General features: G+C 37.5%; 31 protein-coding genes and 5 long non-coding RNA genes across 77 annotated transcripts; 17 read left to right on the top strand and 19 right to left on the bottom strand.

The window, feature by feature from the left end:
- Positions 1–2,663: 2,663 nt before the first annotated feature.
- Hand (heart- and neural crest derivatives-expressed protein) lies at positions 2,664–7,900 on the bottom strand. The gene is made up of 3 exons (XM_072007355.1): positions 7,234–7,900; positions 5,761–6,398; positions 2,664–3,454 (listed from the first exon to the last, which is right to left on the bottom strand). Exons 1-3 carry the CDS (start codon positions 7,316–7,318, stop codon positions 3,320–3,322), a joined length of 858 nt encoding a protein of 285 aa, XP_071863456.1. The 5' UTR covers positions 7,319–7,900; the 3' UTR covers positions 2,664–3,319.
- Positions 7,901–11,189: 3,289 nt separating this feature from the next.
- LOC139989208 (uncharacterized) lies at positions 11,190–14,865 on the bottom strand. 2 transcript variants are annotated; one of them, XR_011800286.1, is made up of 3 exons: positions 13,966–14,865; positions 13,409–13,648; positions 11,190–13,034 (listed from the first exon to the last, which is right to left on the bottom strand). It is a non-coding gene; the product is annotated as an uncharacterized lncRNA (long non-coding RNA). The 2 variants fall into 2 exon arrangements; XR_011800285.1 differs by having other exon boundaries at positions 11,190–13,648.
- A 5,067-nt stretch (positions 14,866–19,932) lies between these two features.
- Positions 19,933–38,342, bottom strand: LOC139989204 (O-acyltransferase like protein). The gene is made up of 11 exons (XM_072007329.1): positions 37,813–38,342; positions 27,989–28,200; positions 26,277–26,488; positions 24,681–24,772; positions 24,107–24,300; positions 23,629–23,964; positions 22,842–23,041; positions 22,175–22,307; positions 21,573–21,762; positions 21,180–21,322; positions 19,933–20,926 (listed from the first exon to the last, which is right to left on the bottom strand). The coding sequence occupies exons 1-11, from the start codon at positions 38,081–38,083 to the stop codon at positions 20,405–20,407; spliced, it is 2,505 nt and encodes an 834-aa protein (XP_071863430.1). The 5' UTR covers positions 38,084–38,342; the 3' UTR covers positions 19,933–20,404.
- LOC139989199 (uncharacterized) lies at positions 33,615–35,200 on the top strand. The gene is made up of 2 exons (XR_011800284.1): positions 33,615–33,755; positions 33,837–35,200. It is a non-coding gene; the product is annotated as an uncharacterized lncRNA (long non-coding RNA).
- Positions 38,343–43,393: 5,051 nt separating the features above from the next.
- Dak1 (cytidine/uridine monophosphate kinase Dak1) lies at positions 43,394–45,835 on the bottom strand. Of its 2 annotated transcripts, none has more exons than XM_072007306.1 (3): positions 45,723–45,835; positions 43,850–44,200; positions 43,394–43,742 (listed from the first exon to the last, which is right to left on the bottom strand). In XM_072007306.1, exons 2-3 carry the CDS (start codon positions 44,168–44,170, stop codon positions 43,461–43,463), a joined length of 603 nt encoding a protein of 200 aa, XP_071863407.1. In that variant the 5' UTR covers positions 44,171–44,200; positions 45,723–45,835; the 3' UTR covers positions 43,394–43,460. The 2 variants fall into 2 exon arrangements, with proteins under 2 accessions (XP_071863407.1, XP_071863397.1); XM_072007296.1 differs by lacking the exon at positions 45,723–45,835 and adding an exon at positions 44,549–44,628.
- Positions 45,836–46,173: 338 nt separating this feature from the next.
- On the top strand, positions 46,174–49,125 carry Coq2 (ubiquinone biosynthesis protein COQ2, mitochondrial). The gene is made up of 6 exons (XM_072007252.1): positions 46,174–46,522; positions 46,616–46,782; positions 46,842–46,989; positions 47,271–47,464; positions 47,568–47,756; positions 47,837–49,125. The coding sequence occupies exons 1-6, from the start codon at positions 46,174–46,176 to the stop codon at positions 48,026–48,028; spliced, it is 1,239 nt and encodes a 412-aa protein (XP_071863353.1). The 3' UTR covers positions 48,029–49,125.
- On the bottom strand, positions 47,616–49,909 carry LOC139989195 (protein Abitram). The gene is made up of 2 exons (XM_072007280.1): positions 49,563–49,909; positions 47,616–49,483 (listed from the first exon to the last, which is right to left on the bottom strand). Exon 2 carries the CDS (start codon positions 49,306–49,308, stop codon positions 48,490–48,492), a length of 819 nt encoding a protein of 272 aa, XP_071863381.1. The 5' UTR covers positions 49,309–49,483; positions 49,563–49,909; the 3' UTR covers positions 47,616–48,489.
- A 690-nt stretch (positions 49,910–50,599) lies between these two features.
- On the top strand, positions 50,600–56,189 carry LOC139989149 (uncharacterized). The gene is made up of 7 exons (XM_072007180.1): positions 50,600–51,064; positions 51,450–51,538; positions 51,614–51,759; positions 51,850–53,722; positions 53,801–54,007; positions 54,096–54,157; positions 54,245–56,189. Exons 1-7 carry the CDS (start codon positions 50,943–50,945, stop codon positions 54,434–54,436), a joined length of 2,691 nt encoding a protein of 896 aa, XP_071863281.1. The 5' UTR covers positions 50,600–50,942; the 3' UTR covers positions 54,437–56,189.
- A 1,552-nt stretch (positions 56,190–57,741) lies between these two features.
- Positions 57,742–63,062, bottom strand: Ktub (Tub domain-containing protein ktub). Of its 2 annotated transcripts, none has more exons than XM_072007231.1 (8): positions 61,901–63,062; positions 61,284–61,419; positions 61,129–61,221; positions 60,879–61,054; positions 60,643–60,810; positions 60,224–60,569; positions 59,997–60,149; positions 57,742–59,875 (listed from the first exon to the last, which is right to left on the bottom strand). In XM_072007231.1, exons 1-8 carry the CDS (start codon positions 61,940–61,942, stop codon positions 59,742–59,744), a joined length of 1,248 nt encoding a protein of 415 aa, XP_071863332.1. In that variant the 5' UTR covers positions 61,943–63,062; the 3' UTR covers positions 57,742–59,741. The 2 variants fall into 2 exon arrangements, with proteins under 2 accessions (XP_071863332.1, XP_071863341.1); XM_072007240.1 differs by having other exon boundaries at positions 60,879–61,051.
- Positions 63,063–63,221: 159 nt separating this feature from the next.
- On the bottom strand, positions 63,222–68,148 carry LOC139989162 (transmembrane protein 62). 2 transcript variants are annotated; one of them, XR_011800275.1, is made up of 14 exons: positions 67,634–68,148; positions 67,410–67,521; positions 67,191–67,328; positions 66,757–67,083; positions 66,417–66,549; positions 66,158–66,313; positions 65,915–66,062; positions 65,676–65,798; positions 65,512–65,593; positions 65,302–65,430; positions 65,042–65,216; positions 64,711–64,935; positions 64,318–64,570; positions 63,222–63,805 (listed from the first exon to the last, which is right to left on the bottom strand). XR_011800275.1 is itself a non-coding variant. In XM_072007217.1 (13 exons), the coding sequence occupies exons 1-13, from the start codon at positions 67,835–67,837 to the stop codon at positions 64,537–64,539; spliced, it is 1,986 nt and encodes a 661-aa protein (XP_071863318.1). In that variant the 5' UTR covers positions 67,838–68,148; the 3' UTR covers positions 64,057–64,536. The 2 variants fall into 2 exon arrangements, 1 of the variants encoding a protein (XP_071863318.1); XM_072007217.1 differs by lacking the exon at positions 63,222–63,805 and having other exon boundaries at positions 64,057–64,570.
- Positions 68,149–68,500: 352 nt separating this feature from the next.
- Positions 68,501–74,218, top strand: LOC139989153 (uncharacterized). Of its 2 annotated transcripts, none has more exons than XM_072007201.1 (8): positions 68,501–68,693; positions 69,590–69,668; positions 69,832–70,028; positions 70,133–70,297; positions 70,370–70,519; positions 70,584–70,686; positions 70,753–71,004; positions 71,089–74,218. In XM_072007201.1, the coding sequence occupies exons 2-8, from the start codon at positions 69,590–69,592 to the stop codon at positions 72,477–72,479; spliced, it is 2,337 nt and encodes a 778-aa protein (XP_071863302.1). In that variant the 5' UTR covers positions 68,501–68,693; the 3' UTR covers positions 72,480–74,218. The 2 variants fall into 2 exon arrangements, with proteins under 2 accessions (XP_071863302.1, XP_071863294.1); XM_072007193.1 differs by lacking the exon at positions 68,501–68,693 and adding an exon at positions 69,098–69,121.
- On the bottom strand, positions 74,043–79,653 carry LOC139985992 (cilia- and flagella-associated protein 70). Its single transcript, XM_072000954.1, has 20 exons — positions 79,588–79,653; positions 79,264–79,456; positions 79,005–79,172; positions 78,579–78,826; positions 78,257–78,433; positions 78,088–78,188; positions 77,846–77,976; positions 77,624–77,769; positions 77,393–77,544; positions 77,167–77,290; positions 76,777–76,920; positions 76,506–76,688; positions 76,264–76,397; positions 76,028–76,176; positions 75,745–75,905; positions 75,451–75,597; positions 75,198–75,328; positions 74,968–75,088; positions 74,705–74,854; positions 74,043–74,177 (listed from the first exon to the last, which is right to left on the bottom strand). Exons 1-20 carry the CDS (start codon positions 79,651–79,653, stop codon positions 74,043–74,045), a joined length of 2,961 nt encoding a protein of 986 aa, XP_071857055.1.
- Positions 79,654–80,000: 347 nt separating this feature from the next.
- On the bottom strand, positions 80,001–105,806 carry LOC139989140 (uncharacterized). 2 transcript variants are annotated; one of them, XM_072007156.1, is made up of 26 exons: positions 105,576–105,806; positions 104,818–105,105; positions 102,624–104,354; positions 95,198–95,362; positions 93,518–93,703; positions 93,224–93,400; positions 92,807–92,972; positions 92,476–92,584; positions 92,174–92,300; positions 91,132–91,198; positions 90,958–91,067; positions 90,690–90,877; positions 90,437–90,554; positions 90,162–90,352; positions 89,936–90,065; positions 89,636–89,856; positions 85,298–85,407; positions 83,968–84,161; positions 83,400–83,852; positions 82,850–83,092; positions 82,672–82,770; positions 82,425–82,579; positions 82,026–82,221; positions 81,805–81,953; positions 81,577–81,735; positions 80,001–81,493 (listed from the first exon to the last, which is right to left on the bottom strand). In XM_072007156.1, the coding sequence occupies exons 1-26, from the start codon at positions 105,804–105,806 to the stop codon at positions 81,373–81,375; spliced, it is 6,084 nt and encodes a 2,027-aa protein (XP_071863257.1). In that variant the 3' UTR covers positions 80,001–81,372. The 2 variants fall into 2 exon arrangements, with proteins under 2 accessions (XP_071863257.1, XP_071863266.1); XM_072007165.1 differs by lacking the exon at positions 95,198–95,362.
- Positions 98,651–101,290, top strand: LOC139989190 (carbohydrate sulfotransferase 11). The gene is made up of 6 exons (XM_072007263.1): positions 98,651–99,158; positions 99,275–99,423; positions 99,773–99,944; positions 100,499–100,658; positions 100,750–100,949; positions 101,032–101,290. Exons 1-6 carry the CDS (start codon positions 99,015–99,017, stop codon positions 101,257–101,259), a joined length of 1,053 nt encoding a protein of 350 aa, XP_071863364.1. The 5' UTR covers positions 98,651–99,014; the 3' UTR covers positions 101,260–101,290.
- A 3,969-nt stretch (positions 105,807–109,775) lies between the features above and the next one.
- Positions 109,776–112,148, bottom strand: Senju (UDP-galactose transporter senju). Of its 2 annotated transcripts, none has more exons than XM_072007111.1 (6): positions 111,942–112,148; positions 111,412–111,526; positions 111,294–111,340; positions 110,800–110,939; positions 110,570–110,725; positions 109,776–110,492 (listed from the first exon to the last, which is right to left on the bottom strand). In XM_072007111.1, exons 1-6 carry the CDS (start codon positions 112,030–112,032, stop codon positions 110,019–110,021), a joined length of 1,023 nt encoding a protein of 340 aa, XP_071863212.1. In that variant the 5' UTR covers positions 112,033–112,148; the 3' UTR covers positions 109,776–110,018. The 2 variants fall into 2 exon arrangements, with proteins under 2 accessions (XP_071863212.1, XP_071863222.1); XM_072007121.1 differs by having other exon boundaries at positions 111,667–112,085.
- A 355-nt stretch (positions 112,149–112,503) lies between these two features.
- On the bottom strand, positions 112,504–117,766 carry Tbc1d23 (TBC1 domain family member 23). The gene is made up of 9 exons (XM_072007003.1): positions 117,498–117,766; positions 116,767–116,987; positions 116,487–116,691; positions 116,160–116,396; positions 115,714–116,089; positions 115,435–115,648; positions 115,051–115,362; positions 114,563–114,695; positions 112,504–114,494 (listed from the first exon to the last, which is right to left on the bottom strand). Exons 1-9 carry the CDS (start codon positions 117,524–117,526, stop codon positions 114,221–114,223), a joined length of 2,001 nt encoding a protein of 666 aa, XP_071863104.1. The 5' UTR covers positions 117,527–117,766; the 3' UTR covers positions 112,504–114,220.
- Positions 117,767–118,688: 922 nt separating this feature from the next.
- On the top strand, positions 118,689–121,774 carry Tom70 (translocase of outer membrane 70). The gene is made up of 8 exons (XM_072007017.1): positions 118,689–119,125; positions 119,491–119,664; positions 119,743–119,950; positions 120,038–120,179; positions 120,284–120,635; positions 120,788–121,012; positions 121,099–121,319; positions 121,439–121,774. The coding sequence occupies exons 1-8, from the start codon at positions 118,883–118,885 to the stop codon at positions 121,602–121,604; spliced, it is 1,731 nt and encodes a 576-aa protein (XP_071863118.1). The 5' UTR covers positions 118,689–118,882; the 3' UTR covers positions 121,605–121,774.
- Positions 121,775–122,503: 729 nt separating this feature from the next.
- Positions 122,504–127,393, bottom strand: Alg7 (Alg7 dolichyl-phosphate N-acetylglucosaminephosphotransferase). Of its 2 annotated transcripts, XM_072007089.1 has the most exons (7): positions 127,215–127,393; positions 126,995–127,109; positions 126,448–126,893; positions 123,320–123,508; positions 123,177–123,247; positions 122,935–123,098; positions 122,504–122,741 (listed from the first exon to the last, which is right to left on the bottom strand). In XM_072007089.1, exons 1-7 carry the CDS (start codon positions 127,391–127,393, stop codon positions 122,676–122,678), a joined length of 1,230 nt encoding a protein of 409 aa, XP_071863190.1. In that variant the 3' UTR covers positions 122,504–122,675. The 2 variants fall into 2 exon arrangements, with proteins under 2 accessions (XP_071863190.1, XP_071863199.1); XM_072007098.1 differs by lacking the exon at positions 122,504–122,741 and having other exon boundaries at positions 122,941–123,098; positions 123,181–123,247.
- Positions 124,073–126,350, top strand: Mgat3 (beta-1,4-mannosyl-glycoprotein 4-beta-N-acetylglucosaminyltransferase). Its single transcript, XM_072007077.1, has 3 exons — positions 124,073–124,430; positions 124,714–125,003; positions 125,074–126,350. The coding sequence occupies exons 2-3, from the start codon at positions 124,845–124,847 to the stop codon at positions 126,199–126,201; spliced, it is 1,287 nt and encodes a 428-aa protein (XP_071863178.1). The 5' UTR covers positions 124,073–124,430; positions 124,714–124,844; the 3' UTR covers positions 126,202–126,350.
- A 91-nt stretch (positions 127,394–127,484) lies between the features above and the next one.
- LOC139989087 (E3 ubiquitin-protein ligase RNF14) lies at positions 127,485–130,269 on the top strand. Of its 3 annotated transcripts, none has more exons than XM_072007039.1 (5): positions 127,485–127,623; positions 128,344–129,228; positions 129,290–129,518; positions 129,627–129,799; positions 129,957–130,269. In XM_072007039.1, the coding sequence occupies exons 2-5, from the start codon at positions 128,344–128,346 to the stop codon at positions 130,236–130,238; spliced, it is 1,569 nt and encodes a 522-aa protein (XP_071863140.1). In that variant the 5' UTR covers positions 127,485–127,623; the 3' UTR covers positions 130,239–130,269. The 3 variants fall into 3 exon arrangements, with proteins under 3 accessions (XP_071863140.1, XP_071863132.1, XP_071863151.1); XM_072007031.1 differs by lacking the exon at positions 127,485–127,623 and adding an exon at positions 127,673–127,946; XM_072007050.1 differs by lacking the exon at positions 127,485–127,623 and adding an exon at positions 128,211–128,234.
- A 383-nt stretch (positions 130,270–130,652) lies between these two features.
- LOC139989099 (tubulin alpha-1 chain) lies at positions 130,653–132,814 on the bottom strand. The gene is made up of 3 exons (XM_072007066.1): positions 132,659–132,814; positions 131,934–132,156; positions 130,653–131,852 (listed from the first exon to the last, which is right to left on the bottom strand). The coding sequence occupies exons 1-3, from the start codon at positions 132,659–132,661 to the stop codon at positions 130,726–130,728; spliced, it is 1,353 nt and encodes a 450-aa protein (XP_071863167.1). The 5' UTR covers positions 132,662–132,814; the 3' UTR covers positions 130,653–130,725.
- Positions 132,815–134,837: 2,023 nt separating this feature from the next.
- LOC139989071 (coiled-coil and C2 domain-containing protein 2A) lies at positions 134,838–137,868 on the top strand. Its single transcript, XM_072006992.1, has 3 exons — positions 134,838–136,732; positions 136,817–136,971; positions 137,054–137,868. The coding sequence occupies exons 1-3, from the start codon at positions 135,094–135,096 to the stop codon at positions 137,591–137,593; spliced, it is 2,334 nt and encodes a 777-aa protein (XP_071863093.1). The 5' UTR covers positions 134,838–135,093; the 3' UTR covers positions 137,594–137,868.
- A 1,093-nt stretch (positions 137,869–138,961) lies between these two features.
- Positions 138,962–156,691, bottom strand: LOC139989130 (very long chain fatty acid elongase 4). 2 transcript variants are annotated; one of them, XM_072007144.1, is made up of 7 exons: positions 156,383–156,691; positions 142,108–142,189; positions 141,780–141,967; positions 141,619–141,699; positions 141,366–141,537; positions 140,108–140,385; positions 138,962–140,036 (listed from the first exon to the last, which is right to left on the bottom strand). In XM_072007144.1, exons 2-7 carry the CDS (start codon positions 142,184–142,186, stop codon positions 139,884–139,886), a joined length of 951 nt encoding a protein of 316 aa, XP_071863245.1. In that variant the 5' UTR covers positions 142,187–142,189; positions 156,383–156,691; the 3' UTR covers positions 138,962–139,883. The 2 variants fall into 2 exon arrangements, with proteins under 2 accessions (XP_071863245.1, XP_071863236.1); XM_072007135.1 differs by lacking the exon at positions 156,383–156,691 and adding an exon at positions 145,091–145,542.
- A 2,038-nt stretch (positions 156,692–158,729) lies between these two features.
- Positions 158,730–163,692, top strand: LOC139989058 (uncharacterized). Of its 2 annotated transcripts, XR_011800257.1 has the most exons (4): positions 158,730–158,918; positions 158,991–160,565; positions 160,672–161,291; positions 162,345–163,692. It is a non-coding gene; the product is annotated as an uncharacterized lncRNA (long non-coding RNA). The 2 variants fall into 2 exon arrangements; XR_011800256.1 differs by having other exon boundaries at positions 158,730–160,565.
- Positions 163,693–165,327: 1,635 nt separating this feature from the next.
- Positions 165,328–170,991, top strand: Alka (glycine receptor subunit alpha alkaliphile). Of its 13 annotated transcripts, none has more exons than XM_072006888.1 (10): positions 165,585–165,655; positions 165,926–165,996; positions 166,328–166,362; positions 166,553–166,652; positions 167,018–167,205; positions 167,780–167,935; positions 168,685–168,825; positions 168,904–169,133; positions 169,876–170,013; positions 170,515–170,991. In XM_072006888.1, exons 3-10 carry the CDS (start codon positions 166,359–166,361, stop codon positions 170,767–170,769), a joined length of 1,212 nt encoding a protein of 403 aa, XP_071862989.1. In that variant the 5' UTR covers positions 165,585–165,655; positions 165,926–165,996; positions 166,328–166,358; the 3' UTR covers positions 170,770–170,991. The 13 variants fall into 13 exon arrangements, with proteins under 13 accessions (XP_071862978.1, XP_071862921.1, XP_071863026.1 ...); XM_072006862.1 differs by having other exon boundaries at positions 166,524–166,652; XM_072006898.1 differs by having other exon boundaries at positions 166,446–166,652; positions 167,051–167,205.
- LOC139988959 (periodic tryptophan protein 2 homolog) lies at positions 170,988–175,364 on the bottom strand. Its single transcript, XM_072006781.1, has 15 exons — positions 175,205–175,364; positions 174,950–175,062; positions 174,763–174,857; positions 174,556–174,684; positions 174,179–174,449; positions 173,925–174,109; positions 173,601–173,838; positions 173,007–173,511; positions 172,502–172,839; positions 172,260–172,407; positions 172,000–172,165; positions 171,774–171,917; positions 171,630–171,704; positions 171,342–171,561; positions 170,988–171,277 (listed from the first exon to the last, which is right to left on the bottom strand). The coding sequence occupies exons 1-15, from the start codon at positions 175,220–175,222 to the stop codon at positions 171,136–171,138; spliced, it is 2,787 nt and encodes a 928-aa protein (XP_071862882.1). The 5' UTR covers positions 175,223–175,364; the 3' UTR covers positions 170,988–171,135.
- An 816-nt stretch (positions 175,365–176,180) lies between these two features.
- On the top strand, positions 176,181–182,154 carry Vha16 (vacuolar H+ ATP synthase 16 kDa proteolipid subunit). The gene is made up of 3 exons (XM_072006958.1): positions 176,181–176,491; positions 178,575–178,764; positions 179,302–182,154. The coding sequence occupies exons 1-3, from the start codon at positions 176,407–176,409 to the stop codon at positions 179,504–179,506; spliced, it is 480 nt and encodes a 159-aa protein (XP_071863059.1). The 5' UTR covers positions 176,181–176,406; the 3' UTR covers positions 179,507–182,154.
- Positions 182,155–186,619: 4,465 nt separating this feature from the next.
- On the bottom strand, positions 186,620–197,350 carry Nat1 (N-acetyltransferase 1). Of its 3 annotated transcripts, none has more exons than XM_072006805.1 (8): positions 197,224–197,350; positions 191,261–191,372; positions 190,915–191,131; positions 189,896–190,832; positions 189,678–189,815; positions 188,534–189,423; positions 188,026–188,328; positions 186,620–187,713 (listed from the first exon to the last, which is right to left on the bottom strand). In XM_072006805.1, exons 4-8 carry the CDS (start codon positions 190,791–190,793, stop codon positions 187,606–187,608), a joined length of 2,337 nt encoding a protein of 778 aa, XP_071862906.1. In that variant the 5' UTR covers positions 190,794–190,832; positions 190,915–191,131; positions 191,261–191,372; positions 197,224–197,350; the 3' UTR covers positions 186,620–187,605. The 3 variants fall into 3 exon arrangements, with proteins under 3 accessions (XP_071862906.1, XP_071862913.1, XP_071862896.1); XM_072006812.1 differs by lacking the exon at positions 197,224–197,350 and adding an exon at positions 191,435–191,503; XM_072006795.1 differs by lacking the exons at positions 191,261–191,372; positions 197,224–197,350 and having other exon boundaries at positions 190,915–191,253.
- A 438-nt stretch (positions 197,351–197,788) lies between these two features.
- Positions 197,789–202,423, top strand: Syx13 (syntaxin 13). 2 transcript variants are annotated; one of them, XM_072006939.1, is made up of 6 exons: positions 197,789–198,067; positions 198,794–199,053; positions 199,187–199,352; positions 199,435–199,562; positions 200,002–200,135; positions 200,208–202,423. In XM_072006939.1, exons 2-6 carry the CDS (start codon positions 198,827–198,829, stop codon positions 200,381–200,383), a joined length of 831 nt encoding a protein of 276 aa, XP_071863040.1. In that variant the 5' UTR covers positions 197,789–198,067; positions 198,794–198,826; the 3' UTR covers positions 200,384–202,423. The 2 variants fall into 2 exon arrangements, with proteins under 2 accessions (XP_071863040.1, XP_071863048.1); XM_072006947.1 differs by having other exon boundaries at positions 197,797–198,067; positions 198,850–199,053.
- LOC139988927 (ankyrin repeat and BTB/POZ domain-containing protein 2) lies at positions 201,549–235,878 on the bottom strand. 5 transcript variants are annotated; one of them, XM_072006755.1, is made up of 14 exons: positions 235,404–235,878; positions 226,699–226,933; positions 208,977–209,181; positions 208,472–208,717; positions 207,909–208,388; positions 206,848–207,178; positions 206,207–206,442; positions 205,927–206,129; positions 205,076–205,810; positions 204,702–204,970; positions 204,417–204,622; positions 204,043–204,336; positions 203,787–203,969; positions 201,549–203,686 (listed from the first exon to the last, which is right to left on the bottom strand). In XM_072006755.1, exons 2-14 carry the CDS (start codon positions 226,899–226,901, stop codon positions 203,480–203,482), a joined length of 3,798 nt encoding a protein of 1,265 aa, XP_071862856.1. In that variant the 5' UTR covers positions 226,902–226,933; positions 235,404–235,878; the 3' UTR covers positions 201,549–203,479. The 5 variants fall into 5 exon arrangements, with proteins under 5 accessions (XP_071862856.1, XP_071862870.1, XP_071862864.1 ...); XM_072006769.1 differs by having other exon boundaries at positions 235,742–235,869; XM_072006763.1 differs by lacking the exon at positions 235,404–235,878 and adding an exon at positions 227,577–227,669.
- A 1,387-nt stretch (positions 235,879–237,265) lies between these two features.
- Arl1 (ADP ribosylation factor-like 1) lies at positions 237,266–239,053 on the top strand. Its single transcript, XM_072006727.1, has 5 exons — positions 237,266–237,443; positions 237,591–237,690; positions 237,964–238,080; positions 238,240–238,351; positions 238,582–239,053. The coding sequence occupies exons 1-5, from the start codon at positions 237,440–237,442 to the stop codon at positions 238,789–238,791; spliced, it is 543 nt and encodes a 180-aa protein (XP_071862828.1). The 5' UTR covers positions 237,266–237,439; the 3' UTR covers positions 238,792–239,053.
- Positions 238,190–245,235, bottom strand: Pold1 (DNA polymerase delta 1, catalytic subunit). 2 transcript variants are annotated; one of them, XM_072006567.1, is made up of 15 exons: positions 244,994–245,235; positions 244,609–244,711; positions 244,385–244,420; positions 243,894–244,005; positions 243,651–243,823; positions 243,300–243,559; positions 242,999–243,225; positions 242,766–242,932; positions 242,419–242,664; positions 242,042–242,344; positions 241,516–241,986; positions 241,035–241,441; positions 240,306–240,959; positions 240,107–240,230; positions 238,190–238,773 (listed from the first exon to the last, which is right to left on the bottom strand). In XM_072006567.1, exons 1-14 carry the CDS (start codon positions 245,044–245,046, stop codon positions 240,134–240,136), a joined length of 3,309 nt encoding a protein of 1,102 aa, XP_071862668.1. In that variant the 5' UTR covers positions 245,047–245,235; the 3' UTR covers positions 238,190–238,773; positions 240,107–240,133. The 2 variants fall into 2 exon arrangements, with proteins under 2 accessions (XP_071862668.1, XP_071862675.1); XM_072006574.1 differs by lacking the exon at positions 244,385–244,420.
- Positions 245,236–245,245: 10 nt separating this feature from the next.
- LOC139988896 (tetraspanin-11) lies at positions 245,246–249,905 on the top strand. 3 transcript variants are annotated; one of them, XM_072006695.1, is made up of 6 exons: positions 245,247–245,555; positions 245,634–245,816; positions 245,896–246,066; positions 246,167–246,256; positions 246,458–246,577; positions 246,771–249,905. In XM_072006695.1, exons 1-6 carry the CDS (start codon positions 245,331–245,333, stop codon positions 246,831–246,833), a joined length of 852 nt encoding a protein of 283 aa, XP_071862796.1. In that variant the 5' UTR covers positions 245,247–245,330; the 3' UTR covers positions 246,834–249,905. The 3 variants fall into 3 exon arrangements, with proteins under 3 accessions (XP_071862787.1, XP_071862796.1, XP_071862806.1); XM_072006705.1 differs by lacking the exon at positions 246,771–249,905 and adding an exon at positions 246,642–246,662 and having other exon boundaries at positions 245,248–245,555; XM_072006686.1 differs by lacking the exon at positions 246,771–249,905 and having other exon boundaries at positions 245,246–245,555; positions 246,458–246,726.
- On the bottom strand, positions 248,097–945,752 carry Ten-a (Teneurin-a transmembrane protein). 8 transcript variants are annotated; one of them, XM_074111675.1, is made up of 26 exons: positions 944,385–945,752; positions 740,187–740,222; positions 690,665–690,723; positions 676,271–676,516; positions 648,308–648,511; positions 647,387–647,554; positions 636,322–636,348; positions 633,722–633,892; positions 487,462–487,537; positions 295,125–295,405; positions 281,867–281,986; positions 280,634–281,277; positions 279,422–279,635; positions 275,314–275,578; positions 273,796–273,926; positions 272,881–273,027; positions 272,164–272,371; positions 266,033–266,059; positions 260,892–261,011; positions 258,957–259,141; positions 258,374–258,516; positions 257,411–258,069; positions 257,017–257,252; positions 253,596–256,918; positions 253,247–253,430; positions 248,097–252,931 (listed from the first exon to the last, which is right to left on the bottom strand). In XM_074111675.1, the coding sequence occupies exons 4-26, from the start codon at positions 676,503–676,505 to the stop codon at positions 251,970–251,972; spliced, it is 8,730 nt and encodes a 2,909-aa protein (XP_073967776.1). In that variant the 5' UTR covers positions 676,506–676,516; positions 690,665–690,723; positions 740,187–740,222; positions 944,385–945,752; the 3' UTR covers positions 248,097–251,969. The 8 variants fall into 8 exon arrangements, with proteins under 8 accessions (XP_073967776.1, XP_073967775.1, XP_071862626.1 ...); XM_074111674.1 differs by having other exon boundaries at positions 258,374–258,525; positions 281,867–281,983; XM_072006525.1 differs by having other exon boundaries at positions 258,374–258,525; positions 944,385–945,751.
- Positions 436,753–441,016, top strand: LOC139988780 (uncharacterized). Its single transcript, XR_011800212.1, has 3 exons — positions 436,753–437,077; positions 440,468–440,565; positions 440,751–441,016. It is a non-coding gene; the product is annotated as an uncharacterized lncRNA (long non-coding RNA).
- On the top strand, positions 442,472–451,146 carry LOC139988776 (uncharacterized). The gene is made up of 3 exons (XR_011800210.1): positions 442,472–442,760; positions 449,525–449,721; positions 450,130–451,146. It is a non-coding gene; the product is annotated as an uncharacterized lncRNA (long non-coding RNA).
- Positions 945,753–964,252: the final 18,500 nt, after the last annotated feature.

The raw sequence follows: 964,252 nt of genomic DNA, 5'->3' as shown, positions 1-964,252 counted from the left end.
GATGCTGTTTCGAAAATATTCCCACGTAAGAAAGGCTTTTTCTTTTCTTCTTAGTTCTTTTCGTTACATCTTCATTTGTCAAATCACCAAACAGTGGTAGTAAGAAGTAGAAGGGGAAATGCAAGTAGAGGGGCGAAGATAATGGAAGTGGGGAGAAGGTTAGGTTTTCGTATTCGGTCGACTATCAATGAAATTAGTTTGAGAGGAATCGATAACGGAAGTGTTATACATATATAAAATTATTAAAATTCCAATCTTTCATATAATAAATTTCGGTTGCATCTAGTTAATTCTTTTAATGATTACCTCGTTATTTCATTTATAGATAAAATCTTTTTATGAGAAACCTATTGTAGATATCCAAATGAATGGATAATATATACATCAATCTTTATCCGACAAAATAGCAAAAATAGTATTGAAAGAACAATGTAATGTTCTTGGTTGATCTTAATCTTTCTCCTATAATTTCTCCATCTCGTGTACTTTTTCCCTGAGTTATTCATTTCCTCACCATACATATACATATGTGCATATGTATGTATTAAATTTTTGTATAATATGCAAAAATATACAAAATAACCAAAATTATAGTACCAGTTATAACACTTAGTAGATGAATTAAATTCTTACATAGGTAACACTCTTTCAGTTCTAAATATCCACAATCTAATAATAATATATACGGATCCGTGCATATGTATACTAGGTCCCTTTCGTACTATAGGAATCGTACATGGTCTCAGTAGCACAGCAGGGGCTTCATGGTAAGGTTTTGACAAGGAAGCAACGATCTCTTTGCTGCTACCGAGAATAACCGAGTTCCTTAGGTACTGCGGAGTGTTTATATCGTCGATTCGGGCCACGGAGGTGTTCTGCGCTTCATCAACCGAAGAGTTTACAAAGCGGTACCGATTCACCTCCTCGTGTTTAACACCTTCTACCGGGAAAGCATGTGCCTCTTTGTTCTCCAAAAAAGTATCTACTTCTGCCTTCACTTTTTTCATTTTGTTGTTTTTTTATTTACACATTGAGTTTCTAGAATATTTTCGTTTCATTGCGCTCTGCGATGACCTAGTACGTAGATGTTACAGAACGACAATCAACTCGAAGCTCAATACTGACAGACTGACCGATGATTATTTATTGGAATGAACGTCGAGTGGTGCTATATTATCATAAAGATATGAAGATAGAAGCACACAAGTCGTATGATACCGTGTAAATGAATACAATATGGGGATAGAAAGAAAATGCTGCATAGAGGCCCCTTCTACCCTTGTCTAATTAGGCATGCACACTGCTGCCGCTTGTTGATCAGTGTTACACTTACATATTTATGATATGAATGTGCATGTGTTACTAGACAAGGATACAAAAGATCTCTAACAGCGTAACAGAATAACATAATCCATTGCATGCTATGATTGGTATACGGATGATATCACTCACATTTTCGTATCATTGCTCATAGAATGAGGATAATTAGTCATAAAAAAATAAGTCCAGTACCTAGAATAAATTTCATTATTCAACCTAACCTTCACAGTTCTACAAATTGGTTTGGATTTTTAAAACTATTTGATACTGATTATTTAATTTCTTAATATCATCCAACTTATGAAACATATCCGATATTTTTAATATAATTTAGTGTTTTCATTTAGATATCATGGAATTCATCAATTAATTGGCTTCCTCTTATGCGTGGTTCGATTGATCGAGGACAACAGATTTACAATATACAAAGTCGACAATGTTGTCACTATGCAGTTATCGATGAAGCTAAATACCGTATCGTTGTCAGATAAAAGTGCTGCAAATATTTAGTCTTGATTAATCGCTGCGCATCTACTTGTTTATTTGATACTCAGAAAAATAATCTGCTATGGAATGGTACAGAATGACAAACATGTCAAGGATGATTAAAGATCATTTATTATAAACCAATGAAAATTAATATACTGTACGTAACTCTCTCAAACTATACTTGCATGATTTTCTCCTAGAAAGGAAGGACAGATGTTGTATGGATGTAGGGGAATCTTCTTTCCTTTCAATAGATGTATCAGCAACACGCTCAGATTAAGAAGCTGAACGTGGATCAAGTACCGGCGCCAGAAAATCCAAGAAATTTGAAACCGTCGCCGAGGAACAATGCTTTCTCAGCATGTAACTAAGGAAAACATATCTTTCAGACAAGTCAAGACCTCAACACAAGAGCCAGGAGAAGGATCTATTTGACTGAGATTGAGAGCTCTTCCTCTGTTTACAAGCTAGACTTAGGATTGTTTCCGTTTAATTCTTACTACTTAATATTTGCAGATTTACTATTATATATTTTTAAAACATATAAAATGTAAAAGGGGAGAGAGAGAGAGAGAGAGAAAGAATACCCGAGAGCTTAAGTTACTAGATACCCTATTTATTACTAGTGACTTTTTACTTTTTATACATTGTTAAAGATAATCTATACAAAAGTTTACAAGCATCTTAAATCAATCGACTTGCTTAGATCTAACGAAAAAATGATATCACTTAAATTCTTTAACTGATAAAAACTGTATGAAATTTTGATTTTCGATGAAATATCTGATATCCAAACTTGATATTATGTATATTATCGATTGGTTTCGTGAATTGATTTTTCCTTCAACAAAGAATAAAATGTCAAAGGTTAACGTAGAATAAAATGTGAAAGGATAACGAGGTGACGTAAATTATTATCGACTAAGAAATAAGATACTCCTATTTACAGGCAGATCTATACTCGCAGACACGTATTTACAAACGATCGCTTGTATTTTACAACAGACTTATCGATGCTTTCTGCGTTCAAATAAAAATAATGCCCTATTTTTTATTGAGATTTAGCAAGTTCTACTCGTAACAGAAATTTCAGAAATCATCAAAAGTGCGAATCTGTTAAAAAAGTCTTTTAGAAAGAAAGAAGGAAAAGTAAAGAGACTAAGAGAATGATTTCAATTTTTCACCCACTTATATACACACATACACATACACAATACTTAGCGTAATTTTTACACTAACCTTATCTCGCAGCTATGTGAATAAATTAATCTTATTTTATACCGCAATATTTCGTCGATGATGTAAAATGAAAGAGTAACAAATATTTTTCTTCTTACTATTTATGTTCCACGAAATACTTGATAGCTGTCTAAGAAAAGTTGAGAATAATCGAAGGTTCCTGGCTAGCCACCAACATTAATCTAACTTTCAATTTGTTCGGTTTCTCGATAATGACGGGAGAACAGAAGCCATAAAGTGTCAGAAATAGATAGATCGGAAATCGATGATTTTATTGCATCTGGTTGGTAGGCGATTCCTGCTTCAATTCGAGGGCCCACATATGCTGCGGCCAACCAGTTCGGCCTTTGCTTTTCGATGATTCCTCAGACCCGAGGCCTGATGCTTGGTGTAAATACGACTCGTTCTGCAATGAAAAATTGAATACATACAAAATACGTCTATTATAAAATATTTATATTCTCTAGATTTAAATATTATTTATATTTTTTATCGTCGCATATACATATTTATGTTTTTTTTATCTCTTATTTTTTATTTAAACTTTAATATATACAGAATATAAATATTTTATAACTATGTTTTATATCGTTGTCTATTATTACATTTAGTATTTATTACTTTACAATTGTAATCTTTGCTTACATTTATATTTTTATGTAAATTCTAGTTACCTAAAGTTTGAAATTTATATGGTAGATATGACAGATCAATTGAAGGTTGATGACCTTGGAAACAAAGAAAGTTCTCTTTGGGTGGCGAGGAATCACGGAAAACAGGAGAAACCACGAAACTACAGGGTGGTCCAATAGTCATCTTCGAAATTTAAGTTACGGAAACAATCTAAACTATAATATGTAGTCGAAGAACCTTTGATACCTGGTGATCTAACCGCAATCCAGTTTATTCATCACTTCACAAAAATTCTTTTCTTCTCGTTCGTTAAATTTTTAGTCGATTCTGTTGAATTTTAAACGTACCAAACACTTGTTTGTCTAACTGAACATTTTACGTATGACATATTACAATTCTATATTACCAATTCCACTTATCATTAATTAATTAAAAGAATCGATATTAGAATGATATTTGAAATACACAGGAATATAAAATTCGTATGGAATCATACTGGAAGCATTCTGAGCGGAATAAATTTTAATCTCCAACATCTCTGATTAGGCTGTTTGACATCTCTAACAGGAATCGTTACTAAACACCCATTTAATCAAAGGACTACTCAGTTCTGTTTGCAGTAAAAATTTGTCAAGATTATACTAAATTTCTCATTTTCAAATAAACAGAACAAGTTACATGCATGAAAATTTATTTGTTGCCTGGCATCGATAAACTTATTTTGTCACAATGCGGAAGACAAGTATGTTATATGCTCAATTGAGAACATTCGTTTCGATGGCACGTGAACACGATGAGATTTTTCTCCTCTGTCTTTCTTCATCTAAGAGTTTTAGTATGACAAGTTTAAGGTCGAGTTCTCAGGCGTCGACGAACGACGTCCAATTAAAGAGAACGATGTTTATTCGAAGGCAACGCTTACGAAAGTGTTCCAGGAGATTTAAAGGAAAGTAGACGAAGGGCATAAATTCGTAGTTGAAGTGCACACCGCCGATTTTCGCTGTGGAAGTAGGCTCGAGGACCCTTTCAAAGTATTTTCAAGTTTAGACATAAGAATATGATTATCTTTTCGATTTTGAAGTTTTCCAAAAGAGATTTAAATTATTGACGATGTGTATTTATTTATCGCTTTCTACAATCTGAGATGTTTAGGTCATAGAACGAGACCTATTTATTATTACAGGAAAAAAAAATATTTATATTTCCATACTTCAAATGTAGAAACGGATATTAAAAATATCTATGAGCATTTACAGAGCAAGACCTTCAACAAAATGGTAACGCTGTCTTATTAATAAATATGTAAATAAGTATGTCGCAGAGATAAACAAATGGATAATATACGAAATAGTCTATTGATTATAACATAATAAACCAATATTTTCTCACGTTATTATATCTCACATCGAATATGAAACACGCGAATATAAGCTGAGACCTGTCTCGACTTGTCTGAATCTGCCTATATGGGATATCAAATTCGCTGCTACTTGATAGTACAATAACTTGCTAAAAAAATAGTCTATCATGCAATATGATACATTCTACGTATGATAATATTTATATTGGAAATTTGTCTTCCGCTATATTGCGTTAAGACAAGTTTCAGCATGTCTAGAGCACATTACTATGTCTAAATAATACTCCTTTACAACAATCAATCAAAATACAAAAACTTCGCAATAAAATAAAACTGACCTTCATTTTCATGATCGAAGCTTCCAAGTGTGAGCTTTCTAGAAACTCTAACGTTTCGCTAGTAATACAGTTAATTTTATGAGAATTCGGTTGACACGATTGAACGTATTTTCACCCGGAAGTTTCGATTATATTAAAGAGGCAGCTACGATATTTATATAAATTATATTTGTTGGAAGAGAAAAGAAGATATAATCTTCACATTCAAAAGTGCAGAAGTTCATTATTACAAATAATAGCTGACAGTGAATTTATAGCATGAATGTATATAATTTGATTTCTGTTGGTTTACTCAAACTGCTAGAAAGTAGAGCTGCTTCCTTATTGTAGCCTTTTAAATTCTAATTGCACCGTGAAAGCTCGAAATTTCTAAAAACTAACCTGATTTGCCTGAGCCGTCTTGTTCCTTCTGCCATTAGACAAAATTTCAGCGCGAAAGGTCTGCGGCTCTTCTCCTTCGTCGCTTTCCAATACCGCCATCAGGTATCCAATATACGAAGCTGCCAACCTCAATGTTTTAATCTTCGACAGTTTCGTATCCGCCGGAACATTGGGTATACAATCACGAAGATCGGCAAACGCATTGTTAATACTTTGTGTACGTCTTCTTTCCTTCTTATTCGCTGTATTTCTTCTTTTAGGCCTAACGACAACTCCGCCGTCTCTAGTTCCTTGTCTGAGATGTTGTTGAAGCGATCCATCGACTTGATTTATCGAAGAAACTGTCGAATAATCGCCGTCTCTTCTGTGATTTTGTTGTTGATGATGATGGTGATGATGTAGGTGATGATGAGAAATATCTTGTTGAGGTGGGTAAGGCAAATTGGGATAGTGTTGGCTGATAGAAGGGTGTGGATATTGTTGCAGGGATGAGTAGCTTGGTTCTTGGACGCCGATCTCTTCGATCAGGGGAGGCGTCGAGGCGGTGGGACTTCCGGCGCCAGAACTACCCCCAGAGATCCCGGAATCCGCGCCCCAGTACGTCGATTGGCTATCCGCGTCGGGCATGTTCAGCGGTCCTACAAAAGAGAAATGGAGAATTTTATATATCTAATGGCGAAAAGTACAACAGTTTTTACGTGCTTAAAAATTACTTTGTTTTTACTATATTTTATTTTAGATTTTAATTATTATCTCGTTTAAGGAATATCGTTTTATTATTATGCTATAATTTCGAATGCGTTTAGTGGATTTGTACCATTTTTTGTGGCGCTTTTTGTTTCAGCGATTTCTTTTTCTTATTCATTTATTTATCGTGTTATTTTACTATTATATCAATTATCTTTTACAACGTCTGTGTTATTCATTAATTTATTCTTTGACAGTTTATAAGATAATAAGATAAGATTTTTAAGATAATATAATATAAATGTGAATAATGGAATTGTTGAATGTTAATATGAAGATACTTTCTCAGACTTTAAAGATCTTCCTTATTATACTATTTTCTTTCTAATAATTAAAATAATTCTGAATTATCAATCCTCTCATAATCTGAAGATTACTTAATATTCTACAAGCAAAATTCTCCATGTTTCACGAAAAAAAAATGGAACGATCCAAAATTTTGGAAATTTTGTCTATATTTAGAAGTCACCTTTATTTTCGAAGCAAACACATGTATGCAAGCGCTATTCGAAACTATTTCATTTTGCGTAATAGAATTTGTTTTCTACATTCTTCCAGTTTTAAAAGTACTCTAGTCTTTTTGTGGGCAAATCGCATAGCGATACTATAAAATTTTGATAAGATTCTCTTTATGATTCCCAGACAATAAACCATATTAACTAACATATTAATAAAAGCTATAAGTAGCTAAAAAAAAAAAATAAATATCTATAGAATAGAACTTACCATATGGTAATTGCGTGACGTAATTGTAGGGTTGATGCCATTGCGGATAATATTCCGGCTGCGCCTCGTAACCCCCGAGCATCATTGTAACTTCTTTTCCTTCACTTCCTTTCCTCGCACTGTCACAATAACTTCACCAATAAAAATCTCACTAGCGATCAGCGAATCAATCGCGTACAAAGTGGAGTCCGATTTTTTTAAATATTTTTAACCCTAATTTAATTGAGAGTTCTTCCATCAATCGCAATTCTTCTACAACAGATCGTTCTTGAAATCGATTCCTAAGAATTTTCTGAAAACCTCGAAATCTTCGTTCGTTGAGAACTTCAATTACACAAAATTTCCAACCCCAATTATCTAAACCAAAATGTCCAAAAGCCGAAAAAGATTATCTCTTATAATTCCTTTTCCTTAACAATCCGAAACGATTGAGAAATCAGTTGGAATATTTCTTATCCGAAGGAAGGCATGAGGGATGCGACGAATGATGCCGCGTTTCACTGGTCACGAGGTCACTGCGTTTCCGGATGCGGTCCAAGTGCCACTGAGAAAAGAACGCCGAATTCGGAGGTCGCCTCGAGTGGCTGGGTTATTCCGTTTGGTACTCGAGCACGTCGCTGGTGGGTGTACACGCAGACTCCAGAGGGAGAGAGTTGAAGCTTGTGGAGAGGAATCAAAGGGCGGAGCTCGAGCTGGTTTACGCCCATACAGCGCATATCGTTCGATTCAATTAAGAAATTGAACTGAACGGGGAATCAGCCAACACCGGAGTGCATGATTTATATAAATAGCGAACGCAGAGGATCCGATATATACCATGGATCTAAGATATATTGGACACGCTATGGTAATTTTTCTTTTCTTTGTTTTCCTTGTTTTTCCCTTAGTGGATGGTGGTGGTGATGGAATTTAAAATACAATAAAATATAATAATAAAATATTTTTGAATTGGTGATCTTTGTTAGAACTTGCTAGAAGACACTTAATTAATTGTCAATGATTTTTTCTTCAAATGAATTTAACGTTCAGTTCTATTTGTTCATCCCCCTTTCTCTGGCCATGCCATTTCATTTTCTCCTTCCCCGTGCAATAAGTAAGTTTCATCTATTCACAACGCATTGTGGTTTTATATTATACGTATTATACACGTTTTATAATATTTATATAAATATAGATACTGCTTATGTGGTAACTTAACTTTCAGTTAAGATTAGAGTTTCGACCAATTATGACTGCTTCTGTGTCACATCGCTAAATTGAAGAACAAGAGGATTATGGAGCTATTCGTGAACATGCCTTAAATCTATAATTAAACGTCAAAGAAAATTGGGTGCATCCGTCTTCAATAAATACACTTCCACGAATTTCATCCAAGAGCGTCCTATTTTAAAATTCGTTGGCGCACTTTTAATCCGCAGTGTCGGAGCAATACCAGAGAGGGGGATGCTCAAGTGGCTTTCGATAAAGGGTTGTCGTAATTAGCGGCAAAAAGGATTGAAAATAGTAGTGGTCAGCGCACGATCCTCCTCCACAGCTTGGAGCTACTTTAAGTGGCTTTATCTGTCTTTTTCCCAGGGCCGACGCTTCTCCGGATGGCAAAAAGCCCCCTCTGTCAGTGTACGTTACCGTCAACGCGTCGTCGCTCCACTTTTTTACCGATTCTTGCTCGCGCGACTCAATGTCGAATAAATTAACATACTTATCTATAGTTTGAAGCTACGCCCAATGTTATCTGAGGGATTAAAAGTGGATTTAACTTTATTTCCAGGGCAATGTCTCGATTGATTCGATGGAAGAAGATACGGGAAGGGTCTTTGACATTTATCTATCTTGTTTGTTATTGAGATTCTGATTTATCTTTTTATTCACAATATCATCCTTGGTACTTACTTTCTGTGTAATGAACTAATCTCATTCTTCTATATTCTACATCATCAAACTTCCTTTTTTTCCTTTTTGATTTCTGGCAAAGGCTATCTATATTACATGTTCTCATGATAGATTTCACACGTCTGACAGTTGACTAGTTCAAAGTGAAGTTTACGACGATAAAGATGATTTAAAGGCAATTTTCTGAGAACCAGGTCTTTTTCGGTCACCCTTCATTCCCTGGTCAAAAGGAGAATCTTCGGTCGGTGTTTCTTGAAATGCGACACCGTTCGAATTTTTATTAACCCAGATCAGGGATTGCGTCCCCTTGACAACGAGCTACTGTGAATGTCGGCCTGGAACGAACAAAAAGGGTTTGTTTATTATTCCAACAGCCAAGAGTAACCTTCCCTTCGGCTACCACTCGTTCATTACCAATCAAAGTCTCCGTTGTCTTCATTCTTTCCATTTGTTGTATAGGATACGTATATTAACATTTAATCTCCCATTAATTAAATCGAAACAATTTGTAATTAATGAAATAAAAATGTCTATTTCTTCTACGCCTTGTAGAACCATTACTTTCTTCTAAATCTGTCCCAAAATTCATGTTTCCCTAAAAATACAACTCATTAGTATCTTTTATAACACATTACTATCTTAGATATTTATAATTTGAGATATTTTCATTTGCCTTTCAAGTTTTAAAAATTTGGATAAAAATTGTATGTTTCATAAATTTATTTTTGTTCATTACGATATACAGCATATTTTGATTTTAATATGAACATGATATGAATGAACTGTGTATTAGAAGGGTCGCCTGTAATATTCGGTACTTTCCTTAAAAAAAAAGACCATAAAGAAAAAGGAAGGGATATCTTTGGTATGCTTACCGATGGCCCGTTCACGGTTTAAAGGGCTACCGGATTTTCATGAATGAACCCAGCGAGCGGACGTAGCAAGAGGAAAAGGCAACCGGTTTTAAGGATCGTCTACCAGTTTATGATATACAGAGGACACGTGTACGCGATCCCAGTGTTTATGTTTTCAATTTGTGACACCGGAACGGATCCGAAATCTGGCATGATTGTGGATCGCTTTAAACAAGTCATCCTGGCCTAACGATCGTAACTAATTTGTATTCTTTCTTGACCCTCCACCCTTCAGTAGAAGATTTCTCATTTTCTTGGAATTTCTTTCTGTAAAGTTGGTGAAAGTATGATAAAGATATAATTTCGTTATAATTGTGCAAGATAATTTTGTATATTATTTTTTCTTGTAATATTGCAGCCTTGCAGATTTTGTGACAATTATTTTGTGAAATTTTTAAAGAAAAATTTGCAAGATGTAAACTGAACTATCTAATGTTTGCAAGTATGCAAATTCAAAAGCGGAAAATCGAAAATTTAAAAATATGAAAGCAGTAATTGTGAAGTTTAAAGTTTTGATAGCGGAAATTTAGAAGTTTAATTTTGGAAATTTAGAAATATAACAATTCGAAAACTGGATAAATCTATTTTAAAACTACAGCCACTCCATAAGCTGAAATCCAGACTATACAGGAAGTTGAAATGCTGATTGATTTCAATATTCCAACCTTCAGCCTCTTTCTTTATTTCTGTATTTATCGTATATTTTGCGAGTTTTTCTTAGAATACTAATTTAAAACATGTATATAGATTAATGGAATACATTCGGCAGTACACAATAGGAGATACAGCAGATACATTAAAAAGTCTGCATAAATCAGGCTGAATTAATAAACACGTTCCAGTCTACAAGAATTAACCAAAACGAATTTACTGAATAATTTTTTCCTATACATTTCACAGAACAATAAAATTCCTCTGCTCTTTTAAAAATGATTTTACCTATACAACTTCTCGATTGAATACTATAATTTCGTGATATAATGATAAGGTAATTAGAATAAGACGCTACATTGTCTGCCATTTCTCATATTAACGATTATCAATTAATCAACGCTTCAATTATCCTGCAATATTCATAAAAAACCGAAATTTTCACACATATCCGCATAATTACTTAATTACTCAATTACTCAATCAATCAGGATCTATTACCAAGTTTTATTTTCGGTTTTCCGTGGCTGATCCGTAACGCTCGATAGTTTGTCTGTCTTCGTCCTTCCTATAGGAGCTCCATTAATACTCGGTAACGCAATAAACTATATTTAGGGGGCGGCATGGCGTACACGTAGTATGATTTGATATCTCCTGAAACGCCACATGGCCCCTCTGAATTTCTCTCTTCCTCTCCGCAACTGCTGTCTTAACCTTATTCTTTCTCGCTTCCTTTTTTCATCTTCCCTTTCATTCTTCCTCTTTCTGTTCGATCTTTCATTTCTTTCCTTTTCTTTCCGTTGGTAGAAGCTCACCATTTATATAGCCGTGTAAGTCGTGCTCCTCTCTGAAAGATTAACTTTTAATGACCATCGATCTCTTTATAAATCTCTCTAAAATTTCTTGCCACTTTTTTGCGGATTGGTCCAAGTTCCTTCTGAGGCGATAGATTAGGTTAGGTTAATAAAGATTGGCAAGAGTGACATAAGTATATAAATTAAGTGGATGGAACTAGTTTCATTTGTTTACAATTGAGGTTAGGACACTCTCTCTTTTTTTACTTTTTTTAAATAAAAGCTTGTCATATTGAATATGTTCTAGTGAATTTTGTGAATTAATCAAAGATTATTCTTAAGAAGCAATGACGAATCGAGAATTGATGACTGTTTTGGAAAGTTGCACGGGAAGTGCGATCGTCAGGGGAAAAATGAAGAAAGATGGGAAGAGGAACCACGTGTCATCGCGAGAAAAATAAATAAATTTCTGTTGCTGCGTTACCGACAGAGCGCAGAACACCGTGGTTCAACTCTTTGTTTACGTCTGCTGGCGTTTTTCGAAAAAATAGCCTACTTAACGACGGAAATAATAATTAGTAGACCGGGCTGTTCCAGAAACTCGAAGCCACGAGACTGGCACGCGTTTCGCGCGGAAAAAATTGTCCCCTAAATGGGTCACTTCATTATGTTAACATCAGAGTGACGAAATTTTAATGAAATTAGGAAATTATCGTTATTGTTATTGAACAATTACAAGATTAAGCATGTATACTTTGGTTGTTATTGTATTATACATATCTTTCAGACTCTGTTTAAAAATGAATCGATTAGATATTCGTTCATCGTTGTCCTGAAATAGTAACGTTCACAGAATGCAATAAAATGCAACAAAACTATACATGGTTTTTCTCATATGTTTACCTCACTCTCAATTTCAAAGATCCAAAACCAGCCACCGTTATCCTAAGCTAACTAACCATGATACTTCTAATCAACATTCTACCTCTCAATTCTCGTTATCGCCGGAAGTCACTTAAACCTTGATACATATATCTATTTAAGTAATAATCGCGACAGCTCCACTCGTGAAGGGCAAAAGAAAAAAAAATTGAAGGAGCGTGCGTCGCATGGTTGAGAAGAAGAAGTGGGGACCAGCAGCTTCCAACCACGGAGTGGAAGGGTCTCGTATCAGTCCCGTGGGTGCGTGGTCGTCCAATTCGGTGTCTGCTACTCGACACAGGGGTGTAAAAGTGGCGAGGGGACACACGCACCGCACCGAAACGACGCGCCGTCGGCTTTTGCGTTGCTGGAACGCAATCCAGAACACCTTCTTCTAATCACCCTCTAATCGCTCCTACCTATATTTGTGGGAAACCGCACCACACACCATCTACATAGGCGCCACCTTGTGATTTGTGAATATACTTGAGTTGTCCCTTCCGATAAGTCATTCCTTTTTTTATTGTATTTTTTCATAGCTTTCGATTCTATGGTCTTGAAAGGAGATTGGATGGTTTTATTTGAAGATTATAGGGAAAGATATTGTCTTGAGTGTTGTTCCCTTTCAAATCTGGGGAGAACATACATTAGGATGATTAACACTCTTTATATGTAAATTTTACAATTAGACTGCGAATGTTTATGTAAATTTATATGCCAGAATATGCCAGAGGAAATTAAACTTGAATGAAAGTGGGGTTTCACCCCACAAATTTTATAATGGGAGTTTTTAGCGTGATTGTTTTACGTATTTTTGTACATTATGTGCATCCTTTGTGTTTGCTCAGTTTTAAATATTTCATAAATGCATGAATATTCGCAATTTATGGTTGATCCGCAGATCTGATTGATTAGTGATTTGGTACGTATGTATCTAGTATAGATTTTCATATCTTCTATTGCTTGATTAAATTAATATATACTTGTATTTTGCGGTTTCATTACTTGTATTACTTCCAAGAATGGAAAAGAGTTGGTTTGAAGAAGTTGTCCCGGAAAAGTGTGGGTCTCAAGAAAGGCGTGGTAATCGACCGCCTGGCATCAAAGAGAAGAAATTAGTCGTGTTCAGAAGTGGTCGGTCGATCGCGCGGCATTTCCCTTTGACAACATCTCGGGGTCTGTCAAGAAGTTTCTGCGACCAGACTGGCAGCCAGCCACTCGACCAATCACTTTCTCCCTTATCCCCTAGAAGAAGAACCAAAAATAAAAAATAATACAAGGAAAAAACGAACATAGTAAGCGTTTGGGAAGAATTCCGGAAAAGAACAGAGCTGCAAATAGATATATTTTGATAGTCAATTTGAAAATTAAAAAGTTTAAAGCTTTATAAAATTAAAAAATTTGGACATTTGGATGGAGCTTAGAGATATTTTTTAAGAATTCAAAAATTGATTTGGAAATTTACAAATTTAGAATTTAGATTTATTTTTAGCTATGTATCACATGGAATTGGTAATTAATGATGGTATTTCAGGCAATAATACTCATAACAATATATGTACCTAATTAGAAGTTATGTGCTGTTGATGACTGTAACTAATTATTTAAGCATGGATACCATGTCTGGCAACAATCGAGTATAAAACCAGATGCCTTCCGTTATCACTAATAATTTATTTCAGTTTTTCTCTCCAACTTTTCCGAACTTTGTCATACATGTATGTATAGGTTTACGAGTCTGACTCATTCGATTAACATTCTTCGATAATGTAGCTTTTGATCCGTGCAGCCACTTAATGACTCATACTTGTGTAATACATCGTTTCATTTAAAAGCATTATACATACTTTTGAAGTTTTTCGAAAAAAACAATCACGGAATTGTTGGACGATTGATATATTAAAGATTGATAATTGTTTCTAAAAATATTTTTAGTTATGATTAAATGGGGCCATTAAAACGATAAAGCAATACATCATCTATAATTTCTTTTTTTCTATCTTTACTTTTATCGTTACTTTATTACGTATTATTTTACTTATCTAATAGTCCTTAAGGTGCTTCGGTTTTACCATTTGACGTTTTATTTTGTTTTGTTAATTTGTTTTAATTAGACATTAATTAAAGCCACATATTGGAACAGCACGTGTGACTGTAGAGCAAGGAAACAGGTGCTAGCTTACGTATTTATGCCACAGGTTATCCCTAGGGATAGCTACCGTTTAGGGTGAATCTCTTTGACGTTAGAGGATATTCTAACCCCTATGGTCTAAACACCGAAAATACTGCAATTAATTCTGTCATGCCGGAAATCGTGGGCATTAAAATTGAAAAATCTTGGTTTTCACATGTTCCCCGGGTTATTGATTATGTATACTCTTCCGTAAGAAATTAAAAGTTAAATAATATTTCACATATTTCTGGATTTCTTACTGAAAGTAAAATATTATTAATGACAATTGACTTTGATTATTATTAGGGATAAATATTATTGATAGTTACAAAATATATAATGAAATATTATAAATATTAAATAAATAAATATAAATAATAAAATATGTAATGTAATAATGAAATATTTGGACCTTCCTTCATCTATTCTTCATTTGTATTAAACTGGATAATTCCATTAACAGAAATTCATTTGATTACATTACTCGATTATTATTACTGAATTTTGTTGATTACAAATTTCCCATTAATATTTCACTATTTGCTATCTACAAAACATAAAAAATAAAGATTAGTAAATGACAAGTCTAAACAACAATATTTCAATTATCTTGTACTCAATAATAAAAAACGGTATTGATCAATGTCGAGCACGCCATTTTGGTACTAATGGGTGAAGAAGAGTCGAAAAGAGCCGCTGAAGAAGACGAAGAAGAAGCTTGTCAAGAAGGGAAAGAAGTCGCTGGTTACGCCCTCGTTTCAAATTACTTGACGATGAAATCGGCAGCGGCAGTGGGCGTCGATCGGTAGGATCTCTTACATGAAACTCGATACAGATATTTTTCCAACGACTAAATGCTTGGCGAACTTTTTATCCAAAACCTTTTACCATTTATTCATTTTTCTATTGTTGAGTTCTCGAATTTGAAATATAGCAAAGACATGTATATTAGACCCAGCTATCTCTTTCACCTATGATTTGTCTAATTTGTCAGTTTACTTATATATTACATTTGATAAAAATTGAGATTATGCAAGAGAATTCAGATCTTGCTTTTATTAATTACTTCCCAAGGAAATTATGGAGCGGAAGAAGAATGGAAATGTTTAGAAAGCTATTGAGGAAATTCGAGCGAAGGATAAGTTTCTCACGTGATCCTCAAAGTGGTATCTACATATATTGATACATAATAGCTGTAGTTGACCTTGGAATTTCTCTGGCGCCAGTCTGTTGGCGTATGGATTTCGTAGAAAATTTACGAGTTTTCCTCGAGTTTCGTACACCGTAAGGAAAGAAGAGAGAATAATCGTTGACGTAGGTAAAAGTCTCGTCCCTCATGTGCAACCACTTGAGCTTTTTTACGTGCCTCTTCATATTTCACACTCGAACCTCCGATTCGTCTTCCTTCTTACTTTGTCTTCTTTCTCCTTCCGCGAACTTTTCACGACCTGAAGATCCCTTTGCGAAACTTATTTTTGTTTCATTGAAGTGTCTCCTCTTCTTTTTTAAGTAGAATATAATAATAATAATTTTTAAAAAATCATTACATAGCTATAAATAAAATGATAATGAAAGAGGTATATAGTTCGGATAATCGGATATAGTTTTTAAGAAGAGTTGTAATTTATTTTTAGTCTGATAAAGAAAGACCATAATTTGGATGATTGCTTTTTAAATGAAACTGGGATATAAAATTTGTGACTGTTAGAAACATTCAATAGTTTTCCTAATTTCTCTAATTTTTAAGAAAATTATTTTTTTCTTTTTTAAGTCTACCTTCAAATTTATTTCATCAATTAATTTATCTACAGATTTTTACAATAATACAGATGAATTGTTGCATTCTTACCACGCATCGGCATTACTCTTTCTATCCTTCATTTCTTTATTTGTTTTATCATGCATTCATTACTCATTGTTCGCAGATTTTTCCAAAAGAAGGATGTACATGGATGCCAGATATATAAACCAAGTTGTGTTTCCTTTTTACCCAGGAAACTCGATGGTCGATTACGAAGACAGAACAGATTTATTGTATTCTAACCTAACCTTTACGGTCACAGATGCGGCATCAGTAAGCTCAGCACTATGCGCCCTCGAGCTTCGGGTTACCATTTGTTGCGCAGGTTGTCTTTCCTTGGTGGCGCGTGACACAGGTTAAGTTGTCTGGAAGAAAACAGTTCTCTTTCATTTCTTTGGTTTCTTTAACTCGACGAAGGAGGTCGGCGCCAGTCTCATCACGGGATCCCGCCGATATCGCAGAAAGGGACACAGTTTTTTAAAATATAGGGATCGGTGTCCAGGAAATTGGACACTGTCTAACTCACAATGTGAAAAACGTTGGTCTGGGATTCGACTTTATGTCTTTGAAACTTGAAACACCAAACGGAAGTTAGGTATACAAAATTTACTTTACACTACGACTTCTTAAACTGAGAAATTGAGAAAAAAATTTGCATCTTCTTTTTTCTTTTATTTAGGAAACTCGGAAAGAATTTAGGAGATATGTTTTCTTCTTTTCGTTCAATCACTTAATTCTATCCCCTATACCATATATATAGGGCTGGTAACATAATCTATCATTACGCATTATTAAGGTAATATATAGTTTGTCTTCTTGTACATCTTATTCTAATTACCTGAGTATTGTATCATTAATCATCGTATTACTGTAATTCTAGGGACTCTAGACTTTTATTAGCATCTAATCAAAATTCTAATCTGAATTTAATATAAAAAAGAAGATAAAAAGATATTTGTAATAATTTTGTTATAAAATCTTGTTAATTTAAAAACTGAAAAACGAATTACATCAAATATTATACATGCAGACAATAAGAATAAAGAAATAGAATACTATATACATAATAATTCCTAAAACTGTTTCTATATCATCCAAAAACCACAAGTCACTTTCCGTTCCCCACAAATTCTCGATACTCGTAAATACCGTGTTTCAAAGCTTCTTTCTTATTTTACCAGTTCATTGTGTATGCTAACAAAGCATGGAAAGGACGGTTGAATGCTGTGTATGGAAACTAGTATGGAAACCAAACTATATTGGCAGGGACATAAATGACGTTTACGAGAAGAATAGAGGGGACAAATGTTTCACTGTTGCGTTAGTTCATTGCGGAAAAACGATGGGCTCTCGCAGATGTCGACCACACGTGGATGTCGGTCCAGCACTGAAATCCGCTCCCTGTATTCCTCACAACGGGGCGTCTACCGTTTCCACCGACTACGAGAACCTAACCCCAATTTACGCAATCACGAATCACGCCTGCCATCCACTCCTCCGCACTCCGTAATAACTAAATGCATTCCATCCTACATAGGGGTTGTGCTGGCGGTTGGATATGATACTATCAATGTAGATGGCTCTATTGTTGGTGGACTGCATTAATTAGATTATTGGCGAAGGACTTTAACACATTAACAGCTGGCATGACGAAATTATAATTTCTATAGATTAATGGATTCTTTTATCTCATCTTAAGATAATTGAACTAATATTAATGTATATTTAATAACCTAAATTTAACCTAGCCTAGTAAATGCATGCGTAAATACTTATGTATAACCTAAAAAGAAAGAAGAACATTTCTTAAGAGCTTTCTTCTCTTCCTTATAGAAGTTGTGAGGCTTCTTCAATTGCCTACCCAAGTTGTTAATCATCTGCAAAGCACGCAGATGCCTTTTTAAATACTTAACCAAAAATATGGGGTTGATTTTCCCACGGAAGGACGAACGTCCCAAGGGCGCTTTAAGCACGTGTTGCAACTGCACTTGCAACCCTTGAAACGTTTTCTGTTAATGATGTCATCAAATTCCCACATATTCATTGTCGCTTAACCAATATATACATATATTTCATAACAATTCCAATAACCTTCTTTTGACTCAATTTTCATTGTATTACTCGATGATGAAAATCGCCTTATCTTTTATTATACATATCTCTGAAATATACATTATAAATGTACATTCTATAATAAATTTTATTTTTCTTCTTGAACATTTAGTGTATTTAAGTACAAAGAAGAATAAAAAGAAAATTGATTTCTCAAATGGACGGATTTTCTACATTGCAAGTCGTAAGGTATCAATTTCTTCCACGGATAAAACAAACAGTTCATTCTCTTCTCGGCTTACTTGTTACTTCTCGTGGATCGCGTTAGAAGAATGAAAAGAATGTATTCGTATAGAAAACGTTAAGCGAGATAAAAGCATCAGTTGAAGACTTAGACCTAAATAAACAGTGACACGAACTGAGGCTAATGTTGCAGTAACTAGAAATTATCCTGACCTATTTTCCAGTTATTTTATCGTTCTAATATCATAGATTATATTTATGTATTTGTATATCAGAAAATAATTCAAACAATTTAGGAAATATTGAAAAGGAAAAATGAAGAATAATTATATTGTATTATGCATTAAATAATTCATCTTTTTTTCTTCATAAACAATATATACCAAGGTATTCAAGATAAGAAGAGTACCTTTGCGATTAGCCTAAATATATATATTATAAATTATCAATATAACAAACATCATTAAAAAATATCGACGTTGGTATTAAAGAATATCGATAATTAGTTCCTAGTTATTGTATACTTCATGTATAGGAAAGTTGAGCATGGCAGAAGAAATATTTCGACAAAACGAAAGCGATGTAATAAGTTTATTTCTTTCCTTAATTCCTGGTCATAATATAATCTATAATTAGAGTATTTAATATTAGTTGTAATACTGTACTTTGTACTGTATTGTCTAATTTTACTGACTAAAAGTTAAGACTAAAAGATTAAAAGTAAAATATTGAATAACAGGTTAACTGAATTTGTTAAAATTGATCTTAACATCCTGAATTAACAACAACCATATAAAAGATTGTTCATTATTAAACAGTATTATTAGTATACTTAACAAAATATTGAGTTAGATAACATTAGCGACATTGGAATACATAATTACGGTATTCACTGATTTTGTTAGATTTCCGAATTTTAAATGTAATACGTACACTTTCGATTTAAACTATAAAGCATAATGAAAAATAACCTTACTGACTTTTTATTTTTGTAAAAGTTCTATTTCTTTTTCTAAACTGGCCATCGAGAAAACATCTCTTAACTACACTTAATGATAGTCGATGATTTCTCACAGCTAATTTGTACCTTTATTTCTTAACTAACCTTTACCCGTTCATATTAAATTATTATTTTCATGCCGATGGATCAACATCGGATTGTGAGAAGCACTTCGAACTGAATCTATAAGTACACAATATATGATTATAAAAAACATGATCCTCCGTACGATAACAAATTATTTTCTATAATGATATATATATAAACTATGTTAAATATGGTCCCAAGTTGTCCATCTAATCCCAACATTCCAGAACAACGTAATATTAAAATGTAATATTATAATGTAATATTAAAATGTGGTGTTAAAATAATGCACCAAATAGTTCACAAAGATTCACTTAATAGAAACCACTAAACTTATCATTAAACCATACGTGTTCTTAATTTATCATCGTACAAAGAATCTTTATTTCTTAAATCATACCACATACCTGACGATATTCCTTAATAACGACTATGAAATACACAAAATACTTCGCAACAGACGAATATTCAAAGAAAAACTACGATATGGCTATCACTCACTACCTACAAGAGTGCCTGAATCAACAAATAGATATCACTACATCAATTATATAATTCCTTAAAGGCGTTTCCCAATCTCGCTTCTATTCGCTTATAAACGCTTGACCAGCAAGCTGATTCGATATTACACTGGTATATTGTCGATCAACTACTGGCGGCCTGATCCCCTAATTCCCTAGATCCTCCTTTCCTTATGAACTCCTCGTTTACGATCGATTCGTAACAACAATCCATTCTTTCCTTTGTTCTAGATTTCGACGGTTGATCCGAGTCTTCGTCAAAACCATTATTTTGATGAACATTTCTCAACTGTTCCCATGAATCGTTGCCTTCAGCTTTAATTACAAAGATGAATGGACACTTGTCATCTTTGTCGTCAGATTTTAAATCCTGATCATACATGCTGTTTTTATTGGACTTTTGGTTAAAAGTGCCTTCACAATCCTGCGTAATTGTAGCAGAAGACTCTTCCGTGGAACGATAGATCTCTTTACCAGAATCAATAGAACCGAATATTTTTCCTTGGTTTAGGTTCAAGGATTTTGATTGACTTTGATGGTGAGAAAGAAAGGTATAATCTAAAGTCATAAAAGGCATCTCGAAGCACAGTGTCCAAAGCGCAGAAAGCAGTACCGTGAGGCAGAGGTTGCTGAAGAAACTGCGAAGCTGCAAGTTTCGACAAATAATTAATTGCTTGCGTATAAAGTGAGCTTAGGAAGATAGTTGCAATAATTTAAAATTTGATTTGGGCTTGAGTTTAATATTTTTACGAAAATCTTTGAAAATCTTTTATAGTATTTAAAGGTTGGATTTTAAAATAATCTAAGTTGAAACTTAAATTCCACCAAAGTTAAGAACTTGGTAAATAAAAAATTAAGAACAGATCTATTTTAATGCATTTAAAGTTCAGATTACTTACAATTGCCATAGTTGAAATTATGCCCGGAGTCCGAACTGATCCAGCTTCTACTAAGAGAAATATATAATGGCACAAGTAAGCGCTGTAAGTTATCTTACTGAAGGGAACCCAACCCTTCCATGACAAAAATTGACCCACGAAACCTTGCACAAAAGAAAAGTACAATTGATATCTCTATAATCACATGAGTATATTTATCCCATATTTTGTATTTATAATTACTAATAATTAACAATTAATATTTCAAAATATGTGTAGGAAGTTGGAGCAAATGAAGTTTCATGCACACGTTTCTTCGCATAAATTTTCGCTATCGCACTTGCCATGCACTTATATTATTACTAAATGAATCATGTTTTGTTTAAATAAAAAATTAATACTAATAAATCTTACCACCATAGCCATGAACGCAGCAAAAGATGAGCCAAGCAATAGAAAGAGCAAAAATTTGTCTGTGAAAACCTGCATAAAAACTCGCTTCTAATTCGTTATAAGAGTAGTCGTCAAAGTACATCCACCGAGGAGATATGAATATGAATGAACCGCAAACTGCCGCTGCCAGCCAACCGAAAATCACGTATATCTGCAGAAAATCATTTAGATTTAATTAGAAAATGTCGATTACGAAGAAAAAACGTTCAAATATATTTTGCTACTATCTTTGATGAACACACATTTCATATGTCACGATCACTTTCTCTTCATTTCAGCGTAATATTCTTCTTCTTTCATTTCTAAATGAAGAAAACGAAATTTAGGTTGGGCTAAGTAAATTTATGAAAAGTTTCAACAAAATACCAAGAATACAAAATACACTAAGGATAATACTTAAAAAATTTATTAAAAAATAATAAATTAAATAGATATTTAAATAAATAGAAACACAAGATATTATTTAACTGTAGATTCCAAACAACACCCATTCAAGTTTGATAAAGTTTCATGATAGAATTATGCAATTATACTTATGAAGTAGAGGAACTTGATATACTTACATAACGAATCTTTACAACTCTTGATCGATTCTGATACAACAAGTAACCAAGAGCCAGACCAATAATATAAGATCCGTATCTGTTGTAAACTTTTGTGTAAATTTGTATGAAAACATTGGCCACGTCCGTGTTACTAACAAAAACAAAAAAATATGAAGATTAAATTAATGGTCTACTCGTTTAATTTTAATTTTGGTTTCAGTAAGATGATCTTGAATGGCGTATTATAAATACTTAATATTCCCTGAATCGTTTTATCGATGTTTACAGATCTACCAAAATATATTTTATATATCAAATAATATTTTGTAAATTTAAAAGTATCAATAATATTAAAGTACTGAGAATGAATATCAAACATTCGAAATATAAATATGACAAAGAAAGGACGGAGTGGAATATCTATTTCAAAGTAAAAAGTAGTCGTGTGTGGAATAAATCAGACGGTACAATACGGCGCGGCGTAGTAGCAAGATGAAAAGAAAAGAGAGATACAGGACGTTCCGAAAAGATTCTGTCAAATTTTAAAAACATGTAACATTCGTTAAAATAAAAGTAATTGATTTTTATACACAAATATTTACTGATTTAAAAATTCGATGTAACTTTTCGTGGACGCCATGTAGAAAACAGGAAGACAGTGAAAAAGGCAAATATCCACACTCACTCCTTGTAATAGAGCATAGTTCCACTAAGCTTGAGACTGAATGTTATTAGGAATGGTATTAGAATGGAGATAATTAGGCCTAATGCGAAAACGAGCCAGAAGAAGACTTTTCGCGTGAACTTGAGCATAGGATACAAGAAGATCGGTGACAGCCAGACGAGTTGCATATCGGTCGCCAGATACCAAGACTGAGACATGCACTAAAAACAGAAGTAAGAAATAAGCAATTATTGGACAAGCTATTTCTAAATTCCTCTCGTGTAACATTTTTTTTTTTTTTGTTATAAACAACTCGAAATAAGAATATTTATTAAATGGTAGTACAATAATTGATTAAATAAAATGTAATAATACATTTTGTAACAAAAAGCACGAATACTTAGCTCAAAGTAATTATCTGTCATGCAACATACTTAGGAAGCTATGCCAGATAATAAGCAAATACATTTCTTCGTAACTGAGGTTAAGAACATTGGAGGTTCAAGAAACGAATAAAAGGATTAAAAATTGAATTCAGTAAAAAACGTGAACCGCGTAGCTAAATGCGATAAAATTTTCTTTGTAATTTGTAGTTCAACGGCAACATGCAATGTTCCATTATTATTCAATTCCATTATTAAACAACATACTTCGATAAAAAGATTGATCAGTTAAATAATTCAAATCAATCTAAAGTACATGGTATGCGCTTCATGCAGAATACAAAAAATTGTTCTATAAATAACTATTCATTATTCCATTAGAAAGTGTACACACAATAATTGCATCATTACTAAACTTTACTTACAATTCTAGATAGATTGATATAATTATTCAAGTAGAGCAGGTTGATCCACCAGTTTTCTTGACAATAATCTCTATTAGCTCCGACCCATAGATCCCAATAAGGACCTGAGCCAATTTTGTAAAACAAGGTAGCATAAAATCCGATCATCATAGCGTATGCCGGGGTTAATCTTAAATAACGGTGAAGATAGAGGCCAATTACGTCGAAATAGCCTTGTGAATTTTTCTCGTTTTTTTTTAGGACCGTGTATGCCATTAGAACCCCACTTATAAGGAAAAACGTGTCGGTGATGATATTTGCATTGAGTACTAACATGTTGGCCCAATTTGTGTGCATCTTGAAACATAAGACATTAATTTGTTAAAAATTATAAAATTAGTTTGTGTATTTAAAATTTATTATATACTTGTACATGATTACGTCATATAATTTTTGTTTTTCAATTTAGACATCGATAGAACATTTATAATTTTTTTACCTGTGGAATTTCGCTCAAGTTCATTTTAACACCAACCACCTCTATATAATAAGTGTGACCATAAATGATCCAACACATACTGATATAGCGCAGTCCATCAAGGCATTTGATCGAATCACGATGTCTGTCCGTTTTCAATAAATTTTTTCCATTCGTGTAGATGGAGAACGAAGTTAGAAGAATGTGTCTTTTATCTAAACATACATAGTGTGTAACATTATTTGTATATAATAAATAAATAAATACATAAATTTAAAGCTTAATTCAATTATTTCACTGCATCTATTTTTTTCCTTTTTCTACAAAGTATGAAGAGATTAAAAGAATATCGGAAATCGACACTTATCAATCAACAAGAGCATCGATAAAGCTCTTATGCAAGACAAACAAAGTGTCCTTAACACTGATCTTTATCGCGCGATCAAGAATCTTTATCGGTCATATGCGATGCAATCTCGCGACCGATCTTTTCCTTAGTTCCTTCTTCTGGAATCGTAATAGCAACGAGATAAAGCGATCAAACGATGAATTTGCAGTGAATTTTCATTTACGTAACAGAACGAACACAACTCACCTTTTCGGTTCAATGTACTCAGATGGCCTTGTTTAGCGATGTCGTAACTCGTGCTGGCAATTATGATTACCACGAATATCGTCAGGATCGATCTGAAATTTGATACGATCTATATTAACATGCAAGTCACGGAACAGATGGGTAAGTATATTTATATATAAAAACATTATTTGTACAATTTTTAATTTTAATTATGTTAATTTAATAAAATAATAATAATAAAAGAAATTGAAGTTGTTTTTGCAAAATTATGCAAGAAAAATAGAATTATGAATTTGTACAATTTGTAAACTATTACGAAGCTAAATTTATATTTTAGCAAAGATTATTGAATTTTAATTTAGCACATAATTTTATTTTCTAATTATCTTTTTAAATAATTTTATATTAATCACTAAATTTAGATCTTTTATCGTCATTTAGTTATTAATAATTCAAATTTCCAAATATATTATCTTTTTTTTTTAAGAAACCATGTCCTGGAACAAACAACTTTTTTCTTTGCATGTTACCGCTGGACGCTTTTGGTTTTTCAGATATTCAGAAAGTGAGTCGATACCACTACAGTGAATTCTGCCCACATGTGTGTATCTTTGACACAGCTACATAGTTACAAGTATAGCCGACATGTTCGCCTCTTCGTTCGCCGCTTGTCGATTCGTTCATATTACTTTACATTCATCAGCCATTGATCTCTTTATCTTTGTACCATATTTTACGAATCTTAATAATCATTCACAACTGCACATACAAGACTGGAAGAAATGTTTTCAAAAATTTGATCCGACGAGAACACGATTTTGAGAATCGAATAATTAAATCCTTTGATATCATGGCTAAGATGGTTTCCTATTTCAGATAATAACAATAAAATATAAAGCTTAATATGTATTGTAATTATGTTATTATTTATCACCTAACCTAGACCGTTAAAGGTAATTATTTTTAGTAAGCAATTGTGCATGAAGCTGTAATCCGAAGAATCCGTGGGATAGCCAAGCACATTCAGGCTTCGTTTATATATACTACAAATAAATAAAGAATAAGAATTAGGTTTGGTTTCTTAACTCGGCCGCTACGAGGCAGCCGACGACCAATACTAATGCGTACGTTATTACCGATGCACAATTGTAAGTAGAATTCATCGAGTGTAGTAGTACCAACAATTTTTTGCGAATATCTCGGAAACTAAGACCGAACGGTGGTTACATGTATAGGAAAAAATTATTTAGAATCATGCCCGGGACAACACAGTAAAAAATTATCGAAATCCACGATAGCTGCAGTTTCCTAAATATATTGTAAAAATATTTATGGCTTATAAAAATCATACATTATTTCTCGATTATCCTAATTCAATATTATTCTGAGAAAGATCCGATAAGCATACCTTGAGTCAATACCGTAAACAATAAAAGTTACGGTACTTTTACGTAACAGAGATAAAATTCTAATTGAGAAGTTTGCCGTGCAATGCACGCGTTCAGCCTTGCCCTCGAAGCAGCGAGCAAACAACGATGCCACCACGGTCTTACGTTACTGCGAAAACTGCCGCGCCGCGTGTTGGAACACGATAATATGCGCAGATCTACCTACATGTAAACCCAGTCAGTTACGTCGAAGATCGGCCGATCCATTTCTGCGGTGCGACACGATACCTTTATCACCATATCCACGCGTTCCTCCACCTTCAGAGGGTCGAGGCCAAGCTCGAGCGCCTCCTGGATTTCTGTGTGGTTGCAACTTGATGGAACGCACCACATCCACATGTAGTTCACTGAACGCCCCGATTTCCATTTCGTATATCCCTGAATTAAACAGAACGAATATTTTATTGCAATCGAATAGGTGAAAGAGAATAAAAATAACTTCTCATTTATGTTTGACTGTCATTCTTAACTCTTTGAGATATGAGACATGAAACAAGAGTGGTTAGGAGATCTCATGATTAAACGAAAATTTGGATCTGTTTGATAAACCTGAGAAAACCATTAAATATTACTGATAGCAGTACTTCCAACTTGAAGATCGGTAATCTCGATGTGATAGACGCTGAATGGTACGATAACGATAATGATTAATAAGATCGAATAGTGATAATGCTTTTGAGCAATGACCGATAAACTGTTAAATGAATCAGAGTTGTGTGTTATCGTTGTCTAGAGAATAGAGTCTGATATTATTGTCTTGGTATTATATTTTAAAATTCAGTCTAGACGTTGCAAAATTTTCTTTGCGACCTGTTAGTCATTTAGATTCTAGATCATAGATTCCCAAAATGTGTATAAGTGTGTAGCCTTAAATATTAAAATATGAGAGTAGTTTACGCATTTATTTCTTAAGGAATTCTTCAGTTTTGCTCATTGAAAATTATCAGATAAGCAATTCAACTATCTTGTCTAACTAACTAAGTCTGGTTTCTCTCAACTCGCAGATTTATATCAAATTAGTTTTGAATTGCTTGTCAATCAACTCTTTTTTGACAGCAATTACACTTCGTTTAATCTTTGAGAAAAATTACCGTTTTCCCAAATGGATCTCGACCCATAAAAATTTGGGAAGCTTCCGTTTAAATAATTATAACATATTCATATATATATGTGACTTTAAAATCATTAATTTCATTTTAGTTTCAAATTAATCACTCATTATCGCTTCATGTCGTATTAATGCAAACTACGCTAATTATTAATTATACATTAATAACTCAACTATGAAAAAACTTTTAGACAATTTATAATATCATAATAATTGTACTTGCATGAATAATGTAAATTAATATATTTTGCTAAAAAAGTTTACTAAAGAGGTATTCTATTGTCAAAGATGCTTTTTTGATCAATAAATAAATAAATAACCATTTATTTTTCGCCAATAAATAAGTACATATATCTTTTTCCACGGGCGAATTTCTTCAAAAGCAACTTCAATGTGGTATGTTTCGTGCTACCGAGAATTGCATAACATTTTTTGGAGCAATTTCAGAAACGCGACGTAATTGCGAAATCTTGGTCATAACTCGATTGAGCAATTGCAATATATCCAGTAATAAATTCCGATTGCTTTAGTTAATTTTTGACAGAAAAAAGATTCCCACTCTTATAACTTCTGTTTAATAATATTTAATTATTATGAAAAAGTCCGTGGTTTAATTTTTATTAATTATATATATTTTTTCATGCTAAAATTTTCCTAACTTCAACTTAAAAAGGAAACTGGAATTAATTATTTTACATGTATTTTCTAGACGATCAAAAATTAATTTTTCTCTACAAGAACTAATAGACTACAACTAGTATTTTACTCACCGAGGCGATGGCTATATTCAGAAGCAGATCACCCATATCAGGCTGGTGTGGTTTACCGTTGTCCTTGGCGATTTCGAAATTCACCGTGGCACTACACGCCTTCCCGGTGAATCCGTATTTGCTTTTCACTTGTAGACACTCGTCGTAATTGCCTAACTGCTGGTAATTGCCCGTGATTACACCCAGTGGAATTTTCACGGAGGAGTCGTACACTAGAATCCACAGAAAGCTCCTTGTACTTTTCTCTGTAATCTTTTCTTTTTTCAGATTTTCTTTTTCTACATTTTCTTGTGTTTTTCATATGCTATCAGTGAAATAGTTATACCCATTCATATTTCTATAAATAAGTTTAAAAAAATGGAACTTAGGGAGAAGATTGTTTTATCTGCTAAATATAGCACAAAATAAATTTTTGTATTTTACGTTATTTGATTACCATTAATGTTATAATTGTGTATTTCTATATACGTATGAACACTAATGATGTATATTTACATCGTCCTCTTCATAACATCTTTCGTTTCGTTTAATCCTTTAGATAATATCTTCATCACTTATATTTTCATGTTATTTCATAATTTTTAGGAATTTCTACAACCTGATACATTGTTTAAAGTTATTAGAATTTTTCGTTTTGAAAGGTTTCGTTGACGTGAGGAATTGGTTAAATGTTTTTCTTTACTGCATAACATTATACGGATAAACAAATCTTAAGTTTTAAGTGAATAACCATAAATTATCAACTATCTTATTAATACATGTCGTGAAACATGATTCTGTTAGAGGATATGCCTGCAACAGGTTTCTTTCTCTAGTAACACTCATCACTTATTAATGGTTTGTTTCTCTTTCGCATGTACTATTTTAATTATGCATTTTTTTCATCTGACAATGGCGCTTTATCCAATATCTATCCGTTTCCAAGCGCGTTTCGTAATCAAGGTGTACATCTCACGTTTTGCATCGCGATCAATTTTCATGCGTTCATCTATTTAAATGGTTAGTAAATACGTCGTGATTCTCTCGATAAATTATTGCCATACGAGTGCATGCTCATCTTCGCTGCCAATATTCATTTTAAAGTTGGTAAACAGAATGGAATCTCGTATTCACTACAGATCTTTGAAAAGTAAACATAATTTAACTACCAGAAATTAAATGTTCTAATTTGCATCCATTTTATTTTTATCTACATTCACTGATGTATAGATTGAGAATCGGTTGATTAATATGTCGAATTATAAATTTTAATTGTCGTACCACATAGTAGACTGTGGAAGAAATAAATGTATATGTAAATTCGGAAGAAAAAAACATACACATGTGTTGGAAATTATGAAACAAAGTACATAAAGTGAATAACCTCAATTATGAAGAAGCACATCGTATTACCGCGGAGATACACCTGGAAGTCCGGAGGTATTTACTATAACCTATCACATGTGTATGTATGATAAAATCGAGACACGTGTGAGATCAAATGCAGTCATGCTTCTTTTGAACTACTGTTGCCCACATGCGATGGTTCGTGCACGATTTTCTCCTCTATGCACAATTGCTTGAAACAAGAGCGTTAACGTCTGTTAATTTGTTTTTATTATTAGACAGAATATTCTGTTACAACTTTTATGCGCTTTACCGTTTAATTGCACGTTTTGAAATTAGTAATTTATCAGTTGAAAATCAATTTTTTAAATTAAAAATACATTTTAACATAAAGGTTTTTTATATAATTTATATCTACAACAATCATGCTAATCTTAACCTCCAAATTACAATTATTAAAAAGAATCGTGAAAATGGCAATTGCTACACTATTTTCCAAAACGCATCTTTTTATTCTTAATTTTATCTTTCAATTCTATTTAAGAAATTTTTCTTCATTAGCACATGTGTGTATATGTGATAGAATTAAAACTATTATAATAAACTCAATGCCGACACCTCTCTTACACGGAAGTGAGATAGCCAAGAAACACACGGGAACTGTAATCAGTGTGGGTAACGCGTGAATTGCGAAACAGGTCGACCGATAGGGATAAAAGGAAGAAAAAGTGACCGTGCGATAGAGCGGATTTTTCATTGATGCTCGATAGCGAGGACATGCCGGCTACTCGCAAACAACCGTTATGCGAGTTATACGATTATACAGTGTCATTTATCTAAACGAAGTGCATCGATATACACAACACACGTTCGTAGCGTGTAAACATATGTCATGTTACATAAAGTAATCAGCTCAGAGACGTTGTGCAAAGCTGAAGTCGCAAAATTCTCATTGTTTTTTCTCACGAGAAAAACACACTATTCACAGAAGACATTTACCTCTACTCATATTCGCCATTGTAATATATCAATGTAAAAGGATCTATTGTTATATGAGTTGTTCAACTCCAATTTAATTACAGTTAAAGGGCTGACAAAAGCGACCCTTGTAAATGACGAATATTTCGTTACAAAAAATTGAAATGTACGGAACAGAAATTAAAGATACTAAAGTATTCTTTCGTTTTTCCGAAAAATGCCACATATAAACAAGGGTCGTTTTTATTATGAATGCCTCAATTGTAATATTCTAAGACTCAACCACCTCCGCTTATTATCTAATTATATTTTTTTAATCTAGATTATGATGCAAATTATCAGTGACTACATGCATATTTTAAAGGATCTTTTCATGAAAATTTTCCGTATCGGCACTACAGTGCCGTCAGAAAACACGTCAGCTTCAAAGAAATCCACACAGCTGTGTCTTTTACCTTTCGCAGAACCTTGAGGATAGTTCATTCAACGGATTCTATCAGTAACCTTCAACCGCAAACTTCTATGAATCGTTTCAATTTTATTGTTCGTGAGTGAACTTTTGTTTCTCTTATTATGAAGGATGTTTTTTGACAAAAAATTCGTGATGTAAGAGCGCAAGGTTATGAAAAACAAAAAGATCGAGCAAAGTATAAAGGACAAAAAAAGAATGATTATGTTATAGAAATAAAAAACTTTGATTTCAAGTTAAAGAATTTTAAGATATTTCAAAAAAATTAGGACATTTAAAATTAATATAAAATATTTGAAATATTTAAAATTATTAAACATATAAAAATTTTGAAATATATTTACATGTGACTATGAAAAGATTTTAACCCAGATTTAAAAAATAGAATATTTTTAAAAATTACACTGCAATAAGTACTGAACAATTAAAAAAAATGTTTTTAGTTTTTTAAAAAATTTCTAGTTCATTGAACTATGCAATAATAAGAAGAACGTTCTCATTTGCAGCTCTAGCAAGAAACTGCAGAAAGAAATTAGAAAAACAATCACATTTTTCTTAGAAGCGGCAAGGGTTAATAGCATCTCGGGAATAGGCTGATTGTTTAAGCGCGCATTTGCAATGAATTAGCATTCTAAGGTCATGAGTTCATTTGCTTCCCCATCGATACTTCATCGATGACAGCTGAGCCACGTTCTCAGTATCGCTGCGAGAAGTATTCTTTTTCGAGCGATTCTCGAGGAAAATTTCCCAGATAATCGTGAATGCGAGCTACAACTGACATTTGACATGACAGATCCTTGCAATTTTACGTCTTCAATGCGCCACTGTATGCCATATGTATACGTCTTTATGCGTGCCGAATCTATTGCATTTCAAACGTACCCACATTTTCCTCTTCTTCGTTGGAAAATAGAAGTTCCATCGGTCAATGGCGTTGTAAAAGCTTAAGAAAAGCTCTAAGAGATATTTTATGATCTCAAACGATAATAACTTTAAAAAGTATGTATACCTAAGTAGTATTAAAGCTATGATTTGAAATTACAAATTACAAAGAATTCACTTTGTTCCTTTTATATCTTTTAGTTAATATACATATCACTAAATTGAAACTTTAGATAAAAAACTCTTTTCGAAGAATCACTACTTACCTTTGTATCAAGATAATTTTACACCTCTGCCATTTAGTCGTATTTAATAGTTCTTTATTTTAGCTAGTGACCATGATGGAGCTCTCGCATGATGAAAGATTTTTAATATTGATTTTGATGAAAGATTTTTTTTTCATTTCCTCATTTTTAACAGGACAGCCTTCCTTTCTTTGATTCTACGAAATGGATATTACCAGATGCCGATTCAGGAGCCAATCGAAAATGTTTTTGCGAAAGAATTAAGAAATCGAGAATCAAGTTGCATACGTCATCGCGGAGTTCACAGCTGACCAAATGCAGTATATATATTTTTTATTCCGAAACTCTGAACATTGAGCGATGAATATTTATCAAGGTAACAAAATGATAAATGTCGATGCTGTCAATCTCGAGGTTACAATTCAGAAATCTTCATACTCAATTAATAGATGAAATTATTGAAAAAATTCTCTTTTGAATATTAGGCAAATATTTTCCGTGAAGAAAACACAAGAAATGGTTCATCGACTATGGCGCCGTAATAATAACATTAGAACGTGCCAGTAGTCGTATCAGAGCTATCGAATCAGTGCTTCGAACCGTTAACTGTTTGGTGGTAGCGCCACAAACGAATAAGAGTAAAGAAGGTACGCAAGAGATTTATTAAAATTTCACAGACTCTGCAATTGGATAACAGTAATCAGTGAAACATGTGTCAAAATGATATGGTATTTTAAACAGATAACCTTAAACTCAATGGAATATGCGCCTAAATTATGTCTTTTTGTTTATGATTATATACGAAATTAGAATGAAAATTTTGTACAACAAATTTTTTCCAAAAAAAGAACTATTACATTAAATCTTGAACAATACTGCGTGTTATTAATGAACATCATAATCAAGAAACAATGTGTCAAAATAAAGATTCTTTTTTACAATATCATTAATGGATAATGATATCGGAATCTTTAAATGGTGCGGCAAAATGACGTTTTCTAGTTGTGATACCACAGATAATGGTATCAGAGTTGGCAAACAATGCAGCTATAATATCACTAATGAACATTAGGTTGAAAAAAAACATGATCAATTATGCTTAGAACGAAGCTTCACATCAAAACAATTTTCAGTTTGTTAAGATAAAAATCAGTTTTAGGAAATCGTTCGGTAAAAATAAAATAATAATAACAATAATAAATAAAGCTCAATACTCTCAACAATTCCTATTTATAAGTACATGTGTACTAAGCACTATCGTGTAAGAAAAGTCTAAGAATGGATCGGAAAGAGAAAAGATTGATCGATCATCGGTCAGTGAGCAAAAAGACCAGCTTTGATACACAAGGACGGTCATCGCCACAGACGTTATTCCTTCGTGACCCAGTTTGTGTTCGCCTCATGACGCACATTCCAATTCACCGACGCTCAGAAACACTTCTTTTTCCTCATTCAATTCCCTTTCTTCATCCTCTACATTTCCTTCTATGAGTCCTCGATAGTTCACTAACATTTCGCTAGATGACGTCACTAGTAACTACCATTTCTGCACAAACTTAATCATAGATTAATACCATTTAACGTCTTAACAGATTCGCCGATAATTATGTGAAATCTTGAAATACAAAATCATAGAATTCTGTGATTAAGACAAAGGTAACAATTTATCAAGAAGTTAATACCTTTTATTACCATTATTAATCGAAATAAACATGAGAATTTATTTTAGTCGTGGAAAATGTAGCAATATAGCAACAGTCGTTGTAGTATGTTGATGAGGAAACGGAATTCTCTTTTAATTTGATTTTTATCAAGACATATGTTTTGAAAAGCATTCAAAGTAGTTTGTTGCAGAGATAAATACAAGGTAGTAAGATAGAAAAATGCATAACGATACCATATGACGTGACTTAAGCCTATAAACATCACGTATATTTTCTTTGTTTAGGTCGAAGTCCTGGCTGGGAAAACAGAAATGTATTGTCATCTGTTACGTGAACTAATAATAAATATTAGTGTTGGTATTGCGTAATCGGATCTGATTATTCTCTGTTGCGGTCGTTACTGATAGTTCAATTACATCAGTAATTTGAGGGATGATTAATTTGGAGGAAGTAAACGATTTAGACTGTGCTGGTTTATAGAAATCTTTTATTTCGAGATTACTAATAAGAGATTATGAAAATAGAGGGGGATTAGTGAAGGATTAATTTATCAAAGAATTGTTTCAGGTAAATTGATCAAAATATAGCTATCTTTCTCACACGCCTAACAAATCCTCCATTAAAACATGTGTTACGGATATACGAGGTTATCTTACAGTTCTTCCAGTTGACTTCGACATCACGAAAATAAAGTGACTTACGAAGATCTGCAAATAAACGTGCAATGTTATGACGTAATTGTAATCGCGATGGATTCATCATCTTTTCTTTGCTCCCGCTTCATGTCAATATCAACATTGTATCATCGAATTCAAATTCCGAGTATCCATCATCAATGTTCACATATTGCTCAAGGACGATTTTGTTAATCTCCAAGACGTTACAGCAACACGATTTTCATGGTCATTTATTTTTACACCCCATTAGATCTTAATTTTCTTGCACAATTTAACTAATATTACTAATGAAATTTTACAAGCCTTAGGTTAAAAGTTACCAATATCAATAAGTTAGTTTGCGTCATAGCAATTTATTTACAAATTATTTACAAAACCTACAACCTACAATTCGTAACTCGTCAATTCACTAATATTATTAATTGGTAAATTATCATACAAGAGTCATATACAAAATGTTGACATAACGGAATAAAATGGAGAAATCCAGAAATCTAAGAAAGTAGGAATATACTAAGTAGGTTGAAACTTTTATCGTCATTTAAAAATATTTTACTAAATTTAATTCTATGAATGGAATTTTGTAAACATGGAAATAGAAAGAGAACCTAACAAAAAAACGACTTATATAAAGAAATAGTTATATGGAAATACATTTGTATATGTTATACAACATGAAATGTTATACAACATGAGATGTTATACAACATGTAACAAATATCAACACAACGCATTATGTCTGATTATGTAATTAATGCGATCTTTTGAGGATATTATCATCTGCGAAAATTTTTAGCTTATCTTTGTATTAATGGATTTACGGGTCAGCGAAGCGCAGCATAATTAAGTCGACATGAAAATAAGACTAACAAACATTGTTTTTCATTATACAATGTATTGTTTTAATTTCTCGGCATAATTTCCTTATGTTATATCGATTTCATTAATTGAATTACAATCAAGGATGTAAACACTGCTACATTAATTTTTCATTTTTCATTAGCTAAATTAATAATTGATATATTCTGTACACAGATAATTTATAGAGACAAATTTTGTGACATATTCATGAAAGGTACGCAAAATAGAAGTGCGGAAAATGTGGCAACTATCGACGTTGACCGTGACGAACCGGGAGAAATGATTAATTGCTATCTAAAATTAATTGAGTTTCTTTCTTTATGGGAATTACGTGATTCAACAATGATCACTTTACGTAACGCCATTTGTTATAATGATGTTGTAGCGATTACGTGCCTATCCCATGTCTACTCGCAGCAACTTAAGGTCAAGTTCAAATATTGACTAACAATTACCATGACACCTATCGTCAAATTATTTAGTATTTTAGTGATTCTTTTGGTTTATGGCATACCTGGACTCTTGCACAATAAGTTATTAATTAACAATATTAATAATTTTACAAGTTATAAGTTATAGGTTATAGACTCCTTCTTCACAATTTCACAATTTTAAGTCAAATATAAATATTATCATAGTTCAATTGTACAAAAAAACTTGATTAAATTTTGTTTTAAATAGACTACCGAATGCACGCCAAATTTGAAAAATTTATTCTTTATCACAAACAAACGTAATTAGCAATATACCCAATTTGAATAAAAGACACATTTGAAATCGTTTCGCTGAATGATTAATGTCTGGGTTTCGAAATAACATTTCTAATTCGAGAGAGTTCCTTTAATTTTTCTATCGAAATAACATTGGTCATCGGCCCAGGCTCCTTTCACTTGGTCTAGACACTCGGTTCCTTTCTTTTCGAATTATCAGAAAGAATCATTCACCTTTTGTAAATTGGAGAAAAAGTGACATATGGACAAAATGTCTGTCTAATTCTTAAATTGAAACATATTCGCTGCAGGTGAACGACCTGTTGTACCTCGATTGAAAGGAGAAAGAAAGAGAGTCGTCTCGATCCAGTTTCTCGATCTCCTTTCGAATTCATTCGATACTTAAAGGAGATAAAAAATGAATCATGATGCTTGTAAGTATATAAATACATACTATGTACCAATCAAAACTTCGTCCCTATAAGGTCATGTAATTTAAAAATAACACTACACTTTTTAAATTTTGTTTTATTCGCTTTGTATATTGTATATTGTATATTGAATTGCTGTATCAAACTATATTTAATCCATTTTAACTTATTTCTCGTTCCATGTTGTGCAAAATTTACGTGTTTTAATCTTCCACATTACATTTGAACTACTACGAAATGTATATGATTTTCTTGTCTGATTATGTAAATTAATGTTCACTCACTCAAATTCATAAACTTGCTACTAACTTCCGTTATTCTTTACTTCATTTCAGTAATTTAGCTTCTTCCAGAATTAGAAATGGCTTACGTAACCTTAAATTACATGTAATCAGTGATATTTATTTATGTTTATCGATCAGTGTTATTTACCATCAATTTTCACGGAGTAAATAAATGAGAATATACTAGTTATAATCAATGAAGATTAATTATATTTAATAATTAGTAAAGTTACCTTTATATTACGTTATAATTAATTCTTCTACAGAATTTTATGTTACTTAGCAGTGTCATCTACTACAAGCTATTATCGTTATTGTAATTCAATTAAAAGTAAAATAATTGTCATCCCTTTACCTAAATAAATAATTATTAAATTAATTAAATAAATACTAATGATGAATGGCGATTTCTATCAATTCTTGTCTATTTCGGAGATCTTTATTCGTCGAAGAGAAAACTATAATACGCGATCCTAAAAACGTTCCCAACATAGCCGCCATCATACGCGCTTCAGTACCGATTCAGAAGTGATGACAGTCAATATTTAAAATAAAAAAATGTTAAATTCTATAGGGTTACTGCAAGACGGTGCATCGCTCATCTATGGCAGGCCTTGTGAAATGTGCGGACATTGTACATATTTAGTAGAAAGCATGGAATGCATGCGCGCGCAGCACATCCTGCGCATGCATTTTACCCTTACAAAAATCCCGCCTTAACTTCTTACGTAGTCCCTCCCCGAATTTATGGGAACTTTGGAACTTTGAAATTTACATTAATCGCCAATGGTGAACGAAACCGATAATACGCAGTGAATGTAACGATAATGATGTGTACATTTAGCATACGCTTATCAATCTATTATTGATAAATGTCGATAGATACATGAATCGATTCTATTTCCAGTATTATTTTAGGCAATCATTAACTCGTTGATGTCCTGAAGTATTGATAGAACAGTTAGTAAAACTTCTCCTTACGGCAAAGATCTCTGAATGATGCATTTGAACGTTCTCTTAAAAGATTGGGATCCTATCTAATACCCTTCCCTATATGAGTCACTATTGTTTTTCTATTACTTTTAACCTATTTTTAACTCATAAAAACTAAGCGTACAAAATACATTTTTTTTTTAGAGTTATGTTGGAATCAAGCCTGTTATACATATACAAAACTGAAACATTAGAATTAATCTTAACAATGTCAATTAAATCATTAGATTGTTAGATAAAATCATTAGACAAGATGAAACACAAGAAATTGAGAAAAATAAAAAAACTAACAAACTGGACTTACTCTGAAGAGCCCATGGCGTATACTGACTGAGCTCCTTCAAGTAAACGGCGCTGTCCCGGAGACATTCTTCTGATGCACCATCGGAGGGTGCGAAAGGTTTTGAGAGAAAATCCAGCAACACCGTTTCTGGTTTATCAACCGCTCCCGTTAACTCACCAAACCCGACCGACAATAACAATAGAAGCCAAACACCAACGAACGAGGTAGAGGAACTCAGTTTATAACTGAGAATATCGAATTTACAAAGTAGAAAATTACCGATGAACTCCATAGTGACGGGTGGTTAGGCGTAAGTTAGCACACGTGTCTTTTCGACCGAAGCACGTGGCGTACGCGGTCACGTGTCCACTAGTGGCCTAGGTGTACACGCGTAAAAGGAGCGTAAGAGACGCTGAAACGTGAACTGTACGTTCTGTCAATCGCTGGTGCATTTATATATTGCTCGAGGCGCTGGCACGATGATGGGGGTAAAAGCATTCGACTCGACGATGGGCACCTCTTATCGATGCGACCGGAGGATTACGCGCACAGTAATCTGTCTCTCTTCCAAGGAACACAACAAGGAAGGAAGAAAGATCGAACGAAGAGTCGTGAAAAGACATGACTTTGGCTGTTTACTCTCGACGGACCAGATTTTTCTTTCCTTTTCTTCCTTTCCCGAACAAGATTTTTTGTTTACTTGTTTATTTACTGAATGACATAAATACAGTAAGAGTTAAATATACAATTTCATCGATATAGCTTGCTAATCAAATTTAAAAAATTTCATAACAATTATATAGGAACTTAATATGATTTAAAAAAACTTCCTGAGAAACTATCAGCCAAATCATAATATTTGTATAATATGTATTTTCTTTAAGATATAACATCCCAGAAGTATGTTTAATTTTATAACGTATCTGTACGTTAATCATTGTAACTGGATATCTCTAAATTTTATGTAGATCATTGCGATTCCCTGTTCCATTTTCATCTGTGATACAGAAGATAATGTACTTGAAAATAACGTTTATTTTTATTATTTCCAATTCAGAGTATGCAGTGCTAATATCGGGATAATAACATCAACTTAGAAACTTGTACACACACGCATATTCTTCCTAACCTAATATGATCTTGAACATACTCGTGAATGTTACACAGATTATTAAGTCTTACATCTTTCTCTTTATAGTTTAAGAATTAATTGCATACAGTTCAGTAAGCTCAGTTATTCAGGCTCAGTTACTCAAGGAGGACCAACGGAACCACAAAGTAGCTATAACCCAATGACAAGGATAAGTAGGTCGTACGTTTATGTGAACCTTTTTTATTGTCTCTTTTTAGTATCGAATGCTTTCTTAGAGTGGATCCGAAGTAATAAAAGAATATCCCGTTTATTATATTTTACATACACAAACACGTAAAATTTGATGGTGACGTTTGGTCAACTTTACTGCTACTTTCTGACCATTAGCGAACTAACCTGTATCGAATCTTTCGAATTCCTTTCGACAACTATACTATAGATATCTTATAACTAAATTTCCAATTTTTTCGTATTTATGGGAAATCCAAAAACTTATGAAGAATTTTTGCAGAATAATTTAACTAATATTATTAATGAATTTCCAAGTTACAGATTATAGATAGGATAATAATATTAATTCAATTGACTCTGGTATACTTAATAAAAAAAAAAAAAAAAAAACGACATACCAAACATAAAATCAAAAGATATACACTATTATAGAAAATTTCGATTGTGGAGAAAAATATCACGACTCGACAAACTCTATCAGCCCAGTCTATTTATACAGGAAAACTCATCGTTCGAAGATAATTGTGGAAAGAAAAATATAAGAAAATTGTAGCATTACATAAACCTGTGGAATTGGCACATGTTTAAAGTGTAATTGCCGTATACAACTAGAGGAAAATATCGGAAAAGTTCGCGACAAGTTCACTGACCGAAATCACGTGTACCAGGGAATGTTTCTGGTGGGAAAAAAAGGAAGTCAACGTGCTGACGTTCTAATTGGAAAATGGCGAGTGACGTAGGTATAGCGCCGAAGCGGAAACGTGGTGGAATGGACGCGCGCATATCTAGGGAACTAGAATAGAGAGGGGTGAAATGAATCCCCTTCTTTTCTCAAGTGAATCACTGGGGACAGTATGCTGAAACTTAACTTGACCATAAAGAAAATATGGTTGAATGGGAATCTAGCGTGATCGATGTGGTTTTTTGGTACTGTGACAGGTATAATCTTATTCGAATGACGAATAAGTTTTCATTCGAACAAGAATTTACTACGGAACCTGTGGTACATCTGATATAGAATTTAGGACGACTTTGACGACTTACGTATGGAAATTATCTTTTCATAGAGAGTTGGTTATTTTTAGAAATTTAAGAAAGTTAGACGAAGAAACTTCTATTTGTTACTTCAGAAAAATCATAGTAAATGCGAGAAGAAGACAAATATTAGCAATAAATTTGAGGGAACTGGACGGACTTTGTTCATAAATCCGTCAATAGCCCACTCGATTTGTCATAATGTCAACGTATAGTTACCAAATCTCCATCGAATATTTTGAGATATTTGATTATAGATCCAATCAGATATTTATGTAGGAGTCACGTTGTTGATTACGATATGTATAATTATGATAAAACAACCAAGGCACTTTTGTTACAATTCATAATAGATAACCATATTTATCACGCAGTTTAAAATTTCACAAAAGTTGTCGTTTTAGGCGCGTATGGTATCGCGCAGCAGTAGAAAAGAATGAATTGTGGAAATGAGTTTTGAAACTTAAAGACAACTATTAAATCTAAAAAAATTCAACGGCGAAAACTATGTAATTCTTTATAGAATAAAGAATAAAAAATATTTCATATTTCTCTTCAAACAAAAAAAAAAAACATTTTTTAAACAATCAACTTTTTGATTTCATCTATTTTTTATTATGCTTTTTCGTGATTTCAGAAATTATTCAATACGTAATGAAAAAAGGTATATTACAGAGATCATAGAGAGCATGACCGATAAAGATTACCGTGTGGAATAGAAGTGCGGTTTATTCCAAGATAATCGATACAGGGAAATTGAGTCGCGGTTATTAAACGCAAAACTCTGATAACCGAGTGATTTGATACTAAATAAAGATATGAATTGTGGAAAATTTCATGAAATTACTGCCAACGTACAGGCATTGGCAGCTTTGTTAAGGATTATTTCCACGCATCAGGGATTCTGGTTCCTGGTGGCTCATTTACGATATATATTTCGGCTACTTCGATGAGAAAGTTGAAAATGGGTCAATCTTTCGTTGGTGAAGGCACGTTAAAACAGGAGCGGGGATCAGTTTATAATCGAACAAGGAAAGAAATCAATGCTCTACCAATGCAAAATTTCAACTTCTACTTTGCCTTTTGTCTTTCATTTTATAAACAATCATTTCCACGTAGAAAACTTCTTTTCTTTCCTTTTTCTTTTTCATCCTAATATTAATACAATCTTATTGGAATAAAAATAAAACGTGAATGTCTATATAAATAAACGTATAAATAAATTTTGTGCACGTTTATATTGTATAGATAATAATAGTTTAAATTAAATAATATATATATATTATAAATATATATATATTATAGATATATATATATATTAAAGTATGTATTTATCTATTGAAAATCTTAACAATATACCTAAAACTTAATTAGTCATTAGGTTAACAGCATAAGAGATTACGTAATGCGAACTTCATAGCTTTAACGGGAGATTATTCTTCATTCAGAAAAAAAACTTGAAGACGTCGAATGAAGTTCTTTTGTATGGAAAGTGTTTCGAAATCGAACACACGTGCAACCGATTCAGGTTCCTGTCCTTAGATTTTAAACTTCATCTGCTCCGTTTCTCTTTTCTTATTCAGAATTCATGATCGAAGATTAACGTAACAAAAATCATTTGTCATAAAGAAAAAATCACATAGATAGAAATTCTACTTATTTAAGTAAAACATATGTTATACATACAGTAAAATTATATAACTTCGATAAGAATTTTTATTGAATTATTATTGAATAACATTTTCATCCTGCTCTATGAAAACTATAGTCAAAGTGATAATGAAAGGTATTCGGTAGAAAGTTATTTATGAAAGTTTTATGTTTAAGAATAACTTTTTTTAGAAATATTCCAATAAAGATATTTTTATTCGAATAGGTTTTCAATCTATTTTAGGACAAGAAATCATCCTCTTTTCAACAATAACTGAATTACGAGATGATCTGTGTACACTGTGCTACACAATATCCAATATCTTGAGAGTTCAATGATTCATAGGCTAATACGTGACCTCGGAACGGATACGTCATTGTCAATTAATATTGTTTACATTTTCATTAGTAATATGCTTCATTCTATGAATATTTATTGTATATTATGTATGTTTATTATATATTCTAAAAATATTTCGAAAATGGTTGTCGATAAATGCAGGGTTTACAAATAAATTTTCTCTTCCTACAAAATCTTTTATATCTATATTACAATAATTCAAATAATTGCAGTGTGAATTTATTCTTTCTTACTCTTTTTCGATAAAATGCATTTTTTTTAGAGAATTCTAATAATCACTTAAGTTTTTGTACCTAAATTTTCTAAATATTTGATATTTTATCTAAATAATTATATTTGTTTCAATAAATAATAGTTGTTTTAGATATTTAAAAAATAAAAATACGAAACCATTATCGCCTGTAGTATGGCAAAATTATACTCAAACGTACATTTGGTTGCCTCTCTAAAGGAGCTCAATATTTAAGCTAAATTGTTAAAATTTTAAAAGAATCTTTCGATATGTACGATCACGTATCTATCTTATTTTAAAAATGGAATATATAACCATGAAAAGACTGATCATTGATCTTAATGATAACCATCTATGTAATGATATATATATACATATATAAATATCCTCCAAGAGATAATAAATTATAACAAGAATGATTATTGAAAAGTGATGAAAAAGATATCGTACTCTCAAAAAACAATCAATTCAATATCAATCAATTAAACTCTTGATAATATTTTTTTATGAATGCTATATAATATAAAATCAATATTTTCGATTATGATGTTCAATTATGAAAGTGTAATTGAAGCATTAGATTTATAAACAAAGATCTAGTAAAAAGCAAGTTACTATTGCAGCGAAAATATATTTTATATATTATAATACATTTCATTTAAATGAGAACAGTACAAGCATTTTAAACAAATGTCAAATGTATTTCTGCAGCAATGAATTACAAATGCTCTTCCACATAGATAATAACAATAATCGCAATAAAATATTTATAGATTCTTGTAGAAAATTGTTGTAATGTTAAAAAAGTGTGCATATGGATCATTATGCTACCTGTACTAAGAAACTAAAAAATACTAAAGGTATATATTGAAACCAAAGCAAATTAATATTCCTGACATGTAATTAAATACAGTATAAATATAATATATTGCACTAGTATGAATTAAATTTTCTTACAATACATATATATATATATATGTACATTTTTTTTTCTTTCATGAAATAACATTAAATGCAAATACATTATAACTTGATCTCACTGAGATCAATTAACATTCGCTACTAATTCATAACCATCCTATTTTAGATAGAACCTCTTTAGCATCTTCGAATACTTTATCTGGTGATTGCATACTATTAACTTTGTATACAAAGTTTTGCTTCTCAAAATACTCAATTATAGGTAATGTATTTGTAATGTAAGTTTCATGTCTTTTGACTAAAACTTCCTCATTGTCATCAGACCTTCCACTTCCTGCTGCACCACGTTTTAAACATCTCTGGGTACATACTTCTTTACTACATTCACAGAACAATACTCCTTTTATTACACATTTTTCTGACATTGCCTAAATTAAATAAAAGGTATTATAAAAAGAAGGTAATCATTATACAATTTCGTCCTCTTATAGAATCTTTCATTATTTAAACAAGATATTTGTTGTTATCTTTGTACCTCATTCCAACCATCAACATTGTCCTGGTTTCTTGGAAAACCATCAATCAGGAACCTTTTATGCGGACTATTGCTGGTTTGCATGGCATTATCTAGAAGACTGCAAGTAATTGCAACTGGCACAATTTTTCCATCTTTGATATAATTGTCGATAAGTTCTCCGTACTTTGAATTCGGCTTCATACGTTCCTCTCTTAACAGATCCCCAGCTGACAAATGGACATAACCATATTTTTTAGTGATGTACCTGCACAATGTTCCCTTACCCGCGCCAGGACCACCCAAAATAAATAAAACTTCGAATTTCTGTTTTACAGACATTTTGAAAAGCCGCAGTCCTCCTGAAAGTACCTTGAACATAAAACAACACCAATAATCGTAATCAGTTACACGTTACACGTAGTAAGTACCTATACTCATCTATCGTCGTATGAATATTAACATGGAGATATTATGGGGGTTTTTCAAGAACAAGGTTTTTGGTACACAGTTTAACTTCTCCCAATTTTGACTATTTCACTACAGTTCTTTTTTTTTTTTTTTTTTAGAAAGCTTTACTCTACTATTACAAGAAGAAATCAATCGGGGAAGGTCGAAAAAATAGTACAGTTATTGTCATTTTTTTTTAAATGCATGAGATTAAAAATCTTTTTTATTTCGTTGAAATAAATAAAAATATAATATTTCTTCAGTTTATACCATGGTCATGTAAGCAGGTCTCAACACCTGCTAGGGAAAACCATGCGAAAATTGAGTCGAGAAAAATTATTGATATGTATACTATATACTAGAATATATGTTATCAATTTAATGATCCTACTTTAATTTAATCATCCTACTACATAGGATGTAGATGATACAAGATAAATAGGTTTGAATCACGATTATATAAATAGGTCTTGACACCCATATACTGGAGCCTAGGGGAAATTGCCTCGCAAAAACATAGACTTTGTTGACTTTTCATGTTGATTTTTCATGTTTCAAAATGACTCAATTTTCTAGGTTTTCCTTGGTGAGTGTCGAGACCTGTTTATACAATTGTTATTTTGATGAATTAATTATGACATAGAAATACAGGGACTTAGTGCAAATTTCATTGGCTGGTGTGGGGTGTAAAGTCACTTCCGGAGAGCGGGATATTGTAAGTACTTGGGTATATGAGCCATAGTGGCTCTATCTGGTAGTACCGCTGAGGTACTGATGTTGTCCTGACCAATTTTCTGATTCGCTTCTACTCATGAACATATCCATACTTGCGCGATCACACCAATCCACCAATACGGTTACAAATGTTACGCCTCACTCCCGCTGATGTCGCTTCACCCCTCTCAGTTATTAATCGATCACTATATTTCTATGTCCATGAGATTAACGTGTTTATGAAATTAACGTTTACATTGTTAGGATTTGAAGATAGTTCGATTAGGCTAGGTTATATTTTACGAAAGAAAGAGAAATGTAGGGGGAGAGGCAGGATCTCTCCTCCACCCACATATTCGCTAAAGATTTATCTATCTATCATAATCCTAACATTTACAACTAACATCAGAAGCATTTGTGAAATATTAATTGATTAATGTATATATAATTGATAATATTATTATCGCATATATTAATATATAGTATAGTGTTATATATGTATAAAAAAATACTATTTTTTTAAATTTATTCATGATCATATGTTATGACATACGTGTATGGTGACGTATGCATATATAAATCTCAATATTTTTATGAAATACGTTTTAATGAAATAGAATTATAGACATCTTTATTTCTTTGTTATTTGTATATGACACAATATTTAAGTATATTTTTATTTAGTGTATTTCTATATTATCTAATTATTATTTATTTAATTTATACTTACTTAAATTAAGAAAATATTGTGTACAATTAAACGGGATCTTCTTGAATATGTCAGCAGATTCGAATCAGAATAATTGAAATGTTACTTTGTATTTATCATATTCGCAGTACAATATCATCTTAAGTATCGGCGTATCGAAATATACTAAGCGATTGCGTATTGTGCGCATGCGAAGTATGTGTTACGCAAGATTACATCCATGTAGTTCAGCAGTAAAGTATGACGATTCAGTTTTATATCACGTTTTGTTGTATTTCTTATGTAATGTAAAAAATACCACAAGGTTTGTTATCAAGATGACTTAAAAGATATACTTAGTAACATTACTAAGCAAAATGTACGATTAGTATTTGCAGTAATTTATATTTAACCACAACATGACGTGAATTAAGGGAAATTGAGGTTATGTCAGATTCCTAAATATTATTTACAACTAAAAAAACACGGAACTATGATAATGATGCGATTGTATCAACAATTATTTGGACGTGGGAAATGTTTAAAATTTTACCTGCAATTTAATCAAAGGAAATGTGTTGTAAACTACTTGTACTCTTGCAATACGGTTCATACCATGTCTTGCATGTATGATAAACATAATTATGAAAATGATAAAACACCAACGCAAGAAAAATTAAAGTCAATTAAGATCTTATCGAATATGGGCGATGAAACAATAGAATTTGCTAAAGCAACAAATGTTAAGTCAAAACAAAAACTCACATTTGCAAAATTAGTAAATAATTCTCCACCTAAAATAAAACCATACCTGAAACTCATAAGATTGGATAGACCAATAGGTAAGAAAGAAGTTAGTTAAAAATTATTATTACAATCATAATATAAAATGAATATAACTTATACAAATAATTACCAGTAACTTATAAATGTAGGATCTTGGTTATTATTTTGGCCATGTGGTTGGAGTATAGCCATGGCAGCAGCACCAGGTACCTTACCAGACCTTCAACTTTTATCTCTTTTTGGAATGGGTGCTTTTGTCATGCGTGGAGCAGGGTGCATCATAAATGATATGTGGGATCAAGATATTGATGGGATGGTAATATTGTGTTGACAAATATTTTAAGATAAGATATTATGAGGACATTTTAATGCTAGGTAGCCAGAACAAAAGATAGACCATTGGTTACTAGGGAAATTTCACCCCTACAATCATTGATTTTCCTTGGAAGCCAATTAACTTTGGGATTGCTTATATTGTTGCAACTAAATCTTTATAGTATTATATTGGGTGCAAGCTCACTAGGTACTACTTTTAAACAGTTTATATAAAACAGTATTTCTTAATTTTATAAATTAATTAATGCCAAATCATTCTCAATTTTCAAAGCATTATCTTTATTATAACTTATTACATATATATAAAAATAAAGAAGCAACTAGATATAATCTTATTAGTAATAGAGGATATAAAAAAAATTGTGTTTCATGATTACAGTTTACTAGTCTTTCTCAGAAAATTATTAATTAAAATTTAGAAATGCTGTTAAAGTAAATATCTTTAAATCACTAAACTTTTTGTTACAGTCTTAGTAATAGTATATCCAGTTATGAAAAGAGTAACATATTGGCCACAATTGATTCTTGGTATGACTTTTAACTGGGGTGCTCTTTTGGGTTGGTCTGCAGTGCATGGTTCTTGTAATTGGTCTGTATGCTTGCCACTTTATACTGCTGGAATTTGTTGGACACTTTTGTATGATACTATATATGCACATCAGGTAAATTTCAACTTTCTAATATGTTTAATTTAATATGTTACATAATTTACTGGCATAATTTACTTTAATGTGCTTTCATATATTCTCTACTTTTTAATTATAGGATAAAGTGGATGATGTTATAGTAGGCATAAAATCAACAGCTTTAAAGTTCGGAAATAAGACTAAATTTTATTTATCTGGATTCAGCACAATCATGATAACAGGGTTACTTGCATCAGGTATATTAACTGCACAGACTTGGCCATATTACACAGCAGTAGGATTAGTTGGTACACATCTTGTTAATCAGGTATGCATTATATAATTTGGAACAAGTGTATCAAGAAAAGTTATAATCTAAAAAAATATTCAATGTACATATCTTTCTAGATTTATAGTTTAAATATCAACAATCCTGCAGACTGTGCCAAAAAATTCATCTCTAATCACAGGATAGGAATGATTCTCTTTGCAGGAATTATTTTAGGGAATCTCATAAAAGATACTGAATGTAAAAAAGATGACAATGTTGTACAAAAATTAGAAAACGAATTTACTTTTATCGAAGAAAAGCAACAGTAGTTGCATTGCTATTATAAATGATGTGATATGATAAATGTAATAGTCAGAAGATACGACGTAAATAACTGGCTGGATCCAGTAAATTAAGGAATTACATAGTTTTAATTATATGTTAGGTGCCATAAAACAATATTGATTACAATCTTTACCAAGGTGGTTTTAGTATCATTGACAATTCAACTCAGAGTAATTTAAATAAAAATAATTTTTATTTAATACTGTTCCAAATTTATGAACTGAAAGGTACACCAAAGATTACAGCAGTTTAGATAGAAAACAGTTACAGGAACTATGTTCTGAAATATTGATTATAATAGACAAAAATATAAGTAAATGTTCTTGTATATACATATTGAAGGTTTAAATGAAATGATATAATATCATTTAACTAAATGAAATCAATTAGAAATAAGATTACATAATGTAATTTGGTTTTCACTATAGTAAGTAATTAAATTTTCTTATTTATCATTTTTTAATAAAGTATTTGATGTGCATATTTCTGATATTTCCAAGTGATTTGTAGTGCCTCGTCGCTCTAGCATCTTCAAGTCATATTGTTCTTGAGTTAATAAGGATTCTTTCATTTTGTCTAAAAGTTTTATATTTGGCAGTATTATAGCTAAGTAGCCTGCTCTATGTGGAGGTTCTAACAAGAGCTTAGGATTTTGTATTAGTGCTTCATTTACTTCTACCAATTTGCCAATTATACAACATTTTATAACATACGTTTTTTTGTTTGAACAAGTAATTATGCAAATATTAGAGTTCATTTGTAAAGGTTGAGCACCATGTTTACTTTTACCAGAAACTTTATTCTGAACTCTATCTAATTTATTGCTAACTTTGAAATCTACTTTTATTATATGTTTATCATCTTGAAAAATTGCATGACTCGGAGCAAGAGTAAGCATGCAAATTCGGTTACTATGCATTAAAATACAAATGTCATCTGCGGGACTTTGTACATCTAATTTATAATAAGCAGTAAAATATCGATCTGTAATTGTAGGAAATGATCCATGATACTTTACTCCTTCCAACATGTCTGTAACATCATTGTCAGGAGGAAATGGAAATAAACTATCATCATCATCATCATCTTTATTTGATAACAAAATACTTTCATCTTCATTATCTATTAAATCCACTATATTTTGACATTCAGAATGTTTATCTGTGTTACTTTCATCTTCTAAAACACTGAATGAATCATTTTCTATATCATTAGATTTAATTCTTTTTTCTACTGGTTCATTGTTATCTGAGTTAATATTCATTATTAAAATAATAAATTTTGTTATGGATAAATTTTTAATAGTGTGAAGATTTATTTAAAGCTCGTTTAACAAAGTTAAGGTAGATATTGTACATTAAATGTACATTTTAGATTATATAGTTAATCTAATTTTTTTTTTTTTAAATATTGCTGCTTAACTTCTTCCAATTTTTTCACTAGAAACAAAATATTATATTACAAGATTAACAAAACTTAAAGAATTTTGATTATTCAGAAGTAACATTTAAAACTTACGTGTTTATCTTATGCACAAAATCAGTTGTTTCTTAATATAATTACACTTATTATCACAGATAAACACCACAATAAACAATCATGGAGAAAGTTAGGTTACGTCCACATTAAACTAATACATATGTAATGCATGTTAATCATTTCTCATTTTGCTAGTTTTATTTGAAACTATTTATCACAAACGATAATTATTAAATGAATTTGCAGTACTGTCTAATATAATGTGTATGATATCTAAGTTCAATTATTAATTAACATACGAAGTTGCAAAATAATTAAATAACTTATTGTATTAACTAAATTTTATTAGTTATGTAAATTATATTCAATCATTTAATACGAATTAAGAAAATGAAATGCATAAAATATGTAGAAACATTTACGATATTATATAAACATATCTAATATTTTTTTCTGTATTTATATTTATAAGATATCCTAATAAATTTTGACCCTAACAAACTCTAAAGTCGAATTGACTTCGATCGGAGAAATTTGAACACCTTATACTCTATATTTTATATAACCAGGAAGGAAATACATATATAACGAACTTGGTTTAAAATGATGTTAGTTTAAAAGATAAGATAGTGCACATGAGAGAAAGAAATTGAACGTTAAAAAATATTTTCTACAAGATTATTAACATTTTTATTGTTTTTCTGTTATTATCTAATCTTCTTTTTGCTAATATCACAAACGAACGAATGCTAATATATAATTAAAGCTCTTAAAGCGCCATCTTCTACATAGGCTAGGATAAAATTTTTAAAACCATGTATCAAAGAATTCTGAAAAAGAATTCGGAAAAATAAAAAACTATTGCACTATATATATAATTAGTGCAAGAAAATTGTTACCTTCTATCAGTAATTAAATTTACAATCTGTTTTTTAAAGGCATGTTCTAAAGTAAACACTAAAGGCTATTACTCATTATTCCCTAGATTTGCCAAGACTCTATTGGACAAATGAAACTTGGAAAAAACAGATTGTGAAAGAGATATTAAACCACAGTAAAGTGATATCTATAAAAGGAAAGTCAAAGGAAGTTGAAAGAAAACGCAATAAAACGAACCTTCTATGAATATTCTTTTGTACCGTGGTCTACGTTGATTCTTCTTGAAAACAAATTGAAAATCCCGAATAAAAGTTCCTATTGTCCTATCTGTGGTTATGTTTGTCAAGGGTTCAATTTATTTTAATATATATACTTTTGAACTGTAAACGGTGCCGAATACTGAGGAATTTTGTAAATGACTTGGCAAAACTTGACACTATTTTTATATATCTACCACGTCATCGAGCTGAACGGGAAAAGGCACTTTAACGGTAAAATATGTGTTCATCGGAACTTTTAATATCGTAATCTGAGCAAAACATGTCAGAAAGGAAAGTGGATATAGAAATTGTGCGGCAGCAGTATACAAACGATACGAGCCTCATTGATGAAGCTGAAATTATTGATGTGTCTGTTTTTGATTTTGATGATCGTGATGGCTGGTAAGTAGATTTAAAATAATTTGTAATTATGTCGAATGTTTACAATAGTTGAATTGTTTTAACTATTGTTTAAGTTTCAAAAGAATAATCATTTTCTTATAAGATTACCATACTTCGTTATTATCATACATTAAAAATCTTAATTTTTTGAAAATTAATTGAAAAATTCGCTGATGTTTTAGAGATATGCTCTTTAAGATTATATTTTGTTTTATTTTTATTACTAAAAATATGACAGCTTATAAGAATTTAAAAAGCATATATTTCATAATGTATGCAAGAATAGGTATTTTAGTTTAATGAATCATTTGGTAGATTCTATATTTATCTATGTAAGCTTCTGTTGAAGCAATAGCTAATGCTTATGAATTATGTCTCTTGTTAGGTTGTACATACCATCAGAATATAAAATGGAATCCACTGTCCATGATTTGTACACCTGGTTAAAAACTGAACCAGAGTTAACTTTTTCAGGTATTGAAAATGTCAGTCATTATATTTTTACAATATATTTATTTTATATGTTTAACTTATATATATTTGATTCAGCTAATAAAAAATCTATTGATACAAGAACATTTACGAGATCGAAAAAGCGGTCTAGTAGAACTACTTTTGAATCTATTTTGGAATCTTTATCTTCACCTGTGTCAAATACATGGAAAACTTCGAATTTTTCAAATATAGAGGAAGATGTAAGTTTATTTATATTTATATAATATATGTATAGTATATATATTCAAAGTATAGGTTTAAATTTAAGTATATTTCTTTTTTGTATGTAGTTAAGCAAATATTCAGACATATCTACTATGAACAAAGAAGAAGCTGTGCCTCCTATGTTAAAAATGGCACCTAATACAAGTATTAATTTTCTTCCTGATGAACCTGTAACATCAGGCCAAGAAAGCATGGAAGTGTTCTTAAATATGTCTCAATCAAAGGGAATTGACTCATTTATTAATTTAATGGAACCTGGCCTTAGTGATCCATTGATGAACATTTCACAACCTTCTATTTTTTATTCATCTATCACTTCATTACCTAGAGATGATTCATTACATAATACAGAATGTAACAGAGATGAGGAATCTTTAAATATAACTCAGTTGTGCAGTCAAGAAATTTACAAGTGTGAAGATATTAAAGATTCAAATGTCAATGAAACTTTCTTAAAAAGTAATGAAGCAGACAATAACAAAAGCTACTGCCTGAGCACAACGAATAAGACATTTACAAATAAATCTGATGACATTGGAAGAGAATTAAATGAAACTTATAATGCTGATGAAGCTTCTGCAATGGTTGTGTTATCAAGTTCAGATAAAGATAGATTTAGTATAACTAAGTTGTCTTCCACATATGTAAATAAAGATGATACTAATACACAAATATTACAATCAGAAAATAGCGAGAGAAAAGAATTATGCAATTTAAACACTACATATCCTTCGGTTTTCCAAAAAGCAGAAAATTCGCATATTTTAGATACTACATATTGTACAGCAGATAATGAAAAAGCAATCAATGGTATAATTTCAACTGATAAAAATGATATACAATGTGATAAAGATCAAGTATACGATTTGCAAAAAAGTATAGTTCATGATGTATTGAAAGATAATGAACCTCCCATACCTTCGACAGATTCTTCTTTTACACTTCATGATGATGCTTTTAACCCTATATTCAAGTTGCCTATTCCTCTTTGCAACCAGTCAACTCCTAAAAGTATAGACATGTTAAATTTCACGTATAGAACGATTACCAAGCCTAAGCCTTTAGAATCATCTCGAGTATACAACACAGCTTTAAATTCAAGCAATAAAGCGCAGACATTATTAAGGAAAGAATTGCTATCGGAAATATACAAAAGTGGAGATCATAGACTGGATTGTACCTTCAATCATGTAATTAAAGAAGACCAAATTGGGAAGACTAAGAAGGAAATCAATGAGGCTCTGAGCCAGAATGTCAAGAATGATATTCCTATAGAAAATAGATATAATACATATAAAAAGGAATCACCAATTAACAAAATTAAACCTCATGCCGAAATAGCAGACGAGGCAGGAGCTTGTATTAAAAATTCGCCAGAAAAGAAATATTATACATTCACAAAAAAGAGTAGTAATCATGGTGGCAAAACTGACATGGAAAATGCAGAATCATTTGATAATGCGGACGCTACATTCGTAAAACCATTTTCAAAATTACAGAAGCGGAAGCAACATATGTCGCGGACATTTTCAAAATTGCCACAATTTCTTCAAAAGTCTAATCCGAATCTTGTATCCAATTCATTGAAAACTGTTAACATAACAGGTACAAATGTGTCTAACTATGGATACATGAAAGGTTCGCAACCAAACATTGTAAGAGATGTTGAAAAAACTCTAGTAAATAAATTGTATTCTCTCGGAAAAATGAGAAGTGGTTCTGAACAACGCCTTTTAGAATTGAACTCAGGCGTTGGGGAACTCCAAGTATTAGGTGCTGCAGGATCTACAGAAAGTATTGAAAGTACACATAGTGCTCATAGTGCACCTGATTTAGATGATAGACTCAGTACATGTTCGGATAGTAGCCACAATTCATATACAACACGGCCAATGAATATTGAACAACTGCATCAGATAGTACGGATGCAAGAAGAAAGTTAGTAATATTTTGTATTATGATATTAAAAATATATTATGTTATATAAAAAATATGTTTATATTCCTTATATTTTAGGTTTGAAACAAGATGCAACATCTGGATTAAATAGGCGAGTTTTAGAAAATGCTTGGGTTGGTGTAAAAAAAGATTTGTCTTCTCCTATACTAAAAAATGGTATTGATAATTGTGACAGTGATTCACCATTAAGTATTGACTCCAATGTTAAAACAAGCTCTCCAATATTAAGTCCTACAAGATCTAGTCAGTCAATAAATACTGATGGTAAGTTACAATAGTGTATTTAACAATCTTCATATAATTCTGATTGTTTTGACTATATAAGAAGTACTTACTAATGTGTCTTTTTAAGATCTAACTACAGAAACTGTATTGAAACAACAGAATGAAGTAGATATGGTAAAAAAAGTTGAAGTGAGTTTTTTTGTTTGTTTTATGTCTATAAACTTTGTTTACGAGTAGTTTTTAAGATTACTTGTTAAATGTTACACTATCATACAGGCTTTTAATAAACCAACTGTGAAAGTTGAAAATAAAACAAGACTGCGACAACCAACAAATTGGAACACAGGCAATAGACCTTCAAATCTTATGAGTGCTATTCCTAGACCACCATCACGCATACCAGCACCTAGATTTGTCAGGCCAACCGCAAAGAATATCCAAGGAGATATAAAACGAGGATATATGTAAAATTATAAGGGGTATCCATAATCAAAGTATGGGTTTTTAAATAATATTCGTAATTTAATCTGTATTCATACTGCAACTTGTATAAAAGATGTTTTAAGTTATGACCTTGGAGGGAAGATGATAAAATTCAGTATTATTAGATTTTCAAGAATAATAAAAAATAGAAGAAATTGAATTTATATCATACTCCTAACCTTTTTGAGATTATTTATGTTTATAAAGAAAACAACAAATTTAAAAATGAAATATCTTTATGACAATTTGATGTACAAATTTTTTTATCAAATGATCTGTTGAAAGACTATTTAGAATATAATGTTTCATGTAATGTTTTTTTATCTAAATTGCTTTTTTTAAAATATTCAGATATTTAAAACCAAAAATTACCCCTCCAAATTTTTAGCTTTTCAGTAATTATTTATAGAGTCCTTATATTTTAATTTGAATGATTTTCATATATTGCGAAAATGCAAAAATATAATGAATATGAATTGCTATATTTGCAGCATGAGATAATCCCTGTTACATGTGTAGATACATAAAAATCATTTTTTATAAAAATGTTGTTAAATATAAAATGGAATTGTATGTCAACAAGAGAATATATGCACGATGTGTGTATTCCACTTACAGGGTTAATAATATACCAGTAACATGCTGTGTGTAGCTATAAGAGAAATTTTTGGATCTGACATTTTTATAAACTTTATTGTCAGGAAAATCACGTGAAACAGTGAGAATGGACTGATATGAAAAGTATTTAAACCTAAGAAAGTATTTAGAAATAAGTTTATTTTATACTATTACAAAAAAAAAAAATCACATTCCACATAAAAAAAAAAACGAGAATAAAAATTTACAACAAAAATATTCAAGTAATAAAAATAATAATTTCCATAAAGGGGTATATACAAAATATGAATTTTGTATTACATGTAGTTATAGATAGGCCTGAAAAAACATCAAATCGAAATTTTTTAATGGAATTTTTTTCTACAGACAGTATTAAAAGTTTAGGGTTTAATCATTATTACATAAATTTTTATAACGACATGTAAAGTGTATAAAATCATCTAAAAAGAACTAATGTAGTATCACTTTCAATATATATGGCCTATGATGTGTACTAAATTAAATAATTAGATTGAATACACAGCAATTTATGGTATATTATCGATTCTATGCGATATATTTGTATATTTTTAATACCCTTGAGCATAATTTCTTGCTGATCTGCAATACTTATATTTTTAACTCTGAGTTTTATAATAACTTCTATATTCTGGAAATGAATGCTTTTAAATACATGAGAATTAGTGGAATGCTCTTCTGATTTTATGAACTTTTACATCTTAAATTATAGTTACCAAAAATTAATTAAAAAATTGTTCGTATATCATAGAAGAGGTCAATGTCAATTTAATTACTAGAAATTGCAAATCTTTAATAATTCTATTTATATATTAAAGTGAAACCAAAAAATATGCTTAGTACGCTGACAATTGAAAATTTTAATCATTTGTATTAAAAATGTATATAAAATATTAAAAACTCTTGAAATGTTTTATAGTACATTCTACAATAGCTTTCTATAAAGTTATAAAAAATATAATTCATTTGAAATTAGAAAATGTAATTAAAAATGGAAAACTAAAATATCTATGAAATACCGCATTTATCTTTTAGGACAAATAGAGTAAGCTCCTCCTAGAATAAATTAATTACTGTTCCTTATTAAAAAGTATTAGTTTTTGTTAAAAAACAATCTGTGTTACTTTAATAAATATCTCTGAATGACATCATTTCCTTCCTATGCTATGGAGCTTACTAAACAATGTGTACAATAAATCATCATTTATTGTATACCTTGTGCATTTCATTTCCGTCCTGAAACATCATTTTTTATATTAAACCAAGAAATTAAAGATTATAACATATCACAGCGTACAGATGCTTAAGAAAAATGCATTGTCAGTTAATATACAATTATACTATATATTATATTATATATATATTAAATTCAAGTTCCATTACTATTTTAATTGCTGACAAAATAATGTGCTATGGTAAATACATCAAATATCAAAACTCTACATAAATAAATCAGTAAACAAGTAATAATTATAATTAGGATATCTGTGAAAAGTTTTTAATGATATAAATTTTAAAGCTTTCACAATGGACTTTATAGAACAGTCTTTGGTATTTTCAAAAGACTCATTTGTAAAGAAGGCTTTGCAATGTTATAGATTCTTCAAATATGTTTTATGTACATGAAAAAACATTTATATGAAATGATATATTTTGCTTTTTTAAATCAAGTTTGCAAACGATTTGTCTTAGTTAGTATTCTGATACTTGACACTCTGTTCAACATTCCTCTTCTGTAATTCTTTGCTTGAAGCAATAACAGCAAGAGGAGCAATAAAGTGCTCATTTATTAATGTGGTTTTTAAGGTTATTATCAGTTTTATACGCATGATTAAAACTTTGATATTGAATTCATTTGACATTGAATTTTAATGCTACATATTTTATGATAAATCGTTGCGCTTGTTGCGTTATGTTTGAATTTGTAATGATATAAGCATGGATTTATGGTTATTTTATAACATATACAATACAGAGTATATTTGATCATATTTTAAGATGTTCTTCGAATACCAATAATTCTATACAATTAATTTGGCACCTCTCTATAGTGGTAAATTAAAGTATAAGAAGTAAAAAGTAAAATTGGAAGGTCTAGCTTTACAAGATTCTAGTTTGGATATATTTTTAAATAGAAAAGAAAAAAATATTGATGAGAATAAAACAATATTGAAAACAGTAATATATTTAATATGAGAGTGGAAAACATAAGAATAAGATTCTTGAATAGTATTTCTGTATATCATTTATTCAATAAAAATTTGAGAACTTGTATTCATGTTGTAAATAATAAACGTAAAAGTGATAGTCACATTATACCCTTTATTTATATTTCTGAATATTAGACCTTAAGTGCCTTCATTGTATTTCGATACAAAAAAATTTTTTTATACATTTAAACTAAGGGAATTAATTATCTGCTCACTAATCTTATTGTTCAGTATTGGTGTAAAACTTTCATGTGATCTTTTTCTATTAAAGTCTCTACTAATAAATGTTATGGTCATAAATATTCAACCTTTCGACCATTTTCTACTCCTTTCGTGCCAATAATTATAATTCCTTAATAATTTTTAAAGAATGATTTTTTTTATATACAAAATTAAAGTTCATATAAATCTATTTAAGTTATGGATCTGAAAACAAACCATAAAAAGTTGCAATTTGTATTTATTTTCAGATTGATGAAAATATAATACCCATTGAACATTTTAATTCACAACATTAAACATGATAAGCTAATTACAGATTTTACTTTTTAATGTGTACACGCACACTCACACGCAATTAAAGTATTATCAATACATCTTAAATGCTATTCGGTATTAACATTACCGAAGTAAAAAATAAGTCCAATATGAAATATTACACTTATAAAATGTCTAATTGACATTCTAAATAATATTAATACTGTTTACTTATATAGTATTTAAATTGGTTTTGCTTTATCTTGATAAAAATGATTTTGCTTTAAGTAGCACCTTCCTTTGATAAAATATACATTCATTTTTTATAAATAGCAGTACCTTATCACAAACAAAACTTAAGATGTATAAAATTTATAAAGTTACAAATTTTCTCCAATACTTCTACAATGCCGTTTTTCGCGTTGTCACTTTACTTTTTGTTATTTTATCTTATTTTATTATATATATATAAACATTTAATATCATATATATATAATTCCCAGCTGCATAAAACACACTAATAAATGATCTTACAAAACTTTAAAATAATAATGAACTTTACCTTTTATAAATTTGATGAAAATAGTACATGATCATTAAAATGCTCATAAATGTCGAATTCAATGGATGAAGATTTACATAATGAAATAAAAATTGTCAAGTTTTTCTTTGCAATTCCCTAATGTGCAATTAATGTTATGTAAAGGCACAGCATAAAAATATTTTTATCAATACTTTAATGAATTCATTCTACATTATACATAAGTATCAACATATCTTTGGTATTTTTATAAATATAAAGGATTTTATGTCAATGATAACATGTTTTTTGAACAATAAGTTGTATATAAAATAAAAATACTTGATATGTATTTTGAATGACACGTTTAGACAATGATTAACAGATCCATTATAATATGTACATTGAAATCGTGGTTACACTGCTATAGTAATATCTTTGACCAGTGCATTTAGATATTAAAAAATTCTTCACACAGTGAGATACAATATTATGCACTGGGAGCTATACATAACATATTTTCATGTAAATAAAAACATATTTGTCATTTGTAAGATTATTCCCAACTCTAATAAAAAGTATTAAATTACATACAAATCCGTTTGCAAATAACTAATCATTTATCTCTTTAATGTCAGTTCCAAAAAACATTGCAGATAAATATTACCTTTAATCTTACTTCTCATATAATTTTTTGTGTTATTTTATTATCATGAGTGTAAAATGTGCTTGATATCTTCAAGCAAAGATATATAGCATAAAAACAACTCGACATATATGTATTTCATATACTTTTGATACAAAGATTCATTATCATCTGTTTAGGCAGTAAATTGTGCAGTGTATCAATATCAATATCATTGCTATAAAATATCAACCTGTAAAAAACCTGATCATGATAATACCAAAATGTGAACCTTGTAAACACCAGACATTTGATTGCACAAACATAGTTTAAAATATTCCAAATATTGAATCAGAGAGCAAACAATTAATAAAATATAAATTAAAAATTGTACAGTTTGTTTTTAAATTATAATTCTTTACCATGTATATTATTCATCACTGAACATTTATAGGCAATATTATTATTACAAGTATTAACAATAAAACATTGCATGTGCAATACGAGTCGAAATGCACATTATAGCACAATATATTAGGATCAACAACGATGCAATTATAACTGTTATCTCAATCCTTGGGCGCAATGCATCAAATGTGAAATGTATGTTTAGTATTTAAAAACAGTATCCATATATAAGAAAAGTGAACACACGATTTATACCGATTATCCTTACATCAGATATCAATAGAATAGTTATTGTTACGGATATGCTTGTAGAAAAACATCATTGCAATCTGTTGATTGTCCATTGCGGATTCTTCTAACTAATGTAGTTTATCGCCCATAGATGTATCATTTTACGTTCAATTATGAATTATATTATTCACAAGCTAACTTACTATCGAAGCTACTTAAAGCGATGGCAAATGCTTGAAGCGTGCACAATGGAAACCTGTAGTCCATTGTGAAAACGTCTTCTGCCACACGACCAAATTGCATAACAACGTAATCAACTAAAACACAAAATCATAAAGTGATTTTCTTTAATCTACAGAAGACTACAGACTATTACAAACTTTCCAAGTATCTTTTCATCTAAAATATTTCCTTATGTCAAAGGCATAAAATACAAACCATCACTATCGTGTACCACTTGAAAATTTTTCACAGACGCTTGAGTTACGCGTCCGTGGAAATTAAGTACATATGACTGTGTGTCATCGTTCCATACAGGAGTCTTATTATGTAATTCTATTAAGTTGTCCATATTTTTCGTTTTCCATCGTTCTGAGGAAATAAAAAATAAAGAGTAAAAATACTGATTCAATAATATCTGTATTAAAACGATAGTTTATATATACCAAGAAGTGTTTCGGACTCATCCCGTGGACAAATCTCAACTCTTTTTTGATCCGATGTCATTCCCGGGATAATGACAGTCATTTTACGTGGCCCTTTAAATCCTAAAACGTTAGTATCGTATATTACCGCCGCTAATTCTTGCCTGGGATTAAAACGATCGTCTCTTTTATCATCTTTCATTAATGAATATCCATTATCGTATACGGTAAATTGTGTTCCCAGAAGATTTGATCTTAATTTTCCAATATAAGATTCGCCTGCTCTTGAAAGGTCTGTAGGATCGGTAGAAATTAAATAGTTACTTGTTGTACTTTTTTTTCTTTTACGTCCAGCTAGTAAGAAAATCTATAAATGAAAAATATATTGTTTGCGTTTTGTAGATGTATTTGTTCTATAGATTTTCTAAAGAATCACATACCTTCTTCCCATAATCACGTTCTAAGTGTAAAAAATAAGTTGGGTAAAGGCCACGGTCCATACCCTTTCTATCACGTGTTATCCTACATTTGTAATGCATTTTTTTATTTGCTGGTTGTAATACAAAATGCTCTATATTCCCTTCCACGTTTCCCTCTAATTCTGGACTCTGAATGATAAATCAATGATACATGTTTTAGATGATATATAATTTTTTTTAGTTAAAAGCAAACTTACTGAAGAATTATTCTCCCTACTAATAAGTGTGCTAGCACCATCTGATGGAGCTACTCTAAGAGGTGAAGGACATGGTAAAGATTCTGAAGGAGAGTGTATATCTATAGGTGACGATTCTTCATCTGCACAATCTGCAGCTTCCATAGTTTGGTAAAAACCTCCTTCTGTGTTTACTTCTATGACAAAAATGTGATATTCATGTATCTGTTATAGTTACAATTAAATTAAATTAAATATCTAAATAATATACCATGAATTCTTGATTCCACATCCTTATTTTCTGCAAAGGTATTTAAATCTGGGTTTGTTTGTGATATATTAAACTGTAATGGCCCATCATATCCTAAAAAAAAACCAAAATTATATATTTCATTATAATTAACTTTCTTAGCTCATTAAACTTACCTCGAAGCTCTTTGTTTGGATTCATCCATTTTGTAGAGTGACTTGTAAGCTGAGTGCTTGATATGTTAGATGCCTGTACCATTCCACCAGCACCACTTTGTCGTTTTTGTTTCATTTTTTGTGCAATTAATTGCCTCTGTAATTAATAAAATCATTATAACACCAGATGTTTTAGAAAACTGAAATAATAATTTTTAACTGGAATTTATCGATAAGAAATGTATATCAAAAACGTGAAAAACATAAAATAAATATAATATTTTTTCACAAATTCAATGCAAGATAGAATATCTTTTGTCTTGTCAAACCGAATTTCAATAAAAGGACCATTATATTGTAATTGCTCTATATACAAATTTATAAATATTTAAATGACCTACTTTCTGTGCATGTATACGTATGAGTGTACATATATATATAATAGCATAACATAATTTAAGATTCCAGCTAAAGAAATAATTTTATTATTTTCATTTTCCTACAACATGATATGTACTCTAATAACATTCTTTCATCTTTTAAAGTATTACAAATACAAAATACATGATTGTGATTTAAATGAAAATTCAACATTTCAAAATTATCATCAGAAGTATTTAAATCTATTACTCGCGTACCTGCTGTTCGAGTTTCTGTTGTCTTAAATCTAGAGATGTCATATTGCCGATATGTACTAACGAGAACTGTCATATGCGATTGATTTCCACAAAATAATTCAGCTTCTCACGAGAACCAATTTGTTTACGCCAAACATATTTCGTCGTCCGTGGCTACCTAGGCAACCGTACGATGGAAAACCCTAACATATTTTTAGGGAGAAATCTTAGCTCTGTTGGTACTTATGCCGGGGAAAAGTTACAAAAAACTACATGGAAAGGCATCTACAACTATTATAAATAGTAATAAATCGCGCATTTCTATTCAGCAGAATTAGTTCCCGCGCATTTCTTTTTAAAAGCAGTTTAAGAACATTTAAGAAATAAATCTTAAGGAACCATTTTCGAATTATTTCCTTTATTAACTTTCGAGAATTATTAGATATATTCTTCATTACGCATTCAAATATTAATATTATGTAGAATGGTGAAACTTAAATTATGCGATACAGTTAGGATAGTTGGGTTAATCTAAAGTCGTAACGTAATCAAAATGAATAAAGTCGAGATGATTAATAAGTAGACCGCGGATTTTTATGCATTTATGAGAAATTTAAAAAGGCAAAAATATATAAAATATCTAAATTAGATTGCTCGCACTATTTAGTAGGTGAAATTTCTACTTAGCTTTTTCTTTTGCGTTTATAAAAATATGAATTTGCATAAATATCTGTAGTCTATCCAATAACTATACAATTCTCAAGTTAGTCAAGCTATGTATAACATTTATTAACACTTACATGCGTTATTGTGTCGTAAACTTCATAGTATATATTTTACATATTTTTTATATTACTACTCAGTCGAGTGATTAAAGATATATTTTATGTTATGCATGAATTATTTGAAAATAATATTTCTTACTTTTCTTGTAGCAGTTTATAAAATACATTAAATACTCATACTTCATAAAATAAAGAATTAATTATGATTTCCAATAATTATTAATTTCATAAACCTTTAAAAATTATTTTGTACAAAACCAAAAAGTACATGAAAACAGGCACTATAGTTATTAACAAATTATAGCTATATTGTGAATTAATATTGTGTACACATTTATGAATAATGACTAAAAATGAACTTCCAATCACATTCTTAATGTTTTCTGAAAATGTATTGGCATATTTATGGAAGAAATTCATAATTATTAATGATTGGGAATCATTGGTCTACTGAGATCACATTTTTACAGTTTTGAGATCATATTTGAGAACAATAACAGTTAGATAGTTTGTAGAAAAATATAGGATAGCAATAAAATCTATTCTTTAAGGAAATATTGATTTGTATTTTAAAAAAGATGTCAATTATCCACATATTAATTATTTCATTCTCTTCTTGCCTGAACCATCCAAAACAAAATATAATTACACGAGTAAAATATAAAAAGGTATTAAAGAAATTCATAACTAAAGAATTAAGGCTATTTATCTCAGGAAAAATAATACCATTAATAAATTGAAAATAGTAAAGTTATCAATTTTACTTATATTATCTTCAGTTTTTTAAATTAAATTCACTTCTTATTACATGGATAAAATTTGGTTGGGCAATATTAACACATAAAAATATATGATGAATTAAATTTTAAAACAAAAATACTTATAAGTTATTGTTTAAGTTATTATTAAAAATTTATCTTTAAAATAAAGCCAGACAATTTCTTCTATTATATTATATATAAAATATCATGTTATTACGTTTTAATATCATATGTTATTGCAATTTCTTTTTCTTATTTCTATAGATAAACTTTTAATTTAATTTTTAGTTAAAATATAATATGTAGCGTAAAATAAATAATTAAATTTTCTTCTTGTTTTGGATTAAATCCCTTATATAACATATTTTATGTAAATACTTCTGTAAAACAACATGGAAGCACGTTAATAATTGTTATAAACGGAAATTATTTTAAAATTAATTGAAAGGCTTCAAAAAAAGAGATAGTTATGGAGTATTTAAATTAGTCATTCAGAACACATGTTCTTAAATTACTGTTTTGAAAACATTCGAGCACATGCAAATTATTGAAATCAATTTACAAATATTAAATGTGTAAAAAATGTTAACAGTCTTTGCTATAAGTCCACCAGTTGATAAATTCTTTGGCATTCTTTAAAGGAACTTATTGATTGTAATGTACGATTATAAATAACAATTACAGTTATTTCAATTTTTTTTTGATAACATAAGCAATAAAATTTTTATTTTTTTGCACTAATCTAGATTTGTGAAATGTATCATAGCTAATCTTGATATACACTATATGATAATGACTTTAAGTTTACATTTACTGGACAAGAAATAAATTTATAATGGCCTATTTCAATTCGATATATAAGAAGTAAGTAAATAAAAATAGACATACATACACATATACGTAGGCGTTGGAAAAAATGAGGAGGGCTTCCTACTATGTGCAACTCTATACATTTCGTCAAGGCGCCTCCTTAATATACATATATATGTAAATGTATATTTTTATAAATTGACTACATAATATGTACGTGAGGACGTGAAAATATTCCAGCTATGTAAAATTAATACTGGTAATTTGCTACACTTTCATGGTAAGTTATATTTTCTATAAACTAACCAAGGGGAGACCATACTTTTGCAGCAGACCTTTATCATAAAAAATCATAATTAATATAAGTAGAAAAAATAATAAAAGAAATTTAGCAATAAACTATTACTAAATCCAATAATTCATGGGTTAGTAATTTAAATTTCTTAGGATATCTAAATTTTGATATAATACGTACCTTAAACATGAATATGGCATTGTATCTACTTGATGCCACAACATGATTGCTAAAAAAATACTCCAAGTGCGTAAAGGACACAATATGGTAGCCAGTGTCCCATATGCTAGCCAGAAGAAATAAGCCATACACGTTTGCATCATAATTAATAATATTATTGGCAAATATTGTAGGACAAAACAAATCTTAGATAATGGTTTCTCATTTGGTTTAATATTCTGTAACCTGTAAAATCATTAAATTAAATTTTGTTTCATTATGTGTATATTTATTTAGCGATATGTATAAATATGACACAAGCTGTGACAAAAAGTGATATATTTTGTCTTACCGTTTATCCACTCTATTAGCTAAGATTAGCATCAATGGTAGATGAAAAGAAAATAATTGGAAAAATCCGTAAGCATAAGTAAAAGCACCAGGTAAGAAAGATTTTCCAATAAATGTTCCCCACGCAAAAATTACACCTGTCTGATTTTCTATTACTTCACCAACAGCCCATGGACCTTAAAAGTAAATATTTCGTTTTTGTAAAATTGCATGTTCAACAAATATGACAAATTAATAAATGTTAGTTAATTAAATGCTTACCAACTGTTAAATATAATGTATACAATACTAATGGAAAAAACAGACGATCAACTGTAGATAATATCCATAATTTTCTAACCCATGAGTAAAAAAATTGTATTCTGAATCTTGGTCGATGCATCTGTTTCCCTAATTAAGGGAAAGTTCCAATTTTAATTTTTTACTTAACATTAAAGACTTTCTAGCAATATTTAATGAAAGTTTACTCACTCTCACACAATATATGAAGGAAACGAAGTACACACAATGGGATTACTAATAAAACTAACACTGTTCCAAAGAGAAATTGGAACTAGATAAGAAAAAGATTAGATCAATACCTAGATTTGCATAAACAGGAAATTATTTTGTAATATACCTATTAAGCTACTTACGATATTACTGACGTTAGACATAAGTATAAGTCTAGGTAAAACGCGAAATGATAAACGTGATCCATCAAGAGCAAATGGTTGAACTATTGTTGCTTCCCTCTCATCCATGTCGGAAACCCTTACCTGTGATTATTTTTTTGTTATTAATTTTCAATACACAAAGTGTTATGTAATATCACTAATATTTAACGTTATAAAGTAAAAAATAACAAAAAGTAAATGAACATATTTTACTAAACTCGAATAGTATGTATTCCCTCTCTATAATCTGTGGTGTTCCATCTCAAAACATAGAGTGGCCCTTTAACATGTTCACATTCAAACCAAGGTTCATCATCTAACTGAACCTCGACAGTCTTTATTAACGCTATCGAGAATGCTAATATCCTACAAAAACAAGAACGTATAACGATAAAAATCAAGAATAATATACAATATTTAAATATAAGAAAAAACACACTTCATTGTAGAAAAATATTTACCTAATATGTGTAGATTTAATAATAGATATTATATTCTCTTTCCTGGGCATTGTATACAAAGCATGTTTAGGATTAGTTATTAGTATTACAGGCCATTCTTTGTGTTTTACATCAATGAACGAAAATTGACCATGGTCAATTGCTCCTAAACGATACCTGAAAATAAAAATAAACAAATATTACAATTATTTATAACATAATATAACAAATAAGTGAATGTGCTTCTTATTATAATGAATATAAAGTACAAATAGTTTACATTCTGTTATCTTTCCAATCTGCTAACTCTAATTCAAGGAATCCTCCTCGTTGTAGAGTGTACATATTAGGCACTGCTCCGCCAAGTGTATGATAATGTCCACAAAGATATACCATACTTTCTTTATGTTTGCCTGAAAGTATATTTTAGAATCTCTCTAAAAATTATACTTTTAAAATAATATGTATTATCATTGAAAATTTTGGGATCATACATCATTCTGCACAAACAAATTAAAGTAAAATTAGAATTTCAAGATTTTACTTATTGAAACAATAATAAAATAAGTTAATAATCCAATATGTTTAGATATAAGAGTATATATTTTGTTAATTATTACCTATGATATTTCTAATGCTGGTATTAGTTTGTGATAGTATGCAGGATGTGGGATAATGACCAAACCATATTATAAAATCTGCATTATTATCCTTGGACTTATCTACTAAATTGTATATACTTTTAATTTCATGCTCATCTAACATGCCAACAAAATTGAATGGTCTTCTTGGGCCAGGTTTTAAGCAAGCATCTATTGCAATAAATGTATAATATTTTGAACCAACATTTATGGTATACATATAAGATCTTGGGTGCTTCTGTCCTTGAATGGAATAGTTTGAATAATAATTATTTTTTGATTCAAGACTTAATACATTGAAATTATCTGAAATAAATTTAAATAACATAATGTAAATAATATTACATATTTTAGCATACAATTTTTTTAACATAAATTGATCTTAAAAATGTATACTATGTTATTATCCCTACCATGATTGCCTCTCACATCTAACCACAAAGTCTTTCTGGTAACTTCAGTATCATCTAAAACACGCTTATAATATTTCCATTCTTCCAATATTTGCTTTGATCCCATTTTATCCTTGGCTTTCGCATCTGTGAGATCACCTGTTGGATCATTCATTATTTTATTAATAGTATAAAATTTATTTTTATAAAAGAATATCACTAATATCAAATGAAATTTACCTGAAGCAAGAACAACAGTAGGTTTAATACTGCTCACAGTAATGTTACAAAATTCCTTCAGTTCTGTTATTCTAAATGGATCTTGAAATATGCTTATATGTATATCTGATATCTAAAAAGATTTAAGGTGTAAATAACATTGATTCAGAAATCAACTAAAGACAGACACAACTTACTTATGTATAATTCCCAAGTACACAAATATTTTTATGAAAAATACAAACCTGTAAAAACCACATTAGCTGATCAAAGGATTCTCCAATATCATAAAATTTTGGCTCTGACCATTCTTTTTTCACATCCTTGTTATGCAAAGTATCATCTAGTATATGATTATCAACATTGATCAGATCAGCAACATTTGCTACAAATATCGATAACATTAGTACAAAGACTAAGAGGATTACGGTGGATTTCGTTATTTTCATTTCTAAAGGGACTCCTTAAATGCTTTACACGACAATTTTCTTATCAGAGCCGACCACGTTCTATGTACTTTCAATGTTTACAAATTCTATATGTTAGGTTATAGTTTGAGATACATATGACATCTGAAATGACACGGTTTATCGAGACCGGAAAATAATTTGGAATTTGAATTTTTCATAGTTTCACAATTTTCCGTGATTGATTGACAATTATATATCACAATACAATCACAATCAAGTATCTGATCATTGTAGAGCATCGAAGAAAAGAATTGACATGTTCTGCGCATGATAGATTTTAGCAGTGATGCTCATGTAACATTTATCATGGCTAGCTTTGTGTTTCTTTTATTCCGTATCTACCTTGATATATCACGATTATGATTGCGAATGTTCTAACATTTTAGCGCGAATTTTAAATCTTATAAGATTCTGATGGCTTATGTTATTATAATTTATATTTAATAATACATGTTACATTGCATTACATACAAATTGCATTAATATATATGTATATAACTTTTATAGCTACATATATATTGAGGTCTTTTGAAGATTTAACATGTTGATGAAGCATCTAATAAAAACATGCTTTATGGATAAAATGTAAAATTAAAGGTGGCAATGAAAACCACTGCAACCATCACCGCTAATAATTTTCTTATTCGAGCGAGAACAAATCCGTGAGCGCGGTTCGTGAGTGTATTGTGCGGTGTCAATGTGTCCCTGTAGGAAAAATAAGGGTAGTGCTCAACAGTGACATATGTGGCTGATTTTTAATTGAAGCAACGCAACGCTCTCCTTCGTGATGTTCTAATTTTTATTCTCTTGACACTATTTGCAGCTACTTGCAACCGTACGTCTTGTTTTCATTCTTTTTAACATATATTATTATTACATATTATATGTTCGACTCATTCCATTTTTACGTTTCAGAGAAACGAATTGTACATTTGTATAACCTAATTTTACATAAATGATAGCTTTATTAATATGCCGACTTTATGCAGAAATCTTTGTGGTCGCGCTGATTTCCTTAATTTATATAAATTGACAAGGATATATGTGAATGTCTATATATAGATAGGCTCACCTTTAAAAAGATTAGATTTTTTTAATGGCTTGAAATCGATTTTAAATTTAAGCCGTCGAGTAGGAAATAGTTTGGTTAATACGATGTATGATAGTTGTTAATTAACTTATGGTTAATCTTTTATTGATAATAAAATTTGTATTTTCTTATAAATTGGTTCCACGCATATTGAGCGGAAGAATATGATAAATGTAAAATATAAATCTTTTTCATATAATAAATTGCGTATGATCAATCGTAATATTTAATTGGAGGATGAGAAATTCGGAAGTGAAGTTCCTTTTGAAGTAGAGCAACGAAACGTGACATGAATATTTACTTTAGTACTTAAAATGCTTGACTTATTACGGTTAATCTATCGAACTTATAGCGTTTGTTGTTCGCTTAATTTCTACTCTATATGACCTTAAATTAGTTATATTAATTCCTATGTAAATTTATATGAATGCATATAAATAATTTCTATTTAAAATAAAATATTTAATATTACTTTTCTTATTTTTACTAATTTTATTTGTAAAAAAGGAGAAGTGAGAAATAGTATAGATATTTTGAAATATGAAACATGTCAATGTAAATAATTATATCACTTTTAAAAAGCAGATAATTATCAAATGAAAAATGTTTCTATTTTGATTTTTTGAAAAATAATATTTCAGATGGCATCTAGTGCACTTGAAGAAAAGATCAATAAAATTCGGCAACAAAATGAAGAAATTAGAAGGAGATACGAGGCATGTATTATGATATAATAAAAGTTTATATTAAGCTTTATACATATACACTTTATGCTTCACTACTGCATTATATATGTAAAGCAAGTTTATTCCTTGACTGTGAGGTCAAAATTAAATAAATATATACTTTATGCTTCACAAATCATTCTTATTGCATTAGGAAGTTGAAGAAGATAAAAAAAATGCAGCCAAACTGAATGCTTTGGTGCAAATGGTACCATCAACAGATTGGCCAGAGAGGAAAGAACCACCAGAATTTTCAAATCCTCCTAAAACTAAACCGAAATCAACCAAAGAAAAGCACGAATATACATTGCAATCTCATGGTGGGGAAGGGAAAAAAATTCACTCTTTTGCTCAGGTATTAATAGAATTTATTTTCTACTGTGTTAAATTTAACACATGTGTGTATGAATATATTGTTATATATATGTTTATTAATGATGAGAATGAAATATCATTCAGGGAGAAGGACCACCACCGGATCCTAAATACAATTTTTTAGCAGATTCTGAAAGGGAAGAACCTACTATAGAATACACAAAAGAAAATAATGGAAATAGGTCTCATCATAAACCAACAAGAGGGAGTTTCAGAAAAAAAATTGGTGCAAGAGAGGGTAATCAGAAAGTATGTAATAATATTTTATTTATAAATTTAATTGATTATATAAAATGTAAGAGACTTCATTTTTATACATAGGATATTAAACCAAACAAAGGAAATTACAGAGATGAATCTCAACCAGGATATGATGCCTGGAGAGCAGAAAGGAATCGTATCGATGAGGATCGTATTAGTAGACAAAGAACTGCAGAGGGAAATTGGCGTCGAGAATGGGATAATGATAAAGTAATAAGTAATTATTTTCTTATGGATGAAGCAATATCAGATTGATAAATTGTTAAAATTATAGGTTCATATCATAGATGATGGAATAAAGAAATCATCAAGGCCTACATTAGGAGACTTTACGAAAAAGGATCATAAAGATTCCGACCGGAAATATCATGCTAATAGTATGTTCAAAGGTTATTATTAAAGTTTCATACTTTATGAAGATATTGTTAAAATATTGTTTTTAGATAATGAATATGTCAATTACACTCGCGGTGGTGGTCATCGTACTCATCGTGGTTCAACAAAGAATTTTTATAGTAACTATGAAAATCGGTCTCATAATACCTATGATCAACATAGGAATAATACAGCAGCATCAGCAAAAACTTCTGTTTCTCCAACTTCTGAAGAAAGAACTGTTATTGCAACTGATAAGAGTATCAAGGTTACAGTAAATCAAAGCAATTTGATAAAAGGACCAGTGATGAGCGTAAAAGGTATCGTAAAAAAGGTTACGTAAATCTAGTTTTTGGACAAGTGTGATAAATATAAATTTCCTAAGATATAAATGTAAATTTTAGTGAATTCACCAAGCATAGCTGGAACGGGAAGAGTCGGGCCACGACAAAGAACTCGTGTAACGTACAGTCATTCAGATGTTGACGTTCCTCCGTCCGAAGGTGAACCTTTCTTTCGCCAAAAGTCATTTGAAGATAAGTCGAAAGGAACTTATTTTAATAATCAAAAGTTCTCTAATTTGAAGAGATCTCATTCGCAAAAGAAGAAAGAGAACGAGACAAAATATCAGTACCATCAAAGGAAAGATATCAAGAAGGAAGATAGCGATGGAAATTCATACAAGCATTATGATAATGAATTTAAATCTTACACACAGAAGGATCAACAAAGATCTTATTCTAGTAAATCACCAAAGCCTTCGAGAGGAAATATGAAGATAACAAAACATGATTCTTCAAGTGTAAATGCTTCACAGAAACGCGATGCTGAAGAGTGTTCAACTTCTGATCAAGTAAAACTTGAACAGAATTTTGAACCGAATATTGAACATAATAGAGAACAAAATTCAAAACAGAATACTGAACATGATATAACAGAGGATAGTAACACATTACAGGAAACTAAATCTGAAACAAATAAAAATTCCAATATGGAAAATGTGCAATCGAATATTGAGAATGAGATTACGAAAAAAGTGTCGTCAACGAAAGATGGAGAAACTGAAAAAATTTTTTTTACTTCAATATCAGATACAGATAATCCTGAATACATTGCTGAAGATGCTATGAATAAAAGTAATGTTGATGATAAAGAAGCGTGCTCAGATTCTCTTGCAAATAACGTAACAGAAGATTTGATAAAAAATAATAATACGTCTTCCGAGGTATCGGTTCCAGATAATGTTCAGTCTAATGAGGAACTTATGCCAAACGCAAGTAATGAGGTATTAAACAATGTTGTTGCGAAAAATACTACACTTTTACATGAAGATGATCAGCAATCATCGAAACAAATTACAAAGCAGCTTGTAAACGACGACTGTGATAATATTGAAAGCGAAGTTACGGTGCAACGAAGTATAGAGGAAGTAACAGATAATTCTGTTTCTTTGTTTGAAGATAAAACATGTTCTGTGATAGAAAGTAATAATCAGTCGGTATGCAATAATGAGTTAGTACAGGAAGAACAGTTAGTGCAGAAAGAAACATTGAATATAGAAAAGCAAACGGATCTTGTTTTAGAAAACAAGATTGAATCACTTAATCAAAATTTAGAGGATGCTCTAAATTTTTCCGAAATAAAATCTGAGAACTCTCTTAGTCCTGCAAATGCAGAAGAAGATATAATAGAAGATACTAAAGAGAAAACTGAGAAAATGAAGGACGAGAAAGAGGAAAAAGTGAATGAAGAAAATGAAAAAACATATTGCAATAAAAACAGTACCAGTTCTTAATAACACGTGTACAATAACGTAGTTATACTGGTACTTCTCGATGTTAGAAACATTTCTAATGCTCATTACGACTAAAAATATTATGTTAATATATGATTAGGAACAAATTTTATGAAAATGCTAACTACTGAAAATTTCTTTTAGTCATTAGAAATTAGATTATTAATTTTCAGTTTATGATTTTAAAGTATTTTACAGCAATAAAAGTAAGTGCATTTTAACTGGTCGGTTCATCAGCGTTAAAAAATTTTAAACATTTATTTTTAAATTTTTTAATTTTTTTGGCAAAGTATCCGAAAGACATTTTTTAAAATAACGCATTTTCGAATCATTATAACTAAGTGATAATATAAATTGCGCACAATCGTTAATGTTATTTAATTAATCCTTTGCGGATTTACATTTAAATACTTTTTGCGGTAACATTACTTCTTTTAACGATCCTTCTGTAATTGTCACAAGGCCTGCCGGATGGGTTATTAATTGGTGAGTTCATTAGTAGGCTCCAGATAAAAAAACACTCTCTTTTGCCTTTTCCTTTATTTCTCTTTTTTTCTTCGTAATATTACAGCATCACAAGTCACAAAAATAATGTTAGTTTTGTTAAAGATCCAATTTTAATCTTTGTTTTTTTATTTTTTTTAGAAAAGTAAAAAACCGCAAAGGATTAGCGCACTAAAAGTTAATCACTACAGTTCTTTTACAATACATAGAAATTGACAAGGCCGTGACTCGTATTTCTTGATATTTTATATCAAATTTTACGACAATAGAATACTGACATCGGTTCAGATATTCCGCTCGAATGATATTTTTATAATTGGCTATAGCAATTAATTATATATTGGAGATTGATATATATGTATACAGAGGAAAAGTCGTATACTTCAATATTTCGAGAGCTGTTGATTTAGAAAGGAAGAAAAAAAAAAAAAAAAAGAAAAAGCAATCGTTTATAACATTCTAAATATTATAACATTAAAAGATAGGTTATATTTATTTATCTTTAGTCAAGAGCAATGTTATGTTACTTTATAGTTTATATAATTTATTTGCATCTTTTTACTAAAAGATTATTTATTGCACGTTTCCTTTTTTTTTATTATTATATAATATTTTGTTACATGCTTGCTTTATGTTTTATTTTTCATTTATGAGATGAGATATTAACAAATTGGCTGAAAGATGCACCGCTAAATGTTAAATAAGAAGAAAGAAAAACAATAGAATTGGATTTCTAGTAGTTCAAAGAGGGAAATAATTCATAAAACTCACGATTGTTTATTTTTTATATCGTTGATTAAACAAGAAATATGGTTATATGTTTATTTGTAATTCTTCATTCGATGAAAAGTTAACGAAGTAAGATTTATGAAGTATATGTGATAAACTATAATGACCAAAATTATAAACGTTATAAACGTTGATTTTAGTTACTTTTTATTAATTGTATTCGTTTTCTTTTTTTTGTTATTTTAATTATTTCCACCGATTAAAAATAAGTGCCATTGTAATCCTTCATTTTACGAGTTCGTGTCTTTTTTTAATTTTGTTTAGGTGCCATTAGTTTTCAAATTGTTCCTCAAACCCCTCTGTGCTATGATTGGCTTGTTTCAAATTTGGTGGTGCGTAATCCAAAGCTTTCATCAGGTTCGTTATTCTCAGCCACAGTTTTCTATCTTTAAGATTATTCTGATACTTAAAAAAAAAGAAAAAAACAATAAAAATTGTTAGTAAAATTTTGTTGTCTCTTTTCCCTTAGTCATATAAAAAGTTACCTGTTGACAAATTTATAAAAATAAAAATGCGTTTGAATTAAGAGATTTTTTAATAAAAAGTAGAAAATTTAAATTTAGTACTGATTTAGATTATTTAGAGTTTCATTTTTTAATTTCGTTATAAAGAAATTAATTCGACTTTATCGCTGCTAGGCTATAATGTTTTATGGTCCATGGATTGCATAATTTTAAAACTTGTTTATAACTAAAAAACTAGTGAGAACATCTAGACAAAACTAACTAATTAATTCTGTGGATTCTAAACATTCATTTGAGCTATCAGAAGTTAAATAATTGTCTAGTATTGGCTGTGCTATGACAATTCTTAAGGTTCAATGGAATTATCATTTTAAGTATTTGCAAATAATTAAGAGATTTCCACTTTATATAATAATATATTATAACATTTTAGTAAATTTAAAAAAATATATCAAAATATAAATTTACTTTGATCATTTCCGTATAGCATTGCGCAAACTCGTCGTATCTCTCAAGCGTCATATTTAAAAGGCATAAATAGCCCCACACATCGACATTGTGATTATTAATCCTATTTGCTTCAGACAGACACATTTCTGCCTCGTGAAACTGGTTTAACTGAAACAAAATATGTCTGTTGCAAAAAAGATTTATAAATTTTGGCATATAACGACACTATTCACAATTGATTGATTATAATATAAGATAATATTAAAGCAATTATTTCTTACTTCATAACAACTGATACCAACTCCTAGCCAAGTTAGACAAGTTGGTGAGGATTTGCATGCGCTCAAAAAAATCTTTTTTGCGCGATCGAAATTTCCAGTATCGTAATAATAATATCCCAATCTGATATTATTTGAAAAAGATTATATGTATTACTTAAAATGTATTACATTAAAAATACATTGACTTATTTATTATTACTTGAAATTTATAGGATGATTGCTATTATTACCTAACTTCCACTAAATGTAGATCATCAGGTCTATCAAATAGCATACGTGCAAATTCGTAGCATTCTATTGCTTTTTCCATGTTTCCTATTTTGAAGTAACAATGGCCCGTTAAACTACTGACCGAATAATCCTGGATAGATAAATTGAGAGGTATTGAAAAATCTGTCATAAACATTATTGGAATTATATTCCGTTTATAAAATATATCGTTGTGATTTTTATATTATCATCTGATAATTGAAAGATATAGACCATTCCATAATCGCATCGAATTTCTTCTAGATGCGATAATGCATTCTCGTATTTGCCAGCTATATAATGTTCTACTGCCATGTAATATAGAACGTGCATTGATCGACCGGAATTTTCCATTTCCTGTGCTAATGCGAGTGCTGCTAGCTGGAACCGTTTAATTTATGACTTCAAAGATACATTAGTACGTATAGTACTTTCTATTGCACTTTTTTATTTATTTTATTCAATTATTTTTATCATAGTAAAACAATACGTAGTAAGATTACGAATTTTATATTAAAAATCGTTTACCTCACAAAAGTTCAGTTTTAGTAAAAATGTTGTAACTATTATATACACATTATCATTGGGACAGTGAATCGTGGTCCAAGAAAGTGGCTCTTGATCTAGCATTATTGTACGAGATTTGTCTTGCATACATTTCTTTGCAATACGAAGCGTAAGATCTATTCCTAAATAATATTAGATGTACTTGCAGTTACTTGTATTGTTTTGTTTTTTTCATTTCAGTTTCTTCTTTATATTTTTCTTTATCAACAAGAAATAGTCGCAAGAAAATAAAGAATTTTCGTACCTGGCCAGTATTCTGTTCGTATAAAAAAAAGATGTAAAATGGTCCAGCCTTCAAAAAATCGTGGATATAAGTAAGTGATAGCTCTGAGGAAAATCTCAGTTTCTTTGTATTCTCTATTTTCAAAAAGAATCATCGCATACACTAATAATCTGAAACCGTTATAATTTACGATCACGTATCTTTATTTTATGTTTATATTAATAACGAATTGTAATGGATAATGGTGTTTTACATACGCCATTGCATGTTGATGATTTAAAGTGATTGCTTCTAAGCAACATTCTTTCGCACGTTCGATGTCACCTATTTTCTTAAGAAATATGGCATATTGTGTCCAAGGATGCGGGTCAGTTTTATTCGATGCTATTACCTGATGACAAAAATTATATATTTTGAATATTAAAAGCATTTAGAAAGATTTGTCTGTTTCATTGAAATTACTTAGTTTTCTATATTACAATGGAAAAAGATGGTTTACTTTTGTATAATAGTCTCTAGCCCCTTCGAAATTTCCAAGCTCACAAGCTTCTTCAGCATAGAAATATACCAGCTTCAGGTTTAGGTCGTTTTCCAAATCTTGCGTAAATCGGCATTCGAGCATTTGATTTATGGCAAGATGCATTTGTTCCACTAAATATGTGTATACAGAGCAGATAAAATTCTGTGAAAGTTTTAGATAACGTAATTAATTAAATTCAACAACCCAAAAATTTTTTATATTAGAAGACAGAAAAATATAGGAGCTGTACATGAGATTCCTTAGAATCGATTAAATTGTTAGGCATTTTGAATTTTTGATCTATCAGGAGGGGAATTTTCATTCTCAATGTATTGCGTATAGATAAGTATACTCCAGTTTTATAAAGGTACTGAGTGAAACACGTTAACTCGTCCTGAAATGTATCAAATTCCTTTTGATTACTGAAGTATATTTAAAAAATATTTTTATAATACATTACCGATTCTGGATCGAAGCAATATTTTTCTTGTGGTTTCTCTCCTTCACTATCCAATTTTTTATTCTCGTCACAAAAATCCTAGCTTAAAAAACATAAAGAATTCATTAATTATAGAATATATTATATTTTAACAATAAAAATTCATAAATTATATATAGATTATATTGATCATTTTCATACTCGATAACATTCTGTGAGGACTTGCGCCAATTTTTGAATACAATGTATGTACTGTGCTTCCGCTACGTCAGCAGAATATACATAATGTTGTTTCTTTTCCGATTTAGGTATCATTTCATTTATTCTAAAGTAATTTTAAACAAGGATAGCTTATTAAATTTTTCTTTTGAAGTGATCGAACTTGTAATCTAATAGGATGAAAATAAGATAAAATTACAAATCTTACAAGTTTGTGAAGTCCTTTTCGATTCTACAAGCGACCAGAGGTTCGTAAAGTTCTATTTCAATTACTATGATTGTCGGATCTCCATTCTCTATAACAATTGGTTCACTTGCTTTTTGTACTGTTTCAATTTCCGATTGAATCGATTGCGTGTTCTAAAATTAAATATTTCTCTATTAATATTGTTTTTACTAATATCGAAATATTGAAATATTGAAATATTGTATGTTTTACCTTTGATGTTTTACTTCTTTTATCTTTCTCTTTCACTTCTTTGCGTTGTGTTCCTGTACCAAAAATATTTTGCTCGAGCCCTACTTTTTCAGATATGTCTGACGGATTGAACTTATACAATTGTCCTATGATTCGACAATTTTTTCCTGTGTAAGCATCATTTTTAACATATCAAGAATTTAACAATAAAGTGTTTGCATATTGTAGAATGATAGAATTTACTGCCTGGGAAAAGAAGTTCGGAGACATCGACGTAGCATTGATACAACTGTGTTGTAAATGATGAAGCGTTTTTCGATTTCGTCGGAGAAGTTTTCCCCGTTATTTCAAATTGAAAGGGCCAATATTTGTACCTTCAGAGAAATCATTCGTAATTAATATTTTTCAATGATACAATAATTATATAATATGAATATTAAACTATTATTATGTATTTTCATAAAAGATATTTAAATATTTATTACTTTGTAATATGATTCCGCATCGCTTCGATTCCACTCCCCCATAAAATACACCGATTCAAAGAATTCCATTCTATTCGTGGCATATCCTCGCATACCTTCTTCTACAAAATGAATAATGATAGTAATTAATAAACAACACAACTAACATCATGCAAAAGTAAGCCGGTACCGCTAAGTCAATCTGCTTATTAAATTTATTTTTCACTCCCATAAAGTCGCAGTCCAGTTTGTATTTAGATAACTGAGCTCGATTTTCTATATGACGTAAACTGTTCCATCGTTTTGTTCTCTCGATGTCTCGATACTTCATCCAAAGACCATGATCGAAAATAATGTTTTCTGGAACCTGAAACGAAACACAAATGTCACAAAATATTTATCTACAATCTTCTTTATTGATTAATTTCTTTAGCGCTCACTGGATATTACAAAATAAGCGAGTATGATAAAGGAATGTCTACAGGTTCTACCATCTTGCTCATTATAAATACCTCATTATTAATATACGCTATCGTGCCAGCTTTGTATTGAAAACTTTCTGTGAAAATTTCTGGTATATTATACATGCTCTCGATGGTAACGTGAAGAAAGTTCATTGCTTCGTTTGGTTGAAAAATCGGTACATGATCTTGCAAAGCTGTTACCGTAAGACGCGGAAGATTCTGCCACGAAACTAATTCACCATCAAAGGAAAAGGTAGGTGTTTCTAAAATTAGCTTCTCGGTAAAATTGTTACCCCCTAAAATTAAAAAATTTTTAAATTTAGCTCTAATTTTGCAGGGGAAATAACTTTTAATTTATTGAATCAGTCGATGCTTGAATTTTTTAATTTGAGAAATTTTTAATTTAAGAGTATCGGAGAAAATTTGAACTTTATAAATTTTTAATTGCTATAATTTTGAAATTATGTTGCTCACCTAATATTATTGGCATCAAATCGAAATTACATATCCCTAATAACTGTGACGTGGGAAATGTTGCAGATTTTGTACTGAATATTGATTTTTTCTTAACTTCATTTTTTTTAACTTCATCTGGTGGAGTTTGTGCTTCCATCGCGTCTTTTATGATGTGGACAGTTTTTACTATGTATAAACGTGCAGTTATTAATATTAAAATGAAGACAGGATTATTATATAATAAATAATTAACTGAGCGATATAAATTAATATTTACTTAGTACAGGAATTGATACAACTGAATTAACCGCTTGTTTATCTTTTAAAGTAACTGGCAAATTAACAGAGAAATCGATAGCATGAATTGTGTCGTCTTTACAATCCGATTTGATTAATGTTGGATTACTCTCGCCCAAGATAACATCATTATGTTCTACTATGATTGATATGTTCGTGTCTTCCTTTCTTATCTAATTTTTCAAATAATAAATCATTAAATTATTAATAATATTTACTTATGATCAATAATATAGATACTTAAAAACTATAAAAATATCTTTTATATTATAAAAAAATCTTCTCCTTTTGCTACGAAACTTACGATATTTTCGATGGCATGTATAGTTAATTTGATATTCTTTTCGTCCATTGAAATCCACTCCTCCATTCTAGAGGAAAATATTTTTATAAATCTTTAATATTAATAATCAACGTGAAGATATCACTTTAATTCAGTGTTTCAGTTGTTTTATAAAAAAAGGAACGAAGACTTATGAAAAATTGTAATTAAAAAAATGGATCGTAGTATAACGTTTTCAAAATGGTTAATATAAATTTTTATTGATATTTTGAAATTTTTATTATAATCTTTAATATAATATAATATTTTATATTACAATACAAAGTAATATATTCCAATTATTTGATGTAAATAATATTTGTAATATCGTTATCTAAATAAACAATAGTGAATTTTGGTCTGTTTGAAATGGAATCATTGCCATCAGCAATGTATTCCTTTCTTCTCTTAATAAAATTTACTTATAATTTTCTTCCTGCAACTTCTTGTAGAAGAGTTGGTGAAGTTAAAAAAAAGCGAAACATTATTAGATTTCCATTCAATCTTTCCTTCTGTAGATTTATGTGGTTTTAAAAAACTTAGTTTTTGGTAGAACTCGATACATAATACTATTTCTCGTATATCACATTTTATTGTATTAACAGTTGTGTATAGAGACGTGTGTTTGTTCGAATGAAAATACATACGTAAATATCCGAGAAATTTAAATAAATTGTTTCCTTCACTTTTTATAATCTTAATTAGTTTTACGTTATTAAAATTTGCAATACCTACTGAACAATTAAATTTTAAGTTTCGAAACTTCTGATAAATATTTTTACTAAACAATAATGATTATTATAAATCATAATTCGACTAATTAATATATTGAGCATTATGATTTTAATAAATCATTATTACATTACATTAGTGTAAATGTAATTCTCATTAACATAACTTTGAATAAATCTTTTACAATTATAATAAAAGTTTTTGGTTTCTTAAGGCACAATGTTTTAAGTACAAGCGTTACCGAAAATAATTTTCACCTAATTGAAACGAATCGTTGACTACAAAGTGAAATATTATTTGATAAATAACATGTTATATAACATTAAATTTCTTCATCTTTTGGATTTAAAAGTAAAAATTATTTTACATATCCTAGTTTTAATATGTTTTCTTTCTTCAGAATGATGCTTATATTTTATAATTGAGCACAGATTATTTACATAATGTGAATTCTATATATTTGAAATTTATCCAGCTATCTATTCACTTAACAAAAGATGCAAAAAAATATTTTATTAAAAACTGAAGTCTTGAAGATTCTGTTAAGTTTTATCAAAAAGAAAGAGACACACACAAACGTATCATAAAATGACAATGGCTCAGGAAAACAAAATCCTAAAAATCCACATTACGTAAATAAGTTTCTCTCTTGTTTCTAAGTACACTGCTTATACAATGGTATAAAAAAGAAATGTACGGATGTACATCAGAGTATCAAAATGTTTGGAAAGTTAAAGTCAGTCGACTAGAGCAATCATGCTTCCACTTCTCGTCCATAGCTGAACTCGTGCGATTAAATGCCAGGGAAGAAATACGTATTCGTGCATGGAGGAAAAAATACCAACAAGGTGAAAATTTCTTCCATAATCTACGTGAGATTCTATCATTTTTCCCCGTGCACGAAGATCGTATTGAATATATTACTGAAACTCGAATTAATAGTTTCAGTTTCACTTTTCGCAAAAAGCAGTTTCGTTGGATGAATTAGATCTAGATGGCAAAGCGACGTGCGAGATTACACGACCAATTGGTTGACTAAAGGGTTTTCAGGGTCTTGTCGATGTGTCTTAAAGTTGTTTCCGGTACGGCGTCTGTTAGAGCTTTTCGAAATCCTTCGCAGTGCGAAAGACGTCGGAACATCTTTTTTGCGTGGTTCCTATAAAATCGTTTATAAAAATATTAGTAATATGATAAGTATAAAGTTATGAAAATTATGAGTAAACTTATACATGTTATTACCTAGTATCGAGATTTCCATCGATTAATAACTTTGCACCCGTAGAAAGTAGCTTATCCTTCACGTCCCTCGGTAAAATTAGAGTATGTTCTGGTCCTATTCGATCTACTATAGAAGCCAACAATCTAGCCGTGGCTGCTCTTACTATAGCATTTTGATGACTAAGTAAATAATACATAAATGAGAATAAATTATGAATTCTATATATTACTAATTGATAAATAGTTTACCTTGCACCACGTAATACGATGACAGTAATCGTTTTATGAGGTGGAAGATGTTCTATCATTCGGTCCAAGGCTGCGTTACTGTCTGCCCGAAGAAATCGATTGGTATCTGCTGTCCTGTGGAGCAATGACCCGGCTATGTCATCGAAATCCTATCAAAAATAAAAATTATCATTAGAAGAATGAAGAGATTAATGTATGCAAAAAATGCTATGATAATTTACTTGATCTATGCCACGAATCTGCGAGCTAAAAATATCGCCAGCGGTCAAGCATGCGGTTCTCGCCACTTGCGATCGGAGACTTTTTATTTGGCGACCTAAAAGCCGGCTTATCGTCGGGGCAGCACATACGTCCAGGTATTCTGGTTGTTGTTTTGCGATCTGGGACAAAGTTTTTAACCCTTTCATAGTAATTTCCCTGAAAGTAGAATAAAAATCTAATTATAGCAGTTGATCCCATCTATTCAGATTTTTGTAGCTGTTCCATTAAAGCTGTTAAATATTGTAGAAGGATATTAACAATACCAATCATTAATCAATTAAATTAAGATTATAGTAATTTTAAATAATGTAAAATTTTTTTCTAATTTAACTTCATTTAATTATTTTGGTGATATTTACCAGTCTTTATTTTCAAGTTGAGCAAAACACTGTTGTACTGTCGGCTTTATCTTTTCCGCTTTCTCCGAGTTTCCTTTGCTTCGACCTCTTATTGCAACCCGAGGAACTCTGGAGGGCTTTCGTTTCGTCGTAACAATTGTTTCTACAGATTGACTCTAAATACAAAAATTATTTAACATGTATAGATCAATTTTTCGTAATAAAAGTCCTCAAGATTTAAAGAAATATTTTTGGAAAATTATATTACTTCAATCTTTAAAATTCCTGGTTCCGTATTCGTTTCACTGGAACTATCTCTACTTTGTCCATCTTCCAAATTATTATTCTCAGTAGATTCATCAACAAACTGAAAGGAAGTATTTTTGTTATCAATGAAAATACAAAAACCTTAAATCGAAATATTTATTTGTATTCTAATGGCTTACCCTGAGGGCATTATCATTTTCTTCTATTTGGATAGCACTTTTTAAATGACTTTCAACATAATTAGAAACCTCAGTGGATGAATGAGGTCTGGAGGCAATGATGATGGCTGGGGAGTCTTCTGATTTCGATCCCCTGCGTGACTGGGTTGGTTCTTCCGACTGGATAGAATCGCACTGCACCGTAGAAGAAACTGTTTTGTCTTCACCCGAGTCCGCCGAATCTTTATCTTCCAATTCAAAACTCTGCGAAAGAAATATAACACTCTTAGAATTTTTAAGATCCTAATTGCTTAGTGGGTTTAATCAAAATATATTGTTCAGTTCAAAAAAGACAATTTTCTCATGTATAGATTACAATTGATGCTATGAAATTTCAACAAATTTTTCTGTATGATCTCTAAATGAAAACCACGACAAGTATCATTATATAATATATATTTCTATAACATTTTATATAATGCATGTATTCTGTATATTTTTGTACGTTTAAGTTTCTCGTAGTTGCAGAAACGTCTGCAATCTAATTATGATTTTATATTTATTAACCAACCAATTTAGACGGACTGCCTCGAGAATTACGCCTTGGTGACTTCGATGTCTCAAAATCGACGGAATTTCTACTTGGTGATCGACTGGATTTTTTAGGACTGGTGGACATTCTCGAAAGCGATGGCTCTTCGTTTTGGAAGTCCGAATGCAGAATATCACTGGACGTTTGCAAGCTTTCATTTGTTAACGCTCGTTCAGCAGACAAAATGGATACAATAGATCTTTCTTGGACGCTCGACACTTCATCTGTTCTTGCATTTTCATCTGATGTGCTGAATTCGCTCTCGTTTTGATTATCTTCAAAATATTTAACGCGGTCTGAGTTTCTAGATACCACACGGCTTTGACTTCCAAATTTTAGCTCTTCTTCGCTGCTCCAGTCTTTGGATCCATCGTCGTCGATCGACGTAATCGTTGCTTCGGTTCTAGTTCCAATTTTTTGGTCCAATGTAATCTAAAATAGGATTTTTATAATTATGTTATAATTCATTCACAATACATTTAAATAAATAAATATCTTTTAAAAAAGATAATGGTTATTATGAAATATTGTTAGGGTTAATATTTACAATAAAATCGACAGTGTCTCGACCAGAAGGACTCGATTGATCGGTGATAATATCAAATGCAGCGTCCACATTTTGTCTATCGGGAGTAGACGATCTGGAATCACTGTCATCTTGAGTATCTTGTACGTCCTGTTCGGTATCTTGGTGGTAGTTATTTTCTAAGGCGTCTGATGATGAAAGTTCTTGGTCATCCACTGAAAAATAGACCAAGCTATTCAATAATAGATAGTAATAACATATTTCGGAATTTAAGTGTTAATATAATTCAATATTTTGAATAAAATAAAAAAAAAGAATTTATAAATTCATTAAGTTTATAATATAGAATTATAATAATGAGTTAACGTGCAAATGTCTAGACCGCAGGCTCATTTATCTGACTTCCGATCTAAATACCAAAATCGATATGCTGAATATTCATATTTATACGAATTAAACCACGATATAGACTGAAAGAAAAAAAAAGCAACATATAAATATTGTGCCACGCAATGAAATGAAAAATGCTGAAATTTATTATCCACGCAAGAATCAGTCTGGATATTTCCATACACGATAGCGTATCTTATGCTAATCTCGATCTAAATTACGTCTCAAACCATTTTGTATATATGTTTATCCTCGATTCATTTATATCTCGAAACGTAGTAGTTCATTACTTAAAAATAAAAATGAGAAAGAAAGAGACCAGATATTACTCCATAGTTAATAATGGTATTTTAAGTGGCATTGAAAGTTTAAAACTGTAGAGGAACTTAGTCTCCCTTTTTTTCTTTTTTTTATTTTAGCCTATTTACGATTATTTCAAACTTTACGCCAGAAAAATATTGATTGTCCTTTGTAGAGAGAAGATTTTCCTTCTTTTTTTTTTTTTTTAGTAAAAAATTGCTCGTTTAGGCAATTTAAACGTTACGAGCAAAATATTGATTACATCCTAGCTAAGCTTTACACATTCGTCCGAGGTTAAGAACCTCGCGTTCCAGTTCGTGGACTTTCGATCGTTCCAGCAGGTCCCACAGGTTATTATGTATCGCTTTTAATGCTTAAAAGTTTACTTGAACGCTCCAATGATTTTTATAATCCATTCTTCGAGCTCTAATCTATTTGTTTGGCTATGATATGATGATAATGATAAATTCAACTTCTTCACGAATAAGAAATTTCTTGATAAATAATTTTATAATATAATTTAAACTTCAGAATTTATTTATATAATTTATTTCATAATTTTGATTGAAAAATTGTTATTTAATTATCTAATCAAAATTTATTATAAACTATTTAATTATCTAATTATTTAGTATCTAATATTATTATACTTTATAAATACCTTCATATTGTGTTTCAACTGCATTTACTGTTTTCACACCAAAATGGTCGTCTAGTAGAAAATGATGTTTATTTTTTTCATTATATTCTTCTTCGTTCACCGCTTTATCTCTGAAACAAAATTTTCGACAACGAAAGTCGATTATTTTTTCTTTATTCATAAAAAGAACAATATACAAAAACTTATATCGATTCATTGTATACTATTATAATCTACGTTATACACTATAGATTTTTCTATACGTATCAACACGCTATCTTTTCTGCATAAAATATTATTTTGATGAATATCGAAGAGTCACAAACTATACAGCTATAATATACTACATAGTTATAGTATTTTATTTATTTATTTTGAAAACATACACCGTGTCATTACTCGAATTTAACCTCAAAGGAATTACAGGAGTGGTATTAACAGTGGTAATAATTGTCGAAATAGAATCTTCCTCTTCCTTTCCGATATCCACTGGTTGCCTACACCTAAAGGCGCAGGGGCAATAACGAAGAATAGTGTTCGCGATTTTATATTCCTTTCTCCTTGGATTACCAGGTTCTTCATTGAAATTCTGATCTTTCTCGATCGAATTCGATTCTCTGCATTTCAACACTGTCGCCTTGTCGGCTTCTTCAGGCCAAGCACAGTACTTAAAGATCATTTTGATAGATAATAGTTCATCGATTACGATCGAAAGTCCTTGCCATGACACTAGCGCTGTTTACGTAGTTTATCGAAGTTATTTTTGCACTATTAACTTGTCTCATTCTTTACCTTTCACGATTCACTCGTATTTCTTCTACATTTGACGCAATTAATCAAATATATCTAATGTCTTTAATTTATTTGTGTTTAATAGTTGTAATAATTCAAGTTATCTTTATAATTTTAGGAAATTGCGTATTATTTAATGTATAGAAAATTTTTTATAGGATATTTAGTATTATATTAATTTTTTACTATTTGATGATGGTAAAAGGGGTTGTATTACATTAACTAATTACTATGCTATCACATTGTCATGTAATGTAATAATTATAGTATTTTATATATTCCTTCATTTATTAATTAAAGAATACATCAAATCCTGAAAAGATACCATTTTTAAGCAATCGAACGTAATTTATTTACCAACGCAGAAATATTTACAAACTGATTATTGATCTACCATGAAAATAGTATTACAAGTGAATTATAAATTATATCGAATCTATACAGTACAATCGATAAATAATCTTTGTTCGGCTATAATCTGATGAGAGACTTTAGGAATAATAGTTAGTAGTCTTTTGAAAATTATAATAATATAATACAGTATTTTTTCAATATAAATTAAGTATATTCTGTTTATAGTAATATCTTTTGTAATTGCGGAAGTTAGAAGATATTTTGAAGCAGTAGATTTCACGTGTCTAGACAATATGCAATTCAAATTTCATTTGCTATTCTGGACCTTCTGCTACATTTCATGTTTATCTTCCTAAGGTTAACGAATGATCGATTAACAACCTGTTATGGAACGCTCTTTATTTGACGGCATACACAAATATGTATAATTATATAGCGGAAAGTTTTGAGGTCGTTAACAATTTAACAAAATATACTAAATTGAAAAAATTAAATAATATTAAACAATATATTAAATAAAATAACGAATTAAATAGAAGTAAAGAATATTATTAAACTATAGTATCCTATTTCTCTAGTAATAGAAACTTTATTTCCAAATAGAAACTTAAGTTCCAAATTACACGTACATTCTAAGGGGCCGAAAATTATCAAAAAAATATACAGAAGAATTGAAAAAATTAAAAAATCAACAGAATCCATAACAAAACTCTACTTTTCTAATACAAATTGATACCAGATAAGATAAATATCAAATTTAACTTTCTTTAACTTTTACCATCACCAAATTCCTTATGAAATTTAAAAAGCAAAGCTACGAAGAAAACTATCTGGATCTATGGCGCACGCACCGATCGATCGTTGTAGTTTCGCGGCAATTAAACTGAACTGTTAAACTGAAATTGCACCACACTCGAGCACATAATCGCGAACTATTAATCTTCGGATCATTTTGAAATCACTTTAACAAATTTCACCAAAGTGAAAATCTTCCAATGGATTTTTCTTTTTTGGTTTTTAAAAATGAAAACGAACAAAATAGAGAGAGGACAAAAAGGGAATTCTAACGACGCGACAAATAACGCCACACGCACGACTGTGCTCACGTTAAACGTCGGCTGTCTCGACGCTGACCGCTGCCACTTCCCTTCACTCCTACCTCCCCTTCTGGTTCTCGTTTCACTTGTAACCCCGCGATACCATATTGAATGGCTATACACTGACCGCAAGAACCCCCCTTAGACATAGGGGTGAAAAAGTATACGAGGGTATAGGCGTCAAAAGTGAAAATGAACAAGTGTTACATTATGACATTTCAGACTGTTCTTTTTGTGTTATAAGTTTTCCTTATTTTTTATTTCTTTCAATGCATTTCCAATTTTTATTTCTTTTTTTTTTTTTTGCTATTTTACTATTGAGACTGTACCGATGGTTGCATATGTTATGAAAGAAGTAGGGAAATGTTACATGAATTTATGACCTATTAATTATGTAATTTAATCTTTTCCAGTTGTGAACCTTTCCTGTATGAATATGTTATCAGCACCTATTGTAGAATATTTTTGGTTTAAGTGCTTTTCATATGTAATTTTCTCCATTCAAATATTTTATTAAGAATACAATTGTATTGATTATATTTAATCCCTGGAAGCCGTAAAAATTGATCTGTTTACAGACATTTTAAGATAGCATAACTAAGTCCAAGATCATTCCAAGGTTATCACATCATGAATTATTGAATTTGTTGTTTGCTTTAATTATTAGCCTTTCCGGTAAACCAATTATTACTTTTTCATTTTATTTTTAATTTTTCCAATTAAATTTCCACTTCCTCCAATTTTTTAAATTAACATATTGGTATTATTGTTTTGCTATTAAATACATTATATACATATAACATTATATACAGGGCTTTTATTTTAATAAATAAATCCTTGATAATTATGTTGAAGTTAGTAAGTTAATAATGGTATCAAAAGGTTATCTGCGATAATACATATTTGCATAATGTTGAAACATGAAATTCTTTCGTAATTTAAATCATGAATGTTTTTGAATTCCAACACGACACATTAATCTACCAATGTGATCTACCTTATGATCTAGCAATATATGTAACATTTTATGTGTACATATATTTTCAACTTCTCAGGTATCCATGTCCTAAATTGCAACACAATATTCGCAGAGATTTCTTCTTAACGAGTTAAAATTGTTATGTAGATAGGACTTAGTAGCGTGGTTATTCAAACCGAAATACAATCGCAATTTTCCTCTCACGCGACGTTCGTAAATCAGGGAAACAGAAACGAGAACGAGGATGTATTCCCCAATGCATTATTGCTCATTTTCTATAACATAAAATTGCTTTCCTTAAAGTCAACTACTGCAACTGCTAAAATTTACCAAAATTATTTCAAAATAAGTATTATCATTTTATAAAATAATATCTTTTTAACTACATTTATAAAAATATAAATTTGCATAAATATCCGTAGTCTAATAATAAATAATCTGAACTTATTACACTTTGAAATACTATAATCATTTATTTTCAGTGAAATTTAACTGACCTAAAAATCTGGAAAGGCTAGATATACAACGTCACAAGAATGGAAACATCGCGATTTAAGGACGATTCAAAGGATAAAACTGTGAGTCACCTTCAATTCAATACCCAGCCATGAAATCGATCGCGTAAATAGAATAGATTTGTGCCGATATCACCGATTCAATGATCCTTGTAAAGTCTGCTCTTAAAAAGTGAATTGTCGTGTTCTTAGAAATGCCATTAAGAAATTTTCCCACAGCTACTATATATATATATATACAATGTGGTTATGATAGTAAAACTACGGAAACTCTGCATTTGTCGCCTTCCCAGAAGCATAGTTAAGGAGTTATAAAAGTTTGCACGATATGCCTAGCATTATTATAGCCAGTAATTTGTCATGCATGTGAGTATGAAATAATCATTTGCTAAGGTCTAAGGGGCCGAAGGCAATAGATAATAACTAGAAAAAGCGACAGCAATACGGGGCTATCGATAGCACCACCATAAAATTGCACCGTTAATTGTAAACTAAAGATATTGTACCACCCGCGATGACATTTTAGTCATAATTATCGAATCGTAATCATATTCCAGAAGTTTTCTACGTTATTGATCGTATTAATTTGAAAAGAAAAAAAATTAATAAAAATATTACTTACATATCAAACATGGACAATGCATGGACTTCATGAGAAGATGTTCTAACAAAGTGTTGATGGTGGTACAATTGGGATGGAGACAGAGAACGTAATCTTCTTCTGTAAGGGGTTTCGGTACATATTGCAGGAAGATATTCACTAGTCTGGGCATCTAGTGATATTACTTCGACATCCGTATTTTTTTGAGCAGCTACATCTTTCGTTTTAGGATAAAATCTCATCTGTAATGTAAACATATCATTTAATAGTACCTTATCGCCATTTCATATGTTAAATATATTGATAAAAATGAATAAGTACCCGTGATATATTTTTATCATTATTTTCTTCAATTTTATTATACCCATATGTTAATGCAGGAGCTGTTTGCAATGGTCGAAAGGAATTTTCATCCACAAACCGCCCCTCTCGGTGTGAAGATGTGTTGTAGCTGAAAAATAAAATAAAAGAGTTTAAATTTTCACTAAAATAAATTACATACATATTTATTATTGTTTATTATTCTCGAAAAATAAATTATACTTACATATTATGCATAACAAATGTTTGTTGATGAATATTTCTCGACAGTGAAGGCTGATTGCTTTCAATAGAACTCGACCGAGGATATTTAGACTTGATATCGGATTTCCTTGAATATCGATCTCTTCCCATAAACTTTTGATACATTCTAGAGTTACCGTTCGAAAATGTTTGATTCGTACGTTCATCCATATTCTGAAATATTCATCACATTCCTAATTGTTGTACATATAATTTTAAATGGTATCAGCAATACTAGTATTTGATAAAAATACTTACATTACTATCTATATTCGCATTATTTAAATTTTTCACTAATCGATAATTGTCATGATGCATACTTGTACTTTTTTCTTGCTGATTTCTTCTTCTTTGATGATACATAGTCCCACAGTTCCTATTTATATTTCGTTAATTATGTTCAATCTTTTTCTTTATTCAAAGTTTAACTCATTCAAGAGATGTTAAATTTTTATGCATTTTTCTATTTCTTTGAGTAAATTAAAAAAACACAATAATTAAAATACACTACCTAACATTTTCTTCTTGAGAAATTGCGCAGTCGCTAGAGTTTTCTGTGCTGTCCTTTAGTCTCCTCTTTAAATTAACATTCATTAATTCTGAATTAGACGATTTATCCATTAGGAGGCCACTAGACTTTGATACACATTCCCGAGCATAAAGTACAGGAATTCTAGATTCCGTTTTATTGTTGTTTTCCTGAAACATATATGTCAAATTGATATAAATCATTATAATTACTATTACTACAGTGCGTCGATATATTTTATGAAATTTACCTTTCTCTCAAAATTATTTTCGATGATATTACGATAATTCGCAGATTCTTTAGTAGCTCCTGAAATTTTCGTTTGATTTCGAGATTTTACATCTGCATTGAAAGCTTCACCTAAAAATATCAAAACCATTAGCATGTATAATTAATATTAAAAGATTGGAATTATAATACATACCATTTCGAATACTTGCGCTTATATTTCGATTTGCTTGCAAATTCAGTTCATCTTCACACTGTATGTTCTGGAAAAAAGATACATACACTTATATGAAATTATAGCATTTAATAAATTATTACAATTTTTATAAGCTTACATATGTCATAACTGTTATTACAATAGTCCACATATTTTTTATTAACAGCAACCTAAATTACTAACCTGAAATATCTCTAATAAATTAGTAAGATTCAAATAGGACATAATGCCAATTGATCATCACTGGAATTATTTTTCATCGATCTTCTACACGGAATTAAAAATAACCCAACACTACGAATAAATTTTCTCATATCTACTTACTCGATAAACGAATAAAAAACAGAAAAATGTGTATTTTCAATACAATGTCTTGAATTCATTCACAAGTAACGTGAAACGATTAATCGTTAATATAGATATTGCGAATCACGATCTACACACATATCGTATAACATATGATAATTCAATTTCTTTATTTGTTAATAGGGTATTTAACATACTGGTAAAAAGTATAAAATGGTAAAACGATACGTTTAGCTATACACCACAATTTAAATTCTTGCAAGTACAGTTCCAGAATAAAGTCATGATTTACAATTTTACGCCTCTCCCATTTAACATAATTACGTTCCACAAACGGAGTTGACTTCGTGGCACGCGAGTGAACGTCAACAACAAGCTTAAAGTCTCATTTTTTAGTTTATGTTTTACTAATAAACCCATTTAAATTGTTAATAATCGCAATTTTTCCCATATATGTGATTAATGAATTATAATACTCGATTTCCTTTCCTCTCTTGATCTAATTGCATATGATATATAAATGGATACATTTAGATGAATTTAGGTATGAAAGAGCAACAAAAGATTGAGAGAACTGGAATTCAGTTTCTCATTCCTTCTTATTCTATTCTTATGAATTAAATGAATTAAATCTATATAATCCAGGAATTCTAATAATTACTTGTTAAATATGGTATTTTATTTGCTATTGTTGAAATTTATATTGAAATTTTACCTGATTTTGTGTTGGAACTATTTGCCATACAACAGGTTGTTCTAGCTTAGAACGCATACCGACTCCAAGTGCAACGAAATTTTGTCTGTCGCTCCATAGGTTTTCACGGTAATTTGCACTTTCGTTCCTAAAGAAAATACAGTTACAATCTTCTGTTATTTACTAAATTTTGTATTATTTACTATTTTTTATTAGTTACTAATTTGATTATTATATATATGATGACATTAAAGAGAATGATAAAAAACATAAATGGAAAATAATGGATACTAGCTTTATATTCGTATCATTTAGGAAATTACCTTGCAAGTTTTTCCTTTTCTGACCTCGTTGCTATAACCTGGCTTTTAGTACGTCCGATACTGGGTGAGATTGAGCCACTTCCGGCCACGATCCAATCGACATCAGGACCTACACGAATGTAATCAAGTTTTGCATATAACTTTCAATATTAATGTATTAAATGTTATACCCATATCGAAAGAATATTCAAAGGAATTTTACATTCTATTTTTTTAAAATATCAAAATGTCTATATAAATTTTATTTCTACAATAACTTTTAATAAAAAGTTATGTCGTAAAAGTTTGAAAATTTTTCATTTGAAGGTAATGTTAAATAATTATAATTTACCTGTAGCTATTTGAACGTTGGGTGAAATTTGCAAACCATACATGACAAGACCGTCAGCAGAGACTAGAGGCAAAGATTTTCGTGCCAGACGAGCTCTAATGGCAGATATCATCGCCTCCCCATCATGATGACCCTCTGATGCACGTTTCCCCGCTGCTAATACCTCCTGAATATAGTTTATATATATAAAAGATATTTTTATTTTACACCACTTAAGATTACGTAAAAAAGGAACTAAATCAAATAACAATAGTTTTTGAATAATTCGTGCGTCCCATCAAATACAAACTATTGCGTTATTTAATGAGAATATTGAGAAATATCTCGAAAAAATTTAATTTGAAAATTCTTCAAATATTGTGTATTGTACATGCAGTATAAATAAAGTTTCTCTTATGAACAGGATAAAATACGTACCTCGGACTCATAGATTTGAGCCAATACAGCCAAAGTATCGAGCGCTGCCTGTCGTACCCTGCGTCGTCGATCTCTCACCATCTTAGCCACCTTATTAGCCACTGCATCCACTTTGAATTCTGTACTTGGAAACGTTACCAGCGAGAAAATTAACAACTGTAAGGTATTTTCCCTAGTCTGTAATGAATAAAGAAAAAAAGTTTAATTTCTAATTAAATTTGATAGAAATTAATGAAATTTGTAAAACTGTATATAATGTTGTTTAATTATATAATCAATACAAAAAATTCTCACCTTGGCGTTTCTTGCATTCAAACACTGTGGCTGCAGAAGCTGTTCTAGAAGAAGAGCAGGTCTGAGCCTAAGCATCGTGATCCTGGCCAACTGAGCCGCGCTTGGACCACCGTGTCTCGCTAAACCCCATGCCAATTGTGGCAAACGTTTTCTCAAAGCCTCATCACTTACCCCAGCTATGACTACCTAATAACAATAAATTAAAAATAAATAATTTTTCCCATAAAAAAATCTTAAATGGAAGCATAAGAAATTGGAAAAAAATAAATCTCGATTCAACGGTTTTATTTCGTGACACATGTCCATAAAGAGTAGAATATGGTGGCATATTATTAAAATGTTTAAGCACTGACGTGAAGAAAGCTTGGAGATCTAGTTACTAGTATAGGTACAAGTTTGTAGTTTAATTTAAAGAAAACTTTATATTTCTGTGGAGTAGTTTCAAATTGATTAACGATATTTGTTCTCTGTTAGGTCATACTATCCTATAGTAGAATAAATGTGAATTTTATAGTTAGCACAAGTATTGCGTTGTGCTTAACCAATATTAGATTTACAAATGAGATATTAAATAATATAGAGTAACAGGTCTTGTAATGTAACCTGGAAATTTTTTCTTTTTTTTTCTTTTCTTATTTTGTATGAATGTCATTTTGCACTCATAAAAAAAAACAGATTTCACGAAGCAAAAATGATGTATTTTTATCAAATGGCAATGTGCCATTCAATGTTTACGTGACCAGAAGTAGCAAGCAATCTGTGGAATATTTTCTCGTGACCTAGGTGATATTTTAAGTCCTGTAGACTGTGGACTTTAAAGAATGCTTAACAATGCAGAATTACACTAAAGTTCATGAGAAAAGTTTCAAACTGTAACTTCATTATTATTTACTTTTTAGAAACATTGCTATTTTTAAGATATTCTAAATAAGAATAACAATAATTATAATAAAAAGTAGTATAATGAAAATAAAATAAGAATGTGTTTTCAAATTTTTCAATAGAAGCATAGCGATGTTAAATGAATCTACTGTCATCGAATCGCCCGTATTAGAACACATAAGTAGTAGATGACGTTCTATATCAGACACAAGCAACTCGTGGCAGTACATTGTTACGATAAATCTACTTAGCCCGTGTATCATCCACACAATTATACGAACCAACATTTTTCTTGAAAATTATAGTATAAATTAACAATTATTTTTGTACGATATTAATAAGAAATTACGATATATGTATGTATGTATATAAGAATGCATGCTGGTAAATATGGCTTTTGTGCATTGCAAAGCATTTTATAATATAATATCTTCATCGCCATGAATTTGTAAATCGTAACGTGCAGAATGACACTTATTGTTTATGTATATAACAGAAAAAAACATAATACAAAAAGAACTTAGCCAGACATGAATATTATATACGCAGAAGTAAAAGTTGTAATTAATGTTCTCTGAATTAGAAATTTAGTTGGTAATAGTATTTTAAACACACGAGGGAAAATATTACTTCCAAAACTAAAACGTGGAATAAATATGTCAGTCACTTGTCTCACAGGAACGTACAAGTAACAGGACGAGGATGTATTGGTGAGCCACAGTATGTTAAATTAGAAAGTAATACATAGGAATGAGTAAAGCAGTTAGATTGATTTAAGGGAGCAAATTTGCGAGTTACCTTCGCCACGGCCAAGCCTGCAGCAGCTACACGACAGCTCCTTTCACAGCCCAGCACTGCATGCAAAAGAGATCCTAATCGCGGTTCTATCGCGATCAGAGCAGAAGACGTTCGCAAGGCGGACGCTACTCGTTCTAAACCTCTGACACGAGCACGCCAATCGTCCTGTAATCGTTTTCTCATTTTATATAATTCCATTTAACCTTCTCTATTTCTTTAATTATTTCTTTATATTTACTATGAATTCTTACAGAATTACCCTAATACGAAGAACATCACTTTAGCAATGAATACAAGAAGGTAATACAAGAACAAAGAATAGGATTTTATATAAATATTCTACTTCAGAAATAATCTAAAAGGCACTACTTTTTCTTCAATATTTATATATTAAACATTTCATATTTTTACATCTATGTTTCTATTTATGATGCTATGTTTTATATATAGTGCACATTTATATTTGACATTTACTAATTGGAAATATTTCACCTATTGATCTGATTCACATATTTCTTAATTTATGACACTATGATAATCTTTAATAATCATACATTATTTCATCGTATTGTTTAACTTGATCTTCTAATAAGATAAAAAATTTGGTATGTTTGATTGTATGTGAAGAATGAATATACTATATATGGTCTATAGTCTGTTATTGACGATATAATTGACTTATTTTTTCCTGAAGAACTGCTCTCTTCTTTGTTATACTATCAATGACAAACTAACTTTTGTGTTGTCAGAACGCTCGTATAGAAAATATCATCTATACGCAAATCCGCTGGTCAAGAATCAGCAGTCGTCGAGTGAACATTATCGATCGTTGCAGCAAGTCTGAATGCAATGCACTTGGAACATCTGCATTCACTTTTCGATTCGGCTCTATTTACACGGAAATGATCAATATTATCGACTTTACATAATTCCATTGAACCTGTGGAAGATTGCGGAACTACGTAAAGTTTGACTACTACAGAAATCTGCCCATTTGATTTTTATATCCTAATCCCTCTTTCTAAATTATTAAATTAATTGAAATTCCTGAAGTTATCAATTTTTAATTTCATACTCTGTCTGAATTTTACTTTATATAATTATGTACTTTAAATATATTCTTCTTTCTCACACTTTTAAACACATCTTGATTACGCGTACTTAGGTGTATCGAAACAAAGCATAACATCAATTGCATTTCGCCGCAACGGATTTCAAGATTCCCCGTAAAATCCGATCCATCGCAGAACTCTGAAATTGCCACCTAGATTTGCATATACACAGAAATGAAACTTTCGACGCGAGGCGACGTGTTGCACGCAACAACGTTCCTGATTATTTTCTTGTTACTCACGAGTCTTGTTTCCCTTGGCGGCGCATAATGTTGCGCGCAAGGAAATCTCTCTCGTTTTTCATCCGTAGAATATTCATATTAGCGCCGTCCAGACGCCTAAGGACTATTTCAATGGCGTCCAACCGGTAGAAAACGAAACAGCATGCATAATTCAGCCAGTGTTTCACTGCCACGAGGATGGGAACGTCGTCGAGAGGGGAATACTTGGTGGAAGTGCGATTAATCCAGCTAATCGTGTAGTATGCTACGATTCTTTATGGATGTTAGGAGCGCTGGAGAAATTTTACGAGGAAAAAGGCGATAACGAGCAATAAAAACAACGTATTAGTTGACGTATTTACATACTACTTGTAGATCAGAATCGTGATTTCAAACGTAAAAAATACAACGTTTTGTTTTAGGTATTCACAGTTATTCAAAGTTACTTGTTTTCACAGAATCAGAATATGAATCATTCGTTGTTTCATGTTTGCGTGTACTTTTCCTGACCTCTTTATTCTCCCAATTTTTCCTTTTTCAGGGTATAACAAAAAAAACTATAAAATAAACATATTTAAATAATATACGATTAACGGAATATGTAATTATTGAATTAGCATTCACTTACATCTGGTTCAAATGAAATCTGCTGGAATTTATAGTTGATAAAATTTTCCGACCTTCTACAGTATATCATAAAAGCAGCTTTTTAAAGCGCCTTTAGACGCTAACAGTAATCAAAGGGTTAAAGTCATACACGTGTGATACGCAACTGAAAGTCTAAGTCAAAATTATTCTTCAATCTCAGGACTTAAGTTATCAGAACGTCGGCTCTTATTATATCGGAACTAATAAGAGCAGCTGGTTGTGATAGCTGGTGAACTTCATTATCGAAACTCGGCGGTTATCCGAACTGCCTTGTCCCCGACATGTTCGAATAAATAAAATTCCACTGTATCATTTTCCATTGTATATTTCACTTTATATTTACTATGCATTGTCCCGTTTCTTGACAGAGCGATTATTAAAGATGACGATTGAAAACCGAATTAAAAAAGTCAGAAGTTAGATAAATAATTAATTCGTGTGTGAAAAGGAACCTCGCTACTTTGCACTGAGTATTAGATATGTGACGTATGAAATCGATATTAAACGATTCTATCTGCTTTTCTACTTCTTATTACAAGGTATGTAAGTGCGCGACATTCATGGAAAGGCATAGAGCGACCTTGAACTTCCACTGAATGAAAGAAAGACACTTTCACGGTCACAAGGAGCGCAACATTTTTTCACGATATCGATAATCGCGTAAACCTATATTACTTTCTCTTTTAAAAATGTATCAGTTTTAAATCACTGACATTAACAGATTATTACACAAAACATACATGTATTACTTAACATATAAGTAATTAATAATATCGTATTATCGTACAATTACAAAATTAAATATTCTTAGCTTTCGTATAACATTTTTGAATAAAACTTAAAAGACATCGACCCATAGTAAAGAATAAATCAAAGATTACTTATACATATGTTACCTTTAGTTTGCAAATTATGTCTATTTTCAACGTGGAATGTTACTCAGCCATTAAACTATTTTTTTTCTTATCATCAAAAATACAAAAATCTTCAAATAGTGAAAATATAAGAATGTAAAAGACGATTTGAAGAGAAAATTCACAACTTTCGGTTCCTTTTAATCAAGTAATTTTCATAATTAACTCTGTTCAAGTAAAATTCCGTAAAAAATTTAAACGTTACACGATCTAATTTCGGTACGAGAATATATTTTTTTATCTACTCATCGATCTGACCATCGAAATACCTGAACCAAATTAGTATGCAACGGAGTCTCTTTCGTGCTGAAATGCCTTCAACTTAACTCCAGGAACGGCTTTACTTGATAGCACCGGTTATCTTTAATCTAGATTATAGTGCAAATAAATGTTTATCAACGTAACCATACATTTTTCTTTATTTACAAACGCTTAAGCAACCTGTGTTGTGATAATAACAATTTTTTTATGACTCTAGATCTTCAATATAATCATGTTACTGTTAAGACAATATTTTGCTGTACGTTTAAATAAAACATGTAGGAAAATATTTAATTAGCTTGGAAAATTCGAGTGTAAAATTTTGAATTTCAACGTAAAGATACTTGACACGGGTTTAGAGAGTTGCTAGATCCATCAGTGTCAGAACACAACACGAAACCGGTCAGTCAGCGTCTTGCCAGAAGGAAGAACGAATATTTACTTCATTCTTCTCTTAAATATTCTTTCCGTCTGTGAAATGACACGCAATTTTTACATAATATTTTTAGAAATCTTAATCAATCTTTAAAAATAATCTTTGATCATCTTTGTAACAGTGTACAAAAAGCGTTTAGTGTTTAATAATTTTTGTTATCATATAACAATGGGTGAAATAATCTTTAAAGTTTAATAATAATTCTTAAAATGAATAAACTTCACTATGTTTAGAAATCATAAAAGAATCACTATCCAAATTTTGAAATATGTCATTGGCTGTGGCTTGATTTTTTGCATCATAAAATCGTTACTCGTGGGAAATGAAAATAGAGAAATACCAAAGTTCAATGATCTGGAGAAATTACTGGTACGTAAATAAATTTAATAATTATAAACAAATTTGCCAAAATGAAATAAAAATGGAAAGAAAAAAGTTCACTACGTTTTTATAATAAGTATCAACTTGAAAATTGGTCATTTTAGATTACAACAGATGTGGAGAATTCAAAACGGTTGTTGACCGTAAGAAACACGTGTCAAAAATATAATCTAGGTACATACAAGAATCCTGATAAGCCTTCTGCATTTAAACATCCACCAGCACCGCAATATAGTGTTTTTTACATTCTCAGGTTTGTAAATACAGTGAATTACTTCAAAAATATTAATTTTAATTTAACATATTACTTACTAAAATATTAAACAATACTTAGAAATACTATTTTCTAACTGCTACTTATTTACCTAAGATATTATATTGAATAATGCTTAAAAGTCTTAATCTTTCAATTACTTCATTTAATAGCAGTAATACATATTCCACGAAATTAAAAAATAAACATCACGATCAATTCACATGAGTAATGAAAGAGAACGTTTCACGCATTGAAGAGAGTAGTATTTAAATAGAATCGATCGTTGTGATTATTCTAACAATAACCGATTCAATTAGCAGCGTTATCTACATTATTTGCCACGCAGATCACGCGATCTTTCATACTGTCCAATTTACAAAGCCGGCAGTACAACGTGGATTTACAATTTATGTCTCCTAATGAACGTGAGGGAGGAGGAGTTAAGCAGTGGAAAGGAGCAGATATCGACCATCGCCAGAAAGGCGATACCGGAACTCGAGTTTCCAGAAGCGGATGAGGTATACTTCCATCTGTCATCGAACCTCTATTCACGCAATTTTACTAATTACGCGTTTAATATGTGTACGGTATATCTATAATTCCCAATTATAAAACTAACGAAATTAAACAGATATAAGATGTAACTGTTAAGGCATAAATAGATACAAGACGTAACTATTTATTTATTATAATCGCGTCTCTAATCGCTAACTAATCTTATAATCGCTAACTGACTAAACTTTGTCTTGCAAATTATCAAGAGAGGTACACCTTAGTAAATCCTTATTATCTTGCTCTTTTATTAAGTTCCAGTGAAATATACCAATGAGATGTACCTCTTCATACTTTGCTCAAACTTCGTACAATGAATAGCTTTCTTAACGTTAAAAAATACAATTCATATCTATTAACGATTGAACGAACGAGGAACGAAGCAGAATTAAAAATTCTAACTCCGCTACAGTATTAATTCCAGAAACTTAGTCTTAACCCCGCTCACTCTCTCAGAGCCCAGTGATTTAAATTGTGATCAACAGTGTAAAAAGAGACTAAACCCATGAAACTTACGCAGGCGCTAAGAGCAACGAAGAAACTACTGGTAGTAAGGCACCCATTTGAAAGATTGCTGAGCGCGTATCGCGATAAGCTGGAAAACTCCGTGGCTGGAAGGGAACACGGGACACTTCACTTTTATCGGAAGTACGGCAGCAAGATTGTTGAAAAGTACCGTGGTGAGTCACGACAAGTTATCGACCGTGATGTACGTTATTCGTTGCTCGAGCACTGGGTTAATGGCGAGGCTTGTCACTCTCGTTTTTTAAGAGGCGAATTTCATGCCACCTGGAGAAAATCTGGTAATCAGACGAAACGGTGAACCTCCACCAGCGGGAATCGAGCCAACTTTCCGCGAATTTGTGCAATACTTAATTCACACTGATTTGGCAAATTATGGAGATGATCATTGGATGCCGTATTATTTGTACTGCACGCCATGTGCAATTGATTACGACATTCTTGCGAAGGTAGATCAATTGCATGATGTTATTATTAGATTACAGAAATGTTCAAATATGTCAAAATGTCGTAAAATGTAACGTTTTATAGGTAGAAACATTATGGCAGGATCAGATTTATACGATCCATAAGTTGCATCTTGAAGATGTGATTAAACCAAGATGGCGACATAGTGGTGGTCATCAGAATGCATCGAAAATATATTTTGGCCAGTTGAACAGAGAACTGGTACAAAAGTTTTATGAAAAATTTAAGCTGGATTTCGAGCTTTTCGATTATTCGCCAGATGACTATTACCAATACGCAACAGCTTCTTAAAATTCTATAATAAATTTTTCTATAGAAACAAGATCTTTCGATTGATGATTTCTACCCTTGATCCATCCATTTTCCATCCTGTTATCATTAATTTAAACTTAGTTATTATTTCTCATAACCAACTGATTCCGAGAAATATTTCTTCGAGAAACTTGATTAACATTGTAAAGTGTATTATTTATACAACTGCCTTTTCATACTTTTCGAACTTAAACAGTAAATAATAGTAGTAATGAATTTTAATGAAGGGAATAAATTTTTTGATGAAAAAGATTCGAAATAACTTTGACTCAACGCTACTTCCAGTTAATAAATAATCTGATCAGTAGGCTATACCTAAAGTAAGCGTCATACCACAGGATTTTCCTGTTATAACAACGAGTCGTTACAGAGCGTGTCAGTTTTTCGTTCCTTGGCCGTTAATTCGTCGAAAAGGGGAACCACCGACTTTAGGACAGATCTTTCTGATACATTACACCGAACTAGGTCAATCGATTTCCACGGCAAAAGTTCGTCGCGTGGTGTAACGTGATTTAAACGCCATCAATTAGAATCGCTTATGCGTGTATCGACTCTTTGTTTCTTTATCCAATTTTTTCCTCGCCTCTTTTTTCCCGAATTTCCAAATAGCTTTTGCGTGCAACTGTGCATATACTCGATGCATCGATCGATAAAAAATTCAGAACGGGCCCGATTAACGTAGGCCATTGATTAACTTAAAAGCTACGTAAATGAGCAACTAACGTCGAGTGCTTATGTTACGAGTGCCGTTCCTGTTGAGCATCGATTCTTCTAAGTTCTTGCAAGATATCCATTCTTATTATTCTTCTTACACGATAGATCGTGGAATAATTTTCATTATAAAAATTTTATTATTTTAATCATGAGCGAAATTGTATTCCTATAAACTATATTTTAGAAATCAGTGTCTTTCTTTACTGAAACAGAGGAAATTCGCACATTCATTGTTTTGATATGTACTTACGTACAAGAGAATTGACTAGATTCGAAGGAATTCAGCTATAATTTCGCACGTACATACGTATCTAGTATACAGAAAACTAGAAACCTGATTCGTGATGGAAATAATTAGTTCCATTACAGTTAAGTATCTAGGTAAGTGGAGGAAAGAGAATTCGTGATGTAAATAATTAAAATTATTAGGTTTAAGTAGTATATCCGCAAATGCTTGATAAAAGTTAATAATATAAATAAAAGTGAAATTATTTCTACTTCTAAATTTCTACTAAATCTAATGCTCTAAATTAATTATAAAATTATATTTAATCACTACACCATACAGAATAAATAATTCAAGATATGTATACACATGCACGAATAAAATCCTTTATTGTAAAACTTACTTTATTATGCAGATCCTCTAACACTTCCTGGTCAACCAGTCCAAGTTCCTCCCAGCTTGGCTCTCCTGCTATAGATTCCATCTCGTCAACCCCATAAATAGTATTGCCACTTTTCTCAATCACACTCGCACCCCCTTTATCGCGATCACTCCTCGACGTTCGTTCACAATCAACATTTCTCAACGACTCACGATCACCATTATCGTTCCTGGAACTACTCGTTGTGCAACCTCTTAACTTCGCAAAATCTTTCTGCATAGTTTCATTCTCGTTCACCTTAATTTGATCTTGATTTATTCTTGAATAATTCTGCTCCATTTCGTTATTCTTCACCACAGAACCAAAGAAAGAATCAACTTCCTGGTAATTTTTTAAAGATTCACTTTCCTCTTCTGTATTCTTCTTCTGAACATTTTCGGATATTTTATTTTCTAAATTACTTTTCCTATTAACATCTAATTTTTTATTTTGAACTCCAAAATCATCAGATTCTAATTTTGAGGTTTTAGAAATTACGGGCTCCATTGTCAACGAAACACCTTGCTTTTCATTCTTCCATAAAATCTCATCTTCAGAACTTTCAGAATTCTTTACATTTGAATCCAAAGTGACATTTTGAGCATTCTGTACCAACCTAATTTCTTCCTTCTTAACTTCTTCCACCTTCCCACCCATTTCAATAATCTTCATACTCTTAACGTCCCCATTCTGGTCCATATTATGTTTACCATCTTTATCCTCCGATCTACTCACGGTTTTCTTCTTCTTCAACTGCTCAAGAGCCTTAGCTCCGCTAAGCAATGGACTGTTAGTCCTAGTAAGAATACTCTTCTTAGGACTCAGATCCGCATTATACGTATACATTTCTCTTTTGGGGCTACTAGAAACGGATCTAGACGCCCTTCTAGGCTTGCCAGACTCTCTATGAGGACTACAGGGCTGAGAAGAAGGTCTAGGTCGAGTGATGGGCATTTTGGTAACAGGAGAAACCGGAAGTGGAATCTTAGTTTTAGGAGTAGATTCCAGAGACTCTGTATCATCACTATCTGGAGTTCTAAGTTTAACAATTTCTCCCCCAAAATGAACTCTTCTGGGCGTTTTTCTTTTATTAGGATCTTCCTTCCCTTCAACTTCGTTTTTCACATCAATTCCACCTTCTTCTTCATCCTGCTCCTGTTCACTGTCATCTTTTTCTTCAAGAATAGTCATAGTGATGGCTGTTTCCTCGTTAAACTTAATCTCCGTTTCTAATACGATCCTAGCAGCAGGCATAGTCGTATTATTGACTTCGTCCTCCTCTTCAGCAATACCGGAAGTGTCACTATCGCTCTCCCATTTACCTTCCAAGTCTTTATTCTCCACTTTCTCCACGTTCTTAACACCTGTATCTTTCTTAGGACTTTTCTTAGCAGATTTTACATTGTAAATTTTGGACAAGATTTCAATATTTCTTTTCAGCTTGTTGTCGTAGTCCTCCAAATAACTCTCGAATTCTGCTATGCCAACTGCGTCCCGGATCTTCATTAACGATTTTAATACAGCTTCCTGATGCGGTACCTGAGCTAAACGCGAGGCTAGAGCTATCGTCGCGTCCTTCACGAGTCGAGGATCGGGCAATGGGCTGTTGGTCGATGGAAATAGCAACGAAGGCACGCTTAAGATCACACCGGTCGTCACGTTAGTCTGGAAGGAGTCCCGTACCTCCGAACGGTTCAGCCCATCCTGAAGAATCTGCAAGAGAATGGTCGATGCAACTGCATTTAGACATCGATCCACGATAATACAAAGATAGTGGGGAGATTACAAGGTCAAAGATTGCTTGCGCATCACGGACTTGTCTGGCATGTTTATCGAAAATTTTGAAAGCTGGGATCGGTAAAGATGATTGATATAGAGAGGGTAAAGAGGATGGAATTAAATTTAATATTGGTGTATGACATCCACATACTGATTATGAACTAAATAAAGATCGTATCCGCATTCGAGCTTGTGAATAGCTTGCAAACAAAATACAACAAATTTTTGGCGAATATATTTTCTTTACTTCAACGTAATATATTAATGTGCTGCCTCTTGAGCAGCTTAATGTTTTTGAGTTGTTTACGATAATCTAATAAAGAAAATGTAAAAAATCGTAAAATTTCAAGATAGACAGAAATGAGTATTAGAATTGGAAATTGGAAAATATTCGTACGTTTTTAATAGTATTATCTCTGTCGTGACTATGAATGAGAAAAACTCGGAAGGCGTCCAAGACGCCTTTACGAACGGCGGGTGCAGAGTGACCCAAATTATTGACCAGCTCGGGTACCACTGGTTGCATGACCTTGTCCACGATGTCAGCATTCAAAGTCGGTAACACGTCTATAAGCACACGAAGAGCGTGCTGGCGCACCTCCCATTCTGGATCACGTAGTCTCTCGGATATCTCCAGGAACGTCGAATGGGTATCCACTTCGCTTGGAAATTTTCGGGTGCGTACCTGTACAAGAATACATATAAGAGACGTTCAATTCAAAACATATTAATTCTATAATTCTTACTATATAATTAGTAATATAACTTCTAATTTTTTCTAGAACAATGTAAGAAATTCTAGACCTTCTTATATTCATAGAAACAAAACATTTTTTCCATTTGAGAACTACATGGAAAAAAGATAAGTACAATTTTGTTGAGTTTTTAAATCTTTTTAAATCGAAAGATGATCCTTCTATATATAAATGAATCTATGAAATTTATAATGTAGAATATATAATAAAATTAAATTTTAAATTGCTTATCATGCTTTCCCCTATGGTCTTCATTTGTAAATTAATTCTTCTCCAATTTTCTCTGCAGAAAATATCTTTATTCATTCGTTAATTTTATTTCATCATTACCAATCTCTATTACTCATCAGTAATCCATCAAATACAGAAGCCATTAATCAGATATCACGACTATACAAACCACGTGTTCCCAGAGAGGAGTCAATTGTATTGGTTGGCCGTTCGGTGAGGTCAATGTCATCTTTCGAGAGTATCGTTGACGGTGAGCTCGACGAGTTGGGCTCTCAGGTGTCGAATAAAGATCGAAGGGAGAGGATCGTGCCGGAAGTGGCGAGGAATCCTTCTGGGGCTGCAGAGGCCCCGAATTCGTCGATCCTGTCATAGATGAAGTAAACTCCAGGCACTTGGACATACCACCGTTACGTCTCGTCTGAAGGAAACCATGGGTCCTTCATCGTCTTCCACGAGGATTGTTTTTCTGATTCTGGATCGTTCATCGAGTCACGCAAGCGACAGGCCTGATTGACAGATTCGTTAGATATTTACTGTGGGCCAAGTAACACTGTAACGCTAATACACCTGTGATGTTCGATATATTCAATGACCTATATGCATGGTGAAATGTTACGACATAATATTCTAAAATTCATTTATCAATTTTTAAATTATTTTTAAATAGCATTTTTAAATCAAGTGGAAATCGTAATGATAGATGTGAATTAATATTTATCCAGTAATATTACTAATTTATATTAGTGATCCGTTCCGGTCCGAAATATATAATTCTTGTTTGTAATATAATTTTGTTGAATATTACAATTTCCTACTATACTACGACAATAGAAACAGTGGAATTGTACATACATATGTAAGTAAATTATACAATTATAGCAGATATGTACCACTGAAAACTATCGTTTCCCTTCTCGAGATACGTATACAGTATATCCACTTACATCGTTGACAATAACTAACAAAAATGTTTTTATTGATTATACTTGGACCTACAAGAACTTTGAATTAGTTAAAATTGTATACTAATTGTATACTAATATATATATGTAAGTACACGTGCGCACGTAGTGGCTAAGCACAAATTATCCACATCTAACATAGACTATGTTAACTCGTCCTTACTTTTAATCTCTAGTATAGTGTATACATGTTCTTATAAATTATATTCTTCAAATTATAAAAAGTTTGAGAAAATAAATTGTAATTTGATATTTTTTATCTATCATTTTATCTATCATTTTTTCATTATTTTATTATTTATCATTGTCTCATTTTTTTATAGTTTTCAAATAATTCATCCAGGCTTATTACGAATATTCATTTAATACAAATTAATATTTTAACGATTTTAACGGTAGATATTGATTTCCATAATAGAAACTAAAGGATATTTCCTTCACTTCCGGCAGCAATTCTTACATACGAATGTATAAAATGATTGACATTGGTAAAGCTTTAAGCGGTAAACCGCTAATACATCTCATTTCCGATTTCAGTTGCAGAATCAATCACCGTAGTCACGAAATCAGTTTTATTATTAATCGATACTCCTTTAATGTGCATTAAAACGCTTGTTTTCTCTCTAATAAGAAAATCAATAATTCATTACGAGATATATCAAACTTTTCTTATTAAAAATTGATTAATTTAACAATGATAATAAAATACAATTAATTTTAAGTATTATTTTAATGTTACATGGAATAAATCTAAAGGAATCACTTTCAAATTTAATTTTTTGTCAAATTTACAATAATGATCTTCTTTAAACAATAAAGATATTATACAGAATTACAATAAAATTATAACCTTACAATATAAATCTATAATAATTTTATAATTCCACGAATAATTCCGCTTTCTATATTTCGAATATTTCCGCAGTATTTATGAACCATAGAAACGTGACGTTCCTAGTTGTTAAAAATCAGCCGTATGATTTTCGTTTCGTAACAGTATGCCAACGAGCCACGTTATCCCAGCCCCTGTGGCAAATATTTTTTAAAAAAGAAATAAAGGGACGAAGTCGCAAAGTTTATCATCGGATCTCGCGACACGAACACCGCATAAAACTAGTACACACGAAAGCGATTGCATAATCCAAAGAAAACGTGCGTGCGTCTCGAGGAGTCGCGAAAGAAGAAAGGGGCCGTCCACTTGCAGCAATAAAGGATACATACATACATACTTCTCCAGCGCACTTAACCTCGCGTCAACCGTGATTTTTTACTTATATATTTATTTTTCTTCTTTCTCATATGCACGTTTGGTGAAATAATCTGCGTCATCAAATTACAGTTGAGATTTTTGACTCAAAAATTTTGACAAATGCACTGTTATGGTGGATTAAGTCATGTTTAATATATTATATTAGTATATTTGTTAGTTGTTTATATTAGTTGCAATGAATAAATATACAAGCAACATGAATAGGTATTGCTTATTATTGCATCATTTAATGAAAGAAATGACATACTGGCAAATATTAATTGTTAAATAATCATTCAATAAATTAATTTAAAAATACACAACTTTTTGATGAAAGGACGAAAAGTTTGAAATCATAGATTAAATACGTTACTTAATCCATTTGCAAAACAATACGTCGTTGATAAAGTAGATTTTATATAGAAGTAATAATTTTTGGCACTGTTGTAAAAAAATATGAACGAACTTATTACACAACCTAATACATATATAAAAATCTTTGTGTAATGTCATTAACCTCTTGGATATTAGAATGGTGATTTTTAGTACCAGATCAATTTATGTCAAGTATGCACTTCTTCCTGAATAGTTTAATTAATATAAGATAATTTATGTTGTTGAAGTATTTGTTTATAGAAAGAAAATAAAATATTTTATTGTTGACTTGGCGCGATTTTTCAATCACACCAATCACGTATCACTAAATTGTCACGTGCCCGAGATCGTAATATGTACGTTGATTTATATAAACAGTATCACGCATGAAAATACAGTCTTTAACCCCTCATTTACTCATATTTTATTTAACAAAACATCATTCATAACGCCTTTAGAATATCATTTTAACAATTTTCTTCAATCCATAAATAATATCGGACTTTTTCTATATGAACCACCATAATTAAATAATTCAAAAATCCTTGAAAAACAATTATAGAAACTATTTTTTCTACACACAATCTCTATTTTAGACGCAGATAGATAATATATTTTAAAAACAGATACATACAATTTATAATCATTAAATTACAAATAACGATATTACAAAAATTATATTAATATGATCTTACCTTTTACTTCTCTCTTCGTGTATAAGTGAGACAAAAATTTTGTTAACTATAGTAACATATTTCACACTTTTTTAACTGTAACACTATAATTTATTATATTATGTTTGAAGTTTTTCGTACTGTTTCGAATGCACATTTTATTACAAACGGCGCGACAATCGAAAAAATCCAATACGAAGTTCACGTGACGGCAGCCAACATGTGACTACCGCTACTCTATTCCGAAAGTAAGGTGATTTGCAGGTAATATCGACCATCCACTCCCCACTTCTCGAAAAATGGTCTTCTGTGGATGTATACAATAGGTGAAATTGCAAGAATAGCCAAACTTAGAAAAAGTAATTTACATTAGTCGATATTGACTCTGTTGTATTCTTTCGATTATTTTATTAATCTAATCTTGTTTTTATCTTTTTAATGGTTAATGAATTTCTCAAATTCGAGGCGCTTCTAAAAAAATCGTTATTAATATGTATAATTTATCATCTTCATTGCATGATAAAGATTTTCTTAAAAGCTAAAAAATCTTCTGTTTCTTAAAACAAAATTAAGTTTGGGGTACAAAACTTCGAGTATCACAGCAGAGTTAATAATGTACAATAAAATTTGTCGATGTTCGATTCCATTCAAATTTCCCGCCAAATAGAATTTCGATAAATCGAAGAATTCTTGGTTTGAAATTGTACATAATGCATACATAAAAATATGTATTGCTTAATAAATTTTATTACTCAAGTACTTTCTATTATAAATAACTTTAAATAAATTACTTTATTACTATTATTATATACATATGTATGAAATATGTAATGGTCTCAAAAAAAGAAACTATTACTGTATTCTTTTAAATACGGTATAAAATTCCAAATATAATTTGATCATTGTTCTTTTTTACAAATAATATGTGATAATAATACTTTTATAATAATCTATATATTATTTTCTAATAATACAGTTACTCACTATATATATAATACAATTTTTTAAGTTCCACAATTAAGATTCAATCACTTAATTAAACCACGCAATTAGACATGGAATATTAAGAATTGTAATATTTTATAAAATTAGAATTAACTATTCATAAATACATGTATAAGATATAAATATTTAATACAAAAGAAAGAAATATAATTCATATCTCTGCAACAAATTGTTTTCCTTTAATACCTATTAACATAAAAGTTCTTCAAATTAGTTACGTTTATAAATCTATGCATACATAAAACTATACAATGAAGCATAATGGGACAGACACGTAAGTAACAGGTTTGCATCAGGAAAAATTCATGTACAGAATATAATTAAGGAAGGTTTTTAATTAACTTCTACTAAACTATGTTATCAGCCTTTGTTCGTTCTTTGGTCCAGGTATTTTGTACTGGATTTTGCGAATACAATATAACTGCATAACTTACCATAGCGATCGAAAGTACGGTATTTAAATGGATTGGAATACTAAATATCAGCCAGCACAAAACCGCTGTGAATATCAATTCTAACGCACTAGCGAAAGTTTTTAAGATAGAGTTCAAGTTTTTCAAGAAAAAACTTGTGATAATTCCTATTGCTGTATTATTCAGCATTATTATTATTATTTTTGGTTGCATAAGTATACCAAGATCAGCATTGTTCAACATATTAGAGGCGTTATTTGCTGACATAAAAAATAGTATAAAAACTATAAGGTTACAAAAGATACTATCAATATACATAAACACATTTTGTACAAAAATATTGATGTTTGCCCCTTGCTCTTTAAGTAAATATTCATTGTAAACTCCAGCTAGGCAGGAACAAATTGTCTGAAAAAGTTTAAAGATTACGACTTATTAAAATTTTCTAGATTAGAGAATATTTTTCTTAATGATTCTATACATACCTGTACAAACACTAAAATGATGTTACTACTCAAATTAATTTTAGCATTAAATATATTGATGCTAAAGTCCAGTTCCATATGTTTCACCATACATCCAATAGTCAATAATACTAGCGAAAACCATTGTTTCAATGATAATTTCTTGTTAAAAACGACCTAAAAAAGCTATATTTTAGAAAATGCTTTTTTCCACTCCAATGTAAGTTATAACAAAAGTTTCTGATATGTACCTGGAAAATAATTCCAGTCATGACAACACGAAATTGTAACAACACATAGTAAGTTGTTGGGTCAAATATGGCCAAATTAATAAATGCCAGATTATTGTATAAACAATACAAAAATGATGGTATCATGTACAGCAATAGCACTAGAATAAGAGTATTTAAATTTACTTTATTTTCTATTATATTAATTTCACAAATTAAATGAATACTTAAAGAATATTTAGATGTTAGTCTACTTATTTAAATCAATAATTATATCATGAAATATTTAATTTTAAAAAAGTGTATGAAACTGGAATCAATAATTTATCTTATCTTGTGTTCTATTTATATAATACCTCAACATAATAATTTTTAGTCCTTAATTACATCTACCAAAGTAAGTCAAAAATTTGCTATAAATAGTTCATCAATTTTAAGAAATAAATATAAATTTTATCTGCATAACTAAATTATTTTAATGTATTGAATTTTCTAAAATAATAAACAATATTTACCTTTCTTATTTTCTGTTACTTCTTGGCACAAACTTCCAAAGCTATTGCTGAAGATAAAATAATAAGTTTTGTACTTATATAGAAATTTCAAAGAATAGTATTTAATTTATTTACTTACTCTTTGCAGTAAAATATTATAGAAGTAAATAACTTTAATATTTCTGTCATCAATACTACCATAATAATATTGTATTCATAGTGACCATCTCTTTGAGACCAAGTTACAATAATACCTGAAATAATAATAACTTTACAAATATTTTATACATTAAAAAAAATACAATGTATATTTTTACAAAACAGCAATGGAAAAAATTTACAAAATGTTACATAGAAATTGTTTCGAAATTTCAATAATCTGGAAAAAATTTACAAAATGTTGCATAGAAATTGTTACGAAATTTCAATAATCTGTACCATATGCTACTAAACATTATATGCTACAAAACATTTAAATCATATTTAAAACTGGTAAAATAATGCACGTTATTCATAGATAACTATATAGATTAATGCTAATTTCTTTTTTTATTGTTATCACTGAGTAGTTTCTGTTTGACAAATATTAACAAGTAAAATCATGTAACAAGTAAAATCATGTGGCAAGAATAAAAACAAACATAGAGAAACATAACCATACTCATGTACCTTGGTTCACAAACAGGGCCATGTATGAAATAAAAATGACAGGACTCCATCTTCCTGGGAATAATTCACCCCAATTGATGGTTCCCATCATAAACTCTATTATAAGATATTACTACGTTAAAAACATTTGTAAAATATATATATATTGTTAACTGCTTCGTTGCCGGGGCGTCTGTTAACAACTGATAAGAATCACGATTTACAATATAGTTTATCGCGTTAAACATACATTAAAGTACACAATTTTTTATTTGAAGTTATGTAAAGAAATAATATCTGTTATCTGATAAAAATGTTTTTTTCCCGAAATATGCTTCAGTATTGTTTCATTATTCTCCAACTTTTGCCTTATTTATTAATTGAATATTAACGTGTACTCCTACGCAAAAGATTATCGTAGGAAGTAAGGAGAAAGTTATCATATTTTTTAACTTTATTAATTCTTATTTAATTAAATCTTATTTTTATAATAAAATTTATGACAGTAATATATTTTATATTGTATATTATTCGGAAAATTTTGCAAGGTTAAATGAACGATTAATGATGATAACAAAACAAATTGAGATACTTGAAATATAATGAAAATCATTTTTTATAATACATAAAGATAATCATAACTACATATTTTATTTTTACAATCTTTTGAAAACATCTATTGTTTAAACTCATTCTTGATGCGTTACATAAAATTTATTTACATACATAGAATGGAAAATTTGCATTTAAGAAGTGCTTTACAATATACTATAATTTATTAAACTTCTATATTTTTTTATGTAACAACTATCCCACCATTCATGCTTTTCATTCGTCGTGGAAGCACATAAATAGAAAAAGTTTCTATTATACATAGAATTCATTATTATGTATCAAGAAATATGTTACAGATACTATTGTTACAAATATTAACAATGCTGATATATTATCTACAAGATCAAAAGTTTCAATAGTTTTATTAAGTATACATTAAATTATGTTTTTATAATCTTTAAACATAGAATAGACGCTAATGTACATCATAAATAATCTCTGTAATCTACAATGGTGGAATTAGAACCATACTGAAACGTGTGTTCGTAATTTACACAAAAATGAACGTATGTTGCGAACGATATTGTCCCGGATTACAGAAAGACAGCGCAACAGTGTGCACGAAAACTCATTATGAGGATGATTTCTATTGATATATTATTACCAGTATAGTCTTAACAATAAATTCGGGAAAAATCGTATTAGATATTTAATATTTTAAATATAAATTCCGGAGAAAAAGACAGAAAAATCTCGCTATGAAAGATTTTTGTATGATATATGTTCGAAAGATCGTAAATCGTAAACTTTAAAAATTCTTCGAAATATAATCAGGCAGTGTAATAAGTATGCCTGTAAAAGTGATACAACTGTTTACTTTTCAATATATTTTGTACCTTCTGTAAATATTTTATAAAGACATTTAGTGCAAGACTATATGCTATAAAATGCAAATATTATAACCATTCTGTTAATGTTTCTTGAATCGTATTACATTAGGACCAATTATCAGTTCATTATAACATACAGATACTATGTAGTAATATATGTATGCATGAAATGCCATATTAGCTTGTGATTCAAAGTTTTTAGTGTCCTGTAAGGGAAAGAAATAAATTATTTCGCGTTTCCATAAACATTGGTATCACATTACGAATCATATTTATGTAAAAGAATCAATGACATTTTAATTCATGGCACGTTACACTCCATTGTAGATAATTACATCAATGATTTGCAGAGTCCATTACCTCTCCTATTCATTTTTATAGTAAGGCCACTGTTTAGCCATATGTAAAGTAAATACTAAATCAAATATTATTAATATTGATATGATATTATTACAAAAAGCAATAGGAAAAATGCAGTTTTATAAAAATAAAATATTTTTGAGAACATTAAGAAAATGCGTGAGGAAAAATGGTAAGCGTAAATATAACTGATAAAAGTAATGACTTAGTAGAAACCACCAAAATCTTAGAATCCAAGTACAAATCGTGTTAGCCATTTTATCGATGGTACATTATATTAGTTTCATATACGAAGCATTCGATTTATCGTTAAAATCTTTCACATACTATTTTCTTTAATTATACTAATATTACACGTTGTATTTGTAGTACCATTTAATTAAGAAAATTCTAGCCGATCGAACAAATAAAAAATTTCATTTCGGATATTCATTCGATAAAATTTCTTTAAAACGAATAAAATTTCATTACTCGCGTACCAGCGCGTACTCAATATCAATCTGATGTTTTCAATTGTTTTAAAATCTGTTGCGTGATCAATTTAGTAGCCTCACTCGCATTAGGAATAAGAAATTTATCCATATCTGAAATAACCGTATCATTATATTGCGTTGTACCGTATTTAAATGTAATCAAATCCGAGTGTCTCTTTCTAGATGTTATTTTTACGACACTCGTCAACGGACGTTTTACAATTACATGTGCTGCACCTTTCCTTTCTTGTATTTCTCGAAGTACTATAAGGTGAGTATCAGTAACCAAAAGTATACTGAAAAAAAAATGTTTTTTTTAATGTTAAGTAACAAAATAAATTAATACTTTGATTTAAATATTCACCTATCACAAAGATCTCCATTGACTTTCACTTCTTGACATTTAAAGGAATGTAACAATTTTGGATCCTTCAGCCACTGTTGGATAGATACAACTTCAATAGGTTCTTCACTTTCGTTATTTGTCATTGTCATATCTGCGGTATATAATAATTATAGAATATTAATAAAATAAATAAATAAAGATGTATTTGCAATTTATTATAAAACTGCATTATCCCATCAATGCTACAACACTGATATAAAGCATAACTCTCTTATGATTCTCGATTAACACTGACTGCTTCTCAATAATCTCGATTATATCACAACTCTTATAAATCTCACATTGCATCTCTCCACGTGCATTTTACAAATCGCTCATTCATTCACAATTGATACTTTAACATAAATATTCGCTCAAACCATGAGTTTCAAATTATAACATAATTTAAAATAGTAGTCAATCAAACGTGCAATTTAAGGAATATCTGAATTCAAATAAGAACGTACCCAATTCTTGATCATCGTCTATACTAAACACAGGGCCTGTCTTTTTTTGTCGCTTAACAAAATCCAAGTCTTTGCCATTCCTATTTTCTATGTTATTATGAACACTTGCTGACGGATTGACGATATAATCGAATAATTTCCCCTTTACTTTTTTAATTTTTCCAAAGAAATCGGAATTATTATTTTTAACTTTGACAGGGCTTGTTTCATTTGAATTTGTCTCCGAAATATTAGCACTGCATACTAAACAGTGCTGTGAATTATGATCAACAAGACTAGAAACGACTTCATCACCAAAGTATTCGTGTATGGCTGCAATGAAATGTTCTTGCAAAATAATTATTTTGAATCAAATATTTTAAATAAATATAATATAATAACTACCTTGATATCCTGATGTAACCATACTAACATATTGGGTATGTTTCTGTAAAAAAGATGCAACTACCATATGCGTGTAACGATCTTCTTCTTGTCTACCACTCCCTAAAAAGCAAAGATGTTCACCACCAGCTTGCGATCCAACCGCTAATGCTTGGCGTTGCGCTTGCAACAATCCTTGTACTGCTGTGGCAAAAGCAGCAGGTTCTTGAAGCATCTAAAATGAAATTTATAAATTTAAAAAGAACTTCCATATATAAAAAAGATAAAAAAAGAACATACCAAATTACAATCTAGATGAAATGCAGTTGGTAAATGTCCTGCATTGTATTGTTCAGCAGGTCTACAGTCTACTAAAAAGAACTTGACCGATTCAACCGAGGTATTAGGTATGGACGGACTCTCGATCGAATTTTCAACTAATTCTTGGGCTGATACGGGTAAACAAAGCGCATGAGATATACATTTTTCATCGAAACCATCGCCAAATATAATAGGATATAAATCTTGTTTAAAAGATGATGGCGTCTTCATTGCATAATACTGTGCCAAAGAGCAAAAGTCTGTCACATCTTCCGCTTCCAATGCACAGGGCATAGCAGCAATCGCGTCTATTATACTTTGTTTATCATTATCTTTCATACTTAAGATTTGCTCCCTATAAAAAGTAATATAGTAAATTTCATAGTAATTTCATTTTGGGAGGAAGTGTTTTGTAATTCTCCTACCTAGCATTTATTACCATGATAAGTGAAAGGAATAACATAAAAAATGGATCAGCTTGCATGAAATATAGATCCCACATTGTACAAACAGCTGGCAATGAACATACACCAGCAAATAGTGTAGTTACCCATCCTTTTGTATATTGATCAGGAGATACTCTTTTTGTATCCAAGAAAGAACATAATTCTGGTTCATGATAGAGTAGTAATAGTCTTAATACAGAACTGTATGTTTCACCTCTGTAAACATAAAATAGTATCATTACTCATAAGAAAGATAAGGAAAGAGTAATGGTGGAAGAAAGGAGAATTAATTATGAAATATTATACCTAGGTATATAAAAGTCTATTATTGCTTCAAATAAATTATATGTTGCACTTCGTGGAAGTTTTAAAGCTATTAAGGGGCCCAACAGCTCTATCCAGCCATTTCCTCTCTTATACTGTTTCCCTTTACTCTTACAATAAAATGTTAAAATAGACTCTAAATCAGAAACAACAGAAACTTTGTCTTCATCATCGTTTCCTAGTTTTGCTACAACAAAAATATATTCTATAATAAGAAAGATATATATAAATAAATCATATAATGTGTATGCAAATAACTTACCAACCAATTGCTGGCAATCATCACGTATAATATTTTGTTCTGGTAAATCAAAAACTTCATTAAATTGACTTAATTGATTACCCCGATCGATAACATCTAAACATGCTTGCCATACATCATGTCTTAAATTTGCAGGAACAGCTTGTCCCTTACAAATTGCGTATATGTCGGATGCTGATGGTGCTTCTGTATCAAGTAAAGCTGCTTCTAGCTCCAATACCCTAAATGTTTATCTCATATTTAAATCCATTTATTATAATAAACAAAATTTGTTCAACTTTGTGTTATTATTCTTTAGAATCGATAAAGTATAAGGTACATAATACAAATATTACACTATATGACAAATGTTTATATACTTTCTCATAAGGTAGTTAATAAACATTTGCAAACACATGAACAAGCTTAAAGAAAGACATAAATACTTAAGTATCCACCATACTTTTTCTTTAACTAGGAAGGATTAAGAAAAAATTTATTAAACAGAATGATACGTAAAATTTACATATAATCATACGTAGACTTATTTATTTTTGGTATGCTAGTATTGCTTTCCAATATACGAAGAAAGTAAGAAGATAAAAGTACCGCAAGACGTCAATCGATATTAAGTCGCAAAAAAATAAGTTGGACAATTTCATTGATGGAACGAACGACTAAAATTCATGTTTATTGAAACAAAGAATTCCTCCTCGTTTGAAAAATATAAAGAAATTTGAAAATTAGCTCACCAGGTGTTTTCATCTTCTTGTAGTGCCATTTTGGTAAACGTCACACTAGTATTGTAGTGTGCAAAATCGTGAATTCGATATAAATTACAATTTTTTATAGGAGAATAAACTTTTTCTATCAGTTAGCATTCTTCGTCGAGTTTTACAATTTTCATCACATTTCTTGTGGTTTACGTTCTGTTTAAAATTCAACGATCTATAGATAGCACAGACGAAAGTTCGCTCTTGTTGACAAATCGTTGCCATCTTTTAGATAAAATTTTTATATGTGTAACAAAACGCGCGAATATTTAATCATCCTGTTTTACACATATTAGAAAGAATTTATTTTCATAATAATACATTTATTTATATATAACAATGAGTTTAATGATATAATAAATTATACAATATGGATATATTTTTTTATAACATAAGCTTATTTGTAACAAGTAAAATTCCATTTTTAATCAATAATCAATATTGTATAAAATAAACATTATTCCTTTTAATTTTTAATAAAAAAAATAAAGAAAACATTGCTTTAGAAGCTTATATCATTGATTTAATCTAATCTATTGCGGTCGTATTACGAAATTTTTGTATAGTAATAGTATACCAAGGGAAATGATAATCCATTCTGATACGATATATACATTGACTCGAGAAGTATTTAAACATTTACCGTAGAAATCATATATATATATATATATATATATATATATATATATATATATATATATATATATATATATATAATGGATGCGTTATATAAAACATTTTGAAATTTCATTATCGCTGTAATGAGATCCAACTATCATAATTATACTGTATATTCTATATATACATTTTAAAATCAGTTTCAAATTTTATTATATTTCAAATATTCATAATAATAGTCAGGTTTCATTATTACTGTTTATAATGTTAATGAAATTTTTAAATGTTTCGTATAACGTATATGTATATTATATATTATATATTATATATAATTTATAAAAGGTTTCTACAAGTGTTTGAAAACCTTCATGAGCCACTGAAAACAGAAGAATAATCATTTTCAATTATAATTCAATGGTAAAATGAGAAATTGTTAAAATTCAACGTTCTATGAGTATGTATATCAGCCTTAATACATACAATATTGCTACGGTCGTATACACGGGTACCTTGTGACTGCGACCGTGATAACATTTAGCGCTAAATTCACACAGCGGCGAAAATGTGTACTAAACGATTCATTTCTTCGAGGATTCGTCTGCAAATGCCTATAGTGATCTTTCCGCATGGTCGCTCGACTTTATATTAGTTCTCACTGTTCGTTTTTATATCGGTGAGATTAGAAGAGCAAGGTGAAATCGGGAGAAATCCTTGACACTTGAGGACAGCGAGAAATTCGCGACAAAATGACGGGAGCAAGTGGCGCGAGCGTGACCGGTAGTCCGCTACCAAAATGGCAACTCGCTTTGGTTGTTGCAGCGCCGGTAGCGTTGGGTCTTGGTTACATGTATTTTAAAAACTCTAAGCCGTCATCGAAGCCTAGTCGCGGTAAATCGAAAAACAACTTGAAGAAAAATGGCACGGCATGCGCCGATAAACAAATATCAATCGACACAGAGAATCCACCAAAAAGCACCAATGATGCAGAGGTTAGGAACATTTTGATTATTACATTTTCATTTTTGTTTTATCAATAGATAGTGAATATTTATGCTTTTATAGGGAATCTAAATGTTCAGAAATGTACATAATACAATAAAACATAAAATATGTAAAGTGCTTGATATTTAATAGATAATAGGAAACAAATCTCTTTTAACTTCTATTTCTTTAATTATGAAAATATTTAGTTTTATAAAAATATAATTTTGCATAAATAGATTATTTACTATAGATTATTCATATTAATTTATGATTTATTAAATTGCCAATATTGAGTTAAAATGTTGAATGACTTATAAAGATAAACTATTATTATATGTCTTGTATATTAAGCAAAAGTATATCATTGTAGACTCCATTGGAAAAAGCTCAGAAATTAAAAAATCTAGGGAATGAGCAATTCAAAATAGGAAAATACGATGAGGCAATAAGTTACTACAATAGTGCAATTGAAACTTGTCCACAAGAGAATTCAGAAGCTGTAGCTACTTTTTATCAGAATAGAGCAGCTGCCTATGAACAACTGGTAATTTATTATTCACAGATGTTACAATATTGACATCAATGTTAGTTTAAATTACATGTTACTAATGACATGTTATAGAAAAAATATAGTAGCGTGAAAGCAGATTGTACAAAAGCCTTAGAATTAAATCCAAGGTATGCAAAGGCATTACTACGTCGAGCAAGAGCAATGGAATATTCCAATGAATTAGAATCAGCTCTAGAGGATGTCACTGCTGCTTGTATTTTGGAAAACTTTTCAAATCAAACTGCAATGATGATGGCTGATAGAGTTTTAAAACAATTAGGTAAATTGTACATGTAATATGAGGTTATGCCATTTAACAGACTTAAGTAAAGTATAAATAGAAATATGAATCTGAAATTTCTTTTAGGTAGACAACATGCAACAGAATATTTGGCAAACAAGAAATTAATTATGCCTAGTAAATATTTCATCAAAACATATATTATTACTTTCCACAAGGATCCTGTTTTTTCAATGCTTCAAGATACCGATTATAGTGATATATCGCCGTAAATATTCATATTATTCTCAATTTTATCTTGCTAAATTATTACTAATTTATATAATTAAAATTTTATATGTTTGTATTTGGCGATTGTGTGTTGTGCTTTAGGGGTTTTGCTAAAGCTTTACAATGTGTAAAAGAACAAAAGTATGAAGATATAATACCAATCTGTACTGAAGAAATCAACAGTTCCGATCCAAATACATTGCCACATAAAATGAAAGTACTACTCTTACGAGCTACATTTTACATGTTAATAGGACAACATGATGCTTCAATTGAAGATTTTGGAACAATTATAAACAATGAGAGTGTTTCAAAAGACATAAAAGTGAATGCCTTAGTAAAGAGAGCTACCTTATTTATGCAATTAGAAAATCCAGACAAGAGTTTTTGTGATTTTGAAACTGCTGCTGGACTTGATCCTGAATGTGGCGATGTTTATCATCATAGAGGACATGTATCAATTTTTATAATTTTCTATGAAATACTTTAAAAATCTATTAAATATACATAATTAACTGAAACAAATAAACAAAAGTGCAAATATGATAGTACTACTGTAATGCATTGTAATATGATAATTAAAAAAGATATATTATTCGATTGTAGGTAAATTTAATTATGGAAAGGATGGATGAAGCCAGAGAAGATTTCAGAAAGGCTGTTGAATTTAATCCTGACTTTGGAGTAGGATATGTACAAAAATGTTACGCGGATTATCGTTATGGGATAGTAGAAAGAAGTAAAGAAATAATAGAAGAAGCCATGAAAAATTTTGAAGCTGCCTTTGACAAATTCCCAAACTGCTCAGAATGTTACACTCTCTATGCGCAGGTATAAATAAGTATTCTAAATATTCCAAAATCACTATTAAATAATATAGAAAGTCACTATATTTTGCCGGATGTCTCATGGTATAGATGTTAACGGAATTACAAGAATATCAGAAGGCAGACACTTACTTTGCTAAAGCAATTGAAAAAGATCCAATTAATGCTGCAATATATGTACATAGAGGTTTATTACAACTACAATGGCATGGTAATGTTGAGAAAGCTATAGAATATATTAATAAAGCATTGGAGATGGATGATAAGTGTGAATATGGATATGAAACTTTGGGAACGATTGAAGTTCAAAGGTAAATTGAGATTTAGAAATATATATCTCTTCTTTTGGTAGATAAGTGTAAATAGATAAGTAGTATGTAATAGCAACTGTTATATATTAATCTAAAACATAATTTCAATTTCTTAATAGAGGAAACGTAGAGGAAGCGATAAAACTATTTGACAAGGCCTTAACATTAGGTCGCACGGCAATGGAACTTACACATATATTCAGTTTGAGAAACGCCGCAAAAACACGGCTCACGATAAAAGAAAGATTAGGTTCCGATGTAATGTTGAATTTCCCGAATATTTAATAAGTTTTTATAAAACTATTCTGATTAAATTCGAAATTTCAAATTAGAAATATATGTGGTTACCAGAATTAAAAAATGAAGTTTCATATACGCAATATGAACATAATTTTGTACAGGGTTTTAATAGAAGTTCTGCAATAATAGAATCATTGATTGATTTTGCAACTATACACATGTGTATTCGTTCATTATTCGATTCATAAACGTACCTATTCTATGAAAATTTCAAGTATATAATAAGAATCGATCATGGTTATTTTGTAATTACTTTATTATAATATTTTTTGCCAATAGTTTCTATAAATAAGACTTTTGAAAGTTGCATTTATGAAATATTTAATTTGTTTTCATTATATCTAAGATACTACAAAAGATAAGATGCCTATTATTACTATAATCATTGATTTAAAATTTTTGTAACAAAAATTTATATACCATTTGCGTTATTCGTCTGTTTCACGAATTTGTTGTAATTAATCGTGTTTAGATTACTTAAGTGTCTTAAAAATCCTTTGGTATATTTAGAAAAGTATATTTTATATATGTAAATGTTACTGCAAGTGCGCGCGCGAGAGAGAGAGAAAGATGAAAAGCAATTGAAAACTTGCATAATTTAATAATAATTTATAATAGTTTAGCAAATCTCATAATCATGATAAAAAAACTGTATTTTGTATTATTTTGTGTATAAAGCTTATAAAACATTTTTAATCAAGTCATGTATAATTTATATACAAAAATATTAATGTGTTATATTATTTTCCAAATGTTATAAAGGTTATTTTATTCTAACCCAATTCCCAGTACATTGTGATGTTTATAATTAAAAATCATTAAATGTTACAAGAAATGAAGGAACATGTTTTATTTCCTGATAATAGTATAACAAAATAATATTCGCATAATCCAAAGCTGTTAATAAATGTACATCAAGTAATAATAATTACAAAGTATGAAAGTACATTTATATTGGAAAATTCTTCTATAAAAGAAGTTTAATATAACAGATACACTATTTCAATATGAAAAAACAAAATAACTTTGTACTTTCTAAATATTTCTAATATTTTTTCAAACCTCATAGAAAATTGAAGCAAGAGGATATCTTATGAGAAATGCTAATGAACTGCTAACAACCTGAAATATTAATAAATTTTTAACATATTAGAACTCACTGTGTAAGTGGTAAATATACAAAACAGTTGCACTTCTGTGCAAATGAATAGATTAAATATGATATTTTTATATTTCCTGTAGGAAACTAAGAATATTTAAGAAACTATCAGAAACTATTTTGTTAAGCTTCAGGCATAAAATATGAATGTCTTACCTGAATTAGCAACAAAATCAATGTAAGTGTAGGTTCATTCATTGGGCCAGTATTAATAAGCACGAAATTAATTAGTGTCAAATTATTACAAGTAACAATACCTTGATCATCTTCTTGCCATTTTATTATATTTAATTTCCTAAATATCCATGCTATGAATTTACCTATGAAAAAAATTCGTTTAAATTTGTTAAATTAAACTCATATTAATATATATGTATATAAAACATATATCTTCATACCCACAGAACCAATATCCTTTTTATTGAATACTGTAGTACTAATATCTAACTTATCAGTTTTTTTATTGTATCTGCAAATGAATTGCATATGTAATACTTCATAAAAAATAATACAAAAGAATAGTTGATTTTTTGAGACCTACTTTGGCAATCTATGTCTAGGACATGGTATCAAATGAAATAATTGTGGTACACTATAAAGAAAGTTAATTATTTGTGGAATAAAAAATAATAAAGTTGTTTTACTGAAATGTCCAATTATACCAACAACAGCAAATGTCATTCCAGATAAATAACAAAAAGTATCGCCCACAAATACCTGTGCTGGGTACCTTGAACAAAAAGATGAAATCTTTAAAAAATCAACTTTATTGTGTATTGTCACATCATGTACTACTATTTATTATTAAATTGAAATAAAAAATAAAAGATAATAATCTCTTCTAACAGACTAAAAGAAAAGAATAAGAATAGGATTTTAAATAACATATCTCTTTAAAGAAAACAAAAAAATTAAAAAATTAAATAAAAAATAAATTCCATAAATAAATTATAGAAATTCTAAAATTAGATATTTCCAAAGTACACTGAAATTCTTAAATATAAATTGAATTCAATACAATATATTATTATTATATCAGTACAATATTATCATTTATTGTACATAAAATATTTATTTTCAAAAGACACAAAGAAATTAAATAACTAATATTAAGTATCTGAAAATTATATAAAATATTTTGCTTAAATATATTCGATCCAAAATTAATTTCTATAGCTGATTTTCATTCGTTATTCGTATTTCCGCGAATAATAAATCTTTCTAATTAATTAATTGATACTTGGAGACGCGTGCGCCTTGAGTGGGGTTACGACCGCGCTTGATACGGAAGTAAGGTAAAAGAGGTTGAGTAGAAGGAAGCATTCGGGCGTGGTTTTCCAACTGGTTACGCTCCTTTCGGCAGGCAGTCCAGGAATACTTCTTGTGGATGTTAATGGAACGGCGGGATATCTTTCAATAACAAATTCGACCAGTCGGGGGAGGTGAAAATATGTGGCATTATGATGCGAACGATTGTACGATTAGTAAAATACAAAAAGTTGGCTAGGAAACGTTGTTCTATTTGTTGAAGAAGTTGTCAATGAATGATTGAGGCCATTTAAAATTAAATGGCACGCCGGGGAGCGGTGACATCTCGATTTAAACGTCACGACGCGAAGGCATTCACATCATCATTTGCGTCAGACTATATTGTGAGTTTCGTATACGAATTATGTATACCTTGTATCAAAAACCTCATTGAACATTATTTAACGTTATAATTAATAGCCGAAATTTACCAACATATGACAAAAATTATGCTTTATATATAAAAGAAATTTTTAAATAAAATCTGGCATATAAATAAATTTTTTACTCTTTTTATATTTTAAACATGATTTCTAAGTTCTAAATACCGCTTATTAAATATAAAAATAAAAATGTGAACTATCATTGGTATACAATGTATCATCAAGTTAAAACTTCGTTTCATAGACTTATACATACATTGACTGTATACATGCTTATGGATGGGCCTCTTTAGCAACGAAAATGTTATGATTAAAGTAAAATTCCTAGAAGGTGTAAAATGAAAAATTAACAAAATTAAAGCAAAGAATAGTGCCATGCAGCCCCGCCTAGATGGGAAACTGGCCTTACTATATACATTATTAGTTCTCCAAGTTCTGATTGTTATGATTTATGTGGCTACAACTCCACCTTCTGAATTAACTATGTCTACAACTCATACCTCTGTTACATTTGTAAAATTCGAAGAACAACAGGTAAGATACAAGTTACTTTATATGTTATTTTTAAGTCTAACAAAAATTTTAAGCATATATTAAATTTCAGGAACCAAAAATTCGACGAACTATTCACAAAAAGTTTCCCATCTACCAGACAATCAATGAAGAAGTAGTACTAAATGAGATCAAGACTTTCACTCTGTTTGAAGTATACAATCATACAATATGTTGGAAACATGGAGTGGATGATCAAAAAATGAGAAATAGCGAAGATCTTCAGAAATGTATTTGTATTCATGGGTGGCATGGCTCTGACTGTGGTCAACCAGAAGTTGTTTGGAGAGCAATCATGGCATCAAAACAAAATGTGAATTTAAAGCATCGTAAAATAGCTAGACGTATTATTCATACATTTTTTCTACATGAACATAACTCAGCAATTGCAGAAGTGATAGTAGAAGAACTATACAATGTAGTGGATCTTTTTGTAATCTGTGATTTCAGTAATGCAGAGGATAATTTTCATCATAAGCTGTTTAAAGGTTTATTACAACAGAAACAAAAGAAAATTTTATATATTAATATAGCAACAAAGATGCACAAACCATCGCGAATAGTATCTAAATACATTTGGGACAAGCTGAAGACTGTAGTACGAAATTTAAGGGATGATGATATTTATATAACGACTGAACCAGAACAAATATTAAACTCCAGGGCATTAATGTTCCTCAAAGTATATAATGGATGGCCACAACCTATTGGTTTTAGATTAAGATGGTCTGTTTATGGATTCTTCTGGCAACATCCACTTAAGACAACGATAACAGTTGGTGCATGTACAATTGGATTAATGCGTGAAGCTTATCAATCAAATTCTATTATGTTAGAACAACTGGAAGGAGATTTGAGTGAAAGAGATAGCCTAGGCCTAGTAATAGGAGATTTAAATCATTATGGAGGATGGTACTGTTACCTATGTCAGGCACCTGCAAATATTATAACTAATTTGCATAATAAAGTTAAATCCAAAGAAATTCAAATAGAAAAAACTATCGACGTACCGTTCATTGAGGACCTAATAGGAAGTGGATTATGGTTAGATGGAAAAACTAATCTCTTAAGAGTCTCTAAATCTCAGGACCTCTATTTTGCGCCTGAAACAATACTTAATAATACATGGAAATACGACTGGCTAGTAGAAAATTTCTATGCTAAATTAGACTATTATTGACATATTGGTCACACCTGACTGTGATATTAACTCATACTCAATACTCAATGTAAACTATATAATATTGTACTGAATTTATATACCAAAATAATATGTTGAATGAATTGTGAATGTTAAATGATTTATATACATATAACTTATAAAGAAAACAGTTGTAATTACTTTTTCTTATTTGAATATCATTTTATATATTACCGAAGAATTGAATTTACACATTATTATTTACCTATTTTATATACAACTTACCAATTAAATTTTAGTAAGCCCAGTGATGTTGCTATATATGGAAGCATGAAATACAATGAAAATTGATGTGCTTTCCATAGATCTCCTGATAGCTCTATTATGTTAAACAAAAGAATGCTTATTGAAATTACTAAGCTCTGTCCAACTTCTAAACCATTTATACCAGCTAATATGTTTATAGCATTTGTGCAAAACACTGCTAACATCCCCATATATAAATAATAAAATACCCAAAGATCCACTGAAAGACCAAACCATGGTCTTAAGGGTTTTGGCACAATAATTAATGTAGAATTAAAATTAATGTAATACACCATTAAAAGTGGTAAGGAAGCAATAGTAGGTAATAATAATTTGTGCCTCCAACGTAGGTCTAAAACATCATCAGCAAACCCCAAAAGTAACATACAACAAATTGAGAGTAAAGCTGCCAAAAACTCCATAAACTGTAATTGAAATTTGATACATTATCATTTATTTAATTGAAATTAGTCCTAAATTTTCCATATAAGACATGGACATCCAATGAAAATTGTTTGTTGCATACCTCATTATAAGGGAAGTTTATGTCATTAAATATATAGTTTGTAAATGGTACAGGAATAAAAAGAAAGAGCGTTATAAGAAAAAGACATCCAGTGACAACACCTAAAGCTTCGGGCCTGTAAAAAAATTGACATGTGCAAATTACCTGTAGCGAAATTAGTACCAATTAGAAGAAATGAAGAGGCTACTAAAAATTATACAATTAAGATAAATTCACTCACACTTTTTCACCACTCTTCTTATTCATATCAATACCGTATAGGTTAGCTTTGACAAACATATCTTTTATCTTTGGTATTAAACGTATAGTTAAAAAGTACACAGTGATGGACATCGCGAAATTTATTAAAATTGGGAAAATAAATTTCCAACTGTTGTCGTCGTATATCACATTCAACATTTTGAAGATCGTACGAAAACAATATAAAACGAATCATATGTCTAAACGAATGATTGACGTGGCCTATTACTGATATTACCAATTATGTATTGTTCTTTCGTGTAGATAGTGTAAATACAGTAATACTTCTTTTAAAATAATACACTAAAACTCGATGTGTTAATGTATACATTTTTTCTTTTCAAATGTGAGCATATCGAACGCTTAATATTCTCAGGAAAACTACATAGGTAGGGGAAAGAATTCGTTACAAAATTTAACTTCGAATCGAGAAACTTTCAATAACAATATACTAACAAGATATTTTTATTTGTTTTACCTATAATTCTGTTATATAATATTATTATATTTTTTCGATATTTTACAGTAAAAACAATACTTTCATTTTTGTATGTGACCGAAAATTCTTACGTATTAAATCAAATTTTATTAATGGTTAAGATTTAGCTTAAAAATTACACTTCATTCTTATTGTTTGTTTTTGGTGAAAATTTCCTTTGAATAAATATATATTCGTCGTTAGTGCATGTATTTTTCGCGTAATACGATTGAGGTAATGTGATGTTGCAATATTAAAGTATTTGTTATACAAATATGACTAATTAATTTACATTCTTCTTTTCTGTTTTTGATTTTGATACAAACTATCAATTGTGATGTTTAATTATAATTAAAAAGTCAGAAATAACATTTTTTCTTCTTTAAATGACTTTTAATATTACTTAACCTAGAACTGTCAAATATAAAGTATATCTTTCTTTGCAATGAAAAAATAACATGAAAGTAGCACGTTACAAATCATATATATAGAAATTTATATTATTAGTTACTTATAAAATTTGTATTTATACTGTACATACACATTTTATACATCTTTTGTTAAGTTTTGTGTTATTTCATTGTAGATTTAATTTTATATTTTTCTACAATTGGTCATCTAATTTATACAGATGGATAGTGAAAAGCAAAAAGATGAGATTGTCGCGTTGGAAAGTATTTACAATTCAGAAGAGTTTTCATATCACAAGGAGAATGATCAGTACCAATGTACTTTTACGATATTCATAAATCTTCCTGTAGATTATCAAGCAACATACAAGGATTGTAGGCAAGTGGATGAACCAGAACAAAAGATTAAAATATCTCATTTACCACCACTAAAGCTTCATGTACTTCTACCAAAAAATTATCCTTCGGAGTTGCCACCTAAATTTACTTTGTGCTCATCTTGGTTGCATCTTTCATTGTTAACTAAACTATGTAAAAAATTAGACAAGTTGTGGGAAGAAAGTAAAGAGCAAGAAATATTGTTTACGTGGGTAGCCTTTCTGCATGATGAAACTTTAGAATTCTTGGATATACAAGACAATCTTAATATGAGTCCTGCTTACACACGTTATAAAGAAACTCTCGAAATAGCACATAACATTCATAAGAGTAAAATAGATAATATAGACAAAGAATGTACAATTGAAGGTGCAAAGAACACCATAAAGAAAGAAGTTAATGGCAAGCATTTAAATAAGGAGAAAATAGTAAGGAAATATCATGATAAAAGGGCTGTATTAGATTGTCCTATTGGAAGAAACCCAATACAAACACTGATCGATTACAATGAGAAACGTAACCAAATTGAATTCAAGAAAAACTTCTATACTTGTAAGATTTGTTTTGTGGACAAATTAGGAGAGCATTGTACACAATTTTTCCCTTGTGGTCATGTATTTTGTAAAGATTGCATAACTGGTTACCTAGAAATAAGAATCAAAGATGGAAATGTGCAAAATATTTATTGTCCAGAAGAAAAATGTACCTCTGAAGCAACTCCTGCACAGGTGAATTTTTCTGTTCATTCCAAGTCTGTTTCTATTTCTTTGATTATATTAATGTTTTCAGATAAAAGACTTAGTAAGTTCAGAATTATTTGCTAAGTATGATTCTATATTATTGAATGCCACATTGGATACTATGGGTGACATAGTATATTGTCCAAGACGTAATTGTCAGTATCCAGTTAGTCGTGAACCAAATGAACAAGTGGCAAATTGCCCAATCTGTCAATATGCATTTTGTGTTTATTGCAAAATGGTGTATCATGGCATAGAACCATGCAAAGTTTATTCAGGTATATTTTTGCAAAATATTACTTAATGTTTAAAATCATTAAATGATTGCTCATGATATGTAGTATTAAAAACATTAATATTTCAAATATATTTACTCTACTATATAGCTGAAATACATAAAGTGGTAGCTGAATATCAAGAAGCTCCTGATGATAAGAAACAACAAATGGAACAACGTTATGGTAAAAAACAACTCCAAACTTTGGTAGAAAATGCTATGTCTGAGAATTGGATTAAAAGTAATAGCCAAAAATGTCCTAAATGTCAAGCTGCTATTGAGGTATTATCTGATAATAAACAATAATGTTATTTAATATACACATATGTAATACAGAATGATCTGCTTGCTATAAAGATAGTATTGCCTTTAAGTTAACTCAATGGGATCACTCTGTATGAAACAAGTACATGGTATATATAATGCAATTATTTCACAGAAATCAGATGGTTGCAACAAAATGGTGTGTTGGCGATGCAATACATATTTTTGTTGGTTATGCAACACTGTTCTCAATCGTAATAAGCCATACGAACATTTTCAAGATATGGATTCTAAGTGCTATAACATGTTATATTATGGAATGCCAATTGAAGATAACGATGACGAAGGAGATGGTGACGAGGAAATAGTTGATGACGTATATATGTGGCATAATTTCGACCTGTATCCAAATTATGAATCAGAAGATGAAGATTTTTATGAGGACATTGTAATATAAAATGAAAATAAAACATGAACATACACGTTCAGATGATTAGTAACCATTATTGCTTCGTAAATTATTAATTCGCGAATGAATGTTTAAGCTATAGACAATACATAAAAAGTTGTAAAATTTTGTTTACATAAGTAGCATCTGTTTTCCGCATATTGATATATAAACGTGTTTGTACGAAAGCATATAAAATATGTATATTTTTACCGATTTATTATATAAATATTAATTAAACAGGGAATTATTTTTTCAGAATTTTATAAAAAATTTTTGTATAAAATATTAATATGTATATCTAAATTACGTGGGAAAGAAGTTACAAAGATTGTACACGATATTTACGAATGTATAAATAAAAAAAGACAATTATTCAACATAAAAAGAAGGTCTAGGATTTTTTAATATATGGACACACCGTTGCTGAAGACAATCTGTCTCTTTATTACCAAAAAAAAAAAGATATCAAAACAGTTGTAAATACTCGAGCTATTTAGTATTCTTCGGCACCTTCTCCTTCACCTTCGGCGGAATCCATGCCGACTTCCTCGTAGTCTTTTTCAAGAGCCGCAAGATCTTCACGAGCTTCGGAAAATTCACCTTCTTCCATACCTTCGCCGACATACCAATGAACGAATGCACGTTTAGCGTACATAAGGTCGAATTTATGGTCAAGACGGGCCCAGGCTTCCGCGATAGCAGTCGTGTTCGACAACATGCAAACGGCACGCTGTACCTTGGCAAGATCACCACCAGGGACCACAGTTGGAGGCTGGTAGTTGATACCAACTTTGAATCCAGTTGGACACCAATCGACAAATTGAATAGTACGTTTTGTTTTGATGGTGGCAATCGCAGCATTTACATCTTTGGGTACGACATCGCCTCTGTATAACATACAGCAGGCCATATATTTTCCGTGGCGAGGATCGCATTTCACCATCTGATTGGCTGGCTCGAAACACGCGTTCGTAATCTCTGATACAGAGAGCTGTTCGTGATATGCCTTCTCTGCGGAGATGACGGGTGCGTACGTTACCAAAGGGAAATGAATCCTGGGATAAGGTACTAAATTTGTTTGGAATTCAGTCAAATCAACGTTCAGTGCACCGTCGAATCGCAGAGAAGCTGTGATGGAGGATACAATTTGGCCGATCAATCGATTTAAATTAGTGTAAGTAGGTCTTTCAATGTCTAAGTTACGGCGACAAATATCGTAGATGGCTTCATTGTCAACCATAAATGCGCAGTCGGAATGTTCAAGAGTGGTATGCGTGGTCAGAATTGAATTGTATGGCTCGACGACTGCGGTAGAGACTTGTGGAGCGGGATAGATTGCGAATTCCAGCTTCGATTTTTTGCCGTAGTCTACGGAAAGTCGTTCCATCAAGAGAGAGGTGAATCCAGAACCAGTGCCACCTCCAAAGGAGTGGAAAATAAGAAATCCTTGAAGACCAGTACATTGATCAGCCAATTTACGAATTCTGTCTAAGACAAGGTCTACAATTTCTTTTCCAATTGTATAGTGACCACGGGCATAGTTATTGGCCGCATCTTCTTTGCCAGTGATCAGTTGTTCTGGATGAAACAGTTGACGATAGGTACCAGTACGTACTTCATCTGAAATAAGAAAATCAATTTGGTTACAAATTTATATAAACAACTGCATCTTATAATGTAACAGAACTAAGGGATATTAACCAACTACTGTGGGTTCTAAGTCAATGAAGACTGCTCTTGGTACATGTTTTCCTGCACCAGTTTCACTAAAGAAGGTGTTGAAACTGTCATCACCCCCACCAATGGTTTTGTCAGATGGCATTTGGCCATCAGGCTGGATGCCATGCTCCAGACAATACAATTCCCAGCAGGCATTACCAATCTGGACACCAGCTTGTCCAACATGAACTGAGATACATTCACGCTAAAATAAAGATATAAAATACATTTATAAATTACAGAAATAACTAAATATTCCATATTTAACAATCCCCATACTTAAATTTTTAATAATAATGTATATCAATTTTCTTCAGAATGATAAATTAACATGTCAATGCTCAAAGTTCAATGAACTCAACTGTTAAAATATTTAAAAAAAAAGAATCATTATAATTCGAATCATTATAAAACTGTTAAAATATTAAAAAAAAAAAGGATCATTATAACTCGAATCACAAAAATAAATTGTTTAAATAGATATATAAAACATTAAAAAACGAATATATAAAATATAAAGTTAAGATATTAAACAAAGAATAATCGAAATAAAAAGAGATTCCAAAAATACGTTAACTCAGCATAAAGCCGGAAGCCGGCCGGCATTTAACCGTTACAAGATGGCTACCTTCTTTCCAGTAGTGTATCATTATCTTTTCATCTTTCTTTAACATTCTTTAAAATATAAAAAGGAAATTAAAACTTACCATTTTGTAGTGTAAAGTCTTTCAAAATTCTTCAAAGAAAGAAATAGAAATAGACGTAAGACGTCGATAGTTGGCTCAAGCAAGTAATGGAGCTTTCGCTAACAACTACGGCACCTCCGCCCAAAAATCGGAATGCATCACCGGCTCCTAGCACGGGTATTTATACCTTCGGTAGGCAACTTCGTCACTGTACGCTGATTGGTCGTCGGTGGCCTCATTCCCTTTCGTGATTGGTCTTTTTTCGACCGCAGTACCCACGGCAACTGAACGCACAGTCCTTATACGGAAAATATAGTCCCTCGTATTAACGATATAATTGCTTGTTTCTCTGATATTAGACAATATGTTTATTTATTACGTTAGATTAAATGAACAATAATAAAAATTAATTTTTAGCTAAAGCGTCTGAACAAAATTTAGGAAAATGAGGGTAATTTTTATAGAAAAATGTGGTTGCGATGCGCGACAGTTTCTTCCATATTTGGATTTTGCATTTTTATTGGTGACTCATGTAACTCGTGTAACCCTTGTAACAAAATGTAATGCATTTTTATTCCGAAATGTTGCAGATCTAAAAACATTATTTCAGAGATAATAGTTTGAAGATTACTAAAAAATTATTACTTTTCATAATACATAAATAATGTTAAGTAATGTTTAAATGTAAATTATAAAATGAATAATAATTTTTTATTAAACTGTACATTTGTTTATATTTTCTTAACTTTTCCTGTATGAAGTTTATAATTGTGTATATTATAGTAAATATGCAATGTACCTTCAAAAGTACATTTAAATATTTTAATTCACAGAAACAATTTAATATTTCGATACAATATTATAATACATAATATCATAAAATATATTGAAATGTAGCATGTGCATTAAAAAGGACATAGAACTTTTCGAGTTGGCGAGATGTATGGGATCTTATAATATGTATTTGTATTATGTACACCCATATTAGGTATTGATCTTGTCTCCGTATACCGGGTGTTCTACAAATATGAACATAACTGAATTTTCCTAAAAATATATTAAAACTGCTATATTGCACATTCCAGGAAAACAGTTTTAATTCTTATAATCGGGAAATAAAAAATAACACTAAAATTAATATACTGAAATATTAATAATAATAATAATAAAATAATGAGAATAATATAATGTAAAAATATTCAAACATCTGATTTAACTTTATGAGTTTTAAGCAAAATTTGTGAAGGTATACTGTAGTTTACTAGCAACTATTTAAGTCATTAAGCAGATACGTTAATTTTTTATAAGAAAGATAACATAAGACTAAAGTAAGGAATGCATCCAAGATCGACATGTAAACTTCGGTAGATTGATTATACGATGAATTATAGTTGATCTACTTCCTGCCCACAAGCATAGACCGTATCCGCTCTCTATTCTTGATTCTGCGATCTCACCTTACTGTGGTTTCTGACCTCTTTACAGTTTTGTATCTCTTTTGATCTTGTGAAATCTTTCAATCGTAAAATCATGCAAGAAACGCAACTCGAATGATAATAAAACAATTCACTCAAATATATTTTCTTTATTTCATTTGATATAGCGAGGTTATCTCTAGAATGGATAGAATCATGTCTATCATTATAATTTTGTGCATATGTATATTATCAATTCTCAATTGAAACAAATAGAATAAATTACAGATTCCGTTTTTATTAATTAAAATCTTTATTACTAATTTTAGTTCCACTAATTCTTGGCCATATATATCGATGATTAGATTATTGAGAATGAAATCACGAATTTCCTTTCACAGCCTACGCATATTTCAGTATTAAAGAATAAGAAGTGGTACAAGTATTTTCCATCTTATGATTGAATACTATGGTAGACAGCTGCTCCTAGGATGTACATTTTAATATAGCGCTTGTTAATTTTAACTTTGTAAAGCAGTACTTGCGTTTATACCTTTATGTTTCTCTATCATACATTTCTTTATGTATTTCATACGCAAAATTTTGTAAAGAGTTGTTATTCTTAGACTAAATATAATTTCCAAGTTCATCGTTCTAATTTGTAAAGGATAGATTGTATAGATTTGTAAATTTATTGATATTTTTCTTTCTAAGATCAATATCTTAATTTACGTGATACAAAATTTTATTTGTACTATATATTGTCTATAGTATAATTTAACTTTAAATATAAAGTCATTAAATTGATAAAGGTCGAATCATTTAATAAGAGGATACTGGTAAAGTTTTGAATTTCTAGATGGCGCTTTCATCACTTTCACGTTGCTAGGCAATCTTTTTAAAATAAACATTGAATTGTGATGAAAGGAATGTAAATGAATGAAATAATAAAAATATATCAATTATATTGATATTTTTGCAACAAATTTCTATATATATATATTTACAGTAATTGATTAAGACATTATTGTTTTAAATACTATGTTGAACAAGGATATCGATTTCATTAAGGAATATGCACAACATACAGAAGATAGAAAAGAACAAGATTTAAGTCTTTGTTATGCATATCCTATTATAAATAAAGTTTCAGAAATCAATGTTCTTACTAATGATACTAAAAATCTGCGAAAATTATGTCAAGAAACTACATTAGTTGAGGATGGATTATATTCTTCTGATCATCCATTTGTTTACAGTGACATTAAACTTTCTGAACTTAGTAACATGAAAGTTTTACAATACGAATCAAAACGAAAATTCTCTGGCAAATTGTTAGAAATTGTAATTCGTGAAGTAAACATTAATACCAATCAATCAAATTCTATAGAAATCACATCTGTTTATCTGTTATTCAAAAAGAAAATTATATGTAAGGTAAATAGTCCCTTTAATAGAAAGATGCATAAATTGTTAATAAAGAGTTCAGAATGCAATAATCTTTCTATACAAGTACATACTAAAAGTGGTCAATCTAGCATCTTACCATTGCCGTTGCCAAAACGCAACATTGAGAATCATACAGCAGAAATAGATTTTGCAATAAGTGACAATTTTGGTAGAATACACGCTGGAACCGTCACTTGTACAATTACTTTAAGTAGTTATGGTGAAAATGAACAAGAGTCATATGCATCTCATCTTTATAAATTAAGTAATGATCCAAATGATCCACAAAATCATTTGTCTTTACTCAAGCCATCGAAAAGTATTCATAAAAAGCAAGTGAAATACTTTTTACTGGAAGATCCAGCATTAACTTTTGGCAGAAATTCAGAATTTATCACACCTAAGAAAAGTCAAACAGAGAAAACAAAATCTCCAGATATAGTCATAACAGAACAACCTGCATTTTCTTTGCTCAATATATCATTCAGGAACTTATTCCAATTTAAACACCCACTAGAATCATCATCTGGTACCCGTAGACATCATACAATAGGAAAGACAATTTTGTCTGTAACTATTCTGCGAGGAATAGAAATACCAATTAGAGAAGAGTCTGCATTAGTTCAACCATTTGTAGAAGTTGAATGGGGTAACACAGCACACACAACATCCATAGCAGAAGGTTCAGCACCTATATGGCACCAAACAATGTACTTTGAGTTACCAAGACAAAATGAAGAGCATTGTATAAAGATTCGCCTGTTTGATCAGCATCCTGTTTGGGGTCAACAGTGGATAGGTGAAGCCAGAATTCCTCTTGAACATCACAGAAATTATCAAGAACTTGAGCGATGGATTACATTATCTCCATTATTTAGCCCAAATTTGTTATTTGGATACATACAAGCTAGTCCTGGTCAGTCATGTACTCGTATTTACGTTCTGATGAAAATGGATCGTTCAATTACTCCTAAGTCGGTTGAAAGTACTACTATAAATACATTATTGAAAGGAATTCAACGATGTCTCGTTACATCATATAAAATTAACGGCGTTGAAAATCCGAAAGATGCTGCAAGATTAGTGATGCTTGTACCATCGTTACCTAATCATTATGGGCCGATCACCCCACGTCAAACATTGAACATACGTAAAGTGGATCACTATGGAAGAGCAACTCTACTTGCAGTATTATTACAAGGTTTCAATCTGCAGACATACGTTTTATTAGGTGTGTAGTAATCGTACTTAGACTACTATGCTTTTAATTGTAAACAAAAAAAATGTACTAATGATTTTTATATTAATATAACAGGTTCTTCTCAAATAAGTAAATGGACGTCATTTGTTTTAAGTATTAGTGAAAACGGAATATATATGCTATGGGATGCAGAAGTTGGAAAATGCTATAAATTAGATGATACCCATTGTCCTTTAATGAAGGTGTCTCGACTAATTAATCATTCTGGCGTTAGTATTATTGTTGTCACACATCAATTTATTTAAAATAATATTAATTTTTTTTAATCATTACGAATAATATATTTTTTAGATATGGGAAAACTTGCAAAAATCTATTTTGGCCCATAATCTCAAGTACGACGTGAAATTAAGCAAAGAATGGCGATTCGTTGATATTACGACGTCAACTAAAAATGACCATACTGTGCAAGTATTAGATTTAAGTATTACAGAGGAAGAACTAAGGCAAATTAAGAAGACCGGTATGGATTTAGAGCAGGCCTTAAAAGATAAGTTAGCTCATTGGCGAAGCACAATTGGTTTAACGACGATCTTCAATCGACATGCAATAACTATTTTACGAAATTTTATTTCTAAAATAGAACCTTCTTCAGAAGTACAATTAGATAAAAGGGATTTGAAACAATTATACAGAGCTTACCACGTTCATGGTTTTATTTTAAACAAACGTGAATGCAGCATCGATGATTTGAGCGAATATTTACATGCGACGAAGATTTATAATATTAATGATCCAGTTGAATTTGCTGTGGTATGTCAGATACAGCCTTACATCGGTAAAATTTCTTCGATTTGGCTGGCTGTTATAATCCTTAAAAGTCGTGATTAGTTGTCTGTACGAATTAATATTAATTTCTATATTAAGTGACATATTAATTAGAATTTAGTATTTAGTATTGATTATATTCGTTTATTGCATATTTTTATATTGCATTAAAATTAATATTACAATGTTCATGAAGTAGGATAGTTATTCTTTTTATCATATTCCGAAATTTTGTATAAGGTTTTGATAAACAAACTAATAGAATATTGAACTTTCGTAAAATAACGTAGCATTTTTTTATTATCGAATTATTTACTTCAATAATATATAATAATTGTATATGAGATTAAAAGTTTATGATACAATAATTTTATAAAAGAATTAAAAATTACAACTATATTGTCTTTTTAATTATGTTACTTTTTTGTAAAAACGCAAGCTTTTATAATTCTAATTTTTGTAAATTTAATATACATTTTTATCAAATTTGTGTGTATAATACAGTAGTCCTTGGAAAATTTTTTTAGATTTTGACAGATTATGAGAGAATCAGTGAATACCCATAATTTATTTACTTATTTTGTTTCAAACAATCATGTAAGGATAAACGGTTTTTTTCGTTAATGTTATTCATACCTGTTGCAATAGTACAAAAAAGGTGGGTAGACCAATTTTTCGAAATTTTAATCAAATGAAACCCGGCATCTTTTATTCCGGAACTACAGCATTATATCATCCAGTGAAATTTAATACAAGAAACAAATATCCTTACAATAACAGACATTTTAGCCTGATCTTAATACGTACATGTTTATGTTATAGTGACAATATACAACATAATACATTTTTATAACCTCTTTTATATCTAAGTTTATCTGTTGGTTCATGTCATTCTTTTTAATGTTATTGTAAAGTTATAGCGAACAAATATTATTGGAAATAAACATAATGCATCTTTTAGTTTTTTGCATTGCACAGCAATGCCGTTTTTATAACAGTTGCAATGTTCTTTACATATTACGCCAATAATAAAATGTATTAACAGTGTTTTGTTGACTAATAATGTTTAGAAATAGCTTAAATAAACAAACATGCCTACACAATTCTAATTAATTTTTACAAACGATCATGATCATTTATTTTGTAAAAGTTTTGCGATAATCTATGTCTTCACGGACGAGTTATTCGTTTGTGTAATAAAACATCCAAATTTTTAGAAAGTCTTTATGTATAAAAAGTCTTATTGTTTTGATATTTTTGGTTGGAACGTATAAAATTTTTTGCACGCAATTAATTTATTATGTGTATTTAATATCTGTATGTGGAATATTAATTGTAGAAAAACGTTTTGTATAAATATTTATCTAACTTATCAATATCTTACCAATTGACATAGTGAATCAGCTTTTGTTTCGAACGAAACAAATTAAATTCGAACGAAAGGATGGACATTACTACTAGTTTGTTATTAAACAAACAAATCTTCGAGTATAACTAATAAAAGAATACCTTTTGTTACTCCAAAAAAATCATATTCATTAAAAATATCATTAAATAATGTACAAAGATAATCTTAGATATATAACAACAAAATTTAAATTCAAATTCTTTACATTTTCATGAATACTAATTCATGATCGTGTTAGAATATTGTTTTCCATTTATTCAAAGAGAGACTGTAACATACTCGAATATCACGATTCAGCATTAACTAGACGTCAAATGTGCAAATATTGGTACTTACAACTTCAACGTGACCGTCATATTTGAATTCTAACCTTAGATCTACTGAGAGAAAAATCTAAAGGCAGTTTCCGACACGACGATCTGTTTCATTTCGTTTTTTTTTTTTGTTTTACAAGGCAGATTTGAACCGTCGAACATAAAAGATCGCTTAGTTTAAACTTATATAACGTTATCATAATTGATCACACTGGATCTTATGTAATTCGCCTACTGACGACTAAACTGCTAATATACTCGACTAATTTGTATTTACAATACCTTAGACCAGCGATCCGTTGAACTTTGTGCTGCTGATCCAAGAATTAAAAAATCGCAGGCCGGTAAGTTTATAGTCGCGTTTACCTTAATTCGTCAAAGAAATATCGGTTTCTTTTATTAAACTCGATCTTTCTGCAACGATATATGTATAAGTATAGTTTACTGAACGTCACTCATCACGAACAAAGTGGCAGTTGCAAGAACTAAAGATTCTGGTCAAATAACTTCCAGTTCTAAGTTATCGATCGAATTATTTTTCAAGAATTTCCGTTCACTTTTATTTTGTAACTAAATATACCGTAGTTCGAGCGATCTTAATATCTTAACGAAGGACTTAGGAGTGTATTATTCATTGAATTTTCTTAGATACACCATTCGCATATCCATTGGCGTGTCCATTCGTAATGTTTCCGTTACACATAGCTGCGCCGGTAATTTTTTTCTTCAATTGCGTATCCGCCTTCATTTTTTCTAACTGTCTTTCCGCGTATGCTTGTTTACCCTAAAAAATTATTATTAGAAATGTTAATATTGCAGTTCGTATCAATATAGGGAGACTTCCAAGAAATTTACCTTGGCAATGTAGGCTTTAGCGTAGAAATTTCCGAATAAAACGATGAAAGAGACCATGTAAATGACAAGAGCATACTGCATCCAGAGTGGGAAATCGCATCCTGACCGAATCCCATTGATGCCGAGGATCAAGGCAGTAGTAAATTGGATTAATTGAAGAATCGTCAGGTATTTCTTCCACCAGAGATATTTAGCTACAGAGGGTCCCAATGCGGCTAAACCATAGTATGAATACATGAGGACATGGATAAAACTGTTCACCATGGCTGGCAGAAAAGCTAGAAAAAAAGGATTTTCAATTAAACATTTCATTCTAACAAGTTGAGAAGAAAAAAGGAATACATATTAAATTAAAAAGTTTAATACACATGTGATTATATACTCCAAAAAATATTTTTTATTTTAGTGAAAACGAGACCCTACGATTTCCCTCCTAATTTCGTAATTCATAAATGTCTAGAAACATTATGATATGTTTTGTACATAAACCAAGAGATATTATAATTTCCTATAATTGCGTGAACTTTCTGTAAAATCTTGGATTCATCGATTAGCATGACTGGAATTAATGTGTATAATTTAAACAAATCTAGAGAAAATATATTGTTTAATACGGTTCAAGTTTAAGCTTTACTGCAATGGAATGAATTACATATTAGTCATAATACGATAACATAATATAATAACATTGCATTTAATGCTATTTAAAAAGTGGTTATGTTAGTAATTAACGTGGGATATTCTATTGCAGATGTTTATTAGCAGATTTTATACTTTTATCGTATTTTAGCAATGATATTCATTTAAACAGTCATTGAACGGTCTAGAAGTAAGAAGGAGAAAGTGGACGAATAGTTGCGTTTCAAAATTTAATGAGAAATATAAACAAGTTTTCGCTTCGAATATTAATTTTAAATAAAAAAAGTTATTGACTGGATTAGCTCATTCTATAAAGCAGTATAGATTGATATATTTAAGTATTCAAGTTTGAAATTAACAATGATTAATAAATGAATTTTTTTACTTTATATTTAATTTCGATGCTATTTTTAATTAAAATGAGTTTTCTTTTTGAATATTGCAATTAAAAAAATAAATATGTAAATAAAAGTGCCTAGAAACTACATCGATCGGTAGGATAGTTTAACTCGAAATAAATTATAATCGATGACACAAGTGGCAAGTTACGTATTTATGTAGTCAGTTATCTATATCTCTATAATTTTTTGGAGAGAATTGGACACAGATAAATACTTACTAGATCCACTTGGAACCCATTTGATACCAATCCACCACAACGAAAACATAGTGGAATGATGGTAAACATGAAGAAAGCTTAATTGATTATCCTTCTTCCGCAAGATAAAGAAAAACGTATCACAGAACTCCAAAAGTTTGCTAAAGTAGTACCACCAGACTGCATGAGCAATCTACAGAACAGAACAGAAACAATTGTTATTTTATTTTTCAATCAATTAAATTTAAATTAAAAAATTTGTATTAGTATGTACCTGTAATTCGTCTGGACGAGTCACGTGCCTAATCGGTTGACACACATAACTATAACGTAACCTGGTGGAAGCTACGAATAACTGCAAACAATAAATATGACAAATTAAGATACCAGAATCATGGAATGCATAACCAACCCTTAATAGCGAAAACAATGTACCTGTATCGCGATGTACGCGTTAAGACAGGCCATCGCAAGATTATATGGAACGAGTGCCCACGTTAACTTGAAGGCTTTTCGATTTCTCATGATCTTTGGCCCGGCCCATACAATGAGTAAATACAACATAGTGTATATCAATGTAGGTTTTGGCGAATCGACCAGAAGCCATCCTCTCGTTCGTTCATCTGTAAATGCGTAGTTACTAAATTTACTTGTTAAACTATTATTAAATTATAATAATTAGGTACATTAGAGTTTGAAATAATGCATTTTTTATTTAGTATCGAAAGAAAATTGTATTTATAATTTTAATATGGCTGTTTACCGGCAAGGGATAGCGTCCAGAGGTAGTAATTGTAGGCATCATTTATTAAAGTTGCTGTGGAATTAATTAAGCTTGCCATTGCCTGAAACAAGATTAAATCGTATTGCACTTGTGAATAATTCCAGATTCGAGATTGGAGTGTACTTTTAACAAAAAGTAAACTGAATGTAAATTATAATGCATTTCACGACAGTGGCTGTAAGCTCATATATAAGCTTATCTCCAATTACAAACGATTATCATGCCTATTTTAATTTATATTCGTATTCTAGAAAACGAATATTTAATTACTATAATAGTCAGCTATAATTCCATAACTTTTTTGTAATTACGGCAGAATTTTCATGAGACCGATAAAACGGTACACATACTAAACGAATGATTATAATAAAAATGAATCAAAGATTTCCTGTGCTGAACGTGCGCACGGTCGTGCACGTGCGATTTACCGCCATTATCCTACGCTTAATGAGCAACTTCTATGCGCGTTATCCGACCGTTCACTTAAAGTTGGAAACGTCATATGTAACTTTCACGTTATACCTGTCAAACCGAACGCTATCTCCCTAATCGTCTGCGGGAAAACACGTTTCGTTGGATCTTTCGAACAGCTCGGGTTTCGAGTTCGGTCGATGCTCCGACAGCAACTTAGGAATGTCTACTTTCATTTGCGGTTTAACTTCGCCGTGAACTTGTAGCAAGTGCAAGTGCATATTCTCCCCCCGGTATGGCAAATTTAACTTTCATTTTGCATTAATTAAACCATCTTATGGAGCGTTGATTGAATCCGCGAAATCTGACGCTGTTTTCATATTTCTTGTTAATGAAACTTGTTCGACTATTTCTTTGAAGTTTTGTTGATTTTTTGTTAAATATATATATGTATATTTTTTTCTTATATATATTCTTATATATATATATAAGAAAATATGATAGAATTATTGTCACATAGATATTGATATTAAAGTTTCTCTTTGTATAAGATTTTTTATTTTCTTTCACGTTCATTATTTTATAGAATTATTAAGGGATGGAAAATTTTGCTTATATTTAAACCGTCCAATATCGGAAAATTAATTATTTATCGACATATAATTAACCCTCCATCTGCATGTTAGGTCATTTTCGATCAATAATTTTAAACACTTTTTCATTATTTCTATATTTTTGTTTTAATTTTGCTTTGCTTAAAAAAATTAAGGTAACATGTAGCAAATAAAAGCTATTGGATGATATTCTAGAGACTTGGGAGAGTATTCAAGAATTTTGAGGGATTTTCAAAACAAAAACCTGAGAAAAACTGCGTGGATTTAAACGATCTAATATGTAAACGGCGTCAGTAAACGTAAGGTTGCAGACGGAGGACTAACAGTAATAGCGTCAGTAGAAATTTATTTATGCATAATCATATTTGGAAAATTTTCAAATTCAATTTCTTTGAAAACGAAGCTTTACATTAGAAAGCCTTATTCTATATTTCGGATTTATTTTCATATACATAATCATTTCACTTTCGAATTTATCGTTTTATTGTAAGATACCGCGTATATGGCATGCTGCAATTGGAACTACCATACAACGCTTCATCCAATTTCTACATTCACTCACCGAAAGTATCATTTTTGAGTCTCACTTAAAGAAACAAATACGGCCAATCATCGAGGTTAAATTACTCGAAAAAAGAAGTTACAACTTCTTCTAAAACAGTTACTTCCTTTATGATTAAACCATTGGAACGAACCGACGTTTTTATGTGATTTTGAAGAAAATAAATTGTGATTTTTATTAATCGTTGGCAGAACATGCAGCTACAATGTCACTGATCTTCAAATGGCTGGTACGAGCAACGAGCGAATGATTTCTCGGGAGAAAGTCTCTCTGATAAATCAATTTGTAATCTCTGGAAGCTGAGTGAAATTACCTACAAGACCAGTTTATTTGCTGTAAGCAATGGAATGTGGCGTGGATATCTCACAATCGACACATGATACAAGCTGTTCATTGTCGAACGATATGTTAATTTCTAGACATCCTCGTTTACGATGTATCGTTTCTCATTCGTTTCTCTTTCTTTCTTTAAATATATTTCTTCACATAGTAGTTAATTTCGTCCTTATTTAATTTTGGTATTTACATTTTTCTGTTAGTGAAATTTAATTCTTTTTTTAAAAAGTTTTTAAAAAGCTCGGTTTAACCGAAGTTCCGTATTATCTGAGGTGCTTTGAATTATAGCATAACTGCATCTTTTTCAAAGTTTTAAACGATTTTAACACGAAAAGTACAAAAGTATAAATAGACAAATATTGTGAAAGCATTTAATTAAACTTTCAACCGAGTAAATAATTAAATTTAAATATATGTATTTTATCAAAACATTATATAGTTGCATTATTAAAATGTTTTCTACGATTTTGTTATACGGTTTATGAATACTAATAGACTTTTCCAATATTTATAATTTGTTCTATTATCCGAGATAGACTCGTCTCACATTACCTCGGACAGTCTACTATAACATAACGTTAGCAACTACTCTTCTGTTAATCTCTTTGATCTTCTTTCAATCTTTGATGAAGGATATAAAAACAATTACAAATTCTTCAAAGGAAAAGTACACCTCATTGAGAACCTCATCTAGAGTTCTATCCAAAACTCCATTAGAAACACCTGAATCAAAACTATATTTCTCCCAAAAAATGTTTAAATTACATGCCCTATAGGAGTACAAAAAAAAAAAAGATAAGAATTTATAATTTTTCTTAATTTTTCTTTTTCTATTTCAGAAAGTTTAGAACTTCAGAAACAGGATCCAAAACTTTCATAGAGACTTACTTTTGTTCAAAAATGCCCAAAAATCACATATTTTCCAGATAAATTTCCACAGGATCTCCAGTTAAAGTCTTTCTTTCACACTTGCACATAAAGTTGAATTTTCAAAGAGTAGTTGAATAGATTTCAGCACAAGAAGGTCAGAGTTTCTTACCTCGTATACTACTGATCGTCAAGAAGCTAACGGCGATACCGTCGTGATCCTTGTCTTCCCCGCACACACCAACGACGAACGTCAAATACGATTAAATATTATACAAAAGCGGTCTAATATCGTATATATCGAGAACAAATAGTCACTAGCGCCTCTACGATTACTCTGCGATCTACTCTCCTGCACGCAATCGCGGTTTTGTCAAAGTGACATGACACGTTTTAATAAATCTACTGTCGGACAGCTGACACCAGCGGAGGTGCCGCTAGGAATCGGTGCTTGTACTCGTTCACACGAGGAGAGGATCGTCATACGACGAGGGCGATCGGCAAAGTGGCAGCGCCTTGTAGCCTCTTCTCTGGTCCACTTTATAACTTTGGTGTCGTCCGTCTGCTGATTCTCCTGCTGGTGGTAACCTCACGTTCCCGGAGGTGGTACGATTTCATCGGCACGTGAAACGTTAAACGAGGCCAAAACCCCTCCGCTACTTCGAAGATTATATCGAATCCGTGGGGATAGATCGCTTGGAATCGGTCAAAACGATGAAGGCGCGTGTCCCACCCCGCGCGATTCGTTTGCTTTCCTCTCCCCTCTAGTGTCACAGCGAATGAGGGAGCTATAATCGAGGGGAGTGTTAGTTCTTCGAATGTACAGTGCTTTGAGAAGTGGCACTTCGTCGCCAAAATTGTAAATGTCTTTATATATATATATATCTTTTTTCAAGACAAATCTGGGCTGAACTTCGTTTTGGAAAACATCGAATTTGTGATTTTTTTTTTACAACACGTATGACTGCTTTGATGATCCAAATATCCAAAGATATTAATTTTAAGATGCGGAGATCATTATTTACATTATACATAAAAAGTTTACGCATATTGTGCAGTTTATTTAGACACATACTTATGTATGTTTTATGATTTACATGCATCGGCAAGTGATTGATTAACAGAATGAATTGAATATCGGTTTGGTTTGGGTTTGATTAATATTATTAAGAAACACGTTGACACAAACAAATTCGTGCCCTATAAAAGATTGGATGCGCAAAAGAAATCGTTATTATGATGACCGACCAAAGTCCATGTTACGTTTCAAAAACTTGGATTTTGGCTATGAAATTGCCACTTTGTATACCACTGTGGAACGTTATCGACAACGCTGTGTGTGGCTGACAGATCGAATCACAACCGGATAGGTTTCGAGAGCACTGGTTACACGACTGTTTCGTTCGTGGCCTCGATTCCGAGGTGAAGGTTAGGATGTTCGGCCGGGGTTTTTTCTCTCGTTTTTGGTTGAATAATTTGACAGGTGGAGATGCTTGCTGATCGAGAGAAAGGGAAAGGAAGTGGTACAAAATGGTACCATTACAGGAGGGTGAGTGCGCGATGAGAAATTAAGTTCAGTTTAAGGGAGACTGTTGAATAGCTTCAGATAAACATTGGCTTTTCTTGTTGTTAAAAATTAAGAATGAAAACGGTATAAGCGTCGATAGAAGTATGCATAGAGTTATTTACGAGACTTTTAAGAGATGTCACGCAGGCAGATGTGAAGATGTAAATATGGGTCCAAGAGAAAGCGATACACAACATAAAACTCGTCTTCCGAGTGATGATTTAAAACAGGTCAGTGGTCCTCCTTTAACCGTAAAACACGTTTCCGAATATTTAAATACACTAATTCTTAATCATCTCTTACTTGGAAACATTTTCTAGCCATTTAAAATCAAATATAAATTCATTTATTTCTCAATATAAGACGAAAATTTACGTTTTCTAAAAAATCTATTAAATTTTCGTATCACAAACCCACGTGTTTTGTTGCATTATAAATATATTTGAATAGCAAGTTAAGTTGCCTTTCCATTTATCATATAGCAAGTAATTTAAAAAAGATTTATTCTCGCTATTTACATAAATATCCAGCTACCAACTACACAATTTGGAACATCATTTAAATAAATATTTTACATCCGCCCCAGATAAATTATAAAATGTAAAAAAGAGGGATAAAACTTAACCCAAGCCAACTAGCATTTAGATAAAAATTCTGCAGCTATTCGAAGATAACTTAAAAAATCCCAAAAAGAGAAATAATTCATGAAATTCGCAATTGTCACAATCTCTTTGATATAAAAATCGTTAAATACATAATCCTACTTTTTGTACCCTAATTTGAAGGATATAACATTAATTAATTGTCTAACGTAAATTGGATGAAATATGGATGAATTTGAACAGGAAGCATATGCTTCTTTCGAGGAATCCGTAGACGGAGGTAAGGAAAAACCAATTTCGATTTATCTCATAGACATTTAATGGGTCAACTGATTGGAATGTTTCTGTCAGTTATGCATTGCAATAATCGATGCATAGACCACATTACAACTAAAAAGTACAATATAAATTAACACTCCTCTGCTAGAAGCAAAGAAGTCTACTGGAACCAAAAGCCAATTTCTTTTTGTTATGATTAATGTCTAATTTTCTGTTTAGTATCTAACACCGTATGATAATGATGAAAGCGATTTATCTTCCTATAATGTAACGTAAGTGTTACAAGTTATGTGTGCATGTATATATGTATCTATTTCTTTTTCAAATCTTATTTTATCTCCTGATTACTACTCTCATTATAACACAATTATTGTATAATGCTTTCATAACAATTATGACCTCTTAAAGAATACAGTATCACTTGTAAATGTTTTATAGTTTGAGTTAGATTTTTAAGCTTAATTGAAAAAGTTAAAAAGAAAGAAAGACGATTAAAGAAATTTAATTATTGTTGTGCTACACACAACAATGTTATTCATTGTTGTGCTACATAACCTCTTAAGTCACTTGTAGGCATTTCAAAGCTTGACTCGTGAATGTCCATCATGTCCATAACTATCATTGACCCATCCTTTTTTCTCGTGCTCTGACAAAAGTTAGAGGCGGAGGAGGAAATGGAGACAAAAAAGAAACAGTTAAAGGAATCTGACTGCAGAAGGAGAAAGCGTGGCCGGTTACTTTCGTCGGCGTACACGCGTATAGTATACAGCAGTCCGGTCTGTGCTTTTTTCTTCGCGCTTCGGCTTCATTCTTTTTCGCTCGGCCTGGTATTTATCTCGGTCAAGAAAATGCTCGTTCACGCAGAAGTTCCGTTGCATCGTTATTTAATCAATCAATCGAATTTCGGAATACGAAAATAACCCTAGACTTGTCGATCTAAAATTAATAATTTTAAGGATTTAAGAGATCTTATGCTGTACTTGAAATATTTTTAAAAAGATTTAGATAATCTATCAAAAACATACACACGCAAGATATTTTCTTATTTTATAGAATTTCAATATTTCAAAACAGAAATTTTTATACTTATTACGTTATTTATATAATTTAAATGACTACTTTTATAAAGACTCACTTGAATAAGTACATACTTGAATTAAAACAGTTATTCATACAAAACTTTCTTCATTTGTATTCATATGAAACTTCGATCAAAACTTTCATTTATAAAATATTTATTTGAAGATTAATAAAATACAAAATACAATTTTTGATGAATTTTGTCTTTCCAAATTTCCTTAAAAATTAGATAATTTTCTTTATGTGTTATCGCAATGGTTCATAACCTTAATTATAATAATGCACGTGGTTAATGAGGATTGGTAAAAATAAAAAAGTTGTTTGCACGGACAAAATGAGATCAATGGAACCCAATTGCGCCCGGAGCAAACTTTCATCCGGATTTACTTCTTTCCCTCTTCCGTACGCATAGCCCAAGAGCAAGTGCCACTACTATTGATAATGAAATACATAGCTATTATAAAGATGTAAGATGTGATAATATAAAACTCAATTATTATACGTGTAGCAGAAACGTCATTGATATCAATTAAAAAATAGTGTGCAATCTGGATAAAAATATTTCATTAATTACAGTGTTTACTTTTCGAAATAACACTCATTATTAGCAGTGAAAGTATAAGCAAAAGCGTTTGAAATAATTATAATAAACTGAGTAATCCATATAGAGGGATTAATATTTCATAAAAATTATAGTAATAAAAAAAATGATACTTATGAAACGATTAATATAACAAATGTGATGTTGTTCCTCTTCGATTATTTTCTCTGTTTCTTTAAACTATGTGTTTGCTATATTGTAAATCTGATATCACATTAGAGAAAGTTGCAATTAACAAACTATCACGAGACTTCATTCTAAACATATTTTGCAACCGTGAAAATATAATGCTTTGCTTAATTATACATCGTATTTCCTGCATAAAGTACTCTTGTTCATTTTCTACGCCATTTTAATCTTGTACATGATAACTTTTTTGTTGATAAGTTTTGAATTTAAGTTCTTACTTTCATTGCAAACAAATGACGTTAAAGATCTCGTAATTAGAACGCTACAGTTCTTGTTTGTGAAATTAATCGATGACGATGCAATAGCGTTTGCATTTTTATAACCTATAAAATTTGCGAATTAAGCGGTATACTTGTCATCAAAGCTGCAATTCTCGAGGAAATATTTTACATGATTTCAAAATTATTACACATTTTACACATTCATCCTTATGCAATGTATCGTGATCTTTACGCAAAAACGAATGAAAAATATGAAATACATTTCTTTGATATGAAACTTCATTTTGGAGAAAATTAACTTTTGTAAAATTTACCAGTATTTATAACCAATATCTTTTTCATTACTTAACACTTTAATACAAAATTGTTGGACATCTTCTACGAGAAGTCTTAACCGTCTAGAATGTGGAGAGTTAGGATGCATAAGTTTAGGAGAGTTAGTATACTGCTCTAGGCATAATATGACGTGACCAAATTTCCTAGTAAAATATCTTACCAGAAGCAAATATATCTTAGCCTTAACCACTTTTTAATTTAACCTCCAGTTTCCCTATAAATATGTATACATATATGTGTATATCTAACCTACAATTTTCCTAATTTTCCTGTACATGTATATATGTATGTAGATACATATATGTACGAATCGAAAACTCATGTTTTGAAAAAAACATTTACATAGTATCAACGCTTATTCTGCACATCACAATCGGGTATATGCCCCAATTGAACGTCAGAACATTTAAGAATATAACGTACGTTTATTAGTGCCAGGACACATAAACTACATGCTCTCAGATTCCCGCATTTCTCATTAAATTACAAGAGAAAGTTGGACTTAGATTCCACAACACATTCTACGTCAGCTACTTTGTATAGAACTCTGATTTATCCCAATTTTTTATAATAAAAATTTCTCCAATTTATATATTTCTAAAACTCTTCAAGTCCAGGATTTTTTAGCTAGTCTCTCTTTTAAATTGAGGTTATCTTTGTCATATAGTACAACAAATGAATTCTTCCGACGTTCTGAAATTCCCTAAAATTCTTTTATTTGGAGATTTTGGAAAAAGGTTAATTGAACGCTTTATATGTTTCCATTAAAAATTCATATCTTTCTAATTAAAAATGACACGTTTAATTGCTTTAACGATACACTTTGGTTCGTTAAAATTATTGCGATTCCTAATTCATATAACCCGTAAAATTAACAGTGAACAGACAGCTGGTTAATTGTTGGGAAACGTATGACAAGATTATATTAGGGATAAGCAAGTAATATGCAAATACTATTGTCATATAAACAAGAAGCAGTAATTTTGTATTCTGTATCAGAATAATGTATGCACTTGCTTAGGGGCAGATAATGTTCCAGAAAAGACAATGAAGTAGAAGTAAATATCAACATTTAGTTACTACACCACAGCAAAAGTATATTTTATTCTGACTACAGTTTTGTATGACTTAAACATATCATTTTTAACGTCTTATTAATTTCATGTTTATTATCTTTAATATCATAAAAATTTCATGATCTCGTTGTCTTTCTTTTAATAACTATTGAAAAAATTCGATGATTAATCGGTTATCTTAACTTGAATAATGGAATTAAATCATATAAGCTGATTATTCCCACGACGGCGCGTGCATCGACAAATGGAATATCTATCTCTATAAGTTATACATATATGTAATACGTGCCGCGAGAATATGGTCTACTGGCATACTTCGAATTCGTGGATACCTGTATCACGGAAATAAATATTGCGAAATGTATGTGGATTCAAAGAGTTAATATTTAACTATGTTCGTTAAATATTTGTTGACTGTTACGAACGTCCCGAGAACCGATCGTAAATATTTCATTGTTTAAAAATCGTCACCCTCCGTCGTTATCAGAATTACGAAATGCAATCTTTACACGCAGCTTATTTAGATAAACGATAGTTTATTTAGATCTTTCTGCAATTTGTTTAAAGGAAAGAACTCGAAATTTTATATCTTAAATATTATACGAAAATTATATTATATCGTTACGAAAAATGGCAGTGGTCTGATTTACATCATTATGATTCTTAGTCTTCTATATTATACGAATGAAATAACAATTTACGATAAAATAAGTAGTAAATATAAGCATACAGCCGACAAAATATGTATACATAAAAGTGATGAAAAGAATGTTCACAATCTTGATATGTGTAGGATGTGTTATACTGTACTGTACTTGTGTTGTAGAACATACGAACTCTAACCTCACTGCTAGTAGTAAGAAACTACATAACATCAGAAGCGCAGTCGGTGCGGCGGTAGCGGAGAATCTTGATGTATACTACTTATAGAAATGTGAAATCGGTCTTAAAAAATAGTTCTAAATTTTTAAAGAATAGTTTAGTCTACATTTGAAAATCATCCCTGTTAGTACAAAATGTGGTATTCAGATTTCAAAGAACTCGCAATTATTTCCCTATAGTAATTACATAATTATAATGCAACAAAGAGTACATATTAGTTTTTTTATATTTACATATACGTTATGTTTCTTTTAGATACACATATTTTTGTTTGTAATCAAACATACGTACATGATTACTCGCCTAAAGCCGAACAAAAATATGTGTATCTAAAAGAAACGTAACGTATATCTAAATATAAAAAAATGAAATTCTAAACAATCTATCTTATTTCAAATATAAAGACACAAGATTCCTTTGTCCTTATTCCCTTATTAATTCCTTATTCCTTTCAAAATTGATATCACAAAATGATCAAAGATTACTACGAACATTAAAATTCCGTCATATTTTTCGAAGAATTGTCTACGAATCTATTTACACATTTTGATTTCGAATTGCCTGAAATGGAAAAATGAAAACTTTTACACGAATCGTTATTTATTGGGGAATAATTTGAAATTATTATATCTGGCATATGATCTAAATAGTTGATTCAGTGAAACTGCTTTCCAGAGCCTTGCGATAGTCGATTGCCGGCGAAACGACCGGTCGAAACGAAGGAAAAAGTTGTCAGGTAGAGAGTGGTTACCACACTTCCTTTCTCCCGAGGCTAACCAACTACACGTATAATCAGTCGAAATCATCAGTATTCTTCAGATCGTTATAACCGTGAAATCGTTATTATCGTTCATCATTGAATTCAGAAAATTCAGACCAATGATAAAGAAGGAATCTACACATACCAACAGATAACTAGACCTCCAATGCGATCGAATTTACAAGTTATCGAACAACTATACTTGATTAGAAGTGCGAAAAAGAAAAGAATAAAAAAAAAAACAGAAATATATTATGGAAGAAATAATGAGATAGTATACGTGTTTTACATGAATCGAAGCCGATTTGATTCCTCAGTTATGAGAGTATTTATTGAGTTTCTAAAAATTTCTTCTGTAAAATTGCGTTAAGTAGGAATTTATTTTTTCTTTTAGCTATAAATTCTAATGAACAGTTATTACTAACTTCCATAGCATTTAATCCTTTCACTGTTCTGCTATTTCTTTTTTGTCGCTTCGATTAGTATGTATTAAATGAACCATGATAAATGTCTAGTAAAGGTTTCCTTTTGCAGTTAAGAAGTAAATTAAAAAATCTTCTTTCATTTTACCTCATTCCCACAATATTCAGAAGGTTTCATCCTCTGAGAACACTATGTCTGCTTTGATACGGGTTTATCTACTAACAGAGTCTAACACCCCTCCCCTACACCGAATAGACATTCGATAGTATCAACTGTCATCTTATATCGATTCCTGCGAATGATACAATATTATAACGTACAAGCCGTTGCCATTAATAGAAGCAGATTATAATGAAGGAAATCTGAGAGAATAGACATCGTGTAAAGCAATCTCCGATAGCATCCAACTCGTGAGTATCTTAAAAGGTGAAAGGTGATTGATCTTGTATACTACGTACGTTTTACAAGTTTCATTTTGAAAGCAGTTCTTGCTTTGCAGTATCTTGTTATTTACCCTGTACTGTAACTTTTGTTTATCATTGTTCATTACAAGGTGTTATTTCTTTTTGGAGCTTATCTCGGCCTTTACATCTTATCTTTATATTTAAGGTTATTAATTAATTTATTTTTCAAGACGATTCAAAACTGATTTGATTGGAACTGTTTAGCAAAATATAGAAAATTTTACATAACGTAACAAATTGAAAATATGAATAGACAAATCAAAACTATATTTAAACAATTTTTCAAAATCTCTTTAAAGGCTTCTAAAGGTATTTGATGCTCTAACGATCGTCCATGGAAATAACAAAAAAAAAAAAAAAAACATTTACTATGTCGGAAATATAGATTTTCAATTGATGTAACATGAAGCGAATTAACAGACTCGTCTAGACAGGAAATTTATAATGAACTACGTTTTCATTGCAACTAATGCCAATGTCAGCGCATGCATATGTCGATGAAGACAATTTGTTCAACATTTTCCTGACGCATGATTTGATCGGAGGCTGGCTCGCACTTTCTTCTGTACCGGTTGCTTGAACTCGCCACGATCAACCTCACTTTCAGGTCAATGTTTAGATTCAAGAGAATAGCGAGAAATATACGATGATTAATAATAACAAGAACTTTCATATCAATATTTATTTATATATGCTATTATATATACTGCTTAAATTAATGGAAATAAATAACTAAGAGGAAGCAATAATATTTGTGTTGATTTAGTTAATATTTATTTAATTCAAATGTTATAGAAAGAACAATTACATTTCTAAGATTTAACTAAAGATTCTAGATAAAATCGTCATTAACTGTCATTAACAATACCTAAATATTTAAATTACTTTTTACAGAAAAGCGATAAGATTTAATTGTTATGTATACACATGCACTTTCAATCACATTGATTAAAAAAAAAATGTCTGACAATAGGCAACCTATTTTCTTTTTTACTGTACTTTGACTCTCTCTTGTTTTCTAATCGTACAAATTAATCACATATCACCTTATATCTCGCTGTATCGTGCTGCATTATTTTGAAAACTTTTTAGTGAAAGTTACTCTAATCACAAGAAAAGTTATAACAAATTCAAATCTATTGATAATTCTATTTAAAGATTCGAAATTATCCCGTCATCCAACGATTTGAATCTTCAAAACTGCGTCTCAAAATTTTTTTGTAGAATAAAAGATTTATGTTACAATTAAAAATAATTCAGAAATAATGATGTACTAGAATAAATATATATATATGTATATGTATGTATGTTATTTTTACTTCAATATTTGTATTTGCTGTCATTAGTATTTTCATGTCCGTAACCTTAAAGTTATTTTTTTTTTATTCTTTATATAACTCGAAAGGGTATAAATAAAATTTCTATGTATATTTCCTCAACTACAATTGATATCGTATCTAACCAAAATGATGAACGCCACCGACATAGCCTAACTTATAATCGATCAGTTATTACGCTTTATGCCTGTCTTTTCGATCGAGCACTCTTTCTCTATCTGCCGATTTCACCGTGGGCCGATTTGCATTTCCAACCGCGAATTTACCTGTTAAGATTGAAGAAGCAGCGAAAGTGAAATCTCCCCAATGCAACAAGCATGGCGAGATACCACACGCATCTAATCCTAAATGCGATTTGTTTAACTTGTAAATTACAGTGTTATCCGAGTGACCGGACAATGAAAGTTACTTAAAGAAAAAAAACAACTATTCGATAACGCAAATGTTTACGATTAATTACTTCTGTATATACTACAAACTCTTGATTTAAAAAACTGATTTTGAGGTTAGAAAAATGAAAACATTGAGTAAGAATAAATATCATTAGAATACAACATTTTATATGTTTCTGTTAGTTAAATTTTATTACGCGAGAAGATACTATTTATTCAGCAAACTTCGAAATTATTCATCAAAACTATTCACGGAATGTCATTTACATAAAGCAAAATTTTTTCTCAGGGTCACTACAAAAAAAAGGAACAAACTGTAGTTGTATAAATGTTTAACTTTTACTCTACGTTTGACCAAATACACTGTTATTCGGCGAACAATGAATATTTAATTCGATGAATATTTAAATTATAGTATTTGAATATAGTATAGTGAAGAAGATGAGAAGTTGTACAAAACATTTTCTTGTTAAACCTTGTTAATTTGCGAACAGAAAAAGAAAATTTTAAATATATCGAATAAAATACAACATATAAGAATGAAGAAGGTATTTTTCGTACAATACGGCACAAAATTTGAAATATTGTAAAGAAAGGTAAAAAAATAGCCACGTGCATTTTATCTAAGATATAATATGTACTTGGCGCAACCCTCTAAAGTCTAGACGTTCGATCGCGATTGTTCGCCAAGTCTACACCAGACTTAAAAGTGAATGGGGAATAAAAGTAAAAATAAATAGTTACACCAAAGTTAACCACAGTCAACTTGCTTCTGAGAAAAGTTTAAATTTCTACTTCATTATCTATTGGTTGTAATCTAGGGGAAGATCTAGTGAATAATAATAGGAACATAGACACTTGGACACTTTTATTCATAAAAAATCCTAACAAACACATATATATCATTGAACAAATGGGCTAAATTGGATTTATTTGTATAGTATGGTAATTTAAGCTATAATTCGGTTAATAGGTTAATAAATAAAATTATGTACCAAATGATCTAAAAGGTTATACAATCTATGTTAATGAAAAAAATAATCAAAATAAATCTCTACTTGAGGGTTAATAATCTTAGTGTAACAGTTACGTGATTCATTCTATATAATCAAATATGTACACATAACTTATAACTATTTTGATCGGCACGCTGTTCCATTCCGCACTAACGAACCTCCCAGAACATAACCAAAAACATCTTAAATCTTCTCTTTCGTATTTAACCACCATTTATCCTTTCGAAACAATTACTCACCGTCTTTTTTTTAAATTATCACGGGACTCATGTCAGGAATTTGAACACCAGCGGTGGTTTCGCGTCAAGGACTTCGCAGACATACGAACATCATCGTCGTTGTCGAATCTTCGCCGTTTCGTCGGTTGTTCCGCAGTTAATAAGTCCCAAATTTAACAAAGGAACTCACGTAATATGTATGCCATGCACATCTGATTAATCTTTAAATATACAACATAGATAAAAGACACTGTACACAATTCATTAATGTATTTCGAGGAAAACACGACAGAAGCTGTTTTAGGTTTCTCGAGTGTGGACGGTGCAGGCGCCGGTCGGCCGCCATCATAGAAATCAATACAACTGCTAACTAAGGGGAGCTCACGTCGTATTGTATGGGATATTAGGATGAATGTAGGATACAGTTTGGTTACAATGGATGCATATTCTGAAAAATCATATTTTGATGAATATGTTAGAACAATCAAATATGTACAATAGAACTTCGATTGTTATACAAAACAGGATTGGAGAAACGTCTAAATATTGAGGTTCATGCAATAAAGGAAGTGACCAATCGGATAGTTCACAGTTACAGTCCACTGTATACTTCTTATTATGTATGCTCTTCATTTGTATATTCGTAATCAATTGTAACCAATATGAATATAAGATATTAATCCTTACTATGTATTACCACATGAATGCATAGAATGAGATTTTCGTTCAAATGATTACTGCAGATTCTTATGAAAGTAGTTCAGTGTTTTGGATACATTTGATATTTACAATATGCATAGCTGTTTTATTGCTCATATGCATTTAATGCTATAGGATATTCAATGAAATATATGTGTATGTATGTATAGTTTCGTTTAAATCCGGAATCCGGCGCAGATGAGTTGCGCTCCTCGTCGTTTCTTGATTGTGTCATTGAGGTTAAAATAAATTCGTTTAGTGAATGAATTTACGAAGTGATGATGTCAACCGCTTTTGTGTATTAAACACATAGTAATAATCATTCATTGTGTATCTATTTATTCTTTGGACTTCGGACTCCGGACTGGATTTTGGACCTGTATTTACCGGTACTGTTGTCCTCCTTTGTAAAATTGAATATTGAATTGAATATGTATTTTACACACTTTCTTAGTTTCTTTATTTATTTCGTATATTATAATGGGCTTTATAATTTGTGAAACTAATGTAATCTTTAATACGTTTCGTGCCACCTGTAAGTATACACCACCGATAATATTCTTGTTTTAAATTATATAATACATATTATCATAATGTGTGCAACTAGTAGTACACGCTGAGTAGAAATTCGCGTGAAAGTATTGTACGGAACGTATTTATAATTGTTTTTAAATTAATTGAATTATAAAAAATTATACATTAGTAATTACTCTGAATCTATTCTTATATGTATATTATAAACAACTATTATATGTGTTTACTGGACTACGTACAAACAGCTAATCTAATATTAAAATGTCAGTGATAATAATTTACCAATTTTGCTATAATAAAAAGATTAAGTAATCAATTAATAGAGAAAGATGGATAACAATATTTTAGACACAGTAATTTATTTATCCATATATCTCTTATGTTTTTTATGCATTGTTACATATTATCATTCATATTTGTAAAGTTTGATGCAAGCTAATTCCTAACCTTTAACCTTATCTAAAAAAAAATTTTCTAATTTGAAAAAATTATGTAATTAATGTAAAATTATGTAATTAACGAATTCTAAGGAATTACTATTAAATTTAACCTCAATAATAATACTCTTCTTGAATTCGAATTCATATATAATTTATTTAAAGTTCGTGTCGCATAATAAAAATTGTGCTGATTCGATAAATTAGCTCACATAGAAACATAAAGTTATCTACGTTTTTCATATCACGTAAGCTTAATGGATAGAGAAAATACATATTATGACGTCAAAGAACGAAAGTAAAGAAATCACATTTGACAAATAATTGTTCGCAAATATGTATTCACTCGTAAAAATTAATTAACGCATATCCGCTTCCTGATTAGTCGTCCTTTAGACCTCGCTTTTTTCTATTTTGGCTCTGATTGGTTGTTCGAACTCGACACGATTTCTACGATAATTGGCACATTCCAGAGAACACCATGCTTTTTATTCCACGGGAAACTATGTGGCAAGAAGTTTACTGTATGGTAGTTTAAAAATCAGGAAACACAATGGCAGTCATAACATCAGAAAAAAGCTGATAGGTGCTTTTATTTCTTATAGACTTAAATAAAAATTATAGAATTAATTGTTTTTGAATGTAAAGGTTTAAACATTAAGGACAATTTAGATTTCAAGCTTTCGCGATGATAAGTTGCACTTGCACTTTGCGTCGACATTTCATAGACATAACAGTCTACTTCTTCAGGACAGACCTCTTCGGGTGCAAGTGTAAAATAGACACGATTGTTCTCACGAAACTAATAACATGACATGAGGGACATGTTGCTAATTTTCAGTTTAACCCATTAACGATCAAGCAGTGAAATAATGTATAAAAATTAGGTAAATTCAATATTACTGAAAAATGTAAATGTTTATGTATTGTTAATATGTAGAATAATGAATACTCCACAGAAGCCCACTGCATGAATAAAAGACACAAAAAGAAATTCCCATGATTTAAAAAAGAATAGTGCATCATATTGTCATAAATATTTAAATAGTATCTCGATGGAAGAAAAAATAGTTACGGAAAAGATATCAAGGAGAGAAAGGATTATAAATGAAATGAGTTAGACGATTACACAAAGTTAAATAATTCATGTATTGAAAGGTTAGAATGTTAAAAAGTGATTCAGATCGATAGAAGTCGGATTTACATGCAACAAGAGGAGCTAGCATCTTTCACAAAGAAAAATTAGGGATTACATTACGCTTTCTCGAACTACACGTATGTAAAAGCTTGCCGTATACTGATAGCTATATTGTATACAGTTATATTAGATGTCTCTAATGAGATTCTGTTCTTGTCCGATTGAATTGTATTCCGTTGAATTTCAACGTATTCCGTTCCGATTGAATTGCAACATCTTGCTAACAAAAGGAGTTCTTTTTAAAAGATAGACATATAAATTTAAAAGTTCCAAAATTTACAACATTGAAAACTCAATGAATTATTTTAGCTGATTGCGCTGGATGATGTACCTCATATGTAATTAACCATTTTTCTTAAATTATAATGAACGATACTCGCGTAAAATGAACATAATCTAACTAACTAAATTGTTGTCTTGAAAATCAACCCGTCATTAAAATAAAGTACACATATACAATATATGTATTTTGAATGTGTACAATAAAATGAAAATAAGTTTTATTAAAGATAGTTTTATTAAAGATAGAAAATTTATGTGTTATTTTAATTAGTAGATTGTGAGCAATTTATGTTTATAATTAAGGAAGAATATAAATTTTTATTAGACAGCAACGATAACATTGCATCTATGGTAGAGAAAGTGCTCGCGAATCTATAGCATGTCCCACTCCGAGATTTGTGCATATGTCAGAGAAATTACATAGCAGCGATGTTGAAAGATATTTCACATTAATATTATTCCAGTAGCACACATTTAACATTTCTTGATTATTTAAGTTGTCATAAGTTATTATTAGTTTTTTTTATAATATATCAAATAATATGTTAAATTGAACTAAGATTATTTAAAATAAAAGGTTTATAGACTTATGTGTGCAAGGTTTCGAATTTTCAAATTTAAAAATTGCTTAACTTTCAAATTTTCAAAGTTCTAAGCCTTTCTACTTCTAAATTTACATTGTTTAAGACTACAGAAAGAAAACACGCCTCTCCAATGAAAGTTCCTCAAGTACGCCACGTAGCTTTTTAACTTTTTCTAGCAATAATCGCACAAACCTTACATGGTCCTGGAACAGATGCATTTCCTTATACCTGAAACAATATATTCTGTTACATCGACATCTTACAGAATGTTACAAAACGCCGAAGCATTCAAGCATAAAAGAAATGCTGCACTCTCAATAATTAATAGCGACAGCGAGGCGCACGAAAACATTCTTAAATTATCGCTAGAACGAATAGGAAACTATAGTAGCTGTCTTTTTGCGGGCAACGAGATTTCACCACAGACGCGTTACCGATAAACCAATGCAACTTCTGGCTACGAGTACTAGGTATGTATAAAAATATCGACGCCAGCTGACGGCGTTGATATTTCCATGAGAATGAAAAATATAGAAACGTGTATAGGTGTTCAAACGTGTGACTTTTATGTTTGAGGAGAGAAGCGTAAATGGGACAAGCTCAACGGTCACACAACCGTGACTTTCTAGCCATGTTGCGTCGTTGAGACTTTTTGTCGTGTAACCAGTCGCTGTTTGTGCTTCCGCCTACACCGTTGCTTGAAATGTGTTTCCTAGGGGAAATTGAGTAAATATATTGTTTGGAGCAAATTTGTTTTACACAACTATTTAGATTAACATGATATGTTTGAGGAGACTTGTATGTATAATTTTGGAGTGGTTGTTGTCATTCAAATTGGTTAATACTTCTAAGAATTTTATATTCATAAATTTGGTTTGAACATAGAAAATTTTTACTTTTACAAATGCTATATTTATATTTGTAGGTTTGTATGGAATTAAATTTTAGATATATCATGTGACGACTATGTAAATGTTCTAAATTGTGTCTGAATTATTATGCAGATATTTTAAATTATGTAAATTTATGCAAAGGTGTTAACTCTAAATTTCTAAATTAGTAGATCTCAAAATAAAAGATTATTCTTGTAGTTAACGGAAGAATCGATTCAAGATGGTTCGCCCAGACTGTTTCGTTCCACTAACTCACAATCAATTTGATTGGATTTCTTCAACTGAAGTCACTTAACGCTTAAGGTAATAAACTCTTGATTACCTACGTCGTTTGTACGTGGTGGACATGAGAAAGCGCAGTTCCGATGCAAGGTTTATAAATCTTATAGCTAATGTTTATAACTTAAAAAAAAAACAAAAATCTCTATTCCTTTCAAATGAATTTCAATGTATTGAATGGTGAAATTGTTTACAAGTTTACTACAAACTTATTCGTTTAAATTTACCTTCAATACGGTTGACGTTATTCTCAACAGTTTGATATAAGAGAGAAAATAATCTATCGGATACTGCACGACAATGATCCGCATACATAGTAAGTAAGCATGGGATAGTTATTAAAAATTTGGATCCGAATCCATATGGATTTATATACATGCGATACAGCTTTATTATTAAATCAATGGCTATTCCAATTGGCTAAAAAACTGGAAAATAATAAAGTTTAGTTACTCAAAATCGATAGGAAGGATAATAATTGTGGAGCGAATGACTTAATATTATGCTACTTGTGAAGGTTCCACAGAAAGAGAGCTTTTAACATCAATCAATGTATAGTGTTCCCTAGATGATGTGCGGAAGTGACCGATGATTTTTGTTTGTCAACGATAGTTGTTCACGTCACGAAACACGACTTTCAAATAGTTTCTAGGAAATTATATGTATATTATGTTCCTTTTATGTAGGTTATTGACTCCCTTGCTGTTAAGTGTAATTTTCTATATAGGCGATGGTTTTTGCTCTGTAATTTTTTATGGCCACGGATTATTTTCTTGTGTGGAATTTAATATAAATCGCTTCGCTATTCTAAAAATTTGATTATTCTATTGTCTCAAATCTGCGTTGTTTCGAATATTCGAAATATGTAATGCTTCATTATCTAAATTTTTATTAATGACACTATGGGTATAATATCGGAATTATTTAAGTACATTAAATATTATTAAATAATATTATTTATCTATACACCTTTATACAAAATTATTACAATTACTTCGTGCAATTGCTACTATACTTCTCACAAATTTTCACTATGTTCTTATCTCTACGGGATACTAATATTAAGTTAAATTACAGAGATCATGTAATTGACTGGGATACATCGTTTAAGCTTAGTTACATTCAAACAGTAGATCAAGTTAAATCGAACCACGGAAAGAAATCAGGGAAAAGTGGACGAGAGGAAGACTCATCGAGGTCGCTGATCGAGGTCAAGTTTTAGACTACTATAATGTCTAATCGTAGAGCATGTGGATGCTGGTGTCGGTGCCTTCTCGCAAATGTCATATCCTGGAGAAGGGGAAATTCCATGGAAAAGTTAGAATATCGGAATCTCGGGCTCTTCTTTGACTCTTTGAATTTTTCAATCTTTCAAATTTCCAAATTTCCGAATTTTTAAGTTTTTCAATTTCTCAATTTTCAATTTTTCGAATTTTTTAATTTCTAAAATTAAAAATCTTTAACTTATCAAATAAAATATACATTACCCGATTCGTTAACATTAAGTTCCCATAGTCTCCAAAACTTCTAAAACATTCGTCTTCAACAAAAATGTCTAAAACTCAGTATTTTTAATTTGATCGAACATGTGATATCGATGTGTATGATAATGACAATTATGCCAACTTTACATGTTCCTGCATTACGAAGTCATATTTTACACCACTGTGATGTCTAGTACCGTTGTCTTCTTATAACAGTCAGTTTCTGGGGAAGTGGGAATTCCAGAGAGAAGTCGAGAGATTGGAATTTCAGGCTCTCTTCTGACGTCTGTTTAGCAGTACCACTCACTCTCTCTTCTTTTTTCTTTTCCTTCTCATGACTATGCTGGTATACATATATTTTACATCTTATCTGAGCTTAAAGGCAAGTTGTTCGATTCAGAAACCTGTCTGCAACAACATTCTAAATTACCACTGAGAACTCCCCTGGTCTAATTTCGTTTAGCCTTATGAACAACTTATTGAGACTTACGGAAATGTAGAAAGGTGCTTTAATGGGATATGGACATCTTGAATAATGGATTGAGTTTTTATATTGCCTGAACGGAATTGAAATTATGTGAAGGAGAGTTATTAGTCCATATACTAATTAAACAATTTATAAAAAATGAATAAAATTGTCACAAGGAGAACAATGACTTTTTGACAAAATTGGTATATTTTGATTTATATATCGAAGAGATTTGAATTTTATTTGATTTGACTTAATGAATTTTGTGGATTAAAAGAATTCTTCTTTATTTGTATAATGTCGAATTTTACTAGTTATTAATATAATCAATTACTTACATTCTCTGTCGTTGAAAAGAGAATTACTATAATCTAATCGCAATCAATAAACTGATACGTAAATTTTCATTGTTTGATTTATACAAACAATGAAATTACGTAATATTAGATATGGATTTTATCTTTATTTACCAATCAATTTATCGATTTAGAGATTTATAGATAATAAATAAGAAGTAACTTATATATGTACTAGCATGAATATATTTGACAATAATAAATTAATTGTGATTTGTTTTTGGCTGTATTCTTAATAAATCTTAAATAAATGAAAACATTTTTTAAATTTCACATTTTTTTGCAGATAATTTTTAATTGCGCCATCACCGCCCTCTATGATTGTGTACTCTAATCAGATACCATAGGCATAGAACCATATGCATATGCGTCGGTAAGTAGGAATAAAATTGAAAAATCCGTTAATTCAGTCTTCTTCATCTATGCATTTAATTAGAGACAAAGTATATAAAATGACACACGAAATAATTTACACATATAGATGCTTTGTATAAATATATATATTATATGTGTCATATGAAATATTATGAAATTTCATTAGCGCTGTATTTGAGATCTTACTATGTTGTTATGTTAAAGACTTATCACGTTTATGATATTATTATATATGTACCATTCATTCTATTATTCTTTTCTACTTTTAATAGAATTTGTATACAAATCTGTGGAAACACCCTGTATGTATATGAAGAATTAACGTATGACAGCGCTTCTAATACACGTCACTACAAGATTCACATCACATACATATGTAGAATTGTCACAATATCTCGCTTAAGCATGATCATACAAATCCGTCCTTTGATCTGACCTCCACTGTGTCTACATCTAGGCATGAACTTGTTCGAAAGCCATAGTGATAAGTTCACGAAGGCAGGTCTCGGATGATTACAACCTTTCATCTTTCCTCCTTTGTCTTTCTTCCTTCTTTTTTTTTCTTTTTTTTTTTTTACAGGGTTACAAAATAGTTTCGTAAAACAAATTTTCATATCAAAAAACAGTGGCGCTCAAGTCACTTGATAAATTTGGAAATCCATAAGTATCAATTGTTAAATTAAGATGAGATAAAAGGAAAATGAAGAAAAGATAAGATAAAAGAAAGTTGATACTGTGGTCGCCTATTTTCTTATGGAATGTTTTACTCTTTTGTAAAATTCTTGCTTTCATATCAGTACAATGTCTAATCTAATCGTCATTGTATCAACACCTAAAGTCACAAAGAAGCTTTATACTAGATTTTTAAGAAGTTCAACAAAATGTGTTCTGATTATCATAAAATTTCTACTTTGAAAATAATTGACCTAAACTTAACCTAATTGGCTTAATTGGCATCCTAAGCATCCATACTTTGCAACCACCCAATCGCTTATCCGGACAAATAGACGTTCCAAAAATCGAGATTTGCGGTAGCCGAAACCCTTTTTATTGGATTCCTCCACTCAAGCTTTTTACTAATATACCATAACCTTAGTGAAAATTGTCCCAAATACATACTATAGTAGTGATCAATGAATTTATTCCCTTATTCCAGAATTTTTGTATAAAATAATGATATAAAAGAATGAAGTAATAATAATCATTAATAAAAATATAATGTAATATAATTACAGTTCTATAATCACAATTCTTTTTAGAATGACTTTCCGAATGAAGAGTTTGAAGAAACTTCGTATCTTTTTTTTCATAAGAGAAAAGTTTCATTAAATAAAATAGATTATCCTGAAAAAATGGATCATGTTAATTCGATATTTTAGGAAGCAATTATTTAGGTACAATATCACTACGTTTAACAACATGTCGGTGACTGTATAACCTTTTTCGCAGGATCGTTGCGCAACTACAAAAAAAAAAAAGGTAATAACTACTACATTGTACTGAAGATATTCGACGACATTTGCAATTGAAATAGATTGCGTGTAACTGCTATTGTAATAGGTTAATTGGAACGCGTCGTAACTGGTAGGATGACTGATCAAAATGCATCGGCAGTTGTCGAAATCTTAGGATGAAGAACACGATCCTAACAGTACTTTTTTATTCATATCTGAAACTTTTCGCGGAAGTGCGTTCTAGTGCGAGGTATTATAACTAAAAAAAAGCCCATTGTCTCTCATCAAAATATTAATCAAAAAGTAATGAGTTTGCAACTTTCGAAATGTATTTTGCTTCATCGTACTTGCAATTTAAAAATATTTCAAAGAAACTTTTTGTCATATAGAATATTTCTTTCACGTTTACTAGTTTTCACATTTTATATATTATTTCGTGTATACCTTCTTTTGTATATTTTCCAAAATATTGTAAATACTTGTATAAATTCTTGTATAATGTTACCAAATGTTTTCATAGCTTCTTGACCGATGACGTGAAAAACTCCACATTAAAGTCGAGGATAGTTCTACCGGAGTATTACGTGAAAGGTTAGTCAACAATTCAATGAAATATCTTTTCCTTGAATAATTTATATACAAAAAATTCATTCCACATATATATATTTTCGAACGAACTATTAGCTTATGTCACAATTATACGTATACATAGTATTAGAATTATAAATTTTTTTGAAAGTACCATGTGTACGTATAGTGAGTAGTGAAACTATTTGTATTCTGTTGCTACTTATTTTGATATTTCCGTACTTATGTAATTGTAACATACACTGATTAAGTAGGCTTAAATATATGTTTCCTACTAACCTAAACGTACTTTTATGCAATTACAAAAATCTGGTGTCGTGGAAATGAAATGCAGACCTGAATCAAAGTACGTTTCATTGAAAGACATGGGTATGTGTGAATACTTTTTAGATATAATAGCCACTATCCAAGGTGTCCCATTTTAATTATTAAAGATCATATTTTTTGGAAAGCTATTTTGGTCACGCTAAATAGGGCACCTTGTATATGCGCGGTTTGTATGATTGTACGTGTAATTGTACGCTAATCAGCATGGGTTAAATGCGAAAAAACAACGCAGAGATCAGGCCTCCATCGAAGCAAGGTTTTCCAGTGGTAGTGGACTTCAATATCTTTGTAGCTGATATCAATTCAATAAATGTAGAGGATATGGATTTCCGGTGAGTGGAGATGGTATATTAATGAGATCATGCTACTGATTGATATGCACGTGTTTTGCACGCTAAAGTATATTAAAAAATGTGCAAATAATATTTCATTAGATAGATTCGACTTATTTTAATTTACTATCATAACACTAATAATTTAATACATATTACTTAGGTAGTAAGCTTTTTTGAGTTGCGGTCCTTTTTTTATAATAGCCAAATAAAATAATAAATAGCCATCCTTTACTCCTACATAATAAATATTTTTATGTTGAGAATATAATATTGTATAATACATATATTGAATAACTTTCAGTCAATATATTATCTATTTGTGTTTTACTATTTCAAATAATTATATGTTACGTATTCAACAGTTGCCACAGAAATAACAGAATTACATCAAATAGGGTAGACATGTTCGTTCGTCAGAGTTGGATCGAATCTCGACTTGATATGCCGGACGAGATTTTCGAGGAGGGCGACGATTACGTGACACTGCCTCCTGAATTCTTCGACAGTTTATGGCAGCCAGATCTTTACTTCTTAAACGCGAAAGTCTCTGGTAATTTTTGTCATAAATGCTATATATATGGATCATATAAGGACATGTGCAAATAATGTTAGATTAAAATTTCTAAAACGTTACTAACTGCTCGTATAGACAATAATATTACACTTCCAGTTCTATTACAAATGAAAATTCACAATATTATAAAATTGAAAGGAGTAAGACTGATATTTGATACAATGTAGCACAAGGATGATAAATGAACAACTATTTCCTATCTATATTGACTAAACTTTCTAATACTCTGTTGAAGTCTTTTATTAATCATTTATTATATCTTTCACTACTTATCTAATAATAAGTATTCATATTGTATCTGGTATTCGTCAAAAAACCGATAACGATCTACCTGATATGGATATTATACGCGTTAATGATCCGTAAAATTCTGAATAACCTTGAAGTAGCCTTGAAATGATCTTCAAGTAATCTAAATGTATTTTTATAATGACTTTAATATGTTTTTGCCTAAAACATGTTTGATCTTACAGTAGTCTTGAGATGACCATGAAACTTCGTAATAACTTTGAAATATCTAATAATGAATTAAAATCATTTTCTTTTTCAGAAATTGCGGCGTTAAATCACAAATTCTCATCTGTTACGTTGTACAGAAACAAAACGGTCAAGTATTCAGCACGGATGCATGCCATCATCGCCTGCCAAATGGAATTTCAACTCTACCCAATGGACATTCAAATATGCCCTATCTACATAGAAAGTTGTAAGTTCAATAACGGAACAAGACTCGCTAACAGGATATATCTCATTCCTGCATTTTTATTATTTTTTTCAGTTAATTATTCTTCGGTTTAATCATATTTAGTTAAACTGTTCTTTTAATTGTAACGATAAAAATAAAAATTTACATGAATATTCGCGGTTTAATCATATTGCTGAAACATGTAGAAAATTGTTACTGGCAAGTTTCTTCATATCTCTAAAAATAACACAAATGATGTGAATGTAGATAAATAAATTTATTGGTACACCTTGTATGCAACTCTAGATTCTAGAACGTCACAGAAGTCTTACAATAGTTAGCGATAGAACATTGTCGAAACAAATTATTGCAATTTATATTTAAAATTTCAATGGAGAATAGAACGGAATGGAATCATTTAAGATCCATTGAACTGTTTCATTGTACTATTGAACTGTTGATGTAGAAACACCTGCTTCTTAATTCAATCTTCTTATTAATATGCCACGCTTCTTTATATTTATATTCATTACCAATTAATCCCTTAAAACTTTGTTTACTTTTATTATTTAAACACGCATTGTTTAATTTCATTAATTTTATTTTATTATTTATTATTTGGTATTAACAAATAGTCAGTTATATAAGTTCATATTTAAATATTAAATTATTAAAATGAGAATGTTCTATCCGACAACCATCCATTTCTATAATCCCAAAACTCAACATATTCACTACTTTAACATGGAAAACTGCATTACTCGCGATAGTTTCCTATCACAAACAGAAGTTACGCTTAAGATGGGGATTGGGCGCAGTCACGGTGAACCCAGAACTGAAGCTTTTACAATATGATATCGGGAAGCCGGTGGTTGCTGAAGAAACTGTTGATTATATGCTCGAAAAAAGTGGTACGATTTTTGTTTCAATACAGGACGGTGATATCCAGACATGAAATACATATATTTAATATATATTATAATTTACAGGAAATTTTTCACGACTGGTAGTGTTCTTCCGATTCGAGAGGCAAATTGGTCATCATCTGATACAAACTTTCGCACCATCCACGTTGGTTGTGATGTTATCTTGGTTTAGCTTCTGGTTGGGCTTAGATGCGATCCCTGGTCGTGTGGCTCTTTTAGTAACCAGTATGCTGACCTTGGTTACTATGTTTACTGGTCTGAAAAGCGATATTCCGCCAGTTGCTTACGTGAAAGTAGGTTCCAATATAATTCAAAGAGTATTACTACTAATCGTTCAACCGTATAATTCTTCTTATTCCTTCTTTACACTTGTTCTCTTTTTTATGGGGGCGGGGATACTTTATATTCATAGAAGCATACAAAAATTCTCTTTGACCATCTCAGAAATAATGTTTTGTTTTACAAAGTACATTTCTATGATTGTCAGGATATGTTTAGGCGAACATGATAATAAGAACATTCTGTTCAGACAGTCTTACTTGTAACTTAGTTTCTAATGGAATTTTCATATCATTTGCGTCATCCATTAGTTCTTTGAACACTACCTAATACTTCTTCACTACATTTTTATTTGTGAATAGCACAGTGACGTTTTCTTTCCTTATCATCTTTGTTACGTAATAATGCTATACGGTAGAAATCTTTTGAAATTATCAAATGATAGCTATTGTATGAGATGGAGAAGTATGTATTGTTTTTGTATCTGACATTATCGGATATGAACTGATAACATAAATTCTATATCTTCGTCTGAACGGAACCGTTCCATTACGATATTTCTGTGTCTGAACACATAATCTAAACTGATCTTGGTACATATGATATCGAATATATATTAAACTATTTCAATGTTTATGTAAATTATTTCGATGTTAATACCTCTAGTTTTCTAGATAGCAGAATAATTTGAAGATTTATTAATATATCAAAACATTGACCGATGAACATTGTGATAACATATCTTTATGCGTTTAGGCACTAGATGTTTGGATGGCAGGCTGCATGATGTTTGTATTTGCTGCTCTCGGTGAATTCGTTGTTGTAAAAGTACTCGACTTACAGTACCAGTTGGAATATGATCTACAATCGTCAATGTCCCGACATTACTCAACAGTTCGTATAGCAATTTTGACATTATTGTCATAAGTACAAGTTAGAGTACCAAATCTTTTCAATACTAAATGGAAATTAATTTATTATCCCTGTACGTTACTATATCATTTAATTCTTGTTCTATCTGCTTATCCCTATACCATTGTATGTTATTAATACGCCATTATATTAACATTAAATAATATATCTCTAACTATTTCTCGAAACCTAAATATTTTTAATATTTACCCAATTTTATATTACATCAAGTCCAGGCCTTGCTTAGATCCATAATTATTTAACACCTTATATACATGCGTGCGTTGTGCAAGGTCAATACTATTAATCAATCAAAGAAGTCTGTGGATTAATGGTTAACAAGAGATTCAATAAATGCGTCAAGTAATACGTTAGATAAAATACAGCAAAAAAAAAACATAAAACATTAGAAAATTTGTATTGGATAACTAATAATAAAAACATACAAAATTATATATTTAATAAGTTCCGCATTATTTTTAGCGTATAGTTGCCATGGAAAAGGGTCAAAGTTTTTGGGATTATGACTCAACATATATACCAAAAGCAAGAAATAAAAGAGCTGGTAGCAAACATCTTCTACAAAATGCGTGGCTAGATACTGAATATCCAATGATACGTGTATGCAAAACACGGTCACAAAAATTTGACAATTACAGCAGAATAGGTTTTCCTGTACTATTTATGCTGTTCGTCATTTTGTATTGGCCGATACTCTTACTTAAGAAGGCAACGTAATGCTATAGATACATAATATAGTTAAATAAAAATCTATAAATTATTATTAGCGAAATTATCACGTATTGTATAGCTTTTCATAATTATAATACCCTAGGGCTAGAAACTACTATATAGATATACTGTACTAGAAATGTATGAAAGTAAATAGGTCTGATGTATTTTTTAAAATACGTTATTTGTTAAATTAAAATATACATTTAATAAAAATAACAAACAAGATACTAGATGAATTTATTTAAGATTACTATAAAGCTTATAAATAAATTGTACACGTGTATAAAATAGTTCTATGATTATATACATAAAATATTTATGTGAATAGTAATCTACTTCTTTATTATTCAATCTTATCATTAAAACGTTTTAATCAATTTCAATTTCTCCTACCAAAGATTTTTCAGATTCCTCGTCAGTTTCCATTAAACTGTTATTGGAAACAGCTTTTTTGGCTTTATAAGCACCAACTTTTTTCAAATAACTCATTGTATACTGATTGAAATCACATCTGTAATAGTAAAAAGAATATTAATATTTTTAAACAATAATACGCATAAAAATTATATACTAACAGTTTACTCAAATCATCGTATTTTTTTTGCATATTTTTCTGCAACATTAGCAATATCGGCATTTGAAGAGCTGTATCTATTCTTGGTCCGTGACTAGTCAATATCATTTCTATCCAAAGAAGATAAAAATGTATATGCCTAGTAAATTCCAATTCCGATGCTATGAATTTTAAAACTTTCTCGACATAAATATTGGATAAAACCGTTACTGTTAAATTAACTGAAATCAGAGATATAATAAGTATATTGGATGGCTAATATCACATTAATAAACTATTATTAACTTACTATCTGAGCACGGAATATTTTCTATAACGCGTTTTATTAATAATTTTTCATTCAGCTTCAGAGCCATCATTAATGCTGGAAATGTTGTTTATTAGTGCACTTTTATTTATTCTAAAGAAATTAAGTTATATATAAATCCCAAACCTTTTGCATATTCCATTTGACTCAAAGTTTTTTTCACAGCTTCTGGTGTAATTCCTAATTCCAATTCAAATGGATCAAATACCAATGCAGCATCTAACGAATATAATAATACTCCTTCCGTCGTTGCCGCAGCCCACGCTTGTCCTATATGCAACAAATATTGTTTGGTTTGTTATTAAAATTAAATCAAAATAATATTCGATATAAATTAGAAAATAAATTCAACCTGTTGGAGAAAACTGTAAACTATATACTCTAATTTCTGGTTTTATATTTCTGCTCGCCATATCTCCACTTCTAACGCCTGGTAATTGTAACTTTACATTTTTTCCTCGTTTTTCCACTAATGCCATGTTTCCAAATTCTGTTAAATTTCGTTTATTTATAAAATCCTACGAAAAATAAATTTTTATAGGAAAAATAATATTCCCTTCCAGAAAATAGTAAAAATATTATAATTCAAAGTTGACATAAAAAGTTACTTACATCAACTCCATCTAGTGATCTATTCTGTGTTACAACAAACTTTTTTATAAGTATAAATTCTTGTACATTATAAATGCATATATTTTTAGAATGCCCCCCAGCTAATATGCACGTACCATCAGCTGAATAACAAAGAACAGTAAACGCCCTAAAAATTTGATTTAATTAAGGTAATTTCAATTGTACCCAAATTACTTTTATTTCATTATGTATGGTATATTCATACTTTTAAAAATACGTACTTGCCCTTAAGACTTTGCTTAGCTGTAATAAGATCAGTATCACACCTTCCACTGCCTAGATCATTTCTTCCTTCAATACTACCAATTTGTACCGCCGTTTTACAATGAAAAAATGAGATTTGCCCATCCAAAGTGGCAACTGCTACTTCTTCACCATTTGGTTTATATGTAACATATAAACCATCAGCAGTTAACTGTATCGTTTCATGTAAAGAACCACTTTCAATTGCATTCCATATTTTCAGTGTTTTGTCCCAAGATACGGATACTAATTCCGTGCTTGTAATACTTGGATTAAATGCCAAACTGGCGATTGGACCTTCGTGTCCACTTAATATCTAGTATATAAAATACACAATAACACTTTAGCAAAAATTCTATAAATTTTCGAGACGTTAACACGTTGAAGATTGATCTTATTTAAATCCTTCTTAATTTTATTTAATTGAACTTAAATCGCTAATTCTCAATGTGTGCAATTTTAAAATATTTTCTAGAAATATACCTCCAAAAGTTTTCCCAGTTTGACGCTCCACAAATAAATTTCAAAAAAGTCTTGGCCTCCGGCTGCAAGAAACTCGTCACTTGAATCTAAAGCAACGCAGGAAAACTGTACGGGTCGCGGAGAGGTAAGAGTTCGAAAATTTCTGTACCTCGCTAAATCATATGCTCTAACAGTTCCATCAAGCGATGCAGAAACAACAAATTTTCTATTATGACTAAATATTACTCCTGTTATCGTAGATGTATGTTCTTGAAATGTAATAGAACAAAATCCATTCATAGTGTTCCATAATTTAACTTTCCCGTCATCACCTCCGGTAATAATGTATTGGCCATCAGGACTGTATGCCAAGCAGTTTATATTACTACTGTGGCTTTGTTGCTTCATGGCATAAGTTTCACTTTGCCATTCCCATACTAATAATTGACCAGCTGTAGAACATCCTAAGGCTATCCAGTCACCAGTTGAATTTATGGCAATCGATGTAATATATTGGTCCGATATACTGAAAAATGAAGATTATTAAAAATAAATTACATTAATGTTAAAAAAATATAAATACTATATTAAATAATATAACTAATTAAACAATACCTTAGAGAATGTATCATATTTACATCAGGCATTTCGTATAAATAAAATGCACCAATACTGAATCCTACTACTAGGATATTAGTCTGTTGATGATATGCAGCTGCAGTTAATATTAATTTTACTTTATCTTTGCTTTGAACTACATTAGCTAGATAATGACGACCCAATTTAGTATAATATAATTGTTTGTTTTCTGTCTTATCTTTAGAACCTTCTACAATTGATTCAGTTGAATCTCCTGTGAAATATAATCTGTATTACATATCTTATGTCTTTCTTTAATTTATTTGTACATTAAATACAAAATTATAAAAGAACAATTACCTGATCTCAATAAATTGCGTTCATGAGCTTTAACTTGTTTGTCTGTTTTCTCTATAGCTTTCTCAATATTAACATCATCTTCTTCATCACTATCTGTTATTTTGTCTCTTTTAATTGGAGGTATGTTGGATGGCATTAAATCTTCTGGATCAATTGTACACTCCCAAATACACAATTGTCCATTTCTTTAAAATATATTTATATTATCTTATGTAATGAAATGTTTCCATGAGAATTACATTCTAAATACATACCTGCTAATTGTAATTAAATCATAATTCCTTTTTTCAAAAAAGCATGCTACAATTCCATCAGTATGGCCACCAAGATTAATATATCTGAAATTTACATACTTTTCTAAGCTGTAAATTCTTGTAGTCATATCTTTAGAACCAACAGCTAATAATTTTGAATCATAAGACCAATTAATAAATGTTGTGTCATCCGTAGCTGCATGAAATACACGTTTCATAATAAATGGATTATATTCAGCTGTTTGCAAGCCAGGTGCATTAAAAATAAATACTGAAAAAATAATTGTCATTAATATAATTTTTTAATCAATTTTAATGAATAAATAAAATTAATTATATGTACATGATATATATTACATATCATATGAAAGACATACCATTATTTTCTTTACACACTGCAAAATGTTTACCGTCTGGAGAAAATTTTACACATCTCACTTTTGTATTAAATCTATATTTATGTATTACCATTTTACTAATCATGGTAATTATATGAATATCACCCACTATTAGAAAAATTTTAAAATAAAATTATACTGAAATTTTAAGACTAACTTCAATCATATAATATGATATAATTGTACCTTCATTAACTGCAATTAGTAATGATCCATTGGGTGATAAATCCATGCTTGTATAATTATATCGACTCTCCACAGGTAATGTTTGAGACTTATTACTGAAAATAATTTTCATAAAATTATTTCATTTATCATTAGATTAGGAATCATAATTATTTAAGTGAAATACTTGAATAAATATTATACTTACTTCTTTAAGTCATATATTGTTATCCGATTTCCCACTGGGCTAATAACCGAAGATCCATCTTGAGAAAATATTAAATTCCCTTTCTTATAAACTGTGCCCAGCAGATTACTGAACTATAAAAAATATTTATAATAATTATAAAACTACATAAAATATTGAAATATAGTACGTAACAAGATTAGGTTAGGAACAGAACAGATTTCAGCATCTATTACAAAGTTATTATTTCATAAATCACAAATATACTCTTTTTACCTTATATGCAAACTTCATGGTGTTTTAATGTACAAATATACAATTTTTATTACAAATATATTTTAAAATCACAGAGAACGTTTAACGTTATATTCGTTTAATGTCATATTTGAATCGTGCTTCGTCCATGTTATATTACAACTTCCGCTGTAGCACAACTTCCGCTCGGTGAACCGAATCACGTGTTAAAATTAAGGTGTTGGCTCAACATTTCAGAAATTTTCTATTAAATTTTATAACTAATTATAAATGTAATGATAAAAGCGTTCAATTATTTTTTTTTTTATGTATTTCACGATCCAACGCATGCATATCCAGAAGGATGCTGCAAAATACATCATAAGAACTTCTTACAATTCATATGAATTTTACACGAACCGATTTCACGCCTATAATACAAATTTAAACTGAAAATTTCATTTAGAAAATCAAACATGTATTTTCATGAAACGAATGAAACGAAAATAAGCGGCTACGAGAGCAAAATGCGTGCATCAAATTGCACGTGTAATATAAATCTTGCATCAAAGCTTTAACTATTTCATCGATACATTAATCAAAAGAATATTTAAATTTTATACTATAACTACCTAACTTAAAAAATCATTGTAACTTTAACTAACATTTCCAAAATGAAATTACAAGTGATACATCTTTGTTTAAACGTAGTCACGTGTCTGCGTACATTTTAGTAAAATAACCTCAAAATGCATGATAAATGTTGTAAGGGTAAGTCGGAAGGATAAATGAGATTTCGAAAGCAATATTCATTGTATCTCTAGATGAAGGTATATTATAGAAATTAGCATAAGAGATAAATAAGTAAAGGAAACGTATGTCACGCGGTCCGAAAAGCAAAAGCTTGCGCAGTGGAGGTGCACAGTGGTTCTGTACAGAGCGTATAGCATGGCTGACGTCAGATATAAAAGATGAAAGGCGCGACTGGATTCGCTTGGAACGGTGTAGTCCGCAGTCGCGAACCAATAGGAAGGGAATAGACATTACCGAGTTTCGGCAGGCTCTTCTTCTCTCACTCGTCACTCGTCACATGACCCGCACTCCTGTACGGTAGGCCATATTTGACAGTGGCACTAGTTTAGCGAAGTGAGTGCGTGAAGATCGCTCTTCATCCCACGTTCGCGTTTTCGACAACCTGTAAATACTCGTGATCGATTTGACCTACGAGTCCTAAACGCATCAAAATGAGCAGTGAATATTCTGAAGGATCTCCTGTTTATGCTCCCTTTTTCGGAGTAATGGGTGCCGCCTCAGCCATTATATTTTCTGGTGAGTTTCAGTTGTTTGAAATTGCTCTAGAGACACTTGATTTGAAGAGAGCGCGAACTTAATAATTTATGTTCTATATGACAAAGTATATGACACAATTATAGACGAGAGAGTAGCTCAATAAATGTACTCTTAACATTGGCAGTTCTTACCGTACGCACGCCATTTTCTTTGTTACAAACTGCATAAAGTATGGAAAAACAGAATATATCATGATGGATTAACAAATTTTTATTATATAGTTGTAACAACCCTCTAGGGAATATCTAATTTCGTTTATCGTTCACGATATGACTCATCTTATTCTTCGGTCATTACCAATAAAAAACTAGATTCGTAGAACAATCAATGAGGATGAATGCGTATTTCCACTATCTCGTGAATATATTTTGATACCGTGTCAAATCTGTCACCCGGTAATATATAATATTAGTCTGCGATACAGGTGCGTTCTAATCTGAATTACACGCCGAACATGTCAAGGATAGAGATTCAATTTTGAAGCGCCATTTTTCTAGGCACGTAGATCTAGGATTTCGTAATGTTCCGTAAATGCAGTCCAACGAGCTTAATTTTACATTACGAGAGAAACATTCGTGCGCCGCGTTTGGACGACCGGGAGATATTGGCTGTGTTATTTCGTAATGGTGACCTCGTTGGATACTTTTTGAATAAAAGCCTGTATGAATTGAGTTGACGGGTACGGAAAGCAACTAATACAGAGGATTTACGGAGATCGATGGAAGATTTCACCAGATGCAACTATCGATATCATTATCTATCGATTTAGGTTTTAAATTTGGATAAAACGATTTTTCGATAATCTCTTATAACGAAGAAAGGAGAGAGGAAGGCAAAACATGTTCAAGCGCGCAAACTTAAACTTTGAAGCGTCGTCGGTGGGTCCCTATCAAGGAAATCAATACGAATCCCTTTTACCGTGTGCGCCAGTCTTGAATGGACGGCAACATATGAGAAAAACTTGACCTACGAATCAGAACCACGAGGAGCTTCGAATGTATGAAAAATCCTGATTTTCGTTCAAATAGAATTATCCCACTTGTCCAGAATACTCTAACGTCTCTATGTTTTCATTCTTCTTTTATTGTATCTATATACGAGCCACTCATAGAAGCTAAACTGATCAACTTTATCGAAGTTAATTTTTTGGTTTTAAGCAAGTTAAACGACAATCATTTATGTCATCATAATAATTAATTATACTAAAGTTAAGAAATTTTCAAAGACTGAAGTTGATCGGTTTGATTTGTCAACGACTTATATAGTTGCATATGTGTGCGTATGTGTAATAAATTTTCTGTGGACGTTGCTCTCTTTTATCGCTGAAATCAAAAATTGTTTTTGCTAATCGAATCATAAAAATTGAAAGGAAGGAAAGAGATTTTCTGGTTGTGCCACGCCCCCTATTCACGAGATGGGACTTACATGATTATCATGTGACTGCCAACGTGAGAATCATGTGACGATTTCCAGTCATAGCGGAATAATTTGATGACTATTACCTGAGATTTCTCTCTTTCTTATTTTCTTTTTACCAATGTACAACCCCAAAATTTTGAGAGACATGTCGACAAAAATAGCTACGGTATCGAATAATGTCATAGAAATGGGTCCGTGACCTTCTCGTTAGAGATTAATATTAAACGAGATCGATAATTCTCGATGGCTAGGAAATATCATCGACACATCACAGAGATCTGTCAAAGTTTCTATTATGTATTTTGTTACACGATTATTAAAAGAAAGATGTTATAATGTTATAATATTAATTCCAATCATTTTATATTCATTCGTTGTTTTCCGATAATTCTTATCTCATACCGCATTCAATACATAGATATGTATAAATATCTATCAAAGTATAAAATGCTTCACTTATACTATAGATAAAACCTTCTATACTATGTCTGAGTAACCATGCTTTACTATTTTATTAAATATTATATTGAAACGTATGTATTGTATAATCATAGAATCTTGTATTTAAATGTAATATAAATCTTTAATTGATAAATGCAATTAAAAGTTACTTATTTTTATATGATACCTATTTTACTTCCAGCTCTAGGAGCAGCATATGGCACAGCAAAGTCAGGTACAGGAATTGCAGCCATGTCTGTTATGAGGCCAGAACTTATCATGAAATCTATCATTCCTGTTGTTATGGCTGGTATCATTGCCATTTATGGCCTTGTAGTAGCTGTTCTCATTGCTGGTGGTCTAGATGAACCTAGTAAATACAGTCTGTACAAGTATGTTATACAAGTTACTTAATTATTTAAACTTCCTATAAAATAGTTTAGGTCAATAGTAATGTAACAATTCTATATAATAGGAAACAGATTTATATTTATTCTTTATGTATTTTAGTACTGTAAGTATTATATTTAAAGCATAGATTCATATTATATTGAGGTTTAATTTGATATTTTAGTTCTTTTATATATTTCATAGAAGGTATTGTAGTTATCTAAATATTGTGTTGTAGCTATTAAAAGAAATAATTTTTGAACAAAATTAAATACAATTTGATTATGTTATAAGCAGTATTCTAGTTTATTTGCTATGTATTAAGAAATATCTAGGTAGATTGTTACAAACCATAATCTACATGAATTAATTGCTCTAGAAGTCTTAGCAATGCTTCTTTATACATATTCTTACTTAATCAGTTTGGGGCTTACCTAGTTTTAATTCTTTTTGCTTTACTAGATGTTAGTAGTTTCATTTGTAATCAACTACTTTTCTCTTCCATAGTTAACAAGAGATTTTTTTGGTCTTTTTACTAGGGGTTTTGTTCATCTGGGTGCTGGCTTAGCCGTAGGTTTTTCTGGTCTAGCTGCTGGATTTGCCATTGGTATTGTTGGTGATGCAGGTGTAAGAGGTACCGCACAACAACCTCGCCTGTTTGTTGGTATGATCTTGATTCTAATCTTCGCAGAAGTATTGGGTCTCTACGGTCTCATCGTTGCCATCTACTTGTACGCCAAGTAAAATGATTTTAGTAGCAGGAATGCAAGACTCGTCGCCTGCAACCAACAGCGCTCCCCGACTATTAAAATATTACTTGTTTCGACATTTTACTTAAACACATTTTTTCCATACATACTCACATCGACTCATCTAAGCATCCTTCTGTAATACTGTATTCAAGTTGATATATTAGAGTCCAAGCATTTAATAAGTACATATTCATTATATAAATAACATAATTGTTGAAAAATGCTGCAAGCAAGTAACAAGAGTGCTGAAAATCTAATTAATTGATTAAATATTTTGACTTGAAAAAACAAATAATTCAGTCTTGCAGGAAGAGGATGTATGTACAGAAGATATGAAAAGCAACAGGCGACAGGGAGTTACACTGAAGAAAGACCCCAAATATCCCATGTCGAACATTTCTCTTTCACTGTATAGTAATCATTTGTAGTGTAGTTTGACATTGAATTATCAATTAAGATAATCGGCTCTACTGAGTGTATAAAGGAAAAAACTGTTAATGATAAAAGAATATTTAGCACAATTACATATATTAAACGCGATTGAAGTGGCAGTATACAGATTGCAGATGAACGTCTTTTACGACAAACGTTTACATAAAATTATAATATTTAAATCAGAAAGTGGGAAGAAAAATGCAAGATTGCATGTAAGAAACAGCATAATATGCAATGGTTGTACAAACTATATCTTGAACAAAAAAAAAGGAAAGAACATAGATATTGTACAATCGAAATTACAAGACATAAAGTATAGTATGTGGGATGAAATTTTAGAGAGGAAAATGAAATGAATGTGAGTAGAAAATGGACAGATACATGATAGTATTAAGTCAATTCAGAGACTGCTGGACGTATTAGGAATTTGCACTTATTATGGTTTTGAATAATTCTGGGTAACTGCAAAGGCCAGCGGTAATTCCCCTCTTTTAGCTGTAAACATACTTATTTCACTTTTCATTAGAAATATATATACATATATATATATGTTAATGAAGTGAAAGGTATGTTAAGGCACCACAAAAAAAAAAAAAAGATTCCATACGTCCCAGCAGATGTATGACTACCTAAGAAAGGGGTACGAGATAATAATGATGAAAAAAATCATTTGTACATTCCATACTAAGTTCGTTTTGTGCAGGCGAGCGGGCGCTTGTAATGGCGCGACAAATGTAGGTTTTTTGGGAAAGAAAACAAGGACAAATTATGCGTTCGATACTTTACATTTTCTTTCGTGACAATGTTTTTAAATAAATATAATTATGGGGTTGAAAAACGATGCAAACGAAACTTTTTTCGGAGTTTCATTGTTATGGGAGCTGACGGTGAACTCTGATATATGTGTTATGGCCTTTTAATCGGCCACCATCTCTCCCCGTAATAAATATATCGTGTCACGGTCGAGGACAAGAATTCTTTGCGCCCGCTTGCCAAATTTTATTGACTGCGCAGTATTTTCTATCTAAAAAACAACAAAGCTCAACATGTAGGCGCATTTCCGGGAGAGAAATAAACATATAAAACACTAAACGTTTTAAAACCATTTCAGTTTACGATAATAGCACATGAAACCAAAAAGATGCGAATCCCATTTCTTCGAATTCATCTGATCGGAAAAAGAAGAAAAAAAGAAACAAAATGCACGAGTAATAGGAGAAAAAATTTTCAGCTTTGAGATATCCTTTTATTATTGATTGATCCTCGCTTGAAAATATACCTATGTTAAATTGCATTGCTAAAAACAATTTTTTGAACAAATAGGCATTAGAAATTCTATTGCTTTCTTTTTTTTCAAATTCTTAACAACGATGATAGAAAGAAACGGAATAAAAACGGCGTAAAGGAAATGGAAGAAAAATTGAACATTTCTTGTGAATAATTCGTAACTAGCAGTATAACACAAGCGAAACGCAAATGCGAGCCGGGGAGCGGTGGTGGTGGCTTTCTGCAACGAGATAGAATGAAGGAAAGATAGTGACAGAGAGCGCAAGAGCGATCTTCACTTTAAACAAAACACAACTTTATATTCGAACAAAATGCAAAAAAGCACACGAATATATTACGCCAATTACCTCTGTTCCCCCTTCTTCCTGCCATCCTAAATATGTTTCCTATCTATCTAATAATGATAATTAAAAGAAAAAGAAAGAAACATCTGCTATCTGATCATAAATTGTTCCCGTGCAATGTATATATCACCCGCCATGCTTTACACAATACGATTAAAAAGAGTTTTTTAGGCTAGATTAGGTTGGGTATTAATTGTATACCAAAAAATCTTGTGTAGTTGAGAGCGAAAGTAAAAATCGATGTGCAAATAGGCGTGTATGTGTACGTTGTGTGTGCGTGGTAAAGAAAGGAAGTTTGGTGAATGCTAGTGTGTATGAGGAAGAGTGAATGAAAAAGTCCAAAAGATTAAGAAAGGGAAATAAATGAGAAAAGAGCACTGGCAGATGGAGGAAAGACACCGCTGTCACCGCCGCCGCCGCCCCTCATGTACTATCTTCCAGTGTTATATTAAAAATAGACTCATTGTTGAGCGCAAAAAAGTGATACTGATCAATAATAATTATTTATGTTATAATTCGTCCTCGATGTTACAGAAAAGAAAACCGTGTTTAATAAAAATTTAATTTGGACAAATAGTATCAGTACTCACTTGTGTATCATCGAAAATTTACCTAGCTGTATACATACACTATATTACTAGCGATAAGAGTAATTAAACGCATGATGACGATCCATTTTTTATCACTGCCATTCAATTTAAAGAACCATGCTTTCTATATTACATCACTGGTACCTAAATCGCGTCTCACTGCAACATTGTTCGATGTTTTACGTGTTCGAAGAAAAAGAAACAAAATATAGAGAATGAGATGAAGAGAAATTTGTGTAAAAAAGTAGCTGGAAAAAAGAAAGAAAAGTCAATACGATACATAAGAAAGAAGAGTTTTATTGATTTGTCAAAACGTTTTTGTTTTAACCTTTTTTAACGATCAAACGATATTTCATCGGATACTCAATCTTAACATACTTATTTCTCGCTTGTGAATATAAATGATTGTTTACATAATGTATTCAGTAAACGTTGAAAATTGAATTAACATTGGACGAAAATTACTGTTAAAACTGCATGTGAAGGGAAATGCAAATTTGTTACGTAATCGAACTTGTTCCACAGATAGGAAATTTTATCTATGCGTTCACACACATATATATTCACATATCCCTAAAAACATGTACACATAACCATACATGCATACCATACATACGTGCGCATATATGTGTGTATGTATATATATATATATATATACACATGTAGTGCATAGCCGAAGTAAAATCAGGTCGTACTCTAAAATAAATCGATACCCGTCTTACTTTCATTTAAAATGGTACAACTATCATTGTTAAGCAGTTTATCAGATAATATAATATAATTTGTTTGAGAAACGTTAGTTGACTTGTATCGAAAGTAAATATAAAGTAGCAAGTATTGCTTTAATGATCGATTCTTGCTAATGTAAATACCTTAAAAATATATATATATCAAGATAGAGTCTGTGATTAGTTTATTTTATATTATATTTATATTTCTCCGCGACGATTGTTCAGTTTTATTAAAATCGTTAAAGTTTGATCATAGGTGAGAGAGACCGCTCGTACGCTCGCAACAACAACAAAAATAAAAAAACAAATCATTATCGCACGCGTCATTTTTAAAACATATCCTATATATGCATTGTGTTTCATTTGACAAAGTGTTTTGCATCGTGCCGTAGAACGCATACACATAATCTGGAAACGCTGGCACGCCAATTAGACTATGTATACATACATGACACACATACTTGCCGTATAACGTTTAGCGACAAGTTATGTTCTTTTACAAAATGTAAACTGGATTATCGAATGTCCTCGACACGATAACGGGATTCGCGTAAGAAGTAACATCTAGAAACGATACCTTTTTAGATAACATTGAAATCCGTTTTTGTTTCATCGATTTCGCGGCGAAAGTCTGTTGTAAAGGGATCAGTAAAAAATAAAGAATGAACAAAATTTGTTAAAGGTAAGATTGTAAAGTAACGTTGTACGAATGTACTCGAGATAACTTTTTACAATATGATAAAAGCATTATATTTCGTTTATATATACTATATACTAATGGCAGTTGATAATATATTACATCAGTTTAATGTAAATGTTATTAGCAATATAAATTTAAAAAATTGAAACGCTCGTAGAGAAAGAAAGAAAATTGCTGAAATACCGTCGCGTATTTAGAATTATAGTTAACTATAATTTGTTTATATGTATGCAGAGTTGTGTTTTCAAAAAAGGCTCTACACGTATACCAAATAAACACTGTTTATTAGAGCCAAACACGTGTAATGCTATATTGCATGCAGTAATAATATACACCGAACGCACTTTCTCTTTTATAATATCAAGTTTTTGTTATAGTTATTTATTTCAGTCGAAGTTTATCTATCATTTTTTGTCGATAAATCTCAAAATCCCAGAAAATCATCACGTATCTCCATATATTTGTATTATTTGTTTTCATTATAGAATATATATATGTATATATACCTCTAAATGTGCAGTATATAAATAGGAATATTGGTACGAGAAATGTTCCTTTTGAATCATTTTTGAGCGATTTTGCTTTACAAGTCCAACAATGCTATTTTGTATATTAAAATGTTGACAATTCGACGTTCAAAACTTTAATTTTGTTTACCCTTCTCGCCGTAAATATGTGACGAAAGGAAAGGAGGTAAGTAATAATGGAGGTAAAAACAGAGATCTTGATTCTTCCGTTGATTAATATTAAACGATCCATTATCGATACGCCTTCTTATGAGTTACGTATGTCATATAAGTTATGGACAAGTATGCGTATAAAAATCGAGTTTAGTCATGTATTTGGTCAATTAAAATTTTTCCCTGTACGATTATTGTTTCCACGCGAAATATACATAAAAAGACATCAGGTGACTCATATTCATGAAACATTATAAGTGCTGCGAAAGAGATATCGTCGAAATATTGGTAGCTCATCGTTCCTTCATCATGTTCTTTGACAAATTTCAACGTTCCCGTGTATAGTGTGAATTATATCGCGTTTACAATTAAAGAATTTTTTTTTATTATGTCCATTGTCGATGGGACATTCACTAAGTTGTAAATCGTTGGTTGATAAACTCGATTAGATGATGCTTCCTATCTACTACTTATATCGTTTCAATAACATGATACTTTTTTTCAAATGTATTACTCGAATTACATATATTCAGTTGTCAACACGAAATTTAACATAGTATCGCTATTACATATATATATATATATAAATAGTTTTGAAGAACAAAATATACAGAAAAAATCGGTATGTCAATTTTGAATTGATCTTCGAATATACATATTGTTCGCTTTTATATTATATAATATGCAATAGAGATAGAATATTCACGACGTCTCGGAAGTCCATGAGATGATGAAGATGAACGTGATTTATACAAAAGTAGCTTGTAAAGCAATACACGTCATTGTAAATAGAGATTCTTATGCTAGTAAGAGGATGTATGTATGTATATACATATACACACTGTACGCATTTATTAAAATTATCACGTGAGTATAACAATGGTAATCGAGAGAACTAAATAATGAGAAAAGGGCATGAGGTACCATTTTGATATTTTTATAAGATTATTTAGATAATAATTTAAAAGTACGACAAAACAATGTCATATACTGTGATAATGAAGTTAATGCAAGATGAGGAAAAAAGTTTTTTTGAAAATATGAAAAGCGGTTCTTTTCATGAAAAATTTTAATACTTCCGTGAATTTTTTATTAATTGTGAAAATGAACAGTGAATGGTGAGAGAGAACGACAGACACAAAGTCGTAAAGATGATAATCCTAGGAACAAATTTTATTGATAAAGATAAAAGAGATTTCTTATCAGTTTAATGTCTATGATCAATTAAAAACGATTATAATGTAGTCCATTATGTGAGAAATAATACTGACGATATTATACATGATTCGTATGTTGCATTATTTGCTTTTTTTGTTCATTTTCAATTAATTTATAATTAATATACGTGGAGAAAAATAAATTAATAAAGTTGAAGTACAATATCGCATGTTACATAGCAGCTGAAAAATTGAATAGTACTTATTGATATTAATCATTTACTAATTATTTATGTAGATAATTATTTTTTCTTATTTTTCATGTTCATAATAAGAAGGCAACAAACAAAACACATAATTATACCACAAATATTCATTAAAATATTACACTAATGTCACTATTAAATATATTCCACGTACAAAGAATATTTTCAAATTAGCACTAATTCATCGCAGCGAGGATTAAGTCATTATCTTTGAGAATTAAATAAAACAATGAATACACATCTGATACACACGATTTGAATTAAACGTATCGAGAATAATGAATTTATTTTTCTAGAGCAAGTTTTAAATTAATTTGTGAATAATGCGTACCTACGATAAATGTGTATTCAAAAAAGAAATAAATTTAACAATGATCGATTCAACATAAGTATTTGGACTGACGACACTCTGGGTGCGAACTACCTACTACATGGTGGGAAAAAGATGCAGTTTAATTCAAATTCTTCATTATGGCAGCAAGAATTAGGGGGCGACGTAGCAAGTAACAATTTTTTTTAATACGTACATTGTCCTGGAATATTATCGATAAATAATTAAAAAAGGAAAAAAGTATCCAAATTCTTATGTTTAATTAATCGGTGTATAATAATAATTACGTACAAGGAGGCTTAACAAAATTAATTCGATTCGAATGTACTATTGGGAAAGCGAAAGTCAATGGATTAATTTCTAAATTAATAATATCTGCTTTCTTCTTTCACCGATCATGAGAAGCTGCGATATTGCACTAACTTTCTTTTAGGCGAACTTATGGCATCGTGTCTGAAAGTTACGCACTAATTAAAAAAAAATATCATATGTCGATGCGTAGAATTCTAATTAGGAGAGACTATAGGCAGGAAAAGAAGGTAAGGTGGCTGTTGGTTCATCGACAGAACAACCAGGGGGCCATCTGTAATAAATTACACCAAGGTATGTTTATTTTTAAATACGATTTAGTCGTGTCACTAAATTCTTTTTATGTTATGTTACGTTAAAGTGAATTGTGATGTTGGCTGCTGGTTGCTTTGATTAGTATTTTAGAGTAGAATTAATGGAGCAGCAAATATAGGTACATGGGCAAAAATGGTGTTTGGTTGATTGGTGTGTGTATAAGTTTGACTCAGTGTTTTCCCGTTTTTTCAAGATCTACAAATTCAATTCAATTTTTTTTCTTTTTTTTTTTTTTTTGTTTTACCTTTTAAAGAGAATTAATTAGTCGCACTTTATATATTATACTACTGAGTCAGTCCTCTGTTTCTGATGGATATCTTTTTCTGTTTCTTTAGGAAAAGTAGATGTATTTCGACTGTTGTGATGAATTATATAATAGTAATAATAATATAATAGTTAATAATAGATAATAATTCCTCATAATAAATGTAAAAGCTGGTACACAGAGATAACAAGCGACTCGCTGGTGACGCGGACAAAAAGACTTACAAAAACGTGACACATGCACAATACTAGACAAAAACTTTGACAACACAAATCACCAGACTAATTTTTTTCTTGTTTCTTTCTGCACCGATGTTCATACAGCGGCGAATGTTGATACATCTGCTGGCCCAATATGATAACAAATCATATCAATATTCAATTATCTAAAACATTCTAAAACTTTTTCCTTAGAAAGTCTGCTGCAAACCACTCGATGGGTTGCAAACTGTATGTTTTCCGTATTGTTTTTTTTACTTTTTTTTTTTGTGGACATGATTGTAAAGTCCTTTTCTTCTTTGTCTTCTTCATCTTCTTTGAACGAGGGCTTGACACAGACTAACAAGATGTTTGTGGCAATAGATGGAGACAACTCAATTAGTAAACTGAAACCGCCTGGTCCAGTAATATAGATAGCAAAACCCTATTCCAAATTATAGGTAACCGGAAGAACGTATTGTTCTCACAGTTTTTGCATTCTGTAGTTTTTATTGTTGTCTTCATCGTCGTTATGATCATCACTTTCTTCTTCCGTGGATGCATTATCTAACCATGTTAACCAACTGTTGACCTACACCATTTAAACATTATTAATTAATACAAGTTTTTTTAAGTTTAGTTTGTTATCATGATATAAATTACTAATCACATGTCAAATAGAATAATTATAGTTATGAAGACAAAAAGTGTATTGGTATTAAGAAGATTGGGCAAGAGTTTCATAGAAATTGTTATGCAATTAAGTGTGCTTTTTATAGCACAGGAGCATTTCACTAATGAAGAATACTGATCATATTGTACTGTATAGTACTGTGCTAATTTGTAGACATACATAAAATTTGAAACATTAATGTAATATTATGAAATTTTAAGTCCTATTTACCTCAAATAATGCTTTACCCTTGCCCGGATAAGCATCAGTAACACATTCTTTCCATTTGAAATAGGCATCTTCTTCAATCACCTCTAATCGGTAAAGTCCATCAAACCATCGCAATAGCATCCCTTTTGGAAAATTGTGCGAGAACCAAAATGCTTGAAGTGCATGGAGAGCTGTTACTTGAGACTCTATATCGACGAAGAGTAAACGCATCAAACGTGCATATTTTTCCAGTAATGCTTTTTCCTTATCTATTACTGATTTTCCTACACTAGAAGGATCAACCCCAGGTGCCAGTATTGTTTCCTAATACAAACATGAAAAATAGAAATAATTATAAAAATATCAAAATCATGTATGGAAAAGAGAACATGAGATTTTTAACTATTTACAATACCAACAAAATGATTATAATAATGATATAATATTAATAAAGATATAAAAAGAAATTATACGTAGTTAATAAATATAGTAACATAAAGTAACGATTTTAATTAATTTTTATACTAACCTGCGTAATGTATTTCAGAAGAACATTCATCAAAGCGTTAATAAACTCTGAATCAGAATGATGCGAAGGTTCTAGCTTTTCTTTGATCCATTTGTAAAGAGTATTAGGATTTGGGTCATATTCTAATTGACGCCATATATCTCCCTGGATCTTAAGAAGCGGATAAAGGAAAGTCAATTCTCTGTCCTCCAAGATCTCCGCAAGTCTCTCTTTTGTCTTGTCTGCTTCAGGTAGCTGGCTAATAAGATTCACCTTGCTCTCATTAAAGATCTGTGTGAGTCTTGCTTTGCCTTGGCTTTTATGTAACTGCTGAAGTGTAAGTAAAAACAACGGATGATGCTGACCGTTTTCTGTCACAGCAACCAGATCGGTTAATTGAATTAAATTATCCACAATAGCCTTGGATGTTAAGAAGGCAACGTGAGAAGCTACACAAGGCACAGTACTCTCTTTTTCTGGAATATTGGACACTAGTTCTTTCCATCCCTCATGTATCTGCTGTACGGTAATCATGTCTGCTTTCTCCAATTCAACTACAAGTTTAGCTGCAAGTTCACGCTCAGAATCTCCACGGTCTAATGTATTAGAATATAACGTATAAACTGCATGACGTAAAAATCGTTCAGGTATTTTAAGATCTTGAAAAGCTGTTATTGCGTCCTGCATATTCGTATGAGAAGCAAGATCGTCCATCAAGGAATTTACTTTTTTCAGTATCTCTTCTCTAGAGGTTCCTTTGTCCTTTCTATCACGAGCTTTTTCTCGTTTATCTACAGGACCTTGTTTTATTACGATTGCTGGTGACAATTCCTTGTGCAATAATGGCGAGCTGGGTTTCAATGTGCTAGTACGTAGAAGAGGTAATTCCGATGCTCGTCCTGTGAACAGATCTATTAATTGAAATAATAATTAGAAATTGTCTGTGTGCGGCCATGCATATTAGCATTTATATGTTAAATTTAAACATCTAAATTAGATATGATTATTTAAGTAGAAGAATATAAATTTGGTTGAACCATATGTTAATGTTATTATCTTTTTCAACCAAATTATGTGTATACATTATTTGTAACAGTTACTGCTAAGCATTTGAAAAATTAATATTTGCAAAACTAAATAATATTTTACTAACTAAAATACATACCACTGTTGAGAGGTAGGTTGGGATTGATGTTGGTTTGTTTAAACATCATAGAATTAGCTGATGGTCTTAGTGATACTTCTTCTGGATGTCCAATCAACATCTTATTTTTATTGAAGCGTAATTGTTCTTTATTGCTATCTGCAATTCAATGAAAGAGGTTCATTAGCAAGATGTACGTGTTTTAATAATAAATTACCATTTAATAAAGTAATACGTACTGTTATTGAAGTTTTGTGGTGAATTATGTTGCTGTTGATTGTGTTTTCCTTGATAGTTGTTTTGGTTACGATTCTGATAGTAACCCGGCTGGTTACGTTGATTGTGACGGCCATAAGTAACCCCGGAAGATCCAGAGAATCCATTAGGGCTGAATGGGGATGGCATGCCGAACGATGGAGAAGTCAATGGTATACTTCCCATCATATCCATGTCTAATCCGCTACGTCCCATTTTTCTTAAAAATTCAGCTCCGAGGCGATCCTCACGTCTATGGAAGCCATTTCCCCTCGAAGACTCTTCATTATCACTGCGAATTTGATTAATTGGCATTGGACCTTCAGTGCTGGTAGCCTTACGCGGTACCCAGCCATCACGGCGTAGCTCAATGACATCACGCAGCATAAACTTGATGCGTAGAGGAAGATCTCTGCTCTCAGCTAAGGAGTTCATACGATTGAAATATTGATCCATAAGTCCGCGGCCTTTATCCGAGTCAAGGATACGGCCGCAGGTACGCATGATTTGACAAAGGCATTCGATATCCTCGGCAGTATCCCCCCTGGATCTCCTTCGCCTTTTCTTCTCCAATAATTGCTGGATGCAACGATGTAAAATCGTTTCCGATACGATTCCCAATTTTCCCAGTTCTCCGATGAATTTAATGTTACCAAGCATTTTGCGCTTAGCCACCTGTCGGCGTTCCTCTTCCTCTGGGCCAAGTTCATCCTGATTTTCGAATGCCTCGCTTGCCTTTGAACGATTTTCAAATTCGTCTTTGCACTTGTTAAGAAGGAGAACTGTGAATGTACTTTGGCCTTTTTGACTTTCAATGAGTGCTTTTCGTGGTTCAAAGTTTGCAGCTTCGTCAGACAGCCGTTTGCACAGCTGTGCGTACATAGAACTGTACTTGGGTTCATCAAGTGCTTTTTCGAAGATCTAGAAGTGTAATGGTAATAAATATTAAATTATACAGACTTTGATTTTATTTTACATACTATAGCACTTATGACCTACTTACCAAAAAAATGACACCTCTGAGAATCACATCAGAATTAAGCTCAACGTTGAGCAGGTCGCTGCTCAGCTTTGCGAACTTTTCCGGCGTAAGCTTATTAAGAATACCCCGCACCTTTCTAAAGATGAGATCATTTCTGCTTTCTGGGGTGAGTGCATCGCGTCTAACAGTTGAAGGAGGGATCCAGCGTTGCTCAGCGGATAGGGAGCGAATATCGTCCCTGGAAGGCATCGAATTTTTTTAATTTCAGTGTGTTACAAATAACAGTGAACACAGAAGATTGATTGGATGTAAAAAGAAGCAGCTCGTGTATGACTGTTACAGTCAAGGTAACTTTCTAGACCCTGACCTTCCTCCCGAGACACGAGAAGCACCCCCCGGTCCTGTGGGGTTGTCCGTTGTTGCGCGTGTTTCGGCCCCCTGAGTGATAAATCACAGCACACAGATCTTCCTTTAGGAAGCTGAAACAAAAAGAAGATTACAATAAGAATACCTGTCATTTCATCAATAATTTATTGCTTACACGCATGCTACTCCATCCATGTTTGACTATTAATATCGCAGCCTTTTGTACCTAATGATGCAAAAATATGATGTATTAACAAACATGCAATTGGGATGCTTAGAGTACAAGTTATCGTGTGCAGTCTGAAGAAGTATATTATAATTTTATCTCTTTGCATAAAATGCATTCCTATTATTTCTCCATTAAATCTAATCAATCTTTGAACTATGTGTACTATAATATATTTAATGAATTCTATACTATTGTCATCAAATTATTATGTGATAATTATATCATTATGTAATATCTTATAAATTAAATGTTTCTATGAAAGACTTCTTAAACTGAGGGATAAATTTATGAAAAGAACAATTGAAAAGTATTTTCCAAATAAAGAATACCCTACTTTTTAAAGAATTTACTAATATCAATATATTAAATGCATAATACTCATGTAAACTGTACAATACAAATTTATTTCCAGAAAATAAATTAAATTTTCAAACACATACAATTTTTGTAAAGAAAAAGGAACATAAATTTTTTCTTCTTTACATTTCAACATTGTAGTACTAAGTATAATTATGCAAAATGGGTGAGAAACATTCACTCTTGTCCAACAATTAATAAACCATAAAAACATAACACAAACATCTATTTATTTCTCTTCTGATAATAAACATCATTTTGGAATCAAGTAAATAGAAACCGAACATAATATAACATGTAAAATACAAAATCACAACAAAACAAATTTAAAAAAGAATAAAATTAAATTTCTTTTCTTCCATCTATTGTATATAATAACAAAATACCAATTGCTTTATAAGTAGGCTGCTAGATGTTTATGTAAATTCCTATTTTTTGGAATGCAATTAAAGAAATAGAATCTAAAGCAAAAATTTATTTCATTTATTAAATATTACAGCAAATATTATTATACTTTGAATAAACTATAGTTTTGCATACTATATGGATTTCTGGAACTTTAAGGTTCCTATAGATGCATAAACATCCGCAGTCTACTTGTAAGAATGAGACTTCTAACGGCAGGAAGCACGGATTAACAGTGTGCAGCCTTATTGCGCTCACAAGTGAAGGTCTTCAACGGGCAGGACGAGGACCTTCTCCAGGGAAACGGCTTTGATCTTGAGGTATCGGTTACGAACAAAACAACCAAAAGCTGTGGACGATAAACGTGGAGAGGATCGTATGTGGGGCGCGGCTCATGGTCAGACGGTCAATGAACCTTTCGTCGTCTCACCTCGACCGATCTCGGCTTCTATCGCCAGCATGATCGGGTGAGGTCGGACAACTTCGTCCTGACTTCGACTAAGGTCGCCTTTGACCGCCTCTACTAAGCGATCCATGTATTTAGGGTGCATGACTGGAAAACCTTCGGTCTGTTTTCAATTATATGCTACCGGATGGAGGAAAACAGAGAATAGCTTTATCTCGAGAACAGAAAAGATTCCAATATCAATTCTATGTACAGTTCTTTGTGCAATGTTCTTTTTCCTTGAATCACAGTATTATAGACTCTCTTTTTTTTACCATGACAGACATTTATCTCTGTATACGAGATGAAAAAGTAAGGTGGAATCTATAATGATTAGAAGTATGTGCAAAAATTGTCAGACAAATATACATGTATAAATTTGAGTTTTAATGTTTAATTATTGTATGCATTTATGGTAATTTATGCGATAAATGAAACTTGAGTATTCTGCGCAGTGTTTTGCTTATCTTTATAAATGTACTTCATGATGAAAAATAAATGTATTGAAATAACAAGCTTTTTTCCGATTATAATAATTCCAAGAGTAAATTGAAATTGTTAACAGCATAGTATAAATAGGAGATGTATACGATATTGCTGTAAATTATTTTTGATGATTTTTAGAAATGTAGAAAATTTGGATGAACAATGTAATTTTGGAATATCAATATACGGTTACAAAAATTCTCGCCCGGTAAAAGCAGAAACTAAATACCATTGAATATGTATGTACTTACACATACATATATTGTGACTTAAAAAGTATTGCTTTGGGTTGCACGACGAAGGTCGCTGTCTGCAACATGCTTCGACATTGAAAATTTCTTTGGTGCATTAAACCGGTATTTGGTTTCGTTTCCTTTTAAATTTATATTACTTTCGTTGTCAGACAATTACACGAAGGTTTAGGGAAGGCAATCACTTTGACTTGTTCGATTACCAAAATAACAATTGAAATTTCTTAGCAGTTCTAAATTTATCTTGTTTAAATTTAAATATACGCATTTAAATATTTACCGAACATTTCAATTTGGACATGACAAACGAAGTACTATATCCAAATAATTTTACAAATATGTAATTAAACTATAATCAAATACTTTTTGTAATTTTCTTCTTTTTTGTATAATAATTCAATAATAATTTTAAATATTGATAATTTCATTGTAAATTGTATACAAAACTTGTATAAAAATGTATCATAGAAATAATGCATTCTATGATTTAAATGTCTATGGAATTCTGGGACTATGACACGGGAAGTTCAAGATTGCAAAGAAACAGTTATACCAATTTTATAGTTTTTGAAGCTACAGCGCATGCCAAGTTGAATATGTCATAAGTATATCTACGAATGTTATTATCGTAAAACAAAGCAAAAAATAATCCAAAATTTTAAATGTTTTTAAATGTTTACCAAAATAGCTATTACCTTGTAATAATTTATACTGCGTATTTTTCCCTAAATAAAATTAAAATTACTGATGAAAATATAATTAAATAAACAAAAGTGAGGACAGTAACAGTTTTAACAATTTTGAACAGTGCATAGTGTAAAACGACGTTAAACGAGACCTTAAAAAATAATTATGTACAAGTGGAGCCACGTGCTAACAATAAACAAAGAGATAGCAACGAAATTTAGATCGAGCAGTTGCTATCCTTCTTTGAATACTTCAGACACTCCATTATTCTGTTTCCTCATGACACGTCATTGATGCGCCGTGACGGCTGCACTCCACGAGTTAGAACAAGGTTGCCAACTTTTGAAGGCCGATAACGCATAAGATCAGTGATTGTAGGAAAAAGAAAGTGAAGTATCTCTAATTCAAATGAAATTTTTCACTAAACACTTAAAGCAGTTTCTATAGAGAACATTTTCTCGTTAATAATATTCTAAAATGTTTCTAGAAAGAAAGAAATAGCATATCTATGATAACACTACCAACATTATAAACAATAATCGCTAGAGAAATAGCATTACACAAAGAAGAGACCAAAATTCCTTGCCTCTAAAATTTTTCACGTTTATCACGACAATGCACATTATCTAACATCTCATTATTTAATGAATTTCATGTAATTTAAAAATTTCTCGACATTCCAACTACAATCTAATTACCAGAGAGTTGTAATTTTGTTTTATACATTCACGATCATTTTTATGCTTCGCATAATTAGTACATGCACAGAAACACAGATGCCAAATTTACCAAAAATTTCTAGCAAGTGACATAGTTACGTGGCGAAGTGCAAATTAGCCGCACAAAGTGGACAGCTGAAAGAAAATCAGTACGTCTATTCATAGTACGATAAGCGTTTAAGTTTGGTGTAACAAAGAGGCCACATACGGTCGTCACACGTCCGACATAGGAACAGTCATATGGCCGAGCATTTAAAGGCGCACGGCAAACGCGCTCGCCACGGGTGCGCATGTTGTAACACGCTCTGCCCCAAGTATTAAATGTTTCGAGGTTGTAATCGTTAGAATTCTGGATCGTTAGTATAGCATTATAGAAACTGAGGTGGCAAGTTTTTCACATCGAAACGAAAATTGATTTTGAACGAATTACATATACTCTTATTTAAAATTGATTTCAACCGAATCATGCTTATAAATCTGTTAGAATTTTCGAATTTTATATCCCAATTTAGTTTTTGTTTTAACAAAAAAGATACTTTGAACATAGAAAAGATTCTAACTTAAATTTTCTAAAAAATTTTCTAAAGAAAGAAATCACATATAATAACAATATATTGATATATTTAAAAAAATCTTTAATGAGAAAAACAATGAACCAAAAATGAAATTGAAGATCACTTGCTCAAGTATTATGACAAAACGAAATAGATGAAAAATAGTTGCCAAAAATGCTTTTTTTTAAGTAAGCAGAAATTCAAAATTTATAAAAACGATTCTAAAAGTTGTTCTCTGTTAGAAAGATAACGCAATATATTATTAGTTCGGCATCATTTTGTAGTTTCTTTGTTCAACCATAGCATACAACAATGAACAGTAATGAATAGAAAGATAAATGAATTACAAATGTAAAATCTACCAAAGAAACGACATTATAATTTTAAATATATAAAATGGAGAACATGAAAAGTATCTATCTTAATCGAAAATTTGAGGCCATATATGTACAAAAATTCCAGCGAAACGTCAGAAACATGACAGTGTACGTCTGGTTGGTTCGTGTACGCCTATGCGTGTGCGTGCACATTGATCGATGAATACGTATGTGTGCTCCATGCATACATATGTTTACAAGAGTCCGTCTCCATATCCGTCACAAAACGAATGTATTAAAATGTATCGAACAGCAAAAATTTTGTCGAAATGAACACTTTTTTCTCAAACTTATTCTAGAATATATCACTAAAAAAATTCCTAAGTTTATTTGGCTAAAGGAAATTCTTAAGAGACGATTAACCCTGTTAATTTTTACATTCCAACTTTACTCTTTTTCAACGAGTAAAAAAGCTTTTAATGTTTTAATCCTTTTACAGGAATTATTACTTCCAATAAAATTTAAGAGCTACGTGAAAATATATTTTCGTTTTTGAAGTATGATAAAGATAAAATATGGTCAATATGGGCGTAAGAACCAGAGCACTACCCCCATTTATAAGGGGTGGTAGAATAGCAAAATAAAATTGAGTTCACTAAAATAAATTCTTGTATTTACACAAAATTATGCGTATCAAGAATGGCTTTTTTATAGTATAAGTGAAATTAAGAAATTCCTATAACAATAAAGAAACAGCCGATTGATCCGAAGATGAGCAAAAGAACAGGGCAGAGTTAAAGAAACCTTTGACGTAAGCAGTGTGCATAGGACTCTCTAAATAAACGAATCGATTTTGCAACTGAACAGAAAGTAACCAACAATCGAAGAAAGGAAGGTACTAATTTCAAAATTCATCTAAAAGGAAGCTAAGCAACAAAACGTAATGGTGGAAGGAGATTTATCATCAAACGTCGAAAATTTTGCTTTCACGTATAGCTTAAAAGAAAATATGCTTCTAATTAAAATGCGAGATGTGCATAGCTTGAAACGTGTATAAAACATGCTAGAAGATAAAGGAATGAATCTACACCAAAAGTCACACCGATTAAAATGTCAAAAGTGGGAGGGAGTTGCGTAGGTGCTTGCAAACAACACTCAATTACCACTCGTGCATTGTTTAATTTTGCTGTTATTTAAACGAGAACTAGTCGATCGAATGAAAAAATTGAAATTAGAACGAGATATAAAACTGCAAAATATGATAGGGAGTCGACGGAACGGAAGATGCGTTCGGGACCGACATGACGCACGACCTATGTACGAGCTGTATTGACTCGAAAGCAACCCTCGAGAAAATTCTATCAAATTTCCCAACTTTTAACCAGATTTTTTGTGAAGAAAATACACGCAACGTGGTAAACTAGTATTAAATTGGTTATAGTAGTAGGCAGACAAATGAAAATGTATGATTTTTGCGAGTAAAACGATGAGAAATCACAATAGCGTTTACTTACGGCCGACGGTTGTTGTTTCTGAAGGCTTTCGCAATCAGTCGGTCGTACTCGGGAACTTCCGTACCGTACGTCTTGTCAAGCCAATGTTCGCCATGCGACTAACATGTAGTCCCGCAGGAAAGTAGCTTATTAGTCGGTTTAACTGTTCAATAAAAAAATTTTATTACGGATTTTTCTTACCTTTTATTGCATTAAACGTATAGAAATATATTAAAATAAATGTACCGTTAGTTTTATTTTTGATTCTAGCGGTAGTAATATATAAGACGGTATTTCAGACATTCGTTTCTATGAATGGATAAAAAATTATTTTATCGTCGGATAATATTTTTATTTATTTTTCTTAACAGGAAATTTTCTAAAAAAATTAATTTCCTTATATGAAAGATTACAATTTATATTTGTTTATTATAATAAAATAAAACAGTGTTTACCAAGTGGTGTTTTGAATCTAGTAGTACTGACGGTGTTATAGACACAGTAGACTATATTAAATTCCTTTTATATTACAAACTAATTCGAAATTCGCAAGACGTACATTATATTATTAATAATTTATTATGAGAGAATAGATCTATTTTTATTAGTCGATAATTAAATGGATTATTTACAGATACCGAGTCTGGACTTAAAAAATATGAAACGCCGATAATGTGGAAATCTGTCTGAATCGCAGTTTCGTATACAAAGAGGCTATTGTCACATAGGCGGTGGATTAGATCATTTAGGCAACTGTCAGTTTCTAAGATTCAGTACATAAAGATAGTTCTCTTGATTTTTAAATGTGAATTAATAAAGCAATTTATATTTAGATATTAAGAACATTTGTGATAAAATAAGTCAGGTTTGTTTTATATATTTGTCACATATTCATTTATGCATTTTTGTCTTGTATTAATTTTATTCTTTCGTGTACGTATTTGCCGTATATCATTAAAGATCCGAATGCTATTCAGCTGCATAATGACGAATAGAAATAGAATAGAATTTTAATACATGCTGATTAAAATTTTGATTTACTATATAATATGTGTATCATATAATATTATACTATATTATTCTAACTAAAATATCATTTTTATGACAGCTTCAAAACATTCATCTGATACATATTTATATTGTATTTCCTAGGGTTCAATAAATTTTACGTTTACTAACAATATTACCACTGACAGAAAATTTAAAAGTTTGAACATTATGTGTTTTGTATGGGTATTGAAAGATACTTGAAATACATGTAATAAGTACATACATTTAACAGTATTATGGAAAGTAAGATTAAATATATTTAATCTAGGAGAATAGAAATTATATATAATTATAAACAAATAAAAGATAACGTTAATTTAAATACATTGGAATACATAAAAATTCTGTTATAATGTTTACATGTCCTTAAAGTTTTAATAGTGATTCATATATGTGATAATTTATCAGTGTTATTCATGGATGTGTCATATAGGTTTCATGATTTCATTGTGTGTTTATATATATAAACATAAGGTTACGCGTAAAAGAATTATTCGCCAAAATTTTAAATGTATTTATTTTTTATTTTTAAATTTTGCAGGTTTCTGAATCTTTTAGAAGTAAAGAAATTTTAATGAAACTTATATTTATTTTTAGAATGGCTCACTGTTCTCAAACATATGGGTCCACGGATCAACGGACAGATGTACCTGATGTAGGATTTAGTCCTACTGAACTCTATAGTCTCAGTGAAAATATTACTACTAACATATATACAATAAATACAAGTTGGAAAACGCTTGAACGTGCATATAAAAATGTTGGAACCAATAAAGATAATCAGGGTCTAAGAGATAAGGTGTAAGTAATTATAATAATTTTGAAATAAAGACCAAATAATTTGGAGATATATGATAATTTTTAATGTCCCATTAACATTTTACATTTCAATTAATATTTATATTTACATTCTATGTATTTATTTTGTAACAAGGCATGTCACACAGTTAAGCACAAATCAAGTAGTAACCCAAACCAGCAAAGACATTGCAAGACTGACAGTGCTAATGAGGCGAGGTGATAAACAACAGAAGTTGCAAATTGAGAAACTTACCACTGATTTCAAAGATGCATTGCAAAGATACTCAGATATGCAGAAGGTAAAATATATTTTATTAATTGTGTCCTAGTTAATTATAATGTTATCATGTACTTATAATTTCTTTGTTATGGAATTTGTAGTCAATTGCTGAAAAAATGAAGAGACATATTTTGCTTACAACTAGTATAGAAAATCCTATGGATCCCGAGGAAGAAGAACAACAACGTTTACTTCAAGCTCACGAAGATGAACACAAAGTGACACAAAGGTTTGAAATAAACTATATGCTCATTTTGATAGATATACATAACTATACCTGCACATATTCATAGTGAAAAGAGCTTAATTATTTCTCACAGTCTACATACAAGCAATTGGATGAGAAATGGCTCACATTATACTAATCTTATTAAAAAAATAAATATTCAAATAGGTCTTTTTCATGATTTTTGTAATATGTGCTTAATTCATAGATTTTATAGTATGAATATTGAAATAGCTTGAATTAAAAATTTTATCGAAAAGATTAAATAATTACAGTGTGTATTATTCATATAGAAAAGTTATAAAATGCACTTGAGTGTATGGTAAGTTTATTTTAATCGATATCCTAATACATAATACAAGTCTGTAAAATTACGTTATTGATCATACATAAAATGATAAAAAAGTAATCTACAAGTACTTCTCTTTCCTGGTGTTCTTAGGAATCTTGAGTTCCAACAGGACATACTGTTAGAGAGAGAAGACAGGATAAAACGAATTGAAGGTGATATTTTGGATGTAAACCAAATAATACGCGAACTGGTAGCATTGGTGCATCAGCAAGGAGATTCAATCAGTGAGCTATTCTGTCAAAATTTTATAAAAATATCCCGTTTTTGCATACTTTTATAAATGCTTATTATTGTAGACACGATAGAGAATCAAATAGAAGATGTCCACGCGAATGTTGAACAGGGAGCACAAGAATTAGTTAAGGGAAGTAATTACCTAAGTAAATATCGACGGAAAGTTTTTGTCCTACTATTACTCGCGATCATAGTTGTCGTTATATTAATTATTATTCTAGTCACTAAATTAAGTTAGCGCTCCTAATCATCGTAGATACTGCGAACAAATGAAAAAGGTTGTCTCAATCTATCTTATTGATCGTAGTACTAATATCGTGGAAAAATATAAATTGCCAGTTTATATATTGGATATGCAATATGGGGAGAGGATAGACTTATTTTATATTCATTTGTAAATTAATTAATATAATTCAAACGTATTATCCTTGTTTACTTTCCAGCTTGTAAAACATATTATAATGTTCTTACCGCGTAACTTGTTTTTTATTTTCCATTTTAAGGCAATTTGAATTTAATAACTCAGATTGAAGCAAAGCATAACAAAGATATTAAATATCCGCGTCATTTTTTATAAAAGGATTTTAATAGTAGCAGAAACAAACTTTTAAATATTGCAAAGTAACTAATTTTTGTTGTATCTGCAAGCTATTGTCTGACATAAACTTTGATAAGTCATTTTGTTATTAATTGTATTATATATTATTTTCTCAATAAATTATACAGCATTATAAATACAACCAGCATCGAAGCAGAATGTTAATGTTATATTATAGCTTCAAATTTTATGGCAATAGATACTGTTTGTTAAACATTCATATTAAAACTATGTACTCTACTGATTGACTATATATAACATTTTGATATATACTTATCATAATTAAACAATTACCTAATATAAGTACTAAAATTATTCATTAATTTATTTATTATGATAAATCTTTAAAAAATGTGTTATTTAACGTTTTATTATATTGATATTAGAAGGTCACAAATGAAAGCATAAAGTGATTAAAAAGAGATATGGGTTTATCCTAGAGATATGTGAAATAAACAACGTGGCACTACATTGATCAATGTTGGAAGATTTGTATAGATAGCATTTGTTAAATGAACTATATCTTGTTTTAACATTTTTTATAATTGTGCGCTATAAATATGTAATTACTATTCTGTACCCTGGTTTTTATTTAAAAATGTAACTTTCTATTGCATATATTTTACCGTTCAGATAAATGAACCATTCTGATAGATTCTGCTCAACTTTATTAATCAATTGAATGTAATGAGAAGTGATAAGCGGAAATTATGTTTTGTAAAATAGATATTCTTTTACTAGCTTGTCATTTACATGTTATCATTTTGGAACAATAAATTCGTTTCGTATCATTGAATAATTAATTATGTGCTTGTTATAAAAGTAATATCATATAACATGTTGTCTCCATTCTTTATTTTGGAAATATAAATTTGCACAAACTGAAAATGAAATTTTGATTATATGATTATGTCATGAATACTGTTACTTATCGCTTTTCATCTTTTCATCTATGTTTAAAGTTATGTATAAATTAATACGAATACATGTATTTGTGTGTATGCGCACGCAGCTTCTTTACTTTTACAGATCAATCACTTTAAACAGCTTTACAATATAAAATATGTAATGTACTGAGAAAAAAACAATAATTTATATTTTTCATGTGTTTGAAACATTTTACTATTTTATATACAAACACAGGTACTAAAAAAATATTAAAAAATACTTATCGCAGTTTACGATTTATGTCACATAATATAGGGAATGCCTACTGATGACTTTTTCAAAACTGTTTTCAAGCTTACATTTTTACAAGAGACTATGTGTATCACTATGTAGTTTTTATTAACTACATGATAATTTATGTAAGTGAGAACTTTTAAGGAGATATAAAAGTGATAAAAACATCATGTTCTTAATCTAAGCATAATTCAATTGTATAAATTGTGAATATACTATAATTTTTTATAATCATTCTTTAATAGAATTATAATATTGTTTATTATGAATTACGCGTATTTTTGCTGAAGGTTACAACATTAAAAAAGGAATACAGTACAGATTATCGTAAGATTGAGACAGCCATTTTCTATAAATCAATTTGTCTCTTATATGATTATTAGGCATTCCAGAATTTAACAGTCCAGTGATTACATTATCATTAAGATTATAACTTGAATATTGTATATACAACTAACCACTAACATTCAAAATAAATTGCATTATATATGATACTAACATTGTTATGTTGTTGACGTATGTACAGATGACAACAATTTTGTTACAATAATGAACTCTACGATGTTTCATTGTATTAATTGTAAATTGTGTTTTGTTCTTTTTCTTTGTGAAATGTACGGCGTTCTTTGTAACATTTTATTAAAAAATACTAGCTTCAGTTGAAATACAGATAGCATGAAAAGAGAGCAACATTTTTTTATGTTTTACATTTTTTTATGAGTTGCTGCAAGTGTCGTTGTGATACAAATTATAAAGTTTATGTAAACAAGATTGTGATGAAAAATATAAAAAGTTTTGTTAGGCTCCAAGAAGTGAAACAATTATCATTTAATGTTTTCATTATCACAATATTTATAATTTATTGCAACCGAGATGTACAAATTATGTTGTATTATCAATACATGAGATAACATTTGAATATTCCGCTCTATTATTTCTTTATCGCGTTTAAACTGTCCAGCCTGTTTTATATACAAAATACATATGTTCATTTGTTATATATATTAATAGCTTGCTGTCACTAAAAGCTTACAGCATATACCACCGTCTATACTCTATTATAATTATTTTTATATTTACATGATTTAAAAATTTGTGATGAACAAATTAATTTAAAAAAAATTAATACTTTAATTATAGTATGTACGCATGGGATTCATTTATAACAGTAATTTATATAGTTCGAATAGTATCTAATGTACATTTATAGCACGTAGTTTACAAAAAATACTTAAACTAGAAATACTATACAAGAATAAAACAAATGCATAACAGAAACGTAAGTTTTATGGTTCATTAGTATCTTGAACGAAATGCTAAGATATTAATATTAAATCAATAAGTATTGCTGATAATTTATATTTGAATAACCGATAGAAAAAAGTTAAAAATAAATCATGAAAAACTCAGTCTTAGTTCGCTTACGGGTCTTTTTTCATAAATGATGTCATTTAAACATACGTGGATATGTTTATCACTACAAGTGACGATAGCGAAAGCAAAATGATAATGACGATGCTAATATAAATACCGTGCATGATGTTTAACGTATTTCTAAGCTTTTATCTTATTTTGTTGCTGAGATCGTCTAGCTTTTATTCTTGCTTGTAAAGTGAGAAGAAGGCCTGCGAGAACATCGTGATTAGGCAGTTTCTTAGCGAACAATAAACGTTTAACTGAGTCATCGTAAGTTAATAAAGCGACCATATTTTGTAGTAAAAAACCTTGACAATATTCTAAAAGTTGCGTGGCGTTGTAAACCTGGAAATTGTTAAACGACAAATCATTTATTTCATATTTTCTCTTTAACAAAAAGTTTGTGGTATATAACATTATATCTAACAGAATCTAAACAAGATACCTTTGCGTGAATATACATAGAGACGATATTGTCGAGATCAACCATAGAAGAACATTGTGCCTCGCAATACCTAAGTAATCCATCCAACTGGAAAAAGTTTGCGGCTGCCATTAACTCCAGAACATCACTTTGATTAACTTCTAACGTAGCACAACCACCGTGGTATAGAAATTCCATAACCATCTGAATATTAAAATATGGTTTAAATCTTAAGTAAAAAGCTAAGGCTTTTTAGCTCTTTTGGAGTATTATATACCTGGAAAATGTGGTATCGAATATCGTTAATTTGTACAATAGGAGGATTTCCCTCGCACAGTTTTGAACTTAACATATTTCTAAATCTCGGTGACGATGTGACCAAAACGATTTTATGGCCATAGAAGACTCTGCCCTCCACTCTGAATTGTACATCGCTTAATTCTGGATTATTTACAAACTTAGGATCTATTCTGGATCCACTAGAAAGTGTTGTATCTCGAATAGGTTTTATTGGTTCCCATCCAAAGCACGTACAGAAAATATCCGCGAGGAGAAGTGTCGTTCCTTCTTTCTATAAAAAAAATACAAGCCGAAAGATATAAGAAATGTCCTTATTCGACTCAACTTTAATCAAGTTGAAATATGACTTACTTTACTATATCTAAAAATGTTAAACAACAATGGGAGACATTCTTGTACGAATTGTGTCGAATAGTCATCTGGGCAAACTTGAAGAAAATCTTGAAGTAATTGATCTATTACCGAATCTAATCTTATTTCGTGAGCTGTTGCAAGACTATGCATCCAGCAATGTAACGTCCAACCCACTTTTAATCCACGAAGTTCCATCGTGATATCTGTGAAAAAATTCATATGTTTATACAAAAAATATATAAGTATACTTTTTTAAGATGATTTCTTCCAAATATGTTTTACCTAAGTGGTTGCTTTCAGCACTATGGTACATTGCTTCTTGTAAAGCTTTAGTTTGAACTTTATTAAAGACTGGCTCTTTGCCTTCTCTTCTATTTCCTCTTCCATCTACAGTTTGTTGTTGAGGACTAGTACCGGCACTACCTTCTGCCAAAATTTCTTCTAATGACAATACTTCTTTTTCTCCTCGTTTGGCAGAGAAGTTTAATGGGTGAGACAACAGTTGATGAAGACAACTCCTTTGACCATGAGCTGTTGCTACTGATATTGCACTGTAAGATAAGAATACAAAGCAATTATAATTTATTACTTCTTTGGACAATAATGAACTATATTAGATCTGTCATCAGGAAAATTAAAATAAATATTTTACTTGCCTATAACAGCCCCGCTGAGCAGAACCAGAGTACGAAAACGAATCTTTTATCAAAGTAGATAAAAACGGCTGAGCTCCATGAGCCAAAAGAAGTGCAACCATCTCATAATTGCCAGATGCCGTAGCCGCTTGCAATGGTGTAACCGTAGATTTATCTTCGCTCAATTTAGCTCCGCCTTCAACAGCTGCACCCCTCTCCAACAATATTCTAGCAATATTACAATGTCCTAACAACGCCGTGTAGGTTAAAGCAGTCCAATGTTGCGTTTCTGCATTGAATCCAGACTGATTACAGAATGTACTATTAGAAACGTTACTAGAGGCGCTAGGTGAACTGGAAGACGAATTTGAAGACTGCACAGTCTTTCCTGGAGTCATTACAGCAGATGACGTCATTGGACTTCTAGCATTTGATACATTTAGAGCTGCTGGAGTCTTGGAAGGTGTGTTCGCTGATTGTCCAGTGGGTGGAGGTGGACTTTCAATGTTTAAATCAGCGCCAGCGTCTAACAATGCTAGAACAGCGGTTTCATCACTGTTTATACACGCTATCATTAAAGCAGTGAAGCCATTATCATTCACAGTGTTGATCTTTGTCGACGGTAAAAGAGGCATGGCTTGAGCTATTAAATCTGCACGACCGCTTGTTAGCATCTTGAAGGCCATATCCATAGTTAAAAGCCGGACGTATTCAGAATCGTCAATGCGCTTCGAGCAGACTGAAACTTCCTCGAAGCTGTGAACGAAGTTTATTACAAAACCTTATTAAAAAGCCAACATTACATTTTGGGACCTTGCCTTATAGGGTATCCAAGGTACTTTTATCACTCTGTAAATTCTAGTATGTATTACCATATCGGTCTAACAGGACAATCTACTCCGGGCAATAGCAATCTGGCAGCTTGATTAATGTCATCTTGATCCACAACTAGACCGTGCCTATGTTCTGCATGAGCGGTCGCAACTCTTAGCCATTCGACCAGTGGCGGAAGTACGACGTACGCTCGTTCGTATGCGAGTTCTTGTATCCCGGAACCTCGTTCACCGTGTTCCAACTGTATAAATATTGTTTCATTACATTACGTTCAGACAATAGAAAAGGAGAGCAAAGATTAGGATCAAATGGACAAACCTGCGAACACCTCATATAATAAAAGAGAGCATTTAATGCCTTGGTTGTTAAAGGTATAGGTGAACGTCCTGCTTGAGCTACTTTCGATATTAAATCTACCAATTCTGACATTGATCCTACGCAGGTGGTTAATAGCGACGGTTCTAACGCTGATCCCGCTGCATCTCTTCCGCTGCGAGATGATGAGGAAGAATTTAGAGAACTGATACTAGCCCAACGTGGCATGGCAAGTGCACCTGCAAACATTATGAGATTCTCTTAAGATTATGGAATATGTGAGATTCTCCTAAGATAAGAAAATGGATTAAATGATCGATTTATTTCATTTATAATACATCTTAATACGTTAAAACGCTAATAATTTATATAAAAACATTCAAAACTTACTAGGAATATTTATTGTCTGATGAATTTTTTAATACGTTCTGGAATATATCGGTTAACAGTAAAAAAGGAAAAGAATTACATTAGTAACCGTAATTAACTATAGTAATTAAGTAGTATATGGGGTCATAATATGGTTAAAGCGGGAAATAATGAATTTTAAAATAATAATAATTAGCACATTGGGAAATAAAGGAATACTTTTCGCGTAAATAATTATTGTCTACCTGGCTTAGTTCCTAAGAAAATAATTTTACCTGATGCCGTTCGACCAGCATTTAGATGCGCGTACGGTTGCAGAAGACCCCATAAATCTCCACTGTTTGCAATAGCATGTTCCAACATGGTTGCAGTCAATGTTGTATGGGGATCAGTCGGTATACATTGTAGTAGTATTTCTTCCAACAGATTTTCGATTCCAGCGGTCAAATATATGGCTGCATACTCGTGTATCATTCTTCCTAGTCGTACATCAGACATCCAACGAAGAAATCTTCCCACTGGTAGTTGTAGCCCGGATCGAGATGCTTTCGATTGCTTTAACTGATCGCCAGATACGGCGAACATCGCTGCAGCACGCAAGCACGCCTATAAAAAGAGAATAAGTAGATGAATGTCTGTACTAACGTAGTAATAATTTGCCTGAAATCTGTCTGTTATTCAAGATCGCCAAAATATAATACTCGTCTATTACTGGGGCAAAAAGTTGTCCAGTTTTATGGTCGTACTTTCTCGATTGATTATTTAAATATTATTCAAATATTGCTGTTTATATATAATACATTCAATATAAACAAACTTAGCTATTAGAATAAGTGTTTTGTGATATGAGTCTATTTTATGAGCCCATTATGTTATTATAATATTTCCTATCTTTATTGTGTTATCTGTTTTTACATTACTATATTATTACCTTATAAGTAATTCCTAGTTAAAGCAAGCGTGTATAGAACAAACATATATAAAAATTAGTGTATGGCTATTACAGAGTTTATGAACTTCGGTTATAGTTATTTCCTATGCAAACAGGGAGACACCCGTCATTTTCTAAATTCACGCGGATCAAACGCTTACGGTGTAAAGTTGAATTTATACCTTTATGAATCACGAGGGATACAATGACGAATTTATTTTAATCAGCTCAGGTTTAGCCTTTGCTAATATCAATGTAACATAATGTTTTATTACTATTAACATTGAATAATGAATAAGATAGTAAAGGGTATTTAGATAAGTAATTTATGCCTAGAATATTAAATTAGCAATTTACTCATCTTCAATTATCACATCAACGAATCACGTGTTTTATTTCACGTACCTTGGTACAAGAATCTGCCAAGGCCGGACAAAGCACGATTTTGAATGCGCTGTATACCTCGTGTTTACTGCATAGACCAACAGGTTTAGCCAGTCTCTGAGTTTCTCGACCAATTCTAACCAGCGCCCGTTGCAGCAGGTAAGAGAGACGCGGTATCGTTTCCATAGAGACTTGCTCCATGTGTTCTCTAGTGCGACCATTTTGCAACACGCGAAGGACGTCGTGGTGCGTCCATGGTAATTGCTGTAACTCTACCAGCCGATTATGAGAGTCTACCCAGACGAACTCGTCAGCACTGGTTACGTTGGTATTTATGGTTTCTAAGCTAGAGTGCCTCATCAGTCTCCTTACAGCTGGTTCTGAACTCTCGGATCCGCTCAAGGAGGAGTAGGTGGAAGACGATTTATGGGAACGCATAGTAAGCTGCTGAATTGCTAGTTTGATATCTTCTAAGCCAGAACCTGACCATGGGACCTGTAACTACAATATAGTTATTGAAAAAAGAAATTTAAGGTAATGATTTTTATCAACAATGGATTTCTATGTTATTGCAAAAAGCACACCTTAGCGGGTGTAGCTCTGTGTCTGTTACGATTCTGTCCAGATCTATTCCTGCCATTTCTCTGAGTAACCGAGGCCGATAAACGATCGTCTTCTGGCACAGAGTTCAGCTGCTGTGGACTGTGTGCCCTATGATGACGATGCGGTGGTGAACTGCTACTCGTGTGGCCACCTGTGTCCGACATGCTTGCATGTCCTGACGATCGATTTTCATCTGATGAACTATTACCGGTACATTCTGGTCGCCTCTACAAAAGATGTTCATATTTTATAGCATTTGCTCTTCAACATCATGATAATATATCGTGAGATGATGGATGAATGGTGAAGAAAGAATATAAGGAATAAGGAGTAGATTGTTGGAGTATTAGTATTTTTAGAATTGTATAACGATTGTTCTTGAGAATGAGAATGGAAAGTCGAATACTACGTTCATATCAATATCACAACACTAATTTTGTGGATAGATTAAAAGGTATTCAGATTGCAAAAAGAGCATTAAAATACCTGAAGCGCGCGAATTTCATGTAAACTAAGATGGTAGTGTTGAGAGTGATGGGGATGTTGAGGCGTTGGCGTTGGAGCAACGCTGTCCGTGTCCCTTTCCGCCACCATGTGAACCATATTATGAACACCGTTTTTCGGAGAACTTTCCGTGAAGTCCTTCGAGTATGGAGGACAATACAATTCTCGTCCACTGCCACCGGCCGGTCTATAAAAAATTTTTAGATCATTTCAAATTTTTGAAATAAGTTTAGCACATTTAAATTTTGAAAATTTTCCATAAATGCATAAACATCCGCAATTTATACGTAAATTAATTCATACTATATTTTCGAAGAAGTGGATATTCCCTCCTAAAAGAATTCATAATTAAATAATTTAACTAATTAAACAAAAAATTTTAAATTATATGATTATCTACATTGATATAATCAAATAAATTACTGTTCTATAAAGTCTACTATTACTACACATTAGCCGCGCGTGTAGAGCATATACAGGGGGGGGGGGAGGGGCCACGTTATTCGATATCCTGTTAGGCAAGTTTCTCGTTAATTGCCCGCCAAATAATTATAATCCAGCGAAGCCCGTGCCAGTTCGATCTTTCTTTTCCACTACGTTGAAAAAATACTTGGTTACCGCGTATTCCGTTAGGAAGATTTAGCTTTGAAAGAAATCACGTTCTCGAATGAACACAGAATCTATGGAGCAACAAAAGTATTCAATGTCTTCATCAGAGATTGGAGAGATAAATATAATAAAATATTATGAAAGATCTCTGCATCGAAATATATGTAATAATTTATGTATTCTGATGTGATATCGTGATGAATGATATTTATCGCTTATCGTACGCTTTTGATTATTTGAGGTTTGTTGTTTTTGTTCTATATTAGGATTAACTGAATATTTATATATATAATATGTATATACAATGATATATAATACTTTCATTCGTAAATTGCATGATACATAATTATTTACAGAGCCTAATGGTTAACCCCATCTATCTCATCAATTTATTAAAAGCGCTCTCTATTCACGGAAATTAGTTCGTGTAGCGCTCGATCGATAAAAGCGGTCGATAAAAGTCATGAGCTGTTGTTTCTTACATATTTGTTGATTTTTTTACGCTCGGTATTGCTCTAATATTATATAACCTAGGATTGCACGCGAACGAATCACGAATGAACACATGAACGCGGTTCAAACGTACAAATTAACAATATTTGTAGCCGTACGAAAGTAACAAGAGATTCACGTGCTCGATAAGTTTTGGGAAAGGTAGATCATGGTCCACATGTGTTTCGTGTATCTCTCGATTGTGACCTCTTTGTTTCTCGTGATTGTTGGTCGTGTAGGGTGTCCACGCGTTTCAAATTCTTTCTCGATGAGCAAACGACCCGACTCGGAAATAAATTCGATTTGTTCCGAATCCAGAGAAAAGTATCGTGTTCCAAAAATCTGCGGTCGTCTTCTTGGCGATCCTCCCGGGCCTGTAATTAATCGTACGAGCCGGTTTCTGCGTAAGCGACGAGCTTGCGTGTTTCCCATTAGGTCGCGTTTCCATCGTACGTACAGGTGTGTATTTTGACGTTGAGTTCGAAATCGTTGAAAAAGGGTAAATTCCAACCTTTAGTTCAAGAGCCAGATGGATAAAGATTTAATGGATTAACATTAAGTAAAAGTGGCTTGATTAATGGAAATTTTCTAGGAAATTATATACATTGCCGGTTGATTAATGTTGATGTAGCTGTGATGCAGGGGAGAGGAGACAAATCGACATCGGTTGGTTTCTACTAGTAAATCAATGTATATAAAGGGTTAATGGTGCAAGGTACGAGGATTGATTGTTAAGTTTTATTGTGAAATTTGTGCAGATTTCAAAGTAACTTAGGTATGCAGTATTCTAACCTTTTTATACCATTTGTGTATACTATATTAAATATAAAAGTAAATGTTAGCTACACAGTGTACTAATTTCACAGATACTAACTGACCTAGAAGAGTAATGCTCTGGTGAAACAAGTTTCACACTTTTATTTACCATTTCCTCTGAAATTAAAATTGTACTTAATACCATTAACGAATGATATAAACAAACCCTCTGTTTCTTTAAATCGGTAACACAATCTTCAATAGAACTCGTATACAACTAATGATAACAAAACCAAGGAAAAGCAAAACTTGTATTATATAATGACAGTAAGCTTTCACGTTTGGATATAATATCCCTTTTCTTCCCGTCTAATGCTCATCATCAAGCAAACTAGTCTACCCTCCTAACAGGAAAAAGCCGATGGAAATTATACTTATTTAATCTTCGAATTACGTCACCATCCCACCATTGAAGTTACAAAACAAACATTTCATCTTCGGAACGAATTTGCAAATAATATAGCGAACGTAGTTCAATAAATAATATTTCAGCTATTTTTAGTCTTATAAAGTGATATTACAATAAAAACGACTAATAAAAATATACTTATCGTGCCTTTTCCTGTGATTTCCGTATGTTTAAATCGCGTGACTCACTCGATATAAATTAATATTCGTGGTACGTGCAAGCCTCCGAATCATGGCACCTGCTTTTTACTTGAACTGTTTCGCATGCGTGTGTTTCGTGCGGACCAGTGGAAACGCGCCCTTAATGCAATTACAGATAGTCGCGAGGAGGAGCGCTGCAGCTGATAAACGTTTCATTCACAGGGGCTTACCCAATTATGCCCGGTAAGAATAATTTGTTCTTTTAGAGCCGGGTATTCGATCAAAATAGGTTAAAAAAACGTGATAAATGATTAATGAATAATGATTTCTATTTAAAAGATCATTGCAGTTATTACGGACATTTTTTATCTATATCTATATATATGGCACATGCGTATATCGATTAATTTATTTTATACAAATAATTTATTTGTACATAGCAATGCAATTAAAATTGTTAATACTGCTAAATTGTGTTTTTTATACCTGTTGTAAAAATGTTTTATTATACCGATCTCTACGCTCTGTTATACCTAGTTCTACCTCAGCAATCAATTTCTACATACAAAGCATCTGTTCCACCTATGAATGCCTCAATTATACGTTTTTAATTAACTACCATTTAAAAAGAAAAGATTTTAACTGATCTACCAGGTCGCAGTCTGAAATATTTTCAATTTTCTGCGTTTCTTATTGTTAGTTAATTTCGTATCACGTTAGTGAATCTCTTTAGCTGTTTATAAATTTCCAAAGGTAAAAGACCATTGCAAATGGACGAGATGAAAGGAAGTTCGAGTAATAATTGCCTTTCTAAAATCTGAAAATTCAAATACCGATGGAAACTTATGCAAACTTGGAATTTATCTAAAACTAACATAAAAATCTGCCGAAGCTTCTCATAAAAAACTCAAACTGGCCGGATAATTCAAACTTTCTCATCATAACTTCATTTCATTCAACGGACCATAAGCGAAGCACCGACCATGCGTCGTCCATCAAACCTCACAATCCATTTCCCGCAACCACTTATAAGTTTCCGCAAAAACCGTTAAATACCACGAAGACCGAACCGCCAAGCGGTTACGCGAATTCCATATGCGGGCCTCACGGGTAACATGCTCATTTTTCATCGTCATGGTAAACGCAATGCTCGCTTGATTTACCCCCTCAGGCGCCACTGTTGAACGAAGCTCCAGTCTGCCTTGAACCCGGTGTTGTCCCCCGGCAAGGACCAATAATCCTCGACCTGGCTTTCGTCCTCCTCGATCTTCAGCACGTCCTCCCTACTAGGGCTGACGTTCACCACGATTTCGTGCGTGACCTTGACGTCCTCTTCCTCTACCAGACTCACCGTGGACCGTTGCCTCTCGTTTTGCCCCTTTCCACCACACCTTTCATCCTCTAGACCATCAGCAACTTGCTCTTCCTTCTTCGACTCCATTATTTTTAACTCGCTTTTGTTCGTTAATTGAGCTGAAGATTCTTTACCGTTGAACCTGTGATTTGGTCTCTGATTCGTGTCACCGAAATAGATCACAGTCTTATGAGCTACATCCTTGTCACTCTTTTTAATGTTACAGCCGGTTACCGGTATCATCGTACCCTCCATTTCTTCCCTGTGATTAATTTCTTCTATCGTGGAACCATCTTTAGGATTACCAGAATTGGGTATATTATTATCTATATTTAACCATTCTTTAGACGGTGATTTACTAGTAAAAGGCAGGGCGCGACGCAGGATGAAGTTGACGCCCTCGCGACGAGGTGGAGCCTCTAGGTTACCAGGCATCCTGTAGTTGGTCAGTTCACGGCATATCACGCATTTGCAATCCTTTTTCTTGCATGATCTTCGTTCCGTCAATGGCATGTCATCCGATGCTTTCACGTAAATGCATTTCGTCGTCGAGTTCCTTGGTTTGGTTGTGTGATGGGGGAAAAATTAAGTCGGACAGATGTATGAAGGGAATGGTTTGTAACCGGAAACGGGATATTCTAAGTATACAGTGGTCAAGTGGTCGGTATCTGAGAGGATGTCCGCTGACTGGCTGCTTTTTGTTGGTTATTCGGCGAATGATTCTGATTATCAGGATGATGAAATGCTTTCCTCGATGCGGAGGGAGCGAGAATTTGCTGAGTAATTTGTTGGTAACAGACGCTGATTCATGGGGAAAATTGAGAATACAGCGGTGTGGATTTCTTGGGTTCTTTGAGTACAGTGAGTGGGAGGAATTAGATAATTTTTTGCAGATGTGAACTGGGAGAGACGTTTTTGTGATGTTATATCATTCAAAGAGTTCACTGATTTTTTTAGATCCACAAATTTCCATCGATTTTATATTAAATTAATGAACGATCTTGAATAAATGATTTTATATTAATGAACTTCACAGATTCTAACTTTATTATAGCGATGCACATATGTACCTTGTTTAAATAATTTGAATTGACTTACGATAATGCAATATTTCTTGATACAAGTCAAAAGAGTACTCCAATAAATTTTGCAATCAACTACAGATTATTTTATAATGCAATTTAAGTCACCTCTGCTCACAGATATCACGGGCAACTTCAAATTACAAAATCCTCCATAATCCATTCAGAAAATCACAAACAAAAATCGCAATTGCAGTTTAGAAATTAAGAACGCAATTGGGAAATTGTCACTAAATTGCGTAATTATGGGAATATGAATTTGTCTAATCATCCACAATCTATTAATGAAGTAAATCGCGTTTGAGTAACAGCGAATCACTAAGAACTATCAGCGTGGCTTTACGTGGTTTTTGACCTGTCCTCGTTCCGGCACGCGACTGAAAACACTATGGTCTGCGGCGACGGGATCAGCAGGTGAAACGCGTGCACTTCCTCCGCGGACCGCAATGTCGGCGAATAGAACACGGCTCCCGTATCACTTTCCTTTCGTTGCTTCTTTACCCCCCGGGCACCACGTAACAGTATCACGAAAGCGGGAGCTTCGACGTTTATCGCGTGAGAACGTCTTCCTTTCTTTCTTTTTCCTTCTTTTTCTTTTTGCGTGTTCTTTACTTTTTTTTCAGTGATGGGGGACAGGCATTGACAATAAATGTCACCTTTGCACGTTTCCGTGATATGATTTATGTTTCTGTATGAAGGAAACGGTAATTCAAATCATGCGGGGAATTCTTGGTTGTCTTCCTTTTTAGGTTAAGGTTAGATGTTTGATGGAACAGAACGGTAAAACGATGATTGTAAAAATTGTCTCAAATTTTAGTACTTTTTTTTTTAGGTTAGGATAGAATACAATGGTAGAAATGGGTTGTAAAGTACTCGACTGATATTTAAAAATGTTCGAACAATTCTGAAAGATATTTAGAATATTTACGATATCCATAATGAATTAAAACTCGTATAATTCTTCAAAATATCAATCGAATAATAATCAATACTTAAATAATTGCTCAAACAATATTCAAATCCTCAACAGTTTACTAAAGTCTTCCATACAGAACGCGATTCGCAAGAGAGACTGACGTTTACTTGAAGGTAAGCCCATTTCTGACCGGCAGAAATTTTGTTATCTAAGAATTCGTGAGAAATTATACGAAATGCTCGCCAGAATGCCAAACATAGAATATAAGAGACCAATTACGCGCATTCACGCTCCAGACTTTCACCGTTCTGCTCCGTGGAAAATTGATTCCAAATGAAATATCTCCAATTTCTAGCAACGTCCACCAACCTATTAGAGCTCATCCGCAGATTACTTTATAAAGATCATTTTATACTTTGTATGAATTTATTTCTCTACTTCGCTTGATTTTAAAGTTGTTGACTTATTATGCTATTTCATAAAATTGTTCAGTCATTTTGATTATGTATGTCTTGGAAGTACTGTTTGAAAAAGTTAAAGATAAATAAAATTTTATGACTTACACGCAGCTACAGATACTAACTGTAAGATGTTATGTTTTAGGAGAAAAACTCATGGTTGGTAAACTAGCTGATTCGATAAATCGATTGTTTTTAAGAAAATTCAATATTAGCAGGATTTACTTCCAATTGCAGAATTAAATTTAAATCCAGTCTAGAATCAATCACGATTTGCAACCTAGAAGAATGTTGCGTATCACTCTATTCATATTTATAGTAATTTGACAAATATATGTATGTCAAAAATAAAATATTTTACTAAAAAACATAACACGATACTTTATTTTAAATACGCAAAAATGTTATGAATAAGAAAGATCACTTTGTTTTTTAAACAGTCATATCTCGTCCTGGACCGTGCTTACTTGAAACATTTACGATATGGCAATTAATCAAAACCCAAGAAGATTATGATTCAACAGAAACGATAAGGGACAATTCCACACTAAATCACTTTACACTTCTATCGATCGCATCTTTTCACTTCACACCTTCTCTTTCATTCACAAATCACAATAACCTTCACGACTGCACAATCAAACGACGATTACAACATCGAGCAGCAATTCCATGTCGAACTCTTTTACACTTCCGAATGTTCAATCCGCCCTCTTAAGGCACAATATTATATATCACTAGAAACTATTAAAAGTGAGCAAAATGACAATTACGAAAGAATAAGAGCAACTGTAACTATACAATTGAATAGATGTTACAATTGAAACTGTAACGGTGAGAATGACAACAGCGGACACGAATGCGTAGAGTTTTCTACAAAACGTCTCGCAATAGAACAAGATTAAACGCTGAGCGTTCCACTTTAATTCGCGATCGGCTATCACGCACGCGGTGCTAGTTTCTTGTCCCGCTCCGTGGCATGGTTAAGTGCTGGCTGCCACTTGTAAACTGTTATGCTCTTTTCACCAGACAGAGAGCGTAGGAAACGGGAGAGTGCAAACGAACAGTGTCTTTAGAAACCCCACCATATAGTACGTGTTACATATGTATGTACATGCATACTACTGTATACATATGCAGACGAATCGTTTGAGTTTGCTACGTTTGTTTCGGGGGAGAATTTCCGTCGACCATCCTACTTCCTATGACCGTGTACTCGAATCGCCCTAACCACATCCCGTGACGATTCTTGTACACGTTACTTGTTTTCGATCCTTTCATCGCACTCGGCCGATCCCTTCTCTATGCAAAAACCGCGTTTATCGCGATTGAAGGGCGTAAACTGTTAACTGGTCATGTTAGGAAACATAGCAACGGAATGGTGCGTAAATGGAAGGAGATAGAAACGTTTCATGGACGGTTCTACTTTTGTAAGAGTACCGTTGTATGAAAAATTATTCTTTTTTATCGAATGTATATATAAAGTTTGAAATTGTTTTTGCTCATACGTAAATAAATTATGAAGAATTATGAAGACATAAGATTATGCTCGGAACCCCGGGATGACGGAGTTCAACGAATTCAAGTTAATTAAGACACGTTAGGGCAGAAAGCTTTGATGAAGCAGCTGCTCCAATTATAAGTTTTATGGTCCTTAAAACAATACAAGACAAACAATGCAACAACGTATAGAAGGAAACGTATAGATATAAATTACAAAAATAAATGATAGAAAAAAATATAACAATTCCAAAATGAATTTAAACGATGCACATATTGTAATTTATGCTTTGGAGGTCACGAAACGAAGAAGAAAATACATAATGAAAGAAAGCAACCAGATAATGTTAACAGTTTCCGGTACCTTTAACAATGTCAAGGAAGTTTCTCAGGTGTTTTCCAGGTATAATTAGCGTAGGCCAAAATTCTTTTAGATATACTTGTATCAGAGAATACTATAATTTTCAAATATCTTTCTTTTTTATTTATTCTAAAACCATTTTGTATTTGATTTTTATTCTCTAACTGCCTATTATTTATTCTCTAATTGCCTATAAATTGCTTAAACAAAGTTACAAGAAATTTTTAGTGTTTTATATTTAAAAAAAGAAATGATTGAGTAAGCACAGATCTATATATTTCTTAAACTAGGAAATTGCTCAAGAAATAATAAAGTGCAACTCAGTTGAAAGAAATAAGTAAAATGAAGAGTATAAAAATATTAATTTGTCGTTATTGAAGAAACAATAACGTACAGTATAGATAATAAAACGTTCTAATTGATCACGAATAGCGTTGTTCCCGTTGAAATACGCCCGTGATAAATTCGCGTGAAAGTCATAAGGTAATTTTACTCCCTAGACAAACCGGTCTTCGTTTTTTCCCCCCTTTATGAACTGCATTCTACGTGTACGCGAACACAGGCTGTGCACGCGGTATTATTATTAAACCTAAAGTTAATTCCGTGTTTGGAAAATGTACACGATATCACCTTTCAACTCGCAGTATATTAATTCAGACAATGATTTTTTTTTATCTAATAATGCATCGTGATTTATTACAAATAGATTCATTTGTTATATTGTTGGAAAATATATCTTTCTTTAAACTGCCAATTTGAACAAAATTTTCTAATGAATCAGAAATGCAAAAAGGAACTTAACATGTACTTAATTTAATAAACAACTTAAATCTTCATTAACTGATTAAATAAGAATTCCAAGGTAGGAAGAGAAGAAGCAGGGAATTGCTATTAAAAGCGATATTAGAGTTCCTTCGGAAGAAGATCTCACAAAACCATCATTTCAATTCATCTTCTCTTCTTCAACGTCACTGTTACATTCCAGAGGGAGAACTGTATGACTCTTCATTCATAAATTCACTTTCGTCGCAGTGAAACAACGCCATCTTTCTCCTCCATATCGCCTGAGCCGCTAATTAAAGTCCAATTAAATTTATCTGAATTATCGGTTCCTTGAATACCCCTTCAATGAACAAACGGCACGTTTGGGCCCATCACTTTATTCGTGGCTGATACATCCTTTCCGAGAACGCACGCAAACAACGGCGGAAGTCTTTAATCTATAACATAACGTGCCCTCCACGAGAAAGGTTTTGCAAAGGAAGAGTTCAAGGCGTATATTGTCCGTGCTCATCTGGCGAAACTCCGGTGTCAAGGGCGACAACCATTCCAACCGGAGGATATTAAATTAATTACCGAACCGTGCCTTCCTCTAGCGGCATCATACGTTGTAGTTTATAATTGTAACAAAAATTGTCATTGCATCATGCTTACGCAATGTTTGTGTTAGAAATTATCCTAGTTGCCTACTTTGTATAATAAATGGATCACTCTATAAAATTATAGTATATTATGTATTATAATGAGACAGGAATGAGTTTCGCAGTTTCGAGTTTCCAGTGAAAATAAGAAAATTTCTACTGACCGAGGATAAATTGCCTTGAGTTAAATTGGAAAGATTTTTGTTTACAAATAATTTATTTCCTTTGACTACGAATTTTTATATAAATTTACATTTTCGTGGATGCAACAAAGGAACTAAAATCTAATACAAAGTCCACATTCTTCTGAAACTTGACTCATTCATTCAGTAATTATGAATTAAGCCTGACTCATTCTTTCATTTAACCGAGGGCTAAGGTCATCTTCTTCCAATTAAACACTCTACAACGCATGGTGTTCTAAAAAAGAAGTCAGAAACTTGAAACGTACAGTGCTGTATCAAAGAAAATTTTAATAGACATACATCCTGTAATAAATGCTTTTTTTTTTAACTACAAATGATGATGAAAGTAAGATTCAGTACAGAATTAATCTACTGTTACTACATATAAATGCACTAGATAGGTATCTTATGTGACCAACTCATGCAAGTAATTCATGAAACTAGTTATTTCGCTGAAGAGATTGATTGGTGCAATTTATTACAACTTTTGATTAATAGTACCAACAACTTTTAGGAAACTAGGAAGTTCATGTATTTTATCCATGCTAGTGGTCCATCGTGTTTTTATTTTTCATTGTTAGGTAAGTTTTAGCGAAACTGTGGTGAAAATGAAAGTCAGTTCGCCGTTATTCATAATATATTGCGTCTGCTACTGTATTCGTTTTTCTTAATGACAACCAACCAAATATTATATCGATGTTATCTTATTTCATAAAAATCATCACTTATTCGATCAACTGAAAATGTTATAAAACCTTCACAAACCACTCGAAGCACCGCTAAAATGAACTCTTAACACAGATCTCAGGGGCCAATGAACAAGTGTGTAAAATTACATTTCAATCATACCGGTTCTGGACAAATAAAAACCCTCCATCAACCTCATAGTTACCTACTGAATGTTTCATTTCGCGTTTATTGAGGACAAAGTTTAATAAACGAGCAGGAGCCACAGGAAATAGATTTTGTCATTTTCCAAGTTAGTCGAAATGGTTTGACTGAAACACGATTTTATATAAAGCACGTGAACATTAAATGTTTGATATTTTTTATTGAATGCCAAAGAATGTGGAAATAATTTTTCAACGATGTAGTTATTATTGTGCATTATTTATTCCATGCTATTTGTGAATATATGTGCTTAATAGTAACACGGCATAGGCAATAAAATGGTATTCCCCGAGTTCCGGAACGTATTCTGGAATGACGGAAATTTTGTTCGAGATTAACTGAAATTGATGTAGGTATGTATATATCTATGCATTTAACTTTTTAACGTTTGTACAGAAGTACTGTTAATTTTCTTTTTTGTATTACGGTATGGTATAAAAGAAAGGAAGAAAATGCACCCTTGTAGAATGACCAGTTAAGTTATGTTCGTAATATTAAAAGGTATCATCTAAGAAAAGATTCTGCATTTAGATACAACTATAACATTTGCAAATTTTTCTCATGGTCAATTAAATAACAAAATGAACAATGAATATTATATTGTTTAGTAATAATAGTATGTTTTTAAAGATAACACTTATCAGTGAGATTATGTGAAGAAAGCGAATCAAGCAGGAAGACCAAAGAAGATACACGCTTAATCTACCGAACTGAGATAAGTAACTAAGATGTTACCGATCCCCAAAGAAAGGAAAAAGGTTCAGAAGAGAAGCAAGGTAACCTATAAATACCTTGTATTTTGTCATTTATTTTTCATATTAGCGGAACATACGATCAGAATCGGCTGGCGTAAATTTAAGTTGTTGCAAGTAGAATGCTACAAGTCGAACTTGTTTGAAGCCGGAATCCTAGCTGTTCGAAGTGAAGTGACACAGATCCGAGCGGATCAACGCTGTTCAAAACGGAAGGACACGTGTTTGAGGAGATTGAAAAAAAGTGCTATACACTCTAGTCTCATGTGGAATAGATATGCGGATACGACCGAATCAGAGCGGAAATTTCAATATATACAAACATTGAATTAGCTATAGCACCTGATGCGATAAGCAAGATATGCTTGATTTCTAGATCATCTTTGCTCGACTTCTGTTTACTCAAATCACAGAAATGTGAAGTTGCCTCCTTATTGCAGCAGTCTCTTTAGATACACATTGTACTTTACTAACAGAAATATTAACCTAAAGCTTAAACTGAAACGGTATGAGATTAATAAGCGATTAACATAAGGCGATAATAATTGACGATAGAACAAAATATAATAAATGATAATTAAATCCTGGTGAAACGACATCTCATACGCAAGAAACCTAACCTTCACGCGGCCGAGTTTAACACACTTAATCGATTCCCTGACAAGTTCTTATTCTAATAACAATACACTTTCCACTTTTATTCGATTCACCGATAAACAAGGATAGATATCTCTCTCCTCCTTCCCCCCTCTTTCTCTCATTGGCTCTCACTTTTCATCTTTCACCTTCCTTTCGTTCATCATCTAATCAAGAGATCACCTCGCTCAATCGGCAGATAGCTTTTCGCCGCTTTCGTGAAAGAACTATTCCTGTACACCTAACCTAAACTATCCTCACCCCCCCCCCATTCTTCCATTCTAACGTTGGACGACGAAATAGAAATTTTCTGAAGAATTTCGCGCGATCGTGTGAAAGGAGAGTTGCGGACTTGTTTAATTAGTTATCTGAAAGTAGAGGAAAACGTGTCGAGAGGGGAAACATTATCTGGGAACCGGGTGATCGCGATAATAACGCGCGTGAGAGGATGTGCACCGATGCTTAGTCAGATCTGGTCGAGATATTTAGGTTAACGGCCTCTCTCCTTTCCCTTCCTTCCTCTTCCCTTACAGCGTGGCTGATCGCAACCATCCATCGACAAAACTGGGTTGATTTTGTCTTATTAAATTGGAACACATAAAATTTTCTTTTTCAGAGATTTAAAATTAGTATGTGAATATCGAACCTTAAACTTTGTTTGATATTTAATTGTTAGAAATCATGATAAGGAAGAAACCTGCTATAACGCTATTAGATAACTATGTCTGTACATACATCTTTTGTCAGTCTTGCCTATGTTTCTACTACTGTTCGTCTCTGCTATTATTTATTTCTACCACTTCTATGTGCTACTTATATCTTTCATTATGGGTTTATGTTAACATTTTTCATCTATGTAACTTTGAATAGATGCTATATCCCAATTTAAACTATATTTTATACATATACATATAAAAAATAGAACATGATTCTAATAATATCTTAAAATTATAATGTTCAACCAGACAGCCTAAAAACGTAATGTAATTCTCATATATTCCAGCAACCGGTATATCCCACATTCTCAATTTCCCACATTCAAACTAATTGAACTTTCACAAGTAACAAATAAAAACTAAAAAGTACAAGAAAACGGAAAAGAAGAAAGAAATTAAGAAAAGGTTAAACAATAGCAAAAACCATTCTAATCGAACAATTCTCCTATTGTTATCCTTTTTAATGGCTGCTTCACTGTAATATTAGGGAAAACATTCGACGTATACATACAAGGTATATCACGATCGTGATACAGTTCAACGCTACGATGTAACTGTGTTATATAATACAATGTAACTTAAGAAACTCAGAAGTCAGATAAATACGTGCTTGTAAATACGTGCACTATTACTGGTTCTTACTTTTTAAGGTTAAAATCTGTTTCTTAATAATGTAATATTTTTATCAAACAAACTATTACAATATACTAATTTATTAAAACTCGAAAAGCAATTTAAATCAAAATATAATGAATAAAATATAATAAATCTCAAATTAAAATATACGAATTTACAACACTTTCCTATTACTTATCTATCTTTCACGTGGGTCTTATATATTGTATTACATCCTGTACGTGGACAGTAGTGTATTTTAATGGAACGGGACCCAGAGGAGACTCACGTCACCGTAAATCGGTCAGGCAACGAGCTACACGAACGGGCTTTCTCTTCGATAACCCTCGATAACCCTGACTCGACACGCGGGATATTTTGCGCTTGCGCATCTTCGTCGTCTGCTCGCGTGCGCGTGCACTTCATGTCTCGCGATTCATTGATACTCCACCAACGATTTGTCCCCACGACTATTTTATGGGAAATCGTTCTTAATTGCACGTCAATGCTTCCACGAGTTGATTTAAGATATTCGATGTTTAAGAATAGTTTGCGTAGTTTATGGTGCATGATAAAATACGGCAATTTAAGTAAACAGAATGTAATTTAATTGGTTAGAGTGAACAAAATGTGATGTTTTAGGTGAGTGGTTTTTTATGAAAGTGAACTTTTATAAAAGTTTAGATTTTGAAGCCAGTCGAAACGGACTCACAAAAAGATCTGCTTGATAAATATCGTTTAGCATATACAAGTTAATACATTATTCATCTGTGTGGTCACTTTCCATTCGAAGATACAAATCTAAGTAAATCCTAAATTATTCATTTATGATTATTTTCTCCCCATTGAATTTCTAATATATGTATATAAATTTTAAATAACTGCAAAAGATAATACGCCGAAGTGTATAGATTACCTCACTGCTATACGCTTATTATCTTATACTTCTTATATTTTTTCATTATTTTAAAATAATTAAAACGACTTGCTTACTCAAGACGAATTCCTTCGAAGACTTATTCGATTGAAAATGACATCATAATTCCAACTGATATAAATTTGACTATTACCCTATATATTTTAACGTTGACCGCAATAATCATCGTCTGTGACCAGCTTCAATTTTTCAGTGACGCTCTAGTAGTCATTGGTAATCACCACCATAAGTATTATTTAAAATAATTTTTAAAACACTTGAAATAAACATCTATCACCCTTTTTTTGAGGTTGCACTCGATATACATACACAGACTCCATCGAAACAGAATCATATTCCTAACCTAAAAGATGTAAGTTTAAAGAACAGTTCCTTTTGCCGCGAGTACCAGGTACAATGCAAACTCGGCTTAACTCTCGAGACAGAGGCATCGAGCCATCGATCAACCACGTCAGAAATAAATTTCGATTTTTCACGGAGTTAGAAAGGGTAAGGGTGTGGAAGGGGGGGGGGGAGAGAGGAAGAAGACGAGGGCTACTCGTTTACCGTGCGTTTCATGGGGCTTCCCGTTGATTTAATAAATAATACCGCGTGCTTTCGAAGAAGCTTAGAGGATACGCGTCACTTCGTCTCCTTATCCCCGACGATGATCATTCTCATACCATAGAGATTGCATTTGCGCATTCCACGATGCTCGTACGTATATACGATTACAGCGAAAGATGACTGGCGTATTTTTTGCGGTCGTTGACTCGTTCGAAATACAACGTGTCCGTCATTTAAGCTTCTTTTAAACTACCTTGCGCACTCACACGCGCAGACGCGTCCCTTTATACCATCTTACGCGTCTGCAAAGTACAATGTCTTTGTTGTATGCCTTATATATAGTTATGGCTATAGTAGTCTATGCTACTACGCGCTAAATTAATCTTTCATAATTGAATACATAGTATAAATTGTATAGTATGAATATTGTGTAGGGATATAAAATTGTCGCGAGATTGAGTGGTTAGAAGTTTTGTATGGTCGAGTAATTTAGGAATGCATAATGTTTGTAAATCTCATAGTAATTGAAATCTTGGCTACAGTGATTAAAAAAGTTTCGAACACTGTCAAACATAACTACATGCTTCGAATTTATAGAAAATCATCGCTAGGAACTGGGAGATCTTTTTTCAAATGTACTCTAATCTCAAAACAGGTCAGTGACCGTTTTCACATTGAAAGCTATTTTTAACCGGATATCGGGGCAAAATCGAGAGCAATACGATACGCAATCGATAATTTTAATGTTACGCATCGATGGGCAATTATTATCGATTATAATTCGGTGTCATACATATTGATAAGGCCGCAATGGGCCGTCTTTTACATACGAATCACCGAGCGTGCACACGACACGCTAACGCGCTGGAATACCAATGAACCATGCATACACAGAATCTCAAAGCAATACACCCGACCTAGAAATTTTAACCTTCATGTCACGAAACGATTCTGCCTTTTAAAAGTCACGCAAATTTTTTCATCTGTTTCGTCTTTCCCTTTCTTAATAACTGATTAAGTAACAAAGTAATTTATTAGGTAAAGATTAGATTAACATTTTTATACGAGCAAACTGATGAGATATTTGCATGTATAAAAAGTAAAAGTTTTCTAAATACAGTTTTAATTTTTATAATATTCACGGCAAATTGCAAATACTTTCTATGATATACAAGATATAATGTACAAAAGTTTTTATAATATTCACTGCAAATTGCAAATACTTTCTATGATATACAAGATATGATGTACAAGAAATAAAGAATGATTCTAATAATTGTAACCCAAATTTGAGATATGAAAAATCCACAGAATACTTTTGACAATTAGTACATAGTGAACACTATGTGAGTCTAAAAAAAAAAATCCACATGGTTTATTTACATTTGACGTTAGTTACCGCGTACGAGCTCCGTTACGTGTATACACCGGGTGAACGAACTTCGAGAATTTGTGGGCCTATTACGTGAACCCTTAAATTTCAGTGCCTATTTGTATGCCGAACAGATTTTTCAAGGGCCGAAGCCGTGGTGCGCGGCGTGGTGTCGATGGAACTAAATGATGGGGAAAGGGGAGGTGTGTCTTACGAATATATGCTCGTTCGACATCGTTAATCGAATCGGTCGTAATTACGTACATCGTAAATTTTAATGATCCTTAATCGGATCGGCAAGTGGACTGGCTTCTTTTAACGGTGATGTTTTGAGATCCCGCTAAACATCGGTCCAAAAGAAAAAAAAAACGACATTCTGCAGTTTATGTCCGAGAACAAAGGCCCTTGAACTCGGTCCTTTCGTAAATATTGCAGGAAATCATTCGGTGAATTTCTGAGAATAAACCTCTTTAAATAGTGGAACTTAAAGAATCAAAATTATTATGGTACTCACACTTGGATATTGAACATTTTGTTTTGGTAAATTTTAATACTTTTTAAGTAAATTTTGACCGATGGTACAAACAGAACACCCTATAGATATGTATATTGACATCGAGGTTAATAGAAATTTTATAATCTACATTATATCAATTTACGATATTTTCATGTTTCAAGTTGTTTTATCATCACTCCCATCTGAAGTTTCCGGTAGTAAATCTCGTCTTCTTTGACGAACGTTTTACGTTTCTCCAAGATCGTGAGGATCAGATGCCGTATCGATATTGGCTCACCACTATGTTCTTAAGAAGCCCGTGCTCATGTTACAGATCATCGATAGCCAGTTATACATTGTTAACTAAATGACCGATTAAAAGACAGTGGCAAGTGATTCTTATAACTTTCAAACGATGGCCAATATCTCTATCAACGTTATGAACGTTATCATCATCAACAAAATCACCGTCTGTGGGCAATCGTAAATTGCTCGATTTACATAAAATCTACGATCTGTGAGAACAAGATACGACATTTTATCATGCTAATAAAGTAACAAGTAAGTCCAGTAATGAAAGTTTACGACTGATTTAGTAGCTATTTTGATTCAAAAAAGAATGAAAATCACTACATTTAGATAACAATTTTATTTAATAGGTTTTATCCAATACTGCTACATAAAAAACGCATAATACATGGATAATTTACCTTGTCAATGCTCAATTTTGAATATTAATTTATATATCAGATATATTTACGAGAGACGTATTAAAAAAGGAACGATAGTTATTGTAGCATAGAACAATATCTAGTTTGGTGCCGTAGGAAGAGGAGGTCAACGTTCCAAGATTCCCGGGCGGTTTTAATCGATCCTTATCGGGGCTAGCGGATCACCGTGAACGCGACCATTAATCAGATCTTCGTTAAGATCGATATCGATTACAGAGGATCGCTGGTGGATCGGCGACTGGGTTCATGGAAAATAAAAGAAGACTCACCGGCGTGGCTTGGGTCGCAGTATCTCGTGACCGGAATCGGATATGCAGATACTCAGGCTCAATGGTCCCCCATAGTGTTCTGGAGGCGCACCGGTTTGGACGGTCTGCTGCTGGGGACTGGATATACCGCCAGAACCGGAAGTACCGGTCAAAAACAGCGGTTGCTGCCCGCAACCATCCATCGTGGCTCGTTCGACGTTCATTGTGCCTCCCGTTGCTGATTGCACTGGAAGACCTACAAATTTTAAAATAAAAATATTTTACGTTCTTGTTAAAAAACATTTTAGTATATTTCACTTTTCTTGAAAAATTCTTCTAGAAGAATTTAGGTTGATAGAAATATGGAAGTTACTGGATATTCTATTATTGTATAAGGTACTAATATTATTTAATTTTTTTAAATCACAATGCAGATAAAAAATGCAATTTTACTGTTATTGATTTAAATTTAATTATTTTTTTTCTTACGTGCCAATAGAATCATAAAATCGCAAAAATACTATAAATCTTTAATAAATTTTTTAAATTAATAGATTATTATACTATACTTTCGCTGAGTATACTTTTCAATGCAATTGCATGAGGTAATGAAACATAATAACATAATAGTAACTCTTCTCTTATCAAAAACGCGAGCAAAGCTAGCTTGTGAACGCGTATAGAAATTCGCCGCGAGAAATCTGCTCCCGATCGGGAAAATCTTCGGTAGAAAGTAATTATGCGAAACTTTCTTCTCGGGCTCGAAGGTCATTAACGAGCGCCTGGATGATTCTGAGAATAATTAGCAGCGCGATAGCATCGCTGACGGGAGGAAACAATTATTTCTCTGTTCATACGCGCGGTGTCTGTTGTCGCGCTGCGAACGTGCCGCTAATTACCGTTGGAAACACGCCGAATATATTAATAGGAAGAGCGTATCGTTCATTTCGCGCGAGATTCCAATGCCTTTCGGGAAAATTTGTTGCAACTTTCTCCATTGAAAATATGTCCGCTTATAGAGTGATCTGGAAAAGGATTAAATGAATTACAGGATGTTCAGGGTGTTTCTCAAATAAGGGGAAAACTTTTAGGAATGTAGTTATTACAGCGGTGAAAGATTATGTAGTTTGCAGATCTTTTATTTTGAAATTATTTGGATATTTTGTATTAGTGATTACTCTATCTATAATAAATTATGTTATTTATGAATAAAAATCAGATTGCACGTAATAGAAAGGAATTAATGAAAAATTAATTTTTCTTAAAAAAATGTACATATTCTTTTACCAGCATGTTATATTGCAAAACTGGCAATCCTTGTGCGGGCTAATAACCGTTCCATAAACTCCATTTGAGGTCAATCGCTTGCTAACCGTTCACTACGCAATACGCAACTCATTAACGATAACAAAAAAAAGTGAAATAATGGATTCTTTTGGTGAATTGTAGCAACAATGGTGGACAGACCGGTCTGCCGCTTTTAACATACACAAATTAATAAACACGTTCTACATGTTCAAATACTGCGGTTCTAGCAAGTGTCTACGTTGTTTTTGTTAAAACTGGCCGCAATTAAGTTATGAACTCTGGAGCATATAGATGTAGCATTTCTACTAATTTTTTAAGTAGAGATTGAAATTCACTATATGATTATATGTATAATTATATAATTATAGTTATAAATAAATAATTTAATTTTTAAAGAATTAATATTTATAGAATATAAATAGAGAATTATTTTTTAGTGTGAATTCTAGTATTATAAGTTTCATGAGGATCGAAACAACTTTGAAATCGGAGATTTAATTAATATTTAAAGAGGAAGAAGATTCTATGAGTTAGGATAGTATAAGTTACAGACAAGAGGGGAAAAGAGATTTATGATTTACGAATTAGAAAGTTGTATACCCTGAAAACTACTTCCCCTAGACTCTAGACTACAACTTCTGAATGTACCTTTATAAAGAATCGTTCATTTTATACACATAGGTACATAATATGTTTTAAGTTAACATGAATTTTATACTGTTAAATATTCTTTAATATATCGCAATACATTTAAATAATTGGGATCTCATTATACATTTTCCTTAGAGGACTATAAATATATAATACGTTCTTTCATTTATATCATTTACTTTACAATTGATTTGTGATACCAGATATCCAACGTCAATAAAAAAAAAGGACAGCGGATATCAGATATAATAAGAGAAAAGAAGAAACAAAGAACGTTCTGTAAAAATAGGGACAGATTATACAAGAAACAAAGAGAATGAATATCATACGCAAAACAGGTTAAACTGCTTACATACGAGATTTAACCTCAGTTACTGGTATCAGTACCACCAAAAACTTCATTAAAAAGAATCCCCGACCTTCAGCGTATGTTTTTCATATCAAATATTAATAACAGACATACAAACGCGGTCAAAATGATGAATGATATTTCGCATAGAGATTAGGATCTATACCTATATAAAATACATACATATGGGAAAGCGAACGTCCAAGTTTCGTACATGCGAGAGTAACATTCCTATGGACGAGCGTTAATAGTTGCGAACGATCGCAGTCACGAATGAACGATCACGAAAAAAAATGTTGTAACACGTGCGCCTTTAATTTTCCTATTTCGTGGCGAACCGTTGCCTCCCTTAACCCCGATGTTAGCGCGATCTGTTCCGGGAGGCGGTCCAGTTGATAACTGGTTTTCAATAAGTCACTCGTAAACGTGCTCGGACCCCGATATCACATAGATAACAGACTTTCTGCGGTAATTATTGAGTTGGACGTTCACGTACACATGTATCTACGTTCTATTGAAAGATGATAGTCATTATATCTAGCAACGGAATCTGAATAAGATGTGCTCACTTAGATGTTAAAGTTTATAATGTCCTAATAACGATTTACCGTAGTTTTAAATTATCTTAAGAATTTGCTTGATATTGGAAGTTTTACAGATCTTAACGAACTATGATTTATGATTATATAAGATATAATATAGAAGGTATAAAATGAATTCTGTAAATCTTCTATAATGATGCAAATTGGTTTTCTTGTACGATAGAAAAGAATTTAAAAATAACTTTGTTATTGGTTACAACAAAAAAATTTAAATCTAAAATGAATTACTTTGTGCATGCACTAATGATCTAACCTAGATTATGAAAGAAAAAGCATTCTATTGTAGATGTATAAATAGAAGTTATAACCTGCATGAAACAGGTGGTTTTTGGAAGTTATACAAACTCAATGAGAAATGACCACTGGATTAGAAACGAAAAGATTTAAAAAAATTGAAGTAACAATTTTCTAGAACACTTTCCTGAACTTTCAAAACATTTTTTAAAATTTAAGAACTTCCAAATCTTTCCTGAAAAGCGAATTTTCTAGTGAAAATATCCCTTTAAGTCAAACACTTCCGCAGAAAGATAGTGAGGTATAAGAAGCTGATGGACGTACAAAGTACACGAACGGATCGATGCACAAGAGTAAACAGCGATGGGTGCGGTTCGATGGTGTCCCGTTGCATAAGTGGATGGCTATAGGTTGGCAGTGTAGTTGGATTAACCCCTTGAAGAACTGCAATTTTCCCCGCATGACCGATCTCATAACTCAATGAATAGAGCCATATGGGGCAACTCACGGATCGATATCTTGTTTAACCAACCGCACGAATTACATTTCGTTTCATCGTGTAGGCGTAAGGTGGACTAAAGAACGCAGTTTTCAGCTCGTTAAATCGGTCAATAGTATCGATGATAAATAATGCTTCACAGCTACGTGTTATTAATAGATTTATAATTGTATAGATGGAATTGTTAGAATTCCTGAAATACTTGTAATTCATAGTCTAAAAAGCTTAGGATATTCTGAGATTAGTACGAGAAATATATATTAGTCAGGTGAAACTCAGCTGTTTAAATCGAACAATAAATAGTTTGTTTGATTGTACATTAGGTGGAATATTCACTACCTTCTCCCTCATTATTTTCTAATTACATTAAAATATCTGTAAGTGAGGACTTTCATTACTATCTATTTACATTGCTTATATATATCGCCATTTTATTTCAATTAATTCTCTTATTTTGATAGAATGAAATTCTATTAACTAATAAAGTCGAGAAACTTTAAGCGAAATACCTAAGTAACAATTTAGTCCCTATTTAAAATCTTGTACATACTTTTATAGCTGCAGCATAGCTCAAACCATATTATACTTTACTAGTTCTAATACTAATTCTAATAAAACTAAAGGGATTTGACAACTGTAAACAAACTCTCATAAATCCGCTACAATATTGTAATATTCCAATTGCTATACAATACTTCAAATTTCCCGCCAAGCCTAATATAACTTGCAAGTAACAAGAAAAAAAGAAACATAGAAGTTCTATATTATAAAATTAATAAAAAAGGAAAGAAAAAGGGGCAAAGAAGGAAAGAGATGTAAAAAGAAAAATAAAGAAAAGAAGCATCAATTCATGTTGCAAATATGAAGCACAAATGGTACAACGTAAACCTAAAACTTTTTGGAAGTTTCCGCAAACGAGACCCGACGAGAGCGTGGTCTCGTGTTGCTCGCTTTGACGGCCCCTTGTATGCAATTACTCTGGCTGGCTCCCAAAGTGCTTCCTTAAGCGTGCATATCAGGAACAGAGCGTCTCGCGTCCGCCCTCCCTCCGCCATTCCCTTCATACCCCTTTTCCACGCGAAGTGAAAGCACGCGCGCAATGTTGGCTGCCCTTTCGCGGAATTTTCATCCACGTGATGTTCGCGGAATGCCAACATTCTTTAAGATCCTTCCACCGTTTTTACCAGAGGAAGTAACTGTGTTCCGATCCTCGTTCTTCCACCAGATCTAAAAACGTCCTATCGTCGTGACGTCTGCTGGTTTTGTGTCACGCTATTTATCTTAAGTTCTTGTTGGTATAGTAATAGTAAACGCGTTCTAATCTATTATTTTACACGCGAAAAGGGAGGAAAGTGCATTTTAATAGATTCAGTACAAATTTGCTAGTGATTATGAAATTGATCTGCCAATAATCAAATGATTGAACTTGAATTGAATCCCTTGTCATTTAATCTAAACAATCTAAATAAAGAAATTGTATTCTGAAATACTTTAGCTCTGCCTAATAATACTTTTTAATACTATTGATATATTTGCAGAAAGCTGTACAGTATGTAATTTTGTATGATGCGTAATGTTGTATTATAATAATTCTAAAATGTAGATCGCTTGGAACACAGAGTTGTATAGTTCTTCGTGACCCACTTACCCGAAAGCTTTGGTCTTGTATTATTTTTGTTACTCTTTTATGATACATAACCGATGTTTTCCTTTCCTTTTTTTATTTATACAATTCGTTATGACTCGGTTTTTCCTCGTATTCGGGTTCTACTATATTTTTAGTATGTTTCTCATTATCAGTCTTCCCATAGTTGAAATTTAACCTCATTTTATTATCATGCGTAACGCACACCGAATGATGATTTGGAAGTAAAATTTCGAAATCTTTATAGTTTTTATATTATACATATAATGTAAAGAAGTAAATTCCACGTATTTATGTGATTTGATTATGTTTGAAACAATCTAAAACTAACACGTCATAAAAAGATAACGGTGTACCACATTCTTTTCATTCAACATAAATACCATCTGTCAATATTAACAGATTCTTTTGGCTTCCGTAATCGTCAACTAATTGTTGAGAATTAAAGTTCCTCTTATCTGAACGACTCAGTTATCTAAACTATAATGTTAAGAAGAACATTTCTGTATGCTGTATAAGCCAACTTTTTAATTGTTTTATCGAGTATGTCTATGAGACATACGTATACAATAGTTCACAAAAGTTCGTTCGCACATGAAGTGATTTGTTATGCTTGCGAGTGGTGACAGTGGAAATACTATGACAGTCATGGGGTGCTCGTGATTTACCTGGGGAGCAATCGAAAATTCGTGTTCCAGAGAGGCGCACGTGGGCGTAAACAAAAGTATGATTCTGCCTCGGGCACAGAATGTGCTGGACGCGGCGCTGGGTCCTGTACACCGGCTACGCCGTGCGGCATTGAGTGTATATGTATGTATGTATGTATATACGGCGTGGCATGGCGTACGGCCGTCCGCCCCGCGGCCACCGCATTCCAACGGCTGCCCAAACCAAAACCTATATCGTGTATATCCATCTCGCTCTTCTCTTCTCTTTTCACCCGTGTACTCGCTCTTTTTCCTTGCTGTCCTACTCTTTACCCACTCCACTCTGGTCACTCTGTCCACCCCCACCACCGTGCCTCTTATTCGAACCCTTACCGCGATCCTCTTCGCAGGAGAAACGCGGCTTTACATTGTCTCCCTCTCTGGCTCCCTCTCCCTTCCTTCCACCTCTCTCTATCTGTCTCCGTTCCTCCCTACAGTATCACAACGACACTTGCCACGATCTCGCAACGAATTTCTCGATCAATTCGGTCCATCGTGTGTCGTCTAGCGATGGAGAAATATCGATTGTCATAAGTAGACTGTTCATCTTTATCCATTTATGAAAAATTTTAAAATAAGAACATTTTCAGTACTTTATTTTCATTTAAAATAATAAAGAAATTTTAAGTGGGTAAAATTGGTGTGACACCCTGTACATTAAAAAATTCCCATATCACGAAATTGAAAAAAAAAAACACTTTTCGATGGCGAATTGATATACAGTTGTTCATGAAAGTATTCGGATGTTTACGGATATTATTTATTACATACATACATTTATGAATATTTGTACATATTATGTATATTGAATCATACCCGATAGCAGTTCTAACGAAATTTCAAAATGTTTTATGTAACACGTACAATATCTGTAAAAGGTTTCTATGGTTGGTATCCAAATACTTTCATGAACCTGTATTATCTCTATCTGTAGAATCATCCTTTTTATTGTATATTTGGAAATCGAATGAACCACAGTCGGAGGACATCACGAAATTTCCCACAAGACATCGTGAAACCCGAATGACCTTTCATAGAAACAAACCTTCTCCCCATTTGTCATTATTGCTTTATACCTTCCACGATTGGATTCACTGTCTTATCGATTCCGAGACAGAGACACACACCGCTCCCCAGCATGCATTCCTTCGTCGCGTATCATCGAGGACAGCGGCGTACATTACCGGCTGCTTGTAACAGTTCTTTTCGTCATTTCTTTCGCGATGTTACAGTAGGATGCACGTAAACGCCCTCCCCCCTGCGGGACCGTAGATCAACACGATTTATGAGATCGTTACGAGCTGGCGGATCCATGGATACGGCGCGGTGTAACGTAAACGATCGACGATTTAATAAGTCCTGGGTAAATGTATACCACGCCAACCAAACTTTATGATGCCAAGCACTATGTTTACGATTCTCCGTGAAGTTTCAAGCAAATAAGATTGGAAATTATGCGTAATATGTGGGCTTTGGTACATTAATTGTACTTGTCATATACGGTATGAGTTGTGTGAATTATATGCCTTTATGGGCAAACATGTCAGAAATGTGTATATACAGTAGTGCTTTATTTATTAACCAAGGATTAATCATATCGAAGAAAGTTTATTTCTAGAAAATCTCTAGCATTTCTTTTCTATGTTAATTATAAGCATGATATCTCAGACATGAAGCAAAATCTCAACAGGTTAAGGTTGTGGTTACAGAGGATGCGATTTTTTATGAATACATCAAATCAATCAAATATATAGATTGTTATGAGTACAGTGGAAAGCGTATTTCCACATACATAGTAATTAATTAGGTTCGAATATATTAAATTTAAATTACATCACTCGATAGTACAACTTACACAAATTGATATTGCGAAAATGAAATATACAACTTAATAAAGAATATTTAATCGGAAAATGAAAAATGGAAATAAAAATATATGTATATTTCAATCTTCAGATGTTTCATTCGTCAGAATAAAAGTTCGCCAGAACACCGTAACCAAAGCCTTCAACACGACACGTAACGACGTAACGATATATGATTTTGACAGGACGATCGGTCTTCGACTATGCATTAGGCATTAGATGGGAAAGTTCGATGCTGGACCTGTATGAGCGTCTTCGTGTATACATATGTATATATAAGCACGTCATTGAACAGGCGAAAGTCTGAGGAGGATCATGACGATCTATCAGAAGGTTCTCGCGAGCGTGCAACCTACGTGACAACCGGTTAGCTGTAAATCCTTTCAGAGGTCCAAATTGTTCTTTCACGAGGATTTATGTGATATATACCTTACGATTCACAAAGAAATCGGACCTGGTGGGTGCTTGAGTTTTGGGACAGAACTGAATCAGAGGACGACTTCCATAGGAATATCGCGTGCACTTGAGAAAAATTTCATTTTCGGGAAAACCGGTTTCCAGCGGCTATTAGACGTTAGAGTGTGCGAACTTTCTGAACTGACTCATTTACGAGATTTTTTCACCATCAAATGATTGTTGAATATTTTTAATACTCAATTTAATTATGGAAATATAAAAATTGATAAAATATTATATCGTTTTGTCATATTATATAGTTTATGTCACCGAATATATCTTGCACTGAGATATAATTTATAAAATTGTATGTTTTAAATACTACATTTAAAGAATTTTTACTATTATTGTTTTATAGTAGTAATGTCTAAAGATATGTATTGTAATAGGAAATGTCTTAAAAAGCTTACCAAACTTTTCTCAACGTATTGGTAGGGATGAACATATGTACGTATTCGACATGACGGACACTCGAGAAACACTCGATAAAATTATCAACAAAAAACTTCACTTTCGTTCAATGTTCACGTTGCGTGAGCATTTTTTTCTTTTCACTATTCTATCAGGGATATGATACATGTATATATCCTGAAGACGTCGCGAGGGTGTACATAACGTTTTTCACGGTTTTCGCGAAACTGTAAACACATACGAACTTTTTAAATTGTACTACGCAGACGATAATGTTGGTATAAATACATAATGTTTCGAAACGAATCCGGGGGCCACGGAGATAAGACAGATTCACCTTGTTTCCTTCAAATCTTCGCGAGTAATATCTTCCATCTCATTAACGAGACAACATATCTGCACACGCATCCGATCGAGTCGCCGCTTTTCGGCAGCTGTCAATTACTAGCAACACAGGCGCCGCGTTTGTGCAGCATCCCAGCAGAACCACTTTCGGTCCAGGCTATGAACAAAAAAATCTCTCGTACTCTTGTGCAAGAAACCAACGTAGAAGACGATATCTCTGCCATCTATCAATCGTTGTGAGAACTAGTGTCGTAACTCCCGTTATTAACAGAGCCAAAACGATATTATAAGAAACGTATATTTTAAATTTTGTATACATTTATGACTGTTTCAAGATTGAATTGAATATTGAATAAAAGTATTCATATGAAATATGGAGAAACTTAAAATTTAATCAATTTCTTCTCTAACATATTTCTTAATCTTGTTCTTATCTGTTAAAATATATTATTTAAATAAAAAGAGTAACTTAATTATGATTTCCCTTGTAAAGAAATTAGGTTTAATATCAGTTTAGAATGAGTTATGGTTACGGTTGTCATAAATAACATTCAAGGACTGCTGATTACTTTATCTCGAATAGTTTGTTCTAAATGAGCATATATTGCAACTATTCATATGTTAGATATAACTAAGAAATCAAATATAACACACATACGTATGTCATTCTTTCAAAGAAAGGATGATGACAATATACGTTATCAGTTTATTGAAACAAGTTTTTAATCACGAGAAGTTAACAAAAAACAGTATTTCTAGATAACGTAAAGCACGAGGAATGTTCATTGTAAATATCGACAAACATGAGACCGTTTATATTGGGATCTAATATTTTCAACAGCAAAAGATGTGTAAAAATATTTTGAAAAATATATTAGAAAATTTAATTGTAAACTTGAAGACTTTGAAAAAAATTTCAGTTTTCGAAAAGGTTTATTTCACAAATTCTACATGTTAATTTATTTAACAAGAAAACAAAGCATATATTATTTAATAATCAAGACACATAAAAATATAGTATGTCTTATGAATTGACCATGAGTCAGGACCAAATTTGGCCAGTTAACAAGGGACAGTATTTCAGGTCTTTCTTACACAATACACACTAATTAATAATATTAGTGAATTAACAAGTATAATGTATAGATTTTTACTACACAGATATTTCTATAAACAGATTTCTATAGTTGTACAATTTTATGGTAAAAAAGATTGATTTCTATAGTTTATAAAATTCACTTATGAATCTTTATTTAATTACCAAATTTGTTGCTATTAAGAAAAAAATTTATTAACGCTGATAATTTATAATTCGTAACTTGCAAAATTTCGTTAATAATATTAATTCAATCATATGTGTGCAAAAGAACCCAGAGAACATAGCGAAATAAAAGAAATGATGGGGACAGCGATGGTCAATTGGCAAAGCATGGTCAGTTTACAAAGCAGTACTCTACGCTGAATATAGCAATTTATGCATTATTTGATCTATCGAAGATACACAGAGAACAGAAACAACTTCAAGCAAGTTCGGTAACGACACAAGTCAGCAAGTGATCTGAAGCGGACTGCATCCGTGGACAGTCAAAGGGGTGTGCGCCCCGGTTACTTGGATACAATTGTGATTATTATATTTGACAATAAACCTTAATTTATACTATATGAATTGGAAATAATACGTGATAGAGATATGGGTGAGTTGTGTGATAATTCATGAAGGTACATGTTCCTGAAATCGAGACCGAATCTTATCGTGTGAATACAAATTTGGTCGGTGTATAATTTGTTAAGATTTTCTTCATTAATATTTCGATGTAATATTGGCACTTTTGTCTTTCCAGGTGGATTACTCAGTTATTTTCGTAATTTACTCGGCAGCCGGGAGATGCGGATTTTAATTCTAGGCTTAGATGGAGCCGGAAAAACTACGATCTTGTACAGGTGTGCTTCATATTGACAAGCTCTGCTATGTTTTATTTGACAGTTTATGTTTTAACATATACATATTCTCTGTGTGCTATCACATTGCAATTATTTCTTCACACACTACTTATTTTTAGATACGAATAGTTTATCTATTTTGTGTTTGAACATTTGTATCCAATAATGCTTATAATCAAACATTAAGTGTATGTTTATGTGAAATAAAAAATTCAAAACTTAATGTGATACACTATATATGTAATACATTGTTTTCTATCTTATATCTATCAGATTGCAGGTTGGTGAAGTGGTTACAACAATACCTACTATAGGATTTAACGTAGAACAGGTTACATATAAAAATTTAAAATTTCAAGTATGGGATCTGGGAGGTCAAACTAGTATACGGTATGTTATATAATACATGTGAATTCAAATATAGTTTTAGTTTCACTTAGTTTAATGTTTTGAAATGATGTAATATTTATGAGAATTATATGACATTGATAAATGAAGATTATATTACACATCACATTTATTAAACTTAATTATATTTCAAATTTACAGACCATATTGGAGGTGTTATTACTCAAACACGGATGCAATAATTTATGTTGTGGATTCTGCAGACAAGGATAGGATAGGCATATCAAAAGATGAATTAATTTATATGTTGAGGGTAACTATCTTTTTTGTATTAGAAACATAGAAAATCAAGTCATCATCATTCATTCAATATAAAGTACATTATACAATAAACTGATCTAATATAAAGTGTTCCTAACATACAGAATAATAACATAATAACATTTTATAATTTTGTGTTTCTAAATTCGTAAGATCTATTTGAGTTAATACCATGTTAAAACCATAAAAAACATAAATATATATATTTTTGTGTATGTTTAGGAAGAAGAATTGCAAAGTGCTATTTTAGTGGTCCTGGCAAATAAACAAGATATGGCAGGATGTTTAAGTGTTGCAGAGGTGCATCAAGCACTTGGATTAGATGCTCTTAAAAACAGAACATTCCAAATCTTTAAAACGTCTGCAACAAAAGGTGAAGGACTTGATCAAGCAATGGACTGGTTGTCAAATGCACTGCAAAGTAGAAAATGATTAATATTATTAAAAAAATTTTCTACCCAAGCCTTATTAAGGAGACTAGTCATATGACTGTCAAATTAAACGACCCACGCAGAGATGGGCACTTCATTCTGTCTATTTATTACAACTATATTTTAAATAGCCTTACGAATTCTATCGGAAGGCGATTCTATAATTTGTCACGATTTTCGTAATGTGAAGCAAGGAATAAAAGTACCAAAAATTTTATCTTTCTACACAACTTGAAATAAAGTAAACATAGAGATTTGTTTAATCTAAATATTTTTTTCCGCACCATTGTCGGACGATTTTATCATTGCTATACTACGCAGCTTTTATTACCTAATGATATAAGAATCTTTGGATAAATAATTTTTGTTACTATACAAGGCAATACATAGTTTATCGGCTTTTAATAAACATTTCGCAAAATCATAAATTTATTATTATATTGGCAATGGTAAGTGTAATGTATATTGATATAGATACATATATCTACTACTTATATTAGCCAAAAAGATCATTTATAAATATTGCAGTAAAATTGGTAATTGTTTGAAATGTCAACATTCTGACATACTGTGTGAATAGTTATGTAAATATGTGTAACTGATTTAATTTCGTTCATATACCGTTAAGATACGTATGTAAAACGTTCTCTTTTATAAAAAAACACAATACAAAAAATTATATGAAGATTTGGCGTAAATTAAAGCACAATGATGTTTATAAATTTAATACATAGAATTTGAATGATATAATACTACCGTAAAAAAACAAGATTAGTCTTTCAAAACAGTATACATTTGAAATTAATATTTGAGAAAAATAAAATACATTTTGTTAGTTTTTATTTAATAGTGAATTATTTAATTTTAATACCAAATAATATTAAATAATTAAGTACATTATTCAAATAAACTACTTGAGCAGTGTACTAAAATTTGATAATTAATTTATGTATTTAAACATCTTTATAAATACTATTTCATAATAAATATTCCATAAATATTAACTGCATTTATATTTTATAAAATATAATTTTTTAATTGTAAGTAAAATGTGTTTTATATATATATATATACAGAAAAAAGTTTTTCGATTTACATATATATATATACAATTATAGCGAATAGTATCGCTATATTAATTATTATACAAATTTATAAATTTTTGATACATAATTTGTACAAAAACTTGCAAAAAGGATTAAATATTTTATGTTAATTATATAATATTTGTGAATAACTATATCTTAATTTTGCATTGAAACTATTTATGAAATAGCGACTTTTTTTGCATGTTCAAGAAAGAATTATAAACATACCTGTCACGTTTTTTAATCTATTTAACTTTACCATGTTGGAATGCCAAACCTTTCAATTCGTATCATTTGTGTATCTAATTCCATTTGAACTTTCTTTCTCATATAGAATATTGGACAATCACGGCTAAAAGAATATAATATTAGATTTACTATCACACATACACAATAGAAATGTACACTAATCGATTATAGAACGAACCTTGTGCATAGCACTTCCTGATGAAGACTTCCCTGACATCTTTGACATTCCGTCCATAATCTACAGAATTTTTCTTCTAATTTTCTACCAAGATACAATTCGGTTTGATATAATTCTGCTTCTTTTGGTTCACAATATTTACATAATGCCATCTTTTCTCTTTCTGGTGTTAAAACTGCTTTGCAACCCAAGCATATTTCTTTTTTACGTGTAAATGCAGATAAAGCACCGACTTTCGACGTAACAACGGATTTTGTGCGCGTATGATCTCCTTTCAACAAAAGTGATTCAGCCTTTTCGCCCAGAATTGGTTCAAAAATACGTACTAATGGTTTGGCTAATTGATTTTCCAAGTAATAATTTGTATCTATAGGAACATTATTTTCTAAGACATAGATGGGATCTTCAGCCTTTTGATAAGCCGGTGTGCCTTTGGCTGCTCGTATGAAAACATATGGAACTCTGTCACCAAGCTTTGGCGCATTTCCGGCATCTCGTTTTTTCATTTTGGCTGCTAATTCAACATGCGCTTGCTTAGCCGCGTAATCAGTCTTAGTTAATTCTTTTGTAACTACTAATTGAGAGATATCTACACGATTACATAAAAGATCGCTTATAATCTGTTTCGCATAATTCAGCGCATCATTGGGATTTCTATAAAAAAAAGGAAAAAATATAGCAAATTAGATTTGTTTTAATTGTAATAATTTAAATATAATGTTTAATTACCTATCAATCAGTAATTTTTGCAAACAGGTATTCATCATGTTTGCTACTAATGGACAATTATCTCTTCGTACAGTTTCTAAACCTTTACAATCCATTTTATCGTATTTGTCTGGACGAGTAAAATATAGACCAGCGTATCGTTTCTTGTTAATTAACAGGTATGGAAAGTATACTTTTTCAAATTCTAGTTTTATCGGTTTCAAAAACTTTGAGGACACATATTCCGCTGCTTCACGGCCAAGTTCCATTGCTTCTTCAACTGTTTTCACACCAAACTTTATCATAACAGAGTCAGTATCTCCGTACACGACTACTGCGTCATTTTTATATCCTTTGGAAACGCAGTATTGTTCTTCTACTTCTTGCTTTGTTCGTTCTATCATAGTGCGTCCATATGCGGTAACACTCTGAAAATTAACCATTTTCCTATGAAAGTAAGTAAAACGCAGATTATTAAGAAATTGAAATATTAAAATCTTACAGCAGAAATGTCTAAACAGGGTAATTTCCCCATTTGCGCACCAGTGAAACCATACACAGAATTAGCAGATACTTTCAAAGCATATTGTCTACCATCCAAAACCTTTTGTTTCAATGGATCAGTTTCTTTCTTCAGTTCAGCTTTTGCTGCTTTTCTAGCTGACAAAAGACTTTCTAGGATTTCTGGAAGAATTCCTTTTCTACAAGTAGCTTTAACAAATTTTGAGTCACTTGGAGTTACAGTAATGTCATCTGAATCAATTTTAAGTTTAATTTGTGTATCGCGTTTTAACAATGTAGTGTAACATAGATTGTGGGCCATGATAATACTGGGATACAGAGAACTGAAATCCAAAGTTGCAATAGGATCGCTATAATATCCGCGTTTTGGTTCTATGACTGTTGCGCCTTCGAACTGTTCGTCGCTAGCTTGACCCCGATGGACTGGGATTAAGTAGTCTTTTTCTCGAGTCTGAAATTACATATTTGTGTCATAACTTCCTAAAGAGATAAAAAAGAAGGATTACCTTTCGTAATAATTGCGACACAACTTTTATTTGTTGTCCCCGAGTTAGTAAACTACATATGGAAACTCCAGTGACTCTTGCCATTTCCATATAGATGAAAATACACATTAATTTATCCAACAATCTAAGCGGCAAATATGCATCTTTCAAACAGTAAACGGCAAGTCTTCGACGTGTTTGCGCATTACCATTTTGCAAATCCGTGATAATACTATGATGGACATCTTCTTTTTGCTCTTGTAGAAAATGATATGAAACGGCATTTAGAGTATAAGATCTTAATTTATAATCTCTAACCAATACCTAGATGTGAATGTAAACTTAATGTACAGTTAAATGTAGTAATTTATAATAATTTTTAGTATAATTAGTTTTACCAGTAATAGATCAAATGGAACTCTTCCTTCAAAATTAATGGATTTATTTTCACGTCGACCCATCTGTTTGCTTTGAAGTACTTGAGTTTTAATTACTGACTTTATATTTTTTATTCGACCAAGAAAGTAAAAGTCTCTCACGTTGAGATGTTTCGCACGATTAATCAGATAAGGAAAGTCAAAATTATTTATGTTATATCCTGTAAAAATATCGGGATCTAACTGTCTCACGAAATCCGCCCATTTCTATGAAAAATAAAATGTCACCGACTGAAAATATACTATTTTATTTTTATTAATTGTTTTACGATCTAAATTCAAAAATTAAATTTTGGATATATTCATACCTCTAACATTTTTTGTTCTTTCTCAAAACTTAAAACTTGGCAACCAACAATCGGTGCACATGTATCGAGGGTAAAAATATTTCGCAAAAAAGGTTCTGTTTCTCCTTGTCTTATCACCATATTTGCAATTTGTATAACAGGATCATGATTTGGCTCAGGAAAAATACCTATACATAAAAATAATAAAATACCTGTACATATAAAAGAATATTCAATCAAGAGCTAAATTTTACCTTTGCGACCCGCGCATTCAATATCAAAACTAAGAATTCTAAATGGTGCAATTTTCGACCATTCTCCTTGAGGAGCATGAGCAATGAAAGCATCCCATGCAACATCTACTTCCAACTGGCACCTTGAAGTATAGGGTAAATTATGTCCATTATGCTGTCGAAGTTTCCAAGTTTTTGCTGGTAATTCAATCCATGAACATCCAACTACTGATGTGTCAACCATAAATCTTAAATAAATAATTATCTAGTTAGAAAGAGAAACAGATATTTAAAAAATAGAAAACATGATGCAATTATATACCTAATATCAAAATCAATGTTACTTTCAAAAGCACTATAGTGGTGATTAAATTCGGATAAAATGGTCTCTTCTTCTACCACTTTCTTACAACGTGCTACTAGTCTTGGAAGTGCCACTGTAATTTTTAAAAACAACGATTTTTCGTTTCCTGTGTAGCCATACATATTTTGTTTATACAATCGCTCAACAGCTAATACAGCCTCTTGAATATTCTCTGGATTTGATCTCATATCTTTTAACATAGCCTTGTTTAGAGCTTCCTAAATAATATATTGAGATTATACTACGAACTGTGATTACTACTTTAAAAAATCTTTTTAATTACTACTACTAATTTCTAGAATTATATACCTTAAATAATCTACAATGATGTTCATTAAAATTTTGTGGTGCTGTGACATATAAATAAGGATTAAATCCATGTACATGACAACAAACTGAGTTTCCTAATTCTGTAACACCAAACATCCTCATTATTGGTACAGGAGGTATGTTACTGCCAGGCATTCCAGGCAATGGTGTACCTTTAAAAAAATACAATTTAACTAATTTGGAGTAGTTGGATAGAATTTGTTTATTTGTAGTATTAATTACCGCTATAATGGTCTATTTCTATTTGCTGAAAGATTAATGCATCTTTTTGTGGATTTAACTCTGGAGGTGGAGGTCTACTCCATTTCGAATATGTATTTTCTTGTGCAGGACCCTGATAAGAATACAAATTGATTAAACGATGAATTTATGCTATATAATAAGTTTACATAACAAAATATGTAATACATAAAAATAATCAAATACATATACAAGGAAAAGCATTTAGCAAGCACAAATTAAAATAAGCCTGCAAATAAAACACAACTTTTATAACATGGAGTGAATTATAATAAATCAAATTTAATATTGTTTATGAACATAATATAAATTAAATGGTGGTAATAATTGAAAAAATGTGTTATTATATGAATGAAAAGATACATATCATAACAAAATTAGCAAATAACAGAGTTTATAGCATTTCAACAGTTAGATGCATATAACATTCACAGTATGCTTAGCAAATACTTCTTTTATATGAATTAACTTACTCCTTTCCCTGTTTTACTTAGTTGTACATCAGGTGGCTGGGATAATGGAAATATTACTTAATGATATATTGAAATTACTCTTAATATAATACTATATAATGCTCTTAATATATATACGCAATACTGTAGTAATCAATGTTGATAGAATATCATTTTGCAAAAATCTCATATTATAGTGTATTAGCAGTACAAAGGAGGTAGTATATTATTTAATGCTTATATACCTCTTCAATAACCTGAGACATATCTCCAAATTCATCTTCCATTTCATCCATAGTAGCCAGTTCGGCTTCAAACGAACCAGGATAATCATCTTCATCATCATCTCTATTAGTGAATATGAAAATTAATAAAATATGGAAAAGAAATATGGTAATAAAATAATAATGATTAAAAAATATAAAACAATAAGACAATAAAAAATTTATATCACGTTTTTATTGTATTCATGGTATAGGTAACAATAAATTAATTAAACAATATTTAGAGCAAATTTGTTTTAATACAGTTTGTTTTTGTTATTCAAGAGAAACAATGTGAGATTTGGACAAAGTAAGAATAACGTTACAATGAATTTGTGAGGTTAAAATAAATATTATGAGTATTTACCGATATTTTGCTCTTTTTACAGTGGAAGGTGTCGGAAATTGCCTTTTATTCATTTTACTTTGTTATATTTTAATTAAATGATGTACACATTAAACACAAAAATGTTTCAGAAGCAACTTTTATTGGCAACTGTTTGTATAAAACTGGCGCGAGAATGTTTCAATACCTAGTTACTTCAGTGATGTTACAATCAGTACATTATGTGCAATATTAGAAAATAAATAGCTAGCGTTATAAAAACTTCGAATCACATAGTTAACATAGAGCTGTTATCATTTTTTAGTCATTTTATTCATTTATTATCTCAGCTACATTCTAGTCATTGGAATAAATTTTTATGAATTGGAATAAATTTTTTACCGGTACGGCAGACCACGGGGACTATGGGAATGAGGAGGAAACGGAAACGGAGGATGATGAGGATGTCACTGAAAGCACCGAAACTGTATCCACCGATAAAAAATCGCATTTTCTAGGAATGCACTTTCATAAACTTTCACATAATGACTTATCGCAACAATGTATTAAGCTGGCTTTCTTAATAATCAATATTACAACTCTTGTGAGTTTTACAATATAATTAGTAACAGATTATTAATGGTTTATAAATAGAACTTTGTTCCTAAAAAAATAATTAAAGATTGCAGGCATTGTTGGCATTGTAACCTCTATATGGATTTTCACTGACAATAGAATAATGACAAGGCTGATAGATCAACGCTTTCATGTTACATCGCTATTATTTATTAGCTTCATTGGCTCACTAGTATCATCATTGGGGATTCTTGGTGTACTTCGAAGAAGAAGGAAATTTTTAAATATTGTACATTGCTTTAAATATTTTAAATACTAGAAATTACATAACCCGCGATAAAGAACCTTAAAAGATTATTTTATTACAGTATGCTTTGTGTTATTTGACATTTCTCTGCATCATATTTATCAGCGCTATAATGAGTTTCTGGATTTTCGAAGAAATCACGAAGAGGATTCAGTTTGACATGAATACCGCCATCGAAGGATATCATTCTTCGTCTTGGAGCAGAGAAGCTTGGGATAATACCCACAGATATGTAAGAGAGTATCTCGTACTTACCACAAGATGTCTCTGAAAGATCTTGTACAGATTTTTATCTTTCAAAAATCAACCGTTAAGAAAACCTGTTATTTTAGTTGAAATGTTGTGGAGTAAAGTCTGCAATGGATTGGGCTAAGTATCATGTTGAAATTCCGACAAGCTGTTGTTCCAAATCCATCAGAGAAGTACATTTTCTTGTTTTTTTGGAAAATTATACTAATATTAGTCCTTATTGTGAAATACATATACCGTTTTGTAATACGCAGTTGTATTCCAATGTGATGTTAATTATTTCATAAAAATCATCTTGTATATATCAACAAACATGATATCATTATCTTTCATCCTCTTATTCATGTTGAATTTATAAAAACAATTTTTTACAGTGTTTACAAATGACAGAAGCGGTGGCATATAAATCAGGATGTCTAAAAAACGCGATACTATTACTGAAGTCTCATATACACATCATTAGTATATCCGTGCTGTTGATTTTTCTAACCATAGTGAGTAGAATAATTCCTTGTGTGAATATACGGGACTTATCAAAATATGTAGACATGATTTCAGGTGTAAATACGTTACATAAGAATGACAAAAAAGCTTTATGACAGTATACGATAACTATACTTCCCACATATTTTGAAACAGCCTGTACTCAAAGCAGGTCAGAGTCACTCAATTGTTTTCCTGTTTCAGTTAATGAGTTTCGTTCTTGTGCTCTGTATACTTGCTAGAATGAAGAGACAAGATAGAAGTTGAGTAATCGAAATGAAAAATATCAGGACAAAACGCGAGAAACGGTAAAATTTTAGTCGGATTGAGGCGAAGGTGAACGAGGATCAATGACTATAGATGAGACAATGATAAACTCGCTGTGAAACGTTTTCTCGCTTTTATTATCATATATAGATCATATATTTTCTGAAAACACTTAATATATTGTACTTATGATAGTAATATTGTAATTGTTACTGGACATGCTGGTTTGGGTTTTTCGCGACACACGTGTATGACAGCGGAATTTGCTTCGAAAAAAATTTCTCTTCACGTTTCTCTAACAAATGGAACCATCGATCGATGGATGGCAGTTTCGTCGAGGGTGTTTCTTTTTTTTTTCACCGCGTGACACGGCTGGATAATAAGATTATAAAAATTCTGTCTGACCATCGTTCGCTTTCATCCTCGAAAATGGGCCTTTGTTGCGTAGCGAATTTACCGGGTTTTACGAAATTCGTCGTAATAGTTAATAATAATAATAGTGGGCAAAATTCCGACGCGGATAATCTTGTCGTTATATTATGCGACGCGAAATATTGACATCGTAATATGTATATAATTCGTCGAACGCGATACACAGAATCTTTCTGTCTTTATCTCTCCCATCGTCGATAGGTCACGCAAGCAGCGCCTGTGCGTTGCACCTTACTTTTTTGTCCCACGAATGTCTCGGCATCTATCTTCGTTATCATGTACAGTAATCCCCAGTTAAGTGCCCACTTCTCTTCTTAATTAGGATAAATCACAAAATTTCCTTAGTTCCTCCCGTATATTTCTCTGTAGATCATGAATAACCCATGATAACCACCGAGCTTAAAAATTTCTTTAACTTTAAATATTTCTTCGAATCGTTAGAAATAAGCAATATAGAGATTGAGAAGATAAAAGTATCAGGAATTTATATATATATATATATACCATCACTTCTTTCTAATAAAATCCAATGTGATTTTTAGATTCTTAATCTCTAATTGAAATTTCTTCTGAACTTTTTAATTTTCCTATACATATAGATAGACTCTGGTATAGACTCCATTTCTCATGGACCCTATTCATGGACGCTTAACCGGGTGTTACTGTATACATATGCATATAATATCTAGTACCTCTGTGTGAATCCGTATACGTGTGTGTGTTGCGTGAGACACGCGCCAGTCTGATGTATAGGTCTGTGTTTATGTGAATACGTGTACAGTGAATCATTGATCATAGAGGACAGGGCTGTGGGCGCAGTTTCCAGGCAAGTTCCATTCAATTACAGATATATTATATCATAGCAAACATCGTGACTATTTACAATAAATACAGTCGATTAGATTATATAAATAAAATATATCGTATCGTTAGTTTAGGTTTACAGCAACACGTGACAGTAAACAATTAGATTAGCGGCGAAGTAGCATAATCTACTTAGGGTAGTGGTCGTAGTAGCTGTAGCAGGACTGACTGCGCATTCATTCATCTCTTTTATACGTTTATTTCACGCGCGCACTCTCTCTAGTTTCTCTTTCATTTTTTCTTGCTCGCTCATTCTGAATAGATCACCCTCATGTTCTAACATGTGCTCAAACTTCTGTGTTGTTCTTGATCTCGATTTCATTTTTGGTATCATTGAAGGACGAAGTTCGCTTCGCGAGAATCGAGTACACCACGTGTGGTCCGACGGATTCAGCTAGCTCGGCCATAACTATTTAGTAACGACATCTCGCGTTCGTTTCCCGTACAATCCGTGTATCTTTGCGTCGTAGTGATAATTAATGCAATAATAGTTAGTAATAATGACGATCATATTCTCGTTCGAGCTTTCTCTACCCCGTTAATTCCAGAAGTATTTATATTTATATATTTATACGTATATTTATATATTTATATTTATACTCGTATTTATAAGTATGCTTCGCGTGTAAACCCCGCGATCGAAAACTTCGGGGGAACGCGTCCGTTTATCTTTTTCTTTATTTCTCTTATAGAAAGTTTTTAGCGAGACGAGACGAAACTTCACGGAAGTTAAGAGAGCGAATTTGTTCACTTGTTTTTTTTTTCATTTCGTTCCTTTTTTCTTTTACTATTTTTTTCTTCTTTAGTGCTAATTAGTTACTCGAATAGTACAGTTGAGACAAAATGGTTCTCGCGACCCTGCACGTTGAATCCGCCTTTTAAAACGCCGATCAACTCGCGCCGACCTGATCCGCTTTTAATAATTTGACACTCACTTTGATACTTCATTTCATTTCTTAGCCGTTTTAAAAAATAGTCGATTCTTTGAACGCCATTGCCGATTCAACGGTTATACACGTTATATATGTATGTATAGATTATACGAATAAACTGGGGCTCGAGGATGGAGGAACCGGAGGAATGGGATAGGTTGGAATCAAGGTTAAGGAATGTGGAGTGTTTAGAAATCCATGAATCGATGCGTGGTTTAACCACCAATGTTCTCGTAGTCCTTTATCGCGTATAAGCGGCTCGTCCTTCCGCCAAATGGTGTGATTATGATATTGGCAGCATAAGTTCGAGAGAAAATGGCGGAAGGACGAAAGAACACGTTAATTATCGAATATATACGATATCGAGTATGTAAACGACAAATTTTTAACGTATTTGAGTCATATAAAAAAAATGTAAAAAAAAGATAAAAAAATCCATTTTCAATTTCGTTAGGTCACGAGAGCTTGCTTGGACCACAGAGTTTGGAGGATTTTTGATGTTCAATGCAGCTCTAAACACTCGCTTGAGTCAAAAATACGTTTATGAAGCTTTCCTATATAATCTCTTTTTTCTTTCTTCCCTTTCTTTGTTTCTCTCTCTCTCTATATATATACTTTGTAATTTTTCTTCGTTTATACATTCAGCGTAAGGTAATTCCTTTTTTTTATATGTTTTTTTAATTTTTCTCATCTATCCAGACGATAATGTCGCTGTGCCGCTATCTATCTGTTTTAAAAACGGCACTGTCTAAAGCCATATTCGCAAAATATTCAATGACAAGTATGAAATTTTTTGAAGAAACGCGGAAAAATAATAGGGCAGAATTGAGATTAAAAGAAAAGAGACGATAAAGAAAAGTAGGTACGGTTTGAATTGAACGAAGAGCAGGACGGAGTAGGAGTATAAAGGGTGGGATTAAGAAAAGTTCAAGACGTATGCACGTGGAACGGGCAGTGATCTAGTAACTTGGGTTTTAGGGTGGAGGTTGGTGCTAAATAATATTCTTATGTACGTAGGTGTATATGGCGTTCAGTACACAGCAAAAACGATCGGTACTGACGAGCATTAAATTTAGATATACACACTTAGTATTCAGTGAAGAAACATAGTTAACGTTCCGTTATTCATATCCAGCAAGCACAAATATGCAATAATATCTCGTGTATACGTATTATTACCGATAATGGAGTTTATTCTTTCTTTCGTTCTCTTTTTCTTTCTCACACACGCACACATCTCCATTCATTTTCAATACTAATTTAAACATACAAACATCGGTTGGCTCTCGTCCGACATTTTTTTCTGCCTCGTCATTCTTGTCGCAGGAAGCAAAATGGTGATAGATCTTTGTTTATAGTATTTTTGTTCATCGTTCCCGCGACGATAGAATTTCTCTTTCTTCCTCTCGCTCTCTTTTGAACAACAATTCGTACGTGACGCGACATCAATTTCCGAGGAAGTGGACGCTAGCGCTAAATGAGGGGAGTTGGGTAGGACACATTCATCGTTAAAAATACGTTAGCGACGCTATGCAGTGTACGTGTGTGTGAGTGTGTGTGTACGTGTACATCGACGTCCTGTAATTAGTCACGCTCACCATTGTCGAACATTGCACCGATATTTTCTTCTTCGCACGAGAAAGCACCACTTTTATAATACACCATAAACATCGCCTCTTTCTCTCATCTTTTTCAATCACCTACTTTAACCTTTTAAATTCGGAATATCGATTCGAAACGCGCCATGTTGATTGGCCGCTTCTATCGAACGACACCAACATTCTTTCACCATCTTCTCACGTTTCATTGACACTTTGGACGCTGACCAATCGTCATTTCTAGCAAAGGACGTTGTTCTTGATCCTATTCGATACAGGGCCATTCATTGTTGAGATACACGCATGCGTATTCTTTTTACGTTCACTTGCGATAAGTATAGGTTATGTTCGTACCTATTGTGTATCTATTTTCGACAGAATCGTTTCTTTGATCGATCTTTTATCTTCTTTTTCATCTAAGTACGATTAAGGTATCGCGCGGGTAAACAATGGGCGAATGGGTTACATAAAGTTTGTTTGTTCGCGTGGTACATCGACGGTCGCGCCTCGTATCCTTATTCTATTGGAAAAAGTTTATACGTCAATGTAAAGCTATATATTGACTAGTTTCTCTCACTCGATTCGCCTCAACGACGAATGGCCTGCTTTCTGCATTCCTCTTTTCGTCGTTTTTCCTTCACGTTCAATAACGACGCGATGTCTCGTCATGATCATTCGTTAATGATGAACACACACATAATCACGTTCCATGTTTTCCTCGACAATTCCTCCTTCAGTCGTTATCGCAAGGAACTCTTTCTTGTTTCGCGAGCAGGGGAACAACAAGTTGACGAGCTCTTTGTCGTTTCCCGTAGTTGCTACAAGGACGTGAGCTTCCCGGAACGTATTCTATTCTCCTAAGATGGCCGACGACGATAATATGCTTCTGCTAATTCACGAAGAAATCGCGAGTTGTGATAGCACGGTCGCGCACGGAGACCAACTTTTCTCCGAGATGCTTACACACTACACCCTAAATCGCGGTACAATATAATCGATATAACGTTAAATGTTTTTGGCATCTTCGAAATACACAAATAGACTTTGGTATAAAACTTTTTTTTGTTTCTTTTGATAGTGTTCAGTACGTTCATACAGAGGATAGCTGGCTCGCTGCAGCTCAATCCTCTTATTCCTTTCTTCTTTGATCCGTTTCTGATCCTCTTCTTCATACTCTTCCAAATACGTCACAACACGCTCTACCTACGCCAATTCGGAAATTCCTGTTACTTCGACGGTTGGACAATTCTCCTGGCAACGGCATGTGTCAGGAGAGGAGGACTCCCTGATTTAACGGTACCTTGACCCGATTAGCAGATTTTATCTAGCCACCAGAGCTTGCACGTGGGCGCGCCTCTCCTCCTGCGGCGTTTCTTGCTCGACGGGTCAACAGCCTTCTTTACGAATCGGATGTTGTATGGATCCTCCGCGAGCTCAGGGTACAGTTGTGCGTCGTGGATGTACTCACCTTCGTAATTGGACGCGGACCCGGATTTTAGAATCTCGTCTTGTTCGGCTACCATCCACTCAATAGCCGTTGGTGTGTTTGCTTTCAGTGCTTCGCGTTCTCGATGCCAAGCCTTGCGAATGGCAGTCGCTTTGGCATGATGTAGCAGTCTTTGTTTCTCTTTTTCAGCTGTGGTACCGTAACGCAGGTTCACTATATAGCTGGCGCCATGTATCTTCACGTCTATCAACGAACTGCTACCACTTCCGTTCTCGCTTTCGTGGAAAGTCGTATTCACCTGACCACCTAACCGTTTTAACTGACCACGATCTTCACTAGCCCGCCAAGTTTCTTCCTTGACAAAATAGAAGGCGTCCTGCTGCGCACTGTGCACTACGAATGTGAACGGAAGGAAATACGACCGATTGAATACGGAGGTGAAAACATCGCCATAGATGGCGTTAGCGGTTGGTACGCTGGACACTACGGCTTGACCATCGGCAGTCCTTGAAACCAAGATTCCTTTTCCAAATGGAGGATCCGAGGCTGCACCCAGGCGACTGGGTATCAAGTCACTGGTGTCTTTCTTCAGGGCTGAACGAGGCGGCGCTGATAAACTGACAGCATCTCCTGAGTGTCTTTGTGCGATGTAGGCTAGGAAGCCTGATTGCACACCAAGATTTCTGGATCTCTTCTTTTTGCCAAATATGGAGGTACCTGGACCCAAAGATGGCGGAACGAGACTGTCTGGAAGCTCGTCAGGGAAAAGTTGAGGGGCAAGGCTTTTCAGGTCGTAGCCGAGATGCGACAGCCATGATATGTGGTCTGAGAAAGATAAATAGGTAGATAGATAAATAAATAGAAAGATAGATAACGATAAAAGAACTGTAATGATGAGTAAATAGTAAAATATTGATATATGTACTTCGTGACTTGAGTATTGTTTAATATAAAAATAGTTAGTAGTACCTCTGCATAGGTACTGTATTATATAGAGTACTAGACATGTATGTAATTAGATTCTCAGAGATGACTAAGTAGACGCGGTCCACCTTAGAACGCGTCAATATTGACCAAACTAGCTATGCAACCACTAAATCTTCAATAAGGTATCTCTCCTTGAGAGAGGAGTAAGCTTACCAGTTGGTTGGTTTGGTCGGTCTGTGTGTCTAACATCAATAGGATCGTTTCCATTGAACCTGTATAGATGTAGATGAGTCGGAGTGTCCACTCTGTCCAGAACATTCTCCCACAAAGGAGACATCCACTGACCTATCAGTGGATCATAAACTTTGCCGTTTGGCATGTGTACTAAGGACGTTACCTGCGTTGAACAAGATTTATAAAGATGCACTTAAATATAGAATATAAAAATCTTAGATCTTTATCGTTTTTATCATATTACATTAAAATATTATTATTAAAACTATTATTAATCCTATATACATTATATCGTTTAATAATTTTACACTATCCATCTCTAACTTACCTGATCTAAGAGTCCACCACAGAAGTCAACAGGCAAATACAAATAAGGATTCGAGTCATAAACGATATGTCCATAGGGTGATCTCATAATTTCCCTAATGCCTTCGCCATATTGGCTGAAAATCATGATTGGAGTTCCACACTGATCGGTGGCGATATAATATTTATGCCGATAGACTTGAGCGTAAATTAAGTGTCCCCTGTCATCATACACTAATGACATCAGTTTACCATCCCTTGGACTGTAAATCTGGCTGACTTCATGAGGACGTTTCTGATTGTTATAGAAAAATTGGGTGACGTTTCCGTAATTATCTTTCCTAGTAGCCAAACGATCTAGATGATCATAGTAATATCTGACATCGAATCGTCCACGTTTAGTGGCACGAACTAAAAGTCCTTTAGCGTTGTAGTTGAACCTCTCCTCTCTAGCATTCTGCACCACCAAACCTCTGTTATCATATTTATACAATCCTTCACCGAATTTGACAATTCTGTCCAAGCTATTATATTCCATAGGTATAGTGTTCCCTCGATATGTCAATGACAACATATTTCCGTTTGCGTCGTACTTGAATCCCCATGGTTCTTGAGCTTCTACCCCAGTCAGCTGACCATCACAATCCCAGGTGTAATTTTTCACATTGGTGTAAGTGTTAACAGCAACATTGCGCGTATAAGTCCTAGTTTGGTTGATACGATCGCGAGTATCATGTGTGAATTCCATCCTGAAGACCTCCAATTGATGAATCGTCAAAGTTACTTGGGTCTCCAAAAATCTATCATCCGTGATTCTTGAGAACAACGCAGTTCCATCGAACACAGTGGTTTCATTAGGCTGAGGTCTGGTTATCTTGAATTGTCCAATCTGCTCCAGCATACCTGTTCTAGGACTATATGCCATGGTATGAGTCGGAAGTGTCTGGCCACCGATTCTACCCTGTACGTTAATCAATCTGAAGTTTGAATCATAATCGAACGTAAACTTGGCGTTGCTGAGACCAGTCTTTGCACCAAAGTCTATACGTTCCTCAACTAATAAACCAGCGCTGTATTGATAGTCCCACTTGTACTCTACGTCTCGTTCAGAGTGGATAACTTCTGAAGGTAAACCACTTTCTGTGTATCTAATTTCACTCTTTCCATCACCATGGACAACTTCAGCAAGCTGTCCTGAAGTGTGATACCTGTAGACGATACGAGCTCCATCTCCAGGGAATACAGTTTGTAATAAGTTTCCATCGTGACTATAATGTTGAAGGTAGGCTCTGCTGCTGCCTGGTGGAGTGTAGGTCACTCTAAGAAATCCTAGAGAAGCCTGACAGGAAAACGAATGTTTAGTTCCCGATGGGAGGATGATATGACGTAGTCCACCATCATCGTCATATTGTAAGGTGAAATGCCTATCACTGGCCAGGGTAATATTGGATAATACGTTGAAATCGTTGTAGGTATATCGTTTGGTTCCATCCTGATTGCTAGTGACTTCAGCCAATTGTCCGTGCCTATCGTACCCATAAGACTCATCAGAGGGGCCCCATTTCCAGCTTTCTATCCGATTGAATCTATCATATATGATACTGAGGTTGTAACCTTGCTCATGCGGTTGCCAGGTCAGAGGAAGACCAGCAGGGTCAAAGGTAACAGTCAACAATGGATTTCTTGCTTTGTCATAGAATGTTTCTCGCCTGAAAGCTTGTTCGAATTCTACACCAATCACGCGAGTGTCATTTACCCAGATTTCTCTGTTCAAAGTCTGTTGAGTGTGGCTGACATCGCCGACAAGGTTGTAGGTGGTAGTCATTGTGTTGGTTAGTTCACCTAAAGACATCAGTTGGTAGCTCCACATTGGCAACATTTCAGCCTCCACAGGTAGTGCAGCTTCTAGGAGAGGATGTTTTGTAGTGGCTGCACTTAGCACTCTGCCACCACCAGGAAGAAGGACCTCTAGGCTGCTGTTAGTGAATGCGATCGCTTTCTTGATCTTGGTACCATCAGTAATCGTTAACACCTTTGATCTTTCGTTCTTCATCTTGAATTCCACGATTCTCTGCTTATCGCCCTTTGACAAAGCTTGAAGCGGAGCTGATACTTTAACTGATAAACCTTCGTCATCGGATAGATCTGAGAATAGCTTCAATTTTTCACCAGTGGGTAGAATGACGTCAGTAACACGACCCAAACTGTCGTAATTATAGATGTACGTTTCACCGCCTCCTGATCTACTTGTCAGTAATCCAGTTGAACCATCATACGCAAGTGCAATTTCGGCTCTTCCACGTTCAGATAGTTTTTCTAAAAATCCAACTGCAGAAATCTTCAATTCAGACTTGTGATCTTGCGTATTCTCTATAGAATTGACCACGCTACTATAATCCCTTAAGAACTGAATCTTATTTCCAGCACTGTCTCTCACCGTAGACAACTTTCCAAAGCTTGTATTTTTACTATACAAGAACGAATATCGAGTTTTACCAGACGTCAAGTCCTTAGTGGAAATGTGTTGACCATATCGATTAAACACATACACCTCGTTCGATGGTGGGAAAGGAATATGGAACTCTCCACTTTCGTCGTGATTTGGAAGATAGGGTTGTAAGGCAAGGATGTGAAGACTACCCTGATCAGCCACGTGTAGGACGCCATCTGGTGACACGGCTAGAGCAGAAATGGCGGTAAACTTGGCGTTCGACGACAATAAGGTCTCTGTACTACTGGTGTCATCGGTGCATGAACAGCTTTCCAAATCCTTAGTGCTTGGAGTAGTATTATTACATTCACATTGGCCACGCAACCGCTCTTGCTGTTGTCCAGCAAAATGAGACATTTTTCCTGAGCTGTCTACGATCTTGATAGAGTTTACTTTGTGTGAATCACTTTCTGCTATGTAAAGTTCTCCAGTTGGACTGAAACTGACAGCAAGTACAGAACCAAGAACTTCATCGGATTTCTTCAGACTGGTAGTAGTCGTCACATTCACCTTTTTCAGATCACTATCATTGTTGTTTCCATTGCTGTTAGTGTTACTAGTGCAATGCAGGGGCGTTCCAGCTACTACACGAACTTTTAGATCACTGGTGAGTTTCAAAACGAGTCTGTCATCGATGAAGTGAAGAGATCCATCCAGAGGACTTAAGGTTAATCCAGTCGGCCATTGTAGTTGAGCTTGATGAGCAGGTATAGCACCAACGCATGGAGCTGGTGACCAGTGATTATGGTGTCCATGGTGTCCCACTAACGTATGGATGATACCGTGGGGATCTACCGCGCGTATGTTCCTTCCATCAGCAATGTACATGGTCTTGTCGGCAGCGATAGCGATTCCTGTTAATGTTAATTAAAATAGAATTAATTTATCTGTTTACTAGATTAAGAAGATGATAACAGGCGAATGAAAAACTAAAACTTGATCGAAAGTTTACCTTTTGGATGAGCCAATTTGGCACGGATAGCTGGACCTTCGTCACCGCAATGACTTTCGTCGCCAGGAATGCATCTTTCTCCGCTTCCGACGACGGGCTCGATATTGAGGTTAGGATGTTGGACATTCTTCAGCGACAAAGCTTTTAATATTTGATGTTTTTCTGGGTCACTGATATATAAGTGTCCGTCCGCCGGAGAAACGCAGAGATAATATTCGTAAGCCACTTGAGTTGCACTGAAAATACATATTTCAAAGCTCGTTTAGAAATTCGTTAATCTTAGAGATTAATAACACTATTAGACCATTCAGAAAGATTTCAATAAATAATTCGATCTTTCCTCTTTTCCTAAATATCTCTCTTTTCAAATTCCTATATTGCTCCAAACACATACCTCAAAGTCAGAACAGTATATACATTTCCCTCGGGTGTAATCCTGCGGACTAAATTGAAGTCTCCTACATAAATGCTTCCATCTGGGCCACTAGTAAGCGCTACGGGTGTCAACAACCTAGCATCCTTAGCCAAACCATCGCAATCCTGGCACACCAAGCTTCTCTGCAGTCCAGTACCCATTACCACCTTCACTGTGCGAGGGTACTGCTTGAAATGCATCGTGGTACCATCTCCTTTTTGAAGTATGCCTTCGTGGAAGTTGTAGTGATGGTGAATGTCTAAACCCCAGCCTCCTATATCCGAGATATCTACGTCAAAGCCTTGCAACGTGGCTGTTTGTGTCTCCCAAATCACTGCTGGACAAGTGGAGTGTTGATAGCCGATCGAAATTCTCGCCTGTGCCACACCATACACCTTCTGTTTGTAAACGTTTCGCTTGTTCCAGGCGAATGTGTGCGTCAAATTTGGATCTGCCTCGTAGGTCTTCGTGTGCAGTGACCCTTCGATCTCTACGTGCACGTGCACATGCGTCAGCGATTTTGGGATGAATGGCCCGGTCAGCTGCATTCTCACAGTCGATAAGTAACCAGCCGCCTGGCTGCTTTGGTACATCAAGTGTAGATTCGAGCCCGGAATGGCGATGCTCTCCTGGACGATCTGCAAGAAGAAAGGACTCAATGGGATGCTAAGTTGGAGAACGGAAACATTGTGTTTGTCAGAAATTTGGTTCTGGTTTGGATATCTGAATTTTAGAACAGAAAGGGGGACCTGTGTATGAAGTGTGAATATGGGATTATATGATGCATAATAATTGTACGCTAAAGGTTAGGAATTTTGGACGTTTAGGATCAGTAGCCATATTTCGTTTTAATCGTCAAAAATTTGTGAATTACACTGTAAAAAATAAAGTTGGTTTCAAACTTATAATAATTAACGAAGAATATAAGAGAAAATAATTTACCTGACTTTCAGCGAAGACCAAACTTTTGCCTGGAAGGTCGCCCACTTTTTCTGGCATCCAAGTGCTGACGATGATGGGCCTTAACAGCTCGTGATCGTGTTCCAGGCACGGGCCATGCTCGCTAAATAGTCCCATCGATATCCCTGGGGAGCCTATTATATTGTATGCCATAAATGGTAAGGAACTTAAAAACATAAAACACTTAAGGACGGAACAAAGACGGCACACACGAGCAGCAACGGGTCCCTTATAAATTCCTCTTTTTCGCGTTGAAGAAGAATGACGATGAAGCAGTAAACAATTAAATAACATTCATATTTCTCAAATATGAAAAAGAGGAAAAAAAATATAAGAACTGATAAAAAAGAAAACAACAAATTGTAAATAAAGGAATTATTACAAACAACTATTATAAATAGTCATTATAAATACTTATTATAAATAGTCATTCAATTTTTCAAACATTAGACACTTTGGACCACCGTTCATGTTTAACACCAATTGATTCCGTGACACGACAAAACGTGAAAAAAGGTAGAAAAACAAAAAGAAAAGTAAGTAATAATTAGAGATTCATACTTACCGACAGCTGGACTCGGAGGTTGGTTAGATTTATGAGATTCGCCTTCCTCGTTAAGGGTCATCACCACAGGAGGCAGAACCACTATTTGATTCCATGGCACGAATACCGTCCTCGTGAGGGGTTTGAAGGGGCTACGCTGGAACTGAAGCGTCACCGCACCGCCTCCGTTCACCAACACGTCGAACCTAATCGAAGTACGTAAATGCATTTCAAACTATACCTTAGCTTCCGGTATTACATCGGGTTTACGGGCTATGGATGATCGATAAAGGATACGCGTCGCTAGAACCTCTTAACCGTCTCGAAATTCACGATTCTGGGGTTAATTTTAATGTTCAATAGTAACACTCTCCCAATTTATTTTATGGACCAAAAACTCTCGCGAGCGAGTTTGATGTTTTTCGATGTACGCTGAATGAATTTTTGCGAATAGAGAAATTAAATGGAATGTGGATGCTATAGTAAAATACAGAGCTTAAAATCTCCTGTGGCTAAACCTTTGGAAGCTCAAATTGAAATAAACATTTTCAACAATATTTATAACTATATATTCTTTCCCCAACAGCAAAACGCTTTAATCGTCCAAGGAGCTTGTGGATATAAAAATTTCGAACAATATGTGTCCAAACATCGTTACTGGCTTCTCAGGGAATACCCGAGCTATCAGTGCCCTCTATTCAAAATCGTTCCTGTGACTTTCATTTAATCGCGCGTTCTCGTCACGAAGCGACATCGACAGGTGGCAAGCTGAACTATGCCATTGGGTCCAGTTCGCCGCAACTTTTACCTGGACATGTTTGAAATCCGATTTGAAAGTCCTCTGTCGCATTACAAGCACAGAAATCATAGAAACGTTTCGCGTACAAGGGATTCAATCATAAGCCGTACTCGCAATCAAGCAACGACAAACGCGTATTTATCAGACAGTCTAGCTGCAATAACTGCCAATCTATCACGGTCCTGTATTCATTAACTCGCGAATACAACGAGGGAATTCTACCTCGAACTTCTCTTTGGGATTACATGAAACTGCAAGTTAAGGGAGAGAGAGAGAGATGACGCTAATGAGTAAGATAGATAGATAGGTAGAAGCGGAACCGTTATCGTTTCGACGAGTTCAGTCAATGTATAATTTCTCTCACGTTCACAGTTCCACTATATTATGGTAAAATTTTGCCAGCGATCCAACCGGAGGGGGTAGCAAGGGATAGACGCAGGTCAGACTAATCACACAGGTTTGCACGGAGTAATTAGGAAGCTTTCGACATCATTAGCTCGAGCTTTGATGTGGTTTACCAGGCCAACTCCTCCGGCTCCGTGTTTCAGGATTATCCTCGCCAGGATTACTATATACCTGTTTGATATAGGTGTTTCACCATCTACCCATACTCCATCCAGTTTCCCCATACCCTTCATTACAATGCACCCTTGATCCTATTAGGAAGGACGCCCAAGCTGCCATACACGCCCATCAGGCGCAAATACTACTATATTACCCCATATGTTTGTGTATCTATTGATATGCAATTCTGACTTTTCTGTTTCTCCCTTTTTTTTTTTTTTTTTTTTTCAACAGGGGTGAGGATATTGGGTTGGGTTGTTCGATTGGACGGTGTGAACTGATTAAGTACTGATTTGGATTTTGTATAGTGTAAGAATTTGATTTGAATGTGGGTTGGTAGACATGTGTCTGCTGTTCCTTTCATCATCTCCTAGTAATTTTGATATACGAGAATATAGAAATTTGGTACAGAAATTATGTATATAAAATTCCTATCTATGTATGTAGTAATTATATAAAAATTTATTATACGTATATAAGCTGAATTGAAATTGACAATTATCTCTGTGCAGTCAATTGAGTGAATTTCATGTATAATTTCAATCGCTATTTTTTGTGATACAATGTGATACAAAGTAAAAATTAGTACTCACCATCCATCAGCTCTGGTTAACGTGAATCCAAAGCGAGGGTCCCTGTCCACGGATACCCTGATGCCTACTATTCCGATTCCTTGTTCGGTTACAACTTGGCCTCGCATCACCGCAACTCGACTGTTATAAATCAAAGATATATCGAGATCTTTCGAGATCGGATCGTATCGTTGATCCATTGAACCGTGGCACGCTGATTCAAAACATTTCAAATCCTATCGTGTATCAATCAACAGTAATGAAATTCCAATATAAAGAGAAAGAAACTAAAAACATGATCGAAAAAGGTTAAGAGAGAGGGAATATACATATATTACAAATTCTACAATTTTTTTTTGTGTAAAAATAAAAATAGGTTCAACAGGAAAAAGAAAAAAAGAAAATTCTCTGGACTAAAATTTCGATCGTGGAACGCATGTATTCGAAAACAAAGTTGTCGAGAGCGCGAACAATCGATTTTGTCTGTCAAATCAGCTTCCGCGGTCAACGGTTCAATGCGATCCAATATTCTCACTTCGCTGCCAATACAATCCGCAACTCCATTCGAGTCGGCCTTTACCGGCCGCGATAGTTCGCGCAAGAGGAGTTAATGCCACTGGTTGAATCCAAAAGCGATACAAATTGATTTTACAAACGGAACAATGCGCGCGGCATCGCGTGTACGCAGCGAACCCAGATGTCGCCAGCGTCAGTTTCTCGATCATGCTTACAGGTTAGCTGTCGCATCGTATTGGCAACGACGCGGGAACATTTTCTTTCAGTCACATTCACTTTCTTGCAATTTGCATGGTATTTTGTTCATGGTTGCATTCTTTTAAGAGGTTTTGTTCATTTCTTCTTTTTTTGCTTGACTGTGGGTAGTTGTTCTTTTTTTTTAAAAGAGTATCGAGCAGATTGTCAATTCGGGAGCAAAAAAGAACACGATCGTCCTGAGGCAGGATAATAATAATAATAATAATAAATAAAGGGCGGGTAGTAAACTTTCGTGAGAGTAGAACTGCATGCATATATAATCATGTATAAATAGATATGTAATAAAGGCAATGAAAATATGTACGTAATAAGTTTCAGGGCTGGATTATCTGCGATATATAAAAGTTGGAGTATGTTGAAGCTGAATATTTTAAGCGATTTGTGTAATAGTGCTGAATATAATGAGATCGATATAGGTAGGTAAGATAATAATAATAATGATGATAATAATAATATATAGAGAATATGCTGTGAATCGGGTGCATACGTACGCAGCTTGTTATGGGGCGCTGTGTAATGAGCAACGACATTTATGAACGAAGATATTATACACGGTGATTCTTAATTACCCATCTCTATATGTTTGTGAGACACTGATTTAAGTAAAGAACGGAACTGAAAGAAATTATAATATTAATAATCATTTATGATTATTTTATCTATAAAAATTATGCAGATTATATTTAAAGTGCGAACTGTAAAGTTGGAAGCTGCGACTAATTAAAAAATTTACGCCATGTTTGGGGTATCATATTTGTTGGAAAATTGTACAAAAAATTGTTTGATCGGAGAATGCTGTATGAAAACTCAACAATACCTAAAAATCACAATCAGGTTGGTATCAGTGATTAGATATTTTTCATAAATGTCTCTCGCATTTGTAGACTATGGAGAAAGTATTCTATATCCGCAAATAAAAAACATCTTAGAAGACTGAGAAATTCGATAACTTTTCATTCTTGAGACTTAATAATGTATAAAGAAATCAATTATAATAGAACATATGTTTCTTTAAAAGGATAATTATATACTTATAGCTGAAACGAATCACTATAGATTTGTTTTCACATAAAAAAATTCAAATTTAAAATATTTATTGTAAGTTATCCTTGTTAGTTCATTACAGTTCATGAAACGTAAAAACACCTTTAATTTATATAGAATGAGTCTACAGGGGTGTCGAGATATTTACATCTACATTTGCCGATTTTATAATCAAGAAAATAGTTCTAATAAATAATATTAAAACAATAATTTAGTTTTACTTTTATAAACATGTTAAACATCTTATATTTAAACATTCATCATGAAATACTATTCTAATAAAAGCTAATGAAGTTCTCTTAACATTCACAGTGCCCCTTCAAACTCATCTACTGGAATATATTTTCCAAATTATTCTCGCGTAATGAAGAATCATCTTTCCTTTGTCAATTTTAGCAAAATATGAAAATATGATAGTACACGTACAACAAGCTGCATAGATGCATTCGATATATGTATAAATATATATATATATTCATTGGTCCCTAAGGGATTGCGTATGGGGGCATGATTCGTTCTTGGAGGATCCACACATTCCCCCGTGAATCGAAAGTCAGACGATATCTAATTCGTCCAAGGGACAAATGATCGCATCATCGTCCCAGAAAGTGAGCAATGCCGTGCACTTCCGGCTGCGCGCACCGTGCCACCATTCTCGTTCCATCGGCGACTTGGGGATCAAACATTACCGGGGTTCTGATCCTCCAAGTACGAGCATAGCAAGGTGGCAGGCACAGTTGTTACTACTGGTAAAAAAAAAATAAGAATAGAAAATCCAAAAACCAGAGTGAACGGTATATAAAAAGGAAACGCAAATCAGTTTCAATCAAATTGAAAAAAACGTAACGGAAAGAAGAGAGAAACGGATATATATATATATGTACATGATATATCTTGTATATATATATATGTAGATCAATTTCGAGACACACCGACATCTGGCGGCGGATACTGAACCTAGATGTGTGCAAGACTGAATAATAGAAACGTAGAAAAAGAAAGAAAAATAGTAAAGAAAGAAAAATCAAAGAATGACGGTATCTCGATAGAGAGATCGCGCGATACACCGACGCAATGCCGAATTCTATCTCTCTTTGCTTGGAAATTTTCCCTCCATCTAGGTCAGCGATACGACGGTTATCTAAGTTATCTTTCATCGCGCCATATTTCTTTTCCTCCCGCGCGCGCTCACTTTCAAACGTGTCAACGACTTTCCTCTTTTCTGCCTCCTCTTTTTTCTTCTTTCTCGTTTTGAAAACTTTTCTGTGGTTCAGATACTCGTCCGTTTCTCATTCTCGAATAAAATAACATGTTCTCGAACGATTTCAAATGATCTCTTGATTCTTGTTCTTTTCAAAACGTTCGTATAAAATTGAAACACTCGAACCGCGAGGTTATGCGATATTAATCGAAGGAAATTTTTCGCTGTCTTCTAATTTTTAAGAAATTATTTCCGGTTTTTGACGTGAACCATGGACGGATACGGACGAATCGATTTTCTCCAAAAGAGGGTTTCTGTCGTGTTCTGGTATGAGATATAACTTTCGGTGGGTAGATAGCACGGATCGGTTAAAGACAGACACAGGGCTTTTGGTGTAACGGGGTTATTGGCACATTGTAGACAGGTGATAACAGACGTAGACAAGGGACAAGAGAGGGAATGGTCGTTCGGGTCCTTCGTATCATATCCTGTATCATAAAGCTGTGTGTTGAACGGTTCCGATTTCGTAATTATTGCCGATCCGTCGATTCGGAACAATATAACGTGATGTGAACACGTTTTCTCATTCTCATTTTCATCGTTTATATATATATATTTTTTTTTTATTTGATTTTGTACCACGATTTTGTATCTCCTCTACCGCATATGTATGTATATATATATATGTTGATAATAATGATGTATAATATTTTATATCATCAATTTATCTCGACAAACGACGGAAAGGAACAATTGAACAAAAAAATGGAACGCAAGAATATATATGTCTTTGACGCAAGAGGCGCGCAATAAAGTCAGCGTTCGTGTATAAGATGCTAGGGGACAAAAAGTCACTAGAAACAAATTCGACAAGGGGTTATGAAATACACAACGTACATAAAAAAGTGCAAGCCTGGCAACACAAAAAACAACACAAGACCAGACAGGATATATATCGTTACGTAAAAAAGTACACGATTCTCAAACATACTATTACTTGGTTTGTAGCCGGTTACGGTATATATCAGGGCGATCATAGTAATAGTAGCTAAGAACTCAGCGCTAAACAGGACAAGATGACAATACATAAACAGAACAACAGAGAAGGAAAGAAACAGAATAAAGAGAGAAGTAGAGAGAAGGGCGGACAACGGCAGGATTATAGACAACGATCATCCGACGACATATCACAGATAACACAGAGACACTTCGATACGATTATACTTTCAATGTAGGTGTGAAGAGAGTGCTCGACCCTTTGGCTGTGGCGATACGTTCACGCGATTTCGATTGATTTTAAATTTTCCTCGTTTGAAGGCTATCGGTAAAGTAGATTCGTTTTGTTATCGACCCGTCAAAGTTCCTAGATTAAAGGCGAAACAAATGCGATTTAGTTTTCGAATTTTGGTATCGTTACAGGGCTACAACTCAACTGCTAAACGAATCAGCGTAAATTTTGTTCGATTATCAAATACTCGAATTCCCTGTGTCGTACAAAAGTGATATTAACGAAGCTGGACCATCGAACCTCGTCGAAATTTGTTTTTCACGCGAACAGTAAGCGGCAGCCGTCGAGTCGGAGATGACAGAAACAAATACGCAGGTAGACAGGTAAAAAGGTAGCGACGGAACTAAAAAATGACAGAGCGACAGAATGGAAAGAAGAGAGGAAAACGATAGACAGGCGATTAAAAACGGAGTATAGAGGGGTTGAAAGGGCGGAGAGACGAGTCAAATAAGCGAGGTATGATCAAACACTGGCAAACATAATTGGTAACGTAACTGAATCGATAACAGGCTGAACCAGGGTCGATAGAATAGAAGAAATATAAAGAGCTTTGAAAAAGACCAACAGGGAATATATATAGAGTAGTATAGAGACAAAAACAATAACTGAAACGGAGAAAGAGAGAAAAAGAGAGACGTGATACGCAGGCTAAGGGTATGAACATACGTATACATATATAGATAGATTACATATAATGGGACATACGAAAAAACATGTAAGATGAATGTTACGAGCGAAACGAGCAAATAGAAGGTAATTTTTTCTTGCTTTTTTCTTTCATTAAAAAAAAATTCTGTTTTTTTTTTTCTTTTGGATTAATGAACGATTAGCGAGAGAGCTTGAGCTGCAACTTACCGCGGTGTAAAGGAACTCCAGAACGTACTACGTGTGGGAAAAAACCAACGAGAAGAAAGGGCGTTACCACGGTCACAGAACCCGCGTTTGCGGGCAAAAAAACGGACGCGCGTACGCAGCATTGCGCGAGCAATCGTCTATTTCGCATAATCATACCTTATTGACTTTATTCCCTTTTTCTTGCATCGTTTTTCATTTATGCATTTCAAATTTTCGCGCCATCGCGGCATAACCGTTTCGATATACCGAACCTCGATTCCCTCTCAACGATTGTTTCGATCGGAGGTTAACTTCCGAAGGTTCATCCCCACTACACATCCTAGACATCTCCCCCACCCCCATTGCACGTTCGCGCCAAGTTTGATCGTGTACGCGCGAATCTCGCGGCGAAAATCGAATGCTCTATCGCAATGTTCCGCACGCCGTTACAGAAACAATAGACGTAGACACACACTAATCAAGCGTACCCATCACACACGCGATCTTCGCCAGTCACGCAACATGAACGCAGTCACTCACAGACTCATCCAACATAGAGTGGTAATACACGTGACAGACACAAGTTGGAAACTACGCACACACATCTGTATATATACGACGATTATACACGTGTATATAATATATATATATGTATGTATATATAATAATATCCATATATAAGTAAATATATATATGTATATGTAATATATAAAGGCAGAGTAAAGAGAGAAAGAGATGGAGAGCTCCAGCGCGTCTTCGCGTGATCGATGCATTTGGAACGGGTACTGCACACGCGTTAACGAGACATGGCCGTCGTCGTTTCGTTTGGAATCCAACATCGACGTCGATTCGAGATTCGTCCCGTATCGAGGGAGTCACGAGTAACGGGTGTCGCACGAAGGATCCTCTTATCGCGTCGCTCATCGAAGCCGAGCCTCGAACTGACAATGAGGAGAGATTCCATCGGAGCTTGGACTGCCATGTTGGCAGACGATCTTCGAATATTGATTACGCTCTGTCCGAGCAATCCCGATGCCAACCTGAATTTCTGATTCACCGGGATACTTGTATGCAGTCTGTACGCTCGAGATTCCATAGAAAGTGGTGGGGAGAATTAGCGTTCTCTGGGTCGTTTCTAATGAAACGACCCTTCTTTCTTTCTTTCGCTTCACGAATGATCCAAATTAATTTCATACTATGATACAAACTGCAAGTCCTACTCTACACCTTTTAATTTTATATTTTTACCAGAAAGGAGAAAGTAGTATGATTGGAAAACGGTGATTCTATGTAGAGATAAATCAAACTTAAGAAACGAGTATGCTTCGCCTTGGCGGGAATTTTGAATATTGATACTGATTGATTGATCATTGAATATTTGATAGAAGTTATTTAATTGATCGTGACTATCCTGAATTTTGAACTAATAAATGTCGATATTGAACGTACTTCGGAACGTTATAATTGATTGTAACTCATTTATGAAAGCTTGAAAAAATGATAGAAGATGATTCTATTAAGTTTAACGAAATTCGTGCATTTGATTTTATGTATGTAATTATATATTGTCATCATTTTTAAGTTAATTTTATTGTCAACTCCACAAATTATTATATTTGTGTAAATGTATCAAAGATAAATGTTAAAAAACAAATCATTCACAAGGGGTTTCATGTTTTACATCAGCATTCAAATGTTTGTCATAAAAAGAACAAATAAGGTCAAATAAAATTCCTTCATGTAATATGCATCAATAAATATATGAAATTTTGAAATAGAATTAATGTTTGAACTAAGCATAAGATATAAAAAGATAGAAGCTGTAGGTTGCAATGTTGTGAATTTGAAGAAAAATAAAGCTCGTGTTATTATACAAATATTTTTTTCGACCACTTTCCTATGCTTTCATTAATTGTAAGAAGAAAAGCTTACCTCAATTCCTAAAATTACCTTGTAAACCACAATTTCTTTGTTCGTTGCACAAAATATTTATATATTTAATTAGGATGTTTTTCATCTAGTTACCATATCTTTTTAAGTACGTCGTTCTGTCAAAGTTAAAATTTTCTCTCTGAAACAACTAAATAAAAATCTAAGTAAAAAATACAAAATAAAAGCCATTTTAATCAAATGCAAAAACAGACAGTCTGGTTGTAACAATTTTTTTCCTCGTGCGTTGATATGTTTTATTTACAAAGAATCATTCTCGTCTCCAACCATAATTTACATATTAATTTCATATCCTTTAGTTCTTTAAAGTACCCTCACCATAAAAAGAGATTCTAATTCTAATATCGTTTCAAATGCAGACTGTACAAAGCTTATACCATTCTTCCAACCGGTGAAACACGTACGCGTAGCCTCCCAAGCAGAGTAGTTGCGTATGTAAAGCACATACAAAAAAAAAGAAAAAAAATTTTATCCATATAGATCGAAGTGGAAGAAGCGTTTCAAGGCGGCAGCAAGGGTGCTCGGAGAAAGTCGGTGATCAATACCGCGACGAAACAATGGGCGCTACAACAGGACCAAACAAACTTCCGTTCCGCTCTCCGTACGTCTCTTTCTCGGACACACACGGAACTATCGTGTATCATACGCAGAACGTTCGATTTCGTGGTGTTGAACTGCTAGTGGACGAGCGAGAAAAGCGACCGAACCGCGACAGATTTCAAACTTGTGTCTACCATTTCTAGAAATAATTTTACTCGTGGGCGATCGACTCTCGGAATTCGTTGTTTCTTTCTATCGATGTTCCCTCGTACTAAAATAATTCAAGAAAAAGTAACAACAGATTGTAGTCTGACATTTGTATCGAAATATCTGCGGATAAAAACCGCGACTCGACCGCCCTCGTGCGCTTTATCTATGAATCTCCCATTGTCGGTGAACTGCTTAAACAAATGGCCGAAAATAGCTGGTAAGTCACAAGAGAAATTTGGAAAACGACACGGTCTGCTTGTCGCGTTACCGTTCAAAGGTTAAGTATTACTCTGTTCGTATAACGCGCTTGTTTTACGGAAAAACGTGATGCCTAGAAGCTGTATATTGAAAAAAAAAAAAAAAAAAGAAAAAACTTCGCACGGATAACTTAATCCACTAACCGACCGAGAATACCGAAAATTCAGTCTCTCGAATATTTTCTCCGTGTGCAGACTTTTTTTATTCAATTTCTTTGTCTCTTTTTCATCTTTTTTCTGTCTTTTTTTTTCTTTCGACAGAATTTTGGTCTGTACTTCACAGTCTGTACGTAGAACGGAGCCTCTTTCGGTCTTCGGCTGTAGGGTGAATGGTGATCTGGTGGTGGCAAGGGTACACACAGAGGATAAACACTAGACAAAATACACGAATCCCCCGAAATACGCTCGCTGCCGCTGCGATGCGTCGGTCAGCACGCGTCCCGAGCAAATCTTCATCAGTGTCGAACAAAGGATGCTGACCGTGAACGCGCCCGATCAAATTTCTCGCTTTTATTCGCTCAGCGAATTACCAAAGTGACGTATATTCGCGATATACTTCGATGAAACTATTACTCCTTTATCTACATCTACATGTTACAAGTAACAGATGAATATACTGTTCGTAAACAGAATGGTTTTTTTTATTTCGGAGGTTATGTGATACAAAGGATAATTCTACCAATGCTTGGAAAATGAAACATTGGTTTGTTGAGTTAATAGATGGATTCGAAGTGTATTATACGTCTTGAAATTGAGTGAAGGGTTTCAGTAAAAGGAGTTCTACAATTATTTGGTTCATTCAAAATACACGCTGGAGCATCATCTCCGAGGCTGATTGTTCGCAAAGCTATATTTATAATATTGGCAAGTTTCAAAATTAGGTTAGCTTAACAATGGGATAAAATTCGTTTGTTGCAACGGTAGACGACGATTGGATAGCATTGAAACTGTACGTAAAGTAATTTTTATTCTATATGGTTACTTATAAAGTTACTAGATAGCATTATTCTCTCGTTTCACCCTATGTTCGCTTTACGTCTATTTCAAATTCCCTAGCTATTCAGCAAAGCAAACAGTTTTGAAACTCATTTATCAAAACCCCTTCACTATTCTTAAGACACAGAGAAAACACATATTTTGTTATTTTATCAAACGATAAGTTACTAAAGCAAATATCAATGATTTAGTTTCATAAGGTGAAGAAGATTTGCAAAACGCGATTGCTTGGAGGAACCTTCGCGAATTCACCTCGCGAGACAAGATTCGTAGCGTGGCATGAAACAGGACTAAACTGCTAGCAATTAATATCAGATGCACGCGAGGAAGCTCCTTTGATCGACAATGCTTCCGAGATGATCACTGACGCGTTCGGCATTCGGGGGAGGGAGAGGGTGAAACACGAGGAATAGGATGGTTAGAGGGTTGGCAGGGTTGTCACCCACCGGGGGCTCTCTTGATAATTCAGCTGTCACGGATATACCGGATTGTTTGGCATGGCGGTGCAAGTAAATCTGATTCAATCTTTTTTTCTTCTTTTCCACTCTTTTTTTCGACACTGAAAAATTGCTCACGATGGGGAAAACGCTACTCGAGTGCAAGAAAACAGTTTAACGAAACAATTCCCTTAAATAATTCCTTTTCTATTGTAATCTTCTATGTTTCGAAATATTTGGAGAAAAAAAGGAAAAAAAAGCAAAACGACTGAAGACAAATATTTGTAAACTGAAGTGTGATAATATTTGACAACTATTGTAATATATAAATCGCTACAAAAAATATTTCCTTTTTCTTCTTTAATAATCCATGTAATATTTGAAGAATCTAAAGATATTGATAATTTAGAACTTTGATAATTTTATCGTAACAGATCGATACGAAAGGGGAGTTTGCCGAAAGTTATGCAACGAACAATTTTCCTATGGTATTTGACTATTTTGCCCCATCGTGAAGCTTCGTCGGTAAAAATGGACCACGTAAACAAAACTCTTCGGCGGAACCATCGTCCGTGTGTGATCAGACACGTTACGCTTCTCGAATGATACGATGTGCTTCTCTCACGTTTTTTTTTTTTTGCATGTATATATAACACATACTGCACATATGTGTATACATATATTCTTCGGGCTTTTTTTTACGTGAAACACATCGTTAACGTACCGTACGGGCAAACAAAAACAATGTCCCTTCTGAATGAAATCAATGATCTGCGCAGTTCTCGTGGATGATAAAAACGAGGAAAGTAACAGCCGCGTAATATGTCAAACGCATTCGAAAAATGTAAAAGGCCAGAAACTATGACACGCAGCTATGCTATACGTTTCTTTTTTTCTGTTTGTTCTTTTCTTTTCTTTTTCATTAGTTAAACGGTACGTGTAGGTATCGACGACTATCGAACGAGCCAGACGTTGTTATGATTGAAAATTAATCTTTCCTGGATTTTTCCATTTTATCTCGTTGGATACTCGAAAGGGAATAATTAAATGTTTCCTGCAGTATCTAGTTTTGAGGATCGAAGAAATTCGTTACTATTGAATAAAACATTCCGACATTTATATTTTTCAATTTCTAAAGATATGGATGTATCTTTTTTTAAGAATTGTGCGTCGATAGTGGCAATGCTAGTTTAAAAAATATATTTTCTTTTTGAATATTTAAAATACAGAGATTCTCCCATGGTATGCATATGTGTCAATGACAAATATATCAATGCAATACAAGAATGGAATATTTTTAATATTTCAAGGATAAATTAAACCCTCTATTTAACATGGAAATAGATTTCACTAGTTTCTAGTAATTACAAAGACAAACGTTCTATTCTCTGACAACTTCAAATATTCACTTCAACTTTCAAATATTTCCACTAATTAACTCTGATTACAAAATTCTTAATTATCAAAAGCTTAAAAGTCTGTGACACATTCAAACCTTCCCTTTCATGTCCCTTCTTGCTTCTCGCCGATATAATCAATACAATTTTTCTATTGAATCAGTTAATGAAAGAGATTTTTCTTAGAAACCGTAGAAAAATTCAATGCACTTGATGTCATGTCAACGACTCGCTCGTTCTTCTAAACGCAATTATATCCTGTTAGACGTCGTAAAAATAAAGTATATATAACTAAGCGTTCCTCTATAAATATTAGAATGATTGACTGAATGTAGAACCGTGTGAGAAGAAGTGGTCGATCTTACCTTTCGGTGTACTCGTTCATATGAGCGTAGCTTTGTACGCTGTTCTCCTCAACGAGGAATTTCACGCGCTGGTAAAAGGACGCGGTCACGCTGGGCGGTTGTTTGCGGAGAAGGACGTCCACGGGATTATTACTAGTAAGGCACATGATATGCTCTGCGCAAGCTGCGTGCGAGCAACACTCGCTGTCAGAACAGTCCATCATGCCATCTAAGAAACATTACTCCTTATATCAAACGTTCACTGAATATAGATATTAAGAAATTATCGTTTAATTTTAATTTTGAACTTGAAATTCTTCAGGTATTTTTAGCTATGTTAGAGCTGTTTAGGAAGTTCGTAATTTTATTGGAATTCTATAGGAATTTTGGAATCACCTTAGAAATTTTTGGAACTTTAGGAATTTGCAAGATATCAAAAGAACGTGTATTTAATTTTACTAAAGTCTTTGAATCTTCCGTCAGAATTAAAAAAATTTCTTAGTCTTCAGGACGATAGGAAAAAATTAGATATTACTGTAATAGAAGATATTTGAATAGCCTTTAAGGTTGTTCCACAATGAGACACCTATATTTTCTATAAATATTTGCCTTCGTTTTGTTTAGATTAGATCAAAATAGGTGAAATAGTAAAGCAGTAGAAAAAGTATATATTATGAAAAATTACACGATTATAATTGCTTTGGTATTTCTTTCTACTTATAATATTTATACACTCACCCTGATCGTTGTCAATAAAGTCATTACATTCCATTTCGAGTCGTATGCTGCAATCCCTTCCCGCCCAGCCGGTTGAACATCCGCAACTATATTCGCCATCTTGCAGAGTGCACAGTCCGTGGCGACTGCATCCGTTCTCGCATCCAGCTGTCAAGGGAACGGCGTGAATGTTTTAATTGAAGATATCGGGCAACGATCGGAGCTAATTGAAAATCGATACTAGCCCCGTGTTGGGAGAATAAACGATACATGCGATTCCATGAAAGAATATATCTCGCGATAGAGGAAATAACTTTTTGATAGGAACAATTCTTGTATAGTTTTAATTAACATTTGGTTGATATAACGTTACAATATAAATTACTTGAGTCAAATATAGTTTTGATCGATCAAACTCCTATCAGTATCCTACAGTATATACATACATATATAGTTGTATAACGTAGTAAATGAAATCTTAGGTAATTAAAAAAATACATAAATAATTATATAAAAATAAGTGAAATAACAGTATTGGGATAGCACCTATTTGTTATGTGAAAATCATTTCTACTTGTAAGTATAAATTATAATCGAACGACAGTTTCTTACTGTTCTGTCTGACGAAGTATCGACCTCCTCTACTTAAGTCTCTTTATAACTAGATCTATGTAGTTTTACTCTTATACAATCTATCTTTAGAATGATATCATTTCTCGAATCTACTGCCATAATTACGAGTATCATCGGAAACAATCAATAACGATAAAATAACAGCAATAACAGTAATAAAAATAACAAAGTAATGACATTGAATATCCGGAGTCCTTGATCCGCGATTATATCAACGTTTCACAATTACCATTTCATGGGGACAAATGGAAAGATCATGAATTTAAACGGCGTCACCGGCGATGCCATTAATATTTTACTTACGCAACGTGCAATGTCGCCCGTTCCATCCCTGACTGCAAACGCAAGTTCCATTTTTGCATTGGCCATGTTCCGCACAGCGTGCATCGCACGGTTTTTGATCGCACTTGGTTCCAGTCCAATCGTCGTTGCACCTAAAAATTACATATTTTTCAGGTACTCAAACTCCAAACCTCTTTTTTTTCCTGTAGTCTATGGTTACTTTAATTTACGTTACGTTAACGTTTTCCAATTTAATATTGACACCAATTTTTAGATACCATCATATCCAACTATTTATTAAATTTTTAATCTTCTTCCTCAGAGACAGGCGAAAATCGACTTTTGAAGGCGCAACATACACTTCAAGACCAATGTTCCGAAGGCGTCCTGCACAATTTCTGAAGAAAAATGCGCTCAGCTTTATCGTCCAAATGCAAAATTGATTTCCTCCGCGCGGAACCCTTCAGGAAAGCGGGAAAAAGACACGGATTCCGGCAAGTTCCGAACTCGTCCTGCCGCGGTGGGAACTTTTTGCGCTTACGGACGCTCTTTCACGGGACAAGAGAGGAGAGGGAGACGAGAAAGGCGTCAACTTTAGAATATGAGAAAGGAGATCTTCTTTCGTGTCCTTGATTCTGACAAAGGAACGTCGGGAAGGTAGGGCGGTCCTTCGAGTAGTGATAAGTTGGCGGCCACCCCTAAGATAGAGCCTTTTTCTCGCAATTTTTCACCTCCTTAGCCTCGACTTTCCTGCCTCCGATCTCGTCGGCAATTTACTCATTTTTAGCCTCTACGCTCTAACGCCACCTCCTCTCCTTGTCCCTGCTTAGGATTCCAACATTTTGCGATTTTTCTCCTCTTTTTTTTCTCTCTTAACCGTTGCTAACTTGTCGTGATAAACTCGGTCGAAGAATCTTTGAATGTCTTGCAGGTATATTTTAAGTGAGGAGTAGATGGATCTGAATTAATCAGACTGTTGTGAAAGTTGGCGTTTCGTGGAACAGGATTCCGAAGACGGGAATGTTGGAATAAAGAAAATAGCTCGATGGGAGGAAGAAAGAAATACTGGAATCTCGAGTAAGGTTGTATGTAAAAAAATAAAATAACGGAGCAATTTCCAAGTTGCTAAAATTCTGTTGTATAAATTAATGAAAGAAGGATCGGCAACGTTTATAATTTGTTTCCTATGCAAAGAAAAATATTAACTCACGTAAACTCATTTAAAATTCTATTTCCATGAATTGGAAATTACCTAGGAATGATTTCAATATGAACCTTCTAACCCTCGCAAAATTTCTCTTGCCAAATACCCGAAAAGTTACACGGTAGGTAACCGAAATCGCGATAAAATAAATCTTGCTGACTTAACCCATACAGCAAGGAACGAGGTTAAAGAGCAAAGGCCAGAAGGATACGCATCACTTTTCGTACTGAATACGGAAACGCGTCCAGGTAACCCAATTCAAATTCGCGAAGGACCCATAAAGGACGACAAGGAAACATGTGGTAGTAGTGTAGCGCTATACAACGTGTACTGACTTGCAAAGACCCTGCTCGCAGGTTCCGTGTGGTCCGCAATCGAGGCCACAGCTTGGTTGTGAACAATCTACACCGGTCCAGTGTCCCTCGCAGACGCAACTTCCGGATTCGAGGTCGTACGTGCCGTGGTCAGAGCAACGAGGCAGACATTGGTACACCTGCTGGTCGACCTGGTTACACCTTTCACCCTGCCAACCTGCTTTGCAATAACATTTGCCAGCAACGCAGGCGCCGTGACCACTGCAGTTTGGATCCGAACAATCAGCTGTAATTTATTGTTAATTACATTTATTTTACATTGTAAGTTATATTTGCTATATTAATTTATGTTTACTAATAAACTTTGCCGTTCTCATCGGGTCTATATGATCCGAAATAAATTAAAATTTCAGTAATATATTTTAATATATTACGAATATTAAAATAATTAAATTATAATTATATATATTTTAATATATATTTTAAAACTACAGGTCGTTTGTATTAGTCGTACAATATTTAACAAGTTTACTGCCATCACTTTTTGATAATTAAAGTTAAGATCACATACAACTTTCTGTTGTATATATTTAAAAAGCTCAGGTAAAATTTGCTCGACTCTATCAACTTTGAGCGTCCAATCGTGGTTGTGACTTTATCCAAACAACTATTTACACCTGAGCGGTGAAACTAAAATTCTTGAAGCTAACCCAACAATCTACCAACAAATATTACCTTTCCGAATCAAGCGTATTATTAACAAACTTCACCGTACCGAATTGGCATATATGACAACTATCTCGAATTTTCTGCAATGACCTCTTGCTGGTATGAATACACTTAACATTGTTTTCAAGAACACGAGGCACCTTCCGGTCTGTCGACGGTGATTGCGCCCTGGGCACCGACGAATGGACCAACTTTTTAAATTATGGCATCGGGACAATTGCATTATTCCCGCGGATCCCAGCTGCCCCGGGGAAATTATGAAACTTAATTCCGAAGCGTCCTGGCGACGCGATGCACGCTACCATTCGCGTCGTATGGGACCGGTTATACGCGATCTCTCAGTATTTGCCGACTGATATATTGGTATGTTTACTGCAACGATACATTGGTATTTTTATACAGAATGAAGCAATAAGGAAACTGATTATTCTTAGAAAAATCACATTAGTCTTTTTTTTTCTTTTTTTTTTTTAATAAAAAGGTGTGTAGGAATAGAGAGGCAGCTGCATTATTTAAATTGTGTAAGATGTTTTATAAATATGAAGACTGCAGGGGAAGAACAGTTTTTTTTATTTTACTTATAAAGTTTCGTTGAAATGAAGATATCAACAAGAATGCATTTTATCATGTTTTTGGTTGGTACTATAGGAAGCAAAGAGTAAAATGATGATAATAATCATACAGTAAACGTTAATTATGCCTTTTTGTGGAGCTATAAAAGCTACATGGTACTCCGTGAAATGTAATTAACAACGCTGAAGTACACGATAAAAGCGACTTCTATGTGAAGTGATAATCGACATTATTGCAGAGGACCAATGTAATTGTGTGTAAAGAGACTCGCGTTAAAATTACGCGACACGTACTCTTTCTACCTATTGAGGCTCCAGTTTGGAGGGTAAAACTAATCTACGAAGTTCGACCAGTTTTGGAAACTGTTATTAATATGAACGCTTAAAATATTCAAACTTCGTTAATGACATATACCAGAAAAAGCCACGAGCGTGTCATATAGTTGCCATTGATAACATCGTGAAATAATTAAAAGCATTAATGAGCGATTCAAAATAAAAAGCAGTTTCATTTGCGAGAACAAAGTTATCGGGCAATCTCTATGTTATAAAATTACACTAGAAATGTTACGATTTCGATGCTACAGATTCTTTGGTCTATGTAGGAGACAGAAATTCTAGTAACCTAATCACCGAACAAATGCATTCTGCATCGCGGTACCAACGCGAGATCTTAATATGAAACGAATATATCTCATCGTTTGTTGAAGAATTATAGAGAAAGAAGCGTTATGATGAAATCGTAAGAGTGTCAGAGACAAAGCGTCTCTTTTTCCGCGAATAATTTCCCCATTCGTTCCAACAACGTCATTTTTCCATTCCCGCTTCCGCGGAATGGGTCTAACAAAGAACACTTTCAAGACGTTTAACTCAAATTTTATTCCTTCCTGAAATATATCATTAAACGGAAAGATGCGAAAGACGCGTATGATTTACAAGTAGCAAACTGTAATTGTAATTGTAAACTGTAATTCTAATTCCAACTGACGGATTGAAAATCATAGTGATGTAAATGATAGTAATTATAAAAAATGAGATATTGTATACGTATCTGGCTTTGTTCACGTGCTTCGACTTTTAAAAGTATTTCATTATCGTTCATAACCTGAAAAAATATAATTAACATCTTATAACAATAAATACAGAATACTGCTGTTTTATGGAATAATACCAATGGACTGATTTGCAGTCCTTCGATTGTCTCTAAAAGTTCTATTTTAATATTAATTTCACTGTTTATTCGTTTAAAGTCTCTCTTAAAATACACAAGATGTTTTTGTTCGTTAAAACGAGAGCAAGGTTAGGATATAAAAATTTGTAGACCGCAGTAAGATTAATGGGATCGTAACGTTAAAGGTCTCTACAATGTTCCTTTTGGACACAGTTACACTAAATCAAAAACAATAGCAAGATGCTCGTCGAAAGGATTAAAACGACCATTAAATACGACGAAACTAATCGCCCGGTTGAATTGCCGCAATGGTTGACCCATATGTAAATTCAACGAGAGAACGTGCATTAATTATAGGTTATACACAGAGGCATACGGTATACGCTCGCCTGGCGGATGAGGGAATGTGCATTACTAATACCTTGAATCTGTCCGGATAGTGGTGTACGGTAGAGGGCAGGACGTACGGTTGAATTATGGGGAAATTAATGGCGGTGTGACAAATATGAAGAAACAACATCCGACGCAGAAATAGACGAGAGGTAAACGTTCGTCGGAGAGGCATTCGCGTTTCCGCTGCTCATTTTTAACGCTAAAATATGGCGCGATGTTGTGCGCATGCTCGTACACATTCTGCCCATAATGTCGCCGTTAATGAACTCAAAAGTTGGATCATCTGTCCCGTTTTAAGGCCACATTTACATTCCATGTTTCGCGGTATTTCTTTTCTTTTTTTTTTCTTTTTATTTTTGTTCCACATCTATTACACAAAGATGCTTTTAAGCGAAACACACTCAAGCTTTGCATAGATTTAAATCCTGAGATAGGTGTAATACAGTGACAGTACCATTAAATTGAAAAATGCATTGCTAACTATGCGCTAGTCAAAAAAGACCTAATTATCTAATAAACTAATTGCAATAAATCTTTTTGTTGATGAGTCTTTTGCTTCTCTTCTTTCCTTTTTTTTTTTTTTTTTTTTTTTTTTGAGAATGTCAATCTTGTCTTATCAGTGTCGTTATCAATGTCAATCTTAATCCGGATCACATAGACGTGCACCCTGCGTTCCAGGGTGCTCGCAGCTAGGTGAAAGTAAGTTCTGCACGGTTTTATCGCCAAGAACGTTGGTAATTCGAGGGTGAGCGAGAAGCCGATTAAACAATCGGTCTTAAGGGGTCGTTACTAGACGTCGAACGCAGACTTGGATCGTTCGCCTAACGGAACTCCACTGCCCTCCGTACTTCGCTTATATACTCCGTATTTCGCCTTACCCTCGTATACCTTTTCTCTTCTTTTTTTACGCGACTAAGATCATTAGCATTTTTATTAGGCCATTCCATTATGAAATTAGAGTATTTTTTATGATGCTTAAATTTGTATTTAAATTTTTGTACTTGGCTTCTCGTATCTTTTAGCGCTATCATTAAAATTATTAGAAAATTTTTAAATTATTTGATTTCGTATGAAAATCATGTTGCTAATAATCTTCTTGTCAATTGTTGCAAACATTTTCCACGTTTCAATCGATAACAGAAGCAACGCAAAGCAAAAGTACTTAAAAATTGTTTGCTGATTCCAATCTGAGCTTTAATACGCTTTAAATTGTGTTAAAGTAACTACTAAGTATCTATAATAGCCAGACACGTTTTTAACTTACGTTCATCGCAGAAGGAGCCTTTCCAGCCAGGATTACAAACACACGATCCTCTGACGCACTGTCCGTGTTGATTGCAATCAGGAACTTGGCAGTCTCCTAATGGTATATCGCATTCGGCACCTTTCCAGCCGTCTTCGCAGTGGCACATACCACCACCATATTGTCCATGAGACGAGCATAGCACTGGGCACACGCTCTTACTGCAATCGGCCCCCTGAAATTTTCATCGATTCTTCTATTATCTTCCATTCTCTCTGCTCTCCCATAAATATGATCGACGAGCGAGTTTAGCGACACCATTTCGCAATCTAATCGCTTCGATCGCTGTGTAATTCTTTTCGAATCGCTACGTGAAGGAGGTTGATGGACAAATTGAATCGTTCGAGGTGATTTCCTACGACTATGTGCAAGATTTGTGACAGTGGGTCTAGGGAATTGTGGTATTGGATGGCATAAAGACTGTTATTCTTTAGAATTATTGTCGATATTACGTTGAGACTGAAATACGATGATTATGCACGATCGTGAATTCTCATTTTTACGATTTTCGAACTAGTGCTTGTAGATTTTTTCTTTTTTTTTTTTTTTGATTTTCTAAAAACTAGTAATTAACGATAATTGCAACTAAGAAATTTACGTTGAAATGTTTTCCATGTTACCTATAAAATAATTAATCTCTAGCCGGAACCATACGTGTTCTTTTGAAATGTTCTGCTTATATGCACATGGGTAGATAAACAGCAATTTTACACGTATTAATCTTACAGTTCGCAGTTCCGTAATCAATTAACGTAACATTAATGTAAGTGTAGTTATATATTTATCCAGCTGAAGCGTATGTTCTACCTGTCCACTTGATCTCGATTAAAGTGACCCCACCTTGCCTGTTATATAACAGGTATTCACCTCATCAGTTGAGGCTAACAGGGGAGCGGCACAACGTACAGGTCAATGATTCGACACAAATTTAGCACACAGTACACATAATATATTATACAAGCATCGAACGTACTGAAACATACCATTAAAAAGATAGAATGTGAGATTAAAATTATTTAAAAAATAAAAAACTTTTGATTCTGTATCTTTTTTCCTTCCTTTCTTTCAATTGAAACTAGACTTTTTTCATGTATTTCATTAACTTCACCACCCTAAAAGTTCCTAACCTTCTTAACCTCGCGGTAGTCTTCGAAGAAACCTAAGGATACACACCTGATAGCCATCGATGCAGTCACACTTTCCAAGATAACAGGATCCTCTTCCAGAACAGTCGTTGGGGCAGGTAGTCGATACCCCCTCGGCTTCTGTCACGACCAGGGTGACCTTGTATGGCTGCAACTCGTCGTTATACACCGAAAGGAACCAACGTCCGGTATCCAGATACTGTAGCAGGCTAACGTTCACCATCATCGGCTCTACGATCGTTCTTTTGATCAGCACATGTTGGTACGACCGATTGTCGCTAGATCGCGCTTCAGTCGCAGCTGTTTTCATGAAACTGACAGCCTCCGAGCTAGTGTCTCGTTTCAGCCTATGATCCACTCTGCCACCTTTCACGAATTCTACGAAATCGTATTGCGTGACACTCGGGGCGACGTTTCGTCTTCCGTAGACGGCGAAGTTCGCGCCCCAGGGTAGAGTAAGGTTCAGTCGGATGAAGGCGGGCTGCTTGTTCCGGAACTCGGTGTTCCAGAAATGGTAAGGCGAGATCACAGCCGAGTGAGCCACGTTGTACGCCTGCAGCTCGAGCACCGCCGGCCATTGCTGTGCTGATTGCTGAATCTGAGGGTCACTCTGTTGGTCCCCGGCACTGTCCGACGCACTCGAGTGCTCTGCCGTACTCGTCGGCAGCGACTCTGCGTAGTAGCATCAATTCGATTACGTTCTGCGCTCTTATTAAGCGTAATTCTACGTATTTTAGAGTAAAAGTATCTTAAAGTTTCCTCTTTATACGAACGTGAAAATATAAAGATATTATTTGCATAGCTAAGATACGAAAAATATTCGACGAACGAGAGTACAGAATATTCTTTCGAAAATGTATAATAATCGAATAACTGTGTGATTGAGTTCAAGTAGATCTTCAAGTAGATATTTTTGTATAAAGATTAGAAAATTCATATCGAGGAAAATATGGGTATTCTGTTTTGATGGTGTCTTCAACGACTTTAACGGTCAAAGCGGAAACGTCTCTCGCGCTATTTAGTCTCCTAGTCTCGCGACAAATGTTCCAGTAGAATAACTCGACGAACGTAGCTACACATCAGAACCGATATTATTCTCAGTGTGGCCATTGTATGGTTATATACGAGACGGCCGATATCAGGCCGGGGAAGCCATTCGAACGTAGCAGACGCCTCCCAAAAGCAATTACCGCGAGACGTCGTATACCGGAGTATTTACATCATGCATAGTGGATGCAAATTGATACCGCTCGATATTTACCTTCGGTGGGTATTTGCGTTGATATCGGGTCGTGAACGTGCGCGTTCTCATGAGTGACAGCCTTCACGTCTTGGACCACTACGCATTTCGTGCTGTCTATCGGCCGCATGGAGCTCACTGCTGAAAAGAAAACAGAGTTTCCCCTTTAACATCAAACACTGCACGTCTCACATGAGATATATCGATAACACATATGGAGGATCAGTTCTGTTTTAGAGTAAACAGATTTTTTTTTCTACTTGATCATGTTTTCACAGTGTTCGAATTTTCAAAATAGCTTTGAGATATATGTATCATAGAGCAACACACGGCAAAGTGGAATGGAACGTGAAAACTTTGTTTCCACGGATCGCGTGATTTTAAAAAGCATATCGACTAATCGAACCACTTTTCGTTTTAAGCGCAGACATCAAAGTTATTTTATTTGTTTAAAAGTGGATTTGTATCTGTATTTTCACGTATTGGTAGAGCATGAATTTTCGTTTAATTTTGCTTACGCGTCATTTCTACGAAAACCTAAGAGAACCAAAGAATTCTAACCGGAAGATGTTCTACCGAATCGTTGCGTTCGAGAGGAATATAAAAATCCTATTATTCTAGAAAAGCAATTGCAGAATATACATATACATATTCCTATTCTATATATATAAATACATAGAGTAAAATAAGAAAGCAAGCATTTCATGTTTTACATTTATCCATTTAAACGCAAGCTGCTTCCGCGCCAATCGGAAGATACGACCCATAGATTCGTCATTTCGCTGGAGAACACTCGATCTTGGAAAGAATGGCGCACTCGCGAGAATTTCCACGTTGCTAGACCACCGCGATATTACATCGTAAGAAAGTTTACGGTGCCATCGTCGGCCAGCTTTCTTTATAAACATACACAGAGGCGTTCACGTACACCGTACGCTTCGTTCATACAACAAAGGCGCACGCAATCAGCTTGTTATATTCTTAATGTAGGTGGCCGCCACTTCAGACAAAATACCACCGTAACGCGACTCTTTTATTGCGCCAGGAATCAGGAACAGGGCTTTGGTGGAATGTCCCGTGGCGTCCTAATGGCTTCATAAATTCGAATAATCGCTTTCGAATTACGATGGGACACTAGATTTCCACGGCCCGACTACCCTTGGTAACTTTTCAAGGCGGCGCGGCGAGCCGAACGACAAAGGCCGCGCCTCTGTTTCTGCGTTTAATACCCGCCATTGGTAATTGGTCCGGTTCCCTGTTTGCCAATAAAAATGTACGTTCTTTCTACTTCAAGATCAAACGGATTAGAAAGTTCTACTTTAGGCTATTTTATAAAATTCTTTGTCACTTTTAACTATAACTTTTTTAATTCTTAGGAATAGAACTCTCAATCGGTACACTTTATCTTTTTTTGGTGTATCGGTTTTGATTAGGCTAAGGATCTTTTTAGTTTAATTGCGTTTATGTGAAAGTTGAAGGTGCATAGGATCTTTATAGATTTCGACCTTTTATGGCGGTAAAATCTAAACGTAACTATCAGAAACGATGAATGGAATAGTAAAACATCGATTCTGGCCGATCTACCCAATCTTTTGTTATAGAAGGAAGGTTACGTGTATACGTAATGCGAAACGTTTTTCTTTTTATATATACGTAGACGCTATTTTTATTGCAAAAATTGTATCATATGTTTGATGTGCAATTTTCTTCACGAATGCGTAAATTTTCTTGCATATGACTATGGTTTGTATGGAACGAGTAATTCTCACTGCAAACAACGGTGATTCTAGTTAGTTATAAACAGTTGTAGTTCGGTTGGTAACGCACGATCTTCATTACAACACCACTAACGTATTTCGTTCGCCATATTTGCGGTAACATTCTACAAATACAGTTTCAGAAACCGATATTGTTTATGTGAAACGCGACATTAATGGGGTTGTAAAAGAAGTAGGCCACCCGATACTCTTTCATGGCGGTTTGTATATACATACTCAACGTATTTATGAACGAAACATTAGCTCAAGATTGAATAGAGAACGTAAATTTTCACGAAAATGGATAAAGCTACTAACTAGAGTTTTGTTAGAGCTCCAATTAAAATACGTAAATCGTAAAGATTATTTAAAAAAAAAAATACAGAAACGTAATTATACGTGAGAAATATAACAGAAATTTAGTAATGTGTTTTTATGATTATCATTATTGTTATCATTGTTTCAAACATTTTTTAAGCCTACTAAAAAAACGCGAAAGAAATTATGAACACAGAGAGAAATACGTTTAAAACGAGGGATTCTTCGAAGCTCGATTACTTTAACGCCACCGTTTAATTAACAGAATCTTGTTAACCATAAAAATTTTACAGCTTGAAATGCGATTTCCCAGAAAATTCGAACGCTACTTCCTACACTTTTCGGATATTATTACACACGTATAATTCTGCACAAAATTCGAGCCAAATTGGTGACCTGAATTTCAGGTATTCTCTCTCGTAAATACCCTCGTACGTAACTATGGCATCATAAACCTAATTCCAGAGGAATCCCCCTAATTTGTCAAAGTGATATTTCTTCAACGGATCTGCAGGCGCATTAATCTTTTCGCATTTTAAATATATGGGTATAACCAGTAATAATACCAAATTATATGCTACAGCCCATAATTTTTTTACATCTTTTACTGCCATTTTTTTGTATTTTTACATTAATATTATTAATTTATTTTTACATTTTATTTTTACATTAATTACTTTCATTATTTTTCACTATCTTAAGCCAATTTCTAATATCGTACTTTGCTAATGCTTGCAAAACGATTAGACGTGGGTCACTATACTTACGTGAAATATTTATGTAATTCAACAAGATAAGCAATGACACGAGATTACGACGAATCTGTTAACTTAATTCTTCGATCTTTTCGTACGATGAACACAAATAACGCTTGTATTTCTCACAAGTTTCGCTAAACATCGCTCTCTTCATTTACCCATATTAATGTCTTCCAGACAATGAGAGGGCAGTTCGATCAAATTTAAAGCGGCACAATGAATCTCACAATAAAATCCTTATCCGCGGCTGAGAATTGTCATGGCTGAATTAATTATCTGTCCCGGTGGCCGCGTTCGCGTCCGCCAGCAGCGAATTAATTACGCGGGTTAACGAGACTTTTTAAAAGCGAACACCCCACCCCTTTGCCGTTCTTCCTCATACCACTTACAATACAACGTGTCTAACGACCTCTTGGCTTATCAACGCGTTCGTTGCCTTCGTGCTCTTGGCTAATTGAATTAACGTATTACCATCGTTCGAACAATCTAACAAATAGAAAATCACGTTCTGTTCATCAGTATTTCTCACTAACTTGTCTATTCCTCTTCTTTCTTTTTTCCTTATTTTCTTTCTCTTCTTTTTCGGTATTTTCATTTTATTATTTTAATCGATTTCAATCTCGTCAGCCTAGAAATGGATTTGGCTTACAATTCCTTTCGTTCGTGCTTCCACATAAACTATCGCTCCATAGTTGATCGATTGCTTATTTGCTTTTTTGCTGCTTTCTTTATCGGTATCTACCTATTTGCTATTTTCCTTGTACAAATATAAATTTCTGTATCCTTATTGGTTGTTTTTCTATTCGATAAAACGAATCGCTGTTCAGTTTTTAAATTAATAGGATCGAACAAGAACATTATTACAAACGTTTCTATGTTATCCAAATATCAATTAAATTTTAAATGTAAAGAAAGTGAAAAGATTCAATGATGAGGTAACTAGAATAAGACGCTACGAACTCCTTCGATTTATCGTAATAACATTCGCGCGTAAAAGTCGCGTGATCTGCGGAGACGAAAACCGATCAATCGTAGGTGAGATCCGTGTCATATCGATGGAAACGGTAATTTGTATGTCGGCTAATATTTTCTTTTCCGCGTCATCCGGCTAAATTCATGGGCCGACAAATAGAATTCTCACATGTACGACATTGTACGAGCGTGTTCCATTAGCGCGTCGACGATTGATATGTATATTTGTTGGGTCGACTTTTGATTGCGATCTGTTAACAGATCTGTCTGTATTGGGTTTTTGTTAGTTATCATCGGTTTTTGTTAGTTATGCCGATTATTTGATGTTCATGTAGTCAATCATTCAGATCGTCTGTCTGTTGCGTATACAGAATCTACTCGGTGTCAGAATGCGCATTTAACGGTAAGATCAATTTTTTCCAATCTCTCTTATCCTCCTATTAATAGAAATTATTTTTTTCGTTTGATCGCACATGCACAGTACAATAGAAGCAACAGATACCTCTTACCAAAACTTGCAATCCTCCTTTTTTGTTTAATTGTCACGACTAGCAATTAAAAAAGAATACTAAAATACATATTCGACCTTTATTCTCCATCAGAATTCTCAATCAACTTCATCGCACACTCTGCGCCGTCAATGCACTTTCTACCTCTCCGTCGAAAAAAAAAAAAAAAAAGGAAAAAGAAAATAAAAATAGAGGGGAAAAAAAAGAAGATACAACGAACGAACCCCAAGAACCAAGCGTGCAACTCCAATTACGAGCATCGTCCCTTTGATTCCACGCGTCAGCGGTGACAGACAAATTACTGTCCGCGCGTGGAAAAGCACGCATGCGACCTCTATATACCTCCCTCGGCACTATGCACGCGAGAGCATGGGAATCGACTAACTCTAGCTGCGGATACCGTGCGCTGCGAAATAACTGGAAAAGAAGGAGCGTCCCCGTGAGATCGACGCTGCTCGTTATGTAACTATCGTTAGAAATTGAGTTGCAGCGAACTGTGAACTGACCTTATTTCGCGAGCATCAGGAGCAACCGTGGCGTCGTTTTCGTCCTCGTTTCGCGTCGATCGCCAATCGCCCCTTCTACGTGCATTACGTGTGTGTCACACGACCGCCTCTCTTCCGCATGCATGCGTATATACGCGCGCACCCGTATACCGATCACGATGAAACCATGGCTAACCCTCGAATTGCGAATTCGTCTCTCTCTCTCTTTCTCTTTCGCTCTGTCTGTGTTTTCACGTTAAAACGAGTACGTGCGGAGGTACGTTTGGTGAATTTTATTGTACCGTAGCACAAGTGGATTGAAATTCACGATAGCGGAACTCGAAATAAGTTCGACTTTGAAGATGAGCTTGGTATTTCCCTGTGGGCGAGCCGCAGGTCAGGGGCGCACGAAATTTGTCAGGTAAATATGGAGAGGATCGGAGTTTAATAATTTATTAAAATTGGGTGAGTTGGTGAAATAGACGTTGGTCGGGTAGAATTTATTGTTATTATTTCTTTTAATAAATAAATTTGTTTTCCAGGTTAATGTAGAAAGTTGTAGTTTTCAGAACGATGGTTGAAAGCTGAAATATTGTACGACTACTAAACGCGAGCTTCCTTAAACTTAAAATATATCGCTTAAGATTTAATCTAACCTAATTCCTTACTCATTGCGTGAATATTTCGTGTAAATTCAAAACTGTTCACCTTAGATAAATTTTCCTTGCACCGCATTCTCAAATTGATAAACTAGAAACACCTCAGCGAGATTAATCATCGATCTATTCAACAGCGTGAAATTTCAAAAATAGAAACGATCAGAAAATTTTTAATATAATACATAATAACAGGTAATCACAAGGTAGTCGGCTTTTCAATATTTTTAAATGGCTATTACACGCTTTTAATTGTGAAGAGTATAATACCACGCTACAGGTAACAAACGTATTAAAAGGGAAACTGTATGAGATGGCGGAGACAGTGAACTTTCATCATCAAAATCGCCGGAAATTTGAAATCGGTTGAAGGATGAAACACGCCCCCCCTTCTATCCCAACAGGGTAGCCAGCCTAGCACCTGAATTCACCCTTTGATTCCAGACAGGGAAAAGGTGAAGTCGGCTGGGAACGACAGGCAACTCGACTGACGAGAGCAAAGGAACAACTTTTTCAATTATATTCCCTCGGATCGATAGAGCGATTCATTCCCGAGAATGATTCCCGGATTATCGAAGGATTATCCGTTCTTCCACGCCCACCTTATGCTTCCGCTTTCTTTCCGTGCGTTTTAATGAAATGTTTACCATCGATCCGACTGTCGTTCCTTCTAATCCACTGATAGTAGTATAATTTCCAACAAATCAAGTCGCCATAATTGTTTCTCAATATTTTCAACAACTTTGGATTTTCTACAGTTTACTTATACGAATAAAATATTGTCTTTAAATTACTTGTAAATCTCTTGGGTTTTTAATAGATCTTTGTATAAATAGATTCTACGTGTATGGTATAAACAAGAGACAATCTGTCAGGTGGGAAAACAAAAGCGTTTTAAAACTAGATAATAAATTCATACAGTCGTGTAAAATAGCCAACAGCATAATTAAGGTAGTGGCCATCGATATTTTCAAAATGTTCAGGAGAATGGGAACGTCTATTTAATAATCCCAGAATCAAATAAAGCAACAGTCTTGGCAATGTAGAATTAGTTGGCAGTGTACTGAATATAAAAATTGTCGCCTTATAAAAGATGAATAATTCTTACACATTGCGTTTTTCAGTTAAATATACACAGAATATCCTGTAAATTAATAAATGTAATATGTAAATAATTTTCACTGGTACTGAAAGAAGGTATTACGATCTACAATCTCAGTTTTCATTGCAGATATTTATTTCAATACTTTTAAATCGATGCATTTGATGTGTAAGAAATTTTTCTACGGTGGTCGCTAAAGGTGGGCAAAAAGGAATCTCGTTATTTTTCTTAAATGAAATTTCGCACGCAATGAAGTATACAGTTCCCTCGGAAGAAACATCAAGGAAGCTTTAGAAAATATCTAAACGAAAATCGAAGAACTTTTTATTTGTACAAAATGTTTCCTTCGAGATAACCAATTAATTTGATTCGAAGACACCGAAATTCCATACGAGAAATTCGTAAGGTCGTAACGTCGTCGGTGTCGAAATCACAGTTTGCCAAGTAAACTTCGCCGGTGAATTCAACTAATCGATGTCGAAAAAGCTTCCTATTCTTTCCTCCTCCTTTCGCGACCCATCGTTTCGAGTGCCAGCTACATAAATGTGATTTAATTTTCAGGCATCCTGTCGGGACAACGATAGACCGGTCCCCTTTCTAATTTATTAAATGGAAAGGTACACGTAGGTGTACGCGTACACAAAGGTATACGTTGTGACGCTTAACCGCGCGTTAATACCTCAGGGGGATAAATCTGGAGCACGAAACGGGGGAAAAAATATCGTATAAATATAAGTTGCCGGAGAGATAATACTTTTCTTTTTTCTGCTCCTTTTTTCTTTTTCCTAGTTATTTATGTATAGTAAATTAGTGGGAGTGCCTCGAGGATTTCTGTATATCACGTTGCAATGTCTAATATGTTAAAAATGCAAATATATGTTGGTACAATATTAAAATATTTCGTGAAATGAACTCGAAAAAGTTTAAATGGTCTATTTTCAAAACAGTTTCCGTTTATAAAGGTTTAAAATTATCAGAGGTACATCCATTTCATTTGCAAGACAGTCGAGTAATTTTACGCGAGGAGTCCTGGTCTTTTTGTGAATGTGCTTTGTGAGATAATTATAGTAAAAGGATTTTAATCCTGAAGAATATTTTCTACGATATAGTATTCGGTATAAGTATTTTCCTTCGAAGTTCACGTAGTTAACCGCAACGATAACTCTAGGAAGTCGTGCAGAAATCAAAATATCGGCATTCGACGGGGGAAGGAAAAATGTCGGTGGTCAAGAGGTGATTCGTTTCCCCTTAGAGCACGGTGTCTTCAATGAAACGCTTCGATTCCTTGTTCACGGTTCCGTGAAAAGAAATGAGAACAAAAATTCGTTCGCGATTATTAATAGCCAACGATTCGGTAGCGGTCGTGACAACAACAACAAATACGTCGAGCACGTTCACTGTAATGAGAGCTATATTTAAAGCCGCGGGTCGAAAAACCGAAGCTGTCCCGATCGATCTGCTTCTCTTTTTTTCTCCATTTCTGTTTTTCTATTCGTTGAATCATTCATAATTATATTTATACGAATAACCTTTTACTAGATCTAATAACCGTTTCTAGATCTAATAAATGTTAGGTTAGTCAATCTAAGACAAACAAACAAGCATAAAACAAACATACACGTGAAAAGAATACTAATGGAAAAAATTAATGGATCTACAGATACATAGAGTGTCAATAATAGTTTATATAAAATTATACAAAATTCATTTGAGAAATCACATTACGAAAATTTCAAAGAACGATGTCGGTCTAGCCAGGAAGATCCTGAACCGTCTCGAAGACCAGGGAGAAACACAGACTGAAAATGAGGGTAACGACGAAAGAGACAGAGATAAAGGGAAAAAAGAGAGGCGTGGGTGTGGAAGAGGGTAGTTTGGATGCAGTAGCAAACAGGCAGATTGGATTCCCGACTCGATTTACCGGAATGCAGAAATAACAGCTGGCGAAGTCTCCTCGAGGCCGATCCGGCTTTGCAATCTTCTCCTCTTTTCTTCCTTCCGCTTTTCAGACACGCGAGAGAAAGGGACACGGGGTGGACGGAAGAAGAGGAGAAAGAAGAATGCAGACGCCGGATTCAAGGGACAGTTCAGTAAGGGTAACTCGAGAATGTTTTATATACAGAGTATTCTACTAAAGTGTCGAAATTTTCAGGGCTTTCCATGAATTTTATAAAAGATCCTGTTTTACAAAAATTGAATTATATTCGGGAACATCCAATTCTCTTAAATTAGACTTTCTTTATCTGCATCTTTGTACAAAATGTGTCTTTCAAATGGAACTGCAGCACTTTTGTGAATGTGCTTTTTTTATCGGTTACGATATTATAGGATAAATAACGACGTAATACTTTTACAAGTACAAATTGCATTCGTTTTCCTATACATGTATGATTATTTTTACTTAACTCTCATATCCGATATATTTACAAAAAAAAAAGACACAATATCGAAAGAAACTCTTGTTTCATTTGTTTCAACAGATCTGCAAGGTACGCTGTAATACGAGTTAAGAAGAACTACAGATAAGTAGAATGTGAACGTAATGCATAGAAAACTAGCGAGTTCATTGGACAGTAGATAATCCAGGCAATGGTCAAACCCTCTTGTAAGTAGACACGGCAAGAAATAGACAGACATTTACTACCACGACTCTCTGAAGTAGAAACAACGCCCTACGGTCAGACATTTACCGCAGCTCTCTTAAGTAGAAACAACGGGCAATGGTCAGGCATACGTCGCGACTCTCTTAAGTGGAAACGGCGAGCAATAATCAGGCAATTCATTACGCTTTACTACGGAGAAACAACTAGCAATGAGCAGACGCGTCACTACAATCGTATTGAACAACCTGCAATCTTTCTGTCTAAGTTTCCACGATTAACTTCCTTAATTCTTCCCAAGTCAAAATAAATATTTATACTGATAACTAAAAAGACGCCATTTTTATATTAATAATATTAACATAACAGAGAAAATAATTTTCTGTATAATATTTTTACTTGTACACAATTCTTAATGTGTGCTGCTAACATCTAATATAACAAAACTGTACGATACACAATTTTACCATGAACTATATACATCTAAGAAACAATACGATCAATCTCTAACTCAGCTTCCCTTCTTTCCTACGAAATCCCCTTTATTCCACCTTCGAAAAGATAAACCGTAATTCTGGCACAACAAAGACCTTGACCGCGAGGGCTTCGGATTCAGGGATTTGTCGAGTCGGACCGAATGCAAAAACGCAATTTCGTCAGGCTACCGCATCACTACCGGAGGGAGCCAGTGTTTCGCGCAGATAACGAGCAGGCGTTAATTTCTCTAATCGGTTAGCCGGCTTTCGTCGTCCCTTTTTTCCACCATTTCGTCGATGCAATTTTCGTGTAACGGCGCCGGCTAAGCTACTCTTTCCCTGGATTCTTACCACTACGGACCTGTGCTACTCTTTGATCTCACGTTTCTTACGCCCCTTCACAACTACCGCGCGGAATAGTTAATCAGCGGAGGAGCCAGGAGAAACGTGGGTTGGAACTCGTGAAAGTTTTATTGCAAAGTGCTTGCGAGCTAGCTTTTAAGTGTTTTCAGTGCGTGTTATAGGTCAGTTTTAAGTATGTGGCTTTTCGCGTAAGCGTCTAGGTTGGACTCTAGCGAGGGATAGTTTATGCCGTAGATTCTCTCTTAGATATTTAAAAAAAGATAAGGTAGAAAATAGCTTCTGTTGGAAATTATTCCGTCGAGCAATTACTTTTATAGGTGATTTTTTGAATTTGTAAAATTGGTACACAGACATTCGTTATTATGATCGAGCAATCAAATACTCGACCATACTTTCAAGAAAAGTACTAAAAATATGTAATAAAAGGTGTAGATACGAAATTTAGAGAGGTCAACGTCGAAACCATCAACTAATAAGTTGGAAGATAAATCGATTTATCCTTCCAGTAACTGAGCCACAAAATCTACAATAAACACGACTATCAGGAGACAGAAAGAGGCAAAAATACGGTCTTAACTGCGCACTCTACATTTCACCATGGTAAGAAAGAACCGCCGGAGCCGCTCCCATTTGAGGTTAATGCCTATCGTGGAATGGAAGGATTTTCTTTGAATCGACCTCATAAGCTCCCGAAGATCCTAAATTTATTGCCAGTAAAACCTGTATCGTCTGTACGTCTCAAAGTCGCAACTATGGTGACGGGCATCTTATTAACGGATAAAGATAAAAGTCACTATAATTCCCTAGTCACGGCCAAATATTTTACGGCGGGCATATAATATTTCGTTCCAATTCGTATCTACTTATTTTATAAATTACGTCCACAACTTTCGACTGCACTAACAATTATTATCGCTTACTTCATCAGAAATCTGTGAAATGCTGTAACATATCAGAAATGTTATTCCTAACCTGCTTAACCTCTGCCAACTAAATTGATTAAATTTTTAAAAAGGTCAATAACAATATACCTACAACCTTTGAAGCAACTAAGAATAATATTATCACTTCTTTAAATCATGATACAATCATGTCAGCACTTAATAATACTAAAACAGAAATTCTCGTCTCTCAATTTCCCTAGGTGTCAAAATCGAGCCGATATCTCCCCCGTTTCTCGCACGATCGATTCTCGCGTGACCGTTCAAGCTCACCCTTTACACTCCCCCCAATGAACAACGAGGCAGAGAGAAAGAGAGAGATAGAGATAGAGATAGAGATAGATAGAGAGAGAGAGAGAGAGAGAGAGAGAGAACATAGTGTTTCTCGAGGCTGATCATTATTGGCCGGAAACACGGGCCACGCTGTCGAAGCGCTTCCTCGCCATCGGTCGGCAATATTTTCACCTCTCCCCCAACCGGATGAAGGCAACCGCCGCTCGCTACTAAACGAACCATTGCGCTAGTAACGTTTACTGCGCGGCTCCGCGCGCTTCCTATCGAAGATCCGGACTTCCGTCGTTAAACGGTATTTAATTCGCCGGTGTATAGACCAAGGGAGAATATCTACGTTCGCTGCTAGATCTAGCAGCTTCCCTTTCTGCTCGGTGAAAATTAAAGCAGCTTTGTACAGCTACAGACTACAGTATTTTACAACTATATGATTTTCACTGAAAATTGTCACTGGGAACAAATTCCTTCATATTGAAAGCTTTGCTGAGAAAATAATGTCGTACACGTTGCTGTTAAATATTTTTACCTTTAAAAACCCAACATCAACGGCACGGACAAAGAATAAACCAAATGAGACACATTCTCGCTTGCAAATGGGAAAAAGAACTAGATTTTCACCGATTAATGGTTTGATCAACTTTGACTAAAACATTCTGTTAAAAATAGAGAAGTTTTATCGAATGATTCACAGGCAGCAGAATTTTATTGAAATATTATGTTAAAAAAGAGAGTCCTCGTTTGGCGACAGAAGACCAGTGAACATATTTCACAGCAAGTAGGAAAATGAGATGGAATGGCACGGTTAGAAAAGCAGAAAGCACCATGAAAAATTTTCGATCCCTACATCGTTTTGCGTTAACAGTACACATGCGAGTGATATAGAGGAGCAGGTGAAATGCTAGATGAATTTTAATTTCAGCTCTATAATCTGACAATTAATAATGATAATTTTAATAATAATACACACTTGGTAACAGGTCTGTCAACCATATGTGCCAACAAATATGTATCCATAATTTTGAGACGCTCTGTATAAATCCTAACCTCTAAAAATAGGGATGAAATATACTCATTAAATATTGAAACTAAAAGATTAACTTATCATATAAAATCTTTTTTCTATTAAATTTTCCATTCTATCTGACATCCAGTAGTGCCAACAGTACACCGCAGTCTCAAGGAATCATTTTCATTAAATCGAAATTCAACGGAGAGGAGAAACTCTCGTGTTTCCGTCCGCAGCCAGATTATATATTGCAAGTTAGGCAAATCGAAGTCCAGGTGAATTTCGACCGAGCATCTCGTCTCCCTAACCAAATCTGCAACTTGATAATGAGTTATTGTAGCGTAAACTGCGGATTAACGGGCAGAAGGATTTTCCGGGCGGAGTGGCGATAAATTCACGGAGGCCGGCGTAAATAAGAGCTAGCTACCGACCGATCGTCGAACCCACTCATACATAATAGATAAATTAACTGTATTTTGATTCCGCGCAGACGACCCTTTGATCGCGGCCATTTTCGCGCTACCGCGAACCGCACTGGCGAATTTCTCAGCATGCCTGTGCATCGATTCACCACAAACCAAATTCGAGTCCTCTGAACTCCCAAAAATTCACGATATGGTTAACGGTGAATTTCAATGGAATCGAACTGGTGGAAAGTGCTAAACTTTTGATGCTTTTTGGTTTGGTGATGTCAAGGTTAGGTAACTTGATCGATTCACAATAGTTACAAAATAAAATAAAATGGATAAAATATATCTCGGCTTTTATCGAATATTGGTAAGAATTTCGATTTTACTCATCTACTCAACATTGTTGCATTCACGACACTTAACCTCGAAATCGATACCAATATCCTATACTGTAAATCATTATTAGTTTTCGTTTTAAATCCCATTCTCTGGCATTAAAACCCATTAACTTAATTTTCAAGGCAAACAGAAAATAAAATAAGAACGACGAGACATGGATGCTTTTTAAAATTCACGAGACTTCCCGTAAGCTTATTAGTTGATCGAATATTCCAGGTTATATTTTGTTTACTTACTGGCGAAGTAAGCCAGCATCGCTGTCAGCGCAACAGCGAGGAGGATCAGTGCGATCGAGAAACACTTCCAGGAGCATCTGTGCTGGCACCGTTTGTCGATGTGAAAACGTGACGGCGAATACGGTGAATAATGCGGCACCGCTGCAGCGCGAAGTGGAAATCCTGGCATTACCATGGCTTGACCTTGGGCGCCCACCGTGCCGGTACCACCATTTCCAGCGGCTGCACCCAAACCACCACCCAGAGAACCGACTGTCACCTGCTGCTGCGGCGGCGGAAGCCTGTAATAGAGACAGCGAAGAATCAGCATTATTGCTTCGCAAATTGGCATTGTATTTCGAAGGTTATTTGTGTAGGTTATAATTTTTAGTTTATAGATGATGCAAAAATCAATAGAAAATTAGCATAGAGGATAAATGTTAGAAAATTTCGATAGTACGTTGGTAATTACTAGACTGTGAATGTATGAGAAATTTAAATCATCTAAAGTATGATACTCGTATGGTAATATTTAATAGATGAATCAAATTTTTGCTTGAGTTCCATTTCTTTAATTGTATTAGCAAAGATATGAATCTGTATAAACATTGACTGTCTAGTAATTAAATACTAGATTCAGTGTACATAATATAACCAACGTTCACATAAACGGTTTAATAATAATTTTTTAATAGTCTTAACAACACATGGGAGAATATATACCGTATCAACCCTTTTCACAATACTCTTCTCCATAATCACAATCCGAATAATTCTCACCTCCTACCAACCTAACCTATTATCATAGCTATTGTTAGATCACTGTGAACACCGATATCCAACACTCATAACGTCAATTTCCAAGTTACGCAATCTATTTGGTTGGTCATCCAGATTGACAAACAACTTCCATTAATTCAACATCAAACACGCGACAGAGAAACAAACGAAGAACATATTGTATCCATCGAATTCATCATGTCATCGAAGAAAGAAGATGGACGTCCAGTAAAAGAAAAAGGGGGCGCGACCAAGCGCGCTTTAGTGGTCACGTGACAAGACAGCGCGTAAAAATCGCTCCTATTAACCTAGACGCGGTTGTATGGCACGTCGAGCACGCTTTTGGCGAAGCCACCTCTTCGGGGTGACATGTTAAAGCCGAGTCACGTCGAACCTACATCAAGGATTTTATTTTCATCACAGACGATATTTATCTTCATCCCCGTATCGAGAGCTAGCTCTCCATCGCTGGGTGAAAAGGGCAACGTCGAAACAGGGATTTAATACGGTTTCATGAACAAGTACAGGGCGATTCAAAGACTGTTTTCCGAATAAATATACATACATTCTATGATTTGAAACGATAGGTAAACTATAACGAAAGAAGAAGGTTGAGAAGAACAGGTTAATAATATACATAAATCATTTTAATTTTCAGCTGCATCATGTATATTGTCAATTTTATAGGTTAGCTATAGCTTAATTTGGAAGGACTTCTAGAAGTCTTTTATTTATTGAACTATATTGATGAGGATATTTTTTCTCAATTTCATCATTCCGAAATACTCTTTATTGAACCATACACTTTATTTAACCCTCAAAACTTGCACCATGGACGACTTACCCAATATTTAACTTTTTTAGCGCGGAAAATTTCATAGAAGAATAATGCCACTGCCGTAGTCAGATGAAATCGGTCTAAGCGGCTACACGAACTTAACAATACCACCCCGAAGCGCTAATATTGAATTTTCTGCTTAAGATTCAGCCGAGCTTCCAACGATGGGCAGGTGTTGTAGCAACGGGAGGGAATTACACAGCTTGAAAACGGCGCGAATTGGGACATAGCCTGCTGGCCGCATCTTCGACTGTGGAAAATGGCGAAGGAACATTTGAACTTAGGACAAATGGTTAATTTCCATGGAAGAAGAGATGAGATGAATCATATCGAAAATTTTGGATACTTGAGTTTAATTCCTATTCTTTCAACATCGTCAGGGGAATTAGGGGAAGATTTAAGAAACTGCTATTTTCTTTAATTCCAGACGAGGTTATTTTTTTATTCTTTCTTCCCCTTTCTTTGTTTGAATTTAAGTGCTGTACAATACAAAGAGCTTACATACTGAAATAAAAGATCTAAAGATGTTTCTACAACATTTGCTCGTTATAAAACAAGCTCGAGGAACTTCTCACAAGCGCTGCAAAAGAATACTGGCAAAAAATTTATGAAACGAAATGTCAAAGGAATTTTCTGCGACAAAATCACCGGGTCACTCTCGGCCACTACATCATCACTTTTTTTATATCGACCTCGCCGGGACCGGGAAATTCTCGTGTTTGCCTGGCGAGGGATCATTAAGATGTCTCACCTTGCTCGCGTAACGTATCAGTTATTTAACAACGCTCGACAAACGCCATAAATAATCGCGCGCTCAGCTCTTGCCGCTTCGCGATCCTATAAACGTCTGCTCATATTTCCTCCGGCCAGGAAGCAATCAGGCACGACGCAAAGAGAGGACCAGAATAGAAAAAAGAAGAACACAAGCAACGTAAATGTAAGAGAGTGAAACGTAGAAAGGAGAAAAGAGAGAGAGAGAGAGAGAGAGAAGAAAAAAAAGGAAAATATCGCTGGCAGAGGTCCCGATGTCGGTGCTTTACCGACCGGGCGACAGAAGAAACGAGGGAAGGAATAGTTGCGAGCAATAAATATTGCTTTTTCTTTTGGGGATCATTAAGTTGAGAACAGACGGCGGCAGAAAATTAATTTACTAAAAGTATCGGCGGACTCGTCGCGGCCGGCAAAAACCGGCCGGCGAAAGAACTTTAATGGCGAAATAATGGGGGTCTTAAAACTTGGACGATGGCCAGTGACATCTTATTCGATCTCTGAATCGTCGTCTCGCCCAGTAATTCACCCTACGCATCTCTAGGATCGTTGTTTATGCTCGTCCCCGCGAATCGTCCGCAAAAAGCACGTTGCTTAAAGAACTCGAATATGACATTCTATTCCCGAGATGTCTGATTCTTTTTCGATAAACGAATATTTTTATCGTACAGGTTAAAGATCTCCCTATTATTCGAATCGGACTTATAAGTATTTCATTTCGTGATAAAGATACTTTACAGGTGAGTTTAGCCGTGTTACACGGCATCGTATCTCTGGATTTAATTAAATCTATTATAATACTAATGGAAGATTCCTGTACGCAGTGTGCATATCCCCGTATAATAATGACAAGGAGAAGTTTGACGAAACAAGTGAATTTTGCTGTATAACTAAGTTTCAGTGTGGTTATAGTCTCAATAACGTCATCATTTATAGTCATATATATTCATTATATATTCATTATAGTCCCAATAAGATCATAAATCTTTCTCTTGCCTATACAGTACCTACTGTACATACTGTGTACATAGAAAAGTATATAATTATTGGAATCTTTGTAATATCCATATAACGAGACAATGGGTTACAGGTTTTATAATATTTCACAAGATCCAACGCTCTCTCTCTCTCTCTTTTTCTCTCTCTACCGTTTTAGACGAAAGCGTCGCTAGAATCGACTGAAGCAAAGGACCACGTTCGCAGCTTGAACATTTAATTGTCATCGGAAACGCAATTCCGTAACGCGCAGCACTAATCAACTCCCGTGGCGCGGATAAAGCTTTAATGAGATTGCGAACGCAGCGAGAGGAGAGTGAAGAGTGAGTAGCAGACGAGCGCGGCGAATTTTCTTCGACGGTGACAAATAAATACAGCTTAGGTTAAGAAGCTTCAGACAGCTGTACAGTCGTTTCACTACGGACAACCGGATTCCTGATTGCACGTAACGGACAAATGAAGCGAGGGGAGAGTAGCTGAAAACAAGATGAACGACTGCACCGAGGAGAAGAAGGGAATGGGAGACAGAGAGGGAAAAGCATGGCGGAAGAACGGAGTAAGCAGCAATTCGGCGTGTTAACGCTGTGGCCCCCTCTTCAAGCTGAGTTAATCCATTTGCGCGAGTAAATCAGTTAACTGAAATTGGGTTATATTTCCTAATCGATACGATGGATTAGCTTAGTCGTTGGTACGTTCGGTGGATCCTCGATCACAGTCTGTACATCGTTTTTCCATTCTATCTTCGATACTTCTATGGATACGATATGTGTTTTTGAAGGGACACAGAAAACATCGTAAAATAATTTAGCAATTAAATTCACGCGCGAGAGGGCGCAATTTCGTGTAGGGAGAGTCCCGAGTAAACGAAGCTGAGCTTAAACAAAATTCCCTAGCCATTGGAATCCCTCGTGGCATCGCTAAAGTTTCTGCTTCTGCTGCAATCCTCCCCACACCGCCCTCCTTCTTCTATCCCCATCATTTCTTCAGTATTCTAATTCCAGGCACGTTCGACGTTTCAGGTACATCGTTCCAAGCTGCCGCGTGGTACATCCCTGTTTCCTCTCTACCATCGCATGTCCCAACGTGCGCTACCAACCGTTGAGCATCCAACGGTGGCGTGCTAGCGCGCGCGGCTACGACACCTACACCGATTAAGCGAATTGACCGGCTGTCTGATATATTGGAAGTTAAAAGGGTAATTGCGGGTGGCGTTGCTGTCACATATTGAGTCGAGTGTTGTCTGAGTGGAAGATTGGAGCAGGCCCGAGGATAGGGCCGAGCGTGTGATCCAATTATGATGTAACGAACGCGTCGTTACTCGGAACACGCTCGATAACGAGACACCGAGTATAGGCTTTGAACCGTGGTCAGACATCAAACGTTCTTTTCTCTCGAGACCTGACCACTTCGTTAAGACTTGTCCATTCCTGCTGCCTTGACGATCGCGCGCGTCACGTTTTAAGAGTAAGAAGAGTGGGACAAGAGGATCGCGGAATATCAAGAGGATAAGGAAACGTTTATGGGAAAGGTAGAATGTTTAAAATCTTGAACTTTTAGAAATAGGAGAATAAGTTAACCTTGGTCCAGTGGATGTTAGATTATTGCTGTTACGAACAACGAATATTTTATTTTACACGGTTAAAGAGGAGAACCGATTGAAGAGTATTTTTGTTTCTATGCGATGATCAAATTTGCTTGAAAAATAAAATTGTGTCGTTTGATGTGATAATATTTGAAAGTGGCTAAGAAAGTAAGAAACATGATTTATTTATTTATTTATTTGCTTATCAATGCAACTCGATAGATTAAATAGACTTATAATTCTCGTAACAATCGTTATTTTGATCCCTCCTCGCTAAGCTAGTAAAGAAACTGCATGCAAAGAAACGACAAGTCGGCTTTATTCACTGCGAACACGATCCGTGGAAACGCGACCGATCGTAAGGTTGGCGCGCATGTACAGACAGAAAGGGAAGACACGTCCAAAGAATTCTAATAAAAATCTGACACCTCAGGCGCGTTCTCGAAAGAAAGGTAAAGCGACACGAAGATCCGTAACCCGACGCAGGGGTCGTCGTCGCTTGAAATTGAATCGTACTTCCAGATGAAGAAGGAAAAAATAAGAAAGGGAAGAATTATGGTTACTGCTGCAACAAGAATAACGAGGTCCGCTCGTATGACGGAAGAAAAGCGAGATATTGCCCTGCTTGAGATGAACAGCGTCTCTTACCTTATAATTTGTAATTAAATAGTTAAATGAAACTTAAACAGATCAACTTTTCTTAGAAATCTGATAATTTATATAAATAATTGTATAGTGTTTGAGAATCAGCAATCAAAAAAAGCAGATTATGTTAATTTTATGAATTAATTGTACATAATTGAGAAGGAACACGAGATACTCTTGTCAGAAATAATTGAACAACAGCACTGGAATGGTAATGGATACTCGTTATGGAGCTCGTTATACGAATTCAATCAAGAAATCTGGAAGTTTCATGCCATAGCATTCGAATAATTCACCTTTTCAGTTTAATATCCATCGTTTCTCTATTTAAGTGGCTGACTTAGCAGCACAAACTTTTACCAGCTATTCATTAGCGAGAGAGTTACTAAAAAAAACTTGCAGAATTAAAGGATTTTAATTACTCATTCTTAAAACACGTAGGTATTTTCCTAAACTCATTACCAACTTCAAAGCGATCAAAAAGTTGCAAATAGCAGTTTTCCTAAGATTCTATTGAAACTCTGATCGTCATGTGAAAAGTAGATAATTACTATTGGAGCACATTAAAGAACATGTAAATCAACATTTGATAGCTGTATCACTAACAGCGGCTCCCATCTAATTACATATTAATGTTGCTCTTGTTACATTAATTAGAAGCAACCTGTGGTACAACAGCATGACCACATTGAAATTATAATTTTAATTGGTCGATTATCGCGCTGGTAGCGCCCCACGTGACACAATTCGTAAACACAATCTCGCCTAACCTCCAAATCAACGAGCCTGATTTCTTTACTTTCCCTCTGTAATAAAGGCGGTAAACTTAAGGTTAATAGATACGACGATGCTGAATATTCAAAGCGATTCCACGGACGAAAGATCGAGACGTTACCATGACTTTAAAGGAATGTCCGGAACTCGTGCGTTCGATGACCTCGCATCGTTTACAGCCGTCATAGAGTCGGAAATCCCGCATGATGCAGTGCCCTTTGAATATTAATCTCACCGAGTAACAAGGAAACGCAACGACGGAAAGATCATTCGCTTGCATATCACGGGAACGACCATTGCCGCTTGGCAAATAATTGGCCAACGATGACTCTCGGAATAGTTCTAAAGGTAAGGCGAAACTATGATTTGGTGTTTGGCAACTGTTGAGCACTTCATGACGCGGAAACGACGTTGAGAATATTTGTGGCTCGAGTTCTTAAAGTCGATGTTCTTTACAGTTGGTACGAGTTAGGTGAACTTCCTGGATTGCTTGTGTTATTTGGCTCGCTTATTTCAAATATTTGTCACTTTTTCTGATTTCTATTTCGCGGTGGAGTATAAAGGCAAAAGCTACTGATAAAGACAATTGACCATATAATATGATATATGAATGTTAGGATAAGAAAATGAGAATCTGTTAGGGGTTTTGAATTAGTATCTGTTTTTACGAAATCACATATAAACTTCCTAATAAAACTGCCAAGTGAAAATTAAGTAACATAATCAATATGTAATAAATTTGAAGAGTCTTGAAAGTGACACTTCAACGAAGTTTTAGCTTTTACAAGAAATCTACTAGTACTCTGTTAACGATGCATAAAGACGAAAATGTCCATTCCGAAAATCACGTGTCATCGTTCCATGGTTCGAGGAACTGGCATAAAGGTTGGTTCGTAGGAGAGCTGTTCACGGTCAGTGGCTCTTATTAAGCTAGCGGATGAATCTTTAAACGGGTTCCATAGTCTCTCAGTGTCTCTCCGACAGTTGAACACGAGAAGCAACGGCGGCTAATGTCAGTCGCGACGTTATAAAATGTGACACCAGGCAGCTGCTGCGCGCTCGGTAATACAATCCCGCGTAAATCCTGTCTCTTCTTCCACGCCCTGTACCAGCTTACGTGGTTTATTGCTATCCGGCGTCGCGTTAAAAGGATACCGACTGTGAGCGACGAAGTTACTTGGAAATCGAATCCCTCGCGTTTATACACGTAGCCATTAAATCGTCTTATGCTAACCAAAAATGTGAAGCGTTTTGCGATGCGCAAAACGTTAAACGAGCGTTCTATGCATTCACCGTACAATGGCGAACAATTTAATAATAAATATAAAAGGATAACTTTTATTTTAACCTTCTAGTTAAGCAAGACGAGTTATATCGTCTTTCGAGCCGCTTATCTCTTCGCGAAATGCGTTAATCCAGTAATGATTTCTCGATCCACGAGCACAGCGCCACGTAGAGAGATAAAATCGCGTGGCACGTGAAAGGAATCTCTCCCCTTTCACAGGCCGTGTTCCAAACGAAAATCTGATCTTTGTATGTCAAGCCGGGTTTACTGCGTGGACGAGTAATCTCCCTTCATCATCTATTGATATTTCATATTGTATTTCCCTGTCCCTCGAGTGCACGCCTATTTTCTTTTCAACGATGAACAGAGCACGGATGTGAAAGAACTATGAAGTTGAGTTGATATTCTCTTTGGGGAATTTCTTCGTCTGCTTTTCTATTTATAGTGAATTCCGGTTGATGCGGAAAAGGATGATAAGATCTTCTTTAACTAAAGATATTTTCTCTTCTTTAATAATCGTATAACTGAATACTATTCATAGAATTCTTTTGCTTTGTTTTACAAATCACGATTTGAAATAGGCGCGAAAAGTAGAGCGTGTGCGCGCGCAACGCTCAAGCTGACCAACTCACGCGAGAACTTTTATCTCGTGAAGAAAAATGCTGCAACATCCGTCTGCCATTTGATAGCCTCCGTCTCTTATTCCGTTTCTTTATTGCGGCCGATCGGAATTGAATAATGCAATGGACGTTCTGCATTCAAAGGCGAACTCACCAAGAAGCGATACTATTGTGAATACGTCTGTGTCAGGTCGTCGCTGCTTTTGCGTATAGTCCGTGTGTGGTGTATCTGCTGAGGAATTTACGCACGACGGACTTCGAGATTCGCTTCGCCGATAGTTTTAACGCAGATTTATACCGTCAGACAGCGTTCGCGAGAAAAATGTAGAATGTGAGACATTAAAGGAGAAATTGAAATTTCTGCGTATCTGGTTATTTTTCGTTTTAGTGATCTTTTGGCAAAGGTTTTTAGGTTAGAACTAAGAGATAATTTGTTGAAGAAACGATAGATTTCGCCACTGTAGTTTGCTAGATCTTTTTTGCTATACCATGGATGGTACGTGAAATATTAAATTTATGGCGAATAGTATAAAATAGTCAAGAGCTATGATCTTTTTTTATCGCCACATTTTTCTTTATTGTAATCAAATTGTGACTATTCCAACGTTCGTAAAAGAAGAAAAACCTTAATCTCGCCATGCAAACTCTGAAATCAGTGGAATCGTCTTGAACATCGAAAATCGCTTATCTTTCTCCTCTTCCTCCTCTTTTTTTGAGCTGTCGAATAAAATTGGCATTTCAGGTACGGAACAGGCACGCTGACAATCACGAATTCCCGTTTCGAGGCGTCGAAACGAACGAGCCGGCACGGCGCGCTGCTTGCTCCTCGTTTTGTTGCTACGCTGCAATCTACCGACAAGCCTGCCAAATCGACTCGTCGATTCGTCCGCGAAATCTCATTCCTTCTGCCGGCTGCGTCGTGTGATCAGCAACAGCAGTTGGCTAGAGCCGGAGCGGGGATTAATAAAACGAGTTGCAACGCAACCGGTGACCATGATTCTCCATAAAATGTTTCAACCATGATATCGTTGTTATAAACGCTACACATTTCCACGAAATTGTCATCTTTTCTCGCCTTCTACAAATCTCCTTTATTCGTCTCACCACCTAAATATTACATAACAAGTACCCTATTTTCTATATTTTATGTATTCTTACATACTATTCGCATTCTACGTGTTCTAGGCTTTTAAATTCCAAGTAAACGCATAAAAATCCGAAGTCTACGCGTTACAAAAGGTCTGGTTGAGATTTTTATCGTTAACTTTGTATTCACGCACGCTGTCACGCTACATAGCGCCTTTGTCGTTCAAATGTTGCAACGAACTCGCCTATCTTACATTCTTTGGTCCGTGTCCCGTTTACTACGGGTAATATCCGTTTCAATTCGTTACGGGGCCATTGTATGTGTCGACTCGAAAATTGTCAGCGTTTCAAAGTCATCGATAGAGGAGACGAGTAATGCGAGAAAAACGTTTGGAACGAGCGCGTTGGAGGACGCGCTAACGAGAGGCTTTAGTGGACCGTTTTTCGTCCAGACGTCCCTGTGAGCGATTTTCTTTAAGCTTTTGCTATGGTTAGATTCGACTATGCGTCGCATGTTTTACGACATATAGTTGTACGTGCATGTGTGTATAGCCTTTCTGAAGTATCTATGAATGTTTCATCAGCAGAGAATTTTTATCGACTTTCCGGTGGTTGATTCGTGCAAGAGGGCTTCCGATTTATTATTCCGGTTTTTGCGGGGGCTGATCGTTAACCTCGAGCAGATGTTTCAAAGGCCAGGGTGGATATAGGCCACGAAATGTGAAGCCTGTGTTATTTGTGGCTCTCTAGAGTCTTAATCTATTAGAGTCTTAGATCTATTTCTAGAGTCTTAATGAATCAAGAAAAATGAGCCGGCTAGTTTTTTCTGTCGGTCTAAGTGCGTGGCAATTATGGCTATATTTAAACCCCATTTATGATTTGTCGCTTCTATCGCTACTTTTATATCAAGTGGAGAACAAAAGAATCTCGAATTTCGTTTAAAAGTTTCAACGCGTATTTCAGATCAGATAAGCTTAACCTTAACAATATGAAATATTCAATGCATCTGCACGTATTAGACGAAATTCTTGGTACAAATGACATTCTCTGATAGAATTTATGTAATGGATTACACGTTTGTCGTGCAACATCCTCGCTGTGGGGAGTAGTATCAAACGCAAAACCGACGCGAATATACGAAATTACTCAGGCATGACGAGTTTCGCGTGGCGCAACCGTCAGGGTTCTTTCTTAGACGCAGCGCATGCATCCTTTAAAAAGCTACGCCGCCATTGTCGAAGTGCATGTGCGCGGCCTTCCGTAGCGAAAGGGTTGCTCTTTCGCGGGGACTGACTTGAAAGCTTGGCGCTCCCGCCGAGATACACGTGAAACCTTTTGAATCATATCGAACGCGCGATGAAAGCCGTAGATCATTTCGGATATTATTTGTTCGCTACAGCGAAGCGAACTAGGTATACCAGGTTGTTGGTTCGCAATATGCAGAAACGGTGAAAAATTTGTTGAATTTCCGAGGTTACAGTGATCTAAGAATTCGACGCTTGAAGTAACTGACAGACAAATTCGTGTTACATTTGTAATTGAATATTTAGTGATCGTGAAGAACGGAATATGTATTCAGGAAGCGATCCTAACGTCAATAACCAGGGCCGGTTTCAAACTTTGATTTAAAATTGTACATTCGTTGTTATTTCTTTCGTTCATCTAACTGTATGTAAATTCTTATCTTAACAAAAATTGAGAAATTGATTAATCAGAGAATATCAGAATTTACATAAAGTTAATCAAACGAAAAAAAATAACAATGTGCAATCTTAAATTAAATTTCGAAACCGATCATTTGACCGGCACTGGTAAGATTCGTGTTGACAAAGTAGTATAGGTCAATATTTGATCAGGCATTCGATTATTTTCACAAACTACTGAAACATAAGATGGTAATTTTTTAATGTGCGATATATATATGTATACGATTCAACGCGGTCATTTAACACTTAAATTTGAATTACTTTGAACAACGAAGTACCTCTAATAAATGCGCATAAATGAATGGCTTAAAAATAAATAAATTCACCGACATGTAGGTACCCTAAACCTTCAATCCTCGAAACTTCTCAACCCTACGGTAGTCCCATCTGGCAGCTTGGTTCCTAACAAGCTCCAAAATTATGCACATCAGCGCCTAAAAGTTCAAAACACCGTTCCGCAGCATCGGATCACGGGGGCCGATACATAATGGTGGCGATATTGTCGAAGCCGGTCACGTTCGTGGCTGTTGTTCGCGACACGCGTGCCGCACCGAACAAACGAGCGCGTACAACGAGAGAGACAGACAGTACTCGCGCCGAAAAAAAAAAAAGGACGAAGAAGCGTCATCCGATGGGAGAAGAGACGTTATTACGAGACACGGACGAACGGAGCAGCTTGAACGGGGAAAGGTCGGTCGCCTACGTGTCGAGATGAGAGGCGATGAGTTAAGAAAAAGATGGCAAAGAACAAAGACGCTTGAGGTTAGGTATCGTGGCAGCCATCTTCCGTCTTTCTCGTTCGCATCGTCTCATATACGCCTTTTCTTCTTTCATTCTCCGTCTCTGCCATTCCACGGCACAACGACGCGTGGCTTCGTCGAAGGATCGACAGAGGGATGTATCATCGCCGTCGTGGTGGCTGGTTGCAAACTTTGCCACTATTCGATCATCCACCCTCCTGCTGTTCCGTGGTGGATGAGCGCCGCCTGTCGCATTCTAACAATGCGAACAACGCGACGGAGAAGAAAGAGGAGGCCGCGAGAACGAGTCCAGAGAGAAAGAAGGCGGAGAGAGTAGGGTGATGCCGAAAAGGGGGAAGGGGAGAATATTACGCCACGTGTGCCGGTAATAAGACCGCGCGCGCGTGACGATAATGCAAAAATACCTGGCCACCGAGGACGTTTTTGTCCCCCTGTCTTCTCACGACTCGCGTTCCTTCGTTTTCTCGTTATCTCCAAGCCCTCCCCTCCCACCAACGCCACCGCCCCCACGCTTTCTTCCCTCCTTTTCTTCGACTACTGAATATCGCGTTGTCCTTTTCTTCGACTACTGAATATCGCGTTGTCCTTTTCTTCGGCGACGCTCCATTCGCCAAAGCCTGTCTCATTTTTGCTCGGTCGCGACGATTACCAGCTTTGGCGCGGACTTGCCGACAACAGAAAAAGGGAAGGGGGGAAAGTTGAATTTAGTTCCGTGAGATGATTATACCCGTGAAGGGACGTCGCGATGTGTTCGGGGAATTTTGGAATGATTTGCCGAGGTCTGATTAAGTTCGGTACACCTGGGTTCTGTCCTGAGGAGCCTCGGATGTCGTTCGGCTGCATGGGGTTAGGCTCGAAAGGGTATACAGGAATTTATTAGTGTTATGTGGCGTGGAACTGAGAAAAGAATGGTAATAAAGCGGGGTTACAGTGGTAGACCTTTGGGATGTGTATAGAGGGTGGGGTTAATAAAAGGGCTAGGGATAACCTGATAGGGAATTTATTAGGGGACTCTAATTTATATGCAGGATGGGTCATTAATTATATCGTTTGATATATTTGGAGCATTCGGACAATGCAGGAAAAAAAAAATTGCGATGAAAATTGTAACATCTACATACTTATTTTTATGTAAATTAGTTTAAATCGTCTTTTCATCTTTTCATCGCTGGTTTAAAACTAGATGATAGGATTCGCCTGAACGGTGAATTATAGGAAATTTTCTTTGAACTATTTCCTTTGATATTTAAGCGCAACAAATTTTATTAAAATCCACGTCTACGAAATTATCAAAATAATTTGCATATATATCTTCTCCATTATGAAATTTACTTTGAATTAAATTAACAATCTACGAAAATTCTAAGAATTGTTTCTTTCATAATGCTATTGCTAGCAATATCGAATCACCTTCTATTTTATCTTAAAAATATTCCGACTGGTATATTCGCTATCATATCGCGTAGCTCGTATCGTCGCTAATCACGTTTTCGTTGGAAAGCAGCCATAAGGGGCCGGCCACGACATTATTCACGGTTTCCTCGAACACGAATCGTCGCTCGTGCTCCTTTCCCAAAACCTCCAAGTGTCCCATTAGCCTGGAAATCCGGGAAGTCAAGTACGGTCCACCGGAAACGGGGAAACAAAACGAGTTGGGCTTTGACGTTCCTGCTTCACCCTCTTTTCAACGTTCGCCGTTCTCGAACGATGATAGTGAAAAACGACGAACCAAAAATATTTTGAAGTCCGTTCGTACGACTAAAATTTTATATTCGTAAATTCTGACTAACAGAGAGACTCCGACTGGAAATGTTGAAATATTCCAAAATGTCTTCGTTTAATACTTCGATAATACGAAACTACGAAACATCTGTAAAACGTATTAAATTGAAATATCTTTGCCAAGAAGATGCATTACGTTTCAATTTTTTAATACACCGGAAAGCTAACTTAAATTTAACTGTACATCGCTTTTATCAAAGTACCACGATATATTTCAAGTAAAAATAACCTTCCATAGAAATTCTTTTTCGATCCGCTATAACAGCACGCTTCGGTGCTACCAATGCTGCGAAGTATCTAGGGAGCTGGCTGGAGTTCGAGCAACGTTCAAAGCGATTGCTCGCAACCAAATCGCTCGAAAACTCGCTGCGGGAAAGACAATCGAGAAGAAGAAAGTCCCCTTCCTTCTGCCGCTTCTCTATCCACAGGAAACTCGATGTACTAAGGAAGGTCGGTCAGTGACGTAACGAAGAAAAATCGTGGAGGCTTCGAAATGGTTCGTGGAAAAGATGGAACCAGGGAGAAAAGGCGGAGAAAAGGCGGAGAGAAGGGAGAGAAAGCGAGACGGTAGCCGCGACATCGAAGCGCGAGCCATCATTATTTTGAGTGCGACGCGGAGGACGAGCGGCGCCGAGCCGACGAGCCGAGAAACACTCGAAAGGCCGGTGTTTTCTCTAACGACGATGATAATGCTGTGTTTGCACGGCTCACTCGTCCGCTCGGCTCGTCCCATTTCCCAGGAATAACAAATGCGGCCGGATCGTTACGCGGCACGCGACATTAACGCGCGCGATCCGTCCGCAGCTGTCTTCAATGACCCGAGAACTCGCAGAGGAACTGGGGACCCGCCGGCAAACATGGCCAACGTGTCGAGTAATTGTTAGTCCGCCGTTTCTCGTCCTCTATTCCGTTGCTTTTTTTAGCTTACGTTTCTTACCCTATTTTCCATTCTTTTTTATGTCTTTCTCTTTTGTGTTACCGGTGCAATTGTGGATCGTACGATGGAAGTTCCAATGTTTAAAGTACACGCGCAGCTTGAATAATAATCGTGTACATATATTCAATTATTGGCTACTTTGAATTTTGTCTCCTATTTAGTTTCATTTTTGATAGATAGATATATTATTATTTTTCAGTTTCTCTTACGGTACGATTTAGAATATCGATAAAAAAACAAAATGTATTTACTTGGTATCGCATACGTATAAACAGAGCCTGTACGAGAGGCGGAAAAAAATACTGTGAATTAGGGCGGAAAACGAGCGTGGTCCGGTTCACGTGGAAGCATTCGTATCGACGCAATTACGACCAACGAGTTGTTACGAGATAAATAATATTTGCTCTTCATACGAGTGGACCCCGAGTACCGTACTCTTCAAGTAGCCACTTAGTCATGCTGCCAGTCCATTGTCTGACACAAAGTATCTCTTGTCGATCAACCGCCTACTCGCCGTATAATTTATCTTAATTCATCTTTATCAACTTTGGGTAACGGTTAAGGACTTTGCATCTTATCACGCATCTGGTTCACATTATCGTTTCGCATCTTTAAATGAATCGCTAAAAGCAAACATCTGTCCGAACCTGTCGTTTCATAATTCAAATTCGAAACGCGCCGACACTATTGAAATATGTGTAATTTTCTGTACCGCACTAGATTAGCTGCGTAGTAGTGACACACATATATGAGTATGAATGTGTGGAAGTATGTGCGTGCACAGCGTCTCGTAAAACAGAAGAATGCAACTTTTCCGTTGGTAGCGTGGTAATGAAGATGCTGAGACGCGTGCAAATAAGTATCGACGAATATCTTGTACATCACATATTAAATAAATCTGAAACTATTTTGATATCAATTCCAAATGTAATCTAAGTGTTCCTATACATTTATTTCGGCGATTCAGATCCACAATTCTCAACAAACACAAAGCAAAATTATCGCTCTATTAGCGCGCAATTTTGAGATAGCGCGTCGAGCTTCTGCGCGTCATCGGTCGTGAAAACAACGACTTTGTTGCGAGTGATTTTTGCTACGAGTAATCACCATACGTAATGATTAACGTCGTCCCGTGTCACGCTCTTTCGAAACGAGTTCGAATTTATTAGGCTCGCGAGAAATCGTTGTGAACAACATAATTAATGAACGTCACGTAGCCGGCCGACCAACGAAATTAATTGATTCAATGCGACAACCGGGTTGCTCGCTTTTTATCTCGGCTCGCAGCTATCATTAGCTTCTTTTCGACTAATTATTCAGCGGAGCCCCTGTTAATGATTGCAGTATAAACGGTGCGAAGCGAGCGTTAACGACGCTCGTGACGATATTCGCGGTTTGATTATGCTCGAGTATCTTCCATAGAGGGAACATTATTGACTCGGTTGAGTGCGCTCTCTCGGTGCAAGGTAGACGCAATGTTCGATTCGTGATTTCACTGTTTGAAGGAAATAATTGAATCAAATGTAGGAAAATTATTGATAAACTAATCTAACCACTTCTTCGATACAATATCACCAAGAAATGCGAATAGTCGTCTCTGTAAATATTTACTTGGTAATTCAATTGCTTCTCGAGTTAGTGTAAAAAGTTCTTGAGTTGGCAGCACTGTGTAAAAAGGAAGATTGATCGCGAAACTGCTGTGAGCCATGTGTGTTTTAAAATCCTCCATCGAGATATAGGATATGTATATTTCTATTTTTTAATACACTTACGACGGTAATTATAGAATATTTGTATAGATGCTATCCTGACAGAATATAAAAGGAAATATAAAATAAAAGAGAAAATAACAGGATATAAACGGAATAAAAATCTAACAGAATGTAGCAAGACAGATTCGATTTAAATGGGACACTGTGGAAGATTTGCAATAGCGAATAACCGGTTATTATCTCTTCATAACGCTTGTCATATCTCGTCTGTCTCCACTTCAAATCGTCTCAATTCGATCCGACTTAGTGGCCTCTTCCACTTCGATCCGTCCCCAGAAGAGCTGACCTCTGTTGTCCTGAGTCAACTGCGGGCCAGATAAATCTAATTTCAAGGGTCACGATTGTACGTTGCATTATATATGCTCTGTCTGCAGACCGGGTACTCGAGCTGGCCAACGTTTGGACGCCTGGTTTTAGGAACAAGTGGCACGTCCTTTCTCCGTCTAATTTTCTTAGCGTCTTTTCACTCGTGACTCATGGAAAAATTAGTAGCGGCCCTTGTCGGATCTGCAACGAGCCAATTTACCGCGCTCCGCAATTTGTGCAGCCGCCATTTACAATTAAGACTTTTTCCCTGGCTTGTGCTTAATATTGTATATCACTTACAAAGCCATTCGCTTCTTAATCTTATCAATCGAAGGAAAAGGAACGTGCAAGATTTATACGAAAGAAGAGATTCGAGAATATATCAATAATCGTGCTCGTAAAATTACATTTTTTGGCATTTTAATGCGAACGTTCCTCCGCGATATTTTTTCGAACCTCTTTTAAAACAGAGCTGTAACCTGACCTACTTGTTAGAATCGTTCCACACATCTGCTATCTGTCACATTTTATCTATTTTACTGTACATATCCTTCTACGATACAGTATAATATTGGATTGTTCGGAAGCTTCGTGATATTTCTAAAAATTTAGCAAAATATTATTTCCTATATTATATATTATAAAAATATTCCAAAAGAAATTTCTACAAATTTCTATATTTCACGATTGGCGTGTCGGAAACTTAACGTTTAGACCGTAATTAGTCAACGTACGTATAAATTAATTTTATCACAGCCGATAGGTGTCGAAGTGATCACGGTTGCCCCTTTCCACCGCCCAATGAACTCGAAAATCACTTGATCGCGCCAGCTTTCGCCCGTCCACTTCCGACCACGGGATATACATAACCTCCGTTCCTCGTTTGACGCCCTATATACACGCGTTAGTCGCGTATTTATCTATTTATAAATGGAGAGTGGGTTTCTTCTGTGTCGCGCGCCGTTCATTCAAGCCGGTGCGTTCGCGTGCGCGCGCAACAGGGGAAAAAGGAAAAGCTCGATGATAATTTAGAGGTTAGAGATTAAAAGACCGGTCGTTACTCGACTGGTGGACGACGTCGACCAACTAGTCCGCGATACCTTCTTTCAACGTGTCACGCCTACAAACGGAAGAGCTGGTCGAACAATAATCGTAGTTGCTTTTTAGCATAGTGATCGATGGTCGTTCTTTCTACCATGCGAGAAGCGTGGAACGTACACTACTTGCTCGTTTTATGGAGACGATGACGAAGGTGCGGAATTCCTTTTTAAATTTCGGTCTCGATAGAGGGAGCAGCTTCTTCCAGATGCTTGGTTTTTTAGGTTTAGTGGAAAGGCTTTGATAGAGTAGTATTTAATGGGTCGATTAGTTTGGTTAAAAATGGTCCAACACGGCGATTTACGTGCTTTTAAGCTTCTGCTGATTTTTATTGTTCTTGCATTATGTAGCGATAAATTTCTACTTCAAAGAGTGACGTGTTTAGGTTAGATCGTGTTTTTCATACTGAAAATATTTTACGATGGATAAACGCTCGTGTATAAGAGCAAATAAATTAAATATTAATATTTAGAATGTGGGAAAAATCGGCAGATCAACTTGCGATAATTACAATTTTTTCTTGATGCAGTAAAAGTCGACAGGCTGTTTTATTCATTACTTAACAATTTCATGACACGCATCTTGTGTTCTATTTACTTTATGCAAATATTAAACAAGCCCGCTTTCGAACGTACGTATCGATACGAATAAAGGGAATTCTTTAACCTCTGGCTACCGCGTGCCCGCGAATCGCTTCTATTTATTGCTCTTAAACTGTGCAGGTGGGCAAGATTTATGATAGCAGGAAACCCGGTTCGATCCGTTGCAAATCTATCCACGGGCAATATTTCATCGGGGGCATGTACTTTACAGTTTTTTTTCCGGAACTTATCCAGGATATCGAAATAAGCTTGCTACCGATCGATGCCATTTCTTCCGGACAGCGTATTACCGACGACAAACGAGGAAATAATAAATAGTCGCCGCATTTACATAATCCAGTTATACGTTTGGTTATCGTGCCTTTGTTACGCAATGTTACATTGCCTATGTATATTGCTAATTTATACAGTGAACCGCGTTCCCTCTGTTTCTTATACCACTAAAGACGTTCCATTATACGAAGCTAGAGCCATAGATCTTGCTATAGATAGCCTAACAAGCTTCAACATTCATTTAAAGTAAAGCCTTACCCTATGCCGTACTACTGGTTCCATTCATCGAACATAAATCAATTCGAACCATTGAGTAACGTATATAGCTCTTATTAGCGACACGAAGACGTGTTTCTGAATTTATAAAGATCGACGATACGTCACCGGTAAGGGTCGCATACCGGAGAACGATGGCCAGTGAACGCGAATGACACGCGGGGCAGGGGGTACCATTGGCGCGCCTCCTGGCGGAAGCACTATTTCAACGTAATTGTCGTTTCATCGTTCCCTCTCGTCCGTACCGTCTCCGTGCGGTGTACATACCGGCTGCCATCGGAGATTCCGTTTTCGTATGGGCCACGCACACGATATTGCTGCATAGTTACGTCTTCGGACTGGTAGACACCTAGCCAGACGAAATTAACCAAGGCTCGAATGCCCGCACGAGGAAACTACCAGAAAATGAGGAGCAAGGGCCTTGGGTATTTATCGACTTCCGCTGGCTAGGCGTTCGTCGTTGTTCGTTTTGCTTCGTATCGTTGCGGAGCAGGCGAATGGACGAATGAAGAGAGTCGAGCTTACGTTTACGGGGGAACTTGGCTCGCGAACGGTGTATGTATTTCGGGACACGTGCGTTTTGCGAGTTTCTTTAGGTACGGCGTTGGAAAGTCAGGTGTGCCGGCAGACAGGAAATGGGGAGTTAGTAATTCTTTTTTGGTTATATTGAGCGTGGGTCAAAGTTACGTATGGTCGAGGCGAGTACAGCTATGTTTCCTTTGAGAAGTAAGAATGAGAGTTTCTGAATATTTATACGGTGCGTACGCAGGTTTATAAGCTGCGTGGAATGTCACTTTCTTTATACAATTGTTGTGTTCAGTGTGATCGAGTATAATACCCTAAACGTGTGACTTTGAGTAAAACGTGTATTCATATCGATGTATAGCATTAGATAAATTGTGGATGCTTCCTGAAAAAAGGATTCTGACCGTGATTTTCGATAAAACACATCAATTTACCCAATTCAACATTTGGTTTTATGACCGAGATCTGAGATGATTCGAATAAAGCATAAGTCGATAAAACGATCATCAGGACAGATATCCCGGAAGGTATGGCGTGAGTGGAAGCAGCAGAGCAACAATACAAATCGATCGGTAGACGCAAACGATACAAGAACGATATCGACAAATTGGTGGGCTGGTCGCGGACGGATATATCCGACAGAGTTTGTTAGTCCCTCGCGCCCAATCTGTCACGCATCGCCGCAACGTTTCCATGTATACGCCATAACTCTTCCCCCTTATATACACCTACGTATGTACACCTTTGCTACAACTCCTCTACTTCCCCCATTTCTTTCCTTCTACTTTCTCTCCATGCTATTTCTTTTCGCCCTTCTCCGTATCTCCCTTTCAACCCTCATCCAAAGAAGTCGAATAGTGTTTATTTCAAGGCGAGCTACGAGGCTAACGGCGAGGAAGCGGCAAGAAGAAAAACACCAAGGGACGAGGGTGAGAAGACTAGGAGAAGGCAGAAAGGGTCGTTCCTTTCCGGATGAATAAGGGAGCTCTGGTACGGGGATGGGCACCGAGTCGCCGTAGGTGTTAAATCGAAGGGTGAGAATCGAGCCAGAGGCGGAGCTAGAAGAAGCAGAAAAGCCGGAGGATCGTGAAGATGGACGCGGTTTATCTCGCACCTGGGCCTCTTCTAATTAAGAGCGAGTTACTTGAGTGAGGTTCGCGACCGGCTCTTAACGGGGACGTTGCTCCAAATGGACGACGAAGCTTCGTTTGACTACTTGGATCGAAGGATTGAGAATTTTTGATCCGAAGAATCCCTTTGAAAGAAATCGTGTGAAGTACGCCGGCCTTGATCCCACTCGCAAGAGTATTTACAAGAATTTCCAGCCATTTCTTTGAAACTTTAACGACTCCTTTTAATTTTGTCATTTTTATCCTTCCTTTGTACACATACTCCATGCATATTTACGATTCGTAATTGGAAGAGGTACATTCAATACACGCAGAGACGTAAGATCTTTCACAGAATAATAAAGTTAATTGATCGTATAGAAATCTTGGAAACAAGATGAAATTTGTAAAGAGAATACCAGAAAGAGTTGTATTTACGTAATCAGCGAGCTAGAACCATATTAAAATGGAATTAAGGCTGCTGAATATATGACTAGCAACATATCAAACGTTTCGTTAAGCTGATCTCTATGTTCCGACCCATTTTTTATATCAATTAGAATGTATTTAGCCTACTAACGACTAATAATCCAAGACTCGTTGATATCCATCAGCTTCCATATTTTAACCTCGGTTTTATTCAAATAGTCTAGGTCAGAGTTATCATTGCCTACGTATCGACGTTACAGATCCATGATAACCAGTATTACTAGTTTAAAAACTAGTAAATTCAAAGCGATAAATCGCAGAATCGAATAGGTGGGAAACTAAGAAGCTTCGTCACTTGTTTCTTTCGTCGGTGACTTTCTTTTCTTCGGTGGACGCGGTAGGTCGCTTTGGTAAGCGTCGCGAAATTCTATTCTCGCGGTATTAATTATGAATAGCCGCGACACAGATTACAGGGAAGCTTAGCAAATTGCCAGACGTTCAAAAGGGGAACGCATTACCTGGTCGGTACAGGCTTTTAGATTTTTTACGTGGCAGAAATTACAATGTTGCGTAACAGCAGTCCGGCACGCCAGAAAACTTGTCGTTTCGCTCCGACATAGATTTTAAGAGCGCGCCAGGTGCGATGGAAAGCTTTATAACTGCGAGTCACGCTAATTTTCCTTACGACCGCGATCGTTGTTCTACTCCCTTTAGGGAGAAATCACCGCGTCTATACTTTCATTGTAAACAGCACTGTTCCCCCACTCCTTTTTTGGGATGGCAAATAAAATACAGGACGCTGTATTATAGTACACGGTTCGTTTGATCAATCACCATTAGAGAGAATATTACGCGGCATTGGGGCGTGTAACGTAGTCATGGTTCTCTGTTTGTAAACGCAAAATGCAAATACAATAGCATAACAACCGGGAACACATTATCGTATCGCACGGGCAATCCACTTGTCCCCTACTCTGCCTTACCGACAGTACTGGAAATATAAACTCAATTAGCGATCAGTGTAATCGAATTGAATATTCGATAAAAATGAACTTTTGACATTTTCGAAAGTATGGAACGAAGTTTTTTTCTGCAGTACATATTTTCCGCACGAATTTTGTAAATTTACATAGAACCATTCTTTGTTTTTTTTTTATTTTCTTCAGTTTTGCGAAATATCTGTATTTTTTAATATAGGTACAAACTGTTTTATCTTTTTATTTAGTAGAGATTTAATCTTTTATAATCAGAGAAATTATATATCGTAGCAACAGTTTGTGATTAAAAGAAATTGCAAGTAACCACAGTGAAATAATAACGCGTTTCTACCCTCCAACAATATTCAGTGATCTGGTGTAGCAGATTACTATGTTTCATTTAACATGGTTGAAGTTGATCCTGATACGATTATATGAAGAATAACCCGTACGTAGATTAACCTCTTTTGCGATATCAAACTATCTTTAAAAAAGACTTATAATACATTCGTGTATAACATACTTTCTAATCTGTAGATAGCTAGTAAACATTTGTTACATTGAAGATATAAATCGTACACCTGATACAACAAACATTGAAAAATAGCGTGGAAGCTTGATGTGTAGAAGGAAGTGTAATGTAATGCATGGAAAGTGTAAATCCTAACTTATCCTACGAGGAAACATATAAATACTCTAACCTTTCTGCGTTGTATTATCTGGATCGCCAGTCCAAAATCCATGCGAAATCTTACCAATGATTGCCATTCGAACACAAATTTTTATTTCCAACTGTAATCCTCGCGAAATTACAAAACCTTATCCTCTTATCATCTACCTATTGTAACATCTATACAATCGACCTTTAATACAATTCTTCGGATCGTGAAACAGAAACGAATACATAACCACGGTAAGCACCCGCGTTACCGATCTCGTTTTAACGAAGATAAAGCTGTTAAACCGATTGCCAACAGCATTCTTTTTCATATTTTTGTGAGTTTTGTATTTGCACGAAGCATATAAAAAAAAAAAAAAAATCTGTATGATCTATATGACGGATCGAAGACCTCCCACCTTGTTAATCTGATCTATACAGCGGCGCATTCATTACACGCCCTTTTAGCGTTGTTTCCTCCTGTCGAACAATCATCCTCGATCAGAGCAAACGCATAAACCGGTGGAGGGTAACGATGCATGTCGAAAGCATGCTACAAAAGCGTGGTCTCGCGCGAACGGTATTAGTCGCATTGTGCGAATGGCCGAAGCAACATCCATCGCGCGATGCGTGAATCCCTCGGGAGATTATTAGACGCGGGGAGCCGCTGGTTAGAGCTTGTCGTACAAAGACCCACCGGATCCGTCATGAATGCCAATAGACATTTAGATAACGGTCTCAATAGGAATTACGAGCTGCTCAAGGGGTGGGGCAGATTAGTCGATGCTCGTGTCATCGTTTCCACGGAGATTAGTCGTTGCGATAAAACGCTAGATGTCGCGCTTGTTCGTCGCGATTGATGACTAAATATTTCATGTCTATAGCATTTGAATAATTAGAGACTATTCGAAAAGAACGTGGTTTTTGGTCAGTTACTGAGGCAGAGAAACATGCAAGTGTTCTTCTTCTCTACTGAATGTAACCTGTTAAAATGAAGATACTGGGTGGTGTCTCAGGGTGGAGAGACGAAACGATACAGACGAAACATCAGGTTATGTCTGTGTAGGTTCGAAAAAACGCTTGAGAAACCGGCGAGAGAAAGCTAATTAAGTCCACGAGATGTCTCGTTAAGATCGCTGATGAAGACGTTTGTCCGTGCCGCTTCGGCGGAGAACTTTGGACCGTGGAAATGGCGGCGCGACGTTTTGTCGACGCGTTTCCGCGCGACTCCTCCCACCGTTTTGCGTCGTCGACGATAATTTACCAGCGCCGCACGCTCGCAAACACCGCTGGAGAAGAGTTCGGGAAGTTCGAGTGGAAATATAATATTTCGAGCGTCCCGCGAGTCACCAAGCTGAGCGGAATAATTCCGCGAGAATTACGTGACCGTTCTGCATCGTCGGACAGTTGCCGTTCCTCTCTCAACTCGCTTTCTCAAAATCGGCCAGTTTATGAACAACGAAACTGTGTTGCGTTGAACCGAGAATGGTTTCCGAGCACATCGTTTCAAGGTTTTCGACAATTTTACTTCTACAGAATGTTAATAACTGGAAAGTTAAAAATTAAGCTAGAAGGAAAATAGGTAACGTTAACATTGATCTAGTAACTTTAGTCGTTTCGTAAAGGGCTATGGGGATATATTAATAATTAACAGGTTGGAAATAGCGCTAGGGCAAAGATAAACAGTTCCAATGTTAATCTAGTAACTTTAGAACGTTAAAGTCTTCGTACTATGTAGTTGGGAATTCTTTGAGCGTTGCTTGAAATATTTAGAACTTCTACTAAGTACATTTTGCGATAAATTTATATCACGTTGTATAAAATATTTTCACAAAAGGTAACATATCCTCTATATCCTATCATCGAATCTATACTCCGTGTATCTAACTGCGAAGTGAACGATGCTACAGATATCTAAAAACAACATTTTTCATCCTCCGCTATCTTTAACTTCAAATATAATAATAACATTCATCTTTCTGGGAATTCGACGGAACCCTCCGTTCGAAGTCCTGTTGCTCATCGAAAAGGGCGTATTTATTGTCACGCGATCCGACTCGCGCCTCGCACAAGGGAGAGTCTATCGGACCAGCACGACTGTATCTCGGAAGATAACAAGGCGACACTCGGATCATTCGTAAAGCTGTCGCTCGAGCGATATATCAGTATCCTTTTTGGTCGTTACGGTGACACACCCCTCCTAGTCGAGTGCCCCTCGAACGGGACAAGTGGCGACGCGCGCGCTAAACGACACACGCGTGTATTCGCGGACGCACCAACCGAGTACAAAGCGGCAATACGGAGAGGCTTTTCGGCGCAACTGCATGGTCGTTAGTTAGTGAGCATTCATCATCGTATTGTTATCGTTAGCCACGGTCTTCACGGTTATTCGAGCCGCCCCATTGAAATCACAATGCGACCAGATGTAACCCAGGACGAGGAGCACCGCTCAGCACGGATAGCTTTTCTTCGTTCAATGCTTGTCCCGATTCTGGTGATTCGCTTGGTTTTTTGTGCCGTTTCTGTCTGTCTGTCTGTCTGTCTGTCTGTCTATCCAAGTTTCGTTGTGTGTTTGCCTCTCTGCTCGAGCAAACCAATGTTCTATGGAGGTTTGACGGATTTAACTTTGGCGTCTGGCTATGTTCATTGGGTTAAATGGGAATTGAACTTTATTGTTAGAATGGTGTCGTGGCATGGGGTTAGGGATGTTTTTGTCAAGCTCGGTTGGAGGATTTATGGAGTGGTGAAGGAATCATGAAGCAGTATGTAGAGCTGTACGACGGTAACGTGTGTCAACGAGTAACATCACGTGCGATTCTTCGATGGGAAGATTCGAGTTTTGAGAACAGAGTGGAAATGATATTTACAACAATATAGAAGCTTGAGCGTATGTAAATTTTAACGATTAACCAAATAAGATTAAAAGTATCGAAGATTAGTTTCCATATACCGTACAGCTTTATAAACTTTATGCCAGGATTTAACTTCGCAATGAAGGTCACGGAATTGGATACTTTAAAATGTTAACTCCAGAACAATTAACAAATTCCATATTTATGCATGAAGTATGATAATAAACTCCCTACTGGAGAAGTATTCTAAAACTCTTAAACGTTACACGTACAGTTAACTAGTCATGATCACAACAATTGAGCTGATTGTAATCAACAAACATTCCAGCCGTTTTATACAAGTATCTTCCTCATAAATAACGCTATTAACCGCTATATATTACATGTAGCACAATCCAGAACAAATTAGACAAAACTAAATTTACAATATTCTTCAAACTTCAAGAGTCTCGGACAACAGAACTCAGATTTAATCGAAATGGCTTCCATTAAAACAAACTAACGTATCCAAGAGACTACTACCATCCCTTAAATTACAACGCAACGGGTCGACAATTCCCTCGGTGGAAAAAACCTATTTTCTCAACTCGACACCCAACGGACAAGAATTCGAAACGAGGCCCGGGACAATGTCGAGTTACGTGTGCAACCTGTTCCTGGACTGATTCAACTTACCGAAAGTTAGCTTGCTTTTCCGCGCGGCCAGAGAGTTACGGAAAAGGTGGTAGGTGGCGGAGGAGGAAGGTTTGTAAGAAAAAGTGGGGGAAACATTCGCAGAGTCGATGGCGCGCGATGAGGTGCAGCTTTCAAAAGAAACTTCTTTATTTGCAGACAAAATAAATATTTGACCGGGCCAGGCAGTAGCCTGGTGCGGGGACCCGAATGGATTCTTTCATTCTTAACGAGCACGACTCCCCTCCCTCTCGGTTCAGTACTCTACAGACAAGGCGTTGTTACGACCTCGTCTTTTTGCCAATTAGTTTGCTTTTCCGCCTCGATCGTGTACTTTCCAATCCTTGTTACGACGGGGATTTGTTGATTGATTGTGATTGATGTTTACAGAGTTGTGTATGTTTCCCAATGGTGTGGCCTTTAGAACGTTTTAATCTCTGACAATGGCAAGATGGTGACGATCAGATTTTGAATGATTTTTAGGATATCACTGAGGATAGTCTAACGCTGTGGTTAAGAATAGCGACCGTTATTTATATAGTCACGCAAGTTGTAAGTTGATTTTTTATTACTTATAGATTACTTACTCCGTGATGAATATTTTAACTGGAGACATTAACTGCGAGAACTTTTATAGTACTCCACAGTTTCGATTCTATGCAAATGGGACAAACATTGTTCAGAGCAGAATTAAATTAGTTGTGAATATTATTTTTTATTACATTTTAGACAATCACATAAAGGATAAAAGAACATGCAAAATATTTGGGATACTGCTGTGCAACATTCCTTCTGTATCATAGAAACTCAATAAATCCATATGATAAAATTGCAATACCAACGAAATGGAATCAAAATTCATTCAGTTCCCTGTACATCCTCGAACCATCGATATACACGCATGGCAAGGTAATTTTTCGTAACGTTATCGAGGCAACGACAGGCCAGGATAAGCTCGCGAGCCACAGGAAACCGTGGCTCTCGCTGTTCTTTCTAGGTCGCTTTTAAATTCGAATTTCCCAATGTACCCGTATCCCGGTCTGGCCTACTTCGCCCGCTGATGCCGTTCTGCATGTAACTGGATGGAATACTCGACGGAAATAGCGAAACAGGGAGACAGAGAGGAGCGAGGCTGATAAAGCGGGAAAACTGAATTGCTCCAGGACTTCAAAGCGTTCCAGTTGGAGAATAATGACATGTACACAATACGAAACCGCGCTACACGATAATATTTCAGCGTTTACCCCTTCCATTTTGTCTTTGAAAATTATCAAGAAACATCGGTGTCGATCTTGATTTCGATATTTCACGAATTAGAAAGAATTTTTTAACTATGAACCGAACTGAAGAGCTGAGAACTAGAGAATCTTCACGTTTGAAGAGTATTTATTTAAGTATTCAATTTTGGGACAGTTTACATTTTATGTTAAGAAATGTTTTATAAAAAGTTTGCCAATTTATCTAGCTGGAGTATCTTTCAAAGTATTGGTTACTTTATTTCAATGAGTGGACCATTCCAATTATTTCGAATAGCTTATTATTGAAGATGAATACATTAAATCCAAATTTGCATATCATTTGAATTGAAACTATATAGCCTAGAGGGAAGATTAAACATAGGTGCCTCTATAAATTCAGAAGTATATAATCTTATTTTAGCGGTATATTAAAACATGGTACCGTAACGTGACATTTGAGAATAGCATTTATTTATACTATTAAAAAATCCTGTTCAAGATTCTCTGAAATAATCTACGATATACGATATATAATATATATGGTATTTTCTGAAAGCTTATCAAAAGAACGATGTATTTCGCATATTATTCTATCTTCCAATAGTGAAGAAGCAAGTATATCTGTGTAACCTAAATTTTTCTCTAATCTATAGCAGATTTTGAAAAACTCATTTTACATCACATTTCGACTCCATAAAATCGACGTTTACGATCGCTATATAAAAAGCAATTCCAAAACAGCATGAAAATATTATCTTAAAATGATAATATTTATCTGGCAGCGCAGAAGCAAAAGCGTCTCCGGTATCAAGGGAAAGAAAACGGCGGAGAGGATTTTTATTTCAATCGTTAGAGCTTCCTGCAATCTCTCTGTTCGGCTAGGATGCCAGCGCTATTTTTCCAACTTGTTTTGGACCGTGTTCCAGGTATACGGTCGACGGTCGATGGCCGGCCTCGACGACTGGGGAAACGTCGAACGGATTGACCCAGTTCGAGACCGCACCGGCTAATGCTCGCAGATAATGCGAGAGTTTTCTCATTTCTGCGACGTCGTCATCCCTTTTGGCTAGATAAGGCAAGAGGACCGCACCTTCGTAATTTCAGACGTCTTTAGCTCGGATACCGATGAGGGAAACTTTTTATTGCTAGTTATCATCGTTGTTGGTCTCGACATCCAATAGAAAGCACCCTTTCGGCGATCTGTTACCGAGAAAATGATAGGTCCTTGTGCACGTGGTACTTGTACCGAAGCTGCCTTTAATCTCTGGTTAAGTTTAAGTTCGGAATTTCTTCGTATGAAGTTATCCGATAAGTAATGTTGGGATGTGTATGCAATTGTATATTTTTATCAGTGCAAAATTTGTTGTATCCAGTAAATCTTACAACGAGCGCGTTACTTTCGATATTTTATATATTTCAGTATTTTGTATATATTTTGTACAGTTTTCAGATTTCCCGTAAATATATAAACGTACGAAGTATGGAATATATTTCGCATATATGAATATTCGAAAATTTGTTGACAGCTATATGTGATATGTCATAGAATTTGTATTTTCGTATTGAATGTGGTAACATGATTCCTGTTAAGTAATTGTTATTTACGTGACAACAGTTGTCGTCACTATTGCTCGCTTTTACTGCGATCGCAACTCAGACGATTCTAATTTGCGCAATCACCGCTCAGAGGATAGGAATTTGCGCAATTACAACCACGATGAAACCACTAGAGGGCTTTCCGCTGGATCCCATTCTCGCAACTTCTTGCTTCGCCATTGTTTTCCGTATATATAGGGTGAGAATGAACCAGATTTGAAGAAACTTTGCAGTTCAATGGAAATCAGTCAAACAAAGAAATTTTTATCAATTGCTGATGTTTCAAATAAAAAATTTTACATCATCTATGTTTAAACTATGTCTTTTTCATATATAATAATTTAATTACGCTCTTTTAATAATTTTCCCCTTTTGGATTTATTTTCGCAAAATCTCTCATTTTCCAGTTCTATCCAACCTAACCTAATTTAATGTCCATAATTTTAAACATCATGTAGATACGTATATGTTTTATGTTCAATCTATGAAAATTTTCAATCGTACGACAAAATACATTTCCATCATATTTCCTTCCAATCTTTCGTCACAAGAACTGTTTAAAACGAAAAAGAAGGAATAATATTTGTTCTTATTTCTTACTTTTCAAAACGAGTAGCGAAATATTCGATTTCTCATCCATGCTTCAAAGAACATAACCTACATTTCTAGTACGACCATTTACAAAAAAAGGGGGGGGGGAGAAAAATATTATCAAGATTCTCATCAAAAACCGGTTTCATTAACCTCCTGCCCTTTTCACTGCTACGATTCCTCCTTATAGTCTTCAGTATCAACCCTAACCTCAATATCAGTTCTGATTGCATCTTACGAGGTCACAATTCGCAGGACGTCAGCCATTTAGGTCGCGTGCATTCGGATAATCGCGACTATCGCGGCTATGGGTCGGATTATCGCGACTGCTCCGATCACAAGTTGCGAAAGCTCCAGCTGCTGGATCGCAATTCGCATGATTGTTACGAGCGCAGCTTGCAGGCTTGCAATTATCGTGACTGCAGTTCAGTCAGGATCGAAATTCACGCGATTGCGGCTATTCCCAAGGCAACTCGAAGAATCGCAACTATGTATGTATCGAGATCGCAAATCGCTCAAACATATTTTTAGGCATGTTCATTTCGAAATTTGGCATACTGGATGCTGCGATGCAAACAGATCGAATAGATATAATTAATAGTGTAAGCATTGAAATTTTAATTTCCGTACAGTCCTTAAGTGTAATCTATTCACATTTTATATTTTATAATCTACTTAACATTTCTAATTTTTAATATTACTGTATAATTTTTTATTACCTACCTCGAAATAATAATTAAAAGTTAGTTTATTACCGCAACAAAGAGAATGATATTGTCAATTTGCGAACGTTTAAAATAACATCTCTTTGAGAACCTTCTACCTTAATAACTTCAACAACTCAACCCTTTATGATTCAAAGTTTGACAGAGCGCAACTCGAACACAAAATACACACACGGTAGCCAATCCACTCAGACGACTGTAACCAATCAGATATGACACTCAGGAACATCGGTTGAAACCATAACACACCGGTAGGGAGTTGTTTTCAGAAACCCCTGGCCGAAGCTAACGTTAACAGCAAAACAAACACGGCAGCGAGTTTCTCTTGCAACAGTTTCAAACTCCCTCTCCAAACTTGCTAGACGCACGTTCCCCGTTTTCTCAAACGAAAAACAAAAAAATGCACTGGTCCTAGTCTATCCACCGCAGAACCATTGACGCTGTATAAACGACGCGCCAATAATGTTAATATCGACAATAGTATAATAATGGCGAAGAAAACAATTTGGGTTAAAGCAACGCCGATATACTAGTTTCAATATTGCAACAGTGACGCTATGTAATTTGACGATTTCTAATGTAATACACACGAGTATGCGATCGTATTATAAAAAATCAAATTTTGCTATATCTACAATCCAGAACTACATTATCCCAATTATCCTGCGAGGAAAAAGTTCCCGGATTTACATTCGCATAACCTCTCATCATCCTTGATGAATATAGTACAGAAACCAACATACGATCACCTATTTCGATTACACGCAAGAATGTTCAGGAATATAACCTGGTCTTCTTCCCGGTCAGATTTCCAATTTCTCTGAAGTTGCCAAGTAGGCGGCGCTGGCAATCCGTCTGGTGGATTTTGGCGTCTGACTGTCGTCGAAGAACTTCCGTATCGTACCGACGCGCGCGCGTGCACACACACACACATACCTACCTGCATGCGTCAGCTTCTATGGGATCTAATCGACGAACTTGTAATTACTTCGTCGACTCGAGTGGCCAAGAGACAGAGGCGAAACTAGAAACCGGATGGAATTGACGAAACAGGAAACGCGGTTCAAGAGAAACAAACGGGAAAGAAACGTGTAAGTAGAAATGAAAAGGACGAAGAAGTGGAAGAAGGAGATCAGAGGAAGATCGTAGTTTTATTTGATCGCGAACCGATGGAGATATCGACAGATGTAATGCCACTTCTCAGACTGTCGCAGCTCGCCAGGCATCCGCCACTTTTCTTCATCTTCCGCTTCTCCTTCCGTTCCAGTGTCAGGTTATAGAGGGAGCTGCGAAAGGGATGGGATCCTTTTCGCGAGTGTGATTACCGAACACCCTGGAAATCCATTACTTTATATCAGTTTTTCTTAAAGAGCTCGCAGTGATGGCGCCTTCTTAGAAAGTTGCTCGGTCAAGTGCCTGGTCGTCTTCGGCTTTATTCATCCGACCGCCGTTATCTCTACAATCCCCCTAACCTTTCTTTTTCTTTCTTCTTATCGTAGCTTTCCTTCATGCACTTCGTTTTGTTCTACTTTCTTCAATTTATTTATTTAATTATTTACTTCTCTTCGCGTGCGTGTTCTTTTCTCTCTAAATGAACATTTTATTCTCTTTGTGGTGTCTCTATTTTGACACGTATAAACAGTTCCGATGACAGACGCCTCCTCTACGTTTCTAACAATATGACGTGCGACGAAGACTGTAATTTTCTGCCGAGCAAATAAAATCTAGTTTAACTTTCAATAACTTCAATCCTTATCTAGTTATTCGCGATAGACTTCCCTAGTAATCATCGTATTAGATTGTAGCAGCTTAAAGTGGTGTCTAGAGTCGCTATAGTCTGGCTATAGTTTCATTTAGAAGAAGAATGAAATTGCACGTAAAGTGTATATATACAAAAAGTGTTTCTCTATTTAAGGTCTCGATACTCAAATTCCATCATAATACATCATCGAAGTCATTAAAACGTCGCTCTTCTATCTTTTCCACTAAACGTATAAAAATTTGAAATTTTTCAATCTCATATTCACAAAGAGGTATTCAAATTAATAATAAATTGAGGGTATAAGGAAGGCTAGCACCGATTCGTTCATTTTTACCACGTTCGCCGGGTGTTTGACCGGGAGTCCTCGGGACTTTTAATCGTCTAGGCGAATTGTTGGCGTCACAATGAAATTTCGAGGATCGACGCGGACCGGAACCCTGGCCTCCGCGTGTACCGGACACCGGCGTGAAATAACGTTCGCTGAAAAGCCGCCGCCATGGCTTAGTACGGCGGATTCAAGGCGGTTTCTCAAAAGCCCTTTGATAGAATGCAAATAAAGACGAACTTTTTTGCTCGCGGTTAATATGGAATCTTAAATCTTCCTGATCCAGCAGAGAGGAAGAGGGACGAGGCTTTTGTGCGGGAAACCATGGTACAATCGAGTACAGGATGGCCCTTTTGGCAAGGATCTTGAAATTACTTTCTTTCCTATTTTACCCCTTCTCGGGGGCGTCGCGGAAAGTTTTGTTTTCAAAGAAAATCGTTCTTGATCGTGGCTAAATTTAGGGCAAGGCAGGGTGGTGGTTTCACGTGGAATATGCATTAATTATGGTTTACGTAAAAATCTCGTTGGTTTCATAGAAAATTAAAATAAAAGAAACATCTGCGACTTGATCGTTTATTAATTGTAAAATTTAGAATCATTAATTTGTAAGAATAAGAATAAAAGAACATCGAAATTGGTAATGAATACAATCAATTAAAGTATATGGGTGTAATCAATTAATAATGATGATATAAATTGTATCGGTAAATTGTCCATGAAACTATCGTTAATAATCTTTATTATTAATTCATTAATATTCTTATTACTTCCATGCTAATTTATCAATCACTTTCAAACCCCCGTGACAGCAATCATATTAATTTAGCAAATTATAATTTTCAAGGTTACTCGGCGTCCCATATTTTCAACAAATATACGTACAATTTCATACCATGCGCATATCACCTACAAGTAACTCATCTGTTACATAAAATGTTTTCTCATCGCCACAAAGATAGTTCACAAAATAAAATTGCTTCGATCATCCATTTTCGCTCTAGAACTCATTCTCGAAACTTCACCAAAACTTTCCAACTAGTACATCGCAGTCCCCATTTAGTATTAAATCCCTAACGACACAGCCAGAGCTTCGAAACGCGAATGTTCCAAGATTTTCGTTTAAATTATGAATCGATCCTTCTCCTTTCTTCCACGCTGCTAGCAGCGCCTTCCTGCCGAACCTAACCTCCTCTACGCCCTACGCCATCGGCAGACTCGAGTTCAGTTTGAAGAATTCTCTGGTGGGATAAGAAGAAGGAAGTCGAAGGAACGAGGAAGAAGAGCACCCCGTGCAAGAGAAAAGAAAAATGGGGCGAAGCTTATGCGAAGCCAATTAATTATCGAGCTCTTCTTTTCTTATGCTTCTTCGCCCTACTACGCCCTCTACCTTCTCCGTTCTATAAGCGGCAGATATTATTCTCGCGAGCTGCACCAGTCACCTCTTCACCCTCTCTAGGTTGGTAAAATCGAGCGCCGAGCTGGGGATTTCACGTCTTTCCCCCTTTCAGACCTTATTTATACGAGACCAGAACGGTTCTGCCCCCGTGTCGAGTTTTGTATGCCGGAAGAATCCGACGACGCCCTCTAATGATGGTATTATGCTCGTTCCGTGAGCTCACGTGATTGCGCCGCCCTCTCTATTCTGTTTTATACTCCCTCTGTCTTCCACGTTATGATAACCGATCATTCTAATTCATCAATATCGATATTTTCGGAAATCATTCGTTCTTATCTTCCTCCGACTTTTCTCCTGGAATTTTCTCCAGATCACACTTCTCCCATTGCTTATAAATCTCCGTGAGCCAGTTATGAAATTGATGTTTTCCATCAAATTATCTAGAAGTGACCTCCTCGTGTAACTGCCGATGTTTTTGCGAGAAAATGGATTGTTCTATGAAATCTATTCGAGTGAGTATTTGGCAAGTTCCTTCCTTTCATGCGTTTTGCGAATCTCGAATATATTACGTTACTACTGTACGATCTACACCCTTCTTCCTCTTCATTAAGTTCCTGTTTTTTCCGTCTCTATAGCATCCCTCTTGCGGGAAGTACACGTTTCCCAGAACGCGTTTTCTGTAGTTGGCCGGCCGGTGGAATCTTCTAGCTGTTAGAGAATTACACGGCACGGCGGCTCGCACGCGATTAATTTATTTCCAGCCACGGGCGAGAGTCACGCGCGGTGACTCGTCGTTACCGGAGAGAAAGCACTACCGTAACTGTCCCTCGAGAAATCTGGACGAAAGGACGCGGTTCCTTCCACCTTTGTTCCCGTTTATAATTTTATTTGCTTTTTTCTCGGTTTTTGTAGGGCGCTTTAGCCCTTGGTCAAATTGAATTGGTGGCGTTGAAGCTCAAATGAGAGATTTGACGGACTGAATTTAATTGGTTACAATTATAATTATATTTAGCTGTACTTAATTTTATTACTTTTTTAGTATGTCACTTGATTGCGATTGTATAGAAAAGAATTCATTAAATAGTATATCTAGCAAGTCTATTTAATGTCAAACATCTAATGTTCCGAACACGAAGAGTAATTCTCAAGTAGAAGTTACAGCTCACTAGAGAAAAATGGGAGATTATATCCCCATCGATCGAAAATGTTAAGTACGGAAATTTCACCATAGAAAGATATACGAAGAGAAATGTACCAGTAAATTTTAGCTCAGCATTAAGTCGGATGTTTAAAGTACTAACGTTTCCTCTGAACAAGTCACATCTCCTTCAGAATTGAAGCTATTCAGTGTTATAAATGTATGTTTTATTGTTATTATTGCAATCAAAAGCAATGTATGCGAGCACTCGTTTAAGCAAGATCAAGTATCAGTATGTACTGTACCATAAAAATCAACATACATGGTTATAGCTTGTTAGAGCGCAATTCCCATTCCGCGAAACGGCGGACGAGTATCTGGTCGCCATCATAGCGACAACATTCGCGAACAACGAGCGCAGTTTTAAGTGCCATTCAGAAATTTCATCGTACGCAACATCGCGGTAGCAGTTTCTAACAAGTTCACGACTGTCCCCGTTAACATAATCGTGTTTCCACCACAACGAATCCGTACTTCTCCTTAACGATCAAATTGGTCGTCTTACAGTTTCACGATACGGATCTAAAAAATTATCATTAACGATTTTATATTCGATCAAAGTGATACCTACAATAAGAAAACCATTCGTATTTAAGTTTGCATAAATTGAAATAATAAAGACAAATTATCATAACAATGTCGCTCTTTTAGTACTTTGTACTAAACCTAACCTCACTTTATCCTGCGTAACAGTTCGCCGTTTTATGATATCATATGATCCCATATTATCTGGTATCATGGACGTTATTTCTAATTCTCCTCAATAATTTCATCAAATAATAAACTAACACCTAACCTTACCTTATCGTACATAATAGTTTGTAATTCTCTTAGGGTTTACCATGCAGCAATCGTCGCAACTCTTTCTGTCTTTCTGCTTCATTTCTTCAATTGTCTCATAGAATACACGCGTTTTCGTCGTATTTACCATCGCCGAAATTTGAAAACTAACGCGGATAAATTGCTTTTTAATTTCCTGGCACGAAGCAGCGGCACGTAGCATCGTAGTAAAATGAGAAAATGCGACGGTTCGTAACAATGGACGATGGCGCACTAGTGGCAGCTGCGATTTCGGCCAATGTGTGTTTGGTTAGAGACCACGTGACTTTTGGTGACAGCGGAGCAATATGTATCCGCGCGACTGACCAACCGTTAATATCGTCAAACGAACGTGACGATACACAAGAGGGTCGACGAAACGTGCGCTGTTCCTAACGTAAATATGACGCGAATGTCGCGCTATCGATTGCGAACACGCTTAATAATATCCAATCAACTGACCAGCTAACAAATTCGCGGACCTACGCTCTATCACTAGACTTTCCTAACGCCACGAATTTACCAATTTCTATTCACCAACGAATTTTGAACTGATCTTAAATGAACGAGTTTAAAAAAGAGCTATGCTTATTACTATCTTTCAGAGAATATTGTTTCAATAGTAGACTCAGAATCTATGGATTTTATTGAATAGAATGATCAATTTCTTTATGATTAGGGTTCTACTTTATATATATGAAAATTTATATCAAAAAGAGAATATTTAAGAGATTTTGTGGAGTTGAAATTATGGGGAACTCGGAAAGAATATTATTTAAGTGCAGAACGTTTAAAATAAGACGATTGTAGGACGTAATGATCTAGTAACTAAAATACTTTCCAAACTGTTTGCATTAATTTTTGCACTCCAGCTTCTAGCAATTTAAATCTAATACCGTTTAAAAAAAACCTGATCTCGATCGCGATCTGTTCGGTGATATATTTACCGCGTTAATGTCGTTCAATCGGTTCAGTAGTTGCAGTCGAACGCGCATTCCGGATTAGAATAGCTCCAATTCGGGTTAAGTCGAACAGTTACGTTCGCGCGCTTAACGATGTACAAGCGCAATTGCCGGAGTTCGTGCCGCGTGAAATTAACCTCTGCTCGAAAACTGCAGAGATAAATGCACGCGCGTCGCGGAAAACGCCGACTTTTTGTTGCACCACGGGATACGTGTAGCCCAGAGACGCCACCATGCCGCGTTTTAATTACGTCACCGGTAGTGGCTCTGGAGACGCGGTAGCAACAACAACCGAGCCCACTGGCGTTTGTTAATTGGCATATAATTAAAATCCTGTTGGCCGTGTTCCCAACGATGTTCCCTATCGAAGAGAAGATAATATGAAATATTTCATTGGAACAATGGCGGCTAGTATTATGGTGGAGACAGTAAAATAGGTTTATACTTCACGCAGTAGTTAGCGGCGTTATTAAGTAGGACCATCTATAAGACGCAGCATATTCAGGTTAAAGAGAATTTAAAATGTTTTTTGAACGGATTGTATGGGAGGGAAATGTATATGCGAGAGAAAGAAATAATTTATTTAAATACTGACTGTATTTAAAGAAAAATTCTAGGCTCTATAACGAACACAAAAATCGGTGGTAGCAAATGTGTAAGAAGAGAGAAGAGTGGCAATGAGGCTAAGAATGAACGGGTTTGGCAAAAAAGAAAGTGGTCGCATCTTTGAATAAATTAGAGCGGAACGCATGGTCGCTTTACATGACATGGTTAACGAAGCTACTTCGCGGAAAAACATGGGGTTGAAAGAATAATCTATCATACTTATGTGCAGGCTATACACGTCTGACCTACGACGATCGACCGTGGCGCCGCGATATATTTCTGTGCCCACCGTTACGAAAGAACAGTCGTGTCGCGAACACGTCGAGGCAACGTGCCGTAAATCGCTTTAATAAACAATGAATCCGTTGATTTGTCAACTAACAGTGATTTACGATGCAGCCGGTGTGTTTGCAGATATCGACAACCAACGATGACTATAGCCAACGGTAGAACGTGACTTCGCATAATTAAATGCATTTTTCGTAATGTAGTCAATGACGCGACAAATGATCGAATGTATAGCCGTAACGCTATCACTGGAGATGATTAAAACCGAACAGTAATTTAAATAAAATATTCTATTTCTTCGGGACCGAAGGTAAAAATTTTACTGAATTAGTAGAAAATAGTTTTTGACTCGTTTCTTCCTTAAACTATAAATATAGCATTCGTGATTTAATTAAACGTTCTAGGATAATACTTGATTTTCTATTTAAAGTTTTACCGATGACCTTGATTTTGTCGTTATATAGAACGGATTAACGAACCATGAGCCGCCATTAAACCTTTCGTTATTTCCTTTCGCATATGCCACGGAGACTGGGAAAGGGAAATTCGACGTCGTCTACCAGCGTCAGTGCAGATCCACATAAAAGATCACTCACATACCGTATATATACAACGAAAAAAGATGAGAAAAAAACTTTTCGAATGCATGCACATCGTTAAAAGTTAACAATCCAATGAGGAACGCAATTACACGGTTCTGTGACGTTTCCGCTTTGCATTTATTTTCGTCGCATATTTTCGATGTACAAATGTACAAACATCGAAACTCATCTCTACGCTTTTGAAAATGAGAGTCAAGCATCGAACCAGTCAAAGTTATGCCGCATGCGAGTTGAAAACTGGTAATTGGTTAATGTGCATACGGTAACAATACGGCGTTTTGTTCGAGTGTATAAGACGGGAGATGTTGTTACCTGCGATGTTTGTTTTCTCTATATTTGAAATTCATAAAAATCAAACTAAGAAATTTCCATTACCCTAAATAACAGAGATATGTAGACACATACGATAAAATGATTGACATCCGTAGACTACCAAACTTTGGAGAAGATATTACACGAATTGTCCAAACTCGTAACGTATTCTCCACTGAATATGAGTTTCAAATTGCTTTCAAAACTTGATCGTAGGGAGTTACGAGGAGTTAATATCACGAATATCTTTCATGATTTGTAAGATCTGTAAGATATTATTCGTGAATTCACATTGGACGATTGCAACTTTAATAAATCGATATTCTGTTCCCAAACAAGAACTACTAAAAATTGATTTTTTTTTTTTTCTTTATATTTATCGCCTCTTCACCCTTCCATATTCATACCACGTAACAAACGATGCAATAAAACCATCGACATAATAAATAACCTCTCGATCCTAACACTTCTACCGGATGGAGAAATAACCAAGTTACCAGTGACCACAATGCACAGATAAACACAATAATACATCACGGACGCGACAGTGCAGCCGCAACGCCGCTCACATTTGTTTTACCCATGCCACAAGATGGACATCGAATCTCAAAATTTCCCACGAACCTCCAAATCAGCCGATCGATCGACGATCCTGAAATTTACGATCGGTGGACATCATTAACACGTTCGCGAGGTTAGTTCTAGCCAGTTGACCGCAGCGTCCCCTTTTCATTTCGAATTCTGGTTACCAACGTTTATCCGGTGCATTATCTATTTATACCGTCGCGCGAGTCTACTCTCTACTTTTATCTCTTAGTTCATGTTTTCTATCTCTGTCTGATCACCGCGTGCTTTCGGGCGAGGGTTACATTCCGAGAAATTTTCGTGTGGTGTCTACTGTCATTGAGAAACGTCTCATCGGCGAAAGGCCTGCATTAATCATGACGGTCGAATCCGCGAGACTCGAAGCTAGCAGTCGAGCGTGGCGACGAGCGACTCCCAGTCGTTTGTCACTGCACGTGCTGGCGGACCTCCTACGATTCTCCTCTGAACGGATCCTTGATGGAAACGCGACCACGCGAAGCAGTTCGTATAGCTTTCGCTCGAGGCTGACGCGCGCGCGAGCGCGTCTACGTTACTGTCGCCTACGTCTCGATGAACGCGGTTTTATGGGAAACGTTGCTTTTGATACGGAACAATAGATCCATTTTGTTCGAGGGAAACCGTGAAATAATACTGCCTGAGAACTTTTTCTCTGAGATATACTTTCTTTGTTTATTTGCCTTTGTAATATGTGGGCTGAATTTTGCTGTGGCAATAGTATACAATAAAGGAATTGATCATTTTGACGGACATAGGCAGATTTATGTCCTAAGCTATGTGGAGAATATCTTGACATTAGCATTAGAACTACCACACCAGTGAAAATAACTGGTTCTATAATTTTATAAATGTACCAACCCTTATTTAGGGATCATGGTCCCAGGTGGATTAATAATACCAAAAGTGTACTACATAACATGTAATTCCTTTTGTAAGAAAGTAGTAAATCAATAAATATAAAAATATTCTATTATTGTGCATTTTCACTGCTTTTGATAGAAATAGCTTCGTCTTAACCGTCGGTAGTTCTAGCGTTAAGAAAATTGGTATATTGGATGGTATCGAATGTCGGTTGTGAAGGGGACAAATGATAGGCATGTCTGAAGTGACAATTAGAGCATTTCGACGGCTTCTTATCATGGCAACGTAAAACGATACATCTACAATACACAAACTTTTTTATATATACGGCGTGTCTCGGCAACGGTAGTACAATCGGCAATAGAGTGAAAAAGTAAGTCGAAAGTATAAAATAAAAATTTTCCATGCTACACTTCGTTTCTGGGAAAATCGAGTTTGAAAATTTGCGAAATAATTAGAAACAAGATTTAAGTAAACGATCAGCAAGAAGCTATTATACATGCGAAGGTAAGTAAAAAACGTAAGATAACATTTTTTCGCCTTAAGCTTTGTTTTCAAGAAAATCGTGCTTGAACGTGATTAGTTAAGAACTGTTGTAGTACACGCGCGTCATAAAATTTCAAATTTACTTTCTCGAAAACAAAGCGTCTTCTGAACAAATTGTATTGTATATCTTCTGCTCGTTTTCACATGTAGAATCAGTTCTCGTCGATTATTTATCCTTCAATTCGCATTAGTCAATTTCAAGTATATTTGATAAATGTTCAAACTCGCTTTTCTCAGAAACGAGGCATCACGCGACAAAATTTTATTCCATATTTTCAATTTGCTCTTTTACATTTTACAGTTACCAGGGCACCCTATATATGTATATTAATCGTCCACTGTCGAAATAGATATATATTTTGATTCTAGAAAATATTTATAGAACAAAGCACTTTAGCAAAAACATGATAATACATTTAAAAAAGAAGAGAGGAAACGGTGAAACAAAGGGGAATTTAAAAATTCCATTTATCGGTTATCTAAATGCCTTCGTGGATATAATTGAAAGCAAGGCAAGTGCGTTGTGTTAGAAATAAAGAGAAAAAGAGGAGAAAAAGACAAGCGCAACTGTATACGCTGGTCTTGTATCGTATTTCGCCTAGGAAAAAAGTCATATTACGAGAGAAAAGTCTTTTCACTAAAGCATTGAACCTTTTTCGCTACCAATTTTCTCTATCTTCGCTCAGGGGAGGACGATATGAGCTCGTCCTAGTTTCTAGAATTACCGTGTATAAGCCGGTGCTGGTGAAGATGTTTGATCCCCGAAAGTTCATGGAAAAGCGCGGAGAGGAAAAGGAACGGTAGAACAAAAACGAACGAGACGTGTATTTAATGGACTCGTCGGAGAGGTTAGGTAATCCGCGTGGGGACGTTCGGCGTTAGAAAGCCAATCTATTTGAACAAGTCGTTAATTAGCTATAGTATAGATGTGTGCACGTAGAGAAGATGTGATGGAACGCTGCTGCAGGATAGTAAATGGGGGAAACTCAACAACGTGAAATTTTGTTAGAAACCTATCTTTCGACGAGTATACACGTACACTTTTCTTCAGCGAAGGTTATTTTACATTGGGCGTGTACGCTTTCTATGATCCTTTCGCGAAGAAACTTCTTCGAAACGTACGCATACGTCCTTTCCAAATAGGCAATAACGCTCTTTGGATATATGCACTCTATACTTCGTAAGTAGAGATCACTTTTACAGATTATACACGGTTCCTTTGCGAATAAATGTTTCGTTATCAAATACGCTTCATCCTACGTAAATATGACTTTTTGGGTCTGGCATCCTTTGTTCGTATAAGTTATTATTTATAGTATCTCTCTTTCAGTGAAACATAAAATGCAGCAGTACAATATCGGTCCGCACACGTGGATTTTCATTGTCAGATCCTGTCATTTGCTTCATCCCACCGTGCCTGCTCCGTCATATTCACGAATACACGCGTGTTCACGCTGGTGAATATTCGAAAACGCGCGCACGTCCACGTCCTAGCGAAATCCACCCTAAAACAGCGAATTTCAATAAAACGACAGTTGCCTCGTTTTTCGCCGTTGCCTTTCCCCTTTTCTCGAAGCAGTTGGAACGCGCCAGCGAACTTCTCTACCTTTTCACCGAAGAATTCGATCTAACTCAAAGTCTCGGGCAACCGTGGTAACTTGCGAGAACGTCAGAATTGAAACGAAAATTTCGAATTCCCCAGATATTTCCGAGTACGCAGCGGCAGGCTTGCAAACTGTCGCGATGAAAGACTCCCACCACTTCCATGTTACCTATTCGTTGCTTGGAAATTTCGATCGCTGCGAACGCTTGGCGATTTTTATGCAGAACCCGAGCGTCGGTAGGGAAAAACTGGATCGCATGCAAAATTGACCATTCGCGCGCGGTCAAGAGAGTTTGCGACGCTTCACCGAAACTCGACGAAGGCCAACGGGTCAACGTCGGCTTCGTTTGCGCTTCCTTGTCCGTCGGCGTCGACTCACTTTTCGCTCCGTCGTCGTCGCCCGCGTCTCTGTTTTCTATTCCGGGGCCGATATTGATCCGACCGCGACGACGTGACGCTGCCGCCCAGTCATTACTTTGTGTGCCGTTTTCCTGCACGTGGCAGACGAAATATTATGCGCTCCTTGTTTGCATACGTCACACGACGTGAGATCCGCGCTCGAAAAACCACGCGCCCAGACTTCCAAACGCGAGAGCGCGCCTCACACGTGACTGCAACACGGACCGCGAGTGGATCAAACTCGGTCACTGGACAAACTTTTTGGGCAGTGCAGTGGAGCGAGTAGCATTGTTATCGCCAGATGAAATGAAACGTGAATTCGATATCGATTTGTCAAAGTTATACATTTTTAAGGTGTCTCTAACTTAAATAAAAATTTTCTGTTGCCCATAAGCAAAGGACTATATCATCTTGTTGAAAATTCTAAGTGTGTCTTTTATTTAACAATTCTTTATATATCGATACTAATAATTCATTAGAAATTTCGTACAGTCATCAATGACGCGGGCCAAACGTATTTCCTATATGCATTCCTAAATCCATTCCCAGGCGAGCATCCCTAATTCTAGCGGGAAACATCGTTAAGTTCGTGCCCAGACAGTCGTCCTTAATTTTGTCCCTAGCGAACGCCACTAATTTTCCCCTAGCGGCGCGCACGGTAATCTTGCATAAGAATTACATACGAAATATGTCGCGGTGGCTCGCACGAAAACGAGAAAGAGTACGTGCGTTACGTGCATGCAACGGAATACTTTATTCGCTTACTTAATGCGCCACGTATTTGCAACTCACGCTGCTTAATATGTCCGCGCTACGGATGAAGAGGGAGGGAATACTGGCTGCATAAGTGCACGCCAGCAATCGTGTTTTCAGAAGCGGATAGAAAGAAGACGTCGGTGTATGCAGAAATTCCAGAAATGTTGCTGGTCGAGGTTTAATTCCAGAAATTCTTCCCTATTAATAACGTTGCATTTTCTCATTCTCATGTTTATTTTTATGTCTCGTGTATATCGTTAAAAGAAAGATCATTTATTTTAAGTTCAAGAATTACGAAATCCATCTATTTAAAACAGAATCTGTTCCAAGGGCCATGAATTCTATTCGGAAGCAAATACGGTTTCTATCGTTGGCTAAAATAAAATTCTTCCCAATTAAATATTCAAAGAATGGTACTCTTCCGAGTGGAATGGTACGATAACCGTTCCGAACGATCGGGTTGTTGTTTCCAGCCGCGATCGATCAAAAAAGCCGAAGAGCGAGAGAACGACAGAAAAAATAACAGCTATCCTTATTAATATTCTGCGTTTCGTAATTTCCGTATTTCCATAATCAATTAATTTGCGTCAGTTTCACAATTCTCGATACCATTCGCTCCAATCGATCCCTATACCTTCAACCACATAAATACACGTACACACGTATTTTCCTAAAATGCACAATTTCTACGCTGTATATTTTGTCTTGGTAGTGTCTGGTAGAAAATATCAATGGTTCCCGGCGAATCAAGAAGACTGCCTGACCGACAGATACCTTTAACCCCATCCCTCCATCCGTCGCTCGTTTAAAGCCGAACAGAAACGATACTTGGATGCCGTCTTCCCGTTCGAGGGACACGGGACGAAGAGCGTCGATTCAATTTCACCGTTCCAGACTATGGGCAGGGAAAGAGGAGGTCAGGAAAAAAAAGAGACGGTGACAGAGCGACAGGAGATCGGACGGGGAAGTAGCGCCACGGGACGCAACGGTAGAAGAGGGATTTAGTGGAAGGGAACGAAATGTAAGAGGTTAATTAGAACAGATAACTACGTCTGCGTGTGTCGATGTGCTCTCACCACCCTTCGTGGCGGATCCACTACCTTCACTACTTTCTAGCCTACCTTTTTCTTATTCCGCGTTTCTCTATGTCTCTGTTTCGTACGTTAAGCACCGTACACACACACACACACACAATGAGACTTGCATCGCTAGTCTCGTGTGAGATGGTCTCAAGTATAATGTTGTTTATTCATCGTTAACGCTATATACATAATTTTTGATATTCTATTGTGGAAGTATTTAGCAAAAATTTCAGACTTTCCAGAATTTTCAGTTGCGACGCGGCATGTAAATATAACAGAGACTTGTCTCGACATAAGTTCTCACTGCGACCATCTCAACGATGCGTCATGCAATTTGATACATCCTTACGTACGATCTATTTGATCCTTACAATCTACATTCGACTCCGTGCGCCGATCTTTACGATCTGCTTTTATGGAGGGAGTTGGTGTTGCTCGTTACATACGTGCCACCCAAAACCAACCGCGTAAATTTTGTAGGTTTGAGGTTATGTGCTTGCTTCCTTTTCGCCAAGCGTGGAGCGGCGTAAGCATTTTCCCTGCTCGTTGCCACACGAAGTCTCGTCATTAACGGTTAACGGCCGTCGACTCGACTGGCGCACGTTTATTTACATTGGGACACGGAATATGTCGAGATGCAGCACTCTGACTGAGAGAGCAGAGAGATGCATAAAGGGATGTGTTAAAAGTTAAAACGATGTAGGAAGGAAATAGGAGTGCAAGTAGACGGAGGGTGTGAGTAGAATAGGAAAAGGGGTGAGGAATATTTTGTGTTTGAAGTAAATTGGGATTCGTATTCGCTCAAAAAGGGCAATTCTCTGCTATAGTCCGCAAAATACATAAATATCTTAGTTATGTTTATGAGGAAAAGAATTCTGAGTTACTAGGTAGCAATAATATTTTTTGTTTCTATTGTGACTATAAAAAGTATTAAAAATCGAAATGTATCAATAAAAAATTTCTACATTTTACCCTTTTATATCCTTTGAAATTCAACGTGATACATTCTATGCCAAAATCACCAAGAGGTTTATGTATTTGAAATTTACCTAACTTAAATACATTAACATAATGACTATCGTTTATTAAAACCCGACCATTCATGAAAATCACAACCTATTTTCCAAAATGTATAAACATACTCTATTCAATATGCACGAAACACAATTTGAACCACAAATAACTCTTACCAACAGCGACATTACGAAAAATTGGCACTCCATATAGCGATAAGCGTATTAACTTTCACTAACATAAATAAACTAGAAAGAGAGAGAGAAAGAGAGAGAGAGAGAGAGAGAGAGGGGAGTATGGTGTTCACAGAGACATACCGAATCAACGACGGATCTCAATGTTTCGTTGCAGCTACCAGGCGATGAATTACTTATAACCTCCTGAATTCCTCTCCCACAGCCATCCAACCTAGGATCGCGTTTCGGTGTATCCCGTACCACTGCTGCCATCAAGCTGTTTCCTTTTGCCATCGTTTGTTTTTTTGTTTTTTTACGCATAGTTGCACGTAACTGTTTCATCGTCTTCAAGTATTTATAAACTCGCCGATACGCGTACGTTATTCCAGCGTGGAGTCAATTGCGTTTATTTATTCAGCCGGTTGCACTTGACGGCAACGCAAGAGCAAGCAAATCATGCACGAATCGTACGTATGTTAATGGCGCTGCAAGTTTCACGATCACGTGAACGCCGCCATCTTGATCGATATACACTTCGTGTATTTTCAATAACACTTTTGTAACTGATTATAAATCTTTTTTTATTATTATTATAAATTTTATTTTGAATTGATTATAAAATAGAAAAAAAAATTGGCAGAACTGCCACATTTCGCCTTTAAAACATACACGCGGATAGAAACAGAAATATGCAAATGTGACTGGATTACTGGTAATTAATATCAAGTATACAGTACTGATAGTTCCGCAAGTGGCCCAAGTTCCAAGACCATCAATTTACGGTCCATCACAAACAGAGGTGTTGGCAACACAATTTGCATTTCTGTTTAGATTCAATTTATGTTACTAGAACTACAACTTACAGGTACCTTAACTTGGGTAATTCATCCCGTATATCCAGTCGCGTTACTATTTCGTTACGAAAAACGATTCCAAATTGTAATTGCAACCTTTCGAAAAGATTAAAAACACAATCCATACTTTGCAATTATTCCTTTTCTTTCGAATCTCTGATATTTGCGTCAACGAACAGTATATTATTTTCTCTCATCAACAGTCCCTTCTGCCCGACTATATCAATCTCCAGGAGTCTTTCATTCCACTAGACAACAGGCAAAACTCGCTCATAAATCCCCAAACGAGACTGCTTCCTTTCACTGCATTGTAAGAAGAACAAATCTTCGTAAAAAGAAACCAATCCACCCGTACTTCACCGAATATCTATACGATACTGATCTGGCTACGAGATCGCGCTCGAAGGAAACAGTCCAGATGGCGCCACTAGCCACCAAAAAACTGCTGGTAATCAGAGATCAGATGTCGAATCGCTAGTTCATCAAACGGTCGCAGTGTTCTTACCGATTATCGAGATGCAATTTCACAGCGGCAGAATCCAAGTAGCCGGAAAAACGAGAAAGAACAAAGGAACAGGCTGGAAATAGAAGGAAGGAAGACAAGCTAACGCCCAAAGAACTCGATCTGGGAAAGAAAGTGCAACTCGAGAGAGGGAAACGGAAGACGATGAGTTTGATCGGTACAGAAGGGTCGCGGCCAGTTTCACAGAGACGAGCTTCGAGGTATTAAGTAACTCGAAGCTTCGTGTCTCTTATCGAACGGAACTGAAGCGGAGACTTGTCCCGAAGACCAAAGAAGCGTAACGCGAAAGCCAGAGCCTACCTCCTCTTCGCTGTTTCCCCCTGTTTCTCTTTCCATCCCGTCGTTTCAGTATCCACAGGCCTCGATCGTAGAATACCGTGGCGCTCGCGAGCGTCAAGCTCGGGCGAGATAGATTTTACGCAGGAATCTCGGGGACGGAGCGGCGCATTACGGATAATAAAGGAGATTGACTCTAAATTACAAAGTCCGTTGCAGACGGCCGCGTTGAATACCTCTCAGGCACAGAAGCGTCGCCAAATCGGTTTTACGGTCGGCAGGTGGTCCAACTGCTCTTCTGCACTTACGACTCGCCCGCTTGTCTCATTCGCCCCACTTCTCGCGAAAGCTCCAGCCAACAGAGCTAGCTCGTCCGTTTCACCTACCCGGTCACTCCAGTTTCTTCTTTGTATTAATCGTTACCGTTTCAGTGGTATCGCGTCTGTTCGCATTGGCGACACTGGTGCCGCCAAGTCTTCTTCCCTCGCGCTCTAATTACGCGATTAAAAGAAAGTTAATCCACAGACGACACGCGGACGTGTAAACAAACGACGAAAGAGACAATCATCGAGATAGAAAGAACAATGGCGACGACGAGTAATTTAACGCTCGACGAGATTTATTAAAATCTTCGTTTTTACTTTTCTTTTTTTCTTTTTTTTTTTTGGAGATATAGTACGGAGTAGGGAGAACGGTATGCGGGCTCTCCGTGATATAAACGGTTTTTTGTAGCGAGCACGCCAGCGGAGCGCTTCTTTGTAGTAACGGCCACGAATTTCCCCTCCGGTGCTGCCACTAATTTTCGGAGTTATACTCTTTTGTGCGCACGTAATTATAAACACGTCCGCTCGCTCCGCGCAAGTTTTCTCCCTGATGGAAGGTCCTCTGACGACAATCCTCGAATGCTTTGCTCGGTGAAACGATGAAAAGGAAATTAGAGACAGATTCCGTCGATGATACGATTTAGTATTTTGATCAAAGAATCGTAATCAATTATTTACACATAAGCAAATAGAGAAGTTTGATTACAGAGAATTACGTAAAACGATCCTAAAATTTGATGTAAGTAAGAAGAGTCGCGAAGAAGCTATAGAATACAATCGTGTTCTTTCACAAGCTTTGCAAGCTTCCAAGCGATGGTACCCGTAATTTAACCTGTCAGTCCCCTGGCTTATAAGAGAACTGTGAAGAACAGCACGGCACTTACCCCAGAATTTCAAACACGAATGCATACCTAATCGATTCGTTCAATACCGACCATAAATTTTACGGTTTCCAACATATTCCTGCGAACAACTAAACCAATAGAGATTTACAAATATCTTTATTAAGAGAAGCTTGATAAAAATTCACATGAAATAGATAGTCAAAAAATGAAATAAAAGATCAAATTGTTCAAAAAGGTAATTTTAAAATTCCACAGTCTTCGCCGATGGCACGATTAAGAATTCAACGTTTTGGATGGTTTAGCTTTCCTTAAATTAATACTTGCCCACCGAAGCGGACCGAAAAATTTCATCCCTGTGAACCTCTGGCGAACTCGAAGGTTAAATCGAAAACGGCTCAAGGATCCGTTTACGTCGGCCGCACACAGGCGCTTCTAATGAAATAAATTTCATTCCTTGTGCCCCGAAACTGGGCCACCAGCAGCTCTCGCCTTCCAATCTTCCGTCTAGACGTTCGTACTCTGGCTACGTGCTGAGCGGACTACCAACCCTTCCAATGCTGCTACCTAAGTTATCTTACAAATTATGAGGATTACCGCGACCACCCACCAAGACGACTCACAATCGAAAAGAATTCTAAAAAAATCATTTTCTTATTATCAATTCTACGGGTGTAGTATAGTGATTTTCATAATATGATAATCTTTTCTCTGTTCTTTTTTGATCAAGTAAAATTCTTATTAGCTTTAAGTAAAAGCGGACTCCATCAAAAGTGAGGATAGGCAATGTTCTTCAGAGAGCCATGATTTACGTATTATACTATAACCTCAAATGCTCGACAACGACAACGGCTTACAGCATCTAATGCAAAAAATCGTTCTTACCAAATGGTTCACGCGAAAAAGATAAAATCGAAAGACACCTAACCTTGTACTCGCTCAGATATTACTGCCAGGCTGCTCTGCTAGTCGTCGTAAAATGCACGAGCGTCGTGCCCACTAGAAATTCTGCTGGAATAGAATCGTCAGACAGAACCGAAGAAGGAGAAAAAGTGAAAGAAAAGGCGAGCAAGATGTAAAATCTAAAATGCGTGGAAACGAGGTGGAAAGGTAGGCAAAACGCGGCATCGTGCTCTTGGTCCTGATAAAGGTAGGATACGTAGAGGTTCAACCGCGATGGTGAAAGTGCAGCGAGATATCCGCTCGGCGGAGCTTCTACGCGTCGAGATGCTGCAAGGAGGCCGAGCTTACACAAAGGATAAAGGCTGGTAGTTGAAGGTGATGAGGCAGAAAAGGGGTGTCTGGATGGCACATAAGACGAAAACGCGAAGACAACGAAAAACCAGAGTTAGGTATTATCTGGATAAATATTATTTGAATAAAATATTCGAAAAATGCTTATCTAAGTTAGTAACAAATATTTAAGTTATTAGGTGCTTGAAGTAATGCTGAAAGAATGAATGAATTGAACTCAACTGACTCAAATAAGGAAATGATTTTCTTCCGAATGATTTCGACATTTGGTTGTTAAATGAAATAATTTTTTATATATGGAGTGTTTTTCCATTTTATGTATGCGTGATTCGTTACTTCAAATTGTCATGTTTTATGTTTATTTCGTAGAACATTTTCTCGGATCTGACAAATTTGTGAGAAAAGCATGGAAAACGAAAGAGACGCGAGATCGTCACTGGGGAGGGCTGGCGACGGTGGCGCCCTCTGGAGAGGAACTAGTCCAAGTGAAGGAAGCAGGAGGGAAGAGAAAATGGGAAAGAGAGGTTAGAGGCGAAAGATACGAGGCAGAAGCTACGAGAAGGCTCGGCTTGGGAGTAGATTTTACGAAGGTGGATAGGTTCGAAGGGTTGAGAGGGGAGGGCCAGCATGCTATACGAACTGATGTCCCTTGAGGTCAGCCTAGCGTGACTACCTATCAATTGCCGAGACTGCGTCTAGTCCGCCTAAGTGACGCGATGCTGGATATACCCACTTGGATATTCTACAGACACTCCTCAACGTCGATTTTCCGTAAATACGCCGAGATAGCGTCATCCCATGTGTACGTGGATTCTTCGTGTTCCAGTAATGGGACTTACCGACTTTTTACCTCGTCGTTGCAAACCGTGACTCGCGCGTTACTTGTTTCTCAACTGTCATCGTAAAACTTGGAATAGTTAAAGGCAAGATAGCGTCAGTTACTATAGGAAAGGCGTGAATAGTTGGAAGTAAGGAGACGGAATGTAAATGTTAGGTTATGTTCCATTCGATCGGTTCTAAAATTGCCTGATCCTTTCTTTATTTTTTAAAATTCGGATTGTGGGTTCTAGATTTATTAAGTAGGTTCTAGAAATACATAATAACTGTATCATTCGCACTGCAAATTTTCTGTAATCCTGACAGTAGCTTAAGTTTGTTTGGTAAACATTTCGAATATACCGAAAATACTTGGAATAATTTAATGTTTCAAAATTTGACCGAGGAAATTGTACTGTTTGAAACATTGCTTGTGCTGCTTAAAGGTTCTTTTATAGAGGAGATTTTCTGGTCGAACTCTCGTCCCCTTTAATTGCTCCAACCGCTTTTCTCACATTCCCTGCCAAGTTTACCATAGCGCAACTGTAACACTATTAGTTGTACTTTCCGACAGTTCGAACCTTGTTCAACCACTTCAATAGCGTCTAAAGTTGTTACAACACCGATACTTCTTTATTTCGTTACGACGGACCGGCATTATCGACAGTTTATCGTTTCAATTTACTCATGGAACCCTATTGTTGCATACTATTTAGATTAACGAGTTATAAATTTGTCCGATACTGTAGCATACAGATAAGGCGTCTTCTATTACACAGGGGTGGGGGTAGAGGCGAAGCGGTAATCGTAGTACAACCGGGCAAGGATGATGGAATTTGAAGGTTAGGATATGCTTCTGTAGTTGGTTATAGATTACGTCTAGTTCACTGTTGGTGAACAACAGACATCCAATGAAAAGCAACGTAGACTCGAGGAATTGGAGAGTAATATATTAGCTCTCTCTCATCTTGGCTGTCATACGGTTGAAGAGAATTTTATTAACGATGAGTATGTAACGCGTATGTATTACAAACTTCTCGCTGGTGTTAGCGTGAGACGATGAGTTAATCCGTTATTGGAAAATACTTTGATAGAGGTTAGGGTAAATTATTGGAAAACGCTTCTGTGTTGGATAGAATGTGTTAATTCGTCTTGAATATTTGATGTACTAACACAATAAGATGATGCAGTTGAAACTGACAAAAAGAAAAAGAAAATGCGAATATTCCAAAGATTCGTGATTACAATTAATGAAAATTTTTATTCAAATTCGTAGTCGAATACACTTCGTAATATTTAAAAAATGTCCATCGTAGTCAGTTGGTTTTTAGTTAACGCGGTTTCTAGTAACCGAATATAGGCCAAAATTTAAAACAGATATGCTATCCACTGACTAATTTCAAAGTTTGGCAAATTGACATTTCATATGCAGCAACCTAATGCGCACAGGTCCGCAAATTGATCATTAGGTCGCAACATGAACGTAAAAGCATTAAAACGGAAATGTAAATGAATGCAAATAAACGTAAAGGAACATATAAATGGTTAAAACAGATGTTCAAATTGCATTCCACTTTCAGCAACACACCGAGTTTCTGCTCTCTTTAATAAATCAATTATTTTATGTCACCGGCAACCAACTGTAACTTCCAAAAAGATATAATGTTACATCAGTGGCTACGAACGTGTTAATATACTTTTGCAGATTGATATTTTTCAGTTTAAATTTTGCACGCACGGGAAAGTATTTCATAATGGAACACATACCGTGCTAATTTATTTAAATATTCATTATTTATTTTCCAGCAAATAGCTACGAACATTCGCGAATTTAAATATGTAGAACGTCACAAATCTCCGTATAAATGTTATTTGTTGTCACTAGCGTGTACATATGCGACGCGTCAATAGCGCCATCGTTGACCTGCGGCGTTAGAAATAATCAAATTATAATTGCCTGCATCTATATATTTTTGCCTGTTCCCATAAATGTCTAAAAATCAGCAGTTTAATTGTTACATTCCAAGTATTGCTGATTTGATAGGTTGTTAATATTTAAACGGATATTACGGGATGATAGTATTAAAACAATAATGACAGGATGAAGTTTCACCAATAAGTGTCAGCCATTAAGTGTCAACTTGAATCTAACGCTACCTATCCCTCCCCATCTTCGACCAAAACCAGTTTATCCTTCAATTAAATATTTCCTGATCACTTTCGACCCTCCTTATCGCGTTCACACCCTATCAGTTTATTCTTTTCCTTCCAACGTTTCCACGTCTCACGAACCTAAGAGCTTGTCGTTTTACGGTGGGCTGGCCGCGTGTAAACAAAGCGTCGAGCGGAAGTAAAACGGCTGGCGTTGTTTACACACTTCCGCCAGTCCAAAACATTCGCAAGCTGGCTGACGTTTCCTTTCCAGTTTCTCTCGCGATAACCTATCTGAAACTTTATTTTTGGCCACTGTTACGTTCCCATGCCGCCTGGCAGCACCATCGCACGCTGACAACGCGATTTCGTCGTAAAATCACCTTAATTAATCGTGATACCGCGAGCCTTAAAATTTAAACATGTCTTCTGAACGATTTTTCATGGAAACGGAAGTTCCAGCATAGAAGAGAGTATCGCGCATACTTTCTCGCGTTTTATGCTTTGATATTGATGGAGGTTAGGAAGGAACGCGATAGTATTGGTTAACGCTACCTATGCGTTCGTTGCTCACCAAGAACAAAATCACCCGAAAATATCGTACACTTTCCAGCAATGTAGAAGGACAAAGAACGATTCCAACCGCGATTTGTCGAAATATATGTACGTTTCAAGCGTGATCGTCCCCATCTAGCGGAAAAATACCGCTGGTGTACCGATATTCCATTGCAAGTGGAATATTCCTGGCGGAAAGAAAAGTCGTACCATCGTTCATCCGCGCTGTCACGTAGAGCGGCAAGCTCTTATTCTACAGACATTTCTCTTCCTCTTTCTCTATACGCGTATGTCCTCTAACTCCTTTTATCCTCCACAAGGAATACATTCTCTACCGCCATGAAACACCAACAAGCCACGTGAAGAACAAAGAGAAACGGTGTACAAACCATGGTGGTCGCGTTAGTATCGAACGACAAGGATATTCGCGCTCGAAATCACTGGGAGAACTGGCAACACTTCCGCTTGGGTTCCAACGGTGCAAACAATCCTCGGACAAGCGATATACCTTGGGGGAGCGGATCTCACCAGTAATCTCAATGTGGAGAAGAATGTTTGGGACGAAAGATATTATGGAATAACAGTTGATCGAATAGTATTATTATATTTAGTATGGTTTGCTGGCATGCAATGGGGTGGCTGCTGGATGAAGTTTCTGTTATATAGGGCGATAGGAGCTGTATGTTCCATAGGGTTCTATTCCATGGTCTTTGAAGATTTTTAAATACAATAAAAACGGAGCTATCGAAGTTTCTTTTCGCAATTCGCAGAATAATTTATTAAATTATAATAACCATAAGATCATTGTGTAATTTGAATGTCGTTGAGCTATTTTTCTCCTAAAATTTCTCTCTAAACCTGATCGTTCGCCAAAGTCAGTGACTGACTCAACCACTTTTCCAACCCCCATAACCACCCAGATCGGTAAATAAACGATCGGTAAATACACGAAAACTGTATCTGTCCAGCTTTCCCGAGCCGGAAACGTCTCCGCGCGTCGACGGAAGCGACACCGAGAAACCCCGGAACGATTCGGACCTCGTTCCATCCCGGAGAAGAGTACAGTTGGTGCAAGGAATATAGCAGAATAAAAAAAAAGAGATATGATATAATATAATAAATTAAAGCTTCGAGTACCGATACCTACTGACGATATGTCCAGATGGCGAAGTCACTAACAGTAAAAATAAGTACGTCCTATTTTGAAAATTGCATCAACGAAAGATAGTCTTTTATATTACGAACCAAGAGCAAATCTACGCTTCTTTCGCTGATCCATTATCTAATCACGAACAGTATCGTTAAAACACAGTACTGATTTTAACATCGAGATACTGGTTTTTTCTTTTAGATTTTCTTTAAAAGAACAGTGAAATATATCCACGAGTCGGTTCATAACTTATTCGAACACTAATATCATGGAAGTGATAATAATATCGGTTTCACCAACTGCGCTCACGCCACGCATCCCTATGAATTCACATGGGAGGATCAAACACGTGAATGACATGATACAAACGAAGAGATACAGAGAAGCAGGCCGGGGTCTCGTTTGGGGGATCTGCTGACAAACGTGCAAATTGCTCGAAGAAACATACCGGTCTCTTTATGACGAGGCATTGTGTAAAAGCGCGGGAAAAAACCATGTAGAACAGACTGGAGTAGGAAACGTGGATGACCGGTGGTGCGTGTTCACGGCGGGTAGGAAAGACCCAGGGAAAAAGAGGAGGGTGATGGGTAGACAGCACGGAAGGTAGAAAACACGTCGGTAGGGAAAAGGTGAAAGGGAAAAAAAAGGGGGAGGAAAAAGAGAAAGAAGACTATGGTGGCGCAATGGAACGAGTTGGAGAACGAAATGAATGGAGGGAGAAGAGAAGATAGAGGTGGCCGGAAACGGCGGAACGCAACGTGGTAAAGGAGAAGGGGTTGGAGGAAGAGGATGGAAGAGAAAAAGGGTGGATAGAGGTTCGGACGAAGTTGGAGAGATAGATTTCGCGTGGCGAAGGTACAGTGCTTCGTAAAAGTATTTGTACACTTATCACAGAACACCTGATGTACTTATTGTGCGTTTTACATTACAAATTTTGAAGTTTTATTAGCACCGTGATGATCGTATTGGTCAAATTTCGAACCAATCTTGTAATTTCTATACATTGCACATATTTATTGCACACACACGTTCAACAAAAATTTAGCACACAACACGAATATCTTACATATCTAATAAGCGAAATATCAGACTTGCTCTCAATGTTACCAATGTCGTTCCAGTGCTAATAAAATTTCAAAATGTTTTGTGCAACACGTAATAATAATAATAATAATATCTATATACGATTTAGATAAATGTTGAAATACTTTCGTGAACCACTGTATACCAGTATGGATATAGTATGGATATAGTAGGTAGTCGTCGGTGGGACAGAGTGATGCATGGCTATGGGGTCGGTCGCTTCACCGCGAAATGTCGGCGCCGAGCAGCCGCCCCGCGTTGCTTGCTTGCCTTTTACATACTCCACGCGGCTCCTCTTGGCCTTCCTGCAACCCTACCACCTATACTCTATTTCCTACTCCTTCCCGTTGCTTTCCTCTCGCGTCTCTCCTCTTGCACGCAGTTCTCCTATCACTTTGTTTGCCTTTCGTACGCCGCGTTACCTTTCAGTTCCAACCATCCCCGCGCAAGTGTATATCGATCGGACGCGGAAACGACGGATGCAATGGTACCCTGTTCTCTCTTTGCTTTCGTTCGGGGAACCAGTCCTTTCAGGATGATTTTACGTCCAGCGGGAATTTTCGAATTAAGCGAAGATCGATAGCGACGATATTGTGGAAGATTAGCGCAATTTCTATTATCCGTACGTGGTTTACTTTCACAAAATCGCTCGCTGTAATCAGAGGTTTTACAGTGTGTTGGGTTGGCAACTAAGTGATTGCGGATTTTATCACTAGGTGGTATTGACAAAATCCGCAATCACTTAGTTGCCAACCCAATAGAATTTAATCTTTGAAAATCGCATAAATGTGCTACGTTAAATATAAGAAAATATATCGATTCTTTGGTGAATAAACGAAGAATTGAAATTTGATGAATAAGTTATAATTATATTAGAGTTTGCTATTTTATCAGATGGACGAGTTGATGGCGAAAGAGAAAAAAAAGACGAGTAATTTATTTGAAGAAGAAGTGGCTGAACGACACGGTTCGTGCGTCTTCAACATTTCCTACCTTTCGTAAAGTCGTTAGATCGTGTGTACCATGCGAGTCAACCTCCCAAGATTTTTCTTCGTTACGTCAGCGACTGACCCTCCGCGCGAAATTGAGTTTCCTCGGGGCGCACGGCAGCCGGATGGGAGTGTCCCTCTCAATTGCTTCTCCACGGGAAGTTTTCGAACAATTTGGTTGCACAAAGAATAGGGAACGCTTTGAACCTTGCTCGAATTTAAGGCTTTCCTTCGTCCAAACGATTTAATCGGAAAAAACACCAACTACTTGTGACATACAAAAGTTAAGTGTCGACGAAAAATTTAAATGATCGTAAATTAAAAAAAAGAAGAAGAGAAAAGTATTTTAAATACCAGGGTCGATAACAATTTGCATGGATATCGCGTAAACTAAAATATCGATGTATTTACCAATTGCTAAAGCTTCGTTAGGTATATCGATAACATACATTATAATCGTTAATATCGTTAAAGTCGATATATAGTTAGAAACAAAAAGAATAAATAAAAAAAAACGCGTAATAAAATACTTCGTATTATATAAAATAGCAAGAATTTTGGAAATTAATCTGGCAATAAATTGCAGAGTAACACCCGTGAAAACTTACGAAGCAAAACTCGCGACAACTTTCAAAGCGGCGCGCTATACTTGTTTTAACTAAAGCGAAACGATATCGTACGATAACCAGAAACGCATTCGCGACAAGGACCGACGTGAAACGAGAACGAGACAGCGTTTAACGGAGAGACTTCCATTACGTTCGGCGAACTTGCACTCGGGGCAAACAGGTTGCACTGGGATTTCCGTGTTTGCGTCGATGCAAATGCCCCAACCTCTCTCTTCCTTTCGTACTTCGAAACAACCTTCGAGGGTTGCCGTCACCGTATCACTTTGTTTGTCTTAGCTCGAAGCTTTGATACACTCACCGGTAGGTGAACCTGTGACCGCGTACGCGCACGCGCCGTTGCCTCCACAGCTCCTTATCTCGAACGGTGCGGATAAGCGTCTTATTGTTCTCGCTAGAGCTTCATAGTTTTGAACGTGCAATAAAAAGACACGTATGTACAAAGGCAGCGTGTAACTTGTATTACAAATAGAAAGCAAATTTCACGTTCTTAATTATGTAAAAGCAAAGGTAGGAATTTTACGGACGAAATTAAATATATCTATGAATCTGTCGTTATCTTCTTGACGAATATAACAAGCTACGTCGCGATTCAAAATACATGGTCGTAGGAATACAATGGAAGCGAGAAGATTACGGAGAGGAATCTTTTATCTTGAAATACCTCTGGAAAATATTATTAATAACGTAAGTGGGTTGGCAAATATACGTGGAACAGTGGATTTCTATTTGCGAAACACTATCAGATACGATTAAGTTGGCAGATTGTAGTTGGCGCTGCATTGGAGGAAGAAAGCGGCAGATTTAAATTCTACGGCGCGGCAAACTTGAAAGTCGAAACTCTTTCCGCGCCTTCGTCGATACCGAACTCGCCAACTTCGCGTAAGTTTAGCTGGAATTTTTTCTCCTCGGCAGTTTCACTTTATAGTTACTTTTTTCCACCAACGTCTCTTTGCTTTTTACGTCGAGATAGTAACTCGTGAAAATTAAACGACGTGTTTTTCAAGATATTCGATTAAATAGTTTCAATTCGTACTTTGACTTGCTTCGAATTTCCTTTCTTTTTTTCTTTTTGCGAATTCTTGGAATTTTACGTGAAAGCTTTCACGTACGCTTTCTTAAGATTTCTTTAGAATTGTATCGACCGTACACAGACAAACCTGTTCTAATGTAGCTTTCGTTGTTTCGTGTCATGCAATTTACACAGCAACAATTTGCTTGAACGCAACGCGTATGCGAGTAATTAGCAGTAACGATGATTCCAATGGGACTTAGAAGCAACGGTACATTAGCAACTAGTCACGGCACGTTAAACCTTATGGAAATGGTTCTGGGCGGGTTCCAAAAACTACATCCACGCTTTTGCCAAAAAAGGGATAAGAACTTTTGGGAGCAAACTCGATCCAGATTAGAGAGTTTTGTGTGTCTCCGCAGAGACATCGTTCTATTCTATGGAATAGTAAATTATCGAAGGATGATTGAACGTCACTTTACAAACACTGAATCAAGTTTTACCACTACGATGGTATAAAATAAGAAAAGATACGAAACTAGGAATAAAAAAGTACAGCATGTAATTTAAAAATATATCGTTATTAATACGTTATAGCTTTCTCTCTTCGTATCGCATTATCTTTCAGGGATAAGCTTCTGAACCTATTTCAAGATAACGGTGAAATTTATGTATCTAAAGCTAGAAGGGAGACCATAAAGAATAATTAGGAAAAGACGGAAAAGTGATGTGCGTAATGCGGCAATTCAATTAATATAATTGGCCATTTCGATTACGATCGATACAGCTAATGGCCGTGGGTGCTGCCCCTAATTAATATTCGCTTTTAATTACGTCCACGTTTCTGAAACGACCGCTCACGCGTCGCCGAATACTTCCGGTATCCGTTGCGCGTTTTCCGAGATGCATCCGCCACTCGAAAGCTACGATTCGTCAGGAGATTCGACAACAATCGGTCCATGGTGTGTTAACTTAACGCCAAATGTCCCATGAACAAATTATTTATCTATAAAATCATAGCACTCGTCTTTCCACTAAATTTCTCAATTTTACAAACACTTTGACGAAACCCTCGATTTTCTCTTTTGGCATATTCAAATGGAACGAAGAAAACGAATGGAAAATGAAGAAACGGAAGATCCAAGTAGCCGCTAATCGAACGATAACACTAAATCGAGCGAATATTGCACAGGTATCGATGACCTTTTCCGTCGTTTCGGGTGGAAAAGGTATAGCGCGATAACGCCGCCTCCGAGCCCCCGTTCAAAGGGGGCATACATCCCTTTCAACCGTCAAACCCTCGCAAACCCCTGTGCAGACCGTTAGTTGCAAGTTTTCCGTTTCGAATCAGCGCATTCTCATCGAACACGAATCGATTTCGAAACGCTCTCGAGTGCCAGCTTGTCATTAACCCCGTTCTTCGGGCGTGAACCTCCGAAACGAGCCACAATTCCATCGTGTGAGCACCTACTATATTGGCCCGCAAGCAGACTCGCGAAGCCATCCCCCATTCCCCGTTTAACCCTCGCCTCGTATACCTACCAAACCCCTTCTTCAACCCTTTTCCACCCTTCTTCCGTATATCGCGTTCTTCCACTTTCTTCCTGTTGCTATAAGCTCAGATATCTGGCCGCAGAATTTTTGGAATTTCCTCGATAACGGAATAACTAACGACGCATGAAAAATAGGTTTCAGGGGAAGAACTTTTAATACAAGACGCGTATCTTATTTCTTTTATTTTTTTATTTTACAGAGAATGATCGACTACGTGTTCTTATTAAAAGAGGTTCGATCTCTTTAATATCGAGTATCAAAAGCCAGAGTATCAAGCACGAGATACAACGGACGATTCAATTTCACGGCGAAAAATCGGAACGGTTTATTATCGAGACTGAACCCAGTTGGAAACGATAAAAGTCGCCGGAGAAATCAACTTTCCAATAAATAGAGAATTCACTCGTAACTGGTGCGGGTCACCTGGGTTTTCGTTTGCACTTGCTCAACAACCACGGTCATCGACTGCAAGAAACGACCGACTATTGGACACAATTATACTTATTGCCAAGCACGAGTCATCGAATTTCAACTATCCGTTATTCCAACAAAATTACTTCTGACCAACTCTAAATACCCTTGCCAACGAATATATAGAATATTGTAATTCAGAGTAAATTCGTGTAACATCGGAAGCACTCGAAAATAAAAAATAAAACGTATCTACGGTTAGTGGGATTTGAAAAAGATGAAAACGAAAGATCACATTGGTAAATTAAAATTATAGTTGGTAATAATGTTAGTATACGATAAAGAAATCAAAATGTAAATGAAATTCTTTCTCTGTGTATCGATAATGGAATCTTAGGAGCGTGGAAAGTTAAATTTCTGCAACTAGGAGATTTTTATTTTGAATTTAATAAAGAAGCGAGAAAACACGAAAGCAATATCTGAAATTCTGTAAGTAGTAGATGTCAGTGAATAATACATCGCGTACTTCCGAGGAAACGTTCGCCTATACACAAAAGCTTATTCTCCGATAAAATATCTAATACTTTAAGAATTTCAATATTCTCTACGCTTTAAACGTTTTGGTAAAAATATTTCCCGCTCATCCTCACGGTATTCGGATCATCTGCTTGAATATTTCAGATATCTGGACCCGGTAACCGGATCGCGTGACACAATATCGAACTTGAATTTGCGCGCGGTATCATTATACGCGCGGATCCACCTACTCACTTTCGTTTTTATTAAATAAACTCGCACGTGTATCACCAAAATCTCTTTCGACGTGCATACGTTTTAAGCCTGTTTTTAATCCTCAAATAAACTACCTGTACCTCCAATAAACCATTCGATTATTCGTTAACCAGTTGGCGTAACCACGGGATTAAAGATTAATAAAGTCGTATCAACTTTGATTCTCTGCGACCTCCTCCTTTTCGCGACCATACGATTTTCCTAGATAATTTAAGATATATCGGGTTGGCAACTAAATGATTGTGGATTTTGCCAATATCACCTAATGACAAAACCTAACTTCGATCACTCAGTTGCCAACCCACTGGACAGATCGAATAAGACACGCGGTGCAATTTTATAAAATCAGTTGTGAAATAAAAAAAAAAAAAAAAAAATAACAGGCAGACATCCAAAAATTGACTAAATGTACGATCCTAAATTAAATTCTTGGTCTCTATATCGATAATTTTATTGTATAACTCGTTGCGCCGAATCTCGATAACCGCAACAATAATAGCACGCGCATTATCGTCGATCGGTCGTGGCATTTTCGCGCTATAATTGCACCATCCCGAGCAACTGAGAACGCGTAAATACACCGGCAAGCGTAAATGAAGCTCTTCGGATCGGTACGATTGTTCCCCCGTCGTAAATCGAAAACGGTGATTAAACTCGATATTTGTCGACTGGCGATTCGCGCACCGACAACAGCCGGTTAAAAGCCTGCCTTTTATTCGACTTTGCCAACGATCAACCTGTATATTTTGCAGAGACGACAGCAGCGACCTTAGAAATCTCGAAACCGATAGTTTCTTTCGTTCACGTTCGAACGTATGGTTGTTGGTACGTGTATCGCCAGGAGAACGTAAACAACGGTATTCGAGACTATAATGGTCAGTTATGTTCCGATAGAACAGATACAACGTTTTAAATCGATAGAAGCAACTTTCATTGGACTCGAACCACGAAGAAGAGTTGGACCAATTTGTTCCGACGAGCTACGGTATAGCGAATTATTGCGAGAACAGTGTATTTGTTATTATCAGCATAGCCGGAAAATTTAATCTTTATTTCGTTCGAAACACGTTCCACCGGTTTGTTGCTACGAGACTTACCGTGTAATAATCGCAGCGATACATATTGCGCGTCGATAGTATCGGAATTTGATCCGGAAGTGGCTGTAACTTTATCCGGCATAAATATCGTGTACATAGCTACGAATTTCTATGTATTTCGATCGACGAAACGTAATCTCTTTGTGAAAACATTCGAAAATACCAAAGGAATTAGAGGGTAAATAGTCGATAACTATCGTTCAAATCAACTTAACGAGAGAATAATCTTATCGGTCATGAAATTCTAATTCTACTCAACAGGTAAGCAAAGGTATAGATAAACCGAAGAAATGATTTGGATAACGGACGCGTGAATTATTCGTTGATTCTTTGTAAAATTTGTATTTTCAAGAATTATTCGAACACGGTTGAGTTATGTCACTTTATCCTGGTGTTTTATCGCGTACTCTGTTTGCCAAGTATAGGGAACGTGTATAGCGTTTCACGTTTCGTTAACCCGTACATATTTCGTTATTTTCACGAGAGGTTACCGAAAGTGATCACGGGATATTTTTATTTCATTTTCCGAATTTTTATTCGTTTAGGTACGTTGAAAATGTCGCTCGATTTCGATACCGTAAACGCATACGTTTACCTGTTCCATGCTATTTTCAAACGATCGAATGAAATTAGTTACACTGATTTCATCGGAATCGTTGCGATGGAAAACTGGCTGTAACGAGACACAACTTGGTAACATATATCTTATATTCTTCGCGATTGTTTTCCTCGACGAATTCCTCCACCAAATGCGATTAATTGTATCATTAGATTTTCACGTTCTTTTTCCTAAAAAATTAGCGATATCCCATTTGCGATATTCTACAAAAGGAGTCACACGTGTGGATCTACAAGTTTAACCAAATCCTACGTTCGCACACGAAAGATCAGACAATTCTTCCTGGGACACAAATTTTGCTACATTACATACCGAAGGATTCTGAGGACAGCAGAAGTCAGAACATGAAATGAAATGAAATGAAATGAAATGAAAACCTGGAAAGAATTATCCTATTTCAGAAAATTATCCTATAGCATCCAAATATATATCAAAATCTCCCACTAACCAACCACTGACAAGGAAACAAAAAAAAAAAAAAAAAAGGAGGAAGAAAAAGAAAATGAAAATCAGTAAGAAAAGTGCTAGCACAGATTTTCTATCAAGTGAAATAGTTATCCACCTGTAACGAAAATTCCCAGCAAACAAGCAGCGAAAACTTCATCGAATCGTCCGGTCGCACATACACGTACATATTACATCGGCAGCACGGTAAAATGATAATGACACGGATGACTCTTACCGGACGTGGCGTCGCGGCAGCGGCGGCGGCACGGGGCTGTGAAAGTTCTCCATCATCGAGTAGGAGTCGCGCTCGGCCGCGGACTTATGCTCGAGCGCCTCCAGATGGTCGAGTCGCAGCAGCTCCGGCTCGCGAGGCGAGTGCAGCTCACAATGGGCGACGTGAAGCAACGGCCTCAGCGACGAACCGCCTTCGCATCGTTGCTGCCGCGAAGGCGGCCTCGCCACCTGTCTGTCTACACCATCCGACGCGTGTTGCTCGTCACCCCAGACCTCGAACTCCCCCGCCGCGGAGTAATCGCCGAATCCACCGTTACCCTTCACCGTTGCACCCTTTTTCGAACGATCGTCGACGAGTACGGGCCACGGGGAGCCCCGTTGCTCCTCCTTGCCCTCTGCTACTCGTCTATCCTCCTGTTTCCTCTTGTATTTCACCAGGTACTGTCGTTTCCGGTTCGAGAGCGACAACGACAGGCTGCCTCGGCGACCGGAGCAGCGACGGCCCGTCAGATTTCCGGCGGACGCGCCGCGGTCCGCATACAGGTCCTTCCACGAGCGGGTCAGCGTATCTTTTTCACCTTCCGGACCTCAGCATGTCACGTTTCTAAAGCCACGATCCAGCGGTAGCTTTGTTCGGTGATGATCGACGGAGGCTGTTGCTTCGCGGGTCGTTCCGTTAAGACAGACACATTCTATGGTTGTGGTCTCGTTTTCGTGACTGGCCGCCGGCTACAGACCGAGTTAACGTGTACGCAAACTTCCTTATCGATCTGTCAACGCCAACGAGAAAGTTGAGCTCCCGCGCTAAGTTAGATGAGAGAGAGAGAGAAAGAGACTAACTGGGTGATACCGATCTCTGGCCCGCCGTCGATCGTTGCTACGTCGTAGATTGTATTTGTTCGATGTAAGGAACGATACGTCGAACGGGAGACAAGATGGACGAGGATATCGTTAGATGATGTTTGGTGGATGGTTAAAGTTTCTTGACGTGAGTTGGTCACTTTTGGGAACAACGATTGATAGATGCTTGTAAGATTCGATGACTCGACGTGTATTCCTTTCACTGCACTCCGCGAGCGAAACACTTGACGAGCTCGATGCTCTAACACTGGACACTTTTTCTTCACCAATTCCAAGATCGTAGACAGTGTCGTATTATGTTTCCTTCGAGCAATAAGTATAGCCAGCGGGATCCCCTTAGCGGCACATCACTAGACAAACGATCCCGATGACAGAAGCAGTTCCCTTCCAACGACGAACAGCGAACGTACGTAACGGATACTCTCGTCACGGAAGAACTAATTGGGTCAGGGGGGTTGAGAACTGCACGCAAATCCGTACCGGTGGAGCGTGAGCAGCGTGCCCCGAAGGTCCCAGGGGTGCGAGCGTAGAGACTGTGTCGTTGTGGACCAAATACTCGAGACGAATCCTCTGAACCAGTTCGGCAGCTCGACTTTCCGAACTGGTACGATTATTCCTGGTAGTTGGAGAAACAAGTGGGAAAAACACTTGCTAGCACTTCGCGGAGAACGAAGCTTCGATAACGAACACGTCGCGAGATATGTATTCCGATCGCGTGCGATCCAATCGTCCAAACGGTCTGAGGGATGATGCTCGTGTCACCGTTCAGCGTGTTCCCGTAGATACGACGGAGAGAGTGTACAGCGAAAGGTTACCGCACCACCGATCTACCGTGGTCGTCGACTCCCCTCTTAATCGCGTACCGTCAGTGAAAAACGATCTCGTCGTTCGAGAAAGAGAGAGCGCTCGAGGGTAACGTACACACTCGCGTCAACTGCGGATCAAAGACTGAAGGGCCACGGCGCCGCAACGCCCGGCACCGAGTGACACTGAGTGTCCCCACCACGCTGACGGTGACGCGCACGCGCGCCACGCGCTCCAGCGAACCCCTCTCCCACCAGTTGGCGGAGAAATCCCTGGAAGAGAACGCCGCCATGCGGGTGGTGCGCTCACTATTTGTTCTCGTGGTGTCGCGGCCGCCGTATCGCTACGACTGGCCGTGTCTACGCTTGTTTTGCGACGCGGATCCACCGGGGTGTCGATATCCGCGCAACTTCGTCGCTGTTGAAAACTTTCGAGAGAGATTGCTCGTGGGACGAAGGCTGGAAAGTTCTGGGTTTTCTGTTTTTGTCGGTGGCGGTTGATTGGATATTTTTGATAGAAGGAAGGGGACGAGGGCCGGGGTGATTCGGTGGAATTGAAGAGGTGCGTGGGTAGTTCGGTATGGGATTACGGTGCGGTCGGGTATCAACAAGTTATGTAGAAGCGACGACGTGAAGCGGTCAAACGTGATGACGGTGCGTGTGCTGATTTTTATCGTGAATTGCGACCGTTGTGAAGATTTCGAGAGTTCTCCGATATAAAAAGGTGAAGCGAACCTCGTTTACGTCGAACGAAACAAACTTTGTCGTGCGTACTATCAACGTGGAACTTTCTAGTTAGCGGTAAAATTATTTTCAGATAGCGAATTTTGTGAATAAAAATTTGTTACGATTTATTCTATTGCCGTTATACCAGTGGATTGTAAAGGTTGAATAAAACGAGTTGGAAATTATTAAAATCCAAATGTCCTTTTTCCTCTGTGTGTAAAAATATACAGAATGATTCTTTAAACGTTACCAACGCTATGACAAAGATATAGCCACGATTTATTCTATCGTTGTTATTTTAATGGATTATAAAGGTTGAATAAAACGAGTTGGAAATTATTAAAATCCAAACGTCTTTCTTCCCTCTGCGTGTAAAAATGTACAGAATGATTCTTTAAATGTTACCAACGCTACGACGAAGATATAAATAGGAATTTTATCATATTCGAAATTAATAACGCGCGGTGTAACGCGGAAAAGGCTGCTTTCCCCATTGTGAATTTACTTGTTCCTTTGTTCCTTATATACGCGTTGTAGCACTGTAGACCGTTTTTCTTTCTTATTAGCTTCATTTTCAGTGTCGTATAATAGGTTATGTGCAACTTCCTTAGATGTCGCGATCTTCCTTTGATCCTCGCTGGTAAATGAAAGGAATTTTCGTCCGCAATTCATAGCGCCGGTAATATTGCCTTTTCTTTCTACAAGTATGGACGTATTTTCATAGCTTTTACCTTCATCGCGTTAGAATTGTGGAATTATTACAGAGAGTAAAACAGAGTATTACAGAGTAGTGGAAAAGAAAAGATAATAACGAACATGGTGAATATCGAAAGGTTGCAGTCAACTGCAAAGTTCGGGAAACAAGTATCGTCGATCGTGCGAGTGATCCACGATAACTTGGAACGCCAACCGAAATATGGAAATTACAGCGGAACGCGGGCGAGTAGAAAATGCCAAATGACTTAGTTTCCAGCTTGGGGGACCCGTAATGACTTAGTTGCCAGCTCGAGCGGGCCCGTCATGACTTAGTTTCCAGATTAGTGGACCCGTCATGACTTAGTTGCCAGCTCGAGCGGGCCCGTCATGACTTAGTTGTTAGCGCATATTTCTTTCTGTACTTTGAATTTATTCGGCTTGTTGCGTTCGGTTGAGTCGATTGTTCGGACGAAAGTGCGGTCGTTTCTCTCGAGGCTCTGTCGATCGGTCTCTGCAAGATCGTAGGCAGCGGTGCTTCGATCTTCCAATCGTGGACTATCCTTTGATCACGGTGATGGACGAGCTTTTGACGAGGTTAAACGTAACTGTTCGGTCAATCGTGTTTTTTGTTCTTGAAATTCTAACTGGATGCAAATTTCTCCAAACATCGAATTTAGTCATTACGTTTTCGAATCACGATGCCGATTTTGCGCAGATCGGGAAGAAAACCTGTGTTTTCTAACGGCGAGATATGACATTCGGTTGACATCGGAGACATTTCGTCCTATGTTTACTTACGTGTGTTCACCCACCATAAAGGAGAGATTGTCGACCGCTAGATAGTTTTCACAGAGGGATTACGGCAAAGTGTTATACAGTCACGTAAGTAATAAACGGACCTATTGCAGAATACTTTACAGCACTGGCTGAAATTGAAACGTTTCAACTGGAATTTTTCAGCGCTCGTTTCATAATCAGAAAATCCAAATTTTTATGTTTCGACAAATCGACTTGAAAATAAAAGGGAAGAGCAAAATTTGTCTAGAGGAATTTTTCTCTTGAGATACCTAACACCAGTTAATACTCTTGCTAGACTCTCGTTTTGAACTCTCCCTCTCTAAACGCGCCCTTGGAAGATTCTACCCCTTCTGCATACACGCTCTGCTGTTTTTACGCTCGCATACTTTAGCATATTTCTAGGTTCAAAATAAAATATGCTTCTATATTATATTTTTAAATTCTTTCGCTCGTTACAAGTTATGCACGAATTGCGATGAACTTATCACGGACTAATTTGGAAGCGAATTTCGAATCTACTAATTGTAATTTCTAATTCTACAACAACTATAAATCTCTACCCTTATCCGTAGACTTGGCGTAACGCGCAGACTTTCAACTATTCGAAACATGGCAAGTGAAAACGAGGATGTGATGTAAACAAGCGAGCCGACATGTAAACAGCGCCATCAGCGATCGTCTGAGACAACAGAACGTATAGACGAGCGTGCCTATCATATCTTCGTAAGAAATGCATCGTGCTGCAACCACCTAACCTTGCGTAACGACGTCCTTCCTGAACATCAGAGGCACAGACCATTTAATTGTTTCATCGTGAAACACGATGTCTTGTTGTACGAGGTATTGTTCGAACGGAGAGATAACGCAAACGACAATAGAGGATAATAATAATCACGGTGGCAAACGTTAACGCGATATCTGAAGCATATTAATTGCAAGTGCAATGTACAATTAATAATATCTTGTTACAATTATCGGTCGATAAATGGATGAAGGGCGAATCGATATCGTTACAACATCATTTACTCGTGCCGTCGCTGGAAACAAAAGGCGAAACGTCCCGTGCTGATTGACTTCCGTCGCAACAATCCCCGCCTGAAATCGTAAAAATAATTGCTCCTTTCGCGTTAAATGTCCCGAGCAATTACGTCGTTCCGGGCAACGGTATTGCACGATAGATGTATATAGTATATATACAACGATTAGATGTCCGCGACAGTGTACGTATATATCAGGAGATCTCTATTGATTCCAAAAATACGAGAATGTTATAGAGGGCGATGTTGTGCTATTCGAACGGGTCAAAGATAGCGGAAATGGAGTTCACCTAAATATTCTTTTTCTACATTTTATCGTTACAAAGGTTAATTTGAATACAGAATCTTGGCTGGAATCCTTATTTATTTATCAAATTATATCTATTCTTTCGAATCATTCCCTTTTAATTGTATTTGCAACAATATATCTATATGTTTAAAAACGATAGAAGTATCTTGTTTATGAATATAATCTCGAATAAAAGTTTTTAAAATCTTATAAATCGTCTTCTGATTTTTACTTTTTAAAAGTAATAGAAACAATTAACTATTCACTAACGAGAATAGCCAGTTAAGTAACTGGGACCAATTTCTCCAGCTCGACGATCAACAGTCACGTATCACCAGGCCACTCTATCTACCGCTAATTAAAACCTACCGCTCGTAAAATCGGCATTTCGACGATTCCCGTTCCGTCAAAGAACCCGGCTATGTACCGCCATCGTCAACTCGTCGTCGATTTAATCGCGTCGAAAGTCTGGCCCTCTCTGCATCGATTACACCACGCTCGAACGAGACCGCGAATTCCGTCGAGGAGAACTCGAATTTATAATTAAATACTCGATCGTTATTTCTCGTACGCTCGGTAACGTGCAGCCAGCCAGCGATCCTAGATCGCTGCTTTTTCCCCCACTCCACGTACTACATTTGCCCCCACTCCTTCCGACTGTATCTAGACATCTTTGCAGATGCGACGAGGGTTATAGAGATACTATTGACTCTCGAAGCTATTCCGACGAGAGCACGGCTCTCACGAGTCGTGCTCTCGCTCGCTGGGAAGTTTAATTATCCCCTTCGGTACATCCTGCTGGTCGTTGATACTGACGAACAATCGTGCGCGCGCGCGGACGCACGCATATACACGATGAACGGAATGGAGACGCGTCGATGGGCGAGAGTTACGAAGAAGGGACGGGGGCTAGATGGATGGAGAAGTTGTTTTAGCCGAAATCTGCCACGGCAGCCTACAACGTTTACCCTTTTAGTGGTGGCGACCCCCGCTGCCACTCGGCTCGCTCGCCATTCTTCGCCCGCTGCTTCCAACCACCGTCTCTGCAACTACCCGACTCCGCCGTTCTACCATGTATATGGGGTGTTTCTTAACGCTTCGTCGACCGATGCATTTTTGGTCAGCGCCTTTTTTTGTATTAAATACATTTGGTTTGAAATTGTCAGATATTTAACAATTTTCTAAAAATAACCTATATTAAAACCAAACCTACGACGATATTCAAGCGAACTAATAAAGCACATGTGTGGTCACATTAGAGAAAAACATCTCGACTATCGATTAATGGGCTAAACCGTAAGGAAAATATTATATCTCGATATCAAATTATAATGGCTGTAATAAAGAGAAATCCTCGTACCATTATCATTCTCATCTCGTCAATCTTACATACGAGTTCCCATATATTGCGGACACCCTGTAGAGAGGCACGCAAAGTACGCTATGACCCGAAACGGAAGGTGCAGGGGGTATAGGTACGGCGAAAGGAAAATTCGCGACAGGGCCTTTGATGTCGCTTAAACAGAAAACGTCGGCCCCTGCTGTTCCACAGCTTAGATTCCTTCCTTCCTTCTTTCCTTCTTTTCTCCCTTCCTTCCTTCCTTCCTTCCTTCCTTCCTTCCTTCCTTCCTTCCTTCCTTCCTTCCTTCCTTTCTTCCTTCTTTCCTTCTTCCCTTCTTTCTTTCAGCCAGCTAGTTTCTTACGGTCGTCTGCGCTCACGGCACGTTGGATGCTTTGAATCTCCCTCTTCCTCTCTTTCCTCTCTCCTTATCGCCGCGCATCTCCTTAGTCCTTTAGTTCTGGCCGCTTTGAGAGGCCGCCGCAACTACCGGCAGCCCCGCGACGATGAAGATATCGTCCCTCTGCCATAAGCACTCATTTGTTCTTCTTATCTGCTCGGTAGGCACTTCTCCGCCTTTGGGACATCCGAACAAGCGCGCGAGCTTTCCTTGTTTACCATACTGGTGGAATTTCCATCCGTATACGCTATATGTACTTACCTCGCTTACACTTACACGATCGCGATTGTGCGCCATCTTGAGCCACGTGAGCGGCCGCGGAGGCGGAGTGGGGGAAGGGGTCCATTCGCGAATAGCCGAGTTTTATCGAGCACGAACAACGAACAGATCGAGGAACGATAGCACGCGTTTGAAGACGACAAGCGGTGGGCCGCTTTGACGGCGCGTTTCTTGCATTTCGAATCCGCCTAGGTTGTGCCCTCCTGCTGCGGGCATTATACGAAATTTCTGCTTGTTTTGCGAGAAACCAGCCGACTGCCCGTGGCGTTTGTGATTTTAACTCATACCCCACTTCCTTCGTTGAACTACCGTTAACTCGCCCTTTGTCAGAGAACGTTTGCACAGCGAAATTCGCAGAGCGTAGGCGGGCCGCGTTTCCATGCGCTTCATTTCGAATTTTCTAACCTCGTCGTCGTTGATGATTACACACTTTCTCGGCAGTCACGAAATGAAACATCGAAGGATACCGGAACGAAGAACACGACTTAGTGCGGACTAGATCGTAAAAGCGTACGTCCATCGAGAAATCGATACGTATACCTATGGTAGAGGAGAGTGTCGAGTTTGTGAGAGCGTTGATTCCCTGGATTTAGGTAAACCGATCCTCGAATGTATATGTCGCGTCGCCCCTATAATGCAGCGAAGTTGGATGAATTGTAACCGTTCAATTACTCTATGATGAATTACAACACGTAAGATCGATACCTACTATCGGTTTACCCGATCGTCGAACAAGTACAGTCACCGGTAGAACATGGTTCGTACATATTAGTTTCGTGTGTATGCGGAATTTATTTGAAGAAAATGAAAACATATGAAAAATGAAAGTTCGTATATTGGACCTTTTATTTTCACGACTCATAGTTGATGATAAATGGAGGAAAATGTAAGAGATGTCTTGGCGCAATATAGCGAAAAAAAAAAAAAAGAATTGGACACGTATGTGTATTCTTAAGCTAATGTTTTATAACAGGAATTAATTGTCGATGGCTTTTGAATTCGTTAAATTTACCTTTTTAATAATACAGCTATCTCCTTTCTATACGTTTTAGAAATTCCTTTACTTTTCTACATTTTCCTATATTTTCATTTTCCTGTAACGTCGCAGACGCTTTTAATCCTTAATACGAGAACACGATGGAATGAAAAGGCAGAAGAAGGCATCTGCATCCTTTATGACGCTTCCTGTAACCATTACAACACGAAAACGGCAGAATTAAAAGAGAAGGTAGCGCCGTTAACACGAAAAGGATTAACGTGTTTCAGCATTTAAGAGAAACGTTTTTTCCATGTGATAGAGATATAAATATAGCTTATAATAATTCATTTTCATAACGAGAATAATGATAAAGGTACGTATAAAATTCACTATTTAAATTAGAAACTTGAAGAATTCGATTATGTTTCTAGCTGAAACGAACAAGAATCTTCAGTAAAAAAAAAAAAAAAAAGAAATTTGAATGTAACGATAAGTAAAAGATTTTTCACTTAACTTGTACCATGGTCATAAACTTTGGCACGTATCTTTTTAGCAGCACGCGACGGTCACGCGAGAACAATCGAGATCCACGAGGCACGATTTCGCTCGTAAAGCTGGCTCGCGCCTTTTGAATTTCCCCCGGTGCTCTTAATTCAATTTTAAACTAATTTCCTTAAACCGTTCTATATGCATGGATATTGTCCGGCGTCCAATCTTCTTAAGTTTTTTAATTCAATTTCAAACTAATTTCCTTAAAGGCTTCGACCCTCTTTGGAGATCCAGGACCGCGCGACCAGTTACTCGCGAGTCACCGACCGAACGCTTAGTGGTGTCATTAGCGTTGCATAAAAGGAAAGCGGACAAGTGGGAAGTAAGGTTATTTTTATCGTCACTTACAGCCTTATCGCCACTACCAGCAGGCCGCGACAACGATGTGCATAGCAACTTCAAAGCGAAAGGAATACACATCACTGATTCATGTTATTTCATCGTATAATGAGAAATATTATAAAAATTGCTAATCGCAAAAGAAGAGAGATTAGTTTCATTTAAATCTGCTAACAATACTTCAGTAAATTGTTCATGAGACAAATTTCATTTTTTGAGGTTAGATTTGTTCTTTGTTTAGTTCGACAGTATTCGTTTAAATCTGATTCGACAACGTCGATATGTTTCGTAAATAAAAACTTTCCAAAGTTTCAGTCGAAGCTAAATAACTTTCAAAATAACAAACAAATAAATTTTCCTTTCTATTTGCAGAAACAGAAATGCAAAAATACATTGCAACGTAACGTATTCACAATGAATAATGAACTGATATGCGTTGGCAAATAAATAAATATTTCGCCATGAACACACCATCGCTAGATGCGCCAACGTTCCTTTCGTTCGTCACATGACACGAAACCCGCGCGTCGCTCGCCAGTTTCGCCCGCTGGAACGTATTAAATCTCTCGTGACAATGACGTTTGCATTTCTGAAGTGCTGACGCGACCCATACAGGCCGTCGGGCGTGTACTCGAAACAAGGGTACATCGTTTTCACGACGACGCGCGACGCCGTGTTTTTTTTGCCCGCGCTACTCGCTGGCGTATACGAGCTTGCGATATGGGGAACAGAGACACTTGACACCGGCTGTTTGCTCGAACACGCGACAAACATGAAAAAATATATATATGACGAAAACCACCGATCGCCAGACACGTTATCAACGGAACAAATCCAACGGTAACGCGAACTGTCCCAACGAGCATGACTTTCGACGTTCAAATTGTCCCGCCAACAGCCTCGAGATGGTCCATCTACAGATACGCTTACTGTGTTTCGTTTATGATCAAGATTCTACGATATACTTGCCAAAAGTGATAATACAGAGAAGTAGAGTATTTCGTTGAATATATGGCGCGCCCAGGAAATGGATAAATTGAATCGATATAAAGGAATGAAGGAGAATAAAAGATAAAGAAAACAACTGGAACGTTTGTAAACGATGATTGAATAAATGAACGTAATTATGTAACTATCCATTGTTTGCTATTTAGAATGCTATAAATTACGAAATGTGAAATTGTATTATGATTATGATTCTAGAGCCTGTGTAAAGGAGCTGGATAGTATCCGTGGCCAATCTTGATAACACAAGAAAACGATTACTCGAACGTATTGCGCACAGCTCGGCGATCGAGCAAGAAATGTTGTGACCGGATATGCGCCTACAGTTACACACGAGATCGTATATATACATACATATACGTTATACGATACTGTATTAAGTTATATTACATTATGCAATACTAATTAACCTTTAAATTGAAGATAACCTTTAAAATTTTCGAGCCACACAAATTTGTTCCTTGAAATTCATTCTTTGTTATATCGATCCTCTGCGCAACAGAAAAGCAGGGGGAAAATTCCAAATACTTTATGCATACAGAAAGCATAGCGTTATTTCGACAGGGAAGCAAACGCGTTAACACGATTTTACTCGCGCGAGCACACGTTGCGTGCCCAACGATAAGGTTTTCCCAACTTTATCTCTGGAACGGTGGATTCGTTCGGGGCGACAGACTGGAGCAGAATGGATGAGCCTGCAAACGCATGGCCATGGTCAACCCCTGGTCGTAATATCGCGCCACAGGGAATACGAGGGTGGAGAGACTGCACGGACTGATTTCTCCAGCCATGCCAGTGAGCACGCCAGTCGATGTTTAGGATCTCGGAATTGTTCCAGCTAGCTAGTGGACGTTCGATGCCCCCCAAGTTCTTGAACCATTCAGCGTTGCAAGCATTGGAATGCTTCTGAATGTTTTAAATTACGTAGAGGAGGATGCACGATTATTCGGTTTCAGATATTCGTATTGATAAAGATTTGTAATTAATCGTTGGATAATCAGATTCTTTTGATGGATAAATTTGTTCGAATAATCTATTAAACATCGAAAACAACAATCAAGATACAAAGTAATATTCAATAGTCTACATAAATTTCAAACAACCTTATTTTACCATAAACTTCGGGCACGATAAATACGTTTCGTGGCGTTCCGAGTCTATCGCTATTTGTAGAAGGGCGAATGCGCGTTACAACACGAATCTATCTTGCTCTTTTTTCCCCACTTTTTCTCGTTATTTCTTGCCTCGCCGATTCTCTAGCAGCCATGAAATCTGACAGCCGTAGGCCGTAAACGCGCCACGACTGCTTATTAAAGGGAACTGGCTCGCTTTATTTCGCGAAGGGAAACAAGAGACAGAGTAAATATGTCGGCTGGATGTGTGTCCACGTTGTCGCGGAAACGCGGCGGGCGTCCTTTGAGTGCCTCTTACGGACGGTGCCTGTTGACGCCTCGTTTGCTCTGTGATTGAACGGGCCCGCTTCGTTTGCTCAAACGGCGCTCGCGTGCCCGTAATTTATAGAAACGGATGTTTTTATTAATTTCCTGTTGCGTCTTGTAATTGGTAACGTTCCAACGATATATAAGTACCCTAGTATCTGACGACTAGATACTACAAATATAACTACCTCCAAATTATATTATTATTAATCTAAAATATATTTTTAATCTAAAACAACTAACAAGATTTATCAATCTTTTAAAGATCTACCTCACGGGTCGAAGCCTACCTAGCAAAAGTATGCAGATATAATTCCTTTTAAATGACCAATCAACCTAACGGAATCTATACCAGTTACATTTACCTATCTGAAAGTCTGTCATTCGATGACGGTCGAATAGCCGACCGTTCATTCTCTCCCATCGTCCTCGGCTAAAGTTCATTCACCCTGTGTTTCTCGTCATTCACACTTTCACCCCCCGAGCGAAACGCACCGTGTGGCCCGTCACAGGGACGAGGAGAATGGATACAGTGAATCTGACAATTGGCGCGGATCCAGGAACCGCGTTATCGCGACCGTCCACTGTATGAACCCGGACTCTCGCTGACTCGCCTCGAATTACTTTGGCGGCCAGGACAACGGGAGATGGCGCTGCCGGTGCAGACGTCATAATATCCGTCGGGATATGACGTTAAACGATGCACGTGAACTAGCAAAACGCTGTTAGACGAAAGGCGCACGACGATCGAGAGGTCGAACCGTTGTTCGTGGAACATTGGTTGCACGGTTAATGGGCAATCGAGGAGCGGACAATGGCAGCTCGGCAACGAGTCCTCTTCACGGAACTCTCCTTAATACCGTTCGCTTTTTTAAATCACAGCCGGCCGTCGTTCCGTTCGTGCCAACCTCGGCGAAACTGCCCCTTCTTTCCCTCGCAAAGCTTCTCTGGATGGTTCGAAGAGTATTACCTCGATCGTTGTATAGTAGCGGGTGGTGTTTCGGGATGAAAGGGTTTCGCAGTCGAGATCGTTGAATGGACGTTACTCGGATCGAAAGTAAGTTGAGTTATTTTCTTATATATGATCTTTGGCACAACGTTGTTCCCTTGGTATAATAGAGATAGTGATACTTTCCGAGACATTTTCGTTGATGAAAGCTGATATTATTATAACTAGTATTATTGAAATAATCTTAAAATAATATTGGACATTACCACAAAGATAACGTTATATTTATTTTTGGACAATTCAAACAGATCGTTGACAAATCTGCGGTCAACTTTTCTAGTTCTCATTTTGGAATTTCGTTAAACGGTTTGAACAAATATTGTACGTTCCAACCAATCGTAACCGGACCATTCGGAATTATAGTTCCATTTATGTCAATCACGGTCCTTTCTATGAACGACAAATATTTTGACTAGATCAACCAGTGGAGTGTATTATGCTTTCGAACGACGTTTCGACAGGGCATAAGTATCGACGTGTTTCTTTTTATGTTTTTTCCATTCTTCTTTTTTTTTTTTTGTTTTTCAGTCGGCTGTTCCGAAATGTTAAAACGTCACGATGCATTTAAATTCGCTGGATGTTTTGAAGCGCATTTGTCATCTGTCACATAACGAACGTCGCCGCTATTTTTCCCCGCGCCGGTGACAAGCGCAACGCGACTCGAAAAAGTATCCTTAATGTAATTACGAACGTGCCTGTTTAACGGTGATATTTTAATAAACCGTTCCGTGCGTTAACGCGACGCGTAAACGAGTAATAACGTGGCCCAATGAGAACAACAAAACGAAAACCCTTTACATGGCACCCGTTCGGATGATTAAATCTGTTCAAAACACGCGAAAATGACGCGTATCTTTGCGCGTAACGAATATTTCGGTTGTCATTTGAAAAATCACAAGGATCATAAAACGAACTCGAAATATAAGATAGAACGGTAACTGGAAATATAGAAATCTTTCCGAATAATATCATTGTCAGATGTTTCATTCAGAAACATAAAATTCTTCTCAACTTTCTAAATCGTACTTCCAGTTTGATTAAATACAACAGATACCTATCCTCTATCTCGTAATTTTTGTCCCAAATTTTCCTCTTCCAACAAAACCTCAGATGCCAAAGATCTCGACTAATCGCTATTAACTAACAAAAGACACGAACAAAGAATCCCTTCGTCCGATAAATCAGTGGATAAAATAAAAAAAAAAAAAATTCAATTTCCAAAACTCTCGATCATCATAGCCCCAAAAATCTTCGCTCTCTTTTACTATCTTCACTCTCGGACAGGTTCAATCGCAAAAGGCACAGGTTCCCTACAAATCCATTTATCCGTTACAAAATTCGTATATACGTTGCAATGCCTGTACACGTGACTCCGCCATCCCCGACTCCGCATGCACGTGTACGCGCACATTCCTAGCGCGCGCGTGCATAATGCACGAAGGCCCTGCTGAAGAATATATATCCGCGGTACGAAGGGCCGAAATGTATTCACCCAATTATCTCCGCATCGGCGTGCTGAATTCTTCCCCCACTCCAGTCGCTCGCCTTCCCCCACCCACTCGAGCCTGTGCTCGAGAGCGGTTCGGTTCAGCCGACTGTTTCATCCCCCTCCATTCCCCCAACTCAACGTTCACCATGGTCGACGGCGCATTTGCATGGAATGCATTCATATGAAATCGACCATTCTTCCAGCGACTTCTTGAGAAGGCCCGTGTATCCCTTGCTACCGGTGCGTATATACTCGTCTCAGAGGTACGCGTGCGCGCGCGAGATATATCCCGACGAGGGCACTCGAGAGATGTACGTAAGGTTGCTCGTAGAAAATTGGTTCCGGTAATGACGACCTATCTTCCGGCCGCTCGTCTTTCTCTTCTGCGCGACATGCCGCGGCTATTACCGGTTCGGGGACGATGCCGGATACGATTTTTCCCTTGTGCGGTGAAATTTTGGAATTTGCGAATCGTTGAGAGATTTGCATTGTGGGTAGCATTCCTTTGGCGATGATGCGTTTCCTGAATAAATTTCGAGCTAGCGCCCTGTGTTACGTACCTATTAACTTCGGGATAGGATACTGTATTCAGTGATAGATAAAAAAGAAACGACCGAGTTTTAATGGATCAGTGGAATGTGCTTCTGATGGCCTTAAACGGGAAATTGATTTCGAACAGCCTTAAGTGACGTATAGGGGGTTTTTGTATAAGCTGAGCAAGGTAATCTATTGCGAGTCAATATCTTGCCAACTAGAGAAGATACAGCAAAAATTCTTGATAGTAGTTTAATAGTATGAACCACGATGCATCATCTTGCGGTTACTTGTCTATTTAAAGGCCATTTTCAATTTTTTACTAAACGATATCAATTTTTCTCTCCTATAATACGGAATATTTATCTACATTCAGTGTTAAAAAATGTCATTCATCTTTTCTATTCTGTGAAAAGATTTATTACATTATATGGAATATCTGTCTTTAAAAATAACGTAGCATAGAAAGAATCGAATTCCAAAAATGCTCACAAATAAAAACCACCCTTTGTGTTCCTCACGCACGCGCGCACACGCACAAACACCCCATAAAAGTTGCACGTTGTGTTCAAACCATCCCCTTCCAATGGACCACCCAGTATATAAAACTTGATTGCATTAGCTGGGGAAAACGGTTCAGGGGTGATGTCCGTTCGCATTGCAGGCTTTCCAGTCTATTTTTTCTATTAGCTCGCAAAGTCCTCTATTAATTTATTACCCCGGATTGCTCCAGTTATTGCGTTCCATCCCTTCGTCACAATTCGATCGTGATTCATGGGACGAAGCAGGGCGAAAGATCTATGGGATGAGAGGGATGACCATTAAATAATCGCAAAAATTATTTTTCTAACCTACAGCGTAAGATAATTCCTTTGTGTATGTTGCATCGCCTTATGGAGGGTGCACGTTCTAATACACATAATCTAAAATTACTATACGTTTGCGTAATAGCGTCCACAAGATTTATTCGAATCGTTTATAGCCGTTTAAGTGGTGAAATTGAGAATTTATGTGCAATCGGAAATACGAAAAAGTAGGTATTGTTCCTTTCTCTTTTCATCATTTCTTACGTGGTAATCGAAGTTCCATATATTGGAATCATAATGTAAAAAGTTCTCAAGATCAGAGTTTCGCACAACCTATTAATTTTCCTATTGATCCGCGACGGTTCGCGAAATCGTGCACCATTTTTCTCTAAATTTTCAGTCGCCTGATTTTCGTGCAGCAAAACATTTCACTCTGCGAGAGATTAATTAACGGACAATTTCACACGAGAAATATTGCCTTGGAAATTCTCGATAAAAATATTATTACACTCGGCTGTAAGTGAGCTCCTTCTATAAATTACTCAATGAGACTTGTGTTACAAAATGTACAGCTGTATCCTGCACAGATTCCACTAAAACGAGACAAAGAGAGGGAAATGGAGATCGATAGCATCTCGTGGTGCGGCTATGAATTATAACGGAGGCGAGCAAGTAGCTGGAAGCGTAGCGCGGTAAATAACGAATAGCGTTTACGTTGTCGAAAATGACTGGTAGATTGTTTATGTCAAGATCGCTTAGCCGGTACCCGGCCTGTTTGCCGTTCGAGTCAAGTCAGCGTGTTTTCACGGTTTACTCCGCCGCTCGCCGTGGACGTGATAAACAGGTTTCGATGGCGTTTCGGTAAACTGTAACAGCGTGTGCATCGACCGTTTGCGTCATAGCGTGTACGTTGTGGAATATTGTGGACGGGAACATCGTGGCTTCTGTGGGTGATTAATTCAATCGGTTAATTCGAGGTTAATCGAAAGGGTGGACTGATAGGTTAAATTTGAAGCGTGTTACTTTTGCTTTTCGTCTTTTTCTCGTTTTCATGATTAATGGCTTGGTAATGCGTTTCCCATAACTAGAATTTTCCATGACTATGGTGATTTACTATATAATCCTACTTTTTTTTTTTTCACATTTCACAATAATTTATTGGGATTTTTTAGTCATTGATTTATTGGAAGAGAATGATTAATAGTATGTAAAACAACGCTTTAATCTCGCCTTTAGATTAAATTACCATCGGTAAATCCTGTAAATGCCATCTCTCTAATCCTTAAGATCAAAAGATGAAACGATGATTGGACAGAAAATATTAAAACGGTAAATTCTATTAATCGAAATATATAAAGGAATTATACTTAAAAAAAAAAGAAAAGAATAATATTTGACGGAATTCATATGAAGCACGTTTGATTGCAGGAAGTTTATGTTAATTTGGATACTATTGCGTGCGATTGCAATTTGCATGAGCGCATGACAGCAGTTTCTATGAACGTTAGATCGTTACTTGCAACATGGTAATTCGTTCAGTCGACACTCGCACGATTGCAATACAGTGAATAGTAAATTTTTGGTTGTAAACGCAAGTCATCTGATTATTATATAGGCGTTGGTAAGAGCCGATCGATTACTGTTCGCACGGTTACAAATTTTACCGTTGAAATTCGCTTCGGTGCAATTAATCCGATATCAACTCGGTCGACCAGAATTCCTGCGATTGCAAACCCTGGCGATTACAATTTCTACGATCGCGACTCTGTCGATTGCGATTCTTGCGATTGCGGCTCGCTCGCTTGTAATTCCTGCGATTGCAAACTTGCCTTGGTTACAGCTTCTCGCAATTACCAAGTTCTTCCATTCTAATCTTCGTCGTTGCACATTTTTTCCCACGACCTAACTCTTATCCACGAAATGTCTACGAGGCACATGACATGAAAACACGTACTTAAACTAAAACCAAATAAAGAGACGATTCGGGGATTAATTGACAGCGCAACAGAGTTTCAGATTATTTGTGAAAAATGGAAATGTGATTTGTCGTTATATCCCATTGTGGTCTTCGAATATGGTAATTATTATATTATCTATGGGTTATATAGTAGGTACAAAAAGAAAGACATGTAGGATATTAAAAACCAAGGAATATTGTCTCCAGCGTGAAAAAAACGCTACCACAAGTCCAAATGGATCCAAGCACTCGCCTTCCAAATGGCTGTGTCCCTTGAATCGTCTGCCGACCGAGTAAATATGTCTATACACATTAACGTCTGACCGATTTTACGACTTCGCTACTTCTATCAAGCATACTACTCTATAACGCATTTACTTGTAATCTCTGCAATTACAACTCACGCCATTGAACTTTTTACAATAACGCCCCTCTCCATCCCGTTTTCCCAGCTCTGAGAAACATGACCTATAAATTATTTCATCCTTCGAAAATAATTCTTTCCCTTCCGATTCTAAAATACATTCTGTCCAAAACTTTGTCGCAGCAAATTCAAGGAAAATCCTCGTAGAACTAATCAGCCATCCAGAAAAATCATCCGTAAAGTCCAGAATCAGCTCGTGGCGAGATGGAACCCACACGATTTCTTCGAGGTTCTTCTGAAAAACTACATGGAGACGGTTCTATGCCAGCGTTCGACCGCGTAGCAGCTTAACGGCCTGGAAAGCGAAAGACCATTACGAAGAATCACACGCTCGAAGACACTCTACTACTTACGAAGCCATATTAGGCTGGCTCGTCGCTTAACCTGTTAACCGAATGGGACGAGTTAACTCGTCACGCCAAGTATCGCCATATATAAATAATTTATTATATTATACATATAAATAACTTATTTTTGTGCGATACAAATATTTGTCCGAGGTTCTTTATTCGGAAATTCTTCGTTTTTAGATTCTCGATCCCAGGACCCTTCGTTTCGAGATTTTTCATTTCTGGATCGTCTCTTCAGGATCATCCCTTCGTTCGATAACAAAGTCACGCCAGAATTATTTCCGCGTTCGTTTCGAAGAAAAGTGCGTCTCCCCGTGGTTCCTATTTCCTGTTCCGCTTCGTGTCGCTCGATCGTTCCTGTCACGTTCGTTAAGAATTCCACGCGTCGTGGATGGCGCGCGTAAGGGCGTGACTTGTTTTTCGCATTCGTCGTGCGATCATATAATATACGATTTAAAATGCCGCGCCGGTGTGTTCCGCGATTATGATAATGTAATCGCCGCCATGTATAATTTATAACGTTGTCCTATACTCTACCAGTTTTTTCTCGCCTCTCTGTCTGGCTCGATAAATAATATAACGCTACACCCACACCTTTTCTCGCCCTTTTGTTGCTCGTCGCTTGTACCGGTTATCTCATTCGCCTTTATCTTCGTTCGACACGCTGACTGTCACTACTGGCCGTAGACGTAACTACTAGTGGCGCCACCATAGACTACGCTGCAATTATTCGATATGTTTACGAAATATCGTGCGTGAAAAACTGCGATATTTCTTTCTGGAATTTGACTATCGGTGACTACCAGGAATATTAATCGGAAATAAAAAAAATTATCTGTTGCGTCGAATTAAAATATTAGCTTCATGGATATTAATTTCCCCACTAGGAGTTTTAACAACTCTGACGATTAGTTTCGTACTGTTCTTTTTAACATCGTCTCGCTACCTTGTAAGACGACATAATTTTACGCCACGGCGAACGTCTTAAGTTTCCTTGTTTACAAGATACGTTTTTCGGGATCTTGGTTGGAGAAAAAAAATTAGAAAATGTTCGGTGAATCGATTTCGGAACGTCGATAGTCGGCCATGTTGTTTCGAGACCGAAGTTAACGACCGTTAATTGGCGTAATTATTCAACGGGCCGATTAGAACGCTCCATGCTGGCGAATTTTTGCGATCGAACGGATCGATTAACGAGTGCCTCTTGGTACGAGCCAGGGGAAACTGGGACGATTAAGATATATCGACGTCCGATTCATAATTAAAGCAACGACTCGGCAACTTACTTCTGCGCGAGTTCACAGAGATCTGGAATCGAGTGTCGTTGAACGACCTGACTATCCCTTCGCAGAACGTGGAATTCGTTAGCATCCACTGTTTTCTTTGAGAGACTTTGATTTCAAAAAATTAATCGCGATTTATTGAATATGTACTATTACATGTATTTTTAAATAAACACGTTCGTAACTATGATATACGAATTTATGACGGAATAACGAGCCAAATATAATACTAAAAAATTGCATAATTAATTCCTGCATGAATTTTGTCGCAAGAAATTAGTTATAGGTTATATTACGTAAAAGTTGTTACACGTAGATCTCGTATTTCGTTATCGAACATTATGAGGCAGGAGATATCGATAAAAACGGAAATAAAGATAGGTTAGGTTGTTTTCGAAACGTTTGAATAAGTTTCATCCGTGTATTATCAGATGATAACCAGTTAGGTTATGAAGTTTGGAAGAAAGAATTTGTCAACTGTCTGGATATCTTATTGGTAGAGCAATCGCAAGGATGGCGGAAGATTCAGGTTCGAATCCTGATCCAATAATCCGATCAACTGGTTCTTTCTCTGCTCGCAATTCTGTCAGACATATTGATAGAAACGTTTTTGTACAAATGTAAGTCTATAAAATACAAAGTCTGTAAAACCCTCGAACGTTGTAAGAACTCCCTCAAGCAATCTGTCTCGCATAAATGTATGACATTCGTAAAAATATAATCGTCGTATTAAAATATAAAAGTATTCTCTTGCGATGGATTTAGATGGATACGTATATGCTTCTCATCTATCTCTTTCTTCCTTATTCTTCTCATACATTTTCCAACCTTAATCCATAAACACAAAGATCAACGAAATTACATGCTGTACGATATTTAAAAATTCCAATTGTATGTGAGAGAAGAACTCCGACGATTCTTTCTCCGAAATAAACTCGCCAAACTGTTCGTATCAGAAAGGTCTTTGTGGAATGTCCTAGGAATTTAATTTTCCAAAACCTGTCGTCACCTTTGCTCTAAAATGCACCAAAGCAATATCTGGCAAAGGTTTCGGTGTAAAGCGCAACGAGAAGCCCGCAAAGCGTCTCCACGGATCACTTAATTAATTCAAAGATAGCGGGGCACGCGACCAAGGGAACAGGAGAGGGAGGGGGCAATACGGTTGAAGCCGCACGTCTAACGAGCGACAATGTTTAAACCGCGGGTCGCGCGATTCATAACACACGAGGACACGCGAACGTTGTGGCATCGAGAGATAAAACGTGACGCGGAACGTGGGGTTGCAGATAAAGTTAATGGGATCTTATCGGGCTGTATAGGACGATTTTAGTTGGCTGACCAGTGGCCGACCAGAATGAAGCTGAAGGGTAGAGCACGGTTGAAACGAACTCGCTTCGTGTTGTTGTCGTTTGTAACCTATCTCTTAGTAAAACACCTTTCTAATTCTCCTAGCGTCGCTATCTTTCTTCTTTCTTCGATACCAATTAGGTCCTGACTATGCAAGCGCTTAAAATGGCCAACGTAAAGAATTCGATTTCCACTAAAAAATTATTGAAATTATACGAATTATCCTTGTGACATTTAATCCTAATTCTATTGAAATTATCGGAGCTGAAACTATCTTACACAACATCGTCTTTCCAACGACAACACAATAAGAATTTCCACGGTACATGGAAATAGGTGTATCACCTATACTACTGTCGCACGTATATATTAGCCGAAAATCCTAGAACACCGCGCATAAACCACGACGAACATCGAGACCAGACGTTTCTCACTGCGCTATAACGTTCACGGGTGGTCAGGATCGACAACGACACCGTCTCTGCTGGATCAGCCCTGGGTCGTTCCAACGATGAGGGTAAAAGCGTAGCCGAGGCGGAGTTGGGGTAATTGATAGAAGCGCAAGGAGACGCGCAATGTTTACCCGTGGAAGGATTGACCGGCGTGGCGCTAGGCGAAGGCACTCAACTACATACTCCCTTTACTCGTCGTCTGCTCGTTTTGTTCGACCCGTGGCCATGGCCAGTCGTTCGGTATCCTGCAGATTTTACTCAGCAACGATTGGCTAGCACTGGCTTCGCAGCCCATGTCCGGCCACCTACGGAGAGGGTCGTGTAATTAATGCCTGCTAATACAGCCTCGATCTACCCGGTCGTTTTCGACACTCGTCCTCGCACAGTGGGCGAGTGATAAGTGCGTGTGCGTGTAATTTCCACCCCAACGAGGAAGGACGTTAATTGCATTGGACGGCCGTTTCCGTGATTTTGATCGTGTACGGGGTGGGAGAGTTAAGTTAGATTTCGCCTCGGTATGATTTAAGAAGGGATGGTAAGAAGGTGGAGCGACTGAGAGTATGAACTTGTTGCTTCTGGTATTTGGGGGAGGTTTGGAGGGTCGCGTGAAACAGGTTTTGTTCGTCATACTTTGATTTTGGTAATTCATTGCAGGAAGATTCTTTCGGCTCGGTTGACTTCTATGGGGGTCACCAGTGACCTGCACTGCATAGACCTGTCTGTTACACTATGAGAGTCGTTCGGTGACTGACAACGTTGAAATTAATTAACCTGTTACCCGGAAAAGGCAAAGTAAAAATTTACTTGTAAAAGTGGCAAAGGGAAGAGTTGGACAAAGGTTGATCACCTTTTTCTTGATGAACTTCTTGGAAACAGAAAAGAAGTTTCGATTACGGGGAAAATGATGGTTCAAACTCGTTTAAAAATTTGTTCACCGACGACGAAGCAGCATAAAGCGTTTCGTAGAAACCAATTTATTATTTCTTTAATCGTTTCCCAACTTTAACTAGCGGGACGACTCGTTTTATCTGGAAGATGAGACGTTTATTTTTAATAAACGATACTCGCGGTGTTTGAACATGTAGAAAAATCTAGGCTCTTAATTCTAAAGTTATTACTATAGGCACTAGTCGTTAGACCGGATATTTATGTAAATACACATTTTCGTGAGAACGACTGAAGCAGTAGAACGTAAGCAGAGATTTGTTTCACTTTCTAAATTGCAACGGATGTGGTACTTTGAATATTTTATACACTTTCACAAACTTAAATTTCCTATTTTCTTAAATACATAAAAATCTGCAGTTTACTAATAACACGTACACTCCATCATAGGTAATAAACGCTGGCAAGAAATTGAATCGAACCCTTTTTATTTTCTATGCAAGGAACCACTCAGCGTCCAATCAGAATCAACAATTCCATTTATAATGGATCTACAGGTTTCCCCGTAACGTTAACCGTGCTTTTGTAAAGTTTCCATCGCGATGCAATTACAAACACAACCTGATATCATGGAGTATCGCTTATTAACGAGTCGTCTGGCAGCGGCTACGCACACTATCGGGACCTAGCTAGCCTTCTCGATGGTTTCGTTTGCACATGTTTCGCAAAAACATAAAGCGTCGATTCGATGCGATCGATTCCTCGCTTCGACTCGGAAACCGATCGATCCGCCTCTTCTGTACACTGACCTCTGTTCGTCCAACCAACATAATTTTTCTACATATGGAAACGATGGAATCGAACTATGTAAATGGGGAATAAGATGCGCAGAAATACAATAATATTGTCGAATACTAATAGATTTTAAAGGATTTATATCGGATAATATTGGTCGAACAGTACCTTCCAATCTTAACGATAATTGGCAATGCTAATATTACTAATATATCCGAGGCATAATGTTCGGAATTTTGAGTGGCCGTCCGTTTATGGCACGGACAGGCCCATTCCTTTTTTTAGGAAATTCCGAATTGCATGTCCTCTCCGAGCTGTAAGTCTAATGACTCCGACGTTAGGTAAAAACCTCCGGGAAAGGACCAGCCGGAAGGGCACGATGGACCTACGAAACCCAACGGCTGATAGGGAGAATCAGCAACGTAGGAGGGCAGTTCATCATCAGACATCGTACCGTGCGGGTGAAATACTTCACTCTCAACAAGATCTTACCACCGACGTGTTCATAACATCAACGTTACTATTATACAACAAGTGCAAATATAGTGCTAGATTACTCCAACACTCGATCTATTAAACCTCCTCCACGTTGAGCGTTAATTCATTCGAGGTACGCGATATCGATCGATCGGTTTGACCTGACCGGTTGCTCTTTAGTCGAGAATTCGCGACACATAGTATTTTATTATTCTTCGTATAAAAGATCTAATACTTTATATCAATTGATGACTGATAATTTTTTAAGGCATCCAGTTTAAAACACAAATCATAAATCCAATAATAAATCGCAAATTTTCTAAACTTCATTTTTCTGAAGTTCGAGGCTGCCCCGTATAAACTGTGAAACCGTGTTGTTTTCATGGTTAACACCTATTACGCGGTAAAGTGAGCCGAGCCTTGAGAGTCTGGCAAATTCGACCGTATCCTAAACATGTACCGTAATAGCGGAGGGTTAAGAAGAGGGTAATTCTCCCCGCGAGAATTGCGCCAGAGGGACGAGCGGGGACAAGCCAACCGCGTTCGATGGCTCGATTGTCGTGAACCATAGCATGTACCAGCCCCGTACGCTAGTTTATTAATGTGTCGGTTGAAGTCGCGTTGACAACCGATCGCTACTTTCAACAACGCTGACAGTGCATTTTTTTTCTTCTGCCGTGAATTATAGGGAGAACGATAGGCTATAGGGTTCTAGACTGAACGGTTAATCATTCCTTATAACGCGTGGTTTGTTGGGAAATGCGTTCAACTGTCATTTCAACGCTGCCTCTTGTTAAGCTGTGGATTGTGCTTATTGGTGTAACTAATGATTTACGGTGAATCTTTTAAATCGATGATTAATTTAGGAAAGTGAAGAAGATAAACCTTTAATTTGGGAAGTAAGAATATTGAATAAAGTAATATTTGTTAAGGTTATTGGATGTATGTGAATACAAAGGAACGCGTGGATAAATTGTAAGGTAGAAAATATATATATTTATATTTTGAATATTAAAGTGTAAGTACAAAGTTTGGAATACAATATGAGCTGGTCCAGATCCGCACGCTAGCAATGTTACCGTATGACTGAAAAACACTGAAGCCAACGTTGCATGTGTACCGTTTATGGTTTGTCTTCGACGCAGTCTTTTGCCTATGCGCTGTCGATGGCTTCAGTGCTTGAGAAAACTAAAGACCATATGTAGAATTTTCTTACAAGTGGCGACCACTTCAACAATATTAATATACCGAGAATTTTGATTAAAATTAATCGAAGCTATCTACGTTTCTAACTAAATTATTTGAGCCTACGTTCCAGTAGAATAGCCTAAAATTTTTTTTTTTTTTTTATTGGTTATTTGTTTAAATTTTTACAATTTGTCCAGAAGGACATTTGGTAAAATATTATAGCTTAAAGAATAAAAATATAGCATGTGGATGGTTACCCCCAGCGGGGTTCCATCTTCTAGGTTGCCTATTGCATCTCTATTTCGAAGTCTGCGGGATGTTTCCTCTTAGCCTAAAATTTAGTTTAAGAAAAGCAAACGTTACCGGACTAACGATAAATTAAACGTATTTGACTGATATATTGTCTAACAGCAAGAAAAATCGATTCAGGCAAGAGACATGCATGTAAAAGACCAGTAAAGGATATAAGAATTGCGACGCAGGTGAAATAGGAATGTTGGAATATAAACAGAGGAAATTGGACCAGAGTGACGATGGAACGTAGTGCTGGATAGATTTATGCTCACTATACGACCAAGCTACACCGTTTCTAAGAATTCTCTTACAATAAACATATTCGTAATTTCCTACTATAGACACATCCACGTTCCAACTATTTCTAACTAAATTACACATAACGGTAAATTTATAATTCCCTCTATTTCTATCATCGTTCAACTGTAACTCGAGGGCATATGTAAATAGAGAGTTAGAAAAGCAGCAGAGTTAGAAAAGCAGAGCCAGAAAGGAAGGTACATAGAAATCGCCGCAAGATCGAGTGGAAACACGGCGCTCCGCCGCTGCTGCTTGACGTGGGGTTAAAGTTCTGCTGTGAACATCAAACGGCCACGCGGGATTACTGCGTGAGTTCCTCGTCTCCCTTTGCGTGCACATGTCACCCGCCGTGCACGAGTCATGAATGCGGGCGTACGACGCGCGTTTGCCCTCTGTTTCGCGCGTATACGCCGCTCGTTCACGTCTCGCGCAGTCGTCCCTCCGTGAATATTCTTCTGGCGGGGCCATCCCCGACGGGACCACGGAAAAGAGGGGGAAATCATGCGTTTTTTCTTGACGTTTATGGCCTGAGTTGATGGTCTTATCGCGTTATATATGTGCTATAATTGGTTTAAAAACATTGCCAGCAGAAAATATTGCTACACTATCTACTTATCTGAACATTTATATATACGTATAGGCGTAGTTAATTTAGTAGACCTTTTACGTGACTGTAAAAACATAATACTATAAAACTGAAACGTAGAAGTTGATTAAAAACACGTTTTTTTTTTTTTTTTTTTTTTGGAGGTAAGATCATGCATGAATACTTCTTGTAGCCACTGTATCGACGCCAATATATTATACGCGTCTCGTAATTTAACGATTGAAACGTTAGCCTGAGATGAAGAGATTCTTAATACGATGTTAATGATAGTGGGATCTACGATCCACATAGAATAATGCATAATTGAAATCCTAGTCAATTCGATAAATTAATAAAGTTTAAGAAATACGTACATTTTTTTGTATTATTTAACTTGTACTTTATAATTTATCCAGTTGGACATTTGGTAAATTTTTCTAACTTAAAATGTGTACATGCAAACCGTCCACAAAAATATCATCAAAGACTATCCGACCTTGAACGGAAGAGCCATGCGGCGACGGAAAGAAATTATCCCTGCTGTGGTAAATCAACTCTCCGGTTGCTCGGAACTTTGGCCCAAAGGCGATAACTCGCGGCCCCTGAGGGTTCTGGGACGAATCTGCAACCGCCGGGATTAGGCACGTCTCGTCTAACATGCTGGAACGAGTCGAGTTTGCGGAACTTCCTTTCCTCCGGTCGTATCGTGTTTCAGGAGTTACACGTGCGCGCGTGGAGGCGCGCCCTAACCTCCGACTCGATGTGTTTATGCGAAACGTTGCGCCGGAATAATGCATACAGAAATTCGGTTTCGACGTTCACTCACCTGACTGGTTCAATGGTCACTTGAATTCTGTTAAACCGGCCCTACAGAACTTTAAAGTCGCGTATATTATGCTCTGGTGCTAATATACCGTCTATAAAATTTTGTTCGGTTCGTTGATAAGATTTTTAATATCGCGACGATGAAAAAGAATTGCAAATCTTTTTCGACCATTGATTTATATCATCATAGTCTATATTTTTCGATAATATTACGTTTACTCGATTCTTGCGTGTTATCTCACTAATCCGAACTTATAAACTCATTTAGATCGCGTTATCAGGATATCCGCTGTTGTTTTTAATATCCTTCAACTGTTCGACAAACGCTTTCATAGAACGATAGCATTACACTGAAACTTTTCTATTTTCCTGCTGACGATAGACAGTGTCGCGACACTTTGTCGACGATCAGACAGTCCAACTCTCGTTGAAGCGCGCCTCGAAGACCATGAAAACGACCAAATTGTTTTTCGATCGATTACGGTGAATCGTACACGGTAGAAGGCTTCGCGGGCTGCTATTTTCGACGTATACATTACAGCGGGGTAACGCGCCTCCCAGAACAAAGAGGGTAATCGCGGCCCCTCTAGTATCGTACTTATTTCACGACAGACGAGAACTGTCAACGACACGCGACGCTGTTTGACGCGTGTCCGCGTAGAATTCTCCAGTGTGCCTTGTGTCGACGTGTGTATGAATACACGTGTGTATATAGAGTACTTTTTTTCTTTTCGAAACTGTTTTCAGAGACCTGTCATCGAGAATTGTAGGCTCGATCGAGGGAAACTGATCGAGTTCGTTGACCGTCGATAGTCGCCGGCGACGATTCTGTCATGAACTTGTCACGAAATGGAGGATACGGAGGTTATAGTAATCGCTGGGTATTTTTGGCGTTCGACGTGTGGGAATAACAGGGTATGTTGTTGAGGGATTATGGAAGGGAAAGGGCACGGATAAATTGGTTAGATTTCAATGGTCGTTCTGTAACGTTCTATAACGTTATTTGATATTTCAGGTTACGCTGTAATATTTTATCGTATCGCGATGTAGGGAATTCCGGATATGTATCAATTGTTTATATTATTGAAGTTTTATAGGAAGTAGAATTATTTGCCAATTTCTGGGATATTTATATCGCAATGATGAAAACTATTTCTAATACGCATCGGTAATCACGATACAATAATTGCGTAAACATCGTGCAATTTTAATTGCTAGTCTATTGATTAATTTAACAAACCAAAATCGCAGTTTCGCTAGTCGACACCTCTACAATAAAGCAACAGGTATATACACAATTTTAATACCCATTACGTAAACATAACCTCGTATCCCGTTCTACAAAATCATAATCAACGTCATTATCAAATACTGACGTCTACAATTTATACCCGATAGACAGCCATTACAAAGAGTAGAAGGGAACAAGTACTAGCGCACAATGCCAACAATCGAAAGAATCGAAGAAGATAAAACGAGATGAAAGAAAAATTGAAAATGAAGAATTCCAGTAAAAGACAATTTTTTTTCCATAGAATTCTCTTTTTTTCCGCGTCTTTCTGCGTATAAAGAAAGAGATGGGGCGGGGTGGGGGTGGAAGAGAACAAGTACATATAAAGCGAATAGATCGAATCATCTCAGCACCCTTAATGCATGACGTAGCACGCAGGGGTGGCTGCACCTTGTAACCTGCACCCTGCACACGTATTCGATTGGCCGTGCTGCGTCGCAACGCAATAATATCGCAACGATCCATCACACCTCCGCCGTCAATAAAACATCTGCCGGCTCTTGGCTCCCTCGCGTGACTGCTCTCTCCTTCTCACACGTGTGTACTTTCACTCTTCGATCGATAGACTTTTTTTTGTCGCCTTCGACGAACCGAGGGATTCTCTTCCTGGCACGTATCCTGTTCTTTCACTCTCCCATTTGCTTGATACGATGGGCGTGTATTCGATAGGATTGTATGTATTAGTATCACTTATACGTGTTAATTATACGATTTGTACAAATCTTTTTCGCGATAACACTTCGCTTCCATCAACGTTCAATGTATCGAAAAGACACTTAGTTCGAACGAATCGAGGTTCGAAGTAAGCTTACAACAGAGAGAACAAGTATATACGTGTAGATGTACGCGTTCATGGAAACGTCAAACGCAGTCGACAGCTTTCTCTTGGAAATTCGATCGCGTGGCTCGAGAGTGGCCGACCACGACACTATATTAGCCATCTTCGTTAATGAGAAATTATGGACTCGCGTCTTGGTTGCGAGACGGAGAACGGATTTACGGACGATAGTCTTCGAAACGTCAACGTGTCGTGATACAACTGATAAGAGAAGAATTGTATTCGTTCGTGTTTCGCTTGAACGTTTCAGAAATATCGAGGTACACAACTAAGTGGAAGTTTCTCAAATATTTCAAACACGTACGTACGAAGAACGATATTCGAGCTGACAAATTCTGAACTATCAGAATATTACAATACAGTAGTGGTGAAATTTCGAAGAATTTACGGGATGGATATCGTATGAAAATTTTCGATTACTTTAACACTAGAATTACCGATAGTTAACACGAAGCGATTTCTTCTAAAACCGGTGAAAATGACTGGTCTTTAAAAAATACGTAATAATATAATATTTTTATATTTATTAATTTATTACTTTCTTACAGAAGCAATTCCATGTTATGTAGTACATTTTTGGTATTATGAATCCATCTAGGACCATGATGCCTAAACCTGTCGTTTTGTCTGTTGTGGTATTTCTAGTGTTAGCATCTAGCGATCTTGCGATCGATCCAGAATTTTCCTGATATCTGATATCATCATATGGAATGATACGCGGTAAAAATTTTAAAAACGTGTGGGAAGTTGTACAAAACGAGGAAACTGGTTAATTGGGGTTCGATAAACAGATTGCAGGACCCTTTTACACTTCGGCAAGTACCAGCGACTTTGACTGGTGTTGGTATAAGTAGCCTTGATACAAAATTATTTTGAGTATGAATACATAAAAAGCAAAATAAAATTCATTATATTACTCTTTTAGTTATCACATCATTGTGGAAAAAAAAATATAACATAAAGTAGGAATTTTAAAATAATTTTAAAATGCGGTAGTTCTACTGTTAATTCATCCTTATCGCGCTCGTGTCCATTATAAACAAATTTTTAGTCCAGCTTTAAAGTCAACTATATAGAAATAATCTATATTTATGTAGTTGCAACAAAAAGATCGCTATTTCTAGTCACGGTATCTTCGCACGTCGTTCACGGCATCGCGACTATACCTTGCGAAATTCCGATTCGCCTCTCGCGTGCGCGGTCTCCCGTTTCGTCGAGGAATTCGTCCGTCCATCCGACGGATAGTGGCGTCGTTCAAGAGTGAAGTGGGAGGACGCGGACGAGGGGGAACAAGAAGACGCGACAGCCGGCCTCTTCCTACGAATTCGATTCCCTTTCATTGAATTGCAAAGCAGCGTTCGCTGAATTTAACGCGGGAAATCGCGACGGCGTGTCCTTCGTTCCCGGAGGTCGTCGTCGACGTTGCGAAAGAATATCGTTCCTCGCCGGTGCCGTTTGATAGGAGGCAAGGGAAATTCAATCGCGAGTGCCAATTATCGCGTAGAATTGGATACCGCTTTCTACGAAAGAGGATCCTTCCATGACCCTCTGTGCGTGTTTACCTGTGTACATGTGTACGAGAGATAGCGACAGCAGCAAAAAGAGATGGGAGGAGACGGCAAAACACGACGATTTGAATGGCGGAATATTGGATACAACGGTGGAATAATGAGTGGCGGTATCGGGTTGCGGTAGCAGCGAATTATTCGCGTCGGAACGTGGAGCCAACTCGCGATGTAAATATTACGAGAGCGGCGCTGGTTGGCGAAAAAACTCGTCGGGACTGTTTTAATGGGACGACGTGAATAGCGTGTTGGTAAAGTTAGATACGACGACGGCACTGTTTTTGCGCACGACTGCTGCATGTTGTTGCGGCCCGATGAAGACTACAGAGTAGGATTACTTGATTATCGTCGAGGGAAAATGCGACTTGACAATGGCAGATTTGCGGCTGTTAATTCTTTTTATTACGCGCGATAACACCGTTTGCTGTTCAAATTTATGTCTCCGTTACACGATTTCCGAGTATTAATCAAGAGGTTAATTGAACATAAAAGATCTTACATATCGCGTATATCGCAGAAAGTTTAAAAATAAGCACCGCTGTGCAATTCCAGTGTAATCTAAACGATTTACACACGCGTACACAGGTTACAATTGAACAGCTTCTGAAATGAACACCGATTTTCCTTCCTAAACATAACATAAGAATATGTAAAATTTCAACGAGTAGGATTTTCCCAACGGATAAACTCGCCTAATTTCTTTACCAAAGTTTTCGATTAATATCTGTAAATTTAGATTCCCAAATCGTTTTACGCAAAACCAATAGCAATTAAAAATTAATAACAAAATGCCACCTATTCTCTACAAAAAAAAAAAAAAAATCAAAACTTCGTGCTTTCCAGTTCCAGTTTACTATCCTATTCAGTTTACTATCGAAATTTGGCACTTATGCAGACACAGGCAAAGTGTCTTGCCCAGTAAACGAACCTCGAAGCAAGTAACAGCTAGTCAAATCAGAAGGGTAGCCGAGGAAGAGGACTAGTCAACGACGACCTTCGGTAACGATGCAATAACATTACCATTGAGGTTCAAAGCCAAATGAATGGATGTATTCCACGTGTGCCGGCAATTCTGCAAGGTAGCGAAAGCACGAGTAGCAGCGTGGGCGTAGAAAATAAAAGGGCGCTGCTAGAAAGAGCCGCGTAATAGCCTGTGTGTTACCTGCCCTTGCTGTCTGCGTCCTCCGTTTCTACCCGCGTTTCATGTTTTCCCTTTCACGTTGTCTCCTCTTCCTTCCATACCAACCTAACCTATCTTTCGTGACTCCATCGCTCACGTTCGTCGCTTCGATAGTCTTTGACCATTCACTCTCGCGTTTCTAACGGGTATCTGACGTTTGGTTACTCCTCGACCTTTGTTTCGTCCTTTCACCTCGTTTCTTCTAGCGTTAGGTTGATTCCTTAATGAACAGAAACTGGCATTTCTCCTATTTTGGAAGCACTTTTAGCAGCGATCAGAGTACTCTCTGATATTAATTTTTCAGACAACGTCTCTTTATTTAAGAAACGAAGAAAGTAACAGTAAGTATTGCCATGGCAACTAAGTGATTGCGGATTTTGTCATTAGGTGGTGTTGACAAAATCCGCAATCACTTAGTTGCCAACTCGATACTATGATTGCTTCGTTTTTGCTAACCGTTTTTATCGAGTTGTTCGTTGACTCTAATAAATCTTTGAATAATTTTAACAGCAATATTTTCAGTATATGTATGTTTGCATGGAAATGAAAATGACGGAATTTTAGTAACGCGTTGAATATTTTAATGAGTTTATTAAACGTATAACTTTCATTCTGGCTAACTTTGAACGTGGCCGAGGAAAGCTACAGTAATTTTTTCTATACAAATACTGTTTTTAGACGCAAACTGAAACGTCACAGGCACTTAGGAAAAAAAGTCTGGCTTTGTCGCCTCATAATTTTTAGCCAAGTCGAAGAAAGCGTTTTCTCGCCTCGACCTTTCTTTTAGGTTTCAAGTCTACAATTACAACTGTTTCCAGGCAAAAACACTTGTCACCGTCAGTTACGAAACCCGAGATTTTAGACTCGAGTGGCGTTTATCTGAAATTTCTATGTCGGATAGTGTGCCATAGAAGGTGGGTGCGTTCGTCCTTGACCCAGACACGTTCTTCGTTTGAGTTTGAAAAGACTTCCGCCTGACCTTCCTCGAACAACGAAAACCGAGATACGACTTTTTTCCCCTTGAGAAATTTCAACGTAGAAAATGCACGGACACGTGTTGTCGACGAGCATTCGCAGATCTCGTCCACTTTCTTCCAGCTCGTTAAACGGCTCGCATTATACGCTTGTGGCGCCTTTCAAATTTCAGTTTTTAACATTTCGCGCTGTCAAAATAAGTAGCACATTTTTTATTTCCGCATAATCATAAGCATTCGACATTTAGATTCTTCGCATTGAAACAACTTCTTCGATATTTTATCGATCTTTTACCTTTTCCTTGCGCCATGTTTATCGTATTCAGCCACAACGACATCTAGCGTAGTAAAACTTCATAAAAGTCACAAAAAGTCCATCGATTCCCTCGTTACGTAGCTTTCGGTGATCAGAACTTTGGTCAGACTTTCTACGCGTTTAACAGTGGAATTTCAGTAATAGTAGCGATTCAAAATTTTAGCTAATATTTCGTCGCGCGGAGGCTACGTTTAATAGGGAATTATTTAACGCGCGTACACAACGGGCCGTCTCTGTTTCGGCGAGAAGAAGCTTTGTCAGTAGTCGTAACGCGACAGCGGCAGGAAGGGCTGACGGAGTAATTTCGATTTCGAGCGGAAACAAGGATATTTCACGTGGCATGCTATATCGTATTCCGTTTCGTGGCAGCACTATCCATTTTTGATGCCACGGACAAACGGAATCGGTGAACGCTTTATGACGAGCACCGGCCTCTCTTTGATGTTTCTTGCAGAGACTTTGTTGCACGACCCCGCAATAACGCGCCGTGTCGTCATGAATCTCTCGCGAAATCCCATGCCGTAACGCGTCGTCTTGCCATGGAAAAGTAACGAACCTGCGGAAATTTCGTTCGTCTCCGTCTCGCGATTTCCCACAATCCGCGAGAAGCAAAAAGCGAACCTTAATACGCGCGGATCTCACCGCGTAACGCGAGTAGGTAGACGTGCTTTTTACAGCGGAAAAGTGAAAGTAAGCTGATGCTTTTTTTTTTGGTCCCGGCTCTGAAGTTGACGCTGCGTCTATTTGCTCTATGCTCGTCTCCCGAGGTTAGGTTACGATGGTGCTTCTAGTGCGTGCAGCTTTTCTTTTTAAATGGCAGATTAGCGTGTAAAGCGAGCGTGCAATAGTGGAAAGAAATACCTGATACTTTTTTTATTCTCAGACACAGCTTTCTAGCTTTACTACATCCTTAGATTTTTTTTTTGGGAAGTAGTTTATAATCAATTCTCATTGACAATTATAAGTAAATTATTTTGGCGTGGTACTGTAGCTTGGATTATAAGAGTTTATAGTACGTTTGATTCCAGTTGAATCTAATGTTTAAATCTAGAGGGTAATGTCTTTTTAGCCTGCGGATCTGATCCGTTGTGTCAAGTAATTGACTAGCAAGTGGGTTTTAGTAGTTGTGAATTCTTATGTTGTATTTATTACTGAATTTGGATATTTCTTCTTTAACTGTAGGTATCTTAAGGTCGCGATATCTTGTTTCGTTGGTAACATACCAAGGTGCATCTATTAAGGATCTTAGAGTTTTCGATTGGAATCGTTGAAGAATTTCTATGTTGGAATTGCTCGTTGTACCCAATCCAAACAGGTCCAAACAGGTTTTAAGATGGTTTTATATAGCATTATTTTACTCTGCACGCTTAAGTTGGTTGCTTGGATTTATCTACAATGTGTCGTTTCCATATCATTCTTCTGTCCAGAATCATGCTCAGATATCTGACTGAATCTTCCTTAGATTAGTCTTCGAAAGATTTCAACGCACGCGATCTTTTTCGTTTTCAACTTAATGTACGTTCTCCAAGATTCGTACATATTATGTATCCTGGCTACTTCATTAACTTAATTGATAACAAAATTGTAATGAGTAATTCATACAATCGTATGTTTGAATTGTAATGAATAATTGTAATGAATAATTCATACAATCGTATGTTAGAATTAATTTTAAAAGATCAAGATATTATCCGTAAAGAAAATCAAAATACACATATAAATAAATGTACATCCACTCTACTATATCAATTCGCAAATCTACATCGTCATAGCCACACTGAACATCATTCACGCACGTTAATAATTTTCATTAGCCGTGTCATTTCCCTCGAGACGATCGGCGTATTTGAAAACTTCAAGCTCCCGGGAGTTTCAACAACAATGCTAAACGTATCAAAACTCGCGTGAATAATCCGCGGTAGCTCAAGACGATGTGCCGCCTTGTTTTCGTCACACGCGTAGAGACAAATGCGTGGTGGACAATGCGGCGCCATAGTGCGCGTATTATTCCGCGCTGTCGCGTTTCGTTCGTGTTAAGGGTGATACGTGACGCGTAATGAGCGGGTACCGGCGAAATTGTCTGTTTTCGCGGAGGTAACGTACCGCCCTTCGAGACGTATCATTAAAGATTGTTTGAAATTCGTTGCGTGTCGAGGGAATTTCGTACGTTGATGGAACAGCGCGCCCGGAAGACCAGGAATAATCGCTGTCTATCGCCGTTCGATAAATCAGTTCCGCGAACCGATTTCGAATTTGCGATTGCGATCGAGTCGACTGCGGCACGTGATTCTATCGTTTCATACGCAACGCACGTCCCCATTTAGAATATTATCGTATTCGTTGTGACAATACGAAAGGGTTGAGCCAGCAATTGTATCGTCAGTATGTACATTTCTTAAATGGATTGTTTTAGTATTGAACAGATTGTAAGAATCCATGAGATACGTAGAACTATCGTCGAATTGCTTGTAACTTGTAATAACTCAGAATAAACGGCTTTCCCGTGTTTTTTAAAAACACTTTTAAACTTTTTCAGAAAACACTTTTTTAAAAGCATTTTAAAAATAATATTGTGTTTTTTAAAGGGCAGAAAAACACGGTTCAGATCTTCTACACACAGTTCACAGTTCTTCTACGGTGAAAATTTGAAGAAAACGTGCCACAGTAAAGAAATTCTAGAAACGAGAAGGAGATACACTTGTGGTTGAAAGAACGGTATCAGCCTCTGATATCAACCTAACCCCGATTCATCAAAATTTCTTCAATGCGACGGCGAGCAACTTGAAAAAACAGAAAGAGGCGACACTCGACTTGTCCAATAAATCAGCCGATCAATAACCTCGTCCATCGTCGCATCGAGTTCCTATAAATCCCCGTCTCTCCTCGTCCTCTTTTGATCGGATCTAAAATAAAAAATAAAAAAAAAAAAAAAAGGAAAAAACGCGCAGACACAAACGTGGAATATGAAAGACGGAGACAGAGAGTTTCTCATTTCGACAATGAGCCCTCGTCGAGGAGCAGAAGTTGCGGCGCTTATCGGCCCTTGAAATTTTTGCGGACGAATGCCGATACGGAATTAATTCCGTTCCTTTTAACCGGCAGATTTAATAAACACCCCTCCGTACGCTTGTATCGCGTTCCCTTTTAATATGGCCTCGCCCCTGTTTCGTTCTTTCAACGAGCTAGCGGCGTTCGACTCGCTCCCTTTCTTTTTTCGTTCTCTCTCTCTCTCTCTCTCCTCTTCTCTCTGTCTTTCTATTCGCGAGCGATCTTTATGGCGTACGACACGCCATAGGGAGATTCACCGTGCAAGATGGACCGTGAAAACGACGCGACTCGCCGGAGGCATACTCGCTTGCCGAGCAATTACGTCGTTTAAAATGATCTCCGTGGACCGGCTGATGGACGAGCGATCGTAGTCACGATTTTTCCGCCGCTCTCCGTGAAATCGATGACGCACCAGTAGGATGCTTTCGTTTCGCGTTCGCCGCTACGTTGGATCGTTTAATGTCGTGTGTGTCGATTGGATCCTCGTGCAATCGAGGGTACAAGATACGCTCGGGCAGATTTTTGAAGAAATACGAAGCTCACGAAGGAAGCATTGCACGAATTCTCCACGTTCTATCTTAATTTTGTACGATTGCAATTTCATCTTTAATGTGATTGACAATATAACGATTACAGTTTGGAGCAGCGTGACTGAAGTTATGGGTCGTGATTGGTGTATTTTCATGTAGAATGATTGACAGCAAACTAAATACGAAGAATTATTATATATTTTTTTTCTCATATCTAAAATGCGCAATAGTTTGAAGGAAACTCAATTCATCGATTCAATGATTAAAGTCCCTGGCAGTTCGATCGACCAGCGACTATTTTACGCGTATAACATGCATATACAAATATGTCATTGATGTAGGTCGACAATTGGTGTGTTAAATGTCCCATGAACCATCGAGTGTCTACAATGTAAATTTTACGCGGACGGTTTAACGCGGTTGAATGATGTATGTGTAACAGCTATACAGCAGTACATATTACAACGTCAATTAAATATTTTTATTTGACATATCGTATTTTCTCTTCTCTAGCAATATTTTATTGTAATTTCTGAAAAATGACGTTCTAAGCAATCACAGTAAATTCCAGTTTCCATTAAACGCAGCCAAATTGCAATCGCTGTTCTACAATAATACCAAACCGCGAAGTACGTTTAAGGTACAAGAACGAACAAAGCATTCCAACCATTCTAAGAATTTACATCCGTTTCCCTCCGAGACCAACTTCAGTAGAAACCATTCGTTCCTCATCCCATTTTCATAACATTCCATTCATTTCAATTATACAAAATAACGGTAACCCTGCCAACATATGCAACGTTACGGTTGCATACAGTAATAGTCACTCGAGACACGATTCCACTGATATCAACGTATTTCTTGTTCCATACCTCGGGGAACGATATCCCAAAACATATTAATTTGAATGAACACGTTTCTTCTACTCAGGCCGCGATAACATCTACGAGAACTGGCCTGTTGCGTCTTCGCTGTATTAAGATAAAAACGCGAGATGTGGCCGTACATAACCTCCACCTATCTAACCTCGATTCAAAATGGCTGAAATAAAAGGAAGAAGTCGTTAGAGGCCACAGATGCTGCTATCGATAATGTTTTAGATAAACGTCGGTAAAAGACGTACTTTGTATTGTTACTTTTTCAACCATTTGAAATATATTTTTTAAAATGTATCTATAGCTCTTCGTGCATAATTAAATTAATATTATTAACTGATCACAGTAAGAGGGCTGCGATCAGAGATACAGAAGACGCTACACATCTAAAGGGCTTCAATCATTCACATCCTTGTGCCAAATGAATGGAACAGTTGTACAGTGAAAATACACGAATAGATCCGAACGATAAAAATTCTTGCACCGTATTCCGTGTCAATTGCTCCCATTAATTTTAACGATCCATAAATATCTTCATGAAATTATCGGGAAATCTTTAAGTACCATATTATCCATACGATCTTCCTATTGGAGGTAAAGGAATCGTTTATGGTCAATCAGGTGTCAGGTGGAATGAAATATACAAAACGACTTAAATCGACAACGCGGCGCAATCGAGTGTCGAATCGTAACGGACTGTCGTTTCTCGCGTACAATTCGCAGCTAATTCGATTTCGCGGCAATTAAGCGATCGTATTTGTCGGCGTGCGGTGAAAATTTTCATTACGAGCTCGTGGACTGCGCACCGGTCGTAATAATTCGGGGGCGTGCGCGCGCACTGACCGTGGCGTGGCCGGTTCTCACGTCGAAAAGCGATAAACCGTGACATGGCTATGCTGCGAGAGCCCCGGCGCGAAATTAATGCCGTCGTTAAGTTTGATTAAAGTTTTTACGAGGTGTCAAGCAACAGCGTCGTGTCTCGCGATTAAACGGTCCGCTCGACCTCCTCGCTGCTGCCTGTCGTTCAACCTGATCCACGCGATTACGCAGCCACGTAGCCGCTGTACTATATTTTTGTTTTTTTTTTTTGGGGGAGTTTTTAAACTTCCTACACGGCACATGGTCGGTGCAGCCATCGGGTGAAATCGTTTTGAAACCTTATTTTTCGGATGGTTGTCTTGTTAAAGATGGCAAATGAATTAGAATTACTTGGGGTGATTTTAGTTAATTTGCTACAAAGTGACCAAAGAATTGTTTATATACAATTGAAGCTTAGGTTACAGGGATGTTAACAAATTAGGCAGTATGAAACATTTAAAGATATTATTCATCTTTCAAATCTATTCAAATAAAAGATCCTCTACCAACACGAGAAATTAATCAACTACGTTAAATTCCATCGATTTATCGACGTTTGAAACGTAAAACAAATTTAACAACTGCGCCTAAGGTAATCCTAGCAGCTCTATCGCTATTGCTCTATCCGATTATGCAATAACTGCGTACAGTCGGCACGATAGATCACGAACCTGAATGCGTTGTTCGCAAATTCGCTAGCCGATTTTATTGCACCGTCATTTTTGTCGAATTCGCAGTAGCGCGGTCACGCGAGTCGCAACCAGCCACCAGACGAACTTCGCGACACCAGATGGGTCGCAGCTGGTGGTTGAAATCTCCGGGGTGACAGCGGCGTCGACAGAAACAGAAACGCGACTCCGCAAGTAGCGGTCTGCACCTCCAGAGCAGTCCACCCTTTATCACCTCCCTTGCCTGCCATTCGCTTATCACGCGCTGGCTTCCCTCCGCGGCTTCTCTTACTAGTTTGCGCCGCAAAGGAAGTCGTGGCCACGAACTTACTCTGAAACCCCCTCGGAGAAGATGGCGGCGCACACTGTAAACAGGGACCCGGATGGGGATCGGAACCAGCGACACACGCGCAAACAGCGACTTGCTTGGCTCGCGCTGCCTCTTGCGTATAATGCGCTCGCTGGAGTAAGTCAAACAGCCTTGGAGTGCGTTACCCCCCACCACTTGGCTGTCCTTAGGTCACGATTTTCATAGAATTGTAGCGTTGATTGCTGTTCTCCCTTACGTGAGAACATTCTCCCCCTGAACTGATAATATTTCCATGCCAAATTTTCTCTTTCACTATAGATTAGATGAATAGGATACTTTAGTCTTCCTATTTGCGTACAAAAAATAAAAAATTGATGTCGCATAGAGTAGAAAAATTGTGAACTTATCGTTAAATATCCATTAAATTATTTAGAATGTACGTTAATATTTAAACCCGAGTCAGATACTTCAGGAAACTTTGCGATAAAGCTTATTAAAGTCGCAAACCACTTGGGTGTGCGAAGCTCAATGAAGTAGAGTAGCAGGAACCCATTGAGTCGAAGTGGGGGAAATCCATTTCGTTTGTGAGCAAAACTCGATCTGCACTATTCTATGGACATTAAAAGTGTCACACCTGTCCAATGAGCATATCGTGGCTTCCGGATACGGCTGTTATTCATTAAAAAAAAAAAGCTCGTAGTTCCTTGCATCGAGTGGATGTTAGCGATGGACGTTCGTAACAATACGAAAAGGAGAGTGGCTGAGGGTGAAGCAGTGTTGGGGGACCGTCGACGGTCGCTTTGATTTTATTTTTTATCCGTGTCACCGGGGAGGTAATTAACGAATCGATTAGCTATGCGATCGAGGGTGGAGCGAAGTGCTTGAAAACATAAGAAGGGGAGTATAATGTATAGGGCTGTTTGAAGGGACCCTTGCGGCTTTCTTGTCATAAAGTGTTTGTTCTTCGAGAGGTTAGGTTTGCTTGGAAGGTTGAAATAATTCGACTTTATGCCAGTAGGGTAGGGTAGTTTTGTTTGGTGACTGTTGTAGTATTGTTCGATTTAACATGTCGCTGATACGTTATTATTGCTGACATTTATGGCAAATACATTAACCCATTTATGATAAAAAGCGAATGTACACGAAGAAATATAAATCAAGAGACGCGAGTATATCTGAAATTTTGTCAGAGCGAAATAAGACAGCTGTCCGAATGAAACATGGAAATTTGAAGGAATCGTGCGAAACGTGTCAATATTTTTCTGGAAACCGATGCAAGGAACCGACGGACGTCCCGAGAGCAAAACTAGGTGACGAACCGAGGATCTTCGTGTCATTTATTTCCGGGGAACAGGACGGAGCTCGAAATTCCGAAAAATTATTCCTCCCAGTGGGAGTGCGTCGCGAATTTTTAAATATTCCGTGCGTCATCGCGCCATACGAGCTAACGTTTCCGAATGCGAAATGGAAATACGCGTTGCCCTGCATCGCTCGGTAAAATAATAAACGACTCATCCGTAAATGAAACATTCAGAAAGGTAACAACGAATGTGATAACTCTTTTAACTTCTTACAACGTCCTAACATTTATATATATTTTCTTTCTTTCGTTCCATTTTCTCTGTTCACTTTTTTCAAGGACACCCTATATAATTCATAGATGAAACATAGATCCGACTTTCACAAAACATCGCGTCGTATAAAATAAAAGATTACGAACAAGTTACGCGGACCGGTCGTGAATATGTAACGTACGTAGATCGCACGACTCGCATAATAACGTAGTCTCTTTTTCCTTATTCTCACCTTCCGCAGCTTTTTTTCTTCGTCCACGTTCTCCATCCTTCGCTATCTTTCACCCTACGCCTGGCTCGAGACGGTTTTTACAGTTACTGTTTCGCATCTGCATGATGGCGCAGCGTGTGCTCCAGTTGCTCGTGACAAAGCCATCCGAGTTGTCGCGGAAGTTCGATTTTTGATCGAGCACGGGTCGATGGGACGTGATTTGATGTTGCGCGGAAGACGAACGGATTTAATATTGCCGGATAGAGCCGAACTTTTCTCCTTGTATTAGACCGTTGCCTATGAAATTTTCCATATGATATCGCAAACGTGTCCGACCGTCAAAAATTTAGTAGACACGTTCCTGGCAAAGAGCATTTACTACATATCGATTTATAATATTACACAGGACTTCTTTATATGGACATCGATGAAACATCTCGTGAGGAATCGAAGGTTTAATTTTTTCTTTCTTTTATAGAAATTGTTCGCTGTAGAAGCGAACGCTACGCTAATAATTCATAACGCGATACGATAGCGTTTGTCGTTGAACTTTAGAGCAACCTAATATCACTTTCTGTACAAAGTCGAATTTCTTGGAACTTCGTTCATTTGTATATTGGTTCTTCTTCAATTTCCTCCCCTCCTTCGCCCCTCTCCAAAAAGACGATAATGTGCAAAGTGAAAGAGGAGCGTGTAAAATGCGGCACCGCACGAAATCACAGAGACTGGCCAGTGGAGAAGCAGACAGTTCTTGGAAGCGACTTTCGTGACGGAGACGGGCAAGATTGTTCGAGCAATAGACGCAAGGTTTTCCAGTGGTCGGGGTTACCTGTTAGCCGGCGTGCTCCGTGCTCGTTAGGAACGAAGCTTTGTCAAAGAGGCGAACGAAGACGCTAATTACAGAGAAGGCTACTTCCTGGCTACGTCTGCGCTTTCTTCGCGAAACACAGGACAACGCCGGCTCAGATGATCACATCGTAAGGAGGCGGCCAGCTCCGCCACTCGGACGCTGAGACAGCCGGCCGGTTTATCCCGTTGAACACAACCTCGAAGACGACGCACATCAAAGACCGCCGTATATTTCGCGCAGATTTTTCTTTCTTTTCAGTTGATTCTTTACGTAGTGGAGTTTTGCAAGGCAATTCATTCGCTGGCTAATTGGACGATAGATGTGATGAAATTTTGCAGTTTTTCATGTTGATTATTCCTGGCATTCGCTTGCTACTGACAATAAGAACTTGTTACTGTTGAAATACAACGATATTTCACGCATAGGCACAAAACCCTTACACAGACACCCACACAGGCATTTGAACGGGACACTTACACAGGTCATACTCATTTCTGTATAGAGAGTGAGGTTCAAAGTATTTAAGGGATCATGGGTTACTATCTACGTCTAGTCTGAGAGTAACTGGCCAACAATCAACAATTCTTTCATACGTTGTTAATTATATCACTCGCTTATATACATCAGGTTCTGTAGTTCTGTTTAATAAATATCACTGAATATTATTTCAACACAAACATTGTGTCTTCCGCAGATTAATAATCTTAACTTCAAGATTAAATTCTAACAGTTGCCATTCAACATTATAATTACTCGTATACTTGTATTCGGGGGTCATATATGGCCCAGATCTAAGTTTAGACAGATAAGATAGTCGTAAAAACCATCTTACTATCCGCCATGCAACCGTCTGCCACTTAAATTACCTAAACCAACATTCCACGCGAACAGGAAGCGTCAAAAATGCTATGTGTCTGACATAGTACAGAGGTGCCAATTATCGCTAAGAGATATGTAGGTGTTCCTGTCTAAAATTTCCTTCAGACAGGGGTGCAGTTATCTTTGCGTTTATATGTATAAGAACGTGGAAAGCAATGAGACACGGGAAAACGTCGAGTGTAAATGGGAACGAGCATACCGCGCCTATTTCTCGCGAACCCCGTTGCATTTTATGTGGCTCGACGTCGCGCGTGCCTCTATGTGTGTGTGTTGGCGCGCGCGCGCACGGGACAGGCCTGTTTAAAAGGATGAAGCGCGCCGTGTGACAGCAAGGTGTGTCTGGGACGTGAAATCAATGTTACTTCCGCCTTCGTCGCGGCTGCCGTCGTTCGAACGGAAAAAGAATTGTCATTGGTTTTTCCACGACAAGCCGATCACTGACGTCGCTACAAGAATCGGCGTTTCTAGCGAATTAAATGAGCCATGGTATCGGTCGTTGTAGCTTACCGATCATCGCATAATTGTATTCTTTCACGTTACGATTATCAAATTCGTGGAAACATAAATTTCAGATTTTTCGTTAGATACTATACGCGTGTAACGCTTCGATTTTAAGTATTCCAATTTCGTATCAAATATTATTGAAGCAAATATCCGTTCACTTATTAATTTCTTCGACGTATCTTCGCTCTTTGTAAAACTTTCTGCATAGAATTATCTTTCGTAGGGTCATATGACGTTCGCATTTCCATTTTAGAGACTAGGAACGTAAACAGTAAGTACGGAAGAAGTTGGAATCACCATTATCAGGCAACGGATCGCTGTGGCCACGATACTCTTCGATTCTCTCATTACGTCGTCGCGGAAGTTGGCGATAAAGTTGGCGCAGCGAAGAAAAACGAACGGAAAAATCTGGAATATCTCGGTGTAGTAAAAGAACGAGGCAGGGAGGAGGGTGGCTGGTTAGATGGGGGTGAGTGGTCGGGAAAATTTGCCCCGATAAAAGAGCATTCTTCGTTGGCGAAGTTTATAATTACAGAGTGGAATGAACGGATCGAGCGGAAACACGGGGATCCAGGATCGCGAAAACAATCTGTCTGTAATTATATACGGTTTCCGAGAGAACGGGGCTTCCCCGTCGCGATATCTGCCTCTGAACGCGGACGTCGACTGTGAGATTACTCGTAAGTGCGCCGAACAACTTCCGAGACGACTTTTATTTACAGTACAGTAGAACTCCATTTATCTGAATCCGCCGGAGAACAAACAGTTCGTGTAACGAGTTCGTACAGTGTGTCCCGCATGTGCGAAACGCGGAGATGAATTTAGGATGCGAGAATAGTAAAAGAAACAGATACGAAAATAGAAAAAAGCAGTTCGTATGGTTAAAAAAAATTTGTGTTTGTAACGATTAAATGTAAAGGTATATTGAAATTGCAGTTACGGATTAATTTCAAAATTAAGCTATTACAAATTTACCTTCTTGCTATCGCGAGAGAATAAATTTCAAATTCACGTTGGAATACTTGGCTGCTCTTTCGTGTTATAAAAACCACCGCTAGTAGTTTGTCACATTATCTCCGCTAGTCTGGCGTATTTTCTCGGTTTGTTTTAAAAAAGAGACGGCGTGTATATTGGAGAAAAGTAGCGAGATCTGTGAAAGAGGAAGTTATTCACAGGGTCGTAGAGTAGGATCGGCTTTGAGCGTCGAGCCTAACGAAGTGAGACATTCAGATGGTCACTTGATGCTTTCACCGTACTCGTACTATTACGCAGTAACAACGAGCAACCTCCATAAAGGTAATGACACTGTAACTAGCGTCTTGTTAGCGCGGCAAACGGTTGTACGGCGGCACAGTTTTACGTCGATTCCGACCAGCGTGCATGATATCCCGTGGACTACGCCTCTAGCTGTTTATAAAAAGGCTCCGTGGAAACGTTTCCGCCATACAGGTTTGCCTTTTCGTTAAATTTTCTACCGTCCATTCCCAGACTCCGTTGTGAGTCAATTTGTCGCGCTTATAGAAAAGAACACGTCATACTGTTTAGCTGGCGATTTTTTATTTTATCACTCTCGTGCTTTAGTTTAAAAATACATGAAATTTTATACTGTATGTTCACGTTAATACAAATCTGTTACGTACAGTACGTGATATGCAAGATGTTGCGTAAAATGATTTTCATAGATGTAAAGAATAAAACGAAGATTTTATGGTAATATATTAATACCTGGGAGAAGTAATGGAATAATAATTGCATCGGTAGATGAGATAAGAGTCACATAAATAAAAATTCAAGCATGTACTTTCTGATTTGTAACCTAGTGTCTTTCGATAATTAACTTCAGTGTTCGTAGAGCGTAATGTATTCTTCATAGTTGGGAATTGCTTGGAAATATTATCCTGTACCGACGCGTTTCTTCAAGAAATCGGGACACGATCGTAGAAGAACAGCGTGAACCGGCAAGATCGAGAGATGCTTGTACCATTCGCAGCAGGATGTTCCGAGAATTATGTCGCTCCATTCTTTATACATATTTTCTCCATGTTTCCTACGTATATTTCCTACGCTGTTGTGGATAACATTACGAATGTACGAGCGAGAACAAAATCTGTCGAGGATTTATATTCTTAATGGCCATTCACAAAATTTTGACTTGCACGTGACTATTAATATAGTATACTGTCTCTGCTTTTATCTTCTTACCGCTTTCGAATAACGTGACACGGGTACAGGAAATTTTATTTGCAAAATAATGTATTTATTGAAGAAACTGAAGAAAAGTCAAAATCTAAAAGGAGTAACATACACGATACAACTAAGGACAATGATTAAGAAGGAAGAACGAAAGACAAATGATTGGCTGGCCGCGTGACCTCTGGCACCACAAACTGCATAAAACTCTTTCAAAATTCTCGCAGAACCTTTCGCTCGTGCGACATTATTATTCAACGGAACTCTTTCTCAAAAATTTGAAATGATCCTAACCTACCACTAATCCATTCGCATTAGCATCGAAATACGATCCGAGGAAGAGACTGTTGCCGACAGCGGCGCAAAGAGGTTCTCTCGGCGCGGCATCGAAATTAAAAACGTTCCGCAGAGCGCGACCGTCTACGTCGGTCTGTGGATATTTCCCGAAGCGAGAAAGGGCAAAAGGAATCAACGGTTGAAGATCGCGTCTCTCTGTGAGCGTAGGCTAAGAGTGGCGCGCGCCTCTCGCTTGTATTACACATTCTCTCTGCGTGGAGCAGATTTTAAAAAGCCTCTCTGATAGAGGTCGGCACCGGGGAATCTTTATTTATGAAGTCAAGCAGCATACGACACTTTACTGAATCCAGCGTGTCCTTTTACGCTGGTGTAGAGAGGCCGACGTGTCTCTTCGCGCATGCTCGCGACAAACGTACATACGTGTACACATGTGAAGATGAACGAGAACGTCCTGAAGGAAGGACGAGTCTATCATCCCCTTTATGGCTAGATAGGTTAAGAAAAATGAATCGGTACTGGAAATAAAGAATAAATTGTCTTGGGATAAGAGAAATAGGGGACCTTCCGTATGAACCGGGAATTTTTAATGGCCAGGATGATTGCGACCTTGCAAGGCAAAATAATATATTGCATACCATTTAAGAGAGCGAAGCAACTCGACAAATGTGTTTATAGCGTAGTATCGTGGACGAAAGGCCTGACAGATATCGGACGAGTTATAAACAAGCGGTTGCGGAACATGTGCGTGATGCGGCTTAGACAAAAGACGTAGGGCTAAGACAAAAGGCAAGAGATTGCTAAAGGACAAACGTAAATATTACCGGCATAGCCCGTAGTAGATGATCGGGAATTTTTGGCACAATTCTCACTGCTCTCATCTCAAAATCTTTTTCTTGAAAACATCTTATGGGAATGGTCCTCTAGAATTTATGAAAATAAATTTCGATGTGCGAATGTGACCAAGAATAGCTTGAAACTGATCACGATACGAAGAAATAATAAGAATATATCACGAGCCTTGTCTGTGCTATTTGTGGCGAGGCAAATTAGAAACCGCGACCGTCGTACCACGAACGATGCCCGTAATATTTACGATTGGCCCGATCGTCGTACTATACAAGTCGTGCGAATGGCTCGAAGGCTGCGCGAGTTTGTTTACGTTTTCGGCCCAAAATTCTCGAACGTAAATCGTAGATTAAGGGGTTAACAGTCATTGCGAGTTGAGCCGTCAGAGAGTGCGAATTGCGTTGTCGGGAGAGTGTTGCTAGTGTCACACGTTCAAGAAGACCAGCCGTTCAAGAAACAGTAATAGAATAGGCTATATTACATCCTGCATACCACAGCTATGGAAACAATAACCAAATACTAACGGAACAGGTGCCTTTGAGATACACCAGACGGTAAGAGAGACTAAAACCTTAGTATAAAAACTCTCCAAAATAAGCGCTCGTCCCAGTCTCTTGTAACACTTTGAATCGTCATTCTGTTGGATTTGCATAATAAATTCTATTATATACAAAGTTCAATTTCTCCACCTCATTCGTGAAACGTTCGAACTGCGACTCGAGGAAATCATCGGCGATCTATCGGTTTCGTGATTTCTTGTCTCCTACGTAGCATTAGCGTTGTCGAGAGAGCGTTGGATCCGTGGTAACGGGAGTTGCAAATTAACTATCTAGTTGTCTTAATTATAATACGTTATTGTATTAATTCACCTTGTTGTTCTGTTTAATCATCTGTTTAATCCATTTATTGTAAATAAACTAATTGTAGTAAAGATCCTACAATAGTTTCTTTTTTATTATTTAATTTGTACTTTACAATTTGTCCAGCTGGACATTTGGTAAATTTTTCTAACTTAATTGCTAATTTTTCTAACTTAATTGCTAATTTTTCTAACTTAATGTTTATAGTTACGAAAATATGCTTAGGAATAGATCGTGTTGGCTATTGCCGAAAATTGTTTAATATATGTGAAATAAATTTCAATTGAAACGAAGCATTCGATTAAAAGAACAAACATAGTCGCATCGACTGGTTTGTGATAGCTCTGGCGTTCAATGGAATTACAACTATCGCAATACACTTTCCACTATACCACTTTCCATCTACTTGTAACGAAAAAAGTTAAGAACGACTGTTCTAAAGGGCAACGAACAGAGAGAAGACTATAAATTACAAAATAACTTTCTAAAACTACGCCTACGCTAAATATACCTATATCGATTATCAAATTAAACGACTTTCTTCTTTCCCTTGTTTCTACGCTCCGAAGAAAACGAGTACTTTATTAATTCACCGCATTAAGCGTTTTAGATTATGATACACGGCTTGTATGTACTGGGATTCTAAGAATTATTCGACTATTATTCGATTCGATTCGATAGATCTGTTACAGTGTTAAGGAGAGACATAAATTTTCTGCCCTTGGTATCTTCTTGGAAATCGAGTTACCTTTGAACGTTGGAAGCGCTAGCAGTTAAGTTCTGTTCCAGACGATGTTTGCTTTGTGAACGTGTAGGTGAATGCTTTCATAGAAATAATAGGACCCTATCATGCTGTCTACCTTATAAACTCCTGTTAGAAACGTATAAATGTATAATTCACTAGATCAATATGTTTTAAGATTATCCGAGTATTTTCACAGACTAATACAGTTGTTACAGTTAATATATTAATGTATCAAGCATGTACACTTGTTATTCGATCTATACATTTGCTGAAATCTTTAAAATAAATATGCTAGTATGTTAAATACTAAATGTACTCGTTGCACTAGTAATTGTATAGGTGCATTTATTAAACTCTTCTGTCTTCCTGTCGTTCCTTCTTATTTCTATCTTTTGTCTGTGTATTTCATATTCTCAGTATTCAGTACATATTTGATTTAATAATTTTAACTCGAGATAATTCGAAGTTGAAAACCGTCAAGTATATTTTAATTAATATATAAATACAGACAATGTTCGTTAAGACGCTAGTACTAACGGATTCGCTAAAGGCAGTGTGCAAATCGCTAATAAGATCGTTCGAGACTAACCGATAACTGATATTGATTCGCACCACTGACTTACTTACTTCTGGAGAACGTGGTCGTCTGATTATACTGGTCGAGGGAGTACCGGAAAATTCAAATTCGTCTTGTTTGTCGGTTGCACGTAGCGGCACATTGTTTTGCCCGGAGTTTATTTATTATTACATTTTGTATGTCCCCCCATTAGTTACCCAATTACTTGACACGACAGATCAAATCCGCAGACTAAAAAGACGATACCCTTTAGATTTAAGCATTAGATTCAACTAGAATCAAACATACTATAAACTCTTATAATCCAAGTTACAGTAGCACGACAAAATAATTTATTTAAAATTCTCAATGAGAATTGATTGTAAAAAGTCTACCAAAAAAAAAAAAAATTTGTATGTCCTAACGATGTTGATACTCTGAGGCAAAACAACAACATGATTTGAATTGTCCTCTAGCTCATATGCCGCTACATATTAATAATTTCTAACTTCAAAACTCGGACACGATAGAAATGAAATTATGATTGAAGCTATAGATACGCGAATATTGCTACATAAAGAAATAACATTACGAGATAAAGCGATCGAGTTAGAGCAGAAGCTGATCAAAATGCCGGTGAATGTCCGTTGGACGAAATTCACAACTATGTGTAGGATTCATTGGACGCGTGGAACAAAACTCGAAGAAGAGTCAAAGTTACGACTTGGGAAACGTGATTTCGTAGTTTCGATAGCACTGGCACGAACATAAGAAGTTGAATGCGCTCGGCCAACGTTTCGTCGAATGGCTCTCGCGTATCCAGAATCAATATCCATCCGAGAATCGTGTGATTTATCGTGTCACAGGGAATTTTCAGTTTCCATACTGTGGCGGAACTGGGTTATGAGCCGCGCGCTTTGTTGTCCAAATAGTTGATTCGTACGATGGTCGATATAAAAGTTTCGAGGAATAAGAAATTAATTTTTTCTGTAATTACACGTATCGGTATTACCTTAGTAACAGTTAACGTGTTATCTAGTCATCGCGTTATCGAATTCCTTACTTTCCCCTTCGTAACTAGAATTGCTCTACTACTATTAGGTTGTCCGAGAAGTTTCTTTCGTTTCATAAGGTAATAATAGATGAACAACAATTTCTGTTTTATATTATTTTATTGAATTAGGTATGATCCATTTCGTTCTATTTCTATTATTACGTTCGTGCATAATTCGATAAACTAATATAAAACAAAAGACATTGTGCGTCTATTATTTCCTTATAAAACGAAAGAAACATTTCGGACAATCTAAAAAAAGGTAAAAATCTAGAGATTGCGATGTTATAAATACAAAAACTAATTAACTTCATGCCACCAGTATATTGTACTTACTGGCAATAAAAAAAAGAAAGATGCAATTGATTACAACGGAAATAAAACTGCAGAAATATTATTGCGAGGGTGTGTAATCTCCAAGTGACGTGGCATTACAGAGAGAATAATTAAACAAATGAAAATTAATATCCGCGTTCCGAGAATATTCCACGTTACTTCTGCTCCCCTGTCCATCAATAAAACTCGGACCGATACTCCATCAACCGGAACAGAGACACAAAGGCGAGCAAACAACTCTTTCGCGCTTCTTTCTTATTAATCGAACTTACAATAAACCGTGGAGAAACGGCATAGTATTCAACGACGATGATTACTCCCGCCAGTCGCCCGGCCAAAGAATAATACGCCGGACCCGGGGGAAAGGGTTTAATAAGTTTTCCAATTATTGTCGCTCGATATCATCATTCCCGTTGAATTGGGACGCGGGGAATGGCCAGGATGGCTGGCTCGAGGGATCGAACGGGCGAGACTGTCATAGCCACGTGTTAGGCGACCTCCAACGGTTGCTCACCCCACAGTGTTTCATCTCTCTCGCGCCCGCTGGCTGAAGCTAGACGCGTCAACGGACAGCCTTGCGAGAATGAAGAGTGCACGACGCTCTTTTGACATCGACTGGAGGATCTGTTTGCCGGATAAACAATTCGCCGGGACGGACGTGGAATAACAACCTCACAGCCGATGAGCGCTAGGGAAAATGGCTTTTGAGAAAATTTTTCGTGTGTTAAATGGGAAGATAGAGCGTGTTTTAAGTAGTTTGCTCGAGGTGGAGAACTGGCTCGCGGATGAGAAGAGACACGTTTCCAGTTGATGGAGGAAATGGCGCGTGTAACGTATCACTCGCGAATCAGACAGTTTCTTTATTTTTATTCCGAATGCGAGGAAAAGGGGGATTTTTAAATGGCGAGCAGCGTGCGTCATTAACGCTTTATATATTTGGTTTTCGTGCTGCCCGGAGTCGTTGCTTTTTATTTAAGTTTCGTTCAACTCGCGTCTCTCTTCTGTTTTTTCTTTTTTTAGTTTCTCTTGATTGAACAGTGTTGGAAATTGTTATTATTGAAAATGTGAAATGGGATTGGTTCTTCGATATAGAAAGATTTAAAGATAAATATTAACCTTCCGATGTAAAAATCCCAAATTATTCTTTTCGAATGGTATATTCCTTTAAACATCGGTTCATCCAAACATCATTTTACGTGACTGGAAACTCTTGCTGCTTGCATCGGAAGGAAAGACCCTACAAAGAACCGAAATCTAAACAGTAATAAGACGCGACCAGATTTGCCTACATTTCCTAGGAAAGTAACGTTTCGTCTTGACACACAGACGGTGTATTGCAAGTACCGTAGCCTTTTGATATTCCACTGACCCGATGCCTTTTCATGATCTCGAGGTAGCATGGCCTCGTAGCTTTTCGCATCCTCGATATACAGAGTCTGCCAAAAGATTCCCACCGAATCTATTTACCATTCCAGTGTCCGTGATTCCACCTCAATTTCTATTTCAACTAAAATTCTTGCCGATTTATCAAATTTTTCTTTCTACCTATATATTAAAGTTAATACACGATACGAACGTGATTTTCTGTTCGAACGAATCAGGCGCGATCTACGCGACGAAAGAATTGCCGCGAAAACTGGCCAATAACAACGATCTAGTAATTTCCATCTCTTTCCTGGCATTTAATTTCCGCGGAATTATCCGGCGAACGAGTCGCGAACGGTTCCTCCTCTCCTCCATCCTCGTCTCTGACGCGAAAATACGAAACGCCGATTGAACGCGGTAGAACGACGAGAAAAGAGGGAGGAGGGTTTCGAACTCGACTGACAGCGAGAATTATTTCATTTTATCCCGTCCGAGGATCGGTCGCGAGTCTCGCCGGTGGTTACCTTTTTTTTTCTACTCCCATTTCCTCGCTCTCTTTCCTCACTGCGCTCGTTTTTCATCCTTCGATCTTTTCAACGACCGCTTCGTATGATTATGGGTTTTACACGTGGCCTACTTAAAGAACGTTACGTGACAAAACGTAGAGAGATGAAAGAAAGATGAAACGACGTATCCTGCTGCTAAAGAAGAGGCATAAAACAATTATGTATCAGCTTTGCTAAGCGATCGTCGTACGCGTCTATACATCTCGTTCCATTTAGAAACAGAATTCTACGTGATTACTCGGTTTTATTTTCAAGCCTCTGAGAGTAGTTCGAGTAACGAAATATCAACGTCGTAATAAATTTGTAAGGGACAACGAATATAAAAAGATCAATTTGTAGAGGATGGTTGATCGTGTGGTTCAAAAGGCGAGATGACTCGATGTTGAAACCGTCAAATATATTTAAAAATAATTAATAAATACAGAGAATGTTCGCTAAGACGCTCGGTACTAACTGATCCGCTAAAGACCGTGTATTGATCGCTAATAAAATCGCTCGAGGCTGAGACTGAGAAGCTGGTCACCTTAAGATCGCGTTTGTTTATTTATACTGGTCGGGCGAGAGCCGGAAATTTTTCTTTTTTTATTTGGCAAAATTTTTACAATCAATTCTCATCGAGAATTATAAGTAAATTATACTGGCATGGTACTGTAATTTGGATTATAAGTGTTTATGATTATGAGATTTCTTGTTGTTTTAGGAAGAGTTCTAGTTCGTATTTATGTTGAACTAGACCCTTAGCGTTCCAAAGAGCTACGCGTATTGTTTTATTTTACGTCGGAGCGTGTTAATTTGTCCACGATGATTGCAAGCAAGTTATTAATTTGCTCTGTTTGTTTCGCGATTAATTTTTCAAGCCCATTGAAGTTATCCTTGTTTTGTGAACTGGACACACTATTTTGTGATTAATCACTATAGATTTTCGATCTGCTTTGATTTCCTTGAACTACCTGTGCATAAAAGGTTGGAGGAGTAGTGAATTTTAGCCGGAAAATTTTAATTCGACTTTGTTTGACGGTTGCACGTAGCGGCGACGTTGTTTTGCCCGAAGTTAATTTATTGATTATTATATTATGTGTATCCTAACGATATTGATACTCCAAGGCAAAACAACAACATAATTCGAGTTGTCCTCCAGCTCGTGTGCCGCTACAAATTCTTCGTGATTTAACAATAACAACAACTAATCATCCGAAAAATGCTCATCCCATCGTCCGTAATCGCTTCATGGTCCGTCCGAAGAACACGTCATTTCGTACACTCCGAGAGAAAGCGCATCGTGATTGACAGTGATCCTTCCTCTTTTAGCTGCTTCACTCTCGAGAGCTTTAAGAGCTCCGTGAAAAAAGGGGAGCAGCCTCGGGGACATAGCGCAGAGGAGGACAGGGATAAATCTGTCTGGACCACCGGCTCGACCACAGAGATTATGGAAATTCCGAGAAACGGACACGAAGGACTCCTCAAAAGGATAGTGGACGAGCGAATGCGCGAGCGCACCCGCGTGCACGTTGCATTCAACTCGCTTTATCCTCATTGTGTTCGCCCACGCTGCGAAGGGTCCTGTCAACGGGGGTTGCTCTCCTGCCGTATCGTCCTACCACCTTGTCCCTGCAACCCCACTTTTCGCCGTTCATTCCCGGCCTGCGGCATTAATTTTTGACCGACTGTTATTTCCAACCGTTCTGACAAAGATGCCTTGTTTATACAGGGTGACGCGAAAATGAGTGACCAAATTTTGGTACCGTATTCTGAACGGCTATGGAGAAATATGGTGTTTGTTAACCGAGAAAGGCAGTTGGCTCGTCATTCGGATTGCCAATCTCTTGAATATTGAATTCTTTGTCTATAGATCCACATTTTTCCTTTGTGCATTTCATTTCTGTTCGAGTTAAACTATATCATATTTATATGTGGAAGGATTGATCCGTCTTTGTCAACTTTTAATTCTATTGTTACAGAAGTTTCTAGTTGGAGAATTAGCTTTTATCGCAACATTCGTCAATTCTCAATAAATGTTTTATCTTAATTCGAAAATTGTATCTCATCGTTGCACCATCATATAGCTATCAGACAATCTTCTATTTATAGTGACCATTAACAAACAGTTGCTCGATCGCTTATAAAATTCTTCCTTTGCGAGCAAAGAAAAATCCACTTATGAAGGCTTGATCCTTGAAAAAGAATCGCTTCATTGATCGACAGAGTATTTTTATCTATTTTATATCCGATCCTTTGCAACGTAGAATACATCTTCTTAACGAACAATTACGATAAACGGGATCTTCCTTAAGACCTCAATCGCTACGATTTAAACGCAGACGGTGTCCCGTCGTCAGAAGCATTCTTATTAAATAGATAATGAATTCAATTGGATTTCACTAGCTTCCTATAAATATTGCAAGCCTGTTACTTATACCCCGGCAATTTCGCTATTTAAACTTGTAGCATTCGCCGATCCTGCAACTGGCTTCCTTGGACAACGTCCAAATAGCTCAGTTCCTCTTTCTTTAATTCGGGATTATCAATTGTCAAAGGAATTGAAAACTCTGGAAAAACAGTAGGTCGATGGTCCACCGAGTGGATCAATTATATAGACAATTAATTGTTTCGTATCTGAATAAACTTGTTCCCTGGGTGATCGATAATCTTGATACGCGAGTGAAAAGTGTTAATGCGACGCGATGACGTGACTCAATCGCAGAAAGTTTTCTTTTCACGCAGACACGCACAGTTCTTTTTTATTATTCAATTTGTACTTTACAATTTGTCCAGCTGGATATTCGGTACATTTTTCTAGCTTTATTGCTAAATAACATGCGGATGGCTACCCCCAGCGGGATACCATCTTCGAGCTCGTCTATTTTATTTCTTTAGTGAGGTTAGTGCGGTGTTTTCTCTTTAGTCTTCTAGACACGCACAGTTTTTTCTTTTTTTTTATTTGGAAGTAGTTTACAATCAATTCATTGAGAATTATAAGTAAATTATTTTGGCGTGGTACTGTAGCTTGGATTATAAGAGTTTATAGTATGTTTGATTCTAGTTGAATCTAACGTTTAAATCTAAAGGGTATCGCCTTTTTAGTCTGCGGATCTGATCCAGCGTGTCAAGTAATTGAGTAAGTAATGGGTTTTGGTGGTTGTTAACTCTTATATTATATCTGTTTCTGAACTTGGATATTTCTTCTTTGACTGTGGGTATCTTAAGGTTGCGATGTATTTTTTCGTTGGTAACATACCAAGGTGCATCTATTAGGGATCTTAGAGTTTTTGATTGGAATCTATGTTGGAGTTACTCGCTGTTTCCCATAGTTGGATCCCATAGGTCCAAACAGGAGACACGCACAGTGACACGAAAATCGATACGGTATGATTCAGTGTAATTAATTTTTCCTAAAATACAGTGGAAAAATCTTGAGTTTACGAAATCATCCTACTTGGTTGCATGAACATAACAAGTAATTTCTTATATATTACGCGCCATTATACGAAGTTAATATTTCTAGGGATAATATTTATAAAAATACAACGTTAGTAGTTCTTAAAATGTTCCAGTGGAAGAGAAGATAATTTAGTACACGTGTACCACGGCACGTATCGATACAGCATTGTTGCTTTTCTACGGATGCCTCTCGATTATATCGATGATTGAAAGCCCGTTAGGTATTACGTCGAGTACCTTGAAATCTCTGGCCAGATCGAGTTGCTTATCTTTTCCATGAGAGGCTGGGGTGGCAGCCGGTAACCCGATAGTTTCACTGAGATCCCCAAGGACCTGCAGGCTGCTCTACAATTATTCGATTTGTCATGGAAGATACCTTCCCTTCTTTTCCTTGTAAATACGTGCCCCAATGTGATTCGGTTGATCGCGGATTAAATAAGCTGACCCGAAGCAAGCTGAAACCTTTTCGTTCTACTAGCTGTAGGATTGTACGATTGAATTGCACACGTGTCGAATAGGCAGATTGTCATAAGATTTCCAATTTCCTAGAACGAAGTTCTCAAACTGCACTGTCATCTCAAATATTAAGACATCTGCTGATACGTATTAGAAATTGTTTCATTGTGACCGTAATCCATTGGCGGATTCAGATGATAGGATACTTTTGCACAAGGGTTCAAGAGAAATAAAACATCGAAATATCATATTATATTTCGAGAAATCTTTTAAACGTATGATCAACGTTGATTCCATTATTTCGACTATAGCATCAGATAGACGTATTAAAATATAAATTACAAATAAACTTTAGGTCCTGTAAAAGAGGTTCCAAGAACGAATACTTATCTATCTCTACACATTTCGCCTCCCCAAGGAAGATTTCTGGATTCGCCACTCCCATCATCTACCACTCAAGGCCGACGATGTATCTTTCGTGGCACGGTATTTTATACGTGGAAGAAATCATAGAAATCTTCCTGAACCTACGACCGATTGCCTCTCGTCAAACCGTATTCACAAAATCTCACGAAATCTATCTACGCGATAGCGCTGGGTATTCGGTTGATGGGAACAGAGAATTGAAGCGTTTCCCCCGTTTAAACGGCAGAGCGAGCTGACATCGCGCTTATTACCGGGCCAGGGCCGTGTCACCGCTAGGAAAAAAAGAAGAATTAACGGAGGAAGGCATAGGGTGGGCTGGCGGTGAAGGGAATGAAAATTCGAGGGGTAGAACAGATCAAAGGACTGCCGCGACAGACAGGGAACCGGCGAATCTCACGGAGAATCTCTTTCGCGCGTTTTCAGCGAGCACGATTCGCGCTCTGCCGGATCGTATATTATCGTCCGTCTCCTGGATACACTCCGGCAATCGAATGGAGGGGAAACGGACGCGACCTCGACGCCCGAAATTTATTAGCTCTAATTCCTTTCATGTCACGGTCAAAGGTAAATCCCCGAGCCGCGCGGACGTGGTCCTTTGAAAAAATCACGAAGGGGAGTGGGTGGGAGAGGGAACGTCTGACCGGATCGACGTTGCAAATTCCAATTGCTTTCGTGATATCAGCTATTGTTTTATTATACGTACAGCAGCTCGTCCGTGGATTATACCGAGGCTGAGTTAATGAGAACTGTCATGTGAAATGACTGGACTATGGATGTTTATGTAATTATAAGAAATTCGAAGGTAAAAAATATCGAAGATAAAGAGCTTGTTACAACGTTTACCGAAACTGATCTCTATTCAAGTTATGCTCATAACGACATTGTCGAGGTTGAGGTTGACCTGTTGAAGAACGTGTGGATGAATTCGTAATAAAAAAGTATACTGAAATAATTTGTAGAAGACTTGTGTAGAGGATGGTTGATCGTGAGATTTATTAGACGAAATTGTGCCGCTATAAATTAAAAGTATATGTATAATGTATAAGTATATGCTGATTCAGATCCTTTCTCTCTTAGTTACTAGACAATGGAATGATAAGGCACGTTCATATATTTATAGCAAAAGGACTACCAAAAAAGTTAACCTTATAGCTTGGGCTAGAGGCTACAGGGAACATAAATAGAAATCTGTTTATTAGTTCCTTTGTTTCTAGACCTTGCAACCTAAAACATAATATATATTCAAGGGTACAATAATATGCACCGCTCCTTATTTAGAATATTTCTAAATAGAATAGCAGTCTCCAGGTCGCGGATATACATAAATAAAGATGTAGAGTTTTCCTTGAAGTAGTTACTTCAACAGATATGAAATTGCATAAAGATACGCAGACCAGAGATACCTCGTCTAATGATTTGGTAAAAAGCGCGACTAATATGAGATACATTGAGAAACCTACGTTTTTTTTTTTTTTTTTTATCGAAACTCTGTTCATTCTGAATACAAAATTGTTGGTTGGTTGGAAGTATAAAAATGACTACCAAAGAAAAATTATGATTTGTCCGTTTCCTTGTCTAATTTTCATCTAATCCTTCCACTTCAATATTCACGTAAGATGTCTGTCGTATCGGCAGAATCGGAGATTTAGATAACCCAGTCCCGAAAAGTATTTCCAATCTTTTTACCTCAGTCCTTTTCGTTCGTTATCCCGATTCGTGGTGCAGTCAACGTACCTGTAACACACAAAAAAGAAAAGAGAACGATGAGTCATTTAATACGGTCGTTTGGCGGGCAAAGGAAGAAAATCGAAAGGAACGGTCGTTTGGTCGAAAGGCGAAATCGTTCGACTACGCTCGCGGAGGCAAATAGATTATTTTTCCCCGGCTCGCGTACAAACACCGGCGGCTTGACTGCGGGAAAAATGTCTCGGTCCCTTTTAATGAACAACCACTGAAAAAATCCTTTGACATTTTCTTTCCGAACTGTGCTCGGGCAAATTGGCAGACGACATCGATAATCATCGGCGACGAAGAGCGTCATCTCCCTTCTCGTGCCTCGCGGCTTGTTTGGACAGAAATTAGTTCTATTCGACGAGCACGTGGCTCTCTGTGAGAAGAAACTCGCACTGGTTCTACTGGCAGCTAATCTGCCGTGTAAAATGAATGTCGCGTTGCTTGCTCGATTAAAACGCTATGATGACTATGGAATATACAGAATATGGAAAAGAGCGGACGGATATTTAGAAGGTGTGCTTCTGTACATGATGATAATGAAAAAAGTTCACAGAAAAATGAAGCTTGTTCTCGAGTTATAAATAATATAAAATAGTGGTAGCGGTTCGAGTCAATGAATCCTACTCATAATTCATGTTCCTCGCTATAAGCTAAACGACACTAACATTTTATCTTATCTTTAATTTCGTTTGTTCACAAATTTTATTAATTTTAATTTTCTTTTTATTCTTTAATTAATTGTCTTCTATTTCGTTGAAATAGAAAGGAAGTTTTCTTCGTATAAGTTGAAAGATATATTTTTAACAACATTTTTACGTATGAATATCTTTCATTGCTTTGGTGTTTAAGACCAAATCTTTTTTTTTTTTTGTCGCTCAGTGTATAAAACAATGAATTATCAATTATTAATTATTATAATAATAATGAATTACATGAAACAGAGAAGAAGCTTCGTAGAATTGGAAAAATAAATCTCGTACAACATTTCTGTACACGAACGTCCTCTATTGTCTTCAATGTTCAGGATTACACTCGTCTTTTTTGACACCCTGTGTATAAAACATTGTAATCAATTATTAACAACGCATACAGTTTATGAAACACGGTATTTAGAAAATTACGTGTTCGTGGAAACGGATCTTAACTTGTGCTAAAGTCGAGACACAATAGGGTCCGATAAAAGCGAAATTCGTTTCTGGGACGATACTCGAGGCACACACGACACTGTTGCGTGATCCTGGAATTAATGTGGACTGGTCGTTTAAAGTTCGCGTTTAACGTTCGTTGTACACGCGAAAACGTAACAGAGATTGTTCCTCGAATGACGGCGTTGATTTATTATTTGTATACGATATGAAAGAAGTGTTTCATTTATGAAATATACAAAGTAACATACAGCAATGAATAAAACACGAGTATGATGATCCGCTGTTACGCAAAGTGCACGAATCTTTAGAACAACTAGAAATATAAGAATATTACAAGATTAAATGATTTTGCAATTTTCAATTCTCTACGGCAAAAACGTTAGGGAACTGGTGTCTTAAAATTATTATTTTAAAACATGAAACACGAATATTAGTAATAGAATATTGAAAGTATAATTGTATATTTCAATATTGTAGTTTTTCCATATTGAAATATACAATTACAAAAAATATACAACACGTATGTTGTCTATTACTTTGTCTTTCAAGAGTTAATACCAGTATTTTTCTATACCTTCAAATAAATTCTCCCAACTTTGCTTTATTACTTCCGCCTCGGGTAACTTGCTAAAATTTAAAGCAATTAAATCGTTTCTCAAGTTTCACACTTTCCTTCGAACGCACACCTAACTTACGTGGGAGGGGGCCAAGCTCGAGAAGGATTACTCTTCGAGTGACGTAACACACGAGCGTGACGGTCACGCGATCTCTGGTTGAACAACCTTCGGGACAATATACGATTATTCGATATTAGCATTTACAATTTCGCTGCACGCCAAACAAGTTGTCCGCCCCAAAGTGTAATTTACCTCGCTGAACACGATGGTGTCGTAGTTGTAAAACTTACGAATAACGAATATTTTATGAAGTAATTACGTAGAGAAATTATGATAGGCCACTAAAGGTCTATCAGAAATTTGTAATAACGCTTGTTCACAGGCTCTGTACGTGTAATACGAGGAACACACATTCTTATGTACATACGAGTATCTTAACAATCACAGTCTCAAAGCTCATAATTCCAATAAATCATTTCGTTCCCAATAACTTCAATTATTTTACATATAAAATATATTAGGTTGTCCGAAAAGTTTCTTTCGCTTTATGAGGAAATAATAGACGCACAACGTTTTTTGTTTTATATTATTTTGTCGAATTACGCACGATCCATTTTGTTCTGTTGAGATAAACACCGCGACATTTCACAGACTTGGTTTCGCGTTTGTATGAAGGTGCATTGTTGTAAAAATCACGTTTGCGAAGAAAAAAGACATTTTTCGGACAATCTAATACATATATATATGCGCGTGTGTGTATGTGCGTATATATATCCTCTTGGCGATAATTAATCCAAGCCATAACTTCAAACGCCGTAGCAAAAGTAACTTTGGAAACCATAAAGCTAGAATCAATATTGCAGATGACCTCGACCACGTGTCAAGGTATTCTACTTTCCGGACAAAATTTCATCGTTAACGTCTTTCTACAGATCGCTCGGCTATGCTCCGATTACTCTGGAACCGAAAATCGATCCTGCTATGAGCAATCTCCGCGGATACGTATCCCAACGAGGTCCTTTGTATTCGGAACCGCGGTTTCGTCCTACCCGTAAGGATCCTCGTGGACCCTCTAACGCGAGAGCACGACGTAATCCGCGATCCTTTCACCACTCGTCGATCTTTGGCCAGAAATCGTCAATGTGCGGTAATTTTCGTCGGTGACTCCGCGATTCTTGAAACGTTAATCTAGCGTGGTTATAGGGGACTCAGCCACTCGAGGACCAGGTCGAAAAGGAAGGGTTGATGGATTGCGTTTACCGCGAACGCCAAGACTGAGGGTGCTGCACCCTTAATCCCCTTGATGAGCTGCCCTCCAACGAGAGCAGCGTGGCTTTGTGTTTGCCTCTCACTGTCTCTCGAATGTATTTAAACTGGGAGATTCCATCTCACGGATCGTGTCCTGCTTTTTCTTCCTGTGCCAGGATTAGGGGTACATGTTAGATTCGGTTTCGTCGGAGAAACAGGAATTTGAGATCACAGGTTTTCGGTTTGGAAGTTTCGAAGCTTCGAGGCCAAGTTGAAGGCTCTTTTGGGGGATGTTTTCGGTTTTGCGTGGTATCACGGTAAAAGGGGATCGTGGACAGGAGGAACTCCACGACGAGAGACAGGCTAGAAGGTAAGGATTGTTTATTGATAACCTTTTTACGGTCGAATTTTTCATTAGCTTGGGTTAGGTTTAAAATTAGGGGTTCTCGGTTTGCTAGTTTCGAAGCTTCGAGACGAAGTTGAAGGCCCTTTTGGGGGCTAATTCCGGTAGTATCACGGTAAAAGGGGATTGTGGGCAGAAAGAAATCCACGATGAGAGGAAGGCTGAGAGGTAAGGATTGTTTATCGATAGCTTTCTCAGGCTGAAATTTTTTATTAGTTTGGCTTAGGTTCAAAATTCGAGATTACGGATCTTTAGTTTGAAAGTTTAGCAACTTGAAGACAAGGTCGAAGACTTCTCTGCGGGATTATGGAAAGGAAGAATTCCACGAGGGAGATGATTAAAAGGTTTGATCGTTTGTTGTTAGTTTTTTTAAAGCTAAATTTGAGGTGAGAGGGAAATCGTGGCCAGTGGAAATTCTAGAAGGGAATCTGGTGAGGAATCCATCGTTATTGTAGTAACGAGACTGAGTTTCCGCGCGTTAATACGGTTCTGTCGGCGAGCTGACGAGCAACACGGAAACCGAAGACTAGGCCGCCGCTTGCAAAGCAATAGATATTACGAGGATGTTTCCCAGGAATTAATCTGCGTCCGGGGATTGCGGCCTTTAAGAACTTTCTACAATTCGATGCCCCAGACCGTTCTACGTGCACCTACTAATTACGTCCTGCTGGGAATACATGTTCTAGGTGCGAGTATTGTTGTTATGAAGTAGCGTGATTGAAGCAGGGCGGTTGGTTTATGAGTTGGTTCAGCAGGGTTGATTTTGGGTATTTTGTTAAACCAAATCGGTGAGCGAATTGGCCCCAGAGCGTGGTGTTTCTAGTGGTTTGAGACAGCACGGTAGCATGATTGCCGTAAGTCGGAGGGATTTAAGTTGGCAAGGGATTTGAGAATATGTTGTACACGAGGGGATTTGGGATTTTTTATCAGGTTTATGAAAACAGGTGAAGAGCTTGTTGCAAATTTAATTTAAAATGATATGCAGTAGTTTGTGGCCAAATAAAAAGTTCTTCATCTACCTTCTAATTCTAACATAATTCAACATTTCAAATTGCATGACTGAATTAAATGCTTAAGTTAAATTTTTCAGTGACACAGAAAGAATAATATTTCAAATACAGTAAAATGTTACGGTCGTATCACTCTCCTATCTTCCCCAATCACTACCTTCCATTTCTATCCACCAATTATTCTCCACGCCCAACGAACTAAAACAATGGACTTTTACTCTAATCACAACAGAGACTGCCACCGTGCCAGTCGCCCTTTAGCGTGGTATACGCAGAGAAATCACGCATCGCTCGCGTTACATCAGACTCATCAAATTACACCCCCGCCCTAACGCCGCAGTCGCGTCCCCCGCGGCGTCATATCAACCTTAATTACACCCAACCTCTCTTACGCATTTCTGCACAATTGTGGCTTATCTAGCCTTATAGCGAGCAACAGCTATCTCGTTGGACCGGTCCATCGCAATCTGCATTCGTCCAGCTTGAGAAAGACTCGACTGGTTTTATGGACGATGAGATCCTGCCCATGTTCCAAACGAACCTACTCGTTTAGTTGATTTAATACATCTGTCCCGAGGGAGAATGACAGGATCGTGGAGCGACCCTACAGTCGCTCACGAAAGGGCTGTACTAACGTTTTGGAGTACAGCAAATCTGTAATTTCTTTTTATTGTATTTTTCGTACAAATTTATTATATAAAGATAGTCTCAAATGTCCAAAATGTTTTGTATAACACACGCGTTCATAAAACATTTCTACAATTTCTACGAGTGTTGGGATACTTTCGTGAACCACTGACTATACTTCAGCGCGATCGGGACTCGTTCATTACGCCTGGTTTGTTTATCCTTCCATCTGTCCGATTCGGCGATCCCTTAATAATCCTTGAGCAGCCGAACGGTTCTTCCCTTGCCCCCTTTTAACGCGTGCACAGACCCTCGAACCGTGCTGGGCCCTGAATTCAACCTCGTTGAAAGCGACGCCAGCATAAACCGTGATCGCGACCGAAAATAACGGAACGGAACCGACACGACCGGCCGGTCAGGTCACGCGGGTTGCTTCGTAATGCGTTTCGAGCACATTCGTTTATGCTCGACTGTCTAGACTCAAGAGTGGGGGAAGAGAATAATAGTGGGGGAAACGTTATAGAAGGAAGAGCAAGGGGTGCACGAGGAGCAGATTGGTGCGAGACGCGACAAAGTTGGCTCTGAAATCCAATTAATTCAGCCTCTGTCGTAGACAATACGGTCGCCATCTTGATTTGAAAATCTAATTTAGCCGCTCTTTATTTATGATAACGCCCGCCACTTATTGTGCGTCGTGCCGGTACAAGGGTTCGACAAAGGATTGAAGACGATGGAGGGTGCCGTTGTCACATCCAGCTTAGACGACGGGGATTCGCTTCGCCTGGTCCTGGTACACAGGATCCACGCGCTGCCTGTGGCGATGGAGAGAGGGTTGTTTCTTGGCTCGAGTTTCTTCAATACCTTTATTTTAACGTCGGTGACAGATATGTGGAGTTTGGACGCGCTGTTTTGTCGTCAAACGATGAGACCACCAAAATCCCCTTTTCTCTGCAATTTCCTCGCCTAATTGGAGTAGACATAGGAAATTTCCAGGAGAACTCGTTTCGTTGGCCTGGCACGATTAACGCGGCAACCAGATTAATATTTACGCGATGGGGATGTGTCTCTCGTTACTCGTGACACGGAAACGCTGATCAATTTCGCGCGTACTAGTCCGCTTGTCTATTAACCAAGTACACGGTCCTGCCATTAAAGAGATTTGTCGCCGATAAAGCGTACTTAATGGTCAGCTGGTATCTTATTGCTAGCCGCCTTTCTGCTTCTGACTACCCTCTTCTGAAAGTTACGGCCAACGATCGGAGATTAGATTATATATTACGGATAACGGCACAAGCCGGTACAGATACTGAGGGAAAGAGGATTCGCCAGATTGTAGGTTTACGAAATAGAGCGGGCCTGAAATGGCTACTTCGGTGATTGGTTGACCACTTCGTCTAGGATGATCACATGACCACGAGTATCGTAGCCAGACCAGTCAGTGTCTTCTACTATCCAGTGGTTAGGGATTAATTGTTTTCTTTTATGAAAGCTAAGTGAATAGATGAATATCTTTTATATATATCGATATGCTTAATTCGAGTATCTCAAATATCTTGTTTTCAATGATGAGAGAAAATGTCACAGAAAAATATTTCAAGAGTTAGATACTTGTATCATAGGAACCACGAACTTTTGTCGATATCATAGGGCCATATCATAGGGTCAGGTTATTTAGAATGAAAAAAATGTTGATCTTGAAATTTAACAGCTTATATAGTTATGTCTTCAGACGTTGAATATCAACGCGAATTTCAACATAGATCACGCGCGACAACGTTCGGAATAGAAGGATCGAGTGGAGGCCAAATTCTCATTCGCGTCGTAGGTAACCCATACTTACGTTCGAAACTGTAACTGAGGAATCCTTCGAAGAATTTCCATAACACGTATCTGCCATTTAAACGGGACATACGAACAAAAACTCAATCGCACATAGTCGCCCATTCGACGATGTATCGAAAAGTAGAATTTGCCCCATTTCTTCGGGCGTTGAACGTCTTGGCTTTCACATGCTTGAGAAATATTCTCGAATCGATTCAAAAAGAGCTACAGCGGACGAAGGTGATGTATATCGAAGAAAATAGCGAGATATTTGGTATTTTCGTACTTAGTTTGTGGAATAACGAGATATTTGAAAGTCGTGTTAAATTTCCATTTACAAAGATAACAATTTAGTAAACGCCGGATAGCGTTCGCTGACATTCGTTGTGACAAGGCTGTAAATCTTCTTTGCGGCACTTATGTCACAACACGTCTCTGTATCCTATTTGACGTTCGCTTGATCGTTCGAATAGGCGTCCACTTCAAGTAGACCTTACAATTATATCAATTTATCTTAAGAGCAGCGGTTCGCTGCGAGAATGGGACAATCGTCATCTATTGACAACACGGTGCCTTGGTACAATTAGAGGTTACAGATAGAATCCACTTAAACTGAATGAAGAATGTAGTGTCAATAAGAGCTCTTTCCATTGTACTTTCAAAAAAATCGGTTCCATTAATGCCAAAGTGGATAAAGGGGAGCATCCTTGGGGATAGCAGTACTCTTCTAAATGGTATATCAACTATTTTCAAGTACCGTTCTATCTTCTGTAACATATTCTACGGATGCAAGTTGTAACGTAAAGCTTCTTCTGATAGTTCGTTTGAACGTAAAACGTGTTGCTGGAATTATGTAATAGAGAAATATTTTGTATCGAGTGGAAAAATTTAATGAAAAGGATATTTTAAGAATATGTAGATGAGTGGATATTTTGAAATAATTATTAATTAATTAACAAGGTATAAAGCATTGTAAAGTTTCGCACAATAACCGAACTGTGTACTTTCCACGCGAAGATATGCAAAAACGTTGATGTATACGGAGCCGCTATTCGTCCGATACTCATTTACATATCTTTAGATTCAATAACAACAACGCCGGTTTGTAGCTTTCAGAGGCAACAAACTCTGCTTCACCGAGTCTTTATGAAACTGCTTGGCTGGATATTTTACGAGCAAACGAAGCAGCCATCAGTAACAGTTTCTCACGGAACTCGGCATCTAATTTCTTCGACCACAAATTTATCTGTCACGAGGTCTAATTTAAACTAAACTTTATCTTACTAGAATATACGTTAAATCATTGCAAATTATTTTCACTATGAAATAAACAGAATAGAATAAGATTACGAAACAAACATCCATTATTCCATTTTAACAAAAATAAAAGCACAGCGATCATTTGATTATCCAATGCAACGTAACTTAACATCGTCGCGCATGAGACGTTAGGAAGAGAAATCACATTGTACAGTGTGCCAAAGAGGCGACAAGACCAAATTTTTCTTTCTCCTCGCAAGAACTAAACGGGGGAAGAGTACAAGAAGGGACGAAGAAAAAAAAGAAGGAAACGCAGACTCCCAGAGATGGTGGTGGTGGTAGCCAAGATGCTTCCGGGAGCCAAGAAGTACTTTCAACCACTTGCGTTCAATTACTAGTGGCGAGGTTATGGCGGGCTTCTCGTGTCGAGGCCGTAGGAGTGGTCTGTTCGTTCTCTCGTTCCTCTGCCGCACCAGGCCCGCTTACGAATCTCTTCCAGTTAACGTCTTTCCGCTCCCCTCACCCCATTCGCCCTAGGGAACACGGTTCGCCCCTTTTGTTCGATGGTTCTGTCGGGCCATCGTGCTCAAGGTGTATCGTGGATAAGTTCCTTCCTAGCTTACCCGAGACTGGACGCCATTCGAAGCACATCTAATTGACCGGGTCTTAATGAAAATGATCCCTGAGACCGGCCACCCTTATGGCACGTTCTCTGTTACCGACTCTCTTGGCCAATGACGTCCGTTCTCCTATTGTCCATTCGTCCACGATACCGTTCATCGCTTTGCACTTATCGTCCCGGGTACACGAGCGGTGATTGGCCACGGATCGCATGACTAATTAAGCAAATAGACCGGCGTTACTTACAAATGATCGAGTATGGTAATTACTCGACTAACGCGCAGTGTTTGCGACATGCATTTGATAAGAAATATTTAACGATCGTTGGTGTGGGTTAAGTTGGTTTTTTTTTTGCGAGACGAGTGAGTTAACGCGATGGATCGACAACGGTTAGTTTCGGACGAATAAATAAGTTTGCCTTATTGTTAACTTTGATAGTTTGATTGATCCGCGTCTTCGTTGTTCAACGGTTAATGACAAATTTTGGATAATAATCTTTCAACATTTTATTCGTTCATTGATTCGCATATTTCGCAAGTATGTCAATTAGCCGTGCAAGAAGTACGACGACGTGTACAGCGATCGATCCGAATCGCGACAACACGTGGCCTCGTTAAACGGTCCATCCAACTTATTAACCCGAATTCATCCGGGCGTTTTGTTGTTAGCTGTGGCCACTATAAACCGGCGAGTTTTACGAGGCGCGCAGTGCCCGTTGAAACATTCAGGAGATTAATTTGAATGAATGACAGACTGGACATCCACGGTCCCGTGGGAGGGACCGGTCTACGCCCCGGTGATTGCCGCTGAATGGCCTCTCGCTTTTGCACTGCTGCGCTTCTCTCTCTCTCTCTCTCTTTCTCTTTCTCCTTCCCTGCCTCTATCTTCGTCTTTCTTCTATTCACGCGGGCTACTCCGTTTTGGGAAGCCAACGCTGCTGATTCGAGCCGCGTGAAATTGCTTCTCGAACAGTCGTTTTCCATCGTCTAATTAGGGAGCGCACAGAGGATGACAGGCGGAGGACGCCTAGTTGCGAAACTCGATGACGCTCTCTTTTCACTCGGCGATTTTGAATTCGCCTGTTGGATAAAGGGGACAAGTGGAGATGGTCTGGAATTCGATAAGGGAGTTTGTGGAGTCCGCGTGATCTGTTTGGCCAGGGAAAGGTTTGTTTGGCTTGCTTGGTGCTGGTTACCATCTAGAGGTTAGGGTAGGTCTTTTTTTCCACTTTATGAATTTTAGGGGATTGTGTCTGTGCTGGACTTGGATAACACGTTCTGTGTTATTTCTAGTAGGTTTTTTGTTACTTTCATTCCAATTTACAATTTTCTATATTACTCGTATCTTTGACAAATCGAATAAAATTATTGAAAATCGCAAAACACGTCGAATCAACAGAAGGAAGGACGGTTATTTATCAAGATTGAAAGGAACGTTGGTCTCGCTCAATTAACGCTGAATTCAGGTAATCGTCGTGAACACAGCTGCGAGTAGTGGACGGTTAGAAATTACAGGACAAAAAGACAGTGACCCGAATTCGGAACGTCGCTACGAAGTTTTCTTAGGACGGGGCATCTAATTTTGAGAAATCACAGGGAAGTAGTGCCGACTTTCGTAGGTCGGGCAGGTGCTTCTGTAATTTGTGTCAACCGCTTATTAGATTCTGAACAGGGATTACAGTAATCGCGTTGGAATTTCCGGCCCCGAGGCCAGAAACTTCGCCACCTTCGGATTTTTCCTTACCCGTTTCCGACGTTGTCGTTGAGCGCGTCATCTCGAAACTGTTACACTCCAATTTCCAACGGACAGGTATATTTCCGGTTCTGCCCTACTTGCCAAGAAACGCTGGATTTTAGAGCATGGTTGCTCCATGTAACTTTAATAACTGGAATTTTCGTATTTTTTTCTACCGATAGAATGTTCAGGAATAGGGGCTCAACGTTTCAAAGATTTATGGCAGAACTTATTTCGAGAAGCAAGACACCGAACAATTAATATATAATTAAAAAATCTTTCTACTCTCCAAAGTTATTTGCTCCAATTCAATATCATGTTTGCTGCATATATGCAGTGCAAAATATTTTTTGACAAGAGGCCTTCGTAATTGTTATTCCTATACATGTAGAACGATATTAGAAATGTAATCTCTTCGAAGTTCCGTATTAACCTGAACTTTCACGAGCCATAGAATGTCCATTGTGAAAATAATCGTGTACATAATCATAAATTTCATTTACTCTAACTTCAATAATTCATACCGCTCTTCCGTCTTCTACAATTTCTCCCACGCTGTGTATAGACACCCATATAGCTTTCAAGAAGCGACTATCCCCTCGACTCCGCCGATCACAGGTCAAACAGGCAAGAAAAAAAAAAAAAAAAAAAAAGAAAGGTCCGACGACGGGAAGAAAGAACATAGGCCGAATAAGATCAGAGTCGTGTATCCGGATGTCGCGTCGGTCCAATCAAAAATTCATCGCCTCTCCGTTGGTACTCTCCACGCTACTTTTATATCCTTCGCTCTATTATGCATGTCATCGAGTATGACCGTATCGGCGCGTGCAGATGCACCGCTGGCAGAGGCGCAAATAGGACGCAGATTTCTCGAGAGCGTTCGTCCCAAGGCGAGTCTGTTTGTCATAAAGGAACCGTTTCTAGATCTGGATCGGCTTTTACGAACATAGTCACGAATTTCTTCCAGTGTTCTGCCAATTTCCATCTTCTGTGACTTTTCGTGATCATCTGGCATCGGACGTCTTGAACGTAGCGTCGCCGTCTTGCTTATAACATGTTCATTTTTCAATATCGTTGAATGCAAATGAAATGGATTGTTCCGTTTTCTTCTGCAGTATGTCTGCGATATTTGTTTCTTTTTTTTGGGGGGGTCGTTGGTTCCTCTTTTATCGCGGATTTAATACTCTGCAGCAGAACTGGGTCAATGACGACCCAAGACAATTTCTTTTTCCCGAATTTGTATCTTTTTGTGAAAATAGTTTGGCAGATTCGAAAATTGCTGAAATAATGGTAAGCGTTGTGTATCGACTGAATCGTCTATTATTCACATTCGTCGTAGATTCGTTCTTTTTTATCGGACCATTTACGTGTCGCGGACTTATGACGATTTTTAAATGACTGCTATTGGTTGAGACAATTTCACGTCTGTTCCTCGACATGGCCTCAGACGATTAATTCAAACGGAAGTGGACATTATGTAGGGTGGAATAGAGGAGTCTGACACTGATTTAGGTTGACAGTTGTCACGTCTGATTCCTACTAAGGCAATAAGTATAGATTTTGACAGTTTGTATGTGCCCATTAGAAAGAGTTCACTTTATCATCTAACGTTGAATCGATGTTATTAGATAATATGATTACAAAAGATTGTGATTGACAGTAGTTAACGATAGTAGATATTCGGATGATAAAATGTTAAATCGCTAAAGAAGACATATCGTCATAAGCAAACACTTTGACTGCCACGTTGGTCATATATGAAGGGCCATGGTTTCTCCTGTGACGCCACAGTGGTCATTGGTGACCGAAGCGCTTGAACTTCTTATAATTCTAAAAATTGCATGAAAATTGACAGTTAGGGCATTTTGAATATAATCGATAAATAGAAGATACTTTGAAATAAAAAGTGCCCCATTGAACAATTAAACATTTTTATTAGAACATCAATGAAAAAAATGAGAACAAATCTTGCATCTAACGGTGCACTGTGTTTGCATCTATATCTTTGAGGGGTAATCTACGAATATTATTATAAACACACCTTAGAAAATAATCGTAAATGCTGCTTTGTAATCATTTAATTAAAGTTAGAAGTGTGCACATACCTTACTATTATATGTAGAATGAGCAAATACCGTTTACTAATATCCTCTACAAGTTTCAACAATATATTCTGCACGTTTTGCTTACGACGAAATAACGAATGCGAATGGTTTGTTGAAATAAACGAAGCCTTGTTATAACATGTCGCTATCAACTGTTACCAAGGCGCTGCGGTGGTCACCCGTGACCACCAATAAGACAAACGGTCCATCGGGGAAGAATGTTGTCTTACATCGTCAATTTATTATTATTTTGCCATTATATGCTTTGAATAATAAAAATACTCCCGTGGCGTCCTGAGCGGAACATGTGATTTCGGCGTGGCAAAGTGTTAAGGGAAAAGAGACAGGTAAAACGGATTTTTCCACTAGAGTAAGCGGGTAATCGCCGCAGAGCTAGTACAGTATCGTATCAAGCACGACGCACGACGTGCTTATCAGCAAATTGGAGCGACTAAATTCACGCGTGTTAAAATGAAACATAGCAATACAAATTGTTTCGTGCCGCTATCGTTTCGCGCTAGAAGACACAGAGGGAGGGTTAAAGTAGTCGAGTCAGTATAGATGATTTACAACACACGCTGGCTGTTTCCTGGTGCGTTTTGCCGCAGTCAGCATGACGATGATTCCGAGTCACGTTGATCTCGAAGCGCGTGGCAGTGCAAACGCGGCAGGTCCACCGAGGGAATTAAGCGGATTAGATGGCGGATCATCCTCGTGCTTTTTCCAGATCATACGGGATTAAAATGACGGTGTATCTTGGGATTGCTCGGCATACGTTCTCGTCGATTCGCTGAGAGTCGAAATTATCGTAATTTCTTTAAATATTGTTTGACTGATACACGGAAAATTAAATAGCGAAGACTACATGTATAGAGAGAGAATTCATTATATTCTTTAATGTTGTTTACGTGATATATGAAAAATAAAATGGCAAAGAATATTTCACAATATATATATATGTATTTTTATATATATTGTTATATATTGTTACGTATATAATATCGTCCCAAACAATATCATTGTCGAATTTGCTTTTATGAGAAATTTTATGTTGGAATTTTTTACGACCTATTTGGCTTTGTAAAAAAGGGTATAAGGTATGAGTAAGTGGTCGAGAAAATAAATGCCAGCATGCCAGCAGATAGTGGCATGAAGAAGCTATTGAAGTCCTCGTTTCTTGTCATTCGTTATTTATGATACTCTGGCCGTTCATTTTAGATTAGAATCCGACTTGTTGAGTGCTTTAATTGGTTACATAGTATCTCACGCTTAGGTCACTGCTTCTTCACATAAGTTTTCTAACTATGGAACATTACCATGCCGTACCACATGTCGTACCAATGATATCATATAATAATAAATATCAAATAAATATGATAATTTAATCATCAACTTGAAATCTCGTACTTTTCCATTAGAAACTCAAAATTAAATTCCAAATCCTGTCAAGATTTCTAAATATATAGGTTGCAGCGTAAAAATTCCCTAGAATACTAACCTAACAAGACGCCATAACCTAAACATAAACCCGAAACACCCGAAACCTATCAAACAGAGTTACGCCATCAAATTTCCGTACACCTCGCTCGAAACCTCTCTGAAACACGCCGAGCGAAGGAGAAAAAAGAAACACAATCACTTGAATTCAAAGCGAAGTGAGGTTAAAAATTGCAAGTAGCACTAGGCGTTACCGGAAATAGGGGAAAGTGCTAGCCTCCGGGCACCGCACGAACCCCCTTCCTTGATTATTGTTCCCGCTTTACGAGTACTTACTTGATCCTCTCTCGTGTGCGAAAAACGAAATCGCTCGTGGAGGAGAGAGAAAGAGTGAGAGAGAGGGGGAGGAGAGAGGAGGACCGGTAGTCGGAGAGTGAATTTTCGTGAAAGATCGGGCAACAATGAGCTGGTTGAAAGGATCCGGCTCGACCTACTTTGCAGGACCGGAACCGAGCCGATTTTAGAGGCGAAGTTAAACCGCGGAGCTTTTCAATCAACTTTCCCCGGAAAGTTTCATAGCGGAAGCAAAAGAAGTGGTGGGGCAAGTTAAACCCGGAGGGGACTGTTTTTTTATAAAATTAGACAATCCTTTTGTATGGAAAATATAATCTATACATGAAAGTTCGTGGAATGGACAGGATATACGTGTAGAGTAGAGTCGTAATTTTGTTTAAGCAACGATTTATTTTTATGGTACAGCGCAATTTAGATAGTTCAGTTTTGGAAGAAAAAATGTTAACGAAATTATTATTTTACTTCAAGATCGTCGCTGTACTTTTTTTTTCTTTTTTCTGAAATGGAAATTTCGTTGTATTATTAATCATCTATGTTTTGCTTGTAATTTATTTCGATTCTTATTTCTATTAATGCAACGATACAGAATATGCGAATATAAAAGGTGTCTGTTTTGTCTGAATACGAAATCTCATGAAAAAGTGTGATGAAAAAATGAACTCGTTGAGGGTAGCAGAAGTCTAAATATGGTCTTTGTCAAAATAGAGCCTCGTTCGTAAAATATTTCGATGGAAACTCTCGAAAGTCCCAACTCTCGAGGTCCATCCGAGATCCACTTCTAAAGTTCGTAATTTTCGAGTTACCTGTTTCGAGTACCGAGTTAACGTCATTGAAAGGAAACTCTTCACCTTTGAAAGAAAGGAAGCTGAAAGATGAAGGGTGTAAAAAAAAAGGGGCGATCGACGCTGGTCGAAGGTTGCTATCTTTGTTGGGAACAAGTCGCCGGGAAAAACTCGCTTGACCCAGTTTCCGGGACTGATACGATGGCGATGGCCACCGAACACCGCTTCCAAACGATTTATGTACAGACTTTTTCTACCTCTATCGTATCCTTTTCTATTTTTCTCCATCTTTTTTCCCGGTTCGGCACGTTCTATCGATGGGTACAATCTTTCACAGGTGATTCAAGAGGGAAGAGAGACGAATAGCATGAAACTTAACGCTCGTTACATCTTCAGTTTTTTTTTTTTTTTTTTTTTTTATATAAAGAATAATAAAATGCATCGATTAATATATAAAAGAAAGAAGAAAAAAATAATCCAATTTAAAAGATAAAAGCGACCATGAAATCTTTGGAAGGTTATAATTTTTCATTTTTCCACCTAAAGATTTAAATGGGTTTATCGTGGTTTCATGCAGCTGAATAAAAACAGAAGTTTAGCGTGCTTTGGTATCAAGTGGCCATTTTCTCGTATGGCTCTGTGTTTTGGCACCAAGAAAGTGGACATGTGTGTTTAGGAGAGCCCAGTGATGGTGCGCATTTAAGAAAAGGGGCAATTGAGAACGAACCCAAGTGAGAGCTGGAAAAAATTGATCTAAAAAGTATGCTGGTGAGAATTGTGAAAAACGAGAACGTAGCGTGATGCTTGCACGGTTGTTCACAGTTCCCTCTTCATTTTGTAATTTATCATTTTACTTTGGTATATGTTCCTCGTTTATTTTAATATTTGCCATAAATACGTCAACCGTGGTGATTGCTAGGAATAAAATTCACGTTTCTACTTGTTACACTTGGCCAGCGTAGAACAAGAACTGAATCTAAATTGGTCAACATCTGTGGTGTGTGAAACTGAAAAATTCATATTCGTGAAAAGCTGGGAAACTTAAATTTTCTATCGACGTTTTCAAGTCTGCACGGTATTGATAACGCTTGTCTGACTGGAACGTTTCGCTATTTGCATAAAAATTGCACGTCTGATGACCATTCTAAATTCCAGCCAACAGACGAACTATCGATCGTTTTAGCCGGCGTATCGCGATTCCGTAGACGAAGATTGACGTTTCGACGAGTGGCTGTGAAGAACCGTTACGAAATTATCGTTTCAAGGGAATCCTTGAAACACGTTTGCAATCGAACATCTTTAAAAATATCTGATCTTCGTCGACTGCAAATTTTAATAAACAAATCACCGAAAGTCTAGTCGAATAATATTTTCTTGAGGGTGTAAAATTATCAAGAAATCTTGACACAACTGATCAGCGAAATAAAACCGTTCAAAGCCAAGCAATTCCTTCGAGCACAAGAAAGACTATAAATTTTTGTGAATTCGCTTACACAGTAGCCTCGACATTCTGTCGATAAAAGGGACACGAAATATAATTTTCCAATTATCAACGTCACCATAATGCAAAGGGTCAGTGGATTACAAGGGTTAACACAACCGCATCGCTTGCGCTTAGAATGTCGACATAGCCTTGCCAAGAAATCCCAATAATTCAATCGCGATCCGAAGTGCATCTCGCTCTCTCGGACCATCACTCGAAGAACATGTGCGCCATCTGAATACATACGTCGAATTACCAGGCACCTGTTAGACCACGAACAAAACGTTGTCCGGCTCCCTTCAACTCTGTTCCTGTCTGTCGAGCGCTATCTCGCATCTGCAAGGTATTAAGCGGTTGCACAAGAATGAGAGAAGAGAGCGGTGGAGAGGGAAGGAAGAGGTAGACGAAGAGGAGGTAGGAGAAGAACGACGACAACGACGACGACGGACACGCCGGCGAAAACATTATTTCCTAAGAACAGAGCTCGCTTTGTGAGCGGGACAGTTTGAAGTGCGTCCATCAGGGAGCAGATGCTGGGGGCGCACGAGTGTCGTTGAATCATAGATTCCTAGATTACAGGCTGACTGGAAGGAAAGCGGGGAAGGACCTCGCTGTGAAATGCAAGAGACGATGAGAGGGTGTCGGTGAAACGAGAGCCACGGACAGAGGAAGAGAGGACCGGTTGATTTAACGGAGCCTGCTTCTGACGAAGCGACTCTGTAATTTTGTTATTTCCTACCTTTTCTTTTTTTTTTCTTTTTCTTTTTCGCTTTTTCCCGTGGAAACAGGGGGACGAAAAAAAAAAAAAAAAAAAAAACGAACGTCGCATCTAGGGATAGTCTGATTTGTCTCGATTCGCGACCGACGACTCGAGAACCGTGATTGAAATCAAGACTAGGATTTAGTCAACTTGTTATTGGATTAGGTTTCTTCAATGACGAACGATAACTAATGTCTATACCGTGGACTTTTGCCGAATTTATTTGCTTCATATGTACGTGTCTCGTATATTTATCGCTTGGTTTTTACATAAGCGTCCTCCCAACATTTGCAAATACAGGTATAAATACTTCTGGATGTAAGATGTAAGAAATGTATATGCAGGTATGTATGTGCAGGTATGACGCGTTTCTATTAGAAGTTCTAAGAAGAACGGCAGTGTGACATTATTGGACTTTCGTAAAATTTACAATCGTTTTATGGCTTGCAGCTTTCACGTAGAACACATGGCTGAAACATTCGAGGAACGGATTTGGAGTCACTATCGAGTGCAGGAGGACCAGCTGCTGGAAAAAACAGTAAATACGAAGGAATAGCGAGCGCACGATCTTCAGAAATGGAAATCCTGTTCGTGTTTTGTTTCTGTTTCTCTAAAATTCACGTTCGTTTCTACCTAACTGATATCCAGTACCTAGCAATTTGCCAGATGCTAATGAAGAATTGTTCACGCGTTTGCTCATCCGAGATCCTCTTTAAATTTGTTGCATTAGTTGTTTTACACCACTTCCTCTCCCTCTTCTTCTTCCTGTCTACAATTCTTTTTTCTTCTGTCTTTTTTTCTATTTTATTATTTTATATCACGCCGATAGAATTCATTCCGGAAACCACGTCGCGAAATGACGCGCGGCCAGTTTTTATTTCATTAATTATTGGAATACCTGAATACCAGTCAGTTTTATTCGCGTCCCCCCGGGGAATTTTCATTAGTAGCAGTTTCAATAGCGGCGTATGGCACTTTACTGATTGCGTGCCGGCCACAATGGCGGCTGTACGCGGCGCAGCGCGCACGCCGCGCGTATCGCCCGTTACAGCGGAGCGGACCGCGAGCCCCGTGAAATATCGATGGCAATAAAATTTCATGGACGCGGGGGTAATTCTATCGTTGCCACCGTCGTATGCGTCGAAGACACGCGGCTCTCGCGATATCATCCCGCGAATTTTTCGCCCGCCAGCCGGATTTACGACGGCTCTTCGTCATACCGACGCGAATTAAAATGTCCGCCGCGACGACTGGCTTTATCGCTGCGCGAATCTTACCTGTACATGGAACACGTTATGTAAGAATACATAGGTTTCCAACGATGTTATTACAATTAATCTTGCGATCTATCTCTTTCGCTTTCTATTCTACATTTTTGTTTTCTTTTTTTTTTATTATTTAATTTGTACTTTACAATTTGTCCAGCCGGACATTTGGCAAATTTTTCTAACTTAATTGCTAAATAACACGTGGATGGCTACCCCCAGCGGGATACAATCTTCGAGTTTGACTATTTTATTTCCTTAGTGAGTGAATGTTTTGTTTTTTTTTGCGTCATGTACGGAATGAATTTTTCAACGAATTCACGTTTCCACTATTTTCTACGATCTTAGTGAAACGTAAGATTATAGTTGATAACTTCAACTGCACCAGGAACAACACATTTTTTTTTTATTATTTAATTTGTACTTTACAATTTGTCCAGTCGGACATTTGGGAAATTTTTCTAACGTAATTGCTAAATAACACGTGGAATACCCCCAGCGGAATACCATCTTCGAGTTTGGCTAGTTTATTTTTTTAGTGAGATCAATGGGGTGTTTCCTTTTTAATCTTCTTTCTATGAGAGTTTTGCTTGCTTCAGCAGCCAGCTGGTTTGGATATGTTGCCGTTCTTTCCTTGTGTTCTATTCTACGTTGACGATATCGGAACGTTTGTGATAAACGTCATATCAACAGAAACGGAGTTGAAATTAAGGCTATGTTAGATGAAATGTATAAAAACGTCGATAGAACAATGATTAATGTTCCAGAGCGGAGATCGTTGGTTGGCGAACGCGAGCGAAGACAATCCTCGGTGTTGAGAAAGCCTCTTGGCGAGGCTACAATTCGGGAAACACTTCTTGAGACTTGGTGCAAATTTATGATACGCGCGGCGCTACAGCAAAGGGGCCCGCTGCACATGGCCCCTTGTGGAAAGAAATAAAGTAAGGTCCTGTCAGGGATGGGCCAAATTTCTCTCAACGCTATAACCTCGCATTCAGAAAAACGTATCTAATAAACCACTCTCAGCGTACTTGAATTACGATACGAGTGAAATTTTTGTCATAGAACTTTCTGCCCGAAATTCTTCTTAATGTCGACAAATCTGTGGCTTCGGTTGTCTACAGTATTACGGTAATAAACATATTTTATTTCATTTTCTTCTATTATTCCGCTTGAAGACACGTCAATGACGAACACACTTCGCACGTTTAAACCTTAAAATTCAGAGACGCTTCGACTTGTTTAACAAAAAAAAAAAAAAAAAAGGAGAGAAACATCTAATTAATCGAGAAGATATGTATGTTGACTAAATCCGAAGCAGAAACATCAGCAAACATCGCACGAAATTCCAAGCAAACCTTCTTTTAAAGACATTGCAGAGCTTATTCTTGCCCGTATCTTGTCTCGTGTGTATCCCGTGTATCCAGAAGCCACGGCTTGTTTCAATATTTTTGTTCACGTGGCGTGAAGAATTTGTCGCCAGTCCACGGTCGGGCCATTATTCCGGCTCTTCAATCTCTCCGTCGTCGGGACTCTTCGTCTTTCACCTCGAATTAGGTTTGACTAGTGGTGTGCGCGTTCGCATTCGCTAAGCGCGGACGGTTCATAAATAGTGAACAGTGTCGAGTTTCTTTGACGGTGGCCGCCGCTCTCGGGGTTTTTCGACTCGCCTCTTATTTTCAGAAGCGACGATTAATTTCCAGCTACGAACGAGCTGACGAACGACGCTACGAGCACAGCATGAAAACGAGACGGACGTGGCCAGGCGAAAAAGATGGGAAGACAGGACGAAGGAGAGAGAAAAGTGAGAGAGAGAGAGAGAACATGATGACAGCAGCACTTTGATGTCACGAAACTCGATTAAAAATCACTGCGCTCCTCGGAATGGATTGCAGTCGTACGCCGGCGTCGAATAGGGTTAGAAACCTAGTTTATTTGTTCGCGTATCCGCCAACGTCAAATTAACTAGCCTCGTTATTCAATGACGCTGATCGAATTTTCTGAAATAATTCCCATCGGTGCGACAAAATATGAAACTAAAGATTATGCAGCATTCGAGTTATTGGAAATACGTATACGTATACCCGATATATTAAACAATTGACGCGTTGTCTGCGTTTCGTATTTCATGGGTTTCCAATGGTTTTTTATTCAAGACATTACTTGTGTTTCGATAAATTACGTTATGTACGGAATGAATTTTTTAACGAATTCACACTATATTCTACGATCTTAATGAAACGTAAGATTATAATTGGTAACTTCAACCGCACCCTGGTACAACACATTTTTTTTTATTATTTAATTTGTACTTTACAATTTGTCCAGCTAGACATTTGGTAAATTTTTCTAGTTTAATTGCTAAATAACAGGTGGATGGCTACCCCCAGCGGGATACCATCTTCGAGTTTGACTATTTTATCTCTTCAGTGAGTGGGTGTTTTCTTTTTAATATTCTTTCTATGAGAGTTTTGCTCGCTTCAGCAGTCAGCTAGTTTGCATGTGTTGGCGTTCTTTCTTTGTATTTTTCTGCGTACCTGCCGATTTCTTCTTTGACCGTTGGTATTTTCAAGTCTTTGCGTATATCCTCGTTTCTGACGTACCATGGGGCGTTGACTATCGTTCTCAGTACCTTCGATTGTAGCGACTCTAGTTTATTCATGTGGCTCATTGCTGCTGTCCCCCATAGTGGTATTCCATACGTTGAAATTGGTTTTATTATCGTTTCGTAGATTTTCAGTTTATTTTCTATGCTAAGTTTAGAGCAATTAGACCAGTTAGCCAGTACATCTGTCTTCTTTTTATCCGTATTTTATTTATAATTGATTTAGTATGGTACGACACATTTGCTACGATAAAAAAGTCACTCGATAGCTAAAGATCAAACTGTGTTTAACCTCGTGATCAACCGTAAATATTCCTAACAACCACGTGTACGCACGAAATTCGTGACGTGCACATCATCACAAGATGGAAAAGCATTGAAAAACACAGGAGCCCGATTTTCACTGTTACGTTCGCTCTTTGCCAAACGATTCTTCCTCGAAACGCATTACCGCCACCGGAGTGTTTTGAAAAAGCTCACCTTTCGCTGATTCTATTTATGAGATTCTCTCTAGCGAGACACTCGTGCGTGGTCACCGGTACGTCGTAATGAAGGCGAGTTACTAGGACGCGGGATCGCCGCGGTTTGTAAGCGTCCACGCATGCGTGTATTTTTTCAAGAAACGCGACAGATACAGCGAGACCGTGCTCGACTGGTTCTCGTTTGAATAATGGAGAAGCAAAACCTCGTAACTTTGGTCAATGTTATCTCTCAAAGCTTTGTTCTCTCCGTGGCCGTGCCTCATCCAAACTCATTTTCATAATTGCGCACTATGTCATAGCTTTTTTGCGCCCCTATTTCTCCCATCTTTCGCAGTCAGCGCACCACTCTAATTCTCTTTTTCTCTCTAACCACTAGGGCCCCACCACCCCTCCCTTCCCGCCACCACTTCGTTTCCTTCTTTTCTCTCTTTCCTCTATTTTACGCGGACGACGTCGCGTTAAAAACATTTTTAATTACATTAAATTTCGTTTTTCTCAACGTTTATTGCGCGTCACGAGGAAGCCAGTGTAATCATAACGTTTGCACGTACGCATCCTTCCGCTCGCGAACGTCTTTGCCGTCGTTGCGCTGCTGCTCGGCTTTTTCCTCCCCAGGCGGAAAGCCCTCGGCAAAACAAACAATCGCGTTATTTACCGGTGCATCTTTGAATAATTAGAAAATCGTTTCATTTACTATTATTTCGTGCTTAAACGAGATCTGTGTAATAAAGGTGGAGGATTTGGGGAAATTAAATTCCTGCAGACTATCTTGGAAGAAATGTCGGCTTTCGGAATGCTTGAAGCAATTAGCAGAGCTGGGTAATTCGAGATAATGAACTAATCGTTATAAAAACCAGGTAAAAAGTAGCGAAACTTGGAAGGAGATATAGGTCAGTCGTTGAAGCAAAAACTTGATTTTATCTTCGTTTCGTCAAAGTATACTGCATCGAGCACGTATGAGGTTTTTTGCGGGGCTATCAGAGATATCAAAAAGCGGCGAAACAGCAGCGCGAAACATCGCTTTTACTTTCGCAACAAGAAGGAAACGTTTTATGGAATCCGTAAACGTGGAAGCGTGTTCGCGTAGTACGGTTCAAATTCGTTACATAATTCAGCCGTGCATTTGCATAAATTCAAATTACACAGCTGTGTGAGCTCGCCTATGAATAAAACTGGTCCGAGAAACAATATATGCAATATATTACCTCAACGAGCATCGAATAGAACGGCTGAAACGGTTTTGTCATTTAGGCTAACGAGCCAACCGAATTCCATCGAGAGATACTAACAAATTATTATTATAATTTATCGATACACGGAAAAATCGTGCGATTCTATTTAAGAAATTGAACGTTGCTTTCACTTTGCTATAAGAGAGAAAGGTATTTTTAAAAAGCTATTGACAATCTATTTACACGTTGAGAAATAAAAAATACGTTGAACGGCCTATGTATGTGTATTCATGACCAGTACATAGACAGGAACATAAAAAGTGAGAGAAGATAGAGACTCGAACGAAATTACGGAACTTTAATTTGCAGTATACTTCCTTTACATCTCACAGCGGGAGTGCGAATATTTTTCACAGACGGGAAATTCATATCGGAAAAGACATTAGAGCGGAGTGTGGGGACGTTTTAAAATTCTGGGTCAACGAAAGTACTAATTAACATGCAAATTGTACATATTAATCTTATAAGGCTCCGTTTCTGCCGGCAAAGTGAAGCTCTGTAATCAAAGCGCGGCAACGCTTACGCGTCACCAGGCAAATGCAAATTCGATCGTAAAACGGCTTGCAACGATCTACCGACACCCCCTTCCCCAATTTTCCCACCCCTTTAGATATCACTTCAGAACGTTTGGAATCGAACGGGTAATTAACGAAAGAATAATCAATGATAAACTGTCGTTTCCGTATAGTCGTTGGTATCTTTTTCGTAGTAATTTTGGACTGCGTGCTTCTGTAATTAATATCATTTGTTCGCATTCGAGTCGATTTCCCTTGAAATTAATTAAACCGAGAACAATCGTATACAAATGTTCTGTAGCTTGAATTTCCAATAAAAGTTCAGACAAATTTAAATGGAATAAACCGAGAGAAATATTGGCTATATTCTTCTCTATATAACTAGATGATTATTTCGAATCTTTTTTAAATCGACACATCCTCTTTTGTAATAGTTACAAATATAACCTGCCATCTTCCTTCGATTAAACGAATATTTTTAATGAAATACAGTTGCGTCAAATTCTACCAATCTTCGATAAAAAAAAAAAAAGAAAAATCATCTTGGCGATGCCCTAGAAAATATACTTCGTCACCCAAAGATTGAGAAGTCAGTTCCTGGATAATCTTGAAATTAAAAAGATATCAAATGGTAACATTTTTTAATTACATTCCTCTGATCGTGATACATATTTCACACGATACGAAAGGATCTCGGTAAATGGAACATCTCATTATTTACGCCTGGCCTTAATATCGCTGTCGCTAATTTGTCGGATTTTTAATACGTGTTTCTCTTGCGCCCGTTTCTTTTCGCAGGTGTTGGTCGGAAAAATTTTTACACGTTAATCGCTGGGACCGATCGAAGCGAGTAATTTGTACAAGTCGGCAGATGACACGCGAATCGTGCATTAAGGGTGAGTTTGTATGTAAAGAGGAAAGGTTGCCGATCGATGTGGTCGCCACACGAACGGAGACCAATCGAGCTCGAAGTCGTTGACTTTTCAAAGAAAGTGACTGCAGGCTATAATAAAATGTTATTTATAGAACTATTATTCCACGTTCTTGCCTATGCAAGTGAATAATAAGGGACTTTTTTTAGATTTATGTTCAAGGCTTGTATTACCACGGTTCTTCGATGATATCTGCATGTAAAGTGAGTTTCTTTGGTAACAAAAAAAGGAGTGTTCTGCTTCATTAGCAGTTCATTACTCGTTATAACCTAAAGCAGCCAGAGAACATGTTAATTGAATGGACTCGCTAATTTTCCCTGCATTATTCCTGTCGTTTCCTGGAATCGATTCTTAAATGCGAAGCTAAGGAAAAAAAGAAAGATCTCGTTGATGGAGATTCGTTAACTCGACGTCATAGCACCCGCCGCATCACGCTCAATTAGCGCGCCACTGCTCTGACGAACAAATAATTAAGCTTCGTGATAGTGACGCGTTAGTAAAATTCCAGGATCTAAATTATTTTTCTATTTCAAAAATAGATTTATCGAGTTACACAGGAAATCGCGTGAAACGATTAGGTTCAAACAACATGGTTAAATATATTTGCGTCAATTCTTAACTTGATCACTCTTGAAGCGTTTCATTGGATCGTAAGACAAGTCGATGTCTGGTCAAGCATTCGACGAAGCAACTTTTACGTGCGTCTAAATTGTTAATCAATAACGGACTGCGATTTAATAATTAGGAAACATCGAATTTTTAATATAGTTAAAGTAATTTTCAAGTAGAAAAAAAACACGTAACAAACAGAAATAAATCTAATGAGTTTTCACCCAACACCAATAAACGATCAATAATTGCAGCTAAAACTAACGCTTCCCTTCCGAACACCACTTATCAATCAACAAAAAACAAACTTTTCAAAACAAATAAACAATCCATACGTCGTAAAACAAAACAAAACAGAAAAAGAAAAAACAGCTCGACGAATCCATCGCACTATCCCGGCTCTGAAATCCAAAGATCCAAGCGAAACCCAATAAATCACGTCGTGGATGGTTTCAGAAAAAGCGGAACGCCGGCAGAGCAAACAACGGTAGCAACAAAAATAAACGTGGCGAACGCTCGCAAATCGAACGAGGGCCAACACTCTTCAAACTCCAGAAATAAAAGCTTCGCTCGACAGTCGATACACGCCCGGTGGCGAAGGTGAATGGACGTCGACTCGACTGCCGTAGAATCGCCAAGAAACCAAGACCTTCCACTAGCAATACTATTAGTTCTGTCGAAAAGTGTCCATGTTTCTCTTTTTTTTTCGATTCACACTTACTACGCTGTTCAATACAGCTTGCAATCTTTATTCGTATTTATCAGATTTCAATAGTTGGAAAATACGGTTAATTATTGACGTATTTTTAAAAAATTTGTTAAGGAATATATCGATGGATTGTGTGACAAATTATACAAAAGTTCTATGAAGCCAATTCTATCGAGATGGTATCCCGCTGGGGGTAGCCATCCGCGTGTTATTTAGCAATTAAGCTAGAAAAATTTAGCAAATGTCCAGCTGGACAAATTGTAAAATACGAAGTAAATAATAATAATAAAAAAAAAGAAATTATATCGTAGCGAGTGTTATTCGATCGTACAGCTATCACACGAATTCTCATAGTCAATTTCCTTTAAAACCAAAGCTTCAGTCGATAAAATTTCGTATCAAATTTGCTACTTATTTCTTCAGGTATAATCATCCCTCTATCAATACTCGTATTACCATAATTGTCTAGGCTTAGTTGGAAAACTATTAAAAATTTGCGCTCCGGTTTACATTTATAAAAATTCCATATCCCAAAGAAATCAGAGAGTGACTTTTGGCCCACCTTGTATCCTCCACGGTCGACTTTAGCTGGCCCGACTCGCTTCATTTTTTTTTATTCCTTCCCCTTTCACGCAGACGTTTCCCAATTGGAGCTCGGCTGCACGTGAAAATCTCTGCACGGTCAGTTTATTTTAGACGGAAGACGCGAGTTGGCCGAGGGGTCGCGTTCGAGGGTGTGTTTACGCGCGTGTGCACGCCAAGAGGACGAAGAGAGAAAGTGCAAGCAATTTCACGGGCAACACACGGCCAAGCACTCGGCGGTTGCAGCAGGTCGAAGAGGGTAAAAGGCTGCTGTTGCACCACTCCCCCCAAACCCCTCGTCCCTCATGCAACGCACTTACCCAATCCCAACGTCCGCTCAGCCATGTGCATCGCGGGTGCACTCGCGTTAAACATGTTGCTCCGCGCGAGCTGCCAGCGACGATCAAAAGTGCCGTCGCGTACCACTTATTGTAGAGACACGGTTTTTTTTTTCTTTCTGCCCCTTTGCCAGCGCGAGAAGAGAGAGCTTTTGCGTGCTGCATACACGCAAGAACAGGATCGGAGAAGAATAACTAGGGAGAGGGTTGGTTTCTTCGAGTGGGCTGCTTCGAGCGCATTCTGTTTGTGGGCCGGATCTACGACCGGGGAATTTCGATTGATGATACTTTTAATTATTCGCTCGGCTCCTTCGTCGGTGTAATTGGCAGGATATGATGCGTTTCGTTGTTTGATTTTGATGGTCGTGGGGTAGGTCGGTTTATATTACGTCGTCAGAAAAGTTTCTTCCTTTTTATAAGGAAATAATGAATGCATAACATTTCCGTTTTATATTATTTTATCGAATTATGAATAATCCATTTTGTTCTATCAAAATAAAGATTACAACGTTCGACAGATCAGGTTTCACGTTTGTATAAAGACGCGTCGTTGTTAAAGACGTGTCTGTAAAAGAAAAACACTTCTCGGACAACCTAATACATCGTATAAACGGTTGGTGTGACACTTAAGTTAATTCTGAGAATTCTTCAAATTGTAAACAGTGTCTGATAGAAAAGTTGCATTAGCTAGTCGCAGCTAAGCGTGTACGATTTCTTTCTGCGATAAGCGAACAAGATTTTGCTCGTGGAACATCGAAGCAACCTGAAATTCTATCCCAACGAGGAATAATCGAAAGGCAGTATCGAAAAATAGTTTGGAATTTAAAGAGACGCAGTAACGGAAGATCCGAGTATAGGATTTCAAGCGACTGAGAGTCTTAGCGTTGGTTCGAGATATCTCCGTTTCTCCGTTACGCCGTTGTATCGCAATCGCAAACACGCCAAACGGAGGGGAGTGCCAGCCGGTCGTATATAACAAGCAAGTCGAGAAGAGCTTCCCTCCGTTTGCCTTTTGAAAGCAAAGAGTTATTTAAATAATAACCTTGCTTTACCATCGCACAAAAGTGTAACTGAGATTTCGCCCAGCCGTCTGGAATAGAATGCAAATGAGAAGACACTGCGAGTAATTATCCCCGTCTCTCTTTTCCTTCCTCGTTTCTCTTCTACTTGCGCCCTCTCTCTGTCTCACTTTTTCAACGTTCCAACATTTCCGTCTCTCTGATGGTAGTTTTACCGTGTCGGAATTTCCGCGCTTTCATTGCGTGACTCTTTGTGTTTACCCGTGGGGGTCAGTACACGTTTCCGTTGAATTCATCAACGTTGTTGACAAAGCTGCGCGCTCCTGGCCCGCTATCGATAATTTTTAATTGCGCCTCGCAGACAACGGTTAATAATTGACGCGGAATTCCTGCCAGAGGACCACCGGTTGAATCCGCTCGTCCGGGTAAACGAAACACCAATGGAGAGGGCTTTGCCCGTGTATAATTGGACGGGTCCGGTTCGACCCGCGAATAAAATTGTTCTACGTTGAGATCCACTGATTAGGATATCTAGTTCTTTCGTTTTTCATCGCTGTTTCAACGCTTTTAGTATAGGGCGGGAATTTTGCTACAGGACGAGCTAAGATACATCCAAATCGCGAATTAAATCATCGACTGACAGAAACATTTGGTGTCTTAGGGGCGTAGAGATACCGCTTAGGGTTGTATATTTCATTTCTGGCTAGGGGGATTCTCCATGGTAAAACAAAATTATGACTCATTCGATTAGAGATAGAAATATTGGAAATGTTAATAATTGTTTAAATAAATTTGCGCTACTCTTGCCGCGCGTTTCTACCGTAGGTTATAAGAAATTTTTTTTTATTTAATTTGTACTTTACAATTTGTTCAGCTGGACATTTGGTAAATTTTTCTAACTTAATTGCTAAATAGCACGTGGATGGCTACCCCCAGCGGGATACCATCTTCGAGTTTGATTATTTTATTTCTTTAGCGAGGTCAGTGGGGTGTTTTCTTTTCAGTTTTCTCTCTATGAGAGTTTTGCTCGCTTCAGCAGCCAGCTGGTAGGTTATAAAATAACGTTGTATTTGAATACTTTTTACAAATGTGGCTTCAGCGGGTATCGTTAGTTTGGCAAATCTTATAAAAGCGTAATGGCATAAATCCACTTTGTTCACTGACCCGAAGTGGGAAAAAATCGCCGTACAAAGAACTTTTATACAAGCCATGAAACGTAGAAAATTGGAAATCGTCGTAGAAAATATGAAACCGCCAACGTTCTATCGGTCGGACGCGTTTGAAGTGAGCAAAATAGTTTTAAAACCAGTTGTCACAGCAAGAAAGAAGTAACGAGTCTCAAGTACCGTCCGAGCAGCGTTTATTATTCGGCTTAACGCGTTAAAGAGCAATCGACACGGCGCACATGTTGCCATTGCTTCTGCGTAAATAATGCTCGCCACTTACCGGTAATAGCGTCATTCATCGCAGCTGTCAGACGCACAAAACGCGCTGACGCAGCGGCCTCGCGTGCACAATGCTCGAAACGATCGAATAAGTAATTGTAACGAAAACGATTGCCGGCCATTGTCCGCCACTAAGCTCCGTTTAATTTCGGCGTTAAGCTCTATTCAATTGATCCGACATTGCTTCTGTCGTTGCTTGAAAACACGCCGCGTTCTTCTCATGTTTGCTCGAGCCGCGTTCACTCTTCAAAGATCACGCAACAATATTGTTCTTGTTCTTATAATTCGAATAATCGATCACGAGTGGTAATAATTCCATTCTGTGGTTTGTTTCTAAGGCTTTTTGTTATTGGCGTTGATTGATTTAATTTATGCTGACATTACCCTCTAGATTTAAACATTAGATTCAGCTAGAACCAAACATACGATAATCATTTATTATTCACGTTACAGTACCACGTCAGAATAATTTACTTATAATTCTCAATGAGAATTGATTGTAGAAATTATTTCCAAATAAAAAAGAAAAGTTTATGTTAAGTTATTGGTGTAGTAGCTATCGTATCATAGCAATCATATTTGGAGTTTCATTTATGATTGAGAATTTACCCGATATATTACGAATTAAATAACTTTTCGACAGGAAAAACAAATTTAAAGCAGAAAAGTTCGCGCGGATACAGGCACATAGACACACGATGAGAAGTTGGAGCAACTATTCGATTTAAAGCGTCGTCATTACCGGAAGCAGCCGTGTAATTAAACAATTATTTCAATCAATGCAACCGTACTCGATTTAAATCCGAAACTCGCGCGCTTCCACCGTTTAATCAGCCGTCCTCGTCTCGGGCGTAATTCATTTCGCGACGATAATTGGAAAACGAACGGCGGCAACGTCATCCGCAAGCGATCGTGCGAGTTTCGTTCACGACTTCCGCGCCCACCGAATCTTCATTTTCCTTCGTTGTTCGCCCCTTTGCCGCGTTATACGCGTATTTTCGTTAAACGAAAACGTTACTTTCGATAAAAACCTGTTGACGTTTCACAAAGCGGTGGATCGTTCGGAAAATTCGCAGCGAAATTGAAGAAAAATTGGAAGGAAATAAAGAAACAGAAATTGCAAAAGGGAATTGGGAAAAAGGTAGTCGAATGATGTTGATCGCGTACCTAGAGACGCCGTTTCTACGAGTTGCGTCAATTTTTTTTAGCAACGAAATAAATTCGGGAAGCGATGTAACGTTGCGATCTTCATTTTTTCTATGATTCAATATTCTATATTATAAATACGATTATAATTACGCCTTCCTTAGACAAAATGGCCCACTAGTGGATAAAATAAATCACTGGCTAGGTTCCACTACATTAATCGTATTCACAAAAATATGAATTTGCATAAGCATTCGCAATCCCAATGACAATATAAATACGACCGCTCCCTAACTCGAACATCTGTAAAAACTTCATCAATCCCTAGTCACCCCTCTCAAAAGGCACACAGGATCCACTCCACATACCGATCCACACTACGGCTCTAATGAAACAATAAACCCGCATTCAGTCTGTCTCGTCGTTCCATAGATCACAAACAGCCAAGCTCGATGGCTCGGTCAAAATCACAGAACTCGTGAAGACTGGTGCATCAAAAACTGGCTCGTTACCGAGCGCATCAAATCGATACATTCTACCACACACACACACATACACATACACATACACGTGCATACGTGCATGACCACTGAAAGACACATACATAGACACAGATTGAGCGCATCTCTGTGTCCCTAAATAAAAGGAGGCCTTAGGAAGCGCTGACAGAAGCGTAACACAATACGTGATACACACGTGAAATATCGGCATCAGGGGGACCAATTTCCAGCCTCTTTGGTACATCCGTCGAAACAGGGGGTGCGTGTGCATCTGCGAGGCATGTGCGTTCGAGGCGCCCCGTGGCGCATCCGAGAATTTGTTGCGGCCTGAATTTGTTTTGGGCCGCTGTTTTCCATGGGTCTGCTCGAGTGGCCCACCTATTAGAGCATTTGGGAATCACGGTGCCTCTTTGTAACAACCTCGTTTTCTACGAGTGCTTTCTTTCCTTTCTTGTTTTTTTCTTTTCCATTTTTTTAATGGCGTATTCGTTCCTTTCTGTTTCCCTTCCGTTTCTCTCGTGTATTTCTTTTTATTCTTTCTTCCCTTCTGTTCTTCGCCCTTCGCCCGGCTCTGACAAGGAGTCTCTCTGCCCGTTGTTATTCGGCCGTGTTCACGAGTGCCTTTCTATACAGTTGCGAATCACGTGCGTCCTTAACACGCGTGGCGGCTGGGAATATTGTTGTGGGCAAGGAGGAAAAAAAAGTGGAATGAATACTTGGCGTTGCAGCGGCAGATACGGTGGGGATAGGCTCCTTTTGTCGTGTTTCACCAACGTAATTTTTTCTTTTTTAAAGGATCGATGCGCGACAGCGGGGTGCGGCATGGATTTCTTATGCGGTCGGCTAGAACTTTCAGTTGCAAGTGAACGAATGTTAACGACAGTTACTATCAAATATTTGCAGTGTCGTTATTAACGTGCAGTCAAAGTGGCCACACGGATCGATTTACCACGTACGTAAATATATCCCACCAAATTCGTTTCAACGTGTATTTCACAGTGCGCCTCGGAAATACTATATTTCTTGACGTATAAAAATCAACCTTTACTTTAAAGAGAAGAAACGCCTCTCGTGACGCGTTCTCGTGCACTATTTTTCGTATATACGCGAAGACGCGCGACAGTCAGTCGAATCGCGTGACCATCAAAAATAACATTGCGGAGAAATCGTCGCGCGAAAATCGCTTTCTCTATATTTCGGCTGATGTTTCTTGAATTTGTGTCGAGCGTATCCACACGGTCGCATTATGGTGCGCCGAATGGAAAATTCTAGATGGAAATAAATCACGTTGATCGACGCGAGACGAGGTTATCAAGAAAATTATTACTAATTATTAATCGAAGAATCATGAACGAACAAATCGATCCGGCATATTTGTCACGAAACAAGTCTTTACAATGTGGATCGCATGTTACGTTGACGTACACGAAGCAAGAACGGGTGAAAATCTCGTTTACTCGCGCTTATTTACGTGCGTGGCTGTAATCGAACGCGAGAGAAACGTTAATTGCGCGAAATGCGTCGACGTGGCACGGTGTTCGCGATTTTTGTAATTATATTTTATTGGGCAACCGTTTCGAAGAAGATTTGATGGATGGATTTCACGGATATGTCGTTTTCAGTGACCGTTTCTCTGTGTTTTTAATTAATTACTGTTCGTACTAATTTTATTATATTTACTGGCACATATAAAATGCTATAATTCGACGGGACAATACTACTCATTAAATTTCATCGAACCACGTTAAAGGAGAACAAATTTATCTAATATTGTGTCGTTCGGAAAGTTTACTTATAATTCTCAATGAGAATTGATTGTAAACTCTTCCAAATAAAAAAAGAAAAAACGTTATAGTACCACGTCAGAATAATTTACTTTTAATTCTCAATGAATTGATTGTAAACTACTTCCAAATAGAAAAAAAAAAAAAAAAAAAACTGTGCGTGTCTAGAAGACTAAAGAGAAAACACCGCACTGATCTCACTAAAGAAATAAAATAGACAAACTCGAAGATGGTATCCCGCTGGGGGTAGCCATCCGAATGTTATTTAGCAATAAAGCTAGAAAAAAAAAAAAAAAAAAAAAAAAAAGAAGAACCTTTCTCCATCTTTCGCGCAACTTGAATATTCCATCCTTTCAGGACCTCTCACGTTTATATATCGGCAATATTTGAACGTCGATCAGAGATTCCTAATGAAAGCATCAGCTCTACTATTGACACATAATTCTAGCCTATTTGTCGATAATCGATAAATAATATATTTATCCTCAGATTCCATGATTCTTTACCATCTTTCTAGCCAGCAACCTATTCCTCTTCCAAGTATCTTATCTATCCCATAAAAGTCAGAGTCCAGAGCCACTCACCTAACCTAAAAACGTAACGATAATACAGAGATTACTTACTTGAAACCACTGTCCTTCTACAGAAGGACACTATCGTGAACTACCCCTTCCAATGGACACAGGGTTCTTTAAATTACCCAGAGATATCCCATCCATCCTTGCTTCTCACAAAATAGCACACGGATTAGATAAGCGTTGTTTTTTTTTCTTTTTTTTTTTTTTTTTCAGACCGAGCAAGAAAACATTTCAGTGGCGCGGCGGTGGATGTACAGAGGAACCAGGAGAGTCTGGTCTTTCTCTTTATCTGTCCCTTCGTCTCGTACGAGTGGGTCGCTGGACTCGTTAGCCGAAAATCGTTGTTTTTGTCCGCTGTCATAGATGACACGTAGCAAGAGGTCTCGCTATCTAGCGAGTTTGCATGAGCGGTAAGAGTTTAAAAAGTAAAAGCGAACCAGACACCGGCCTCTCGCAACCTCCTGCCACTGTGCTACGGCCACGTTCTATCGCTCTTCTGTTCGTCGTCTCGTCTCTTTTCGGCGTGCACGCTCTTAGAGCCTGTCGGTAGTTGGTGAAAATGACAGGGCCACACACAGCGGCGTGTATAATGCACTGCAAAGCGTCGGCTAATCGAATCACCAGCTAAAAGCTTCGTCAAATTTTTGCTCACGGAGTGACCGGTGCCGGTGCCGGTGCCTGTGCCCACGCTGCCTTGTCCCCGCGCCGGCAAACGACATTGTTTGGAAATTAAGTTATTTTTCGTGATGGAGTTACGCGACCTCGACGATCGCTTCGTCCACGATGTTGACGTTCTTTTGTGTGTTGTTTCGCTGCAGGCTGCGTAAATGTGTTGGGTCAGCGAGTTGATTTCTCAGAGATATTACCTGCACACTGACAAGTTGTTTCGGTGTTTTGATGGATATGGGAAAAATTAAGAGAACATTATGACGAAGATGGAATTTGGTAAATGTAATCTGCGAAGAGATTTCACAGGGCTGAAGATTTTACTTCTACTATTTTTCTTGGAACTAAGCAGCCAAATATAAGCGTCTCGAATGAAATAAGAATTTTTACATAGATTTCTCCGGATTATTATCGTTGGAATATTTGTTTAAAAATCAAGTATGACCAACCGATGAATTTTTATACCAAGAGCTCCGTGTCACGCACGGTTGTACTACGTCATATTTAATTTACTTGTGCTGTGCAAGGACCGCCATTTTAAAAAGCATTATTCAGTTTATTATCGCGAGAACTAAAAGCTGAGAGAAACAAGTAATATAATCGTAGTAGTGCGTTGCATTGACGCATAAGCTTTTGAATTTATGCTCAAACGTAATACAGAGCGATATACAGGCTCAGAGAAAGATCAAAGCGTGACACGAGTTATTATACGTGGGAAACTGTGATTTTGAAGCAGCAACGCTTCAAAAAATACGATCTGATATTTTTTACTTTGTAATATAATTCGTGCATTTTCATCGTTATAACGCAAGTTGTTGAAACAAAGCGAATTTAAGAAAGTATATCTCCTCTAACAAATCAAAAGTAAAATATTTTAGCCGACATTTGAAAAACGAGACACGTTAAAGTTATCGAAAATACGATTTCTAATTCTAACAATTACCAACCATTCAGCAATTGTTACATCAGTCGAGTCATTTCCATCTTTTATTTTAAACAATAACTTCAATTAATTCATACAAAAATTCTATCAATGGTCAGACCGGTTCCCCCTTTTACACATTACGAAAAAAATCGTTTTCAGTAAAAGCCTACCCTATCCGAAATAATTCCACTATCGATGGACATTTCACAATTAGCGCATAAATTCACCGAACGAAAAAAAAAAAAAAAAAAAAGAAAAAAAAAATCCCGCAGCGAGGGTTGCCGGGATTTGTGTATCGGTGAAAATTTCGACGGCATTGTGCGATAGTAGCGGTCGAATTTTAATTCGGCCTGCCGTTTACGAAGTCAATTTTCGCTAGAATTTTTCTTCCTAACCCCTATATCCACCGGTAATGAAGCAGGGGTTATTTCTATGAAGCTTTTGTACCATTTTTACGCGGGGATATTTTTGCGCCATCTTGCGTTAAACGACGCGACGCGACGGTGTGAATACAGGGAAATGTTATTAACTCTAGACGAGTACAGCAGTGCGACTCGATTTTTCGGCTGGGGAATTTTCAAATGTTTTATCTCTCCGTGCCCGTTGCCATGTAATAAGAGATTCATTATCGTTTAAACTTTCCTCCTTTCTGTCCTCTCTGTGCGCATATAATTCTTTTTTTCTTTGCGCTTTTCCAGCACAGGCGGACCAACGGTTTGTATTGAAAATTATAATTTGCGCAAAACGAAATTAGATGATATTTCGGTTAAATTCGTCTCGGTGGTATTCATATACGGAGAGGAAAATTAAGAGTTAACATTAGTAGTTGCGCAACGGATATAAAAATGGCCAGAGTTCGATACAAAAGCTCGTATTATTTTTTTGTAATTTCGATGTAAACGGTTGGCTGGTCGAATGACCAAGTTTTTTTTTTCGATAGAAATAACGGTAATTATATGTGTGCTATGAAAAGATTCATCGAATCGTAATTGAAACCCTGTGCGAATTTGAAGCGCTTTTATGGTTACGTTTTACCAGCGGTTACCAATCGGAGAAAGATTGATTAAAAAACTTGATCATGCAATAGATACGCACAAATGTTCGGGAATTTCGAGATCTAAAATAATACTCTCGCGACTTAATTTCTTTGTTGGTTCGTCATTTATTTGGCATGAAACATTTTTTTTTGACAAAATAATTTATCCAGAGAAAGTCTACTTGTATCTCGATTCTTGGTGAAACATATCTGTAAAATCTCGTTGTGTTTATAAAAACTATCCATCTATACAACACTTCCTTCAACAACAGGCGATGCTGCATAGTTCACCTCGCCATACTATCTATTTGAGAAATATTTCAATGCATTCGAACAACCAGCATACCATGCACGCGCGAGCCACTCGAGCTGCAGAAGACCCGCAACTGCGGCCCCACAAAAATGCATGCGCTGCGTAACGTCGGTTTTCCCGCGGACGCATGCACTTCACCAACACCATGAAAGCAAAGGAAGAAGAAAAAAAAAAGGCCAGTCTAAACAACAGAGGCTGCACGATGTAGAGGGAAAAAAAGATCGCACGAGCATCGAGCCAGCAGCGAGAGGGTTAACAACTTAACCTGAGCCGAGCAAGATCGACGATGCACGCGTGTGCATTTGCGTAAAAACGCGTGAATGAGTGGCGAAGGAAAGAAAGAGACGTGTAGCTGCGACGACAGATCCCGGAGTAGACGATGTGTGATCGGTGTGTTGAAGCGTAACGAAAACAAAGGGTCCATTGGTTCCGCGTGCACGGTCCACGCGCATAATGGTGGTCGCATAGCTGGCATATGGCAGCGAGTTACGGACAAACAAATACACTCACTCGACGCTTGGCTCGCCAGACGAAACGGAGGAGGTCGGTTTTGCACCTTATGGCGCGGGATTTCGAAAATCGCATTGAATCGGCGCGAGGTACAGTGGCAGCGAGGTAGTGGGAGGGGATGAAGCGCGCGCTGCGCTTATTGTTCAGCGATGCCTCGCGTGAATTAATTCCCCGGGCCAGGATCGCGAACAATCGACGATGCAGCGTATCTCGTCCGGTCACACCTCGCGTGCAACAACGAGATTGCAGCCGGCGAGCTCCCGTCTCGCGTACACGTTCATCTCCCTGTCGATGGCGCGCGACCAAATAATAATATCGAGAGTCAGCGATATACGAGATATTTCTCGATTCGCGACCATTCAGCTCAACTTTTCGCTGTTGATACGCGTCTCTCAAAATAGTTGCTGGTTGCTGCCTAATGTTTTCGTTGCCATGTTTGCCAACGCAGTAACAAAAGTTGTTGTTTGCTGTCTGTTTCCTATTGCATCGGCAAAGATGAAAAAGGTGTAAGAAACAGGCGGCAACACGATGCGACAGAAACAAACGTTTCCTCGGTATGTACAGCTTGTCGAGCGTTTGGGCAACTTGTTGCTAAGCGCGAAAGTTTGTATTTGTCGGATATTGTTAAAAATACGCAACAACGACAGGCAACGGAAAGCTTTTCGTCGGTGTTTCAGTGAGAACGCAGCTTTCGACGGACAGGGAATCTTCTCGGACGTGGTTCGATCATGGCGTCACGTGATGTGATGGCGGATCGTATCGTTATGGGTGATACGCGATAAGGGGTTTAGCGAAATCGCGTCCACCGGATGTTTTCGCAATTTCGTGGAAAAAAATGTGATCGTCAGGCTGGGTGGATGGGTTTGTGGTAGTGAGGTGATTCGATTTGATGGGTGGGGATGTAGTTTGGTGGATTTGAGTGGTTTCGAATGAAGGTTTGTTCGGGCAGTTGGGTTAGGGAAAGTGTGGCTTGTGGATATATACGAGGTGTAACGATTTAACACTAGAACCCTGGGAATTTGATCCTATCCCTGCTGCTGGTTATTTTGATCACGTATAAGTTTGTTGTCTGCGCAACTCTTCGAAAAACTAATTAAAACGTTACGCATGTATTTTACCATCTTACCTTCGAGAACAGTAGAAACGTACAGATTTGTTCAATTGATCTTGTATTATAGATCGTTGAGATCCTCTGACACTAAAAATATCGTTATAAAGAAGTGCATCACGCCACAGAAAAGAATAGAAGAAACGATGAAACCTTTAAGAACCCTCTATTTAAAAAAGAAAGATGACTTGAAAAAGAAGATTATAATGGCAAATAAATTTTTCTCTTATTTTCAAAGCTAACAGAGATAAATAAGGCAACCAAAAAATATTATTTCACCCTGTATATCCCCCAATATGCATATATCCCCATATATTTTCCACTATAGCGCTCTGATCCGTCTAATAAACCTACCAGGTGTCTCGACTCGCGCGCGCTATGGAAACAATCCCGGTAGGGCGCGATATTTAAAACCGGTTGATTACGTCACACACGCGCGTGCACGATGGTTGCGGGTCAGGGGTGGCTTCGTTCCAGTGTAGTGAAACGCAGTTTTCACGGTTACTGCGAGGGTTGCGAATCAGCTGGCTGCGTGCCTACCTTTTTAAAATACGTGTCTATAGGGTGCTTCTACGTCGGTTTAACAAGCCTCGTGCAAGGATCCTGGCTTGCACATAGGCCTGTGGAACAGCCTGCCCCTCGACAGATATTGAATAAACGGTTAAGGGCTTGTGTAGCATGTTAGTGGTTTGGGGCGGTACGACGGTGAAAGGGAGAAGGCTTGTGGACGGGGTGAAGGTGCGTGGCGCGTTCGGAATTCATCTTGATTTTCATGCGTGAGATTCGTAATGGATGGAGCTGAGAATATGTTTCCGGCGATGGACTATTTCAAAGATTCGTTGGAAAAAGAAGAAAGACGAGAATTCACGTTTTACCCTAAAATTAAATACGTTGTTTCGTACAAGGCACGAGACGCTAAGTGTTTTTTAGTTTAGTCTCGTGACGTTTACGATAGGTAGAAATTTAACAATATTTTCGACTCGTGAATCTCTTTTTCGTTCTTTAATGAGAAATTGAAAAATAAAAATATACAAATCGTCTGGTCGATATAGTTGCAGTCCTACAAAGACGCAAAGGGCTTGAATAAGTAAAGGAGAGAAACTGAGGGATGAGATCAGGTAGGAATAAAATGCGCGCCACTAAATGCAAAGTCTTTAACTTCACTAACACCGACGAAGGAGCCGCTCGTCGTCGGGATATTACTCAATTTAAATGCGAACCAGGGAGAGAAAAAAGGGGGATGCGAAGGGCAGAGGGGCTGGAATAGAAGGAAAACACCCTCAAAACTTGGCTGTCGCTGTCGCGACGTCTCGTTACGTGCTGGTAAACACTGGCGTGCTCGATACCGCTTTCACAGACTTTGCATCAGTTCTTCGTTCATTTTCTTGCCACTATCGTGTCGATATTCGTGGGTCTCCTCTGGTTTTGGTGCTACTGAAGCGATCCGTAATTCTCAAAAAGAAAAAGAAAAAAAGAGAGAAGATCCGTTTTTGAAAAAATTTATTCCATTAGAATAAACAATGAATTTTTATAATAAATTAAAGAGCTTGGACTGTTTTATGCAGCTATATCTAGAGCAGATGTTGATAACTATAATAGGAGAAAATATTTTAGATAATAATGATTTTTCAATATTTTATGAAGTTCAACAGTGTCATGCAACATACATATCAGACGTTTCCTAACCTCTCACGACTTACACAAAAGTTCCATCTATCCAAGTCCCCGTTTTAATAAAATGAAAAACTACCAGATAGGGGATAGGAATCGCGATATCATTGGATCGTCCCTGAAAATGGCCACATCCCCGAAAAAGAGGCTCTCCACCGTCGAGATAAAATTGCCAAGTATCCGCCACGCGAAACGACGGATGCTTTTTTGCTGATAACTCGACGAGAACACGTGCATCTATTTTGCGAGGGTATTTTCGCGGTCATCCACGCGGGTTTCGATCAATGATAGACACGTTTCGACAAAATGCCGAACGAGTTTCACATAATTTCGAAGAACGAAAGAAATGTAGAATCATACGAACGATATACGTCGATCTAGAAGCCTTCAGAACTTTTTCTGAAGCTTCGCAATTCCTCTGTTTCATTTATATCCAAGTTAGAGTTCTACAGCCGTGAATTTTCGTACGAAAAAAACGAATAGACCTTTTTCTTTACGCCATGTACTTATCCAAAAGAGACCAGTCCCTGTCAAGAATCTCATGCGTCTGCAGAGGAAAGAATTCTGCGGGTAGAGTACTTTAACCTAACGAAACTGCAGACAGTGTTTGCCAGCTTCGGTGACACATAATATCCATCCACGTTCTGTACTTTTTATTCATCCACCGAGCGGATATATATTTGTCAGAGGGATAATCTTTTTTTCGGTGTTCAATAACGTCCGCCCGGAGATTTCTCGTCGATTCGGCTGAAGGAGCATGAACCTCGTGGCAGGGCTGGAGTAACGAACAACAAAGAAGCTCTTGCGGCAACCGTACCATCTGCTACCCCGGGAAAATACAAACGTCGCTATATTGTGATCTTCGTCAAGGTACACGGATCAAGGAATCAAAGGTGCACCGTACGCGGATCGGATTAAGTCGATGCAGTCATGCACCCTGACATTTCTATTGGAGGCTAGAGTTTCTATAGGAAGCACGTATACCAGACAAGGTAATAGTATTTTGCTTTCAAGAACGAATAGCGGTGATTCGAAACGCGATTTGCAATTATTGTTTGGCTAGGTTGCATGATTTTAGTCCCGTTGGAGGATTATTCGGATGCTGAGAGCTTGAATCGAGGCTGGTCTATTCGACGTTATGAGGCTGATTCGCTACACGGATTTGGATTACTAGAGAAGAGCAGAATATAGTAATTGGCCTTTTTGTGCGATTTCAAAGAAAGACGCGGTTTAAGTGTTGCAGAACGAGTGGTTCGATTTAAGTGTACCAAGCGAGGAATTATATTTTTGTTTATTTATTTTTTATTTTATCTGCTTCCACTAATTTGAGATTGGCGAGATAAGCGAGGATCGTGTAAAATCGACGTCGTAAAACCTCGAACGAAAGAGACACGAGCTCCTTATCCAAAAGTGCTGTCGCGACTATCGTAACACGTTCCAAATTCACTTTACCGGTCCACTGACTTTATGATCACGTAATCTTTCGTTCCTCGGCTATACGTTAAAGATCAATAGACTAATAATACGCGGATTACCGACCAGATGATGTACCTAGCCAGTTGAGCCGTATGATGGGATTCTCACGGACTCGCAGTCACGGTCATCTTACTTTAAAACATTGTTATGTTTTCAAATAGTTGATTCACGCTCTCGTGACTCCACAAGAAAATGGCAAGTGTCGCTTCTTGTTACTAATACTACCTTAATTTCACTTAGGCGAAACTCATATACCGTTGCTATAAACCAACCAAAGTGGATACTTATGAGGGGTGGTATTCGTAGATCGATGCACGCAGCTACAATTCACGTCGCTTTTCGGTGCCATTGCGCATGAAAAGTGATTTGCACGGCAGCGAAAGCACCGAGCCCGGCTTGATGGAAGGTCTATGTTCGTACATAAGTACACGGTGTGTACGTACTGGCGTGGGTGCACACGTGGAGGCGCGTACATTGCGGGTTCGCCCATAGTAAATGCACTTCGCCGATAAAATGGAACAAATCGAGTTGTTGGCAGAAGAGAGCGCACCTCGCGCTACGCGTTACTCGCGCCTAGAAGTTCGAAATCAGACTGTCTACACGCGGAATCAGACATTCGATCGACGACTTTTCACGGTTATGGATTTGATTAGCAGCGGAACAGCCTGCACGCCTGTACGTGTGACGGACCAATGGAGCACCGGTACAGTGTGAGAAGGATGTATCGATGGAAAATGCAAAGCTGTTGAAGAATAAATGAAGGGAGCCCAGTCGGGATGCATTAAAGCCTTCCAATAATCCAATAATAAATACTTTCGGATGAAATGGACGGAGCAATGCGCCGACCATTGTTAGCCTGGGGTCGTTTCGTGAATTGACTCTTGATTCACGTCGAATTGGTCACCTTTACTCTTGAGTATGGCGATTTGCGTATGGATTGTTCGATTTATCGTCGATATATTGCACACGTAGATAGCGTTTGTTGAGTGAACTGAAATTTATGTACTTGCGTTAATGACGATTTTAGCGGCTATTGCGATGCTGTGGAGATGATATAACTTCAGAGAGAAAATTAAAAAAAAAAAAAAAATTGCAGAAAATTTGCACGTAATTAAACAGATAATGATAAGCTTCCTCGTCTGTATCCTTGATTTCTTATTTGTAATTAAAAACGATTCCAGATTAGTAGTAGTTACTTCGTTGATTGCTTAAACATATCGATAAAAGAGAAAAGACGTAAACATCTATTCTATTGGCTCAGAAAAATCGACTGTCACTTATTGTGATTTACTTTAAGATCGCTTTTCAAGGTATTACTGCCGTGGATAAATGAAGTGTCATGTTCCCGATCGGTCGGGCGCGATGTTTCGAAACAGAAATAATTTAATTTCTATCCTTTTCACGAGTGATCAAGGGAAAATCCAATTTGGACAGGTTTCATTTTAGGGATAAAGGGGGCCCCTTGCCGTCCTAACCCATACACGTTCGGGTGGCGCTGTAAATCTCGTTCGAACTCGACGCGTTGTAACTCTACGCTTTTTCCTTCTCCATCTTCTCCTTCCCATTATGTACTCTGCTGTGTAAAAGCCTTAAACCATCTACCGGTTACCTCTGGTCTTCGACAAGAATCTTTAGATATCTCATCCATTTTTTAGTATTTTATTTATAGTTCTCCTGGATTCGCAAATTTTGTGTAAAAAAGAATTGCGTGAAATATTAATTCTTGGATTAAATACTTGTTCGGGTACAATCAGAATTAAAATATTAGTTCCAACACCGAAAAGAAATACTAACGTTAATATTAATTCCGTTTCAGATAGAAGCGAAATAAGAACAGGTATTCATCGGTTACAACTATACCACGGATTTTTATGAATCCATAGAAACTTTGAAAGTGCAAAACTATAGAAAATCTACATAATGCGAGAAAGTATATAAAATATTCAAAATATAGTGCATGTTATAGTATTTGGTAGGTAAAACAATTTTCTGTCGAGATCTCGTTTTTTAAATTATACCCTGAAAAACATGGATCTACCTAAAAATCCGCTGTCTAACTACAATCATCGATGACAGGAACACATTCCCTTCTGATAGGCTGTTCAAAACATCTACACGGTATACGTACATACACGTTTATGTATCTATTATATACATATATGTATTATATATGATTTCTGAAAGTAGCTCGCGAGATATGCTGACGTTCTTTGAATGCGTTAGATAGAAGGGTCTCGATTCAAATTGCGTTAATATCGCCGGGGCGAAATTTTTCGTATCTCGACGATTGTAATTGACGTCGTCGCATTCAGGGCTCGTTCGCCCGAGGATCCAGCTGTCACTTTGAATGGTACGTGATTGGGAGGGCAATGAAGCGAATTACGTAGCGAATGTGCGTGGAGAGGAAAAGGGGCGAAAGTGTATCGCGAAGTATCGCGCTCTCAGGTAGTGATATATCGCTTCTCGCACAGCCCCACTTCCACAGCTAGTGATAGTAATCTCGTTTGCGTTTGCCGGTCTAATGTATACACGTTCCGTGTCCTTTCGCTTAAAGCCGACGGGCAGCGCAATTCGTACCTACGCCCGGGCTTAGCGAGAAACCTTTTGCGAAATGTACTTTCCGAATTGGCTTTCGAACGGTGAATTCGTTTATTGTATGCACTACCGATCGCATTTTCTGGTAACTTTGTGACATAACTTCAAAGTATTAAGTATTCCCAAATTTCATGCCTTTTGATGTAAAATTCCCAGCGTACTTTTAGAATTTCATGCTATTAGTACTAAGAGCTTAGTTTGGAAAGAGCAAAAGAATTATTCAGATAATTTCTTGCGCAATTAAGAAATAGAAAAGTCTTGCTGTTAAATAATCAAGAAACCAATCTATAAATATTATAATTCTTAAATAACCAGGCTAATAAAAACCTGACCTTGAGATGGAAATTTTAAATAATTAAGCAATCCGCAGCTAATTTTCTCACCTACTTTTAAACCATCCGAAAGAAAATCTGTTTCATAAATAATTCCAACACTCTGTGAATCAATTACTTACGGTCAATTAACGATACTTATCAGCTTAACGATTAATTATCAGCTTCCGATGGACGTTAAAACCACCCTTCGTGTCCCAACTTTTTCACGGATAGTTCTTCAGTTAAATAACCGAAAGTAACTTGAAAACAGATGGAAGCAACAAAAGGTACAAACAATTTAAGCGTTATCTAACCACCGGGTTTCATGTTAGTATTTACAGAGTGATCCAACTGTCTCTGCTCGGTCCGGCCACCCCATGTAATGCATATACACTTAGCACATACATATCTGCAGACCGCATGTACATAAGTACGACCTTCAAACCTTGAAAGTTACAAAAGGTACAGAAAAAAATTCGTGCAACGCGCTACCCGGATCCCTTCGAAACATCCAATTCTTGCCGATGTTAATATTTACAGAGTCATCTAAGTGACGCCGGTTGCGAAGACTCCACTCTATACGTGCTCGCGTTACATACATTATATATGTGCATGGCCCGCATGAGTACAGGCTGTTCCATTATAGCGAACCGATTTTTATCCACAGATTTGACGGAGAGTTGAGAAATACTTAAGTGGTTTACCAGATTTTTTTTTTTTTCACTTAAATAAAAATGTTATATTAGAAGTTAATAAACATCTTACAAGATACGAAGTGTTAAATCGTCAAATGTCGAATAAACTAGAACTAGGGGTAGTTTTTGGTAATGGATGGATCTGGAAAAGCGTAACCTGGAAGATATACAATAGTTAGCAAGCAGTATCACATAAATTACACATTTTTACGATACTTTGTGGCAGTGAACTTACAGTCTGCTTTGAATAAAACATTTTTGTAAGAAGTTCACGACTAACATCTACCTCGCTACTGGTACAACAGAAATTCTTTCTCATCGAACTTAAAGATGAATTTCGCGTTTAGCATACTTTATAATATAAAATAGATACAAAGTTTCTTTGTATAACTTAGAATAAATTATTATGAAATTTCGAAACTATGATATTAGGAATTCACGTAACCTAATTCGCTACTTAATGTAGTGCTGCTAACTTTTAACGAGATAATAAAGCCTTCTATAAGCTCAAATAATTCCTGCGATAAAGACCACGAAAAATTACATACTTTTATCGATTAAATCGATTCGAATGTCGTAGTTAAAAACTAAGAAGAATATTTCTATTGTAATTTACGGAGTTAGTCAGCATTGACTTTCAGTTACGATATTTGTCTCGACTCACGATATTTCATCTGATACCTATTTTGTAGTTTATGTATAATCATGGAAAATGTAGAGATCAAGCATATACAGCAAATATCTCGTATAACCTAATCCACGACTCACCAATGAATTAATACAGATTCCAGTCATAATGAAACACCCTCTATACATCCGTAACCCATGTATACATACATAGAAAGTCCCCGCACGTACGTGTACATGGCTTTGAGAGTAGTTGCGAAAGCCCCACAGTGGCAGGGTTACCCAGGTAACGCATCATTCCCCGTGTACCCATGGAAACCGTCCCAGACTCCGATCTCTCCCATCAACAAGCCTTTTCGCATTCCAGGCTGATCCGCGCGGCCTACGATCACCGTGAAACGACCATACAAAGTCGCGTGCAGGCCACGTGATCCACCATCGAAGCGGAAACTAGCGTTCTCTCCACGTGACGAAACCTTAGGGCGCTATAGTGGTTGGCGTTCGGCAGGTGCGATCGATCATGCTTAGCGTAAATCTCCGATCGTTGGTTGCGTAACCCTATTAAGGAATTAAACTGTTTCGTTTCAATGGAAATATCATATCTGTCGGAGAAACGTTATTTAGCTTTAACAGATTTATATCGTTAATTCGATGATTCTACGAGTGGTATGTTTTTTGTCGGTTACGCGTATTAGCTACACTTGAAAATTAATAAATATTTTTTGATGGTTATTAGTTTCTGGAATTATTGAATTTTTATCGGATTGTTTGTTCGATGATTGAAATATATTCCACTCATAAAAAAAAAAGATATTTTTTTGTAGCTTCATGGCTAGATTGTCTGTTTAATTGTACTTGAAAGTTAATAAATATTTACTCTATGGTTATTGGTTTCTCAAATTGTACAATTTTTATTGCATTCAAGCGAGATGAGATTTAGATTAACAGCAACATTGATAGGCCTTTTACACAATTATAATGCAATTTCAATCAGAAATAATTTACATTTCGATCACAAACTGTTAACAAGTACCGTGTCCCAATAATAAATGTTAAAAATTAAACGGAACGCCTACGCTAAAAGCCTATCAAGAGCCACGAAGCGTTATCCAATCCAAGCCACGGTAAAAGCAAGGTTCCGCGTTCTACGGTGGCTACCCGTTGCTCGCCTCTGATGTCGTTAACATCCGTCGAATCGCGAGATGCTTTAACGAAGCAAGGAGCATCTCCATAGAGGATACAATAGACGTCGGCTGGGTCCCTGGGCGGGGAGAGATTCCGAAGTAATTGCGACTAGACCTTGCGGCCCGGTGCTTGCCGAGCCGCCAAATAATTTCCTCTCATTAACGCAACCTAACGACGGTCAAACAAAGCATAAATCTTCCATCCGTCTCAGCCAAGAGAGACAACGTTAGACTACCAAACTAAATGAGAAAGACAGAAAGAGATAGAAATAGAGAGCAGTTCTTGATGGAGCAATTATTTTGATATCGGGACCACTCGGCATTGGCTCTCTTTTCTTTTTACCTAGGTTCCTTCCTCGTTCTTCCTTCCTTCCTTCCTTCCTTCCTCCGTTCCATCCACTTCCGCCGCATCTCCACTCGTTCCCATCGTCGCTGATGATAGCTGGTTCCGACTATTTCACTCTTACTCCTGTCGCCGGCGTCTATTCTTCGTTAAATCGGACTTAATTACTTAAATCCCGTCGGGAAATGCTGATGGATCGGTTATAATTAAGCGGATTCTTACAGAGAGGACCAGAGTCCTTCCTTTCCCTCCATCGTCCCCATTTGCTATTTCTCTATCGTCCTCTGTCTGTTCCCGAATCCCCCGATAACAGCCACCACCACCTCCTCTTCTTCTTCTTCTTCTTTCTCGTTCGTTCACGAGGATGGCCCTTTTTCATTCAACGCGATAAACGCGCCTTCGTCGACCATCCGGCTCGATGTATTTCCCGATGACGAGAAATTTAGACGATGAGTTTCCGGCTTTCGGTTAAGCTGCCCCGCTTCTTCTTACTCGTCTTCCTACCTCTTTTTGGTCGTTTGATCGTTCGTTTTTAGTCTTCGTTGTTCTATCAACCGCTTTCTGCCTCCCGTAATGGGTTATTGAAGTAGTTTTTCGTATGAAATCGTAAATTAAACAGAGATAAACGTTAATATTAATAGCGGACTGATCGATTTAAACGTGACAAATTGTAAGAGATTTATTCTTAGGAGAACAAGCGGCGCTTCCTATTCTTCTTCTATTTTCTTTTTTCTTTTTAGATGGACTGGCATCTTAGTTTTTCATCTTTTGGATAGTCGTTGAATTTAGTCAAATTTATATGATACGTATATTTGATAGTTTTGTTCGAGCATTAACCAGTTAGCGTTCTCCTTGAAAGCTTTGAAAAGTGTGTACCTAACATGTGTCGCAAAAAGTAAGCGACGACGAGTATACTCGTCAAACACAGAGTATGTTTATCTGTTGTAATATAGAATTAACTTAACGAAACGATTGTTTCATTTTTTAATTTTATTACTGATAGAGCTCGTTAAAAACAGCTAACTGATTAACAAACGCATATTAATAAGTACATATATATAATAAAAAATTGCAGATATCCGCTTTACGATCAGCGCAGCAATAATATTCGGTACAATTTGAACTTTCTATTTTCGTTAATGCTCGCTGGAAAATTCGTTACATGATTTATCGCGTATCGAGAGCAAGTGATTTTTCAGCGTTCACAAACTCGTTCCATCAGCGAGAAGAGCTCGGCAGAGTACGATTAATCGGCCTCTGGTAATAATTCACGGGCATAATCCCATCGGTCTGTTTTTCGAAAGAACGTGGCCGGCCAGTGTAAACGAACCACGTCCACACGTAACATAGCACGATCGAGTAATTCGTACGAATGAGAAACAATTTGCACCGAGCCCGTTTTAATTTCAATTTTGATTCTGCCACTCTGTACACCGCGTGTGTTTCACCGCAGCAAATGTAAATCGTGAGCAAACAAAGAATCGACGTAGATCTGTCGCACACGGCTGCGTGTGCTTTCTCTTGTTTATTCACGTTGAGCTTACGCGGCGTGGAATCGTCTTGGATTATCGTTGCGAATATTCTCAAACAATGAGGTTACGGAGAATGTGAGACAATATTTATAAAAAAGAAAAATTATACAAATAAATAAGTAAATTTATATTTGAAGAAAATTCTCCGATGAATTTCGTCATCTAAATCCATGATCTTTTTTATTATTTTTTTATTTATTTTTACTTAGTCCGTGACTTTCGGCTTTGGACGAGTTTTCGATTTTACATCTCGTTTACCTATCACGCTTTTTACATTTTCTCAGTCTTATGGCGTTTTATATGGCTTTTCTTATGTATCTACCTCTGATCTTTTTTAAGAATAATTATTGACTGATCACCTATATCTGTTACTATAGTTAAGCGTAAAAAGCCTCCACAGACGATCGTACAACACCGATAGAATATATTTGCCACACATTCTCGGGGATACTAACTTTCGTGAGCACAATTTTACACGTTTCGAAATTCTCAGTGAACTAAATAAGCTGCTAACGTTCCGTTTGCCTTGCGTAAGTTATCGAAACTGCGCACGACTCGTGGCGGTGAAACGTTAACACCCGGTCATTTTATTCCACGAGCACCGCGAATTTCGCTATGCCGTAATGAAATCGTAATATCTCATTTGGTGCCACAACCCTCTGTCCTCTCCCTGCCTGTTACTTTGAAATTCCATCCTGTACTTCGTTTCGCTACTGGAATATCAAAGTATCATAGGTATTGTGATTCCTGCGAAGAAATTTCCACGCACCCACTGAAATCAATTATTATCCGTTTCGTAATTATACTTTCACGAATATTTCTCGCCTGTTTGATACGTCGTTGCAAGTCTATCTAATACGTTTCGACACATAACAGTTCATTCAAATCTAATGTCGCAATTGTACGCGTACAATTTTCTGTACATCCGTGCACTTTTAAATTTCCCAAAAATCCACTAAGAAATCCACTGTAATTCTTGTCGAGGTTATTAGATGTATGTGAAGAAAGGAACGCGTGGATAAATTGTAAGGTAGAAAATATATATTAATGCAGAAGTGTAAATACAAATCGGAATATAATTGAGCTGGTTCAGATCCGCACGCTAGCAGCGTTACCTTATGACTGAAAGCTCAGAAGCCATCGTCGCCTGCGTACTGTTTATGATCTGCCTTCGTCCCAGTCTTTTGTCTATACGCTGTCGATGGCTTCAGTGCTTGAAAAAACTAAAAGACTAGATGTAGAGTCTTCTTAGAAGTGGTGACCACTTCAACGATTCTAATACCATAACATAAATCCAAACAACTCAAAGCAAAATTTAAAAAATTCTACTGGCTCATCGGCCGACGTTCCAACTCAACACGCAAAGTAAAATTACACTATACAAAGCCATATTAAACCCTGTTTGGACCTATGGAATCCAACTATGGGAACCAGCAAGTAATTTCAACATTGAAATTCTTCAACGATTCCAATCGAAAACCTTAAGATTTTCACGACCTCACGATACCCACAGTTAAAGAAGAATTATCCAAATTCAGCAATAGACATAGCTCAAGATTTAACAACCACCAAAACCCTCTAATTACTCAACTACTCGACACGTCGGAACAGATCCGCAGGCTAAAAAGACATTACACCTTAGACCTAAGCACTAGATTCAAATAGAATCAAACATACTATAAACACTTATTAACCATGATCATAGTATCATGCCAGATAAATTTACCTAAAATTCTCTAATTGTAAAATAAACGCAAATAATAATAATAATAAAAAAAAAATATCCGTGACAGTTATAATATCTCGGGAATGTATCGCTTACATAGAAAATACACGTAAATGTTGTTTTGAGAATTAGCCATAAACAGAACAGCAACATAAATCCTGGTGTGGTAATACTCGAATTAGTAAATGCGTTTGTGACCGAGGCACGATGAGTTACGAGTGGTCTGTCTCGAAGATGATATGCTGAATCGCACTACGTACAAAGTTGGCGTAAGCTGGACCGTGAGAGGGCATTGCGTTACACGTTAAGACGGACAGACGCAGAAACACATAGCCATAGCGATAGCCGTAGAGTATAGAGTATAGAGACAGCTAGACCGACCGCTCGCTGTTCGTCAGGCTTAGCGTGCAATATTGGTTACCGTGGACGTAATATATAACATCTTGTAACGTCAAATGGATCATAACATTGTCCATGTAATGCCGGCTATCTATCTGGATTCAGCTTTCGCTGGGCACTGGTTAATTTAAAGCGTGGACGTCGCCTGCGACGATTTTCCTCGAACTGCGAGTTCATTCCTCCGACATCAATTTTCTAATCTTACTATATCGCTGTCATTAAATGTACGATGTTGGCGCACGATGCTGGCGACGATACAACGTAGCCACGGACGGTCACGGACAATTCGACACGTAGCAAGGAAAATAATTGGCTTGGTTGTTTTTCGCGAAAATTCAACGCACCGCTCTCGGCTTTCGCATTTTCGAGGCTGGCTTTAGCGAAAGCCGGTTGCGCGCGTGCCCACGCGTAATTGGCCGTTACGCGATCGCCGGATCCAACGTCGCGGCGCAATCAAGAATGGGATAATACCTTTGGAACCGACGGGACAGTTTTTGGAATTAATGCGGATATTTGGAGTTATGTAAAAATCGTTGCGTTCGTTTTTCGACTTTACAATCGGTTTGCGATAGCGTTTCCGATTTATTTTTGTTGCGTGTGTATCTCTGTTGCGAATGTAAACTCTGTCGTTAACGAGGAAATATTATCTTAGTTGTATGAATGTCATATTTGTTCTTTGTTCGACAGCCTCAATAGAAAAGTGTATTTTATAAACAAAAGTGTACACGCGTATAAACGTATTTTTTCCAGGCTGCTTTTAATAAACTCCGCTCTATTATTTCATTGCGTCTCGGCAAAAGAACTCAATTCACATTAAAATTTCCAACTCGTCCCTTTCAAATCAAATTCTATTCATCCAACAGGCAAAAAAGCTATCGCTGCATTAATATCCGCCAGCATATCAAAGTACAGTGGTACACGCGTAATTATATAAGTTACGGTATACATCGACGTTCAGTTGGTCTTTTTCCCCGAGCATCGAACCGGTTCGATACTCGTGCATAAATTACACGAGGTCGGTTTTCATTTTTGTGGAAACCCACCCTCTGGGTCGGTCTGTCGCGCATCGAACTGTCTATTTACACAGCAAGGTTCGCGTGTGACGCGGGATAACGCAAACGTGCCCTTATTATAATGTATTCTCTTCGGGCTGGGCCTCTGAATCCATTGCCAGTGGTAGCCGGAGGGGTGAATCCGACGTTGTAACGTTTAGCAGAAGGAAATCCCGTGGGTTTAACCGGTCTCTACCGGCGCTATATATCGGGTCGTAAACAGAACTATACCGACAACGACGCTCGCGGAAAAAAGATCCGGATTTTCTGGGACATAGTCCTAAATATTTTTTACGACTAGCTCGTCGAGTCGAGGTGGAAGTTACGATTATACGTCTTATTACTGGCTATCCGTTGATGGTTGCATATTTTCTCCGGGCTTTCGATTTCACGTTAGATTTCATATCACAATGGCAGGCTTTTTTTTCGCCTGGATACAAATGTTCTATGTTATTCGCACTGCTATTCTACTGTAACAGATAACCTACTTTTTTCAGTTAAAAATGAGAAATAGTTGAAAGTGTGGAGAATTTTGTAATTGGTTTACTTTTATCGATGAACGTATCGATATCCAATGTTGTTAACAAACCCAATTTTGGTATCTATTTTAATAACAAAATCCAGGAAATAACAGTTTTAATCGTCTAACTGAATAAAAGACTCCGCAAGACCTGTTTGCATAGTCCTTTAAATTCTGACGGTACTTTAAAGTAGCATTTTCATTAAGACGGTATCTTGAAAGAAATATTACTAGACCTCTGATCGTCCTTAAAAATATTATTTCTATAGAGTTCGTAAAAAGATAAAGAAATGTAAAGGATAACGAGATAACTCGCTGTTGAAAACTGTCAAGTATATTTTAAAATGATAAATAAATCAATACAGACAATAATCGCTGATAAGATCGCTGATAACTTAGTAACAGATATTGATTCGCACGACTGACTACAGAAATATGTATCATATTTCTATCATACGTGTAGACATATTCAATACAAAAGATAGGAATAATAATTAAGAATCACGTAATTCAGACCAGAGAGCGTTAAAAAAAGGTACAACAGAAGCGAACGAAGAGGAGCTAGGAGATAAATAGCTAAATGTTCCGCATTTCAACCATCCACAATTTCCTTCAACGATTCAAAACAGAGCAAGCAACGCATAGAACCAAAATGTATGGTAAACTTCATTTACCCATAACTCGTCGTACGCATCGGTGGCACGCGATCTCAGGCGTACGTATACGCCAAAGATACCGGCGCTTGTTACAAGCAGCCCTCGCAATATCGTCCAAGTGTAGAAACAATATCACCCACACCAACGGCATTGAAACCTCGTACTATGCAGCGATATGCATTCAACTAGCCCGAATGCCTGCTGCTTCGATCTGCTCCTCCTCCCACGACGCAATTGCATTCCGGCGAGTCTTGCCCTAAGGCGGTTCCTGATTTTATGACGATTCTCGCGCGCTCGATCTTAGGCTATCAAATTCAACAAGTTCGAAATTTCTACCATCCGTAAACTTTCCTTCGGATATTTGTTACGCGGATAAATAGAAAATTGAATAGCAGCTTTACGCTTAATTATATCGCGATTTCCATGGAACGTCACGATGTCTCATTTCTCTGTTTTCGTTTCACTTTACCTGCCTTGCTATTCCTCCTTCCGAACGTCTTCTTTTCTACTCACGAGACTTAAGTTACGAAGAAAATTATTTCACTTCACTCTGTACAAAACTTAAAACAAATCTCTTATATAATTCGCCTGAATATTCTTACGTAATGGATCTTCGATGTTTCTCCTCATGGTTAGAAGAATCGAAAGAGGGTGGCGGCTTAATTAGCTGCGTTAATCACGATACGAAGGGGTCAAATCCAGGTTTGATTTACCATTCACCTGTTTTATCCGAATGCAATTATGCACCCCTTGATGTATATCAGGGAATACATATATATAGGAGGATTATACGAGGGCTCAGCGTACGTCGACAGAGGAACGGTTCTCTTACGGTGGTGGGGAATTCGATGCTTTTCGCGTTTTGCTACCCTTCATTCGTGTACAGCTGCATAATTCCATTGTTGTATCGATTGTTAGACAATACGAGCTTAACCCCGTCTCCTATTATCAGAGAGGATGGTGAAGGGGTGAAAAGATGCCAGCTCGGTATAACGAGCTTTTTCAAACTCAATTTTGACGACGAAAGTAAGGGAAAGACGTGGACGAATAAACGACTTGGCGCGTGGAACCCTTCTCTTGATGTTTTGCCCTTTTGTTTCTGTGTGACGAATGACTGTCGGCGTGTTTTATCTTTCTCTCGTTTTGGATTTTTAGATTGGCAAGATTTTAAGCGATTTTCAATTTCATCCTTATCGAACACTGTCAGGATCCAGACACAGATAATTTTTTTTGCAACTATCCAGATTTTCTGTTGTTTATTTCTTTTCACCTGGAGCCCGCACGATACAGGTTCTCATTTAAAATTTAAATCGTGTTTCAAGTTGTACATATTTCACGAATTTCTCTAACAACGTATAATAATCGCGTTGCACTTTGATCGTTGCCCGTGCAGAATTCATTGCCTAACTTATCTTGTAGCGCATAGATGGTCATTATAATCTCAATTAAAATGTCGACGGATGTCGAGCGTTTGCCAATCAACGGAATATTTTCTGACTGTCTCTAATTACACACCTTCGTTACAGTCGTGCTTCTACCATCGGTACAATGCACATCTTTGCATAATTTTATTTAACAAGCAATACCGTGCACAAAGCACCTATCGGACAAGATACAAAGTCTTCTCGTAATAATTATGTAATATTGTCATTGGTAGAATCCTCCCAATTACCATTTCCTACCCAATAAGGCGTTCTTTGAGAGATTCGTAACGAATATATTTCTTGAAACGTTGTCTTTCGTCCTCTCAAAGGTACAGATACGCGAATATTTTATTTCTTAATATTTCTTTATACGCGATCGTATTTTTTACACACTACCTTCTATCTATTATATCTAGGTTGTCCGAAAAGTGTCCTTCTTTTACAGACACGTCTTTTACAACAACGCATCTTTATACAAACATGAAACCTAATCTGTCGAACGTTGTGATTTTTATTTTGATAAAACAAAATGGATCATACGTAATTCGATAAAATAATATAAAACGAAAAATGTTGTGCATCCATTATTTCCTTATAAAAAAAAAGGAAAGAAACTTTTCGGACGACCTAATACATATTTTTCCATATTTTTACCCAACTTGATTACTAATCGTTGATCTTATTATACAAAAGACGAATGTTCGATCGTCACCAGCTCAATGTTACAATATCTCGCTGTGTTATTATTTATATTAAAATTACTATAATCGCTTATTTACCTGTAAAAAAGTGTCAGTCTCTAACCTGTATAACAGTGTATAACAAACGCCCGTCAAAACTGATGACACACTGTACGTTGCCGAACAAAAGGAAGCATATCAATAACTCGTCTTCGCGCATAGTGTACACGTATACACGCGTCCAATTATTTCCCTGTAGAATTACTAACTAGAAAGAGTCCGGAGAATGACTACACCAGCGGAACAACAACGGCGAACGCTGCGCGTTATATTCAGGAAACGAGATCGCGCTTAACCCGGTTTTCCACCGAGGACATGGCGAATAATTAAAATAATAATTGTATTTAAACCGAGCTGAATCAGTCGTATTTGCAAAGTTATGAGATGCACGGTCCAACCGACAGGCACAAAAGACGCGAAAATCCACGTCAACCGGTCGTTGTAATCGCGGCGAAGGAACAGCGGGGTGAGAGGACTATTGGTGGGGAGGGACAAAACGGGAGGGACAGGGGGTGGGAAACGCGAGAGAGACGCGATTAACCGAAACGAGTTTAAAATCCAGGAGTCTAATGTACGTAATCCGGGATGCAATTTATTCAGCGATCCCCGCATAAACGGACGTTTACACGCGCAACACCGAACAATCCGCAACGGGCGTCGTTTCGGATTTCAAAATATTAACGATTCCATCCCTCCGGCTATTAGTTGCAATTATTCGGCAAGCGGGCTTGTATCGCGTTTCAAACACGAAAATCGCGCTCGACGAGCACACAGTCGGCAAGAGAGTGAGTTTCATTGGAAATTCGCGTGAATCGGGTTTTCTCTCTCTTCTCTCTCCCACCATTCCTTTTTTCTCTTTCCTTTTTTTTTTTTTATTTTGTTCCGCGGCAATTTTCCCTTGGTTTTTCGATTTCGTTGAACGAAATCCTTGCAAGAGAGAGGACTGAGCGGAGCTCATCGCGAATACCGACACGCCTCGTTTGCTTTAATTCCAGCCAGACATGTCGTTCGTATTAAATATAAATCGAATTCTCTTCCGAATTGCCAGGCTGCGCTCCTCTACGAATATTCGAATGCGTGCACGCGGAACTCCGATAGGTTTAAGGCTGAAATTGCTGGTCGTTTATCGTTGTTTTCCGAGTTCCAGAATTTCCAATTATTCAGTTTGACGTTATTAGTGAATAAACGCGAAGTAAGTGTACTTGTCATCGATGGATGAAATTATTTGAAATCGACGATAAAAAGTAACATCCAGTGGAACGTTAACTGCGAACGAAATATTCTTCCCGTTAGTTTCTATGGCCTTCTGCTCGATCGAGTCTTTACTTCCGAAACAAGTTATATTCCAGATATGTTCGTCTATGAACGATAGGGTGGCTTTAAAATAATTCTCCGAATCCTTAGCCTGTTCCTAATAGCGTAGGAACAGGCTGTCTCGAGAGGCCTCTTCTACGTAAGCGAGACGTCTGCGATTTGGATCCGGGTGTTCGTACTCGACGGAGAAAAAAGAAGCCACGACCTAAGCAATAAGACTTAACGACGTGGCAAGAAGACAGCCCCCGCTGGAGGCGGCTCGTAAACCCTTCGACAGCGTCCGATTCGTGTCTCAGTCGCAGGATGGGGCTAAGACACGATTCTAACGAGGGAACGTACAAGATAATCTTGAAAAGAGTTTCTTTGAAGAAGATTAGATCGAAACGCTGGGAAATAATGACGAGTGGAAATAAAATTTAGGGTGCCAGATGGAATTAGTTACCCTTTTTTATATAACGTGATTCTAATGACACGAAAATACGTTTCTTCGTATTCTTCAGAATACCATAATCTTGCAATATTATAGAAAAATCGTTGCTTGAAGTTTGTTCGACGATTATTTAATGTTAATCGAGCTTTGTAATTATTAAAAATTAAATATTTATTTCTATGAAATTCACGTTAGAAATATCATCGTAACGTTGTCGGTCCTTTTGTCGCAACGAGACGTTAACGAGTAACACGTATAAATTGTCGAGTTATAGACATTTTCTTTATACAATTTTATATCTTTACTTCAAACAGCGTGAATATTCCGTTCTTCAAATAACGTAATAACATTAGTTCAATCGTGTGCAATGAGCACTTGATCGTAAGAAGATAGACGATGTCTCGGCAACGAGCAGCGAAGACATTATATGAACTCCTTTCGGTTTCAAGATCTTTTCTATTTGTAGGGGGTTATGTAGATTAAATGTTCAGGGATGTTTTTTCTCTTCATTTACCATGACGCATTGTGCACTCTACCACCGACGCGACTGTCTACACACAACGCACGATCTCCCTCGAAACTTTCGCGATGCCCTTAAAGGTTTCACTTTCTCTTTCTCTCTTTCTTTTTCCCATTCGAGATCTTCCGACCGATTACGAACTCAGCGACAAAGCTCGCGTTCCCAGTTCATGGTATTCGGTGGTTACGCAATGTTATGCTCGTTGTTCCGCGGGAACGGTTTAAGCGATTCCAAGGGGCGAGGGAATTCGTTGTAGCGTGCTTCATCGCGTGTAATCAATTGCGGAGGGTGTAGAAAAATGGAAGGAATATTATGTGACTGGTTGGTTTGATACGAATGCAAAGTGTGGAAATAACGTCTCGGGGGTATCTAACCACCGAACATAAGTGTTTTCTGATACGATTCAATGTTTCTAAGTATTATACGTTTTTTTGTTTCGTATAATGCGGAATTACGATAGTTTGTATATTTTGGAAGCATAAAATTTAGGTAAATACAAATAGCAATACAATTAATGTAAATAGTAAAACTAAAAATATCCATATTTTCCTAATATTAGAACCTTCTTTTCGAAAATTAAAATCACATTGATCAGCGCAAGCCCGCATAATGACCAAAATTTAAACTCTATCATCTTTATCGAAATAATCAACTGAACCGGTAAGAATCCCCTGAAATAACGAAATTATCCTATCAACGTCCTTTACGTAACAATTGTCACATAATGTCAATCGTTATATTGGGCTGGCAACTAAGTGATTGCGGATTTTGTCATTAGGCGGTATTGACAAAATCCGCAATCACTTAGTTACCAAGCCAATAGTTCAAGTCTTTTATTCCGTTGACTCGAGTCGTCCGGGTTCTTCTAAACTTTTAAACGTAACAATTATAAGATATCTGCTAAAAAATAAATGCCTAGACTTGCAAGATTACAGCTATTTCTCTTTAATATCGAAGTTAGAAGATCCTATTGAAAAAATCCGTTCTTTCATATCGCGTTTCGTCACGTAACGAAACGAGCGGTTAATGCATGGCGAAAGTTACGAGCAGAAAACACACTTGTCCGGAAGAATAATGGCCGCCGGGAAGGGAAACAACGTATACCCGAAAGCACGGAATAACGTCGCTAATGTATCTTTATAACGGGGGCGAATCGAGTTTTATTACAACTCGAGATTCGCTTGAATATTCTCGTCGCTGTTTCCGTTTGACCCTGGCCTGTTGCTACGCAACTCACGCCGCGATATCTCGAACAGCCGGTGGGGTATAAGGGGGTTGTTTTCCTCACGCGCGATGCTTCTCACTTTCATTTAAATCACGCCGAAGTAATCATGAAGCGAGGAAAATAATTCGAGTTGGAAGTTCGGCCGCGGCGGTGTGAGATTCGAGGAAGAAAAAAAGGGATAAAAAGAGGAACGTGAATTAAAGTCGAGCCCTAAGTCGAGTGGGTGTGACCGGGAAAAAGTTTCGAGGGTGGTTTCGTGGCTTATCTGATTTTGTATGGAATATTACGAACGACACCTTTTCTTATTACATTTCGCTGAATTGATAACTCTGACGGTGATTTGATCCTTTTAGTTCATTTACGATTGCCTCAGCGTACAGCCGAATGTATGGAATTTGTACGAACAACGTAAATGAACGAGCTTTTTGTTCCCTTCTTTTTCCCTCGAATTTTCGTGGTACGGAAACTTTGAAAAGTTTCTGCGTGCCTCGTATCTTTGCGGAATGCCATTTTGACATTATTACCATACGAACGCTCTATTATTTAGCGATTGTGAATGTGGAGCGTATAAAAATATCGCGTTTCTTGTATCCAATTCTGCCTTCATATCCGAAAGCTAAAACTTATTTATAATTTAATTTATCCAAATTTACATTTACGTTAATTACTCCTAACTAACCCTTCCCTTGCATTATGTTTCAAATATACTATACACGATAGCGGTAATTCTATTATAGCAATCACGACAACAAGGATTATCTGCCAAAGAAAATAAAATAAGCACCTCCTTGGTAATATAAAATAAAAGGTCAGACACCCTCGTAAAGTCGCTTAAAATGAAATCATCTGGTCAATTTTTAAATCGTCCAGCATTTACAGTTCACTCAGCAAACCATTCGGTCGATGGCTTGTAAATACAAAATTAAGAGGAACACGAACCGAGGAGCAAATTTCTTTACGACTGTCCATAACGTGGTGAGAAAAATGATTTGACCGCCGGAAATGCGTCGGTCTCCGTCGATCGTCGATGTCGGCAAGAGCCATCCAGTCGTTCGGATCGGATTAGAAAAATTTACGCGGATAGTCGGCGATATCGCGAAATAACGCTGGGAATCCGAGGTTAGCTCCGTCCCGGTATATCGATTGCTTTCTTTCGCGTTCGCCCCACGTTCGACCGAACGATAATATTGACTGCGCCGAGTCTTCCGTACACCACGCACGCCGCAGACTCCCCGCTGCTATTTCATATCGGTTCTCGCGAATCTCTCGGCCCTGTTTTTTCCTTTATATTTCGTTCCTCCGTTGTTTCTGCCGCGCCATTTTGCCATTTTCTTCTAACTTACTAGGACGCGCTGCGTCTAGTCTTGCTTATAATCTAACGACCATCAGATTGATTTTCCAAGCTTTCTGAACTCTTCTCCCGATTATTTACGTTGTTTGTATTAAATAAGTTGATGTTCGTACAAATGAAATTATTTCGTTAGATATCGTTCGAATTCAAGTGACCTAATTTAACCCAAGATCGACTTCTTTAGGAAAATAATATTAGTAAGTAGGAGATTAGAAGTAACATCGTATTATCCGAAGATTTGAAAGCTTGCAAGATTTAGAGAAGAGAAAGGAGACGGTCAAGAGATTTCAGATAAAAAAGAATTGTTATAAGATGAAAAGAAGAAATTGTTTAATTTCGATTGGCCTTCGAAGGCAAACGAGTTATTGATAATTGGCAGCGGACGCGCAATAATCTGCGTACCGTAGCTTACCGTTCAGCTTACCGTAGTTATTTAATTTTGTGGAATATATCCATATCCAAGAAGTATTATGCAACTAAACAGAGATTTACAGGTGATTATGATGGTGGAATAATTTAAATAGCGAATTAGTCGGATTACGGAGGAAGTTGTTTTACTCCTGAGCACACCGAAACAAATATGAATGCGCAAAGGACGAAATAAAAATCCATACAAACGTATCAATAAATCGTACGAATCTTAATAAATTATTAACAAATAATTCAATAAATTGTCTAACTCGAAAAGAAAAACTTCACGTATCGCGAAAGTCTATTTACAGGCCTCGATCAACTATTTTCTATTATTTAGTCAGCTGAAATTCAGAAGCATTTTTCTCCTCAGTTTGTTGTCTGAGAAACAAGAGGTTGAGGAAGAAGAACAGAGAAATCCGTGAGCTTTGATCTCGGCTCTTGCGTACCCGCGACTCTTCACGATAAATAAATATCTCGGTAATTCGATGCTGGCCCATTAGAAGAAAAACAAGAGGACTCGTGTCGGATAGAGTTTTCCTCGAGAGCGGATAATTGAAATTGGAGCCTTGCTCGCTTCGCGTGCCCTTTTCTCAGCGGACTTCTTTTTTATGGAGTGTTTTCTTCCCGTTACAAGGACGTCTTTGCAATTTTTTTAATTACGTCAATGGTTTCTGCAGAAGAGCGTCGTGCTGGGGCAAGATTCGAGCGATCATCGAATTATTTCGATAGGCAGGGAAAATGTGATAGTATAATTTCAACAAACAATAAACGTCGTTTCAGGGTGACCAACGATCGATGGGCTCGTTAAAATCGTTCTTGTCAATGCTTGTCTTTTTCTAGGAAAAACGACAGAATACTTTGTCATCTTTAGTCTCTGTTGAAAGCATTTGAATTTTCTTAGTGAAACATTCATCGTATTACGCGATAAATTACAACTTATTTTGTATTTTCTGTTTTAACAAAATCTTCTATTATACAACTGCGGAATATCAACGATATTCGATATTTGCGATGTTTCTTCCCTGGCCTTCTTCATTTTCCTTTTTAATAAAGTCTCGTTTTCATTATTTTAGAATATTCGCATCATTCATGGGAAAGGGTGAAATGTTTGGTCAAGAGAAATTTCACCAAGTGAATCACCGTCGTCTAAAAGATTAGATCTATCATCGACGTTCGAGCCACGGTCACGGAAACAACCACGTAATATATCTTCCGGCGGTGAACAGGTTTTTGCATAAATTGCAATTAACATACCATCAATTATAATTACGACAGACGCGCGCGTGTTCAAGCAGATTAATGTTTATGGTCGGAGAGAGGGAGCTTTATAAACGCGAAACTGAGTCGGCTGGCAAAGCGGGAATCGGACAGCAGTTCAAAGTATTCACGGCCTCATTGACAATGTCAGGTAATGCCTATGCTAACCGTGACGTAGTGGCTTCGAAAATTTGACGTTGTCAGAATGATTTGCTTGAAACGTTGATTGTCAGATTCGTGGCAAATACAATACAAGACTGAGATTAATTTCTATCGCTGATATATGACGTTAGTATGTTCTGTACCATGATATTTAATAGCGGTGAATCAAAAACAAAACTTTCAAATTTTGATAAAAGAGAAAGAGTGAAGATGTTCAAGAGATGTATTTAAACGAACCGCTCAAGAGATAGAAAACAGAAAAAACGACCATGCTATAAATAGTATTATTATATTTATATTGGAATTTATTATCATTTACGTCATATCGTTGAGATAAATAAATTTTTGATTCGCAAGCGAGCGATTTGTTTCTCGATAAAATAATTAGCGGAATTAAAAATTAAAATAATTCGGAAGGGTTAGGTTGGGGCTATAAAATTTTAAACAAAACGAAGTAATTAATTTGCGTTTCGTTCTTGTCAAATTTCCCACGATCATTGCCTTTAATTGAGAAAGAAAATTTATAATTTTTCAATTACGGTTCGAATGCAAATATTCGTAGTTGAAATGAAACAAATCTGCGTCTTCACCACAAACAAATGTGGTTTGGTAATTCCGCGTCGTTCGTTTTCTCGATTTCAATTTGATGAATTTGTTTACGAAAAAGTGTGCGCGCTGTTGAACGCCACGTCACTTTGGATGCAAATTTCTGCATTCGGAAATTTTTGAGCGAAACGCGTCCCAGCTACCCTGTCGAAGAAGGATTTATGTCAACGGACCACGTGACACCCGATCACGATGCATCTCACATGCAACGCCGTAATTACCGGTGCAATCGAGAAATCCTGGTGCTTCGATGGTCTGTACGCGAAAATAGAAGCTCAACGAGTATATGCATTAACTATACGATGTGTGTATATGTAGAGTGGATTTTAATGTATTTATAATGTGACTCGTATAGAACATTTTTGATCAAATTAACGAATAACGAGCTATATATGATGCCAGTGATCATTAACTCAACATGTACCATGGAATAATTAGACTGCAGATTTTTATACATTTATGGAAACACCAAAGATTAAAAAATGGATATAATGAAAAAATACATAAAATATTGAAGTGCTTGTTATAATAATGGCGAAGAGAATATCTGTCTAGGTTTTATATCGTTTCAGATATGTTCATGAAAATGTGAAATTGTATAAATATTCACAGTATAGTAGTAATAATACTACGATTGAATCATTAAAAATTCGTATACTATGAGCGATTAATTACGTACGCATTAATTGTGTATCAATAAAATATTTCCTGAATATGTGATGTTCTGAAGCACGAATAAATAAATACCTCATTTCTATGAAGGTTTTGTAGCACGAAACGAGTCAAAGCGATAAAATAATCTTTTATGTTAGGAGTTTATGAAGAGAAACATATTTGACAACGTCAAAATCGATTACCGTCGATTCGGTGCCACATTTGAATATCTTCTTAACATGGCGCATTAATTTTTCCATCAGGACGAAAAAAAGTGGAGGGTAGGAAAAGAACATTTTCACGCGACGTGCTCGTCTTGCGTTTCCGTTTCCGACGGCCACGACACCCGTCAACGCGGACGCGTTAATTTTTGTACGGTATCCTGATTAAGAAGTTTCATTGTGCCGCGCCACGTAATTAACGATTAGTTGTGGAAGTTGTTTAATTACGAATTTAAATTACCAATATGACAGAAAGTTTCGCAAAACGAAAATTAAGCCGCACGATTCCACGCTGACGGCTGTCCCGAATTTGAAGAATAGAGGTCACTAACCTTTGCACCAAGAAAAGAATCTAGATTGGCGCGTTTATAATAGCGAATGCCAATCTTTGATTTAAAAACGGGTTAATAGTGGTTTAAACAATTGAGCTGTTCAAATTTGAAACAGATATGTGCAAGAAGAATATAAAACTTTCTCATTAAAAGTGCTTACTATTAGGTTGACAACTAAGTGATTGCAATCAATTCAATCATTGTCAACCCAATATATAGTTCCAAGGCTTTTCAAAGTGTGATATTAAGGCTGTGACAACCAGTGATATTACACTTTATGATATTGCAATGTGCAAAATAATGTGACTACATATAAACAAAATTCCAATCGAAATTAACCGATCAGCATATTGTTAAGACAAAATTTAACTTATATTCAATTAATAATTCTTCTTTCTTAATTTACCACAAACTCGATAAGGGCGTATTCCGCTGTTTCGATCAGCGACCCTTACATGATCACAGTAGAGTAAACAAACATTTCCAGGTCGAATTTTAAAATGACCTAGTCAGAGCCCGGTGACTTTTAATCAACGAGCACGCGAGAACTCGGCTTTGCGATTTTACGATCTGTTCAGGACTATTTCTCGCCGCGCGATATCGATCATGGTCGTGCCCGAAATTACGTTCCGTTGTCACGGATTTACGCGTGAAATTTTACACGGGCCCTGTGCCGTGTAAACCGGCCAAGAGGCTGCCCGCTGCTGAAAAAATATTATCGTCGCGGTATCACACGATGTCACGCGAACGTGCACGCACGCGCACGCGGATTGTTATTAACACAGGTGCCAGTGTCGTGTTAGCTGTGGCCCCGGCATTCTTCTTTTTCACGGGCCCCCATTCGTTCTCAGTTTTGCTAACCTCTGGGAAACGCGCTTCGTCTGTTTTATCCTTTTAACCTGGAAATGTTACAGTCCGGATGACAATACGCGAGTGTGATAAAAATTAAATTGGTAAAAGTTTTGGTCCTGTTGAGAATTGTCCTATTACTTAGATTAGACTCGTGTTAAGCGTCGTTCTCGTTCCGCGAAAATTCCTTGTGTTAATGTTTCGCTGTTAAACGCCCTAACGTGGCTTTTTCGAAAGAATTATTTTGTAGGGATGGTTTGACAAAAATCCAGAGCAACGTATTCCTAATTTCACTTAGAATACTGCAATAATGATACGAGGGAATATTCTACGTAACGTAATCCTAATTTTAACTTAGATTAGATGCGTGGCGGGTCTAGCAAGCCGAAGGTGCCGCGTACGAAGCCGTAAAGCTGTCGAAGAATGGTGGAAATTTCAAAGTTTCAAAGAATCGCAATCAACCCGAGTCCTAGAAAAGTAACAAACCAGTCGTCTCCCAGCATCCCCTACCACAATTTCCAACTCAGTAACGAAACAACCGACGAAAAAAGAAGAAAAAAATTTCCTGGCGCGTACATTAAAAACTCCTTGCCTCCATACAAGCCACAACGCCATATTCTGCTCAATTACCCCCGACGAATTTCAAGCGAGGCTTGAATTGTGAATTACACGTTACAATCCTGCGGAATAACAATAACAACAACCACGACAACGACAATGGGGATATTGTAACGCAATTACGGTCGTGTTTCTTCGAGCGTACTAACCAAAGAGACGTCCCCTTCGCCCCTCCGCCACCTTGAAGAAGCATAGGTGGGGATAAAGAAGCGAAGAGAGAAGAAAAATAAGGGCCCGGGCGCGTTTTGCGTCTCGTGAAAAGCGTAAGATCCTTTTTGTTACTTCATTCGACGCAAGCATGAAAGCTGGAAAACTGAGTAAGAAGAAGGGAAACAGATAGGAGGAACTGAGCAGGGTTGGAGTCACGTGAATTGAGGCCGAGATTAAGACGTCTGGAGGGATTAACCCCTTGACTATAGGTGACGCGAGACTGGAACCTCAAGTAGATAGCCGAGGGACATTTTTAGGAGGTTCAGACATCTGGTAGAATTCTTATTTGATTTCTAGTAATTATTATTATTTCCATAACGTTGTTTGTATGTACGACAGAGAAATTTAGCTCTACTTGACCGATTCTACTTGAATCAATTTAAACGAAGCCTTCGAATGGATATTATTTGCGATTTAAAATCTCTACTCACGATTAAATATTTATTGCAATTATATAGGCGAATGTATAACTTTAAACGCTTGTTTTTTGTTTATAAATCTAGTTTACCAGAACAAAACGATATTTCCTTGAATATTACGTACTTCCAAAATGTCATTTATTGGGAGAATCGAAGAAATTCCTCGACAAAGCAAAAAGCTTCTGGAGGAATGTGCAGCGGATATCGATTAAAAAGGGAAGTCAGTAGAGAAAGGTAAACTGTCACGATGGTATCTAACGATAAATCTTTTGGAAGCCTTATCGTCGCGCCTCATAATTTCACGATCTCGTGTAAAACATCGATGGTCGTCGTACGCCCTTCGATACTATAGCGACCATCGGTATCGTCATGACCTTTTGTATCCACGACGAGCAGGTTCAACATTTGTTCCAAAAATATTACACCGTGGCAAGTTTTGCTACAACGAAATTCTGAATTCCGCGAGTTTCATTGCTGCCGATGCTTGTGTTTTGTTTCCAGTTATTTACGTTTCAAATTTGAACGTTACGAATATCATTGCATATGTATTCTGTTATTACTGAAAATATTTTTCGAAAATTTTCCTCTCTATCATACAAGGAGCACGAGTACTGTGTATTTACATTAAACTGTAATTTATTTTAAAACGTATACAAATCGCGTGGAAGTGAGTCTCCAATTAAATGGTTTCGCTAAATTTTATACTATAAAGATTCACCGACAACCTGAGTATTCCGGTATTTAAAAAATCACAATGAAAAGAAGAGAAAAAGTATCAGAACAATATTTTTATTCCTTTGATGTATGTTACATGATCGTAACACCTAATAAATGAAAATAACAGCGTACAATAATAATAATGAATAATTGTTGCATTCGGATTAAAACTCAACCTACAAGAAGATTAAAAGCTCTGGAACAGTTTTATATGTATGAAACGTAACGTTTAGATGGTTTATACGTACAGTAGCGAAACATTGATAAATAAGCGAAGCATTTTCCTCGATACATTCCTTCTCTTCGAACAATAACGAGTGTGTCTTTGTTTTTATTTTGCGAAAACTCCACCAGTCAGGAGTCTCGAGAGGAACGATATCGAGGAGATAAAGATGGATAAGGTGCGGCAACGATCGGGAAAAGAGAAGAATCCAAAGGCTTTACTTTCGATCGAGTGCGGACGGAGGTTCTTTTAGCGAAATTGCTTCAGTTAATATGTGATAAGTGCTAACGACGATTGCCTTCGTTCGATCGTATTGAAACAGAAGATGGTTACATCGACGTCTATATTGGAAATTATCCTCTGAATTTTGCAAATCTAAAGTGTCTCATCTTGGTATCGTGTAAATGTGAATACCAATACAAACGCGATACACAATTTAAACACTGGCAATTTTCCGGAGACGAAAGTTTTCGAAAGCTAACAGGAAACTTCGTTCTTTAACTTAACTTCGATGATGTTTGTTGTATGTGAATAACGTTAAGAGGAGGTAAATTTCAAAGGCATTTTAGTTATTGCGTGCAGCTTATGCAGAGAAGTTAGAAGAAACCATTTGTAGTATAAAACCGACAGAGGTAAAGAAATACTTCTTGAAATAATATAACGAATTACGTAAGTACGTGCAGGCGGTTTGGCGGCAACGTGTTTATTCTCACGAAGGAATGTGTTTACCTTCCTGTAAAACGTGAATATACTCGTTCGCATTCAAAGTATGGTTGCGCCATTGTTTGGAAAGGATAATAACACATTAAAACACGTTGCGTTATTTTACAAGGTTTTGCATAGTTTCTTACTTAATTAACAAATAATATTTTATTTCCAAGTTCTGTCACTCGATACATAATCCCTTTCTTAAACTATACAGAATATGTCCGAAACGATTCTGACAGCGGAACAATGAAAAGGTTTATATACAAAGACGGAACACGTCGTACGAGACAAATGTTATCTTACATCTTCGACTTTTACGTACAGGATCACGTTCTTCTCGGTTGTAACAGGATTTCGGAAGCACCCTATGTGAAATAGCTACGTAAAATCCGTTTCTCAGCCAGACTTCACCTAACCTATCCTCGCAGCGAGAGTTTGACTTGCGAATCGCATTAATATATCTTAGCAAACTCCTAGTCGTCAAGATCAAGCAAATTCTAAGAAAGAATTGTAAAGGAATTCGCAGTACGAGAAACACCATCAATGATCATTACCACTCTCTGGCTTGAACAGCGACAGTCGTTAACGATCCACGTTCTACGAAAGCGGTGGAGAGAAAAAAAGAGACACGAAGTGAGGTTAGGACCGACGGATGCGGTGGAACAGCGGGAGGAAGGATGAAACCTTTGGCGAGGGACACGCGTGTGTCCTTTCGGCTGCCGGTTGCCTCAGCAACAGAGTACCTTCCGTCTCGCTGACCCGTCGTTTCCGGTGACACGGATGGCCTTTCCTCTCTTCGACGTTTCAACCCCGGCTGGAACGCGTCTCCGAAGAAGAGAGGAAAGGAAAAAAAATGTACGAGAGTCAGGGGAGGCCGGTAAAGGCCGCCATTGTTCGACGATGGCCCAACTATTTTTCGTGGTGGAACAAGGGGGAAGAAAAAAAAAAAAAAAAAGAAAGTTTCGCGAGTTCGCTGTTGGAATTATTCGCCGCGCAGATGGAGCCACGAGACATCGAGATTCGGGACCGATGTTTTTACGGCATCACTCGATTTACGAATATCGCTGGAAGGAACGGAATTTAATTTGACCAGAGAATGCTTTTCGTAGATGGTTTTTGGTGAACCTAGTGGATCGAATAATGGAGCTGGATATTGTGGAGCAGAAATGGCCGATGTATAGGGGGGTGAAATCGTGAATGGTTCATTGGAACTCTATACGGATTATATCACGTTATTGGTAACGGTTATCTAAGTTGAATTCGTTTTTTCTTTTTTTTACTGGAACGTATATTTTCTTTTTTCATATTTATAACTTTTTGCTATTATTTCTCTTCCGAGTATTCGTTACATTCGAACGAATATTTCGAAATTTACTCTGTTCCATACAAGTAGGGTATTTTTGGATTGTGGGAGACTGTCGAAAAGTGGGAATTAATATTTAATCGACTGAAACGACGAGTTCGATTACACGAGAAGGGATCATTTTTCGCGTCGTTTCTCCGGTTGAAAAAAAGTACATAAACCGCACGATTAAACAGGTTTGCTCAGAACCATTCGGCTGTGACCTCGTTTCACGCTGCATCCGTTTAATCGTGAGTATAACTCCATTAAGTCGTACTTAAATATCACTTAAACGCCGCGCAAATTCATTCCTCTCGGACTATTACTCTTCTGTGAAATTCAGGGAAACAATAAGAATATGAAATTTGTACATCCAGTGGAAAGTCATGCACGCCGCTCTGTACGAACTTATGTTTTTCATTAAACAATTTTTTAAGAGACTATATTAAGCACGTTGTTTATCAAACAAAAAAGAAAATTAATTAATTTGTTTTCATGCTTGTCTATATATATATATATATATTGTATATAATAATTTATATGGCTGACAAAATTATGAAATTTGTAAAAAATTATCATATTTATAAAATAATTTATGAAAGAACATTTTCATACATTGTTAAATATCATGTACACTTTATTTATGAAAGTTGATAATGAGGGCTATTATAAAACTCATTAAAATTCGATATATATGTGTCAGAGTAAATTTCATATTTCTTAACTTGGATGATAACGTGTGACGATATGACAAAATTTAATGAGCGGCATTGGCCCATCAAATTCAAAGAAACGACATTTCATATACGCATCGATCTAATATTTACTCAATGATCCTCTGTTTTTAATGCATTGGAACGTTTCCATTATATGTATATAATATTATATGCTGCAACTTCGATTATTGGAATATTCCAAATGCGTATCCCGGAGTATCCCACAGGTTTCTATACAAACATTCCTACCATGTTCAGCGGCTAAAAATAACATAAAAGTAGTATATAAATGATAATTTTTAACCCCGTAGCGTTTCAGAATCTTAAACTTTAATATCAATTGATCAACGTAGTATATTCCGGATTCCAGAGCATAGAACATAGAGTTTCAAGAATTTATTTTAGTGCACAAATATTTCTTCTCATACGATAAAATGTAACTAAAAAAAAAATATATAATAATAAAAATATCAATAAAACCAAACTTCGAATTCTTCTAGAAATTTGACATTATTTTTAAAGCTACAATATTACGCACTAAAATTATTACTCGGCAGTTTTCCATCAATTTTCTTAAGGAAAAATACTCTAGAAATCTAAAAAAAAAAAAAAAAAAAAAAGAAGACCAATAAATCTACTCGAAGCGCAATAAAAGTAACGACACAAAATAAATAGCGGCCTAATTCGATATGCATCGTCAACGACGAATAAATCTACGAAAGCAAAGAAAGAAGGACAGCCTATAAAATGGAGGGGAGATCCACAGGACGACGTACTAAATATTTTAAAAGTTCGATTCATTTGAATCGAAATGTCTTCGAATCGTCGTCCCTGTCCGTTCGTCGATAATTTTATTCGCGGTTATTGCTCTTCCGATCACGTTCGAGCTCTATTCAACCGAATGATTTGAATATTCTCAACTTCTCCATTCTTTTAAAATTCCACGAGTCACGAGAGTTTGGGAGAATCGCCGTTGGCAAATTCGAAATTGTCGCGTTGGTTTCGTGCGTCGGTTTTATTGGCAGGGCGAACGCGAGGTCAGGGAACCATTAATGACTCGCTAATTGCCGAAAGTGGCCAGCCAAAGATTTGTAATCGTTAGAGAGACAGTAAACGACAGTCTCGCGGTGGATAATGGCACTTCTGCGGTTCGATACCGTTGTTTTCACGTCGCTAATATCGTAGCTCGTATTACAGACCAGCCAAGTGTTGAACGAGGTGGACGCGTCTGGCGTTAAATTAACATCAAATCCCTGAATGCTGTTATGTTGACTATTCGCTAGTTTTTCTTCTTCGTTACTGTAGTATCTTGTAGGATAGGATATACAGTGGCTCACGGAAATATCATTTGATACGTACGATATATCCAAGTGACAGAATATTCAGACTTTAGATAGAAAAGAAGAAATATAAGATAAAGTAACAAACGAATAATAGTTTATACAGCCATAGGACAAAACTTATTTTGGTTAAGTACAACTATTTGCGAGCGTTGTACCATTTGTATCTTGGAATATATTTGAGATATAGTATAAAACGTTGAGACACTTTAATAAATCAATGACAATGTTCTTCCATTCTTGCCGGTCACGGCAAGTGTTCTTTCCTCCTCTTCAGTCAATAGCGAGCCTCTCCTGCCAAGTAGCGTTTTTCTTTTCACAATACACTTCGATAACGCTACTGCCGTGACAAATTGACGACGAAAATTTAACACAAGTGAAAATTATTTACGAACAATCTGATTTTTTCATGACTGCCCTCTGTATATTCTGTATATTCTTTCGTGATTCTTTCATCTTAAAGAAGAAATAGTGTACTTTAATAGATCAAACAAAAACTGATCTCACCACGTCCTACTAAAAATTCTAACAAAAAAAAAAAAAAAAAAAGAAAAAAAAGAAGGACGAGAAGAACCAGTTTGGAAGCAACTTAATTCTATAATCGACTGTCCGAAGTACACCTGCGCCTCCTACGCCAAATCAATTTCAAATTGCCGCTCGTGTTTCGGGAAAAATCGTAAATGATTCGTATTGGATCGATCGTAACGGTGAAGCAGAGAAGAGTCGGTTGATTTCATGTTCCTGGGACGGATCGAGGGACGCGTTTCCGAAGCAGAGTCAACAGCACGGTCGATTTTTCGTGGCTTAATTCAACCATGCGAAATCCGGCAACTAGGTAAACCGATAAGTCTCGTGGATTTGTTGGCGGCCGCGCGAAAAATCCGCTTACGCGATCTGGCTTACGCGGAAATCTGTGTTATTGCCTTCTCGAATATGGATGCGCCGGGCGACGTTCTCGATCGAGATCTCGCGTGGGAAATTCGTCGCGTCTACCTCCTACTACCACTTACCTGGTTACGGTCGGAGTGGAAGCGACCCCTGGGGACCGGGCCGGGTAGCTCCGTGGATTCCCTGACATCAAGTACTCTGTAACAAACAAACGGAAACGTGCTTAATCCATTCTGTTGTAACTAATTCAGGTGAACAGTTTTGTGAATGTTGGGACGATTTTAGGCGCACGGCAAAGTTACGAGAGTTGAATTTATAGAGATAGGATCGACGAAAGAGTAGAAATTTCTAATTTTATGTTGAATCGGAAAATACATATCGTGATTTGTTGTACAGTTAACCAATCTATGACTTAACCACTATCGGTGGGCGTATAGTCCACGATAGATCTACCTGTTGTATTGTAAATTTCTGAACCTTTCCTTCCAAGTTCTAAAACACCAACTTCCCTAAATACAATCCATTGCAAATATATTTTACCATTCTAAACGTTAAATAATATAGAATTTATAAACGATAGAACTTAATTTAGAAATCCGAGCAAGTTACGAAAGCTCGTCTTTGATTTGCTGGCGAACTATATGACAATTTAACCAGTGTAGCGACGTACAATTTCTCGCGTTATGGCACGCAGAATTGGCTCGATTGAAATGTAACGAGGCCAGTAACGAGGCGAAGAAAATCAGCTGCTTAACTGAAACCCGACGCTGGCCTGCGTTTCCGCCGTTATAGATTAACAACGAGCAACTTCCGTAAAAGTAACGACCACGTAACTAGCGTCTTGTTAGCGGGGGCAAGCGTCAGAAGTTACGACACAGCGGCTGATCTCCGCTAGTAGCAGCAACTTGACCTACGTTGCCGCCACGAGATAATTGAATTTATTAGATACGAGTCGCCAGACTTTTACCCCAATGTTCACGAATTATAGTTCCGCGGTTACTTACGAGCTTACGCAGACGGTTCTAAGGGTGTACTTGATTCTTCTTATAGATTAGCTTCAACATAGGTTTCCTATATCATCAGTGTACAATAACACTTCCCAAATGTCATTCTATAGTTGAGAGTTAAGATTCTATTTATTTTATAGAAATATTTCCATTTTAGTATGATATAATAAAGAAGCACAGTGTAGAATGGAGGTTAGGATTTCATAGTTTCCTAACCTCAATCACCGTCCGTAGAAACCTATATCATCTTCTTCAACGAATAATATCAATATATTGCAATCTACGAAACATCAAACGAAAAGTACACCATACAGCACAGAGCTGTGAGAATATCCCCAGATAATTTTTATCTACAAACATCTCTTCATACTTCTTTAATATTCTTTGATGTCAACGTACATAAACGAATACATATCGCTTATTTATTATACATACTATAAACCATCGCATAGTGGTTTCTAGCATTCAATGTCATTCAAAATTCCCTTAGCCCTTACATTCGAAGCAAGAAGTACTATATCCATTTGAGCATAAAGTATCGTATTATTAAACTCGAGGTACATCGATATAACCAAGAAAAGCAACAACAGCACCACGAAATCTGCATCGAAACGCGTATTAGCGTACCGAGAGTCGGATCTGCTGGTTAATTTTTAAGCCTTCTTTCTCGGTCGATGTCAGTCTGACGTTGCAATTCAATTCTTCCCTCCTTCATGCACAGTCCCAGGAAGCCAACAGCGGCTCGAAATGTCATGCATATTCTAGTTGGTGGAACATCGCGAACCGACGTTCCCTTTATCTGTATAGTTAATGACTTCATAACTAATGTAGCTGCTACTGACGTTCTTCCATCGATCGGACCAAATCAGCCGTTGCACTTTTTGTCTTCAGAACACCATAAACGCTTTCCGTGGATTAAGTCGATCGTTTCACCTTTTGTTCCTCGGTCGGTAACACCCACTGAACTCTAAATTACCTAGAGTTCAGTAGTAACACCAGTGCTTGCGTGGAACTGATTTTTGAGGTTAGGACGCGTGGCGTGGTGAGGTTAGGTAGATTGTTTCTTTGTCTATGCGGAAAAAGCAACGAGTAATGCGCCAAGCGTTAGAAGATACATGCATAGATCATTACTGTAAAGTCCTAAATGATCTTAAGTACAGTAACGTATCAATTGTTATGAACTTTGCGAGTTAAAAAAGATTTTCATGAAATCATTCCCGTAAACACCTAAACACATTAGCCATCACCCATCACAAAAAGAATAGAATACCAGAGTTCAAGTCTGAAGTCTCTTCTTGAAATTACCAATTAAACCAAACGTTGAAACCAGGGGATAAAAAAAAAAAGAAAAGAAGAAAAAAAAGGAAACAAAGAAGTTTGGTTGGAGAAAGAAAAAAATTACTGAAGCTGAACGGCGAGTCATTAGCGAACAGAAGAAAGGAGGTTAACGTTCCTTCTTGCGCTTCGACGCAGCAAAGTTTCGTCTTCATCGGACCGGAGGCAAGGTTGTTTCAAGACGTCTTTCGCCCCTTTATCTGCCCGGCAATTCGTCACTGTCCTCGCGTTCCAGGATTTTTACGAAATTCTCTGGATCCTCAGGGCACGCTTCGGTACACAACAGCATGACGAATCGTCGTCGCGATATTGTTCTTTTCGAATCTCCAGGATTTACGAACTACCAAGAGCAGAATACTTGCGCGCGCGCGCGCGCCATCTTGCTGGACAAGGATGTTCTTAAATTTGACTAGTCTACACACGGATATATATGGAAATTATCGAACGTCTGAAAATTATTCGAATATTAAATATCAAGTTTTTCATAGACGGTGGAGCGCATAATATTATGAATAACAAAAAATATTTGATAAGGAAATAAAATATTGCTAGATAGAAGGTTATTTGGAAATAAAATGTGGAATTCTGTACAGAGGATAGAGCACATAATATTATTCGGAAAATTTTATTCGTATTCTGGAATGAGAGAAAATATTTGACAAGAGAATCGCATAAAATGTTTTACTCTCGGATTTTAATGAAACTTTGTAAATAGTAAAGTAAAAAATTATTTGATCCATATCCGTAAATACGAGATATCCAATAATAGATGTTTAACAATAAAAAATATATATCCTTTGGAAGAAAATATATTACTACTAGCAAATAATATTTTGTTGATGTTCCTTTAGACTTTTAAATCAACAAGCTACTATTCGTATTATTTGTATTTAACTTTGTTAACGATATAATCAACCAATTATATCAATTATTTTCATTACGATCAAAATAAGTCAGTGTGATCTCTACAGTGATGAATAAATGTCCCTCCTTTTAAAGACCATTGGCACCACATTGACTGAAGTATGTGAGTTAGAATCGATCATCTAGATAACACCTGTCAAATATGTATTTCCAACGAAATATCTTGTTTGTTATTTGAGTAAATATTACAATGAACATGTATATCGATTGTTTCCCCCCGTGTTGACTTTCAAGTCACACGTGTGTACCGAACATCCCCGTGATAAGAACTGCACAAGCTATCCGATGCAACTGGACCATTCGTGCAGCTGTAAAGTGCAATTATACTACTCCCTTGTGTTTGCAGCCTGTTCGTGTTTACTAACAACTCATCGCGTTCGTATGCATTGGTCGTTTTCTAATATCTTGAAGATGCAGTTGTTTCGTAGTTCGTTTTAATTCCTGTATAATTTATCTTATATCAATTTTACATATGGTAAATGTTCAAACGATCTTTAGAGTAAACTATCAGATATAATAAATTTTATTTTCAATCCTGACTAACAGTATTAACTTTCACGATACAGTATCCTCTGCAAATTTGTTTAAAAATTTAACGCTGCTAAAGCCTAGCTGGCTGGTAATGGACCAAGACAAACTTGCTTCGTATCTCTAATCAGCATACTTATGCGAGATATCTCATACTGTATATCGTTATATACAGAATGTTCGCTATATTCAATGATATATGTACATACCGCGTACGTACCACCTACTATTGCACATTCACTAATCGCGATGATCATGTGCACGTACTGTTCCTGATATTGTTCTTTCATACGACGAGAATTTACGAACTGCGAAGAGCAAACCTGGGAAGCAGGTTGTGCGTACGCGCGAGCACGCTGACTTAACAAACATGATCTTAGCAAACACCTCGAGTCCGCGGAGGCAGTATCGCTGTACTGGCTAAAAACTGTACGGCTAATTTCCACGGAGTCCGCTTAATCCAATTTACGACTCGCTGAAACATTTATGCCGCGTAAAATTTGCTTATGCAAATCACACGCAGTAGTTATCAACCTGGCATAGTTTTGCACGTTGCGCTGACTCTAACGATCGCGGTCATCTTTTTTTCCTGATCAATTATTTGAGACATTTAGTCGCGATAACTTCGACCTTGAATAAATAACGAATCGAACAACTGACCTTAGCCTTGTCACTTTGTTCAACGATTCAATTTGTTCAAAAATCATGAAACATTTGATATGAAAAGGTCCTCCAAACCTGCACCTAAGGTTATGCCTGAATTTCTACTGGACTCTACTAGATCTAGTTACAAATTAACCTTTGTTCGTTCTATTTTCTATCTGAGAAATTGAAAAACGTATAATTGATAGCGAAGCAAGCTGAAAGCTACGTATTACGAGTATTTGCACAAAAATAATATGGCCAATTATAATACATATTCCGCATGAAACTGTCATTTCTAGCCGACACTGTCAGCCACAGCTGTCTCTCGATAATGTCACAAATCATGCTGACCATTCTGCAGGGATCAAACAATCCGGTCAAACACATTTCACTCTCAAAGCAGCGCGTAAGTGGACGCAAAGACGTAACACGGCGTGAGGAGTCCACTGTCAGAATCGCGAGATGTTTGTTACGCGAACCGATACAGGGCCGATCAGAGGAATGTAGAACTACTGAACCTTACGTACCTTCGCAGCTGCGATCGAAATTACGGCGTCATTTGCAGACGGAGGGTCCAGGTCGAGATCAAAGGCTTTGATCGTTGCACGCGAGAGACACTGTGACAGATCGAGCTAGAACGCGCCGCCCTTTGTAACAACGAGCATAAATTGTTGCGCGTCAGACACGCGGTCACCGGTCATTTCACGCACGTAAACAGTCGTAACGTCGCGCAAAAACTAACGAAAACGAGTCGTTAAGTAAATGCGTGAAACTTATAATGCTATTCAGTATTACCAGTCTCAAGTTTCTTTTTTTTTTTTAATTCTCCATCTTCCTGCTCACTCGTCCCATTCTGTTTCACATAATACGACAAGAGAGTGCCCGGAGTTCTCATTCCCGGCAAATGGACACTAGAAACGTATTTAAATCGAAAATGTAAGACAGTCTCAATTACATCGAAGAATGTAAGCGCTCTAACAAATAAAAACTACATAGCCGCAAAAGACATCTTTTGATAAAGTACCAGCAACTCTTAGTCCAACGCTGGTTGCTCAATCAATTACATGCCATACTAATAAACCTTAACATTTGTGTGATTTTCAATTAATTGGTAAATGATAGTTGGAAGAAGAATCGCTCGTTAAATATATAATATATACAAATATATAAGCGTTCGAATTACACGAAGAGGAACAAAGTTAAGTGAAAGTGCTCAACGAATGAGCTTCCTTTTAGCTATCAGATTTATACGCTTACGTATAAAAGTGTATCCGCAATTTCTGCAAAGATACGATTCTGTATAGACTGAATATCAAAGTTTCTCTGTTGAAATACAATATCTCTACAATTGATTTTACGTTTCTGTTTGTTTAACATGTCTTACATGTACATTATTGTATATAGAGTTCATACAGATCGAGCAATCATGGCGATAGAACGAAGAACATAGCTAGAACCAATCAAAAAGTGCTTCGATATCTCGTATTTTCCTTTGACCAGTGGTAGAGAAGTGATTCTCGTCGTCATTGGTAGTTTGTTTCGTTGGGAAGCGTTCGGTTGCTCGCGAAGGAGGAGTGCTTTGCGTGGTTGTTTTTTTCCTGGAATGTTATTGCCGACTGAAAAACGATTCTGAAAGGGGAGAAAGGCGCGCTCGAGCGTCCTCAAATGCGTCGGTATTTTCGGCTGGTCGTTTTACCGTTATTCGCCTTCGAATCCGTGCGAAAGGAATTCTGATCGTGCACGTGTGTAAATTTTCATGCCGCGCTGTGTTTGCACTGGTTATGTCTTTGACACCCTTCATCGATCTTGCGGGTTGTCATCGTAGATGTCTTTGTTCCTGAACGTTTGCTACTTCTTTAGATGAATTGCGCTACGAGTATGATGTAGTAGATATTTTACATTCCCTCGAAGAGAGTACACATTGCAATTTCTAATATTGCAAATTTCCCTTGTTTCTTTGGTGACTATTTATAGCAGAATTATTATTAAAAATATTTCTCTTGGCTGAATATTAAGGTAGAACGATATTTACTGGTATGAAAATTTTCGAAAGCTTGAAAAACTTTAACTAATACACGTCAATCTGTGTTCCAAACTACTGTTCGTGCCTAGAATTTTGCTCGTTATTCTACAAATTAAGCAACGATCAGAAATTCCCAGACCACTCGTACAATAATCCTACCCTCGCTAAACATCGTTCAAAATTCCCTTTAGTCGTCGCGCAATGAAATCTCATGCTCTTGAAGCTCAAACTAGTCTTCTCTATTTCACTCTACAAATTCAGGAAAAATTATGAAAGAGCTACCCGTTTTCGGCCAATATCACATTGATGCACGCTTGAAACGCCGAAATTCACTGCACCCGTTCGAGCGCGCTCCTCGAATCGATCAAACTGTCCGCCGTTGGATGCAGAACATCTCGAACGATTGACACTATTTTTTCCCCCCTCTTTTTTCTTTTCCTTCTTTTTCTTTCAGGAGAACGAACGTATCGGCAGCGGGAGGGAAGATCAATCATCTCGCGTGACTGTTTAAGCTCGACTCGATGAAATTGCCAGTTCCGTCGGTGGTTTCGTGTTCCGGCCGATTTTCACCGTGAAAAATCGCGACGTCCGCTGTTAGAAACGCTGGCTCGTCATCTTAACGCTGCCTCGATCGATATTTTCTTCGTTTCCGTAAAATTGAAAATCGTTGCATGGCAAACGATTGTTAAATTGGTCGAAGAGAACATTTTTGCCTTTGAGAGTTTAGATTTTTGTATGGAAGCTTGGAGATCGAGAAATATAAATATAAATATTCAATTTCAACTCGAATAATTCGATGTATTTACGTACGGCCATTAAAAATCTGTAAAGTTCCTGAACTCTACTTAGGAAGTACATTAACTGCAAATATCCTGACTCATAGAATCTTGTGTAAAAATAAAATCGTTCAAAATAAAGGTTGGTGATCTCTGACTCGATGAAACGATCCTCAAGACACTTTATGCTTCGTTCAAATAGTAACAACGTTCGAAGACGTTCGCAACCAAACGGGCGGAACGATCGACGCCGATCTAGCTAGTCTACTTCCGCTCGAAAAAGTGTCATTATCCGCTAATGGCGCGGCAACAACTGGGTCGATGCACCAGTACGGTTAATGACACGGGTTGCTTTGTTCCATCGATCGTACCTTACCGATTATCTTACTGCGCTTATATTTGTTCATCGACGCATTTTACAGAAATTCTTTACTTCTAAAAAATAGAATTTTCACTGAAATTCACCGTACAATCTCATTGTATAAATTTTGTCGGTCGAAAAGTACGTTTCGTTAGTAAATTTATACCGTTCACCCTGGAACATCGTCTTCTACCAAACTGACATGACGCGATCGTGTCGCGCATCGTCTTAACAAGAGCGATCGAATCCTGTTAGCTAAGGAAATGCAGGAATCTACTTCAACGAGAGAATGGAAAAGTAGAGAAGCAAGTGGAAACGAAACGAAACGAGGAGAGAATCAAAAGTGAAAGAAAGGATAGAGGCGGTGGATACGAGAGTGATAACCGACGCGATAGCGAGCAGTTGGAGTGACAGTCGAAAGGACGTGCAAGAAGAAGCGGAGGGTGGAGAGAGTAGCGTTGCACGTTAGAAAATGGAATTTCGGTAGCGAGAGATGCGAGCAAAGAACTGGGAGGCCGGCAGGTGGAGAGATCGGTGGCTAGAGAGAGATAGCGAATACGGAAAGGGAAAAAGAGGAGAGCTGGATGGCTAGGTCCATGGATGGAGTGGATACAGTTGAGTCTAAGGGTTTCTTGGTTGTTGGGTGTTTGGCTGTCCGCCAGGGAATCTCTGGAGCGCGACGGTTACCTTTTTCTCCACCGGCAGATCTCCCAGCACGTTTACAGGATGTTTCAAAACACGTGAGCTTAAATTCTGGAATAAATTGGAATGTGGCAATTGCGCAGAAGTTTGTGTGAACGTTCGTACGTCACGAACGAAGTTTGTCTATCAGCGATGATGTCTATATATAAATTATGGTCCATTATATTTGTTCAATCTAACGGAGAAATTTCTTGAAGCTTGTTAAATAGTGGAAAATTTTCCTCCACAATTTTTCGTTATTTTCGCTTGAAATAAACATAGTGTAACTGAATTGCTAGAACCATCTTGTATAAGGAATAAAAAGCAACTTATTTTGAAGAATACAGAATCATCTGTAAGCCCCTTTACCTACAACTTTTCCACGCCCCGTGCCATTTCCTTCGATATTAAACGTTAAAGGTCACTTGAAGCGACCTGCAGCAACTCAATTCCGCCATCTTCCGCCATATCCCGCATCGACACGTAACCTCGTCGTTCTTCTTCATCCTATTCGCTCGTAAAACGCGCGTCTCGCTAGTGTGCGTGGCGGCAGGATGCGTTTCGCGGCGCAAACAGCGCCGCTTAAGACTCCGTAAACACCAGCTTGATTAACGATAATGGCGATCTAGGGCGATTCCCGATAGTCTGCCACTCGATTGCGGGATTTGAAAGGGTAGGGACGATGGAAGAGAACCCAACTATGGCGGCGACGACGAAGGGTAAACCATCGTGGTGCATCGTGCAACGAAAACCGGCCGGCCAATGGAAACAACGGGCCGTGGGGACGGCGAAGGTAATCCAAGAGGGTGCGTGCCCAGGCATCCTGATCGCCGCTTTACCCCTTATAGGTTTGCATGATGCGTTATGATCGTTAACAGAGAGTACTTGGTGAAGAGCCGCGGATATTGTCTGACGACCGCTGCCGCCTGTGGTTAATCGACGATCGTTGCTTCCATTGGAAGCTTCTTGTCCCACACCCTCTCTACGTTGTTCTCTCTCTTGCGTGAATAGCGTGGATGGATTAATATAGTTGGGAACGGGTCGTCCGAAGCCGCGGACTGGCGAGCTGCGGTGCAATTAGCGGCGGACGTAAATGCCGTCGGGACTGCGTTTCTCGCGCTTCGCGGGCTATTAACAGCGTTTCTTGCTACGGAAATTGTTGTTGCATTGGTTCTCGCTGCAAAGGGATTCAGATACACCGATTCCTGCATGTTTGCCATGTTACCAGGGAAACTGTGCAAAGGGCTTAAGTTATTTTCTTGGATATTTAATTCTCATTATCGAGATATGTGTAATTTTGTATGCCACACTAGATTAGCCGAGTAGTAGTGACACGCATTTATGAGTATGAGTATGTGGGAGTATGTGCGTGCTCAGCGTCTCGTAAAACGGAAGAATGCAACTGTTGCGTTGGTAGTGTGGTAAGGAAGATGGCGAGACAAAGAGAGTGCTGAGACGCGTGCAAATATGTATCGACGAATATCTTGTAAATCACATATTAAATAAATGTGAAACTATTTTGATATCAATTCTAAGTGTAATCTATATGTTCCTATACATTTATTTCGGCGATTAAGATCCACAATTCTCAACACTCATCTATTGCTCATTTCTCTAACTGAATTTCTTCTATTACGACAAGATGATAAATAGCGAATATAACAGGAAGGCAGATAGTTAAAATAAATTCTCTCGTTGAAAACGTAGGGACGAAATTGAAGTTTATATGCTTTTGAAATAACTTTTAGAGAAATCCAGCGCACTTTTCTTCTCTGATTATTGTCACAAAATCATCGATATTAAGTTTCACAAACATCGTTTCATCATTCAGCCGCTTCGCGGTGGCGCAAGCTCGGTAATAATCCACAGAGAGGCATTGCACCGATTCCTTTCCACTTCTGATCTCGTAGCCCAACAGCAACTGACAACCAGTAATCTCCGACTGTTCACAAAGGAACCGAGGCTTCCGCAAAGCCCGTTTGCAATAAGATCAACCGTATATCTCGATTTAGCCTGTCTGATCTTGTGGAGCGCTTGTGGCGCCCTTTCGCTACCGCAAATAGTTTTACTTTCTGATAAAATACCGCTCAGAATCTATCTATGCGACTAATACAATCACAGTAATCGTCTATAGAAACTCAATTACCAAAAATTTAACCTGTCAATCTTTGTAACATCTATTTGCTTGGACGTATCAAAAAATAGCTATATTTGAATTTGGAAAATCAATCTAGCCAATACAACAATTATTGCAACTGTTTTAACTCGATAAATTGTTATCAAAGAAACAAACACCAAACGGGCTTTAAAAGTATCGCATTATTCAAATTATTCGGCTTTATAGAATCGAACAGATTGGTCTCTGCCGGCAAGAGTTAATTGAAACGATCCATCTCGCATCATATATCACAGAAGACGACCATTCAGAAAGAGAGCGAACTTTCCCTTCTCTGTCAACAAACGTTTCCCCGTTTCGCACCCCTCTGTCGTGCACCAGCAACCGTACTCGTTGCCAATATCCTCAGGATCCTATCGGTTTGGCGACTAATGAATGTTTATTAGTACAGGATCTGCCGACGTATCGTTCCAGGCTCGAGACGGATCGATACGGGTCTAGACGTTTGTGCCTCGAAATAATTGATTCTAACCTGATACGAGATCCACAAGCTAAGGGATGAGACAGCTTGAAACTGTTCGTCGAGATACGCTTCCGTGATATTCCCGGAGACTACTTAAAGGAGACCGACTTCTGTGTGTTTCTTGGTCGATGAGGAAAATAGCGATGGGACCTTGTGTTCTGAAATCACGTTCAACTTGCTCAAACCTTGTCAAACTTCCAAAAGGAGGAATATAATGAAACCTTGACATCAGCTATTTAATCTCGCGACACAAATTTCTTATTTTTAATATGTATTTTAACATGTATTTCACATGGTTTCGCGAATTGTTAATAAATCGATTTGTCCGTGTTGAAGTGGTCACCACTTCTAAGAAAACTCTACATTTGGTCTTTAGTTTTCTCAAGCACTGAAGCCATCGATAGCGCATAGACAAAATACTGCGTCGATGGCAAACCATAAACGGTACACATGCAACGTTGGCCTCAGGGTTTTTCAGTCATAGGGTAACACTGCTAGCGTGCGGATCTGAATCAGCTCAATTATATTTCGGACTTTGTACTTACACTTTAATACTCAAAATATATATATTTTCTACCTTACAATTTATCCACGCGTTCCTTTGTATTCACATACATCCAACAACCTTAAAAGTCCGCAACCTTCTGAAGCCTCGTCATACCTTTGCAAACCCAAAACTTAATTATCATCGTCCAGTAGATTTACATCATCTACGGTCATTCAATTTACCAAAATTCCTTATCCAGCTCGCAGATCGAAATATCCAGCCGTGTAGCGAGGTTCACATCGTGTTCATACGTACATACGTTGATACGTACGGTAGGTGTCCGCGTGCGTACACGTTCGCGCTTAGTGCCCGCTATTAGGAGTAAAACCGGAAATAGAAGTGGCTGAACTTTAACTAGCTTCGCAGCGGAATGGTCTCGTTCTCTTCATCAACTCAAACTACGGGAATTAGCTTCTGGCCCCCGTCCAGATTACTTCTGTACGTTCTCTTCTGCCGCTCGCCCCGTCCCCATTTATCTCGTTCCTTCTTGCTTCCTCCGTCAAGAAACTTCTTCCTAATATGTTAATTATGAAAACGATAAGCGAATGATAATCAGCCGTGGTTATTTCGAACCGCTCGTCCTCTCTTCGACACTGTACCAATTTTCCCGTTATCGCCGTGCTGCAACGAGTCGCAAGTAGCTGTCGTTCCTCCTTCGTTCGTTAGGGCTAACTGCCACTTGAGGCGCGATAGTGTTCTTGTCTTTTGGCATATCTTCCTGATTGAATCCTTCCATAATATGCGCTCTCCTTGCTTCTTGTCTGATTTTCTTTTTTTTTTTTTTTGTTTTTTAAGCGTAGGGGATTTGGTCTGTAAGTATGTATCAAGTAAGTATCAAATAAGAGATAATATTGTAGTATCGTAAACTATTACGATTTATTTACAATGAATGGATTGTACACATGTTGATTAAATAGGAAAACGATGGTTGTTTAACGGAAACTAAATACAGTAACGTACTATAATTTAGACAACTCAATAGTTAATTTGCAACTCTAGTCTCCACGGATCCAACGCTCCGTCTCACGCGGACCACACTCTCTCGACAACGCAACTCGCACTCTCCGACTTCTCGATTCATACTCTCTGGCTTCTCCACTGACACTAACTTTCTCCCTTAACATCCCTTTGTCTTTTCTTAGGCCCACGCACGTGTTCCGCATCTGCCTGTGGCCAGGGTCACGTAGGCTTTTCTACGAAGCTATTCGATCGAAGGACCGGCGACACATTGATAGGCCTGACGGCGCCTCGGCTCTCTCGCAACACTGTTTATGGTTCACCCGATATCTCTTAGGTCTCCCATCCACGATACTACAATATAGTAATTACAAAATTCGGAATAAAATTTAGCTCTCTAGAGGTAAATTGTATTAATTATGTTCACGCCTAATACTGTTACTTATTGAACTCTTTCGTATATTATAGTTAATCAAATTTTAAGTTCAATAGTTAATAGATTTCTCAGGAAAAATAAATATCTATTTTGGAGAAATGTACGTGTGAAGTTTCGCCAGGAATGCGAATGATGCAGAACGGTCAGTGATGGAGTAGAACAAAGTGTACACCTTCCAATAGCTTTGAACGAGCAATTGATTAAAAATGTAATACAGCTTCATTGTCGTCAACACACTACGTGTATCGAAAGTAACGCATATGTCCACATCATTGACATATTTGTCACCTACTCAAATTAGCAACGCCGACGTAATGGCTCGTTACAATTACCAGCTGCCGCTTTTCAATTACATAATCGAGTTAATTAACCTACCGGTGTGCAATTAACGGTAAACCTGGCGCAACGTTCCTCGAAAGTAACGAAAGTTCCATGAATAGTAACGCTCATGGTGTGCTCCAAAAATCACGACGGTGGCGCTTGCATAAAGCACAAGCTATTTCAAAATTGAACAGGAACAAACGAGCCACACCGCGCCGGAATAAAATATCATTAATGTAATGAGTCGAGCGAGAAGTCGTTTAAACAACGTCCGTGTAAATGATGCGATTCGTTAATGCAGTCGCGAGCAACCGGTGAATTAGCGTTGGAGACAAACGATTATACGATTTAACGGGCCGGTTAACGCGTCGATATCGTTTTAATACGTTCACCATCCTCCGAATTATTTCCACCGATCGTCGATGTAACAGCGCAGAGCGCGATAGATGAGAAACGTAGATATACCGAGTGCCTAGTTTAATTATATCCGTCTCTAAAGTTAGTAATAATTAATTAATAATAATTCTATGCATAGAAATAAATTTTGTGTAAAAGGAAAATAATCCAAGCTATGTAATCTGTAGCCTCTAAATGGGAGGTTGATCAAAACTCACCTCACTGAATTCCCCTACTTTTGAGCTTTCGAATGATACACCCTTAGTAACCATTTTCCAAAATGCTATAATACAGTTGCCGCATTAATGGTAGTAAACTCTAAAAGCTCCATTTAAATTACGCTCTATACCTATGTACAACCCTAACTTTACAAGCTCTATCACGTATTTCGATATTTCTATGAAACATATTCTCGCGTTATTAAATATTATAAAGATATATATTATATATATATAATTGTGTTAAATTTAATATTTTAGATAAAAAGGAAAAAAAAAAGGCGGTGGAACGATACGATAGAATTACAAGGAAAATTACTAGTGCAAGGATCGATATGCTGAATTTACTTTTAGGGCCGAACATTGTGCATTACATATAGGAGGGAAATTCGCGTACGGCCGCGGATAAATTGCAACGAGCGTCCTCTGGTCGCGCCAGCTGCCGGCGAATCGCGCATTTGCGTCACGGTCGTCACGTAACTTGTTTTACATGGCCGCTTTTGTCCTGCATGAATCTTATTAGCGCCAACCCATTTTCCCAGGAATCGAGTTAAATGCAGTTTTACACATTAAACCGTTCCCGTTGCTTGTTCATCGTTTCCAACAAATAGGAAGGGCGAGTTCGTTACTTTCGCCGTCAGCTGTCGATCACTCGGATATCATCGATTAATAATTAGCTATCACTTGAAACGTTTACATACCACGCGACCCGTGTTTTGTGTCAGTCGAGCCAAAGGTGGTATATTTGTAGGTAATTTTTTAAGAAGTTGATAATATTTTTAATACGAGGAATTTGTTATTAAGCGAAGGATGGTCTGACGTGAATAGCGCGCGTAGGTAATATTACTATGGAGAATGTTAGCTCGTAGTGGCAAGTATTTTGGGATACTCAGCGATACAGGGAATTCTGAAATAACGACGTGTACAATTATCTGTAGATCAGGTATACACGCGAAGATTAAATTTCGATCTATGGTTGTTTCATGGAAACGCCAGGATAGTGGTCAGTCTCTGATTCGTCGGACTAGTTAGCAAGTCATAATCTCACGGACAATTATCGTCGCTGCTTTAGTGTGTATAGATAGATTGCAATCTCGTTTAAAGCTAAGCGAAATTAATTACTGCAGGTTGAAAACAAATTCTTAAGTTCTTTATTTAGCTAACGGTGTAACACATTACGAATCTTTAGCATGACGTGAAATTACATTCTCTCTTATGAGTATCGTAATTCCGTGCAAACGGAATTAACACATTTTAAATACTTGGTACATCGAAGGACGAAACGTGCGAACGTACGACGAAGACACGACGACGCGACGGTAAAAATACACGTCGTATTTTTTTTTTTTTTTCTCGCCCCGCGGCATTGTTTCCACGGGGAAAGTGGTTTATATTTACCCCCGGGGAAGGATGACTTTTATAGGAGAAGCGGAATCCCATCAAGCGCATAATATAGCCGCCTATCGAGTTGGTCGGGAGCGGCGCGCAATCGACGCGCGAACAATACGCTCCGTACGGAGCGATATAATCGTTAAATATTTCGTTTCGCCGTTGTATAAATCGTATCCGTCAAAGCGTTATTTTTTTCCGCGCTATATCTTTTTTCTTTCGTTTTTCATCCGTTCCTCTCTTTTTCTTTTTCGCTCTTTTCTCCTTTTTTCACCTTTTTTTTTTGTTCGATCGAGCTTGGTTGTTGTTTTAATCCGAACTGTTAATCTCATAGATCGATCTCCGGCCGCGGCGGGTAATTCAATACGGCCGGGGCGAACAATTTTCATTCATCAGCGCGAATTCCATCAGCGAAGATATTCCAACGTTTGAAACACCGTGCTGAAAACGGGGTGAAAAAAAAAAAATTGTGCGAAGCGCGCTTTAGAGAAACGGGGCTTCGATATTTTCTAGCGATTTCCGCGTCCTCTTCGCTGGTGTCGCTCGCGCGCTCTCCATACTGAATTATATAGGTTAGACGGAGAAAGTTGCCAGCGAGTTTCTATTATATTTACCACTTTATTCGATGGCTGAAGGATTCTCGATTGTCGCTTGGTAACCTATATGAACGTTCGTGACGGGGTTTCTTTGGAAACGTTAATTGGGCGTTGTCGTGGAAACGGTCTTTCTGGAATTCATTCGACTTCATGCTGTGTTATAGTGCACTATTGTCGATTATGAATAATGTATTTTAGATAGATCGTTTTTAATAGGTCAGAGTATAGATATACTTTCTTAATTGAATTTTAATTAAAAGTTCATAATATATATACACCGCATTTCATAGTTATATAAGTATTTTAATATAAGAGATTGTGTATATCTACGCAACATTGTATTCATTGAAATAAATCTGAGGTGATTTTGGTGTAGGACGTGTAGGGTGCCAAAGAAATACTCGGCGGTGTTTAACAGTATATTCATTAACACTTTGACTGCCACGTCGAAATCACACGTTCCGCTCAGGACGCCACGGGAGTATTTTTATTATTCAAAACATATAATGGCAAAATAATAATAGATTGATGATGTAAGACAACATTCTTCCCCGATGGACCGTTTGTCTTATTGGTAGTCACGGGTGACCAACGTGGCGCCTTGTAACAGTTGATAGCGACATGTTATAACAAGGCTTCGTTTATTTCAACAAACCATTCGCATTCGTTATTTCGTCGTAAGCAAAACGTGCAGAATATATTGTTGAAACTTGTAGAGGATATTAGTAAACGGTATTTGCTCATTCTATATATAATAGTAAGGTATGTGCACACTTCTAACTTTAATTAAATGGTTATAAAGCAGCATTTACGATTATTTTCTAAGGTGTGTTTATAATAATATTCGCAGATTACCCCTCAAAGATATAGATGCAAACACAGTGCACCGTTAGATGCAAGATTTGTTCTCATTTTTTTCATTGATGTTCTAATAAAAATGTTTAATTGTTCAATGGGGCACTTTTTATTTCAAAGTATCTTCTATTTATCGATTATATTCAAAATGCCCTAACTGTCAATTTTCATTCAATTTTTACAATTGTAAGAAGTTCAAGCGTTCCGGTCATCAATGACCACCGTGGCAGTCAAAGTGTTAACAATTCTCGCTTTGGACTCTTCACCTACAACTCTCGTTTCCAACTGACGATTCTCACTTCTCGGTTACAACTCGACTGTTTTCTTCATCCGATTCGTTTCTTTTTGTCGCCCCTCAATATCCCCACTACGTACGCATTCTTTTCAAAAATTCGGCGGAAGGATCGTAGGAATACCGACGGCTCATTAGGCCTGTCGGCGCTTACGCTTCCGTGATACTCGTACCGACGAAACAGTTGGAAAGTTTTGTTGTCGAGTGCCGCTACAAATCCTTTTTATACCGAGATGATAACTGCGACGTTTGTTTGTTGCTAACTGCGATAGTATTTATAATTTGTAATAGTAATATTCTTGAGTATTCCAAGTACTCTCAACAGTTGCGACCTCGTGGGTAATCAGACGGACGTCTCGCGCTTTAATGTGTGTGCGCCTTATAAAAACTTCCGAGTGGGAAAACAAGGAAAGCGTGGAAAGAAACGAACCTAGATTCTCGCAGGATCCATGTAAATTTTGCAGTAAGAGAAGAAAGATGGGGGGATGGAGCCGTCTCGCAGGATCGATAGAAACTTTGCTCGATTCATCGTGGTCCGCTTGCGCTACTATCGAAGGATAAACGGTAGTTTGTTCTACTTTTATCATGGCGGTAAGGAGAAACGCTTTCGATGGAGAATATTTCTAAAATCTTCATTACTGCTCATTGATAGTTAAAATAAGATTATTTCCATCGAAGATATTTTACTACTAAAAATAAAGATACTAGGCCGGTATACGTCATACTCAAGAATAACTGTTTAAAACCAATATATTCTCCTAATCTAAATTAAATTAAACGAAATTCTAGTCTAAGTAATCTCTGAACATAATTTTTCAAACCATTATCCACTATTATCTACCAACTTACAATTATTATCTGTAACAGAATGTCTGATTTTACGTATGTATTATTAATTATTACATCACGTATTTATTAGTACTCATTTATTAGTAATAACAGACACGGAAATTGAATAATATTCTATTATTACGTGACAATGTAGGTAATGCGAGTGAACTTAAACGCGTTCATTAGAAAATTAATTCACGCACACTTCGGTAATTCCCAGATGAGGAAAAACGACACTAGTGCCGCGACAGTCATCTCAATTCTCTCTGGTCCTCGATTAAACGCGAACGAACGAGATGGTTGCAATTTAAAGGGGACGATGATCACTTATGGAGACACTTGTTTGCGCCGAGGCGCGTTTCTGCACGACAAGAGCCCGCGGACTAAAGCCGAAACGAGGGATGACAGAGCACAATTGACGGCCACGGCGATAGCAATGCCCATTTTATCCCCAGGAGGATATAAATAAAACTCAAATTGAGCGAGGGTGCGCCACCGACGCGATGCGCTGCGTCTACAATGTATTTACGCAGCCAGCACTTCCACCCCGTAATTTCATTTTAGATAAAAATTCCGCAACCCTTCCCGACGTCGATATTTACATTTTTATCCGCCCGCTGATATTTTTGTTTACTCGCCTCGTCGTTTCCACTACAGTTCTGGTTTCCGTGGTAGATTTCACGGTTGCATCATGGCTTCATCACAGTCAAGTTTTTCATTCCCCTTTCCTTCCTTTTTTTTTTTTTTTTTCTTCCGATGAGATTCGTGTAAGATATTTACATATCGCGATTTACTGTGTTCGTGAACATGGACAGTTTATGATCAACGCATGATCCGTGATTGCTAAATTCTTCTGTCTTGTATTTGTAGATTTTCTGCTTATCCAGAATATTTGTAAAATAAAGAATTCGTTAAGAATTACCATTTAGAAAATTTCAGGCATTTTTTTTAATTCGTTGAAGCTAGATCACCAAGCGATAGTTTATCATATTGTAAATTGATTGAAAATAAAAGGAAACGAAATGTTGCGTTAACATTGTCCCTTAATGGGAGTGATCCTAAGCATTCCACTGAAACCCTACCACCACACGCAGTCAATCAGAGAAAAAAGGGAAAAATGTTTCCCTCGGTCGAGAATCGTCGCATTAAATATGTATTACCTAGGCGTTAGTAAGTGGCGCGCAATTAATACTTTCGAATTCAATTAGCCAGGCGCGCATGAAGAATCTTCGAATAAAACTCGCGACCATTGCCGCAGAGACGTGGAGAAAACGTCGGCCGTGGTGAAAACGTAGTAAAAAACGTGGGCGAGCGCCACCCTAGCCTGGGCGGATTGCATTAATTCCATGCACGACACGTAACCCTAGCAATAAAGTGGCGTAATTGCCGATGCGTCCGTGCCCTTTGGGCGAGAAGAACACGGGCAGAAAAGCCCATTGGCGTCACGGCTACGAGAGGCGGAATGGAGGAAGGTGGCCTTACAAATCCAGCTCGACGCGCCCCACACGGAGCACGCAGACACGAAGCCGACTTATGCGAGCCACGTGCGCCATTCTAATTTGCTTACGAGCAGCGTGGCCTTAAAGCAGAATGCGTTACGGGGAACCCGTACGTGCGACGACCACCATGGTGCGAACAATGCGACGCTGTCCTGCTCGTTCTCCTTTTCTTATTGTTTCGCTGCTTCTAACCTGGACATGATCCATTCGGCCGACATTCTTTACGCGACCGAATAAAGAAGTCAAGTGGCGTTCCGCGTGAATACGTCGTTTCACGGGGTCTGGTCGTTTGGTGAATGTGTACGGTGCGGTGGAGACAATTGGCAGTGGACTGTTTGTATGGGTGGGATTTTTCGGAGGTTCGATTGATGTCACGGCGGGGATCAATGGGGTACTGTGGATTTGGAGTAGGCTGATAAGGCCAGAGTTTGTAGATTACGTGAAGTGATCGAGGGGATGGTTACTTAAGTGGTTGGCTGTTTGTTGAAGTAGGGTAAGATACAGGGGTTAGGTGAGGACTCGTTAACTTGGCGAAAATATTTAATCGTTAGATATTATTGTTACTTGTTGAACGAAATCTTATTGAGACTACAATAAGATATTTTCTCGCGAATATCGTTTTGAACAAACTGGGAGGATGATTTGCATGTACTCGATCCAGTGCGGGAATCTTTTATTCTTCGATTGGAAAGCGAAATCGATGCGCTTGTCGCGGAAAAAGACGTTGCAAATTTTATTCCATTCCTTCATTTCGCCGCTATCGTATCCAGACCAATTTATATTCCGTTGGAGACTCGCGCGGAAAGCCTGAAGGACCTAATATAATCCTGGGTACAAGGGGTAGCCGGTACGCTTGGGATCTAACCTGCATACATTTCCCAAATAGGCGCGTTAATGTTAAGAATACCGCGCGCGTGTTTTTTCGCAGCGGAGGGGCGCAAGAAAAAAAATATAACCGTGACGAAAATATTAGGGGAAGTTCGCGTCTCGAGATCTGCACCCCCCCCTTTCCTGTAGTTTTGTTCTTATTCGGAAGCAATGCTGAGTACGCATTTATTTCATAAGGGATACAATTTTTTGACTCTAACTTAATAATAGCGAAATATATAGGGTGGCGTATCATCGAGCGTCGATCGGTGTCGCTTGAGGGATTAGTTCACAACATGGCAATATTCGTAGCAGAAACAGCGGCAACAACTACCGCAACGTCTATTAGCCCTATAGTTCACCGTTGCAAGCAGCTAAAACTACGACAATCGCATCGCCGAATTCCATTTACCGCGATACGTCTGGCGTGGCGTAACTCGGCAAATTAGATGACGTCGTAAGGTAATTTGAGCGGTCTCGAAGGAGCGGCTTTAATTCCGTGTAAATACGCGAACGAACAATTTACAGCTGGAACCCCGGGCCTGGATGAAATTTGCGATTTGACCGATAATTCTACGAAGTTACCCGACGTCCGGCATTTGCATTGTAAATCGGCGATGTCGTCGCGGCGTGGATCGCTTAAGGAGCCCAGCCCGACAAACTTTGTAATCGTATACAATTCTCCAGCTGGCGCTTTTTCCACCGAATAATTAGCAACGTTACCTATTTCGGTACTGGTGTTTCGATACAGCGTCCGTTGTTCTCCCGTATCACCTTTAACAGGTGCAGTTTTGGGTCAAAGTTAAAAGTGGACCCATTGACCTAACCTCGTCACGTACGATCGATCGTTCAACGACGATCATCGGACAATTATGAATTCGCTAACGATAGTAAATTATTTTTATGATTGGTTAACCATTTAGTTTGTAGAATTTTGTTATTGACTTTCATATTTTGTACATGAACGATGTGGTTTATGTTAAATACCTTGCCATTTTTCGTGAATTTTTAGGTTAAATTACAATTGGGTGGAAAACTATTATTTTGAAAAAATCTTTTCATTTAGATTAGGATGCTGTTAAATATTTTCTAAATAGAATTACGTCTATTGGATTTTCTATTTAGTATTAGGTAATTTGTAGATTAACGTAGAGATAAAATAAAGTTCTTTACAGAAAGAAAGAAATAAATATACAATGCAAACTTACAATGTAGACATTCAACTAAAATATAAAAATTGAAAAAAGAAAGGAAAATACAAATAAATTACTCTCGCCTAAAATAAACAACAAATTTTGCTAAATGCAACAATTTATCTTCTTTTTTACATTAAATTTGAAAGCATGGCTCGCAGGCAAACTGATAAACATTAACCTAACCCAACTTCCACTTACCAACACGGTCTATGTCTTCTTGCGTATAGTAGTGATGCATCGTTGCTGCTGGGTCAGCTTGCGGTAGCAATTGAATCACTCGGGCGACAGTTTATGGCCGTACGATGATCATCACAACCAATACAGCGGTCACTTTACTCAGCTATTACTCACTTCCATCTCAAACAGTCGCGAGACCGCCCATTCGCCACTTCCTGCACCGTATATAGTTTCGTCCGTGTTTTCAAATCGTAACACTTTATCTAAATCCACGGAAACCACGATTTTATCTCCCTCCCCCCAATACCAGACTCCAGGTTTGACAAACGAAGTCAAAACGAGTTGCAAGCTACGAAAGGCAAAAACGCGTAAACAAGTCACACGGCGATCGCTGAACGAAACGACGGTCGTTTACCTTTCACCCTTCGTCCCATAGTTCAACGAAACGTAAGTCGGTCGTATGTAGACCAATGTAAATAATATTCTCGATGATACTCTGGATAAATCGGCGCCAGCTTACCTCGACACACCTTGTCCGCGCACGACGCGGTTAATTTTCGACGTGGCTGTCAAACCAACTGATCTATCGACGCGCGGCTCTCGGCTGCTTTGCCGACGGCACTGTTTACATGTACGCGCGGTTACACAGTCACACACAATGTATCAGAGCAGTGTTCGTGTTGTAAATCGCCAATACACTCGTGAGGTGCACTCGAACTTTCGCGCGAGGTTTTCGAGTCGAACTTTAAGGTTATGATAGAAGTGAAAGCCTTAACGGGATGCTGTATACGTACGCAACACTCGGCGACCAGGTGGCGGTTGCTCGCGTGGCCGAGCCGGCGGGCTGTGTAATCAGGACGAAGAGAGAAGGAGATAAACTGAGAAAACGAACGAAACGTCAACCGGCGAATCGATTGACGCGATGGAAATTTTCTTGGCGACACGACGATATCAATAATAATCGAAACACGGGCCAAAACGACAGGTCCAACAACATTGTGGTGGAAAATGCTGGTCCGCGACGCGAGTCTGCGCAGTAGGCTGATCGCGCGGCAGCCACGCTACGCAGCCAGTGGCGACGGTGGCGCCATCACAGTCGTCGCGCCAGCGTCGACACGCAGTACACCCCCGCAACATCCTGCTGCTGCCTACTGCCACCTACAACCCCCCAAAATCTACGGTCCTCATCGTACGCGTTGCAAACGTTCACCAGCCTACAACCGCCGCCACCGTTGCCGCCGCTCGTTCTCTCATCCGCCCCCGACCCACCGTCGTTCGCTGCGGTATCGATTGGCCCAGTTGTCCCTCGTCAGAACGCCGCGGCCGCTCCAACATTCGTACCGTCGTGTTTTCTTCATTTTCGTCTTTCTTATTTCGCATTGCCTTTTTCCTGTTCCGATTTGTTACTTTCATTTGGATGATTTTGAAGAAGAGACGTATGATTGAGGGAAGCGTGTTTTAGATTAGACTCAGATACATGTTTTCGTGTTTCCTACGTCGTCTCTCTTACGTTGCTTATTTTTCCTATATCGATTCATTAATTTGACTTAAACGATTTTAAAGAGAGATAGGATGAACACGATTGAATCAGGTGAATTTTTAGATTAGATTCGATTAGATGTATATCAGGATGAGGCGAGTGAGAATTAGTCTGATATGTCGAAGGAATGGAATTGGAAGTTATAAAATGCGATCTCTTAAAAATTGAATAAATCTTTTTAACTTCCGCTATCGATCTCGATCTTCATACCAACGTCTTTCTGTTTGTTTTTTATTGAAAAATTACTACCTCTATCCACTTGAAACAAATGTTTGAAAGCTGACAATGAATTTAACTTTGGACCTCTAAGCTAATTGGATCAATGAAAACGAAAGGTTTCTTCAGAATTAAATCTTCAATAATAAACGAACTTCTTATAATAAACGAACGATCAATTCATAGCAACTAGTTCGTATAGTAGCGACTCTTTTAACAAAAGGCGTCGGAGCTTTGTGAGATCGGCAAAGACGAATCAATTGCACGATCTGCATGCTTCTCAGACTGCGATCCTCACTCGAGGACATCTCAAACAACTTGCTCACGGAAGGACAATTACCAAACTATAGGATCCGGACTGTAGACGGTTGTTACACAATTCGGAATACTGCAAGAACTTTCGATCATGCCCGGCAATCCACCGGGCGATATTGCATCCCACTAGAGGAAGCTACTTCGAACGTTCACGCTGATACGCAGCCTCTGAAAGCTCAACTTCCTCGGGAATACGACACTTCTTCGTCTTTATCGCCGATAAAACACTCTTCTACAATTTGGCCAAATGTATCCAAACCGGACCTTTCTTTACTAACTTTCGTAATGTACAGGCTGTTCACGAATTCATGGTATCGATACATCGAGCGTATAGTATTTATTGAGTACTTCTTCGGATGGCTGGCAAAGTAATGACAATCGCGATAAAATTATACTTTCTTTTATTATTGTAAAAAAACATGATAAACAAAGATGAATTTTTGATATCTTTTTCCACTAAGAAGAAAAAAGACATCAGAATTTGTAGTATACTATCTGTTACATTAAAGTCGTTAAAATAATTAAATCATAAAGTTGTGGACCTTGCAGCAAAGGCTATTTTTTACACAATTTATTTCAGTGTTCAATCAAGACTCGAATATATAAATTTCATTTATCGAAGTTCTATTTTGTACTGAAGGAAGCTTTCATCAAAAATACCTTTGTCGATACATTTTATTTAAGACACACACATACACACACACACACCCTCTTTCTCTCTCTCTTATCTCCTCGCAGAAAAAAGATCTTCATATATCAAGATTCTTCCAGTATCAACGATAAAATAAAGGCGAAAGCACCATAGATTTTTGGAAGAAAATTCTGGAATTCCAGGGGAAACTAGTTCTTAGGCTTCTTCTGTTGATCTGAACGAGGGTGGATCGTTCGCCGGGAAACACGGAGTATACGGGGCAATGGTAGCCAGTACGATCGTGACCGGGGAGAACCAGAAAACAGGAGGGCGCATAAACGACAAAGGAGGGCAGGCATTATTACGTGCCAGGGCTGAATGCATGACAATGCCAAGCGAGATTCTCGTTCCTCGTTCGTTTCCACCGATCCCAAGCTTCGAGTTCTCTCTCTGTTCTTCGGCTTTGTCCCCTTGGTCGGTGGGAGTCTCGCGGGTGCGGCCCAAGCACCGTCATGGGACCGCCATCGCTTCCACAATGCTACGCTAACAAGGTCAGCAATTAATGAATCGCTGGAAACGCGTTGCCATAAAAATGCGGCTATTCTATGGGGAACTCTACGCATATGTATGGCACGGGGTGACTAGAAATCGACTTCCAAGTTCACGTGGCCCTTTAAATTTCAAAAAGAGAAGAGAACGAAAGAATAAAATTGCGTATAGAACAGAGGAGTATTCTCTAATATATAATAATATAAATCTAACATAAATTGTCTATGTGTTGAATAGTCCAATCAGTAGATATTGAAAATATATATATATAAAAAAACAAAAACAATTGATGTACATTTCTATAGATGGTATCAAAAATACTTCTATACTTTATGGGAAACGAAGTCCTCTCTAGATAACAATTACTGCTGCAAAGGTTCGCTATAGCTGGTCATAAATTAAAAAAAAAAAAAAGGAAAATAAAAGGAAAAAGAGAAGAGGGAAAAAAGAAGTAAAAATAATACTACTATATCTATGCATATGGTAATATCCACGTTTTTTAGCTCGCTAACGGACTTTTCACGTGTCAATAATTCTATCGTCGCGCGAAAAGAAATCGTACACGCGTTTCAAAGTCTTTCTGTTTCGCGTAGCGTAGCCTTCTCTCTGGCGCGCGTCCTCTTTATGAAAACTCGCGGCCATTCTCGTCCGACTGCCGCGGTAACGGATGAACTATTTTCCCGTGAATATTTCGGAACTATCAAAAAATATCCTTTGAGGTAAGCATCGCTGGAGAGGCCCGCCGGTGGTTTGCATTCGCCTACTGTGAAAATGGAACTCTTCAAAAATTGAGCGCAACACGTTCCAGATTCAACCGGCTGATATTTCTATTCAGTTGCAATAAAAAATGCCTCTCTTCTTTCGCGTTTCTCGTTACAAAACAAATAAAGAAAAAGCGAAAGAGGAAAAAAGGGAAAGAAATAAGAGAAAAAGGAGGAAATCCTTGTACTTACAAGGAAACGGTAATATCGATGAGGTAGATAAGGAAACGTAGTTTCATCCAAGAATCTGTGGCTGTTATTACTCGTTGGTGTTTCAATTTCTCAAAGTTTCCCCGATTTTGCTGTATTCGTCTGTTATTAATATCAATATTAATCTAGAGACAAATATTACACGGGATTTCACACGCGTTATCGAACCAAAATGTTTTCTATTTGTACACTTGCCACTGTATAAAAATTGTCTGAATCGTGTGAGACAGCTTTGCAACCTTCCCAACTCCAATTCAAACCGCAACGAAATAGATGAAACACAAACAGCACAGCGAACAATGTTTTATACGTTACAGATCGGTTGCAGATAAAAAGACCAGGGCTGTAACAGCGTGGACGTTTGACGTCAGTATGGCGAAATGGTTGGAAAATAACGAAAGTAAAACGGCGGTCATTCATCGTCGCCTACCGCGATTTTTTAGCTCGCTGGAAATTCGCACTTTTATGATTTCGTTTAAATTACACGGAAACCGGGTCCCCGTTCGACTGGAAACATTACTTTGGAAAATTGACCGCGCACCGGCAAGGGGTGAAAGAGGAAAGAACACGAGGGGTGCACGCGTGTTATTTCCATAAATGTCCCCAATGCATAGAATTTGAACGTGAAACGGTAAAACCTCCACCTCGAGGAAATCGATTCTCCGTTTCTGAATTTTTTAACGTGCTTTTAATTTTCGAGTTCTCACCTAGAAGCTACAATTTTTATATACTTCCTCGTTTAGATCTTTTTGTTTAAATGATTAATAGAACGAGTAGTTCGTATGTGCTTTAAGCTGAATTATATATTTGAAGGAATTATTTGTGTTGGTTCTTTCGACAACTTAAATTAATAATTTTGTTAATGTTTGTCACTTTCAATTCACTTGACTGAATTATCGGAACGCGAAAGTGAAAAGTGAACAGGAAAAATTATAGAAATACGGAAGACAAGGACGTAGTCCAGTATCTTATGGTAACCCAACACCTTAATTAGCACACGATCGCAGTCATAATCTAAAGGGGTTGAAAAATCAAGCGACAGAATCGTGGAATGCCATCTACGCGGATGCAAGGTCATCAGCGCGTATAATTCGGTGTTTAACGTAAACGTTAGCGCATTCCTTCGGCGCTCTAATGCTTGCAACGATACGTAGTCCGTGAAAGTAAACCACTGCCGCGACGGATTCCTCGCCTTGCACCGGGAGCCACTAATTACAAGGGACCCGGTAAATTACGTAACTTTCACAAGGCTCTACGTTCTAATTTGCCTCGATCGTTAAAAGTGTCTTCGCCCTCCAGTTTATGCATATTCATCGGCCAATTTCCTTCCTTTCTTTTCTTCCCTTATCTCTTTTCCTCTCTCTCTCTCTCTCTCTCTCTCTCTCTTCCCCTTCTTTTCTTTCGAATCGTTTCTCTCCTTTTAACGAGTCGGCGAATCCGAATGAACACCACTTGATTTATTCCATTCGGAACCATCGGCCAGACCATCCCCTAATCATCGTTTTGTAAATTAATGGTGGGCAACGTCGCGTCGCTTCGCGGTTGATCGTGGCGTCGCGGCGCGGATATAATGCACCTATGCGGCATCTCCAATTAACGCGGATGACATCGCTGCATTCCGATAGATACGAACAAACATGAATGCATACGAGAGAAAAAGAGATAGAGATAGAGATAGATAGATAGATAAATAGATAAAGAGAAAGAGAGAGAGAGAGAGAACGACAACATTTCTCGTTATTATACAACGTATAACGAGAGGCTATAATTACCTTCGTATATACGGTGCACTTCGTTATCTACGACTCACCGCTGCTAATTATCTCCGCGACTTTTGATACTTGTTCTTTTTTTGCTGTTTTTCCTTTCCTTTTTTCAGGATATTTTTACGGGGGAGATCTAATGACGAGTATATAGGAAGGTGTGGAGGGTGCGAGAAATAGGATTTTATGGTTTTTGTGGGATGGGTGTCGCGGGTCTCTTGCACAGTTTATGGGCGGTTTATTCATCGTATAACGATCCGTACAGTAAATTCTAATCTTCGAAGTAGAGCGTATTGGATTCTGCGGGTTTATTGGGCAAGGTTGAATAAAAGAAATTAAAGAGGGAGAGGAAGAAGAATGAAAGGAAATGAGTGGAAAGTATAAGGGGAATGGAGTAAACATGGAACAGAAGAAGAAGGGAAACGGAAAGAAAGTTAAAGGAAAGTACGATGAAAGTTCCAAAATACATCGTTGCTTATGGCGTCGCATCAAGCGTGGGATTAACTGAAGTGAAAAAGCTATTACAGAAGAACGTTCCGGCGTTTTCAACTTGAAGCACCAAAAAAAAAAAAAAAAAAAAAAAAAATAAAAAAAAAAATAAAAAAAAAAAAAATAAAAAAAATTCATCCCCTATTTTTAAAATGCTCGACCAGCTTATGAAGGCTTTCTCAACGTTTTGAAGAATCTTCATGCTCGTGAAAGCATCTCGATCAATGGAATACTAGCTACGACACGGAAACTTCATTCGGAACCACAACTCCTCTGGAAGAAGAGTCCATCGAACAATCGTAATCTGGGAACGGGTTCGGTACCTAATTCGTGTTACACGGCTCGCAAAAACCGGTAACAGAATTCCACCTGGCAGTGACGCGTTGGAAATCAAATTGGCCCGGCCAGGGTCACGCGACCTCCGCCGACTGGCGAGAGCAAAAAGAAAGAGACAGAGAAAGCGAGCCATCCAGAGCGAGCTGATTAAATCAACGAATCGAAACTTCACGGCAAGTCGCGGTCATTCAATTTCCCCTGGACTCTCCAAGGCTTTCGTCGATGCAGCCGTAACCTGCCGGGAGCTACTGGCCCAGCGAAAAGTTCTCTTTGATCGTGGATTGCATCGGCCAAGATAAAACGGGACGCAGAATAGAACCTACTAAAACAGCGAAAGAGAAAGAAGCTGAAGCGGCAGAACTAGAGAACCGAACTAGAGGAACGAGGAGAACGGAACAGAGTTGGCGAACAGAGAAGGAACCAATGGAGGGTGCAGCACAGAGTGAACACGGTAGAGTAGAAGGGGAAGGGTAGACGAAAAGACAGCGGAGCTCGACGTGCCGCGAGGACTCGCAGCGTGAACGAGAACGAGAACGAGAGGAAGAGTTGGTTGGTAGGAGGAGAAGAGTTACGGGAGCGCATCCACCGAATCACAAATGAGTTGCGAGACTCGATTAAGCATCTTCCGGATGCATTATTAAGGGTACCGGCTAAAGGGGAGAGGAGTGGCGAGAGAGTGGACTCGTCCAGAGGGTTGGATACGTCGACGTCAGCTAACTTGGGGGGTGGGCGAGCAACTAATGGGTTGTAGCCAGTATGTGCAGCGGATTATACGTCCTCGGTCAAGCCGGTACAAGCCATCGTACGGAGAGAAGCTCCAGAAAGAGAGACAGAGAGAGAGAGAGAGAGAGAGAGAACTCGGTAGAACGAGAGAACGAGAGAACGTGAATGTGACGAAAGAGCAGGATATCGCTCGAACTATCTGTGCAGGCTTAACCTGCAGACTTTATGAACGGACCAGTGTCGAGTTCAAGGAAGATAAGAGCCAACCACCTTCGTGGGGTCTTCGTGTCTTCGTTCGTTGAAGTAGGAGATGCGGTCTTGCGAGTCTGTTCTCGTTTCCGTTTTAGGAAAATGCGAAATCCGGTGGATGCTTCCGTAGACACGCGGCCGTCGCTGGGGGTACATTCCATGCACAGCTTTCCAACGATTAACGGTAGATTTCGTGATGGGGATTTTGAATTTAAGTGGGTAGGATGGAGGCCTGCTAATATTCAAACGGTCATCCTCTCGAGGTGGAAGTGGAGGATGTAAAGAATTAACGGCTAGGTTATCGTAATTTTGTCGTCGTTTGGGGATGACGCGGCTGAATTAATACGAGTTGCGAAGGATTTTAATGGGTTCTGTGAAATGGGAAGCAGTTGGTTGAGATAATGGTCGATAGAATAGCGCAATGTGCTGTCAACGAGAGGTTTAATCGCGCGCAGTTTCTTCAAAACTTCCACATCTTCTTATACAGAGTCGTTCATGCTGACTGATTTTAATCAGAGCTCGATACCACACGTAAGTTGTATTGAAAGTGTTAAAAAATAAATGTTGATACAAAGGGATTCCCAAAAGTAAATTAGTACGTTCAAAACAACGGTGATTCACATGATGAATTGGTCCATCCTTCTCACGCAATAAATTAAATACGTTCCAATTTATACAACTCGATATAAAATGCTCAATTTAAACGCTTGTTTGCGTAGATCAATCGACAATTGAACACCAATTTAGGTTAGCTACCAATTTCATTTGAAAATCTCCGGGAATTAATTCGTACAATTAATCAACTTCTACAAATTTCCAATTACTATCAGCAAACTGGAAGTTAATCGAGGAATAAAGAATTCATTGCCGTTGTTAAACGTACTCCATAATCATCAGGAGAATGTATTCCTCCATAGAGAGTTGTTCGACAAACCCATAAAAATAAACTCACTAGACGGCAAAATTGAAAATGACAAGAAGTAAAATCGATCTCCGTCGTTGTCACGTCCTCTACAAACTTGAAATAGCGAAAAAATTTTATGGTTTCGCAAGAACCGTCACATATTCCCTTCTCCCCTTGTTATCGAGTCATGTATCCTGTCGGATTTATAAATATTATATTTATAAGACTAAAAAGATTAGAACTTTCCCAATTTAATTTGGGATATCGGAGTTTATAACATACCACGCCCAATTGAAAGGCGCCAGGCTATGTAATATTAAAGGAAATTTCCCTTTGGAAACCTCGTACAATTATTCTAGCATTCCTTCTACTTCCTAAAACAATTTGCAGATTTCTTTTTTAAAAGCGCCATTATCTACCTGGTCGCGTTCTCTTGTATCTCTTAATTAAACGTCGCCTTCTATTTTTCTAATTAAATTCAATCCGTTTGCAGTTTCTTTCATTGCAACGACAATTTTAGCTTTGCAAAAATTCAGAATTCGATGGGAACCAAATCTGGGTCATAGAAGAATTGGCAATCCTGTATGATGCGCTATTTTGCAAAAAAATTGCTAAAATTTAAAAGTCAAATTTCTATCGCTTGTTGATTATCAATGCAACTGTTACAGAGCGCATAAGCTGATACGTAAGCTCCATATAAATGTACATATCGTCCATACATACGCAATAAGGTTTGTTTTCAACGTTTGCTAAGTTACATCAAGATCACGTGATACGTTTACGAGATATTCAAATGGCTGGATACATTCCGCACATCGTATTGCACGTCCAACACATATAAAAACACATATACTTTATACTTAGACCGTCCGATCTACGCTATCTTCGCGTAAGTATCCATAACCGAGGTGACAGGGTCAGCCTTGACGGGCAGGAGGCAGAGAGGGCTACTTCGCGCGGGATTTCAATTTCATAGCGCGCCAGAACGTCATTCGATCCTTATTCCCGCTTATAAACGCGAAAGGCGTTGCGATAAAAGTTACCAGGCTGTCCAACCTCGAGAAAATGGCAGAGTCATGACCACTGATGAAAGTACGTAGAAAAGGCGATGAGAGAGTCGAACTCTGGCGTGTGAATGGATACTTGAAGAGTTTTTCCATTTGAGACGTTGCGCAACATTTTATATATATTTACGTAGAGTGTTATTAAATTAGAGAATTGAACAGACAATCGAATTAGATTGCTACAGACGATAAAAAATAGGATAATAGACCTAAACAGATTGCGAATGAATACTAAAATAAATGAATAAAAAAACTAAATAAATGTCATTTTACATTTTCTATCTGTTCACGTTTAAACATATCACGGACATAAACAAAAGATAATCCTGAATATAAAATAGAATTTGGTTGATAAATCAGCATGGACGAGCGACAAATAACGAAGTTGCTTAAAAAAATCAGTTAACGGGAATATTATTTAAATCCGTGATGGCAATAACGGGAATATCGCGTGAATGATTACGCCGCGCCGGCTGAGTGGGGGATCACCGCGGAGCAATGGGCAGCGTTACTATCGCAGCCGACGCTACCACCAGTGGCATCAGCAACGCCATCAACGCCACCACCACCATAGCCAGCATCCCCATCGCGACGACCGCCGCCACCACTGGCAGCGTGGCCGGCGGATAACCTCCGTTTGTAATATTATTTCAGGTATGTGTACGCACGCACGCAGACCTATGCTGATACGATGAACAGCTACATATTATGCGCGTACGCATAGACACGTGGAGCGACGCTGGTGTTCGGTCTGTCGCCGCACATGTTGGTTGCCTGAATGCACGCGAGCCACCGGTAGCGCAATCGAACAGTATAAAAGGAGATAGCGGTCCGAATATCTGCGAAACGCTCTGAAACGGCGATGCTTTTATTCGCGTGCGCTTGCCATCACCGGCAAATAGCTTTTGCATAGTTATCTCGGTTCTCTGATATCTGTCGCCGTTCAAATGTACCGCGTCATTAGTGGCGGCCCAAGCGCTGCGCGCGCACCTGCAACGCTCTGTGTCACGCTGATATGCTCTCGACGCTTGTTTACGTTTTCCCCAGCGTAGCTTGCGGCTACGTCGTTACGGTTCGCTCGATGCACAGCCCATTTCCGATGCGACCCTCGATTACTCTTCGGGAATGGACTTGACGGAGAATGCTACGAAAGTTTATTTTGTAACTCGCGTGGATTTGTTGATGGGCGCCTCGCGAGGTTTGCATGCCGATAATTGGTGTCTAATGGGCCGTGGCTTGATTCAGGGGATAGCTTGTATCTTACAGTGTTTGATTAGATTAAAAGAGAATAAGAATCTTAGAGATGCAAGATACGACTCGATCTATTTCCTACTGCGATAAGAAATAGAAGGGCTATGGTAACATTTTGTAGTATAAGAAAATTGGGTCAAAGACACAGGAGAAATTTAGACACTTAGGATATTACTTTGTATGTACCTTGGAAACCAAATTGTCAGTTATACACATTTACCGATCTCGGTAGACGTTTAACATTATTGCAACTAGTACTTCTAACTCGTAGTATCCAAAATCTACACATTAACACGTGGAAAAACATATCTGAATCTTTCCGGAAGCCAGCAATCCTCATCTTCTGACTCGGATCCAGTACGAAGGGACACGAGGAAAATGGTAACGACGTTTCAGACATCGGACTGCCCTGATGTTATCATCAGCGAGAATTGGTTTGCGCCCAGTCCTTTACACTGTTTAATATCGACGCATGTTATTCGGGTCCGATCGGCCGATAACGATATTCCATCGACGAGGGCGTACGCCTTGGGTGTTCGAAAAAACGTTGAAAGAATGGGTTCGAGGGGTAACGGGAAGCGTCACGTGCGCGAGATCTTGATCGTGTCGCCTCGTCGACGTGTCGGGACACGTGTTATTCGTGCTGACAGTTGCGCAGCGGAGATGGCCCTCGGATTACGCCGCCGTGAGGATAAATCCTCGAATGGGGCGCGCGACTTCTGGCTGCCCACGTCGATCCGAACACGGCTGAGCAGATACGCTCGTGAAACGCGAACTGACACGCAGATCGAGTCGATCTTCCTCCTCTAGTTATGTGGATGTGCGCAACACATTCGTCGGGGAAGATGAAAGTTAGCCAGGGAAGATGTGGGTGGATCATGATGTAACGTGTTTTTGGCTTTGAATGGAGTCGAGCTGTAGTCGTTACAGAGTTGGTTCTGATGCTTTTTACGATCGTCGGTGTTGATACAAATTATTATTTATCGACGGTATTAATCGCGGATATTTTCGTATTATGGTAGAACTTTAGTTATTTGAAGCCATCAGGCTACAAATAATTCGCGCAACAAGAATGTTCAAATAAATAAGATAAATTACGTTTCACTGTAACTGCATTTTTTCAAGCTAAGAAATCACGAACGAAGAATTATGAATTGCGAAGGCAATAGGTTGTAAGCAGACACTTTCAACAAATGTAGTAATATATACTCGACACATGTTCGACACTTGCCAAGGAAATCTGCCTAAACTTCCATACGTGACAGCAGGCGCGATAATCGAGCTGATCTACGAGGAAGAAGCTATCGCGTCAGCGCACCAACGTACAGAGCCATAGACCGAGATGGTGTCGGTGCAATTTGGAAGAACGTAGACGCGTTCGCCATAACCGTGCCGGATGCGTCCGGCCATATGGTATCTGCATGGTTAAGCTGGGGTAGCTAACCGGTCTTTCACCTTCGAAAATACATGTTGTCGTTTTCCAAAATACATTTTTCAATGGCAATTCCTCTGATTCTTATTCTTTCATTATCACTATCATTATGGTCCAAGTATATTTCATCTTAAAACTTGCCTATGCTCTAATTCAAGGACACCAACGTCTCTCGAGTCGATGTTCCACGAATTCTAAAATATACCTCGATTCATCCGCAGGGACACGAATAGAGGATGGTAATGTTCCATGGATGCGACGATCCATCCCCAAGGTCGTCCCTGAAACTATGCAGAGCGTCATGCAAACGTACGGAGAGGAAAGTGACATGGACCGGCTGACTCTTCGTTGACCTCATCCTTTCCGGTTTCATCTGCCCCGCTCCCTCTGTCCCTTTTGACGGCGTGTATCCCCATAGCTGGCGGACCCCGAAGATCAATACACGCACTATGCTCTCCACCTCGCATGACTTCGTACGGATTCTTCATTCAGCGTCGACTGTTTTGTATTCCACCGGCCTTCGGAACGCTGTTTTCTTGGTCATTTATCGCGCGTTATACTCGTCGCCATGAATATCTAATAGATTCGCCCATTCCGTCCCGTTACGTTCCATTACTTTTTGCATTGTTATTCATAGATTATATCGGCAGGCTGTTGCTATGCGTTCCCATCGCAGTCGTTTCGTTAACACGTATGTGCTTTTTGTCATCGACTTTGTTTTTAAACGAGGAAACGCGTCATTTCTCTGTGAAACGTTTTTGCGATAACATCGACGTTGAATGTCAGCAGAAAACGAAAGAGTTACTTAAAACGAAAGAGGGAACTTAAGATCGTTACACGATCGCGTGATCGCACGATGTTATCAAAAAACTATCATTAGGATTTCACGTTTGGCGATGAAACAGGACATTGAAATTTGATCGTATACGTAGAAAATTACTTTTACAGTTAACGTTAGTGCAAAGATCGGAAATTTAGGAAATAAATCTAACGTATCGCTAATGACGTATCGAAAATTGCACAGGGAACGACGTTTTCTCAAATTGTGTCGGAGACCCGGTTCAAACTAGAAATGAGGCAACGTTTCGTCAAGTTCGAGCAAGATCCACGAAGCGTTCTCGGTTTTCCTTTTACATTCGATCCGTTAGCAAACGTATTTTCCGTGGGACAGTCGGGGAAACGGCGCGAGAAGGAAAGACAGAATTATGGAGATAGCATTAGAAAATTTATACGACAGCCGGCCCGAGTGGCTGCACGGAAGAAATATGTTCACCGGATAATCGGATTGAAGTTACTGCACATACGTAAATGCGCATCGGAAACACGTTATTCGGCTATTTTTAGAAGCTGTTTTCCACCTCATAACACTGAATTCGACGAGTGCTGGCTGGTCTGGGTCGGTATCGCGCCATCGAGCGCGCAACCTGCGAAGCGCAGCAAAATTTTACAGCCTCCCTTATCTCATTCCGCGAGTTGCATATTCCTGTCTTTTCCCGATATCTCGCGCGAAGATTTTCGCTTATCGCCCACCTATAATTTTATTCCATGTGTAATATTCCGTTCTGTAGAACGGAATCGCTCGAGTCAGAATTGACCACTTGAGTATGGAAGGGTTCAGCGCCATTGGTGCGTTGAATATCTTCGCGGTACACGACAGCTTGGCATCGATACTACGATCGCAGTAATTAGTAGCTTTCTGAGGACGAAATAGGGCTTGATACAGCACTTCAAATGGCTGATGCTAGTTAGAATCGAATCTTATTTAAGAACTGGAATTATTAACATTAACCAATGATTGCTTTCACTGGATTTCAAGTGCTCGCAGTACTCTAAAGTTTACGTAGAGAACTGTTAGATGACTGATCCTTTCTTGCAATTAGCCATGATTCACAAAGGAAACTTGAGACTCCTCTAAAACAAGTTACATTGTTGGCTTCAAAGCAACGTTACTGCTTCGTACTATATATACAGTAATTAAATCAATGATAAGGCTTCTACAAACATAGCTTCAATTGCAACATTAACATTTCCAACATTTCCTGTGAAGGTAACCAAACGTCAAGTAATAGAATACGATCACTATATGTATTTTGTAGATGCGATCAAATAGGACTCGTCATCTCCCTTTATCATTTCGAAAGTTGAATCGATCCGAGAAGTATATTCCACGTACTCGAGCATTGCGACGAATCCATTTTTGTTGCATCTAAATTATGTGAACTATGTGGTTGAAGAGTCAGCCAGAACGTAAGCAAGCAATGAATGCATTAAAACTTTATGTGAGAAAAATATAACTCGTTATAGCAAACTACACTAATTAAAGCTCGAACGTCTAACAAATCCTCGCTCCTTTCTCATACATCGAATCAAAGATGAACAAATAGTTCGCTGGCAACTTGGCATTTAAATTACACCGGTGTAGCGAAGTGTACAACGCGATGGTTTGTCGCGAGCGCAGTAACGATCCGTCGTGGTGATCGGAGTTAAAGAGAAGAGCCGCAGAAGAGGAGGATGCGAGATAGAAAACGATGCGACGAACGTCGAACAACAACAGCGGAACCGAACGACGGGCAAGTTGACCAAAATGGAAACGAGTTTCTTCCTCGGCCCGTTTTACAATACCGTGCGAATGACACGCGCGGAAAACAGGTGGACACGAAAGTTGCACCACGTTGAACGCCCCTGGCACCACGATCATTCCCATGTTCATTAAAACGCAAACGAATTCCATGTGGAACGACGTCCACCACCGAAACGACCTGACTCGACCAGTTGTCCTGTCTTTTCGTCCTCGACCACAGGGATATCGTGTCGCCTGATATTCTCTGTTTCGCAGTAACTCGCCAGAATACGCGAGAACTCGAGAATATCGCGTTGGAGAGGAGGATGGTCAAACAGTGCAAAATTTGTACCTCTTTGGTCACTTAAAATTCTAATAAAGCGTCATTCTGTAAATCCTCAAGCATAAAAGTACAGGTACAAAGTTGTAAAGAACGTGAATGAAGCTTGACGGTGTACCAAAATACGTTTCATCCTTTCTTAGATGTAAATTCTAGTATAATTACATTTTGTGAGATATTTGCATCGTAATACATTACCTTAATTCCTAGTGTTTTATCGTCGTTAATTAACAATTTCGGCCACGTTTTTACATACTATATAAATATCGATTCTCCTTTATGCAATGTAAAGGTTCAAACCAGCGTTTGAATTTTTGCATTTCATGCACTCATTTCGAAGTTACCACTATGATCATTTGAAGTCGGAAAGTTGCAATTGGTTTTCCGGGGCAGCGACAGCTTCATCTACATTTTTCACCACTTTCCCATCACATTTGTTACAAATGATTGTGCTTTTATTATATCTTAGGACACTGGTTTCCGATTACAATTTTAGGTGCCTGAAGGAGCACAAATTTGACAATTTTCGACAATCCTCCTTTTCATTCAGATTGATTTTTGAATCTTGCAAATACGATACTCCTACACGTAAGAATATCGAGACTATGCACGTTCCCTTGATATTTTAATTCACCGATATATTCTTCGTTAATCGCAGGAATAAGAGAGAACTCGAATATCACGCTGAAAATTTTCTTCTGTAAGTACCAACGATATATTCCATTAAATACTTTACTAGATCGCAAGTACATATGCGCAATGCCAATTGATATTTTATGCATCTTCAAGGAAACCGTCGATGAAGATACAACTTACAGTGCAGTGAAGTTCGCAACTCCATTTCCAATCTCAGAATGGAATTCTTCCATGTTAAGTGGACGCTCGTTTGTACGAGACGAATAAACGAGGGTGTCGAGCGTACCAGCCCCTCTTCCTAACGGCTTTCGCCTCGATTCTTCTGCGTTCCCTGTCCAAGTTTCCCAAATTTCAACCCTAACGACCAGGCGCATACACAGGGCAATCAAATTCCGCGTTTCCGTTCGCGATATCTAAACATCACCCCTCCAGGAACTCAGAAGGAAGTCGCCGAAACGACTCTGCAGCTCGACGAGTTTCCGGCCGTCGAATCGGTTGTTGCGAATAAAGCCTTCCTGGCAGGCGAACTTCGCATTAGCATTTGAAAAAAATCTACGGACCCTACTGTGTAAGCGTGCACGTGGCAAACAGGGAAAGAAATGATGAGATAAAAGGAGAGGGGTGTGAAAGGGTAACATGCGAGGATAACAGGTTTCGAGATACAATCGTGTTAATGTGATTGGTGTATCGAAATTTTGTTGCGATAAACGATTGTTCCAGTGCAAAGTCAGAGTCTGAAAATTAATTACAGTTTTGATCACGCTTAACGAGTTCATGATGGATTGCTGGTGTCGGCAATCAATTCCTAACGATATTTAACAAAATTGTAACTTACAGGTGAATTCTATCGTTCTTTCTTTTTGCTTCTAATTTGTACAAGGAACGTAGGTAAAAATTTGTGGAAGTAATCAGATAGTAACAGCTATTTAACTGTTATTTAAACATCAAACGATCTCAACTTTCCAACATTATTTCATCGTTTATACTATTTTCTTCTCCTATTTTCCTATTTATTATCTCTCTCTCTATCACTCGGCGAGTATTTGCCCAACGAAATATTCATAGCCTTCTCGTGCTCGTACAATAACCATCACGCTAGACCGACGCGGCATAATGATCCACACCGATATTACTATCCTTGTAAGATGAAAAAAAAGGATAGTTGGGCAGGAGTCGTTCCAGCAGACTCGCCAATTCGAAGAAGCCGCGATCCATCGATCCTATCGTTTCATTTTCGCGACGTTACGACCACGAAACGGCGTTACAACCTTTATCGGTGCTCGTCGATTACTTCCAGCGATCGATGGAACGAGTTACGTCGTCGTATCGCGTTGTGGAAGAAAGTACGGCGGAATCGATTTTCAAACACGAACAGAGAATAGAGATGGAAGCGGATGAAACAAACGATGATGTTACGTGGACGACAAAATTTTTGAATTTCCAGATTTATATGGTGAACACACTAGATGCAAAGTTAAAAGTTCAGAATCATTTTCTGCGTGTGATATTTTTATATCAGTTTATCTCTTGAATAAAGTAGATTAGAAAGGAATTCATTTTATTGAGATATGTATAATTTTGTGTGTTAGACTAGTTTAGACGCGTAGTAATGACACACGTATGTGAATATGAGTGTGTGGAAATGTGTGTGCGCGGCGTCTCGAAAAACAGATGACAATCTGGTATGGAAGATGATGAGACAAAGAAAGTACCGAGACGCGTGCAAATGTATATCGACGAAGATCCTGGAAATCGTTTATGAAATAAAACTATAACTATTTTAATTTGGATTCTAAGTGTAACCTTAGTGTTCCTTTACTTTTATTTCGGCAATTAAGATCCACAATTCTCAACACATTTCAAATAAGGTTTATTATAAAATAAACTCACATACCATAGTAATGTGTACACAAACACACACATATCTTCTCTATTCATTTGAAAAGTTGCGAAGTTTCATGAAAGTTTCCAGAAGGAAAAAAAGAAGATTGCGGATGAAAGACGGCCGTCAGCGAGTTTCCGGCGAATCCGAAAAGTCGGTCGTCGCGGGCCACGTAAAATCGGTGGAACACCACCGGCAGCAACCGGGCCATCCCTCTTGCAGCCGCGTGCACACACGTACACGACTCGACGCCAGGGGATGGAAATATAGGCGGTCATCCCCTAAACCAAAGTAACGACAGCCGACGCCGCCGGCGTCCATACGTCTTCTCCCTAAACCGTCCAATAAATCGAAGAAATCGATTGCTGATTGAATGGAAGCAAGTAGATTGCCATTTACTTTCTCTCTTCGTCCCGTGACGTTCCGAATTCTTCTCTTCGTACGTCTTTCTCGACGACCTCTCAGCGCGACCTCTCAGAAGCCAGACGAGCTCGGTGCGCGCGTGTGTATTTTTTCGCGAAATTTAAAAAATGATTTCGTAGTTTGAAAGGTGCATTCCTCTCGACTATAGTCTACAGGGGGATGTGATTTCGTTTATCGAACGCGTAACGGAAGGAAGTAACGATGATAGATGGTGGCTGCTTCGCGTCGATTAAAATTTCAGTGTCCCAGATTGACTGGTTCTCGGGGTCGGGGTTGCCTTTAGTTTTCGAAGCAAGTGGAAACACGTCCTTTGGGAGGCCGGTGATTTGTAGGTACTTTAAGGGTTGCTCGTCGGTTTGCGAGTTGGAAAGGTACAAAGACGAATCGCGGCGAGCTCTGGATATACCATCGTTGGCCACCATTCAACGCGGTATTTGCTTTTCGTTCCTGCGCTTCCGTTTTGCTCGTAGACGCTCGCCTGCATGTTTCATGCCCGAGTTTTCGAACATTGTAACTCTTCTAACGTAGAAAGAAATATCGATTCTGTCAGAAGCACCAGGTTTATTGATCCACAATCTTGACACGAGCCTCGGACACTTCAACACATTGCAGATTAAATATGGTACTATCAAGTGTTATTATTCTAAAGTCACTTCCAACTATCGTCGTTTGTTATTCGGCCGATAATTATTCTTGATAGTGTACGTATACGTATGTACGCCCCGTAAAATCGGAAAACTCTTTTCTCATATTTCTCACGCAAAGGGTATTTCACATTTCTTTCGAAAATAAAATATTGGGTTGGCAACTAAGTGATTACCACCTAATGACAAGATCCGCGATCACTTAGTTGCCAACCCAATAGACAAACTCGAAGATGGTATCCCGCTGGGGGTAGCCATTCATATGTTATTTAGCAATAAAGCTAGAAAAATTTACCAAATGTCCAGCTAGACAAATTGCAAAGTACAAATTAAACAATAAAAAAAAATTTCTTCCCTACGTACATTTTACTTGTCAAAATCGTTTTCAGCCTTTCTATTAAGCAAAGTCGTCTATAAAATCTACATTTATTACATCTCGGAGACGTTTATATTGTTCGATATCGAGCAAACACATAGCAACCAAATAACCTAACCTCACCAGGAATTAACATCAACCGTCTCGTTCCGGTTGACGTTAATATGGATCGAAGAAGCCGAGTAACAAGTTGTAGAAATTTCGTCTTCGACGTTCCCTCCAGACGCCGTAGACTCGACGCGTGTGACGTCGATCTCAGCTGTATACTCAATCGCGAACAACATATTGCGCCTGATACGCTATTCCGGCTTAAATAATACAGGACAAGGCTGTAATTCGCGGGGGACCGTCAACGTCAACGTTCCCCCTCGCGAATCGAAATTACGAAGGGAGCACAAGGAATTTCAAGGGGTTACACCGATCGTTGATCGGTCTATCGCGAGCGAAACGAGGATGGAACACGAATTATGTGGACGAGATGGAGAGGTGGGACGACAAGGGGTGATTTTAAATGATCCACGGACGAACGTTCGCATTTCTGACATGGATAATGCAATGGGAATGCTCGGGATGCGCAGCTGCAGAAAATTAAAAACGCAAGTGGAAATCGATGGCGCGAATTATTCGATCTTTCCCTCTAGTAGGGGGATTTTGTATTAATTTACTTGTAAATGGGACAAGGACTGAATTATTGTTGATAAATTGCAAGTAGTTTATAATGCCTGGTGTGTGCAAACTATGGGGTTATTAACGTGGAGAAAGCAATAAATTTTAGTATTATTTTGGTTCGGTATTTCGTGAAGAAAAATTGGAAGGATAAAAATCTCCATATATTGTTTTAGTACCTTAATCTACAATTAGATCGCAACATAAATTCATAGTGTTTTTATTATATCATTGAGCGAAGAAAAGGGGACGAATATATGTTACAACCTACTGTATATCAGAAGAGATACGGAGTCGTATAGAATACAAATCCACTCATCAGCGTAATACACCAGCTCTGTTAAAATTCTCTCTCTCTATATATATATTTGTACAAATATATGTACCTATATACATGTCTGTATAAAATTCCTAGTTGCAGCATGAACGAATCTTCCACGCGAAAACGAAGCTATCCTAACGATCACGAGCAGTGAACAAAAGCCTTGCCAAATATCTAATGCCGATATCTATACCGTTTCTCCGTTTATCAGCGTTTTTATCGCGTCAGCCTGTTGGAAGTTGGCGACTCGCGATTCCACCGCCACGCTCGATCGATCACATCCGCATCCCGGATGCATCAGCGACGCGCGTATCGAACTCCGCGTTCTCCGGGTCGAAAGTTGGCCGATGGCGAATACGAACCGACAGCCAGAGAGATTGATAAAGTCCGCTGAAGCAGAGAGGGCTACAGGGGGTACGAAGTTGGTAACGAATTTGTAGACAATATTTGAGGCGGGACGAGCCACGTGCAACCTGATATCCATCTTTTATGACACCGTTCAGATTCAATTTGCTTCTCAATATCAACGAAGGCTGAGCTGCTTCGACTCGAGCCCGGACACGATCGTGTCTCTATCCTTTTCTATCGAACGCCATGTTACTAGACGCTCGTCTCTGCTCGAACTCAGGCGACTCTGGTTTATAGGATACTCGAGTCGTTGTGCCGTTGTTGCAATATATTTCTGCAACTTAGAAATATTACATGACGAACGAGGGACTTGGCCAACGTAATCTTTATCTACTATCGATGAAGAAGGAGGACGCTATCAGAAACCGATCGCGTGTTCGATGCTCCTTGCCCTACGTACTTGCTTTCTATCGATGGGACGTGTGTGTAATTGACGAGGCGATGTATTCGCTCGGACAGCAGCGTTTTAACAGATGAAGATAAAGTTGCGTGGATAGGAAGAATTAATGTCGCGTGACTAATCGTTCGATCGTATGTTCGAGGTTTGAACGTAGATTTGGTGAGAATTGCGACACGCGAGTGAAATATTTGGCAGATTCATTTTCCAATGATACACGCGCCATACATTTTCCTCACTTCGACAAAATCTAACGAAATTTTACGCGAACGTTGCATACCATTTCGTAAAAAATAGCATCGATCGGTTCTACGATTCTCAACCAGCCATGATTCACCGTTGTAATTAACTTCTCGAGAAACGTAGCGATATAATACATATGAATAAGGAGCATTAGAACGAACCACGTGAGACGATTAAATTCGCGTGAAGAAAATCTAACTTAGTTAGCTTACTGAATGTAATTGTATGCCAATTATAAAATTATTAATGATTATACTCGAATTTTGACTTTGACGTAATCGAGGCGTAAATTATCATGGAGATTCGAATTGGTAACGAGACGTCTGACAGCAATACGTGTAAGCTTAATAATGATTTCATTCTTTTGTTGTCACTAGAGTTTTTCTAATGAGGCTTGAACGACAGCTATGTTTCCCAATTGCATTTTGCTATTCATACGTCGAGCACGTGACGGTGAAAATGACAATTAGCGTTTCAGTTGAAATGTACAGTTCGGATGGAATTATATGCAGATTATTAACGTCCGCTTGTCCATTCTTTACCGTTGAATTCGCGTTCCTCGAAATACGTATCGTCGCAGCATTTTCGGATCACTTTACGAAACTTTCGCAACTTCCGCCTATACAATACAAAATACGATATAGCAATTTCTTTCTTCTTTGGAGATAAGAGAAAAATTTTACATGTAAAGGAAACAAACACTTCTACGAACTCTTTTCCTATGTATATTTTCCTTATTTTCTTCGTTATTATTAAATAATCATGGATTAAATATCCAAGTCGCCCATAATTCGTACAAGTTTCAGTATCCCTTCCAAATTAATTTCTCTCATTTTCCCAAGTCATTTCCTGATAAAATGAAATCATACTCGCAATGCAGGTCGGGAACGAAGCGCGGCAAATATGAATCTCATTTACAATGCAGATTATGTACGCATTTCGATATAATATGAAAATACTTTATTCGAATGCAATTATTTATATTTCAATATGTTTCACCTGTTGCCGTACACAAGTAATTAAGCAACTAACTTCAGCTGCACCAATTAATAAAAATGCTATAAAACAGTGACCGGTCTTAAACGGTTTTAAATTTACTAGGAAACCGTAACCTGGTAACCCGTCCTGTTAAAAATCTTCTTTCGGCAATGAACCAGTTGTTCTTGAATCTGATATTTTAGAACGCGTATCTTAGTACAATCGTGTAATATTCGTCTTCAAACAGCATACATTCTACGCGATATAATACGCGGAAAATGGATCGAACAAACGCACGATAAATTGTGGTAAGAAGAGAATTAAAGTAAACCAGATGACGCTGCCTGGTATGTTGCCTCCTTTTCTGATGCTCGACACGACGCGTTCCACGATAAATTCTATAAGTTAAATTCAACGCTAACTCGGAACCCTCTTCCTGTGTATGCCATCTTCTCAATTTTCGGTAACAATCGAATTGGCCCGGTTTCCGCTCCGAGGAACGAAACTTCGTAATTGTCCGTGTCGTTGAACGCCGGTTGTACATCGCGTGGCTGTTCCCAATCGAGCGAAGAACGCGGTGCGGCGCGGCGCGACGGCGACGGAACGACTGGCGAAATTGGAAAACGGTCGATCGCGGATAGAAGAGGCCTGTATTCACAAGTCGCGAGCGGATATCTAGCTGTATCGAGGCGCATTATCGAAGAGAGCAGCGCGGAATAATAAAACGGATCGGCGCGCTCGATAAGAAAGGATACGACGCGAATCGAACACCGGGGCTCCCGCTAATAATGCAGACATCGCGATCCTCCTCGAGCGTTTTCACCGTTAAAGCGCTTAAATAATCGTTTATTCCGAAGGGAATTCGTAGTCGCACCGATAGGAGCCGGCGATCTCGAGGATATTGCCTTGCGAACGTGTTATTGGAAACGGCACGAATAGCTACGCCGTGTGCGAGAGCGCGTTAGAGAGCGAGCTTTCGTTCCTTTCGTTCGTCTTCGATGTGTGAATCATTTTAAAATTAAATATTATAATAGTTATCGAACTCTACAACGTGGAATTACGTGAAAACGATATAAAGTTTTTCACGCAATGTATCGAAGAAGTGGAAGGATCTTCGTTCAGGAAAAGGTTATTTCACTAGTTTAATAGAAGATTTTATTGCTAGATATTATTAAATAGAATTTATTTATGACAAATTATAGAATATTCTGTATGAAATTGAGGATGAAAGATGTCATAGATATCGAATGATAAAATTCGTGAAAAAGAAGTTTAATCGATCTTACAAATATACACTTTTCCTCGTTTAATATCATAAAAAATTAATGGCGCGTAGAAATCTTTTATTTCATTCGAATCATACGTTACTCCCGTAATATTATTTCGCATAATACCTCAAAAAATCCGAAAATTCCATGAAACCAAAGAGAAAATTGGATATCATTTCCAAAGGTAACGAAAAAAGGTAGGATCAGTCTGGAGAGCGAATCAGCCGATAATTAATGACGAGGAACAATTTAGTTCTTTCGCGAAGTGAGACCGCGCGTTAGCTCGTCTTTTTTCCCAGTCGCGTACGACTCCATCTTTGCGACGGGGAAAAATGGGTCTCGTTACCGGATATACGTGTAATTAATAGCGGCCACGGATCGGACTAATCAAAAAACCGTGGACACGAGAGAGGAGCTCTTCAGCATGCGTAAAGCTGTCGAAAAAGAGGAGAAAATTAGACTGCTTTTATTAGTCCCGGCCTTCGCGTTCGACAAATACAGATGCAAATGTAAAAATGGCTCGAACTCAACCGGACCGGAAACCTGTTTCATTCATATTCATCCTGGCCGTTGGTCGCCGCTGTGATGCTGGTCGTAGAATTTCTTCCATCGCGACAGTCACATTCAATCAACATCGTACCTATTTCTACAGGCTGCTTCAGCGTATGAGTCACTAAATTATAGGGCTCCTCTTTCGTCATGGTAACCAGAATAAAATAAATTTATATAATTCTATATCGTGGATCGTGTTAACAATATCGTTGCTGAGCGTGTTAAATTATTAAACAGCTGTGTTTTTAATATCAGAAGACTGTTTCGTAACAAGAGTTACCGAATGATACGAAAGAGGTTAGAATATTCGGAAACGTTGTTCGATGAACGATACCCCAGGCAAGACTTCCTTCCTTTTGATTCCCTTGAATCTAAGATGGTTCTACAAACGTGTCTTCAATGCACAATAAATTTTGTAACGTTCGATTTAATAAACGCGATTTTATCGTATTTCGATTTCGATGCATCTTACCTTTCGGTATACCAATAAACGTATCATAAGCCATAACCTAAACAAAAATTTTCATAGAAAAGTATTCGCCGAAAACGAATGAACTATGTGCGTGCATTCGTGTCCATACGATCTTCTAACAGCAGTGTGATATTTACTGCTGGATCAAGGTTGTTTGGTCACCTGTTTCTGAAACGCTCCATACACGAGCGCGTTTACGATCTACACGCTAGAGAGGTATATACAGTCGACTGGTATGGAAATAAACTGATGGCATGGAATTTTTTGCGTTCGCGTTGCGGAGGGTGGGAAGGAGGCGGAGAACGTGAAATCGGCGTCCCTCGTCGAATGTTTGGCGAAATATTTTATGCGTTCTATGGGATCATCGCGTATTTACGCGTCGAGTCGCGAGAGCGCACCACCGTCGTGGAAAAAGCCACGGGGATTTCCGAATCGCCCGGCTGTTTGCGCTTCGATTTGTACCTACCTGGCAGCGGTTAAACGTTAGGTTACTTTTTGACGTAGTTAGGGGATTCAATGGGATTTTAACTTCAATTTTTTCCTACAGGGTTCAATGGAGTTCGATATGTTGCATTTAAATGGGACCAGGGTAAAAGCGATTAAGGAATATTCGAAAAAAAGCCAAGATAATTTGATGGATCTTTTTTCGTCGGATAATTTAGTTTCATTATTTGATAAAATTTTTTCTTCCACGAAATATGATTAACCCTTGGAACACTCTTGTCGTGTATCACTCGATATCGATTTTATTCACAAGTCCCTCTTCGTCCAGTTACATTACACATTTTTAGATTCGCCATTCACGTTTATAAATCTTTCAACTTTGACAGTTTCACAATTTTCATATAACTTGCGATTTTTGCACAAGATAGATTGAAAATTGTTGTGGAAAAGTGGTGCGAGTAATAACAAAGCAAAATTTACGTCGTAATATAATAGGTTCCATTGTAACTTGCAACCAGCGAGAAAAGCTATTTCCTCGTCACAGAATCTGGAACGGCTACCGAATTCTCGACTATTTCCTGTGAAACGAAAGGCGACGATCACATTGGCAATGTTATCGCACGAATAAGGATCGAATCAGACCGCGGAACGCAGCGATCCGTGTTTCAGTGGTGCGGCCTGCTAGCTCGGGGCCGAGCTAAAGGCGAGTTTCCGTAATTCCTGCTGATCCAATTACGCTAACGTAGGGAATATGTTGGCACGCTGGGCGCGGCTATAAGCGCACGATTTCTAAACAAAGCACGAACGCCGAAACGCTAACCACTCTCCGCCATCCATATTCTTTAACCGCATCCAGCCGACTAATTCAAACTCAAATAAAAGAGTTTCAAACAAGAGGAAAGGAAACTTCCTGCTAGCTACCTGGACGAACCTTAGGTAAATATTACGCCTCGTTCCTAACAGAATTCATTTTCATGTGTTGAGAATTATATATAAGATATATAACGAGTAAAACAATGCAAGCAGGATTTTTAATAAGTAAGTTGGATGAATGATCGTGATGTTGCCACTATGGAATAAACGTCGATATTAAGCGAGCAATAGAACAATTCTAAAGAAGAAGAAGGACGCTTCACTGACTCGTATCAGCAATAGTTGAAACCGAATGGTAAAACCCAGAGCAGAAAAAATGTTACAAAGGAATTTCCATGTAAAAGATATTAAAATACATGAACAAGAACGTATGTAGAGCAGCAGTATTGGTACCAATAACACCACTTTGTTCGTTCAATAGCAAACGCGATCAAATATTTCACCGATACATTCCGTCGTCGTTGGTCGTATAAACGGACAATATTCAGCGAGAACTGTTTACATACGTGCGGAATCGATAGCCGCTTGTTGCGTCCTCGCGAGCCGCGTTTCTTCCATCCGGCGTAAACACGAGCCAAGGCACTCGAAATCCGGTTCTCGTTGGTTTCGCACAGAGCCGTGTGCAAAGAGCACGTAGCCAGTCGCCTTTGTGCAACGGAAGAGGCCAGGGCCTCTCGTCTCGCTTTTATTAGATCCTTGTAGTGACTACGTGTGCATGAATACGAAACTTCGGCCGACATAGGCGCGCGCGTGCCTTACCAAGCTACAACGATAAATCTTTATAAATTCCGCTCTTTCTTAATCCCCGCGAATTAAAGGGCATATGTCACCGCAAAGCAAATTACAAAAAGAAATCCCCGAAGTCCCTGTTAATCCCCCGTGACTGCATCTTTCTGCTCACCCCCTATTCATATTGTTCGTTTTGTCCCTGTTCTCATCAATACGCCCGTAAACGACCTGGATATTCTCTGTCTTTATCCGTTGCACCCTTTTGAACACCACCAACGTTGAATATCTTCGACCCCGTTCGTTTTCACGCCGGTTTACGTCCGTGAACGGGAAATCGACTACATACTCTGGCTGCAATCCAGCATGCACCGACGATGAAATCGTGGATGGCGCGTCGAGTTGAATGGAGCGGGCATTGCACACGCCATGAAGATCACCCTATAGTGGCTTGCCAGGTTGTCGATTAACCTTGCTATAGTTTGATACGGAACGGTAACGAGGCTAATTTGTTCGATGACGAAATGTGCGACTGGAACAACACAGGTGGCTACATGCGAAAGGGATCGGTTTTGGGTATCGCTACACTCGCGCCATGTGTTCGGCGAACGCGTGTACTATCCAGGACTTGAGTATGTTGAATGACTCGATTGCATCGAGGTGATGATTATTTTTAAATTTCTAATTTCTACTTTAGTCCTTATAATAAATACAAGGATAAAACAAAGTAATTAGAATGCACAGTGTACTAAAACATGACATAACGAGGTTTGGCGTAAACAATGCAAGTTGTGCTCTGCTGTAATTTTATGATCAGAAATATGGAGACGAATTAAACCAGTGGCTCAACTAGATCTCAATCACCGGTGTCGGAATATCAATTAATTGTTGAATTTACCGTTCTGATTAGCCCCGATTAGTAAGTATCGCTCGGTAACTTCCCATTTACTGGACGTACATGCCCTCAGCCGAGACAGCCGAGCGATACGCCGTAATTAGAACACGAGTCCAGCCGACTACAGCCGCCATATTTTACATTGTATTACGTCGAGTTGCCGTTACAACGCCACCGACGAATATAGTGGCGCTCTGACTATGCAATCTACGTCCCTGTACGGCGGAATGCCACCTAAATTTCCAACATATGATGCACTGCCACTGAGACAAGGAATAAAAAAATTTCTGTATTTAACTATGACATTTTTCTCATATTTTTTATTCGTGCTGTAAAAATGGGGCCTTTTTTATATTGAAAAATTGAAATTGATCAAATTAATTCTTATTTCATTAATCAATAAGATCATCGTCGTAGACGCAATTATTAAAAGGTTAAGTAAATATTGCAAGCTTGAAACATCAAATCAGATCTGTATTTACATTACATTCATTCTTCTAATTGCAATTTCCATAAAATTCGACTGTCTGTATAAAAACACAAAATTCATTGTATTATTATCAAAAGGTTAAGTAAATATTCAAAGCTCGAAACATTAAATCACATCTGTATTTACACTGTTTCACTCTTATAATTATAATTTCCATAAAATTCGACTGTCTGTATAAAAACACAAAATTCATTGTATTATTATCAAAAGATTAAGTAAATATTCAAAGCTTGAAACATCAAATCACATCTGTATTTACACTACTTTCACTCCTTTAATTACAATTTCTATAAAATTCGACTGTCTGCATAAAAACATAAAATTCGTTGTATTCCTAGAAATAAATTTTTCAAAGGCGAATGCACTGCAATAACTGGAGATATGGCAATCTTAATCCATTCTCATAAACGATAAACGTACTAGCCATCCGCTAGAAATCGTTATTGTCACTCCATAGTTGGAAGAGTTATGGCTTTGTTGACGACGCCGATTGATCGACAGAACTCTTAAATTTAGGGTTAGCGATGAAGCTCAAGTAACTTCGTTTATTATGCCATTTTACCTTAATTAGAAAGTAGCTCGTTGGATTTTATGCTTGTAAACGTAGATTGCATGTTCAGAGCATTGTGTTCGATGGTCGATAAGCAAATATGGGAGTGGATAAGAAATTAAACCATAAAAAAGGCTGGCATATTTAGTGTCTTTTGATCCTTACTTTCAATTTGCATATTTTAATTGATAATTAAAAGTACACCAGGCTGCATTTTTATATCAGTACTAATTTTTAGTTTCCATAGGTCATACGTCATTTTTAATATTACATTGTAATTTATATTACTAATATGATTAATTGTAAGTCGTATATCACATAGTATTTATTTTTATACTGTAATCCAATCACAAAAACAGCAGGTGTCGAATTCTGGAAAATATTCAGAAGTTCGTAAATTATTTTTAAAAATTGCCCGTTGACAAGTTTCACGAAACATTTATCAAATAAATACGAAATGTGTATTCAGAGTGTTAACATCGAACAAACATGATATAAATAGAGATATTACTGATTCTTTACAAAATTCAATTTGTCGGCAGCCTTTTTTTTTTTTTTTGAAGTGCTATATAGCGCAATCTCCTGTTTCCAAAAGCTCCTCTTGTTTCACATTGAAAAGTGTCAGTTACTGCTGCAGGCCTACTGTTTCACATGCAATTGCGTTTTTGAATATAAAATGTAATATACGATTTTTGTCCAACAGGTAAAAGTATAAAGATATAAACAAAGGTATGAAATGTAATTGTAGGCATCGTCACGTGCGATTAGCTTTGGCAGAGTTATTTCATATCCCCTTTCACAATCGATGTGCGGACTAGCAAAAAGTGAGCAACATTGTCAACAGCAATTAAATTGCACTGCTCAAATGTGTTTCACGGAAACTGTGTCACAAAAGTAGTTAAAATACTAACTACAATAAAACAGTGAGCAATACTTGCAGTGGAATTTTTCCAGCGAGAAAAGAAAAAAAAAAAAAAGAAAGAAAAAGAAAAGAACTGAATCGTTCCAATAAGTACAAAAATGATCTGTTCGTATAGAGTTGCATAATAGCATTTGATATCGATTCATCGCAAAAACGTTACATAAGTATGCCCCCCCTACGCAACAAAATTCCAAGTTGTATGGAATTTCTTTGAAGGAAGAAATATTTTTCCGCACTGAAAGGAATATTTCTTCTATAGAAGTGTTTTTCAAATACAATAGTCGTACGTGCCAATATGCAGGACTATACATTATATAATTCTTCTTACGTATCGAATCTTTCAATCCTAACATCTCTTTGTTATCTTGCTGTTCAATGTTCTTAGCCGAACCTAATTACATATCTATTTAACGCAAATTTTATCCATTCTATACGTTTATCGATTAAACTCTTATTAAAATTCCCTTCAACCATTGTCGTTTTGATCGTGATTCAACTTACAAGACCTACATACTATTCAATCTTCTTACAATATGATTACAATATCAATATCAATACGAACTCTGGGTAGTACAAAGTTTATCTTCATATCCATACACACACATGTATTGTATATATGTATATGTTGATATATATATATATATATATATCAACCATAAGTACTTACATATATGGTATATTTCATATGCGAACCTACATACATCATTAGCTTCACTCTGCATACAACCAGAATCGCTAAACAGCATAGATACTTACGTCAAAGTCAACATAAATCATCGGTAGAACGATATTTATCCGAGCAAACCCATAACTAACACGTCTCAATCCGTCGTACGCGTGCATAAACCTAACCAACTGTCGAAATACCTAACCTAACCTAAAGCTAACCTAACCTAACATAACCTAACCTAACCTAACCTAGCCCCACCTATGCATCCCCTAAACCGCAATAAAAGAGTTCCGGAGCCAAACATCGAGACAGCGGCCCCCTATCCAATAATACTAGTCGAAGAGGCGCAAGTTTTTCAGCCGGAAGGTGCGCCGGGTAATCGGTCTCGCTCGGCCGAGTAATAAATTTCGTGTCCGCGACGCCACGTGACCCCGATATTCCGACCCTCGAACGTTGCCCCATCGTTCATCCTATATTTTATCGCGCCGCTGAAAATATATTCAGGAAAATCCAGCGTAATCGTTCGACCCTTCCCCCACCTATCTCTCCAGCCTCGTAATTCCCATCGTTTGGGACGAGACCACGGCGGAAAACCGTGCTCGAGGATTCGATCGGGTTTCACACCGTGGCCCCGCGGATCAGCTTCCGGATTCACCTAGGATTTAGATCATTATCCTCTGATACGAGCGGGGAACACGTCGCTGCGAATCGACGAGGGTCCGCGGCACGGGTCAGGGCTCTGTTCTTTGATGCCCCACAAATCCGTGCGCGCGAGACGATTAATGCCGAGCGCTGCCACTGGACGGTAGAACGTGCGTCAGAATTGGAGAGCCACAGAGAGGTGTGCGTGTATGTAGCCAGTGTTTCCTGTGGTTCGAGTGCGTCCGCGAACGGACGAGACCGAGGGGATCTTCGGATTTAGTAATTACCGTGGGACAATGATTTTTGATTAGATCGGAGATAGATGGGCGATGTTAGGGGTACGGTGAGAGACAAAGGTTTTAACCCCTTGCCTTACGATCTTTTCGAGAGTTATTTCAATGGATGTTAGCTTTTCATTGCTGTGACATGTTAATCGCGAAGTACAGGAAAACAATGTTAAACTTAAAAACTTAAAAGACAAGCATCGATGTTTTAAATGGAAGTTACTCGAAGCCCAACATTTTACGTCCTAATTGTAGATTTGCTACCAGTTCGTTTTAGATTAGTCTTCCTGTACAAACATGTACTTCACGTAGCATGTGCTTTAAAGGGAAATTGTTAACAAACGATGTATTAAATTGAAGATCAAAATTCTCGTCTCGTTGAAAGTCTCTTCAATTTAATTGTGTTTACTGTGACAAACCATATCATGAAACTCCACGAAATCGGGAACGGGAAATATATTTTCAATAGACCTTGTACTTTCTGTGTATTCAAACACAAACTAACAAAGGATTTACAAAAATAACCATCTTCAAACTAGAGAAGACCACTCATACACTTCACTGTCCACGAATACAAAGAACCGAAAGAGGAAAAAAAGCCTGGCAACTCCATCATCAAAGGCAAACTCCAGCTCAAACACCGCAATCTCTTCGCAAACACGTTTCCCGGGAAGCTTCATCGCTGCACCGCGGTGGTCGCGGAAAAGGGCAGAAATCCTCGATGAAACAGCCGTATTCTGCTCGTTTTCTCGCATCGACGAAACATGTTTGACGGACGGACGCGTACAAGTTCTACTACGTTAAAATTACATCAGTTGGTCAGCCGTGAATCGCTAGACGCACCGCTCGCTCCTTAATTGCGGCTTTTAATAAATTCACGTGACATTATCGTGAAAGTTACCGCTGTGAAATGCTAGCGGTTGGTAAAACGCTAGGAGGAACGCGTTATTGCCTCGTGATCGCACCGCGGGATCCTTCTACCACGGATTGAGTCGTAACGGGCGGAGAGAACGAAATGAAGGCGACACGTGTCGCGCATTGCGCTGATGCGCGCTGAAAAATGATTTCGCGGTCACCGCAGGGTGTCACAGTCGACGAACGTGCGATTAGACGTGCAATAAAATGGTCGGGGTCCGAAAGAAGTGAATTCTCCCTTTTAGTGCGTCGTGGCTATGATTATCGTGGGGCCTAATGATTTTCGAAGATTATCGTGTACGACGAGCTGCACGTGTTGCGAGGTTATTTATAGATGTATTTACTATGCCTTCGCTACGAGTCGTAAAATAGGGGTGCTTTTAGCTAAGGTTTCAATTAGGTTATTTTCACCGAATTTGTTGCACAGGTAAAAATAAATTCAAAGTTTTCTATTGTTATCGTTGTTCTATATATCTCTGCAAATATTCTTTTCCTTTCACTTGATTCATTTCCCCACCATATTCCACCCTCTTCCATTCCAAATTTTACACCATATACGACGATCACCCACCTAAACAAACATAAACAGCACTTTCCTTTCACAAACGTTAAAGAATCGAAACGTTGAACGTGTCCTCTAGGCCATGGTTTACATGCCAGGGAAAAAGTATGTCTCCCTTTCGACGGTTAATCGCGTTGCCATGAAAGTGCTGATCAGCACAGCGGGGCGATCAAAGAGCGGGTCGGATCAGCATGAACGATGACTCTCGCGAGCCCCCTCGCATTTGTCCTGTCTCCTCCGCCCTCTATTGTACATCGTCAAAAAATATCAAGCTCCTCTTTCACCCTGGCTCTCGCAGGATACTTCCTCAAGGGATGACATTCAGACCGTGTTGCCTTGACTCGTCCCGAGCCGTCTTTCCGACATTTTGATGAGGTGGGATTTGGCCGGGAGCCAGTGCAAATGCCATTCTGTCTCACTCACCCTTGTCTCCGACCCTCTCGCCCCTTCCCATCTCCTTTTTCTTCGTCCTCCCTTCTTTTCGTTCTCCCTTTCGTATCCACGACGAGAGCCCACCTCCCCCGCTCTGCACACCCGCCACTCAGATTCTCGTTATCGCTAAGCTGCAGTTTGTTCTGATTCGTATGCTACAAAATAGAATCTAGCGAGTAAGATGGATCGTCTTCAGAGCGATTTTACCGATAGGCTAGAGGGCCACGTAGGTGGATTAGGTGTAAATTAGATTTGGGTAGACAGGATATGGTAATTTCGTGTATAAAATACACTTCTTTGTATAAATATTGATGCATCATATCGATGGATTAGCGTGATTTCGATTTGGATTTCGATAGGTGCTAATCCGATTCCCTATGAAATAGAGTTCAGCAGGAAGATGGATTTACTAGTAGATCACGTAGATATTAGGCATAGCTTAGGTTCGGCTAAATTGGATACATAAATTGTACTTCTTTGTCTAACTACGCCATTCTGGTCCTCTTCAAACGAATATAAATGCAAAAGCTATATAAATACCATACGTATATCCACAGTAGAATTGACTATGTAAGAAACAGTATTGCTAACAATCCAACAAAACGAAAACAACTAAAAATTAATCATATATCATGCCAGAGCTTCCATCCATCTTTCTTTATCCGCTTGCACTGACTCTTGTTTGTGCCGGAAATTCGAGAGATCACGCGATACAAAACGAGAGAAGGAAGCGAAATGAAACGAAACGAAACGGGCATTATCATCGATAGAGGGAAACGTAACGTCGTTTCGTCTTTGTGTAGTTGCGAATTCGTTCAAGAAGATCCGCGTGTCTCCTCTTACGCTCCGCTTTATTCGCCAACTACGCGACCTGCTAGGATTCTTTTGAGAAACGGACGATCGTGTTTCGTACAATAAATGTTCTCCGTTTTCACAGGCTAGTCCTGCTCTGTGTGTTGAAGAAACCTCGCCGGAAGCTGTAGGCATCGTGTTATAGACGCGCGATCATCCACCACCCTCTATCTCCACCCGTTAAAAGAAGAAGAATCTTCACGGGAGATATGAATGAATGGTAGCGACGTAATAAGAGATGAATTTTTCAGTACTTTCTTCGTCCCTGGCGTCTGTCTGCAATTCCTCGGGCGCGTTTCGCCAGAAACTAGAAGGATGTTCCGGTGTTCGTGAATCGATCCTGCGAATAGAGCCTTAACCGTCTACTTAGCGAATCATTTTAGTAACTAGTGAGATAGTTTTTCTTGACAGGTGATAGAATAAGTAGAATGGGGTACAAAATACTTTAGAAACGTAAGGTAACTTACGGTGCTTAAATAGAATCTTTTTTTTTTTTAATGAAAGAGGACGATTGGTTCGTCACAGAAGAATGTATTTTTGTGAAATTATTTCATACGATATATTCAAGGTATTTCTGGGTTAAACTTTGTTTCAGGTATTCTAAATTTTCGACCCACCGTTCTTGTTTCGGTAATAAAGAACAATAAGATGCATAATTTTCCAAATAATAGGTACTTTTATTAAAAGAAAAATTCGGTTAAAATGAAGTTTGATTAAAGTGAAAAATAAAATTATGTCGTCTGCGTCACAATTTCTGCGATTATCCAATGTTACGAAACGCGAGATAAAATAATGTGATAAAAGTGGAACAGCAATGCAAGACAAAGAATTAACGTCGCTCAATGCCTTCACAAGTAGCGAGCTACATTCATTTTTGTTTATGACGACGCGCAGATTTCGATACTGTTTCACGAACTCTGTTTTCCCAGAATTTGTTTCCTTTTGCTCGTGTGCAGCTATTTTATGTCGTAATATAGTGTTACAGTTCGACAGTGGTACAAACTCCGATGAAACACCGGCGGAAACCCTGGCCCGTCCGGAAACGAAAAGCAGCTATCGAGCTACCGAGAATTTTAGCGGGAAATCGGATTCCCGCTTTTGTTCGCTATACTTTTCGCTATTTCTCCGTTACGTTTATTTAATTACGTGGTGGATAATGATCGTGAAAATGAATGAAAAATATGCAATTAACGCGAACTTGTGAATCAATTCAGACGAAGGCAAAAGAACACGGAATAAACTGAAGTGAGATATTTATTTAAATTACACTTCGAACTTTTGCAACACGTACGGTAGTTCTATTTTACTTAATTTTTGTCTTCTTTATTTCTTCTAATTTTTTAAAAATAGTTATGAGAATTATTGTCGTATTAATTACGAGTTATTAATGAGAATTTTTAAGAAGTAGGATTTCAGATAGATACATAGGTTCAAACCACGTGGCATCATAAACGGATAACATTCGATCATTGTATTAATGAAAGTTAATTAACGTTATTCTACCATATTATAAACTTTGCACAATGATAATTACGATAAATATACGTATTATATCGCATATATGCGGACAAATATCAATTGTTATTTCAACAATAATAAACGATAATAAATAATAATAAACACAACACGTTATCGTAAACAATACACGTTGCTCGTGCTGTTAATAACTTCACTTGGCAGTGAAGCAATTTATACAAACTGTTCAATGTATAATTTGTTCTTTTCTTTATAAAAAGAAATTCTAGAAATAAAAGAAACAAATCAGACGTTGGAAAATAATAGGAAAAATAAAATCATCCTAAGGTTCATTTTCAATATTAACGTGCCTTGTTACCTTAATCCTGACTAACTATAGCAAAGATCATGTTACTATTGCATAGCGACCCCTGCGGCGACTTGTCTCCTTCCCCCATCGATACTCGGTTACATTAGTTCCCCTAACTTTTTACACGCGAGAGAAGCTGCAATTCAGCCCAACAACGTACCGAATCTCCTGGAACGTATTCCACAGCACGTAGTCGTTACATTCGTCTTGGGGTTGGCCCCCGATTATACTTCGCGTTTGTCGATCAGGCTTCTCTATTCCAGCCATATGCCCACTGCCACCGTGACGAATTAGTAACATTGTCATTTCATGCATGACCATTCGTTCAGATTAGTCAAGTTACGTGAATTCAAGCGTCTTAATGTCGAGTAACTTGGTCATCGTAAACCAACTTACAAGTTCGACAGAATATTTCAAGCGAGTAACAGATACACAGTGGTAAAGCGGTCTCAAGTTGTTGGAATTCAGGTGACGTAACTAATCTAAAGCAGATATAGGACGCATAATTGCGTAGTTAATCGTATGGTAAATTTTTACGATAGAGAGAGAGAGAGAGAGAGAGAGAGAGAGAGAGAGAGAGAGAGAGAGAGAGAGAGAGAGAGAGAGAGAGAGAGGAAGCGGATGAAGAGAAACAGTATGAATGTTGAAACTAGCGGGTTTGTTCGTGTTCCAAGAATTAAAATAAATGAACAGCGAATTAGCTACGTAAATTAATTAACACTAAATTAACTACGTAACGATTACGAAAGCAGCCGAGGAAGGAAGTAACAATGGGCCGAGGAAAGTTTGGAAACTCGTAACACCAAACGTAATATCAGAAATGTGAGTGGGTTCCTTTTTCTCGTGGAAGAACAAGACCTTGTTATTTTGTTAGCTCGCTTACAATGCACGCCGCCAGCATTTTTGGGAACAATGCGAGAGAGCGTGGCCGCGTGCGTTCGTTCGAACAAAAGAGGTCAAGGGAAGAGACTTCGTTGCGAGAACGATAATTAACGGCTTTGATTCGAACTTTCTCTTTGTTCGTTCTCTCTGACGTTCTAGTTTGTTGACCGTTCGCGATGAGTTTCTTGTAATCTGCTTTTTTTCCTCCTCTGTTTTCACTTTTGCTTTGCCGGCTCACCGAGTGAAAGGTATATGTATATTTGCAGGAAAATCCATAGTTTAAATTTGTCGGTTAACAGAAACGCTGTCACTGTAACCCGAATGATGTATTTGTAAAATAAATGGTGTTGTTATTTCTCGGCACGTTGCACAAACGATAAAATTACATAAGAAAGAAGAAAAAAGAAACACGTACTTCAAGCTTTATCTGCCCCTATAAGGAACATGTAATACAGGCCATCAAAGAGTACAGACGTTAAAAGACCAAGATATATCAGAAGATTCCTCGTCGAACAGTTCGTCGCGTGTGCTTTAATTCCCGCGCGGATCCCCTAAGAACCATCATCCCTAAACGATTCAGAACGATGCACACGGGCGGCGCATTAAGCGCGAACAGACGGATTCGCAGACGATCGGGATGGAACGACACGTGCGTCGACGTAACGTGGCATTACTCGTTGAATCGTTCGTGACGCTGATAGGGGGCGACTCGAGCCGCGCACCTGGCAATATCCACGAGATTACAGGTTGTCGCGCCGCGTTACGCTTTGATGCTCATCGGTCTGGAAATGAATAAGTATGCGTCCAAGGAGACGCTCTGTCCCTTGTTGCAGGTGGTCCCGTGCCATTGTTCCCCCACCCTTTCCGATACGCTCGATTCGCGCAGCGGTGGGGAGCATAAAGGCGCTAGAGTGGGGGAACGATTCTCGCGAAGATCACGCGAGTGAATACATACAGCAGAGTATAGCATTGTTACATAGCACAGCATTAGCTGAAAAGGTGCACGTTTTCAATTTTCTTCAAACACACGGAAGAAGTGAGATGAGATTGGGAAGAAGAACGCGAAGTGGCAGATGAAATTTGGGTCATTTTAACTCTTAGAAATTTCCAGAAGTTGTTCCCATGTAGCTTGGCATATGTGTAGCAAGTTTGTTTTCGCGATGGAGCATTTAAACACTAGTTCTAGTTCTAGTACTCGTAGCTACACTCGAGGAATCTTAATAAAACGTATCCATTGTTTCAATGAACGAGGTTTTCGAGTTTCTAAGAATTTTAGCACAGAACTTTGCCATTCATTTAAGATAGTATTTTGAATAGACCAATTCTGTAACTTTATTCGTTAATAACTCGAAAATAACTTTCTCAAATTTTAGATAGTCTGTGTGGATTCCTTTTAAGCAACGTCTCAATTTCTTCCTATTACATTACACAATAGATGATGGATGTGCCGATATCTCTCCGATAATTTACTCGCTTCGATTATCGTCATATTCTCTGACAATCCACGATATAGTTGACTCACGAATTTTCGACTGACACCCTAAAACCTGTACTCATCACCCGACACACTCCATTATTTCTCACCGTTCAAACGATCACCAACATCGTTAATCATCCGCTTATCCCTTATTCATAGATCTCCCAACGATCCAGCAGGTTCTAAACAGGACACCAGACCATCATGAAATCGTCAACGAAGTGATGACCGATTAGTTCTAGCCACCACGCATATGGTGGCGCTACCATGCATACACGAAGCTGTTGAGAGTAGTGCGACCACAAAATTGCAACCCATTAAGGACCAAGCAGTAAAGTAATGCGATGCAAAGGTATATGTGTAACAAATGGCTACACAATTTGAACACATTGCGAGCTAACGTTGCGTTAATGTAACATTTCATTTACAATTTTTGTCCTTATTTACACCGTTAAAGTCTGTATTACTGTATAGCAAGCTTTCTACTCTGTTGGTATTGCGGTTGAAAAATTCGCATGACAATTTTTTCCACGATATTTTCACGAATCTCAACCTACAGGTTAAAGTTTTATAAAACTTTCGGGAGTTTTATGAGTTCCTATCTATTTACGGAAAGTCCGAAGATGCAAGAAGATGCAGAATACACGTCGTACGCAAAAATATAGGAACTATCGAAAATAGACTATCCATTGTAACATTTGTAAGTTGGATTAGATCTGAGAAAAATATGAATCTAAATAAATAGACACTATATCGGCACTTTGAAACAATACCTAGATGATTTTCACTCTACATTTCTTCGCTAATGTTACATTTACGCGACTATCACGCGTTATTTTAACGGCTGGTCCTCGGATAGGTTAAGCGGGTTTGTACGTTCTCGAGAGACGAACACATCAACGACGAAGGCGTAACGAGGAAGGAAGGAAAAGGGATTTATATCGCGTTTAAAAGAGCCACGTCGCGTATCTACCGTGTGGAATACCATAAATGGATATTCGGGCGGAGTTTTACAGCGCGAATAATTAGGGTATAGAGGACGCTTCATCGTAGCGTTCGAATGCGAACTTCCGCCTCAAAGATTTCGTTTCGCGGAGCTGATGGTGCTGGTTAAAGCGAAAAAGTGGGAAGGTGAAACGGTTGTCGCTTTTAATTTCTCCGGGATTTCGGCTGGGCTCGCGCATTTTGTCTCGAATGGACTCCTTTAACCGGCGTATAGAATGTCGAGCGCAGCCAGCTATTCTTTCCATTAAAAAATTTCGAAACCAGAACGACTTTCAATGCAATTCCCTGCCGTGAATGTCTTTGGCTTATGAAAGAGCTCTGGAACGCCGCTGCGAACGCCGACTCCGTTTAAACGACCCAGTTAAAGCGAGACGCTTGTCTCCCACGTTCGAGGATGTATCCTTCGCCCTTGTGGCGTTTATTCGAGAACTAATTGCGATTTTTCTTCCTCTTTTCTCCTTTTTTTTTTAAGGAATTCGCAGTTCAACGTGGTTTGAAGGTTGAATAGATGCGTGCAGGTTGATTTATCTTTGCTTGAAACGGATCTTTTGAGATTATGAATGCCACGGTGTTTTTCCACGCTTTCAAATCCGTTAAATGCATTTTCAACAACCCTAATTTGGCCAGTGCCGTTTGGTTATTGATTCGTAAAAGGTTCAATTTCTTTTGACCATTGATATGTTAATTAGGATGATACAAAAAGTATGTTGTGAGTTTTATTAAATTAAATTGCCAAACGTGATGCGTCTTCCTGTATGAATATGAAGGTATAATAACCAAACCGTGGATGATATACGGTTAATCAACAATAAAAGAATGTTGAATATTAAAACTGACATCGATTAGAAATTATAGAAAAGCAGGTAAAGAGGGTATTTCATAGCAAAGCTTATGAAACTATCTGAATATAGAATCATGGCTTAAACACGGGAATATTCGGTATTAGGATGAAGTGTCTATATCTGAAAATCGATGGCTATGTAGGCAAGAACTTGCGGAAGTAGAGATTGTTGGAGAGCTCTATAATAGCGAGTGTGGTAGATGTCATCGTATGTTCACGGGGACTCGTTAATGAAGGCCGAAGATGGAGAACCATATGAATGAGAAGGAATATTCTATGTTATGGTTGACGCTTGATAGGAAACTTATCTAATTATGTAAAGTTATACAGCGAATTTTATTCATTTATACATATATGCAGATTTATAGGTATAATAATGACTTTGACTGATAAAGCAATAATTTCTATAAATTTCCTATTTTTCAATATCTATTGCTACTCTGTTGTCAATAAATTACGGTTTTACATAAATTCGATATCGCTCGTTTCAGTTATTCAAAAATTCCTGAATTTTGAATTTTACATGCAACGACCTATTCCACCCAATTCCTAATGAGATTTCAAATAAGATTTTATATAATAATTCCATAATAATCAGCTGAAATGAATAAAATTCATTCTTCGTATAATTTATCAAATACAGATATTTTGCTTCTTGAAATATTTGCAATCAAAAATAAGCAAAGATAACAAATTTTTCCGCTACTGTTTAACTGTGAAATTGCCTTGCAATCGAAAGATCCATAAACACGCATTATACACTCGAAATCGCTTTAAATACTTAATTTACATATCGGATATCAAAATCGAATAGCTGAAATTCGGAAAAATCGAAGAAAAACGCAGAAATCATCCCTGTATCAAAAACCAATTTAATCATCTAATTTGAATGTCAAATATCGGCAGCAAATGCATACATTTTTGAGAGAAAAAAAAATATATATATATATATGTACGAATTTATTTTGGATTTGAAACAAATTCAAAAACTATTTTCGATTAAAGGTTAACGATTAAAGTATGAAAAATTACTTGCTTCGCCACTCCATAGTTCGACATCTGTCTCGTTAGCACGATACTTTCTATTAAATAGAAAACGTGATGTCGCCCCGGAGCAAATGATTTTCGTTATCTCAACGGGAAACCGTACAGCGTTTGAAGTTTGCGGCACGGCGCGAACGATTCGCAATACAATCACGTTCGACTGGCTTTAAACTAAGCCATCCTTGAGACCCACCGACCTTTTGGAAAATTAAAAGTGGAACCTGTTCCCGGGGCAGAAGTCACGCGTGAAGAATCGACCGAAATACCACTGGTAATGGAAACGTTTAACTTTGTATCCCCTAAGTGTTACGGATTGCTGAAAACGTTCGGTTTCTCGCGTGGTTTGCGTCAGGAACGCTCGGGGAATAGTTTCACGGATCAAATGTGAAACATCGTTCGATAATTCGAAATTGCGCTGGAAATTATACAGTGATATTATACATTTTATTAATTCGATGATTTAACAAGATAAATAGAACTGTGTAATCTATCTAAATGCAAAGGATCAATATATAATATAACCGAAATTTGATGTTAATAACGAGATTGTAAATTTTTATGCAAATTAACATTTTTATTTCGCAGTGAAATAATAATCCTGAAATATTATATCGTATGAAAAGGAAAAGAAGAATATGTATTAACTGTTGGCATGAAATTGTTCATTTTTGTGTATTAGTTTCTACGTAATGCGATTCAAATAATAATCTGCAAGCTTACCTTTTTTGTTATTGTCGCGTGTACGGGATTCAAAAAACTTTCGCGTTATAGAAAAACGTGATTTTTCATTTATAACTTTCTCTGTTTGATCGGCTCATGGGTTCGTAGCAAATCGTAAACTTTTCTCAGAGAGTTTTGTTCGGAAGGCTTGTTGGGAAAGTATCGATTCGCTACCCTTCACTTTTATTTTATCCGGTCAAAAGTCGACCAACAGAAATCCGAGATGAAATTTTCTATATGTGGCAGAGTTATCTTGTACTGATTCTGAGAATCAACTCAAGCGAGAAAAATAAGAAGATCGACAAATTTTGTCCTCCGTACAATGTGGCAATGTCTTGTCCTCAAACATTGCGAGATTTATTTTTTCAATTCTTTATATACCTTAATATCGTAATTTTTTTCCTCAATTCTCAAGAAATCAATTAACAGACTTAGATTATATTTCATTTCAGTGTTTAGTCACTAGAAACTTTCTCTTTTATTTTCTTTTAAAGAAAGAATACAGAAGGAGGTCAAAACATGTAGATACAAGTAACACGCCAACAGACAACCCTAAGCTCATCGACTGAAATCTTATGTATATTTTATAAGACATGTTATACAAGATTCAGTAGTCATGTGACGTGTGGGTTATTGTTCTCCATAGAACACTACGCTTTAATCGGAAATGTGTTCGCATTATCAAAAAATATTCACTGTAAGAAAGAGGAAGCTTAAACATTTCTAGGAGACGCGCATCTTACGGTTGTTCAAACAAAATTGAAGGAATTACATTTATATAAAAGTAGAAGAAATTAATTACGAATATCGTTATTTTTCTTTTTTTTTTTTTTAGTTACTTTCATCGTTTTAAAAATATTTTCTCCATTCCTCTTCTTTCATCCTTTTCCAACCATTAAACTACAATAACCCTAGGAGATTACATCCTTTGACTCGCAAGTATTTGTGAAACGTGTGTTATACTCGCTTCCTCGTTTGATAACGTAATTGGTTTCTCCAGTTTAACAGAGCCACTGTTTTTATACCGAAATCGAGAATCATCGTCGTAGCCGAGAGCGAAGAGAAAGAGAGAGAGAGAGAGAGAGAGAGTTCAAAGAGTTCCACATTCTATGTATATTTCCATCGTAGCCGTTTCTAGCGATTCACCCTAATTATTCTCCACAAGCTCTTCAATTCGTTTACCGACGCACGATCGTGTCTACTTCTTGGAGTACATAAGCAATTGTCTGCAATTTATCAACATAAAGCGTATAACTTTACGGGAAGCGTACAGATACGCCTTGTTTTCGTATAGTTTCAGTATTTCTCATCGAGGAGCGTTCCTTATCCGTAAGTAAATTAGGAAGCAACTTTAGACCAAGAATACTTTAGAATATTGCAGTAGTTAATCGTCAGAATCGTAACATAATCACGTCGTTACTGTAATATCGATCGACTGTTAAATACGGTAAGATCAATCTTTTTCGAATTTTCCCTCGAACAAATATCTCAGCACCGTCGATTCTTGCGTAGAGCAGCAAAACACGCTCGCAAATTCTCTTATCGACACGGGATCTTTTAGACTTCCGATCAACTTTCGAAGAATCGAGATATTTTCCTAAAAAAAATTCGCCCAACAAAGTTTGCCTGTTTAAAAATTCCTGCACCGTGTAATTGCAGGAATTTCAAAGAACGTTTCTCGCCAAAGTACCAAGATACCCTATCTCGAAATTCCGCTCGCACTCCACTATACTCAACACGAGTACACGCCCCAATAAGCGACGCGTGTCGAGGAACAGGGGGAGGGGGAAAAAAAAAAGAAGAGGAACGGGCACGAGTCGCAGGAAAGGATGCTCGGTGGCGTAACGTAAGCCATTACGCGGCGGTTACGCCGGATAATCGATCGGTGGATGAGCGACATCAGCGACGGCCAGGCGGCCAGCACGGATAAATTAGATGGGCTGCCAATAACGCTCATTAGCGTGCCAAGCACAGAAAACGCCGCAGGCCAATTATGAAACGCGAGCAGAGAATGGTAGCGGGGATCGAACCGCGAAATGGGACGCGTGAAAAACAGGCTGGGTGAAACGCGAAAAACGTCCGGCCAGGGCTGCGGAGTGGAAACGACGACGCGGAGTCGAAAATGAATTTGCGGTTCTTGGCCAATGGCTGAGGCCGATGTCGGGCTGCCTCGTTATCAGATGGACGTCAAAACGCGCGTACGATAAAGCTTGTCGTCCGCGAGGATGGCGGCGAATCCCCTCCCGAAAACCGCTGTCCCTTTCACGCCTAATTCATCCGACCGCCACGTAAATCGAATTAATTGTTATTCAGCTTTCGATCGTATGATTTCGCGTTCCGTGGACGCGACCTCCGCGCCACCTGGATGGGCGCATTAGCCGCGGCAATGTAATTGGCCGGCTGCGCGCGGTGGTCGTCGACGTTTTTGCCCGATGACAGCTCTGTGCCACGCGCTCGTTACGCTCTCTTCTGCGTGGAAATTCCTGTTTCCCTGTCGAGCCGGTGGGTGGGTAAGGTCCGCGGCATTTGGATTTTCGTCGGTTGCGAGCGCATGTCATTTCGATACTGTCAGAGGGTGTTGTTTCGCGTGTTGTTATTTTGCCAGCTGTATTCGGCTCTTGCGTTTCGGTGTTTTCAAGAGAAATCGATGTTATAAGTATTGGTATATAATCAACAGTTTATTAGATCGATGTATTAGTCTTTCAACAGCAACACTGATTAGCTCCATAAATTGAGAAGCACAGAATTTATCCCAAATTTCCTTACGAATGAATTCATGGAAATAGTCGTTTGTTTCTTAAGAATCGAATGTTAATCGCGTACTTATGATGAAATTACGAAATTAATCAAAATTTGGGTCGATTGGTTTAGCTTTAGGGAGGCTCAATTGATGCTACACATTTCGAACCCTATCGTAGCTTCTACCACAACGCTAATTCGCTTGCTCCGACATCAGCATCGTCAATTCTCTCCAGCAAACGTCCCACATTCCACCGTAATTCTTAGAATTAATCTTAAAGTTAAGATTAATAATCTGTGGAAGACACAATGTTTATGTTAAAATAATATTCAGTGATACTTATTAAACAGAAATGCAGAACCTGATGTATATAAGCGAGTGATATGGTATAATTAACAACGTATGGAGATTGTTGACAGTTGGCCAGTTACTTTCAGACTAGACGTAGGTAGTGACCCATGATCCCTTAAATATTTTGAACCCCACTCTCTATACAGTAATGAGTATGATCTGTGTAAGTGTCCTGTTCAAATGCCTGTGTGGGTGTCCGTGTGAGAATATTTGTATCTATGCGTGTAATATCGTTGTATTCCAACAGTAATCGTAAGAAACGCATCAACCTTACCGATCCTTTGAAAAACCGACATCAACCCGACACACGACATCAATCGAACCTAATCAGAGAACTAACACCTTCGCGTAGTTTTAATCATAGTCTCGATTGCGATTTCAATAACAATTTAACCGTAGCCAGTTAACGTGCGTTCTGCCGTGGCACGGACGGGCTGGCGCGCGAAATTCGTCGGAGAATCCCGCGTGAAATTCGCAACGGCCTGGCAATCAGTCGCCATTCTCCTGTTGTTGCGTCGCAGTTACGTGCCGCGCTTACGCGCGATAGTACGCGAGTATGTGGTCGCCGTCCACTCGTCAGACTTTTCCTCGCCGTTGCACGCGACACGTACGCCCAAGGGAAACCGACTTAATTAAGAGAGCACCGCCCTTGCTCGATGGCGACTTATTTCAATCCACCGTCCATTCAACCACGCTATTAAAACATACTTCTCATCGACGTGGCGCTTGTTTTTATTTTGCTGATCATTTGAAAAACAATTCAGGGATATTCGATAATGGGAAGGTTAAGTTGCCGTTGTACCAAGATTTTGATTTGATTCTCTGTTAATTGGTATGGCTAGTTAAGACGAAAATAACGCGTCTTTTGATCGTGATAGAATGCTGTTTAAATGGAGCGTCTGTATTATTTTTATTACTGTTGTAAATAAAAACGGACGGCTACGTAATAGAAGCTATGTTTTAAGAACCAGATACGTAGCTTGTGTGGTTTTAAGACATTATACATATCTGACAGAATGCTCGTAATGTCATGTAAAATAAAATGGTATAATTCTAAAGAAGAGAGTAAGCGTATCTAAACTTTCAAACAGTGGTTAGGTTTCGTAATCGAGAAAAGATATTCTTTTCATTCAAAGTTATGAAATTTTCACGAAACTAGAGATATAAAATGATCTCCGGCTGATTAAACTTGGCAGCAAAGTTGCATTAAATTCGTACCTGTTTAACCTACTTGCCCGATGTTTGCGATCCCTGCCGGTGATGTATTTTTTTGGCTACAACCTTTTCGCATTTCTATCCTTAATTACATTGCTCGCGGTGAAGTTCTCTTATTTCCGGTCTTCCGCTCTTCAAGGACCAACGAAACGTTCCATAATTACGCTGTGTTATCTTTAGAGCATGAATAAAAAATTAAAAAAGAAAAAAAAGAAATAAAAGGAAAAGAGATATAGAACAAAAAAAAAAAAAAAGAAAAAAAAATCACGTTTACCCTTGCATTATAATTGAAGCTACATTTTTGTCCGTATGTTTCCATGAATTTCCCCACGCGATTGTAATAATTAAAAAAAGAAGAACAGAGTAATAAAATAACTCGGAGATGAAAATACGTAGATACAGAACGCTCGATAAAATTTCACGAAATAAATTTTAAATGATATTTGATATATGTATTATATAGAAAGAACGACTCTACGGTCGAAATATTTTTTAAATTAATTCTTTTCAAACATCCTGCACTGCAGCTTTATAGAGAATAAAAAAAAAATTTATATATATATATATATATAGGTCAATTTAAAAACATAGGAGCGATCTTGAAATCTTTGAAATGCCACCATGTTGGAGATAAATGCATTTTATAAATACAGCTGTGGAAATCATTCGATTTTTTCTGATGAAACTTTCATCTACCTTTTTTAGTGTTAAAGTTACGTTTCGGTCCAGTTGCGAGAACAATCTGTATACGTGTATGTATACCTTTTCTATTTGTCGTAGTATAAATAAACGTGAAACTCTCCATAGAACGCGAGAAAACGCTCAATTTCATCGCGTCGATTTATAACCGTCATGGAAACGGCGAACGTTTAACGCGAACGATATAAGCTTCGTTGTTTTCTTTCAATCTACTCCATGTTTTTTTAATATTCTTTTTCTGTTTTTTTTAATTCTTTTTGCAGAGAAAGTTATTATGTTTCTATAGCCGAATACGCATACTGTGGACGATAACAAATCGTCTTTATATAGATTCGTTACTATGACTGCACGAGTGCACAGGTTTCCGTCCTTTCGACGATAACAGCCATTCGATAGCGTTATGAATTCGATGTTTACCCGTGTTCAATTTGATCGACGGAATTCCGCTCTCTGCCCCGTTGTTGTACATAGAAGAGTTACATTAGAAAGTTCTCCACGATACACCGCTATAACGTATTTGTGAATTTGTGAAAGGAAACGCGTACAACGAATCAATGTGCTTGCACAAGTAGATTGCGTTTTAAGTTTGTAAATGAATCGAGAAAACAGAGCAAAGATCGGAGAAAATATTATTTAACGTGTTTCGATATTTTTCACGTATCTATGGAATTCTCAGTGATACTCTAAATGGTATTAAAACAATCCTGACGTCACGGAAATAAAGATAACTGATATTACATTGTGATTTCATTATTCGTTTCACGATTTATTTTCGTTTCGACTTATTAATTGGATAACTGACTTTTAAGTAACAAATGCAAATTATGATCGTACAATGCACGTTGTGTATTTTATTTCACAATCCGTCAATGTTATTTAATTTTCTACGAATAACGAAAGTCAAATATAAAGCCGACTGAAACAAGCACGTAATTCAACATACCTTTGCAAAATACTAGACAATTCTGTGATAATCTAATATTATATAGTTTCTTTCGTTTTATGAGGAAATAATAGACGCACAATGTTTTTTGTCGAATTACGTTCGATCCACTTTGTTCTGTTGAGATAAACACCGCGACATTTCACAGACTTGATTTCACGTTTGCGAAGGAAAGACACTTTCCGGACAACCTAATAGAAAATCGTCTAGAAAAAGATCCTATCGTCTACTAATTACATATATCCGTAATATATGTGCAAGATTAAATTCAATCAAACAATTTCCACGTAGCGTACGCATACCTTTCTCGCAATAATCGTCCAAAAAATATATTTCCGTGGAATATTGTCATTGTATTGGAAACGAGCATCTAATTCGAGTCTGCTACAACCGCCATCAATCAATTTTCACGTTACTTTATCCTGGTTCGCAAACGTTATCTGGCGGGTCGGCCACAGCACCAGTACCCCTTCTCCTATCTGCGATATATTTCACGGCCACTGCATTACATTAATGGGATTTTTGCATTACTGACCCGTTTAGATTCTATCAAAACGACATTATACCGGCGCGTTCGTTATCGAGCTACAAATTATTCTACGGGGGAATCTGTGAACGCGTTCGTCGATCCTTCTCGAACGTTTCTCTTCTTATTTTTTAGGTCCGGTTTCCGCCTAACCGAACCGGCTCGATACTCTTCCCGCGACCACGTTTATTTATGGACTGATAAAAAGCGGATAATTTTGCGTGGTCGGGCAGCCGCCTATTACGTTATAAATTATCGTTCGGCCATCGAGGCTGGAAATTAATTACCGTTTGCCCCCGCTATCACTTTTATGCGCCGCGATAACCGCCAACTGGCGGAAACAATGACGCTGGATGCTGTATCTTTTGGAGCGTTATCAACGCGCCCGGACCTCTGCATACACGCTATTTTGCTCGGGTCTACTGCAATTTTCGGCCGAACAGGATGGTGAAGAGCTTGAACCTGCATTGGAAATCAATGTGCAAGCGATTGTGGTGTTTCGTTTGTCCAACGTATGCTGCCACCAATGGTGTAAACGAGGTATAAGGCTGTGATAGACGGTAGTTTTTTAATTCTCGAAACTTGCGCCAACAATTTGCTTTCGTTTAATGATTGAAATTTCTGGTCGAAATTGTGGTTCAAATTTTGCGTTGCAGCTGTGTCTGTCATCTAGTGTAAAAAAAGCTTCGAGTGTTATATATTACTGTTACACGATGTGATCACAAGCTTCAAACGTATCATACAGTAAGAATCGAAATTCACTTCCAGACTCAGCACGTATCTCTAATAAAATATAATAATCGTTCGGTAATCAATGAATGTAATTCATGAAAAATAAAAAAAGCAACATCCATCGTCCGAACTCGAGCCATACTCGAGAAACGCATTCCCCTAACAAACAGTTGATGCTAAACAATTCGATCATCCTCGATAGAATCTAACTGAAGGTACACGCTCTGGTTTATCCAAGCTATTCCACAGGAAAGCCGAGACGTTTCCAATAACCCAGCGCAACGTAGCGAAGTAACGACGATGGGCGAGGGGCTGCACGGTGGGTGGAGTGACTCTCGTATATACGAGCAGGTTAAAGACGCGCACGAGACTCTTCTTTCTTGGAGACGGGCCGCGTGCTTCTTCCTCTCCCATCCGTCCCTCGTCGTCGTCTTCTACGCGTCTTGGCAATCGCATTTTCCGAGTGGCGCGCTTGGAAAAGCCGCCCTCTTATTTGCAAGATCCGTGCGGCGCCGGTGGGCCCCGGTGCTACTCGACCGGCGGCTATAATTGAAGAATATTGCCCCGCAAGGCTCACAAATGGAACACGACTCTAATTTCATTATCCTGGAGCGTGGCGTGCGCCGACGACGCTGCCACAGAGGGAATACGTCGCGAAGGTGACTCGAGCCACCGGCGCGCTCTTCCTATTGCTATTAGAGTGCAGCGAGTGGGAGGGGAAACGAGTGGCTGACGGCAGGAGTGGGGGAAAGGCAACCATGAGCGTCCTTGATGCGAACGTATACGGGCTTAGTTCGAGGAGAGCTGCTCTTCCTATTGGGATCTCGCCAAATTGTAACTGTATCGTGTGTGGTTCGTTTTAGATGCGTTTTTCGTTGACTGATATTGCTTGTGTCTGTTAGGAGATGCGGGTTAGCTTGAAAGAATGGATTGGTTGGGACTTTTGAGTGATAGGTTCAAATCTTGTGTGCTTGGAAAATCTGAAATAAGTACAACGTTTTGCGAAATTAAAAATTCGTTACTTTGATCTTCTTAAACGTATCATCTGCATATCTTAATACGTTCAATGTGAGAGGCTTCTTATGATTCTCGTCCTTCGCGATGAACAAAATTGACAAAGGTTTCTTGTACTTAGTTTTATTTTAAAAATGCCAGAACATACGTTGGATTGTTGAGAAATAAATACTTAAAAAGATGTCATTGAATTCGATACGTAGATCGAAGTTGTTAAGAACAAGTACTTAAGAATTATGTGCTGTTTCATTAACTAACAACGATTAATCTCGTAAGATTTAGCGTGTAGAACATAAACAGAAGCATGCGAAAGAAACGCATCTTACTATTTTGTCTGTCTTAGTCGAGACCGTACTACTGGTGTTGACCAGTAAGTAGTATATATCAATACCACATGAGACACATACACACGTTTCCAGCTTCCTTTCGAATAGTATCAACATAATCGCGATAATCGTGTCCAATTACGTTTTCAACGAAATTTCAAAATGTCGCAGACACATTTGTCAGCCACTGTCTGACTTGCCTATCCTATACTACTGGGCGCTGGTGCAGCGAGTAGTACGTGTCAATGCCGCGTCAGCCACGATATAAGAAATATCAAATCGACAAAATCTTAAGTTTCTTTCTCGACTCGCCGTAAGATAGTCGATTGTTAATTTGATTCGTAATCACGTGGATTAATATAATTTTCTGTTTCTCGCAGAGGAAGCAATTCGTATCGTCGGTTATCGAGGCCAAGAGTGTCTACTATCGGAGCAATTGAACACAGAGTAGCCACGATTGGTGCAAAAAGGAGTTAATACCGCAGGAGTCGTTCGAAGGCGATCGCTATATAGGTTCAGTAATACGGCAAATAGTCTCTTTGTCGAGCAAAGAAAGGTATCGATTTCTTCGGGTGTACGTCGAGGGAACGTCGAGTCTCGTTTCTGAAAGGGCTTAAAAGATAACGAGTAAATCCAGCAACGATAGGTACGCGTTCCTCGAAAGAACACGAACGCGACCGTCGCTTATGGCTCGTGATTTATAAACATGGACGGAGGCTCGGATATACCTTCGACGAACTTCGCCCTCGAAATACGTGATAAAAACGATCCGCTTTGGATAAAGAAGACAGAGAAACTGATATTATTGGATTCCCTTTGTCGAGGTTTCGTAGGAACGCCGTTTGTTTCCTTCGATAGAATGAAAATACTTGGAATTGTTCAAATTTGTGTCGAGAAATTTAATGGACAGAATTGATATTAAAAAGAGGAATGGGAACAAAGCGATTTATTAAAATTTTAACTGCTCGTGTTTCTCAATTGCCGAATCTTCTATTATTCGAGAATCTAACCAGGTTTTTTATTTGTTAAATTAAGTAGATACTTTTGTTTGTTTCTGTATTTGTTGGTTCCCGATATTTCTAAAACGTAAGAAATACACAGGATTTCGTAGAAACTAAATATAGCCAAATGTTGAAGCTTGCAAGCGGCCGCCATCAAAGCGATACCTAAAGTTATGAAGATCACCATCGCCGCGGTGTTTGCCAACTATTCGCAGGAAATTTTCATCAGGAAATTCTCCACGTTCTCCAACGAACTACGTGTGTCCTATAAAAGTATTTCCTCGAATCTCCTCTCAGAAAAGAATTAACCGTTTAACGCACATGACCGACTTACAGATTTTGTACACGTTCCACAATCACGTTTATATCTCTCCGGATATCTCCTCTTTTGTAGTACATTATTCATACAAAAGACTGGAATACACAAAATAAAACGAAATATTTCAAAACCATCTATATCATCTTAATGTTAATAACATCCATTAAAATATAAGGCCCATTCCAACGAGTCCTATAAAATTCTGATAAGAAGAACACTCGTACATTAGTTGAGCATTTAATTTGGAAAAAGCAACGTTCTAACAGCATCCGATAACGAACGAATAGACCATCTTCGGCTGATCTATCCTACGAAATCAGCCGAACGCCAAAACCCATTGATCCATCCGCCACAACCAACAGTTTCATCCATTTGCTAACCGTTATCATCACGAGCCACGCGTATTCAATCTCTAACGAGTAATCATCGATAGGGGGTTGTGCGTTGATCAGAAAGCATCGAGAACGCAGAGAAGCGTCTGTTGGAAGGAGAGAAAGTGGCGTTTCTCCGTGGCACAGAGCGATGATGCGATCACACGAGCCACGAGGCCGGACATTTACACGCATTTAACCCTTTGACAGGCGGAAACACGCGCGGCGAGTCGCCCACGCATTCGACGCACATGCCTCGGCATCCAATTATCACACAGCTCGCCAACGCTAATTTCACCCATTCAGATATCATCCCGTCCGTCAATGGGTGCCTGATTACCGATTGTATACCGCTTTCTATTCTCGTCATTCTCTTTTCGCGTATTCGCGTAGTATTCCACGTAGTTTTATGTTTCTATTTTCCTTTCTCTCGCCTCTCGTCGCTTTTCTTTCATACGCCTATCTATTTGCAATTTGTCCACTACGTTCCTTTTTCAATGTTGTTCAATTCGTATAACCGGACAGCTCTGGAGTAATTGAAATAATATAGGGTATTTCTTTTTTATTTTGCGGTTTGACTCTTAAACTGTAATTATCGATGTATAATTAACAATTATTAATGTTTTATATAACGTCATGTAAATTACTTCGTATCGATGGATCGAACTTCGACTTTCTCATAGCATCTGTTTGACGATAGAAACATCGGTTTGTCAAAACGACAGGCTTCAGAATTTGTCTTTCTCTTCAAGCGATAGAAAACGTGTAGACGATTTAGGGAAAATTAATATTGACATCCTAAAATAACAATATTTTATGTGATTTTCTGGACACGAGTGTGATTGCACTAATAGTGGCTACATTGTAGTTGGTAGATGGTTGTGCAAGAATAGAATGGAATGGCAGTAGAATAGAGTAAAATAGTAGTAGTAGAATGGCGAGCGTGGAGAGAGCGTTCATGTGGTCGCTCGTCACTCCATCACCATAATATGGCTCGGCGGTCGGCTGTCAATTTTGCAGCTCGCGGTCGTAAACACGGGTGTTCCATTGCAGATAAAACTTGCTCGTTTGACGGCTAATGACGCGGCTCATATTCGACGCGTCGCTACCACCAAATGAAATCTCGCGCGAATTAGCCGCTCGCGGATCGCTGTTTTCGATCCTATCGATTTATTGTCAGTCGTAAAATTGTTCGTCAGCGTTGAATCGCGCACCTCTTTTGTCCCGTTGGTTCGTTCGTTTCGTACGCTCGCGTTTAGCTATGTGTCCGGAGTTTCAGATCCAGCTGGAATTCTCCGCGCTATAGCGCAGATAGTTCGATAATTGGTAGAATAGTAAGATACTATATGTATAGTAGCGCATTATGGTAACGTTCTGACTGAAACGAGCTTCGTTTATAAGTAATAGAATTAATTATAATGTTGACTCAGTTTGTGTACTTTTAGTTAATCAAGGTAAAAAAGTAATAAATAAATAACGCTTTACTGCAATACAAAATTAACAGACGTTTGAAGAGAAACGCATAAGTAACAGATATATAGATCGAGTTCCTACAACACAATAGACTTATCTCGATATACATAATAAATAATTAGAATTCAACTAACACAAGTTGCTAATGAAGGAAGTTTCCCAATGAACTTCGAGTAGAAATTTTAAAATGCCCATTGCAGAAAGTTTATTCGCGACTCTGCATAACTGATCCTGAAGACCAACTCCCACGACGACGATAAAACAATTGAATATCGTGTTGAACTAATCGAAAGTCTTAGGAAACGATGCTTAACGTAAAATAAAACAACGAAGGAGCGATGAAGAGTTTTCATTCTGATCATCGAACACAATATTAATTGACTATCGTTCTCAGTTTTGTCTTTATACTTCATCGATCAATAAATTTATGATATCAATGATATAGCAAGTAGGTAATATTGTAACGATAAAAATTGTACCGCTTTTTTCTGTATCTTCTGTAATATAATTTTTTTTATTTAGTATAATTTCCCTCCAATTAATTCCATTAACGCAAAATCAGTTCATTGCTAAATACATAATACACAATACCAATGATCCATACCAAGAAACATCCATACTATGGTACGTATAATACTGTAGTATCGTGGGCAGATTGCCTAAGAAATATCAGGTGAACCATAAACAATGTTGCGAGAAAGCCGACAGACCAAAAGCATCTGGAAACTTCAATGGTCCGAGCGGCCCATCAATTTGTCGTCGGTCCTTCGGTCGAAGAATTACGCGGGAAAAAGGCCTGGAGTGACCATAATCGCGAATGGTTGCGGAACACGTACATGGTGGTGCTATGAGAAAAGACAAAAGGATGCTTAAGGGAGAAAGACGAATTTAAGAGGCAGTCGTGAGTTGAGAAGTTAGTGTTGTCAGCGTTGTCGAGGAGGGTGGTCAGCGTGAAAAAATAGCGTTGGAACTGTTGTAACAGGAGGAGTGAGTGACGAATGGTGACTGGGTGCATATAGACTGACGGAGCATTACATTTGATTTTATGTCGGTATAAATGATATTGAAATAAATCATACCTACTAGCACTATACTTCCCTGCAATACACACAATACTAAAGATCAAATTATAATATAGTATAGTGTAATATCGTATAGTGTACTACGATAGGAAACGCTTTAATACAGATGGCAACGTCATGTTGAATCAGCCAGGAGAAATTTGAAATGTTTATGACCGTGGGAAATTCCAAAGTTTCGTCGATTTGAATTTTGGCCAAATTGCGGCATAATTGGTCGTTGACAAGCGATATTGAAGTAAGTTGAAACAAGAACGACAATTGTGTCCCGTTGCCCGTGTGCTACGATGTGCGAAGGTATGCGTGCACGTATGTGTATATGGTCGCAGTCACGTTCGTTAGAAGTGTCAAGCTCAAAAGCAAGACAAACTTTTGGCTCGATAGTTGCCGACTAAGTGTCCTGCCCCTTGTGTTGTATTTTCCATTTCATGACCTGGCCACTTAGTTAACCCTTATTTAGAAGCTCGGCCGACAAAATGTCAGTAAAGTTCAACTGTGTCGATGCCCCTTTTCTTCGTAAGGGACACACGCATGTAGGTTACTGGGGAAGAGTACAATGGTGATTGCAGAAAATACTTACATACATTAATGTTCTCTGGTAAAACATTTTTCATCAGATCTTGTAGTTCGTTCATTAAACATTAATTATAAGGTATTTAGTATATAAAAACATGTACACAAGATTATCAGTATGTAGCAGAATATTGATGAAAAGAACAAATGTAAATATGTAGATATCTACTTATTAGATGATAATCAGCAACAACGTCAATCTTCTTCCTTCTTTTTTAAGTTTATTTGTTTATTTAATCCTCAAACAAATACTGGTCTATAAGTATTCTAACTCTAATTTTGTTAGAATTGCTTGTAGCGACATTTGGTTATAGCGTGAGTGAATTAATAGAACAAGGAGAATAACCTCCTACATAGGCAGACACGATTCAATGTTCATGTGAACAAAACGTTATGTTAATATATTGTGTAATGTTGTATGTGCATATATATTTGTTTTCATTTTTACTTAAAACGTTAATAATTTATTAGCATGATTACTTCGCTAACACTTTCACGTCGTTCAAAAGCAATTCCCTTTGAGATTTTCTAGTTATTTAACAAAGTTGTTGCCAATATATATCGTGCATTGATTGTTATAATTGAATTTTCACTTTACTTCTTCATTGGTTTTGTGCACGCTCTCAACGAGGTAAAAATTGTATAATAACATTTTCAAAGCAATTTGATTTCGTATAAATATATGGCACAACTTGTTTCCAGTTGAATTTGATATTGCTATTTTTATAGTAATTCGCGTGGTTATTTTAAACCAATGTTTTACGCCAAGATATACTTAAAGAAGTTTCGTTACACAAAAAGAGAAAAAAAGGAACAATGCTAACGACGATTAACGCAAATTTTTCATTTTTTATTCTAATGATATTTGTTTCTGAAGGCAAGTATTAAGAATTTTAGTAACAACAATTTTCGATATTTCTAATATGAAGATCGCACATTAGATACGAAGATATTAATATGAAGATACTATTTTGGATTTTTTCCTGTATGTTATTTCTTTTAATAAATCCTACGTTTCAACTACGATTCATAAGCTACAAATTTAAGTCGAATTTAGTTTGATGCACATTTTTCATGATATCTATCATAAGCCTTGCGAGAGCCAGCGACGTTTATTACGAACGCGTGCTTTCTAAATCGAATTTTTTTGCAGGCCGTTTTCCGGTCATCGCGTAACACGCCTCGGGGCATAATTAATAAAGCAACCGGAAAATTAGGTTCTCCCTCGTAATTTTAGAATCGCCGCCGCGAGTACCCTCGGTTATTATCTCATCGGCGATCATTAAAGCGATGGTTCCGAAGCTGTGTTCAGAAGCTTTTAGTGTACAGTGCCTTTTTTTTCATCCTAATTTTATTCATTAGATGTTGGAACAAATAAAAGGATTAGAGTTATCCTAAGACCATTTTTCTAGAAAGTAGGTCAACAATTTGATCGATTAATTACCAAAAACGACTGAAAATCTTCATTGTCTTAAAGATTACCAAATGATGTTCAGGCTAAAAAAACATACTTTAAAACCTCAGTTTATCTTTAAGGAAATCATTAATAGGTGAAAAACCATTTCATATGTAATCAATTTAAAAAGAAAGAAATTATATTTCAAATTTTTACGTTTACTAAAACATAATCTAATGATTCATGATTCCCAGAACCATGAATTTTCGCAGAAATTGAACAAAGGCTAAATAAGAACCTAACCCCGTTATACACATCGAAACGATCCAATAACTCATCAAAATTCCATCAATCTCCTCAGAAATTAGCGATAAACCAATCCGTCGAAATTCCAACTCGGTGAAAAATCAAAAGTGTGAGAGACAATGCGGTAACCTCTCGGTTGGCAAGCTTGCGAAACTCGCTCCTGAGTCGACGATTATTCCTCCCACCATAGAATACCACCATGCCAGTGCGTTTGGTCCGGGCTAGCGGCCAAGGATTATTATTTGTTTTCGCGTTAATTCGTTTTTATTTTATTCGCGGTACGGGAATTCCGGTGCAGCGTCGCGACGCGGCGTGGGTAAACAGGATACGGCAACGAAGGGCAATTCTATCACGTATGCGCGTGCCTACGTGCACGCGTTGCTAGTAAGCGCTCGAGCTAGCGCGAGTGAGCGCCAGCAAATATGGTAATGTGCTCGCGGGGGAATGTGTTTTCCTGGAGTTTCCACGAAACATCGTCATCCCTTGCTTCGTAAACAATCTCGCAGTGTGTTTCAAGTCTGACCGTTCTCTCCAACTTTTCCTTATAAGAATGTTATATGTTTATTTGCTACGTGATTATCAGAATATAACGAAAACTATGAGTAAGGAATTTATTGTATTGCGATGCAATGAAGACATATAGAAGAAGAATATATTAGGTCGTCCGAAAAGTTTCTCCCGTTTTATAAGAAAATAATGTGGATGCACAACATTTTCCGTTTTATATTATTTTATCGAATTACGTATGATCCATTTTGCTCTAACAAACTGAAGATCACAATGTTCGACAGATTAGGTTTCATGTTTGTATAAAGATGCGTCGTTGTAAAAAACGTGTCTGTAAAAGAAAGACACTTTCCGGGCAACCTGATAGAAAGAAGAAACTGAATGAAGCCTGTAACGCAATTTTATCAATCTTCGTTTTTATTTTATTTCCAGCCACAAAATCATCCTAACATCGCTTGTATCGCAAATTTAGCCTCGCGTATATATTATGCTCGCTTATGTATACGTGTACCGATATTACGATAGTAATAATAATAATAATACTATTGCGTATTTTCCTCGAAACACCACTAAGTCAAACGCGTGCCACTCGACAATATAAACGCATAATTCCTCAATCACGCGTTCGTTACGGAGATTCGCCACAGAGGTAGCCCATAAAGTAATACCAATATTACTACGTCCATTACCCTAATCGATGCCCGGTAATACCAACGCTGGGGTTGAACAAACGTAATCGGGAAGACTACCGAGCCCGCTTTGGCTAGCAAAGTCGATTGCGTTTCACGACCCTCGCGATTATGGCCGATGATCCGTGGCGAAATAGGTCCCGTTTCCAATCGTTTCTGCGCGTTGCCAGATGGTCAAGCGTTCCCGCGAAATCCACCGGCTTAATCCTAAACCGCGACGCGTTTAAAGTATCTTGGAACGATCCTTCTCTCCGTGGCTGATCGGCAATTCATGGGCCATCTGTTGTTACTGTCTGCCACAGTCGCCTGTCGCGTCTTAAATTACGACTGCAATGAATTCGTGAGCGAGCGCGATCGCGCAGAACGTCTCTGGATTACGTTGCTACTCGCCTCTTGGGATCTGATCTATTTTTCTGTGCGTAAGTGCGTCTGTGTAGAATGCTGGGATATAATGTCGAAATATCAGGAATTATATTTGGTCTTTGGTCGAGATGCGAGTGTACAGAAATTGGAATGTGTGCAGATTTTAACGAAGAATTAAATTCGAGAGTATATTTGTTGTTGAAAATTGTATCGTCTATATGCGTAAAGATAAATATTGGAAACTGTGCAGATTACACGTAATGGAAAATTAACCAGTTAACTGCGTTTGACGAATATACACGTTAAATAAAAACTTTATTTCGGTGCGCTTGACGCGTATACTTGTCGTTGCTTGTATTTATCTCCGTACTCCACGATCTAGCTCCATAAGTGATTTCTAAAACTAAATCTTAATGCAGTTAACTGGTTAAAGTGGAGATTAGGCGAATTTGTTTAAAACTATGTATATCGTTTAAATGTGAGGGAATAGATATTGCAATCGATGTCGATTGCAATGGAAACAATAGAGGGATTTTTTTTTTCGTTTGCAACAGATTAAAGAGTACAGGCTAGGTTTGTAAATGTATGATCTTTGCTTTGATGACAATCATGAATAAACAAATATTGAATGTATATTGGCATGTGTTCGATATTGCACAGGGAATGGGATTCTGTTCTGTAAATACTGTTCTACGTTTGATAACTTGCGAAATAGCAGGATGCGTCATAAATCATTTTCGGTAACAGCGTGATCGATTCTTTAAATCGAGCAAATTAACTTTCCAGGATGTTTTACTTCTACGATATAAAAGATAATAGAGATATAATAGAGGTTAGCAGTTTAAATTATTTACAAAGATAGATATATCCCTCCGTTATTACACAGATTAATTAATTAATCGATGACATCGTATTGCTCCCATTACTGCCATTAAGTTCCAATTAAAACTGCATCTATAACAGTGTTTAACTATACATTCACCCTTTGGTTAACCTAAACTGTTAGTACGAACAGATTACGCGCTAAGAGCACTCCAATTTCCCGAATTAAATCAATACACCTATATATTTGATAGATCTTTTTCTAATCATTTTCAAAAGTGAAGAAATTTTATTTTACAATTTCTGCAGAACATATATTTCCGCAAGACACTGTCCTCTTCCCAATTGTAACACGATTTCTACACCACCATCACCTTGTATAATCCTCGAATCCAAGTTCATCTTGGAGATTATCAATCCAATCATTCCATCAAAAGATACTTGCCTAATCCTAATACTCACCGCCCACTCAATACGATCCTCCTTTCATCCCAACTTCTCCCACCATGACATCCATTTCTCTCTTCCTCTCTCTCTCTCTCTCTCATAACACAATGTCCAGTTAAACAATATCAATTAAACTCTCGTCCTGTCTCGAATTTACGACACAATCTCGCTATACACCGGTGGAAAATGATTTGGAATGGCGCGACGCGACAAGCGTCATGGGATGGCGTATGGTGGCCAAGCGAAAAAAGCTTTCCGTTTATCCCTTGAACTTTGATCCCCCGGTGGCATGCCACTGACAGCTTGTTCAATGTTTACTCGGTCGTTTGTCCTGCAGACCGGTATTTGGTTAATCAGCGAGTTAGTTGTCCATGCTCGAATTCCTGTCACCATCCCCTTCCGGTTGCCGCTCTATTTGCCTCTCTTCCTTCCTTCCTTCCCGTTCCATTCTCTCGTTCTCTCTCTCTCTCCCTATCTCTCTCTTTCTCTCTATATATATCCATCTCTGTTCTCAGCCACGTGTTTTTCCATTCGCACATTTATTGGCCCTTTGTCGCGTCAGAACGCGATTTGTCGAACGGAATTTATCGAACGTGTCCGCGCGTTCACGCACGCTAACGCTTTCTACGTAAGACCAGATAACATCACCGCGTGCCTCGAATCATTCAGCGCACCCTATGCTGCCGTCTGATTCAAGATTGCGGAATAATGCGGCCCAGACGACGCTTTCGTTTCCGCGAACCTTCGAAATCGCATGCTTAGACTTTTAATTGATTAAGTTTTCACGAAAGGTGCATTAGGTCCGTGTCGGTGTTGCACGAGTATCCTTGGAGGGTAAAGTGTCTTTGTGGATGGCAGAGAAGTTAAGTAGTCTAGATAAGCGAATAGGGGTACAGCGTGAGGCGAAGAAACTGTTATTGGCTACTGTGTCTGTTTTTGTCTGTGATTAATAGTACTTTTGGTTTGTAGATATTGCTTGCTAGTTGTTTACTTATTGAGACGATATCCGTGTTAAGTTCTAAGTGTATTGTTTGGCGAGCGTTGTTTCAATGTACCATTTAACTAAGGAAGAATGGGTATAAAATCATTTTTGCTTCAACAAGTACTTTTATACCTGTTCGCATATTTTTTCACTTGGTTGCTCCGCTGTATTAAACAACAAATGTGATATATGATAACAGGGTACGCATGAACTTTAAAAAGTAATTTTCCCTTATTTTTATGTTACATCGTGAGGTAATATATCTACATTAAATGCCGCTATAAAAAGAAACGGTCCTTATACGATAAAAATAAAGGAACTAAAACAATGTTGATAGAAGAGCACAAGGAAAATCAGGAAAATTTCTTGCTCTTTCTAAATCGCACGTATATTTCAACAACGCTATTCTTGAATGAAGAAACACAAAGCTGATCGAACTGGGTTACCAATAAATCGGCGAATTCGCTAATAAACATCGAACTTCTGTAACAATGCGTATATCAACACATAAAATTCGATTGTCTAACAAATGAATTGTGCGTTCTCGTTGATCGGATGTCGCTATTCATCCGGCGTTCTCGTTGCCGTTAAATTGTTTGTGCTCTAATTGTTAATTTCATTAGAAATTTTGATTGCACCCAGCGGCAAACGGTGTTCGATAATTAACGGTGGAGGAAAACGATAACCTTTGTTTCCGTACGACGAGTCGGCAATGCGACAAATCGATGCAGGCGAACTGAGTCGCGGAAACATTTTCCTCTGTTCCCATCTCCCACCCACTTTCGCCAAACCAGTTCATCGTGTATAACGGTGTCCCGCACTCGAACCGGCTGGAATTCGTCAACTTTTAACGATCATGATACCGTATCATTGTTTGCTCGTGTTACCGTCTCATTATTTTCCCGGGGAAAGGTAGCGCTTGTTAAAAGCAGGCGAGCGAGCGGAGAGACCAGATGGGACACGGCAATGTTTTAAATTGACTCGCAGTGCGCGCATAAAATCCCGACGAGATCCACCGGTAACGCTGAATCCTGCTGAATCCCTTCGACCCTCTGTAGTTCCATGTATTTTGTCTTTTTATCTTTGTCTTCTAAATTGAATATATAGCATTGTTCTTCGAATAGATACACGTATGTTTAGTTCGTTTCGAAAGAGTCGGGTTTACTTGCAAGTACGACAAGGTTTATAGGCTAAGAGAAGCAGGTTGATAGACTGCGTTGAATTAATAGCACTTTCCGTGAGATTCTTTTCGCTAGCTTTGAAGCAAAATGGCAAAGAAACGTAGCAAAGAGCAATTGCACGTATCTATAATATAGGAGAAATTTTTTACGAAGATCATGCTTCTGTCAGAATATCATTAACCGAGATTCAATTAGGCTCTTCCAACAACTATAAGCGCTTTCATCTTTCGCGAGGCATCGAAAATAAGAAATGTCGATCGAACGAAGACTAAATAATACAAGACCAAAGTATTCAAGAATTCCAGTTTACGTCGATATAACTCAGTACAGTTAATTTGCACAACAACGATTCGAAACATTCGCGTCTATACCAAAGACAAAGAGGAGTATCAGTCTGTCGCGTAACTCTGCCGCTAGGTAGCAGCAATCTCGTAGAAACTTTGGTGTTCAAATACCATGAGACCGGTTCTTGCAACGCGGCTTACGTACATCGCAAAGTTTCGGATCATGTTGGTGCCATATTTTCTCATCCAACGTTTCCCTATCGGGCGACAGTTGAAGCTCCCTAAAAGCGTATCGAATTTCCATCTGCACAGATCCTCACCGTATTCTTACCATCCGGTAAAACGAGACCTATCCAAATTCCAGGAATATTCTTTTTAATTTCAATATCCGTATAAACATACGATAAATATCTACGATATCCTAGACAACAGATAACGTAATCTGATCATTTCACGGTGTGCCGTTCGTCTTGACAACATCGTGAGTTGGAAACGCGGCCTTCTCCCAGCTTCTGCAGTCTCCCCATCGCGATGTGTGCGTCAACTTGGCGAGTTTGCGTAGTTAGCGTTACTTGTGCATTAATTGAGGATTACAACGGCGACGAGATACGAGGAGAGGCGAGCAACAGAAACGGAGATCGAGCCGAGTAAGAGCAGGAAGGTTATATAACGCGGAGAGAATACACAGAGGAGAATCGACGAAGCAGCGGAATAGAGAGAAGCAAAGATACAACCGGACGAGGAGCGACAGATCTCGAGATGGTCGACAAGTGCGAGTACAGAGACCCATAGCGTAGCCTTCGGTCTCTGAGTCTGATGCGCGCGGTAACTTTCCTAATCACCGTACGAAGCCCTGAGGTAGTCACCCGCGTAACCATCATACCGTCTAAGTGCAGTAGACACGGAAGCTCGATTAGGGACGTGGAATTCGCGTGCACAATAAGCATATATAGTTATTCAACGCGTAGATGGTGCTGCCAGCCAGCGTCATGTTAATTTTGTAGGTCAGCTTGCAGGTTAGCTTGCAGGTTGAAATCGACAGTTAGCACCTGGCCCGATGCTTCGCTTGGAACTTTTGCCGCTCTTTTCAGTCTTTCCCACCGGTGAGATCCCGACTCGGAGGACACGACGTTGATGTATGTTCTAGCTTCGACAAAGAAGCTCGTTCCAAACGGAAACTCGAAAGGAAACGTTGCCCTGGAGATTTTACGCGACCAAGACACACTTTGAATCGCTCTGATCCAACTGGTTAAATCTTTCAACCTTGTGTTTGAGTCTATTTAGATTTGTGTTCCTAAGGGAGTTTCGTCGGATAGTTTAGTTCGCGTTGTTTATACTGAAATGGAATTTTCTGTGAAAACGATTTGTACAGTTGGAAGCATTAATTACTGCGTTACAAAATGATAGGAGAAGGAGGAAGACGAGGATGGTTTTATACTGATACATCGAAGTTGAACGTCGTTGCTTCGAGCATTGATCAATCGTAACACGACGGACCGATCGAATATTAAACGGGCAAACTGGACGAGGGAAAGTTAAATACGAATGTGAAGTGCAAGGATGATGTTGACTCGAGTCTACAAACGGTTTCAAAGCGACGAATTTTGCTCGACCGCCACGACCACATAGTAAAACGCGACAACGAAGTCTCTTTAGCTGGCACGCTTTGACGTATTGTGCCACTTTTTCTTTTACTAGAAAGTTTCACTCTGAGCTCGCGTCTTTTGTCAGCCGGAAAGTGACAAATCTTTTCAGCAGAACGTGTGAAATATTACAACATTTGGAATGACTTTGTACGCTATAATATAAAATATCGTCGTTGAAGAGTTAAGGTTAGGTTAACCTAGGATCCTTAAAATCGTGCAATTAATTTCTCTGACTGTTTTTACGTACTTCCAATCTTAAAAGAAAAATTCTTTCATTCTCAATTGTTTCAAGAATTCTTTTATTTTCACCAGCTTTTCATTTCTTACCAACAGAATAACTTTTCTTTCAACGGATAAATTATAATCCAATCTCCCAGAGAACTCCAGAGGATAATACTCGATGGAGATAAGACTATATGACAATCCTAGTTGAAGCCTAGATATGTGCTTTGAAGGAACTATACGCAGTTAACAATTGCATCGCACGAAACGACATTTCGTACAGACCAGCGTAATAGAATACGCGATTCACATCGGTAGACAACAGGATGTTTACATTGGTCAGGCGGTAAAGTCCTATAGAATAACCGGAGGCAATGTACGTATATAAGTTTTCCGAATGCAGATAGAAGAGGCCTGGTAGCCATATAGTACACGGTTTCTCTTCGTGGCCCACATGAATTCCGCGGGACATGCTCCGAGTAGTTTGGCCTGATGCGGAAGGACGTCTGAGCCTACAAAGCGGCCCTTTGTGCGTCCTGGAGAACTTGTCTTCCCCTTTTCAAAGAGGACTTGGGTCCACGTGCACGCCAGACACTTTGCTGAATCTCGTCCTTCCGTTTTGGCTAACTCGATGACGCTCCCGTGTGTACGTGAACTCTCGGAAGACAGCTCTGAATGGTTGCTATGTCTGGGAATGCTTCCCGCCATTCCTGCAACGTGTTTTGAGTCCCATGTAATACGGAACTAACGTTGCTCGCGGCTATTTACGCATGGCTGATGACGATCGTGTAGATTTGATACTCTTAGGGAGTAAAAATGCTTGTAACACGTGCGACGTGTCGTAGTATAATTACAGCGTCTTCTTTCATATTGTTTAATGGTGTTTTCGAGTATGTAGATTTATCTCGAATTGAAATTGAAGATAATGTTTAAAATTCTATTGTTGAATAATTTTACTATTGGAACACACTTGCCGTTAATTTATTTTAGATTGATAGATTATTGAAAAGAGAAGCAGTTGGAAGTATTTATTTTAATATTTTATGTAATCCTTAGGTCGAAGAAGATAAATTATAATTTTGCTTGGTATTATAAACATAGATATAGAATACGTACGGTTGAGTAATCCAAGAAGGGATTTGTATAATTGAGAAATTGCATCATTACACGGAAGAAGCTTTGAGACTGTCTTGGAGGTTAACTTGTTGGAACAATTAATTTCTTGCTAATGAGTTGCACACTCTCTTGTACACTCAGCGAAATTTGTAGATTTGTCCAGCTTAATTCAATTGTGATTCGTTTAAACGAGATAAGTTGGCGAATTTCTCATATATCGTTTAAACTACTTTCGAATTTTCCTTCTCAAATCTACAGTGTTCTCTCTAACCTTGCTGCACTCGTATTTCCATATTTCAGTCTTGTTCTTATTTTAGCAAACAACAAGGATTTGTGATGTTCTAAAAAGATGCTTAGCATAAAACTGAAACGAGAAATCATGCATACTAATAAGAATTTTTTCATATTCCGTTCAAGCTCCAGGTGCTTTTTAACGTTAGAAAAATACAATTGGGTCGAAAATAGTGGAAATAACGTAGCGGGCTTGAAGTCAACGTTGTTTAAAGCAATTTAACAAAACAAATGAGACCACTAAATACAACTCCAAACACGAATAAGGAGCAAACAGAAGGTCTATCCATCCGTCTGTCCTCAGCATCCTCTTTTGTGCAGGGAATTCGGTCCCATTTCGATCGAAGACGATAAGAGCGGAAGTTGTTTGGTCTTCCAACGCGCTTTGTTTATTCGCTCGGGCCGAGTGGGTTTGCCGGGGTAGTTTCCAGAGGGTTAACGATAACAAGTCCAAGTCCAAGGCATGGGAAATTAAAGTCGTACTTCTACGAGAACGAGATGGCCGGAGCCGAGTTACTCGACTTTAAAGCCGTCAGAGAGACGCAAAGCTGAATAATTGCGTTAAGCCGTGGCGAAGTAAGAAATACCACGATATTTCATGCAATAAACCGCGGCTATATCGCGGTAAGCTCGGCTTTAAACTTCTAGACGCGTCCACGAGAACTTTCAGCGACATATTACCGGGCAAACGTGAGAACCGGAAGTATTCTTAGTTGCTTCTTCACATCGCCTCGCTCGAGTACTTTCTCATCTATAATCGATGTATTAGAAAATCCTGTACCAATACTTTTGATAGTTGACACGTGAATATCCTTCTTCGTGACTTTGACAGAAATTGTATTTTACAAATAATTAAGAATAAAATAATAAATGACAAATAATCGTAAAATATATAAGTACATATTGAAATTGATCCCACCATTACTTAAGAGTATTACTTTATTTTAGAAATACTCTGTTGAGGATGTGTAAAAAGGAGAGAAATGAGTATCGTTTAAAGTTCCTCGGGGACGGTTCCATCAAGGAAGTCGCTTTATAGGGGGAAGGTTATCTTTTCGTGTCATCAAATTTATCTCTCCAATCTGTGATTGTACAGCCGCTCTTTCGTTTGTTTCGACTGTATAAACAAAACGTGGAAAGGAAAATGTATGGCCCGAGTGGTATCAGAAATACAGATTTGATATTTTCGTGTACAAATTTATGAATTATCTACAGCGGACAAAATTGACATTAGATTATGATTAAACAATACTCGTCGTTATATTTCTGTTTGGTAAACGTTTTTTTCAAAAAATATAAATCTTCTAAACCTCTCATATCAAATTACCAATTTTCCTATGTTTATTTTATACATTTTTTGTACTTCCATCGATCTGTTTCATAGCAAAAATGATTCTTATTGTTCGAAATCCGACTAGAATAAAAATGTCGAAGGGCTATTTGTAACACTCGATATGATGAATACCATCGTAATATCGTGGCAATTTAGAAAGCAATATGTACCCGTTAACTCTGTAACAGCCAACTAGTCATTTTCCATTCAATCGAGTCTTCGTTTCTTTAAGAAATTGTCTAGGTTTTCGGAGAAATACCAATCTCTACCAATATGTGGTTTTCCTTTGAAATTGGAAAATTTGTTTTCAAGCTACGACAACTTGATCGAATAGAAACAAATCACAGAAACATGACAAATTTCATATCCCACAATATTTCTTTTAGACTTTAAAATTAGCAGATACTTTTACAAAAAGAAGAACAAACAAGCGGATAATTCACGCGTGAATCTTTATTTTAAAATTTCATTACGCTACATCATCTTTGGAAATTACTAAAAATTCTACAATGCCCTATCATTCTGTATACATTTAACACTAGAACTACCGATAGTTGACACGAAGCTATTTCTACCAAAAGCAATGAAAATGACTGGTCTTTAAAGAATACGTAATTATAGAATATATTTATATTCATTGATTTATTACTTTCTTACAGAAGAAATTCCATGTTGTATAGTACATTTTTGGTATTATTAATCCATCTGGAACCATGATCCCTAAACGAGGATTGACACATTTATAAAATTGTAGAACCAGTCATTTTCACTGGTGTGGTATTTCTAGTGTTAGCATCTAGCGATCGATCCGGAATTTTCCTGATAACTGATATCATCATATCGAATGATACAGAGTAAAAATTTTAAAAACGTGTGAGAAGTTGTACAAAACGAGAAAACTGGTTAATTGGAGTTCGATAAACAGACTGCAGGACCCTTTTACACTTAGACAAGTACCAATCATTTTAACCGGTATTGGTATAAGTGGCCTTGATACAAAATCATTTCGAGTTCGAATACATAAAAAACAAATTAAAATTCATTATTGTTAAGGTTATTGGATGTATGTGAATACAAAGGAACGCGTGGATAAATTGTAAGGTAGAAAATATATATATATATTTTGAATATTAAAGTGTAAGTGCAAAGTTGGAAATATAATTGAGCTGATCCAGATCCGCACGCTAGCAGTGTTACCCTATGACTGAAAAAGCCTGAAGCCAATGTTGCATGTGTACCATTTATGGTTTGCCTTCGACGCAGTCTTTTGTCTATGCGCTGTCGATGGTTTCAGTGCTTGAGAAAACTAAAGACCAGATGTAGAGTTTTCTTAGAAGTGGCGACCACTTCAACAATTATATTATTCCTTTAGTTATCGTTGCGAAAGTCGTTACATCATTGCGGAAAAAAATATAACATGAGGTAGGAATTTTAAAATAAAATTGTAAAACCAGTCAATTTGATTGGTGTGGTAGTTCTAATGTTAATAAAAATTCGTCAAGCTCGGTTTGATGCGTTGGAGGAAAGTCGAATACAAGAATAAGATCGCGAAGCCTCGCGGACGTCGCGAGAGTGCTGGGAAAGATTTACTGCGCGAAAAAGGAAATGTAGTTTGATCTCCGAAGATGAATACGCCGCCGCGCCGCCGCCATTCCGAATCGCTCAGCGCCGCGGCGCGTAAGGAACCGCCGGTGAATTTAGAAAAGGGGGAGCAACTCGTGAGACACCCCTGTCTCGTGAAAACGCAATTCTTCATTCTTTCATGAGATTTCCCGGCGAGAATGTGTCGGGCTTAACGAATTGAAACGAGCATACATTCTCAACCGTGTGACAGTGCGTGTCTTCCGGAATACCGATGTGTAACGCGAAATAACGCCGTTTCCAACTTATTCTGGGGACACTTTCCGAAAAATTACCCTGTCGACTTCCTTTGACGCGAACCTCTTGTATTTTCTATCCTTTGCTATTCAAATTTCAATTTTCGAACGTATTCGACCAGTAGTAGAATTTACTTGGAACATACTACTTCCAAGTAGACTTCCTTTCTCTTTCTATTTTCCTTGTTCTTCGTTCTCCTTTCTCCCTTCAAGTGCCTACTTGTACAGTTTGTTCTATCTATTTGAAGAGTCTATTTGAAAGTACTGCTCCCTTTATTCGATATATTTACAGGCAGTTCTATTGTGGATTTTTTAATTGTTGGGTAGATCAATTAAACGGACCCGCGATGTACAACTAACGATCTCTGACAAGAGTATTGTCAAGTATCAGATTGTCTGTCACAATGAAGATTTGGCGCACGATTATCTTTCAATCGTTTCATTATTCTATCCTATATTCGCAAATCAAACTTCTCTCATTTCGCTTGTCCTACAAAGTACCATTCAACGCCTGTTTGATATCCATTTTTCCAACCATTTTTAACCATAGCTATTCATTGTTTTTCTTTTTACGGACGTACGAATGAAAACGAAAAACAAAAGTACATTTACTAACAATACCACCTATGCAATCAAATACAAAAGCAACCACCAAAAATTCCTCTCAAATTCCACTCACCACTTATTATCGCTGTTATCTCTAACCACTTGCATTAGCCCCATCCCTATCCATTTCTCTGTATAACATTTACTTCTATAAACGTACGATTGCACAAACAAAAAAGAATCCCTCCGAACCTAACTCGAATCCAGTAACGATACTTTTATGCAGCTTTTATGTAACCAAAAATAGAAGCAGCAAAAATTCTTCTCGAACTGTTCTACTCCACTCACGACTTATTATCACCGAGGCACGTTATCTTTAGCCATTCGTATTATCCCCTATACTCTCGCACGCTCCTTTATTACACCTAGCCCGACGAAGCTACGATCGAGCCAGAAACGAAGGTACACCCGGTGACGTTATCGTTTGAAAATCGTTCTATATAAACACGGAACTTAGCCGGCTCACCCCTTTCTCGATACAACGCAACCCAGGCCGAGATTGACCAGGGTTCGAGAGACAGAGGAAAGGGGGTTGGCTTGAACCATCGTGCTCCGGCATATTCATGAGAGCTGAGTGCGCAGGGTTTGAACCAATATACCAGCTTCTGTTCGCCGTTAGTTTGTGTGTGTACGGCCGTGGCCACGCACGAACGTGTGCGTCCAAATACACGTACACGCGAGCGCTGCAGAACTACCGGCTACTGTATAGGAGCACGGGGAACGGTTAACTGGCCACCGTAAGTAAGGATGTTCCGTTTATTCAGCAGCTTTCGCGCGGTTATGCGACAAGCACGAAGAGAGGACAACGCGGGTCCGCGCGGACCCTGCAACTTCCGTGATCCGATCTTCGCGCGGACGTCTGCTTGCCGAAGGAAACTTGCAACCAGACGGGGATGGGAATGGCGTTTAGGTGCTGTGTGGCTGTTTTTCACATCCGCTAAAACCTGACAGACAACTAGCGGATGAATATTTAGAGATTTTTCTTGCAGGGGAGCGAGAGATTCTGACACATTTCAGCTTGCGCTGATTCAGGTTATGATCACAGCTGTGAGTTTGGAAGCTTTGCTGCGGTGAGGATCAGCGAATTGGTCAAAGTGTTTCGTACGCAATGTGTCAGTTACGATGATGTTTATCATCTTATCCTTGGTAATCAAAGAATTAAAAATTCCTAAAAATCTGCCCAGCAGATCAAACAGACTACAAATTTTCATTTGCACAAGAAACACGTGGAAGATAATTCTGACGGTCTTACAGAGCAAATACCGCGTTAGAGAATCTCGCGTTTTGATCCCTTTATTACGCATTTTCCCAATAAACCGCCCACGCTTCCATTACACTGTTGATGCCTCAAAGCGTCAGCACGCTTTCGAGGCCACGCTAACGCGAATCATCGGCCATTAGCGCAACGATCTGCCACCGATGGTTGTTGGACGGACCGTTGATCGGCCTGTGGATCGTTCCGAAACGAAAGCCCCCTTGCAACGGCACGCAAACGCCCCGTGGAACGTGACTCGCGGCCCGATTCCCTTTTTCCCCTTCCCGTACGGCCCTTCACCCCTGACCCAGCCGAAAACAGAGGCAGAGGGCCAGGGAGGGTTGACGTAGGAAAACTGCAGAACGCGGTTCTCCTACCCATCGAGCTCGTATTTCAAATCCGACGGTTTCGCATTTTGCATGCAACGACCGACTCCGAACGACCCGGACGCGTATAGCGTGTGGCATCGACCGGCTCTACGAGTATGTGGGTCATTTCCATCGCGGCCGAAATCGGTCCAATTACACCACTATCGAACGCTGCAATTACTCAGCGATGAATAAAAAAAAAAAAAAAAAAGAAGGAGGTAGAGAAAAAAGGAAAAGAGAGAGAGAGAGAGAGAGAGAGAAAAGAGAAGAGAGGAAGAGAAAGGGAAAAGAGAACAAAAAGATAACTGATCGGAAGAAAAACGAGAGAAATAGAAAGAAATAGATAGATAGACAGATAGGTGGAGAAAGAGAGAGGATATTTATAGATAGGTTCTGGCCAGGTTCGAGCAGAATTCAAATCGTATTTCAGCGGCCATTTCCACGGCCTCCAGGTAATCCACGTCTCTCTTCCTCTTTTTCTACTTCTCTCCTTTTCATTGCTGTGAACCGAGGGAACGAAAGAACGTGGCGAATTGTCGGCAATATTAAACTTCCATCGTCAAGCCACCCTCCCCCACCCCCGCCTGTTCTCCTTGATATGTATAGATTCGATACGGGAAACTCGGTTGCGGAGCTGGTTGTTTGCTGTGTCCGCTAAGAGGGAGGGGAATGGTAGATAAAAGTCGACCGGGGGCAGTCCGATGCAGGCGTGCCCATTGAAATACTTTAATTAACCCTTACGGCGCCTCCTTCCTCCCCTCCGTAGCCTGTGCTCTCGGGGTGGCGAGCAGTTTGCTTAAAATGCTTTGTTGCGCCGCTCAAAGGAACAGATACAACCGTGGACCCCGCGGAGATTGCTCGCGAGCTCAAACGATGTGTAAATCACTCGTTTGCAAGTACCGAAGATGGATGTTGAAAAAAAGGGGTGAAAAAATGCCGATGTTCGATTTCTTTCACGTTTCGGCAAAGGTCGGACGGATTCACGTTTTCTGACGTGTTTCAACGAAGTTTGTACGTTTACTAACAAGTATTTTTATTACACGATTTAACGAATATGTCGAATGCTCACAGTGGTTGAGTCAGGAGAAATAAAAGAAAGTTCCAAAAGTTCTAAGAATTCATAAAACACAATATTCTTTACTCTATTCCCGATCGACCGACGCGACGACAAAATCCATTCAAACACACGAATAAAATTCATCATCGAACAAATTACGAACACGAACACGAACACGAACACGTCGAAATTATTTAAATGATGCCGTGATATAATAGAATCAATTAATTTCCATCGCTCTGAAAGACTGCGCGGCGGCATTCTTCCAACTTTCGTTGTATACCATCACGTCGCGTTGGTATAAATTGCGCGTAGCTCGCCCACGCATCCCCGTCATCGGATTTCACCCTGGTTCCGGTCAAATTTTATCGTTTGCATATCGGAACGATATCCCCGTCAATATTAAACGTCATCGCTGCACGGCACCGGCATTAACTAATGTACAACGACGTTAATCTATTTTAGCTAACCGTAGACCCGTAGCAATCATAAACTATTTTGCATATAAACCATTCGTAGCGCGGCGCTTCCCTGTTGGAAAATCATTTTGCAATTCATTCCACATGACGCAGGCCCCGTTAACGCAATGAAAGTTAAGCTCATGCCCGACGCGTTCAATTCCCGTGAAATCGACGACATTCATGAAATGAACTGCCATGATTTTTGCTGCGCCGATATTATCCAATTTTACATCTTATAAAAAATTTTAATCTTCTCCGTTAAACAGCGCGAAATTTGCCTTTCCGATTATCCTTTTTGTCTTTGTTGCTATTTCGCTCGGAACACAGATATATAGCGTGACCCAGTTGGAAAAATCATTCTATATAGGTACATATTGTATTTTTAAAATACAATCGTTATACGCGAGTTTCGTCGGGTTCTAACAATATTTACTAAATAAAAAGGTTTACATAGCTTGACCCAGTTGTGAAAATCATCTTGCATATTGCGTTTTTAAAACACAATCGGTGTAGTCATAGCGGTGTAGTTCACTAGGTTTTATATTTTTTAAATAGAAAGCTTTTTTTTTAATGGAAGGGCTAGTTCGAGGTTTGAAATAAAATTCAAATAAAAATCTCGGTCTCTTGTTGCGGTCAAAATTCACCAATACACCATTCAATGCTTACTTCTTCTAGTACAAGCGACTCTATCAAATCTCTTTACCCATCTTCTAAGAAATCGTCACTGCTTCACTGTTGTCTTAGAAAACAACTACATGCGAGCAGTAAACAAAAAAAGGGGCAAAAGGAGGACACAAAACTGCAAACTAAAAGAAAAACAACACTAAAGCATCGTAAGGTTACAAGAAAGTAGACGAAAAGACGGAATCGAGGAAACATTTCTTTAGAAAGTTCCTACATATATAGGGTGATCTTCCTTGTAGCTAACTTAAATGCAATATCGCAGCAACTATGCTCACAATGTTCCCTTCTATACGAAACAGTACATTTTTTTCTCAATAACTTCAATCCATTGCAAGATACTCCAACGTCACTTAAATGTACCATCCCGCGTATAAAATAAAAAACAAAAGCCTGCCATACACTGGTATTGCCTTTGACTTAGCTAACGAGAAACTCACCCTGTATATAGATGTGTAAGCAACAGCTACCCAGTTGTCCAGGAGATTACATCGGTACTCACGGAGCGGCGCAAAAAGACAAATAAAGGTTGGGCAACCATAAACAGGAGGCGAACTACATATATAGTTCCACTATGTTGGGAAATACGTTACGGACGTAGAGCATCAGGAAGAGACCGGATGGGAAACATGGAAGACGGATAGTTTTCTTTCCCTTTCGTAGAACGTTCGCCATCGACTGCTAGCCTTCGTCAAAGAACCTATCGATCTAAGTCGAACAAAGGAGCTACTTTAATTATCGACTGTGTCTCCCGCGCTCGTTGGCACACCCACTCGACTATTTGGTGTCCTTTGTTGCGAACTCGAGCTGCGGGCGAAGTTGCGTGCCGAGAGAGCGCGGTGGAAGGGTGAGAAAAGGGTGAGACGAGAGGGTGGACGTAGCAGAGAGCTGCTGGTCCAGCCTGTCGACGCTTTCAGCCAGCCGGTAAAACAATATGGGCCAGTCCCGTTCACTGACGGCGTTAATAAGTAAATACGAATTAGCATGCCGAGTCCTTTGCCGGTATAAATCAAACGAATTAATTACGACGCCGACACACGCAGCTCGCGTCGCGTCGCAACCTCTTCCAGAAGAAAGAGTCTCGAGAACCGTCGTCGACTGCTTTGCATATTCCCCAGCGTAAATACTAATAAATCCCTGTCCGTGGACGCGCACGTATACCAAAAGACAATTTAAAAGCTGCGAGAGAACCAGCCGGCTCGCTTCATTTAACGCGCCATCGTGACGTTGCTTCGACACCTCGAACGCATTGTAATGGGGGTTAGAGAGTTAAGGCAAGGTTGTTGCTGATGGAAGCTGCTTATTAGAAGCCACACCGATCAACTGCGTATATTGAACGGTAGAAAAAGTGGCGACATTGCAAACATTACTCTTTCAACTCCACAGTGAAATTTACTGCTATATGCACTATCTTCTTTCGACAAATAAACTCACGAAAGTGATCGTTACGATTTTTGAGAAGTTGAATTAATCAGTTTGAGTTCTGAGAGATTCACTTAGTATCTGAATTTCCAATTCTGAATAAAACTATTTAAGATTTTATCAATAGATTGATATTAAAGGTGACTGGTCAGTAACATAAGCAATGTAAATCTACTTGAAGTTTTGCCAATATATACAACGTGTAACATGATGAATATCGGATAACAGTAATGTGATCGGACATGTAATTCGATTAGCCCTTAAGTGAACGATGACCGCTCGTCACTGGCGATGAGTTATACTGTGTTGTCCTCCATCTAAAGAGATGGAACTTAAGAAATTTCAGTCCCCTTCGCATTTGACACTGCTCGTCATCGATCATGCCATCCAACCACTTCTATCGCAATGACGGAAGTTTACAACGCGCGAGCATAACCACGATTAGGCGTCTACTCTCCAACACTATCGCCAAGAAGGGAGGAGAATGTTTGCTTATACATAACTTTAAATGTATGTACACGTAATAAATGTATGAAATTCGTAATACAAATCATTGCAAAGACAGTATTAGAGGCGGAAATGTAGGATATTATTTCGATTTTTAAGAAACAAATTACCGGTTAATGTTCCATTTACATTCTAAGTGGAGAAATGTGAAAAAGCTCGCGAAGCTATCTTTCTTCGATGCAATTCTATAATCATAATTGCAAAAACCTACTTCTTCATCCACATTCATCTATGACTCAGCTCCCGATAATAAAATTTCATACATTGGTATTTATTACAACACCACTTACTCTACTCAGCATTTTTATTAGCAATTACCACGTTTAGCATTTTTACGATACCGTGACTAGTTATCGCGTCGATCAAGGGGGTAACGTTTAATAACCAAGGCAATTCGAAAGAGACCTTTCGTTATTACATTCCAGGTCGAAGTTACAAGTTGCTGGAAACTTGGTTCACGAGACGAACGAGAAAACAGTCAGTAAAGCAGTGTACGCGGCGAAAGGATCAAAGAGATTTATTTCATCCCTTCCACGGAGGATAAAATGAACTTCCTAAGTTATATACCCGCGGAACATCCTGCGCGATTAAAAACCGGAAAATAAGTTTCGTCGCTGCTATTCGAATCGAACAGTTCGGAAACGTTCGAAGAGAGGTCGTTTACGATTTTTATCCGAAGACTCGATATTTCAACGCGGAGGTATACGAATGGCCAAAGTTCGGTTTTGTTATCGAGCTTCCGTCGCAGAGGGACCCATCTTCTGATTTCAGATTTCTCCTCGTTTTATACGAAAAATTATCGAGTTTTCGAAGAAGCAAATTCTAGGAAATGAGTCGATCAGTCTGATCGAAAACAGTATGTTCTTTGTGTACGTGGCGACAGTTTCCAGCATAAGAATTTGTCACTGTCTTCGACAGTTAGATTAAAGAAAACCAATGTCAAATACAAGAGAAGAATTGTGTCACGAATTGATATTTAGATAACATACAATTGGAAATTACAACATGTTATAATAGTTCTCAAGGCGTTCATTTCATACCTGAGTAACTAAGCTATATTTATCCTTGTTAAAAAAAAGTCAATCTTTTCAGGAGACATAACGTTTGAAATAGAATGCTAGAATCAGAATTAATAATTCACATTGATCGATTTAAAGCTAAATTAGAAATTTTCGATCGTAAAGAACCTAAAGGGAAGAGATCTATGTTCCTACAACGTTTGAAACAGAATAATATTAGAACGAAAGTTGATATTTTACATTTATCAATCCTGACCTATGTTAGAAACTTTCAAATCAATCAATTGAATCCTTTAATGAATATTCCTGTCAGTGACGTTAATCTTTTAACGTTTAAAACCGTATCGCGGTATATCTCTAGCAGCCTGAATTCCACGAAATCGTAAAGCTTTCACGTGACAAAATTTTAGCTACATATGCAGATTCCGCAAGTACGTCAGTATTGATGATTGACGGCAGGCACGTTATTATTCCACTCTATACGCCGGTAATACAATACGAATGGCACTGGTAAACATATCGATTTCCGGGAATGACGTAGTGCAGCATCCACGGTAAACAACATATGGTTCTCGCGTGACGTAGCACTACGTCACCGGTCAACAAAGTGACAATAGAACAATGAGCATTCTGCGGAAGAGTCACTACATCAAAGTTCGAGTAGGGTCCAGGAGTAGGCATAAGTAGCTGCAGCTCGATGCGGATGACATTTCATTAAATATGCAGACCGATGCTTAAAAGCGAGGCAAATAGTAATCGAGAACCCACTGCCATCGAGTTATGTGCGAATTCTGAATAGTGGATTATATAGTTTGTTTATGTTAGCGATCGTAGTTAGTGATCGCACAGAAAACATAAATTATCTGAGCTGTTTTACGCGATTGTACCGATATTATTAGTGCAATTTTATTAACCATAAGTGACAAGTTGCTAATATTAACAAATACCTTCAAGTAACATTAGCAAACTTTATAAGAAAATTTACACGTTACAACTGATCTGATTATCTTATTTAACAAAAAATTATGATAAGAAAAAAGTCAATGACATCAGCCACAGCTTACAATTAATTCATTGCTAGCATTCACTGATAACATTAAAGTATTGAATCTACCAGAAGCAAACCAATCGACGATTCGCATAACGTAGCCAATTATCACAGCTCGATGCAACAAACTATCAGAACCTGATCCATCCAAATTCGATCATCGACAATCCCTTTACACCTACTTCCATTAAACAACGTTCAATGCAAACCTTCATAAGCTTTGCAACCGAATACTCTTCCCTCTTCCCCGCGATTCATCATACGACACCATACGTTCTTCCAATTTGATAACAAACTCAGATTACCCAACCGAGCTACAATCTACAATCCCTCGACTGACGCGAAACGTTACACACGTGCACACCCACGTGAACTAACACATTCACATCGAATTCACGTTTCGATATTTAATTTGCCCCGTAGCTCTCATTCGTCCCTTATTCAGCTAGTTGTCGTCGCAACGCACAAAGACGTTTCAGGCTGGGTCGACAGGCGACGATTAAGCCTATAATCGAATAAACAACGAGCCGACGTTGCTCATTTAGGAAAGGTCGCTTTATCTGTCATACACAGCCGCCGATAATTCGGCCCAGCTAACGACAGTACGCGTGTGAGTGCATTATGCATAGGATCGGTGCAAGCATAAACAGCTCTAGGAGAAACCGAGTGGAGGATAGGCTTTTCATTACTGTTTGGTATCGTGTTTCCAGCCGCCCTAACGAGTCGAATGAAGGGTTGTCGTGGCGTTCTGCGCGAACTGGTTGCCGCCAGGGGAGGGAAAACCGTGGTAGAGGTTAGGGTGGGAAGAAACGAGGCAATGTACGAGTGTGAGGTTAAACGGGGACGGACGGGCGAGAGAACCGAGACGAGGTTGTTTGCAGTTTCCCTCTAATTTTGTTGGAAACATCGTTACACCTAGATAGTATCATCTTGTTTATGGGCTTATACGTAGATGTTCGATACTCGCTATAGATGACGATATGTGCCTGTCTCGTTGCTTGTCGCGTCGTCTGACATTTTATTAGTACGATCTTGTGGATATCGTTGCAAGACAATGGATCTGTCGAACATTTTAATTTTGTGGAAATATCCTATTAATTCTTGGATTTTATAGCACCGAAGGAGAATTTATGGAACCTCTTGGATCTCAATCCCTCCTATGGCGTAGCTCATAGTTAGTAATAAATTGTGAAGTAGGTCTCTTTCGGATGGATAAAATGGAGTAAATGAATTCCCTTTTTAGGACACGAAAAAGGTCTGAGAAAATTAATAGATCGCTCATTACGGAGCAAATAACACTAAGTGATAAGGAGCTTACTAAGCCAAACATTTCATTGCTGATCGATATTGTGGTAATGAAAGGAACATTCGACTGTTCTGTGTTTTGCAAAAATATAAAGTATTCGAACATGATGTATTTAATAAGTTTCACGAAGTTTTATTGAAGCAGATTTTAGATTAGTTTCTATTAAAGTTTCCTAAGATATAAAAATGCTAACCTGTAACTACTAACTTAGGAACAGACTTAATTTCAAATTCGACGACAGAGTAACGATCACCGTCACCAAACTTCACAGGGAAAATCATATCACCGGAAGTCCATTTACGTTCCCGACAAGACGATGTACTCTTATTGAAAAGAAAAATATGTATTGGATAAGTTGGACGAAGGAGTTCGAACGACCCGAAAGGTGAAGACTTTCCCCGGCCGTTTGGGAGTTCCGCAGACGACGTAGACAGCCGAGGATGATGTGTGGCGATATTTTGCAGCCCGACAATGCGCACCCTTTCCAGTTTCTGTTTATCATCGTATTACCAAACTTGGCCAATTCGCTGCTAGCAGCGACGAGATAACGTCAGCCACAAAAGTGCTCACTATTTTTCACATTTTTCAAAAATGGCTACGAACGAGAGACAATCGTTCAAAACTGTTCATCAGTCACCAAGCACTTCTTTTAATTTTAGGTACAAAATATGATTAAGGTAAATTTAGTGACAAAAATTTGGGAACTTAGTCTCCATATTTTATAAGAGAAATTTATTTTTATAAAAGGAAAACATTAATAACGCAAGTCACCGATAAATGTTAATTTCATTTTACATCTTTTTTTCGAAATTGGTCAAGCATATAGTGCTTTTTAAAAGATATAATTGTCATTGTATCTTTTCTGTAACTTGTGTATTTTAATACTTGCTACATACACGCACTACTATTTAAACGCATTTAAAGCAATTTAACTTTGATCACAGATGCAACAATGATTCTGGATGAGCAGTATAATAATAGTAGTATGTGTGAAAGCTAATAATAAAGAAGAACCGATGAACAGATTCAATGTAATTAATTACTTTTTCAATTACAAACGTTTACAGCGTTCGTTGTTTGGCTTGCTTGACTTACTACGCTTACTGGAAAATTGGGAGTAATGGGAGGAGGTAAACTCAAACAAAATTTCATCTAATTAAACAAGTAATCGATCGTAGGTGATACGATAAATATTTTACCATACACAAATTAATTAACTTCGATTCGAAACACAATATACGAGAGTGCGTGGAATTAGTAACGTTATTCCCAATCAATGGTAATTTAGACCACTCTTATCATTGAATTTTCATATTTGCATTCTTTGTACTTTATATGCAATATTTATTGTACCAATATTAATTCTACCGTATGTAGACACAATAGTATGTAGGTAATATTTACGTACAATGTAAGACCTCATTGTACAATATAGTTATATCCCGTCTGTAAACATTTAGGATACTATTATAATTAAAAACGTGTAAAAGCCTCAAACGAGGTACATGTTCATGATCAACAGTCTTGATTAAGTTATAGTTGATTAAATCAAATTTAAAATCGAGTTTACTATAATTAGTATATAGCGAGAATATAAGTTAGGGTACAAAAGTCTTACTTACATTTGGCGAGGTCATTCTTCTTGAAACTTTAAAATCAGTCAGAGATGAAAAGGTAGATAGTTTTGCTTCTTTTCCAAAAATACCCTTCGCAAGATTAATTTTGTACAAATTGAGGATGGAAGAATACCTGTTCGTTTCATCTTGTCTACGAAAAACATATGATCCATCGTATACACGCGATAAAAGTATTTAAAGTCATAAAGTTCAAAAAACGAAATTTTAAACGCAATTTTATCGTCAGTCTGTATCTTCGCGTATCTGCAGTACCGTGCACGTTTAAGTACGAACAATAAACACGACGATTCCAATACGTTTATCGTAACCTAAAGAACACATCCGCTAGCATCGTCGCTTGCTTGGAAACGCACGGTACACGTTCACACACGAGATAGACACCGACCACAAATAAGCGACAAGGACCACACATAGATACATCGGGGTTCGCATTGTACGTTCCACACGCGCGGAAAAATAAATCTTATTGTTTCTGAAATCGAGTTTACCCGTGCGGTCCGGCTGTCACGCTCGTCAAGCGGCACGACAAAAAGTTTAACGATGTTATCGCGCTGTCCAAACAGAGGTGGCGACACACGCGTGCTCGGCCACCGACACACCGTGCAAGCAAATGTACACAACGCGCGACGCTTTCGTCCTCGTGATTTGCGCGCGAATCGCCAAAACGTTTCGACCAAGCGTGCACGGAAAATTGCCCCAGACACATACAGCCTTCCTTCAGCATAGAGACGTTTCCCGGGAAAACATCTCTTTTCCGACCTGTGGACATTAACGTCAACTCGGATGCAAAAATAATAGCAAGTTTCTATCATACTTTTCATGTCAAGCTTTTTGGCGTGTTTACAAGTACATAAAGTATGGTTATATTCGCAATATTCCTAACCTCAAAAAACGTTACATTCTTCTCGCATCTTGATTCTAACTAATTAATTATTTGTTTATTGTTCAGAGAATCTTCGTCTAGCGACGATTTTCGAAAGAGAACGACGATTGCAGTGGAAAGTTAAGCGAATGTTGCAATTCATCGCGTGAAATGGGGGCTGGTGTTTGCTTTTGTGTGGCAAGTAGCATGCGTACACTCGTAAACTCCCATAGTACCTCGGAAAATCTCGTCGAAAAATTGTTTCCGCTATTGTAGCAATGATTCCCGGCCACGAGTAATACCTGCACCGTTTTCATATACATTTAAAAACACGCGGTCATCGATTCGAGTGGAATTTCGCGTAGCACGATTCGCTATTTTTATCGTGGTTGCCATTTTTTGCGAAAGTACGATCCAACGTATTTTTTTCTTACTTAGTCTACTATACATATATCGGTACACAGAACTATATAATTTCTACTTTTAAAAGCTGCTTCCAAAGAATTCCTTAACGATTAATTGGCAAATCTAAAAGTGACCCACGCAAAATATCACAATTTTCTTTGAGAACGAATCGACTATCCTCGTTGTCCAAGAAGCAGGGGATAAAAAGGAAAAGAAGAACGAAACACTCGATGAAGAATTTTGCTCTTCCTCGATAATTAATAACGAGAGGTCCGCTTAACGAGTGATCGAAGACTTCCTTGACTCGAAACGGTCGAGCGAAATCAGGGAAACGGGTAACGAGCGTCGCCCTTAAATTCAGTCTGCGCGTCTCTGTTCGCAACATAGTCACGCGGATCCCTGAAAGGAGCTCCCTTCTTCCTTCCACCGACTCGATCGTTCAAAAACGATACAATTAACGTCAGCCTGGGTGCTTTTCGTGGGCCGTTAAAAACGAGCGCGAGCAACCACCGCACCGCCGTGAACCCTCATCGATCTGCCAGAAGTTTCTCGAATAATCGTCGCGACCAGTTTTCCTCCTCTCTTCGCTTTCCCGCGCCTTCTGTTTCGCTCGACGATCATCGCTGTACAACACGTTATTGTTGGAAGAAACGAGAAGACGATGGACGATGTTCTCGACGTCGTCGTTCACGGGTGCCATTCAAGCGTAATGTTCGATTGAACGTGATTCGATCGAGGCAAAAGCGATAAACCAGTCTCTGAAAGTGCGCCGATATTAATAATCGCTCGCAACGAGCACATTCAATCGAGTTCGTAATATACCTTTCGGTATCGGCCTCCTTTCGTATTAGTCGAGCCGTGCTATGGCCGTTCATTGTCATATTGTAGCACAAGTGGCATTGATAGGCGCTGCTTTAGACGGGCCCTCGCGTATACACGAGCCAGGCGAACATGCACGTTGTCCTGTACGTTGTCTGTCTCGTATCAGTGTCCTTGTCTTGCTACCAAGAGAACGGTTGCTCTACGACGCTCACTCTGATTCTCCACCCGAGTTCACTTTGCACTTCTGTCGCAAGATCGCGACTGTGCACGTAGCTACAAATGGTCTATACAGGGTGGTCCGGTTAATATACGTGTGTTACATAAGGTTGGTGCATTAAAGTTTTAAAAATAAAGGTGGCGTGAAAATAGAAGCACAGAGAAGTACAGGGTGACCTAGGAACAAGCGATGCTACGTTTGAATCTGCCCAAATTATATCTTAAATTAAACCTCCATAGACAACCAACAAAGAAATAGAAAAGTCATCAACTAAATTTTCTAGCACCTAAACGTTTCCTTCGCGCTTCTAATACCAAATACGATCCTCCGTTTAAAAAAACATTGTCAAACGCTTCTAACACTATATTCAGCTACCAATTAATTACCGAATCAGCCAATATACCACTCCAAATGCAGACACCGCGGACGAAGATCAAACAGCGTGTGCACACATTGTCCCAAACGCAGACGCGTAACACACTATACACCATTACATCAAAATATAACCATAGTAACATACGACTGCGTGACAATGGACTCTATCCGATCCAAGAGCGCCGGGGATTCCGGATAATGCGCGACGACAGCGCCGTTCGTTTTGACGGCGTTACGATTAAGCCTTTTGACGCGATCGCCGCGCCGTGATCCTTGAAACAGGCCCAACGTGCGGACCCGCTCACGACTAATTCCTGGATTCCTGGGTACAATGGCCATTGTTCGATGCCGACTGTTTCGATCGCTCGCCGATCGTCCACGCGCACAAGCTCTCATCCCTTCTGGCTGCCCCTTGTCCGGATTCGAAATTGGTATGCACTGGCGGCGATTTTGTTCATTACATCTCCCTCTGTCTTTACGCGTTCTCTCGTACCGGTGTTAATGACTGTGCTTTATTATATGCGGTTAGCCCACGCAGATCCGGCGTACAATTTTTTGTCGTCTAGGTTAGTGTGTCAGAAGTATGGGTTCAGGTTAGGTGATACAAAGTTCGAAAAGATTTAGACGTTCAGAGGAATTTTAAATGGACTTTTTATCGGTTATTTTGGAATTGTATTTACGCCTTGTTTAGTGGTTTTAGTGAACTATTCTTGAGAAATTAAAGATAAGTAATGCGTTCTGATGCTGTTCGTTTTCGAGAATTTATTATTACTGAGAATTGGGCTGACGAGTTTATGCAAGTTTCTCTTATTCGAAGAGTATGACTTAATTTGAAAAATTATAAAATTTGTTTAATGTATAATTAGTTAAAAATATTATTGTATCGATTGAATAAATTAATCTCAGCAATGCCATGAAAGTAATAATATCAGCTCTATCGTACAAAAGTTACATAATTGCAAATTTTGGAAAAACACATCCACCGAATTAATGTCATAATTGTGAGCCTCGAACATATGACAAAAATAAAGTTGTCAACTCTCGTTCACATTCTTGTACGTAACTACGAGAAAGTTTCGACATGAACACGGTCAACATTTCCTCGTCGTCAATACGCTCCACTTCTGCCATTGAAGGCAAACAGGACGCGTATCGGCAGACGTTGGGGTAGCTGACAGAAAGACGCGGGCAAACTCTCTCGAGCATCTTATATCCCTGTAATATCAAACTTTCGTAATATGTTGCACGCAAGAAACAAGATTTAGGTGCTTAAAGTCGCGGCAACTTGCATATTCCGCCGCGAAGTAAAACGTCGACGCAAAAAGACGCGGAGAGAAAGGAAAAAAAAAGGAAGAAAAAGAAAACCGTATATCGCGAGTCTCTATCACAGAGATAAGAGGGAAAAAAGGAAAAGAACGATGTCGCGCTCGTAAACCGCGAACAGTTATTATCTACTATGAAAATACTAGCTGCTTAACGAACCTATACAATTTATCATCTCGCTCGGTTTCATTATGAGATCCAATTAGTAAGCTTCCGAAAGCAGAGGACACATAATTCTTGTTAACTCCCTTGCACCAAGTCGTTCGTTACAGGAACTAATTAATTACTAGAACTTTTTCGTCACCCTTCGCGGGAGCAAGCTGGATAATGGTACTAACGTTCGTTGGATTCGTATCGTTGTAACTTTCCACGTTTTTCCAACGTTGTTCGTGACATGTACTTTGGGTATGTGATCTATGACAAAATAATATTAGGCAACCGTATGAAATGTCGTGTAGAGATTGAATTTATACGGATATCAATATAGAATATTAAATGTCGATGGTAAATGCAAACAAAGCTTTTCCATATGTATCGACTTGACTGCCTAGTTCTCCACAATTTTACAATTTTCCATATTTCGCACAAAACGGAACAATACAACGAGACGCTTCGTTAAATTTATTTCCACAAATATTAACGTGTTTTAAATAAATGAATATAGTGTCTCTGTGTACTTTAAAGTGATATACGCGTAAGCGATCAAAATTATAATATTCACTAATATCTTTAACATTTAAGAAGTCGTAACTCCGTAAAAAGTCGAGAGACCTTCGGTTGAACCTTCACGCGTAAACAATCAAAACGGAAGATGCATGTAAAGTGTAGGATATATCGTGCAGCAATAGAAGGTAGAAGTTCCGGGTACTTCGTGACAGGTCGTCGTATTTCTCGAAGCTCAGCTCGAAAGAGAGAACTCTGGGAGGCCGTGTGGACGATTAAGCCTCTCGCGTCCCTTACTTCGAAGCCTCTCTCACCCTATAGTACAGAGCGTATCAATTTCCTTTAATGTCACTTTGACGATGCCATTAACAGATAGACATACAGTAGCTCTATCTACCGTGCCGTTTACCTACGTCTACCTCCGAGACAGTCAATTGAAGATGCACGTCCGTGAAGTGTTTCAGAGCCGCCGTTGTATCGTATGGGCGCGTATTAAATCGCTCTTGATAGATTTCTGGCACTGAATAGGTTTCCAATTTAAATCTCGAACGCGCTCGGTTAACGTCGTGTTTCCCTTTGTTTTAATTCGTTAATCTGGAATGACGACTTAACTTGTCATCTAACTTGTCAATATCTTGGATCGAACACAACGATTCTTTATTTTCTATGCGTCAAATTTTTAATTATTTAATACGTGCCAAAACGTCTAAATAAAGTTATTGAATTAAAAAACGTAGACTGCTAAGCCAATTGTGGAGTCATATTTTGTAAGTTCTTTTGCTCGTTGAATATTTCCAAAGACGATTCCTTTTCGTTATCGAACATTTTCAAAGAGATTGGAATACTCGCCTTTTTTAGAACTTTTTAAACGCAATGTTCGAAGGTACCTATTGATTTCCTCCAACAGAATGTTTCTTCAAGTTTTATTATTAAAAGTACTCATTTAAAAAATAGTTCGAGTATCTTTATGTGTATGGTAATAACGTTATATCTAGAACTTGAACAAATGGATGTTATTGTTAAGAAGAAAATTCACACTTAAAGCTAACAATTCTCCAACTTAAATTTCACGACATCCATTACTCACCACGAGTAAACACAAAAGAAATTCACGTTTCATCGACTGGAACTCAGCACTATGACCGCAGGATTCCATTTTCACGGAGCAACGATTCGATGAAAAAGCAGGGAGTGGAGAACGAGCAACGAAAAGAATCGGCACGCGCGAATAGTGCCTTTGACAAGTGGCGTGGGACTCGGTTCTAGGAAGGTTTTGACCCAGACGACGTCGGGCCACGGTAATTTGTGCCGCGACAATTGCACCCGCGGGAGCTGTTCGCCGTCCATCCACTCGAGATCGCGAAAGGAGACGTGCGCGCGTAAACAAACCGGATTGGAGGAAGGGGGTAGCGTGCGGAATGGAAATTGCACGCGAGTATAGATAAGAATAAAAGTGGCGAGGTAAACAAAGATACGTTGGGGGACTATATGGGATCAGAGGGGAAAATGTACGATAGAAAGAAAAAGAAATTGATTAAGCGTTGAAGCCGAAAAGGAAAAGGGGAATATCGTTTTAGAGCAGAGGTTGGCAACTTGGAAGCTTGCGAAACACTTTTTGGCTCCTTATTAATAAACCTAATCGAATTCTTTATAATAAAAAACGACTTACGATACAACAAGGTATACAAAATATTTGCTGTATAAATATCTTAGTGTCTAAGATAAATATAACTAACTTGATTTACGTACGATATAATTTTTTTCATAATTGTCTAGTTTCAAAGAAGTCGAAAGTGAAGAGACCCGAGTGTTGGTCTTTAAAAAATTATTCAAACTTGAAATCGAAAAGTTTGCGTTGATTCGCATGGAGCGAAGAAAATGTACAATCAGCACACATAGGGTAATTCATGTACTCTCTTTGCCTCGTCGTGAAGCGTTTATCAATCGGTTGCAATGAAAGGAAAATTCCGGCGGTGTCGATATTTACGATGAAACAACAACGAAGGAGATCGCTCGGCAGGCACGTTCGCCCGCTATCAATAACGCTGTTCAAACAGTGGAACTCGCATCCGTCAACAATTCGAAAAAAAATACGAACACCGTAGAAATTAATGTTTCATCGTTGACGAGCAGAGATCAAAACCCCGTCTCTCTATTGAACTCCATCGTTTCACTCGGCTATTCTCTCTCTCTCTCTCTCTCTCTCTCTCTCTTTCGCTCCCATTTTTCTCTGGCTCGAATTCGAAAATCGCCGCGTTTTTTTCGCCGTAACTCGACGCAACTTGATGCAGCTCGTGACCAACGAGTATTCGAGCTTGAAACTTGAACCCGATTCATTGCGATCGTTCAAACGCACGTATCGGCACGTGAAAAGGCTCGGCTCACGTCGTTGCGCGCATTGCGTGCGCGCCGTTAGCCTCGGCGGCCATGTTTGCCTGGCGTGCGCATTCAGAAACCGTTGCACGCGGCCCAACTGTTTTATCCTGAACGGGTTTACTACGGCGTGTTTCACCCTTCGTCGTCCACGGCCTTCGTTGAAAAAGCTACAGAGAGAAGCTGGTGTTCACGGTTTGTCGAGCACGATTTCATCGCGTCCACCTGAAAGACGAACGAACTTCCTGCTTCGACGGATACGCACATTCGTTGTTTCCCTTTCTATCTATTCGTTGATTTTCTCTTTAGTTCTTCTTTCTTCTTTCCTTTCTCTTTTAAGATTTGTATAGTACGGTGATGTTTTAGCGTGCTCGGGTTAATGCGGTAATTTTGTTGCAGATACAATGGACGTGTTTGGCCGAGTAATTTCTTAGTCAGACACTTCTTTAGTCGTAGAATGAAGAATTAAGTACGGGCAATTACGTTTGGGTTTCGACCAGTGAAAAAGGCATCCGTAATGCACTTCATACATTATTTGACCAGCCTATTCGACAACCGTAATGTTCTACTACATTGTTTGTCGTTATTTTATTCTACTGTTGTTGTTGCACTTTAGTTGTACTGTTGTTGTTACACTTTAGTTGTACTGTTGGTTGTTAGTTTGTTATTCTACTACTGTATTTAAAAATACTTCATATAGATACTACAAATAAACTGCTCTTTAAATAAAATATCTACAGTAAGCAAGTAAGCTTCACGATATCTCGTTTCATTTAGCAAATATTCATTTGTTAGTTTGCATGACGCGACTCGCTTAGCGATAACTACTTAATATTAGCGAGTAGAACGAGGTTCGTGAAGCTTCTACGAGAGTCTCTCAATATCTACGAAAATCTATATATTCTGTTCTTTTTTGTTTTTCATTTTTGCTCGCGTCTTGCGCCATTTAACCAGTTTGAATATCGAAGTCAGAGTCGCTTTGCCCAGTTGCACGCAAACGGTTCAAATAGAATTTAAATTATGATACTTATTACGATACTCAACCAGGTCGGATTAATTCGCTGGTACATATCGAGCGTGATTTCGTTTTTCTGCCCGCTCATTATACGCCACGTTATTTTATACGCGTTCTATTTAAATTTGTCATTAATATAAAGTGACCTGGGTAATAAAATCCTTTTCATCTCGAACGTTTTAGCACGGAAATGAACGCGTTACCTGTTGTGACTGCAAAATTTTTCATCGTCGACGCGATGAGATCTTATGACAAAGATTCGCGGGGAAATGAAAGAAATATAGAAGGAAGCGAAGAAAGAAAATATTCAACGCTACTTTTTATGGCGCCATTCTTTTACTCTGTATTGAGAATTAATTGCTCGTGTCGACTTCTCGACAACTCGCGTACTGATAACTTTTATATTTAAAAGGTACTTTGACGTATTTTCAACGTCTACCAATTTGTTTCTCCCGTGTTTTTGTCCTTGCACATTAGTCTATGGTTACAGTAGATGCGTGTTTTGATATATTATTCGATACACAACTATCGGTCATTGAAAGGTTGCATATGTCCATAGAGAACAAAGTAAGGAAAAAGAAAAATAGTGGAAATGAAAAGTCGACAAAATGACCATGGTCGTAACACGAAAAATTAAAGCGACGAAAAGTAAAACCCGCGGAAACGAAGTGAAAATGGGTCGACGGCTTCACTTACGCGCACAGGAAACTGTTATTACGAGAGTTTATGGCGGCGACGTCATAATAAAGATTGCAATCTTTAATGTAAGCACGAATATGGACATCATTGCGCTGTACGCGCACTTTCAAAGGACGTGCTACGGTGTTTCCCTAGATAATGCGAAACGACTGGCTCGTCTGTAACGTATTAACGCTTAAATTGAATAAGATTATATCGAATGAACGTTTTTATCAACGTTGTAGAAAATTTGCGAATTAATAATAACTCGTCGCAATCTTCTAATACTCGCTCGTTCTTTTAACTACAACGTACAATTTCAAATTCGTCGATCACGTAATAATACTGTCGGTTTATATCGGTTGAGTGTGTCCTACTATCTATGAAGAGGCGTGTATCACATACATAATTGTATCGATCCACGTCACGTTGCCATACAGACGAAAAATGTATTCTTCTTTTCCAGCTCATTTCCCCCTTGCCAGTGTCCATCGCAAAAAAGAACGCTTCATCCTGCCGTTTCGCTTGAGAAAATCCACGCATGAGAAACGCGCGGCGAACATGGAAGCAACTGGCACGCTTGGCGAGAATAAAATTGCCGGCGCGGAGAGGCAAAAATTTGAGGCTATTCTCGGAATGCAATCTCAAAACGCGGAGCTAAAAATGCACCCTCGCAATTTCACACATATTACCGCAAGAATGCCGGAGCGGTGGCGAGGGGTTGGAAGAGGGTTGCAAGGGGTTTGGCCGAGTCTGTAGGGTGGTCAGGGGAAGGCACGTGCGTTTTTGCATTCCCCTTCTCGCCCGCGAGTAATGCGCACTGTAAAAAACCCCGATATCTTCCTCTTAATATCACGGTTTAACGAATTTTTTCATTCCCGGTTTATCGCTCGTCCGCGATTTCGGATTGGCAAACACGGAAAGGGTCGGGCATTTCGAACCTAGCTTTACGCTTTTTATCCATGGTGCCTCGTCCATTTGATGGTACTTCGACTTTATGTCCCCGATATTTTGTGTAATTTTTTTTATATTTTTAATTTACGTCACTATTTTTGTTTGCTTCTATGCTGCAGATAATAAAAAGGTTTATAGACTATAAAGGTGGAAGTAGTATTTTTAGAAGAAACGAACGTTTTTGATTATTTCAGTAAGAACGATTTGCGTTTAACGTCTTTGATACGATTTGTTTGCTTATACTCTTAACAGAGTAAAATGGATTATAGATCAGAAGGGTGATGGTGAGAATATTTTCATAATTTTTCAGAGAAGACTATGTGCTTTTAATACCTTTGACGTGCTCTTGTGAATGGACTTTATGTAGAGGAAACTAGGTTAATTGTGTGATAATCTAGATGAAATATCATAAGTTTATAATGTGCGTGATTCATGAGAATGTTGTTTCGGGAATAAAGTATTCAAATATAATGCAAGTTTAAGGCATTGTAATTTTGTGAAAAAGCAGTATTGCTTTGATGAATAAATTTTCTATCGAAATTTCTTAGTACTAGGAAAATATTTCTTAAATTATATTTTTACGAAAAGTGGAATTCTCTTAAATCGTCGATAAATATGCTTTTGACATTTAATCTGATTTTTTTACACTCGTTTTCTTTTCTTCTACGTTAACAAGCTTTAGTTCCAGGAAAACTGAGTAGATTAATTAAATTCCATAGCAGGATTGGCACTTCGTTGTACATTTTCCATCACGATATAATACTTTCTTTGTTCGATATATTTTCCTTTGCGAGGTTAATTAGATGTTAACTATTGCATCCCTTTAGCACAACGCCAAAGTGACATAGAACAAAGAAAAGATTGTTTTACGAAAGTGTTAATTCTTAGAGTACAAGGTTATTACATAATATTAATAAGTTGCTACACACTTTTAGTATGCATATTTTTCTAGTATTTGAATCATAATTAAAAATTACAAATTATAATTAAAATTTCTATATTGTATTTAGTGATCTGATTAAAAATAAAAATTACAAACCTTATACAAAAAAAAAGGGGAGGTGGTAGAAAGTCAAGAAAGTGGAAATAGAAATTCGAAAATATTTGAAACTTCAATTTACTTACAAAGTCAGAAAAATCTTTTACCTTCAAAGGTATTTGATATATCAACTATGTTTATTAGCAATATAGGAAAATACCTTATGGTTCACAGAGCAACATGTCCACTTTCAAGCTTGTTCGCCGCATCTCTAATGATGTACAGATTCTCCCCCGAAACAGAACAAAACGAAAACGTTGTTATCCTTAATGAGATGTTCCCGTCGATATAATTGTTTAAAGATCCGCTTGTACGTCTTCCTCATAGCGAAGCATCTAAATTCCAGGAATATTAAGATATCGCATGTACATAGATTGCGTTCAGAATTTCATTCCCGAAAAATATGATATCGAAAATCCGCAGATTATGCATGATTAATAAGTAGAAATATATCAATGAAATAAGAAGAAATGTATCAATCGTAAGGATTCACAAAAGCTGTGGTAATAATTTGCTATGTTGTAGGTATTTACAAGTCAATGTCAAAGATGTCAATATCTTCCATCCACAGATCCACAAACATTTTATACTGGCAATTTAGCGAAACAACAAAAATACTCTGTCTACAAAACCGTCTCGCGTTACTTTCCACAAAAGCTCTGCATCAATATACACGCATACTCGTGCAACGACACAGATTAGCTTTTAATATACATAGAAAACAAATTGGCAGCAGCGTAACAGGAGAAGGCCAATATTTATTCACGCGTAGAAGAGACACGTGAGCCAAAAGCGAGGCAAAGAACAGCCTGTGCATCGAACGCGAAACGTTTTTCCGCGTGGCGATAACTGATTAACGATAATTCGCGTTCGATCAACGAAACACGACCGCCGTTGTAAACCAGGCGGCGGATCCCCCGAAGCAGATTCCACCGATCAATATGCCACGGGTATTAAATTGCAGAAAGCCCAATTAATTTAGATTTCCTGGCAATATTACGCTCGCCTCTATCACCGTTTAACGTAAACAACGCGCAGATCTCATTCGGCTGATTCCACGGTAACGTTTCCTCCGCGTCCACGGAAATTGTGTTATTGTCGGTTACAATTCTAGCGTTTAACGTGCCCATACATGGAGAAAAAAGTCCTGTAGATATACGTACGAATTTGTATGCGTTTATGTACATCGAATTCTTGACTCGTTTTAGCGGGATTTTCCATTGGCTTTGGTAATACGCTATTCTACTTTAAAAATCGAGGAATACCGTTCCACGTGGTTTAAAAAATTGCTTGCCGACGCGTGCCGGCCGGAAATTAATATTTTAATGGCCGACGATACGAAACTGACTTCTCGTGTCGAACGACGAAAAGTTTACTCGATCGAATTCGTCAACTTGTCGTGGGCTACGAGTTTCAAGAAAACGTGCATCGAGTCCCTGTTTTCCTCCTCGAAATGGAAATTCCTTCGAATAAGAGCGAGATTGTGTGCTGATCTTGTATTTGTTATTGAAATGATTTCGAATATGGCGCGATGGTAGTACATTCTTTCTGATGATACTATATTCTCACACAGAAAAGAATCGACGAGAAATAGACATAAATTGAAACGAACTATAACTTAATATATCGAAACTATAACGAACTACAGGAATGTCACTTAAACCGAATGGAAGAGGTAAGACGATCGTTTTACAAAATTATCAACATGTTCCGAAACAAATAGCAGAGAACAATGAATCGAAAATCGATGAGTCGATTAGCGCGCTATCTGGTGGAAGTTGCTTATCGGCACCGATTACCGGAATTTCACGACGTAATGACGATTGCGAGTAAAAAGCGCGAATTACACGTCCGTGAATTCAATATACGCGGGGTTAATCGTCCGGGGCCGTTTGCCAGTTGCGAGCCGAACCGTTAATCGGTCCATCAATTGCCCTTATATTAACAAGAATTTTTCTGCCAGAGTGGCTTGGCTTGGCGCAATTAAAACTGGCTGAGCTGGAAAACGATAGCGGTGATCAACGCTTAATGCGGCCGGCTACGATGCAAGAACTTTCCCGACCGTGGAATATCGTTTGAGCTGCGTCAGCGTGGACACCGATGCCTCGAATATAATACGATGCAGTTGGAATCAGAGAGTTACCATGCTAGATATTCTTGTTGTCTCTTATTTGCCTAGATTAGATTAGATCTGTAGCGTTAAGAGTATTTTGAAACTTAGTATTGCGTTTCTATCTACTTGAAGAACCCATTACTCTGATATAATCGATGCACATAAATATAGTGCTGACTTTAACATGATAACTGGATTGCAATTTGAATGTTTTTACGAACACAACTAAAAGAGTAAAATCTAGGCAGTGATTTTTTTCACTCGTTAAATATTATCGCAAGAGGATATTCTACTTTGAATATTTTATACATTTTTACACATTACATGCATCCTCTGGATTTTTGTAGTTTCTCATAAACAGAGAAAAATCGTCAGTCTAGTAATAACCTAATCATGGAAGATCTAGCGTCACAGATTCCAAACTATAATAAGTTTGGAATAGGATTAGAAACGAATAGACTATGAATTTTACTTGAGATAAACACAAACTTGTTAATAAACGCACGCAACAATTTTCATACGTTTCATTATCAGAATATTTCACAAAAATACCATCTTCAATTTCAAACAATTCGTATATTCTACACAAACCAAACATCCAACACGACTAGCAACAAGTATATCTCGCGTTTGAAAGCAGGTTAACTTATTTCGCTCGCCATTATCGAAAACTTGTTACAAGACACGAGGGTAAACTAAAGAATAGCGAGGATCGATTATCCCAGGAATAAAACGACGTGTACGCCGAGTGTTTTCCCAGAGCATAATTACGAACGGTAAAAGTACGTTGATTAAAGTTTCAGCTGAAAAATCAACGTCGACGGAAGCGCGGATAATGGAGTGTAGTCGAACGCCGCTACCGATCGGCAGAGAACGATGGAACTACGATATATCCCCGTTCTAGGGAAAGTAGTTTCAATCTGGAAGTTGGCGAGGTTATAATTTCTGAACGTCAAAGGAGCAACCTGTGCGCGCCGCTTATCCTTCAAATTACATTCAACGTTAAACATATCATACAGCCGATTGGACGAGGGAAGGATACACGAGCGAAACCGATGAACTTAAGGAAACACAAGGGAGCGAAAATGAGCCTTTAAGAACATGTTTGCCAGACTTTGTGTGAAGAGAGACGAGGAGCGGAGAGAGGACAGAGTTTCGAGGTTGCAGCAGCGACTGCTCAATCTTTCACGCAACCTTCCTTCGATGATTAATACGAGAACGTCGCGGAGAGCTTGACGATTTGCGTATCTGAAGTTGATCCAAATATGTGCCTACACGCTTCTAACACTGACGGTTCTGAAATAATTTTTCAGCTTTTTGTTTTGTAAAAGTTAAGACGAGATGAATGAATTTGTTAGATGGTAAATTTGGAGAAGAATCTGTACGCTTGAAGATACGAATGACGAGGGATAAGTACGAGGAATAAGTTTATAATTGTTAAGTCTTTTGAAACGATCCTGTATGGTTTTCCGGACAGATTTACGTGGGATTGATCGTCATGAAATATTATATAATCTAATATTTTTATGAATTTTATCGAGCATTCATATTTGTTATATTCGTTCTTTGAGTAACGCGCAAGACTACGTAATGGGGCGTTGTTATAAGATTCAAATATCAATTATCCAATCGTTTTATTCAGGGGGAGAAAAAGTCAATCGATTTGATTATTGGATAAGTACTCTGTCAATCGAGGTAACTAGACAGCTGACAGATTCTTCCCGTCTGAATTTAATGCCGAGACATGACAGCAAATATGTTCGCTTTAATTCATCAAGAAACAGAATCGTTGGACGTCGATGTTCAATAATGCTTGAAAACGATTTATTGCTTTTGAGCGATATAGCTGTGACGAATTAGTGATAAATTATTGAGACAGATTGATAAATCGATGAAAACTTAGTTATATGTATAACAAAACGTATGCGCATATGAGGTTGAGGAACTTCGCACAAAAGAATCGCTTGTTGGCTGACGTCCAAAGTCTTTATCCCCTTTACTACAACAGCGTAAAGCGAAATCAGATATATTTTCATTACACGAATAATGGTTCCCTTTACACATTTGACTGACATGATGGTTACGAAATATTTCATACAACGTTGAAAAGCGGCCTAAATCACAAATCAACAATTATCCAGATACAACTTCAAAAGGGTCAGCATAAAAATAAACACGGCGTACAATATCACACGGTATGCATCCGAATATGCTATTCCACGCGATGCACACTTCTGTAGAAACATAAAGCCCATAAAAAATTCCGAAAGAGCCCTTTCAACGATGGAGATCGCAGATTCTCGACGCCATAAATTCTCGCCTGCCTAGCCGACTCGTATACAAAAAGCGGCGCCCATCTAGGCAATTTGCATCATTTAACGATGCCACGGAGCAGTCGTGGAACTTCCATCGTTGCGTTTCGACGCGATTACGAGCCGCGACTATAAGCCAGCTCAAGATGTAATATCTGATAGAGCGGTACACGTAAATGGTTTTAAGTGTAGGCACCTTTCTCGCTGGTTCGGTTTAATCGCGCGAGTACGTGGCGTGCGCCGATTTCATTACACAGTCGATCGGCTACGGGTCTCCTTACCGATGCATATGCGCCGCCGTCGAGCTACTTTCTCCGACCATTCGAGTACGCAAACCTTTTCGTCTCTGCTCAATATGCGAGGCTCGATTCTATTCCTAACGCAAATAAATTCTCACCAATGAAATCCGATTCATGAATAAATCGCGCATTCCGATAATTTTGTTTTGTTCCCGAACCGACCGCTATTTTCCAAGTTCCAGTTAATGCGTCCCTCGAGCTGTGCGTTGCATCGCGATTTTCTAACGGTGGAGTGCTTGGAACTTGGCTGTGAAATGGCCCGGTTCGCGATCGTTAACGCGGTTTGATGAAAGGAAGCGCAAGGAAAATGTACAGAGCGAGTTTATGCCGAGATTGGGTGTTGGCTGGTTTAATTTCTGTTTGCTGCAAGTTATTGCGATAAGTATATAAAGATAGTGGAATTTTAATGGTAAGAGCAGAAATATATTTAGTGGGTATATAGTATATAATTATATAGCATTGCAAAGATAAAAGTTATTAGGTAAATGGGAATTTTAATTCGATAATTTAGATACTTCGTTACAAATTAATTGTGATATTTCAATTTATGTTTACCTACAGCTATCGCAGCGGAATTAATGTAACTTGATAAACAGGGATATAAATTAGATGCGTACAATATTGCAACTTTTATCATGGAACGCTTTATGATGATAAGAACGGTACATATTTGCGGGACTATTTGCATAAGAAACGTGTAGCGTGATATTTTACATTTGGAATATTTCATGCCCGAACTACTTATTTACCTACTTAAGCTTAAGGTGATTACGTTCTTAGGTTGGCTTAGATTCTCCTCGCAGCCATTAATTAAAAAATAAACTTCAGTTCTAAGAGAAAATGAGGCAATGCTGTTATAATAAAAAATTTAACACTGTAACACTCTTTGTTTCCGTTCTTATCGTCACACACAAACACGTTCTAAAAGCTACTTGGACTGTCTACTTATCATTTTATGTTACTATATATGTAAAAATATGTTGTATTATGTAACCTGTTGAAAATTTAAAACTTGACTGGTGAACAACCACTTTTTACTTAAACGACGATAGCAGAAGAGTTCAAAGGATTATATCGAACTAAGAATTATTTCATAAGTTACACTTACGTAATATTTAATGCAGTTTGCTCTATTACAAAATTTATCACAGTTCTCAAGCTTCGTGATGGAGCTTAAACTACACACATCGAACATCAGTCTCCATTTTCAAAATTAGCCTAAATCGTCACTTACGAGCAATTTACCACTCATCGACTATTGCTTGCTTCTAACTGCTTCCATCAAATGTATAAACACGAATCACATGTGGGCAATGGAATGGCCATTAAGAGTTGCCCTAACCCGCATATGGGACCGATCATCGACGTCACGTCTTCGCTTGCTTCGAATTTACACGACTATCCTTGCTCGACAACGCTTTAAACCGTGTCACGGTTTTTGTAAGGAACATATACATACGTATAATATACACATACGTCAAATAATTTATAAACCAACACGTGACTAAGGTAGCGAGAACAAACAAAATAATAAAACAATTTTTAAATATCTCACTACGTATAGGACATTAATATATATAGTTTAATTATCTGCGTAATTTTGACTCTATATATATATATGTCGGAGATGAAAGGATATCGGGCCTTTCCTTTGGAACTCTTTAGAAAATCCCCAATACTTTAATCTCTATAAGTTAACCCGATTATAATTGTCCGAGATTTGCGATAATGACCTTGTGCTCGAGGCGACAACTAGTCGCCGAACGTAGTTTTTACCTAATAGAGGTATAGAGTAATTGTATAGCTCTCCTTAAAAAAGAAATAATTGTAGCGGCACTTGATAGTAAACATTCCAATGGTCTCTGCCCCGTGGCTCGCCATACACAGACACTATTCTTCGGGCACGATGATTACCAGATGTCGATGCATCTCCACAGGACATGTTCAGCTAGTCTGCTATAAATCTTAAGATTTAGTTAACTAAGGTCCTTCAAACGGACAAACAGTCTTCATTCTAACAGTCCCTAAGTCTATCACCTATTACGGGAAGATACGGGAAATTTGCTTTTCTCACGAACGACGCTTCCTGCTAGCAACTTTCTCTCCAGGGCGGCAAGCATCTTTCTCTAACCACCAACATAGAAATTAACCAATTAACAGCAACGTCTATTTCCCTCACTTTCTGAACGAGGGTTGTCCTCGACGAATCCGATGACCTCGTGCCCTGAGACAAACCCCATCATAGCTTTCCTCTGCAGCATCACCGCGACGGAAAACTCATTCTCGTGCGATCTCGTCAGCGAGTAAAACAACGTCTTTACGATCAGTGGGTACTTCACGTTTTTAACTACGAGTCCGACTTAGACTTTGGAGGAGAGTATATTTGTTATCCCGTTGGCCGCGGATTCGTTATCGAACCTAAGACAATTGTCATTAGCGTCTAATCACCGCGGTTACTTGTCGATTCTGTAATATTCACATTTGTGCTAATCAACATTACCTCGATTGCATAATAACGATAGCTAATTCCAGAGAATATTCATTACACGTTTCTAACTCTAATCGTAATGTGAACCCGACATATATATGAAACTTTTTAAGATTTTAGACTTTTAGAGCTGGTATATCTGACATTTGATACACGTTTACTTTCACGCTTGACCAGTTTTAAGAAGCTCTCGCCATATTTATCCGAGCCACGATTCATTGTGACAAATCTGTCAACCGTCGAAATTTCCTCAAAGAAACCGTCACGATGCGACAGCCGTATAATCCACGAGGTTGCGTTTATGTCGTACACGCTCGAGTGCGTTCGGACATTCGCGATCCTATCTGTCCCCTCGCTTTAGACTTTAGACGCTACGTCCACACGAACCCGTATCGCGTCTACGATAATCCGAACATCGAGTAGCTGAGAGAGGAGTCGCCGGTATACGAGAGAACCTGGACCTTACTCCTGCAAGATTTTCCTCGCGATAAGAAGTGCCGATCTACCTCACTGCCCTCTCACAGCGAACGAACATTGGACGTTGGAGCGCTTAACGCCATTATTGCAACGTGATCCACTATGTCGATGGGGATCCTGAGTTTGATGCGTTACTACCCTCTGAGCTGCATTCTCGAACGAGTTTCCTCGAGATGCTGGATTTAGTTACGCTGCTTTTGATGGGAATTCTTGATTTATGGTAGTTGTGCGTTTAACCTCCTGACGAGGACTTTATGTTACGCGTCAGAGGGTGAGTTCGTGAAAGTGGCGGTTACGCAATATAAAATTACTTTGGATAACTTCTAAAAGTTCTACGTGCGTGGTCCTAGTAGGTGTTTCGTTTTTCTTTTCATTTAGTTTTGTAGAATTAATCTGTTACTAATTAATCAGATACTTTTATGATTAAATCCGAATGTTAACGAAGATAAATTAATTCCAGTTAGGTCGATCTTAAAGCTTGTAGATGTACCGCAACGAAATATATAAAAATAGAAGAAAAATAGATTGATACATAAAAAACTTATGGTGTCTCGCAGATTGGTTAGCTCATCTAACCGGTTAACCATTAAAATTTTATCAAACTCTCCTAGTTATCCTATTTGACCATATAATTATTTCTACATTTCGCAATAATTTTCCCAGTGTCTACCGCGTGCAAATCACGTGCCATTTCATAAGAAGGGTGAACGTTTCTTTATCTCATCGGCTACGTTTCTTTATCTTAGTGAAAGGGTTACCGGGGAGTTAAGAAATGAGGGGAGAGAAAGAGAAAAAGAACAGAGGGCAGTGAAAAAGTTGTCGGCGAGATTGCGGACAACGCAATAATTCCGGAGCCGAAATCAGTGGACGAGCGTCAGCTGGGAGAGTGACGAATCGCAGGCCAGTTTTTCCATTCGTGTCTCGAGAAAAGGGGATGGAGAGATAACCGGTGGTGTTTGCCCGCACGTTTTCGTGCAAGGGAACAATAAGAGGAGAGAACGAAGAGGAAAGGCGAGCGGAACAGGAAAAGCAGAGACTCCCCGTGACTCTTCCACCCTATAAATCTTTCGGATATTAAAAGTAATTGCTTCGAGCTGCCGCGTTTTGCCCGCTCACGTCGTGCTTCATGTATCTTGCATAGCAACAGCGTCTTCTGGCGAGCCTGGGATACGCTTCCCGTCGCTCGTATATTCGCTAACTCGTTCTAAATTCGAACACGCGAAACTTCTACAAGCCAAAAAGTTAGCTGGTGCGTGTTCAGTTTGTTTTTCTTTACTCTGTCCCTCTAGCTCTTTTTTTCATTTCACCAGAAAAAGGACGTATCGTTGGCAAGAGGATTTGGTTGAAAGTGGACGAAATTGGGTCGTAAAAGGGACGTGGGATATTTTGCGTAATCGTCATAGGCAACTATGGGCTGATATACCGGGCGTATAAAAGTTATACGTCACTAGTCAAATTCATAGAACTTGGTGTTACGATTATGATATGACGAAACAGAGTTGAACAACATAAATTAACTGAAAGAGAAATTACAAATGAAATGTTGGGTTAACGTTGGTCCTTAACGAGTTAAACAAGCTGTCTATAAAAACGAAACGTAAGGAATGTACGAACCGTCTCGTTCATCGAAAGCATCGTTTATAGTAGGGCTTTTATAGGGCGTAATTTCGAATGGGCTGTGTATCGGTAGCCAGTAGCCAGGCATAGCCCGTAGGAACATTAAATCCGAGACATCCCCTTATTACACGGCATGGTACGTTGTTTTATTAGACGCTCATCGCGCGGAGGGCACCGTTAATTTAACCATGGCGGTTTTAATTTGTCGGGGAGGCGTTTCTCTCTTCCCTTCCGCGCCGTGAGTCATAAGTCGAGCGCCGTGGATAATAGAATCCGAAGCGTAACCGTTAAAATGCCTAGAACGGTTCCCGTAGGCGCTTAATCGCCGCTGATGAAAAAATTTCATTTACAAACGTAGCTAACCCCTTTTTTTTCCTGGCGTCGTTCACGAGATCGCCGTGAAACACGGTGACACACCATATGCACGTCGTTCGATGGACGTGAACAAATTGGTCGAGGGATTTCCAGCGATTCATCATGCTCCAATTTGTAAGGTCCGAATGTTTCCGTATTGATTACTTAATTGCGATAATATTTCTCGGCTTGTGAATGATCGAAAACGATTTCATCTTTTGGCCTTGATCTGTGTTAATTTGGTGCGTAGAATGTTGATTTATTTCCGTATTAAACGTGGCTTATAGAGTAAAGCTGCGACGAAGATGAAAAAAAAACATGCATTTCTATTATAGTATTAATATTTTAATTCTAATCCTCACGAATGTGAATTTTTAGTTAATTCTTCTTACAAATAAAATTCTACTCTACTAAGAGATAAATTCTATATAGAATTTGTTATTCAAATGGTCGAAATTAAATCGGATAGTCAACAATTACAAATTAATCTCAAACTTCCAGTCCATCGCCTAAATTGAGAAAGAAATTCCAAGACTTCCAAAATCGAGGAAACTTTGCAACAAGCAACGCAGCAAAAACAATAAACTCGAGCTGATACACCTTGGGCTCGTTAGCTGGCAATAACTTGCATTAACTTGTTATTTAATTAGAAGTTTCGCTAAAAGGCCGTCATGTCGCAAAAGCGTACACGCAGACGTGGTATAGAACTCGCGGAAGCAAGATTTTGTCTCGTTAAAAACCATTGTACAGTTATCGTCTTTCTCTTGCTTACGACCAACGAGACGATCCTCTAATTAACAAATCTCGAAGATAGCTAGGAGCAAGAATCGAAACACATCGAAGCGTTAATATCTAGACTCGAATATGTTTAACTCTTCTTTGCGTCATGAGAACGTCACTGGCTAATATTAGGTTGTCTGAAAAGTTTCTTTCGTTTTATAAGGAAATTTCATATTAGTTTATCGAATTATGCGCGAATATAATAATAAAAATATTACGAAATGGATCATACCTAATTCAATAAAATAATATAAAACAGAAACTGTTGCTCATCTATTATCATCTTCTAAAACGAAAGAAACTTTTCGGACAACCTAATAGTTAGCTAGTGGTTATAACGTGGTTAGCTAGTTATAACGATATTTTTCCTTAGAAAATGAATTCGACAAGTCGGTGGCTGATGCGACAGTTCGTGACGCCACTTTATTTAGTTATTTGCGACAGAACTTATTACCTAGCAGTAGGGTAACTATGGGCTAGGTTTTCAGCAACATCGGCACAAAGCTTCGTCGTTAATTGCACAACGCAACGTCAGTCCTCTAGTTACTTCTGCCCGGATATTTGACAGTCGGTCGCAAAGGTTCTCTTACGTGCGCCCCTCCGTTGGAGCGTAATCGCCAAAGCTCCGTGAAAAACTCGAGAGGCCGCCTTTTGCTTTCCGCGCGCGAAGGATTAGCTCCGTTCTCGTTCGACTCGAGCCTTTTCCACTGCGTACATATCCTCTTCTCAAGGAACAAAAAGAAACCGAAAAGCGAGACAGAGACCATCATATATGTGAGAGATTCAGTAGAATAAGACAAAAAAAGAACAAGTCAAGCCAGGTAGCAAGGGACCATATCGAGTTCGAAGGCAGATAAAGACGGTGATAAAAGAGAACAAGAAGAAAAGAGAAGGCAATGCAGGAACAGAGAAGAAAAAGGGGGAGTTTAGGTGCGGCAGTCGTTTCAAAGGGGCTTCGAGAAATAGCGAATTCACTCAACTTTTCTCTCACTCTCTCTCTCTTTCTCTCTCCTTTTTCTCTTCTTTTTTTCGAGACTCTCTCTCTTTCTGTACGGCGCGCTAGAGTCGCTGGCGGTGGTAAAGTATTCAGCCCCAATCCTCCCCACAACTGGCTGTCCGTGGCAACCCCCCTTTCCTTTTCCACTTACAGGCCGTATAATTTCCCCTCGCCCGTGCATCATACACTCACTTATTTTTGCGCTACAATGAACCGAGCGGACGTGGCGGTGGGTTAAGCTCGGGGGCGGTTAACGGGGCTCCCACGCCGCATAGAGGGAAAGAGAAGATAAATGCAAAGAGAAAAAGAGAAAGGTTGGCAACCCTACGACGAACCCGTGGTCGGATAAATTATTACTTTCGTTCTTGGTGAAGCAATATCTGTGCTAATAGGAAATCACGAAGGGCTTCTAGTCTTCTTGCGCTGCTCACCCCCTCGACATCCTTTTCGCCTAACGACGCCCGTTCTCCATGTAGAAATGCCACGCCACACGGACAAGTTGTCAGAAGAGCGCTCCTGCTTTCCTTTTCATCGCGCCTGTTAAACGGGATATGAGAAATTACGCGATCCGTGTGAATTCGAGTTCCGCTTTTTCTCCGTACTTTCCCTCTGTATTTTCTTCTATTTCTTTTTTTCCCCCAGTTGATTTTGTTTGAATGTTTAAGTCCTCTCAGATATTAAGAATTCTCTTGATATACGTAAAAATTATTTACGTAGGTTTTGCTGAGCAAACATTTGTACAGTACTTTTACACAGAAAGCCTATATCATTCGAATAATTACATAGAATCTTCGATTAGCCGATAGACGATAAATTTATCGGCAATAATTCGCAATAAATGCGATTAATATAAAGTTACGACCCCTTCATGCGTAACTACGCTTTAATATTCATAAATGAACCGAATATGATCCTATTTTCCGGTTTATTAGTTACTCATCGTTTATGTAAAGAACCATTTCCAAATCATTTGTCGGTGCTGAAACCAAATTTATTGCCGCTAACTTTCAATAAACGTAACGAGAAATTCGATGTGTTACACACAGTTGTACGCAGTATTTGGAAACGAATCGAACGCGATCAAACTGTATGGTGCACCAGCCATTTGTTCCGACTGCGGAGACCCGATTGCTGAAAGTGAATTCGTTTCTGGTTGTTCCTATAATTTTTGAAACCTCTCACCCTGTCGTCCAACTTCTTTGTCATAAATTTATGAATCTTTTATCCGTTTGTATTATAATGCCTTCAAACATCTAATATTTTTACAACACCTTGTACATTTCTTATCAGACTGCGAATGTTTTATGCATCAGTGGAAAATTTACTTTCAATCGTAGACATAAAAATATAAATTTACACGCTCTACTGATCGCCATAGACACTCCTATATCACTGACCGAGTATTAAGTATCGAGTCGCTGTATTAATTCAACAAGATCAGTAGCAACATCGACGAAACATCGCGGTGTAATTTCTATTAAACACCTAAATTGTAACATCTTCGGTACCAAATCGTTCCGCCAACTAAACACAGCCCTCGAACGCTTTAATAGAATAACGATTAACGTCTCGAGGACATGTAAGAAACGAAACTGCGCAGGACGAATGAGTTTTGCCAAAGTAGGGTTAAGTTTCAGTCTGCAATCTCGAGACGAAACGAGAGGGAGCCAACAGATATTATACTTTCTTCGAGACAGACGAGTCTCCACCCTAGGCTCTCACCCCTTTCCCCATTTTCTGGAAAACAGGCCGCGAGACGGAGCAGGAGATGGAATTAATTAACGTCTTCTTCGACGTGAAATCGAAGGCACGCACACATCGAACAACGTCATCAAGGATGAAGAAAGTTGGCCGACTTGGTAACTCTGGTGCGTGACAAACAGCGATTTCAAGCATTTTCTGAAACAACGAGTCGTTCTTAGCATTGCCTTACCGCGCTAATTATTGTTATTCGACCTGTCAAACGGCCGCTTGCCAGACGTAGTGGTTACTCTCCAGCGGATGCGACACGGATCCCTCGTTGGCTGACGAGGTGAACCAAGATGCAAATCCCATTAGCGAACTTGACACGACTTCTTGGCCTGGGTGGCTGCGGGCCGCAGAGGAGGTCGAGGATGGAAAGAGGAAGAGGAGCTCAGATGATGATGGGAATGTTGGTATGGATGACGGTGTTTCAAAGTTGAATTTTAACAGTAGGATTAACGTATAAAATTTGTATGAAAAAAATAATAATAATTCTAACGATAGTTTAACTTATTGGAAACTAAAGTAGAGAAAGATACGTACAAAGAGAAGAATAATTTGTACGCGAATTTATAATTTTGAATACTCCAGTGACGTTTAAAAAACTTCTGTCCGACATATACACTACGTTTATCGAAATTTCCCCTAATAAATGTTCCAATACTTTCGTGAATAAAAACCGCTATGGATGTAAACCTATGTAACTTTGTCCGCGTCTGAAGAGCATATTCTCGTTTACCACTTCGCATTTCCGTCTGTTACATTTTCGAACGTAACCCAATGTCGACAGCCTAGATTTCGTTGGCGTCGAAACGACCGCAGAAGCTGACACAGACAGTGAAATTATCGTCGTCGTCGCGGTGTGTAACCTATGCGCGAGTTTCCTGAGAATTTGCACGTCGATAGTTGGACTTACTTGAGGAGAAGGAAATCCATACGGGATGAACCGGTCCTTAAATTGGTAATCGCTGAGTTGCGGAGAGTCACAGCCGCGTGTTTCGCGTAGATTCGCCGGTTTTCGCGTCTTTCCGCCGCCACGGAGCGCAAACATCCGGCAAACCCGACATCGAATGTCTCGTGTTTGCGGAGACGCTCGGCTTCCGGTTTAATTCGCGAATTTAAATGCACGCGCACGCCCCGCTCGTCAGAGCTACAATTACCGGCGTGTAACTTGCCTAGCCTGCGTATTCCAGGAATTTTAGCTTTTGGACACGTTTGGCTCGCGAAACATTTCGAAACGGAGTCTGTTCGGAAAACGTGTATAATAGGAATTTAACCTTGGTGGTATCGTTAAAGTCTTTACCGAAAACTGCATGTATTATTCTTATCTGAAAGTGATCTTACTGTATTATAAATCAGCCTATTAGTTATCTTCAACCTATCAGTTAGGCAATATTCTACCCGGCTCCATTAGTGCGTGAATAGTTATTGAAATTTCAAACTCTCGAAACATTATTCATGCACATACCGGTAAAGTAAACCTCAGATGCTTCTATAAGCAGTCATGAGAAAGAGAAACATACCGTACTGATCGATGTTCACGCGTGACAACACTGCTCCATCGACATTAACTATGGAGACATAAGATGATCTACCCATTCCGTTTCCTTTCAACTTAGCAAATTATAATTTTCTTCGTTCAATTTGATCGTGAAGATTGAACGAACGAAGAACGATTATATTCGTGCATTAAATATTGCCAAATTCGCTTTTAATAACTATTTACTTACTATTCCATCGAGCAAAACTCAACCCATATCTCACGAAATCAGGATTCCCATCTAGTATTCACCTGATCCATATAGTTAAGAAAATCTCCGCGTGGTGCGCTCGGATCGTCGGAGAACGTCCTGCGTGCGGATTCCTCGGCAAATATTTGCACGACGATCGAGCATCCGCGAGTCGGATGCGTTTAGTAAACGAAAAACGATCGACCAAGTAAACGACACCGTCTAAGCGAGGAATTTCAATATGCTGTTAGTAAAAATTGGATATTTTATCGAGTTTAGTTCGTCGTGAAGCGTGACCGCTTCGAGAAATTAAACGCCGGCGCCGAAATTTCGCAAGCAAATTTCTTACGCGTCGCTGCGTAAATATTCATTACATGAGAAAACTAGCGTCGTCTGGGGCGCCACAGGCCTCCCTTAAAGGGAGAAGGAAGAATTCCTCTTTCGTCCGAGGTCCTACTCCTGCCTCGACAGCGAGCGTTTCAAAGGAGCCGCCGAAATAATCCGCTATGCATAGCTTCGACCCTCCTTCGCGCGGCTCGCTATTAAATTCGGATGCGCGGGACATTTACCGGAGGCTACGCGGCAAATGGTTGGCAAGAGCGTTGTCGTGAACACCTTCTTGTGATCTTTTAAGGGACGTCAAGGTTTCCTTTGTTTTCGCCATTATTCGCCATTACACTCACATTCGTTTTCCAGCATAAATGTAACCTTAAATTAATTACGTGATAATGCTCCTTCCAATCCACCACATTCATATACTAAACGTTTAATCTCCTTGTATTCACTTTTTAATAACAAAAATCATGTTATCTCTGACCACACGTTTTTTAAGGTTGAACTCAGACGTTTCGTATTATACACATTTCTGCGTCCTGTTTCACTTCCACGATCGTTCCACTACCAGAACAGCCTCTCTGATTAGCCTATGCATTCTTGAAATCGCCTCGGCGCGATTTCACGGGCGTGAAAGTTTAATCGTAGCCCGCGACGCCCTGGAAAGTAATCCAAGACGGCTCCTCTTTTTCAGTCCGCGGAATTTCGGCGAGATTATTCGCGATTCTAGTGACTACAGTAATGCCTGTATCAATTCTTGCGAGTGCAGTAAAGCTTTCGCGAATTCGCACGCACTAGCGAAACAATTATCCTACCGTTAGTTTCATATTATTTCCTTATTCTTTCTTCTCCAGGATCCTAAAGGAAAACGGTTAATGGAGTTGGGAGTATGGTAATATCCAGATATACAATTTTTGTCTATTTGAAACGTACCATATAGCAACTCTGGTAATTCCAACGAATAGGAAAATGGCAATCGTGAACGAAGAGAGCTGTTACGCGTCGTAAACCGGAAAGAATGCTAAGAACGACTTGTGCAAACTGGAAAAAGAAGGACGAGGATTATACCGTCTGAGCCGGTGTAGCGGTCGAGTTGCAAGATTCTTGCCATGCAAAAAAACCGAGATTCCTGTGACATGAAGATTATACATTGAAGCATGCATTATGGATATTTTTAAAAAGCATAAACTTTGAATCTCGTCGTGAGACGGCGAATGAGAAACTTTACATGCACGCGATTCCAGTGAAAGTTTCCTTGAGATTGTATCAAGTGGCTTTGTTGAATAAACAACGAGCGATGAAAGCAGATCTATTCCCCGCAATATTCAGTTAAAGAATGCCCCGCGTTAGCTTCCGTATCTTTGCTTCTCTATTACATATTTCACGAGTCATCGAGGTCCGAAATATTTCTACTAATTATTGTCCTATCTAACCAATAGTTCTGTCACAGCCGTCAATGTGGAAGTTGAAGGCAGAAAATGGATATCACCTTCGGTGGCGGAAATAATACGAGGAGACAGCACGAGGAGGGTCGTGACGAAGCGAAGGGACGGCGGCAACGAAGGCCACGAGAAAATGTCTATGCGTGAAGGGACAATTTGCCGGGAATTTGAAGAACGCAACACCTTGATCGGCGCGAAATGAAATAAGCCAACGAATATTAATTCGGCTACGCCCAGGAGGGGACATGCAGACGCACGGCGGCCGTTCGATACAGATTATCTGACCCATCCCTTCGATGCGATGCGACGACGAGGGTCCTGCGAATGCCTGCGCCGTTGCCAAGGAAAACGCACCAGGCCTCATACGTCTGTGGACCGACGTATCGACGGATGAAATATCGTTTGTGTTTCACGTGATATCATTGATAGTTGCTTAAATTGTAAGTATAGTTTCTTTTATGAAATTCTGCTTTTACGTTTTATATTTCAGTACTGATTAATTTTATCCGGCTAGATTCAAAGACTAACGTGCGGACAAGTTTTAAAATATATACAATTAGCAAATTTATCACATTTGTACCTTTTAATTATTTCAGATATACTCTCCAATCTCCATTCCCTCTCTATTTTCTAACTTTAAATCACCAGAGAAAACATGAAAAGCATATTTATATAAACGAAATTTAAGATGGATTTTTTATAGCAACGTGTACATGTAAGTACTTCCGTACTTGTAAGCGTATGCGTGTATAAAGACACGGACGAATTTGCATACATATGCGAAGTCGAACGAGCGCAATGCACATTTATAACGCTGCGAGGTCACGCCATCACCTCCGAGATTCCGCTGGCTTTTGCATGCAACTTATGATCGTTACTAGCAGAACATTATGTAAGCCGCGATAAGCGCATAATAGTTCATTCTAATCATTATTTAAAACGGTCCTTCCTATCGTGCCAGACTTGTTAACTGCTCTGTAATCTTCCTGGAACATTACTAATTGTATTAACCTGGCTTTGTCCGTTCTCTGATATTATCAAGTTTATTAGATTCGCGCTGCATCCATCGATGAATGTTGTGCTTCGCGCGTATTTATCTAACGTCACTTTTATTCCATTCTCGTGTTCAAATATTTTCCACGACTAATTTGGTGATACTGTTACGCGCATACCATGTATTTTTGTATCTTCGTATTTCCCATAAATGCTTAGGAAAACGCTCTTAGTCTAATGGCAATTTACACGAAATATTATTTTAGATATTTATATATAATTTATAAAAAAAAAAAAAATATAAAAGAGAAAAGTTCTCTACTCTTGAAAATTTGTATTATTTTTGAAAATTATTGGATAAAAAAATCGCAGTCTGCGCAATTGTTGTTTGCAATATCCAAAGAGGAGAACTCGTAAAATAAATCGCTCGATTAATTATAACGAAAGTTCCGCGATCCGTGTTTAACAAGAAACTTATTAATGAGTTGTTAAGTCGAAAATGTCCGCTTCACTTTCGTCTCTCCATAAATATTCAAGTCGTAAATGATTCGGTCTTCTCCCACCACCACCTCCAGTTTGATCGTTGTTTCTGTAACCGGAGAGGAAGTTACTTTTCGATATAACTGTGTTTGCGAATCTCGAGAAGAGAATTTAATAAAATCGTTTATGCGAATTAAGTTTGCCGAGTCGGACAAGTTTCCTAAGAACAACGTCGAGAGACGCCCGAATCGCTTGCACAATGCTGTAAATACGCGCCACCAAAACGATAAATATCTGACTTGATGTAGAATTGAAGATATTACAAATTGGTCAAACCGTGAAATCTTTTTCTTTCTCTTTCTTTCTTTCTTTTTTTCTATGATATGATATTCTCTTGACAGAACTGTCGAGATCGACAAATAAATTCCATTTCGTACTTCGTGAATCGATCTTATTTCGAATGACTGTTGAACAATTTCTTCTGTGAAATTTATTTACAAATTCTGTCATAATTATTCCACGAAAAATATCAATATGGTTCTGAAGTGGCGTAACCTAATTTTGGCGCGTTAAAGAAAGAACACATTTTGGAAACTACTGGTCATAGAAGAACCAGAAGAAGTCGAGTTCCTTCGTCGATCTAGCTTCTAATATCCGGCACAAGGGTCAGAGCAATATCAGAAAGTGTCGCACGATAGCAATACCATTACATAAGGTGTCCGCAGGTATACACGTGTTACGATCTTCTTCGAGCAAATGTAGGTACGGTAAGCTCCGAATTTACTTTCCCCGCGAAATCAGATCGCCTATCTCGATGGAAAATAGATATTGTATCTGAATCGGTTTTGCTGGAACGATTTGATTCGCTCTCGACGGTATCAACGATAATTGTAGTACGGTGAATTGCGTTTCAATCTTTTTGCTATGGCAGCGAGCGAGCAACTATCGAGCTATTATAGCGTTGTCGATTCAGTTGCAACAAGAAGTTTATGATATTAAACTATTTTTGTCTGTATTGACGATCTTTGATTGCTATTGGACACTATATATGCATAAATGATCATTAATGCAATTGGACTTTGCAAATCATTTCACTCGTTCCATTTTGTTCCAATTATTTGACTTGTCTTGTTTTGTCGTAGCTTGCATATTAACGATGTATAGATCATTTCCGGCGATATTTAATAATAAATGTAGGAAATTATAAAAACGACAAAGTGACATGTTCTCGGTTCAAGATCAACATAATTTCATGCGAAACGAATATCGTATTAACTCGTAAACGTAATTTTCGTGGAAGCATCGACGCCATGCGCGAAATGGGTCGAGCTTCAGACGCGAATGGAAGCCGTGAAACGGTGAACTTGTTGCGGCGCGCATTAAATCGTCCTATCTTATTAAACTTCTTTGAGCTGGAAGCTTATTTCCACGGAAGCCGGTGTTTCGTGTAACGAGGTTCCGTGTGCCACACTCTGCTTTGCTCTAGTCGCGACAACGCTAAGATTTAGTGGAACTAGCGTCGTTCGGAAGAAGGGAAACCGGATCGATCGAGCGTCGTTTCTAAATTCGCGAAAAAGTACTGTTTATTTGTCAGCCATCGAACGAATCGTTACACTATTATTATTTTATTACGAGCTGTTCAATTTTTATATTTATTGTTTATATTTATTATATTTTATATGTTTTGTTTATATTTATTATATTTATTGTTTATTTTAATTAAATATTATTTATTGTTGCAGTTGAAATGGAATTAGAATTCCAGTATCGTATTTTTCCTTTTTGTATATCGATTCTCTATAAGCTTCTGATTTTAGCGAATTTTATCGAAAATTAAATAGAGCTAGTCTTTAATTTCCAAGGTAAAATAATAACGACAATGTAACAATTCTTGTAAGAAATTTTGAATTATAGTAATAACTAAAGATAAGAACGTAGAGTTGCGTGTAAAAGCATTTCGAAGATAACCGCATTCCTCGATTCTGAAAAGCTTAGGCGTTCCCTCGGCGTGGATAAATATCTGGTCGACCCAACCGTTTTCCTGCTTTTGTCCGCTCTCCCTCAGTTCTAATCTCAAATTAATTACATGACAAACAATTTCTTGCCGCGTCCGCGCCGTTGTCTTGTATATTCTTCAGACCTACGTGAAAGCCTCGTTCCCCTTCAGGTTCCTTCGCCCATTAAAATACACCGGAACTTACGAAAATGCTGATAAGAATTGCCACGATTTACAAACGCTCTTGGGAGCGTTACTCGCTAAGAGATTTTCGTAAATGCCGAGGTAACTTGATTTACGCGATGACGATCGTTCGTTCGTAATTCTGTAGGTTTATTAGTTCAGAAAATTGTCCTAATACGATATTTGATGAACTTCATGTTATATGTTATATATAAGATTATGTTATAATCTTGTTATATAAATAAATATAGTACTTACATCGTGTATAAATATTATTATTGAAAAGCAATCTTTCGAAGACAAACTTTCATCGTTACGGTATTTAGCGATATCTTTTTTATTTTCGGAAGAGTCACTGGTAGAACGAAGATTTCACATGTGAGGTAAAAGGTTGTATGCCCTGACGTTAGTATCTACATCGATGATGTATTAGATCGTGAACCATCGATTATCGGAACACGCTTATCCGGAATTCCGATTATACGAAAATCTGTTCTTTAGAATATCGATCAACGAGGACAACGCAGGAGCCTGGCGCGGATGCGGCGGTCTCTCGAGCTTCCGTTTATTAACAAGCTAATATCGCCGCAAAAACGTTAGATGGTATTTATTCGATACAATGAATATGCAAAGGGCCGGGAGATACGTAGCAAAATAGCCAGACAGGAAACCCAGATTTAATGGAAGTAGAAAGGGAAATGGAAAAAGTTGGGAGGACTTGGAATTTTGAACGGAGGTGATAATATAAATATTCGTTTATCTTGCCATATTGTTCTGTAATAAGCATTTAATATGTTACTAATTTGAAATAGATATCTGAGAAATACTTGGATCTTAATGTTTTTTTAACTATCTAAAGAAATATTCTCTATAATTTTCAAATATTTCTTTATATTATTTATCATAAACACGACGTTGTGAAAGTTACATATACTTGTAAATTACCAACTATGTATCCATAGAATCAATCTAATCGTAACTGAAAAATGTTATATTAAAGTTCCTGAACAGTTTTCTCTTGGTATAATAAGGTTTAAACGACGATATATTTAAATCTCGCGCCACAAGATGTGCCACAGTGATTCCCCTGGTCACAATTTTACAAGGGCCGCTTAAATTTGGCAACAGTGTAACACTCGCAACTCAGTATTACCAGGGAAAAAACGTCCCTAGCTCACGGAAATTGAATCTCACTTTTGCCGGCGCAAGATGGGAGAGACTACTTAAGCGTCTGCTTCGCCGGCTGGATTTTGATTGTAAACTATCCTATCTCGTTTCTCCTCTCTTTCCCTCGCTCGATATTTTCGCCATCCCTACCTGATTCGAAGCCGTGGATCGTCCTAGAGACCGCGGATATTATTGGAAAAAATATATCGACGTCGTAAAAACCACGGAAGCCTTTAAGCTGAAAATTGCTTTTCGGTCGAAAAGCGGCTGTTTCCGGTGCCGCGATATTTTTCATCAGAGCCTAAGCCTCGATCCGTGAATTCGATAATCGTTGTCGTTAATCGTGTATCCGATATGAAGTTATTCTGTTGGTACGTTCTATAATTCGTAATATCGATTAATATATCAAAAAATTAGAAATTATATCGGAAATCTATAATTATTCGAATAATTTCCAAGGTACAGCTCTTTCCATTAGACAGAGTTGTTTATCCAAAGTGGAAATATTGAATTTAATTATCTCTTTAGTAAATCATAAAGCCAGAAAACTGGCGCCAACGAGACTTCATTTTAATTTCGCTTCTACTAACAGAAATTACTGTGACATTATATGTTACATAGTTCTATTGGTCGAACTGAATTTACGTAGAGAAAAAAAATTTCAAATTAAAATGAGGATTCGCCCTGAATATATTCCCTATTTTATGGTACAACTGTGACTCGATATCACAAGATAAGAAATCCATGATGGAACGCACGTTATTCACGAAGCGTCTGGGATTGTAGTAAAGGTGGGAGTATTTCGTTAATTATAATCATCTAATTAGAGCATCTTCGCAGTCGGTCCGACGGAATTGGAGGATGGTAAAGCCAATTAAAAAATTTTAATTTTCACGTGCTGGAAAATGTAATGAAATTTTTCGCCGTTCGTTTCGTTTTTTCCCCTTCTTCCCTCCCCCACCCACTTTTTCTCCCTCTCTAACCCCTATCCGCTACTGCTTCTTCCGACGAGCTGTGCTCCATTTTCTTTTTTCCCCCCACCATCTTCTTTTTTTATTTCGTTCGCTGTTTTTTCGTTTTACGTTCCTTTGCTCTGTTTTCGTCACTGAAATGCACTCCGCACATTCTACTCTAATTAAATTTAATCTTACCTCGGAAACGATTCCGTTATTTCCAACTAACGAATTCGTATAACCACAGCCCACCGTCCTCGACTTTATCGTTTATTTGGCTGGTTATCGCGGTGAGTTCGTATCGTTACTTTCAAGCGTTTCCATCTCAATCATTATCTGTCGATAATGTGATACAAATCTTCCTAAGTATCATGATACAAATTTTCGAGGAAGGATATCTCATATGGGCGAATCTAGTACAGAACAGTAGCAGAAGGAGAATTCGAAGTAGAATACGCCAGTAACTAGTCAGACAGACCTGACTGCGAGCGTTAAAGCATCGAGATCGTTACTTAAAAATGTATTATACTTATCTTTTCCTTCTATATTATATTTGTTCTTTATAACTAAATATAGAATTTTCTGATTCGTTCGAATAATATTTCCAACGTACAATAGACTCGACAGATATCAGTCGTCCAAATACTGATTACTTGGACTTCCAATTATACGGATGTTGATTCGCTGACTACCGATTATTCGAACATGTAATCAGAAATTCTCGTACTCGAGACAAGCGGAAACTGCTTTGCCTGTATAATCGAACGGATGCGCCATTAACGATGTAACCCGTTAACTGGGAAGTACGAGTTAGCTCGTCATCCGGTTTGCCAATATCTTGAACTTAATAATTCATTGGGTAAGAGATCTCCTGGGAGATAAAGTGTAATATTGCACCGTAAAAATGCGAATCTGCAGAAGATCATAACATTTATAGAGAAACGTGAAATAACAAGTCCACGAAGTATTTCAGAATTAAATAGAATATAACGCGCGAATCATGTCGCTCTAAAGAAAAAGTCTCAATTTTTAACGTTCTCTACTTCTTAGTGCGTTCTTTTACGTTTTCCACTAAAAATTACTACGTATTTCTTCTACCGCGGAATAAACCAAGCACAGCTTAAAAAACGAAACAAAAAGAAATAAATCTTTTTTGGACAATTCCTCAAGCTCGATCGGTCACGCAAGAGGTTAATTCCCAATGGGAGCGGACGTCGGGGAATTCCCATGGCGCGAGCATGGCGACGTCTGGTAGCCGAGAGGATGCTTTATGCCAGTGCGGTACGGCATGGCATCGAAGCTTCGTAACAGGCTGGCACGGCGTGTCGCGGACGTCTTATAAATTTCCCGACGACAAGTGTTTCAGCGTGCCGCGAGCCAACCGCCGGTGCTATTGTTGTCCCCGCGATAAGATCTCGCGTTAAATCCACACCGAGTCGGCCGCCACGGCGAGGACAGTTTGAGTTATGCCAGCCGCCGCGGAAACGTTTGCTACTACGAGGGTCGCCCGAAGGGAGTCCGTTGGAATCGTGGACAGAGGGGTGAAAAACCGACGTTACGGATACGGAACACACGTATATACGGACGATGAAAGAAGCAAGTGGCGAAGGAAAAGACAAAGATGGAAGGAGGTTGGCCAGGATTTATAGGAGGTTACGCATCACGCGAGTCGCAACGGCCTGTTAGACCCGTGGACAGGTATTCCTGAAACGCGCCACTGTTATCGGACCGCTTGTTTTCGACGTATCAATTCGCCACGTGAGTTATGAATATCGGGTGGACAATCAGACTGTGGCCGATTTCTGGGTGGACTTGCGTGGATAGATGTGGCGGAGGCAACTGTTGTTGCAATAGGCAGGAGCTTGCCAAGGTAGACAAATGTAAGGTTCAGTACGTTTAGATGTATATTGGATATCCTATGGAAGAAAGTCTGTATTGCTAGATATTAGTCCTTATAACAGAACTGCATTTATTTAAATTTGTTGGCACGCAAACAATTCGTACAAGTGCATTTTTCATAATAGGAGTTCTTTGATTCTGCTCATTACTTGCGAGTTTTCATTAAATGAGTTTATCAATGGAACAGAGTTTATTTAATTGGACAGTACATTAAATTGAAGTTAAAGATTACTTGGGTAGTCTAACTTATTAAGAAGTTCATAGAAGTTTGTATTTATTGGCGATAGTCCAAGAGATCAAAGGAACTGGACGTTGACCGAGATTTGTCGTGTTTGAGTGTTTTGGTGGGTTTGATAGTAGAGCGTTTGGCGTATCGATTCGCGAAAACGCGGTGAAAAAAAAAATACAATTCTGTCGAACGCGAGCTCTTTTCCGGGGACACCATGCATGGGCCATTTGAAAATCTGTTGACGAATTTCGCGCAGGCACGAATATTGGCTACGAATCGGCACACCGTGGTTCCTAATTCGATAGATGGACGTAACACTCTTTTTTCCCTTTTTCTCCCTCTCTTTTTTTTTGCGACTCGTTTGGTTCGATGAATATTGTAAATAATGTTTTGATAAACCTAGGGAATTGGCGAAAAAGGAATTAAAAACACAAAAAAGAGTGGCGAGAATTGGTAAAATAAACATGGAAATTGTGTTCTGTATATTTGATTGAGATTCGGTTCGCACGGGCGATTTTCAAACAATCGAGGTCGATCGACTTCAGTTGCCTAATGTAAACGTAGCTTAATCGACATTAGTAAGGAAATCCGGACTCTGTAACATACCTAGATAATCAAATTCAAAATTTTATTCTATTGTCTTCATTTCTTTATGATTTATCCGCGTAATATCATATTTCATGCAACACGTTGTTTAATAAAAGTCGCAAAGCTAAAATAAATAAATACAACGAAAAATATGAGAGAAATATTTTTATGAAGTATAAAATTGACAAAACATTGTATTTTTTAGTGGCAAAATTATATTACCTTGACAGAACATTGAAAGATTAATAGGATTTCTACCTTCGTAAAATCATTTTAGAAAATTCCACGGAACCAGAGAGAATTTTGTAACACATCTCAAGAGGATGAGTATGATGTCCTAAACTTGATGATGTCCCAACCACGTCGTGATACTTTCTATTTCATTTAATCATAAAGCCGCTAATTAATGTTTATTAAGAAGGTGCGTGCACGATATGCAACAGTACCAGCATCGTTAACAATACCAGATGAGATTGGACGTCGTTGGACGAGGTTTTCTCGGATCAAAATTTCTTTTCCATGCGAGAGAATTTTTAAGATCAACGCGGAACTGGTGTGGCTAACTACAATCTTTGTGGTATATCGTTCTAGTTGGATAATAAATGGCGGGTATTAAAATGCTTCCTTCGGTCTTTAATCGATAGTGCACGTTTTATACGCGAGACACTGTTTCTTATTACTTAAGGGAAGCCAGCGAGTATAATTACCAGATGGAGATTAAACGAAAGCATTGAATAATTTATGTTTTACGAGCTTGTAACGCAACGTTGTGAAATGTAAGATAGGCATGAAATTGGTTAGTGAATTCGTAAGAAAAAACGAGGAAACTAGGTGACTTTATACTTTCATATTTATGTGCATAGAGTAAATAATACATGGGAATCACTAATAAAATAACTAGTAAGTTGATGGATGAGCAAACGAAAATAATAATAAAGAAAAACAAGCTTCAATAATATGTGTGTAACAATGTAATATATAAAAGTAATAACATAAGTATAAAATGAAATAATAAAAAATAAAAACTTGGTGGAAGAAACCAGAGAAAAATTGTGTATCTGGATAAAGCCAAGATCTATTATTATTTTTAAAGCTAATTTGAAAGTACAGGCTATGACAGCCGTAAATTCGAAGTATACATTTCTCTACATTTTTCTTTTTCTAAAATGTCGTAAATGAAAGACCTCCTTTTAACAAACTGAAAATTCGATTTCTTGTAGTTTATTGTCTACAACATATTAAAAATCACAGTACATATTTGATCACTATTATTATTAAAAAATTTGAATAATATTCTGTACGAGAAAGGGGAGGCGTTTAAAATTATTCTTATCTATCAATGCAGCTGGGCTAGGATATTACGGAGAAACGTAGGGGTTAGTTATTCGCATACACGCGCACAAGGATATTAACATATTAGATGTCCTTTTTTCGCAGACGTCTAGAACAAAATGTATGACGGACGGGAAATCTAGCGCTACGTCATAGTCTAACTTGTGAAACGGCTGGGTAGCACGTCAACAAGTTTCAACTTTTACAAACTAAAAGACGTAGCACTGTGTCATCAGTCACAGGAGGGATTAATTGCGAAAGTGAAGCTCGAAGTTCGTTTAAGTCTTGGGAAATGCTATGATGAATCAGAATGTCACACTTTGGTTTTAATCTTATCTTCCAGTGAATTCTAATAAATAACGAATAATGAGAATCGAAAAAGATCAAAAAATCAATAACCAATTTCCTAAGATGGAAATTAACGAACAGGCAAATAATTCATTGAATCATTCATTAAGCGACAAATTTTGATAAAAATAACAATCCGAAAATTTTCTCCGAAAACCATCCAACCTAATCTTCACTGATACTTAATACCGCAGCACAGTTAATCAATCCTTTACCCCACGCGAAAACTAATTTTTCTGCAAGCTAGAAGAAATTGCAGCGTCACAAAACTTCCAGGATCTTGCGGAAGCTTTCAAAACTTCGAAGCACTTCCCATTAAATCCGCGAAATTGCATTAAACTCTTTAAGATTTTCAAAAATGCAAGCAACAGCCACGTCCATCGCGAAGATTCGGTGAATTCCGCTCGCTAACCGAGTATTTCGAATTTAACGCGTGTTGCTGGATCGCATTAATCGAATTTCCGTGCACTTTGTTGTGGCAGCGGCCAGGCGCATTGGTACTTCCGTCCGGGGTAACCAGAAGAAGGCAAACATTCGTCAGTTTTCCGTGGGTAAACAGTCTCTCTCTTTCTCTCTGTTTCTCCCTCCCTCTCTCTCTTTCTCTCTGGAGCTTGCGGATCGAATTCGCCCTTACCCGCGACGAGCATGCACAGAGGAACCACGGAACTCGAAGCGATTAAGGCAGCCCTTTGAAAAGCCGACTCAAGGGCTGCGAGTTCGCGAAAGGCCGCTCGAAATAATGTAGTGTGCTACTCGCAGAACCTAATAACCAATCTCGTTGGATCCGATGATATTTATGCTTTTGAAGAATAAATAGAAGGAAAAAGGAGGGTGCCAGCGACGCAACCATTCGCTAGTGTGTATTTATGTGTTGTGTTCGGTGATTCTTGGCTTCTGTTGTATATGTAGCGGCACATGAGTTGTCGATCAGTTATCTATCAGTTATTAATCAGTATCTACGAGTTTCTACGAGTATCTATTTTGCGACTTGTACACTGTACGAGAGTCTCAGCGAATATTGTCTGTATATTAATTTATTTAATTTTTTTTAAATATACTCGACGGTTTCAACAACGAGCAATCGCGTCTGATAAATCTCACGATCAACCATCCTCTACAAATTGGTGACCCCGACGTGATAAGTGAACGAATAGATGGCAAACACTAACGAAGATAGCAAAACCACTGCTAATATAACGATCAGTTTGCCTCCTTTACAACCCTCGAACATCACGGTGTAATTCGTCTTATTGGAGACGCAACTCGACATTATTTATATCTATTAATTTATTTAATTATTTTAAATATATTTGACAGATTGCAACAGCAAGTTCTCCTTATTATATATTACAATCCTCTATTAGTCCTCTACATATGCACGATTCTCTCTTTCATTGCGGTGTTGGCTGATGTTTTAAGTTGGAAACCTAATATTCGAATGACTTATTCTTGGAATCTGGTTATTAAAATACTACACTTGAAGCTAACGTCAATTAAAAAATTATTTCTCCTATTAGAATAAATCTGAGGCGCGATACGTAGCTTTGGATTATACGGAGGACTCGAATTACTCTCACGATTCGTCGTTCACGAAGAAAAGTAACGATGCATATTTCCCACGCACAGTCGGCCGTCGTTTCTACCGAAATGACCCAGTGGTGTAGGGTTAGCGGTCGCCTGGTTCCGCGGGACAAAATTCACCGTACCCACGAGAGTGTCTACACTGGAACGGATATTATTATCTGCGCTACTTAAGCTTTACGTATTTTTGCATAACTCGAAATTAGAAATAATTATTGTTGTACCTTCGGGAACGCCGCGATACCGTCTCGCGTGCGAGCCGCTCGCTACCGGTCGCGTCTTTACGGGCTTTTATTCGGAAAATAGAGAAAACCGCATCCAGAATTATATACTGAGTTTTTACCGCGACCATTTCCATGTCACAGTAAATTATTCGCGCATTACTTTTTACTTTCGTTTCTTCCGCTCTACTCTGCGGACGAATATACGAGTTCGTCTTAAATTTGTGGTTTATTATTCGCGATATACTAGATTCATCGTGGATATGAACAATTTAAATGGCTTTCTACGCGCATTTAAATATATTTAAATATCCAAACAGTTTCATTTTGGGATAAAAAGCATATTGATAACTAATCATAAAACCATACATGTAAATAATCTGCTCGCATTTCTACATGTTGAAACGTTCCCGCAAATTAAATTCTAACCAGACAAATATTTGCAAATATATTGTTAAATGATCCAGGAACGAAATAGTGGACAAAGTGTAGCAATAATTCATTATAACCCGAGAACCGTTTATTGTCTTTATAAACAGCTTATGCAAAATCTATCCTCCACATATAATATTCCAATCTGATAAATCTACATAGATTGCCTGCCGCAAGCACCGAAATTCACACCAACCCATACGAATCTACACATAAAACGTACTAATCCCCAAAAACAAATCGGCCGCGTCGTCAAAGAAGCTTGATCATGGCCCATACCAATGCCATAGCATATACCAAATATCACTAACGCCATCAGTCGCGATCTACTATGCATCACAGAGAGGATATAGCAGCGGTGGTAGAGGGTTAAACACGGACCAGGCAGTTGGCACGGATTGTTGCGTTGATCGTGCAATAAACGCCGCTTAACTGGCGCGGCAAAAGTGCAATACATAGGCAGCGTCGGATAGAGCAGGGCCGTTAGAAAGCGCTCGTTGACATTCGATGCACGCGTACCGTGCGTGAAAAGGATTTCGACGTTATTGTCGCGTCGTTGGCCGGCTCGTAAAAAACAGTAAAAATTACCTAGCGCGTGTATAATTCGGCGTACGCTGGACGCTGAAGCTGATTATTGGTCGGAAAACGGCGAGAGTGCGACGAGGAGAGAACGACTGGCTGATTCGAGGGGAGTGTCGCTTTATTGTCCACGCAAGAATTGCCTCCGGGCATATACTGTATATATGTATATCGCGGTAGTAGCGTCAGTTAGTTACTGTCTCGTAATGCGCGGCATTAGCCGGAAAACACGGCGATTTTTCGGTCGCCATTGCGCGCCGTCAACGCCATCCATATTCGCGCTTTATCGATGCACTCAACGCGCCGTGATAACGACTACTTTTCAATTTCAGTCAGCCGGGATTATGAGATTCTTTGATGCCACTCGTTTCATTTCGATTTTGCTCGAGCCTCGAGCTGGGTTATCAGCCGTTTTCTTCTAAGTTAGATGGACCTCGATGCAGTTGCAAGTTTGAAGTTTATCGTGTCGAGTAACTGCAATTCGGTGAAACGTAATCTTTTCATTACGATTGCTTTGCTCGGTAAGATCGTGGAACGGAATGACATTCATTTTCTCTCTGTTCTTTTTTTTTTTTTTGTTAAGGTAGATTTTGTATATATTTTTACAAAATAATTAATAAATATAATCGAACCAAGAACAAAAGGAACGATACACAATTAAATGTTCCTGCACTGCGGAAGAAAAGAGACACTGACCCATAAATCTACGTGCTTCACCTTGTATTCTAAATCCACATCACAGAGGCAAATTTAACGAAGGTTTGTCTAAAAGCAAAAGGAAAAAGCAAAATCGTTTGCGCTTTATGCTTCATCGAAGGCCAACGAAAGCCTGCGATAATGACGCGTCGCTCGAACCACGAAGCCCGGTTGTTTTGTACTTTTCCGCCACTTAAGGGGCATAAAAATTGGAACAAGGTCGACAATAAACGTATCGATTTTTTGCCGCACGGGTGGGATGATCGCAGGTATTCAATGAAGCTTCGCGGTCCGTTAAAGCGATACGGCTTACCGAGAATGCATTACTATAAATTCGCGTGTAAACATAGCGAATCGCGAGCCAGGGCGAACGATACACAAACCAGTGAAACGTAGCCCGTAAAATTCGGGTGATCCTAGGAAAATACACATAGAACCCAGCCAATCGTTTTGTATTGCTTCGCACCGGCGGCGACCGGAAACAATCGCGTTCGGTTAAACGCCGCGCGGTTACCACTACAGCTCATAATCTCTTTTATGGCCTGTTTTTCCAACGGTGTTGGTTTTCCATTTTCGGTTGAAGGAAGTGGAAGATATTCATGGATTCGTGGATATTTGAAGAGTATATATATATATGGAGATTTACAGAACTTGCTGACTTTGTACTATTCTTTAAATGTTTATTACCTGTCTGAAACAATGTGTTATAAATAATTTGAATTAATCTTGTGATATCTTATCATTTCATGGGATAATATGTTCAATGTGGTTAAGTCTCCGAAATAAAATTCTCATCTTCGATATAGTTTCCAAAATATGAATGGTGATTTATAAATGATAGATTTATGATCCACATAAATTCATCACCATATATAATTAAAGTACCATTAACATTTGGTAAAACTGCATTTATAAAACGAAATGTACGATTTAAAAATTACCAAATGCTAATACCCATTATTATATTTTCCAATAAATTCATAAACAAGCACTTTGAAAATATGAGGGAAAAAAAATTCTCAAAAATTATTAATACACAACTGTAGGAAATAAGCCAATGAAAACGCGGCAGCGTTATTTACGGAAAATGAAAAATCACCTACACATCGGAACGATAAAAATTGAAGGTAAACCGACACAGAAATCCCAGGTACACGAGTTAAATACTGGATGCAAGCTGTACGGTGAAATCGGTGAATGCCTGTACCGTAGAAAAAACACATTTTGAACATTATTAAACGAAACGGTTCGTATAAAATTGGCATTCCGTCGGTGCATAGTTTCAACTGTGAGATGCATTGGCCGATAGAAATTTTTAATTGAAATAACACCACGTTCAAAAAGACGGAAAACAATTTGCAAGCAATATGGTGGCTATAGCATCAGAGAAGATTTAATTCTCGAGCTACGAGTGGACGCATCGAACAATATTATTAAATTAAATATTATAATTTGCGAGTGGCGTGGGGATGCGTCCTGTAATATTATTACATCAAACACCGAGCGGCCTTAATAAATTCGTAACATCTTCGTGCATATTTTTAGGGACTTTTAATCAATTTTCAAAGCGGTAAAGCCGTGGGCAAAAATATATAAACATTTACCCGTCTGTGTGCATAGAAAATCGCGGATAATGAACGTGGAGTCGGTATCAGGCGAAACAAGGAACATGACGATAATAAATCCTTCATCCATGGTGGTTGCAAATTATTAGAAGCCTCGTTAATGTTTGTTGGGTCGTTTCCTAGTTAGTTAGTTAATTAATTAGTTACGCCTACTACTATTTTAAACAAAGAAAAATTCGTATTTCCGTAGAATCAAAAAGTTGGAAACAATTTTATTGTGTGTCTGCACGTTAGCGAAAACAACAGCTAGTACTAGTTCATGGATTCGTCGCTTTATCTCTGCCGTTTTTACATTATCTTCTCATAACCAAACCAATCTACATATCAAACACCGAACCACAAACCAAGAATCAAGACAACTTGTCAAGATAAACATCGAATCTCATCCAAGAGTAACATTCCAGCGAATACGAAAGCATTGAAGAGAGCTACGATGCGGAATATCGGAACTCGATCGACTGTATGGCGATGTTCGTCGTGTGTCCCGAAAACACGTTGTAACACGGTCGAACACTCGAAAATATCGTCTCCAGGCAACGTCGGATGATTAATGACCGGCGATAACCACGCTGGTTAATACCGCGTCCCTATTATCGTAGAAGTGTTTATAGCATCGGTAAACGTGAATCGAACGCGGTAGTATGTAAATCGCGCATATAACATAGCGTAGAGGCGGGGGTGTAGCTGCACTGGTGAGTGCTCGACGTGTACGTGTGTTACGTCGAATATTCGGTGAAAAGAAGGCTGTGGCGGGGAGTGCTGTTACGAGCGGTACAAACGATGTTTAGTCGCCGAGCAATATACTAATGGTGTATGTACATAGAAATATAGAGAAACGAATACACACCGAGTATATTTACAATGAATTAACGGGGGCGTTAATGCAAAATCCCCGGGACTACTCGCCATTAGTTTAAACAGATTTCCAGCGTATCCGCGACCTCGCATCTACATAACCGGGAGAGAGAGGGCGCGTACCGAAATTAAACACTCCTCGTTGAAAACTGAACCGTATTATCTCGAGCTGGCGGGACGCCTGAATCCTCCTCCGCGAATTTTCCGGCCAGCCTATGATACGCTTTGCCGGATAATAGGGTCAGTACGAACAATAACCGGCCTTTCTTCCATGAATATCGGTGCACCTACTGTATTAATATTGGTGAAGTACATATTTGATATCGAAGGAATTGGATAGGCCGCAGCTGCTATAATTTTGGAGTTACATTGTGGCCTTCGTTGATAAGTTCAAGCAGTTTAAGATAAGATTATATGTACATATAACTATGGTTAACGCTACGGTATATAGCTACGGTAGCTCGAAATTATTTTAACCAATACGCGGGCAAGAAAGAAAGACTAAAAGAAGTAGGGTAGAAGATGGTAATAGTTCTAAATTCTAATAGTTCTAAAATAGTTCTAAGATCAGATATTAGCGTGTATAATCGCATACGTTAATATTTTTTGACATTTTAACACGTCCACCTTTAACGCAGGTAAAACAACGGTGATCACGATGTTGAAATAATCTTAAACGATGAGATATCAATGAAATTCGCGAATCTCAAAGCTATAGCTTGTAATAGAAAAGGATTTTTTTCGAAAAAAATCATTAAAGATTCATGTTCGCGTTCATTCATAAAACAATCCTTAAAAAACTCCAGACACCATTCCATCTTACTGGAAGTTATTTTCACGACATTTTCCAGCGATCCGTTTTCTCGTTCGCGGATGACGAATTAAATAGTAATCAGTTTTAATAAATTCATTCAAGCCCCTCCGTTCGTTCGAACACGAACAGACGAACTGCTCGACTTCCTGCCGGCTCGTCCGGAGATTTTATCTTTCTCAAACTTTCATAACTAGCGGGCTGCATTGGCAATGTATCTTCGAGGATTCAATAAAGCACGAAGGGCCGCGGAAGTAACGAGGAACGCTGCCGACGCGTGCACTTTGTCAGCCGTTCCCTAATTAATTCCGAGTAATCGCGTAGAATGTTAATCCGATGCGTCAGCGATCGACATGCGTGAACACAGACGAAAGGGTTGTTCACTGTACGATATTGCCATACTGAATGTTCCTTTATGCTTGACGTACACTCCCACGTTTGTAAGTCGGCTAAATGTCTGGTTAGTATCGTATGAAAAATATATCTTAGAAATTCTATTAGTTTCTATGAAACAGTATGAGTAGCAAAGTTGAAAAAGGTCCTACCTATAGACGCGCACGACCTTTAACTTTTGTGAAGTTTGAACGTGATATTACAGGACGCGTGGACAATTCAAAGGAAAATTGTCGATACGATTGAAATACGACATGCAATCGGACACTTACCCGAATACTTCTCCGACTGCATCTGTTCGGTTGGCACGAAGTTTCCCGTGGCATTCGGTGGACAACCATTTCGATTTTGTTGCGTACGTAGCGTGTGAGTCGCATGCAGAGATGGACCGCGCGGTGGTACTTCCGGTGGTGCTGGTTCTGGAGGCGAATCTCTACCAGTGTCTGTAAAAGATCGCGTAGCAACTTAAATTCCCCCGTTCTGTCGTGTTAAAAGATCGAATAAATATTTTATACGTGCATTTATATTTAAAACATGCAGGGAACCGTTTGCAAGCTGTTGAATTTTAATCTCGCCCGATTATTTTGTCATCACATTGTTACGATGTAATTAGCGACGAACGTACGTTTCGATATTACTCGGTTATAATATAATATAAGATATTATAGTAATTTGCTAATGAATTTTATAGTAATTTTCCAAATGACGTGAAAGATTGTAACAACCAAGGTGACCACCCACGGGACGCGTACCATGACAAAATTACTCGTCAATGGGGGCACCGGTGCACGGGACACCGTAGGAAGGACGCATCTTCACCGACGCGTGATATACAACGTTTATTTCACGGTCGAATTATTGCATATATCGGCACAATTATATGAAAGTCCATTCTCGCTCATTTGCGTCCCCTTATCCGCGTTCCATGATACCGCGATTATCGCCCAGTGGAAACGCGAGCAATTAAACAGCATCATTGACTGGCCGTTTCCTAATTACGTTTTATGCATGCGGGTACGAAGGATCTATTTTACGTCAGATTATCTATGTCGGCTCGGTATACGAAGAGAGAAAAAAAAAAGAGAGCGGAAAAATTTGCGATGGTCGTTTCTCCCGACAGGTACAGATAAACCATGTTCTATTGTACACATAGGAAAAATCAATCACGCACGTATCTAGATAGTCGATACGAATGTTCAGCTCTGCTCTTAACTGCGAACGCTTATTACGGCGTTTAAAGCAGCGACGGTAATTCTAAAAATTTTTCATTTCCGGACAGGGTGCGCGGTTCCGGCCCTTAGGGGTTCGCGTTGCGGGCATTCCGTAGTCGAGTTGCTTATAAAGTTATTCAAACTTGTAAGGAACTCTTGCCGGCGAATAATTAAAGTTACCTAAATGCAAAGGGCACAAAAGAAGGGCTGGCAGGCATGCTGCGAGCAACTAGACCGACCGTTCAGGCACGTACTCATGAAAACACATGCCCGGATGGCGACGCGTACGCATCCGCTAAAAATAAACACTTCATTGTACATGACCGTTTTTCTTGGGTTTATGAATGGTGCATGGAATTAAATTTCAAAAACAAAAAAAAAAAAAAAGAAAGAAAAAGCCACTATCCTGCTAATGAATATGGAGACTTCTCTCGTGGAGGCAGAAGCAGTTAGTAGAATTTATAGATGATTCACTCGAAAAACAAATTGAAAGAATAATTCTTATCAATAATAACAATTTTCCAACAGTTAAAAATGAAATCTCTTTATACTTTCTTTTAGATTATTTTTATTCTTCGCATAACAAATCTATCTTTCTGAAAATAATCGTTACTCGTTGAAGAATATTTAAGAACTCCATGTAACAAGAATCTTGCATCGTGTACAAAGAACGAACTATTCTTCTCCTTGGTTTCATCGACTGAACAAGTTAAACCGAAATTAATCGTACTTATCCCGTGCAAATTGCAATTTGCAAACGCGATCCGTGTATCTTGTAAGAACACGTGAGGATAATAGATACTGCCGGCAATAAGGGACGATGACGCGGCAAATCGATAACGCGTTAAGCATATATATAATTGAGGCAATGTATAACCATTAGGGGTTGTTAATGTTACAGCGCGCATTATTGTAAATCAAGGTTAACTGCAATACGGTGGTTTATTACGCTTTCGCGAAGCTGTGTAACTTGGTTTGCGGCAACTCCGACGCCGGATAATGGAATTTCGCTCTTCAGCCATCTGGATTAAAATCTATTAACTTAGCGATCGCAACTTGCTCCTGCTCCCTCTCTAATTTCATATTCATGTGCTTGCAGCTGACTTATTTCGTGATATATAAAACATTTTTCTTTCACGAGGTTGGCTTTATACATGTGTTGACATTTTATTAATCATCGAGCTTGGCGAACAGATTACACTATGAGACACGATCAACTCTCATTGATGAAATCTTAAAGAATATTGAAGTACTCCAATACAACGCGAATTAACATTACTCGGTGCTAAAATAATGAGTTTTGCGTAAGATTTCCGAGATTCTCAAGTTGTTGAGGAAAAATTTTAATGGCTCTACATATATCAAGACTCAGAATGCAGAATATATCAACTTTTAAATACTCGATACCCATGAGAAATTTCGGTTTCAACCAAGAGTTAAAATTTATCAGATCACAAGTGAAGTTTTATTGAGAATTCAGAATTCATCAGAATTATTAAGCGTGGAATCGTGTCCCAGACGATCGAAAATATTTCAAAGTTGATCGGTAATCATAAGTATCTTTCAAAATTCATCGGTATACTTAATCCAAGTAGACTGTCTCAAAGCAGAAAACGACGAACTACGTGCAACGAGTGCAACGCACACACAATGTTACGTACCTGTGAAGTAAATAGGCCTGGACAGAGCTGCGCGTGTGAAGGAATGTGCAGAAGAGAAAAGTGCGTTAGTGCGGCAAGGTTAGGCGTGTGCACGCGCGAATTGGAACGTGCTGTTACGTGATGCAAGCCGGCTTGGTGAGCGAACAAAAGTCGAGCGATGTGTGAACGACTGCTTGAATGAGAGAGAAGAAAACAGAAAAAATAAAAGGGCAGAGAAGAAATAAACGAATAATGCCGAATGACACGACGCTACGCCGTTACGCTCAACGATAACGACGATGTAACGAAATCGCGCGTGTACGTGCGACCTGAATTACGAAAAATCAGTCGCTGGTAATAATTAAACCGTTCAAGCTCTCTTTCCACGTTGACAGCGCTGAGAACCTTGCTCGTTAACGCGAACCTCGTCTTCTTCCTTTTTTTTTTTTTTTTTTCTTATCATTTCATATTTTTTTGTTGCTTTTATTCCTAGGTCAAACTCCGATTCACAACGATTGAAATCGAATCGTAACACTTTTGACACAGTATGATAGGCGATGATGAATCGTCATGCGAGTCGTTGATCTGCAATAAGCTAGATAACTATTGATATGAAAGAATAAAGATTAGATCTTTTCTACCTGCTAGCGATCTTGAATTGTTATTTCTATTTACTTGGTTCACTTGAGAGGTACATTTTGCCCTTTTATCGTGTTTACACAAGCTTTCATTTAATTTTGTTTCATATTTATTTATTTAGTAACCGATAACGATATTCCCTCTGCTTGAGAATTCACGTGTACTCTGATATTTCCGACGAATCATGTCCATATTGCTTCTATCGTTTCTCTAACAAATTCAGGATCGAATTGCGATTCAATTTATGTTTAATATCTCTTATAATTAGTATCGATTTTCATCTAGAATAATTATTCTAATAAACGTGTCGCAACAATTGAATTCAATTCTAGACACAAACAACAAATCCAACGTTCTAATCAACCTCGTATTTATAAAAAATTGAGAGAGGTGCAACATTTTAATCCTTTTCAATGATCCATTAATATGAATTATGAATTCTAGAAACTGACAAGAATAGATTCATCACATTTACAGGTAATACATAATGTAACACATGTATACACGAATATGGACACAAGGATTACCCTGTTGTGTATGATTACGTTAGAATTAACCAGGTGCGTCGATCAATAGCGTGAATTACAAACGAAGACCGTTTCTCTTCGGTGCACCGGAGTGTTAGTCGATATTTTCCGTAATAAGCGGTGATAATTGCTTAATTAAAGCGAACCGTGAAACGCGCAATGCGTTCCTGTCAGTGGCAGCCGCGTCGCTCCCGTATCTTGGACGACTTTACCGTCGAAGCGTACATTCGTTGCAGTTATTGAACAATCTGCCGGCATTGTTCGAGTGTTGGGAACACCTGTAACGCTCAATTACAAAGTCGATAGCCCGCGTTGACGAGAAAAATGTCCGCCACGGCATCTCGCGACTCAATGATGAGTTATTCTCCTGCATTTATTGACGACGATGCAAACGAATAGCAGTGTATCATTTTCTTTCGTTTTTATCGCGATTCTTCTTGAAAAAGGTTCACGTCTTTTTTACTGTATATGTGGTAGAAAAAAATATGACGAGGTTGAAAATTAATCGAGCGTAAAAGTAAATACATGTCCGATAGCCGAAGCAGAAATTTGAGACGATCTAAGAGGAGATAAGACGCCTCGAGACTCGACAAAAGTGTTCAACTCCATACAAAGATGACGTTTGGCTCGTTTCACCGAAAGTAATTTAGTCAATATATTATTTCCATATCGAGTTTCTAGTAAAAATGATTCGTGAATCGACAGAAATTAAAAAAATTCTTCTTTCTTTTTTTAAAGCTAATAGCGTGTCACGTCGCTTTTATTTACGGATTCTCTATTAAATAATTAAATTTCAAACTCGACACGTTACACGCTGCGGCCTTATTTTTCTACCATTTTTATAACAATTCGCAATTTACAAGATCTATTATTATACTTGCGGTTAACGATGCATGCGCCGGAGGTTATTGTAGCGTGTTATCAACAATAACAGTATCGACGGATTGTCAGGGTTGTCAACGACGGTGTTTCTATCGTAGATTATAATCGTTTGTCAGTCGATCGTTTTTATTTCGTTCCTACGCGAAATCGTTCTACATGGATACGACGGCATAATGCTAGCTGCAGGCAACGCGTTGCCCGCATCGAGTTAAAATCGATTGTTGCCACGATGACGGTCCGTGCGACGTCATTGACTGCGGTTCAAATCGCATTGTGATCTGTGATGGATTACCGTTTATATCGAAGCGTACATCAAATCGAAATCAATTTTCTTTCGCGATCGCCAGAATTATCTTCGTTGAATGCGCGCACCGAACCATGCCCGCTACGTGAATACGGAAAATCGTGTAACTTCAGGAGCATTGTGGTTTCTGATGGACTTCAAATATCGTTTCGCCAACAGGAAAATTAATAACTTGATTTAACGTCGTTCAACATCTAGCGAGTGTATACACGTAGAATATTCAATTAAATCACTTTTTATTGCATCTCAAATATAAACGCTCAATCACGATAGAATTTTGAGTGCTACGTAGATTTCAACAAAAATATCTTCTTTTCGGTATAACTTTACAACAGTTTGACCGTTACACTTTGACTGCCACGTTGGTCTTATATGACCGGTCACGGGTTTTCCCGTGACACCACGGTGTTCATTGATGACCGGAGCGCTTGAACTTCTTACGATTGTAAAAATTGAATGAAAATTGACAGATAGGGGATTTTGAATATAACCGATAAATAGAAGATACTTTGAAACAAAAAGTGCCCCATTGAACAATTAAACATTTTTATTGCAACATCAACAAAAAAAGAAAATGAGAAGAAATCTTGCATCTAACGATGCACTGTGTTAAAACATTGTGGCGTCTTGAGCGAAACATGTGATTTCAGCGTGACAGTCAAAATGTTAACTCGGAACAATCTTCTAATGAACCTTTATGTCAGATAAATACAATGATAAAATCCGATGATATACTCAATTGTATTACTATAGTAAAACAACATTGATATAAAGTTCTTTGAAGAAAAATAACGATATTCTACACTGCATATTTCCACGCACTCAACTGTTTCTCATTATCATTTTCAGTCACAAAACTTTGAACCAGATCTTCAGCCAATCGAATTTCCCTCATCTTCTCTTTCCATTAACAACTGTTGCAATTTATAAATTTATAAATTTTTATACTATCGATGGACGAACTTGGTTATCTACAGGATGCTTGTTTATTCACACGTTTAATCCTACGCGAAGACCGATAGGACATTGACGAAGTGGAAGTTTAGTCAATCGCAGCTAACCAATCGCGGATCGTGATGGCGACCGCGGACAAAGGGGCGAACCAGGTTATCCCTGGACCGTGGATAGAGTTAGTCAGACGCTGGCAAGGGTGTACAAGGTGGCCGACAGTGACTTGATGCGGTTAGCGATTCGCGCTGCTAACTCGATTTGATGCTCTAATGCCTTCGTCACGTCCGACGTAGCTGGCGTATTCATGTAAATACGAATTATTTCCCGGCAGTCGCTGCGGTCGCGACGTTCGTTGACCACTGCAACACTGCTTAAGGATTCATCTTGTCTGGTGGAAATTTATTTGTGACTCGATTCGAATTATGATAATATTATTCGAAATAAAATCTCGCGAGAGAAGATTAGGTTGACGTCGATGATGAATTTTTGAAGATTGTTGTTACATCTAAATTTTTTAGTAAATTCTGTTTTCCGTTGAAGGAAACTGGGAATGGATAAAGGAATGCGTATCTAATCCGAGTTCAGAGTAACGAATACCGATGTTTCGGATATTGGTCTAGAAATTCGGAATTTTATTCGTAATACTTGTGATTTTATACGAAACATAAAAAGTAAAGTAAACCTAGTTACTTTGAAAAAGCAAACTTTCAAATGTAGTTTAAATTAAAAGTAAATTCGTAAAAAAACCGAGTTACGAAATTTGTTTGCTTTAACACGGAAAACTGGGTTATACAGTTTATTTGTAGTAAAAAGTGTGTTGCTCGAATCAAAGAGAATCACGCTCCCAAATAATTCATAAGAATTCACACACGAGTAAAACATTTTCCTATGAAATTTTTTCATAAATATAACATTCACAAGTTACGACATTATGACAAACATCTAGGATAATTTTCAGTTTGAATTATGCCAAATTATGCTAAATTATAATCTTTTTCTTCCATAAACAAATCAAATTCTCATCGTAGAAAGTTAAACAGCCAACGAATTACAGTCGAAATTGGAAAATCTAAGTACACACATTCAACTCTATTTATCTTCAGCAGCGATAATCGCTTATCACTTTTATTCGAGCTACCGAAACAATGGCTCATTAAGAATCCCGTTCGCCGATGGTAACATCCGATAAGGTTCAGCCTGTTAAAGTTTCCATAAACGAGAACTACGGAGATTCTCTATTTGGTTTTGCCGAAACGTATCACGATTAAGCTCGATATTAGGTTACCGCATGTCCGTACATTTTCGGTCTGGAACGAAGCGGAAGAAGTACAACGGTAACGATAATGGTGAACACGGACTATTGGCATAGTTTTCAAGTGGTGCTTAAAATTATTCCTATTTCGAGAAACCTGGCCACAATCCAGCTTGTCTCATGCCTTCTAGACCAGGTCCTACCATTTAAACAAAAAGAAGAAAAAAGAAAAAAAAAGATAGAAGAAGATGGATGAAAGATTTGAAAAAAAAAGATAAAACTGGAAATAAAAGACAAATGTTTTATTCCATTCACGATCGATAGCACTGCGTGTGGCACCTTTTCCTCTTGTGTTCGCTTTTTCGTTTCCCTGTAATTTATACGATTTCCCGGCCGATCGTATTTCACATTAAACTGCCGACCGAATGGATCAGATGTGCCTGGGTCCGTTCAAAGATGCGGCTTTGTTGGCCGCATTATTTGCAATTTAAATAATCCGACAGATCGGTAATTAATCGTTCGGTTCGACAACATTTTTTCCCCCGCTCGAATAAGCTAATATCGGCCGAGGCCGGGATTTACATTGGTACGCGAACCGAATGGACACACGATCGGCGCAGTTAAATTTTCTAGGGCAATCGCACCAATCGATATCATATTTGTTGGCTCGCGGCTTCGTTTCAGGAAATTAAATTCTGCAATCCGGGCCCCACCGGCGCGACGCTGGGCACACGTGTTCTTTGATTCACCGCCTTAATTGCCTTCCGTCTTTTTATTTCGATGGTAATTGGAACGGTAATAGGGAATTTTTGTGCGGAACGCTCGGCAATGTCGCCAAACGAGATGCTTTTTGAAATGTATACACTGTGTGTAATAGACGGTTGTGATGGATTTGACATTCGAAGTATAAACTTTTATATTGGATGTTGAAAATAGTGATTGCGATTCGGAACTAGATTTTGAATTACATATATCCTTTTAGTCACAGATGGGATTGCTACGGAGGAAAAGATTTTTTTCATATTTTAAACGCTATAACAAATTTAATTAATTGCGACTAAAACTAATTTATTTAGAAAATTACGTAATTAGAAGTTATATGAAAATTATAATCTGCAACAAAATTCTTTCGCTTCTGATAAAAAACAGTTAAAATACATTTGCCTTTACACGATGAATTTTATCATATTTTTTCCACAAAGAAAATTAATATAAATTAAAATAAATATAGCAGAATGCTAGGGACTTTTAATCTCTTCTCTCTTGTGCCTATTCTAACCTCAACAACTAACGTGGGAAACGGCAAACTCCGAACATGTTTACATACAAAATTAAATTTCATTCGAAGTACCAGCATATTTTGGTATTAAGATAGTCTTAATTCTAGAATATTTTATACAGAGTAAACGTCATCTTGAGATCCGTTATTCGACAATCTTCGACGCTATATTGCCTGTCGGAATGTCCCTGCGGTCTAATGGAGGCATCTCGTGGCATCTATTAGCAAATGGTTCCCAACGGTCAGTGCTTGCCCGCGTTAACCCCGTGCTCGCCACCGTCAGAAAGACGATTGATATTACATTAGATCAGCGTAGTCTAATATAGGCCAGTCGAAAACCATGTTACTAAATTGCTGATCACTAGAGGGACTTGGCACAATTACGATCCCACGTCCACATAAACCTACTCCAGACACGTATTCAATGCGAGTATATAGCCATGAAACTCTTCGTTCCTGACGATTCGCAAATTTCAAGGGGCATATAAATATTTTAACGTTTATTATACCGAGTTTCTCGCTCGAATTGTGTATTAAATTTTTTTAACGAAGTCCTATTATATTTTGGCGATGATTATAAGCGTGAAATCGATCCAAGCATATGTATCTACATCGATTAGCGGGAGATTTCTACGCTTTTATAAAATCCACTGATCCTAATCAAACTCTCCTTCTTACGTCAAACATCCTGGACATCCATCTTTTCTCCCTCAAACGTTAGATTGATTTTACAATTTCTCATTTCACGGTCCGAAAATAAATTTAACCAATCCTCAGGAGCAGGACATGGGATCGGCGGAGTAACCGGAGGCGACACACGCACCAACAGATACCCACATCTATGCCGTCGTCGTTCACGTGTCACTGATACGTCAACGTCGAGAAGTTTGATCTAGCGATCCGCTTTAACGGGCGCCTCCGTGCGCCCGGAGGGCAAAGACTCAGAGCCGAGTATCTGTCTTCGCAGCGTTGCGCCACCTATGTACCTACCTAACCTTATGTACGCGACCTAAGAAGCTCTACATAGGCGTCGAACGAAGGGAAGCAGGGTCTTAATCCGCGCCGCTAATTTCCACGGAATCTACGCGTAATGCGATCACACTTCGGCAAGCAGAGGCAATGGCTGGCGAAGCAGCAAATTCCCGGACGAAACGACCCGTAACCGGCGCGGCGTGCTCGATCTTTGCCCGGCTGTTCCTATCCTTCGCTTTGCCTCTCAGCTTTCCTAACACCCCAACACGGTTCGACATCGTCGTTGTTTCGCGATATCGGCAGACGACTAATTGGTAGCCGGGGCTCCGGCGTCAACGAAACACCCCGGCCAAACGAGATCCGACGAAATTTCGTTTAAAAGTTTGGCAGCCAGCCTCGCCACGACGACATCGAGAACTCGCCGACGGAGCCACGGCTACGATGCCTGAGAGGGCAGGGAACTCGAGAAGCCGCAAAGCTACTTTCTCATCTCCGTGGTAACGCTAAAACTGCGTTACGCGGCACACCGAGGAACCTGCTGAACGACGTACCCGCGACCAGCCCAGGCCTAAATACCCACGGCATTCCAAAACAATATAGCCGCTCAGCTAACTTCTAACGCTGACCTACGTTCTAACTAGTCCGGCCTCGCTACTCGCAACTGCTAACTCGGTTACTCTTCCAGGCTCCTCGCCTTCCTCTGCCCTCTTCGCCATCGTTTCCTGTTTCGCTTCTCGAAGAGTGAAAACTCCTTTTAGTACCGGGTGTTGTTCAAATTTTTTAAATAATTATATAGTAAACAGGCAACTATCAGAACCAATTGGAACCGAGGTGATTCGGAAAATCGAATTGTTCGGGATAATGAAACATGCATGCAATTACCAAAAAATGCTTCCTTCTAATGCATTAAAAATTCTTTCTTCCTTATTTCGCTATGCAACAATTCTGCTTTCCTTGCTTAGAATATCCAATCCGGCATTTTTTAAAATTCTGAGAAGTTCGTTCGTTCACGGAAACGAGTCCAAATCCAACCAGCATTGAGCAATAAAACAAAACTTCACTTAACGAACAAATGAAATTTAAATTTCGATGAAACCTTCTTTGAGACTGCTTGCTTGGACCAGTCGTTTTCTCGTTGACACTACGAAAGGAAAATGTGTAAGACGGACGCCGTCGCCCTTATGGAAACTTCGTAGCCGGTTACATTGACGAGCCACGACACCGCAGGATCCGACAACAATGAACTTATCTCTCAAAACCGAGAGTCCCTTGGTTATTTAATGAGCCGACCCATAAGGCAGTTTGTCGATTACGACGCTGTTAGCCAGCGTAACGGTGGCGCACCGTTTGAAACATTTGCCTTTGCCTCAAGATTCTCCGCTCAGTCCCTTGCCTACGGCCGTTTCGCGAAGCATCGCAATTACCACGCCAGGAACCGTGCGCCGAGCAAACCAGAAATTCGAGTGTAATTGTCCCGCGCGGCCCGCGGTAAAGATCGAGACGGAATTGGATCCTCGCGGGAGATTCTTTGGTGCCTGGTTTATCGCGATCTCTCGTTTCTAACCTTTCGAAAGAACAAAGACTTTTCTTATCTACTTGAGATACCTGGGTTAAGTTTTTGGAAACTTTTGTTAGACTTTTCAAGCAAACATTTTGGAATCTTGCAATTATACATGAAACTTATGAATGAAATTACAGAAGGACGTAAAAGTTTAATACGTATAAGACACTGCCTTTCTTCTTTTCTTTTTCTAATGAACTCAACCTTGTTAAACATTATATTATTTCCCGATTTCCCAATCTTTGCTCGTAGGGAGAGTCTTAATATCGCGTATCGTGTTTTGAGTAGGTATAGAATATAATAATACGATGCAGAGAATAGAAGAAATAAGTATAAAAAGAGTACACTCGAGTCACGGCACAACTTACTAAAAATATCTATGACCGACTTAGCTTCGTTCGAAAAAGAACCGTTCCTAAATTCTTCTACCTTCTTTAAATGACTCGCCAGAAATCTCAGGAATGAAGTCACTCGGAACAGATCACAATTTACATGTCATTCGATACATGTCACTCTGTTCGGTATACTTTTCGAAGAAAGATATGGGATTCGTATCGAATCGCAACAATGCACCGATAAAAATCGCAGATCCTTCCGGTTGAACAGGGTGACTATTAATATTAAGCTTTTAACGAGGAACACGTTTACACGAAACCCGATTTAACTCAGGCCAGGGGCTCGATACCAGCCGGTAATCCTGTTAGTCTGGTAATCGTATTTGAGGCACGGATCGTTAACTTATCGCTTCGCGGGAGATTTTACGTTGCGATTTCCGGGACCGGTTGCGCTAGCGGCAATCAATGAATTTATTCGCGCGCAACTACCCAATGTTTCGAAATGCGCGCGGATTTTCTAACCTTGTTACTTTTGATACTCGATCGTAAGCATTTCCTAACCTCTTTGTTTTCGATGTGTTTCATCCCGATGTATTCGTTCCGATTTTTGAATTCGACATTCCTTGTATAAAATTTCGAATTTCCATGTTTTTGATACTTGATCGTGTATATTTTCTAATCTCTTCAATGTTTCGTTGCATTAACTTCGTCTTAAGATACGTGACGAGCAACGTCTACTAACCTCATACGTAGAATGAAAATTTAAAATGAAAATTTCATCGAGATCGCGTTAACGTTGCTGTGAGCTACGAAGGGTTAAAAAATGTTGAAAATCGCAGTTCCTCACAATATTTGACCTATAACTGTAATAAATCTACATCTTTCAATGTCTGCCGTTTATTTTTGCATCAACCGATTTTCGTGAAATTTTCAGCGTGTCATAAATCTTCAAAATCTGTTGTTTAAATTTTTATTACAGGCTCAGATGAAAAAAGGTTATAAAAAATGACCTTTACTTTTTGCTTCGCAATTTTAACCAATTGCAATATTTTTGAAGAATGTTTTACTCGCCACCTAATAAATTAATTTTTTTAACTCCCCCCCAAAAAAAACTAGTCGTCTGATCCAATTTTAAAAAATTATTCTGTTTCAAAGAATACCAGAATATATATTAATGCATTTTTACTATGTATTTTACTTTTACTTTTTCCAAAAGAAAATTCCATCGCGTACATTTTTTTGATTTCTCAAATGATTACCCGATTCCTATTATACCGATCAATGTGAAGACATTAAAACAAATATAAAAACGCTTGTTTGTCACAACGTGTGCATTTAAACATTGACGATCGTATGGATACTCTCAGTAGTTTAATTTTCTGTCACCAGTTGGCGTATCAAAATTCTCAGTCCCCTAATACATTGTATTGGATCGTTCGGAAAGCTCTTTCGATTTATATTTCGATTCGATATACATTTATTGAATTATATAAGTGCCATTTTGTTCCACGATCTTTCTCCATCTTTCACGCAGCTTGAATATCCCATCCTCCTAGAACCTCTCAGGTTTCTCGTCAAAAAACTTTTTAATATGCCTCCTTACATCGACCAAATCCCTTAAAAATCGGAACAAACTATTCGAGCGATCCAATATATGTTATGAGTAATAACTGAGTGAGGTGAAGTCGTTTCCGAGGTGCGGGGAACGTGGTATTTTGGGACTGCATTGATGATCGCGCTAGCGTTATCGTATTTTCATCGAGTAAGAGTGAGTTAGTGTAAATGCTTAACTAATTTATTTTCTCCTTCTGACACTCATTATTGAGTCAGTTACCAATGACCAATGCGGTCCCAAAGTGCCACGTGACCGTGTTTCCCGCTCTCCAGAACTGGCTTTACATGCCTCGCCAGAAGTGGAGCTTTCTACTCGGTCCTGCATTCCTATGTTCGTGATATCTATTATGGTATCGATATTCCCATGTACACGATTCTTCATTCTCCAATATTCTTGCCACCGATGTACAATTTTTCTAATTTTCTAATTTCTTTACAGTACGTAATTACACGTATTTTCTAATCTCGTCATTTTCAATATATAATTATACATATATATCGAATGCTTATAAGTTATTGCTATAGGATTTTCACTGTCAGTATGTAATACTGCAGGCTTGATAATCTCATGAATCTCAAAATACGAACCTGTACGTTTTCCGACGGCGTTACTTTCGTTCGCGCGCGAGGATGAGTACGAGAATTTGGCGGCAAATGGAATGATTACATGCAATGGGCAAATAATACAACGAATAATGCATGATGCAATGACAGGCAATGAGAATGGCGCGAGAAATGATGGTGCTGGGATGATGTGAAAGTGAACTTACCATTGGTGAGATGCATGCGAGAATGCTCGTCTGGGAAGACGGTTTCGGAACGATCGCTGGCCGTGGAGCTGCTACTCAAAGCACTCGTGTGACCTCGTCGCGTTCGTCGCCCCAAGGTCCCGCCACCGGTGCTCGTCTTTTTCGATGGCGCCGCATAAACCGTTTCACCTGCGGTGTATCAGAATCGTTGGAATATCTTTGGGTACATTAGAATATCTTTTCGTAGAGTCTTGCGACAGTTAAAGCGAATGGAATTTAAAGATGCTATATGCTATCGGAGAATAAGGATACATTTTTGAGCTACTAGACATTTATTCTGGGAATGCGTCGTGGAATGGAACGGAAAAGGATAAATAGAAATGATATTTTTTAAACGCCTGGTTAATTTTTAGACGGATACTTGATTTCGCACTTTTTCATTCTTCAAGTATTTTTATAAAAGAAAAAAGAGTACAGGTTGACGAAGAAGATTCAAATTTAAAAACTAAGAAGAAATAAAAACCATCGAGACAAATAATAAAATAAGAACCTTCACGTGAGTACTTTTTAAACGAAGTTTCCTTATTTTAACACTCGGCTTCGTTTCTCCCAAAATTAAAAGTTTCTCAGACATCCAAGTACGCTTCTACCGACTCTCCATATTTTTCTGAAAGAATCCTGGTATTCTACTCTAACTTTCCGACTACATTAACTGGCAATCGATGCAACAGCAAGTTAATATTTACAAGAGCCAGAGACGAGATATCGTGAATGTTATTCCGAATCGCGTAGCGAGCGTTTCTGTTGCATTAATCAAGTCGACCGGGTTGACTCGCAACATAACGTTAGCGAGACTCGTCTCGTGGCATTTGTAAGTATCATCTTCGTTGCAAGTGTATACGAGCAAACGTAACTCGCTCGCGGCTCTAATTAACTCCGTACCGTTGCCATTGCGGGATCTCTCCGATGATATGCTCCCATTGTAATGATGACGGCGAGAGTTGGTGCTCTCCAGGGGAAATGGAGATGCCTGTCGATGATTCGGCGTCAAGGTTGGAGGCGGCGTTGGGAATGGTGTTGTCGGATTATCGGTAGTAGCGGCGCCCTCTGTGTCGGATCCTGTACGATACGATCGGTCACCAACGCCTGCAACCATAAATTTTGCATGATTTTAGTGCTTGAGATTGCCAATGATAGTTAATTGGGATTGGCGGAATTTTATGATTTGATCATTTTCCTTGAGAAATGATAATGCGCAAATTAAATATCGTTATCAAATCCAAATTTCCAAAAAGATATATTCATGCTTAAAGTTGTATTTCTTTTTTATAATAATTCCAACATTAAACATAATTTTCCAAATATTTTCAAATTACCAAAATATAAGTATTCCCCATAATCATTTTGCCTCGTTTTGTCATCTATATAAAATTACGTACAATGGGATGAGAATATTTTGCGGGCGTTTAAAGATCATTAATTTTCATCTCACGAAAACAAGGTTTCGAATCTCTCTCCAATTCCCTTTCTCATTGTAATCCATTAACTCATCGACAAAGGGTCGCCCGTATCCTCAGCGGACCACGTCAAGCCTATCCCAACGCGTCTGCTCTTAAACGTGGCCTCATTGTCATCGGCTTGTCCATCGAACCGAACGAGTGTCCGACGTGTCGCTCACTATGCAAATATGATTGTTCAAGATCGAAATGGGATGTAAACCTGGTTGTCGGACGACGGATCGGTGACTAGTGATTTCATCGCGTTTAAGAACGAATACACTACCGTTCATAATTCATCATATCATCTGTTAATTCCAAAACCTTACGTTTATTAAAACAAATTTAGAATAATCCTCCGTAGGCAAACGAAATTTCATTTCTTGAATTTCTTTCTACCAAGTTTTTATTTTTATTCGAAAAACTTTCATGACAGAGACAAAGAAATATAACTGATAAATTGATAATTATCCTAAGACTATGTCAAGTTATTTGAAAGCTTGGAATAATGGAAAAATTACACGTAAATTTATTCTATAATTCCAATGTTCCTTTATAATCTAACTTAAATATAACAACGTCCTACTGACTTATGAACGGTAGTGTACCTCTGTCAAGTCAACGACGGGCATAGTCGTCAACGCGATTTGACGTATCCGGTTATACGCGGCATACGCTCCACAGCTATCTCGAGAACAGCGTGCTCTCGCGATATCACCGTCATTTCATTTTACTGCTACCTTTCTTGGGAAGCTTCAATTTGCTCCTGTCCTTGTTAAACTTTCTTTTGTAATTAATTTCCATAGGCAACTTGCAACGGCCACTTCGACCTGTGTCGTTGCTTGGAGTCCGCGTTTACTTAAGTTGCACGTTGCAAGAACAATCGCGCTTTTTAAATCGTAATAACGTAAAACTAAAAATAGTACTTTCTACTAACATCGTAGCGAGTTAATTTGTTGGAGGTAGAATATTTCTTCCATTTGCATTCGCCAATCACAAATTCATTTTAACTTGCTTTTGTTCCGTTCGCAAATGCAAAAAATGTAGGAAAAATAAATCACGCATCACCTTCGATAGCAGTTACTACGTATCATTTCAATTTTCAGTGGAATCGCCACTCGTAGCTCGTACGACACCCGTCACATACCGTCGTATCCTGTTTACGCGCAGGCATCCTGTGCGCTACCGATTGGCTGTGACAATCGGTGCACATCACAGCGGCAACGGTTCATCACGTCGAAATATTCTTGTCGACGATGCTTGACGGTCTGTGACGCGAAAATGACAGTACGCGTGGCTCGATTCAACGCCGCGGCTGATTCAACGATGCTTCGCTGTAAGTGTACCTATCATTTATGTTACACGGCTCAACAGGCGTGATTTTGGTTTAATCCGGGACAAATTTTAATGCGATCTCCTCATTCGTCAGCAGCCTTACGTAGAAATTTTTGAAGATCGTGATTTAACCTTAATTGTAGCATTTTCCAGTACTTGACTAGATTAAGCTAGTAAAAGATTTTATGGATTTTAGCACGTTTAAATTATCCGAAAAAATCCGCAGTTTAGCGATGAAATGCTAGAGCTTTGTACGATATCTACACTCGAAAAAATCCAAAGATAAGAGTACAGTATCGGTTTTCTAAATGTTGCAATACCACCAAATTGCACTATAATCCGAACAGTAAAGAACTTATGTAAAATAACAGGGTTTTGCAGGGAATCATGAACTGGGATTGCGACACTATAAAGTAGCCCAGATATTTCAGGTTAGCTAATCCTGGCTGTAAAGCGCGGAACCGTTCGAAAAACAGGATGGTTGTGGAAAAAGTTACGGTGGATCGAGGGAAGTGTAGAGGATAAGAACAGTAGCTCGTTGGCTGGATTAGGAAGGTGGTTAGAGCCCGTGTTTCGATAGCCTCGCTCCTATTTATCAGCGTGTAAAGAGGTACGAGACTACGTGTTGGAGTACTTAAAAAAATCACGCTGTTCCGCTATTCTTTTTACCTTTGCTCGCCATTTAACCTTCGCTATGCTGTAATGAGAACAATTTGAAATTATGTTGGAGATCTGGCCTGTAATAGACGGCATGTTTCATATAATTCTTTTCATAGAAATAAAGTTGGAAGAGCTTAATGTTCGTAAATTTTGATAATGAAAATATCACACGTTTCTTGCTTTTTAAAAAAAGTTTCTTCGTTCGGTTGTTAACCATATTTAATCTGCTGGCTAATCTTTACGCTACGTAACTTCCGCCAATTAATCCATCCCTCTCGGCGTATGTCGAGTGGTCTGGGCGTATCAATCAATTGTCCAGTATTCCTGGAAAGTTCCAATTTAAAATAGAAAAATATTCTTGAATTTTCAATGTTCCCTGTTCCTCCTTTTAGATGTTATTCGTACAATATATGCATATCGTTGTGAATCTTTATAGCGAAGGAAAACGCATTTTAATGGCATCTGAAATAAAGTTGTATTTCGCGTTCTACTGTAGTTAAACGCTGCAACAAAGTTTAACCGATGCTCGGTCACCTCCTGTTGACTCGACCGAAGTACGACACGGATACGATATTCGTCTCGTTAATTGGCGAATAATTGCTCGTTGAAGGAACGCGCGTTCTAATATACTATTAAACTTCCTTCCGCGGCGAAGGACAAAAGGGTATCAAGACAGCGGGAAAAGATGGGCGTCTCAGGAAGCTATAGCGGGAAGAGTTTAGTATAGAAGAGATGAGGGGATTGAATCTTGTCGGTAATTAATGAGGAAAGTTTTACAAATAGCCGATGGCATAGTCACTAAACGCCTTAGCGAGACCGTGAATTCCATCCGCAAGCAAAATATATCCCGTGAAAGTTAGTTTTTAATTGATAATCTTTCCCGGTATAAACGGTAATCAGCATTCCATTCCGTTTCCCTGTCCACCTAATTGCTCCTTCTTCCCGCCGCTGACTCGTCGATGAGCGAAAGGGAAACGAAGAGAACGAGACTTTCGAGGACTGTAAATAAATTGCGCGTATAGATTTTGCGGGATTTAAGTTTGTTTGAAAGGAAGAGAAAGGCTTTATAGATACTGGGGTATTATACAGTGTATTAAGGAAGAAAAGGGTCTCTTTAAGAGTTTATGGTAGCTATTCACCAAGAAGAATAAAGTGTTTGATACCCTTTTTAACAACATATGAGATGAAAAAAGGGGTTAACAACTCAATTATATATTTCAGAACCGCGAGAACGTGCGAACATTCATAGGAAATTCGTTTGAAAAAAGTAAAGCAAAGTGACAAATCCTAAACGAAATCCCGTTTCTATCAACTCATCTATTCGTTATCCATTGATAACACTAAGCGTCGCTTAGAATTAAGAATGCTTCCAACTACCAGAGAATTAAAATTTCGTTCATTCTTCGACGATTTCACAACACCTCAATGCCTACTCTTGCTCCCTCCTAAACGTTCATCTACCATTTCTTTATCGCGACAACGAGACCAATCCTCGCGACATCAAAGATGGAAATCCGGTGAAGAAGGCATCGTGGCCGCGATATAAAGAGAGATACGGGCAAGATGGGCAGGCCCGATAGTCGAGACGTCTGATAGAGCGAGTAGCCGAGGGCCGGGGCAGCGGCGCTGATATTGCTCGCATTAAACTTTCATATTCAATCTTGCCACCCACCGTTGGGCTCTTTCCTTCGTTCCCTTCCCTTAGCCGGAAGGTCGTGGCGCCGAGAGCAAGCTCGGCTCCGCATCAGCCCCACATGTAATTGTGTTATGCCCTCTTCTCTCCCTTCGAGCTCTCCCATTCTCCTTTCCGCGAGCTTTCCGCTCTTCTCCCCTACCGTCACGTTTCGTACTCTTCGTTCCCGCAATTTCGTGCCGCGTTTTCTATAGATTGGATTTTCTAATTCGCGTTTCGCCGTAGCTTCCGGCTTTACGCTGCTGAGATGGTTGGGTTTTCGGATGCGTAGCGGGATTACACGAGTTATGACTCGGCGAGAGTTGAGAAGGTTAGTATTGGAAGCTGTTTGCTACGTGTATGTGTGTGAATAGCGAGGGTAGGTGCGGAATGTTGGCTGTTTGTGGATTAAATATTTCGTGGTTGGATGGTTTATGCTGTATTATGTAATGGACTGGTTGGAGATTTATTATACGCGAAGGTAGGAATGCGTTTAGGTGTAATTTGTATCGGTATTGTAGATTTCGTTAATAAACAAATTTTAGTTACGATTACCTCGGTAATATCAGTTTAAGCTGCTTCATTAACAGGTAACGTGCCAAAACCTACAAAACCTAATCCTATCGTACTTCGTTCAGAGCAACTGAACCGTATGATGGGCTGAAAATTATACCGGTGACAGCCAGTTTCTAACTACTTCGATAAAAATAAATTCAAAGTTGTTAAAAGTTGTTTAAAATCTTTCCTAACGCTACTGTCATTTTCAGCTCGCCATATACCCACGAAAAAGCCTCGTATTTAAGAAAATTCATCTCCATATCGGTTCTTTATTCGGCGTGGCTAACGAGCGCTGGATGTGCAGGATAACAGGGACAAACGACAGTAGCACTCGACACCGTGCTCCCATTACACGTCCTCCCTCCATCAACCTCTCGGTGTCCATGGTTATTCTTTATTCGACGGTGTCACGTGTCGCATATTGTCGAACATGTAACGACGCGTCGTACGCGCGTCAGGTAATAAAATCGATAGTCCAGCCGGCCAGTTTTGTAGCTGTCGCTCACACTTCCGGTTAAAAAACTAAATCGGCCGGTGCTGCAGGTACCACGGCTAGAAAAATAATAGTGTTCGGGTCTGGTATTCACCGGTAGGCCGGGGATGGTTCCATAGAATCGCTTTGATTTGGTAGCGCTAGCGTACCTGTGCACGGTTTATTGTGCTGACCAGCGTTGATTGGAAATATTGGTTCGTTGTTTACCGTTATTCCCGGCGCGAGTATCTCAGAACAATGTCCACCGTGGCCCGGCACGTGCAACAAGCGCCGCTGTTTGCCTTTTATTCCGTTTCCTGACGATCTTTTGAGCGCCACCGTTCTCGAAACCTGTCAATTACGCTGTCGTATTTACGTACCAGCGTCCACCGTTGATCGAAACAAATAACAGACCGTCTGGCTTCGTATAGGTTATAGTATTATAGGGCTTCGATTTATTGTCATATTTCGAGAAACTCGCATCGCCTTGGTCCCCTTTTCTGTGTTCAGCTCACGAAGGGTAGCGCACCCGGATGAAAAATGACCCAACTATTTTTCTTCGATTCCTTACTCGATGGGACATAATACGCTGCTGGAAACGATTAGGACCACTCCCCGTATATACCGACCATTTTATTGGTCGATGAAGTATTCATTAGTTTCGATGCTGACGGTATTGGCTTTCGCTGGACTCTAGGTGTAATCTGATGATCTTAGAGGTAACGTGGATCCACGGGTTTAAGGAACCCCCGAGATTTATAATAGTGGATATAACCGACTTCCGTGACAACATTTGTTCTAAGAGGAATGCACGAATATTAGGAAATTGTGGCGGCATATTTTGATGTACAATATATTAGGTTGTCCAGAAAGTGTCTTTCTTTTACAGACACCTCTTTTACAGCGATGCATCTTTATACAAACATGAAACCTAATCTGTCGAACATTGTGATCTTTATTTTGATAGAACAAGAGGATCATATGTAATTCGATAAAATAATATAAAACGGAAAATGTTGTGCATCCATTATTTCCCTATAAAAGGAAAGAAACTTTTCTGACGACCTAATAAAATCGATACACGATTTATGATTTTAGTAATCATAAAACGTAGAGATACAGCTATTAAATTTTATATATACAATATTTCTACGAGGATAGAAAAAATATTTACTCGCGAAGATATACACCATTTATACATATTATAGGGAAGTTGGGCGCATCGTGCGAATCCTTCGAAGAGTATTAGCGCAAAGACTGAAAAACGAGGAGTCGTAGGGCGGCGAACTTTTCCAAGTAAGCTCGATGGAACGCGAGAGCGCGTCCAAGGTGCATTCGATGACCGAGCGACCGCCGCTGTCATGGCAACGGTCCACCGCAAACAAAATCCATCCCCCTGCGACGCGACGGTTCTCACCGCGGAAGGAATTCCCGTCGAGCTGAAGAAAGCCCGCGCTCGGTCAAAGACATGGGTCACCGCGAATTCCGCTTCCGGCCACTACCAGCCAGGATCAATCCTTGCGGAGGATTCCTTGTTCCAGGAAGCTCGAATCGCTTCACCGAAAACCTAACCCACTGAGAATTTACGAGATGCAATTTGTAGACCAGTAGGAAAGTGTGAAGATGTTTTACACGAGGGGATGTTTGGAGTATTAGGTTTAGGGAACAGGGGAAAGTCTCTGGTAACTTCAAGGGAATGAAGTAGCGGTTGGGAAAGATTGGTACGTTTGGTAGTATTAAACTGAGATTTTGACGTAATAGGTTAATTAGGTAGTTGTTTGTAGGTTCAGGATTTAGGGACGTTGAGAGTAACTTTTCTTACTGTGAGTTTTCTGCGATATGTTTGGAATACAAAGAGTTAGTTGGGCAGTTTTACTAAGAGAATCCTATAAACTGAGAATTATAGTTTAGTATTAGCGATTAGTGCTATAGAATATATAACTTGGAGTTATATTTTTTTATAATTAGAAACTTTTTATCAATATACTTTACGATTGGCGAGTTAGAATTCGAAATGGTCCGAACATAGGTGGAATCGATATTGACGAGTAATCAAAATGGACAGCGCAATCAAATTGCAATCTACGATATCTGACGCACTCGACGAACTCCCCTAATTAGTTGTGAATAGTGTTACGTCCGAGAAGAATCCCTTCGATCATGGAACCTGACGATTAATCTGGAACGTCGGTAATTTTATGCGTTTCGCCTAACGAACGTGGGGCATTTGACGAGGGTCGCGATGAAATATGACTGTCAGAAGATAAATTGGGGTTACAGCAAATTGCTGGCGCATTCAAAACTTGTTTATCCCGTGGCCAGTCCTCGGTGATAAATACAAATTAGAAATAAAGAGATGTCAATTGAAAGAACTGTAAAAATGGACATTGTAGTTGACGTTACGAAATTTGGTTCAAATTTTAAATATTTTCCCATGATCCATTCGTTTATCTTTCCTTTTGTTCTTGTAATTAAATTCAACGCTGTTCTTGAAGACTTTCATTTTATTAATCGAAAATTAAACGATTTTGCTAATTTTATAGAAAGATTTTACAATGGACAAGAAGAAGGAACAACAACGAACGATACGTGAAATATTTTTGTTTTTTCAATATCGTTCGAAAACTCAGGCAAAATTCACATCCTATATCATCCAAACGTCATTAACTATTCAGAACAGTTTCCCCGAAGTATGCTCATAATATCGTCATAAAAAATCGATTTACAAGGGATTCATAAATCCACTGTCGAAAGTTCTCGCCACTCCTCCCAAGTTAAACACGAATCCCCGAAATTTGAATAGCATCGACGCGTTCCAGGCTAGCCTTTCCCTCTCAACGCAGCCTAAATCAATATGAAGCTTTTACCCTGCGACGTAGGGGAGCCATCGAGAGCAGGACACGTCTGTGGGAGGGAGCTGCTCATCGGGTGCCCTTACGTATCGAAATTTAATATATAGAGAGATATAAGATCCATCAAATTACCTGATGAAATCGCTCGCGTACAAGAACGAACGGGGCCTCTTATCAAAGATTAATTACAGAGAGACAATACGTAGAAGACGAAAAGACAAGAGGAACGTCTAGACAAAGACCGGGATAAATAGAAATCGATATAAAGAATATCTGATCTTAATCTGTAACTGGTGTAATAACAAAAGAACAGAGAAGAAGAAGAAGTAAAAAGGAAACAACTAACCCAATCATGGTGTGAGAGAAACTACGTTTCATTTTCCTACGAACGGTTGCTAAACAATTCGTTTTACAGCCACGGCCCATTGAGGCTGGAACAACGTTCCGACGTGCCGGCTACGCGAATAAATACCAGTAAAGTATACACCGGATTGGATGAACAGAGAGAACGTGAAAAGAGTAAACGGTGCATCGTTGGAACAAAAATCGATTCGAGTTCCACGCGTACCGTTGGCCATCGATTCACTCGATACTTGGCCGTCTCACAGAAATGAATTCCCTTTTTCCTCCTCCTCTATTTTCTCCTTTCGTTCCTTCCTTTCTCCCTCTCTCTCTCTTCTTCCTTTTTTTTATCCTCTTCTTAATCGGTCGCTCGGAGAACGCGAACCACCCTCGCCGCTTTCGTCGGCGGAAAGAAGAGGATAGGCAGCGGAACGCTTGGCGGGTTATCGCGGCGGCACGATAAAGGGCACGGGGGAAAATACGCGTAAGAGGTTGTAGCCGGCGCGCACAATGTGTCTTTTTACTAACTGTCATATGCATAGGGAACAACGGGGACCGTCTACAGAGGCTGCTATCGAAAAGCAATTTCCGAGACGTCAAATGGAATGGAATAGAGTCGGGGAAAAGAAACTTCGGTGACATTTTCGTTGGTAACCCCCGGTGCCCGTGGCTCGAGATCACTTTCAGTGTGAGAGTAAGATTTCCTAAAAAAAGAAGAAGAGAGGAAAAAAATGAATAGAAAAGAGGAGATGGAGGAGGAGGAGGAAAGAGAGTGGGATGGGACTCGGAGGGAAAAGAGGGTAAAAAAGAAAAGCGAGCAAGAAATAGCAGAGGAGAAGCCGTATCTTCAACAGGTGCAAAGTGTCGTCCGTTGAAAGGGCCACTCCTCGTTTCGCCTCCTGCTTCAATCCCGTTCCTCTTCCTTCCGCTTCTTAAACCGCAAGGTCTTTGATGAAAGGCCTAAAGCTAGCGCTCACCTTTGGGGAAAACGAGCCGCGGTCCACCGCCGTGTCATAATAAGCCGATGCTCTGTTTGGCAATCTAATACATTTTCTAATGAGTATACGTAATAATTATCGTTTCTTTTCTTTTCATACGAAAACGATGTAGTTTGTGTCGTATTTAGTTGCAGTGTGAATTTCAGTTTGAACTAGTGCATCTATGCGTGTGCTTGTATAAATATTAAATACGGATAGCGTATATTTTATTGGAAAATAATCTTTCGTTTCGTATTGCTTTATTTCAGTTGTGTATTCTGGTACCGTTTTCGTTTGATGTTTTGAGACTCGAAGAAAATTTTGTTACGGACGAATTCATTACTGTTAGAAAAATCTCTCAGTATCGTAAGTAGATGGATAGATCGTTAGTAAGGCTTGTTTGGAAAAATGCGATATCTCAATAGTTTATCGCATAATTTTTTCTGATAAGTAAATTGATTCGTTTTACTTGCATATTTAATATTTCGTGCTATCAATACTTCATTAGTCATAAAATCAAGATATCAAGTTCAGGACATAATAATTCATAATTCTGAAATTGAAAATCTTTGTTCATAACTTTATGTAGTAATATGAAGATTAATGAATTTGTTGAATATATCAGAGATTAATAACCCATTTTCAAACATTTTAGATATAACTCACAATTATTCATTGGCGAAATTTCAATCATTAAGCGTACAAATCGGTCCAACTTCAATCTGTCAAAGCGTTCAATAGCATTTCAATTTTCAAATACAGACATTTCAAAATCAAAAACTTCTTCGTCTACATTACCTACATTCTCTCGAAATTAGCACACAAACTCATTAGCATACGAAAGCGGCTTACTGCAAGCCAAAGATATCTGATTTATAGTAAGAAAATTGAAGGGAAATTCAAAGGAGAAATTTATCATCGATCATTAAGCTTCCCAACTAAATTGTTATCAGTCTGTAGATTTTTACGTATTTATGAGAAATTGAAAGATGCAGAAACCCATGGAATGCACATAATATCCACGAATATATAAGATCCAAAGTAGAATATTACTCATGAATATTTAGTAGGTGGCAGAAATTCCTCTTCAAGTTCAGCTCCTTTATCTCTATTCACAAAATTCCAATGTGCACAAACACCGGTAATCTAATTATTATAGAATGCCCTATAAATCATAAAACGTCCCCTTTTCGTGAAAATAAACGAGCCTGTTTCATCGATTTACGAAATAAAGTCATCGTCGAACAAGAGAAAAACGGCTGCACGCACGATTGAGCGTAAAAAGTGGCGGTGGCGCATCGAATCGAGTGCCTGCGATGAAACTTCCTTTTGCTGAGCATAAAAAACCAACTGCTCCGCTTCTGCAACGTTTAATCGCATTTCGCGCGAACAGAGAGCTTCTACCGACGCTGTTTTTGTCCCATTTAACGAATCCTCTGTTTCTCGAGTACAGCTGCAGTCTGTTTATTTAACCTAAGAAAGATAACGAAAGGAAGCAGCCAGTTTTAGGACAATTCTGTGTGTGTTGAGGGTATGGTATACAAAGCAGTGGTGACGAGAATTACACGTCAAATAGGAAAGGTGGTCGTTGGTAGTGGCAACGTGTAATTTAAGAGAGGCTGGGAAAAGGAAGGGACTCGGAGAGTGCCACTTTGAACCCCTGGAGAGTCTTTCGTTTTCGTTGTGATTAGGTTATGTATGTTTCTGACGGAGGAACTAAGAAAAATTGCACTTAGCTTCTGAAAGAAGTCACTTGTTGGCTTGTTATAGTTCGGGAATATTGAATTTGGATTGTATAGCGTTCTCATACTGGCTGTTCCATTCATCTTCACTTTCATGTTGCAGTTAGGATATTCATAAATACGATACAGTGAAAATTATATATAGTCAGTGGATTTTTATAGGAATTTATATTTATATGTTCCAGTGAATAACTGGAATTTCGATAGAAATTTGTTTCTCCTATTAAAGATCATGATTTTCAAAACTTTGAATATCAGGTTCTCTGAATTTAAAAGCTTTCGATATTATATGTATTTTATGCATTTTTACACCTTCAAAATTTCGGATAAATTTGTGCTCCGTTCAATTTATCTTTTTCTTGCGCGTCGTTCCGTTTTCTATTAACGTTTCGACGTATATTACAAGACAAGCGTTTTCGGAACGTTTTGTCGCATAGCTAGCAACAGCGACCGTGTCACTGTTAGATGTTAACGTTTTAAATTAGTTTTACGTCACCGGTGATTGCATAATCGTTCATAGAACTTACGTGCTCCAACGAATGTGCAACAATCGCGCAGCACCGGGTGGTAACTCTCTAATTTGACTCGATTATATCAATCAAAAACAGTAAACTTGCAGTAGCAAAATTTGTTATTAAATAGTTTAACTTTAAATTAGTTTAAAAAGTTCAGTTTGAACAAATAATATAAGTGATTCGTATAACATTTTTTTTTTAAAGTTCACTGATGAAAAAATACGAATAAATTGGGTTAAATCGTGATTTTAACGACGTTGTTTTAACGAATCTACGGCAAGTTCTTTTTTAAGGATAGCCCAAGTTGATTTTATCGTTGAATATAAATATGCAACGACAGAAAAAGATAGGAAGTGAAAAAGTAAGTAAATGTCCTGGCTAGTAGCGTAGTCAACCAATCCTCGGGCAATGAATCACAGTTTCGTTGAAATAAAAAGTAGAATTATGATTTTTGCAACCAGCTATTTTCAAAGATATAAAAAAGCTGTTGTCAAATTAATATTAACCTGGTAAGGAAGAAAAGTAAAAATCAGAATTAGCCACGATTAGACCAACAACTCAGAACAAATCGAACGACATTCCAAAAACGTCACCATTCAAACTTATTCACAGTATAACTTAAAAATGATATAAATATTCTCAGCACTGATCATCGTGTACCAAGATAATTCTATTACTAGATCAAAGAGTTATAATCATCGCCTCTCTGCTAATCGACGAGTTACTAGGAAATATTTTAATGCATTAGTCCGCGGCAGGGAAAACAAACGTGGGAAAGAAGAAGATGTAGCAAAAAAAAAAAAAAAAAAAAAGAAAGAAAAATAGAAAAGGAAAAGAAAAGGAAGGAATAGAAACACCGGTAAAGATAGAGAAATTGAAATTTCAGAGTTCTGTATTTTTCCTCATTGGATTTACACTGTTTCAACGTTGAAGTCACGTTATTTTCGAGCGTAATGAATGGCCACTACACCTGTTACAGTCTATATTTCACAAACGCCGCCGCGCAACTTCTCTCGTCATCGTCATCGATACTATGAATTAGTTATCGAAGCGTTTCATTATTCGCGTACTGACAATAGCGCGGAAAACCGCAACATGCCGTCGCTTAGGGAAGTTTCCCTCTACGCGAGTTCCCCTTCAACTTTCTTATTTTATATTCTTCGAGGTCGGTCGTTTCCTGGTGGGATGACCACGGCACGGCGTCACGACGTCTCCAGTCGATACGATTGGTCGCGATGGAAAATAAGAGAAGCAAAACGAAATTAAACCTGGTCAAATACAGGAGAAATTAAAATAGAACGCAAGAAATTGAGAAGATGGCTCAACGCAAATCGATATGACGGTACAGGAATTTTTTAGAAAGAATTATTTTCAAATTAATCGCCTAAACATTCAAGATCTTAGATTAACTTTGATGAAACACCACATAGCGCCCCGTTTGCCTCCTATTTTTTGACCCAGTTGTCTCAAAACGTTCAACGATTCGCCTATTTCGTTGATCGCGATAAAACCGAAACTGAAGTCACTTACTTCCAAGTCGCTTGCTTAATCTGAACAAGGTTTCAAACATTTTGGCTCTACATATCTCGGCCGCAAAACATCTAGTCTTAAACGCTTTAGCAGAATTCAACTTGCCCATAGAACGTATAAACTACTCGCTAAAAGGTTTAATGTCTCGAAAGAATAAATTCCTGTCGGCAAGGTCCCGTGTCGAGATACGTCGACGACACATGGCACAATTAAAATAGTAATAACATCTTCGCGGGGATGGCGACGGAAAGGAGATTTAACGCCGGTTTCCGGGCATGAAACAATCTCAGTCACGCGGCGAGCTATGTATCAAACAGATTAGAAGATCTAAACCCGCGGTATTACGGACCCGGAAACGGTCGGCTCGTAACGTATTTCAACGGGTTATCGTTCGCCGCGGAACACAGCCATGTCGGCGAGATGTGCATTGTTAAACAGCGAACTCGGTAAATTCATTATAACGAGGCGACTACTTCGGGTGAAACCGGGCTAAGTTGAAACTACTTCCAAGTACGGTGGATTGATTTTACCGCTTTACACTTCGAAATCAGCCGAGTTCGCCAAAGTTAAAAGCTTCCTTCCGGCTCGTACGGTACGTAAGAAATTTCCAGCCGCACAACGCGTTGTCCGTATGCTCGTTTAATCGTCTGTACTTTATCGTTTACACCATAGCCTGGTTTTTTCTTGGATAGCTTTTTGATCTAACCTACGAGAATCCGGTAAGGCGATTAGAAATTAGAATTGACGACTGTTGAGTGACGCAATTCCGAAAATGATAAACATTACAGTTCATATCCTGAATTTTTAATCAATCTGTTTTGCATCGCGTTAGCTTGAAACGTAAAAACTGATGTGATAACGTGACCGAGTAGCAGGCAGTTTAATGTCACTTGCGAATATCCTATAAAAATCTGCAGGAGAAAGAGAAGCGATTGAGAGATTTCCTGGTCCAGTAATTTGAGTGGAGGACACCTTGCGAGTCATTCCTTAGCCATGTTCAATCAACCACAACTATATATAGGTGAAAAAAAAGGAATCGAAATGTCTCAGTCAAAATTTACCTACGAGACTTAATTCTTTCGCGATACAACGTTAGAAACACGGTTAAGATGCAGTGGACGAACAGTGAGACTCATAGCGTGAATAATTCCGTCTGTTAACCATTCATTTCACGGCCGATATAAATTATTACCGGCAACGCATTAATTTCCTTTGCGAATAATTAACAACCTGCCGGACAACGAAACCTCGCTCGGGCCGGCGATGGTCAGTCTTAACCCCGGTCGCCGCCATCGCCGAAACGCCCAGTAACCCCCGTGCATGGTCGACATCTGAAATATTAATCATGACTTACACGAGCCGCGTCCCGGACCACCGGTATTCTCTACCTGCATTATTAAGTGGACTCGCGCACGAGCGTAGGCTCGACGGTTGTGGCGGTGCAAAACGGATATGAATACTACCAACCTTCGATGGTGTTATCTTGCGGCAAAAGGGAAATGCGATCACATAAAATATCGAATACGTAAAATCTCCGTTATAAACATTGATCAGTGTTGTAACCGATAGCGCATCGATGATTTACTTTTTGTAGACTAATTTCTACTTAATCATTAGGTCGTCCGAAAAGTTTCTTTCGTTTTATAAGGAAATAATGGATGCACAATATTTTTCGTTTTTAATTATTTTATCGAATTACGTATGATCCGTTTTGTTCTATCAAAATAAAGATCACAATGTTCGATAGATTAGGTTTCATGTTTGTATGAAAATGCATTGTTGTAAAAGACGTGTGTGTAAAAGAAAGACACTTTTCGGACGACCAAATATTACAGAGATGATAATACCTACATTTGTTGTGCATTTATCAACGAAGAATCATAAAACGCAGTTAGCATCAACGCACTCAAGTGATAACGTCGCAAACTAGTCGATACTGTTCTATAGAAGAAGAAGGAAACGGCGTGGTTTTCTAGAACGAGAACACTCCAGGGACCGTGGAAATCCGGACGAAAAACCAATAAATCACGTTGTGTTTAACGAACCTTCATGTTTCTATGCACGCCCTTGGGAATAACAGGCAGCGGAAGTGTTGTTTTCACAGGCTGTTGAGCCAGCCGGTCTGTAATGTTCGAAAAGAACGAAGACGATGACGTTTGCTGGTCTCGTTACGCGAGATGCATCGCGCAAGTATACTCGAGCGAATTACGAAAACGTTGACACGACCGTCGTCATTATCCCTTCGTTTTCACCGCTGTAATGGACAAACTTGACCATATATAATGTCTCTGTGACGAAGATCCAATGCGAATTGCCTTAATTATGTACCTCGGTCCGCTTCTACGTTTGTTCTAACCTATTGATATAGTTTCCTTCTTTTCTTTTTTCTAATTTTTATTTTACCTTCGTTTACCGCTTTTCTTTTTTATTTTCCCTCTTTCCTATCATTCTGTACACGTTGACGAAACACAATTGTAGCAGAGCCAAAAGCTATCTAAACGTCAAAGCCATAACTGGACTAGTAATCTGCGCGCGATCGTAAATGTAGATTCGGCTGTATAAGTGACAAACTGTCTCACGAATGATAAGGGATTGGGGATCGGCTAATATCCAAAGTTGTACTATGATCGTTGTTCGATACGATACGATGTGGCTATCAAGCGATAGATGCGAAACTACGCATACCGGTCTAATATTTCTGAAGGACAAGAGTTATCATCCTCGTTCTATTCGACGTGTATTCGAAACGTTGAAACATGCGCGATATTGACAGAGTATTTTATCTTTAATTCATATTCCTTGTACCTAGCACCAGTGCAAACACAATGGCACATCTATTACTGTTATCAGTAATAGCTAACCTCTGTAGTGCTTTTACTGATCTATCGAATATGTTCCAGCACCTCGATCACATATATATCTATATACATTTATCTTGATGCATTGGTATACGGTGGACATCCACTTACAATTATCGTAAGTTGCTTTTCAAATGAGTCGTTAATTCGTAACTTATGTGGTGGACGCTTAATCACATAAATATTCAAAAACTTATACAGCATAGTGCTACGGACTACAGAAATGGTAATATTCACTTATTTATTATTAATAAACGATGCAACATCTCACAAGGCGTATTTTTCAAATTGCTACCAAAACGTAATTACCAGTTATTGATTAATTCGATTGTACAGCATTACAAAAACAACTAAAGCTGTTAAAGTTCTGGTTATCAGTAGCACTCTGCTGTTAATTATCCCGATTTAATTAAACCGAATTCTATTAAAAAAGATCATATGCTTCTCTCAGGATCCTATCTTACGTATAAAGGTCGACTGCCGCAGCTCCGGCTTCCAATTCAATCACCGCCATCACGAAAGAAGAAAAATAACGCTGCGGAGGTGGTCCGAGGGACGCGCCATCTAGCCCCGGCTAAATATTTTACGCGCGCGACCCATTAGATCGGCTAGCGTAATGGCTGGCAAAGTATTAAATCCGTTCGACGTGGAAACAAAGTTAGTCTGGAGGGCTGTGGACGATCGCAGTGGTCGATGGCGGAACGACGTGGACGCCTCGTCCTCCTCGCCTTCGTCTCTTCTCTCGAATTTCTCGATCCTCGACGCGGCAGCCGCAGATGACGGCAAACTGCTAATAGGAGGCAAGTTTTAAATGCGTGTAACGTAATAACGCGTGCATTAGGCGACTACTATGGCGTCGGCGTCGTCTGCGGCGGCGACAACGATAGCGGAGCCATTCTCTGTAAGGGGTAGTTTGCCTGACAACTCGATTACACGATACCAGCTCGCCTGAGTGGCAAGTGGTGATATATGGCACGCATATACACAGCGCCCTCTGCTTCTCCAGTCACTTAAAATAATGAGAAAGCTCGGTGTATCGGCTCTACGGCTACGCTCGTTTTCACTTATCCTTTTTTTTTTCCATAGCGATCCCTTACTGTACCCGTTGTAACAGACTCGACGTGAAGCGCCCTCCGTGTCCTCGTCGTTGTGGCTCTTCGCCGATCACTCTTCACTCTCCACTCATCTAACTACTCCAAGTAATTACCATGGTGAAGCTACTTTTTACTCTTAATTGAGTAATCGAAGTATAAAGCACGGTTAGTAGAACGGTCATTGCATAATAAATTTGTGTTGTATCGTGCAGCGGATAGTAGAAGATTGAGCGCGGCTTTATAAGAGGCCAATGTTATTAAGACTGAAGTACGGCGGTTACATGCCCCACTTTTGGTCGCTGAAGGTGTAGAGTAGGGATGACGACGAACGTCATATATTTAAGCTTGGAATTTCTCCTGTATTAATAAATGTATAAAAGTAAAAATACACGTTTTGCAGATATTTTTGAAGACTAAATTTGTAAAATCATTACGACAATTTTCCATTCGATTAAATTCCTGGCAAATGAATGACAAAGCAAAGCAAGGAGTATTGTTTCATTCTTAATTAATAACCTCGTTTCGTTTGATAATATTCGTTTACGGAATTTAAATAAATTCGTTTGAAAGTGTCGCTACATTAACCATGGAAAGTGTCTTTTTGGTGCTGGAAACACGCTCGCTTGGCAACGTAACAACCTGGTAAAGCGCCCCCATAATCGCGGCAAATTTAAAGGTAATTATTTCGAAATAAAATCAAGTGTCGTTTGTTCAACTGTTAAATTAGACATGTAACGTAAATTAACATAAATCGAACAATTCTATAAAGAGTATTGTGCACTAGAGCATTTATAACGGTACGCCAATGTTATTATCCGTTTTACCAAAAGGGAAGTGTACACAGTTCTTCGCACAAAGGTTACACCTAATTACCGTCGACCCTATGGCTCGGTTTAATCAGTAAAACGCCAAAATTCAAACTCCGGATTCATTTTCACCTCATCCCCCCCTGAAACGAGATAAAAGAGACCCATTCCTTCTCACGTTCAAAAATATCGCCCCACGTTCGTGCAAATATTAGTAATCATTACAAAGATCAATGCAACGCAAAGTTCTTGTAATTTTACTCGTGCTTTCACCCAGTGATATCTACGATTTACGTTTTTGTATAGAAACATCGTTTCTCTGTTTTATTGTCGACGAATTTCTCATGAAGAACGGATAGAAGTGAATAACGTGGAGCAGCTTATTTTCGCGGTACAATATCATGGTTATTAAGTAACCTTTTACTCGATAAAATACGAAAAGTTTAAGCCTAGAAAATCTAATACTAGGCAAGCAGCATACGCCAAATAATTGCAAATTAGCAATAATAATAAAAACGCAACGTATCGATATTAAAAAAAAAAAAAAAAATCAATTCACTAATCATCAAGCCTCTGTTCGCTGTGGATGTATTATAGTATCGATCAAATTACATATTTGAATGCCGACAAATACTCGTTGGAATATAGATAACATCGTAGACAAAATCGTAAGAAGATTCGAACGTTGATTAGCAGAGGTTGCGTTTGATTTCAAGTCGTGGCGGTGGCACGGAAAACGGTTTAATTACTCGACAGCAATAATAAAGCCAGAGAAACATCGTCTATCTCCCTTTTGGATCAAGGGGCAAGGAGCGTTTCCTCGTTAGGGTAACCTTACCTCCGGCGTGTTTATTCTGCCGATGAGAAGCCGCATCTACGTAAAACGAGAATGATATTTACGACGATGTGGGTATGTAGAAGCCGGAACGAGCTTTATGATCAAGCTGTGCCTCGGCGGAAGGAAGGGCGGGCTTGCCACGGGAAACGGGAGATGCGTATCCAGTTCGTAATTTGTGTGTAGCCAGTAATTTCATTCTTGCGCCGATTGCGATGCCTGTTGCTTTATAACGCCGCGTCGGTTCTACGATTACCGCTCGATTTGTGATCTTCATGATGAATATTTAACCAAGGCACACATTCTATGCCTTTGATTATCGATGTAAAATGTAAAATGTAAAATGTCAATGAATAAATAACGAGATGGTTTTGTTCAATATTACTGACGATTGTTGAACAATCATCGACATTCTTCTGGCGTAAAGAACTTATTTTTACACAAATAATAATAATAATTTTTGCTCATCCTTTTGAAACACACCGTAATCGTGGCAATTTCTAAGCCTTCTACGCTTACAATGTATATGAATGTCTCTCAAAATAAAATAAAAATTCTTTTATATTATCATCTATCAAGACACTCTCAAAAGCAGCAAAATTTCCCCGACGAATCGCGTTATCTTTTCGTGTAAAACTATTCGACGTTCTAGAAATCTCATGGCAAAAATCTTCCATTCAACTTCGCAGAGAGCGGCCGCGTCGCAGCCCAATATTAACGGCCGGCATTATCCAGCGACGCAGACGTTTTATTTCCACTTGACCGCCAATATATTCCGCCAAACTGCCTGCAAATGCCAGCGCTTCGTAAGCTGAATTCAACGGAAATCGCGCGATCCTTCGTTCGCTACAAGCAATAACAATCGTACTTGTCTGTCCATCGCGATCGTTCAATCCCAAAAACCAACGGTTTCCCTTGAATGATGGACGAGTAGCTATCGTTTTAATGGTAGCTTGAACATCGTGTAAGGAAGCGTTGTGGCAAGGATTTGCAGGAGAATTTATTGACAATCAGGTACACATGTACGTATGTAACGTGCTGGACCGTGTTGCGGTGGCGCCTGGTGCTCGATATAGCCGCCAGCGGAAGCTGTATCCGCGCTTATGCTCGTTGCATAGGCCTAACCTGTACGCCGTTCATCTGCCATTTACGTCATGCGAATATTAGCCAGGTCCTTTGAAGCAGCTCCCGCATACCGCTAACTAGTCATGCGCTATGTTACATCGCAGATTGCCATGCGAGTACACGTTTGGCTCGCTGTCTCTTTGTGTTGGATTCCTTGAAAATATCATGACTCCAAGTTTGCATGATTTGATGGTATTTGATACAGGTAAATGTGGTAGTTTGAATGGGTTTGAAATCAAAATATAAAGATATATTTTAGCAAAGGCATGATTATTTTTCCAAAATTAATCCGATCTTGTATAATATTAAATTTTATGCGTTATGAGATTAATGTTACTATAGCCTCATCTCGATGATGGTTATTAGCACAGAGATGGTTACACGCTTCCATGCAACGCATAGCATTTCTATAATATCTCTTCTAAATTTGACCACAGCCACAGATCTCGATCAGATCCCAAAAATATACATACGCAGACCTTGTGCATTCTCCTAGAAAGGCCACGGCAGAGTTATTCTCGTGTTTGTCGACAGACGCGCAGTGAAGACGGATATACGCGCCGAGACGACAAGATTTGTCAGAGTTTTCTTGTTACGCGGCAGAGCAGTCGTTCCGATAGAAATTCGATCCGGTGCATTTTAATGAACCGGTTCGCTGGCAATAGAGTGATTTAAATGGATCGACCGTCTGTAACACAATTATTCAAGAGATCGGCCGAGGAGAGAGGATCCCTGTAATTTGACGTTCAAAGCGATTCCCAGACACGTGAATTTCGATCGCGCGATCAGACGTCCTTAAATTATTCATCCCTCCTGAGAGCTGTGGCTCTCGTATCTTCTTTTTCTTATATTCTTTTCCTCTCTTTCTAGTTTCTCGAGCGTCGACGAAAGAATAAGTGGAAACGGCGAACACCGCCTTTTCTTTCCCTGTGTGGCGAAACTTTCGTATTACCTTGTAACGAGCATTGCCCCGTCTCTCCTTCGAACTTTCTCCACCTAATCTCGTATATACGTTAGCGTCTTCCGCCTCTCTGACCACCGAATGTATGTTGTTAAGTTTAATCTTGAGTTAGAGGCCTGCTAGGTGCCCTTTTTCCGGAGAAATAGAAATAGCAGCGGTGCTCCGTTGGGAGTGACTATACACAGTCACTTACGAAGGTAAATTTTTCCTACACCTTTGAAGAGTACCATTTTTATTTAAATAAAACGTATATATATAACATCTATAGTAGAACGATAAGAAATCTTAAGAATTCTTTCGGAAGAAATAATCTGCAGTTAATTTGAATTGATATTTAAATATTCGAAACAATTCTAACTTCAAACTGTTATTTCTGCGTAATTATCAACGAACGATTAAAAATACTGGATATACCAGTGACCGGATGGAATCGGTTTCAACCGCAGCTCTGTTTCCAGCGATGCTCCGTGATCGTTCGATGCGTATTTTTTTAATTATTCCCGAACGTCACTCGATTCTTTGAACGACGGAACGCGAGAACGAATCGATAGCGCGAAAAGCGTTTCGTTATCGCTTGGCGAAAAAACCATGTAGTTTAATTTCTCGTCCCGATCATTTGCATGTATCACGGCAGTATTTTATAAAGCCGGAATCTCTGGCGGCCCATTAAAAATTTATTCTCGGCTTAACATCGTTTTCGAAGATCCGCAAGAACGTGCTCGTGTCTGCGACTCCGTAATGCGTTGTAAGCCGAAAATATTCGCCACCGAGACGGAAAACTCGGGATCCACGACTATCTTGATTCACCACCGCTGAAGTGTCTTCGACTCACATTTCCTATCCTTTTTCCAGACTTTCGCGTTCCATTATTTTACGCGATATTTCAAAGCCCATCACTGCTTTACGCGAACGTAACAGCGAAAATGGTTGATAATTTCTTTATAGTAATTGTATACTTTATAATAGCCTATACACTATAATCTTAAATGAAAGGTAGAAAAAAAAGATGAATTTTTGATTTTTATGAATAAAGCATTCTAAAAAAAAAAAAAAAAAGGAAAACATATTGTACGTTTCAATAATGTTCGCATGGACAAAAATCTTCCTTCGAATGTTGCACACGAGAGCGGAGAAGAGTAGGGTGCGGTAATTAACGCAGTAAGTTCTACCCATGATTCGCCACTGTAGCTATATCTGACCGCATCAAATTAATAGTTCGCGGCGTCTATGTAAACGCGACGCGGAAAATCAACACTTACAATGCCGCGGGAAGCTATACATTATCCGGCGCGTTATCGGAATGGCGCGCGCGCGGAGGTCAATATTTTCCATGGAAAAGCGGCGAAGCGTGATGTGGCAAACCGTAGTCCGGTGTGTAATGAGTTGACAGTGTAATGTACGGAGTGAATCGTAGATCTAGAGACACGGTGGGAGCGCTCTCGATATCGTGGACATCGATGTATTAATGACTCTACAGGGAGAGGCTAAGGGACGTTATCTACACTGAAACGCGGCCATTACGAGAACTACTTTTTGAAGAAAATAAAAAATCCTTGAAATTTGTTATTAGTATTGACAGCGAATTAATATTATCGGTGAAATTTTCCAAGCGCCCGTATCGCAAATTTCGCGTGCAAATCAATTTTATTCCATAACAGTATCAAATTTGACGGTATGTATACCGAATGAGTTTTACATTTTATTATTATTATTTTATTTTTAATTGAGTTTTACAAGTTATAAATTACTTGATTATTCTATTCGATGTATAATTTGAAGATTATAAAAAAGAGTTCTACAATGTAAACCTATTATTTGATTAATATTATTAGATGGTAAATTATAGTGAGAAATTGCGTCAAACACATGAGCGGTTCATCTATATATATATCAATAAATGGTAAAGATAGCAATGGTTAGTTAATAAGAAATTTTTCATACATATAGATGATTTAGAATTAAATTGAGGATTAATGTAAGTCAAGAAAGCGTTGAGAAGAAAGAAAACACATTAACTACTATTAATGGAACCCGCTATCTAGTGGCTGATCTCCGAGCGGTATTTTCTCACCGCTGACTCTCCATACATATGGTGTCCGACAGGAGGATTATATTGCGTTAATGGTGATGTCGATTCAGAGGCTCTCTGCAGGAGGTCCTTCGGTGAAAAATAATCCGTGGACACTTTATTAGGTATCACCGTTACGTCCCGTGAAAGCATAAGTAGCAGATCGCGTTACGGACGATTGACAGGCCTGTTACCGAGGAAGCCGCGTTCGTAAAACCCGCATTGTCGCACGTTCCTCGTCTTATATCACGGATCGAAACACTTTTTACGATCTCTCGCCTCGAATAGAGCGAATAAAGCTTTAATAACAGGTCATGTCAGCTTTGTGTATGTTCACCGCGTTAAGGTTCGTTTATATTATCCATTTAGACCCGCAGCGATAGCGACACGGTTTCGTTCGGACAGTTAATTTTCTATTTAATTAAATATGATTATTTATATAACGTCCTGAACGAGTCTATCATTCTTCGTAAGAATGTTTTACTTTGTAAGATATTAGGTTGTCCGAAAAGTTTCTTTCCTTTCGTAAGGTGATAATAGATGAACCACAATTTCTGTTTTACATTATTTTATTGAATTAGGTATGATCCATTTCGTTCTATTTCTATTATTACGTTCGTGCATAATTCAATAAACTAATATAAAACAAACAATATTGTGCGTCTATTATTTCCTTATAAAACGAAAGAAACTTTTCGGACAACCTAATACACGTTAAATTTGTCGCAACTCGTATCAATTTCTATGAAGTTGTATCAAGTTTGCATAAAGCACATTCTATTCAGACAATATACCATTAGAACTTGCAATTTAATTTAAGGGCTTATCATTAGAGGCATGCAATCTATTCGTTAGTAATATCTGTTGGTTAAAGGTGATTTATACGAGAAATTTTAGGAATACGAGGAATAAATAGTTTTTCTTATTAAATTCAAGGTATAGATAATTAATATCAATTTCTTATTAATAATATGTTATATCTACTTTGTTCGAAAATTTGGCATAGTAACTACGTAATATAAATCTTGAGAGGGGTTTGTGTAGCTATACGAAGACGCTATTGATTAAGGATTTTACTTCGATCCAAACGCCACCTGGGTATCTCGCGACAGGAAACAGATCGCGTTTACGTGATCCATAGCGCTCATCAATTATCGTTCTCGGTACTCGAGTGCGACGCAGCCGGTCGTGAAGTTAATTAACCGCGTGATTCCAAGGCGACGCGGCGTCTGGAGTGTGGCAATCAAGCGTGTCTCGCAACAACCATTTCTATCTTCAGCGTCGTACGTGTTTCGTACGTTGTATCCGTCATATCGATCCAAATACGTCTACGTATACGTTCTGACGATAAGAAGCGCGAAAAGAATCGAGCGTCTATGACTTGGCCAGGCAAAGGAGTTTCATAACTCAAACAAATTTTCTTAGGAGAAACGAGAAGCTATTTGAAATCATACAAAAAATCATTACTAAGCAACTGAACGTTGGCAAAAAGAATAGTCTGTAAGAAACCATGATCAAATATTATTGTCGAAATTGTTCATTCCTAGCTCTTGAAATCCTTCTTTAACGACTCTTAATGTTCTCGCAACATAGGTGTGAATTATTTAAAATCGTGATACTTTTGAAATACGTGTGCGATATAGCAACACGTAACAGTGAGCTTCGTCTTCTCATCTCTGTATAGTATGTACGAAGCATCGATAACGAAAGGAAAGAAGCTACTGGCACAAGTCGAATCCCTTTGCGATCGACAGGCGGTGGTTCTCTTTCGACACGCTTCGAGTGTGGTTACGTGACACTGTGCCGCGACGAATCGAGACTGGTCGAACCGAACGAGTCGAGTCAAACAGCAGCAGCGAGGGGGTTTGAAAGAGGGACAGGGCGGAATGGGGATGGGAACAGAGAGGAAATGGGAGAATAGGGATGAAAATGGGGAACGGCGATGAGGGGTCGAGACTGAGCGGCGTATCCAGGCCGGGAGGGAGCGGTAATCGGCAGCAAGTGAATTGGAACAAATGCAGACAGACGCGAGGTGGGCTGCTGGCTCGCTTGATACCGCAACCAAGAAATATAGTATAAACCGAGCACTGGTATTAATTGAGTTCGCCCCTTTCGTCCCTTGTAACCTGGCCACCCCCTTCTCCATCTTGCTCGTCTATTTTGTCCGGTTTCAAGACGAATCGATGAAACGTTCCAAAGGGAGAAGTGAAACGGCAAGTCGTGTCGAGGATCGCGCGGAGAGCGGTCGGAAGTGGACTCGGGTCGGACGAAACCTTCTGACATTTCGTGTGTCTCGATATAAGTAGCTTTAACCTATTAACGCGTTGACTTGCACACCAGGTTTATGTGCTGATGTTTGTCGCTGATTCTTTCGATTTGTAATTCATTTCGATTCATTTCATACGATTTCGTGGCCAGATAAAATAATTCAGACCACAGAATGTCATTCAAACATTTCATTCGAATAAATGGTATCTATAATTTCTTGTTCACATAGCTGACAGTTTACGTTCAAGTAAGTAAATTCAATCAGCAGAAGTTCATTTGATCAGACACTAGCTAAAATCTCGTTTTGACCAGAGTTATACAAAACGAATATTCGTTATATATGTACGATATAGAATTATCGTGATTAGAAAAGATGGTACAAGTGCGTTGCAATTTGATCGTTTAGGGCTACACGTTTCTTAATTTTACCATTACAAATTTATCTTTTACTTCTTAAATAAAGTAGGTTAATTTTTAATACAATAACTTACAGTTTCTACACAGCAGATTATTCTTCCATCAAAATACCCTGTTGTTTATTAAACCAGCAAGATTAAATATACGCAGAAGGCACACGGGAGAGTAGTTTATCCAAGATTTGTTGAAACGCGAGGATTACGACACGCTCACAGTGTATGGGACAAAGATTATACGACGATGAAGGTGGTAGGGTACGAATTTGTAGATTTAATCGGGATAACCGGCCGTATCCGAGGTCAAATAATGGTCATGCAACCGGAACGCGCGATATTAAACTATTATTTGCGTAAGTAGTAATCCAAATAAGCCGTCAATGATAATGCAGTTATGTGGCGTGTGATATTTATACGGCGTACCGCAAACGAATCGCGTAATCGATACACGGAATACGCAAACGAATCGCAAACGAAAGCAATGGTATAATCGTATACGGATAATTATCCGTGGATACAAACAGAGTCGTTGAAAATATCCATTCAAATATCGATCGCATCGTTTGAAACCTCGTTTCTAAACGTACCGCGTCAATCTATGCCCCAAAATCGATCTTATTGAGTAATGATACTTACTACCAATTTGATACAAATTTTAGGCGAAATTACATGAAACGAGATTAATCCGTTCGACGAAATGTCGTGCATGCGAAAATACGAAGATGTCCTTTTGGCATCGACAATTGTTGTGCTGGAATCTCACTCTTTTTTATTATCACGACTCCAATACTACAAGACTATATCACGATGATCCATAGACAATACATACGACCAGTAATCTAGTATTTTATTATTAATCACGAAGTCTAAATTCAATTTATTTTTCTTCCATATTATAGGAAGCAAGTTTTTATAAAGTCTTGTTTAGTAGAGATACAACTGGTGGTCACGGAATACCTGTATTAACCAAGATGCAAATGCGGACGGTAAGCGGGCAGCGCTGCATTTTTAAGATATTGTTTACTGGAACACGGTCCACGACGCGGTGCTGCGAGCACCCCACGCTTGGCAATCTGGGATTTCGCCTCCGAACTTAATATCCGGCCGCGCTCGTAGACGACGCGAGGAAGTAAAACTAATTTCGTAAATCCTTTAATCTACGCGTTTGCCAGGGAGTCGAAGGAAGATTATGGAAGCGGGAAGCGGTGGAACAGGAGATGGAGGAGGAGAGGAAGGTTGAACCGAATGGCCGAGAGCGTGGTCTGCGCCTGTTTGATGGAATATGATGAACGAGCCACCGTGAACTTTATTATTGGCAGCGGCAGATCGAGTCGAAAGAAATAAAAAAAAAGGGGAAAAAGTTGCCGTCAGTCAGCCAGTGTGTATCGTTAAGCCGCGTCCAGAACGAAGCTCTCTCTTCGCTTCGACAGGCCATTACTCGATGATCGCGCCTGTTCGCGCGGCTATTTCCCCGACCTGTTCGTTTCGCGCGGCCGATTTAATTGTTGCAATTGAAAGTTCATAGGTTGCTCATTAAGTCGCTCGTTAAAGTTCGTTTGAATCCAGCCGGAAGACTGGCCGAACGAAGGGTCATCCAATCAGAGCTACGCCTTAGAAGTCGAATCGTTACGTTAATTTCTTTTGTCTAGGAGGCGGACGGGCTCGATGAGTCGCGAACCGTGTTTCCGCTTAATGAAGATAACGGTTGTACTTCTCGTTGCGAGATCCTTTTTTACGCTGGTTGTAGATATTTGTATAGAATTATTGTAGTATTTCACTTTGCTTCAAATCGCTGGCTCCAATTTCTTTTAAGTTTCTTTTTTTCATTAAGTTAGAGATATTTGTAATCGTGTTTAAACCGCAGAAGCATCGTTTCATTAAGAACGACTTGAATATCTATTTTAAAAATTACTATCAATTATCGATTCCTCCTTTAATAAGCAATCGATTAAAAAGTAACGTTAAAAGACAACATATACTATCGCTGTTCCTTATTTATTCCAACGGAGCAATCAATTAGAAAGGCCATTAGAAATTCCAAAGGATCTCAAACGGACAAAGGAAACTGATATTCCAAGCAGAATAAAATCAATCACGGTGATGCAATACTTTTCCCTGCTGCTACCCAGGAAATCCGCAGTCCCTTCGATAAATTACCAATTCCCTCCCAATACGTTTCACGGCAACTCCCATCAAACACCGTTCCTTTGCCCAAACACAGACACCTCGACGAATACCGGCCACCTACATCCGCCAAACTTTTTCCCGTACCGCTGGTGCGAGGCTTTCGATCAAAGCATTAAACATCAATTATATCATCACTCACTTCCATACTGCTGCGCCAAGAGGGAGGCGAAGACCTGGCCTGGACTGCGAGCGCCTCTACCGGCGGATGAAACGGACGCGGCACCAACGGCGTGACGGGAATTTTCCTCGTCGTCGCTGCTCGACTGGGCACTAGGCCCGTAACCGCGCCTCTCTCGCCATTCCAGGGACCGTTGACGGCGCAGCCCACGGCCCCCATTTCCGTGACCGCGGCCCAGCGTACCCTCACCGTCCATCACTGCAGCATCTGCCAACATAAGGATACACATGAGCGAAATTGCCTGTAACGAAGCGTGCAAATTTGTAGAATATTCAATTCATTGGAATTCGTAGCCGAGTTATACGTACGTAGCGTTCAGATACCGAAAGGGGTAGTAGTTGGGGAAAAATGGGAAACGGTTCTTTGTATCTTTGAACAGGAAGAAACTTTAGGAAAGATAGCAGGATACGATATATAGTAGAATATAAATTGGAAGATAACACTGCGTAGTCAGCGTGTATTTTATTAAATCGTCTTAAAAATAATCGAGAGGTACTTGTACAAATATATTTTCTCTAAAATTCGTCCATTTATTTCCAGAAATCAGTGTACAACGACACAAATATGGCACGCATAATATTTTCCCAACGGTGAAACGAAGAACTGAATTCCATGCATTCCATTCGCCAATAAATAAGAAATGATTTTTCGCAATCACGGAAGGGTTAAACAGAAGAGAAATATAGATGACGCGTAACGTCTGTGGCATTCGCGGCGGCGAATCGAAACCGAAATTTCATAGTCCAAAGAACAGCGAGTGATCTTAAGGTGGTCGATCGAGCTAGCCGGATCGTACCCCGAAGCATCAATCAGCTGTCTCTGTAATCAAGGGAGAGCTACTCGCTACGAGGACGTCTCCATGGGAATTTCGAGAGGTATCCACCACTCAATTATCCGATCCCGTACACATTCAAGCTGCTATCGATCTTAGAAGACCCTGTCCTACGTACAGATGAGATAACCCGAGTAATTAAATATTCTGAACAGGGATTCGTATCACTTCCTTTTTATTAAAGGAGCATCTCGAAAAATTCATCGATAAAAATGATTTGAATTACGTCCAATCGTATCCCCAGCTTTCGTTTGATCATTACACATAGAATATACGTAGGTAATTACCTGTCATTTTTACTTGTTATCTAATTTCACTCGCTACTACCTGTGCTAACTTGCTAACTAACTAACTAAGCTTAGTAAATACAACACTGGTAACAATAGACAAGCCGACACCGAATGAAGGAGGTGTGGGAAAAAATGTTCATGCAACGTATATCCGTCGGTTACACCAGAGGTTTTTACACGGTCCAGAAACCATCGGCTGCCACGTTCGTTTCAATTTCAAACGCTCCGGGTCAACATCTCTGTGGAAGAGCAAATAAATATTCAGGTTCTGGGAGAACGTTGAAAACCACTTGAACCACGTCGATTTCAGCGGCGCTGAGCCGGGAGGATGGGCGAACGAGAGGCAGTGGTGCGAGAACGAGCCGGCCTCGAAATTAAGAGCAACTAAAAATTCCCGTTAGTCGAAAGTTTATCAAAAAAACGCGAACGTGATACTCCGTCTCTGCTGTTCGTTTCGAATGCGTGGCCGTTCGGCAACGAAATATTATATATATATATACGATAGTAAAATAACTTTAAATTACTTTTAACGCACCATCCATGCTATTCTTAGAAATGTGAAAAAAAATTCGTTGGAAAAAGTTAACTGCTCAAGTTAGCAACGTTATGCACACTATAGCATACACGAATATATCGGAATACACGAATTAATCGTTAGTCAGATAATCTATGCACCATACAGGTAAGTAGAATTAACCGTCAGACAATCTGTTAACCGTTGGTCAGACAATTGGCGCACCGTATGAATCAGTAATATTAACAGTTAGTCGGACAATCGGGACAGCGTTTGCGTAAGTGGAATTAATCTTTAGTCAGACGATCGACACGATGTACGTGTGTCAGTAGTATTAATTGCAAGTCAGACAATTAACGTACCATATGCGGTAGTAGAATTAACCATTAGACAGACAATTAAAGCATCGTATACGCCAGTAGAGTTAACCATTAGTCAGACAGTCTCGGTGTCATGTACATAAGTAGAATCAATTGTTGGTCAGACCATCTGTGCGTCATAGGTATATATAGAATTAGCCGCTAGTCAGACAATCGACGCATCAACAAGCGCATATGCTATAATGGATGCAGCTTCGTCATTTTCGTAATAAAAAGGTTAAATTATTTATGAAAAAGAAAGCAATTAGTTTAGGAGATATTTTCTACACGCTGACATATGTATTGTAACATGGACGGTTACCTCGAATAAATCTCAATGGCACGGATAACTTGTCCTCTGGAAACGAGTCCTTATGCATCGCCGGCTACCTCTAACAGCCACTTTTCTCACTTGCCTGAATGCCGGGCTAACAGGTCGCATCCTCTACAGACGAGAGGGTGCTTTACGATGTTTTGTTTCACCGACCCTTCAGACTACTCCTTCTTCGCTCGCGTGTAGGCGCGCCCGGAACGTGGCGGACTTGTCAAACCGTAAGTGAATCGGAAAACTTGGCGTCGAATTAACGAACCCTACTCAACCCCCGCCAGAAACGTACACCTTCATAGCGGGGAAGCTAAAATTTCGTGAGACTCGAAACTCACTTCAATCGAAGTTTGATCGCTGTTGTGGTATTAGTTTGGAATTCGATGTCTGTTGACTTCGGAGAATCGCAAGGCTGGTTTTTAGTTCCAATCGCAGCGTGACACGGAATTGGTTAATTGATTAGATGTTACTAGACATGGCTTCAGTGCCTTTGAGTAATTTTCAATTCCATGGAAATTAGTTTAATTTGAAACGATTGATTTGATTCATCGTAAATGAACTAGATATATCTTTAGTACGATTATTATCTACACTATGAATATTGGTAAACTGATCTCAAATGATTTACAAGTGCATTAAAATGAGTTAACCTCGCAATGACCTTTGACCGACCACGAATAATCCTCAATAATTTCGAAATATCGTAAAAATGGCATTGAAATTATTTTGAATAATTTCCCAGTGCCGATAAAGGAACGCGAGTAGCGGCAAAAATCACGAAACGATTATAGTGGGTCAAAATCTCAAAACCTATTTAAATCGCACAAATTTTGTCCATTCAATATAACAACGAAAAATGACGAGCTGAGAATCGCTACGTGAATAAATTGCGTTTATTTCGATTTTAGAGCAATCTTCGTTTATGGAAAAACACAATGACGATTCTGCATGATGTTACAAAATAAAGCACTTTATGGCACATCATTTACGACCATCGTTCTCTCACTGTTCGTTTCACATATTAAGAACAGCATCCGTCCTTTTAATAGAACACTTTCATAAGGAGCCATAAACGCGGACTACTCAACCGTGTAGGGCACTCTTATTGCTATAACTTATAACACGTGGCATTAACGGCCGATAATATGACAGTCTTGTACAATATAAAAACTTTAACGCGGAATCCTGTCGCGGAGTTGCTGACTATACATAGCGAGCGTATTCTTCCTGCGATGTAAAACGTTAGGCTTTGTATATAAAGAAAAAGAGGACCATCCGTTCTTTTATGAAACGGTCCGCGTGATGCCCCCTTTAACTACTTTCCCATTCTTAGGGAATATCTTCCAGGAAGAGGTTACCTCGTAAGAAGTATGTATTTGATAGATCTTTTACGTTCGTTGCTTTTCCTTGGATCCTAGCGAAACATTCCCGAACTGATAAAAAAATCCGATGAAAAAATTATTTAACATACGCCAAGCGTTTTAAAAGCAGAAGCGAATAGAATTGAATTTACTACCCGATGACATTTCAGGCCCTTCAGCATCCTTGCAATTCATGGTTTTGCAGTTACGTCAAAAGACGATACGCGTTATGTCATAAGGCTTGTTTTAGAAATAGAAAGCTAAATTCTCAGGAAAATTATCAGTATTTTAAATTTAAGGGCACAAAAATTTCCGCTCAGTTTCCCTCGTTGAGTTTATGAAACTACGGATTTATTATGTACTAACCATATGTTATCACACTCATATGACGCTAATATCACGTCGCCGGACTATATAGCGGTAAAAAGAGATCTATACTGGCGTCACGATAATCGCCAAAAACGACCGAATCCTAGACAATGCATGTCTACGGCAAGTTATGAAAGCGACGCGAGATCGTCGTTAAGAAAGTATCGAAAAAGTTGCACGTTCTGGCTGGTCCGTTGCCGTGGAGAACCGGGATAACTTCTTGGCAATAATATACACGTGTGACCCGTCCTGGTAATAAGAATAACTTTTTTCCTAATGCCTGTGCTCGTCTTGACGTCGGATGTGTCCAACGAATCTTCCCTTCTTCCCGGCACAAGGGAGTTTCCTCTCGCGTTCAATTACGATTCTCAAGTTTCGCTCGTGCGTGAAATATGACGCCGCTGCCTCTCGTCGGGCAAACAACGTCGCGATGACTCTAATTTCCTGGACAAAAGTAGGAGTCAGAACCGGAGGCTGGGATTGTTTCAGCCGAGCCGCCCGTTGTCAGGGATTTATTAACCGATGCTGAACTTACGATCCAGGCTCCTCGTCTGACATCTTCGGAAATATATTGGAACAAAACGACTAGCACGATTTTATTACAATTAAAATCGTCGTACTGGATGGAAAATGTCGCTAATCTTCTATACTTTTGCGATATTTGTAACGTGTATTATCAAATAGCAATTCTAGTGTATTTACTTTAGTGAAACATTTTTTGTATAACATCTTTGTAATTGTAAAGAAAATAGGAGATATATCAATTATATAAAGTAATTAATATATCCATTGTAACAAGCAAATCCATTCCTAAAATACATTGTCACGTACCTACCTTCTAACAATGCTTCGTTTCGTGACTTAAGCCACTTGTTAAATAACTACCGTTACTCAAGCCCGCCAGCCAGCTCAAGAATTCTTTAATCGAATTCAAAGAACATCAAGCGAAGTTCCTCTGCGACGATAACGCAAACAAGTTTCCAAGAACGGTGAAAGAACGAGAACAAGTTAAGCGGTCACCGAATTCCACCTCCCTCTCGGCCCCGGTAAACATAAATCAGTCTGCGGGAGCCTCTCAGAGAGAGGTTAAAAAGTCAGGGAGCCACACGAACGCGCGCACACTCGCTCACAGCGGACATACCGTGGAACGTGTGTGCAGAACGTAAAACCGCGAGAAACGTCGCGTCGTAATACCTAGGCTGGAGAATATAGTGGCACTCGGAGTTTCAGGCCACGAATTCAGTCTTAGAGGAGGCACACTATAAAAGGCTTTAAGAGTTTCCCCGTGTTCGCGCGAATTGAGCGGGATTTGCATGGCACTGCTCGTGGCGGGAATTTTGTGTGAAATGTCGACGAGCGACTTTTTAAACGGCACCTAATGAACGCGACAGCCGGCGACATTGTTCAACTGTTCCACGGCCAAGCTGGACGACACGATGGTAAGAAGGGCATCTGAATGCATGAAACATAGGCCGTGGCCCCGGTCGTACCGTCGGATATGGTTCGTGAGACCGACACCGAGAATTTTGCATATTCATCGTGCCTCGTAGACGTGGATCCCCTACGCTCGTCAACAGGAAGGCCACGCTTTGGATCTTAAACGTTCAGACACCGTACCTGCCGCCTTCTATTCGCGTCATCTCGCCATACTGGATAATTATGTCTGTCTGTAATCTTGTCGATGAAGCCCTCGACGTCCTTTTCGGTTCTCCTCCCTGAACGTTCTTCCTTCTCGCCACCTTCGATGACTACGCTCTCCTCGTGAAAATTTGAATAACCGCTAATCACGTCTCTCCGTGGCGAGACACTCTCGGCGTGTATTACGTGCGTCATTAAATTTGCTTTGTAAGCGACACGCGGAATCCACGATTGCCTTTTACATATACCGTGGCACGCGTGACGCCGCCACCATTGCGCATCAAATGCACGTGAGACGCCGCGACGTATTTAGGTTGAACTGTTTCGTTGAACGAAAAGCCGCGTAGCGACGTGACGCGGTTTGAAGTCGGAAGAATCGGAAGGAGAGACCGATTCTTTCCTCGTTAAATAATCTGGCCTATTCGTACTGTCGATCTAATCACGCCACTAAAATCTAAGACAACATCCACTATTTCGCTATGGGCAAGGTCAAATTGCATGACGCGACTCGATCGATGATCGCCCTTTGCCAAAAGGAGGAAGCGAACGGCGATTCGCGGCGGCTGAGAGACGAAGAAAATTACACGAGGCGTAGGACAGGCGGTATTTTGCGGCGCAGAATGTCAATTAAACGGCGTGGCCGATTAACCATAACCGAAACCTCGACAAAGGCCGGAGCATGCACCGTTTCGCACTCCGGTGGGTTCATCACGCGATAATTTATATGGTAATTCCAGGGACGTAATAAGTCCCCCTTGGCAAACTCTGGCTGCCACTACACACGAGGCAACGTACCAGCGCGACGTTCTACTACGCTGACCCCGGACGTTCCATCGGGAGAGGACCGCCTGCCATGTACACATCATTACTAAAAGCGGTCATCGATTCATCGAACCTCCGACCAGCTCGGTTCGCTCGTCTGCTCGTCGATCCTGCTCTCTGTGCCTCTCCTGTAAGCGCGTACACGCGCCTTTATGCGCGATCACAACCTCTCATGTATTCGTGTGTGACTGTATACATAGTCCTGTATGCGCGTCCATTGTCGAATTTTCCCACCAGCCCAGAGATTCTATGTGTTGGATTTAATTAACACCATCTCGTTAACTTTCGTTACGGATCGCCGTGTTCCGATCGGATCCACGGATAAAGATGAATTTAAATATCGGGACCTTTGCCATCGTGATTACATCCTGCCTCTGCAAACTCGTTAGACTATCGTACGCGGTCAGACGTGTTCCAGCTTCTGCTTTATTTTTTCGTTTCGAATTGCATTTTTCTTGATATACGTTTGTGATATTCTCTATAGTTATGTCTAGTAGTAAAAACGTAAAAAATGTACCTTGTAAAATGAAAAAAAAAAGAAGAAAATTTGGAGAGTTTATTTTTAAATCCGTACATTAGCTTTCGTATAATTCCCGTGTGAATAATTTCAGCGGAAAGTGATGGAGTTAAAGTATACTTAAGTTGTCAAAAGGGAAAGAAATTGGTTCTAAGCTGTTTCCAACTTTCGACCTGATCTTCTAAGATGTACCCGAGAATAGAAATAGAAAAGTTAGTTGAGATACTTTGAGAAACTATGTGAATTTTATATGTTGTTGTATGAAGTTTATATAAAGCCATTGCACAGCTTCCATTCTTGGGATTAAACACTCTCTTTGATTTATAACATACTAATCGTCGCAGATGAGGAACGGAAGGATAAATCACAGAGATAGCCTAGGAAAGAGCTTGATATTTAGGTATGTTATTAATCTAGTCGATATCAAAGGCCCTTTAAAAATTTCCGAAAGATTCGGAATTATTAAGCAAAATTTTATGTGATTAAGCTTGGTGCACGTTTCGTACAGATAGGATGTCGAATAATTGAAGTTTTTGAACGAAACGATTATCGAACAACCATGACGTGAAATGTATTCCAAAAGTGACTGCACTCAGGGACGATGTTGATTCGCGCGGACGAGAGAGAGAATATTAAAAGCAACGATAATCGATGAGGATGGATGAGGTTATAACGTTACGGTGAAACGATTTACTCATAAATTTTGTTTGCTTCCGTGAGATCGAAAAACCGCGACGCATAGGGGTGAGTCGATGTTACATGAAAAATATATGTACGCCGTGTAATTTTCAAACAAATCGAATACATTGACAATCAACGATCGTACGGATAATGAAAAAATTTTTTCGCTGATTGATTAAAATAAATGTAAACAATAATTCATATTTATCAGAATGAACGAAATTTCAGTTTAATGTATTATATTTTCATCAACACAGGCGTGAATCTCATTTTTGGTCGAACAAACGAACACGTTGCACGGTTTTGCAAATTTTTAATCTTCCGTGACTTTATTATTTTCTAGAAAGATCATAGATATTTTATATTTCTAATTAAATTTACAAGCATACATGGCGCGATATTCGGTGTCCGGTATGTAACTGAACAATAAACACTTCAAGAAATTGAAGAACATACTTCTGTTATCGTATTTTTTCATATAAAAATTTCAGTCGCTTTTAAAAAAATATTTACATGAAAAGCTTGTTTGCATAGTACTTCAGATATGGTATTTGCATCCATTTAGATTCCAATTCGATGTTTCATTTGTTTTTACTCAACTCAAAAAAGTATCTGCATGTAAAACAAACAATTTGCAACAATTGTACTGTTCATGAAAATTCAGGTACTCTCCTAAGTTGTAATAGAGTTTTAAATAGTTGCAATGTTTTCTGTCCAGTCAACTACAAAGGATATGCATTTTTTAACGACTTTACTAAAGAACAAAATTTCAAATTTCACTAAAATTCATTCTGATAAGTTCGTTCCCTGTATTTGCAGAAATGTACGAATATTACATATGAATGTTTATACCGTTTCATTTAGTAACTTACATAATAAAAACATCAGATGTAAAATAATATCTACGAATATCCTATGTTCGCTTGTTTATGAACAATAATCAATTAACTATAACTATAATGGCAAAATTAATATTTCTTGTTCTAACAGTAACAAATAAATAAGATTTGATTAACGATGATTTGGATTTCCCATTGCTTCTTTGACGATATCACATCGAATGGAAACTTTACGCCAATTGATGAAAGGAAAACAAAAGGAACGAAGAAATTACCGTTTAATTGATTACAGAGAAGAATTTCCACATTCGCCCGTCTGCACAGGTTAAAGCACCAGTTGATTGAAGACAAACGGAACCATTGCTGGATCTTTCAAAAGCGACTCGAATGAGATCAAGAAAGAGAGGACGTAGCTCTAACTGCAGTGATTGCGAACTCGATTGCAACGTCTATTTCTAGGTTCGAAAATGCTCCAGTCTGTCTCGTGAGATTATCAATGTGGATTTTTTTGGTTAATTTTATAAAATATTATACTTCATTACTACTCTCTTGTTTAATTCGAAATTTCTTGGATTAAATAGTCGTGCGTGTCTTTCAACTATTAAAGTTACTGTTATTCGTCATCGTTCAAAGTCATTATTAAATCTTCGTCTATTAAATTTCTTGAAGTTTATTAGTTCAATAAATTGGAATAATTCGAAGGCTGATATCGAGAAAGAAAGCTTTTAATTTCATGACGCGAATGGTGACACCGCTATTGAACCGTTTCTTCCCCTTTTATGGCTTTGAGCTTCATGAACAATTCCACCGATGTTTCCTCCAATAAAGGAAAATGATACTTCGACCTTCCCTTTTCTCCCAATTTCGACAGTAATTCCGGAGAATGTGATAAATTTCTTAGACTCGTGTCAGATGGTAAACACTTGACCATAGCTTCTAATTAGTTCCACTTTCGATTGAAAATACAGTTTAAAGGAGGAAGTTCCTTTTGTAAAATATTTTTATAAAAAAAAAGATAAAGGGGGTGTTTAGTTAATAAAAAATTGTCACTTTATACGATCAAAAATTGTCACTTCGAAGTTGCGTTGTTTAAAATTCATATCGTATACATATATTTTATGTACGAAACATTCAAAATATTCGATATGCTCTTTATAGAATGACAATTTTTGATCCCTGAAAAAAAAAAAGCAGAATAGTTATTTTCTCTCGTAAATTTGAAATCCGTCAGGAATAATAAAGCGTGCACGGTGAATCGTTCTGTTACTCTAAACTTAATTATCTGAGAAACGAGTTGTGTGGAAAATAATACAAATATAAATTTAAAATGTTTCGCAGTCTTCGAGTTCCAGCGTTGAAACTCTATTTTTTATATTTTGAAAGTTAGCAGACAAAACAAATCTTCTTCCAAATTACTTATTATTCAATAAGGAATTCAGTCACATTAAAAAGAAACACCGTGTGCTTCTATGAAAAAAACGCAACCTTCCTTAAACAATTCATCGTCTTCCCCTCATATTTTTCCGATTATTCAAAAAAGATTCGCGATACGACCCAATCCCGAGGACAATGTTGCGCACTAAAGCAACCACAATTAACAACTAAATCATTCAAGCACTGTGTAATGAGACAGAGCACGAAACGCGCTATTAAGCAGAGACAAAGACACATTTGAAGGGGGTAGCTTCCGACAGACGATCGCTTCGATCACGTTGGAAGGAAGCCCGGTATACACGTTAGAGGTTCCAGCTGTCGGTGGTGTATCGCGGTCACGGTAATCTACGAGGCAGTTTCGTCTTCATTTGCCAAATGGTCGGTAAATCCGCGTGTCACACACTGCCACGTGATGGAGGGAGAGAAGGCAGTTCGGCATCGCGTTAAGGCGAAACTTAACTGCGATGTAAACTCACTTTGGCCGCCGCTAGACCGCCATTCCTAACCAATACCGAGCCGTTGCGGCCATTCAACGACTCTCCCGTTGAGATTACGTAGCGTAGCCCTTGATCTGTTCCTACCGAGTTCCAGGCAAAACGGATTTGTTTTACTGCTGTCTTTGTGTAAACGTTCGCTCATGGCGTTGCTGGACTTGTATTGTTATTACGGTACTTCGTGAAGTTCACGAACTTGATCTGCCAGTAGTTTTGTGGAGAAGTAAACTTGAACGTGTTCTTACTTTGGTATATGTAGAACAAATAGTTAGAGAATTATCGATTGTTGCATCGATGAACGTCTCGTTAAGGGTAGAGGAGTATAGCAGATTTATGATACGATAAAAGCATTTGCTATTTTTGGAAATTTGAATTTCGAGACACGTGGCAACTTAATTCCATATAATTGGAAAACAAAATGAAATTTTAAAAGTAGGAGTAACTTCCATGTAACATGATGCTTATTATGGCAAATTGGTTTGCCGAAATAGGATTTATTCTATGTATATTTTATGTGCAACACATTCTTCTTGCTAAAAACAAATAGCTTCTATAATCTTCGCGTTATGTTTGTTTGAACCTGTTAACGAAGCTTTTAAGAACCTTTGTCCATACAATACTTTTATACTATTTTTAATCATAAAACACGGTAACAAAGTTCACGTGGAAACTCTGTACGACATTCTCTATGAATGTATAGAAGAAAACGTAGATATACAAAATGTATATTCTAAAGTATACAAAGAACATTTCTGAAAACATTTTCTTTTAGAAAAAAAACATTGTTACGAATAATGTTATTTTATGAGAATCTAAAATAAAAGAGAAATTAAAATAAATAAAAGTACTGTTCAGCAATGACCCTATTGACACGCGCAATGTCGTAAACTTTGACGAATACTGGAATAAAGAATACAAAGAAAAAGATTTTTAACCGAGATTTTAGTCCAAAGCAGTCGTAATTGTATCCTCTTTTAGAGAAATTTATTTAATTTTATGACAGAGCACGTGCCCATACATTCGTTCGTATTCTCCGGAAAAACGAATAAAATCGTTCAGTTGCAAACATCGTAAAAAAATGTAATTTCATCAAACTCACTTGCTGGCGTTCTTAACCATAAAACGAACCGAAAACGCATTCCACGGCACTTCTTTATTAATTTAATGTAATTACGTAACGCATACCACTATTAACTCTAAAGTTCAAAAAATTGTAACTTAAACCACGACACTTAAGGCCACGCGCACTTTTGATGAATTTTTTTCATCGGCGAAGAGCCATCGAGCTCGAGTAATTTAAACTTCAAGAAGCATCGTGCGCGGGTTACCGGAAATGCTCGTTACGCGGCGGCTATCTTGACGACATTGGTGAGAAAACGACTCGAGCAACTGAAGGCTGACCACGCTGACGAAACACGAAAATAAATCGCTAAACTGGAATGAAGCGTTCGACTCATAATCGAAAGAGCAATCGAACAGTCATGGGTTATGAAAACATTTCTAGAGAAACGTTCTAAAATTTACATAATATTGAACTACGAAAAGAGGAAATATTTGATTTAAAAAAGTCGTACGTTCCTAAAAGAAAGAAAGAAAATGTTTGAAAAAAGTTAAAAAATCCTCGTGCTTTTGTTAAAAAGATGAGGGTGGAAAAATGAGCAAAACTTCCAATCTAAGGAGGAACATATTCGATAGATATAGTGAAAAACTTTGAAGCATGTAATAAACTGTATTATATATGGTTTTCGGCTGAACTTTTTCACTTGAAATATTTTTGCTCCATTTAGAATTTCATAAAAATGTTTCGTACAAAAATTGCGATTTTAAATACAACAGACATATTTCATGTGACAGAGTCCGGTGAAATAGTCCGTATATAAAAATTTGAGCACACGTTTCGTCCATTATTTTGTGACTGATTGGCTTCCGTTATAGATGGATTAAAACGCGCCATATTATTTAATAGGAAAAGATAGAAGCCGCAGGTAAAAGTTTTTTCAACGTCGAACGAAATTTGACGGTAAGATGTGTCTAAAGATTTTTACGTTACTTTCGCACATATTAGCTATTATTTTACATCTTTCCTTATGAACAAATTTAAGCATAATATCTAATCGATTCGACACAAACTTATCGAATAAATATTTAATTTATATTGATAAGCTGGATAATATCTAAATATAAGATTAGTTTTAGTCATTGTCCCGAATATCATTTATTATGTGCATATTTAATTATACGATAAATTCAAATCGAATAAATTTTGGTTCGTAATATTTCATTATTAATAACGTGAAATGGGAATTCCACACATATTTGATATATCTCATTTACATTCAAAATAATTCAAAGACTTGAGCCGTAATAATCGGCAAAGTAAGTAAGGTATACTGATGTTTTTCGTTAAAAGGGCTAGATATATATTCCAACTTCGTTCAGACTTGAATTCAAGCAACTATTTTGCTACTTTCAAGTTTCTATCCTTCACATTAGTCGAATAACATTACTCGAAATGGATTAAATCGACTAATCTGAACGAGGCATAAATGCGTCAAAATTTTTAGAAATAACCTTCTCCCATCATATATCATCATACATATATTTACAGTACCAACCTCCCAAAATCCAGCTTTATTAATCACTTAACCAAGACAGTAAACCCACCCTATGTCCGAAATCAAACGTCACCGAATTGCCTGTAGACTATAACACGGCCAATCCGGAGGGGCTATTACCGCTTCGAAACGAGACCCGTAACGATGCTCGTTTCCCAAGACGTGCAAAAACGTCCCCCTCTGCTTGGTGACCGCCTCTTCCGGATCGTATATAATTCCGGCTTTCGTTTCAGCGAGAAAAACCTCTCTTCCTCTTCTCTTTCTCCTTTAACGACGGTCCGAGCCGCGATCTCGTGAAAAGTCGGAGGCGTAGTCCGCGATATAAAGCCCCGTGCTATTCTCTTCCGACTGGTGTCAACTCCCTGACGCGAGAATGCAAAGCAGAACGAACATTAAGTAAAATTCCACCGGGGCGGCGCGACGTTTTACGCGCGGTGCGCCGCATAAAGCCTCTTACGCGCAAGTAAATTGTAAGTCCCTTATAGCCGACTGGTCAACGGCGTAAGCACTTTCGTTCGGGCCGTGGCAAAAACAGCGCCGGGTACGACGTAAGGAGATTAGGGTCGTTATTGCGCGCGCGGGTCCCTCGGCTGTACAGAAGAGAAACTTGCGACGCGGAAAAGTCGTCAGCTACCGTCGCGGTGTTTCCAAAGGTGCGGCGAAACCGCGAAAGTGACAGAAAGCCGGACACAAAAGAACCGTCCCGTATTAAACGGACGAAGTTACACAACCGGCTGAACGGGGTGGCGTAAAAAGCGTGCGATTCACTGTTGGGAGGAAAGCCGGCGATTGTCGAGTCTCGCGTCTCGTTTTCTTTCTCCCTCGGGTCTCAACGATGTCCCGGACGATACTTAACGGAGTACTTGCAACGGGAGATGTAATTGATGGCAATTTGATTGAGCCAAGTCTGGGACGAAGCAGGTATTTTGTACCTGATGCTTTGTACCGTTGTGGATGATTATTGGACTTTAAACGGTTGAGAGGGAAGAAGGGATTGTGTGGAGATTTGTTTCGAGCGACAGAGGATAGGGTTATAGATGCATACGCGTTGGACAACCGGATTTGAAATTGAATTACTAGCGCTATCTATGATTACGTTTCTGTATGTTCTGGAGCGGCTTGAAATTTTATACCGAGTTTGTATACGTTGTATATTTGTCGGAATATTGGAAGGTGTACGTGATATTTGGTTTTGGAATTGTCTTCTTTAAGCTATGTAAGCTTAAGATTCACCGCCATGTAAGATGGATAAAGTATATACTTACAGTGACACGTCAGACTGGTGGTCAGAATCTGCTTGTTGGAGTCCGCGTGCTCGGTAGAGCTGAAAATTAAGAAATCAGAATATGTGAAATATATCCATGGAGCAGATATTATCTTACGTAAGATATTTCTCTACCGTACTTTAAACGCGATATAAGCTATAATACTGTTTCTTTGTGTCTTCACACCTGTTACGATCACCATTCATAAGAGAAGAACATCCTATTCGCGGTTGTATATTCGGCATTCATAATGTCCAAAGGATTAAGTTCAATCCTACCAAATACCGTTAACCCCGACGCAATTAGGTCGACCAATAAGATCTACCAAACCCAAGTTTGCGAATCTACAAATCTCTCTTTCGACCTAGGTAACAAACAGTCCTTGTTAAATTTATACTCGGGCTTAATAAATTTACGAACGGTATCGCGCGGCGGATATCCAACCAGTTGGATATCTGGCCACGGTAGCGCGATGCTCTCTGTTGGCGCTCGGTTAATGAAGAATTAAAGTCGACCTCCGCGTTCCTATTACGGAACGGTATGTTGGAACGATACACGGGTCGAGAGAGAGCCAGGCCGGAGACCCCGTGGATTCCGAGGATCCACGAGCGGTGCATGTTTGATGCCGGAAGTGCTTCGAGGCCCGGGCCTACCATCCTCTGGCTGCGGTTTCCGCAACCTCCGTAGGGTCATTAGCCAACCATTCATTATGCAAGTGCGAGGCAGTATTGCGTCAATATAGGAGGGGGGCGGCAGATTGTTGGCCCAATCGATAACAATGCGCCTGTTTACCGGCCGGATAATCAACAAACGTAGCTTCTGCTACCTGCTACCTCCGAAGACCAAGCAAGTGGGAATTACAATCTGCCTCGTTCCGAATGATATTGCGTCCCGGAAGTGTTGCGTCCTCTGCCACCCTCGTCCTCCTGCTACTCGCGTCTACGTGTACTCGTCAGCATCCCTCTTGATTCTGTCCTCTCCCTGTTGCTATTTACGCGACACAGTAGCTGGAGTAGGTGGAAATTCAGAATGGAAGCCAGAGGGTGTTTTTGGCGATTCACCGTTGATTTTACTGGTGTCAGGGACAGTGGCATTTTGCCCGTGGATTTGGAACTAAATATTTTTGAACGTTGTAGTTTTGCTAATCTATCAAGAGCTAAGCAGTGAAATCCCGCTGTGTATAAAAAAAGAAAGAATTTCTATAGATTGAAGAAAGATAGTTTAACACAGAGTTATAAAATACTTCCATTTCTTTAGACTTTATATTCCTTCCTGCCTTTAAAATACAAGGTAGTTCTGTCATAAAGCTTTGTCTCATATTCTATTACCTCTCGAGATTTAAATAAAAATTGGAATCTTGCTTCAACAATTAATCATATACTGTGTTTCTATCGTCGTGTCATCTACAAAACAGTGGTTTTGTCCATTCCAATTTTCAGGACTCAATAATTTATAGACATAAAAGCTTTCATTCGACCGAAGTAGCACCGAAAACATTAATTCAACGTTAAATACAATACTATACCCAATTTCTTTGAACCTTAATCCCTCTTATACCACAATCCCCCCCTCCCCCCAAAAAACAACAAAGATATTCCGAGTTATCGTAACAATATCGGACACCGTACGTCAATCAGATTTCCCTCTAGTACTCGATACCGCCACACAAACCTTAGTCACGCAACAAAAACATCCAGCAGATTCCTATCGGTTCCTTTCCAATAAAACAGGACTTGCGTAACCTGTTACTCAACCCGTTGCAGCAAACCCTATCTAACCTGTCAGACTATTCCGGATAGAGCAGTGGCTCGAGCGTCGTAGACAGGGTTCCATAGGGGCCACCGGTCAAGCAGCCAGAATTCGATATTCGCCGGCGTGTCGGGCGCGACAGACAAGCCGGAAGTATGAAACGCGGAGATGAAAGGGGGCCCGGGCGATATTCCGAAACAGGAGACGGAAAGAGCAGCATGGACGAAGGGAAGTTGAGAGGGAAGGGGAGGCGAAAGGGTGGAGAAAATGGCCGGGGGTTGGAGATCGACGGCCCCTTTGATCTAAGTTTCTGGGAATGCAGGCCGAAGGGACAGCGTGCGTAGAGCTGCCGCCCAGGAAGTTGCTGGTAATTTGCTTAGTTGAATTAGATTGTGAATTTTGTACCGCAGTGTTTGAGACCATCGCGTGTTCGTCTGTCGCTTCGCCTCTCTCACTTGGCCACCCCTTGGTCTCTCACCCCCCGGTCCTTTCGCGCTCCCGTCGTCGTCGTCGTCGTCGTCGTCGTCGTCGTCGTCGTCGTCGTCGACCTTATAATTACTGTTCTATCTTCAGAGAGAGAGAAGTTTGCCAATTCGTTGCCGTCGACGGAAATCCGCGCTTTGATCCGCCAAGAAGCGGGTGCCACCCCCGCCATTTCACCATCCTCTTTCGTTCCATGTCTGGAGACACTTGGGACGTTCCGCGGTGAAGAGCGGAATCGCGCGCGATTATGCCGGCGTGATTTCCGCCGCTTTGATCCGGATGCTAAACGGAAAAGATGATCGCGAACGGGAAACGCAGAGCAGCTGGGAATAAAATTAATCCGACATCAATGGGACGCGAGTGTACCGTGGCTCAGACGATGTTCTCGATTACTTCGGGTTTCATAGTTCGAAATAAATACAAAGTCCCTGTGGGGAACGGGTGAAACGTTCGATGTGTTGTAATTGCGTTTGATGTCGCGAGTTAATCGCACCAAGGCGACGGTTTCAGGGGTGAGTTAATGAGATCTGTTTTTCAAATCGATGCCCTTGGTAAATGGCTTAAGTAGCAAGATTGTTCAAAGGAATGGCATGAAATAGCGGATACGAGCAATCGTGTGCATCGGTTTGCTTTTTACAACAGACCAAACCCAAGGACGTTTCACATTACTTTCCACTTTATAAAACCCTTCGTACATACCTCAAAAAAAAAAAAAAAAAAAAAAAAAAAAAAGAAGAAAAAAGAAGAATTCTCGCCATCCTATAAATTCCAAAAGGAGAATCTCCACCACCATATCCCACGAGACAACGACGATATCGAATTCGCATCGAAATCTGTTCTCTCGACTAGAGTTCGTTGCACCCCGTTCGTTGCTCGCGTTCAACTACCCCCATCCCCGAAGAGTAACGATCAAAAAGAAACGAAAGAAAGAAAAAGGGGAAGCAAAAACGAGTAGAGAAGGAAGAAGAAGATCGTCAGACCGTCGACCCAAATTCCATCATCGTTGAATTCCTGGCGGCGCGGTCTTCGTGATTCGCGTGCGGATCGCGATACCGATAGACGCGAGGTCCTGGCTACATACCGGCTAGAGGGTGGAAGACATAGAGAACAGGCGGACGAGGAGGAAGGGGTAAGTATGTATATATGTATGTATACGTATAGATGCAGGTACCATGCCACCGTGCAGGAGGTGTACGCACGCCGTGCAGTCGGATATAATCCCGTGGAAACGGTGTTCCCGTATGCACGAGCTGGCTGCGTGTGCACGTGTGCGCGGGCCACGCGGCAACCGTGCGAATCCTATACGGCGGGCTTCAGGCACGAATGGGGGATCAATGTTTTATCGATATTGCAGCAGACGCGGCACTGATACGTCTCGAGTCGGCCGTCGCGCATATATAGTGCGTGCTTTCTCCCGTTTGCCGGAGGATTTATGGATTAGCGTTTGTTTATCGCTGTCCTCGCCGCGTCCCGACGTTCTACTGTTCGTTGTTCGCCGAGGGATGCTTTTTCTACGAGGATGCTCGCTTCGAACCGTTAACGCTTTCCTTTTCGTGTTTCGTTCGTACAAATAGAACGAGGTTCGTATAATTAGAAGGACGTGCGATCCAGCTGTTTAGGGTTTGCGTTGTACAAGCTGCGCGGAGGATGTCACTTGAACCTCTCACAAGACAAACTGATCGACCTATAATTTTCAATAAATTTTATAATTCTTTTGCGTAGGTTACTTTAAGAAATTGCTATTCAACTTCCTCGGAAACAGATGATCTTCCATCAGAGAAACATGTAAGGACAAAAATTCTGGAGAACACGAAGCTGCAGGTCGTACACGATGCTTCGAACGGGATTACCCGTGTGCGCTGAAGCGAAATCGTGGAAACGCTTGTCTGCCTGCATAAAGTATCGATCAACGCACGCGTTTGCCTCCGCTTTTCCTGCTAGACGATGCAAGCGCGCTGTCACAGAGACATCACCTCTCCCCGGAGGGAACTTAAAAGACGAGCGCAATTTTATCGCCTGGTCGGCGTATCGAACAGTCGAGGTTCGTGTAAGGAGAAAAAATTCCAGCGATTAGGGATGGGTTGTAAACAAAATAGCGATGGAGCAATAGTCTAGAAGCACTTTGCGTGAACGCGAACCTAGAATCCACGACGTTGGCCGTACGAGGAACGAAAATGACGGAGAAATTCAGACGAGTAGAACGAGACAGGAGTAAAATGGACGACAGAGGGGTAAGATATAGTAAACGTGACGAAAGAGGGAGACGGAATTGTGTAAGGGTGGATGGAGGAGGGAAAGAAAGCAAAGAGGTTGCCGCCGTCAGGAAACTTTTGTTTAAAATTGGAATTCCTTTGCGGCTCGTTGGGACTAGGAATGCAGATAGGGTGGAGGCGACGAAAACCGTGAGAGTGGTTGAGAGAGGGTGCGGCAAAGGGGGTGTGGAGGGAACACGAGGCGAGGGTATCCGAAAAAATGGCAACGCACGATATTGTTTCGTCATAGAGGGAAATTTAGTAGCAATGGGTTCAAGTATACTACCTTTCAAAAATATACGAACACATGCTTATATCTTTGACAAGATTTATTCACAAAATTACATTTATATTCGCTTATGAAAAATAAAAAAAAAAAAAAATAAAAACAGGGAAGACAGGAGAGACGAGGAATAAAAATCGAAATTCTACGCAAAATATCCAAAATATTAAGTTCGAAGAGAACAAGCACCGCAATTATTAACCATACGACGGTGTACGAGCTGTCGAGCAGCCAGGAACGCCGATAAATTCCGCGGGCCGCAATGTTCTTCGACTAAAGACAAGATCTACATGCCAGCGCTCGAGCTACCGATAAACACATACTATTCGGCAAACCATGGCAGCCGCTTAATTAATTTGCAGCTATCTTACGAGAAGCTGGAATCATGTTACCGGTACGTATGTAGCCGCAGCTAAACGCATTAACCCGTAATTATCGAAATTAGAGGACCGCCAGCAAGCCAACCGAAGACTTCCTCTGGTATCTCTAAGACGTATCTTCCCACTTTCTCCCTTTCTTTGTCTTTCTCTTACGTTCTCATACACTCCTTCTCATCCTTCTGACGCACCATTCTGCGACCTACTGCGGATACTTAGATAAGTGTCCCATCTCGCTAATTATTCGAACGCTCTGATGGGCCGATTCTCCGGCTGTTCCGAGCTCCAGGATATATAGATCGTAACGCGCTGAGACGGATTTTAAGAAATTGAAACTTGATCGGGTGGGGTGAACTAATTCGACGGATTAACCAAAGGAATTGTAATCGGAATTTTCGGAGACGTTGAAAACACATAGGAAAAACGTGTTTGGGGCAATGAAGTTTGGAGAAATGATAATTGCCGAGCGTGCAATTGGAGAAATGGTTGATTGTTCCGGCAATTTGATGGAACTTTGTTTGGACAAGTTTACGGATGTTTTCGTCCGAACATCTCATGTCCGACTAAATTGGGACTTTTCCACTGTGTTGTATATTACCCGACTCTAAATTTACTTTGCTATTTTTCTGATGATTATAATTTACTTTATAACTATAAATTCTATCTGCTTTAATATATTGTCGTGCAGTACCGATCAAAATTATCTGGTTTTTTTCCTGAGATACTAGTACTTTTTTTTTAGATGAACGAATTAATATAACAATTCCGTGTGACATATTGTTTATTCCATTGCTCTCACTGTTCTGATACGTTAAACGTTCATATTCCGAGTGTTAAAAGTTATTTTCTAGAGCTGATATTTTGTCTCGTAGAGATTACAACATTTATAATCTTGGAAATTATCAATTTTTGTTATTGAACTCCATAAAATTAATTTTAAATTTCGTTTTTCACCGACTTCAGCTCAAGATATAACAATAAAACTTAGGGCGATCGGTATTGCACGACTCTTTCTTAAAATCTCTTTATAGACTCGCTCGAAAAAGAACCAAACGATCATTGTAAGGTTACGTGGAATAAAAAGAAAGAGTAGAAAGAGGAAACGAAGAGTAGACACGATCAACGATTGCCAGGGAAAATGGCACCACGCGGTGGAAGCTTCTTTAATTTGTAGTGGGAACGGTGAGCGAATAGCCCCGGAATCTCGCATCCGGATTGATCGTCCGGAACTATGAAATATCGTCGCGACCGATGACGTATTTCATTTTGCCCGTCACTCATTTTTCTCTTCCTCCAACCTTTTTTTTTTTTTTTTTTTTAAGACACCCATCACGAATATCGACCGGCTTTCAATCGGCCAACAGATGTCCGAAGAAAAATCTACGCGAGCCGTGTTTCAGCAACCCGTCATCGACGATGTCGTTTTCGATGCTGTCTGCGTGTAACGATAGCCTGAGTACGGCACATAAATAAGGCACATTTCGAAATTGCAAAATAGGAAATATGATAGAAGTAAGAGATATTTGCACACCGTTTCTTCCCATTTGTACAAGGTGTTTTAGAATTCAATGGGATATTTCGGTGGCTGTCAAATTGTTTGGAAGGTTGTGCAGTGATAAATAAGACATATCATAGAAACCCATAAACATAGACTTTTATATACGATATACAGTATTACGAGATTAAGGGAAACACATAAAAAAGAAAGAAGAATCTACAAAATAGATCATCTAAATTTTTGCGTCTTATATTGCGTTCCAACCGGATATGGAACGAGTTTCTTTGAAAAGAAAGACGAAGGATCGTGAATGAAAAAATGCATTTTTCGCGAAAGCGTGTTAACAAAATGAAATGGAAAGAGGAAGTTAATTTTTACCATTATTCCTGCCAGCGGCACCCTTTTAACCGTTTCCGTCTTTCCGGACTTTTACCCTGATGAGCTCTAGACAGGGTGTGGCTGATTCTGTCAAGGAAATTTAGTGGCGATCCTGGCGACCAGCAATTAGAGAAAGTAGGTGCGCATAAAGTTTCTTCGACCGGTAATGGAGCGGGGACGGCTTTACGATCGCCGTTTATCCGGAGGTATAGCGAAGGTTAGAGAAACTGTCTTAATTTGAAACGTTCGAGCTTCATTTACGGTGAATTTCAATTCGAACGAGGGAAACGGGCTTCCCTTAATCGCGCGATAAACTGCGCTCGCGCCAATTACGTGCGCAAAAACCACGGGACAATCCCATCGTTACATCGCAACACGTGCAACGCGCAAAATCGAAATCGATTTGGTTACATCTTTTAATTTGCTATTTGGGCAAGTTCGTTTGTAAATTCCTATAGAAAAGTGTGAGGAAACACGTTAGGAGCATAGTAGAATACATAGTAGAATAGATTTAGAGCAATCTAAAATGGTGTGGTTAGGTCTATAAATTTTTAGATAATAGTGTACACGTAGTGAAAATGAATTATGGATAGTGGATTTATCAGAATAGGTTAATCACTGGTAGAAAGTAGGCAAGCTGTAGAAGTCAGATGGAACGATAAGCAAAAGTGCAGCAACATTGTACGATCTGTCTTTGAATTAATGAACTTTTTGCATAAAGCCGCGCTTTGCGATAAGACAAAGTCTATAAATGCAGCATTACAATTTCAGTAAGTAGAACAAACTTACTTCTGCAGCCTACAAATAACCCTACAATATCTTTCAGGAATCCTAAACTCTATTACCTGATAACGCATGTATATGTATATGACATACATAAAATTCTCACTTCATCGTTCACAATTCTGACCAAAGCCCAGCGCCGTTAATTTAACATTCCCCGACACTCGTGTCTCGATATCGTGGCAATTCTAAATATTTCACAAGATACAGAGTCGATTTCCTATTTGTAGCTGCAGATCCGTGTAGCTCAAGCCTGCATACGCGAACCTAAAACAACGAGAGAAAGAGAGAGAGAGAGAGAGGGAAAGAGAGAGACTACACTTTACCAGTGTAGGAGAGTCGATTACACGACCTCGTTCCCGATCATTCGGGCAATTAAAGCGAGGATCAAGCAGATAGTCGCGTGCATTATTTGTACGCTAATGCTTGGCTCGATAGGAACGATCAAGCTCCGAGCCGACAATAATAACCTCGGCTCGGGGTCTGCTCGAAGCAGATTACGCGGAGAAGCACGCGATCATGCGCGTGTGCGTGCACGTGTAGACACGCGGCATCTGCCACGACGACGCACACGTAGACCATCGTCGACGACGACTACGGCCAGGGAGTTGTTCAGCCGACAACGAAGCTAAGGGTTTGGCTGCTGCCGGCGTCACAACTCATCCTAATTACATCTACCCTCGTTTCCGGATTCGGCGAGAGCCTTCCCTTCAACACAGAGGGTACACTAGGCACTTAATTAGTATTGCCAACCGGACTCGACGGCGCGGAGCTCGCTGCAATTGAGACGTTTAACTATATTTCCGCCTCCAAGGACTATTACCACCTTGATTTACGAGCCGAGAGTGGAGCAGAAAGAGGGAGGTGGAAGAAAGACGAAGGTTTCTTCTTAGCCGCGAGGCTAATCGCAGCGCGAGGACAATCGCCGACTCGCGACGTTTTAATCTGCTCGATTAAAGGGCTTGCCTCGATGTCCTTCCGTTGGGCTGGGTTAATGTGCTGCCGCCAAGTTGCTGCACCGACGTGAATTCGCGGTTCGATAATCCGGTTAGAGAACCTCTCGTGATTTCGAAATGGAGAAAAAGAAAAGAAAGTTTGTTTCCACCTAAGATTGATATTGTTTGGTTAATGGAGAAGCGAGTCGCGAACTTCTGATGTGATATATCGATAGTTAAGATTCTTCTACAGCTTGGAATTCCTGGTGATGGAGATGGTTTTAGGAAATCGTATTTTGGATTGAATTATTGTTTGCAGGAAGTAGTTGTCGATCGTACGAGTGCCTGAACTTCGAGATTAGATTTAAAGCACGGGAGACGATGCACGTAAATAAAAAATAATGTGTACATATAAGTATTGGCTTCCTTATAGGACTATTCAATGCAATATAAGAAAATAAACAATAATACATAAAATAATATATTACGCCAGATGGTGTCTTATTAATTTAGTTGCAAAAACATTTTTAGGCATTGATATTCTAAAGTCCTTGAAAGTATACAGAATTCGTTATGTTAACAGATCCAAAAATTATCATTACAGACCAAAATCCTACGAAGGAAGAAGCCTAACGACCCATCCAAGACGATCTCCGTAGAGAAAACGTCCTGTTCCCTGGGCAAAATTTTGCCAAACGATTCGGCGGAGCGCGCGGTTAATGAAGCATCGGGAGGGCGATTTAATTGAAACGAATTCAACGTGACTAATGAGGCGATGGCTGGCGGTAGTTCTGGGATGTGGATATACACGACAGGTTGAAGTGGGCCGCTCCGGTTTCACGAATCATTTATAACCGGCTCGGCTAAAAGATCTTAACGCTCGTGTGGCGTAAAAAATGAATCAGCCGACCGACTCGAGCCCACCGGCAATTTTATCCCGCTGTTACATTATTTCTAATTACCAGAGATTTATTAACATGGTCTCCGTGAGATCCGCTTCCGTTCTCACGCTGTGGTCAGGCTGGCCTATCGTGTTTTGTATCGCGAACAATTTCCCTTGAGCATACTTCGCGCATGTTGTGCGCACGTAATCCTATTTGCCGCAATTTGTCGATCTTTCGAACTACTTTTATAACAATGATGAGAGAAATGGCGTGTAGAATTTGCTATATTCTGACCTGTTGCTAGGCGAGTGAAGTATTGATAGTGTTAATGCGCTAGAAACTTGCAAATCGTAAACTTGAGGAATTACTTTAACGCTTTAAAGGGATGGAACAAAACGATAGAGAACTCAGAATCAATTATTTCTTTATCATAAAAATTCCTTCTATTTCTGTGTACTTTTTACTTGTTACAAGAAATGATTATACTTAGTATACACGCGTCTATTCTAACACTGGATCAAACTTTCTTTTTTCTAAAATACGTAATTAGTTAAATTGCAAGTTGTTTATTTGTTATTTATTCGAACTTTCAGACGATCAAAATTTTCCATTACATTCTTATTTGCCACGGTACTTATACGGTCTCGTAAATTCAAATTACTCGCGCATTTATTGCTTTCTCTGCGGAGGCTCGCGTCTGCAAAATTGTAGAACGTAGTAACGCCGCTTATAAGGAATACCATGGTGCGTGGCAGTGGCGTATAAAGGAGGTTTCAGTGGCTTGTCACACGCATGAAAGGCGAACGAATTCCATGCCAATAAATTCTGCGCGTTATAACGTGTTTGCCATAGTCGTGTTCGCGGGCCCCTCTGCCCAGTAACGGGCCACAATACACGTTGATGATGAAATCTCTCTGTTAGCGTGACCGACGAAAATGAGACACATTCAAATGCTTACCTCGATTCGCGTGTCGAAAATTACTAGTGAAATTGCAAACAAGCGGCTTGTTATTCTACGTACAGCGCCCATGGTGACGCGAATTGTTCGCTTCAGCGACGCCGCTTACAAGTTAGAATAATATCAACGTACGGTATTGAAAAAACATTGTTGTAATCCACTGTTTATCTATATTTTTGGATAGCGATTTTTGCGAATGGGAATACACTTTACGTTTTAGGTCAAATACAGACGATGTGAAATTTTTAATTGTGAATTTTCACTATCGAATCGAATTTTAAACTCTGGATTTTCAGCGTTAAACTGAAACATTGAATATTGCACACTGAATTATACATTTTTATATTTATACCTCGTTTTGTAGAAATGTTTCAACGCATCCAATTAATTATCTCATTAACAATTTACAAATCACAGGAAAAGAAAAGAAGGAAAAAGAAAAATACAATTCTGTACTCACAAAATATTTGTGATATTGCATACAAATTAAAACTTCAAAACCTACTAGCAAATGTACGTTCATTTACCTGCAGATAAATTTTCAACGCTTGTTTGTCTTCCGCCGTTCCGTGTACCCTAATTTACTACGCATCGTCACCGGCTTCGTTCGCCCAAAATAAAAGAGAACTGCTCGCATCATCGAGTTCGAAGTTTATGCTCACGGCAGGCTGAAGGGTGGACTCAAATGACGGAGAAGAACGAGCGGTAATTCTCGGAGCAGCTGTCGGAACGGGGATAAGTGGAAAGCAAGAAAGTCAAATTGTTGGGCGCGATGTTGAAATTAGGGATGAATCGGAGCCGAAGGGCGAGAACAAAGTAACGGATAATACGATGAACTTGTTTCCACGATGGTTCGTTATGTTGCAAATCACGGCCATTCTAACAGATTTATCGAAATAATTTCATTTTCCAATCTCGAATGATGGTTATAAGTCGTAATGTTACATTGTTCTACTTTGTTATACGTTATATATTTATTTGTTATACGTTATTTTACACATATACAAATTCGCGATAGTATGAACAATTAAATTGCGAGTTTGTTTTTAAAAATATCGAAAATTACATTTCTCAATCTTGCCGAAGAAATTGCATAAAATTTCGAAACTTTCTACCAGCGTGAGAAATAAAAAGATTTTAATTACATTATAAATATAACGTACAGGCCTGGGAGGAAAACTTCGTGGATTAAGTTCGTAGATAGAAGCCTTCAATGATTAAAAAATTACCTGTCAGTCTCACTTGCGCGATTCATTTCGCGTTTCAACTTATTTCTCGTTCGCCTCTCCCCACTGTGCCTAGTGTCCCCTTCACCCTTCGCGCCACCCCGATCTTGGAAGGTGACTGATTAAAGAAATCCACGTCAGGTGTTCTCATCTTGGACGGGACGGCTGTCAAAAGGTTGCGTTAATTGTACTGCGTCTGATTGATTAAGGTCTCAATCCTATTAACAGCTAAAGAAGATTAGGCCCACCTATATCTGAAGCGGAGACCAAGGATCTGGTAATGGCATTTCGTTAAACGAGTTTACTCCTGTCTACCCCTTTGTTTCTACAAACAAATTTGTTCCGTTCAGAAAGTTTCCTAATGTTTCCATCTGAACTGTGTCTGTCCGTGATAGTCATATAGCGTGAGTAGCAATTTTATTCATTTATATATATATTATGCATATCATATCACGTCTTTCTTTTCTTTTTGATTTACCAATTCCCTTCGTTTACAAACTCGAACGCATTTCTGCGATAAAATTGCTACCTATTCTACGAGCACTACAATGCGAATCTTCGATTTGTGAAAATTTAATCAAGTACTTTCGTATCCTTAAAAATTGTATTTTAATTTGGTGACTGTAAGAGACCGAGTACAATAGCAGCGACGCATCTGCAACATTACTCCACACGTAACAAATCAAATTTCTTCGTTCCTCGTGTATTCCTTTGTTCTACTCCCTTTTCTAAGTCCTTTACACGTGTGTACCACGATGAATAATCACAGACATTGGAAAGATACGAGAAGATGCAAAATGCGCGCGATAACAATTACACGAGGACGCCGTAATTGGAGATATAGAGGGAGCTACGGGTCCTGGGCATAATGGACGACATATTTTGCATGAGAATACAATCAGCGCGATTCAGTGGCCGCAAATACGGAGCGTATCAGTGCGAAATGTGTTCCCTGCATACGTAACGATAAGTCAAACCGGTGATCGAGAGTGGCGAGGCAACCAGCTGCAGAAGAGCACCGCGGTTGAATAGGGCTAATTTATCTTATTAATGCGCGTGGCTCTCGCATCTCGAATCACGGTTATTAGCGGCTTCGGACTTTTTCACGCGGACTCCAAGCCACCGACGAGTCACGCCTATGCTCGTCGACGCGTTCCGCCGCGTACTTTTTGCTAGAGTTGATGGACCGGAATGAATCCGCCATTTGTGACGGCTTGAAAAACGCGGGCCAGAGCCCTCTCAAGCTCCGTTTAAATCCACTTACGCCGTCTCCTTTTCAGTCGACTCGAACTACGTGTAAAACCGTGATACTTGGAATAATTGGGCGAAGATTTATCGTCTGCAGCATTCGCACGCGTGTCTGTATGTCTAACAGGTTTTCCAAGAATCAAGCCGTCTATTTCGCCTTCTTAATGAAGATGGAACATCGTCGGTAGATCCGGAATTTTAGTTTGGTTTATCGCGTAACACAGTCGTCCTTTCATCTGACTATGTGTATTTCGGTGGATATGTTTCACGAACATGTCTAAAGTTATATTTCACTCTCTAAATATCGCAACAAGTATTTCAATTTGAATATATAAAACTACCAAAAAAATTCTAAACAATTAATATCTTTTTCTTTTCATAGGAGTTCGTTTCTGAATATTGATTAGCTTTGGCCAGCGTTGACCAGCCGATAGTTGGTTTAAAAACGCTGAAGTAAAATGAGTTAGCTAGACAAAATCCAGGCAATTCGTCAAAAAGAGGCTAACAACGCGCTGAATAAAAAGCGAGTAAAAGCAGAACACAAAAAACATTGGAAAACATTTTACACTTTCATTTCCACTTGGTTATTTACTCTGTTGCCAAATATTCCCTAAACAATCGTTTATTTGTTTGCAATTCACCCTTGAATTTCATCTGAGCTACGCGGGAAAAATTGACTTTCCTATCACCGACCGTTCACGGGATTAATTTTCCACCGGAAAAGCCAACGCATCGAAAAACTAACACAAACGTTACACGCGCGCGACTAGTTTTAAACTCCGTTGTAAAATATCAAGGGCGCAGCGTCGAAACTCGAGTATCGTTGAAAAACGTTTTACATCGTCGATATTAATGGCGAATATTGTTGCCGTAATCCTCGTATTAATAGACACAGGCAATTAAAACTTGGCTGGGCACGTCCGCTGACGTAGGGCAGAGACGCGAAGGAGAAGTTGGTTCCGCGTGTCTAACGGAGCCTCGAATTCGCCGCGTATCAAGGCAGTTATGCGAATTGATACCGGCAATTAAAACTTTCGCTCCGATCGTGCTATGATTTCGCCCTCGTAATTGCGTTTCGCGTTCTAAAGAAGCATCGGCCAGATCGAAGAGACACCCTACGCGCTTGTTAACCTCCTCTCATGATTTCGACGGTTTTAATCCGTTCGATTTGCCGCTGAAAGTATTCTGATATCATCGTAAATGATCACAGCAGAGGGATAATATGAATCGATAATTAAATATTTGATAAGAAGAGCGAGGAAAAGAGGGCTGCGAAGAACTTAATTAAAGGTTTTTGTTCTTATCGTGGTAAACATGGAACCTCGTTAATAATTTCCTTAAGTACAAGTCTAACTTTGTTTTTAATTGCTACTTTAAAGAAAATGTTAATTGAAAATGAAATATCCTTTTTATATTGTACAGTCATTAAGTAATCGTATTATTTTTGTATCTTTTTATTTTTTAAACTTGTTTTCTATGGAACACAGTCATATTTGTAGAATATACAAGATCTATCATTATGGTTTTTCTATATAATCCTTTTTCGAAATATTCGGGACTAAAAAATTGTTTGGAATAGAGGACGCTCTATATTTCGATAGGTTACACGACGTATCGCGTTCTTATCACTCCAGCTAATCTAAAACGATGTCAACAAGTAGTCGTAATCTTTTCACGTGCAGCCTCTCGCGATAACTGCGCGTCGACACTTCGACGCGTCGCTCTGCTTAAGTATCCACGACAAAAGAACACTTGTGAAAAGGGACCAAGGGAAGGCAGTGACTCGGTAAGTGTGAAACGAGGGAAATCGTTCTTCCAGAAGGGTGTTACTTGCTCGGTCCAAAGGGCGTAGAGGGTGAGAGATCACGAAAGGGGGAAGGGACATGGATTGATAGACTGCGACATGGACGACGATAATTGCTATCCGATGGAGAGACGGAACCGGTTTGCTGCAGGTACAGTAGGTCTATTTTTTATCGAAATTTTTATCTTGACAAAACACAAAAGTGTTATAAGAGATCAACGCTGATATTTTATGTTAAATATTTTGACTAATCATTGAAAAAATTCACGAACTAATAATCGAAAATAGTTGAAATACAAGTCCCAATCGTTCATTCAAAGACAAATAAAAGACAAGATAAATTCGTAAACTTCGACAAATTCGTGCAAGAAATAATTACATCTGTTTTACAATTTGCAATATCAGATAGTCTTCACCGAATCGTTAACATTCGAGTATTGCAGCCATTACGAAACACGTTGCGTCAAAACTGGCTCCCTACGAACGTATCTAGTGAACGCGGCAAAATCGGCAAGCGTATAAAGTATAATCGGTTCGGTTATTAAAGCGAGCGACGAATACTTCATTAAAGTGCTCATCGAAATTATCATATTAGAGTGGACTTAATTACGGGATCGCGGGGGAACGCAATTAACGCACCATCGGCGACGATCGCGATTCCACCACCACCCTCTTCCTGTTCGTCCCCAATGGCCAGCGGGATCTCGAAAATTATTTCGTCGATAGATCACGCGTTGATCCCGTCGCTCCCTCGTCCGTGGACAAAAATGGAGGGGTGTTAGCCTGGCAGGAGGAAGAGAGAAAGGCAGCGAGAGGGAAGGAGAGGTATACAGCGGTCGATGCCACGAAATATCGCAAATTGGTATTAGCAGGCAATCGAGCACGAAATAAACAATCGCGTTTAAACGTAGATCTCCGCCATGAGTCGCCATCGTCCATTTGTCAGGGAATATCACATTTTTCTACTCGGCTGGCCTCGCTTCCGACGCATCTTGCCCGCTCTTCTCTGTGCACACAGCGAAATAAATCGCGGCAAATAAAGAAAGCGCTAAGATATGGCTTTCCTCTGTCCCTTTTCTCCTACGACCCTTTGCTTTTTTCCTCTTTCTCCATCGCTACCATCATCCTTCCCGAGTATTCCTTCCTTCTCCTCCATTTTCCTTTTCTTTCTTTTCTACTTCTGATCCCGTTCCTACGACGTTTCCTCTCGTCAGTTTCGCCTGGCGAGACTCTCGTTGTCTCTCTGGAAAGCCTACACCTTCGCGTCGCTGGAGGATGCCGCGCGATGGGTGAAACGACGGCGTCGGCAAGGGTTCGGCGAGGAATGAGGGTGAACCTACCTACCGTACCTTCGCGTCCTTACTCTTTTACTTCGAGCTAGCTGGTATTGTACTCTCTTTTGGTATTTCTAATAACTTCTTCTTCTTCGTTCCCTCCGTCCGACGTTCCCCTGCGTCCCTAACCCCTCGGTCTTCAGATCTCTGGCAACCCCCGTTGCTTCATTCACCCCTTCCACTGAGAACGACCGCTGTACTCTCCGCCGTCGCCGTTTTCTTCTTTCTTTCCTTCTTCCCCGCGTCTGGACTTCACAATACCGGCAGTAATCCGACACTATCGGACCTTCTTTTTCCTTCTTTCTCTCTCGCAGTCACCGTTGCTCCTCAACCATCAGCCTGTTCTTCCGTCTCCACCGTCGTCTACCCTCGGTTCCCTCTGAACAACAATTACTCCGCCATATTGTCCGCTCTCCTATATCGTAAACGAAAGGAGCAGCGCAGAAGTCGGGGGTGGATGCGAGTCGAAAGACGAAGAGGACGGACGGACGGATAAAGATGGAGCGGCGCGGCGGGATCAAGTTTTTAATCACTCTCCAATGTCAGTGGAAAAAGAAATGCGAGAAATGCGCGCGAAAGCGGCCTGGCTCCTGTTCCTTTCTTTCTTTCTTTTTCCCCCTTTTCCTTCGTTTTCTTTCTTTTCTTTTTCGTGTGTCAGCGAAGGCGTAAGTATCGCCGCCTCCCTTCGTTTCACGTTTCTCGCGGTCCATCTTCGTCTGGCTTTCCCTTTTTCGCACTCTGTGCGCGCGTTTCTAGGAAAAGGAGGCGTTTATGCAGATGAAGCAGCTTTGTGCCTGCAGGTCAATGACGCGCTAACGATCGTCACTGCGAGCACTGCGTTCGAAATATTCGACGCGAGGATAATCGATGGGTGTATATTCGCGAATTATTGCGAAAGCTATGAGAGTGTGTTGGTGAAGTTTATCTAGGTGACCTGTTTAAGTACGCGGGTCGTGTTAGTTCGATGCATGTCGTTGATATAGACTACTTAAAGTAAGAAGTCAAAAGAAGTAACAAGAAAACGAAGTGAAATAATAAGGAACTAAAATACGACTCGTCTTTTTCATCAACAATTCTATACTATTACCATTTAATGTTTTACACCTATCAATATCCTAGCATACATAAAGTAAACAACGTGTACCATGGGTGGTACACGAAACGTGTTAACCGATTAACGCAGTTAGAGAGAGAGAGATATTTCGTTTAATCCGGGACTGATACGAGCCAATTTTTCTGTCAGCATTATACCAGAACGTTATAATCCTCGTTCCACGGTAACGCAATAATAACACAACGTTAACTTCATCGCGAATTCCATGCATTACGACAATAACGATCGTTTAATGCCGCGTTATGCGGTAACGAAGCCACCAAGTAATAACTTACGACCGACGTTATCGCTTTATTCGCCTGATTAACTTTATGTTCGCGCTCACTCCATCCCCCTCCATTCGGTTGCTCCATCTCCCATCGCGTTTACGTCGTGCTACTTGAAATAAAACCGCTCTGCTGCTTTTCAATCAGAAAACGTTCGGTGATCGTAAAACCAATGCCCCAATGTCTTATCGCCATTAGATTTTCGTGAACCAATGGGCCGAAATTTATTCAACAGTCAAATTCTTGTAACGTTTATCTCCTTCGAAATGTACTTGGGGTTATAAAAACAGTTTCGTAGAATATTTCGTGATATTTTTAATATTCTTCAACGATTTCTTAATATTTCTTAATGGTTCTTTATCGGTTATAGCATACGTGCAAAATCTCAGAGAGAAATTCAGATATTAGCGAAGTTAGAAGAGATCTGAAAGAATTTCCACCAGATGTCGCCAGTGATCAGACAATTTTTTTTTCTTTAATTCTTCATAAAGCACTGAAGACAAATTTATACAAGAGTAATGTGTTATATGGAAGCTGCTCGTTTCACGAAATATTATCGCCGTAGCAGTTAAACAGAGGATTTCATATTTTATTCTATCGGCGATATGGCCGAACTGAATAGTTCGCTTAACGATAGCGAACGACAAATTTATCTGCCTGCAGGGGTTTCAAATGACGTAGGTTCGGTTTTGAAATATCTCGTTTCCGAACATCCTACTTTCCGCACTTGCGCGTAATAAAATACATCCTTTACACGCTACCGGTCTTTAAGGCTATTTTGTAAAAAAAAAAAGAGTGTATGTTTTACTAATTTTTAAAAATTAATTGCGTATTCTATACTTTCAATGTGATTTCAATTATCGTAGGATCTTTCGATGGTATAATGATAGTAAAAGTCGATATTATTAATAATTACGAATATCAGATATTAATAAATTATGATAAACATAAATATACCAAATATCGATAAACAATAGCAAATGTAGGAAGTAAATGAGAAATCCAATATTTTAGTAGAATTTCGATTGGAATGGCTCTCGCAATCAATGACACAATTATGCAAATGCCTTAAAATAGATTTACATTTGCATCCGCGAGTCCTTGGCTAATTTGATCTTCAACGGCTCGACTACGAGAACGACCAGCTTTTGTTCGATTCTCAGCTTGTCAGCTTAATCCGGAATGACTTCGTTAGTGCTTTCCTGTCTTTTTCGCACAAGTGCTTCGCAATATGATTTTTATCCGGGATCAACGAGTGGAGTCTCTTCATACGAGTGGCATGTAATTACAATTTCTTAAGTGCACGAGCTTTTTAATAACTACTTTACGTTTCGTGGCTTGTCGAAACGAACGAGCTACGAGTGGTACAAACGGAGAATATGAAGCAGTTCGCGATTAAACGAACGTAAGGAAATGGACAGTTACATGAAAGCTGGAAATATTTGAAGGTTAAGAACTTTTTATTCGAGCTTTGGGAACACTGATAATGCTTAGTCTCGTTGAGCGATGACATTAAAGGCTAATTAATCCTGCCAAGTTTCTTCAAATTCAACGCTTTGAACCTGCACAGGAAAGGAATGCTTTGAACAGGAAAGGAAGATTTCAATCGTTTATATCTTTCCACAGTTGTAACTACGTATATTATATTAATGTTCCGGTTCTCAACGTTAATTTACAGAGCGAATTGTTACATAATAGGACTTACCTATCCAAAGATGTATAAAGATCATTAAACTGAAGTGGCACTGTGCTACGAAAATAATGAAGAAGCTTGAAAGTAGTAAAAACGCTGTAATATTGGCAAAAATATTAAAACACAAATAATAGTATCAGAAAATTTGCGGCCACGGAATTACGTTTATATATTACGGAAAAATTTATCTAATTTATCGATCTATAACGTATAGAGTCGTTCGATATAAACAAATAAAGAAATTGCCAATTTTTGTATTCCTATCCGAATAAATACAGTTTAATATGAAAAAATTGATTTTTATTATCTCAATAAAATACCAATTCTCTTTATTTCTATCCATGCAAATAGCATTTAATAACGGATAATTGACTGTTCTATTAGCTGAATACTCATATGGATTATTATTCAAACACAATATTTTCTTTTAACGCGTTCTTTACCACGTGCGCCATTTACAGTGCATATTCAACTTTTGCCTGTAACGCGTTAAAAAGTAATCGTTTTCACAGGGCATCGCCTCCGATAGTGCAGAGCAAAGCATAGGCGAACAGTTTTCCCGTGTGTTCTCAAGCACCGATGACAATCCCATCGATCACCTGACGAGAATCCCCTAGCATAGCACATCGAAGCACGACTTTTCATCCCGCGTCCAAGCCGTGCAACGTTCGCCCCCTCGATTGTCGCATGCATATTCTATCCTCCGTTTACGTCGCGACGCGGCAAAGATAGCCACGACTGTTTCTCGTCGCCGGCGTCGCCGTCCACTATAGATAATTCAGCACGTAGGTGAAGACAGAGCGATAATGATAACGCAAGGGCAAGGTACAACGGGCCTCGTCTATAGACCGCGATATTCTCTGTTTGTTGCGTGCACGCTTGTCAGCGCCATCGATTTCCATTCTGCCTTCCCTTCTACCTTCTATCTCAACCACGTATATTCGCATGCCTGATAGTATTGGATTATTCCAGAAGTAAAGTCGCTTTAGAAGTGTAATTTCAATAGGAAAGTAACATTTAAACTTAGTTTTCATTAATAACACAGAGTTATATAGGATCAAATTTGGTTTGAGGGCAGTAAAAAATAATGTCTGGTCGTTCGTCAGAACAATTCCATTGGAAGACAACGAATTCGTAGATTGATTGTGTGAATATGTACGACATCGTTCTTGCTGTGGTAATAGTAATATCGATCTTATGATATCAAATATTATATCGTATTACCGAGTATTACCGAAGTATAAAAGTACGACTATCAACCCATATACCGATCAAGTACTGCCAGAAAACATGGGGATTAATCAAAAACTTTTGACGCCCTGAAACGAAGTTTTATCCATTTTAAAAGTAGATACGTTTTGTTATAATTTAGAAGTAATCGTATGGTTGTCAATGTATATGAATATTTAATTCTAACAAATTTCTTAACTGTAGAAAAGATCCTATTAATCTATTTGTCAAATAAATGCAAACTAATTTCTAATTCTAATCCTAAAATTAGTTTCCAATTTTAATTGCTAAGCAATCCACAGTTCTTCGATCGAGAAAAAGGAGAAAGTTGAAAAAATTGGGAGTAAGAAGTCGGAGATTTTCAGCGGAGGAAAGAAATGAGTAGAAAAGAAGGAGCATCGCCAGACGTAGGTCTGACTCGGCGCTGGCTGGTTCCACTAGGAGCAGCCGCGTTTACGACGCGAGACACGTGCAAGAATATCTGCAACCACGAACGAGATCGATACCGCGAATGAGATCGATACCGCGAATGGTGTTCGTATTCAAGCTCCTTTATGACCATCGCTACACTAAAAGGCGCCACGCGAAATCAGCCCACGTTGACTTTCACCGTGGTTCTATTGATCTGGTTACGTCGCATACCACCGTAGGAACGCTTTATCGATACGGATGATAATCCGAGCCGCTTCGTACGCGATCCTGCTATCTGCCTAGCCGGCAAACGTGCTCATTTCATAGGGAAATGTATCGTATCTTATGCTGCCTTTCAAGCGAAATTTTGGGAAAAACCGAAGTACCTAGAGTTTATCTTTTTTTTTTTTTATGAGGTGGATACATGGTATTTTATGTTATTGTTATCTTAAATCTCTTAAATTTTGCAATTTGTTCCAGATTCTTTGTATATGTGTGTTTTTATCTAAGTAGAGATTTCAAGTTTGGTTAGTAATTTTTTATTGCATAGTGAAAACGAGAAATTGAATTTAGAGACGTAAATAAAAATTCTTTAGATGTTACAGTTGATGAATTAATCTTGGATAAATATTTTATAGCATTCTTTATGAAATAAAAATTAATTTGAAATTGTTTAAAATATTCTTTTGCTACTCTAGCAAAGATGGGCTAAATATCGTAGTAACGTATTCAAATACCTTATACGTATGTATGAACGTTGACCAATTCTACTTGCCAGATAAGCTCAAAGTACAAAAGATGTGATCTCACAAAGCTACCCCGTTCTCAGTACAGCCAGCTCCATCCTGTGTTCGCTTCTACTCTGAACCCTTCGGACAGATGTCTCGCAACATACTCGATCGGTAATAACTACCCCTATGCAACCTCTGCAGGTCTCCCTTCCTTACCGACTATACTCACCAAGACTACCCCCCTGCAGTATCAACACTCACTCGGCAACTCGCCATCGTTTCACCCTCTTTTTTCTGTTTTACCCTCTCAGCTACCATACATCAGTAAAAAAATATACTCCCTACGTTGATAAAAGGAAAATTCATTTTCACTAAAATATTTCTCACGTTTCAAGACAATCGGCAGTTCATCTCGTTTCAATTAATCGAAATTCTAAATCCAAATACTAACAGCTATCCTTCGACAGTTCTATAACGGTTCAAAATGAGAGAAGGTAAGTCATCCAAATGTAACGCTCCTTCTTAGCAATTAATACAAGCAATTTCTACTGGGTTTCTTCGAACATCATTTTACTAAGGCGTACCATTAAATACGGATATGTATATATCCGGTGATCGTCATGCTCGACATTAAAAAGCGTAAACGCGCAGTGGCGCACGAGGCCGCAAGTAAATTACCCTCGTATGACATGTTCCGTAATCACACGTACCGGACGAAGTGCCGTTTTGAACTTTCCAGGTCAAGAAAACTCGATGCCAGGCCAGGAGTGGCCAATTCAACTGCTGATGAGCTGCTACGTGAGATGGGCCTCTAATACCGGGAATTCCATCTAGCTGTCGACCAGACCCTCCCCTTTATCAGAAATCTACCCAGCGAGCCTTTGATTGTTGTCCATGTAACTCAGATTCGGACTGGTTGAGAGGAATTTACCGCATCTTTTGTTCCACAGAATCGTCCATACTACTGGTCTGAATATTCTTTGACGACGGTAACCCATTATGATTCGAATTATAATTAGTCTTTTGTTCTGATTGTAGTTAGAGGAGGGAACATACGAAGGTTTGGAAATATTCCAAAACTTTTTCAGTGTAGAATTACTTTTGTAATTTTTGTAAAAGTAAAAATTGCGAAGATTTAAGCGTCGCCATTAATAGTAGGGAAGTGCATTCACCATTAGTCGTTAAATCGTTATATTAACTACCATATAGTTGTTATTAGCAATGAAGTAAACGTATCAATGTATCCATCGATGGGCAAATAAAAATAATAATTGTGCTTTGTTTATTCCACGGTCAGTAATTGATTAAAAACCGGCTGTACTTATTTTTTTAAATAACCTTCGGACGCGCAATACGACAAGTGTAACAAAAATATTATTTTCGCTTCATTTATTCAGTGAAAAATTGATGTTAAAATGGTCGCAATGTCGCTGCGAATAAAAATTCTGGCTGGATGTTACATCATGCTGTTACACATGCAAATCAACCAATTTTAACAAGAATACATATTTGTACATGTAAACTAAATATGCCGTAAAAGCAAAGTTATTACTCTCCATATTGAATCTTTGTTGCTTCCAACTGTTCTCTGCTTCTGTGCGCATCTCCCTGAATAGTACATATATAGTATATATATATAAAATATATACACGACATTTTTAGAGTAGAGCTAAAGTACTATACATTTAAAAAGTGAATTATTACTTTCCTTATTTATTATTTTATAAATTTAATATTACGTGGGAGTTTCATACACGTATAATCAAATAATTAAACGGCAATAATAATAAATAACAATTAGATATGCAAATATATTTAAACAGGAATTAAATGATACCTACATTAAATTCCTACGAATAATCGAACGTTTTATTATTAAAGAAAGGAGTGCGGTAGCAATTACAATCTTTAATTACGACATCCATATAAATGTGTCCTGGCTCTTTACCATTTCAGAGACAAACAACCAGATATAAATCTCTCCTTATTTTGAAAAGCATTCGCGCAGAAACACGCTTAGACCGCAGCCTTGTTTCTCAGTGTAAACGAACCAGCAAAACACCAAAGCAGCAAAACATAATAAAAAAAAAGAGAGAGAGAGAGAGAGAAAAGCCAGAAGAAGATGAAGAAGCGAAGAGGAAAAGAAATAAAGTAGATCAACAGGATGAAATATACGACGGCCAAGTCTCGACGAAATTTCCATTTCTCGCGGTCGTAGCCAACGCGAACAAAACGCGCGGAAGGATACTACCTTACCGTGAGACATTAATTTATAAATGGCACAATTTCATTAAGCACGTAAACAAGAATGGTGGGAGGAGTTGGACAAGCGGCGAAATCGGAGTTCCGCGTCGGTTCTTGTTCGTTAAACAAACGATCCGACGCGACGTTTCGCGAGTTGTCCACCGAGTAATCCCCTGCGATACGTTCCCTAAATACGGCCGCGCCAGGCATTTCAGTGATAAATAACGTCACATTTGTAAGGTCGTTTCGCGCGACAGAGAGAGAGAGGGAGAGAGAGAGATAGAGAGAGAGAGAGGAATGCCACGCACGGCCGCCACAAAAGAGATAATAACTCTTTAATGCTCAGTCCTGGCCGCATACCGCGTAAATTCACGCCAGTATCCCCGCGAATATGCAAATAATTCGCCCATTATCGCAAGCTGCGCTGAAAAACCACGTTCGACTTCGCCTTCGCCCCATATATTTGCAGCAAACCCATGACCTCTCCACTCGTATACGCTCCGACAAGATTTTTTTTCGCCGTTACGCGTAAGCACCGACAGTCAAATCTCCGTTTCGAGAGCCTCGTTTATAGTCACTGGAATAGTCTATGGGTGATGCGAGTTTAATACGACTCTTTGATGTCGTATGATTGTCGGTGTTCAGGGCAATGGTTTCAAAGGATGGTAACACTTGGAGAACAGATGTGAATTAGTCTATCGTAAATGATACCCATTGAGACTGTCGTAGCAGAATTTTAGACATAAATATGTAGATTGTTTTAGGGGCAAGTGAATACGTTGTTTACGACGGTTGTATAGTTACACGAAAAACATAACGTGGTGTGTATATTTTCCTTAATGGGGTTTCCTTCAACATATATGAGAAATTCTGAGTCTTTCTACATTCACCTTAAAAAATTATCTGAAAACTTTCCAATTTTTTTCCAACATTATAACGAACGTCGTTCCCAATTGAAATAATCCCATTTCCTCAATTCTGTGACCATCGCGACTATCTTCCATCTCGAAACCGAAAACAGCCAGTGCCCCCAATTAAGGAGTATTTCTCAAATCCCCCTACATTATTCCATCGCGGTTCGATCATTTTCTTAGTCCTCGTTATCCCGATCACAAGACTCTTCTGACAGACACATTTTTCGCTTTAAAAGCATCGTTCAGCGTATTTCCACTCGGTTCCATCTAACCTGTAACCAACGTGGAATCATTCAGCAGCGCAAAGACGTTCGTAAACAGCGCGACGATTTTTCTCACGGTTCTCTCCGGTCGTAGATCTCGTTCTCCGGGTCCGGCGTCGTGGAATTGTTTTTGCCCCGTTCGTCGTCCATGATCCGATGGAAAAAGGCGTGCAGGCTCGACACACGGTCGTGCACGCCATATTGAAATTTCCATAGATATCCGTGGCGTGTATCAAGCTTACGTATACATTTGGCCGCGTTCGTACACGTACACGCGTGTGTGCAGCGACGAGGTGGGACGGGAAAGGTCTTAGGGTCTCTATTGGATTACAGAACAAGCGGCTAGCACTCAAGCCTCCGTAACCCCTGCCACGCTCGGGGCAAAGTAGTTTAGCTTTCGAGTATAGCCTTACCTATCTAGCCTTAGCTTGCCTGTCCATCCGTTACGTTATGTATCCAGGATCCACCCTAACCTTACAGTTCCCTCGACCCCATGTCTCGCGTTACCACCCCCCTGCCGCTTCTATGCTACTACTTCTTCTACTTTCTTTCCTTTTCTTTCTTTTCGTTTGCGTCGCCGTCCCACGCGCAGGTAAGAGAAAATAAAGGAGCGGTTCGTACCTTCTTTGGTGCAATCTGCAACCTCGCAATTTATGCGTGTGTATTAGAATGCAGTGGGAGACACGACGCCGCCCACTTTTTCATTTATCTTGCTGTGCGATGTGCAGTCTTCGCGGGATCGATTGGAACCGAGTGGATTCCAAGGGTAGAGTGGGAAATGTGCAAGAATCTGGAGCTGTGTAAAGAATTTATTGGATCGTCAGGTGTGGTGGATGCAGTGTGCGCGGGTTTTATTAGCGACCTTATTCGTTTCTTCGGCGTGTGAGTTGATCCTCAGAGGATCGTGTACGATACGATGTGTTGCCATTATACGTGACGTCTTCTTGTGACGTACGAATTCATGGAAGTAAGTTACTTGTTTTCTGAGAATTCAGTATTCATCGCGTATACATACATATTTACATATGTAACGAAGTTACGAAATTGATAAAAAGTTGATCACCTTGGTACGTATAATATGATCCTCAGAATCATACAAATTCCTACTGTCTGAAAAGTTGTCTCAGTGGACGAGACAAGACGGCAAAAAATATCGCAAACATGTAGAAATCCTGTCTGTAGCGAGTTGAAAAGCAATCGTGTTGTTTCTTAGAAATATCATCAGTGCCGTTTGGAGCAGCGCGTATCATGTTACAGCGTTAAATTAGCGATGCTACTTACTTTCTCGACAGTGTCAGCTGGATATACGTTTTGCGAGTCGTGATCTTTCTGCTTCGCGGGGACGCGCGGGCGTACACGGTCGTCGACAAGCAAACAACGGGCGTAACTTGACCCAAATACTCGAAATCGTTTCTGTCTGTCGGACAGTGGCTGCTGGCAAGTTGTAGGAGCGCACGTCATCCAACCACCTATGCATAAGAGCGTAACGCGGATGTGGCCGCGTGTTACACCCGGAAGCCCATGTTATTAAAGTAGTAAATTTCGTCGTTGCTAGGATATGGATTAGACTTTGCACGTCGAGTACACACCAACCAACCGAAACTTCTGCAATCGAAGTGGCGTGACGTCACGGAGTGCTTTTCGTCTTGCTGAGTGAAATTGCTGGTGTGATTTCTGCGGACGAAGCTCGAGAATCTATGGATCATCCAGGCAGTTGTTGTGAATTTCGAATGAGGTTAGCAAGGTACTGTGTTGTAACTTGGATAGGTGTAAGCTTAGGGCTGACTGATCGTTTATTTTAATTGGAATGGAAGTTATAGGTATATCGCGAATTTTTATGCGTATTTATGAGAAATTTAAAAGTGGAAAAATGCACAGAGTGCATATACATAACACTTTCTAACATCACTGTACCATGGTTCTTTGCACGTAACATTTTCTAAGGTGTTACAAATTTTAGCATGATTTATCTGAAAGCAAATTTTAAAAGCATATATACATATACATTTATGTTATTTCTATTACGACGCACAATAAATTTTGTACGGTGTTAGTATACGAGCAAGTGGAAACTCGCGGAACGAAAAGCATTATGTCTTTTTAAGGCTGGAATCGAGGATAAATTTATGTAATAAGACCATATAGAATTCTGCATAGTATGAAGGTAGTAAATTCTATTTGTCCTAGGTTACGATGTAGGTTACAAGCGACCTACTTATATATTCTCGCTAGCTTAAAAAGTGTAAAATTAAAATATCTTCTCGTATTACGCCGTACAGCACAATTTTCATCTAAAGACTAGAAATTACCGAGAAAATTTTATCGTAAAGTATATCAGCGTGAAACCATGTTATTAATCTTTTAACTACAACGTCTCTTAATGTAAAATCCTTCTAGGATCAAAGAATTTGAAAAAGTAATTTTTGTTACGTCCATTCTAATTTTAACAAAACAATATATAAGTTAATAAATTTTATATAAACTAAGACATTTTTATTTACGTTCTTCGATAATATTACGCTTACGTAACTTTCGTTCCCTATTTCGCTGTATAGTCTTTGATAGATTAAGAATTCCTGAAGAAACCATAATACATCAAACCAGACTCCATCAAACCAGCGTTCAACTCGAGGCAACTTTATTAACGCTGTAAAATCGGTGTTGCGGCATGCGGGTTAGACTGTACTTGTTGTATGCTTGTTAGCCTAAAGCGACAGGATTAAAGTTAGTTTCCATTCCACTATACCGTGTCTTCCATGAGAATTGAAACTATGCTATGCGCGGCAGAGTTCGACGAATACTCGCGAAAAATATTTAATCTATTATCAAAAATGACCCGAATTCAATTTCAACTTTTTCACAATGTATGTGAATATAAATTTATGAATTACGGAGCTCCCAGTGTCCTAGAATTTTTATTCTACTTGTTAACCTAAAACTATTGGATTCGAGGCGGTATTTCGACTAAAAGGGTCATTACTAAGCTCGCTATAGTTACGCCAGTTGTGACAATGTTCCGAACGGAACTATGAAATATCTCTACTCTGTCGTCAGAAATGGGTTAAGTTTAACACGAAGTTATCGTACTAGTAAATTTTGTTTCTGATAAAACGTGGATTTGGCTTTTCTGTTGGCATGCGAGAGTGAAACGATAGAAACCAATGTAAACTCGATTCTTATTGGGTTAACAACACAGTGGACGTAATAGATTTTGCATTTCTTGGTTACAAATAATGGTGCTGGTATACTTAAATATAAAAATGGTATATTCAATCAGAAACTGCATGTATCAGGTATAGCAGAGTAGTAATATGGGGTAGAATAAATATCGATAAATACCTGTTGTGTGGTTATTTATGCGATAACCATATTTTATGGATGCAAAGAAATGGAACCTAAATATAGATTTATTTCTCTAGATATTGTAACGAGTACTTCGTTTCGAATATTTTGTATATCTTTGCATTTTATGCACAGAAAAACTATTTTTCTGATATTTGGAAGAAAGTATTATTTTCCAAAATTTCAATAAGATTACTTAGCTATCTTTAAAATAATCTTGCAACTATAAAATCAACAAACCGAAGTCGTGATGCATCAAGAGACTTGTATTAAGTTTCATGGAATGTTCTATGCGTAACAAAATTCTAATTTCTTCTAATCAGTATGGATTAGAAATCATCGGCCTGAAATTTTGCAAACTAAAGTTCTGTCTCTCTGTTTCACACTGCAAATGATTGCCTTCTACCAACGCTACGACTCCTGTCACCTGTGATGTTCTCCAGTAGCAAACTGATATTGTCCGGACTGCAAGAATCTGCGATTTATCATTCAATTAGAGCCACGAGAAAGAATGACGAAAGTATTGAATAGGAAAATAAATGTGTCGATCGATCGTGCCCCTATAGGGTGATGCATATGGCGTTCTACGTCCTTAAATTTGCACATTCTACATATTCTTAACATTTTCTTACGAAAAAATTGGCAAATTTTCCAAATAGGAATATGTTGATCCGCCCAGTTCGATTCTTTGTTTTTAAGTTTCTTTTCTTGGAAGAAGAGAAGTTAATTGATTGCAGACTTTTATTCTGAGATCTGAAATTATATTAGGATCTTTTAATTTAAAGTTCTTGAATTAATATCTGCTAGCAAAGGTTGTTTGTGCTCAGAAGAATTGTAAATTAATATAACGTAAGAGAAGAAAGATATAGAGAGGAGAGAATATTATAACAAATTTTCTCATAATATCTATGCAAATACATATTTTTGTGAAAATAATTAAGAAACAGAAATATATCGTAAATATTAAATATTGCAACAAGAGCACCTTTTATATTTTATATATTTTCACGTGTTACATACACTCTATGCATTTTCGCAAATCTTTAAATTCCCTGTAAATGGATAAAAACTCGTAATCGCTTAATAATTACTAAATACAGCACTATCGCGTATCTCTTTATTTCTCAATTTATTAAACAGAAAGTAGATACTGGAAAAGGTGCGGAACGTGTACCGTGTTAACGAGACAGCTAGTCGGTAACTTTTTCGGATAGGATAGCGCGATAGGAAGCGCGAAAAGCGGAATTTCCAAGAGCGGTCGTCGTAGCTGCAGCTCGATCGCGGTTAGAGACAATTTCGAGGTTGGAACTTGCCAGCGGAGGGCAGAGGGCCGCAGTCGTTACCCTGGAAATAAGCGGAAATCGAAATTGACGCAGAGAATTTGCCCGCGGACGAAGTTGCTGGCAAATGGAACGCGAGGCGGAACCATGTTGACGAAATAAAACGGGGAATAAAGTTACGCCAGACCCCCTCTGCCTCTTTGCCTCATCCCGAAACCAGATTTATGGGTACCGCCCTCGATTTGATTTACAATTGATTCTATCCGAGCCTTCTCGCTGAACCGAACCTTGTCCTCGTAATGGACGTTGCCTGTCGATCCGCGAATTATTAAGATGATTTATTGCGCCAAACATTGCGCGTTGCGTGCAATTCTTTTGTTAATATTTTCCTAATTTTTTTGTTTTATTCTACCAGCTATTGTATCGCTAGCTATTCTGATCGTTTCAATTAAGTTGAATTTAAGTGCTTTAAATTGGGCTGCTTCGTAATTTAACCTTTTTTAGATAATCAGGTAATGAATATTTTATATTCTCTGTGATTTAATGATCGGTGATATTTCTGTAACTAGAAATACAAAATCAATTGTTAGGTATAACGTAGATTAGCGAATAGCTTACGATATATTCTACGCCAGTGTAGATTAGCAAACTGATTTTGTGTGGTTAATATTACAAAATTGTATTGAAATTCCTGAAATAGAATTCTATGAATTATGGAAACGATTATACTGTATATTATAGAAGCTATATTATTACAATTCATTATCTACCTATTTCAAATCAAAAAATTTAATTGGTCTTACTGAAAATCTTCCCAACCTCGTGATTAATTACGAAATAATGTCCAAATGACTTTTAATACTAACTCTTAATGATCCCTTAATAGCCCTTAATGATCAACGTCACAATAAATAGAGAAGAGAGCAATGGATAAGCAGATTGAAGAAGTAGAATGGTATCGCGAGTTGGAAAACTGTTAACGAGGAGCTGGCGGCCGGCCAGTTAATTAAAAGCAACATGTTCCTTAACTGGATTCTCCGAAGTAGCATTTTAATCCATTCCGGATATACGTATATTCGTAATCGCGCGATTATAACTGCATCAGTATGAAATTCGTTTTACGTATCCTTCTGAGCGGATGAAAGATCAATTAGTTTAAACTCTGTGTTCAAAAATAAGAAACGATCTGTCTCATTCGATTTCATTAATTCAATTTATAACAGGAATTACCATAGATAGCAAAATTCATAGATTAGTCTAAATATTTTTTTAAAATACATTAAGCTCTTCAGGGACAAAATCAATATCAAAGATAAACTTGCAATATATGTTACTGTAATTCAATTATTCAAGAGAGTTCGCTATAGAACTAAATGAAATAGAATGTTGACGGAATAACAGGATATTTGCTCGATACTAGACCAACAAATATCTAATAAAATACGAAATTTATTTTTCAAATACAAATACTTTACTATAATTGAATCTGATATTAATAGTAATCTTGGAAATATTCAATTTAATGTAATCATGTTTCGATTTCACGTGGACACAATGTCATCTTTTACCTCTTTTAGTCCATGATTCGAACATTACAGAATGATCTCTATCACACAAGCGTGAAAGTTATACCTCCGAATTTTTAGCAGACTGAGGTAAACCGAGGCAGCAGACACAGCCTTCTCGGCGTCCCTCTTCCATTTTCACCAGTTATCACGCGATACTTGACCCAATATAGCAACGTGGACAGCCCAAAGGTACGTTGTGCAAGAAACAAGAGGAACACAAGCAATAAAGCTCGCCTTGCGACTACGTCGTTCGGATTCCACGCGAATCCCGATGATTAAGGTGAATCTTTCAACGAACCAAGCTTATCGACGATCGATAACTCTTCCACTCCAGCATCTTTCGATGGAAACAAATTAAAAAAAAAAGAAGAAAAAGAGGAAAAAGAGAAAAAATCGCCAAATTAAACATCACAATCAGCATTTTATCTGTGCTCGTCCCATTTTCCCTGCCATTGTTCAATAAATTGCAAAACGCGTCATTTGGGGAAGCTTGACCGGTTTTTACCAATGGATATTTGCGTGTACGTATAATATATATTTCACGACGACCAGAGCTGTTTATTCGACCCTATTTTTATTTTTATAAAATCGACGGCAAAGGTTATTGCGCAAGTAAAGTTACTTCCGGTAGATTGACGATCGAGGAAGAACGTCTAGAACGAAAGCGTTTCGCCTAGGTACTGCACGTTAAAGGTGGCAGGAAGTTGTTCGTTCGATTTCATCGTTATCGCGAGTTGACTTCACTTTGCTTAATGAAGCAAAGAGACTCGGGATCGGTGTTAGTGACTCGCCGGAGGTGCAGCCGGTAGCGAGCCATTATACTGAACTTCTAACGCGTTTAAAGTATACCTACTATGTACTTTAACCGTGAATCGTTGCACCAGTCTCGAGTTATGATACAAATATTCGCTTTTGACTTATCGATTGCCCTAAAAAGGTGATGAAAGTCCAATTGAAAACAATCGAAGACTCCCAACACCGCTGTGAGTAATTGGAACAACGTTTCCATTAGTGTTTAGCCTCTCAAGAACACATTTTTAAAGGGACCGTGAATTGATACTCGAGATACCTACAAATATTTCTATAGGACCAATCTCATTACTTCCCTCACACGTTCTGAGAAACTGAAATACCACACCGCGAATTTTCTATCACAACGAAATCCTAAGAAACAAAACCTGCCAGAATTCACTCACGTTTAATTACCAAGTCTGCCCGATAATCGCTTTTAACCTATCCTTACTATCCTCATTTCCAACTTACAGAGAACAATCCACAGGAAAAACAATTAACATAAACGGCACACCGTCTCAAGAAAATAGCCGAAAACTCTATTAAAATCGATAATCCTCAGAGTCTTGGGTGCTCGGATTTTCTCAAGAGCCGGAAGACTTCCAACTATTACGCAGGAAGCATGGAAGAGAGCACGCTCTTCTGGAACAAGGATAGCGGGTTCCTGGCGCGGAGTTTCGGCGAGGACTTGGTTCGGGCGTTACACGTAATTGGAAACTGGCGCATAATTATCCTCACAGCTGGCTGCCGCTCTTCTTGTCCGGCCGTGCACACACGCCTAACAGATTCTCGCGCGGCTGCCGGCAAAACACCGTCATTAACGTGCCTCGCTCGTCAGCCTGTGAACGATGCTTCAAATGTCTTCGCTCCACTTGTCGGGCGAAACTCTCCGCGGCTAGATGCATTCGGGCTAAAGCGCCTTTGCGGCCCGGACACGGCATAATCGTTACCGCGAAATCCGATTGCGGTTGTTTCAGAGGATTAAACGACACCTGACTACCGCACACGATCGTCGAACGTCGCTAAGAGTCCAGCAATCAGCGCGTCGCGTTCTTAAACTCACCTCGGTCACCGATGCCGAATCGCAAAAATATTCGGCCGCGTGAACACAGAACTTGCGTTGTCGGAGAATCTGTTTGTTCGGCATTGTTAATGCGCTGAGACGAGAGACCGATTCTTACTGACCCGAACAGAGGTTTCGACTTGTGTGGTTGGCGCTCTATAGTTTGCTTTGATTTAGCTTAGGTTAGTCGTGCTTTGGGTGGATGGTTTTGGAGAGAAGAGTTGGAGGAACAGTCGGAGGTACGAAGGACTTGTGGTTGGAGTATATGTGCTGTTGAGTTGTGTGGTATAGCGGTTGCGGTAGAGAAGGATAAATGAAAGGAATGTTAGCCTATCGATAGTGGTAGGAGAGATATGATTTTGTAACGTGAATTTTACGTGCAGAACTAATTCTCGGTAGACTAATTGGTCATTCGAGGGTGTTTTTCTGATGATGACAGTATGAACTGTACATAAGTGTAATTTGAATGGAGAACGTGTGAATCAATGACGAAGGAGAAAAGATCTTGAGTAGTCAGTTGATTTTGGACACGGGATAATGCAAATTCAGATTTTTAAATTTAAAATTGGTTATTCTATGTCTATCAGATTGGATTGCACGATACAGTGTAATGTATTCCAACATTGTTTCACGTATTTATGAAATTATTTTTACTTGGCAGTTCTGTACGACCTTCCCCGTATTCTTTACGAAATATCGGCGAATATTGGTCTGTTAATTTTCCAACTTCCGTCAATGCTCCAGAAGAACTTTCGAAATATTATGTGACATTTATTTATATACTACAGTCGACCTACTTTAGAACTTCCATTACCCTCATCAATAAACTTCTCCTCGAGCCTCGTTCGAACTTTTCCTGAACAGGAAGAAAGGTCCGATTGGTGTGAAAGAATTTGGCTTCCTCCTTGCTAATCAAGTCTTACTTCGGTCTCACTCTAATTGGTCTAAAATTAATAACTCGTTGCACGATTGAGATTTAATCGATAATTTCCATAAATGAAACGAAACATTGTTTCAATTTTATTTTATACATTTCGCACACGTATACCGAAAGAAAAGAAAGGAAATATACGTTTATACAATAATAAGGCTTTGGATTAAATGATGTAATGAACACGAGAATCGCGGTTAACGTATACAATTTTTTATGAATCGAAAAAGTGAGAAATTTTCCTGGTTTGTTTAATAATAATCCTTCATGAAGAACAGAATAAAATGCCCCGCCGTGTATTGCTGAGCGATTCATTCGAACGGATAAAATGATCTTTATCTCTCTTCCGCTGTTAATCGACCGATTTTCCTGTGGTACTGATATTTCAACTGTGTTCCATGTTCTCATCGAATCAACGTTATTTACTGCCACTCCCATCGTTAATGTTTTCATCAGCGCGACCGTGGACGTGAACAGAAATCAACCACGTTCAATTGATCATTGAAAAGCGTTCTCTGATACTGAATAGAAAGCCATTGATAGGTTCTTGTACGCGTGAGATATTTTTCTAGATGAATTCACAAGGCAAAGAAGAAATTACGTATACGAATATGTGGCTAAATAAAATGGCCACAATCGTTATATTTTTAATTATAATTTTTTGTTATTTCTATGTTGAAAATTTTATCGAAATCGGTTTATCGAATACGGAAACAAGCGATTGGCATCGAAATATCTAAGAATCTTTAGATTTTAGTTCGATGCAGAATTAATAATTAATTTAAATCACAGATTTTTACCATTTTTAACTGCTTGAAATTCATAGCAACTTTAATCGATTTCGATGAAACTTTTAACATGTATACGACTCGCGTTTATTTTCAAAATATGCCGTTTAAATTTCCATTCCAGGATCAGATAAAGAAATTATAAAAATAGACCTTTACCTTCCTCCATGCGATTACGACTAATAACAATTTTTTCAAAATCGCTTTTTTTATGTATCGTATAGTATAACTAATACTTCTAACTTCTCAAGGAAACTCGAGTTTAATTCAATTGTAGTAAAGTTATTCTGTCTTAAAGAGTGCCCAAATATTAATAAAAGTCACTATGTATACAACAGTGCAAATTGTTTAATTTCACTTATCTCTAGACTGGATGAAGCATGTGTGAAATATTGATAGAATCTAAGCAACAAGTGCCAACAAGTCTATTAATCCTTCTGTTATTTGCTTGAAACAAATCTAATCCGCACAGGGATCACTATAGCACAGTGTATAATTGTTATTTGAAGCACAAGATGCAGCTAATGATATCGAATGGTATCTATTTTGATATCTTGGAAACGAATCGATTTATTTGAACGAAAGAAATAAAGTATATATTTAGAAGAAATTCCAATAAAGAATATATGTCGATAAATAAAAATTATTTTCTGTAAGAAACTCACTTTCAACTCATCCAAGAAGATCTTAACAGTGCAAACGATGGAAGCGTAAATTTCTAACAAACTTTTGCATACACATATACGACGATTTCCACTTGTAATGTAAATGTTACCACAACTATGCATCGTCTCCCTCTAGTTGAGAAGCTACAAACTATACGTATATAACCGGCTCACTTCTAAATGGATAGAACGGGAAGGGACCAATTGCTTGGGCTGCACAATCCCCGGATTTGAATCCATTCCATTATTAATTACGGAGGCATCTAAAATCCATCGTTTACGCAACATCTATTAATAGCGCTGAAATGCTTGGCGAAGGCGCAAGCCAGGCTTGCCAATAAATGCGAACAGTAGCTGCATACAAGGATCGTGTGTGAGGGAAGTTGTAAACCTGTCATTACTTGAAATATACCGTGTTCTTTGGAGGATTACACCTATGAAATACTATATAAGATTATATTTTAAAAAGTATTTCTATCGAAGTACAAGAAGTATTGTGAGAATGAACGTTTTGTATGGTTATTGTCAGGTAGGAGCATCGAATGAGATGTTCAAGAAAAAGTTTTCTTTTGTCCTAGTTTCTTAACTCTTCTTATTTCGATATAACGTGGTGTTTGCGGGTGCAAGAAACAAGATGCCGTAAAGAAGTACGAAGAAAATCAAAAGAATTGCAAGAAAAGATGGAAAGAATCAGGATGAGGAAAAAGGTGGAAGTCGTGTCAGAGCAGAAGACAGGCTTGGAAGTTGGGAAGTTTCTCCTGATCAATTTGTCAGGAATAAGATATAAGTACGTACGTACGACGTGGCCGAAAAATGGAAGTTAAGTTTGTTCTGACAAAACATATATATTTTAAGACAGCATACTTAAATAGCGAAATATCATTTTTACAAACTTTCGACTCATTTTACAATTAAGCTAATCTCTAGTATTTATAATTTTTCATCGAAACGCTACGATCAACATAAAGATCCCTGAGATGCTTCTAGCAACTTACGTTTAATAATATTCAGTTCTATGAACCGGAATCAAACTTGAAATAATGATTTATCTTCTACATAATCCTCATTTATTATGGTTGAACCATAATCTGTCACAAGAGTGACTCGATATTATCCAAGGGGTTACATAAACGAACGAGCTCCATCCCTGTCTCATACGCAATCCAGACCACGCACCTGTTTCTAATAGTCCTGTCCACCCTTCTCCATTCGTAATCTTTTCACGTAAGAGACTCACCGTCCCCCAAGTTTTCGCTCGTTTGCACGATCTGCCCTACGATCAACTTCACATAACCCTACATCAAATCTGCCCTTCTTCACTGTCTCCGCTACTCTCTCGAACCACTCTGTGATCTTCCATTCGACTTCGTCGAATACCCTATCCGGATCACTGACTATCCCGTGGAAGCTTTTTAATATTAAATCGCATCAATCTTTCGAACGTACGCCCTTCGTCACGACGTTTCATCCCTTCAACGCTGCACCGTAGCTCGAAGTGAGCGAAATGGGAAGCGTCGAAACGAGGCCACGTTCTGGTCCGTCCGTATTCCAACGACGTACAACGATGACCACCTCCGCGATAACGGTGGAACACGCTCCACGACGGAGTTCGTAAAGTTTCATAGTTCGCGCCATTATTCCCCGTTCCCTCTCTCTTTCTTCTTGCTTCTTTCCTTATCTTTAATATATTATATCGTTTGGAAAGTTTGGAGCGAAATTTAAGAAAAATTATGTGGTAGTACTTCTTATAGAATTGTTAGAATTTCATTAATGGTTTATATTATACCAATTGATAGCTTTTTATAAATTGTTTTAATGAACCTTTGCAAATAGTCTTTAATAAATCCTTCGAGTAATTAATTCGCTGAAAACGTGCTGCAAAGATTAGAACAAACAATAATCGTGCTTTGCTATATTTGGTGAGCGATGTATAAAGTTGAATATTTTATCTACGAACTAATTGTTTGTTTCTTTCGTCATTGTCTTAAGTCGCATCGACGGCAAGATCATTAGTGTCTCAGGTATGGTACCGTGGAGTTATTACACGCGAGAACAATGAAAGAATGGTGAGGGTGGACTCACATGTATTAGGTGGATTTCGAACCATCAGAGCCACGCTGAGATACGCACGATACAACTTCGAATAAATTGAGTCGCAGAGGTGCCGGCTGCGAACCGACTGGAGTCATTGAGATTCTCTCGGATACAAACCCAAGCTGCAGTCGACTGAGCCAACGCGATCCTTTACGAATATTTACGATTAATTTACCGCAATGATGGAATTCATTTCTTCCAAATCAAACCCAGATAACGTAACGAAATCAATTGCTGTATTAAATATATTATACTCGCATCTATTTTAAACAATGAATTACTTAGTTTCTTGAGTATTCACGTTAATTGACTTTTCCCAATTTTTTATCGAATACCTATTTTTCATCGAAATTTTACGATATTCTGCCGAAAACCCATACATTATCTACTAATTAAACCAGATTCTTCCCTCTAATTTATACAATTAACATGCAGTTAAGAGCAATATTTTCTAAATACAGCATTCCATTTTTCGACAGAATAATTCATCCCAATTTAGCTAAATGAAAAAGCAGAATACGATATCGATTATCAAAAATACTACGAGCATTTCGAACAAACCAATATTATCCTTTTCTCGATCATCCATTCGTTATCCCCGTCTCTGTCTTTATTTCTTCTTTCTCTGTCCGATAAATAGGTGGCGCGGGGGCGTTATTTCATGGGACAAGACAGGACAACACGGGCGGAAAAATTCTCTCTCCAGCCATTAATTCCATTGTCCTTCCAATCACGGAATCTATAGTCGAGCTTTGTTCTCGGAAGGGCCTTGGGAAAAACTTGCGACCGTGCAATTCATTCGCGAGTGGACGGCTCTCTGGCGCGAGATAATAAATCTTGCACGCTCGCTCACTCGCGTGCACGCACGCGCTCGCTTCTGTCATTTGAACGAGATCGCGGGAAAAAATTTTGCAGCTCCTGTTACGGTCTTCCCAAATAAGCGCCGCTGTTTTGTTCCGGCCAAAGGAGAAATAAACGCTGAGAGGATGTTTTTTGAACCAGCCTTGGCTCAGATTGTGTAATTCAATGACAAATATTCAAAGTATTTGCTTTTAATCGATTTATCTCAAGAGTTGTAATTTCATTAGATATTAGACAGTGAATAAGGATTCTGTATTGTAGATCATTGAAAAGAAAAATAACAGAGCAACAATTATTTCGATGTCCATTAACTGCAGAAGATTCGATTTTAATATACATATATAAAATCTCGTTCATTTTTTCTATGAGAATAAGTAATGGTACAGCTGAGAATGCTTAATGATATCTAATAAAAGATGTAAAAAATGCAAGAGAAGGTTGAAAATTAAAAGCGCCTCTTTCCTTTCAATATTGTAACCTATCGAAAATAGTTGTAGAAATTAGGTACGCAATATAAAATTCCAGACACTATAGTAATTTATTCAATAGTGAATGGTGGATAGAAATTTTTTATTTGGCGAACAATTGATTTATCGAATTACTTCTGTTGGCTGCAGATTGCTACTGTAACCGATATTCGAGAAAAGGATATTCATTAGAAAGGTAAAACTAGACTTCCGCTAAGCCAAAATGAAATACGTCAAATCGTATTTTTATGAATATCACGAGCAATTGCAAGGATCTCGTAAATATCACATTCTACTTCTCTAAATGTGGTTACCTCGTGGCACGTAGGGTGTTGACCCTAATTTTACGCCCAGATCTGTAACCCACTCAGCTAGTCGACTCTGTTGCTGTGGTTAAATCGAATCAAATGGATCAATGTAAAATTTGTATACTCATATTCAAATGATTTATATTAATTATCATTTGAACAACATTTCACTAATAACTTAGACTAAAAGAGAAATCTGTTCAAATAGCCTTTTCTTTCGAAATGACATTTATCATCCAACAGCCTAATATTCATATTATTTCTTTTTCATTTCCTTCTTCTTGGTTAAATATTTCAAGGTTCTTAATCCCGAACACCAGGGTCACTAGGATTGTGTAACAAATGCAATCGCCCTTAATTTCCACTTTCCGAAAGTTACACCAGTTCCCGTCTCATTTAAATAATAAGAACTTTACGAGAGAACGGTCATCTTCATTCATCTCAATTAAACCGATCTACGGGTCGTTAGAAAGAATCGAAAGGACTCTCTCGTATTAATTCGAGGAATTCTTTCGACGAACCATACTCCCTTTAAACATTGACTCAGCCCATCGAGAGGATTCAGAGAGATCGCGAGTAGGTACGTATTCGTAGGATCGATGATTAATTCAGTGAGTGGAGAATGTCCTTCGCGTAATTTTTCTTCGTTCTTCTTACGTTTTTCGACTCGAGGCCATTTTCAATTCCCATTACTCGTTCTCTAATTAATACGCTTTTTCCGATCGAAAGGTGACCAGAACGGCTGGAAGAGCGACCATCGGCAAACACTCCGCTCCTTATGCATTATTAAACCCACGACCAAAGATAAAATCGCGTCATCGATTCGTCGTTCCATCGCAGAGGAGCGGTCGACGATTCAACGAACTGCTGTGTTAATATATGTACATAGAATTAAACGAGCTGCTGTTTTATCGTGAAAAAGCTGTGCTAACACATTACAATATTGTGTTAGTTGGAAGTTACACAGAATGTCTCACGCAATTCGGTATATTTATATCTTCAATTCATAATTGGTACGGTGAACATTTTGTTAGATAGAAATTTAGTTAGTTCAGAAATATGCGAGGAATTAAAAACATAAAATAAGTGATACTATAGTTACATTTATTATTTTATTTAAAAATTTGTTATCGCCTCGTAACCGCCAGGTAATCTCAACGTGATTATTCGTCAAACGGACCCTTTCGTCTGTCGTTTGCTTCTCCTTTGCTCCTCGGCGACGTTACTCAACAGCGGCCATAATGAACTTTTTTCGTTCTACCATTTATTCGTCCCTTTGTCTTTGACCGCGCTTGAATATTTATCGAAGTTAAACCAAGACGAATTTAATAAATACGTTATGATTTAATCGAGAGCACCGGCGCAGCGGGAAGTCGAGGTCGAGGGGCTCCAGATTACGTGCCTAAGGGATCGGCTGAGGAAGGGGAGAGGGTGAACAGCCGCGGGATATAAAAAGGAAGAAACGCGAATCTCGCTTAAAAAGTTGATGAAGGATCTCATGGACCCATGGGGATGGAAAGATGCGCCACGTGAAAGAGAGGGATGGGCCGGCTAAATATTAATCGCGTGGTGAATAAAATTAAAAGAGTAACTCGTCTGGCTTTCTATATTTTATTGTTGATCTGATTATATACGTTAAAACAAATTAACGCGTCACTGATGGTGCTTCTGTACAATATTCTTTCGTTTTCTCATTTTCTTCAACCATTAACCAATTGGCAGTATATATGATTTACGTGTATAATATAAAACTGTTAGATAAATCTATCGGTATATTGTCTCTTCGCCGATTTGGATGATTTTTTGCTTATGTTGCAGAAATCAACATTTTATAGGATAACTTTATCCTATACATATAACTGTCGATCTCGCTTCGTTTCTGAGCTATTTAGGCAAAATTGTCCGCATCATTACAGTGAATTCTGTCTATAATTGTGCGTCCGTGACAGTGTATGAGTTAGTATTGGTAGCCAACGGCGGCGGTCGGGTAAAACGGCACCTAACCGCAAACCTATATAAACTATAAACAAAAGACAAAATTTAGGCTTGGGTTGGGTGTTATTTTATCCGGCCGTATTACGACGCTGATGCGGACGCACAATTATAGGTAGAATTCACTGTCTAATTTTTTGTGAATATCTTGGAAACTAAGATCGAGCGGGGGTTATATCTATAGGAAAAAGTTGTTCAAAATGTTGATTTCTACGATATATTCAAACACCAATAAAATTGGTGACGAAGTAACACATCGATAGATTCATCAATTGTTAATTTTTTAAATTTTATTTCTTATTCTAATTTTTCATATAATTGAGCCAACTGAATAAATAATAGACGTGCAAATATTTACGAGCTATAGAATAGGATGAGGGTGGAAAGTATTAAATTAACGGGTTTCCGGTAAGTTCGGGTTTCATTAGTAGATTGCACTAACCTAGGACAAGCATACCCCTTGGCTCTTTAGTATTCTATGTTTTTTTAACTTCTAAAGGTATTTGCATTGTAAATTAAGCTCTATCGCTACGATTCATTCTGTCCGTAATCCATTTTTCTCTTTGATTCTTTTATACTCTTTATAACTCTTCTCATTACTACTGAGGAACTGCATTTGTTTAACACTGTTTGGAAACAGTACCATAGAATTAACGAAATTCTCGTTTCTCTGCCACGAATCATTCTAATCTCTAATTACTTTACTATTTTACATTTTACAATTGGCTGACTGGCAATCAAAGATATGTTAAAAACATATATTAGAAATTCCTTCGAGTTCCTATGCTCGTTCCATTCCAACCCGTGGAATACATCTTCAGCAGAGTTGCAAACATAGCAACAGCGAACTATATCGAAAAGACTGAAGGAAAAACAAGAAATTCTACCTTAGAAACTTTCGCCTTATAGACACAGAAACATACGTGCCTGAACTTCTATATTTCGTGACTCATTTAAAACTTGCCTCCACATCTCAACAAACAGCTATGCCAAACATGTTCATGCTAACCATCACTTGATTCCACAACAAAACTTCAGCAGTCTCACTCTGCAATTGCTTTGCCAGTTGAATATATATTACGAATTCATCTCTCTCTCTCTCTCTCTTTTCCTTCACATTATTTTAACTTTTCCAAGAAACTTCGCTTCTACTTCTAATCAATAACTTACACCAACCAAAGTGCAGGTACCTAGCCAAATTTCCTAAAGAAAAATCAAATACAGTGAATGTAGCGAACTACAATACACGACTTTAGACAACCAAAGTCTACCTCAGAAACTTTTACATTCACTGAAACACGCGAAGCTCCGCCAGCAAGAACTTCCCAGTATTCTGACTTATTTAAAACTCGCCTCCAAATCTCAAGAAGCAACTACCCGAAACGTGTTCATGCTAACACCACCGCCACCTGGTTTCACGATAGAAAATACTCGTAATTACATCGTTTTAAACTGCCGCCATTCGCCAACATCTCCTTGATATCCGTCCCGAGAGGCTGTGGCGAGCCTTAACGTGAAAGCATCGCGAGCCCGCCAAGAATCGCGGTGTCCTCGTTCGCTCGTTCGGCCACGGAGATTTCTCTGGCCGAAACGATAATTGCAAGAAGTGAAACGGCGGCGGTTCGGCTTTCTCTCCGGTCGTGGGACAGTATCCCTTATCTCGTGGTCGTTCCACAGTTATCAGAAGAGAACGTGCGAGGTAACTGGCACGGTTCCCAGGGATTTTCATGGCGGCAAAAGAAAAGCGCGGCGATCGCCGAACAACGCGCTCCCAGAGAGATAATGTTAATATCCGTGGTTCGTTTTCTAATTGCCAATTATTTCGGCTTATTCCGATCTTTGCTTGGCCGCATTATCCTGGACACTACGCCTGGGATTCCAAGAAGAATTTACCAACGTTGGCTTTATGCAATAGTTAAAGACCTAAGTTGTGCCTATTATGTTTGGAAAGGCTTCTACGTCTGGCGGAGTTTGCTCTTAGATTCAGGATTTGATCGTCATTCGATGAGTTTTTCTTCAGTAAAGAAGAAGACGATATCTTTTGTGAGCTTGAGGACGTCAGGAATTTCTGGTTCTCGCTGCTTAGACATTATTGTATTATATACGAAGACATCAAAGATTCTAAGGATACGAATCTCACCGGCAAATAGTGTACAGATAATTTTGTCTAGAAACTTTTAGCTACGTTTAACTAAGTTTCGAACACAATTCACTTAGCCATAGAGTTAGCTATCAAGCTCCTACCAAGACTCGCATTCGTTCGAAGGCGGTCGTTAATCATTAACTAGCTCCGTGTAGCCAGCCAATCGATCAGACAACGGTACCACACAGTACCCCACCGAGCATCCTCGCGGAAGCAACTTCCGCCACGTTTTCCCCAGGCCTTTTCTAAAATTCTCCTCTGACTTGCTTCTAACTAGTTTCCAACCCAGGTCCGCCACATTTTTGTCCGGTCACGCGATATCACGACCGCCACTTTTTACCATGTTAAAGAATAATCGCTCATTCGAGGTCTGGCCTCGTGTATCAGCGCTGGAAAGGGAAGAAGTGGAAGAGTTAGCAGGTGGAATAGGGAGAGTAAAATCCCTATCCCGCTTAGGGTGGAGGCGAAGGGGCTAGATTAAACGCGATAATACGCCGTCCCGATATCTTTTTGGCCTCGAACGCAGCCAGCTGAGTTTCCCTCGTTATCCGGTTTCCCCGGTTACGTTCGCCGCGCCGTTCGCCACGCCACTCGCAAGCGGTGGCTCCACAAATTTTGCAAAACACCGATATAAATCGTTTGATAACGCGTCTGGCCCTGGGCGTCGATATATGCTGGCGCGAGGAAAAAACCCGGCGCACCAGGCACAGTTAGGAGAAAAAAGAGGGATGGTTAGGAAAGGGGTGGAAATTTGGCGAAACGCCAGACGTGGCCTTCCGAAGCCGTTTGGAAAGGCAAGTATAAACAACGATCACCGACGCGTCGGGTTATACCACGCTGATATCAAGCTAATTGCAAAAACTACATCCTCCAACCAACTGTCGTCCTGCCTCCTCTGTCGACCACTTTTTAACGCATTTGTGTATTGGTGTAGGTGTAAAAAAAGTGACTCGTGGATTTAGGGCTTGGTGGAAGTTTTTAAATAGTTGTGGTATCCCGAGCGAAGCGCACATTGAGTAAGTTGATCTTAACTGTTCAAGGCTACCGTGGGTTAAATTTCATTTTATACGAATCATTTTTTTAACATTCCGCAATAATGCCATCGCAATGCTCTTATTTTTAACCGAGACAAGCAATAATTTTTCTACTCTTCATTTAGTATTGAATAACAATAGAACGTTTAATTCCACTTGTTCAATTTTATTAGATACTTTTTTAATTTAGGAAAGATGTACTGCGGTCAATTTTCACTCATAATCTTCTTTAAGTATTATGTTTTCGTTTGTAGATATCAGGTTGACTCATAGTCATTTCGCTTCAAGCGATAGATAGGACAGCACTTTTCATTAGATTTACAAATCTACCAGACGGTAGAAACTTTATTATTTTGGAGAATTTCACTAGTTCCGTCTTCATTTGCAATTATGAAATAATTCGCAATGCGAAGTATTTAATCTCAGGGAAAATTTCTTACATGTTATCTACTTAATACAATTGTTAATATCAAACTAAAACACAGAGAAGTTGAAGGAGCAGTAAAATGTTGACAAATATTTGAATACGAAAACAAACGTATACCAGGCTAATTGGTGAGTTATCTATTTAAATGAATATTCAGTAGTCTGGAAGCTTCGACATGTTGCGTGGGTCAGATATTCTCTTTGTCCAAACATAGTCCAGAGCTAAATTTCGTCGTTATATTATTCAGTGCCATCAGTTGTATTTGACCTTAATTACTTACGTACACCTTTTTACTGTTTTATGACTTGTCTTGTGCAATGTTGTACCTTTCTTGCACACTTCACTTTTAATTATACTATTTTTTATGATATCGCCAATATTTGATGTTCAGTTTCTGCTGTCCGACATATAATTATGTTTCATTCTAAAGGTGAATACATTATACAATTTAATTATCAATTTACTAGTATACAATTTAAGTATCAATTTATGGTATTTAATTCTATATAAATAGGTGATAATTGTTGCGTATTAATTTTCCACGGAAGTTTATTACCTTTAAAATAAAAAACAAGAAATTCTCATAAAGAGGAAAGGATAAGGACAGAGATTCTTTAAGTAACTTTTCAACTGCCTCATCATGAGATTCACTCTCAACCAAGGATTCTCCCTGAAGGTCTTTCGTCAACCCTTTGCTAACTAGTTTCGGTTAAGACCGGAAAGACGATACTTTAGGCCGAAGAACAACACGCTTAAGGTTCCCTTTCCTGAAGCTCATGAATTAAACACTCACGAAATTTCACGATACTGCATAATGAACAAGCAACCTAACTACCCCTTTGGGATTTACCAGGGGTGACATGAGTCATGTGGCGCGACCTTGCGGTGTTTTAATATCACGTTCGTACACATGAAATGATGTTTCCCAGTAGTTTCTCCAAAATGTAATATTGGATGCTTCGTATTAAATAGAACTTACTCTGTTCCGAGGATTTCTTCTTCTCAGGATGTCGTTCTTCGAAATAATACCGACAAAAATTATAATGATGCAAGTAATCGATTCCCTATAAGAATCACAGCTTATTTTAAAATGGATTCCGTTAACTTTTTTTCCACCTATTCTTAGATAGCTATCATTATTTTTCTAAACTTTTACAATTCATACATTTTTCTTTTACTTCGAGCTCGACCATTCGACCCTTCCATGCATCCCTAATCACGTCTATTCACTTCAAATTTAATTATTCTTAATAAACATTCCCCCTAAGTCACCATATACGTACACAAGTACATATGCTTAATATCCAGGAAGGTTAAATAGTATGCGTCCCATGAATAAAGTACCTGGTTTTCATAATACCAGACGACTAACAAACCTTAATATTCAAAATTTCATTCTCAATGTTCACACAAAATTTTCGCCCCGGGTATACAATAAATAGTCATGGACAAAATACCCCTAAATCCACGAAGGAAGTAGCTCGTTCCCATAATATCAAAGCCCTGTGGAACCCGGGGCAAAAATCCTGACGCAGTCTCTCCTTGAAGAAATATTTTGAAAAGGCGAGCAACGATGCGCGGGCTCACGGTAATTAAGCATCTTGCCGGTGCAGAGGCTCCGCAAACCGGCAGTAAAAACTAAATAAATAGAGAATGTCCGGCGTAGAGCCTGGCCGCGGCGAAACACGCCCGGTTGGATCAGGCCGAGGAAGGGGGAGAGAGAGTCTGCACGCGGCAGAGCTTGCGCAAACACAAAAGCTCACGTCTGAAGACAAACAGCAGTGACTGTAAGCTGCAACGTGGCCTGGGGCGCTGCGGTCCGTGTGCTATGAGAGAAAGGAAGGAAGGAAGGAAAAGACGAGCCGTGGGACGGCAAGGGGGCAAACACATCGGACAAAGACGATGAAACTCCGCTGGTACGAGGTGAAAAGGTAAGACAGAGCCAAGTGAGACGTTGGCGCCTATACCCGACGGCCGAACGTTCATCTTTCGGAGACGACCTCGTGCTTCAGTGAACGCGATAGCGTCTTAGAGATCTTGGTGCTCCTAGAAATGAACGAGCAAAGGAACATGGACAGAGAATTTCGAAGACACCCGCTGTTTTTTCAGAAATAGAATTCGTTACTTAAAAATGCTCGTTGTTTCGCAACGTATATATTAGGTTGCCCGGAAGCGTCTTCCTTTTACAGACACGTCTTTTACAACGATGTATCTTTATACAAACATGAAACCTAATCAATCGAACGTTGTGATTTTTATTTTGAGAGAACAAAATGGATCATCGTAATTCGGTACAATAATATAAAACGGAAAATGTTTTGCATCCATTACTTCCTTATAAAACGAAAGAAACTTTTCGGACGACCTAATACTAGAGGAAATTGGTGAAAATTTAAATAAGTGCGTTTTAAAGCTGTAAGGTTACGTATTATTTTCTATATATATATTATTTTTGGAAAAAGATCCCCTGGACTGTACCTCTGGCGAGCTCCTCAATTTAACCGAATAAATTCTCCTTTGCAAATTATGGTCCTATAATTATTCGCTAGATGCATAATTGACTTTATACACCGCGCGAAATCGTAGATGATGTGCCCATGACGCTACAGAAGAATCAGTCGAAAGCATAATTACGCGATAGCAATGGGAAGGCGATATTCATCCGCTACATTCCAAGTGTGCAACTCTCACGCTTGTATATACCAGGTGGAAAACAAACACTCGACGCGGAAACATATGCTTATTCGGGTGGCAACAGACGCAGATTGCACGAGCGATGAGCGTGGCAAGGTTCTCGAGTTGGTTCGCGAGCATTGTCCTATTAGAATCGACCCTCTTTGGGGAGGTTTCGAGTGCGTTCCGCAACAAAATGTCGCAGCCGTGTAAACGCGCTCCAACAGCCGAAAGCCTGTGTCGCTTTCGAAGATACTCCAGCCGTGTACACGCGGTGTATTAAAGCCGTGTACCATGCGTGTATACGTACTGTATTTTCAGCTAGGATCCTCCATTTCAAGGCGTCTGTACGCGGAAACGCATTCCACGATGCAAGAAACCAAGCGGATCTTGGAATCCTTTCAGGCGTAGAGGATGCTAGTTCATGAATACCGTTGTGCACAGGCTTCACAGCAGGTATTCGAAGCGTCTAACGTGCTGCAATTGGAGATTCGATAAACCGACGATAAACCGAAAATTAAAATTATTTTGTATTTCCGTAATATTTTATCCGAATTTGACTTTAGAGAATTAATTTGTGAAACTGCGATAATATTACAAGGATTTATTATTAATCTAAGCAACGTGCAACAGATAGAAATTAGTGATTAATAGAATTAGAAAGTAGATATTTAGTTAGAAATTGTCGAAGAAATAATTTACAGATATTTTTGAATGATTTTTACGAATTTCGTGTGTTCAACAATATGCGTATGTAGATGTAACAAGCTGAGGATCATAATGATGTAATTTGTCTATGAAATCACCTAAAATAGCGTTTCACGTTTATCATTGTAAAAAATTCGGTATAATTTTCGAAGTTATAAAAACATATCTGGGACAGTGAACAAAATAACAACTTGGTTAACTATGAAAGTAAACGGATGGTACTTTTAAAAGTTGAAAAGCATTGTTAAGACGTAGGCCATTATGAAAGCCGGAAGATCAGCATATTCGGGCGCCAGACGCGTTTTATGACACCCAAGTGTCGAGCAGCCGCGTGTAACAAATTTTCTTCCTCGAACCCGGAAAAAGTCAGAATTACTCGAAAAATAAAACAATCTTAACTTCTTCGAATATTTCTCAGTGATAGCGACATATGTATTATTATTATATTAAATCATCATTAACGCATCATTAATCCATTGCTATTAAAGCTAAAACAAAATTCCAAGAATATTTATTAACTGCGTGTTGATGTATAAGTCGACTTGCATCGAATCACGAGATTTTTCACGGTTAGCGTAACCTAAGCGCTTTGATCGTTCAACGTTGATAGCTGCAATGGCGACGATATCAGCGATATTCGATTTTCCGACGGAGCGGCCGCCAGGTTTCCGGCCGGTTCTAAAAAAACACATGCCACATGCCGGTGCGCGATTTTTGTTCAACGTGAAAAGCGAACAGGTGGCTCATGTCTAGAGAGCTAATCGAAACGCTCGTTTTCGAAATACGAGCAAAAAACATCATTTGCCATTTTCTTGTACATATGTGTATAGAGTGTCCCTTTATAATTGTCTCACGACACTACTTTTTGAATTAAATATACATGCGTTCGATGAAAAAATGTTTCGAATAAAAGTTTGTGCCGGTTACGTCATTGGCAATATACTGTTACGTAGTTGGACATGCACTACGTAGAAATATATGAAATTTTAACTGTTTGCCAAATGGGAATAAAAAAAAAATATTGATTTTTGCTGAATATATGTTAGTTCGGTCAACAATTTGGAAACGTAGGAATATTTGATTAAGACATGGCACATGTACCGAAAGTTCAAAACGAGAAGATTTCCTTACCGCGTGTGACCTCAAATTAATCGAGATTATCCTAATTATAATTACAATTTCAATTCTTTGAAATTATTGATCGTTTTTCTTCTTCGACGTTTATATATTCCTTATATATACTTTTCTGTTTAAAAGCTATGATAATTTGATTCATAATTTGATCCATGGTAGCACAGATAATTTAATACATCACGGATGTCACTTACCTACTATTCTTGACGTTGGAGAGGTCAGCGATCGTCCTGCAACAAAAATAGTTACATCCTGTTATAACATTCCAGAGTAAAATCTAGATATTATAAGAGATGTAAGATATTTTTACATCTTCTCTTCTATTATAAATAATAAGAAATACCAACAGAATCAAATAACAAGGCTTTACTTTCCAAACTTAAGAAAGATAACATCGTAAAGGTATATAAAGGTAAATATCGAAGTAGATATTTTAAGATAATCGAAAACGATTTTCACCTACTATTACTATTAATTACGCGTGATCTTCTGAATTCTATATTCTATAATTATTACTGATCTATCATATTGATCTAACATATTGATCTATCATAAGAAATTTCCGCGCATTGATGCGATAGATTAGAGTAGCTGACCAAGTATAACTTATTGCATCTAATCTAGCTTCATCACTTAACTTGCAACTAGGTTAGTGGACGCGAGCTCATCATCCGCAGGAAGGCTTGTACTTTCCAACTACGTGGTGTAACTTAATTTACGATACTTCCAGCCCGAAAACCAGTGTGTCAGTAATGAACGGAATTAACAGATGAATGTTGCATGTTCTATGTCCGTTTTGCCAGCTTTCGAGCTTTGAAACGTGTAAATCAAGCGGTACTTTCGTCGTTAACCGAAATTGAATATATCCGTCGAATATATCGAAACAAAACATTGATATAAATGTAACAGATAAAAATTGCTTCCTTGACTAATTTTGAATTACATTTTAGGATAATATTTTAGTCGATATCTTTAAAGTAATTATTATATACGTTGAAATTACTAATTAATCGCTGTAAAAGATAATAACGTATTTAATTGTCCTCAATTTGGTAAATTGAATCCGAAGTTGGGATTAAAATTAAATTTCACGGTAGATGCAGCTCATGTTTGTTATAGCTGAACTATAATTTGCACCACGAGTGTAACTCGATATTGTAAGGCAACAGAGTAATTGTTTCAAATTTTCGTGCAGCATGACGCAAAGAATTATCCAATTAAGCGCGATTAAATTGATGTGTATTTGTTATTTTAGTTTCATAGTATATATTCACAAAGACTATTTCAAACGAAACGAAAGATATTTTTTAATTTCTAATCATTAACTTCTTTTTTTTTTTAATGAATCAAAGAATTATCTAAATTATAATAAATTTTATTTCCCATGAATAGAATATCTGGGAACGATATTAATGCGGCTAACCATTCAACTTTCGTTTAAAAGGTTGATTATAAGCATAATAATCTGTTAATAATGTCCTCTTTACTTCCCTCCGTACTGGTTCCTAAAATAATTTTATAGATTACAATCTGGGATTTTATGTTGACCTGTCCCGGGGTTCGTTAACTGTAACGCGTGGTCTCGTTTTAAGGCGTTACTACTACGATGATCGAAGACCGCGTTATTACCGACTCGTACTACTTCACGTCGTCTTCCATCAAAGCAAAGTCGCTTCTACGTAACCTGCACGTAAGTAGGAGAAGATGGACGAGTGTTTCACTTGCATTTTATTAACGTCACAGTTTAGATCGTTTATGACTTCATTCTCCCGCTTCTTTGCTGCTTTATATTTTAATATGATAAAAAGGTCCACCTGTTTCTATTAGTTACAAGGTATAATCTATAATTGGCCATCATTAAAATATAATATATGACATTAAACATCGTTCACGTTATAAATTATTAATTAAAGATCTTCATTAGCACGATTTATCACAAGATACCAAAAAGATCTATTTTTAAAATTAAACTATTTTAATCGTGAAACGACGAGGTATCCTTAACTATTTTTTCAAACTCTTTTCTATTATTTTCCGTTAATTTCCAACTGGGCACGCGTCAATTTTCTCGGAGATCGATGAAACCGTGATCAAACGAAAGTACTGGATAATTCCTTCGAATATCCCCCCGGACGGCGCCATTCCGAACGATTATCCATCGAATTTATCGCGTGCATATCTTGCGCGGGTGACTGCACACGTCGCCGAGGCGGCTGTAATTTATCGTCACTTCGCGTTCGCGAAAAATGCCTTTACTGATTCATCCGCAGACGCATAAAAAGTATGCGGCCATATGTTACGTTGTTGTGTGTTCTGTTGTACGCACACGCAAACGTGCATTATAAAACCTAACGCTGTCTCACCTACGATATTTTTTATTCGTTTCTCCTTTTAGTTTTCTTTCTTTTTCCCCCGTTTCTCGCTCCTCGACTATGCCAGTTTTTCTTCAAACTGGTCAAAGTCAACGTGACTGCGTGCGTGGAACATAACACAAGTTTCGAGAACTTGTAGTATGACGTGATGCATGAAAGGTCGATGAAAAACCGTTTTAATAGGGCCATTCCTGATGACCAGTCACTACAGCGAATTGTAAGTTCTTTTTTACCAGGGCTGATGATTGCGTAATATTTTCCACGTGGAGGGTGTGTAATTGTGTTTCGCGCGCTCCTGGAGTTGGCCGGTTGCGAAGAATGATGTTGTTTGCGAAAATAGCGAGCGGTATAGCGTGGTTTGAAGAAAGAATGGAGGAGGCTAGCGGCAGATTATAAAGGCGATGAAAAGCTTTCTGCAAAATTATGCCAGTGTAGTTTATACGTGGAAATTAGACATAAACATCGAACAAACATAGGCTCATAAATTAAATGAAATGGTCAAAATCAGCCAGAAATCAATACTTTGTATTATTGTTATAACTTTTCATTTACAAAACGTTTATTATAAATTATTTATGAAGCTCTGTTTAGACCATATATTTTTCTTATTTCTTCACGTAGAATGTTTTAGCATCGTTTTATCGAAGAAACGAGTGATCGACGTATTATAATATTCCAGCAGTCAGTTTTTTGTGAACTCGAACCATCGTGCCGCAACATTATCCATTTTTCATTTATAAAACATATACGAAGCACACAAATAAATACAGGGCGTAACGATAGCGGAATCTCCTAGCGGACACATTGAGAAAATTTTGCGCAGGATTCGCGTGAACGAATATATCCTTTGACATGAAGGAACACAATAATAAAAAGAATCAATCGATAAATCAATATCTAGAACAGCAAAGAGTTGGCGTTTTATAAAATCAAATACTTGTTCGTTATAAAACGGGGTACAGGTCGATATTATTGCGCGACTGTCCGGCTCTTATGGAGTAATCGTTTCTTCGAATCTTGCCAGCGTGATAACGTATTGCTCTTCGCGCAAGTATCCTTAGGCTCAAGAAAAGGTCGAGAGTGGAATGAGAGTTGGAAGGCCGGAAGTCATGGCAAGATAACGGTCTACCGTAAGTCTGGACAATGTGTTCTGTAGACGGACGCCTTTGTCGTAGATTAGCACGATTCCTTGACTTCGTCGACGGAGTCCTTGAAACTCGACGAGAGATACGGGACGGGATATTGTTTTCTCGCTATCTAAACGTAACTCTGGCTAACTCGTCGGAAGAATGAGAGGAACGGGATTCTGGAGATCGGTCGATCGTTTCCAGACGTCAACGACCAGATGGTTCACCTTCTGTACTCATGGGAAATTCGATTTGGAGAATAAAAAGAAAATTCGATTCTTGTAGACATTTTGTTCCCCGCTATTCATTTAATTCAGTTTAAATCGAAATCAAGTAAAACATAAACTAAGACGAGAAAATACACTTATTCCTCTGTAATCTAAAAGATTCGTTCACGAATAAATCGATCTCGTGATTCCTCTCTTCGAGTTTTTTGAAAAATCACTGACCGAAAACTGCGCTATATCAAAAGAAATTATATCAGTCCTACACGTAAAAATAACATTTCGAGGACACGGAATTGAAGTGAACCCCGGTTGAAGGGAGCGCAGAAAAAATGAAAAAGGCAAAAATAGTGGAGTAGAAAAAGCTGGACGAGCAACGATCGATTATTACGGTCGTCTAGCGGTAATCGTTTTTTTAAATCCCGACTCCGTCTGCGTATTTGCGAAATACGTAATCATCGTTGAAACGTGCTTTAAAATAAATAGCAATTCCCTCCTTTTCCCCGCAATACCTTACGGTGAGGGGGAGGGGGCAGAGATACTTGACGGTATCGTTGAACGTAGTAAGCAAAGTAAGACTTTTCCACGGCACTTCAGACTTCTCCGGTGTACCAAGTATAAAGCTATTTACGTATCCCATTTCCCGCAAAGGGTGATCTTTCTTTTTCGTTCGTTTTTTTTTCTCCTCCCTCCGCGGCCTGATCTTTCTCCCTTTTTGTCGTAAATATATAACGAGGTGGTCGCTTTCAGGATAATACGAAAGACGTTTAAGAAATTCGCAATGCTCAGTCACAATGAAGTGGTTAGCTATAGGCACCGCCGAGTTTCGCTGTAATGAAATTAACGATAACGTTGCGCATGCTAAATTATGTTCCATCATATGTCTTTGCGATTTGCGAAGTAGTGTAAGATCGTTTATAGTCAGAGTTACGTAAATTAACTACTTAACTGTACGCGATAGGCAAATATATTCTACGTACCATTGTAATACAGTTAATGTGTATCATTAGTTGTAAAACAGCGGTATGTTAGTATAACAAAGAAACATAATCGCTTGAAAGTATAATAACTTAATCTAACTGTGAAAAACCGATACCGAAGGAAGGCTAAATATAGGACCAGCTGAACAGACGTAAGAGAAAAAGAAAAATGCACGCAAACACTTTTTCTATATGAACTTTATGGAACAGAGAGTTTCGAGCTATTTAATCGGTTATATAAACCTTACAAAAATAGGTTTTACCAATGTTCCAGTTAAATGAAAAGTTCTTCTCGAGAATTTGCTGCAAAAATAAACGGAATTATATTCGAGTATTTCCATGAATATGCTATGTTTGCGAACGTACACATTTAACGTGGAAGGTTTAAGCAATTGAAATGCGATTGGATTACATGGAATTACGATACCAGAGGGTAAAATATTTTATTATTATTAAATTATTTCTGATCAAAAATAGGTCGTTCTGAGAATTTAAAATCGAGAAATGTTCATAATTTATTAATAATTTAATCAAATAATTTTATCATTTAGTCATAAATATGCCATCGGCCTTGATTCCAAAATTATTCTTATCCATCTATTTATTATTATAACTTTTATTTCAATATAGATATCTATAATAATTGGAAACATTAAAAAACAACTTCGGAATTAAGTATGAAATGTCATATTACAATGTTGAATATTCAAAGTTATTTTCTGTTCAAGCATATCACACAGTAATGTAGTAGTTAGATATGTGATTCGTCAGACAACTCAGAGAATCAGACAGCAGTGAAGGAGTATAAGATCGTGAATAGTCAGACAAATGTACCCCAGTTTGTTATCCAATGTTTAAATATGCGTTCGAACTTTCTTTGTATCAGGAAGATTTCATTATATTTAAGATTATTTTAGATAAAATATATTTAAAATATAAATATATGATTATTATAATACATTAATCCTCTGCAGTTCAAGTTACATTTTATACTTAATCCAAACTGATTAATACTCAGCAAATCATCTTCGAAAATTATTAATAATTTATATTTTCGTATTTATATACAATTATATTATATATATTATATTTTTATATTATAAAGGGCATATTTTTATATTTTTATGCCCAGTGAAAGCAATTAATTACAGGAATAATTATCCCCGATATTCGTAACATTGATTTAATTTCATAAGTGACCTGCAAAAGAGAAGAATTTCATGAATTTTCTTCAAAGATCAATAAATATATTGATAAGATTATAAACTAAAATATTTCATATTTCTCTTAAAAAAAATCTCCAAGAGGATGATCTACCTTCAGATTCATGTATAAACAAGAATATTCCCTTAATAATATATTCCCTTTCAGTCTCTAAAATCACAACAAACTTCGTTCCTCACGCAACGTAAACGATGCTGCACACTCCAAAGAAATATTATTAAACATTATTAGCGAAGCACTTCGCATAATCAAAACATTTTCACGAGAAACAGCATTTAAAAAGATTTCACAAACCGCTACCATACTTTGTTAACCGTAAACAAGATTTCAGCAAATCCTGGAAGCAAATAAAAGACGAAAATCGAGGCAAAAGACGCAGGGATGATACGTTTTTAAATTTCTTCCAAACCCGGATCCGGCTCGATGCAAATTGAATGTTCTAAGATGCGAATAATCGACAGCGTTTCATCATTGCAACACGGCCGCAGGAGTTATTCGCTAAAAAGGAATCGATGTCGATGCTTCGATGTGTATATACGTACATGTACATGCATGCATATAGGTAGGTATATAGCCCAGTTGCGCCAGAATTCGAAACAATTTCCAGTCTTTTCTCGTAATTCATCAATAGGATTATAAGAACGCGATATATATCGCGCGCTAATAAATGTCCGTTTTAATTACTTAAAGTATCGCGTTAGATTCGACGAGTTTTCATAAACGTGGCAACAGTGGAATTTTCCTTAAACACGTCGATCAGATATTAAAACAGGTTTGTTTGCATAATGCTTCAAAGGATGGATACGTACATAGTAGATTACACGAGTCAGGAAATGGAACACGAACTTAGTTACATGAGATTAAAATAGATGTTTGAGTATATGACACATGTTTGAATTTATTATGAAAGCTTATGCTTGTATGGATGGTTGAATTTTAACATTGTTTTTAGTTGGAACAATTTTTTATTCGTGTCATGATTTTCCTTTTTGTATGTCATGAACGTCATTAGGGAACACTTTACGCGTGTACCAATTTTCCATTGATATCAATTTTATATGAAAATTTGTATATCCCCATTGAAGATGTACAAATATATTGCGACACTTTCGAAAACAATTATTTCGCTTAATGTATTACATAATCTCTGTATTCTTTAAGTGAATTAATATATGTAGCGCAGTTTGAACAATTCAATCGCATAATTAATCATCTTCTTCTCGCAAACATAAATTTCGTTTATCTCTGCTCGTATTTATATTTTTGTAAACTGCACGGAGTTATTTAAGGTTACGCACGCAGCTAAGAAATCTCTTGACTAAACTTATTTCTGAGAAACGGCGCGTTTTAAAACCTTTTCTCCAGAGCCTATGCCCTAGACCGGCCAGCAATAAAGTCCACGATAGTACACGAGCGTTTTATAATTACTGGTTTTAATCTCGCGACATTATTTCTGAAGAAAAACACATAGAGAGAAATTTTGCCACCGAAACGAGGGGGGGAGGGCTAACAAGAGTTATTCATTGCGAAGCATTCTTTTCGTTTATTCTATTTTACGGCTGGTCTCACGTTGGTATATCTACACAATAAAAAGGCAGCGGAATGCATTAAACGTACTTTAAGAAATTCCAACACTCCAAGAATATTTGTCGAATCTTCAACAGGTTTCAACAGGGACGAATCGTCGTTAAAGAATAAATTCAATTTATTCAATCTTTTATTTACCAATCGGATACTTGATCCTTAACATAATAGGCAGCAATTAACAAGTAGCAATTCAGTAAGCAAGTACAATAGGTTGCTGTTAATTGAAGCAGCTCAGGACTAGGGGCGTCTAATTAATGCGACATTGGCGAGTTTCTCTTGCAGGAATACCCAGTCTTGAAACCGGTATTAACGTCCAAACATGAAATCAACAAGACTCAATTTAGTTACAAAAAGTATTAACGACGATTCTCATTAAATTAACGCCATGCTGCTCTGAATAATTAATTCGAAAAGTACTGTGGTTGAAAAGTAGTAATTGTATTAGGGATATTAATAGCATGTCAATTGTCATAGTGTCCTCGTTATTCTGTTACATTTCTTCCGTTATTCAATTACAAATTTTAAATTTAACATCTCTTAAAATCATGCTTGGTTTCTCAAGGATCAGAATAAATGGCGTTATTTTCGTACGGCGACCAAACTTGAAATGCAAATAAATGCAAGTATCAAGAAAACAAAATTAATTTTAGTAATTAGTCGTGTCTGTGTGTCACATCTATTATTATTCAAAGAACAGCTAGAGAAGTCTACAATCGTAGAAAATTAGGTAGCTTTCTCTTAGAATTAGCTGACAACGAAAGAGAGTATTCGTTGCTTTCGTGTAACGTTCGAAGTCGTTTCGAGTCATTGATACAACCTCGTTACTTTAACAACCGTTTCATCTTTTTCCGGCACAGGCAAACGTTCGACCACTAACAAGATGGATCGTGCAGGCGCAAACCGTGGCATAAGTCCTTTTTCCGTTGAGGTGGCAGTGCCGCGGTAAATGACGCCAACTCGAATTAATTGGGTCAAAATCATTATCAGCCCTTCTCGGTGGTTTAACGATCTCGACCCTGGCCGTTCAACTTGAATTACCGTCGCTACGCTGCATTCGTTGTGTCGCATCTCTCAGATATCGGTGCGCATGCACGAACACGCGAACGTGTATAGATGTTATTGTGAGTTTGTGTGAGCGTGTAGGAGATCGTGTTCGGAGCGAGGACGCGTCGTTGCAGATAATACGTCAACAAGATCGAGTCGAATTGATATAGGACGCGCTAAGACCGTTAATTCCGCGTGAAACGGCAGGAAGATACGGACGGAAGGAAGCGTGGCCGAATATCCGATTAAGGTGACTTGGGTGAATGCGACCGAATCACTCGTACATCTTCCAATAGCCACAACTCGCAAAACTGTCCTACCAGAATTGGGATAACATTGTTATCGTCTTACCATTGGTGTTGTTTTCGTCATTTGTTATCGTTCCTAGGATGCAGTGCAAATTTATTCGTTCTATCCTTTCTCCATTCCTCTCCAAATCATTTCGATCCAATTAGAATTCTGAGAACTCGTTTCTAGTCGCTGAAAACGATTTTGGTGTTTTCGTCTGGAAGTATTTTTTAAATTGAATGTACTATTTGTTTCTGGTAAAATAATTGAATGCTTCAAGAATATAGGAACATTCATTCAAATCTTATATATGATTTTCTTTGATATCTGATCTTCAACAAAGTCCATCGATCTAAATTTCATATTCAACATCAACCATATTCAACATGCAATTCTCAACGCTGATCATTCCACGAATAGATTAACACTTCTATCTATATCAAATGATAACTCTCTATTTGCCATAGGAAGACGTACAACGCTTCTATCGAGGCACCGATTATCATTGACAATGTCATAAAAATCGCCTCGCGCCGATTAAATGTGGCAATCTTCAAACCTTTCAATCATATCTTGTTGTTACTATTCGAACCTCGTCGCTACATACGGCGCAATGAATATTAAAATCGGTCCTGGCTCCGATGCACATCGACTTCAAAGCGCACTCATTAACGATTCAATTTTATGGACAATACATCGATGAATAATTTTTCCGGCCGTTGGCGACCACGCGCCACTAAATCGTTATTTGGCTCGTTTTTCATCTGGTTGTTTCCGGCCGGGTATACGCGCGTATCCTTTCACCAACCTGTATAGATGTATCCATTGCGTGGCGTTAATCTGGCGGAATTTTTTAGCGAGCCACCACGCGTAGATATCGTTCGTCACGACACGTTCGTTCGGCGACCCGTTCAATTTCTGTTGAGCGTAATAATGGCCGTTCGCGCAGTATTGGTCGGTTCACGGGCATTCGCGTGGGCGCCGTACGTTTTCGCGACAAACGATCGCCGGACCCGGCATCGACAGAACAAAAGACACGCGTAAATAGCTGGATCCGCGCGTGCACCCGACAGATTTACCAACGCTAATCGTCCGTGCGTATTAATGAAAGTGTTGGGTTATTGTTTCGAGCGGCGAGGCGCGACCGTATTCGGTGCAAGGACGAGCACGGGTGCAGCGGCGGTGCTGCTGTCGTTCGAATTAATTCGGTTTATCGGGAAACCGTAACACGCACCAGCGACACGGGACTTGGCAAAAACGGCTCGATCGCGACAACGTGGAAGTGATCACGCGTGGATTCGATAAGGGAGAATAATCTGCCAATGGTCTCGATGTCGATCTGGGACGCTCGTTTCGCAATGCGACAACAGCAAGTTGTGTATTGTATCGAAATTGTATCGAATAGAGCTGCTGGATATACAAATTGTCCATTTTTCGTTTCAGTTCTAAAATTCAGCTTTACGTTTTGATAAATGAAAATGTGTGTTTATGTTGTTGGGATTCTATCACTTCGCTGAAGATCGAATAGAAACTCCAACTGATCAGAATCTTTTCTCCAAATTTCCCAAAAGCTCCCTTGGGTTACACGAGCCAGGGTATCAGAAATGTGCAGGAGATTAGGATGTAAAATTCGACTAGGTACGAGCGAGAAAAACAAGTGATTCCGAACGAAGGTAACTGGTACTTGGAGAGCATACGAACAGGACACGAATTTGCTCTAGAATCGTGTCCCATAGCATGTATCCGTATAGGTCGGCTTTAAACCAGGCCACGGTTGCATTTCGCCGGGGCGATAGGGTGCGCGAATGTGCGGTTTGGGTGAGCAGGACGGCGCGGGAACAGAGGTTTGAGCACAGGGACAAGTCGGTACCGGGTTCCAACAACTTGAACAACTTCACAATGCCCGTTGCCTTTTGCGTGGAATAAACTTCCGCCGCGTAACTTTAAAATTGATGATCTTGGCCAGTAACATACACACGTAAGTGTATCCTGGCAGTCGGCCTCAGCTGTCGAGGTTTATCGTGGCCCGGGGAGATGCTGTCTATCCCGACGAAGAATTTATTTCGGTGAGCCGTTTAACGATACTGATAATTATGTCTCGCGGGGAGGAAAAGAGAGAAACGTTCGCGTATCACGCACCAACGCTATTGAAATATTGCTGAGAAACGTGCAGCCGGGATATTTCTTTTTCGGGTTAAACTTCTTTTTTTATTTAAGATGTTTATCCAATTGGAATTTTAACGCTCTGTTTGGTTGTTCTATATATTGATATATGCCATCTATATTCATGATCTTCTTCAAAATAAAAATTATTCGAACGAGGCTCCTCTTTAAGACTAGAATTCCTCTTCAACTCTTGAACAAATTGGGTCAATCCTGATGTAAAAATATTTCACATTTATTATCTTCTAATTAATGTTTTTGTCTTATTATTCTATCAAACTGTATAAACAACTCTACTTCTTGAATAAATTTTATTATAACATAGATTTGCAAGTATTTTCGCTGGGCTGTTTGCTTTATTACTATAAAATACAACATTCGGTTCATTTAAAATTCAAATTCAAAATATCTGGTGTACGTCTCCACGTAACGTCATTCTCCAAAAATAAATCTGAACATAAATACGTAAAATATCCGACACGCGAACTTTCAACCAAAACTACATCAAAATATCATCTGGCAACACTGACGAGATAAGAGCTCGACAAAATATCGTATTCGCAAGTCAGTAGCTATCAACAAGAGATAAGCCAGTGTACATGGCAGGTTGTCGGAGCGTCAAATCAGCGAGTAATCTCCATTATCGTGGTCTCTCGCATATGAGAATCTCCAGCTGGTCGACATCTACAGTTTCTGCTTAAGGATAATGTTTAGTACTTGGCAGCGCGCACAGGCTGCTTTTTACATTAGAAAGGATGATCATCGAATGCTTAAACTCTTCATCATGAAATGAACATCGCGCGATAGTAAAATCGCGCGAATAGCGACGATAGAAAAATTTCACATCCTATAGAAATCGTTGGATATTCTAGCGAAATGTTGCAAAAGTCGATACGAATTACAGTTCGATTATTTTGATAATCCGTATTAAATTCTGCCGAGTTCATACATTTTTTAAAGTAATTTGGTATGCTACGAGTGTGAAATTTCATAGCTCATAACTTCACGATGCATCCTGTTCCAATAGAAAGCTATCTATATAATTTCAATAAGAAGGAAATCCGTATTCCACTAAGTGAACGTTGTGATAAATATAAATTTGGAAAATCGAATTAAAAAACTGATAGATGGAATTACTTCCCATCGAAATATTTGATTTATTGCATTCTCAGATTCTCTGCTTGACGTGTTCCATCTGGTTGTTACAAATGTCAGACGTAAAAGGAGTTAGCAGCAGTGTAGTCGAGGGCGTCGCAATCACATCGCGATTTCAGCCAGCGAAGGGAGATCGTAGTGGAAGATAGCGCCGTTCAATTGAAATTACGCAGCGGGGTGTTCAAGCTTCGAGCATTTTAAAATGTAAGTGCCGATTGAAATTTATTGCGCACAGTGTCCCGTTTCTTAGCCGCTTCCTACCTTCTCTCATCAACACACTCTACAGCAGCAGAATGTGTTTCACTATGGACATTCACGGAGCGTCGTCGGCTTAAACGATCGAGTCTTAACCTGGATGCGGTGGAAGAAGAAAGCAAACGCGCTGAGCTCACTGGAATTTCAACGTCGTTACGCGTAAATTGGTAATAGTGGCCATGATATTTACATTGATACCCCGAGAAGAATGGAAAATTGTGGTTTACGGTTTGTTTGTCTCTCTCTTAACGAATTAAGAGATTGATAGTGAAAAAGGAATTTTCAGTTAAATTAAATTTCCGTTACCATGATGGTGGTATTAGCACGCAAAGGAGAAACACAATCTGGAAGTAGTATTTTGCAAAGTTCAAATAACATAGGCGAACGCGTAGCATGATTTAATGCAATAAGTATAGTACAATCTCTGTACATGCTCGCTAAGATCACGTTTATTCGTCACGATTAAACGTTTAATTTTACCCCTAATAATTACTGAAACAACCAACGAACGCTTGCTTGTTACTTAAGTTTATTATTCAACCGGTTGCTAATGATACAGATCGATTGAAATTACATTGTTATTTGCAATATCATTGATTGTAAAGAAAAACAGATACGTTCAGGTATTATCGCTACATTTCTGACTGGCTGATATGATTAAATAATTAAGAAGGGATAAAAATATCGTATCAATTCGAAAATGAAGGGAAAGGGAATTAACGAAAATACGAAGCATCACTCTAATTTAATATTCTTAATGGAGTTCACAAATTAACGAAATATGTACCATGGACTTCCGATCAAAGCGATGTACATTTTTTTGTTAATCTGAAATTATTTTGTATCTTTTGCGTTTAAATTTCGCTGAATCGGTTGCAATTCCAATTTCAAACAGAATTCTAACTGGTGGTGCAAGAGTTTACGTTTTGCTTATCGCGTACACGCAATATAAAAAAGTAAAATAATTTCAACAATTTATATTAAAAAATACCGTCAAGATATTATTACTTGGTGATAGCCATTCTTCGTGAAAATTAGAACAATCATCACACGTGTCTATATTTTCCATTCGTTGCACGATTCATGCGTATTTCGTCAAAATCCTACCACTCTGCAAACATCCATCCTTTCAAGGAACAAATCATAAATCTCCCTTCGCCCCGTTGCCCCTCATCAAGCGCAAAGAAAACTCTCGTTGCGATTCAAATGAAATCCCAAGATTAAAACCGGTATCCCGTAGTCTCTCGCGTGGGCCAGCGCAACATCGCATAAACAAAACGGTGCTCGTAGTTGCGCGCGGACGAGTGTCACTGGAAGAAAATCCGCTGGAACGCTACAGTCTCGTCGCAAGTTGGCCTCGTCTCGAGTTTGCCTCGAGCCCGAGATAATTGTCGGTGAGTAACGTCAGGCTCGCCTAAGTAAGATTTAACTCGGTGCAACGCGGTATGATTCGGTTATAACTCGATATTAACTGTAACGAAGCACGTCTTGCCTACTCCAACGAGCTTAAGCACCATCGGGTTAACGAAGAACCTATGTGCGCTTATACCGAGCCATGCTCGACCTGCTCGCTGACCTACACGTGTATCGCCCCATATATATGTATATGCATATACAAAGCCATACAGAGACCGATACAAACACTTACGCGCCGTTACACGAATACGTGTCAGAGGAAAGACGATATAGACAGCAAACTGGGGGTGTAAGAGAGAGAGAAAAGGAGAGAGAGAGAGAGAGAGAGAGTAACAGTTACGGCATACGGTAACGTGCCAGTATTGACAAACATCTTCATTAGCTGCCGCTGCTGCTTGTGCGCTATCTGCCTACGAACGCCCTATATACGCTTGCTAGAGTCGCTTTCCACCTGCGTCGTTGCCTGCATTCCGCCGATACTCTCAGACACGTCACCGATCCAGAATTACCATTTGATACGTGAATTAAAACGACACGTTCAGGTGATCCTACGTACGTATACGTTTCCCTCCGACGAAGTCAGTCGGACGACCGGCTCTCGCTGTTGTTGTTCTTGTTGTTGCTTTGTCGCGAAATTCCGACCGGGAAAAGTTGGGTCAGTGTTTGCGAACGAGAGATGAGTTACGATCGAAATTTCTATGCTCGCGGTTTCGGGCTACAATGGTACGCTGATTACTTGGCCATGCAGTTTCCTAAACACTTGTCATTCACACTTAACGTTTACTGGAGCGCTCGCATTGGACGTATATGTTGGAAAGTTCGTTTCTGAGGTACGCGTGCATTGTCGGCATTTGGTAAACTCAGTTATCAGATTAATGTCTTTAATTGTTCTTTTTGGTCGTTTAGAAGTTCCGTGTATCTGTAGTTAGTTTTGTAAATTGAAATAATCTGCTGCGTGATTCAGGTTATGACGTATAGAAACTTAGAACAATAATGGTAATAATAATGAGACATGCTGTATGTATTCAAAATACGTAAAAAATTTGAAATTTTCCAAACAGTTATTAATCAAAAAAGAAAATACTTTGAGCAACTACAGAAGTATCCATAGTGACACTAACGAATCAAAATCCGTTCATATCATTAAATCCTTCATTACTGTTGGCTGATAACTTTATACGAGCAACATTTTCCACGTATGTCGATAATCTCGTTCGAATGGAACATCTCGATAATGATGCGTCCGGGGAACTCTATTTCCGTAAAATTTGTCTGGGTACTCGGCGTTAAAACGAAACAGCGATACGCTCAGAGGTAAAAGCAGAGTCTGTAAATTTCCCCTGGGCGAAAAGAAGATTCAGGGGTGTTCGAAATCGACTTGTAATGCAACGTAGTTTACGAACGCAAGTTAAGTCGGCGAATCGTCCACATCCGGAAAAGGAGATTAGCGTACGCGGCTAAGTAATGAGCGAGAAGCCGTGCTATTTAACGAGCTCTTAATTCGCGGACTTTGTGACTTTGCCGGTGAATTTCTCTCGAACCAAAGTGAAACAATCCCGCCGAATCAGGTAAGCTAATGAAGTTTCGATGTCGATACTCTCGTGTAAAGCGAGAGTACCATTCCTTTCACTCCTTGAAAATAGAAGAGGTTTTTTAAAGAGCCGTTTCCAATGAAATAAAATCAAAAGCTATAAAAACTATGTTTTCGATGCTTTCTTGCTTCATTTTTTTCTACTTTTTTTCGTATTTTTATATTGACGAAAATTCCCCTCACGAAAACCTAAAATCTACTTAGTAGAATATCGAAAATCTGTTGCTCGTTGAGTTTAGTTAAGCAGCACGTCTAAAAGTTGAATGATTATTGAATAGAAAATATAATACGAAGCGTAGGAAAATTGAAAGGAAGGATGAGTTTGACATCAATTTCTCTTACGCGTACTCTTTGAAAATATGTTTTTTAGAATACGTTAAAAGATGTTCGATCTATTTTTTTAAGGTGGAAGAAAAGTTGGAATTTACATGGATTTGAAAGGAAAATTAAGGATGCTTGGACTAAACGCAATTCACTCGGAGCGATTACACGAACCGGTAAATCAATTTGTTCCGCGAGTATCGTGTCGAAACATGGTAAATGGATTCCTCTACCTATATTCTGTACAGGCTACTTTCTCGTGTATCCTCGCGGTGATTTATGAGTGAAACTTTACTTCGTAAGCCAAACGACGTGTGAGCGATTATACCCGAGCTATAATAAGGAATTAAAATGAGCTACCGCGCATTGTAATATTCATCGCGGTATAAAATATAATCGTTTATTATATTTTCTGTTTAACCGCTTTAAAGAGCTGTGGATGCTACATGGTAATATTTGTTGTTTTTTATAATTACACACAAGATATATTCGTACTCTTGAAGATATTAAGAAATGTTAATCTACCGTTTAAATAGTGAACATAATTTTTAATTAACCTATATAATTTACTTATCCGCGCGAAGGGAAAGGACAATTTTTTTAATCGCGAAGAATTATAATGAATTCTTGGCTAAGCGAATTGTCACCGATCATCAAAGATCACTTTGATGCATACGTTGCGTCGATCGTACAAAGGACAGTGGCGACAGATGCAATAACGGCTGTATTAGCAGAAGCAAGTGAAAGCAGACGCATGAGGCAACAGTAGTTGCGATGCAAAGAGGTAATGGTCATAATCCTGTTACCAATTCCATTTGTCGAAACAAACGAACTCCGACCAGTACGTGCCGGCGTCGCGCATATCTACCCCATTGTCAGTAATACAGTTTCTATCCCCTTTCGAATTGGTCCCTACTCTATTGTCGGTAATTAGAATGCCAGTGTGCTCGGCTGCGCCACTGTCAGACTTCACCAACCTTTTGCGTCAAAGCAGACGCATATCAGACGTGACCATGCGACGATTGATTCGTATCGTTCGACCAGCTAATGCTTTTGTATATACTGAAATTGTACATCCAGTGTATGCACGTATGGAGATGCGATTGATTTGTTTTAATCGCCTGGTATTAGCTTTGTTTGTGTTGGATTTTGGTGCGATTAGGGCTTACAGGTTAGGGGTTTGATTTGTGGCTGCGGAACTGCTTGATCGCGAATATATAGGATAGAGATGATATTGGGTATTCGGTGATATTACGTTAATTATGACAAACGTGGGCAAATAATACGGGGAGCCGAGTATGCTCGTGTAAAGCGAATGAAGTACGAGAATTATCAGTGTACTTTATATTGCAGCATCGGTCGGTATTTGTCAAATCATCGAGTCCTTATATTACACACTATAATCCTGTCTCTGTATTGTGAACGTACCAAGACACAACCACTAGAATGGTCATATCAAGAAACAATATCCCCTAATGCTGTCCATTTTTAGAAGGGAAGATGTACAGGAATCGCAATGACGAATAATCAGCCTTAAAAGTGCACACATCGTAACAAAACTGGCGTACGACCCTGTGAAGTTGACGCCTTCTGATTGGATGTTATGGGGGGCGCGACCATACCATTATTTCCGAGAATAGAATCATTTTCGATGCTATTATCCTGAGTATAGCCGCACTGCAGTTCAACAGATAGATACAATGGCGATGTTTGCACCGTACAGACACGCATATAGCCAGGCAAGTAGATTAGGTTGATAGGTGGTACAGCCTAGGACTGCCCAGCCACGATATGCTTACTAGATTGATAATACTGGCACGCCGGGGATCGAATGGCCGATAGATAAGTAGAAGCTTCCCCGTATAGACGATGCTCCATTCGGCCATATACTACTCGGAGCATCTAATTGCTCGTAAATGACGGATCGTGGTGTCAGCTAGGGAGCTGAGGAATCGACTTGACGATCCTCCTACTGATTCCTCTCTGTCCAGGGGTTGTTATGTTGAATTATGCCTATGACATTGTTTGTAGAGACTGAAATGTTTACCGACGCTTGCAGAAATTAAATTATTTTATTAATGGATATCATTAATGCAAGTTTTTGATCTTAAGGGAAGTTGAAGAATTTTTCTACGTTTATTTTATTAAGATTTTTTAAATCCTCGGATTGCTAACAAAACACGAAGCAAAAAGTACATACTGCTAACAAATATGATCGAAACAGGAAGGATCGGTATTCCCTTTTAAGACAATTTAAACTTTGCCTAGTAGAAGCTTAAATTATAAAGAAGAAATAATTTGAACGAATGTACCTTCGAAATTTCAAAGTCTTTTTCTTTTAATAGAACCGTATCGCTTCGAAACGACTTCATTGACACAGGACATATGGGTCTTTCGAAGTCATTCAAGGTAATTTACGAGCATTCGATGTCTAGCTTCACTGAACTGCTGTAAGATTTTTCTCGCCATAGAAATTTGTCGGTATGGTCATAAATGTGACGTAAACTCACACGAACGATACGATTTATCGATACTCATGTTTACCAGGGTAACTTTCGAAGAGGTAGAACTACCATTCAGGGACAGAATAAATCAATGTATTGACACTCGGATTCTTCTTGCGAACGCAAAAGATAAGGAACATTTTTTGAACCTACAGAAAAGTTGGACATCAAACGATCATAAATGGTACTTTCGCCTAGATAAAAGTGTTCATCGTAAGATATCTCCTTCAAAATAAAGTAAGTTTCATTAAAAACATCTTTTCGGGTAACAAATAGTTTAGGAGATAGTAATGAAACAAAAATAAAAATTGGGTACTTTGTAGAGTTACTGATACCTACGTGATTGTGATTTTATACTAAACATCCGAATATCCGAACGATGTAAACAGCGTCACAAGAAACGTGTTAAATTAGGAACTATTTTTGGGCAGAAAGTCAAAATTTCATAAAGGTTAATTAATTCGCTTTAACTCGTGCAAAATGTGACATGTACGTTCGTGATGTGTAATGTAATTTTAATACTAACATAACGATGTATTAAAGATACAGGAAATTTCTGAATAAATGAACGATTACGTTCGAAATATCGGCAATCTGCACGACTAGTAAGAATAATTTTATTTCTGACGAGTGTAATACAATTATTACTGTTAGTACTATAGTAACCTACACGTTGGAAGATATTTTAGAAATTTAATTGATAGCGTAATTTGACAATTTCTACGAATGATAATTATTCTTAATGGACAGACAAGAATAACTATAATAGTTTCTGGATTAACAGTTTGAAATTTCTCGAAGCAAGATCTGTCGGTATGCTGTCAAATTGTCCGCTACATTGTTCGCGTACAGAACTCATGGAGTGTAGACAGTGTAATATGAATGACGTCAAAGGTCTAGGAACCTCTAACTATTGGACGTTGTGCACCATAGAGAAACGTTCCTAGGAAGTGAAATATCGCGTTGTCAGAAATATTGGAAAACTTGCACAAAACCCGGAATATTATCTTGTCTACGTATACCTGTCTATCCTCCAAAAATGTACATTTTTCACTACCACTTTAATATTCCAACATACTGATGTTGGAGGACTGTTCATTGTCAAACCTATCTTTCCTCAACATCCTAGCTCTCTTTCGAAACTGACCTTCTGTCAGTGATCCTAGCCATACATCGTGTTCAGTTACGATCTATATGAAAAATCTGTCACAAACCTTCTTCAAAATTTCGGTGGGGTAATTACGCCTTTCAGGTGGTAAACTGATCAACTCTATAAATTGAATTGATTAAGTCTTTAACCATCATTCGGAATTTATTTGCCACAATGACAATTTTATCGTAAAACGTGCGAATGATTTTCACTCATGTTAGATTTTCTCTTCGAAAATTACACCGATTTTTATTATATCATTATTTAATATTATAATATAGAATAGAATTTTACTATCTTTTTTCAAGTACCTGTTTTATTTCGTATGTTGGTGTATACAACAGAAGCTACCAACGTAAGTTTCCTCTATCTGAAACAACTCTATCTATCCGGATAAAATGCAGAGTACTGTCTGCTCCCTGATGTCTATTCCCTCTGCCCCATCGATTCCCTCTTTCTTCTTCTTCACCTTATTTCTTTCCCTACTTCTGCCCACGTCTCTATCAGTGGTCAACACTATCTCTTTGTACGCCATCACATTCGATCCGGCTATCTGCATGCTCATCCATCTGGATTTCGAATCTTCGGATACTCTCGATGCTCTTTGACGATCCCAGATCTCTCTGTCACCGTTGTGACTGGGATTTAGAAATAGGTCAACCGAAGCACATCACCCGCGCATCGAGAGAGACCGATCCGCGGATCCTTTTAAAAAAAGCAAAAAAAAAAAAAAAAAGAAGGAGACGGAGAGAAATAAATAAAGAAACCTCGGGACCGAACACGATCCAGTGACGTTCGACTGGAAGACAGTCTTATTTTACGGATGCGCGTGCTAGTTTCGCGTTGCCGCTAATGGATTAGATCGAGCGCGTTTATCGCGCGTTCCAGATCGAAGTGTTTCGCAGACAATCCGACGTTGTTAGCACTTCGTGTTGATTCAGGCTTTTCGCATTCACCGTTTTACTTTTGGATTACAAATGTCTCAGCCTCGCTCAGCAGACTTAGGGCAGTTACTATATTTGTTTCAACACGGGGAAAGCGATCGTTAAAGGAAACAGTACATAACTTGATACTCATAATTTATATCAAACATTAAAACGTCATTAAAGATCCAAGTTGTCCTAAGAATTCTTATATTTTCCTAAGTACTTATATTGTCTATGTAAAATAAAATGAAAAGATATAAAATCAATTACAGAAAATATTTCCAAAAATCCGAAGCTATTAAACGTTAAAAAGAAGAGAACAATTTTTCAACAAAATATTGACAACCAAGTCGATGATAAACACGCAACAAAATCACTCTTCTAATAACCGTTCAGCACAGTGAATATGAACGGTTGGGTGATTCACGTAAACGCATAGATAATCGAGAGCGGAGCGAAACAAAACCGTAGCGGTATAGACGCCATCGCGCGTTCACTGGCCAGTGTATAACGGTCGTGGAATTTTACGGATACTTTGAAAGGGAAGTTTTTCACTTTTATGGGGAACGGCTGCATAGAAATGCACTCCACGACAGGAATATTGCGCGTGCATTTCGGGCACGCCTGACCATGGATAACGCGATAAACTTTACGAGCCAAAGCACGCCGCTCGTAATGGATTTGCAATATGTTGCAAACGGAGCGCGCTAGCCGCGTGAAGAGTACGACAGCTTGCCATCCGCGGGATTAATACGGGATAAAATCGCGTCCCCGTGAAATTTAGGGGCCATGAACGTAGGATCGACCATCGTGTTGTTCTGCTAACTTTTGTTCCCGTGTATTTTTCCACCATGCTAGCGATTAATACCGAGCATCGTGTTTTAGTGTAATATTTTAAAGATGGAGTTGAGATTGGATTTTAGTATATTTTTAAAAATAGTTATAGAATTGTATAGGAGGGGGAGAGAGAAGATAATATATAAATCCAGCATAGAACGAATATTCTGAATATATGGTATTCAAAGAAAGTTTCTTTCTATTCTGTGAATATTAATTTAAGAACAATATAAGTTAATTGTTATAAGATACGAACATCGTTAGAATTAATCAGTCTAATGAAAATAACGTGCAATCAGCGTATATTCTAGATATACTAGTTAGGAACATAACAAGATATGAATTATTAGGACAAGCGAAACTCGAGGTTAACGTAGCGTAAGAGGGTGTTCAGACCCTTATGTGTGTTTATTACTCCGCCACTGTTAAATTAATGGCGTAGAAGAGCTGTACCATCCTTTGTTTGTCATGCAAAGCGTCTATTTGGCAGATACTAACACTTTCCCTTACAGGTTGTGAATAATCTAACCGTTCATATTTTACGGAACCTGAAGACGATCCAGTTGGAAGATGATCGAATTCAGTTTGAAGCTTCGCTTCCTAAAACGTCTAATTTAATATTGTCGTAACGTAGAATTCCAAACACAAACAGTAGTTGATTTATTATTAACGCAAAATCACTGAATGTACGATGACATTTAACATAAGGTAGATAAATGATCTCGATGCTAAGACAAATGATTTTCCTACTTAATGGATTAAAATATTGTATAGATACCAGACAGAAAAGTTTGTGAGCAAGAAACAAAGAATGAATGAGACAATACATATGCATTGGATAAGAAATATTAAAGTATTTGTAGAACTTGCACCCCAAATTGTGTATTACGCAAAACTGTTCTATGATTATATCGTTAGATATGTATGGGGTGCCAAGCCGATCGATGTGTTTGATTGATGTATCGGAAGATTATGAATGCTTTATGCGTTTGTCGTCGGCCAAATTTCCAGATCCTTCTGCCAGCATTCTCGCGCGTCCATGAATTGAAACCATCTATCAAGTTCAACCACCGCGATTGGTGCTTAAGGTGGGTTTGTATCCCAGCTTAGAACAAGATACGTTGATTGAATAGAAGTTGATATACGAGCGACGATATCGAAAAAGGAGACCGTATCAATCTGCTTGCGCCATCCAGTGCAAAAAAAAAAAAACTCCCAGATAAATAACCTTTAACGAGCCACCCGCTCCAACTCGATATAACATCTTTAATTCTGCGTGCTACGTTTCGTGAATTTCATCAGGAATTTGTTCATCGCTTTTATTCGTCTCAGTTTACAAGTAGATGTTGGAGAAACAGTTCAGAGAAGATGAAATTTTTTATTAGTAGATAAAGCTAAATCTTGCTAGTGTAACAGTGAATACTTTTCTCACAGAGATGATTACTATTTGAATTGATACAAGCAAGAGATCTATGTGCTTGTTTCGTAAATAAAATTTCATTTACATTTGTGTAATTTCGAATATCGAGACTATAAGGCAACACGTGAGAGATCGGTAGCTTGGCGTTCGTAAATTACTTATCGAGCTGGCTATGATTCGATATTCATATCGATTCAAGATGAAATAGTCGAATTACGTCGCCGCGCCTAAGACTGATTAATTTCGTTACTTAATACCTGCCACTCTCCTCCGTGAATTAAACTCGATCCCAACGAAACTCTGCTTTTCATTCGCCCCCTCCATCTCTTTCCTAGCTGTCGCGTCTTTCGAGCTCACCAGGCTGAATTATTGAAAACAAATTTTAAATGAATCGAAGAACCACTCGGGCTCTCTGTTCCGTGAAAGATCTCCCTTCGGCAAATTGATAGAAATCGTTTGTTCCTCAGAAAATTATACATGCTCTACCATAAGTAAATGAATTTCTTGCATCGAAATTTCGTAGGAAAATAATCTTGACGTTTATCGTTTCTTGTATCTATACTGATAAGTATTTTGTTTTCCAGGGAAAAATACAATTCTGTTATTACTTCAAGTTCTTTCTTATTAAGAAGACAACAATAATCTTTGTAAAAGTTATGGATAAACAGATCTCCAACTTTAGATATGGAAATTACCGATTCAACGACGCTTTCGTACCTACAGCTATGTAACTTCAGAACTGATCTCTATTTCCGAAAGCGGTGATCATTTTCCAAGAAACTGGAAAAGATCTCTCGCTGAACTCTTTGAGAATATGGACCTTTCTACCAACCGTTTGAAAAGAACCACCATCGTGCCAAAGGATATTCAATTGGTAACCTGGAATTCGTTGAAAGGAAACTTAATTTGATTCCTCTGTAATAAAAAATTATGGAACTGATTGTCCTAGAAAGAATCTATGTATTAACTATTTTACCGCTCTATTACTTCCTTTCGTCGAGAAGACGGATCAACTGCTCCAAATTGACTACAAATTTAAAATATTTGTTCTAAATAATATTTAAGTATTATGTGAAATAATTATAGGTTTTTGTTCGAACAAAATGTCAATAATATAACTTTTCATCGATACTTTTTTAGGTGAAATATATTTTTTCCATATTCTCATATAATATACTAACAACTTTGTCGTATCATATCGATTTAATCTCGAAATATTTACAGCGATATTATTCGTGTTGGCAGTTGGTACAAAGATAATTTAACATTTTTCTAAACTGAATTGCACAAAATGTACTTTGTGATAGAGAACAACTCGGACATTCGATTTTTCGCCACTTTACAATTTTTGTCCAGCGTTAATTCGACTTTCAAAAAGTAACAAACGCAAATATGCGGAAGAAATCATGCGAAAATTTTTTACTGAATCGACAATTATAAACGCACCACGGATTCGTAACAGCTCCAAATACCGAACTATGTTCGATTTCGGCTATTTCAAAAACGACACGCGGTAATTATTGAAAACCGCTGTCAAAACTGCCATCCCAAAAGATGATCGTACGTTTCGCTAAAAATTAACCTCGTGTTTCGGGCGATTCGATAGCTACGAAGTTTCCAGAGGAACTCGAGCGTAATCGAAATGTTTCGAAAATTCATCGTGAATGGTATTTTATTTACACTACGAAGAAATTTCATATATAAAATGTATAAAATGCAATACAGAAAAAAAAAAAGAAAAATTTGATAGCTAGTAAAATTGCAACGTTTCAACCTAAAAATTACGTTTCAACTATGGTTCAATTCGCTTGATTATATCAATAATTCTACCAACTTCTATTCTACAATAATATGAACGAAGATACACTTCATTAAAAATAAATCGATGATCTTAAAATCGTATGAATAATCTATTTGCTGAATAGCTATTTCTTTTTCAAAATTAACCTCCTCATTAACTTTTGAATAACAATGTGACACTAGTTTTAAATCTAATCAAAGAGCTCATTGATATTCGTCAAATTTTTAATGTTATCAATCGCAAGGTGAAAGTATGTTTCGTATTTTTCATGGTTAGCACTCGGTAATTTTCATTTGCGTTCTGTGAAAAACGTGTTTCCATGAAGCACCGCGTTACCGACGAAGAGTTACGTTGAAAAATTACAGATAGCAAGATACAGATACACACGACATAAATTTCGAGAGCTTTATAAATACTCTTCATTATTCAACGTCACTCAATTTCCTTAACTTCATCCACGCTCTGCCATTTCTGAAATCTCGGCAGGCCATCTATTACGAAAATCCTGTTTAAAACATTTTATCACATATGTTCCGGACTATTGTCGAAATTTTCATAGATCGCTAATCAAATGTCGCTGAAAAAAAATTCTTCATTAATCTACTCCGTATACAATGGTTACGAGGTTAATTGATTCAAGATTTTAACTCTGGGGTATTCTTGGTCAAAGCTTCAGAGTAAAGAATTGAAACGCCTTTTTATTCACCGGTCTTGCTGCCGACCAATTATCACGTTTTTAAGACCATCTATCTATAGGATCAAGTTTTATTTGCGAAATAAGAATGAAAAATCATCGAGAATTATCTAAAATCACAGATTTTCTAACTAATGAATAGACACGCTATATTTATTTATACAATGAGCTATAATTTCGTATCGACTTTTACAAGTTATATTCATCGGAATTAAAAAATAACATATATTTAGAAAGCGTGTTCTCACTATCGGATAATTAACTGAATATTTTAACTGCCGATCAGATAAATTCTTGAAAAAGAACGTCTGCCTGAAATTAGAAAGCATTAGACTGTCAATCAATTATTAATTTATGCCTCCCTATATAACATCCACATATATTTTTCAAGTGTCCAAAATCCCGGGAAATTTTTCCAGTTCGCTCACAAGTTACCTCTAAATCTAATTTTAAAACTGATTTTCCAAACGAACAGCTTCGAAGACATGCATAGAAGGATCGATTCAGACGAAGCAGCATATATAAGTATAATCGGTTCCAAGAGGATCGGTGAGGAGAGACACAAGGTGAAAGTCCGTGGAAATGAAGCTTTCCAGACACAGGCCGTTTCCGGCGTAGCCGTCGGCATCGTTTCGTCCTGTTAGCAGCGCGAAGAGCATGCATTATCCTTTGTTCTAGGTTAGAATACGGGGCTGACGCCGCTGGCGGGCCAAACATCGCACGGGAACGGCGCATACGTCATTGTCCAACCGGGCGTTCTGCGGTGGTAATTGTCATTTGATCCCGGTAACTCCCGGTATATATGTAACATCCGCGGTTCCTAGACCGCCTCGCAGACATTCATCATTTACAGACAATTGCCTCAACTTGCCTCGCGCGACGCGCAGCCCAGCGTAACCCTACGTCGAGACATCCTCCGCTGTTCATCGATGCAATATATATTCTGCACACGACCGCTAAGTACACGCGTCACGCGAGTAAGACGGCCGGATGGTTGCTCGATAGATGTGCGATTATACGTCCCGGTCTTTAACCCTATCCAGTGTTTCCTGATCCTGACGTGTACTGTCTAAGTCGCTTGATTTTAATTTTTCAATAATCTTTCTGAATCGTGTACGTAATCTGGAGTAATATTATCGGACACTTGTTATTTTTAGAGACTAGATCAGGTATTGTTTAATTTTGTTTTTTTTTTTTTTCTTTACTTTTTTCTTTGGTCTAAGCTTTGGCAAGTTGCTCCGAGTTTGTAAAGGCTCATAGGGCGCTCTATATTTTGTAATAATAACTGCAATTTATATTACAGTTGTCTTTCAATTTTATTCATAATCGATTCAATAATGTATAAATTGACGAATTCATAGAATTGAAATTATTCTATTTTTATAAATTACTTCGGAAATATTTTAGAGTATTCCGGTGATCTACTTTTTAGACATTTGCATCTATAACACATGAATAATGACGCGACATAGAAGGCTTGTTGGATTCGCGGACGAAACGTTATCGCGTTACATCGATTATTCATGGCAGGAATCTCGTAAGTCGTTTCGTTGCGTTCGCAATATTCGTTGATGTTGCGATATTCATGAGGTAGCCGGAGGAGTGGCTTCGTCTAAAGATTTCTGAGTGCAGGTTGTGATAGTTTTAGAACATTAGGCTTATGGAGAAGCATTCGTCGATGGCCTGAATAGATCTAGCTTTGTAACCCGGTCAACCAATCTAATAGACGGATTCTTTTTCCTCGTATGAGACGCGAAATTCGTTTTACAGTTACCAGCTACTCAATTTTGGTCGATAAATCTGGGAGTTTCGTTCAAGTTATTTGTGATGTCGAATATTTCGAACGAAACCTCCAACTTTTAAAGAAAGTTCCAACAGACCATTATTTGCTGTTTGTTATATATTAGCTATACCTTTTTGTCATAAATGTTATTATTTTGTTAATTACAAATGGAATGTTTAAAATTTTAAGGAGGCAGATTATTATGCATACAGGTATACTAATAAATGATTTAATATTTCAACAATAACGTCATTTTTTAAGGATCAAAAAAATTATCTACATGCATTTAAAATCATCTTTTTTTACACGAACTATTTTATTGTTCACGACCTTTCTATTTATTTATTTATTTATGGGTATTTTTAAATGAAGAGTTGCTTTGTACTGCAACTATCTCGATAAAAGCGATTTGCGTGGAACATAAATTCAACGATTACTGTAATTCCATAATCACCGTTGTTTTGTTGAAATCGAGCGAAATTCAGCGCGTAAAATACTAGAAAAATGAAAGGAACGTTTCGGAGGCGATTGGTATCGAATGCTGAACTCGAAATATTTGACTTCCGATCGAAACGATACAAAGGGATATGAACGTTTCAATTCATATCTGGGTCAGCGTTCTGTTTAATTACAAACCTGAATTCTTTATCGGAGCTGTACGTGGAAATTACGAAATTACAAGTACTTGTTGTCAAATCGATATCGAATGCATGGCTCATTTCTGTCGATTAAAAATGTAACTGTCAGCTCTAACCGATTACGATTTCCATCGCGAAAAAATGATCGATTTATTTATTTACAACGCGAACAAAGCTAACTTTCGAGAAAATGCATACTGTCGATAAAACACCAGGGAGCGAAATTAATTCCCTCGTCATCTGTTATACACGTTTTTCATTTTGCACGCGAAATTTGTCATTTTTGTAGTCAATAAAAACCCCGAATTTTCTCCATAATTCAATTTCATAAAGCACAAATTTTTTTAACTCTTTCGTTTATATAGGCGACCCTAGTCGCTCGTTATTGAATTGTTACGAATGTTTGGTACGTTTTTTGCAGAATATTTATTCCTAAAACGAACGTCATTTTCTTACAATTTACTTTAACTATCACGAATTCTATGATATATCGTACCGAATCACAGAAATCGTTGATCTTCTTTCGTAATATCGATAACTAATCTTCCAATGCTTGTTTTCAAATATGATTGACTAATAACCCAAGATCCATACACAGACATTAATTCCTAATCAATTATACTTAAGTTATAATTTTCTACAAATAAAAATCTCAAGATCATATCTATCACGTTGAAAATTAATTAATACCATTCCCAATTAATAGATGTCTGAACTTCAAACGTAACGATGCGAAGTATCATCAATCATTTATTCGGCGTGAATCGATTCCGAAAGACAGCAAACATAATTTCGTGATCGCAAATAGTGTGCAACTACGTTATCGGAAGCGTTTGTCCACTAATGACGATTATAACACTCAACGCCACTCGTCGCTACAGTCGCGATCCACGTTAGTCATAACAATGTTGGCATACTGCGTTAATTAGTTCACCGTTACATAAATAAATTGGCGTCCATTGTTCATCGGATTCGAGCAAGCGCCGGGCGGCTTTATTATTCAAAATCGAAGGAACAAGTTTGTTTCCAGCGTTATCTTTGCCCCATTTTCTGCCCTAGGAATAATACAGCGTCGAGCACTTCCGGGATGTATGTCGATCAATCGTGGGTAAAAGTGTAAGGAGAGAAGAAGCCGGCGAAATTTCGCGGAACTTGTTAAAATTCAACGTCTTCTTGGTAATTTCGAACTTTTGTTGGTTGTTAACGTTCATACAGATCGTGGCGAGAAAATGTCGGATGCTGTGAGATATTGTTGGAACTTACTGTTACGAAATAATATCGCGTCGTTTGGTAAACTAACAAACAGAGAAACTCAAAATAAATTTTCACAGTATTAACATTCTATTGTATGGTATATTCGGTCATTTATTTCAATGACAACTTGTAATTTGTATCTTCCACTTCAGACGAATCGTTGATATAGTTAAAGACAATATCGAACCGTGCTCGAAGCTAAACGGAGGGCCAAAATATGCGAATCATCAGAGTCCTAAAACTATACATAGAGACTTTCGAATTACGTTGATTGAAACGCCTGAACTTTGGAACTGGACCTTCGCGAAACAAAGTTTCGGACTTTAAAAGTAGCAACGTGAGAAACATTTAATTCCCATGCACTCGCCAACTTTTGAATTCAACTATCCGAATTCTTGTCGTCGTGCCAATTTTTAGTCTCCCTGCCCATTCGGTTAAATTTATGACAATTCTGTAAAATCTCAAGAATTCGAAACTCTTAAATCCCACGAACATTTGCTATTAACCAAAAATTTAAAATCGATTGTGGCTATATTGACGTTTTGTGTCTAAAGTAAAAATTTAAATATTTCTAAGTATATGCTCGAAAGTTTTCCAACATAGGAGAATTAAACTGGCTATTTTTTAAAATTTCAGGATTCGTGGAACACGTAGTGCTTCCAAACTTTTGCTCGCTAATGTAAGTAGAGTCGTAGGAAATTTAAGAGAAAATTAGGACGAATTCCTCGTTAGGTGCCTCCAATAAAAACACTATGTCTTCTTGTACTACTGTCCCAGAAGTTTTCTGCCAAAAAATTTGCACAAATTCTATATCTACGTTATTGTCCTACTTTTACTAAAAGACTTTTAAAATGTGGATTTATATGACGCAAGCTTGTGCTACATCAATGGCTGATGATCGATCAAACTACAGCTTTATACTATGTAAATTGTGAGCTTTTACTATGTAAATTACCATCGAAGGTGTTGAGAAAACTTTTGTTATACGCGAAAAATCGACAGGTTCGTAGGCGGCATAGATCAATCGCTCTAAAAGCATAGAATCTTTCCCTATGTCAAACATTAATGATGTTTTACTTTATCTTTTTTATTTTTATCTTCGATGATCTATCTCACATTTTATTCTATCGATATATAATAATATTCTATGATTCGTATTATCACTCACTTCGCTTTTATTTATGAAGTTTGATCTAACCAGAGCTTATTTTACTTGACCCGTGCATTTCATGTTGTTACTTAATGCTATTAATTTCTATTTTCTAAAACTCGACATACGTCTTGAACAATATGAATTTTGCGTTCACTCGTACTATTCCTGATTATCATTGTTATAATTGATATTTCAATGAACGTTACCTTCTTTGACGCTGTTGAAATCACCAAGAATTAAACAACTTGAATTGCAGTGAACTGACTTCAATTACTACTCAAGTAAACTAACTTGACTTATGTGAACAGAAATTTAGACTGAAGCAAGTTGACCCGAACAAGGCTTCAATTTCAATCTAATTTTTTCCAATCTGCTAGGTCGCTGATGCAGCGTGATTTTTCGATTAATCGACATATCGTTAGAAGCGTGGGGTGCATATGAATCTTCGTCCCAAGGCACAAAACGCGAACAATTAGCATGGCAGCGATTCGGCGCGCCATCAAAGATAATTACGGCGTCGAGGGTCGTGGTTCCGAATGCCACGATAGCATACATTTCACTAGAGGATCCGGCTTATGAGATGTCGGACATCCGTGCCAATTTCGACTCAGAGATGCAAGCATTTCGCCGAGGAGTTCGATTCGATCGTTTGGCATTTCTAGTATTAACTCGGTATCGAGGTCTCCAGTCGATAGCTATGCGCTCGAAAACGATCCTTACCCAACCCTCTCATCTCTATCCTCTAGACGAAAGCTAACTAATTTTCCCGACTGAAGTCGCGGCCCATATTTCGCGGCTCACTCGTGTCAATTCCGAACCGTTCCTCGATATGGTACAATATCGTTCAATTGTACCCTTGTCGTCGAAACAGGTCGATGTATTGTGCGCCAGAAAGTTATTAACAAGTCAATGTCTCAAAGATATAATACCGCCTAGTTGTATAAAACACTTTATATTTTATCGACTTTAAATGCTCTATATTTATAGCAGTAAAAGCTGGTGGATCTGCAAGTCGTTCTGTCTCGAAAATTAGAAACTGTTTTAAACATTTCAAAGCTCACTGCATTCCAAGTCGTTTCTACATTCAATGACCTTGCAATTTTACTGTTACTCTGTGTTCTATTATAAAGCTTTGAAGATTTGCCGAATAATGACTGCCGTTTCCGTAAAAAGAGAGAAAAAAAATAAGAATTTGTTGACTAAAAAATGCATATATTCAGCTATAGAATTTTAATACCAAAGATATTCAAGCAAAACAGGAATCTTCTTTATTGCTCTGAACCTAACCCAAAATCTTTTTAAATTGTCTTTCACGAAGTCGACCATGAACCAAGGTATCCGTTTATTCACCAGTCGGAAGTAAATACAATCCAGTGCTTTAAATCGGTTGCTTTATAACTAGAAAAAGACAGTGGAAACTACGAATCGGGGCGAGCATCCGCGTTGCATAAGCAGTTGGACTCGGAATCTATTGCGGCTCTGCCGTGAATCTTCGAGGTAACACACCGAGAAAGTCTGTTTACGGCCGAAGTGTCGAGAATCGTGGAATTCAGAATTCTCATTTCCTCTAGATCGAGCTCCTCGTGCGTAAAGGGCGATTTAATGAATTCCCTGGGTCTAGAGGAAACGGAGCTTGGTTTGATGGCTACGTCAATGTTCGATATGTAAAATACGTACAAATTCAAGGATATCTATCAAAAATATATTTGCAGAGAATTGTTTGGAAATAGTTTGACAAAAATAGATTGTCCGCGATAAATTGGACAATTTATTTTCTTGCATTCGGAATTAGATAGAAAGGGGATTCTTTCTGGTCAGACATCCCTTAAATAAAAGCAGGTACTTTAAGACGATATTCTGAGACCTGGAGCTAATACTACACGATATATCATTTCTTTCGCTCAATTAATTCCTTTTTAATGGATTCATATGTTTTTATTATTGCCAATTTATTATATGTTTCCTGACTCGTTCAACAGTGCGTATAATACGTATGTTGCAATAGTAATCCATTGAAGATTTTCCTATTTAACCTTTTTCTTCTCTAATTTGAATTTATCTAATATATCATGTTTAATTATAATTCATTTAATTTCTAACCTTCCGTCTTCAAAATAGATAAGTATGAAGTAATAACTATTAAAATTCTCGTACTTACAGCCACGAATCTTTGAATTAATTTCGCGAGATTTGTAAATTAAAAATAAAATAGCCGCCACAGCGGCCGATGAAGCGGATGATATATGTAAAATTAAATTAATTTCGTACTCAAATAATTATTCATTACATGCATAAACAATCAGACCGCGGATGATACACCCTTACGCGATCAATAAACAAATTGACCTGCTGATATATTCCATTAGCAAAATCTCCTATTGGACGAACGATCAAATTTATGGTCACGCTCGAAAAATAGGTTATGTCCTAAAAGACAATGAGCATCATTTAAGTTAATTAATTCGGAAATTCGTGGACATTCTATCGATCCGTTAATTAGCAAGCTATTGCAATTTTGTTACGATGGTAACATATTATGCAGGCTGTTATCAAAATATGTATGTAGATGCAAAAGCTTTGGCGTTGCTGTCCATTATGAGAGTTTTTCGAAGAAAGCTTGCACAATCCTAAAAATAATGCTTCTTTACATTTTCTCGCAGAATTTTGTTTGGTAGAATTTTGTTATCAGAGTGGTGGAGAACAGAAATTGTAAAAAATTAACGATGATAATAGAAATTGGAAACCAGAGTATGTATGTTAGAAAAACAAGTATCATAATCGTGTACTCATTATGTGATAATGTATAATAATTATTTATTCATTTCCTGTTCACAATTAGTAGCTCAAACATGAGCTATACAGATTAATGTTACAGCATTCAATTTTTGCATTGTTAGAGGAGCAAGAGGAAACAAGAGAAACCTCATTGAACTTTCTGAAAAATAATGGGGGAATTATCTACATTATAAAACAATTGTTTTATACAGAGATAACGGTATTTCGAATTTTTCAAGAATTCCAGAGCTTCAGACCGTAGTAATAACGAAGTGAAAAAACCGTTGAAATCTCACGGACTGCTGATATTAAAATTGCACTCGAGTTTTTTCATTTTTAGATTTAAAGGGGCTACAGTAGCGCTGTAAATAACCCAGATTGCTGATCTAGTATTCGAACACTGATATTCGGCTTACTGGAAGATTGCTACCCCGATTGAGCTATTCAGACCATCGACAAATTCTTTCTCTCTGATCCTAATATTCGAGAAATGGCTGCCTATAATTTAATAGACGTGGCTTCACGAATCTCGGTATTCTACTTTCATAGTTCAAAGAACCGCATTATTCGAATGAAACATTACTCGAATAAGATACTTCTGTTAACGTGATCGAGTTCACGAAACAAAGGATATTTTTGAGAAGACATTAATCCAAATGCCTTAATATTTATACAATAAAGAATGATATTTATGATAATTGTGATGGTTCTTAAAAAACATTGTTATTTTTCAATTTATAAACAATAAATTAAAGTTTCAAAATAATAGGACTATTTAACTAGAGTGTATAATATATATTCTACCTACATACTATACATAACTGTATACATATATCTTTTCAGAAAACTTTCATTTCGAATAACATTAGTATAATACCTGCAAGATTTCAAATGCACACAGCGTTCGATATCTGTGGCCGAAGTCTGAGGCAGATAAGTTTAATGGAGCGCGATAAAGCGGGCCTGTTTGTCACGGGATCGTGCGTACCAGCGCGTAACCTGACAACATTACAATTAACGCGACCAGCGGCTGTTATTCGACTACTTAACGCGCGTTTACCGCGTAGCCCTATCGCGGCCCGGTCGCGCCAAATGAAGTTTCAACGCAATTACAGCGACGCGCCGGGTAACAAGGACGCTGGAGATCTCTTCTCATACATTTACGCTCGGTTTCATTTCGCGTTACCGCGACGTTATCGTTTCCACGACGATTCTCCCTCTATCCTTCTCTTTCTCTCGCTTTTTCGCTCCGATTTTCTCTCGTTCTCGCGACCAGAATATACTCTCTGTCGACGTCGTTCTCTTTTTTTCGCTCGTCGCGCCATGAAATAAACATAAAATTAAATTGGACCCGGCCGACAGGGATTTCTTGGACTGAGAGCTGAAGAGAGAGAAAGAGAGAGAGAAGAGAGAGAGAGAGCGAGCAACGATAACAATTTCACCGCGACCCCGGACGGTCGCGAAAAATTATCGCGACGATCAAATTTCTGGGACGATTTAGTCGTTAATTGGCGGACGAGCGAGAGATCGCAGCTGCACGAGTGCAGCTACTTTCTTCGAATGTAGCTGCATGATAGGGAGAGAGATATCATGGGATTTTCTATAGGTGCGGATTTGTGGTAGATTTTAGAGCGGTTTCCAGGTTTTGCCGAGTGCTCTTGACATATTTTATTATTTGGTTTTCATTGCGGTAGAATTTTATGTGTTAAAAATAATAAACATATGCCATCTTGAAAATTCAATATCGATGCTATAAATATGATAGAGAACTGTAAGATATTATTTAACTCTCAACCACGTTCTTTCTCATATCTCACAGAGGACACCTACTCTTGGATGTTTTAAAAACGCCAAAATAGCAGACTATTAATATACGTTGATATGAATAAATCGATGATATCTTCATGTAATCGTTCTAACAAGGTGATTGGCTATGGTTTCGAATCAGGATGATGAAAGGCTTCATTGATTTTGATGATATATTGGGCGCGCCATTGTGGATGAGACCCAATTCGTTGGTAAGTGAATTGAGAAGTAATCAGGAAAGTTGATATGAACGTAGAACGTAGTTTGCTTACCGTGCTTTTATCAAACTGAAATTATATTTTGTCAATGTAAAACAAGAACTTGTTAAAATTGACAGTCCATAATCTGAATTTCTATGATATTCTATTATCGGACTAATGATATTCATATATGTATTATAAAATTAGATTAACGATCGCTCCAATTTAGTTCCCAGAATTATCAAAAGTATTTTCAACTTGACCGTTTCGGTTTTATTAATTATTGGAAGTAGATGCTGACAGAAATGAATGATGCTCCAAATTCGAAAACGGTCTTCTGTTATCAGTATAACATTCTATATTTGAATTTAATCCTCCACTTCATCAGATATCAAACGAAAGTGTTTTACTTAGAAATGAATATGAAAATATTTCGCACATCGTGACACGATCAGTTACACACTTTCTCGTTAAAATTAATCATATTATCGCGCAACTACGATTACAAATTTGCAAACACAATAAGAATACAATAACAAGGAAATTACAAGTTTAAAAAGCAAAACTCAATTTCCATTACATTCAATATTCAAAGAGACGAAAGCCATCAAAGGCGCAAACAATGCATGTACACATACGAATCGAACAACTTGTTCTAGTATTGCACCACAAAGCGATAGAAAATTCCAAGTTTCCAATACTCTTGTTCTTCTTGTTTCCAGGAGAAACAGGTGGAAAACTGGAAGATTGAAATTCTGCATGGCGCGTTGTTGTTTGGACGATATCGAAGCCACTGAAAGGGCTGACTTATGACTTCACGCTGCAGCACTGACCGGTCCGAACATACGTCCAGATATTCCACGTCATGGTCCATCGTTGTTTACGCTTTGGCTCAAAATTTGAAACATTTCTCCTATGCTATGGAAGGCGAGAACGCGTCTCGTTGAGGCAGCGAAAGAGAACCGATCGCCCAATACGTTTCCTTTTTTTTCGTCAAAGCCCCTTTCGATCTTTTGAGGCCGTATTTTCACATGGGCATCGTCATTTTTTAGCGCGATAGTGAAACTTCGTTTGAACAAAGGATTCCGACGGTAGTTTGTTGATTTGTCGGTTTATTAGATCAACGGTGGATACGAAAGAGATAGACACCGGTATTTCATGATAGCTGAAAAAAGGAATCGATACATTTTATCAGTGAATTGTTTTTCCTACCATTCTTTTCAATAAATTACGCGTTCCATCGTACGCTTACGAAGTCACAAAAGAAGTTTTCACAGTTTACTACAAGATGAGAAAGAGAAATGAGTATCGAGTAAAGAGTTTTCTTATCTGTATCGCTCGTATTTATTGTAGTGTCTAAACGTATACATTTTACGTGCATAATCCAAGAATACAAAAATAGCATAAATAATATTTCATACATAGTTAATAAATGTACGATGTATTGTTGTAATACTTGAATGATTTTTTTGTATAAACTTGTTCTTGTGTTTTCATACACTTTTTAGTTTGATTATTTGATTTAGTTTAGTACAATTTTTATATTTTGATCATGGTAATTCTACTGGTACCTTATCTCATAAATCTAACCCAAACGTATTCACGAATAATTTTATGCAACGAAATTAAAAGCACCAAGGAAACTAACGACTATGTCCAGTGAGAAGACACGAAACGAAAACAGGACTGCCATCAAAAGGAAGCAGAAACGGATGCCACGCGGAAGAAAAGAAAATAGATCGCTTTGTACCATTCCTGGACTTCGGACAAGCAATAACAACGTTTTTAATTCGACTAACGAATTTTGCTTCAGTTATTTATTCAGGATTCCATGAAGATTAAAGAGCTTGTTAGATAGCGGAGATACCCTCTCCTAGTGGTGCTCTCTTCTCCCATTGTTTCTTTCCTTCGTCTATCTTGGACAACGGCAGTGAAATTGAAGAAACAATGCAGTCCCCTTTGAACTACCGCGACTCAAAGTGGTAATCAAAATGAACGCGAAAAAGTTTCTCGTTCTGGAAAGAAATTAATTTCGTCCCTTTGATGCAATTTATTAGTTTCGTACGCGGAAGTAGGGGCTGGGGCGCAATAACGTTCCGCTTTCTTTCGTGCGGCCACCGAGTTTAATAAGAAACGAGGATAGGTAGGCTGCTGGCTTTTATTCGCCACTTTCCTTCTGCTATTTCCTTCCGATCGAAATAGCAAAATCCGACAAACATAAAGAGATTTTGTGATATATTCAATGATTTAAAAAACAGAAAGCTTCTGCAAATGAACTCGAAATTTACTGGTCACGTCAATTGTTGTATATAAACGTAACTATATTTCAAAAGATATACAAAGAACTTCAGTGTTTTAATTTTAAATATCTCACGCACTGTGAACCTACCCCAAAAACTGAGCATCATTAGCTACAGTTTTTCAAACTCTATACGCTAAAAGCTCATTAAGGAATCAGCGTTACGCTTCAAAATTTCCCCTTGGTAGTCAAATACCGGTTACACGACAAACTATCCCGTGACGTGATGATAAATTACTCACTGTTAATATTCAATAACAAGGACTAAGTCCACATAAGTTTTCATGGCAAGTGTTAAAATATCTCCATGAGCCACTATATGCAAAATCAACTGTACGTTACGATGGAATGACACGTGCCTCCAACTGGCGAAAATCGTTTATATTTAACCCTTCCAATTGCGTTCTACTAATATTTATCGCTGAAAAGTATTTCAATACCGAATCACCCTACAGGGCATACATCCAGACACTGTTGTCGCGTGCTTAAAATATTTGAAGCGCACGCGGAACCAAAGCGCATTGTCGAGGGAGAGGAAGTGTAACGTTGAAGAATTTACGTGGCCGCGAAAGCGGCATTCATTTTGCCGCATTGTAAAGGAGATAGCGGCTTCCAGCGCGAAAATATGAATTCCAGCGTTAACAACTTGCCACCTCGCGTACTCCGTAAATCCTTGAAAAGCGTCAAAAAAAAAAAAAAAAAGACAAAAAAAGATGAACCGTCTGTGTTACGTGTGTGTTTTCAGAGAACGCTGGAAATCCTGTTCATTTCGAATCGGTCTTTGCTATATCGCTAGGTGTAGCACTAGCCCACTTTGGTACAAAAAGAAAAAAGGAAAAAGAAGAAAGAGAAGGTTATTCAAGAGAATGCTAATTGATGCATTAGAGATTTAACGGCATTCGATGCACCGGTACGATCTTTTGTTTCGAGTGAAATACGACTGTACTACTCGGTGCAAAGGCATTTACCATTGAGTACCGTTGCAATTTAGTAATTATTTTCACGGGAGTTCGAGATACAATCAAGAGATAAGCCAGAGTCCGTTTTAAATGTGCGATGTTCAGGTGCAGTAGGAAAAGTTTAGAGAAAATGTTCGATTAGCCGTAACGGCGGAAACGATCGAAATATTTGATAGATAATAAAGAGAATTTAAAAAATAATTCGTCTTATAAACCACATTTCCAGAACTTATAGAGGTATCAGAAATGCGAAAACTAAAGTGACCAAAAATCTGAGTACTCCGTGCTCCATACTGCACCACGATTTTCAAAGCACCCTATGGATGCGGGGAACAAAGGAAAGGAAAGAGAAGGGGGAAAGCAAAAGGGCAGAAAACAACCCTAAAAAGAAAGGTAGAAGGAGAAAAAGCGCCAATGGTGTAGGAGAGAGAAGGCCGGTTGAAAAAGCATCGAATTTCAGCGAACGACGCAAAGGATCTTAGCAGCGGGTCCCGGCGGAGTGCAGGTATTCTCCGATGGGTCGCCAGCAAAATCGATTATGCCCGAAGCTTGGAGAGAACGGTCGGACACTCGTTTCCGGGAACAAACAAAAAAGTCGCTGAACCGTCGACGGGTCTTCTGTCTCTCTGATATGCAAACGTAAGCTTCGCTCAGGTGTACGTATGTATAATAAGAGGGTCCAGCCAGATGCAGTATTATTGCTGCACCATCGTGACCCGAGCTATAGCGCGTCGATGGAGGCGAAGGCGTTGGTGTGTGCTACTGGTAGTAGGGAACGGTGTTGGGGTGTAGTTCCGAAAACGGTTGGTTCGGCGCGGAACAGAGCCGCGGGTGGATAGTACCGAGCCCCGAAAGAGCGAGAACGGAACGACGAACGAGGACGACGATGAAGAGAAAGAGGAAGTAGAAGAGGGAGAGAAAGATAGAGAGAGAGAGAGAGCTAGTACGGTTTCGCCCGAATGCATCGATAGCACTGTGCCCCAGTTCCACGTTTCTCTCCCTCTTTTTCTGCCCTCTCTCGTACGTTTCTCACCCGCCAGCCCTTCAACCGTCACCCAACCACCACCTCTTCTTCTCTCTTTTCCATCGTTTCTCGCGTCCCGTTCTCGCGATGCTCCCACGCCCTTCAACCCAACCCCCAAAACCGCCCCCTCCCTCGTCCATCGCACACTTGTCCTCCTCCTCGTCTCATGCCCGCTTGCTACGGATTTATAGGCAGCCTTATCGCTACATCCGCACCCTCGATAGACTTACGACGATGCGGATGCAATTTCCAAAATCCTTGGAAATACGTGTCACGTGGTACTTGCAAGGAGTATTGCAAGTAAGGATAGCGAGCTCTGGCTGACGGTTTTCAGATTAAGATTTATGGGCGTGTGCAGATACGGTATTATGCTAGCGACAATGCATTTTAAGGGTTGTCACAGGCAGTTAGTTCAACACTATTTTAGTTTCGAACGATTTATGGCGGGCACTAGATTAGGAGCATGGATAGTGAAAGTGCGAGCGAGATTGTGCAGATTCCTAACGATTACTGGTGATTCGAAGTTTGGTGTCGTAACTTTGATATCGAAGAATCGATTGATTGGAAAAGGATATGAAAAAGTTTAGAAATAATGCGATCGCTTCTTTCCTTTTCGCTTCTTTCGGAACTTTATGACTAGATATATGTGTGATTCGGTCACGTAATATTCTAATTGCAAACTAAAAAACTTTTAAGATTGTTATAATATCAGAATGGTACATGTAACTGAACCGGAAGAAAGAGCAAGACCATACACTATAGCATTAACATATTCAGTGCTGTTCGGGTCTTATATTGTCCACGTTGAACTTTCTATTCAAAGCGCTATTCTGGTGGTTCCACCGCATATAAAGCATGTCACGATGTGCACCACGTGTTTGAATGTCTTCTAGAAATCTCTGTATCGAATGAAAAATACGGATACGAACGATCCAATTGAAATCAGAGTTTAAGCAGAATTGAGAATTTTCTAAAGAATTTATTCGAACTTAACGTTGCATTACTGTTCAGCACAATATATAATATAGTATAAAATAACAATATTATTTACTTAATACTCGCGAAGAAGTTTGGACATATGTTGGTGTGAAGTAAGTTTGGTCTGAAGTAAGTTAGATGTGAAGTGAACTAAGTTAGTGAGGTAGGTTTAAAATGTTTGAAGTTAAAGTCTAAAACAGGAGAGGTCTCGAAACTTTTTGCTCCACCTCTATGTCTAGTAGCCTCGTACAAGCTTGCAAATTTTGTCAGGTCTCGAAGGTGTTGAAAGTTTCGAAATTTTTTGACCCAGAACTTTGAAGATTTTGAAACCCTTTTCAGCTTGGAGACAAGGTTAAATTGCCTTTGAACTTCGTTTATTTGCTACTTAATGAATTATGTTGATCTTATTAGACGTATGTGAACAGAGGAACGCGTGGATAAATTGTAAGGTAGAAAATACATATTTTAAATACTGAAGTGTAAATACAAATTGGAATATAATTGAGCTGATCTAGATCCGCACGTTAGCAGTGTTACCCTATGACTGAAAACCCTGAAGCTATCGTCGCCTATCTACAGTTTATGGTTGCCTTCGACCCAGTCTTTTGTATATACGCTGTCGATGGCTTCAGTGCTTGAGAAAACTAAAAGACTAGATGTAGAGTTTTCTTAGAAGTGGTGAACACTTCAACAAATTACACTAAGCATAAACAAATATAAAATCATCCAGTATCATACATACTTCAATTTCTTTTTTAGGGAACAAAAAAAAAAAAGAAAAAATAAAAATAAGTCGAATTGTCCTACTTCAAGAATCGATACAACCTCAACTTTTACGAGGAAACTGCAGGGACCAAGTACGGACAATGTTCAAGTCGAAGATTCTAGCCGCTCTGAAATTCAAATAACTTTCGTTAACCCCGGAATCATTTTATCCATATTGCGTTTCGTCGTCGACTTATAGCACCATTTGCATTGTACCACTTGGTCCATGCTTATCAACGATCTGGCGAATACACTAAACCTGTCGCAGTGCCGGAAACAAGTTCTCGAATCCCAGCAGAAAAGTTCGCACCTTAACCTCAAGGAATAGCCCGCGTTCGAGACGTTATCCCTCCACGTGATTTCTCGTTTTGTCGCAATAGAGCTGGACTTTCTACTTACAAGCGTCAGACGTGTGCGTCTAATCGTACAGTTGGCGGATCCAATATAGTTAGGTTGTCAGGTGTTTTAACTGTTTTCCAAGTTTACAAAAATATAAATTACATTAATCAGGCTTATAGGAAATTTCAGTTGTCCTATTTTTCTCCAATTATAGGAGTTTCATGATTCTCCAATTGTAGAAACTAAATCGATTCCTCAGATATTCTGTGAGCCACCTGACCAAATACAAGCTCACATATCCAAGCGAACGTCGCGAGCCCGATTACAATGAACTAATAGCATTTGTGATTAAAGCGCGGATCACTCGGTGTTACGTAAACACAGGCCAGGTGATTACAGGATTGGTCAACAATTAATTTCTTGCTACACTTGCCCTGTGATCTCCCATCGCGTTATTGTGTGTTCTTATCGGCGAGAATGTTTGCTAGAGTTTGTAATCAATGGGATCCTGTGATATATATTTGTTAATTGGCTGTAATTGTTAGTTGGGTCAGAGAGTTCTGTTATTAAACTTTGTCTAAACATTTGGAATCTAATTCGATGGTTTCTAGAAGTCGTACAATATAGTTCAAAGTTTGGAATCACTTATTTGACAGGAGGGCAATTTGAATTAATTAATAAAGAAAGAAAATAGATGTTTGAGGCTAAATTTTCCTGCAGAAATATTAATATCCTAATGAATTACATTATAAGACTGTCTTATTCTAATTCTTTCTATTCTCTCTATTCTTAAAAATATGCACATTGAATTATGTAATTTGTTCCAAAAGTATCTACGATATTCGAAAATGATTTTGCGAGAATCGAATTAACAGGATATCTCGTGATAATTGATATAAAAATACTGTTCGAGTTCCTACGCTTATGAACTGTTTTAACCAAGTTATCAAACTCTTCGTCCACAAGAGAGCTATTTACATTGGTTTTCTTTCGATGTCACATAAATGAGAAAATGGAAAGAGAATATTATTCGAGAATAATTATCCCGTTCCAGGCCTTCGTTCTATTTTAATAGTAATGTCAGCTGGAATTCGAATAATTCATGAAAGAAAAACAAGGTAAGATCTCGTTAATTCTACGTTATAATTCCTATGTTAAATTGAGTTAACGAAGCATTCCTAATATTATTTCCAATATACATACGAAGGAAGCAATTACGTCATAATAATTAAAAAATTTATTTAAAGTACCTGCAAAAATATCTTTCAATTTTATCCTCGAATGTTATCTCTCATAAGAGCGTAATTTATTCTTTAAAATGTCATCCAAATCCCATTATCGCAGGCATTAATCTTTCTTTGTAATGCATTCAGTAGCTCTCTAGACAGTTCTACGCGACAAAACGTTTGTAGTCAAAGAGAGCCTAAAGGTTGTAATTAACTATCGCACGGACTAGGATATCTGCCATATTTTCCATCGAAAGGAACCGTCTCGACAAACGACATTAAACCACTGAACGGGATAAAAAGGGCCTCTGTATGCAATGTAAAAACGAGTAATTCCTTTAATCTTACTTATAATCCTGTTTCTGCTAATACTTATTTCAACAAAGCAAGTACTCGTTGCACAAAAGTCTCGAGCGTCACCTGATGAGCGCGTTCTGTCATGAAAACCACCACTACACTTGTTATTTACCTATTGTGTGTATCTAAAGCTACCTATTGTAATAAGTAGACTACATATTTTCATGTATTTATGATAAATTTAAAGATGCAGAAATTCACAAAATGCACATGATGTATAAAGATATATAATATAAAATATCGTAAGTAAGATACTTGTTCAACTGAATCAAATATCTTTATTGTGAAACCAAGAATATTCTTTTCTGAGCTTTCGCATAGTACCGAAGGCAAGCGCTATAAATGATTGCTCCGCACGAAGGTTTTCAAGGTAATCAAATGAAAATTATACCAATTTGTCTCGGTTCTCAAATAAAAAATATGCCGATCAATCGCAATTTTTAAATGAAAATTATACCGATCAATCTCAATCTTGGAGTGAAAATTATACCAATTGATATCACTTTGCAAGTACGAGTACAAATCATGCCAAACAAGCTCCTGTTAGACAGACCATACCAGAAGACATATAAAATTTTGTCGAGAAAACACGCGACCTTAGGACCGACTTGAGGTTGGTAACTCTGCGGCATCGATCCACAGAAGCATTCGAGATTCGCAGCATGCAAATCACTCCCAATTACCGAGAGTGGTGCTCTCTTTAGCCACGGACCAGGACAGACTCTCATTTCGGTATCGTTTCCGAATCACCGTTCGCGACGATCGTCGACGTTCATTACGAAACTGATCGCGATATTGACGATGCGCTAATTAAAAATCGGCCAAGGATCTCTCAGATGGCAGTTGTTCCTCTTCTCTTTTTTTAGTGTCGACTTTTATTTTTATTATTTACGACAAACTTGCTAACGTTGAAACGAGAATTTGTCTTGTCGATTTTATTATGGGTTCTCGATACACAGTGCGAAGTTTTTATTCGGTGAATTCTCGAGTGATCTGACGACTATGAGTAAGAAGTTCGATTGTTCCGAAAGTTGTGAAGTCCGGAAATTCCAAGCAAAATGTCACATAAATTTGGTTAAAAATCAGCGTAAAGTGCCTGAATGAAGACATATTCTTAGTTCAGACAGCAAGTACTGTTCGTCGCTCAGAAGATGACGTTTGAGATGGTATAGCAGTGTGCATACTCTTATACGACTTTATTTGTTAATATGAAACTTTCAACCGATACGCGTGCCTATATTTATGATGATATTCAATCTATCAGAAATAATGAATCAACGAGATGAACAGTTAATCATTTGGTTCTATCAAGTTATTTTTTACATGCAAACAAGTTACAGAATTTATACAAACACAAATACAATAGAATCTATATTTCGTTTGCTAATACCAGGTTGTGTACTCAGAGAGCAACAGAGTGTTACCCGGTGAAACAGCTTCAGTAATTTGCGTCCTGTAACAGCGCCAAACTCGGAATTCGTCAGAAACCCTAACAAGCGCAATTATCGCCTAATGTATTCGCGCGACACCGTTCCCATCGATCAACGACCGTGTCCCGTTCGAAAATTGGAACGACTCAAAAATCGTATGCAATCGGTAGCTAAATGGATCTCTTCCCCTAGCGAGACGAGAACGAATCTCCATAATTCTCGCGGCGTCGTCTCTTTTATCCTGGGTTAACCAGACTTAAAGATCTTCGCTGATCAGCGATTCTCTGTTTGACTAGCGTAACCTATTTCCCAGGCGAGTTTCACGACGCTGAGTGTGATCGAGAGAGACGAATATAGAGATAGAAACGGAGAAAAGATCGGAGCGAGGGAAACGAAGCGTCGTATTTCCTAACGCGCGACATCGAGCGCCACGGAACGACGAGGTTGAGCTCGTGGCGCATTCCAAGGAAAGCAAGCTCTACCTGGTGCTAGGTTTAATGGTTGTACCGAGTGAAGTTGCTGGTCGACTCGAAGAAACGACCCGCTTTACTATAAATTCCAGATAAGCCGAGGTTTACGGGCGCAGTTAAGACATCCTGCGCCTGCATCTATCGCTGAAAACAAACAGTCCGCGAAATTACCGTCTTCGTTCCGTTTGTCGATGCGAGATTAGAATCGCGCATCTGTCGATTTGTGTGTTTATGCAGTTGACTGAAACAAGGATGAGTTTGCGTAGTCGCGCGTGTATAGGGGTACGACGTTGAACTTGACGTACGGGTATAGTCGATAGAAGAGATGTAGTCGGGTGACTTTTATACACTATACGATTGTGTAATTCAGTCTATAGATTCTAAACTTGTTCTGAAACATAACGTTACACCCAAATCTATACGTCACGAAGTATACTTAGCCGTAACTTAGTGTTACCTTGTTAATAAGTACAATCTAGTGACTTCACAATATTGCCATCTACTAAAAAGTCTCCATATCGTACAACAGTAATCTATTCGTACACCCTGTACATTTGTCAAATAAACCTCTCTCTAAATGTGCACAGTTTCGAAGATGTTAATGCAACCAGAGTAGCAGTCTAGTAGCCGGTGTAAAGGCAATTCGACGTGACGGCAGCATCACAACTGAATAGCGGCATCGTAATCGCTGCGTGGAATATCTTAGCAAACTCGAATAAACCTATACCTCGAGCAATCCATGAATTTATTGGGCGTTCTGTTCGCCACGGCAAATAACCAGTAATGGACGTCAGGTTATTGATTTCGAGCGATAAGTGAAAATGGAAATCAATAAATGTGAGGATGAAGGTTTTGTTGGATGGAGAAATTATTTTGTTTGTTCTGGATGTAATGTTCCCAAAAGTAAAAGTAATATCTTTATGACATAAAACATTAAGGAAATCGTAGAAATGGATTGATTAGTCCTAGTTGTAGACTATCGAAAGAAGATCTGAGGAGTTGTATGGTAGCAGATACATAGTTTCGTATTTTGATTGACTCCATTTTCAGGTACAGGATCTTAAACTTTCAATGGATCGCCATAAGCGTAGGGTCTAAGTTACAGCATGTAAAAAGCTAAAATCTGTACACCTTATCTACTGAGAATATAAATATATCTACTATTCTTACAAATTCTTATCGAATGGATATATCGATATCATTAACCTTACCGACCCGGCACAACAATGACGACGATACAAAGATGTGAAAGTATGGAGAGAAGATAACAGAAAAAGGAATCCTTCACACACACACACACACATATATACAGACTGTCGTTATAGAATGGAAAAAGATTCAATGGCTTGGCCATCTCCGGAGTTCGATAAGAAAAGCTGTTTGATTTTTTGCATGTGATCGGTTGAGATTAATCGAATAGCGTCGAAGATAAGTACGCAAACGGTAGCGCCCTTCGGATCACATGACAAAGATGAAAATAAGCGGGTCGCGTGCGATTACGTGAAATTTAACGCGGCGAAAATACGGAACGATTCGCGTGAATTCGCTTGTCACTAATCCGGCTTAAATGAGACAAGGATAATGATATACGAGCGGCGGAGTGTGTCATCAAGGTCGACGGCAACCGACCGTGAAATATCGCCGGGATGAAAATATTTTGTTGCTCCTCTTTGTGGATACTCTTTTTGGAAAGCGAACTGCTAGTGTCTGTGTGTAAATGTGAAAATATAACAGTAGGCTCTTGTCGTGCGTGGACGTGGTTGAAGACATTGAATGGATGAGAGTTTATAGGACGAGCAGGGCTGCTTTGTTGTATTTCAGAATAGCAACCTTTACGAGCCTAAAGAGAAAGACCATAGATCGGAAACGTTCGAGAAATATTTCATAAATCCTCTCTTCTTTAATAAATATGTTTTTGTGTTTGGGATGATTGAAAAGAGTAGTGATTAACAAGGAGGAATAATGGATTGGCCTTGAACTACTTACGACGAAGCTATTCAAATGGATATCCCTGAACGTTCTACCTTATCCTATATTGTCTTTACCTGTATAAAAACCATGAAATCAATGCTATATTTAATCAATATGAATGAAAGATCAGGTTCGATGCTAGTATTCCATAATAATGACCCATAACTTAAAAATGAAAGGGGATTGAAGGGTAAAAGAAGTTAACCTTGCCTTAGAATATCATGCTTTTCATAACTAAGAATCTTATTGTTTTGATTTCAATTAAACAATTAATAAGACTACTTTCGAAAAATAAATACAGAAATTGATCCATAAATAAAACAACAAAATTATAGTATATCTTCGTTACTAGTTACCTTTAGCTCTGTGTAATTAATCTACAGATTGAAGGATGTCAATTAAAACTTTTGCTTTTCAGAATAATATTTTAGCATAATATCGTAAACGTCAGCTCGTATGGTGTAGATCTTTCGACGCAATTTCGTCGGAGAAGTTAAAGTAAACTTAAAGCTGCAAACGAAGAATCCTCGATCTGAGAAACCTCCGTTAAAACGACCAACAATTTCAGAGATAATCTCGTGGAATGGTATAAGTGCTCTTCCTTATATACATATATACTAATGTACAGAATTACTCTTAAGCAAGAATCCATGTTTTAGGTTACTTTACAAAACGTGACCTAAATCCTGGACAAGGAAACAGTTCCTTGAATATATAGAATTTCTTTACCACAAAAGTGGTATTGTGATATATGTTGGTAAATGTACGCGAGAAAGAAATATACTAATTTTGCTTTTTCCAGTTAAATTTAAAATAATACATACATAGAGGTCAGTTTACATTGAATAGCGAATGAAATATAAAACTTATTATTAGACTGCTGATATTGATGCAAATTTTAAAGGAGCGGAACCTAAATAGAAATTCGTATCGCTTACTAAAAATTATAACGAGTATTTCACTCTGAATATTTTACATATTTTTCCATATTACTTGCATTTCATATATTTTCGTGCCTTTAAATCCTACAGAAATGCTTAAAAATCGACAGCCTAGTTATTATTCAAACACCAGTTATATCAAAACCCAAGCAACGTTTTATAAGAAATAATCGAACACAAAAAATTTGAAAACGTTCTTGCGTCGATATTCCGTTTTCATCAATTCAGGCGTAACATCTTGGACAGATTTTCATCGTGGCACTTTGCAATTTCCAAGTTCAATTTTTCGCTGAATATCAAACGGGACGCGCGACTGCGAGGCAATTTCTGCGGAGATTAAGCATTAGGAAAGGAGCGAGCAGGCAAGTTAGTTCGGAGACGAATGATCGTAGAAAGCAGAGACACGATACTCAACGCGGAAAAGCGTTTAGAGAGTTAGGCTGGTTCTGCCAACGGAAGTGATGATTTACTAGCCGACATAAATAATCAAGAATTTCACGGAAAGGCGAAACTTTCGACGATTATCGAGCGGTTTTCCTGAACTTTGCCAAATGGATGATAAATATGTTGCAAATTATCGACTAAAGAACAACCGGTCAGGTCAAAGCGATCGGTCGATATCGCGTACCTCGAATAAATTAACGCTCAAGGTGGAGGGGGTTTAATAGATCGAGTGTTGTCGAGTAACCCAGCACTGTATTTGCACTTGTTGTATAAACGTAAAGTGCGATGTTAGGAACACGGTGGTGGTAAGAACTTGTTGGGAGCGAAGTATTTCACCGTAGATACGATGTCTGATGAACTGTCCTCCTACGTTGCTGATTCTCCCTACCAGCCGTTGGGTTTCGTCTGTCCCTCGTGCCCTTTCAGCTGGTCCTTTCCCGAGGTTTTTTACCTGATCTCGGAGTCATTATGTTTACAGCTCGGGGAGGACATGTAATTCGGAATTTCCTAAAAAAGGGAATGGGCCTGTCCGTGCCATAAACGGACGGCCACCCAAATTCCGAATATACCGAACCCCTTAAACGGACCCGTTAAAAAAATTGCTGGTAGTGGTGTATATTTATTCTGAAGGTTTTTGTTCCTCGTCGTCGATAGGTAATGGACTATTTTATTGACCCCGCGTTTGTATTCTCCACTAGAATCCACTGCCTAGGAAGTGTCGTTGAACACATCGTCCCAGGAAGAGTCGTTGAACGTCTCGGTCCTGGAAAGGTCATGGACCGTCACGGCCCTGGAAATGTCGTGGATCAGCTCGGCCCAGGAAGTATCGTTGAAAAGAACTCCGGTGGTGATTGGTGCAGATTCATCAAACACGACGCGGAGTCGTGTAGTTTGGCTCTTGTCCCTGGTTAAGCCGTGATGAGGCAGGAGTAACTGTTGTTTGAAGGGTGGTCTGTTTTGGTCTTAGTCATGTATTTCGTTGGTGGACCCTCATCGATTTCCCAAGCGCGAGCGAGGTCCATTTGTAGATCCGTCATGGAAGTGTGAAAGATGTTTGTAGCTGATTGGGAAACTGGGCTCCCCCCTATGACCCGTCCGAATTGCGTTTTCTTGCTGATGATACGTGCTGGTTGTACTGGCTTGGCCCGTGGACTCTGCGTCGTATCGTTAGAGCAGAGTCTCTTGGCCCAATTATACGCGGAAGGCAAAATAAGAGATATCCCATCCTCCGTTTGTTCAGATTCCTTCCATTCGATTGGATGTAGTGGTTTTACAGCTGCATGCGTATGTAGCCACCCTGCTTCATTGCGTCGATCTTTATCTGATGCTGTGTCGTTCTGAAGTTGTTCTTTTGCTATTGTCGCCGCCTTGTGTGCGATAGAGTCCGCTAGTTCCGCGTAACCCCGTTATGCCTAGACTCTGGTTTCAGGGGATAGTTGCGCTCTGAATTGCCCAGCGTTAGGTCTTGTTTCTTTCCGACAGGTGTCACCATGCTGGGTATCACCTTGTCAGCCTGAGCGGCGCATCGACTTATTTGCCAGCTTGAGCGGCACACCGAGTTAGTTGCCAATCCAAAAAAATTCGTATTTTCATTACCTTTGCCAAGTGAATGATAAATTGGTTCCTAAACAGATATTCCTCTCGTCTAGCAAATGTTCAATTAGTATACTCGACGTCCAGCGGTGTGGACCAGTGATCGTTGAGCGATGGCTTCCGGCTAAACTGGGTGACCAATCGAGATGCATCATGTGGTTTAACATTAATTTATTATGAATCATCCTCAAATGCCATCATGTTCACTAATGACACCGCCATGAACTTTAATAACCTTTAATGGTATTTGCATTATCTTCGGAAGGTCGTGATCTATTATAGAATGATAATTTCGACAATTGTTAACCTTTTCCAAATTACTTCAAATAAGGTTGAAACAGTATTTAGTGTGTCAATGACTTCTATATGAAGTCAACATTAAGACTATTCAACTACTTTCACTGTTTCATATTTCTGAGTCCATTTTTAAGTGAATAATACAACAGACATACAATAGAAACTTTGTTAAAGTTTCGGTGAAATATTCAAAAATACGATCTACAACTACAACAAAGATATCTTGCTAGTTCCTACATAAAATATGTAACATAGCAGGAATTTTTAACGCAAACGAAGCGCTATCGAGGCAAAATTTTCTCGGTCTGGAATTCAATTTTTGAAGACATACATGTATTAATGTATTTAGAACGTCGGCGATGGTATTAGTCTGTTTAAAGGTCAGCCGATTAAGCGAAACTTGGCAAAAATTTAAACTTTGACAATAAGTGAAATAATGAATGCTCAAGCTAATTCTAACTTTTAAAAATATTTTCTTTTAAGAAAGTTACAATAGATTTAAGTAACCTTTGTATATGTCTGAGAAGTATCTACATGTGGACAAAGTATACGATAATTATAATCGCGTGTATTCACGATAGGGCGTAAGACATCAAGAATCGATCGCATAAAGACTGGGTCGTTAATTAAACCGCGTCAATTGCATATATTTCACGGGCACGTATTTCCTGTCAGTCGTGTCCATTAATTTACAAGCTGGCCTGCGTTATTTCCGCTGGCACGCGCTCGTTCATCAATTTTTATTGAAAATTTTTCACCCTCGCGACGAGCCTCGCGTGGAACTTTTGACGAATGTCGTGTTTCAGATTACAAGATCGCGATTCGTGAACAATTTCCTGATAGAATGTTTTATTTTCACGAAGCAATTCTTACAGCAATCTAATATTATTTCTTAGGATTGGGTTCCTATTAGATAATATTTAGAAAGTAATTTTTGTTCCTATATAATCATAAACTATTTTCCCCCTTGAATTTATAAAAAATTCAAGAAAAGCATGACACGTTATTAAAATCAGATGACGGAAAGTTGGAAATTTAGAAATTTTGTGTTGATAAAATCGGGAGATAATAAAGTACTATTTATTTGAGTTCAACCAGTACCTTACTAAATAATAGATTGAAATGTACAAAATGCTTAGAATGCAGCAAAATGAAGTTTTATATTCAAGATTTATGAGGCAGTTGTAGCAAGTTCATAAGTTCCCTGATGTATAAACTGATGTACCTCAGAAGTTGTTTCTACGAAGATACTGGTGAAAATTGACTGACCCATGGGAGTTATTCTTTTTTGTTGCGCGCTCTATTATTCCTTAATATTCTTTACTTACATAGAACTACAACAGTTTGAGAGCTAAATTACTTCATTTTACGCTATTTCATACCATCGATCATTGCATAAATGTAAACTCAGAGTTTCATTTATCTAACTAACAATGGTAAACATTAAATTAATTAATTAAATAATTTTAAAAAATGCTTCATGAACGTAATTCATCTATGTCGTTTTTCAATGGTATTTTTATGGAGAATGATCAACGAGTCGAAGCAATGAGAAAAGTGACACTCGTTTAATTCATTACCTAGCCGCGAAATCGAATTGCAAAACGAAAACCATTATCCCGATGCACATGGGGTAATATAAACGATTTCGCTTATATATCGGGAGTTGATTCGATAAATCGCGGCTCCGCGACACTTTATGGTTCCTATCCCCGGCGAATTACGAGCGTCAAAACGCTCGATCGAATAATTCGGTATCTCGTAAAACACGCTGTTTAACGTATGGCTAATGAACATTATACACGTGTGTTAGAAATATTTCATGGGTAACTATAATATTTTACCGCATGGATACAATATATGAACCACGCAGTACAATATACTGCGACGTTAATTCACTTGAGCATGTGTTGTATCATGAAGTTCCCGGGTAAGTGGTCTGACATTCTTCACAGTCATCCCAAAAAGGCACTGTCGTCCTTTCCACCCGTATAGTTAGACCTCCTAAAAGTGTTGCAGCCTGTATTTCATACCTCACCACTATTTGACTGCAAGTCTGTTTTGTCATAGTTAAGTCAAAACTTTTAACTTTAAGTATTCTATACCTTGTCTGTACTTTTAAGTGAAATTACTGTCTAAGCAGTCTTCTCTGATATTCAGACTGTATTATTACAAAAAAAGTTAATTTAAAAAGTTAATTTTCTAAATTTTAGCTACCACTAAACGAATTTCATCAAAACCTTCCATCTTCCACTTCGTTCAACCAAACCCTCAAACGTTTCAATCCTATCCACTTCGATATTTCAGAGGCACTTTCCAAACCAAATCTGCAACGTTGCGGTGGAAACACGCGTCGCAACGAACCGTGTACGATGTGCCCCAGTCACGCAGCACGGTGGTGTTAACGTCGTAAAAAGGCAAGAAAAAAGGGAGCGCACTCAACGACTCGACGTGTGCAATTCTGGCGAAGGATTGCATTTTACCGGAGCGTGCGGAACCGAGCGTCGATAAATCGGCGACGAATCGGTCCAGGGCCGAAGTTGACCGAGATTGGCCCTGGCAGAGCACAATAACTTGCTGCATCAGGCGGCAGGATTTTTGCCGGCAAATAACTCTTGTATGCGCAAATACCGTTCACGAGCGTTTTCACGTTCCGGCAAACTCTGTCCCATTGAGTCGAGAGCCGACCGTGTGCTGTTGGCCCGTTCCCGGCACGTAAATGCACGCGATCGTTCGATAACGCGAGTGCTTCGATATCCTCCACCATACGATGCTGAATCTTCTCTCTGTATTTCTCCTTGTAATTATAGCGGTTGTAGCGACACGCCTGGTTTGCTGCTCTTGCCAGGCTTCTTGCATTCGCTCTCCGCGCGCTGCTTTCATTACCATGGAGAGAAGATTCAGCGATTCAAAGGATGTATATATACGTATAGGTGCAAATTTCTATATAGTTGTTGATCTATCTTGTATTATGCGAAGGAGTTTGTAACAGTTGGTAGAGCTTTAAGAGAGTTCTAAATTTTTCTATAATTTCTTTTGTTGAATGTACAGTCGGTCGCAAAAATATTTGAACACCTGTAGACATTTCATTGTGAATGGTTTATGTGTTTCATACAAAACATTTAGAAATTTCAATAGCATCATAATGAAGCGCAACCATTGCGATTATGTTGATAAAATTTGAAACCAATCTGAAAATAATATATATTTGTATTCCGTGTTTCTTTTTTGTAACGCTGAATCGTCTACTGCGGTTAGAACGGTAAATATAATATTTCTGTCACATCTAGGCAATTTTTTAAAATGTTTTCTATGCATTAAGGGCTTTGCAGTAAAAAAAAGTGCAAGCACGAACCGCGGCTGTTGTTTGTAGAGAGTGAAGATGGATCAATAAATTTTTCGAATAGAAAAACGAGAGATATTAAATTCCTGAAACGTCGTGTCCTCGTCCAGCATTGTGCAAAAACTGTTCGTATTATATGAGAAAAAATATCGTACAATTTTGTTACTGCGGTTATAGTGGAAATTTCTATCGGCTACTGATATTGTTATGGCATAAAAGATATTGTTTAACTTTCTATAGTAATTTTTCGGAAAAACCTCTCTATCAAGCTGATTTTTTGTTGCATTAATTTAAATATATAATAAAAGCAGCGATTCGATCATTGATTGCTTTTGATTTCAATTAAGTTTACTGACGGTAGATTGCTTATGAATAATATTTGTCTGCTCGATATAAATCCATGTTTTCAATATCGCTGCTTTTGCACAGAAGCAGTTTCATTAATTCTGTTAAAAGTATCCGACCGGAAGAGTATTAATGATATTGGCATGGTCTCTTCAATTTGTTAATTATCATGCTATGAAGAAATCTTCGATATATATAGAAAAAAAGACTCGATTTCTAACCAGTAAACACTGACAAATAATCTTCAATTTTCACTTTCGAAAGTTATCGCATCCGTTATATTTTACAATTAGTTAAAGCGTAGAAATAGTCTTTTATAAAATATTCAAACGAACAGGAACGCTTTGCGATTGTAGATTGGAATGCAACGTTTCAATTATTGGAAACTATCAAATATTGCGTAAATAATTCGAAACCGGATGCATTCTTTATTAGAAGCCCGCGAATGTCACCGATTTTTATGCAGACTTTTATCTGTGAAATGACAGAATTTACGTGTTACGAGAAACGAAAATTTCAAGGCTTTTAGGCTAACGTCAATACTCGGCGAATCCATTTCGACCCATCTCGTTCTACCTTTTCGAAAGACTTTATTTAAAAATGTTGAACCGTCAGATGGTATACTATGGGAATGAATTTTGATATTCAGAATTTCTAATAGCTCACGGAGATGGTCCACAAAAAATGAGAGCTGGAAGAGATTTCCACTTAGGGACGCGGACAAAACGTAGAGGGATAATACCCACGGAAGGATAATAAAAAATTATTATCCCCGCACCTAGCTTTTGATGAAGGGGTGCTCGGGCTGGGCTCGTAAAGTTTTATTAACAGAAGATCATTCGGAATTAATACCAACTCTTTCCTGGCAATTTCATCCGGAATGTGTACAATAAGTAATAAAGTAGATCCAAGCAATAAATCAAGTGAAAATTGTTATATAAACCTAGATTGTATGTATCACGCGATTTTTACACGTTCAAATGAGTGATAATATTTTCAATCCAACAACGTTTTTTGTGTTCATATCGTTAACCCCTTGCTATACTAATCTTTTTACACCAAACGTTTCTATGTATACTATTTTCTCTCAACCAAAATTACTATTCCTTACCATTATATATGATATATAACTAATAATATATATATATACGATTAAATTTTCTCTTTTTTTCTTTTTAAAAAGTATTCAATACTGAAATCAAACTTTAAACATTGAGTTCTTGAATTGTTACATTATATTGTATTATACATTAACTGTTACATTATATTATATTATACATTATAACTGAGTATGTCAATGGGTTAATGTAACTATAAAGAATATAGTAGATTCAATGATAGTCCTATGTGTTGCGTATAACATCAATAAATACATATTAAAAAACCAAGATTAATCAAAATATTGTACTATTAATCACAATAGCACGAGGGTATGGTTATAAAAGGAACTATTTGAAGAATAAACCACTAGATTTATCTTAGTTTTTACATCTTAGATCTCCTAGTCTTTAAATCAATATAGACATTTTTATGGCTAACCTGGTGAATTATCTGACCGGAATCGACTGCCACATGTGTAACACTCCGAATATTCATCACTGGTAATTCCACTTGGGACACTATGGTTGGAACAAACAAAAGAAAGTGAACAAAAATAGGAAAACACATCTCGGTAAATGCAAAAACATAAGTAATACGCATTTTCATAATTTATTGTCAAACGTCGCAAATGAATTAACCACTTACCTTATGACGTTTATAGTAGCTGTTTCGATCGGCATAGTTAACCATGTAATCACTGCAACGACATATCACAAAATCAATTAAACACTGTAGCACGAAATGAGTATTAATCACAACACATATTCGTTAATCGACGCGAACTACAAATATCTGAACGCAAAGTGAAATGTTAGATACGACACTGAACTGTAGACGCGACGCAAATAAAATCGTACTGATCACGTGACTCAACGATTTCGCCTACAGCGCCACTCGTGTAAATTCAAACGACTCTTCTAATCTATTGCTTCAGGGAAACATTTCATTTGCAATTTCTTCAACGGATCTACATTTTTCAATTCTGTTTCATAATGCGACTATGAATCTGACAGACTCGTGCGATATTTTTGTCATCAATATTTCTTTCATCTCTTCTGAAATCCAAAATTGTATGAAATTTGTGACGAATATATCGTATCACGCGATTTTTACACGTTCAAATGAATAGTAACGTTTTCAATCCAACGTTTTTTTGTGTTCATATCGTTAACCCATTGCTATACTAATCTTTTTACACCAAACGTTTCTATGTATACTTTTTTCTCCCAACCAAAATTACTATTCCTTGCTATTATATATGATATATAATTAACAAAATATATATGATTAGAACAAAATTTTCTTCGACCTAAAAAGTATTCAATACTGAAATTAAACCTTAAACATTGAATTCTTGAATTGTAACATTATATTGTATTATACATTAATTGTTACATTATATTATATTATACATTATAACTGAGTATGTCAATGGGATAATGTAACTATAAAGAATATAGTAGATCCAATGATAGTCCTATGTGTTGCGTGTAACATCAATAAACACATACAAAAAACCAAGATTAATCACAATATTGTACTATTAATGACAATAGCACGAGGGTATGGTTATAAAACGAACTATTTCTCACTGAAGAATAAACCACTAGATTTATCTTAGTTTTTACATCTTAGATCTCCTAGTCTTTAAATCAATATAGACATTTTTATGGCTAACCTGGTGAATTATCTGACCGGAATCGACTGCCACATGTGTAACACTCCGAATATTCATCACTGGTAATTCCACTTTGGACACTATAGTTGCAACAAACAAAAGAAAATGAACAAAAATAGGAAAATATGTCTCGGTAAATGTAAAAACATAAGTAATACGCATTTTCATAGTGTGTTGTCAAACGTCGCAAATGAATTAACCTCTTACCTTATGACGTTTATAGTAGCTGTTTCAATCGGCATAGTTAACCATGTAATCACTGCAACGACATATCACAAAATCAATTAAACACTATTGCACGAAATGAATATTAATCACAACACATATTCGTTAATCGACGCGAACTACAAATATCCGAACGCAAAGCGAAATGTTAGATACGACACTGAACTGTAAACGCGACGCGAATAAAATCGTACTGATCACGTGACTCAACGATTTCGCCTACAGCGCCACTCGTGTAAATTCAAACGACTCTTCCAATCTATTGCGTCAGGGAAACATTTCATTCGCAATTTCTTCGATAGATCTACATTTTTCAGTTCTGTTTTTTCATATTGCGACTATGAATCTCAAAGATTCGAGCGATATTTTTGTCGTCATATTTCTTCCGCCTCTTCTGAATTCCAAAATTGTATGAAATTTGTACAAATTAAAGTAGTTATTTATTTTGTATTTATGATAAAATATTGTTGTTGAATATTTTTCAACTTCGAGAAATATTTTTCCAGTCCTCATGTAAAATTATAAATCTATATTTTCCAATTTACATTCACAGTAAAATCCCGTATAACGCAATAAACAAAAATACTATTATCTTGCTATAACGTGATTTGAAAGAATCGTGAATAGAATTTGTGAAACATAGCGCAAATATTCAAATTTTGTTAATTAAAGAGCAAAATGAAAGATTTTTATAGTCGAACTCGGTGTCTTTATCGGTCTGTTCGATTATTATCGCATTTAATCACACTTTTTAATTTCCTTCCACGTTTCCATGATGTCAATGGTCGAGATTTATCCCCCGATATTTTAATAGTTTGTACCGTGTCCTGGTTTCGATTTTACAGATTGTTTGCCCAGTTCCGATTGAAAAGGATGAGAGAACGCGTATCCGGTGATATGGTTGCATCATTTTATTTCATATAGGTACACGCTCGGCCGTGTATTCAACCATCTCTTTTTGGTTTTTCTATCTTTTCTCGTCCATTCGCTTTGAACACTCCACTGCCTAGGTAATAACGCAGTGAACGAATGGATAATCGAGGGTAATAATCGACCATCGTTACTCTTTATGCCATTTCTATCGTCGTTTGCCGATCGATGCTCTTTGTATGCGAAACAGAAGTTCCAGTTTGCGGTATACATGAGCAATTCGAGTTTAGCGTTCGTGAAGCCGCGTTTGCGTAGCTCAACTTTTGCTCAACCAAGTCGATTGAGCTTTAGTCACTTAAAATCTCCTGTGTAAACCAAATTTCGATCAAGTGGAAGTCTTTTGATCGCTCAATTCGAAGTTATCTATTTCTCTATTTCTAGTCGAACAATCTGATGGTGCTAACTATAATCGATAGTGTAAAAAATAAATTTTAAGTGACACATTTATTTGCTTACAAATTAGTGGATTAACTTTGTCAAAGAAGATACTCAATATCTGTTCGGGTACAATTTTTCGTTATAACTATTTCTGTAAAATTTCAATATGAGTACACTGCAATATTTTACTATCTTTGTTTTTGAGAACAATGGAAAGAAGGGATCAGCAATATAAAAATCGCAAGAGACAATACATCCAACAAAATATACTTTCCTAAAACTATTAAAAAATACTTTGTTTTTGCAAAATCCAGCCACCGGTTTTACCAAAAAATATCCCGATCTCTGCTTCCAGAGCTAAACGCAAAAAAAAAAAAAAACACAAAATTGAATATAGTGTTCCAGTGGCGCATACATACACGCCCAACATCAGGTAACAAGCTTTCGGTTGTGAGCTGAAACTGGCGTGGAAACGAGTGACGATCAGCTTCAACGATAAATCACTGGATATCTGTATTAGCTATGAAGCTTCGCGTGGAAACGACAAATCCGTTTGGCACGGGGATCGCGCAGATGGCATCAGCGACGACCAGCTTCATCGGAGGCCAGTGTTCAAAGTACACGGGCATTCAACGATACTTGCACCCCGGTTTGCGAACGAACATCGTGTTGCACGATTTCATCGTCGTTTGTGAGGGGGAAACGCGCTATAAATTCGCGACGGTCGTTGCCATCGTTGGAACCATGCAGCGACTGATGAAAGGCATGTTCTCGAGGAATATAGGTCGGTGAAAAAAGAGCACACTCGACTACGTATACAAATAGAAAGCAGAATTTTTCTATTTTTTGTTAATTTCTTTCTGCCATCCCTATGGCACGGAATACGTATTTTTATTGTAGTATATTTCGCGATAATGATACGATGGATGAATATAGTGGAGTGAAAAGAGTAGTCTAAGAAGTAGTTTTATTGATCTACTTGCAAATCTTAGATTGGCATTTGATATTTATAAGAGAGGAATTCTTGCCTTTTTTAGATGTGATTCAAAATTGCATGTTTTATTGTATTTGATTTGTTTCTTTGATTGAATCATATTAGTAACTCTTGTAGTGCTATAATTTGTAAGAAGAGAAAAAAGGATAGAAAAGGAACCGAAAATGCAAGTGATTTAGATTGGACTTGCCATTAAGGTTACTTGGAAGTTCGGTATTCTTTTCTTTCATCTACTTATTAATGACATTGATTTCTTTCTATGAAATTTATAATATTAACATAAACAACAGTTTATTTTATATCTTAGATATAAGATATATACATACCTATCTCTTTTTTTGATGGATAAAGAAATATTAGGAAAAGTATTAGAGATTAGAAATAATAACGAAAAATTTTTCTCCGTATTTTATTTTATTTTACTTTATCTTTATATCTGTCTCCGAGAATATTCCCTGCGTGAAAATCACAGAGATTTTTCTCTGAGGAACTGAACTCTTCGCCGTGCATTCTTTGCACTTAAAAGACGTGTATCCTTCTCACGAAAAGACACGTACGCTTTTCCTATATTCGATGTGCTTTAACCTCGTGCATTCCTTGAATTCATTCTCACATTCTAACTTCAGTATATCTCCCATTTTAAATAATCAGAATTCATGTTCGTAGAAGCGATCAATAAATTCTGTTCGTTCGTTTTTACTGCAGATATAATCTGGAATAAAAATCTGAAGCAAAATAAGCAACATTTGATAAGGAATATAGCAAATTACAATAATAGCACTTCTTCTTTCTTTTTAAACTTGATGTAACTGACAGATTATACAAGAAACACTGCGTAATCTGAAAAACATTTTGGTGACTTAAACGTTAAATTTAATAAATGATGAAGAGGGAAAGACAGCAGCCTGCCGACTGACCGGGTAGAGATAATTCCAGACGATTTTTCACGCAGGGTTAAAAAGCGACGCGACGTGTCAAAAGTGGTACAATAGCGGAAGGGGGGAAGTCGCATTCTTCACCAAGTGTCAAAACCACGAGGGCAACCCGAAGAAGAGGGTCACTTTGTTATCCAACTTACATCCGATTAATTAGCAACAAAGAACTCTTCCTCCTCCATCTTCACCCTTGGTTCATCGTGTCGTTTATAAAATGCTCTTCGCGTTCGTTCTATAAAATATTTTATGGAATTCGAACGTTCCGAGATTCCTATCCTTATAGAATTTTTACTTCCCTTATGTGTGGATGACAATGAGTTGTCCTAATTGAATGTAACTCGTAATTGTAATCTTTTCTTGCTTGCGTTCTCACTATATCTATTTTCTATTTCCTTTTCTACGCGTCTGTATTTTAACGAAGTTTTATCTCAAAATTTATTTCATGAAACCAAATTTTCATATTTCTTCTTAAATAGCCAGAGGTCTATTTTAAAAAGCTTTTAAAACAACAAAGCTAACTTTTTCCTTCGATTTGACAACAAGCTCGAGGATCTTTTTCGTTCAATGGCGTTCTCGTTTCATTCAGAAAATCTTCGAATATTCTCTTTAGAATGAACGAGAGGCATGTCCAAATTTTATAAACTATATTTTGACATTCAGTTACTTCAGATTCTTTGGAATACTAAAATATTATTTTAACGAGATTCGAAACACCGCAGGTTGGGAAAACGAGGGGAATAAGCGTGCATGTATCGAGGATGGAGCATCGACAATTTACTCGGTTCGAGAACGGAACGACCTATTCGCCAGAGGCAGCAACATTTTTTCGAACATCCACTCGACATCCGGGACCAAGCATTGCCGTTTCACATCCGCGTCGTAACCTCCGTTCGAACGGAGGCGGTACACACGTTCACGAAACGTTTTTCCAGGGAGTCGTTTCTGGCTGAACGAAGTTTCCCAGCGGTTGCGAAAGAAGGATAGCGGACATCGGCCGAAAGGGTGGGATCGATCAGCTGATTCCTCCGGGGTATAGTAAAGAGCCGCTTACCCATCCCCTTGACGGCACCACGGGGCCATGGTGACGTGAATGTGCCACAGCTCCGCATATTCTGTTACGTGTTGGCCCATACCGCAACAGGCAATATAACTTTCTCGTCAATTAATTTCTCAGCAATAAAAGCACACGAACGGACCAGGTTAAACGACGCTGACGCGTATTCAAAAATAATAATGAGGTTAGGAGCGGTATTAAGGGTTTGAGAATGATTTAGCTGTTACTTTTAGGGAATACAGGTGAAGGAACTTCTTTATGTATGAGAAGCATATTTAGGAGGCGTTGGAGATTGGTAAAGGTTTACAATGCGGAGGACTTAACCTTGTACATGTAAAACAGTTGATGATCAGAAACGTATAATGGAAAAGGGACAAAATATGATGCACGCTGAAAGTAGAATTTTGTAATTTTTGATGTTATAAGGGAGTATTAAAGAGTTAGAAATATATCAAAATGTGAAACATAGAAGTTGATGAAACCTGCCGAAGGTAGTCGGAGTTTCGCAGATTGATATTGGAAGCGCGCTGTAGTTCGTTCGAAATCAATCATTTGCTTATACAGCGAATCCAATTTTAATCGACGCGCGCGAATATCTCATCTAGTTTTGCATTTGCTTTAGTCCACGTTTCCTCTCAAAAATCAAAAAGTATAACATATGTTCTGTTTTAACATTTCTCTCGCTCGAAGCGTACGATAAAAAGGTAAAGTAAATTCGTTCGTGAAATCAGTCCCGGTCAGAGAACCAGTCTTAAACGATTAATTAATTCGGAACAACCTCCGACGCTTTACAGATCCCTGGAAAAACCGTTTTAAAGCAACTTCTGAAGAAACGCGGAATCTTCAAAGCTTATAAAAGTTAAAACCTACATTGTATCGCGTTCCGTAGTAACCTTTATACAACTCTTAAACATAATTACTATTAATCAAAGAGCCTTCTTCTGCCACCAAATACTCTTACAATGCGTCGACTTCTTTTCCTTAGGATATTCCCCACTCCTCCGCCACTTCTGCTCTTTTTTTTTCAAATCACCTACCCTGTCCTTCTCCTCAGAATGCTCCCCCAACCGTCGGGCTTTTGTTCTGCCCCTTTTTCTCTTTCTGTTCGTCCGACTGTTACCGGAGCTTTTACCTCGCTACTCCGGCTGCTTCATACTTTCTGTCGTCCAGACCTACTTTCGGACTCATCGCCATTCCAGCCACCCTCGTCCTACCGCACCCCCGAGCACCCCACGGTTCGTACTCTGTTCCATTAATCAACTCGCAGATCCCTGCTTATAAAGAAACGTTACGCGTTTAAGGGAGCAGAAGTTACCGCTTGGTGTTGCGAATTTCCATTCCTCGATCCGACTGAATCGTCTCTTTTTTCCACCCTAATCTTCTGGCCGAATTCGTGTTTCCGTCACGTCACCGCGCGATCTACTCCTTTTTTTTTAACGCGCTAAATGCACTTTGATACGAACGTTGTACTTTTGTGATAAACATAAGTGTTAAGAAACATGGAAAATATAGTACAGCTTTTCGGAAAGAAATTATAATTCCAGGCAAAATGCTTGAATTACGGAGATGGACCTGGCTGGTCTAAAAAAGATTACCGAAACTCTGAAATAAACGTTACGTGTATTTAAAAACGGTCTGTTGCAGAAGTTGAAACGAATTACCGCTAAGAAGAGACGATGTAGTCTCTAATGTATATGTTGGTTTTAAAAAGTTTCAAAGCGAAAGAGAGAGAGAGAGAGAGAGCATGTTGGGTAGAACGTTTTATATAATTTGTATTTGACGCTGTAATACATTTTATATTAATTTATTAACATATTTAACTGTGTAACTTTGTATGGACTGTGGCTGGTTGACACCAACAAGAAATTATGTTATTTTATATGTAATGTCGCGTTTCTGAATGTTTTTTATTTATGAAATTGATTAATATAGCTTTTGAGTGACTTATATGTACATACTACTGTCTGACTGCAAACTCTTCAGTCTATTAACCGTTGTGGATTAACATTGTAGTATCGGGAAATTATTAAAAGGAAATTTTACATATTGGCAAATGGAATTGTTATATATTGTGCAGGTTATTCATGGTAATGATAAGCATGGTTCTAAAAGCATTGATTGTAACAGCTTTCAATTTAATGCTTTGATGGTATCGTGATTATTATTACCATAATTATAATTATTATTACACGGTGCTATTATCGCAGCTATTTTAATGTGCTTTTATCAAAATTACTGTTACTATTGTTATTATGTTATTATGTTGTAGTACTTGTATTATCGATCGATTTGTTTATTGCATTCTTATTATTTCATCCTGTTTTCCAGAAACTATTATCATTTTCTTAGGAAATATTTCATGTAAATGTGTTGCAATATTTGCATGAAATATTTTCCAAAGGAAAAAATGGAAGAGAAAACGCGTCTACGTAAAAAATCACCTCTTGTTCATTAACATTCAAAAACTCTTTCTCTTTCTTCCGCTTTCTATCCCAACAAAACTCAAACAGAGCTAACGCGTAGAGAGGGTGAGAAAGAGAAAAGATCCAAGGCCTCAACAAACGTTCTAGATCGCGACAAAACCGTGTGTCAGCTCTATCCAGCGCATCTCACGTTCACGCTCATGTCTACCATCCCCTATCATGGGAACGTTCGGCCACAAATAGCGTTTCAACGCATCCGCGTTCCTCCGTCGGCAAAAAAATCCTTTTAAAACGGCGCGAAGCGGAAGCAGCTGGCGGAGGAAATTGGCCAAGCACACGAGGTCAGCGTGAAACGATGCAGAGAGCTGTTCGCGCGGAGGCGACGATCAAAGCTCGCGCTTGGTCAAAGTTATCTGTGGGAAATTATCTTCGCCCCCCGACCAGCAGGCCGACCGAGTTTCTCGGCGTTTTTCGCGCGCGCCGTGCACTTTCAAAATGCTCACGTTGCAATCACACGTTTTAACATGCAAGCCAACGCTTATACGTCTCGATGTTGATTTTTATGTTAACCTAAACGTAAAAAATTCTCAATCTCCTTTTTAGAAAAAGAAGTCTTCTTCCCCATATTCTTAATATAATTTCGTGAAAAATTCACTAATAGGAAAGTTACGATGGTTATTGACATGCATGTCGAAATTGTGTAGAAAAATTGTGCAGAGAAAATGCGGTTGTTTTAAGAAATCGAACATGCTGACTCCAATAGCAATATTCAGAAGAATTAATCGGCTTCTGATAACGATTGGCTTGTATCTCTGAAATACACCGTGATCCAATAAGAAACTTCTATGGTGTGGCTCGATAATGAATTTTCAGAAGCACGACATCGTCAGGGTTGATCTAGGTCTGAAACGTAATCATTCCGCAACGTGTCAGGAAGGTTAACATTCGGCCGGCATGTCCCGGTTCCGGAAAGACATTTTCACGCGGTGCACGTGGTCGCGATGTCGCTCTAGCGTCGATCGTCGAGAAAGCGTTGGCCTGGATGAAAAAGAGAAGGAAAAGGGGACAAAGGGAAACGTCGGAGACGAGACATTTTTATGCATGTATTCGCACGACTCCCCGATGCATACTGCGCAGCACGAATACGTGCACGCGCCCTCTTCTGTCTCCTCGTGCAAGTGGATACAAGCATACGCGCTCGCGCTCGTGCTTGTAGAGGGTGATGCGAATGGTGCATCGCGACTATACACGTACCGTACGTAGCAGCTTGCACGGGTCCCGATACTCCCGATAAATATTTGCACATGGGGCTACGGGGAAATTTCCTGAAAATGCGCCACCCACCGACCCATCCTCTCTCTCTTCTTCCGTTTCTCGATCAGCCCACGGACCCGTTATCTCGTTCCCGTGTATTGGCGCTCTATGGCGTGTATAGCCGCTGGATGGAATACAGCCTGGTTGTATAATCAGAAGTGTTCGAGTATTTGTATTGCGATCGTTGGCAAGGAAAATTTGATATGGGAAATCGCGTCGAATATGTGTGCAGTCTTTGGTCGAAACTTTATTGAAGCCATGTGAGAGACGGGAGAGGGAGGGGAGTAGTTTAATTCTACGCAGGTTTTGAAGGTTTGTTATTTAAAAGTGAAGCAAGATCGAATACGTGATATGTAATAAATATTCTTTAATGTTAATAAGTATTCTGCAGATGAATATTTGGTGTAAATTGTTTATACTAATCGAGCTTTATGAGATTAGAGATCATTAAATGAACTACTGCTAATTGAATCCACTTTTACTCACTATAAGATCCATGTTACACATAGTGAGGAGAATTAATGAATTTTTATTATACGAACTCCAGATATATAAACTGCTTGTCTTCAAATAATTTCATATAAATGTAGTTGTGCTGTAAAATATGTCTGCTGAAGTTTCGGAGTTACATTGCCAATAAAGTTGATTAAAGACCTAACTGATAAACGATTGACCGGTTAGTACAAAAATATATGTAAAATATTTTATCCCTAAATGGCGGTTCGATGTACGGTTTGAATTCGTCAACGGTCCTTGACTCTCACGCATGAAAAATCTATACACGTTAAATAGAGGAAACAGATTGACTACTCGATGGTTACATGCCACTCAATAATTCGTCCATTAAATTCAGGATTACCCTTTTAGGTACCACAGAACCGTATGGAACCGGCGGTTACGGCTGCATCATATTAACATCACGATCAATACCGCCATTTAAAAATATTTCAACGTAGCGAATTCACATAAAAACAATCGATGTGTAAAAAGCAATGTTATGTGACAAAACAGTTTTATTGAAAATAAAGGAAAATTAATTTTTCATACTTTGATCCATTAGAGAAGAAACAAGGTTTTTAACGTGATTTTTCATTGTTCATGTTTTTATTCAATATGAACAAAATTATTCAGAAAAATGGATAAAAGATAATTTTCTATTCTTTCAACATATTTACAAATTGAACATAACAAGACACTTCTTTGAGTAGCCAGTAAAAAACTACTTACAAAATAAGCAATTTTCATTTCCGTTATTATTAAAACTTTATTACTCCATTTTATTCCTTAACAATAGTAGACGCATTGTACAAATTAAGATGTAATACAATATTCAACTTTTATGAAATAAAAGTACGTTTTGATTTTTTATTCATCCTGTATTCTTTTTAGCAATATTGCTACCTTCTAGCGAGCGAAAGAAAAGACATTAAAAGTTTGTAATGTTCCAAAGATACTTTCATCGACAGTTGGACTGCAGAATGGTAACAATGGATGTCGCGAAGGGAATATTGGTAGATATTTAGGGAGAGTAGGCGACGTCTTCTGCACGTATAATACGAATGCACGTTGCCGTCGCAGCAACTAGGAAAAATACGAGCGCGCGAACACAAGTTGCGACGATGGAATTTCAGGAAATTCAAAACGAACGCTCCTTCCAACGAGCAATAGCATCGACTTTCGATTTAATTTCGCGCTGGTGATGAAATCGAAAGGAATGAGTGTCGAGTGCTTCTCTTTCGAAGGGCTGTGTTCTAGATTTTAAACGAGGCTGCGTTATTGCTTATGCGTAATGTGTTCCTTAATGTTGGAACTTCGGAAATTTCATGTTACCCGAAGTTCCACTATCAGTTATTTCTAGCGTATACGATTTTCCGAAGTCAACATCATAGTTAAATAATATTTTATGAAATCTTTTCATAGGTATCGATTTAAAAACGTACACAGTTTAATCACGTGAACCTCATAAGAAATTTCACAAATCCATTTGAACCGTCACATTACAATCATTTAATAACTAGCGAGAAGTTGTTCTCTATTCTTCCATTTTTCCTACAAATGCGTCATTTATAATAAAAATAGTAGAAATTAATAGCATAAACATCCTGTGTAACTAAGCTGAAATAGAACTACGACTTGTCCATAAACTTTACCAAATATAGTTAACGTTATACCTGGCGAGCCTATGTACATATGTACAAACCACTCTGAATTACTCTTCGTGTTACCAAAATACATATTCTCCTTTTAATGCCAGTGAAACTGTTCTTGCTCGTCAAACCCTTCCGTTTGAGCAAAAGCAAAAAGTGCATTAGAGCGTGCGTTAATGCGATCGACGGAACAGGATTTGTTTCGAGGTGTAAAATCAATTGGCCGGGGACCGTCGCGTCCGCGTTTTAGCGTTTCGTATCTCGATTTGTGTCGCGGTGATCGCCGCTTCCTGGGGCGTTTCGTTCCTCGATAAAGCGTCAACCACCGGTCGGGTATAAATAATTGTACAAAACGGTGGCGCGCGAATCACCATGGCGGCGTAGCGCGATAGTGAAAGTCACGCAATAAAATCATTCACCGTCGAGAAATAATTTTCGCGGAACTTGTTGATCGCGTAGATGCACGAACTGAAGATAAAGCCCGGGGGGCGCGTTAATTACCATAATGTTATTTATACATTTCTGTAATGCGCGGTAACAGTCGGCTTTCACGAGTGCAGTGCGCCGTGAAGCCAGCCATGCGCACCCCTTAACGAGTAGACGAACTGTCATTTTCTTTCCGTGCCTCGCATTTGGAAAGCGACTGGCGTGGTAAATATGATAATGAATTTGTAACAGTCGAGTTAATTTTTATGGAAACGTGTATTTGGTGTAAATGTTTATAGCGAGTAGACCGCCAAGAGCAAGTGAAATTTTTGGTCAGATTAAAAATTTATGGTGTAAAGATGATTCTTTCATTTTATAGTTCTGCAGTTTGAGAATTTGAAGTTTCTCGGCTATTTCTCTATCGGCAGAATTAGGTTTCCAATTGCAAGTCTTGTTCTAGATCGAAATACAAGAATACCACTGAATCGAACTATATAAGAATTAACGTTATTAACAAAGTAACGAACATTGCCTTGAATAAGAATTTTCTGGTTAAACAGCTATATTAAAAATATAAATCAATCGTGCAACATTTAATATTTCTATTCGAATCTGGAACTTTTTTTCACGGCGGACGTTCCAAAACGATTACCACTTAAAACACCATCCGGAGAAGTACTAGAGGAAGATACGAAAAGACGGAGCGGAAAGTGCTGCTCTGAAAGTTTGCTGCTCTTTATGAATACATTGACGTCCACAGGGTGACACTTTGTGACAGTACTTTGGTCCACTGAATTGAATCGAACGCAACGAACCACCGTAATGCAATTTTCCAGCGGTTGGCCCGTCGTGATCTGTTAACCCACTTATAATGATTACGCAGCATTCTGTACCATCGCAGTTCATTGGCGCAGTCATCGCTAATGCATCTGCTACGCAGAATTAACAAATTTTTGATATGTCAGGAAATTATTCTTGAAAGTTTCCGCTCACGTAACTTCCCGTAACTGTTAAGCAGAATATTCAATTAATTTCGGTGTGAATTTATTTAAATATCGTGGTAGAATATCGAGTTAACCAGATTAATATGGGATTCATGACGGATTTGGTTTGCAAAATTTATTTCGAAATCTAGTATGATCTGACGGGTTGAAATTTATAGTGATGTAACTCTGCTAATTTCAATATTTTAATTTACAAGGTCTACGAAAAATTAAAAACTGGATCTTGCCACTATGACAGGCTTGGTGGTTCTAGCGTTGTAACAAACTTATCATCTATACATATAAACCAACGAAGCAACGAAATAAAAATAAAAAAGAAAGGAACGAACAAATAAAAATTAAATGATGCTTAAATCACAGAACTGGACCAATTGTATCACAGGGTAGCTGCAGCACGTACCGCCCTAGAGAACACTCTGCTCTCTCCTCCATTAAACGTTTTTCATTCGTCGTACGCTATCAATCGTTCGACCGCGCAGTAATTCGCGTCCGAAGTAATAACGGGCCGGGCCTTTTGCAAGGACGAACGCCGCACCTCCGTGTATCGAGGAAGCCGCAAAATCGAATGGAATCGTTGGACGGAAGCGGCGGCGACGGCGGTGGCGGCAGCGGCGAACTTTTAAAATGACACATGCACCCGTATTCGATGCACGTGACTCGCGTGCAGCGGCTCCAGCCAGGAGAAACCCATCGGGAAACGATCCACGCGCGCGTTACGTATTGACCTACTTCTCGATATGAATCTTGTTCTTCCTCAGCTTAACGTCACCGTCACCCCGGCACGTCGCGTCATCCGCCAAGGAACAAACTCCACCGGTAAACTGATGACTCGTTACTGAATTACCGTCGTCGTTTCGATGTGTAACACGCTATGGTCATGTGTTTTGCGCTATGTGTGGCTCGTATCGTTTCCGGTCCTTCGTGGAAGCAAGGCCGAATTCGAGTCTGAGTAACGGACGATGTTAAAACGGACAAATTTTGGATTCAGCGGGATTGAAAAATTGATTTATAGCGTAATTCCGTGGAATCGTTCGCCACAGATTGTTAAAAAATGTAAACGATAACGTGTGATTTTTAGGCAACGAGACTATGGAGAAATTTCGTGTACAAGAATGTCTGTTTACTTTTTCTCGATTTTCATTATTGTGATTAATAATTTCTTAAATTGTTTAGAAAGATCGTTATTCAAGATCGTTGATGGCGTTATATGAAAGGAAAGGCAGCATTCAAAGAACTATCTAACAGTACCGCTCCATCAGCGTTAAATTACGAAGAAATAGAACTTTCTATTAAACAGCAGCTTTTGTTCGTGACAGAACGGCGAAATCATATCGTCGAAGGAATTACATCCTCCTGTAAATCCAACGTGCGACGCAATAACATCTAATTGCATCCGAATTAGGGCAGGGGCGAAATTAGCTAACGTTACAAGGGAATCCTGAGGAACGTACGGGGAATCTAGGTTAAACACTTGATTACTCTTCAACTTTGTATTCTCTTATCAGCAAACCGTACGAAATATTGGATTTTCCGTTGTATCGAATTTTCACGATTGACTTGATGCGCCCGTGGCAGACGAGCAACCGCGCGTTAGATAATGGCGGATCTTCTTCTCGAAATCTCTTAAAGAATTTTATACGATTCTCGTTATCATCGGAAAAATAATGGTCATTCCTCGGTTGTTGCAATTATTCTTGGTTTCTTCCTTTATATAGATTTTTACCTTTTATTCTAATAATTAGGAGAACGCAGTTCTTTTAAAAATTGTTTCATATTTCTCGATAAAGTTAAAGGAGATAGATGAATATGCGACTTATGATTAAAACTGTACATGTTTATCGAAATTTATATTTTTATAAACGCAACTCAAGAAACGGAATCTAGTTTGGATTTTCGACATTTCATGGAATTCAATTTTGAACAAAAAATCGTCATTTTAATCGATCACAACAATCAGTGAAAGAAATCTGTGGCAAAAATAATCTCAAAAAGCCGATTGATTTTAATCCTATCAATTGGCCAGCATGCTCTGCCTACCGCCGATGCTTGCAAATTAGAATTACTATTGGGGTGAAGCGCGATGTAACAGAATGCATTCGGGTCAGTTCACTTTCACGATGTTGCTTACCACGAACGCGGGCTTCACTGGGATTAAAGCGTATCGAGGGATCATATCTATGAGCCAGGCGCATGTAGTTTCGTTATGCGCCGTTCCGGCGAGTATATGACATTACAGCATGGTTAAGACCATTTGTTTTGGACCGCAAGTTGTTCGAGGCGTAGAGATAAGCCTGCACCTACATAAGTCAATTTCAAGTTTCCCCGCCTCGATCGACCCCAAACACCTCTCCAGCCCTTCTTGCACCTCACTCGAACTAGGCGTCGCAATAAGGAACTGCAAATCACGTGCTTACGTTTACAAGAAACTTTGATATTGGTCTCGTGGTAGGAAACAATGAAATTCGATGAGGTCGATGATGCATCGCCAGAAGCGGTCCACGTGTTTCCATAAAGGTGAGTCTAGAATTTTTTCTCTTCCACGGAAACAGAAATTATATGTCATCGGTTAAAAAATTGACTGATTAAAGAAAGTTGCGCGTGGTTAAGATACTATATCTTGTCAATTGCAATTTCTCATCCACTTGTTATAATCGTCTTATCGATTCGAAACAGCAATTAATTGTAAATTTAGAAAATCTGGTGAAAATACTCGATTTAAATACATAAATAACATTCGTCGTGTTCCATAAGGATTCTATCTTTTTCAGGGCTCTTATCGCCAATACACATAGAGCCATTTTCTTACGTTTCGATATTGATATCCTGTTTGTCGAGCTCGCGAATAACGATGCTAATTTAAGGCTGGCGCGCGGTCTGTAACGATAAATTGAATCGTAAGCTCCGCCGTATCCGTACCCGGCAGTCATAAATCATTCATCGTTCGTGTAACTCGAATCGATAATTCCCGGTGGCTCTGGAGCCTAAACGTATCACGATTACTTACAACATTCTACTTACCAATTTGTAATTGCTCTTTTTTGATACGTTGTACGAGTATATTCAACTAGTCAATTCAGACATTTTATAGTTATATTTTTAAGTCTTATAAGGATGTAAATTAATCACATCTTCGTTCCCATAACTGTCGTTCTATTCTTGAATATTCTTGGTTCACACCAAATAAATTATCCTATACGCACAACCTTTTTTTGCTAAAAAAACCTTAACCTGGTATTTCTCCAAGTAAAATAGAATGTATAAAATTCGAATAGTTTAACAAAAGAACACGGCCATCGAACATTTTCATGCTAACCCTTCTCCCTCCATTAAAGTAGTAATGTTAACGTATCGTGTTAGTTTCGTAACATTATTTGTCGGACGCGTATTGGAAATCGCTTTTAAGCATCGCGTCGAGCACCCTCGAGCTTTCACCTGCACTTCAAGCAAGGAAGGTGAGCCTCGATGCGGCACGGTTCCTAGGCCTCTGGCTTCTTCCATCCCTTGTTTAGTTCTTCACACCGTCGTCGGCACGCTTCATCCCTGAACTCCTGACACGGTCGAGATGCGATCGATAACCCTCGATGCCTTATACGCAAACATTTTGATTCATCGAGCGTCGTTGTTTGCAATACGCTTGTACTATGAAAATAAATCTCAGCAGATCGTAAAATTCTTCTATCGATGACCGCGACAATTTCCGGATGGTGTTCTACGTTTCCCAATTAATAAAAGCGGATCTGTTGTGACTAATTGCGCTGGAGTTTCGTTTAACGAGAAACGAGTATGGTGCATTTTAATAAAGCAGAACAAGCTAAACCAACTGAAATATACAATAGTAGAAAAAATCTTTATCAATTCACGCGACGTTAAGGCATGCATCTCATCATAGATTGTTGAAGTAATTACTTCAAGAAAAATTCTACATCTTTCCTTTCGTATATCCGTGACCTGGAGATCGCTGTTACGAAGAGAATAGAATTTAGCGAAAAAAAAATTCAAAATAAAGAGAGTTCCATATTATTGTGTCTTTGAATATAAATTTTGTTTTGGGTTACAAGGTCTAGAAACAAAAGAGCTATAAGTAGATTTCTATTTATTTCTGTTCCTTGTAGCTATCAGCTAGAGCTACACACAAGGTTAACTTTTTTACTAACGTCCTTTGCTATAAATGTATAAACGCGCTTTCTATCAGGTTCTTATTGTATTGTAACACTGGAAGAGTGAGGATCTGGATCAGCATACACTATACCTGCACTTATACCTATACTTATTTCAATATATTTTTCTATTACAAATTCATCCACTCGTTCCTCTATCAATCAACCTCAACATAGATCTCTTATAATTTTTTGGAATCTCTGTCAACTTTGTATTTCTAAGTTTTCCCTTAAATGTAAGTACAGTTTTCATTTGTTGTAACGAACGTTTCTGGTTCAGGCGATCCGTGACTCGGCATTGCTAGGAAAAATCTGTTTGCGAAAGGTCGACGAGCGCCGAAGCGCTTCCTCTTAATTAACTCGAGTCGTTAATGAAAGCCGAAAAGTTACTGCCTTGAGTGGCGAATACACATCTCATAAACTCACAGTGGAAATCCTTTTAAATAAGGCTGACGCCTCAAAGTTCGTTCTTTGTTCGGAAAACGAGCTTAGCGAAATCTGTACGGCCACGCAGCCCCGGCTAATTCTTTCGACATGTATTATGCGCAATTGGTGCAATAATCCAGATACCCACATCCTCCATTTTCGCAAGTTTAGAAAATGTTCAGCTAAATTACGTTTGTGCTTGTGCAACTCGATGCATTTAAATGGTTCGTTTCCACACCCTGTATATAACTTCTTGACTTCTGCCATCGAAAAATATACATGAAACTATATACACAAAATTTTAAAAGTTATTTATATGCTACTTTACTTAATAAGTGATAATCATTCAACTTGTATAAAGGAAAGATTCGAGAAAAATTTTATTTGTTATAAATTCCGAGCTGATTTTTTCGCCCATAGCTATGAAAAGTATGATGAAACCTTTTATACGAGTAAGCTCAAATAAAAATTCAGTTATGAATATAATATTTCACAGTTCTTATATCGAGCAAATCACTTAAATTGATTGAATAACTGTGCTAACATTGAGAAAAGGTTAAAGTATTATTTGCCAGTTAAAATTTTTTGTAGTAAGTGCTCTTAGAATCGTGGAGGATTTAAGGCATATTGAAACGCGCTAACAGCCTCTGGATTTATCATGAAATTTATCGTGAAATTCCTGGTTTTCGAATATCTTCCGACTGCTTCCTAAATATTCGTTAAGGTATAAACATCAGTCCGTTAACAGATAAATTGAAACACATATCACTGTTTGCCAACACGGCTAATGTATCAATGTTGCGAGACCTCGTCGCGAAAATGTGTACCAAGAAGAAAGCGCTATAACGCGGAAGCGTATCTCAAAGAATAAAACGGAGAGCAGGCGTGAAGTTGAACGAGTTTAAATTGAAGTCAAATAACGTGATCTAAGTAAATATTCCGGCACCTTCTGCGTTCTCCATCACAAGCTTTTCATCGTTCTATCTAAATCCTTGTTTCTCAATGCTAATGCTTTTAAACGTTCGTCTATAATATTTATATAAATCGTTTTCTTTTCTGATCGAAGACATTTAGCATTTGAACGTTGTTCGTAAACAGCAATATACTAATTATATATTTTAGAACTCTGTAATTAGATATTTATTTAATTTTTATTTGTTTCTACGCACTGAGTTCTCCATCATCTACTATCGTAGCGAATTCAATATGCTAAACGTACGGTCATCATCGCCAATAAGTTAGAATTATAGCCTAGAAATTTACATCTAAATTTCTTATTCAGAAATCTTAGAATCTCACCAGAAAGTTAACGTATTTTCATTATTCTGTAACATTAAACGGTTAAAATTGTATCAAAGAACAACCTATGCAGGGGAAATATTTTACTATTTTAACCTATTCCACTAAAAAAAATCTCCCGAAACTAACAAACGTCTTAGATTCACGATCCACCTGAGAACGCGCCAGCTCTTTCCAATTCCACATACACATACACATACGTTTCGGTTACGATCTTCCGGGAGTGGTACGACTGTAGCGAACGTAATTCGGCTGAATTCACCCCTTCCGTGGCCTGTCTAGCAAATGCGTGAAATCGACGCGACACGACAAAGAGAGCGATCTCTGGCGATTTTACGAGGCGTATAAATTTTTTTTGCGCCTCGACCCGCGTCGTACTTCGTCAGCGCTGTCGCATCGAGGAATATTTCACGACGACGGGGAAATCCACCCTTTCTCGTTCCTCTGCGAAAGGAACGCGTGTCAGCTGTCATCGTGCACAGTCAATCGCGCGACGAAACTTTCCGTACGATCGAACGCTTTCTCTCTGTCGCATGAAAGGATTTCGCCTTCGTACTCGCCCATTTTTCTTCGAGCCCTCGTCAAATTCTACCCTCGCGAGGTTCACATGGTTCCATGTTGAACGCATGTTGGATGAGAGCTTGTGACCGACTTTTGCTCTAGATGGAGATGATCGTGGCTTTCCTTTGAAAAGGAACGTTTGTTACGGTTAGATTGCTTGGGAGATTATTGTGACTTGGGTTCTCGGAGAAAATGTGATTTTCTCTGAGCTAAAAGTCGTGAGTTCATGTGGAGAATAAGAAAAGAAGTGATTTATTGCTTCACATTTAATTGTCTGAGATATAGTAATGAGTACAAGAAAGTTTATAAAGAACACGTCTTACGGAATTTAGGTTTTAATATAGCAAAAGTGATTTTCAAGAAGCTGTTCATATTACATTTTCAAACATTGCACAGCATTGCATTTTATCCATAACTTTCTGAAGCGAGGAAATCAATTTTCATTAAACGCTATAAGTAGCATCGAGATTAAAACATGTTTATGCTGCATAAGATACACACGAACAGTTTTAACTCACAAAGTGAGCTAGTAGAGCTGGAACGAATAAACCAGAACTTCGTAGCAAAAGACTTAGGAACTTATAGAACGTATTAGAACTTATATCCGCATGTACACATCACAGCCGGCAAAGTTACACGAAACTCATTTTTCGAAGCCAACTATCGAAAACCTATACAGTGGAATATACTTATTTCGCCTATTATCCTTTTGCATGATTCAAAAGAAAGTATTAAAGAAGAACCCTTAACTGAAGAAGAAGATTAAGAATTCTCAGATTAAGAAGCTAAAATTACTTCTTTAGATAAGAATTATTTGATCATCCTAGAACACGTAAGGATTCTTACCTCGAGCACGATTATGAAACGTATAAGTATAGAGAGTATAAAGGAATAAGCAAATAGAGAGAGAGAGAGAGAGAGAGAGAGAGAGAGAGAGAGAGAGAGAGAGAGAGATGTACAGAGGCCTCCATGAACAAGCAAGTAATTGAAACTTCGACAGATAGCGTGGCACGCGTTCTCGGTTCATTAAACGAATAATAAATTCGCTCGATAGACTGTCAAGTTCTGCCTAAGAGAATCAGGTGTACGTGAAGCGTAAGAACGATATCCGCAGGAATAATAAGAAATGAAGGATTTTCCAATAACAACGGTCCCGCTAATACTCGCTGCCTTTAATGGGCAATGCTCTCTTTATTCCATTCCGCCGCGACGACACAAAGCGTTAACATCCGACGACATGGACGGCGGAAGGAGGACGGTTAAAGTTGATGCGTTTCGTTCTCCGTAATTGGTTCTATCCAGCGGATTCACTTTGTCCTGGTTGTAAAAAGACAGAAAAGAGAAGAAGCAGAAAAGAAAAGAATAGAAAAAAGAGACTTGAAAAAAAGAAGATAGAAACGAAACACGCTGTTTATTCCCTGTTATAAGCTTTCCGTTCCGGAGAACGCGCGAGAAACGCCGCGGAAAACGCGGCTCGTGAAAACTGCAAGGTAAATACTTAAAGAAATGTAATATCTACGAGGACGGATACGAGGAGCGTGCCGATGTAAGAGTCGACGCTGAAATAACGAAAACGTAGCCGGCGAATACCAACGTTTTACGCCCCGGGCAATGCTTCGTGGTGTACACACCCGCGCACGCACACGCGGATAACGGATAGCCGTGTGCGCGCACACGTACACATGGCTGACGCAAGCTCATGCGCGCGAACCCACGAGCTTTCCATGGTCTACTTTGATTCAAAGTAACCTCTCGGCAGTGCCGTCACGGCTAATAACCGTAACGCGGCTGTTAAAACCATAAAATTTATTAGAAACGGACGGTAGATTCTCCTTTGTGAGGTTTCGCGGTCACTCCATTCTCCCGGGCAGAAATAATCGTTTCAAACGAAATACGCTTTTCGCCTGGTGCTTCTCCAGAGACCCCGGCAAGATTATTTTCTTCCGCGAAACCCGACAAAACACGGATATTCCGGCGGACTACGATAATTCCACGGCGTACTCTCGATCATACGAAAATCCACGACAATTCGACGTAATCTACGCTTGTATCTCTTTCGAAAGCCGATACAGGGCTGGCTTAGCAGAGACGACAGAAAAATACCGGCCATTGCTCGTCCCTGGGAGACTGCGCTAATACCGGCTTTATCAATTCTTCCTCGGCCAATGGAAACAATTCTGCTCGCCTTCGCTGGAACATGGACACCGAACTGATCCCATTGGGCGCATCCATGTCGATTTTTATGATCTTGTACGAGATTATGTGGAGAGGTATACGAGTTATTTCTAATTGAGTGGTTGAACGATCGTGCGATTATGGTTCATAGTTTGATGGCAAACGATGTACATACTGCGGTTGTAAATGCAAGTTAAAAATGATTGAAACGATTTTTTTTTTTTAAAGAGTTTCATTTACACAGGTTTCTGTCGAGCCTCGTTTACTTTTATGTTGAAAAATAAGTAGTTGTTAGAGGGAAATTTATAAGATGATTTAAACGAGGAATCCTTCATGACTCATCGGTGGTTGTAATTTAACAATGCCAGTGCTTTATCAGTTGTAACGATCATTGTCTGTCGACTTAATCTTCCACATTCGGTATCAAAATTTAATTCGGAATAATATTTCAAATTGTTATACAAAGGCGAATAATTGTAGGTTCATAAAACTTTTCCGACGAACTCAAAACCTGACTAACAGTGGACTATCCTACACCGTAAATTATCCTCTAATTCAAGATTATTGTCTAGTACTGCAAGAACGGCAGACACGAAATACTTTTAAAACCGCGATATATAGCCACAAGACAGACGACGAATGTATCTGACCACAAAAGAATATAAATGTAATTTTATATCTCTCTTCGAAAGAAAGATACCTAACACTACATCACCCAATGCACTGAAGTACAAAAACCCAACACTATAATCTCGTTATCAGTGGATTTGAAAACACCATACCAATTCGTAGCAGACAATTAACATCTCCATAATCCTGCAAACTGATCGTCTCTCTCGAAATGATACGTAAATCGACTTTGTAAATTTACAATGCGAACAACTATACACACGATACACACGGAGAGCAACACAGTGGTACCGAAACAGTCAGCCATGACGTTTAGCTTCGAAACGCGTCGCATTATAATGGAACTTTAATATCAATTTATGGTAAGCGTTCCATGATGGCTTAATCTCCAGTTATATCGGGCCACACGGTCTACCTAAGGGGCTTACAGTTGCTACGCTTTATTACTGATGTATGCATGTTCACGATCGCTGTTGCAGAGAGGACGCTTATAGGTAGCCGAATGAAGGGTACCAACCATGTGCTAACCACGCTTCATTCATTTTACCAAATACATATTCCTATGGAAACGTGCCGCGATATTTATTCCAAGCATCGTGTCGTTCGCGGTTTTAAGCAGCGTTGTTTCGTTCTGGCTACCCCTTTTTATCAACTTTGTTTTACAATTGAGGACCACTCGGTGCCATTTGCCACCCGGTACTATCTTCTCGAAGGCCCTACTTAACTGGATTCAATAACGCAGCTTCGCGCTGTTTGTTCGTTTCTTCCTTTCTTCGTTCCACTGGCGTAATTAAAATAACGACGAAAGCAACGTCTCGCATAAATTGTATTCCAACGACGGGGAACCGATAACAATTTCTCGCCTCAATTAATAGAGATTGCTCTGTACCGATGCGCTAGGAGATTTTATTGGATACTCAGGTTTGTCCCGGCTCTGTTTTATGCGTTTATCGATCCTGCATGTAATCACCAACTGCGAGAAACGGAAGTTTAGCGCACTTTGGGAGACAATGAGTCTCCTGGATCTTGTGGATATGTGGGACTCAGAATTCGTTAAAATAATGTTGATTAATAAACATTGATTTTCTTTTAAATGTTCATCTTGCAATTAAATGAAAACAAGGAAACTTTAAAATTAATCTTTCCCTCACAAGAATGATTTTACTTCCACTATAGCGAATTTCCGTCATTTGATCATATTGACTTCTTTCTAATATCTTCTGTAACACGGTAGACAAAAATTTATACGTTTAAATTCAATGTCTACGCTTCTATGTAGTGACCAGAGCGTTTGCAATTTCCTACTGTTTCATCCCTTTCAATGTGTGACAGAATAATAACCGAACGATCGCTGTCATTCCCAATAATCACTACCCAAATCCGCGATTTTCCAATACTCGTTTCAACAACTCGCTGCAACATGATTACAACCTATCTTCTCTCCCTCTTTCTCTTCCTCTCTCTTCACCATCTATTTTTTCCAGTAGTGACCGATGGTTTCTAGCAGCATAAATAACGCGCACGCGTGGCTTGTATTCAAGTTTTAACAGAAGGTACAATTGCGAACAATGGAATTACATATCTCGACCGATTCGGCAGTTAACACTGTATCGCACGCGCGGGACACACGTATTTACATTGTTAATAGATACCAACGGTCGAGCATATGGAGGTTGCTGCTATATAATTTCAGGCAGTAACCGTCTACCCGCACTCGCGGCCCGGTTTCGACCGCTTTTTGTCAGCGAATTTATTCGTCGCCAGCTACAAATTAGTCATCAGTCGGAACAATGTTATCGGGGACGCGGCTCGCGACATAGATGGCGTCGCGAAATTCGGTCGGCGGGAGGAAAAAGAGCGTAGCGCTGGGAAATTGAATCGGCGAGCAGACGGCTCGTTGAAGCGGCAGAACAGATTGTGCTCACGAATGTGGCAAGTAGTTTTCACTCGCTTTGTATTAGATATTTGATTTCTGAGGTTATTATCCGCTGGAAAAATTGGAACGCTACTTCCATCTCGTTATTCTATCTAACCGTTCTGTTGGATGTTCATTGTGGACTTTCGTTAACTCATTCTTTTGTGGTACGAAACTAATTGCACGTGTGTATTTTCAACAGTATCGCAAAGGAGGAAACTGATTTGACGACACATGCACAACTCACAATGTAAATTTCATGATCAGTAAAAAATTGTAAGGAAAAAATCAACATACTTCTGTGACTGGCTAAAGGTTAGAGCGGTGTAAGTCAGTCCTTACTGCCTTTTATAAGACAATAGTTTGCGTTTATTGTCATAAGTGTTGAGATTATTAGATGTACGAAGAAAAGAACGCGTGGATAAATTGTAAGGTAGAAAATATATTTTAATACAGAAGTGTAAATACAAATAGGAATATAATTCGAGCTGGTCCAGATCCGCACGCTAGCAGTGTTACCCTATGACTGAAAGCCCTGAACCCATCGTCGCCTGTCTACTGTTTATGGTCTGCCTTCGTTCCAGTCCTTTATCTATACCCTGTCGATGGCTTCAGTGCTTGAGAAAACTAAAAAAACCAGATGTAGAGTTTTCTTAGAAGTGGTGACCACTTCAACAATAAGCTCTCAAGCCGTGAAAGTGTATCGCAAAGAATAAAATTGTCATTTAATTAATTGTGATAATTTAATTAATTAAGGGATGATACTGACTAAATCCGAGTACTCGAAATCTCTACCGACAGCACTATGATTTTCAGCTAACCATATATGCGACTTAGCATTATTCCAAATAATTACTGACTCATCCTGGTACCCTGAGTGGCCCGCCGTTCTGTTTTACGAAGAAGGACGCGGTAAAAATGTCTTAAGGGCGTGTCACCTCCTCGACGGATCCAACGACGCTCTTATCCACGCGGAGTTTTTTTATTCACCTTAATTCCTATAAGTTATATACGTTCCTTAGGGCCGGAGCCGGTGCTTTCTCATGTTTAGTTAAAGTAAATAGAGGGAAATACGCGGCGGAACTGTCTGAAATTGCTGGAGGGCCGGCGAGCGGATAAAAATGTCACACTCGTGTCTCCGGGGAATAAGTGAGCCCAAGAGTAACTGAGTGAGGTGTAGATAGAAAGTAGAAATAGCAGAGAGCGGTGCTCGCGTGTTGCTCGAGAAAACTGTACACGTTCTTTGCACCGGTGTTCGCATCGCTGTTAGCTTTATCCTTCATCTATCTCCGAGACCCGGTTGCTCTCCACGGGCTTCGGTCTGTCAACTGTTTTCAAATTAGCAGCCACCACCAGCAGACCCTAATGCGCACACAGCAATCTTGCTTATACTTTCGTTCAAGGCTTTCAACGAATTAGGATACCGAAGATTTCTGTCTGGTAATATCTCTGTTTGTCTTTCAACGCGAATGAAGACGAATGGAATTCTGTAATATTGTTCACGATAGGACCTGTTGATGATATTTATTAATCTTAATTTTCTGCTGTTGAAATTAATCCCTATTTTTTATTGGCCTGTTTTCTATTAAAGAAAGGAAAAATGGTTTCGGATGATTAAAAGAAGAACGAACGCTTTAAAAATGGACAAAAAGTAGATTACACGAATTGGGATTAGCAAGAAATGAGCTGTCTCAGAAATTGAGGTTTAAATTAATCGAATTCAATTTCAAATTGCCGCGCGGATGCTCCGCGCTAATCTGTTGTTTTTCATTAAGGATCGGAGGGGACGGTAATTATTCACGGCGCGGCAATTTTGAATGGATCCGGTGGATATGAGCTTGGCCACGTTGAATTTTTTTATTTAATAACGCCGGTTACCTATTCACCAGGGTGCGATAATTGGGTTGCAAAATTCAAGCGATCCGGCACTTAGATAACGCGGATTATTAAGCGGTGCGCATCTTATTATCGGCCATTATCCGCATTTTATTATCGGTTCAGCCAGAGCGTCAAAATATACAATTATCGAAATATCGATTATCGTCGATAATTGCAGCCGTATAACGACCATCTCGTTAGCGACCGTCGTCCGCGTCGTCGTTTTATATCTATCTTACGCTTCTGCCATTAAAATCGAGACGCCATAAAAAAAAAATATGAGGAAAGGAGGGAGAAGAAAGAAATGACGAAGAAAAACGAGGAAAGGAGAGGGACAGGGCAGGAAAAAGGAGAGAAAAGAGGAAAGGGAGAAGTGGTGATCACTGGTTGCGAGATAATCTGCGGATAACAAGATCAAATGGCGCGCCATATTCATTTTCAAGTCTATTCAATCGGACAAACGAATAACCTGGCCCATTGTATTCCACTCGCTAAACTTAATTGCAGCATCGCCCACGAAGGAGAGAGAAAAACGTGGTTTTTCATTCGGTTTACAGTACTTTACAGCTGGTGGGAACTCTAGATTAAATCCAGCCCCTCTTTCGCGCATTACATCAAAGGTTAATTAGATTTGTTTGTTCCGGAACATTTCGTATAGTAGCGAAACGTGTCTGATAAGTCTAATGAGAAGAATCTTCTTTTTTTCGTATTCTCGAACGGTGTTGAATTCTCTTTGCTTAAAGTTACAAAATGTCTTATTATTATCAGTGAAAAATGATTTCGATAAAATGGATAACGATGTTAATTTACTTTTCATTATATTGAATATAATAGACATTTTATAACAGCTCAGTTGTTAAGAACGAAGCGAATGATTTATGTTTGAGAAACTCTAATTTAGTTACATTGGCTAATCAAGACACATCGTAAATTACGTATCACGTCGATCGCGATAATTTATCGCATTAATACATATTAATACAGCACACAAATTTGTATTTATACATCAATCATTATCGCGGAACTGGTTGCAACGAATTCTAATTTGAATCTGTAGAATTCTAGCACGTTAAACAACAATTGGATTGTGTTATATGCTACACAGTATCGTAACATATTGCACTGTACAATATAACTATCCAAACGGCGATTACACCTTTACATTTAAAGCGACTGCAGCATATTTTAAGTATAGTATGATCTATTATATCAAATTAAATAAAATAATAAATAGCATCTATTGGTCGTAACATTTTCTTTCAAATAACGTACCTCGATATTCGCTGCCAAAGAAAAGTAATAAATCTCTTGAGAGACACCGGTTAAACCACGTTTACTTCAAGATCTTCAAGACGACCCAACCGATCTGGCTTCACAAAACACAGCAATCAAGACATTAAATCCCCGAAGACACGCAAGATGAACAATAGACGAAGAAAAGCAATTACAGTCTTTCTTAACGATTTCATTCTTTCATCGCCACGTTCGACGAACGTATTAAAATGTCCATTCTAGCAGACAAACGTAACCAATGACAGGGAAAGGTTAGACATCAAAGCATTATATCGGACGAAGCAAGACGAAGAGGGTGTGAAAAGTAACTTAAGAGCTTTCATGAGGAACGTTTCCACGCTTGCTGGAGTTTCGAGGAAGGAGAATCGCGTGTCGAGAAAGCCCCGCTCGGTTGGTACCCGGCGCGCACTTCGGTAATCCCCTCTACGATCCCATGCCGGCCACGAATACGCTCCCTGTCGGGTGTATTACCGTTCATGAAGGCTGTAATTACCGATAATACCCGAAGAACTGGATGCCGTCCGACCACGTTGATCCTTGTGCGCCTTTTTTCTTCGGGATTTTTACGTGCGTGAAATATCAACCCATCGAAATACCACGCCAGCTCTATAATACCAGTCGTGGCGGGGGAAACGAGGTTATTTTGTTGTTTATCGCGAGGTAATACGTTTGAGAGGAGAAATGTGATTGCCCCAGGAATGGTTTCAGATCTCACAGTTGGATTTCAAGTGTTTACCTGCTCCTTTTTTATCGCGTAATCTTGTTTTATATAAAAATATTAGGAGGTAGTAGATGTTTTGGAATTATGAAAGAAAAAATGTGAATGTGGTGGAATTTTATAGTGAAAGATATGAATTGAATCCAATTTGAATGGAAAGTTATAAATTACTCTACACATTTTTATGGATAAAAAGCAGAAGAAAATAACAATGTTATCGTAATAATAAAAAATGTTTAAATACCGCTAGAATAAAATTGACTAAAGGCACGAACTATTTTATATTCAAAATGAGACGTATATCAATTAACCCTAACGTTTTCGTACAAACGAGTAATTAATTACCAAAGCGATTATAACGAACAACGACATCCTATCAGGAAACTCGTCGCTCGAGACTTTCAGACACTTTCGAGCCATGTTGCAGTAAAATGGCTTACAAGTTGGTACTTGTTCAACAACCTCGGTCGTTAAAATATTTATTGCTTCTTTAAAGCTTCCAGTTGTTCAACAACCTTGGTCGTTAGAATATTTATTGCTTCTTTAAGCTGATTGCACCTTACATCGTATACTTCTTTAACCCGTGGATTTTTCCTCGTAAATAACATACAACCTTTCCCTTCTCTTGAAAGATTCAAGAAAAAATAGATGAGGGATGGAGGAAGATGCGAGAAAAGGAAACGATGAATTTTTTTATTTCTAAAACATTGTTTTTCCCATAATTAATAACGTATCATTTTTATGTATATTTCTTTAAGCGAATGAGAAGAGAAAATTTAAAAGTTTACTAACCTATCTGTTAACATTGAAGTAATTTTGTAATTTCTGAGAAATGAATCAATATGATAAAGTAAATTTCTATTTTTTAACTTACGTTGGTTGTTCGATAACAAAATAACGGTGACGCGAAAACGAGTTCATTTGTAAGCAACAAATCGCGTTTGAAATTTCTCGGTGGCCTGAATTTCGGAATAAGCGGGACAGTAGAAACAGCGGTACATGTAACGGCGCCGTTGTTTTGAACTTCGAAATCGTAACTGTCGCGGAAAAGCGACACGCGACAATTGTTTCCATACTCGGTGGTACCACAGTACCACGTACTCGCGAGACCTTTAAATCTAACTAGATTAATTGTTGCTTGAATACCTCGTTCATTATAGATATCGTAACGTTGCGCTGAATTCGTATCGAGTTCTCAGCCTGTTACATTCGCAGCTGCAATTGCGCCGTCCTTGCTATCCGAGAATAACACAACCTCGGATGTTTAATTACACGTGCCAGATCGTACGGGTTAAATATTACAAATGGCTTTTGGGATAGACCGAACGCAAAGAAGATGGCATAGGTTAGCAAGTTAATGTTTTCATGGAAAGTGTGTAATTTATGGCTGTTGTAACGGTGTCAAAGCATATTCGAAGCGGTTCCTTTACAACTTTGGGGACATAAATTACAATGTCATCTGGTAGCTTTGGCTAATTTCGATTTCTAGTTTCGTTGTTATATAGCTGATTAAACACACGTCAAAAGAAACAGTGTAATTTAGAATAGAAATATTGTTCCTCCGCTACAACTACAAAATTTCTAATATCTAATTTCAATAGAGAAATTAAAATAGATTTAACGATTTAAAAATTTCCTACGTTCATTAATACATTCTCATTATATCAGCATTCCGAGTTTTCATAGACTCTTAACCACCGTACCGTTGCAACGCATTAATAGTAAACAGAAACGACAAAGTAATGGAGAAACAAGTCCATTAAAATCGATCGCGGGACCAGGAATTAATTAAGGAATATGAATTTCCCAGAAGCTAGCCAGGCTCTCGAATACGCCAATCTCTGCGCTATTACCGGAGCACGTTTTCTCCTTCGATTAATTACCATAGATACCCGTACGGTCTGGCTGGCACACACGCATAGGCGCATAGAGATCAATCACCGGTGGAGCATAGCTGTGGTCGTTGGGCTTCCGTTATAGAGAATTTCGCGAAATGGGTCGACCGAAACGGTTTCGATCGCCTTGTCATTGTAAATCATACGGTCTGGCTTTGTATCTGGTATTCTTATCGCTACCGTTCCGCTTGCCGCAATGTAAAAATTCCCAGAGTCACCCGCCAATAAAGTGACTCAAAGCGCGTTGCTTGATTAGCTGAAAAATCGACGTGATGCACGCTTCTCTTTTGGTAAAGATAATATTTATGAACGGCAAATTTTTATGGAAATTTGCATTTTTATACAGACAATTAAGAGTGTAACCTAAGCAGAAATTTGATCTTCTGAAATAACTATACTACTACTATTATTATTATTATTATTATTATTAGGGTAGTATACTTTAGATATTTCATACTTTATTCCGTACATTGTTGCACTTTAAGTTAAATTAATTGTTATCAGTCAGCCCACCTATGGTATAATTAATGTCGATCTACTGCAGTTGAAGGAGAGAGCTGGAGTTTTGGCCGATCAAAGCTATCGAGCGATACCCTACTCTATCGTTCGACACTTCACTGCTTCTTCTTCACGGCTTCTTTGTTTCGCCTCAGTTACGGCAGTCGATGCACGGATGTGTAATGTGTACACATCAGATACAATATACCATCGAGAGGAAGATCTACTTAATTGAAGGACGTAAAAGAAGACAAGAATTAACCTTGGTAAAAATTGAACAGAGATCGGTTATCTAAATTTATGATTCGAAATTAATCGATTAATTTAAGATTTTTATATATCTTGCACATTTCTTATTTCAATTTCTTTGATAGAAAATTTACTTCTACATTCGATAGGTCTAATGTCGAGAAAGGATTGTAAGTATCAAACATAACGAGATGCTATTCCATATACGTTTCTAATTCTCGCGATTACATTTCCGTCGACTTTAAAAATAAATACACCGTCTTCTAAAATAGCGTTCACCTCGGACTCGCGTTGTACCAACAACGGGGCGAACTCTCGTGATAGCGTGTTAACGGGTGGTTAACGCATTCCCCGTATCTGAACGACAGATCGGATGAAAGCACGGCGTGTGTTTCTATTCCTGGAAAGCACGCCGGCGCGGCGTTTGCACGTCGCGGCCAGCTTGGGGCGAACCCGAAGAAACCCGTTGATTCTATCAACGAATCGTAATTTTCCAAAGGTGTTATTCGCGTAAACGTGATGGTCGTCCGAATACTTTGCCCGTAAAAAGTTATGAAAAATAGCGGGTCGGTAATGGGGTTTTGCCATGCTTCGATGGAAACCGGCAACCGAGCGATAACTTACGAATTAAACGCTTTGGAACTGTGATCGATCTGTCCATCCACTCATTTTTCCTTGTATTTTCCTACCTGTTCCTTTTTTTTTTTTTTTTTGCGTTAAAATATCGAAGTGGAAAAATTTATTAGATTTTATGCCCTGACAAATTCGATTTGTATCGTTCATGGAAAAAAGATTCTAACTATAGTATATTTACACCACCGAGACAGGTAACGCTATAGATACTCGAAGGATAGGCTATGAAATGCTAAGACAAGCATCATTGATGCTAATGATAAATCGTACTTTATCATTCGTTTCTCACGCAACATTAAAATATAAGCACGGTAAAGTATTGCACGGAGTGCAAAATAGAACTTCTGTTCATTCACAATGGAATACTTTTTCATTCATAACATGATATTATGATTGAAGAGACTATACGGAAAGTAAAATGACAAATCATACACATTCTTGTAGATTATGAAAATACATTGTACAGAGTGGTAAAAATACGTATTTACCAAGCCAAACCAAATAAATAAACAGTTTCTATCGGCACTGATTAATTAATAATTAGTAATAATTAAATTACACTGTATAAAATACAAGCAAATATCCGGATACGAATTAACTGGCAGACTCACCCGCAACGTGGTCAATAGACGCATCGCCTGACTCACCTGCAACAAAGTGTAAAGGTAGAAATTATTTTTAGGAGAAAACAATACATTCATAGACTAATATTTTACTCCGCGAACAGTTTACACCCATTAATGGATATTTTTAAACCGAAATGCATATGTAGACGCGAATCCATGACGTTGCTGAAGGTTCTGATTTGCATGGCCGTGGTTAGGGTCAATTTTCTAAAGCACTTTCTTTCTCTTCACGTTTCACGGTTCACTTCCAACCTTTTTAGAAATGCATACCGTTACCCATCCCTCGCACGCACGCACGCACGCACGCGCGTATAGTAGCAGCAAGTTTTAAAATTAAACAGGCCTCCTTGAAGCCAAGGCCGTAATACTTCAATCTGCAAAAATAATACGAGCCTCGCTCGATTTTTCTAAATTTACTCAAGAATATTTACTACTTTGTTAAGTAATTTCTAATATATCGAATGTTTATTAAGTCCTAAGTACCCGAAATTCAAGTTATTGATGTCGTTGATGTATATGAGAAAAATGATTGGAAAACCTGTTTCGTTTCTGAAAGTACGAAATTCTTTTCTACATCTAATGTAATGTTGGAATAAGGTATCGCGTAATAAAAAGAACGTGTCAAGCGCCGTGTTTATTTCATTCTTTGCCGCGTTTATCGTTTGCTCTATTACTGTCTGACACGATAGCGAGTTATACTACTAGTTTTTATTTCGTTTTACATAGCGGAAGCTATTACGATAAGATTATAGCGATACTTTGTGTAGTAATACTTAGATTATTTAATGTTTTACTATTCTAAGGATTTAGTAATAAAGTATGTAGAGTGTCTTAAATCGATAAACTGTTTCATGTGTGAACCATTAGAGATAAGGATAACATTCGCTTCATAACTTTTACAGTTTCCTCTGAGGTGTTTGTATTTAATCTAAATAAATCAGACGAATAGAATTATAGACTGTGATTGAATCTGTACGTTCCACAAATGGAAATAAAAATTAACCAATCACAGAAATATTTTAATCGTTTTGTTCGTTTCGACAAACTAACCTTCCTTCGGAACTTCTAATACTTTGGAAAACAACACGATATTTCAATCCATCTTTCATCATGTCCAATCCCAAACCTTTTCACCGTGCTGTACAAAACGATCAACGCTTTACCACCAACGAACAATTCGATTCTCTCTCTCGACCGCGAGAGAACACGGCGAGGAGTGGGCTTCGAATATTTCCCGTCACATTCTGGAAAAATCCCTTTATCCAGTTTGCACGTCTGCAGCCGGTTCCGCGAATAGGATAACAATCGTCGATCGAGGCGGAGACGAAGTTTAATATTTTTCCTGGGCCGATGAATGAAGAGCTGCAGCCTCGCAACCGGTTGGCATTCGACACAGGATTTTTCTGGTTGGCCCGCGTTGCGACGAACGAAAGCACGTCAAAATACATCGGGGCGCGAAGCGTTCACGAACGCGCGGCCTCCGAACATTTCATCAAATTCTAACGCGATACAAGGACGTGACAGAATTCCCGGGCTGTTCCCTGTTCCCCTGACGTTCCTGCGTTCCTGCGCCGACCTCTGCTATGCCGACGAATCGCGTCGGGCATAAAAATATTTTCCTAACCGCTTCGCGGCATCGATCGAGGAAACGCCGCGGGACATGCAGCAACCTATCAAGACAAAATACACTTGTCACTTGTGACCGATGTTCTACCATCGCTTTGGGATTGCAGAATATTCCTCGAATGGACGTTCGGACTTCAGAGTTACCTGGTGGCTATTCGATGGCAGATTCCTGTGGATTTACTGCTGTGTACAGTAAAAAATTCGAGTGATCTCAGATTTTTGAAAATATATTGAATTGGAAATATTATTTCATACTCACAAGGATCGATATAAATATGTATATATATATAAAGACAGAGAAATATATATGTACTCCACTTCAATAAAAAAATTCTCTAAGAATGCAATTCCTACATACAAACCCGTTTCACCCACTGCAAAAACCATAATTTAATCTCTATATCCTCCTATAGCAAATACAAGAACGCCTATAATCAAACCAAATCCTTTTCCCATGCATCCAAAGAAGCTTACATTTTAATCCTCCGGCTCTTTAAAACAATATTACTTCATCAAGCACTCCAATTCCCTGCAGCGGCTCAACGAAGGAAACCAATCAACCCGACCTACCCAAAATTCCTCAAACTCCTCGATCCGCGACCTTTCTATCTCTATTTTCTCACTTAGCAACGTTATCGATCTCGCCCCTGAACCGACTCGAAAGATTGGAACCGCCCCATGCTGTTCGAACCATCATCAGCCACCTCCCCTTTCGCTCCGGATCTACCGATCAACGATCTCTCTATTTGCAACAAGCCTCCGATCATCGTGTACACTGCGTTCTCCGCATGTCGACTCTCTCGTCACGATTCGCCGGATATCGAAGGTTACATCCTCGGAACACGTTCAGCCACGTTGTCCAAGCAACGAAGTCACGTTCGACAGGATGTAACCAGGACACGAAGATTCAACGTGATCCAATGCGATTCAACTGGACAGCGAGGACTGATAGTCGGTCAGTCGTTTAGCGTTTCGATATCGATTCCCGGCGCGAAGCCCAGAATTCTGTCGGAGAGGTGAAGGACGATGGTTGAGCCATGGGAGGGTAGCGTGGAACAGTCAGGCAGTAGGGCATCAAATGTATAGTCGTAAGAGAAGGGAGAGGGGTGGATGAAACACGTGGAATCTGAAAGCACGGAGATGCTTAGTTGCCTCAATTGCTGCCGCTAATGTCTCCTCATACTAACTACCTTCTTATCCTTAACGGCGAGGCTAAAGCAAGGAGCCAGGTTGGGCTGAGTCAAGAGAATCCGCGACAGTTAAGATAAAGTAGCTTCGAGTGGATGGTCGTCTCGTTCTTGGTCTCGATTTCTCTCCTCGAACCACTACCAATCCTCTGTCCTGACTAAACGATACTCGTACGTATTGTATCAATCTGGTATACCAGTATAATAACATAGTAGTACAGAACCAGTGCCCGACTATTTCCTATTTCTTCTTTCTGGGTTCTCCAAGTTAACGTTCATTCCCGATGTTTATGAACGGCAATTATTAAGGTCAGTTAATTTCAGGCTTGAGAAAAAAAGGGGCGATCTTGGCGCGCACGGTTCGCCGGCGAATTTCTTCCAGGTCGAAAGAGCGAGATAACGCTCCGGCGAAGTCGCTCGTAGAATGGGAAAAACAGCTGCATGATGAAGATTGGTCGAGTCCGGATAATCAAGCTGACTATCTGCGCCGCCTCCGTTTCCGTCTACTCCTCTCTTGCTCTTGTCCCCCACCTCCTTCTCGTCGTCTTACTCTATCACGTTCCCCTGCTCCGTGTTTTCTCACACCCTCGAGAACCTTCTCCTGCTCCTTCCTCTTGGCGTGCAACAATGATGCAGCTGCAGGGGGTTGAACGGGGCCGGCAAATTGCGCTACTTTATCGCACGGATACTTCCGTAATCTTTATCGTTGGCCCGGCTGCGTAATGAGAGTCCGGATAATAATCTTTACCTTAGAAATATCTTATTCCGACGGATATCGTCGCCAGGCCGCGGATCGGGTTGCCGAGAAAAATGATAATGGCTGGGAAAGTGGCGTGCCAAACTGATGCCGGCCATATACGACGACCAAAGACGCACCCTTTACCGCGAGTTACGAGATTCTTTAGGTGTTATCCCTGGCAAGTGCAGACGACTAGCGCCGTGCAGCTTCACTTCTGTATAGCTTTATCTTCCTATTGCTTGGTTGGGTGCTCGACAGAGTTATGGTTAGAAGTAGTCTTGCTTGGTGTATTAGTTTTCTCACCGTGTTTAGGTGGAATTCGGCGCTAGAATCGAAGGAAATGTGTTTAAACGCGTAAGTTTATTCTTGGGGATGTTCTAGATGGGAATGTGTACTAGGGTTCTCACTGCGTTTAAGTGGAATTTGGTAGGGTTCGTGAATTTACAGGCGTTTGTTAATTCTTTGAAGGGTGCAGACAGAGGTGTGTGTTAGTTTCCCCGTTTAGATGGAATTTGATATTATGGTTCATGGATTTGAATGCGCATTAACGCTTTGTAAACGGGTTTATGGATATAATAGTGAGCGAAAGAATGTTTAATATAGGGGCGGTATAACAGGAGCGTCATCATTTTATCGATGCAAGCATCCAGCACAAAGACAAAAGACACGAGATCGGCATATACTGAATGTTTCACAATTTTTTCAACGCTTTACGCATCAGTATTATACAGAGAATTGTATTTTGATTGCCGCACACTGTGGCACTGTTAGAGAGAAAAGTTTAAAGGAAACAGGCTATAACAGACAAATAATCGATACATTTGATACGAGTTACGATCGATTGTCGAATACCAGCTGTCCGCTATAAATGTATAACAACCGCATGCGAAGAGCTTGCACTTTTAATACGTTGCGAAACGTTAAATCGAACCGCTTTGCGCGATTCGGGGAGACAAATCGAATAGAACGCAACTCCATTTTACGATCAGCGAAATGCATTAACCACCGGTTAGAATTTCATTCGTTAAACCGCGTTACAATACCGCTTCTACCTCCTCTTGTTTTATTATATCGTTGCAATTAGATTAAAAGGATTCGATTACTTATTATTCAACGTGAAATCGGTCGGAGGGATCCTGGACCCGGGGTTAAAGCGTTTCCTAGCTTAGTTCCTTTTTCTCCACAGGATCTCGACGAAATTGATTTCAATAAGACCGACCGATGAAGCAGATTAATCACATTTCCAAGCTAGCTTGCTCGAGTCGAGTTCCTTGGCAAGGAGGGTTTTAAGGCCGGTGAGCAAAGATCGGATATTTCAACCGATTTTTTTCCCTTCCATTCTTTCGCGAATCAAGAGGAAATTCTTGCACGAATTGGTTTCGAGAATGGGCTATAGTGATTGTGGGGATGTTTAACGTTGACGTCTTGGCGAACGAGGCCGTGTACAGATTATTTGAGATATCGAACGATGAATCAAATGGATTAAATTTCGACCATCGGATGGATTAAATGATTTAAACGGATAGAAAAAGTCGTATAAGAATGGCATTTTAAACGGAGGAAATTGAACTAACGATGTTGATTATATTATAAGTATTTGTATAATACATAAATATTAACATTAAATATTAACATCGACATTTACATTTCGCGACTTTTATTTTGTTTCACTGTTGAGTCAGAAGATGTATTTATCTTCGCAATGAAACGTTAAGTTATTAGCAACAATGAAATATTAAGTGAAGTTATCATGGATAATTTGAAAAACGTTTTTTGTTTCTCTTGTTGCACTATCTAAAAACTATATAAAAACAACAAATAGGAGAAGAGCACGAAAGATGAAAAATAGTAATATTCTTATTGTTTTTCAGAGATGTTCTACTTCTATGGCTCGTTTAAATAAACATTTACACAGTACTTTACAAATACAAGCTTCGTAACAAATTGTTCCTGCCAAAAAAGGGAAGGAAAAAAAAAGAAAAATATGGGAACGCTTTACTATAACAACAAATATCAACTCAATCAAGGTAATGGTATAAAATGAAGGAAGGGAAACAGAAAAACGAACAAAAGCGCAAACAGAAAAATGCAGTGCGTCAGCAAAAAGCCTATCGATTCCCAATACAGTATTACGTATCAAACTTCGAGTAATCCAGTCGCATTTCCATTTATCAAAATTTAAATATCAAATATCTTAGCGCGCAAATAATTCATTTCCATATAACTGGTCGAGCATTACGCTTATTATTAGAATTTTAGTACCATAAATTAGTAAATTGGCCATGAAAGTTTTGTATCTTGCCTGTTCCAACTTTAAAAAGGTATTTACACTGAAAACGTTATAGGAAAGAAGGTAATATTACGAAAATATAAATGCACCTTCGAATTGCAAGAAGATTTATAAATTATTCGGCTTATTATTGTATTGCACTTTCAAGAGTATAAGTTCACGGCCAAAATACGAACCTTAAGAAATTAGGTCTTGATCTACAGGAGAATCATTTATTTTATCATGACTATAGTTCGTGCGCTATCACGTAACATTCGAAGTTAGCGGTCATCGCATTATCTGAACAGTGGTATAAGGGCAGTAGAATCACAGCGGAAGCTCATTTACCGCTCTGTTCTCTTATCAGACAGACTGAGAATTTAGCTAGGATAGTTCTGAGATGCGAATTTGAATAGGATGGACGAAGACTATCAGACAGAATTCTCAACTAAATGCTAGCTATCGCCATGTTCTATACACATTCTAGCATTCCATGTAATTCGAAATAATATTTTTAGTCCCTTATATTTATAATATAATTGCTCGTACTATGATGTAAATATTCTTTTCGTTTCTAATTTTCAATGATTATTATTATTTTGTAAAGATTACTCTTTGAGAATCGATGGTTAATCTTTCTAACGATTATATTTTGGAAGACGATACGAAGATAGACAATTCCAGTCTAGATTTCCCTCTAGATCTTTGGGTCATCTAGACTACGCGTCATTCGCCCTCATTGGGAGATCTTCGTTGCATGTCGAAGAATACGTGCCTTTTTGTTCTAAGTATTAATACTTTAGTATGTATATCTCGTATCTGAAATTCCTTCTACATTTTCTTAAAGCCCCTTTGGGATTTTAGAAGTCTAGAATGAATTTCAGATTCTAGAACATCCATTCGCGACCCTCCTGATGTTTGGAGAATGTAAATTGTCCTTTTAGATTGAATGTCTATCATGAATCCTCGATTCAGCTATTGTTAGGCTTTAGTATATTGTAACGTAGCAGATTGCTGGCTACAAAAGGAAGGAAAATTATCCTAAAAATTGTAGCAGTAAACACGTGTATTTGTCTTAATATCTCGAAAAAAAATCACAGAAGAATGTACCAAATGAACGAGTTTTAATATAAATTCCTACTTCTCTATTCCTACTATCACATACTTCCACGTCACGTCTTATCCACACACGTTGTTGTTATGACCTCTAATAATCAAAACATACGCGCACGCGGGCCAGTAGCTGTTAGCACGTCGGAGAACGCGGTGAGAACGATCGAGTAGCGGAGAATAATTTCGCGTTATAGTTCATTTATGAAATCATACATTTCACGCGTCTATTGCTAATTCGCCACGCATACCGGTCGAGTTACGCGCGTCGCGGCCTAAATGCCGCATTGTAAGCCCGGCGCCTACGCAATTCCGTTTAAGTGGCGAATAATTGATCTGTACAATGTGACCGTGGTGTGTTCCATTGTGCGGCCGAGCTGGCCTACTTTCGATTACAATGCTCGCTTGCTATTGGAAACAGAACAATTTCGCAGTGTTGATTATTGAGACTTACGCGCGTACGTACGTACATATGCAAGTGCCCTGTCCACCGCCGTCCGCTCAGCCATCTAATAATAGGTAACCCAGAATCCTTATAATACCGCGGCAATATGGCTCATGCGTTAATTAACAATACCAGCCGGCAGCGGTACCACCCAAACTCTGTAGACCAGCCCGAAATTTCCGCCGCGATATTTCGTTTCATCGAGTTCGTACAAATTTGTGGTAATTGTTGCACGATTCCGAAATTGGCGCGGGAGGTATTAAGTGGTGTACAGAGACGGTGATACTCAAGAGTCGTTGTGTTAACTCGTGTTTTTCGAGGATTATAAGCGGTGGTTCGTTACGTTTAATTACGCGACGGTTAAGCTGAAGATGTTTATGCAAATCCGACCAATATTTTATACATATTTTATACTGTTCGACTGTGTTCGCGGGGAGACGCGTCTCTGGTGTAACTTGTCAACGAAAGTCGTAAAATCTCGTCTCCATTGGTATCGATACCATAGATCACCCTATTTTTTAGGATTCCCTGCTTCGATTACGATGATGGGGATATTTAGATAGAATCTGACACCAGGGTTTTATGGTTCAAATATAACTACATATTTCACAAAGAATACCTTCGAAGATTGGATGTGCGGATGAATGTTAAGCGTGAGTAGAATGGTGTCGTTTTTCTGTATGTCTTGCGCGCAAAGCTGAGTGTAAGTGAAGTATCGGTGATGTATGTGGAAAAGATGGAAACTTGAGGTGGGCGTGCCTAGCACGTGAGACAAGCGGATACGTCAATTACAATATTCGATAAAGAAGTAAGAGCAACGGTCATCCCTGCTAATTGGTTGGAAAACTAGTAGAAAAAATGAGTACTGACCATCCTCAAACTAGAGGTTACTCGCAGATGTGGAGCGTACCTTTGAATGACACGCACGGAACTCCCTCGTGCCCCAACGTTTAACGATTTAAATAATTCATCGTAGAAATAAGAGACTCGACGGTAAACACTACACCTTATCGCAGGTAGATGAAGTCAGTGGTAATAAAAACTAATTTTTGACAAGACAATAATTGGGGATTATTCTGGTCCGACTCAATGTGTTAAGGAAAGCGTAGATAGAGAAATAAAACTGGAAAAAGGTTTATGACATGTTTAGAAAATTAGAAACGACTATTCTCGAACGATTGTTGCGGATGAAGAAATGACTAAGTGTGTAATGACTGAATCGTGGTACATTTGATCAGTGAAATGAATTAAGTACTCGTGAAATTTCGTTTTAATCGAAGAACGTTTCTCCAAATTTTTGTAATTTGAAATTTAGTTTCTAGTTTTATTCCCAAGTGAGGAAGGTCGAAGATCTCGCTACTTAATTAAAAAATTGTGTCGCTTTTTCTTACGATGATATTAACCATATGAAGATGGAAAAATGAAAATTTTATAGGAAACTTTTAGACGGAAAGCTTTTAATCAAGACGCTGTTTCTGTTGAAATATACAGAAATCTTCCTCTTCGTTTCTTATTTTCCCATCCTGTACCCTGTGCTGTTTCTACACGAAGGATACAAATTAAAATCAAGTTTCCATCTGCAAGGACATTTCATTTCTTTCCGAGGAAATTCTCTGGTCGCGACCAGCCGATTTGTCGTCCCACGACTGTACACGACTCAAAAGGGGGGACACGTTCCATTGCGAATGGGAAGATTGAAAGTGGAAAACAGGGACAACTCGCGTTGGGAGAATAAATAGTCTGCTGCGCCGCCTTCGTTTCTCTCAATCGTTATCCTAGAGGCCGCCACAAAGCGGGGCAATGACGAACAATTACCGCTTGAAATTCCCTCGAAATAAGGTCAGCCCCGACAATATCCTCGGAGCGACGTCGCCGTGTTTTTCTGCGGCTGAATTTATTGAATATCATCGGGCAGATGTCTTTGTTTTCGAGCGCGTCGAAAGAACAGCAATATGTATTCGAGTTGCTTCGAAACGCGTATACACGTCCGTTGTCTTTTTTCTATTATCCTCATTTTCCTATTCTTCTCTTGTCTTCCTGTTCTTTATCTTTTGAATCGTGCTGTTGACTGATGGCTAAGTACAAGAGCTTAATAACATTTCTTGCTGTTAGAAATTAGAGTCGTACGGAATCATTAACGTAAATGATTAGCGTCTGCTTTAAATAAAACTTTCAGTCTGCTCGAGCTTGTAAAAAGGGAAGTTATCTTTGATTAATACGAGAGATTTTCTAACATCATGCGAGGGAAGGCTCCAGCCAATATCGTCTGGTTCAAATAAAATTGCGGGATTTGGTTGGTATTTATAAAAAGCTACATTGTTTTTGATTAATACGAAAGATTTTCATTGAAAAATTGTTTTGTGCATGACTGGAAGAATTTCTTCTCCCTTCCTTCTTAACGCTTTTGTTGCTATTGATGCGTTTGATATTGGTTCGAGAATGCAACTTCCTGCTTCGATATTTCAAAAATGGCTGGGTGACAAGGTGGGTCACGATCATCGCGCTTCGTCGCAGTCTCGACTTAAGAATTCCATAACCTAAAAGCCAGCATTGGTGTTTCACCGAGTATCGCGTTTGTCGCTACGTTTTACGGTCGCTTCGGGCAGTTAGTGTAGCCCTCGAGTCGAATTCGAGTCTCTCAGAATTATATATATTCTCGGGTTTTCGTCTCTACCTCAAAATCAACAGTATGCCAGCCAAGACCAAGTCTGACGAAAAATAAATTACACCACTACTCGTTGATACTCATACGGTTGTAGCAAAAACTTAGGCGTACGACTGAGTCTTTTCAAATTCACGCTCGTGATCGTAATATTTATGTAATTACGCTTACAATAATCCTATACAGCAATGTAATGTATGTTTTAGTAAAAACAATTATCCTCGCCTTTGCTAAATATTCTCAATCTTGAGAGTAACAGTAATGTACTTATAAACTCCTCCGTCTGATCATTGCACTTCTTATACTACTGCCTTCATGCTACCACTAATTTCAAAGAACATGTCATCTAATAAAATTTCTGAATTTTTGGTTCTGGGTTTTTATCCTCCCCAAAATATCAATTATAATCATCGTGATATACAAACTTTAAATTTTAACCAATTTTGATCTCCCTCTCTCATTCTCTCACTATATCTCATACATCAACTGTACGAACGACGTAGAAGAGCCTGGTTTTTCCGGTCGCAGATAAGTTTATTGCCAAATTCTTTTACTGCCACATACGTTTGCAGTGGCTAACCATTTGGAAACGCGTCGCTAGACCTTCGGACGCTGAGCATAGACAAACGAAGCAATTTAATTAGCATTATCAATGCAATTTCCGCAGCGGCGTCGGAACTAATATTGGAGGCGACGAGGCTCGCCAATGTACGTACGTAATGTACACGATATTGGACAGAACGAGAGACGAACGGCCAGGGCATGTAGTAATTCTGTAATATTGCGGGTGATGGTGGTTAGCCTTAGGGAATGGGCAAACAATGACGTCCGACCGCTGCGGCTCGATTGCCGCGCCGTTTCCCAGCGTCGAACGATGACAACGTAAATACATTGTAGGGAATTATTTGACCGGCGCGACGCTTTGGAAATTGTCGCCGCTTCTAATGCCGATGCGTGCGTCAATTCGACTATTTGTGGCAAAGAAAGGACTGTTTGAGAGGTTACGTTTAATCGCGTAAAACAGGCCTATCATGCTGATATGCTCACGAGGAAAATGGAGTTAGTATGTGGGAAAGTTGAGGCAGAAGTAATGGTATAATAAATAATTGAGTTGGACAGATTGGTCGTTTACTGGGTATTAGGTATAGTTCTTGTGGTAAGATAGTGAATGTTACTACAGGAATTGGATTTTAATGTAGTCTTAGTATCATCGATGGAAAGAATAGACACAGTTGTATCGTGTTTTTGTTAACATGTCGTTGAGGAACAGTCGTTGAACTGTATCGGAAACAAATCTGTCTTACAGAGGAAGACGGAATTTTGAAGTTGGGACATCGATATCCGCCTGAGGTCATAAGATTTATAATTCTTTGAAGTTTTAAGAACTCGGTTTAATTTCGTATAATCTCGTAGAAGGATTTCTAAAAGGGGAATATCAATTTTCGTTCGAATTTTGCCAGGATTCATAAATTTCACATCTGAAGAACAGGATATATTTAGATAACCTCATTTGGACGAACATGCTGAACAAGGATGAAATATTAATTCAAGTTGGATAAATGTTTCCCACCAGGAGAAATCCTGTCCTTGGCAGATAATATTTTTAGTTTTCAGTGCATCATCATATTGGCGTTAATTTTGAGTAAACGCGTACGTATCCAATTTCATTTTCCGGGCGTAATGAAAACACTCCGTTGTCTATTCTCGTTGTCTCGAAAAATGAAGTCGCTTCCATTTTATGGCGGCAGTTGTAATAATACGAAGCCGCCGTATCGAAACGAGTACACAACTGCGTCTATATAACTGCGGAAATAGGAGCGGTATACGGCCCGTAATACATTACAAACATTTACTTTACTCCACGCTGTCGCTCATATTTGTCAACAGCTCGGCATCGCTAAGTAGCGATGCCTAATTCGTTCTACGTTCGATCAACTCTCTTTGTCTCCAATTTTCTATACTAATCTTGATTGCCTCGAACGTTCGAGTCTTTTCCCAAATGTTATAAAACACAATAAATTTTAGTTTGCCAGTCATGCCTTATTTCGTCCCTTTTCTTATTTCGAACGCTCCCTCGTTTCATATAGGGTGGTTAAATCTTAAGTCAGGTATGAAAAGTGATAGAAAGTTACTAACATTTTTCAGAAGACAAAAGAAGACGATGGTAATTTCGATTCGATGCCTTACAAAACACGGTGGAAAATTGAAATGGGGATGCGCGCGTCTGATCTTTAATGAAAATAAAGGGCGGCGATCTTCGAAGCCCGTTAACGGTTGCCGCCGTCGTTGATTAATCTTTATGAAAGTCTCAAATATTAAATTTCATTCGGTGACCAGAATAGCCGCGGGCAAAGTGGGAGGACCGCGGGTGACATCGGCTACAATCGACGAAACCAATACCGACGTTTTTCGTCGAGCGAGCGAACAAACGGGAAAAGAGATGCGTATGACGTTACGCTCGAATAAACTAATTTTACTCGAGCATCCCGCCAATTTATCGAAAAAAAAGGAGCCAGAAATCCGGACGATTGGGTGACTTTTGTGTGCGGAAGAGTGGCCGCAAAGGGGGAAAGGGTGAGAGAAGGGCGAGCTGGAAGTCCGCTGACTGCGGTTTTAATTTCCTTTCGATATCCAGGGTTCCCGAAGGTTTTGAAGGTTTTTCCCTCTCCTGCTCTATTAATTCTGGATACCCTTGCGGCCGCGTTATTTTATACCTATGCTATAGAAAAGCTCGCGATTCTCCCCGCGTACGTACGTATATACCCGTCTATATGTGGAATCGTTGATCCCGTGGTCTTACGAAAAAAAGGAGAAAAAGAAGGGAACTCGGTGAAACAAACCGCTCCTGACGAATTTCGACGTGGCAGGGAATCGAAATCTTGTTTTTTTCACTTCTGCTTGCACGTTGATTTTGCGTTAAAATATTTTCATTCAAGGCATAACGAGTAAGTGCGCGCATATACAGTATTGTGGCCGTCACTGTTGTCGACGAACGCTGTTATCGATTGTACGGCTAATGTTTACGCGTACGATTAATATTTACCTTTGTAATTCGCCAACGGTAGGAAATAAAATCAACGAATTCCGACGAATGCCTGGCCCGGAGTCAACACGCTGAAAATTTTTCTGCGATAAATTCGAGGGAAAAATAACGGAGACGTTTTTGTTGACGTTTGCGCTCAGGATGAAAGGTTTTCCCGTGAACGCCGGGTCAAGAATATTGAATTGAATCCAGTTTATGATACGGTTGGTGATACGGTTGGTTTTGTCTCCGGTTCGGCGTCTTCGTGGAAATGAGACTTTGGATTCATGGAAGAACGTATTAAGTTGCGATTACGGGAAGAATGAATTTCAGATGGACATATAAAATTCTTCTCCTGTAACATAATGTAGCACACATCGTTATCTTGGATTTCGAACTAGTTACATATGGTAGAATTAAAATTGTTAATTTAAAAGTTATTGATATGTCTGAAAGTAGCATTTGTTAGCATTATGACACTGTCAAGGTTCTCCTAGGGTTCCCATTTTCTTTTTCTCCCTCTCTTTTCTCTCATTAGTTACTAGGGAAGTTCGCATCAACATAAAATTCTCACAAATTTCGACCTAATCATGCCTCTCATACAAATATGTCCTCCGAGGCGCCAATTCCGCTAGAAGGTGTCAGATGAAGCGTATATTTTTCCCCTTCCTCTATTCTTCCGTCTTTCCTCTTTCCCTTCACTTCGTTCCAACTTCACGACCAAAAAAAAAAAAAAAAAAAAAAAAGAAAAAAGAAAGGAAAGTAAATCACAAGAGACAAATTAAACGAAAAGAAAGATAACCTAAGATTAATTTACACCTGTTAGATATTCCAACCGACAAGACAAATTTTCCTTAAGCTACAATTTTTAATTTTACTTCCGGAATATAATATTTATAAAAGTCATTGCAATAATGACTCACTTTCATTCAACATCCCCTCGAACAATAAAGTAAATGAGGAACCATGAGTCAACACACGGGATGGTCAAATACTCGTGAAAGGGATCTGACACACTCTTGGAACCATCAAAATGCACGTTGCGGCCAAAGATCGAGATTAAATCGATCGATCGGATGCATTACATAGGAGAAATCGCCACCTAGGTTAGGAATGCAAATGTTTACATAAGAGTCCGGCCATACGCGGAGGGTTGCACGCGCCTCAAGTCCTCGAGAGAGGGTGAATGTCTGAGTGTATGATAACTAATACATAACCTGAACGCCGACGCTTGATCAGATGAAAAGTACACGGGAAATATTCAACAATCGCATCAATTTGGAAAATCGATCTTTGATACCTAGTCTTCCCTCGAAATAGAACGGGTCGGTAACGTGTATCTAGTGTCTTGACAGGGAATTGACGAATTTCTTATGTATATATATATTTGATCATTCTGGGTCACAGAGGTCGCGAATTCTTCTAATTTATCTCGTTCCTCTGCAAAATTCTATTTTTTTTTCATCTGTAATAAATGAAAAATGTACCTTTGACAAAAAATGGAACTTATCTTTTTATTTTTACATTTATGTATTCATTTTTCCCCAACTAAAGATATTTCAATTGAACTAGAAGAATATACAAAAATTTAATTATATTAAAATATAAAATATAGGGACTGTAAAAATTTAGATTTAGATTTAGGTCAGTTTAAAACAAAAATTGATCGTCGCCTTTACTCAATCCTCTTTTCCGTTATAATCAAAGAATGTCATCAAATTCTAAAAATGTTTGAAAATTTTATATATGGTATAATAAAATTCCATTTGGAAACGAAGTTCTTCAAAGATTCTTTATAGAAATTGAAATGAAATGAGTATAGTAGTTAAGTTTCTATTTAATTATAGTAGTTAACAGGTTAGGTAAAAGTAAGTTAAGTTTGATTAAAACTTAAATCACAACTCCATTTATCAAAACGATTAATAGATAGGTAGTTCGACTATTATACAATTAGAAGAAATAAGCCAACGGTATGCATGAATTTAAAGTATGAGGATCTGTCAAATATGTCAGAGAAATGTGTCAGATTCCTCCAGGGACATCTTGTACATAACATATACGAGTGTGTCGATCATTGGGTTTTGCGCTGTTTGTATCAACTGTTTCTATCCAAGACACTTCATCACAGGTATTCCTTGTAGGTACGGAATTTACAACTCTCGTGCGAATGGAAGTGAGCGTACTCATTCTCTCGAATACCATCGGTAACTGGGTTGCTTCGGGAATCCTTCAGCTAATTTTAACAGTATCGAGTTCAAAACGGAGAGAGCAACATTCATAACGGATACAGTTCGTCGTAGGAAACACGATAATTGAAACAATTCGGCTGATTGTTTACAGCTAAGCGACGGAATTGGGATAAAAGTGGATATCGCGAATGATGGCTCTCAATATTTGACATTTTGCAGGCCTTGCACAGACGTTACATTTTTAGCACGGTTCCCAGGAAAATAGTTGACTTGTACAGATACGTCTTTCTTTTCGAAACTGTCATCTCAAATCGATTTTAATGCTGCTACGTTATTCGAGTTGTTTCTAAACCAATTGTGTGCTTCTATTATTAGAACATTTCTTGTTATTATCTATGATACCTCATTCCAATTTTACGTTAAAGTCTTCATAGTAATACCATAGAACTTTTCCAAACATTATCGTGCAACTTATAAACGCATCAGCTGATCTCAGACACGATACAGAGCTTCCCATAAGATGTACAGAGAACACATCGAAAAATCTTCGGTATATAGTCGCATAACACACCACCGAATGCCCTAAAAACCGTAGATACACGCGAGCAACGAGGGAAACTTCGCAATCGAACAAGATCAAGAAACGAGCGCGTGGAAGAACGAGAAAGTGAATTAACAAAGTTGCTTCTGAAAAATCAACCTCATACGGGAGCGTATCCAGTTGCTTGGCGGCGCATGTTTTCCCCGTGAAAGTTCACCTTTATCCGTCCGCTGGAACAAGCGCATAATTTCGGCTCGAGGCGCGAGTCGCCGTGGCGTTATACGAAAAGTTTTCCGGGAGAAGGGTCGGGGGTGTAAGGTGATGTTGGCCTTTGGTGCACAGCATTGCCCGCAATAATTTCCATTTCGGCTGATTATTTGCGAGCTGTTTACGACTTAACGGAACCGCGCTCGCACGCACGATAACGACGGAAGTGTTTCTTCCCGCTATTCGTTACTATTTAACCCCCGTGCAACCGAGAAAGGGAACGGCCGTTGTTGTAAATTCTCCTTTCACCGATAGGATACGGTTGGACCTTGCTTTCGTGTTTAGCCGACAGCGCCTGGCCTGTGAGGAAACGATCCAGGCGAAAATACGTTGGTCACGTGCACGCCGAGGACCCTCGAACCGTGCAACGAGGGAAACGACCGACTCGCGTCGCTTTACGAACCATAACAAATTGCCAATCTTGAAACTGCCGCATTGATTCTAGGGCAATACGTTGCATCTGCGTTCCTTCGCCGCTCTTGGGCTGTTTCGCTATTCTCAATTGAAATTACTCCTTTTTATGTTTACTACTTGGACGAGTTAGCAGGCTATCTGATACGTGTAAATGGGTGTTGAAGACTGCGTTTCTGGTATCGATGGGTATTCGATCGAGAGATCTCGTGGTAGAAACCTGAGTGTGGTGGAAATCTTCTGTTTGATAAAAATAAGAATTTTTCTCTGAAAATAAGAATTAAATTGCGACGAATTTATAGTTTTTTAATATCGTCCTATGGTGTGACAATTTGGTAAAAGAATTTTGTGAAGTGAATTAATCTGTCGAATAAAAATAGCCTGTCTTTGAAATAAAATAATTGTATCTTACATAATAATTTCTTTTTTTTTTGCCGCATTGAAAACATTCGCTAATTTTATAAGACATTCTTTACAAAAACAGAAGGACGCATCATTGCAAACTAATATGACTCATCTCTCATCGATAGAAGAACTATTCGCTGTTCATCTTATGGAGGAAAGAATGGAATCAGATCAGGAGCGGAACGTGGCGAGCAGAAAATCACAGAGGAGCAGGGTAAACGGTGGCACAAACCTGGGAAGAATTTAATCGAGAAGCCTGTAATGAATATGGCATGCTGTCGATGCAGAATTTAAGAGGTAATTAAGCGTGAGATATAGAGAAGGAATGTTGTCGATATCGATGACATTCAGAAAACTATTTATTGCAGTATATCGAGGATCTATATTAGAAAATGAATTTAGCGAATTATTGTTCATCTTATTGTTAACCTGTGTAGTACGAGTACGATTTAACATGTATTTAATGAGTTATACAGAAGAAGCGAACTTAATTGAATTAATTATCGTAGTTAAAGTGTCTAGTGTCTCAGACACTAAAGGACCGGAGCTACAGAAAACAATGTTGAAGACAAAAAGTAATTATATAAGGTAAAATAAAATAATTCTAAGTTGCTAAAATAAATTAAAAACAGCTTTCGAAGTACGGAATTAAATAATGCGTTGAGAGTAACGCGTAGTTCAATTTGGAAAAAATTCAAATACTATCCACGTCCAAATAAAAAGATTACAATTACGTATAGCTACATGAAACACCCTGTGTACCATTTATTGTAAAATATTGAAAATCTCTAACAGAGGATACATACCAAAAAGTGTTACTTAATCATTGTGAAATAATTTCCAGCATAGTATATCTGAAATTTGTATAAAGATATTTTCTTTTCATAATATTTATTTCAACAACGAATTAAAACTCAAATGATCAACAAGCGTTTACGTTTACATTTGTTTCGATAACTTTTATGTCGATAGACTTGGAATGAGAGAATTACATGGATGGGGCATATAAAAGTGGGAAACACGGGACCATAAAGCGACGGGCGAATATTTTTTGGGCACGTAGTTTCCAAATATTACAAATAAAGTAGCAGTAATTGTGCGGCATGGAGGCTTGATGAAGCAAAATTTTCAACTGGCCGGCAATAAAACGCATTTTACCGTGCTTCATGCAGCAAATAGAATTTCACCGATTGCCGCGGCGAACGGGGACACAACGAGCCGAATGCAGAGGCTAATAATTCAAAAAATTTGCGCGCAATATCGAGCAGCAAACGATACGAGGCTTTCGGTTTGTTTTTGGCAATGTAAGTGATCCGGTTGTTTTATCCGATCTTTATTGCTTTTTTAGCTGTTGCATGAACTTTTATTGCGACAAGCATTATGCTTATCCTTATTTACAATAATTCCTCTGTTTGTTCAAATATAAATTTTTTGCCAGAAGTTACACGAATTGTTATTTACGACGCACAGCGAATCTCTACTTTTTAAGTATTATAAATTATAATAAGAGTTTCGTATACCTCCCAATTTAAATTTGCAACTTAAATCTTTTTTACAGCGACCATTAGTTACACGATATTATACCAACATTATTTGTTTTTGAAGATAAATGAAATAATGGATGTTGAACAGAACGGATCTTTCGTTTGAAAAATTTTCGATATTCTTCAAAATAATTATAAACAAAGGTAATCTTTATTAATAACGAACTCTATAAATTTAAATAAAATTAATAGTGAAGCAACATGAATCTTTCCTTTCTAACTTGGTTTAATTAATTATAACTTTTATTACGTTCAAAGTATTATAAGTTCTAGCTTATAAAGCGCTGAAATCACCTGTCCATCCTATATCCGAGTCCTGCCACATTTACGCCAGCGATTATTTTTATCACTGGATATGTAAAACCGCTGGATAAAAAACGCTCATAAAATTCGAGAAACTTTATTAAAAGCTTCGGAACCGTTGAATTTCAAAACACCGATTTAAACTTTAAATATCACGATCATTTTCGTCGCACAAAAATTATCCTGCATCGTATAATTTCTGAATTGAATTACGCAACGAATAACATCATCCACCTCAACGAACCTAATTCGAAGGCAATAGAAGTCGATCGACGCTATCTCTTTAAAGCGATTTCAAAGTGTTTCGAGAACGACGAAGCAATTTTTCAAACTAGCAGGTGATCGTGATTTTCTAGCTGGTCGCCCGTATGCCCGGTCATCGCTACTTTCCTTGAAAGCACTCTACTCTTTTCTAACGCGAGTGGACAGAGTTGTATTCAGATTGAAATGTATGTAAAAGGGCCGATAGGTACACACTCGAGGATCCCCGCGTCTTGGCGAGCCACGTTTTACTTTCCTCGGTGGTCCATCTTCTCCGCTAAGTAGAGTGTCCACTATCTGCCAGATGCTTTCAGCATGAAGAGAGTCGGAAGGAGGACAAGTGTAGACACACCGAGGCACGCGGACGCGCCACGTTATATCCGTGTTGACTATCGATTACCACTACGTCCTATTTCCACCGCAGTCTCCCTTTCCCTTTGCAAGACGCGAAAATTGATGCGCGCTCGTGAAACAATCGCGGAAAAGGCTGTTTGCGGTAGATCTCTGAAATGCTTCCAATATAATGTTCCACAGTGAAAGAAGATTGCCGTGGAAACTGGCTAGTAGAATATAAGGCAACTATGAGATCTAATTCAAGTATGTTACAGAATTGTGGCCTGTTGGGAAATATTGTACTAAAAAAATATTTATTTACTTTCTCAAGACAACGATGGTTTAATATATAATCAATGTATAATTGAATACATGAATTGGGAAAACGAATCTGATTTCTGTTGAGATTGGAAGTAAATACTTCGTGAAATTCAATTTCAATCTTCATTAAAAGTTTAGTATAGAAATAAAATAAAAGTTACGTGTAATTTATTTGAGAATATTAACGGTATCAAATTATATTAAGTTTCAAAGCTATTCAAAGCTTCAAGTTCATAGCATCATTACACCTGGAACGAATTATCATTTCTAAAAAAATTGTTCTACAGTTAATCAAGTTGGCTTCGTTAGAGCTGCGTGAATTAAAGGCACAGTTAAATCGCCGCGGAGAATCAATAGCGAAGCAGAAGTTCGCAAAGAGCAGAGACGTTCAACCACGTTTAAACACGACTCACGGCCATCACACGGGAATCCACAAGTGCCGACACGCGAAAAAGGGTTGACGACAATTCGGTGGCGCCAACGTGTGGCCGATTCGCGCACAATCAACGCTCACCAAGAAAATTCCGAACAATTCGCGAACAATGAAACGCGCCACGTTCAAATGGAACACCGTGACGCGTAATTTTATTTTCTCCTATCTCCGCGTTTCTGTGTTTCTCTTCCTATTTCTCTATTTCTGACGCGACTATGACTACTATTATCGCGATTTTCTTTCCTTTTTCAACCAGAAGCATGCTCACACGCACGAGCGCGAATTTGACACATTTTCGTCGCACGAAAAGCGCGCTGACGGCATATTTCCACGTCCCCTCTCCCATACCTAGCTTCCTCTTTCGCGTAGTCACTCATACGCGCCGCTACTCTCCCCCCCCCCTCTCTCTCTCTCTCGTGCTTTTCACTTCATTATAACAGTTTATCCTTTGCCAGTTATTTCCCTCTCTACCGTCTCTCTCGTTATTCGTTCTAACTTCTATTCTTTTTCTCTATCTGTTCATCTCTTTTTTTCATTACCATACATATCTATATATGTGTGTATATATATATACCTCTACCTCCGCACCCCCTTGCCCCTCTTTGTGTTCCTATATTCTTGTCCCTCAATTTCCTCTCTGTGACACCGCTGCCCACTCGGCGTGTTTGGTCCACTCGCAAACAATGCCGCGGCTGTTCTCGCGCCTCCGCGCTCTTTTCGCTGAATAAATTTAATTTAAATTTTCCTGCCGTTCGGAACGTTTATTAAGTAAATATATCACGCGGGACAGCGGTTTATACACTTGGACATTTTCCACGGGACCCGCCATTCTCTATGGCTTTTCCTCTCTTTCTCACCGCTAGACTACGCTATTGTATCCTGTTGCAGCACGTGTGTGTGCACACGTGCGCGCGTTGCACCGTGTGACGTATGGCTGGGGCGAAACGTCGAAACAGACCGACCCCGATGTTTACGCTATTAATTTATTAAGTTTCGTTCTGTCGCTTCCGACTTTTCCCCGAACGAGCTTCCCACCGACGTGCACCGGCTACTCGTAAAAATCGTGGTTAAATTCATTGCCCTGTGTGACCATATCTCTCTCGTGACTCTGTGACTAATCGAGTATTTCGCCGTGACGTTTTGCTGGATAAATCTTCTTGATACTTCTTCTTTTTCTTTTTTTTTTTTCTTTCTTTTTTCTTTCGGTAATAGATTCGATGGAACAAACGTATTATATCACATCAGTCGGAAATTAATGGGTCCAGTAATGCTAATGGTTTAATTAAATGGAAGTTATATTCGTGGAACGTCATAATTTTGTAGTTATATGCGTACCCGTTGAAAGGAATAGACTTGTCGGAATCGTGTGTTTTCTTTTTGCATCGGTTTCGTTGTCTCCTTTTGAATTGCTTGAAAACTTTATTATATGTCATTGCTAAATTCTCACGTTCAGGATTTTGGTTAGAAGTATTGAGAATTCCTATCTCGAGGTATCTTATCTTTTCCACACTAAACACGAAAAAAAGGTATCACATTACGATGCGAAAAAATGACGCATTAGCGAGAGATTGGTTTCGCGACGTTGCAAAAACACGCACGAACGTAACACGCGATTGTTGATCAGTCAGTTCGTCTAGTGTACAACAACATAATACCGCCATTAAGCTGTTAGCCGAGGCATCGAGCGTTGGTGAAATGGCGCAACGTAGAAGCCCGAGTGTTAGTCAGACAAACCGACAAAGGGATGGGAGAGCGAGAGGTAATATTTGCAGCCATTAGGAAGCAATTAGCCAAACGTGAGCAGCCCTTTCATCTTCAACGAGCTAAATCCGATACTTACGGCCGGAATGTTTAGCGTAATACGAGCCGCCGATTTTCACTGTGGCTAGAGAAAACGAAACGGCGAGCGGACACGAGACCGAGAACACTTTGCGAATTCGAATTCGACCGTTTGTAAATTTCAGCTGAACGTTCGATCAAAATTAAGCGTTTCGTATTACAGTTAATTAGTCAAATTTCCGCGGTGGAACTTCGGCGGTTGTAGTTTGAAGAAAAAGTGGGTAATACCAGCGAATTTTGAGAAAATTTAGGGGTTAGCTTGCGAGTTTTGAATTTTGTTATAATAGTTTAGCAAATTTTTGAGGTAATAACCTATATAAATATGGTATAAATTGGTAGCGCTAATATTTGGATGTGGTACGTTATTCTCTTCCATTTCTCAAAGGTAGTAAGGGGAATCTTCTTATTTATAACATGATCGAGTTCAGTTACACGTCCTGGAAGAAATATTCAAGGATAGCAAGCGATTGGTAAGCTTTTACTTTATCTAAAAATTTTCTAAATCTTATATAAAAAAGAATATCAAACACTTCACGTAGATTATTATTACATAATACGTAAGTGAATTTCAATTTCTAATAATTCCAATAATCCCACGGTATGGAAATAGAAATCCTTGGAAATAAAAAGATCTACAAAAAGTTTCGCGTAACAATCCCTCAAACGTGGAAGAATAAAATTGTAAAATCGAGGATATTCGCATCCCGGAATAAATTCGGTCGAAATTTATTCTCAACCGAGGAATTAAACGTTCGATCAAAATTAATCGTCTTCTCGAATGAAGGTCAAATTTCATCGTTGAAAAAGTTCGCCGTTTGAGCTCCATAAAAAAAGGCATATAATTCCGGAACAAAGTCCTCTCACTTGGAATTTCACGAGCCGATATCTTCTCTTTCCGTTCATCGAGCAGCGCGCTGGTTCTATTTGTCCATTAAAAGCTTGAAGATCCGTAAGGCCAGGAACGGGCGCTTTTAAAATTCCGTTTGTAACGGGGCTAGCATCGAGCTGGCGTTAACTCGTCGTCGCACAGGTGCAAGCTGCTCGAAAACTCTAGGACACGTTCACCGACGTTACAGACACAATTTACGCGTCCCCTTTTGCCCGACTCGCCGCCCGATTCTTTTTCGTCGAAAAAAGGCTGGTACAACAAAAAAGAACGAACGGAAAAAGAAAAAGAACAAACAAACACACGAGGAGCGAAACGACTGGGGCGAGAGGAAAAAAGGGACTAAAGCAGAGGAAAGGAGAGAGGTCAGAGTTGAGAGGAGGCAGGGTCAGAGAAGCGAGATACGCGTCGATAAAAGTCGAAGAGGTCACAAAGAGCGAGCCGATAGAAATTGCCTCATCACCGGACGACCGGCGAAATAGTAGCAAGGCAGGAAGATTGCGCTCGGCCTCGGATTAAACTATTGCAGAATGAATCTTTAACCGCGGCATAGCGAATGGTAAGAGGTCCTAGGGGGTCGGGGTGGAAGAGAGAGGGCCACTTCCACCTAGGCGGTCGAGCCTTTTGATTTGAATGTAAGAGCGACTTTCCGTGCAAGAAGCTTGAAAATGTAAAAGCCATCCGCTCGAGAGTTACCGAGCCGAGAGAGGAGGAAAGGATGAGAACGAAAGAGAGGAAAAAGAGACGGAGGGGAGTGGAGAGGGAAGAAGGATGGAAAGGGAGCAGGAGAAATAGAGAGACGACGGATAGGTGAGAGGGTAGGAGTAACATAATTGCTTTTGCAAAGGAGGTCGCAAATTTACCGTTCACAGTCGGTCAGCGCGACTGAAAGTGTCTTCTCGAGCGTAAGCTTTTTAATACGAATCCGAGAACTACTTCTGGTTTTGAAAGCGTCGAAGAAGATCGCTTCCAACCTTCCACCCCTTCACCCTTAACCTACCCCTTCTTTTGGTTCTACGTTTCTCTTCATTGCTCCCTTGCTCCCCGCGTATTCTTTTCTTCCATCGGCTTCGCTATACCAATCGCTTCTTCTGCCCGGTTATCGATTATCGATATTTATTGCCAGCCGGTCAGCCCTTTTCACCTATATATCCCCACCGTTCGCCGATCAAACCGTGGACCGGTGCACGATTTTCTAAACGGCTTACAAATCGCCGGAACCCCGTCTGCAGCTGCCCCGGGGAACGAGCTTTCGTCCAGCTGTGCGTGTGATGGAATCACCTGATAGTCGCCGCATAGAGCCGCTATACGTTATCGTCACGGTTGAAGAGCAGTCAGGGGTGTCGTCACCCGGGATCCTCGTCCACGAATTTTGCATACGTCACGCGCGTCCACGTGGACGTGTACAGCTGATGTTGGATAGACGCGTAGCCACTGAAGGGACCAGATATCAGAGACAGTCGGACTCTTCTTGATGGGATTATTAAGTTGGCTCTCGGTGAGCGACGTGATTTCGTGGGGGCAAGTGAAATTTAATTATACGATTGCGCGTTTATCAGGACGGTTATTGTTTTCCATGGGCTGTACACTTGTAATTAAATTTGTTGCTGCGCATGCAGATATTCGTTTGTTGTTTCGTTGATTATTTTCGAGCATTATTACGCGGTCACGCGTTTGTCATTAATCGCCAGGATTATTATTTCGTATCTGGGAATCGAGATTGGGTTATTTATAATGGATGAGTAAATTTTGGGTAATTGTTCAGGAGATTACGGGCGGTGATACAGCGCGCAAGCGAGACTGAAGTTTATCCAAGGTTCAAGACATAGTTTAGTAGGGTATCTTTCTATTTAAACAGCTACAGTTTAGAGTTTCTTTGGTCTCCGGTGTTGGGAAGTTTAGTTTCTGGAGAGCGGCGTGTGTATGTATCCTGAGAATACTTTAGTTTAAAAGCAGATGCGAGCTGAAGCATGTCTTGAAAACCGTGCATGCTTTACGTGATCGTGAGTGAAATATGAAAGGATGCGTTTTAAGAAAATTGAGCGACGCGACGTAGACGCGTAATTCGAAACACGAAGATATTTTAAAATTCTAAAATCAGCCTTCATATTTAAACTTTCCAATTGTAAGATCGAGATAAAATGACAAATATTTACGTACAAATTTCAACAAAATCTTAATCTAATTACATTAAAAATTCTATTCAAAGGAAAGAAAAAGAAAGACAAATCTTTTCGAACAACGAAATAATTGCGCAATCCACGTTATCTTGACGTAACATCTTAACGTACACAAAAGACAGAATATTGCGAAACAACGAATATACATAACGCAAACCAATTTCACGATCATGGAACGCGAATATCTCGTGCCCCCGCTTTTCCCCGAAACTATAAACAACCCATTTCCCGGCCCACGAAAAAAAGCACGAGGAGAAAAAAGAATGAGAAACTACAACAAACTACCGAAACTCGAGCGCATAAACCACCGTAGCAGAAACTCCGTCCTCCGAACAGGAAGTTACAAATCGATAGGCAAAGGGTCGCGAGCAGAACGACACAGATTTTTCATCGGTTCCGCCGCAGCCGTTTCCGTTCCGCTTGCATTCGACGTCAAACAACGGGATATGAATGTTTACGAGGGGGCACGTTATAAGAAGAGCGATTTACCGGTTGCATTCCGCGAAACGTCGCGTGTTTCGTGGCCTGGAACCGTTTCGAGTCACCGCCGTCGTTCCTTTCGCTCGTAAAAGTGCGCGGACGCTTTGGCGAAAGGCGACGCATGTCGGCGGAACGTTCTCGTTTTCTCGAATCGAGAATGGCTCTTGCGATCACACGGGAACATAATATTCGCATTACAGAAAGCCGAAGAAGGGGTAAAAAGGATCAACGTCGTTGGAACTCTCGCGATAATCGTAAGCTTCGACAGGCCTAGCCATCGCGCGCTCCTTCTTTTAGGGTTGAAAAGTTGCAAGGGTGAGGGCGAGTTCTCTACGTATTATTCGCCAACTTTTTCAACCTCGTTTCGCAGGTTTCTTCTTTTTTTCTCCCTCTCTACCTGATATTTAATCAGAGAGTTTGAAACTCGATAATAATGATTGCGTTAGTCGCGACGATTTTATCTCAGCCGGAGGAGGGTGGATTTGCTTGGATCGAGGGTGATGCGATGGATGTTTATAATGCCTCTGTGAGAGTTTAGTGTTGGTAGAAATGTGATGCGTCATGGAATAATTATATTTCTAATTGGGTAATAAGTATTGTTAATTTCATTCGTTGGTGAAAGATCAACGTATAACAATAGGATAAAAATTCTATGAATTTCTGATACACTATCGTGTTTCTATCACCAACAAGAGAGGAGAAAATTTGTCAATCGCTCAAACACAATAATACATAAACAAATGCTACTCCTTTCGTGCGTAAAATCTGCATGTTGCTATGTATGCGAAACAGAAAAATTTGAAAACGAACCTTCAAGTTGATTCAATTCTCCACTGAATTCTTACTGCTTTAGTTTTTCTTATCAATTACGAGAATAATTTATTTTTTGATAAATTACAATTTCGCAATCTTTGCGTACCTGTATTGCGAATGTATACCTGTTGGAGGCATGGTAGAAGATAAAGAGAAACATTTTTAACAGTGATGCAATGGTAGAATTACATCTCTAAAATCCTCTGCGTATCCCTGGTAATCTGAAGTATGCTTGTAATAACAAAATGGAAGGCTTTGAAGAACGAATTGAAAACGGGAAGAGGATTCCGTTTGTAACGAGGTGATATTTATCGTTTACGCAGGGTCTCGAAACAAATATCACGATAAATACGTATGCATTTAATATGCAAAAGCGTTTCAAACACGGCTACATGTTTGCTAATGAAATCCTTCAGCCGTTTCCCTCGCTTGCGTTCGCGTTTCCAACGAATGCAGAAGAAAGACGATAATGAAGAAGAATAACTACGTTTACCCGGCCAAGCTGGTGTATCCGTAAACACGGCATTCGAGTTTTATGAAAGCAGGAAATGAAAACAGGTTTAAAGAACCCGGACGCTCCGGTCAATGGACAAACAACTGCGCCCCGTGCTCTGTGCTCGTCTGATTTAAATAAATTGCATGATGTCCCGTGAAAAATTTCATTCGTTCTTCGCGTGAGATATACGAAACGTTCTACGTTCATATCTACGATTGCAAGATCGATCGCGCTGTTAAGTTGTTCTACAATTTTGGTTGCCCTGAAGTTTGCTTCAGGAAGTAACGAATAAATTGGAAATCGATCGATGTTACGAATTTCGAAACAACGCAAGTCTCTATAGTCTAATACGGTTCCATGAAAGTTTCTGTTTTCATGCTAGTTAGAATGAGGCGATGAAGGCGAAAATTGAGACACGTTTACTGTTCGAGATAGGTAAGGTAGACTATTAGATATCCTGATAGAATGATCAGAGCCGCTGTTAGATGATTCGTTAAGAGGAAGCAGAGTGAAAAATATATATTGCCAGGTATAGAATTTGTTGTAGAAACCTAGATTTAAAACTAGGATCGAGATGGTAAATAAAATCATGTAGGCCCAATGGCGAAAAATGAACAACGAAATATCGAAGAGGACAAAGCACGTTTCTTTAGAGAAATTTAAAACAGCAATTTAAAGTGTCGATTTAACCAGGCTATGGCACAGACTATTATGAAACGTTCGTAACAAACCACACAGCGATCCCCAGACGCTGCTCTATAGCACTGAAGCAACCAAACAGTATTCCGCAACACGAACGAATCGCAATTAAAAAGGACGACCCAAAGGAGACTCACGGATAGACAGCGTGAATAAGGTGTGGTTAACCGAATTTCGTTTCAAGACCGCGTCTCGTTATTCGTTTATTCGAGAGACTCCTGCGAGAGCAAAGACCGGCATATCGAGACTCGAAGACGCATCCGGTAAGATCGTGGCCTCCGGAGACCGATGGGGTCCTCGATAATTGACTCTGTCTTCGGCTCCGGGCTTCGTTTCCAAGCCACCTAATTTATTTCCCCTACGTGGGTCTGGCGTATATTTTTCGTGCTTGCTTCTGCCAGCGTGCAACCAGAGGAGCGGAAGATATCGCCGGACACGGAGTTCGACTGTAAATTGGTCCGGCCGAGTCTGGCCCCGAACTCGTGAATGCCGTGCTTCTCGCGAAACGGAATTATCCTCGCTCGACCGTTTTCAGTCCTCGTTTTGCTCCGTTTCTCTTCCTTCTCTTCTTCTTTTTTCAAGGAACGGAAATTTTCTGTTCCTTCCGTAAGAATACTCTCGTATACGTTGTAGACATAGCGCCTACACAAAAGATTATTCCATGGTTTTTGGTTATGATATAAAATGAGCTTGATTCGGAACACGTAGGGAAGTTAAAAGTACTGCAGAAGTTATTTCGTATGGAGGTTGGTTCTAGGAAATTTAAATTTAATTGGCTGTACTAGGAACGTTCGTAAGCTCTTGTTGTTAGTTCTGGTGGAATTTTAAATACGAGTAAATATTTTTTATTGTTTTTGTAAGATACACATAAATTTGTCTAAAAACAATTGTGTTATTGGTACATGAGCCCTTCAAGTAGATTAACCGTTTATAATCAGACACGAGTAGTTGAGAGAAGGCATGTAAGTAGTTGAAACGTTTATGGTCAGACATTGCCATCTTAGAGAAGGTACATGGTAATATAAATTAGTTATAAATTAGTTAACTTCGTATAAATCATTCGTTATAGAATTTTAATAAACGAAATGTTTTAATCAATTTGTTTTGAAATCCATAAGTGACGAATACGCTAATCATAGGAACGTAACAAATTAGAAACGAAATTTTAGTAAACGAGTTATACAGACAGATACGTATACATATAGCTTCGATATTTTAAATTAATTCTTATTGAATATCGATTCGTATGGTCGTGCTTCTCTCAACACATTTCATCATATTTTCATTAATTCGAGAGAACGCGAATAGAACAGAGTTCCACAGATTTTCATCGTGGTATATCGATACTATCAAGCGACAAGGTGAACGAGATTCTCCTAAAACGACTCGTCTGAGGAGGCCCCATTGACCGCAGACGCCTTTAGAATCGGTTTTCAGAGAAAACCGGAATCGCCGGCAAAACCGACGATTTAAAGGGTCGACCGCTCGACAAAATCCAAGTTATCTATCGAGTTTCATTGGCTGGTGATCGATCGTAGCCACTCGTTTGGGTGTAACCAGAGAAGCCAGATGTGATGTCAAAGTGGCGCAAGAGCAACAAATGCATCGTGATATTTTTCAGTTTTAATATATATTGCTAGTTAAATACCGAAAAGGATAATGGTATCATTAAAATCATTGTCTCGTTACAACGTACGTGACGAAACAATGGTTGATCTGTACTACTGTTTTCTACCTGTAAATTAATTTTAGTAGCGCAACATGTGAGAAAGAATATAAAACGAAACTGTTTACTTACTTGTGAGTCTAATCCGCTCACCAATACAATTTTTCCTATCATATCAATTCATCCAATGCAACCTTCGATCCATCAATAAAAAAAATAACTTCCTTTCACGCGAAAGATTCTCAAATATAGTTTATTTCACCCATCACGTAGTAGTGACTACAAACGAAGCATTAAACATTGGAAAGGTGTATCGTTTGCGGTATACCATCAACTGTGCTTGCCACGAACTGGCAGCATTTCGAACCAACCATACATTCTTTTATTTCAACTATGAAGAACACTCTCGTTGAACAAGCATCTCCGCTCTGATTCTCGCCGTCTATGTTTTCCATGAAAGTTTTATAGCAGCGAACACGTTTCGAGCTACAACATGTATTCGACCAATAACGATTGTCTCGTACAAGGTGTGTTGTAATGGAACGTGCAGCCAGTCGCAATAACTCGATACAAATTGCATGACCGATAGCTTATATACAAGATGCTTCGTTTGTTTTCAAATAAAAAGGCGCGATAGGCGTTCGATTGTACTTCGATTGTATTATACTTCGAAAGTGAAAAACGTGCTACGTTGTTCAAGAGGAAATTGTTGAATAGTCACTAAAGGAAAAGCTTTAAGCTTTGACGAGACTGCGAATATGACTTGGTACAATAGCATCAGATTATGTTGTAGATTTATTGAAACTACTCATTTGTATTATGGTTAGAAATTTATAAAAATGTATACCTAAAATGAAGCATAAAGTTTGGGGTGTCTTCTTATTAGTATCTTAACTAGTTACTTGATTACTGTAATACGATAGACAAATTTCCACGAGGGAAAATAGGAAGAGAAATATAGATTGTGAAACCAATAGTAAGTAAATTCATATGACAAAATGCAAAAATGTTACATTTGATTAATAATTGGCAATTAGCCACGTCGCCTCATCAATGCGTTCAAATGAAAATGAATAAAAACAACAATAAAATGTTTCCATTTCTACCGAATGAACAAACATATCTCGCGTTACAGCCTGGTAGATTCATCTGCAAGATTACATAAACATCTTGTTTGCTGAATCGATATCACGTTAAAACCACGGTGCAACTTCGCAATCAACACGGGGCGCACGACTGTAAAAGCAGTCGTTAACGATTAACGCGGTGGGTTATATCCACGGTCTCTGCGAGTTAAGGCGATATAAATTAAATTTATCAAGGAAAAAGCATTCTCGTGTCGAAGTCGAGTGCGATTGCGAAAGTAATCGCGACTAAAGGGTGCACTTTGATAGAATCCATCGGTGTACTTGGATCAATTTTCGGAAAATCACTCGATCTCGCCGCTATTTTTCGGATTTCATATTTTTCGACCATTACTCGAGTATACGGATTTCATACGTGCATAACGTTTCTACCTTTTCTACGATTTAGAATTTTAGTCTCGTTTGGCGTTTTGTGATTGATCTACGTGAGGTGTTTTAGTACGGACAGCTTTTATTTTCAAATTTATCAGAGAGATTTAATAGTAATGTATATACACGTATTTTAATGATTAAATTCAAGGTCTAAATGAGGGCTAATAATTAAGTAATTAACGATGGTTAACCGATAATAAATTCCTGAATGAGCAAGTTGATAGAGTAATAATTTAATGAGACAAGGAAGTAGTAAATGAGAAAATCAACTAGTTCACACGTTAATCAGGCCATGACTAATGTATTTCATAATTTTAACAGCTGACGATGAAATTACGAATTAAGGCAATTACAAATTCAACGAATGAATTCTTTCACAACTCCTATTTTCACTGGGCAAATCAGTAGTGCGGTAATTTGTACTTTCTGCACATCGCGGTCCTCCAGTGTCCCAGCTGTGTGTAATTCCATAGCAAAGCCTCGACGAAAGTCGCCTACGGGATTGCTCACGGCACGCAGTGAATCGACTCGTGTAACGAAGCGGTCGCCGCCGCTGAAATCAGATAAGAAGCGACTTGATCGGTGGCCCACTTCGCCGACCTGTTTGCATAGCTGTACGGATGCACTTTAAATATCTAATGCCGGCACCGGAGGCTAAACTGTCAGGCCCACGTGTTCTAACAAGCGTAGCGTGCTCGCGCGCGTTCTCTTCCACTGTCTAAACGGCCGAGATTTTTCTACGTGTCGTTTCAAAGGTGCACATTTTGCCTTAAGGAATATGGAAGGATGGCCGATGGGCGGACGTGATTATTTAAATCACGAGAATATGATTAACTGGGACGAATGAGAGAGGTTACAGCAGGTTAAATGGCTGCTTTTATCACTGGATAATTTTATTGTGAAACAAGGTTAAGTATAGGGTTGAGTGACAAAATAGGTGATAACAAGTACATGTATTTTATCCGTGAGTTATTTGATTCACTTTAGATTTAGTTACACTTGTAGCACATACATTTTCGCATTCAATGAATCGGAATTTAATTCCTTTATAGAGAAATGTAGATAATAATTTGTAGTTACGTTATGATATAGAATATAGAATGTAGAATAATATAGAGTAAAAATGGACGGAGAGATTCTTAGTATCTACTATTTCCTCAAATTTATTGTTACCTGTCATCATTAATCTTATGAAGGAAACACAACGAATTCACCTTCACTTCGGTAGATTTTTATCTATGGAAGCAATTAAAAAATATTATCCGTCATAATAAATCTATGACACAACAAAATATGAAGTGCAGAATTGATGCAGTGTATTTAACTAACTGGCAGATTACATCGATGCAAATGTAACTTGAAATACGTAAGTTAACTTGTAAATCTTTTGAGCTTAAAACGATAAATAAAGAAGTGGCCTTGAGGAAAATGATAAAATGAAATACAACTCTACAATCAGTAATTAACACAGTCATTTGATTTTTTAAGTGCCTTAGCCCCTCTAAACTTATCTTCGTACCGCGTCCGATCAATGTTTGACTACATACGATCCTCTACTACTCATTACGATATTCCGCGCCAGCTTTCCGATATTCTAGCAATACTTTGCGGTATTTTGAACATTTTTAAAAATATCTGGAAAATTAACTAATCGATATATTTTTCTACAGAAAGATTTTCATATTGGCTGAATATTTTCCACCAGTGTTTTAACGAATCAAATTGTTCCAGCGACATCGGTACAACAGTGAATTACGTTTAAATAAAATATTTAATGTGATACGTAATATATTATATTTGATAACATAAAATAATATTTAAATGTAAATATAATATTACATCCATATTTAACATGAAATATAGTACCGACGTGTGTCACAAGCATCGTCACATGAATAATACAACTATCAAGCAAATATTCGCAATCCATCAAGTTATTCTTGACACGGTATAGAGCTCTTTGAGAGTTATTCAAACGATCCAGATACATGGAGAACCCGGCGAAACGAGGATAGACAACGATGGAGGAACTTTATTGCTAACAATCTTTATTGCTACGTGAAAATGTTACAGATAATACAGAGAACGTTACGTCTTCCGACGTTTTACAGTTGCACAGTCAATACTTATCTGGTGAAACGAAACCGCGTTTATATTTCTACGGTTGTATCGTTGTAAAGACGATTTGCTGAAACATTCTTCACTCCGTTACATGGGCACCGTTCCACAATGTTTTATGTCCTGTTCTCTTAGAACTACGTACCTGTATTTTATTCTTCGTAAATTCACTTCGCACCATAGGTTCCTTTTTTTCATCGTGTACCTCTTCTATATGTTTTATTATTGATTTTATTACTTGATACTAGAGTGGATTTATCTGCAATTCTATAGTACGTTGTTATAAAAGAGGATATAAAACAACAATCCCTTATGTTTACAACAACAGAAAAGAAAACTGCAATGTAACGTATATTCAATTATAATAAGGAATATAATAATGTACGAATCGTGAAACAAAGCATATCGTTTTTTTTTTCCCTTGAATTCTGCAAAGCACAATGGAAAATATTTCATAAAATAACAAATCTGAATGTTTTGTACGTACGCATGAATACCGTGGTATTCCAACAGATCAGCCATTTATTGATTTCCAACGTAACCGTGTAAGAATTAATCAACTGAATAGTTAATTATTGTTTTACGTAAACAACTACAGTTCGATCTTCGTTGAACATTCTTTGTATGTGTTTGTCAATGTGTTCGATGAAATCACGCAGTGTAGGTATATTGACATTCAATTGAGGTAATCAAATCGTCGCTATTAATCCACAGAATGAACATTTTCCCTATCTTAAGGTACAAATTGAATTAAAGAACAAGTAGAAATATCCTTTACATGGCAGACCAAACGTTAATGAGAATTTTTCACGAAACTCGGTATCTTGGACTTGAATCAAACACGAAATAACGAAACTTAAACTGTGCAAAAGTTTTGTGTCAACTATGCCATTGATCTTGTGATGGTAATTAAATACATTTGTATATAGAATTCTTTATTTTTTCACAATTATACAGAAATTTTAAGGTTTTTTGATTGGCAATGATCAATTCTCGAATCAATTTAAGAAAAATGACGATAGAATTAAAATTACATGAAGCATTTTTAAATTCAAAAGAATAATACATTTTCTAGAAGATAATCTAAAACTTTTATACTGTTCTGTACGCGTATATTCCTACTGTTCAATTTTCTAGTTTCTATAGGTACAATTTTCCAAGTATGGAGCGCTTGGTAACGAAGGTGCCACAAAAGGACCACAACTAATCTCGTAAAGTTCGGTCAACTATTAAATTAATAACGCAACGCAGCAGGGATTGGGTCAAGAATTTAAATCCTCGAACGGGGAGGACCATCTGCGAACCGTTTCTCCCCGAACGTACCATTCTCTGCGACCAAGTGATACATTTTTCTCTCGCGGGAGGCAAAACGAAGAAGAAAGTTAATTGGTTCCTTTGGAGCGTTGTATATTTCAGGTGGAGGCACGAATAAATGTGTATCGCAGGGAGTGTAACATGTGAGGGTAATAACCGTTTCGGCGCGACTGCCGGAGCGTTGCCCGTGGCGAATCGGGAATTGAAAATAATTTGCAGCGTAAGGCGGGGAAACACGATTTAATTAGCTGTGAAACGACATTTTTTTAGGTTCATTAAGCGGTAATTGGCAGGGGCCGCGTCCCAGGGGTTCGAACCCAGTAGATTTTTTTTCTTTCTTTTTTTCTCAATGGACGTATCTCTTCCGGTGTGAAAACGCTGTGAACGGGGTTGTTAAACGATGATAGTGGTTACGACTAGTGTACTGTGTCACGTAAATTAGCGTGTACCGTAGTACTGGAATAGCAAATTGTAATTACGAAGAGGTTGGTGATGGTAGCTACAGTGATTCTTTCGTTCAGTAGAAAATCGTGGAAAGGAAATGTAGAGATTGTTAATGGCCAATTTTGCAGCAAAGATTTTAGAACGTAAAGCTAATGGATGTATAGTTTCATACATCAGTCTATTTTTAATTTATACTATACCAAGTCCATTCTTCAAAAATAGTTTTATCAAGATCACCCTGTCGATTTTGGCTACCATTAAATAAAAGAGATATTAAACTTCAAACCCATCAACAATGCGACAATACACAATGAACAATTGTTACGTAAAATAAACGTGAAAAATTAAACGTAGACTACATACGATCAACGAACCGAAATATGACTGATTATTTCGGTTAATGCTTCACCATAATCCCGAGTATTAAATTATAAAACACGAGTCGCACGTTCCCAAACCGTTCAGCCTAACCCCGATTTCTAACTGCAAGTTTATAACTCTCCTTCCTTGACACATCCCTCCGTGTTTACCTTAGTACGCGCGTTAATGCGCGATCGACGCGGCCTGTTTTCGTTCCGCGGAACTTTCATGATTCCACCCCTTGGCCCCGTGCATCGGCGAATCAGAAAATAACTACGATACGAGCGCAACTCGCAACACTCCGTTTAGCGAGTCGCTCTCATGCAATTACCCTTCGCAGCCCCTCCAGCCTCCTGCGTGTCGTCGACTGAACTCACGTCCGTCGTTTTATGCCTGCGTTCCGCGGCTTTTACGCAGGTTTTCAAAACAGGAAGCATAAAGTTTTCATAATAACGCATCCTCTTCGCTAGATAGGGAGACCCAATTGCCGCAGGATGCACACAAGAAGGGTCTGCCTACAAAGGTTCGATCTTTTTTTCCTGCCTCGGTCGCATCAGCACGGAACAACGAACACACCGCAGCGTGTACATATAAGTACGTGTACTATACGCTTCCGCATGCGCACACGAGAACCCTTTCCCCCGTTAAGAGAGGCTAATTTTAGAGATTTTCCTCATTCAAAGGACGCGGCTTTGGACAGTTTTCGATGGGGAGAAAGGGGTAACTATCGCCTGTCGTCGTAAATAATACGCGTAACTGGTTTTAGAGAGAGTTACGGTCGCGGCGTCGTCGGCTCTTACAATTAAATCTGCTCTCTGCTCCAGTTTTTTTCTCTGTTTTGTTTCGACTCTGCCGTCGAGGACACTTGAATTTTTCCCACCGAACAAGGGAAAACGTTTATCAAACGCGATAAACGACGCTGGAGTAAATAAATGTTGTGTAATGATACGACTCGGAGATACGAAACGAGGGTGCGTGAACGCGCGATCATGTGGAAAAGTGTAGTTTCCTGATGAAGAAGATTGTGAAATAGTGCGCTGTTAGGTACTGTGGTTAGAGGGAAATTTTTATTATTTATTTCTTTAAATCTGGAAGTTAAATTCTTATCTACTACGTAATCCGTTAATTAACCAATATCGTTAATTGCTAAATTACTGTGCATGAGAGTTGTATACACAGTAATATAAAAAAGCAGGAGTTCATCACATTTTTTCCATGATCCACAAAATAACAACAATTTTATCCTATTTAACATTGTTATAGACGGAAACTTGTCTCGTTTGCCTCTGTTGTCGGCAAATCCCGTTCATTTAGTTGCACTTCATCTTTCCGCGTGGCGCGAGCGCGTCACTTTCTAAAATTAAACAACTCGAGCTGAAATACGAACCGTGTGTCAGCTCCAAATAAAACCTTTCGAATATTCGCGACCGATTTCCGACGATTTCGAACGAACACTTACGTTCGCGCTGTGACGTTCGAGCGGGTAGTGCGCGTTATTTGCTTCGCGTAAAAAAAAAACGGGATGCTGCTAAAAATAAAAGGGACAAAAAATCCACGAACTTTTCGCCGATCGTTACGCGAAATCTCGCGAAATCTCGCTGGAAAACGTTGAAGCGTTGATTGTAAAACTCTTCTGCAGTCAGACAACCTGCCGTTTTTACAGCGTAAGCTTGAACCAAAGCGTACCCTGTTAGGGTTTGCCTTCGTTCACCGCAGAATACTCGATCTACACACGCAGAAACGATTAATGGCTTCGATCCACAACCCATCGGTTCCACGATCCTCGTGAAAAAAGCGCTATGCTTTTTATCTTACCACGCATGTACGAATTTTTAACCATACGCTCATTCGTCGAGTTATGGCAGCAATTTGTCGGTGGAAATTATTCAATTTGCTGGGCGATTTGATGGCCAGAAAATGATGTTTGATCGTAGCTAGCAGATGGGGAAGCTTGAAGAACCGGGTGTGAAAGCGTTGATATCATATTTTGTGATTTATTACTGCCTATTTTTTACGTGTACTGACGAATCGTCCGAAGTGTATTTTATTCTGCGCTTGAAATTTATCGATGACCGATGATAGAAGGTACAGTGAAACAGTTTTAATGTTTTTGCTGGTAAGGTCCGAAATTTGCTGAGCTTTTACATTTTGGAATAATATTCATTTCGCAAAGAGGCACGAATTTTTGTAGTTTTCAAACATTTTAACTCGTTTCATTTCTAGTTTGAAACGTAGCACGATTTTAGCCGAGTCGAATTTTGGTTAAATCTGATCAAATCTAAATCTGATGACAAACTAACTTACGTTAATTTATGTTTAGATTAAGTTTACATTAACAGGTAACACGTGTACGTTCAAAATATGCTTAAGTTAGATTTAGTTGCAGTGAACGTCAGATCGCATTGGATTGGACTCACATTTACATTAAGTTTGCATTAGGCCGAATTACCTCGAACGCGGTATTCGATTATGTACGGGTTAGAGTTAGGTTAGGTCTGAGCGCGGTTTGATTTAGGTCAAAACTACATTGAATTATGTTTGACTTATATCTGCATTATGTTTGTACTGTATCAAACCAGTTTGGGTTAAGTGTTCGATAATATGTAGATTAGATTTCCGTATGATTTGATTTGGAGTTAACTGCAGTTAAGATCAAAATATGCGCGGAGAATGTAAAAAGGATGAAAAACAAGTAGTATGAACATGTGTTTTACTTAACTTGATATAGATAAGTCACTCCGTTAGAATACTCAAAATAAAAAAAAAAAACTGTTGAAACAAATCGGTTACACGTGACATACTTTTCCCTTGCGACTACCGTGCGAGATTGAAATTCACCTTCGTATCTCGGAGTATTTCTTTCGAATTCGTATTACTTTGAGTTTTCAGCATCACGCCAGGGAACTGATCAGCTGTTTCCTTTTCCCCCTTTTGATTCTCACTCGGTTTCCAAAGAACAATAGAAAACATTGTTTTTGACACGACAATTTCTCCAAGCGTGTCGCGTCCCCTGAGAGCACCTCAGTTCTAAAAATTCATTTGGTCGAACTTGTTTCGAATGGAATTTTACTTTATAATCCAATTCGTATTCTAATCATAAATAACTCTACGTTACAGTCAGATCTATCACGATTTTACTAATCAAATTCGTACAAAAATCTATTATCGCTATTTGATCACAAGCACAGTACCGGTAATAGTACCTGTTCCAGTTTGTCGATTTCCAAAGCAACATTTACTTTCTCCTATAAAATAAGCGGCCATCGTTCGAAAGAGTGGTGAAACAACGACGGAAACGACCTGATCTTCCAAATCGAGCAGAGCCACGATATTTACCCTCGATGGCACGCTCCACTTGCATAATGCAGTGAAGAAAAGTAGTGAAAGAGTAGTAGAGAATCGTGGAAACAGCGTGTACACTGAGACAGTATCGTAGAAAGACACACAGTTACAGAAGCAGAAACGGGAATATCGTCGATGGAAAAAGGATTGAGTCGTTTCTTCTGCGCGGCTATTCTCCCTTCCGTGCATCCGACAGATTATGCTAATATTCGGGGAGTTGTGCGGATTATCAGCTCGAAATACCTGCGTTCGATACGAGTGAAACGTTCGATATAGACAGAGTCGTCGAAAGCGATACTTAGATGATCGAAGCAAAAGAAATTTTTCATTTAAATATCAAACAATTTTATTTAAATCTTCCTACATAATTGCCAAGAGGAATTTTAACAAAGAGATGAAAATTTACATCGTCGTTCATTCCAGATGTTTCACCCACAAGGAAGTTTCCATAATTTCGAATTATTTGAATAAAGCATAATTAGTATAATGAGTAGAACAGAAAGTAGAATACAACGATTTAAGTTACTCAAATGTGAATTATCCAGATTTTTATAATACCATAACTTTTCTCAACACCGAGCGGATGAATATCGCCTCTCGTTGATCTCTCGAAGACACAGCCTCTAATTCCATCGAACAGTAATTAGTATTGGTGCATAAAGAGTCTTACCTACGTCGCACGATTCATGGGGATATATCGGTAACGAGATTTAGCCGATCAAATAGCATAATATGCGAGAGGGATCTGTGTTATTGGATCTAATACGAGATCCTACGATTAAAGGCTCGGCGTTGATGCTGCTCGAGATTGAATTGCTCTTGGCATTAAGTGTATTGCTAGAAACTGCACTTGTGCTAAGAAGGACTTGATTAACAATTGTTTCCTCATATTACGAAGTTGTTTCAGATTAGTATCCTGATTCCATAGGTTTTCTTGGAATGTTCAGTACAAAGTTTGGACTAAGTTTTGTTATAACGCAGTTGATGAACATTCGTACATTTGAATATTTTTTTTTCGGAAGAAGAAAATAAAATTGGCTCGCACTAAATACAAATTCTAAAAATATGCGAACTATTTGATGATGTGCACATCAATGATATTAATGATTAATTAAATAACAGTATACGAATATTCATTAAAGTTACAATCGAAAATTCATTACCACAAAAATCAATTGATTATTAAAAAATAATCTGTTAACGAGATTTTACATTTTATACCACATTTAAAATAAACGAGATGTATGATGTTCGTTATTGCCTTGCGATATACAATGAGAACGAAGCGAGGTAAATTACCATTAAAATATTGCAACTGCATATTGAAGCTAACAAATAATCCATGAAAAATTATATTTGTGCGAATCAGTTCATAAACATCGGGCAAAATTTGCAGGCAAAATTAATTTGTATACAGCCAAGAATATTTTAAAGCTCGTTTGTAATGCAGTGATACTGCGCTCTCGCACAAACGTTCATGCTTATTTATAATTATACCAAAGTAGTGACACAACTTCCGAGTTATAACGCCCTTTAGAATATCTGTTATTCATCATAGCGTGTTCTACGTAACTAGCTTGTACGATATTAAAATACACGATGGATGGTTACATAAAATTCTGATTGTATTGTTCTGAAAGTTACGTAAACGGAACCCATTAGCAGCTGTTCAACAGGAGCAAAGTATCGTAGCACGCTATAGTAAGGCTATTATACTATCTGCTCAATTGAAAATGAGTGGATTGCTTGGAAAGGATCGTGACTTTTATTCGCTAGAACATCGCACGTAATACTCGTTTGTGGATATCATTACCATAGAATGAAATAAAAGTTTTATTAACTTTTGAATCTAGATTCTATGGACAATATATATATTATTTTTATCACTCATCTTCTGTATCCTATTTTGTCAAACTTAACTTTGACTTAATCAATCTGATATCTCTCTCTCTCTCTCTCTCTCTCTCTCTCTCTCTCTCTCTCTCTCTCTCTATACATATATGAATAAACGCTTATTCCTGATTAATTAATCGAAGAAAATTTTATTTTGTCTAAAGCACAAAATTAATTGACGAATATTAGCCCACCATAAATATCTTCGACAGATTTTCCGCATTGCACCCCACCTTCTTAATTTTAGGGCAACATCCGGCAAAGTTCTAGATTTTCGATATGCAGGGAACGTTAACACTCCAGGGAGATTACAATCTTTATTCCATTGTATCCATTCAATTCTTTTTACGAGAGAAATACTTTGAAAAGACGAAAAGTAGGTTAAAATAATGTTGAAACAGAAGAAATCGTAAATTGTGACACTAGAAAACGGAAATTTTAAGCTCTTTGACACAGTTTCTGACACGATGTTGCTTTAAAAACCTTCTAACTTTCTTCTTCTGCAAATTTACATTTTCAAAGGTCGGTGTAAGTTCTGCAAAATTCGAGGAAAGAGGATAAAACTTTGCGCGTCTTTTTTTTTCTTTTTTACGTTGTAAACGATAATGTGTCACTCACAATCAGATGTTACAAAATAGTAGAACAAAGTGGCAGAACACGATCGTTTTTAATCCTTTGTGTTCGAACGAAGTTTCGCGGCGGAGACACCGCCGACTCGAAATAATTTTCTGGAAAGAGCTCTTTTATGTAGTGAACATGGTGTCGTGCAAGAGCTTTTTGACTTTTACGAGAAACTTTTAACGACATCGTTATGGAGGCATCCGTTATGCGTATAATCAGTTAAATATTCTCCTTGATACTTTAAAAGAAAGATCACGGAAGAAGGTTGGAATTTTGTTGGCAAATATTTTTCTTTAAAGCATATAGTAATTTTCAAAGTTTATAAAATAAATGTGAAGAAGAGCGTAACTATTCTGTGATAAAACGTGTTCAAAATTTTTATATCCGTTTTAATAATATAATAATAATATTATTATTATAGTATTCTTAGTATTATATTTTTCAAAGAAATACATTTCAAGAAAGAAGAAGCTTCGACAAGCGCAGCGACATTTTTCACCGAACATGAAATGCAGTAGACGAAATTTCCACTTGCAGACAACTACGACAAGCGTGTCTAGTTATCATAAGTGCAGTCCTACATCGTGAGAAAAGATCGACCAACCTCCATTTGCGAAAGTCCCTGCAGCAACGCGCTGGCCAACGTTGCTGAAGCTGTTTCAATAGAGACAAAACTTCGCTGCCACGCGAGCCGCATCATTTCCTTTGTGTACAACTTCCGACACAGCCGAGCATTTCCTCTCGACGCACCATGTCTAGTCTTGCAAACAATGTAAATCACGCCTCAGTGGCGTCGTCGTTTCTTTCTTTTGTATTTACGATTCGCGATATTAATATGCGACTGTCCACGTTCATCTCATTTAAAGAATGCCGGTTTTGTTACAAAGTGAATAGACAGGAGACGTGTAAAATTGAGAAAAATTGAAACATAAAAGATCAGAGTGATTAAGTTAAAGTTAAGTTTGACAAAATAGGATATAGAAGATAGGTGATAAAAATACGAGTAAAAATAGAAGACGAAGTTAAGAAACGTTGACCAAAGAGAAAACGTGTAGCTAATGCTAATATGATTGATAAAGGTAGCATACAGAAAACGGGAATAACGAAATTGAGATTGAAGAAGAAGATACCTGCATCGAAGACGAATTTGAAGAAGTTAAAATTGATAAAAATGAAGTTGTGCAAAATGAAGACAAAGGTGAAGTATCTAGGACGAATTCTCCTTCGGCAAAGATCGATGACAAAATAATGAATGAAAATAACTGTAGCTAGAAGATACAAGGAGGAAGACTACGAACATGATAAAAATATCACTGAGGAACGAAGTCGAAGGCAAGAACAAGAAGCCAGCAACAATAGCGATGCCGTCGACTACAATATCGAAGACATCGAAAACAAGGACGAGGACGACAACAATAAGGAAGACTACGGCAACAATGTCGGAAGACTGCAACGTAGGTAGGGCACAACGACGTTGAAAGACGGTTGGATGCTTTTATAAGAATACCTTGGCTGATCGATAGCTGTCAGGTTGTCGGGGTGTAACGTTCGAGTAGCTTTGCCGCGTAGCACCAACGTTTCACGAGAACGTTCATATTTCTCAGCCAGGAGGATAACGCGCAGCGTGGTTTCATTGAATTCTACGGTCCACGATAATTTCCGGCGAAAGAAGCGGGAGATCGAGCGTAACCGGTCGAGATAAGTACACGACGTGGCTCGGGGCCCTGGTCAGGCTGGAGCAACGCCGTGTCGATGACAGGGCGATATGTCAAACCATTGTCCCCGTTGGTTCTCTCGACGGCGCCGCTCCTTCTCTCTCACCACCTTGCTTTTTGTCTACGTCACGCAAAAACCGTCCGCCGCCGTGCTGGCTAGCAGCGGTCGATGCATAAAACAGCCGCCATCGCACCAGTTCCTTTTCAAAGGATCTTTCACGCCACCCAGGAGAATCGAGCCCCTGCGTGTACGCACGCAGCCGATAGCGTCCTAGGATTTTCACAATGAGTATTTTATTCCGTAAGATATAGCGTACTTTTTTGCTTTCCTTTTAGAAGCACAGCCGTTCCAAATGGAACAAAGCATTTTTAGATTACTACTTCATAAGTAAAACGATTTTTCCCGTTTTATTTGGAAAAGCGTGTATTATCAAGTTCAATAAGTTGTACTATCGATATTATTAAAGAAAGGTCTGAGTTTTCTTCTTGCAATCGAAATTTCTACAACACTCCAGTATCTTGATATGTGACGTAAATTTCTGTGAAATTTCGTATCCTCCAAACAGTGAGCATCCTATTATTATGATTATAAGTTAATAAAAATTCATTGTCAACGAAAATGTAAACGTAAAAACCGAAGATGTGACGATTTTGTTGTTGGAAAACATTTCCGAAATCACTAGATATCGCGGCATAAATTTCATAGGGAGGAGAAGGAAAACATGCAACTCAACGTTACTCGTTTATGAACTTAGAAACGTTTTCCTTGGTTTAATGTTTCATGAAACTAAGTAAACTACTTCGAGCTGGAGAAGTTTTCGAGTCTCGAAAAAATATTGTAATTTTAATGAGAATGACCAGTACGGAGGACACTGGCGCTCGAAAACGTAGTATTTAATCAACTACACGCGAGACCGTAAAAGTCGGAGCCGATCCCCTACCGGCGGGAAACAAAAGTTAGATCGAACAAAGCAATTATAGTCTTGAAGTTGCTTCTGCGCTACCTGAAACTTCTAACCGCATCTGGTATTCATCCGAGAGACTGTAATAAAGGAGAGAACAAGACGGAAAGCGTGCTCCAAAGAGTCGCAAAACTTTCCATCGCCATTCTGCGCTCCGTCTCTTTGCTACAGATTCGTGAGGTCACCGATTGTCAATCGTCGTTCGACGTTCGAGAATCTCACTCTGCTCCACATAATATTCGATTATTGCGCGTTAATCTTTTAGTAGACGGTTGTAGCTGATACGTGCAAGCCGAAGAAATGTGAAAAAAAAAAACAACAAAGCAGAGAAGACGATAGTAGAAAGAAGCCAAATGTGATCGATTTAGTAGGACTAAGTTAAATAATTTTATTCAAAATTACATTATCGTTTTATCGAGCGTTTAATTTTCCTCTGGTTTATGATTCTACAACAATTAGTTGTTCGTCACAGCTATGTAGCCGAACACCTATTAAACCAGATCCTTTTCTCAACTAAATCTTCGCTTCCTCGCCGCAATATGTTTAAGTGCTTCTCTATAAGCACTTGCGTTTATTTCCCAAACCGCTTGGATATCTGTATACGAGGTCCGCAACTTCAATATCTTCTAATTATATTTTACCGTTGGCAACCTCAAAGTAAACGAAATTCGAATCAGAGTCTTGTCTAGAGGAGGCGACGTTTCGCGTAGAAAACCAAGGGGAGAGTCGGGGATAAAGCAGGAAGACCCGCACCACGTTTGCGTATATCGTCGGTCCACGAAGTAATCTGAAAGAAGCCAACCCAGAGAGGCGAAGTTTTTCCCCGATAAAAGCAATTATTGCGCGCGCGTCTTCGTCGCTCGAACAACGGGACGAAGAACTTGCACGCGCGTAGAGATATTGGGTTTCCCTCTGTTCTCTCGTTGTTAAATTGCTTGTGTATATGCGACGAAACGTGGAGAGTGAGTTTCCAGAGGAAGAAGCAAACCTGGATAGGTATATTTTTGTTTCTTGACTAAGTAGAAGTTTCAAGTTCGTACCAGTTTTTATCCTATCTTCCATTTCAAGTTTATAGGAAACGTGATAAGATCTTCTATGTTGTTTGTTAACCTATTCGATTAAAAAGAAGTCCCACTAAAATGTATACATTAACATCCGTGCTAGAAATCTATCATCAAATAAATTCCTCAAAATACAAGCAATTAACCTTAATTAGAAGCTATATCTAAAACCAGCCTATATATCTTCGTGGAGAATTCATAAAAAAACCCGAGAAACAGAATTTATTGCGCTACTCTAACTCGGTATTCCCACGCAACATCTCCATTCCAGTCATGTTCCACATACAACCCCGACGTACAAGCCCGGTAGTCGGTGATAAATTCGGCTGGCAACCGTCCTATGACATCGGAGGAGACATCGGCGCGACAAACTACGAGAACCTCCGGTATAAATACGAAACTGTGACCCTTAAATGTTGCAAGAAATCTCGGCGTTTGTCTCGGGCACACCCTCTCCGCAAGAAGAAGACCGCGACAAAGAAGGTGATTGTGGTGAAGGTAGCCTAGCATCGTGGGAGCCTTGAATAAAGAGGGTTGTTTGTTACAATTAGGGCCGCTCTTCCCAACAACTCCACGCTTCCGCTCTCTCGGTTCCGTTCCAACGTGGCTCGTAGCCACTTCTGGCAGGGAGAGGGCGCCCCCAGGATACGCTCAACCATCAGCGTCACCTCGTGCGGCCAGAACGATATTATGCGTAATGGCGGTCGCGTTTTCGCAATATTCGAGGGATCCCTGGTGTCTCTGCTCTCTCCGTGTCGAGCTAGACGGCGCCTATTGTGCGTGATTAGCGACGCAATCGTCTAAGCGTCGCTGCGAGTACGTGCGCGTAATTGTAAACTGCCGACACTCCGCCCATTGTACTACTCGATCCTAACGTTTCATTAATTCGATAGGCGTTAGACTCGCTGTAGCTGCGAACGCGATTAATCCGTTCAAGTTACGGGAACGATGATGACATATGTAGCAACGTGCGGTGATTTAGAATGTACGAAGAAGAAAATAGGGAGCGAAAAATAAGGAATGTCTATGTTCAGACATTGAAGGTAAGATATGTCGCTGGTGAAAATTGAGGTTCCAAAACTAGTGAATTATAGAAGATTAGATTATAAAAGTATAAGATGTTTGGTGGACTGATTAAATATGCAAAATATTTACCATTTACTGATTAACATTAATCTTCCCAATTTCTTTATTTTTCATTGAATTAGAAGTACGTTTATATAGGAAAACATTAACATCAACCGTTTTGTATCGTTAGATAACGTGCTTTTTATATAGTTGACTCGTAAAAAAGGGTTGTTTTATTTAGATGTAGCGGAATTTGTTCTTGGAATCACCCTCATTTCAAATACTTTGTCAGAGAGACATCCGTACCGTGGTAAATGTCTGCAAGAGCCTACGAAGTCGCTATTGTATTATACTTAAGAAAAAATTCCTTTTCCTTTACGCGGAGATCGCGTGCCCGTGTGCACGATGTATTGTGAGGAAATCTGTATTTCTGAGGTAGTTGACATCGTAGAATCAGAAATTATTCCCAGAAGCGTTTATTCAAATATAAAATAAAGAATTGTTCCATTTGAGAAAATATAATGGAAACATAATTAGAAAATGTAATTAACTTAATAAAATAACTGAAGCGGAGGAAACAAATACACACGACGAGTCAGACATTAAAATTGCTCGAAAATCCAGGAAAAATGGTGAAAGAGAAATCTTTCTTTCCACTTGCACCATACTACGGCACACCATTTTCAAAGATAACTCTTTATTTAATTTCTTTCATTTCGTAACTTCGTTAACTCTTCAAGATCTTGAAAAAATTATTCTTCCCGCTACGCACACAACCAGTCCAGCCTGAAATTCAACTCTCTATTTCATCACTTGCACTTTCTAACTTTACTGGCTCTCTTTACTTTTACCAATTGTCTTGTTTTATCTATTCGAGAGACGAAAACGAAGCACGCATCGGAAATTCAATTCTCTTCGGTACGCTAAACAACTAGGAAGCAGCGTTACGATCCTCATAAGCCTGTGTATAGAAGCTAAACAACGCGACAAAGAAGCGGGTTTGAATATACCGAAACGATCTTGGTCGTATTCAGAGTAGCAATAACACGGCGGGATTCCTTGGAACAAAGGCGTTGGCGTCGTGTGTATCCGAAAGTCCTTTCATCGATGGGAACATGGGGTCATCGAGGTGAGTGGACACTTTCTGATGACGACAGCATATTGACTTGACGGCACAAAGGACCCGATCGGCTCCGTGCTAACGCCAAAGCATTCAGAGACAGGATCATATCTGTCTATATTCATGAGCAATACGTATACGGGACGAGGTGTGTGAAGGGGGTGGAAATGCAAATGTCGTGCCTTTCCGGCTGAAGATCCAGGCACAATTTTCACGGAACCCAAGGGAGGACATACGTTTCCCGCGCTACGTCCGAATATATATTATAATAGAACGTAAAGAACGATTCCCCAGTTCCAAGGATTGCTTTCCTTTACGACCGCGTTATTTTATCCGTTCTCTGTTTTTTTTCCCAGTCGAACTTATTCACACCTCGCATCGTATTTCTCGCCGTAGCATAATAACAGTCGATTCTTGATGCGAATTCGTTTCAATTATAACGATAAGACGTGAAAAATCGACATTCCTGCAAATATAAAGGTTTGGAAGTGTAAGGGTAATGGAACAAGACGGGACGATACACCTAGAACTATACATTAGTCGAATGGACGGAGAGATTAGATTTTATTTGATCAAGTTACGATCCAGATTGGTTTAAGTTTTTCTTTGTGGTCGATTGAGGCTCTTGAGAATAAACGAGGTACTCTTTGGAAATTATGTTTCTAACGATGACATATTTAGTTGACAAAAGAGAGGAAATGGATTTTGAAGAGGATAATTCATGACTAGTCTGAGATGATTACAAATTGTGATAATCAAAATGCAAAGTCTTCCTTTTTATTAATATTCTTCTTAAAGATAAAGAAAGATAAGCATGCGTTTATTAGAATATGCACTTTTATCAAATATATCAATAACTTCCCACAATATAATAACAGATAAATCAGGGTAACCTGCTTTTCAACATGTTCATCGTTCCACAATTTGTTCTCATTTACTAACAAGCTTTTCACCTTTCCAATCTAATTCTTCTTTCACTTCCACTTTCTCTGGATGTAATTAATTTCCGAGTGGTACTCTGCATTATATCAATGGATAATTTAAATCTCCAATAAAAACTATGTCTCCATACACGAACAAAATACTTATTTCCCTGGAATCAGGTCATCCGATTGCCTCTTCTACCATCGATGACGCAAAAACACGTTCCGTAGAAATTTTAAAATGCGGAGGTAATACGAAATTTCTACGCGAGATTCCTACGAAAATGTGGAATAAAATTATTTTATCGGCGGCCGCATTTTCGAGAAAATCGATTTTGAAATATAGCGGCCTTTCCAAATTGCCCACTAAAGGAATTCTCATAAATTTTTGTTTCATTATTTTGCTCGTTACAACGCTTTTATCTCGTATTATAAAATGGAAAGCCAAGTATTTGCTGTCGGAGACACGATACTGTAAATTTTCGAAACTCACGAACATACGTTTTACCATTGGAATGGAAAGAAAATTTTAAAATACTAAACTTGATTTTGAAACTTGAAACACGAAGTTGTTGTTAATGCATTTTTACATCAACAAAACGTTTTAGAGAATCGATACGGTCGCAGTAAGGCAGGCAAGTAGAAGTTAGCCTCCGGTGTTTGTTGGCCGGTGTTTCTCATTCGATGGATTCAAACACACGGTGGAATCGTTCGTGAACGAAATTCGACCTGCCGGCGAAGTTTTTCTCGAGTACGTTTGGCAATGACACCGAGAAGAAGACGTCGACGACATAAATACTCGTTCCGCTGATACAGCGCTAGGCACAGTTTTCCCACGAGGAACATCCAACGAGAATACCCGTCTGTAATTTCCGTGAGACTACAACAAGCTCCAGGACGGGTTATCTTCGCGTTTTAAGAGGATTCGTTTGATCGTTTTATTAGAAATTCATCCAATGATATTAGCATTATAATATTTGTATTAAATATTATATCGAATATTTAATACTGCTTATTTCCCATAGAATTAGTACTGTAGTACCTAACATTATGTATATCAGTGTTAAATATCTGTAATATAATGGAAGGATTGAGAATTCAAAGAGGATTTTACACATAAAAGTATAAACAAAAATATAAATATTGAGCACAAGATAATATATAATTGTAAATAATTTGTATACGTGGAAGTTTGCTTCATATCGTAACAAGAGATTTCACAAGATCTGTTTATCTACTTTAAAAACCGATCGGTTCTTCCTTGTTTTCGTTCAACGATAAATAACTTGCTTATACTACATTGTAAAAGATATATTATTAAAACGCTTGTGTCAACGTTAATTTCCGATATTTTTTAATACATTTTGCGCGATTGTTAGACTTCAATAGACTCTATCGATCGGTAGAAAGTTTACTTTCGTCAGAAAAAAGCTTGTGTATGTACTTATATACATTTATAGATTTACGTAGCACATTAACTATATTCGTTATTTTATAATACAACAATAAACCGTGGTAAAACAGTTTGATACGGTTAATTAAACTTTGTAACTTCTAACTTTTTATAACTACGATTTATAAAACCTTAATTTAAAAAATTCTTAGATTTCAAAGTTGAATTTTCTTGTGTATTTTATAAACTTCTTCAGCTATTAAAAGTCTTTCTGAAGTATACTCGAATAAAAAAGCCATTTCCTTAACCACAACCTTTCCTGTTCACCCAAAAGTGTTTCCTCTTAGGTAGAAATAATTCTGCAAACTTTACGCTCGTTCAAGGAATCGCGTATACACGATGAGGATCATGCAGACTACGCGTCAGCGTTCGAAAAAGTCGAAAACGATAAGGATCATCGTCAGGAATCTACGACGTGGTAACGTCGGCCATAATAGTGGGAAAACTGGAAACTAGTATCGGGGTAATCTCCTGTTCGGGAAATTTATCCGCCATCCAGTCAGCTTCCGGCTACATCGCTCTTTCCAGCTCCTCGTTCGACCTTACCGTTCCTCTACGATTAATATCCACGAGCCGCACCACCGTTCCCGAAGATTTACTACGAGATAAGACTGTTCCGGGCGCTCTTTAAATCTCATTCGAGCGTCGAACCAATCCGCCACGCGTCACGATTTAAATTCTAATCAGATGGATGTGAACAATACTTGAAAGCAGTCTACTGTCGTATTGCGACGCTTCCCGCGACAGTAGTATTCACCAACAATAAGACGAAGAAACAATATTTAAATAAAATCAATCGTCTAACATTTTCAAAGATGTAAAGAATGGTAATCTCGAATTTGTACTTCCAAGCGACGAGTTAATTTTCTAATATTTCATTTTAATCGTTAATGATGTTAATTTATCACTTCATGAACTAACAATTTTTTCCACTTCGCCGAGTGTTTTTAACGAACACACAAAGACGCATACTGTGAAGGGGTGAACGAAACGAAGTAGAATAGAATGTCGGTTCAAAACGTCAAAGCTACAAAACTTCCACAAGTACATTTTTAAAAGTTCTATGAATCTCCGCACAAACAATGAAAGAAATCGAACGATATAGAACGTCGCTTCAAAGAGTCAAAAACTATAAAATCCGCATGGGAGTATATTTTCAAAAAATCTCGCTGAACAGTGAAAAGGATGGAACGAAATAGAACGTTAACCATTATATAAAACCTTCACAAGTATATCTCGGCAAACTCGGACCAATCGCATACTTCTATCTTTCAGCTGAAATTGTTTAGATCTTCGATTCACTATTTCAACTTGTAGGACAATTTTTGTAACTCTTTTTAACGAGGAAAATTCGATTCGAGTCAATTCATCGAAACTGGCCGCGCTTAATAGAACCGAACAAGTGAAAACGGAGATCAGTCAATCCCTCGCTCGCGGGGTTTACCGTGAGCATGGGGCGCAAAGCCTTTTGAAAACGTTTCAGCCTCGAAAAGTCTGTTTCGAGGACGAAAAAGTGCAATTAGTCCGGAGGGTAATCGAATGGAGAATGGAAATAACACCTTCAACTAAAAACAACCGTTCAACCTTTGCCCGGTTATTATTTTCAGCGAGCTTCAACCGATCGAAGGACTTTCGTCTCGCGAAGAGGAAATATGTTACCGATGAAGCAAAAAATAGCCATCCTTAAAATCGCCGGTCTTCCCCTTTTTCCTCATCGATCGGCAGCGATTCCAGGGCGATCCGCTATCGTGAAACTTTCAGGAAGCACTTCGATAAACTGCATAATTCAGTTAAAGAAACTATCGGTACCTCGCACGGCACCAATCTCTTCCCTGGAGTTTAATTAAACCTGATCCTGGGCATTTCCTACACACACTTTCACGAAAGATTAGCCGACTTACGAATTTTCGCGGTTTTATAAAAAAATGAGAAGGTGCACTTATATAGCGTTGCAAGAAAGAAGACTAGCGTAAGAAATGCGGTATCTGGTTGTTTCGTATATACTATAATAATAAAAATAAGAACGCATATTAGATGAAAGTGTGACACATACAAATAAAACAATACAGTAACGCGTGACGATGGGCGACAGAGAACAGTAATCTTACCCCTGTACCATCCTGTTAGTCATTTTCCAGCAACGCACAGTACAAGCTATTCGTTTTAACATTTTACGCGATTTTAACGAGATTTGTGATATTTTACATTGTGAACAATTTTTCTTCACAGCAAACTCAAGATCTCACGCTTTAAGCTTTCTAAGTGAAACCAAATAATTCTTGATTCATTATATTGTAGGTAATATTAAGATAAATTCATTTATGCTTTTCGCTTATGCAAATATAAAGTCTTAACAAATTCATAGAAACGTGAGAAACCCTCAAGATCCTGGAGATTCGAAATAATTCGGAGAATTCGTTTTTCTCTTCTGCTTACCGCGGCCAATTTTATTTAGAACAAACCATCGAACCGCTAAAACAAATTCCACTGGCGGTTACGAAAACAAGCCCAAAAGCCACACACTATCGGCGGAAACAGTCGCGTGGAGCAATCAAAGCGTTGAAAAACACGGGAACGATCGGCTCTTAGCCGGCCATTTTTCTATCCGTAACGACAAAAGTTCGACCACGTTAACCGGTTTCCTGTGGTTCTAACGTGTCACTAATTTGGAAGTTTACGACAGAATCGTGTGCAGCGCGGATTATGTTAATGCGATATTTCGCTGGAACAACGAGCCGGAAGTAGGGAAGCTCCACGGAAACTGGAACACCTAAATATTCTCTTTGTTTCTCTGTTTTTAATGATAGAGACAAATGTTTGAGACCTACTTTTAGTTTCACGAGTTATGTATAGATATATGGGGAATTCAAGTGTTTGAGATCAATTAAATTCAAGACGCTAAAAATCCTTTTCTTTTCTTTCTAAATAAGCCGATCTCGCGCATGTGTTCGATGTAAATCAAATAGATAAATATTTGCACGAATACTGATCAACCTTTCTCTTTGGTAACACACTAGAAATTTCTTTTCGTTTCTCACTGTTATAAATTGCAGTTTAAATTGTGAAGTCAGGCGCAAATCTGCCTTGATCCTTCCTAACAGGAGAGGTTAGTCAGAACTTACGTTCTCTCAACGTAAATTTTTTCCTACCCCAGATATGTAATGCAGATTCATCAACTTTAAAACTCGTTTAGGGTATAATCTACTCCAAGAAAGAAAGTTTTTTATTATAAAATTATCTGCATCCTGTTTACATTTTTCACGGAATGTAATATCCAATAATTGTACGGAAACTTAACCGACGTTGTTGCTGGTCGTTTCCCTGTAACAATACGAGCTACTTCCGAGCAAATTTACCTGAACACGAAACTTAACTCCTTACGGATTAAAGTGCAACCCAGTTTCACTAACCGTGGCCATTAACGGGCCATCCCTAACTAATGAATTTGTAAAGTAGCAAGAAACCAGGGAATTGAGTTAATGGTATTTTAATTCATTCGACCGTTTCTTCGTTTGGTTTCGTGGAATTTTATTCCAGCGTCGGTAGAGAATTTGCAACGAGCCTCGTCGGGCTCGATGTTGTAAAATTCTATACGTGAGCCTTTGTCTTAACCTTGTTGGCTCTTGGAAAGTTCGTGGAACGAATTGCATAACGTACAAAGCAAAAAGGGAAAGGAAAGAATACTTGTAAAGTGTAGAATGCTTATTACACGTTAACAGGGCGCAACGAGTTAAATGGTAATGTTAAACAAGAGAATAAATATCCAGCGTGTAATGTTCAAAGATGTTGGAATAAATACGAAGACCGTGGTACCTTTATTCACTTTCAGTCTCTGTGTTATATTTAGAGAAAAATAAATTAAAAATACAACTGAATCTGCACGAATGCCTGCAATTTTATTATTAATCAAAGGGAAGAAGAGCATAATGGAACCCTTCATATCTGAAGGGTTATAAACCCCGATGTCTTCCCTTCGTAGTGCAAACTGGAAAGTCTTAGCGCTTAACACCCGCCTCGTTCCATCGCGCGTTCTTTGCGTCGATAACATTACACTAACTCGGCTGCTGAAACGAGAACGAGTGACGCGATTAGCACAAGCCTGAGAGAGCTAATCCCGGTCCGAAGCGTTTATCCATAAAGGAAGACACATCGGGCGACAACGCACGGACCAACGCCAACCGGACTGTGTCCCCCATCTCCCTATCTGGCTGCTTGAAAGCGATCCACCGAAACATCGCATTAACATAATCCCGGTGTATCCTGTAAAGTCGTTAACTTCCAAATTGTCGGTGAGACGGATCCAACGCTGGTCGTTTCTGTTATCTACTCGAGATGGCGCACTATGGTAAAGGAATAAAAAGGCAAACAGTAGAAAAGAGAAGGATCGTTTAGGGGGTAATGATAACGAGCAGAAGTGGCTAAATCTCGCCGCGTATCCACGTCTCTAAGCTACTCGCGCCATGCTTTTTGCAACCGCTTGTAGTCCGATGGTGATATGTAACCGCGTTAATCCGCTTCCGGCGCGGTTAAGCCAGAATCGTAATTCCTCAGGTGGAACGTATTCCAAGATGGAGGAGATGAAGAACAAAACTAGTCTGTGGATACACGGGATGTATGTACGTTCTTGGTAATAAGTAGCGAAAATTATTATGAAGCTGTATATCGTATTTATTTAGATATATAGAAAAATTCCGAGAATCAACAGATAGTTGTCAATCATTATTCGCCATATTGAAAGTAATATACGGTCCAACAGATTATGGAATTTATTTCATCTGTAGATGATATAATCTTATTTTCGATTGATTTACGGTTTTATAATATTTATCTGTTCGGCTGGATTCTGTAACCAATTATTTTTCATATAATTATTACCCTAATATCAATCGCAAAAACGATCATCTTCGTCATGATCGTTTTATTCGCTGGAGGCAGATTAGTTCCTCGTTATCGAGTTATCGAGAGCGTAACGATGCGATTTGTTTGGCATCGTGTGGCGTTTGACGCGTTGCACAACCTCGCATCATCATCGGTCAAAGGATACAAAAGGATTTCATGTATGTTTCGAACTCCGATTATTTTCACCGGTGAAAATCCGATTCATTGTTTTTCGCGGATCATCCGTGTGATTAATGGGCCGTGGGGCCTATTATCGATGGACGCAGTGTACTCGTTTCTGTGCATCACCGGTCGACATAAGTACCGTTCTGACAGGATAACTCATTTCGACCGACTAACGTTAGGGGAGCCATGTTCGCTAACGAACATTCATCCCAATATCCACGTACCCAGCCAAACATTGGCAATTAATTCTAACCGTGCGCCACGAATGCGCAGTATCTGTCCACTATCAGTTTGCAGCTCCGGGGAGTACGTGTATGTGACAGCCGAACCCATTTCCCTGCCACCCTCTCTTCCGACCTCCCCTGATATTTCCCTCTGTCCCTCAGCGTTTCTGCCATCGATGTCGCTCTTTCTCTCCTCTACACTCCGTTATACGTATCCCTTCGTCTCTTTGTCCTTCCTTCATCCCCCGATTGTAGCCTGTGACTCTATCAAGTTTGATCCCAACGTGTCGGCTGGTCCGTTTGGCACAACATCTCCTACCTCGAGATTTCCATGTCTGGAAGTTCTGCCAGTTTACCGCCAAGCTGCCTGTTAGATCAGCATCGTGTAGGTATTACTCGAGGGTGAAACGAGCTCCTCATGCTCCTTTGTATTATCGCTCGTTCAACGCTGTGGTAGAGAAACTGGATGCTGCATCGGATCTGATTTTATTCGAATTCTTTTCGAAATACGGATGTCCTTATTATCGAGGCAAAGCAGTTTCGTACACGATCTTCTTTCGCACGTTCGGTTTGGCGTACGTTGTTGATTCCTATGACGTTCACAGAAGAAAAAATAAATGTGTTTGAAGAAATAGTCGAAGTTTTAACATGGAAAAATGCACCATGCCGTATCTATGACGACGAATGAATTGTAGCTATCAAATTATCTTGTTCTTCATATCTTCCACTTTCTTCGTTGCTTTTCTCTCCTTCCGTTTCAATCTCGCGACGAGTTCTTTTTATGGTGTCCCTAGCCAACGTAGAACTAAGGAGAAAGAAAGAAAAAGTCCCTCTTCGTATTATCCACAAATGTTAGGTCAAGCCAGGAGTTAATGATCTATCTTGCTACACGTAGCACCGGAATGCAGGGGTGCCACACTAGTGTTGGCGTATCTTTAATATAACCCGTGTTCATTCGCGACTATTCATGTGACTAAATTGCGATTTAGGGCTTGAATCGACGCCGTTGTTTCGTTGGTATTTTTACTCATTTTTTACGTTACACGTCCATGGGGTGCGCCAATTCTTTCGTAATCGCCCTTTTGACTAAAACCAATCGTTTAATAATTATCCGATTCTTTTCACAAGATAATGCCAATCGGATCAAACTCGACCTCAATGACAAAAGATATCGAGTAATTTTCGCGGAGAACCTTTTTGCGGCTGTTTCATGGTCACTCGTGCGATCGTTGGAAATATTTCCATAATGGGGTTGAAGCGTATGATACCCAGGAAATTGATACTACTGCAGGCATTGCGAGACAGGAAAGATGCATCGACGGTTCGCGTAAAGGATGCTATCGTGCATTGTGTGTTATCCAATGAGATTGTCGGTTATACAGACTTCATATCCTATGTATGGCTTTATGACGCCGCTCTATTGCCTATCGTACACAGACCGCCTGTGTATACGCGTATGTGACGTTCGGCTTCTTCGGAGGTGCCATTTCAGACAGCGAAGGAGGTAGTTTTATTCTTGGAGAATAACCCCAAGTACGCGTCAGGCTCCTATGCAAAAATGAATTCCCCATGCGTTTATAGACCACTTTAATGGAATACGAAAGTCGTACCGCGTCCCATGAGCTTCGAAATGTTCTTAACGATCCTGGATATTTGTTTATTGACAGAACGTGAAATGGGACCGATCGTCGAGTCCGATAGAACGTAGAGTTAACTCCTATTTCCGTGGGATTGAAGAATATTTTATATTTTTTTGATTGTGGAATTATAGTATTAATTTGTCTAAAAATGTCCAAAGAATATTCGAGACTAGAGAATGGAAAAATTATTAAAAGAAGTGTAAATGCTAAATAATCGAACTATAGAGACTCAGTCACTAGCTATAAATATTCATACCAAATTCTCCTTGCCATAAGTGCATCATCGTTCCAAAGACGGACGACATAATTGACGCATATGCCATTGTCGATGTAATCGTGTAGATCGTGCAATAACGTAATGATCTTCGTACATGCGAATCGATAAAGTTCCTTTGATATGCTTTGTAAGCGAGTATCAACCAACCACGTACCTTTTTTTAAATTTGTCAGAGATAACCTTGGAAGCGACATCGAGGGCTTTCATCGCGTTTTCCCGGGGGTGAAATAAAGGCGCGTGCGCTCGGTTTATTCGACGACACAAATAGGCAGGCAAAAGGGTATATTGTTTTGACAGCACTGCGGGATAACGGTGCAACTATCAATTGGATCGCGTAAGGATCAGAAGGTACTCGGGTCATTGTTCCCTCGGGCTTGAAAACGGCGAGCTTTCGAAGGAGAGCTATGATCGACAGCAATATTTCTGATTGAACATCGTCCTGCAATCGACACGAACAAAGCAACAACTACAGAAACGTAATTTCGACGCGATGCCAGTCGAGTGTTCCTCCTATATTTTTACTCGCACAGCTCTCAGGCACGACTGATAAATAATCATTTTTGCAAAAAAATTATATAGAGGAATGAACGATATGGAATGAAAAATGTGTCAGTTTTTTCCGAGAAGAAGCAAATAAATAATGAAAAGTAATATTAATAATAAATGAGAAAAGGATAATAATTTATGCAAAGTTTTAGTTATTAAACATTTGTTAATCTTAAATTTAATCTATATTAAAATATTATGAGTTCATAATAAGATTTCTGAAACATAACATAATTTAGAATTTCCTATGTTACACGCAGTAAATGTACAATTTGTAACTAGAATGTTCGTTTAATAAATGAAGGCTCGAATAAAATAATAATGCAATAATATATTTAAACACTCCTCGCTTAAATCTTCACCACTCTGGGTTAATTTCCATCATATCAATTATTCACACGTAATGCCTGTACAAAGTATTCATCGCTCTCTCTGTTCCAAATCTCCTTTATTCAAGAAAGCTATCAGCTTCATATTACCTTCGTTATACTAAATATTCAGTAACTTGTCGAGCGTATAATATAATATAAATCAAGAACTATTTTCATTTACAGCAAAACGATAAATGTCAAATGATTTAATTGAAACGTTTCATCCGTGAAATTTAATAGAAGATACGCGTATCTCTCGCGTAAACTGTGACGATTCTAAAACGTACCATGAACAACCATGCTGTATCAATTTGGCAGTGAGCTTTCGGCAGTGTGTAGAGTATACCGGAGCGATACGCGTTCGTCCAACGAGCCTGAGACACATCGAGCGCCCCGTAGACCGTGGAAACGATTATTGCGTCGGTTATAAAACGTAACTACTTCCTTCCGTTGTGCGGTAAAGCGCGACAGTTTTGTAGTCACCCTCGTGTACCGGAGGGTGATAATGGTAAGAGAATGAAGTCCGCGGACAAGTGTCGGTGGTTGGGTGTTTTAAATAAAGGCGCCAACCGCGTAATGTGATTTTTCGTTACGTGATATCCGTGGGGCTGATGACTCTGCCTCTCCATGCACCCTCCTCAACCCTCTTCATGGTAATTGCGGCGTAATCCGCGCGACGGCGCGCGTAATAATCGAGGCCAACCCTGCTAGCTCGAATTCTCAGCTGAGCTTCAAATTTCGCGAGAAGCGTGGCGATTCATTCGCAAGATGAAATCCTTTTATTATCCTTTTTTTTTAATGTGTTTGCTTAATATTTAGCTAGACCTTTTATACGCCTCTGAATAAATAAATAAAACGACACATTTCCAACTACGAAAATATTTGTATAAATAAAAACAAGTAAAGAAATATGCAAATGTCGATGACTACTAAACGAAAATGAAAGAACTTATGACAGCGTTCGCGCAAAGAAAACAGCTGCAGTTCGTTAATTTGACGCGTAAGATATCGAGGATGTCGTACAATCGTTGTGGAGTATCGGTAGCATCGTTGCTGACGCAGAGAGCCTGGCTGGGAAATTCTTGGGAAAATTCCGAGACGTGAACGAGCGTGCCCCTCGTTTTCTCCGATACGTCTGGCGACGATATCTGATCGACGTAAATATCCAATAACACGACTCTGATTTACGCGCACGACAGACGCGTCGTTACAGACCTTTCTAGGCTCAGAATGCGCTTTCGAAAGGTCGAGAAGTGGCTACTGCGAAATGTATTGCCTCCATTGAGAAAGTCACTTAGGAAGAGAAAGATTAAGGTGAAAAAGGTGGAAAGCGAAATTTAATGCATTTTGAACGTTCTGTTCGTCTGTAATATTAGTTCAATAGCTACACGAAGAAAGTAGATGTGGCGTAATTAAGATGAAAAAAATCAAATAAATTTCACCAACTTACATAAAGCTTCATCTAAAGTAATACGCGATGTTTGCGACTAATTTAACAATAGACAATGGTCGAGGAGCGAACGAATTACTTCCGTCTTCCAAGACAAACAATCAAAGAATGAGGACCGAAGCTTAAAGAACAAAGAGAAGTCCCGAGGGAATCGAAGTTTAAAGACTTTCAAAAAATTCGGATGTAAAGATAGAATAATATAAAATTCCGAACTGTTCAATTTTTTTGGTAAACTGCAGATTAATTTTAAATACATCCACGAAAACACTTGCAAAATTCAACAATTGTTTCTTAATTAATTTGAACTTCTCAAGTTCGATCAAATATTCGTCGTCAAATAAACAACTTACTGGCAAAAATTTACGACTCTCAAATTATTCTTCGTACAGTTCATACTCTGGACGATAACAGGAATATCCAGTCGTTCGGTTCTATTGCTTTGTCCATTGTTCCTTCTACCTCTTTAAGCGTGCTGCGACTAAATTTATTTCCGACCATTATTCGTGACATCTCTACGGTGCTCTTCCCGAGCTTCACACTTTGCTCGGTTTTATTATTATATTACCGTTCATCATTTTCTACGGCCTGTCTACTAACTTGTATTGTATTCAACTTTTACAACGAAATCGCGCTTACTTTCTCATCCTGTTTATTTATTTGCCGCTGTATCTTGAATTTATTTCGTATGCAAATACAAATCCCGAACGTTTCGGTCGAATGTAAATACAACAACGGTTATCGATTTTATTATGTATTTTACGATAGAATTTTTATCATATATTGCCTTGTTCCTCTGAGAAGCATAAGAGAAAAATAGTCAGTGTTATTTTTGACAATGCAAACAGTTTTGTACAGAATAGCTTTTATAACCAAGTAGATATTTAAATACCGTAACGTTACGTCATAAAGAAATGGAGCATCGTTGCATGACAGTTTCCAGTAATAACGATTAAAGAAATATACGAAAATATTTAAAACATTCAAAGAGTTTCTATTACGGTATTTGCAGGACGTGACAAAGCTTTGTTTACATTCCATTCTTTTAATTACGATCCGTAATGTAACGATAACTGCTACAAATAAAACAAATAAAAAAAAAAAATCTTTTATCCGAGCACTGACTTTTCTGCCTAAATTCGACGCAAAGCGATCATTGTCAACCAATTATTGATATTACTGCACGAATTTTGATTTATCGACGTATTCAAGGTTTCCTGATAAATTTAAATACGACAAAAATTCCTACAGAATATACAGATATTCGAAATCAATCCCTATATTTCCCTTTGAAATCTTTCGTAACAACGGCGCGCATTAAAGCGGTGCATCAAGATGCTTCCTATCCTTGAGATGAATTTTCTGTCGTTCCTGGAAGCAAATGGGGAGATTTTCGAGTAATGCCCGAAGGGAGACGAAGTTCCTAGGGCAAACTTGTCAGCACTTGAATTTTGATCGTGTTTACGGAAACGCTTTGTTCCCGTAGATTTGAGTCGAAACCCTGACAAACGATCGGGATTTAATGCGCCGTAAAAATGGAGTTCGAAAGAAGAGGGGTGGGCGTCAGATACTCGGCAAATAGCTTCCGATACATGGTAATCCGAAAGGAATTAAAAGTTTTACCAGCGTCTGACGAGATTCGCAATGGACAGGAAGCTTTGCGAATCGACCTGTTAAAACTTCCACTATTAAAATTATCAAGATCCCCTTGAACCGGGCTCAAGGAACGGGTTTAAAGAAACGGGTACGTGTAAATGTTCATCTAGGTCATTTGAAGAAGACGAGCTGTGCGATGTTACGTAATAGAGCGCACATTTAGAAAAAGAATTGGCCAAAATTATTCTGTTAATCTCGGCAGTTGAAAATAGTGAAACCTATTTATTTAATATACCTTTCCTAACCTATATACCTTTTCCTATCCTAACTTTCATGGAAAACGCAAGGAGGGATGGTACATTCGCACATGATAAGTCGTTTGACAGACGTAATATATTTTAGTATGGAGGTACAGTAGAACTCCATATATCGAAACGAAATTTTAGTTAGTGCCCGGTTAAATGAACTTCTGTCGATTAAATCAAATTATTTGAACGAGAAATCGTTAGTGGTGGGTAGAATTAGTGAACTTCTATTAGTACATGAACTTTAGTTATATACGAACTCCTGTCCCCTGATGGGTTCAGATAAATGGAGTTCTACCGTAGTTCACACATCGGTCGCTGTGCAGTCATATTTAATGCGTCCCCTGCCGTGCTGTTTTCATCCTTGTCATACCTTTATATTCTTCAAATTCTCTTTTATAGCGTTAGCATTGTTTCATTATTATAGTAACTATGGTACATTTTGTTAACTCGTTATTGGAATCCTCAACTTTTTCTAGAAAAAATTATATCGTATCTTCTTACATTTGAAACTATTTTACGTTATATGTGAAAATTTTTTGGCTAAGGAATGACTTGGTTAACAGATTAATACGTCAACGACGAGATAGCAAATTGGCGTGTGATCGTCTAATGTGGACGCGTCTTGCGTTTGCATAAGACCGTAACTCGCTAACTTTAAACAAACCTATCTCAGTTGGCAAATTAGACGTGTCAACCTCTGTTTAAACGTTATTTCAATTAACACAGTTTAATCGTCGCTGTGCAAATGAAAGTGGAAAGTGAATTGTATTATGACGGAGTTTTGAATTTCGGTCGCGTTGATTTTATCGTAATATACAGATTAATGATTAATTTCAAGTACTTACACGGTGCTTGTACCGTGGAGAGAGCCAAGGGAGATGCATGGCTTACCTGAAACAGAAATTAATAACATGAGTTGGCAAGTCTTTGGGGTACTATAGTTTGTTTGAAATCAATTGACCGTTCAAGGTCACTGTGGAGTTGCTCACCGCTGTACCGCTTAGGTACCTACTCGATTATTGTGACACTTCCATTTCTACCTGAAAGTTACTACCATAAGTTACACGGTTAGATACGATCATGAAATCTATTATAGCGATCCTTAATACGAAACTAACGTAAAAATAATATCGAATCGATATATGTATTTTTACAATTATATCAGCTCATTACATTACAATTGTATTTCTTCAACAATTATTAGCTTCTAGATTTCAAATTAGAATAAAAAGTTTCACTTAACTATAGCCTTTTCCTTTCATAAATAAACGAAAGCTAAAATTAAATGATAAAGGAAGTAGCATTCAGTAGCATTAACAGAGCTTTCTTAACTTCTACAATAAATTTCAAAGCGACCTAAATATCGTTTTGTCTAAAAAGTATCATCCAATTGTCTCTCAATTTTGCAAGAGCGCGTAATTAGCTCGTCACTTAAGACGACAGTGGCAAGCGACAAAAGAAAGGGGGTGGGTGGTGGGAAGATTACAGCAAAATGTATACGAACTTTTAAAGGAAGAACAGGATAACGCTCGTTAGCGTTCTGCTCCCGTTTCCCTTCGCTGCTTTTTGTTTACGTTGCGCGATACTATGAGTAGGAAATTGCGCGAAACTTGAAAATATGCACACCAACCTCTTATTATTCCGGCGCGATTGCGCTGGCGGAACGACGGCAGCAGAAGGAAAGGGGAGTGGAGAGACACGATGTATTCATTGAACCTTTGGCCCCATTGTCCGTACTTTGGCTCTTTTCAACAGTGATAAAACAAATGGCCTTCATAAGTCCATCAGGAGAACTCTCGTCCAAGTAATTTGAAATAGATTCCCGGGTATCTCAGTGCAGTTTGCACGAGCCCTTTCTTCCGCAGCCGGATGAAAACCGATGAGAGGAGCGTATTTCAACCGTGTAACCGTACATACCACCTTTCAATTCTCTCTCTTCGACGACGACGTCATAACCGCGGCGGAAGCGCCGCCGGCGGAAGCGGTGCTACTGAATACCGCGAATTTCGCTGGCATTAAGCGATTCAACCGTCGCCCCTCCTCCTCTCTTGTCGGTCTCTTTGTCTTTTAGCGAATCGTAACTTCCCTCTAACGTTTGACGTTCTTTTCCTGATTCCTCTTTGCTCGATTTTTCCTCCAGTGTTCTGTTCTGTCTGCTTGTTTGATGTTATTGTTATTCAGTGGTGCGACGTACAAGTTTCTTCGACGTTTTGATTTTAGTTAGAATTTTAGGGGGGGGGGGGGAGTTTGATTCTGGTTATCTCGAGGATTATCGATATTAACTGTAGAGGATTATCGAGCCTAAGAGTCATTGACGAAAGTAAATGATTTGGTAAATCGCGTTGTGATTTCTTATGAAGAATTCGTTGGAGTGACTAGTTCGTTAAGTTAACAATTTTATGTTCGAACAAACGAGTCAACGTTGGCGACGACTTCGGAGTTTAGCAGTGGCGAGAGTAATAAATATCAGGAAACGTGAGTTATTCATTTTTCTTCTGGCTTTGCAACGATCCTGCGCGGGTTCTTAAACACAAGGTCTCCAAGCTCGTTCAATGCGGTATAAATTGCTATTCTTCACGGAATGTTTTATGGTTGCGAAGTGGAAGTAATTGTATAAATTTTCCCTTCGCCATCGCCGCATTGCATGGACATAAATAACCCGTGAATAGTACACCACTAATATTACACGACTAAAGCAACTTCAGAGCAAGTATTTAAAAAACGATAATTCTTAAAAGAGAAGAGCAAACTGTTCTGATAACTACATCAGACAAAGGCAAGCAACTAATCAAAGTAAATACTTGAAACACCGATCATCCCATTAGAGAGATGACAAATCACTCTGACAAAATCTAAACACGTTCGTCCAAATTTCCGCCCCCACAAAAACCAAAACTACACGCAAGCTTATCAAGCGAACGCAAGCTTCGAACCGGTTACACAATGCCAAACAAGCTCAAAGGCAAACACATGAAGAAGAAGAAAAGCAAACCGCAACAAGCACAACGTGTCCTATTCTTCCCTCTCGCTCTTTTATATCTGTTCTCGTTTCCAGATATCCACCACGAGCAGCAAATTGACCAAAAGCGATTCTCAAAACGGCAAAAGAAAAAAGAAAATAAAGAGAGAAACGAGGCATCGAATAAAAGCTGGTTAGTAGAGAGATCAGAAGAAAGAGAGCCACAGTCCGCATCGGTAATACACTCGTTAGATGGACGGCGACATTTATTCGAAGGACAAATTGCCGAGCACAGTTTCGGCTGGTGTTCAATCGGGAAAAAAACCTATGAACGAAAATTGGCATCGATGAAGGAGACGCTTGTGCTGACCTGATACCTCGTCCTTCGTCTCCTATTCTCGTGTTTCTGGCCGCGGCTAGGCATCCCTAATTAGTCAGACACACGCGACTTGCCGTTTCGTCGATTGCGGCCAGCACAATGCAGCGTCTCTTGCTACTTCTACGGGGCGACGTTTAACCCACATTTCCGTGAAGATATGTGGCTGATCCCCGAGACGGCGAATAATTAGAAGGTCGAGCGTGATGAAGCATTCGCGTGCTCTTATTACTGTCGATCGTTTAGAAACTGTGTAATCGTCTATTAAAAGATGTTTCTAAAACCGTGGCTACAATAAACGCGAAATTAAGCCAACTGTTCTTCTGACGAATGAAACGTTTGATGACGTTCTGCTATTCTTTTTCGAGAGAACGATAGTTTATCGTAACATGTATCCACTGTAATCGTAGCCTAAATAGTAGCGATATATTAACGCCTTGCCATGCGCATAAATTTATTAGTAACTTTAGCCAATAACAGGCGTTTTTTGACAAAAGATTTCAAGCTCGTAAAGTTTACGTAAGAAGTCGATTTGCACGTGGCATTAACGCGGTGTCATTAGACACTAACGTTTGGCCTGCACTTGATAACACGTTGATGCCATCGAATGTGAAGGAGTTAACATATCAATACTTGGAAAACATAATCCTCGCTTACGTTAATGTTTAATGCAGCAAGGATAAATGGAGGAACGTGAAAGTATCGCGAAGGCAGGTGCGAATTTCATTGCACATAATTTCTTTAAATTGGGCGGAGTTGTAACGGCGATAAAAATGCAAATGCGGCCACGTGTCCAGCCAAGAGGGAATCTTGGTACGTGATCGTCGCTTGTAATATAAGGGACGCTTAGAGAATGCGCAAGATTTGATAACACTGAGATATGATTATAAGAATTGAAGAAGTTAAATAAAGATTATTCGAAACTTCTTTCGTGCAAATGTAAATACTTTATTTCGGAAGTAATTTGAATTTATCTAGAAAAGATGAGGAAATTATACAAGTATCTATTCTAATGATATAAACGCCATTTACGTTTCAAGCTTTAAAGTATTTTAACGACTCATTTAATTTATTAATTTATTTAAAAAACATGGGCATTAATTAGCGATATATACAAACAGAAAAAACCGTGCTCGTAATGGTAGAATGCTGTTGAAAGCCGCGGTCATTTACGAATATGGAAAACGCATAGCATGCTGCGAAATATTTGATGTAATTCCAAATGAAAGTAGATCTTTTTAAAAAATTCAATTGAAAATACAGAATGCAATTTTTCCATACGAGTCACCGCTTTCGGGAAAATCGATTTTGAAATACGGTTCGGTGCGCGCGCACTTGACTGAAACACGGTTCAATGGATCTCTCTACACATCTCTATCGTGTTTGTACACAAAATGTACACGGCCAGTAATTTATAACCGAAAACCTTTATTTTTACAGTAAAAGTATCGCGCACCTTTTGTAACCGAAACGAGAAATTATACGAGCTTTGGTAAAGCCACGTTAACAAGGGTCGATGGCAAATCAATGGAATAAAAAAAAAAAAAAAAAAAAAAAAAAGAAGAAAGGCAGGTCAGTTCGTTCGAATTTACTTGTTTTGTGTGTAAACAGAATGAATTTTATTTTTTAAAGCCCTGAAAATTTTGGAATCGAGGAATTAAAGAAGCTGCGCGTTGTAACTATGTTCTATAAAGAAATTCTATAGTCGCGTTTTAATTGATTGACATTCGTTCGATCGCTATTTCATTTCTATTACTCACTTACTTGTTTAAAAAAATGCAAGAAATTCGATCCTACATGGCGAACGTTCCAGCCGAATAAATCAGAAAGACCTTTTATTTTACGAACAATATTCTAGCGAAACAACCACAAAGATTTTTCATTATTTCACTTTATTATTCTTTTACTCTCCTATTATAAGCGAAATATTCCATCGTAACTTATAATTCAAAGAACACAAAGACGTCAAATAAAAAGACATCTAGAAAGAAAACTTGAGAAGATTAGCTTGAAATTCAGTAGTACTGTCCGGTTATGGTCAGACGATCGGAAGAGCTACGACTGTTTCCACTGACCGTTTTAATTATTTTGACTATTGATCAATTTTAAAACTTGACTAAATCAATGTACACCTTAGTATAATAATATCAAATTTGTGTTGAAAAACCGCAGATTTCCTCTGATTCCCGTACCTACCACAAATCGCGTAATCATGTTCTAACTCTAACAAATAAGCGAGGCGACAAACTAAACGCAACTAGGCTTTTCTCCATGTCATTTATTTGAATAATGTTTTCCCAAAAGTTTTCCTCGTGCTGTGCCACGACTTTTCTTCTTTCCCCTGCCTTTTTTCTGCAACACCAGACGCCTCGTAATTCTCACACAGGCTCATCTGGAATTTAAAAAGAAGCCGTAGCAATACCGCGGCAAGGGCACGGCACCGCTGTAATCTTACTAATTAGCAGCGATGGCCTTTGTAGGCGGTTCCGAGCGTTGTTTCCTTCCGGCACTGCGTGGCCGTTTCATCGTGCGGATGCTTTGAATCTGGTGGCTTAAACGTCTCGCTACCGAGGAAAAGCTGCATGGATGAAAGACGTTGGTCCGAAACATTTTTACGATATTCTCTTGCCTGGCCAATTCGTTTTGACCGCTTGGCGTTTTAGCTGGAGACAATAGAAGTTTGGTGTCGTCGGGCTTTCGGCGTTCGCTTAGAAGCGCACGGTTTGTTAGCCATTTCTTCCTTTCATTCCTTTTTCTTCTTTCTCACGGCCCTTCATACTGCGGTAAGCAGTAAATTACTGCTTAGCCGCGATGCGTCTTTGTGATGCGTACCAATTTTTGCAAATACCTAACGAACCATGAAATTAGCTTTCCACGCATGAGCTGGCTAAGCTCGCTTGTAGTCCGATTCCGTGGCAGTACACGACAATAACTACGTGGATGAACTGAACCAGATACCGGAGACTGGATGTCTTGAAACAAGGAGAGCTTCACAGAGAAAGAATTAAATTTCTAAGTGAAATTAAGATCAAATAATACAAGATAGGAATTCCTGAGAGTCAGTTGGAAATATTACGAAGGTCTATATATAACGTACCAGATATTTTTCTACTTATGCGGTCGGATATGTGTCCTAGCAATTTCATTCTTGCTGAGTCAAGTAATAGCATTCTTCCTTAGGTCAGTTAGGTCTATTTAGATGTTAACCTCGATCTTTTCTATCACAGATGCAAGCGAAGACTCAGAATGTTCTATCAATGTATTTTAACCGCGGTGTTCAACAAGTAGAACATGTAAAGAGTTAGACAGGTATGCGAGCAATTGTAGGAAAGGTTTCGATAATTCAATTAATGTGAAAAGCTACTTCGAAGTTGACATGGCCTTGAAAGGTCTCTGAACTATCTTGGCCATGGCCACGAAAGTGCTTTAGATGACTTTGACCTGAATTAAACAATCTCGGCCAGTTTCGGATAACTTTGAATGACATTCATACTACTCTGATCATGATCACATAATACTTCAAGTAATCATGAGAACTCTGTCTCTCATTTCCAATATATTTAAATATATTTTACTATTAATCTGATGTACGTTCTATTATCATCTAAAAATAACGATCATTATCTCCAGCCAAACAAAACACCAAGAAAAGCAGGAGGAGAAAGGAAAAAAAAGGAAACGAATAAGAAACGCGACACGTAACAAGCACCGAACAACCGACTCGCGCGTTTCTCGTCGAGGGAATCTAACGATAAATTTCGCAGAGGCGAGCGTAAGATGCCCGCGAAAAAATATTACACCGGACCCCGAAGGGCTTCGGGTTATGAAGTACGACTCGCTGCGCTGATTTCCACCGTGCAGATAACCGCTGGCAGGATAATTAGATAACGAAGGGTTGCACAAGACGGCCGGGAAGATTTTAATCTTCCGTCGCTGAGGAATTCGTCGCACGTCGCGCCATAGGCACGCGACAAGTTCGGTTTATTCGCGGCAACTCGAAGGGGGCTCTCGGTGCCTCGTGAGTCGCTCCAGGGAGATTGATGGCGCGACTAGTCATGTGGTTCTAATTTACCCTCTATTACCACGCCATAAATTTTGCCGGCGAAAAACGCCCCGACCGAGATATCATTATGCCAAGCGAACGAACCTTCGGTGCGGACGATACCAACAGAGGGACCTTATGGCCGGAGAAATGGAAACGTCATTGCTTTCGGGTGCGAACAAGGGTTGTTGGGTCTCGTTACTTTCTCGTTTCGTTCGTTTTATTGGTTCTTCGTAGGTATAGTTTCGTATCTATAAATGTTGGTATTTTTTTTTTTTGCCACCGTCTTCCAGACGAAAGGGAATTGTATTGGATACTATAATGTACCGTAGGAAGGATATTATCAGAAAAAGAATATTATTGGTAACTAACATAATATTTATTAGAATGTAATGGACAAGGTATTTGATGTTTCGTAGGTGGTAAAAATTCATAGGTAGGATAAAAATATTTACCTATATTCGCAAGGTAATTGAAACATAGGCAACTTTCATTTTCAAATGCCAAATTTGCAATCATAGGTCTATTGTCAGTGTATAAATTCCGCTTTATAAATCCGTCGAGAGGATTTTATTTCTAGTTTATTTCAAATCGTTTTATTTTAAACTTTGCATATGGAGCAGTATTATCGTGTTTCCGATATTTCGATTCATATTTCGACTATCAAAATTACACGGGAGAATGTAAAAATAGAAAAATAGGAATTTATCTCCGATGTATATAACTAATAATTTAAGTGTTAATATGTGAAACTCGAATTTCAGTTCAACGATCCTCGCGATCAGATTTTTCATTTTTATATTTCACAAGCTTTCTATAATAATTCTTTAATAAGCCAATCTTTTGGAATCTTTGATCACTATGATTTCACAGCAATGTTTCAGCTTCGAGGAACTACGTATATTACTCAAAAATCTAATGATACATGACAGGCAAATTGAAATAGAGGCGATACAACACAGATTCATATTTCAATTTCATTGCCTTAGGTATATGCAAAAATATTTTATACACGACGGCGAACATGATCGTAATATCGATAAAATTCCGACATAACTAGCAAATTTGTGTAATGCATAGTGATGTATGCATCAATGTTGCTACTCGCCATTTTTCTTTTTTTTTTTTTTATAGTCGAATCATGATTAGCAATGGAAATGATTGGACAGCAAGTATTCGTTACGAAATGTTGGAGACTTATAAGTGCACGAGTTGCTGTCGCAGCAAGGTTGCAACATTCCCAACAAGGGGGAAACACGGGAAGGAAGCATGGAAACCAGGACAACGTCGACAGTTCGCGCTACAATCAAGCCCGGTTTTTATTTGCATTTGCTTTTAAATGGTTTCACGTGTGCTACGCGAAATGTTATGCAGAAGGTACGCGTGTAAAAAGTAATCGATGCACAACGCAAACGTGTATATTCATACAGCACAATGGCTGTTTTGTCACGCGTATTTTTCTTTCTTTCCTACTTTCCTTTTCTTCCATTTTTTTTCTATTTTTCTCTTTTTTTCGTTCCCCGTATTTCTCGCTACGAGCTCGCGAGCTAGTCAAGCACGACGTTTTATTTGAAAATTTACCGTCGTGAAAAATCGTCGTCGTCGGCGGCGGCTGAGGGAACAGCGAGGAATAAATTAATGGCTCAATCGGACCGAGTAGACATTCCTTAAACGTATTTGTCAACGGGTATCAATTCAATCGAACGCTCGATCGAGGAAGTCTATCCGGTTAAAAGCGATCGCTACCATTCGCAGACGTATTACCGTAATGGCTAATCAGTCTTGCCGGGTAAAAGCTTCGCGGAATTGTACTCTTGAGTAGCTGTCAAAACCAAAATCCGCGTCCACCTCTGTAGTCACCTAGCCTGTTCGTCTTTCGACGATTGGAACTTGGAACGATTTCTTTCGATTCAAGAAATTTCTTGAAATAACAGTAACTTTCAAATGATGTTTGAGTTTACATTGAGTGCTCTAATCGAGATAAGTTTAACGTTCTGTGATCTATATTTTATTTATTTTTACACACTGTTTTTCTTTTTTATATTTTCACCAAATCTAAATATGGTTGCAATAATCGATCCACGAAATTACATTTTCACGTTCTTTCAATTCTATTTAAGCTGACAATAATAGACGTAATCGATACGAGCACTAATCTTAAGAAGCAGAGACGCAAAAATGGGAGTGGTTTGACGAAGGCAAATGCGTTGCGTGTTCGGTTTGCTAATACCTAGTTACCAATACCAATGAAATTGCAATATGGTAGACATCGTAAAGCACGACGAACGGTACATTATGCCACGTTTCACCGAGGAGAAAGAAGTTGACGAAATTACGCGTGCGACGATAAATCATCGCGTAAGCTTAGTTGGACGCATAGAATCAAGAAAAATGTGTACGCCGACTATACACGTGCTCTGAATCGCTTTTTGCAATGTTTTTCCATTGAACGTTTATCAAACTGAGTTTGGTTAATTTATCGAAGCAAGCATATTTTTCCTGCAAATAGCGTAACTTTGAAATGAACTGTTTGAAGATAAACATATAGGAAGACTATTAATCGAGGTATTATCAGTCGCATGAACACGTATCGTTTTTTTCATTTTCATTCTAATAACGTTGATCTAATTCATTTTCCACAAATCATGCAATGCGATACGCACGAATAGTAGCATTCCAATTCCTAGAATATTCCCAAAACATGGAAATGGATACATAATACACTCAAATCACGTGAAAACAAAATCGCTATCTCCGATATGTATTCATTCTTCCAGTTCAATTTACGATGCTTAATACCCGTGACAACCCCGCCCCAGCCTGGTGAACGTGTTCCGGGACAAAGGAGGCCGATGTTTATGCTCTTCGGAAGGGGTGCCACTGTCTCGACACGCTAAACCGGAAATCTGCATGATATTTGACGATTCATAAATTCCCCGGTAGAACGACTGTGTCGTACAAAGCACTTATTTCCACGTGACGGTATCAGGTTTAAGCGGTTCCTGTGAAATTTCGGTTCGCCGCGGGCGTTAGCTCGCGTGCATATACGCGTGCCCACGCCAACGTCGTAATGAAATATGCTTCCCCGATATTCCAATATTGCCAAGGAACAATTTATCTCCTTACGAGTGGCCAAAACCCCGGCTCGTAATACGATAATGAAAAAAATCCTACGCAAAGCTTCGAATAACTGCTGAATATTGTTTTCCGTCGAACGGCTCCCGCGGAGCTTAGCGACTGGTAATTGAAAGTTTAAGGCTAACTTAACGGTGCATTCGGAGCACTGCTACCGACGCAAATAGCGTTTAGTTACCCGTTCTTCGCACTTATAAATGAATTTAAGGAACGATTTCTTGGTGCCATGGTTACTACGTTTCGTGTCTCTTTTCCTTTAATTTTTTCTTGTATAGTTCCGCGTCATAAGTTATAGTTATTAAATAACCTCCGATTGAAAAGAGTTTTTAAAGACTATTATCATCAAAATAATAGTATATTAAAATTTGATTAAAATTGCATCAGCGACTTAACAGATGATAGAAAATAGGTCACGAAGTTTAAAACTTTCATATAAGCATAAGGCTAGGATTTACGTTATCATCGTATTGTTTTATTTCAACGTTACATTATAATTATGCCACAGACAGACCTATTTACGGTAGCTATTAGTTCTTCCTTATTAATTTTCATTGCTACGGGAAATACTGGAATTAACTAGAATTTTTTTCTCTGACGAGTCGTAGGGAAATCCGACTATAAGTCGTTAATCCTTTTGGAATGATTATGAGCAATAATTAAATTCTGCTTTTAATTTTTTAACTTTTTATTTTAAGATTGTTCGGACGAGTTTAACCGAGGATTATGCGTTCAGTGTTGGGAGTAATCATTGAGAACGTATTCTAGATAAAACTGTCCGAAACAAATTTATTATTCCAACTGACCTCGTTTGAAGACAGTATAAACATTACAAGAATGCAATCACCGAGAGTTGCTGCAGAGAAGATTTTTCTTCCTGTGGTGAATGAAAAATTCTTAAATTCAATAAAAACTGGAAACCACGTTCGAAATCATGGAAATTATTTCCATAGATACCTGTAAATGTTAGATTAAATTTAATTTCAGTTATAAATGGCAACCACTTGACGTGCTTTCCAATGACATCGTCATAATTACAATCCTAGTTGAATCAGTAATGCCTATTGGCAAAGAGATATCAATTATTCTATTACTGTCACTAAATTAATATAGATTAATATTACTGGCGATTTGTAATTGCGTTATTAATTGCATTATTAAATACAATTTCACACTGTATGACTCAATAGAATATCTCTTATTTAGAGTACAGATTACGAAATATATTTCTAAAATGTTTATGATTTTATCTCACTTCCATCATCATCACCTGAAATTTATTGAGATAATTAAACAACTACCTGAAAATTCTACGATCACACTGTCTTAAAATATTTCAGATTGCACACGTAAAAATATCATTTTTCAAAAATATTAAATTCAAATATCTCTTGGAAATGTCTATTCGTTCTCGCGTGGGTATAACCTCGTTCTTCCGACACGAAGCCAAGAATAAATTTTCTAACTGAACGCCTTATCATATCCTTCGAAAACCATATATCCACGAAATTACTCCCCTTTAAATAAAAAGAAAGAAATCAATTCGACACCACAAATAATTCGATCCGATTCTCTTCCACCGCTAATCCGATAAATAGAGTATCGACTCAATTCCTTCTGCAAATAAACTCAAAACAGCTAAAAGAAAAACTTTCTAAACCCCGGATTCCCAAGCTCCGGAACAGCGATACCGAAGGGACTTGCAATTGTTTCCATAGAAAAATTTAAATGCTGAAAATTTACACGATTTATTTGTTCCAATACGATTACATCGTAATATTTTACCAATGTTTTCTCGTGTTTTGCACAGCGGTTATGTTTAACTGCAATTATTTTCCTAGAATATTTCACGACGAAGACTCACCTCTCTTATTTATTTCCATGACAATCTACATTGCTATTGCCGTGATTATTTTTAGTTGCAGTCATACATATATTGTAGAAACTTTTATCTTGAAAATATTCAGCAATATGGCTGAATATCGATATTCTACCAGCTCCTTTCATTGTCATTGAAATTAATCCTATAAAAAATCTTATTACGAATATTTCTAACATTTAATAGTACAAAAATCTTAAAACATCGTCGTATTGATTCATTCGCTAGGAATGAAATAAGAACAAAAATAGATCTCTCGTGGAAAATGTTTGAGAAACACTGTTCTAAGCGAAAGAACTCTGTCCAATCCATACCAAACGAAGGAGTTCATTCAAAAGCTCTCCGCAAACGATTTTCCCGATGGAGGAGGATCCACTTCATCCCCGACGTGAAGGATTTTTCGAGCGTCGATCCTGTGGAACAGAACCTGGCGGAGAGAGCGAGTGACTGGTTCCATTAGAAAGGGAAAACTCCCAGAAAATGTTTTGGATTTCAGATAGAGGCTTTCCTCGCAGATAGTAGTAGTGAATATCGGTATCGTTCCAGCCGGGTGGAAGGAGGGTGGGTTTGGCAGTAGAGTCGGTCGAAACGTGTCGGACGAGTTGGTTGTCGGGCCAAGGACGCGCGAAGGCCGAAGAACGCAGGGACGGGAGGACGTTCGGAGGAAGAAGCGACAGCGAAGGTATCCGAGGCGGAACAGACGAGCGCACTCAGCAAGGGATACCGAGCTGTCTCCGATCTGACACGCTAGGATTACCGTCGAAAGAGGAAAAACGCGTACCACCCTTCCACGCGCAGCAACCATTGGTAAAAATAGAGTCTCGTCTCTCACCGCGTTGTCCACTTCAAGACAGAGACGGGAAACGGTGAACAAAGGATTTATGTAAACGTCACACGGTCGTAATTAATACGTGACTTTATTACACCTTTATCCGTTGGTGTCTAGAGATTGAAATTAGTTACTGCGTCTTATCCAAAGTAAAGTGCAATTATAGGCGTTTGTCATACGTCCATAAAGAGAGGATACACGAATTTTAATGGGAGAAGAGTTGAATACATATACATATGTATGAATCTGTGTAAAGAGTTTTGTTCATTCGCCATTAGAGATTCGATAAAAATCGTCAGTGATTAATATTAATGGTGTCGATTACAAACGAAAATATACGCATGATGACTGTTCGAATCGATCGATTCGATTTATGCAAATTCGGGAAACTCGGATTTTTGTTATCCGAAGAAGCATGAAATTGCATTGTCAAGAATCATGATAATATAAATGGACTCGTGTATGAATACCTTCCACTTCATTTCCACTAAACTTTGCCATGAACGACATAATTTTCCCAAAATCAAAGTAAAGAACAAAAAGAATCGCTTCGACACGACATTCGGTGTATCGCGATATAACAAAACGTTGGAAGAAACATACGAGTAAAAAACCTTCTTCGAAATAATTCGACCCAGTTTGCGAAACTCCTGCGAAACTTGTATGGTGGTTGGAAGAAATGCGGTCGAAATTGAATTATCGCCAGCCATATTTCAAACTGGCGGCGGCAGTACGGCCACCCCATTCCCGGATGTACGTATATATGCCACGAGGCGAGACGCTCGAACGCGCGAAATACGTTCCTGCCGGTACGATTAATACTCGAGATTAATTAACCGTGATATATAAAAGTTCCCTCTTGGTATGGAGGATGAGCGGAGGGAAGTCGAAAAAGCGCGAAAGGGAACTCCGATTTCGGGCTAAATTAACCTATTAAATCGTTTGCGAAACGGATTTCTCGTTGGATCCGATTGAATTTGGTTTCGCCGCGGTTTAATTACCCGACCATTATCTTCTCCTCATTATCTGGATTAATCGGCTATCTGCAGATTACACGTGACAGATTCACCAACAAACGTACGCTGAAAAGTTTCCTCGTCCTCCGCCTCGTCGATCGTGATTCTTTTATAAGAAAGGGACATTTCCTACGCAATGATAAAAGTGAGAGGATTAATGGAATCAATGAATGCTTTGGCGTCACATATCTCTTTCTTCCGTTCTCCGCCGTTGGTTGCTTTTGATCAAAGTTTCGCGGAGGGGGAGAAAAATTTCAATTAAACGAACGTTCGTATCTTTGCTGCTCGCGCGTACTTAGGTCATTACGTACAAAGTACTCGTCGTAAGTTATTCTCTTTGAAATTGTTCAGATCATAAAAATTTATTTTTAACCCGCGTGCTACTCGCGTCCCGTATCATTTCTTTATGAAAACCGACGAATTTCGAGGATATTTTCGAAACGAAGCAGTTGTTAATTTGTGGAAAGGACGTGGGGCAAATTATGTTATATTTAGCGAAAAACCGTATTATACACAGTCACGGTAAATTTCGTTAATAATTAGTTGGGCAACCATTGGGGAAATAATAGGATTGTAGTTGTAAGCCCGAGTGTGGAGATTTAAACTATTAACGATATAAAGGATCAAAGAGCACGGTATTAAATTGTGGATATTTGGTTCAGATTATTGATGAAAATTGGGATGCTTAGAAAATTATGGAACACGAGAAAGAAACAAATTGAAAGAGATTTAGATCACAAACATTCAATCTCCCTAGAAGTCGCCAAATTTACTGCATCTAAAATGATTAAATTGGAAAAATTAGGAGAAAAGTAATTAGATATCCACAACGTTCCAGTGAAACGGCTTGGAGCACTTTATGTAATTAATTAACTAATTTAATACATAGTAGGGTGAAAACGCTATCAGTACAATTAAGTACAATACACACCTCGCACAACCATATTGCCAGGCTGTTTTTAAACAGAGACAGGGTTAAATATCACAGATCCAATTTACACGCGAAGAAAAAAGAAAAACGGATGCCTGTAACTAGCAAAAAATTCTATTAATACGTAGCAGCTGTTGCATCAGTCTCGCCTTTGATTTCATTATTCCGACCGTTTCGAGCTCGTAGCTGGACTCCAATAATAAGCTTCGAAGCTTCTGTACCTGTGACCACACACGTGTGGTCATAAGGGGGTGCACGTGCCCGATCGTAATAGGGAATATACGAAACGAACCAACTTTTTATTGAGATCGCGCGCTAAATCGGCCGCCATCTGCACTGGGCATAAAGTAAAATACTGTATTTAATATAAAATGTGCAAACAGTACTGGTAAACCCTTTTAAACCCGCGTGTCCCCGCAACTCCCGTTTCATATTAATATTCGATATAATTTAACCAACGGCTGATTAATCTGTGACTTTTTCAATAATTCACGCTTAATAATCACCGCGGTACGACTAATTCCCGCTTACCCTCTGTTATCGATTATTAATTGCTAATTATTCGTTCATTATTACCACGTTACCCGAGGCGTTACGACCGAACACGCGTTTAAACCACGTCCACCATCTCTGCCCTCGGGCTGCTTTTTTCCAAGAAAATAATGTCAAAATCATGGAAAATCTTTTACAACAGAACGAATTGGATTAATCGGCGACCTCACTCGAAATTCGCCCCAAGCCGGTAGAAACGAAAATCCGAAATCAGTGACTGCGGGCGCGAGTAAATCGCTCCTGTTACACAAATGAAAATTATAACAGATGAGAGGTTTCGTTTATTCGCTGGGTGGTCGCGAACGCGAGAATAAAGCGAGCCACTTTAATCTGCAACGCCGATAACAACCACGTTGAAACAGAGAGTAAAAGAGAGAAGAAATATAACGGTGCAAAATCTGAGCAAGATTGGTGCTAATTTTCGAACGACTGACATCCTCGGTTGAGTTATTAGATTCGTATTTTTGCATATGCAGCGCGTCTCAATTAGAGTTTTCGTGTAAGTAACTTGCTTTGTGACGATCGTTTCAAGCTGAAAATAATTCTAAATTATTAAAATAGAACAGAACTTTTAATCTATACGCTAAGCAAAATACAATTTATTCCGAAGTATGACCTCATATATGGCGAATTGCTTTACAAACGTTCAAAATTTGCATTTTTAAGATACTAAATCAACGAAAAGAAAACCGAATGTTCATTTATTATACAAACACGTTGTTGTTTTCATCAACCCTTTTCACTTTCTCAATTCCTGAATCATTCTATATCACCCAATGCAAATTAAAAAATCAGAATTAAATCTAAATCCATCATCGTCCCGCGCTATATCACATCGAATTGTCGCGTCGATCGACAAGTAGGTATCGAGAAGCAGTGTTCTTCTCGCAGAAGAATTGACCGACTTTCGGATCAACGATCCGACCAGAAACGATGTGGAATCGTCGTGTCGCCTTCATCAAATTGTCGACCACCTTTTGTCACGAGAAACTATTCCCTCTTTCCACGGTCCCATTCGCCGCAACAAGGTTTAATCTGCTTAGTCGCATTTAGACTGCGTGGGAAACTGCACTCGTGTAACTAGATCGTGAAATCTAGTATGTCCGTAAAATCGAGGCCGTGTTCCTGTCCCCAATGAACTATGGTGGGCCACCCGCCCACGGTGTGTCTACAAGCCCGCGTTACAAATTTAAATAGTTCTATCGCGCGCCGCGTACAACGTCCGCGCGAGCACCCCTAACCTATCTTCTTCCATCCCCTTTCTGCAGCGGCCATGATCGGAAGCTTTTGTAATTTCATGGTCCCGCGCGCCGCCGCGTGTTTTTGTCCCGATAAAGATTATAGGGGGAAAACGCGTCGGGCACTCGACGTTAATCGAACGACGACGACTCTGGCTCAGGTCTAATGAAACGATTCGTTGGACTCCGGCTTGTCGGGGGATGGCGTCTCTCTCATTATTTCGTTGAGCGAGTGTAATTTATAGTACATACGTGCGTGTGTGTGTGATAGGTTGAGAATATTCGAATTTCGATACTACGGTGTTTTTTACTAATATATTGATCATCGATAGCTAATGACGATAGATTGCTGATTCGAAAGCAGAAAATGGCCGATTTGAGTAAGATTAGATTGGAAATGGTCCATGGTTGGGTATCGTTAGATGATGTCGTCCTGATGCGAGGCAGTAAAAGTAAAGATAGATACAAGTTCGATAATTAAGTGATCTGATATCTTGCCAAATCTTGTTCCGTTACAGCACACTCCAAATTGGGAAACTTTAGTCTGCTGTTAAGTTTAGAATTCTGCTGTTTTAGCTACATTTGAAACAGTTTCCGATATTGAATTTTATTATTGAAGTAGTAAAAGTAATATAAGAAATGTTAACGTTCTCATCTTTAAAAAATTGAGCGCGATGTGGAAGCGTGCAGCTTCGATAACGTTGGGTTTGACATAACTGATCGTGATTTACTATATGCTGACGTTTGCGCTGCGAAACAGCGCTAAAAATGTGACGGCATCGTGCTCAGGTATTCGTTGAGACACGTTTGTTAGGTAACGTTTCCTAAATCTGCAGCTTCATATACAAACTGCATATTTTATCGACAGAAGCAGGTCATGTTGATACGGCACAAGATGTTCCAATAGATATTCCGATAAATGCTGTTCGTTTCCTAGGAAATCTGTCGAGAAAACTCTTCTACTGAAGCGTCTTAAAAGCAGATACAGTCTCGAGTATAACGTACGTTGTACACAAGAAAATATCCACGGAATACGGGAAATATAATAGACAGAATTTCTGGAAAATCATTGCATCACCAAGGATATGTAAGATGATCCACATGTAGATCGATAGGATATTTAATGAAATCTTCTGATAACATAAAAATAGCATAAATAGTAGCAATTAATTATAGGACAAAATCTAATAGATGATATTGGTCTGTCAAAATCAAGATCTCACAAAATAACATTTTATAGTACATTTATTCTCGTGCAGATAATCTATTAATTTAATAAATCATTTAATAAACCAATAAACAAATGAAATTGAGAAAACGAGGCATGGGTGATAGTTAAAATTCCAGCGCACCCCTAGATCTGCAATAGCTCGAGGCCAGAATACAGCTGATACATTCTCAGCGACTAATTCAATATCAATCGCGTATCGGCTGGTATCGTGGAAGTTTGTTAAAGTAACTCGATCCGCCGGGTAGATAGCTAGCAGCGTGCAACATGTTGTGTCACCCCTTTCTTCAACCCCTCTTTGCGTCTCGAGGCTGCCAGCCAGCGTTTGCCACTAGCTTCCTATCGGCCGTTTCATTTCCCTCTTTTTCTACGCCCTCTCGTTCGCTCTCGGTTGCTCGATTGCAGTTTTTTACGCGAGGCAAAACCACGATGTTGGCAACGTCGGAGGAACATAATACCGGATACAGCTTATCCGAATGCTGATAGAGCCCAGGAGAATCCGGCGTAAGCGCGGCCGTAGTAGGCTTACCACGGCTTAAGGGTTCTTCTTCTTTCTTGGTCGTTTGCGTTCCTTTTCCGTCTCGCTCTATTTTCGCTGGTAAGCTATCGTCTGAGCGGCCTCGTCTCGTGAAATACGCCGCATTCAGAAAGGTTATCCGAAGGCAGAAAAATGTTTTGCCAGATTATAAAATAATACCCGGCCCTCTCGCAGTTTCCCTCCGATTCTTCTTCCTCGCATCCCTTTTTCCGCAATGCCTCTAGTATCTACTTTTATATTCTTGCACTTCTGCCGGTTCTGTTTCGTAGTTTCGGAGGAGTGACACTTCTCGGTGCGGAAATTGAATAGGTTTGCAAGGGATTTGCTGGTTTAAGGTCTTAATACAGAGAACGTGTTAATGTGTTTATTGGTGTCTTGTGGATTGTTGGTGGAGTTCTTTACGTCGTATGTTATTAGGTGTAGCGAAAATTTCCTCGTTCTCTTATTCTTCAAGTAAGTTTCTTTGGATATCACTGTCGCAAATTCGAAAATTTATTACGTGCTTTTTGATAAAATAGAAATAACATTTACTTCGTATAATTTATAACATTGAAAATAAAAATTCGTTCGACAGTCCGAATAGTTTCATTTGGAATATCTCTAGTTTGGAAATATATTTTTGTGGTATTTTATGCTCGAAGACAAGCGTGATAAATTTTTGTAAGCGGGTCATAAATAATTTGTATTATTACTTATGGCTGTTCGCGCTTTCCATGGAAATTTAATAAGTTACTAAAATGTTCGAATTAAAAATTTCCAAGTGAAAAGTTTTCATTACTTAAATGAGATTGTTTCCATTGTGTATAATATACGCAAACTAACATATTAATGATATGATTTAATATAGTAGCTTAATACACATTTGCATTGTACGTTATGTTAATGCCGCAATGTTGACAATTTAACATATTGTTGCATTAATAATAGTGATAAAATATGTGACTTAATGCACTGATATAATTCAAAATAATCTACACTATTTTGTCCTAATATGCATAATACGTCTCTATTCTTCTCTTATTACTGAAATGTAAAATAGAAGGTAAATTGAATCGGAAAAGTCAAAGGATCGCCGATCGGAGGGTCACATAAAGAAAAAGCAGTAGAAGGAGATGCTAGGAACGCCACTCTATTTTTAACCCTGTAAGATGAGTTCAAACACCTCAGGTAAGGTCATCCAAGTTCATAACCTCTTTTCAGAGATGCTTGAAGCATGAACAAAAAAATATTACAAATAATTGGATTATACAATTGAAGGATTGAATAATATCAAGAAATAAGTCTTTAGTGCGACCTCAGTAGTCTTTATTAATTCAGAAAGAAAGAAACTATAATGCTTTGTTTAAAATTGATCTTAAAACGTACTGAACGCATCCGCCCATTTGTCTACGGAATAGACCATTTATTACTTTTATTGTATACTTTAATGATTCTGTTGATTTATTTCATGCTCCGTACTTTCTAAGACGTATCTGCTTATAGATTAGAATAAAGCGTTTCGTATACAGGTTAAATTAGCATACAAGGACATTTGAAATATGTTCTCTTTTGTCTTTCGGTGTTACGGGAACAGAGTTATAAATCTAGATTTTGGTCTTGTGGCTTTAGTTCGACGAGCATCGCTATTGATCAAAACGCAAATAAATTCTCTCTGACAAAAAAGAAATAGTTGTGGATTATAACTGAAGCTAAGAAACCATTAGTTTCAATGTATAGATTCGAATAAAAATTCATATTTCACTTTTAAGTACTGAATATTCTGAACATGAACGTTTCCTATGGATATTATGCGATTTGCTATAATCATCCTCTTACAAGAGTTAGCACTCGCCATAACCGCTTAAATCAATCCAATCACACGCGACAAACGCCTAAACAAAACCTAAGAGAAATTCCCTTTCAATGCTCGAGCACCCCTTTCAGGATGCAGCATGGTAAAGACAAGGATTAATTACATTTTCTCTCGTTCCCTCGTCCTACCGTAGAATTTCAGCTTCCTTCTCGATGTAAAGTCTCGACGAACTCTGTCGTCGCATCGCGTCACGAATTCGACGCGGTTCGTTTATGGTCGAGTTACAACTCGGAAGACTGAAACGCGGAAAGCGGTTAAAAATCAATTACGCGGTAACGCAGGCGACGCACGGTGGCGCGACGCGTTTCCATTAAGGCCGGTACACGCCACGTTGATTGCGTTATTTCTGTTTCGAATGGAAACGCGGCATAACGTGGCCGGTTAACGGTCCATTTGCGCAAAGTCGAAAGCAGCGTGAAAGAAGAAACATCGCTCACGGATGCGCCGCGCGTCGGTCTCGGAAATGCGAAAATTAGAGGAACAAAGACCATAGGAATTGATTGCAGCCTCTCTCCACCTCGAATATATAGGTTCGTGACGGCTTGTGATGCACATAGAACATTGTGCAACAGTGTTCGGCTATGGTTTCAGTGTTTCTGAAGTGTTTAATTCAAGTGGCAACCATCTGAAAGTTTAATGGTAACAGTCCTATCAATTTGATGCTTGATAATTAATTTTTTAATGTACTTATTTTCTGCTTTCTGTCATTCTAATGTTTCTAATGTTTCAAAAATCTAATTTACACCCCCTGCTCATTTGTCTCAGTGGTTTATAATGATATTTATTATGATATAATTATATAGCGTTTAACGATAGTTACGTTAAGGCTCTATTTATTGCAAAATCTTCATTTCCAATGATTCGTTTGCAAACTCGATTGTCACAGAATACGTGTCTCTAAATTTATTCAGTGTTAATCTTCTCGGTTCCTTTCATTTATTTCCTAACATTTGTTTCCCACTCGATGACGACGTTCTTTCAGGATCGAGCCGAGAAACGGAACGAACAGAAGACGAACGAGCACGAAACTGGCACACGTTGATCGTCGAATTCGTCGTAGACCAGCCAGAGGAAAAGATTAATGACCGGAAGACGCGCGGCGCCCTACCTGCTCGAATTTACACTCGATAAAATTTGCAAAGCTTCATCGATCCGTTCCTACGCGGCCCTGTGGAAATATAACGCGACACTCTACGGTAAATACGTATGCACATATCTTTCTCTGTGTATTGGAAATCGTCTTCAGGCGGTTTTCCATTTCGACCGAAGAATCAGCTCGGCCGGGACAAGTTCTTCGCGGAAATCGCAAATTCGAAAGCATTTTTCCACCGACGCGTGCACACATTCGCGCGTTTACGCTTTACCGACTATACCACAGCGCAACCGTTTCTCGAGATTTGCGGAGAACGAGCCTGAAAGCGGATGAAGCCCGACCTTATCTGTCGCGACATCGATGAGTATCGGCAGAACCGCAACCGCGATTGGTATTTCCAGAGCGCGCGACCCGTGTCTTTAATTCGATCCATAGCGAAAGAATTCTGGTTTTTATGCATGCAGCGAGTTATGCCGATTGTGTAATGTGGAATGTTTCGCGTCACCACACGCCCGCCAATCGTGAATCTCATTCTCGAACGCATCTGAATTCCAAGAATGTTCTATCAGATTTCGACGCAATGGATGAATCCTATCGTATCATCGTTCCTTATACGGATTTCATAAAAGGGTCAAGGATATTCTACGATGTAAATTGTTCTGTTAAAGGTTTCCATTCTATTACAACGATTCATGGGTACTCGTAAATGATAAAGGGCGAAGGATGCAGTCAGCAATTGTTGCATTCGGTGAATTTTGCGCGTTTTGATTCCTTTTCGCGATTTTCCGCTACGGGAACTGAGAAACTGTCGCTTTTGGAATTTCAGTATTGGGAAATATTCTAAGAGTATCGTAAAAATAAGACGAGAATAAGATGGTGAGAAGTATAATATTTGATCGTCATGTTGTTATATTTTTAAATGGGTCTATAATATTTTATGTCTTCTGAAAATAGAGGACTTCCTCATAAGCGAGATGCAGTCGTCCTTTTTAAGCGTTATCAAATTTTAATTAAAAGGATTTTATGCATATTTAAAATTATTTCGATATTTTCAAGGACTAAGTTTTAAAATTATTAGACAGTAAGTGCGCATCTTAGATAGCACGTATAAAAAAAATGCCACGGTGGATAAATTTTCTTTTTTGTCGTGATACGTAATTCTCAACCTTATTTTCCCCAAATATCTCTCACAAACGACTTGTTTCGTTGTGTCGGATGTCTGTCCCATAAACTGGACTTTCAAAAGTCCCAGCAACTTTCAAGCACAGGAATCGCAAACTAGCTCTCATATTGTCGCTAACAACTCTCATAGCAGGCTCCAACAAATTTACCTCTGAACATTTACATCGAACCAGTCTGACGTTGCATCAACGTAAAAATACAACTACGGTTTCTACGAAGACCTAGCTAATTAGAGTCGATCTAATTATGAAACTCAAAAGAACCGTAACTTAAGACTTTTTTGAAAGTTGCAATCAAAATTTCTTTTACTGCTGACCACGAGTATTATGAAACGCGTTTATTACATTTGTTGGGAAACTCTACCAAATTTTATTTTATTTAGTATTTTACATCATAGTAGAAGTAAAAGCAATGGAAGATATTGAACTTGTATTAAACATCAAAAAAACATCCTACTACTTTCGTCCGGCAATATACATTAAAAGAGAATTCCACATCATCACATATTCAAACTACATACATCCAAATCATGTATCGATTACACCTTCCATATAACCGTCTCCTCTTCCGTGCCACCAACATTCCACAAAGTCACGAGGTTGGAACGCCGACGATCATGAAGAATGGAGGAAAGTTTGAAGTCAGGAGTCCATGAATGATCACCAACGAGCTCGCTTCATGGCTCCCTTTAAAATCTGCGTCACGTAGACCGTAACACGCGGCTGTTCGACGCGAGCTCGTTTAATGGCCGGATTATTAGTGACAATCGCATTAAGGATAATTGCGAGCGTCATCGCGCGCATAGAAATCTATACCGATTCGTCGAGAGCACCGGTTGCGCCACCAAAGTACACGAAACACATTTAGTATGCCGTCTTGAGCACAGAACTTATGGCAGTTTGCTCGTAGCTCGCCCGAGTATGCTCGTTCAAAGATTTACCAGCACCCTTTGGTCGGATACCGTGAACGGTTAAACGGCTCTGCCGGTAAAATAGCTGCCAGCTTATTCGGGAATGGCTGTCGCGAGTTTTTACTCGACTCCTATCGTTCGCTCAACTTTCCAAACGACTCGTGGCGAATCGCTAGTTCGCCGAGCTTCCCCGAGAATGCGAGAGTGACGTGCTTCGCGCGTAAAAGACAATGTTCGCGTCGCCAATGTAGTGGAATGACTGCGACGGTTCCAGCGTTCATCGTTTCCTTTTTCGCCGGATCTTCAGGTACGCCATCGGCTGAATGGTTATTCCCCGGTGTATCGAGACGGCGAGGTTAAGTTTTATGTGACATTTTACTCGAGCCGTACAGTCGAAGTCTGGCGCGTGCAAGTTTTAGTCTGCTAGGTCGACGGGTTATACTACTTAGTTGATTATCGAATTTTGGAAAGCTACAGCTTGAAAGATGCAACATTTTCAGTAAAAATAGTTCGGCAGATGAAAACTCTGACATTTGCTACGACCTTTGCAGGTTCGTTGAATAATTAATCATGAAGTTAATAGAGAATCGAATTAAATGTAAAATTTTTTGGATAAGAGAGTTTATGATAAGGACAGAGATAACAAGATACGACAAAATTGAAGCTATCGAATCAGAGATAACATCATTTATAGGATATGCCACAGACATGGCAAATGACAATGCTATGACATATTCATATTGAACATCGTCATTGCTGTCATAATTTACGAGAAATAGCTACATTAATTTATAATGGAAGATTGCTTCTCTTATTTACAACTGTTACTCTTCACGAAACTCAATTCAAATCTAATTAGTACCCAAAGATAAAGTTTCCCAAAAACAAACAAAAAGATAGAAGAAATCGTTTGGATGATCGTTCTCGTGTTATTTGTTGCCAGAAACTCTCGGGAGGCCACCAATCGACACGGGGACGATGAAAGGACATATATGTATATATATGTATGTCTTTCCGGCGGTTCAGCGTCGATAATCGAATTGTCAGGATAATTGTAGCGGCAGCAATCCAATCACTCAATTAGAGAATAACAATACATGTGTATATATTGGCATAGACGGCGACGAGCAGCGACAGTTTTCTGTCAGCTTGTTTGTGAAAGCTTCCAGCATCGAACAAAGGACGCCGTTTTGCGAAAGCTACCGATAACAGACAAAGGATCCCACGAATAGGATACAGATGTCGGCCGAATGAATACCCTGCAAACAGTTGTTTGTCCTGCACGACGATTGAAGTGTAATTATACACGAAGGAAAGTAATTGACGAATGTTGTCCATCTTCGTTTGATGGTCGTTACGTAACGGCATTCTGCTGGCCAAAAGGAATGTTCTCTTTTTTGATCGTTAATCGAATTAACACTATCCTACATATATATTTGTGTCACATTGTTACAATACATGATTGATTATTAATCAACTTTAATGTGTTACCAATCTTTACAGCGTTATTTTTTAATGAATCAAATATACCGTTACTGAAATATCGGGTAAATAATCAAGTTAACAGCTAGTATAGTATGAAAAATATATCCAAGATTATGTTGATGTACTTTAAATTTAAAGTAGCGCTCGCAATAAGACATTTTCGTAAAAATTTCATGCAACAAAGACAATTAAGCTAGAGCCTTTACAGAAAAGATTCTGCCAACGTAACCCAATGTCCATTTTTCTTCTTCTAGTAATTCATCTTTTTGTGCTTCCTTCATTTTTATATTTAGTTTTCCATTCTTCCCTCAGAATTGGTATCCTTTACGTCACAGGTAAGGTAAAGGAAAAAGAGTACAAAGAAGAAAATATCGATCGGCATACCGCAGACCTGGCGAAACCAAAACCCTTACTCTCTATTCTAACATCTTCTTATAATCATATTCACTATCTTATATCCCAAGCTCCCCAAATAAATCTTCGCTAATGAAGTTCGCTAATGAACCCAAGCCCTTCCACAGCCACATACTTCATGCTTCCAAATATCAGAGATGTAACGATAAGCTTACAGAGACTTAACCAGTCAAGCTTAACCTAGGATAATGCATAATATAAATTCGTAATATAACGAGTACCTATAGCTCAGAGTATAGTGCAATACAAAATGTCAAAATCCACCAAACGAACGTCCTCGACACCCGAACGTATCGTAAATTGAAAATTTGAAAATTACACTGTTTAAAGTTAGAACAAATATGTACTACCATCGCTATTACATTGTAGGGTGTATGGTTCCGAGAACATGGGTGAACCGATCCGTGTTGGCGGTCTAATTTCGCTATCGTGTCTAATATATCGAACGTGTTATTAAATTTAAAATTACCAGCGAACACACGACGCTAATCGATACACTCCTGGGCGTCTTATTTCACCCGTTACCCCGTGTTAGCTTCGAGAAGACTCACCCTCTTTCTACGTCCGTGACGCCACCACGGAATTAAGCGTAAAAGAGAGAAGGCGCCCGGACGTATTTCTTATTTGAACAACGCCTGGCGATCGAATATTGGATATTCGAGATGCGAATAGCGAACACGGTTCCCTTTGATTCCTTTATCAGAGACGGCTCGTTGATCCGTTTGTTGCGCGCATTGCGATAATCCACGATGTCACAGACTGGCTTAATATTCCGTGATTAATGTCTCCGTTATTGCATGTAACAATATCTGTATATACTTTGAAATCATGGAAACAGGAGAAAATTATTTAGTATTTATTAAGTTGATGAGAAATAAGTATTTGATTTATGGAGAATTAACAGTGTGATTATTGGATCAGTGAAAAGATTAAAGATTGTGAAATACCGTGATATGCTTAGTAAAATAAACAAATAAATTTGTGGTTACTGTGGATGTTTTTATTCAAGCCACAGATATGAAATATATCTCAGCTTCAATTTAATTCCTGTCGGAAAATATAAAGTACTGGATGTCACCGAGTCAATCGATGCCACTATTACATGTTATAAAACATTGCTATATTTCCACTATCGACAATACATCATATAATTTAGAATAGGGGATCTCAATGTTTCTACAATGTTTTCAGTTATAGAAAAATTTCCTCTGTCGAATCTTTCATTATTTCTTTATCTTAAGTAATCTTTTCATGAATATTTTTCGAGACGTCTAAATTCATCTGAAATTTACATAACTTTCTACAAACATTAAATTTATGTATTACAATATTTTTTCATTGCTTTCTAAATTTATATAAATGGTTATACGTATATTCTAATTATTCGCGATAGTTGATAAAAAGATTCTTATCATTCAATACATGTATATTGCAGCCTTTCTTTGCTTCAAATCATTTACTTCAATGCTTACTAAAACTTGACAGTACCAAATTTAATGGGTGATATTAATTTGTCAAATTCAAATTTCGGAAAAATTCAAATTTCATCTGTGACAATCTGACGCTAACAATTTTTCGTCCGTGTAGTTCTTTCTTCACGAGATTTGGAGTGTGATGTTCGGAAACTCGTAGCCGGATTACTATAATTTATTAAAATGCGCTTACAGTCAGCTGGATAGTAATGAAAACCGCGAGAATGAGCGAGAGATTTGCATTGGTTAACGTGTGACGCTAATTAAAAGAGACTTATCTGCGCGTTATATTAAAATGTAAATTAGTTCTAGAGAATCGCGCTCGTTGCGTTCGGGTTGACCGATTCCACTATTGGAAATTTGCAATTCGCAACGTTAGACACAGATTTTTGGCAATTTCATTAGGAAAGAAAAATTACATTTCAAGTGTCTTAATAAAAATTGCCTTAACAGTGAAATAAGTTAATGGATTTATAAACATCGAGATTAGTGGAAATTTTAATTCCTCCTAGTAAAGACATCAATTCTGAAAATTAAAAAATTCAAACCGCAATCCGAAACGAACCGAGTTAAACAAATTAATTCATGAGTCAAATTACAAAACAATGCTTCATTAAGATCCACTTCGTTGCTCGCAAACGTCAAACCGACGAACTGAAACACAAAGCTACATATTCTCTACTTGGAACTGCATTCGTGGTCGCGAGCCATTGATATAACATATTAATACTATGGAAATCCTCAACGTGTAGATCAAAGGACAAATTATAATACGATGCCGGTCATATACGATCTGTTCATCAAAAGCATGACTGGTACAATTTATAGTCGAAAAATAATTTTCAGGTTGAATCTATGAATATTCATATAGTGGTGCAGTCATTAATTCATGCACGTTAGAAACAGTCGTGTAGCATTACCAAAAATTAACAAAGACGCTGTAAATAAGAAAGTCCGTGAAACCGAGCCAGAACGAACAAAAATCGTCTGTTGAACAAAACAGAATCCCGTTTGCCACTCATGCGAATGTTTTGGTAACTGCGTACGCTACCTTTCAAACGAACCGTACAATTATGGAAAATATTGTCCTTTGAACAAATGTGTACGGGTACTAGATTCGAGACCGCGATTAACCTGTTCCACTTCGCCACAGCATTATCATTATCGTATGCTCGTGTAACGTACGTGAACACGGGAATGCCCCTATTATTGTGCGGTTGCTTTGTTCCAATGCAAAGTTTTTCCAATATTAGAGAGAGAGAGAGAGAGAGAGAGAGAGAGAGAGAGAGAACCAGACATGTATATATTTGCAATGTAGCTCGGATGTTTTACGTATTTTGGTTTTGATAACATAGGAGCGGAGTGGATAGGCGGACCGTTAGTTGTTGATGAAATATTAGATATTTACAGGTTAGCCTGTCCGCATCTTACAACGCAATTTTGATCATGCGGTGTTGTGAAAAAAATTCGCGTGTTTATTTTTTAATATTTATTATTGAATATTCTTGAATATTATTTTATGTAAAAGAACGATAAAAGGGATTGACTTTGAAGATATAACGTATAATATGATCGGTAAAGCTTTTTTACTTCATTTTTCTACTAAAATCTACCAAGCAAATTCGCTGGTTGCTTGTAACGAAAGGAATTCGTGTTATGTGGTTCTACTGTTGAACAAAGCAACGAAGGGAAGTGAATTTCTATAGCACATACTTCTCGTGCTATAGATTGCCAGCAAGCCTGACTTATTACGGTGTAGTACTACTTGGATGTATAGAATATATAATAGATTGGAAGATAGGATATATAGACATATTTATGTAAAATGCATAAACGAATCCGATCAAATTGCATGTTTGTATGAATGAAATACGTGTTGGCAATTGAGAATATATGAAAATATTTATTAAAAATATAACACAATCTGTATGTATCGAGTAGTGATTAACAATCGAGTTCAAATACTTCGAAAGATAAGAATTAGCGAAATATTGGAAAAGTATGGAGAAGATATGGGAAAATTCTTGTATGACCATTGTCCATACACAAGCTCTTGCATTATCACGCAACAGGATTGGTTTACGTTTATTGACCAACGTATGTTATTTTTTATTAATTCCACTCATATTTCATCTATTCGTTTGTGATATGTCCCTGTTTGGTTTCTGCCACGCGTTTCGCGAGTTCATCTGTACCGGTTCATTGTTGGAAATGTAATTTGATTATCATACAAAATCCATTTTTCGTTACAGATTATAGTTATATTCAGTAATATCTTCAGGAATGTTACAGTCTATGGCACTTTCCTTTTTCAATGAAAAATTACCAACCCGGGAATTCACGAGGCAACACCGATCCCTCGTAATATTTCCATAACTTCTCTAAATGCTAAATTTATATTTCTGCAATTTCTTCCGCACTTTTCCCAAATTTAAATTCATATTAGAAAGTCATATGAATATTCAGGTTGTTCGTGATGCCTGATATAACAAGAGCTTTATGTTTTGATTATAAAACTTATTAGCATTGCAGGCACGTGTATTTCAGCAAATTTCTTTCTTCATAATATGTTAATTGACGGTAGAATAAAAGTTAATGAATGATCAAATTTCGAAAGCAAAATTTCACATAAACCAACATTAAACTTAAAGATAGGAATTTTTACACTCTGCTTGATGTTCACTACTCCTATTTTGGAACAAATAAGTGATATGCATGCATGATCCAAAGAAAACACTTTTCATCGCTGGAAGCTGTGTTTTCCTAGACCTGGAAGCTCGGATAATCGAACAACCAAGTAATCGAATTTCGTTTAAGCTAGCCTCTTCACGATCACCTGTTTCACGTATTTTACCAAGGATTAGAGCAACGAGGATGAAAAAAAGGAGAAAGTCCAGCGACTATCTGGCGCGCGTTCGTATACAGACTCGTTGGAAATTGACGAAGTGTTCTCTTAAAAAGCGAAATGGTTAGCAATAGGATTTCATGTGTGCGAGCGCAAATATTAAAAGTTTTCTCCCAGTGAGACTGGAGTCAATTGGAGAACGGTGGAAAATGGTCGATAAACAAACGAATCTGATTCTCTTTTATCGGAGAACAACGCGAGGAGAACAACGCGATCGAAATTACAGCTGACAAATATTAGCGATGCTAAATCGTGAAGAAATTTCAGTTCATTAAGTATCGGAATAAATTTTCATAAATTATCATCCGATAAATAAATTTCGGTACAGTCGCGAGCAGCTTTTAATTTATTCGCTCGCTTTAATTAATTTCTTCCCCGGTAGAACGAATTAATGCGCCCTCGACATGTTACGATTTCATTTTATCGGATGGACCGACTTGCGTTTACTTGCCGACGGTTTAAATGCTCGATTCCCGAAGTGGTCGTGTCTCTCCACATTGGTTAATATTGCACGCGGTTGTCACACGGTAATTCCACGCCAGAAAGACAGAAATTTGTCAGATGAAATTGTAAAGTGGTGTTTAATAATCATTTGGAACAGTATTTTTGTTCACATACGCAAATAAAATTGATTAAATTATACAAATCGAAAGCAATTTAATTCCACGAAACCTACCGAGTTGCAGGACACGTATATTTCAGACTTGTTAAACGCTTTTTATCTCCGTTTCAGACGAGATAGTATTTTTTCAGAGTTGAGGTTCTACTTTGTACGCGGCACGTAACCTCCATATTCTACAATTTACAACAAAATTGTCCCAATAAACTATGTCTGTTACTTTGAAAGCGAGACATCGTCCACCAGAAAGGCTTAGCTTTCATACGAGGCATCGTCCGGCGAAAAAGCGCCGACAAATTGCGAATTCTCTCTATTAACTTCGCTGAAAATCAACTTCCTTGGATATCCGAGAGTAAACCTTACACCGAAACTTCTATCTCGGCTGGATGAACAGCAAGCTGCTCTACTGTTAGAGCCGAATAGTCACCCGGGAAGGTATAATCCCTTTCTCGTGGAAAGTTAACTCGAGACAGATCAAGTCAAATCCGACGTCTAAACGAAGAGAGCCAGCTCGAGCAGTTTCGCATATTCAACGTCTTCTTGACCGTACGTCTGATCTGAATGGCTGCGCCGACTGAATGGCTGTGCGAATTGAATGGCTCATATGAATCGCTGTTAGATCAATTAGGTGTATCACACTTCGTGGTGAGAATGACCAAATTTTGATCTTCTCAAGTAACGTTGAAATGATCTTAAATTTTATGAGTCTTTTACACGTCTTAAATTAACTTCGATTTTTACTTCACCTCTTAGATAACTCCCAATATTTTCGAAAAGCAGGAGAATCTTATAAACGACCTTAAGAAATTTTTGATTCAATAGAAAATGAGGTTACTTCTTCAATATGTTCTCCTATATCTCCTACCTTCCTTTCCTGTACAAACATTGACTATTTCTTCTCATTTCGTTCCTCCTTCAGACATGTCACACACAGGATAACTGTAAGGATAACAAACTCCTGGAAATGTACTACCGTTTCCTTGTTTCAAAAAGTATGCTCATAAAACAGCGCTACTATCGAAGAAGAAAAGATTTATTCATACTTGAATAAAATACAATAAATATCATCATTAGCGACTCATTAACATTCGCAAAGTTACGCGTAATTTGCTCTTGTGAAATGAAAATGCAGAAGGAATAAAAGAGGGAAGAGATAATGAAAAGCGATAGATAGAATTGTTTTTCATCCGTTTTATAATTGATATTAAAAATTCCAACGATTCAGTCGTGAAACGACAAGAGAATAGCTGACCAGAGAAAGTTTTTGGAAAGCTTCTCGCGACTTTATTCGCCGTTGCGGTTTACTCTGTAGTTGATGAGCACCGAGATAGAACGCTACGTGAATACAAGTGCTCATTGACCAACACGATGTTGGAATTTCCAGAACAAAAAGCCAAGTTGCCCACTGTCCCGTTATATCTAAATCTACTCTCATTCGGTGATTTTCTTTCTTCACTTTTCCCTAAATGGTCGAGCAATAACGTTAACTCGTCGGTGTTATCACGATCTATGTGTGCGTTTCTATCGTGTTGAGTTCCTCGAATAACCAAATAGCGATGAGGACTGATGAAAATTTGAATCGCTCTGGTTGAAACGTCGAATTGAATTAATTATCAGCTTGCGATGCGGACTCATTTTCTCCGCAAGAATATAAAACTTTGTACGTTCCAAGAATTATTAATATTGCTAATTAGGAGATGTATACTTGGTGGAAGAGATATAATGAGGTTGTAAATTGAAACATTAATTAGCGATACCGAATGATGTAATCTGGTCTAAAACCGTACGCATTTTATAAAAACATCTGGAAATTTATGTTGTGAAGGTCAGTCGTGAACTGATACATGAAATTTCTTTCTAATTGAAATGCTTTCCAGAATGTGTGCTACACGTATTAAAGTACAAAGCAAATTAATTACAGTACAAAATACAGAAATCCTGTGGATCTCGTAAAGAGAAACTTTTTTATCGAAATTGACATAGATTCGCTGGTACGTATTGAAATAGGTTGCACTACCCGAGGAAGTGTTGTGCAAGAACAATTCGACGACCAACTTTGAACGTTCATGCAAATAATTTTAACTTCAAATGCAAGTCCCAAAAATTCCCAATGAAAACCTTAATTTAACGAGCACGTTGCCTCATTTCTCATAACGAATCAACTTTTCGTCGAAGCATCCACGAAGCTGACGTGCGTGAGCACCGCGAGCTTTCAGGGAAAAAACAGGTAACTCGATTCCAGTGAAAAGCGAATTTATCGCAAACTCGACGCTCCGTTCTCGGTACAGAACAACTGTGAAAAATAGCGACGGTGATTGATCCACCAGGCCGCCCCATCTACCGGTCGTTTCGTAATTATGCAAATCTGCTTTCCACGTTCCCGCCACGCGTACATTTTTCTTCGTTGCACGGAAACGCGAACGCAGCGCGATGCTGCGTTTCCCAACGCGTTAAATCTGTCCCTCGGTTATCCCGTGAGTCGTGCAAAACAAAAAAAAAAAAAAAAAAAGAAGAAAAAGAGAATTTAAAAAAAGCAGCGAGACTGCGATGAATTAACGGAGTGGTCATCCATGTCGCTGGAAAAATTGTTCGATACGCGTTGACACGGGCAACGTTTTCAATGTTAAAATTCGAATAGAAACAAATCGGAACGACAAAAGCGTTAAGGACTTTTCCGACTCAGTTTCATCAATTCATTCATATAATGGAACATCGTACCTGTTAGCCTATTCAGTAACAGCTGGTTTTGTAAATTGAATTTGACAGTGTGTTATTCGATGTGCTGCGAAGTGAAAAGTGCAATGAAGCGATCTTGGTTTGTCGTCCATCACGATATATGATAGGACCTTTTGTACGTACCACCTATCCTCTATCTATGAGAGAAAGTGTATGTCAGTGACTTTTTTTTTTTTATTCTCAATGAATTCATACGATGAGTTTCATAATTAAAGAAAAGATTATAATTTGTACGATTTGAAGAGTGACGAAATATTTTCACAGAACGATGAAAATTTCTTTATTTCTCTATGACTGCCCTGAATGACTTCTAATCTTGAAATTATTCGACTGGAATTATTTCTTCCACAAAAAGTTACGCAATGCGCCGATGTTTCAGGAGAAAAAGCAATTATTTCGAGAAGAATTGCGAAATTTCACCAGGGGACAGAGATAAATTCAACCCAGTCATCGTACGTTTTTAATTAACACGTCCAACGTGGCGTGGCTAGGTGGTAGGTCACAACATCGCGTTTCCACGAACCGTGTAACCCGTCGATGATTGAAAACAGCTTCACGCTGATTGGTCCTAACTATTCAACCAACTACTGGTCTGCTCTTTTCTTTAATTTGCCCGTCGATGACAAAATTTTGCATTCGACTAATTTCGTATTCTCTTTTTTTCGCGGGCTTAATGACCGGAAATAAAGGTAATGACGCGTGGCATTGTGAATATCACAAACTCCATTCGTATAGTTCATTGTCCAATAGAATATTCATATATTCATATGGTACCAAAAACATATGTCGAATTGAATATATCTGGTTATCACGCATGAAATATATACATGTATATGCGTATATATTCAAATGAAATGTTTCGTCATTTCCAGACAGAAGAAAATGGCCCAATCCGGTGGTTAAAAATCGTGAAAAAATCGATTATCTCACTATGATACGCATATACATATAAATAGAATCGAATATCATCCACGTAATTTCATAACTAACAAATCACTTTCGAATGAGATTCGAAAATTCCAAAATGAATTATTCTTGAGGAAAGTAAGGAAAGCCAGAATTATATGGAAATTGGTTTGAAATAAAAGAAACAATGTTCTGTATTTAAAAACCCACGTCGAAATTTTCTATGGAAGAAAGATCCTTCATACATAGGAACTAGGAACCAAGAACTTACTAATTTCCCAGCGCTCTATCAGAAATCTAAACACTTCCAATTGCATCGAGCAATACACTCACTGCATATTTCTTTCTGGCCACTTATCCTCAATAACGGGCCAGCACGCACTTCCTCGCCAATTGCCTACAACCTATAATTCTGTCTTTTGAACGGTCATAATTTTCTTCACACAGCGGAAAATAGGTGACGTTGGAAGCATGACGAAACCATTAACAGTTGTTAATATATTTTTTAGACCTCGATTGCTTTGGGATTTAGTAAAAATATAAATTCTGGCCATGATAACCGAATGATTTGGTCGCGTTCCCACCAAGTATACCGACTCGTTCAAAAGGAACAGCGACGTAATTGAAGTTTTCGAGATCGAGGTCCAGTTCTGCTGATAGAATCACACGGCACGATTACTTGACTTAAGAGCTGTGTGCCATAACTCGAAACTTCGTTTATCAAAAGATGTCCGCGGGGATCACGCGTTAGCGACGTGAACCTAACGTTTAACTAGGCGGGCTCGTAACTCAATTTACAAGCTTTGCTCTGCTTCAAGTATTTACAGATACCAGAAACGTCGTTCGATATCTACGTGGACCACCAAGCGGAATATGTATTACTATTTCGTTCACGTGTAATAAAAAATGAGTAAATTTAGAGATTTCACATTCTTAGCTAAATTTATAGTAACATTAAACTTCAAGTATGATAAATTCGCCTTTATTAATTATTAATTTCATATTTAAAGAAATTTCCCGTTAAAAACGAGTATGTATAATAGGATAGAGACACCGAAAATTATCGTAAAGATATTCATAACACTATTAATTTTATAAAAATGTGGATATTTCTAATTTAACGACAAAAACGACAGAGTATCGACTACAATGTTATTACAGAGTGAAAAACGCAAGAGATTATTATTCTCTGAGAACACTGTTCGTGAGGTTCGAGCACCAGCAGTGCTTAGGGAAGGGTGATGGTCGACAGAAAAATGGCAATCACCACAGGTACGAGCCATTCGATAAACACCACAAATCTCGATGGCCATGGTCAAGCGTATAAGTGTCTTTTGCTGGAAAATTGCGTTATACCGGTTCAAACATATTTCCTGTTGTCGATTCGCCGATTGCTTCTCCTCGAAGAGGATAAAATGAAATACCGTGATAAAGTAAGAGTAATGAGGAAATCGACGTTGATGCGAACGAAACATCTGTAACCGTAAACTGGTAAGAAAACTGCACGTTGGAATCGGGTCACTTCGACAGAAATTTCAGATATTTCTTCCGAAGGAAACCGTGGTGATTAAATAGCAATCTTTGTGATAAAAAGTAATCAAAGATTGGAAAGAATGGACCTGTATGACTCGCGATATAATTTCAAGAGCGTAAGTTTCGAGGATTTATAGTTGGAAGAATTATTTAATTATTTATTTAATTATTTAAACTCACTCCTGCAGGATTCGTATAACTCGTCTTAATATCAATCATCATATAATACAATGTAGCATGAAGAAAATGAATTCACTATGAAAAATATGATACAAAAACGCTGTCCATGCAACACAGATAAATTTTACTAACTTTTTTTATTACATTGCTGCGAACGACTGAAAAATTGTGCAGACTATCAAACTGTAGAACAGAGTTTTAACTATAACGAGAGTCTAAAACTAGACCAGAGTGTGCCAACCTAACTAAGAGTACGCCAACCTAGGGCAACACGCGATTTAATAAACCAACAACCGCCCGAAGATCGAAATTATTCTGTATCCTCGTTTCATCTAAAATTCAAACTTGGCTTTGCAACGTTAATTTGTAACAGATATGGCGTATGGGGGTCATCCTATATCCGTACTCAGTGTTAAACGAATTCATAACTCGTTAATCTAAACAGCGCACATAACTATCCCTTAGCGACGCTATTCGTATCATTCTCTGTTAACTGTTCCATTCCTAAATTACTTAGCAGTCAAAAACACTTGTTTTTAATTCTTCTGTCCATCACATGACAAGTAAGCGATTTGTACATTTTTATATTTGTATAAAACTTGCCTTTTATAATTCTATGATCAACTATCAACTACAGTAACATTGTACTTCATAATTCTAGATATACGAAGACTATGAGAAAGGAACATAACAAGTAAAATTTTGTCGACTTCCTGATTTTGATGTTAATATAACGATAAACGTGACAGTAAAATAACTTCCATTAAAAGCAATATAACTTAAGGTTATAATATTTGAGCAACGCATTTATATTCATTAAACGTTATTCATTTATATTCTCTTGCATAAATATCCGAAAACCTCATAAATAACCAGCAGAGCCTTCGATCACAAGAATCGTCACTCGACATGTCCGCCACAGGTTGTCATGCATCTTCTCCTTCACGTTGCAAGGCGAATAACAACGAACTCGTAATTAATTGATCGGTGATGGCGGCGCGTTCTAATGTTAATGGTGCGAAACACGGTGCCGTGTATTTTCAGTTTGCCTAATGCATTTGCGGGACGGCTCATGCGTATCTTTTGATCGCACTAACGTACCCGGCTACTGCTATGTGTGTGCGTATAAGTGTGTGAAGGTGCGCGCGTTCACTCGCCCTCTGTGCAACGTTCGGTATAAAGGATTGTTATTTACGGCACGGTTTATATTTCATCGGAATATAATGGAAAATGGACCCAACGTTATGCGCAACGTATAGTTTCCCTCCCATGACCCTGCCAGCGGCACATATATCCTTGCCGTTCTCACTTTGGCGCTCGCCCAGCGGTGTATTTTGACATTTGTTCAACGCTGAAATATGCACCTATAAGCATCTCTGTAATTATTCGAACGGTTATATTCACGCCTGGTCGCTACGACTATTTGAAATTATTAATCCATCCGGAGAGAATTACGCTCGATTTACGTGGTCTAGTAGTTCAACCCATTAGAAACACGCCTCTTTGGACGATTATAAAGGAGCCTGCAAGAGGATCTCAAAGGGAAGTTAGCTCGAATGTTGTATGTAAAACTGTTTCAAGGTGAGCAGTGAACTCGCAAATGTTCGAGGAATGTTTGATTTGCTGAATTTGAGGTCGTTGAAAGTGAAGTTTTGATAAAAGGAATTCAAAGACGGTGGATCATTCGCCTTGAGAACTTAATTAACTTCTTGGCAGCTTATTTGAAAATACGAAGTCGAAGCATTTAAATAATTTTATACAGAATCTGTTCTTGCATTAACAAATTACGTTCTTTGATATATTTGCATGTAGCACTCAATACTGAGCGAATGTTATATGACCATTGTCTCTCTGTAACTACAAGAAAATCCTAAATGCAGAACTACTTAGTAATTAAATCTACTTCCTTTCTACTCTTTCCATTCTTTGCCTAAAAAGTTATTCAACTTCGCGTACATTTCCAACCAAACGAACTTCGATCCTTCTTTCCTGAAAACCGGGCTCTGCCTTGCATCCTACACAAAAATCCGCACCATGCAAACTCGGTCTTTCAGCATAGAACTTTGTAACTTCAAAAATTGACGCGATTCAAAGTAGCCGGTGCGCAATTTGATGCAAACTAACCTGGGCTAGTCCAAACAGTCTTTGAAATTTGGCTTCTGGTGCAGTTGTGAAAAAGGAAAAAATCTTACACGCGTATGCGAGAGAAGGGAAATTTCCACGAAAGTCAGTCAAAGATCAGGGGAAACGATGTAGCGGAAACGAAGCTCAGGCAGCGCGCGTATCCGGTCTCCGGAGTCACTTCAGCTCGCTCATTTTGCCAACTTTTTCTTGCGAGTCTCGCACACGACCATCAAAGAACGTAATTTCCTAGTCGGTGAGACCAAGAAGGAGCCACGGAACCATTTCCGCTAGCTACCATGCACGCGCGTTCATAATGTAAATACAATGATTTAAAATTACTATAATTGACGCAAATTAATGATGTACAAAAAATTATTCATACGAATTTCATGAGACAAAAATTTGCCATTATCCATCCATCAAGGATACCTTTACAACATTCAAATTAGAGAAGACACTTTTGGAAAATAAAAATAGCATACGATAAATTTAAATCATAGCTTGCGAATCAACAGCTTTCATGTCTTATTCGCGAACATCACTTCGTTCGTTTCCTTTTCTCCAAAAGCATGGGTCACGTGTCTAGTCGCAACAGTCACCGCTTTTCATCTTACGATGCTTTGGACAAAGTTGCATCTAGCTGGATGCTAAGGAGGCTGGTAGAAACGGCAAGCACAGACGAGAAGCCACGACAACCTAGAGGAGGTGCAACGGAGATGGAAAAGAGGACGGAGGAGAGCAGGAAAGTGGGCAGGTTACCGGATTGTTACGAGAGCGGGTTTACGAGGTCCCGGTGGACAGGAAGCCAAGGAAAGGGGGACACGTCGCTTCTCTGCGAAAGGGGAAAAGCGTTATCTTGCCGTGTGTGACTGGAATAACGAGAGCAGCCTTCGTGAAGTCCGCTCGCCAGACGTCTTATCGTGGCAACGTTAATGCGATTCCTGTTTCTACAATTCTGGGTCTTCGTGCTCGATTTTGTCACCAAGCGGCTTCTGTTCACCCTAGACTCACTCCCGCCCAAAAAGTAATTTTTTATTGGCTAGAATAATGGAGGAGAAACGTTGAGGCTGGGTCTGGAAATGGAGAACGTACTCGATAATGATGGCTAGCACCGAGAAACTTGAATGCACCGGTTATTTGGTCGATCAGATTGATCTCTTTTTAAACGGATAGATCGTTTTGCCGAGTATGGATCGTTACTCTTGGTTATCGTTATTCGTAGAGATTTTTGTAATATTTATAGTATACTGTGTGTTCTGACACTGGCTTTAGGGCGGAGAATTCGGGAAAATAGGTCAGTACGGGTCACACCATAAATCAACCTCAAGTATTCCAAACCATCACCTGACTACAATAGAATTTTCTCGTTGTAAATCGATAATGTACCCTTTGAACAAAGTCTCCGATCTGCTACTTGCTTTTTCTCGTATATTTATGAAAGTTTTAGTAATCACATATCATTTTCTTATATTATCTGATTCGACACAGATCAGATTTCGTAATAACAGAATTTTTATTCCGTATCGAACGAAGCACACCGTATCGTCGACTAATCACGTCTCGTAATTGTCGTAATTCAAATATTTAGCCTCACTTCAAGATCCATATACATCCACGATATACGTATCGCGCGACTACATTTTCTGCTCGGGTTAATTTCACCGTGCATCCACCAGGGCAGGCGTATCGCAAATAAAAATCTACACGTGGCAAAGGGTAGTCGCTTCACGTATGGTCGCTAATAAGGTTACACGAACAGAAGATGATCGAATCAATGAGCGGAACTTAATTGGAGAGTAATTGGATCGGGTCTGGCGATATCGACGTGGCGAGGCAAGGTGGATGACACAGTGAACCGGCCGGAAGAACGTCAGAAATGACAAAGTTTGCCCAGGGTAATCTTCCGTTCCGGCCCGGTTCGCGATCCCGATAGGCGTTATAGTCCTTCCCGGATGGTCGGCCATTAATTCAAAGTCTAATCTCCAACGTAGTTTCCATACTTTTACACTGATCCTCAATTTGCCGATTACTCCGTACGGTGTGGTACCGACGTTTATATACCGCGAGATTCGCCGCCGTAGAACGCGAATTTGTCACGACATCTATTTTATATCATGACTCGTCCCGGGCCACCGTTTAAAAATCATCTATAAATTATGCAGATCCCACCGACGAGCACGTGATATTAAACGCGACCTCCGTGGCATAATGTCTTCATACATATGCAACGAGCATGGAAAAATTCTGAAACAGAGGATCCTTAAGGGCCAACAAAGCATCGAGAAGTAGACGTTTGATGGCACTCTTTCGAGTGCCGAACATAGACGCGTTTCAAGAACATGCTAATGCTTCAGAAATATCTGCTCGTGCTTCGTGATCAACGAACAGTTTCGGAAGAAATATAGAGACATATTTTATATTCTTTCAAATTGTAGCATTTATAAGATAAATTTTAAAAAATTTAGTTCCTTATTTGGAAGAAGTCGGTAGAACAATTGCACGAAGTTATGTAAATAGAGAGACTATCGCGAAAGATTCGACTTCGAATATGATATACACGTCAGACGCAAATTTATAGCGGACTTAATGAGTGGAAATTAGATGGTGGCGTTCAAATGGAAGCTGTCATGTCCAAGCTTATTAGACAAACGGAGGTACGTAACGGAACCGGAAGTGAACGTGTTTGCTCTTAACTGTACCTCGAAACAGACTTACGAAACGAAACATTTACTTCCAACTAGATTGCTCTGTTATCTCGCGACAATACCTTGTTATTCATACTGGAACATTATTCGCGAGGTTCTCGGAGAGTCTTGCTCGGTAATTTCTATAAAAATGTAAATATAATATTTGCTCTCAACATGTTGCCATTTTCTAATTAATTATTATTACGCGTATCCATTACATCTTTAACATTCGAAACCCAATCACTCGTTGCAAATATTCGTATGAAATTTCCATCTCCCATTTGTTACTTTAATAACGAGGCAAGTTTCGCGATATATTGTCCATCAAAAGTGAAATGGTTGGAATATCCTCCAACAGACAGGAATTGTATGCCCATAATTAGTTCACGTTTTAATTTCGTCTATACCCGATTCCGTCCACCAATAAACGTATTTGCCGCGCCTCCGTTCAATCAACGCAATTTATACAAGAAAATCGACAGCTAACCGATAATTAACAACCACGATTACACGCTGAGTATACTAATCAACGCAGTATATTCAACGCGCTGATTCCACTGAATAAACGGTAACAGTATTACGTGTGTACACAACGCGGCGAATGCAGTTAGATAACTAATGCCAAATCGAAATAAATTACTCATACCTTTAGTCCGCGAGTGATAAATTGTTATCGAAACTTCTGCGCGTCCCACCACCATTGCGACCACACTCGGGTTTGGAAAATGGCGGGATTAAAACACGCGTGTTGAACGTCCATTAGCAAGATTCGAAAGGATACTATCGCGCTTGTATTCCGTTTCCGTTCAACAGGAAGCACTTTCATCTATTAATATTTAGTCAGAACAGCACCCGTCGATACTTGATTCATTGATATGCAAGTGACAGCCATAACTATTACGTAATCCACACGTAAATTTCGTATGCTCCTCGCGCACGCCACAAAATTGATCGAAATTATGGCCAACCGTGGTGCCTACGAGTACAATGACAATTCACTCACAGCAATTAATATAGCGTACCAGAGAAAAATTTATTCGATTTTACCCGTGTATTAAACTGTTTCTGGTTGTGGATTCGATAACTCTTTGCGAGAGACTTATTCGCTGAAATTATTCGTTGGAAAATATTCTGATGTGTACAGGCCAATATTATTGCGAATACCTCGTGTGAATAGACACAAATATAATTATGCTAACCAGTATAGTTATTATGTAATTTACGTGTGCTTTAACTTGGGGGTAAATGGGAATAAATGAACGAAGAACGTTTAGAGGTATATTCTAACAAAATTTTCGACATCTTATTTATATTTTCTTATTAGTTTATTTTGTTATTTATCTTTTTATCTACCCCTATATAAACATTTTTTACATAAACATATTTATTCTCCATTATCATACCATGATAGTAAACAATATTCGATGCACGAGCAAATACTTACAGACGCTCGAGCATATATACACACGATGTGTACCAATTACGTTACTTAATCACGATTATCGATCCATCAATCCCCAAAAGGGTTAAACTGCATTACCGATTCCCAAATTACAACGCCTATTAAACTCTAACCCGATCGAAAATCACGAAGCACACACAAATTTTCGTTGTCTGAAAGGAACCGCGTTATTCCTTCATCGTGAGTTCTCTATCAACGAATCGATCAGTCGTCGATAACTGGTTAAACTGCGAAAAGTGGGTCGACTGAGGAGTCTAAAATGAGTCGAAAACTATTCAACTTTTACGGCGAATGCAAAACAGTCAGAGCTTATCTCGCGCGTGCTCGCATGGTGATTTATCCTTCCGGAAGTCGGGAACCTCGGGCACCGTTGGCCTACATAGTGAAGAGTTATGCCCGCGCTGTGGTACCGTGTCATACGAGTCACCGCTGCGAGACGTACGAGGAAATAGGAGCATCACCTTGCTTGAGTATCGTCGGAAATGCCGGAGACAACATTGGACACGGAACAACGACCATGGTCTTCTCGCTTAAGCGTCTGGCGTGGCGAGAACGTCGTCACGATAAGCGTAGCTTCACTCATCGATCCAGTGCACGATCAACGATAAAATTCGTCTCGTGATAAACTCTCTATCTTTCTTCTTTTTCCTCCATCCCTCTCTTCCGTTGTGTTCGTTCACAGTGAATCTATTCGGTAATATTCACGGAATCGATCGAGACACGAGCACGCGATCACTTTCTTTGCCTCGCCAAAAGAAACTCTCGGAGTTGTGTTCTTTGATGGATAGTTATTACACAGAAGTTTCAGTAGCTTTATGGGATGACCTTTGGTCGATATGAGAAAATGAGTTGATAATTTGCTAATGCGATTGAAGTACAGGCATTAGGCACGAATAGCACTGAGCTTAAACCACAAGGAAAATTATTAAAGAACACGGCGAAGAATTACGTCAAACCCTTCAATTATATCGTAGGTTTTTAATTAGGTTTTTAGTTTAAAGTTACACGTACGATCAAATAACGGTTGTCTAATAATGTATAATATATGCGTCTTGTGTAGAGGTAAAAAATTTGTGCAAGTTGTAAGTCTTGAATTATATGCTTTTGAATAATACAGAAGTAGTTCATTATATTATTCGAGACATGGTTGCATGTAGATAACTTTGATTAAAGTTAGCAGTGGTTGTAAAGAAAATTTGATGTATAGTATGGAAATTGGTAAGAAAATTTGATGTATGAACCGCATTTCTGTTGTCTGATATTATCAGGATATGTACTAGGTAAATTTAAAGTAAATTTAAAAATAGGTCCTTATATTCTAATATTATGGAAATAGGGTAGGTACATAAGATATAATATTGCGGAAAATTTCAATAATAGTGTATGATTTTCTGAAGACTTTTGGCTTCTTATCTCTTCCGCCGAAAAAGACCTAATGCCATGGAAACAGTGAACGACCGATCATAAATAGAGAAATTAATCCAGATTAAATAATATAAAAAATATTTAATTTTCTATTCTTTAAAAGTCTTTCAATGTAACCGGAAAAAGTAAGAATCACAAGAATATTACATAGAACACAATCAGGATCATTAATATATTGAAATAACTTGCGCATAATTTACTATATTGGAACTGGAATGTTCAGTTGGTCTTTCACCAAGTAAATTTAAAACAAAATGTAAGAAGTGAATCGAAGTAGACTTTGATCGACAATCGAACTGGAAATATCGCTGCTTTCGCGGAGAAAATGCGTCGAGCTTTTAAAGTCATCAGGCGGAAAAAGTAGAATAATAAGTCAGAACGAAAATGTACAAGATAATTCGGGTCACTGATTCAGTCGTACAAAAGTTATATATAATCTTTCTCTCGAGCAATGTAAGGTAAGTGACGAGGACGACGGTCGATTGAGTCTCAAGAACGTCTGTTTATCTCTTCACTATGTGAATCGAGTCGCATTTGTTTTCCTTGGCTAACTGAGTCGAGTCTGCGAAGTTTACTTTGGACAGATGAGTTGAGTCCCATCTACACAGAAATTTACATTAGGTTGTAATTATAATTTACATTGTATTTAACCCTTGACTGCTATGATGAAATGGAAGTACGTTAATTCTATCGTTTAGTCTTCAAATATACCTCGATAAATAGTTCACTTAGGTAATGAAACTTGAATATTTTTGTATAGCTAAATATTCACATTACAGATCACGAAACAATACAGGTACAGACACTTCTCGTTAATCGCGATCACATGTAGCGAATACGTACGAGCCATAGGGGGATGAACGTCCGGCATTTTTACGTAATTGGAGAGTTGTAATCTGGTTGTCTGTAGCAATTAGCGTAATTTCAGTGCTTAAGCAGAAAACATTTTTTCATGTACGCTTTATCGCGTGTTCGTCGGTTGGTTAGCGTGCGTAGCGCTGTACATGGGCCATGACCAACCAAATCGATAAGCCAGGATATTAGCGATATTAACGCTTTTCTTGTTCATTGCTATTCTTTCCATCCTTTATTTTTTTTTGTGTTCTTCGCGGAGACACGAACCTTTTTGTACCGCGTGATACAATCGATTTAAACGTGGTCTTTAAATTGGTTCCTGTGTGTTATCGGATTTTATTTATTTTAGAAATTTTTATTTCTACAAGAAATTTAATTCCTGTAAAACAATTAATTTATTACTTCTAATTTACTTTTAATTTTTCCATTGTATGCTTTTAATATAGCTTCATTAATCTTTGTATATGCAAATTTAATAGTAGAAATACATTATTTTAAAAATATTAAATATTACAAAGTATCTAAAATGATCTTAGTCGTGACATATTGTTCTCCAAGTATTCTATTTTATATACAGCTGATAAATAAATGGTACTGAAACTCGTTCTGAAACTTCGTTCCTGACTTTTATTTAACTCGGGCACTGAGAAAACACGGTTCCATTCAAGTAGACTATACATGAAAAATTCACTTGACAGTATCGTATTTATTCCATTAAACTAATGAATTTTCATTAATATTACTTGTTCATGCACCCGAATGTCGAAGGTATATGTATGTATAATGTATAGAGACACACCATTACAACTCTCCTCATTTCTAATTTACTGTGCGAGAGATGTTACAAAATAATGACCCAGGTCAACAAATTCTACCTATATCACAAATTAAACATTATTACGTATTTAGAATTCGATTTACTGTCAAACGTTACATTTAAGCATCATAGTATAATTTTCTAATCGAGATATATTAGTCTGCTTAACATTATCAAAATCGGACATAAATACTTGTTCAATTTAAATTATCTTATTATATCAATCATCAGTTTCTTGTCATTATGTTTTATTCACTCCGTCAACTAGGAAAAACGAGTTAACTTAATACCTATTTGAACGTAATTATTTCAGATTATTTAATACCTTTACAATCTTAATAAAATTGTAATAAAAGCAAATTAATCTGTTTGCATTGATCTTTGACTTGCTGTTCAAAAGAAATTTCTCATTAAAAAATAATCCGCTCAAAATTAGTATTTGTCGTATAAGCTGTATAGAATAATAAAATTTTAAGTCTAGAATGGATTAAAATTTAGTTTTTGTTCATCAACGCAAAATCGTACAAGAAATGGAATAATCCCATCATGACTGGCGGAAGATCAACGAATATCACGATACATAGTACATAGACACAAGGAACGACCGCGATATTCCGGCAAACTTCCGCCATTTCCGCGGGATTAATACAATTCCATGGAACTTTAACAATCCGCGGCGCAACTAGCTAAACTAAACAGATTTCGTTGTGCGAGGAAACGTCAATTCTGACGTATGCGTTTGATTTTAACGACTTGTATACACACCAATACCAGAGGTACCGAGGCTTGTTCGTAACTGACGGCTTGACGTTTGCACGCTGATGTGTACTGATTTTGGATTTCCATCCGCGGCATGCGGGGAACAGAGACGAATCGTGTATTCACCGCGTCACGGGTAATGAGGAAATCATGCCCTGTACAATTAATCCCGGCCAAGTTGAAATCGTTTCAACGAAGCACCCTCGATTACCAAGCGCAAAACCGCCAAGACGATCGACTATCGAGTACGCGTGTAATACCCAGCAACGATCTCGTTTGTTCCAGAGAATTTAAACGATCTTGGAAGATATTTAGTTCGATGACACGGTTTACTGTTCAAAATTTATTATATGTATGGAATGTTGCGGAATTACTTTGGTAGAAATTTAATAGGTAGGCTGAAGAATGAATATCTGTAGAATAAAATACAATTGTGGAAAATCTTATAATCTTTAATTATTGATTAGCCCAACTACCCTTCAGACATTAGCGAAAAATCATTAGGATTAGAGGAAAACCAAGGTGATATAGGTAGAATAGATAGAGAAGAATTAGAGAAAATACTTAGCTAGGAAAAAGAAAAAACAAAATCTGTTGGTGAAGAACACGCTCCAATGAAGAAAAGGTGGAAAGACAAAGTGATTGAAAACTGAAACGAATAACAAATCCCCTTGGAGTTCTATTAATAAAAAATTTCAGCATTAAACTGAGGACGAACAAACCAAGAAAGAACAGAAAACAGGATACAAAGGTAAGGTAAAGGAAAAAAGAAATTGGTTAACGGAGCTTTATCCCCCTTGGTAGGCTAGATACCCGGACAGGTATTCTGATCGCGTATCAGAACGATATCACGTTCCCTAACAGCAATGCATAACGTGCACATGTATACGTGATCATGGGTGTAACGCAACGCAAAGAAGGGAGGCGACTGGATAGGCAGCCGGGGTGTAACAAATAACGCCCGCACTTATCTGAGTCATGCACTTTTCAGTGACAAGGGCGTATGATTTATTGCCTACAAGCTTGCTACAATGAGTCCAGGACGTGTTAAACTGACCGCGTTCATCATTAAAATTAATGGGTATTGGATACCAGCCGCATGGACGTATACATACATATATATTGTGTATATATATATGAAAGGGAGGCAGGGATAAGCGAGACAGATAGAGAGGCAAACTCTCAGGGACAAAAGGATCTCGTAATCATTTGGCCCTTCTAATTATTCGTTCCGTGTTCCGTGTGTTCCACAGAAACATATTTAAAAAAATATTCGTAGTCTGGTAACAATAGAATGTGTGAAGTATTAAAAGAAATATAGTATAGGAACATGTAAACTCATAATACGCGATAGGTTATGGGGAAGGGTTAGGTCTTTTGTGAAGGGTGAGTTAGCAAATTAAGGGCGTAATTGAGGGGAATCTCTTGTATTGATAATGAAGGGTTTAAACGATATTTCGAGGAAGCTTCGATGATATACTCCGTAATTAGACATAAGGAGTGTATGTATTTCAAAGGATACTTTGATAAAAACTTAATAATAAAAAGTCGAAGTTTTATGAATATAAAACGACAACCTAAATGAAAGTTATGGAATGAAAGTTAATTGAAGCTGTTGAAACTAAATAATCATACACGAACCACCTTCGAATACAACTACGGATACCAAAAGCTCGAGTGCGAATGGTAACAGTATAACGAACATAATCCACGCAATCCAGACAAAAATTCATTTACCCTAAACCAGTTAATTCACGAATCTCCATTACCCAATTCTGCCCATTCAGCTTGTCAAACCCGTAATACTACCAGCCCGGCCATTTCTCCGACAACTCACCAAGGCAAGGTCTCCGTCTGCGAAAAATTGACTTGAAAGCCGCAGAATCGCGGTACCCCCTGTTGTAGAAATTTCGATCGAGGGGCAGAGGGAAATGGTTTATTTTAACGCGATATTCGCCCGAACGTTTGAATAAAATTCACCTTAGACGTACAAAAGAGAATTGATGCTGCCGCGTCCCTCGGTTGAATTTTAAAGCGAAGTGCCGACGGCGGAGTTGGCGAATTGAAATTCGTAATACGCGGCGGATGTAAAAACTCCGAGGTTCGTGTAGACGGGACCGCGTAAAAAGCACTTCCGGAACCGGCCGTAAAGTTCTACAATGCGTTGCCGCGGCAATTTACGCGAGAAGCCCGTTGCGGCGAGTTCTAGTTGCCGTGCCGTCAATCGTACATACGTACTACACGCACTCATCTCAGGTGTTTAACGTTCGCCGTCACGAAATTGTCCCGGAAGCGACGGCGTCCATTGTGCCCGGCGAATATGAAACGTGTTAAACTAACCGCCAACATCCATTAAAATTAATGGGTATTGAATAGCGGAGATGGGGCGCACTGCAAGCCGAATGAAGTGCTACATCGTCTCTGGCCAGACGCCTGCCTCGTACCCGGTGAATCGCTGAAACCTTTCAGTCGGCGATACAAACTACCCCTGATCGAGCAAAAAACCTTGCTGGAGGATCGAGCCGGTGGAAATGGGAAAGTTAAGAGTACGTGTACATACATTAAATGCCATGGTCTTACTGATTTTTTATTAGTGTACATTTATCTTCGAATGCGATTATTACTCTATGATTTATATAGGAATAAATTACTGCTTTGTGATTATTATTAATTTACTGTGATAGTGACTCTACATTTACTTTACTCGATTTTTATTAATTTAACATATAAAATATATATTTTTGTGTTATTTACGGAGAAATATAACTATAATTAATCACAAACATTACTATCGTAGAATTTTCCAAACGCCAAACTCGCTATTAAAATTTGCGGCGACACGTTTCTCAATTATATTTTCGAAATTTTGGAAATTGCAGCTAGAACATCACGTTTAATTGCATGATATACAGTACACCCGTGTACAGCATCAATTCGCATTAAAATTAACACGCGATTAAGAATCAGCACAACTTATCTACCGCGAATACAACAGCGACGCTTGTATCAAAGAGATTTTGCTCGTTAATAACGACGAATAAAAGCGCACAAAAACATCCGTAAATTCCCCGGAACGATTCGAGAGGAGGAATTCCATTTGAATAATAAAAGAACGCTTCTGTGGGCGAGAGGGTGGAGAGGTAGAAAGAGTAGAATATGCGAATGGAGAGTTTCTCGGAAGAGAACGCTAATTCAGGGAGGAAAGAAATCCCGCCTTCGCCCGGTAACAACAGCTTTTACGTTTCGCTTCTAGTTATACTTGACCTAGTGCCACCGGGCGCGGTAATCACTTTTCTTTTCCGATGAATTTCTCCTCGATATTCCCGGAAGTTCCACCGCGACAGCGGGACAGTAGACCGTTTGCCTTGTACGAAACTTCTGAGAAACGAAGCTCGATAATATACAAAGCAGTCGGTCATGCGAACCAATCGTAGATCACGGGCTTCTGCATAATAAGAAAGGAGAGGAATTTATCAATTTTCTACTAGTCAATTGCTGCTCTGTACTTTGTAACAGAGATCTTGTTGTATCTGTTTTCTGCTTTAAAGCTAACGAATTGCTTCGTATTTACTATACAGATTATCTCGAGCAACTCGACTCAAACTTTGTAATAGTAGAAGGCATAATAATTAAATTTTGATATGCAAAATTAATAATATCTGTGTTTCAAAAGTGAACGTTGAGAGAAACTTTAAAGATTCAAAGATTCTCCCCGTTGTATAAATGTAACAATTTTAATACAGGAGATGATGAATCTAAATATAATGGATTAAAAGATAATAAATTTAAATAAATCTTGCAAACGTTTATAAATACCGGCGGATGTAGTTTGTTAAACGATGATTACACATTCTATTCACTTTTACACCTGTTTTCCTATTACGTGTATTGAAATTCGCTCGATAAGTTGCGTAAAATGTGTAAATGAGAAGGCAATATCGTTTAAAGTCAGAAGTTTCTGTTTCCAATTCCACCTCCATAAATTTCGTTACAAAACCGAGTAACGAGCCCCGCGGAATACGCAGCGAATTTCCTGGATTAAAAGGGAGGCGGTATTTTGTTAAAAATTTCGTTGGTATGCAGAAACGATACGCGCATTGTTTTACCGAGCACAAAGATGCCAGTACTGATTATGTTACGGATCGCGATCATATAATGTTATTCAATGTGGAAATCTCTATCGGTTTTTTAACGAAGCTACTTGCAACAGTGCCGAAAATACATTCGGAAATTATAAATAATACCGATAATATAAACATTTATAATACGAAATTGCAATTTTACATGGGCAATAGAACACGCGGAAAAGAGTTTTTATATAAATGTATTGCAATGCTTTATGATATGACACGCTTTAAATTCATTTTACCTTTCTACCGTATACTTCCATCAAGAATCTACGATTCTTCTTCTTACTTCATAAATATTATAAATTTAGGTCGGATTAAAATTTCGAATAGTGTTACGACATGTTCAATTGTATATTTGTAACAGAAATTTCTACTACGAACGATACTAAATATATGAAAATAATTAAACTGCGAATTCACATTTCATTCGAAACTACGACCGAGAGTCTATTTAAAATTTTTGCTGAATATTAAATGCGACTACTTTTCATTATTTTTTAATCCTAAAGTCGACTATCAAAGATAAATTCAGATAGTTTTCGTTGTTTATGCTATATAAATTTCAAAAAACGATCGATCGTTACGAGAAACATCCGCGAGGCACAAAGAACACTTCTACTGTACATCACTGCACGAATGATGATTTGCATACAACGGTGCAGCGAAACGAATTCAATCTGTTAAACAAGCCATGGTTCGATCGCTCAAACGATCCCAGTGAGCAAGAAAAAAAAAATGGACCAAATCAACATCGAAAAAAATAAACTACAATCACTCAACGAGCTAGGTGAACTCTTCCGATGTAACACAAAAATCAGTATTCCACTTCGTAATATCAATACGACGAAACATACCATAAGTTAAATCACTTCTGTCACCACGCACACCTCTATCGTTCATCTGCTTATCATACGCATTATTCTTCAACACTAAAATAAAAGATTATAATTGGCTGTCTGAAAAATCCCATTTCCTAAAATCCAGCTTTCGCTCGAAACACGCCTTTAAATGATTCTCACTGGCACTTACACGTACTTTATTTATCGTATAATCCCTCAAACGAATGCAATGAACAAGGGAAGAAGTACTCAGAAATACTTCATCCGTATTTTCTTTAAAACCTTCGCATTAGCGCGCATACTCCTCAAAATTCGCATATTCCTTCATCACTAATGATCCACGTTGTAACAATGAAATTTCGTGGACAGGTCGGAGATCATGGAGCACAAGTGGAAACGACAACGAAGTAGAAAAACGCAATGGTGGAAGAGGACAGAGATAATGGACACGAGAAAGGCAGTGCGACGAGAAGCAGCACAGGTAAATCGATCTGTCGGCGCACGTAACACGCGGTTAAGTAGCGCGTTAAAACTCCGCGAACGTTCCGGGTATGCTTTTAGCATATTTGCATAAGACTCTACTTTGTGGCGCGTACACGCACACACGGTTGCATTACACTCACAGTTACGAGGATGTCACATGGACGTTCGTATGTCCGTACGAAATGATGAGGAAATCGAGCCACCCGCCCGGACCCGGACTGCGTTTCTGCGAGATGTATAACGATTAGTTAAGAATCTGATTGCACTTATTGAATCACTCTTAGAAGGAAAGAAGGTTTCATGATCAATCATTCGTGCATCGACGACGATCGCGTGACTTCGTTTAGACATTCCTCGGGGCGAAATTGAAAACTCGCGTGGAAATGTTTTCCTTCCTCTTATTTACTCGTTACTGGCGATCGATGCGTTGCTCGATTATAGCAGGATTGAATGAAGATACCGCAACAGTATGAAAAGTGATAGAAATTTAAATATTGAGGAATACAGCTTTCTGTCATTTCAGTGAGAGACTTTATCTTTCATTGATCAAGGTAGTTGATTTTGGTTGGTAAAAAGTGACATGTGTGAATAGAGAATAGATAATAGAGAGCAAGAGGCGGTGCTATTTTGCAGTTTCCAGAATAAAAGCGAGTTCGTTTATATATATATTTTTTTTAGTTATAAGATGTAACAGGATATCAAAATGAAGTTAAGATCTCTTCAGTAATTGAGAAATATTACTTCAAATTTAATAATTGACTGTTTTGGATAGAATGGATAAATGTTTGTATGTAGTCATTGGAAACGAAGTTATAAAAATCGAATAATTAAGAGTGACGAATGCCAAAGATATTAAAGGTATCCAAGGAACGACACTTTCTAGTTTAGATGAATAGTGAATATAGAAGAATTATAAATTTCTGTAATAAGATATATCCATATATATATCTTCGAATTCTGAGGAAATATTACCTTCTTCTTAGAATCTACGTGTTATAGGCCAGATATAGAAATCGGAGGAATAACTTTCAATATTAAAAACTTTGGCTGCCAGAAAAATGTTACAAACATTTAAGAAGAAACGTTTGAGTTCTCCCTTCTGTTTCTTATTATCTCCTTCTTTCTTTCTGACACGCATTCGCGATTCGCTGGCAATTTAAAATAGTGCTGTTTGCATTTCCCTCTCAATTACGGAAATATCAAGCAGAAACGCCGAGAACTTCAAGTATCCCGAGCATAGTTAATTTCTATTACATTTGTATATTTAATCTTCTCTCTCGGAGGAATAATCGCGTCGACGGGTCAGAGATTCCGGAACTTTTGATAAAACTGTAAATAACGGCGACGCGGCCAGAGCTTAACTTTTACCAAGAGTTCGCTGGCCCCTTCAATTAGCGACATTTGTTGAAAAAATTATTAACAGGATCGAGTAGAAAATGCATCTGTGGCCTACGCAATGTTACTTCAGGTTGAGTATGTCTCGTTCGTCTTCGTGCCAAATATTGGACGATCGAGAATCCCCTTTTTAATTTCAATCAAAAACTCCATTATTTATCATAGTAATATTTAATCTATATATACTTCGCTATCCATCATGATTTTATATTTCTAGCAGTTGATTAAAGAATTATTTTTTTCGTAATAAAAGTATTCAAAGCAAGCTCAAAAGAAATAAATTCTCAATTTGAATATTTTTTATCGCTTGAAAAAAGATTTTTGCATTGCACTCTCTTAGAAACAAACGTCGATTTCTTCCGCTTCCCAGCCAGAGTTTTAACAACATCAAGGGATTTTAGCGACATTGGCAGATAAATAAAACGCAGCGTTAAAGCGCAGTAAAACGTAGCATTAAAAACTCGTCCTCTTTCTAAACATTGCTCTCAACATTGCACGACCTCAAAAAAGAAAAAAAAAAAAAAAGAAGAAGAGAAAAAACGGAAGGAGAAGAAAAAAAAGAGTTCACCTTTTTGCAGAGCACAGGTCAAGCAATAGAGCGACGTATCGTATCACATTCTTTTTTTTTTTTCATCGACGTAAGCCTGCAGATCACCGTTAACGTTATATATCGAGTTGCAATACCAAGAAGAATTACGTCCGCTTTTTTCTTTTCTTTCTCCCAGTTGCCATTTAAAAACGTCATCGAGCCGATATTAATAGCTATTAAAAGCGACGGTGGACTTGTAATCGCGTGAAATCGAGTTACGCCACGGAAATTAGCCGCATACTCTGTAATAAAAACGATTACTCGAATAACTTGCGGCTACTGGCGAGTTGTCACGTGACTGGATCATTTATGGCCGGATCATTGGCGATGCGCGGATAAAAGTTCGTGCACCATGTAACGAGCGGCCTCCGCGGTGGTTCGCCGCTTTGTAAAAGCGACCAACTTAATTTAATCGGTCTCGAAACGTGCGCGCGCACACACCTCGCCGGTTTAATCGGCAATTACGTTTAACGAATATCGCGCCGAGGCCATTGGCGGGTTTTGCAAAACGCGATTCATGGTCGCGTGGAGGCCGCGCGATGTTTGACAGATTGTTTACGAAAATTTGCTGTAAACTTTACTTTTAATGTATTAGCAGCCGCTGGCATAAAATTAATATCGTCAGATTTTACTCATTTTAATTCACAACAATACGATAATCGACTAACCTAAAACTTTTGTTAAAGAGATAAAGGTATTCTTCGATACACCGATTAAGTAAAGTAGATGTAAGAGAAAGAGAAAGAGAGAGAGAGAGAGAGAGAGTCAAAGCTTTGAACCATTGCAAAGTAAATACAGTATTATGGCCGCAAAGTTGAACGTTATTTGAATTAAGAATGACTGTAAAGAAATAGAAGAAAGATGTTAGAGCTTGGATATATTCTATACTTTCTGGAATATTTTAAATATTTGCTGTAGGTAAAGACCTTTTTTAGCGTTTCGATTATTAATATAAGATCCACGGTACGAGTTTCTTTAACCGGGATACTTTTCACAATATTGTACAGCTTTACATTATCTATTATCTTTCTAATATTTTAGGAGTTTCATCGCTGAAAGAGGGTACTGTTTGCAATGTAACGAGGTAATCAATGAATTTTTGAACGCCTTTAAAGGTTTTAAACTACTTTCCTTTCAATGACTGCTTTACTGAGAAAGGATCTCGTAGTTTAAGTATGAATGTGTGACTGTTTAATGCTCTTAACTCTCGATCCTCTTTCGGATCTCTGGCTAACTGAAATCAATACTGATTCAACGTTAATACGCTCAAAATGCGAGTTTTCACAGAAAATATAGTAAGGTACTGAATACAATATCTACCACCTGAAACAACAAAATTTCAATTTGTATAAAGTATCATTGCTCGTAATATTCTTGACATTACACGATTCTACAAGAAAACTTGTCTATATGTATGAGAATATTTGCAAAAAATACTAGTTTTAATGATCATAAACTAATGACTAAGATAAGCGTATAACTATTTTTATATATCAGGTAGCTATGAATCTACTGAAGATAGTAAAATATTTAAAAATTCTGTGATTAATAAGTGTCACAAATGTCTAAAATCCTACAAGAATATTTGTAAATTTCCTTCATGTTACAGCACTGTGAAAAATGTCGCATAAAGCATACTAACAAAAGTACTACCGGAAGACGCGTGGAATTATCGTTGAAAAATGTTGTACCTGCGATTGAGGAACGTCGAAGCACGCGAAACGAATAAATTCGGTCGCAAAATATCAAATTTATCCGCGAGAAAAGAGAGAGAAGCGGCAGAGGTGCGAGCTCGAAGCGGATCGGTACAGCCGCGTGGGAAAATTTCGCGCGATTCTCGAGGAATTCGAAGGTTTGCGAGGGAAAGGAGCATCTCCTTTAGTTTCGAAGCTTTAAGAATACGTGGGCGATCTGAAAAATGGGTCGAACGTTTTAAAAGTGTATAACGCTCATAAAAATAGACAAGCCGCGAGCCAGTTAATGTAAATCCGCGAATCTGTTTTAATATACTTCGCAGACACTGAGAAATTGCTGTATTTGCGGTTAACGGCTTCAATATAATGTAAAGATATAATGCAACGTCTTATATCGTGACAGGAACTATAAAATGTTTATAAAGAAATTCGATGTATATAATAACTTCCCGAAATAAACATGGTTACGTGTTCAACGTGTTTCGAATTTATTTTAACACAGTAAATTGCTACGTAGAATTTCTATGTTGATTTCTCTATCAACTGAATTTCTAAGTAGTATACCGTAAAATTGCTCAGACGCGTTCAATGGTACTGCACGTTTGAAATAAACTGAAATGATCAAAAGACGCACAAAGTACATTTGTACACTTTTAGATCATCTCAATATAATATTTGTAATTTGTTCAAATCCTTGTACGTAGACACAGGTATTTCATTGCAATGTTTCAACTTGAAACAAGGAAATATAAGAATTATATCTGCAGATTGCTACGTTGACGACTGTTCTCCTGTTTAACTTCGCGAATGCTGCACATTCCCAAATTTTTTACACCGTTTTCCAACTAAACGTAATGATAAACAATACCTTATTGTAAGATTCTAAAATATAACAAAAGAGTACACGAAGTCAATGCGCAAAGCCACATTAAGGAAATATTTTTTGCTTATTCTCGTGAATACGTCTTCTCAAATCCCCACAACCCTCTTCGAAATTACTCGGTATACAATCGTTATTTCGTTGGGACGCTTCAACCAACCGTGTAAAAAAGCGTATACGCGTATCTAGGTCGTAGGGAATAGAACAAATACCGGAAATATAAAAATCATAACGAACCGTGCCACTTTCTTCTCTCTTTAATACGTGACTCAAGCGATGCGACGCGCGGCTCAAAGCGCCCATCGTTTAATTAAACGGAACATTTACAGGCGACTCCTGTTTCTTTGCGCGGGAATAAACGCAAAAGGGATTAATCGACATCGAAAAAACATTTTCCAAGTGTGTGTACATGTGAATCGCCGAGAAAAGGGAATAAAAAAAGGTAGAACGATCGACCACAATGTTTTCACGGTATCCGTAGGTGTGCCCAATTCATAGCTCTACCCTAGCCAATTATAATTTCATTCTCCGAAATTCCCATCGATTAATTCGAAGCAGCCGTGCTCTCTAATTAAATCCCAGCCATGCAAACTCGAATAATTCACGTTTGCAAATCAATCGAATCGCGCGGTAAAGATATCTCCAGCCGCCCGATATCCACATAGGTACGTATAGTTTGTATTCGTAACCACGAGGGAACTCACCTTAATTCGATGCTCTGGTTCCGTTTATCATTGATGCTGACGATCACGTCTCGAGGCTGTATGGTTTTGTCGTCGTTGCACTTTGTGGAGGTCACTTTGCCGCACAACAGTTCACCAAGATCGACCAAACGGCTCCCTTACTCGCGCGTCGCCTTATCACATACGCTGACGCGAGCTAACAACGGCATATATTAACTACAGCACCACGATGGACGATAAGGTTCCGTGGATGGACGCGCGGTTTAATCCTATGGGAATGTGACGACGCGTACGCTTTCGACCGTCGCGTCGCTTCGTTGTTAAGAAGATATCAACCGATTCAGAAAACCGGGCAAACAGTTCTCATTTCACTGCACTTTTCCTCGTCGAAACACGCTTAGTCGCCGATCAGTTTGCCCCGGGACTTTTCAATCCTTTTACCCCTCACACGCGACGAGAAAGTTTCATTCCCGTTTCACTTTCTCGAACAGCGACAAGACCTGTCCCCTACGTAAACACGACTAGGCTGCACGATTACGCGCTAAAAAACGAGTCGATCGAAACGATTCACTGATTTACGGACATTCACGAGTATATGTAAGATTATGTAATAGATGAAAGCTCGTGTCACACGTGACGAGACGATACAGTTCAAAACAAAACAACGTCACCAGCTAATTCAGCTTAACCGGTTGCTCAACCGATCGACTGACAGAACGCAAACAGGAGAGAACGAAGAGAAGAAGATGAATCAGCGCAAAGTAGGTAGAAGGAAACGCGTAAAAGGAGCACACGAAAGGATAACACGAACAGTAGAAACAGACAGGCGGTAACAAGAGCGTGTGTTTCACCGCGCGACGACGTAAACACTTCGCACGAAAGCTCTCGACTGGCTCGGCAGGGATGACCGAGCGGCACAGTTCAGTGGTTCGCGCAAGTAGCTCGGTAACGCGGCGTAACAGTGCGCAAGCTGTGCTTTTGTGCGGCAGATGCAGCCCCAGTACAATCGGTAAGCTCACAGTTACTCTCTCTCCCTTTTCACCTGTCTCCCGCCTTCTTCTCTCGCGTGTCACTATCCTTCTCTCCTGCCTCTCCCGTGTGTATTTCTTCCTCGTGTGTCAACCTCTGTTAACGTGGGTTAATCTCGTTAACGTATGTTAACGCATGCCAACATGCGCACCCGTTGCTCGATTTCCTTTATGTTCGCACGTTGCCTGCCGTCGGGGTTCTTCTATGCGGGGCATCCGAGTCGAGATGCGAAGCAAAATCTCGAGAGAGAAGCGTGGTGGTTAGATTCGAGAGATCTCGCGCGAACACTACGTTCTCCCCTTTCCCTATCCGTCGTCGGACTGACGAACTCCGTGGTGAGACTGACCGTCCGACCTGTGTGTACCTGCGCCGCGGCAGAGCGGCCACGGTGGATCGCGAAAAGTAACTGGCGAGCCGACCGACCCCGATTGCCTCGAGTCTGCGCCCTAGCGACATTTCTCGTGTACCGGATATAAAATATAGACGCCAGCTACCGTGTACGTGTACCTACGCGCCTCGCGCTCTCCATTCTGCTCCATTCTGCTTCACTCTAACTCTTCCAGCCTCTATACTCTCTATATTCTCTAACCTCTTCTACACCGTTTTCTTGCTCTCTCTTACTCGTTCGTTTTACTTTGCCACGCGCGCCTTCTACTATCGTCGACTACGGCGAGACTTGAAAAGGAAGAAACCTTCCACCTCCTCTTCCCCTTCCTTCCTCTTTTCTTTCCCTTCCTTCCTCACCTCTTTCTTGCCTCCTCTCTCTCTTTTCCGTACACAGCTTTTATTCGCCCGATTCTTGCTTCTTCTTGCCTAAGCTCTCCACTTTGTTTTCCTGTTTCCTGCTTTCTTCCTAACGCTTCTTCTTCTTCTTCTTCTACGTTCCGTGCCGTCTGTTTGCTTTTCTGATTCCTCGCCCGTCTGTTCGCGTGTCCCTGCCCGTCGCCGCTAGTATGCGCTGCTAGCTTTTTTAATCGTCTTACCGTTACAATTTTAACGCTAGTATCGCTAGTCGATTATATCGAAAGGTATCGAAGCATCGCCAAAATCGAGACGGTTGAGTTCTCGCGTGTCGAATGAAGTTCTCAATTGGTTCGCGGTTTCGTTAGAGGTAGACCTGGTTAAGTAGAAACCACGGTTTTGCTGAAAGTTCGAATCGAAGTCGTTGTTTCTTGAAAATCAAAGTGGATCGAGTTTCGTACAAAGGTTCAGGTGAAATGTCTGTACCAAGCGATCGTATTGCAGTGTGTCACTTGCGGTTTCCTGATTCATTTTGAGGTTATATTTACATTAATTTCAGATTAAAGTTACGGCTTTAAGGGACTTTATTAACTAAATTTTTATTCGAATTGAAACGTTTTAAGTATCCAAATACATTGACATTTGTTTCCATAAATCGATTATACTTCTTAATTAGTTTTTGATCCCGAGGTTATATTTATCAAACTTTGAATTAGAATGATTTAATTTGATTATATGCGATTCAATTTATGTTAACTCGTAATCAAGTAGAATAAACGTGATTATACATTGAATTCTATACCTCTGCATTCGTTTATTCTTGGAAATTATATCAAAACATGCATTTTTACCGAACAATGTCTAAAATCAATTTATTTATATATTTTTCGTACATCTTTGTTTCATTCTGCTTCTGAATTGATATTTACATCAGTTATTATTAGTAATTTTACATTACAACGCGATATTTACATTAGTTTTTGATTCGAATTAGGTTAGATCCAAGTTCAACAGATTTCTTGTACATGTTTTTTTAAAATCGCTATATTGTTAATCACAATCTAACCCCAATTTGTATCGTTATTTTGATCAATTTAGGAATTTCGAAGGTACCGATAGCTAAATAAAATATATCTTTGGAACGTTTGTATCTTAATACGTCAATAACGAGATTTTCAGTCGCGCAGTTGTCACCGGTCGTTAGGCCTGAATTGGATCTGATTTAGGAGCCGGTTAGGTCGGGGTTAGACTACGGGGTTAGACGTAGACTACCTGTGGGTCTGGACTGGGTTACGTCCGGATGAAATACTGCTCTCGTACACGTTGCCAGGATTCCCCCCGAAATAGACTTGTCATTTCCTTGGGAGAGTTTGAGTTATGTCTAAATTAAGTCCAGGGCTAAGCAAACTTCTCCATGAAGTTAGCAGAAGTTTCTTTTGAAATCGAACTTGTCATCCTTCCCGAGAGCAATAGAAGTCGATCGTCGAATGTCTTTTATCCAACATTGACAAGTTAGCTAATTAAGCTAGAAGAGATTTTCTACTTGTTTCAGGTAGATTAAAATTCAATATGCAACTGGTTGTTTCTGTTCGACATGTATCAAGTAGCACAAGGACTTCAATGGAATGGTGAGCCTGTTCTGGTTAAACCAACTCGTCTCATCTTCACGCAACACTCGTTGGAATTCAGCTGATGCTGCTTCTGGAATGCGAAAGAATAAGTAGTACCCCATTAATATTGAATACTGTTTTACTGACTAAATGATATTAATATATATCAATATCCTAGTAAATTTCTTTATGGTCAATGGAATTAATCACTATGTCCTAGCCAAATGAATTAATAAAAAGGCGATGATGTCATTTACTCTTTCCGTTAGCCTCTGATAGTTGTTATAGAGGCTAGAAAACGCTGGTTTTTGAAGATACGCGTCTTGGTAGTCTGAGAACTTTGGCTCGAGTAATACAATACTAACTGCCCAACATCGACATTTTCCACGGTTCACATTCGGAACTCCAACTCTCCTTTATCTATCTCATGTCTGAATTAATTTTGAAAACAGCTCTACGCGCTTCTTTTAGCGGAGCTTCCTTCGCGCCGGTATCGCCTCCTCTTTTTACACCGAGCACATAGTAATTTTTCAAATTTGCAACAGCGCTAGTTTCGCGGTAGGTCGCAGAATATTTTTTGCGAACGGTTATCCTGTTTATGCGGTGAACGCGAAATTTCAGCGTGTTACCCGCCTAACACGATGAAATATTTTAACATCGTTTACACACGAACTAATTCCGGAGTATTTTTTCTTTCGCTGTTTCGCGTGCATCAATTTCTTGCGAACATTATGAATTTCCTAGCCGCCCAAGCGGAAGGGCTTTACTACCACGAAAAAGGGGCGAGCCCGGTGTAATTATGTTTATCACCGACTTTAATATACATATTTATCAACGCGTTTAAAACGTGATTCAAGTCGGAAGCGGGTAAGTGGGCAATGCTATGGAAATGTTTACGAGGGACACGAAGCTTTATATCCTTGTCGAATATGAATCCATAAGGTACCTACATGACGATACACTTGTCTGCTTTTTTCCTTCTTTCTTCTTTCTCTTTTTCTCTTGTCAATGAAACGTTCAAGCGAGAGTAACCAAGGGATACAAAGAGCGTAACGAGCCACGCCTGTAGAATATTTTAACGCATCGGACATTCGTTTCTCATCGAGCGGGTTGTTTCTTTTTCTGTTTATCGCTACGTGCTCTATATTATAGCACATACAAAATGCGATGTCACGACGATTAATCTGAGATTCATATCGCTCGTTTAGGTAACTTTTCATTTCTTCAGGGTAATATAGTTCTGTAGTTGTTTGCGATAACGGGACGGGATTCTTTTAACGACAACGATTTTATTTTTTATTTCGTAATTAAAAAGAAAAACAAGGAACGGATACATATCGTGCAATTATCGATTAATGCATGCATATTTCATGAAAACTAAAAGTCGTTTCCTTTTTTAATAGAGATTCTTTAGAATTTCAATAAAATACCTACTACTTCTGTAAATTTTCGATATTCGGCATTACTCTCGCTTCAAAATTATTCATAAAGAAAGATTACTCGCCGTTATTAGATTACTCTACGTTAATACTCCAACGATAGAATTTTTTGAAAAAGAACAAGCAAGGGATGGAACAGTGTAACAGGCCACGCCTATAGAATACATTAACGCATCGGACGTTTGTTTCTTTCGGGGCTGGAGCAAACAACAGCGTGTAGCACGCGGCGTGCACGCGCAATGCAAACAACGCGCGGCGGCGTCCAATTTGTGAACGTTACCTTGAACATCTCACGTATTAGCGAGACAGTGGGTCAAATAAAGTTACCCGGGGAATCCAAGCTCGCGCTTAATTTCGCGTCGTTAACAGGGATAATTTAAATCTCGCCTTGTTCGTAGTTTAACTTCGGAACAATGTGCATCGCGATGCTGATCTGCAGATCCTTCCGTGGAGCTTACATGTTTCGATGCTTTTGGATGTTCAAACGCAGAATGACTTAGGAATGTACTTAAATATATATATTTGCGACTTTTATCGTAGACTTTAACACTGGACTGTTATCTAACGTTGGAGCACCTAATTTTGTAGTCCACTGATGATCTACTAAATTAATTTTTCATTATAACTGATATAATCTTCAGACTTTCCCGTTGATATACATGTCACATTATATAGAATAAATGTAAGCATACGAGTATTTTCGTGAACCACCGCAATTAGGTAAAACCCTATTTCATACCACTAAGTTAGAAAGATGGAGTGTTAAAATTTTCCACACGTCTCTTCATCCTTCTGCTCTAATTAATTGTTAGATGGGCTGCGAGAGATGATTTAAACGTCACACTATGGTTAATGGGTCAAAAGGAATTCACAGTAGATTTTTTGCGGGCACAAAATATATCATAGTGCTCACATGTAGAATATTATATAAGTATAATCTAGAATTCTCGTCATAGGGATATCCCCACTTCCGTTTTAATAAAAAATTCTGTTTAACTTTAAAGAATATTTCAATCAAACGTCACTTTCCGCACTGATCCAAACGAAAGTGGAATTTTATATCGTATGTATCTCATAACCAGATTTATTCGGTGAAATTCTCTAAACGAAATCCATAACAAATATCAACAAAAGAGAGAATTATAATATCCAATCTCTGAATGAAATACAGAAAAATGTTATCAATTATTAAAATAGTAATTAATAGTACTAAAGACTATAATTCATTTAAATGGGATTTAAAAATCGATCAAGATTTCCAATGACAGTATCTTTCTAACCGTTAATGCTCGACATTATGTTTACACGGCACGTGTTTGGTATTATCTCCTCTATCGACAAATAAATTTCCCTGTACGTGCTATGAAACACTCTAAATATAATATATAAACGCTGCTTACGAGTTGATTTTCGTGGGCGCTTGAACCATACCCTTGGATCTCGGTGCTCTCTGATTTCGTCTAAATTATTCGGCATATTATATCGACCGAGTGTATCGCGTTGGTATTACACAGTTTGTTGGCGGACAAAGTGAATGTGAGAGGCCGTTTCTGTCGGGTCATTACATTTCGTTAATGCACGGGACTCCATACAGAATTCATAGCTCGATGAAACGCATGGGCATAACCGCATCTCTTTCTCTCTGTCCCTCTTCTCTTCCCTTTCTGTTCCGTGAAAGCACGTAATCTGTAATTCGACGTTGAATTTCGCACTGCTATTGACTCTTTAAACATTAATCGCTCAGTCACTTATTTGGCATGGCATGACCACGATTTGTTGGATTAAGTGGAACAGAAAGATATCTTGCGATCAGAAATCAGGTCGAAGTGCGAGAATTTCAAACCGATATAATTTGTTTAGAGACATCGTCTTGCAAAACTTTAATATATTTCTTTTTGTTCACTTTAAAATCTGTTAAACACCAATCGTCATTAGTTTGGCAATTACTTAATTAACAGGACAACGAAAAGTATCGTATGGTTTATAATACAGATCGTTGGTTACATTTCTCTCTGCGGATGTTACAATGGATGCTCGGCGTGTTGCGAGTTAATTGCATCGTCGTGTGCCTGTAACGAACGCCTCGCGGCTTTACTCTTTCGCGAAATCCTGTTATTTCGTGTTATTTCGCGTTGCAACGAAGAAAACAAAAGTTCTAGACGAGAAATTCCACGTCTATGTATATATATATGTATTTATATATATATATATATATACATATATATATTTATCGCGGTGTGTTTGATGGTGGAGTGACAAAAGTGGAATGAGGAGGAAAGGGAAAGGCAGAAGCAGAGTGTACTCGCTTCTGCTCGAAAGTTGACAATTTTAGATCTTAAAGTTCGAGAGTAAATCTTAACTTCGAGGGGCTGAAAGTGGAATCAAAGTTTTAAGTTTTGCCTACAAGTTTTATCTTCCTGGCGTCATTTACGCGACGGAGGAAAAAAAGGGGGGACCGCGCAAACAGCGGGACAGATTTTACCGCTTGGAATTCATCTGATACCCAACGTGTGCTCGTTACTTTTTCAGGATGTAAAAAGTGCGAGAAGGTGCAGTTTCCAGAGAATAGATACGCCAATAGTATAAAGATAATAAAATTCGGTTATATGTGTAGCATTCTTTCTCGCGTTACAAACGAGCCGTTGAAGTAGAATTAAAAATACGACCTCCGTCGGAAATATAAAATTAGATAGTTAAAATTACGTACGAGAGTTAGCCACTGTTTCAAGTAAACATGAAATTAGTCGGATATAATATTCTTCCACATTTGTAATATAGTATGTATGCATTAGCGAAAAGTACAAGTATTTAATAAGTCCTGATAGAAAAGCGAAAATGAAATCGTCACGTGGTTCAACGGTGGGAAATTAATTGACGATTAACGTTCCTACGCCCGTATCTGATGGCGCGTGCATGATGTAATGTGAAAACGTTAATTCTTGCAGGATGTACACGTCGAGAGCTGTGTGCACCTTTGCTGTTTCACCAAACCGTGGCACGCTTCGGAATAGAAACCAGCAAACGGGGAACCTCGACATCATTCTAATGCATCAAGCCACGTGCACGTGTATCGAACAGACTTCGTGCGTAACGAGACAGCCGTGTTCATCGTGATAATCTGGCATCGAGTTGCAAGGAATTACTCGGCAAAGTCACGTACCGGCGGAATCTCGGTAATTTTCTAAAGAGAAAGGGTTCAGTGCGTGGTTAATTGCAACGAATCACCGATAATCATCTCGGAGAGTAGAAAATCTTCGATTTTACGGATTTGTTGGATAAAAATTTTAAAGCGTTCGTATCTTCATTTAAAATCAAGTAGAATAATTATTGTATCGCGCTGCTGCGGGTGTAAATGAGATTTTTAAATATAGATGAACGATTCAGGAAATGAGAGTTCTGTTTAAAGGGCTGGGATAGCGAGAAGCGATTATCTGGGAAAATTGAGAGCTTCTTATTTTGTAAGAAAATTACAGATGCTGATGGATTCTGTAGTCAAAGGTTGTTGGAATGCTTAGTTACATTTTATCGCTACAGATATGAAAGCGAACTTTAAATGTTAACTGTAATTGGAGAGTTCTTGTTAAACGTGGATAAGATTTATGGGTAAAAGTTTGTTCTCTGCAAAGACAGTACTCTTTAGGAATATACTCATTCTAAAATAAAACCAAGTGGTTAATACCATTTAGAGTATATTATAAAAGTTTGGCAATAACTCTTGCAATAATATATTTACAAAAATACAGATATTTGTCTTTGTGCAGTCTCTAATTATTTTATATTTTGTTGCCTCTTTGACATATACCATAGTTACCGCAGTATTTAATACTTTATGTTAGGAAATGAAGTACATCAAAGAAATGTAACAACTAATGAAATACAGCTGCACATTTTAAAAGCTGAAAAACATAATTTCCACCGCGGTCAATTGATTGAAAAATAACAGCACTGTACCTTAGTTGTATTATTACAAATTTTCAGGTTAATTCTATGCAGTTCGTAACTTCTAATTATACGAAAAATGGAACATCTTTCAACATTCCAACATTTCAACATTCCGTATTTAATTGTAGCATCAAGCATTTAACCATAACAAATCGGTCTTACCAGTCTCATCATCTTCTACTTTAACTCGGGCCCGTTTAACCCGTTTCGCCTTAATGCTCGACAAGCCTCCCTAAAGTCTCACCCTAAGTCACCAGGATTAACCACGATTGGCTGGTGGCCGATACGATTTCAACGAAGATGGTCGTCGCCGAATTCCAAACCAAGCCGAACTTCGATTCCCTGAGGAGTCGGCCAGACAACACAAATCGCCCGGAACAGTCTCTGATACCGGTCAGATAGGCGAAACTCGAGGTTGAAGCTAAAGCACCCTGAACGTCGACGTCCACATCGAAGCCCAGCCTAGGTCGACCATCTTTGGATTCGATCGATGCTTATCCCAACTCGGTTCGATCGAATACGATCCAATAGTCGGATGTTGTTGCCCGACAGTTTCAATGAGTCGATTCGAACGCCGTCCGAAATAGGTTTATACGATTCAGGTACGTTTAATCATGTATTCGATCAACGTCCAAGCGATTCGATGACTGATAGTAATTGATCAGACGCTAAAATAAGATCAATCGGTTTTGCTCGTTGTTTGTATGTATATAAATATTTGATAGTATTGTTTATTTCAGTAATGAATAAAATTTTATTCTTCATTCGTCCGTTCCTTAGTCGTTCTTCACTTAGTCATTTCTCCAATTTTCCTGAATCCTTGGGAAGGAAAATTCTTTAATCTTTTTTAACTTTTTATTATTCGAAATAATTTTTGCCCTATTCTCAGATTCGGTTGGATCATAATCGTTGCGACGCATTTTGGAAAACTTCTCCGCTAAATTTCATGGCACGTACCACAAACCGATCTGTTTATTATATTTCTTGAGACAACGGGCAAGTTACAGATTCTCTGTATGCGTCCAGAATTCCTTGAATCGTTTAAGCAGTATAAAAGTTGTTGTTACGTCCATGATTCTGAATCCAACTCGAACAAGTTGCGTTAAACGTACGGCCGAGTAATAATTCCGTCGTTTAGCGGTACAGCGTGTCGGATGAAATTGCCAGTCGTAAATTATGTCTATGGTTCTTTTTTTGCCTCCGGTTTCCCTCTGTCTCGGAATCTTGAACGTTTATTGTGGTCATGTGATATTTTCAAGCGGCACAGGAGCGAAGCATTGATATAGAAAAATTGGTCGTCGGAACGGAAGGCGGCGACATGGATAAAAATGAAAGGTAAGACAACCGAGTTTCTTGCGTATCATATAAGAAATATGATTCTGATTGTGTCTGACGCAATAACATCCCTTAGACAGCTCGTGCATGGCATGCAGTCAGGGTAGTCACTTGTTATGCATGATATATTGCGGCGTGCTTTCTACGTGTCTTCGTTATACCGCTGTTCATATCTCATCATCCCGTGATAGCTGGCTCTATTATGCGAATTTTCAAAATAACGTGCCAATTATCCGTGCGGAATCCACGGATCTGTAACGCCACCACGTATCAAATTGAACGTCGACGTTACGCAACTACACGAATTAGAGGGAATAATATATTGTAACAGGGACTGGAATGATGTAAGTAACTACGTATATTCCTTAAAATAATATGAAACTTTAATGAGAAATGATGAATCTTTGATATTTTTAATACTTTACTTTCAAATTTATTTCAATATCTTTCTATTGTTCCCCTTAATCATCAGTGCATCTTTATTTTTACGTATCTTGTAAATTACTTACTTAACAACTCCATTATTGTATCGTATTCAAAAGATTCCTCTCGCAGAAGCGCATTGTGTAGAAACGCCATTCTTTCCGCGTTTAAAGCAGGAAAATTTATTTCGTTGTGTTCAAAGAGATAAGGGTTGAACGTCTCGAACGGGGTTGACTCTCTAATCTAAATCACCATCGAAAACATTGACCCACATATTACGAGTGAACCTGTGTTAAGCTGGATTTTTACGTTGGTAATAAAGTCGTCGCGATAGCATTGGTACACTTCGTGTAACCGCTTATTGCTATTTAAATAACACCATTATATTTAAATGCTAACACTTCATAAAGACGTTTCATTCGTACTATATTTCGTACTATAGTCGATTAGTGTTGCATCATTATCGAACTTCACTATTTTCTTTTCCTCTATCTCTCTTTTAGTTGGGGAACAGATAAGCTCGTTACTGATAACTCTATGAAAGTCAATGAATTGACAAAGGTCCGTGGTGATTTTTAGAATATGCATACCGTGTTGGTAACTCCATAAAAGCGTCATATAAAACTTCGAAATTGTGATTCATGGAAAATGTTTCATTTAAATCGGCCGCTATTTTCATGTTGAAGGACACAGAATCATGAAACATTCATGCAGCGCTATTAACCTGCGACTGATCATTATATGAAGTGATTTTATGGTTGTAGAGCAGAAGTTGTTTCGATCGATTAGTAGTTTTTACAAGGCAGGACGCAGATAGTATATTTATAATTAGCTGTTGTACGATGGTAGTTTACAGCAATTCGTACCAAGAATATTAATATGATGAAAAATCTTAGATTTATTTCATGAAGTAATAGAGTGATGAAAGAATTAAAAGAAGATGGAGGAGATGTGCTAGAATTTGTCTTTGAATCGTGTTCGTTCTGAAAAAAATACAGCTGAAATAAATGCTAAATATAAAAATGAAAGGTAAATGGTGAACATTTTATATAGTTAATGCTCAGTATATTATTACGATAGTTAAAATTTATCTGACGTCATTTTGTTTACGTGAATATAAATATACCACTTCTGCAACTGGACATCTCCCATCTTTAGGCAAATATAGCTACAATAATTGCAACAAAAGGAAATTTAATATGTTTACTCCTAATTAATTAGTACACAAATACCATGTAATTACACTTTGCATTCATTGTGGCTTAAAATTTCAATTTCTTTGGTTTTATATACGGTTACAAAGCAGTTGGATAATTTAATATAATCTGCTTCAAAACTATGCTATTAAGGTTGTATAATGGAAGTGTTTTTTTTATACTGTAAGTTTATATATCTGACACACTTCATTCTCTTATCGTTACACGTGTTTCATTTCATCGTATTTTAATACCCAACGTGCACTGTGTACATTCTGCAACCATAGCTACATGAGAACAGATTGTTAAAACTAAGTAATTTCTTTAATTATATAGCATACATTTTATGTTCTGCTTCCGTACTTTAAAGTATTACGATTATAATATACTAAAATATAAAACGCGCCGTGCGGTTTCCATAAAGCACTAATTATTATTCCAGTATACACGTGAAGTACGACTAAGAGTAAAGTGAAAATGTTGCATAAAAATAAATTTGAAATTTGAATATTCAAATAGATATTATTGATTAAATGAATAATTGAATGATCCGTGTCACAAGTTATACGATATTATGAGTCAAATTGAAAATATTCGAGAAGACTATTTATATCTTCGGGCAAATGAAAACTCTCAAATCGCGACATTTAAGATATCTGCGGCATGATTTTCGTCTAATTTCTTTGAAATGTTAACACATTTTATTCAATATTCAATATTGTCTATACATGATTCAATTTTTGGAGAACCTATAGAAATAGAAATGTTCATCTTGAAAGTTGAAAGTTTTAACACGTACTTCCTATAGTAAGCCGTTGCAAAAGATGACTTTTTGATTAATTACAGAAAAGCTGTCGTTACAAAGTTATTAAAAAATTAATATGTAAAATGGCTAGAAGAATTTTCTTTTAAGGAAAAATTTAACTCTCATTTCGCCATTTTCGGAAAAAAGTAATGTAAAATATGTAATATCGGTGTGCAAAATGTCGAATACACGTATAAATTGCTTGTTAATGTGCACGCATAGAAAATACATACAGTCAAGAAATTTCTTCCTAGAAGGAGAATCTCAGACATGCGTGAAGAATATGACTTTCGAGTCTCAACGTGTTTTACTTTTGAGGGACATTGTTGCACCAGAAATACCTTAACAAAATCAACTTGGGCTACGCGGAATATTTTTGTTTATACCGGCGTTTATATAAAATTAGGAGGATGCAATGGAATGCACATTAGATTAGATATCGCCCGGTGGAGCCCTCGCTCTCTATTTCTCCGTGGAGTTTGAAGTTTATGTTTACCCTAACTTCAGCAAAGAATGTATCAAGTGTGTACTATCCGTCTCGAGAGTTTTACAGTTACTATGAGCCACCGGCGGCAGCGCCGCACGAAATATTCTGATTAAACGTCGGGAATGCAGCTCTCCGACTGCAAACAATAAACATTTCCGGCTTGATGAAAATTCTATTGTACGATGAATTTCTTCCGCGGCGTTCGCCCGGTCGGAATTATTACTATAATTAAAAAGGACAAGAATGCGATAACGGCTCGCTCTTATGACGAATCGAAAATAGATTTTAATAGATATATGGGACATTTACCTGTTCTTGAACTCTTCGTGACTTTATTTAATAAAGATTTATTGACGGTGAGGCTTGAAGTTATATATTTAAATAATTGACAGGAGGAAATTAATGTTAATTTAGTTAGAAGAGTATTTTCATGTTCCTAAATTATTATTACGAATAAATTATTGAACAATTTGAAATATCTCTAAACTAATTTAGCATAGCAACTGCGCTTACTTTGTTCGCGGACTGTCTGTCTCTGAAATGAAAGAAATGGAATTCACGTAATATTCATATGAAAAAGTTTATAAAATTACCACGTACTCGATTTGTCTAACATTATTACTCCAGTATTCAGAATTTAATTAAAACTTGCTTTAGTGATTTGACAAAAAATAGGTCATGAAGTTAAACATTTTTCCATAAGGATAAACTTAGATTGTGAATAGCCTTAAACAGATAAAAGCTAGCACTTTCTTCGTCTCCTGTATTTATTCAAAGTCTTAAACGTCGAAAAGGCACGTGGCATTTTTACACGTCGATAAGGGGTGAGCGACGCGTAACTCCTTTCATATTCAATAATAACGTCACGCCACAACGTAGCGACGCAACTTTGAATACGTATATATCAAAAGTTGGAAACTTATAAGATGTCAAGAACTTTCTAAGATAATACAACACGACGCGAACGCGTTCTGGCAGCGGAACCACCCCTTTCTTCCCCTTTCGTTCCTTTACCTTCGCCAACAACTTTCCCAATTTGCTATCTATGACTGCGACTACAGATTCTAACTCGATACACGGGGGCCTTTTAATATTCATTAAATCGCAGCCGGCTGTCTTGAACGTCATTTCACGAGCCGCTTCGTTGTCGGATTAACTCGTTTGTCGTCGAAAGCGCGGTGACGTCCGTCGTCGAATATCCAATTTTCGCAGAACAATGCGTGCTCGCTGAGGAAATATTATAATTCTGCGATCAAAGGTTTCCCGTTTTTAAAGCGATACGCAATCAGCAGCGGCCAAGTATAACCGAGTATCTTTACGATGGATTTATGAAACGTTTAACCACGAACGGAAAAGCCCGAAATAATTTTTCCTGATACTCGCTGGAAAATATTTCCTTCGCCTCGTTTCCTCTTTCGGCATCGAAATTATTTTTTGGTACTACCGTGATTTTTACTTTTTCTTGTTTTTTTTATTTTTCTGTTTTCGTCGAAATGTTGTTTCCGTAACTCTGTTAACGCGGAGAAATTAAAAATTGCTCGTGTGTATTTCATAGTATACGATTCCCGCATTTTTCTAAATTTTCTTGCGAATTGCTCTACTTCTATTCTCTTCCGCTAAATGAACAATTTTGCGAACGTTCTGCTAGCGAAATATTTCAGCCAATCATTGCATTGGCAAGTACATTTCCAATATTCGGAAAATAATGATTTGAAAAATACGTATTGAAACACCATTCGTACTTTTATGAAACAAATCATACAAAATATTATTCCTAGAAATTATTATTGAAGGATTCAGTTCCATTAAATTCACCTTAAAGCCAGGGCAACGATCTTGCAGCAGAGGATCCAGTCAGATCTTTGTAACATGACGCATCGATAAGTGAATTTTCAAGACTTCAAGTAGAAGGGTTCTACGTAGGAAGATGTTCGTTAAGACCATGGTTACAGGCGTGCCAGAAAGAAAGCATCGTTTTTAACACACTATTGCGGCGCGCACCATGAATGCATAAAGCGGCCCGGTTCTACCATGAAATTTTCATAACTCACGCCACTTACCGTGAATTTATGCTCGGTCTGGCCGCATTGCCAGTATTACCCCTCGCGTTGCGCGACATTTTATCCAACATTTATGATCACTATAAGCTAAGATCGTTACCCCTATGCTCGTATTTTTCACCATTATCGGCTAATAGGGCCATAAGTCTTCGTACGACACAAATGAAAAAACGCGCCGACCACGCATCCTTATAATGATCCTCACCGCTACGATACGTCGGACAATTTGGCTTTAAAGACAGTGTATCCGTTGCTGGGTAGAAATACAGCTTGGCTAAATTATGTTACGGTACGGGAACTGACGTGAAAGAACCTTCGTAGAAAGGATCAGTTACTCAAAAATTGGAGGTGATTTTCATAATGGCACCTTTTGGTTTAAGTTTTTTCAATACGATATGTGTGTGGTTTCTTTAGACGAAAACGAAAACGAAATGTTCGTGTATAGCGTTAATGTTAATTAGAATAGTATCAGTAGTGAAATCGGTACGTAGTATATTTAGTATTGGCAGTGTGCCTGTATCAGTATTAATCTAGGAATAGCAACTATATTAATGCGATAAACTTTTCACCAATATAGCATGAAACTTAAATAAAGTAACTGTATTTGACAAAAATTATACAACTATGATAAACTCATCGCGAATTCAAATGCAACTCTACGTTTGTCATCAGTAAAAATTCAAGCCATAGAATCCAGAGAGATTTCTCCCCACAAATCCTCGCGCACCGCAAATTTCATAATTCACATTCGCAACCTGCATAAAATTCTCCTTGGTGACAAACATCCACCTACTAGCTGCATGAGAAACCAAGAAAAATATCACCATCCCAATGTCACACAAGAACACCCAATCTCTCAACCACCACCTTACCACTCCCCTTGAATAAAATTAAAACTCGAAAGAAACTCTCGTTGTTAAGACACTAAACTTTTCCAACGGTTAGAATATCGCGAACGTAACAGCCAGACAGAAATACAAGCAGTCTGATCCTTCTTTTAAGTTAAGTTCAAGTGTAAATTAGCATTCGGTCTCTGTCGATTTGGGAATAACGGGGCGCAAATAGGCGGCGCCATACTTTGCCTCGTAAATGGGCGAACCACAGACGTAGCTTCGAGCGAACGCAACGGCTTGGACTTGGGATTCTGCGCGTAGCAGCTCGCTTTGACAAGTTTACGACGTTTAACGGGATGCAAATGCTGGGCCGCGTCCGGGCGCACCCCTGAACCGACGATAAAGAGTGGAATACATGAACGTAATTACACGGCGTATGCTAATCCTCATATAACGGGACAGGCAGAGCAGACAGAGTGAGAGGAGAGAGAGGATCGTGGACCAGAGAGTCCTCAAAACGGGTGTTAGCCACGAAACTGGCCGTATGCCAGCTGCTAGACGTTAGAAAGTGCTGTTTTCAATCGGCGAGCGAATCGTCTGTGCGCAGGCACCCTCGCGAACTCGATGCGTGTGCACGCTGTCCGTGTAGACGTGCGAACATAAGTACTAACGACCACCAGTTGCCTGCTCTTTATGTCGACAGGGGTCGAACTTGAATGGGTGTGAGTGTATAGGACAGGATCGTTGGTGGGTGCATGGTAGGAGGGTGTTTCTGATTATTTGTGGATCGAAGGGAGTGGCTGGAGTCTGAGTACCGGTGGTGTACTTTTTGACTTTTTAATGTTTTATGTAGGAGGCTGATTTATTGAATTGATGGTAATAAAGGAAACATCGAAATGACTTTAGATGTTAAAAATTCCGAGATATAGGAATTACAGTTCAGATTATTTACGAGAGTAAATGTAATATAACGAGGAGGCTCAACTTTGATCGTCTACAAGCTATTAGTATTTTTGTAATGTGAATTTCGATATTATAGTATTGTCTCTAAAAAGAAAATCAAAAAAATATGGTTCTAAAAATACAGTCTTCTTTTGACATTTCGTTCTAATACCAAGACATAGCTTCTGTTAATTGCACAAATCGTCTGTCTTCTATAAAAAAGAATACACCTACTATCAATATAAATAAGCGACTATATAAATTTTGTTGTTATAAAATCGTTGTCAAGCACAACTCGCGAGTCATGTCAGTGTTGCTCGCAGACTGCTTGTCGCCGAACTAGAATAAAGGTGGCACGCGAAAGTTTCCGTGAGAGATTCTTGACGGTGCAGCGACGCGATACGGATGAAAGTTGCTCGAAGCGCATCACCCACGACATTTTGATGGATCTTCATCGCGAGCTCTCGCTCGTGGCACCGCGCCGTGATGCGACTCCTTGATCGATTAAGAGTTGCTGCCAATTCGACGTAATCTTTTCCCCTTTTTAATTTTCCTATCTCCACCGGTGCCGACGGTTGTCGGAACTTGAAGAACTTCCGCTCTTGGTTGTTCAAATGAAGCGACTTCACCGAGTGACTTCGATAATATGGCTTTAATGAGTTAACGAGTAGCTCTAACGGTGTCACCCGCTACAGACGCTCCAGTCCCTATCCTTAACTTTTGATTATTTCGTACTGTCATTGTTGACGTAAGTGCAAGAAGAACATAATTTTCGCGAACTATATATACTTATATACATCTCTGTGAAAACATCGCTGACGTTTCATATATCAGGATAAGCGCACAGTGGCGAGAAGAATAGAGATTAATTAGAAAGAATATCTTAATTTGATGAAAAGCGAACAGTGATCGAAGTTATACATATATAGACATAACACATTTTCTAATATAATTAGGTAGAGTGAGATGGTGATTGTAAGGATCTTTAAATATATAAAAGTAAAAAATTAACATGATATTAGAAAATTCTACAATTTGTAATGTGATCTATATAGTGTACAAAATTATACAAGAATTTAATTAATAGAAAATTTCAACTATATAAGAATAGGGAGACTTTAAGAAACAATGAGATTTTTTAAATAATGATCTTAAAAAAAGGGAGGAAGGAAGCAGAGGAAGACTTATTCTACTTCTTACCGCATCGTAACATTTTAAGTAGTATAACATTGCGCGTCAAACACGCTACTAAGTAGAATTTAAATATGTCGCAGGCACCTTCCAACTTTTCAAATACTTCATTTGGAAGGTATGTTTATCGATAAATCGCTGCCTGAAATATCGTGTCAATAAAAATAAATTAGTTATAGCCATGAATTGCTTTCCAAAGCAAAGTCCTTGAAAAACTTTTGCCAATAAAATACCGATCTTGAAAGTTTTTCTATCGTTAAAGAGGAATCAGTTTATCCTGTTTTAAACACATACATATTCTATAGTATGCGATACTTTAGTAATTATATTAATTATATTAATTATATTAATACATTTTTAATTTGCCTTGCTTAATAAGACTTACTTAATTAATTATATGATCGTATTGTAATAACGTTCTTATATCGGTCGTTACGAGGTAACTTCTTTCACAAATCGAAGAACAAAGCGTTATCGAAGCCAGATGAAGAAAGAACGGTTGCTTCTTTCGCGCACGTCACACGGTAACTTTCCCCAGCGTACTGGAAACGAATTTAAGTGCGCTCTCGCATGTTTATTCGCCGTTATACGGTTGCCGCGGGAATAATTGCTCGAACTGTAATTTTTACAACGGGCCAGCGTGGCAATAGATATCAACCCGTATAAATTGAAACGGCGTGCCGCGCGCGGCAGTACGGGAAAAATTTTAATTTCGTTCCTGTGAACGGAGAATTATTTTCTCCCCTGTGTACACATATATTTGCACCGTAGTGGCGTGCACGTATGTATGTATGTGTGGTTCAGTACTCGCGCCACGATTGCGTGGACCAACTGTAAATTACGATCAAGTTTCAAGTTGGTTAGGCATCCGAGAGAGTTAAGACGGTCAGGATACACAAGGCTCAAAAGATCTATTTACTGGCTTAATGAGCAGTGAAACGCGACACCCGTCGGTAATGAAATCAACGTGTGTTTGTGTGTACCTAACAAAAATCATACAGGCCATTTAACAGCGACGAATCGACTTCCCGGACTATACACCGTTGTACTCGACATTCCGACGTTATCGCGATCGTTTAGCAACGATTGCCGATACTTCTTGACTCGATTCTTTTATATTTTTATAAAAGTAATTTTTTATATCGCTCATCGAAGTAATTCAAAGATAATTTTAGAGATAGGTTTCTAGAGTTCCATTGGTATCAAAGTTAAGCACCTAACTTTACGCCGTAAAGAAAGAAAGAAATGAAATCAAACGCACTATCAAAAAATAATGAAAAAAGACGAAAACCAATTCAGCATCATTCGCAATAACTACGTATTCGAAAATTCGTTCAGCACCGGCCAGGAGAGAACCAATACCCTTCTATTTCCATTTTTGCGCGATGCAACTCACATCGTGCATTATTCCATTTGCATCGGGAACGCGGCGAGCATAAAACGGCCCGAATTCGGGGAAAATCGAGCAACTTGTCGCCAATTTCCAACAGCCGATAATTGTCTTCGAAGTCGAACCGTTTCGCGTTCTGCACGCGGCTATCGATTATCTATAGCTTCCCACCGCCCGATCGGCTCGTTCTATTTTCGAATTACGATTATCATCGTAAAGGGGCAGATGGCGCGGTATACTGCGGCGTACGGAAGATTACAATTTCGCTTGCACGGCCAGTCGCGAGGACGAGTATTCCGCTTTTATTTCCATCGTACCTCCTAACGAGATATTGATACAGCTGCTGGAGCGAGTAGCTGTAACTTCCTACCCCTGTCTCTCTATCTATCCGTCTTTCTCGCTCTCTTCCTTTCTGTCTTTGTCTGACAGCCTCGAGTATAGACTCGTCCGCAGTCAGTCGTCGTTA

Source organism: Bombus fervidus, chromosome 1 (genome assembly GCF_041682495.2).
Source record: "Bombus fervidus isolate BK054 chromosome 1, iyBomFerv1, whole genome shotgun sequence".
Classification (NCBI taxonomy): domain Eukaryota; kingdom Metazoa; phylum Arthropoda; class Insecta; order Hymenoptera; family Apidae; genus Bombus; species Bombus fervidus.
Note: the sequence above shows the minus strand (reverse complement) of the source record. Positions and strands in the feature narration are given on the sequence as shown.

Excerpts from the sequence above, each read along its gene's own strand:
- LOC139989087 (XM_072007031.1), top strand. The coding sequence starts at position 127,920 with ATGTATTTTTCGCGTAATACGATTGAG. Across the intron at positions 129,229-129,289 it reads CTGAAGCAACTCCTGCACAG|ATAAAAGACTTAGTAAGTTC; the intron begins GTGAATTTTTCT and ends TAATGTTTTCAG. Across the intron at positions 129,800-129,956 it reads AATGTCAAGCTGCTATTGAG|AAATCAGATGGTTGCAACAA; the intron begins GTATTATCTGAT and ends ATTATTTCACAG.
- LOC139989195 (XM_072007280.1), bottom strand. The coding sequence starts at position 49,308 with ATGAATATTAACTCAGATAACAATGAACCAGTAGAAAAAAGAATTAAA.
- LOC139989071 (XM_072006992.1), top strand. The coding sequence starts at position 135,094 with ATGTTGAACAAGGATATCGATTTCATTAAGGAATATGCACAACATACA. Across the intron at positions 136,733-136,816 it reads GCAGACATACGTTTTATTAG|GTTCTTCTCAAATAAGTAAA; the intron begins GTGTGTAGTAAT and ends TTAATATAACAG. Across the intron at positions 136,972-137,053 it reads GACTAATTAATCATTCTGGC|ATATGGGAAAACTTGCAAAA; the intron begins GTTAGTATTATT and ends TATATTTTTTAG.
- Hand (XM_072007355.1), bottom strand. The coding sequence starts at position 7,318 with ATGATGCTCGGGGGTTACGAGGCGCAGCCGGAATATTATCCGCAATGG. Across the intron at positions 6,399-7,233 it reads CGTCACGCAATTACCATATG|GACCGCTGAACATGCCCGAC; the intron begins GTAAGTTCTATT and ends TCTCTTTTGTAG. Across the intron at positions 3,455-5,760 it reads AGACGGCTCAGGCAAATCAG|AACGAGTCGTATTTACACCA; the intron begins GTTAGTTTTTAG and ends TTTTCATTGCAG.
- Tbc1d23 (XM_072007003.1), bottom strand. The coding sequence starts at position 117,526 with ATGGCACTACAAGAAGATGAAAACACCTG. Across the intron at positions 116,988-117,497 it reads CAAGAAGATGAAAACACCTG|GGTATTGGAGCTAGAAGCAG; the intron begins GTGAGCTAATTT and ends ATAAACATTTAG. Across the intron at positions 114,495-114,562 it reads AATGGAGATCTTTGTGATAG|TATACTTTTGGTTACTGATA; the intron begins GTGAATATTTAA and ends TTTTTTTTTCAG.
- Coq2 (XM_072007252.1), top strand. The coding sequence starts at position 46,174 with ATGATAATGATGCGATTGTATCAACAATTATTTGGACGTGGGAAATGT. Across the intron at positions 46,990-47,270 it reads ATTGGGTGCAAGCTCACTAG|TCTTAGTAATAGTATATCCA; the intron begins GTACTACTTTTA and ends TTTTTGTTACAG. Across the intron at positions 47,757-47,836 it reads GTACACATCTTGTTAATCAG|ATTTATAGTTTAAATATCAA; the intron begins GTATGCATTATA and ends ATATCTTTCTAG.
- Pold1 (XM_072006567.1), bottom strand. The coding sequence starts at position 245,046 with ATGAATAAAAGGCAATTTCCGACACCTTCCACTGTAAAAAGAGCAAAA. Across the intron at positions 242,665-242,765 it reads AAGAACAAAAAATGTTAGAG|AAATGGGCGGATTTCGTGAG; the intron begins GTATGAATATAT and ends TATTTTTCATAG. Across the intron at positions 241,987-242,041 it reads TGTCGCAATTATTACGAAAG|ACTCGAGAAAAAGACTACTT; the intron begins GTAATCCTTCTT and ends ATGTAATTTCAG.
- Ktub (XM_072007231.1), bottom strand. The coding sequence starts at position 61,942 with ATGACATCTCTAGATTTAAGACAACAGAAACTCGAACAGCAG. Across the intron at positions 61,420-61,900 it reads AACAGAAACTCGAACAGCAG|AGGCAATTAATTGCACAAAA; the intron begins GTACGCGAGTAA and ends TATTAATTACAG. Across the intron at positions 61,222-61,283 it reads TCCAAACAAAGAGCTTCGAG|GATATGATGGGCCATTACAG; the intron begins GTAAGTTTAATG and ends GTTTTTTTTTAG.
- LOC139985992 (XM_072000954.1), bottom strand. The coding sequence starts at position 79,653 with ATGGAGGAGTGGATTTCAATGGACGAAAAGAATATCAAATTAACTATA. Across the intron at positions 79,457-79,587 it reads TACATGCCATCGAAAATATC|ATAAGAAAGGAAGACACGAA; the intron begins GTAAGTTTCGTA and ends TTGAAAAATTAG. Across the intron at positions 75,906-76,027 it reads ACGAACAGAATACTGGCCAG|GAATAGATCTTACGCTTCGT; the intron begins GTACGAAAATTC and ends AATATTATTTAG.
- LOC139988959 (XM_072006781.1), bottom strand. Across the intron at positions 174,685-174,762 it reads ACTAATTGCAGTTAATGAAG|TGGGTGATATTCATATAATT; the intron begins GTACAATTATAT and ends TTTTTCTAATAG. Across the intron at positions 174,110-174,178 it reads GATTTAATTACAATTAGCAG|AAATGGACAATTGTGTATTT; the intron begins GTATGTATTTAG and ends TATATTTTAAAG.
- Dak1 (XM_072007296.1), bottom strand. Across the intron at positions 43,743-43,849 it reads ATGTTGATGGTTGGAATGAG|GCAATGTCAGAAAAATGTGT; the intron begins GTACAAAGATAA and ends TATTTAATTTAG.
- Alka (XM_072006820.1), top strand. The coding sequence starts at position 165,582 with ATGAAGAACACGATCCTAACAGTACTTTTTTATTCATATCTGAAACTT. Across the intron at positions 166,653-167,017 it reads GTAGAGGATATGGATTTCCG|TTGCCACAGAAATAACAGAA; the intron begins GTGAGTGGAGAT and ends CGTATTCAACAG. Across the intron at positions 169,134-169,875 it reads CGCCAGTTGCTTACGTGAAA|GCACTAGATGTTTGGATGGC; the intron begins GTAGGTTCCAAT and ends TTATGCGTTTAG.
- LOC139989140 (XM_072007156.1), bottom strand. The coding sequence starts at position 105,806 with ATGTCCAAGTGCCTGGAGTTTACTTCATCTATGACAGGATCGACGAAT. Across the intron at positions 85,408-89,635 it reads GCATTGTCCATGTTTGATAT|AGATAAAGCGGTGAACGAAG; the intron begins GTAAGTAATATT and ends ATTTTGTTTCAG. Across the intron at positions 82,580-82,671 it reads CAGGAATTTTAAAGATTGAA|AGTCAATCTGTAGAAACAAT; the intron begins GTAATATAATTT and ends TTTTGTATTTAG.
- Alg7 (XM_072007089.1), bottom strand. The coding sequence starts at position 127,393 with ATGTTGAATGTGATATACGACGACAACAGTTGGAAATTTATTTTCCCA. Across the intron at positions 123,509-126,447 it reads GGCTTACTAAAATTTAATTG|GTACCCAGCACAGGTATTTG; the intron begins GTAAGTTGTATA and ends TTTTTGTTCAAG. Across the intron at positions 123,248-123,319 it reads CCTAGACATAGATTGCCAAA|ATACAATAAAAAAACTGATA; the intron begins GTAGGTCTCAAA and ends ATTCATTTGCAG.
- Nat1 (XM_072006795.1), bottom strand. The coding sequence starts at position 191,142 with ATGCCTTCCAGGGACGATATTCGCTCCCTATCCGCTGAGCAACGCTGG. Across the intron at positions 190,833-190,914 it reads TCAGAGGTGTCATTTTTTTG|ATCTTCGAAAAAGCACTTGA; the intron begins GTAAGTAGGTCA and ends TTACACTTCTAG. Across the intron at positions 189,816-189,895 it reads ACCACAAAACTTCAATAACA|ATAGCAATAAAGAACAATTA; the intron begins GTACGTATTACT and ends ATTGAATTGCAG.
- LOC139989162 (XM_072007217.1), bottom strand. The coding sequence starts at position 67,837 with ATGAAAATAACGAAATCCACCGTAATCCTCTTAGTCTTTGTACTAATG. Across the intron at positions 65,594-65,675 it reads TGTCTAACGTCAGTAATATC|TTCCAATTTCTCTTTGGAAC; the intron begins GTAAGTAGCTTA and ends TTTCTTATCTAG. Across the intron at positions 65,217-65,301 it reads TACATTATATTTAACAGTTG|GTCCATGGGCTGTTGGTGAA; the intron begins GTAAGCATTTAA and ends TTTACTTTTAAG.
- Arl1 (XM_072006727.1), top strand. Across the intron at positions 237,691-237,963 it reads AAAACTACGATCTTGTACAG|ATTGCAGGTTGGTGAAGTGG; the intron begins GTGTGCTTCATA and ends TATATCTATCAG. Across the intron at positions 238,352-238,581 it reads AATTAATTTATATGTTGAGG|GAAGAAGAATTGCAAAGTGC; the intron begins GTAACTATCTTT and ends GTGTATGTTTAG.
- Syx13 (XM_072006939.1), top strand. The coding sequence starts at position 198,827 with ATGAAACTTATATTTATTTTTAGAATGGCTCACTGTTCTCAAACATAT. Across the intron at positions 199,054-199,186 it reads CAGGGTCTAAGAGATAAGGT|GCATGTCACACAGTTAAGCA; the intron begins GTAAGTAATTAT and ends TTTTGTAACAAG. Across the intron at positions 199,353-199,434 it reads GATACTCAGATATGCAGAAG|TCAATTGCTGAAAAAATGAA; the intron begins GTAAAATATATT and ends TGGAATTTGTAG.
- Vha16 (XM_072006958.1), top strand. The coding sequence starts at position 176,407 with ATGAGCAGTGAATATTCTGAAGGATCTCCTGTTTATGCTCCCTTTTTC. Across the intron at positions 176,492-178,574 it reads CTCAGCCATTATATTTTCTG|CTCTAGGAGCAGCATATGGC; the intron begins GTGAGTTTCAGT and ends TTTTACTTCCAG. Across the intron at positions 178,765-179,301 it reads AGTAAATACAGTCTGTACAA|GGGTTTTGTTCATCTGGGTG; the intron begins GTATGTTATACA and ends TCTTTTTACTAG.
- LOC139989204 (XM_072007329.1), bottom strand. The coding sequence starts at position 38,083 with ATGGAGTTCATCGGTAATTTTCTACTTTGTAAATTCGATATTCTCAGT. Across the intron at positions 21,763-22,174 it reads GAGTTGTAAAGATTCGTTAT|ATATACGTGATTTTCGGTTG; the intron begins GTAAGTATATCA and ends GATTTTCTGCAG. Across the intron at positions 20,927-21,179 it reads TAATTTCAACTATGGCAATT|CTTCGCAGTTTCTTCAGCAA; the intron begins GTAAGTAATCTG and ends CGAAACTTGCAG.
- LOC139989190 (XM_072007263.1), top strand. The coding sequence starts at position 99,015 with ATGTTTAGAAATCATAAAAGAATCACTATCCAAATTTTGAAATATGTC. Across the intron at positions 99,424-99,772 it reads AGTGTTTTTTACATTCTCAG|ATCACGCGATCTTTCATACT; the intron begins GTTTGTAAATAC and ends TTTGCCACGCAG. Across the intron at positions 99,945-100,498 it reads AGTTTCCAGAAGCGGATGAG|GCGCTAAGAGCAACGAAGAA; the intron begins GTATACTTCCAT and ends AAACTTACGCAG.
- LOC139988927 (XM_072006740.1), bottom strand. The coding sequence starts at position 213,327 with ATGCCATTGACGGAACGAAGATCATGCAAGAAAAAGGATTGCAAATGC. Across the intron at positions 207,179-207,908 it reads TGGCAGATTCTTGTACCAAG|GCGTGCTTGCGTGCTGCAGC; the intron begins GTACGTGAAATA and ends CTCTTTTTATAG. Across the intron at positions 204,337-204,416 it reads ACATTTTTAGATATAGTAAA|AAAGAAGGAACGACACTTCT; the intron begins GTAAGTCATATT and ends TTTTTTTTATAG.
- LOC139989130 (XM_072007144.1), bottom strand. The coding sequence starts at position 142,186 with ATGGCAAGCTTAATTAATTCCACAGCAACTTTAATAAATGATGCCTAC. Across the intron at positions 141,968-142,107 it reads CTGGACGCTATCCCTTGCCG|ATGAACGAACGAGAGGATGG; the intron begins GTAAACAGCCAT and ends ACGCATTTACAG. Across the intron at positions 140,386-141,365 it reads ATGGGTTCCAAGTGGATCTA|CTTTTCTGCCAGCCATGGTG; the intron begins GTAAGTATTTAT and ends CTTTTTTTCTAG.
- LOC139989099 (XM_072007066.1), bottom strand. Across the intron at positions 131,853-131,933 it reads CTTAGAACCCACAGTAGTTG|ATGAAGTACGTACTGGTACC; the intron begins GTTAATATCCCT and ends TTCTTATTTCAG.
- Tom70 (XM_072007017.1), top strand. The coding sequence starts at position 118,883 with ATGACGGGAGCAAGTGGCGCGAGCGTGACCGGTAGTCCGCTACCAAAA. Across the intron at positions 119,951-120,037 it reads TAGAGTTTTAAAACAATTAG|GTAGACAACATGCAACAGAA; the intron begins GTAAATTGTACA and ends AATTTCTTTTAG. Across the intron at positions 121,320-121,438 it reads GGAACGATTGAAGTTCAAAG|AGGAAACGTAGAGGAAGCGA; the intron begins GTAAATTGAGAT and ends ATTTCTTAATAG.
- Senju (XM_072007111.1), bottom strand. The coding sequence starts at position 112,032 with ATGATGGGAACCATCAATTGGGGTGAATTATTCCCAGGAAGATGGAGT. Across the intron at positions 111,527-111,941 it reads GGCCCTGTTTGTGAACCAAG|GTATTATTGTAACTTGGTCT; the intron begins GTACATGAGTAT and ends TTATTATTTCAG. Across the intron at positions 111,341-111,411 it reads ATAATATTTTACTGCAAAGA|CAATAGCTTTGGAAGTTTGT; the intron begins GTAAGTAAATAA and ends TTTTATCTTCAG.
- Mgat3 (XM_072007077.1), top strand. The coding sequence starts at position 124,845 with ATGCAGCCCCGCCTAGATGGGAAACTGGCCTTACTATATACATTATTA. Across the intron at positions 125,004-125,073 it reads TAAAATTCGAAGAACAACAG|GAACCAAAAATTCGACGAAC; the intron begins GTAAGATACAAG and ends ATTAAATTTCAG.
- Ten-a (XM_072006525.1), bottom strand. The coding sequence starts at position 676,505 with ATGGACGGTGAGGGTACGCTGGGCCGCGGTCACGGAAATGGGGGCCGT. Across the intron at positions 648,512-676,270 it reads CTTGGCGCAGCAGTATGGAA|GCGTTGGTGACCGATCGTAT; the intron begins GTGAGTGATGAT and ends TTATGGTTGCAG. Across the intron at positions 281,987-295,124 it reads GATGCTGGCTTACTTCGCCA|CAGTGAGCTCCATGCGGCCG; the intron begins GTAAGTAAACAA and ends TTTTCTTTTCAG.
- LOC139988896 (XM_072006686.1), top strand. The coding sequence starts at position 245,331 with ATGAATTGGAATAAATTTTTTACCGGTACGGCAGACCACGGGGACTAT. Across the intron at positions 245,556-245,633 it reads TAATCAATATTACAACTCTT|ATTGCAGGCATTGTTGGCAT; the intron begins GTGAGTTTTACA and ends AAATAATTAAAG. Across the intron at positions 246,067-246,166 it reads GGGATAATACCCACAGATAT|TTGAAATGTTGTGGAGTAAA; the intron begins GTAAGAGAGTAT and ends CTGTTATTTTAG.
- LOC139989153 (XM_072007193.1), top strand. Across the intron at positions 70,298-70,369 it reads CAAGAGAGGGTAATCAGAAA|GATATTAAACCAAACAAAGG; the intron begins GTATGTAATAAT and ends TTTTATACATAG. Across the intron at positions 71,005-71,088 it reads ACCAGTGATGAGCGTAAAAG|TGAATTCACCAAGCATAGCT; the intron begins GTATCGTAAAAA and ends TGTAAATTTTAG.
- LOC139989149 (XM_072007180.1), top strand. The coding sequence starts at position 50,943 with ATGTCAGAAAGGAAAGTGGATATAGAAATTGTGCGGCAGCAGTATACA. Across the intron at positions 54,008-54,095 it reads TCAGTCAATAAATACTGATG|ATCTAACTACAGAAACTGTA; the intron begins GTAAGTTACAAT and ends TGTCTTTTTAAG. Across the intron at positions 54,158-54,244 it reads ATATGGTAAAAAAAGTTGAA|GCTTTTAATAAACCAACTGT; the intron begins GTGAGTTTTTTT and ends ACTATCATACAG.